This window comes from Marmota monax, unplaced genomic scaffold (assembly GCF_021218885.2).
Source record: "Marmota monax isolate L192 unplaced genomic scaffold, Marmota_monax_Labrador192_F-V1.1 WCK01_AAM20220418_F8-fsc00090, whole genome shotgun sequence".
In the NCBI taxonomy this organism is placed as follows: domain Eukaryota; kingdom Metazoa; phylum Chordata; class Mammalia; order Rodentia; family Sciuridae; genus Marmota; species Marmota monax.
Window position 1 is genome coordinate 17,163 of NW_026695219.1, and position 1,153,433 is coordinate 1,170,595.

Here is a 1,153,433-nt window from a genome sequence, read left to right on the forward strand (position 1 = left end):
GTGTGTACTGAGGAGTGGGATAACTGGGTCAAATGGTGGTTCCATTCCAGTTTCTTGAGGAATTTCCATACTGCTTTCCAGAGTGTTTGCACCAATTTGCAGTCCCACCAGTAATGTATGATTGTAACTTTTCCTACACATCCTTGTCAACACTTATTGTTACTTGTATTCTTGATAATTGCCATTCTGACTGGAGTAAGATAGAATCTCAGTGTAGTTTTAATTTGCATTTAATTGATAAAGATGTTGACCAACATTTTTTCACATATATGTTGTCCATTTATATTTCTTCTGTGGAGTGTCTGTTCAGTTCCTTTGCCCATTTATTGATCGGGTTAATTTTTTTGGTGCTAACTTTTTAAAATTCTTTATATATCCTGGAAATTAATGCTCTATCTGAGGTACAAGTGGCAAGGATTTTCTCTTATTTAGGCTCTCTCTTCATGCTTTTGATTGTTTGCTATGAAGAATGTTTTTAGTTTGATGCCATCTCATTTATTAATTTTTGATTTCATTTCTTGTGCTATAGCAGTCTTAAGGAAGTCAGTTCTCAAGCTGATACATTGGAGAATTGGGCCTACCTATTCTTTCAGTATGTGCAGGGTTTTTGATCTAATATCTAGGTGTCCTTGATCCACTTTGAGCTGAGTGTTTTCAAGCCTCTTTTATAAAAGCCCCAATCAATTCATGAGGGCTCATGACCTAAATAAAAATACTCACTTCTTAATACCACCATGAGGAGGAGTAAGTTTCAACATGAATTTGGGGGAGGACATGATTGTTCAAATAACAGCAAGGGGTCTGTCCAGAACTGAGCAGAGGTTCATCTAGAACGTCTCGGTGTTTCCATATCCCTGATTATAGATATACAAAGACATTATTCCCAAGGCTCAGATCCCTTTAGAGAAGATCATAATTACCCATCATGAGCAACTGAAATGCTCGAGCAACTGAAAAACTAACCATGGGTGAAAGGAATCTAGAAAGAGTGTTGCAGGAAGAAATTGGCTTTGAGGCCAACTATAGCGTTGAGGTGGTCATACAACACTCTACTACATGGAAGCAAGGATCTTCTAGTTGCTAGAAGGATCTTCTAGTTAATGTCATTCCCACTTGCACTTCCATTGCAAGCATTTTAAAAAATTATTTTTATCTGCAAGTCTGCACTACTTTGAAGTACTTTGAAGGACACAGTAAACTTAACAAGTTGGAGAGGGGAGTTGAGTTGGTGCCACTCCTGTATCCTTTGGCATTCTTCTACATACCAGTGGCTTTTCAAAAATATTTATTTATTTATTTGTTTATTTATTTATTATGTGGTGCTGAGGATCAAACCCAGTGCCTCATGCATGCGAGGCAAGCACTCAACCATTGAGTTACAACCCCAGCCCAACCAGTGGCTTTTTGGTGTTAACCTGAAGACTTTTTTTTTTCTGGTTTGGGAAACACATTTAATCTGCTTTCTGGGAAGACTAAAAGTGTTGGGAGGTCTTGTGGCCCTGGGACGTAGATCTGAACCCATGACAGATGGGGAGTTGGTGGGAAAACACTACCTTTCTACCCCTTCACTGTCTTCCCAAGGACCTGTTAGCATCTCATTGTCCTCAATGGTAACTGCCTGCTTCGTGGACCCTTTTTTTGGCTTCTTTCCTTTTCCCACCTCAGATTTCTAGTTTCATGTCCCTATTTTCAGGCTTCATTTCCTAAACATCCTTGTTTGAAGGTCTGCTCCTGGAGACACTTCTGAAACTGTAGGCTCCAAAGTTCTCATGACCATTCAGGGAGGTCCTCCTCCAAGTTGAAATGTTTTTGCTTAAATATCCAAAAGGACTATAACAGAAAAAAATAAATGTTTTGGAAGTAGTATTCATACGGAAATATACACATTGAAAAGTACACACTCAAGAATTGTCAGGAGGTGAACGCCTCAGTCAAGGTACAGATACTACTAGATCCCAGAAGTGTTTGCGTTTGTCCAGCTGTTGTAGATATTATGAAAACCTTTTCCACAGTGCTTGTACAAATTCTCATTCTCTTAAGAAGAATGGAATGGTTTGGCTTACTCCAAATCTTCACCAGCATTTGATAATTGCCTATCCATTTTGCTTCAGGCATTCTGGTGGGTGTGTGGTATGTCACATGGTAGGTTTTGATGTTTCATTTCCCTGATGATCACTTTCAATATGGTTTGCTGCCATATGATTGTTGCCATTTGGAAATCCTCTTTTGTGGAGTGGTCCCACTTTTTTTTTTAGTTTTTCTATTGGGTTATTTGTCTTTTTCTTGTTCATTAGCAGGAATTCTTGATATATTTGGACTATGTGCCATTCATCAGTTAAATCTGTAATATACCTTCTCTCATTCTGCAAATTATCTTTTTCACTCTTTAATTTGAGGACTTTTGATGAACTGGATTTCTTACTTTTAACATAGTCTAATTTATTAATTTTTGTTTATGTTCCATGATTTTGTGTCCTGTTTAAGAAATGTTTAACTGCTCTAAAGTCATGAGGGTATTCTCATGTATCTGGATGCATGAGGCTTTATCTGGGCTTTCTATTGAATTGGTCAGCTCATCTATAGTTGAGTTTATTCTATTCTTACATATAGCTTTATAATAGGTATTGACATCTAAACTTATTCAAGATTACCTTTGCTTCTCTTCCCTTTGGACTTCCATAAGAATTTTAGAATCAGCTTGTCATTTTTTAAAGAAAAAGTTTTGGGGATTGAGTGGGAATACATTAAATCCATCAATTCCTTAGGGGGAAAATTAATACACTTATAATATTATGCCCTACAGTCCATGAATATGCTATATACATTGATTTGTTTAGTTTTCACTTATTTTCTCTAGATGATATATTTTTAGTTTTGAGCATGGAGTCCTTGCATACCATGGGCTATTGGAACTCTAAGTTATTTCAAAGACAACAAAGAATCAATTGAGAGGTGGGTATATTCTAGTGAGTGAAAGTTGAACTGTTTTCAATTAAATCGCCTACCAACAAACTACACAACTATTACTACAGTAATACTCTGGAGTGAACTTCAATTCTTTCTCCCAAAGGAAAAGAACTGTTGTGTGTTAAATTGTAATCTCCAAAAAATAAGGTGAAGTCCAAATCTCATTTAAGTCTGAATGTGAGCTTTGTAGATGAAATCAAGATGAAGTCACACTGAAGTAGGGTGGACCCCAATCCTGTATGATCCTTATGGGAAAAGGAGAGGCTCAGACATACACATACACATATGCATGTGCATGCACACGCACACGCACACACTATCACACTCACACACACACACACACAATGGAGGCAGAGATTGGACTCACTGCTGCAGGACAAGGAAAGCCAAGGCTTGCTGGCAGCCATTGGGAGCTTGGAGAGAAGCAAGAGACAGTTTCTCTTTCAGAGCCTCCAGAAGGAGCCCACCTCCAGCCTCTCCATTTCCAACTTCCAGCCTCCGGAGCTGTGAATCAAAAAATGCCTATTCTTTTAAGTTGTGCAGCTTATAGTACAAAGTCACAGCAGCCACTGGAAACAGATATAAGGACAGTCTATATGCCAAGGAGTTCTTGGGCCTCTACTCTTCTTTTTTTCTTCTGTTCATATGTTAATCTTCATATCATCCTGTCAATGCTTGGTCTCATCGTTCAGAAAAATGTCACAAATGAAGTAAAGTCTCCATTTCTTTATATTTGCTTAAGGAGTTTTTAAAGTATGTAATTTTTATCTCTTTATAAAGTTTTTACATTTCCTGAGCATATGAACACATTTTTTTTTATTGAGAAAATTTGGTAAGTATAAAAAAAGTACAGAAATCTTTTCTGGCCTACTCTTCATCTGGCATTTCCTTAACTTTTACTGCCAACACAATTCCATGTGATGATGGAAACTAAGGATTCCCCTCCTGTTTAATGCAGGATCTTCATGCATCCTAAGGACTTCCTCTGTCTCTCCCTCCCTCCTTCCCTCTGTCTCAGCAAATGGGGTAATGTATGAGGGTGTGGTGTGGTGGGTAGTGTATTAGTTGGGGCTCAATTGCAGAAAACAGAAACCATTCCAACTAGTTGAAACAGGAAGAGTTGATACAAGACTGTAGGTGACTTATAAAAACGTTTGAGAGTCTAGCAGCAGACCCTAGGCAAGGCCCCAGAGCCATCCTGTCTCTGCAGACTGGGGTGCTTGCTGCTTTTCCACAGGATAAATCTGAAGCAGGAAGCTCTGGACTGCAGAGCCATCCTGCCTTTGCCCTGCAGAGTGGATGCTCCCTGCCCTGCCGTCTCTCCTCATGACTAGTTCTGCACCTATGTATGTCAGGGCTGCTTGGTATGATTGAACCTCAATCACACTCAGGACTCTGGATCCAGGAGAGGCAAAAAATATGATTCTATTTTTGACATTTGAGTGTCTGTAAGCAGAAAGCACATGAAGGAGCAGAAGGAATGTCGAGTGAGCCAGCCTGTAGCATCTGCCAGAGGTGGGAGGACATTTCTTTATTTTCATGGCCTTTGACAAGAGTCAGATTCAGAGAGAGTCCCCTTTCCTCAAAACTTCTCTAGTGTTTACCTTTTGGCCTGCTATTAAGTTCCCCAACTACCTCAATTGGGTTGTCTAGCATTCTTGGCTTTTGAGATTTAAGTCTTTTGTGCCTTTCTTTTTCTAATGATGGTTATTCTGGTTTTAAAAGCTCCTGAAACTCATAGGAGCTATTTCCTAATCTGTAGGAGAAACTACCAGCAGCTGGTTGGTCTATCTTTCTGAGGTGTTAGAGGCAAAAGTCACCTCTCTAAATCTCTAAGCACCACGTGCCTCTGCTGCGGCCTTGATTGCTGCAGCTCTGCTCCTGGGACAGGGTGCAGCTCTGTCTAGCGATGACGCCACATGGCATTCCGCCTCTGAATCTACCTCTGAGGAGTTCTACATGCTTCTTTCCCCTGGTGACGTGACTGTCGGGTACTTTTGAAATAGGATCAACAACACAAGCTGTTAATTGGCGCCAGCACAGGCTCACACATATGTAATGTGTGTGGTCTAGCTACCTCCTTCCACTATGGCAGCTGGGTTCCAACCTTGCAAGATGGCCCCAGCACAGCCTTTGGCAGCCAAGAGGGTGAAGAAGGTGAGGGTCCTGTCTGATTTGGTGGGGCTGTAGGGGTGCCCAAACCCAGCAGCCATCTTGTCCTTTCTCTTCAAGTGTGAAAATGTCAGGCGAGCTGAGCTGAGCCTGATTTGTGTGGCTTTTGTATGAAGCAAGGAACTGGGGGTTGCATGTACATCTGTGACTTATGGCTCCAGACACTCCCAAAGAACAAGCAGCACTGAGAGTTGCTCTGTGCCCTCCTGATCTCTTTGCCACATATAGAATTGCTTCAGCAGTGACTCAGATCATATTTAATCTTGGGAGAAGAAGGGACCAGCACAAGCATTAGACACCAGGGTGTGATGGGTTGAGTCACACTGGCTATTCATTTCCAATCCCTCAACCTGGATCTGTTTTTACTACATATATCAAAGTCCTGGCAGGAAACAGATGGAGTATTGAAACAGAGTAATTGCAGAGTGTTAGTTAAAGGGACTTTATTTATTTTTAAGATGGTAAGAAAGACTTTATTCATGTCAAAGGGGCTGGGGTGCTACTAGAATAGGGTTTTGCAGTAGGGGCAGAAAAACCAAACTCAGCTCCATATACAACAAGGAGAAGTGGAGATTTACAATTGAGAAGCAGAGGGAGGGATAGTGAATGGACAATCACTAAGAGTAAACATCAAGGCTAAGGGTTTCTTGCAAGACCCACTCCACCTAGTTCTTGCTGAAAGCTTGCCAAGTGATAAGATATCAAGGGTGGAGAATAAGGAATTTGATCAGATGTCAAGGTATGGATTCTTGCTAATCTGACCCCAAGATTCTTGCTAAAATTAGTGTAAACAATCCTAAAACAGAGCCCAGGTTGGGGGATTTTGAGAATCTAGAGCAACCTGGCTAGACATTGGTCAGATAGAGGGTCTTAGTTCTCCCTTTTGTTCAGGGAAAGAAAAGATATTCTTTCCTTTAAATGTTATAAATACATTTTGTGATTGGGTCACTTTGTGTTCTTTAAGGAATCTGCTGAAACATCTGTGGCAACTTGGTAGCGCTAGAGGTACTTTAAAGAAGATAATGTTGGGGCAGTGGTAGTGGCTCAGCGGTATCGCACTTGCCTAGCATGTGTGAGGCACTGGGTTCGATTTTCAGCACTGCATATAAATAAATAAAATAAAGGTCCATCAACAATTTAAAAAAATATTTTTTTAAAAAGAAGGTACTGTTGTACTTTAGTGGACTGTCATCCAGAGCACTGGCTCAGGAATCAGACTCAAATTGGAGTTCCAGTGAATCAGCCAGGAGCAAACACAAAAGCCTTCAAAAGAGCACACTTGGGGTTGGGAGAGAGCAGTCTGGAGACCCAGTGACGAGTCTGACCCTATCCAAGTTGAGGGCACCCGTAACTGTTAAAGAAAAAATACTTATAGAACACTTGATAAAGGTAGTAAGGAAGATCTTATTCAAAAGAGGCTACTACAATGCAGTTTTGTAGTAGGAGAGTAGAATCGGGCTAAATTCCGAAAGGGGCATTTCATAAAGTATGGGAGGGTTACTAACAAGGGGCAGTGAAGTACCCTTCAGTGAACTGAGGCTATTACTACTTCCCACGGAGCCCGCGACATTCTACATGGGTCAGCTGCCTGGGATATCAGTTAAGGGCAGAAAGTGATGTGAAGAAACAAGTAGAAAATCAACAGCAGCTATGGTTGGAATGAATCTACTCCACTATATGTGGCTCTAGAAACATTTTACCATAGTAGACACGCCTCCCCCCGCCACACACACACATTATAGATAGAGTCCTCCTATTCAACAAAAATACTGGGTCTCCCATGAGTATGGGAAAAATCGGAAGGGGATTTTCCCTTGGCACACAGGGGTCACTAACTGTAGTGGAAGTCTTTTTTTTTTTTTTTTTTCCCCAGCATGGCCCTTTTAGTAAACAGCCCTTTGTGTTTATTTGGGAAGGACTCCTCCAGGTTTTATGCAGTTTGGTGGGTTGCCATTTAAATCATCTCCCTTTTTTGTCAATGGGTAGGCAACAAACCTGGCCCCGGGAGGTCCTCACAGAGACCTTGCTCTGACCACAGGCTTGGCCAGAGAACATCCTTACTGCAGCTCATAATGTTCTGGGCTTCGTGTCCAGCCTCCCTGCCATTTGTCTCCAGGGAGCACATGGGAACAGAGGCCAAGTCCTCCCCACTCCTGGAACGACTCACCCTTTCCCTCCTTCCTGTCTTCAGGACTCCCTACTGAATTCTGAAAGGGTCAGTTCCTTCTCTTCCAAACCTCAGAGCTCTCCTCTTTCTGAAGAAGTCGTTTCTTCTCTTGGTAGTCTGCACTTTTGAAAGCAGACTCGTTAATTCCTGCCAGTCTAAGAAAGCCCTGACTTCCAGGGCTCAAAGGACTGTCTTCTTAAATCGTGGAGTGCTGGGAAAATACATCATTCTGTTGTGAAAAGACTTTAGCACAAGAAGAAAAAAAATCAAAATATAATTAATTTCCCTACTAGATTACCAATGTACCTTTCCATATCTCTTGACAGAAGAAATCTAAACCTAGAAACGATACATAGGAGTACATGGGGTAACTCTTCCCCTCCAATTACATTATGATATCTACGTATCTCTGTCTATATCGTGGATGTAATTTAGTACTAAACTATAAGGGGTTTCTGATTCTGCAAATAAATGTTATTTGTCCATAGCTGAATATATTCATTAGCTCTAACGACATTTCTCTTGGAAGTATTTGCAAAGTGAATGAAATCATGTCTACAACAAACAAATCCCTATTAACTCATTGGCATTGACTTTTAATAATCTTAATCAAAATAATTGAGCCAAAATAATTAAGACTAAAACTCCTGATTTTGCTCTGACTTCCCTCAGTGTGCCATCTGTTACCCCTCCCTCCCCTGGCTGCAGAGTCCTCCCTGTTCCCTCCCGGCCTTCACGTGAGCCTCTCTCTTTGGCTGAGTAACCTCTGTCTGATCAGTCTTTGGCCCTTCCACCACTTCCAGGTCCAAGTTATGTCTAACCACTTGGGAGATATTTTCCAAGACTGATTATAATTTGCCCTTATACAGTAGGAAATACGTGTGATAAATCCAACTACATGTTGATCCTTCCACTGGTGTGTATTTGTTTCCTGTCTAGTATCCCTATCTGCCATGCATCATCTATTCATCCTCTCTGTGCTTATGTAAGCAGAGAATGTGTTCAAGCGCTAAAACCTAAGTAGGAATAAACACCCAGGTGTATGTGAACAGAAGACCCTTCTCAATGGGAAGAAAATTCTTTGCACCTCATATGCCAGTTTACATTTACAAATTTGGAGCCAACAAGACTGGGGAACATCCATAATAACATAATGGTAATGGATTAGTATTCTACAGTGACACAGGAATCATGAGGGTACAAAGGGACACAATGCCAAAAGTAAGTAAAGTTGATCTAGGAAGAACTTAGTGTCGGAAGAAGTTAATGATTCTGATAGATTGGAAGATTGGGAAATTCTTCAGTTTCTGACAATTCATATTAGTGTTATGAGAAAACAAAGAATACCATATTGTGGCTTATGACAATCATAAGATGTCAGTTTCCACATAAAAGAAGAGAGATTATCAGTTGAATTTACGTTACATGTCCTAGGAAACAGAGTGATTTCAGTTTCTTTATGGTTTGTATCCATGTTTTAGTCAACTTTTTGTTGCTGTGACCAAAACTCTGACCAGAACAATTAGGGGAGGAGATGTTTATTTGAGAGCTCAGTTTCAGAGGTCTTAGTACAAGAGACAGCCGGCTCCATACCTCAGGGCTCAAAGTGAGGCTGAATGTGGTAGAGGAAAGCAGGGCACCAGAGAGACTCCATTCACCAGACCCAAATACATACCCCAGAGGCATGCTCCCAGTGACCCTCCTCCTCCAGCCACACCGTGACTGCCTTCATACCTCCCGGAGAAATGGAATTAGTAGGATGGATGAATGGACGAACGGATGAATATAACATATCCAGTAGGTCCTTGATCAACCCAGGTTGAACTGTTCAGCTTCCCTTATATTTGAATTCTTTATTTTGAGATTTGAATCGATTTGGAAAAAAAAAAAAAAAACAACTCACAGATAAATCATATAGAATAGAATTACAGCAAGAATTGAGAAAAAAACATTTTTTATGTTTTCATGATATGTTGTTAATATCTATCTTTTGCTACTGTAAAATCTACACAAGTCTCATAAAAATTTATTAAACCTTACACACTCACAGAACCTACACGGCACCATTTGCAGTTAAGAGAAATGAAAGCAAACATAAAGATGCAGTATTAAATTGTAACTGCAGTTCATGATGTACTACTCCAATAATTCAGAATCACCTCCTGTTCTTTGTGGGATGCTCAAGTGTTAGAGATCTGCTTAGTCCATCAGGTGACACTAACCACCTTGGTGTGAGCTGTTCACCTCTCCAGAAAACTACTATATTAGTAAAAAGTGAGAGCTTGTGGCTCTCAGTTCTCATGTATCTTTCACTACACATAGTACATATGATGCATTATGTAGAGTGGGAGTTGACTACTAATGGTACTGGCAAGGCTTCCAGTCAATAGCAGGCTATTAGTAGTGGAGTTTCCGAAGAGTCAAAAGTTACTAATGGATTTTGGACTACACAGGGTTAGTGTCCCTAGCCTCTGTATGATCCAGGGATCACTTGCATAAATTTATAGTCATGTGTTGCTTAAAGATTGGGACATATCCCTTTCTTAAAAAAAAAAAAAAAAAAAAGACTGGTTCCAACTGGACAAAGGGGAACAGGGGCTTCATGACTTGCCTGACCGACAAGCAGTCACTCCTGGCCATCTTCTCCACTCAGATCATCTTGATCGTTTCAGATACATTTTGACTTTTGAGAGCCATCTTGGGTCTTGCCAGGTTCAGTATTAACTGTCACCTGTGTGAGACAGGGAAATGAGGACTTTGGTTGCTAAGAAATCATTTGTCCATTGCCTAACTTTGGGTTATTTATCACCCGCAATGGGGACTACACCCATCTCAGAAGTTAATGAGGAAGGAGACAATGTACTCAATGACTTCAGGAGGATCCTGTTTGAAATACCAATAGGGTTGTTTTAAATAGGGTTGTTTTAAAATGTCTAAAAACAGCATACTAAAGTGACACAGCCACATCAATGTTTACAGCAGTTCAATTCACAATAGCTAAGCTATGGAATCAACCTATGCCCTTAAACAGATGAATGGATAAAGAAAATGTGATATATATATATATATATATATATATATATATATATATATATATATAATGGAATATTACTTAGCCATAAAGAAGATGAAATTATGGCATTTGCTGGTAAATGAATAGAATTGGAAACCATCATGCTAAGTGAGATAAGCGAATCCCGCCCCCCAAAAAAACAAAGGCCAAATGTTCTCTCTGATATGTGGATGCTAACACACAATAAGGGGGCAGAGGGGAGAATAGAAGTTCATTAGACATAGGGGGATGAAGGGAAGGGAGGACGGATAGAAATAGGAAAGGCAGTAGAATGAATCCGACATAACTTTCCTATGTTTACATATGAATACACAACCAGTGAAACTCCACATCATGTACAACCACAAGAGTAGGATTCTAGTTATAATATGTTTGTATAATATGTCAAAATACACTCGACTGTCATGCATATCTAAAAAGAACAAATAAAAAAAAGGAAAAGAAAAAACCGATGGGGACATGTTCTGAAAAATGCCTTGTTTGACAATTTCATCATTGTGTAATCAGAACGCAGTGTTCTTACCCAAGAACCCAGTAGGCTAGGTGTTCTAGCCTACTGCACACCTAAGCTATATGGTTTAGATAGATAGATAGACAGATAGATACGGTGTCCTCCACCGTTCCTGGGTCCATGATGAATGAAACATCTCAAGATTAAATCAAGTGCAAAAGAAAAGTATGTAATCAAGAGACATGGAAAACATGAGATGCACGAGTCTGTGGGCATGGTATGGCACAGTGTTTTATAGGAAATTTTTAAAGTAAAAATTCACTGTAAAATAAGGATAAAATGTAAATGCATAAGCCAGTGATGCAGACACTTATTATCAACTATTGCACAAAATTGGGTGCAGTACTTTTATGTAAGTGGCCATGCAGTAGGTATATTTATACCAGCACCACCACAATCGTGAGGAATATGTTGCACTGTGACGCACAATCCTGAGGAATATATTGCACTGTGACGTTATGCTGGCTATGAGGTCACTGGGCGATAGGAATTTTTCACTTTATCATATTCTTATGGGGCCACCATTGTACATCTGATCTAGTTTGATTGCTACACAATACATGACTCTGTGTGCATGTGTGTGTGCATGTGCGTGCGCATGGAGGGATTGGTGAACTGTGGGAATGGAGTCACTTGATTACAGGGGTCAAGAAGTCCCACATCTGTTGTCTGCCAGCTGCAGAACCTAGAAAGTCAGTGGTATGATTCAGCCCAAGCCCTAGGGCCTGAAAACTGGTAGCTCAGATTTCCAAGAGAAGGAGCTGATGGACGTCCCAGGTCAAAGAGAAGGAGAATTCACCTTCCCTCCACCTGTTCTTTCAATTCTGGTCCTCAACTGATTGGATGATGTCCACCCACATTGGTGAGGTGGATCTTTTTCACTTAGTTGACTGATTCAAATGCTAATCTTCTAGAAATACCCTCCTAGACACACCCACAAACAAGACTTACTGGCTACCTAGGCATCCCTGAGCCCTGTCAAATTGGTACCCAAAATTAACCATCCCTCTGTTTTCAAAAATCACAAATTGAATACGAGTTCATGGTGAAAACTCACCCTGGCCTTTGAGAGCTGGTTTTCTCGGGTGAATTTTTGCACTACCTGACTAAGCTTCAGAGTCCAGAAGTGGTGCTATTCAAAGGCAGCCTGACTTGTTGACAGTTGGCTCGGCTGCCTCTCATTCTAAGGGCCCTTCTTCCTTTAAGAACCTTGTTGAATTCACCTTGAAAGCCCCTCTTTACTGCTCCTGCTCTGTTGACTTATTCTCCCCATTTTAAAAGGCCAGTGAACCAACCAGCCGAGGACCTGGGAGAGGTACACAGCTCAGAGACCGCTTTCCTCTCTGTTCATAGGTCCCAACTAATTTCACCTTCTGATTGCTGCATATAACATTAGAATTCCCCTGTCAGTACAAGAATCCATAGCAAAAAGGTGGGAGGGGAGCAAACCAAAACCCAAAATCAATTATATTGCATTTCTAATAAGCCTACTGCCAAACCTCTACCAGGACATCAGTGGTTTTTAAACTCTTGGCCTTGGGGCCTGTGTTTCTTTTTGTGTTTGGCTTAGAGTTGGATTTGGAGACTGAGAATAGGAAGAGGCCTGCAGCTCAGCATGGGTTGCTGCATACAACTCATGACTAAGTGCTTGCCCCCTCATAGATGCAGTTGGTCCTCTGTTTCTTCAAGGTTGAAATACAGGAAATCCTGTGGACTCAACCTCCTCCTGGCAGGGCTCACTCCTGCCTCCAGTTCAAGGATTTAAGGAGGGATTTTTCCTAGGCAGTGAGCCAGAAGCTCCAGGATTGGCAGATGCCCCTGCACAGAGCTCTTCCGTTTTCACCCCACACATAATGGCCTTGGTGTTCCTGCGAAGAAGCAAGTGCATGACCCAGTATGGAAATAAGGTCCTTGGCATGGATTTTATTTATTATTTATTTCCATGCTGGGGATTGAACCCAGGGCTTTGTGCGTGCTAGACAATTGCTCCAACACTGAGCAGCCCCTGGATTGGACTTTTGAGGCTTAACGATGTTGTCCTTTTGTAAGTCCTAAAGGAAAGGGAATCCTGTGTATAAAACTCTTTGGAAAGCATGTGAGCTTGGGAATGACTTCACAGGATCTTTATGAGCAGATGACTGGGACAAAATGAAACGCTGGGTCACTTTGGAAGAAAAGTGAGATGGATGGATAGATTTAATTAGTCTTTATATTAATTACATTTCATCCACAGACTCAAAACCTACCCTTATCAGCATCTACAAGCTAAATGGACAAAACTCTAGTAATTAAAGCAAAAATCCTAACATTTGTGTATTTTCTCTCACTCTATGAAAACAAAGGATAAACAGAAACATTAGGATTTAATATGACAGCAAGATTAAAACTATTTCACAATAAATGGCTGGAACAGTCGGAAATTTACCATCTAGTTACTGACTTTGGGGGCATTTTGGAATTAATTATTTTATGTTGCGTTTGTTTTCTTCAGGATTTCATTAGGCTGCATGTGGGTTTCCACTGGGAAACCTGATGAGTATGAGCCCTCCAGAGAGACAGAGCAACAGGATATGGATGTAGACGTGATTGTGAATTTATAAGGGAATGAGATCACCTAATAATGATGGCTGAGAAGTCCCACAACATCTCATCAGCAGGCTGGAGACCCTGGAATGCCAATGCCATGGCCCAGTCCACCTCAGAACCAGGAAAGTCAATGGCATAACTCTCAGAGGAAGAGCGCTGTGAACCCTGAGCACGCCCCAGCTCTTAGGGACAGCCATGTGGAGTGGGGGGCCATTTTGCCTCCTGTATTTGTTCTTTTCAGGACCCGTGCTGAATGGATGGTGCCCATTCAAATTGCGGGTGGATGTCTTCCACCTAGAGTCCTCAGACTCTCAGGCTGACCTCTGGAAACATCCTCACAGACATTCCCAAAATAATGCTTTTCTAGACATTTCTAGGTATTCCTTAATCCAGCTAAATTGACCCTAAAATGAACTACCATGGGGGTTTGGGAGGAATTTACTCTGTAATTATTTTTCAGCTCTTATTCTAGCAAAAATAAAGAGTGAAGAAAATTCCATCATTTTCCTGTTCACTCCTCAAGTAACTTTGATGCTTGCCTTGAAATAGGCTCAGGGTGGTGTCTCCAAGGCTCCTCTTGTTACCAGCCAAGAGAAGCGGGGAGGGGTGGCTGGCAGCAATGGCTTTGGCTATTTATCAAGGAGAAACATAGTATTTAATTCCCTGTCAACATTGGGCCTGCCTGGGAGGATTTTTCTAAGAAGCTTAATTGGAAGTTAAAAGAGCAAGTTACAAACAGGAAATTGTTATGGTTTGGATGTGAGGTGTCTCCCCGAATCTTCTGCATTAATGGTTGAATGGTTGGAATATTTGAAGGTGGGATGATTTGACTGTGAGAGCTGTAACCTGATCAGTCCATCCTACTTGGAATAAAACAGACTGGGTGGTGGGGCATGGCTGGAGGAGGGGGTCACTGGGTGCATGCCCTGGAAGGGTGCAACTTTCCTTTGGCCCCTTCCCCCTACCCCCCCTCTGCTTCCTTACAGCCTTGAGGGGAACTGCTTCCCTCCCCCACACCCTTCCCCTTCACACACACACACACACACACACACACACATACACACACAAACAAAATATTCTGCCTCACCTTGGACCCAGAGTAACGGGGACAACCAACCATGGACTGAAACCTCTGATACCTGGAGCCAAAATAAACTTTTCCTCCTCTACATTGTTCTTGTCAGGTATTTTGGTCACAGGGAAATAAAGAGGACTGGAACATAAAAAAACAGAACAAAACAAAACAAAAAAAACATATGGCCATTATTTTGTGAATGGTACAATAATATTTAAGGAGAAAATGGGAGAGATCGTTAACTTTTTTTTCTCTTGGATTATTTATATTTTAGGTTAATTTCTGCCTTCGTTTCTATATTACACCCATGACTTGAATATATTTTTAAAAACATTCTGAGATGGAAAACTTCTTCCTGAGAAATTCAGCAGCGACGTCATATTTATACATTCCTACTAAATACTAATTTTTTGTATCAATGAATATTAAATACTTAAAATATAAAAACACTTGTGTGTGTATGATAGAGATGGAACCCAGGGTCTCACACATACTAAGCATAGGCTCTACCACTGAGCTACACCCCCAAAGCCCCAGAACATTTTGTCATATGGCAAATCATGGATGACTTTACTCCTGGTCATAGAAACTAACTCTTTGAAAGTAATTCATGGGATTCATTTCCTACTCCGCTTAAGCCACACACACACACACACACAAATATATATATATATATATATATATATATATATATATATAAACATGCTGTGAGGAGATACTTGGTTTTGATGCTCCTATCAGGGAAAGGCTGGGGTTATAATCTGAAAGATACAGCCTGGAGAGCCACCGTCTAGGGATTTGTTTCCCAACTTCATAGTGATGCTAAGCTCTAAACCCAGAACTTTCTTTGCTCACAGCTCTTGGCTTGACGTTTCTTTCTTGATGCTAGCTCAGGGTGATGAGAAAAATGCTAATTTCATATATGTTCAGTCTGTTGCTCTGATAGGGTCCCACTCCATTAGCTCCTGTGTAATGCTGATAGAATTATCATCAGTTGCAAATGCAGGAAATTTTCCCTCTGGCAGACACTCCATTTCCAGTTGTGTAAGTCGGCTCTCTGGTCTGTGCCTTGGTGCCTAACACTTGTTCTCTAGGGTGATGCTAATGGATACTGTAGAGTCTTCTGTTTGTAGAGATACTGCCTTAAGTAAGCACAGTGCATGTGCACATGCATACACACACACACACACACAAATATTCACAAAGAGAGAAAACCAAGAGTCATATACTTTACAAGGAAATCATCAGTTTTCAAAAATATGTATCATGACATTCTTGAATTTTAGAGTAGGCTCCATATCTGCCATTTTTTTTTTTTAACTGTCTGCTTGTCAGTTTTAAACAATGTTGCTCTGTTAGTTGCATTGACCATCTTATTTGTCTGGATTTTTTAAAAGGTAGGTTATTTTCACAATTATAAACAACAGAGAACATTAAGACAACCACCAAGATAATTCAAGCTAAGCTTTACTTTGGAAATTTCACAAAATTGAAGGAAAAGCTTACCCTGAATTCATATGATCACTTGCCTGTAATGTACTTTATTCAAATGTTCACAAAGAGATTTAGAAGTCTTTCCATCAATAAGAGATTGATTTAACATTTTGACTAAGTTTCAGCCATGCTAACAATTTAATTTTAGATAAACTTTTAATTTTAGACCAGTTTTAGATTTAGATAAAAATTGAAATATCACACAGAGAGATCCTGTATTTTCTGCACATCAACTTCCCTATTATTAACAACATCTTTTTTTAAAAAAATATTTTTCAGTTTGAGGTGGACACAATATCTTTACCTTATTTTTATATGGTGTTGAGGATCGAACTCAGCACCCTGCACATGCCAGGCGAGCTCGCCACCGCTTGAGCCACATCCCCAGCCCTGTTAACAACGTCTTATTGGACAGTTGTTACATTAATGAGCCAATATTAACACAGCAATGTTAAGGCATAATTATTTCCTATAGTGTATACTGTATTCAGAATCCTTAGTTCTTCCTGGATGTCCTTTTTCTGCTCCAGGGTCCTATCTAGATGATGCATAGCATTTAGTTGTCATGTCTCCTTGGGATCCTCTTGGCCCTGACAGCTTCTCAAATGACCTTGACATTTTTGAAGAGAGCAGCTCAGATATTTTGTAAAATATCCCCTATTTGATATTTGCCTAATGCTGTCTCATACTTAGACTGGGGTCATGGTTGGGAGAGAAAGACCTAGAAACAAAGTGCAGTTTCACCATGACATAGCAATGGTACTGCTTCAAATGTAAATTATTGGTGTTGACCTTGATCACCTGGCCAAGGGAGTATCTGTCAGGCATAGCTTTTTTTTTTTTTAAATCACAAATTTCCACTGAATATTTAAAAGATGATAAAAAATAGATTTATGTGCCTCCTGTTAAGAACAGCTTTTATTTGAAATAAATTAGAATTATAATGTTAATTTTGAGTAGGAAGAGATTGCATTGAGATGGATTCACCTGAAACTAGCCAAAATTGATAAGATGTTTGAATTTTCTGTCCAAGTTAAAATTTCACTTTTTTATTATTTTTTTTATTTTTAATCACAAATTTCCACTGAATATTTAAAAGATGATAAAAAATTGAAAGCATAAAATCAACCTGAAAATTTCCTTTAAGTATTAAGAAGCTTATACTCCAAAATGTATCAGACTTTTGCCATAAAGGCTAGTGTAATGTGTTCATTATAATATTTGAACACCTTACCTCTCCGGAATCACACATACCTATGTTGGATTTAAAACCTAAGTGAGGGGCTGGGGATGTGGCTCAAGCGGTAGCACGCTCGCCTGGCGTGCGTGTGGCGCGGGTTCGATCCTCAGCACCACATACAGACAAAGATGTTGTGTCCGCCGAAAACTAAAAATAAATAAATAAATAAATATTTAAAAAAAAAAAAATAAAAAAAATAAAACCTAAGTGAACAAATTTACCTTTTATTTCTTCTACCCATGACCTGTATGCCTATTATTTGTAGGAAATAATAGGAAAGAGAGAAACTTCCAAATGTTGGTAAAACAGATAATCAAGGAAGTTAAAAGAAGTGATAATTCATACGGTGTATAATAATCATATTATATACCTTATATATATAATAATCATATTATAATGATAAATTATTTGCATAGAATTAGTTGTTGATAACTGGAACTCCCATAAACTGATCTAGACACGATCCTTAATCAGTATATTTACACAAATAAATAGGACATGTCCTCAGTGTTGTTTTGAAATATGTCAGCAAAGCATTTACTCCTCATCTGTCTTATTTTTCATGCTGGCTAATTCATTCGAATTCCCCCTTCTTTGCTTTCTAGAGTATCAGCCATGGGTTTCTATCCACGAGAAAGCAGAATGTCCATTTGAACAATAGATCCAAAAATTTTAAGGATATCCCCGGAGATTGGCCTTATTTAATCACTCAAGGTAGAAATTCTTTAGAGGAATGTATTAACCCTCTGTAGGATGACATAGCACATAAAATTACATCTGTCTAGTGAAGTGTTTAATAAAATTTGGCGCATAACAAAATCTGAAAATTAGGAATCAGTACTCTCCCTCTACAGAACAGCAAAGTCCACTTAAAATTATAGATAAAAAGGATGCTGAATTTAGTTATTTCAGAATGACTTATCTTCAATCTGATGTAAAAATAGATGCACTTTTATTCAACACTTTTATTAAGCATCTATTTTTCAATGCTGAGGATATAGTTATAAGAAAAACAGGCAGGAGTCCTTGCTCTCTGAAGCGTATGTTTCAGGTTGGTGGACTGTGTGTGTGTGTGTGTGTGTGTGTGTGTGTGTGTGTGTGAGAGAGAGAGAGAGAGAGAGAGAGAGAGAGAGAGAGAGAGAGAGAGAGAAGATAGAGAAGAAACAAATATGTTTATAAAACGTCAGCTGGTAAAAAGTGCAGTACAGAAAAACAGGACAGGAAGAGCTTAAGGAACATAGAAGAAAATGATGCAAATTTAAATAGGGTAGTCAGGGAGAGCGTGCTGAAAATCTGACATGTGAGCAACACTTGAGGAGACAAGGAGTGAACCACACATGGGAAAAGACTTTCCTAGCAAGGAGAGCAGGAAGCGCAAAGTTTTGTGAGGCAGGAGTATATCTGGCCTGTTTATAGAATAGCAAGGGGTCTCCCATGGCTGGAAAGATGTGGATGGGGCAGAGTAGAAAGAGATGGAGTTAGACAGGTGGAGGAAACAGACCGTGTGGGACTTTGTAAGGACTGAGAAGGGTTTCTGGCAGAAGTGTGACATCTGAACCCAGTTCTAAAGTTTTTTCTGGCTATACTTTAGGATTGTAATTAGGAGTCCATTGCAGTGATCCATGTGAGAATGCGTGGTGCAATGGAGATGGTGAGAAGGGTGGAACTTGAGCTGTTTTGAAAGGCGAGCCGGCTGGTTTTGGTGCCCAGTCAAGTGGGATGTGAGTTTCTTTTTGGCATGGGCAACAGGGACTATGTAGGACTTTCAGAAATTTCTCTTCTCTTGTCTGCATAATAAAGAGTAGGAAAAAACTGAGATTTACAAGGTTCTCTGTAGAAGATTGTATAATTATACACTCTGAAGAGGGAAAGTAATCAACCTAGAGCTATTAGAGATAATAGAACAGAAGAAAAACTGCAGGTCAAAAGATACAATAACACAATTCAGTCTGATACTCAAATACCTTTACTAGGAAGCTAAAAACATAATAGTGAAAGACTTCAAATTAATGATAGCCACAAAATTGAATTATGTGTTAATTAAGCTCATGTGAGGATATGTATCTCTAGAAAATTCTACAAAAGTTTAAAGATGAAAAAAATAGAGAAATATGTCCTATTCCTGGGTTGGAAGATCAAATGGAAGAGGTAACTTTTGATGGCTTAATCTGTAGTTTTAATGTAACTTCAGCTGAATTCCAATGATGTCGTTGGCATTTTATAGAATTCAAAATAATTGATTCTACAGTAAAAATAGTGAGATAGACAAGCATACTAGAGGGCTAATGAAGGAATAATAATTAGCTCAAAAATAGACTGTTTTAAAAACAATAACTTATCTGATGTAACACTGCATTAAGAGGAGAAATACAGACCTTTAAATAATACAGAGCATGCATTAATAATTTTAAATACATATGAAAACACAATACATTGCAAATGAAAGTAATGAAATTATAAAGAACATAATTTTCTTGTACACTCTGCTGGGAGTAACTTTATTTCAGTAAGGTACAAAAAGAAATTTTCCCTCAAAGAATTGTAATTTAAAAAATCAACTCATATACAAAGAGATTTTGATTATTTAACCAAAGAGGAAAACCAGTTTAGATTATTGGAGAAGTTGTGAAAAAAAGATGGGCAAAGGTGTCTAAAGAAAATTCAACTATCTGCAAAATTACAATAAAACAAGGATAAAATAGTAGCAAAATATTTTAAGTTACTGCAAGAGGTCCAAGCATTAGATGGATAATGTTAAGTATTCTTTAGAGTTTCTGATAATTTTCAAATTTAATATAGCAGATGGAGATTTAGTATATAAAATACACAAAGAGCTTATAAAACTTCAAAAATTGTCATTAAATCTCCAATAGACACACACACACACACACACACACACACACACACACACCCCTACCCAGAAATCACTCATCCAAAAGAAAAAAATCTCTAATATTATTTATAAACAAAGATATATAAATTAGTTGTGTGGTCAGTTACATACCTGGGAATAAGCCCACATCCAGGGGCAGCTGATGAATCTTAAAGAAAGCTACCTCACACCATAGAAGCCACACTATTGATGGATTCAGTCCTCCACCAAGGCAATATTTTAAATCAGCTTTAAAATATTTTTAGTTTTATTCTGGGAAACCCACTGGGTAGAGAGATGAGATGGGAGGGGAGGGGAGGGGAAGGGGGGATAGGAAGGGCAGCAGAATAAAATAGACATTATGATTGCTGTATGTATATAGGTGACTGCATGATCAATGTGATTCTGCAACCTGTACAATCAGAAAAATGAGAAATTATACCCCATTTAATTCAAATGTATGAATTGTCAAGATCATTGTACTGTCATGTGTAACTAATAAAAAAAAGAAAAATAATTTGAAAACAGATAAATGTTTCATGCACAAAGATAAGTAATAGAAAGCAACAACTAGACACAAAAAATAAATCTTTTACAATTTGAGAAAGATAAGTAACCTGTAGTTCAGTGATGCCATGCATGATCCAGATTCATGTTTACTATGAATCTGAGGTAGAAAACTAATATTTGCCACATAAGGTTTATAAGGAAAAAGAGCAAAATTCTCTCCATGTTCCAGAAACAGAACAATGTTTCTCCTATGGTTAAAAGTAGAAGATATAACTAAGAAACGTTGTTGAGTGCAGGTGAAAGGAATTTGGATATAATTGGTGGCAAATTTCAAAAGCCATGAAATAATTAATGTGAGCATGTACCTATATTAAGGAATCAGTTGGAAATGCTTGGGTGCTACAAGAAATGGATCAAATGACCATTTCCTTATGTTTTGACTTCCTTAAACAACGCAGCTCATTTCATTTGAGAGCTGGGGTGAGCGTGAGCACTGTCTGTTGAGATCTTTGTTCTTTGGTTCTTTGGGACAGGGAGTCACGGGGGTAGGGGTGGAGTAGAGGAAGCTGCGTGGAAGGCAACTGGGTCACAAGACTCCATGTCCTGGGGGAGCTGTCAAGCTGAGCTGGATCCCAGTAGATGTTGCCATGTGAAGCAGGTCCTTGGCCAGCAGGACAATGGTCAGTGGTTAGGAGGTCAGAGAGAAAGTCCTGGGATGGAGGGGGGAGCAGCCTGCTGGAAGAGAAGAGTTACCTGGAGGGCTTCCCCCCACCCCAGCGAAGGGAATCCAGGGGTGATTAATCACTTAGCCACATCTTAAGCCCTTTTTAATATTTTATTAGAGACAGGGTCTCGCTGAGTTGCTTATTGCCTCTCTAAGTTGCTGAGGCTGGCTTTGAACTCTCAATCCTCCAGCCTCAGTGTCCCTAGCTGCTGGGATTACAGGCGTGCACCACCATGCCTGGCTGAAGTTTTTGATCACCCCACATGACCTAGGATTTGGGGATGTGGTTGGAGTTTGGTGACATTGGAGTGTGGCAGAGGATAAGGAAGTCAGTTATATGGATCCACTTGCCCTAATGAGGACATGGCAGGCGAGGCTGCAGATGTCAGGATCCTTAGGACCCCATGCAGGATTCCAATGGGCCCCTCATTCTGGCTTAGTCCATCTGAGATGGGAAGGGCTGAGGTCAGAGTGCCTTCCAAGAATAGCTCTCCTTCTCATATTTGAGCCTGGGGCTGGGCTGCAGCAGGATAGTTCCGGCTCTGGGCTAGGGGCTCTGAAAGAGCAATATAAGGGAATGGGCATCTTGGCCCAACCTAGGTCTTGTCCAGGGTAGCTGGGTCTTTCCTGGTCCTCTCTTTGGCGCCCAGGATTCTGGGTTTGCAGTTTGGGGTCCCTTCCATCCACATTCATTCTGGAACCTCTGCTTTCCTATTGGGCAGGCTCTGAGTGAAGAGCCTAACGTGGGAAGATGCTGAGGGCATGGACTATCATCCTGGGACCAGCACTCCAGGACATGTTGGTGCCATCGTGGTGACAGGAGAAGAGAAGCAGACCATGTGGAACCTCCTCTGAGATCAGTGCCTTAGTGAAGATGCCTGCAGGTCCCTCCTACTGGATGAGAACACCTCTGCCTGCACCCCACCCTTTTCCTCAGCACTCCTCTGCACCCACCTTTCTCTTTCTGTGTTTAGATCTCATGGGGACAGGCCACCCTCTTCTCCAGGAAAAATAACCCATCTGCTTGGGATTCCCTCCTTCCTGGCCTCCTTCAGGACTTGCAGAACTTCCCCTTTTCTTTTTTAAATATTTTTTTAGTTGTTGATAGACCTTTATTTATTTATAAAACGTGGTGTTGGGAATTGGACCCCGTGCCTCACACAGGCCCGGCAAGTGTGCTACCACCGAGCCCCAGCCCCAGCCCAAGAACTTTTCTTTTCCTTACTGGCTTCTTGTGTATGCCTTAAAACACGCCAAGGGCTTTCTTACCTCTAGCAACAAGAGCAGTATCACCTTCTCTTCACCCCCCAGCTCCCCAAACCAGGCCTTGCTGAAGACTTAAGTAATAAGCTATTTCTAAAAGCATTTTCATTTGCTAATTCATAATATAACAATGACTTAAACTTTTGAAATTAAAAAAACAATCTAACAACTAATTTTATATTTTTGTAATTATCATACTATTCATGTCCCTTAAAAACAGCTGTACTGAGGTGGAATCAAAATAGAGCAATCTGCATGTATTTAAAGTGCATAGTTTGATAAATTTTGACACATGTATACACCCACAAATCCATCACTACCATCAAGATAATGAACGTATCAATCACCTCAATCACTCCCCAAAGGTTCCCCTCTGTAATTTCTGTCTCCCACCCCTTGCTATGTGATCTCTCTCTCTCCCACCTTGTCCCTGTCCCTCAACCAGTGATCTGTCTTCTCTCACTCCACATTCATTTGAATTATCTAGAATTTTATGTATATGGAATCACACAGTATTGGGGGTGGGTGGGTTGGCTTCTTTCATCCAGTATAATTATTTTGAGATTCCTCCATGTTTTTCATGGTGGTGATAAGGCATTCATTTTCATAAAACTCAGCCTTTTAAAGGTACATTTTAAAATTTCACCTGTTATAAATGTACAATTCATTTATTTATAATAAATTGTGTAACCATCACCACAATGCAGGGTCAGGACAGTTCCACCACCCCCAGAAGACCACTTGTGGCCATTTGCACATCACTCTCTGTTTCTCCCCCTAGATGCAGACATTCATCACCTGTCACTACAGGCTTGGCTTCTTTGGTCATTTCCAATAAAGGCAATAAGCAAGGTGTGGTCTCTGCGTCTTCCATTCAGCATAATGTTCTTGAGTCTGTCCATGCTGTAGCATGCACCAGGGCTCCATTCCTTCTTATTGCTGAATAGCAATTTATTCTATGGATATACGGCTCATCTGTACATTTACCCACTGATGGACATCTGGGCTGTTTCCAGGTTTTGAATATTACAAATAAGGTTGCCATAAACCTTCATGTATGAGTCTTTCTGTGGATATGAGCTTTCGTTTTCTTGGAATAGCTGGATTATAAAACAGGTTATGAGTAACTTTTAAGAAAATGTCAAACTCTTCCAAAGCCAGCAAGGTGGATACTGTATGTTGTTTTATATTCCCACATACTGACACTTACTGAGTGATCGTTTTAATTGTAGCTGTCTAATAGGTGTGCTGTGGTATCTTGTTATGATTTTAATTTATACTTTTTCTAATGACTAATGATGTTTAGCACCTTTTTCATATACTTATCTGCTGTACACAATATATATTTTATATCTATATGAAAACATTTAGATAAAAAATTTGGTGAAGTGCTTATTTAAATCCGCATTTTTCATTAGGTCATTTATTTTCTTATTATCAAGTGAGAGTTCTTTATTCCGGATATAATATCTGTATCAAATGCATGCTTTGCAAATATTTGCTATTTTATGGGTTGTACTTTTATTCTCTTAACAGTGTTTTTCACAATACAGAAATTTTAGTTAATTGTTAATTAAATGTGATTTGGGTGCTAGATCTAAGAATTTTTGCTTTACTTAAAGTCACAGGATTTTCTCCCTCACATTTTCATCTACACATTTTTAAGGCCCTAGGTTTTGCAGTTCTGTGATATGTTACAGCATATGGATGAAGTTCATGCATTTGCATATGGATGTCCTGTTGTTCCTGCAGCATTTGTTAAAAAGACTGCTTTCTCCACTGCACTGTTGTCAAAAGCCGCTTGTCAGTATATGTGCAGTCTCCTTCTGAACTCTCAGATGGGTTTTGTTGAACTATAGTCTATCTTCACAATATATACCCTATTAACTATAATATCTTGAACTTAGTATTAGTAATCCAAATTTTTCTTTTTCAAAGTTATTTGGCTTCTATATTTCCTTTTCATTTCCATGCAAATGTAGAATCAGCTCACTAATTTCTACAAAAAAAATAATAACCACACAGATGGGATAGTGATCAGGATTCTGTTGAATCCACAGGTTCATTTGATGAGTATTGGCTCTTTATTACATTAAGTTTTATTCTTTGGTGAAGGGTTTTGTCAAATGTATTCTGAAATATATTTTTCTTCTCCAGTGTTTTCAAGGGACTTACATAAAATTGGTATTATTTCTTCCTTAAATATTTGCTAGAATTTACCAATGAAGCCATCAGAGCCTGGAGTCTTCTTTGTGGGAAGTTTTACTTCTTTCCAATCTGTTTGCCTTTTGCTAAGTTTGTAGGGCTTTGAAAAGTCTCTATTTGGTTTTCACTTTTGAAATATATTTTTGTAATGCATAGAATCCTATATGGATAGCTTTTCTTAAAAATTTTAAAAGATGTTCCTGCACTATGTTCTTGTTCATATTTCTTTCAACAAGAAATCTGCTCTCATTCTTATCTTTGTTCTCCTGTATGTGACATATGTGTTTCTTCTTCTGGTTGCTTGCAGAATATTCTCTTCATCATCACTATTGAGCAAATTGATGATGATGTGCCTTCGTCTCATTTTCTTCATGTTTGTTTTTTATTATGCTTAGAGATTCTTCAGTATACATAAAATTTGGGGAAATTTGGTTATTCTTCAATATCAAAAATTTTTAGATCTTTCATGTCATATGTTTCTAACATGTTGAATACAATTATAATAACTATTTTAATGGCATTTTTGCTAGGTTTAACATGTACGTTAGATCTGGATAATTTTGGTTGTTTTCTTTTTGGTGATCATATGTTCCTGTTTCTTTCCATACCTGGTCATTTTTATTAGGTACCAGACATTGTAAATTTTATCTTTGTTGGGTGCTGAATATTTTTGTATTTTTATAAACATTCTTTAAGTTTGTTTTGGAATGCAGCTAAGTTGTGTGTGGAGACAGTTTGATCCTTTTAGGTCTTTATTTGTCAGATTTGTTAAATTCAGAAAAGTGATCAATCTCTAGTTGTTGATTCCTTACAAATGAGGCCAGAGTCTTCTGAGTGTTCTGATGGGTCATGATTTACGAGGTTCCACAGTCTGGCTGGTGAGAACAGGCACCATTCTCGCCCTGTGTAAGCCCTGCTCACGGTCCTTCTGGGCCTTGTACACAGTTCTTCCCCCCATTGTATTAGTCAGCTTTCCATCACTAATAATGAAATACCTGACTCAGGTCATACTTAACTTCTGTCTGAAGTTAAGAGAAGTTTATTTATCTCACAATTTGAGAGGTTCAAAGTTCAAGATCAGGTGGCACCATTTGTTTGGCCTCTGGTGAGGGAAACAGATGGTGGCACATCATGGTGGAAGCTAATGTAGGAACAGTCATATCTTGAATTGTCAGAGAGCTTGTGGGAGAGAGAGAGAGAAAAAAAAAAAAAAAAAAAAAACCAGAAAGGCTTGGATCCTCTTTCCTAACCCCCTCCAATAATCTCAGGACTTGCCAGTAGGCCCCGCCTCTTAAAGGCCTGCAGCACCTCCCAGTCGGCCACCCCGGGGACCAGACCTTTACATTCAGACCTTTGTGGGACACTTGCCATCAAAACCCTGTGTAGTTTTCCTCACATGCATATGGAGATCAGGTACTCAACTGAATGCCCAAGGGAACCCTCTGGAGGTCTCTAAAGTTCTATCTACCTGTCTGCTCGTTGGCACTGTCTTGTGAACTCTGTCCAGCTTGGTCTTCCCTGATTCTAATCTCTGTTCTTGACTTAGGAAGACCACTTACTCTACCTGGTCCCCCTCTCTTCTGTAGCCTGGGAATAATTGTAATTCAGTTGGGACAACTGAGAGGTAAGTCTCATTTACTTTTACCTCTTAGGCATTGTTATACTTTGTTATCTTACAGCCTTTATCTTGAAAAGTATTCTTTCATTTATTTTATGCATTTTTTGTTTATTTCATTTGGGAGGGTAAATCTTGACCCTGTTACTTTGCCGGGCTAGAAACATAAGTTGCTTTATATCCTCTTGAAATACACATATTTATGTGGTTGCAATTAGTATATATGCCTCATTTTATGGTCTTATCAACATTACATTTCAGACATTTCCCATATTTCTAAAAAGCTTCATAATTGCCATTTTAATATCTTGAAAAATATTTTACAGTGTGCCAGATTTACTGGAGAGCAGTTCATACATTAAAGAATGATTTATGCCCTATCTCTTTCCAACACAGAATTTCTGATGGCTTATTGACAAAAAGGCTGCTAAATAAGAGTAATGCAATATGAATTAAAAGGAAAACCAAGGTCAAGACAATCTGAGCAATAACAATAATGCCAAGGATGATAATATCTGCTGTAAGTGAAGGTAAATCTAGGCTTCGAGCACTCCAGCCATCAACTGTGCCAATTGTGATTAGTCACATTATTCTCCTCAGAATGCAAAGGGGACTGATAGGGGACTATCAGTTATTGAAAGCTTACTTTTTTAGTTAGATTTTTTCACTGCTGTGATGAAAAGACTTTACAAGAACAACTTTAGAGGAGGAAAAGTTTGGCTCACAGTTTCAGAGGTCATAGTCATAGATGGATGACTGTAACTCTTGGTCTGAGGTAAGGCAGATTATTCGGGGCAGAAGGGTGTAGGGGAGGAAAGCAGCTCAGGAATGGTACCAGTAAGCAGAGAGAGCTCAGCTCACCAGGGATAAAATATATACCCCAAAGGCCTCCCCTATCCACTTTCCCCTGCCTACGGATACCTGCCTACAGTTACGATCCAGTTAATCCACTGGATTATTACACAGATTAGGTTAAGCCTCTCATAATCTAATCCTTTCACCTCTAAACTTTCTTGCATTATCTCACACATGAGCTTTTAGGGAACACCTCTTGTTAACCCTAACACCTACCATGTGCAGCTTAACACAAGGTATAGCGTATAATGTTTTCTGAGTTTCACCTCACTCTCCTGATACTTGCCCTAGATCAGAAAGCAAATGACAGAATACAGATTCAGATTTCCAAGACTAAAATGGTACAGCAGGAATTTTGAGGCCGAAGCTCTCATCTACCAGTCACCTCAGGAGGACAGACATTTGCCTTGTGCTAAATTCTGTGACCAATCTCTTCCACGGGGCAATTTACACAGGTAGTGATCCTAGGACAAATTCTTAACAACAGCCTCATGCCAAAGACAGAAGTACGTAACGATTAGTTCTTGTAATGGTTTTTGATGGGTGTGATATTTGATTACCCTTCATTTGAGGAGTTGCAGGAGGAGCTAACTGAAATGGATTATGTGTGTAGGTTTTTTGAGATATAAAATTAGCCAAGAATGGAACTTAGTTGCTAAGAGGAATGGATTGCATCACCCACACCTTCTGCCTTCTGTGACCTTAATTGCTTTTGAACAAGTTTGTGAAAGGGCGCAGATAATTCATGTTTTATTGCTTTTGAATGAGGGTCTATTTGTATAAATTAATTCCTCTTTCCACACACTGCCCTATGATTCCTTGCAGCTTGACTTCTATGTTCATAACTAGCTCCACTTGAATTCTGGGCCCTCCTCCCCCTCCTCCTCCCCCTCCTCCTCCTCTGACTGCTCCTTCTCTGCGTGCTATGGCTTTTCCTCACATACTTCCACATGCTGCACACCCCATGGGGTGTTGTCATGTCCCTTCCTCTTCCTACCTAATAGTTGGGCATCTCCACTATTACAACTTACTATCATTGAGTACCTGCTGCTGCTAGTGCTTGATGCTTAGAGCTGCAGGTGTAAACAGAGACATAAGCTTACCTAGTTCTAACATCCAGTCATTCCTCTCCAGAAGGGGAATAATAGAGAAAAGGGAGTAACCATAATTATTTAAAAATAACTTAAAAGTTGTACCAACAGGGGCTGGGCTTGTGGCTCAGCGGTACAGCACTCACCTTGCACGTGCGAGGCCCTGGATTCGAACCTCAGCACCACATAAAAATAAATAAATAAAATTAAGGTATTGTGTCCAATTACTTCTAAAAAATAAATATTAAAAAAACACCAACAAAGCAAATATGAATGCTCAAATAGAAAACTTAGGGAAACATTTTTGAAGTACATAACTTTTGACATTGAAAGTTACACAAACAACACATATGCTTTTATCAAACTCAGTTGATTTACTTTCCAGATTTACTTGGCTCCTCTTGCTATTTGCTTCTTGGGGATCCTAGTTGCTGTCATTTCTTTTGTTAAATAATCATTTTTATATCCATATAACAGCAGAATGTATTTGGACGTATTATGCACATATGGGGTATAATTTATCCTAACTAGAATCCCATTCCTGTGGTTGAACATGAAGTGGAGTTTCACTGGTTGCGTATTCATATATGAACATAGGAAAGTGATGTCCGATTCATTCTACTATATTTCCTATTTTCACCTACTTCCCTTCCCTTCATTCCCCTTTCTCTAATCCAACTTGTTTTCTTCCCTCCAACCTCCCTTATTGTGTGTTAGCATCCACATATCAGAACATTTGGCCTTTGTTTTGGGGACTGGCTTATTTCCTTTAGCATGATAGTCTCCATTTCTATCCATTTACCAGCAAATGCCATAATTTCATTTTCTTTATGGCTGAATAATATTCCATTGTGTATGTATACCACACTTTCTTTATCAGTTCCTCTGCTGAAGGGAACCTAGGCTGGTTCCATAGCTTAGCTATTGTGAATTGAGCTGCTAAAAACATTGATGTGGCTGCATCACTGTAGTATGCTAATTTTAAGACCTTTGGGTATATATCAAGGAGTGGGATAACTGGGTCAAATGATGGTTCCATTCCAAGTTCTGAGAAATCTCCATACTGCTTTTCAGAGTGGTTGCACCAATTTGCAGTCCCACCAGCAATCTGTGAGAGTACCTTAATCTATGAGTGTGCCTTTTCTTTCACATCCTGGCCAACATTTATTGTTACTTGTATTCTTGGTGACTGCCATTCTGACTGGAGTGAGATGGAGTCCCCGTGTAGTTCAGTTACTGTCATTTCAACTCCGGCCACTGCTGGCTGTTCCAGCTTCCACTATGTGGCCAGCCTTGGGATGATTTCCATGGGCACACTGAGGGAGCAGCCTTAGCACTCCAGCGCCCAGATTCACAAAGCCTGTGGTCTCTGCCTCCACTTCTTGGCCCGGATGCTGTGCTTTTCTTGGCTACCAAGAGGAATTGGTAATAGCCTTGAGCCCCAGGGATTGAGTGTCCTATAGAGTTAATTTGACCAACAGTGGTCAGCAAGTGGGCAGCAGTGGTCTCTTGGTAGCTGCTGGTTTCCTCTTCATGATGGGCCATCCTATGAGCGGAGGTTCCACACCTGTCCGGAAGCCCTTGCTCATGACTGAGCTCCTCCTGCCTGCCCTGGTGCCATCCCGCCTTACCTCCCTTGTGTCCTCAAGGTGGAAACTGAGGTCTTCCTATAAGAGATTCACTGCAGGCCTGAGTTTCGAGGTAATTGTGGCTATGTTTCAAGCACATGTGGAGTTAGGTTTTCCAAGCAAAAAGAAAGCATGAGCTGGGCACAGTGACACATCCCTATCATCCCAGAGGCTTGGGAGGCTGAGGAAGGAGGATCACAAGTTCCAAGTCAGCCTCAGCAACTTAGTGAGGCCCCCAAGCAACTTAGTGAGACCCTGTCTCAAGAGAAATTTAGAAAGGACTGGAGTTGTGGTCAACTCAGAATCTCTCAGGCTGACCCCTGCAACCTGCTCATGGTTCTCCACACCTGACCTGTCCATCTCTCTGAAAGATACGCCCACCCTCTGCCCACAGTAGTCATCCCTTGCAATAGCTCTCCTACAGTTTATTTTCCTTAGGTGTTCTGTACTTTCTAGTTACACAGGGCATATAAAATCAGAAAACAAAGTCATAAAAACAAACAACATGTCCTGCTCTTCCTCAATTTCCAGCTCAAGAATTATAAAGTTCTGGAAGTCAAAGCAGACTCTCCTGTCTCTGTGCCACCATAAGGGTTTTTTTTTTTTTTTAAGTCACATTATAGCGCTTGTCACATCTTGTATCACACACGATTCTTGTCACCTTCTCATCACAGATGATATATTAAAAGTCCCTTGAGGTTGGAGGGACGATGTAGACGCTCCACAGAAGTCAGCAGGTTACATTTGGAAATCTACCTATAAGGTTGGGTTAGGCTTGGGTTCCTTAAGGAAGTATCATAGACATGTTCATTAAACCACCCTTATGATTTATAAAATATGAACATCAGTATTGCTTTTTGAATATTATTATGAAATCCACCCACCTGTCTGGAATGTTCCCACAGCTTTGTGCAAAGTGACACACAGTCAACTTGATTTTGAATCTCCAGGCACTTGATAGCAGGGAGTGATATGCTCTAAGGTTCCCGAGGTTAGTGGTGGTAGAATCCACTCAGATCACATGGTAAAAAGGTTCAAGGTCAAACATTTTCTAGCACTTACTCTGTCAAGCACTGTGATGATCAAATAAATACTTTTAAAAGTATAAAATTTACAGGGACAACAACTGTACTGTACCCAGAAAGATGTAAAGGTTGTTGATTTCTTCCCCCAGTTTCTCATTTAGAAAGTCGGTTTCCTGATTCCTACCTTTAACACTGTCCAGTTAATTTTAAGAAATTTTGGAGTCATTAGAGCAAGTGAGTGAAGGAAGAAATCAGAAAAGGACATGAAAACTGTTGCCGGAAATATCCGTGATCACCATTTTAGTTGAGTATGTGGACTCCATAAGAGCACAACATGTTCAGCCTTGTTCATAAAAAGATGTCTGGATTTACTTCAATCTCTGGGCAGCCTTTTGAGCCACTCATATATATAAAAAGACTGGGCGGCCTTTCTTTCTTCTTCTTCTTTCCATTGACATCTTCCAGGGAAAATGCTCCACAATATGATTTTCAAGGCTAATTTGCCTTTTTGTCTTCGTAGTGTTCCTTACTACAAATTAGCTTCCTATGCCCTCCCTTCCCTGAGCTAGGGAGGATCCTTCAAAATTCCTAACTGGCAGCCCTGTGGAGAGATGGGAGGGAGGGAGGAAAGGGAGGGAGGAAGGAGGGAGGCAGGGAGGGAGGGAGAGGTAGAGGGTGTCTATGCTGCATACATGTGGTACAGGCAGGGAGATCAGGACGCTAACAGAAAGGCAATGTAATTCTGTGTTTCCAGTAAGTATGTTAGCCCTGCGGGGAACTGAGCTGGCCAGTCTACTTGGAGAGGAAAAGTAGATTTGGGGAAGGTGGAAGGGGTCAATTCATAAAGTGACTTCTTCCTCAGCTATGATAAGAGCCTTTGCTGATCTCCAGTGACTGTCTGGTACCTCCTGGTCAGATTGGACTCTGTCCCTCCCAGATACTTGATTTTGTGAAAGGGACACACCTATCTGCAGGAAAGAAGACACTGACCAGATTGCAAGCGGTAGGTTGTGACATTCAGCATGTTTATGCAGCAGAATTGCTGAGAGATGCAGGGTGTGTGTGTGTGTGTGTGTGCTTGGGCTGGCTGATTTATCTGCAATAGGGAATGTTTTATTTTAATTGTCAGTTAAAAAAAGAATTGTTGCTGAGGCTAAGGTAGCAGTGAAAAATTCTGTGCTCTGAGCTTTTACATTTGTGTTTGATGTGGTTTCGGTGCTTGTGCAGTTTAGAGAAGCTAGCAAGGGCTCACCTTTAAATAACCTGCAGCTTCCTATTTTCCTCCTCTCTCTCTCTCTCTCTCTCTCTCTCTCTCTCTCTCTCTCTCTCTCTCTCCCTCTCTCTCTCCCTAAGCACAGCTCCCACCCCATCCTCTCAACATCCTCCTTCACTCCTCCCCGCCCCATGGGAAATGCGGCCCAGTTTCACCTTGAGCCTTTTGCACCCTAAGTCTGGATTCTCGGCTGGTTTACTGTAGGTGTTTGTGGATACTCTGCAGCTGCCCTGGCCCAGGCGGACTGACTCAGCAGGAGTGTTTGTGCATGGGAATCGGCATCCGGCATCCGAGATCATGGCAGTGCAGCTGGTGCCAGACTCTGCTCTCAGCCTGCTGATGGTGAGTGTGCTGGGGAGGAGGTGGGGCCCGGGCAGCGCCTACTCCAGTCTCCCCTGCCCACACTGGGGGCCACTGCTGCAGCTGCTGCAATGGCTGCGGACAGGTTAAACATTGCTCTGCTTCATCCTGCAGCCTCTTTTGAAATGATTTCTTGGGTCAGAGTATCAGCATGACTAAGCATTCCCAGGGAAAAGATGCAGTAGGTTTGCCATTTTAGAAACTTGTTGCTGAATGCTATTTTGAGAGACGTGCTTGCAAACAGGTGCTAAGAGCCCCCCAAAATAGATCACTAGGGTGTCTGGGGGGGGGGGGCTCCTGTATCCTTTGCCCCTAGTCTTTTAAATTAAAATCCAGAGAACCTTGTTTGTTTGTTTGTTGTTTGTTTTCTTCTGATGACAGCTGTGGAATTTTTGTCCTCAGAGTGATTGGATAGTCTCTTCCCTCCAGGAGCCCATGTGTCTGCTCAGATTTCCCAACAGAACCTGGAGAGGTTCACCGTGGCCCTTGTGACTCTTGGGCTACAGAGTTGGAGGAAACGCCTCTCCCATCTATGATTGACAGGAGGTGTTGGCCGGGGTGCCCAGACATTTATATGTGTGTGAACCACTGACCTACTTCACTTCCCCCAGCATGATTTCCATCATGTTAAGAAAGCCCTGGCTCTTAGCATTTTAAAGCAAACACAGACCATGGCATCATCTGCTTGTAATCTGATTGGCTTTTTTTTTTTTTTTTTTGTCTGACCCAAGGTTATGAGTTTGCTTTTGCTGTCATTTTGCCCTCTCCCCCATCCTCTGCCATGTAGCTCACAGGTCAGGGTAAAAGGTTGCTGGAAGTAGCATGCATCAGCTTGGCACAGGAATGTTCCCAACATTTACACAAGAGACTATAGAAAGTGCTTCTGCTGGGCTTATTGATCTGTTTTCTAACTGAGAAGGGAAATGCAGCTTGGTGAGGCCTGATGAGTTTATTAGGGTGACTTGGAGGAGCAGGCAGTGGGGAGCCTGCCTCGCGGGGGACGAGCCAGGTCAAGTTAAGAGGAACAGATATCTGGTGCTGTTACTCAGAATGTCATTTGGCCCACAGAGGCATTTGAATTGTTGAAATTGTATGGGCCTCTGTGACTTTGGGTTTCACTTGGGGAGAAGTAGAATTTTCTGGAGTTTGCTCTTTACCCATTTTTCTTCCTCACTAACACTGCTGTCAAGACACCTTATCTTCTACAGCCTACTCACTTCAAATGTACTATCTGTGAGAAGCAGGGACTGCTAGGGTCCTGGAAGTCTGGGTTATGTGCACGGCACTGATGTGCATGCATGCACCTACATGTTATCCAGGATGTTCACATAAAGGAAAAGTTTTCTTGAAAAATAGCTCCAGAAAGAGTTGGGCCTGCTTGTCTCTGCCTGCACTCAAGCTCCCAAATATTATGGTTGCTGTGCTGGTGGTTTCTGCCATTCGGATCTTATCCTTCATTTATCAGTGGCCTCTGCCCTGAGATGTCTCCCTAGAATTCAACTCCTGCTTGGATTAAAGGATGGGGTTCGCCTCTCTCTTGGAAGCTGGAGAGGTGGCTCTTGACACGGACGGACCATTAGATGAGAGCACCCTGGAGCAATATGTGTAATTGGAGGCACTGTGCATTCTTCTGGTTCATGTTTGGTTTGGGGACATTTTCCCCTATGGACTTTGATGTTCTTTTTAAAGGGTAAACCCCAAAGTAATTGCTTCCCTGACACATTGCATGATGAGTCTCAAAATTTATAAGCAAGTAGAAGAGAAAAGAAAAGAGGAAAAGAAGCCATTTAGTGGAACTACTTTGGCTGTGAGTTCAGGAAGGAAGCTGTAAACATTATTATTTATTAGCTCATTAATCAGCTGACCAGTTCTCAGCATTTATCGAGCGTCTGTCACTGGGGAAAGTGGTGTGGTGTAATAGGGAGCCAGAGCTCACAAATGCACGTTTCAGGGAGAGTCAATACCTGGTAGGTTGGTTGTAATTATCTTTTTGTACTACAGAGTCCTTATGTTGAAGACCAATGGGGAAGATCAACCAGCCATGCCCCTTGCTTTTGGATAAGGAGGCAGAGCCAAAGTTATATTTAGTTCAGAAATGATGCTAGGAAAAAATATGTTTGTGTGGTTCTGGAAGTGGCCACAGAGTCTGGAGGTTTGGAGAGCCCTGCGTTCTGTCTCCAGCCTTGCCACTTGTTGGGTCATCTCGTGTAGGTCACTCCCTCTCTCTGTGCCTCAGTTCTGCCACTTGCTGAGGGGGTTGTACTAATCTCTAGGGCCCCTTTTAGATTGTGGAACACAATTTAAGATGTTGAAGGATGATGTCTAGAAAAGGTCTCCTGGGTAGCCAACTTGAACTCTCATTCAGCATTTTGTCCACATTTCCAACCTACCATGTGACCAGCGTTGTCTTCAGAATGGTGGGATTTATCCCAGCCCATATGGCTCTTCTGCCAGGGAAAGTATATTTCATGTTATTAGCTAAATGGACGATCATGGTTTCTTCTCACTCTGCTGTCAAGAATCCTACCCTAGGGAACTGGTGACCTTTGAATGGTGCCTAAGGTATCTTTCCAGGCTGGGTTTGGGTCATCTGGGAGGGTTGGGCTAAGAGCATGTCTTGACCCCCTCAAGGTGGGAGGACCTCTTGCTTGTTTGTAGAGAGTAGCAATGGGCCTGAAGAGCATCCGTGCAAGGTGGGGTCCCCCAAATGACCAACGAAGGGTGGACTTAAAGAGAAGGTGGAGATGGTCTCACATGCCCCCAAACAGCCCTCCTCCCACATCGTAGCAGGAATCTGAGGCAAAAGAAGATACCACCGTATTCACTGTGGTGTAGGGAGCCCTCAGCTGGATGTGACTAATCACAGAGTAGGAAGCTCTTGGCTGTGTGTCATTTGTTGAAATCACATGTGTTTCGGCAAACTGCAAGGACTGGAGTGTCCTAGGGCTCAGGATTTCTTGCTCATTTCTTTAAATCCAGAGTGGAGATTGCAGAGTTAAGGGGCTACTAAGGTGGTTATGCCTTTTTATTTCTTAGATTCTGAAAACACAGATCTTTGGGACAGCTAGATTAAAATAGCTTTTAATTTAAGTCAGCTAGCTAGATAATAATGCAAATTATGCTTTTCTGTAAATAGAGTGTCTTTACATACATTAACTAATGTAATCCCTTCCAGGACTTATTTTTAAGTAAAAAAAAAAATAGAAATCAGAATTTGGAAATGTGTCAATGGTTATGGCTGAAATTGATGTCTCAAAATGGTTCTCTGAGTGCCAAGCCAATATTTTTCCTGCTACATATCAAAACTCAAGTGCTTAATTCCCAGGACCTCCTACACTTTGGATGACCCTCAACTCTGAGCCAGTTTGCATTTTCTAGGTTTCTAGGTGGATAATACTGTCTTCCTGTTTATCACCTATTATTTTCTATATTGAAGGGTAAACTAAAAACGATACCACAAGTCTAGGTCAAGATGTCTGGTTTGACTCTGGCACGTAGAAATTGTTTTATATTCATAAAGGACTTGTTGCATTTTTTAAGGTCTCTCTCTGTCTCTGTTTTTTTTTTTTTTTTTTTTTTTGACTATGCTTCTAGGATGTTGCCAATAGTTGTGTTTTACAATAGGGAAATTTAGTATGTAAAAACTCCAATTCACAAATTAGAGAAACTAGTGGGTGATTATTTGTAATGAATTAAGTATGTGAATTAGATGACTCTGAAGGTGCTTTCCATTGTAAAAATTGTATTTCTTACTTTTAAGCTTATTTTGAATATACTAGCTGCCTGGTCTGTTTTTAAAAGAATCCATTTGATAACTTGCTGTTGTATAACTTTATCTCCCTCATTTTATTTTATCATAATTTTCATTCTGGGCTGGGAAGGTGGCTGGGAAGGCTGGGAAGTGGTAGAACACTTGCCTAACTTGCAGAAGGCCTTGGGTTCAATGGCCTGTGCCAGGAAAAGAAAGAAGGAAAAGAAAAAACTAAAATCAAATTCTCCTTTCCTCAGTCATTTTCCTCATTTGGACATTTTTCTTTCAATTAACAAATATTTGCTGTTAATTAGATCCATCCATCTAATATCTGTTCCATATAAGAAACATACAAGCCAGTCACCAACTTGTATGATCTAATTGGACAGAGAAGATGGAGTATATGGGAACTATAATTCCACTTCTTTCAATTAGAAAAGTAGAGAAAATTCAGAGGATCACATGACAACTGTAACCAAGTGAGCCCTGGAGCATACTCAGAGTTGAGGAGGGGGTTCTTTATTATTATTATTATTATTTTAGTTGTAGATGGACACAGTACCTTTATTTATTTATATGTGGTGCTAAGGATTGAACCCAGTGCCTCACATGTGCAACCCAAGTGCTCTACCACTGAGCCACAACCAGAAAGAGATTCTTGAAGAATAGGTAAGGAGTTGGGGGATGGATGGGTCAAAGGAGCAGAATTAAGGTAAGGAGCGTGGTTGTTACGTGTGATGTTGAACTATTTGGAAGATGAAGAGTTGACTGGTTTGGACAGATTTCCTGTTGGTGACGAAAGGTTACAAGGTCTGAAAGGCAGGTGGGGTGTGAGCAGGTTCCTTTAGTTTTATTACTATAATCTAATTTTCCTCTATATTTGACCAGACTCTATTTGGAGTTTTTAAGTGGACCTTGTTAGATTCCAAATGACAAAAGGCATAGAATAAAATTGATTTCTGTCTTGATAAATCTTGTTTTTGAGTTAATATTAGTAATCTTTGTATTTTTCAAAGTGCTTTGACTCTTTCTTTCTTTTCTTTTTTTTTTTTTTTTTTTTGTTACCAGGGATTGAACAAAGGGGCGCTTAACCACTGGATTACACATCCCCACCTCTTTTTTCGTAATTTATTTAGAGATGAGGTCTCGATGAGTTGCTAAGTGCCTTGCTAAGCTGCTGAGGCTGGCTTTGAACTTGTGATCCTCCTGCCTCAGCCTCCTGAGTTGCTGGGATTATAGGGGTTCGCCACCATACCAGGTTGCTTTGTGTCTCTGACCCAGCAGATGTTCTCAACCCTGCAGGCAGGCTGGGTATTCCATCATCTTGTTACATGATGAACTTGGATCCAGAGAAGTTAATGGCCCAAGATGCCTCAGACAAATTGTGCAGAATATGAGATGCTTACCCTGCATTTCATAATGATTAATTCATAAATTTGAAAAAAAAATGTTATTACAAACTATGGAGATTTAGAGGATAATAATGATATGGTAACCCAGGATGTAGCTATCTAAAAGATTGTATTCAGAGTAGGGTCATCTTAGTATTAGGCCTATGGCAGAGGCCCTGGATGTTTGGGTAGAGGGTAGAACTGATTCTTAGTGTCATTTGTCTTTGTGGGTTGTCTAAAGTAAGCTAACTGTAAGAAAGTTTCTGGGAACTGGTTATGTCATTATGTCATTATTATATTGCATTCAGGAGCTAAAATCTTCCTAAAATTCTATAACCATCTTATAAACTGTAGTTTTCCAATGGGTATATCTGAAATCATTTCATTACTAGTTTTTTTTTTTAGTTAATGTCTAATGTACAAATGTATCTCTTTCAGTGGGTGAAGTGTGAAGTCAATGACCATAACTCTTTCAGACCATGTTTTGTTGATCTTTAACATTTTACTTTCTGACAAATCTGTTTCTGTGAGTCTAAGCAACAGAGACTGACTCAAATCACCAGCATTAGCAAAAAGGGGAACCTATGACCCACGTAGCTGGGGAGTCCCAGGGGAGGCTGGATGGAGGACCTTGAATGGCAGTGTCAGAACTGTTTCTCTGGCTCTGCTGCACCTTGACTCTGCTTTTATCTGTGTTTCTGTGTTGACTTTAGTCTCTGGCATATTCTTTCCCCAAAAATCATTCTAGGGTCACTTGTCCTCAGATCTGGTGAAGGCAGGTCAATAAACAGGACTTTCCTCACGTGTTATCATGAAGCGGCCAGCGTCTCGCCAGGGGTCATTTTTCCTGCCCAAGAGGGTGTAAGCCACTTGAGAAAATTAAAGTCTGAAATAATTAGTGAAGAAATAAGCGACAGAGTCAGAGAATAGGTTTTTTAAAGCAGAGCATCTGATAGGTCCAGCCCACACAGGAAGTAGAGCTGAACAGTTTAAAAATGGCTCCGGTTGTTTATTTAAGGGGGTACATCAGAGGCAGGGATAAGATTTCAGGGGCAGAGTCTTGCTTCATAATGTCTTGCAGTCAACAGGTTGATTAGCATCTTGGCAGGCTACATCCATCTCTGAGAGGCTGTGTGGCTATATGGCTGCAGTGGGTCACCCCATTTTTGGAGCTGTGTTGGGGCCTTTTTGAGCAGAGCTGAGTTCATATGTAAAGGGTGGTCTTAATATGGGATTGCCACTATAAGTTCCCAAATACCAGATCTACCCCAGTGCTGGCTCCAATGCTGGAAAGTTCCATGCATAGTCCATGGATGGCTCTTGACAATGTCACTATTCACAAGCTCTGTCTGTCTCTCTTGGGTAACAGACTTGTCCTGAGGGCCAATTCTTGGTTTCAGGGATAGGGATTTCTGACCAAGCAGGTTAGAACGTGTGCCCAGACCTGTGGGGAGGAAGCAGGTGTATCGATTAGTTGATACCTCACCTGGTATCATATGGAGTGGAAAGGGCATGCTCCTGAATGAGAAGAGCTATTGACAAAAAGGGGCAGCTTAAAAATAACAAGGGAAAGACATTAGATTGTTATTACAGTGTTCTGCACCTTATGTACCATTGTAGGACTCTTATGAAACTAATCATGGAGGAAGCATCAGTGACTCCTAAATCATGGGTTTAGTTCTCTCAAAATAAATATAACTGGAGAAATCCAATTGTCAGAATATTTTATGCTAGGTTGAACAAGTCTCACCATCTGTAAAATGAGACACGAAGAGCTACCCCATAAGATTTGGGCTAATTCAATGAGACGTGCATGCAGTGTTTGGCCACTGTTTTTTGGCCCGATGCAAATGCATAGTAAGTTTTAGTAGTTGCTTGCTTTGTCTTAAAATGACAGAAATGGCCATCCATTCCAAATTTGTCTCATTGAACTCCTGCATGAGAACCAAACTCAACATAAAACAAAAAAGAAGTTGCCCAATTCTGTCTTTTGGTGTTCCATTCTGTGAGCAATAAATGACCATCAGTGGATAAACAGCCAATGATTTTTAAAAAGCAGATATTCCTAGGGTCATGTGAACCATTCCAGTCATGAACAAATTTAAATTACATTCCTCCCTTAAATAACTTACAAAATTTTCTAATCCTCTGAAGAGAGATGACTAAAATATGGACGGCAATATGTTCTCTCTGGCAAATGTAAAATGTGTGCCTTTCAGGCCTGCTACGCATGATGGGCAGCTATTAGTGCATCTCTGCTAAGAATTAATTGCATGGCTGCTTTCTGAAGCTCAGTAGTGGTTTGGAAAGCGCACATTGCAGGTGGAGGTAGCAGTTTCTCATTGAATTTTATGCCAGCATATGAAGTCTAATGGAACATATGGTATTTAGACTGGTGGTAATCAAAGGTCCTGGAAATGTGCCTGACTGAGACCATGTGGTACACATCCAGTGAGGAGACTGAACTCCAATGTCAAGGTAACTTTGGTTTGCAGCTCAGACTGCCTTGAAATGAATGAATGCTCTTTACAACCTGGGTATCAAACTTAGTCTCACAGCCTAGACCTGGGGAAGCAGTTTCCTGAGTGGCAGACCCAGTTCATCTCCTCAAGGAAAGTCATGTATGTCAGCGGTTTTAAGGATCATCTGAACAGCAGTGGTGCCCAAATTGTGTCTCTGGCTAGGTCCGACTGCAAATCCAAACACTTACTGGATTTACCCCTCTTGTTATCCCATAGGTACCCCAAACTCACCTCCCCCCAGAGAAGATTCCGTATCTTCTCCCTGGTCCATAAACCTTGCCTTGGGAGATGGTAGCATGGTTTTGCCTGTCCCCTGGGACTCATCTTGACCTTTTGCTCTCTCTCATCCACCTGGTCCAGGGGCAGCCTACGCTGCTTCTGCTTCCTCCATTTCTCTCACCGGCGGCCTCCTGCTCAGTCCCTCCCCTACCTTGAATTTCTTGCCCAGAACCTCTCCCACCTGGGCTCCCTGCAGAGCTGCTCACCTCTCTTCCTGCTTCTAGTCTCTTGGCACTATTGTGTGTCCTCACTGCTTTTCCCAGAGGGAATTATAAAGAGAAGATCTAAGTTCTCTACCTGAAATCCTCCAACCACACCTGGTCATACAAGGGATAAGACTCAGGTTTTTAATATTTCATATTACTCTCTTAAAGACCTGGCCTCTGTCCACTCTCCCAGCCTCATGTCCCACATCGATCCCTCCTCTACCCCTCAAAATACCTGCTTTGGCAGTGTTGAACTACACTCATGCTTAATGACAGGGATCTGTTCAGAGAAGTGCATTGCTAGGTGATTTCATCATTGTACGGACACCATGAGGTGCACTAACGCACACTGGGACAGTGTGGGTTGATTACTCCACGTGGCCTCTTGATCCTCTCCTGAGACCTGGTCAATGTGACATGGAGCAGGCTGCATATCAAAAAAAAATTTTTTTTTACAATAAATAGGAGCACACTAAGATAAAGATGAAAAAGTGTAGCGTAGCAAATACATAAACAAATAATTCAGTCATTTTTATCATATTCAAATGCTATGCATTATAAACTTGTGCACACTAAACTTTTAACCAGCTGGCTGCACAGTAGGTGTGTTTACCCCAGCATTGCCACAGGCAGGTGAGTATTAGGGTGGCTGTGATGTCACCAGGAACAGGAAAATATCACCTCTGTTATAATCTGGTGGAACCATCATTCATGTGGTCTGTTGTTGACCAAAATGCAGTGTGTGACTATTTCTATCTCCTACAAATGATACACTGCCTCAAATCTGTGTGTGTCTCACTGTCTGGAGTATGTTCTTTTCTCTGTCTGGATTGTTCATTTTCTTGTGTTCCTCTTCACTTTCTCCTTCATTTCACATAAATATATAGGCTTGTATTTATTTGTGTATATACAGATATATAGACACATAAATATACATAAGTTCACTATTGGTATGTGATATTTAACATGTCTCTTTTCCTTTATAAATATGTTTCCTTCATTCAGTCATCACATACTCATTGAGCACCTACTGTCTCCTGGACACTGTTCTGATGTGAGGGATACAGTGGTGAAAAAGACTGATAAGGCTTTAGTTGTCTTCAAGCTTAGGTTCTTCTTGGGGGAAAAAAACAACAGAAAAATAAGCACATTGAAAATAACTAAAAGAACCATCAGGGAGTGATGGGTGCCCCATGGTGAGTTAAAACCCATTATTAGCAGCAGATGGTGTTAGGATGACAGCTTTAGGGCAGAGGGTGGAGGAAGGCTTTCCCGAGGAGACAACATTTCAGCTGCAAGGTGAATGACAAGAAGAAATCAGTGGTGAAGAGTAGTCCTGGGTTGGGCATTCCACCAGGGCAAAGGCCCTGGGGCAGGAAGGAGTTCAGCAGGCTCCAGCACTTTGCACTGTACTCGGTATATATGCTAAATTCAGGTGTTGATTTATCACTCTCTGGCTCTGGGGGGAATTTCAGGTAAGCACAGAGCACAGACCTTGCCTCAGCACTCACATCTCATCAGGGAAGAATTAATGGTAAGCTTTTAGGAAATACCATACAACAGAAAATGGCCCCACATCAAAGGGTATGGCACTGACAAAGTGTGAGGAATCCAGAGGAGTGAGATCTAGAGATCCAATCAAGAAAGTTTAGAGGAAAATGACATGGGGCCATTTTGAAGAGTGCATATCATTAAAATTGGGAAGAGGAGAAAGAACTTCTGAGACGAGAGAGGGAGAGGAGAGAGGGTGGAGGGAGAGGGGTTGGACTGAGTCAGGGCAAGGATCCAGGATCGGGGTTGTGGAGGAGTGATACTGGCTCAGTTGTTGGGACCAGAGGAGAGAGGACATGGTAAATGCTCTTGCAAGAAGTTGGCTTGGAGCCACGACACTTAGGAGCCTCTCTTTTTGGAAGAGACTGATGTAATGGACGTAGGGCTTGGGAAGTTCAATCTGGAAGTGAAATGCAGGGTGTGCTGGGGAGACCAGAGGGGGAAAGGTGCATAGAGTCAGTTGTATCAGGGGGTGGGATGAGGCAGGCTGGATGTGGCAGTGAAATGAGAGGGCAGGAATGATTTCTAGCGATATTCTGAGGGGAGACTCATCAGGACTGCGTGATGGATTGGTGATGGGTGACCATGTACAGGGAGGAGCAGGCTGGGGACTGCAGAGCGCTGGCAGCCCTGTGTGTAGGGAGTGTCGCATACATGACAACAGAGGGGTGGGAAACACAATTTGAAGAATAGGTTGTGGTTCACGTAGCACCTCCAAGTCGAAGGTGCTGAGGTTACAATGGGATTTCCCAGCAGACATGCTGAGGGGCAGTTGGGGATACAGGATGAGTCAGGTCTAAGATTAGATTTGGGGTAGGGACAGATCTAGGAGTGACAGTAGGTGCACAGAAATCCCAAAGAGAGACTGGAGAGAGGAAAGAACAGAGGCCAAGCCTTTCAATAGCCCTGGTTAAAAAGAAGTTCTATGACCTTATATTGTAAGATGGCATTCTTACAAGACCAATGTTACCTTGACATTGGAATTAATTTACCTCACATTGAATGTACCACATGGCCTCACTGAAGCTGTGTGGGAGTGTTTTTGTTTTTATTTTTTTCCCAGATGCAGCTTAAATGCTGTTCCATTAGATGACAGCACTTTCTCACAGATCTCTTTAGGGCACCGTTGAGCTAGGAACATATATGTAAGAACTATTACTGAAATGGCATAAAGTAGCTGTATGTCTCTCTCTCTCTCTCTCTCTCTCTCTCTCTCTCTCTCTCTGTGTGTGTGTGTGTGTGTGTGTGTGTGTGTGTGATGCAGGGGAGGGAGGGGAGAGAGGTGCCATTTTTCTTGTTGAATACCCCCCCACCCCACCCCACCCCGCCATGCACACACTTGGTGACTTCAGAACTGTCTAGTCTTGCTTGCCAACCTGTCCTTCAGAAACTCCAGCAGGACACAGAGGTGATGACTTTTCCCTGCCCCACACTGAAGACTCAGCTGGAACAGTCAGGGGCTGGGGTGACTTGGCAGCTGGGAGTCTGGAATCTTCTGGAGGCACCTTTGTTCACATGTCTGAGGGCGGGCACTGCCATCTCCTGGTTCTGTTGACTTCAGCACTGATTAGGGCTTCTTTATGTAGCCTGGGCTCCCTTAGAACATGGCTGCTTCCAGGTAGCTGAATGGACACAGCGGCACAGGGTCCAAAACTGAGCATCTGAGCTAGCAGGGCAGAACTGGATTAATTCTGTGTTGCAGCCTCAGAAGTCACACAGATTTGCTCACTAAGGCCATTTGTCACTAAGGCCATTTTCAAGGGGAGATGATTTAGACCACCTCTGGATGCAAGTGGCCAATTATGTCATGTCTAAAATTTCCATGACCTGTATGCATTCTGTGTATCTTGATTTCCTGTTCCTTGAGGGGTCTTTTACTTTTTGCATTACTCAGGATCTGTCTGTGGGGCCTGGCTTTGAGGAAATATTTTATTAATATTGATTGAATAATAGGTGGATATCAGAGATGTCAATTTTTTTTTCAGATATTCATCCATAATCTGAACATTTGGAGGTCACATGTGTTTTGTGCCCTGCTGTGCCTTCAGAGAACACCAATGTGTGAATGAATCGTGAGGAAAGCTCTTCTTTGCCTGCTCAGTGACCTCTAAATTCCCTGGGTTTAGTTCTCATTGATGGATGGAAGCTGATAAAGCGATAGTGTTGCTTCCTTTACTAGCTTGGTATTTGGACTAATAACTTGTTTTGTGTCTCTATTGCCCATGTGTCAAGGTACAAGAAGGAATATAGCTTGTTATTAAGACTAAAACGCTTTCTTCTCTTCTGAGGAGTGTGAGTATAATTGAGCTGTAATGAACATGGCTGAGGTCATTTCCCAGGAATTAATGAACAAGAGAATGTGTGCATGGCCTGAGGCTGGGTCTTTGGTCGTTAACCTAGTTGGTCATTAATACTGGCCAGGAATGCTTTACGCGAGGCCATTACAACTCGCGCCATATGCTGCTACAATTGGGAAACATAAACATTACCTGTGTCAATAGCTATTTGTTTTCTCTGTGTTCTCCATGACTACAGGAGGAGGCAGCCTTTCGAATCCCCACTCCAAAGGCTTGAAGCATCAAGGGCAGGACGGGTGTGGAGCTGAGGGCCTAGGAAGTACACCTTCTCTTCTGCAATATGATTATTATTATTGTTTTTATTTTTCCGGCAAAGAATGCTCTAAATTCAGAATGGTATCTGGACAGGGCAATCAGTAATCTGAGCTTTTTCAAGTAAAATCTGTGAAAAATCTTAAGTAAATCTTAATTTTTTGACAGTTTTGACTGGCTTTTCTCTTCAAGGAGAAAGCTCTGGCTTTCTCCCCTTCTTCCCTGTCCTTTCCAGTCTCTGTCTTCCCCTTCCCTCTTCTCTGTTCCTTTTAAAACTGTTTATGGAGGATATCAGTCAGAGGCATTGGGGTCGGTGCTGAGGATCCAGTTGAAAAGGTCAACAAACAAACAAACAATTCCAATACAGTGAGGTCAATGTTACAGCAAAGAAATAGTCGAGGTACATAGAGCACAGGTGTGTGGTTCAGGGACCCTCAAGCGGCACTGGAGTTTGAAACATTTTGAAGAAGTTTGGTGAATGTGGAGGTGGGAGAGGTGGGTGATGGTGGTGGATGATTCCAGGTACAGGGAACAGTCTACACACATGCAAAGGAGACAATTGCCTGTCCCAGCAACTGGGGAAGGTGAAAGGGAATGGAGGATAAAGTGCCCCAAATTTGGCTGGAGGCAGACACAAAATCCATTATGAATACATGGTAAGAAGGTTGAAGTTGATCTTGAAATTTTGGGGGGGAAATGCAAGACACAGGGGGGAGTACCAGGTATTGAACTCAGGGGCACTCGACCACTGAACCACATCCCCAGCCCTATTTGTATTTTATTACCGACAGGGTCTTACTGAGTTGCTTAGGGCCTCACTAAATTGCTGAGGCTGGCTTTGAACTCTCAATCCTCCTGCCTCTGCCTCCCAAGCCCCTGGGATTACAGGTGTGGGCCACTGGGCCCAGCCTTGATCATGAATTTTATCAGAAGTCATTAATGATTTTAAGCAGGAAAGAACATAATGAGGGTTGAGCTATACAAATCACTCATGAAATAACAGGGAAGATGGATTGAAATACACCATGAACTGGAGGGGAGAGGCCTGGCTACGAAGGAACAAAAGGCATATAACTGAGCTGAGGCTTGGCCTGAACTGATGGCAGGCCAGTGAGAGCAGAGGAGAGAACAGAGGCCAAGCCTTCCTATGGCCCTGGTTAAAAAGAAGTCCTATGACCTTGTATTAGAAGATGGCTCTCTTACAAGATCAAGGTCACCTTGACATGGGAATTTATCTACCTCACACTGAATGTACCACATGGCCTCACTGAAGTTGTGTGGGAGTGTTTTTGTTTATATTTTGGCCTGCCATCCATTAAGGCCAAGCCTATTGCTCAGTTATATGCTTTTTGTACCTTCTTTTTGTCACTCCATGTGGAGGACAAAATGAGAGAGAGAGGTGGTTCATATGGGCTCCCATTATTAAGACCTGCTCCAACAGGCTTTAAAATAGCAGAATTCTTGAGTTCAGGCACTAAGTCTACATGTGGAGCAGTTTCCAGGCTCTGGCTCTGGCTCCACCCTCACCCCCACCCCCTTAAACTTTGGGCTCTGCTCTTATCATGAGCTCTGTCTTCTGTCTGGCTTCCCTCAGTGGTCACAATATAGCTGTCAGCAGCAACTGTTCAACATGCTTCCTTATTCAAGCTGAAAGGGAGACAAGAAACCTCTCTCCCCCAAATTGCAACAATAAATTCTTTATTTTCTTTAACTTTTCAGGCTGGGAAATGCAAGACACAGGAGCTGGCATTGGGCAAGGGCCTTTTTGTGCCGTCATCCCATGCAGGAGGCAGAAAGGCAAGATAGAGCAAGAGAGGGCTAAAACAGCCTTCTTAGAAGGGCACCAATTCTTCCCCCAAGGGTGGTCTATTCACCTCTTAAAGGACCCATCTGTCACAGTAGCAATTAAATTTCCACTTGAATTTTGGATCAGATGAGCATTCAAACAATAGCTATCAGATAAGAGGCCTGGGATCACCATGCTTGGCTTAGGTATATTGGTATTTGGTCCTGAGGCTGGAAATGGAGTCAGTTCCCACTGTCTCACATTAAAGGCAGGAAAGGAGATGGTGTGGTTGCTACCCAGGCAGCAAACATGTCTGCTGCTAGGGCCCAGAGGAGGATATCCAGCCCACCAGGAGAACTGGGGAAGGGAGGTCAATATGTGGATTCTAAATTTCTTAAATGCAGGATTACATCTGCTTCCCCATTGATTTCCGCTCTTAGCTAAGGACCTGCACATAGAAAGTTCTCAGAAACATTTGTCAAATGAGGAAAGGCATCAGGAAGAGAGGGTATCTGAATTTGATAGTACAGACCAAGTGATGAAATAAAGGAAGAATTTCAGGCAGAGTTAAAATATCAGTAAACACAGTTTTACAGTTGCATGAGACATTTCAGAAAAGTCAAGAAGTTTAGAGTTGCTGGAGCAAAAATGAGGAACGGGTGACAAGGTTGGAAAGGTAAGGGAGGATTACACTCTGCTAAAGACTTGACCCCTGTCCTGTAAATTATGAAAGAAAGACATTGGACCAGTTTTAAGGAAGAGCATGGAATAGTCCTGTTTGCATTTTGACCAGGTCACTCTGTTGATAGCGGGTAGAAAACTGATGCAGGACAGGAAGGATATGGTGGAATCAGCTTTCATGGTATATATGAGGCAGAGGGAGGAGTCAAGATGACTCCAGGTCTTTGTGTTGGGTGAGCAAGCAGATGGAGATTGCAGGAGAAACAACTTGCAAAGAACTAACTGTAGGTTTGGGACATATTCATCTCAGGGCCTCAGGAGGCATTCTATCAGAGGTGGTTAGCTGTGGCTGGGTGTATGTGTGTGAAGCTAAGGAAGGTGTCTGGACTAGACATGCTGATTAAGGGTCTTCAGAATTCAGGTGATGGTTATAAAAAATGAGAAAGGATGAAAACCAACCACAGAGTGGAGACTGGGGAAGTCATGAGCCATGGATGAGCACTTACAGTGAGAGGGTAGAAAGAGAGCCCATCCAAGAGGAGATATAGAAGAACGAAAAAAGGGTTAGAAGGAGGCCAAGGAGACTATAATATCTTACATGAAAAGGGAGGAGAGGCCTTGAATGAAGACAAAGACGGAGTGTCAAGTGCAGCAAAGAGATTTTACTTAGTGGAATTTCCAGTCAGTACAACATGAGGACCTTTTGGTGAGATGCTTTGCCAGTGTGACAGACTCAGGAGCCAGGTGGCAAGTGAATGAAGAAGGAATAGGATGTGAATAAGTAAACAGAAGACCTAGGAGATGGAGAGGGGAGACATTGGATGAGAATTTGAGGAACAGGAGGAAATGAAGGAGGGATTTGGGGAATGCGGAAATTGTAAGCACAAGAGATCCGTGGAGGCTGATCATCCCATCGCTGCTCTGCTATCTGTTGCTGCCGCAGACAATGCTGATCTTGGTGAAGACCCTGACGGGCAAGACCATCACCCTAGAGGTGGAGCCCAGTGACACCAAAGGCAAAGATCCAAAAGGAAGACATCCCCCCTGAACAGCACAGGTTGATCTCTGCTGGCAAAGATGGGTGCACCCTCTCTGACTACAACATCTAGAAGGAATCCACTCTGCACTTGGTCCTGCGCTTGTGGGGTGGTGTCCAAGTTTCCCCTTTTGACATTGACAAGTTTGCATTTGAAAAGTTTCATTGCACTTTTCTTTCAATAAAGTTCTTGCATTCAAGAAGAAAGAGGAGGAGGAGAGGAAATTGTAAAGCACAGTTACAGACTCAAGGAAAGAAGTTCACGTTCATGGAAAGATGAAAAATGTGAGTGGGGTGGGTATGTTGCAGGGCATCCCCCCATTGATCCAAGAAGGTGACAGGGCCTCCAAGCATCATGTCCATTATACCTGTGTCAAAAACCAGAAAGAACAGTAAAGAGGGCTCGCTTTGTGTCTCTTTATTTTTATGAAAGAGGAAAGTCTCTTCAGGAAGCTCCCCAGGACATGTCTGCTTATTTTCTATGGGCCAGAACCATTTATGTGACATGTTACAGGTTGCTTGCCCAGCCCCCTGCCACAACCCCTCTGCAGAATTCTTTCCTAGGTTATAGAGATGAGGGATCTAAACATACATCTCCTAGACTCTTTTGCAGAGGTTACGTGGGTGATCCGGCTTCTCCTGCAAGCAAAGTGGGAAAATACTAAGTTTTTTTTTTTTTTTCGATCTGCTCTTGTGAAAATGCTCATGTCTGTCTCTGATGTCAGAGGTGGTAATTCAGTGACAGTAGTAATTTTTCTGCTCTATCAGTCCTGAGGTTGGGCATTTTTCTTCATTGTCTGATTTCCGACATATTCCTAAACGTTCCACTATCTGGTGATAAGTCCCTTTGTGTTGAAACTAATTAGAATGAATATTGTCTGCATCTAAGAACATTGAACAGTGAACAACCTAGGCTGCTGCAACCAAAACGGAAACTGGAAAGAGGAGGCCACAGTTTTAGGATCCTCCAGTAGGGGAAGAGGAGTAGGTTCATGCTATTGTGTGAACAACTGAAAACATCTGTAGATAAGTGTGCATGTAAATAGAACTAAAAGAGCTTTCTTCTAGTTGGTACATGAGGTTTTTTTAGGGGAACATCAAAATATTTAAAACACAACCATCTTTCTGTGAAAGTCATGTCCTGAAGAGCTGTCCGCCCAGAACCCAAGCCTATTTCACCTCTACTACCTCTGCTGACACCCACCCCAAAAGCACCAGTCAGAACCACCTGTCCAAATCCGAGCAGTGACAGTTACAAAATAACTGGGATCTGATGAACAAAATGAAAAAGAAAAGGAAGGAGAAAAGTGACCTTGGTAATAAATATTATAATTTTAATTATGATTATGTGGACAAACAAATAATGTGGCAAGGACGTTTTTGCAACTCTTCCTAGATATTTAGCCATTTCAGTCTTGGATCTAAATCCTTTCAACTGCTAATACTGTTTTTTTATTTTAAAAATAAAATGCTAAATATGATTCAAAATATTTAAAATACAAAGGGGTATATTATAAAAATAGGTTTGCCTCCCACTCCAGGTAGTTTCTTGTGTATCCTTCCAAACACACTCTACATATATGCAAATCTTTCCTTGTCAGTTCCTATAGCAGTAACTTTATTTTTCCTAAAGGCTGCACAATATCATATTGTATGAATGACATATAATGTATTTAATCAATCCCTTATTGATGGAAATTAGGCAACGTTCAGTATTTTATAACTGCAAGCTGTCTTCAGAGAACATTCATGTGCATACATCTTTGTTCACATAGCTGAAATCCTAGACGGACAATGCAGGATCAAGAGTTTATCATCTTAATTTTTTATAGATATTGTCCAATTACTATCTTCAAAAAGGCACCATGCAAATTTGTTTTATTTTAATTCTATGTTCAAAGCTCTAGTTAAATAAAGAGCCAATTTTAATCTGCTGGTAGGAAGTACGGGGACTATAGGAAAAGTGAGCTATTCTCCAAAGGGTATTTAGAATCTTACTGTATAAACAATTACAGCATTAAATGTCTGCAAAATTCAAGTGGCAAATGAGCAGTGAATATCAATTACACATCTGCTGCAGCTCAAAGGCAGATGGCCTTTTAATTTTATATCCCAAGAATTATACCCAAATTTTATTCCCTTTCTCAGAGCGCTCTTTCTTTTTATTTTCACTGAGAAAATGGATTATTACACTTTTCAAATATCAAATTAATTTTAACCTAAAGCACGGAGAAGCTATCTAGCACATCTTACTAAGCAGATATCTAGGATTGGGATTTAATTCCTGAATACACATTGATCCCTGATAACTATGTAGCACCAGGAGTTCCATACAAGAAGATTTGAAGACATGATCCCTATTTCAGTGACCCTGCAGTCTAGGTTGAGAAATCAACATATAAACTTACACGGTGAAATGAAATGCCAAATGATGAGGAGTATCTAACTGCCGTGCTGTGGAATTCAACTGCTTATGCTTGGAAATTCAAAGAAGGAAGAGACGGCTTTTTGTGAGAGCTATCAGGGACTTATAGTCCACAGAAGGGTGTTGGGTTGACTTTTGGGGGCAGGAAGAAGATAGAAAAGCACTAGGAAGCACATGGTGGCTGCCATGAGCAAACGGAAGTGAGCAAGTCCTGGGGTGGGAGATAGTGACATTGAGGGGTAGCATCTGTATGTGTGAGTTTGGGTGGGTGGGGTGGGAGCACAGCACAAAAGGCTGTAATAATATTATACAGGAAATAGTATGAGTGTGATATGCTAAACAGGGTATTTGGAGATGGAAGGTGAATAGTATATGCAAGAAGGTCCCATAGAAACAAAATGGCCCATGTTCTGGCTTGGAATTGGAACCTTCGTAATGTTCCACACTTAAAATGTGACCCTTCTTATGTTGCAAAGATTTGTGACTTTATCTGAAGTTGTTGAGTCTGCAGAGGTTGAGATGCTGTGTTGCAGGACCTGGGTAGGTATCCAACAAGCATTTCTTCAACTAAGAATGGTGTAGAAGTGGTGGGAGAAACCCAAAGTTGGGGAGAAGGTGGGAGGCTCTTTCAGAATTCCAGGTGAACAGCCACCAAGGGCAGTGCTTGTCATGTGCCAGTCATGAGGGACCCCTCAGGTGGAACTCAAGAGTTTTCAAGCCAGAAACCACAGGCATGGTGACATGAAGAAGGGGAGGGGAGAATCAATAAAGCAATCCAATAAGTACTGAGGGTCCACTGTGTTCCCAGTAGGTGCCGGAGGGGAGCGGAAAACTGTCCAAAAGAACTGCTCCATTCAGGGAGTCATGTTGTGGGCAAATTGAGTGCCTAAAGAAAAGAATGACAAGGACAAACGGAGAGCCCAAGAGAGATAGGCATAAACCATGTGCTGCAGAGGTTCAAAGAAGAAACAGACAGGGGCGTCAGGGTGACATCAGAGGTGGTGGGCCTCAAGGATACATTAGAGTAGAACTTGCATGGTTGGAAGAGAGGGACTGGGGAGTGACATACCAGCACAGAGTTGACAAGGATGAAGGACATCACAGACATGCTGGAAGAACAATCACTTGTTCTGGGAGTTCAGACAGATGGAGTACGGGAAGGGCCAAGAAGACAGGGAGGAAATCAGGGGCAAAGGGATCTTCCTTCAGTCTTTGGATTATATGCTGAGAAGTTTGTTTTAAAATAGGAAAAAAAAAACAAAAAAGGACCTGCTACATATGCTTGAGCAGGAGGGCACATGATGAAAGAGGACTTTACTGGGAAGGGGAAAGGGTGGTGGGCCACCAGTTAGGAAATGGTGGCAGGGGTTTGGGGATATGTAAGGAGCCTGAGTGGACCCTGCATACTCCATTACATATGGATCCTGGAGAAGGGCTGGGGCTGGGATTCAAATGCCAGCTTGGTGGAGCCTCAAAGGCTGTGGACTTGGATCTGGTGAGGGCTCTCGGAACTTGGACAACCTAAAACCATATGGAAACCCACCTTCCAGGGCTTACTCTCTGAGATTTGAATTCTCTTGTTCTGGGATAGCTCCATAAATATGTGAAATGTTTAAATTTATTTTTTAAATGGGTGCACAAATATGCAAACAAAATAACAAAAATAATTCCAGATAATTCTGTGGCCCAGGGATGGCATGTGGAGAAATTCTCTGCCCTAACATCTTTATCTGTGAACTGACTGAGGTTTGAATCCAGGTTTGCCTAAAGCACCCCCTCCCTTTTTTCCCCCGGAGGAATAGGCAAAGACCAAAGAGGAAATAGTACCAAATCCCTGAAAAACTCTTCCAATACATAAAAAACCATGCATCAGCTGAAAGGATTTTCATGGTTCTTTGCAAGAGTAGCTGTGGCCTGGAGAGGATGCCATGCAGGATGAGTGACCTGTAGGTTATTTAATGGGTCATCTTTTCAATTTTTGTGAAAACAATTCAACTAGTTTCTTCCATCCCAACTGATTTGGTCAATACCCTGAGATTATGGGGTGGTGGCCTTTTCCTAGTTCCAGCTGAACGAACACAGTTTCCAAATAAACAGGGGCAATGACCATGAACCCACTTTTCATTCAAGTTGGAGCTTTGTTGAATAATGCACATGTTCTAGCTAGGCACGGTGGCATGTGAAGGTAATCCCAGAGACTCAGGGGGCTGAGACAGGAAGGTTACAAATTTGAGGCCAGCCTCAATAATTTAGCGAGACCCTAAGCAATTTAGTGAAACCCTGTCTCAAAATAAAAAGCAAAAAGGGGGGGATGTGGCTCAGTGGATAAGGTCCCTGAGTTCCATCCCCCAGTATATTAAAAAAAAGAAAAGAAAAGAAAATCAAGGCTTTAAACCTGATTCTTAAAAGAATTACAATAACTACTCAGAGATGAAAGATGTGTGTGAGGCGGGGGAGAGAGTGTCTTTGAATTTAAAAGAGCTAACTATTTCATATAAAAACAGGACTGTGTTTTCCCCTCAATCTGCTCCTGCATAATTTTAGTTTATTTTTCTAATTATGGTAACAGAACAAGAAAAGTCCCAACTGCTGTTCACATTCTCACTGCTTTCCTCAAGAAAAAAATAATAATAATAAATTGGTAGTCTGTATCTATGCCAGAGAATGAAACAAAGATGGGATGTAAATATTCTTTGTGTGAGTTCTCTTTGGCACATTTCTTTTCCTTCTCTTCCCAAACTCATTTGAGAGAGTGTCACTCAAAACCAATTAAAAGGATTTGGATGATTAGCTTTGAGTTTGCAATTGGTATCAATCAATAGTGCAATGTGGCCATCAATCGACTTTGAGAGGCTCTTCCAAATGGCTGCTTTGAACTGTAGCAAAACTATTAGAAGTGAAACTTCATTGAGCAAGCCCTCCTTTGTTTGAAAGACAGAGCTTCAGAGTCCTGGAAATCAGTTTTTCCCTTTATTGTTTGAATCAAAGTTTGTTGATTTGGAAGGAGAAATGGGTCTGATGTCCCTTGGATCCTTTGCCACCAAAGTTTGGCCACTTTCAACAACATAGTGAATCCATTGGGAAACAGGGGAGGTGGGGAGCTCAGGGAGTGGGCCACTGGAGTAGGGACCCCGGTGAAGAACGAGGCCCAGGATTGAAGGCAAGCATTCCTCTCCTCTCCAGTGTGCCTGTGACATGGTTCCACGAAGACTAATTCCCTGGTTTTCTCTGGAGATTGGTAAGAAGGGATATTTGAGGAGGCAATGAACTGCTTACTGGACAAAAGTTTTGTCTTTGGGGACTTTCCAGTCTCTTCTCCTTATTCCTGAAAGCCTCTTGAAGTGGGTACTGACTGTCCCTATTACAGGAGTCATCACCCCAGGAAGGAACCACTCTTGTGTCTTTAGGTTTCCTTCCATGGTTAGCTAAATGCACGTAGCAGGTGAGGGAGGTGTTTCAGTGGGAGGGACAGAGTTTAGGTTCACAGCCTGGCCCTGGAAGATGTAAGAGTTGGAATTAAAAGACCCAGAGGTTTAGCATGTACTTTCCCAAGGTAGATTTCAAAAACACTGTGAATGTTGCCGGGGATAACCTCAAGCCAGCCTGTGGAGGATGCACCACATGCTCATGCTCTATATTTACATGGTTCATTTTGGAGAGAGTGATCGTCCACCTGGGGACATTCCCACTGAATGGCTGTCAGGACTTCCTGCAAAGTCCTGTCCCCTTTTCAAGTGTTGATTTTCTTCTCTGTGTGATTTTCCAGTTCACCCTTGGGTTCTGAATTAAGACATTTACTAACATGGGTTTTGTTTCCAGTGACAGATGAATGCAAACCTTTCAGCAAAGAGAAGTATCAGAAGTCAGAAACCAAGAATCGAAATCAATACGCATTAAGTAATGGTTAATAAATATAAGTGAATTCGAAAATAGCAAAAGCATCTGCATTTGACCAACATGGTTGTGTTCAAGAATTTTGCATTTTTTTAGTTCCCTATGTTGGACATGGGAGAAGTCTTGTTAGAAGCTAAAAAATTGTTTCTTTATAGGATTATGGTTTTGCTAAATATTGTTCTTGGTCTCCTGCTTCCTATTCGCCCCTATACTGAAATTTCTGTTGGTTCTAAGTTTCAGATGTGTAAAGTAAAATCATGACTTTTGGATAATGGACAAATCATTTTACCTTTTCAAGAGTTAGAGAAATTTAAAATAAAAATTTTAAGCACTCTACCTTAAAATGAAGTGACTCCATTGAAGGTTTACTCAGTCATTACCTGTACATTTTTTCTTTTTGATAATAAAAGTGCTCTCCTTACAGGAGCATAGATTCAAATTATGGACTTAAAATATCAAACCAGACTCCCTTACCCCTTCTCCATGAAGAAAATGTGCGGAGTCCTGGTAGAGAAGTTTCCTGATCCATGCACTTGAAACTCACTGTTTCTTAGCCCTGACCACTGCACACTATTATAATGTCCATAGCCTTGAAATGCAACATTAGATAAATTCAGTGTCATTTCCACTTGCTGAGCTGTTTGTGATATTATAACCAATGCCAAATTACTATTTCTGGCTCCTTTTTGTAGCAGTCTGTGGGATTCTCCTTCAATTTTCCCACCAAGATAGTGCTGATGCTGGGTGCAGTGGTGCACACCTATAATCCGAGGGACTCAGGAGACTGAGGCAGGAGAATTGCAAATTCAAGACCAGCCTCAGCAACTTAGTGAGACCCTGTTTTTTTGTTTTTTAAAGTTTGGGCCAAAAGGGCTGGGGTAAAGTACCCCTCTCCCTCCACCCGCCAAATAGTGTGGATGACCTGTGTATGTTGGGAAAAGACATTACCCCACTCCTTGCCATCTTTCACATTTGAACTTGGCTAATTTTAATTTGCATACTCCTACTTTAAAATTGGTATGCAATACCGATTAGGAAGAACTTGGATCTTTCTCCTCTAACAGATGCTTTCATAGTTCACTGTCTCTATGCTAGTCAAAGACCAGGTATTTATGCAGCTACAGCTAACCACCAAAGGGAACCTAGCAGATGGAACATCTGGCACTTAGGATTGAGTGATCAGTAAAGGCATTACCTTATTACTAACATTAAACTCTATGAAGATGTTTCCTTGGTGTGAGAGACACGTGGTTTCTAGTATGTGCTGCCTTGTTGCACTAGAGACTCAAGGATTTTTTACACAAAGGGGTACAAACCATATTGTTAGCTGTGTAAACAGTTTTGCTATTTTTCAGCAATGTTCTGTGTATGGTATTAAATACAGGAAATATATTTTATAACTAACGGTGAGCGTAGGAGCCACAAGAATATCCCTTGGGCATGTACATATTTGGGGGAAACCTGAATAATAGAATCGATCAGATACATCAAGGGAAAAGCACAGACTTCCCTGAGTATTTTTATATTCCTAAAAATCTTTCACTAGCTCCCCATCACCACTAGGTGAGGGCTACTCTGGGGCCATTTGCTCTCAGGGACTGATTTGCCACTTTGCATATGCTTGTGGGAGAGAGGGGAGTCTCCCCTTGCTGGTCAACAGAGCCCTGAGGCTGAGAGTTTCCGTGGGCAGAGTGATGGAGTGGGGGTGGGGAAATCCAGCAGAAGACCCATGAACAGAGGAGTTGCTCTGAACCTGACGCCATGTGCTCTGAGGCCATGGGAGAGGAATGGCATAGCCCCTTGATTCAAGCATTCTTCCACCTCCCTGGAAACGAAGACCAACATTAATGATGGGCCTCAGCAAGTAACATGAGATAATGGTGTACACTGTGGCTTTCAATCATGAGATGCCATCTTGTAAATGCCAAGAGTAAGATTTCCCATTTTTACCAAAACTCCTCTTCTCAGCATCACTGATCATTAGGAAAATTCTAATCAAACCCACAATGAGGTACCGCCTCACACTCACCATGATGAAACTCTCAAGAAAACAAAAAGCACAGAAAAAAGCAAGGATGTGGTGAGGATGTGGGAAAGCGGGAGCCCTTGTGCGCTGATGGTGGGAATGAAAAACGGTGCAGCTTCTGTGGAAAACAAAACGGCAGGTCAAAAAATCAAACATAGAATTATCATGTGATCCAGCAATTCCACTTCCGAGCATACAACCAGAAGAACTGAAATCAGGATATTGCATGGCTATTTGTGCACCCATCTCCATAGCAACATTATTCACAATAGCCAAAAGGTAGACATCCCAAGATTCCATCAGAGATGAATGGAATAAATAAAAGTGTGGCATATACATACAATGGAATAGCATTCAATTTTACGAAGAAAGGAAATTCTTGTCAAATTCTGTTGTGACATGGCACACACAGTATTGATGAACCTTGAGGACATTATGCTAAGTAAAAGAAGCCAGTCACAAAAAGGCAAAGACTCCATGATTCCACTTACACGAGGCACTCGGTATAATACCATTCACAGAGCTGGAAAATAGAATGATGGTTGTCAGGGGCCGGGATTATAGGGTGTTTTAGTCAGCTTTTTCACTGTTGTGACTTAAAGACCCAACCAGAAAAATTATAGAGGAGGAAAAGTTGGGGCAGGGGTGGCTCATGGTTTCAGAGGTCTCTATCCATATGCAGGTGGCCTCATTCCTTGCGTGCTCGAGGTGGCGCTGAACATCAGGGCAGAAGAGTGTATCAGAGGGAAGCAGCTCATATGATGGTCAGGAAACAGAAACTCCACTTGCCAGATACAAAATACATACCCCAAAGCCACTCTTGCAAGGCCCCACCTCTTCCAGCCACACCCCACCTGCCTTCAATTACCACTCAATTGATCCCATCAGGTGATTAATCCACTGATAGGGTTAAGGCTCTCACAACCCAATCATTTCTCCTCTGAACTTCTTGCATTATCTCACACATGAGCTTTTGGGGGACACCTCACATCCAAACCATAATACGGGGATAGGGAGGAGGAAAACTGTTGCTAACCAAATTCCTCCACTTGTTCTTGTTCATAAGTCTCAGATTCCTTCATTCCAGCTATAGATGCTACCGGTGTCGCCCTCTATCTCTACTGGCCCAGCCCCACACAGCTGAATTCATGATGCCTGTATGTGCAACCTCAGACCTAGCCCAGGGTCCCAATTGTTCTGATAAGGACGTGATGGATTTTAATGCTTCCTTCTGGTCCAGTACGCTTAGGATTGAGCACTTCCCAGTGCTAGGACCAAGCAGCCAGCTGAAATCACTGAGCACCACCCACTTTGAGTTTCTTTCCAAACACTGCCTGTGCAATAGCTCCAGACCACAGCCCAGTGATTAGTAGCAGCAGCATCCTCAAGGAGCTTGTTAGAACTCAGACTCTTGGGTCTCACCCCTGGCCTATGAATTAGAATCTATACTTCAGCAAAAATAGTGTGATTTTTGTGTCTATTAAAATTTGAGGAGCTGTTAGGTAGACCAGAGCAGTGTTTTCAACCTTGGTTATACCTTAGAATCATGGGGATGGGTGCCTGGCGGAAGCTTATTAAAATTGCCAACATTCAAACTGAAATTGGCCTGCTGTGGAAAAAACTGGCGTTTTACAAAATTTCTCCAGGGGATTCTATTATACAGCTAAGACTGGGACCCACTAGTGTAGGGCAAGTTTTGAAGAATAGGGTTCCTGCCTGGGACATTGTTCTTTTCAACATCTGGTTTCTCTGCCCCTTACTCCTCCAAGTTCAAAGTCATTTTGTCAAAGGATCCTGCCATTAAATGTTGCTAAAAAGTTCCTTTCTCTGGACTTGGAACCTTGGTATAGGGATTGCTCCTGATCATGTTCTGTTCCATGAAGATATTTCAGAACAAAAATTATCTGATACAGTACATAAAATATCATCTGATAAACTAGGCCCTATTTTGATGGTGTAGACAGTGACTCTAATTGATAAACACCTGACCACCAGTAGTCAGGATTTCTAAGTATTCTGCCCCTGCCCAACTAATGAGATGTCTGGAACTAGAATCTCAATGGTTGTACCATATTAGAAATAGAATTACTACAGCTCTTGGCTTTTATAACTGGGTAGCAGATGGTCCTTTAGCCCACTATTCTCTGCCATCCTAATGATAATAATCTTTTTGAGCAATTATTATATGCTTGGTATTATTCTAAAAAAAAAATCCATATGAGTTAACTAATGTAAGCCTCAAGTATCTTCTTTATGCAGTGGAGTAACTGAAGCACATTGAAGTTCAGTAATTGCTCAAAATCATATAGTAGGTCTATGGCAGAATTAGAATCTGGAATCTGACTAAAGAGCCCCTGCTCTTCACCATGATGCTATTTTGGGATGAAGTTTCTTTAAGACAAAGTGAGATGGCTTCAGTCAATAAGTAATAGCTGTCAGCAAGTTTCTTGTGTAGCTCTTTTGCTGAATTTGGGTTGACTCTCCCTAACATGTGAGTTTGGTTCTTAACAATTGTAATGGTTAATTTGAATTGTCAACTTGATTGGATTGGGAGATGCCAATGATTAAGAGGCTTATGGGTGTGAGGGTGAGGGTGTATCTAGGAATGATTGGCATGTGGGATAGCCAACTGAAATGGAGACCCTCCCTAAGTGTGGGCAGCAATGACCAATAGGATGATCGCTTGGATGGAATAAAAGTTGGAAGAACAAGGAAGCAGTAGATGCAAGCTTGATTCTTTTTAAGTGGGTTCTTGATTGCTGCTGTGATCCTCCGAGGATATCTGACTCTGGCTTCTTCACTCTTTGAAAGCAGACTCTGCCAGTGATTCCCCAGAAGCCTTTGGTCTTGGACTGGGGTAGCCCATTGATCCCTTGGACTGTGTGGCTACTGGTTCTTCCGGCTCTCCAGCCTGCAGAGGCCATTGTGGACTATTCAGCTTCTGGTCATGTGAGCCAACCTAATAAATCCCCCTTTTATAATTATATCTACTTTTCATTCTGTTTCTCTAGAGAACCCTAATACAACAGTTACCACTTGGACTTTTTCTGTAAACCAGGCAGTTCAGCCTCTAGGTGTCAAGATTTGTCAGTGTCCTAGAACTGCCTGTGGGCCAGTAAATGGAAAAGAAAATCCTGGAGGGATTTAAGGAAAGGGCTGGAGTCGTGAAATCCATGTACGGTTGTTTTTCTGTTTTTATTTTTGTTTTTGTAGTAGGAATTGAACCCAGGGAAACTTAATCACTGAATCCCATACCCAGTCCTTTTCTGTATTTTATTTAGAGACACAGCCTCACTAAATTGCTAAGGCTGGCTTAGAATTCACAATTCACCTGCCTCAGCCTCCCAAGCTGCTGGGATTACAGGGGCTTGCTACTGTGCCAGGCCCAGGTAGGTTCTTAAGAAGAAAGATATCTGATGCACTGCATGCAAACCCTTGCATTGCAATGAGGTCTATTCCATTGCCATTTGGACCCAAGTAATGGTTTTGGAGTTCTCTTTCCCCAGATTTATCTATTAAAATCCCTGGGAAAGAATCCCATCTCTCAAGCCTTCCTAACTGGCTTTCCTGGGCCACTAGATATCCTGATTTCTGCTGTTTTCTGAGTTTCTCCATTCTGTTCCCATCATTCAGAATTCAGTCTCCTCCTCCTTTAGGCGTTTCTACTTACCTTTAAAAATATTCATGGCTCAATTCACCTTCTTATTTTATAAAATTTACTGTCTGTAAATCTTTTCTGATCCATTGAAAATTATTTTAGTCAGCTTTTTTTGTTGCTGTGACCAAAAGACCTGACAAGAACAATCAGAGAGGGAAAAATTTTTTTGGGGGGGCGCATAGTTTCAGAGGTCTCAGTCCATAGACAGCTGGCTCCATTCCTTGGGGCTAGAGGTGAGGCAGAACATCATGGCAGAAGCATGTGGTGGAGGGAAGCAGCTCATATTATGATCAGAACGCGGAGAAGGAGAAACTTCACTCACCAGATACAAAATATATACTCCAAAGACACTCCCCCAATGATCCACCTCCTCCAGCCGCACCCTACAGGCCTTTAGTTACCACTCAGTTAATCCCATCGGGGTATGAACTCATTGATTAGGTTAAGGCTCCTGTAACCCAATCATTTCTCCTTTAAGCTGCCTTGCATTGTCTCACACATGAGCTTTTGGAGGACACCTCACATCAAAACCATAACAATAAATTTATCAATTTTTTGAAACCTGCCATTACATTGAAAAACATGTTTTCTTATAGAAAAATAAGAACTAAATGCAGAGCATAGCTTTATTAATAGGTCATGATATTATAAAAAGAAATTATAAAAAACCACACAATGATAATAGGAATTGTTAGATACTGAATGACTTTTTAAAAATACCTAATATTCAGTCAACTGAGGAGGGGCTTGGGGTATGTAGAGAAATCGGTTGTTGCTACTAGGAAACTGGGGTGACACTGAAAATAAAATAGGAGGACTCTTGTCTCATCTTGCCCTCTGCCTTAGACTTTTTCTCTTTCAGCATCTGCAAGAGTTTAGAGGGACATTTCCTACAAGAAGACCATCTTGCTTATGACACCGATTGAAAGGTTGAAAGGTTCCCTAAGCAATTTCCAGGTGCAGTAATTTCCTGGAAGAACTCAAAACTCACTGAAAGCAATTATACTCTTGGTTACAGTTTATTACAGAAAAGGATACAGACTAATATTAGCCAAGGGAAGAAGCACAGAGGGCAGAGTGCAGGAAAATTGCCAAAAGTGGGGCTTCACATTGTCCTCTCCATACATTCAGGATAGGGTTACTTTCCTGGCATTGATGTGTGACAATGTGCACAGAGTATTGCCACCCCAGGAAACTCACTTGAGTCGGTAGGATCCAGAGATTTCATGGTGTGTTCTGTCACAAACATCTGCAACCTTTAGTCTCTAACCCTTCTGGAGGTCGAATATGACATAGCCTGAGGCTCCCATCAAAAATCACATTACTAGACTATTTGTTGGCCAAAGCCCTCAGGCAAACAGAGATGAGCTTATTAAACATGACATTCCAGGGTCCTAGAGATCACCTTCCCTAAGGGAGAAAAGGTGGGATTTCTTTTTTTGGTAACTGTTAATAGTTTGGATATGAGGTGCCCCCCAAAAGCTCCGTGTTAAGGCAGAAATGTTCAGAGGTAAAGTGATTGGATTGTGAGAGCTGTAACCTCAGCAATCCATCCTAGTCTGAATGGACTGAGTGAATAGTGACTCTAGGCAGGTGGGGCATGCCTGGAGGATGTGGGTCACTGGGGCATCTTCTCTATTGCCCCTTCCTCCTTTCTCTTGATTCTTGATGCCATAAGGACAGAGTTTTCCTATGCTGTGCCTTCTGCCATGATGTGCTGCTTACCCCGGGCACAGAGCAATGGAGGCAGCCCTCTATTGACTTAGGTGGTCTGTCTTCTTGTTTTAGAGCATCATAAGCACTACGATCTTTTTCTTCATAGTATTCACACCATTTACATGGATGACCTGTGTGCATATCACATGAAGACCTATCTCCATCATTGGCTTGTATATCCCATGAGGGCAGGAACTGGGCTTGCCTTGGTCACTACCACAGGCCATCTTTTAGCCCCGTGCTTGATTTATAAAATTGCCTTAAAACAAAAATAAATATAGAGTGAGTCTGGAATTTAAAAAAGCAAAAAAAAAAAAAAAAAAAAACTTGCAGATGAGCTATCCATTTGTGTGAGCTCAGGCAAATGAATACTGGACAAATTTTTTATATTCTTCTTGGCCTAGAAAAGTTGGTGCTCAGCTAGCTCAGAACACTTCCAGGTCGGCTCTCTTTTGGTAATTGAGAATTGAGTATAGAATAAAGCAGCTCAACTCCAAATGGGAGAGATTTGGGAAGACCTGGAGGCTGGAGAGATGCAGCAAGTACCCTGAATTTAACCCTTTGCTAGGGAAGTGCATTCCACTTGGAAAAGGGAAGAAGGAGCTATTGGCTCTTACACATTGACGGAGGGTGAGCACACTGCTTTCCTCTCTGGGTTCTGAGGAGAGCTTTCCCTGTGTGCCTCCTCTTTCTCGTGGTGTCTTCCTCTAGCTTTGCCAGCTTGTGCTGCGGCAGCAGAAACCCAGCCTACTCTGCAGGACTTTGCTGTCTTGCTCCTCCCCACCCCAGCCTCCTCTCACTGGCCTCAACTGAGCCAAACTACACATATTGAATTCTTCTAATCTTTCCCGACAGATCAATCCTTCTTGGCCCTTAATTATTCATGTGGCTCTCCTCTGAATTTCCTTCAGGCTACTGGCTCCTTTGTGGCGGTTGATGCCTTGTGTGAGGCAGCTCATTTACTTCCCAGGAGGTGGGCATTGGTGTATAGGGCCAGAGCCCTCAAGAGGGCAGAGGAAGCAGGGAAAGTGGAGTTGGGGGAGGGGGCCAAGGCATCCTGCAGAAGGAGGGGCTGGAAGGACTGGATTTGAGTTCTGACACTGGGCAAGTTATTCAACTTGCAAGATAGACTAAAAACAGCACTTTCACTGAATGGGCCATTACAAATATTAAGTGAAGTACTAGGCTCTAGAAGTCTTCCCTCTGTGAGAGGCTTTCTTATCACTAGAAGCAGCAAGCCTTCCTTCTCACCATACCTTCCTACTCAGCAGCTCCTCCACAGACCGGCCATATGCCTGAGCTCATGACACTGAATCAGTATGTTTTGGGGGGACACCTGGAACAAAGCAAGGCGGGCTGTTCCTTTCCATGGAATTTTTGGCCAGAAGTTGTCTACCAGAACAGAATGGGAGAGAGGCTCTTTGGCTTAGGGATCTGGTAATCTTGTCTGTAGATGTGAGGAACAACCTCCTGGCAGCTCTCCTTGTCTCTAAAAGGCTGGTCAAGTATCCATTTTCCCAGGACTGTCCCAACTGGAGCATTGAATGTCCTGTGACCAAGGAAAAGCTTCAGCCCTGCACAGCTGGAGTTTGGTCATCTATAGTGAACTTCCTCCCCCCCCCCCATGTTTTAGGTAACTCCATAAAATTGATCTCAAAACACTGTTTTCTCCTGTGAATAACTCAGACTCCTTGCTTCAGGCTGGCAGGTGAAGGCCACGATGGCTCCACTTTGTCCCCCAGGCTCATTTGAATGCCCTTGTTCCACATACTGCTCCTAACATCTCCTCCCTGACCATTGATATGTCATTCCTCCACCCATTTATCTTAATTCTGCTACTTCCTACTTCCACTTCTGTCTTCTGAATTGCCTTCCCCTATATAGTGCTAACAGAAATCCAGCCAATTAGCAAAGGGCCAATTCGAAGGTCACAAAGTGGTGGTCCCAAGGCACTAGTGCCTTGCAGACAGTATTGTTGGATCCCAGATTGAAGATCTGATTTTAAAAAAATAAATGTCACATAAAACCCCACATTTCTTGATTCTCTTGAGAACAGAACAGGCAACACTGAGCTCATATTTTCTTGAGGCTGAATGGGATGTCCAGGGGCAGGTGTGGATGTTCAGGTTTGCAATACATCTCTCCTCACAGAAACAACAGGGCCAGTTGCAGCTTTCATTGTGGAGATATATATATCTCCACTACAAATCTTATTACACATATAGAACACAATTTTTCATATCTCTGGTTGTATACAAAGTATATTCACACAATTCGTGTCTTCATATCTATACTTTGGATAATAATGATCATCACATTCCACCATCATTTATAACCCCATGCCCCCTCCCTTCCCCTCCAACCCCTCTGCCCTATCTAGAGTTCGTCTATTCCTCCCATGCTCCCCCTCCCTACCCCACTATGAATCAGCTTCCTTATATCAAAGAAAACATTCAGCATTTGTTTTTTTTGAATAGGCTAACTTCAGTTAGCATTATCTTCTCCAACGCCATCCATTTACCTGCAAATGCCATGATTTTATTCTCTCTTATTGCTGAGTAATATTTCATTGTGTATATATGCCACATTTTTTGATCCATTCATCTATTGAAGGGCATCTAGGTTAGTTTCACAGTTTAGCTATTGTGAATTATGCTGCTATAAACATTGATGTGGCTGTGTCCCTATAGAATGCTGTTTTTAAGTCCTTTGGGTATAGACCGAGGAGAGGGATAGCTGGGTCAAATGGTGGTTCCATTCCCAATTTTCCAAGAAATCTCCATACTGCTTTCCAGTTTGGCTGTACCAACTTACAGTCCCACCAACAGTGTATGAGTAGTGTACCTTTTCCCCCACATCTTCGCCAACACTTATTGTTGTTTGTCTTCATAATAGCTGCCATTCTGACTGGGAGTGAGATGAAAAAAACTACAATTATCTTATATTAAACAAAAGTGCCAAGAACATGCATTGGAGCAAAGATAGGCTCTTCAACAAATGGTGCTGGAAAAATTGGAAATCCATATGCAACAAAATGAAATTAAACCCCTATCTCTCACCATGCACAAAACTCAACTCAAAATGGATCAAGGACTTAGGAATAAAATCAGAGACCCTGCATTCTAATAGAAGAAAAAGTAGGCCCTAATCTCCATCATGTGGGATTAGGGCCCAACTTCCTTAATAGGACTCCTATGGCGCAAGAATTAAAAATCAAGACTCAATAAATGGAATGGTCTCAAACTAAAGCATTTATTCTCAGCAAAAGAAACATCTGTGAGGTGAATAGAGAGCCTACATCCTGGGAGCAAATTTTTACCCCTCACACATCATATAGAGCACTAATCTCCAGGGTATATAAAGAATTCAAAAAGCTAAGCACCCCCCAAAAACCCAAATAACCCAATCAATAAATGGCCAAGGACCTGAACAGACACTTCTCAGAAGATGATGTACAATCAATCAACAAACATATGAAAAAATGTTCATCATTACCAGCAATTAGAGAAATGCAAATCATTGTGTTTTTCTACAAAATTGAGAAGATGGAAACTAGTCCAAGAGGAGTCAGTGAATTTTCTTATACTTCTCTTCCTGACCCGATGTGTGTTACTTGTCTGATACATAAAGGCATTCAAACCTGAGGGTCATAACATAATGTAGAGGCTGGAAAACCTTTTGTCTAAACAGCAGAGAGCACATGATTTAGGCTTTATGGGACATAAAGTCACTGTTGCATTACTCATCTGGGTCTTGGTAGGGGAAGGCTATCTTAGGTAGGTTGAATGAACAGAGCTTTGGTTTGAATGTGCCTCACCCCCAGTTAACATCAGCTTTATTCACAATATCAGGCCCTGGGCTGCATTTGGGCCCCAGGTCATTCCATCTCCGGATCTAGTTCATCTTCCTTATTTCACAGATGAGAAGACCCAGAGAGGGAACATCAGTTGCTAGTTTGTGGCAGAACTGAAGCTAAGATCCCAGCTTTTCAACTAGGAAAAACCCAGAAGTACGACTTCATGTCACTGTTTATAGCTGTCTCTAATCTCCAGTCTCCACAGTGTCCCCTCCCTGGACTCCCAGGAAGTCATCCCAAGCCATTCACCTGGACACTCAATCATGGACTTATATCTCTCTCTTGTCCCTAGATTACAAGGCCCGAGGTGGTTTCCTTTTTTCTTTTTTCCTCCCTTTCCTCCCTCCCTTTCTCTTCTCTTCTCTTCTGTGTAGTAGGCATTGAACCTACTCTACTGTGAGCTGCACTTCCAGCCCTCTTTATTGTTATTTTGAGGTGGGGTGACAAGGTAGCTTAGTTCACTTTGTGTTGCTGTGACACAATACCATAGAATGAGTAATTTATAAAGAAAAGAAATCTGTTTTTTACAGTCTGGTCCATGATGGACCACATCTGGTCAAGGCCTTCTGGCTGGCAGAGGGCATCACATGGAGAGAGTGTGCCAGCTCAGCTCTCTCTTCCCCTTCTTATGAATCCACTAATCCATGGGGCCACACTCTCATGACCTCCTCTGACCCTATATACCTCCCAGTGACCCTACCTCCATCAACAGGGTACAGGGTACGAATCCCATATTTGAATTTGAGGGGGGCACATTTAAATCACAGCAAAAGACATGGGGATCAGAAACATGACCTCTGGACAGATGCAGCTCTGAAAGTTCTTCCTGACAAGGTGGCAAGGGGATGAGAGGAGCAGAGTTCCTCCTGCAGTTCCAGAGACTCAGTCCACATCTTGGAGCAGAAAGCCCAGTATTTCCCTTGTTGAGCCCTGGGCCAGGGTTTTCATCTGCATGATGCTGTCTGCATATAGCCTTGTTGGGTCAAGCCAGAATTTTACTGCCTTGGTCAAAGGCCTTTTTGGGAAACATTCTCACCCAACAGAGTGCTTGTGACTGGGGTGCATGGCCAGCCCCCCAGCTCCATTTTCCTTTGGGTGGAGAAGGAGGGAAGTCAGGACTGCAGCAGCTCCCAGGCCAGGAAATTCTTCTGTGCATTTTCCTCTATAGCCACGAAGAAGATACCTCTTGTCTAATTTAAGAAGAAGAACCCCAGCAAGAAATCTTTTTTTCTTAAAGAGAACCGCCACCTGCCAATACACATCCCAAAATATCAGTACGCTTGTTTACTCTGACCGTCTAAACAGTTGCATCCCATATTTCAAAATTATTTTTGAGATAATATTGCCATTTTGAAAACTTTTCTATATTGTTTGTATCGAGGGGTTTTTCCCCCCACATTAAGTAGTATATTTTGTTCTTTAAAAAAAAAAAAAACTCTATATGTCTGCTCACCCCGCTCTCCCAGAGTCCTCCTAAGGTAGCCCACAGCACCTGCCAGAGTTGGATTTTGTGAGGTGCATCATTTTCCCTTCTCCTCTCACCCGACCCTGCTCCACCAGGACGAGCTGAGATTTCAGACAGTGCGTTTGAGGGTGGCTCTGAAGGACCTGCCTGTGGCCCTTCAGATAGGAGCCCAGTACAGCTGATTTCTTGGTGTGAAATTGGGGATCACTGAGAGACTGAGGCGGCCGAAGCCGAGACAGCAAGCTCAAGAAATCCACAGGGGAAGAGTGACCACACGGGCCTCTTCTCATGGCAAAAAGCAAAAGAGGAAAACCAGCCTATGCTTTCCTCTAGCTTTACAGCTTGTTAACTACTTCACTTTCTTTACTTTTATCAAATAAGAATGGATCTTTGGTGGAAATTGAGTGTTTCAGTAATTCCAGAAAATCCTCCCAGCAAACCAGGGCGTCCCACAGATGTGGGAGAGGAACGATGGGGCAGCTTTGCCATGTGCCTCATGCTGTCTGGAGGGCTTGCCCATGGGGTAACCTGGAAGGTCCAGGGTGTCCCACATCATGTTGATATGGGGTCCCCTGGTTTCACCATTCCATGTAAGTTTGTGCCAAGGTTTGAATTCATAGAGTTGTATCCTCCTTGAAATCTGTACCTTAAGGAAGAAGAGAATTAATCTTACTACTAAAAATGCTTTGTATCTAACTGCACTTTCCCTGTTTACAAAAAAGCAAGGAATCCCAGCTGACCCACTCCCCAGGTGGCCAGCCTAGATTGTGGATGGATGGGAAAATATGCTGAATGCTGCAGAGGGCAGATGCTATGCAAATGAGTCACAATAATAGGCACCCTTGGCACACCTGAGCCCACCCTAACCTTTGCATGGCCTTCTTGGAAATGAGATGAGAGCTGATATTTAATAAAGCATGTGGTTTTCAGAAGATCATGGTAGTGAATCTTGCCCTGAGGATTTAGGCTTGGTGACCTTTCTATGCCATTACTAGTAGTGTCAGCTGGTTAATGCAATGCAGCCCGTGCTCACTGTTGTAGAGAAAAAAAACCTTTACATCTTTATTAGGCTTTTTGTTGTTGTTGTTAAGAATACTAAAGGCGTCCATTTCACTAGTTCGTCCTTTTGAGTTTGCCTGAATCGGGGGCCAGTTATGCTACACTTGAAGGGAGTGTGGTAATCATGCCTGTATTAAGGGTCAGTGAACTATGGATTGCAATACTTTGCAGAGATATTGCATTTACTGCAAAGCCACAGCCATGGCTGTATTATTTTATCTGCCTCCAGCCATGTGGACGTGGAGGATTCCTAATATGCTTGTTTACTTGCCTTGGTTTTATTAGTTTGCTCTAGGCCAGGTGGACCTCTGGCCTGGGAGGCCCTGACTTCTAGCATCACTGATGACTTAGAGCAGAAATATATCACACCCACAAAATAACATTGTAAATGCATGTCCAGTTTAAAACAATAAAAAAGCATCAACATACCCATCAGTCTACTGGGAATCAATATTTACAGCACCTACTGTGTACTCACTCCTGCCTGATAGCACCCTCTACCCCCAGCCTCTTGAGCAATCAACTGGCCTGTATTTTGTGTTAATTGTTCTGATGCTTTTCTTGACAGTTATACTATGTAGCTATCTTCAAACAATTCATGTAGTGTTGCCTTTTTTTGAAATTTCTACAACTGGAATCATCTGCATGTATTCCTCCTTTTCTTCTTTAACTTGACATCTATTTTGTGATTTCTTGATATTGATACAATGTTCAATTGTGAATATTCCACAATTATTTTGCTCATTTTTGTGTTGATGAACATTTGGGATGTTTCCAGATTTTTTGCTGGTAGGACAGTCTTGGGTGCTCAAATCATGTTTCCTAGTGTGTAGTTGCTGAAGGGTGTGGAACTGCTGCATCTTAGGATAAACACGATTCAAGGCATGCCACAAAGCTTCCAAAGATATTGTGCTAATTTAACCCGTAATGATGCAATTTAGCAGTAGGCAAGCTTAACAATTGTTTTCTTTTCTGTATCTTTGTCAACACAGGATTGTCAACTGGATAGTGTAAAATGATGATCTAGTGCCAGTTGTGAAATGATTTTTGTTATTTGCCTAATTAGTGATATAGGGCATTTTCGTTCATAGGACATTTACATTTCTTTTTGTGTAAAATCCCTGTTCTTTTGCATATTTTTTTCTGTCAGTTTTCTTCTTCTTCTTCCTATTACTACTACTACTACTACTACTACTACTACTACTACTACTACTACGACTACTTCTTACCATCACCACCAGACCAGGAATTGAATCCAGGGGCGCTTAACCACTGAGCTACATTCCCAGCCATTTTTATTTTTTCACTTTGAGATAGGGCCTCACTATGTTGCTGAGACTGGCCTTGAACTTGACAGCCTCCTGCCTCTGTCTCCTGAGTTGCTGGGATTACAGGTATGTGCCACTGTACCTGACCTATTATTTTTTGAATCAGGTTGTTACACATTCATGGTACCTGTCAGTTATAAATGATGTCATGTTAGACACATTATTAGAATGTTTTTCCCTGTGGCATAAGGTCCCTGCATCATGGACCGAATTGTCTGTCCTTCCCTTGACCCTCTGGTCATCAGTGTCCTTCTATGATGGACATCCATGTGAGTGGGCATATTTCTGAGCATTCTATTTGGTTCCAGTGGCCTGTTGCCTCTGCCCACGCCCATCTCTCACTGTCTTCACTGCTGAAGCTTTGTAAAAAGTGTGTATCTGCAGACAAATCCTCCTTCCAAGCTGTGTTTTAGGAGCTTCTTAGTAGTTTCTGGCCCTTTATGATTCCATCGAAAGCCATAGAATAGTTCATTCAGTTCCAAAAAACATATATCCCTTTTGGGATTTTCAGTGGTATCCAATTGAATATACATGGTTTGGTTCAGGAAAAATTAACATTTTTTTCTCTTTGATTCTTATGTATGAATTATTTAGATATCCATTTATTTAGGCCTCTGAGTCGTTCATTAAAGTTTTATCATTATTTTCATAAAGTAGAGGTACTTAGATTTATTCCTAAGAAATATGTGCATATCAATAACTCTTATAATTGTAGCCTTAAATAGCATTTAAAATGATAAAATTTAATAAATTATTTAAATCAATCTTTCAAAGCTTACCTATTAATAGTTCATCCACTGATTTTTTTGAGTTTTATATCCATGGTAAATTATGAATTTAAAAAATTCTAATTCATATATGCATGAATGAATATATATATAGAAAATTTGACTGTGATCACTAGGACTTCCAGTAAGAATAGCAATGGCAGGAATTCCTAGCTTATTGCTGCTCTTAAATGAAATGCTTTTAACATTTCACTATTAAATGTACTATTTCCTAAAGATTCTTCTGTATTGACATTGTATTCATTTATCATGTAAAGGGAATTCTCTTCTATTTCTAATTTGTTAAGATGCTTTTCTCCCATGACCCTGCATTACCCAAGTAGGAGGTGAAAAGCGGGGAGAATGGGCAGGAGAGGAGAGGCAGAGTCCAGACTGGTGCAGTTGCTCACTCTGAAGACAAAGGGACCTGGAGCTGGGGCTAGGGATTCTGTAGCAGCTGAAAAAGGGTAAAACCAGATTCTGTTCCAGCCCCTCCAGGCAGGAGCCTAGCTCTGCCACTACCTTGCTTGTGGCCAGTGTCCAGGCTGCTAACCCACAGACTGTGACACAATAAATGTGGGTTGTTTTTAAGAAAAAAAGAATTATTACAAATAGATGTTATGTTTTGTTGAATTATTATTATTATTATTATTATTATTATTAATTATTTTGCATCTATAGAGACAATCAAATGCCATTTGTTCTTCAGGTAGTTAATGAGATAACTTCATTACTCTACTAAGCCAACCTTGCATTCCTGACATGAAACCAAGAAAACATGATTGATGGCCATTTTTTTATTTGTCTGTTGTTCTTGTTGTTTGTGGTACTGAGAATTGAACCCAAGGGTGCTCTACCACTGAGTTACATCCCCAACCCTTTTTAAATTTTTTATTTTGAGACAGAGCCTTGCTAAGTTGGCCAGGCTGGCCTTGAATTTGTGATCCTCTTGCCTCAGTCACCCAATTGCTTGGATTACAGATGTGTGCCACTAGGCCTGGCTAGGATGACCTTTTTTTTATACATTGTGCAGTGTAGGAGAAAGAGACAGACCCTGAGTCAGATTATCTTTTTAAGTCTCCCTCCTGCTTACTCCTCCCACTAAAAAAAAAAAAAATGCTCTCAGGTTTTTAATGAATAAACAGATATTAATTAAATAAACACTAGTTCCTTTCTATTTTATCACCCTTTGATTTCCAAATTTTTACTTGTAAAAAAAGTTAAAAAGTAATTAAAATATTTAGATGGTATAGTAAATGTATGAATTTATATTATTTCCATTATTCTGGAACTCTATAGGAAAAAGTTCTTCATTCTTCCTATATTGATTTAAGCTGAAAGAGCAAAAAATATCATTGATTTAACTTGAGTCTTTCCTTTCTCCCTGGTGTTACTTTAGGAAGCAATGTTGAGTGAAAAAGATCATAGTTTGGGTTTTCTTGTTTGTTTATTTGTTTTTCTGTTCCCAACTTTGTGTGAATAATTCCACATTCCTAAGGGGTCAGTTGGTTAAAATGGAATTTTAAAAAATCACTAGTAGTAATAAACATCTTCTATAGAGCTTCTATGTGTCTATGGGCATTTTTCATGTTTTACATATTTTGTAATTTCAGGTCCTGTGAAGTAGGTACAGTATTCCCATTTTGTAGATTAGGAAACTGGGTTTCAAAGAAGCTGAGTGCCCTCTGCTGTGCAGAAGCTGTTAGTTTGATGTTGTCCCACTTGTCTAATTTTGCTTTTGTTGCTTGTGCTTTTGATGTCATATCCAAGAAACCATTGTCAACCCCAAGGCCCTGTGTTCTCTTCTAGGAGTTTCACAGTCCCAGATCTTAGATGTAATTCTTTAATCCATTCTGAGTTGATTTTCTATATGACTGTTTGGTATGTATGGTATAACATAAAGGTGCAATTTATTCATTTGCACGCAGATATTTAGTTTTTCCAATACCTTTGCAAAGAAGATTCTCTTCCTTATTGTGTGTTCTTGGCACCTTTGTCAAAGATTGGTTGACTGTATATGCATGGCTTCAATTCTGGTTTCTCCATTCAGTTCCATTGCTTTTTCTGCTCTTATGCTGGCCAGTACCATACTGTTTTGGTTAATGTAGCTTCATAATATAGTTTGCAATCTGAAAGTATGATGACTCCAGTTTTGCTCTCTTTTCTCAAGACTGTGGGGGCTATTCAGAGACTTTTTTAGACTTTTTTCAAAATGGTTTTGGATTTTTTTTTCCATTTCTATTTTTTTTTAAATGCCACTGGGATTTTGATGAAGATTGCATTGAGTTTATGGATCAATTTTATATTTTAACAATATTAAGCTTTCTAATTGGTGAACACAACATGTCTTCCACTTACTTGTCTCCTCTTTCATCTTTTATCAATTCATTATTGTTTTCAATGTACAAGTCTTTCACTTTAGTCATGTTTATTCATAAGTATTTTATTCCTTCTTATGCATTTATAAATGGGATTGCTTTCTTCATTCTCCTTTCAGATGTTTCATTTTAATGTGAATAAACAACTGATTTTTATATGTTGATTTTTTTTTTATTTCTACTGTAGTCATTAATTAGCTTTAAGTGTTTTTTTTGTTGTTGTTGTTTGTTTGTTTGTTTGTTTGCTGGAATCTTTGAGATGTTCTACGTATCTGATCATATCATCCAAAACCAGATAATTTAACTTCTTCCTTTCTAATTTGGGTGCCTTATATTTCTTTTTCTTGCCCAATTTCTCTAAGACTTATAGTCCCCATTTAAAGTGGTGGAAAAGGGCATCTTTGCCTTGGTCCTGTTCTAAGAATAAAAATTTTCAGTTTTCCACCTTGAGTGTGATGTTAGCTATGGGCTTTTCATACATGAACTTTGTTGTGTGAAGGCATGTTCCTTCTATACCTAGTTTGTTGTCAAAGGCAACCTACAAAATTGGGAAAATATTTGCAAACCGTATATCTAATAAGAGATTAAGGCCCAAAATATGCAAGCAACTCCAACATTTGAATAGTAATGATAATATCCAAATTTAAGAAAGAACAAGGGAGTTAAACAGATATTTCTCCCAAGAAGATGTGGAATAATGGCCAACAGGTATATGTAAAATGCTCAGCATTTGCATCAGGAAAATACAAATCAAAACCACAATGAGGTATCACTTTATACCTGTTAGGATGGCTGTTATTTAAAAGCACTTTGGGTAGAATATAAAATGATACATCCACTAAGGAAGCCAATGTGGCTTCCTTAAGAAAATAAAAGTAAATGAACATATAACTCAGCAATCCCACTTCTAGGGATATATCCAAAAGAATTGAACTCAAGGTCATTCATGGGTGAATCTGGAGAACAGTATGTTAAGTGAAATAAGCCAGACACAGGACAGATATTGTATGATTTCACTTACATGAGGAATCTAAAATAGACTCATAGAAAGAGTAGATGGTGGTTTCCAAGGGCTGGCGGGAGGGGAAGTCAGAGAATTGCTATTCAGTGGATATAAAGTTTCAATCATGTGAGAAAGTTCTAGAAAACTGCTCTATAGCATTGTGCCTATAGCTGCTAATAGATATATCTTAACACTTTAAAATATTGTGCACTTAAAAAGCTTGTTGAGAGAGTAGAGCTAATGTTTAGTTTTCTTATCATAAGAAATATTTGAAAATCCGTCTATAATTAATAAAAATGGATCAAGTGACTTGCTTGAAATCCTGCAACATGAAGCCGCACAAGACCATTACCTTCCACACTCCTGTTACTTCCCTGAATCTGTGGAGTATTGTGTACACATAGTGGTGGCTTGCTTAGACTGTGGAAAATATCAATTCCCAATGCAAAATTGAACATTTTTTATATCCTAAATTACAATCTAATTTGAGCAAATCTGTTTCCTTATTCCTTTTCTCCAGCTCCATACAAACCACCTCAATATATTCCAGAAGGCCTGGAGGCTCACTTTAAGGTTTTGTAATCTCTGGAAGCAATGGAGGGTCATAATGGCTTCCCTGTGTGGAAGCTGGACATGAGTTTCCTTATAAGTCCACTTGATCCTAACTATTTATTTAAATGTTCAGGACATATGCACATTTCTTAGAGGAAAAACCATGAAGAAGAGAAAGCTGATAAGGGAGAATGGGCTGGCATAGGTCTGTCTTCTCAAGGTCAGTCTTTTTCCTTGCCTTCCCATCCATCCATTACTTCCTTCTTCATTTTTCTTTCTCATGGTTCTAGGGATTAGGCCCAGGGATGCTTTGCCACCGAGTTACATCCCAAATCTTTTTTAATCTTATTTTTTAAGGTCTCACTAAGTTGGTCAAACTGCCCTTCAATGTGTGAGATCTTCTTGCCTCGACCTCCTAGGCTGCTGGGGTTACAGCTGTGCACCCCTATGCTCAGCTTTGGTATCTTATCATTCCCATCTCTTAACTTTAGAAAGTCATTTCATTTAGAGAATCAAAATTTCTTCTGAAAATTGATTTGAAAATGGAAGATAAATGCCCCTCTTCTCCACGGGAGTGCAGGGAGAATTCATGTGGTTAGTTTGTAAGATACTTCAAGCTTCTTGGATAAGAGTAGTTTTGTCATATCTGACATTAAATAATTATTGTACTAACATCCTATTTCTCTCAAATCTGGAAGTTATTATTCTTCCTATTTGCCAGGTCTTTGCAAAAATGACCTCAAGAATTGGCAGAGAGGCATGTCTTAAGAAGGTTGTGTGTTCTGCTTCAGTAGGGTGAGTGGGGGAGAGCAAGAAAGGGCCACTGGGCAGAGGTGGAGAGGGGCTTGACTTCCAAGGAGTGAAAAGACCAATAACTTTACCAGAGGACTGTCTTATTCATGAAGTTGGTGATGGCGACCAGTATGACTGGATTTCAGAAGCTGTTGGGAGGGGCTCCTGCTCCTGCTGATTGACATTTCACTCCTTGGATCCCAAAGGTTTTGTGGTCCTTTGTCAATTCTTTTGAAATATTTACATGTCTCAGAGGAAATAGGCTTAATGTGTTATCAACTAATATCCTAATCAGTTTATTCAATTCAATTTGTTTTTAAAAAATGTATTCAGTGACTGCTAAATGCCAAATCAGTGCTAAGATTAGGGGATAAGAAGGAAGGAAAGAGCTGGTTCCCTTAACGCCCTTGAAAACTGGTGCAGGACACATAGCAAACTTGTAATGTCGGCCATGGAATCAGAGTACACACACGGGGGTGGGGGGGACATCACCATGGTCAGTCTGCACCTCATGACCTGATGACCATCTAAGAGCATGAATGCATCACAAGGAGACTTGTCAAGGAATTACAAATTACAAAGCAGATGAACTTGGCCTGCTTTGTAATTTTATTCAAGATCAACCCTAACAGTACAGAACCCCAAGAACAACTTGAAATCTACTCTTTGTGAGACTATAAATGTGCTATTCCTACAATTACCAGGATGCCATATGATTACCACCATTTCATATTTTTTGATGGCCCCACAAGTGCTGGCCACCAGATTTGTGTCCTTTTGATAGTCCCTGCTGGCCAAGATGTTTCTCAGTATGGTCTTGTCTCCCTCTCCCACTTCACTTGGACTCATTCCTGCATCTCATCCAAATCTTTTTTTTTTTGAATAGTGAATTATTTAGATTTACTTTACACAGAGCAAATTGAGGGTTTTCCATAGTCTCCATAGTAGGAAATGACTGTGGCCTCAGAAGGACCCATTTGCAATAAGAAAAGTGACTTCAGGCATCTGAGGCAGGTGTTCTCCTCACCTCTTGCTGGGGAACAGCTGCTTGACTTCTCTGGGGTATTAGCTACTTGGATTCACCCAGGAATGGGGAGTTATTTTGTTTCCTTTCATGTATAGCTCTTTCTCTATCAGAAACATTTTGGTTTTCCTGGTACATTGTTTCTCAGGCCAATGTTTAAGCGAGAACAGCATGAATATGAATTATGCAATTTGAGCAAAAACTTGTAAAGGCAAGAGGCCAAGCTGCAGAGGCTTATTCAGCCCCGAGGTTTGGCATTATTGCTGAGAAACCCAGGAGGGTCTTAGCCTGCCCATGTTTTGATTTAAGAGACAAATAAGAGATAGTTGAGTGGGAATCAGATAAAAAGCTGTAATATCCTTCCTTTCTCTTTTTGACTCAGTTTGCCTATGTTGAGAGGTTGAGAGAAGAAATACCTACTGAGCATTTGTAATTCCTTTTCTCACACAGCCCAGTACAAATCCCTTTAAGGAGTCCAAGAAGAACTGGAGCTAGAATGAGAATAGCAACACTTTGAAAAATCAAAATACATAAAGGCAATTTCTGATCCTAAATTAGCACCATAATGTCTGAGGAGCATTTTGCTGCTCCACCTGCTGAGTCGAGCAGCTCTGCTATTTTGGGAACAACCAGAATCCTTTCCCAGACCTACCATTTTGTTTTTGTTTTTGTGTTTGTTTGTTTGTTTACTAGATGTATAGAAAATGAATATTTCCCATCCCTTCCTATTCAGACCAAAACATCATTACCACTGTTTGACAAGTTTACTGGGCCTTGAGAAAAATTTAAAATCTGATCTATTAATTACCAACCGCTGGCACCATTCCATGATCTTGAACCATGGGATATGTTAGTTTACCTTGGAAGGAAAGCTGGTGTTGGAGGTGGAGGGGAAGAACAAGAGAATTCATACCTTTTGTGCATACTTAGTGCTTACTTAGTGCTTAGCACCCAGCATTTCATGTACCCCTCACTGAAAACCTGTGATGTACTTTGATACAGATCACCCATAAATTGTCTCACAGGTAGCATGGGGTGGCACCAACCTGTGGTTCAGAGTCTCTCTGCCCTCTTTGAACTCTACCAATGCAGAAATGGGAGCAGTAAGTTGTCTCACTAGTGTGAGATCTTACAAAACTCCTTTTGAGTTCCAAGGAGAACCCACCTTGAAGCGTCCAGTTGAGTCTGACAACTCAGCTAGTATTTCCACCTGTATCATTTCTCTGTCTATAAAATTGGCAGCTGCTGGAGTGTGCTGCCTGGAGTCCCAGTGAGAGGGATGTGTGAAGACAAGAACTGGACCCAGACCCCAGAATGTGAATACCGAAACCCAACAAGGAAAGCTGGGGGAGCCCTGCCAAATGAATTCACACTGGGGGGTCAGTAATAGGCTCTGCTTGCTCCTCTAGGTCTGACTCTTACTGTAGCCACATTGTGAAGTGCTGTCACTGTTCTGACATGGAAAAGCTAATGAAAATTTGCTTAGAAACCCTGTTTTATAATGCCTCAGATACTCAGGTTATTAATAATTCAATATTGCATTAAAAGTGTCCCTTTGTTAAATAAGCAATTATTGTGTATCTTCTATGTATCAACCTTTGTATTAGGCATCCATGCCCAAGGTTTTCTAGGATGAAGTTCCTGCTCTTGACTACCATCTAGTGCAACTCAGTAGTGTTACAGAGGAGAGAAGCATCCTCCTCCTCTGGGTATAAGAGAAGGAATTCCCAGAGAAAACACTATTTTAGGGGGCCTTGTAGGATAATAGGAGTTTTCCAAGAAGGGAAGGCACAAATTAAGACTTGAGGTCATTGACCACCACACAGCATACAGCTCACATTCTACACAGTGTATTTAGCACAATATAAGTTATAAATTTACTTAGATTTTTTTATTTTTCTATTTTTTTATTTTTTTGTACCAAGGATTAAACACAGGGCATTTAACCACTGAGTCACATACCCAGTCCTTTTCTGTATTTTATTTAGAGACAGGGTCTCACTGAGTTGCTTAGGGCCTCTCTAAATTGCTGACGCTGGCTTGGAACTCATAATCCTCCTGCCTCAGTCTCCTGAGGCACTGGGATTACAGGTGTGAAGCACCGCACCTGACTCTATACTTATTTTTATTGCTCTGGATCCTAGTCTGTTTGGCTATAATATTTTTTCATTGTTTTTATTTGTTGGTGTAAATTCTGTTTACCACCATCAGTATCTAAAAATGTTATTTGGCATGCCCATATGAAGTTCAAGCAAGAACACTTCATTTGATGGTGCTATACATGTTGTCTATACATTTATGACAATATCAGCCACGTTAGGAAGGTGGACAATATTATCAACCTAATATTTCTTGAGTCCCTACTATGTCTTAGCCTTGGTGGTATTGGTTACAATATGCTATCATTTAATTTTTACAACAACCCTATGAGTTGAGTATTTTTGCCCATGTTTTGCTGTTTAGATAACTGAGATGTAAAAATAACATAGTTGCACTGTGGGGATGTAGATGACAACTCTTTACTTACCAGTTATTTGTTTGACCAAGGGCAAGTTTCTTAACTACCCAGATACCAATTTCCTCATCAGTGAAGTGGGACTAATATGAATCTTACAGAGCATTGTTCAAGGATTAATTGAGATGATCTATGTTCATTCCTTGGCCCGGTGCCAGGCTCCACTATGAAGGATAGATTGTTTTGGTTATTATTATTATCACAGAGGTGAAGGTTAAGGATTGGTCACATTTTATCGGAGTCCAAAGTACACTTAAACATTTTAAAAGCAGAACTCAGATTTGGTGACTAGGCAAATTTACAAAATGAACAAAGTTGTTGGAACAACGTGTGTTATAAGCAAATAACTGAAGGTCAACATTACACACCATCAAAGGAATTCTTGTAATCATGAGGTGGTGAGTAAATGAGACAGAACACAGGAGAAAATAAATACTTCAGAGCTCTGCATACCAATACATGCAGCCAATCCCCAAATTTCCCTTTCTTAGACTGTTCTCATCATGTTTCATCTCTCTTTGTCCCCCAAGTCTTTTCATCTTTACCATGAACATAGGGATGGTAGTGGAAAAGGATAAAAATAAGTCTGTAATTAGATCAATTGTGTAATTTTTTTTTACATTTAGCCCCTTACAATCTTGATTATTATCTTCTCCACCCTTGACCATTTGAACTCTGCTGTTTTAACAGTTGCAAAAATTGGCAGAAGCCATTCTGATTTGAAACCATTTGAACGATGAAATTCTCAATTGGTTAACTTCTAATGTACCTATAAAATCGAGGGTTGGGAAATCTAGCTGAGAAAGACACTGGAGAGAGACTCCCATGAGTGACGTTTATATAACAAATAACCTTCAATTATTTGTTTATAAAACACATTGTTCCAACAAGTGCCACTGTCTGTTCATGCAGCTATTTGATAAGCCCTTCGAATGTGTGAGTTTGAGCTCCCAGCTCATCCCCAGAACTCAGGAGAGACCCTAGTGTCCTTTGAAATTGTAGCTCTCGAGTGTCCAATGGCAATGTTATTTGGACATCCCTTTCAAGATGTAACGTCATCAAACCCATATCACTCCAGTTATCAATCTCACCTATGATCTGTAGTCAGCTCTGTTAATTTCTTAGTTTACTGGAGCTTATTTTTCTTTTTGTCCTGGAAGTTTGCTACGATTTTTTTTTTTTTTTTGGATTGTGTTTCAGTCCAGTTAGCTTTGGGGGTTGGTGAGGAGACCCTCATGGGAGCTGGGTTAGAATTGATCAGCTCCCCCCTCTCTCCAACCCTTTCTAAACTTGCTGAGCACCTGCAGCTTCCTCATGGCTAAAGCAGAGTCAGTTACTCATTTTATGAAGACCATGGAGGTTTCTGGGTCGATTAATGCATCACAATTGCCGGTTTGTCTTGTTGCAAGCCGAAGAGCTGACTTGATAGCTAGCTATACTTGGTCTAGAACAGTCTAGATCAAGCCCCAACCAGCCCCTCATGAATGTTGTCTCCAATAGGTCCTTTAATTATCGATTAGCTCATTACATGTCCCTGTAGGAGTTTAGCCTGCCTGCGTTGGAATTGAGTGAGGACGAGTTATACTGGCTCATAACAAGCATATGGAGGCAATGATGTGTTCAAGAGAAGATTAGAAGGGGAGATGGTGTTTAATAGATTCGGAGTTTCAGCTGGGGAAGATGAAAAAGTTCTGGAGATTGTGGTGGTGGCTGCACAGCAATGTGGAATGTACTTAATGCTACTGAGCAGTTCACTTAAAAATTGTTAAAATGGTAAATTTTATATGACACATAGTTTACCACAGTTATATTACTTTGCTGGGGCTTTTGTAATGAAGTACCATAGACTAGGCAGCTTAGTGCCCACAAATTCTTTTTCTCACTGTCTTGGAGGTTGAAGTCTGAGGTCAGCAAGTTGGTTTTTTCCAAAGCCTCTCTCCTAGGTGGCTGAAGGCCATCTTCTCACTGGGTCCTCACATGGACTTCCTCTGTATCTGTCATTGTCTTCATCGTCTTTAAATGAAACCTGTTAAATTGGGTCAGAGCAACTCTATGACCCCATTTTAACTCCATCACCTCTCTGATGTCTAATCTCAGGCTTAGAGTCGTGAGTTCTGAGGGGACATAATTCAACCTATAACAACAACAAAAGTAGGGATGGAATTGGTATCTGAAGGAGCCCGAAACTTCAAACTTTTAACTCACCAGTTCTCAAATGAAGCATGAGAGTTGCCTGTAAGTTTTTAAAAAATTCACCCATCTAAGGACTTCTAGAAGCTCAATACACAGACCTAAGTATTTTGAAATATCTCCCTGGGAGCAAAGCCCAGCAGGTCAGAAGAACAGAATGGACCTAGTCAATTTTATAACTAAAACTGAAGCTGCCAGTTAATGGGATGGAATCTGTTTGGAAATGACTGTTTAAAATTTTATAAATTGATGTGTGTGAATGTAGATTGTGTTGTTTATACCAAAAACCCCCAGAGGGTGTCTTGCCCTCAGTAGAGCAGAGAGAGAGAAAGAGAGAGAGAGAGAGAGAGAATTTCATAACATGTGGTTTAAGGTCAGGGTGAAATAAAGCCAACTGGCAGAAGGGGGAGTCACCAAGATGCTTTTGTACCAAGATGAAGGATGTGGCCTGTTCTTTCCTTCCCTCTTTCTTACTGTCACATTGCATTGCCTTCACCAGCCAGTATTGTCCTTAAAAATAAATGGTCCATTATGCCCATGAAGAGTCCCATTCCATATGAGGTAGGTAAAGCGTTGGTTTTACTGTAACTACTCATCAACTTTCACATCCTTCAATGTGGTGTAGTGGAACAAGGATGGCAACGGAAGTCAGGAGCTCTGGCTTGGTCAACTTACTCTTCCACTAAGGATGGTGATGCTATTGAACAATCTTGCTTCTTTGGGTCTCAGTCCCCTTCTTTGTAAGATGTGGACATGCACAAGTTAGCAGAAATGCTAGTGGTTATGAATATAGCCTTGAGTCAGACCCCAGAAGGCTGCACCATCTTAAAAAAGTTACTTTTTGTTCCTCAGTTTCTTCAAAATGGGGAGAAATAATAGAGCTTCTGTTATAAAGTTGTTGGGAGGATTAAACGAGATGGTGCCTGCAAACTCCAGCGTACAGTAAGGATCCATCATCAACATTCCATCCAAATCCCAACTTCCACTCCAAATTCAGAACATCCTGGTTCTTTGATTTTTAAATCACAATTTATTCAATCTGATAGATGAGTAACTATCTTCCTTGAAAAGGGTACGAAGGACATTATGAGTAGTAAGTAAAAATGCCTAGAGTTCTATAGAAGTTGAAAATTTTTACATCCTCAGGGAAATGGTTAACTTTGATAGTAGATACTATGGTTTGGCTGTGACTCCTAAATTTATGTGTTTGAAACCTGAACCTCAATGCAACAGTGTTGAGAGTTGGTGCCATGGTGACTGGGTCAGGAAGGTGGAGGCCTTATGAATGTCACTGTCATGGGAGTGGATTGTTAGAGAGGGGATTGTTGTGAAAGCAACCTTCTCTGGTCCCCACCCTCTTGCTGCCCTGATCACACCCTTTCCCCTCTGCCATATTATGACTCTGCATGTCAGATGCAGGTGCATACCCTTGGCCTTCCCAGACTCCAGGACTGTGAGCTAAATTAACTTTTCTTCATAAACCAGCCTGTCTGTGGTAGTCTGGGATAGCAACAGAGAACAGACTAAGACAGTGGGTTTGGATTGACTCTACCTCCTACTTTCTAAATACCCCCCTGTGGATACCAGCAGGGACACCATGATGGAATCAAGGCCAGTGGTCAGCACACCCTGAAATGGCTCCAACCCTGTTAGATGCATTAGAGAAAAGAAATATCCACGCCCTACCCAGGTGATGAACCAAGGAAACTAAATACAAAAGATAAAGAAGAGAATTAGAACAGCACAGTTATGATTAACTAGAAGAAAAAGATCCGTGTGTTTCTTCCTGAAAGAATAAAATTAAATGCAGGGGGGGGGGGGAATTGCCCTTGTGCTCTCTGAGCTGCTGGTCTCCTTGTAGCATTTGTCAGGAAGAAATCGATCGCTTCATTAGACCAGGAACAAAGCTCTGGGAGACATAAAAATGTGTACAGCCTGTTTCATGTGGTCAGCTGGAGAAAACATGTCCTCATTCAAACTCCCAGCCAGGGGTAAGCAGAATTCTTTTCCCATCTCATTCATAGGACTGCTCAACACATGCCACTTTGGGGGGCTTTTTATTTCTGTTCCTAAGAAAATGGAGTCTGACCCTGTTTGTTTCAACAAAGAGTTGTGAGAATGTTTTTTAAAGCTGTTTTAGAGGAATGGGCTTCGAGGAATGTGGGAAAAATGGTGTCTTTTCATGTTGAATTATGGTACCCTTAGGTGTTTTCAAAATAATAGCAAAAGAAAAAAATTACTAATTGCATTTAAAGCCATGTTCAATGATTTAGCCTCAATAGCCCCACTGGGGGAAATTAGAGACCCATCTGGATGTTGGAGATGGTAGTGTGGTAAAGAAATTCAATCTTGATTTTGGAAATTATCTGTAAGTTTGAGGAACAGGGGTAGAGTAGAAAGGGTAATCTAGAAATAAGTTATTTAATCCTCAGCTGTTAATTTCCTACCAAGGCAATTTCAAGTAGAGGATATTCCCTGGACTCTGTTACTGAGTAAGCGGAGAATGGGGACCTAGAAGATAGAGCTCTGCCCAGAGGGTCTCTAGTTTCAAACTCAGAGAGCTTCTCCACTGATTTGAAATGTAGGTCTCCAACTTGTCAAAGAGATCCAGAATATCAGAATAACTGCTAGGCGCTATGTAGGGGGACCTTACTGCTGGAAGCTGGGTTGGCCATCCAGGTTAGGTGTTAGTGATGACTGGGTCATAAAGGTGAAGGCCTTATGAATGTCATTGTCATGGGAGTGGATTGTTACAGAGAGAGTGGATTGTTTTGGAAGCACAGTCTCATGGATTGGAACAGTTGGGTACCATTCAGAGAATGACAAGTCATGACACACCCCTTTGAATTTAAACTTCCATATTTACAATCAAAGCCCAGTAGTCATAAATGAGAGCTCAGGCCACTGGGAGTACATGACCTTGAGAAGTCAAAGAATGCCTGAATTCTCCAGTCACTGGACCCTGCTGGACAGAGGACTGATTCCCTGGCAGGCAAAGAGCCTAAGAATCAACACAGAGTGTCCCTAGTAGGCAACTTGACATGAGGGGTGGAAAGAATGGAAGGGAGATGAGCAAAAGAGAGGCAGAACCGTGTAGAAAGGGATTGCCTCCTAGTTTGCTGAGGCGCTTCTTCTGTCTCGCAAACCTCACTTCTTTGTAGTAGTCCATTTGGGCCATTAGAACAGAATACCACAAATGGGCTGGTTTCAACAACAAGAATTTATTTTTCCCAATTCTGCACCCTGGGAAGTCCAAGGGCAAGGCACTAGAAGATTTGGTTTCTCCTTGGGGCCACTTTCTGATTTATAGAGGACATCTCCTTTCTGCCTCCTCACATGATGGAAGGAGAGCTCTCTGGGGCCTCTTGGGCACTAATCCCACCCCTCAAGAGCCCCCTTTGTAATTTAATCTCTTCCCAAAAGCCCATTTCCTGCCATCACTTTGGGAGACAGGATTTTAGCGTGTGGATTTGGGCATAGAGGGACACAAATACTCAGACCCAGGCATCTACTATCCTTCCTGGGACTTGGGTTTAGATATAGACCCCAAGGACTGTGTAGGTTTCTCCTGAGAATGTCCCCTGGCTGGGGAGCAGGGCACCCCCTCTGCACTGCCTCCACCAAGGAGAGGACTAGGAGCATCAAGAAGGAAGGAAGCAAGTCAGAAGGAGTGGCAGGGCTTAGCACCATGGAGAAGCAAACAGACAGGAAAGCTGTCTTCACAGATGGGAGGATTCTATCCATTTCATCCTGCCTGCAGGGGCTCAGGATCCCAGGGCCAGCTTTTCTCACAAGGTTTTATCCGACTTCAGGCATCCCAGAGCAAGAAAGGAAGCCAGAGGCATGGGGCCAAAGTGGCAAATTTGTACCCTGAAATGGGGACATGAAGTCCCTGAACTGAAAGGCACATAACTGGGGCCTTCTCATTAAGAGATTCTGAAGGGATTCCCTCCCTCTGAATAGGTTTCCCAAGCGGTGGGAGGAAAGCAAAAGATGTGCCTCAGGTTTTGCGCCAAGTGGCTTTTGTGGTGGTCTTTGGGAGGCTCCTTAGAGGAAGTGTCCACATTGAGTCAAAACTGTACCCAATTGTCAAACTGGTCACATTCAGCCTCTTCTCAACTGTCCCTTTGCAGTGCTCACCAGCTCCAGTGCCCCGAGATGGTCAATGTACCGAAACTTGAATTTTAACACAAATTTTAGAGTGTGGAGTGTCTTTACAGATTAAAGCATGTAAAATATTATTCTGTGGTGGGAAAAACATACCCCTAGATGTCATATGTTTTATCCAGTGTCTAACAGGGCCAAGACCAGAGACAGATCTGTCAAGTGGATCTCCTAATTCATCTGCCATTTTACATTTCTAAAGACCAGGAGTGGACTCCCGATGGGAAAAGCTTAACATTTTACCTAAATTCAGAGATTTTCACATTTTACCACCTGTAACAGCTAATGGCAGTCTGGTTGCACATAAGAAAAGACAAAAATCTTGAAATAAACCTAAAAGACTTAGGAAATCTTATCTGAAAGTGTAAATTGGCTTTATCTTCTGTTTCTGGAAGCATGTTCTTTATCTTTTCTCTATCTCCTTTCTTTGCATTGCCTGACATATTTGCATAGACTCAAAATATTCAAATGACTACCAACCACATGGTTACTTACAGAAAAATATACACTGTGTCTGAACATTTTAAGTAATAAGATAGGCAAGCTTGCAGTACACACTGCCCAATGTGTTGTGTTCATCTGTACCATGTGACCTTGTGCAGTGTCAATACTGTCATATACATTTTACGTGGATTTTATGACATCTAAACCCCTTTGGGATAGGCTGAGATTTTGGCAATCACTGTTACTGCACCTTGGTTTTACCTCTGTGGGACCTAGATTGCACTTCTGACCTGCAGAGCTGTAAGAAAATTTGGTACAGCAGCAATTGGAAGCGAATACAACCATGAGAGACTTTAAGGCTTCCCAGGAAGAAGCCTGTTTTAAATACAACTAAGCTATGACATGATTGCCATTTCCAGAATATTCTTTACTGATCTCATGAATAGAGTGGCATTAGTGATCCTGCCTATACCCTTATCTTCACTGGTTCAGGAATGGCCACCACCCTATCCCACACCTTGCCCATCCAATGGCATCTCAGAGCTATTGTAGTAAGATTTCTCAGCTCTGCACTCAATCTCTAAATGTAACAAGAAATAGAAATATATCTGAGGTTCCCCATTCCTGCCCCTTAATTATTTTATCCAAATCTTAAAAAGTCTTGTTACTGGTAAATTCTTGTTCGCTTTTATCCTGAAGGGATATGCTAAGTGGGCAACTGTTACCCAATAGTTGATTCAAATCTGGTGTTATTTTTAATGCCATCACCATTTAACTGGGAGCATTTATAAACTAAGGATAACACAAGACATGCAGATACCCTGAAAACCCAGCCTCAGCTCCCTAGATGGTTTGCCTTTCAGGAAATGCTGACTTGTCACTATTGGCTTCGCTCTGGCAGACCATTGCCTCTGACTCTCATGCATGCACTTGAATTGCAAATGAAGAGTCACCAAGCTTTGCATTTCCATGGGGATATTGGGTAGATTTCATAATGCATCAAACATTTCACTTAAAGTAGCTTTCTCCAAATAATAGTTAATCTTCACTAGTTTGTTCGAGGTCTTGGCAAGTAGGTAGCATATGAAGAAGTACTGCTATTTCATTACCATATATTTTTATGAAGATGAATGGAAAAACAAATAAATTGAGGGAGTATTGTAATATATTACATTTTCAGTATTTAGGCCTTTTAGCATAAAGTAAATAGAAGTAGGGCTGAGCCATATGGGTGAAGGGAGTTCAAATGTTCATTGATTGGACTGAAGACATCTACAAACAGAAATCACATTCGGTGATATGTTGTATTGTTGTGGACGACACAGAAGTCCTATAATGTTGAGAGAAACTTCCTTCTGTACATAACATTTATATCAAAAACAATTATTTATTTCTTAGTGTATAATTATGTCACGAGTTGAGAGTTTTATTTAAGACTCGAAGCAAAAAGATAAAACGGGTAGGTAGGTAGATAAGCATATATGTATAAACACACAGTGAACACAGATGTTGATTTTTCCTTATTATCTGAAAAGCAGACACACATTAAAGTAATAATAATGATAACTCCCTTTTGATCATTTTCCAAAGCATTGTGACATATCTCATTTGACCTACAGAATAATGACATAAATGAAATAACTCTTATTTTACAAATCATAAAACCAGATTGGTTACCCACTAGTAAATGGCTAACTCAGAGCTAAATATAAGCTACAGGTTTTCTCCATTTAATATTAGATTATATTCTAATATTTGCAATTCAGTTATTTTGAATGCAGAATAAATTGTGTTTTCTATAAAATAATCCTATGTAGTAATAAGATATCTAGGCTGGGTCACAAATTTCTGTTTGTGTCATGATATGACATTTGAGTGTCCCCAAAGCTAAGTGACATTCTCCAGGATGCATAGCTAGTAATCAAAAGAGGCAGAACCCAAATCTAAAATTAAGAAAACCTATGTATCTATTTATACTATTTACACTAATGTGTAATAATAATGTGTATTTACTTACAATAAATGTGCATTTATTTACACTAATGACTTATAAGTATTAAACCAAGAGTTATTTGTAGTTTAAAAGACGTTGTTAACCTAAATAAATTCCTAATTGGTTGAATTGCAAATATTGAAAGAAAAAGAAGAATAATCTATTCTGGATATAAAAATGGATATTCTGGCCAGACAGGGTGCTGCACAGAAGGGTCTTGAAATTTGCCAGACTTGAGATTAATATACAATGTCCTTACTTCCTTACTTGAAGTTGAACAAATCAATCATTGGTCCTCTAGTTTCCTCATCTTTAAAATGGGCCAGAAACTCCTATTTTACAGAGATATTTATAGGGATTAAATAAAATACTAGATGAAGATGCATCTTTGAACTCCCTCTGTTTTTCCTTGCTTTTTCTTTTCCTTCTGTTAAACCTTCAGATAGATGTTTACAAGAACCACAGTGTGCACACACATCCTCATTTGTCTAAAAGAGACAGAGGATTTGTAAAAATAAGCAGGTGCAGAAAGACACCTCACATTCTCAACATAGAAGCTGAAGATTAATCTCATAGAAGCAGAGAGTGGAATAATGGTCAGTGGGGGTTAGGAAAGGAAGGGCAAGAGGAGGGCAGAGAGATGGCTGAAAGAGCACCAAGACACAGTAGGATAGGAGGAGGAAGATCTAGCAGTCCATAGCACATTGGGATGATTGTAGATCACAACAATTTATTATATATTTCAAAATAATTTAATGAAGAGAGTCCCAAGATTCTAGTGTTAGAGACCCTTTTGTTGCTGTGATCAAAATACTTTTCAAGTACAATTTACAGGAGGAAAGGTTTATTTGGGCTCAGTTTCAGAGGATCAGTCCATGGAACCAATTGGGCAGTTCCATCCCTTTGTGCCTAAGGTGAGGAAGAGCATCATGGTGGAAGGGCACAGTAGAAAAACTTCTCACTTCACGGCAGCCATGAAAGAGAGACAGAAGAAGGTGACCTGGACAGATGCAGTCCCCAAGGCCATACCCCCAGGGACCTACTTCTTTCAGCTGTGTCCCACCTGCCTATACTTTCACCACCTCCCAGTTAGTCCACTCAAATTATTAATCATCAGAAGGGTCAATCCACTGATGAGGTCAGAGCCCTCGTGATCCAATTTTTCACTCCTGAGCGTAGCATTGCCCAGCACATGAGCTTTGGGGGGACATTTCAGATCCATAACATTTTCCATTACGTAGAAATAAAAAATGTTTGAGGAGACGGAAATGCCAATTACCCCGAATTGATCATTACATTTTATATACATGTATGGAATTTTTATACCATACTCTATAAATAATGTACAAATATTATGTATCAATTAAAACAAAATAATGATAAAATTTACATTCCAAGGTCTTGACCTTGTAGCTTTTGTAAACTCCCTTTCTCTCTTCAGCACAGACTTTCTTTGTTCTAACTCTGCTAACTGCATCTATCTTCCTGCTGCAGCAACTGGGGCCTCTCTAATAAAATATGTTTTGTCAATACACAGCGCTGGCAACACTAACATTTAAATGCTTCTTAGGAATTCCAAAGAAGAAATAGTACTGTTCTGTTCATTATTTCCATGACACAGTGTGGGGATTCATTATATTTATGCTAACTTGATGATATAAATCGTATAGTAACTACAAAATGTATTTTTATAACACATCTATTCACCCTAAAATTCCTAGTGTTCCCCGGAGAGTAGTAAAAGGGATGTAATTTATAATAGTATAATTAACTTTGACTATATTTGCAATTACATTTCTTGGAGTTTCTACACGATAAGAAGAAAGAAATAAATGCAGTTAAATTGAAGTACGAAACTATATTTTTTCTTTCTTCTTCATTTTTTCTCTTTTATGAATGTATTCTATTTATATCATTAATCTTTAGGGAAACATTTTTCAAACTTTCTGCTTTATGCTTTTCTGGGCATTAGTATGACACACACACACACACACACACCAATACCCACCCCCCACTACATATCAGGAATTCTGAGCAGAAAATAAAACAGAAACAAGGTTCTTTAATTCAATAGTTAAATTTTACTTTAATAGAAAATATTATTAGTACTTATTTTAAGTCCTGGAGATTGAACCCAGGGTTACTTTACCACTGAGCTGTATCTCCAGTCTTTTTGTTTGTATTTTGAGACAGGATCTCTCTCAGTTACCCAGGCCGTCCTCCAACTTGTGATCCTCCTGACTCAGCCTTGCCAATAGCTGGAATTATAGGTGTTCACCACCTCACAGGGCAATAACCCTAAGGAAACTCCCTAACTTTTTCTGATTTCCGGAAAAAGTATCTGAGTACTAAACATTGGTTCTCAGTTGGGGCTATTTGACACCTCCTTCCTCTCCCACCAGGACATCTATTTGTGTCTGGAGAGATTTGTGATTGTCACAGTTGACAGATGTATCGGCATCTAGTCAGTGGAGACCTGGGCTACTGTTAGACATCCTACAGTGCACAGAATAGCCCACTGAACGAAGAATTAACCAGCCTAAAATGTTGATAGTGCCAAAGTTGGGACACCTGCTCTAAACCTCCAGCATAATAATTATACTGGATATCTTAAGTTTACTTTCTTCACTTCCAAATCTTGAGACCAGTGCTGAGATGAGGGACAGAAGATGGAATGTGAAGCAAGTTGACACATTTTCAAAGTAAATTGCAGCCTCCTCTCCACGTCTCACTCCCCCACGCTGCTGAGCTGTCCTGGTTGACAACTTGATCATTCATTCTCAATGGCTATATGTTATAAAATCCATGATTCATCATAAGGCTTGATAAACACTCCTGTGGAAATAATAGAGAAGAAACAGCACATACTAATAAGCCTCTGTTACCATGGTTTGGGGGCAGGTAAAGATGATACCTTCCCCAACATGAGGAGGACATTATGGGGCAGACCAGGAGGTATTGATGACGATGGTTCCCTCTTTCCCTGGATCCTTTGGAAATCAACATCACATAGCATGTGAAGTCACATTTCTAACCTTTCTGGAAGGAATTGACTTGGGATTTTAATATACAGATTTGAATTATCTCTACTTGCTAGAATTCTATTGCTATAGCCGATTGCTTAAAACCATTCTTCTCTCCTTGTATTAATAAATGAGCCATTTAGTTTTAATCTCAGTGAGATTATCAGAAATCACTGTAGAAATTGTCAGTTTATCAGTTTTTCTTTTCTGCCCTTACAATGTGCTGAATTTAAAAATATACATATTATAATCTTATTTTTCCCAGCATCTAGAAATTTGTGTATATGGACCCTTATTCTTAAAACTTTTAAGATTTACTTTTTAAAATTTTAGTACAAGAAGAAATGTTTTCTAAATTTAATATAAATCCAAGGGTATCTACCAAATCCCTATGGAAATTTTAAGATTAAAAAGACAAAGCAAGCCGGGTACAGTGGGGCACACCTGTAATCCCAGCAATTCAGGAGGCTGAGCCAGGAGGATTGCAAGTTCAAAGCCAGCCTCAGCAACTTAGCAAGACCATCTCAAAATTAAAAAATAAAAATAAAAAAGGGCTGGGGATGTGGCTTAGTAGTTAAGTGCCCCTGGGTTCAAACCCTGGTACCAAACAAAATATAACAAAACTGTTATTACCATGATTTCACAGATATGACCAAGGATTAAACACTGTCCACTCATTATAATCAGGTCTGATCTTACAGCATTGAATGAGACAGTTTTTAAAAAGGACCATGATAATAATATGAGTTAACATAATTATGTGGCATTTTAAAATTTAAAAAGGATAGTAGTTGACATTTTTATCATGTGAATATTATAGAGCAGGCATACAAAATGTTTTATGTGGACTATTGCATTTAATCCTTATCGTCGTCCCATGAAACACTACTTGGCATTATCTGTTTTAGAGAGGAAACTGGGGCCTGGAGATAAGTGTCTCATCTAAGGAATAAGCATTAGAACCAGGATTGGAACCAGACCCAGCTTACCCAATTCTGGATTCTCATCCGTGTGTTGGGACATCACACTGGATCAGGAAGGGCATGACATGGGGAACAGCCATTCTATTCAACAAAATATATCTAGATTGACATCCTTCATTGGATCTCTCTTTTCTTCCTGGGAAAGGTGCACCCTGCTTTTGTTCCCCATAAACCTGACATGCACATTTGCAGCCACAGAGCAGAGGGAGCACTTTCAATCAGAAGCCTCTAACCATGAGTCTTCTAGAGGTTGCCTCTAGTGCTGGCTTAGATCACCCTCAAATCAGAGATGTGATCTCATAGCTTAGAAACACAGCACCCCTCAAGCTGCATTCTCTTAGCTGTATTGAGCCAGTTAAAGGAAAGAGTCACAAGCTAGATATTCCTTGAGGTCTTCTTTTGAACTTACTCCATATTGTGACTTTGAAGGTAACTTACTTAACCTCTACCTCCCAATTCTTTGACAAGAGTAGGTATCCTGAGAAGTTGCACCACGTTTCTCATACCACTTGGGTCAGGAAATCATCTTCCCCTGATGGATGCCTGCCTGCTCCACTTGAGGTGCCAAGGGAGAACAGCTACCCATTCCAACAGTCAACCGAGGTGGCTTCAGAAAAAGCTCAGCGCTATTAATGGGAAAAATTTCCTTTATCTTCCAAGACTTGGGATAGTGTTGGTAGATTATAATGTTAAATAATTAATTCTTGTATCAGTGAACTCAAGAGGAAGCAAAAGTTAGGTGGGGAGGCATAAGGGGCAATATGTATTTTAATTTGAATCCATAGGAATTTCTTATATTTAGAAACAGATTCACAACAAAATTGAAAGAACACACACCTTATTTTTTATAGTAAGTTATACCAGTACATAATATAGTATTTGAACTCTGGAAAGTGTTTGATAAATATTTCTTGATCAAGTTAATTCATTGTTTTGATATAAATGGGTCCTAGTTAGCATCTAGCAATAGCTAATTTATTAAAAAAATATATTTTTTTAGCATTAACTAAAGGGAAATGAATCAGTAATTACATGGAATGAAGATCCAGTCCATCTATTTTCTCCCCTCTTCAGGGTGCTAATATCAGTGGGGAAACTGGGATAAAAGGAGACACAGAAGCTCTGCAGCCGGAGAACTGCACTCTGCTTTGTAGAAGGAGAAGGGCTGAGATGTGCCTGGGGACTCCAGGCAGTTGCTTCCTCTCTGCTCAGTTGCTCCATCTCTGAACTGGGCATCATAATAATTACCAAGCTTCATGGGAGGGCAGAGAGGATTAATGAGCTAATCTTGTAAAGAGCCTGGCAGGTGAAAAGTTCTTGAGCGATGCTCTGATTGTGCTCATTAGTTTTCTCGGACACTCTGGGAGTGAATCTTAGAGAGGAGATGTGTAATTAATGCAGCAGCTCTTTGTGGTTAGTGCGGGGCTCGCTCGCGCAGGAGGGGAGCCTGGTGCTGCTTTCGCCACTTGCTTCCCTTTGAGGCCCACTGCCTGTGGGTTCCCCAGCTCCAGCCCACCCCAAATGCCTTCCTCTGTGCTGCTTTTGCTGACAACAGGCCTGGCCGCTGGAATGTGGTAGTCAGGTTGCCACTGCAACCTGACTCAGAGGTGTGACTGCATCACAAAGAAAATTCAGTGCCTCAGCTCATCTGGGCGCTTCCTTCAGTGCTGTCCCCTCTCTGCCCATGCCCTGACTCCATGGCACCAAGGAGCTTGGGGAAGCCAACCCTGGGACCCTGAGATCCCATCGTCCTGACAACACCTCTGTTATGGTCCCAATGACATCTTCCCTGGGCAGGGGATAGACAGTTTGTGAGGGAGAAGAGACTCAGGAAATCCAGAGACAGCTTTGGGCAAGGATGACTCCTGGTGATGGTGAAGCAATCTACAATGAACAGCCTTGATAGTCTGAGTTTGGAAACTGAGTGTGTGCAATGGTTGCCCTTTTTAAAGTGTGTGTGTGTGTGGGGGGGAGTTTGTGCAACAAAGCCAGATGGGGGGAATTGGGGGCGATTCTTAGCAGCAAGCCTGGCTGGCAGCCTTGCAAGTGATTTATGTGGCCTCCCCTGCTTGTCTTTCACTGCTTGAAATCAAGGCCATAGGCCCTGTTTCCATGAAGGGACTTTGGCTCCAACCAGCAGGAGCTTCACTCACACAGTGCCGGCTGGGAGGGGACCAAGCTGAGCCATCAGGTCGTCCTGCCAGCTCATAAAGGAGGGCACTAGTTTCCTGCTTTCCAGAATCAAGTCAGACCAGACCTTATGGCTCTATTTCCTTTAATGCAGTCATTGGAAAATAGCACATGGTCCCTCATTCCACCCCCCCCAGCCCCCACAGGCTACTTGTCCTGAAAGAACATTTCTAAGCAAGGATGGCAAAGGCCCCAGGCCAGGGGAGCGCTGTGCTGGTTTATTTATCTCCCTTGCCTGCCCTGCCAGAATGGGAACAGCATGGACCAGATTTGCTCTTTGCTTCTAGGATGGCGTGCCCTCCCATTTTCCTGATGAATCGGAAAGCTTTTCATTGCACTTGTTTAACTGACTTGTGAAAGAAAATGTTCTTGAAGATGGACAAGCTTCTCGTCACAATGCTTAGTGTACCTGAGTCCTTCTTAAGCAGCATGGTGGTCTGAGGCCCCACAGACATCCCAGGCTTTGAGATGTTCTGCCTCTATTCTCTCCATGGCTGGAACATTATTACTTGTCTTTCAGACTCTTCAAGAAAGGAAAAGGACTCATTCCAGCTTCCTTCTGCTCCTCACCACCCAGGGGCCTTTTGTGTATCTCTCAATCATGAGCTCTGGCCAGGGTCTGAGTCTGGAGGATGAGGTTAGGGTGGTATAGGCCCGTGAGAGAGAACACTCACTTCCACCTCTTTCTGCCTGTCTGATCATGCTGACAGAGCCACGGATATCTGCATTCCAGAGGCTTCTGGACAGGCCTCGACACCCCAAAGAGGTCATTAATATCATTACTAGTATTTACACATAATTACCAAAAATGTACACTACGCCAAGCACTGAACTTTCAACACGTACCACCTCAGGAAATAGGTATTTTAAGCCCATTTTATAGAAGCAGGATTCAGAGAAAGTGGGTAACTGGCCCAGAATTACCTGGCTAGTGTTGGGAGCCAAGGGATGAGAGAACCAGGCTAGGAACAAGGGAAAGCATCTCAGAGAAATTTGGAGAAGGCCATAGACTAAAATATAACATCTCTCTGCACTTTGTGATTTTTGTCACTTAAAGATGGATTTTCACCCAAACTCCTTATACTTATGGATCAAAGATTGCTCTTCAAATTTTGGGATTATTCAGAGAAAGTAGGTTTAGAGAAGACAAAAAAGAGATGGAAAGAGAGAATCAGAGTGGGGAACACAGGAAAAAAAGCGGTAGGGGTGTGTGTGTGTGTGTGTGTGTGTGTGTGTACACGGGGAAAAAGTGTGAATCTTTGCCTCCTGGCAGCCTCTGGTTGATTAACCTTGTGACCAGGGTTGGAGCTTATTGGTTATAGTGTACTGGATATAAGTAGCATGAAAAACTAGAGTAAGTGATTCTGCAATCTGTGTATGGGGTGAAGGTGGGAGTTCATAACCCACTTGAATCAAAGTGTGGAATATGTCAAGAAATTTGTAATGTTTTGAACAACCCACAATAAAAAATTAAAAAAAAAAAGACCTTTACAGATTCTACATTAGTGTTGGAAAAAGAAAGCCCTCCTGGCTCTCCCCCTCAGGTTATAGATGAAGAAACTGAGGTCCAGAGAAATTAGGTGAGTCACTCAGGGCCACACAGCTAACCATTGGCAGAACTGGAATGGAATGGGAGCCCAGGGCTTCTCCAGGCTAATTCACATGCCTTGCAGGATGCTCACTGCTTTCCTCTCTAGGGACTGAAGAGCACCAGGCTACACTGGGACAAAGCAGCCCTGTGATGTCCTGCTTCTTGGATGGGCGTATATTGGGGGGATGGTAGCTAGTGGAACACTGATTCTCTGACAGCTGTTTCAGAGATGGAAGTGACAGCTTTGATTTGAATCCTGAAAGGGAAGAGGTGGGCCTTAGTACTATAGGTGAGTAGGTTAATCTCTAGCTCGGGACAATCTGGATGGGGAGATAAGAGGGACAGAGTCTGACAATCAGTTGTATAATAAAATCTGCTCTGGGCACACAGAGTAGCATTGTCTAATTACTCCCCAGGCCAGTGATAGGAAAAGTAATCACCAAAAAGGATCTGAGATAATGACTGCCGAAATTCCAAATATCAGACATGTACTTCACAGTGCCTTGATATTATTCACAGTGATATCATTCCTTTTGAGTTTCTAGTCACTTTTGTTTCATTTTTCTTCTCCCTCTAGAAGGAGTCTCACTGGATGGAAAGAAATGTAATGAAAGAAATACCTGCCCCTCCACCAGGACATAGGCATCCATGGTGTCATGGTTAAAGACATGGACTGGGAAGCCAGAGTGTTCGTGTGAATCCCTGTTCTTACTTTGTATGATATAAATTTGACCTTGACTTTGTTTACCACGTTTCTCATCTGTAAAGTGGAAAATATAATAGGACCTGCTGTTTTAGTCAGCTTTTTGGCCGCTGTGACTAAAGGACCTGACCAGAACAACTATAGGGGAGGAAAAGTTTATTTGGAGGCTCATTGTTTCAGAGGTCTCAATCCATAGTTAGCAGACTCCATTGCTTGGGGCTCATGGCAGAAGAGTGTGGTAGAGGGAAGCAGCTCACATGTTGATCAGAAAGCAGGGAGAGACACTCTACTCTCCAAACACAAAATATATACCCCATAGCCACACCCCCAATAAACCACTTCCTCCAGCCACACCCTACCTGCCTCCAGTCACCACTCAGTTAATCCCATCAGGAATTAGTTCACTGATTGGGCTCAGGCTGTAGCTCAGTCATTTCTTTTCACATGTGAGCCTTTGGGGAACACCTCACATCCAAACCATAATACCTGCTTCATATAATTATCAATGAAGCTTAAATAAATCAACATTTATAAAATATTTAAAATAGTACCTGGGTACATAGTTAGTATATGCTGTATAAATGCTTTTAAAATTAATTTTTTTTAATGAAAAACTATAGTTGAAGAAGTTGCTCAGTGGTAGAGTGCTTTCCCAGCATGCATGATGCCCTCGGTTTGATCTCTAGCATTGAAAAAATTATTAAAAATAAATAAGAAATACAAATCAATCAAATATAGAGGTGATATTAGGAGTCAAATGTGGGTAAAAAGACTGTATGGTTACCACTTGGTCCTGGGTTCTCTTATAGAAATCACATGTGGCCCCGGCACTGGCACAAGCTACACCATGAAAGTAAATTCATCTTCTGCAAGTCTGAGGAAGAGATCTAAATAACTTTGACTTTTTTCTTTCCTATCTTGCCCAATAGTACTAAAATTCTTCGGTCCTCCATTCCAATATGAATCTTCCTGTTTCTCAAGTTGATGTGAACATTTACCAGGATGTGTTGGGGTAGCAAAACTAGCTGGCAGTCCAGCTAGCCAGTGAAACTCCATTAATAGGGAGAAGCATGAATGGCGAGGTCAGCTGGTGGTGGTCTGCATCCTAGGACCCAGGATGGTGTGATCAGCTCTTCTGTTATCCTTAAAGACTCAGCCTGCTGTCCTGGATGTTTCACTGTTCTCATTGGATGATGGTGTTGCAGCACTCCTGTGTAATAATCCACTACATACCATTAGTGATAGTTACTAAAGGTCTCCTCTGCATTTTTTTTATATCTGTTTTATTATTTAGGGATTTGTGCTGATTTTCAAATAGACAAGAACATTCAGGTAAACTACACTAAAATATGACTCATAAAATTCTTCACCCTTCATTCCATTCATTCATTCATTCATTTATTCCCCAAATATGTATCTCCCTGACAACACACTATCTAGTGGACTGTGAATAGTCCACTACATACCTATTAGTGATAGTTACTAAAGGTCTCCCCTGATAATTCCTAATCCACTCTTAACTTCTATGAGCTCAACTTCCTTAGATTCCCCATATAAGTGAGATCATTCAGTGCTTGTCTTTCTGTGCCTGGTTTATTTCACCTAACATAATGATCCAATTCCATTCATGTTGTCACAATAGCTGTATTATCTTTTTGTGTTATTTAATTTATTTTAATTAGGTATATATGACTTATTACACTGTGTATATGAGCAAATATAATGATGGTAATATTTACAAATGTTTAACCAGTATGTTTTGACACCTCCTCAAGTCTTGATTCCATGTAGCCTCTACCTCTATGCTGAGTCATGAGGGGTGTTCCCCAAAAAGAAACATCAGGCACTGTCTGGAATACCGAGACCATAGACTGCTCTCTGGCTCAGAATAAGGCACAACCATTCGGCACAACAAATTCATTGACCAGATCTCATTTGAACTTTGTACCACTGTGTCTTTGTTACTTGGGGAATGTCCAAGTTTTTACCCATATCCTATTTCATTCTTAATATATTTTCTTATGGTCCAGGAAATTTTTTTTTAAATATTTTTAAATTTTTAACTAACATAAAAACAAAATTTGTACATAGTAATGGAATACCATGTGGTGTTTTGACATATTTATATATCATGCAATGTTTAAATCAGGTTAAACATTTCTTTCTCCTCAAATATTTATCATTTCTTTATGATGAAAATATTCAAAGTTCTTTCTTCTAGCTTTTTGAGAAATAGACTGTACCTGCTACTGGCCTGGCTGTACAATGCCATATTAGAGCTTCTTTCTCATAACTATAACTTGACACCCATTGATCAACCTTTCCAGATCTCCCTGACAACACACTATCCCTGGCCCCTGATAATTCCTATTCCACTCTTAATTTCTATGAGCTCAACTTCCTTAGATTCCCTGTATGAGTAAGATCATTCAGTGCTTGTCTTTCTGTGCCTGGTTTATTTCACTTGACATAATGATCCAATTCCATTCATGTTGTCACAAACAACAGCTGTATTATCTTTTTGTGCTATTAATTTATTTATTTTAATTAGGTATATATGACAGCAGAATGCATTTTGATTCATTGTTCAGAATTGCAGCACAACTTTTCATTTCTCTGGTTGTACGTGATGTCGTGTCACACCGTATGTGCAGTCATACATGTACCTAGGGTAATGATGTCCATCACATCCCACCATCTTTCCTGCCCCCATGCTCCCTCCCCACCCCTCCCTCCCCTTTGCCGTTTTATCTTTTATGGCTGAGTTGTGCTTCATGGTGTACATGTACCATATTTCTCTATCCTCCATCATTAACTTAATTCCATGTCTTGGAAGTTGTGTGTAGTGCTGCAGTGAGCCTGGAGTACAGAAATCTCTTCAACAGTGATTGCATTTCCTTTGGCTGTATACCCAGGAGAAGAATTGTTGGATCATACAGTTTTAATTTTTTCAGGAATGTTGTACTGTTTTCCATAATGGCGTGCTAATTATGGACCCACCAACAGTGTGCAGGGTCGCCTTTTGTCTACATTCTTGTCAGCACTTGTTATCTTCTTTTTGATAATAGACATTCTGACTGGAGTGAGGGGATATCTCGTGGTTTAGATTTGCAGGAAATAATTTGCTTTGATGAAATCCATGTTTCATCATTGCTGAGTGTTTCTCTTAAGAACAAAGGTGAAGGTTGGGAGCCTGGCTGTGAACCCTTCCATCTGTCCTGCCATTTGACAGGAGGTAATCAGGAGTGGCCAATTTGAAGTGGTTAAGATCAGCATGTGCCTTAAATGGTGGCCATTCTAGCTTTAGTTTTAATCTTCAAAATGATTTGAGGTGACTGGCTGTGAAAGAAAACACTCTTTACTTATGATTAAATGTGTATTTAGGACAGCTGACCATCCTCTGATTGGATCAGTGTGTGAGCAATGAGTCAGGAGGACATTTCACACCTTCCCTGTGTTATCACAGCTGTTCTGTGCCTTGACCCATTGACACACTCGCCATTTGGTGTCAATATTTGCAGACTGGATAGTCTCCCTCTGCTAGATAGTTTGCTTTTGGAGACGAAAACTCTTTTATTAGTCTACTCAAGGATAAATAGATCCCCATGCAAAACTTTGATTAGTCTGAAAGCAAGAGGGTGTCCACATGGTGCAGAAGAGAGAGGGCAGGGGGTGGGCATTGGGTCAGGAGGTGCTGAAGTCGGAGCCATCCTCAGCCATCCTGCTGAGGGCTCTTCTTAATGTCATTCCCCCTCTTTCTTCTTCTTCCCCTTCTGTATGATGTCAGGTGATAACTTTCCCTTTAGATCCGGGAAAGAGAAGTGAGAATGCTTTTATATCTTTTTTTCTTCCATCTCTGAACCTTATGAGAAAGACCTGGGACATTACCATTGCAAGACCATAAATGCTGATCTCACTGTATTCATACCAACCTGAATTACTAAAATGAAAACAGATATGCCATTTTATAAATGAGAACTGACAGGCAAATTGTTTTAAATATATTTGTTAATATAATATGATTATTGAAAAATCTAGGATTTTTAGTTGGGAAGAGTTTTTGGTATTCTTATTGATTTTTAACATTTGGTACTTTAACCATTTATATGTCATTGTTATTACAAAAATATCCCCTTACTGTTTGTCTTTTCCATTTATGATTCTTTTTTGTGGGTTTAGTGAGGTACAATTAATATACAATAAGCTGAACTATTTTAAGTATTCAGTTTTGGGTGAGTTTGATATATGTATTCAGTCACTGAAGCAGTCACTACATCAAAATAATGAACATATTCATTGTTCCTAAAAATTTCCTTTTGCTCTTTTACAATTTTTCCCCCACACCCTCCTACCTACCTCCAGTAACCACTGTTCTGATTTGTCACTACACATTGGTTTTCCACTACCTAGAATTTTTTTAATACATGAGTTCACACATGAACTCATACTCTTTTCTCTGATTTCTTTCATTTAACATAATTATTCTGAAATCCATTCATATTGTTGCATTTATCAATATTTCATTTATTTCTTATTGCTAAATAGCATTCCCTTGTATGATTATACCACAATTTTTTTCACCCATTGGTTGTGTTTTAGTTAAACACACTTTTAGTTAAAAACACTTTTGTATCACAGTGACCAAACACCTGACAAGAACAGTTTAGAGGAAGAGAAGTTTATTTCAGTTCATGGTTTCAGAGGTTCAGTCGTGGAGGAGGGAAGGAGCTCAAGACGTGGCGACCAGGAACTAGAGAGAGAGCTGGGCTCATCAGGGACAAAATATAAACCCAAAGATGCACCCCCAGTGACCTGCTTCCTCCAGCCACACCCTACCTGTGCAGAGTTACCACCCAGTTAATTCATTATCAATGGATTAATGCACTAATTAGGTCACTTCTGTTATGATCTAATCATTTCACTTCTGAACATTCCTGCATTGTCCACACAGGAGCTTCTGGGGGACACTTCTTGTCTAAGCCACAACAGGTAGAAATTTGGATGATTTTGTTTTGGAACATTATAAATAAAGTGACTACAAATATTCCTGCTCACATCTTGTTGTGACCATAGGGTTTTGTTTCTCTTAAGTAAATACCTAGGTGTGGGATAACTGGGTCATATAGATGGAGGTTTGACTTTTTAAAAAACAGTGAAGCTGTTTTTCAAAGTGATGGCTCTATTCACATTCCCAACTGCAGCGTATGAGAGTTCCAAATTTTCTACATCATTGCCAGCACTTTATATCTTTTTAAAATTTAATTTAGCAATTCTGATGGATATGTAGTAGTATCTTATCATGATTGTAAATTGCTTTTTCCTAATAATGATGCTGAGCATCTTTCATGCGTTCGATTGCCATCCTTATGTCTTCTTCGGTGAAATGATAGTTAAAAATCATCTGTTCATCTTTTGTGTTCTTTATTGAATTTTGAGAATTCTGTTCACATTTTAGGTAAAATTATTCTGTCACATACATGTTGTAAGTATTTTTCCTGGTCGGTGGCTTGCCTTTTATTATGTAATATGTTTTTGGAAGAGTATAAATTTTAAATTTTGGTGGAGTCAGATTTGTTCATCTTGATTTGATAGTCTGTGCTCTTTGGGTCCTAATTTATTTCATTTGTTTACTTATCTATCTATGTACTGATTTATTTTTTGCAGTCCAGGAATTAGGCCCAGGGCCTCAGTCATGCTGTTTGTACTCTACCACTGAGCTACACTCCTAGCCCCAGTGTCCCATTTTAGAAATCTTCTCCAACCCCAGGACTGCTAAGATTTTCACCCATGTTTTACTCTAAATGTGTTGTAGGATGTGATTAATTTTTAGTTCATAGTTGTATATAGAGTGAGGAAAGGGTCAGGTTTTGTTGGTTTTTGTGCAATAGCTACCCAATATTTCTGACATCATTTGTCCAAAAGCTGCCTTTCCCCATTAAATTAGGTATTCATTTCCTAGGGCTGAGATAACACCTTACCACTAACCCAGTGGCTTTAAGCAACAGAAATTTGTGTTCTTACAATGCTGGAAGCCAGTGGTCTGAAATCAAATTTTGGCAGGCTGAGCTGTCTGTGAAGACCCTGCATGGTTCCCAGCAACCTTCCCCACTGCTGGGCTGCAATAGATAGCACTACAGTTGCTGTCCCCACTGTCAGGTGACAGCCTTTCCTCTGCATGTCTCTTCCCTTGCCTCCATGTTCTCTTATAAATTCGCTAATATTTGGATTAAGGCCCAAACTAACGCAGTATGACTTCATTTTAAATTACCAATCTACAAATCCTGTTCAAATAAGATCACATTTTGGGTGTCCAAATAGACCTGAATTTGGGGGATCCTTTTCAGCCCAGTACAATTAATTGGGCAACATTGCTGAAAACCAAATGATCAAATGTATAACTTATATGCTGTGATTTGGTTCACAGCTTTTATGTTCCTTGCTCATATTGAAATTGTTAAATATTAACCTCTGTTTTATTCAATCTTGGTGTTTAAATTTTTGGACGAGGGAAATGGTTATCAGGGATTGAACTCAGGGGCACTTGACCACTGGGCCACATCCCCAGCCCTATTTTGTATTTTATTTAGAAACAGGATCTCACTGAGTTGCTTAGCACCTCACTTTTGCTGAGGATGACTTTGAATTTGCGATCCTCCTGTCTCAGCCTCCTGAGCCGTTGGAATTACAGGAATGTGCCACCACACCTGGCCTGTTAGTTTAATTTTTAAGAATATTGAGTAAATTTTGGAGCATGTATATGGTTACAGTAGAAATTATTTTCCAAAATAATAAATTTCCCTTTGTTCCCTCTTGGATCTAGTATATTAAATTTTTCTGAAGATACTTACATATTTATTATTATATTTTATTTATCAAATATATATGTATGTATATAATATATTTGCACATACCTTCCCAAAATGACCATTTTCTATTAGTAGAAATTATTGTCCTTTATGTTGCTTCCTTTAGTAAATTCTTACAAATGCATATATTAGGGCCAATTTCATGACCAACTTAATTCTGTTACCATTGAGATTTGTACCAGTACTACAATCATTATATTCATTATAGCTTTATAGTGGGCTCTGATATTAATTTAGAAAAATGTTTTTATCACGTTTCCTTTGTCCTACTTATTCTTCAAGATGACCTTTAAAATAATTAGTGCAAAACTGTGAGAGTTTATTGCAATTTCTAGTGGAAATCACAGTGTATCAAATTACAATTGTATCAATGCATAATTTTGGAGAGAACTGTTAGTTTTCAATTTCAGTCATATATGAAGAAATCTGCGAATGCCTTCCTTTATGTAAAACTTTTATGTCTTTCATTAAAGCTTTATAGTTCTCATCATGTGGGTTTCTATTGCACATTTCTTATTAGCAATGCATTCCTAGATATTTTGCACTTACTACCTTCTGTTACTATAAACAAAGTCTTTGTTTTTCCATTCTGTTTTAAAAACCAGTTTCTGCTGACAGAAATATAGATGCTTTTGGTATATTACCTCTTTTATCTGCTCACTGACAGAAATCACTTATTAATTCTATAATTTAAAACATTGCTTCAAAAAATTGAAACCCTCTTGTTTTTTTCTTTTTGTCTCTTTGTCCATGTGCCTGAACTAGTCTTCCTCTCAGATCTTCAGTTTGAAAGCAGATTTTCACCTTCAGTTCATAGCTTAGATCCCCAGAGTCTTGCTGGTGTCATTGTCCTGGTCAGATTTCCTCCTGCCTTTACTACTTTGTCTTCAGACTCTAAACCCCATGTTCCAGAGAAATGTACAATTCCAAGGTCTTTCTGGTCCCTACTTGCAGTTCTTCCCTTTGGGAGACCACATTTGACACAGGGTCACACTATCAGTTGCTGTTCTCATCATTGTTTGATTGCTTTTTTCCCGAGGACAGCTGTCCAGCCATGTGGAGGAGAGCTGATATGGGTAGTGCTGTCATTACCTTCAGAGGCAGCAATCAGGCTACAGAGAGGGAATGTACAGCTTTCCACGTGGTTCAGATTTGTAAAAAGAGAAAGCAGATAAAGGAAATCTAGGGATGTATTTTCCCCACTTTAAGGAGAATGGTTCAGTTCTCTTGTTAGCATTTTCCATCTTCCATGCAGTATTTTCCACTGTCCTTCCTCCTAGATTTTAGCAACAAACTGATAGCCACTTCCAACTTTAAGATGGCTGTCAGTTCTTAACCAGTTCTCCTACATAACAGGTCCTTTGGTAGGAATCTGGTGGGGTTAACTTGGTGGGTTGTAAGCCAGATTCCTTTCTCTACAGGAAGTTAAACAGTCTGGAGTCAAATGAAGTAAGATTTTGGGAACTGGGTCTTAGATTTTAGGATTCTCCAACCAGGACCAAGAGCTAACAAGGAAAGAGGAAAGAGTTTTTGAACATTGTACAAGCCCTAACTACTTTACAGCCACACCGTCCTTCCCCTTGAAATGTAGGCTACTATTTTGCTAATATTTTTATAACAACTAAATTAACACTGAGAAGTAATTTGATTCACAGAACATTTCTTTTAAGTATCAGACAACATGTTTCTTGTCTTGAGGTAAGAAGGTGGTAAGAGCTCCTGTATTCTAAAAAGGCGCTAGACATAGCCGTAGAAAACACGTGTCCAAAACGTGTTCATCCACACTTACCCTGCTCCCACATTAAGCCTATATGTACGAGAAGAGACTAAAATGGTGAGAAGAATCAGAATTTCTGTGGAGAGGGGTATCAGGTAGTCCGGTGTTTCTCTCCTGCGGGATGTCTTCCCCCACCTAGCAAAGGGCATCTCAAAAGAACCATTTGTAGGGACTGGGGGCTACCCTCCAGAAGTAGAACCTGACATATCACCTTCAGTGGAAAAACCAATGGGCCCACCTTGGATGTAGGGGGATGAATTTCTAGAGGAAATTACCTTAGTTCCCTGGAGTGGGAGAAAGGGTATCATGATGTTCTATCAATTTTTTCTTGGAAAAAGTTCTGGAATGAAAAGCTAATTGGAACTCAGTGCTAAGAGTTGAGGATATGGGGTAGCCTGTACCTTCAGAATTTAGGGGCAAAGCCATTGTTTTCTCTTGAGTGTCACAGAAGCTAAGAGAGAAACCTAGTGTAGAATAGTCATGAGAGATCTATGAGAAAGTACCTAACCTGAGGAAGGAAACTGCAAGCCGGAAGTGACTGAAAGTGGGTGGACTCTTCTGGACCCACCAAAGCACCCTGTGAGAGAGAGGGAAGGAGTTGGCATTCAGGCGACTGCCCCACAGAGGACACACAAACCAAATCACACTTTCAGCCAAGAGTCTCACTCTCACCCTTCACCCCTCCCAAGCTTGGTCCTGAAGAAGCCTAAAGGAAACCATGGGTAGGGATGAGAGGGCCAAGGGGAAGGAAGACCACTATGCCCTCGCTCCTCTGTCCCTCCCTCCTCACACAGGCCTCTGCAGGTCAGGAAATGCACATTCACCCTGAGCTGGGGAAGTGTGGAAGCTTGACACTGTGAGATTGTTTGTTTCTGTTCCAGCTGGACTTTTGTGTAATTCACACTGAGGTTCTCCTAATGCCAGAAAAAAACGTGATGTGATAAGATATAGCCATAGACTGGGTGGAATAAAGCCATCAGACAATTTATTGAAAGAAGTTGTTTTCCAAAAGAAAGAGTGATTTCTCATTTTGTACCCTGAAAATTCAATCCACTCATTACACCAATTATACTTGTATAAAAATCTATACTAAAAATGGTCATGTTGAAATTATTTGCCAAGCTGCTGTCAAGATATTAGAAGGAAACCAGGTCTTTAAAACTCTTAGGAGAGATGCTATCTATCTTGGATGTTCCTTGCTGTCATGTTCTCCAGGAGTGATTGATAATGATGCCAACCCCTTTTCTCAGTCTTCAGTGGTCCTAACCTTGACCGAAGCATAGACAAAACAAAGAGTAATCCTTAACATGAGTAGAATATCTCCTCTAATTTAAAACAAACAAACAAACAAACAAAAAATCTGTGTCTTCTAGAGATAAAGATATTTTTTTCCTGGTCAATAATGTTGTAAAGAAGAACCTATATGACTCCGAGCTCTTCAAATGCAAATTATGGGTAATAAAAGATTATAATCTATTGGATAAATTAAAATTCCCAAGTCTACACTGATATAAATAAATGAATAAACAAACAGTGGGAAGATAAATCTCTTCTTTGTAGTAGAAAATTGGCAGATAAATGAAGAATAAATGATGGAATTAAAAAAAACACTTGTCAATCAACATAGTAGTAATTGGTTTTAGAAAGTGGATCAAAGTTTGAGGAAGAGAGGGATCTCACTCAAAATGTACCTGCAAATACTTTTTGTACAAAGCATAAGAAGGAATATTATGATGGATCTGTATGGTGTACACCATCTTAACCAGCAAGCAGAGTCAACATGTCAGAAGTGGCATGAATCAGCAAACCCCTGATTTGCTCCAGTAGAACTCACCATCACTTCTGGGGTACTCCTGCCCAAAAGACGTAACCTGCATATAATTGTGAAGAAATATTGGACAAACCTAAATTGAGGAATATGCTCCAAAATGACTGGCCTGGACCCTTCAAAATACCAATATGATAAAATACAAAAGAAAAAGAGGCAAGAGCTGCTACAGATCAGAAAGACTGAAGAGACAACACACTGAATACAATACACAGACTTGGGTTTTCTTTCACTGAAAAGGGTGTTATTAGGACAATTGATAAAAGTCTGGGGGTCTGTGGATTAGATGATAATACTGCTTATTTTAATAATCTTTCAGTTATGTAGAAAACTTCATATTTTTTTGGAAAGGCACACTGAAGTATTTATGGATGTATTTTTCTTCAAAACTATCTGAAAAACAAATAGCAATAAAGAAAAGGCTGAATAAAGCTAATATAACAAAATGTTCACATTTGAGGAATCTAGGATAAGGGGCTTTGGTAATTTGGTAATTTGGTATTTTTTTTTTCTGTTCTTGAAACTTTCCTATAAATCTGAATTTTTTTCAAATAAAATAGAAACATTTGAAAATTTAAAAATGCAAAGTATAATCCTGATGACTTCTTTTCTACTATCATGTTTTAATAATCTTCATAATGAGCACATAGGTATCATTTACTCTTTGCCAGACACTGTGTGTGTATGTGTGTGTGTGTGTGTGTGTGTGTACATGTGTGTGAGAGAGACACATGCACATGAGTGTACTTTGATCTTCACCTCAGAGACTGGGTGTTACAATGGAAGGACAGAGAGGTTTATAATTTGCCTCTAATTTCATGCTAGTCCATTCAAGGACTGAGTGAACTGAGGAAACTTGTTTCAAAACTCCTTAATACCCTCCTGGAACCCCGTTTTGGAAATTTGGATGTGGGGTCTATATTTGCTATCTTTTTCTATATAGGATATTACCCCAAAACTTAGTGACCAGATACAACAGATGCTTAATATTGCCTGGTTTCTGTGGATGAGAACTTGGTGGGGCTGAGCAGGAGGCCTCTGGTTCAAGATCCCTTGTGGGGTGGCAGTGAGGCCATTGCTGGGCTGCGGTCTCATCTGAAGGGTTGACTAAGGGCTGTTCACGTCCAGCTCACTCATGTGGTGGTTCACAGGCCCAGCTCCTTGGACTTCCCACAGAGCTACCTCACAACCTGGCAGCTGGCTTCCTGGGGTTGGTAAAGCAAGAAAAAGCATGCCCAAGATAGAAGCCATGATCTTTTTTCAACTGAATCTCAGAGGTGACACCCCATCACTTCCGCTCTATCATATTCATTAGAAACAGCCCAGTATGCCTGCCCTGGTCTGGAAGAGAGAAGATTGCATTTGGGAGTAAATGCCAGGAGATGGAACCATCTTAGAAGCTGCCTGCTACAGAATTTAAGTGTGGTTTGTTTTTCTCTTTGGGCACAAGCTCTTGAAAGAGTCAGTTTTTGAATACATCTAGAAACTATGGTACTAAGATCCACAATGCTAACTTTCTAAGAGGCAATTTTGCTTCCTCCTGGCAATGAATACAAATTGGCTTCATATCACCTTTTTCAGTCCAACACGAGAGCCCTCTAGGTACTGGACATCACTCTCAGAGACCAGCAAGCAGCCAACCGGCTGTGACTTCTGGGCCTCCCCAGAATGTGCCTGTTCCCTTTCTGCTCATCATGCCCATGTCTTCATCAGCACACCCCTGCTGGACTCCTGGACTCCCAGAAGGTGGAGGATGTCTCATTTATGTTAAATCTGTTACTTCTCACCTAGCACAAAGCTGAAGCCAGGCACTGGGTTAAAGAGAACCAGCTAATTCTCTGGGAGAGGTTTTGGCCCTCGCAGAGGTCTGACATATGGCTGAGTGGTTTACACACTTAGTTGGTTCTGGGAGACAGACTATTATACCTGGGCAGTGGTAATAGAGACCAAGCCGATTATGGACTTGATAACTTCCGAGGATTACAACCTTAATCTTTCCCCCTTAATTGGAAAACCCTTTCGCAGGGCAATGATACCACTGGTTATCGGTGACAAGTTCTGCTTCCTCACATATTGAAGTTTGAACATTAGAGAAGCATCCAAGGCAGCATATAAAGGAGGGTTTTTTTAAAAAGGGAGAGAGAAGAGGACCGTGGCTTGTATCCTGGTATCCTGAGAAGTGGGGTGTTCTGCCCTTTTTATATGTCTTAGGCTTCCTTCTTCTCCTGCCCTCTTCTCCTTATCTTTCTGCTTCCTGGGTGGGAGGCCAAAAGGTGGGAACAGGTGGGCTGAAGGGGGAAGGGCTGGACGGAGCAGCCCAGGACACATTAACAACCTTATAGCTCCCTGTAGGACAGGTTACCTTGGCAACAGATTGGGGCAGGGACATGTTCTTGATAAGGGTGGAGGAAGGGCTCTGAAGGAATTAACATTTCAATCCCTCACAGGACAGTCTCCAACTTGCTGGAGTCACTCAAAAATTGGCTTCCTTGATCCGACCTGACTCAATTTACCTATCTATACTGACTGCCTGTCTAATTCTGGCTTCAGCCACACCTTTGTAAAAAGACCAGGAGGCAACAGCTTGTAAAACAAGACATCAGTTTTTCACCCCGAATTTCTTCGGTCATTCTGTTTCCAATTTTCTTTGGCCCTGGATTCTCATTGTTGGAGTTATCCCTTTGGAATGGTGTTTTTTGTTTGTTTGTTTGTTGTTTAAGCAGAAGAAATGGAAAAATAAAATAAGAAAATAATTTTTAAATTTCAGTATCCATAATCAATTTCAGTATCCATAAGTCAATTAAATTTCCACTAGTCTTTTGAACATATATGTTCTTTTATTTAAAAACTAAGATAATACTAGAACCATATTACACAAACTTTCGTTTTTTCTCTTATTTCATGATTGTTGATCACGGCCTTTTAGTATTCCATTGCGTGCAGATGGCTTAGGTTGACACCAAGCCCCCATTGTGAATGGTTAGCACATCCCCAACGTTTTGACCTTAATAGTTATGTTGTCACAGATGCCCCCATGCTACACCATTCCCCACATCTCTGATGATTTCCTTCAGAGGAATTCCTGTAAATGAAATTTCTAGGCCAGAGGAGAAAATGGGCATTGTGGTGGATACTGAGAGCATCAGGGATATTCTGGAAAGGGAATTGTCAGCAGTGGACATAACCCACATCTCCCAGTGTGGTCAGTGCATCTTGTGGTTCAGCACTTGAGCCTTGGACTAGAAGAGTCCTGGCCTCCAGTCACCACTTATATTTTTCAGTCTCAAGCTCTTGCATTTGAGGAGAGTTACATCAACTTCTGAACCTCAGTTCATCGTCTGTAAAATGAGGTTAATTATTCCATGTGAATCAGGACTTAGTTCCAAAGGATTTTACCAAAATCATCCCTAAAACTGATTGATTTGTAGATACTGGAATCCTTACCACGTGTCTCAAATTTGGTGATGCTGTCTCAATTACCTTGACTTGGAAAACATGGTGTTGTTGAGGGAAGATACATTGGTCTACAATGACTTCAGTTTGTGCTGGTTTGGGGTGTTTATCGAGGTTTCCTGACAGAAGCAGCAAATAGAGGAGACACATGAAATGAACACAGATTTAGCAATTATTTCTAGGAATATGCACTCATGAATGCAAATATCGGATGCCTTAGTAAACAAACCCTCTGAGTATTCCTTTAAAAGACAATAAGGTAAATTGGTTATATTGTGGAGCTCATAAACACACACAGATCACTTGAATAAATAAAACTGTCCTAATGTTATATTAATGTGTATTCATTCATGACTTGGGATAAAATTTCTAGTGACAGTCTGCTGTATCTCACACACTGGAGATGGAAATGAAAATGATGTGTCCTAGAAAAAAATGAATTGAATGACTCAAAAATTGTCTCCAGAGATAACAAACACACTGATGAATAAAATTATGTAATGATATGTAAGGCTGGAAAAGGCAATATTTCTACATTAGTGTATTATTTAAAGAGCATGTGGATTTAAATATGCATGTGCAACTGAATTGATAAATTTTCTAAGTCATATTCATTTTATCTATATCCCTAAGACTTTATGCAAGCAGTTGAATAGAAAAGTATTATTGAGGGATCTTTTCATTGGATAAGATGGCTCTCTTCATATCCGGGAAAATATATGAACTACCTAACTCATAACATTGTGTGAGAATAAAAATGAGATGTTTATAAGGTGCTTGGCTCTCTGCCTAGCACACAGCAAGTGCTCAATTAATACTAGATCCTGTTATGTGTGTGGGGGGGTGGACAGCAGATGGGAGCAGCTGATGACACCGGCTGGGGTTCCAGGGTGTGGAGACAGCAAGAAGGTTTTCGGACAGTGAGAAGATAAGGCAACTTTACCAATTTTACCACTTGGCTTAGGTCAAGGTTTTGGTTGGTCACTTGTTTTTTTTCTTTTCTTTTTTAGTTCATGAAAATGTGATTTTGCCTGAAGGTTCAGCAGAGCTCTCTATTATACAATGCTTGGAAGTTTTTGAAAAACTTAAACCAAGATGTTTTATTCCCTCAGAACAAATATAAGCAGGGAGTAGAGCATGGGCTTCAGCCCAAGGCAAGACTTCCAACATTTGAAAGGGTCTCACATTCCATGAGGCCTTCCACTCTCTTCCCTCTTCTTAACTGGAACTTTCTTCCTAAACAGGGCTCATTTCCCAAGTCATTTTCAAAATGAAGAGAAGAAATGTGACTTTCATACCAGCTTTCTCTGCCGGGTTGCAGCATGTAGATCTTTGGACCATGGTGCAGAAAACTGACTGTGGAGAGAGAGACCCAGAGATGTCACTATCTGTCCTGCATGCTAACCTGCCTAGCTTAGCAGGAAAGGGAAAGGAAAATTGAATGTGATCTTATTTCTTTTGACAGGCGCTGGAAGCTGTATTTTCAATTTGCTATTGTTCTGGGCACTGTGTAAATGTCTGTATCCCAGGGCCTGAGGCCCGAATCCAGTTGTTGAGGGGCAGAACTTGACAGAGGAGACCGTGTGGAATATAACTGAACTGAGCTTTCCTTGGATGCTTGCTCTAGTCACGCAATAGCAAACTGACTTCCCCCAGGAAAGCAGCAGAGTGACTGGGCCTGGCGTCCCCATCTCCCCTTGGTCTTTGGGTCAGTTAGACCCTCCATGTGGTCAGCAGTTTCTTTCTGGGGATGCCAGTGGGGGATCTGCAAGGTTGACCTGAGCAGGCTATTTGTGTTCTGCCCCGGCCCCTTCTTGGGAATATGCAAAAGAGCTCATGTGCCCAGTGGCACAGGAAACAAAGAGGAGAACAAGGGCTTGACACCCCCTAAAGGCTACTCTCTGCCTCTAGCTGCTGGTGTTCCTGCATCACAGCTGAACTGGCTCTCTCTGTAAGTCGCCACCATCTCCTGCCTCGGTTCCTGGATGCCCCACTTTCTGCTGTCCACTCCCTGCAATACTTGTCTTCTCCTCTAAGATTTTAGTCCCTGGCTCTCTCCACGGTTTTTCTCTCTTCTGTTTTCCTTGAGGTGGATCTGCTTCCCTCTCTGGCTGTTTGGCTCTGTAACATCCACTGGGATCAGTGTTCAACACATTCACCTAGTGGCCTGGGGATTTTTTTAGAGCCACTTAATTTTACTTACAGCTCACTGTATCGGTGGCATGAGGTCTGTATGTGTGTTGTGTGTGTACACATGTGCACATGTGTTTGTGGGTGTGTCCACTTAGTTATTTCTGAACCAGCACTTCCTGGGCCTGTGTAGGCACTTGAAAAGTACTTTCTTGGGCTGGGGATGTGGCTCAAGTGGTAGCACACTTGACTAGCATGCCTGAGGCACTGGGTTCGATTCTCAGAACCACACAAAAATGAAATAAAGATATTGTGTCCACCTAAAACTAAAAAGAAATAAATGTTAAAAAAAGAAAAGTACTTTCTTGATGTTAGTTACATTAGATTTTGTGTTTAGTTGTGATAGAGGGATTTGTTCTGATAAGTTGATTTTGCCTCTGACTCTCTCTAATACTCCCAAGTTGAAGACCTAGCTCTTCAATGAGACCTGAGAAAAAAAATTGGTGATTCAACAAGAAACCACGGATTGAATCTTATGAATCTCCAGCAGGTTGTTGCTGGACCTGGCACCACAGGAGTCTTTATGGAGCGGACTCTGATCTAGGGATCCTCGTCTAGCAGCAGGTCAGTCAGTCCTTGAGGCCTCCTTGGCCTCCATTCATAGGATGTTACAGTAAAGGCAAATGATGGAGGGAGGCTCTTTGCTGATATGCTGCTACGGTGGCCTAGCTGTGTCCAGCTTCCATGCCTAATAACAAGGGTTTTCAGAGTGGCTCTGGCAAGAATTCTGTATTAGTTCACTCAGGCTGCCCTAACAAATGAGGTGTCTTAGCAACAGAGAATTCTCTTCTCCGAGAGCTGGAGACCTCAAGTCTAAGATCAGGGTGTGAGTGGAGTTGTTCCTTCCAGGCTTCTCTGTTCAGCTTCTCTCTTTACATGTTCCTTCTGTGTGAGTCTGAGTCCAAATTTCCTCTTATAAAGACACCAGTCATATTAGGGCCTCTCTCTCTAATGACCTCATTTTATCTCTGTTACCTATTTAAAAACCCTATCTGCAAATACAGTCACATTCTGAGATACTAGGCGTTAGGAATTTAGCGTGTGAATATTCAGGGTACCCTACCAGGGCTCTTCAACCTCTGGAAAGTACTTTGCTGTCTTTAAACTCCTCAGTGTTTTTTTATGTGCGAACTCATTTCTTCCACACATGCATCCTGTAAGGTAGGTACTATCCTCCATACTTCACTCAAGAGGAAACTGAAGAGAGGACAGTAACCTGCCCATGTCTCACAGTGGGTGCTTGACAGATGAATCCAGGGAAGTTCCTCAGGCACCCATAACCTCCCCCAAGCTGATCCACCTCCTCTCTGCAGTGGCCATCCTCTTCCACTGCCACCAACCCTGACCTTAGCAGCCCTAGAAGGTCTCATGACTTCATGTCTCCTCCCCCAGGTGGGCAATCTCCATGACTTTGCAAGCTTGTGATAAGCATGTGGGTGGACACTCCAGTTTTATAACTTGGGCCCTGTGAGGCTGAATCTTCTGTGCAAGATTCTATATTCAGAAGATATAAGAGCTCAGAAGTCCTCTACTTATCCAAGAAAACTCTTCTCTAAAAAGACTGTGCCTATCTGGAGGTGAATTAAGTGAGAGAGAGAAACAGTCTTTTTCCTTTGGGAGACAGCATTATAACTATCCAGAAGTTGTAGATAAAGATTCATAATGAGTCTTAATGTTCAGCGCAAATATTAAAGGGAGCACCATGTTACAGTGGGAAGAGCAGAGGTTTGGGAATCAGATGTATTTCCATTTGATCATACATGCTGCAATTGCTTCATCTGAAAACTGGGTGTTTGACATCTTCATTGTTCTTTTGACATTGAAAATTTGACCCAGGGTGCTTTACCACTGAGCCATGTCCTCAGACCTTTTTATTTTTGAGATCCTCCTGCCTCAGCCTCTGAGTGGCTGGCATTAGAAACGTGCACGATTGTACCTGACTAGAGTATGACATCTCTTGGCAGGGTCATTGAGGATTATAGATGATTAGATAAGGTGCCCAGTTCAGTATGTTGGTTTTTGTTTTGTAGTGAAAACTGGCTAAGCTAATCTTCAGTAATAAATCACTGTCAGTCTTAGTGGCTTAAAACTGCACGTACTTCTATCTTTTGTAGCACTCTGACACAAGAACTGCATCTCACCCACTGCCAGTCTTCAGAGGTCACTCACTGAAGGATCTTGCCCTAGCAATGCACTGAGTGCTTCAGTGTGGAAGGCACATGTGTCACTTCTGTTTACAGCTCACTAGCCAGACCTAGTTACCCCGCTTCACCTAATCATGAAGAGGCCTTGAAGTGCAGACAGACATTCCTGCACCTATAAGGTAGAAGCCCTGAGTCCTTGGTGAACCGCAGTAATGACATCACCCAAGAAGAGAGCAGCGGCTCAGCACGTGGTAGCAATATTATTACAGCTCATTCTGCCTTTGCTTAAAGTGATTGTGTTCTATCCCATTTGCTCTCTTTCAAGCAAAACTTAATTAATACTAACCAAGTGAACTAATTGATTTAGTCACGTATTCCCTTGTCCTCTCACCCTGGGGGAAAAATCATCTCCCTGAATCTCAGAGTCAGTTGTTACCCTCTGTTATCCCCGAGGTGGAGCTGTGTGGATCCCATGGAACAGAGAATGCATTTGGCCATGGGTTGGAGGGATTTTATGCATGTGTAACATTGGGAATGAATGAAGCTCAGGTGGTCATTTGTGTTTTAGAGGTACAGCTGAAGGTCACGCTGCTTTTCAGCACTGACCTGAATGTAATTCCCTGCAGTATTGTATCAGTATGACTTCTCTCTTTTACCTTTTCTTATTGTTATGTACATAACATAACATTTGACCATTTTAGCTATTTTCAAGTGTTCGGTTTAGTGGCAGTAATACATTCATGTTGTTGTACAACCATTACTACCATCCTCTACCACCAGAACTTTTCCACCTTTCCAAACTGAAACCCTGTAACCACCTGTAACCCTAAGTCTCCATTCTCCCTAGCCCCAGCCCCTGGGGGAATTACAATTCTACTGCCTGTCGCTCTAAATGTGACTACTCTCAGTACCTCATATAACATGGATCCAAATGATATTTGTCTTTTTTGCGACTGGCTTTTTTCCCTGAGTGTGATGTCTTTAAGGTTCATCTGTTGCTGTAACATGTGTCTGAATTGCCTTCCTTTTTTTTTTTTTTTTTTTTTTTTGAGAGAGAGAGAGAGAGAGAGAGAATCTTAATACTTATTTTTTTAGTTTTCGGCGGACACAACATCCCTGCCTGCATGTGGTGCTGAGGATCGAACCCGGGCCACACGCATGCCAGGCGAGCGCTGAATTGCCTTCCTTTTTAAGGCTGAATAATATTTCATTATATGAGTAGAGCACATTTTGTTTATTCATTCATCTGTCAGTGGGTATGTGGGCTGCTTCTACCTTTTGGCTATTATAAATAAAGCTGCTCCAAGCATGAGTATCTTACAATATGTTCAAATTCTTGTTTTCAATTATTTTGGATCTGTACCCAGAAGTGCAATTGCTGGAGCATGTGACAATTCTAATTTTAACATTTGAAGGTACTGCCACACTGTCTTCCATGATGGCTGCAACATTCCCACCAGCAGCATCCCTTTGACTGTTAACTGCCTGCCTGACCTCTCGAGGAAGAGCTCAGAAGTATTCATTGCTTTGTTTCACATTATTTGTACAAAGGACAGGGTCTCTGTCTTGCACCCCATCGATCACAGCTTAATTTGGCATTTATTGCTTCCTTATTCTTGTTTTACTTTGTAATTTGGCTCGAGGTCATGTGCTAGAGGCATAGGTTATACTTTAAAGCCTTACAAAGAACATGTGAATGCAGAAGTTATCCTTTGTATGTCTTTATTGGAATTTTGTCGTTTTTTTTTTATTACCATTAATATACTACCTATACCTATGAGCTATCTATCACTGAATTTCTCCAAGATCCATAGCAACCACATAGAAGAAGCATCTGCAAAAAAAATCTAATATAGAAATATAGTCCTTAGAGATTTGTGAGAATAAAATTAATTTGAGGAATGCTTTTGATTTCAGTTAGTGCCTGCCTCATAGGTGTGCTAGATGTAATTGACAACACCTTACTATATTGGGAAAAAAAAAACACTTGGGAAAGATTAGAGCCTAATTTAAGAAGTTCTGCTCCCCCTCCCTCTCCATGTGACTCAATAAATACCCTGTCTCTATTTTTTCACTATTATCTATCCCCTTTCACTTCTGAAATAGTGACTTTTCCCACAATCTTAGGTCCTAAGCCCGGAGAAGATTCTGATTTCCTGAGATTGTGTGCTTAGCCTGTGACAACAGGTACAAATGGTTTGAGGGCTGGGTGAGGAGATAAGAGCAACAAGTCCTCCCCAGAGCCAATATCCGCTCTGCAGTCAGACTGTTCCCTCCCAGCAATGTCTGAGCAAGCAGCACAGTGGTCCTCTCCTCCCTGTGTGCTCAGCATTCCAAGCAAAGCGGCCTGTGGTGACAGGAGCTCAGGAAAACAAAAGATATCCCAAGGGCGGCCTCCTCTCCCTGAATTGCTGGGACATCTTGTACCAGCAATGGCATGCTTCAGTTTGGAAATGATTGTGTAGCTTCTCCATTCAGAAATCCCTGGATCCCTCTCATGTGTGGTCTCATGGTCCTCTGGAAGCCACTTTCCTGTCTTTCTGGGCAGAGATGTACATGCAAACACCTGTCTGCTTTATTTTTGCATTTTCTATTCCTGGCAATGGCTGTTTAATTCTCATTTGGCTTTTTTTTTTTAATGAGAAAGGAAGAACAGATCCACTCAAATACTCTATAGAAGGGGGAGGGGTAGAATTACTGTGAAATTCTGCATCTGCTAGTAATTTGTAAATTAAATAAACTCTGAACTCACAAGTATCCTTGAAGCCATTGTACTTCCACTTTCCAAAAACAGAAAGCTTTGTTTTTCTCCTTTTGTTTCTTTCTTTGTTTGAGACAGAATCTCATTATGTTGCTTGGACTGGTCTCAAATTCGGGGCTCAAGGGATCCTCCTGCCTCAGCCTGCTGATTAGCTGAGGCCATACATTTGAGCCACCATGCCTAGCTAGATGACTATATTTTTAAACCAGGAATTAAAAATAAACTCATAATGAAATCTATCTTGTGCTAGATAGAAAGCTTAATTTTTGTTGAATAATCAACCTTGTCTGAATACAAGGTTGTCCTAAAAAAGCTGACCACAGCAAAAAGATTCCAGTAGTTCCTTCAAATAGCAGATTCAGATACGTCCAACTGAGTTACTCTGGTCAAAGCTGACCTTGCTTGATATACCTTTATACATTCCTTTTTCTATGAATGGGGATCGATAAATATGGTGACATGAAATTAAGTTTTACATTAGTTGGGCTATTTTAAGTTATTTTATAGGCTATTTTAATATGGGCTATTTTATAGAGCTATTTTATTATACAGCTTGAAAGCACTGCATTTGGTGCAAGATTCTCTGCTCTCATTAAACTAACAGAAACCTATGTAGGCTGAATTAATAGCTAACAGAACACAGGTAGCCGCTTCATTTGCAAACGCTGAGCCATTAAGAGGATCAATCGGTAGGGGGTAGTGTAATCCACCAACACAGACATTTTAGCATGCTCTGTTGATGCAATTGAATGCAAAATTGTCCAGGATTTTTTTTTTCAAGTGCATTAAAGAGAAAAGTATCCCAGCAGGGGCTTAATAAAGGATTTTTTTGTCCTTTTTCGACTTTTTATTTTTGTGCCAGGCTTCATAGTTTGGAAATCATTTGAAGTCAATGTTGTGAATATTAAGTAGGGCAGGGAATGGGTCCAAGCTGCTACCTCATAATAAAATCAGATACCCTTTTCCACCACCTGCATGGTAAGGAGGTGTGATGGCTTCAAGAATGGCTATTTTGATCTTGTTAAATGAGCAAATTTACTAATGATGGTTAAACCTAATGCAAGCACAAGGAAGAGTGTCACCAGCATGGATTCATGAGGGGATCCTAATCTGCAGGGAATAAACTTGAACCTCCTTCAGGAGACTGAAGATGTCCTGTTGCCACTGAATTAAAGGAAACAAGCTAGTGTTGCCCATAACGACAGTTGCTAGGAGACCTTTGCCAGCATGTGGAGGGGTGGCAGACACTGGAGATCATGGCACTCTTTATCATCATACACCAACAGCCTTGTTCGGGGAGAGCCTGACACACGCCTTGAGTTGCCCCATGATAGAAATGTCACCCGCACACTGCAAAAGGAAAGCGTTTGGGGAGAGTCTGGGAAATCAGAAATAGCTGTCATGCTGCTACCTGGTGATTTCTGATTGAAACTTCCACCACGGCATCTCCATTGTCTGAGAATATCAGGCACACTGTATGGCCACCCTCCTCTTTCAGGGGAGGTCTGGAGGGGAAGAGAAGAGAAAGCATGGTTGACAAATAATGAAGATGTCATCGCTGAGTCAGCAATAGGCTTGTGACTACAACAATCCATGCAATACCATATGTTATCAATTGACAGCCCAGGTGAGTGTAGATCTAGCACATTCTCTAAATCAAGCCAGACTTAATTGACATATGACCAAATATCTCATGATGCAACTCACTTTCCGAGAACTCTATGGCCAGACTATTTATTTACTTTAAAAAAATATATATATCACATGGATTCACGAATTGCTAGCTACATTAGACCTTGTTCTTTGAATAGGTTAACTAAATACAATCAGAACTGAAGTGAGCATTTCAAAAATCATGATGCTACTCTCTGAGATGAGCAAATGCTCAAAGCAGCAGCTTTTCTTTTCCTCTTTCTTCTTTCCTGTTCTCTCTTCCATTGGGCCTGTCTCTACAGTATCAGCAGCTGGGCTGAGATTCATGAAGCTTGAGAATTTAGATAAATAGAAACCTGCCTGACCCCACCCCTGCCTGGGCCAGGTTAAATGAACCATTCTCAACAATACTTCTTTTTTAACCAATTAAAAAGCCACTTTAATTAGAACAAATTAAGGCAGTTCATGAGTTTATCAATCACAGTGGCGTTCCACCACATAAGCAGCATCATTGTTTGGGGGATTTCAAATCCTAAATGATTCAGCTCCATCTCCACAAAAGAACAGAGAAGGAAGGCATCTCCAGGATGTTTTCTTGACTGCGCTAGATAATTAACATGACAGCAGCTTCAGGGTGAAGTGTTAGGCCTACCTTTCTTGTTCTTAATACTAGAATTGCATTCATAAGACACTTTCATAGGTTGCAAGGCAGGAAATTAGAAATAAATCAATGGGAAAAAAGTGCATTTTGCTCAAAAAAGAAAAGGGAAAAGAAGAAACAGATATTTAAAAGGTTCTTTGGAAAAATGATGAGGCAAAATACTGAATTATTTTTCTAAGGAAGAAATAAATTGAGTGATGATCCAGTTTCTTGGCAGAATGTCACCTGTGGTTAAGAACCTGGCTCTGGAATCAGGACTGGACTCATTTATTATTTTTGCCCCGTATTGCTGAGCTACATTAGGCCAGGTACTTAGTAGGCCTCTGCTTCTCCCATAAAGGTGGGGGACATAATTATATGTACCTTGCAGAGTGACGATGAGTTAGATGACAGGCAGTGTATTGGTAGCATGGTGACTGGCACATGGTAAGCTGGCAACAGATGCTGGTAGTTGGTGCCTCGTCATTTCTGTGAAGTGCCTGGGAAGAAGTTCTCAGGCAGAACTCCTGGAGGGGTCAGTGAGTACATCTGACCATGGGAGGGGCGCTGGCTGCCTGAATCATCATAGAAGAGACTTGCAGAGAGGCAGGCTGGAAAGCTCCTGTTCACCACGTTGCAGACCTAGTGTGGGTCGCTGGAATGTCACAGGTGAGATACTGAGCAAAGGCTTCTGAAAGCAGATGAGATAGCAGGCTTATGTGTGTGGGCCCTGCTGCTAGGAGACCCTGTCAGAGGAGGACCTTAGTCAGCAGCCTTAAGCAGCCTCAGAGCATCCAGTGCTTGCAGACCCAGGGTAAATACCGGATTCCCAGAAGGGACGTTAAGTGGTCAACATAATGAATAACATTTGCCTAACACTTGGTAGTTCCTCACATTATCCTATCAGATCCTGGCAACAGCCATACAGCATAAATAGGGCTGAGATTCTCTTTCTAAGAGAAGAGAAATTAATGCTAAAAATATGTGACCTGCCCCTGGTGAATGGATCAGCCTGGGAAGCATAAGAAACAGGACCCAGCACGTGTCTTCTGACCCCAAATCCCACTTTCTAGAATAGTGACTTACCGTGATGATGCTGGTTGTGCCCTGAGCCATTCCCCTTGTCCCACTGGGCTTCAGTGTAGCTGTGAAGTCAGTGCCCCACGTGTGGCCGGGAGCTCCCCTCCAGAACAGTGCCTTGGTTTCTCTCTGTTTTTTGAGTCCAGGATTTCCCAGAAGCTTTCTGCTGAACTAGGAAAGTTGATTCCTGCAGGCAGCCCTCAGCCAAAGGGGATGGGAATTAGGGGATAAATGGGACAGCTCCCGTCCTAGAGGGGGCAATTTGGGATACTTCTACATGATTCCTTAGGTGTCCCCACTAAGCATAAACCTCACCTTCTCACAGCTCCATGATCAGCTCAGTCATGAACCTTTCTGTCTTTTTTTTTTCTTCCCCATTTCTCTTCCTGCCCTCTCCTGTTAAGTTTTGAGATTTCCTTGAGATAAACTACTCACACCCTGAACTCAGGGAAACCCAAACTTTAATAAAGAACTCGCAAAACAACATAAAGATTCTCCATCAGGAAGGACAAAGACAAGTCCTTAGGAAAGTGTCAGTTTCAGATTCACAGCTGCTTATTCTGTGGATTTCATAAATCAGGGAAATGGTCTCATTGGGATTCAAAATCCAAGAAGGCAAAAGGAAGATTTGGTTTTGCTGTGGGTTGTTAAAGGGACTTGCCTTTGGAGCAGCCAGGTGGCCTGTGTCCTTCTGGAGGCGCTGTCCATCACAATGACCCCCACACACATACACACACAGAGGATGGCTGGGCCAAGCTTTGAGCCCCACTTGCTCTGCAGAGTAAGTGTCTTCTCTGGACTCGCACAGGAATGTACAGGGTAGTGTGCTCCCGCTTCCCCACTTAGAAATCCCTCCATGAGGCTAGTGGGGTGGCTCCGCAAGGACCATCGGCCAGGTCAGGGAGGGCCGAGCACTCAGAACCTATCACAGCTCCTCACCTTCACTCACTGGGCTGTCACAGGAGGTCATGGAGAACTCACCTTCACTCCCTGGGCCATCACAGGAGGTCATGGAGAACTCACCTTCACTCCCTGGGCCGTCACAGGAGGTCATGGAGAACTCACCTTCACTCCCTGGGCCGTCACAGGAGGTCCTGGAGAACTCACCTTCACTCACTGGGCTGTCGCAGGAGGTCATGGAGAACTCACCTTCACTCCCTGGGCTGTCGCAGGAGGTCATGGAGAACTCCTAGGTTTGAAATGAGACTTTTTTCTTGGCCGTTGTGGACCTGGGACAGTCACTGCAGCTCTCTGGGTCCCACATCCTCACTTATAAAAGGAGTTGTGATTTGGAAAATGTATATCTGTAGGACAGTTGTCAGCACAAAGGTGGGGTCATATAGAAAGGTGCTCAGTAAACCAAAGTAGACAAAAGAAATGTTAGTTATTAATTTTAGGAGGTGGGGAGGGGACATAGAATAAAAGGTACGAGGAAAGATAACAAGGCCCTTGCCCGGTGAATCCCACCCCATCAGCATGCTGCTACCCTGCCTGGCCACGGGTGCCTCCCCTCCACCTCCAGTTCCCCCTTTTGCTGACTTACTCCCCTCTTCTTCAAGTCTCGGCTTAGAGATCACCTCCTCCACTAATGAGGAATGGTCATTAGGCACCTCTGTGGCCTCATTCCACTTGAAGTTGACCTGTCAGAGTCTTTAGTCCCATGATGAGCTATAATCACCTGGGGTTTGTCTGCATTCTCCACAGCACTGTGAAGATTGGGCCCTGATCCTGGCAGCATCTCAGTGCCTGACAGGGTGCTTGGCATAGTTGACAAATGACATACACAAATAGTTGAGAATTTTAAGACTTAATATAGTTGGGCTAAGTCATCCTAACCTCATTAGTAACTGAATGTTGTAGTTACCAAAATACCATAAGGTACAAACTTCTGGGTAGAATATTTCTCTGCCAGAGAAGCGCTATGTATGGGCATTTGAGGGTGGCTTTATTGAAGCTCAGAATGAGTACTAGCTTTTCCTGGAGGCTAAAAGAGCCCAGACTACCATGCTGCTGGAGATTTGATCTGTAGAACAAACTCTGCTATTGAAAACATGTCAGTATCCAAAACAGTTTCCATTGATGACTTCTCATAGCAATGTGCTCCATAGTAAACTTTTGAAAATAAGTTCTCATTCCATAGTTTCACTTAGTGAAAGAAATACTTGTCTTTATTTAGTACTGAAGTCCCAGAAGCATTATCAAAATGAAAGACAGAATCTTGGAAATTTTTGGCATTCACATAAGACACATTTTTAAAAAAAGTAATATGAAGCCAGGCACAGTGGCACACACCTGTAATCCCAGCAGCTTGAGAGGCTGAGGCAGGAGGATTGCAAGTTCAGAGCCAGCCTCAGCAACTTAGTGAGGCCCTGTCTCAAAATAAAAAGGGCTGGGGGTATAACTCAGAGGTAAAAATGCCCCTGAATTCAGTCCCCCGTATCAAACCAAACCAAACCAAAAAACACCTTACCATGTAAATGTCAGAAATGTTGCTACCGTGTACTTAGTGTCTAAATCATCAGAACCCTTTTAGAACAAGCCAGGCCCAGTGAAGTTACAGTCCAGTGGCCAGTGGCTAGTGAGTTAACATGTGTGGGTCATCTGGTACTTTCCCATTTGTAGCTCATCTTTACTGTAATAAGCGTAAAGAGAACTGCTAACAGCTCAGTGATAGCCATTGATCTCTCTGCCGTATTATGTATTACAAAGGATATGAAAGGGATGAGGTGATTCTTTGATGCTGTTGATATCAGATTATGACCAATGTGTATCACAAAAGCTGGTGAGAGCTCCAAGTCCTATAAGGAGCACAGTGCACTAAGCACAATTTCTTTAAAAATAAACCACTTTATAATGGGTTCCAAAGAAGATGTTTTGGCAATACTAGGGATTTGTTGTTTCCTATGGTCATTTTTTATTTTCTTTAACAAGGCAGAGGAGGGGGTTTAGAATAATAATGCAGGGAGTTCAATAAAACCCCTTGTGTTGGTGTAAGATGCCCATTAAAGATCTAAGCAGTGGTTAAGCATACACTGGAGGCATGGGTCTAGCATTCAGGAGAGAGGTCCGTGATGGATAATGAATCTAAGGAATGTCAGCCTGCCCATGACCTTCAGAACCACAGGCTGGATGCTGCGATCTTGGAAGCAGAGCTAGAGAAGGGAGGGGTCTCAGAGGGGCACTGACAAACTCAGCAAGAAACCAGGTACTTCTGTGCATTCCACCGTGACAGGTCTGCCCCATAGGAGAGCCCCCTAAGGAGACATGGGGCTTCTCTTCCGTGTGGCAAGGGACCTCCATCTGGTCCAGGGAGGGTGGTTGCCAACCACAAGCCAGATGCACTAGTTAACATAGCTACCATGGGAGCCTCCATTACCAAGTCCCCACCAGCAGAGAGGATGATCCCTGTCTTCCCCTGTATCTGCTCCTAGAAATGGAGGTCTTTTGAAGCACTGCAGAGAATATTCTGGAGAATCCCCTTAATCTCAAACTGGGACTGTCGGTCACATTAACTAAGAGGAAACCCAGAAAGCATCCTGTAAGCTATTCTTGAGTGTGTGCATCCCTGGCAGGACCTGAGCCATGGACCCCGTGGTTTCCCCCTCATTCCCTGGGGTCTGAAGCTCTTGCCTTTCTCTTCTATGCTGAACTAGCCCATGGTTGGGAAGTCTGCTGAAAAAGCCTGCTGCCCTTCCCACGTCCCACAGACATCCCTGCCCTCCTCCCTCCTGCTTTGTCTTCTCCCAGCTCAGCAAGATCTCTCCACTATAAGTTGGTGTCAGAAGCTCTCTGAGCCCCTAGTCCCTCTCTCTCCTTCTCTTCCCACTTCTTCCTTCTGTAGCATTTGCCATCTTTTGGTAGCCTTAGATGATGTGATTTTTGCTCCTAAGGCCTACAGAAAAAGCAAACCGGACACACAGGTGCTAACCCTTCCTTTACCACCACCAACTTGGTCAGGGAATTTTTCATGTGTGAGTAACAAATATTAATCACCTCTGACCTCTTTGAGTCCCTTCTCTGGGCACTTATATGTATTTTCTTTAGTTCTCACAGCAGCTCCTGAAATACAGATTTTATTGTCAGTGCTTTACAGATGAATAGACTAAAAAGTCAAAACCCAAGGTCACTTGGCTGAGGTCACACAGGATGAAGGTGGACTTGCCCCAAAGGATTAATTGTTTTTGTGCTCAAATCTCATCTATTCTGGACATTTGCCTGTTGGATGGTCTATTCATTTATTTGATGACTGACCATCATCTGAAGCCCTTGCTGACTTAGGTAGGGGAATGTCCTCCTCCCAGGACTCCCTGCCTGTAAGGCAGAGTCCTACTGCCCAGTCTGGAATCGAGGCAAGCCAGATATTCCCTCTCTTGCTTTTTGGCAACTGAGTACGGCCTCGACCCAGACCTAGCCAACTGGATGCTCCTGCCTGGTCCTCAGCATCGGCAAGACAACATGCCACCCCAGGCACTTAGAAAATAGTAGGGATGGTCCACAGTTCAGAGGCAGCATCAAGCGGCCAGTTCTTTGGGGCCAGCAGCAGTGCTCTGACTTTTATGGTAGAAGCCTCAGCTGTCCCCACTGCCACCTAGACTCTTGGCTTTCCCTCAACCTCTGGCTGTTTCTCTAATTTCCTTCTCAGTTCAGGGGTTCCCAAATCTTTCCAATAACACCTCTTTTTTTCTTTAGTTACCAAACTGCTTTCTTGAATAACAATCAGAAGATCTTTATTGGCAGTGCTGAGAACAGTCAACTGATGGGATGGTCTCCCCAAGGAAGCATGTCCCTCTGAAGCTCTATGTACAAGCCGAGAGAGAAATAGGACTGAGGAGAAGGGTTTCTTTTGCTCATGTTTGCATCATCTTAAAGGTAAAGGCATCAAGAAACCCATTCCTTTTCAGAAAGTCCTCAAGCATATGAATGAAAGGCTCAGAGACTCTGTAGAGCGCCGCCATGCAGGAGCTTGGGTGGAGTTCCTTCTGTTTCACCTTCTTCCTAGTCCTGTTAAATTTTCCTGCTATGGGATTTGGTTAAGCCCAGGTTCTCTTTTGTCCTGGCTTGTTGCATTTTTGAATGTCAAATGTTAGATTTGCTGTCATATTCTTAGAAGGATCATAGCTGAAAATATTTTGGAATAGGTCTGTGATCTGTGCTTGTTCCATGCAGGGCTTACAAAGTCATAGAAGGGTACTCCTCATGATTTCTTTTCCCTGCCAGATGGCAAGTACTCCCAAGGACATGCCTTACCCTGCTGTATTGTGAGATTCTCTTAAGGATTTCACAGATCTCTGCAATACCTTGGCCAACTGAAGAAACTCGGTAGAAGCTCACCTACCCAACATGGGCACATGGCAGTGGCTGTTCTTGCAATATCCATATTAACAGGCAAAACAAATATTCAGAAACAACACTCCACTAAACCAACAAGTAAATGGCTGTTAACATTGGCCTGGAAAACACAGTGTGTTTTACAATAACCATAATGCATTTCCTAAGAATACAGAGGTGGGTATGTATAGAGAGATCACTGGGTAGTGGTGGGGTACTGCCCCCAAACAGGTTAGTTTACCCAAAAAGGCCCAACCACCACCACGGATGTAGCACTGAACCAGAAAATATCATGCTGTTTAAGAACAAACAACTACAGGTAGACTAATGGTAGAACTGGAAGAGAACTACTCCTTCCACTTCTGCACATTATCAATCTAATGGCAAATAAGAAAGAAGAGAATTACAAGAGACAAGTTGCTAAAGATGAAAGATTTGAAGTCTGGGCTTAAAGTAATTTTAGTGTGATGCTTACAATTCTCTGTAATCTGTGTATTCTGAATGAGATGCAGATATGATAGCTGTAACAGACCCACAGGGGCTGTTAGTAGACATGGGACCATGATGGAAGGACGAGGCATCTGATCATGAAAGGGCAAGATCTGAATGCCCAGCATAGAGCCAGTTCCCCAGCTGCTCCTAGCTCCAAATTTCAGCCATCTTGTAAGGAAGAATTGGACTTTTGCAGCCAGCTCACAGTGTCATTATCAAGTTCAGACTCCCAAAGAAGGCCAGAGCCCTTCTGATTGTGGCCTGCCTTACAAAAACACAAGTCCTGTTTGGCTCAGATCTGTCTTTAGAATGCCCACTGAACCAGCCCTCTGGAGCTCCGTGGATAAACAAGTGAAGCATCTCCGTGTAAGGCGGGCTGGGTGCTTCCTGGGAGGAAGTCACTCGTGTGCCTAATTTCATGTCAACCTCAGAATCCCTCTGGGGGTCCAGAGTACAGGCAGAGGAGAGGAAGTTGCAGATAAGAACCAGATGTGAGTTTAAGGGTAGTTTGGTCAATCTCTGATGGTTGGATCCATGTGACAGGCTGCCTCAGAACTCCTAAACCTGTCACTGGGGACTGATACGAACGCAGCCAGAAACACAGGGTCACAGCAGTTGACTCATCCAGTGCTGGACTTTTTTTTCCACCCTTTCCCTGAAGTCCTAGTGAATAGGGAATCAATATACTGATGCTTATCTTCAGAGATGCAATGTCAAGAGTTCAAACAAGAAAGATGCGTTTCATTTATCTGCTTGTCTGCAGCTGAGCACATCGAGAGTGGGTCTGTCCTGCTAGTCAGGAGGGAATAGTATATTTTCTGTGCCATCAGCTTGGGAGTTCTTTCTGAGCCCTTGATCTTCATACAACAGCAGAGAAGGGGCATTTGAGTTTCCAGAATGGAAAAATATTGCCTACTTATAATCTTTTCCCGGGGTCACATTGATTTATTAGTGCAGACTCACTTTTGAAAACCTCTCTCTGGCTTTTTAAATGCTGAATTAAAACCTGAAGCAGATTCTGATTCTGACTTCAGCTCTTCACATTGCAAAAGTCAGTTGATGCAGGGCTGCACAGCCCAACTGCAGCTGCCTGGGTTCTCCTGGCTCCCTGCGGCTCTTTTTTTCTTGCATTTTTCTTGTTTATTTTTCTTATCTTTACTTTCTTTTTTTCTTCTTTAATTTGGTAGAGAAGCAAAGTCAGTTTGTTTTGTGTGGCAACTTTTTTCCTTCTTTTCTAGTCAATTCTTATTCCTGTGAATTTGCAAAACTCTTACATCCCATACTGATTAGGACCACAAAATTGCCCAGGATGACGGAGGGGTTTTTTTGTGTGTTTGAGGAATTCCATGAAATCATATGGTTCTGAGGATGTATGTGTATTTGCTACTCAATGGAGATAAAATAACAAATAACATCAGTAGCAACCACATAACAACTGTTTGCTCTGCCCTGGGTGACTCTGTAGGCATTGTTTTTGGTTTGCAGTAGTCCTATAGGGTAGATATTATTCCCAGTACACAGACCAGAGAACTGAGTCTCAGAAGGGTTTAGTAAAAGGCCAGAGTCATGCAACTATTATGTGTCAGGATTGAATTGGGATTCAGAATTGTTTGATCACAAAGTATGCATTTTTTTTACTATGCAACTAAAAATAATTTTAGTTGTTCAGACATGGTTGTCTGAACAACTAAAATTATTGTCTGTGCTTAGACGTACCAATGATGTCTCTAGTGAGTAGCAATAGTAGCAGCCACAATAAAAACAAATGATATAAACAATTAATCATCGAGAACCCTTTAAAGACCAGAAACTTTGTGTGTATTACCTGCAAAATTCTCATAATAATTTCCAGGATTTAGAGATGATTTTTATTCCTGTTTTACAAACAAGGAGACTGAGCCCTAGAATAGCTTTAAAGATTTACTCAGGACACATAACTAGTAGTTGATAGAGTTGAGTTTTAGACCCAGGACTATAGTATACAGGTTCTAAATTTTAATCATTCCTCACTGGTGATAACTGGCAAAAGTGTCCCCAGATTCAGTGGTTTTGACCCATAATGCCTGGGGGAAGAGAGTCCCACAATTCTGACTAGGGAGACAAACCCAATAGTGAACCTTTATGGAATGGAAGGAAGAGGTGTACACTGTGGAGTGTGCTTTATTCCCAACTGTGTGCAAAGTTCCTTAGAAGAACAGGCAGAGACTACATTTACAAGAATCTCTCTCTGAGTTGTCAAGAGGGAAACCTCTCCCACAATTATATCAGCCTGCCTCTGGAAGCAGGGATGGAATGAAGCAAATTGGATTTTCCACAAATTCTTAGAGGGCATGAACTCAACTTTTATAGTTCATAGGACAATTCAAGTTTTGATTTGGGGCAGAATGACCCCGTACCCAGAGGACCAGCTGGCTAGATTATTTGAGCTTTCAGTTTTGTTTCAGTGTGGTAGATCTGGGGAGTCAGAGTCTCCATTTTTGTTTCATGTATAACTTGTTGATATTAAATTGCTTGGTTTTAGAAATAAAAACCATGTGTATGTGTTTGTGACTATTCAGATAGCCGTGTGCAACTGGCCCTAAAAAGATAGAATATTCAAATTCATTTTATAAGAGTACAGATGTTCCTCTGATTGTCTTATTAACATTGTCTGACTTTAGTTTTAAAAGTGGGGCCCATTAAAATAAGTGGGCACAAAGCATGGAAAATCCATATTAACAGATAATCCAGAAATGCTTATATCAGACTGTAGGGTATGGTTTCATTCTGATCTTATAATATGGGAATACCATGTGGACTTAGCACTTGAGAGAAAATCATGATGCAACCTTGTAAAGGCTGATGCAGAAGGTCTTAAATCTAAATCAGCTTGTACCCCCTCCCTCTCTGCTTCTGAGTAGTGAGAGCTTAGTTGTAATTTTTCGTAATATAAAAATTAATTGGATATATTTTTCAATTACTAAAAAAATAAACAAATGGAAATTGGTGATTTGTATTAATCCAGAACCTAATCTGCTTTAACTAAATTACTCCAGCTATGTGAATTCCTTGTTGGGTTGATTACAGGTTGACTCAGACTCATTTTTTTTTTATTATTTGTTTTATGACAAAGGCTGAATCTTACAAAGTTTAGCTACTATTACTGTCTTACTTTTAAATCCCATTTTCTCAAATAAACTTCTCTCTGCCTTTTGGACCATAGCTCTTTACTTTCTCTTAAGACTAGCAAAACACTATTTTCATCCATAAAATTAAACATTTGTAAACTACCTTATGAGTAGGTGACTACATAATTAATCATCCAATGCAAAACATTTGTGAGAGTCAATGGGAACATTATTAATAATTATGCTCAGACAATAGACATAAACAGGATGGTCCCAATCCAGTGGGAACATATGGTCACCATGCTACTATGAAAATATTGTCGTTGCAGACTGGCCAGGAGTATATAAATAGAATTTGAATTCCTAGGCCATCAGGTTTGTAAAGAAAACAATGATAGGAGTTTTCCAACATTATCTACAATACCACCCTGAATGTACCTGATCTCGTCTGATCTTGAGTATAAATTGGTTTGATAAAAATGTGATTTAGATCAGCTCTGCTTTTGGAGGTATGGATGGAATGAAAGTTCCCATCAAAAATAGTGGTAGAGTTTTATTTTAAACAAATACCTAACAATGCTGTTTAATTCCTCCTCCAAGCCAGAAACCTACACTAGGGACTAGGGGTGCAGTCATGTGGTGAATAAACATAGGTTCACCTATCACAAAGCTTCCAGTTTAGAGAAGGATGAAGATGAAGGGTGGATCACTTCAATAATGAGGCGATGTCAGGAGAAACCAGAAGAGACACTTCATACAGTTGTGGTGTGACACCAACTGAGAGCTCAAGGATGGGTGGGAGTAAGAGGGTGAAGACATGAGCTAGGGGGTGCCACGCTGAAGGAGGAGGCTATTCAGAGGCCCAAGTGCCACAGAGAACTTGGCACCTTCAGGAAATGGATCAGTCTTGATGGAACATGCAGCTCTTGGTAGGAAGTGGTCAAGCAATGAGGCTAGGTATGTGGTCCCAGATCTCACAAGGCTTAAAAACTGTAATAAAGAGTTTGGGCTTATACTGAGGGAGGTGGGGCATCACTGAAGTGCTTCAACAACAGTGGCAGTTGCTTTAGAGAAAGACCTCTCAGTCTAGATATGAAGAGTAGGTTAGGGTCTTGGGGTATGGATAGGGACCAGGAGGGCCAGAAAGCAAACCAGGGGACAGGGAAGAAGGAAATGCGGAAGCTTACACAAGGGTGGTGGAAGTGATGGAGAGATACTTGGAAGGTGGGGTCAACCTGTTTGTCGATGGCTTTGGATCCATGGGTAGAATTATGTCCCCCCTGAAATCCATCTTTGAGATCCTAACCCCCAGTGTCCTAGAACAAGGGGAAATTGGGACACAGATGTAAAAAGAAGGAAGATGTAAAGAAACAAAAAGATGATGATCAGCTATACACCTGGAGCAGATTCATCCATATGGCTTTCAGATGAAACCAACCCTGCTGCCACCTTGAATTTGGGTATCTAACCTCCAGAACTGTGAAGCTCTGAGTTTCTGTGATTCAAGTCTGTGTAGTAGGACTAAAGAAACACACTGAGATGGGCAGAGATAATGGTTTTGAACACACTGGCTTTGAGGTACCTGTGTAATCTCTGGGTACAAACTTCCAGTAGCCTGTTGGATGGTCAAGGCTCAGGATAGACACAGCTGGTTGTGGAGTCACTGATTTGGAAGTTCCTGGCTTTTAGATAATAACTGACATCAAAGTAGGGGATCTTGGGGAAAAGGTATAGGTGTAAGGTGAACTGAGAGGGGATCCCTCTGTAATATCGGTGCTTTCTTAACATATCAAAGAGATAGAAAAGACTTTGTTATATGTTATTGATTTTAAATATTTTCTTGTAGGAATTAGCAAGAATGGACTGTGGAGAAAGACCAGGGTATCAATAAAATGGCCAACCACTCAGAAGTCAGGCTTGGCTACTTCTTGTTTTAGGAAATCGCGCCTTTAAGATGGCCCCAGAAACACTCAGAGATTCTGACTCACACAGAGCTTATGAGAGACAATATCTGGAACCCACATGCCAAATTATTAATTTATGATGAGAAATAGAACTGGCAGGTGGAACGGATACCTGTGTCTGTCTTACCAGCTTCTTCTATTGCTTACAGAAGAGCTATAGAGAAACAAATTATAATTACCAGGAGGCTGTTTGGTGCACATAGAATCAGAACAAGGGAGTTCTTTTAAAGATCTGAGTTTATAATGAGATCAGATGCCAATCACCAAGCAGGGCTCCCCTCCACGGGAGGCAATTTCCAAGTGCGCTGTGTCCATCATCCCATCAGCTATCAGTTGGATGCTGCCTGCCCTGGACAGTGTGTGGGAGGCACTGCCAAGTCACATCTCTCTGACTTCCACTCCCCTCCACAGATGATGTGCTCCATTTAAATGAAGGCATAGGTTGTCTTTGGAATCTTAATAACTCCATCAGTTTGAGACTTTTCTTGCTATCCAGGGTCCCATTCATCTTCTTTGAAAAAATTCTGTATCTCTCTGCTTTTATCCATTATATGTGGACTTTAACATTTTTTCTCCTCATTTCCTTATTCTTTTTTTGGGGGGGAGAGTGGTTACTGAGGATTGAACTCAGGGGCATTCAACCACTGAGCCACATCCCCAGTCCTATTTTATAGTTTATTTGGAGATAGGGTCTCACTGAGGTGCTCAGTACCTCACTTTTGCTGAGGCTGGCCTTGAACTCCCAATCCCCCTGCCTCAGGCTCCCAAGCTGCTGGGATTACAGGCATGCGACACTGTGCACCAGCCATTTCCATATTCTTGACCTTGGCAATAGGGCTGAAGGTGGGAGTCTTTGAAAATTTTAGATATAAATTTAATATTTTCAAAGCAATGATTTGGGGAGAGATTATTTTAAACTGAATATTTTTCAGTGATTTTATTATATTGATTTGTAGAGTATTAACTCATTCCTGTTTAGATTATTTTTACCCTCTTAGACTTCCTGCTAGTTCCAACAAGAGTGCAACATGTCTTTACAATCAATTGACTCTTACTATGGGGACAATTTTGCTTTTAGAAACTCTTTAAAATTCAGGTGACGTGGTATACTGGGAGAGGCAGAGCACATACATTTAACTGCTTAGTATGGTCAGCACGCTGTCCATAAAAAAGCACATACAGTTTTTTTTTTTTAAGAACTCTTGAATATTTTCCTTTTACCTAAATAGGTGAATACTGGTTTCCTCTGGGGCTGCTCTTCATTATTTGCAAGTTGGGTTTACAAATAAGGTTAACAACACGTGAGCCTTCTGTCCCCATAGCTTCAGGCCAGAGAAATTAATCACATCTCTCCTCTTAATGCAGTCTGTCACCAAAATGTATATGTTCTAAGGAGATAAATACAAGTCTCTTTTAAGTTTCCACTCTTATCTTTACAGCTTTAGGATCGGGACCCTCAGTTGAAATTTTATCCAGGCAGGCTGGCTTATATTTTGAGGCTCTTCATTGAAAAATTATTTTTAAATTTAATGAAGGTGCAAACAATTTCAACAGTCTATACTGCTTCCCAAGAAAGTATATTAACTGGCCTTTTAATTGACTAGAACTGTTGTCTTTCTTTCTGGTCTGGGTAGGGATGGGAGAGAAGAAAGCAAAGTAAAATAAAATACATCTGATGAGGAGCAGGCACACATGGAGACACAGCTATGCTGCAGCACAATATTCAGCTATAAAATGCTGTAGAAGAACAAGGGGATGCATGCAGAGAGGTCCACTTGGAGGATGGAGGCCGATCTGCAGGTGTCCACTGTTGAGAGCCACAGCCGAAGGGGCCCCAGCAAACTTCCAGCTTTCTTTTAGTGCCTTCTGTAATGTTACATAATTTTTTCTTTAGCCATTATTGCCAGAATTCCTATCTTCATCCCAGTGCTGGTGAAGTCAAAGATAAAACCAATCTACAGCTTCTACAATAGCCATCACTGAACTGCTTGCAGAACTTGCCTGGACACATTGTGAGCTCACCTGTATGCATTGTGAACTATCTGTTGGTGCAGCGACTTTTGGTAGTGTTGGGGTATTTTTGCTGATGATGTCATTGGTGGTACAATTTTTCCAAAAGGAGCCGTCAATTGGCTTGGTGTATCTTCCTCCCTTCTGCTTGTCATGATCGTCCAGCTAAAATTTGGGGGCCAACAGAGGTGAGGCAAAGAACCTCATCCCCCCCCCCCCCCCCCCGCTGGTACAAAGACCTCTCCACAGGTGTGGCTGTATACTGGACCGGTAGTCAGTGACGGGTAAGATCCAATTGCAATGGTACCAACCTAAGGACCATATGTACTATTGGACAACCTAAGGCAGGCACGGTCCCTAAGCCACATGCTTGTTGTTTAAACAGAGAGGGGGAGATGTTGAGAGCCACAGCCGAAGGGACCCCAGCAAACTTCCAGCTGCCAGCAAACTTCCAGCTGCCGGCTGATGATTGGCTCACAGCGGCCCCAGCAACATCTAGCTGATTGGCTCCTCTGCGGTGATGCTCATTGGGCTGTTTCCCTGCCCTTTCAGACCACGGAGCTGCTCACTGGGGGACTTTTTTGGCTCCGCCCACGTGACCCAGCCAATCGGCCTCAAGAGCAGGAGGATTGTGGGAGGTGGAGAGAAGCTTGTGTGGGAGAGAGAGGCTTGTGGAAAGCCGGTGGTGGCAGTTGAGGCTCTGAGGGTTTTTCCTGAGAGGCTGTTTTGTTTGGCGTATGTGGTTCTAAAAATAAAGTTAGTTTCTTTTGACAAGTGGCTCCTGATTGTGCCCAGCCAGACTGCGGCAGTCCACAGCACCTTTAGACATGTGGACCTTGATTCTTGAACCATTCCTAAAGACTGGGCTATTTTTGTAGCACCGGCTTTCTGCATACTCTTGGGGAGGAGGGCATCAATTTGGAAGACAGGAACTAGCTCTTTTTCTCAGATGGAGCAAAGCAACCCTGTCCTGATTGTGAAATAGGTAGACTTCTACCCTGGGCAGACCAATGGACAATGAGTGTCCCTGACACCAAGCCTGATTGTCATAGGGAGGGATTTGAGGGAACACAGGGTACAGATCCCTGCTACGGATGATCAGATTTAGAGAGGAATCTGTGAAAACATTTCACCTAGACTTTTAGCAGGAAGGAATTACAGGGGTGGCGGGGGTGGAGAGTCTATGCTTCAAGTGCCTGTGCGGTTTGAGGGGAGAGTTCAATAATAGGGAGGTGGAGGGCTGCCAGTCTGTCCTTCCTACTCACAAGTGCCTCTGCCCATATATTGTATTTGGCTCTTTGAAGCCAAGAGCCCTAAAGAAAATACATGGGAGCCAATAGCAGCAGAGTCTGTTGCCTTCAGGAATCAACTCTTCCTAGAGATAAGGCTGGGCTGAGTCAGCGAGGGGAGGAAAGGAGAAGTTTCTTGGTCATCTCAGTGGAGAAGCAGGTGTCCCTGGTCCCAATAAAGAAAAGGTGGTGCTGGGGAGGGGACAGCGTGCTGACCATACTAAGCAGTTGTGCCTATTTCCTCCAGAGGCGGGGACAGCAGAGGGCTTCATCTCAGGGGAAGTGAGAATCACAAGACCAGTGGTTCTCACTAGCTCATTAACTTCAGAGCCCATTTCAGTCACCAATAGCTGGAAGAGCCATGTGAAAATAATAAGAGGCTCTTGCTCCAGTTATCTCCTTCACTTATCTACTCAATGCGATGGCCTAATTCTGGAGTAGGAAGGAGAAAGTAGCACAGATTGAATGGGAAGGGTCATATGTAATGAGAATCACACTTTCAATGCCATTATAAGAAGTAGCTTCTGACTTGTAAGTATCTGTTCTTACTCTCAATTTAGAATATCCGCTGTCCCAGATGGCTTTCACTCTCTCTCTTCATTCCCCTCCTTCTCTCTCTTCCTCCCCCTGTTCAATTCAGGTTTCCTATCTCTTACCTTCTGTACTAGTCAGTTTTTCATCACTGTAACCAAAATACCTAATGACAACAACTCAGAGGACGGAAAGTTTATTTGGCTCATGGTCTCAGATGTTTAGTTGGTGGTCAGCAGAGTTCATTGCTCTGGACCCAAGGTGAAGTAGAACATCATGGTGGAAGGGCAGAATAGAGGAACTCTGCTTACCTCGGGGTAGGCAAGAGGCAGAGAGAGTGGATCCAGCTACAGATGAACCTTCCAGGGCTTGCCTCCAGTGACCCGCCTCCTCCAGCATGCCCCCTCTGCCTACGTTACCACCCAATCCATTCAAACTAGGATTGGTTGATTAGGCCACACAGCTGTCATATTTCAATCATTTAACCTCTGAACATTCTTGCATTAACACAGGAGCTTTTGGGGGACAACTCATAGCCAAACTACAACACCCTCCAAAGATGATTCTATTTGGCCACTGGACAGCTATCATTACCATTTTTTTTTTTTTAGATGTGCAAAGCTAAAATATTTTGCATGCTGGGGTATACTTCTGCTTCCAAGTTCAAAGGGGCGCTCACATTGAATAATGAGAGCTTGTGTTAAGAGAGGTTTACATGAGGTTTGCTGATAATTACTCTGCTCTACCAATAAAGAACCCAAACACACAGGAGTTTCAAATGATTTCACAGCTGATTGGTATGCACAAAGAATAATTAGCATCATGTAATTTTCCTTGCCAGATTGAGTCTCGTTTGAAAGATATGTCATTTTAAAATAATTTCATACTTCGCTGATGAACTAAAATTGAGATGTTGGACAAATATGGCATGTATAGGGTAGTGGGCAAGGGGACAATCATTGTCTCTGTCAGGAAGGCAGGGACAGCAAACCCTAAGAAGTAATTAACTACCTTCCAAAGAAGCAACGATCATTTTAAAGATTATTATCTGGAAAAGTAACCTGGGTCTCACTACTCAATCAATACCTGACTATACCCCCTCCAGTAACACAGATGGGTTCAGAAACAACATCACTGATTCCATGAATCAACAAACACTCACATATTCAGAGCTTTCCTCGTATTAGGGCTGTAGCATTGCATCCAGGTTTTGAAGGAAGGAAGGGATTGAGATTCCTCTCCAGATCATGCCCTGCAGGGTCAGTTCTCACATGCTGGGAAAGAGGTGGCACCCTTGGTATCTGTCCCACAGGGCAGACAACTCTCATGCTTCCTTCTGTACAATTCTCCAGATGACACCGAGGCCCCTTTCCCACCAAAGCCCCTTGCGTGGTTCCACTCTCAGAGCCTCTCCAACACACGTGGATGGAGCAGTCATCCCTGACCTCAGGGCAAGCCCTGAGCCCTGACCTGGTCCAGAGGAGTCAGGGCACCTCACACCAGCATATCAGCACCCATGGCATCAGGTCATCCTCACTGCTGCTCTGCCCCTCCAAGGAACCTGGGTGTGCACCTCACATCCCCCAGCACCCATGTCTTGGGGGCATGATCCCCACGTTTATGAGGGTGGTCTTTGCTCCCTCTCCCTGCTTCTCACTGTGGTCAATATGGCTGGACTCTACTCCAGGACACTACCAAACATGTGGGCCTCAACTTGTATGAACTCCCCACAGTGGGATTGCAATCCCAGCTCATGAGATTTTCAAGAGGAAAACAGACAAAAAGACATTTGGTTTTTTTCCCCTTCCAAGAAGAAAACGGAATGACCTGTGTGAGATAGTAAAGCCCCTCTCCACTTGGGGATGCTAGGGAGCTAAGAAGCAAGGGAGATGGTAACTGAGACTCCCACGAAGAGGTTCTTAAAAAGTGTGAAATGGTTAATTTCATGGTAGGCTTTCCTTGTTCTTTTGGTGAATTTACTGACTGATTAGTTAATATCAACCTTCAGTCACATGTTGGTACTGTTCTTTCAAGCTTTCTCCAAGATCTGCAAATAGAACCCTAATAAAAGCTTTCCACATGAGTGGGAGAAACAGCTGAACACCTTGCCTTAGTATTCTGTAGGGAATTGTGTTATTATACTCAATTTCATTACATTTGACCCCCCTCCACACACACACACACACACACACACACACACACACACTAGCTTAATGTTCTTTTTTTGTCAGAGAGGGAAAGCCCCAAAACTACAAAAATCACTTTGCTCCTTTTAGTTTATAAAGTTTAAAAAATTACAGTGAAAAAGAAAAGCATTCTTTAACGCTTTGGCAAAGGTTGGGCGGTCTGTACTCCTAATAATTATATTCTGGTGTTAAATTAACTTTTTAACAATACCCTGTGATTCAAGTAGCAGACGGCACAGAAACCAAATTGCACACATTATTTCATTTTTTATGAGTAAGAAATATTGGGTCCTTTCAAACCTGAGAGGTACATATTGATGGCTTTAATTATTTTAGGGCCTGGCTTGTTTTTCACTTAAGTGTACACATGGAATTTAAAATAACTTTTGAGTCCTTGGAATATATTTAATTTCCACGACTTTTCCATTAACGTCAAGATAATAGCTTCTGGAGTAGATGGCATCTACCTTTTTCTGACTTAACTATCTGCTGTCACACCATTTCAACAGGGCAACTGCAGGTTTTAAAAATTTTCACAGATTTTATCTTAAATTTAATCTGATTAAGTGGCCCAGTTTTTCATACTTGCTCTAATTCAGCCTAAATAATAATTTTTTTAAAAAAAAAGAAAGAATTGAGGATAATGTGCTTTTTTTTTTTTTTGGTATATGCCTGTTAGCTTTATTGGTGCAATTTATTCTTACAGATTGGGGTATTAAAGTGTAAATTAGCAAGGGAGCTATTACTTACAGAGTTCTTTGTTTACATTTAGGTACAATACAAAGCAGGCTTTTGAAATAACCACCGGTTTTGTTTCTACTTTTTTCGAATGCTACAATTTTTTTTTTTTTTTGAAAATAAAAATAAAGCGGACTTACAATTTTTATTGTGTCTTTGCGACACCTTGATGATAGATTCTTGGCACATGGGAAATGGGTCAAATACATGGCACTATGGTTTGGATATTATCTAAGTATAGCCTCCAAGAGTTCATGGGTCAGAAGCTGGGTCACTAGGGAGTGATTTTAAGAAGTGGCAGGATCTCTAAGAGGCAGAACCTAATGGGAGGTCTTTAGGTCATGGGGTTGCCCTTGGAAAAGATTAACATGATTCTCATGATACCCCAGTTAGTTCCCATGAGAGGGACTGTTACAAAAGAGCGATACTGGTCCCTTATCACTCTTGCTCCCTCTTTTGTCATGGGATTATTCTTGTATATGCTCCTGGTGTGATGTCATCTGCTATGATGGATGCAGCTGGGGATAGGGTTGTACTTGCCAGAGTCAGGCCATACTGTTTGGGCTTCCGTATTCCCAAACTATGGGCTCAATAAATTTCTTTTCTTTGAAAGTACTCAGCTTCAGCAGCTTGCCTCACATGAACAAGCCCTGGGTTCAATCCCTAGCACCACAAAAAAAAAAAAAAGAAAAAAAAAGAAAAGAAAGAAAGAAAGAACTCAGCCTCAGGTGTATTATTATAGCCACAGAAAATGGACTAACAAGGTTATCAGTGGAGACTGAACATCAAAAAAGTCAGTAAGAATTGATTGAGAATCTAGAGTTCCCTCTTGAAAAAGACTCGTATCTTAGAAAAACAGGATAGAGAAAGGGTTACATAACAATAATAAAACCTATAAAGTAACATATAATAAGTACTCAGTTATACATATTTTGAGTTGAATTAATTAGGTTAAGAATTTTAGAACTTACAGGTACTTAATTTTTTTTTTAATTTTTTATTTGTTCTACTTAGTTGTTCATGATAGCAGAATGAATTTCAATTCATTGTACACAAATGGAGTGCAACATTTCAATTCTTTGGTTGTACACAGTGTAGAGACACACCATTCGTGCAATCTCACATGTACCTAGGGTAATGATGTCCATCTCATTCCACCATCTTTCCTATCCTCATAACCCTTCTCCACCCTCCCTTTTGAGTTCTGTTCTTATTTTCCAAAAAGAAAACTGAGGTTAAAAAGTTTAAGTAATTGGTTTAAGATCATCCAGATTGTAGTTAGAAGAGTCAAAGCTAGATCAAAGTCAGCTAACTCTGAGGTTAGTGCTTCATGTACCATTACTGCCCAGATGTGGGATTTGAGTCGAGCTTTGAGGAGTTGCATTCAGAGCCTCCAGGTAGAGCTGTGCAGGTTGGACACTGTTCATCTCTGGTAGGTACCACTTCCCAGGGACTCTGATAATCATTGCTTAGGTAGGAGTAAGATTTATTTAGACAGCATGAAATACTAGTGTGCGAATGCATTAACTTAGAGATGCTTTTGTTTGTACAGACTACTTTAGCCCAGGGCAAACCGAAGGAGTTATCCAGTCATATTAGGATTGGTCACTTCAACAATCTTCGGTGTTACTAAAAGTTTGACCAGAGCTTGAAAACTGGCTCCATTGCTTATGGTCTGTGTGCTCTGAGATCAAAAAAATAATACAACCTCTGTCACAAGATTGTGAAAATAAATAGGTCATAAAGCAATTCCCTGAGTATTTGGTTATTGTACATGAACAATAAATGTTCACCACTGTAACCAAGAAGGTTCTGATCTACCTTAGATTTCTGAACCCAGCCCTTGATTGGCCTTGAGCAGTTCCTCTGAAGACTTTGTGAACTTCAGAAAGATCCACTCCAATTTCAACTTCATGATAGTGAACTCAAAGGCAGGGAAAGAAAAATCCCATAAACATGGACCTGAGCCATCCTGAAAAACACATTCATGAATTCAGCTCTGCCTCGGTGGCCATAAGCACCAAACAACTCATTCCAACAGCATTAAGGTAGTCACAGCTTTTAGACTTTGAAATGCCTTTTCTGTAAACAGCTCACCATGTTGCCCACAACAAGTATCAGTCACAAAATCACAAAGAGTCATTGTCCCAGTCTCCTGCTCAGGTCTCAGGATATCTTCATGTACTTTAAGGATATAGAGACAAGGACGTAGGATGGTTCAACTTGTGATTCTCAGCTTTACCATGGTGTGAAAGCCATATGCATTCAGTAGAAACTGTACTCCAAATTGTGAATTTTGATTTTTTCCCAGGTTAGTAATGTGCGATATAGGCACAGTATTCTCTCCTGATGCTGGGTAGTGGCAGTGAAAACCTAGACTCCCCTGCAATCAAGAGGGTGCACCCCTAGCCCTCTACGGTGTGTTATGAGGCTAAGCCATGATGTGTGGTAGGTTAGGTGTGTTAAATGCATTTCCAGTGTATGCTGTTTTCAACTTGCACTGGGTTATTGGAACCTAGCCCCATCATAAGTTGAGGAGCATAAGTATACATGTAAATTTCCCCCTGGTATGTGGTGTCTGGAGTTAAGAGCTGAACTTGTGACTGGCTCAGTCTTGGGGCCTAAATGATTTTCAGTATCAGGCGTGTAGACCTGTTTTTCCATTAAGGGGGAAATAAGATCACTGGATGCCAAGAGCTCAGAGCTAATGTCTGATGCATCCCCTTCCTCTCAATCGGAAGAGTGGGGGTGGAGGTCATTTATATGAAGCTGGGGGACAGCTGGAGCCTCCCTCCCTCTCACTGGAAGCAAAAGGTCCAGAGAGGCAAAGGGTAATGATTTGCCATCTCTTAAAATTAATATTCTCCCAAGGCTTTCCCCCTGGCGCCGCTAATGCAAAGTCCTGGGTGCCTCTGGATCTTGTTGGGGAAGGGGCTGAGCAGCCCCTCATTAGCCAGAATCCCGTAGGGAAGGGGGCATGGCACTAGAGAGGGCTCCACCTCCTCCCTCCCCCTAGGAGAGGAGGGCCAATTTGGAGCTATCCTGGGGCACTTGTTCTTCAGCCCAAACAAAGATGTATTGTTTCCAAGCATCAAAGGGGATGTCTGTTCATACCCCAGGCACCATTTTGGAGCTTGATGCTGCTTCATTATGCCACACAGTTTTTCACTAAAAACAGATGAGAAAAAAAACAGCAGCTTATGTCCCTGTGCTAAGGCAGCTTTGAGCTAGAGTCAGGGCTTTTAAGCCCTTCAGATGTAAATCTGTCTCAAGGCAGCCCCTCTACAACCTCCATTAGGAAATTGGTTTATAATGTGTTATAATGTGTGACAGTTTTTCATGTCGCTTAATTGGAATCATTCTTGTGATTTTTACGTTAACTCTTAGATCCCAGACCTAAAACACTTCATGGTCTTTGGAACTTTGAAATTCCTATCGATCCAGGCCTGTGGTAGACCTGATTGTCATTTGCTCTGTTGGGGCTAGCCCATAAGGCTGCAGGGGAACCCAAAATAAGTAAAATACAACCTTTGTCCCCTACAATCTAATGCCAGGGGAGAGAAAGAAAGAGGTGAGTTCAAATAGTAACTGGCTCTTCACAAAGAGCATGCACAGTTGGGGTTGGGTTCCATCACGGCTTTATAGGGGTGTCTGAGCCTCTGTTTCCTTGTTCATGCAATAGAGAGTGCTCCCTTAGGGGCTACTGTAAAATACAGTAAATAATGCAGCATAGGTCCCCAAACCATGACTTGAGTTCAAATCCCCGAACCACTCCTTCTGGCTCTGGAACCCTGAGCAAGTTGCGTAACTTCTCCAAGCACTGTTTTTCTCACCTGTCCACTGGAGCTGGAAATAGTACTTGCCTTGCAGGGTTGTTGGAAGGCTAGATTTAGTACAATGCAAGCTCCTAATAAAAATTAGCTCTTGGGGCTGGAGTTGAGGCTCAGTGATAGAGCGTTTGCCTAGCATGTGCAAGGCCCTGGGTTCGATCCTCAGCACCACATAAAAATAAAATAAATGCATTGTGTCCAACTACAACTAAAAAGCAAAATATTTTCTAAAAATCAGCTCTTAATATTTTCAAAATTGAATAATTCACTTGACTAGTACTGTTGTACCAAGAAAATATGGTAGGGAGAGGAACCGAGTTCTACTAAGATAAAAATCCCATTTTCTTTTTTGTATGCTCAAATCTTCCCTAAAATACAAACAACCAAGGGCCAACATGAGTGTTGCAGTGCTACTGGACATGTCGGGGCTCCTGAGAAGTTGGGACCCTGACTTAGCCATCTGTGTGTAGTTAAAACCTACCACAGAGCCTGGCACATGGAAGGTGTTCAGTAAATGGGAGTTAAGGATAATGCTTTTTAAGTATGAGTAAATAGAGACAGGACATCCCAGGGCATGTTCAGGGACCTAATTCCAGTGTGCCTGAAATTTAAGGGTTGTATTAGTTTGTAGGGTGGTGTCTGTACATTTGACTGTATAGCTTATAAACAATAGCAATTTATTTCTTGTTGTTCTGTAAGCTGGGAAATCTAAGATAAAGATAACGGGAGATTGAGAGTCTGATGAGGGTTCACTTCCAGGTTTATAGCTGGTCTCTTCCTCCTGCATCCTCACATAGTAGAACAGGCAAAAGAGCTCCCTTAGGCCTAGTTTATGATTGGTTGAATCTCGTTCATGAAGCCTCCACCATCATGACTTAACCACCTTCCAAAAGCCACCCCACCCGCTCCTCTATCATTTTGACTGTTGGGATTCCAACATATGCATTTCAGGGAGGCACCAACATGTAGATTGTAGCAGGCTGCAACAAATCACCACGAACTTGGTGGCATAAAACAATAGAAATTGTTCCTCTCACAGTCATGGAGGCCAGAGGTCTGAAATGAAGAAGTCCACACAGAAGGTACAAAGATGATGTATGCCTATTTCTACTGGTATACTGGTGGATGACTGCATGGAACTAATTAACTGACAAGTGTTCTGTGTCCTTGCTGGGAGGTGTAGGAGGTTGTCCCAAATTACCGACTCTGTGGAAATGAAGAAGCAGAACCAGTATCTCCACATTTTATGAGTTTTTCTGCTAAAGAGATGTGTATGCAGCCTCATATAGCAAGCCATTTATTTTTAAACCCTTTGTCTATAATTTTAAATTTTTACCATTGAAGGCCAGATGGTCACATGCTGGTGTCCCTATTTCCAGAGACAAAGATTGGTGCACATGAGTAGTGATTGCAGTGGTCACAGCCACCACACACCCCCTCTAGCTGGTTCTGAATTACCCTGTCCTCTCTGATGGGGCAGGTGTCAGCCACCTGCACAACAAGCTGACCAGAGACTGATGCTCATGGCCCTGACCCAGGGTCCCAGAGAGGAGTTGCAGGAGGGGTGGGGACACTCAGGAAAGCAGCTCTTTCCACCCACCCTGGAAGTAGTTCGCTATTTTCATACCAGTTCCCTCGTGGGCTGGCCGAATGGCAGCTCTTCTCCAGCTGTTTACTTGCTTGGAAAAGGAAAGTTCTGGCAACGTACTGGGATGACCAGAGGTCTTTCTGACCTTGACATTTCAAGTTGTAGGCAGAGGGAACATAGAAGGCCAGGGTGGGGATCACTGGGGAGGAAGTGGCTCTCTTTGTCCTATTAGGAGGTTCACAGAGGCACCCACCAACCTTGCAGTTATTGCAATGAGGTTTGGCTGTTGGCTGGTCAGGTTCTTTGGACTAGCAACAAAAGACCTTCTCCCTCCCCACAGCATATCCACCTGGTGTGTACGTGTAAGAGTGACCATGAGTGGACAAGTATGCTGATGAGGTTCTCCATTATGGATGTGGTGTCCCTTGCCAGGGTCCTACAGGTAGCCAGAGCAGTGGGGAGCCTGAGCATAGATCACTCCTTTGGCAGCTATGACCTAAACCCTGCCTCTGACCTCTGTCATCTCCAAAACAGCATGTGATATTTAAGCCATAACTTTGTTTTACTATCTTAAAGTGAGGTTTATACTGCCTTCTACTGATTACTAAGGTAACATATTCTCACTTTGCAGGTGGAGTATCCCCTTTTCAAGTCTCAAGTGTTTGGATTTGGGGTTATTTATTTTTATGTTGTAATATTTGTATACATGTACGATGAGACATTTGGGTGTGGGTCACAAACCTAAACACAAAATTCATTTGCTTCCTATGTACCTTATACATATAGCCTGAAGTTCATTTTATACCATATTTTTAGCATGCCTATATTTTGACTGTGACCCACTGCATGAGATCAGGTGTGGAACTTTTCACTTGTGGAATCACGTTGCACTCAGAAGGTTTTAGAGTTTGAAGCATTTCAGATTTTGGATATTTGGGATTTAGGACAATCAAGTGTATGACACTAAAAGCTAAAACAGTATAAAGAAGAAAATTTAAAAGGAAGGAAATAAAAATCACTGGTAATCTCATTGTGTGTTCCTTCCTCATCTATACTCTGACCCCACCATATGTGTGTGCATGTGTGTGTGTGTGTTTGTGTGTGTGTTCTGTCACACATGATAATAGCCAACATTTATGGCTTTTCTGCCAGTGTTCTGCATTGTGCTAAGCAATTTACAAGGCTTATTTCATTTAACCCCTACAGAAAACCTAAAGGGGTGAAGGGTAACATAATTAACGGTATTTTACAGATGAGAAGCCTGGGGTCTGAGCTGAGGTCACATTTTATATGTGAGTGAGTTATGTTGTGTTTTTGACACTTAACAAGGGCAGCTTTCATACTATCAGTGGTTCTTTGAAAGCACAATCTCTAATGATTGTATCACTTGCCAGTGTATAAATGTAACCATTTTCCTCCTTGGAACATTTCAGGTCTCCTTTCTAGCTTTTTGGCATTATAAATAATACTGTGAAGAACATCCTTGAGCATAAATCCTTGTAGGCTTATTTTCTAGAAATAGAAGTGTGAAGTCTAAAGTTATGAATGTTTGTGAAGCCCTTGATTGATCTGTGTGAACTTGTTCCCATGAGGATTTAAGGACCAACAGGGCAGAAAGTAGATGAATGTTTTAGAATTCAAAACAGGCCTCCTGTGTGGAGAAGACAGCTGCAATTGTTTTTCTGTTGTTATTGTTGTTTTGTTTTGCTCTGACCTATAGGTGGTAGATTATTTTGTAAATTAAATTTTCCCCCACATTAAATGCTGACTGCTTGTCAGTTTGTTACCAGGATGAAAAGAAGAAATGGGAACTTTCGTGTTGAGAAGGTGATGAGAGCCTCACTCGGTGTCCTTGTGGCTATGTGGACAGCTGTTAGATTACTCTGAGTGTTGAGCTTTGAAAGCAACCTAACAACTAGTCCGTTGCTGGGTCTGCATCAGTGGGAGCTGGGCATGCTGTACATCAAATGGACAAGAGGGCTGGTCCCTGGGAAAACCAGCAGAGAACCAGCCTTTCTGTCTGAATCCACTCATCCCAGAACATATTGTAAATCACAAGAAGAAATAAGTCTCAAGAAGTAACAAGTTCTGGGGCTAGTCATTGTTCTTGTTTAATAAGCACCCAGCGGAGCCAAACAGTTCAAAGCAGAAGAGGCACCTTCTATCCCCTGGGCAACCAAGTAGGAGCTGGCTGCCCCCAACAGCCTCTTTTATCCCCATCCCACTTATACTGGTCATATATCTTTGTTGCATTTAAAAGACTGCAAGGCATCAGCCAATGCTGTCAGGAGGGTCAGCCCTTGTCAGGGTGACAGAAGCCTGGATATGGCTCATGCCCATGACTTTCAAGCAGGTTGAGTCGGATTATGAGTTAGCCTTTCCCATGCTATAGTGAAGTACAAACGAAGAGAAGGGGGCCTTGAGGGGCTACTCTAAAAATTACAAAGTCTTCTTTTGCATCCTAAAGAAAGCAAAGGGCTACAGCCTGCAAGACTGAACTCAATTTCCAAATAATCAGTCACTCAAGCCCTGGGGAATCTCTGTTCTCTTAGTTCACATTTATAGTAGTATCAGGCTGCTCAGGAAGCAGATTAGGCACATTATCAGAGTGTCAGAAAGCTCCTAGGAGTATAAATAAATTTGTATACTGGAAGCTGAGCTTTGTAACCCTTTCCTGGCCTAGAGAATTTTCTATAATGATGGAAATGTCAGTGCTGGGCAATGCAGTAGCCACTAGTGACATGTGGTCATGGAGTAGTTTACATGTGGCAAGTGCAACTGGCCAACTGAGTTTTAAATTGTATTTTATTTTAACTAATTTTAATTTTCACAGTCAATGGGGGCTATTGGCTACTGTATTGGATAGCATGGCTATGATAAACATGGAAAGCTTTTTTTTTTTAATCTATATAGTCTCAAAGAAGTCAAGTTTTGCACTTTATTCAAAAAAGAAGGATGAGCAAGCAGAACTTTGGTAAGGAAGGGGTAAGGAGAGGCAGTTAACTCAGGGTGGGGATGACAGCAATGAATTTGTTTGAAATGCAACCAGGAGTTTTGTGCTCTGTTGGGACGTTGATTCCTCTTCTTCCTGGTTGAAGCAGTTATTTTGGTGACTCAATGCTTTCGTGTTCAATAGGCTTAATTTTTCACACAGCTGGGTTATCTTGAGTATGAAAGCTCTTTGCTTAATCTTCCTGATTTCTCTGCTCCTTCCAGCTGCACAGATGTGTGCATGACACCCTTCTCTCTCTCCCTTTCTCTCTGGATGCTGATGAAATATGACAGTTTCCACGATATGCTCACATATAGAAACAAACAAATTGCAGCTTCATGGAGGAAAAAGGGCACCTTGCAAAAGCCACCTAATGGTCTCAAGTACAATTTATCTTTCTTATTTCTTGATAAAGTGGCTCCTCATACATTTATTTTACAGTTATAAGAAAAGGAATTAACCCTGACTATGGCAATTCACCTTGATGTCAGATAACTTCATCTGTTATGAGTTTCTAATCTTATGCAAACTATTTATCCTAATTAATAAGTGTTTGTGAATGGATAGAGTGATCCTTTTGAGTCTCTTATTTTCTGTGATTTTTTCAAAGAAACAGGCACTTTGTTAAACAAGGAAGAAGACTATTTTCTTAAGGTCCACTAAAGACTAAAGAAGTCTTCTGTCCACTTCTGTGGTTGCAGTACAGGCCCTTCAATCGTTGCTAGGCACCTCATTGCTGACAGATGTGTGGGAATGCAGGTGAGCTAAGATAGCTCTTGCTACAGAGGAAGAAAGATTCCATAAGAGCCTATCTCAGGGCATCTGCAATCACTTTAGGCATAATAGGAACGAATGCTTTGCAAGGAGGGGCATTTTACAAACCAAAAAATTGGAAATTCCAATCAGACAGCGGGTAGGGTAGGACATTCCTAACAGTGTAAGTCTGCTCCAAAATGCAGATGTAGGAGAAAAGGAAAATCACAAGGATTTCTAACAATGATGGAACAGAACCAAAGGACAAGATGACAAGGAAGGTAACATCCATGGGAAACACTTATTTGAAAACTGAATGATGAGAAGGATAGCAAAGTAAATCTAGCTGAGTTAATATCTGCTAATATCCGTCCTTATGTTTATTAGAGAGGGGAAAAGCCACTTGACATTGTTAATGCTAATAAGTAACATCACCACTGACTAGATATTTCTTGAGTCTAGTACTAAGTCTAATGGTTCTTGGATGCACCCCCCCCCCCCATGTTCACAATACTGCAGAAACATTTGACTAGAGAAATGGCCTGTGTAGTAATTAGGTCCACTTTAGGAGAGCCAATCTACCAAATTTTGAGATAAAAATAGGGAAAATAATGATGTCAGCTTTAGCTTCTTCTATATTATGTCCAATTTCAAAGAACTTAGTGTATACATGCTGCAATAAAAATTTAAGTGAAGATACTGAGGCAAATGGAGAGTAAGAAGGCAGCCACTTGATGTCTGTGATCACCGCCTGTCTCCATGCTATGGAAATGGTGAGCATAAACTTGACTCAGAAATCTAGAACTCTGCAAGGAGAGAACATCCAGTTACGAGACACATGGTGGCCAACATATTAGAACTAACCAGATACTTGGGATAAAGACAGCTCTTCCCATTCTGACACTTCCAAGAAATTCTACTGTGTTTTCTCTGTCTGGGACATCACTACTTTCTGCCTTCTCACCATCGCTCGGCCAGAACCAGATGGGAAGTCTTCTCCCCAGATAGGCACTCCAACCTGCCACAGGTTTGCAGTACACCACTGATTTAGTCTAACAAAAATCTAATGGCAATCCCTGGATTTTAAAAGCATGAGGCTCCTTGTATATGGAAGATTAGCGTGAGATGTTAGCAAGCAACTCACTGCAATAAAGCAGTGTCAGGAGAGAATTACAGCTCTGGGGAACAGTAACCCACTGGTCCCCACATTTCTCAGAATGAGAAGTTTTGAAGGGTGAGTTCTGTAACAGCTTAAGAGACAGCAGCAGCTTCCTCGTTTGATGACTATGCTTTTAGCTGGACATTATGGAAAGAAAATGGTAAGAAGCAGAAACTAAAAGAAATGGAAGAGGAAAGAAAATACTAGTACACCTCAGACTTGGCTGTCTTCTCAAGAAAAGCCTAACCTAACCTAACCCTGAAGCATTACTCAGAAGATCTTGGCATTCCTTCCAGAAGAAAATCCACCTTCAGGCATTAGGAAGTTTATCAGTCATGGTTCAGTTAGGAGAAGGAACCCACACCAGTTATTGCACAGGGAGAATTCAATGTGAAGAGAGTTAAGTAACTCAAGGGAATGAAGGAAGCAGGCACCACAGGAAGCGGCTATGGCTCCTAGGGCTGCAGGAACCTAGGGCTGAACTATTAAAACTGAGAAGCGGGGAGGAAGATTCCTGCTGAGCTGCTGGTCTGGGGCTGTTGTCTGTGGGGCTAGAGGTCTGGTGTTGGAGGGGGTGTGATGAAGTGGTTCTACCAGTGTTGGAAAAACTAAACTGGATTCCACCATTCCTGCTGCTGCCAGAACTAAATGCTCTGTGGTGTTGCAGCCAGGTCCCATTGATGGAGACAGAACTTTGAAAGGCAAATTAGAAGCTTCAGCCCTGCAGTCTCCCCCCCCCATACCAGCGCCCCCTATTGGCAGAGCTGAAAAAAAACCGGGGCCCAGTTTCCAAGTAAACCAGCCCAGCATCAGGAAGATGCATCTAGAAGGGAGGTTAGAAACTGAGAAACAGTAGTTTATTTACTGGCACAGTGAATTATGGAGGTTTTATTGAAGATGCTGTAGAGGAGTAGGAGGAGTTTATTCATATTGCATACGGCTCAGCATTTTATGCTTTCTTTCTCTGAAATAAATCTTCATTAAACATGTCTTTCTTAGTGTTTCTGCACTACATCCCTTTTAAAATAAAAGTAGCTATGTGCTCTATGCTTGTAACCATGCACCAGTCACCTTATTAATAATTATTAGTGTCTTTCCTAGAAAATAGAGGAAAGTCATAAAATATATTTTAATGACAAAACATAAATTTTCACATCAGAATCAAAAGGAATGAAAGGTTAAGTTAAAATTAGACATTATAATGAGATAAGAGGAAATTTAAAAGAACAAGAATAGATAAATGTTTAAAAGAAGAAAATTTAAAAATATACTAGGAGAAGAGGAGCAGCGGCCTGCGGAGAGGCAGAGTCGCCCCCTCCCCCTGCGCTGGCAAGGTAGACGGAACTGTGACCACCCACAGAACAGGCCCAGTGGCCTGCTGAGGGGCAGAGCCGCCCCCCACCCCCCCGCGCCTGCCAGGTAGGCGGAACTGTGACCACCCACAGAAAAGGCCCAGTGGCCCGCGGAGGGACAGAGCTTCCAATCACTCCTGCAAGGTAGGCGGGCCTGCTACCGACCGGCAGAACAGGCCCAGCGGCCTGCCGGCGTGGTAGGCACATTGCCCCAATTGGAGGAGGGACAGAGCCGCCACCCGCGCCTGCGAGGGAGACTTTGCAACTATACAAGACCAATATAAATATATAGGGGGAAAATTCAATAGCACAACAGTTTCACCAAGTAGAAAGGAACGCGAAAAGTATGAAGAGACAAGGAAAGAAAGGACCACAAGCAATGCAGGTCAACTCAACGTTAGAAGAGGTAATAGCTGCAGCAGATGGAATGTCAGATAAAGAATTCAGGATATACATGCTTCAGATGATCTGGAGTCTCAAGGAAGACATCAGACAGCAAAATCAGACAATGAAAGATCACTTCAACAATGAATTACATAAACAAATCCAAGAAGCAAAAGATCAACTATACAGGGAGATAGAGGTTGTAAAAAACAAACAAACAGAAATCCTAGAAATGCAGGAAGCAATAAACCAGTTTAAAAACTCAATGGAGAATACTACCAGCAGAGTATAACACTTAGAAGATAGAACATCAGACAATGAAGATAAAGTATTTCAACTTGAAAAGAACATAGACAGCTCAGCAAGACTGTTAAGAAACCATGAGCAGAACATCCAAGAAATATGGGATAACATCAAGAGACCAAATTTAAGAGTCATTGGGATACAGGAAGGGACAGAGTTTCAAACCAAAGGAATGAGCAATCTATTCAATGAAATAATACGAGAAAACTTCCCAGACTTGAAGAATGAGACAGAATCCCAAATCCTAGAAGCCTACAGGATGCCGAATGTGCAAAATCATAAGAGACCCACACATAGACACATTATAATGAAGATGCCCAACATACAGAATAAGGAGAGAATTTTAAAAGCTACAAGAGAAAGGAAGCAGATCACATTTAGGGGTAAGCCAATCAGGATAACAGCTGATCTTTCAACACAGACTCTGAAAACTAGAAGATCCTGGAATAACATATTTCAAACACTGAAAGAAAATGGGTTCCAACCAAGAATTGTGTTTCCAGCGAAATTAAGCTTCAGGATGGAAGATGAAATTAAAACCTTCCACGATAAACAAAAGTTAAAAGAATTTGCAGCTAGAAAACCATCTCTTCTAAACATCCTTGGCAAAACATTACAGGAAGAGGAAATGGAAAATAACAATGAAAACCAACAGTGGGAGGTAGGACAGTAAAGGGGGGAAAAATAATCAAAGAGGAAAACAAACCATGTTTAGTAACATAAATAAACAAATATGGCTGGAAGAACAACCCATATCTCAATAATGACCCTAAATGTTAATGGCTTAAACTCACCAATTAAGAGACACAGGCTAGTAGAATGGATCACAAAACAAGACCCAACAATATGCTGCCTACAGGAGACGCATTTGATAGGAAAAGACATACATAGGCTGAAGGTGAAAGGTTGGGAAAAATCATATCACTCATATGGACTTCGGAAACAAGCAGGAGTGTCCATACTCATATCAAATAAAATAGATTTCAAGCCAAAGTTAATCAAAAGGGATAAAGAGGGACACTACATACTGCTTAAGGGAACCATACACCAACAAGACATAACAATCATAAATATTTATGCCCCAAACAATGGTGCAGCTATGTTCATCAAACAAACTCTTCTCAAGTTCAAGAGTCTAATAGACCACCATACAATAATCATGGGAGACTTCAACACACCTCTCTCGCCACTGGACAGATCTTCCAAACAAAAGTTGAATAAGAAAACTATAGAACACAATAACACAATTAATAACCTAGACTTAATTGACATATATAGAATATACCACCCAACATCAAGCAGTTACACTTTTTTCTCAGCAGCACATGGATCCTTCTCAAAAATAGATCATATATTATGTCACAGGGCATCTCTTAGACAATATAAAGGAGTAGAGATAATACCATGCATCCTATTTGATCATAATGGAATGGAACTGAAAATCAACGATAAAAGAAGGAAGAAAAAGCATACATCACTTGGAGAATGAACAATAGGTTACTGAATGATCAATGGGTTATAGAAGACATCAAGGAGGAAATTAAAAAATTCTTAGAGATTAATGAAAACACAGACACAACATATCGGAATCTATGGGACACATTGAAAGCAGTTCTAAGAGGAAAATTCATTGCTTGGAGTTCATTCCTTAAAAAAAGAAAAAAACAACAAATAAATGATCTCATACTTCATCTCAAAATCCTAGAAAAAGAAGAGCAAAACAACAGCAAAAGAAGTAGAAGGCAAGAAATAATTAAAATCAGAGCTGAAATTAATGAAATCGAAACAAAAGAAACAATTGAAAAAATTGACAAAACTAAAAGTTGGTTCTTTGAAAAAATAAACAAAATCGACAGACCCTTAGCCATGCTAGCGAAGAGAAGAAGAGAGAGAACTCAAATTACTAGCATACGGGATGAAAAAGGCAATATCACAACAGACACTTCAGATATACAGAAGATAATCAAAAATTATTTTGAATCCTTATACTCCAATAAATTAGAAGATAGTGAAGGCATCGATAAATTTCTGAAGTCATATGATCTGCCCAGATTGAGTCAGGAGGATATAGACAACCTAAACAGACCAATATCAATTGAGGAAATAGAAGAAACCATCAAAAGACTACCAACTAAGAAAAGCCCAGGACCGGATGGGTATACAGCAGAGTTTTACAAAACCTTTAAAGAGGAACTAATACCAATACTTTTCAAGCTACTTCAGGAAATAGAAAAAGAGGGAGAACTTCCAAATTCATTCTACGAGGCCAACATCACCCTGATTCCGAAACCAGACAAAGACACTTCAAAGAAAGAAAACTACAGACCAATATCTCTAATGAACCTAGATGCAAAAATCCTCAGTAAAATTCTGGCGAATCGGATACAAAAACATATCAAAAAAATTGTGCACCATGATCAAGTAGGATTCATCCCTGGGATGCAAGGCTGGTTCAATATATGGAAATCAATAAATGTTATTCACCACATCAATAGACTTAAAAATAAGAACCATAGGATCATCTCGATAGATGCGGAAAAAGCATTCGACAAAGTACAGCATCCCTTTATGTTCAAAACTCTAGAAAAACTAGGGATAACAGGAACATACCTCAATATTGTAAAAGCAATCTATGCTAAGCCTCAGGCTAGCATCATTCTGAATGGAGAAAAATTGAAGGCATTCCCTCTAAAATCTGGAACAAGACAGGGATGCCCTCTCTCACCACTTCTGTTCAACATAGTTCTCGAAACACTGGCCAGAGCAATTAGACAGACGAAAGAAATTAAAGGCATCAAAATAGGAAAAGAAGAACTTAAATTATCACTATTTGCAGGTGACATGATTCTATACCTAGCAGACCCAAAAGGCTCTACAAAGAAACTATTAGAGCTAATAAATGAATTCAGCAAAGTGGCAGGATATAAAATCAACACGCATAAATCAAAGGCATTCCTGTATATCAGCGACAAATCCTCTGAAATGGAAATGAGGACAACCACTCCATTCACAATATCTTCAAAAAAAATAAAATACTTGGGAATCAACCTAACAAAAGAGGTGAAAGACTTATACAATGAAAACTACAGAACCCTAAAGAGAGAAATAGAAGAAGATCTTAGAAGATGGAAAAATATACCCTGTTCATGGATAGGCAGAACTAACATCATCAAAATGGCGATATTACCAAAAGTTCTCTATAGGTTTAATGCAATTCCAATCAAAATCCCAAAGGCATTTCTTGTAGAAATAGAGAAAGCAATCATGAAATTCATATGGAAAAATAAAAGACCCAGAATAGCAAAAACAATGCTAAGCAGGAAGTGTGAATCAGGCGGTATAGCGATACCAGACTTCAAACTATACTACAGAGCAATAGTAACAAAAACAGCATGGTACTGGTACCAAAACAGGCGGGTGGACCAATGGTACAGAATAGAGGACACAGAAACCAATCCACAAAATTACAACTATCTTATATTTGATAAAGGGGCTAAAAGCATGCAATGGAGGAAGGATAGCATCTTCAACAAATGGTGCTGGGAAAACTGGAAATCCATATGCAACAAAATGAAACTGAATCCCTTTCTCTCGCCATGCACAAAAGTTAATTCAAAATGGATCAAGGAGCTTGATATCAAATCAGAGACACGCCGTCTGATAGAAGAAAAAGTTGGCTACGATCTACATACTGTGGGGTCAGGCTCCAAATTCCTCAATAGGACACCCATAGCACAAAAGTTAATAACTAGGGCTGGGGATGTAGCTCAAGCGGTAGCGCGCTCGCCTGGCATGCGTGCGGCCCGGGTTCGATCCTCAGCACCACATACAAACAAAGATGTTGTGTCTGCCAATAACTAAAAAATAAATATTTTAAAAAAAAAAGTTAATAACTAGAATCAACAAATGGGACTTACTCAAACTAAAAAGTTTTTTCTCAGCAAAAGAAACAATAAGAGAGGTAAATAGAGAGCCTACATCCTGGGAACAAATCTTTACTCCTCACACTTCAGATAGAGCCCTAATATCCAGAGTATACAAAGAACTCCAAAAATTAGACAATAAGAGAACAAACAACCCAATCAACAAATGGGCCAAGGACCTGAACAGACACTTCTCAGAGGAGGACATACAATCAATCAACAAGTACATGAAAAAATGCTCAACATCTCTAGCAGTCAGAGAAATGCAAATCAAAACCACCCTAAGATACCATCTCACTCCAGTAAGATTGGCAGCCATTAGGAAGTCAAACAACAACAAGTGCTGGCGAGGATGTGGGGAAAAGGGTACACTTGTACATTGCTGGTGGGACTGCAAATTGGTGCAGCCAATTTGGAAAGCAGTATGGAGATTTCTTGGAAAGCTGGGAATGGAGCCACCATTTGACCCAGCTATTCCCTTTCTCGGTCTATTCCCTAAAGACCTAAAAAGAGCATGCTACAGGGACACTGCTACATCGATGTTCATAGCAGCACAATTCACAATAGCAAGACTGTGGAACCAACCTAGATGCCCTTCAATAGACGAATGGATAAAAAAAATGTGGCATTTGTACACAATGGAGTATTACTCTGCATTAAAAAATGACAAAATCATAGAATTTACAGGGAAATGGATGGCATTAGAGCAGATTATGCTAAGTGAAGCTAGCCAATCCCTAAAAAACAAATGCCAAATGTCTTCTTTGATATAAGGAGAGTAACTAAGAACAGAGTAGGGTCGAAGAGCATGAGAAGAAGATTAACATTAAACAGGGATGAGAGGTGGGAGGGAAAGGGAGAGAGAAGGGAAATTGCATGGAAATGGAAGGAGACCCTCAGGGTTATACAAAAGTACATACAAGAGGAAGTGAGGGGAAAGGGAAAAATAATACAAGGGGGACAAATGAATATCAGTAGAGGGGGCAGAGAGAGAAGAGGGGAGGGGAGGGGAGGGGAGGGGGGATAGTAGAGGATAGGAAAGGCAGCAGAACACAACAGACACTAGTATGGCAATATGTAAATCAATGGATGTGTAACTGATGTGATTCTGCAATCTGTATATGGGGTAAAAATGGGAGCTCATAACCCACTTGAATCAAAGTGTGTAATATGATATATCAAGAACTATGTAATGTATTGAACAACCAACAATAAAAAATTAAAAAAAAATAAAGACAAAAAGAAAATTAAGAAAAAATAAAATAAAATAAAAATAAAAATATATTAGAAGCCATGGGAAAATAAAAAAGAATGAATAAAATAAGTGAGCATTTTAGTAATATCTAGAAAAATCAATGAGATTAAAATGAGACATTAACAATGTAAGAAAAATTAAAATCAAAATATAATTCTTCAAAATAAAAATAATAAAATGTAATTAAGTTACTTTTAGGAAAAGAAATTAATTTTAATACTAAGATAAAACATAGAAAGAAACAAAGAGCTTAAACATAATGGCAAGTAGTCATAACTGTCATTCATTAAACATTTAAAAAAAATGAGAACTGTGCTATCAGTGTAGTGTCCTATTTAAACCTCACAATAGCCCCATAAAGCAGATACTACCGTTATCTCCATATTTCATAGGCAAAAAAACTGAGACTTGGAGCATTCTTACAGCTTGTAAAATTATGGTGTTGGAATTTAGATTAAGCTAAAGCTGTCTAGATGCAGAGTGCAAGTCTTGTAGAAAAACTATGCAACAATGCACATAGAAACAGAAAAGACAAAGGTTACCAGAGCATCTTATTCAGTGAGCTCCCCAAGTAGTGCTGAAATACCCATTTACTCAATTTTTATTTACAAAATATATTGTAATTAATTAGAAAAGAAAAAAAGGAGGATAAAGTCAGAAGAGGATAAAGGGAAAACGAGAAGAAATAAAACTACACAACTCAAAGATCTGGGGAATTAGTAAAGTCCCCTGTGGATTAGTTTGAACCCCAGAGTGTTTACTTCCCCTGTCACAACTCCCTGGTCTTAAAGAGCTCGGGGCTCCTATCTGCCTCAGCCTTAGTGAAATGACCTATGGTCCTTCCTTGGGCCTTGCTTCCAACTTGTCGAACCAAGAGGCAGACCTCCCTGCCTAATAGTTACTGCATGGCAGAGCCTCACATCCCAGTTTCCTCCAGCCTGTAGGTCCAAATGAGGTTACGTTAACGTTAATGCCAAAATCCCTATATCCCATCATCTTCTGTTATACCTGGGAATCCCAAAAAAGGGGTCTTCTATGTGTCCAAGCAGCCACTCCCCACTGTTATCTAGTGCTTTAAATACCATCACTGTCTCAAGTCTTAAGTTTTACAAGAGTAGTGTGAACATCTAAGCATCCTAGGAAACTGCAGGCATGTTGGCTAACAGGATTGCTTTGCTGGATGGAGGATGTGCACTGGAAAGCCACTGGAGTGGTGTGGTCCCTACATACTCCCAGCTCATCAAAGAGCCAGAGCAGACACATCAGGAAATGTTTGCACTGGTATGACATGTGGCAGAGCATGAATAAGTATGACAGTTTTTATCCCTTGGGAATGGTTTGGGGATCATTAGTCAGCTTTTTGTGGTGAAAACCAAAATACCCAACAATAATAACTTAGAGAAGGATAAGTTAATTTTGGCCAGAGTTTCAGAGGTTAAGTCCACGGTCGGTTGACTCCTTTACTCTGGGTCTAAGATGAGGCTGCACATCATGGCAAAGGGAGTGGTGGGAGAAAGCTGCTCATGTCATAGTGGCCAGAAAGCAGAGAGGGTGGATAAGGTCCCACAGGGAAGAGGTACCCTTCCTGCACATGCCTCCCAGTGACCTAACTCCTCCAGCCATGCCCTGCCTGCCTAAAGTTACCCCCAGTTAGTCCATTCAAACTAGGATGGATTGATGAGATTATGGTTTTCATGATCCAGTTTTCAGTTATGAAAGATTTACCTCTGAATATTTTTTTCATTGACACAGAAGCTTTTGGGGGGATACTTCATTTCTAAACCAATTAAGGGGTGTTTTTTCTTGGGAATTGCATACATGATAAGCTCATTTTCTAAGGTTTAATAAACAGTGGGCAAACTTTTAGGCATTAGCTAGTGTTAATTTGCCATTATGTGTGCCAAAGTTCACATGTGTATTTGCATGTAGTACGACTTCTAGGCAAGATAATGGTATAAAATAATAGTAATAATACAATAAACCATGTCATAACTAGAGTGATCACATATCCTGTTTGGCCAGTATAATTTTGGTTTATACCTTTGTACTCCAACATTATTGTGTATTGTGTCTGCTTTTTCCTTTAAAAGTTATCAAGTGGTCACACTAGCCACAACATAATTGGGGTCCCAATTTGTCAATTGTATAAGATGTAGGGTTCTTTATTGTTAGGTGAAGGAACTGAAGAAGTAAGCAAGCACACAGCAGGAAGTTTCTGAATTGGGCTGCTAACATCAGCCTTGTGGAAGTGCCACCTGGTGTCAGCTTTCTGAACTGGCTTAAATATCCATAGGGTCAACTCTGGGTCTCCAGGCTAAGCAGACTTTGAGGACAATGGTAGCAATTTTAGGATTCTCCCAATTAGTCATTTTCCAATTCATGGAGATTGGCATGGTAGACTCTTGGAATTGCACAGACCTATCCTAGATAGGATTGCCTACCTCATCCTTACGTGATCCTGGTTTCCCTTCACATTGTTCCTTCCCCAACGTAATAACATTTTCCCAAACCACGTAAAGAACCAGGACTGGACGCCATGGATGAAAGTGATTGGTGCTTTGTATTTGAATTCAAGTTTTTGCAGTTACTATGAATAATCTTAATAGCAGTTAACATTTAATGAGAAATTTCTGTGAGCCAGCAGTTTCCATTAAGAACAGTAATTTAATCAAATAACACATAAATATAGTGAAGTACTCTGTAGACTTTATTGTGATGCACAAACCATATTGAAGTTGATGTGTGTCCATATCTAAGTTACACAGAAAATATTATTTTGGTTTGGGCTTGATTTTATTTTCTAAAAATAAAGCCTTTGGATTTTGATTTAAGTTGAATTTTAGCCTTTGATTCAAATCATTTATGTTCTTCAGGTACCTCAAAACTATTTAATAACAAATATATTTTAATATTTTACAACCCATCTGGAACTCCTGAAGTGTGGTAACTCAAAACATGGATGATGATCAGCCTGGCCAGAGGTTCTGGGACCCATCATTGAAGGGTAGATCAAATCGAAAAACAGAGTTGAGTTGGTCTTAATAAGTGATCTTACTTAACTTCAGGCATCCCAAGTTTCCATTAATGAGATTCCTGCTGTAGTTTCATGAGTGTGCATGTGCAAGAATGTATATGTGTGACTTTACATGTGTGTGTGTGCATACATGTGTGTTGTTTATGCTGAAAGGGTTAGGACAGAGGAATAAGATTTTTTTTTAAGAGAGAGAGAAATTTTCTAATATTTATTTTTCAGTTTTTGGTGGACACAACATTGTTACTTTATTTTTATGTGGTGCTGAGGATCAAACCCAGCGCCCCACGCATGCCATGTGAGCATGTTATCGCTTGAGCCACATCCCCAGCCCCAGAGGAATCAGAATTTTAACTGATTTGCCTTCTCTTGGAAAGTCTTTATTGATGCAGTTTTTCCACTGATCTTTCACAAAAACATAATTAAGAGACATAGCAGCTGCTCCATAAATACAGATACTCCTCAACTTACAGAGAAGTTATGTTCCGTATAAACTCGTCATAAGTTGAAAATATCACAAGTCAGAAATGGACACCTTACCTTCTGAGCATCTTAATTTCCCCCGCCTGCCTTCACTGTGCTTAGAACACCTATATTAGCCTACAATTGGTCAAAATCATCTAACAGAAAGCCTATTTTAAAACAGTGTGGACTATCTTATGTAATTTATTGAATGCTGTATTGAAAGCAAAAAGCAAAATGTTTGTATAGGTGATTTTGTACCATTATGATATTCTAAAAAATTGTTAGTCCAACAGTTGTAAGTTGGGGATCATCTGGTATTCTTAATTTTAAAAAGTAGAGTAAAAATGTGATAAAGAACAACGTGGTTGAGATCCTTAGTTTGTATTATATTCAATGCAGTCACAAGAAACTGTGACAGAACATGCAGCAGCCACCTTTTGTGTGACCCTCCCTGGGCTGGCTGCATGCAGGAGGCTTAGATGTAGCTGATGCATGGAGTTTGCTACTCTTCACTTTACAATGGAACACATCCTCCAAAAAGGAGCTGGTTTCACTCTGGGCTTTTCAGTTATGAATATTACCACCTTCATGCTGACAATCATGTACAGAATTGATTGGACCCAGCTTGACTCCTCAGGCTACAGAGAACCCCTGGAGATCTCACTGCATGAAGAGTCAGACTGGATGTTCAAAACTGAGCAAGTTTATTTATCGTCTGAGGAGAGAACAGGATAAATGGGGAACCTTGGGGAAATAATTCTTATGGGGAGTTTTCAGTCTAAAACTACAGCCAGAGTCTCTCTGTTGTTTCCTGATGGTGACTGATATTTTTATGCAAGGAAACACAGGGGAGACATTTTATCAGAAGGGTTTACTATCTCCTGTGGATCTGATTCTCTCCCGGGTATGTTTTTCTTGTTAAATTTCACTGAAATCCTGGGCCAGATTCTGGAAATATGAGATATGGTTTCATATTGGTTCTTGCTCCATTTCTAATTTACTGGATTATAATAGGTAATATTTTTAACTCCCTCTGGGCCTGTTTCCACGTAAGCAAAAATAAGAATTAGGACATCCGGCCTACATAAAAGGAATGCCAGGGGAATGTAGTAGATAGTTTTTGATGTTATGGAATAAGGAAATAGCATATGCTACTAATAATCATTTTTAGTATTCTAGTTAAATCTGCCCTGAGAATGAGAATCACTACCTAACTTTTAAGGAAAAAACAAGTGATTGAAGAAGTGATTATTTAATCCTTCAACCATCTGATGTGAAATAGGGGCACTTGTCCAAGACCAGGATGTGGCTCATAGCTGTCAGTTAACAATATCTGAAAAAAAATCAAAGGAGTTATTTTTCAAAAGGCATTTGAAATTTTTTTAATTTTTTTAAACAGAACAATTTTTTTTAGCAAAAAGAGACAAATTTTATTAAAGAAAAAAAAGAATCATACAATTTGAGATTGCAGAAACTCCATTCTCTTGACATGCCAGAAGTTAAAATACCTAAAGGTGTAAACTCTCCTTGGGTTTTTTTTTTTTTTCACTTTCTTCTTAGCATAGTGCTTTGAGAAAGAAAAGTGCTTGATATTTGGTTGATGAGCAAATGATGAATCAATGTGAGAATATTCTGGCATGTTTTTGTGTTTTACTCCTTGTTGTCATGAAAGTTCATTGTAGGAAATTTGTAAAATGAAAATAAATATAAAATGAAAATTGATTATGTTCTATCATAGATATTTTTGGTATATTTCTATTTATAGACACACATGCATGCACATACATATAGGGGTGTTTGTTATAGACATAAGTCTATACAACAAAATTTTCATAACCTGACATTGTAATATAAAACAGTTATTATTAACTGCTTTTTCAACTGATATTTTACTGTGAATATTTTCTTAGGTAAAATAGTTAAAAGTTTTATTTGGATATACCTTGATATAATTAAATTTTCTCTCAGAGTGTGACATTTCAAGTTTTCACTATTGAAAATGACTCACTAATGATTTCAGTTTCCTTCTATATGATGCTTTAAACTGTCTTAGATGATTTCCTTAGGATAACTTCCCAGACATAGAAAGAAAGGCCATTCTTCAAACTCTTAATTCAATTTGCCATGTGTTCATCTATCACCTATATATATTTTTTTTGGCCTATGTGTGCCTATTGCCTAGAGATGCAAAAGATTGTTGAAACTGAGAAACAAATATAGCAAGCTTGCAGCATACATAATCAATATAAAAATCAGTAATGTTTAATATACCAATAATAAAATTTCTCAGAAAGAAATCAAGAAAGCAATTCCATTCACAATATCTACCAAAAAAGAAACACCCTATGAATAAATTTAACCAAGAAGCAAATGATTTCCACACTGAAAATTACAAAATGCTGATTAAAGAAATTGAAGAGGACACACAAAAATGTTAAATACATTCCATGCTTAAAGGAAGAATCAACATTGTTAAAATGTCCATATTATCCAATGTGATCTACAGATTCAATGCAATTTCTATAAAACCACCAATGACATCCTTCACAGATTTAGAAAAAATACTCCTAAAATTTATATGAAACCACTAAGGACTCTGAATAAAGAAATTCTAAGCAAAAAGAACAAAGTCAGAGGCATTATAAGACTTCAATATACACTATAAAGTGATAAAAACAAATGCATAGACCAATGGAATAGAATAAAGAATCCAGAAATAAGTTCATGTATTTACAGCCAAATGATTTGACAAAGACATTAAGAACATATATTGGAAAGAGAAGATTTTCTTCAATAAATGGTGCTGGGGAAACTGGATATGCAGATGCAGAAGAATGAAACTACCACTACTTCTCACTATTTTTCTAGAAGAAACTACAGAGGAAATCTTTTGAGATATTTTTCTGGCAAATTTTTTTTATTTGTTTACTGTAAAGCAGTCAAAAAAAGCAAAAATTAACCAATGAGATTATACCATACTAAAAATCTACTGCACAGCAAAGGAAACAGTCCACAGAGTGAAGAGAGAGCCTACAGAATGGGAGAGAATATTTGCACACTATTCATCTGACAAGGGAAGCTAAAAAGCTGACCTGAACAGACAGCCTCAAAAGACATAGGAAAGGTCAATACCTATATGAAAAATGCTCAACACCAGTGATCATCAGGCATATGCAAATGAGAAGTCCGCTTACCCCAGGTAGAATGTTTGCTGTTATCAAAAAGACAAAAAATAACAAATAGAGCCGAGGTTGTAGAAAAAGAGGAAATTTCATACACTCTAGGCATCAATGTAAATTATTACAGCCATGATGGAAAATAGTATAGAGTTTCCTCAAAAAACTAGAAATAGAACAACCATATGATTGAGCAGTCCCACTACTGGTTATATATCCAAAGAAAATAAGATCAATATGTCAAAAAAATATCTGCACTCCAGTGTTTATTGTGGCACTAGTCAAAATAGCTAAGCTATGGAATCGACCCAGGTGTCCATCAATGGATGAATGGTATAAAAATTTGGTACATCTACCCATTGGAATATTTGCCATAAAAAGAATGAAGTTCTGTCATTTACAGAAACATGGATGGAACTAGAGGGCATTATGTTCAGTTAACTGTCAAATACTGAAAGAAAAATACTGCATGTTCTCACTTATATGTGGAAACTAGAAAGTCAATGGCACAGAAGTAGAGAAATAGTGGTTACCAGAGTCTGAGAAGGATGTAGGGGCAGGGGGATGGAGAGAGAGTGGTTAATGGGTACAGTTGGACAGGAGGAATAACTTCTAATTTTCTCTACCACTATAGGATAACTATGGTGGAAAACAATTAATTGACTATATCAAAATAGCTAGTAAAGTTTGAATGTTCCCAAGATAAAGAAATCATAAATGTCTGAAGTGATGGTTATGTCCATTATCTTATATGATCATTACACCTTGTATAAATGTGTTACAATGTCACACTGTAATCCACAAATATGTACAAGGACTATGTGTTAAGTTTTGAAAAATCTATGCAATATTTTCTGGGCCTTCAATACGTTCAGTTTAAATCCAGATATTGGTGCAGCTTCTGTAGAAAACAGTTGAGTGGCTCCTCAACACGTTAAACATAGAAATATCATATGAGCCAGCAATTCCACACCTAAGTATATACCTCCCAAAATTGAGAACTCCTCACATAAATGCATGTATATCAATGTTCCAGCAGCACTATTCACAGTAGTCAAAACATGAAGACAACCCAAATATCCAAGAACAAATGAATGGATCAACAAATTATGGCAAACACATATCATGGGCATACTTCAACCATAAAAGTAAATGACATGCTGGTGTATGAAAAATGAATGCTTGGATGAACCTGAAAACATTATGCTAAGTGAAAGAAGCTGATGTCAACGGTCACATTTATATGAAATGCTACAATGTGTAAATTTGAGAGGGACTTGGAAAAAGGTGAAATAGGAAGTAACCGCTTAATGTATATAGGGCTTTCTTTTGGATGATGAAGATGTTTTGAAACTGGATAAGAGGTGTTGGTAGCACAATATTGTTAAGGTATTAAATGCCACTGAGTCGTTCACTTTAAAATGCTCAATCTCTGCGTGTGAAAGTTCTAGAGGTTTCCAAGGACTTCCTCCACACCATTCTACCCCTGAACTTGCACACCTCTCTCTCTATGATAGCAGCAAAAGCCAGCTCTGGGTATCAGTGGGCAGTACCCGCAGTGGCTGATTTTACAGAGTGGCAAAGGAGGGGCACAACCTCCTGAGGGTTTTCTCACACAGGTTTGTGCCTTTGCCAACATATGCTAGTTTTAAATACCAAACCCCTCTACTTCCATTTATGAAGGGCTGATCTTCATGGAATTACAAAAAGAAAGGGTATTTCCTTAGTTCGTGTCTATCAGCCTTGAGATGGGGAAGATTTCCAGGTAGGCCTGGGACACAGGCTGCAGATCACTGCTTACAACAGAACCAGTTGATTAAAAGATCTGAGGTGCCTAGGAAAGGAGCTACACATGTCCCTCAATTTCACCAAACTAAGAAGTCTTAATAAGAGGAGCCTGGATTTGACATTAGAACTTCATAGTGACATCTCTAAGCACACATTTGTTCAAAAACCTACCAATAAAATAGCGATCTAGCTGTTACTATCGCAGAACACACATGTACATGTGCACGTATATATACACATATATGTTATTTTTGGTTTCTTGCTAATGGGATTAGGTTTAACATCACTGATTAAGAAGGTTGACATTTGATTCCATGGTATTCAGCTCATTCTATGAATTCTTTTCCCTTTATAAAACCTCTGGTATGAACAATCCCTTTAATTATGGTTGAAGAAGCAAACTGGAAGCATAACAATCAAAAGGGCATTTTCAGTCACATAGTATCACTATGCCCTGGTATCTGGGGACCACTTAGTTCTGGTTATGTCTGCCATTACTCTTGCCTGCATGGAACTACCCTTTGACATCAGCTACTTTGTCTTTCACTATTCTGTCTCTGCCCCACATGTACAGATTCTGCCTGCCTTAGTGATTTGCCCTTTACCTGGCCTCTCCATTGTCTGTATCCCTACAGCACCACTGGTCTCCAGTACAGCATCTTGTGTATCTCCATAGGCACATTAAGCGGTTTCTGGTCTCTTCTCTACCCAACTAAATTGTAATCTCCTTGAACACTGGTCTAGGTCGTGTTCTGCATTCACTTCCACGGTTTTTCATTCACTCCACAAGTTTTTATTACAAACTTGGCGTGTGATAAGGCCTGTGAGGATCAAAAGACAAGGCAATACATTTCTGTCCTCTGGGAGTTTCTTGTCTGACTGATAGGACAAGGACCCCAGTCCTGGAAACATAAAGTAAAAATGTAAGCAAAGAATCTCCCAAGCCTCCACGCCAAAGTTTACAATAGGAGGCACATTACGTGGTGTATTATTTATGGTTGATTGATTGATGGATGGATGGATGGATTTAGAGGAAACCTATCAGGGGAAAAAGCAAGTTAAAGTACTGTATATTGGCTTACAGTCAAAACGTGTTTAAAAATCATCTATAGTAGGAGTGTGTTCTTCCCCAGATGACACTGGCCAGAAATCTTATTAAAAAAAAAAATTAGCCATGGTCAGCCCAGAGTGGAATTTCTGAAAACGGTATTTAACTTGACCTAGATATTGACAAGGATAACAGTGTGGTCCTTGATGTTGGAGTCAGCAAATACAGGCTGTTATTCTTTATTTCTTTCCGTGGCATGACTGTACAAATATATTTAGTTCACATTGCTATGTACACAGCACTGACAACCACAGCCTATTGGGGTGATTATAAATGTAATAGTGAATAAATAAATCATCCTTCAGTGACCCCCTAGAAGAAAAACATTGACACAAAAAAGCTTTAAATCTCTTTCAAGGAATTTATTATGTTTTAAAATTCAGTAACCTAGAGGAGGGATGTTAGTTCCTGGAAACTCAGAGAATAAAAGTGACATGTAGGTAATTCCCTGATCACTGACGTACTTAAGCTTATCCTCTGACACTGTGCAGTGGAAAGGAAAGCTCTTCTATGGAGAGGTTTAAAAGGAGAGGAAAATAAATAAGTCCAAGAGATCCCACAACTCTCTTAAGGAAAGAGGTTCAAAGAAGACTCTTACGCGCACCAGAAGGTTTGAAGAGGCTGAGGCTGGATGAATAAAAAGAATATAGAGGAAGCCTATTACACACCAGTGGGCCAAGTTATCAGGCTTCCTTTAGCAGAGCTTTGTTATCTGAATTTCTATTTCCTGACTATATATTAACAGTTTCCTCTTTTTCTACTATGTCAGCTAGTTTATACGGATTATTATTTTTAACTAGCCCATCTCTTTGAACATTTTAAAAGTTTAATAAACAACATAAGAGAGAGTGTGTATACATACACTCATGTTCCAGTTGGTGGTGTGTACGAAGCTGAGCAAAATCCTGTGAGCGGTTCTCATAAAGGAAAAGTGGAGAATGACATACTATTATTCCAGATCCAAAACGGTGATAAATTGGAGCCACCTTGGATGATAAGGGGAGGGTAACTTCAGAGATAGAAAACACCACCAGGAAAGTAGTTGTACACCTTTGTCTCACACTCAGAGCTGTGGATTCTTAGTAACCGATCCACAGCTGTGAAAGGACAGGGTGTTGGGAGTGGAGGTAGGCAGCTAATGAGAAAATGACTTCGATTGTAGACTAAAGAGAAAAAGGAAACAAGAAGGAAGCAACATCTAGGAAATTAAAAAGTGCAGAGCGAGTCTCACTCACTCATAAAGAGATGGATGGAGCATTAAACAGGAAGGGGAAAAATCCATCCAGTTGAGCTGAAAAATCCTGTCTAAATATGAAAGCAGGAATGTGTTCTGAAGCTGGGAATAATCGTCAATGTGTTAAATGTCACACATTCTAAAAATATGAGATGTATTTCCACAGCCCTAGAGTTAAAGACTGATGGTTGGAATTCTGCTTTTTTGATGCCATGGCAATTCAGATGGTTCTGGGTCTCCATAGCAACAGCCCGATACTACTTTTTGTTCTGTGTGGTCACACGAAGCCTGATGCACCATGTAGGAAGCACAGAGGAGCGGTTGATTGTATTTCCTAATTAGTGATACAGAGACCAGGGGCTTCTTTTTTTTAACTAGGGTTGGGCCTGGGCTTTAGAAACTGGAATCCTCCCTTGATGGCCTTCTTTCTGGGATCTGGCACTTACACTGGGTGTCAACTTCTCCTTCATTAGCTACTGCTCTAAAGAAATGGTTTTGAGGTTTTATGAATTGCATGGACCTTTAGATAAAAATTACCTCAAGCTTCTCCTTGTGATGCTCAATCATCTTAGAAGTTGCCACCAATATAGGAGTTGCAGTCATCAGCCATGAAGACTCTTCCATTTTCACCAGGATGAGTGACAGACTTGTCTACCAGGGGCAGAGCCAAACTGCTGTGTCATGAAATATCCGAAAATCACTGTGATCACGGTTTGTTTTCTGGTTTCCCATCTATGAATTGGGAGTCACTGCCAAAGGGGGTCCATAAAACATTGAGGCAACTGTGTCAAATGTATTTGGGGATGTGATATTCATGCCGGGAAGAACCCACTGCCTTAAGATTGTGTATGAGAGGTACCAAGATACTACTAGTCTCAACCTCGAGTCAGGGGGAGTGCCCAGAAGCTTGCACACACGAATAAGACAACAGGGATCTCTCCTGAGCTCTCATTAAAGTCACCTGGGTCTTCTTACTCAGGCAAAGCCAAGCTCCCAGGGCTTTTACCCTCATTCTCATTAATGAGTGTCGGGCTGAGTTAAGATCTGTCTAGACTCACCTTGACACTGGCTATTTTTCAGTGGGAGTCAGAAGTTCATGGACTCTAGTCTTAAGTGATGACACCAACATTTGTTACCCTGTCTGAATCAATTCCCTCCTTAATTTTTTTTCTGTGTATGAGAAGACACAAAAGAACAAAGACTGGTGTAGCCTTGTTTATAGGAGGCAGTCATCAGATATTTGTTCTCTTTCTCCCCTTAGCCCTATGGTCACCTAAAATTCTTGCAATCCCAGCATGCTACTGTGGGTTTAAGAGGTGAACCGGTGACATCAGCATGTATGAAGTAAAGGACACCTTTCTAACCATGCTATAGCAGGTATTCAGCTCTCTGTACAGGACAATATATATAGTGATACAAGTAAAAAGAGTTATGAGACCTTGTTACTAGGGACTAAAATGCAGTTGAAGATTAAAAGATTGAAGCAACTCAAAGTAACCTAAGCTAAATGTCAGATAGGTAGTATAGATAAGCAGAGGTGAACTGGGATGCTCAAAGCTTTTGGAAGGAATAAGAGTTGATGTGCTCTTGTAAGAGTCTAGCATTTATTGAGCGCTTATTAAATGATGGGCACTGGGCCCTTTGCCTGCTTGGTCTCATTGATTGAAGGATAGATTCTTGATTAGGAGATATAAATGGAAGGTGGGATGGGCAGGCTAGAAGTGGGAATGCTTGAATGATGCATTTGGCAGAACAGAGGTAATTATGGAAGAAGATAGTACATGATTCTAAAAGCCCAAGTAAGGAATTAGGTAATGCAGTGTGTGTGTGTGTATATTTTTAAGTAGGGAATGCTGTGATTGAAGAGGGAAACATTCAAGGCTGGAGAAAGCGGCCACAGCACTAAAATAGTCCAGGCATTAGGACCTGGATGCTCTCATAGGAGGAGAAGCAGAAATCAAGGATGAGCATGAGGTTGACTGGAGGACAGTGTTCAGAAAGCCCAGGACAGGATCTGATTTGGGGAAAGAAAGTTAGAGTTGAGTTATGGCTTTATTAAATCTGAAGGGACTACAGGCCGGAGGAGAGATCTAGAATGTTAGCAATGAGGAAATCACAGTACAGGGGCTGCTGAGATGCATGTTCATCATCTTGTTCTTGGGGGAACTGGGAAACCCACAGCCTCAAGGCCTATAAAGCTAACAGTATGTTTGACCTTTCTTTTTATGTCTTTCTTTCCCCCTAGTGAATTACAGAATCAAATAAAAAAAATTCTCTAAATCTACATCTGACGCCCAAAATATATCACTCAGCAAGTATTCATTGAGTTCCTTCTCTGTGACAGGCCCCTGACCTCTGTGTCACTTCCAGCCACCACATCTGACTGCTGTTTTCCTATGTGCATTTGAGGGCGAGTGGAGAAATACTTTTGGCCTGGATACAGGCCAAAGCAAATGTCCTTAGAGAGTTTCCTAAATCATTCCACCATAATGGCGCTCTCCTTTATTTACAAAGGACATATCTAGTAGACAGTGTGTTGAAAGAGAAAGGATGTCAGACTGAGAGGGCCAAGGACTTCTGTAACATTAGGAGAGTCATCAAGTTCTCTGTGATTCCATTTGCTTATCTGTAAAGTGAGTGGATAGACTAGTTGAAACATAATTCAGCTCTCATGTTCCATGATTTTGTCATATCATTAGGCTTATAGTGCCTTTTTAGAAGTAGCATAATTGCATTTCTAGAAGGTAAGCTGTTTCTTATGAATAAATGTATTCTTCAAGTGTCAAGTTATAAGCCATCTTAAGTAGCCAGAGACCACAGTCTCCTTTGCTGAATAAAACTTGGGGCTCAAACCAACTACTGTATCTTCAGAACTCTCACGCATGTCATGAGCATATGAATGCAGTTAAGAGGAAAGGAGATGCAGGCTCTTCTTGTAGAATCATGTGTAGGTGAGATTGAATACAAAGGCTGATGTCTCCTTTACTCTATCACATTGGTCCCAGCATGCAATCCTACCTATTCCAGTGCTCCACTGATCCTCCACTGACCCTGGACCCTGGACACTTGACCATCTTGCCTTGTTTTTTTCATTTCCCTTGACCCAAGTGGCTCTGCTCTTGCTGCATTCTTGCTTTGTTGGGGCTGTTGCTAAATCTGTCTCTACCTTGTCATCATTATTACTCTGTCCTGCACTGTAGAGGACCCTTTCTTCTCTGCTCAACCTCAGTTCTTCCAAGGTTGATCTCTGGACTCACTTCTCCACTGGTTGGCAGGTGCCAGCCTTCTCTGCTGTTTCTGTCATCATTTTCCTCTGGACTGTTGATGCCACCCCCTGGTGCTGCGACTGCTGTTGGAGCTCCTCCACCATGCCCAGCAACAACTGATGCCACCACCTGTTCTAAGAACACCAAGTCCACCCTGTCGTCTCTTTTGCACAGATCCCTACTGATGGACATTGCTACCAACAGCTCCACCTGTAAAGCTAACAACTGTCCCTAAAGTTCCTTACCCTCCCTAAACATTGCTCCTATTATTTTTCTAGCAGAAGATGTCCTTTTAGTGATTTAATTCTATGCTTCCATGGTCTTAGACCAAACTCCAAAGATTAACTTAGACCAGGAAAATTATAATGTGGCAGGACCCTTGGGGCCTGCCTGTACAACATTTTGATCTTCCTGACCCTCCATTTACTTAGGAAGGTAGCTTCGCTTCCAAGAACATCTTACAGATGTTGAGTTTAGATATATCTCCCCTGAGGATATCTAGGACTAAATAAAGAATGAAAGAAATCCACCTCCTTCTAGGGTCTCCCAGAAAGCAAGAGCCTTCTACAAACAGGTCTCCCGAGCTTTTTGAAATAGACTTGCAAATTAGACCCCTCAGCAACGTTGGGCTACACCATATTACACACATAATAGGACAAGTAGAGTGGAAGATTATTTCTGAGCTATATGCCTGGGAAAAGCCTGTTCAGACAGAGACTCTGGCAAAGGGTGAACAACCTATGGGATGGCCTTGGATTGGTTTAACAAATAAAAAGTAAGCAAAACCAAGGCCCAGGGACCCAGATTCAAAGCATTCCTTTCTCCTGGCATTGTTCTCTTGCATTCCAAGCTCTCTGGGGGTGTAATTGTCTAACATATTCAGACATGAAAGGGAAACACCCTGAAGTGCTCTAGTGGTCATGTCCATCTGTGTTTCACTTACCTGCTCAGCAGCTCCCTGCCAGCCCTTACCTGACGATACTGTAAGGGAATCCAGCATTTCCGCAATAAAATAAAATAAAATAAAGGAAAAAGAAAATGCATCTTTATTCCCCAAACTTCTCTTCTTTCATTTCTGACACATAGCCCTTGTGCTACACACCTGGGCTTCTTTGAAAAGAAGCCTAAAGAGATTTCTTTCCCCTGGAGGTGAAAGGGACATCATGCCTGGCTCAGCCTGGGCCTGGGCTCCTGCCAATGCTCAGAGCACCCCTCAGGAGATGGACATAGCACCTTGTAAAAGCACCCCAGCCTTTGTGGAGCAAACAAATTCCCTTAAATTAGGGGGAGGGCATTACCATTTCTGAATATTAGAGAAGTAGTAATTTTCATATTTTCAAATTTAACAGAGTAGAAAGATGGTTAAGTAAAGCTAGATATTAACCAAGACCACTTAACAAGCTGGATAATGAAATGGGATTCAGGTGTAAGAGCTTTAGTGAGTTGGCTTTAGAGTTCCAACCCCTTCCTCCAGATCATGAACAGGTCAATCATACTTGGAAACCATAGTAGAGTTTTAAAATAGAACTTTTTTTTCCCTGCAGCTATGCTCTATGTTCATAATTTCTCTCAGTTCTTATGATTAATTACCATTACATTTCAAGTCAATGCTATTAATACTCAAAGTTTGGATTCTTGGACTAAGGCTAAGATTCTGTTAGGAAAATCATGATTTATTATAACTGAGTCAGAAATATTTCTCATGTCTGATCAAAACACCAACTGACTTTGTGACCTCAGGCACTGCAGTCTTTTTCTGTTCATGGGGGAAAAAAGGGGAGGGGGGGGTGCCATAATTTTGCTTTTAAGGAACACATTTATATATCAAAGTTAAGACACTACAAAATCTGCAAAACAGATTACTTTGCAGGTTTTTGGATAAATATGCCCATCAACATCTATCATTGATTTCATTGTTTTGACACAGTAAGAAATTGAATCAAGCAATTATTTTCCTTTGTGCCTCAGGATGAAACTGACCAAGGAAAATTAAGATACATGATTGATTTGAAAAACTCCTCAGAGCTCTGAATATAAATCAGAGATTTATATTGAGATACATTTATTGTATAAAAAGTCACAATTTAAGCCAAATTCCATTAGGTGATCCCACTACTATTAATTAAAAGGGACTGTCATGTACTGCCCAGGTGTGGTCCATTTGTTTTTTCCTTTTTCCCACATTTTTATTGGTGCATTATAATTATACATAATGGTGAGCTTCATTTATTAATATAACATAGAAATATTATTTGGCCAATATCGCTCCCTAGTATTTCCCCCTTCCCCTCCCCTTTTTCCTCCCACGATCCCTTTTCTTCTGTTCTGCTAATCTCCCTTCCATCTTCATGAGATTCCCCACATGGTGACCCATTTAAATTTACAAGATAAAATAACTTGCAAGAATGATCTTTCATTACATAGGGAACTTTCCTGAAGATTTCTAAATAAATAATTATACAAAATTTCAAGTGATTGCTAATATTGTAAAGGGGACTGTGCCTCCATACTATTTTATCCATACATGGCATATAAATATTTTTAAATAGAGTGAGGTATCAAACTTTGAGTCTGAAATGAAATGAGCTGGAATAGATCATTTATTAGTACTCACAAACCTTGGTAGTAATATTAGTTCTCAAATATCATATTTTTGGCCTCCATGCTTTCTTTGCATGTGTTGGTTCTTCTTAAAATTCTCTCTCAACCCTACACTTTTCTACCTCATTCCTTCAACTTGACAGCCTTATACCCCAGCATAATAATTTCTGTAGCCACCAAGCCACCTTCAAGCATGGTCCCCTGGGTATATCTCAGTGGTAGAGCATGTGCTTTGTTTATGTTAGGCCCTGGGTTCCATCCAAAAAAATAATAAAAAGATCTGTCCCCTCAATGAAGCCTTAATCTGCCATCTTAGGTAAAATCAGCTCTTCCCAACCTTTGGTTCCACTTTAATTGCACACTCCCTATGCTAGTGTTCTCCTGGTATGACTTGGAGCACTTTAGGAATTGTGACCAATATTCTTTGTCAGGGTAACCTCAGTGTAGAGCCTCTGACAGAGTTGGACACAATAAGTTCTCAACACATGTATGACTTAAAGGAATTCAGCCATATCCCAGTACCAAACTGAGGTGTGCTCAGTGGTTAGTGAGGCACTTTGTGGGAGAAAACAGGGATGTCTTTCATATCTCCAGGGTCCAGGAGAGGCCCACTGAAGAAAAAGTTCTCATTCTGTTAACACAGCCTGAGGGTTCAACGAAGACTCAGAAGCAGAAAGTGTATAGCTTCTCATCTCCACTGATCACCATCATTTTTATCTCCTCTCAGCCCAGGTTTTGATAAACAATCATGGTGCAATCTGGTGGTAGTATTGGAATTGCCTCTTAGAAGGAAAAAAAAAGACCAGACTGTCTGAAAGTAATTTAAGGTCTGAAAAATCCATCAAGAAAAATCTTTTTCTACAGTAATTATATATACACACACATATATATACACACACACATATACACACATATTTTATATCCCCCAAATACACAATTTTTGTCTATAAATCAAGCTTCCCTACCTAATTTACTTTAGCAAAATTCCATGCTTTGGAGCTCTGAGATATCCACTCCAACAGAAGCAGGTGCCTTAAAAATGTTCCCTGACATGTCTTTGGGGGAGGTGGGCAGGGAGAGCTGAAGGAGCATCTTGAGGCTCCTGCTCTGTGGGAAGGAAGAGGAAGGAGGCGCTCTTCCACTGGGGCCACCTCCCACCTCCTCCTTACTTGTGCTCCCAGAGTCCTTCTGAGCAAACACAGGAGCAATGAGCTGGAGCCGCAGCAGCTGGCAGTTTTTTCCCTCTTGACAAAGACACTTAAACAGAAAATCTGAAAGAAAGAGAGAAAGAAATCTTTCCAAACACTGCAGAATAATGTCACCCTATCCTTTATATATTCCTGTAAAACATGGGCCAAGTAAAGACCCATTTTGAGCTAAAGTTTTCACAATAATGAAAACAAGCAGTTTGATTCTTCCCACTGTGTGGCACTTTTTCTGAAAGACAGAAACTGCTGAAGGAAGAAGTCTCCCAGGGCTAGATTCCAATTAACTTCTGTACCAATTGCTGATAACTTTAGGCAATCGTTGTTCTTTAGAAAATGGAACAGAGAATCTCAAAGATCATAAAACAAGATGACTGATCAACCAAGACAGACTCCATCGAACTCCACTGTTCTCCCCAGTCATTACAACTAGAGAGTTAGGAGTCAAATACAGTAGGCTCTGTACTTGGTACTCAGTCACAGGAAAGTGCTGGTTTATATATCTGGGAGCTGACACTTTGATATGGAGATTTGAAAAATACTTTAATAATCATATAGCCCGTCCCTCAGAATGGAGAGCATTCCAGAACCTGAAATCTGCAGCTCTAAGACCTGTGTTTGGGGTTCTGGTTCCGGATCTACTCTTAGAAACTCTGTGATCTAAGGCTAGTCACAAAAATAATACCAGGAGCCACACGACAGCAGATGTTGGTTTTCCAGAAGTTTGCAGTTTCATGGAACATGGCTGGGATCACCTGATCTTGGCTGATCTTGCTGGCTTGTGATCAGCTAGCCGGCTTCCTCACAGTCTAAGGGTTCAGTCTTCTCTCATCTTCCTCCTCAGATCACCAGACTAGCCAGGTTGTTTCTTGCTTAGGGCCATTCTCAAACTTCTGTTTGTATCATACTGGTGAACATTCCATTGGCAGAAACAAGTCCCATGGTCATCCCCAGAAACGGTGAGAGAGAATGTGACAAAGTCACGTGGCAAATGGCACGGAGAACAAAATACATGGGACCAAATGATGCCATTTACCACTGCACTTTGTGCTCTCCATCTCATTCCGTCATCTGTTGAATGGGAGTACTGATACACCTTTGAACATTAAATGAGATGCCATGTGAAAGTACTAGCTCAAGCCCTGGAACAAAGGTCACATGCAGTAAATGTTGCTTTCTTTCTATTCATCTCCCCAACCTTGTAAAATGGAAATTAATACCTGCCATGCCAAATGGGGTTGTTTTGAGGTTTTATAAAAGGTAACACATGTGCAAACACTTTGAAAGAATCTCAGTTGCTATATAATTTTTGTATTGCAATAACTTGTAGAATGTTTACCCTTACACAGACCCAAATAAATTCAAGCACTTGGGTATTAAATCACAATTCTCTTGGAGCACTTTAGTTTAGTATGAGGAAGTGGAAATTTACTCTGTGATAGGTTCTGATATTTTATTATAAATCAAAACAAACCGGTGTGGCTTAGGATAAGTGTCGGGGCAGAGAGGCAAGAGAGGAAGGAGACAGGAGTGTTGGTTAAGTAACTCCCTCAGAGTGCCCAAGATATCTGGAACTGATCCAGGAAGAAGTTCTTTTGAATCCTTTATCCCTCTAAAGCCAAAGTCTTAATGAGGATGTTTCCAAATCAGTAGTAAAAATTGATAGGCAGGTCACAGAGGATAAGACCTGATAGTTGTCAGGTCAAAATCCTCTTACCTTAATGATGAAAACTTTTTTTGAAGCAGAGCAATACTATCCTCAGATAATGAATCTTAATTGTGCAGCTAACTGTGATCCCCAGAGACTCCAAGAGACATAAAGAAATTAACCTCAGGGATAGCAGATACAAGGAATAAAGGGTCAGCATTTTAGTGCAAGAGAGATGGGAAACCTGACCCTCTGATCATGATATATCTAATGGCCTTTGTGACATTTACAAGTGCTCCTAGTCTAGGGAAGTTTATTAAGATGTTATCATTTCGCTCTCTGCCCTCCTCAAGTGGAAAAGAAGAATGAATCAAAGGCAGAACATCCGCCAAGAAAGGGTCCTTGGTACAGGGACCTTCCCTCTGTAGGTCAAGAAGCCCCCACCTCACAGGAGAAATTCCCATAGCCAGATTGCAACTAAGATTTCCTTTCCCTGCAGCACAAACTTAAATGACATTTTACCAGTTTCTACATATTTGATATTCATTGACTTTTTCTTCTAAGGCTGGGTTAATCCCAGATTGTAAATTCTGCCCTTACAGATATCTTTTTGATTATGATGTTGCAAGCAGAGAGCACCCATGATTCAAAGAAATCTGGGATGGGAAAATGCAAATGTAATTCCCACTTCTGAAAATTCTAGTAACACTGATGATTGTCAAGACAGGATATCTAAAGGTCTGATGATTACTGTCCATTGATGTTGCATAACTATTGCTCAGGATAGAATATTTCCTAAATACCATCACCACTACCACCTCTCTAACTGCTCCCTCCCCTTCTTAAAAAAGTCAAATTTCTTCATACATATACATAAAAGATGGCCATTGATATTTAAAGGACTCAGAAATGATAGGTAATAAATTTGTGTGTTCCATTTTATAAATAACTGTTTTATCTTTGATAAAGACAAGACTTTTTCTTGATAAGTGCCCTGGATTGAAGTAGATTGTCAATGAATATTGGTTTCATGAATAAATAAGTGAATGAGATACTGAATGTTAATGTAATGGCCTAAAATAATAGTTTCGCATGCTTACTTTGCAGCTTCCAACTGATAGAGAACAGAAACTTATATATGGTTTTAACTCTTTATATGTCTTAGGTTGACTGAGGAAAATTGTTTTAAATGAATTAAGTTGGGAACAGTGCACTAGAAGTGATCTCATTGAGCTAAATGTAGGTCCATTGTGGAGACAAATTACTTTGCAGATGTTTCTGCAAAACAGCACTACAAAGGGCACCTACCTCATACGGGGAGGAGGTAAAGGGGTTGGATAAGCTAAGACATGAAAATCACTCAGTACAGTGCCTGGGACAGATAAGTGTTAGCAGCTATTAGCATCATCTTCATCACCAACATCAGCATTGGCTCAAGAACTAAGCAAAAGATTCTGGGTCCCCTTGATTTCTGGTGGGAGTGTAGGGATGGTGGGTTGGTGCAGTCAGTAATCTCTCAGTCCACTGTAAAAACATGGTGAACAAGCTAGAGTGTAGACAACTAGAAAAATTACAGTCTCCTTACGTGATGCTAAATATAGAATTTTCAAAATTCCTTCCTAAAGTCCCTTCCTCTGGCTCCAGAAGGTTGTTCTGGCTCCAAAAAATATGCTTAGAGTTTGTCAGACACCAACAAGCCTGAAACATGTAATCAGTCTAGCTCTTTTTTTTAAAAACCTTGACTACAGTTCCCCCAATGTTCTACCCCCTTTAAAGAAACCTTAGGAGGCAGGGCATGACCAATTATGTGGCCAAAAAGGTCAAGAAAGCTCTTGAGGAGTAGGCATGATTGGGAATCCTGGTGAGAGGGTTTCTGGGATCAGGGAGGTTAAGGGACAGAATCAAAGGCTTCAGAAAAGACTTGCTGCAATCAAAGAACCAATAATGGATGCACATGTTCTAGTTGTTGAGAATCAAACAAGATGGAAGCAAAGATGGAGGTGGAGGATGAAATTCTTATGGAGTAAATTAGTTTTTAGCTTCTTCAGAGAAAGTCAGTGAAGATCCAGGAAGGAGAAGAGTCACAATCATGGAGGTACTAGGATGGAGTAGAAGCCTCATGGTGGGCTTGCACTCCTCCCTGACAGTACAGGCAGAGACTGTGACAATGAGATGACAGGTGAAAGGGCTGAGTTTTTATCAGGCCTGCTGCAGGACCCGGGGACCAAGGCTTTGTCTACTCACCATTCATCAGGAACTAGAACAGGTTGGAGCACACGGGAGGTACATTGCACCTCTTTTGGTACATTGGACTTCTTTTCTGCTTTGTGCACACACCAGAAAACCCTCTGAGTTGAATGATTGAGAGAAAAAAAGGTAAGTTAGTGGGCCCCAGATACCAGAATATTGAATAAGATAAAGCATTGTCTAAGACCATAACAAAGGAAATAAGGTCTAGAGGTCACCAGAAATGGCGAGAATCTTCTAGGGAGGACAGAATGCTGCACCTAACCTGTTGGGGCTACTGGCGGCTTGTTGAAATAGTGAGTACTCGTATGAGAACGAGGTTGCAGCCTCGCTCCAAGGTGAAGTAGGGAAAGATTAAAAACAGAGCCAGAGAGGAGCTGAAGAGTGCATGGGTGGGGGGTGGGGAGGAACTAGAGTTGGTGTAGATTCTAGAAGGCTCTATGAACTGGAGCAGAAAAAGTAGATTAATCAAAGGTTAGAAATGCCAATAGGGAAGAGGCAGGTTCCAGGTGGAGGGCAGCATGTGTGTCATCCCATCTTGGATGTATGAATCATGAGTCCTGTATGAGAGCAGCAGTTTGAAAGAGGGACAGTTCCATCCCAGGGACAAGGGACAGGGGACATTAGCCTTAAATATCATTGACAAATTCACAAATGGTGTGGCTATCAAATATAGGATGTGATTGTGTCCTCAAGCCTTTGCAATGGCATAACTATTCTCAGCTACAATTAAGGAATCACCAGTATATATGGTAATGTTGAACTATTTCCACATAGAGGATCCTTCAAGGAAGTTCAATAAAATTTCATCTTGTCAACTTCCCCATGCTCTGATCCACATCTTTGCCAATTTTCTTTCATTGTCTATTTTTTTTTCTGAGTGACCAGTAGTGCTGAATTAAACAGTCAGTCCTGATTTATTTGGAGTCCTGAACAGCGAGCGCACGCATACACGCAAACACACACTTACTATTTAATGCCCAGCTGTTGAGGAATGGGGTTCATAAATCTGTTTTTGAAACTTTCTCTGAGAAGAAGCTGTGCCTGTGTGCTTCTAAACATCTGGTCAAAACTCAAAATTTCCAGCTATCTATCCAGATGTTGTATCCACACTGGGCTAAACAAATGGATCTTTAGAACTACACAAGTGTTGGGACTTCTTTTCTGCTCTGTGCACACACCAGAAAACCCGCTGAGTAATGGTGTGTACTGGTTCCAATTCTGTGGGGGTCCTATTTCTTAAAAAAGCCATGGCTGGCTGGCTGGCTGGCTGGCTGGCTGGATGAATGAAGGAAGGAAGGAAGGACGGACTAGAGCAATGCCTTCAGCTCTAGAGAAGGCAAGCTGCAGACCTGAAGCTGGGAAGCCCTGGGACACTGGAGCTCAACTCCCTGCCTCCTGTCCTGGGTGAGCTGCCCTGTGGCTTGGTTCAGACCACTTTTCTTGGCTCAAATGCGATACCTAGGACAGGGATCATTTGTCAAGTAAGCATGGTGCACAGAGAGCTGTAGGCAGATTATGGAAAGAGAGAGGGAGGAGAGAGAGGGAGGAGAGAGCGCAGAGAGAAGAAAGCCAGGGGGAAGAGGGCGAGGAGAGGAGCAGACTTGGGGAAGGGCGGTTTGCAGGCACTGGGGATTCAAGTTAGACCGGGTGGCAGTGCAGCGAGCAGCGGCGCCACCCGGGAGAGGGGAGCCACTGGCGGCTCCCGACATGGTTCTTTTCATGTGGGATGCTTAAGGACCGCACCGACACGGAGTAACTTGCAGAAGAGAGAAACTGGCATGAGGATTCCGCCAAAATGGAAGGGCTCCTGTCTCCAATGAGGACGAAGGTAAGGGGAGTGAATCTCGGTTTCTTCTGATGCTGCTTGGAGGTAACAGAAAAAGGCTCAGTGCAGGGAAAGCTCGGCGAGCTTTTGTCTTATTTCAGAACTAGGCTGGCGAATGCAACTGGATCTCTCAAAGAATAGGTTTGCCTCCAGGGCAGGGCGATCAGTGCGAAGGGGAGAGCAGGGGGGAGAGAGCCATCTGTCAGCATGGACAATGGGAATCTTAGCAAATGAGTTCCCCTCTCGGTTGATTAGACAGCCATATTTTAGCAGCATTTCCAATCACTCTTGCTTTGGGGCCGCGCTACCCTCGGAGCTGTTCATTCGCAGGAAGTACCAGTTTCTCAGGCTGCATTGCTGTTTAACAGGAAGGGTAACACTTTAAGGCAAAGAGCATGCCCAGCTCGCACTTGAAATATCCTCTCTTCTCCTCCTCCTCTTGTTCAGAGCAGGAGAATCGGGGAATCCTCTCTACCAAAAGTAGGTTAATGCATTCTGGAAGCCAGTGTGCTCTCAGAAAACTAGGCGACCTGCAGAAAAGATATCAGAGCACTGCCCTAACCTAACGTCTTGAACTTGGTCCTGTAATATTTAAAAATGTTCACAGGAACAAGTTCCAATCTCCTGAAGATTTGGAGCACTTGTTCTCCTTGGCTGGAGTTTGCTTTTTTACACAAGAAAGGGATTCCTTGAAAATGGGGTTTCCATTAAAAGCGCACATGATGAGGGGGCTGTTTAATATCTGCCAAATCCTCATCTAGCTCTAAATGGGTGGGTCAAAAGTTTTAAATTATGCTAGAAATATTGTTTTTTTATCTGATTTTTAAAAAATCGGGCAAATAGCTCTCTACACACAGCAGAGTTAAAGCCAATAGATAAGGCTTTAATTTACCTTATCTCTTTGATGCTCTGTTTAGTGATTCAGACACAAATAGACCCTTTTGTCGGTGAACATCTTTTTTTTTTTTTTCCTGCTAGTTAATGAGCATAACCAGGACATTCCAAGCATATGTTAGAACTGGGGTCTTGTGCATGAAAGCACCCCATCCTCTGGGAGGATTTTCTGTCTCTGTCAGGCTCACCAATCCTTTGATAGTGGTTCATTAGGAGGACAGCCTCAAGTGACAACTGCAAAGGTTCTAATTCCAACCCCTCTGCTGGTTGGCTGATCCCCCTTGAGACCCCTGTGGTGACCCGTTGTTTTCCTGGAGCACACAGGCAAAGTCAGGTTGCTTGCGGGCAGCAACCTACACTTCAGTCCAAGGCTGTGACCATAGCACATACCCATCATACAGCCCTTAGCACAGCAAAGAAAATGGCAAATGCAGCTGGCTTATTTCCCTTTATTGACAGGATGAGGTTTGAAGGCTTTAGGGAATGGCTTTATAATCTGCTCCTTTGGCCAGCTTTTGAAATGACTGCCTCAGACAAACTATCCTGGTATTGTGCACTTGCTGGCGCCAAACAAATCTGTGGATCTGAGTGCATAACCCTCGGCAAGTATAACTCTCTTACACTCCAGGGGAGTTCCCTATGCAAATGAGCCAGGACCCAGGCACTGTGTAAATCACACTGGAGCCCATTCAAATGGCATGCTATAGGAGAGGGGGAAATGGATGTCAGTGGGTCAGACTGCTCCTACATTGTGTTTATCAGTTGAATTCACATCATGGCTTGTTTCTGAACCATCAGCTCATCTAATGAACATTGAAACTGTGGAGCTTTGGGTCCTACCAAAGTTCAAACATAAAAATCTCTGCGTAGCAAATTGAGTTTCACTCAAACCTTTTAATTTTTTAGGTTTCCTAAGAGATTTGTGTGTATATGTGTTTTAAATTGCTTCTGTGAGCTCTTTTCTAATCTCTTCATTTCTGATACTGGAAACTGATATTTCCATATTGAAAATTCAAATTACATTTGAATCTGGTGTTCTACGATATCATCATGACTCAGAGAACAACACTCAACTGTGTAAGACTGTAAGAGGAGAATCCCATTGATTAAACTCAGCTTTAATTCTTCAGTTGCTGTGTCCTGTATTGTTGAAATTACCCAGGATTTTTAAAATTTATCCAAAGACTAATATCAATGACAATGTATTGCCTTTCTTAAACTTTGATCACATTATGCCTTGTTAAGTCTATTCTGAATTATTTTTGTCTGTTGATGAGGACTTAGTTTGAAGTTTCTGATTTCCTGGTATCATGATGGGGCAGACAAAGGAAGCCTCCTTGAGTTAAATTTTGGTGTTATGGTTACTTAATAACTTACTGACAGTTTAAAGCAAGTGTTGAGGTAAATTGGACATCATGCCGTAATTTCATTATGCATGTAATAGACTTAACCAGTCTAAATCATGGGTGCTTAATGCATTTTTATCTTGGGATTTGCATAATTGGTACATAAATATGCATGAGATTAACTGGAAGTGGCAAAACAGAGTGGACAAAGTGTTCATGAGGGTTGAAATTACGGACTTGGGAAGAGGGCACCTGAGCACCCTCTGCCTCCTGGGTGGGCGACCACACTTGATGTACCTAGTAACAGACAAGGTGGCAGGTGGCCTCCTCTAATAACAGTTAGTGCATTGTTGTTGATACATGGCCTTAGCATGGCTTTGACTATGACTGGGACACTCCACTTATTCTTCTTTTTATATATAATGCAATCTAGAAGAGTCTCTAGGCTGATGGATATATAGTCATGCTTGCTGGCAGACCATGACATAGGCTTTGGAGTTCTAGCCATAATAAATGATGTTGCAGAGGCAAGGGGTGGGGGCCAGGGAGAAGGAAAACGGATAGAAGCTGGTTGAGTCGTTTCTCCTATGAGGGTAAAGGAAATAATTTTCTAACGAATCATCTTTGTGCACTTTTAAAATATGTCCTTTTTTAATTCCATTTTTTAATCTTCCAACCTCCATAATTCTCTTTAATCCTCTGAGCACTGCTTCCACCATATGAGGCTGGCAAGAAAACAAAAACAAAACAAAAAAGAACTTCCCCTCAATGTCAGCCTCTGGTGATTCCTGCTTGCCAATACCTGCCGCAAAATTTGCAGTAAACACCTGGTCAGGGCACGTAAGATCAGGCCAAGTCTTTACTTTTTATGGATGTAAGGAGTGTATTCTGAAGAAACTGCAGCTTCAAAAGAAAATGAAGGAGAAAGGGGAAAGTGAAGAGGAGAGGAAGGAAAGGAAAGGAAGGGGCGCAAAGATGGATGGTTGGAGGTTCATTTCTTTATATGCAAACAAGATGACAGCTGTTTTACCAAATGTTTGTGCAATAAGTGGAAAGTGGATTAACTACAACCTCTCCATAAAAGATACAGTATTAGCTATTAAAGGACTTATTGCATGTGCTAATCAGGGTTATATGAATACTCCAATACTACTGCCTTCAGTATCTCCTCTCAGTTTACAATTGCCTAACTCCCCAGGGATGGTGCTTTTGTATCTGTCTGAACCTGTCTTATTTCTGCCTGAAAGACACTGCGTCATTTACTGTACTTCAGCCTCTTTTTTAAAGGTATGGCATCTGATTTGTGGCATAAAGTAACTTTCTAAAGGAAATCTTTGAAGATCAGTCCCTGTGATGAAAGGGATGGCTGAAGGGAAATGGAATCTGAGCTTGTGAAGAGTGGGTATTCGTGGCGAGCATGAGGATTGTGTCCTGGGAGACCAGCTCTTAGGTGCTCGGGGACACTGCCACACATTGCTGAAACGGTTCATGAATTGTCCTTTTAAGCCCACACTGAAGTTTTGCAAACACATTAGATGCAGATGTAAGAGTCAACATTCCAAAACTACAGACAATATAGACAACAAAAGAAAGAATCAGAACAGTACAGTCAAGGCTTTATGGCTTTTTAGACCAATTATCATACTCTTTATGAAACCCTTAAGTCACATAGAATTCTGCGAAAGCTGCTTGAAACTTTGCCAAAACTCCATGGAGAATAGTACCTGAAATAATCTTTTATGTTTTCACCTACTTGATACGTGGATTTAGATAAAATATTGGAATCTCTCATTTGAAGAACTCTGTGGATCAGAAATCCTTAAGAGCTAAGACATGTTTAGCCTGCAAAGGGTGAGACAAGGAGTGCTTGACAATTACTTTCAAATATACTAACCATCACTACCCATAAGATCATGTACAACCGAATACAGCCTGTGCTCTGTCATAATGGAGACTTGAATGAAAGACCTGCTGTGGCCGAAGAATGACAGGTTTAGATTAAATTCAAGGGAATGTTTCTTTATATCAAAATGTTTTCTTAAGAAAGGTTTAGACTGCCTCTAATCCAGAGGCCTCTGAAACAGGGAAAGGATAATCCTACCCAAGAAGGTAGTATGATCCTACCCCACCAGCCAGGAGCAGCTGATCTAGACACTCCACATTTTTATGATGCTGTGTACTTTTTACCATAAAGCCAATAAAACCCCAAGTAGGTTTGTTTATGAAGCATTCATCAGATTTCTTTACAGAAAGCTGCTATAAAGCATTGGTTGAACTGCTGAACTCAGTTCCCTTCAAGGCATCTGTGAATTGCAAAAAAGGAAGTTGGAGTTTATAAGACTATTCATTTGGTTAGATTTTCTCTGTTAGTCAGCTTTCCGTTATGGTAATAAAAACATTAAGGGAAAGGGTGTGTTTTGGCTCACAGTTTTAGAGGTTTCAGTCTATGATCTCTCAAACCTGTTGCTTTGGAGCCCGTGGTGAGGAAGCACCTCATGGTGGGGAGTGTGTAGAGGAGCAAGCTGTTCACCTCACATCTGGGACACCAGGAAATGGAAGAGAAAGAGTAGAGTCCCACAGTTTCCTTTAAGAGAACATACCCAGTGACCTAAAACCTTTCACTGGGACCTACCTCTTAAACTACCTCTACTACTACTACCTCTCCATAGTACTAAGCTGAAGACCAAGCCTTTAAACACATGGCCTTCAGGAACATTCTAGATCCAAACTATAGCAGTTGTATGCTGAGTACTCAGCATGGTGCAGCAGAATCGTAGGCCCTCGGTGCACATTTATTGATAAAAGCATGAACACAGAGCACCTGTGGACCCTCTAAGGGCTCATGAGGGTTCAATAAATGTGTATGAGCATTGAGCAGATGTACACCAGAGGAGCTGGTTAGAACCAGTTAGAACTATCTCCACGAGATCCGGTGGGCAAATCCCACAGTGTGAGACCATTAAGGCTGAGTTTTCATGGGAAGGTCATTTTTGTTTTCCTATCCTGTCCTTTGGGTTAGTAATAATAACTAACATTTACTGAGTGTTTTAATAGCTGCCAGCACTAAGAGACTTCAGAGTAGAGAAATGATGACCAAAGGTCAACATAGACCTCAGTTTGGGAGTCATTGTGTCTGACTGAAATTCAGAACTCTGCATTCCAGGGTATGTAAAGGAATTCACTATTGTGCAAAAGCAAAAGACTATTTTCCATCTAAAACAAACCTGTGCTCTACTGTAGGCAGGTAGGAGAAATGTTGATTTTATTTCCTTTACTTTCAATGTATCTAAGAAGGGAAAGTAAACTAGTTATAAAAGGTGAAACAAGTTAATTTCTATCATCCAATTATAAAACAGTATTAATCAACACTTGGAAGTAATAACAATAATATTAGTACAATATAATAATATGTAAGTGATTACTATAATAGAACTAATATATAATATAATACAAGATGTAATATATGTTTTAGTATAGATTTATTAATATATTGATATAACATGTTAACATTTTGTACAGCACTGGTATTGGTGGCACATAATATAGTGTAGTGATAAAATGTATATTTGTTATAAAATACTTGGGCTGGGGATGTGGCTCAAGCGGCAGCACCCTGGCCTAGCATGCACGCAGCCCAGGTTCGATCCTCAGCACCACATACAAACAAAGCTGTTGTGTCCGCCGAGAACGAAAAAAAATAAAAATAAATATTAAAATATTCTCTCTCTCTCTCTTTCTCTTTAAAAAATAAAATAAAATAAAATACTAATACATGAGATTCCAAAATAATACATATTTGACATTATTAGTTTTAAGTAATTGATTAATTATAATTATGGTTAATTAATAATCATAAATAACACATATTTTGTATCTACATACATGAGTAGAAGAAACAGGAATTTGAAGCCAGAGTTCACTGGCTCCATCTTCTTTCCAATACCATTTTCTCCCCAGGCCCAATTTAGAAATGAAGAAGGAGGAAGAGTTTGAGTTCTCCTCCTTGCTATGACCTGGAATTAATGGGAGGGTGAGGTGTGCAGTATTGGCTCATTCCTTAATTCACCAGTTCTTGTGTTTTTAACCATGTGAATCCTGAGTCAATTCAATTCCTGCAGAAACTGGCCTCAGCATGACCTGGGTTGCAGGACACTAGAAATCATCCTCCACTGCTGGAGATGGGAACATAGGAGCCAAGCCAGGCCCAGGGACGTTCTGTTCAGTCTCAGGCATCCAGCTGGAGCAGCTCGCATGACCCTGACAGGGCAGCCTTTAGTGCTGGAAGACCAGGCTTGGGCAAATACAGAATGCAAGGCTTGTTCCACACCCCAGAAGGGAGATGACAGAGTCAGGAACAGATGGACAATGCCAGCTGGGTAGTTATTAGGCTTTCAGAACTGTGGTTGGTAGAAAGCCTCTTCCATTCAGTGCCAATGAAACTCTGTTGGCTTGGGAGATTCCATGAAGTCTCTGTGGAAGCCTCTGGATGGCCCTAGAATGAGAACATGCAGGCCATTGGCCTCATCAAGGGGCCAGCAGGGCCCCAGGCAGCCACTACCAGGGCTGGTAGACCCAGCTGCACTGGCAGAGGGAGATATTCAAATGGAAGAAGGAAGGCAGAAGAGAGGCCCCAAGCCGCTGACCTGACACTGTATAATTAAGCTGGAACATGAGTGGGGCAAGTGAGAGGGAGCCCATCAGGGGAAGAGAGTTGGTGAAATGAGGAATTCTGGTGTATCAAAAATTGAGAAGCCGATTGATTTGTAGGAATTCTGGTCTCTTTCCAGTCAGACCTGTTTGCTACATTCCAGGCAGGGGAAGAAATAGCAAAACTGAGAAGAAAAAAGGAACCTGGCAGTTCTAGCTCACTTATTTATCCATCCAGCAAGGACCTATTAAGTGCTCCTGTTGAGTGTCAGGCAATAAACACGTTTCCTCCAGTCAAGATTGTCCAAACAAAAGGGGAAGCATTAACAAAGAGACCACAACAAAGACAAAGCAAACCAGTCACTCTCCGGAAAGCAAATCGGGACACAAGTTCAGAAAGCTGGGAGCAGAAGGTGATGGTTTTTTCAAAGGGCACATTACTTCTAAGTGTGATGCTTTTAATACAAGTGGATGATAGCAACTGGGTAAATTAACTTCACATTGATATTCGAGGGGAATTATGTTAATGGTAATAACTTAGTGTTTTCAAAGGAATAAAAATGCCTTCAGGAGGAGCCTGTTAAGTCTCAGAAAGTCTCCTTTATCTTACACAAAGAGCATGAACTTGGACATATTTTATAAATGGGAAAACTAAAGTTTAGTCATTTCTATAAAAATTTCAAAATAAAATACCATACACATACTAAGAAAATCATTTAGAAAACATAGTGTTAGATACTATGAAACTTGACAAAGATTAGAGTCCTTCCTTTAAAAAAATTATCATTAAGAATTTTCTGTTATTCTTTAATCTCTGTAGAGTTTGGGCTGGAAATTCATATTTAGTCCCTGTGTGTGGGTATATGTGTCTGTCAGTCATTTTTAAAGTAATGCTTATGAAAGTTATTCTAATAGATATGCCAGAGTATGTGGTAGGAATGAGGCAGGATTTAAATATTACCCACAGACTCTTAAGTAATTTTCAGTTTGCAGTGGTTCCCCTCTTATTCACAATTTTGCTTTCTAAGGTTTCAGTTACTCATAATCAACCCTAATCTAATATTAAATGGAAAATTCCAGAAATAAACAATAAACAAAATGCAAGTTTTAAGTTGCATATGCCATGCTGAGTAGCATGATGAAATCGTGCACAGTCCTACTCTGCCTTCATCCCTGGACTTGAATTATCCCTTTGTCCAGAGCATCCACACTGTATATGCTACCCACCTGTTAGTCACTTAATAGCCATCCCAGATTTCAGATTGACTGTCACAGTATTGCAGTGCATATATATAGGGTTAGGTACTATCTGAGAATTCAGGGATCCAGTGGGGGACTTGGAACATATCTCCTACAGAGAAGAAGGAACTACAATACTATATAGGCTGAGTACATAATGGATAACTCTTAGTAAATCCTTTGGGCATATCTATCATGAGTAGATTTGAAAGATAATAGCATTGACTCTAAGCTGAGCATGCTTCTACTTCCTGCCCTTATACCTGCAGCAACCAGTTAAAATCCCAACAGGAATGCAGTTAGGTAAAAGGAGAAAATAGGAGTCCATATTTCTAATGGAAAAGAGGGAAACTCCAGGATGTTACACTATCCAGGAGGAAAGGTGGTGGATACCAAGTTAACTGGTTAGTCCTGCTCTGTTCTCCTGAGCTGCTCACATCCCCCTTTGACCTGACCTTGTATCCCTCCTATATAGTGCGAGCACTGAGCTAATTCATTCTTTATGTATAACAGCTTTCACTGTAGAGGTCAAAGCACTCTGGGCATTCATCCCACCAAATATGCTTATTCCTGAGGTTCCAGGCTGCACCCAAATCCTATTTACAAAATAGCACTGGGGAGCAACTACTTTGACAAAGTAAGTGATTAGAATAGCAATCGCCATTTACCAGTGTCAGACAAATCCTGACTTTATGACTTCTATAGTCAGGCCAGTAAATGAGAGCTTCCCTGTCTGGTACGATGGCCACTGACCACACGTGACTACTGCGCACTTGAAATGTGGCCAGTCTGAATTGAGATGCGCTGCAAGCATAAAATGCATGCTAGATTATGAAGTCTTAGTATAAAAAAATATAAAATACCTCATTAATAGTTATATTAATTTCACGGTAAAATCATAATATATTGGGTATATCTGATGGGACAAAATCTATTACTCAAATGACTATTCCTCTAAAGATGTATGGTGGCTAGCGGCAGTATTCCGAATGTGCCTTAAGGTGACAATGGTCTAATTCCTCAGGAAGAAGAGTGCAGGAGAAACAGGGAGCAGTTTCCCTTTTGCTTTGTAATGTGGCTCTTAGAATATTTAAAAGGATAAATGTGGCTTTGAGGGCAGCTTGACTCACATTTCCACTGCGAATCCCTGAGCTAAAGGACTTAAACTGTCTCAAGTTTCACAGCTACACACCCAAGTTGGTTTTTGTTTTAATTTTTCATCACCCTCACAATGTTCCAGAATTTGTTTTGTTTTACTTATTGTACTGTGACCTCATCAAGCCCCCCAGCTTTCTGTGACCCCTGTCATAGTGAACATGGCCCACTGCATCCAGGTGCCAAGCCAAAGACCTAGGTCCTCCATGCCCTTCTTCTCCCATACTCTTCACATCCAGTTTCCACGTTCTTCTATTTCATCCCTTCTGTACATCTTGTATCTCTCCCTTCCTCTTCACCCACATGGAGCAAGTGGCTGTTTTTATCTGAGGTCTTGCCACAGCTCCCAGCGCTGCTTCTTGCCTCCAAGGCTCACTTCCTCTAATCCCTCAAATTATTACCAGCAGAGCTCCCTTCTTCAGCACAAATCTGATCACACCACTTTTCTTCTCAAAATTCCTCTCTAGCTGTTCCCATTTCCTAGAGGGGAAAAAAAAATCTCCCTAGTGTGACGTTCAAAGCCCTTTCAGCTGTGTCTCTTCCTGTCTGTTCATCTCAGGGGCCACCACTGCCTTTGGGATGCTCTGCTCTAACACTGCCTGTGTCCTGCTCTCCCTGCCTGTGCCTTTGCTGAGTCTTAAGTTTAGATTCTTCTCCTTGTTTGCCTGAAAATGCCATAAAGGTAACTCAAGCTTCTCTCTTGGATCCTTCCCTGACACAAAGGGCAGACTTAGGGTTTCCTGCCCAGGCCCCACTATTGTGTCCATTTCCCTCTGAATACACATGATTCCTGCTGCACAGGTGTTCAATAGTCAGTTGTTAGAAAGGCAAAGTCCAAAGGTTACTCTCTCAGGCTTGTTTTCACAAGGGTGCTCAGTTTGACCAGATGTGGAGTTAAACATTTCACTTGTTCAGTGTCTGTCCTGTGTCCTGTACCTACTAGACAAGAGAAAGCTAATCTTCTACTACTATGTGAGTGTCCGATGCCTAAACCCAGATGGCTTTCATCTTGGCCAAAAGGCAGGACTTACCTGCCACATGGGCTGCAACTGTTTAGGTGCTGGTTGGGCTCCTGGGTGATGGTCAATGATGCCATTTGCTGAGTTACAGTTACTGCTTTTAATACATGTATTAGGTGTTATCATCCTCATTTTAAAGCTGAGGACACTGAGACTTGAAAAAGTGAAGTCACTTACCCAATGCCCCAAACCCAATAAAAGATCTAACCCCTGGTTAGCTATAAATCCCACACTCCTTCAGCCATATCAAATGCTTCCTAAATCTGCAGTCAGTGGAATTATGAACATGCCATGCAATGTAAAGGACCAGATTCCTCAGAAAGAAGAATGCAGAGGGAGCCAGGGAACAGCAGGTCTCGGACCCCAGAGATAGAGTGATTCTTCTCCTTGATTTGCCTGAAAATAGCAAGAGAAAGCATGAAGCCTGTTGGGGTCAGGGCCTTGGGATAAACTCAGCATAACCTCTGATACACAAGTCTGATATTTGGGACCTCTTTAGGCAGCACAGGAGGAGCTTTTGCAACTTGACTTTGGATTCAGTCTAGACATTGGCTGCAGCTTTCAGACCTGAACCCCAGGCTCCAAGAGTGGTGAATTTTTTCAGGGAAAATATTCCTCTACTCTAACCCTGGGAACATGTCCTCCATAAAACTAATGAACCCCCAAAACAATAGAAGCAGCTGCTTTTACAAGGATGAATCTGCTTTAAGAAAACATCCATCTAGGTATATTTTATAAAGTATATTTTGCCTTACTGAGTAAGGCATTTAATGAAGACAATCTTGTTAGGATAACAAGGGTAAAAAAGCCTCTTTGATGAAAAGACTCATGAGATCTCTGAGCAAAACCCTGCTCTGATTTACAAGCTGTGTTCCAGGAATGTACAGGAGTCTTTGGAAACATCAAAGTCTCGTTAAAGTGTTTGCCAAGATGAGTTGAGTTCTATGTAAAATGACCAGGTTGCTAAAATGTTTGATTTATTGTGACATATCTGGTATATAAAAACGTATAAAGGCTATGACCCATGTAAGTATCGCCCAGCTTTAGAAATAAAGGATTGCTAATAGAACAAGGGAATCTATGTACCTTCCCCATTACATCCCTCCCTCTGCCCTCCCAGAGGTAGCAGCTATCCTGAATTTGGTATTTATCATCCCTTATCTTTATTGATATTTTTATTACAAGTTCTTCTAATAAAAATGAACACTATCATACATATGTTTTGGTGCTTTCAAGAAATGATACCTAAGTGTGTGTCTCTTAAGTTTATGAATCTTCTGCAATTTGTTCATCTCAATTATTTGGGCATAGAAACCACCAAGACGCGTGTGTGTGTGTGTGTGTGTGTGTGTATGTGTGTGTGTAGTTTTAGTTCATTCATTTTCCCTGATGAGCCAACTGCTTGAGTACAACATTACCTGACTATACTACAAATCATATGTCTGTTATTTTGTGGGTGGACATTTCCATTTTGAAAGTGTTTATTATAAGCAATACTGCCATGAGTGTTCTTAGATACAACCCCTTGAGCTCACAGGCAAAAGTCTTCTGAGAAAGGAATTGTTGGGCTGTGAGATAGGGCAGACTAACACTTATGGTCCAGAAACGATGACCATTAACACACACTTAATTTTCCCTCATTACACCTCTGTTTCCACTACATCCTGTGGCATGTGTATCTAAGTAGAATTATGGATGGTGTCAAAAAGGAAAAGAATAAATATTCCTATCTACATGCAGCACATTCATTTACTTGTTTTATGGTGTCCTGAAAATGAAAGTAAAGGCAGAAATTTGATCTTTTCCCTCCAGAACTTACATCTGCTATCATTCTTCTCTCACATTGACTTTCAGAGTCTTCACTCCAGCGTCTCAAAGAGTGCCCCAGGGTGCATTGCATTATATGTGGCTTTAGTCTGTATAACCTGACTAAAAAGGTTGATTGTTTCTATTTTCTGTACATAAAACTGGTTTAAAAAAATGTAAGGAAACTGCTAGACTCTGTGGCAAAAACCAAGCCCATATTCTTAAGGTTACAAAGAAGGTGACTCTACATTTGGTAAGAAACAGTCAATTCTAGGAATTTTCATTCTTCGTTCTTGAGGCCCAGCTTGAAAAGTGATTGCTCATTATTTATTGCCACCCCTGCTAGGCTGGGCTTGGATGTTCTGGCACTAGTATTTTTTTTTTGAGGGAACTTCTATAAGAATTTATATTTTATGTTTTTAATACAGTAATCTCAATACTGGGTGTGAGAAGATTGTGAACCAGCTAATGAGTACTTCACACTTGAGTCTATCCATGATTATCCTGTCCACCATATTTTTTTCAGCCTAGTGAGAAAGGCCACTTTATTTAATAAGAAATGACATGACTCAGCCATACACAGGCCAAGAATATTGCCCTATATTATTTAAGGTCTTACAGAAGTTTAAACAGGAAAAAAAATGATAGGAGAATTGACTGCTCTCCTAGTGCATGTTTACGTAGGCATTCTATACTTTAAAGGATCTACAGAATGAGAATCAGAAATTAACTCATGTTAAGAGCAGCACTTTCATAGTATCACCAGGTTAATCGATGCTATAAATTTAAATTTTGTTAATTTTATATATTTTTTATTTAAAACTTTGACTTTATTCTTGTATTAAGAGCTCAGAGCATAAAAAGGTGATATTTTTAAGTTACTAAAATTAAGGTAACAATAAGTTAAGGAGCACTGGGATTCTGGTAATTGGTTGTCCTTGAGAGGGTCCCCTATATTCCTGAAGTGCAATCAAACCGCTGTCTTCATTACCCTACTGCTCCCTTACAACTGATAAAGGCTTTCAAAATTCATGCCCTGGAACTTTTAAGTCAAGAGAAAGAAACTCCCTGAGGTCATTTCCAGGTACTTCCCAATCAAGCCTTCAAAGACAGATCCTTTAAGATAGGGAATTGGTTACCCAGGAAAGGAAGAGCTGAGAGGCCCAGCAGAGGATGCTGAAGCGCTAGCAGGAAGCCCAGACCCCTTTAATACTGAAAGAAAACAGGCAGGAAATGAAACTACTCAAGGCTGAAGCCAGAGCCATGGGTCAGGAGTCAGAATCACAGCACATCCCTTCTCAGGGAGGAAGATGGCCAAAGGGCACAGAGCACTGTCAGAAGCAAAGAAAAAGACTCACCCTCCTCCTGCCCTCCAATCTTCTGTCAGCGCCTCCCCCCAAGCAAAGCCAGTTAGCCAGAGAGCCCAGCAATGCACTCACCAGGGTACAGAGCAGAGCTGAGGAAGGATGGGAACAGGCACTCGAGGACAGACCCTCCCAGATTCTGTTTTCTTGTCTGAAGAGCCTCCCCTCCTCTCAGATAACTCACACTGGAAACGGCCATTGAAGAATAACTCCTTATCCTGTACACTGGTATCACCTCACTCAGTGCCAGGAAAGGCAATAGGATTTCTATTTTGTACCAGTTCTGATTGGCTGCTGTGTCTTTCTGGAGCCCTGGGCTGAAGCTGCTGGGACTCTGTGAGCATGTATTAGGAAAGAATGGCTGATTGGTTAGTAATGCCTCTATGAATGCAGAATGGGAGTATCAGCACTCACACTGGTATACTCTCCCTATCTTCAGCATCATCAGAAAAATCATTCAGGAAGCAATGAACAGAAGTTAGCATCTATATGGAACAGGGGTGAATTTTACCTGTAAACCCAGGTATGCTAGAATGTCCATTTCTTTATCATTTTAAAGTGAATTCATTTGCATCTTCATTTCTCTGTATGAGCAAGGGTTTCCTCTTGTCTCTTTCTCACATGGTGCATGGAAAATGCAAAAAAGATTTCTACACTGCAGTCCATCACAGTCACCACTGTGTGCTCATTGTGAAGCTTGCATGGTGGAAGTTGGGGAGTCTCTGCTTCCCTGCCTCTGTGGGACCCATGATTTTTTGCCAAGGCCCAGAACCCCAGTGCTCAGGGTCTAGCATTATAGGAGCCCTGTGCTATCATCTTCTCTGAATCTCACCTCGTTCCTAGCACTCTACCAGAGAGTAGGGTAAGGGTCTCCGACGCTCATACTTCTTCCCAGACTGAGGGAGTCTCTCTTCTCTCCATTTTTGAATACAGAGGCTCCACAAAGGAAGCCAGAAATAGACACTGTTCCCTGGTATGCCCTTGATCAACATAATGAAGATGCCAGTCAGATATTTTTATTTATTCATTTGTTTTTAAGTTTTGTTTTTCAAAGGCAAATACTGCATAATCACATATGTGGAATCTAAAAACATTGACCCCATAGAAGTAGAGAGTAGAATCATGGTTACCAGAGTCCAGGGGTAGGTCATGTTTGGAGAAAGAGGTGTTGGCAAGTTAAATATTTCATTCTTGATTTAATTATGACTGTGTTATCTTTAGACTCTTCCAAAGGAAGAATGCAACAGCATCCTGGTTTAGTTGTATATTTATTTTCCTGCAAATCCTAGCATATTGGGAGAGACAGGGTAAAGGCACTCCATGGCCCTCCCTTCATGTGGCTGGATGTCCCATCCCCACCTGGAGCTCTGCCCAGGGAAACCTGGCAACATTTTTGCAGTGAGCTTGGATTTTGGAAAATAAGAGCTGAGGATGGAAAGTGTTTCACAAGCAAATCCTGCCTTTACACAGCGGTGGAAATGGCCCTCAAGTGAGAGATATGTGGGCTTGCTGGTATTCTAAAACAGAGGGGAGATAGAGTGAAAAAAAGAAATGAATTAAACATCTCCAAAACCTAACCTTACAGCATCTCCAGGAACCGTATCCTGGGATGGGAGGGAGGGTGTACAGCTCCCATTGCCCAGGGCTCAATTCTTTCCATCAGACCTTCATTTCCCTGCAATGAGCATACTCTGGAGGACTCCCCGGGCTCAGGAGGTGCAGTAAATGGGAGTTTCTGCAGGTTCATCCATGGAGCTTAAAATGGGAATGTTAAGGAATTACCCTCAGTCTTAGCTTCTGGGCAGTGTGGACGATTCCTAAGCATGAGGCAAATTCGATACTTAGGATAGGAGGTGGGATTCTAAACTGAGATTTCTCTAGAAAAAAAACATAGTCTGAAAATGATATGGTCTTTCTATGAATGAGTACGAAATTGGTAACCTGCCTTTGTGGAATCATTTCTAAAACTGCTGATATATCTTCACCTTGTTTCATTAGCTAATGCTTATTGGGAGGGGAGAAAGGGAGGGGAGTAGAAATGTGTAGTTTGGGGGTCTTGGCTGCCAGTGGGTTTCCTAGGAAACCACCTGTGATTGAGTGCACCAGGCTCTGAAACATGGAGGAGGGAGAAGTATGAAAGTGAATGTGTGCCGGAAAAGGGAAAAATAAATCTCCGGCTGGCCCTAGGTCTTTAATTAATGGAGAAAATGCCCACTTGGACTGAAATCTTTTGGAACTGCTGATGAGCTAGAGGCAGGGGATGGTGAGAGAAAAACAAAGTACATTAGCCGGACAGGAAACCAATCCAGACAGTTCAGCCTCTTTAATATGCAAAAAATCAAGCAAGGTACAAGCTGAAATAATAACATCATCTCCATTTCAGCCTTGCAGTGGAAATGAGGACAATGATGAAGTTGTCCTCTATCAGTACATCGCAGGCTTTGATTTGCTTTACCCGTGGTGCATGCTCTTCCAAAGCTCTTTCATCTCCTTCCTTCTATGATGAACAATCTGAACTTAGGACATAAAGGGAAAAAGAGCTGGCTAGGATGGGGGTGCCACTTGGGGACACGAAGTTCATGTAACTGCCTGTGTATACCTGAGTACCTCCGAAAGAGAACAATAAGGTGTTGATGGGCCCTCCGGAGTCAACCATAAGTTTAAGGTGATGGGAAAATTATTTAAAAGATGTTTATTTTCATGCCTTTGATATAAGTAATATTTAAATACTGTATTAAGCCTGTTATGGAAGGTATAGAGTTGCCTGATGGATTTTTAATTTATTTTTTAATTGAAATGCATGTATTTCTATGACGTAAATGTTCAATGCAAGATAAGGTCCCCGAAAGTTACACTTGAACTGTGAACAGGTAGCACTCAGGAACATTTTGTTTTGTTTTGGTATCAGGGATTGAATCCAGAGGCACGTAACCACTGAGCCACAGCCCCAGACCATTTTTTATATTTTATTTGGAGACAAAGTCTTGCTAAATTGCTTAGGGCCTCACTAGGTTGCTGAGGCTGGATTTGAACTTGTGATCCTCCTGCCTCAGTCTCTCAAGCCACTGGGATTATAGGTGTGTCCTACCACACCTGGCAAGCTCACCCTGCTAAGCTCAGTAAGTTTTAAGAACTTGGCTTTTGCTTTGCTCATGTGGGTGAGTTCCTAGAAGCATCTTTATCAATACTTGTCATTGCTGTGCTCTGGTGTGTATACTAGGTTTATTTTCAGTGAAGTGTATATAATTATAGCTCATTTGTAATTATAAGTGTGTGAGCGTTTCCATATGTCTAGGTATGTATGTAGGAAGTAAACTCTTAGTGTAAACCCCTAATAACTTACATATCTCATTAATGTCATAAGGTCTTACCCCAGACTTTAAAAGTTAAGTGTTCCTGGATCTGTAAGTCCTCATAGAAATGGGGGAGGGTAGGTATTTTCATCGTTTCTTTAAGAAAAGAAACTGGTTTTCTCTTGTTCGTAATCCCTTGGAGAAGGTCTTCTCTATTCATTCACTGTTTGCAAAGGAGAATAGTTTCTGGCGGAACTATTTCAGTTCCTGTTTAGTCCACCCTGTTGAAAGACGAAATGGTAGTTTCTATTAAAGAGATGAAAAAAAATAATAAAATGTTTCTGCCTTACAAAACTCATGAGCCTGGGCAATTAAAACATTTTATTTCCTTCCCACATCTGTCCTGTCTTGTGGACTCCAGCATGGAAACAGGGTGCAGGTGTGCACCAGATGCTTGGTGAAGCCGAGTTCTCTCTGACATGTCCTGGGTAACATGGTACCAACGGCACAAAACACATTGTGTAGGGCACCCCTCTCAGGGAAGCAGAGCAGCCAGCTTTATGGAGTATGTAGCAGAGACTTTAATATTACTGGAATTATATTATCCTCAAATACGTTGGGCTAGGAATTATTTAGGTCATCCACTCCCTTATAGACAAGGACACTGAGGAACAGAAACACGAAGTAACTCTCCTACAATCACATTGTGAGTGGGAAGAGCCAGGATTTGAACCCAGACAGCAGGGCACAGAGTCCTGAGGCTTAATGAGAAGCCACACACCCTCTGGCCTTGAGCTGCACTTTGGCCCCAGCATCTAGAGCCCTTGACTCACACTTAGGAACATAACAAACACCTGTTGGGCTTGGCTCTGGACTGTCCACCCTACCTGAACTTTAGTCTGTCATCTGATTTGTCTTATAAGCTATTCTTCAGCTTCACATTGGCAACAGGAACTGAAAATTGTGTCTTTTCCAAAAGACAGTATGTCCTAGGTCTCCAAAATCTGCAAAATCAGGTTATCGTCAATGACCCTCCTGTCTGGCATTTGTTTGTTTATTACTCATTTATACTTTGTGCCCAAAAAGGAGTAGAAGCAACTTATGATACAGATATGTACACCTACGCTTATTAAAGCAAAAATAGAAAATTGCAAATGTGTAGAGGAAATTGAAGCAAACAGATGATTATATATTTACTGTAATTAGGCATTACATTTAGTTATTACTCTGTCACTTGCCTCAACTGATTACGTACAGATCCGCATTTTATTTTCAACCCACCGATTGACTTGTGTGCCTGGCAAGCCCTGTGTGCCCTGGGTGGTATAAAGGTGTCTGAGACATGGCCATCTGTCCCAGTCACCTAGGAGCTGACACCCATCCTGGGGATAATCCGACACATGTGAGCCGATAACTGAAAACTATGATAGACTGCAGAGAACTCAGTGCGGTACTCGGTCATTAGTGTCACAGGTGAGGATTCTGAGAGGGGCAAACAAAGCAGCTCTGGAAACCCTAGTCCCCAGACTTCTAGGATTCTGGTCAGTATCAGTTGCCTCATTAGCTATAGGTAAAGGCCAGTCTAGAGGTCAACAGCTGAAAGAACAGAAAGCTCATCAAACTGCTAGATACTGCTTTGCTGTGTTATATCACCTTGTGTGTATTATTGTATCACAACCAATTGTGTCCTGTTGTAAATTTTCTGGATTCACAGATGTTAGAAATGGCCATTTTGAATGATTCCTTCCACACTGTGGAGGAATCATTTCTTCTCTGTGACACCCAATGTCATATCATCTAGCTGCTACTTTCAGTATAAGAGAGAAAAGAGAAGAAATGGTCAAGCTAGTGTTTATTGAACACTTACTATGAGCCATCTTTTAAGCAGTTCCCATGCCTCAACTTACTCAATCCTGTTAATAACTCTTGGAAGTTGGTTCTGTTATTATGCCCTCTACAGAGATGAGGAAATTAAGGCACAGAGATGTTAAGAGTGTCCCAAAGTATAAGAGATATCAGAAGAGATAAAGAAGCTAAGAGATACCAGAACTCTTAACCATTAAGCCTTCAAGATGATTCTGAGTGGACTGTAGTGTTAGATTTTAGATGAAGCTTGGAACATTTTCCTATCTTCAAGTGCTGTGATCCACTGATTCTAATGTATTACCCTATTAGTATTAAATAAGCTCACTTTTCTGAATGAAAATGTTCTCATTCTGTTAGACACTTCAAATCTTCTTATCTAAAGAAGATGAATACGCCTCTAATTTTTTTCTGTCAGTTTCTATCTCTCAGCATAGTAAAATATTAGAAGTGTTTTTTTCTGGGTCTAGGGAACTCAAGTTCAAATCCCCGTTCAGCCAACCATCAGCATTGTGACCCTGGAGATGTTAAACTCTATGCTCCTCAGTAACTTCATCTAGAAGTGGTAAATATAATTATGTGATATAATTAATAAACTAGTAGTAATATTTGCAAAATAGCTTTGTCCTAATGTTTACATTGTTTGTGGTGTTGTCATTGCTGATCCATCCTCCCAGCCTGGGGCCATCCTCTAGATTTTTTTATTTTCAGATGCTAGGAATTGAACCTGTGGGCACGCTGCCACTGATCTACATCTGCAGAGACTTTTATTTTTATTTTGCGATAGGGTCTTGTGAAATTGCTATGACTGGCCTCAAACTTCGTATCCTCCTACCTCAGTCTCCTGAGTGGCTGGGATTGCAGGCATGCATGTCCAGGACCCTTTTAAAGAGCAGTACTCAGAAACAGATCTGAGACACTGAATGAACCAAGGACTATAAAGTGGAACTCCTGTCTGAATCTGTGAGCATTCGTGCACAGTACCTTGATACAGAGAAGAGAAAGGTGCGTTTGCTTGAGGGAGGTTAATTAAGTGACTCTTTCAAAGTCACTCCGTCAATCAGTGGCAGGGCAGGACTGGAGTGCTGTGTTCCCACCCAGCAGTACTGCTCCGTGGTGGTCCCCTCCTCTCGGGCATGTTATGGGTGCTTTCTCTGCTGGTCCTTCTGTGTTTGCTGGCTTGTTCCTTCTGCTCCTCTGTAAGCCTGCATCTGTTCATGACAACACCATTCTCCCACTCAACTAAAAAGGAACCTTGAAATGACCTTGCTGCCTTTCTTTCTTCTGCCACTGGAATCTAATCAGCCACCAGCAGTTTCTCCAGGTCTCAGTCACACGAAGGAGCAGCAGGAGATGGTTTCGAAGGACTTCTCAGTTCTAAGAGTTTGCTTCCGTTTCTTTGCCTAAAGTCAGCCCCTTCCATCCCTCAACTTCCTCTTGAGCCTGCATCCTTCTTGCATTTCCACCATCTCACCCATTGACTCAGCTTACTATGAAATGATCAAGATTTTTCTAGTTTCAAAGCTAATCCCTGTTCAGCCCAAGGCTCAGGAGGTGCCCTGTCTCTGGCCAGTTCATGGATGGCACCTTGTGGGTCAGAAAAACTCCCATTGAGTCTCTGGCATGAGAGTCCCCTTCTGAGTGGTGCAAATTGGATCAGTGAGACAATGATCAGATGTCTCATAATGCCACAGGCGGAAGACAGAAAAAGACTGTTTAGAAACACTTATTGCCAGCGGGATGGGTTAGAGCGGAAACCCATTGTAATTTTTAATTTGTAGAATGAAAATTGTACCTGACGCAGAGCAAAGATAATTATCTGCACTGTTCAAAAGATTTGCCTGGCCACACTCTGGAATTAAACGACAAATAGGAGCAAGGAAAAGAAAAGAATTCTATGGATTAGTGCACTCTGGCTCTCCCGTCCTTCCCTCTGTCTTCTCTCCCTCCCTGCTCCCTCAGAACCAGTTCTCAGAGGAGTCCCTAAAGACCCATTGATGGAGGTGATTTTGCTGTAGCTCCCAAGGGGACGCTTATTTGCATTTTAACACAACCACATATAAAAAAAATGTTAAAGAAGGAATTTTGAATATCAGCCAGAATGTGGGGAGGGAATTAGGGGACAGTAAGCCCACCCAAGAACATATAGGTGGCATCCTTGTCCCCTTACTTATACTATATTGACCTGCACTTTGACATCTCTTTAATTTAGCATTTTATTCCTGGATCTTCTAAACTTCCACCCTCTTTGTCCTCATTTAGGGAAAAAGATAGATATATTCTAGACTTTTGCCCCATTCAATTTTTTAAAATTTTTAATTATGACAAAATACACTTAACCTTAAATTGATCACCTTAGCCATTTTAGGTGCATGATTCTGTGGCATTAAGTACATTCACATTGTTGTGTTACCATTATCACCATCCGTCATTTAGCAGAGCTAGAAGTCCTATACTTACTGAACAGCACTCCTTAATTTTCAAGTGTCCCTGCCCACATTCCCCCAAAACCACTATTCTGCTTCCCATCTCTATGAATTTGACTATGCACTACATTTAAGTGGAATCATACAGTATTAGTCCTTTTGTAACTAGGTGACTGCACTGTTCATCTTGTCCTCCAGATTCATCCATGTGGTAGCATGTGTCAGAATCTCCTTCCTTGTCAGGCCTGAATGCTATGTCAATCATATGTGTATGCATGGGGTTATCACATTTCATTTTGTTTATCCATTTCTCTATCATGGCAGACATGAATTGCTTCCAATTTCTAACTATAGAAATAATGCTGCTACAAACACCGTTGTACACATATCTTCAAAAGTCCTTGCTTTCAATTCTTTGGGGATATATACCTAGAAGTCGAACTGCTGGATTACATGGAAATTCTATTTTTAGTTTTTTGAGGAACCAGCATTTATTTTCCATAGCAGCCACACCATTTTACATTCCCACCAGCCATGCGCAAGTATTCCAATTCGCCCACATCCTTGCTGACACATTATTTTTTGCTTTTTAAATCATATCTACCCTAATAGGTGTGAGGTAGTATCTCATTGTGGTTTTGGATTGCATTTCCTTATTGATTTCTGATGTTAGACATCTTTTTGTATATTTATTGTCCATTTGTATCTCCTTTGGAAAAATGTCTATATCCGAGTTCTTTGCTCAGTTTTTAATTGGACTCCATTTTTATCACCTAGACAGCCAGATGTAGGGAGAAGATGCAAGCTCAGGTATTTTGGGAGGTTTGGGTTTTAGTTCTGCTCATTAAAATACCATCTGGCTTTAAGTACTTGACTTTACCCATCTGGGCTCAGTTTCCCTCTTGGTAAATGAGGACGTCAGCTTAATATTCTCAAGGTCTCTTCCAGGTGTAAAGTTCTGGATCTAGGAAGTCAGTCGTTGATTCTGGGGTGTGTGTGCAAACTCTTCAAATCCAGGTTCTGCAGCTGAATTTTCATTTGAGGTGCATAGCTCAGTGCTTCTGTTTTTCTTAATTCTGTTAGGTGTTTGACAGACTTTTGACAGTATTTACACTCAAGAAGCAGTCACCAGGAGATTATACCTTCTGAAGGGTCACCATTTTACTAGATCATATTTTCTGCTTAAATTGCTTGACAGTTTTCATTAATAGCAGAACAGTGTAGTTTGCTTAGAAATCCCATGCTCAACAATTTAGAGAATTTCACCAGCCCGTGTTTATAAATGATTCACACATCTTGAATAACCATTATTGCATGATAGAAAGAAAACATATGTATACTCATGGGGTTAAAGTTGAGAAAATTGGAATTTTCCAGAAAAAAAAAAGAATCTTTCCTGTTTTGTGGTAACTTTGCTTTAAATTTTTTTTTCATTCTTCATAATGTCTCCATCTGTTATTTTTTATAACTTTATTTATTTATATTTACATTATTTTATAACTTTATTTATAACTGTCATTTTTTAGATTTTATTTTATTTATTTATTTTTATGTGGTGCTGAGGATCGAACCTAGGGCCTTGCATGTGCAAGGCGAGCGCTCTACCACTGAGCCATAACCCCAGCCCCCTATCATAAATCATTGATCCTAATAAAACCAGTCATCTAAAGCCTGCCTTTTTAATGAACCCTCCTTTATGACAACAACATAGTCCATTAGAGCAAATGTACATTTTGTGATGTGTAAAGAAAAATGAGATTTTTTTCAGCCAACCAACCTTTAGTGAACTTGGTCACTATGCCAGGATCCAGAGATTCAGGAGGCTTGTAACATTGTGGGTGAAACACACACTTACACAACTCTAAATGGAAAGACCACATGGGTGAGAAGCATTGGAGAGAAGAAGGTAGAAGCAAGGCTTTTAGACAGTTGGAGGAAGGAAGCATTAATGGAGCTGTTGGGGGGGTGCAGAGGGTAGAGCTGGCCTGATGATCTTGGGCAGCTTCACAGGAAAGGTAGCCTTGGGGGAGAGCTTGCAGGGGATAGGATCTCCCAGGTAGCGGGATGAGGTGGAGGTGTGAAGGACAGTGTGGTAGGCCAGCAGGCAGAGCCCTGTGCCAATGCTCAGTGTATTTCAGGATGTGTCCCCTGGAGTGAGAATGTCACATTATGATCAAGGAGCAATGGCAGATGCGCTGAAGAGAGAGCACAGACTCAGATGGTGGAGGGTTGCATGCTTGCTCCCTGTCTGTTTCACAGTCGCTGTGACATTTAGAGGCCATACCTGTAGTAATTCACAGTGTTAGAACAGAAGGGGTGCTCAATACATTTCACACCTTCCTTTGTGTCTTCTTAGTGGAGACCTTTCAAGGTACTTTCTCTACCTGTGTCCAGGGTGATGGCTTCTAACAAAATGCCAGACTGCCACCATCAGGTTCAGAAAACTCATCCTGTCTCCATTTCCTGCCTTCTCCTTGGCATGTGTCTTCTGACCCATGCTTGTACTCTGCCTCCTGGTCTAGCTTCTTGAGACAGACACCCCTATGGGCAGACCACCATTGCTCTCCCATTGACCTTGGTGGCTGGTCCTGCCATCTTTGGGCAGGTATTGGCTATTCACCTGCCATTTTGCCTGATCCAGTCTTCCAAGGAAGCACATCCTCAGGAAGACATCAGCACTTGGGGCCCCTCTTTTATCTTGGAGGGATAATAGCACATTCATTTCCCTGAGAAGTTCAGATAGACCTTATTCCATAGCAAATGGGGGTGGGGAGGGGATGATTAAAGAATGTTGAGGGGAGCCGTGCTATCACTGTACATTTTTTCTTTTAAAGACAGTTCTGGAAGGGTTGAGGGAAGATAAAGAAATGGCCCTCTATCCCCATTCTTGGGATTAGGTACAAACATATAGGAAGTGGGGATTGAACCCAGGGCCTTGTGCATGTGAAACAAGCACTCTACCAACTGAGCTATATCCCCAGCCCCTGAGAGGGCAGGTCTAAGAAGAAAACTTCAGGGAAATCAACAGCAGGAGAAACAGTGGGAATATAGAAGATAAGAAAGGGAGAAAGAGTCTTAAAAAGAAGGGATCAATGTAAAGCTTCAGAAGTTGAACAGATGGGGGGTGCAAAGGACATGGAGGATGAGAACACTCATCTCAACAGCTTGTAGTGACTGTCAAGTAATAAGTATAAAATGTTCAGGACAGTCCTGGACATATGCAGATACCTATCCTTTTTTTGTTTGTTGGCAATGGGGATTGAACCCAGGGGTGCTTTACCACTGAGCTATGTCCCCAGCCCTATCTATTTATTTATTTATTTATTTTTTAATTTGAGACAGAATCTTGCTAAGTTTCTGAGGCTGGCTTCCAACTTGTGATCCCCCTGCTTCAGCCTTCAAGTCACTGGCATTACAGGTACATTCCCCAAGCCTGGTCCTAAGTCTTTGTTTAAGAATATATTGTCCTCAGAAGAGTAAATTAAATTTCATGAATACATGATTTTATCATAATGAAACTATTATACATAACTATCATGCTCTAATAAAAAATGTTTTGTCCTCCGCTATTCTGGAATCTTAGATTTAGGCATCCTTCAAAATATATAAGGCCTACAGTTTAATATGAATAATAAAGAAAATAAACAATGCCTTTGTAAAAAGCAGTCTCTCAGTGATAGTGTTTCTAAGTTGTTTAGTAGAGTGTGAGCATGCACAAGAAGGGAAGAAAACAAATTACAATATGTGTAGAAAAATTATAGAAATTAATATTCCAAGAATTTTCATAAGGAGAATTGAACTAACTGTCCTGACCAGGAAGCCAAGAAGAGGAATACCTCTTGTAAGAAACATATTTTTGATAGCCTTTACTAACTTCCACATTCAATAGAGATAAGAGCATTGCTTAGTTGATGACTTCTGCAAACTTTAGTATGGACCATTTATGAAGTGAAATGATATTTTAAGATGCTGTTTATTTCATGGCCATTATATCTCTGATTTCCCAGCACAGTTAAGCCATTCTTTGGCTAAAACAATCATTGGCTTTACTTGCGTATTTCTTCCAACTTCTGCTATTGGTGTGTAGTAACAATAATAAGAGTGATTATAAAAAATGTTAATAAACAATAAGGCAGGTACTGTCCACTCATAGTGGAGGCTGTGCATAGCACTGGAGAAAGGCCTTGGAGAGTCCTAGTCATGGAGGTTCAGAGGTCCCGGGGAAGGGACAGGAGTGACCTATCCAAGTTACAGGGACCAGGGCACTCGTGGAGCTCAGGGATAATGGTAATCTACAAACCAATAGGAAAGTGTCCCAGTATTTTAACAACTTCTCTACAGTGATCACACTAGGTGAATATCTTTGATACCAGTGGGGTGGGTTAAAGTTACTTAGCCTTCAATTTTCAGCAGCATTAGGAAGGCAATAAAGCAGGTTGAATATGTTTCTTTTGTTCTCATTGTCAGCAAACCTTTACTACATAACTAGAAATAGATCTTTGTCTCAGGAAGAAGAAGAGCTGAGGCTGTAGGGTCTTTCCCACTGAACACAGTTGTATCGGCTGCTTCCTTCTGACTGCCATATTGGGAAATCCGTGAATGCAAAGGCCAGCTTTGGATTCCAACACCTGGCCCTGGGCTAGGCATACTGAGGTGGTCAATAAATGTGTGTGGATGAATTAGAAAGCTTATTACTTATTCTTTCATGGTGTGGAACTCGTTGAAAACATAAAAATGTGCTTTCCACACCCTTCAATCTTTTGGCCCCTCAGTTTACATGCTGGGACACTTTGAGGATTTTTCTATCTCACAGTGAAGAGCATGTGATGCTTGTTCTCTAGCAGAGTAAGTGCACAGCAGCTCTGTTCAAAGTATTTTGGCATGCTCAGCCCCAAAATGCTTCCTAAAGGAAAAGCATTTGGGTCTTAAATAATCCCATGTCATAGAGTGAAAGAGAGAAAGAAGTTAAAGAGGCAGTAATGAAAATGTGTTCAGATAGAATTGAGAAGGGAAGAAATACCCTTGAGTATTCAGAGGTACACACACACACACACACACACACATATATATATATATACATATATGTACATGTATACATATATATGTAATTGGTGACTAACAAAAAGAGAGGTGATCAAGGATAGGAATGAGAGAGAGAGAAAGAGAAAAAGCAAGCACCACATGTAAGAAAGCTGGGGGCTGGGGCCCTTCCTTGGGCGTATTTATATTCAGTGAGAACAAGTTTTCCTGAGCTCTGTAGCATGAATTTTTATCAGGACTCTATACTCATCTCTACTCAACTTCAATCACTTCACTCATATTAGGCAAACAATTTCTTGATGTTGAAATCAGTATGTGCTGATAGCTCTCGAGTCACAAGGCAAAATTCAAAAGGCGGGAGTCTCCATGGGAAAGGAAGAAAGAGAAGAAGATGCCAAACCAACTCAAAGTTTGTGTTCAGTCAAATGCAACACCTTTTTGTCACTCTTTATGACTTCAAAACACACATGTTCCCATGCAGAATTAAAAGCCTGGCTCAAAAAGCTCCCTGTGCTTGCGTGTAGACTACACATCTTGTCTGAGTCAGAGCGCATCCTTCTGCAGGGGATGAGGGAGTTATTCCGGCACAGGAAGAGGACTTTTAATGAATAATGGTCCCAGTTATACTCATTCCATTCCAAAGCTGGAGTAGTGAGCCCTTGCTTGGAAAAGTGACCTATGAACATTGGTCCATGTAAGCTGGCTTATTGGCAGTCAGAACAGCAAGACCCTTGGTGGCTTATACCTAATTGCATGGCTCTTGTCGGCTTGGAATAATCAGCAAGTGCTGATTATTGGAGGGGAATGGATGATATTAATCATGAGGAAGTTACCCTGCAGGGAGGTGGACAGAATATGTGCCCCCACAGGATGTTAGCTGGGATTTGGCATCAGCTCACTGGCAGTAACCGAGTTTCCCTCACTGTCTCACTCCTGCAAAATGCATAATGCTAATTATGAGCACTTGGAACCTACTGGTTCCTAGGGATTCATTAAAACAAGATGAGAGGAAACCCTTGAACAACCTGGCTAGACAGAGTAGTGAGAGGCCCAGGGGTCAGGGCTGAGTTTGATGAGAAGCAGGCAGGTAAGGAGGAACTCATCTCTTGACCCCATGTGGCAAAGAACCTGAAAACGTGAGTCAGGAAGCTCAGTTTTCAGTTCATTTCTCATGATTACAGAATGTGTATTTTCTTAATTAAAAAAAATTCCTGTGAAAATACTATAGAAAAAGATGGTAGATAACCTGTGAAGTCTCTAGTCTTAAAAATTAAAAAAATATTTTTAATGAGTGTCCTCAAAAATCTCTCCAATTCCCCTTTAACATAATTGAGGACATTTTATTCTGAACCCTGCTATGGTAGAGTTTGCGACCATGTGGGGTTTTATTTTTCATTTTTTATTTGTTTTTTTTAGATATACATGACAGTAGAGTACATTTTGACATATTATACATACATGGAGTGTAAACTTACTCTAATCAGGGTCCCATTCTTGTTGTCGTACATGATGTGAGATTCCATGTGGTATATTCATATATGTACATCCAGAGTCGAGTCCTCAATCTTACTTAATTCTTTTTCTTTTACCTCCCTGGTCAACAGCCAGTTGATGGTATTTTCTACTTTGCCCTCCCTCCCCAAGTCTCCATACATATCCCCACCTCACTTATCTTTCTGTTTCTATGATTATCCATCCATCCATCCATCCATTCATCTATTCATTCTTTTCCAAGTTTCATTCCCAAAAGATTTTAAAACATTTTTCAACACATTTTCTATGTAACAGAATAAGAATAAAGACAATGGGAAATGGTAAAAAAACACCCCAAATAAGATTTATCCTCAGGAATACTTACCAGAAGACTTGTAGAAATTATTAAAAGGTCAGTCACAGATATGGCACTAAATTTTCTAGCAGTCAGAGCAAATGGGAGAGAAGAGCCTGGCACAAGACTCTCAGGCTTCACAGCATAGACTCATACCAGATGCTAAATGGAAACAAGTTCTTCCAACTGTACCTCATTTCCCCCTCTCTCTGTCCAATGGCACTTGCTCCCTGCAAAACTATTTCCTCTCTATATTTGTTAATTCCAGAGAGGAAGCTAGAGTTATGCCCTTTGTCCCTTGAGTAATGGGCTTAGTGGGGACAAAAGGGCAGCTCCTAGACAAAGAGAGGTGCTAAGGCTAATGGTGCCTTTCTCCATGCAAGACTTGGCACCCAGGAGAAAGTAGAGAATTAGTGGTGGTTCCTCAGGAGCTGGATCCTCTTTCCTCCAGCAAGACCTGTGTGTCACCTGGGCGGGCCTTGGAAGCACTGGCGGACTCATTAGGGTTCTGCTGACTCAGGCTCTTCACCCGTGGCCATCAGGATTCCCTGTGTGGGCCAGCTGGGTATCTCCTGTTTCCTGTTGAGATGCCCAAGCATCTAGAGACTTGCTGCCCGGGCATGAGGGACCCATAATTGCTTTGAAAACTTAGGGCCAAATGCTAGTCTCACTACTGCATTCTCAAACATCAGGTGCCTAAAATCAAACTTTTTCATTCTTCACCCAATTTGGAGATGCCAGTATTATAATTACAGTCTGTAAAGCATTATTTGTTTGGAAGTCCCAGGCCCCATATATGCATCATAAGGAGCCCTTGACAAGACACCATCTTTTCCTGCTAATTCTCCTTCAGTCCACCCCTATTATCTGCTAAATTGAAATCACTTTTTTTTTTCAACAATATACTTCCTTCCACCTCCAAATCCTAAGCCAAATCTGAAGTTTGATAAGAATTTGCTTACTCAAGTTACTGATATTTTCCCTTCTTATCCCAGTCTTACTGATGAGAGCAAATGGATAAAATAGGGCAGACTCTTCATAAAGGAGAATCAGGATGGCTGCCCTGTCTTTGGAATTCTAATTTATGAGAAAATATTGTTGCTGAATCTCCTTAAAACCATGATAGCCCTCAGCTCTGTGGAATTGGTCTCAGTGGGGCCAGCACAGGCCTGAGGCAGCAGAGAAAGGGTTTCTCTCCTTCCATCCTGTGACTCAGAGGGCAGGACTGGGCTGGGGTGGTGATGTGTCACTCTTATGGCTTCCCACAAGCAGGCTCTCCCACAGCTGGGCCTGCATGGTGTGCCCTTTCTCCCCAGCTCCCCAGACGGAGCACCCTGGCCTGCCCAAGTGTGTACACAAGTAAACCTCCCAACATTAAATTGAAGGGTTCAGAGGAGAGGAATGGGGGACGGTGGGAAACACTCCAACCTTGCCGTCTCTGCTTTCTCTCTCTTCCCTTTCCCCTGACGGGAACCTCCCAGCTACCCATAGGGAGGGTCCAGCATGTCCACAAGTTAAGAGGTGAGCACAGTCTCTCATCCATTCCTGTCTCCTACCCACAATGCAATTACTCTGCCCTCCTTTTCCCACAATATTTCCCAGTCTGGTTGGCTAACTAAACTTGAAAGGAAAAATGTGGCTCTCTGGGAGCCCCCATCTGATTGTTTTCTTGAGTTTCATGCTCCACTGATCAGGGGAAATTGCTTGTGTGACTAGAGACCAAAGGGTAACCGCCAACCAAGTGGGGTCTTGAGTCTGGACCATGGAGGCCAGTGTTTGGATCAGGGGTGAAGAGGTTATTGTGGTGGTTAAAAGGAAAGGCCAGAGGTGCATGATTTCTACAGCCCAGCTCCCAGCCAGGATGGCTTCCTGCAGATCCTGCAGGAAAAGAGGGTAAGATGTCTTGAGCCAGTCAAGTGTAAAAAATGGCCCTGTTCATCTGGTAGCACAGTATCTTGTTTGCTTCTGTCTCCTGAGTGGAGCCTATGAAGCTTGGTTTTTTGTCTTTGCTCAAATCTCTTGCAGTGGAGTGACAAGTGGGGCAGAAGCGTCAGCTGGGAACCTCAGATGTTTGTTGTGGGAGGTGGAGGCGTGGGTGCTGGCCTCAGTGAGGTTGCTTGTGGATGTTTGGGGTCTGGGTCTTTTTCCAGCAGTCTCCAGAATAGTCTCATGTAGCTGGATTTCATCATCAGGGCTGAGTATTGAACCAGGGTGACCCAGAGGGACTCCCACAGAGGAGTCCCCAGATTGGGGTGGTAGCCTGGACTAAGGCAGCCAAAGGGCCACCTTCCTTCTGCCATTGGCCACCTTCCATCTCTTCTGGAAACCGTTCCCCCACAAAGGACGCTTCCACGTCACCTCTGCCTCTGTTCTCTCTGGTGGTTTTGCTCATCCTAGAGTTTTGGGTGTGTTGTAATTAGAGGGAGATTTGTGAACTATGTAATTCATTGTTTCCTTTGTTCTTGCAGAAGTATAATTTGGGGATTTGCGTGGTTAAATTCCATATTACACATGCCCATGCCGCAGTTAGGAGCTTATGGTGTAACAGGACCAATTATAGGAGAATGTGACATTGTGACATAAGAATTGAACACTCCCTGGTGCTGCTAACCTTTCCTAAAAGAAGACTTCACCTGGCCCTTGTGGGGCCAGGCCATGGATGCTGAGACTCCACCTTGGCACATGTAATTCTGACTGAAGCTTAAGTTCTAGCTGGGATTATAGGTAGTGTCACAACTGGAAAACTTTAAAATTGTGGAAGCTGATTACAAGTTGACCAACTTTCAGGGCATAATAGGAGCCAGGAGTTAAGGAGTTTGAGGATATATATATCTCCTTATTTTTCTATGTCAAATAAAATATATGTCTATTTTCAAATTTATGCATGCAGATACATAGAAATGCCTGGCCCTCAGTTGCCCAGCTTATGTGTAGGATTGGGTTACTGTAATCATCACACTGTTTTTCAAATTGAAATGAGAAACTACAAGTCATGTGTTAGTTTGCAGTTAACAAAATCATTTGAAACTACTATTGACACCTGAAACATGGCTATGAACCCTGAAGAAGAAACTTAAGCATATTTCCTGTGGCCCTCCAGCCCAGAGGAAGGAGCCCCTAGTCTGGTGGAGAACAAAAGCTCTCTGGCTAGAGTGAGGAATGGAGGCATCTGGGGAAGGACATGGAGAAATAGAGGAAAAAGAAGCATAGGTGACTGCAGAGCAAGTCTGTTCTCTCCACCTGTGACATCGCTGGTGGCTTGGGGAAGAGGAATCCTTGGCCTGAGGAGCAAGTGAAGCAGCTCCACAGGCCCCAAGGAAGCCAGAATCCAGTGGGAGGAAGCCTGAGAGGAGCCTGGGGGTACAGGCAGCCCTGGGACCCAGCAAGAGAACCCAGAGGGCAGGCTGCAGCACGGAGGAAGTACAAGGAACATCTCCCCAGAGCCCCTGCTGTGGACAGCAGTGCCTCTGAGATGGGAGTTGGGCAGCGTGGGGGCAAGGCAGCTTGCTACCTTCAAGTATCGGCCACTGGCTCCTCGATATTGAGTCTTAATGAGAGCTATTAATATGATCCAAAGATGAGAGTTTCCTTCCCAGGAGTGCTGAGAAGACGAAGGAACAGGAATATGTCAATTTAGCAATAGGACACAGAGTCCACCACCCCAGGCAATCCATGCCTGACTCCACTGGCAGAAGTGCCAGAACGGCCCTCTTCCCAGTGGACGGTTGACCCAGCGCTGTCTCCAGGGGCTGCCTCCTGCCCAGTGGCTGGGCTGCCTGGGGGTTTTCCTTCCTCACAGGGAATTGCTAAAGTCAGGCTAAAGTCAGGGTATTAATTCTACTGTTATTGACCCTCTTGGTGGCCTTAAGCTAGTTTAACAAACTAAAATGGGTTCTGCTGTTGATGTATATCTAGGAATAATAATGCTATTGTTATAGTGATTTTTAATCAGCAAGCATCCCTTAAGGCTCTCCGAGGAACTGTTGTTTTCCCGATTTAAATCCAATGAACAAAGAAAGAAATGTCTCTATGCTTTGATTCCTTGAATTATTAATTAGATGTACTATAATAAGACGCTTCACTACCATTTACAACAGTGGAGAAAGTGAGATGATAGGGCATTGAGATGGACGCTGTCATCGAGGGCCAGGTCAGTCTTTGTCAGGCAAGTCGTGGGTGCTTTGGAGAAGCCTTGGGGAGGAGAAGTACAGTACTTGGGGGCTGCACCTTCACTATTGCTATGCAGACTTGTCAAGAAAGCTTATTTTCTAAGCTGGAAAACAAAATACAATATTGCCCATCATTGAGTGTGCTCCCACACATCCAGCATTTCTTCATGTTCTTGATCCCACCACCCACCTATGAGGAATGCAGGGAAGGCAAGGGGAGGTGAGGTTAAAGGAGGGCTGAGGTCACTCTGGAGACAGCGGTCAGGTCCGACAACAGTGATGACGGTGAAGGTGATAATGACCAGAGCACTTAAGGTGCATACAGTGTTTAGCAATTCACAAAGAAGTGCCACATGCATTTCCTCCTCATCAAACTAGAAGACTTATTTGCAGTTATGTGTGGGCCACTGGGTTGGAAGGCAGGAAACCTTAGATTACGTCATGGAAAGTCACGTATGAACAAGCAAATTTATTATCACAGGGGAAACGTATCAGAATTTGCATCAGGTTTGAGTCCCTTGGACTCTTGGGATTATGAAAATGGAGCTTGCCCTCAATTTCATCTTGGACTGAAAGGGAAAGTTATATGTACCTGTAGTGATACATAACAAGAAGGCAAAGTAGAAGAAGTGACAGGAAAAACACTTGCCCCAAATATAAAGATGGCTGGGAGTAATGGAGGAAAGCTTTATGAAGACAGAATCTGAACTGCTTTTTAGAGGATGGCTTGGATTTCACTAGGAGAAGATGGACCAAAGTTATTCTAGGGAGAGCAATGTCCTGAGCAAAGGTATGGGGATGGAATCAGGGCCATTCTGAAGGAATAATGAGCGGCCCAGTTGGAATAGGTGGAACGCACAAGAGGAAGAGGGAAGTTCCAGTGGGTCAGCTGGAAAGGCAAGGGCCTGGCAGCCGAGGGTCTCAGAGACAGAGCAGATACGCCCACCATTCCATTTTCCGATGGGAGATGAGCACAGAGACACCAAGGTCACCAAGCCAGGAAGAGGATCTAAGCAGTCTGGATCCCCAGTCCTCCTCTTCACCTCCATTGGCTCTCTTGCTGGGGCTCTACGACCCTTTCCTCACAGGACAGGGCCTCAGAGGCCATTATTATGCTTTTGGCCATGAGTAGCAATAACAACTCAAGCCAGCTTTAAGCTGGTTTAGACCAAAAAAGAAATGTATTACCTCACAGAAGTAGTTTGGTGGGTGCGCACCTGTAATCCCAGCAGTTTGGGAGGCTGAGGCAGGAGGATCACAAATTCAAAACCAGCCTCAGCAACTTAGCAAAATCCTAAGAAACACAGTGAGACCCTGTCTGTATTTAAAATATAAAAAGGGCTGGGGACGTGGCTCAGTGGTTAAGTGCCCCAGGTTCAATCCCTGATTAAAAAAAAAAAAAAAGGTAGTTGTGAGGCCAGGGCTGATGAATCCAGCAGCACCACCGATCTTAGGGAGGCAGGGGTCCTACCTCTCTGCCCCACTGTCCCCAGGGCAGCTTCACCACAGCCTGGATGCTCTTTGCCTAGTCACCTCCCCAATTTCAGCTCAAATGCTGAAGTACCTAAGGACACCTTCCTTGCCTCCCTGACGGGCCAAGTTCACTGCCCAAGGGTTTGAGGAACACAGGGCTCTCAGCCCTCTCAGCACAGCTGCACTGTCCCTCATGATGTGATCCTGGGATTAGTGCCATGCCTCCCCTTTAGACACCAACCTCTACAAGGGAAGGAGCTCTGTGTGTTTTGCTCACTATTTTATCCCCAGCACCTGCCACTCAAATATCTGTCAGATGAGTAAAAATAGTTCCATAGGGGACCTAGGAGCCCAAGAACCACAAATCAACACACAATGCAGCAACTTCCCACTGAAGACTTAACTCTCTGACCTTTGCTCTGTATGCTCTTTGCCTATAAAGAGCATACATGTTGTAGCCAGAGCCAGCAGATTCTCATACTCTACAACCTTGAGATGTGATCTGAGCAGGCAGGAGCAGACAAGGAGAGGATGTATTCTATGGAGATGGAGAAGCTTCTGGGAGGTAAAGGGGCTGCTGAAGAAGTGGAGAGCCTGGAGAGAAAGTTAGTAGGTATAAGAAATAGGCCTTGGTGGTGTTTGATGTGATGTGAAGGATAAGGAAGGAGATGGTCTTAGGAAATCTCCTAACTTTCTAGCTTGGATAACTGTGCAGATGAATGGAGGTTCCAATCACTGGGACAGAAAACACTGGAAAAATGAAATTCTTCCAGGCAATATTCCAAGCTTGGTTTCATAAACTAGAGCTAATATGAATTCGTCTCTGCTGTTTGTTTGCCTCCCTCATGCTGCCTTGGGCCCTCTGTCCTGCTTATCACAGACTTTCTTGTAGCTGACTTATTTACTAATATTGGCACATCCTTCTTCCTGGTCTGAAAGCTCAGAGATAGCAGGAGCCGTGTGCGTGCCTTTGTGGGCACATGTGTGTGACTGCACTCCCCCCAGCAGAGGATTGTCTTGTCCATAGTCAGTGGTGGATAAATATTTGCTTGACTGAGCAGAGCTGAAGCAATGTGAAGTTCAGATAGTCACACTTCTGTGAAAAAGTCATGTTCTAACCTTGCAACAGACAAAACTCCTACCTCTCGGCTCCCCTGGCCTCCATTGTGACTTCCTTTAGTGGTTGCTTGCATGAAGAGTTCAGCCAGCGAGCCTCCTGGATATGGGATTAGAGCTGTGCAAGCCTCAGTCTGTCTGTCTGTCTGCCTGTCCAGGTGACTGTGCCTTTGGATGTCCTGGAAGAGGATGCATATATTACTCAGGAAGGCAGGGGTATATGCTCCCCACTTCCTTGTTAAAAGACCAGCCATTATTTTGGCAGATCTAAGGTAATATTCTGAAGGCAGTGGAGAAGCAGCTGGGGGACATTACTTGTAATTGTTTAATATTGTTATCACATTTGCTTACAAGAAAAGAGAGGCCACCCGCCATCCATCAAGGGAGGGAATATTCATAGACAGCGATCATGGTGCTTGCTTTGGAATGTCATGGCAACCGTCCCCAGCCTCTGACTTGATTACTTCTGCTAGCGTTCCTGGTCATAGCTGAGTTGTCTCATTAGCTTTAGTTTCTTCCATCTCATTTGTGGAGGGGAGGCTGACAAACAGCCCTACATAGGTTTTATGTTCCCTGCTCTGAAAAACTGACATTATTGAAGAAAGCTCTGCCTCTTATCTCTGTCCTTCTCGAGATGCAATCTACAGTCACATTCAGAGGCGTATAGGTCCTACCACGGGCCACTTAGGTGGGGCTCCACAGAGATGAAAGGATATTATGCTTGTTAACAGGTGAGAAAAGTGAACCCAGACAAGACAAGTGACTTATATTAAATCAAGTATCCTGGTTCAAATCCTGTCTCTACTACTTACTACCCAGTGAGCCATGTAACTCCAACTGTGCCTCAGTTTGCTCCTCTGTGAAATGGGGATAATAACAGCTTCCTTGTAGGGCTATTGTGAGAATGATAACTGAGGCGATGATTATAACCCTGAGTACATGTCCAGTACCCTGAATAGAAATCATGACGTCTAAAGTCACAAAGGACTTTGCAGGAAAGCTAGAATTCAGACTCATGTCTCCTGACGCCTGACTTCTCACTCTGCTCTGTTTCAGGAAACAGGCTGGGAACTCTCGCAGGTGAGGATATCTGTTATATCTGATCAGGAAATGGTTTTACTTAGTTTTGTGCCCAGAGACCAGCACTGTACAGGTTGCAGAGTGATACCAGTATGAGCTGGTGGGCCTTGGGACTTGCCCCAAACCAAGGTCTCTAGCATTTTCAGAAACATCTGCATCCTCCCAAGGAGGATTGGAGAAGTAAATGGCTCATACAGTAAGTTACAAATAAAATGGCCAATTGAAGTACATGCTTAGCAAGCAGGAGGCCCTGGGTTCTATCCCTAGCACCACCAAATAGTGAAAAATGCCAATGTCAGTGTGGAGGACTCAGGGTGTTTTTAAATAAAGATGAAGACTACCCCATATAGGTATAAGCAAACCTAAGTGACCACTGTGTGCCCTGGGAAAGGTGTCATGGCTTCAGAACAATGATGGATCATGACACTTCAACTCCAAAAATGCTCAGTGGCCTCTTTCCCTGGGATGGGAGCTACGTCCATCCAGAGGGTCAAAGGCTCGAAAGGCAGGTGAGATTTCTGGTGTCGGAGAAACTTCACTGAGGAAAAGCTCAGTGTGTGGTGTGACTTAGGAGGCCCAGCCCAGGTCCTTCACAACCAGAAACAAAGGTGAAGAGAGCCCAGTGGAGTGGTCCAGAGACCTGCAAGGAGCTGCCCCTGGTGCAGAAGTCCAGTTTTGCTGTGTAGGGAGACGCTGGGAGTTCTTGGCTTTGGCTTTGGCCCTTTTCATAAAGCTCTCCCTCCTAGCAGGTGAGAGAAGTGGAACAGGATGCAGCTGCTGGGATGTTCAGCCAGAAACCCAAAGACATCGCACAAAAGAAAGCTCGCGGGGCCAAGCTAGAGGATGGGGCAAGCCTGCGCTTGCCAGGTGCTCCGTGAACCTGCCGCCTCCCTGAAGATTGAAAACGCAGCATTAGGGCTGCTGCAGCCTCCTGCCTACCTCCCGCCTTGGTGGCTGCCGAGGGTCTTGCAGTTTTAGTGGCTTTTTCTGGCAGGTCAAGAAATTATGCAGTGTGCCTGAAGTCAGGCTTGTCATTATTAATGTTAGCAGCAGCTAACCTTTGCAGTCGTCTGATGTTTTTTATAAGCATTTTCTCATTTAATTTGTACAATATTCTTATGAGGCAGGTACTTTGATTTCCATTTCACAGAGACAATGGAGTTTAGAGAGGCCAAATAACTTACCCAGGGGCAGAGTTATTAGAGCATGAGCTAGGTCTTCCTCCCAATACTGTCATATGCACACACACACTATCAGTGTCATATAAATAGCTAACCTCAACAGAGAGCCATGCCATGCTGGGCACCTCCATCCATACGCTAACATAACCCTCACAGCAACCTTCTAAAGTGGGAAACCATTCCTAGTACCATCTCCATTTCACTGATGAGGAAGCGGAGGCACCCAGAGGTTAAGTAATATGTCCAAGTTGATGTAGTTGAGATTGGCAGGGCCAAGGTGCAAAGCCAGCTGGCATGACTCCTGAGTGCAGCTTCCACGGTGACACAAGTGGGTCTCAATGTATGGTCCCTGGACCTAAAGCATCAACATCACCTTAGACTTGTTAGGGAGGCACATACTCAGGTCCCACCCAAGACCAGTGAAATTAGAAATATGGGGAGAAGGAAGCCACATGTTTGAAACAGCTCTCCACGTTTCTGAGCCCTGCTACAGTGACCTTCCCCTGCCCTCTCACACCCGCAGCTGCTATTCCCTCAGTTAACAGGTGAGAGTAGCTGATACCCTGTTTCTTGAACTCAAGCTCTCTGCTTCTCCCCAGAGCTACTGATCAGAACCTGTGTTTTCATAAGATTCCTCAGAGAGCATGCATATGAATTAAAGACAGAGACCACTGATCTGGGCTAGCAAACTTCCCTTAGATCCCACAACTTCCCAGACAGGGAGGGGAGAAAGCTTCCCACCCACAGGCAATGTTTTCACACCTCAGTGGGCACAATGAGGGAGGGACATCAGCCTGGAACCACAGGTCTCAGCGAGAAGGATTATGCTAGCTAAGCCAAGAGCAGCTGCTATAACAGACCAACCCCCAGTCTCAGTGAGTTCATGCCATAGATGTTTATCTCTCACTCCTGTAAATCAGATCACCAGGGAGGGCTCTGCTCCCCACCAAACTAGATGTAGTACCCAGTATTTCCCCCTGCACCCCTCAGCTGTCTCTAACCTAAAGGGAAAGTAGCACATGTGTGTTCAGGGAAAAGATTTTTTTAAACAGCCTGCAGTGTCTGCACAATTTGCTGGACATTTTAGGTCTCATTGTTCATTTATCCATGCAATGAATTAATAATTTACTGAATAGTGAATATAAGATTCATTTATTCACTCATGCATTCATTTATTCATTCAATAAACATTTATGAATGGCTGAGCCTGAGAATCTAGAGAGAAGTGCAGAGTGAGAACCAATATACACAAGTACTTTATGAACACAGGAGAGTTTGGCATTAGGCAGGGATATCTGCAAGGCTCCAAGAGAAAAGTGACAATAAACTGAGTTTAGGCATATGAAAGAAATAAACTAGCCAGAGAGTACAGTTTGAACACTCAAGACTTGAGAAAAAGGAACATGTGTAAGGTCACAGAGGAACTCAGCTTGGGAAACAGATGTTGGTGGGATGAGCAGCCCTGTCAGGTAGTGATGGGGATATAAAGGATAAAATTCAAAGCTGGCTGGTTTGCCTGTATCCCAGGAGATGGGAAAAGTGGACCCGAGGTTTGGCACATCCTGCTAGAAAAAGATGCAAATAGTTCTTCCACACACACACACTTGCATGTAATCCTCATTGATCAGAAGAAAAAAAAAAAAAAAACACTGAGCTTCCTCACTTAAATACCCTTTGTAATCTCCAAGAGGGAAGGTTCAAGCTGCTTTAAATTCACCCATATTTTATAATTCTGGAACAGCTGTCACCTGCTGTCCCCTGGGGAACTCGTTACTTAGCAGAGGGACATGCACATTCCACACATTCCCTCAGCTTTGGTTGGCCTGGGCTTTCTGAAAAGTGAAGACCATGCCTTCACCAGCCTGTCACGCTCCCCTGCCCCAGCCATGTGTCCTCTGGGAAGGTCTGTGGGACAAGACACAAAGTTCTGTCTTCACAATTAAGGAGTAATTAATTATTTAATCAGAACAGAGAGCAGCCTAGGCAATGTCACCTCCTCTCATTTGTTGGACTACTAGCCCCCATTAATCACAGGACATTCTGATTGCAGAAGAAACAGGCTGATTTGAAGCTTAACATTGTGGTAACCTAACCACTACTCCCTGATCTGCTTCAAAAACACCACCAATGCATTACAGCACATGTCACTGCCACCAGCCCAGGCTTTATTCCCAGGTGAACATCTTAGGGAGGGGAAGGTAAAATCTGTACATCAAGGAATCTCGCTCCATTCCATCTCCTCCTGCTTGGAGTTCTGACAGCTAAGCCACAGCAAGTGAACAGACCAGGTGTCCCCCTGGGCTTTTTACCCACCTGAGGAACCCAGAACTCTGCTCTCCCATTGAGCTTTGGCACTGTCTCCTTCTAATGCCCAGGTTCTTGTACTGCCAATGGGGACTCGAGTTTTGTTTGAGAGAATAATTCCCCCTCTTTTAACCCTGTCCTCCTTTCTTACAAATGCTATCCTCCCCTTTGTTTACAGAAACTTGGAGCCCAGGTGTCAGCAGGGGTGAAAATGAGTCATCCTGGGCCATGCCGGGCACCCCTCTGAAACTGGAGGAGCTCACCTGGCTTATCCTGGCTACTGGCAGGTGGTTCCTGCATCCATCCACACTGACCAGGGCCACCTCTCTGAGATGCACACTCAGTTAGAAACCAAGACCTCCTCCAACTAAAGTCTCCTCTTGCATTTGCAATTCTTAGCTTCTCACTATAGAAACACACCTGACTGGTCATGGAGGAAGCAAACACGGTACAAGGGAGGTCACTTTGAAGGTCAAAGAATTTCCAAAAGGGCAAACAATGTTGGGATTCTGGTTTATATAGGCAGGACATGTGATGCTCCAAATCTCATCACTGAGTGGGTCCCATGAGGACCCATCCTGGCTCACACCCCCGGAGCTGCTAACCCTGAACATCCATCACTCTTACCAGGATGACCACCAGGATGACCACCATTGCTGACCTGGAGTCACCTGCCTCTGTACCTCTGGAGCCACTGAGGATGCCTCTTGTTTCCTGGGGCTTCCAGACATCAGCTCTAACTCCAAGTTGAAGTATTTTACAATTGATGGGAGGGGTCCTGGGTCTGATCCCTCACCAGGGAGGGAGATGGAAAAAGCAAGTGAGAACCAAATGGGAGCCTCCATAATGGGAAGAACACTGGCCCACCAGGACTCTTACAGCAGGAAGCCAGAGGCTGGAAGGGGGTGAGTTGCTGGGACACTTCTGCTTGCTACCTTTGTGGGATGGAATAAGGTAAAATACATCAACCCTGGGTGGCTTGGAACTTCACTCATGATAGGCAGATGACACTTCCAGACCCTGACAGTGGCCAGCCATTCTTCCTGCCACTTTGCCTAACTAAGCCTGAGCTTATACATATCTGCTGTGTGTTTTCCTACCTCCCTGCTAACAAGGGCTGCAAGATTCTGCTGCTCCAAGAATTCCAGGGGAGAAGAATCTGGGAGTTCTTGCTCCTATGAATTCAGTGACTGAGTTTCTTCCAGTTGTTTCTATCTGTAAACTCCCTGCCTTTTCATTTCCAAGAATGGCCCCATATTTTCTAAGATTGCCCATTTTAATGCCTTTAACTCTGGCCATGGAGACCATAATTAGAGCCAAGAATCTCTGGGATGTTCATCAAAATTCAGATTCTTAGACCTTAAATTCAGAGGTTATGGTATGATGGGTATTTGATAAAACTGGTCTAGAACTTTCAAATTAAAATTATTAAATAATTTCACAATCTTTCCAAATATCTGCATTTGGCAGGTTCCATACTGTTAACCGCTTAGATATTTGGGCCATCTATGCCTCACCCCAACTTTATATATACATTCAGGGCCAGGAAAGACATTCTAGCTGTCTTTGACTTCAAATGCACCCTGAATGTGCTACACTGAGTCACGGGGGTGCTTTCTGGGGGTCAATCACAAGCCCTGCTTTGCATAGGTTGATGTCCATAATATTCACATTGAGATTAAGAACCGGCTCTTTGATCTCTACTCCTACTCTCTCCTTCTACCTTCTCATGCTCCCAGGTTAAACAAGCTGTTTTGCTTCTAGATAACTTCTAGGAACATTGAACTCTGAATTGGTCATTCTTTCTCTGGCTCTACTCATTAAAAAGGAAGTGCCCATAGCCTGATATCTTAGGAACCCTGCACTCAATAAACTAAGTTGCTAAATTCTAAGTTAGAGTCACAGAGACTCAGAGGAACATGGAACACAGCAGCCCCTGGCATGAGAACTCCTAGTTAACTTCTAGGAAATGGGGCTCCTTCTTGCTCAGGAATGGAAGGCAGTGGACCTGATGATCAGGAGGCCAGCCATCTGTCACTTACACAGTTTTATAGAGAGATTCATCCCCATAGCTAGGACCACCTTGCTAGCTGTTTAAGGGCCTCCCATTCATTCCTTTATTATTTGACAAATATTATTTGAGTGCCTGCTCCATGCTAGACCCGTATTCTGGTCCTGCCTTATGATGGATTCTTGCCTTCTCCTGGGTCAATGGAAAGGAGTCCTGGTGAGTCGGAGTCTTCCAAGAAAAGTTCCTTGTGCAAAGATTCTCTTAGAAAAATGCCAATAGGAAAGGAGATGGGGCAGAGTTGGGAAATGCTGGGCGAGTCCTCAGAAGACTGTGCAAATCTGACCTGAGTGAAAGAGGTGGGGACAAGAGCACCCTAGAGTGATGAGGAGTCACGGGAATGCAGTGGCCACTGTAGAGTCCTTGAACCTAACTCACCCAACAAGATGAAGCCAGTGTCTTTGAGGAATGGGCTATTTTAGATCTCTTTGCTGTACTTTGTCATTGATAGGGATCAATCCAGAGAAGGGAGGTCTCAGTGCAAATACAGTGATAGATTTCAACACATAGCATAGTCCCTGAACCCTCTGTGATCCCTGCCCTACAGGCCAGCCAGGGGTGTTCTCCTGGTGGCCACAGAGCTATGCTTTTATCCAAACCCAGACCTAGAAAGGGAATCCAAATAAATTCAGGCATGAAGCCAGTTCCATCATAAAAGGATGTTCTATCCATCTTTCTGGGATGGCGTAGGCTTGCTTGGCCAATGGCCATTTCCTCTCTTCTGAAGGCAAGGAACGATTTATGCCAGGTGATGATAAATTATGCCAGGTGCTGGGACGAGTTCACCATTTTATTTATAGAGGGCCAGTAATCCAGGCAAGTATTTTTATGAGGTGACACTTGCTTATTGCCTGTTTTCAAAGCTGTTGTAAATGGAAATCTCTCTGTGGTGAAAAAACTGGGTTCTCTGACCCCTCCCCCTCAAAGGTCCTCTCTACCCCATGATCCTGCAGTCAGAAGCCCTCCCTCTCCCTTTCTGCCATTTCAGATGTTGGGACTTCTCCATGTGTAGTTCAGAGATCAGTGGAAACCAGTACAGCAAGTGTTGGGGTAATTCTCAGTATCTGCTTTCTGCTGAGGTAAAAACATAAGAAGTATGACACTTGATTAACTCTGTTAATCCCACCTGTTCTGATGGGCCCAGCTGATCTTAACCGAGGAATAAACATGCAAAACCCACCCACCAGTGAGCATTCTTTGCTTCAATTCAGCGTGCAAAACAAGCCATGGTGGCAGTTTTCAGGTTTTCTTCACAGATGATGCACACATTTCTGGAGTGAAACATGCCCCTGTGTTTCTGTCAGCTCTGGTTCGTAATAGGACACTGCAATAAGGCAGGACATGAGATTTTCATAACCAACACCTCCATTTACATGCACGGAAGCTGAGAATAGCCCGAGGAGAAAAACAACCGAGGCACACAGGATCTGAAGTGTTCCTGGATATTGCTGCTGTTTTCCTGATGCTTTGAAATTGAAATGTGGGGATGACATTTACAAACCATTGCTTTGGCCATTCAATCAAAGCTATTTATTGAGTGCCTATAGTGGGCAGCCCTTTTGTCAGATAACACAATACAGCAGAGATGCTATAGACCAGGAATAGGACAGAGAGGACAGAGATGGAGCTTTCCCTTGATATCCACGAGTAGGGATAGAGAGAACAATCATGTAAGCAATACTAGTCATAGTATTGCCAACCAGATAAAAGAAGAGTTATGGCTTTTTCTAGTTTGTGATTTCATGAGAGACATAAGTTAAGCTATATAGCCCAACCTCAGATGGATTGGGACCTCTGCATTCAGAATGATTAAGGAATAGCAAGATATCCCTCAACTACACTGCCAATGAAGTAGCCACCAGGATACTTGTCTATAGTACTCTTGCAGTGCATCATCTCTCAATTGAGTAGGATGCTGTTAGTATAAAATATGCACTTGATTTCAGAGATAGGGAAGCTCTAGACTGCAAACGTCCAGGGAATAAGTTCTCACCATATCTTTAGAACTCAGAAGAATTCCTAGAATGTACTAGATAGCCTAAAATGTTTGCTGGGTGGCTGGGTAGATTATGATCACATCATAGCTATCAGCTATAGGATAGGTGATCATTTATTATCCCACTCCTCCCACTCTTTCTATTCCATTCACTCTCCTTTTACAGTTCTTTAGTACCTTCTGACAAGTCCACTCAGAACTTGCTCTTCAGCATCAGATATGCATGGCTGCCATGGATCCCTTCATGAACACCCGCATGCGCTAATCCCAGCAGCTTAAATGGGGATTTTGCGGGCTGAAACACCTACCAGCAGATCTGCAGGATTCTGAAACCCTTTGAAAGGGGCTTAACCCTAGATAATCACATTTCTTCTGTTTTTTGCCTCTTAAATTTCTCAAAAGATTTCAGGTGACCCAAAAGAAGCATTTGGCCATTCTTCCTTTTATCCAACAGCTGAAGCATTAGGAAGTAGTTACAAGGCTGCCATTTCTGAGCATGTCTTTCTGCCCTCTGTGGGTCTATCTCTCCTGAATTCAAACTATGAATGGATGAGAAATGAGGGGAAAAAAAGGGAGAGGGCATTAAAATTGTGTCTAAAAATAAGAAAAAAATCCATTCTAGGCAAGGACTTGAGCTGGAGGGATCATCCTATCAATGAAGGCCATGGGCTTTGGAATGTAGACGTGGGCCATTTCTGTTGGCCTCTTTCTGGATCTATTGCTCATTACTGGTTTTAGGCTGTATTTGACATAAGTGGAAGTGAATTCTGGAAAGTGGGATTAAATTTAACCTGGGATAACGTTGAGTTTGGAAAGTTAGTAGCAGCTAAAGTGAGATTAAGATAGTATTCTACCAGGGCACTCAGACCCAACCAGGTCTTCAAATGAGTGTTTCCAGGAAAATGCCTATGCACAGTGAACTAAAAATAAAATAAAAGAATATTTCACTGCTGGCTGGCAGTGGCTGTATGCTCCACTGCAGAACTCTAGTAAATGCGGTCAGATGCCTTCAGAGGCCTCTGTTATCTTAGCAGAGCCGCTATGAGTGGTGGAGAACTGACCCAGGCTCAAACAATGCTCTTAAAGCCCTTCCCACATCTCAGAATTAAGACCTCATTAGTGAAAAGGACAGAGCTCACCCACAGAGAAAAGAGACTGTGGAAAACGACATAAAGAAATTGGGAACTGATTTAAGCTGTTGTGGGGGACCTTGCCCAAGACCTTCCCCCAATCTTTGCTAAAGTACTTAACAGGTAATGGGCATATGTGATCTTTCAAGAAGTCTTGGGAAGAAGGAAAATTTTCCAAAAGAAGTCATATTTGAAGGTGGTTTGCTTGAGTCTTTGAAAGCACTACCACTGAGACTGTAGCCCAACCCACACACTGGAATCTGCCATGCGTGGTAGCTCTCTTACAATGTTGGTGACAGGATGAACCAGTCAGGGGTGGGGAGTGGTCCTGGAAAATAGGGTGGGGGCTCCCCTACTCTGGTGGCATTAAAACTTTTCTAATAATATTTGATTAGGATAACCCGAAGAAAACAGGCATCAAATAATTTCTGAAAATTGATTTCTTAATAATTGCTTCATAATTGTATTTTTAAAAGAAATTTTTATATATTAACAGTAATGGCGTGAAAATTGAAACACTACAGAGAATTCTTAGAGTTGGGCTCCCCCTCAAGGATGCAGAATATAAGTCTGCCATTAAAAGGTATTTGAACACAAATCTGTACTAGATATATACAAGTTGCCCCTCTGTCCCTGCTGCCCGCCAGGCCAGGTCACTCAGGGATGCCCTCTTTGTGAGTATTTCAATTAGCACACACCCAGAGCCTCTATTAAATTTTGTCTCCATAATTATAATTATTATTCACGTTGAGCAAAAAGGGAAATGTAAGCATAAAAAAGATGTCCTTTGGAATTTAGAAAGAAATTAAGTTTAATCATTGTCTTTCTACAAGCCAAACCTAGTGTCGAGATGGGCAGGTCCCAGGGGAGCTATTGTTATCTTTTAAAGGCTATTGCGCTCTTTTGAAATCCATTGAGAGAAATGCAGACAGGGCCACATCTAGACCAGTGCAAACGGCTCTCTCCATCTTCCACCCTCTTCTTCACACTGATCATCACACATACCTGCCAGATTAATTCTCCTGAAATACCACATTAATCATGTTACTCCAGCTCACTGATCTTCATAGCTCCTAATCACTTGGAGAATTAAATTCAGAAGCAGATTTGACAGCTCTCTCCAACTGGGTTGTATTCATGGGGTGGCCCTTTCTATTGGGGACCCTCCATTCCTGACCCCTTCCTTCTGACAAACCAATTTGCGTATTATTTCTCAAATAAGTCACAAGCTTTCCCAGTATGGAGCATTTGCTCCCACTACCCTCTGGGCCGTAAGTCTCTTTCCTTGTTCTTGGCCTCTTTAGAATCCTCCTTCAGTAATCATGGAGCATCTGCAGTGGATTAGGAGCTCTGGGCAATTCCAGCTCCCTTCTCTACCGGCCCCTCGGAATGAACTTCCTTCTCCAGAGCACCGACAACTCAATATTTTATCTTTAGTTTGTCAATTAGTCATAGAATCCTGTAACAGCCTCTTATGTATTCATTTTTTTAAAAAAATGAACAAAATTGAAAGATTTAACTGGGAAAGAGTTTTAAGTTTCTCAGCATCAGGATCATAGCTTTTTCTTTTTTTCACTTGACATGTTTTGCCTGTGGTAGATCAGCTAAATAATCATTTCTTTTATGAATTAATTAATCAACCAATAATTAATTAATGGATTGATTTTAATAAAATTCAATGTTAAAGACTTCTGTAGGCTGATCTTTCCCCCAGTAGACCCAACCATAGTGTTTCAAGCATGGATATCTGTCCAGAGTAGGTGACTGTGTAAGGAAAAGGAACCCCCAAGCTAGATACCTGGGCATTTTATAACCATCTCGTGGCAGCAATAAAACAGCCTGGAATACCATCCCATCATACCCAGTGAATCCTTGCCTCCAGGAAACCATGGCACAGAGGCTTATGATTTTTAAAAAATCAGAGTAAATAGGAGTTAATATTGCCAGCTACCTGAAGTGAAATCAGCCAGTCATCAAAAGACAGATACTAGAGCTGGGGCTAAAGCTCAGTGGTAGAGCGCCCACCCCGCCCGTGTGAGGCACTGGGTTCGATCCTCAGCACCACATAAAAAATAAATAAAGATATTGTGTCCATCTACAACTAAAAAAATTGAAAAATAAATAAATAATTTTTAAAAAAGACAGATACTGTGTGATCCCACTTACAGGAGTTACTAGAATACTCAAATTCATAGAGACACAAAGTAGAAAGGCAGTTGTCTAGAGCTGGGTAAGTGTGGAGGTTATTTTTTAATGGGTACAGAAGTTCCATTTTGCAAGATGGGAAAGGCTGGAGATTAGTTGCATCACAAGGTGAACGTACTTAACACTACTGATCAGTACTCTGAAAAATAATTACCTGGTAAATTTTGTTATGTGTATTCTACTACAATTTTAAAGCATTTAGAAGTAACTATTAGAAAGAAAAAAGTAGCTGCTTATGAGATAATTCTGAGAAATACGTTTGGCAGATAAAAATCATTTCAATAATGGCAAAAAATAGGTTTTCTGCATAAACGTGGTATTCATAGTTATTTTTCAAAATAGGTAAGGAATGTGGAATATATAGTTCAGGTGGCCAGATGGCTCTTCTTTGGAATATTTTCTGATCTTGCCCTTTTTAAAAATAGACACACCCTTCAGTTGTCCAAAGTACTTTTTTCTTCATTCTTGTCTTGAGTAAGAAAAAAGGAGAATAACATCACAAGGTGCTTTACAATTTATAAATGTCTCATGTTTGCTTTTTTTCAAAGACATCAATATCTTCAGTACCCCATGTCTATGTTTTACCCATGGGCAACAAGGGTTTTCTTTTCTAATGAATTCTTTCCTTTCTTTTTATGAATCAGTTTTTCCTTCCTTCTAAATTCAACAAAAGTTCTTGGAGGTCTTTTTATAAAATTCTTCTTATGTATTTGAAAGCAGTGTTTGTGTGTGCATAGTTTTCCTTTTATTTTAACTATTTATTTTATTTTTAAATTTTAACTATTCTTTCTTTTAAAACTCAATCTTTCAATAATATCTTCAGTTGTTCATCAATACGACACAAATAGTGTAGGACTATTTGTAAGAAGCAAAAAGAGCGAAACTTTTAGGCATTTAGATTGAGTGGTTTACATGAGTCATTGATGAATTTTTCTGGCAGCTTAGACACAAAAACACATTGGATAATATGTTTTGTTTTCCAGAAATAAAATAGATTCAAGTTTAAGTGCATTTGAGAACAGGAATTGGAGCATATGCTACTTTTGCTTTCTTTCTTAAAAAGTGTATTTCTGTTTACTTTTCCTTATTAAATTAATTTTTCATTCTTTTGCTGCTTTCTTTTCCTTCTTTTGAGAAACTTTCACTTTCTTGCAACTTTCATCACTGGTGAAGTAAACGGGAAATCGTTTTATACTAAGGAGCTGACAGTGGAAGAGAATAAATGAATGATTCTTCTCAGCCTTTGCAGAGTGTAATATCTCACCATTGCTTCTGAGAAATCTTTTCTGAGGCTTGTTCTGAGATGTGTTCACTCAACCAGCATCTTATGGTCCATATCTATTACTCCATTCAGAAAGTGCGTGAATGTTTATTCATCTGAAGGCTGAGGAGTTTGAAATACATCTTGGAGAACCTTCCATTAGGATGGTCCTCATGCCAATCTATCAATAAACAGAGCAGTGGGAGATTGCATATGAGCGATCGAGGGCTAAATAGGATATCATCCAAACAAGTGCCAACATCGTCAACCTCACCAATAAATCAGAAAGGTGTGAAAAATTACTGGGCCCACAGGGGTCTAGGAACTTTTCCTCATTGCTTCCTACTTTGTCTTTTGAATTTGTTTTTGTTCCTTTAGAGCCATTTCCCACTAGATCCTTTTCCATTTTATTGCTTCCCTTCAGGAATTCGTTGCATTTACTCCTTAACAAACTTGACATAGTTCTGATGCTTCCATTCTCTATCTCGCTGTTTTCCATGGGAGGCCCAGCATGTCCTTCTCAAGGCTATTTTAAACAAAGCATTCCTTCTTCAGTCCTTCTCTTTGTTGAGCAGGGCTGTCTAATTTGATTAAGGTCTTGATGAAGAGGCATATAGTTTATGCTGGGACAGATTCTCATTAGAATAAATAGTGAAGGTCTCCCGGGGTGTTCATTAAGGAGACATTCCAATTTAGACAAACTTGTAATCACACAACCCAGATTTGCCAAAGGGTTCAAATCTCAGACCACACAGTGCCTCTCAAGTGAACTGTCCTAAGGTTCAGGGGACTCACAGAGCCTCAGGCAGATTCTGTGACCAGGGCTACCAAAACTTCTGATCAGCCATCTCAGATGCACTTAATACCCTAAAGTACAACCTGAAAATTAACACTAGATTGTAATACATAACTGAACACATGTTTTAGAATGCACTTAGTTGAAAACAGATGTAGATCTCACTCGTATTAAGAGAAATGCAAATTCAAGCTACACTGAAACTCCATTTCTCACTATCAGAGGGGCAAAAATTCAATAGTCCAGCAATGAACTCTACTGGTAAAACTGAAGAATTAGGCCATTTCAAAAATTGTTGGTAGGAATGCAAAATGGTACATCCTGGCTGGAGGGGGATCGGTCAACACATATAGGAAAACAGCAACTGTATTTACTCTTTGGCTCATTTCTAGAGATCTATCCCCAAGATAGATTGGCAAAATATGTAAACACATATCCATAAGGCTATTCGTTATAACAGCCAAAAAGAGGAAAAAAAATTGAAATAATCCAGATGCCTATTGATAGGTGTCTGGGTAAATACACTGTGGTCCAACCACATGGAGAAGCATCTTGTATCTCTTAAAAGGAAGGAATGACTTCGCTATATACACTGCAGAGTCATTTCTAGGAATCATTGCTATACAAAAAAAAAAAAGGAAAATGGGGACGTGTGTACTATTTTTTTTTAATGGGGAAGTGTGTAAAGTTTATTTAAAATAAAGCAAAATGACCAAGCATGCCCGGCATGGTGGTGCATGCCTATAATCCCAGCAGCTTGGGAAGCTGAGGCAGGAGGATAGCAGGTTCAAGGCCAGCCTCAACAACTTAGTGAAGTCCTTAGCAACTTAGGTCCCAAGCAACTAAGCCAGACACTATCTCAAAATAAAAAATAAAAAGGCTGGGATGTGGCTCAGTGGTTAAATACCCTTGGGTTCAATCCCTGGTACAAAAACAAACAAACAAACAAACCCAAGCACACACATTCTCTCTCTCTCACACACACACACACACACACAGACTTATTACCTACAGAGAAAATGAAGGATAAGGTAAATGACACAATGATAGAGGCTATGAACATTTAACTATGCTCTTTTATAGGTTTAGAATTATGTACATGTTACATAATATTTAAAAAATAACTTTCAATAAATACCTTCAGGAGACTTTTTAAGAAGATACAATATACCTAAATACGTATTTAGTTGGTGGAATAAACTCAATCAGCAATTTCATTAGACATCCCAAGGAAAAGAAGAACTTTTAAAAATGTTAAATCACTGCTAGTCAATTTGCTGTTAGTAGTGCTGACTTGGTTGTTCTGAATCTCTTGTGTGATGAAGAGTGTGGGTAAAGCAAATGAATAAGAATGTTGGTGTCACTGAGATCCGGACTTTGGTCATGGGAAAGAAAAAGACATTGGTGGTACTAAGTGATACTCTCTGGTCCTGTAGCTATCATAAATCTATGACATAATTTAGATTAAAAAGCAAAACCCACAATTCCAATTTTTGACCCTTAGAAACTCATAGAAACAACCAAATGCAGTAGAAATCATTATTCTTAGTTCCCAGATTATGTTGTTTAGATACCATTTCCCACTAAAAGGACCAACCTCTTTAAAGAAATGATCACCCCAGAAACAAGCAATCAATAAATAACTACTGAGATTGCGTCCAACAGAGTCAGGAACCAACTCAGTGACTCCCATATCCATGGTCAAACAATTTGATCATCAAATAACAGATGAGTCAAAACACCGCAAATTTGCTTAGATCCATGAATTGATAATAATACTTCAAATAAGCTTATCTGTCACCTTTGGAAGATGCCAAGAAACTATTTTGAAAACTATTGCTTAAAGGGGAATCTTGTCATGAATGTATTGCAACTAATAAATGATGAAGGAATGATAGAATGACAACGACACCATTTGTAACCCTCAGTAATTAATAGAGTGAGGCAAAGATCACTAACAGATGATGACATCACAAGAGAGAAAACCAGACATCATGTAATTGGGTGGAAGGAGACACCCCCAATGTTAAAGTAGTCTTACAGGAAATACAGGGGATAGAGGGACACATTAAACACCACCACAGGAATCCATCAGGAAAAAACAAATTGTAGGAAATTGTAAAGGCAAAGACCCAGTGTGGTCAGCAAGATTTGCAAGAAAAAGGAAGACACAAGTGAAATCTATAGAATAAAAGAGAATTGAGTCATACTAGCTCATTATTTTTTATGGACCTTATTTGGATCCTGTTCCAAATAAACAATTTTTAAAACACACACACATACACAATATTGAGGAAGTTTGAGAACATCAAGAAATTATTATTTAATTGCCAGAAAGGCATTGTTGTTTTCTTTAAACCCCTACCCTTTAGCAACTATGATCTTATAAATGCCAACAACGATGTATATAATATTTTATTAAATTATGTGTTTCTAACAAGACTTATATTTGTTAGAGACTATAGAAATGCATGTGCAATATAATTGTATTGCTTGAATGTATTATTCCCAAGCTTGTAAGATTGAATAAATTTCTTGGGTATCATGAGACCCAGAAAAAATAAGTTAGCACGAAAACACACTCAGCTCTTAACATGACCCATTCCTTAGGGGCTGGCCCAGTGTCAGGGCCACAGTGGTGGGTAGGTGGGGCATTTCACCTGCAATTGCAAGAATGGGATAGAGCAGGCCATAGGAAGACCTGGATGGTGTTAGGGGTCCCCACAGGCAGTGAATCTGGTGTCAAGCAGAAGGGAGAGCTTGGTGAAACCGAGGTCAGATCCATGCTGCCCAGGGCCCTTGAAGCCATCTCAGGACACAGTTCTCAGCCCCACACTCCATGTGGAATCATTTAATGACAGCTGGTCTGAAGGGTTTGTGAGAGAGGTCCCCCCACAGGAGAGGCACAGACAGTAAGAGCCGTAGGACTAAATTGAACCACGTGAAATCCCCAGCTTCTGGGGTCAACGATGGCTAACTGCTGGCAATTTCTCATGAGTCCTGGGCCTGGCCCCTGGAGACAAGAGTGGTCAGGGAAAGTCTTTTGGCTTTGTGACTCTCTTTCTGCACAGGTCAGGCTGGGGTTTTAGCAGTTGGAGTCGGGGGAACTAGAGAGGGCCACTGTGGCACCTCGGGGAGGTGGAAGCAATAGATGAGCTATTTGTGGATTCACTGTTAGTGTTCCATGGCTTTGACAAATATCTGAGATAATCAACTTAAAAGGAGATTTATTTTGGCTCACAGTTTCAGTCTATGGTTGTGACTTTGGTCTGTGACAGCACAACACATCATCATGAAAGAACACGTGGTAGAGGTGGCTGCTTGTCATGGCAGCCAGGAAGTGGATAAGAGAGGGAGACAGAGGAAGAGCCTGGGGTCCCAATATCCCCTCAAGGGCATTTCCCCAGTGACCTAACTTCCTCCCACTAGACCCCGCTCCCAAGGTTTGCACCACCTCCTAGAAGTACCACATACTAGTGACCAAGCCTTTAGCATTTGGAGGACATGGAAGCAGATTAGGGCTCTGGACTTCCTCTGGCAGATACTGAGGACTGTGCTGCAGGCACTGGGACTTCTAGGACAGCAAAATAAGCATCACAGTGTGGCTCAGGCACGAGAATGGGAAGAGGCACATGGAGCAAGGAAAACAAATAAGGAAAGACCTTTCTGTGAGCCGTTTGCTCTGATTCAGTTGGCTGTCATCGGCCTGGCAGGGATTGTTGGCTACGTGCAATTCTCACAACTTTGAGTGGGTTCAATTATTTTACATTAGTCATTTCAATGTGGTTTATGATTTGGAGTGCAAAAAACTTCTAGGTATTACCAGAGAAAAAAGATAGAGGACAGAAAGGAAAGGGGAGGGAGGGAAGAAACGGAAGGAAAGGGAAGGGAAAAGGAAGAAAAATAAGGCTCCAACTAATCATTCAGATGAAGACTACATTTCCCATGGACTGGGGAAAGTAAGGTGCCTCTGAGACAGCGTTGCCCTGATTTAGGAAGAAGGTTTGAATAAGAACCCGACATTTGAAAGACACTACTTCTATCAATTAGGTCTACATTCAGCTGCAAATAATAATAATAATAATAATAATAGGCTTACTACAGTCATTAACTCCTGGGATTTGGCTTTAAAAGGATAAGTATTTATTTCTCTTTCCTGAGAAAATAGCCTGCAGGAGGCTATTTAGGGTATTTTGGAAGCTCTCTAGTTATAGGAGCCCCAGGCTTTCAGTATTTTGCTCTTCTGCCATCCTTACCTTATCATCTCCAATGGCTACTTGAGATCCAAACATTACACTACATTCCAGGGGATATACTGCAGTTGGGAAAAAAGAAGAAAAGGTTATGCACCCTCATGTTGCAGGAGATTTGTGTTAACACCACATTGGACAAAGCTTAGTTACAAAGCATCTGAATGAAGATGCACTGGTATTGATATGGGCATATTGCTGACATGATTAAGGTGCATGTATTTGGTACACGAAGAAGATGAAGAATGTTGGGTTGACCCTGGCAGTCTCTCACATTAGCTTTAAGAGCTCCTACTGTTGACCAAAGCACCTGGGCATAGAAGAAACTCATAATATGGAACCAGAAACAAATAATACCCAAACAATACCATAAAGAAATATTTCGTGTTCCTCCCTCTAATTTTTTAAGTGCTCTTGGCTTTCTATAGGCTGGGTTTCAAATTCTAGAAAATAAAGCTTCAGGAAGTGGCTGTGACAAGTTGCCCAGCGTGAAACCTCCCATGCACATAATCAGTGCACCGGATATAATTGGGAGCTAATTTCATATTTCCTGCATATCATATTGGAAAATTGAGCTGTCAGATTTATTTAAGGGCTACATGCCAAAATGAGAACACCCGTGCCCTGCTCTTTTCAATATATTTCCGCAGGACTTGTTTTCTCTATCTTCAGGGCTTAATAATGTTGTACTAGATGCCAAATGCATCTAATTGAGTAAGTTTTGAAGTTCAGATATTTGCTATTTGTAAAATTTAGAAAATTTACAGGAGATAAGATTGCCAAGGGAAAGTTCCTCTAAGGTATCCTTTCCCTTTAAAAGTCCTTTAATTTCCAAAGTGTTTTTAAGTTGTGGATTATAACCAGGCCAACATCTTAGGCACTGGGAGGTTCAATTGCATCTTGATCATCCGTGATCCGGTGCCCTGACACACGTGTGCAATCAAAACCTTGTTTAATAAGAAATGAGTAAGATATTATCCGGTGTGTGTCTCTCTCTAGATGAAGCTGTGTGCTGTGAACATAAATTCCGGAAGACTTACTGCTCCTGCAAGGACCTTAGGGTCTGTCGCTTACCAAAGAGTCTCCCTACCTGTGCACCGCTCCACATCGGCTCTTTTCCAGTAGCTTTTTCTGACCTCTTTTGCATCTAGTGTGTTTCTCAAAAAGTGTTTAACTGGGAGGCAGTCTGCATCTCCTGTCCCCTAAGGGCATGCTGGTCTATGGATTGGACATGAACTCAGCAAGAGCAGTTCCATTTTCCCTCTTAGGTTCTACGAGCTGCTGAGAGATGATGCTCATCAAATATCTGATGGGAGATTTGCTTCAAACCCTTTGAGATGACACCTCTGGAAATTCCAGAATGAGGAGGAAGCAAGGGGGAGAAGAATGAACTCCTGTGATTTGCCCTGTGAAGAGTGGCATCGTTCTTAAGGAGAGTTGTGCTCTGTGTGCTGGGTTTAAAACCAGGCATCTTTGAAGACAGATGTTCACAGGCTTGGGAATGGTGACCATAGGGACAGGTCCATAGGAACAGGACCTGAAAGCTTTCTCTTCCTCTCCTTGTGCCTCCTCTGATGTCCTTTGCCTTTAAATTCTCAGAACCATTTTTTCCCTCTCTCCTCCTGTCTCGGAAAGATCTGTTGAAACTCACTCATGCCTAACTTGTAACCAAGAGCACATGAGATTCACTGGATTTTGAGTCAAGGTTGAGTGTCTGAGGTAGGGTCTTTTAGGGGACAGACCATGTCAGCCTTTGTCAGACCAGCCCTGCAGCAAGTTCCTCTTTGAAGTAAAAAGTCTGGGAAGTGTGTTAGCAAAGTTGTTCACTGTGGGTCAGCTCTACTACTTTTATTGTCCCCACGAAGGACAACTGTAAGGAAGTCCTAGGAGACTGCACCCTTCATGAGATATAGTATAGGTCTTGTGTTGCTTAATGTTGGGTTTCTTCTGAGAAATGTGTGGTTAGGTGATTTTGTCATTGTGCAGCTATCAGAGTGCACTTAACAACCATGCACAGGGTGGCCAGCCACTCCATGTGGCCTCCTGACACAATCAAGAGATGCAGTGAACAGGAGATAAGTTTGAGACTGCTGCTGGCAAACAACATATTGTTCACAGTAAAAAACAAACAAACAAACAAAAAACCCCACAAGAAAGAGTACATGCTAAAATGACAATAAGAGTGCAGTAACAATAAGAGTATGTATGAATATCATGATAATTTATTATCATTATCAAATATTATGGTTTGTACATGACTGTGCTATGCTTTTATAAAACTGGCAGTGCAGTAGGTTTGTTTACACCACCACCCCCATGAACACTCACTAATGTGTTGCTCGCCATCCTATGATGGCGACCACATCACCAGACAGTAGGAATTTTTCATCTCAATTGTAATCTTATGGGACCACCAGGGTATGTGCAGCCTGTCACTAACCAGAATGTCATTATGCAGCATGCAGCTGTATTGACAAAAGGATTACAAATAACAGGCAAGAGATAGCCGGCTATCGCCTAACCGAGAGGTTTTCCAACTCTCTCTGTTATGAGTGGGATACTTTAAAGTAGGAATAGGATGGAGATTCTTAAACTGGGAAGCCTGTAACAGACAAACTTCCATGTTGGCAGAAACTGGGGAAGGGGAGCTGGTTCCTGCAGGAACCCCTGGACACGGGGCCCAGCATGTGCCACCCACCAGGCATTTCATGACCACTCAGAAGCTTGGGTCTGAGAAGCTAAAATACTTGCCTGAACTTAGCCAGGAGGGACTCAGGGAAGTCCAGCTTAGAGTTGGACTAAACCCTAGCTTAGAGTTTTCCCACTGAAGTAAGCAAATGACTATTTTTACCATAGATATTTTTTCTGATTATCAGAACACCTACAAAGTGTTGGGAGAATGGACAGTGGGAGGAGTGAAAATACACTTAAAATCCCATTAATCGGAAAAACCTATATCTCTTCTATTTGCAGCATGAAATCATCTTTGGTGATCCCAACTTCAACAATCTTAAAACAGATTTGGCTTTTCTCATATTGATGTAAATGTGTGGCTGATCCTGAGACTAGAAAGTATATAAAATGAAAACTATAACTGCATTCAGCAAGGTTGTCCTCTTTCATTTATTCATATTTTTAGGAGAAGTATATGAAGGAAAAGCTACCTTGCAACAACTCTTTCTAAAATTTCTCTCACTAGTGGCTCAGAACACAAGTCCACCCTGTCCTTGAAAATAATGAAAGAATAAGTTGAAAATATTTATGACAGGGAGTTTCTCTCAAAAAAAATATAATTCAGAAATCATAACTTGGAGCTTATATATCTTTGAAATATATTTTCATGTAGAAAATATATAGAATATTTGTAGAGTAGATATATTTTCAAATAATAGATATATTTCAAATAGATATATATTCAAATATTCTGATTATTTACCTGTCACTTTTCTCAAAAGAATATAACTCTAAGAACATGTTTACTTCAAAAGTTACCATAAGTTGTATGTTCATTGCTCAATTTAAGTTTTTATAGGAGTTCTCACATCTGCACAATGAGACTTAAAGGTTAGGTCACTAAATTTGTAATCCAGAAATTCAAAGTTTGAGTCTCAGTTCTGTTGTATATTAGCTCTTTAACCTTGGGCATTCACCTTCCTTCTTTATAAGCTGGTTATAATATTATGTTAAAGAGTACTGTAAAAGTCAAGATTTTAAAATGGTTCACTTAACAGAGTTTTGGAGAAGTGCCTAGCAAGCATTTAGGGTTCAATAAATACAAGGGACTTTGTTGTCATTGTAATGATAACTCCTCATTGCCCTAGTCCTTCCTGTCAACCAGAGAACCAAAGCCTGCCCAGAACCAGAATAAATAAATGCTTTGAAATTTATTATAACTCATGTAAGCAATTAGAAATTTTCAAAAATTCCATTTCTAAGTTTTCTTACAGACCATTAGAGTAGACAATCCATGGTGCACAGCATGGTGTCTTCCATAAATGACACATTTTTGTTCTTTAGTGAATTAAAAAAATGCAAGGCAACTAAACAAATTGTGTTGCTAATGGCATCCACAGGGCATGTGGGAAATGCCACAGCATTCCCTGGGCCTTTTCACTGCCTTTTCAGCCCATACTTGGTGGATCCACTAGGACTCAACAACTGCGTAGAAAAATCCAGGACTGCCCGACTCTTTTCATAACCATGATGACTGATCCCCATGCAAAAATTGGTTGCTTCAAACTTACTTTCCTTAAGCAACCTCACTTTTGTGACTTTGGAGAGAAATAGATAATATTGAAATTTTTATTTGTACTGTTGGGTTAAACAATAATTTGCCCAACGTTGCCTATCATTTTTTCATTAGGAATGAAGGTCCTAGTCAACAACCTACATCTAGTGGGATTTGGACATCAGAGAAGCTCTTGATGCTGCCCAGGAAAGAACTTGATGAAGACATTATCAGTCTACTCTAACAAAATACCTTAGACAGTTACAAACATCAGAAATTTGTTTCTCACAGTTCTAGAGGCTGGGAAGTTCCAGATCAAGGCAACAGCAGAGTAGATGTCTGGTGAAGCCTGGTTCTTCTGAGTGTACTCACTTGGTTGGGGAGAAGGGCGCAAGGGGCAAATGCTCTCTCTAGCCTCCCTTGTAAGGACAGTATTCCCATTATGAGGCCTCCACCTTACTGATGTAATCCCCAAAGGCCCCGGATCCTGATGCCAACACACTGGGGATTCAGTTGTGACATTCGGACTTGGGAAGGATGCAGCAGAAGAAATCGGGTTCTTTGACCCCAAGAACAGGATTTTGAGGTTATTTTTACTGCCTTTCTCAACCTAGAATCAAAGCATGACTGCATGCACTCACTGAATACTATTTATGTCTTTTTGTTCTTCCACTTTTATTGATTCATGGAGAGTGAGTGTTCTGGCTATTCTGCTGGTTTACTTCAGTCTGGCACACCCTGGGGGCAGACCACTAACCTCTGGAAGAGGCCCCAGTGTAATAACCTCTGGAGGAGTTGGTCACTGTAGGGGAAGCCTGTGAGCTGTTCCTAATTATATGCTACATCTATGGGCTACAACCTGCATATGTTGTCTTTGTTTCATGACTTCATATTGAATAGAGATTGGGTCCACAGTGCAGAATAGGAACAACAACTTTGGAGAAAATGGGCCTAGGAAGCAACACTGTCCCCCAGGCTCTGAAGTGCTAAAGTTGAGACTACATGTAGAAGTGCATAGATAGAATAATTCAAGCCAAACGATCCCCTGTGATATGCTTAGGCTCCTTATGCATGATTCTATTACTAACTATGTCCCCACAGATAGTTCAAGTATTACAATTCAATTGATACTATAAATTACAATACAAACGACATCAAATCAGTGAATGGCCAGGTGCCAAATTATATCACCATTTTTACAATGGGACAAATCTGTTCTGAGGGTGAAAATTATTACTAGCAGGAAGCACTCAGTCAGTTCCACTTGGAATCTTTTAAAACTTGAACTAGTTCCTGGGGAAAGAAACATTTACTCTGGAGGAAGCCAGGAGGGTGGGGAGGATGTCACGAGCTGAATGATCAACAGACTCCTGAGTGAAAAAATAAATCTATTTCACTGTGGTCTCATTTAATTATTAAAATTATGGGATTCTTTGACTGTCTTGATTTCTGAACGAAGCCACCTTACCAAACCTCCTAACTACGACAGTCTTAAAAACCTCATCTGTGAAAGACAATGCACATCAATAAGAGACTAGATGACATCAGCCCCTAATTCTTCACAAACACATATATGCAGACATGCATACATAAGCACACATGCATGTACATTTTCGCAGATACACATCTGTGCACACACAAATACACACACATGTATACGTTAACCTGCACTCACATATGCACACATGTGTGCACACTCACAGATATACAGCCATGCACACACAAGCATACACATGCATACTTAGTAACATGCACTCAATGCTCACATGTATGAACATACTTGTGCACGCACACACATGCTACAACTATGTACACATGTGTATATACACACACATGCACACTCTAACGGCAGTAGCCACTGCAGATCTTCAGTGTTTCTTTCCAGGGAACCAGCATAGATTTTATTCCTCCAACTTGAGCATTCTCCTTCTCCAGCATATGAGCAGAACCTGGGCAGTCACCAAAGATCGCTCTGGCAAATCCTGTGCCCAACAGAGACACAAGCTTGATGCTGAAGCATACAGAACTCTTCCAGTTATGTCCAGATTGAGCACTCACTTATTCATCAGTACCCATGCCCACTTATGCAAGTTTGTGTGTGACAATAGCAAATCAAGCATCCTTTCTGCACTGGGTGATGCAGGATATAGGGCTGCTCTACATCTGGGAGGAGAGTGCAGCCTTTGTGCTCACCCTGAGGGAGATTGGCCCAGGACTGAGCTGGGGACTTTGGGTGGCTGCACATTATTACATTTTCATGCTAATTACCACTTCCTTCTCTTCTGGTTCTCGCCCCAGGGGGCCTCATTAACGTGGCTTTGATGCCTCACTTGTACCCTGGAGCATCAGCACAGGCCTCCTCATTCCAGTCTCCCTTTCTCTGCACCAGTCCCCTGACATCTGCACAGGGTGCCCTGCATTTGGGTTCAGCCACGGGGGTAATGGAAGGGAACACACTTTGATTCTGCAGAGCCAAGCTGTCAGATCAGAAGCCCTGTGTTGTCACCAATTACTGACCTTAACTGCTCCTTCCAGAAGCCTCCACTGAACTGTGACTTTGTTTACCTGTTCCGCCTTGATGGGTTATGTCAGCGTGGCCCTTTCCTCCTGCTCCGTTATTATTTGACAGTCACTGGGTGAATCTGTTGCCTTTTAAAAAGCACTTCCTTTCCAGCTCTCTTTTCTTTCCCACATGAATTCGCTAGGTGGCAGTGAACAGTGAGGAAAGAAGGCTGCTTCTGAAAGAGATTCAAAGGCAAGTGGAGTCAGGCATTCTAGGATATCTAATCATGGATTTTGAAAATCCTGCTAGAAGTCATAGGCTCTGACATACATTACTAATGCAAGATAAACTGCGGCTTGGAGTGGACTAGTCTTTATTAGACGATGAAATGTCAAGGTTCGTTGCCAAATCTCCTCTTAACACACTGCTGATAATTTTAATTCTGGGTGTGTTCATAAAGTGGTTAAATGTCAAAGACATTCATTGCCTGTAAACAGGTTTTCTTTACAGAATAGAGCGAACACAAGTAGGCCCAAGTTGCATCAAGACTTCTGTTGTGTGTGAGCAGGTGTGAATGTGTGTAAGAGCCAGGGGTGGGGGTAATGTGCTTTCTTTAGCAGGCATGAGAATATCCTGATTACATTTAGGATTTTGGTTTTATTGTTCTCTGATTCATTTCCCCACATCACTGTCCGCTCCCTTTCTTGACTAAGAACCCTCCTTTTAACCTATTCAATTCCCTGTCAGTTTCCCCAGGAGGGAAAGCCTGGAATTTTCTATTGCCCCTTCACTGAGAAGACTCTGACTCTCTAAATTTATTAAGGGACACTAAAATCTAAGCGCCTACACTGCCAATTAGTTTATTTATATGCTGCCTGTGTTTTTTTTTTTTTAACCTAAATGCACTTTGTTCAAAGGAGGAGAAAACAATTGTAAATCAACTGAAAAAGCTGTTTTCAGAAACTGCTGAGCCCTGTCTACAGCCTTTGAGCAACCTGACCAGGATAGGGAACGTCGATGACATCATTTCTAGCCTGGGCTACTCTCCTCTCCTCTCTCACTGACCCAGTCCACAGTCTGGCCTGTGACTTCAACAAGGGTGATGCAGGAGTGTTATTTCTAGCCAAATATTTAGGATATGTGGCATTGCTGTGTCAGTCATATTTCCGCCCCGACCCTGACTTTACACTGTAGTTCTCGTGTAGGACATGTCCCTATTATGGGCTCCTTCTCACACCCAGGTCTCTGCAATTCCCAAGGCCTGAGGCTTGCCTTAGTAACTTGTCAGCCCAGCTACACCTCTTGCCAGATATTGTTATGCTCGAATTCGGGACCCCCAAAGACCACCAGAGACCCAAGATCGATGCAAGCAGCAAAGAGGCGTTTATTGCAAGCTAGCTCAGTCCTCCGCGCACACACACAGCAACTGGTGACGCTGAGAGGCCCCGAGCCCAGGGTTTGCAGCAGTTTTATACATTCTTTGGAGAAGGCAGGGACTTCACATACATCATAGCATCCCTTAGCAAATCATCACACACCGCGGGAAAATCAAATAACAACTCTAAAACATGATTAGCACATTCACTGGAGGGAATAAGTTGGGTAGGGGTGATTGGTCAGTACAAAGGGGTATTCGTTTGAACTGATTGGTTTGAGCCAAGAGGGGTGTACGTGCTGAACTACATGGTTTCCCTACTTGTTATTAACCACCATAAACCACTGGGAGGGTCATCTGGCATCCCAGGTATTTCCCTGTCTCATGCTGATTGGTGGCTACTAGGGGGCTGCTATGGATCCCCACCTAGCCTGACTGAGTCAGGGACACCTGGCGCAGCAGATCTCTTCTGTTATTTGTAGATAAACAACTTAGCAGGGTGGGAATGTGCTTAGGAGTGCTCTGTGGGTTTTTCCAAGGACTAAGGTCATGTCCCTTCCTTGGACAGGCTTTGCTCTGAGGTAGAGGCTGGTTTTTCAATATCCTCTAAGGTCTAAAATCCTCCAAGGTCTAAAATCCACCTTTGTATCCCAGCCTGGCCTGGGGACCTTACTATCTGGTGACAGACTCCCCTCCACACATACTCAGTCCAACCACATGCCTCTGAATTGCTGGATATTGCTAACTTCTAGGTCCTTGATATTGTCTGCCACTGTGTGGATATATCACGATTCCATGATGAACCTCTCCAATGAGGATCCCCACAGAAGACCCCAGTCATGTGTGACATTAGTAGTTGACGAACATTGATTGAGAGTTACCCTGGTCTGGGAACTGAAGATAAAACTTGAAAACAGTCCCCGTCATCCGAGAGCTTCCAGCCTACCTCCAGGTTCATGCTCTGCCTGGCGCCTTCCCAAGACCAGCTGCAGCCTGTTCCCAGCCCTGCCTCACCTTGGCTGAAAGCTCGCGGTTGGCACAGCACTACTGGGACAAACTGGACAGTGCCTGGCTATTCCAGAGGATATCAAAGTGTCCAGCTTGGTTTCAAGAAAAACTTTCAATAGCTGTCAACAGAAAGGGTGTGACCTTTATCCAACAGTGAAATGGAATCCAAGTGCCAGATATGTACCTCATCACTTACAAAAGCACTACTCAGGAACACAGACACCAGGACCCTGCCTGCCTTGGGACATGAAACGCTGGGTCACTCACTCTTTGCCTGGTTAACTTGCCGTAAGAGAGCTTGTTCATTTGTGAGGAATATGTAATGGCCTCAACTTAGCCTCTGTGATGTAGGAAGTAAAGAGATCTTGAGGAGGAGCTGAGAGGACCAGAAGCTATCCCCGGCTAAGACGAACTAACCAAGGCCAAGTTTCTATATAGAGTGGACAGTTGTATCGTCCACCAAAAGCTGTGCTTCTGCTCCTGTGTGAATGATCTGGATTGATAAGAACTCAGGAAATTCACACATAATAAATCTTAAGGATATATTAGCCAGAAAGTAATCAGTAAGTGCCAGGCTTTTCTTTAGTTCTCCCACTAAAATGAGACAGACACGGAAAAATATCCTAATTTTCTAGAAAAACTAAGATTTGAAAAATCAGCCCAGGAAAAGTGTTCTTTAGGGGGGAAAAAATGTCTATGTAAATGGTGCAATTTTTTTTTCATGTATTATTTTCTCCAAAGTTGCCATGGTGGTATTTTGAGGGTTTTCTCCTGATGCCATGTGGGAGATAGTCCACCGCACACATGCTCATGTGCATATATATATATACACACCATCTTTCAAATGTACTTTTAAAAGATAAAGTGTCCAAAGAAGTTAAGTAAATTTGGAAGTTTCAGTTTTAAGAAGACTTGGGGAATCTTAACCTCTACTCTCTTTTCTTAAAATCCTGTCCACACCTCACAGTTAAAATGGGTTTGATGTGATTGGGTGTTTTGCTGGTTTATGCAGTCAGGGTTCTAGGGAAGTCCCTTGGATATTAATGTGGGTTCATTATTTGAGTAATCCTCTTCAATGACATCTGAAGCTTGGGAATTGGTACCAGTGACAGAAGATGTATCGCAGAGTCCTGAACCCAAGCTATAAAGTATACAGGATGCAGTTCATAGAGACACAGAGAAAATTCCAAGTAGTAGCTGGGCCTAACTATGGCCTGGGTCCAGTGCTAACTAAGAACACCTGCTCCGGGGGAGCTGTGGCAGGAGATGCATTCTATTAGCGTGTTCTCAGGCCTTTGCTCGGCACACTGCTCCTTTGCCTTGACTGTGCAAAATTTACCAGCTATCCTCCTAATAATCTCACTACTTCTATTCTTGCTTTTGATTCCTTCTTCTCAGATCAGTGTGGCACAGAGCTATAGGAGGTGGGGCTTTTTTGCGCTCCATGAATACCACAAATATTCTGTCCTGAGTGGCAGTGGGCCTGTAGCCCTCCATGACCTTAAGCAAAAGCAAGACCATCTCTGAGACACTGTGCTGCCTTGAAGATTCTTCCCCGTTGCTACTCACAGGCTTTTCCTTTACAGTTATTTCTAGGCCTCTGCTATAAATATTCTCCCATCAGCCATCTGATGGGGTGGAGTGTTACTATTTCATGTTACTGTTAGAGTTACACCATCTAGAGCCATCTCAACTGTTGCTTTTTCTCTCTGAGAATATCATCCCTGCTCTCAGGATGGAGCAAGATTTATGTTTATTTTCATGAAGAATCTATGCAACATCCAGATAAATCAGGAACTTGTGGGCTCCTAAGGTTTAATTCCTGGACTCATAAAGAGAAAATAGGAAATAAAACAAGGTCTGGAAACTACCTGGATATCTGGACCTTGGTGATGGCATCTCTTAAGGGGCCAGGGAGAGATTTTCCCACAAGTAAAAATTTCCCAGTAAAACTATACTCTTGGCTTTTTTTTTTTTTTTTAATTCTTGAAAGGGTGAACTTTTTTTGATCCACAATAAATAAGGTGTATTGAGGCCAAGACCCTAATGAGATAATCACCGTGAAAGCTGCCATCGAAACTAGCATGTTTGAAAACATAGAACAGGGCTGGCCTGGTTCCCAGCATGCATAGAGAGAGGACGGGAGAGAGGAGCTTTGTTCTTGGGAGCAGGTGACAGCCAGCATCAGACCAGTCCATCCTGTCTGGGAAACATGCTGATAACTGACTTCACAGGGTGCCCAGGGCTGGTTAGCCAGCCGATGGAGGAACAGTGAGCCATGGGTGGGAGGCTGGCCAATGACAGGCACACAGTAGACCCTGTCCTGCCCATGGAAGCAACTGAAGAAAGCCATGGCCACAGGCCTGGGGCGAAATCTGTGAAGTCAGAAGCAAACTTTGCAACAATAAGATCACCTAGGGAAGTGAGTGGAACTCAAGTGCTAGGGAAAGAATGAGGACTGACATTGACGTGGTGGTGAACAGAACATGGCTGAGTCAGCCCCGTTGGCCTCTTCGGTGAGGACACACCTGCTACCTTTCCCAGCTCCGCTCAGCCTGCCTCGCCCTTGCTGTTGCCCTTCCTGGGCCAGGAGCCTCAGCCTACTCTGCAGCCAGGACAGAGTTGTGGCCATACCCCTTGCTCCTTGTCCTGCTCCTCCTGTACCAGCCCTTGAGTTTGGGCAGGAACTTCCCCTAGATGGGGAGCCTCCCTTCTTTTTTGTGTGTGGGAAACTGGGTGTCTTAGTCCAACTGCCCAGAAGCAGATCATGAACCAAAGACAGGACGTGCTTCCAGAAACACCATGACGGAGGAGAGTAAGCGGGACAGATGGGATGAGGCAGTAAGAGTGCAAGTTCAGGTGAAGTCCCAGCCTCTGCTGACCCTAGGGAAGTTCCCGGGGGTTCATTGCATCCCAGCTGAAGAAAGCCATGGCCACAGACCTGGGGGGAAATCTGTGAAGTGGCTGATGCAATTGTGCAGGTGACACAAAGGTAGAAAGAAAGGGAACTCTGTTGGTGACAGAATGAGCCTATAACAGGTCCACACAGCTGGAGATTGGAGTGGGCATGGGTGAGGAAAGATGGCCATCCCTGTGGGGAAGGCTCATCCATGTGAGGAAGGCATTCATCCATGTGGGGAAGGCTCAGAGAAATTAGCTGACAATAAGCTCCCTGTGGGTCCACACAGTTAAAACCATCACAAATGTGGACGTGGGCTCCTGCTCCATTCATGGAGCACACTTTTTTGAGCACTACAAATAGCAGTTCTGTCCAACTCTAGCTTACCCAACCTCCTCTGCATTCGGCTGAGCAGTGTCTGCCTCCTGAGGAGCATGGGCAATCTGGAATACTATATTAAACAAGAAAGACTGACCTGAACAGGAAGGATGGGAGACTAGAGGGATTTAGCCAGACAAAAGTCCAGATGGTCAGGACCACTAGACATGTGCCCTAGATGTTTCAGATATTGGGATTTTCATATGAGGAAAAAAGGCATGAAGTTAGGAAAGCCTAGTGGGAAGACATCGCGTGGAAGTTCTACTTGAACTTTCCTACCATCAGAATGTTCCAAAGACAACATGTATCCCTGGAGGCCTGGCGGGACAGAGCCTTTCCATTACCCGGATCATTGGCAAAGGAACTGACCAACAGTGAAGGGGACTCAACATTCATAGAGAGCCCAGCCTTCCCGCATCTGCCTATTGATGTGGTTATTATCAAGGGTCAACAAGGAATAATAAATGGGTGACAGGCAGTCAGACAGTAGGTAGATGGTAGAGAGATGGTAGCTTTGTCTATTTTTGTTGTTATGATAAAAATAATTGAGGTGTGGTAATTTTTAAAGAAAAGGTTTATTTTATTTTTGCTCACAGTTCTAGAGGTTGGGAAGTCTAAGAATATGAAGCTTGAATCTGCTCAGCTTCTAGTGAGGGCTCCAACTCATGGCAGAAAGTGGAAAGGAAGCAGACATATGCTATAGAGAGGCCACATGATGAGAGAAAGCAAGAGGAAGCTAAAGAAGCTGGACTTGTGTTTATCACAACACACTCTGGTGATAACTGACCCACCCGCTCCTGTGAGAATTACCCCATTCCCAAGAGAAAGGCATTGGCCCATTTATGAGTCCCTCCACCCAACCCCAAACCTTCCCTTTAGGTTGCCACATTAACAATCAAATTTCAACATAAGTTTCAGAGGAGACAAACCATCTTCAAACCATAGATGGATAAATAGATAGACAGATGGACAGACAGATGGATATGTAGTACATGGAATCCAATAGGAATAAATAAAAATGTCTGTCATAACTAATCTTACTCTAGGCAGACAAGTGAGCCTGGACTTAGCCTTGTGTTGTATAGGGGTTAGAGCCAACCACGTCATCCTTCCTAGAGGTGGAATAGGCAGGCTTGAGCTCTGAGCTAGAGAGATTCCTAAGCCAGTGGGAGGCTTCTTTCCCAACACAGGGCTGTGTTTGGTTTTGCATAGTCACACATTATATAAGTAAACTGCATTTAGAAGATTGATGCATAAAAGATTTTCAAGATAGGCTTTCTTTGCAATGCTACACCATACTCTGTTTAAGAGGGGCTAAAAACTGTGCCCCAAAATGGCTCTGAAAGAATCAAATCAATATTAGGAGTAGCCATTTCCCTGTGAACTAGAGAGTTTGTGATAAATTTCTTCTCAATCAAATTTGATTATTCCAAATTTTATTAGTTGGAAATCATCCTTTTACTTACAAGGAGTTAAGATACAAATTATTTTAAGAAAACACAATGAGGAATTTTTAAATGAGTTTTTTTCCCAATATTTGTTGAGAATACAAGAAAATTCAATGAAATCATTTATATCAACAGACTTGATGTTCCTATTAGTGAATTTAAGGAACTGTCAGAAGTTGAAATTGACCAAAATTGATTACATGTTGGGTCTACTAAGGAAGAAAAGTGAGATGGCACATTGGAAAGATTATTTCGTTACTGGACTAGAGACCACAATGAGCTCTCTCTTTAGCCTTTAGTTAAACAGATAATTAAATTAATCAGCATTTCTAATTCCCTGGCTTACCTAATTAGGTTTTTTTCCTTTGAAGATAAATTGAAAAGCATACTATTTTCATTACCCTTTTATTAAGCATGTACACTTACTACAAAATCATATATCGAGTGTAGCAGTACAAGCCTTTAAATATGATGAAGGGCTCTGGCAAGACCTAGGCACAAAAACACTCACTGCCAATCATGCTAAAGTCAAAGGCAGAGGATTTGTAAAAGAGGGGACAAACTGGTTGCAATGCTAATCAAAATGCCAGCACCCATGAATGCCTATCACAGCCCAAAATAGGTACGGAATCTCAAAGCTATAAAATGAATTGATCATTTCTCCTGCTGCAACAAACAGTTAAGGCAAATCCCTACAAGTTCATGAATCACATTTGGGACCAAGCAGATGGTCCATCCCAAAATCATGACTCCACCAATTTCACAGAGAAGAGATTTTCACAGGACAGTGAGCGCAAATGAATAGATGGAAAGATAGCTACCCACAGTTCTCTTGGTTCCACAGGCTGAGTGCTTGCTGGTGTGTTGCCATACCCAACGCATGAGCCGCTGTTTTCCCAGCATTCCCAGGAGCATTGAGTCTCAAGGCAAGCGCTCTGATGTGAGCTCCCGAGATCTGTGCAATCTCTCTGCCTGTCTGAGGCTTTCTGATAAGGGAACTCACTCCCCACACAGTTTCAGACCCTCACTTGGAGTTGTTGAGTGACAGAACTGAGACTGTTGGTTGGAGGACTAAAACGACTAGCAAAAGCTACCATTTGGTCTTCACTGAAAGCCAAGCAATGTCACCCTCACCACACTAGCTGTTTATTCCCATCGCTTGCTTAGATGGCAAGACTAAGACTTGGAGTAACCTCACCAAGCCTCACCCGCTAGTTAGGAGGAGCCAGGACTTAACCACTTCTCTGTCTCCAACATCCACACACCTCACCAGTGTTTTATAATGGCATGAGGCAGCCTACCTTGTAATAAAGTTTTTAGAGCCAGTGAAAACACTTCTTGCTTTACAAACAGATGAAGGAATGATCACCTTAATAAAAAATCAGAATTTCTTCTGGCTTTTAGTGAGAAAGTATTTCAAAAAGTCCCTGAGATTTTTTTTATAGCTCAGATATGGCAAGGCAAACAGATCAGGAGGTGACTGCCATTCATGGTTTGTCACTTACAATTACCAAGAGGAGGTGTGTCAGAGTGTGGGGCCCCATCAGGCAAGCTACACAGGAAGTATCAGGGTGGGTTTAGGAGGCAGAAGGAGTAAGGAGAAAACACTAGTGGTTTTCACAGAAAGTAATGTCAAGGCAGGGTCAGCTGCTGGGTTGGCACACGATTGGATGGTTTGATAATTTAGGTGGGCTCTGACCTATAGGAGAGGACCTGGTTATATGGTACCTGGGTCTGGGGTGACTTGGGGCAGGGAAATGTGTCTCAGACTGCAGGAGCTGATAGAGGAGGAGGTGGAGGTAGGATTCAGGGTTGATTGGCTTTCTCACAGGCAAGTTGTCCCTCTCTCCAGGGATTAGCTAATGCTGAGGAGGCTGGACTCCTCCAGACACTGAAGCGGCAAGCATCATGAAATACAGAAAATAAAAATATGATCTTTCCAGGGGGAACACAACAACCCCTTTGTGCATGTGCCTTTTTCCTTTTCCCTGTGATGACGTGACACTCATGGGTGTATATATTTTATGGGATGATTTTTGCCATTTTTGAAGCTCACTACATATGGGCTGTGTACAAGTCTAAGGTCTAACACCTGTGCCCACTTTCCTTGAGTGTAACCTGTCACAATTGAGGCTCTGTTCATGCAGGGGATTGCATCAGAGTATTTTTCACTTGAAATGTGATCTTGTGCTTCTGTGATAACCCACGTTTTCAGGACCTGAAGTTGCAAAGGTGGGGAGGAGGAGCTATTTAGCAAAGCTACTGGTGCCCTTAGAGCTTTTCATGGCATAGTGCTCCTTCCAAGCTCTTCTGCTTCATTTCTGTCTTTTGTGACTGTCTGCCTGCTTTGCTACCATGAAAAAGGGAATGGTGGCTTAGAGAGCAATCTGCTCAGAGTTTCTCTCATCCATCGATGGATACTAAAAAGCAGCAGTAACAGGCACCTGGAGACACTGCCAACTCCTCCCTCAATTTCACAACTTAGCTTTGTTCCAGACTGAGGCTTTAGTTGGAGTGCCTGCCTGTGTCAGCTTTGTCCCCTACCTGGAGGGGCCTGAGGTCTCATTTCCCTTTGTGATTGTGGAGACAATAGGAATCCATTACACTCTACCCTCCCTCCCTCTCCTTCTTGCAGGGGGCATCATGACTGTCAGGCTCCTCTTCCGACTTTGTATGTCACTAACTCGGACTAGTTACCTAAACTCTCGGTGTTTCAGCTTTGGTTTTGGTCTTTCAGTCTCTAGAATGCAATTTTGGAAATAGAACCTGCATTATAGGGTTATTGAGAGGATTCTATAACTATGCCCTGGACAGAGTAAAAGATCAAAAATGTCAACTGTCATTAAGATGATCTCTAGAACAGCATTTTTCTAAGGGTGGCCTGCGATCTCCCTACCCCAAAATTACTTGAGATGCTTGTGACAAGAGTCCTACAGAATCAGTGTTCTTAGGTGTTTTAGTCAGCTTTTTGTCTTGGTGACCAATAGAACTGACAAGAGCAATTTGGAACAGGAAAAGCTTATTTGGGGCTCATAGATTCAGAGGTTTCAATCCACAGATGGCTGACTCCATAGCTCTGGGCCTGAAGTAAGACAGAGAGTCACTGCAGAAGGGTGGGGCAGAGAAAAGCAGCTCTGGACATGCCAATAAGAAAGCAGAGAGAGAGAGAGAGAGAGAGAGAGAGAGAGAGAGAGAGCGCTTCACTCACCAGGGACAAAATATAAACTCCAAAGGCACACCCCCACTGACCACCTCTTCCTGCCAGTCCCCACCTGCCTGCCCAGCTAATCCCTTAACTGATCAGGTTAAGGCTCTCATAACCGGATCATTTCACCTCTAAACTTTCTTGCATTGTCTCACACATTAGCTTTGGGGGGATACTTCATCTAAACTACAATACTAGGGAAGGTTCTAGAATTCTGTGCCCAATTTTTTCTCACACATTCTCAGGCCACTGATATGTGAGAGCCCCACCATCAAATTTAGGGTTGGAGCAGTCGCTTTGCATGAAGATGGATCTAGATATAACTTCAAATCTCACCTTGCATCTTAGCTAGATCTTGTGATGGGCAACAATTGGCTGGATTTAGCACCTAGGAGTCTTCATTTCCATCAGTCATATATTAAGTCTTGATCAGCAAGTGATGATCAGTGTGTGCTAAGTATCAGATGCTCTGCTAGGTACTGGGGATGTAATCGTGAGTATTCATGAAGAATCTGTTTGTTGGGATCTATGTCAGACCATTGTAGGGCACAGAGATTATTCACAATCACACCCACCCATTGTTGACTTTTAGATTCAGCTTATGGGCCACAGAGATACTCTAAATTTCAATGATGCCCACTGTCACTAAGTCCAATGCACTTGAGTTCCATGGGCCTCCTCCCGGCCCAGCTTCAACACTGAGGCCTCAGACCTACCTTGCTGCAGCTTGGATTGAAGTGAAATACCAGAGCTGTAGATATTGGTTGTACGATGCAGACTGAACCATAACAGAGCAAGGAGGAAAGAGTACTGAGCATGCTCCCCGGGGTCCCCTCCTTGCCCCTCCAACCCTCCCAAGCTGTAGGGCATCTAACTATTCTCAGGAAAGGCAGGTTGAGACTCATAAGAAGCCACTTGGATTGTTTATCAATAGCGATTGTACATCTTTTGCAGAATCCAACCTTGGAACATTGATAAAATATCCTAATCTGTGTTTTTAACAATTAGTAGATACCTTTTGAAAGTATGGTTTGAATTAAGGCAGATAGAGCTTAATGAAAATTACATGTTGAACAGCCTAGAGCAGTGGGAGATGGAGGGCTTTGGAGCCAGGTGACCTGGCTTGGAAAACTGAATTTGCCACAGAAATCTTGCTGAGTGGACTCACGCTAGCTACTCACTCTCTGAGCGTGGGGAGAGGGAGAATTGCCTTCTTAAAAGTACCATGGGGATCCAGATCATGAATGTGTAGCTTTGCACAAGAGGAGACCTTCAGTAGATCATGACTCTTTTATCATTATTGCTATTACTGCACTTTTTACATTGCCCACATGATGGGGCCTGTGGCTGGGCCTTTGCCTATTTTAGCCCCGGTCATCCTACAGGACACACAATTGGTATTATTCAATGAGTGTTAAGTCCCTTGCTGGATCCTAGCCATAATTCCTACCCAATTGTGCCACTGCGCAGTGGCTCCTCTTTCAAAGGATCTTAGTCACTGCCCCCCCCTCTGAGTGGTCCATCTACCCACACAGGTGCTTGCAGGACTCCCAGTGATTGCAGGCACCCAGACTCCAGGAGAAGCCCCTGGTCCTAATCTAGCCGCCTGATGTAACAAGCTGACAAATATCTCATGGTCTCATTTTCCTTTTGCTGCTATCTCTTTTGCCCTCACTGCACACGTGGACAGAAAGAAGTCACCATCAGAAAGCAACTTCAGCCCAGATCCCAAATTGACTACCATGGTTTTATAAGTCATGGAGAGTTTATTAAAAAGTAAATTGATAGCTAAAAAGGACTCTGACTAGGAGAAGCCCATAAACTTAATGGCACTTATTAATTTATGGGCTATTATTCCTAAATGAGTAATCTTTATATAAGAGCAGCAAAGAGCTGTGATTTAGTTAGGATGCTGCACACTGTTTCCACTTACAGAGATGATGACTACTCATCCATGTGAGAGATAGTTTAGGTCCCCAGACAGTGCCTCCCACTACAACCCCCAGGGCTTTCTTTTCTCAAAGCCTCTCTTGACCTGAAGTACTTATCTCATTGAGATCAACGTGATACAGGCCTGGCAAATGGCAGGAAGGTGTCACTTGAAATAAAAGAAGTTCCTGACCAACCTGGGTTCTTTTCCCAATCTATCCTCCTGTAGACTCCGAACACAGGCCGAGAGGTAAATTAAGGAGCTCGATGAGTAGCTCCCAGTGTCCCTGGTAGAACTCTTTTGCTCAAGATCTGGAAGTTCGTCTGGTTCATCAAACTGTTGCAAATAATCCCCAACCAGGAGGGGCTTAATCATTATGTCCAGGGGACCAATGTGGCCTGAGAAAAGAGCAAGATACCAATAAAAGGTCACTCCCTGCTTGTCAAATTTCTGCTCCATAGGGAATTGGATGAACGAGGGCCTGAGGTGCTGAAAATGAGAGATTAAGGTCTGATATTAGTTTAGATATTAAGTTCCTTGCTGGGTCTGCCATGGCTCCACCATAAAAACCTTTAGTTGGCACATAGTAAACCAAACACGAGGTCGTAGCTGGAAGCAGATTCTTTGGAAATACCTTTTCATAGATGCTTCAGGTGCAAAATGGGGGACTGGGTTGGAATCTGACCTTTGTGGGTGACAAGCCCACCTGCCAAAGCACGTTGTTGCTTCGTGCACTGCCAAGGACTGGCCCACCAGGCACTTGCTACAGGTGCCTCTCCCCGCTCAGGCCCAGGCAGGGCTGGCCCAGAGCGCACTGTTTGCTCACCTCCTGCCTCAGAGCAAGGAAGCTAAGGGAAGTGTGGCAAGTTCCTCCTGACTGGGGTTGACCATGTTTTACTTTGTGCCATACTAGCTGGATCCAGGGGATGACTTCATTATATCAGTTTACCTGACCCCTCCACACACACATACTCTGCCAACTGGACTGGCCCATGATTTTATCTCAACTTCTCTCTATTTTCAGTAGGCCCTTCTGTCGGTTCCCATTGCTCCCACCTCTAATTAATTGCTGAATATACCTGGTGGTGAACACAGAAAAGTGAGAGCACCTGGCCTTGGGCCCCCCAACATTGTCCTGGTGGTTACAAGCACCTCAGTCGCTCAATGCTGTTGTCATGTGGTGCCACAGGTGTTTGAGATCCCAGTGGCCACACAGAATCAAGTCAACACAGCCAGTTACCCTTTGGTCACAGTAAATCTGTTGCCTAAAAGCACTGTAGATTTCACCCCTTTTGTGAAATACGATTACTATGTCAGCTTGATTATCTGAATGTTAGTATTGGGTCAAAAGATGGAATCAAGAATCATAATTTTCATTAGTGAAAATATTAGAAAACACTTGTGTCGTTTTTGTCCAATTGACTTTCATATTGTTCTGAGAGAGAAATGCACCTCACCTCTGTTGGGTGTGTACTTCGTGCTGGTCCCTGCTCTGAGTGCCTTCTGTGGCCCTGGGTGTCTAGTAATCACAATGACTCATAAGGTGTTTGTTATTATTATCCCCAAGATGTACACAGGAGAAGGGAAGGGCAGGTTGTTTATCTGTGTAGGTGGCAAGGGACGGAGTTGAGGTGTAAACTATCTTCCAGTTTCTCTACCACCTGGGCATAGCCCCCAGACCCTCTTTCAAAGCTACTGGACTTGGGCTAAGAGATGGGAAAGCCCAGACCTCTCAGTGTCCTAGGCACCACACGAGGGCACCTCAGCCCCCTGCTCTGTCTCTAAAGGAAATCCTTCAAGACTTAGTGTTGGTTTTATTTCCCTTCCCAGTGGGGAATTCTTGAGACTTATCTGGAATATGGAGTCTCTGCACAGAAAAGAGCCAGCCCGAAGAGTCTGGGAGCAGATGAGCCAGGAAGAGGGCGGCACCACAATGATGCCCAGGGTACGGAGATTTGGAGCCAGAAGACTTGAGTTTGAACTTGACTATCCTTGGACTTTGGGAAACTCACATAACTTCTTTGAGCATCATTTTCTTCTTCTGCCATATAGGGATCATGACCTCCTAACGTGTAAAGTTGTGGGGCTTGCATCAAAAATAGATATCAAATTCTAAATAATACAGCATGTGCAGGAAAGCATCTCACACATAACAGATGATTAATAAAGGACTCTCGAAAGAGGCAGCTTTCACTCTGGCAGCAGGTCACCTAAGCCACTACCCGTGTGACTTAACAATGAGGGGAACATGATTTTCCCTTTCATCCTGGATATATGTAACAAAATGTTGGATAAATATTACATTTGGTACAATGTCAGAAACCCTCAGGATATCCTTGAGCACGTTCCCAGGGCAACACCAAGATGGTTCCTACCCACATTTGGTGGTTTAAGTATCATCTTGCCTGGAGACAAGGGACAAAACAAAATGACTCTGCAGGTCCTTCTTACTCTTGGAATTCCAAAAGAACAGCTCTGAGAAAGTCACAACCAGCCCTGTGCTCATGTTCCACCTAAGCAGACAGTCAGTGGAAGCTGAACCTAAGGCCGGTGGTTGTATTTATTATGATTATTTGTCCGTGGAAAGGGTCCCTTGCAATGAGCTGTTGTCTGCCTCAGAAACCTAAGAGCAAAGTCACTCATTGTTAAAGCCAAGGTGATCATCAGGGGGATTGAAGCTGAAATTCACCATTCTGTATTATTTTTCATTTTATAAAACCTTTCCTCATCTTTTCGTCTTTCCTCACTATTCCCTGCTCACATGCGGGTGTGTGCACAGGAGCACACACGGGCTGTGCAACAAATATATCATGGCAAGAAGCAAAGAGACTTGAGTTTGAACTTGCCTCCAGAAGGATGTAGGGCTGTATGAGAAAGAGGTATTCCTGAGTGTTTCAGAATTTAGTATCAGTGATTCAATTCTATAATTCTCTGGGTGTTAGACATAAAACTTCAATTCAAACAGATTTGCTTCTCCTTGTGTTTGCTTCTAAAAATTAATGCATTCATCAAATCGTGAGGGGAGGCTGCTATGAATGGATCGCTTCTCACAAGATGCAGCGTCAAACTGCCCTGCTATATTGGACTTATAAAAATGCATATGTTAAGATTGTCTATTTTATTCTGTGAAGGGTTCTGTCAGATTTTTATGTGTTTCTCAAGTAAACCCCTTTCAAAATGTAAATAAATGTCTTTTAAAGATTTTTTTAATTGGTTTTTCAGAATTGTATTTTGGGGATTATTTTTTAATCTTTCAGGATTTTAGATTTTATTTTTGGAGATTTCAGAATTTGGGATTATGGCATTTGGAATTAGGGCTCAGACCCTCCAGATCTTACCTCCAGCCAAGTGAGAATGGATTTTGACAGAACTAGAAGTTCTTATACCATATATTTTAATATTTTACTTATCTCACAGATCATCTGAGTTCCAAGCGGCATCTTTAGTCCCTTGAGATGTTTACCCAGAATCTGTGATTGTTGGTGCCTCCTCATCCTTTGTGTTTGAGTGACACCAACCTGGCCCTGATGGAAACTAAAAGTTCCCCTAGGCCAAGGACCTCTGCTACAAGGAACAAAGTACAAAACTCCCAGGGCTGCCATCTCCATAACGTCCAACACTCTTCCTCTCCTTTGGGCCCACACCATTTTGGATACCTTCTCTCCAGTCCCTGTGTATCTTCCTGCCCCTGTGTCTCTTCTTTTCTGCTCTATGCCCCCTTGCTTGTGAGTTCATTGAGGACAAGGACCTCATTTCATTCAGCTTTTTATCCTGAGGCAAGTATTCAATATCAATGTCCAAGGAGTCTGTGGAATGAATGAAAGGAGGAATTCATTAAATAATTAATTATTAGGACAAGTGTAGGAAAAGGGAAACTAGTGAATTTTATTTATGCTGACACCTTTTTCACCCAGAATATTAACAGCAATGTGTTTAATGACTATCCACATTGAAATGTTAGCATCTTAAAATGGTGACTCTGATCCATCCTGGAAATGACATACCAAACCCAAACACTTTTTATTCTCTTCCGATGCTCAAGTAAGCTGGTCTTTGGTAAGTGTGCAGAGAACCTGGGAGAGACTGGCAGGGGTTCACACACAGGCCTCTGTGACACAGCTGTGAACTACAAGGTTATCCCCCTGCTGGGTAAATGAATAGATAAAGGACTGTGTAGTGAGTCCATGGTGAGCTGGCTGCCTGGTGTTTCAAAGGTTCAGGTGGGCAAAGGTCAGGTTCTTCTGCTAAATTTTAGCACCCTCCTGTGGATAGAGGTAGGTGGCATATTACAATATACATATACATATATATGCACACACTATATATACACCAACACTAAAATATGCATATGCAAATATATATATATATATATATATATATATATATATATATATATATATATATATTACATATACATGCATGTGTGTGTGTACGCTTATAGCCTAGACATAAGAATTTTGCCTCTTATACAAACAGCAGATCTTCACGCATTCATACTTATAATACTGAAGCTCAGATTGGGGGGTAATTGCTAGTTTTAAGCAACATGGCACTGTGTATTCAAAGGAGTGATGATGTTAGAACCACATAGGTGTGGACTCCAATTCTGTATCTCTTCTTAGTGACTGGGAAAGTCACATTCTCTCTTTAGACCCTGGTTTCCTGATTTAGAAAATAGAAATAATAATAGTCTCTATTTCTATAAAATCAAATTTAACATTTTTAGGTTCCTCACAGAAGTGAGAACATGTGGTATTTGTCTTTCTGTGCCTGGCTTTTTTCAATTAATAACAGAATTTCCTCCTGACTCATCCGTGTTATAGCACATGGCAGAATTTGATCTTTTTATGGATGAATAGTATTCCAGAGTATGTGCATGTGTGTGTCTGTGTGTCTTTGTGTGTGAGCAAGACATTTTCTTATCCATTCATGCATCTTATAGACGTAGAAGTGAATAATGATTACCTGGGGCAGTGGGAGGTAGGGAGAGGTGAGATGGAGACAGGTTGGTCAACAGGTACAGAGTTACAATTAGATAGGAGAAATAGGTTCTGTGTTCTCTTGCCTATTAGTGTCTGTAGTTAGCAATAGTGTTTATTTCAAAATAGCTAAAAGAGAGGATCTTGAATGCAATTTTCCCACAAAGAGATAATAAATATTTTGCAATGATAGACATGTTAATTACCTGATTTGATCATTATTCAATGTAAATAAGTATTGAAATATCATAGTACTGCTCCATGCATTTGTATAATTATTTGGTGGCAATTGAAAATAAAACTACAGAGCTGGTAGTGCAGCTCAGTGGTATAGCACTTGCTCATAGCATCACAAGAAAAATATTTAACTTAAACTAAAAAAAGAAATAATAATAAAAACAAAAGCAATAAGGAGTAGAAACACAGTGTTTTTCTGATCATTAAGTATACAAAAGGAAGTAAAACATCTAATGCACCAGGACTGATAAGTACTGAGAGCATAGTTCCTCTCCTCCTTCCCACCTCTTCCCAGCAGAGGAAAAAATCAAATAAGCAGGATTTCACCAGAACACAAGGTTCTTACTGAAGAGGGCAAAAAACATGCTTTTAGAAATACAAGCAATTTATTGTTTGTATGCGAATGTGATTTTAATTTGCAATAACCATAAATAGTTGCTGGTATTGACCGCACAGAGCCTTGCTTGGCCATGTTGTGTTAGCACTAGAAAATGGCTTGAGTTATTGTAGTTTTTTAAATTATGAAGGGTATCTTTTTTTGACTGTTCTGTAGAATATGTGGACAGTCAACTAATTCTTGATAATCTCTTCTCCCTTGCTTGCTGTATCACAAGTGTCTATGGCATATGCATTAAAGCATCTAAGAGGAAGTCCCTTGAAGTCCGGATCTGAAGGATTTTCTCTTACACAGCCTCCCATCATCCACCATGACCACCTCCCACTGCCCATTTGGCTGCCTCTGGTCACCCTGTGCCATGCAGCCCAGCATGGCCACCTTCCATAACCAGTGCCATGTGGTCTACCATGGCCACCTCCCATTGCCCACTATAGCTGCCTCCTGCCACCCAGTGCCACATGGCCCACCATGGCCAGCTGATATTAATTTTCTTACAACCCCTCTTCCTGTAAGTCTCCTCAGAGGAGTCAGCCTCCATTATGGTTGTGCTTAACTAATCAACGAATCTCTGTATACTTTACAGAATCTATAAGGGCTCAAAAAAAAAATATATATATATATATATATATATATATATGGGGTAGGATCTAGTTCTCCAACCAAGTGGTGCATGCAGATCAAGTCATTGCCCTGCTGGATGGGACACTTCTTCTCTGCATGTCCACTGTGCATGAACTCAGACAGCATTAATCCCCCTGGGTGCTCTGGCAGGACATAGGAATCCTGCCACTCTGCATAGCAGTTCATAGCATTCACAAGAGCCTGATGTCTTTTAGCCACTGATTTTGACTTCTGTGTGTATCCAACACTTGGCCATGTAATAGCTGAGAATTCATCCTGTTGAAGATCCAGGTCCTAAAGATTTGCACTCCCTGAGTCTTATCATCAGCTTCGGGACAAGTAGAAGACCAGAGCTCAGAACCTGGATTGGTATCAGGTAGAGGAGGGCCCACTCCCCTCTCCACATTTTCTAATTTACTCTATCTGTGGATTCTATAACCTTTATCCTTACAACTCACCTCGACTACCCTTGACCTCACAAACTAAGTACTTTTCTGGTGCACTGGTACTACCTACACAAAATTTAAAAGAAACTTTTGGTGACTCTACTTAAACAGAGCCATTTCCAACCTTTGAACACCTAAATTATTAAAGATTTCACTTTGACCATTGGATGGTTGATAGGAGGCAAATCCATGAGTCCACCCTATTCTTTCTCCTAAAGTGCTGTCACTCAATCTTTGCCCCCTACAGCAGATTTTGGGCAGCCCAGACACCACCAAGAACATGAGCCATCAAGCATACCAGTCATGTGATGACCTTATCCCTCAGCTATATTTTGGTTTAGGAGGGTATACCCAAGATTCTTGTGTCTGGTTTCAACCACAGGACCATAAAACTAACCACACAAAAATTGGTGGGCAAATTAAGTTAATTACCTGGCATCTGGGGGAATATTCCATTGCTTGCAGACAACATGAGGCTCTACTCCTTCATAGCCTGGAACCTCTCCTTTGACCCTGAAGGAGCTTCCAAGCTTTCACCCACCAATCTCTGGGCAGCCCCCTCTCAGCACTCAGCTCACCCTCCCTCCCACCTCTCTCCCGCCTGCTAAATGGACTGCAAGAAGCAGACCAGTCATCAAGAGCTCCAGGGAGGGCATATGGATAAAAGTCACTGCTTGGCACCAACTTCTGCCCAGGCAGTTTACCAGCTGTTTGCATATGCAGAGGGTCTTCAAAGAGCAAATCTTGTTCTTGTTGCTTCTCTCTCTCTCTCTCTCTCTCTCTAATGCTATGCTATCCTCGATTCTTTTATCCCCTTTCTTTGCCTTTTTCTGTCTTTTCCTTTATATAAATTATAAACATATGTATGTATTTTTCTAGTAATCAGTATCCCTAGCTATTCCTCACCAAGGCTTTTGTTGAAGAAACAAACTTCATAACTTAGAGGTGCAGGATTGGGAAATGGTAGACAAGCTACTTTCCAGAAGTGTATTTTATTACTTTTGTGACTCAAATATCTCCATCTCACCTCATTTTCCTTTTCAACTAAATATGCAGCCAACCAAGACATACCGATATGGAATCTCAGTGGGGAATGAGTGCAGACAAAAAGCTTATTAATTTGGTTTCCTCTCTTTAAAAAAAAATCTTCCTCTTTCCCAAAATAACTGATAAATGGTCCTTTGTGGTGGTGGTGGGGATGTTGCTTCAACTGCTGTCAGATGCCTATTTTACATCTTGCTGAAAATTAGGTTGTGCTCTGCCGTTCCAGACGATGAATCTAAATGCTCGCTGGCTGTGGTAATGCCACTGAGGCTCCAAAATCAGTAGGCTGCAGAAGGCGAGTTGACATTGACTCACCAGATTTTAGTCTCACAATATTTTAGATTTTTAATTTCCCAAATTAAATTGCTTAGGAATTAGAAGGGAAAGGGGGTATGTGACTCCTACACTGTCCTCAAAATTGCGTAACCACAGTTTTTTGTTTGTTTGTTTGTTTTTTGGCTGATTCTTCCTGATGTTCCCTTCAGTTGGTACTTTGAGGACATTGTCCCAGAGGAGTGAAAACCTCTGACTTCCCAGGACCCCACTTGTGCCTGAACTCAGCTCCATGACCCTAAATGGCCTGTGTCTTCTCATCAACTTGGCCATCAACCTCTCATTGTTCAGCTGATCTCAACTAGATCTGTAGAAGAAAGAACTCTTATGAAAGATGAAGCATAAAAAATGAATGGCCAATTGACTGGAACCTTCCCAAGGGAATTTTTATTTTAAGGAGGAAGTTGTTCACATAAATCAATGTCTAGTGGGTGGAATTTCAGATACCTACATCAACATTTGTTGAAGGTTTATTAAATGTTGGAAATGTTGGTCACAGTCCTTTGTGCTTTGTGACCAAGTCACAAAATTAAGAGAAGCAGCTTTACAGAGAGAGAAGAAATCTTTCCCAACACGTTTCTTTCACAGTCCTTCTCATCCTAGGCACCAGCTCCCAGCTCATTCAGTGTCCACCCAAGTGGCCAACCTTACCCACTGTTCTCATCAAATCTTACTTTCCTACATTGAGCACTTAACTTGGAAAAGATGCCGCCTAAGTGCATATCCTTCTGCACACATGTCTATTCCTTTCTTCCCCATCACCACATGTATCCTGAGCCACCAAGAATACCCAAATCCTAGGAACTGAGTTTAGGGGCAATCATAATTTGAATGCTAACTTTCCTATCTCCGTATCTTCTTCTCCTAATTTAAAAATGTTTTCTCATCCAAAGGAGGTCTTTTCTTTCTTCTAAAATTGGCTCCTTACATGAAATCTTTGCAAATGATAGAATATTATTAGATCATTTACAAAGATATTTCCACTTGTCCATTTTTAAATGTAATTCATCCTAAACCAAAGTTTTCTCATGTGTTCTGAGCTATGCGGGGGAGTTTACTTTTTTGTTAAAAACTACGTAGGACAGCAGAAAATCAAGTCAAGAAAGCGAGGATGCAGGTGTTCAGGGATTTGGGTCCTTTCCCTGATAAGCGGTGTTTGCCTTAGTACACCGTTGACTTCAGTTTAAGCCTTTTCCCAGAGAACAGCTGCTGGATATTCACTCGCATGGATCTTGTCTGGCAATTTTTTTTTCTGTTCCCTTTGATTAGATACATTAATCTTGTCCTGAAACATTTGAATCTTCTTTTAAGAAGCGAAGAAAACTTCCTCTGGCAATGAATCTGTCAACTCAGTGATCTTGAAAGACATCCTTCTTCTGAATCCCAATCATTTAATGTCAGGGTGAACCATCCCATGTCTGTGAAACCATGTCTGCATGTCTTCACTGTGGCATTTCTGGTACCTAGCACAGTGTCTAGAATACAGTCAACATTCAAATAACAGTTGTTGAATAAACAAATAAACCATGATGTGACAAAAGGAGGTTCAGAATCTTAAGGTGGAGGAGTGACCCAGTGCTTCTGACACCCAACAGATGATACTCCCTTGTTATGCCCCTTCTGACTCAGACCCAGGGTCACCTCCTCCATCTATGCCTCTCTTCAGCACTTCCCTTCCTCTGTCGTTTTACTTTGACCCATTTCTCCCAGGGGCTACCATTTCATATTGCTAATGAAATGTTTGTAGAAGAAAGATTTTGAAGGGGAAACAAATAATATGAATGAATAAGATAAAGAGGCAGTTTCCTGAGCTATAACTTCTACCACAAGACACAGGACTTTACCTTGCAAGATTCCAGGAGACTGCTGAGGGGAGGGGGTAAGGCAGAGGCGGGTTGCCCCTCATGTTCTCTGTGTAAGGCACAGGGACCTGGGTGAGGAGCACAGGGCAGGTGAAGTACACTTGAAAGGAAGTGCAGAATGCATTAGCAGAATCAGGACAGAGAGAGGAGCTGAGCAACTCTGGTCAAAGTGAGATTTGAGGGAAGGGAAAGCATAAATGTGGAAGGGCTGTAAGGGGTTCAGCGACACCTGTGGCGACAATCTACTCGCTCTTTAAAGCCATGGCTGATGTTCTGTGTTAGGTTGGCCCCAGTGGCAGCCCAGTGACATCTCAATAATTCACATTTAAAATAGCTCAAGACAGGCAGCAAAAGTTAGAAGGGAAAATAAAGAGCCAGGAGAATTGCTATAAAAGCTGTAATTCCCAAATATTGGGTTTCTTAGGCCATGAAAATATGAAAAAAGTTTTTGAACTTTTCTTAAGGGAAGCCAGTAGGATAGGGGCAGGGGTGATGACCTACATTGACACTATTATACAATAGTAAATTTAAACATAAAAAAGTCAGAAAATAAATGTTTTTAAATGCAGTCTTTAAGGTTGAATTAATTTGACTTTGTGGAGATGCCTTTACAGTTGTTCCTATTTTTCACATGCTGACATGGGCCAATGAAAAACACCCCATGGCTCCCCAGACCAGTGTGTAGAAAGAACTTCCCCCACAGCCCCAAGGCCCATGGTCCCCTATGAACTCTGATGAAATTTACAAACCCTCTCCCAAGAAAATATGAATAAGCACCCAAGGCTCTATGGAGAGTAGTAGGGAGTTCATCTCTAAGGTAAGCACCTGAGCACGGAGTACCACAGCGTTGCTAGGAATTAGTCATCTGCTTGAACATACAGTGGTTCTTCACAGCTGTATACACTAAGGCATGGCAATTTGATGGGCTGCATGAATTAGTGGCAGAAGAAGGCATAAAATTCACATGACCTAAGTCCAACATTGACTTTAAAACCCTGAGAATAGATCGTGAAGAGCAAGTGATATTTACCCAACGCTACAGAAAAGTGATTCAGCGCCTCCACTTTCTTTCCATCCTAGAGACCAGGTGAGGCTCAGGGTAGGGTAGAAGTATTGGAAACAGTGCTACTGGGGACAGAAAACGAAAGCAGTGCACTTTGACACGAGAGAATAATATATCCACAAATCATTCAGGACATTTTTAAGAGAAGGAGAGAGAAAGAGAGAACTGACTAAAGAGACAGTTTCCTTCCTTCATCTCACTTAGCCTGGGGGCACAAATCCAGGAAACTACTCCAATTAACCCTAATAAAATTAACATCCTGTTATGTGAATACTTTGAGTTTAGCTACTACATAGCCGTCTGTGATAATATATATGTGAGAACTTTGAACTCACATATATGTGAGAGCAAATGTAAGGCATTGTTTTGTACAAGTTAATTAATTCCAATGACAGAGAAAAAGTTTTCTCCCCACCCCCATAAGTTTTTCAGAGTCCAAGACTATGAATTCTGTGTATAGCTACTTAGCACAATCCAAAGCAGACATGAGTAAAATACAATACCAGATAAATTTACCAGTTTCTAAAGAATTACAGTTTTCTTGAATCAGAATCTTTCTGCACACCACATGCATAATATACTGCTAAATCACAGGAAAGCATATACATGTTAGAGATCTATACATTATCACGTCTATATCTTATCACTTCATGACCTGTTCATTCTCCCAAACATTCTCCTTAGATATGTGACATAATCACAGCTGGGAGAAGCCATCAGGGGAATGACACATAGTTCCTGCTTTTAACTCTGGCTGAGCCCCTGCCTGTTCCTGAGCCCCAGATCTGTAAATGTCTGACTTTATAACACAATTCTTAATTCCTGCTAAGCTGTTAGTGACTGTAGGCATTACTCTTCTCAGACATAGTCATACTTCAAAAGAAGATCTTTAAAAAGCATATCATATAGTTTATTAAAATGAACTTCAAATGGTGAAATTTCAGGTGGAATAACAATCACATGGAGAAGCAATTTGGAGTAGATGAAAACATTCCCAGCTTAAATTAAGTCTTATTTGTGCTTATTATTATTTTTGATTCTCAGAATTAACCCTGTCACTGCTATTACTACTAATGAAATGACCCTGCTTGATTATAGAAATCTACATGTATTCGTGCCATTATTAATAATAAGGTGGCAGGTAGGGAAACCAATTTTCTAGTTCTACTGTCATAAATAAAGCTAATTATTCTAGTTTCCTTTTTCCTTCCAAATTTCATTATTTATTCCTTTTTCTCCTCTATAATGGTTATTTAAACATTTGTTATTAATTCCCATGAGAGACTTACTAAGATTTTGTATTTGTTACTGCATTACAAGTTTTGTATTGGTTCTTGAGAAGGTTTATTCCCTAAAAGACAGAAGTTTAAATGTATACCTACTGATACTTCTCTATGATAAGGATAACACCTTCCCCTGGATTTTGTCTAGTCCATCAATCAGAAGATGAAAGATGTACATTTAATTGTTGCAAACAATTATGATCATGTTTCTCCTAGTTTCTTTTTGTATTTTGATAACTTTTTGCTTTGCATATTCTTATGTGAGGTTATTTGCTACATAAAGTTTTATGTCTTTTACTGCCATTGTTGATTCTGTGTCCTTTTCCAGTATGCTTTGGTTTTCTTAGTCCTTTGTGAGCAATGAGCTCAGTGTGTAGCATACAGATATCAGCTGTGAGTCCTTCAGATGCTAGATGTTCTTGGTTCCTCATTTCTTCTGTGTGATTTTTTTAAACGATTCTTTCCCTATTTGCAACACACACACACACACACACACACACACACTTTTATTCTTCCTTACTTATTCTTTCTATCCAGAATCAGTGCATTAACTTGCATCTTCAAAAAATTCTGAGTACCTGCCTGAGCTAGTTACCAGATCCCTGAAGTGAAGGCACTGAGCCAAGAAAGCAGATGTACACCCAAACCAGGTGCACACAGCAGCCTCCCATCTTACTCACTATTGTCAGAGGAGGTTAAAGCCCATCACTTTCTGCCAGTTCCAAGTGCAGCTTTCCCATACCAAGATGGATCTCCCATCCTCTGTTGCCCAGATTGGCATTCATTCTCCTTTCTGTGCTGCTCTCAGGTGCCTCTGCCTCTTACACTTAATATGCAAAAAAGATATACTTGCCAGAAGGTTCTGAGCTACCACTGTTCTCTATCTCCATCCCAACCCCACCCCCACCCACACACACTTCATACTTCCTCTTCTGTTGTGTTATGAAAGTTCACAAGATGCTGATGGTAGTATAAGGACATCGGCTAGAAGAACTGGGGCTTGGTCTCCGGTCACCTAAGCACTGTCACATGAAGAAGAGAGTGTTATGACTCCTTTTTTCCCCATTTAGTCAAACACGAATCTGTGAGCCAGGAGGCACCCAGAGGAGGGACAAAATGTATCCCTGTCTTCTCTTGAGAGCACATGGCCTCATTGTTTCATAAAATCAAGATGATTGGGCTACTGTTTATTGAACTTGAGTTCCATCCATTTTTGATGGTGGATATTTCCCCCCAGATTTTATTTCTCGACAGTTTAGTTTTGGGGACTTGAGGCAGTTCTTTCCATTTTCTGGGTCTCTTATATATCTCAGTGGGGAATTGGAAGAGGCTGCAAGGCCACCACTCAGATGCTAACTCGAAATTTTAATGAATTGGGCAAGGCTACCATTTTGCATCTGTTTTCTCCTGTTACTGGTGGAATAAAACCTTGGAAATGGGTGTGAGGAAAGAGCCTATAAATTAAAAATATTATCACTCAAATTAAGCCCTACACATGAAAGTGTATAAAAACCCTTCCGTAATCCACAAATGTGTGGGGGCATTATTTTAATATCTTCTTACCAGTGTGCTCTTGCATATTAATCTTGCCTCTGTTGCTGTTTCAATGAATGATACATTTTATTCACTGTTAAAAATAAAGTCCGTCCTCTGCCTGCTGACGTTTGCCAGGAAAGCAGTGATAGGAAACAGCAAAGCGCCTTTAAAATTGGTGCAAAAAGAGATCATAATTGTGTGAGAATAAGCTTTTAATTTTTTCCAAATCCTTCCACCCAAATGGCCATGGCAATGTAGGATAGAAGAATTTGATGGTAGTTTCACATAATGCTGCTTTACAATGAGAACTATTTCAGAAACTCCTAGAAGTGACCATAACGATGTGTAATTTAAAAGCAATATAGAGGAAAAGTGGGAGGGGGTGCATGCATTCCTTCAGTCGGGCTGTAGTTAGGGAAAACACTAATATAAAAATAGCCTATTTTTAGGAGCTCAGTATCTCATCTCTGTAAATGCTTCTGAGTCATATTTTCAAGGGCGACACACTTGGCTACTGTTGGGCTGCCAACAGTCCAGCTTGGGGGGAATTAAATGGAATTCCGGAGGGTGAGCACTTCCCGGCCAAATTGCTCCTGAGCTTCTGATTGCAAAATCTTTACCCTTGGTGCTGACTTAAGTAGCAGGAAGAACATGACTTGATTTTTCAAATCCCTGGTTGATAGAACGCTGTTCTTAAGCTTTTGAACCATGCAGTTGGGCTCACAAGTCTCAGGGAAGCTGTAAAATTTCTATTTTCAGATTCTTAATTTTTAGTATGCTTAAAACTCCTGGGGCGGTTTTTTAATGGCACATATATAACAAGCAGACTTCATTCTCCTGGTTTGACTGCAATGTCCTTTTTACTGAGGCCGATAGCAAATGCTAAGGAGTTTAGAATACTCTGGAAGGAGAATGTATACCAGATGGGAGTTAGCTAAATCCACCTACAAGATTGTGTGGTTTAAAATGATGATCCCCAGTCTATCCTTGTTTGATTGGATAATAGACAGATAGTTATTAAGAGATAACTCTGTACCCAACATTCAGCTGAACCCTGGTGGCTTTCAAAGAATTGCAAGGAGTGTCTTTAAATGAAGGCTACATAACTAAAGTATATGATATAATTTTTTTTAATGAGGAAAGGCAGCATAGTGGTTTTTGTCATCCTTGAGAGCTCTTTAATTGGGGGTATGTTCCTTGAACTCTCTGAGCTTCAATTTCCATATCTGAAAAAATATCCAGAGACAATATAGTAACCTCACAATATTGTCGAGAGAATGATAACATAATAAATGTAAATGGCATAGCCAATGTCTGCCTCCTTCTGATGAAGCAAATCAGAGCTGACCTAGAAAGAAGAGTCTGGATCTTGCCTGTGTTTTGAAGAGTCAGATTAATTCTCATCAATGTCTGAGAGTCATTCAAGCTGGAGCCGGACACACACTAACCAGAGCACCCAGCAGACCAAACAGGGCACCGACATGCTATTAATTTTTAAATGAAAAGAACAGATTTATTCTTTGCAATGGAAATATTCATGTCTGAAAAATACATCTTTCCTTCTTAAGTGTAAAGCTCTTAAAATCATGTCTGGCCTGTTCTAAGTGCCTCATAAATCCTAAGATAAAAGTCATATAATTAGTATTGTCATGGGAAGCATTGTCAAAGAGACAGGAAATGTACAAAGTCTATATAATCAGCACATTATGTCCCTAGAGACACAACTACTAGGGATTAAAAGGAGGGAGCTGGAAGAATAAAGGGAGGACCAGCCTACTGGATTGGTGGACCCTGTATATTACCCACCCAGCACCATATACCCCCCCACCCCTTTTCCTTCTTGATATTATCCTGATTTTGTTCAGGAACTCACCATTCAGGTAGGGGTCACCCACCCCAGTTATGATGCTAAACCCGGCTGGAGAAACCCTTTCTTTTTGCAGGCAATTAATTCACGTTCAGCGGCGGGAATGTGGCCAATGGAACGAGCAGGAAATCAATTGGGAAGCTGGTGGGAGGGACCTGCAAGAAGAATACCCTTTCTTCTCTCCCTGCTCAGTGTCTGGGCTGGATGTGGTATCTAGAACCTCTGCAGGGCTTTGTGTCACTAACCTGAGGACAAAACCCACACTGACAAAGCCATTGTGGAGACTGGAGAGGACTGAGGCTTTGATGAATCAATGGCACCCGAGCCCATCATACCTGAAGTCCACTCCAACTTAGGTTTTCAGTTATGTGAGATAATTTCCTCACTCTCTAAAGTTGGGGATTATGTAACTTGCAGCTGCAAAATCATCTACATAGAGACAAATTGCAGAAAACTTGAAACTCGTTGGCTGATGAAGTCTGGAGTCAGGCTAGCCATTGGAATAAAAATAAATTGAAGTCCAATGGCTAAGAGTCCCTTTCCCATAAGCATTGGCTATATAGGCCCTAACAATGCTCATCTGAGTCTCCTTTTCTTTCCATGCCTGTATGGCTGAGCAACTCTATCCCCACATCCAACTTGATGAATATTCTTCTACACAGCTCTTTCATCAGATTCACATAATTTTATCTGGTTGAAATTTTACCTGAGTGTGCTGTTTTATATTCTACTTTTCCCCCTGATCAGGGTCTGAAAATAACATTTTTTTTGTCTGTACATATCTATCTTCATCATTGTTTTATGGACTTATATAAGTAAGAGAACTATTTAAACATTATTGAATAAATCTTCTGAAGGGTGTGTTAAGTGGTTTTCTAATTTTTTACTACTATAGTGTGTTGTATACATCTCTGCATGCTTATCTGATTATCCCCTGGAAATAAAGCTCTGAAAATTATATTTGGGGTTCAAAGTGTATACACATTTTTAGTTGATTTATTTCGTCAGGATTCCTTCAGCTATAGAGAACAGGAGAGCCATTAAAGAGAGTTTTTAAAGTAAGGAATTGATTCTGTCCTATCACTAGTAGTTTGGAAGTTGGAGCATTCAAGGGTTGAGTCAATAACTCAGTAGTGTCACCAAATATGAGGTCTGTTGCCATCTTGCTCATCTGGTTCCTTCAATGTGTTGGCTTCAGCCTCATGACCACACAATGACCACATAGTTCCAGGCATCACATGACAACACCAACATGAAGTAGAGGGGTATTTCTTTACATGCATCTCTTTTTACCATAATAACAATAGTTTCCAGAGGATCCCTGAAGATTCCCCTTTGCATCCTTAGCCAGAATAGGATGAACACTATAAATAATCAGAAATTGGTGCTCTGATTGTTAAGAAAAGTCTTAGGGAAGGGAAGAAATTTAAACTAGTCTCCAGAAATATCGTGCCCAGTTCTATTTCACCATTGGGATATTTTCCCACCTTTGTCAACCTAATAATACATAAAAGACACCTTGTTCTTACATTAGTTTGTTTTTTGAAAACAATTTCAATTATTCATGGGCTGTTTTGCCTCTTGTTTTTGTAAAACTGCCCAATTGTGTCCTGTGTTCTTCATTCAAACTTTCTTCTCCTCATTAGTTTGTAAGTGCTCTGTATTTGTTTGGAAAAGTAAATCTTGTGTAGTAGGGTTGTAAATGTTTTCTCACTATCTGTCAGTCTATGAACATTATTTATGGTGGCTTTTGCCATACTGAACTTTTAGTTTTTATGTATTCACATTTATCAATATTCCTCATATGATTTTTGCCTTCCTTATGCTTACAAGGGCATAGAAACTGAAAGATCAAAAAAGAAATTCAATGTTTTCTTCTGTATTTCTTGCTTTAACTGGATAGCCATTTGTCCCAGAAAATATGAATCCAGTAATCCAGCTCCCCCACCCAAATTTTCACACAGGGAACATTCAGACACCCCAATTTAAAAAATGAAACATCTATTGATTTCCTCCAATGCTGGACACGTCTGGCTTGAGAGTGAAAGTAACAGAGGCATTAACCCCAGGGATTGTGTGTAGCCCTCCTGGGCCTGTGAGTAAGGAGGGGGGCTCTGACCCACAGCTTGATCTCCAAGTAGTCCACTCCTAAGAGCTGTGACCTTTTATGACCTTACACACATTTCTTTCTGTGCTTCAGTTTCCCATTAAACAAAATAAGACCACGGTGATACTATAATACCCATTTCATCAAATTTTATTTGATAATTAAATAAACAAATTCATGGAAAATGCTTGGAGTCTGACTCAAAGATAGGGTGTAATCAATGCCAGCTATTGCATAAACTTAGAGGTAGGACTTAGTTTATCGCATGAACTTAGAGGCCAAAGGCACATTCTGTGGAACCAGACTTGACTCCTTCTCCCCTACATTTACTAGTTATCTTGAGTTAACTACTTAACTTTAACAAGGCCTATGTTTCCTTCTCTATAACATAGGGATAATAATAATGGTACTTTCTTCATTATAACTTTTTTTTTAGATACCAGGAATTGAACCCAGGAGGACTTAACCACTAAGCTATATCCTCAACTCATGTTATTATTATTTTTTGAGGCAGGGTCTCTCTAAGTTGCTTAGTGCCTTGCTCAGTTGTTAAGGTTTTGAAATTGTGGTTCTCCTGCTTCAGCCTCCTTAGCTGCTGGGATTAAAGGATGCAGCCACCAGGACCAGCAGTAGCTATTTTTGTTATCATTAGGCTCTAGACAATTGACAGGTCCCACCCGCAGACTGGAAGAGGATGGAGAACAAATACCAGGTGGTGATGGTTAGCAGAAACACATTGCTATGTTACTACACCTAATATTAGTGGCAGGGACAGGAGGACAGGGTAAAACTTCCCGCAGACTGGAAGAGGATGGAGAATAAAGCTGAGGTGCTCGCGGGCACTCTCCATTATTGAACCACCCAACTGAACATGGTGAGAAGCGGTGTCTTAGTCAGCTCAGGCGCCATCATAAAATGCCGTATACCAGGTGGCTTAAACAACTAGAGTTACTTCTCACAGTTCTGGAGACTGGAGAATCCAAGGTCAGGGTACCAGTTATCTGGTTCCTGGTGAGGACTCTTTTCCTGGTTGCTCTTTGCTTGTCTGGCTTTTCCCAGTGCATAGAAGGAAAGAAAGAGAAGGAGCTCTGGTTTCTCATAATTCCACTGAGCTGTTAGAGCAGGGTCCCACCCTTACCGTCTCATTTAATTTTGGCTACTTCCTTAGAGGCCTCATCTCCAAGTATTGTCACACTGGAGGTTAAGGTTTTAAAATATGAATTTTAGGAGGACAATTAAGTCCACAGCAGATAGTTTCCAAAGCACTCTCTCTCTACATTATGCTTTGTCCACTTGGTAACAGCTTTGGAACTCCAGAGGAGGCAGGAGCTATGGTGGCCTCAGAATTTCATAGACACGCAAGTATTAGACTCCATGATGATGATCACACAGCAGAATTTCATTTAATCCAAGCATGCTTTCTCAATCTTATGATTTAGAATTAGCTCTTCACTTTTTAGTTGTATTTTAATCCGAATTTTTGAATTCCATTAAGGATGTTTTGCATTTTGTTTTATTTGGTTTTCACTTTAATTGTATCCAAATTTATCATTCTTGCATTGGCTACCAAAATCATTCTTAGTTTGGCCAGGACGTTTTCCCTCCAACCCTACCCACCCTCTAAATCAAGGGTAAACATTATGCATGATTATGCAGCCCATAATCTTTATGTGGCCTCTGAGAGCAGGACATTGCATATGTCTATGCTTTGGTTGGTGGGTAGGTGTAATTGTCTATGCTTTGGTTGGTGGGTGGGTGTAATTGTCTATGCTTTGGTTGGTGGGTGGGTATAATTTTGCCCAGCCGTCCTCTCTCAGCAGACACTGCGACCATAGTGGATGTTGTAACATGTGGTCCTTCCCTGAAGGGCTTTACAGTAACTTAGGAGCCTGCCACACTGGGATTTCCACAACGTTCTGTCCAGCCCTTCTGCTTCTGTAAGAATAGAGAAAGGACTGTGAGAATCCAATCTACACTCCCTAAGTTAGGTTTCGCCATCAATAGTGATTTTCTGTATATACCCTTTCTCTGAAAAGTAGTCAAAGTTTCTTTTCTAGTTTCACCATGCTACAGAAAATGGAGGAAGTGCAGGGGTGACACTGGCCAAACTGTATTGTTACAGTGTGTGCATAGACGAATATCTAACAACAAATCCTATCATTATGTACAACTATAATACACCAATTAAAAAATGCAAGCAAAATAAACAAAAGACAATGGAAAGTCTGGGATATGAAGAGTAACATAGTTGTTACAAAAAATACCCTTTAAAATACTTTATTGAGACGTAATTCACATATCATATAATTTGCTCACTTAAGGTGTCCAATTCATATGCTGTTTGTCTGCTCACACTGCTATAGGACCATTGCCACAATCAATTTTTTAACATTTTCATTACATTAAAAAAGAAATTCCATAACCTCAGCAGACATTCTCTATTTCTCCCTCCCCATACTGATCATTTCTCCCCACCCCAGGCCCCAGGAATCCCCTCATCTACTTCCTGTCTCTGTATATTTGTTCTGGACACACATTTAATAAGAAAGTACATAGAGATTTTTAGAAATAACTTTTACGTTTCTTCTTTCTCAGACTCTTTCATACTCTGCCAGTAGTTTACTTATCTAGGCTATGCACCTAAAATATAAATGAAAAAAAAAAAGATTATGTGATGAAAAATCAAGATTTCGAGACTAAAATATGCATTTTGAACTATATGTAACAAAGAACAGTTTGTCCTTGGAAAAAGCAAGAGGTGTATAAGCTCAAACTTCAGGTGGACCCTAAAGCAATGAATTTTGCTTGATGATGAATTTGGTATGAAACTAGCCAGAATCCCCTCTAATTTCTCACCCCTCTGGACTTGGCAGAAAAACCAGAGGAAGCTAGCATTTAGGGAGTTAGTAGAGGAACTTCCCCCACCCTCCATCACTTCCTTCAACCAACTCTGGATTTCTCTAAACATTTATCTCCAGTTCTACCCATTGGAGGATCCAGAGAATATTCGTGTCTACGGCAGGCTTCATGCAAGGCCGGAGTGAGGTGAATGGTTGGATTTATAGGTAACTAGATCTTACTGTGGCAGGAGTATAGGGGTAAATGTTGGTGATGGTTAGCAGAAATGCATTGCTATGTTACTACACCTAATATCAGTGGCAGGGACAGGAGGACAGGGTAAAACTTTAAGTTGGAGACAGAGGAAAGCGTTGCACGCTTCGTGCTTAAGATGAACATTTAAGAAGTGCCCTGCCATGTGTCCAGGGTTTAGACAAACAAGAGAACATCAAACTGGTGCAAGCACATCCCACCATACCCATGGACTGAAAGTAACTGGGTCCTCATTTAAATACATTCCCATGTTAAAAGGTGCAGGGAGAAGGAGGGAGTCCTAACACAATTTTAGGCACATTTGGAACCATATGTAAACATTTTTAATTGTGTACAAATTGACATAGGCATAATAAGAGATTGGTCCATAGCTTATAAATATGTCAATTTCTAGCCCCAAATTTACATATACTGTTCAATCCTTGACTTCATTGCCATTCTGCCAATGGGGTACCATCTTGCTATACTAATCAATGCAATAAATGATTCTAACTCTCTCTTTGTTAGCCATCTTTGATTTCTATCCTGTGTGAACTAAAGGTCAGCCGATCTGATGACATTACTGACCTGACCAAAGCTAGCCTTTTATTTCTGGGTGAGTTTACTATTCATGTTCACTAAAACAGACAAACAAATATGTTTAGTTCCAAGAGGAATTGATACATCACCTGAGATTCGGGAATATAGATAAACACAGTCAAGGAGAAGGGGGACCTTTGGTTTCAGCATTCCATGACTATTGGCTTACCTGACTCCTGTCCCCTTTTCCTCAAAAGTTCTTGAGTTGAGGCAATAATGCAAAACAGCCATAAAACCCCATGCTTGTATTTATCAACATGACATACTCTCATAAACCCAGCTCCAGGGTGAAGACAATGTGTAAAAATCCTATATTCAGATTATGCTGAGGAGAGTGTGTGTGGGGGGGAATCCTCTTGTTTTCTACTTTAATTTAATTAAGAATGTCTCTGTGTTCATTGGAATTTGAAAAGTCAGGTAGCTGTCTGTTTTCTGTATATATTGCCACAACCCAGAGGTAAATAATTTTGAGTCTAGGAAATTACTTTGCATTACAAATTAAGTTGAATTACATCCCATCACTTTACCTGACCCAAAAGCAAAATGCCTGAATTGCAAAGTTCTTTGAAGCCTCTTACCTGAACCTGACTGAAGAAGACACATTTCATAGCTGCAGCTGTTTAGCAATGACAAGCCAAAGGGACTTAGAACACACCAAGTCACTGACTAAGGCTTCACAGTTTTGTGAAAAATCATAGTCTGCAAAACCTCTAGCAACACCAAAGTCAACCATATGAAATACACTTGATACTTGGGGAGAGGCCAGGAAAATGGCTTTTCAAAAGACCCCAGCAGCAATGCTGTTAATTTTTTTTTTAAATTTTTTATTGTTGGCTGTTCAAAACATTACATAGTTCTTGATATATCATATTTCACACTTTGATTCAAGTGGGTTATGAACTCCCATTTTTACCCCATATACAGATTGCAGAATCACATCAGTTACACATAAAGAAAGAATATAAGAGTCTTTTCTTTCACCAAAAGAAACAAAGCAGCAGAAGAGAGCTTAACAATGCATTTGAAATGTCTGATATTTGCACGTGAATGAACCAAAGCAGATGGCTGGGAGGTCTCCCAAAGGACTGTGGGTTTGGATAGGGTGGAAAATGCCTGAGTAACAATTTAGGAAGCCAGGAGTCCGAGGAAGGGTAGTGGGAAAGAGGCTGATACTGGAGATATAGTGGGGAAAATTTTTTCTTTTATTTTTTTTAAGTTTTAATTTAAAAGAGGAAATGAAGTTGGTATTTTAAAACTAAAAAGAACAAATACCTTTAAAACAAAGGCAGGTATTTATAGTCTTCTGAATTCTTCCATTGTTATTTCCAAGGCTTTGTGAGAAAACAAGCAAATCAGTTGATCATTTGGTGCCTGCTGTGCAGATGCAGCTTTCTGTTGTTAGGTCTTGAGAGAAAGCAAGAGTGAGAGAGAGAGAGAGAGAGTACATGCACACGCGTATGCATGCACACATGTACCTGGTATAGCGTAGGGTAGAGAGTGCAGGAAGTCAGAAGAAAGGGAAGACTAGGCTTACCCTATCACTGAGGATCTTATTTCCTTGATGGGAGCATAGATCATGGGACAGAAAGATGAAAGTGACACCCAGAAGGACTGGATCCACTGATGCATATTCATGCAGGTAACCTGGCAACCAGGTACTTGGATCTTCTTTGGAAGAAGATGGAGCATTAATGTATTAGTTAATTGATTAACAAAGTGACCATAGTTGAGTCGTTGAGACAAAAGTCCTGATAATACTTAGATGTCTGGAGGTGAGATTTTCTCTGGAGGAAATCTATACCTTCACTTCCCCACTTGCAGGGAAGAAGGAAAAACAGGATCTCCAACAAAGAGGACTTGAGACAGGGTTGTGGGAAACCCCTCTCTTTACCTTTAGGAGGTTGCTTCTCCTGAAATTGAGACATGGAGAGACGTGACCTGCAGGGCTGCAGGGTGGCCTACCCTTGTGTAAGGGTGACTGTCTAGGTAACAAGTAGGACACTCAGCATGTAGAAGATTCCAAGATGAATCTACATTCACAGAGCAATGTGAATGGTATTTTTTTCTTGACAAGTCACCCAAGCTGATCTTAAACTGGTAATCCTTCTGGCCCAGACTCCAGAGTAGCTGGAATTGAGTGTCCACTATGTCCAGCCAATAAGGCCTTATGAAATGTTCCAGCCTGGTCTTAATTGTGGCTGAAGAAATAGGGGTAAAGCTGTGCCCATTCTTAGCACAGAGAAATGCAGGGAAGTAAAGCAGTGTTCTCTCTCCTGAATCCAGAAATGGGGTAGCAATGGCTGGGTCGGGAGAGGCAATCATTCCATGGTCACCAGCGACACAGGAGGTGGGGAGGCCACAACAGTGAAATAAAAAGACCAGAGCCCAGGACCAGGACCAGACTGACTTGCTCCTGACTGTGCTGAAGAAGGGTTCTTGGGAAGGGCAGGAAATAGTGGGGCTCCTACTAATGGAGGAGGGTGGAGGCCTTAACTACCTGGGCATGAAAAGTAAACGTAACCCTGCTTTTGAGCCAGAGGGGGTGACTCCTGGCTGTGGGAGTGACAAGAAAATAACTAGAAGCAGGTATAAAAGGAGTAGAACAAAGGAGTTTCCTGTGTTGGGCGAGGAGAGAGAGGCAAGGGATTATGGGAAAGGTGAAATTGAGGCCCTGTTCTAGGGGAACAGGGACATGACAAAGGGCATTCTAACTTCCGGTTATGAGGGACACAGTTTTCTGACTGTCCCAGGACTTCCTGCACATCCTTCCCCACGATCCTTGTGTTTTGAAAGGTGCTGGCTTGTGCGGAAGCAGAACTACTCATGGGGATCTGAGCCTCCTTGGCTGCAGCTAATGGACCATGCTCTGCCATCATGGATCAGTGGCTGTGGGTCTCTGCTAACATGCTGCTGGGTAGACACATACATTCTGTGACCTCCTCTCCTCATAGCTATTATTAGTCTGAGAAAGAAAACAACAACAGGTCACAGAAAAGCATTTATGTTTTATGGTCCTGGCTCCATTCTCTGCAGGAACGCTTGAAAACATTATTCCATGAAGCTTGGGAGTGCGTAGGAAGATGGGCGAAGGTATTTGCATTCATTTCCTATGACTATCATAACCAGGAGTGTGACAGAAATGGATTCTCTCACCTTTCTGGAGGCTAGAAGTCCAAAATCAAGGTGTCAATATGGTTGGTTCCTTCTGGAGACCCTTCTCACCCAGTTCTGTTGGTTGCCAACTGTCCTTGTCTTACAGATGCATGCTATGGTTTCAATGTGTCCCCAAAAGCACATGTGTTGGAAACTTAATCCCCAAGTTCATATTTCAAGGTAGACCCTCTGATGGTAACTAGGATTAGATGAGGTCATGAAGTTAGGACCACCATGATGGCATTAGTGGTTTTTGTGAAAACAGGAAGAGATCCCTGAGCTAGCACTCTTGCTCTGTCTCACCATCAGATGCCCTCTGCCATGTTAAGATGCAGCAAGACGGCCTTCTCTGGTTGCCAAGCAGAGGACAACACCATGCTCTTAGAGTTCTCAGCCTCCAGAACCATGACCAAATAAACGTTTTTTATATATAAATTATCTAATCTGTGGTGTTCTGTTATAGCAACACAAGATGAATTAAGATAACACATCACTTCAACCTCTGTCTTCACTGTCTCTTGGTGTTCTACTCTGTGTCTCTGTCTCTGTCTCTGGGTCTCTTCCTAGAAGGACATCAGTCATATTGCATTAAGGGCTTACCCAATTCCAATATGACCCCATCAAAATGTAATTATATCTTCAATGACCTTATTTCCAAACAAGCTCACACTCTGAGGCTTTGAGAACTACATGAATTGGTGGTGGCCAGGGGCCCTATTCAACTCAGTACACTGTACAAATTAAATGGTTCTCTTGGCACCCACCTGGCTCTGATATTCCCTTCTGCCCTGTTCAGGACTCTCTCCTGGAGAGATGCTTTCTGCTTAAGCCAATGAGCCTCCACTAAAACTGTCAGTGTGCTGTGCAAACCTGAGCTGCCCACAGGGCACTGGATGCTGCAGTGACACCTCCCTCCACAGTGTCAGGCTCCCTACAAATGGCCTGCCACTGCGGCTCCCAGGCTGCTGAGCCTGCTGATGTCAGCTGTGGGGTTTGAGGGAAACGGCTTCTTGCTGCGTGCTGACTATTGCGTTCCCAGCTCCCCTCCCCGGGCTCCAAGTGGAAACATGAGGGACAGAAGCCAGGAAACAAGCAGAGTGGCAGACTGGATGTGCTCACAGCAGCCCTCCTGCCTTGGTTCTCTCTGCCTTAGAGTCATTCCCAAGACTCCTCACAAGGCTATGCCAGGGCTTCTTCCAAACACGCCCAGAAAGGTCAAAATCCTAGGTCGGGCACACAATACTACTGCCCTGAGCATGTGCACCCCACCTGATAATGTTAACTTCAGAGATGGGCTGTGAAGCTGATCTAAGGTGGGAGAGAGAACGATTCAGTTAAAAAACAGAGCAAGAGGCAAGATATGTTGGTCAAACCCTTAGACACTTCTCGACCCTCCAATTCTCAGACACTAACTGAGTGTCCAATGATCAATTGAATTCTGCAACTATTTACCTGGACTTAGCGTCAGACCCTGTGAGTTAAGGGCTCAGTTCAGAAGTCAGCCCCACTTCACATGGCAGAGGCTTTTTGATCAACTGACTATAAACCAGGAGTTCCCACCACGACTCCTCAGTTTCAATAGATGGTTAGAACAACTCACAGAGAAAACACTTGTTCTGTTTACCAGATTATTAAAGGGATACCCAAATGGTGAAGACGCAGGGCCAGTGTGGAGACGGGCCCAGAGCCTCCGTGCCTCCCTTTATAGTTGAGCCAGCTCTCCAGTGTTCCATTCATAACCTGGAAGCTCAAGGAACCCTATTCTTGAGGAGGCTTATCAAGATTTCATTCCGTAGGCACAACTGATTAAATCATTGGCCCCTGGCCCTTTCCCTCCTCTCAGTGTGGTCTTTCTGGTGGCCGCCAGCTTGAAGCTACCTAGTCCCTCCTCTTTCTCTCAGAAGCCAATCTCATTAGCACATGAAGAACAGTGAATTGTTTGTAGGAGCTCTGTACCAGGAAACTGGTACACCAAATACAGCCACATGCCACATGACCCTGTCTCCTTCCACAGTGGACCACATACACAACAGTGGTCCCATGAGATTAGAAGGGTGCTGAAATTTTCCTGTCACCCACAATGTGTGTTTTAAGTTTTGCACTATTATAAAAGAGTCAAAAAGTTGTAAAAAGTTTAAACTTTATGAATAGAAATAATAATAAATGTATAGTCATTTATTATTATTTCTGTGAACTAAGTTCCATTTATTATTAAAGGGAGAAATTTTTTTGTAAATTTAGTGTAGCCTAAGTGTAAGGGTTCGCCAACTCTGCAGCAGGGCACGGTACTGTCCTGGGTCCTCACATCCACTCAAGCTCACTCACCAACTCCCCCAAGGCAACTTCCAACCCTACCAAGTCCTCCCAGCCCCTCTCATGGTTAAAGGCTCTCTGCAGGTGGATCTTTTAAAAATCTTATAAAGCATATTTTTATTGTATCTTTTCTATATTTAGATACCTCTAGATACACAAATAGGCAGTGTTCAGTTGCCCACAGTATTCAGCACAGCAACATGCAGTACAGGTTTGTAGCCAGGAGCAATAGCTGTGGCATATCTGAGGTAGGCTATGATCTACTTTTTTGTAAGTATACTCTCTGATGGTCACATAACAATGAAAGAGCCTAACAAGACATTTCTCAGAGTGTGTCTTCATCTGAAATGAAAGACTTATAGCGGTATTCTTTTTATTATGTCACAACATTCATTTGTGTTATTAAGAACACTTATGTCATCTCTGTTAGTCTTTTTTTTTAGATTTTTTTTTTGTTGTAGATGAAAACAATACCTTTTTTTTGTTGTTTATTTATTTTTATGTGGTGCTGAGGATCAAACCTAGCACCTCACACAAGCTAGGCAAGCACTCTACCGCTGAGCCACAACCTCAGCCCTCTGTTAGTCTTTATAGTAACCGGAGCATCACTTAAACCATTTGAAGCCTCCGCTCTGCCATCTGCAAAACCAGGGTCATAGCAGGAAGAACCTCATAGAGGCTGTTAGGAACTCAGAGTTAACTCACTGCAAAGCTCTCAAGACAGACATGCATGGCACTCAGGAACAGTTCCGTGGGTGACAGTAGTTATTGCTTGGTGTCAGGCACAGTTTTCAGGGCTTTGCATGTATGAACTCATTTAATCTTCACAACATCTCTGCCAGACCAGTGCTTTAGCCCCACTTTACAGATGGAAAAACGGAGGCATAGAGAATTAAAGAACTGCCCAACATCACACAGTTCTAAGAGAAGCAACCAACGCCTGTGTTCAAAACTGTAACATTTTTTGCCTTCACGTTGTAGGTGTTAACATGAGAAGGTTTTCTATATAAAAGGGTACCAAGCATGCTGGGTAGGTCAATTGGTAAAAGCAAAATTTTCCATTATTTTTAATTAAAACTTTACACAATAAGTCCCAACTTAAAACAAACGAAGAAAGATCAAACTATCCCAAAGAAAATTTGGAAGGAAAAAGGTTTAATCAACATCTCTCTGAAATCAGTTAGCTTGGTGTGTTTTCTATTACTGACCAACAATCATCCTGAGGGGAATTCCAGTTTTAGAATGTCAGAATCCACCTTTTGTCCCTAGAATTCTTGATTGCTGGCCAAGTATGCTCCAACTTTCTGTTCCCAGCCTGTTTTGAAGACCCCATCTCCTGTGAAACTCTATACCTCACCGTGATCCTCACCTCTGCTGACAGGAATCTACTGACCCCCAAAATCCCCATTACACATTTATCATTTTAATTGATTTACTTACTGTTTACTACCTTTAAACTTCTTTAATTTGAAAAAGGTATGAGAAAGACTACTTCCTCCCAGCTTATCTGGGGTCTTACTGAAAACAAAACAGAAATAATGCCTATTATTTATTAAGTGACTCTGTGCTACGCTATGTACTAAATGCCTGATATGTTTTTTATCAAATGGTCAAAACAGCTCTGTGAGGTGGGTACTATGGTCTCCACTGGTGGGGAACGAAGCTGGGACCTAAATTCAGAAGTCTGTCCCAAGCTCCACGGGTGGGATGCAGCAATGCCACAATACTAACCCTGCTCTGGACAACTCCAAAGGTTCTCTCTTGTTTATATCACCACCTTGCCACTCATGGGTGGTAAAACCCCAAAGAGCCACATTCCGCCATACTTCCTAGACTTGGGAATCCCTCACAAGAAACATCTCCTAATTGGAAAGTACTTTTTTTGGCCCTAAAACTTTCGCATCACAGTTTTGCTTTCTGTATTATTCAGGACCAGTACAATGGGATTCTTCTTTAGGTTTTCAAAGTGCATCAGGGAAAGAAATGTTCAAAAATATTTAAATCATCTTCTCTATCAACTGAAGGGCAACTGGTTGAGCATTAAGGATTACATAGATATCAGACATATCAAGTTTTATTAATCCCCCAGGGGCTTCTGAACTCTTAAATGGATGAAAATGATTGAAAATTGACTGTGTTCCATTTTGAAAGACTGTGAAACTCTATACTGGATTCTATTCTTCCTTACTACTTGTGTTTTCTTTCTCCCCCCTACCCGGCTTTTTTTTTGGTTTGTTGTTGTTGCTAATGTTGATGATGTTCTTCTTTGGGCCGGGTAATGAGCCCTACTGACAAGCTGATAGAACTCTGGCCCCACTATCTAGAACCATGCACAGACATTTATTTAGACACATTCTGTTAATGGTCATCGAACCTTCCCAATCCCTTTGAAGCTAAAGGCCAAAATCCCTATAAACACCATCAACACTCAGTCTTAGAAGATGCTCCCAAAGTAATCACATGGCCTGGCACAGACCCAGACAGTGAATGTGGTATGAGCCTAGCTTTAAAGCCCTCCTCTGTCCCTCCCAGGCATTTGCAAAAGTAGCACCAGGGTAGTCACCTCAAGCCTGGGCTCCAGAAAATAGAAGCCAAAGACCACTTTGTCTCAGGCAGATGGGACATCAAGCCTGGGGCCAATTTCAAGTGTGGACAGCAGTGTTCACCTCCCACAGACACAATTAACCATCAGCCCAGTGATCTCCACAAAGATGGATCCTCTGAAGCAACTTGAAGCTAAACATTCCTATCTTCAGGATCAGAGGACAGAATGTGAATGGACTCCATACTGGTAGGCAGACAGATGAAAAACTTTCCCACTATTCCCTGGAGCCCAGTCCCCAATGACCATGTTATTGTTTGCCCACCCCCCCTGCAAAATGTTATTCTACTATAACCAGAGCACATGAGGATCTTCAGGGGACCTTCACACCAGAGTAACTAAGGACTTGTTCTTCACTTTTTTTTCCACCACACAAGGACATCAGTCAAAGCAAAATTCCAAAGGATGGAGGAGTTAAAGCAATTTTCATTGGTGTATTTCCATCATAAAGAATCTGTTCTTCACTCAATGAATCTGTTTCACAGAATTGCAATTTGGACACAAGAGTCTTCAAAATTGGATTCGGGGCAGGACATCACTATGCTTCATAGAGAGTTATCCCACTGTATTCTAAGAACAGGGTTGAGGATGGAAGCCCAACCAGCCCATTGCTGACCAATCAGAGGAACATCAATGCTGTGGCCCATGCATACAGCTACACAGTCTATACAGACCTTACTCTCTCCTCTCCAGATGATCTCCAGCTACCAGCCCTGATGAGCACACTTCACAATAGCCGAATTTCACCTGGGAATGGAAGGACCCCATGAGTAGATCAGTTTGCATTTTCCTCATTAAGCAGCCACAGAATGATTTCTTTAACCAGTCTTCAGGCTTCTCCAGGGCAAAGCCAGGCAGGATATATAATCCCTGTTCATCAAAACATTACAGCTGAAAGCACCTGGTGAAGGTCAAAGATTGATTATCAGCTTGGATGAACAGAAAGGCTGTCCTGTTAACAACGTCCGGAAACGGAATCAGAAAACCAGAGAAAAGGCAGAGTTGGAGTCATCACCAGCTTGTCATCATCAAATATCAAAATGATTCTGCCTTTCATTTTCTTAAAGTGTTGTCAACACTAGGTCTTTTTAGCTATTTTATTAAGAATAATAAAATAGCTCTGTATGTTGCCCTGGGTCGTCTTATAGTATCACAAAACGTTCCTCCAGCGTAAAATAGAATAGGAAATGGAGCACCTCCTATTTCCCTAACCAGCTCTCCCCAGGGGTACGGACAGGTGTGCCACGATGTTTCCAAATAAGGTCATATTCACAGATTCTAGGGGGACACAATTTGTGGGTGGAGTTAGGGGTGGCACTGTTCAACTTAGTAGCCACATGAAGGGATAATGAGAATGGTAAAGATGGGAGCAGGAATAACATTGTCATCTCTGTTAGCCTTTTTTTTTTTAGATGTTTGTTGTAGTTGGACACAATACCTTTATTTTTGTTTACCTATTTTTATGTGGTGCTGAGGATTGAACCCAGTGCCTCGCACGATCTAGGTGAGCGCTTTACCGCTGAGCCACAGCCCCAGCCCTCTGTTAGTCTTTTTAGTAACCAGAGCATCACTTAAACCACTTGAAGCCTCCGCTCCGCCATCTGCAAAACCAGAGTCATAACAGGAAGAACCTCGTAGAGCTGTTAGGAACTCAGAGTTAACTCACTGCAAAGCTCTCAAGACATATGCATGGCACTCAGACCAAACAATGAGGTCCAAGATGGAGTGACCACACAGGACCCAGAAGAGGGCAGTGTGGAAGGCAGAGGAAGGTGTTTGAGTAGCTGATGTGAAATTGATAACAAAGAACTTAAAGATGATCCAAAGATCTGGAGTGGATACCTGGGTGAATGGTTGTACCCACCCAGATTAGGAACTAGAAAGTTCTAGCCAGTTAGTGAGAGGTGAGTTTGAATTTGTTTCATTGGTGGCAAGAGATGTAGCCGCCCAGCAGCTGGACAAAGGTTAAAGCAGGTGATGGATAGAATCCAGAAAAATGAAACAGAAATTAATATCATAGTTGCTAAAATCCCAGACCATGAGAGGATTTGAGAGGGTAGAAGTTAGAATTTTAGAGAACAACTCAATTACATCAGAGAGAAAGAGAGATGAAATAGCAAAAGGAGAATTCAAGAAAGCAGTAGGAAGGAAAAAACAGTTCTGTGGTTAAATCACACAATTTCATCCTGCTATAAGATAAAAACATGTATCCCCACACATTTCCTTTGACTATCACCTTCATATCCACATAGCACAAATTAAATTTAGAATTTCTTCAGAAATACCATGGAGCATAATGCTAATGCTTCTTGTAAAAACAAAAGCCTTCAGATATATTTGTATTCAGTTCTCAGCAATTTTAAAGTTAGATGTTCACCTTTATCAACGAAGGAAGCATTTTGGTCAATATACAGAGACAGGTGACATGGTAACATGTCACAAATAAAAACATGTTTTCAAAAACGCTTTCTAGGCTATTCTATTTCCACAGATGGAAGAATTTAACATTTTTCAAGCATCTAGCAACAATACAGTTGTCCCTCAGTATTTGGGAGGGGGTTCCAGAAAACCCTTCAGATACCCAACCCCTGGATGCTCAAGTGCCCTCATATAGAATGCTGTTGTATCTAGACGTAACTTCTGGACTTCCTCCTACATTCTTTAAACCTTAACCTCTAGTGAACTGATAACACCTAACACAGTGTGAATACTTTATGAATAGGTGTCCTACAGTATTATTTAGAGGATAATGACAAGGAAAATAGCCTATATGTTCTGTGTGGACACTATTGAAGGCCTAAGTAAATCATTATTATTATTATTATTATTATTATTATTATTATTATTTGGAACAGGGATTGAACCCAGGGGCACTTAACCTTCGAGCCACATCCCCCATCTTTCTTATTTTTTTTTATTTTGAGACAAGGTCTTGCCAAGTTGCTTATGGCTTTGCTAAGTTGCTGAGGCTGGCCTTGAATTTTCAATTTCCCTGCCTCTTCTTCCGGAGTCACTGGGATTACAGATGTTTGCCACCATGCCCAGCCTAAGTACATTTTTTAATGTGTGATAAAAGACAGGGAGGGACCACTGATGTACATTTCTGTTATGGGGAACGAACAGGTTGATTTTTTTGTTCAGCATCGGGGAGAAGTCAGTGTCGTCTTGGTTTTCAAATAAAGTCCTCATTGAAGTATAGTCTGTGCTCAGGAAAGAGCACAATCACAAGAGTACACACATATAAATCCACACAGAGTGGATGATGTATGCCACCTCCGAGGCAAAGAAACAGAGCAGTTCCAGCGCCCAGAAAGGCCCCTTGACCTCGGCCCTGTCACCATCTCCCTTCCCCTGCTAACTAGGCCCTGTTTGATGTTGACCAGCACTGGCTCTGGACTTTATGTAAATATAACCATACTACACATACATTTTCATGTCTAGCCTCTGTCACTCAAAAATTGTATTTATAAGATAGAATCATGCTGCTGAGCTCAACAGTGGTTCATTCATTTTACTGTATTGTGTCCCATTATGTGACTACACACATCCATCTGTTCTTCCTCTGATGTCACCGTTCTCACTCTGGAGCTCTTGGGATCACGCTGCCGTGACCATGCCTGCTGGCCTCCTGTGGTGTCCACGTGGACTCCCTTCTTAGCCTGGACTTCCAATTATTTATGAATGTTTCCTAATTTTGACTCTCATTTTAAACAGTAGCTTAGGTATGAAGACTGCAATGGGTTTCCCTTTTGTTGCAGAAAACAATCAATTTATAAACAGACAGAAGGAAATTGACCAGGATTTTCATGGTGGAAAGTGAACCTGTGAAATGAATCATCGGAACGATAGAACAGGCCAACACAGCGAGGCTTTTCAGAGAATGTCCCAAGAAAGGCATTTTGAAAGAAAAGTTAGAAGGATCCAAGTTAGGCTGCCCTCCAAGCTGCTCTGAAGAATTCAAAGGACAGAAAGAGCTCTGTTTTATTTGGAGAAAACAGAAGTGTTCTACATTTGTCCTGATCACCCAGTTTCGGCGGGAAAAGGAGAAAAAAAGAAAAAACAAAAAAAAGGAGCAGCAAGTGTAACTCCACACACCCCACAAGGCTTTCAAAGCCTTCTGAATCGCTGTTTTAAAAGCTCCATTATGATAAGTCTTCCTGCTTTCCCATAAGGGACTCATGCGATGCCTTTAATTAAGAAGTAGAACTGTTATCTCACCCAAAGGTCCAGCCATGCTCCTTTGCAGCCCAGGGAAATGTATGTCTTGTGCTTGTGGGGAACGGACAGCTCGCTCCCTTCTCCTCAGACCCTACCTGTCTCTTCCAACCACCTGCCCGGGGAAGACCTGTGCACAACAGCGAGAGCCTCCTGCACAGCGTGGCAAGCTGTGTCTTCACAGCCCCTACTGGCCCCTTGCACCTCGGCAGAAGACCTTGGCACAGCAGGGAAGAGAAACCTGAGCTGGTGCAAGGCATCTAGGAGTGAGTAAGAAGGAGTGTTCCACCTGAGCGGACAAGTCTGGTTTCTGGTCACTGGACCCTGTGTGGCCATTAGGAAACAGGTCAAATGAGGCCAAGGTCTCCAGGGCCTGTTCCCTCATCTCAAAATACAGTCATCCTCAGATGGATGGTACCCTCCTTCCAACTGAATTGCCTCATTCTGTGTTTTTTGCTCCAACTAAATTCCTTTTGTACCACTGTTGAATCTCCGCATGACACAGTGGACACGGTATGAAGATGGTCTTGTAAGTGAATACCAAGCATTTCCCGGCAGCCCTCCCCCACCGCCTGCCACGCACACTTTTAACTCAGCTTCACTTCCCCACAACAACTCTCTGTTTCGTTCAACAGGATGATCTTCCCTCTGTGGCTGGGAGCAAGTGATTGTTTGTGGAAACTAGAATGTCGTGCACACGCAAAGTCCACTGTAGTGGTTCTCTCACTGGCTCTAGAGCCAGAATGCTTGGGTTCCTATTGGGCTCTGCAATTTGACTGGCTGTGTGACTATGAGCAAGTGACCTAACTTCTCTGACCCTGAGTTTCTTCATCTGGAAAAATGACCACTCGTGGGTATATTGTGAGATTTCAATAAATTAATATTTCTAAGGCATTCAGGAAAGTGCCTACAATAAACTAAAGATTAGATGTCATTAGAATGAGGTTTTACTCAGAAACTAGAAATACAAATTCATAAACATGAAAGACCTACCTCCCTGTAGTATGTATAACATCTACCCCATTGTGAGCAAAACAATATTATTAAATAATGGTACCGGTAAATAGTCTAAACGCAGGTCACAGTCTTTAAAATAGTCTGCTAACAATTTGTGAGTCTAAGCATTTCCAGCCACAGGATTAATAGCTTGGTGTTCACGGTACATGACAAAAATCACCACAATCTCAACGCAAATTCAATGGAAAACAACAAGTTGAGTAAATATTTAATAGACTTAATTATGTTAAACTAATTAAATTAATTATTTAGTTTGTTGGCTTCTGCTCTGTAATGATTTTTTTACGTGTCCAGAAAATTAATGGTGTCTACATGGTCCCTCTCAAAACTGCTCAAATAACGTCATCTTGAAGGTTAATGTTGTTACTGTTTGTCCAAATACAGCGGTGACCTTGAGAATAAGAGGAAACCTACACAGATTTGTAATAGGAAGAAATAAAACAGACTCTAATCATAAATTCAGTGCAGCACAGGGGTCAGCCTGAATGACAAAAGTCACTGGTATCAAGTCTCTGAGCCACCAAATCACAGGGATCCTCAGACTTACCTGAGTCTTTGATGACTTGTTTATCTTGGAGCACAGGAGAATTCTGAGGGCCTTTATTGCCTGCACTGCTGATCATTTATAGCTTCTGAGCTGGTAGATTTGAGCTTGAGTGGCCGATTCTGTTATCAATTTTATATAGTCCACATCGGATCAGGCATTATGGTCCAAAGTCTTTCAGGATTCAACCCTATTATGGCCTGGGCATCTCTTTTCAAGGCCAAAGGGAAATTTGACTAAGGAGGATATGTGAATGAATTACCCTTTGTTCTTGCCTAGTGTGGTTTTAATTTTTCATTCACCCTAACAGGTGTGCTTTGAGGACACAATGTGGACATTCATAAGGGAACCATTAATACAGATTCTCTTAAATTGCCTCTAAATGTGGACTTCAGTGTGTTGATGGCTCTAACATCTTTGTGTTAATCACTTGCTTATGTCCATTACTGGGATGTTTGGGGGACACAGCGGGAACCACTTGGATCATTGAAACCATGGTTTAAATTTGTCTTAGGAATTTGTCTTCAGAAAATTTTAAGAATCAGCATGTTGGCTTATGAAAGGAGATTATAAATTGAAATGAAAATGAGATGCTATTTTTTACCCTCTTATTGCGTGGGATTCAAAAGTTTGCTATCATGCTGTACAGAGTGTCAACTGGCACAATCTCCAATGCAAAACAAAGTTGACAATATTGAATTTTTGAAATACACATGACCTTTGAGTCAAAAATTCCACTTCAAGTAGTCTACTATAGAAATGCATTGGCACATATGCAAAATACATTTTCATGTTGTTTTAGTGACACACACAAATATTCATGAATGGGGAACCAGTTAAATTCCAGGCTGTGAAGTACAATTTACAATTGGAAAATATGTTACTGTGTTTGTGTGTGTGAGATCACAAAAGGTAATATTTTATGCCTGGATCCCCTTATAATATTATAAAAAACATAAAGGTGATTGTGTCTGGTGAGAACTGGATGATCATAAGGCAGTGATATAAGAATAACTTCTCATCTGTGCTCTCTTGTTAACTTTGAATTATATATCATCTGTGTGTATTGCTTCTTTTGAAAATACTAATGAGAAGAGTTTTATGTTTTGTGGGTAGGAATTGGGTTGTTCCCTTGCAAGTTCATGCTTAGAAGAGAGAAAAATCCCAGTGAATTCATAGGCAGCGTCACCCATGGTATTCCAGACAGACCTGTGAGCTATTTGGATTGTTCCAGAAGCAAAAAAAGCATCACCCCTCGTATGGCTCTGTCCTTTCTTTGCAGTCCCTGAAAAGAACAGGTGTTTATTTCAGCTTTTCCTTTCTGCCTTTCTGGAGGTCTCTGTGTGGTAGCATGAGATGGGGGAAGAAGTAAAGCACATGGAGAGGAAGGGGGAGGATTCTGTGTCCAGCATCTTTCTCACTAGTTAGTTTCTGCACATCATTAGGAACAGTGTGAGGATGTATTAGAAACCAGAGATGCAATCACACGATTCCACTGAATTGAAGCTGAGCATCTTCTTGTTCTCTGGTCCTAGACTCCTGTTCCTGATCTTCATTGTTATAAAGTCCTCACCAGTCTGCTGCCCAGGAGAAAAAATACAGACCACAAAGGGAGTTGTCTATCAAGCTAAATGTATTCCACTTTAAATCCTGAGATTATATCTCTTCTATCTTGGGCATGTGTTAAAATGTCTTTGGGGTTTTTTGTTTGTTTGTTTTAAGTAAACTCACAGGGATGGCAAATAATATTTTTTTGTGATTTGCTTGTTTTTAATGCCACAACTTAGCATATTAAATATTGGCAACTGCATTAGTCAGCTTTCTGTCTCTGTGACAAAATATCTGAGCTAATCAATTGATAAGAAAGAAAGGTTTATTTTGGTTTATGGTTCAAGAGGTTCAGTTGAAGATCAGTTGACTTTGTTGCTTCAGGTCTATGGTGAGGCAGAACGTCATGGCAGGGAACCTATGGTAGAGCAAATCTGCTCACCTCCTGGTGTCCAGGAAGAAGAGAGGGAGAGAGACAGGAATGGGATGGACCCCAGTCCCCTTCAAGGCACACCCCCCAATAATCTAACTTCCTCCCAGTAGCTTCTACTTTTAAGAGGTTCTCCCACCTCCCAATAGTGCTGTGGGCTGGAGACCAAACCTTTCACATTTGAGTCTTTGGGGAATATTAGTGTGAAACGTAGCAGCAATCCTACTGGTAGGTCCTTCCAGTATTTAATTCTTTTCCAAATGTTATTTTTCCATGACACCCTTATCTACTTTTTCAAAATATTTTTTTAGCTGTTAATGGAACTTTACTTTATTTGTTTACATGTGGTGCTGAGAATAAGCACTCTACCACAGAGCTAGAACTCCAGCCCCAACCCTTATCTACTTGAAGCCTGGAATTTGAAACATGAGGAATCTGAATTAAGATCCTTGAATCACCAACCAGCTGGGTGACACTAGTGTTCCTCTACACACCTATGTTGGCAGGAGCTTCCTCCTAATATGAAATCACCCCCAGAATTGTAGCTATTGCAGAAACGTCAGACAGCTGTGAGGGAATGCACCCTCTTCTCCTCCAGGGAAGATTTGGGAGGACGATGTGTGTGCCAGATCTCAGGCCCAGTGCTGCCCTTGTGAGCTAACTCCACGTTGTTCCCTGTCCTTCCCTCTTTGGGGGTCAACCCTCAAGGTGAACTTGACCTGGGATTTGTAAATTGAATAAGGAGCTGGGGTTATTTATTAATTAGGGCTGTGCAGTATTGGTGAAAGCCACCCACCCAAAGCCCAGCATTGGATTCCCTTTCCTGTTCAGAGAAATCCTTAGGAAAAAATCTTCATTTTGTCATGTGGAGCCTTCATTTTTCTCAGGATGGGATTGTATTCATCTTGTGGATGGTTAAAACTAAGAGACATTTCCTATTGATATTCTGTAGCCAGCCATACATAGAATATTCCTCCAAGTTCTGAACATCAGGTATAGAAAGCAAAGGCCCTGCCAGCTCAAAAATCTAGAAGCAGTCAGATTCAGAGCCCAAATCTCTGAACTCTGATCACTTCTGGACTCTGAAAGCTATGTTCACAGGCTGCAATCCTGTCCCAGCTGACTTACTGTGACCAGCCACCTTCTCTGTAGCTTGGGAGGCAAAGCAGGGCATGCACAATACAAGTGCACTTTGATGAGCACCTGGGAAAACTTAGGGTATGCGGTGTCTTGGCTTCTCAGCCTGCCCTTAGTAGGTGACTCTTAGCACCAAATGGGAAAATGTCCAAGTTATAATAGATAATCCCTGCTATCAAAGGACAGGGTTACCTCAGGAATACAGCACAGGCTGGTAGATATTCAGTTCTATTCCAGGCCTATTTGGGTATCTGGTGATTATCATAGCCTCCTGTCCCCAGGTTTGTCTGGGAAATTTACTGAGACTGGAAAGAACGTGCATGAGTTGCAGCTACCCTCTCTCCTGCTCAAGCACACATGCATGAGTGCGCACGCGCGCACACACACACACACACACACACGCATATTTTCTTCCATCCAGAATCTCCTTTCACCTTTTATCACTAGCACAGCTCAAGGATGCTCCCTCCTAGTAACAAATGAGGTAGAGGTGATGGAAGGCAGCACAGGGGATACCACACTGAAGTGGGGCATCCCTGAGTGGTATATTCCCAGCAGCTCCCCATACAGGTGCACCATGGTGACTGGTTCCCAGGTAGCAATAAGGACAGTGGAAGATGGTGGATGTGGAGTGTGGTATCTTCCAGTTTTCCACCATTTACTGACTTCCCCAGGAATGCAACTCCCATGCAAATCAAGGGATGATACTGTAAATTGAAACATCACCAATAGTTTGAATTAATTGAAACATCACCAATAATTATTTATGTTTCAGCAAAAGCACTTCACCAATGGCAGGTCCTCAGGGGTATGTGAGTTCTAGGCAGAACAGGCAGAAGGCAGTCAGCCTTTGTATCTCAGGCCTTCACAGTGATTAACCAGTCCACTGCTACCTCATGCTGTCCCAATGTAGTTGAATTATAAAAAAAAAAAATGTACATATGGTTTCAAGTGTTATTTGGTGGTAGTTTATGTTCCTTTTATTTCTTGTCGACATAATAGAAAGTAGAGTTGATACGTTTAAAATTATGTGTGTAAGTAGTTTCCTTTGTCTATGAAGCTTATTCGAGGACAGTAAGGGTCATTTCAAAATATCTGTCAGACAATGAGCCATTGACTCTAAAAGGGTTGAGTCATTGATCCTTCTAGAGGACCATGGGAAAGGCTTTGGAGAGCAATCCCAACAGAAGTCAGAGTTTCTTGCAGTGGGTTCTGGGTCTCCTGGGGTGTCTCATCACCTGAAGACTTCCTCCTTTTGGCAATGACCCTAGGGAGCAAACTGCTTCCCTGGAAGATGTCCAAGTGGAGAATATGTAATAGCAGTGGCTGTCACATCTGTCACATGCCCATAGTTTCTCAACTGAGATTAGTACCTTATCTAGAGTTGTTGTGTTTCTTCCAAAACAATGCTGGAAGGATGCTTGAAGAATTTTCAAGCCTTCCATCTTGAAAATCTTTTCAGACAGGAAAGCAGCCCGCAGTAAGGGTCTGTGTTCCACAAGGTACTTTTGAACTCTAGGAAGCAAATTGCCCTGGGAAGTCCACATGGTGGATCCAAATGCACCATTCAAGTGCACCATTTAGAATCCCCACAGTAGAGCATGGGGCACATGGCGAGACTGAGAGAAGACCAGACAAGTTATTATGTGTCTCTCTCCACCAGAAGCCAAGGACACCACTGCATGTGCCAGACACTAATTTCACGGCCTGTTAGTTTTGAACATCATAAAATTCACCCTTGTAGAGGGCATGCGCTGTGGATGCTAGAGGCAGGGGCTGCAGTAGGCTGGTCGGGGGAGAAGGAGAGGAATGGAGTCTTTGTGCTTGTCAGAGAGGCTGTCAAAATGGAAAGTGCACGTGAGTGGGGAAGACAAGGTTGGCTGTGTAATCCAGCAGACACAAACGTGGGGAGGATGAGGGCAGGCACCAACAGAGAACCGGGGCCTGATCCCAGGCCAGTGCCAGCCTGCGGGGGCCCTATAGACACAGACCTTTAAATTAGCACATTTGTTCTCCAAGCAATAGCCAGAGTAACAGGCCAGCCTTTATAACTACACCAGACAGGCAGCTGTCTGTAAGGCCATCGGGAGGGCTGTTTTACTTAAGCACAATCTCTCTAAAATCCACGGTCTTTCTAGAATGAGGTAAGGCAGAAGCTTGACAGGGAGCCATTAATATCAGTGCTTTTGTGCACCTGTTGAGCGGTTATCAAGGAATAATTGACAAATAAAATCGTATGCCTTTAAGCTGTGGGAAGGAATGCTTTGACACAGAGTGGAAGGATCACCACCATCAAGCCAATTAACATTCCCATCACTCCACATTGTTGCCATTTGCTTTTTTGTTGCTTTTTTGTTACTTTTCTTTCATGTGTGGGGGTTGGGGAGGGTGGGGGTCAGGTAGGGGGATGAGAACACTCGAGATCTACCCTCTTGGCAAATTCCAAGTACACAACGAACATTGTCAACTTCATTCCCACTGCAGAGCATGAGGTCTCCAGAACCTGTTCACCCTGCATAACTGAAACTTATACCCTTTGGCCCTCACTCCCCCTCCCACCCCCCAGCTTCTGGCAACACCACGCTCCTCTCTGCCTGAGTGAGTCTGGCTACTTGAGATTCCTCCAGTAAGTGAGGTCATGCAGCATTTGTCTGTGTCTGCCTTATTTCAGTCACCATAATGTCCTCCGGGTTGGGAAGGACATTCTCTTCAATGAGTGGTTTTGGAAAAACTGGGCATCCACATGCAAAAGAATGAAACTGAACCCTTATCTCGTTCCATATACAGAAATCAACTTACAATGGATTAATGGCTTAAACTTGTAGAGGGTTTATTGCACTATAAACTCTCTGTGACATAACTGAGTGATCAACATAAGTCAGTGATCTTACTTTTAAACATCCCAGTAATTATTTAATAATTGGATCAAATCGCTACTTAGATTTACCAATCCATCATAAAATGGTCAAACATGTGGCCTTGTTGGTCAATTCTAATCAACTGTGGTGGTCAGATCCACTTCTTTTTACTTCAGCTTCAAATAAATGATCTTGATGAATATCAAAATCATGGCTCTTTTGAGGACTGAAAAATGTTTCCAGAAAAACATGTGTGTATATTCAATTGCCCTCGATAGAGCTTGGTCGACATAAATTGAACTACGATCTTTCTGAGCTGCAAGACCTGGCTTTTCTGGAGTGCACTTGCATTTGAAGCTGATTGTTTTCAGGGCTGCAGAACCATATAGCACTTTCTAGAAGAGTTGTTTTCCTTCAGTTCTAGGGGGAAAGAGAGATGGAAGATTGATTTCCTGTATAGAAAATCCTACCCTCCAGAGATTTGGGGTTTTTTTTTTTTTTGAGTCCTATACCAAAATGTTAATCCTGAAGGTTTTCACAGACATGGGAGAAGGAGATGGCCAACTGAGATTCAAAGAAGAAATCTAAACTTTCTTCAAATCTGAAAACTTAGCCACAGATGTTGTTATTTACACATGCAGAACAAATTCTAGTGTTCATCTACCATATCACAGGCACTGCTGATTCGTGATTCTCCACTGGCCCCAGCCCAGTTGTACATGTCAGATCCTTCTCTGTTGGCCACCAAGCTATGATCAGTTCTTTCCAGTTGAGATATATAGCATCATGGTGGTACCTATGTATGGTGTTGGCATTCTGTGATGCCAGTTTTGAAACCTCAAGGGCTACCTTCTCAAACCCAGTGGTCTCTGGGCTCAGGCACACATGGTGTATAAATTCCATCCTTGGAAGCTACATTGTACCTCACTCATTCTCACTCATTTCCTCCCCCATAGCTTGGGAATATAATGTTTACCTTTCCCTTTTTATTAGTGAACTCTTCCTTATCTCCCAAGGCCCTCAGGAGTGTCCCTGATAAGAAAGTAATAGTTGCATGTTCATATCCCCAAGAAAAGATAATATAAAATCACATCAACATATCCTATGTCATCTTTTCTAGGCGACAGGGTCTGGAACAAGGAATCGTCTTGTAATCTTAGTGAGCACTAACACCTATCCCAGAATCTGGTCCAGATACTAAATCAATATTTGTTTAAAGCCTACATGAATGAATAAACAAATGAATGTTTTGACTTGATATAAGCATTAATAAAATACCTTAATAATTATATTCATGTGTGTTCATGCATGGACATCCATATTTAATATATATCCAGATTAGACCAAAATGGAGTTACTAAGAAAACACCCACAATTGACCTGCCCAAGCCTTTCTTTTCTATATTCTCAGATTGGTACACACTGATACCAGTGAACTTGCTTGAAGGATGTTTCTTCCTCAGTTTCCCCATCTTAATACTGGTGCAGTCCTCCTGCCTCCTTAGTACCAATTGCTCCACGTGGCTCCTATCGTTCTCTTAACACCAGAATTCACAACAAACGTCTCTTTTGGATGACATCCACAACCCAGGAGCAATCTCCCCTTCTCCTTCAGTCTAGCTGCCTTTTGCAAACTGTTGAAGTGACTTTGTTTTTAAATGTGGCCTGCTGTTGACACATCCTCCTCAGAGCCCTAGCTCCAGAGTATTAACCACTTACAAATTGTTTACGCTTTTTTCCCCTGGAGTTCACTGTTCATATTCAAAGAGAAGCCACTGCCTTGAACTGTCCTTAAAGACCCCCAAATTGTTAGAAAATAGCCCTACAAAGTCACTCTTGGGGCTGGGACACTAACTCCTTAAACCAGAAATAGTAACCTTTCTCCTTGGCTGACCTCTGACTCATCCCTGGAAGAAGGTTGATGAAATACATTAATGGGTCTTTTATGAAATTCCAGATATTAAAAATGTTTTGTCCAAGCCAGACACAGTGGCAGACTCCTGTAATCCCTGAGGCTCAGGAGGCTGAGGCAGGAGGATCACAAGTTCAAAGTCAGCCTCAGCAAATGAGCGAGGTCCTTAGCAAATCAGTGAGACCCTCTCTCAAAATAAAAAATAAAAAGGGCTGGAGATGTGGCTCAGGGCTTAAGGACCCCTTGGTTCAATCCTTGGTACCAAAAATAAATAAATATTTTGTCCAAATTTAATTCAAAAAAGGGGTTCAAGAAAACTTGATTTTTTTGAACATTGACCAAAATGATATCGTTCTTATGTATACACATATCCTCCCGGAGTCTCCTCTTGCTTGGTGAGAGAAGACAGTTAGCTCTTTGAGCACCTTAGTTTTTAGAAAAGAAACAGCTACGCAGGAAGAAGTATAGCTATGATTTTCACAAAGATGGCAGCCATGCGGCAGGAAGTGGTCTCGTGTTGAATCTTGGTTGCCGATGCTGTTGCTCTAGATACTGAATTGATTTCAGATATGGCAAACACATTAGCTGATAGGAACCTCTGCGAATGAGTCTCCCCATCAGGGAAACGTATTTTCTCTCCATTCTCTACAGTGGAAGCCATTCATCACAGCACTGCCACCTCTCCCCAGTGCCACTGCCTAACAAGACACACCTGCAGCAGCCCAGTCTGAGTCCTCTAGGAGAGGCCTAAAAACGAATAGAAACTAGAACGCCAGGAACATTTACGTACAATTTATGACTGACTGTCAAGATAAACGGGTTTGACAGTTGCCAAATTTGCTTTTAAAATAATATGATGCTTTTTATGAGGTGTTTTGTTTTGATTTGGTTTTTGAGGGGGTGCTTTACTTTATGTCAACTTTGTTTAAATGTTTAACGCTGAATGATGACCATCTGTATCTTTTTTGGGAAAATGAAGATTCATGGTTGATACTAAATTTGAGCATTTCTACTGTTCACATTTTAGAGGGCTTTGATAGGGAGGAGGGTAGTTTTATTGAAGAGCAGAAACTTTTTCTATTTCTATGTCCTTGATTTAACACAGACTGCCTTCTTTGGCATCAACCGTCAACTGGAATCAAAAGACTGGTGTTACAGCTCAGCACTTGTTTAGATAACTCCAGGACAGAGCTCAGGACTTACTTTCCACACCAAGGCCACTTCTGTTCCTGTGGTCACAGCACTGATAGTCACTTCTTGAATCTTGGCAACCATGTGTCCCTGAGAGATTTTTCTCAGGCCTGAAAAATTGTCCAAGGCAATAGTCTTTCTTAGGATTTACTATTTCAGCCCAAAATTTCTTTCCTTTAAGATGAAATTCTGACATGTCTACAATGCAGATGAGTCTTGAGGACATTATACTAAGTGAAATAAGCCAGTCACCAAAGGACAAATACAGTCGGGGTCCACCTTCATGAGGTCCCTAGAGTGGTCAAATTCACAGAGACAGGAAGTAAAATGGTAGCTACAGGGCTGGGACAGGGAGAAATGGGGAGTTGGTACAGAATTTAATGGGTACAGAGTTTCAGTTCTACAAAACAAGACATTGTGGAGTTGAATGGTGGTGCACAACACATAATTTCACAACTGTGAATGCGCTCAATACCACCAAACTACACACTGAAAGGGTTAAGGCGGAAAATTCTGTTATGTGTATTTTGCCACTGTTTTAAAATTTTAAGTGAAAAAGAAACTAACTTTGGAAACAGAAGTGCATTTGTAAGATTCCATGGACTTTCTACCCGGCAGAAGCTTGAAGAGTAGACAAGAGAGATTAATTTCTTTCCTTGATGTTTATCTACCCTTGCAAGGAGGGGCTGTGGAGGACTGGGGGCGGACGAGAGTGTATGGATCTAATAATATTCTGAGGAAAAATTTAGTACCCACACAACTTTCGTTTCCTTGTTTTTCACAAGACTATGCGCTTTTCTGTCATGGTGTACAGAACAAGGTCTGATACGTTTTTCACAAAGAACCATTGATGGCGTGTCTGTGTGAATTGCCCTAGCATTGGTCACAGCCAACTTCTGTGGGACCCACTGCCCCTGTCCGACAATACACTCCAGTGTGTTTAGCCATTTACAAAAGGTCAGAAATGAACTGAGAAATGGGCTGGAGTCAAAAACATGTGGCCCTATAAATATCAGAGACAGACGCTTTACTCCATTTTTCTCAGTCTTGTTCTCTCCCGTCGCACGGTCTTTTTGGTCACCCTCTGTCGAGGTTCCCTGCATTTGGCCAGCACCACAGAAAAGGCAGCCGCTGGCTTGCTTACCTGCTGACCTTGCTCTGTGCCTAGTCTGGTCCTGCAGGACCATTAATAGAGGCTTGTTTTGTTTTGTTCTTTATCCTTTGTAATTTCTGGCTAGGAAGCCCTGGCGGTCCACTCCAGTCTGCGATGTTCTGTTTTGCTCTGAGCATTTCCACTTCCCATTAGTGGCAAGCCTGCCTTGTGGCTAAATTTGTTCCCGACAGTGTTTTGTGAGCCGAAGAGTTGGCAGATTTGAGCTCCAAGGGGCCTGAGAGTGAATTGGGATCATCATGACTTTAGCTGCCAGACTGGATGACTTTGAGGTGACGCTGGAACACCTGCTTATGGACGTCTTTGTAAGTAAAGGTTTTCCATATTCCATGTGCGAGGATCCTCCCCTCTCACTTTGAAAGTCCTCGGGACTCTGTCCCCATTACAGAACCTTCTAATTGTCGGGTTTCTACAGTGTCATTATTTCTTACTCATGTACAGTGAGGGGAAGGCGGGAAAGAGAACCAGCACATTTCTAAATGTCTGAGAGGCACAGAATAGTCCATACAGATTAAATAGCAGACGTACCGCTTTGTAAATCAAGTAACTTACAGAAGTCTGAATGAATGGGGTGAAGAAATACCCAAGGCTTGCCAGAAGAGGTCAAAGCAGCTTCATGGGCATTCCCTGGGAGAACTGAGTTTGTTTGTGAAGGGATCCTTCTGGAGGGGTGGGGAAGGTGGGAGATGAGAACTATGCTTAAATAGTTAAAAGTTATCCTGAACTTTTCACGTAGGGAAGAGAATGCTGAATGCAGGATAGGATGACAAACTTCACTGTCATCAGAAGCCCAGTGCTGGATTCTTACCACTTTCATAGGTATTCAGCTACTAAGAGCCTCTCAAGGTTTGATTTGATGAGGCTGTTTGAGTGACTCACCTCCAAAAAAAAAAAAAAGTAGCTGACAGGGACACATTGACCCTGGCCATGATTGGAGCCTCACTCTCCCTGGCACACGTACCCAAACATCATTTCTACCCCAGGCCAACCACAATGGCTCTTGCTCTTTGCTCAGGGTTTTCTGTTGGGGATGGGTCTATTTGCTCCGAGTTATTGGCAAGGGCTGACGGGACACAGACCGTGAGCTACGCAGGTGGTGAGGCAGCCGGGAGGTGTCCCCTTCCAAGAACAACACTGGCGCTGCCCACAGGAAGGCGGCTGTGTTACATTCCGTGGACAAGCCAGTCTGCGTCTTGAATCTGGAAAGGCCCTGGAGGGCGGCTGCTTTCATTGCCATACATCACTGGGTCCCTTCCGGGAACCTTTCAAAGCATGGTGTGTTTTGGCAGAAGTGAGAGTCTGGGGCTTTTCCCCCCCTTCCTTTCTTTATTAATTTATAATTTGTCTTCAAATTGAAGCAACATTGTGCTGGCGGGATTCCCAGAGGGACTCGCCTTTTCCAGAGCTGGGTGCAGGAGCTGAGTGACTCATGTTCATTCCGAGCGTGGCATTGGGATTTAGGCCTCAAGGAGGAGGCTGTCGAGGATGGAGAGGGTCCTTCTGGATTGCCAGGCAGGGGGATTTGTGGCCAGTGCCACCACGCAGTCTTTAGTTACAAGTAGAAATCAGACAGCAGGACAGAGGTCAGAGCTGATGTCCTTTGTCCAGCCATCCCTACTTGGAGGGTGGCAGATGGTGGCCTTAGGATTCAGTTTTGAGGGTGGTCTGTGGCATGCCAAAGGTTAAATATGCCTTTGGTTGTTTTAGAGGAAAATTTTTAATCAGGTCATTGTTTTATTGAGATCCCCTAAAGTCAGTAATGTACACCCTCCTCCTTCACCACTGCCACCTTCTTGATACTTCCCCACAGCTTCCACTACCTTGTCCTTGATTTGAAGTCACAGCCCTGGCTGAGACTTTCTACCCCTCACTGAACTAACCTTCTAAGTATTCTCCTGCACCCAGGACTTCTGCTCTAGTTCACCCGCCCACTATCGTCCCTCCTCAGTCCCCCACCACCTAGTTTAAATCCTTATTTCCAGAGCATTTTCCACCCTCTGTAACAAGTTTTGTGTCCATACTTCCCCCTTAAGAAATGTCTTCAATCCCCTCCAGCATGACTCAGACAGTCCAAGCAGACAGACAAGGCTGGGGTCAGGTCACACAAGGCTTCCAAGGCCGACTACTCTCTAAGTATTATCTCCTGCTGTTTCCCACTGTGACCTCCCTGGTCAAGCTGCTGGCCACCAACAGTCTAACCTAGACAGTGTTCCCTGTCTCACTAAGGTGGCTGGTGCCTGTGATTCTGCTTCCTCTGGACCCGTCCAGAGTCTACACATCCTTCAAGCTTCCTGAAACTCCCCCTCCTCTGTGAAGGAGCTACTGACAGCTCCAGTAATTCCTCAGGCTGTGGATTCTTGCAGCAACCCCTCTCTGTGCAGTATTCATTGACCTGAATTAGACAAGGTCAAAGAGGCCTTGATAGCTTCTCTAGCACCTAGAATATTGTGTAAATCAACCCCAATCGATACATACTGAGCACTGAATTTTTATTAATGTTATTCGTTTTCATTGAAACATTCAATTTTTGGCAGGGGCATTAAGATGCAGAATAAAGAAATTTCAAGTTTCCATGTGTTTCTCTTACCAAGTTATAATCTGGTCTCTGACACAGTCATGACAAAAGCCACCATGGTGACAAATACTGAAGAAATTTTCGTGTGCCATGCAAAGAGTCATTGCAATTTGTTGTCGTGAGATATTTGTGAGATGCAGAAGAACTCACAAGACATGTATGTACACTATGTGTATTTACAAATACACACCTGTGTAACCATCACCCATGTGAAAAAAACAGAATATCATAAATCCACTAGGAGAGCTAAAATTCTCTCCTTCCCTGAGAGGAACCCCCCAGGGCTTTTATGCTAACATTTCCTTTTGGTTTTTTTTTTTTTTTTGGGGGGGGGGGCGGGGGTGTAGTTTTTGTACCTGAGCACATATCACTAAAGAAAATGGAGAGCAAGCCTCAGTCCCTTGGTACCATGTCCTAGTCATGAGACCATCAGCAAAATTTCACCTTCCTAAGCTTCCATTTCCTGTTTTTTCATCACTAAAGCTAGTTGACAGTGTTGTGGTAAAGACTTAAAGGAGGTGACACAGAGCCAGTCCCCATGGTTGGGCTGATGCAGAAAGAAGTACCAGGTGAACTGGTTCTCTCTCCCACTATTACCACCTAACCCACCCACTTCAATTATTGGGAATTTTGATTCCTTCCAAGCACAGTGGGACTCACTCCCCACCTGAGCTATGTTAATCTGTGACTGCTCTGTCTGCCACCAAAATGGCAGAAGTCACCTGCTCCAGAGCTCTGATAGGGAGATGAACCCCTGGGATTCCAGCTGGCTTTGCAGGTGGGTCTCTAAGCCAGGTGACTTTGGGCTTTGTACTTCCAGATCCATCTCCCAGAAAGTTCAAGAGAGAGTGACATTCTATAGGAGTTGGGAGGATAAAAACTCTAAACAAGAAGGAAAGGGAACGTGAAATCTGTGGCCAGGGTCTTCACTCAGACTATGTACAAGCTTTCTCACATGCAAGAGTCTAATTGTCTAGAAAAAATATTTGCATCAGAGTCCCATTAGCAATGGCTTTCCTCTATAGCATTCTCATTAGGATGTCATCCTCCTATCTCAAGAACAGCTGTTTCCATATTGACACTTCCTTTCCAGGATTACAAAGGGCCACTGGGGGCTTTGTGGGAATGCAAGGCTTCTGCAAGATGAGATAAAAGGGACAGATCAGACCTGGTGTTTCATAATTACTTGTCATCACCCTGGGGCTCCTCTAGCTATGGCTGCACTCTGTGCTCATGAGACAAGGTAGCAAACATGTACAGGTACACTCACAAATGCACACAAAGTCAGGAGCTCAAGAGGGGAGATCAACTGAAGTTAGTGGGGGTTCTTTTTAAATCATTGCCAGAATTGTTGGCGTTGCTCTTGTTGATGGATTTGTCCTGCTTCCTTTTTTCTGTCCATCCTTATGTTGTTTGAGAAGATTTAAGCCTCTCTCTCTAAGGTGTAGCCCAGAAGCTTAGCATTCTGCAAAATTCCAAGAGCAGATCCACAACTAAGGAGTATGCGACATACACCAAAGAAAAAGAAAACAGGAAATCAAGCAGGCCTCTTGAAACAGTCCTTGTTGAATCAAATAACCTGATATTTAGACTCAAAAATGCACTGAGAAAGGGGTGGGTGACTTCAGCTTTCCCCTCTTCCGTCCTCCTTCTACCATCGGCATTCCAGGTACATTCTCAAGGCCACCAGGGGCCTTCTAATTGTAACCCCAAGGTTCTCAGTTTTTCTCTGGCTCAAACTGCCTATAACATTGCTTCTTAAGTTTACAATTTGAAATTAATTTTTATCAAAATACCATGTGCATAACAATTGTTCATAATAAATGAAAGTTCAAGATTATGAGAAGGCTGACAAAGAAATCTCCCAGCTCCAATCGTTTCCTGACAATTTCTGAATCCCTCTCCCTCGGGCACCTCTTCTGACTTTTGCATCTGGTGATTAACTCCAGGTTGCTCAATAATATGCTTATATTGTGACTTCTTAATTATTCAATTTTTTCATTTTATGCTGCCACCCTGAAAGATGAGGCTTTAACTCTTACTATATACAGATATATACACACACATACATACAGATACACACACACACACACACACACCCTTCTTCCCCTCTATCATCTTGATATATTGATATTACAGTTTAGATAAAAGTGTGTTTTATTATGGCTACCAAAATATTGTTTACAGATGAGAAATGTTGCATATTATGATTGCATATCCTGGATTTTTACAACTTTATGTTTTTCCTGGAGTTATAATTGCCTTGGGTTATTCTTTGCTTTATGTTCCATGTGCTCATCAATGATTTTTCTCTAAGGTCATCAATAGAGCTAAATAACTCCTCTTGATTTGGTAAGTTCAACATCCCTTTGGGAGTACTCCACCTGCCTTCATCAGTTAGATTGGCTCCTTTCTTGGTCTCTTGCTTGTAGGGGCTCTGCTTTTCCATTATTCCACAAACTCCCTTTGCATCTCTTCTGTGATTGGTCTGCCTTTGTTTTTCTTTTTTCTTTTCTTTTTGTTTACTTTACAATTTTTAATTATGAGTAAATAAGTTTGCCTTTTTTATGAATGCAAAAACAAAATGATAAAACCCACAGCAACAATAAACTTTGGACTATGATATAAAAAGACCAGAAACTATAGTTCACCAGACAGGAACATATTCAGGAAGCTGGGCTTCAGTAACAAATAGGTCCTCTTTTTCTTGGACTCATGCTCCCCACTTTCTAGGTTTAACATTCTTTTGCTAAGAATATCTTCTAATAAACTCCTTAGAAAAGATGTGTGAGAAGTAAATTGTGTGATTTTGAATGTCTGTCCAACAACTAGTGTCTTTTCTAGTGGTTGCTTATGTACTATTGAAATTCAGAGCTACATTTTCATGATCAACTGTCCTCTTAAGTTACAGGTCAAAATGTCCAGGTATCAAAAGCTCTGATGTCCAGAACTACTCATTTTCATTTCCCCCCAATTTTCCCTTCCTCCTGTATCTTTATCGTGACTAATAGGACCATTCTTTCTCTGGTCACTCAGAATATAAATTAGGGAGGACCAATGTCCTAGTTCTAGACTTAATCATTTCTCACTTGGACAACTACAGTAACCTTATAAATGCTCTCCTGGCTGCTAATCCTTTGACTCTCCATTCTACCATTCATTCTTATCAACCAATTCCCCAGAATTCAAACCAGAGAGTATCACTTCCTCCCTTAAAGTAACTTTTAATGGCCCCCCTTTGCTCACAGAATGCAATCCTAAAAGGTATTATTCCCAAGTATGCAAGTCAGAGTCTGATTTCAATGTCATTTCTACCCCGCTTGTTCTCACTCGTGTGACTCCAGTGTCTCATGTAATTTTCACAACAGCATTAACTCCCTTATGCTTTAGAGTTTAAAATTTAAATAGAAGAGAGTACCTGAGTCAGGCAATATTAGAATCCCCTACCCATCCTCATCCACTTAAGAGTTAGCCCACTGAAGGTATTTTACCCATTCCAGCCATAAACTTGGCATTTGGATTTGCAGGACTGAGGGTGACCTCCAGGACAAACCATCCTCCCACAACATGAGACTTTGAGGCACCAGTCTAACAAATTCAAGATGCTTTCTTTCCTTTTTGGGAGCGTATAGACCATGTGGCTTATCCAAGAGGCCTCTAGGAAATGGGCATTTGCCCTTGGAAGTAACATGTTCCTGGGCACAGGAAAGAAAGCAATCTGGTTGCCCAAAAGAAAGCCACCATCCTCCGTTGCAGTGGAGGGATTGTGTAAACCACAATAAACTCTTCTCCCATGGAAGAAAATTACATGTGCAAGATCTCCTCCTAAAGGAAGAAAGCACGGAAATTCAAAACAGATTTAAAATTGATCATTCGTCACCCTGTGCTTATCTAAGACACCTGGAATTTGAGAGCTAAGCCAGTGAAAATAAAAAATCAGCATGCTCTGGCTCTGCTTGGAAGTATACTATATATATTCAGCTAATTCTGGGTAGTCAATACCATAGATAAGGACATTATTTATTTTGCCATTCCAGGTGCAATTACACAGTTTACCCTGTGCAAAGCGCACTTCATAAACATGGCAAATCAATGCTAGTTATCAAAATCCATCTTCAACCGACAGCACATGAAAAAGGGCTTTGCAAAATGATCTCGAAAGTCTGTCTACACAGCCGGCCCCACCGAGGTCAGCTTATTACTTGCTTAATCACACAGGCATCCTGGAAATCTTATTGATTCCTCAGACCCTGGACATGACATCACTCCTAACAGCACATGTGATAAGGCATTACCAGCATGCAGAATGGCCATTAACCAGGCTGCCGCCATTGATCGTCTGAGTTGGCCTCACATAGGGAGGGCAAGTGGAGCTCTGATGGGAGCTCATCATACTCAAGGCCAGACATGAAGGACTTTGGAGTGAAGGGAAAGACTCCATCTGCTGCTTGCAAGTGAGACCTCTGCCTGTTTGCTTTCTGTGGGTGAAGAGGTGGACAATTCTGCCAGCTTGTGGGTGAGCCTTGTGTTTGAACTCCCCATGAAGCGAGGCATGCTAAAATGGAATATTGACTACTCCTCCACATGGGTCATCAGTATGTCCCAATTGACATCCTTTATTTTTTTAAATATTTATTTTTTAGTTGCAGTGGAACACAATATCTTCATTTTATTTACTTTTATGTGGTGCTGAGGATCGATCCCAGGGCCTTGCACATGCTAGGCCAGTGTTCCACCGCTGAGCCACAAGCCCAGCCCACCGCTTGACATTCTTTATGGCTTGACCATTGCCAGAAAGATAGAAGGGAGACACGAGGAGAACTGATTAGCACATGCGGTTTCCATGCAGTTCAGGCTGTGTTTCTTACCATCCCTGGAATTATGTGAGGTCTGGCTTCATGGGTGATGGGATGCTTATTTTTGAGTTGATGGGGATGCGGGGGCAGGTCTTTTTCCTAGGTGATTTCATTCTCTACTCCTGACCACTCAAATGAAACCTAAAAAAGGGAGTCCAGGAAGAAGTCTCTAAGCTAGCTGACCCTTAAGGAATCCAGATGAATGAAACGAATCCTCAGCACAGAACAGACCTGGAGAGAGAGAGCTGGATGTGGGGCCAGGAAGGCTGTCATGGTAACTGAGGCCACAGGAGAGCAGCATCCAGAACTGAGAGTGGAAGCAAGTGATCTATGTGTGCCTGTGTGCACCAGTTACAAATAACTTCCACAAAGAGTCTTTCGTTTCTTCCTGTTGGTTGGGGGTCCTATGCCTTTCCAAAGGTAGACTTGGGTCTGAGGCCAGTGGTTTTCCATGCCATCATGGAGTGGAGCTGAGTTGAAGGAACAAAACAAAACTTACTCAGCTGGAGGAGGTGACACACACCTGTGGTCCCAGCTACTTGGGAAGCTGAGGCAGGAGGATCACTTGAGCCTAGGAGTTGGAGGCCAGCCTGAAAATCAGTGAGACCCTGTCTCAAAACAACAAATAAATAAAAATTTAAAAAGAAAGAAAGGTGGGAAGGGAAGGGAAGAAAATAGAAGGGAAATGAAGGGGGTCTAGACATCAGAGTGTTGCTTGATGTTTTGGGGTTCCCGTTTGACCTCAATTCTGACCACTTTTCAAAGAGAAAATTATGGTGATTCTGCTGGTACAACTCCAGTCATGGCGTCCACTAATGAGATGTGACAGGAACTGCCCAGGTTGGTGAGATTAGGAGCAAAAGGGATGGTGCTGGGATGTTGAAGAAACACAGGGTCCTCCAGACGCCCTCCTTAGAGTCTAGGAATTTTCCAGATTTGTTAGGAATATGATTTCCTCATGTGGGTCTGGCTCCATTTAATCCTACATTTATCCTCTTCCCTATTTGCCCTGACAATACTTAAAACCCAGACTTCACTGAGAGCTCCAGCATCCTGGATCCCCAGCCTACGGGTGGTTTAGGGCGATGGCTGGTTGCCATCGATGGACGGTTTAGGGGAAGGCGGGTGTGTGGGCTCCTTCCCCGTGTCCCTCCCCTGTGTGTCTCCCTCCACCTCCACTCACTGAGCTGCCCTGTGCACTCCCAGGGTCGATGCAGGTGGAATGAAAGTTCTAAGCAGGGGCCTTGCTTGCCTGAGCTGTCATGAGCACCTATGATGAGCACCCAGGGTGACTCTCTTAGGCAGCCCAGACCTGAAGCAAGACATAAGATGCTGGGAGCCATTAGCCAAGTAGGTATGACAATTTCCTTGCCAGCGTACCCCATGTTGCTGACATTTTGCAGTGACATTGAATGTAGGTGACCTTGCTCAAGGACCAGGGCGGATTAGGGTGTTCCCGGTTTAAGATAATCGGGTTTAGGGCGTTCCCAGTTTAGGTTCCAGGTTTAAGGTTTAAGATTATTCCTGCTGGGAATAGGGCGTATCCTGCTGCCTGAGTTCCCCTTGAGTTCTCACGGGATTCAGACAGTATTTTTTGGGAGATAGAAGCCCAGTGGGAGTGGATTTGGGCAGAGAACGTGGATTTCCCCAGAACGTGATTGTAGACGGCTGGTGTGAGTTCGGGAATAAAGAGTTGCTGTTTGAATCTACAAGCTGTGTGGTGGCTCGTGATTGTGTGCCCAGCCAGACTGCGGCATTTGTGCCCAGCCAGACTGCGGCATTCATTAGCCCAATGTCTCCCTCTACGGCATCGTGGGCAAATACCCGGTATTCTATTCCTTTGATACCTACTTTTGTTAAACCCTCCTCCTATGGGGCAATTCCTTTTAAAATGTCCTGTTTGTTCACAATCATAGCATGTTTTTGGCCTGGCATCTAAAGCCTGTTGTACTGCAGCTGCCAAGACTTGCCCTTGTTCATTAATATCTCTACATAATTTAATATATGTGTTTAAATCTTCATGTCTCCATGGTCTAATAACCTCTCTGCAGCAACGATTTGCTTGGTCATAAGCCAGTTGTTTTATTAATGGCATTGCTTGTTCTGTATCCCCAAAAATTTTGGCAGCCGTTTGAATTAGCCTATCTACAAAGTCAGCGTAAGATTCATTAGCTCTCTGTATTACCTTAGATAGATGACCTTGTAAATCTCCATGTCCTTGTAAAGTCTTCCATGCCCTAACTGTGTCTGCAGCAATTTGTGCATATATAGCAGGATCATATTCAATTTGTTGCCGTTGACCCGCATAAGGTCCTTTTCCTAACAATATATCTAGATTTCTTTGAGGGTAACCGGCTGCTGCATTTCGCCTAGCTGTCTCCGCGCAAAATTCCTCATTGGCAACCTTCCATAACAAATATTGTCCTCCATTTAGTACAGATTTACACATGCTAGCCCAATCTGCTGGTGTCATGTCCAAGTTAGTAATGGACTCGACCATGCTTACTGTGAAAGGAGCTTGGGGACCATAGGTTGTTACAGCCTCCTTTAACTGCTTCACTGTTTTAAAATCTAAAGCACGGTGAATTCGCTGCCCTCCTGCCTGTTCAAGTACAGGGCATGCTAATCTTTGAGGTCCTGTCTCAGGATCCCATTTATCAACTACAGGGTTTGAGGGCCACTCAGCTGTCTCCATCGGTGGGGCTGTTGGTTGAATTACTCCCTCTTGTGATAAAACGGAGTTAATAACAGCCTCCTGTTGTGGCCTTTTTCCTAACAACCCCTTTTCCTTTAAATTTTCTTCCTCTGTCTGACTAGCTCAAGAGACCTTCTCTTTTGCTTGATCTAAAATGTCTTTCTCCATGGTCTGAACCTCTAACAATTTACTTAACATCTTTTCGGTTTGTTTTTTACTAATTTCTAATCTACTATAAAGATAACGCAACCCAATAAGATAACACAAAACAAAACCGAAACTGAATGAAACAAAAACAGAATAAAAAATCGTTGTATCAATTTTCTCTTCCTCAGGGCCGACAAACTTCAAACCTTTAGTCAACCATTTTTTCCAGTTTGCCTGAGAAATTTCTAGGGATAGGCAGCTTGAAACAAAAACAAGATAAATCAAAACAATAACACATTGTTTTTTGAATTGGTCACCCATTCTTTCGCTCTTCCTCAGGGGCGAGCAATTTCACTTACCTCCAAGCTTTAGACGTTCCCCGTACGAGCCGCCAAATGCCGCAGTCTGGCTGGGCACAAATGCCGCAGTCTGGCTGGGCACACAATCACGAGCCACCACACAGCTTGTAGATTCAAACAGCAACTCTTTATTCCCGAACTCACACCAGCCGTCTACAATCACGTTCTGGGGAAATCCACGTTCTCTGCCCAAATCCACTCCCACTGGGCTTCTATCTCCCAAAAAATACTGTCTGAATCCCGTGAGAACTCAAGGGGAACTCAGGCAGCAGGATACGCCCTATTCCCAGCAGGAATAATCTTAAACCTTAAACCTGGAACCTAAACTGGGAACGCCCTAAACCCGATTATCTTAAACCGGGAACACCCTAATCCGCCCTGGTCCTTGAGCAAGGTCACCTACATTCAATGTCACTGCAAAATGTCAGCAACATGGGGTACGCTGGCAAGGAAATTGTCATACCTACTTGGCTAATGGCTCCCAGCAATAAGATGCAGGTGCCTCCTCAGACACTTTTCCTATCATCCCTCTACTGCCACTCACTTCCCTTTAAACAGCTCACTGTGTCCCCCGCAGTGGGCCCTTGAAGCCCCTCTCATAGGCAAGGATCAGTGTCTCCCACCCTTCCGCTCTCCTCCTCCTCCCCTCTTCTGAGAGCCAGAGGGTGTCCTGGGACATCCGCTTTGCAAACCCTGCTAGCCCTCAATGGAATGTGCGAGTAAGTGGGGACAGTTGTCACCTATTGTCTTGAGACCTCCCAACACTGAGGTTTTAAACATCCTGCATGAAATAACGGCTCAGCATGGGCATCAGAGAGGCTTGTCTGCAGGTCAGCTTTGAGTTGTTTCCTTCATGCGAGCAGTATTTCACCTTTTACAACAGAAAGAATAATAGGCACCCAAAAGATCACATTTTTTCCACCTTCCCTCAACTCACTGTCCTCTGCCCCTTCCCCTCAGGCTCACATGGCCTCATCTGGGCCTCTGCCCAAGGAGCTTCTTTTTGGCATCTCCCTCCCATGAAACCTCACTGTCCTAAGACCCCCTTTTAGTCTTCTGTCCAATGATCTGAGTAAAGCAGTGCAAATAAGCTTTCTTAGAGTCAGCATGTGCCAATTCAGAGGTAAGATAATCATGGCTGCGGACTCCCAGGGGAACCGGAAGACTAGCCCCATCCGTGGTCATTTCCTGCCCTGGGTGAACCATTGGATAGACTCAGGCTCACCTGGGTGGAGGGTTGCATTTCAATGCCAGGCCCAGGGCCCCATCAGGATGCCTCTCCCTTGGCACAGCTTGTAACATGTTTATCATTTGGGAGTCCCCTCTAGCAAGTGTACCTGCACACCAGCCTGTGCGCACACATGTACACACACACACACACACATACACACACACACTTTGGACAGGTGGCTCTCTCTCCTGCTTGCAGCCTGCTACTAACAAAGTGTTGCAAAATACTTTCTCTCTGACGGGCCATCATCCCTAGTCACCCCTTTCACGCTCTGCTGTTCATGACCTAGAATGCGCATTTGATTTGATGCATCACGCTTTGGCGTGTTGCACCTATTGATTTTCTTGAAATAGGGCTCTTTTGATTCCTGTGCATTTTCATTCCTGAGTTTTAATGTAAGTGTTTTCATTGAGACTGGAAGGAACTGTATGAAATAAACAAACAAAAACTCCCTCTGCCTTAAGTGCTCTGCTCTGCGAGGCAATCAAAAGCTGCAGCTTGCAAGACTGTAGACCTAAAGTGTGTTTTTCCATCTCCATCTCTGCACAGCTCATTGCCTCCCAGCCCCTGGGCATCTTCTCATTTCCCCAGTGACCACTAGGCTGTTCCTGATGCTCAGGGAACCCTGTTGTCCACCACCCCGGCAGAGACCTGTTCTCTGAGGATAACTCTGTGACAATGATTTTTCCTTGCCCTCTGCTATCTTAGTGGCCCTGAATTCACCATTTCCAGTCCTTCAGTCCATCCTCTCCATCCTCTGATCCTATTTACACTCATGTCCATCCCTCACCCACCCTTTGTCCTGCCTATCTAGCTATTTCCACAGCTGGTGAGAGAATAGGAGGCAGTGGCAAGAGAGAAGCCCCTGTTCTCCTCCTTGTGGGCTAGGATGACGGCCCCAGCCCTGGCTGCATCCTTCAGGGTAGATGTCTTGGAGGGTTCAGCCCTATCGTGGGACCCTGGCCCTGGGCTCTGGTGACTCAGCTCCTGGATGGACTCCTCAGGCCTGGGTCCTGCTCCTGGCTCCTGTGGGCTATTAGGCTCTTCTTGCCCCAGTGCTCAGCCCAGCGCCAAAGGACATGAAAGCAGCAGCTTACGTGGACATAAAAGACCAGAGACCCCAGAACTGCTTGCTCTAACATGAACTCCTATACTGACATTCTCTTCTCCTCTAAGACAGAGTCTTTCATTTCCCTGTTGAGTCCAGTGTGTTGATGGCCTTTCTAGATTTTGAAACTGCTGTAAACTGCAAAGGGTTCTGTGATAGGTGAGAGTTGAGTGGATGACGTTTGGGCCCTAAAATCACACAAATTGACTCTTAGCTCTGACACATTTAGCTGTCGTGCTAGGATTAGCCCCAGTTTCTTTACCTGTATAATATGGATATTGAAACTCGTTTTGTTTGTTTGTTTGTTTGTTTTTGTTTTTTATTTTTTATTTTTTATTTTTTTTGAGATTGTCTTTGCAACCTCCCATTCCATTGTCTGGCAATCACTGGGTCAATAAACATCCATTCCCTCTCTTCCCCAAAAGTGGTCACACCATCTAAAGCATGTGCACCTGTCCCCTCCTGGGGACAGTTGTTGGTGTAACAATGAAAATAAATACCAGACATAAATACTTTAGATTCAATGATTAATTTTAAATGTGTGAACCTTGAAACTTCACAGTAAGATAATCAAAAAGATATTTTTGAACAAGTTGAAGGACTTTTGAGAGCTTCCAATTCATTCTGAGGAGGCAGACACCTTCTCTACAGAATTTCCCTGGGCTTGCAGGGAGGAGGCTCTAGCACAGATATGAAAAGTGATCCTGCTCCAGCCCCCCTGGGGAAGGGGTGGAATGTGTGGGACTCAAATGTGTGGGAGTCTGGCCCAGGGTTATTTTTGTTTCCATTAACATTCTCTTCTATATGTATTTTAGCCTTAATCAAATGCATGTGTTTTTGTTTTATTTGCACTTAGTTCATCAAAGTGTCCCTCATGATCTGAACTATGCCACGAAGCCATAAGCTCTTTGTGAAACACTCATTAATACCCCTGGGAAACAGGAAGTTGCATTTAGTTAAATATAAATAAACTCAGCTCTCAGGGGCTTTGCCCTGGCCTAGGTCAGAGAGGAGGCAGTGTCTTTGCTGTGGATCTGATCTACTATCCGCTCTCAAATTGAGCCGGAAGGGTGCAATCCCATGGCTCTAGACAGATAAGTGTTTCGAAAATGTATCCATCCTTTGTTCAAAACTGCGACACTTAACATGCACTTTTAGAAAGGAAAGAGGTCCTATTGATTTAGCTACATAATTGGGCATTGTCCCAGACTTATTCCTGCACCCCACCCCACCCCCAACAGTTTGAAACCAGGAGGTACAGGCAGGAAGCAAGAAAGTGGGGGTAAAGAGGTGTAACCTACACCACCTCGCCAAAGACACTCTTCGAGCAATGGTGAGGGGCGCTCCATCCTCCTGTCCTGCCCTGTTCCCAGCCCCTCACTGACTCTCCAACTGCACATCTGGAACCAATTATGAACAAAGCCCAATTGTTGTATATTTGGAATTTCCCACATCAACTTCATGGTTTCTTTTACTGCCTCTTAATGTGTGTCTGCGTGGGATGGCTGTGCCCACGACTCCAGCCGCCCAGCACCCAGCCCCAGCGCCTCGCTCCTCTGAGCATCATTTTCCTGATTCATTTTCTAGTAGCGCAGAACTCCACTTCTTCCCTTCGCACCCCTCCCCTCATTTCCTATTAGATTTGTTTGAATAAACAGAACTTTCTTTTCCATCGTTTTCAATAAACTAAGTGAGGGTCTGTGGAGAGTAAATAAAGGCTGGTTCCCAAAGCAGATGAGTAATATGAGACTGACCAAAAGGCATGGGATTACTACAGAGGAAGTGTCCGTTCCCTTCCAAAAAACCAGGACATGGAGCTGCCTAGTGCAGAGGATACACTGGAAAGAAGAAAGCTCAAATACCTCCAATCCTGGAAGCCCTTGGCTTGTTTTTCTTTACAGTAATTTTCTCTGCTGTAGGAATAAGCAGATGCAGGGAGCCAAAGTGACAAGAAAGGCCTGAGAGCAATGTCTCAGCTACAAATATTACAGAAAATTAAAAAATTGGATCTATTTATACCATTTGTCTGAGAACAACATCTGATTTGCAATTACACCATGATCAGAAAAGAATCAGCAAGTGTGATGGATGAATCTGAGCTTCGACAGCCCTGTAAAATGACTTTTTCCTTTTACTGGCACACATAAAAATACACATTCTAAAACACAAACGTTCACACCAGGAGGGGCAAATGCAAGCCTGTTCTATCTGGTTGGCTTCATCAGAACCATGCGATGCAAACATTTTTTCCTTCCTCCCCCCACACTTTGTGGATTGCATTCACCTAATTAATCATATGCATACATTATTTTTCTATGTATCAGAAAGCAGAAAGGAAAAAAAGCAGATACACATGTCTGATGCTCAGTTTCCTAAAGATCATTTATGATTGAAAAAAGACTCCCTCCTCTTTCAATGTGATGTCACTGGTCTTCAAATATTTTTCCTGCATTCAGAAGAGAGTGAAATCAGCATGTAGGATTTCACATTAATCTCTGCTCCAGATGGGGATATTCTAAATAGTCCTTTTAAGATGAGCATGTGACCTACTGTACAGCCCAGGGGCTTGGGAGTCACGTGGTAGAATGAATAATACGTCTGATAGAGCTTTGATTAGACAGCTGACCTGGTTACCATCTGCAGCCCCGAGAAGCAAAGTTGACATTTCTGGATCACTCTCCCCAGAAGCACACTTGCCCACTCCTGGGACAGCGGTCTCACGGAGCCAGCACACAAGGACCGCCCAAAGGAAGCTGGAGGTGCTGCTTCATGCAAACTGAAGTTACAGGACTTGAGCTGTTTTCCTTTCCCCATCCCCCCACCTCCCGACAAACCACATCTTGACTCATATGGTTGAAAGAAAAAAAACCCTTTCAGTTATTCGATATTTGGGAAACTTCCAGGAGATCATAACTGAGTTTTGAGCAAGCTTCCATCTCTGCCTTGCTGGAAGGAACACACACACACACACACACACACACACACACCACACAGCTGTACACCATGGTGGTTCAGGCTGCAGTAGCTCCGAATAGATCTCAAAGACTTTTACTGAAAATACCTTATGGATCTCTGAGAAGGCGCAGCGTGGAGAGGGTAAGCTACGTGGCGGGTCGTTTGTTTCTCACTGAGCAATTGCTCCAAAGAAAGCGAGCTGTTCGTTTTCATTGTGCACCGCGTTGATTCTGTGCAAATATTTTCTTCAGCAATTCGAGTCCTTGGGACTGTGAATAGAACGCTATGTTGTGTGTAATGTATTTTTATGAACAGATACTGATGAAAAAAATCTGAAATAGGAACTTTTGTCAGCTGTGAGTGTGAGAGCACTTAGAGATAAAACATGAGGGGGAAGTTTGGGGTGGGGACTGCCCCCTGGATCGGGTGTGAAGCCAGGAGAGCTCGTGAAAAACCCGGGCTGCCAACCTGATTTCTTCTGCTTACTGAAACATGCTCAGGAGAGCAGCAGGGCTGCACATTTCCTCTCCCGGGTGACAGTGTCTCAAAAGAGGTGATGGTAGCACGGGAGCTCTGGAGGTTTGACTTACACAGTCCGTTGACCAAACGCTCCTGGTCATTGGTGTCCTGGTTGTTGTTTTTCTTTCAAATGTATCTCGATGGCTTTGTTTGTTGGTGATATTATGGACTTTGGCTCCACTGCCCTGTTCATTTCCTAAAAGCACACTTACTTCATGGTGGCCCTGGCAGAGAAGATCCTATGTAGCAGTAGTGAGGGTTAGTCCTTCTCTGGGTCAGGGATGCAGTTGAGGCAGAGCTGGCCGTGCGGGGACAGTGCTGCACTCACAGAGAGAACAGTGGGTCCCTGCACCTCGGAAGCCCCGAAAGCACCTGTGTGAATGGTGGCAACTGCTGGTGTCTACATAGACATCTTAAGCTAAGGTGCTGCAAAAGGTAATAATAAAGCAAACAGCAAAAAAGTGAGGGAGGTAAGGAACTGCTGCAGCTCATAAAGGGGACAGACTTTAAGTGACTTTTTCTGGCTGGTACACTTCCTTCTCAGGAATTTTTTTCAATTTTAAGGAAACCTGATTGAAGGTTTAAGCCTATGAGGAGCTGTACAGAATACGCAGGCAAGGCAAGGTTGATTTCCAAACTCTGATGAGTCACATTTTTTTTTTTTTGCCATTTGAATTAAAACAAAAACAGAAAAACTTTCCTATTCTGGTTATATGTAGGTATTTATCTTGAGATTTTGACGTATATTTCTGTGCTCAATATCAGGATCATCGATGACTGTGTATTAAATGCTTACTGTGTGCCCCTTTTTATAGCTTTGAAGCATAGGAACACAGGTGATTAGCAACGTTTACAAATTATTTACTGGATGTGATTTTAGGTTTTGATGAGAACGCTTTGGCCTATATGGTAACTAAATATATGTGATTAATATGTTTGTTCACCAATACTCAATGGGAATGGGGATTCTCATGGCATTGTTTACCGATTAAGTCACCGACAACACAGGAATGTGGTGTCACAGTCTGTCGCTGGTCGTGTGTGACACACAGCATTGCATTCAAAACACACAGACCTGTTTCCTGCCCTTGAGCACAGGCCATGGTTACTCGGGTCTTAGAAGTCAGGTCTGAGAGCTCTGGGCCCCTCAGAGCATCCATAGAGCCTTGGACATCCCCCAAGGGCCTGCCACCTCACCCCACCAGCACCTCGACACAGGTGACTCTGATTAGAATACATGGTGGCCTGTCAAATTCAATTGGACATCTCATACATGGGTGATTCTGTGACACTTTCCAGAATCAGAGTCATATATTTATATAAAGAAAGGACATGGAGGGTGAGAAATGGCCTCTGCTGTCAGGACAGACCCTAAGGACCGTACTCTCTCCTGGGGACTCCCTGAGTTAAAACCAACAGCAGCTTTATCGGTTATATCAGCAGCCTTGCGTGACAGATGTTCGAGCTGGTTCCTGTTGTCTCACGATGTCTCTGGATATGAAGGCCTGGTATTTCCAGAATGCCTATGCTCTGGGGGACTTCACATCATGTACCTCACTTTAACCATCATGAATGGCTAATGATCCAGAGAGCAAGGGCTCTTCCCTTGGTCCTGTATGAAGGAGAAAACTAAGTCATGGAGAATGTTCATCCTCTCCAGGAACATTCAGTCAACAATAGGGCAGAACCTAAATCCAAGGACCTGGCATTGCCCATCCATGCCAGACTGCCATGTGTACTTACCTTTGTTCTCTGGAGTCTGTGTGACAGGCGGCCTGGCTGTGAGATAAGGGTTATCACCAACTTCTTGCCATATTAAAGGGCCTGTAGAAGACATACCAAAGTCAGAGAACCTAGTACCAGGAGAAAGGTGGAATCCATGTGCCACTGACACCTAAGGGTGTCCAAGACTCAACAATTGCTGCCTGTTTTCCAACTGCCCAGAAGTTCAGTTCAAAGAAAGAAGTTGCCATTTTTTAACAGTGCCACTTAAGACGCCTCAAATCCTGATTCCAGAAACTTACTTGCTCTAAGACTTAATTCTTGTTCAAAGTTTTTTCACAGACTTCCATGAGCTCATCCCTGTGCTAGCTGGATAGGGTGGAGAAAAAGAGGAGAAGTAGAACATACTGAGTTTGGTCTGATAGGAAAGACTAGGCATGCAAGGTTGAAATGAAACAATTTTAAGTCAATGTTGTATAGGTTAGAATAAAGTAACCCAGACAATCCAGGAGCAACAGAAAACAGCAAAGGTGCTGGCAGAGTTTAGAGCCACACTGTCCCAAGAACCAGCAGGCTCACTGTGTACTAGTTACGCGACCTTGACCAAGTGTCGGACTTTCTCCACTTTAGTTTGTTCATCTACCTGTTCTGCCTGTTACCCCACAAGGGTGGTTGTTAAGGATTAGCAGTAACATGTGAAGGACCTAACACAATACTAGGAATCAAAATGCAACCAGTAATGACAAGCATATTTTTAAGGTGCCCATCTTTGTGCAGGAGAGGTGTGGTGTTTTTTTTTTTTTTACTTTAAAAATATGTATTTATTTTCTAGCTCTAATATAAATGATGTGGGTTTTCACTTATTGTAGTGCTACAGTGTTTCCTTTGAAATTGATATACTTATTATACAATTGTGAATAAATTAAAAAATTAAATACTTATGTAGTTAGTACATAGATAGCGACAATTATCACAGTTGCAAAAGAATATCTGAAGGTTAGGAAATGCCTCATAATTTGCTAAGGAATCCGTGAGCTCTTGGTATTTCTTTTATTTTAATTTTTTATTCTAATTTGTTATATATGACATCAGAATGCATTACAGTTCATATTACACATATAGAGAACAATTTTTCATGTCTCTGGTTGTACACAAAGTATATTCACACCGTTCGGGTCTTCATACCTGTACTCAGGGTAATAATGTCCATCTCATTCCACTGTCTTTCCTACCCCCATGAGAGGTGTGTTTTTAATAACTGAGGATTTTGGCACTTAGTCATACCTCACTGTCACCTGCAGAGGCCCTGATACAGCCAGACAAGGAGAACTCTGTGATGACAACTTCCCTTGGACTCCCAAGTTCATAAAATGTGCTCATTGCGTAACCATGCCGACAACCTACTGGAGCCAGAGACTCCTTTTGGCTTCTTCCTTCCAAAGCAGGTGTCTTTATTCCAGAGGTCAAGACAAAATGAACTCCATGGAAATTTCTAAAAAATGTAAGAGTAGGTGATGTAAATGAGCTAAGGAAAGAAAAAATGTGCACTTTTTTTTCCCTGGGAGTTTGTGTGTTGCAGATTATCTGCATAGATTACCAACACGTAAGAACTAGTGAGCAAATCTTTTACGCACCTCTTGAAGTTTTAGTTTGTGATTTTAAATCAAGGTAGAATCTGCTGGGCTGCTGTCGGTATCCTCTGCTCCGATTTGTGCTCAGGAAGCTGAGAAATGTGTATTTCTCCACACCCTGAGATGCTGCCTTGTGTAGGCTCTGAACTGTTTGTGTAAGGACTGAGCACCAGCAACATTTCTGTTTTCACCCACTGGTTTCCCAGCTGTAAGAGCTCTTGAAATGGGCACACGATTTCCTGCATTTATTAAGGACATTCATCTCCCCATTGATTTATCCTGACACCCAGATCCACCTAGATCCTAGGGTGGATGGGGCATCTCCACTCTCTTGATGATCTCCACACCTCTAATTGCAACATGTCCAAAATGGATTTCATCATCTCCTCCTCACCCCATCCTGCCCCTCCTCCAACACCAGCTGCCCACGTGTAATCATGCAACCAGGATCCATTCTGAGAAATACAGTGGGTAAATACATTGTCATGTGACCATCATACAGTGTACTTACACAGACCTAGATAGGACAGCCAATACACACCTAGGCCTCCTATGCATCATATATACAGCACAGTCTATTGCTCCTGGAACCGCGATGAACAAAATAGTGCCAGATTAAATCAACCACAAGAAAAAATTAAGCAACCAAGAGAAGTAGTTAATGTGAGATGCCAGGCTGCTGCTAGTGTAACATGACATACTCTTTCACAGTTTGCTATTTTTTTTTAGCAAGTAAGAATATACTCTAAAATGACAATAAAAAGTATAAAATGAATTACAGTAGATGGGGTAGAGAGAGAAGATGGGAGGGGAGGGGAGGGGGGATAGTAGAGGATAGGAAAGGTAGCAGAATACAACAGTTACTAATATGGCATTATGTAAAAATGTGGATGTGTAACCGATGTGATTCTGCAATCTGTATTTGGGGTAAAAATGGGAGTTCATAACCCACTTGAATCTAATGTATGAAATATGATATGTCAAAAAAATTTAAAAAAAAAGAAAACATTTAAAAAAAACTGTTGAATCTAGGGGAAACAAACATGAGGAACAATATGAGTTTAGTGAAGGGATTTATACTGCCGAGTATCAAAGCGATCCAATGACAAAATATTTGTAGCTCTTTCAATATATATGTATTTTCCTGCTAGTTCCTAAAGTGCTGATAGAGAAAGCTGATTCTGTGTGCATCTGCTTAGAGTTACTTTGACCAAAAAGAAACCACAGAGTGAATATTTAGAACTGATTGTGTATGTGAATATCCAAGCATCTAGTGCAAACCATGTTTTATTTGTATCTCCATTTTCATACATCTCTATAGGGCAAAACAAAGTAAAATCTAAAAATTGAAACGTGTCCTGTGTGCAAACCATTGAACTTAGGAGTCCCATACTTTTGGTTCAACGTGGGTATAGTGAAAGGGTGAATTCTTCCTAGTATCAATAAAATTCAACAAAAACAAAACAAAACAAAAGTATAGTGAATACACAAACCAGGAACAGTCATTTATGACCACTATCAAGGATGAGGTATTGTATGAAATTGCACGTGCTATACTGCTATACTGGCAATGCGGTGGGTTTGTGTGCACCAGCATGGAGCAGACCCACGAGCGACACATTACACTGTAGCATTGTGATGGCTGCATTGCTAGCATCTCCACTGTCATCTTACAAGACTTGGTATACATGGTCTGTTGTTGACAGAAACATCATTATGAGGCCCGTGACTGTACCCAAACTAGAACCCAGGCATCTTCTGTCCCTGCTTCCACTGGCTCCTGAACTATCACCACATGCTGTCATTTCTAGCCATCTCTCACTCTTGCTGCTCCTCCGCATTCCATAATCAGATGGCCATCATCTTTCAGCTGCCCATTACCTTCTTACAGTGGCAACTTGTACCCTTTGTCCACTCTCTGTGCTACAGTCACTTCAGCCTTTCTAAAAATGAGAAGTGAGTACCTCTTGTCTACCTAAAGCCCTTCAGAGATCCCCTGCCCCGGGATAAGGACAAATGCCTGAATGAAACTACAAGGCCCTGAGTAATCCGGACCCTGAGAACTGCCTCAGCTCACCTCTTCCCAAGCTCTACCCTGGGTGTGCTGTACTCACCACCTGAGCATGCTTCCAAACTACCATGCTCTCTGTTGCCTTGGAGCCTTTGCACATGCTTTCTTCTGCCCAACCCTTGCAGCGTCTCCCTCCACCCCCTTAATTTCCGATTTGCAACCTTTATAGTAAAGGTAATATCCAGTGGGAAGGCTCTCCAGGCACCCCTTCCCGCCCCAAGTCTGAACAAGTGCTCTTCCTCAGCTTCTCTCACAATAGACCCCTTCATTGTAACTGGAAGTTTCCACTCTGTTAACACTCCACATGATGATGAGGCTCTTGAGGACAAGGAGTAGCTCTTGGCCCCTGGTTCGTAACAGGAGTGCAGCAAATAGGCCTTGGTGATGAGAAGGAACGAGATCTGGAAGTTCTTGTATCATAAACTTTCCTCAGTGAGAGAACTTGGGAAGAGGATCAGAATTAAGGCATAAACAGGAACAGCCTCAATTTCCAAGCTAGCTGACCACAAGCCCTAGCGATTCTGGTGGACAGTGTATTCACTCTTCCATGTTAACACAAACTGAGAAGAAGAATGCCCCTGTTTTATTTATTCTGAACTCTAAGAGCAGAGCACACATCTCTAAGTGGAACAAAGTGTGACCAACCAACCAGACTCAAATTATATGTCTCTTTACAAAGTAGCGTAAATTTGACAGTTTTATTGAGGAAAAAAAAATGAAACAAGAAAGTGTTCTCTTTTACCATAATTATTCAAATATTTTAGGTGAAAAGGGTATCTCTCTCTTTCTCTCTCTCTTTTTTTTGTCTTGGAAAGACTGAAATGGCGTGATATTTCTGGAGCGGTATTTTTAACACAGCATAAATTAAACCTCTCTGCACCCACATCATTCATTAATGGGTGTGTTATTCCAGGTTGATGTATTGCCAGTCTATTATTTTGCAAACCATTACATTATCACAGCTGCTAAGCTGCATAACTTAAGAATTCAGAATACAAGAGCGTCTCTATAGTCGGGAGTGTGTGTGGTGCGTACATTCTGAATGTATTCATGCAGGGAAGTGTGAGACGTTACCAAAAACACATACAGCAGACGGCTTTTAGTGGATATTTATTACCATTGAAAGCAGACAGCCAAGAACTGTTCAGACAGATCAGTGCATTCACACATATTATTATCCACCCCCCCCATCCTGCATACAGTTTTGTTCCTTCTATAAATATATGCCTCTCTAGAGAACAAGAACATGGACTCTTAGGGGCTCTAATTCTCTGGTTCACAGAATGCACTGAAGGTCATTTTCCCCATGTTGGTTATTCCCAAGCAATTTTAAGTGACCTAAACTTACTTGGTCAACCAAAATTAATTTTATTTCTTACAGCAGCATATTGTCATGTTAAACGCATGACTCCTCATCTTGGGCAGAAGGAGATTGCTTGTTGGCTCGGGGTTGGGAATGACAAGCAATCCTTACCAATTCCATTCAGGAGTTTTCATTCCTCAAACTGGTATAGGAAGCAGGATTGAGAATCTTTGCTCAGATGGTCAGGATTCCCAGGAGCGTCAGCATCCTGCTCCAAGAGATGGGTGTTGAGCTGAGCAGGAAATGGACAATGGTTCCCTCGGCAGACCACTTGTCTTTGTCTTTTCTCTGTCTCATGACTCCCATAATGTCCTGAGTCAAATGCCATGTCTTACCAGAGTGTCCCTTTTCCACCTTGGCTTTGCTTTGATAGAAAGATTTGAGAAGCTTTGAAAACTCCCATTGCTCAGCCTGCGCCCCAGACCAGTCGTATTTCAAAATCTCTGGGAACAGGCTCCATAGGTATTGAAATCTCCTCATGATCCTCCTGAGCGGGCAGCATTGAGAACACCTGCCCCCAAGGTAATGTGACTGCCAAGATAAATTGTCCAGGCAAGCTGCTGGCTTAAGGAAATTAGCTACTTCTTGTGTTTTCTGATGTCTTCACATGAAAGAGGGAGAAATGGGAGGATTGTGTTGGATTTTTTTTTTTTCGGGGGTGTCTACAGTGTCATTCTAATACTAGAAAACAAATATTTAAGCTCCCTGGGAGCTGGGTTTATGTTCCTGGGACATCTCATGTGGTGCCCTACACACCGAGGCCACTCTCAGGATAGGTGTATGCAGCATTCTGAAGTCATAGAGCCTAATACACAGGACTCCTTTCCCAATCCAGCCACTCCTGCAGGCTGCTTTTCTCCAGTGAAGCCTGGAATCAGACCCTTCTGGTGTATTTCAATCCTCTGTATTTGCAGACATGTTCAAAAAATCAATTATGTGTTCTTAGGGAACTTCTTATAAGTGTTTTAAAAACAGATCTCTTATAAATCACTCTAACAAAAGGAATACTCTCCACCTATGTAAAGAAAAGTTTCTTTGACCAGGGCTGAGGTTGTGGCTCAGTAGTAGAGCACTTGCCTGGCACGTGGGAGGCACCACATAAACATAAATAAATAAAATAAAGATATTCTGTCTACAACTGAAAAATATTTTTTTAAAAAAAGTTTCTTTGACCAAATGGATAAAGAAAATCCACTTTATTTTGTATGGATTCATTAATAAACCTTTGAGAAGAATACTATCTTGTATACATAAAACAATATGGAATAACATATGACATGGATGTTTGCTCTTTGATCTGGGAGTGAAGAAACCACATCTGTGGGTTGATTATTATTTACTTATTTGTTCATTGTTTATTTATTTATTCTCTTACTGTTTACTCAATAACTAACTGCTTCAAAGGACTGATCAGTTTTTCCCCAAGGCCCCAGAGTCCTGGGCAGTGCCTGGCATATAGATAGGAAAAATGAATATTCACTGAATGAATATTGAATAGGTGAATAAAAAGAATGCCTTCCTGATCATAAAGTCAATGCTTTCATAAAACAAAAGTGTCCTCCAAGAAATAGGATTGCAATGCGCCTGCTTTTCCTAAGCACATAAGTATTCATTTCATCATCAATCCTAAAAAAAGTGACTTATTTTAGAATGGTAGTTCTTTGTAGTAGAGACTTTGGTTATATATATAAAGCCTCTTCAAACCTGACTACACAATTAATACCTTTGAATGCGTGGATACTCTTTTTCTTTCTCAATCAGAACCTGAGTATGGGATATTTTGAGATAGATTATAAATAAGCCTCTAATCATTTTCTTATGTTGATTTCTGACTTTTCTCAACAATGCCAAGGTTACATTTCCACATGAACAGATTGCTTCCAAATGGTCCCTCCAATGTTTGTATTGGAGCTGAATGAGGGAAGCCAGAAAGTCTTAGAAGTTTATTGACCCCAGAAATGTTGTCCTAATCCAACCAAACAACAACAGCCTCAGAATACAGATAGCCATAGGAATATAATAGCTAGGACCCAACACTGTCTTATTTATAAACATAAAACAACATGTTTTTGTTATTTAATATCTACTACATATTATCTTATTTAATATCTACTACATGCCGGACAGTGTTCTGGGCCCACGAGCTATGTAACAAACTCTCTGCTTTCATGAATAGTGGCGATGAGTTAGGTGGGTATAGGTCTCTAATGGAAAGTAAGGCCTAGCAAGGAGTGAGTGGAGAGGGAGCACCTTTCTATCCGAGTTGGTTCTCTGTTGAGATGATTTTCAGGAAGAGACATGGAGGGAGGAAGCCATGCAGTCACAGCAGAAAAGAACCTCCCAGGCAGAGGAAGCCGGTGAGGCCAGGGTGCCCTTGGTGAACTTGAGGGCTGGCAAGGGGGAGCTGGAGCTGGAGGAGAAGGAAGGGGTGGGGGCTGCTGATGAGAAGAAGGGGCAGAGAGGCATTTGCAGCCCAGCTGACACAGTGTTATGTGATCCATGATAATAAACGTTGGGCTTTACTGTGAGAGAGATATGAAAAGATCAGTGAGGGTTTGGGGATGAAGGGTGACCGTAGCTGACAATTGACCATTTTATTGACGAAGAAACAAGGGCAAGCAATGTGACCCATTAGGTCATTAGAGCAGTGATCTCAGTGAGCAATGATGATGGTTTAGACTAGAGGATACCTGGAGGTGGTGAGAGGTGAATGGATTCTGGATTTGTCTAGAAGGGAGAGCAGACAGGATTTGATGATGGATGGGGTGTGGAAAGAGGGGAGACAGGAGTCAGGAGTGGACTGGAGCCGCTACAGAGCAAAGCTGACGCCTACCAGGAGGAGAGCGGCTGTGAGAAGAGCCATCTGGGGTGATGACCAGGTGGGGGAGCCTTAGAGTTCTTTTTCAGATGCATTAAACTTGAGATGATGAGTAAAAATTCGAATGGAGATATTTAATAGGATGTTAAAAACACAAGTTCTGCCATTATGTGCAAGGTCTGGCCTGGAGACAGTGTGAACATTATCAGGGTGGCCAGAGTTGGTCGTAAGGGTGATGTGCATTTCTTCCCAGCTCCACCACACTGATGACACATGGGACCTGAAATTTGCTGTGGAGGTAGAAGATACATCACAGAAATTCACCAAGTACAAATTAGGGCTCTTTTCCCCCTCAAGAGCCAATGGATAAACAGATACCAGTGTGTCCCTGGAGGATGGTTCACAGCCACAGGACTAGGTGATTAGGGCCTGGGGGTTATGTGTAGATGGACACAAGAACAATGTCAGAGGACTTGGACCCTAGTGCCCTCCAAAGCATAGAGGCCAGTCCTATGAGGAGGACCCAGCAAACAAGACTAACCAGGAATGGCCAGTGGGGAAGGAAGGCAGGGATTGAAGAGAAAGTTCCAGAAGGGGATGGTGGAATGATGGATCTTGGAATGATGCTGACAGTCAAGTAAGACAAGGACTAAGAAGTCACCTGATTACAGGGATCACAAAAATAAATAAATAAATAAATAAATAAAAACTGCACAGCTGGCATGCATCAGCATCACCTGGGTGTTTCTAAACAGGCGGATCAGGGCTTCCACCCCAGATGTACTGAGTCTCATTCTCAGGAGCACATAAGGTAGACCAAAGTTTGAGAAGCTGTACCTTAATAGATCGTTTTCTGGAAATAGGAACCAGTGGGGTACAGAAAAGAGCACAGAACAGGAAGGGCAAATAACACTGACAGAAGGAGTGACACACTCTCAGGACAAGTCTCAACTATCCTGAAGTCAGTTCTGGACCGTGCAGTGGGGGACCATGACAGGACTGGTGGGGAAAGACTGTGACAACAAAGGCAGCAGTGAATTTTCCTCCCCCAGCACCGCAGAAACCCGAGCTCTAATTTTAAATAATACCCCCCAACACACACCTTAGACCACCATCTCAAAAAAGTGCATAGGCAGTTTCCCTTAGCTGTCTTCCCTGTCAAGAAAGAGGCTGGAAGACCGATTTCATTCTTTTATGTTGGTCACCTATGTCAGAAGTCAGCAACCCACCCTGGAGCTTAGCATTCCTAAGATCTAGCCAAAGGAAAACCTGTTTTAGTTTAGTTTTGTTTTGTTTTGTTTTGGGGGGGAGGTTGTTTTTTCCCTTTTTTGTGGTTTTTTTTTTTTGCCTCTAAAAAAAAATTCAATGTCTTGATGTAATAACGTGTCAGGGCTTCATAATCCAGCTGAGTCCCAGAATATATTTAGAAAGTATAATTTAGGGTCAAGTCAGCCATCAAATGTCCAAAATGAGCAAGTCCTAATTTGAACCCTGCGTTTGAAGATTTAGAACTATTCTGTAAAAGAAAACAGATTTGAACTGAACTGGAAGAAATCAGGTTTTTGATATGAGGGTCTGTTTTTACTGGTTCTTCCTAGAGTTCTTACAGAAAAAAAAAATGCCTCTGCCAATTGGATTGAAAGAACATCAGCCAACATCGTCCCCTGTGTAGATATCCCCATGGAGGTTTTATCCTTGGCGTCCCCCAGGTAATAATTTGCATAATTTTCCTTCCTTACCCCTTTTCATTTTCCTCTTAGGTAAGAGGGTGCCTGAGGCACATCAAATTCAAATCTGTGAAAGAGAAGTTTAAAATTGGACACATGGTGTGACTCCCTCCTTCAGTGCCGATGTTTGTGAATTAGTGCACTTTGTACCCACGTGGAGTCTATGGGTCTGAGTGTGGATGAACAGGTCCTAGGGCTCCCAGAGTGCTCCTCTTTTGCAGATGTGGAAAAGTCTTACTTTGCACTGCTGTGGACCATGGCTAGGTCCATCCCTGCAGAGAGCGCCACAGGTGGTAACTTCTGGAATCACTCTCATTAATATGCCAACCTTGAGTTGTGGATCAGTGGTAGAGCACTTGCCTGGCATGTGTGAGGCACTGGGTTCGATTCTCAGCACCACATATAAATAAATGAATAAAATAAAGGTCCATCAACATCTAGAAAAATAAAATAAATAAGTAAAAATAAAATAAATAAAAATAAAATAAAAAAGGTCAAGAGATTTTTAAAAATAAATAAAGATGCCAACCTTGGTCTGAAGGGTTTTGTCCTCACAAAATCCATATGTTAAAATTCTAACCCTAGGCAATAGCATTAGGAGGTGGGGCCTTTACCTTCATGATTGGATTAGTGCCAAAAGAAAAAAGACTTAAAAGACCCCAGAGAGCTAGGTTGTACCTTCCACCGTGTGAGGCCATGCCATAAAGGTGCCATCTACGACCAGATACCAAATCTGCCTGCTGATATTAGACATTCCCACCTCCAGAACTATGAGAAATAAGTTTCTCTTGGTTACAAATAACCCAGTATATGGTATTTTGTCCTAACAGCCAGAACAAGCTCAGACACAGCACTCAAAGGGAAGGCAAGGAGAGGCCACTGTCTTCGTCTGTCTGACTCCAGTTCTGGTTTTCAAGTGGCAGAACATTTAAAGAATGAAGCTGCTTTCAAAAAGAATCCTCTGGAAACACACAAGGGCATTTGTGGATTTGAAATCAGCATCACATAGTGATGTGCTCACATCAGCCCGCTGGGTAGTTGGGCTCCACAGGTCTGATGCCCCACCAGCAGGAGCCAGGCTCCCCAGGCCACATGTCATCCAGTTTGACATGACCTCTCGGGGAAGTACCCAGACCCTGTGGCGTTGGTTCTCAGACCCAGGGTCCATTTGCACATCGACTTCACCGCCCTTTATTTCTAGCAGAATCCCTGCACATGTGTTTCATCCTGTAACAGTACTGGATCAAACATGCCCGGAATTAAACAAAAATATCTTTGGGATTCTGTGACCTCTTTTTCCCTTCTGTCATATGGCCTTAAGGTGGCATGAGAGAAACCAAGATAATGTGTCTTAGAATAGGGCCTGTGCAAAGCAAGAAAAGCTCTATCCTTTGAGACCCACTGATCAGAAATGGGCCATTTTTAAGAGTTTATTTCCACCTCTATGATGCCGTTAGGGCCTAATCCTTCATCTTAGCTCTTGGGGCTGTGCCTCTATTTGCCCTCATCATTCCATAAAATAGGACCCCATGCAGGCATTATAAACTCAAATGCCTACTGCAGACAGGCAGGGAAAATAAATGTAGAACAATAAATAAAGGGATGCCTTACAAACAGGACCCTTAGCAAATGAGGCCAGGACTCGAATTCAGCTTTCCACAGGGCTCTGGGGCTGACGTTCTGATCTTGTAAATTTGCAAAAGAAGAATCTTTATATTTAGGAAAAATGTATATGTGTGTGAGAGAAAGATAAAATACCTGAATTATTATATGTTGGCAATGAATCCCACTTTAAAGAAAAACATTACATGCTAAGCAAAGCATGTTTGCAGGCCACATTTGGCCTATAAGATGCTGGTTTTTAACTTCCACAAGAAAATTACACTGTTTCCCCCAAATATATATGCATTCTCTCTCCCCCAGTTTTGGATTTCACAAAAAAAAAAGACACCTTTATACCAAAAACCTAATCCTGGAATAGATCTTCAGGCCCTCCCGCTAGCATCATAAACCTATGCTGAATCAGAATATGATTATTTTTTTTTTGAGAGAAAGAGAGAGAGAGAATTTTTCAACGTTTATTTTTCAGTTCTTGGCGGACACAACATCTTTGTTGGTATGTGGTGCTGAGGATCGAACCCGGGCCGCACGCATGCCAGGCGAGCGCGATACCGCCTGAGCCACATCCCCAGCCCAGAACATGATTATTTTTTGAAAACTGTTTTGACAGGTCAAATGCAAAATTTAAAATACATTTGAATAAATTGAATACATGTCCTCCAGCTATGGGGAGAGTGTATCCAAGGCTTTCTTCCCTTGCAACAGGACTAGAACTTAAGAGGCAGCTGAACCTCTGTCTAATTATTGCCAGATAGGGCTTCTTCTCATCAGCCACATCCTTTTGTTTGGGGCATGTCTTCCCCAGTGTGACCATGGACCATATCAAACAATTAGACCCAATGAAGCAATCACACCACCACCTAGAGGTGTATTTTGCTGCTCAAATTTGCAGACCACCAGTGTGTGGTCCTACTTGACACCACAAGAGCCCAACTGGTGTTCTTTTTGATCAAGGTGTTTGACTGGTAACAGCTCAACTAAAACCTTCTCATTCTGAATCATTTCTTTCATGCTGGATGGAGTAGAATTCTGGGGTTTTAGCCAAGTCCTTGAGCAAGAACGTGAAAATAGTCACAGCTCCTTTTTCTGATTAAAACATGGGCTGAACCCACAGGAACGCTTCATCTCACCGTGATGTCAAAGTGAAATGATGTTCCAGCTGGATGAGACTGCAAGTCAGACCTCTCAAATGGCCCTTTTAAATATCCACAGGACTTGTCACATCCACAGCAGTGATTTATCTCTTTAATTTTACTCTCACAATGTCCTCACTGATGTGCTTTCTGCTGGATGAGGCAACTGTGAAATGACTACCTTCTAACCCTTGACCAAAAGCTTCCTGAGGACATCTGACACCCAGGAGAAGCAGATCAATGACAAAGTTGGCCATTCATTACTTTAATGCCTCGACACTATAGCCTTAGTAAATTCAACAGTAAATATCAATATACCTGGGCTGTATTTTCTCAATCCCCCAGTGAAATTATTTTATGAAGTTAAGATTTAATTCATTTTTTTCTGAGGGCTGCTGTGTAGTGTACTTTTTTTTTTTAAGACAGGAAGAGTGTTAATCAGCTTTTTATCACTGCAGTGAAATACCTGAGAAAATCAACTTAAAGGAAGAAAGGTTTATTTGGGTTCATGGTCTCAGTCCATGGTCCACTGGCTCCATCGCTATGTATTGATTGCTCGGTGGTGAGGTGGAACATCATGGTGGAGCAGGAATGGTGGAGAAGAGATGCTCATTTCTTGATGTCCCTGGAAGCAGAGTCAGATGGAGGAAGGGGCCAGGGACAAGACATAGTCCCCAAGGGCACACCCCCAAAGATCCTCTCCCTTCAGCCAGGTCCTACCTCCTTCGGTTTACACATTCCCAATAGTCCATTCAGCTGTTACTCTGTCAATGGATCAATCAATCCACTGGAGACGTTAGAGCCCTCATGATCCAATCACTTCCTAAGAGCCCCACCTCTGAACATTGCAGCATAGGAGATCATGAATTCAGCACATGAGCTTTTGGGGGACAGTCTGGACTCAAATCAGAACATGGAGCAATTCATTCCAGCCCTGAACTGGAGTCAATTAAGTGACTGGGGACTTAGGCAGGACACGGAAGTGGATGGGCAGCCCTGACAGAATGTAAACCAAAGTAACCACAAGAGTTTGCTGGAAACTAAAAGCAGGGCTCATAGCAGGCTAGCGAGTTACGAGTCTCATAGTGATAGATGTGACTGGAGAAGCTGAGGATGAAACAGATTGAGACCAGAGATGCTCGGAAAGTAGCTGATTCAAAGCAGAGATAGGAGAGAGTCTGGAGGAGCCAGACTTCTAGCCTAGCTACAGGAATATCTGGGCAGTCTGAGGTGTGGGAGGGTGGCGCAGGTAAAGTGCCATCTTGCTCAGAAAGTCAGTGCAGAAGCACCTGTAGAAATGCTTCTGAAGCTTTCTCCAGATGACCACCGTTCCTTCCGACACTCGGTTCCCTTTCAACAATCCCCCGTGTTAGTTCCTTTTAGGAAATGATCAAATGGATGTGATTCCATGTGCTTACCTGTTTTACTTCTGCTGCCAGGAAATTCAAAAGTTTATGTTGGTGCCCAACCTCAGTAACTCACCCATTCTATGAGCAAGTGAAAAATGATGTCTTTTCACATTGACTTTTAACTCACTTTCTCCTTTTTAAAAATATTGGATATTACCCCTAATTTCCCATTGAACCCTTAGGTTCCATGTATTTCCACTACATTGTGTGCTTATATTTTGCCAAGCAGTGTACAATCCTATAACTTTCTCTTTCATTTGGGTTAATTTCTGTGAGGGAAACCAGAACAGTGGAAATATAGTCAATTGGGAGTTAAAAATAGAACAAAGTATGCAACTTCCCTTCTTTTGGCAGGACTAATTGTCAGGGGGTGCATCAAAAACGCTTTCAGGTAAGCTGAGACATGGGAACACGATGCTCTGGACAGGGCAGTTCATTTGAAACGGTGAATTCATTTGAAATGGTAGTCCCTGACAGGGACACAGGGACACTCCATTTCACCCCATTGTGTGCTGAGGTCCCTGGGAACTTGGCACATCCCTTTGTTGAAGAGGCACAGAGAATACACCACGAGGGGATCCCTAGCAGGAGGCATGTTCTAATTCTGCGTCTTCCTGCGTCTCCCACCTTTAGCACCAATGTCTGAGGATGACTGTTGTGCAGAATCCAAACCCAGAGTCCAGAGGGTTGGAAAAGAGGTGTTTCAACTTTTTGGTTCCCACCAGGATTCTGGAAGCCTTTGTCTGTCCTTTTCGTTCTACATTTCTTCTTCTTTTTTTTTTTTCCCTTTTGAAATGTTACTGTCCGTGTTCTCAAGCGTCCACTATCAGATGCTCAAATAACAACAGCTTCCAGGGGGAAAGATTGGCTGCTGCTGGCCCTGGGCCAGCACCAGGGAGAGCGGAAAGCTGAGAACATTTAGGAAAACTGCAGCATTCAGACAGCAGTTTCGGCAACATGGTTCAATTCCATTAGGGACTCTGGCTCAGAATCCCTCCCAGAATCCAGCCTCAATATCTCTTCCAAGAGAACTTTTGAGTCCCACACACCCCAGATACCTTGGCTTTCATTTTTGTTTAATTTTAAGAACCACCTACTACAGGAACCTAGTACCATGATTTTGTTTGTTCATGGAGAGACAGAACAAAAGGTGAGAGACGACAAGGCTTCTGTGGTGAGTCAGGTTTACTCAGAGTTCGAACTGATACATTCCCAAATGCTCATTCTGGCTCTTAGCAGTTTCTGAAAACCTCTGACCTTGAGATGTGAGCTGTCATCTGCTAGGGCTTATCCACCTTGCCTGCCCAGTGGGGCTCCAGTTGCTCAGTTGAGTGCCAGGAAGCAAGATTTGTCTCCCTGCAGGCCAAGATGCTCTGGCCAAGGGAGGTCTCCTGAGCTGGCCACACTTGATCCCTGGATTGAGTTAACTGGGACCACCAGGGTCAAGGAGCACCTATCAAGCTACACATTTTCCCTCCTCCTTCCCCAGCCCAGACACGGCCCCTGGGAAGGTGAGGAGGGAGTGCAGACAGCTAGGCCAGGCTGGCCCTTGGGAAGGAGAGCACCTGTCTCATGACTTACCATTTCCTCTTCTCCCCACACCTCTGTGTTCCCTGTTGCCCTTTGGGTGGGTCTCATGTCTTCAAGAAAATGACCAGGAGTAGATTCACACACAAAGGGAGTCACTGACCTCACCTGGATAGACAAGAAAGGGAAGTTTGTTTAATGAGCTCTTACTGTGTCACTGCTCCCTTCACGGATCTGTTCTCCCTTGGTCCTCTGTCTAGTTCTTTGAGACTGGCCTGTCTTTGTGTCCCCACTTCACAGAAGAGGAAAGCAGAAGACAGAGATCGAATCATTCACCCAGGATTAGGCAGCAGCAATGGCAAAACTTGGGTTTGAGTCCAGACAGTCTGAGTTCAGAGATCTCTCCAGAGGGAAGTTGGTTGGGGTTGGAACTGAAGTGTACCATCTCCCTTCTCCTCCTACGTCCATTCATCCCTGGAACTTCTAAGTTCTACTTCCCCACAATTTCTTTTGTTTTGGTTTGTGTTTCTGTTTGTTTGGGATATTGTTTGCTGTTTTTGTTGTTTTGTTTGGGTGCTAGGAATCAAACCCAGAGCCCCATGCATGCCTGGCAAGCCTCTTACCACTGAGTCACACCCCCAGCCCCATATGTTCTTGCTTTAGATCAGTTGCTGCAGAGGATGTAGCTCAATGATAGAGCACTTGCTTAGCATGCTCATGGCCCTGAGTTCGATGCCCAGCACCAAAAGAAAGTTCAGCTGTTAATCACTGAATATTGCTGGAGAACCCATACTGTGCCAGGGCTTGTTTATTCAGAAGGTTCACAGTGGAAGCCTTTGTTTCCCAGGTGTTGGGGTCACCACTTTCAGGCTCTAATGATCTCTGTCACTCCCATAGAAGCAGAGGCAACTATTGCAAAGAAGTGGGGCGGAGTGGGGGTGGGGGTATGTGTGGAGCCCTTACCACTAGGAGCCTGGAAAGACCTCAAGTCTTCACCAGCATCTCAACCAGAGGAGTCGTGTTTCTAAAATATTTCTCATATTTCCCGTGAAGATTCATTTGGGAAAAGATTTTCATAACTGAAAAAAAGAGAAATAATTAAAAATCACTCCTCTAGGTTGCTGTGTTAAGCAGTGCTTCTCAAACCTCAATGTATTAAGGGATCATTTGCAGATCGAATGCAGATTCAAGCCAGGTGAGGTGGCACACGCCTGTAATCCCAGCAGTTTGGGAGGATTGAGAGTTCAAAGCCAGCCTCAGCAAATGTGAGGCACTAAGCAACTCGGTGAGACCCTGTCTTTAGATAAAATACAAAATAGGGCTGGGGATGTGGCTCAGTGGTCGAGGGCCCCTGAGTTCAATCCCTGGTACACAACAAAATATTAATAATAATAATGCAAATTCAACCCACATGTCTGACAGGCTCTGGAGTGGTGTCTAGTGCTAGGTTCCAGGGAGGATGCTTCATGGTCAAGGTTCTCAAGTCCTTGGGAGATCTTTGAGTATGGATGATTGTCCTTTCTCATTTGATTCAGAGACAGACAGATGCACATTGCCCTGTTAAATCTCTTCCTGTCATCTTTACCATAACTAGTTTACAGGGACATTCAGGCAAAGATCAGTAGTGACTGTCCAACCCACTCAGTGAGAAATGAAATCCCTGTGGCTCAGGGGGTAATAAGACAGAAAGCACTAGACAGCACATCTGGATTCCTTCCTGAAATGCATTCCTGTCTTCTACACTGTAGACATTAAAAGTATAACCCATTTTGCAAGGGGCTCTCTCTCCCTGATGCCCCACCAAGGTCAAAGAATCTGTTATGAGAAGTTCACATTCTCTAAATTTGGGAGTCCTGCCGACCTGAACAGTCCAGGGCCTTAAAAAAATCTGTAACCTTTTCATGGTTAAATGGATTGTATGTAATTCTAAAGTTCTCTGCACAGATTAGAGGCATATTGTGGTCTTTGGACATGAAGGAAGTCATTTTCATTTCCTTCTCTGTTTGTATAAATAATAATAAGTAGATCTGAGACATCTCCGTAGCCTACTGTCTAATCAGATTTTTTGTTATTATTTTCTATACTATCTCAAATGTGTTCCTTTCTGTTCAATTTAGAGCTCCTTCTTTAAAAAAGAAAGCATGTTTGACGTGGCACTCCACGTCCGTCAAACGTGGCACTCACTCCTGCCTTGGAGTGATTTCATTTTGTCTTCTTCTCCCTTACAGCTGGGACCTAGTTCATTTTAGGTGGGAAGCAAACTCTGAAATCATTAGGTTTTCGACTTAGGTTAGAAATCTTGCTCAGTTAAATTGTAGGATGTCCTCCTTAATAACAGGAAGTCAGGTTCCCAGATCAGCAACGTTTGTATCCTTTGTGCCTCCAGATAATGCAAACCGAGTGTGTCGCCTGCAGTTTCCTGGTGGTCAGGGAGGAGAGAGAGAGACTAATAAATGACCCAGGGATGAGTCACTCATTTCTAAAACAAGAGTCTAAATGCTCTTTGTTGGATGCAGTGTGTAACCTCTGAATGTTTTGGACTCTGGTCCCCAGAGACAAAGAAGTGAATGATCCAGGGTCTCGGTTTCATGGCTTTATTGCTGACAGTGGGGATCTCATGTACCAAAGTATCATATCATTAAGAGAACAGTTTTGTTTAGGAACAAAAGCATTTTCCTAATACCTAGGCAATACATAGGCTTTTATGACATAGCCCTCCAAATTCTATTGCTTTTAACAAAATATTTTAACTATTTAATTTTCTTATAGAAGAGGCAGGAAAAAGTTGGGTGACAAGTTAGATTTTCCATTTTGAGTATGGACAAAGGATTATTTATTAACTCCTGCAGTAGCTTACCTACTCTGCTAGAGCAGAGTAGGTAAGCTACTTCAAAGGTAGGGGGTGGTCTTTTGAAGCTGTGTCAAGAAATGAAGCTGTGGACAGTCAATACAGCTAAGAACACTGATGGCTTCTATTTCTTTCAATCATCTTAAGCCCAAGAACTAAAGAGTATAATGGGTCTAGACCCAGGGCTCTCAAGGTAGCCCCAAGGCCAGGACACTTGTCTCACTTGGAAACTTTTTAATACAAATCCTTGAACCCTCTAGTAGATCTACTGAGTCACAAACACACGTTAGGCCCAGAGATGTGTTTTAGCATCCCTTCCAGACAATTCTGAAGCAGGCCAAGACCCTGGAGCCACACCACCACGAGGGTGGGAACTCGGCTGTACATTAGAGACTCTGAATACTTCTTAAAAATATCAATACCAGCCATGCCAGTGCTGTGGACCTGTAATCCCAGCAACCTGGGAGGCTGAGGCAGGAGAATAACAATTTAAGGTGAGACACTGTCTCAAAATAAATAAAATGGGCTGGGGATGTAGCTCAGTGGTAGAGCACCCTTGGGTTCAATTTCCAGTGCCACAAAAAAGTGGGGGAGGGGATTCATTCTATTTTGTTTTATAGCTCATCAAATAATAAAGTCTAAACTAGTTTCCCTTATAAATTTTCAGATATTTTCATCCCCTGGAGGGTGTAATTACATTTTCTCTCTCAAATCATTAAAGGGCATTCCATTTCTTTCCATTGGGTATCTACCTGGCCATCCTGACTCTCCCATTTCAGAGTTGCCTCAGCTTAGGAAGGATGAAGTTTTCTTTATTCCAAATGAGGAAAAGGACCTCTTGCAAGTTGAGCAACACACTGCATGAAGGATCAAGTAAATACTTCACTTCTAGGGTCCAGCAGAAATTGGCAGGACATAGGATGCAAATAGAAGGAATTCTTTGATGACCGATACAGGTAGCAGGGCAGGTGACCTGGACTCACTTCCTCTTCATCTACTTCCACCTCAGGTCCTTGATGTCCTATAGGCAGCTAGTCCTCTGCCCCGACAGTAGGATGTCAAAATCCCCTGGCTCAGGCAGATGGATAAGGGCCTGACCTACCTGGCTCCTCTTTAGGTCTCTGTCACTGGGCGTGGCCTCTTCCTGTATATTTTCAGCCTGTTTTGCTTTTATTCGCCTGCTTTCTGGCCCCCCAGTTGACCTGAACTCTGGATTCATCATTCACAGATACTTTAATAATTTCCTTGAACTCAAAGATTCATCTTAACCTGTAAATTGTGGATGGCTCTGGATGCCTATGCCACTCTCCTGATTTCCAATTTGCCTAGATCTCCTACCCCAAGATAATTGTTAGCTCTTGATTTTTTTCAGTGTCTGTCATCAAATCCTAACCCATATCTACCATTCTTAGCCAAGGATACAAAGCAGACACCACCTATGGTCGAGCTAATTTAAATGGTTCCAAAAGACATTTATCTGTAAATGATCTTAATGAGAAATTACAGCTTGAGTTATTCAGCAGAAGTCTAAGCAGCTCACTAAATTAATAAGCTTATCCTAAAACCGGACTGATTTTGTGCACAGCAAAGGATTCATTTTTTGGCTTACTTTGGATATATAATACAAAAGTCCATTTCAGTTGTATTATTTGGCTTTTTCTGTCATTTATGTTTTGAGTGTTGTTTCAAAAGGGGAATTTTGTTAAAATTATATATATATATATATATATATATATATATATATATATATATATTTAACTTAACCTATTACCTATAAATCCCTTCACAGAAGGTTCCAGATTTCTCTAGCATATACTGTCATCCCTTGGTCATCATGCAGCTACCAAAAATCCCTAGATGCTCAAGTCCTTTATATGAAATGATGTGATATTTTCTTAGAATCTTTGCATATCCTCCTGTATAATATAAATCACCTCTAGATTACTTATAATATCTAATACAACACAAATGTTCTATAAATAGCTGTTTTACTTTATTGTATAGGAATAATGTCAAGAAAAAGTGTCTGTACATGTTTAGTACAGATGTGTTTAAGGGTGGGTATAGGGATTGAACCCAGGAGTACTCTACCACCGAGCCACATCCCCAGCCCCTTTTATGTTTTATTTTGACAGAGGGTCTTGCTAAGTTGCCAAGGCTGCCCTCATTTGCAATCCTCCTGCTCCAACTTCCCATATGGCTGGCATGACAGACATGCACCATCATGCCTGGATGCAATTTTATAAAAATCCATTTCCAATCTGTAGTTGGTTGAATCTACAGTTGTGTAGTCCACAAATATGGAGGGCTAACTCTATAGAATATGTGATGAAATACAATAAAAGAGGTTTCAGTGCAGCCATGTGGGAATGCAGTCCTCTACCCACCAGGCACAGTTAAGAGTTTGGAGGAGTCCCAGACTCTGGACTCAGTGACGCTGTGACACAGAGCTCTGGGGTGGGGCCATGTCACACTCATAGACAGTTTCCCAGCTGGATTTTTCATATGACCAGTCTTCCTTTACACCTGCTTTCCTTTTCCCCTTGAGAAGAGCATTCTAAGAAAGTGAGGGGGAAAAATGTAATCTAGAAAATGGCTTCCCAGAGTCATTAGCTCAGCAGGTGCATCCAACCTACAGCGACTACATTAGAGGGCCTTTCCAGTCCCACTCATCAAGCTTCCAACCTTGTCTTTGCCATGTGTGTGACATTTTCACTTTTGAATGAGAAAGGAGATATAAGACTAACCATCATGATCCTGCTTTTTCAGAAGCTGAAATGAGAGAAACAGCCATTCTGCAGGTTGGGGTGTTTAAGCCACACCAGGGCAGAGCATGTGTAGGTGTGGTCGCCCAAAAGCAGCAGGAAAAGGCACTTCCTGTGCTTTCCCAGACAAGACACACTTCAGAGCTGGGGATGCCTCTCAGTGCTAAAGCCTCTGCCTAGCATATGGGAGGCCCTGGGTTCCATCCCCAGCACCACAAGAAAATACACATTTTCATTCATTCAATGGTCTCTGCATTCCCATCAAGTTTAAGACACTCAGGATAAAAGGAAAGTAAGATTGCCAATTAGAAGATATAGAGGGGCTGTGCAGGTAGCTCATTGGTAGAGCACTTGCCTGGCATGCATAAGGTTCAACCTCCAGCACCAGGAGGAGGCAGAGGCTTATAAATTCCACTTGTCCTCTTCTACACCATGAGACCTGAACTTTCTCCTCTCTGATCTGTCCTCAAACCTCCTCACAGCTTCTAGTCACCAGTCTACTAATCTCTCTCAGCTCCTCTTGGAGGGAAGGTGTTAATTATTCCCCCAGACAACTCTCCCATGCACATTAACTCAGCTCCATCTTCCCCTGTGGAAAGAAAGAGGCTCTGAGCTGTGGAGATGGCTCCCAAGCAAGCAGACCCTCCTTTTTTGTGGGACTAGAACTTTCACTTTACAAATCAACTATTGGGGCCAGGCATGGTGTCACATGCCTGTAATCCCACTGGCTCGGGAGGTTAAGGCAGGAAGACCACCAGGTCCAGACTCAGCATATTAGTGAGGCCATAAGCAACTCTGTGAGACCCTGTCTATAAACAAAATCCAAAAAAAAAAGGCTGGAGATGTGGCTCAGTGGGTAAGCACCCCTGAGTATAATACCTGGTACCAAAAAAAAAACAAAAAAAACTCAACTATTGACAGATTCCAGACCATTGCTCTTCTGAATGTTTCTAACCCCTAAGCAAAACAAAAACCCTCTTTTTTTTTCCCACTTAAGGCTGTGATTGTGTAAACATAAGTTGCAAAATATACACTTAAGTATCATCCTTGGCCATTGAGTTCCATGGAAACCAAGTAGGATGAGATTATGGGAGTTGAGGGCATTTAATTATTTATTCAGAGCTTGCACTGATTTAATTTCTGTGGGAGTCTGGGGTGTATATGAGAGCTTACTTTTCTTACAGGGTAACTGATAGATGACATCACTCTTGTGGCCAAAGGATCACTAGCATGACGGTTTGTAGAGCATGGGGGAATATTTCTAAACTTGGCTCTTGGCTGCTCCAGAGTGCTTAAGCCAGAGGGCAGCTCCTGTCTCTCTTGTACTTTCCCAGGGACCCAAAATATTTTTATATATACAGCCAAGCATTTTTTAAAAAATTATTCTCCCAACCCCCTCAAATGAACATAGTGAGTTCCCAAGCATTTATATAAATGGGTCTTTGGGGTTCTTAGGTTGAGACATGGTGATGCAATGATGACTCTTTGTCAGAGCTGGGATACTTTCCAGATCCAAATATGGGATTAAATGTGTTAGTGAGCAGTCCTGAAATGCCTCCGGATTTCAAAAGACTGTTTGGGTTTTGCACATCGCCCACTCACTTAAACAGGCAAGAGCTATTTCTAAATATCCTTTTTCCAAAGAGTTGGAACAGGGATTATAAAGTGACAAATGGTAACTTCCAACAGTATTTGGACTTTTGCCCCAGATGGTGGGCGTGAGATTGTCAGGAGCAGAATGGGCTGGGGGAGGAGCTGATGCAGAAGGGAGAGGAAATGCTGGACCTTTCGGTTGTCAGTCTCCATTTCCCCAGAGTCCATGAGCTGCAGCATGCCCAGGGGATAAGGCAGGAGGAAGAGTGGCCTAGCCCCTTAAAAGCAGTCCTTTCTGCTGGTTGCTTACAGCCACCTACCCAAAGACCATGGCATGGGATTTAGTAAGGAAAGCAAGAATGCCACCACTTTCCACCCACTACAATGGCCAAAATCAAAAAGTTGGGCAATAACAAGTGCAGTAAGGATCTGGAGAAATCAGAGCCCTCCTAGGCAGCTTCTGGGGATGTGAAATGATATGGCTGGTTTGGAAAACAATCTGGCAGTTCCGTAGACCTAGCAATTCCACCCCCTCGGTATATATACCCAAGAGAAATGGAAAACATACATCTATACCAAACATCTTCAGACATATGCAGACACTCATAGCATTATTCAGAATAGCCCCAAACTAGAATAACCCAAACGCCCATCAACTGATAAATAGAAAAAGCAAAAATGTGATCTATTCATACAGGAATATTTATTCAGCAAGAAAAAGAAATGAAATACTGATGCATGCTATTAAAAAGCATTATGCTAATGACATACAAGGACCCCATGGATATAAAATGCCCAGGATAGACAAAATTGTAGAGATAGAAAGTAGATAGTCAGAGGCTGGGGGAGGGAGCAAGGAGAAATGGGAAGCAACCATCACAACTCACAGGTATAGGGTTTCTCTTTGGAGTAATGAAAATATTTTAAAATTAGGTTGTGGTGATGGTGGTACAGCCCTATAGATCCATAAAATCATTGAATGGTATACTTGGAATGGATAAAGTGCATGGCATATAAATTATATCTCAATGAGTTTTTTTGTTTGTGTGTGTGTGTGTGTGTATTTAAGAACACTGACAAAGAGTTATGGGCCACCTTCATTTAAAGAACAAAGCTTCAGCTCTGCCTCCACTGGGAATTGTGATTATACATGGAGAATTCATGACAAAAACATAACACGGCAGGAAAGAAAGAAAGAAATGTACACGAAGTTTAAGTCTTGGTTTGGGTCCTATGTTGGGAGGCAGAAGAATGCCAGATTCAAATGAGAATTAGGAGCTCAGAGCTGAAGAAATTCATGAATTGTCAGTCAACTCACACAACACCCCACCCCCCTCAAATGGGCTTTCTTCAAAACTTGAAATTGGTCAATAGACATTTCTGTGGAAAACCGATGTTTTCCTATTACCTCTCTTAACTTTGGTTTGGAATAAGTCACCTGTGAATCTTCTTGAGTTCTTCCAAGAGAATGGATCTGGCTTGTGTCTTCATTCCCGACTGAGGTTTCTTCGACTGATGCGGGACCACCCATGATCTGGGCTTTGATGTGGGAGTTACCAGCCTTTACCTCCAGATCCTATCAGGAAAAGATAATAAAACACATCCAAGAGTGTCTTTTTTAAAATGCCATTTGCTGGGGATGTTTCTCAGTGGTTAAGCACCCTTGGGTTCCCAGTGCCAAAAAATGTTTTAATTAATTAATTTAAAAAACAAAAATGCTGTTTTTACCTCCCCAGCAGTTGATTTTGACCTGGCATAAAGAAATCCCTCAGCCAATCTTGGGGCTGATGTTTTCTCAAATAAATGCCAGTCATAATCACTGAATGATGATGTGTTACATTAGATAGCATTTCCTAAAATATTTCTCTGGTTGCTATAAATATACTTTTCTGTGCATGTGCTATTTCCTGAGTAATTATGTATTTGCAAATTTTGTTCATGATTATGCTACACATGACTTCCAACTTAGTTTTCCCAAGTATTTTTATGTCTTAAAACATCCCCAGAATCAGGCAAAGCATTTATTGACTTTAAAAAAAAATTCCTCTGTCTTAACAAAAACAGGGAAGAAGGATCCGAGAGCTGGAGCAGAGACACAGAGGAGCTGAGACAGGAAAGATGACAATGAGCTGGACCCAGGTGGGGGCTGTGAGCAAGGCACCTGGGGGGAGGCTCAGTGAGTGCTGTCCCTGTTCCTCTGAGCCATTCCCCTCTGTGTCTGCTGCTCTGTCCCAGGTAGTAACCAGTGGCTTTACCATGCCTGCCTCCCTCCCCAGTTAGCCATGATTGTTGGGTTCCCTTCCCAAATGTGAAACCCTGGGCCCAAGACTTCAGCGCTCCTGGTAATGTTCCCCAAGGCGTATAATAGGCAGCCTCTCAGCCATGGACCCAATGGGGCCAACTCACTCCATGCTTTGACTCTTTCCATCCCGAACATTAGCCAAAAAGTCTCACAGGAGGGGAGTGACTGTGTAATTCTTCCTTTCTAGTCTAAGGTGCTCCTCACCCTTCAGGGATCACTCTGTCCTGCTCCTTTACTTCATAATTATTTTTATCTACTATGTAAATGGAAAACTGCCCAGAAAAACCCTTATTTTCTGTTATTTTCCAAGAAAAAATTAAGTGATGAAAAAAGTTGGGGGTTAGGAAGACAAATCCAGTCAACAGCCCTGGTGTCATGGTCTGGCTCCATCACAACATTACTGTGGCAGGCAGGTCACTCTGGACCTCTGCACTGTGCTTTTCTCATCTGCAAGATCAAAGTGTGTACACACACACACACACACACTCACACAAACACATATGCATACACACATGCTCACAGAGACACCCAAATGTGTAAATCTAATTGCTTTGAGGATTCTAAATTCTTTTTAAAAGCTCAGGACATCATACAGTAGTAGCATCACATTTGCAAACCTTTGAATATCCTTGTGATTGTTTGAGTCAGTAACCTAAAGTCTAGGTCAGAGTCAGGGAGACAGATGAAGAGTCTGGCAGTGAAATCCAGTAGGATGCCCAACCTGTGCTTGGGCACAAGCAATCTGTCACCCCACATGTAGGTGGACTCAGACCTCAGGTCCATCACCAGGCTCAGATTCTAAACCCCAGAGCAAGCCTCCATGGAGGCTATCCACTGGTCCCCACCGTTGGTAAAATTTCAGGACAGTATGAGTGTGTCTAGCTGTTCTCAGGAATTCATATGTTTACATTCAGTCATGGGTTTTAGAAAATTTATTATGGCACCTTTATACTTAAATTCCCAGACCATAAGCTAAATATATATTTAACTTTTTAAAAAATTTTTAAAGTCATATTATTTAATCATAGAATAAAACAATGCCTTTAGAACTTCCCTATCTGTTTCATAATTACATGCTTTGGATAAGAGTCTGGTTCACAGCCAAATTTCCCAAGCATGGAGAGCTTTAGGGAGCATATGCAGGACTAGCATATATCTTGCATTAGGTTTTTTCTTGAAAATACCAAGTCAGTTAGCTAATGATGATGGAACCATTATTTTCTGCATACTGTTCTTAGTTTTCTTTCTCCTTCTTTCCTTCCCCTTTTAAATAAAACTGACCCTGTTGATGAGGTATTTGTAGAAAGGCAAGATTTTTTTTTGTCCTGTCCCCCTCCCAACACCTGCACTTTTATTCCAGGAATATAGAGATAAAGCAATTATATACAGGAATAAAATCATGTATAGTGTTTACTGAGAATCATTCATGGAAAAATGATAAAACTCAACAGCAAAAAAAAGTTTAAACTAAATGAATGCATAGATCCTTGCAAAAAGAAGAAAGGGGACTAAGAGAAGATGATTTAGAGAAAAACAAATTTTGAAATTATCTCAAGAGCTTTATCAGTGATGGGTAAATCCTTGAATTAGCAGATCATAATGAGTGCTTAAAAAATATCATACACCAGATTATTCATTTTAAATATATCACCTCATTCAATCTTTGCTACAACCCAATGAGGTAGATATTATTTCCATTTCCATTATTATTTTCTATTCCAAAGATTACCAAAGAAGTTAATCAACTTGTGTAAGGTCATGCAAGAATTGGTAGGGCCAAGTTTAAGCTCGGGTGTGTCTGACTCCAGGATACTCCAGTAGGCTAGTAGGTTATGCTCTGGTGAGATTAAAGGATAGAGTTGAAGCAAAGATAAATAAATAAGTTAATAAATATTCAGAAGAGAAATATGAGCTGATAGTAGCCATGGTTTTCTGAACTATGCAACCAAAATGATGTTAAGATCAAATTTAGCCAGGCATGGTGGCACATGCCTTTAATCCCAATGAGTCAGGAGGCTGAGGGAGGAGAATCACAAGTTTGAGGCCAGTCCCAGAACCTTTAGGGAGCTCTGTAGCAAGACCCTATCTTAAAGAAGAAAGAAAGAAAGAAAGAAAGAAAGAAAGAAAGAAAGAAAGAAAGAAAGAAAGAAAGAAAGAAAAGAAAAGAAAAACCAGATTAAACTTGTTCCTTCTCTTAATTGTAGGAATCCTGCTGTGTGTTGTGACTATATCCTCCTTTATCCTTTACATCCCCTTCCAGCTTTGGGATCTCATCTCTTAATATAAAAATACATTGAATTAATATGCATATGTCCTTTTGAAACATGGTTAAAAAATAATCAACAATCAAAGGGACTTGAGTGAAATGACAAGCAGTTGTGACACATCTAACTGCATATCTCTGCTTGGGGTTAAGTTCCACATGTCATTTATCCATAAAATAACCAGAGATTTTCTATAAACTCTGGAGAGAAAAACGAAATAGGTTGCCTTGACCTCCTTTATCCATTTTCCTCCAAAATCATGAATGTGGATATTATCTGTATCAGATAAGCTTCCCGGCAGTTCTGTTGATCCTAACTTAAATCTGGGATACTTCCAAAGAAAACGTCCAGGTTTTTTTATAAGTTGCCCACAGAAATAGCAATCTCTCCAGTGTGGATATAAAATTGGACTTTTTTGTTTCACCCTGCAGGCACTCTTGGGTTCTACAAGTTTTAAAGAGTTAAGAAAAATAGATGGAATGTCTTGGGAATGTTGGCAGGGGAGGCTGCAAGTCTTCGCTTCACTTTCTCACCCTGGAATGCCTCTGGATTTGCGCTGTTCACTAAGTTCTGTTTTGACCTGCCAAAAGAGCCAGTCTACGGGGCAGTCCACCAAGAGGCAGGGATGTGTGATTATCTGCACACTGGGGTTTATTTTTCCCTGGTGCCTGGTGAGTCCCCAGAGACAAGGAGAAAACATTTTGATTTAGGAGCCTTCTGCTAATCCTTGAGGGAAAACAGTCTCTGAAGATTAGTGAGGGGCGTGGTGAGGGTAGGTAGGGGGAGAGGAGAGCAAGAGGAAGCAGGGTTATTTGGACTGAATTTTTTCCTTGCCTGATTAAATCTTAGTGGCATTGGAATCTGTGTTTCTGAAAGAACACAGCCCTGTATGTGGGGCCTGAGAGCGGAGGGGCAAAGGCAGGAGGCCCAGGAGCTGGCATGGCGGCGGGGCTGCCTGACTCTGAGGACGTGCCATGCAGCTGGGACCTCACTTGCCAGGCACTGAGGACTTGTCGAGGGGGACACTTTCGGGTCCTACTGCTGATGTTGAAGCCATGGTGCATCTCCAGGGCCGTCTACCAGGTGGGGCCAATCTCCTCTTACTTTTTTTTTGCAGTGTGAGGCGGGGAGGGGAGTGATCTATTGTCACTTGTGCTTAGGACTCCGGAGCATGTTACAATCAATAGGGAACCGGTTAACATTAATCGTGCATCTTTCTCGAGGTGCCAGGCGCCCTGTGAGGTGTGCCATGAGCGTTTTCAAGGCCACCCTCTGAAGGAGGTGTGCATGTCTCCATTTAACAGATAAGGTTGTTGAAACTTGGAGAAGGATGTGGGTTGTGCAAAGTCACCCAGCAAGTAAATGACAGAGCCCTGTGATTAAAACTGCAGTTCTTCTGGCTGCAAAGACAAAGGCTGCTCTGTCATTAGTTCGCATTTCCCTCACAATAGATGATGCTTACTCAATGTCTGTGGGCCATTTGGAAGGGCAGGGGTGACCAGCTGGTAAAGGGAGTGTGGTTATGGGGGACAGGAGCAAGAGCACCAAGCAGCAATATGGTCTCTTTTCTTCACCTCCCTCTCCCTTTGGTGGTTTTACACAGGGACCTCTGACACTTGTACAGAACCTACAGCTAAATCTGAGAAAAAGAACGTTTTCTGGGTTTTTTTTTTTCAGTGCTGTAGATCAAACCCAAGACTTCATGCATACAAAGCAAATGTTCTACTTAAGCTATACCTCAGCCTGGGGAGGGCATTTTCTGCAAGAGGGTAGCACTTCTGAGTCAGCTGGCTAGGGATGCAGAATACTTCAAAAAGGAGAGACAACAGCATCTGCCTTCTCCTACCTTCAGTCTACATTAGTGGCATTAGGCTATATCCCTGCTTGTCATGAAGATGTCAGTCTTGACAGCCCCAGCCCATTGTGAGAGGGGCCAGCCTGGTTGGGCAGAAGGAAGGGAAGGAGGCAGAGTAGAAAGTAGGAGCACTTCCCCTTGCCTGGCTCTGGAAGAAGGTGTCGCTCAGTGTCACTCTGGCTTGGCAGATGGGTTTTTTGGTAATAAGGTTTGCTTGAGTGGCTTGACAGTCTCTTCTTGCTTGCTGGCTCACCTCACTGTTTGCAAGCAGGCGGGCACAGCTGGCCTTTGTATTTTTAGGTTTGCTTGGTGGTGCATAATCCCTTAAGAAATTGTGTGTAATGTCTAAACAACTCTGGACCCTTGTGGCTGTCCCTCCCTCCACTCCCCTCCCCCACTCATGGAATTTCTGGCCTTGCTTTGAAGGGACAGCTTCTTGGAAGCCTTGCCCAAGGGGACCAGACACTTGCATATCCCTGCCTTGGGCTTCATTTTCCCATGGGCAGACAGGGTTTCTGGAGATGAAATTTCTCCAGAATTCCTATGCTTGAAGAGTATATACCACAGCAACTGTGTTTCCAATAGATCATATATAAAAGAAGCTTGAGGGAAATCTTCCCAAGTTTGACAACCATTTGAAAATTTTACGTAAAATAATTCCAACGACAAGTTGTAAATCTGAAAGAATTTTGGAAAACAACCTCCCTAGCTGGGAGGTTCAAGAAAGAATAAGATTGGTGTGTCCATTTGAAGCTTTTCTGAAACCTTAGTTCAGAGTCAAATGTCCCCCAGTATGGTATTTGGGGTAATTACTGAGTCAAGATCATTCCATCTTTTCCAGTCATTTCTGTGGTTATAGGAGTGTTGAGGGCCTGGCTCCTTGCCTCCACCTCCCACTTTCTTTTCATCTCCAGATTTGTCTTCCCTCTTGTCTCATCAAGTTACATAAAAACTTAGCTTCAAAATCAAGTAAGCAGGGGGCTTTCTTACGATTTTTATTTACATCTTAAAGTGTACTGAAAAGAACAGTGAATTATTAGCAACCAGGCCTGGAAAAATTTTTATTCCCACCCAACCACAATTCCATTGAGCCACTGATATGCCTGATCAGTCCTCAGACTTGTCCATGGTCAGACTCTGGCCAACCTGGGCTGCTTGGCCCGAGGGCAGCAAGTGCCTCTCACCCACACAGCCCTGTTTGCAGCTGGGAGGTAATTCCCATGGGGGATCTGGAAAGCAGTTGCTAAGAGGAAAGCCAAGGTTGCAGGTCTAAACTAGTTCCCCAGCCACAGAGGCCAGGTTAACTACAGGGCTGCTGGGTTAGCAGTCTTCAGAGCCAAGTTGAGGGGGCCGGGAAGTGGTAGGGAAGCCAAAAGCAGAATGCAGCTGTACTGACCAGGGGTGGTCTGAATGCAATCCAGACAGGACTTCCCAAGTCCCGGGCAGCGTCTACCTGCTCCCAGCCCTGCTGTCTACTGCCCAGCACGGCTGGATTAAAGGGATATTCAAAATAACATACTAACCCATTTTCAATTGCTCATGGCCTCATGGGAAAGAGTCAAGTACACAAATAATTGCATTTCAACATATAGAGGCTTTGAGAGAAAAGCAGAGAATAATTTGCTCAAGGAAAAATTAGACAAAAAGTCTAAGTCTCCTGGTCTTCACTTTCTCCATTACTGAATGAGGATATAGCTTCATAGTGTTGTAATAATTAAATAAGGGGATGTATGAAAAAGTATGTAGCAAAGACAGAAGAATCTACAGATGTGAAATGCTACTGTTGTTTAATAGACTGCATTCTCACTGTTATTTATCTTGGGAAAAATTCAGCAACAGTGCATTTATTTATTAGAGATACAGTGATTGATGGCCTTTTTTGATGTATTTTGCTTAAGCAATGTTTTTGTGGTTCACAGTCTGTTCATTGGCTAAAGTGATGGTTGTCAATTCCTGGATGAATTTTAGATTCATCTGGGGAGCTCTAACAAACACCCTGCTCCAGCCAGACCTGACTTCCAGAGATTCTGATTTAATTGATCTGGGGCCTGAGCGCTGGGATGTTTTAAAAGCTTTTCAGTGGTTTTCATGTACACACTCCAGCTGAATATCCAGGGCTGAAGGAGCCTCATCTCACATTTGCGAATAAGTAAATGCTTACAAAAGCCCAAACAGAGGACCAGGCACTGTGCTGCATGCCGCTAAGCCCAGCAGCTGGGGAGGCTGAGGCAGGAGGATTGAGAGTTCAAAGCCAGCCTTAGCAAAAGCAAGGGACTAAGCAACTCAGTGAGACCCTGTCTCTAAATAAAATACAAAATAAGGCTGGGGATGTGGCTCAGTCGTCCAGTGCCCCTGAGTTCAATCCCCAGTACCAAACAAACAAACAAACAGCATCAGAATCACTGGGGATGGGGACACTTTAAAAATATACATATAATGTCAGGAGCCCCACCTTAGACTTAAAGAATAAACACATCTGGCGGTAGAGGTTGGCAATCAGTAACAAGCGATTCCTAATATCATTTGTGGGAATCACTAATACAGATAGTCCTCAACTTGTTCCACTTAACAATTCTTTGGCTTAACAGTACACATCCAGTAGAAACTGTACTTTAAATTTTGATATTTCCCCACACTGGCAATATGCAATATGAGTCTTTCTTGTCTTGTCTGCTTTTGGGCAGCAAGCTGCAGATCCGTCAGTCATGAGATCACCTGGGTAAAGCACCAGCACTCTACAGTGTGCTGTGTTGCTAAACTATGATGTTCCGTAGGTTACGTGAATTAACCCAAGTTTGCCTTACTATTCTCAACCAATGATGGGTTGAGCAGGATGTAAACCCATCATCAGCTGTGAAGTATCTGTTAGAGGACAGAGTATTAGATAGCACCTAAAAATGAGGGTCATAAGCAATGTCTGAAGAGGACGATCCTGAGGACTAACTCCAATCACTTAGTTTATGCCCAAGGTTGGCAGGGGGGCAAAGTATTCAGTAAACGTTAGCTACCTTTATTACCACAAGAATGAATGTGGTCACCTGTGGCCACCGCAGAAAGAAGAAGAGGGTCAGGTTTATCCTTGGGCAGAGCAGTGACCTTTTTTACAGCAGACTTGGCTTCAGCTCCAGGGGTCCTTCCTTCACATCCCAGTGTCCATTTTGCTTCCCAAACAGTGGCTGGGACACGCAGCAGCTCAGATGGGCAGCATCTCCACAGAAAACCACGGGTGGTTTTCTTTTTTTTTTTTCTTTAATTTTTATTGCTGGTTGTTCAAAACATTACATAGTTCTTGACAAATCATATTTCACACTTTGATTCAAGTGGGTTATGAACTCCCATTTTTACCCCGGATACAGATTGCAGCATCACATCGGTTACACATCCACTGTTTTACATAATTGCTATACTAGTGTCTGTTGTATTCTGCTGCCTTTCCTATCCTCTACTATCCCCCATCCCCTCCCCTCCCATCTTCTCTCTCTACCCCATGTACTGTAATTCATTTCTCCCCCTTGTTTTTTTTTCCCCTTTCCCCTCACTTCCTCTTGTATGTAATTTTGTATAACCATCAGGGTCTCCTTCCATTTCCATGCCACGGGTGGTTTTCTAAAGTGTCTTTACCACACTCCTTCTTTATCTCATTACTCTCCCAAGCAAGGGTTATTTGTAGGTCCTGAAACATCCATAATCAGGGATCTTTAAAAGAAAAATCATTTAAAATTGTACAAACAGACGGGAAAGGAAAATCACAAGTTTCAAATGGAAGAAAGCTGCAAAGGTTAGAAGCATCACAAAATCCAGAAGAAAAATGCAGATTTCTTAATTAAGCGGCTCATCATCCCTATTGTCTTCTTATCCCTGTGTCTTTTTGCTGCCTGCCCTTTGATCTCTTCTTCATGAGACTGTGACTTTGCATTATATCCCTTAGAAGGAGTAGAAAGATAAGTCAGTCTTCTTCTCCCAAGAAGGATCGAAATTTGTCCTTTTGGTACCAAGAGTTTAGAAGGGTGACTCAGATTCACAATTTTTCCCTGGAAATGTGCTGATTTCAGAAATGTTGAAGAATTGGGTAAGACTCTTCTTAAATTTCTTTTATCTATGATCGACTGCAAGCCATACTTTCTGTTTAGCGTCAAACTAGAGGCTTATGCCCTCTAGACATAGAAATTATGGGAAAATCCAATTATTCTCTATTTTCTTCAACAAAGAAGAAATTATATGTCACTTTTATAAATGGGTGTGCAATCTGTTATATATACTCCTGGCAGGAAAAAACTGTTACCTTTGGCTAGGGCTTATGAGAACTAAGCTCTCTTTAAAACTTTACCAATCTAATGATTGAAGAATTCCCCATGGACTGGCTTTTGGATCTCAGTGCTTCACTCTTCTTTCCCTTCTGCTCCGGCCACATAGCCCCATCCAAGTGCTGTAAGATGCAGTTCTCTGGTGGCTAAGGTCTGCAGCCGTCCACGGGCAGCACAGGGTGAGTCAGTACCTGGGGCCAAGGGCTGCTATAGAAGCTGTGCCTACACTGATGCGGTTCATAGGAACTTGAACTTGATGGAATGACTGTGAACCTAGTACATATTTCCCTCTTATCACAAAAGAAATGTGTCCTCACTCAAAATGCCCATGGACATTCCAATGCTCCTAGATCAAGCAGGGATGTTTAACATAGGGGAAGTCAAAGTGGAAAAGGAAATTAATTAGTCATAACTAATGACACTTTTGCAAAAACGGCTATACAAAAACATTGCTAGGAATCAGCCCAGAGATAACAGAGATGCCTCAAATGAGAATCCCTGAAGTTTAAGCTTTCAGATGAATCTTCCTCTGTACCCTCTGCCACTCTCTCAAACCCACCTCACTCCTGGCTGTACAGTGCAAAACTATAATAAAAATAATATAAATAAGATGAACAGTCTGAATTTTGGCACACTGTAATTTGCTTCTGGCCTCAGAGATGTAGGCAGCATGTGTATGGCATATGCAAGCCTGTTTTAGATTTTTTTTTTTTTAAGTTGGATGCCATTAGCTTGATTTTCTCTCTCTCTCTCTCTCTCTCTCTCTCTCTCTCTCTCTCTCTCTCTCAACTACTCTCTTCATAGGAGTTGTAAACTATGTTTCTGGTTTTTATTTTCTATCACCCGTCAAACACACCAGTCAACGTGCCTGGTCCTCTTCTCCTCCTGGCTTTAGGAGGTAGGCTGTATTGGAGGTCACAGGGCACATCCCGTCTTCTTCTAAGAAATATTATTTGGATACACATGGGTGTTCCAAGGTTGTAAGAAATGCTTCTTCTAGAAGGAAATATGGACCAGTGGCTACAGTGACCACTCAAGCTTTAGGAATTTGAGAGAGCCCCCCGCCACATTTTTTCTCCCTTTTAATCTATATAGAGTTTTTAGCCAGTGCTCTACACCGGCCCTCACAGCACTAGGCCTGCAGTGACCTACAGACACCACATTCCTACAACACAAGAAAAACAAACATGTGAAATCACCTTATCAACCTGGATTGGGGTTTGTAGTCACAGAATGTGTTTCCTCCCGAGTAGAAGGTGCACTTCCAAAACTGAGAGCTCTAGAAAAAAGAGTCGGTTTGCAAATGTGACCTTATCAACTGCCTGCATGATGAGTTCTGTTGCTGTCAGTGGTCAGCCCTCCCAAGGACCAGCGATTCCTCTAAAATGAGCCTGGGTTTTCAATGCTTCCTACGTATCTTCCAAAATAATGAAAGCAACCGATCAGGACTGATGGAGTAGGCTATGATTCAAGAAAATGTTTCCACATGTGGAAAGTGGAGCTTTGATTCTCAATTTGCTATTTTTGCTGTTCCCCTTTCATCATTTTGTTATGGCAATGTATGTTTTCAAAGGGCGATATCCTTTGTAATATTTAATGCCTGCACATGGCTTGGGCCTAGGGTCTTCTCTGATGATCTGCCGCACGTGCTGTGCTTAAAGGGCAAAAAGGCTTGCTTAGAGGGGAACAATTAGCTCATGTGTGGGATTTCTTTGCCAAGCCAGCATTTGTTTGTTTTAGTGTTTTAGCAGCCACTCATTAAGTGCCTGTCAGTAAAGGATGATGTGTTGTATCTGCACCAGTGTGCTTGAATCTCACGTACCCTGTCTTCTGCAGCAGTGTTTTCTTATATTGACATGGAATCACTTTGCAGTAAGAACAAAGGCAAAAACTCTTATTCTTGGATTTTTTTAATTCTTCCTTGATATAGGAACTAGCTCAGTTTTTACTTTGTTCATTAAGTATTTTTTTAATCTGATAAGGGGATGCTTTCATCTTCCTGGAAGGCACTTTCTCTGCCCCAATGAGAAAATAATACTTCGTTTGGAGATTTAGTATTAGCCTCTAGTTACTGCATTGGCCACTGCACAGTTTGGGTTTGTCCCACCCAATGTTGGCTAATCCATTGCCAAAGAAATGCAGAAATCAACTTTTAGCTCTTGATTAACATCCAATCGCCCTTGAACAGTCAAAGCTTCTCCAAGTTCTGCTTTGGTGGAACTCAGGAAGAGTAATCCCATAGGAAGGGGCACAGCCAGTTTTTTATTTAAACTGTATGTTTGGTTGGGATCTCTTGAGTGGAGCTAATGAAGATGGCAGGGAATCTAATTGTTCTACCATGGCCTTGAAAAAAAATGATTATTTAATTGGATGGAGAGTTTATTTACAGCCTCAAAATGTTCCATTCTTCATAAGTGAGTGTCTTTTCAAAATTTCATCATTTGAGAGACAAGTGTTCACGTGTTCTAACTTCAAGAAAACTATACATGCATGTCTTTGGTAATTTATAGAGTATTTTCAAGGCTCAGAAATTTTAGAGGCTGGGAAAGCATCTCAGCAGCTACAATGTAGTCATTGGTTCTCGGCCTTCATCAGCTACGGAAGTGATGGTTTATTTGGAGTAGTTGGTTTCATAAAGCCATTTGGGAGAAGATGGCTAGCAGCCAAGTCAAGCATCCTAAGTTCTAAAGCTTTTGCATTGAATCCAGGTATGGCATATTCCACTTCTTCTGCCTCAAGTTCTCTATTAATGAAATGAAGATTTGTTCATTCATTCGTTCATTTGTTCCTGTGTTTTTGTTTATTCATCTGACAAATCATTAATGAACACCTGCAACGTGCCAGTCGGCATGCTAGGTGTCTGGAGATGGGGTAGTGCACAAAACAAAAGTGCATATTCTTATAAAGGTTGAGTTCAGTAGAGATCCGAATCACTAATCACTCAACAGTATTCATACAAGAATTTTTAAACTCTAGTAATGACAAAATGGGACGTCAAAGCTTGGGGGACAAGGTGCCTGATGGCCTAAGAGGAAATAACAGGGAAAGCTTCCCTTCTTGGATATGTCAGAGAAGACTTCCTGGGGGCGTCACGTTTGAGCAGAGATCTCAAAGACAAGTGGCCATTCACCAGGAGGAGCAGGTGAGATAAAGATGAGTGAGAATAACACTATGTACCAACCCAGAGTTGCTGTGCCTATGGGAAGAGAGCACTGAACTTCTTAGGCCTAACAGTCACGTGTCCTTATTTAACACGTGTAATAATAGTTTTAAATTATTTGTAGAGTAACTTTGACCGTGCTACTTGACCACTGGACACTCCACTAAGCGGTGTTCCCCTCCCCCACCACTGGACCTTTTGAAAGCCAGCTGTCCTGTTTTGGAAGCCACACCATCCAGCCTCAGATGGAAATTTTCTTCGTTCTCAAGGGTATGAGCTCATCACCACACCAGATGGGTTTCCAATGAATGATTATTGTGCAATCTGATTATTTTCATGTCATGCTAATTCCCTTTGAAAGATGGAAACAGGATATGGGCTCTCTTTATTATCTTTGTAAGTTAGAGGAAAATATCCCAGTATGGCCACATCCCCTGCAGATTGAGGGAAAAAAAAAAAACATACAAGTTAAAACTAAGTGGCAATTCTGGTATAAGAGTCCACTAACAGTAACATTTACTGTGCACAATCAATCAATTTTTATCATATGATACATCCGTTAAAGTAACTTTAGACTCTGCAGCAGATAACTAGGAACTCTCAGTAGTTAGTGAGATAGAAATTTATTTCTCATACTAACAAACATAAACATACTCTGGTTGAAACTTCCACAGGTTCGTTCAGTGTCATATTGTGACTCTGTCCTCCTCCAGGGTCTCAGTGTCACTTCATTTAGCTGGCAAAGGAAAGCAGAGAATGGAAGAGTGTCAGTGAGAGACTTCTATGGGTCAGTCCTAGAAGTGGGGCTCATACCTCATTGGCCAGAACTCAAGTCACATGACCACATCCAACCTCCAGATACAAGTGGGTGGTCAGCTGGTTAACTTATCCCAGGGAGTCAACTTTGCCTGAGGTTAAGGGCATGTGCCCCAGAGTCAGTGAATCAGACATACAGTAATTCCTTTTTATCCACAGGAGATATATTCTAAGACCCCTAGTGGATGCCTGGAACATCCGAGAGTTCTGAAAACTTCATGATTTTTCCTACCTATGCAAACCTCGGATGGTTTTTAATTTGTAAATTAGACACAGTACAAGATTTAAAACAATAACAATAAAATAGAGCAATTATGACAATATACTGTAATAAAAGTTATGTGAAGGTGATGTCTCTCTTAAAAGGTAATACTTTCACCTTCTCAATTAAAGGAACCATTTTATGACTTCTCCTTGGCATATCCAAATTGCTAGCACCACTCCTCTTGCACTTTGGGTTCATTATTAAACAAAATAAAGGTTACTTAAACACAAGCACTGTAATACCAGGACAGTAGTGTATACAGCACAGATATGCTGGGAAAAAGGTGATTAAGGTCCAAGAGGGAGGGAGTGAGATGGTGAAAGATTTCATAACACTACTCAGAACAGTGCACATTTTAAAACTTATGAATTTCTTATTTCTGGAATTTTCCACTTCATAGTTTGGGATCATGGTTGACTACAGGTAATTGAATCAGGAAAAGCAAAACTAGGGATCAGGGCTGACTAAAATAAGTCCCAACTCCAGAAGGTGAGTCTAAGGACACATCACTCATCCTTTGAAGCCTAGATCCTCTCATCTGTAAAATGGAAACAGCGACACTATTTACTACAGGGTGGTACCCTTAGAATTGAATGCCATGTTGTATGTCAAGTGCTCAGACCAAGACTGATAAGCAAAACACACTTATTGATTGTAAGTCATAATTATCAATTTACTCATTTGCTACAAAGTAAAAGCAAATTAAAAGAACCTGATGCATTCTTATGACTGAGAAATGGTGAGTGGGGATATAAATAATTCTTAACTACCAAACCAAACAAACTTCAATCTCCAAAATAAGTATAGGCTGATTGCTATCATTATCATAGCTATGGTGAGCCACTTTGAAGTTTTCAGGGGAGATTCAAAAATATTTTTTGACCTACAATTATGCCATAAAATAGGCTCAACCAAAGAGTCTAGGCAGGCGATTTTGGTACCTACAGTAGTAGAGGCCTGCTGGGGACTCTCGGGGAAATGAAGGTCACCGGCGAAATGAAGGTCACCAACGTTCCTAGAAGTCCAAAGAGCCCTCTGTTCTCTCCCCATTTCTGCCTGGATCCAAATGTGGGGGCTGCCTCTCCCACACCACGCAGCTCTGTTTGTGCTTCCCCGGGCCAGAGTTTTGTTTTCGATTTGCCTGTTCTGGGGCAGCTGCAGTGACTTTTCCATGAATGTACTGTTATTTACAGGCTGGGCCAAGTAACCTACAGTTTGCACTCTCTCTCGGCCAAATAAAGAGTGCAGGACACCCTGAGCATTTTCTGAAAAAGGGGAAGTGCTTGTTGATACTCAGCCCTGGGAGGCAAATTGCAGTTGACGCCATGTTTCAGGCTCTGCTCCAGCAATGGCAGTGAAAGGGCATGAACTGCCAGTTCTGGCTGTGTGCTCGGGGGTGGGACTCAAGGGCACGGTGGAAGTTGGCATGGCCTCAGTCTATGTCTATGTTATATTTAGTTGGCCTCCATGATCACGAAGCGCAGGATAAACCCTTGAAACAATTAACTCATCTGTTGTAATACAAGCCATTGTCTGAAATGTCTGTTTCAAGCAAGTCTGAAGAATATTCAGCATATCACCTAATGATATCAAATCAAAAAAATATGTGTTCAAATGTGGATAGACATTTTCTGGTTCTCATTGTTGGGAGAAGAGAGAATCCTTATGAGAAGTGATTCTCACCAGAGAGTGCTCATTGCTGAGAATTCCTCCAGTGCAGTCCAGTAAGATTCTTGTACTTAAGCCACTTCATAGAATAACAGAGTGCTGTGGAGTCTGGTGAACTTAGTCCAGTGTGATCTCTTCTACTGAGGATAGAGCTCATCCATCCAATGAAATAACTTGTCCACACTGGTTAAAACTGCACAGAGTTCAAACAAAACAAAGAATAACAGTATTTATTTAGTTATGTTAGGATGCTTTATAGACATACAATAATTTTCCCACTGATCTTATGAGGGAGCTACTTTGACTAATGGCCCCATGCCACAGGTCATAAAATAAAGGTTTGGTCATAAGACCCTAAGGCACACAGCTAGTAAGTGACCATCAGAGGCCATATTGAACCGGCTCTTAATCACTGTGTTCAGTAACTATGGGAAATGCTGATTCACACACAGTGTTAACCATCTTCCACCAGGAGGTGTGTTCTTTTGCTCACCTTAGCACCCACCACCATTGGAGCAAAGACTCTGTTTAACTCAATCCTGAGAGCTCTGGAGAGAGGATATTGGTGTCTTTGGCAATCCTTAAAATACAATCATCGGGTTGCCCTCCTCTGTCTTCTTCTACAGCTATCTATGTTTAGTTTCTTTGTTGTGTATGGGACTGAAGGATAAAAACAGCTCTTTCCTGCCCACAGAACCAGCCAACTTCTACCTGTAAGCCTACTTCTACTGCCTTGGTCCATTGCACAGGTTCTTGATAACAATAGGAAACACTTATTTAACACTCCACATGTACATACTTCACATGTATCTATTCCATCTTCAAGGCAACCAGTGGCACAGGTGTATATTTGTCCAATATTACACAAGAGGAAACTGAGTCACAGGGAGCTTTCAACATTCTTTTTTAAAATTTTTATTTGTTCTTTTTAGTTATACATGACACTAGGATCTATTTTGACATATTTATACAAACATGGAATATACTTATTCTAATTAGGATCCCATTCTTTTGGCTGTACGTGATGTAGAGTTTCATTGTTTCACTGTATTCATATATGTACATAGGAAAGTTATGTGAGATTAATTCCACTGTCTTTCCTATTTCTATACCTCTTCCCTTCCCTTCATTTCCCCTTTGTTTAATCCACTGAGCTTCAATTCTTTCCCTTCCGTCCCCACACCTTGTTGTGTGTTAGCATTCACATATCAGAGAGAACATTCCATCTTTGGTTATTTTGGATTGGCTTATTTCACTTAGCATGATAGTCTCCAGATCAATTCACTTATCAGAAAATGTCATAAAGTCATTCTTCTTTATAGCTGAGTAATATTCCATTGTGTATACATACCACATTTCTTTATCCATTTATCACAAGGAGCTTTCAGTCACTGGCTCATGATCACACAGCTAATGAGTGATAGAGCCAGGATTTAAAGATAATCTTTTTCACTTGAGAGCCAGTGTTCAAAATTGTAAGTAAATGGCCCATTCTGGAGGATGAGTAGGTACAATCTGCTACTGTATTGTTATTTCCGTGGAAATAGCACATCTCTTTCTCACGTCTCCTTTCCTTCAGCGTAACTTGCTCACCACCATTTCTACTGCATGTTCATCTTAACTTTGAATATCCCTGCCTCATTTATTTGTCGTTTTAATCAATCATCAAGGATTTCTTGATTAGGGCAGGGTGGGGTGGTAGTCATGCCTCTGGGCTGAATCTCACGTTTAGCATCTTTAAATAATGTGATAATTATCTTGCAATTTCCCATCAGTTTCCTCCGTTTTAAAATGGAGATAAGACCTCAATATTTGATAGTAACAAATGCATGGAAAGCTCTTAACATCTTTCTGATAGACATTAAGCATTCCATAGAAGTTACCACTGCTGTGGTTAATATTATTGTTTTACATTGATATAGGCTATAAGGGCAGGGAGGGGATCCAAATAGGCAAAACTGTGCAAGCAGAGGGAAGCAAAAATTGCTGGGCTCAGAGTTACCATACTCAACCATCTTTCTAAGTGGCTTGCAGACACAGACAGGGAGAATCTTGGGGGCCAGAAAGATACCAGGACACAAGAAGGAATGAATTCAACAGGGAACTGAAGGCAGAAAGAGGCTAGCAATTTGCTCAACCCTATGAATTAATACTGCAGGCAGAAATAACACCGAGCATTCCTGGTTCTAAATCTTAGAGATCCTGAGCTTTCCCCAGTAAAGCACGATTTACACTTTGAGCTTTTTCCTTGGACTCTGCTTATGCCAAAAAATTAACCAAAAAGGAGGGGTAGAATTCATAAAGAGAGGCAGTGTGGCCTATTAAAGGTATCTGTTTGGTTCTTCTTTGGGCTTTAAGTCAAACACCGCCTTCCCACACACATCTGTGCCAAATCAGAGCCATCCACAGGAGAGAGGGCTGGTCTTGTTCTCAATCAACTCTTTGGGTTACCCAGTCATTTCAGGGACTTCTGACTCCTTTCACAACTATCTAAGCCAGTGACTTAACAAGAATGTTCTGGACAAGCAGAGGCTCCGTTCTCAGGCCTTGAGGAAGTGCCCCGTGCGGGGGCTGGACAGAGGATCAGAACTGAATGTGGAACTCATTGTGAATCTCAGTTTTCAAAATGCTCAAAATCTATGCTGTCTGCCCCTCCTAGATATTCGCTGAAAGCCAACAGTTGGGAATAGCCTGTGTGTTTTGTTTGCACATCCAAACTCCTGCTGTTCTACAAAATTGCAATACAAAATTATAATACTGCCGAAAAATTCAAGTCAATTCATTTGAATCTTAAAACTTACTGCTAAATCTCTTAGTCAGTTAATGAGTTTCTTTGCCACTGAGAAAAATACACAGCCATGCATCCACACTTATTCTCTTTTTCCATCATGGCCTACTGGAGATGGGCTTGGGTGACACTGGAATCGAGCCAAGTATCTTAATCCCAAATCCACGATTTACCTGCTGCATGAATTTAGCAAGCAAGTTGTCCTGAGCCTCAACATGCCTTCTGTAAAATGGGGTCAAAATTAATATCATATAGGATTATTCTGAGGTTGAGGCAGCCTATGTAAAGCACTCAGCACAAGATGTTTAGTAACTGGCCGTTGTTTCCTTATTAATCCTTTATGCATCATTTAAACTCTCCTGGGAATCTAGCATTCCCCCAGAAGGCCCTTTGCAACAACGTAAGAGATGAATTTGAAAGTGGTTAAAATAAAAATCATGTGGATATTGTGAACCAAGAATGAGAGAGCCCAGAAAACCCAGGAGTGTTCATGCACGCTGCTTTAAGTGTGACACTAATGTCCTGCTCCCAGCACTGACTGATAACCAGCTCCTCCTCCCTCACCTAGTTGGTCTGGAAGGCTGGGTATCTCCACATATGGAACGCAGTTTCTCTGTAAGGTCTGTAATATGCTTGAAATTCCAAAACAAAGTAGACCCCGGCAGGGCACTGGCTCTGCGTTGGCAAATAAGCCTGCCATCAGGCGCCACCTCGGGTATTACAATGTGCTTTGAATCAGGGAAGGAGCTGCAGCCTTTCCTATGCAAAAGGCCTGTGGGCCAACATATCAGCTCCTCTGCAGAACAGAGTTGTCTCGAGCCAGAGAAGCCTTCTTCACCCCGCTGCATCTGGAACCTCAGCAGCCTCCAGAGCCTTCCTTTGCATTTATATTTCAGTATCTTGGGTAAGAAATAGGACGGATCACCCATCACCTGGGCATTTAAGGGCAGGATTATTAAAAACAGGTTGAATAACGACTTTACCTTACACAATTGAATATGAAGTATGCATTGTTAAGATCTTGTGACATTTGAAAAATGGGTCCTGTCTAAGAAAGAAAATTGTGTTCGTGGCTAAAAGAATTGAAGTCAATGTCCTCTATTACAAGAAAGTTCAAATTGCTTTTAATGACAATGTGCTGATTGTTTCCAGTCTCCTACAACCTAAAGCATCACCAATTAAAGGTGAAACAAAGATGTCAGGCTGGGGTCAAGCCCCAGTCTGTGCATGGACACTCTGAAAGTGTTGGGGGCCGGCTTTTGGACCCAGAGCTGTGCATCTTTGATAAGGTCCAGGTGCCCCCTTGGCAGAGTTCTGCCAATGACCCCAACATCTCACAAAGGCAGCCAACAGCAGCACGGGGTAAAGGCCATCACCAGGTACTGAGGAACCTGAGTCTGGGGGACCTGATGGCGCTGTGGCCCTGCTTCTCCTCTTGACTCCCCACCCCAGTACTTGGTTAGCTGGAGCCACTGAGCACAAGGGGAAAGGCTGAGTAGAAAGGGATTCCCCTTTTATTTCAGTACAAACACAACCCCCGCAAACCAAAGACAATCAGAAAGCCTGAGCGGAGAACTGAAAACTACACATAGTCTTATTGGTTTCTTCTCTGATGTCCTAGCACCGGGCTGGACCACTCACATTGCTTCTGCAGTGCTTTTGTAAAGGACAAATAAGGACTGGCCGCTGCCCTGTAGTCTTTCTAAAATGAACTTCTGGTGTGATTAGAATTGTGCTGAGTTCTTGAACTTTCAAAGGGGTAAACATATAGAGGGCATGGGTAATGCCAAGATGCAGTTTTATCAGTTGGTTCCGTGGGTGAACCATACCATCCCTGCTTTCAGAATGAAGAGCAATGTAGGGAACATTACAAGAAAATTTCCACAAGTTAACCGTAGATGGGGACCAAAGCAGGACACGAAACCACTCATAGGAAGTATTCCAGTCTCTATGGAAGAGCCTGCCAGGCAAACGGCATCATGCAAGCAAGGACCTTGCAGCACTTCCCACGTCCCAAGGGCGAAGCTGTAGGTGTAATCTAATCTCACCACAGCCGGGTCACCTTTTCTTCTTACAGCTGAGGACAACCACACCTTAAAGTTATAGGACTGGGGCTGGGGATTTAGCTCAGCGGCAACACTTACCTAACATGCGAGGCCTTGTGATCCATCCCTTGCACTATGTGACATAACCTGCACCATTTCATAAGAAGCGACAGAGCCCCGTTAAAACCACTGCAACTGCTTCTAGAATTCATGCTCTTTGTTGCTACACTGAAACAGCAGTTATTTCTGGGTAGTGGAGCTACAAGTGTTTTAAAATTTCTTTTCACTTTTCTGTGCCATCCATTGTTCTTGTACAACAAGCCTATTTTACTTGAAAAATCAGAAAACAGAAAAGGGAGGGAAATTCACAGTGTAAAGACATCACACTTGCCGGGTATGGTGGCACATACCTGTAATCCCAGTGGCTCAGGAGGCTGAGGCAGGAGGATAGAGAGTTCAAAGCCAGCCTGAGCAAAAGTGAGGCACTAAATTATTCAGTGAGACCCTGTCTCTAAATAAAATACAAAACAGGGCTTGGGATGTGGCTCAGTGGTCGAGTGCCCCTGAGTTGAATCCCCAGTACCCGCCGACCCCAAAAAAATCACACTTGCTTTATCTTGGAGATATTGAATTAAACCAGATTTGCCTAGCTCTGAAACAAGCCACTTCTTAAGATGGATTTCTTAAAGAATGTGTTAAGAACTCTAAAACCCAGGAAAGCAAAGAACAGATACTCACATCTGCCACTTTCCCATAAAATTTTAGATCCTAAAACCTGAGCATCCTTAATGCTCTTCTAATCACCATGATGACCCCTCCCACGCTCTGGGCTGGAGGAATCCCTCCCCTGCCCTCTGCAGCACTTCTCTACTCATTCAGGAGCTTTCTCGATGAACTCTCCCCACACCTTCCATCTCGGTCTGCCTTGAACTCAGATCTTCCCACAGCTCCTGAACATTCTCTCAAGCCTGCTACACTCTCAAGTGCACACCCCCGCCTTCCCTCCCTATGAGACCTCAGTGGAATACGCCGTTCCTGGAGCCCCACGTCCAGCACATACTCCTTCAGTGCTCACAGATGTGGCCTCTGCCCTGCTTCCCTCGAAGACCACCATGGACATGCAGTGGTCACACCCAGGGCCGTTTTCCCATCTCCCCACCTCGTGTGGCTTCGTCACCTTTCTGCCCAGCACCTGGAGCTCCATCTCCCTGCGCCAGATCCTCCTTCTCTGACCCTTCTTGGTTCTATTTCCTGTCTCTTTTGCTCCTCATTCCACCTAAACAGATAAACCCAAGATCAAGTCTTTGTCTTACTCTCTTTCCTCTATGTCCTCCTTTTGAATCTCAATATGTTCTGCCTACCATTCTGTTCTTGGCATAGTTTGTGCGTGACTTCCAAATGTAAGGAAAGCTTAAAAAAAAAAGGAAAGCTTACATTCTATTGGGCAAGAGAAATTGTAAGTAAACAAATAAACAAACCAATAGGTCCTCTGGAAGGATGATGTCCAAGCTAAAATTCAAATAATGAAAAGAATGAGCCAAACAAAGTTCTAGGAAAAACAAAACAGAAGGCAAAGGGAAGAGCATATGTAAGGGTCCTAAGGCAGAAACAAATGTGACCTGATGCATAAAGAGAAGAGAGTGTGGTTATAGCCTATTGAACAAGGGGAGGGTAGAGGCCAGAAAGGTATGAAGCCATGAGCTTTAATCCCCTCCTCATGCAGTACCTCTGTGATCACAAAGGGACCCTTCTGCCTTGCAATGGCATTCTTACATCATGTCTTCTACCTCCTCCCATCCTGCAGACACCTCAAGTGAAAAGAGGAATACACCTCACCTTCTATCCCCTAAAGTGCTAGACCAATACAGTTTACATTTGCTGAATTTCAGTGAAGGAGGCAACAGAAGACAAGTGCTATCTGTGAAGACCCAGACATTCCCAAGTTAAAACCAGTCTTTGAGTCACTCACCAAGATGCTGCCAGAAATAACATCATGCAGAAACATCAGTAAAGTTTGGTCACAACAACTAAAGCAAGTGTCTCACTCTCTTCTGCCTCCGCCTGCCTGGGAGTTTAGCATCCCCTGAAGCCTCTCATCTGGGACAGGATTGCAGGGCGGGTGCATGTTTTGCATCTCCACCAGGCCAGCTGTGGCTGGAGAATTCCTGACACAGACTAAGGTCAGACTGAACCCAGAAGACTTTCCTGGGGAAACACACCACACGCTGCAAAGCCAGTCATGCTGCTAATTAAAGAAATATTTTCAGAGGTGCTGTGATCTGTCACAAGAAGTGTTGACTCCTGATGACACAGGAAATGACTAGCATCTTATTGGGTGCATTCCACAGAGGGAAACACACAGATGTGAGTGCCTGCTTTTCATGCCACGGCTTCTGAAACCAGAGGCTGAGGGATCTTTGCATTTGAGGGTGCAGCTGGGAGTCAGAAAACCTGGGCCCAAGTACCCGTGGGGTAGCATTTCTTGACTGTGTGGCATGGGATGTCACTTGCCCACTCCAAGCCTCAGGGTTTAGGTTAGGCAGTTTTCCATTACTAGAACAAATGCCTAAAATAATCAACTTATAAAAATAAAAGGTTTATTTTGGCTGATGGTTTTAGAGATTTCAGTCCATGATTGGTTGGCCCTGTTGCTTTGGGCTAATGACGAAGCAGCACATCATGGTGGAACCATTTGGGGGAGTAAAAGCTCTCACCTCATGGCAAGGAAGAAAAAAAAAAGGAGGAAATGGTGTCTTACAGTTCCCTTCAAGGACAGTGCCCAAAGACCTAAAGACCTCCCGGTAGGCTCCCCCTCTTAATAGTTCCATCACCTCCCAACAGCACCAACCTGGAGACCAAGCCTTAAACACATGGGTCCTTTAGAGAACGTTCCAAATCCAAACTGTAGCAGAGTTCTTATCTACAAAATAAAGATTTATAAAATCTATCTAATAGGCTTGATTTGAAATTGTTTTATAAGTCATAAAGGGTCTCATGAAACTTAAGTTTGAGGCTTTTGGAAAACCTTGGCTATTTCAATTCTTATCTTAATTATACAGAGCTGCAAGAACAACATATTCTCCAAGTTCCTTTTGACTAAGGCTGGCCCCAGACAGGAGCTCCTAGGACGTAAGCTGTATTTCCCAACCCGGGAGGGAATGATTGCACAAAGAAAACTCAACTTGAAGTCATGTGCTGATTCCCATGTGAACCAAATTGCTGTACGAGTAAGCAAAGCTGTACTTAAAAAAGCATAGTTTTAAAGAATGCAGGCAGAAGTCTTCTTGCTTACCCTGTGGCATTTTATCACTAGAACCTGACATTAGCTTCTTTCACAAATTCCCCTGTGCCAGGGTCAACTGCTTCTTTTATCTGGGCATCAACAGCAGACCTGGCTTTACTGAGTTCATGAATTTTGAAAGCGAAAGGCCTTTACAAGTGGTTGCATAGTAATCCAAAACCATCGGATGGCTTGTTTTCAATTGCATAAGATTTGATTAGTACTAAAAATGAACACATTCTGGTTACTAAGCTCTAGAAAATAGTCATACTTCAGGGAAACTTGAACATTCATTGCAAATGTCACAATGTCTTTTAAATGATCAAATAAATTATTTGCTTTTGCACTTAGCTAACCATGGGTTTAGCTATCCTTTTCTTCATCTCCACCACCTGCTTTCCTCAGACCCTTTTTGCCCATTCTGACACTTTGAGCTGCCTCCTCATTGCTCCTAAACTCTCCCCCTACATCATCCCACTGTCCGCTTATTCAATCTTTTTTAGCCACACCGAACAAATCATTTGCCCACTAAGATATCGATACTGTTAATGGGTCCCAATTATCTATTTTAGGGCCAAATGTTTTAGTAGCAAAACTCTTTTTTATGTGGAATCAAATACTAAAGATACAAAATATAAAATGGATTAGAAAATGATATTTTAACAGCATAAATGTACAACATTTATTCACTGCAAAGACATTCAATGGGAACCATATTTTGTTGGACAATAACAGGAAGATCCCGAAACACTCTCATAAGTTACTGCTATATGTGCATGAACATGCAAAAGCCTGAGTCTTTGGAAAGGCCAGTACAGTTTATTTTGTTGACCCTTAATGACATGGAGAATAACCAAAAAGGCACTTGGTAAGATGGTAACAGAGCACAGTGGTTTTAAGGAAGTAGACTCTGAAATTAGCCTCCCAGAGTTAAGGTTCAACTTGATAATTTCCTGCATGTGAGACCTTGGGCAATCGTGAGACCTCTGTGTCTCAGTTTCCTCAACTGTTTAATTGGAGATAAAGACAGAATGGTGAAGGTCAAGCATACAAGAACAATGCACATAGACAATGCTACAATTTCATCTCCTTCTCTGAAAACACAATCTCCACTTCAGTCAAATCCTCTATTCATAGTTCCCTGAGCTGCTGGCACACTGTGATCTCTGCTTTTCTTCCCAAAGTTTCCATAGCCTGGCATGCTTAGGGGTAACATAATCCTTCCTTTCCTTTGCAATGGCTGCAGTCCTTCTACCCACTGTTTAAGACATACCTTCATTGAAGGCTTCTGTGATGGCATGGCAGAACCCATAATAATCTCCCCTCCTCCAATCCTGCAGCTCACATACATTCCTGAAATCCCTTAAGCTTCCCTATACAAGCACTCCTCTTGTTTGTAATCATTTATCTAATATCAGCCTTCCTCCTCTCCATAAAGTAGGGCCATGTTTCTGTTGTTTATTGCTCTATCTCTAGCACAGAGCACAAGGTCATGTATAGGACAGACATCCATAGATGATGGATGAATAGATGGATGGGTGGATGGATAGATAGATAGATACACAGACAGACACTGGTCTATTGAACAGGTCGCTCATTTGGCATGTACCCTACTCTGTCTGTGTGAAGTTGAAATGTGTGAAAGAGAAGATGAGATAAAAGAAAGACTGGATTCTATTTCCATGGTAAAGTACCACTAAAAAGTGAGTCAGTGGCCACCAGAGTTTGTAGACCTGAGGGAAATGAAATGTGTTCAGTAAATAAAAGTCACATTGTGTGACTCAGGGAAATTGAATTAGGTAAATAAATATGTGACAATTACACAGAAACACCCAAGAACTTTTTTAGGGTATGTGAACACTCTCCTCTCCTCCCGAGGTCTCTGGCATTCACTGACTTGTTGACAAGATGGCGGAAGTAGAGACAGGGATTTGGGGTAAACACCACACCTCAGCCTCCTGATTCCACCTCAGCCCTCCATCCATCAGAAAGCTTCACTGCGTTCAGGGAAGGGTCTGCCTAGGAAGTCCAGCTCTATTCATTCTTGCTCTTAGGTCCCAGAAGCATTTGCATGTGCCTTTGAATTCACTGGCCAAACCCAGGCCCGAGGGTCAGGGAAAGGTTATAAGCAAGTGGAGTTCCTTTCTTTGTGCATTTTAATCTCAACTCATTGTTGTGGACCCAGAATTATTCCACACGGGGACAATCCTCTTTTCTACCTCCCTAACCATTTGGTAGAGTGTCAGTTACTCTGAGAGAAAAGACAGATCCTGGGGGATGCGTAAATAATGCTTGGGCTCTGATTTATGGCTTTGTTTTCAGACAAATGAAGGTGAAGCTGGGGCCTCTGACCCTGGCCTGGTCTGGCTTCTTCCTCAAAGTCTGGAGTAATGAGAAAGGAAATGAAGGATCAGTTGCTGGGGTTAGCTGCATAAGGAGGAAGTAACATGCATAGTTTCCTTTCCCTATTTAAATGGGAAGGTGGCAAGATTTCCTGGGGTGACCCTGGCTACATAATCAAGCAAGCTTTATGAAATGATTTGTTACGTGGAGCATGTAAAGTCTCCCGGCCCAGCTTCTAGAACACACTGTTTCAAAGGCAGGAAACCAGTTCGAATTGGAATCCCTACAGAGCTCTGCCTGGCAGAATTGCAGACAGCGGTGCCCATGAGACATCTCAAACTTTACGACTACATATTTAAGCATTTATGAGACTTGAACTGTGTTCTATTAAAATGAGGTGGGGGGAGGCAAGGAAAAAAATCCGGAGACTTCCAGCAAGGGTAATTAGCCCCAAATGTTTCATAAAGGATTTGATAGCATTCTGGTTTTAAGTTCCTTTCCCAAGTCTGTTGAGGAGAAAGAAAAGAAAGGAACCTATTAAAAAATTCACTATTACTTTTTAAAAGATCACGTGACCAAACCAAGCATCTGGACCCCTGTTTAGAAGGAGGCTAACCATACAGAATGCTTTCTAAGGTAGCAGATTAAAATTTTACTGGAGAGAAAATATTTAGGACACCGGCTTGGCGTGTTTCATCATACCTACTAGAGAAATTCCTTTCTTTTCTCCCTGCTGGTCACTGAGCTCCTTCTTCCCTGTTGATTCTAGACTTGGTGACTTTCCACCCTCCCTCCAGGCTCAGGTCTATTTCCCTGTTGCTCCCATGGAACTGTTGCTGGTAGAGAGTCAAGGGGTGGCCACTGAGAAGACTGAGATGCCCAAGCCAAGCCAGTGCTAATCTCTGGCCAAGTGATATCACATAAACACGGCTCAACCTGATAATGCTGACCTCCCCATGTTGAGGGCCACACCACAGGGTTCTCATCAGACTGGCTCTGGCAAAGACTCAGATACTCTGCACTCATTGGCAGGACAAGAAATCATTTCCCATTTGTTGCTGCGTACATGGGCAGAGAAGGCACTTCATCAGAATGCTTTTCTTAAGCTTCCTGGTTTTACAAAAGGGGCTTCCAGAACAATTAGTCAGCAACTAGCAACTGAGGCAGCTGAATCTGCAGAAATAACTACAATTATGTGGACAGGGGGATTTTTCCATCTAATGCCAGGGTCACTTTGAATCTTATACAGACCTGTAGCACTGTGCTAAAAATTCTGTGGTCTTGTATCATAAAAGATCCCTCTGATATACATGGACAGCCCTGCTGGTGTTCATTTTCACCTGTCTGAAGAGAGGTCATAGAAAGAATTTCTCTTGATTTGTCTAGCTCTCTTTCTGTTTCTCAAGGTGGAAGAGACATTGTGAGTAAGTGCTCTTAGAGATGACTCAAGTCATTCATGTTCTCCCTTACACTTTAACCTCGAGGGTACCTTTCTTCCCACATGAGCAGAGCCAGTCCACTTCGAGTGGGACTTTTGACAGCAGTTTAACCCAACCCACCAGCCTACTTCCATAGCAGGGATTTTTGAAGACATACTGTCTAAAAAGAATGGAAATTATTTGCTTTATAGTTACACACAGGACATCTTTGGATTTGTGATTGTTTTTATTAAATTATCTATTTAGATCAAAAGTTGCAGCCGGATTTTGTGTCTTTGTCCTAGATATTTTGCAATGTAAGAAAGCACAAAGGTAATAGAATTCTGCAATGCAAAAATACAGCGCATGGTTTTAGAATGACTCAAACAGCATTTTATAATTCATGAAATGCCCCCCACTTTTTTCAGAGATTTTATGGCATAAACCACAACACATCTTGTTTTCCTCAAGGAAAACAAAAACAGTAGGCATGTCTCTCAATGTCCTTCTCTCTCTCTCTCTCTCTCTCTCTCTCTCTCTCTCTCGATTTCTTTGCCATCTTAGAGGAAGTCTTTCTGGTTTTGCACAAAATTGAGAATCTTTGTAAAATTGGTATCAGTCCTTCACCTTTTCTGGGTGTCTTGGTCAATCATACCCAAGCCACATGTCTGGTTTGCTCTTCTCACCCTGGTAGGCTCTGCACTGCTGAAACTGTGGTAGTCCATGGCTGGGTCATCTCGAGGGCCTTCAGGATGGACTCTTGAAAGAAGGCTTCCTTTCTTCATGTGCTCAGCCTCAGTGGGTCCACCTTCCAGCTCTCACATGAGGAGCACAGGGCCCACTATGGCAGCCTCAGTGCAGGAGAAATCCAGACAGCTCGAGGTGAAAGGGAGAGCTCATTAGTGCCTTTAATGAGCCTTCCCAAGTTTCATTTGTGGCTGAATCAGAAACTTTCTGACTCATTTGCCCTGTCACAGAGTAGCTCTCAGAGCAAGTAACTGGTACCAGAAAAGATGGGGCTGCTTTGTCACAAAGAGACTGCCATGAAAACTTAACACCACCAGGGGCAGCAGTCAGAGTGCTGGCCAAGACCCCTGGGCATCTGCCTGTGGCTTCGTGGGCTCCCAGCAGCACCTTTCAGAGCTCACCTGGACAGGAGCCCAGGGTGCGTGTGGGAGGGGGCTCCTGCCTTGCCCCTGCCTGTGATCTCTCTGTTCTGCTCTGTCTCAGGTGTCGTCAACCCCACAGATGGACCTGGGACTGGGAATGGTGTCTACAAGGGACATTCCTGAGGGTAGGGGATGGAGTTCCCACTCTGGAGGAGCCCTAGGCTTTTCTGTTATGGTTCTTTGTCCACTGTGTACACTTCTTATGTGGATACCTCCTGGACATGAGGTCAAGGGAAAATTGATCCCACTAGTTAAGTAGGAGAGAGAAGCCTCACTCCAGTCCAGGGGAAGTTATAAGGTTGTGGCCACCTCCCTCCAAGAACAAGCAAGAATCCTGGCTGTAATCCTACCAGTGTAAGTCTCCGGCTAGCAGGGAAGCTCCCCTAGTCAGCCTGCCAGGCATCTACCACCTGAGATTCTCCTCCTGCCCCTGGTTCCCTTTGCTGAACTGTTTGAGCCTTCATATTTCCTTAGGATGCATTTTTTTTTCCTTGTGTTTACTGTACTACACAAACTTTCTGTTGAACGAAATTGTACTCTTGAAATCTGTGGTTCTTAAATTCTGGAATTTCAAGGCCTTGGTCTCCTCCATCTTCCTGGTAGAGTTCCATTAGGATCCTCCCTTTCTGTTTCCTTGCTTTACAGTCTGTGTCTGCCCAGTAGTGAAATGATCCCAGCCTGGCCCCCGTGTGATCCTGGGCATGCTTAGCCACCCTGGCCCACAGGTGAATAAAGGATTGGAGTAGAAAACCATAAAGACATTTCTAAGCTGCTTCCACAGGCAATGGATAAGGCCCAGGATCAGGTTGCTTGAAGGGACAAATGCATTAGCCATCGTTGGCTTCTTAAGGTTGCAACCAGCCCTCTCCCTCTTGGCTTCCTTGCCCCATCCTTACCCGGGTCCCCCTCCACTCCTCAGTCCTTGCAGAATTCACCAGGTGCAAAAGTTAACATGGTGTGAAGAAGCAGAAATGGAGCCATTCCTGTTCCAGACTCACAGCCTGCAGGCTGAGAAAGAAATATCCCCAGGCCAGTAGATGGACAGTGCAGAAATATTTATTTATTTGTTTGTTTGTTTATGTGCTGGGATTAAACCCAAGGATGCATGACCAGGAGCCATCCCCACCCCCACCCCACCCCCACCTTTTTTTGTTGTTGTTGTATTTTATTTGGAGACAGGGTCTGGCTGAGTTGCTTAGGGCCTTGCTAAGTTGCCAAGGCTGGCTTTAACTTGTGATTCTCCTGCCTCAGCCTCCTGAACCACTGGGATTACAGGCATGTGCTACCACACCTAGCCAGAAATCTAATTTTAACATAAGGACACATACTTTTTTTTTTAAGCGAAGATAACCTCAACATTTTTATTATCTTCATAACAAAACAAACAATGAAGCTTAGAACTGGATCACTTAGCCCTTTCTCTTCTAATCTCCTCCCAATTCAAAATGCTTGCATCTCTTAATAGCCAGCCTTCTCTTAGATCTGCAGTTAGGCTCCACACACTCAAGCCTCAGCACAATCTTCTTTGTAGTTTTAGCCTTTTTCCTGAAAATTGACTTAGTCTGCCTACCATAGCCACTCTATTTCCTGTCTACTGCCGCTTTCCCTGTGCACACAGAGAATCCTTGCCCTTCTTGTACTGTGTCACTTTATGGGGTTGGTGTTTGCCACATTTCTTACAGAACGTCCGGCGGGTCTTAGGAACGTGCACCATGTTTGTGAGAGCATTATCAGCAAGGAAAGAGGGACACATACTTTTTAACACACATACTTTTAAAAGCAGCAAAAATGATTAAACTTAACATCTCCCATCTTTTCATCATGAAATAAATGCTCTATTGAATGATGTCCTCTCATGGGAGACCCCACATTTGGGCATTCCTGCTTCAGCACTTCACATATTCCTAAGACAGTGAGCAAGGGCCAGGTGGGCTGGCTTGGGCCATCAGACCTGAAGGTGCTGGCTGCCCATGGCAGGAGTAAGTCATGACCTTGGCCTTGGTGGATATTACTCTGAGTGAGGCAACATCAGACTCCCAGGACACAGCAGGACCGTCCTCATATTTCTCACCTTCTAATTTGTAGAGCCAAATGGCTCTTGGTGGACAGGACTTCAGCAAGTATTGTTTTCTCGTATTTAGTTCAACCAAGGAATTGCACTGTGTGCTTAGCCAGATAATCGGGAACTCGTACCTTGATAAGCCTTACAAGTGTGTATCCCTTTGCAGTTTACAAAGTTCTTCAACTATCAGGATATTGAATTTTGTTTTCCAACCAAGGTGATGAGATGGGAAAATCTTTTTGCTGCCAGAATGGGAAATATGACTTAACGTGGGCTCTGTGTCCACTTCCCTTGTGAGCATCGCGTTGAAAAGAAATGTGACACGTTTGGAAGTCACCAGAAAGGAAAGTCACTGTGCGTGGCCGTTGATTATTCTTGTTGTTCTTGGCCCCACAAAGTAATTCCAGGGTTTTGTTCCATTCTATATTTAGTCATGCCTGATGTTAAATTAGGAATACTTTTATATCAGTGACCTTTGACATATGGACATTTTTCTAGAGGGGAAAAAATTCAAACTTTCACATTAATGTTGGGAAAGTACAATCCTCAAAAATGTGGCAGTTTCTAAAGTTAGAGCCAGGACCTAACCAGCCAGAAGTTTATATTACAAATAAATCCCACTCAGGATGCCAGGGAAGCATGTCAAGGGTTGACAGTTAAGCTGGCCAAGCTAAAATGTTTCCTGAAAAATTAGAATTCCCAAATAACACATTACAGCTGTTACCTTCTGAAAACTGGAGGCAAATTGGGTTGGTAATCTCAGGATAAAATAAGAAGTACATCCAAAATATAACTAAAATCATGTGGTTAACAATTTTCAAAACCTCAAATGATCTCCAGGTTAGTTTCTCTCCTTAATCTCACCCTACATTGATTAATCCCATGGGACTGAGCAAGTTGAACCACATGATTTGTACCAAATTGTATTCTCCACAGCTGTTCCATTGTTTTTGACTTCCCGTGTGGTTGGCACTTCCTCCTAACCCAGGGTTTCTCAACCCTGGCACTATTGGTGGTTTGGGCCAGATAATTCTTTAGAGTGGGGGCGGGAGGGCTGTCCTGTGCATTGTAGGATATTTAACCCCATTCCTGATCTGTACCCATCAGATGCCAGGAATTTCCCCCAGATGTGTTTTGGGCAACCAAACATATCTCCAGGTATCACCAAAGGTCCCTCAGGGAAGAGCAAAATCAGCCCCACATGAGAACCTCTGTCAGCCTCTCTATAGCCAGTACAAAGCTCTGCCAAGACTCAGCGTAAGCTTAATGCTGGATGAGCATATGATATTATGGTCTATTAAGGCAATATAAGAACAGAGCGAAGAGGAGAAAAATTCAAACCACAACAAAGTGATTTCTGGATACAAGGAAAACTTTTCTAGTAGAAGGGATAGTTAATAATGAAATATATTCAGTGCTGTTCTTTGAAATTCTGTAAAAATTAGATTAGAAGATTATCTGTAGGGGGTGGTTTAGGGGGCAAATAAATAGAACAGAATTCTCTTAAAGTCTTAAAGTCCTTTTTCAGACTTTGTGTTTGATTTCTTTCCAACTTAACAAAAAAAGACAAACAGAAAGGCATGTGGATGACAAAAATACAAAGGAAAAGCAAATTATTTCATTATTTCACAAGAGAGGTTTATTTTCCCCTTCTTTAACTGAAGAGCTGGGCATAGAGGGAAAAAAGTACGAGAATGTGCTGAAATGAGAAACAGTGGAGAATGAAATTGAGAGATTAGCGGATCATTCATAATATAATGGTTACAATTAAGAGATTTGCCTACTGATAAATGGTTTTGAACACACGTGGTACTAACTGCTCTTCCATCCCTTTCTCTGGAAAGGGATTTACAGATTGAAGAGCTTTTTAAATTTTAATTTTAAGTCATTTTATAAATTTCAGTTTTATCACTCTTCACCATAAATCATTATTCATGAGTGCCCATGCCCGAGGAGCCTCAGGGTGCTCACTTATTACCAACCAGAACACTAAAGACGTGCTACTCTATTGGAGGTGAGTCTACACCTAAAAGACGCCCCTCTTCATCTGTGACCACCTTTGGGAGCAACACCGTAAATAGGAATAGACTGTTCAAAGGTGGCGGCCCATGTTGGTGAGAGGAGCTGTATCTTTGACCTTCACAGCATCAGGAGTTCTTAAGGCTCTCTAACAGACCCTCCTTGTTTTTAGTTCACTCTGTTTTCACTCTGCCTTTCTGCTTCACTGGCCTGTGCTCCCTGGGGCAATTATTTCTGATCCTTTGGGAAGCGCCTGTGTAATCAGAGGATAAGCTCCTTTGCCTCCCGCGGAGGTTCCTTGTTATCAGATGCATGCTCTTCCTCTTGCCAAAGACACGTAGCCTCCAGGATAGGAAGGGTTTGTGCTTTCCAGGAATAAAGCTGGTTACCTGCAGAAAGGTTTGTAGAAATGCCACTCCCAGAGAATGTGTTCTACCCGCCCCTTCACCACCCCCAGTCCTCCCACCTCCATGAGGACTAAAGTTCCCTTGGTCAGTACCCCAGAAGTACCACCAGTGCCTGTCTGGTGGTTGGCAGTGAAGATGTCCACAGCATCTACAAAGTGGACCAGATGAAGCTAAAAAAAAAAAATGCCAGAACAAGTCATTTTGGAGGGGAAGCCTGGTTAACACAATGCACGTGGTAAAAGCATAACAAAATGAGAAAGGTTTCCTTTGTCCACATGGTGCCTAGAATCTCAGGTTTTGGGGACACAAAGCAACCTGAGCATCCTTGGGTCAGCCCCTCACTCACAGCAAAGGATGTCTTAGTTGGCTCAGGCTGCTCTAACAGAAAGAATATCATATACAGCATGATTGCCAAACAAAAAATTGTTGCTCACGTTCTGGAGATTGGAAGTCCAAGGTCAAGGCACCTCAGTGTCTGCTAGGGCCTGCTCCCTGGTCCATGGGCAGCCATCCTCTCACTGTGCCCTCATGCGACAGAAGGGGTGGGGACTCTCTCTGAAGTCTCTTTAGGAGGGCAGTAATTCATTTATGAGGGCTCCCCCGTCCTGACCTGCAAACTCCCAAAGTGTGCACCTCCTGACACCACCACCTTGGAAGTTAGGATACCAACATCTGAATCTGAGAGTCTGGGGTATGTGCAAATACTCAGTCTAGAAAAAGAGCTGTTCTTCTTTCTCAGTTGTATCCTAAATGGGAAGGAGACAAGCCAAGTAACCCAGTTTGGTGGCAGAACTGCAATCACAATGACTCTGGGACATTTTGCCACTCCACCACCTGTTGGTGACTTAAAAATGATGACCACTGTCCCACATGGAACAAGGGGGACAGCAGAAGCTCTTCATTCTCCTAAGCTAATGTATTGTCCCCTCCTTGCAGCCTTCCTAGGTTACCCACATCCTTACAGTGCCTGCATCTTCTGAGTAGGAATTAGATCTGCTTGCTTCTGTCTTGTTCAAAATAAGATCTTATATGTTGTTCAATATAATGGACCTGGTGTGCTACTCCATGGCATGGGCAAAGAGGGATCTAAAGAAATATTTCCCAATTAAGCACATTTCTCTTTATTTATGCAAATCGTCTGTGGTAACCATAAGAGGATGAGGAGGGAGAAACCTTCTCTCCAGGACAACCCAGGGTGATGAAGAGCATGTGGACTCAAGGATTAGGCAGACTTGGTTTTGAGTCTTGTTTCCCAATATACAGAGTGCATGCCTTTCAGGAATGGTAGGACTTCCTGAGCTTCGGATTCTCGTCTGTGGGGAGGACAGCAGTGCCTGAGCTGCAGCTGCCAGGCTGGGCTGGAATGCAATGTGGTGATAAGAAGAACAGGACGTAGCCTGTGACCCAGCAGGTGCTCAGCGGAGTGGCCACTCTGCTTCCAGGACCTTGCTTCATTAAATGTCAAGAGATGATAAACTTGTCTTTATCCATCTTCTGGAAAAGATGGTGTACTTGAGACAGCAATATTCTCTAATACAGTGCTTGCAGATTGTCCTGGGATTTTCTGGAAGATCATTGATCATTTGGTATGACTTCTAAAATGAGGGCTGCTACACTAGTCTTGAATTTACTTGGTGCTGTGGTCTGAATGTTTGTGTCCCCCTAGAATTTATATGCTTAAACCTAATCAGCAAGTTAATAGTATCAGAAGGTAGGGACTTTAGGTAGTAATTAAATCATAAGGTCTCTTACAGGAGACCCCAAAAAGCTGCCTTGCCCTCCGACCATGCAAGCACAGAGCAAGATGGTGTCATTTGTAAGGCAGACAAAACTCTCACCAGATACTGAATCTGCCCACACCTTGACCTTGGGCTTCCCAGCCTCCAGAACTGTGAGCAATAAATCACTGTGGTTTTTAACCTTCCCAGACTAAGGTATTTAGTTATATAGCCTAAAAGGACTAAGACCACACTCTTCTCTTCATAACCTGATATCAAATATTTTTAGGGTAATTATCTTTCTAGTTGGTCTGGAACAAAACCAAAATACAAGTTAGCATTCTAACCTAATATCATATACATCAAAATGTCCTGAAAGAGATTGACAGCTCATGGCTGGCCATTTTATTGCAACAGACCAGGAGCACAAAAGTTCAGGACTTTCATCTTGGTCAACAGAGACTTTAGTAGGAGCACACTGCAACTTGCTTTGCTCCACCCTTTTAGTCAATTAATTGGAAACTCTCTCTTTCTCTCTCTCTCTCTCCCCTTCTCTCTTTCATTTTTGTTTTTGCAGTCCTAGGGATGAAACCCAGGGTCATGCATATTAGGCAAGCACTCTACCACTGAGCCACATCCCCAGTCCAACATCTTCAATTTTGAAATAGTATCTTTAAACGAACATCAAGGATACTTTTAAACCTTGTTTTTCCACCTATAAAATTAGATCCATCTACCCAGAAACTTAATAAATAAAGTGCATCCCTAGGTATTTGTTGAAGGAAAGAGTTCAGATTTTTCTCCAAATTCTGGCATCTGCATGCTGGGAAAAATAGTTCTTTCTGTTCTGCTGGCTAGTGCAAATAGACACTAAATTGTCTATGTCCTCCTAGAATCTGTTTCTGTTCTAGCAGTTGTGAAACTTAGGTATAAGAAAGGAGATCAACATGCCCCTAAAACTAAGCTCTTTGGAACTCTTTTCAGGCCTTGAATGTTTCTCACCACACTTAGTATCATCCTGGTCAATGCATTTCAGCATAGAACTCTTACACTTTTTCCAGAGTGTGAAAACTTTTTAATCGCAAATAAGGATGCTTGCCAAATCCTGTAGCACTCTTTTTGATCATGTCTCTCAAATCTTCAGATATAATAGTTTTAATGTTTCTTTACCAACTTAGTTGATTCTGGCTGCTCCTAATTTTTGCCATGTAGTTATAGAGCTAGAAGGAATGCTGTTTATTCCCGCACAGGTATACTGATCCCTAGAAACTAGCTTCTCTTCTGTGTGTGTCCCACCACCTGCCTCCCACTCCCTGGCCTGTTTGTCTTGCCCAAGTCCTTAGGGGATGCCAAGTCCTTTCCATCTGTTCTTTGCGGCCACCAGGGGAAGAGATACTGGAGGGAGGCAACCTACAGTGGCCATGATTGACCAAAATAGAAACACAAACATCAAAACTTCTCCTTATATTGAAAATTTGCAAGAGAAAATTTTAAATGTAGACAAATACATCTTTAAAGCACATCCAGTTCCTCTATGGACAAGCTCTGTACTAGTAACATGTCCATGACATAGAGTGACTCCCATTATATGCATCATTTTAAAACTCTTTATTCTGGCCAGGTGCTGGGGTGCACGCCTATAATCCCAGTGACTCAGGAGGCTGAGGCAGGAGTATTGCAAGTTCAAAGCCAGCCTCAGCAACTTGGTGAGACCCTAAGCAACTGAGACCCTGTCTCTAAATAAAACATAAAAAGTTCTAAGAATGTGGGTCAGTGGTTAAGCACCCCTGGATTCAATCCCTGGGTAGCAAAAAAAAAAAAAAAAAAAGAACAAAAACCAAACAAAAAACTTTCATTCTTTTAAACATCATCATAAATAAAAAATTACAATGAATGAAGTCAGTTACTTGTTTGAGCCTCATATACCAATATAGCGCAACATATTAGCTGCTATCCATTTTATTTAGGTGTATTGTTCTTGATTTCTGCAGATAGACTTTCAGCCCATCAGAAGAACTTTAACTTCCTTCTGAAAATAACTGGTAGGAGCTGGTAGCTACTGGTAGTAGCTCCACTACTGAGCTATCTCCCCAGCTCTTACCTAGCATGAGGCCTTGGATTGAATCCTCAGTATTGCATAAAGTAAAACAATAAAAATAATAAAATGTAAATATATTGTGATCTTGGATAGGTACAGATTTGAAATGAACTGAGGTAAGATAGACAACACAATCTTAAACACTATATGCAAAAACTTGAGGCCCGGCTCACGAGAGGAAAGAGTCAGGCTGCCCAAACTTCTTCATAAAGGTCCCGTGATAGCATTTGCAGAGTCACCAGCTAAACAGAACATTGAGGACCTGCAGCTCACCCAGAAGACGCCATACTCTAGGAACTATGTCTTATAAGAAGCAGAATATTTAGCTTGAAGGAAAAACAACAACAACAAAGCAAAAATAAATAAATAAATAAAAACATTGAGAGATCATGATCAATTCTTAATTAGTTAAAATCAGGGCATTCATTGATCTTTCATAGAACAGACATTTCTTGTGCCACTTGCTGTATTAGTGCCCTGGAAACCAAGAGCAAAGGAGCATATCTGGCTACCACTTTTGCTAAACATAGTTGGTTGGTAGATCCAGACAGAAGGTCTTCCTAGGGTACAGTGTAATAGACTATTTCTCCATGATTCTGTGGAAATAAAAGGGCCATTTGCCTTCTTGTTTCCTAATTCTGCACCTCTATGTTCCTATTTCACTGGGTTTTGTTGTTTTGTTTTGTTTTTTCTTGAAAACTCCCTCACGAAGAAGCCTTGTATCCTATTGTGAGATGTGCAGTAATCTGAGACTTGAGGGGGCCTCCAGGGAAGGAGCACCCCACCCACACCTGGGGGCTAGGAAAACTTTCTCGGGAGTTGATGTGGTAAAGTCCCCTGCTGATAAGTGACGAGGCAGAGGAACACATTGCTACGAGGGTCCTCTGAGCACGATAATGTGGCAAGGCCAGAGAGACAGTGGATTTCATCAGTATTGGGACTGCAGTAAGCTCTCCTTGTTCCTTGGCTACAGCATCTGGTCCAGAAGGAGTAGGTAGACAGGCATATGAAAGGCCTGGAACCAAAGGCCAACTGATTTGGATTCTAGTCCTACCGTGGCCTCCATTTAGCTCAGGGTCTTTGAGCAACTCACCACGTCTCTCCAGAGTCAGCATCCTTTCCTGGCAATGTATTGGAAGACTGGTTTGTCTCTAAGCTCCTCTCTCTACACCTGGACCTTCATATAACTCCATCACACCTTGGGCCTAAGGTAAAATTTTAGAAAGTGTTCCAGAGAAAAGTACGATTTAGATAAGAACTGATGCTCTGGTATTCTGCATCAACTGAAGTCCCATTTCTCTTCTCAGTTTTAATTCTGCACTCTTATGTTTCTATTTACGTGTTCTTTCCACCCAAAAATGTTTTCGTACCTTGCTGAAACACAATCCTGGCGCGCCATGTTGCCAAACCTCCCTGGGTATCACAGGCCTGTGCAGCTGAAAATCTTTCTGCTTCCTTGGAAGGCTCACCCAGGGCAAGTGAAGCCTGTGGTTATTCCAGTCTTAGACCAGCATTATCAACACTTCACAGAGAAGGTTCACACAGTTGTTCAGAGTTCTCCCAAAGAGGCCAGTTGTGAGCTACGTGAACTGGTGTTTACTCTGGAAATGATGACTCTAGTCCCCTACCAGACTTTACCACTGAAAACCTTCAAGGTACCTCACTCCTGTGACCGGTGATCCAACCTATCTTACCTCCTTCTCAGTGCCTGCCTTGCACATAGGTGCTCCTGGTGGCAGGCTGCACCTGTGGCTCAGGGTGCTGTCCAGCTAGCGCTTAGCCTGGAGCCTACTAAAGAGGCCCTCCAGACTGCCTGCCAATGCTTCCATATGGAAAGAGAACGAACTGGACCAATTGTGAACCGTGGGGCTGTCACTCTGATTTTATGATTACATAAAATTTACATTCTTGTATGTCAAGTGGTAACTTAATTCAAAAATTTTTTTAAAAAATTGCTACAGGCTGCAATCCCACAAATAATTTGTAGCCTGCTTGGCAGCCAAACACTCTCACAAATAATAACGAAATAAAATGTGAGAATAACAAAATGTCTTGGCACGGGAAGAAAAGGATCCCAAGCATGTCCCAGTACTTTTGGACCAATTTCTAATATGCCACAAGTGCTCAATCATGTTTGGAGCAAATCGGAGCCCCTGCTCAATTAAAACTCCACGTGATGTTATTCCCAGTAGGCCTCCTAGTTCTCATTATTCTCTTGCATGTGTCTGAACAGGTGGGAAGAAGAGTTTCCTTCACTCTGGAGAAAGTCCCCCCTGACTTTCCCCACCAGGCCACCTGTGCTGGCTCAGTGAGTGGTCCTGTCTGCCCTTAGCACTGGAGCTGATGAAATGGCGGGATAGCACATAATCCTCTGCAGTGTCCCCTCTGCTGCCCATGGACACCTCCACACTCCCCAGAGCCTCCCCAGCCAGCCTCAGCACTGTGTGAAATCACAGAACAGGCCATTAAGGAGAATATGTAATCACCATTTATCACCGAATGTAAAGGGAAATGAAACAGAGCCACTAAAATAAAAATTTAAAAAAAGCAACAGCTTGTCTCCCAGGGAAGGATTTTAGTTTTTAATCCCACAGTTTTTTTTTTTTTAATGTGCATTTAGACATTTGCCAGGAGATGAATGTCGATCCAAATAATTTAATTTTTAAAATATTTTGCAAATATTAATTTTCATTGAATAGAATTCAGGGCTTTTCTTGTAGAAGAAAAAAACAAACTCATGAAATCAGCTAAAGATATGTTAAATATAATCATCCTTTTCCAACTGAACTTCTGCTTTTTAAAATAGAGCACTGAGCTATAATTTTATATTGTGCATACAATTCTGAATATGGACTCTAAAAATGTTATAAGGATGGGTGGGGGAGAAAATCAGTTATATCTCTCAATATCTCCAGCTTAATTGACATGTTCTGAAAGAATTTAAATCTCTTGAACTTTCATCAGTGCCAACTACATAGAATCTAAAGATCAAACTGTGCTCTCTTCCCATATGTTGCTATGAAATTACCTCACACCCACCACACGTGACATGTATGGAATTTAGAGAGGCTTTGCAATCAGCTCCTTCACTTTTCCAAAAGGACATCCTGATGACAATAACTAGATCTCTGATTTTTTCCTCAGGCAGAGGATAGTTTTTGGCTTTTAAAAATTATCTCCCAGTTCCTCCTAGAACTTATATTCAGAGAAAAGGAAGCTCTACCTGAACCTAGTGGAAATACAAAATTCTTACTTCTTGAATGTTATGAGAAAAATCAGATACCAACATATGACTCAGTAAGGTCTAAAAAATTAGTCTGCAGCAGCACAGGAGGCTGGGGCAGGAGGATTACAAATTCAAGGCCAGCCTCAGCAACTTAAGCAACTTAGTGAGACCTTGTTTCAAAATAAAAAATAAACAGGATTGGGGATGTGATTCAGTTGTTAAGCATCCCTGGGTTCAATCCCCAATACCAAAAAAAAAAAACAAAAAACAGTCTTCAGGCAGAAATTCATGGGCAGACATGAATTTAGGGTAAGCCAAATATGTCCATCATAGAAGAGTCACGTCTTTCTGAATGAATAGCTTTCTATGTTAGGAGAGGGAACAATGGCACTGAGCTTCATTCTAAATAGAAATCTTAAATGGAGACATATGTTGGACTCCTGGGAAGAACATAGCCATGTTACCTCCTTGAGAAAGATGGAGATTCTATAAGTGGGAATGAAGATGAAAATTGCAGAAATGACCTGCAGCGGCTCTTTATTTCTCTACTCTAAAGGTATCTGGGGCCGGATGGCACCTCTGGGCATCCTTGTTCCATTCCGTGTGTGACATTCTCACCTAGAGCACATTTTTACTTGCTCCTGGAAGGAAACTGTCTAAGTCGAAGGGGGATACATGAAGATAGGCATGTTCAATGAGCTCTGAGCCAGACAAGCTTCCCTTCTGACTGCTACAGTCAAAACTCGATTTCAACAGCAATTGATGAGTCACAAAGGAAACACTGTGCCGCATGCTAGTGTTTTAAGGAGATGGCATTAGGAAACCTGCAAATAAATATCCAGGCTTCTGATCTTTACCTTTGGCTTCTAAATTGCTGGCTGATTATTGACAGGGTCCTTGTGTTACCTTGTTTTAAGAACTGGAGCTGCTCTAGGTGTTGCCTTGGCATTAATCAATACCCCTGACAAGAGGGAGCAGTCTCTGAGACCATCATTACCCCTCCTTCCCTTACCTCTCCTTTCACGTGTCTGCAGGGACCCAGACAGGATGACTTTCTTCAGTCAAATCTCAAGTACCCTCCACATTCCTTATTCTTGGGTTCTGCATTGTGACTCAACCAACCACACTTCTTTGATTCAGTGAATCCTTTAGCAATCTGTTAGGATTGATTTGCATCAGTAAGGTGAAGTGTATTAAAATTATTTGAAAACTGCATCTATATTAAACATGTAGACTGTTTTCTTGCTATTAAACCCTAAAAACACAGTGTAAACCACTATTTGCATAGCACTTACATTGTATTACATATTACATGTAGTCTAGAGATGATTTAAACTATATGGGAGGATATATGTAGGTTGTATGCAAATATTATGCCATCCATAGATTTTGATATCTGAGGGGATTCATGGAACTAGTCTCCCACAGATACCAAGGGACAACTGTATCTGAACCAGTGTGACAGTAAATGACCTCAACAGTGATGTTTTCTCTGGCTCCGTGAGGAGCGGTGTGTAGGGTCTTCTAGGACTGGTTGACAACTGTTCCTGATCAAAAGCCGCACTTACTCCTCTGTTCCATTTCTTCACATCACTTCTAGTTAATGCTCAATACAAAAGAGCAGAAACGGGTCGAAATTGGGTTGAATATATTCCCCTGCATTGTGGTTTCTAAGTCTCCACAGCCAAGAATTTCTTCTTGGAACCACACACAATGAACAGACACCTAAAAGGAAAAATGAAAAGTTATTTCCTTGAGCGGCACACTTTACCATATATCATATTCAATCAATCAAATAAAGGCACTGGTTGGTAGCATGAAATTGCAAAGGGGAAAGGGAGCCTTTAAAAAAAACTCAACAAGAACTTTCACTACAATGGAACACTTCACTGAACATTATAGTGTTATACCAAACATGGGTTGTAAGGAAAGGAGAAAAACTGAAATTAAAGAGTATTGTCATTCTGCTTCTTGCACAAATTAACTTTCCTGGGAAAATGATCTGGATAACCAAGAGCAGAACTTGGGAAATGATCAGATTCATGCGGCAGAGTTTTTGTACTCAGAAAATAAACGCACAAGCACTTTTGGTTGACAACAAAAATTGTGACTGGAGGGAATGCTTCATATGATGTCTATGTTCCTCTATTTTGCTCCAGGGAAGTTCAAGCCCCATCATTGGTGCGCAGTGATTGAAGCTCAATCCTCACCAGCGATGGGATGAGCCACCAGCCCAGCAATTTCTCCGTCTTGGGAGAAGGATTTGTGCAGTCTTGCCACCTGAGCAGTCAGACTCATAGCCTATGCTAGTGAGGTGATGGTTCAGGAGCATTCTCTATTAGCTCATTCTTTCAACAAATGTCTACTGAGCCCCCACTCTGTGTCACGGGGGATAAAGCACTCTTATGGAAGTTCCATTTTGAAAGGACCCAGGACAGACAGAAAAGAAACAAATACAAATCTGTACCTGTCAGTTGAGGGGTGATGTCATAAAGAAAAATAGAACAGTCGAGAGGATAGAGAGAACTGGGCAGGGGAGAGGAGTTTGTTTAGACAGGGTGGCCAGGAAGGGCATCTTTGAGAAATGACCTAATACACCAAGAGACCCTATCTCAGGAAAGAGAGCTTCAGGCAGAGGGGACAGCTAGTGAGTGGCCTGAGCGGGGAACCACAGCTTGTCCAATGAGTAGAATCAAGGAAAGGAGAGAGGGGAGAAGTGGGAGGAGATGGGGTAAGGAGGAGGTGGCCACATATGTTGGTGTTTTTCAGGCTGCTGCGTGCACTCTGGATTTTACTTTTAAGTAAATGGAAAATTGTTAGAGGGATTTGAACTGAGGCTTGTGTGATCCGGCTTATGATTTTAAAGGATGCATGGATGGGAAGCTATAGGAGGCCAGGCCCTGTAGCTCAAGCCCTTTTCAGCCATTCCCCAACTGGACAACATTGGTAGCTTGTTCATGAGACTTGCAAATAATACAAAACTGGAGAAATAGCAATTCAAGATCTCAAAGAGCTCTTACTAATTTTTTAACAGCTAGTTAAATAGCAGCCTCCTCTGTGCCCTCCCCAACTAATGGTTCATCCCATAGGGTTTTCCATTAATGTTTGCCATAGGTCCCCTCTGTTTTCCCATGGCTCTGTGACTTGCAGATACAGTTGTCTGCCTCCTCTTCAACCCTACACCAACCTTTAAAACAGGGTAGTAGCTTATATGCCTCTCTGTTACCCAGGGCGGGCACACTGGCAGTCTATTAGGACTGATTAGACCTATTAGATAAATATACTAAAAATCCACCATGTATAAGATAGATAAGGCCTACCTTTACAACAGTGCAGGTTAAATTTTATAAAATAATCTGATTTTGATCAGACCTTAGACTCAGTATGAGGCCTAAATGTGATATAATTGCTTTTTTTAAAAAAAGTGAATAGCTGGGCACAGTGGAATACAGAGGGAAAACAGAGGAATAGAGGAATACAGACATCATACGAAGAATATTCCCTCCAATGCCTGTAATCCCAGTCACCTAAAGACTGAGACAGGAGGATTGTAAGTTCTCAAAATATAAAAATATCTCAAAATATAAAAACAAAAAGGGCTAGGGATGTAGCTTAGTGGTAAAGTGCCCCTGGGTTCAATACCCACTACTGCAAGAGGAAAAGAAAAATTAATAAAGTCTTACAGTCTACAGTTTGGGGCACCTTGTTGGTGGGAACAAAAGGATTGTGTGGTGTGATATTAACATGCCTGGTTTGGGGTTGGGGTTGTGGCTCAGTGGTAGAGCGCTCGTCTAGCACGTGCGAAGCTCTGGGTTCAATCCTCAGCACCACATAAAAATAAATAAATAAAATAAAGGCATTGTGTACAATTACAACTAAAAAAATAAACTTTAAAACAAAAACAAAAAAAAAATGCCTGGTTTGGATGGGTGCATATATTTGTATGTGCACAAGTGTGAGCAGAAACATCATCTTCCATTTCATCAGAATTAAATCCCAGCTAGTGTAGCCTAAATCGGAAGCCATGGTGCCAATAGTTTGGAAGCAGAAAATGTCACATCCAGGAACACCCAGGTGGAAGCTAAGTGGCTCCGTGTTCCTTGACGTTGAAACTTAGCCTTGGGTTTTGTCAACATCTGCAGAAGAAAGCCATTTACTTCCATGTACACTGTAGATTCTCCTAAGATGAAAGGAAAGCCTGAATGAAATATCATTTTCAAAGAAATCTGTATGGATGCATCTAAAATTCCATCAAAGAGACAGAGATTTTTGGAATGAAATTCTCCCCCTGGGAAACCTGACTTGACACAGACCTTCCTTCCGACTTTAGGGTCTCCCACCCTGCTATTTACTATATGCCCCAATTTACTATGTGCGAGTTTACTTGCTGTTTCTTTCAGGAAAATACGTGATCACCCTAGGTTATCCTGACAGATCGAGTGCATTTTTTGTCTCACTTCCTATGAGCATAATTTAACCAAAGAATGAGCTACTCACAGCTGGCTCTAATACTGAGTGGCAAATTAATCATGCTGTTTGAATACAGTCTATTTATTGCTGACAATTACTGAAGTATGAAGAAGTCATAAATAGACAGACATGACAGGAGAGTCAACATTTCTGTCACCTGCCTCGTCGTAGTGATTCAGGTCTACTAACTGCATGGTTGCGGGGATAACCAAGCACTGAGCTTATTGGTTTCTAAGTGTAACTTTTAACTGGGTTCATAAGATGCCAACTTCATCTCGTCATTTGTTTTTGTTTTTGTTTTTCCTAGTCAGAAGCAGTGTGATCTTGTAATTAGAATAATAACTTCCACTTCTGCTGGAAGCTTGAGCAGGATGAGAGCTTTTTATTTTTAGAGCAAAGTTCATTTACCTTAGAGATAAAAAACAATCTTCTCTGGTCCACAAAGTGAACAACCACCTGCTTACTGTTTTTGTTTCTGTGTGACCCTAATCATGTCATTAACCTTCCTTTTAAAATTACAGGATTGAACCACTGGTTTTCCCCTAGCTCTGGGAGATTGGTAATCCTACTATAAAACGTTTATTGGCATCGAGCTTTAGGACCATGGCCTGACTTGGTTTTCACAGTACCTTAGTTTGTTTGATTGATTGTTTTTTCAACTGCATATCATCAATATCAGGGACAGAAAGGCAGATTATCATCTTGTTAGTCAGCTTGAGCTGCTAAAACAAATAGCACAGGTTGGAGTGGTTTTACCAACAGACACTTATTGTTCAGTGTTCTAGAGGCTGGGAGACCAAGATCAAGGTGCCAGCAGGTTAGGCTTCTAGTGAAGGCTCTTTTCCTGGCTTGCAGACAGTGGCTTCTGCCTCTGTCCTCCCCTAGTGGAGAAGGCAAGCTCTGGTCTCTCTTTGTCTTCTCAAAAGGACACTAATTCTATGGAGGAGGGCCAGGGTGGTCTACCCTCATGTAAACCTAATTACCTCTCCAAAGGGCCCACCTCCTCACAGTAAGGGGAGTTAGATTTCAATGTAGGAATTTTGAGGCAACACAAACATTCAGACCACAACAGCAGATAAGGAATAGAATTGTACATCTACTGAGTGGTGGATCTGGAATTCAATCCTACAGTGGGGCTCCAGTGCCCTTACATTGTTCTGTACAGTTTCTTAGAGCAACCTCTGCCTTCTTACATGTTAAGAATTTAGAAATTTCCCCTGGTAACCCATAGGGACTGAACTGTGTCCCTTTCAAATTTATTTGTTGAGACCCTAGCCCCTCAAGAATGAGATCAAGCTCTTGAAAAAGAGGCCCAAGCAAGAGCTCCTTCCACCATGTGAGGCCATGGTGAGAAGGCAACCATCTGCAAGCCAGAGGAGAGCCCATACCGGAACCCAACCATGTGGCACCCTGATCTCAGAATTCCAGCCTCCGCAACCCTGAGAAATAAATTGCTCTTCCCAAGCCACCCAGTCTGTGGTATTTTACTGTGGCAGCCTGAATGTGTCGCTCATGAGCTGTCCAGTTGTAGTCCAGGTCCTTGGTGCCACAAACCGAGAACTGAGTGAGACTCACAGAAATAACAGATAAAGTACAGATTTATTGAAGGTGAAGTAGCACTCTTTAAGGTAGAATGGAGTGGGCCAAGTGAGAGAGGGAGGCTCAAAGCCCCAATGTCTGGAAGTTAGGGTCTTACACCCTGAACTGTGGGGCATTCTCTTCCCGAGACTTTACCCCATTTTCTCCCATCAGTTATCTTATGATACCTGATTAGAATATTTTCCAATTCTCCCCAATTGGTTATTTTGGAAAACCTAATTAGAATACTGCCCACTTTATCCCGACTGGTCATTTTAAAATTTGAACCTGTGGCTGAAGTTTTTATGGTGATAAGTCCTCAGTGACAGGAGTTATCATGATGATGAGATTTATTGTAAACAGGGACCGGATTCATATCCTTCTTGGGTCTTCCAGTGGCTTCTTTCTAATACCCTGTCTCTGCTATCTTGCCTTCCCCAAACTTCTATCTAATAAAAGGAACAGGCATCTGTAGAATGGGGGTGATATAAGGGTTACATGCTTGGCACAGTGCCTGAAACACAATGAGCATTTATTAAGCACAAGTTACTTGACTTCCAGGCCTAAACAAAAGTAAAGAGTATTTCCCAGCCATTACTAGGATGTCAGAAATTAAATGCTGGTTTCTCCTGCGAGAGCATTCTTTTTCATAAAAGTGCCCTGCACTTGACCTATATGATCATCCATCAGTATTGCAAAACTTATCCTCACAGACCAAAACATTGGGATAAGAAAGACAGCATTGATCCCATAGCTCCAAAGATTTGCTGCCAACATATATGGACTCTACATTAGCTGGGTACAGTGGTACCTGCCTATATAGTCCCTGCTACTAAGGAGGCTGAGGCAGAAGGATCTCCTGATTCCAGGAGTTCAGGGCCAGCCTAGGAAGTATAGCAAGACCTTGTCTCTTTAAAAAAGAAAAATGTGGGGAAGGTGTTGGGGAGTAATGTAGGCTAAATTATATTGTTATATTGGGTACTACATGTGTGTATGAATATGTAACAATAAATCCCATCAATATGTATAACTAAAATGCACCAATAAAAAATGTGAAAAAAAAATTTTTTTTCAAGAGAAATGCTTAGGTTAAAATACCCCATCTTTTTCCCCCCATCTAACTGGCTTCATAAAGATTTTGTGTGGCTCCATGATTACTTTACATTTGATGGCCCCCCTCAGTTGCTGTAAACACTTTATTACTTTAAAAGGCCTGCTCCCTTGCTGAGAGAAAGGAGAGATTTGGGACCAGAGAAGGGGAATTACTTTCAGAATTTTCATTAGCTTCTTTGATGATCCCTGTTGTGTATTTTTTTAAATGGATCAGATATATATGAAGGGGTATAGTTCAATCCAAAGTTTTTAAAAATTACTTAAGATTTTGAAATAGGATATATATTCTTCAAATAATTGTTATATTTTCTTATCTAGGTAAAATATTATCTCTCTCTATATATACCTATATCATTTAAAGCATCTTCTACACTTAAGTCCAGTGATAAGATATGACTCTTTAAGGCAGACATACTACAAACATATTTTAAAGTTTCTAAGGTATTTCTGAATTTTTTCTCTCTTGGACCTTTCCATTCAAGTTGTTTGTACTGTGAGGACACAAGTAAAGTAGGGCACATAATTGGAAAATACAGGCGTCTAGTTACTTATTAACTCATTAGCAGGATGATGAATGAATAGCTCTCTAAGTAAAACGATACCCAACTGCAGTATAAACAAAGTCACAGGCAACTGGCTCATTTAAAGCTCATCATGTTAGAACAGGGATTTTTTTGTTTAACCTTTTTTGCTAAGAGACTCCTCCCTCTACTCTCCTCTCCACTCCTGCCATCTCTGCAGCTAGTTTAGAAGCAAGTGTGTTAGAAGATGGACATTACAGCACCTTGCCCTCAGTATCGAACTAGATGTCACTTTGAAAATTAGGACAACCCTCTTTTAAAAAGAAACTTCCAAAAGAAAATGTCCAGTTGCCTGGGGAGGTAGCTCAGAGGCAGATTATTTGCTTAACAAGCATGAGGCCCTGGGTTCAGTCACCAGCACCATAAACAAAGACACCACATAGGATGATTCAGGAGTAAATAGGGGATTAGGACAACACATCTAAATATTTATTTGAGCCAGGCATAATGTCGCACATCCGTAATCCCAGAGACTGAAGATGGCAAGTTCAAGGCCAGCCTCGGCAACTTAGTGAGACCCCCCCCAACTCAAAAAATAAAAAGGACTGGAGATATGACTCAGTGAGTGGTAAAGCACCCCTGGGTTCAGTCTTCAGTACCAAAATAAATAAATAAATATTTAATAAATGTTTATTTATTTAAAATATACTTTTACAAAGCCCATTTTGCTTTTTTTTTTTCTTTTTACAATATTCTCGTCTGGTATTCATAACAGACACTTAGCAGAACCCAGAGCTTTGCACAGATAGTAGATACGCAGTCGGAATCAGCTAAGGGAATGAAATGAGTAGAGGAATAAACCACTCTCGAATGTTTCCAAAGCTCAAGTTTCTGAAATCCTCTGATGCTGTGACTACTTATTGACATCAGTGGGCTGAGGGGCTAGAAGGGGGATTATTTAGATGAGAGATACCATGTGGCATTCACTCGTGCAATGAGGATTGATTGAGCCCAGTATGTGCCTCATACTGTTCAAGGCTCTGGGGAACAACAGAGATCGACACAGACAAAAGCCATGCCTTCATGGGAAACACAGTCCCATCCAGAGAAGCATAGAGCAGACCAATAAAGAAAACATATGGCATAGTAGGGAGTGATAAAAAACAAAGAAAAAAAATCCAGGAGTGCAGAAGAGAAAGTGGGGGCCAACTGTAGCCAGGGTATCTCCTTTGTAACAGCAGAGCAGTTGAACTCTCCCACTGGGGAAGGTCTGCCATCCGATGTAGCTGCAGTCACTGTAGAGTGCTTTCCAATTCACAGTGCACGTTCTCTGGTCACCTCATCCAACTGTGCTGCAGCACTGTGAGGTATCTGTGGTCCCCATTCGATCAGAGATCAAACTAAAGGTCTGAAATTGATTTAACTGCTTGGCCAAAGCCATACACCCAGTGAGCACTGGTGCCTGGTCGTGGTTCCGATTTCTTGTCCCCCTGCCTGGCAGTGTCAACCCTGCCAGCAGGTGGGTGATGAAGCCTGTGTCATTGTGTTTGTCTCCTGCTTGGAGTTGCTGCTTTGCGAAGTTTGGTATTTACGGTTTCTGGTTGGTTTTGTTTTCTCCCTAGGAAAAATAAAAGTTCAGTGTGTGTTTGTTATTAAATAAGAATTGTGACTAGTGTTCTAATACAACAAGAGAGGAAGAACTGGGTGAAACTGGGAAGTCTCCCCACCATGACAGCCTCAGTGTGCCCACCCATCCCTAGTCTGCAACGTTGAATGGCGCACTAGTTGAGGAGCAGGTCTTTCTATCACACAGGGTGCTGCACACATCTATCCTTTGGGTCATCCCATCCCCCAACTTGGTATTCATCAGGCTAAAGACATATCTTGGTGATGAGAAGAGCAAATCATCCTGCTGTACTGATTTTTTTTAAAAAAACTACATTGAGAACCATGACTTCCTTGGGCCCAAGGAGATGATTCTTTTCCCACTTGGAATGATCCAAGTATAAAAGCTCCAAGCGGATTTGTCAGAGACAGAATTTTAATTTGAAATGCAATCCATCATGATGTGTGTTGAAAGCCATGGAAGATCATTGCCTGCTTATTGAAAATAAGTGGAATATTTGTCTTCATCTCCTAAACACAAACAAGCAAATTAAAAAAATAAATAAACAACAACTACTTCCTGAATATCTGGCATAGGTTCAGTGAGGTACTGATCCAAACAATGGAATTAGCATTGTACATTAGAGAAAGTGTTGATTTGGGAAGCAGATAAGAGGTTGGAATTCTAGCTCTACAACCAATTGAACAACCTCAGCAAGCTACTGAACCTCAGGTTTCTCTTCTGCAAAATGGGTATAAAAACTGCTCCAGAATGCCATTATAGGGATGGCATGAAATTTAGACTTAATATTGTCACATACGAGATCATCACTAAACAGCACTACTGTCAGGCCAGGGAGAGGCAACTGTGAGTCTGTTGGGCAACAAAGGCTAAATCCAGAGGGGTGGGCAGGGATGGGTCATGAGAGCAAACATGGAGGCAAATGCAGACTGAGAAGACGCTGGAAGCAAGGACTGTCCAGAGGACCCAAGGAGGAAGGCAGAGAGCGAATCCAAGGTGTACAGTCTGCAGTGAAGTCCAGCAAATGAGAGTGGGAGGTCCAGATGACGGAGTTGAGAGGGGGATCCCTGAGACAGGGCCACAAGGGAGGGGACATGAGATGAAATCTTCTAAAAGACTTTGTCAAAGCCATGGCTAGGGCCAAGCCCAGTCAGGCAGCCATAGAGTGTGTGTGTGTTGGGGGGGGGGGTGCTCCATAAAGGAAAATCTGGCTTCCATCTTGGAGCGATGTTGCGTTTCTAATTGACCTGCAGTCAGCGCCATTCTAGAAAACGGTTACTTCTCCAAGTCCATGCCTTTAGCAGTGCCTAAATTCTGACAATGTTGTGTTTGTTCTCTGAATACAAATTACCAGTGTTGGGAAACCACAGTGCCGGAGCCAGCCACCCAACTGGAGCTCTTTGTTTTCGATGCCTGCTCCCTGACTCCACAAGCCAGCAGGGACCTCGGAGGTCAGGAGTCCAACTGCCCCCGGGGAAGCAGGGGTTCCCACCACAGCAGGATCACAGGTGACACTTGGCCTCTGCAGGGGCACTCCCAGGCACTGGAGGTCCCCACCGCCTCACAGGAAGCCATTCCATCAGGGAGCAGCTTTGAGTCCCACAAAGCCCTCCTCGCAGTTACTGTCAAATCTGTTCTCCAAGAGCCGTGCACACCAGCCCACTCTGTAGGGACCCTACTGTCATGGGTCAGCACCTGGCATCTCTCAGAGAACAACCGACCAGTAGCTAGTGTTGGCCTTCCCCTATTTAAGCTGTTCTTTTGGGGACCAAATATCGCCATTTCCTTCCATCATGAAGTTGGCCCTGAGTAACTTCCCATCCTAACTGCTGTCACCTTGACATACTGAATTTACACAGCTCCCTCTTAAATGTAGCCCATGAGACTGAACACAGCATCTATACATGATACGAATATACCAGTCTTTTTAGCACGCTATGAAGAACACGGGTTTGTTTATACACTAATATTGCCTCGGCTTTGAGGTCTATCACATCACACATCAGAATTCTATTTAGTTTTGTAAATGAAATTCAGGTCGTGAGTTTTTTGTTGTTTAATATTGACTGCTTTGCTTATCCTTGATATATACATTAGTTTAGTTAAACTTCCATTTCATGTTGTCAAGTCCACGATTCTCTCTCCTCTAACCTTTTGCAATCCTGCTTTTTAGCTCTTTCTTTTTTTTTTGTCATTTTGAAAGGTTGATTCCCTAAATTTAGCCAAGTGATTAATAAAATTATTCATCAGAACATAAACAGGTATAGGCCTTGTGGCATACACCCAGAGACCAGAGAAGTTCTTATCATATGACATTTATTATCATTATTAGTTTTATCAAATGCCAATTGTTGATATTATTGATCAACATTATTAGTTTAGGGCTGGAGATGGAGCTACGTGGTAAAGCGCTTACCTCACATGTGTGAGGTACTGGGTTCGATCCTCAGCACCACATAAAAATAAATACATAAAAAGATATTGTGTCCACTTACAACTAAAAAATATTTTTAAAAAACAATATTAGTTTGCTGTACTGTTGGTAATATCACGATTATCGATACTTGCACATACATATTGAATACATTACTCGTTAGCTACTAATTTTTTTTATTAATAGATATTCTTTGTATATAATGATTTTGCCATTGATAAATCTTTCTATGTTCAGGGAATATTTTTTTACCTTATTCCTAAGGATTTTATTAAAAAAAAAAAAAGCTTTGTAAACTCTTTCACTGAAACCAATATCCCAGCAAGACAACAAAGCCAGTGCCCATCCCCAGCTCCAGGCAACAGAGAGTGTCTTCTAGACTCTTTCTGGGAAGAGAGAAGCTGCCACTGAGATACTTGTCGGGCCCTTTTTCTTGGCCTCTGCTATTCCCTTTGCAGGATGCAAAGGTTGCCCAGGCCGGTGGGAAGGCACTGGGACTTCAGATATCTGGTCAAGCGTCTCCCAAACAAGCGCCCTCCTTCTCTCTTCACCCACGTACGATGGCTGTCCTGCAGGGGCCTCTGCTTTTCACTCCCTCCTCCCCAGTTCATTCCTGGCTAATATGGTATTGACATTTGTTCATTATCTGCACATCCCCGAGGGTGTCCACTCTAGGAGACAGGGACTCGTGGGGTGCATTTGGTGCACTAATTACATCCTCAATGCTAAGACCAGTGCCTGTTGTGCTGTAGGGTCTCAATAAATGTAGCCCATGAGACTGAACTTATAAAATCAATGAACAGGGATCACGTGCTTAAGGGTATTTGGCTAGACTTCCATTTGAATGTCTCCAGGACTTCATTGCTACTATCGAATTCCTCCAAGCACCGAAGACCTTGATGGCAGAGAAGAGCAGGCACACTAGAGCCTGAGGGCAGTGGCCTTCTGAAAGCAGGTGTGTGTTAACCATTCTTGAGATATTATTCATATGCCATTAAAGTATGCAAGTATGGGATTGTTGGTATATTCATAGTCATGCAATTACCACCACAATCAATTTTGGACCATTTTTATTACTTCCTCCCAAATCTCATATCATTAACCACTTCCACCATCATCACCACTACTTCTACTACTACTATTACTACTACTATTACTACTACTACTACTACTACTACTACTACTACTACTACTGCTACTACACACACACACACACACACACACACGCTCTGGCCCTATCCCTTCAGCTCTAGGAAAACATTAATTTACTTTCTCCATATAGAGCTTGGTTTCACTCTGCATTCTTCCTATAAAGAGAATCATATGGGGTCTTTTGTAACTGCTTTCTTTCATTTAGCACAATGTGTTCAAGGCTCATCCATGTTGGAGCATGTATCAGTACTTAATTTTTTCTTGTAGCTGAATAATATTCAATTGTACCAGATCACATGTCATGGATCCATTCATCAACTTATGTGAGATTGTTCTACTTTTGCCTATCGTGAATAATTACTATGAGCATTCATTACTAGTTTTTGTGTGGGTGTTTTCATTTCTGTTGGTTTATATACTTAGATGAGTGTCATATGGTCATTCTATGCATTTTGAGGAACTTCACCATCTTACCATTACCATATCTCACTGGCAACATCTTAGAGCCTCATTTCTCCTCATTCTCACCAACCTGCTGCTGTAAAGTGCTTTTCTAAGAATCTCACTGTTTATTTTACTTTCCTTATAAATTTTGCATTCTTTTCCAGAACTTAAAGGATTCTTTCATTGCATTCAATTATTTATCATCAGGAAAAGTAAAACTGGGAAGCATTTAAATTGTGCTTATTCCTTTTGGGAAACTGAGCTGCATTAAAAAAAAAAATAAGCTGTCCATATTCAGTGTCCAGAGATTCTTTTCTCTGTTTTGTTGCCTCAGCATCTTTGAGGACCTGGACTCCCATGAATATGTGGATTCTAAGTGAAATGGCTCCCTCCTTGCTTTATATGTTGGGCCAGTAGTATCATTGAAGAAATTTCTTCCAGGTGCAGTAGTGCATGCCTGTAATCCCAGTAGCTCCAGAGGCTGAGACAGGAGGATTGCAAGTTCAAAGCCAGTGTCAGCAAAAGATTTTGGGGGGATACTACCCAACAGTGGTATCTTTAGGTTTCTATAGGTAAATATGTCTGAAAGTGTATTTTCTTGCATATGATGAGCTGAATTCTGGTCCATTAGTCAATCTCTTTTAAATTCTTGGGGACTTATTTAAATGAAACTATATGAATGAAGGTACTTTTCTTTGTTCTGAATCCAGCACTGTGGTTTGTGTAACATGAACCGAACTGAGAGCTACAAGACTAATTGCGCCCTACCAACCATTTGCATTCATCTGTAGAGCTTTACTTTTTAGGAAGAGATCTTGCCATGTGTAGGAAGAGGTATTCATAGCTTTGCTTTGTACTAGTCAACTGTGAAAGTTCAGCTTCGGGGGGAAAAAAGCCTTCTTGAACCACTCCTTGTACTTAATGCTTTTTATTTGGGTTTTTCAAAACTGTTGTTGTATTTTTAGCTTGTCTGTATTTGTTTTCCATGAGAGAAACTAACTCACAATTCATCCCTGAGTTTAAAATGTCCAACTGGCACTTGCCCCTGGGTGAGGGAAAAACATATTCAGAATGCTATTTTTTTAAAGTCAAATTTCAGAGGAAGTTTTCATTTTTAGTTATTTCCTTAAAAAGACAAGCTTTTCAACCATTAGATTTTTTTTTTCATGACCCTCCCAGAGGCTTACAAGTCCAATGTTCTTGGCAAATGAAGCAGTAGTTGCTGGTGCATGCAGAGGGTGAAATGGCTTGATGCAGCTGTGCATCTGTCAAAGATGGGTGCCCAGCTGTGCACATGATTCTTTATTGGTTCCAGATGACACTGTGCTCAATAAAACACTCACACATTTTATTGAGAAGGAATTCATGTGTTATTTTTCCATCGAGTTCTTTGCAGATCAAGATATAACCACGAGTTTCATCAGTATAAATATAGCAAAAGAAAGAAAGAAACCAACAGCTCTGTCCTCTGAAGGATGAAGGACAAAGTTAGCCTGTGTCCCAGGTAACCATTACTGTACAGCAAAGGATTGCAAACGGTAGTGACTCAAAATAACCAGCACTTATTTAGCATATGATTGTGCAAGTAGGTGATCTAGCCTGGGCTCAGCAAGGTAGTTCTTCTGGCCTCCTTGGTGCATCAGCTGGGAGTCAAGTCGGCAGCTTTGCTGATCTTGGCTGGGTTCTCTTGCCTCTCTGAGCCTCAGCTTGGACAACAGACTGACTCCCTTCTGGTCCATTTGGTGTCTTCACCTTCCAGCCAGCTAGTCCAGGCACCCGCATGTGGTGTTCCAAGAGAGCAGACAGAAACACAGAAGACCTCTAGAGGCCCAAGTTTTGAACTGGCATTTTGTGACTTCTGCATTACATTGGCCAAGGCAGGTCCATCTTTAAGACAAGAGAAAAATAGGCTTCATTTCTACATATCACTTTGCAGCTACATGACAAAGGCAGACATGCAGGGAGGAATGGGGATTATGGACATTCTTGCAATGCTCCACAACCTGTTTTGTGACTATCCAAGAATATATTGAAAACCATCAAAATGCATCATTTTGTTGTAGCCTTTGATCACAGGGTTTGTTGTTGTTGTTGTTATATATGCTATGTAGCTTATGTTTCTCTTTTGAACCTTTTGATCATATCTATAACAAAGGACTTTATCAAATTTTCTCTTTGACCCGAGTTCCATGCTTTTGGCAATGCTGAAGTCGACCTTTTTCTTTCCCTCCTTTATTTCTTCCTTTCTGTGGTGCTGAGGATGGAACCCAGGGCCTCGTGAGGGTTCCCAAGTCCTCTACCATTGAGCCATACACTCAGCCCTGAAGCTGACCCTATGTCGTGTCGTACAAAACATGTGTGTTCATTTTATTGCTCTTAGTCAAGATTTCCTTTTTTAGTTGAAAAACTAAATAAATGAATAGGTGAGGTTTCCTCAAGATTTTTACCAGGACTTTTAAGTGACAATGCAACTGTGATGAGTTTGTACAACTTTTGTTTGTTTTCTTACACATGAAGCATCATGGCTTAGGACTATTTGCACATCTGTAATAATCAACCCATCTTTTAAACAAGTGCCTAAGAATTTCCTGCACCCCTGGCTGAACAATCACTGTCTATTACGGAATTCACAAGCTGTAGTCTACAAGCGGTTTTCTTGTGTTTTCCTGCTGGTTTTGACTGTTGCTTCAAACATTCAAAGTATTCCATTTTCTAAGGTAAATAAATAAAGATATGGATGTGGGGGAAATAGGGACCTTTAATTGTTGCTGATGGACATGGAAATTACTTCAGTTTGAAAAATGAATTGGCAAGACTTATACACAACAAAAAGGAATTTCATTTCCAATATTTTTTTATCTTAGAGAAATTCTGATACAGCTCAAAAGACAGATAAGAAGATGGTCATTGCATTCTTTTATTCATTTATTCAGTCACTCAGCCAATATTTATTGAGCATCTACTATATCTCACACACTATTCCAGGGATTATGGGTAGAACAGAGGACAAAGGAAACAAAAATCTTGCCTTCAAAGAGTTTGCATTCTAAAGAAAGAAGGCAGAAAATAAGCAAAATAAGTAACTTCATGGGGCTGGGGTTGTGGCTCAGCGGTAGTGCAATTGCCTAGCATGTGTGAGGCACTGGGTTTGATTCTCAGCACCACATACAAATAAATAAAAATAAAGGTCCATCAACAACTATATATATATATATATATATATATATATATATATATATATATATAATTTTTTTTTTCAAGTAAACTGATGATAAGTGCACAGGGACAGCCTCACTGCAAATATGATCATTAGAATTAGAATTAGCAAATAAAAAAATAAGCCACCCACTTAAATTCTAGAGAATCGGTGGAATTTTTTGTTCAGGTACCGCTATCTCACACTATATGTGGGACATATTCATACTTACTATGCTTATTCGTTGTTTATCTGCAGATTAAGTTTAACTGGATGTCCTGGACTAAGTAAAAACCTAAAGGAATGAGGAAGCCGGTCAGGGAGGTGTGAGAAGGTTGCTGGTGGACGGGCGAGTGGGAGGCGAGTGTGCGGGACAGAGGAGGCAGAGGGAATGACTTGTCAGGCAGTGTCTACCCCTAATGGTACAAGTTCTAGTCGTTACACAACAGCCTAAAACATGCTCTGTGCTTTTCTGAATGCTTGAAAATCTCATTATGTTAAATACTTTTGAAAGAATGACGTCAAACTTAAAGAAACAGAAAGTGCTCCTGGCCTAGAAGGGGAAGCTGTCTATTCTCATTCTGAACGTCCCACAGATTCCCTGGGAGGGCCACTTTCTCATCTGTCAGGTGGAGGTGAGGACAGGAGCCCTTGGCCCTCAGAGCAGTGCTGGGAATAATGAATCAGACAACAATGGCGCAGACACCACCAGCACCGTGAGAATGAAGGGTGATGGGAGTGATGGGATTGCACTGCCTCTGATCTGGAACCACCTGAACTTAGTTAGGCTCATCCTCAGGTAAAATATAATTTAGTTCCAGCTCCAGTCAAACACTGGGGCACTGCATCCTTTTGTTTGCGTTTGTGGGATGTTCCAAATGCAAACAGACCAGCATGGGCACCGCTCACCAGTAGCTGTCGCCTGCCAGTCTGGGCGCAGGATCCTTGCTGATCAGGTGTTTGCAGGCTCCTAGGTCACTTCCTGTTGGAGCAAGCTCCTGGTGACCCTGCTGCTGCTGGCTTGCTGGTTGAACTATGGCTGCGAGCATCTGAGCAGTAGAAGGAACCAGAAGTTGACCTGTGGGTGTAGATATGGTGCACAGTACGTCTGAGGGCAGGATATGGCTATGCTTTACAGCTAAATGCTGACCTTCAGAGCCAGCACTGCTGCAGTCTGGCTGGGCACAATTCAGGAGCCACTTGTCAAAAGAAATGAACTTTATTTTTAGAACCACACATGCCAAACAAAACAGCTCCTCAGGTAAAACCCTCAGAGCCCCAACTGCCACCACTGGCTTCCCACAAGCCTCTCAACCTCCCCCACTCCTCCTGCTCTTGAGGCCGATTGGCTGGGTCACATGGGCGGAGCCAAAAAAGTCCCCCAATGAGCAGCTCCGTGGTCTGAAAGGGCAGGGAAACAGCCCAATGAGCATCACCGCAGAGGAGCCAATCATCTAGAAGTTGCTGGGGCCGCTGTGAGCCAATCAACAGCTGGCAGTCTGAAAGTTTGCTGGGGCCCCTTCGGCTGTGGCTCTCAACACAGCACCTTTCTGTGACTGATCGTCATTACCAGGGGGCATCCACTGAAAGCACACAGTGGACCCCCAATTGCTGAACAAAGTGCAGGACCACTTAAATGGGTTTCTTTTCTAAGTTAGTCGCAGATGAGTTGGCAGAATGTTCCCTACAAGAAGAGAGCACACGACACATTCAGAAGAAAGGGATGGAATTTAGGGCACGTTGATTTAGGCCAAAGATATTTTCTATGATTTATTTACAGGACTTAACTCACCTGGGGTCTCATTAGAGCTCACAACACATACATATAGGACTCACGCCAAGAATCGACATCTACCACCGTGGATAACAGGATATTGTACAAAGACAAAGGCTGCCAGATTCTGTGCCCTTTGTTGACACAGATATGCAAATAAGAATGCTAATAGCATATATTTTATTAAACACATCCTCTGTGCCAAAAACAAATCCCTGTATGTACTTTACAGTGTGATCCTTGTACGATCCTACCCAGGAAACAGACTAAGTTTAGAACTTGTTAGTCTAAGGATATACAACTAGTAAGTTATTGGTCTGTGGATTTGACCCAGGTAGTCTTTTACCTTAGCTGGCATTCCTAACCACTGCACCATTGCTCTCTGCATCTTGGGGCAGTAAAGTGGGTTATACCACCAGTTTCAGCCTGCTGCGTAGCCAGGTAAGAAAGGTCCTGCTGGAAGATTCGAATGAACCTATCTAAAGCCCCATGGGAAGGAGGGAAGATTTGACTGTGATAACAACTAGGATTTTTCTGGCAATCAGAATCCATATGCAACTCAAGAGTCAGGTCTGAGTTCCAACTGGTGCCGGCAGCGGCTCAGCCTACCCCTGCCATTGAACTTTGCCATTGATCTCAGCCCTGCTGCTGCAGAACACCTCCAGGAGTCTGCAAAGTTCTGGTTCCCAGCTGGGGCCACTATTGGCACAAACATTACGCAGCTGAATATCATCTCCAGCACTTTCCACTGCCCATCCCGTCCCCAGGCTTCCTGGGGATGGAGACTCTTCTCACTGTGTGCTTTGGAGGTCCTGGGGGTCAGACTTGGATTCAAACTTGCCTCCTTCTGGCTGTAGACTTCTGGCACATTTCTTTGTATTTCTGAACCTTGATTTCTGGGCCTATAGGATGAGAATTAATACAACCTACTATGCTGTATTGGCTACAAAGGTTGTAAATAATGCACACTGTTTGCCTCATACCTCTCAATAAATAATAGATATTATCATTATTATTATCGATAGCAAATCACAGTTTAGGTTATAACCATTTCCAAGGAAAAAAAAAAAATTTGTTTTTTTTTTTTTGTACCAGGGATGGAACCTGGGGCACTTAACATCCCCAGCCCTTTTCATTTGTTATTTGGAAACAGGGTCTCACTAAGTTGCTTAAGGCCTTGCTAAATTGCTGAGGCTGGCTTTGAACTCATGAACCTCCTGCCTCAGCCTCCGAAACTACTGGGATTACAGGCACACGCCACCACACCCAGCCCAAGGGAATTTTCTTTGGAATAAGTGCAAGAGGCCTTTTCTGAAGGTTTGTAAATTACTTTCCTTTTTCTCCACCGTGTATTTCCTCTTCCACCGAGAACCCAGTTTCCTTTTTTGAGAAAAGACCTGTGAAGGCCTTCCCAAAACCACACTGAGAATTAGAAAATATAAACAAAGGAAAAACCTTAGACCTCTGAAAACATACAACAAAATAGCTTAGGGTTTACTAAGGAGAAAGGTAAGGATGTCCGTTTCATGATAGGAATTATGGGCTAGGGATGTAGCTCTGTGGTACAGCACTTCCTAAGTATGTGTGAGGCCCTGGGTCCCATTATGAAGTTTTAATATTAAACTTCCAAAAACAATGCTAAGAATCTCTGGGACATTTCAAGTTTTCTTGGCAAAGTGCAATTTTGGTGAGGGTATTGCAATGGTGCACCTGGTCCCAGTTCATTAATGAGAGACAGAGCCTCCCTACGTGTTCAGATGAACCATAAGTCCACTTTATTAAAGCAACAATAAAAAAAAATATATCACATAGAAACATTGGTCCAAGGCTGTTTTCTACCACCTCAGCATCTTCTCTTGGTTTTTATTAGCTTGGATGAATTTAATTATAAAAATCAATTGGGTCTAATTATAAAAGAGATCCCAACACTCGGCCAAAAGAAAGTTGAAAAAGCCAAATTAAACACACGGTGTACAGGGCAACGAATTTTGAGGACGTGGACTAACAATAACATTCTTAAAATATAAACGAAGCCCTGGGCTTGGAACATGGGCACATGCAAAGGGAGCGATGAGAGAAGGTAAGAGATGTGTCTAGGCCACTCGGAACCCGAGAGCGGGGAGCTCAGGGAGGCTTTCCTGGAGAGTGGGCATCTGCTCTGACTTTGAGGATGAGTGGGAGTCCATTCAATGTTGGGAAAACAAAGAGTGAACAAAGCAAGAGGGCGAGCACAATGGGGAACTTCCAGGAGCTGCAAGTGGGCTGGGACAGGAAATGCCATGGACGGACAGGTGAGTCCCTTTGGCTGTGAACCAGAGGTCACAGTCCATGGGGAACTGCACGGTGTCTCACAACGGGGGCGCTGGCAGTGCTGCATGGCTTCCTGGGAGTCCAGCCACCACCGCGTCCCAGCCCCAGCCAGTGCCTGGTGTGAATGGGTGCCAAGAGGCATGTCTCAGAAGCAGAGCAACAGGGCCACATTTCATTTGAGATCTGGAGGTGAACAGCGAGTGTCTCCATCACAATTAAATCCTTAAAACCTCAATGCTCTGTCCAAGAATGTCCGTCCTTTCATTTTTATCCACCCGTTCAACAAGTACTGGAGAGGCTGGGGAGAGGCTGGATGCGGTGGCACGTGCGGTAATCCCAGAGGCTCAGGAGGCTGAGGCAGGAGGATTGCCTGTTCAAGGCCAGCTTCAGCAATTTAGTGAGGCTCTAAGCAACTTAGCAAGACCCTGTCTCAAAATAAATAAATAGGGCTGGGGATGTGACTCAGAGGTTAAGTGGCTTCAGTTTCTTGTATCAAACCAAACTAAACCCCAAAATTTATTGAACACTTAACATGTGCCAGGGACTGCCCTCGATTCAGGAGACTGAGCAAGACACAATAGGCCCAAATCCCTGCTCACGTAGAGGGACAGATGACAACCGAAACACCTAGGTAATAAATTGTATAGTTTGTTAAAAGTGATATAAACAATGGAGAAAAATAAAACAGACAAGTGGTTAGGGAGAAGGATAGCTGTGGGAAAGTGGATGGGGAGCTGCTATTTTTAAGAAAAGTGTTTAGGGGTAGGGGTTGTGACCACCTGCTGAGCATGTGCAAAAGCCCTAGGTTCAATCTCCAGGATGGGTGGGTGGGGGAAGAAAAAGTTTGTTAGAAAAGATTTAATTAATAAAATGTCATATAAGTAGGGATCTGAAAATGATGAGAACTTGATTCCTATGGATATCCAGGGAAGTGAATTCCAAGCAGAAGGAAGTGCAAAGGTCCTGGGGCTAGCCTAAAGATGCTAGGGTGTCAGGAGCACACTGAACAGTGGCAGAAGAGGGTGCTGAGTGAAGGCCCAAACCAGCCAACAGCACCAGCATGTTTAGGAATTGTTAGAATTGCAAATCATTATACTCTGACCTTGATCTGGGAATCTGAGGTTGTGCATAAGGGGTGAGCTCCAGGAATCTAGTTTTCCAGGTGATTATTCTTTTGTCTTGATTCTGAGAACCACTGCCTGAGAGCTATGGTCTGAGCATCTCTTTCCTTCTCTCTTCCCTCCTCCTCCTCCTCCTCCTCCTCCTCCTCCTCCTCTTCCTCTCCCCCCCCCCCACTTATTTTGCCTAAATGATTTCATAGATTTTTAAAGCCTCCCATATATAGGCATCTCCAGTCTTTTTCTTTGTCCTCAGTTGTCCCTTTTCTGTTCTAACCCTGTGTGCCCAAACCCATGTCAACTAAGCACCTTCACTGTCTCCCCATCTGGTGGTCAGAATCCTGGGATATTGCTAACCTGAATTTGCATCATTTTTTATCAACAAATGATCTGCCATTATAAATACAGTCTGATTTTTACTGGGCGGCAGGAGGAAACCATCACCTTCCAAGTGACACTTGATGGCAGCTTCTCCCCCAGGGCCAAGGCAGGCTTTCTCAGAAGCCCTGGGGCTCCGCTCCCGGCTCTGCCCACCCTTTCAGTACTTTCTTACAACTGCCTGAGAGATTGACTGGCTGATGTCACCTGTGCAATGTTAGAAGTTACAACTGAAAAAGGAATATTTGCTGAGAATCTTTCCCGTTCAATTCCACAAGCATTTCTGCCTTAACTGCCTGTTGTAGTGAGACATTGGACCTAGAAACAACCAAGAACTACTGAATTTTTCCCACTGATGGGCACCAGGAAGGGCACTCTCAGGGACGCGGTGCCTCCAAACATTTGGCCACTGAGAGGTGACTGAGGTGAGGGATAAGAATACCAACTCTAGCAGGCCGTGGTGGTGCCTGCCTGTAATCCCAGCGACTCTGGAGGCTGAGGCAGGAGGATCACGAGTTCATAGCCAGCCTCAGCAACTTAGCGAGGCCCTAAAGAACTCAACAAGACCCTATCTCTAAATAAAATACCAAAAAGGGCTGGGGATGTGGCTCAGTGGTTAAGTGTCCCTGGGTTTAATTCCCAGTACCAAAAAAAAAAAAACAAAAAACAACTCTGCAGCAGACTGCCCAAAGTTTGGTAATTACTATGGTCCATTTGCTCTCTGTAGGACATGAGGTAGCTCAACAAACCTCTCTGAACCTAAATTCCCTCATCTATAAATAGAACTAACAATTGTGCTCATCTCGTTGGGCTGTTAATAAGATTGAATTGGTATATATAAGTCACATAATCAGTACCTGGCATATATATATATATATATATATATATATATATATATACACATATATATATATTTTTATGTATATATTTCTTAGTAGTTAAACAGAAAGCATCTGGTTAGAAAGCTAACCTCAGGTACTTGAGTGTCCTTCTAGTGTTAAACAATTTTATACTGTGGTACTCACTGTAATACAGCTGCTCCCTGGGGCTCCGAGTTACATTAATTAGCTCGTGATGTTTTGATTGATTCTCATCTGTGTTTCAGAAAAACCTGCCCTGGATTTTTGTTGCCATGAGTCGAGGCCCTCTAAACTCTGATTCCCAACCAGGAAAAAATAATAAGCATCTATCCAATGTCATGAGAACACAGGATTATAAAACATAGCTATTAAAATGACATCACTATTTTTAAAAATAATGAAATAAAACACAGCTATTAGATAACTCTTCATATACCCCAGGGACCACGGTTTTAAGCACTTGATCATAGACCATGAGAGGAGATGGAATTCTTTCTTTTAGATTGAAGTGGTTCAGAATTGGCCTTTAATTGACCTGGAAGTGAGAAGAAAAAGGATTGGGTATTAAAAAATATAATAGGTTCACTTGAAACCCACCAAGCACTTTAACCTGCCCCAGAGGGGTCTTTCTCTATCCTTGAAACCTGGTTGAAATATGAAAGGAAAGGGGCCCTCATTATTCTCTAGAAATGCAGAAACTGGAAGGTAATGTTATATCCACATGTATTGTTAGGAACCGATGAGACAACGGGACATCAGATGTGCCAGTCAACTGCCGGGTGCCATCTGACGCAATCCATGATTCAAGCTGTAATTAATAGTGTCCATAAAGTAGATCTGCGATTCTGATATATTTCATTATGAGGATAGGTATCAGTCCAGTGTGGATGGTAAGAGCTCGTCTCAAAAAGTTGGCCTGGGTTCAGATACGAGTAGCAGAGGCACCCCAGGCACGTTGCTGCATCTCTTTAAGCCCCTGGTTCCTTATCTGTAGAAGAGGGATAGAGCAGTTTCCGTCTCCCATGAATCCTGTGATGATTGAATTAACTCATGTTTGGAAAGTTCTTGGCACTGTGCCTGGTACAGTACTAAATAGTACCGTTAGCTATTTATTTTTATTTTATTTTTGGTGCTGGGGATTGAGTCCAGGTTGTCACGTGTTCTAGCCGCATTTCCTAACTCTGAGCTACACTCCTAGACCCCCACTGTTATAGCCGGTGCTCGGCTTTGGAAAGAAATATGAATATGTGTTGGATCCCTAGTTCTCCTAAGGCTGAAGATAAATGTATTAGCAAGCCCATTTTAAATGTGACCAGGAAGGGCCTGGGTCTTGCTGGTGGAATTGGCTACTCTTTGGGGAACAAACCATTACAGAGTTTTGACTGGCAAAGCTTTTTATCTGTCAATTCCAAAGATAACCACAAGCAAAACAGAGAATTTTTTTTTCATGTGTTTATTACCTTTCAGGTAACCCTAGTTTGAATTTTATTTCATTTATTGATTTTAACCATGGCCCATTTCCTTTAGGACTTCAACATTTTCATATACAGTGTTTCTTCCCACATTTTATCCATTCCCTGTCCATCCTTCAAGCACAAAAGGCTTGGGGTATAGAGACCTCATGTCAGGTGTTAGTCCAGCCTATAGAGAAACAGTGAGACCAGGACAGATAAAGACCATCACAGAGCTCATGCTTACATTGCCAGGACCTGTTCTAAGTGCTTTACACACAAAAATTTATTTAATCCTCTTAACAACACTCAGAGGTAGGCAGTACTATTACCTCCATTTCCTAGAGGAAAAACAGACACAGAGAGGTTAAGAAACTTGTCTGAAGTTGAACAGCTAGTAGGTGACAGAGAGGCCAAATTCAAACACAAGCAATCTGGCAATGATCTGTCTTTAACACAGGGCCATGAACAAAACCCATCATTTGATGTGTAGGGAAATTTTAATTTTTCTCTTCCCTACAAGTTTAGATCATTTTAATCTAATAAACTGGCAATAGACAGATTAACAGGAAAAAGACATACAAATTTTATTATGTTTCCATACACGGGAGACATAATCATACAGTGTGAAATTCAGAGGAGGGCTGGATTGCTGAAGTTTACATACTGCATGGAAAAAAATGTGGGGTTCTTGGAGGAAGGTGGCCACAGGTTAAGGGAGGGAAGGTGGAGGCAAGTCAGGGCTGTCTTGTCATCACATTAGGTCTCAAGAAGCAGTCCACAGAATGGCTGGTAGCCTGGGGTAGGCTGTCTGCCTGGAGAGATCTCTGACCTCTTTCTCCCTGTGATTTCTTGCCAGGAAAGAGTTTTAGCAACCAAGCCTCCCTTGGCATCTGCTGTCCACCCCACTAATGCAGACAGATGTGAATTTCTCTTATAAATGGGCAGCTTTGCAGCTCTCTGCAGCTTCCCTGAATTGCTATTTCAAAATATGTCAAAGAAATGAAAGAATTATATTTCCAGGTGGCACATTCTGGAGTCTGGCAAGTGCTAAGAGGGGAATGAACAGGATGCTGCTGCCAAGAGCACCTGAGGGAGGCCACTGCCCAGGGAAAGTCATCCCGGAGGCAGTGTGGAGCTGAGACCTGGAGGGTGACAAGGATCCAGCCATGCATGCATAGCATGGGCCCAGTGGATGGACCTTCTCAGCAGGAGGACCAGGAAATGGGAAAGTCAAGAGACGGCAAGAGTGCCCAAGGGCAAGGCAGCTGTGTGATAAAGCAGTGGGGGTGGAGGAGCAATGATATGGGAAGGTGGAGACCATGGTTGGGAGCAGTAAGAAGCCACCAGAGTTCTTAAGCAGAGCTGTGACATGACCCAGGTGATTTCTAAAGTCCTGGCTGTTGGGTGCAAGGGGATGAATAAGCACCAGGTGTATATGGGGACCTGCAGGATCTGGAAGAGGAAAGTAGGGACTCTGGTGGGGTCAGGTAGCAAAAGATAAGGCTGGTGGGTCAAAGGGTGCCTGGTCCTCGAGAAAGGAGCGTAGCCTTTTTTCCTAAGCGATAGGAAAGCCCTGAGAGGAATTTAAGCATAGAAGTTACAAAGGACCTGATCTAAGTTTTAGAAGAGTTATTGCAACTGATATGGAGCATGCATGTGGGAGACCAGATGGGTGGGAGCTGTTCATGAGGCTGCTTGTGATGTGGGGGACAGGTGATAGGGACTGCAGAAGGCAGGAACAGCCGTTACTCATTCAAGACCAGTCACTGGACTGCTCTCCAGAAACTACTAAGAGGGATCTGTGAGTTCAGGTTTGTTGATCAATGAACATAATGAATGAGAGAAAGGAAAGAGATGAGAGACTTCTGTCCCTGCTTCTGGCTTTGGGGTGAGTGATGTTTGCTGCAACAAGGGACAGTTTATGACATATTGAAAACTCCAACAACCAAGCCCCAGGTAGTGGAAGATGGAGTCTGGCTCTCCTAATGATGGGAACTAAATATTCAAAGAGGAATCTAGTAGGCCTGGACATTTCCTCAGTGTTGTAATCAAAACAAATCAGAACTGGAAATAGTCTGCATCCAGTGAAATAATATTCCCTTTTAGCATGTGTGAGGCCTTGGGTTCAATCTCCAGCACCAAAAGCAAAAAGAAAAAGAAAAAAAAAATTCCCTCTGAAGATCCTAGAACACAAGGAGATGGGCTTCAATTACCTTGTGAATGAATCAGGCTTTGCATTAGAACCATCCTCAAGGACTCCAAAAGTACAGAAAAATCCGATTTAAACTCGCTTCCATTAATTAGCTTTAGATCCTGAGTCAAGTCCCCAGTCTTGAGTATGTGATCAGAACAGCCTGAAATATGATCAGCCCTTAATGCTGGTGTTCATTTTTTTTTCTCCAATAGTGAGAACTGTGCAGTTTCTCTTTTATTGGTTTTGAGATCCCATGAATTGTCAGGAATTCTCACCAGTCATCTCTAGAATAGAATAGAATACAAGACCAGCATCTGTAAAGGTTATTATCCAGCCATCCAAAAGAGAGGATGTGAGAGATTTCTTTTCATGATAGTTTCTAAGTCTTTACTGCCTGCCTATGTCCCATGAATAAAGGTACCAGACCTACCAGAGTCTCCTTCCACATGATGGGTTCAAAAATCTACCACCAGCCTGAAGTGTGGATTGGACACATGCTGGGAATTCTAGAGACCAGGGGTTTTCAGAAGAAATCTCCCCTCTAAAACAGGTTGGCTTTTGCTAAGTGGGTGCTTGGGTGCCTCCTTCCCCCTTTATCAACTGTCTTTTGACAATTCATGGGGGGCAAAAAGTGTCTAAAGCAAATTGAGATCCTTAAGCAATAACATTTAGATATACAGTGTGAATTGAGTTATTGTTCTTGGTGGGGACCTCATCACAGTTCCTTTTCTCTTATTCTGTTAAGAAAACGTGCCCGTCCGTTTCCCTCCCCGGGTCTCTTGAAATGGAAGTCTCCCTTTCCCGGGCATGTCGCGAATCCTTGACAATAGCCCCATGACTAGGTTCTCTTGCAGCAACTTCCATTACCAAAGAGTTGAGGGGAGATTAAAATCCAAGACAATTAGACTAGATCGAGGGGTAAGAGCTGCGCCTTCAGCCAAGGGAGCCGCCTTCTCCGGGCTCGCAGGGTAGGCGCGGGCCCCGCGCGGTGGGTTTGGTGGGGCGTGGGGGAGGGGGCCTCGGGCTGGGGACCGGCGTCCCCAGCCTCTCCGCGCGCTTTCGATGCGCGCAGCCTCTCAGGTCGGGAGCTAACTTTGTCTCGCCGGCGGGTGTCGCGGAGAGGAGCTGGGAGGCTGAGCCAGCTCGGGGGCCCCTTGGGCGTCCCCGTCTTGGCAGGGCGCGGGCGCCGGGGCGCTCATTGTTGTCCCGGGATCGGGCTGCGCTCCGAGGCCCTGCGGCGGGCGCGGTCCCTGCCTGGCGCACGACCTGGCGGCCCGCCGGCCTCGGCCCGGAGCGCGGGGCAGCATGCGGCGGGCCGGGCGAGGGGCGGGCCGGCGGCGGTGCGCCCTGGCGCGCGGCCAGGCTCGGCGTGAGAGCCGCGAGCGGGCTACGGGCTGACCGAGGGCCCGCGGCGGGCGGCGGCGGGGCTGGGGTGCGGCGGGGGCGGGGACCGGGCGCGCCAGCACCGGCGGGGCGGCTGCGGGCGCCGTGGAGGAGGAGGAGGAGGCGGCGCCGGGCGCGGAGGCCGCCTGGTAGGCCACGGCCTGCGCCCCGGGGCGAATGGGACGCCGGTTTCTGTGCAGCAGCCGCTTCCGACCCGAAGTTCCTCGGCTGTCTTGGAAGCGCAAAAAATAAAAGGTAATGTGTCTTTGTTTCCCGGTCGCGATGGCAGGGGGCGATTGATTATGCAGCACTTCTCTTTCCATTTTTTTTTTCATGCTGGGCTGGGCCACAGGGACGTGCCACTTCTTTACTGGAGGTTTAGCGTCTTTTATTCGCGTATGTTACATTTTTAAAATGCAAGCCCCACGTGGGGCACATACTATACTCCCTTCTGCTACCCTTCCCCCTACACTCACACTTTCCTTTGGCACCGCAGTCCCACACTATCTGATTTTGCCAAGGGAGAAAAGACAAGACATTGCAGTAAGCAGATATAGGTGGGATTCCATTTATTTATCTATCTATCTATCTATTTATTTATTTTAAAGCACCGCATTTTCAGGACATGACAGGGGACTCTTGTCCTTTCGGTGCCAGGGAGAACGGTTTAGACAAGGTGGTTCAGAGGCCGGCATCTGAGCATGGACTGCTGGAGTCTGCTAAGATGGACTGTTCTTTTCCATTCCAGATGGCTGCAGCAAGTTTGATGCAGAGAAAACCGGGAACTGGGAAGGGGAGGAGAACAGGCGGGAATCCCCTTTAGTACCTGTTCATTCAGAAATGGCTCGTGGCAGTGCTTCAGTATTGTAGGCAGCCGCCCAGATGTTGGTGCACATTGAATTCAGAAAAGATTACCCAGTCCTGCACTTTGAAAGCTGTGGGGGCTGCTTGTGTGTAACCCCGCGACTTGGTGCCTTTCTCAAATCCCTTGTAGCAGAGTAACTGCTCAGTGAATTCAGACAAATTCTGCAAAATTTCTAAGGGATGGCTGTTCTAATAATAGCTCTGGTGGTGGCTCCTTAATAGACACCCTGGTTCTGAATGATGCAGCCATGCCAGCCCCCTGGGAAGCGCAGCTTGCAGAGACAAGATCTAATGCTGGTAAAGGACTCCCTGACCCCACCATGAATGGATGAGGCTCTGCCTCCCCTATGAATGGAACATCCCAACAGAGGCTGAGGCCGTCGTTTCAGGCTAATTTCAGTTTGAATCCTCACAGATTCTGATGAGAGGGATTCTCAGAAAATCCAGATAGGCACATTTCTAAATTTGAGCAGGTCCATATTCAATTTTGGATTGATATCTACATTTACCTGCTTGAGTGTACAACTGCTTCTTCCCCGCTTCCACCTCTGCATCCGTAAGTCTCCTCCTTTTTCCAAACCTGTGATTGATATGTGGGCAAGCACCAGTCAGAGAGCTCTATTGAAACTGCTGACTCCATTCAGGGCAGCCACCACGGAATGGAGAAAGTACTTCAGGAGTTGGATGCAATAATCTGTCTCTTAGACTTCATGGAATTTTGCTATGTATGTTATCCCTAAAATGTGCAGCAAAATGCTTTTTGGGGCAATGGGACGTGGGAAGGGGAACACATTTCATTGTTTTGTTTCTAGTCTTTAAATTGCATCAAGCTCATTCATAGTGTTTGGCCCCCCATAGACCAGACAGAGCCTCTGATCAGCAGAAATCTGGTTTTGATTTTGAAGTGTTACTTGTCTTTTGCAACCTCAAGTATCAGGAGATGAGCCAACTTGGACATTGTCTTCTGTTGGCAGAGGGATCCATTCTGCCAGTGAAGTTTGAGTTTGTCTAAAGCACAAGAAGAATGAGGGTCCTGAGGCAATTAGATTAGAATCCATTTAATCCTCAGAGGTTACATAGATACAATTAACTTAATTGGGGGCAATATTTGGACGTGCTTTGAAACCCACATTACATTGTCCAGCCAATAAATAGAAAGTTGTGCCCATATAACTTGAAAAGAAGTAATGCCTAATGTGCAAAGTTGTGTGTTGTCTTTTACAACAAACAAACAAACAAACAACAAAACCCCAAACCTCTCCTTGCATTAAAACGGGATAGTTTTAGTAGGAATGAGGATCAGAAAATCTCTCCACCCTCTTTTGTTCTGATCAAGTGTGCTTTGTGCTGCTATTGCTATATTCTTTTTTGGCATTTGTCCTGAACTAATTTTATTAATAAGACTTGTTATTTATAGCCCAGAGCCTCTTTGTAATTTGTAGACATGGTTGCCAAGTCCCTTGATAGCCTGGCAGGTGGCTAGTGCCATTAGTATGATCTTGTCATTGGGGAAACTGAGACCCCTTGAGGTTCAGTGAGTTGCTGATTTCCTAATCCAGGAGAAAGACATCCCAGATGTATACAGTGTCACTTTAATTGTCACGGCAAAGCTGCAGCCTGAGGTCAGAGAAAAAGACAAAAAATGAGTTCTTGCTTGGGTGCTGGAACTTGGGCAAAAGCTTTGTGGAATAGATAAGCAATAGTTATCAAAGAAAGGATTCTTGAATCAATCTTGATGAATGGATTAAAAAAGTGAGGTTAGTTTGTGATAAAGAGTAGAAAGTTCAGGAAAACTATTGAGGGAATGTGTTAGGCTACTTTTGTCTTTAAGTAAGTGGGGTGGAGGTGAGCGCACCTTCAAAGATCATTATTGACTTTGCTACAAAAAAATACCACCTGTGCTCATGTTGTTTATGTGCGCATGTGTGCATGCGCGCGCGCACACACACGTGTGTGTGTGTGTGTGTTATGCAGAATGGTTATAGTTCTGTTCACATGTATCCTAGAAGCCATATTCTTATCCCTTAAAAATATCTACTTATCCCTTATTGCATTTAACCTGATGACTGAAAATGTGATGGGGAAATTTACACCTTAAACTTTTGTTCTATGATATTTTTGCATAAGTAAATATGTCCTCAAAAATAAAGGAGAAATGTAATTTCTGGAGAAATTCTAGTTAAATAAGTCTAAGTGAGAAATAGACATGTTAACAGCTAACTAGCTTTTGAAAAAAACATTATATGCAGTATCAGAATGTTTAAGTCTGATTTCACAACTGACTTTAATTCTTCTCTTTTTCTTTTTGAGTATTTTCAGATGTGTCATTAAAATTTGTGGGAGAAATTATCTTTTTAGGTTTATTGGCTGTGAAATAATCTAGCACCTCAACTAGAAGTGATTTCTGGAGCCTTCTAAGGATTATCCAATCTAAATCCTAAAAGTTATGTTTCTCTTGACCTAAAGGAGCAAGAGAGGAGCTCTCTGACCTTTCCAGGTGCCTTAGGCAACTCAAATCCGCACTCCCTTGTGACATTCCCAGGGTCCTCCTCCTGTGTTCATCCTTTTCTTCCTCCACTTTGCCCATATCTGATTCTGTTGTCCATTGCTCGCTGCAAATGTCATGAAAAAACCAGAGAAGATATTGGATGTCTCTGGAAAGGGAGGCATTGCATTGAGAAAAGCAAGAGAAAGAATCATTCCATCCCATGTGTAGGACCTACAGTTACACAAACTTTTCCTCCTGGAAGCAAAATCAAAAAGTCTTAGGAAATTTGGGGAAAGTGACCACTGAAAATCTGACCTGCTGGGGAAGGGCAAAGATTTGGGTCTTTACCTCATAGCGTTCATTCTAACTTCAGTCACACTAAAGAACACTGGTAGTATTTTCCTGTTTTTGTTTTTGCTTTCCCCAGCATGGTTCATTTCAAGAGTGTCTAGTGGCTCTTGGAACTGTATACTTCATAGTCACGATTGCACACAAAGTCCAGATGGCCCCACTGCTCTCTTCTGTGACAAGTTTTCCAAATCAGCGTAAATCCAGCTTATCGAAAACTCTCTCCACAGCAATTTCTTTTGAGTTCCCTAAACCATCAGCTGCCACCCAATCCTCTGTCCCATAGGATCAGCATGTCTTTCTTTTACAAGGAGTAGTGTAGACACACCCTGATATTGAGGGTGGGTAGCTCCACCACTAGTAGCATTGTCCTAGACATATGGATCCCAGGTGACTGCCATCTCCTAGAGATGGTGATTAGCGCTATTACTATTGTTTAGTAAATTGCACTGAGGCTTATTTTGAGTGCTGATGAGTGTGTGTGTTTTCAATTCTTAATTGTGTTAGTGAAAACTGAGTATCCTCCCACTCCAAAGAGAAATACCCTTCTCTTTGCTGATGGAAATCACTGCTAAGCATGAAAAACATGGTTGTTGGAAAGTAATAGAGGAATAGTAGGGATCTGTTTCAGTTCCATATTTTTTTATTTTAATTATTTAGGCATGATAGCAGAATTCATCTTGATTCATTGTAACAAATGAAGCACAACTTTTTATTTCTCTGGTTGTACATGATGTAGAGTCCCACCACATGTGCAGTCATACATGTACCTAGAGTAATGGTGTCCATCACATCCCACCATCTTTCCTATCCCCATGCTTCTCCCATTATGGGTCAGTATCCACTTATCAGAGAGAACATTCAGCCTTTGTTTTGTGGGGATTGGCTTACTTCACTTAGCAACTCCATCCATTTACCTGCAAATGCCATAATTTTATTCCTTTTAATGCTGTGTAATACTCCATTGTGTATATATACCACAGTTTCTTTATCCATTCATCTGTTGAAGGGCATCTGGTTGGTTCTACAGTTTAGCTATTGTGAATTGAAACTGCTGTGAACATTGATGGGCTGTGTCACTATAGTATGCTGATTTTAAGTCTTGGGTATAGACTGAGGAGTGAGTTAGATGGGTCAAATGATGGTTCCATTCCAGGTTTTCTAAGGATTCTCCACACTGCTTTCCACAGTGGTTGCACCAATTTGCAGTGCCACCAGCAATGTTTGAGCATGCCTTTTCCCCCACATCCTTGCCAACACTTATTGTTGCTTATATTCTTGATAATTGTCATTCTGACTGGAGTGAGATGAAGTCTTAGAGCAGTTTTGATTTGCATTTCTCTAATTACTAGAGAAGTTCAGAGTTCTTAATTCAAAGAATTAAGAGATGAGCTGGTGGCCTCCCTCTGGATTGAATGAGTAACCTCTCTCCAGCAACATGAGCCTAACTAATTCAGAGACGTTGGGTGAAGGACCTAGCTTGCTAGGCTGCATGGTCTCTATCATGTGCAGCATTTTCTGTTGTTTGGTTGGTTGGTTGGTTTTAAAAGTGGAGCTTCAGCCATTCCATTATGCAGTATGAGAAGAAACTTATTATCCATGCTCAAAGTCATTAACATATACGTACCCTTGACCTCCACTCCAACCACATTCATGGGCTTCTTCTTGTTCTTCTCATTAGTGATTCTTTGCCAATCTAGAGCAGCAGTATACTTTTTTTTTCTATTGTACATGTCAATATTGCAAACATTTTGTTCACATAATGCTCACTACGTTTAACCCACTACTCATGATGAGTGTGCTGTATAGCACATCACCATGCGAATTCATCACACCCTCCAACACTGATCTGGGTAGGCTTCATTAGAAACCTGGGAAACTCAAGGGTCTTAAGGAAAATATAGCTCATTAGGTCCTCCTGTGTCCAACCTGTTCTCAGTTTGCACTGTGGTGGGTGTAGCCATCTATTGCCAACCTCAGGGCCAGGTACTGATGAAAAAATAACTGAACTTCTAACATTATTTTCACTTTAGATTATCTATGTCTCCAAACTTAAGACTATATAACTCCACAATTTCCATCAGAATTAGCCTGTCCTGGTGTGCCATCTTTTTTTTGTGGGGCTCTTGCCTTTCTTTGTCCTTGCTATATGAAGAATGCATGAAAAAATGGCGTGTAATGGGGAATTAGATTGATAATGCATGACAGCGAATGGAAATAATATTCAGAGAGTTGCCAAGCTGTGCCATTCATAACCATAAAATTCACAATTACGCTCTCACCAAATGCCTGGGAAGAAGTATATAGATGTGACAAACCCAAACTAGCAACCCAAATAGTGTGGAGCCATCTGGAGCTGGGTGACACGCCTACAAATAGCTTTGGAGGACAGCGCTGGCTTCCCCATTTCCTGGCTCCTTCTGGCTACCCCCAGTAAATATCCAATATTTATTTCTTGTTGCTCAGAGAGAGAGAGAGCAGAAAAGAGGGGAGGGTGGTGAGGACATGAAGCAGACATGGAGCTAGCACAATGGAGTGCAGTGTTCTGCCTTCTCAATCCCCTTTTATTGGGCTGGTTGAGTGTTTTGTAACAGAAGAACTATAGAGTGACCAGTAGCACAGATGTCGCCTGCAGGTCTTGGCAGGAGGGAAGAGACATGTGCAGAAGGCAATAGTTGCAAGGGCTGCAGCACCGGTTGAGAGGGCTGCATGGTGCATTGAATACTCGGTGCAGCCTACAAAGCATGTGCATGTGTGATTTGGAGATTGTCAATAAAATATTTTAGAGCATTTTAGGAATGAAAGGGGTGAATAGGTCATTTTTGCAAATCAATAAGAGCTTATAGGCAGTGAGGGCCCTTGCCAGGGTCTTAGCTACTATGCCAGGACTTGAGTTCCCACTTCAGGACATGGATTTACACCACACGTCATGGTATGGCAAACTCAGAGCAGACAGTGTCGTCATCTGCCCTGGGTCTGATCCTCTAGCCAGCTCTGCTACTCTCTAGCTCTGAGGGATTGAGTGTGTTACTGAAACTCCCTGAGCCTAGGTTGTCTTATTTATAAAGAAAAGTTACATTCAGAGGATCAAATGAGATAAAATCCTAACACTCAAGAAATATGGAAGGCTCTTAGCATAGGAAATTCCGTCTTTTCCGCTGTCCTCTATTTGAAAGACTCAACAGTGCTAACTTTGAGGGGATTTAGAGCATAGTGGGTATTAAAAAGACAACTGATTGTGGAAGTGGAGATATTACTGAATTATGGACCTTTTCTCTATAAAATTTCAGTATTGTAAGGGCACATTGTGCAGTTTTTGATACATAGATCTACAACTTCCAACTTGGAAAGATACCCAAACACTCAGAGGATAGTATCCCAAAATGCAGTCCTTTGCTTCTCTTGTAGATCAATTCTCCTTTTCTTCTTGCCACTGACCACACTGCTAGTGCACATTGTCACTTCAATACTGAGATTTTATAGAGAAAAGGTATATTAGCGGAATAGATGTTAGCTCTGATATTTCATAAATGTCACCCAGCCTTTAGAAAGGGCTCTGCAGGTGAAGACATGACCTTGGCAATCATTACTAGGAACAGGGAAAGTTCATGAAGGTCACTAGGGGTCCTATGGAACAGCACCTCTGAGGTGAGGAAAGGATGAGGGCAGATAACCAAGCAGAAAAGAGGGAGCCAAGGGCACTTCTGCTGCATCCAGCTCTCCAGTGCGTCCAGGAGCATGAAGATGGGGGTGGGGGGCGTCGAGGAAGAGAAGAAAGATGATTCTGCCTTTGTACTAATGGATTATATTAACCCACCTTCCTAAAATTTCTCAAAAAGGATCAGAAAGCTCTTAGGGCTTTTACCTTAAAAAAAAGTTCCAGAGTATAAATGAGAATTACTAAATTTGCAGAGTACAAATAAGATTATGCCCCAGTTAGTGGCAATGCCATCCTTTTCTTAGCACCAAAGGCAAAAATCCAATCACTACATAATATTCTTTGGTTACTTCCCATTCATTGCCATAAATTGGGAAGATATTCAGCTCCTGGGTATTATGTTTTTCACAAGTAATTAATGGAGTGAGTTTTTAATGGCAGAAATCAGCCTTGACTCTTGACTGCTGGATCCTTGAAGATTTTTTATTTTCCTTTTTCTTTTTTTTCCCCATTGCACCAATTGCTCAATCACACTGAAAATACAGGGGTAGTTTTCTTGTAATATGAGAAATCAACATACAATTTGCATAATATTCAATGAAATTATTGAAGCACTTAACCTTGTAGGTGTTAAGTAAAATAAATCAGAATGAGAGGTGATCTGTCTTCTGGTGACTGATTAAACAGACACACATGGACAGCAGAATGAAAACATTAAGCAAATGTACAAACAGGGGAAGTATTTATAGAATATTATATGTACATCCAAGACTAGGATATATTTTAGGTGAACCCCTAGGGACAGCTTATGGTCATCTTTTGCCTAGACAGGGTGGAGTGTGTCTGTCATTTCATGGAAAAATTATAAGCTGGTATTTGTTTGTGGTTCCTTCCTTTCTTTATTGTGGAAAATATGGTTTTTGTAGTCCACAACAATTTAGTTTGTCTCCCTTCCTGTTCCTAAGGTTGTAACTTAGTCGATAGAGATTTTGTGCTATTTTTGATACAGAGATCTACAACTTCCAACTTGGAAAGATATCCAAATATTCAGAGAATAATATCCCAAAACACAGTCCTTTGTTTCTCATGGAGCTTGATTCTTCTTTTCTTCTTGCCAGTAGAACTGACCGCACTGAACTAACAAAACTCAACCGAAAAATTCCAGAAGCCGTAAGTTTTATTGCAGCTTTAGGTTTTATATGGGACACAGAAAAAGGTCAGATTGTGAGCATCATCGTGCTTCTGGTTTGTAGGAAAGTAGGGATGGAGGAGCTCAGGGTCCTGCCTGGTCAGCTTCAAGGCCAGCACACAGACAGCCACAGCATTTGCCTTGTGTCCCTCTTAGGGTCCTATTGCCTGAGGTTTTGGGCCTGCCAGACTGGCTTTGAAATTGCTGATGCTTGGTTTGGCCACTTACCAGTTTTCCCTGAATTCCCTCCCCCACCTCCCTCCTGGAGTGTTCAGAGTTCACCAAGCTTTGCTGCTGTCCCATTGTTACTGGGAGTCCCACCTGTGGTTTTCTGATTACTCCTCTTCCTCTTCCTCCTACAACTTGAGAATCATCGTGGTCCTGTGATGGCTGACTCACCGCCTCCGCCTCCCACTTCCTCTGGTTGGGTTACTAGGATCCAGACTCTCTTTTTACATTTTCTCTTATGCCTTGAGCACACAATTGCTTCAGAGTCTTTTAGGGTGAGGGGCCCAGTGCCATGTCCTGTCAGGGCCCCCTTCTCTTTCCTGAGTAGTCATAAAATTATCACGACCCATCCCTCTACCATCTTCCTGCCCCCACCTCCTGCATGCACCTCCACTCTACCCCTCCTCAGCCCCCTTCCCCTCTGTGTTCCTTGTAGACCACACTCAGTGTGGGATAAATGGCCCATTGCAACCTAGCAGCTTCTTGTCTTAAACTTCTTTCTTCCATTATCTTTCACACACACACACACACACACACACACACACACACCCCTGGCCTGGTCTCTGACCTTCTCCAGGCTACAATTTCTGCCATTGCTCATCCTTCACATTGAGATGCCCCCACATCACTTCTCTAACTGGGACACAGCTATTCAGTCTTTAGAACCTCCAGTGTTGCTTCTGCTTGTTCCTCCAGAGTGTGTCTCCCTCCTTTATTTTTTCCAACCATCCTTCCCAGAATGCTGCTCCAGAGTGATCTCATAACTGTGATGACCAGTCTACACCTGTCACCCACCTGCTTTCTAAGGGCAGGACTGTGCCTTATTTACTGTTGATTCTGTATCACTTCCAGCATGCCTGGCACTTGGTAGGTGCTCAGAAGCATAAATGAGTCCTTAATTGTCACAGTACAGTTCCACATTTCCTTACTCCTTTGCTATATCTACAATTATCTTTTTCCTGCTTATGCATGGGACCCTTATGGGGCAGGTGGCTCTTTTCTCTGCCACAAGCCCATCCTTGTCTGCATGCTTCTTTGTCAAAGGATAGAGCATCATGATGGTGGAATGCAAAGCTTGCCTTTGAATGAGTGGATCAGCTTGAGAGCCTGGTGACGTGGAGAAAGCATGCAAGCCCCACGGTGCCTTCTTCCACACCTCAGCCAGCCACCCAGTGCAAACCTGCGGGTATGCTGCCTACTTTCCAGAATGTGTCAGTCAGAAAACTGACAGAAATTCTTGCTCTTGGAGGGCTTGTGTTGGAAGAGGAAGGGGCAGACAAGAAATACAATCAATGAGCAAATTACATAGGATGCCAGAAGGTGGTAATTGTTATGAGGAAAAATAAAGCAGAGGAAAGGAATGGGCTGGGGCTACTACTTTAAATAAAAGAGGAGGGACTAAGGATGGAGCTCAGTGGTAGAGTGCTTGCCTAGCGTGCACAAGGCCCAGGTTTGATCCCCAGCACTGCAGTGTGTGTGTGTGTATGCTCACATACACATATGACAGAGTAGACTTTACGAAAGGTTATACTCAGCAAAGATTTAGAGGCTGTGAAGAGGGAAGCCACGTGGGTGTCAGGGGGAGAGCATTCCAGGCAAAGGGAGGAGCTCAGCAAAGGCCCTGAGACTGATGTGTGACAGGTAGGACACAGAAAGGGGCTGATTGTGATGGAGCAGAGGCAGTGAAGGCTGAGGAGCAGTGGAAATCATGTGGGCTTTGAAAGCTGCTGCACTGGGGACAGTATGGAGCTGGGGGGCCCCGGCCAGCTGAGGCTCTGCAGGGGTGGTTTGGGTGTTGTGTGGGGCAAGACTGCAGGTGGGCAGAGGTGCAAGCAGAGCACAGCTGGGTGACTTTGCAGTAAGTGATGAGGTGATGATGGTAAAAAGCATGTCAGTTATGGATATTTTAAAGACAGAACTAACAGGATTTTCTGGCATACTGTATTTGGGATATGAGATAAAGAAGGTTTCAAAACGTGGGAGCTAAAGAACAGAAAATAAGATGGAGTTACCCTTTCAAGGCAGGGGAAAGCCATGGTGTGGGGGAGACATAGATTCAGAATTCCATAGGGACTCACTTAGCTTGAGATGCTTAACACACACCCAAGTGGCATTTCTTAAGAGGTCAGTGTTCTAGGTGATTCTGTGTAAGCCTGGGTAAGGGTCACCAGGCTAGAGAAGCAGAGTGATACTCATCTGTGTATTAATAATACTTAAACACAAAAGGCAGCTAACTTCATTTGCTCAGTTCTGAGTATGACTTGAGAAAAGTTCTAAGCACCAAACTTCGCATGAAAAGGATATGCTACATTAAAAAAAAAAAAAAAAACCGTTGAGATGTTCTGTTGCATACATTGAGCCTCCACATCTTCCTTCTGATAGTCTCTTTTTGATATATAAAAGAAATAACTGTCATGTTTTGGTGGATTTATTGATGCATCATTGACATGCAGCATACTGCACATCTTTAAAGTATACTGCTCGATGAATTTTGACATATGTCTACACCCGTGAAACACCACCACAGTCCAGAATTACACCTCTGGACTTTTAATCCTTCCTGAGCCTCTTTTACGTTTCAAGCTCTGTGCTTGGCTCTAGGAAGGATGTGAAATGTCATCACTGCCCCTGCCTCCTGTGTTTGTCCTGATTTAAAATTCTGGCTCTCCTGGTACCACTATCTAATCACACCCTCATTTCCAGATCTTTTCTGAAAGCTCTCCTGAAAACACGCTAAAGCTTGGTTTCCGGGGGGCTTGGAGTGACATGGGGAACTTGTTTGCCATCAGCATCACTGTTTTAAATCAGGAAGGAGCAGCGGGCAGAAACCCTGCCATCTTTTAATCAGCTCCCATCCAGGAAAAAACACACCCCTCTTCATTCTAATGTGGAAACAGCCCAAACAGTAGGCTCACTGGCAGTCTTTTTTTCTACATGTAGTCAACACAATAATTACCTCCTGCCGAAAGCTTTCAGAGATTGTTCTGTATCCAATTAGAATTTTTGATTTGAATAACAGATACAACAGAACATCTTCATTTCTGTAACTGCTTCCTAATGCTGTGCACCCCGGATATTTTTAGAAGTCCCGTTTGCCATGGGCACTGCATTTTAAGGCACTTGTATTATCTCTTTGACAGTGTTTGTACCTAGAGGCTTTGGTAGACTGTGGAGCCAGAGGTGGGATGGGGGACCTTTTCATTTTGGGAGTCCTCTCCCTACTCCTTTTCCACCCCTCCCAATCTTTCTCCTTTTCCTAGCCTGTTTCCCAAATTGTCAAATGGCATTGGGTGACAAAGGGGAACAGCTCTGGAACTTGCTGTCTCTCTGGAGCTGCTGCAGGACACTCAGGCACCCCAGAAGCAGGTCTAGGGTGGTTCGTGGGGGCAGCCAGACAGTGTTGAAATCTCCCATGAGATGAATGGAGAGAGGCTTTGCCAGGGCAGCTTGTGCAAAAGTGAGAAGTTCCTGCCAACGACATTCTCGCAGAATCCTTTCCAAAGAACTCGGTTATGTAAACATCGAGGTGGCAGCCTCCAGCCCAGATGGACTGCCCCATACAGATGTCAAAGTTGCTGTCAAAATTTCCCTTAATGGAAGCACTCTGGATGCCTAAGCTCGCCATGCGCTTTTTATTGCAGAAAGTGGGGCTAGCTTTCCACCTCCCAGAGTTGGGAACCAGTGACCACCCTGCAGAACTGGTGGTTTTCCAGTCCTGGAGCTCTGGAAATTTGGTCTGAGGTGTCACTGGGGTAAGCTGTTACGATGGAGTGCTTCCTGCCAGACATGGCAGAACTTGGCACCTGAGCATTCAAGCTCCTGGGATAGGAGTGGCTACTTTATATCCAGTACACATTCTGCCAAAGCAGGTGGTCTGGTGGTCATGCCAATTCCTTAAGTGGCTCTTCTTACACTCTGCTTCAAGAGTCACCAAGGACCCAAGTATGGAATTTGAAAAGCTTGCAGATGGCCTAGAATACTATTTTCCATCCCAAACGTCCCCTGGGGACAATGGAGTTGCTTCTACAGTAACACACAAAGAATCATTTAGGGAAGGAGGGCCCATTTCCCAACTCTCTTACCTGTGTGGCAAGATGCACTGCCTGCCACACATGGTAGATTGATGTTGATTCTGCTTGATGTGTGGTCACGTGGGTATATGGATTACAAAGAGTGCATGTGTTTCTGAGTCTGAGTTTGGAGTATATTTTTATAGAATAAGCAAATTAAAACCTATCGCATTGAATGCAAGTTAATTTGTATAGTACCTGTATCATATAATCGTACTTGAGTTGGTAGACAAGGGCATATGATATTTAAATATATATTTACTGGTTCATGTAAAAGTATTTATTGAAGGTGTTTTGGTTTGGATCTTTAATAGCCTCTGAAAAGCTTGTGTATCAGGCAGTGCAGGAATGTTCAGAGGTGAAATTGTCAGATTATGAGAGCTGTGACCTTATCAGGGATTAATCCATTTGATAGATTAATAATTTGAATGGATTACTGTGGGGTGGTAACTCCAGCAGGTGGATATTTATCCCTGGACACTTTCTTTCCTCTCTGCTTCCCAGCTGACATTAACTTACCGGCTTTGCTTCACCACCCTCCTCTGCCATGATGTTCTACCTCATCTCAGGCGCAGAGCAGTGGAGCTGGCCAACCATGGACTGAAACCATGGGCCCCAAAGAAACTTTTCCTCCTCCAGTCGTTCTTGTCAGGGATTTTGGTCACAGTGATGAAAAGACATCTAATACAAGTTCTATTATGGCAGTCATGTAATTCTAGTTCAGTCATGCATGTATTGTCATTTTAATGTCAATAAAGTATTTATAACCCAACTGTGATAACTTATTGTATAATAACAGAGTTTTACAACTCTGAGTTTACAGAGTGCTATGTCACTTCCCAGTGATCACAACATAAGAAAAATAAATTTAGACTTAAAATGACAGATTGAATTAGACGTTGGAGCAAGGTGGGTAGATTCATGTTACTAAATGTCAGTGAGATTTTTATTATCAAACATACGGATAGTCCACCAAAATAGCAGTATATGCACACATAACGGTTGCAAACAATATTAGATTTTGTTTCATTAAATCTTTTTTGTTGCTGGGAATTGAACCCAGACCCTGAGGCAGGCTAACCAGGTGCTCTACCACTAAGCTACATCCCCGGGCCCAACATGACATTTTAAATAAAGGATATTTGATTGAACATTTATCCAAGGGAAATTGACAGCATAAGAAACTAGAAAAAAATGTGTTCATACCTATCAGTGTTCAGTGCAGTTTTTGAAAAGCCTTCCAAAGCAGTAAGTGAATGTGGTGGATATTTGTTTCACCAAGCCATGTAACTTTGTAACAGGAAACATTACAAATAAATAAGTCACTATTAAAATGCATGCATTGTCTTGAAATTCCTGCATATTGGTGGGCACATATCTTGTCTTGGACGTCACAGCTTGCTGGAATGCGGGTAAGGGATTTTGGAGTGGATCTGTTCCACTTTCCTCCTGAGTTCAGTCGTCCCTTCTGTGATTTCCCTGGCTAATGATCTCCTGGCCTCTTCTGATCCCTTGCGGTGATAACAAAGTTCTATTTTGAACCCTGATGCCTGTTTAAAATTTTTTCCTTCTATTGAATTTGAATGTGCCTTCTGGAACTCACTCGTTCTCCTTTCTCGTTGTGCACACCAGACCCAGTTCTCACATCAAGCTCTGCCCAGGGCAGGCCATTTTCATACCTATTCTCTCCAATAAGCACTTCTTAAGACCCTTCCTTTGCAGTCACAGAACTGTCTTGGTGTGGTACTGGAACCTTTGATATTTAGGCTACATGTGCCAGGTTTCCTAATTGTCCTAGGAACTTTCCCCCGTTGTGCTGCCCTTCCTTGGACCTCTCCAGTTTCTTTCATTTCTTATGTAAAATTTGGTACCCAGAATTGAACACAGATTCCCAGAAATTATTTAATCATAGTACAGAGTGCCTCTTAATTTCCTTATTCCAGCGCTGTGCTTTTGGCATGTGAGCAATGAGCAGGACACAAAACCATAAGCAATATGATCCCAATTTTTAAATTCTGAAGCTACCATCCAAACCTCTTCGTCATCTGTAAATTTGATAAGCGTGCCTTCTGTGTCTGTTTACATTTCACTGGAGGAAATAACATATATTGAGAAAGACAGCTTATATTTTAGTATCACTTTACAGTTTTCCAAGTGCTTGTGTGTCTCCTGAGGCACAGAGCCTCAGCATTTGGAATTGGAGTCCTCTTTTCAGACTCCCCTCATTTCTGCTCACTTAACAACGAAACTGATGATTGATGTTGAACCCTCCTTCTCTACAGGGTTCTCTGCCTGTAGTTCTCACTGCTCCTCATCCACCACACTCCTACATGTAGATCTTTCCAGAACATGCCACATTCCCTTTCATTCTAGGGCTTCTTATATCACATGGCCTCTGCCAGACATCAGTTGTCCAGATAACACTTCCTCACCTGAGTATCGATCCATCCTCTAGAGGTGAGTTAGGGTCCCATCACCTCCACCCCACTCTGTCATTACTGATCACCCTGTAATGGCCAGGTATTCCCTTTACCCATAGAAGATATAGAATCTTCCTAAGTATTAGGACATGATCAGGTTCATCACTGTGTGTCTAATAAAATACTTGGCACATAATAAATGTGCCATAAGAACCACAGTGAACATATAATACCTTAACTCCTTTTCTCTTATTTTAGTAGATGAAATTTCTAGCAAAGAAATGACAAACTGAAGGAAGTGAACCTTTTAGCTATTTGCATTCTGGTTTTATTTCCTGTAGGGTGTTAGTGGTCTTCTAATTAAGTAAGTTGTAACTGTCTGCTAATTCAATAATTTTATCGTTAGAATATTAAACCCCTCATTATCATTATCATGCCCCAAATTTGCATTTGCTCTTTCTTTCTGTGAAATAGAATCACTATTTTTAGTCTTATTTTTAATGTAATCAAGTGGTAATTTTGCCTATAGCTTTCATGCTTAGAAAAGCCTAATAAATAATCACCTACCTGCTCTTAACATTTAACTTTATGACCATCTGGGATTTATCTTGGCGAAAGCGCTGCAGTTGGTTTATATTTTCATTACCAACCCTTCCAAACCCTTTCTTGATTGAGAAGTTTGAAACAAAACAGGAACAAAGTAGGTCATCAGTTCATTCTCACCCCAAAATCCACTTGCTGTACACAGTAAATCCATTCCTTTCCTTGCTTTGAATGTATCATTAAAGGATTTTTTTCAATTGCTCTATTCTTTTAAAATATTTTTTTAGTTGTCCATGAACTTTATTTTATTTACTTATATGCAGTGCTGAGAATCGCACCCAGTGCCTCACACATGGTCGGCAAGCACTCTACCACTCAGCCACAAGCCCAGCCCTCATTAAAGAATCTTTTATTGTGATCAGATTTTCTTCATATTATTTTTCAGCCTCAGGTTTCCAACTCTGTCTGTGTAAGTTTGTGGTGTGCTGAAAAATATTCCTCATAAATGATGTGTGTTTGATACTTTGTAAATGTCACAGCTGAATCGTTTGGAGTTCTCCATGAAGATTCTTTGTATTCTTTGGATGTCTCAACATTTGCTTTCTCATTTAATTTTATTTCCCTGTTATAACATTCTAACTCTTGCTTGTTTGTTTGTTTTATAACTAATCGCTTCATACATGCTAAGCAAGCCAATTGCACCTTGGAACTGCACCCCCAGCCTACATTTTGATTTATACAAAGTTTTCCATTTTCTATAAACAATTTATTTTTAGATCCATAGAATCAACCTCATCTTCTTTTTTTCAACCTTATCTTTTTTCTGGACTTTAAAAAAAACTCTTCTTGAACAGTGTCCCTGTCTAACTCTCCTTTTCTATTCTAAAAATTCTAAGTACAGTCACCAAAACAAAAGAAAGGGTACATAGCTGCCTCTTTCTTTGCAAGAAGTCTCTTTATTCACTAAAACCAAAAAACAAACAAAACCAGAAAACCCTTTGTCACTTAGATTCTGAAGCCAGAACTCTTGTGGCAAAGGACAGGTGCTGTTTTCTTTCATCTTTTCTTGCTTTGAGAAAACAGTGGGATGTTAGTCTCTTGCTACTTCTTTGAATGTTCTGTTTCATGGGGGTTCATAGTCACTCAGTCATCCAGGATGTCCTGGATGGAGACATGTGCTGGTAATAAGAATCACACGGGTGTGTGGGTGCACCCAGGTGCGTGTATGTAACCATGGCACCTGGGCATTTCCCCACACACCACACATTGAAATTCCTAAGCCTCCTTTCTTAGGCCAACTCCAGCATCAGCTCTCTGTTGATGTCAGCCCAGGGAGACCCTCCGAGCCACTGTTGCTAGGGAATGAGGACAGGCCCCCAACCCTCCATGTACATGCACCTGGGGCTCTGAGGAAATCTGGAGCTTGCTTAGTCGCTGGGGACAGCTGCCCAGATGCCACCTGCCCAGAACCAGTCTCCTCACCCAGCCTACCACAGTGGTGGAAAACTCAGTGTGAGTGGCCAGAAAGGGGCAGCCTTGCCTGGGCCACACCATGGGTGGTGGTGTTAGGCGATACAGCATTGATGAGATCCCGCCCCCATCCTGCCAAGCTGGCTGGGGCACATGATTCAGAGATCCGTGCTCTTTATTTAAATTAGTGCTTTTGTTCTCACAGCAATCTCCACCAGGTGGGTTCTGCCATCTCTGTTCTATAGATTACAGAGCAAAGCCTAAGTTGCTGATGGAACTTATGGATGTCACACTCATTAGCGAGAGGTGAAGCCAGGCTAAGTGCTTGCCTCCTACTTACTGTGGGCCCAGCAGCACAGCCTGGGAAGGACCTTAAATTAGGCCCAGTGTTTGGCTCTGGGGTGACTGGAGACTGGGATGGGCTGTTTGCCCTTATCTTCGTCCTGTACCCTGTGTTCCCTGCAAGCCACAAAACACCTAGCAGAGTCTGGTTTCTCCAGTCTTTTGTAAAAGGCTGCACCCACCAAAAGGGCTCTGTTAGAGTCCCAGCAGGAGGGGCAGGGAGAAAGAGGACATCATGTCCTAGAATGGCTGCCACACGGGGCTGTGACTGTTCCCCTGTGGTAAGGAGAAAGTGTTGGATCAACAAAGCTGAGGCTGAAGGTGCACAAAAGTTCATGTGCGTTGTTCCCTCAAGCCAGTGACTTCCATGAAGCTGGGGCCGTGATCTTCTGGTCACCTATGTCCCCACAGTAGAGATTGGTCCTCTCACTGCAGGGGTGAAGTAAGGTATTTCCAGACCCGCAAAGAGCACGGGCAAGGCCATGAACCTGGGAGAAGGTGGCCTTCAGAGAAACAGAATTTAGTCTTAGGATTGTGGGGGTTGGGGGAAGAACTGGATCTGATGAGGTGAGGCCAGCTCTCAGAGGGCTTCTCAGCCCTGTTCAGACAGTCATCTTTCACAGACATTAGTGACAAGACACAAAGAAAGAAGGAATGGTTTTTACAGCCCCATCAGGGGTCCCTCTGAGGACCTCTGTTCACCCAGGCTCCTGTCCATTCCACTCAGGAGTCTCCAGCTACTCTTCCTACCTTTGCTGTCCTGCCAGCCTCTGTTCAGATTGCACAGCACACCTTCTCTGATCCAAATCCCTAACTCCCTTTCCCTTATCATGATTGGTCTCTATTCCTTCCCCCATCCCTCTTCAAATAATAATGATAGAAATAATAATAATGCAGTACTGTGTTGAATAGGATTAAGTCTATCGTCAGAGACTCTGGTTTCCATAATTGCAGAACCCAGACCAGGGTTGAAATGAAAGCCTACTGTTGTGTTGTATCAAGGTGAATGTATTTTAATGAGTCAGCACCCACTGGTGGCCTTATTGCTCTGTGCTCCCAGAGGTGGCATTCAGGCGCACGGCACCACTCTCCGGACTATGTATTTGGATCTCCCGGTGTCCATTTCCTCCTGACTATTTAGTCAGAGTTTTGGTTGCCAGACACAGAGAGGGCAGTTGTCCACTCTGGCCTCTGGGTCAGTACACATCATCCAAGCTTTGGCCTTCCACATCTGAGATGCTCCTGCCCAACATGGGCGCCAATAGCTTGTCCTCAATTAGGATGTTTGATTGAGAGATGGGAAGCGTCCTTTCCTCCCCCAGGTCCCACAGCTGAGCTGTAGGTCAGGGTTTTCCACCTGAGGGATCACCCAGAGACCATCAGTGAGGCCTCCTGGTTGTCCTCCCCTCTTACCTGCCTGGGTCCATGTCCTGTCTTCTAAACTTTAGGCCAGAGACTGATTATTAGTGTTTTTTTGACACTTGGCCAAGCAGAGTCATGTGGAGAGGATGAAATTGATTGTCTTACAGGAATTGTGCATTGAATGCATGCAGGCTACTGGGTCCTCCTATCAGTGGCATCAGGGCCCCTTAAATGCAGCAGCCCTCCACTGTCCTGGTGCCCTGAGCACAGCCCATGGCAGCATAGCTTCTTTTTTGCTTGATTAAATTTCCTTTGGCTGTAGGCAAAGAGAAACCCAAGCAGCAGCTTTTCGAATCACTAGAAAACCTTTACCAAAGATCCTCCGTTAGGGCACTGACCCCAGTTCCAACCTTATCCAAGGCACACACAGCAGGTTGAGCTTGGGAGAGAGCGTTGCCCATTCAACCTTTATGTTACTTTGCATTTTCATGTGAATTTGTTTCTAACAGGTCCACTCAAGAATTTTCATCTGGGTTTTATAAACTTACAGCTATTTTCTGCCAGCCTCAGAGGTACTCGTATGTGTGTTCTGAGTGCGGAGGAGTCAGCATAATGACAGAGGTGGAAAAATTTGGCAAAGGTCATGGAACAAGACAGGGACAAGGTCAGTTTCTCTGAACGAGACTTCTGATGTGCAGCATGTGTACTTCCTTTCCTTCCACTATCATCTGATTTTTAAATGATAGCATTTTTTTAAAGTGAGTTTGAGATAAATCAGGCCGAGATAAAATGTATCATAAAAATGGTCCCTATCCATTTAAACGTTAACGGTTCTGAGCAAAGGTCTTTTTACCCACTACAGTTAACCTCTTAGGGACACGGTGCAAATTCAGAGTAGAAAGGGAATGCGTTGAATATTTCTAACAAACTTTAAATGGCCCAAAGTCCTCCTTATCTGCATATTTGCCATCAGCTGGAATTCCTGGAGTTGCAGTGAATGAGCAACTCCCCATTCATTTCCTCCTAAAAAAAAAAAAAAAGTGCCCATGATTATTGAGATTCCGTGATCTTGCAGCTTTTGGGTACCTAGATTGGTCCTCAGGCCTTCAGAGCTGAGAGAGGAATGTGACACTTTTGAGGTGACCCAGAAAGCTGGGCTCCAACAATGACTTGTACTTGGAAGTTGTAGTCATAGCCTTGGAATTTCCTTCAGAGCCACAGAACAGCCTGGGTCAAAGGGCAGATTGTGAGGTGCTGTTGTAATGCATCCGGCATCCTTAGGGTAGCCTGCAGTGTAAGGAACCCTGTGCAGGAGGGATTGCCATAAGAAGCAATTCTCCATGTTTGGGCTTGGCTTGGATGCTTTTGAGCTCTGAATTTTTGGTTTGATAATAAAGTTTCAAAGATGGCATTTGGGGTTATTTAGCGTCTATTGGTAATTTTCCTAAATAAAACATGTTTTGGAAATGTTCATTCTTCATTTTGTGTCATCCTGAGTCATTAATATTTTTTTATTTTATCATCTCATAATTTTATTGTCAGAAAAATAAATGTGAGTCACAACTCAGAAACTTCTTTTGCACAGAGACATACAAGTAGGCATGTGGTAACCAAGTTAAAACTTTTTTGCAGGCCTGTGGGCATTACCCTACAGAGCTATCCTCATGGCCCATCCTCTTCCCCATCCCTTGCCTCCAGCATCTTAACCACAACAGTTGCAGTGTAAATTAGCCTCAAGACACTGAGAAAATAGAAGAGCAACCTGTGTCAATTGACTATTTGTTTCAGTTTTTATTTACTTATTTTTTATTTTTTGCAGTACTGGGGATGGAACCCAGGTCCTCACACATGCTAGGCTAGCACTTTACCACTGAGCTATATCCTTAGCTCATTTTATGTATTTGCTTGTCTGTTTTGAGACAGAATCTTGCCAAATTGCCCAGGGTGGACTTGAACTTGAGATCCTCCTGCCTCAGCCTCCCAAGTAGCTGAGATTGCAGGCACGCTGCACTCTGCCTGGCTTAGTTTTTATTTTAAACCATACTTCTTTTTTTTTTAGTTCAGAATCTGATACCTTCAAATGGATGTGTAACCATTTGTACAATTGCATTACATTTCTACAAAAATACTATTAACAGCAAAACTGAGATTATTTCTTCAGAGCTCTTCCTGCATATATGTATACCATGGTATGTAAATTGTTTGGTGAGGAGCAAGAAAGGAGGAAGAGAGGACATCTAAGCAGTCACTAAACCTTAAGACAGAGAAAAAGTATGTGGTATGGAGAAAAAAGTGATAATAAGAAGCATATGAAAATGGGATGGACTTGGCTTTATATTAGAAGAGAAAACATTCTTATTAAAACATATCTGAGCTTTTCTCACTCAGAATGTTTATAGTGTCTTTAAGAAAAAGCTGGCCAAACATTGAATTCCATTGCCTTCCATATCCCTGCGAGATGTGGGCAGAATGCTTTCAAGGTTGCTGTGCTGTGGCTGTTGCAAATCTGAACCTCAACTAGAAAAAGCAACTCCGTACACTGAACTGGGCACCCTGCACCTTTCCCTACAGAGTATTCTGAAGTCACCATTAGGGGGGTTGTCATTGCTATTTATTTATTTGCTATTTTCTCTAGTTATTTGTCGATTTTTTTTTTAAGTCATGCCCCAAAGAGGAGACTCCCCTGTCACATCTGAGCAATAGTCCCTTCACCGTTGGGATTGTACCAGGCTGACATGGACAGACACCCTCAGACATGGGTATTTATGAACCCCCCTTCCCAGCTTTTGTACTCCAGGAATCACTTCCAGTCACAGTTGGCTACCTATTAATTCTCTACAGACAGAGGATGTGTCAGACATTCAGTCTTGAGTATTTGGATTGGGTGACAACTTTAATTCTCATTTTTAAATTCATAAACTTGATTTTACATGTTAAAAATAGAAGCCATCTAAGTGAATTGGCTGAGTAAGAATCTTGTCAAGCTCCATTTCCTATGCCTGACTTCAAACAATCTCATTCATCTTTCTAGATAAAGTTTCTTTTTCACGGCTCTTTTAACTTGGGGTGGGGACGGGGAGAAAAGGAACAAGTTGAGAAATAATATTTGGGTGGGAGTGGGGGGTGAAGAGGAGCCACCCAGGAGTCTCTACCCTAGTACATCAAATATTTTGATTTTGCCTTCTAATCCCCATCCATTTGCATGACAATTTTATTGGCTGCTTTATAGCACTCACATTGTTTCATGTTCTGCTATGCCCACTTAGGTTAGAATCATCTGTGTCTTCCCTTACTGATGCAGTCCTGATGATTAGGAGTATAAGTTAACAGCAAAGTTGGATAAATCGAGGTGGACACCTCACTTTCAAAATTATGCTTTTCCATACATATATCCCTTAGAGGCACAGAGCACTTGGCAGGCCTGTGCTTGGTATAGAACTTTTTTGCAGAATATGATTTATGGTTGGGATGGTAGCCAGCTGACGTCTCTGCAAAGCCTTGTTCTCCAAAGGATTTCCTTTGAGGGTGATGCCAGGACTCCAATTGTGCCTGAGCAGCTGAAAATGAAAGGGGAAGAAAAAAAAAAGCAATATTATTTTACAATTGTTAGTATTCAGAAGAACTTTTCACTGTGCCTGGCAATCAAACAAAGCTACAGATGTCTCCTCTTTCTCCGTCCACACCCACGAGGATGAACCTTTTCTGAACCTCTGATGAAAACTGGGAACTCCAGTGTTACTGGAGGATGGAACAGCAAACGGTGCACTTTGAGAAACAAACCCCAGCCGTACTGTCAAAAGAAGGTCGTACCTTGAAAAACATCATGATTCATACCCAAGTTTCTGTTCCAGCTTATCCCTCTGGACCAGTTTCGTGCAGGTAGATTTTGCTTTCCACAAGGGAGGCATTAAAATCTGGAGCATGCTTGCAAAATCCCAAGGACTAGATACTAACATCTCCAAACACAGCACATAAAGTGACATTATTTAACTTAATGAAAATTCTATTTTTTTAGATGAAAATAAGACCCTTGGGGTAAAAGTGTGAACTTTACGTGCTTGGAAATATTTTTTAATTACTGTGATTAAAACTTTATTTAATGGAGTAATGTCTTTCAGATACCAAATTGTTTTCATAAAACTTGGTAGAACCTGAACAAATCATTTGAAAGCAGTGTATACACTCAAACTTTTACAACATAATGAAGCTAAAAACTTTGTGTTTGGAAGATGTGAAAGACAAGCAGCCTTTCTTGCATAAAACTCTTCTAATCCTTGAGCTTTGGGGAATTATCTCAAACCTGTGATGAATATATCTTTTTAAATTTCAAAATAATACGAAAATCGGTGGAACCACTTTCCTTCCTAGAACTTCCACTCTATTAAACTTTCCAGTGAGAGCTGAATTTCTGTGACTCCAGAATTTTATCCAGAGTAGCTGCGCAGTTGCTATTAATTGCCCAACTGAAATTTGAAATCAGCTTTTTGCACTTTGGTCTTTTTTTTTTTTTAAATAAATGAATCATTTGTACATATTGGTATTGCAGCACAGATTTTGGTTTAATTTAAAATTGTAATGACTTTCATTGGACTTGGTAGTGGATTGATTGAAAAGAAGTAATACTTTTTTTTTTTTCTCAAATTAAGTCACTATGTGCAAGGTTGATGAATTCTAATATAACTTTGAACCTGTTTTTCTACTGAAGCAATTAATACCCAACCTTGTGTACAAAGAACTTTGCATAGAACCCATCTCGTGTCCATATCTGTGTGTTCTGGCTTGTTTGTGCAAACTGGTGAGCCTTTGGGCTGAAGTTTTACCTCATTTTTAGCCCATTTAAGTCTGTTTGTTAGAGTGCCTGTGAATATGTGAAGCTTTACTGCTGAGTTGTTATAGCCTAAAATCAAGAAGCATGTGAGGTTAGGCTCATCCAGGCAGACAATGCTGTTTTGTTCTTTTTATTCTTTATTTTATTTTTTATTTTTATATGTTCTTTTTAGAAATATATGACAGTAGAATGTACTTTGACAAGTTGTACATACATGGAGTATATCTTCCCATTCTTGTGTTGTACATGATGTGGAGTTTCTCTGGTCAAGTGTTCACATACGAACATTGGAAAGTTATGGCAAATCCATTCTACTGTCTTTCCTATTCCCATCCCCTCCCCTTCCCTTCATTCCCCTTAGTCTATCCAATGAACTTCTGCTTTCCTTTTCCTTTAGAGTGTGTTAGCATCCGTGTATCATAGAGAACATTCGGCCTTTGGTTTGGGGGGGATTGGCTTATTTCACTTAGCAGGATAGTTTCCAGTTCCATCCATTTTGATCAAGATCCTAAAACTGGGGAACTCAGACTTGAAGGGAGCATGGTGGGCTGACTGCTTTGAGGAAGGAATAAGGGGATTTTCTCCTAGGGTTCTAGGAGAGCTTCGGACATGCTCATGGTCAGAGAACTAGTCCTGTTGAATAAAACGCTTTTCCCACCTTCCCTGGAGAGAGTGCTCGTGAAGACTCGTGGCCATGTAATGGGAGAGTGCCAGGATCTGCTTATGTGCATCCTTTCTGTTGATTTGCTTAAGGTGACTGGTCACTGGGGGAAAGGTGTCGTTCAAGAGCACTGTTGAGTCATGTGAAATACTGGGCAGGAAGGGCAGGAAGGAACCTTATGGGTCATCTGACCTACACAGTGGTGTTGGAACAACTCACACCACTTTGTGGGAGCTAATTGCTACATTTTCAGGAATGACAACAGGGTGCCAGTTGTCAAACATAGCCATTATTAAAATTAAATTGTATAAATTCATAATTAAATGCATTATTTTAAAAGCCAAGGTCATATTCAAAGGGCATGATGTCCGGATTATTTTACTACACTTTGCCATTATCAGCACTCTCGAGATTATTTATCTGATGTTGGAGAACTGTCAGCATTGTCATAACAGTAAGCTGACATCAGATGTAGTGAAGGTACTTGTTGTGTAGCAAGTCAGTTTATGGGTAGAGCCATGGCCACCTGACATGTGAGGGGCCTTGCTCTTCAGAGGATTGCTTTTTTGTTTTTGTTTTTGAGGGTGCTGCCAGGGCTCCAGAAAATGCTACAGATCACGGCTCCATCCTTTTAGAAAGCTAGTTGAAACCTTCACCAGTGTGTCACAGGCCCAGCCCATTTGTTTCTGTGTATGAGCCTGGGGTGCAGAGATGAACAGAATCCTGCAGCCTGGAACCATCAGAGCCATGCCTAGCCTTGGGTCTCCTGGTGCTGGTCTCAGTGCCTACCTTTCTGGTGACTGCTAAGAGACAGCAGTCCTGAAAGGCATAAGGGACCCAAGTCAGGGTTCTCCATGGACATTATCTCCAGGGCTGTCCTGTTATTGATGGCAGCACTGCAGGGACTCAGGTCATACATGAGGAGAGGAGATGCTTAGCTAACTCAGAAATCAAACTCAGTTGCCATTGGGTGGCCATCTTCTTCCTGGAGATGACCTCACTTATGGCAATATGGTTATTGAACAGAAGAAGAAATGAAGAATGACTAACACCCCACTTGGTGTATGTTCTGTATGTATTTGCTGATTTATTTCATGTTTTCTCTGTGAGAATGTAAGTTCCACAAGGTCAGAGACCTTTCCTTGTATGCCACTGCACACCCAGCTCCCAGAACAGCACCCTGTTCATAGGAAGTGCTCAATAAAGATTTTCAAATGCATGAACAAACGAATGAAGCAATCAGTCCAGCTTGGGACCCTCTGGCCCTTTGTGTGATTTCTAGACTCTCCGTGACCACTGTTTCTTTTCCCTTATAGATGACGGAGGGCCGTCGATGTCAAGTCCATCTTCTTGATGACAGGAAGCTGGAACTCCTAGTTCAGGTAAATCTTTTCTGGTCAACCTTCAATGTTTCTTCTGAATTTAATGAGATCCAGAGGTTGCTTCAGCAGGGGATGGAGGGGGACGATGCCAACTGGTTTTAAATCTCTATTAGAATCGGTAGAAGAATGGCAGGGACACACCACAAGTTTTGTATGTGTGCTATTTTTGTTTAGTCTGTTTCTGTGGATGCTGTGCCTTGGGCGTTCAAGGCCAGATGTATATCTAACCTATTGTTCCAATCTCTAGAAGAGGAAATTCCACAACTGCCATTAGCTATTCTCTCTTCTCAGAAGGAGTTAACTGTAATGGAACCTAAATAACTCCTCTTGCTGTAACTAAAACTGATTTAGTCTCCCTTGCTCAGACGGGATAGAAAACAGTTCATTCTTTTCAAGTTGAGCTCTCATAGTTGTGAAGACAGAGAAACAGTCTCTGTGCTCTGTCCTCCCTCCAAGGGCTAAGTGGTCCCCTTCCTTCCCCCCATCCCCTGGGTGGACGTCACCGTCACTGGTGAACATCTGGAGAAACTGAGACACAGGAAACCAGCCATTTCTCCCCAAACTGAGAACACATTTGGGTCAGAAAAGTCAGAGAATTCATTAGTCATCACAGACCCTGGTCTTGTTCACCTTGTTTTTGAAAAGAGCATTGTTTTTCCCAGAGTCGAAAGAATGGTGATGTTTCTGAATCTGATTTAAAGAGCTTTAAAATCCATTGTTCATCTTCAACTTTTATAACCCCCCTTGGCTGATGTTCTCAAATGTCTGTCTCAGGTTCTGAGGGGGTTGCGTCCTGTCCCCCAGGACATTTTGTCATAAAGATGCTACAGTTCATCAGAGGGCTGGAATGTTGCCCACTGGCTCGTTCTCAGAAATAGTGCAGCAGAGGGGAGATCCACGTGCAGTCTCGGGTGTCTTGTTCGTGCTGCTTGGATTTAAAAATGTTCAGACTGCAAGCTTTAAGAGTTGGTACTTTGAGATTACAAACTTTTAAGAGTGGATTCTAGGGCTGGGGTTGTGGCTCAGCAGTAGAGCACTCACTTAGCACATGCAAAGCCCTGGGTCTGATCCTCAGCACCACATAAAAATAAATACATAAAAAAAAGGTATTGTGTCCAACTGCAACTAAAAAAATAAATATTTTTTTAAAAAGTTGATTCTAAAGGTATTATAAATGCAGTAAAGGAAATAGACAAACTAGGGAAAGACTCATAATCACATCACACTAATTTAAATACTGTTCTCATTTTGGTGCATGTCTTTCCAGCATTTTTCATATTTATATTTTTTGCATGGTTGTAAGCATAACAGTTGTATGATTCTATATATTTTCTCTTTCCACTTAATATTGTCCTTTGCTAACGTTTCCCAGCACATTATAAATTGTCATCTTTGTTAAAAGTTGCAAAAATTCCAGAAATGGATATAATATTATTATCTAACCATTCACCCATTTGGGCACTTTTAAGTATTTTTTTAAGAATTATTTTTCCATTATTGCAGGTAAATGCTGTGATGAACTTATTCCTGTGCATAGAGTTATCCCATACCTTAGATCATGTCCTTATTAGGTTAGATTCTATGGCCTCCAGGCTTGTTAAAAGTCAGACTTGTGTTTGGATTGGAATGAATGCAGCAATATAAGTTGAGTAAGACCTTTTTAATCAGCAGAATCTCTCTATGACCCACATCAGATGCTTTGTATTGTTAGGAATTAGATGAAGAGTTTATAGGTGACATTATCAGCCTTGCAGATAATGTCATTCCCTGGCTGGCCACTGTCAAGAGTGCTCTCTCGTGTGTTTTATAGCTTTTCCTAAATCCATGCTTGGGGCCTTAGAAGGGGGCCATATTCTGGGGCAGGAAATGAGACCTCGAGTGGCAGTCCAGTTACTGTGCCATGGCCCTGGGAAAATCTGAATGGGGCAGCCAGGGTGGTCTTGAGTCACAGAAAACATGTTTAGTTACTGATGGGCACATTTGGGAAGAGTCATCCTCAACCCTGCAAAATCAAGAAGATGTTGAACTAGGTCAAGCAAGAGGAACCCGGGCTCCTGCTGCCCCTGGATGGAATGCTCTTTGCAAGTTATTCCGTTTTCCTAGAATGCTTTCCTCCCCCACCCCCCGCCAGCCTTACTAGTTTCCATTCAGGACACTCCCCCACCCACCCCAAAGGCTTTTCCTAAGCCTCCCACCTCCCTCCCTGCATCTGGGTTTTAGCTACTGCTGCCCTGTGTGGTTTTTTCTTTTTTTTTTACCCCAAGGGGACCAAGCCTTGTCACCATTGCTTGTGGACTTTTTCCCATTTCCCAGAGCCTCCAGCAATTTGAGGGTTGGGTCTGCATCTTGAGTCCCCAGTACCCAGGCCAATGCCTGTCACCTGATGTCACTAAATAAACACTGATTGAATGAAAGAACCTGTGAACCTTCAGGTGCCTCCCTACTGCCTCCTTTAAGGAACTCTTGCCATAGTGCCAACTGCTTGGCAGAGGACTTGTTTAGCACACATGAAACATTATCTGTAGCTAGGTGCAGTGGCACACACCTGTAGTCCCAGTGGTTTGGGAGGCTGAGGCAGGAGGATCGAAAGATCAAAGCCTGCCTTAGCAACTTAGCGAAGCCCTCACCAACTCCACAAGACCCTGTCTGTAAAAGAAAGAAAGAGAGAGAGGGATGGAGGGAGGAAGAAATAGTTTTTTTTTTTAAAAAAAAAGTGTGTGTGTGTGTGTGTGTGTTTATGGAAAGATTCTAGGTTCCACTGTAGAGTGGGCTTTAGCAAAACTTGGAGACATAAGGTTAAAACTAATGGCAAAAACTAACTAAAATACATGAATTTTATTTCTCCTCTATAAAGTTCTGTTGTCCAGCAATATAAGGCAGAATCTTAGGCCAGTCCCTATTCTAAAATTTACTTGGACCATTTTTGGGGTTTGTAATAGCACAGAATATTTTGGTATTTTATGTTTGTAGGGTGATAACTTTCAGAGTCATTTCTACTTTAGTCGACAAAATATATTAAATGTTGAAAGTGTTGTTAAGAATGATTTCAGGATTTTTGTTGTAAGCCTTGGACTAAGCGGTGCCTTTTGAGAACTTTTGGCCTGGTAGAGGTGGGGAGAGTTGGAAAAGGGACCTTAATTTTCCTACCAAGCTTTGTAAGGTACAGAGGCAGGTTTGGAGGTCTGTCTCCCGCAGAGAAGCAGAGTTTCCAACAAGGTGACTGCGTTTATACAAGGTGACCAACCGAAAGACATTTGTAGGAATGGCAGAGGTGACAGGTCTAGTTCGTAGCTCCTAGCTAGCAGGCAAGGAAACTCATTCACGCTTGCATGAAGCTCCTCAGAAGCAGGAGCCTGCCTCCAGCGCAAATACCATGGCATCAGCAGCTCACTCCCTGGCTGGCCACTGTCAAGAGTTGCTTGCCTTCCGGAGGATTCTGGGAACCAGCCAGCCTCGCAGATAATGTCATGCCGTGGTGTAATCCTGACCACTCTGAGCATAACAATTTCCTTTCTCTGGGTTACAGAGAAAAGCAGTAATTTAGTATTTAATGTTTATTCTTGACAGCATTTTGAGATTACTATGTGAAATCTGTGCTTCCAAAGCCCGGATTGTCCCCAGCAAATTGCACATTGCCTATAATGGGGGAGGGCAGAAGGTGAACAGTGCACATACTAGGGATTAATCCTTAACTCACAGGCAATTTTCTGACACCTGTGTCTTTGCCATGTAACTTCTTATGTCCTTAAATTCCATTAAGAGCAGCTGAAAGGAAGGGGTGACTGTTGAGGAGCAGGCCCTGGGTGGGTGGCAGATCACACAGCCAGGTGGCCGTTTAGCTCAGTTTGCAGGCAGTGTCTTTTGCTCTGTCATCTGAAATTATTTCACCAGTTCAAAATTTACTCAAAAAGCCTTCATCAAAATGCAAGAGGCCAGTGGCATCCATGTCTCTGAGTTGACCTCTTCCTGAATCTTATAGCCAGAATAAGAGGTGCCGGGTTTGTTTAGTGTTAAACTCAAATTCTCAAGTCTTGTCTTCCTATCGATGCTCCTTTAAAATGTTTTTCTTAATTTTTTATATGAATGTGTATTTGGAGGAGCGTTTTGGAAACAAACAAAGGGTGATGTGCTTGAGCTGTACTAAAAATAATTTAAGGAAGATTTTGAGAAGAACTTGCAGACAGAGTCAATAGGTGGACTACTGGAAGCTGTCCCTAGGGAGGGTTCTGGACTCCTTCTCCTGAGTTTCTAAAAAATAAGATGGATTTTTCACTAGAATGGAATGACTGAGGTATGGCCCTTCCTTATTAGGTTCCCTGGAGGCGTAGGATACTGTATGACATCCTGTCTTTTAGGAAAACAGGCCAGTACGAGAAAAGGAACACTTGCCTTCTTCCCCTTAGACTCTCTTGTTTTACTGCTTTGTCCGTCACTTTAAGTGAGTGGATATTATTCTCCATTGGCCAAATTTCTTTCTTTTCATGATAAAACACAGCAGAGTCCTCCCCATCCCACAGTCTGCCAGTCTGTGTAAGAAGCTTCTCTATGATGTGAGATTGTGTTCTAGTTCCAAGCTGCCTGAAGATAACTGTGTCTCTCCCCTCTGACCCAGTCTCTCAGTGGCCCCTGGCAGGACGTTTGTAACTGCCACATCTAGTATTATAGAGGAACAAAGTGTCCCCGGGATTCTGAGAAATGGAACAAACTCTTAACTGGCATTGTTTTTAAGAGAATTAGTGATAACATCTAGATTAGCTGCAGAATATGACATGTTCTTCCTAGTCCTTAAAAAGTCTCGGGGACAGAAGCATCAGGAATGGTCTAAAGCTGGGTTGTGTGGGACAGTAGCCACCAGCCACAGGTGGCTACCAAGTGCTCCAGATTTGACGAGCACAGATCAAGATGTGTTCTAAGTATAAAATACACACCAGATTTTAAAGACTTCATATCAAAAAGTAAAATGCCTTATTAATAATGTTTTATTGATGATTCCATGTTGAAATGCTAGTATTTTGGATATATTAGAAAATCTATACTTAAAGAAAAATATATGCTTAAATTAATCTCACCTGTTTTCTTTTCTTTCTTCAATATTGCCATCAAAAAATTAAAATTGGGGCTAGGGTTGTGGCTCAGTGGTAGAGCACTTGCCTAGCATGTGTGAGGCATTGGGTTCTATTCTCAGCACCACGTAAACAAATTAAATAAACAAAATAGAGTTATTGTGTCCAGTTACAACTGAAAAAAATTAAAATTGTATATTGGGCTCACTTTGTGGCTCACATTATGTTTCTGTCGAATGATGATCACTGAAGGATAGAGAAAATAATCTGAACAAGAGAAAAAATTATGAACATAATAGAATCATTAAGGTTGCCCAGAATTTATATTGGATGTCCAGCACAGCACTAACTACATTTTATAATTCTTTTTAGAGTTTATGTGGAGTATATCTGATTAAATCCTTACAATAACTATGTGAAGTAGGTGCTATCTCAGATAAGCAAACAAAATCACAGAGGTTAAATAATTTGCTCAAGTTCACATAGTAACTAAAATGTGCATCTTGAGCTTGTGGCTTCTAGTTTTCTTTTCACAGCACCATAACAGGTGTATACACTGAGCACCTGAGACACCATGCAATTCACCTGTAATTCACAATTCACGATGCAATTCACCTGTGGGTGCTTGGCTGGCCCCTACCACCTAGTGATAGGAATTAAAGACTTGAACTTATCTCAGGTCTATAACTGAGGATGGGTGTACTCAGGCTCATCTCATTCCTTTGAACTCATTTCCTCATATCCAGGGAAGATTTAGACACACGATGCACAGGACAAAGGATTTTCACATCGTGTGTGAGCCTCACACTGGCAGATGTGAAGAACCTTCTAGGGCAGTAGATGACATAACTGTATCCTTCCCTTCACTCTTCTCTGACAGTGACACTGTGGTTATCCCGTAGGCTGAGATCATATGGGCTCTGAACAAACTAGCACTGAGGACAAAGTAAACATTTATAGCCTACTAGGGCTAGAAAAAAAAAAGCGTATATATATATGACTTTTGAAAAAATATAGAACTCTAATAGTGCTGCACAGAATAAATTAACAGACTTGGGCTCTTCCACGTGGGCACACACCTGCATACACACGCACTATCAGCCCGCCTCCTGAGCCACTTCCGTGCTGAATAATATTCTTTTGTAAAACTACAAAAGGAATATTTTCTACTAAGTAAACCAAGAATTTCCCCAAAGCACATGTTGCCAAAAAAAAAAAAAAAAAATATATATATATATATATATATATATATATATATATATATATATAGAGAGAGAGAGAGAGAGAGAGAGAGAGAGAGAGAGAGAGTTGATTCCCTATCTTCTCAACTGAGCAGGGTAGGCAGGTGGGCTCATCCTGATTTGCTGGCTGGGTCATCTACTGAAGCGTGATCCATGTCTACCATCTGCTCCTGTCTGCGCTGAATTCACCAAGTTACTGTCTCAGCCAAGGACTAAGGCGCTGTGCTCAGAGGCTGGGAGCAGACAGAGGGGCTCAGTGTTATGGACCTTCTGTCTGGGACCTCCCAGGCCACCAGACCACCTCATCAAATAAGAGCCGAAGGGGAGTCGAGCGAGCAGCACTGCGCTGGGCTGACCTCAAACTTCAGCATGATTGCCATCATCATTTATTAGGCTCCTCTCTGCAAAGCTGGGCACACCACCAAATGAGCAAAACAGATGTCTTTTTAGCCCCTGGGGGTGGTTGATAATATTTAACATTTTAAATACTATGGGAAGCAAATAAATGTTAAGCATAGATGGATTATGTAATGATAACTCCACATGTAACTAAAGGTTCATTTAGTGGTATGGAGGAAGAAAAAATATTTCATAATGTATACCAGTTGCGGCAGGGACAAACAGAGAAATAGTTTCCCCTTGAGGAAGAGGAAGGGAGCTCTGTACATCTCCCTTCTCCAGCCGGGGCCTTTATAGAAAAGTTGGTGAGCTCTCTTTCTGAGACAGTTGAGAACAAATGCGAATCTCCGTCTCCCTGGGGGCACGTTAAAGAAGGCCAAGTGTCAGAATGCTGCAGATTGATGCCACTGTTTGGGCCTCTCTGCCCCCACCCCAACACACACACACCCCCAGCTCCAGAGCCACACAGCCCAGCCAGGTGCAGGGCGAGGGAGGAGAGAAGCCATCTCCGAATCTCCTGCTCCCAGTCTGACCGGGTCCAGGCTGCTGGTTGCCTAGCAACCCTCCTTCTTTTGTCCCCTCCCCCACCTCCTCCTCTTGTTTTTGCACCCCATTTCCCTCTTGATGTAATTTTAACCAGATGTAGATGGACACAATACCTTTGTTTTATTTATTTATTTTTATGTGGGGCCGAGGATCAAACCCAGTACTTTATGTGTGCAAGGCGAGCGCTCTAGCAGTGAGCTACAACCTCAGCCCCCTAACCTGTTTTTAAATGCAATCCTCGTAACCATTTGAAATTGCCAATATTTGGCCAACTTTCTCCTCCAAAAAGGACAATCTCATGTGGCTCAAGTCAAATGTGGAGGGAGATGGAGGAAAGGGGAGGGAAGGCGTAGCGTGGCACCTGCCCTTCTTGGAATGGGTAGTGTTACAGAAAGTTGCTTTCTCTGGTTTTGCTTTTGCTTTTGTTTTATTGATGAGTCCATTTTTATAATATCTTTGCAAAACCATTTCCAAGTATCCTCTAGATTTGTACAGAAAAGGAACCTCAGGAGGCGACCGTGGAACTATTTGCTCCTTGTTTCTGTCTTTCTGCTAAAGGGGCAAGAGAGGGAAGGGGGAGATTTAAACAACACACAGTGCAGTTGAGCAAAACGCGCGTGGGTCATGGTATCAATAGGGGAAGGCACACAAACACACACCTTCCCCCAGAGGAGGGTTTGGAAATGAAAAGAAAACTGGCCCTGGCCCAGGGTGACAGCAACCTGGGAGCTAACACATCTAGGATTGACACTGGTTTGTTGCTGTTTTAATTATTATTGATTTTGGCACATTGCCCAATTCACATACTAGCTTATTTGGAAAATATCTGAGTTTCTATCACCCTGTTGTGCAGAGCCAATGCCCTCCCTTTGAGCTGAGTCTGTGTCTGGAAGTGATAACTGAGTTTTTTAGGCTGCACACTCTTTGCAAGTCCAGTGACCGGTTCTTCCTCTTCCTAAAATGGGAAGAATTTCAGTGCTATCTTCTCTTTAGTGCCTGGGACACTGTAGAGCATTTCTTCATGCATTTCTACCCATGGATCCTATCCTGTCTTGTCCGGAGGAAATGGAGGGATATGGGGAGGCAGATATATTCATTCTGCAGCTTCTGCTGTGACTTGTCCCACCTAGCCAGAAAAAAGGGAAGGAAGTCTGGTTCCCAGGAGAGAAATAGTGTTGTCCCCGACAGCACAGGTGTTGGAGGCAGGCAGTGGAAAGCTGGAGGGAATCAAACGGCTCTGTGGCTTCCCCAGAATCTTCTCCCCCTCATGAACCGTCCCCATAGCCTTGAGTTGCTGTTTTCCATTTCCTGGCTCAGCACAGAGCTAACAATGTAGCTGTCAGAGAAGCATGGAAGATTTCCAGATCTTGCCCAAGTCCCGTCCCACCCCTCCCGCTGCCTCCTGGGTCTCCGTAACTGCCTGCACACATGTAGTCCCCACTCCACACACTCACCCACGCACCTTGTCCCTGCTTCTCATCAAATGCAGGCCATTTTCCTCTTGCACCCACTTTGAAATTGAGCCCCGAGTCTCCAAACCAGCCAGGCTTTAGAACCCATGCTCCTTTTTACTGTTCTCAATGCCATCCTACCCTTACATCTTACCAGTTATTTTCCCCCACCTAAGCCACTCAGTGGCGGTCCCAGTGCAGGCGTCTCGTCCCTGCTATTGGCTTGGAGTCCTGAAGCAGCTTCTTCTGGACCTCCCTAGGCCCATGTTTCTGGCCACCCCACTGAATCCTACACAGTGCAACCAGATTGCACTTCAGGAAGGGCTGCTTTACAGCATCTCTGCTCAAAAGCCACCCATAGCTTATCCCAGTTGAATTCCGGTTTGACTCTCATGTTCCCCCACAATCTGCATCTTGTAAGAGAGAATATCAAGAGGTGAAGGATGTAGTTTTGCCCAACATGCCCACTCCCTGAGTGGGTCCTGTGGCAGTGTAGTTGCCACACTGGACTCAGCAGAGATGGGTTCTGGAAGTTCACCATTCAGGGAATTGCGTTTATAGAAATGGAGAAAAGCAACCATATGACCCTGCTGTAGTCTTCCAGACCAACGGTTCTCAAATCTCTTCCAGCTGAAAAATCCTTTGTCTGGTATCATGTGAACAGAGGTGGTCTGGACCCTACCACTTTTTAACAGGGAGGCAAGCAGCCCAGGACCTTAGCAGACCCCTGTAGGTTTGTATATCGCTATTCTAGATAGACACCAGACAGTAGAAAATACAACTGTCTTTTATGCATCTACATATGTTCCTGAATAGTGCAAGTAAATTGAGCTTTACACATATGAATCATATTTTAAATGCTTTTGGAAATCATACAGCTTAAGTGATTAATCATCACATAACCAATTGAACACTTTGTTTTGTATCAAAGTCTGTTCTAAGAGCTTAATATGTGCCGAGTCATGTAATCAGCCTCTATGAAGTAGGTAGCATTTTGCTCCCATTTTTCATTAAGGAAATGGGAGCACAGAAAGGTTAAGTACTTTATCCAGAGTTGCACAGCTAGTAAAGGGTAGAGGCCCGATTCAAAACCAGGCCACCTGGTTCCAGAGTAAGAAGAGCACGCTGAAGTATATGGAGAGCACAGGCTCTGGGGCCAGATGGCTTGGCTTCAAAACATGACTCTGACATTTAGCTGCTCCATGACCTTGGCCAGTTGCATAGCCTCTTTAGCCTCTAGCCTTCAGTGGCTTCTTCTACACACAGGGAACAATAACCACCATCATCCTTACTTGTTCTAATTCTGCCTGTAAATTGATGCTAGTACCTGTGATACACATGTGATTAGGATGAAATGAATTAGAACATGAGAAGTGCTCAGACGACTCCCTGACACCTCACAGGTTTCTCTTACTGGAATCTGAGGCTCAGGCTGGACCACTTAGTAGCTCTGCTAACCTGGGAAGCCATTTGCCCTTGATGCCTTATCTGTACAACGGAAATGTTAACTACTTTGGCTGTGGGGCAAACATTTACGAGACCATGAAACGCTACTTAATTTGTAGTGCTATTAATTTTGATACTTTGGGCTTCCATATGATTGTGCACAGGGCTGTTTAGTGTATTTATAACAAGTTCAGCCTGAGTTCACTTGACAAGTGACGAATTGACAGTCCGTCAAAAAATGTCTCAACTGCCAACCATCATCTCCTGATCTTTTCATGAACACTGGTTATCATTGCTCATCCTTCCAATGACATCTGTAACTCATATGACAAGGTCATGGGGTGTCAGGCAGGATATTTATGTACAGTATTTGTGCAGAGTCCAGGTAACCATCTAGAGAAGTGGATTATGTTTTGTGCTCCAATTATGTCAAAGCATGTCAATCACTCATCATTCTTGGGTAAAATAAACAAAACATTATTTGGATGGTTGCATCACAGTATTTTATAAGTGACCTCATCCTTAATGCTTTACGTTAAAATGATACTGAAGCACAATTGTATGCAAATGGTTGTATTGGCTGTGACTTGCAGGAAGGTGAAACTGGAAGGCAAGTACTCTCCCTTGTAAGCAGAGCAGTGATTCGATTTCTCAGCCCATTACCCACAAACTCAGGTTACCACAAGTTCATGTGTTAACAAGTTTAATCAAGTTTTCTCAAATGGGCCTGTATCTTTCACAGCAGTTGCAGTGCGCTAGCTCCACTAGGTAGTGCACAGTGGGTCCTTTTGGAGCATTCGGAGATTTTCTACTCTATTGGCAGGCTCAGAACCTCGGGTGACTAAGGCTGCTGGAATCCCATCAATGTGTCTGATTCCCAGGTGAACATATTCTCTGAGGAATGCCTAACTGCTCGTCCAAAAATGATCAAGAGGCTTTTTTTTTTCCTTTTAGGAAAGGAGGTTTTATTTTATTTTATTTTATTTTTATTTATTTTTTATTAGTTGTTCAAAACATTACAAAGCTCTTGACATATCATATTTCATGCATTAGATTCAAGTTGGTTATGAACTCCCAATTTTACCCCAAATACAGATTGCAGAATCACATCGGTTACACATCCACATTTTTACATAATGCCCTATTAGTAACTGTTGTATTCTGCTACCTAGGAAAGGAGGTTTTAAAATTTCACGTGAAACCCTTTAAGGGTGATACAATAATTCTTAAGTGTTAAATTGTTGCTAGATCTTAAGATATATTGCTATGGGTCTGGGATTGTGGCTCAGTGTTAAAGCGCTCATCTAGCACCGGCGGGACCTGGGTTCGATCCTCAGCACCACATAAAAATAAAGGCATTGTGTTGTGTCCATCTACACCTAAAAAGACATATTTCTATGATCAAGTGTGCCAGATGTTGGTATTATAAAATCCTTTATGAACATTCCTCTACTTTGGCCTTCCTTACTTATAGTAGTGTCAGTGATTTATAAAATAGCAAAAAGAGTATAATATCTTTATACTTCATACGAATGTGGTTTACAGCTGTAATAGTGCTCCCCAGCACCTCCACACTTGCATTTCACGTCATCACGTGTGAGTAGCACAAACAGAGACCCATGGGTAAATCGCTGCCTTTCACTCCCTTTTGGACATTAATAAAATGACATGCTCACTAATGAATACTGTGATATCAAAATGCCTTCAGCGCTAAGTGGGGTCCATCAAGCACACACATGTACATTCATGCACTCCCATGCATACACTTGCACAAATGCTCAAACACACTAACATATACAGACTCACATATATACACACTCATATGCCTATACTCACATGAGTGCACACATATGACCTTAACATACATGTGCACACACATGCACATTCATACATGTACGCATGCATACACACGACACACACATATGCACACACATAGACACATGCACATACACTGTATATATCTGAGAGAGCCGAGAATTCATTTGAATTCCTCATTGTCATGCAATTCCTAGTTCAACCATAGTATTATCACTAAATTGCACTCAGGAACAAGACAAAAATTTGCATACAGTTTCACTTTGAGTGTCATGAAGCTGGGTGCAGCTAATTCAGGTATGTTCTGCAGGCCCTTGGCCTGTGTCCTTCCCACCAGCAATGGTTACACAGGGCACAGGATGACTCCAGCAGCCCCAAGCACCACACCCTCACAGGACAACATCCTGAAGCAGGAAAGGGAGTTTCTCCACCTAACATTATTTGTTACGGAGGAAAAAGCCTCCCAGATGTCCCTCCCAGTACTGAGGTGCTGTGGTGCACTATTACAGTTGTAAAACACACAAATCTTCAATTCCTTCCTCCATCCCAAACCATAGTGGTTCACATTCCCAATATCAACTGGTCACTGGTAAAGGGAACAGAATCATTAAGACTGGTTGAAATCAGTAGTTCTCAAAATATGGTCCTGGAGGAACAGCATCAGCCTTACTTGGGGACAATTTAGAATTGCATCTTCTCAGTCGCTACCCCCTACTGAATTAGAGCCTGGGAGCAGGGCTCAGTGGCAGCCAGAATCTGACCCAGTGCAAGCTGCCACAGAGGCTGGTGTGCTTACCCACCCCATGGTGTATTGAGGCTTCAAGATGGCCCCAGGAGAGCGTGGACTGTCTGCAGACAATGCGCACAGAGGCAGTGCAATGCAGCAGATTTAAAGGTCCAGACAGTTAAAGATAAAAAGAAAGTGGGGTTGGAATAGTTTTTCCTCTCTCTTGTTTTTCTCTCTCTCCTCTCTGTGGTGCTAATGCAAGACAAGTGCCTGGCCAGTGAGCTCCACCTCTCCCCTGGAATAGCTCCCCCCCCCCCCCCCCCCCCGCCACAAGTAAGGGTATGAGAAAATTCCAAACATTCAATCTATTTTAACCTTCATATGTTTAATAAAAAGGTAAAAAACACACCATAAAGGATATGAAGTCAGAATGAAGGACAGTCTTTGGAATAGCATATGTTTAAAGTTGATATGCATCTGTCTTACATTTCTCCTTTCACCGCTGCCCCATGGAAAGTGTGCCCCAGCTGAGGAGCCGGCCATGTGGGGAAGCTCATGCTCTGGATAAAGTCAGATCCAAATTGGAACCCTGGCTGCCTTTTCCCATGAATGGTGTGTGGCCTTAGGAAGTGTTGACCTTTATGAAGCTCAGCTTTTTTCATTGCTGGAATAAAAATGGGATGATTACCCTGAAGGATTTGGATGAGAATTAGAGATAATGGAATCGAATACCTAGTCCCTGGAACACGATGTTCATTACGTGGTGGCTGATATCATCAGAAAGTTGGTCGATGTTATTGAATGAATAAGCAAATCAATGAATAGCTAGCAAAGTAAAAAAACAAAAAAAGTATTTCTTCAGCTTACAACCTTTGTCCTCATTTGGAACAAAACAGACAAGTGAACTAGTTTTCATTGAATCCAAGCACATAGACCAGATGGTATGCAAGAATCAGGAAGAGGAACCTAGGAATGGGCCACAAGCACACCCTGGGGGTAATCGTTTGAATTCCTAAAACTCCATCAACACTGGGGTTCAACCGCTCTGAGTACCTCTGCCTTCAAGCACTCAGCTGCAAAATGGTCACTCTGTGACTCACAAAGCCTCTGGTTGTGAAAGGCACAGGCAACACACTGTCACTCACTGAGTGGGTAAGAAGGAAGTATGGCTACAGTACAGTAGTACAATTCTGGCACTGGTCACCTGGAGTTAGCACAGGTTTAAGAGCACAGTCCCCAGGAAGGTGACCCTTATTCCAGATGCCAGCTGTGAGCTCAGGGAACTCAGACCACATGCACTTCTCATCACCTGGATGCAAATTTGGAAGCTCCATGACACCCTTGATTTCCCTGATTATTCACTAGAATGACTCACACAACTCAGGAAGTGTGAAACTTAGGATAATTTTGTTACAAAGGATGCATCTCAGGACCAAATGAAGAGCCACAGAGGGTGAATTCTGGGAAGGTCCCCGGTGCATAGCTTCAGCACTCTCTCCTTAGGGAATCAGGGCATGTCACCGTCCCTGCACATCAATGTGAGTCTAGAGTTTTTATTCGAGTTTCTTAGGTAGCTGTGAGTGATTGGCTTTCAGACATGTAATTGAACCCAGTCTTTAGCCCCTTCCCCTCTTGGGGGTCAGGTAGACAGGTGGGTCACACGTGGCTCAAAAGCCTCTAATCACACGGTGGTTCTTTCTGGTAAGAAGTTCCATCACAAGTCATTTCCTTAGCATGAACTCAGGCTCATAAATAACAAAACACTCCTATTACTTGGAATGTCCCAAGGATTTAGTATCAACATCCCAGGAACCAGGGATAAAAGCCAACTAATTTTTTATTATAAAACAACATAAAAATATAGGCATCTAGATCTTTAAGCCTTCGCCTAGGATTTTTAGAACAAGACCAAAGTTCATGCATGAAGTCTCTACAGCTCCAAGCATGAACTTTGACCTTAAACCACTTTTTATCTACTACTGCATCAGTTTTTATCAGCTACTGTGTAGGCTGTCTCTAGGATTAGGATTTCAAGGATGAATTTGAAAGAACACAATTCAGTTGATAAAGGTGACTCAAAATGACCTCTTTAAGCCTTAGAATCTATCTGTTTTTAAAGAAAGTAAGAAAAGAGAAAGAAAAAAATAGATAATAATCCACAGTTTGAAAGGCAAATAGGAGACACAAAAACAGTGATAGTATTTGGTAGGCGTGGGAAGCTGCCTATCTGTCCCCAGATAACGCAGCAGGCCTTAGGCCATCCATTTTACAGGAATGTACTAGTTTTCTGCCTGGGATGAGACACCAGTTTCTCCACCCAGGGAAGTCACTGTTTCCCAGGGCTGGTCTGCTTCTCTGTGGCTCTGCAGACGGCAGTAGCCTTCAGACTCAGTGCCTCAGAGGAAGCCAGGCCTCTGGTGGGGTCAGTGCTTGCTGGCCCAGGCCTGAGTCATCTCTCTGGCACTGAGTTTCTGCCACTCCCTAATCACAGCCACTGTGACTTTCCCCTCCTTCTGAACGCACCAAGTGATGCTGTGGACCTGGGGCTGGAAAAAACTTGAGCCAAGACAGGTGTCTGACCCAGCCACATAGAAATCTGTGAAAGCTGTCGGCGCTCCATGAGCTTACAGGAGGAAGAACCGACATGGACGCCAAATTCACCAGAGCCTCACCAAAAGCTCTAGAACTTTACAGCTACACCTCGAGTCCCTTGGGGTATTTTGGTGGGCATTCTGTGGCTGGAATTCTATTGACTGAGGTTACACTGAAAAGAGTCATTCAAAAATTATTTCCTCATCTACAGTTTTCTGTCCAGATGAATGACCAAATAAGTGGTGACCTCCTCAAAATGCCTCTAGAAATGGTGATTCTTGCAGCCCAGCCCTGATGGCACTTAATCATGGTTTATCTCAATCATCATCAGATGGCTTTTATTCAATGTCATGGTTGTGCTCGGTATTTTAGGCTCAGTGTCTCCATCTCCTTGGAGCAGACAGTCTAAAGAATGGGAGCTCATTAGAGCCAGGTATATGAACCACAACCCAGAGAGGAAGCATCCTAGCCAACCAAGGACAGCAGCCACAGGAACGAGCTCACAAGGGTCACTTTGCCTGTGTGTCCTGATTTAGAGATCTTTCTCAGGATGTGTGGAACAGAGGAGTGGTTAGAGAAGAAAAGGGAGGCCCTATCTTTCATGTAAAGGGTGGTTTCTACTCTAGTCTTCTGTCTTCTTCAAATTACTCATGGAAGGAAGGATGCTATAGAGAAACAGGCCACGTTGTTTCTTACTGTCAGAGTCAGGCCCCTGGGCAACATCCTGGTGCCAACCTGGAGCTGAGATGGGCCTTCAGTCTTAAAGCTGCTCAAGCTGATAAGAAATCAGGGGCTGCCCATTCTGTCCAACCGTTACAACAGTACAGTGGTGGAAACATGGCCTCTGTGACCCCTTGTCACCGTCGTGCATTCCCACACCAACTTGCTGATCTATGGGCTGCCTAAGCTGGTCCGTTAAACCAGGTCAGGAATCTTGGCTGGAATTCTTGGCTTCTTGGTCACAGGAGAAACTGTGACTCAGAGGCCTGTCAGGACTCCAGACCCCTAGTGTCAGGGCTCTTGAGAAAAGTTTTTTTTTTTTCCCCCAGCTCAGTGACCACATTAGGGAAGGGAGAGAGGTGGCAGTTAGGTTGTTTTAAACTTGTGTCTGTAATTCTGGATGCTCCTGTCAAAGAACTACCCCCTGAGGAAACTGTTCCCACAACCAGTATTTCCAAGAGTGGCTGGAGAGGGTCTGTGTAAGGGAGTTGGAGAAATGCCTTCCCCTATCTTCCCACCCAAGATACAGAGATACAATTGTCTATAAAAGAGCTTGGCAGCGAAGATCCCTGGTCAGCCAGGCTCTCCGGGCCTCCCTCATCGTGAAAAACCCTCCCTCCTAGACCATGAATTTCTTGGGGGGGGGGGGCGGGGTACTGCTCCTTACAGTCCACAGGAACCAGGGGGCTGTGTGCAGTGCATTCTGGGAAATGCCACTTCTGACTCTACAGATCCTAGGTCAGCTCCACCAGTGGCTAGTGGGGTAGATATCTCAGATTTGTGCCTCTCTGGGACTCAGGTTTCCCATCTAAACCACCCCTCCTTCCTTCCCAGGAAAGCCACCAAGATGGAAGAAATGCCATAAGATGGCTTTGAGGTAGGGTGCTGTGTTGGACAGCATGGTGTGACCAGAATGTGAGGTGAATGTCATGAGTTCCTTCCATGAAATGCTGCTGCAGTTTCTTATAGGGAAACTAAATACTGTGCTGAGCCACGTAGGGTTGTTCCCCTAGCAGGCACTCCAGATGTTTAGTGATTAGTGAATACGAATAAGAATCTGTGGGCTGGGATGTCGCTCAATGGTGGAGCGCTTGTCTAGCATGCACAAGTCCCTAGGTTTGATCCCCAACGCCTCAAAAAAATTTTTTAAGTAAAAATAATAATACAAAAATCTGCAACTGTGTATAAAAAGAATATAAAATTCCAAATATTTACAAGGCATGCTATGTATACTTTTGTATGGTTTTAGTGGTTCTTTCTAACAGCCCAGGGGAAGCAGTTGTTATATCCATTCTACTGTGGAAGAAACAGGCATAAGGAGTTAAGTTGCTGAGCCACACACCTTCTCGGTGGAGGCTCAAACCCAGGTCTGTCTGATGTCAGAGCCTGCTCTTGACATTGTGTTTGCTGTGTGCTGAACGAATGCCTCTTGAAAAGGCAAAAGATGTATGTTCTTTGCAGTGCATCCTAATGGCCTCCTCGCAGGTGCCCTTTGGCAGCCTGACTCTCTGGCCTCAGATAGATGGCACAGTAGTGACATGTTCCATGCACATTTCCATCACAGGGAATCATATGATTTCTGGGTGTCTGTTTGCCACAGTGGGACTGAGGAAAAAACTGAGCAGAAAAGAATTTCAGAGGTAAGAGTGAGGTTTCATGTAGTCAGTTGAGAGGCGGAGGGACTTGTTAACCCCATCAGGTTAAAAAGCCTTTTGGTGAGCTGGGGCTGTGGCTCAGTGGTAGAGCGCCTGCCTTGTAAGTGTGAGGTACTGGGTTTGATCCTCAGCACCATAAAAATAAATAAATAAATAAATAGGGAGGGAGGGAGGGAGGCCTTTTGGCTTTGTCTCCAGCTCATTTAAATCACCACTCTGAGCAGCCTTCCTAGGAACAAGTCCTGTGTCCACACAGGCCTGCATCCCAACCCTTTTTCTGTGGATGTGCTTTGTCATCCTGAAAACTGTCCTGGACCAGTCATTTTGGAGACATCGATTTAGCATTTCCTATGCCCAGAGGGATGAAGACAAGTCTCTTCAGAAGTGTTCTTTCTAATATCAGGTTTTCAAATTCTGGTACCCTTTGACTATTCAGAAATTAACACTTGAATGGGCGCTGTGGCACCTGCCTGTAATCCCAGCAGCTCAGAAGGCTGAGCTAGGAGGATCACGAGTTCAAAGCCAGCCTCAGCAAAAGCAAGGTGCTAAACAACTCCGTGAGACCCTGTCTCTAAATAAAATACAAAATAGGGCTGGGGATGTGGCTCAGTGGTCAAGTGCCCCTGAGTTCAATTCCCAGCACCTACCGCCTTCCACCCACCCCCCACAAAAAAAGAAATTAATACTTGGAGGACCTAAAAAGAGCTCCGGAGGTAGGGAACCTGATTTTTTTTTCCTATTTTTCTTCCTCTTCAAGAAGAGGGCAAGGACAGAACTCATGTTTGCAGGCAGGGCTGTATTTTAGGGAAGACTGAACCAATCTGTGTCCAGAGACTGGTGTCCAAGGAGAACTGGCTTTACCCGGATACTTGGTCTTTTTCAAGCCAGCTGACGCATCCTCCAGGAAGAGAACCTTCCTTCTTCCATGTGTCCAGTTGAGCTCACCCACTGTGTGTCACAGAGCATCTGTCTAAAGAACTGGGGCCCTGATGGCCATGGCCAAGAGAGGTACTCACCACTGCAGATACCTTTTACTCTTTAAATTTTTAGCACAATCTTTTACCACCTTTCTGTTGAAAAACCATTTATGAGTAACCACCATGTTGAGACATAATTAACCTGCATTAAATTACGTGTATTTAAAACTGCAATTTGGTCATCCTGACATACAGATACCTGTGAAGCCATCAAATCATCTCTAGCTAGTTCTACAGACAGAGCTAACAGATCTGCCTTTTCTGAGCCCACCTGGGACTCCCAGCTGCTCAGTGCCCCTTTTGGTTGAAGTTGTTGGTCACGAGAGGCCACAGTGTGGCCCACAGGTGGCTGGGCTAGCAGTTTGTCACACGGCGTCCATGGGCTTTTAACACAGTAGGAATCTTTTGGGGCTCTTAGAAGGAAAGTCAAGCATTCTGGGTTGTTCGTGTTTTTCTTCTCCACACCTTTCCCTGCAGACTCTGAGCTGATCTGCTTTGGGTCATGAACATAACACAGGACATTATGCTGGCCCTGAAAGCCCCACAGGAACTGTGAAGGGGAGTCATGAATTGTTGTTCTCTGGTGAGCCAGGCCCTTAGGCACACTCAGCATGGGTGGAAGGTTTCACTTCTTCTTGGGCAGCAAGACAGGAAGACTGGGCAGGAAGAATGCTAGGAACAGGGCTTTTCTACAGGAACTGAACCTGCAAATAACGCTGAGAACAGGCACTGATGGGGAGGGGCAGGCTGGAGATTAGCAGGGTGGACACCACAACAAGTGTCCACACAGGAATTTGACCTGCTATGCCCCCTAGGGTAGCCCTGGGATCGTCCCCTTTTCCTGTCTTTCTCTTGGTGTTTGGGAAACACTTCATACTGCACTTTGAACTCTGAAGAAAGTTCCTTGTGATCATCCCAGGTGTGCAGACAAGCAAAAGTTACCCAGGTTTGGTTCTTTTTCAGAGGTTGAGTTTTAAAACTTTCATTTCAAACACATCCACCTCATTGATGTCTCTGGCTCCCATATAAAGGCAGTTATTTGAAATCCAAGTACAAAGTACCGCAAGCGGAAGACACCAGATGTCTTTTTTCCATGGTTTGACTGTAGTGATGAATAGTCCTGTGGCTTTGCTTAGTGTCGACAGCTTTGTAAATATGCAACTCCACCTTACGTGTCTTCCCTGTCATAATTCCCATGGGACCAGGTGCCCTGTCGGTGATACCTCAGGCCACTCCACTCCCTGTGACCATTGTAAGGCAACCTGTTCTGTGGCCTGCTGGTGATATATTCAGAGGGAAATGGTTAAAGGGAAATAGAGTCAGACCCTTTCCATAGTCCTCTGTCATTAAAATGGGAAAACAAATGGAGTCGGCATGCATGAAAAGTAGAACACATGACATTGACCTCAATCCAGACCAGGCGGAAATGAGCCGTATCTCAGGTCACTAAAATATTCCTTCCAGGACTGGTCTTTTCAAAGAGATTTAGCCGGGTGTGGTAGCACACACCTGTAATCCCAGCTGCTCAGGAGGCTGCGGCAGGAGAACTGTGAGTTCAAAGCCAGCCTCAGCAACTTAGCAAGGCCCTAGGCAACACAGAGAGATCCTGTCTCTAAATAAAATATAAAAATGGGCTGGGGATGTGGCTTAGTGGTAGAGCACCCCTGGGTTCAATCCCTGGGAGAGAGAGAGAGAGAGAGAGAGAGAGAGAGAGAGAGAGAGAGAGATTTAAAAGAAATCTAAAGCTTTACTTTGCATAAAATGTGTGGCTCTCTTTTTCCAAATGCTGGTGGTCTGTGAATGGAGTAGGTACTCTTGGGTCAGATTCTTGGTGAATTCCTGTGTTTTCTGTCTCACTGCACATGTGTATGTATTCAGAGTCTTTATTTCTTACATTTTTAACACGCCATAGTCATGAAACATCGGAGTGGAAGTTCAGGAAATGGAAATGTGACGGATGATGGAATTCTGGGCTCAAGGTATTGGAAAGGCCCGGAACATGGTTTTTTACCCCTTTCCTCCTTTTAGAGCACACGTGCTCAGTTTTGAAGACATGGCAAATTTAATTTTTCTTCAGAATATACTTTGTACCTTGTTTAATAGGTATAAAGTGTCTCTTTAATAGGTATAGAGTGTCTCTTTTGCCAAACAAACAGAGTTCTGGAGATCTATGGCCCAACAATGTGATCACACTCAACCCTATTAATTATACACTTAAAAATATGTAGTATATGTTAAGAATATATTTTACATACAGATTTTTAAATGTACCTGGCTTGGTATTTGGCTGTCTTCCTGGAAAGGATTTTTGGTAGCCAAATCCTTCTTTAGTGATTTGTTTTGTCTGTCTTTGTTTGTTTGTTTGTTTGATGCAGTGCTGGGGGTGTAACCCAGGCCTGGTATGCATGCGAGGCAAGTGCTCTCCCACAAGCTTCACCCACAGAATTTCTCACACTGGAGCCTGTTAGCAAAAAGAAGTAAAGAAGAGCTTAACACTGCCTGTATGTGCTTTCCTAGCAAATAAATAAATAAATAAATGGGGAGGGGGAACTTAATGAGGAATTGCTGAGCATTCTCTGAACCACTTTGTTCTCAGAAATCCCACAGGTTCTGAGACACCCTCTCCCCCCCCCATTCATGCTCAGACTGTCTTTCTTCTAGACCTGCCCCTGCTCTGAAGGTGCTCCCTGGAGAGAGAAAGAAATCCAGGTATGAAATCCAGATGTGAAGACCCTCACTCTTGCAGGCAAACTGATTGCCATCACAGGAGAATAGCCAGGTGGATCTTCCAGCAGAGACAGGGCAATAGGCTGTGTGTTGGAGGCCGCCCCCTTGCCCACCTCCTCCCACCCACTGTTGCTGTCCCTCCACAAAATATGGAAGAGGAGAACCTGGCAGGTTCCAGGAAGGGTGGTGCCCTCTGGCTTTCTGGAACATTCTACTCCTGATGGAAAGCTCAGACTTGGCCTTGAGCTACCACCCAACCTACTGGTCACCTAGACAGAATGTGACTAGAGCTGGGTTTGGTTTTGAACTATTCCTCTTGCTAGCTCTGTGACCCCAGGTAATCTCTGTTGTCTTGATGCCTCAGTCTCTCCAGATATAGAATCGGGGCAATAATAATATGTTTCTTGAGTTCCTTGTAATTGTAGTGGTCAGGTGTGGTCATATCCCTCTTCCCCCAACCAAATCCTGTAGGATCAATTTCAACTTCGTGACAGGATGCAAGGGTCTGCTATCCTCCTTCTCAGCGCAATCCCTGGGGTCCCCACACCCCTTCAGATGTGACACCATTCACCTACCCAAATTTTAACGAGCCATGCCCGCCCTGCTTCTGTTATCGCCCTCAGATAGCACCTGAAATCTGGTGTGGTTTTTCTGTTTTGTTATTCTTTCTTTCACCAGAGCAGTATCAGAAATAGGGAGTTATATCCCTGTGGTTAAATGCACAAAGTGTAGGGTCAGGGCTGGGGATATAGCTCAGTTGGCAAAGTGCTTGCCTTGCACGCACAAGACCCTGGGTTCAATCCCCAGCACCATCAAAAAAAAAAAAAAAAATAGGGTTGAGCTGCCTGGGTTTAACGCTCAGCTCTGCCATATAATACTTGGGTGACATTTCAAGTAGGAGTAATAATAAACCTAGTGCTCACCTCCTTGGGTTGTTGAGAAGTTCAACTGCAATATCTTCTGTGTCCCTGGGCGCATGTAAAGAACTCACTGGCTGCAAGGCACTGTTATAGGAAGTTCAATCCTCATGGTACTCTGGTGAGATAGGTCATCTTACTTGGTTGACAGGTTCATCCAACTTGCCTGAGCCCACACAGCCAGAAAGTAGCCTTCTAATGGGGGCTGTTCATCCCCTGGCATGAGTTGGGCAAGTGCCCCATACATGTGGGTGCTTGTAAGGTTGCATTACAGTGAGCTCAAGGTCAAGGGTCAAAATTCCCTTTGATGCATCCCTGGCACCCTGAATACCACCCAGCACACAGTAGGTGCTCTGTAAATACTGTATTGCATCCAGAAAGACTTAGTTTGGTGGCAGTCTGTAGACATAAAAATTCTAAAAATATCACAAGTAAATGTTTTCCCCCACAGTGAAGCACGTGGCTTCACTGAGGAAGTTTCCAGCTTCCTTTAAAACAGATTCTAGCCTGAGTTACATGTTAGAATCAATGGTTCCTGGGCCCACACAAGACTGGTTAAGTTAGAAACCCTAAGGGACTTGGGTGTCTCTGGCCTGTTTATGTGTGTGTCTTTGGGGCAGGTACAGAGGATTGAATGCAGGGATGGTCCACCGTTGAACTATATCCCACTCCTTTTTATTTTTTATCTTGAGATGGAGTTTTACTCAGTTGCTGAGGCTGACCTCAAACTATCCTCTTGCCTCAGCCTCCCAACTTGCTGGATTGTGCACCACCATGCCTGGCCATCTCTAGCTTTTTAAATGTACCAGATGATCTGAATGCACAGCCAAGCAGAACCTGATCACTAATTGAGGACAATATCCAAGTGGTACTTTTGCACAGAACCCCTACTTCCTCTTCTGGAACCTCAAACTCTGAACAAATCTCAAGGGTCAGTGTCAAGTGCAGTGGACAGGCCTTGACATTGTTGGTTCACCAGGAGGGCATTTCAGCCAAGTGCATAGAGGACAGTGTGAGATGTGTCTTGGAAAAGATGCTGACAGGAAGTACTGAATGTGCACAGAAAATGTGTCCCAAGCCCCCCCTCCCAGCACACCTCACCCACATACACAGGAGCCGGGCAGCTGGGTCCTTTTTCCTAGTCTAATTCAAAACCAGAGCCCACCTCATTCCCATTGGATTGTAAGCCCAGGGCAGGGTTTTTGTTCTTCTTTTGTTGTTTGAGATTTTCCCTCCAGTGTCTAGGAAGGGTCTGGAAGATCATGTGCCAAGAGATTTTTGCTTACCAATTTGGCTAAAAAAAGTCCCAAACTCTTGGACTAGATGGATTCAAATAAAGGTAGGAGTCCACCCAGTGTGATAGACATCTGTCCCCAGTGAGTGCCAGGGTGTCCTTCCACCCAAAGACGGGAAACACAGGATAAGGAAGTTGATAGGAGGTTGGGGTGTGAAGGGGAAATGCAGAGGGAAAGTAGGGAAGGTAACGAACATGAAGAAACAGAGGTGGAGAGCTGAAGGGTGTTTTGCACATCTTGTCTCAGCTGATCTCTACAATGTTGCAAGAAGGTCCTGTTCTATGGGAAAGCAGTAAAAGGTCTGAGACGGGGACTTGGCCTTAATCCCACAAATCCTTTTGAAGCTATGACTCAGGCCAGGTCTCAGATTTTGAAGGTGTCCTGTTTTCTAACAGTGATCCTGGGTTCCCAGGGCTCTGAGTGAAGCCCAGGTCCCCACAGGGCAACCAAGACAGTTGATGGCACCAGAGCAACCTGGAGAAGAGTATTTGGCCTAAAAGCTCAGCAGGGACTATGGGAATGATGTCACCTTCTCACCTTTCTCTGTGCCTCTCTGTCCAGCCAAGCATCAGATGGAAAGATTGACACTGGTGCAAAGGCCTATATGCAAAGTTTTTAAATCAAAACTTAGGATTCTAAATATGTACATGTGTGCTCACGTGGGCACACACCTACAAATGCACACTCTTACTGTGTGGCCTTGAACATGAATGCACAAGGTCTGACTTCCTGTTCCTTTCAGGGTTCTGCTTTGCTTTTCCTGATAAGAAGAGCAGGCTCTCAAAGTGTCAGACAGCAGTGCTGGGATCACATTGATTTGAAGACTGCAGACTGCTTGTGTGGTTGTGTCACTGTGAGCTCCTCAGGGTCAAGGGTCAAAATTGTATGACCCCTGCCAGCTCCACAGGGGTCATACAAGGTTAAATGAAGGAGTTGAAAGTGGACTATTGCTCCCAGATTTTCTGCCCATCGATCCATAGAATTCTATAGCTACCAGGGTCAAGACAAGAGCCTTGACCTCTGCCCTTGAACCAGGACTATTTTAAAATCTCACTATGGCTTTGGAGAGACTCTAGAGAAAGACATATTTTCCTTATCCTATTTACCTTCTCATTCTGATGTTACCATCACTCCATGCTAAAGAGGCTGATGGAGAGTCTATGAAAGGCAGCCACACAGACAGCAAAATCTCCCCCATACTTGTGACCTGGGTCATGGTTTGACCCTTCCTCCTGCAAATGAAAGGAAAGGGGTGAGGAGTGACAGCTCCCTGCCTCAGAGACACTCCTCTGGGCAGCCAAAGACACTTGCTACCACAGGGTCACAGCCTGCGATGATCTCTCTTGAACAAAATGGCGTGCTATTATGGTTGTAAAGCCTATTAACTCTACTCCAGAAGGAGAATATAAGGCCTCAAGTGAGTGAGAGCAAGGACCAGCTGACAAAGCACATGATCAAACCCCAGATGAGGTCATTGCCAGGCCCCGGTGCCAGCACAGAAAGGGGTCAGAGGAGCTGATGCATTGCATATGAATTGACTCATTAAGATTCTCTAAGTTAAATGTTTCAGAGGGCCTTGCAGGACCCTGATGTATTTTGATGAAACACTTTGGACAAGAAGAAACAGGCAGGTGACACGAGCAAAGACCGGGATGCACCTTATCCTGCTTCTCCTTCATTTCTACCCTTGTTCCTCCTGCCACGCAGCCTCAGTTTCACTTTGAAGGGTCATGGGGGCCAACGAGATCATGCATAGAAGAGAAGGTTTGGACCTAAACTGTACCCATAACTAGAAGAGTCTTAATTAACAAGTAGAGATTTCTAGCAGTTGAAGATCCTTCTGGAAGGTCTTCTAAGAAAGAGGCCCTAAAAGATTTGGGAGGAATTTGGACTTGGAGGTTAGAACCAGGAGATCACATGAGTCCAGTGAAGGCTCACTGAGATGGGCTTTGATGTAGGAACAGAACTTGGGGGAACACCATTATCAATATGAAGGTGCCTCTTGCAAAACTCCTGTCCCCACCTCCTCATTTATTTGTTCATTCACTGACCCATCCATGCTGTCATTTAAATATTGACCATTTGGGCCAGGCTCTGTGGAAATGAAGATGTATAAGATACTGTTCCGCTCTCCAGAACTCGTCATCCTTGAAAAGAAATAGAGTTATGAACCAAGATGGCAGTGCCTTGGGTTGCATGCCATGGGCGTGACTTCTGCACTTCTCTGAAAGCCTTAGAGCTGCTGGGTGGATTCAAATTGTCACCAAATACAGGGAGCACCATCAAGTCAGCTCTCTCCCCAGAGGCAATGGTACAGGGTCTTGAATCAAGAGTAGTTTGGGCCATAGAGAAAGGAAGGGTGTCAAGATCAAGGGAGCAGCTGTCCAGTGACAGAGTGCAGTCTGGAAGGGCAAGGACCTCAGAAGCGTGTGGGAGCAGTGGGAGCCCCCGATATCCAGGCCTCACCCTGCCCTCTCCTCGGGTGTGCTTGCAGACCTGCCAAAGTGGAAACATGGCTCAAAGCCATTCCCTGCTTCCTGGCATACTGCACCGGCACCTCCGATCCGTCTCTCAGATCCAAGGGCGCAGGGTTCAGTTCATCTGTGTTGGCTTTTCAAACGTGACTTTTTGAACATTCCTTCTTCTTGCCTTATCGGTTTGCAGGAGGCTGTTTCATTTTGCCTGGATCGGGACTGACTTCGTAATTCTTATGTGGTTTGGCTTCAGAATCAAAATGAAGTGTCAATGCCAAGCTGCCTAATAATGACTGACATGAGCATTTGTTTAAAACCTAATAAAATATTGCCTCCAAATTTTCTGGCCAAATTCACTTATGTAAATATCTAACATCAGGTCTCACCCAGAATATCCTGTCAAGTTTCAGGAGATTTGTTTTAAAACCTGCTCCGAGCTGTGGGAATGGTTTGGAGGGCCTGTGTGCTGGGCTGTTCTTGTTGGCTAATTTCTGTTTTCCCCGGAAACTGTGTTGAAGACATGCTGTCTGATGCCCCTCTGGGCAATTCCTGAGTGTTCTTGTGGGGAAAGTCCTGCCTCTCTTCATGAATTTCACCTCCTTCTTCTGTCTGCTAATGAAGCTCATGTAACTAGTAGGTTTCCATTCACCAACTCCAACTCTGGACCCAGCAGTGGGAATTACAGTAGTCTCCTTTATCAGTGGGAGAAACGTTCCAAGCTCCCCACGAGGTGCCTGAACCTACCGATTGTGCCAAACTCTACATATGCTCATTATTTTCTGTATACACACACCTATGATGAAGTTTATACATTAGATACAGTAAAAGATTAATTAATAATAAAATAGAACTGTTATAACGACATACTGTAATAAAAGTTACGTGGGTCTTTTGAGTCGAGACAAATATTAATATTTTATTCATATTATTGGCATTAATATTTTATTAATAGAATTCATATTAATATTAATATTCTCAGACCACGGTTGACTGTGCATAACTGAAACCACAAAAAGTAGAACCAACCGTGGGGGAAGAGAGATGATGGCAGTATATCTTAGATGCCGATCCTCTTCAATGGATTCAGTCTTATTGATGCACTTAATCTCCCTAGTTTATACTACTTAGAATTCTGCAGGCCTCCTTGCAACCTTTTGGAAGTAGGTGGGATGTAGTTTTTCCTTGGACCGGCAGCTGTTTGCATCCATGTAATTAGCATATTGGAAGAGAGGGAGTCCCTACGGCCTTCCTTTGCTGCTTGTCTGACTTTCATGAAACTGCTCTCTAGGAATAGATATGTTTCAGCCAAAACCTGGTCTTCACTCCTCAGCCAACTGGGACTCCAGTACCTGTGCTCTTTTTCATTACTCCCTTACCCCCATTAAGACTGTATTTTAATTGTATTAAAAAGCACATCATCAGTAGATCAAAATGTTTCTCTCTCGCATGTCTGCCAGAGCTTTCCACAGGGAGGATCCTGGGGGCGGGCATTTGGGGAACTTCCAAATTAAAATGCTGATAAGCATTGAAAAGCCAGTGCCGTGTCTCCAGACATATAGCTGGAGCCAGAGGGAGATTTCTTTTTCTTCCAGCCAATACATATCATTTTAGCCCTAAAGAAGTAATAAGTCAGAAATGCAAGAGGTGCCTTCCTCTTGTGAATGCAGCAGGTATTACTGAGCAGACACTGGGACTTGAGGTGTGCTATTTAGGACTGAGACAACCCAAGGAAGTTAAATCCAAAGGAAGTCGTCTGCTTTCTGTTCTTCTTACTCTGCAGCATGATTTATTCATGGCTCCTAAGATAAAGGATGACATTTCATTCAGAAGAGAATTTCAATTCTGATCAGAGAAGGTCCTCATCAAAGCAGTGGTGGTGGGGGTGAGTAATTTTATGGGGATTTGGTTACTGGTTGAAGGAGAAAGGGGACCCAATTTTATTGAGCACTTACCATGTACCATATACTTTATAAATGATCACTTATTGAATCCTCACAACACTGGGAAGTAGACATTACTGTCCCATCACTTCTAGGTGAAGAATTTCAAAGCTCTGTGGGCTGATTACAAACTCACTGCCCAGGTTGTATGATAGATTATGATAGGATGCTTCCATTTTATGAGACATCTCAGACCTGTGTTATTTTTAACCCCCTCAGAACGTCCAGCTCTCTCTAACCCCAAGGCCAGTTTCTCTTTCCAACATGGCAGCAATGAAGCCACAAGCATTTTTTTTTTCTTTAGTGTTTTTATTAGTGTATTCTAGTTATGGCCAATAGTTTGTTTTGACATAATGGTACATGCATGAAATACAATTTGCTCCATTTCAGTCCCAAGTACTTCCCCTTTCCCTCCCCTCCTTTCTCCCTCTGTTCCCCTTCCTCTACTCTACTGATGTTCGATTTGTTTATTTGTTTTTAAATTGGCACTTCATAAATAACCTAAAGTTGGGATCCACTGTGGCATGTTCATATATATCTCATAATTTCATCAACTTCATTCCTCAGTTCTCTGCTTTCCCCCACCGCTCCTCCCACCCCTCAGTCCCTTACTTCTGCTCCATTTATCTCCCGTCTATTTTTTCGGGATCTACCCACTCCCTATTTTTTCTCATTTTATTCTAACTCCCACATATGGAGAAAACACTCAACCTCTGGCTTTCTGAGTCTTCCTTATTTTGCATAGCATGATGCTCTCCATTTTTATCCTACCGGCAAATGCCAAGATTTCATTCTTCTTTATGGCTGAGTGAAACATCATTGTGTAATTACACCACATTGTCTTCATCCAGTCACCTGTTGATGGGTAGCTGGGTTGGTTCCATAACTTCAAGCCACTTTCTTGGAACACTGGCCACACCCTAGACAAAGGACAGCACATGTCATGGGAACCACCCTTGCCGTCCATCCCATTGGAAAGGTAGCAAACACCCTACCGGACCTGAGAATCACCCCACCCCAACTCTTCTTCTCTGCTGTTCCGGCCCTTTAAAAGTGAACTCCCACAAGTTTCTAGCTGATGACGAAATTGACAATTCAAATGACTGAGCCCCATGTAAGGCTTCCTGACCTCTGTGTGTCCCACAGAGAGCCCTTTCCAAAACTCCAGTTTCTGTGGCTGTTCCTTGCATGGGTGAACAGTGCTCTTCTCTGCTCTTCCCTAATCATCAAGCAAATGGAATAACTCAGTGTGCAGTGTCACAAGGACTTCCATCTTGAATTGGTCCTGTGGCCGTTGGGCCCACTGGAACGGTGACCAATCTGCCAATCTGTTGTTTGATCTTGGAGAATGTCCTTCACCTCCCAGTGAATAAATGGGCAGTTTACATCCAAAAGAGTAAGTTGTTACTCCCTGCAGGACAAGATGTGGTTGAAGTCAAGTATGCAAAGCAGGCATCTTTTTTTAAAGAAAAGAAATGGCAGTGATGGACAAGATGGCATGGGAAATTAAGCTTGGAATCTCAAGTTGAAGCCTGGTTTAGCATCCCCATGTTCACTAGAAATAGATCGGATTTGGGGCTGTGGACCTGGCAGCCCTGTGTCGTTGGGCAGGTTGAGTACTCTGTGGTCCTTTTTGTGTTTCCTCTCCTCACAGCAGAGCTATTGTTTCATTAATGTGGTGGGGGCTGCATTAACAGTCCTAGCGACTTGCCCTGAGCAGGCTGGAGTCTGGGGGTTGTTCTGTTAATCAGGAGGTACAACCTAATGAACACCTGCCCACTCCCAGCATCCCCGGGGGCGACTGAATAAAGCAGACTCCCCAGCCGTCTGGGGAGCACTTGCCTTTCTAGAGATGCAATAATTATGTACGCCTGTCAAAGTCTTCCCGTTGGGCATCTTTCAGATGCATAGATGAGAAAGACTTTCTCCCAGACTGCCATGGCCCCAGCTCTTCAAGAAAGCCAAGACCAGGCTGTACCTTAGAAAAATATGGAAGAAACCACATGGAAATAAGAGGAAAGGATCAAGGAAATAATGTAAAAAGGGAAGGGAAAGGTGAAACAGCTGGGAAACTTTAAAAGATTGTTCCCAGGGAGTCCCCACCCCTGGGTTGAATGGCAGAGTCCCTTGGAAAAGGAGAGGGATGGACGGAGAGGAAGGAGGCAATTAAAGCAGTCAACTGTGGCTGTTGGGCTGCCCGAGAAGTCAGTACTGAAGAAGGAGGCACAGTTAAGAATGGGGCGCAGACATCCTTTTGGGGGTACGAAAGTAATGGTGCCTGCAGGCACATGATTTGAGACCTGGCGACTCTCCTGAAACACTGAGCATGTGACATCTGGTCCCTTCTATTGGTGTGCGTCACCACCACCGTCTGCCTCGCAATTCTCTGCTTCAGACCCGTGCCCAGAGAGTGTCCAGGAGGCATCCCCTCCTGAGGTCTGCTTCCCTGCTGGGCTGGTCTAACAGTAAACACTCTACTCTTTAGTCTGTCCCAGCTACCAATAAGAAGCCTTTATTATGCACCTACTGTGTGGCAGGTACTGCATTAGCTGTAGAGCTACAAATATTAATAAAATACAGCTTATCATCCTGGGAATTAACTCACAAAATTGACAAAATTCTATTGCCTTTTGCAAAAGCATCTCAGAAAGGCTTGGACGTCGGAGGAGCCTGAGGCTGGCTGGATCTCTACACCAGTGTTCAAAACAAAGCCCCGTTCAGGAGCTCCATTGTTCACCGAGGTGACCGCAGTTCATAACAACGTCCTGCAGACTTGAAAATTGCTAACAGTTGATTTTTAAATTTTCTTGCCATGAAAAAAAAGCATGTGAGGAGATGGATATATTAATTAGCTTGATTTAGTCCAATCAAAACATTTTATGTTGTATACCAAAAATACAGCACATGCAATTTTTGTCAATTTTTCTAAAAACATGAATAGGTAAAAATTATTTTAAGTTAAATGCCAGGCTTTGGAGTGAGCTCTAGGCCTTGTAAGCCCTGAGTCCGTTGGGGGTTGAGATCTTGGGCACACTGTTTAGCATGTCTGTGCCCCAGTGTCCTCACCCATAAGCCATTGCAGAGTGGCTCTGAAGACTGAGATGATGTAGGTAAGCTTGTGGGACAGAGCCGGGGGAGATGCCAGTGCTCGGTAGCCAGGGCAGTCACCAAGCAGCTCCACCCGAGACCCCAGCAAGTCTAGACTTGAGGTCATTCGCTTTTGCTAGTAGCTGCCTATTTCCTGCCTTGACCCACTTTTTTCATTCATGCGCTTTTGTTGTTTGTTTTGCCGAGCTGGGGGTGGGACCTAGCACTCTGCCTTGGAGCCACATCCCCAGCCCAGGTCTGAGGCTCTTTTTATCACTTCTTGTGCCCAGGTGACCTACGCCCACCTTGCTGTAGTGGTTGAGACCTGCCACCTGCCACGCATTAGCTGTGAACATTTGGCAAAGGACCTCTCTCTCTCTGGGTCTTGGTTCCCTCCTCTGTTGAAGGGATGCTCCTGGCATCTCCTCCAGAGGATTCCTATTTCTAGCCTGTCGGAGCCGATTCAGGGGAGTCCCAGCGCGGGCTGGACCGCAGGCTCTGTGCTTCATGAAGGGCACTGTTATCTTAGCTGCTCTGCTCCCAGCCAGCTTTACTGTGATGATATACTGCTGTTGGCCCCTAAACTGGAGCTAAAAGATTTGTCCCATGTGCACTAAGGGGTCAGGTTCGGGATGGCGAGAGATAGCTGTGATGGGGAAATACCGCCTCCAGTGGGACCAGCTTGCTGCCTGGTAGAAGTTCTTTGGAATTTCACTACCTGTTCTGAGTGCTCAGGAGCCGAGAAGGGTGCAGGCCCCATGTTCTTCACACCAATCTGCACTTAGAAACTGGTCTCCCTCTGCCCCCTGCCACAGATTCAGGCAAATCAGCCTCTTCTTCTGATCAGCTGAGCACCCTTAGGAGACAAGGGGAGGAGGAGCTGCTAGGACCTGCAGCCCATCCTTCCTGTAGAAATGCACAGAATGGCCTCATGCCTCCCCTCCAGCATGGCCTCCCTCCCCAGGAATAAAGAGCAGCCATGTGCATAGCTAATGTGCCCACGCTGGGCTCACTGCAAAGCCCCCAGGGTGAGGGTGAGGGGACAAAATGACAGGCAGCCATTCAGCCATCATTTATTCAACACCACCCCCCCCCACCCGGTTTCCAGGAGCATTCAGCCCAGCCCCTCCCGTCCAGTCTAGGGCAGACTGCCTGTGCTTTCTACCCACCCCTGAACTGCCCATCTCACAGCTGTGGCCACTCCTAAAAGGCAGGAGTGACCCATCCATCTGGTCACAGAGTCCCATGTACAGCAGATGGGTAGGCAGTGCAGGGTACAGAGCTCCTGTAGCTGTGCCACCAAGATGAACATGACCTGTCCTCTGTCACCCTAGAAGTCACAGTGCATCTTGCAGTGACAAGGGAATTGCCAAGAACATCCTCAGGTTGGAGGGAGTTAAGAAGGTCAGGCTTCCGACAGCTCTGATTCCTCCCAAAGCACAGATGGGAGCTGTTTGATGGTTACTGTTTGATGTTTTATTTTTGTGTGTGTGTTTTAGTGCAGTTAACTCAGAAGTGGCAATTGCTTTGATTTGGAATATGTATGATGTCACAAGGGAATAGTGACTAACAAGAAGGGGCTCTAGCAGGGGATTGCTCTCACTGAGTGGAACCCCCTGGCCAAGGCTTGGCTCTGAGACCAAGGCTGCCTGCCCTGCCTCCTGCCCAGGGTGGCCTGGGCACTGTCAAGAAAGAGCACCTGTGCCAGGAGGGAGCTTGGAAGTCACCATGTGGCAAACGCCCAGCCAGTACTGAGTCTCCCACTCCTAGTAGCTGTCTGGGAAGAGAGACTTTGGGGTCTCAATCTGAGAATGCGTATGATTTTCCTGTGGCTTCCAGAACAAATAACCCCCAAACTCAGTGGCTGAAAGTGTCAGGAAGGTATTCTCTGGCAGTCCTGGAGGCGGCTGGAGAAGGCCCTCATCTCAGGCCTCTTTCAGCTTCCAGCGGCTGCTGGCATGTTCCTCGACCTGTGTCTCCATCTCCCCAGTCTCCACCTCTGTCTTCCTAGGTCTTCTTGGTGTGGCTGCATCGAAAGTCCCTCCGTCAGCCTTTTATAAAAAGACATGTAATGGCACTTAGGGCCCAGAGCTTCTCAGCACTTTGTATGAATCCTTACTCGCTCATTTGTCAGGGTTCACTCATCCTCACAGCCACCCATAGATGTGGGGCATAGTCACTATCACCATTTTGCAGTTCGGGAAACTGAAGCTTGGGAGTTCAGTTACTTACCCTAGATAACTAAGAAAGGCAAGACATGTCAACAGACTGGAGTTAAGAAATCAGGGAGGAATCAGGTGGTTTTCAGGTTTTTAGGATGAGTGAATAAAATCTTTTGAGTGGGCTAGGGAGTTTTTAGGGAAAGAAGTTAAACTTAATAAGAACATAAAGAATAATATTTTAGAATATCTATCCCATTGATTCCAGTTGATCATTTTAAAGTTGGGAAAACCGAGGCTCAGAGAGGTTTTATAATTTGTTTGAGATCATCTACCTAGATATACACCTTTCGAGTTTGAAATGGTGGAGTAGTATATGATAGTAAATATATTAAGTGAAGAATTGGGGGGTGCCGGGTGCCACTTCTTTATCCGACACCTGGAGGATCACGGTCACGTAGACAGTACCTGTCACACACAAGTCCGGTGTGGTTTTGAGCATAACAGTTGTCTGTGTCTCACCCAGAAGAAGTAGGCAGGGCCTAAATACTGGAATATGCTAGGTAAGTGCAGTTTCCAGAGGAGCCGTGAGAGGCCTTGGAACTCAGGTCTTGGAGTCAGAACAGCAAAGGCAATCAGCTGTGACACAGGTCACCAAGCTCACGGAGCATTGGTAAGGCCATCCTGTTGGCATATTGAAGGGGACATTTGTAAGATTTCATTTTCCAGGAGGAACACAAGCCTAGAAAGACAAAGGCAAAAGAATTTGGGATAGAAAAAGGAAAACAGAGAATCAGTTGAGTCTGAATAACATTGATTAAGGGCTGAGCAAGTCAGTCTGAAACACATGGACCTCACAGGACCAGGACCACGAGGACCAGAGGAGGCTGTTTCCAATGTACTCACGACATGCAGGGCTTGCTGTGCTCACGGGGGTGGTTAGGCCTCTGCCCAGTGTGTCCTGCACAACTCAATGGGGCTACAGGCTGCCTTTTTCTGGCCTCGCTCCCAGCCTGAATCCTGCAAAGCCCCACAAATGTTTATAGGACCAGTAATTAGCAATTATAATCAGCAGGATTCTGTAAACATCCCTTCAAAGTACATAATAGCAGAGAGCTTTCTGCCTACCCGGCAACTTGCTCTAAATGAGTTCAAGGAACTTTCGGAAAGATGTAGTTCATTAATCACCATCATGTCAAGGTAGTACATCGTCTCTTGCAAGATCAGGAAATCAAGATGCTGATGTTCAAGAGGTTTAACCAGCCTTACAGAGACTGAGAGATTCAGCTCCTGAGTCAATCAGGATGGGCGAGGTCATGCTGCAATGACAAATGACCCCTGAAGTCTCTTCGGCTTGAAGAGTAAGTTTGCTTCCCACACTACTCGCCCCTCCGGTGTCCGGCGGGGGCACCCTTACTCTCACTCATGGGAGCATCCGCCATCTGGATTGCTGCCAGTCACGATAGGAAATAGCACGTGGTTTTTACCAGGAGTAAAAATCTGGGAGTTGTAACCTCCACTTCCCTGCCTTAATTTCTCCATCTATAAATTATGGGTGACAAAGGTAGATTTTTCTTCCTTAAGAGTGTTACATCTGATCTATAATAACTGTTGAGCACAGTAATGAGACTGGCCTTTTTAAATTTTTTAAACAAAAGATACCCATCCAAATACCAACCACATAGGTAAAACCCTTGAAAAGGAGTTCATTTGAAAGCATGAAGTTTATCCACGATGCCACTACAGCCCAGAGTCCTACAGTCGCCTTCCATTTATAAGTCACCAGAAAAGCTCTTTTTTTTTTTTTAGAAGTTTCAATATAAAAAGGATTGTGGCCACAAGCAAAAGCAGAAGGACATGTCACCATGCAGAGGCCACAAGTCAGTCTTCACAAGGCTCCCAAGATGGCATTCATCCCTCTAGTGACTTCTTCAGTGTCTTGAGTCATTTCTTTTAACTTTGTAGGCTCAGAAATCTGACTTCCACACTCCCAGGGCAAGACTCCCATTAACCAAATGTATAAATTCATGATATCAATGTATTGGTTTCAACTGAGAAGTATCACCTTCACCCAGACAGGACCCTCAGGGAACATGATTCTTGACCTCTCACCCAGGAAGTAATGAGGTCAGCAGAATGGCAGAGGGAACTTACCCATGTGGGTTTTGAGGCCAGCCAGAGCTTGGTTTCTGATTATTTTCTATCTTTTTCTGAGGGATTGGGCAGGAGGAGGTAAAATATGCATAATAAAATTTACCATTTTTACCCATTTTCAAGTATGCAATTCAGGGGCATTGAATACATTGATAATGTTATGTAATAATAACCAGTATTTCCAAAATTTTTTGTCATGTCAAACAGAAATTCTGCAACCATTAAGCAATAACTCCTCATCCTCTCCTCCACCAGCCCCAGGTAACCTCTGTGAAATTGCCTATTTTAGTTACTTCCTATAAGTGGAATGAGACAATATACAATCTTTGTCTTTTTGTATTTGTCTCTGTCCCTTAGCATAATATTGTCTGGGTTCATCCATGTTGTCACATGGGTCAGGATTTTATTCCTTTTTGAGGCTAAATAATATTCCATTGTGTATACCCAGACCTTGTTCTAAATTTGGGCTTTGCTGCAAGACTGAGGGTAGCCTGCTGATGTCTCCCACTCTCAGAGTCTTGATGGGCAAAGGATGATAACCTGTATGTTAGATAGTGATGAGCTCAGACAAGGGGTTCTCGGCATCACATCCAGGATGTAGTAATTCCTCAGTGAGTCCCTTGGAAGGCACAAAATTAGCAACAGGATAGCTAAGTGTAACAGGATCTGCTGAAATAGCCCCGTGTCTCCATTTTTGCTATTAAGAGACTTTGTCTGAATAAGGGACCCAAGTACTCAATGCCTGTTGCCTAAGGTCCGGTTTCTGGGTTCATCTCCTCTGCTTCCCAAACTGCCCCTCTCATCCCAAAGAGAAAGAAATCGTATTTCTGTCATTTCCAAGATTGGGCTGGATCTCTCACCACAATCTGCAAGAACCCACAAAAATTTACTCTGTAGTCACACCTCATTTTATAATATGAGGTCACCCCAGCATGTTCACCCACTCCTCCTCTAATCCCGTTCACTAAACTTGACTCCAGGTGACTTTTGACATTTGCAAAACAGCAAATCCATTTAAGTGCAGGATAATTTATCACCAATGAGGATACTGTGTGATGCATGCTTGAATGACAAACCCAAAAGATTATAAAAAGTGTTTTAAGAAAGAGCAGCCACCATGCACATGCTGTGACTCCCCTGAAAGGGATGGCAATGACTTGGACAGATAAATTGTAGTACATTGCAATTTTTAATTAATTAATTAACTTATGTTAATTAGGTATATATGACAGCAGAATGCATTTTGATTCATTGCACACAATTGCAGCAAGACCTTTCATTTCTCTGGCTGACCACGAGGTAGCGTCATACCGCATGTGCAGTCATACATGTACCTAGGGTAATGATGTCCATCTGGTTCCACCATTTTAAAAGCAGCCACACTGCCCCAGTTACTGGGCATTGAGCCCAGGGGTGCTCAACCACTGAGCCACATTCCTAGCCCTTTTTAATTTTTATTTCGAGACAGGAACTTGATAAATTGCTTAGGGTCTCGCTAAGTTGCTGAAGCTGGCTTTGAACTTGCGATCTTGCTGCCTCCATCCCCTGAGCTGCTGGGATTACAGACGTGTGCCACCAAGCCTGGCTCACAACTGAAATATTTTTTTTTAAGATAGAGTGAGAGAGAGAGAGTGAGAGAGAAAATTTTTTAATATTTATTTATTTATTTTTTTTTAGTTTTTGGCGGACACAACATCTTTGTTTGTATGTGGTGCTGAGAATCGAACCTGGGCCGCACGCATGCCAGGCGAGCGCGCTACCCCTTGAGCCACATCCCCTGCCCCCAACTGAAATATTAAATGCCTTGAAAATGGGCAACCAAACACCTTCTGGGGGCAAACAATGTTGGCAGCAGAGTCAGCAGCAGCCCACAGCACGTTTGTTGGAAGCTTCAAGAGTTCCCATTTTCATTTACTTTGTAATCCATCAGTGATGTTCTGAGATGTGCCATGCATGTCCCTCTGTATTCCCCCAGGGGAGGATTTTTTCTATAAATAAAGGAGTGCCTGACATAAAACCTTAAATTCCCTATTGGTTCAGAGGTTGCTCTTTCACCTTTTCAAAATGGAGAGGGAACAGAAGTTAACAGGTGTTGGTTTATCAAGATGGATTCTCCTGCTGATTTCTGTCTTCTAGGAAGGAAGTACCACCAGAGCTTCAAACCCACACTGGTCAGTTCAGTGGTTTTCACTGGCAAACCGATGGCCATTGAGGGTGGTGGAGGAAGGCAGCAAAGAGACAAACATCCTGACTTGATCTCTGGGGGCCATTTTCTCCGTGTGCAATGGATGATGTCACAGGCTGTGATGAGGATTGAAGCCACTGGTAGTTCTACAGTGCTTAGAATAGTGCCTGCCACCTGGCAAGTACTGACAGTCTGACTTAGGATGACTCAACCTGTGATTCGGGGACTTCACAATGGTACAAAAGCAATATGCATTCAGCAGAAACCACACTTTGAATTTTGAATTTGGATCTTTTTCCCCAGGCTGGTGAAATGAGGTCCTCTCTCAGGTCACTGGGCAGTGGCAGCTCCCAGTCAGCCACATGATCATGGGGGGAACAATCTCCAGCACTCACAGTGCACTGTGTTGCAGAGTTCTGATGCTTAATAGGGTAGGAGTTGTAAATGTATTTCTGACTTAATATTTTCAACTTATGAGTAACCTCACCGTAAGTACAGGGGCATATGTAGATAAATATTTGTTAAATAGGATACTTTTTTCTAATAAAGCATCTTTCTGCCAGTTCAGCATAAAATGTGGGAAAGGGGGCTGGGGATGTGGCTCAAGCGGTAGTGCATTCACCTGGCATGTGCAGGGCGCTGGGTTCGATCCTCAGCACCACATACAAACAAAGATGTTGTGTCCACCGAAAACTAAAAAATAAATATTAAAATTTTCTCTCTCTCTCTCTCTCTCTCTGTTTAAAAAAAAAATGTGTCACCAGGTTTGACAGTCCAGCCAAAGCACAATTGCCATTCGTCAATAGCACAAAACTACTAGGAAACAAGACATCATCTCCATCTCATGAGGACCCTTCATTTAGCTGTCTGCTCAACAGAATCCTCATTGTCTATTCCTTTGGGTTTTGTAAAGATCATTCACACTTATTTACAGGGCTCGAGCTTTGAGACATTCTGTTGAAAATGAATGTTAGAAATCTGAGGTTGCATGTTTCAGGAAAAGTCATCTCGTCCTGGGTCACTTAACCCTTTTCCTTTTGTATTCTCCCCCCAGCCCAAGCTTTTGGCCAAGGAGCTTCTTGACCTCGTGGCATCTCACTTCAACCTGAAGGAGAAGGAATACTTTGGAATAGCATTCACGGATGAGACGTAAGTGCTGCCCTGAGCCCCCCAACCCCCGACAATCCTCATCACAGGGGCAGAACCTGACATTGCCAGCCCCAGCGGTGAGCAGTGAAATCAGAGGCAAGTGAAATCAGAGGCAAGATGCTTGGGTCCCGTGGTCTGGGGTCAATCCAAGTTCATCATCTGAATTTCAAAAGCCTTGTGATCATGCCTGGAACAGTCAAGGAATATAATTAGGGTGGTGCCAATATTACCAAGTTATTAGGTAAACTCTCTCTTAAAATCAAGAAGGTTTGTGTTCAGACCAAAATGTTTACTTTAAAAAAAAAAAGCTTACTTTTAAAAAAGTATATCTGTATGGTTTTGGTTTTCTTGAAAGTTAAGTGAAAACTTCTGGAAATTAAACATTTCTCTCTTGTATTGGAATAACAATAACAGGAAGTAAATATGATGATAAATTCAAAAGGAAGAATATCTGAGCAGTTTCACTGAGCTGAAACAGAATATAAAAATTAAAAATTCAGATCACTCACATCTGGTGAAAAGTAGATTTGCTTTCAACAGTCTTTCAGCTCCGTGAAGTGGTGTTTTGCAATCTAAGGAAGGAATATCTTTACTAAAATTTCAATTTTCTTCTCAGTGTACTGTTTAAAGAGTGCAGTGGATACCTGCCTGAATTCCCTCACAAAAAATGTTATTTTTATTCTATGCAGGTGTTTCATAGTTCTCTTTCCTCTGTGTGTATCCAAGTATACATACATGCACACTCCTCTGCATCTTTAAATTATGAAGCTGAGTCCCTACAATGCCCAGATCAGGGTTAGGATAGAGGCTGGACAAGACCTTACAGGGGCCTAGGCCCCAGGGAACGAGTCAGGAAGGAAGGTAGCCCTGGTCTAGAGGGATTGCCCTGGCCAAGTAAGTGCAGCTGTGAGAAGGCAGGGCCTGTGCAAAAGAGCAGCCAGCAGGTAATTAAAAAAGGAAAAAGAAAAAACCCTAGAATATATGCTTTTAAGCAACTACACCTTTAAAACAATTACTTTCACAAATGCAAATGTTTTCTCCCTTTTCTCTTGAGAATCACGTTAAGCCCCTTAAATTGCTTTTCATACTGTTCACTGATTAGAAGGAAATCCTAAATTTCAATTAATCATATCCCCATTGTTCCCGCTTCCCAAGTAAGTTTACTCAACTCAGAGATTGCATGAACTCTAGACATGTCCCAATCAGACTAACCTTTTGAGTCAACAAGAATCAAAGAATGAGCATGTGCTCCTGGCCAAAGAGTTAGAAGCGGTCAGTTGAATGTTTCAGACCACTGCTGCAATAGCATCAGCCGGAAGGTGGAATGTCACTCTTCTTTCTCCCGGAAGAGAAGAGAGAACAAAGAAAAGTCTTGTACTCCCTCTAGTGCATAGCTGGCAGAGGGTGGAAGCCGTCCTTCCGGAGAGTCTAGAGAAGATGCAGCCACCTCCATCCCATCCCGCCAGATCTGAGTGGGCCGCTCGAGCAATGGCAAGAGTGGCCGCAGGCAGCCCACAGGGGATCAGCTGGAAATAGGTGGAGCTGGCAGATGGTTCCTGAACAGGAACTAGCAGAGTCACCTGACGCACTGGAGGAGAAAGGGCAAGTGTCAAGAAGCCCAGAGGAAATGGAGAGGCAGCACCTCTGAGGGGCTGGCACAGGGAGACAGAACCCATGGTTCCGGGGGACAGCCCTGACTCAAGCACAGTCCATCATGCCTGACAATGCCTCGGCCCACACACACCTCTGGGGCCTCTTTGTTGATGTGAACTTTTCCCCTTTTCCTGGTAGGAAAGAGAAGAACAAGAGCTGCCCCCACAAAATTGTGCCTGTGCGTGTGACCTGGTCTGGGCTGGCAATGCCAAGAGAGTATGTCCCCAGCCCGCCCTCCACGTGCCACGCAAGGCTAACATGAGATCTTTTAATGCTGTTTCAGACTGTGCATGTGGACCATGAGGTGTGTATGCGTGTGTGTGCGTGTGTGATTTATGAGCAGACTACACTCTGTTTCATAATAAAATGCAGCAGAAGTGTGGCCCTTTGTGACAGCTGTGGTGTGCCACATGTATTTGCTATGTTCCTGTGCAAATCAAGCAAGGTTAACACTTGGAAAGTGCTTGCAAACTGTAAAATACTGACCAAATGCAACATTTTCATTCCTCAGAGTAGGATTTCTAGTGGACTATGTGACTCCTTGGCCAAATACTGTCAGTGATTCTTTCTATATTAACTGCTCTTGATGACGTTTTATGGAATCTGGATGGGACCTGAGGAAAGATGCATAAAACAGAACACAGACAGGAAATTGGAAGTTCCTTTAAGCTTCTCTCACCCCACAAGTTATATTCATTAATGAAGTGTCTGAGTATATGGTGAAAGAGTTTATACCCATAAATGTTTAATAATGTTAGGAATCAGCAATTTTGCAGCATTAATTAATACTAGCTCTTCCTTCTCTTTTTTATTATGATTTTGTATTTTTTACTTTGAAATAATTAGTATTATAGAAGAGTTGCAAAATATAGTACAGGACATTCCTGTGTACCCTCTACCCACTTTTCCCGTGTGTTGGCATCTTATCAATCATGTTACTTGTTTAACCTATCAAAAGCTAAGGAATTAACATATTGTTAATAAAACACAGATATTCAGATTTACCAGTTTTTCCATGAATTTCTTTTATTGTTCTAGGATTTAATTGCATTTAGCCTCCTTTTATTTTTATTAACTCTGTCCCAATAAACAGAGGTGCTGGTGGTCATCTGTTGATGATCTGAGCTGTGATGATGTACACACAGGACATTGGGCAGCCTTTAAAGCATTCTGAAACAAAGGGCCTGGTACAACTGTTGATGGGGTTGTAAATTAGTATAAACACTGTGGAAATCAGTGTGGATTTTTCTCAAAAGACTACACATGGAAACACCATATGATCCAGGTATATCACTTCTCAATATTTACCCTGAAAAATTAAGGTCATCTTACTACCGTGATATGTGCATACCCATGTTTATAGCAGCACAATCCATAATAGCCAAACTATGGAACCAGCCTAGGTGTCCATCAGTGGATGAATGGATAAAGAAAATGTGGTATATATACACAATGGAGTTTTATTCAGCCACAAAGAAAAATGAAATTATGTTATTTGCAGGAAAATAGATGGAACTGGGGATCATTATGATAAGTAAGTCAAATTCCTAAGGTTGAGGGTCATATGTTTTCTCATCTATGCAGAAACTAGACAGGAAACAGGTAAAGAAAGGTGGAGGAAGATCTCATGAAAGTCAAAGGGAGATGAGTAGAGGAAAGAGACCAGGAGATAGGAGATGGTGAGGGAAGGGGAAAGTGCTGGGGAGTGACACTGGCCAAATTCTATTGTGATATTGTGAATTGTGGGTATGGACAAATACAGGACAGCAAATCCCATCAGTATATACAACTATAATGCACAATAAAAAAATGTGGGAAAAACAAAAACAAAGAGCTCTGTATAAAATCAGTCTTAAAATACTTATTTATATATTGCTTGAGTCATGGTTCTCAACCTTGGCAACACATGGGGATCATCTAGGACTTTTGACAATACACCAATTCCTGGAACTAGCCCCAGCCATTCTGATATAATGGGTCTGGGCCTGGCCTGAGTGTTGTTTCTAATGTGCAGCCAAACTTAAAACCCCTATTCTAAAGAGAGAGTCTACTTCCTCCTCTGCCTTCATCCAGATCCAAGAAGAGAAGATGATTCTACTTAAACTTTGAATCCTGGAGGCCAATATCCTAGGGGCCTGCAAAGTTGTAGACCATCTCCCTTCTAAGGCTCTATTCCTAAAGGTTTGAGAACCAGCTCTAATGTTCAGATTCCGCGTTCCCATGCATACAAACAGCGTAACTGAGATTTTCATTGATCAAACATGGCTGTGCACCATTTAGAGAAAGTCATTTTTACATTTTATTTATGAAGTATATCCATTGCTGCTTTAACACTCATGTTTTATTTATTTATTTAGAAATTGCCTTGTGACAGACTTCATAACTAAAATGACTTTTAGAGTAGTTAGCAGAAATACTCCAACACACCCCAAGTTGAAATACTGATTGCCATAATATGTTTTAATTTAATCTCCAGTCATAAATTCCTGAATTACTCATTTAATGTGATAAGTATCTATGCAAAAAAAAAAAAAACCCAAAAACACTTTAAGAGGTATTTAGAAATTTGAGGGGGAAAGAGAAAAACTTGGTTAGCTATTATTGTATATCTTAAAAGCCAAGTACAGTTAGAATACATTTTCACATGCCAATTAAGAAAATGAATAGTTCCTAACCTACTATTTCATCATAGATCCCTTTGAAATTTGTTAAGAAGTTACATTCTTTCTCTCCCACAAAAGTTTATGCATGAAATTTTGGCTTAAATTTTAAGAAGGGTCACAGACACCCTGAAGCCAGGAGCCTAGTTTAAGAACCTCTAAGGAAATCAATTCATGATTTTTTTTTTTTTTTTTTTTTTGCATCTTATGTCTCAGTTAATGGAATCACCTGATTGGTACTGTTCGGGGAGTCAGATTTCCCCAGATATCAAGATCTAAAATGAACCAACTTGTTGGAAATGCGTCTGTAGACCAATGCCGGGAATGCCAGTTCCTGGGGGCGTGCCTATTGTGCATTGCCCTTACATCTTTGTCTCTACTTAAATGGAACCATGATTGGCATTGCCCAGGGTATCCACAAAGGTTCTAGTTGATGAGTATTCCTGGCCACAAGCTTATCTACAATTTAAAAATAAAGTACAAAAGCAATTTTCCAATTGTGGAAGACAGAACGAGCAGCAGCGTCTCTGGGAATGTAATTTATTTAGAAATGGGTTTGAGGTTTCCATTCATTAACTCCTGTGTGGGAGACAGGAGGCAGTCAATGGCTGCAGCCTCCGTGCCTGGGTTGCAGTACTACTCCGGGAACTTGACATTCAGCATTCATGACTACCTCCGAGAACAGCGCTGAGCTGTCAGATACTACAGCAAACAGCAGCAACATGTATTTTGTAATCAGAGAAGTACCTGAGCGTGAGTGAGTCTTTCTGTTTATACCCAAGAAAAATAAAGAACAATGGTCAATCTGAGAAGGGCTCAAGGACCCCAGCTTTCTCCTCATTCTTTTTTTTTTCTCAGTAAGGATGATATTGAGTAGCCCGTGGCCTGGGCCTGGTAAGCCTAGAGTTCTTCATATGCAACCATTTCTTCAGGGCAAAAGCAGTGTCTATACCTGGTGGCAGTCACTGAACCTATAAGAATATGGATCTGTGGGGCATAATGTAAAGCTGAAGCATTCATCTTCTTTTTTAAAAAATATTTTTTTAGTTGTAGCTGGACACAATATCTTTATTTAATTAATTTATTTTTATGTGGTGCTGAGGATCGAACCCAGGGCCTCACCCGTGCTAGGGGAGCACTCTACCACTGAGCCACAATCCCAGCCCTGCATTCGAGTTCTTAACATGTAATTTGTTTAACTTTCACTATTACCCACTGGAGAGACAGATGTAACTGGCCTTTGTTGAGCCTGTTTGTAGTTTAAGAGGTAATTAATAAGACACAGTGTAAGAAATGTTATAGAGAACATTTAAAACAGCCTTAAGGCAACATAATGAAGCCAACAATTCCTCAATAAATAAAAAAATTATACCAGAAATTCCAATTAAACCAGGAGTCCGTGATTTAGTAATCTGGTCTCCCCAGAACACATTCTACTTTGATATTCCTCTGTTATTTGAGGGTTTCTAGCTAAATTGGTATCCCTGGGCTGTCCTTAATGACATAAATAGCTAAACATTCTTGCATTTGAGGGGCGCCCCCCCACACCTCCATCCAGTGTCATTGTTAAGAATTTCATCCTTGCTTTGGCTTTCTGTAAAAGCTCATTCTACATGAAATAACCTTTCTACAGTAAAAAGTGCACAGTAGCATTCTCCCCCCAGGTCCCGAGAAGGGATTGGTGCTAGACTTATCACGCACCTCCACCCTCCAGAAGCTCTATAAACACAGCTCCCGGAGGCCATCTTTATTGAAGGTGTCAGCACTTGACCTAAAAATCTATTTGTATTATAGGTAGTAGCTAAAAGCAATCTGCTAAATAAATGCGTCCAATTTCTATTGCCCGGAAGCAATTGCATATTTATTACTGACCCAATAGTTTGACTTACGATAGCCATAATTAAATGAACAATATCTTGATCACTTTGAAGATCGTTATCAATGAGGTGATAACAAAAATGCTTTGAGCATCTGCTGGGGCACCTTTTATATTTTTTTTTTTGTTTTGTTATTGGCAAAGACACTAATGTGCATTCTCAAATGAAAAAATCAATGGGAATCATGAAAACCAAGCCTTCCAGAGTCTCTTAGTTAAATTGGGCAAAGGAAGTGCCTCTTCGCCTCTTTGTTCTTCATCCCAGCCTAACTCAAAGGGAAACAAATGGGGATTTGAAGGGAGCCCTAGATATCGGACTGGAAGCTGTTCAATAGGACAGAAAAAGCCCTCTCTAGGGAGGAAACAGCAGCCCTCCACAGTGTAGGAATTGAGACTTCATACCCAATAGAATGAGCAGAAAACAGTATTTTAACAAGTCTGACTGCCGTCAAAACCAGTGGCCCCAGAATTGTGGTCTCTACATTACTTTCTAACACATCTTTTAGCTTTTTCCAAATAGTGGACAATCACCCTAAAAGGGCCTTAGATGAGTCCACTTGTCCCTCAGTCTTTCCCTTTGTCATAATAAATAGCTAAACATTGTTAGCTATTTATTCATCAGAGAGACTTTTACAGACTTTCCAGAGGGGCCGACTTCCTTCCTCCCGAGCTCCAAAGATGGGTATTGAGGAAGTGGCCTCTCCATCTGCTACCTGAGCTGGGAAGGTGCTCACAGAATTGAGGTTGGAGAGTTGAAATAGTGGAAGTGGAGAAAGGAAGTCATTTGGGGCGGGGGGAGAGAAATGCCTTTATTTTTTTATTTTTTTATGTGGTGCTGAGAATCAAACCCGGGTCCCTCCTGTGCTAAGCCGGTGCTCTACCACTAAGCCACAATCCCAGCCCAAAGGGAAGGTCATTTTTTTATTGGTGTATCACAATCAATCATTCATATCAATGGGGATTCATTGTTAAATATCAAACATGCACACAACACAATTTGGTCAAGTTTTTTCCTCGGATATTAACTGTTCACTTTAGGGTGATTTCCACTCCTTTGTTCTCTTTGTTTTGTATCCTTTTGTGTGTGTGTGTGTGTGTGTGTGTGTGTGTGTGTTAGTTTCTGGTCATTTAATTGCTTCATAAATTCTAAACCAATACACAGCCAGGAACAAAGGAATTTTCAGTAAATAAATTCATTGCTAAAAAAAAGTGGATCTTTTCAAGAGTTTAATGTGGGGAATAAAATCTTAGCAGGGGAATCTGTGTCTTTGTTAACACAGATGAAGGACGAGCAGTGAGCAAAACCAACAGGAACGTATCCAATGACACCTGGGTCTCTGGTTCCTCAGGCAACACATCCCCACCTTGAGGTTCTTTGCCTTGTGAATGGCAGTCCCCAGACATCCCTGTCTAGTCCCTGGCAACTTATGTAGTCAGTCATGTGCTGTGGGTGTGCTGAGGATTTCCCAAGCCTGGACCATTGGCTGGTCTCAGATGCGTGTGTGGAACTTTCTGCCCCAAGTCTTCCTTCTGCCTTGAGTTGTGCACTAGAGAAAAGTCACTGTGCTTCTGTATCATTCTAGTCTATGGGTGAGTCCAAGATTTCCCTTGTGAGGCTCATGCAAAGGCTATTCCTACTAGACCCTCCAACAAGGAATCTGTGCTAATATAAATGATATCATGCAAAAGAAAGAAAGAAAGAAATCTGTGAGATGACACAGACATTGAAGGGACTGTTCTTGTAGGGAGTCCTTCAGTTAATGAGCAAATACATCTTTAGAAACCTGAATATTCACCAGGCACTGTGCTAGGTTTTGGGTGAGGGTTTCTTTCTTTCTTTTTTCTTTTTTTTAAATGGGAACACTTAGAACCTAGTTGGAGAGTCAAGTTGTATTTTTCAGCATGACTAATTATACAAGAGTAAGCCGAAAGCCTTGTAGATGACACAAACCAAAAGCTCTGGAGAAGTTTAAAAAGAACCTGGGCTTAGGAAACGTGTTAATCAGCTTTCTGTCACTGTGTCAAAGACAATATAAAAGGAGGGAAGGCTTATTTTGGCTCACAGGTTCAGAGGTTTTGGTCCATGGTTGTTGGACTCTGCTGCCTTGGGCCTGTGGTGAGGCTGAACATCGGGGTTCAGGGAGCATATGATACAGCACAGCTGCTCACCTCATGGGGGCAGAGGAAAGCCAAGAAAGAGAGGAAAGAACGGGGGTCAGAGGATCCCCCTCCACAACACTCCCTCAGGACCTAACTTCCTTCCCCTAAGCCCCTCCTCTTAAAGGTTCCACTACCTCCCAAATGACCTCTCCAGGTGACCACACCTGTAGAGCATGAGACTTTGGGCGGCATTTAAGATCCAAACCATAGCAGACAATCAACGAAGTCTTCACTTCACTGAACTCGGGCTTGAATTGTGGTTAACGTGGATTTAAGAGGATGAAGGGAGAGCCTCCAGCTCCAGTCAGGAGAAGCAACTGGCCTCAAATACACCCATGGCCACTCACCAGAGGCTCAGCCACAGAGAAAAGACTCTGAGAGTTTGGGGGACATTTTCAGAGACAGGAAGTGAGTGGCTGTAGCTTCTCATCCTCAGATAATTTTCCTGACACCTTCCAGTTGATCAGACATGCACTTGACCTTCTGAGATAGGTCTCCTGATATTTTTCAGATGTAAAAATTATGTTAGGAAAATAAATGTAGACTGGAAAGCACAGCCATGGAGGCGTGCCCAGGAAGGGAGCCAGAAGGGTCAGAGGTCAGCCTGACCCTTCTTCTAGTCCTAATTATCTGTTTGTTTTGTTTTGTTCCCCAAATGGAGATTCCTAGGAAGAGATAGAAGCCTGAGTCCCTCAGGTGGACTCTACTTTGTGGCAGATCCAAATGGCATCCCCATTGCTACAGGTGTTGGCTTAATTAAAAGAGGGAGTCCAAAGACCAATCTTCACATCATGCTTCCGAGGACCTCTCAACCCCACCCCTTACAAATACTGGTTCCTTCCCACCTTTGTGCATGTTAGTCCCTCAGCCTAGAAAGTGATTTCCCTTCCCCTTCACCAGGCCACTTATGCTCTTTCTTCCAGTTTTAGCTCAAAAACCAGGAAGTGCTTCTCCAATCCCCAGACTACATATATGTCCTCATAATGCACGGTCTTACTGCTAATAGTAATTACATAATTAATTATGGAACGAGTCATTGAATGTCTATCTCAGAAGGATCTGTGTATCACCATGTATCTCTGTGTTTCACTTTTTAAATAGCTTTAATGAACTACAACTGACATACAATAACTACATATATTAAAGTATACAATTGAATAAGTTTAGACATATATCCACATCCATGGAACTGTCCACACCAGGAAAGCAGTGGACATGTCATTCACTCTTCAATACCACCCCCAGGCAACCTCTGTGGTCACTGCCAATTAGTTTGTGTTTTCTAGAGGTTTACTTAAATGGAATCATAGAGTCTACACTTTTTTAAAATCAGACTTCTTACACTCAGCATAGTTTTTTTGAATATCACCCATGTAGTTGCATATAGCAATAACACGCTCTTCATTGCTGCATAGTATTCCATCATGTGAGTGTATCATGATTCATCTACACACTCCCTTTTTGGCAAACATGCGGTTGTTTTGAGTTTGGGACTGTTTTAGTATCTCTTCAAATATGATGTCTTTGAAGAGACAGTTAAGTCTCTGAATATTTGCATAAGGCACCTATACTGTGTTTGATGGACAAATGCTTTCATTTGGGATGAATATCAAGGAGTGGCGTGGTTAGCTCCTATGGTAGGTGTAAGTTTCATTTTTTAATAAACGATCTACAGAGCACTTTTAACCCCAGGATGTGTGAGGATTGCTAATGGATCTGTCAAGTGAGCTTTGAGTCCTTCAGGAACAAAGGCAGTGGGGGAGAGGAAATCAGGCAGCAAGCCCCGCCTCCCACTGTCTCGCCCCGCCCCTTACATGTGGCCCCGCCTCCCACTGCCTCACCCCACCCCTTACCTGTGGCCCCGCCTCCCACTATCTCGCCCCGCCCCTTACCTGTGTCCCCGCCTCCCACTGCCTCACCCCGCCCGGATCTGGTGGCCCCGTCAGGTCCCAGATGCACTACCACTGGATAATTCCTTTGGTTCTTCCATTGCTTAGGTGCTAGCAGCGAGGGGACTGCCCACCCTATGTGAGCCACATGCACCCTCACCCAGAACACTGCTGCCACGTGCGGAGCCCTAACCAAATTGTCTCTATTTTCCTCAGGGGACACCTAAACTGGCTTCAACTAGATCGAAGAGTACTGGAGCACGACTTCCCTAAAAAGTCAGGACCCGTGGTTTTGTACTTTTGTGTCAGGTACGTACACCTGGTATTCACACTTTGGCTTCTCTGTCTTTGTCAGAAAAGTGTGGAAGGATGAAGTGGCTCAGAGGAGGGTGGGTGCAAGCTTGCCTTGTGCGTCACTAAGAATAAAGGTTGTAGTGTAGCTCCGTTCCCAGCAGATGGATGCGTTTGTGGAATAACGATCAAAGCTTTCTTTTGTCGTTTTTTAGGGGTGTGGGGAGAGGGGTCGTGTATCTCATACTAAACCGAGTCCCTCACAGCATGTGTCCGGAACTCTTTTGGTGGCAGTTAGGAGCTCCATAATAAAAGCCATGGTTTTCTTCCCTTCTATCACAAATGCCACTTGAGCCTCTTGAGTTTTTTTTTTTTTTCCCTATCCCAAAGAGGACTAATTAAAACCAGCAGCAAAACACAGGTCAGTGTATGCTGTGGCAAGGGAGGAGAAAGCACAATAAAATGTCAGAAATGGTTGGCATTTTCTGTTCACTAGTCTAAGACGTTTTATTTAATGAGTGCAGAGGAAACGGTTTTTGTGATACAGTGCTTTCAGAGTTAACATTTGCAGAGTCTGAAGATGCAGGACTGATGCCTCTGTTTGCAGCAGGCTGTGGGAAGCTAGAAGGGGGCAAAGTCCGACTCCAAGCTCCCAGACCAACAGCTCTGAGCACCTGGTCTGTGGAGCCACAGGCCCTTTCTGTCTAGAAAGTGGCAACACTAGTGCGAAGCACTGAGGGGTTTTGGGTTTGGTTTGGTTTTCTTGTGCTGGGGCTCCAGCCCAGGGCCTCCCACATGCCAGACAAGTGTTGTACAAATGAGCCACACCCCAGTTTTCAGATACCATCTCTTCCACCCAGTCCATTGAATCTGTGTTTTCTTCTGTGCTAACAGACATTCACAAGGAGGATTCAATTAGTTTCCTCCTAAAGAACTGGGTCAGGATTGCAGTTTTCCATATAACCACCCTGAATCCACAAACGGCATTAGAAGAGCCCAAGAGTTAAAGGGTCCATTTAACAGACTGAAGTGGATGACTTTACCTCAGCTGGCAGAGTCAATTCAAACTTGCATTTAATGCCTTTTTGATTTGTTTAACAGCTGTGGACATATCAGAGCTAATCTTAGCCATTTCCATTGCTGATGGGAATGATTTCAATGCCATGTTCTCTTTAGTGGTGCCTACAGTTTCTCAGATTAATGGAAAAGTAACCATAAAAAAGCAAGTTACGCCGGGAGGGGCAGGTGGTGGTGGGCAAGGCTGGAGTTGAATTGAAGCAGTTCATTAACCTGTAATGCCAGGAGGATAAATACCTTACTGTGCATCAGCCTCCCCCATCCTCCTGTTTTTTCCATAATTTCCATAAAGGTTGTATTGAACGTCAGACGGTGTACACAGACATTTCAATTTGCACACGATTCCTCACATAGGAAGTGAAAATCTAAAAAGCCATGTATTTTGATTCTTTTTTTCAACAGTTATTCCAGGAATTTTCCAGCTTCAAATCCAGAGGCAAATTTTCATTAGCAGGGTAGTAAGTATCAGTATGTTCAGATGCTGATAAGCTGTCCCATAAGTCCCACCAGCTCACGATTTAATACCATGTACAGTACATATTCAAGTTTTTAACTTTTCACATCACTTTAGCAAAATTATTAGGAGAACCAGGCTATCATAAACTTTTAAAAAATGCTTTTACTAGGGCTAGGGTTGTGTTCAGTGGTAGAACACTCACCCAGCACATGCAAGGCACTGGGTTCCATCCTCAGCACCACATAAAAACAAAGGTATAATGTCCAAGTGAGGTATTATGCTTTTATTAGGTCATTTTAATTATACATACTAGTGGGGGGTTTTGACATAATCATACATGTATGGGTTTAACTTGCCCCATTTCAGTCCCCAGTCCTTACTCTTTCCAGTCTCTCTTCTCTCCTTTATTCTCCTTCTTTACTAGTACTCCTTATGTTTGTTTATTGTTGTTGTTGTTGTTTAAACTGGTATCACCACAAACTTTTACAGAGGGCACGTAGTCCTGACTGGGCAAGGATCATGGAAAGGTTCTCCTTAGAAACAATTCTACTAAAAAACAGGGGATTCAAATTTAAAGTGTTTAAGATGGATCAAATGCACAGCTGTGACTCCAGACATCCCTTTGGTTTGCTTTCTCTTACAGGATGCAAAACTAGCCTTAACCAATGCATGATAAGCCAGGGCAACTGAACCTTCTGTGAAGTCCCATGTTTTCAACCAGCAAATGACTTCATGTCTTAAAAAAAAAAAGTCATTTATACTAAACAATGGAATAAAGTGGGGTTCCCTCCTTCTTAGAAAAAAAAAATGTTTCTCTTTCTGGTACTTTTCTTCAGTGTTAGTCAAGAAAATACTGGGCTTTGCTGCATGTTAGTTATTTTTTCCCGAGTGTCTGAAAAGAGATGAGTTCCTGGTGGGTTTGGAGAACTAGACCCTCGCAGGACAGCCTGGGACACTGAGATTGGTGACAGAGGTGATGGTCCCCCAGGTAGTACAGGTTGTTTCATGTCAATCCAGAGGACACAGTGGGAAGCTGCGAACATATAACAGTTGCTTGCAAAAGACAGAACTAGGAAGCAGGGCGACCACAAGACTCAGATATTTTATCTGATCCCTGGCCAGAAATGACCCTCTTGCCATGGGCACTCGTGTTTTTGAGTGGCCAGCAGGAACCTCACAGAACACTCATCAGAAAACATCTCCAAATCCCATTTGAGGATGGGGGCTCTCTGCTATTCTTTCTGCTACCTCCTGGAAGATTACTGCTCCTCTTCGTCTGACAATTGATCTTTCTAGAAGGTCTCAGTTTCTATGTCCGGGTCCCTCCTAGACCATTCCACCTGAGTTCTTCCGATTTAGCCTTCCAAAGCCAGTGTCATTACCAGCCCACTCCTCCTCTCTTTTCCCCAGATCTTCTGTGGTCCCCAGAGATCTGTGGGTCTTTGTTCACTGCCTCCCGTAGGCTGCAGGTACTCTTTCCCTCGCTCCTCTTCTGCCAATTCTTACGTGCTCGGATTCTCTGTTCTGCTTCCAAACTCTTCCTCTGCCCTGTCCTCCTGTCCATCCTTCCTCACTGCTGTTCTGAGGCTTTCATCTGCTGCCCCCGGACAGCTGGCCCCTTGGTACTGGCCAGAGGATCCTGGCATTGCCCTGAGTTCCCATTCTTCACCTCTCTGAGCAGCAGTACAACCAAACACCAATTGTCTGTTTTCTGCCAGAGGAGCCAGATTCTCCACCTGGGCATATATATTCTCTAGTTTTACCTTGATTTTCAGCCTGAGAAAAATTCTCTGTTTGTAACTTGGTTCCTGTCTAGGGCTGCCCACAGGTGTTTCTTCCAAAGGAGTGGTAAGGCAAACTATCTTCATCCAAGTCCCAGACCTTGGAGGAGATTTGGGTCCATAAAAGAGCTTCTGCCCCCATTGGGTGATTTTCCTCGACCTTCCCCATCCTGTCTCACCTTTGCCCTTTGCTCTGCTCACAATTTCCTGTTGTTCTGCATCTCAGAGAGCTCTATATCCCTCCCTTGTGCTCCATGCACACCCTCTCTGCTGCAATTGGGGCCTCATAAACCTCTCCTGGACTTCAACTTTCCTTGTTCAGCTTTGCGTCTGCTCTTGGGTCCTGCCTATTCTCCCCTGCACATCTTTCTAGAATTCTCATCTGATCCTTGCTCACAAATTTTTTCTGGCTTCCCATTATCCTTGGGGAGGTGGGGAGCATAGCCTAAGCAAGCTCTGTCCAGTCTGACTTCTCCCAGCTGTCCAGCCTCATTGTCCCTTGTGTCACCTCAGCCCATACATGACCAAGAACACCTTCACCCATAGCCATCATTTAGTGCTATAAGACAATTCTAAAAATGGGAGAAAATGACTCTCATATTGACCAGGCAAGCTTAAGTAATAGACAAAGTAAAAAATAAGGAAAATAGAGGTACACACAAGGAAATCTGTGTATGATTTTTTGTAGGCACAAGTTTGTGCTCAGAATGATTCCCACATGTCAGGGCTGTTCCTTTAATCATGTGTTCTTTACCAAGTATCCCTGAAGTCCTGGTCTTCTACCCTGTTTGTAGAAAAATTAACAGATTAGATTTGCCTCCTCAACTTTGATTTCACAAACAATAAACTAAAGTGAGCAATAGGAAAGAAAGACCGAGAGGAGAGTCCAGGAGGCTTTTATCTGAAAGAGAGGATGTTACAGCCACTGTGGATTTGACTGTCAGTGTCCCCATTGCTGATGTCCTCCTAGCTACAGCAGTAGCTACTTCCTGTCTCTCACAAAAATAGTGATGGCATAGATCTAAAATGAAGAGGCTGTTAACCAGAACTTGCTGAGTGTCCCAGTTAATATTAAAGGCCATTGCAAGTCTAAACACCAAGAGTCCTCAGCTGTAGAAGCTCACAGCTTTTCATTTGCTCTTTTCTGCTACCCCAAGTTAGCATTCCAAATATGACATTTGTGTTCATTATGCAATGAAATCACTGGGCCATTTAATTAACACTTGCTGTAAATATTCAATGATTCCCAAATGCCAAGGGGTGGCTGTGAGAGGGAAGGGGAGGAGCGGGGACGGCAGGGGAGACCAGGCTGATGTCAGCTGGCTAGACAGAGATCAGCCATCACAGTCAGAAGCTTCCAGGAGTTCAACAAGGTGCTGAGACTCCCCAAGGCTGCAGAGCCTATGGGGTGTTTAATACGCTTGAACCCGTGGACAAAGAACATGGACTTCTCTCTGCATCAGACTATGATCAAATATTCTCTGGCGGGGATCATCTGAGCTAGCAGGGGTGTGACATGGCTCATGGGGCTCAGGGATCATCTGGTGCTAGGTTTGCTCTCGTGTCGAGGGGGTTTCTCCCTTCAACTCAAAAGGAAGCCCCAAGGCTCGGTGCTGCTACATGCATCAAAGAACCGACATTAAGATGAAGGTTTTGTTGTTTATCAGGTACCATGAGGACAACAGATCAGGAGGTGACTGGTGTTGAAAAAGTAGTTTGTCACAGCTCCCAGGAGGAGGGGGCATGCTCCATCACGACATGCAGGGCCCCCTGGGGAAGCACTAGAGCCTGTAGTTGGGGGTAGGGAAAGAGAGGAAAATGCTGGTAACAGGCTTTATTGAGGCTTCTGTGGGAAGGAACAGGTGATGGGGGTAAGCAGGCTCAGGTTTGGCTAGAATGAACGAGTTCAGTGGGCTCTGGGATTGTCCCTAGTTATCCCTGAAGTAGTCAAGGCAGGCAAATAGTGGCCCTGGGTATGAAGCTGATGGGGCTGCGGGGAGGTGTGGACTGTGGTTTGTTTGGTGGGTTGCTTGAGAGTCGCAGTTCTTACTGTCTGTAAGAAGTGGCCGACCCTGGGCGGGACAGCCCCTCTAGTGTCAGCAAGGTTCCAGATGCCAAAGTATCATAAAGACGTGGCTAATCCAGAGTGAACTTGAAACCATGCATGCAGACCCTCTGCATCTAAGACCCAGCCTTCAATTCCCTGGGTTTACCCAAAGACCCAGATTTGTCTTTGTGAACCTGCTTCTTGAGGAAGCCTCTGGCCTGTCCCCGCCCAGGAAAAGGAAGTGCAACATCGCCACCTACTGTCCAAGAGGGGGATCAAGGACAAAGCTCTCCTGAAAGTGTGGAAAAGAACCACATTTTTACAAAAACTGTTGCATCCAAACCATGAACGCTCCCCATTTGCCCAAGTCTCCTCTCCCTGGTGCCTGCTTGTGTGTGAATGGAGACATCTCAGACCTTTTTTTTTTCTCCAGGTTTTTTTTTCCCCTCCACAGTTTCCTGGAGCGGATGGAAAGTTCAGGATGAGTTAAATGTCCAAGGTTACTGAATAAGAGTATGACGGGTCCGTTGCTACCAGGGTTTTCCCAGCGGTTGTCTTGGTGATAAGGTTAACAGGAAAGCTCTCTCCACTTCCTGTCAAGAGGAGGGTTTTTTCTGTATCTCAGAATATGCTTGTTATTTCCTCTTCCTTCTCTGCCTCTCAAAACCAGATGGCAGGAGGTCGGTGGAAGTGAGTGCTGTCTCCAGAGACATCATCAGGGCCTCCTTGTTTGAGTTTTCCATTGTAAGAGTTGAAAGGAAAAGACAAGTGTTATGTTTTCATAAACTACTATTCAAGAGAAAATTGAGGCTGGGAGTGTGTGCCCAGAATGTCATCAATACTGAATTCTCAAAGTAAAACAAGTAGGATAAATGGAATTGCTTTGGAAATTAAGTGATTTCAGACCATACAGATTTAAACTGAATGTTATTATCATAGTAAGGTTGCTGTCAGCCTCCGGAGGCTCCTGCTACTGTTCTGGTATTAGGACACGTTAAGTCAGTCGCTATTGTAACCAGTTTCTCTGTCACCAGTGAGAGCTAGGACAGTGGGGTAATGACGGTCTGTTTGGGGTGTAAATCCCCTCACCTGGGATTGGTGACCACTTGGAAGTCACTTGTTATTTCTTCTCCCTCCTTATTGTCTTCATCACCCTTTTCACTGTCCAGTAGGAACTCCAACCAAAGGCAGAATGGAGAGGGGAAAGTGGAAAGTCTGCATTGACCCCCACTTACTAGGCCCATATTTGTGCCAGGCGCTGTATTTGGGCTTGAGATACAAACATGAACAAACCTGGCCCCAGCCCTGAAGGAGTTGGCAGCCCAGTGAGAAGGCACCCTAGTCATCAGAAGATGACCGGCCCATGGGCAGAGTGTGTGGCAGAGCATCCTGATGTCCTGGGAGCATGGGAGTGGACCATAGTAATTTTGACTCTAAATTTCAAGGATCTGTGATGACTTAATTTTCAAAGCAGTGCCCTATATTTTTATCCCGCCCCTGAGCTCTTCCTCTTCCCTTCCTTTTTTCCACTTAATTTGTTATTTTAACTACCCCCTGTCAAGGGCCCTTTGTAAAGGATACAGGTTTATTTTTGATAATTAAATCCGATTGAATGTATTTTACTTTGAGATGTAAAATTTGTCACTTCATTTCAGTTCTGCATTACTCAAGAACTGAGGGTTGTGAACTTGAGGATTCTTCCGAGACCACTGCAGACTCTACTACTCAGGGCCCCATGAGCTGAAAAGCACTTGCCTCCAAAGCAGTAGACAGCTGCTCCAGGGCAGGAGGTGATGTGGCCAAGGATCAGTCGGTCCTCTCCTTCCCGGCTTTGCAAGCCTGAGGGTCATCTTGTAATCCTCTGAAACTCTGCAGTCCCTGACATGATGGTGATCATGCTACTCATGTCTGCCGACTGAGAGGACCTACTAATACCTGAAGTTACACTAGATCCACTCACACATTTAAATGAGTCTATACTGAATTCATCACAGCAACCCCCGCACACGTTTGGAAACTGATAGAAGACAGCGTTCACTTAGGGTACAGACAAGAGGTTTCGACTGTGGGCGTGTCTTGACCTAACCCGTGGATATGTTTCGTTTGCCTTTTACGATGTGGGCTTGTTGGGTTTGCTGCTGCTGTTTTATTGTGGTCTTCCTTTGTATTCGTGTCCAATATTTAAAAAACAGGAGACATCTCAGATGGAGAAGCATCCACTGAGTCCCACTCTCTTCTTTTAGCCTGGAGAAGAGAAGCCCAGAGAGATTGTGTGACTTGTCCTAAGTATACAAAGCAGGGACTAGATTCCTGGTCTTTGGTCCCCTCCCCAGAATTCTTGTCATCAAATTGTAGCACTGTACTAGAAGACAGAGAGGTTGTTTCTTCTCATTCAGTTCCTTCACCCACTACCTCTTTTGGTCCATCCAGTTTCTAAGAGCCAAGCAGCCAGTGCCTTCCCAGTCTAGTCTGAGTGTTGTCGCACCCACTAAGACTCTTTTTCCCTCTGATAACACTGCATTTAAATCATTCCACCACCCCAGCTCCTATATGCTCAGCATCCGATCCTTAGATAGTACAAGCACATTATCTAGTTAAAGAATTTAATAAACTCCAAAGTCGATATGCAAAGGCACATTTAATGTAAACTTAAATAATGTCAGCATGTTTCAATCTTGAAAAAATCCATAGGCTCCATCCTGATAGGAATTCAATTCTCATTTGGCTTAATATGCATTAATATGTCAGTGCTAAGGACACTTACCACCGTGCTCTGCGTGTGCAGAAATCAAGTCACACTTCACCACCTTTGGGAACGCACATAAGGAGCATTTCAAAGAGAAACGCAACCCCCCACACATACACACCTTATTTGATTAAGCAGAAGAAATCATCTTTTTAAAAATCCATCTCGATGGTCATTAGGTCAAAAAAATATAATGAAATCAAATAACATGAAGAATTGGAAAGCGGTTAAGGAAGGCAAAGTGGAAGGAGACTCAGTCTGCTCTTAGGGAGGGATGGCAAGGGGGCCCATTGTTTGTCTCTGGGGAGGCCCTCAGGCCTGACCAATCTGACCTGCTAGGAACAGACACGAAAAACACTGTTTGCCCACAAAAAAAGAATCAGAGAAAAACACTCGATACCTTCTTTAACATTGGGATCTCTAGTCCTCACCTCAACTCCAGCAGTCAAGAGAACCATGGGTTTCTGGTCCACTGTGGCTCACGTGCCATTCTCCTCTTTCAGGTTCTACATAGAAAGCATCTCCTACCTGAAGGACAATGCCACCATTGAGCTCTTCTTCCTGAATGCCAAGTCCTGCATCTACAAGGTAGGAACACTCTTCCCCACAGCTTTCCTTCAAAATCTGAAAGCATCATTCAAAGCTAGAGATACCAAGTTGCTCCCCTAAGGTGACTTTATGGATTCAGAGATGTAGTTTATACGTTAATGACTATAAGTAAGTGAGAACTTCATGAAATGAATACCATCGACTAAATAACATGACCCCTTCTCATCCCATTGCCATTCCTGACTCCGTGAAGGTGTTCCTTAACCTCGACCAGATGTTGAAGGTCTTCTTATTGATGGAGACAAAGGAGAACCTAGATGAGAAGGACAAATGTGGTATTGAACTTGGCTTTCCAAAGTATGAACAAACTTATAACCAAATACATGTACATTTGACCATTTTTTCGATGATTAGCTTATCTCCCATGAGACATGAGACAATTCTTTTCTTGAAGCCATAGACACCTACATTTACCATCATGACCTGTGGGATGTGTGTGTGTGTGTGTGTGTGTTTGTGTGTGCGCGCGCCTGTGTGGTGTACTAGTGTTGGAACCCAGGGCCTCACAGATACTAGGCAGTGCTCAACTACAGAGCTCCACCCTCAGCCCATGGTAACCACTTCAGGCATTAAAGCACCTTTATTCTAGACCCATTACCCCTCTCATTTGCCCCTGACAGCCCCCACTCTGCTTTCCATTTCTATGGATTTGACCACTCTAGGACTTCATATAAGTAGAATCATACAGTATTTGTCCTTTTGTGACTGACGTTTTTTCACTTTGCATAGGTCCTTAAGGTTCATCCATGTGGTAGCATGTGTCAGAATTCCCTTCCCTTTTAAGGGTGAATAATGTCCCATTGCACATAGAGACCACACTTAGTTTATCATCCTTTGTCCATAGATGTATGGGTTTCTTCCACCTTTTGGCTATCACGAACAATGTTGCTATGAACACAGGTCTACAAATATCTCCCCTAGACCCTGTTTAAAATTTGGGGAGCAGGTAGACCCCAGAAGTAAAATTGCTTAACTATAGTTACCGTCTTTTGAGGAACAGTCATACTAGTTTCCATAGAAGGTGTACCAGTTTACATTCCCACCTACATTGCACAAGCGTTCAAGTTTCTCCATATCCCACCAACACTTGTTGTTTTCTGGGGTGTGTGTGTGTGTGTGTGTGTGTGTGTGTGTATGTGTGTCTTAAATAATAGCCATTCTTATGGTAAGCAGCAATATTTTGTGATTTTGATAATAACTGGTGATACTGAGCATCTTTTCACATGCTTATTACCCATTTATACATCTTTAGAGAAATGTCTACTCAAGAGACACTTGTAATTAAGTGGGACAATCCTTGCACTGCATCCAAATGCCCCCTACGCTGGTAATGTTTCTTTTCATTGGATAACCTCAAATGCCCACCACCTTTCTGGCACACACCCTCTCTTGCAGACCCCACCTAGGTTAAGAACTACTTCAAGGACATGTTTAGAGTAAACACCCATTCCACTGGTTATCCCCAACATGCACATTGTCTTCATTCATTTTTCCATTGCTATCACAAAATACCTGAGACTGTGTAACTTACAAAATATAGAGAGGTTTACTTAGCTCATAGTTCTGGGTATTTAAGACATGGTGCTGACTTCTGCTCAGCTCTGAAGAGGGCCTCATGGTGGATGGCATCACAGTAGTGGAAATGTATGAGACAGTGGTGTGCGGTACATGCAGAAGAGACCAAGCATGTAAGATGGCCTCACTTTATAAGAACCAGCACTCATGAGGACTCATGATTCACCCTTGTGAGATCCAACCCACTCTGCAAGACCAATGTCAATTCATTCATCCTTCACACATCCCTGTGACCTAATTCCTGTTCAGTAGGCCCCACTTCTTAAGTTTCACCACCTCAACACCAGTCAGTCGGTTGAAGTGGCCAGGTCATAGCTCAGCCAGGGCCATGCTCTGCCCTCTGGACATGCTGTCCTTGCAATAGAGAGCACCCAAGCAGCACAAAGAACTTCAAATCCAAGTGTGGCTGTTAGCGAGGTGGTCACAGGAGGTATTCGAAGGATTCCAAGGAGATCCTGCAGCCTGTGTTTTTGTATGTAACTTACTCAGGTTTGGGGAGTTGCAACAACCACCAAACTTTAAAACCAAGAGTTGAAATGAGGTACCAGCTTTGGCTTCCCCTTCTGGAAATAAATCAGCACATTCATTGCACAGAGTAGTTCCAGCAAGTGCAAACGTTCAGTGTGACAGAGGGCCTGGCAGTGATCAGATTCAATTCTGTCAAACACCTCACTTGGTGGCAGTTGCTGAGCCAGGACTTAACACTGGGCTCCAACCCAGCACACTCAGACGATAGTATTTTTGGTTTTTGCTGAATGGAGGAAAAAGACACTAACTGCAGCTCCAGGTACTTACGAATTCCTTCCTCTCACCCCATTTTCTCATTATAAAATGGAAATAATAATACTATGCAGATACCTCACAGATTGTAAAAAGCACCTGATGATTTTTTAAATGTGAAAACATTTTTTAAAAGTTGTGAAATTAATTAATGGGAGGTGTTCTTTCGCCATGGTGGCCGGGTGGTGAAGGAGCCTGTGGGCCCGGTGCCGGGTTCTTCGAGGTACAACATCCAGTGGCATGAAGATGTATGAAGGTGGTTGGAACAAATGCTCTTAAAAACTTGTCATAGCAGATGACTGAAGAAAATGAGTAGGACCACATTTGACATGTAACACGGCCCCTATCAATGAATGCTCCAGTCCTTTTGATGTAGTGTTTAAAAATACATCCTTGCCTCAAAGGTGTGGCATGCAACATTGTGAAAGGAAAAAAAAAAGAATTTATGAAGAAAACAAATAGAAACAAACTATGAAATTTTTATTTGATATTAATAAACAATAAATTATGTGGTAAAAAAAAAAAAAAAAAAAGTTGTGAAATTAAAAAGTGAGCACTGTCCACCAGGTGGCAGACTTGAGCTAAAGGAAATGACTGGGGAGCCACTGAAGCCAGGAAATCACTCCCAAGCTGGGCAAGTAGAAAGTTGTCCCAATTGTAGATGGCAGACACCTGGGTCAAAGCGAGAGGAAACATTTTCGGTTTTGGAGCTGTTCCATCTGTCAGGTCACAGATCCTGAGCTGGAACTGACTCTGGAATTCTTTACAATTTTTAAAAAGAAGAAATTCTCAGCTTTCCCATGTGGGAAATGCCTACCAAGCCAGCCATATTTAAAGTCACAGTGCCACAGCATCATCCCTGTTGCTGAGTGGGGGGTGAACATCGTTCAGGAATCCCAGAACTCTCTTCTCAAAAATCCTCATTTGAGCTTGGTCAGACAAGCAAGAGACCACAAATGACCCAGGATTAGCTTCTCTAAAGTTTATGCCAGAGACCAAACAGCATCCCAAGAACCCCCTGTCTCCCTCCTTGTTTGTACCGGGGGCTTACCCCCACACACACCTTATTTTATGATTTATTTTGAGACAGGGTCTCACTAAATTGTTTAGGGTCCTTTATTGTTATTTTTTTTTAAATGACAGTGGAACGTACTTCTTGTTACACATATAGAGCACAATTTTCATATCTTGGGTTGTAAATATATGTTCATACCAATTTGTGTCTTCATACATGTACTTTGGATAATGATGTCCATCACATTTCACCATCCTTGCTAACCCCCTGCCCCCTCCCTTCCCCTCCCACCCCTCTGCCCTATCTGGGGTTCGTCTATTTCTCCCATGCTCCCCTTCCTACCCCACTATGAGTCAGTCACCTTATACCAGAGAAAACATTTGGCATTTGTTTTTTAGGGATTGGCTAACTTCACTTACCATTATCTTCTCCAACACCATCTATTTACCTGCAAATGCCATGATTTTATTCTCTTTTATTGCTGAGTAATATTCCATTGTGTATATGCCACATTTTTTTTTATCCACTTATCCACTGAAGGACATCTAGGTTGGTTCCATAGTTTAGCTATTGTGAATTGTGCTGCTGTAAACATTGATGTGGCTGTGTCCCTGTAGTATGCTGTTTTTAAGTCCTTTGGGTGTGGACCGTGCTTAGGGTCTTACTAGGTTGCTGAGATGGGTTTCAAACTCACGATCCTCCTGCCTCATCCTCTGGAACTGCTGGGATTACAGACATATGCCACTGCACCTGGCTTTCAAAAAATGGTTTTTACATTCATTTGTTACCTCCTAACCTGTGAGGGGGGTAGAGCAGGAATGATTAACTTTCCAGAGATGGAATCTGGTGAGAGCTCAAGGGAGGGACTCCAAGAGAAAGAACCTGGAAGCAGCGTGACTGGCGGTGCCCTGTTTCCAGCGGTTGAACAGGTAGAAATAGGGAGCCCAGAAGCAGAGTGATCAGGAGTTTAGCTTTTGCTGGGACAGACTCAGCTTCCCTTCCCAGCTCTGTCACTTAGGGAATGCACTAAATGTGAACACCCTCTGTCATGTCTCCAGGTTTGGTCTTCCTCTTTGAACAAAGATATTGCAAAGCCCTGTGCTCACCTTCTTGGAAGTACTTAGCCTGGTTAGCCACTTGGAGTCAGCCCTGAGGAGTTTCTGTTGGCTGTCCATCCACATGGCCGCCTGGCCTTCTGAGGCTTTGGAGAGCCCAGGAGACAGGGTCCGCCTCCTGGCCTGTCACAGCTACCCCAGGCTTCTGTTTACCCAGCAGCTTAACACCATCAGCTCCCACCCTGTCTCTTGGGGATCGATTCCCACAGCATATTAGAATCAAAGTTGTTCAGGTGAAATCAACTGCTATCCCGGCTTCCTCAAAGACCTGCTTCACTCACATTTTAAAATATAAAGATTTATCTTTTCTAGGGGCTGTGGTGCAGCTCAGTGGTAGAACTCTCCCCTAGCCTAAGTGAAGTCCTGGCTTTGATTCCCCAACACTAAGGAAAAGAAGTCTTAGTTTTATCAAAATAATATGCTGCATAGTTTTGAAGTTAAATGTTTCTAGAAGGCTTCTGATGAAAATGTGCCCACCTCCTTTCTGACCAGTTTTACCACTGTCAAGATGGTAGTTGTTTCTTCTAGAGCTTACCTCTATTTCTAAATAAATGGCCCTTTTGTTCCTGGTTTGTCCATTTTAGGTGGTGAATTCTTTGCAAGATAGATGAGGATCGGGGTGTCCCATACAACCACCCACACTTTCCCTTTTCCCGTTTCTCAATAGGGCAATAATATAATTCTGGGATGAAGCCATAATCATCAGCATGCCATTGTGATGACTGATCCATAGTATCCTGTGGTTCCGATTCCATTCTTAGACAACCAGTTGTTGTACCTGGAGGGGTTAATGGCCTTGCTTTTACTTGTTGAGTTTCTCTGTATCCTTTGTTCCCCACCCCCCCAGAGGATACACAGAAACTAAACAATCCTACAGATTCCCAAATACATTCCAATATTAATTTCCAATGCAAAGGTAATTCCCCAGTTCTCTCTTTGGTTGGATTTTGGCAGCTGTTGCTGCTGTTGATTTTCCTGGGACCTGCCCCTGGGAATCCTCTGCCCTTCTGCTCCAGCTGAACCTGGCCTCCTTCACAGCTCTCACCCAGGAGCCCCCCAGCCCCCCGTCTTTCCCCACCCCTACACTGTATCGATTCCTCTGCCTCTTGGATCCTTTTTTCCTTTTTTATTTCCCCCTTTTGGAGAATATTCCCCAGTAAATTCTGAGAAATCATGTATATTATGTAGTGTCAATTGTATAAAATATCCAGGTCCTTGTGAATCTGAAAATGCCTTACCCTCATATCTAATGAATGGTTTGGAGCAGGAATATAGAATGACGATGTCTCTGACTATCAAGTGCTGTTCTGCAGAAGTCCACCGTCCTATCCATTATAGGTGATCTTCCCATCCTAGCGTGCGCACACGTGCACACACACACACACACAATGAGATCTTTCAGGATCTCCTCTATTTCTCTCAATCTGAAATTTCAGAAGTGTGCCTGTTGTGGGCATAATGCTGGGTATTCATGGCACTTTTAGTCTTATTCAGGATATTCGTATATACCAGTCCTTGTACAAGGAGACTTGCACTCTTCAGTTCTGGGGGGGTCATGTTTGTATTGTTTCTTTACCGTCTTCTCCCCCCTGTTGTCCTCTCATTCTGGAGCTGCTGTGCTTCGGGTGCTGGGCACAGCCTCCTGCCCTTATTTCTCACCTCTCCAACTGTCCATCTCTGTCTCTTTGTCCTACTTTCTGGGAGATTTTTGTCAGTATTAATCTCTTCTATAGACGTTTTAACCTTTGCTGTCATCTCCTTAATTCCCAGGAGTTCCTTTGTGTCTCTGATTTTTCCCTTTTCTATATTGTTCTGTTATTGTCTTAGGAACAGCCCCGCTCCTATCGCCCTCATTATTCTAATTATAGTGCATACACTCGGTGTCCTTGCTGCTCCCATCAGTTCTTTCTTTGGCTGTTTGTTTTGATCTCTGTCTTCCCTGTAGGAGGTTTTCCTCAGTTGTCCAATGATCCTGGTGTTTCCACTCATATTCAAGAGTGAGGAGCTTAAAAGCTGCCTGAATGCGGTGAGGGCCGGGGTCCTGGTGCTGTCCCTGTGGAGTGGTCCAGGGGCAAGCTGGTTTTTTCTTGGGGAACCTTGGATACCAGCATCTGATATCTTTTCTCCTTGGCTCCTAATTCCTCCAGGGATGCCCCTTCCCATTCCCACCTGGCATATATTCTTTTATATCCAGGATTTGAGAGGAGGGAGTAGCCTGTGCTCCAGATATAGACTTCCTTTTAACAACAGCTTCCTGTTCATCTTCTCTAGAGAACCGAATTTTTGATCTGTTCAACAGCAGCCAGACAAGAAGAGGTGTTTCATTTTGCTTCATTTCATTTTTTTATTTTTCCCAAACCATATATACCATCTCCCCACCTGCTTCTCTACACCAGGAGGCAGAAAAACCATAGAGAATCTCTCTCTCTCACTTTCTCTTCCCTCACGTCTCCCTATTGTCTACAAAAGAGTAGGGCAAGATAATCATAATCTATAAGTCACAGAAATTTAAAGTCTGTCTGTGAAAGTGGGGCTGTAATGATCTGTTTTAAGTGGAAAAGGAAGGAGTGTGGGTGGGTTTATTGACACCCACGTGGCCCCCAACATTTCTGATGTGTTTTAACTCACTACGGTGACAGGTGGGGAATGGAAAGAAAACGTGTGACCAAGGAATAGATAAAACTCATTTCGTAGAAATATGTGTCCAGTTCCATGGAAAAGTTACATGGGAATGCAGCCTGGCCTGAGATGCTTATGTTCCCTGGGAGGAGGCTTAGGAGACCGCAGAATCATCCTGGCAAACCTTCCCCGGCCTCCCGTCTTCTAGGCCAACCAAAGAGGCCCATCAGTCAGCCCCCATTGCAGGCAGCACTCCTGTCACCCTAGACAGAGTGACTATATTCATGTGGACTCCGAGCTCTTCCCCTGTGTCCTGGCTGCTGGATCGAAGTCCACTGGCTCTGAGTTCCACAGTGAGACAGTGAAATTGCTGTCACAGTAACCTCCAGAACTCTTGCAAACAACAAATGTAGGTGTTTCAGTCAGCTTTTTTACTGCTGTGACCAAGGGACCTGAGAAGAACAATTTTAGACGAGGAAAGGTTTATTTGGGGCTCAGGGTTTCAAAGGTCTCAGTCCACAGACAGCCAGCTCCATTCCTCAGGACCCAAGATGGGGCAGAACATCATGGCAGAAGGGTGTGACAGAGGAAAGCAGCTCAGGACATGGTACCAGGAAATAGAGAGAGAGCAAGACCACTCCCCTCACCATGGACAAAATAGAAACCCCAAAGGCATACCCCTATGACCCACCTCCTCCAGCCACAGCCCACCTGCCTTCAGTGACCACAGTTAATCCCTATCAGTGAATCTCATATTTTATTTTAATCATATAGCATTCCACTGCTTAAGCATATTCACCGCACTTAAATTATGCTCAATCTCAATGCTTATCTTGTCCAACAAGGATAACCAAAGAACAAGACCCACAGTTGTCATCTGAAGGCAGACTGAAATTCACTCCCTTGGGCTGGAGGAAAAGTTGGCATGAACATTTTCTGAGTGGATTTTTGTGGTCAGCTTCCACAACGTATCCCTGGACTAGGCACACGGACAAGGTTCAGAAAAGTGTTTTTTTAATTCATTGCTTTCTAAACCTGGGGAGCAAGGATTTGCATATTTCTTGGGGTATTATGATCTGAGCCTACAGGCATGCACTGAGAGCAGGTCATGACAGAGAAGGAAAAGCTTAAAATTCCTATTTTGAGTGTGCTGAGGGTCTCACCCAGCCTTCCTTTCTGAAAAGTCTGCATTGGTCTGGGAGTTTCACTTATTATTGGAGTTTAAGTAATTATCCTTGGGCTATATTTGCTACTTAAGCCTATGTTATCACTCTTATTGATAATGAAATAAATGGTCTTTTGTTGGAAGATCCTCCAAGAGCTTTGCTAATGAACAGATGACATCATATCATCTGTAGGTGAGAGAAACGAAGCCCAGAATCAAGTCCTACAGGATGGAGAAACCAACATAAATATTAGCCTCAGAATTATAAAACCCTGTTCCTTATCTCTGCCTTTGATTGATGCAGATTTGGTGCATGTATTTGTATGACAGGGAGCAGAAATAAAGATGGACAGGGAGAGACTTTCTTTTTCAGTTCTCTAGAAACAAATCCATATGGACCTGTCATCTTGGCTGTGCCCAGACTTCTAAAAGAGGGATTCCTTGGAATCATAACATGGGGCTGTCTGCAGCGACCAACATGAGAAATCTCTGTGGCACAGAATTAGAGTCGCGGTTCAGCAGGGACGACATGCACTCCTGTGGTCATGAGACAAACATGAAGTGACTTGACTGCTGAAGAGCTGGCAAAGGGCTGAGAAGGAGGGATTGTGCAAGAGCGCAGTAGTCTTATCCTGCACCACAGCCCGTGTTTGCCCAGGAGCAACTTTGTGTAGCGTTATGAGTTGTGCAATGAGGCATGGCAGCTACACAAACATGAGAAGGAAGAAGAAGATAGCACGCTAAGCTAAATGCGGCTTGGTGACCCACTTAAACGGTTTACACTGTTTTGTCAGGGTCCTCTACAGAAACAGAACAATAACATACACATGGATACAGTGGAAGACATTTATCATTTGGGGTTGGCACATGTGATTGTAGGCTAAGTCCATGACCTGCCGTCTGCAAGCTGGAGTCCCAGGAAAGCTGTGGGTGTGACTCAGTCCAAGCTCAAAGACTGAGAACCAGGGGAGCCATTAGGGTAACTACCAGCCAAGAGCAGGAGATGAGATGAGCTGTCTCAGTTCTAATGGCAAGGGATGAGAAAAAAGGAGAAAATTCTCCTTTCCTCTCCCTTTGGTTCTATTTAGGTCCTTAAGGAATTGGATGATGCCCACTCACATTAGGGAGGGTCATCTCCTGAGTCCACTGATTCAAACACAAAGCTCATCCAAGAACACCCCCACAGGCACATTATGTTTAATCTGGGCACCTCATAGACAGTGAAGTTGATGCACTAAATTAGCCCTTATATACATGGTAACCAGTACACACACACACACACACACACACACCATGCTACCCATCTCTTTTTAAAAAAAAAATTTACTAAAGATTCCTGTAGGCACACTAACGTGGCAAAACTGTAGAGTTTGGATTATCTATAGAAACCAGTGAATGGAAATAAGTAATAAGGCATGTGTTCTCTAGTTTCTAAATCAGCTTTATGTCTCATCAAAACCAGTAAAATAAGCAGAAAATAAGCTATTCTCCCCATTTGACTGATAAGGAAAATGCAACTCAAAGAGGTGACTTATTTGATGTCCCTGAGCTGTTGGGTTGGGACTAGAACATAGAGCTTTGTGAGGACTTTTTAGGTGTTCTGTGGGTGAGAGAGTAAAGATGGCATCTGCAGGTGAGGATAGATTAGGAAAGCCTTGGACCAGCCTTGCAAGGGGTTCTGAACAGACTTTACAAGAGTCATGCTCACTTACATCATCTCAACCTACCATATGATTGTTAATTATATTTCACATTATAGTTATCTCAATAATCTTCATGAAAGTTGGAATTTCTATAATACCTGACCATGGGGGAATGCTTTCCATCAGGCTTCTTGAGGGCGTATAAAGACCACCACCAAATACTCCCCACAAACAAAGGATCGGGAAGAACTCAGTTGCCCAGGATGATTGACAAACATCCACCATGCCTTCCTCATGGGGTTCTCCTGGGACCCTTTGGAACACATGGAGGCCCTGTGATGGAAATCTTCCTGAGATCATTGCTAACCATTGTGGGATGATATTTGGTCTCAGGCCTCTTCATTTAGCTTCTTCCTCACCTAGGATGAAACAATGCACAGTGAGAGGAAGTGGACCATCAGCCCACCTTACCCGGGGCATACACATACACACCTGGTCAGGTTTTATCATTCCATATCATTTTCCAAAGATCAGAGAATGTGGCACATTATTCTATAGTAAGGAAAATAGATGCCCAAAGTGCACACAAAATGGCCCCAGTGACCAAAAGACATTGCATTCTTTAGCAGCCTGACCCTTTACTAATACCAAGATAAAATTGTCAGGTTTGCCACTACACTGGGTTCCAGGCAAGATTCTAGCTCAGAAAACAAACCTGCAGAAAGCCCTCTTCAAAGGATGCTTGAGACAGAAAAGGCCCAGTGGCCCGCGGCGAGACAGAGCTTCCAATCACTCCTGCAAGGTAGGCGGGCCTGCGACCCACTGGCAGAAGAGGAGCACCGGCCTGCTGAGAGGCAGAGCCGCCCCCTCCCCCTGCGCCGGCAAGGTAGACAGAACTGTGACCACCCACAGACCAGGCCCAGCGGCCTGCTGAGGGGCAGAGCCGCCCCCCACCCCCCGCGCCTGCCAGGTAGGCGGAACTGTGACCACCAACAGAAAAGGCCCAGTGGCCCGCAGCGGGACAGAGCTTCCAATCACTCCTGCAAGGTAGGATGGCCTGCGACCCACCGGCAGAAGAGGAGCAGCGGCCTGCTGAGAGGCAGAGCCGCCCCCTCCCCCCCGCGCCTGCAAGGTAGACAGAACTGTGACCACCATCAGAACAGGCCAGACCTGCAACCGACAGACAGAACAGGCCCAGTGGCCTGAGGAAGGGTAGAGCCGCCCCGCCCCCCCGCGCCTGCAAGGTAGGCGGACCTGCGACCCACTGGCAGAACAGCCCCAGAGGCCTGCAGAGGGGCAGTGCCGCTGCCTGCGCCTGCAAAGTAGGCAGAACTGCGACCACCGACAGAACAAGCCTAGGGGTCCGCAGAGGGACAGAGCCGCCGCCCGCGCCTGCAAGGTAGGAGGACCTGATACCGACTGGCAGAGCAGGCCCAGTGGCCTGCTGGCGTGGTAGGCACATTGCCCCAATTGGAGGAGGGGCAGAGCCGCCGCCCGCGCCTGCGAGGGAGACTTTGCAACTATACAAGACCAATATAAATATATAGGGGGAAAATTCAATAGCACAACAGTTTCACCAAGTAGAAAGGAACGCGAACAGTATGAAGAGACAAGGAAAGAAAGGACCACAAGCAATGCAGGTCAACTCAACGTTAGAAGAGGTAATAGCTGCAGCAGATGGAATGTCAGACAAAGAATTCAGGATATACATGCTTCAGATGATCTGGAGTCTCAAGGAAGACATCAGACAGCAAAATCAGACAATGAAAGATCACTTCAACAATGAATTACATAAACAAATCCAAGAAGCAAAAGATCAACTATACAGGGAGATAGAGGTTATAAAAAACAAACAAACAGAAATCCTAGAAATGCAGGAAGCAATAAACCAACTTAAAAACTCAATTGAGAATACTACCAGCAGAGTAGAACACTTAGAAGATAGAACATCAGACAATGAAGATAAAGTATTTCAACTTGAAAAGAACATAGACAGCTCAGCAAGACTGTTAAGAAACCATGAGCAGAACATCCAAGAAATATGGGATAACATCAAGAGACCAAATTTAAGAGTCATTGGGATACAGGAAGGGACAGAGTTTCAAACCAAAGGAATGAGCAATCTATTCAATGAAATAATACGAGAAAACTTCCCAGACTTGAAGAATGAGACAGAACCCCAAATCCTAGAAGCCTACAGGATGCCGAATGTGCAAAATCATAAGAGACCCACACCTAGACACATTATAATGAAGATGCCCAACATACAGAATAAGGAGAGAATTTTAAAAGCTACAAGAGAAAGGAAGCAGATCACATTTAGGGGTAAGCCAATCAGGATAACAGCTGATCTTTCAACACAGACTCTGAAAGCTAGAAGATCCTGGAATAACATATTTCAAACACTGAAAGAAAATGGGTTCCAACCAAGAATTGTGTTTCCAGCGAAATTAAGCTTCAGGATGGAAGATGAAATTAAAACCTTCCACGATAAACAAAAGTTAAAAGAATTTGCAGCTAGAAAACCATCTCTTCTAAACATCCTTGGCAAAACATTACAGGAAGAGGAAATGGAAAATAACAATGAAAACCAACAGTGGGAGGTAGGACAGTAAAGGGGGGAAAAATAATCAAAGACAAAACAAACCATGTTTAGTAACATAAATAAACAAATATGGCTGGAAGAACAACCCATATCTCAATAATAACCCTAAATGTTAATGGCTTAAACTCACCAATCAAGAGACACAGGCTAGTAGAATGGATCACAAAACAAGACCCAACAATATGCTGCCTACAGGAGACGCATTTGATAGGAAAAGACATACATAGGCTGAAGGTGAAAGGTTGGGAAAAATCATATCACTCATATGGTCTTCGGAAACAAGCAGGAGTGTCCATACTCATATCAAATAAAATAGATTTCAAGCCAAAGTTAATCAAAAGAGATAAAGAGGGACACTACATACTGCTTAAGGGAACCATACACCAACAAGACATAACAATCATAAATATGTATGCCCCAAACAATGGTGCAGCTATGTTCACCAAACAAACTCTTCTCAAGTTCAAGAGTCTAATAGACCACCATACAATAATCATGGGAGACTTCAACACACCTCTCTCGCCACTGGACAGATCTTTCAAACAAAAGTTGAGTAAGGAAACTATAGAACTCAATAACACAATTAATAACCTAGACTTAATTGACATATATAGAATATACCACCCAACATCAAGCAGTTACACTTTTTTCTCAGCAGCACATGGATCCTTCTCAAAATCAGATCATATATGATGTCACAGGGCAACTCTTAGACAATATAAAGGAGTAGAGATAATACCATGCATCCTATCTGATACTAATGGAATGGAACTGAAAATCAACAATAAAAGAAGGAAGGAAAAATAATACATCACTTGGAGAATGTACAATAGGTTACTGAATGATCAATGGGTTATAGAAGACATCAAGGAGGAAATTAAAAAATTCTTAGAGATAAATGAAAACACAGACACAACATATCGGAATCTATGGGACACATTGAAAGCAGTTCTAAGAGGAAAATTCATTGCTTGGAGTTCATTCCTTAAAAAAAGAAAAAAACAACAAATAAATGATCTCATACTTCATCTCAAAATCCTAGAAAAAGAAGAGCAAAACAACAGCAAAAGAAGTAGAAGGCAAGAAATAATTAAAATCAGAGCTGAAATTAATGAAATCGAAACAAAAGAAACAATTGAAAAAATTGACAAAACTAAAAGTTGGTTCTTTGAATAAATAAACAAAATCGACAGACCCTTAGCCATGCTAGCGAAGAGAAGAAGAGAGAGAACTCAAATTACTAGCATACGGGATGAAAAAGGCAATATCACAACAGACACTTCAGATATACAGAAGATAATCAAAAATTATTTTGAATCCTTATACTCCAATAAATTAGAAGATAGTGAAGGCATCGATAAATTTCTGAAGTCATATGATCTGCCCAGATTGAGTCAGGAGGATATAGACAACCTAAACAGACCAATATCAATTGAGGAAATAGAAGAAACCATCAAAAGACTACCAACTAAGAAAAGCCCAGGACCGGATGGGTATACAGCAGAGTTTTACAAAACCTTTAAAGAGGAACTAATACCAATACTTTTCAAGCTACTTCAGGAAATAGAAAAAGAGGGAGAACTTCCAAATTCATTCTACGAGGCCAACATCACCCTGATACCTAAACCAGACAAAGACACTTCAAAGAAAGAAAACTACAGACCAATATCTCTAATGAACCTAGATACAAAAATCCTCAATAAAATTCTGGCAAATCGGATACAAAAACATATCAAAAAAATTGTACACCATGATCAAGTAGGATTCATCCCTGGGATGCAAGGCTGGTTCAATATACGGAAATCAATAAATGTTATTCACCACATCAATAGACTTAAAAATAAGAACCATATGATCATCTTGATAGATGCGGAAAAAGCATTCGACAAAGTACAGCATCCCTTTATGTTCAAAACTCTAGAAAAACTAGGGATAACAGGAACATACCTCAATATTGTAAAAGCAATCTATGCTAAGCCTCAGGCTAGCATCATTCTGAATGGAGAAAACCTGAAGGCATTCCCTCTAAAATCTGGAACAAGACAGGGATGCCCTCTCTCTCCACTTCTGTTCAACATAGTTCTCGAAACACTGGCCAGAGCAATTAGACAGACGAAAGAAATTAAAGGCATCAAAATAGGAAAAGAAGAACTTAAATTATCACTATTTGCAGATGATATGATTCTATACCTAGCAGACCCAAAAGGGTCTACAAAGAAACTATTAGAGCTAATAAATGAATTCAGCAAAGTGGCAGGATATAAAATCAACACGCATAAATCAAAGGCATTCCTGTATATCAGCGACAAATCCTCTGAAATGGAAATGAGGACAACCACTCCATTCACAATATCTTCAAAAAAAATAAAATACTTGGGAATCAACCTAACAAAAGAGGTGAAAGACTTATACAATGAAAACTACAGAACCCTAAAGAGAGAAATAGAAGAAGATCTTAGAAGATGGAAAAATATACCCTGTTCATGGATAGGCAGAACTAACATCATCAAAATGGCGATATTACCAAAAGTTCTCTATAGGTTTAATGCAATGCCAATCAAAATCCCAACGGCATTTCTTGTAGAAATAGAGAAAGCAATCATGAAATTCATATGGAAAAATAAACGACCCAGAATACAAAAACAATGCTAAGCAGGAAGTGTGAATCAGGCGGTATAGCGATACCAGACTTCAAACTATACTACAGAGCAATAGTAACAAAAACAGCATGGTACTGGTACCAAAACAGGCAGGTGGACCAATGGTACAGAATAGAGGACACAGAAACCAATCCACAAAACTACATCTTATATTTGATAAAGGGGCTAAAAGCATGCAATGGAGGAAGGATAGCATCTTCAACAAATGGTGCTGGGAAAACTGGAAATCCATATGCAACAAAATGAAACTGAATCCCTTTCTCTCGCCATGCACAAAAGTGAACTCAAAATGGATCAAGGAGCTTGATATCAAATCAGAGACACGCCGTCTGATAGAAGAAAAAGTTGGCTACGATCTACATACTGTGGGGTTGGGCTCCAAATTCCTCAATAGGACACCCATAGCACAAAAGTTAATAACTAGAATCAACAAATGGGACTTACTCAAACTAAAAAGTTTTTTCTCAGCAAAAGAAACAATAAGAGAGGTAAATAGGGAGCCTACACCCTGGGAACAAATCTTTACTCCTCACACTTCAGATAGAGCCCTAATATCCAGAGTATACAAAGAACTCAAAAAATTAGACAATAAGAGAACAAACAACCCAATCAACAAATGGGCCAAGGACCTGAACAGACACTTCTCAGAGGAGGACATACAATCAATCAACAAGTACATGAAAAAATGCTCACCATCTCTAGCAGTCAGAGAAATGCAAATCAAAACCACCCTAAGATACCATCTCACTCCAGTTAGATTGGCAGCCATTATGAAGTCAAACAACAACAAGTGCTGGCGAGGATGTGGGGAAAAGGGTACACTTGTACATTGCTGGTGGGACTGCAAATTGGTGCAGCCAATTTGGAAAGCAGTATGGAGATTTCTTGGAAAGCTGGGAATGGAGCCACCATTTGACCCAGCTATTCCCCTTCTTGGTCTATTCCCTAAAGACCTAAAAGAGCATGCTACAGGGACACTGCTACATTGATGTTCATAGCAGCACAATTCACAATAGCAAGACTGTGGAACCAACCTAGATGCCCTTCAATAGACGAATGGATAAAAAAAATGTGGCATTTATACACAATGGAGTATTACTCTGCATTAAAAAATGACAAAATCATAGAATTTGCAGGGAAATGGATGGCATTAGAGCAGATTATGCTAAGTGAAGCTATCCAATCCCTAAAAAACAAATGCCAAATGTCTTCTTTGATATAAGGAGAGTAACTAAGAAAAGAGTAGGGTCAAAGAGCATGAGAAGAAGATTAACATTAAACAGGGATGAGAGGTGGGAGGGAAAGGGAGAGAGAAGGGAAATTGCATGGAAATGGAAGGAGACCCTCAGAGTTATACAAAAGTACATACAAGAGGAAGTGAGGGGAAAGGGAAAAATAATACAAGGGGGACAAACGAATGTCAGTAGAGGGAGCAGAGAGAGAAGATGGGAGGGGAGGGGAGGGGAGGGGGGATAGTAGAGGATAGGAAAGGCAGCAGAACACAACAGACACTAGTATGGCAATATGTAAATCAATGGATGTGTAACTGATGTGATTCTGCAATCTGTATATGGGGTAAAAATGGGAGCTCATAACCCACTTGAATCAAAGTGTGAAATATGATATGTCAAGAACTATGTAATGTTTTGAACAGCCAACAATAAAAAATTTAAAAAAAAATAAGGCTGAGGATGTGGCTCAGTGGGCAAGTGCCCCTGAGTTCAATTCCCAGTACCCACATAAATAAATAAATAAAAACATCCCCAAGTCATTTCAGTGGAACTGAGAATTAACACCACTATGTTGGCTGATTCCTAAAATACTCTCCAAGCTACTTGTCAGTGCAGGAGGAAATGTCTGCTTCCTTCCCTCTTTTATTTCTATTCACCCACTTTTTATTTTATCTATCTCTTCTTTTTCCTTCTTATTTGATGTAATGAACAAACTAAGTCCTAAAGTTGTAAGCCTATTTTCATGATGTGTGGCAATATCAATCTAAATGTTTTTTTTTCAAATCAGGTAAATTTTTAAAATCAATATTTTCTGCAGAATACTGAGCTGAGCTCAGTTCAAGACAAACCAGAGTTATCTGGAAAATGGAAGGGGATTTCTATCTCTATTGTTTGGCTATATTCTGAATCTTCTGATCAAGGAATTTCTGTGGGAAAAGGAAACATGGCTATTTGATAGAATAATTATTTTCCACTGAAAGCTCTTTAATTTTCCTAAAATTTAATGCTAGAAGTAGATTACTTTTGTTATACTGTTGTTTATGCATTATGCTGGTAAAAGCCCCAGACCCCACGCAAGAGGTATATGTCCATTCTACTGCAGAAACTCTGGGGTACATGCCATTTATCCCCAAGGGTAGAGTCTATGTTTACAGTCTGGAGTCATGTCACATTCAGCATCCATCTCAGGAGATTAGCAAATTGTAGGCAAGCTCTGATTGGTGGATAAAAAATCCCCATCTGATTTTTTCCAATTGACACCTGGTAGATAGATTTTTTTTGTATGCTATTGCTTATAAAATTCCTGTAGATAAAACCTCTAATAAAGAACTCACTTTGTTATTTATCTTTGCTAAACTTTACCAAATTTACTGCAACCACTCATCATGTACTTAATTTATCTCTTTAGAGCTCAGAATGAATAACCCTAAATTAATCAACTGATTACAAATTCCTTAATTCTATGCAGCACATTTCTCATTCTTCTGGATTCTCTTAATTGGAATTGAGAATTAGACTCATGGTACTATGCCGTCAGTACTGGCTAGGTATTAAGTAGAGGCAGACCTCCATGGCTTCTATTGCTCTAGGAAGTTCCCAGGAAAGACAAAATTTTATTCATTAAATATATGAGTCACTTAGAAGGTGAATAGGATTCTGTCTGGTCATCCCCTTAAGAAATTCACATTTTTATTGCCTCCATCTCCCTCCAGTGGTTCTTTAGGAAATCAGGAATAATTCAATTTATCAACCCTCCCCCTCGGATTATATAACCACACAGAGATCAGGTAATTATCTCTTTCACTCATTTGAAATATTTATGAATGTGTACTGTTTCAGGCACAGCCATACATCCTGGAAATAAACAGTTTTCTGAGATCTGGGATTCAAGTGACAGAGGGACGTCAAGTGGTACTAAGTACTCAGACCAAACAACAACAACAACAACAGCAACAAAAAACAAGGATTGTTCCAAAGGGAGAGAGAAAGTGCTGTTTCATATATACAGTGTTCAAGGATCTCCTTTCTGGCACAGTGACCTTTGAGAGTAGTTGAAAGAAATCCAGCTAGTGTGTGTGGAAAAGTTTTCAAAATAATGTTAAGAGAACGTGCAAAAGCCCCGAGGCACAAAAGCCTGGTTATGTTTAGGAGCAGCAAGAAAACTGAAATGGCTGGTCAATGAGGGTCAGGTCATTGAAGTTCTGTAGCTATGATAAAAACTTTGACCTTCATTCTGAAAGCTATTAGAGCTTATTGAACAGACCTCATGCCTGTTTTGAAGGATCAGTCTGATGGCAGAGTGAAAATAGGATGGGGCAGGGAGAAAGCAATCATGAAATTCATACGGAAAAATAAAAGACCCAGAATAGCAAAAACAATGCTGAGCAGGAAGTGTGAATCAGGCGGTATAGCGATACCAGACTTCAAACTATACTACAGAGCAATAGTAACAAAAACAGCATGGTACTGGTACCAAAACAGGCGGGTGGACCAATGGTACAGAATAGAGGACACAGAAACCAATCCACAAAACTACAACTATCTTATATTCGATAAAGGGGCTAAAAGCATGCAATGGAGGAAGGATAGTATCTTCAACAAATGGTGATGGGAAAACTGGAAATCCATATGCAACAAAATGAAACTGAATCCCTTTCTCTCGCCATGCACAAAAGTTAACTCAAAATGGATCAAGGAGCTTGATATCAAATCAGAGAATCTGCGTCTGATAGAAGAAAAAGTTGGCTACGATCTACACACTGTGGGGTCAGGCTCCAAATTCCTCAGTAGGACACCCATAGCACAAAAGTTAATAACTAGAATCAACAAATGGGACTTACTCAAACTAAAAAGTTTTTTCTCAGCAAAAGAAACAATAAGAGAGGTAAATAGGGAGCCTACACCCTGGGAACAAATCTTTACTCCTCACACTTCAGATAGAGCCCTAATATCCAGAGTATACAAAGAACTCAAAAAATTAGACAATAAGAAAACAAACAACCCAATCAACAAATGGGCCAAGGACCTGAACAGACACTTCTCAGAGGAGGACATACAATCAATCAACAAGTACATGAAAAAATGCTCACCATCTCTAGCAGTCAGAGAAATGCAAATCAAAACCACCCTAAGATACCATCTCACTCCAGTTAGATTGGCAGCCATTATGAAGTCAAACAACAACAAGTGCTGGTGAGGATGTGGGGAAAAGGGTACACTTGTACATTGCTGGTGGGACTGCAAATTGGTGCAGCCAATTTGGAAAGCAGTATGGAGATTTCTTGGAAAGCTGGGAATGGAGCCACCATTTGACCCAGCTATTCCCCTTCTTGGTCTATTCCCTAAATACCTAAAAAGAGCATGCTACAGGGACACTGCTACATCGATGTTCATAGCAGCACAATTCACAATAGCAAGACTGTGGAACCAACCTAGATGCCCTTCAATAGATGAATGGATAAAAAAAAATGTGGCATTTATACACAATGGAGTATTACTCTGCATTAAAAAATGACAAAATCATAGAATTTACAGGGAAATGGATGGCATTAGAGCAGATTATGCTAAGTGAAGCTAGCCAATCCCTAAAAAACAAATGCCAAATGTCTTCTTTGATATAAGGAGAGTAACTAAGAAAAGAGTAGGGTCAAAGAGCATGAGAAGAAGATTAACATTAAACAGGGATGAGAGGTGGGAGGGAAAGGGAGAGAGAAGGGAAATTGCATGGAAATGGAAGGAGACCCTCAGAGTTATACAAAAGTACATACAAGAGGAAGTGAGGGGAAGGGGAAAAATAATACAAGGGGGACAAATGAATGTCAGTAGAGGGGGTAGAGAGAGAAGAGGGGAGGGGAGGGGAGGGGAGGGGGGATAGTAGAGGATAGGAAAGGCAGCAGAACACAACAGACACTAGTATGGCAATATGTAAATCAATGGATGTGTAACTGATGTAATTCTGCAATCTGTATATGGGGTAAAAATGGGAGCTCATAACCCACTTGAATCAAAGTGTGAAATATGATATATCAAGAACTATGTAATGTTTTGAACAGCCAACAATAAAAAATTAAAAAAAAAAAACAACAAAGGATGCTTGAGAGCACCGGGGGCCGCTGCACAGAGCTGTGGATTGAACAAGCCCAGCCTCTTAATATGGCCAGATGGAGGCTGCCTATAGATCTTCCTTGAAGAGTCTCCTGCCTCCCCTCCCACTTCCCCATTTTATCCTTCCTCAAGGGAAATCTCAGAGCCTCAGGCAAGCAGGGATCTTTACACACACTCCTTATTGTCTCATTCAGTTTATTTCCTCTGCTTGAGCAGAAACACATGAAAGAAGCCACTTCTGGATTGCCAGGGAAGTAAGAGGAGAGAAAGGTAGAGTCAGTCTTTTGAATTTTAATGGCAGCACATTTCTGACAGGAAGACCCCTGGAAACTCCTGTTAACTCCTCTGGGGGAAGTTGGCTTTCAGGTTTTGCAGTACAATGGGAAATTTATGGAGTGGGCAGAAAGTCTAGGGCTTTGTTCCATCGTGGGAATCTTCAGCTAAAACCACCTGGGAAAGGGAGGTGTAAAGGTGAGGGGGGTAACCACAGGAGTTGGGGTGGCACGTGAACAAACTGCAGCAGGGAACTGAGCAGAAAGCACCAGAATATGAAAGTCTTTTCTTAACAATCAGGAGCATGTCTCACCACCATTCCTAGATAGGTTCTTAGACCACCTTTTAGGACTCTGTGTGGATGTACCTGAGGACATCCAAAGAGATGAGTCTTGAACTCAGTTGATACTAAATAGAAATGGGTAATAGTAATGCAGCAGCTTTCCTGTCCACCAGGTTTTCCAGTGTCGGGACACTTAGTTCTTCAATGCTTTTCTCTTATTGGGTACATTTTGACTCTTGCCCTTTGTATTGCCTTTGGTGGGAGATGGTCAAGGTCAGAGAAGGTGAAAGAAAACTTACCCCAGTTAAAGGTGCTAGTTCCCACCTGCCCTGACAGCCAAGGTGAGAGAGAACTTGCATAAATTAGGTTGGACCATTAACTGGTCTACTGTTAGAAGCTTTACTGTGGCTAGTCTGCAGTTAATATTCACCCACACAGCCTCCTGGCACTGCCTAATTGCTGTGAAAAAGAGAAGGCCTTCGCCCTCTTTCACATCCATCCTCCCTCCCACCACAACTAGAGACATTTTCATTTAGCAGGTGAACCAAATGGTGAACTGAAAGCTATGCTTAAACTTTAGGGTTGTTTTCTGATGGTTGGTTGTGAGTTAGTTGCACATTTGATGAGCTTCCAGTGGATGTTAACCATTAACTCGCTGATCATTGGTCGCAGCATAGGTGTAAATGTTTGACAGAAGAGCACACACACAGCAGAATGCTAACAAGTCCCCAGAACGAGTTAGGAAGCCAATCGGTGGGAGAGGAAATGGACATATTAAGAGTAGAAATGATCTGTTATGGAAACGGTGGACAGAGTTTCTGTTAAATCATTTGTCCGCTGTTAAATGGTTTACATTCTGATGGGACCTGGTAATCCCAGAACTGCAATTCCAAACATTCCTCCACTTCCCAGACTGACAGTCTATATCAATTACAGCAGCCATAAAGCTCTTTCAGCTGGTTCAACATAAAGAATTATTGTCCCCCATTCTTCCACATGCTTATTAGTCTCTTAGTCCACATTTCTGGGGTGGTTCAGTAGCAAATATTATTATCCAACTTTGAAATTCCTAGACTTGAAAGAGCCTGAGGATATCCTTCCTTCAAAAGATACAGGATTGCTTCAATACATTGTTTTGAGTTCCATGGGCCAATTCTGGACTCCCTCCCCAAACTGGAAAATCCATGGATCAGAGTTTGTTTTTTCAAGTGGAGAGTAAATCTAAAAGATAACTTCAATTATAGATACTGTTCTGAGAATATGTTGGCCAAGACTGAGCCCTTATTGATGTGGGGGAATGCAGGTCCCAGGCAAGGTCATGTATTGTATGGGGAGTTAAGCATTTGTTTCCAGATGCAGGAAAATGCATGTAATGTCTGTAATCCTAACTGAGGTAGGAGGATCACAAATTTGAGGCCAGTTGGAGCAACTTGGGGAGACCCTGTTCCAAAATAAAAACTAAAAAGGGACGGGGATGTTGCTCAGTGGTAGAGCACCCTGAGTTCAATCCCAAGTACTGAAAGAAAGAAGTCAAGAGTTTGTTTCCAGTTCCATAACTTGACCTTGTGACCTTGGGTAAGCCTCTTCATGATTTTGGATTTCTATTCTCAATAAAACATGGGGCTGAGCTTGGTCTCTAAATCTCTCCTACGTCTAACTCTGTCATCCAGTCACTCACTATAGGATCTGGTGATATTTGGGAAAGAAAAAAAAGATAGATATTTCTACTTAATCTTGACATTGATTAACATTTTTATTATTGTTACACGCCAGTGGAATCCAGATTTCCCTTTGCATCTAACATACGAACTATATATAACAATACAGTATTGTGCACTGAGAAGTTAATTAAGAGGGTAGGTCATGTTAAGTGTTTTACCACACACACCAAGACATCTTTGGAGATGATGGACCTGTTCATTACCTTGATCACATTGATGGTATCACAGATGTATGCACATGTTAAGTATGTGTAGTTTTCATATGTGTTTATTGTACCTCAATAAAGCTGTTAAAAAAAAGGTGGGACTACAGTTATAGTCATGTGTCACTTAATGCCAGGGATATATTCTGATAAGTGTACTATTAAGTGATTTTTTTTACTGTACAAACATCATACTGTACTTACACAAACTCTGATGGTTGTGACATCATTAGGCGATACAATTTTATGAAATCATCATCGTATATGTGATCCACCATTGACCAAAACATACTTATATAGTGTTTAACTGTATGCATATTTTGAATATGTGTGTATGTGTATATATATATATATATATATATATATATATATATACACACACACACACACACATACACACAACTGGATTTTTTTAAAAACCCAGAAGTTTATGTTCTTTTTTAAGACCATGTGCCTTGATCACAATTAAGTATTTGGAAGAAGAACTAATAGAACAGAAGCATATTTAGACTAGACTCTATAATAGCTCTGACTGATAGAACCATGATAGAAATGTTCTGTATCTCTGCTACAACATGATAGACACTGGAGACACTGAACCATGAGGCCATGAAAGAAATGTGGCTAGTGCAACTAAGGAACTGTATTTTTAATTTTTTCTAACTTTAATCTTAACATAAGGGGTTAATGCTGTCCCAGTACAACATTTCTTTCAACAGAGCCTTGCTCCTAGTTCTGAAGTAGAATTTACAAAGAAAATTCAATTCGTTATCATGCCACCACATTCCAGTGACTAATCAGATGAACAGGTGGACCACCCATTAATGTCTCATCATGATTTAAAGATGAAGCCTTTGAGGTGACCATATAGGCCTAGGAGCACTGGTCCCTTCTGGCTCAAAGCTGAAAAAACACTGTCAGGGAGTGATGGAGACCAGTAATTCAGAGCAGTGATCTTGGGGACTAAAGACAGTCTATGGGTATTTGAGATTCTGGAAAATCCTCAAATAGGCCAGGTCTCTTTTGAGAGAGATGTCAGAAATAAGTCATTGTTAAGTTCCAAACTCACCTTCCCTGTTGGGATTCCCTTTCAGGAGCTTATTGATGTCGACAGTGAAGTGGTGTTTGAATTGGCCTCCTATATTTTACAGGTAAGTTGCTCTACAAAAAAGGAAGAGGAAATAAGACTGACCACTCACAGGTGATACTGTTTCCATTATTTGTCTTCCTAAGTTTTTCTAGCTAGAAGCTGGAAGAAGCCATTAGGAATACTGATCCCATGGCAGTAAACAGCAGTTTCTACCATTCCTGAAGTGTTAGCCAACTCTATCACTGTAAAGGAAGCTGTGTGTTTATGAGCCTGGGAGAAACTGAGGTCATTCAATGACCCCATTTTTTTTTCTTTGAAGTTTGGTAACACTCTTCATCCGTGGAGAAAGCCAAGAGAATAGCTAGAATTAATTGCCAAAGACTCACCTCATCCCCTGGAAAGACAGAAAAATCTTTAGCTTCTGTAAAAAGAGAGAAAGAGAGAGATGGCTTTGAGAGTATTAGCTATAATGATGACAAGGTGAGTTGAAATTGATATCATGAAGTTATTCCATCAACAGATATTTCTAGGACACTGTTAAGTTTCCATGGCTCCTGCCTCTAAGTCTTTGTGTGATGGAGAAATAGTCCACAACACCAAATGGAACAAAAAGTGACATAAGAAGGAGTTCTATCCAGACAGATGCGAAGTTCAGAAACTTTAAACCTGAACAAGTGAGACCAGGACCAAGCTTTGGAAACTTGCCTTTTGTCATTATGAGTCATGTTCTTTATATTTTACCTTCTACAGTTTGGCCTGGTGTCTCATATTCAGGGAGCAAAGGAACTTTTTCCTGCCTCATGGTATTCCTATAGCAAATTGGATGATAACAATGTATTTTAAAGTCTGTGGCTGAATTTTTGTGTCTCACTGATGTTGCATTTTTTTCTTCCACAGGAGGCAAAGGGGGATTTTTCTAGGTGAGTTTACAAACTTTTTTTTGGCTTAAAAAAATGTATTCAAGGGCTGGGATTGTGGCTCAGTGGTAGAGCACTTGCCTAGCATGCGTGAGGCACTGAGTTCGATCGCCAGCACCACATTAAAAAACTAGATTAAAAAAAAAGATATTGTGTCCATCTACAACTAAAAAATTTTTAAAAATGTATTTAAGGGCTGGGGTTGTGGCTCAGTGGTAGAGCACTTGCAGCATGTGTGAGACACTGGGTTCGATTCTCAGCACCGCATATAAATAAATAAGTAAAATAAAGGTCCATCAACAACTAAAAAGTATATTTTTAAAAAATGTATTTGCCTTTGTATTAAAAGAAACTATCCTGCCGGTCCTCTGTAGGAGGACAGTTTGTTTATTAATATTTTATGTTAGCGGTGTGATCCAATTTTCAGCTTGTCAATTGAAGCAGATAGATCAGAAAGAGGAAAGATAGTCCTGGGCTGAGTCCATCCTAAGTGAGAAGTCCTCAGGTTATGTCAAGTTCAGAGTCCAGTGTCACCCATGGTCATTATTCTGGGGTTTGATGGGTTGTTCCAGTGTCTCTGTGAAGCCTGGAATTACTACCCAGGTGTTAATATGGTTGCAGGTAACATGACAGCCCTAACAAGTATGTGGATGTCTTTTTTTTCTCTCAATTTAGTCCCTAATCCTCCAGGGACAAAATGCTGTCCCATAGGGAGATGTCTTTCATAGACAGCATAAATATTCCACTTCAACTGTCCTTCCATGTCAAGATACTGCATTGTAGAAAAAGTAAACAGACATAACTACTTGGGAACCTGGGAATGGCTTCAGTAACCCTGTAGTAAACAAACCTGAACCTTGTCATTCATTCCATAAGCTCCACCCATTGACCAACTTGGCTGAAATCGCCCCACAATCTCTCCTGATCCTTACCAAAGCCTTCCCACAGCAGAGGGTGGTAGCTGTCCACCCTAACAGAATTGACTGCTCAAAGACAAATGTTGCTCCTCTTCCTCCTCTTTTAAAAATGGAAACAAGTGGAGGGCTGGATTTGGACAGTGGGCTATAGTTTGCTGACCCCAGTCTAAAATGAAGGAACTCCTTCAACTCCATTTGAATATTTGCTTAAGAAGACCTCAAGGCCCCCTTTATTTAGATTTCCCAAGTCCTTGGTAGAAAAAAAAAGTAGTCATATTTTTAATGAATAATGATTGTAAAGAACCTTAGCTGGGGACCTTGAACATGATAGGTGGCCAGTCCCCATCTACTGAATTTGTTGAATGAACCATTGTGGGTCATAGTAACTAGTTTATAACATTTCTTTGTTACTCTCTTCTGACCTTAATTTGGCATTGGAATTTGGGGTTTTGATAAGTGTAAGTTCATATCTACTTACAAAGATTTCTGGAGTCCTGTGAGTAATGGTTTGAAAAACACAAATCCAGTGGATTCCAGTGTCCAGTCTACTTACTCTGAGAGTACTTTTTGGTTTGCCTGCTCTGCACTCTGCTGTAAATATTATTTATTTCTGAGAGTACCCTGACAGGATGGAATGTGAACTGGGAACAGCCTCCTCTGGCCCCAGGGATCCTGGGAACGTGGCCACAGGGGTTGCCAGGGAGGAGGAAGTGCAGGCCTGGCCTGTGCAGTCTTTCATGGCCCCCTAATGAGCTGAGGAATGCCAGCTAGTTGGCTGAATTCAGAGAAAAGGAGAATCCTGGTTGAGCCTCATTTGTCAGAGTGCTGTCTAGGGGTTTGTTTGTAGCTGCAGCTGTCTGAGGAGAAAAATAGCTGTCAGGGGAGGGGAAGGTCGGACACCTTATCTAAAGGTCAGTTTATCTCATCACATAAAACCCACCCCACAGAAGGTGGAGGTGATCTGTTACATTGGGGTCCCTGATACACACAGTCTTCTGGAGCAGGCCCACAGTGAATAAGACTCTCTTCAGAAGTCCAGAGAAAATAGTGTGCCTGAGGGGTCTGAAATAAGAGAAGTCACTTTGAATTCCTTGTGTGCGCCTCTTCCCGTCAACTGCTGGGACGATCCCCAGAACATTGAAGCTGACCATGTTTGGTTTGGTGGCTGAACATTAGGCAATTTAGATGTCCCATTTCATAAGTTAGTTTTGTACAAAGTGAGAATTGCTGTTAGTCATTAGACTCTAAACCTTAATTGTATAGAACAGTGGCTGTGACTTGGAAACGTACCCTGTAAAAGATGTCTGCCAGAAAGATGGAATCTTGAGGAGGGCTTTTGTATATACAAACACACAGGGCTCAGGTCCTAATTCTAGGATAGTCTTAGATAGATGAACAAATAACCTTTTGGATTAATGGTCACACACAAAAAGCAAATTAACCTTTCAGAGCCTGAGGGGGTCTTGAATCTAAAACTTCCTAAAAGACTATTTTGCCCAGGATGCTATTATTTTTACACTTCCATTTCAGTGACTGAATACAGATAGCATTCAGCTTAAATGACTATTAAAAATCTACAAATTATGGGAACAAATTCCCTAAAGTACCAGAGGAAAAAAAGAGACAAATGAGAGAAGTCAAAAGTGCTGATACACTTCAGTGGAAAAAGAGCTGAAGAAGGACAACCCAGAACCATAGCTGCTTTCTTAGGAAACTTGCAGGCTCCTGTCTTTCTTTTTTTGTCTTCTTGCTTTGTTCAGCAGATCTTACGTAACTCTCGTCCTTCCAGTTAGTGGACATACTGACTTCCTGGTCTCACTGAACCTGACAGTGAAATGTCAGGTTTAGCATTGATGAAAGACAATGACTGAGGGATAGATAAGTGGTATCGCCTATGAGAGGAAGAGATCCATGCCATCCATGTGTATTCGGACATACAGTGGGCAGATGTGTACGCCATCATTAAAGGGTTAGGAAATGGTCTTATCTAAAAATAATGTTTTCTCACTTCTATTATTTTCCACAACACAGCATGGGTAATCTTGTTTCATTTCCTGGTGTGTGTACATTTTTAAAAAAATTTTTAAATTCTCATGTCTGTCAGTGTTCAGGAAATCAGTAGAGTTGGCAGGTCTATGTGAAAACATGTGAATAGCGTCTGAGTCTTTAATCAAGGCAGTTCTAGGAACAAATATCAGGTGGAGAAGAGCCAACACAGTCTAAAAACAAAGGCTCTCATTTAATAGTCACCCTTGAACGCTATTAGACCAACAGACATTACCTGTGATTATACAGCTTTGTCACAAATGCTGCAGTGTTTGAGTGCCTCACACTGACATTTTAATTCTAAAACTTCTTTTTAGACCCTTGGGTTATTTTAGAAAAATAATATTTTTTAGTACCAAGAGCCCCATTTAATCAACTGACAAGACATTCAAATTTTCTAGTTATGTTCTAATTTAACTGAATAGAAGATTCATTGCTGCACTGTGCTCAGTAAGGTATTAGATATAAGAACTTGATTTTTCCCCCACTACAAGGAAAACCCTCCTTATCCTAATCTTGAGAATCACCTCACTTGTCACCATCGGTCAGTCCTTCTGCTATTTCTAGAAATGTGATATACATTTAAAAAAATAATTTTTAAACAATTTTTTAAAATTGAAACATTTTTTAAACTGTTTTATGCTGAACACCAAAAATCATAAATGCCGAAATCACACTCCCCTTGATATAAAGAATCAGCTATACATAAATAGGGACTAGTAAAAACCATCTGCTATGTAGAATTTTTTCTTAACAAGATTTATTGAAACCAGATCAGTGAACTCCATAGCTTTGGGCTGTCTACTGGGACCTGGAAATATCTTTGTTTTAGAGGACCGGATGTATTGATGCTAATCACTAAAACAGGAATCTCCCAGCATGAGATTTACTAGGACCCATCAGCCAACAACACCTGAAAAAGACTGACATAAGGAAATTCCACATAAAGATCCTTGGACTGTGTTCAGCGTCCCTGGTGGAGTCCTGTTGGGCGGAGCCTATCACATGCTTCAGAGAGAAGCCCAGCAGTCACAGGCTCTGCTTCCAAGCACAGCGACCTAAGGGGAAGTGTGGTTTCGATTGGATATTTGGGTTTCAGTTTATATGACATCCATACAAAGTTAAATATGGGTCTGCTGAGAGTACCAGCTTATTAGAGTTCAGGGGTCAGTATGAAATCTTCTTGTGTCTCTGAGAGATGAATCTGCAAGTTTTTTATTTAAAAAAAGAAAAACATTCCCACTTTCAGAAATAGAGCAATGCTTCTCACTCAATCAATAGAAACAAAAAGCAATTCTTCACTAACAAGGGAAATTGATTTTCACCTCATTTTAGAAGAGGAGTTGGAGTATTTATTTGTGCTGAAAAATTCCCATTTATTTCCAGAGACCACATGTTTATAGGTCCCTGGGAGAGCAATTAGAGACAAAAAGTGAAAAGATATTTTAATATTTTATCCTGTATAAACTGCGGGACTGTGTGGTCACTAGCATGAAGAGAAAGAAACTTTTGTGACCCCCCCCCCAAAGTTCCCTCTTGATTTTCTCTTTTAATCTTGTCTTTTTTAAAAAATTTATTCTGATTTGTTATATATGACAGTAGAATGCATTATAATTCATATTACACACACAGAGTACAATTTTTCATATCTCTGGTTGTACACAAAGTATATTCACATCATTTGTGTCTTCATACATGTACTTAAGATAATGATGACCATCTCATTCCACCCACATACCCCCTCCCTTCCCTTGTCTGCCCTATTTTGAAATGCATTTGTGAATAAGTGAATTAATGTAAACTAAAGCTGGTTTACTAGTCTATGAAAATTCCCGGTTCATAAAACTTTTTGGTCAGGCCAGAGGATGCAAATCATAGTTCAAAGCAAGAATTTTAGATCAACAGGAGAAAAAGATAATGAGCTAATTTTCTTCTTAAAAACTTTTTTTTAGTACTTTGCAAATCTTTGTATAGATTGCTATCTTTAAAGGTGACAGTTATTTTCTTGTCCAGCTGACAATATAAAGAGTTGGTTAAAGGGGCTGGGGTTGTGACTCAGAGGTAAAGTGCTTGCCTAGCATGCTTGAGGCACTGAGTTTGATCTTTAGCACCACATAAATGTAAAATAAAGATATTGTGTGCACTCGAAACTAAAAAATAAATATTTTTTAAAAAGAGTTGATTAAAGCAACAGTCTGTAAATAACAATTCCTGGCTTACTAATGTCATTACTGTGCATTTACATAAATAGTTTGACTAATACAAGTCTAATTAAACAAACTCAGTTTTACATCAATATCAGACCTTTTGATCATTTGGGGTATATTTTCCTACAATTGTTTAATTGCCACTAGGGAGAAAACAGCTGTCATTGATCATATGGTAATAGAAGTAAATTTGGTGAGGCTTTTAGATAATTAGTGAAAAAATACTTAGACAGTTTTGTTGGGAATAGTTAACATTTGGAATACAACTTACAGAACCTGACAGTATCTGTCATACCATTCTCCTATTGGAAACTTCCAACAAAAAACATCATCTTTCCAACTTGAAACATACCTTTCAGCCCAAAGAAGGCTTTTTGTGGGAAGAATCGAAATTAATATAATTATCAAATATCAATTTATTTTTAAGAAGAAGAAAGAGGGATGTGTAGAGCTTTCCCATGATTTAAAAATGACCTTGAGGACCATGAGTAATTGAGAAGCAGCTGGAATCTTTCGTGCCAGCAAGAGCTTTTGAAAGGAACAGAATCTATGAAAATTTAAAGCAAAATGTTCAAGTGGAAAAGTTATGAATTGTTACAGAGAGCTTTGTTTTGTGCACAAAAGTCCATTTGACTGCGCTTTTAAGTGTGTAATTCACATTTTCAAAGCATAAAATAGTATTTGGATATGGCTTTTTGCAGAATGATATTCTTCAAATCTTATGGGAATTGTTAAGATATAAAGTAAAAAGGAAATATCGTATTATGACAGCTTATCTCTTTTGTTAAGCATTTATTTAATCTCACTATCATATTTTGAGTGAACTCTGAATAGTAAAAAGGTTCATGGTTCTGGCACTGTGACAGTTTTCAGAGTTGAGATTCTCAAGCTAAAGGGTGAGAGTGAAGAAAATCAGTGAGTTTTTCTTCTCAGCGGTTCAAGTAAAATTATTTGAAATTGTGAACTTTAGAAACATTTTTTAACTTGGATTGAATTTGACACATTTACAACTGAATTAGAAATTTCACAAAACTTTTTTCTTTCAACCTAGGAAAACCAGACTCATTAGTTAAAAAAAGAAATCCTTACTATATAATTGAACAGTTAGCATCAGAAGGAAAGGCATGTAATTCATAAAAGTATTTGTAACATCGCCCCTCCACAGGATTGGTCAGTTAGTGTGACCTATTTATCCTTGACACATGCCCAGACTCCAGAATCCCATGCTGGGAAAATCTTTCCGGGTCCCCGGGTGCTTCCCTTGATCTGCAGATGTCAAAGGCAGTAACAGAAGTTTCATAGACAGTGGGCACAGTTCCACATGGAAGACTCCTGCAGCATCGGTGGAGCCATCAGCGCACTGAGTCTCCCCTGCACACCTGGGGGAAGTGCATGACAATTTGCCACTTTATTCATTGTTACTTCCAACTTTTCCTTGGTTCACAAATAAAAGGCAGGAAGGAGGAAGCAAAAGAAGAGATTGTTTTCTGCATGCCTTTTAAAGATCAGCAGAAAACAAAAATCTATAACTTATTAATCTGTCTTGGAGTTTTCTAGGTTCCTTATGTAATGGATAGGAATAAGATCCACAGTGTATCTGAAACTTTAGGATATTAGTGTTTCTGAATCCAGAATTTCTTGGGTTTGAGACCTGTGATTTGGTGCTGATACCCTCTGTTCCTGACACCTGGGGCAGAGGCTGGGGCAGCACCTGGAATCAAAACTCATCACCACTCCTACATCAATGCATGGATGGATGTTCACCTCACAGATGAGAGATATAGGTCAAATTTTTCCTTGGGTAAAAAAGTTGGATTTGCCTTTTGCCACAAAATGGGATAAGAAAAGTGCATTTCTTGGAGTATTTGGGGTTTGGGAATTGTGGGTAAGGGATGAAGTCTTGCCATACTCTTATTTTGTTTTGAAACTGCTTTTCCCTGGAAGACTTTTCCTTTATGATACACTCATAAAACATGAAGAGTTGATCTGGGGCTGGCATAATGGCAGCATTTCTGAGTTTCAGGCTCCACTCTTATGTTACACTAGCAAAGACTTTCTGGATTTAGTGCTCTATTGTTTTTGTAGCAATGTAGATCAAAACAACTGGTTTCCCCAGCATATTTGGGCCCCAGGTTTCTCCTACAAGTTACAGGTATCTCATTTGATCTATAAGAAGTTTCCTGGAAACATTATTTCCTAATTTTTTAAAGGAAAAAACATAATGGTTTTTGCTAATCATTTTCTCAAGTTTAATTTTGACCACCTTTGATTTTATGGTGTCTAGGTTAAATTTGTCATTGTTGTTTTGTTGATTTGGGAAATTTTCTATTTGATGTATTGCTAGAAGTTTTTGTTTTATCCCTCAGAACATCTTTCAAAATTCCCGTGTTTTAGGCAGTAGAAGACAAGCAGATCATGTCAGCTTCCCCCTCCCAAGAAAAACTAGCATGGCATTGACATAACCACTTTTATGCTGGCAACATTGATAACTACTTAAAAGTTTTGAATAAAATCTGATTAATATTAAGAATAAAAAGAATGAAATTTTATTTTATTCTTAGTTTAGCAACAGACTCTAAGAAACTTTTATGGTTTCTTCTAAAAATAGAATATGACCACAATGAACTTTTAAGGTGTGTTGTAAGTTAGCATTACCAAGGGCATGGAACTCTGCCGGGGAAACATCAGAGTGAAAGTCATTGAGAGGAACTTCTAGCACATTTGTTAGGCTGTAACAGCACAAGTCTCTGAGGGTGGAGTGACCCCCTTTCCCATCAGGACAGCTTTCTGATTTCCCAGCGCAGAGTCTGGCTGGATGGACGGGGCTGGACACCTCTAAGTCACTAGAAATGTTTATAAACAGCAGAAAGGCAAACAGAACATTTCTACATTCTTGTCCTTTGGGAAGGATTAGAAGCCATGGATCCCTTCCAGAATGTAATGGATTTGGATGGGCTTCACACCCTGGTGATTTCTTGTTATATTTTCTGTGTAACCTTGCCCTGGAGGAGAACTAGAAGATCCACTGCAAGTTTCAGCAAGGAAGTCAAGCCTGTGGCTGTCATCACAGAAACTTGTTTGCCAACAAATGAGTGTTTGGAGGGTAAAATGATCCCTTCCTCCTTTAGTCCCTTCCTTCCCCAAATGTGATAGATAGACCCAAACTCAAGTTCCAGCTCAATAAAGGAGCAACTAATTACTTTTCTCACAATTTCATCCAATAAAAGTTACCTGCTAAGGGTTTGAGGCACCTCTTAGACACTAATGAACCAATGAATCAAATCCCTGTGCTCAGGGAACTTACAGTAAAATGGGGAGAGAAAAATCTAGAAATCTGTTGCTGTGAATGTTTTTTTAAACTCTGCTGTACTAGTGTGCAGGTAAAAATTCCAGCCCATACTGGAGGATCGAGTTTTCCTAAATACCAGGAGCTAACCTCCTGGAAAACCTTCAGTGATCATTCCATTATCTACTGAAGCAACCTGAGTCCTCTTGGCTTGGTGTTGGAGGTCCTCAGAATTCCAGGCCAACCTGCCTTTTCAGGGATCGATATTGTCCCTTACATGCCACTCAGTCCAGTCGATCTCTTCAATTCAAGTTAGACGGCTTCTGTGACTTAGATGTGCTCCACCGAAGGGAAAAATGATGTTCCTGTTCTTTTCTTCATGCACGTTTCCCCAAAGCCGGCATTTCCACTAAAAGATCTATCCAGTTATCTTTTATGTACACCTCTTGCCTCCCAAGCTAAATTGTTCTTATCTTTTAGATAAGAACTCTGGCTCATCCTTCGGGTTCCCTTGCAGTACTCTCCGTGTAATGGTGTGGGCTTCGTGAATACGTTTACATTATTGACTATTAAGTGAAAATTCTTGCTTTGCTACTCAGATTGTAACAGTCCAAGTATGTGGATATATTGATTCAAACAATCACAGGTGGAGCTTTTCGTTCTGATTGGTTGTTCAAAGCCAGGATTTATAAACATTACTCCCTTGTTTCCTCCAGTTAGCAGCGTGGGTGTCGGGCTGTTTGCTATCTAAATGCCCCAGGCTCTCCCCACCTGTGCCTAGGGTGTTTCTTCCTTTTTCATATTCACTTATCCATCTCTTATCTCCTTGCTTTTTGGATGCTACTACCTAGTATCTTAGTGGACAATTTTTGCCTTGCTTTGTATGAATGACACAGAAACTGCTAACAGCACAGATCAGAATTGTGGATCATGGGATCCATAGAACTTCATGAGATAAGCCCTGGCACTCCAGCTTCTTGGCTGGTGAAAACACTCTTTCAATACCAGAACCATCCCCAAGTTGGATGCTGTGAATGGGTCTAGGGGTAAAGTGGGTGTGGTCATCCCAGAAAGCCCAACTCAAAGGGAATGCAGATCTGCTGAGTGTCTGTAGAGGAGTTAGGCATCTGAAGAAGGCTGGTTGAATTAGGGGAGTTTAAAGTGTCTTCCACACCTCAGCATAATTGAGTCTGGGAAAAAGACATTCTGGTTTGAGAATAAGATGTGTGAAACCTCCCAATAGCACGGGCAATCCAGTTCACACTTCCTAAGTAGTTTCTGGGCATTGTCAAAAGCCAAGTTTATTTATTTGTTATATTTCTACAAACAGTTTCCATGTGTGGTCAATCTAAGCAAAACAAAACACAAATAAAACCAGAATTGTGTTAGGCCAGCAGTGCTCCCAGGGAAACTGTGATGATACCTGGAAAGTTTATCCTGGGATCCACCCTGGTGGCACCCCGGGGTCCCTTCCCTGGATTCATGCCAGGGACTGGTCAAGGAACCTCAGTCTGCTCTCTATGAGGACAAGGTTTGAAAAGGCAACTGGGCCCCCTGAGTGCTCTGTCCTGGTTCTGTCCCGGTCCTGTGCTGGAAGAGGTAGCCACTCAGCTCAGTGTCTTGCTTTCTTTTCCATCTATGTAAGAAAATAAATATAAAGAAAGCTCCCTTCCTGCCACCTCTTCCATTAAAAAGGGAGCACCCGTGGGGCTCCCAGACATGGCGGCAGGCTCAGCCCTATCAAATAGTGCAGTTATTTTCATGGAGGTTGAGTGTGTTTATTGGCCTTCTCTCTTTCAGCAATGAGGTTGTGAGGAGTGACCTGAAGAAGCTGCCAGCCCTTCCCACCCAAGCTCTGAAGGAGCACCCCTCCCTGGCCTACTGGTAAGACCCCTGAGTCTTCTTAGGAGCCGGTCCTTCAGGAGTTGCACAAGGCTCAGACAACTGAGCCTTTGTGTGTCTCCTGGCCTCCCCATGTATTGATTAATTTATGTCTTCGGAAACTACTTTCTGCATTTATTTAAATGGTGTGTCGTATAGGAGAGCTCTCCTTTTGTTTTTTTTTTTTCCCAAAAAAATTAAACCTAGAATTTTGCTTTAGAAGTGTCGCCTTGTCGCCTCGTGGGTGCTGGTAGAGTTTTCTGTTGGAACTGTGTCATTCGATGACAGGAGATGAGGTTTGGGGGTGTGGGAGAAGTACAGGGTTTTCAACGGATGAGAGACTGATTCTTTCCTTTAGCCTCCTCCATGTTTCAATGTTTTTGGTTTAGCCGCTTTGTAACATTATGCCCAAGTTCATCTGTTGGGACCTTAATGACTGAGCTTGAGTTATTCAGGAATCTGAAAGGTTCCCAGATTGCGGTTTGGGCCACAGCTGAGCAGGGCTTGCATTCCTGGGTGGTGTGTTGAAATCCTGGTGGGAGCTTATGCCCTGACCACTGCCCCTAAGGACGGTACTGCTTCTCTGATGTTCCTTCTGACGCCTCCACAGAAATCAATGCAGTTTCTTATAGAATGAAACAAAATAAGAGAAAAACCCAGAATGAGTTGATCCTAATAAGGTATGGCTTGTGACTCACCATGTGCTTCTTCTGTATGCACTTCCTGAAACACTCAGATTTCTGCATTTCATCTTGCCTATACACTTCTAGGCAGTCAGCTTGTTCAGCCATTCAGTGGCTTTGAGCAATCTTCTGTTAGGATAGATGCATCTCAATGCAGAGCTCATTATGTCTGAGCAATCTGGGAGCAGGATTCAAGGCCCCGAGAACTCTCTTCAGGATACTGGTGTCCCTAACTTCATCTCTCTGAACTGATCTGTTGTCACTCTTCTTTCAGCAACATAGATGCAGATAAATATCAAGCCTTCTATTGTCATCTATGCCCCCAAAGCAAATTCTGTTTAATCTGCAGGGATTTTGCATGTATCTGCTTCTAACCTGACCTTTCAATCTGTGTATATGAACACCAGAAACCCTTGGTTTCTTGGTTCCCGAAACCCTGTTAACCCTATTTACAACAGAGTCCGCTAAGCTGTTCACTTCTGGAAAACCCAGGGTGAAGGAGGTAGGGATGCAAGAAGGTGATTCTAGAGACTACTCGTTCTTATAGAGAGAGATGGATTTCTCACTGAGAGCTATAACGCTAGTGGCTTGTCTGGAGTCAGAATTGCTCATTGCTCTTGACCTCATCCATCATCTCTTTCTTCATTTGCTTCCAAACATAGTTACATCCTAATGCACATTTCAGATCTATGAACTTCTCCCCTATCCCCTTTCTGGATTTTTCTTTTCTGTCTCCACCAGCTGCTCTTTGCTCACATATTATTACATTTAATGCAGAAATGCCTTCCTTCATGCACATGCTTTCTGTCTTTTGTCAACATGAACACCTATCCTTGGATCCACCCCTTTAACCGTCTTGCCAGTACATCCCTTATCTCTGTAACCATAAAGGGCTTCATTCAGATCCATAAGCACTCAGACTACTGTCCACTGATAGGGTGGCAGGATGGGGGAAGCTAGGTGACCTCAGCTTCACAGTCCAGCTTATGTCAGTAGCATGTTGTGGTTGGCTAAAGTATCTTCCTATTTATATGAATATGAATATCTAAAAATGAGAAGGAAAATGCCATTCATGAGGCATATAGACACAGAACAAAAGTAGAGACAGAGCTAGTAAAGCAAGCTTATCCAAGTCTTCCCTTCTCTGCCTCAGCATTAGCATCAGTAAGATTGACCATGACCCCTCATGGGTGGAGGGGACCTTTTCCTGCCTGCTGCGGCCACACCGTATCAGGCTGCACTGATCATTCCTGAACTAAGGACGTATATTCACTGTGCTTCTGAGTGCTGCTCCTGCCGGCTTTCACAGATGCAGTGGGCAACCTTCACCTGGAGTCTATCTGCACAGGCCAGGGCAGGATGCCTACGGGTGAACAAAGCAGCAGTTTGAGAGTCGCAGCAGAGTCTCTGAACTGCAAGGTTCTAATTATCTCGGTAACTTTCATTACTTCTCTGCTGCTTCAGTTTCTCCATCTGTAAAATGAGGTTAACCCACTGACCTACTCCTCTACAGTGTGTGCCAGGGACACTGAAACCGTTAGCACCTCCCCTGAGACAAGGAACAACATCACTGTCACCATTCTTCCTTCCACCATCCGTGCATTTCCTGCACACCACTGTCTGCAGAGAGGCCATTTAACTAAAGGACACAGTCCAGCCTGTGGCAGGTCACAGTCAGCCTTGGTCAAGGGCTTTTTTCCTCCAGTGTCCTCCAGATAGTACTTTGGGATTTGGTCTCCTCTGGTTCACAGGTTCTTACAGTCATTCCCTATGACTAACAAGTCCCTGCCACAGATCTGAGTATTGGGGAGTCTCTGGACATCAGAACACCCAGCCCTTTGTGGGTTCCTGAAAAAAGTGGGGGGCAGTGGGGGGCAGGATGGGTCCTCAGCCCATGTGAGTGTGTGATAGATTCATGGTTTAAATGGGAACAAAGAAGCTGGAAGAAGTGGAGACAGGAGAGGGAAGCCATTGGTGGCTTCACAGATGGCCCCAGCCAGCAGGAGACACAGGGCAGGTGGGGGAGGACAACAGCTTCTGCAGCTGTCAGGCACTGTGAGACCCCATGTCAGGCCGTTTAGTTAGTAAACAGCGGAACAGCTGCCTGACAGTGCTTTGGACTTTGTTTCATTGAGGTTCTCCTGAGCCATGCTTATGTTCTCAGCACAGCACTGTATGGACTTGCATTACTCCATCTTTTTAACTCTGTCCCAGAGCTACCAAAGCAATGGGCTCCTATCTACATTGAGTTGCTTGACCCTGGATCTAGGGATTGAGCCACCAAATCCCAGGTCATATGGTAGGAAACGTGCCAACACAGCTGTTGCTTTAGAGGGCGGCGGGGAGGAAGCCAGGATGACCCTGGAGCCTCCTGACATAACTCCGGAGGTTTAGTGAGGCTGGGGCCTATTCCTGGAGAGGATGCCCCATGGGAACCATCTGACAGGAGACTTTGTCACATAAGAACCAGAACTTACACAGTGCAGGAGCAGAGGAGAAACATGGCCAAGTTTGCCCCTTTTTGAAAAGCAGGTGCCTAGATCCCAAAGACATGACTCTCCAGCTAAACTAAGGTCTCTCCCTCATAGCTGACCTATCCTCATTCTAGGTACCTATAGGGACACTTTCTTGTGAAGAGTTCTGACTTTCCTCACATTCATGACATTTCAGAATACAAAAATCAAATGATATTAATTAAAGATTAAGATAGTAATTGAAATCAGATATGATAGTCCCAGCTTCTCAGGAGGCTGAGGCAGGAGGATTACAAGTTCAAGACCAGCTTGTAGTTAGTTAGAAAGACCCTGTCTCAAAAAAATAAAAAAGGGGTAAGGAAAAAACTCAGTAGTAGAGTGCCCTGAGTTCAATAACCAGTAGCACCACAAAAAAAAAAAAAAAAAAAACCAGTAATTGAAAAATAAGTAAATTATCCGAGGACTTTGGTCATAAACACATAGAATGTGTTACCCCCAAAGATGACCTAACCAAAATTAAAATAGAAAAAGGTGGAAAAAAGAAGGCTTTTGATAAATTCTAGGATAATAAAGTAATAATGAATAATAAAGATCAATCAATACTTACTTGAGGGAACATCCCTGGGATCACCCCCCATCATGGAGCCGTTATGGGAGACAGGAAGGGGTCTCTTTGCCTGTGGTTGGGGAAGGCCGAGGCTGAGAGTAAGAACTCAGGGTCTCCAACCAAGTGGCCAGAACATGGAGTGTGAGTTTTAGGAATTCTCATCAGATGGGATTTGAGGCCTTCTGCCTATGACCATCCTACCCCCACAGATGGCTCCCACCCGCCATGATTCCCTAGGCTGGTCTGTGATTTCCAAGGCTGCAGTGGGAGCAGCCATTGGTCCCACCTCACTGGGTGTCAGAGTCACTTCTTTAAGAAGGCTGTGCTGCTACCTGGACCTGCCTTTTACTCTGTCAAAGAAAAGTTTGGCTGGCTACTGTCACCAAGGAGCCAACTAATCTCTTTGTTATTGTAGAACTAAGGTTTCAAAAGATAAAGGCAGTGCCAGTCTAATTCCAGTAGCTCGCTTGTTGTCTCTCCAGTTTCCCTCTGGGGAGGCCCAAATTCTAAAACTTTCTGTCCTCCTTAGATGCACTGAATCCCTGACCGCTCACTCCGAGGTGGGCCAGGAGCCCTGGATGGGGCCAGTGCCTGGCCTTCCCCGTTAGGCCCTGTGTGGACAGGACTGTAAAGACAAGGAGAGTCAGAAGTGGGACCTGAGGAGTTTAATCCTGATCCATGAGAGGCCTCAGCTCACTGCTCATTTCTCCCATACAATCGTTTCTTGCAAGAAGCCGACCCCCAAGCCTGTGGGATAATCTCATTTCACTGATTAGAAGTTCAAGATAAAGAGAATAGAAGTCTTCTGAGGGGAAAAAGAAAAAACAGAATGTGACTTTTTTTTTTTTTTTTTTTTTTTGGTAAATTTATAGCCCAAAGATTTCATTTGGGCTGAGTTTGGAAATGTCACTTCTAAAATGACAAGTCATTTTTCCAGGAGTTGATGGCTCCTTGCAGTGCCTCATGCAGTTGGTCAAGCTCAGAAGTATCTCAGTGAGCATGATACTCAGCTTCTAATAACAGAATGCTTTTCTTCTAATTCTAGTGAAGACAGAGTAATTGAGCACTACAAGAAGCTGAATGGCCAGACAAGAGGTCAAGCAATCGTGAAGTAAGTGGCCCTTACCAGCACTCATGGAGATTGTGTTTGTGTGTGTTAATATATCACATGTCAAGATTGTTCACTTCTGCTCAGAAAGATGTTATCTCTGGGGGACAATGTTTCAATTGAATTGTCAAGTAAATAATCACTCCCAGAACTTTATCACACATGCCAAAAAAGTATGTATATTGTACCAGTTCTGCCGAATAACCACCCTTGTGTGCGTGTTTGTGTGTGTGTGTGTTTGTGTGTGTTGTCTTCCCAGCTACATGAGCATCGTGGAGTCTCTCCCAACCTACGGGGTTCACTATTATGCAGTGAAGGTAAGTAAACTCATTTGGTGAAGATTGCCCATCCTGCCCCAAAACAAAAAGCAAACAACAACAAAACATTCTTTTTCTTTTTAAAAATCTTCCTGGAGTCTCTTAGAGGGCTAGGAGTTGGTAGGGGAAGACTTGCCCAGAAAGGCCAGATGCCACAAGAAATCGACATGAATTTTACCCCTAAGGTAGTAAGACTTGATATGTTTTCTCCCAAAAACTCATTTTCCCTTTTAGAAGCAGTAATAAGTCTCTCACTCCTTTTGGTCTCAGAAGAGATCAGGATATGGGTGTCTTAGTGGGAAGACTCCGTCCAATACAAGGAACTGTAGAGAATAGAAACTTTCAGTAGAATCTTGTGTTTTTCTTGGTGGTCAAGTGCTGTGTGGTTAGCTTTCCAAGAGGTGAACTAGGATTATAGGCTGACAAGTGGAGTATGTGACCCTTTAAGAAAACGAGATCTGCTTTCCTGAATATTGTAATGGCAAGTCCAATGGGTAGTGACTCCATTCTAAATTCTCTTTAATTTTAATTTCCATAATGTTCCAGAGTAGGATCTCTTCTTTGAAATAATAAAGATGTCCCTCATGAGACCACAAAGAAGAAAAAGTTCCCTTCCTCCTCTTCCTTTCATTTACTCCTACCCAAAATGTTTAGCTGAATCATTGCCCAAAGTTCAACCCAAGAGAGCAGAAAACACTTCTAATCTACAGACAGTCCCACCAGCCAATCAGAGCTCCTCTTGCTGTTTTACCAGTGTCTTTCCTAGTGTTTCCATCCTACAATATTTTTAATTTCTTTAGACTACAACATGTGCCATATTTCATTCATTCTGTGTTATCTATAGCAACTCACATAAAACTTTGTAAGTCATTGCTATTCACAGAACTGCCCATATCTTCTCCTAAATTCAGATAATTGATGGCAAAGACTGTGTTATATTCTGTTACACATTCCCAGAACCAAGCACAGCACCTGGCCCATTATAGATGCTCAGTAAATATTTACTGAGGAAACATACTGAGAATTGAGTTGAGTGGTTGGATGTCTGCATTTCCACAATGGGAACAAGTGTTAGAACTACTGTTGTGGAGCATAGAGCTATGAGGTGCCTGTAGGGACCTCATTCCCATCCAACAGTTTGTCTCAAGATGTCTTAAAGCCTGAAGTAGTTAAATTCTTCCTGATGTCCTACCAAGATTCTTCCCACCAATGGGAGTGCTTAGTCCCTCTTCATTATCCTTTCAGAGCTCATGTGACCAGCAAGCACATCCAGCCCTGCCTTTCTCAAGTCATGGGTGACCAGTTCCCCACAAGGAAATTCAGGGTTCGTGAAAAGAGGCTTCAGTGGTGCTGATGTTGACCACTCTAGTGACCACTACAGAGTCCACTTCCATTTGGCCATCTTGTTACCAAAGAGGAGACACATGAATTCAATAGTTCCTGACATGATGATCAGAGGCATTTCACAGGAGTTGATCCGTGAGGGTTTCTCAGCTGTAGGAGTATTCCATGTTGATTTACAGCAGTGGCATTTGCATTCCAGAACAGGAATCGGGAATTTAGGAATTCCTGTGTCGTGTGTTCCCTGGCTTGCTGTTTGTTCTAAGTTTGAGCTCAGTTCTCTCTCCTATCATTAAAAGAAGTTAAGATACTTACTACATCAACTGCCCCCATAAAAGTCTTCCGAATATTGGAAGACTGAGATACAAAGTGTTAAAAGAGTACAGGTGTTTGGCTCTTGAAATCTCAGAGCATAAGCAGATTGCTCGTGGTTTGTCAGGGCAGCACCTCTGCCCAAGCAAATGTGACACATGCTCACTGTTTGGTGGCCACGTGATCTCACTGATGCCTGATTATGGTATAATGATAACACTTATCGCGTCAATCTGAGGTCGCTGGGGGCATTCAGTTTCTTCTTGTTCTAGTTTTTGAAACTATGGTTGTGCACAAGTATTCCCAGAGGTGTGGGTTTAAGTCAAGCATCTTATTCTACCTTTGAATTTTTCAGCTAAGGGTGTAGCTCAATGGTAGGGCATGTGCCTAGCGTGTATGAGGCCCTGGGTCCCATCACCAGCACCAAAAAAGGAGAAAAAGAAAAAGGAAACCACCTACCCCTGAAGCTTTAAATAAAATTTCAACATTTCTTGTTCCTTTTATCTTTGTGATTACCTTGAAGTACCTCATGCCCCACAAGTATTTGAAAGCCATCATTCTGATTTTAAGTTTTCAAGACACAGTGGAAGTGTGCTAGGTTTTTCCAGAGATGTGACAAATAGGATAAATCTGGGCAGAAAGCTCCTGGCATGCCCACCATAAGATACTAGCATTTGGGAACATTCCATAGCAACTCAGAATCATCCCTATTTGAATATAGAATTGCAACTGCCACCAAGGTGACAAGAGCTCTCTTTAATGAATAAACAGACTTGATGTTTCTGATTTAGTTACCTTGAGAATGTTTCAGCTTCAGTTTTGCTACCTTGTCCAACAGTGCCAGTCCTAAGACCCTGTCTGGCACCCAGCTGTCTTCACAGGGGAGCAGGACATTAGGGGTGACCCTTTCTGGCCTGTGCTGCTGTTGGCTTGCTGGGGCTGGGGAGGGTCCTGAGTACAGCTGAGCCAACTCCCTGTTTTTATTTTTATTTTTATTTTTGGACTAGGGATTAAACTCAGGGGCGCTTGACCCCTGAGCCATATCCCCAGCCTCTTTTGTATTTTATTTAGAGACAGGGTCTCACTGAGTTGCTTAGTGCTTCACTTTTGCTAAGGCTGGCTTTGAACTCTTGATCCTCCTGCCTCAGCCTCCTGAAGCTCTGGATTACAGGCATTCACCACTGTGCCCAGCTGCTTTGATTTCTTAATCCTTAAAAAAGAGAGGAGTCCCTTTCATAGTCTCCATAGTCTCTAGCTGATGGTTGATGACAGTTTCTCGGCTTCAGAAAATTGTTCACTTTATTGGAATGTTCCACATCTCTCAGGTTTTTATTCCAGGGGCCCAACCTGGAAGACCCGCAGTCTTAGAAGGAAAAAAAAAAGAGAGAGAGAGAACAGAGCATTTGCTCCTTAAAGATAAGGGGAGAGATGCTGGTAGAGATGTACTGCAGGTTAGAAACAGAGCCAATTCCCCAGCCCAGGGCTCCCATCACCCTGTTTATAAAACTGAGAATCTTGCTATGAGGGACACATCTGTTAACTTCCAAGGAAATTGCATTTTCCCTTGTTTCAGCTGAGCCAGGAGAATCTCCTCTTGATCTGTGTATCTTTTGCAGCCATATTTACCTGTACTCCCTTTGATGTCCTAGGACAAGCAGGGGATCCCATGGTGGCTGGGACTAAGCTACAAAGGAATCTTCCAGTATGACTACCATGATAAAGTGAAGCCAAGGAAGGTAAGCGTGGTCTTCTTTGTTGGCTTAAAGGATCTCATTTTGAGAGAGAAACAGGGAAAAAGTGAGTTCAAATGCTAACAACGTGAGGCCCACAGGCTTGCCAACCCCTTGCTAATTTAAGTGTATACAAATTACTCCACAATAACCCTGAGTTCCCTGGGTAAATATTTTTTTCTCCCTGTCTCTAAGGAAACCTAAGCTGTTATAATTATTTAAGGTAAGATGCCTGGCTCAGTTCTCCCAGAGCAGATGGGAGACTGTTGTGTTCCTTACTTTCTTGGGGCTGTATACTCTGAGTAAAGGAAAGACCATCTATTTTGGATCCTGAGGTCAATCTGAGTTCTCTCCAAAGATTTTTAGGTCAGGGTAGAGGAAAGTGGATGTACTAAAAAACCCGCTGGTCTCAGGTAAGGAAGAGGAGAATAAAGAGATGAGCAAGAGGAGGTCCTGAAAATCCAGAGGCTCTCCTGGGGCTTAGAGGAAGTGGTCAGAAAATAAGGTTATTTGCCAAAAGAGAGAGAAAGGGAAACAGAGAAGGGTCTGCAAAGTCCTTGGAAACATAAGACAGAACCCTGCAAGGGGCACCATATTTGAATTGCCTGTTTTCATTTACACACATTTTTTAGACCAGAACAAATTGAAAAATTATAATGGAAAAATATCTTTGAGGCAAGTGCTGTCATTCAGAATCTCTAGCGGAGAATGATAGAGAGATGGTATTTAGTTCTAACCCTGAAATACATATTAAAAATCTATCAAAACCACACTTGCTCTGAAGGACAGAAAAAGAGAACACAAGAGCAGGATTGGTCCATATGTCATTGCGGTTTGAATGACAATCCATAAATAGGATTGAAACCCACACAACACATCTGAACTTATCATACCCGAGCCAGTTAACGAGGTCTGTCCTTACCAACTTTGTTAAATTAATAGGGAAAATGGTCCTGGGTTGGGGAGGATTTTTACTCAATTGATCAGTAATTCCCTGAAGTTCTAAGTAAGATCCTGAGAAGGGATGGAGGAATTATTCAGGGGGATATGTTGTTTTGTGGCTACCTCTAAAACCTCTGCTTCTATTTATTTGTGCAAAACAAACTATACCCTTTGTTCCTATGTTTTTCCTCTTTTTTTTTCATTCACAGGGTCTGTATTTCTGTTTCTCTGTGCTTGTTACCACGTGGCCTTTATAATTTTCTATGCTTTTTCTTGTCGAATTTCCTCTTTGCTTCTTCCTCCCTCTCCAACTTGCCTGATTTTCTGCTTGCAAAAGCTGAGAACACTCCCAGGGCCTTTAACGAAGTCCTGCTTGCATAGTGTATGCACCTTTCTTTTGCCCACATTGGAAGACCAAGGCCAGCATGGATAATTGGGATCCACAGCAGAGTTCATTAAAATCTAGGGTTGGAGTTTCTCCCTCATACTAACAAGTATTCAGATTTTTTCATTCAGTGTATGAATATATTTAAATGTTCTTTATTTTTCTAATTATGTTTCTTTGGGGGGGGGGTTACCAGGGATTGAACTAATGGGGCATTTGACCCCTGAGCCACATCTCCAGCCCTAGTTTGTATTTTATTTAGAGACAAGGTCTCTGAGTTGCTTAGCGCCTCACTAAATTGCTGAGCTGGCTTTGAACTTGCCATCTTCCTACCTCAACCTCCCAAGCCTCTGGGATTACAGGCATGCGTCACCACCTGGTTCTAATTATGTTTCTAATGAAGATTGAAAATGTAATGAAAGAGCACTTGATACATGTCAAACACAAGGTGGGACTTATAGCAAGGGTTCGATAAATTATAACTATTAGTGTAAGAGTGGAAAACAGATTTTGAGATAAGAGGCCAAAGGTATAAATAATCAGCCACTGAATAAGAGAATTTACAATAACTTAAGACACTTTCTCAGGTCAGTGAATTAAAAATATTAAAAGGTCAACATATTTTTCTAGGGCATTGGCTCCAACTCAGGCTGAATTGTTATTTGAAATAACTTATGTTTCTGTGGCCTTTGAGGAAGAAATTGGAAATTTCAAGCCTATTACTAGTTGAAGGAAAACTGAGCTATGGAGCTTTCAGAGCCATTCATTCATTCATTCAAAAATGGTCACTGCATACTTACCTCTTGCATGCCAAGCACAGAACCAAAGAAGACACAAATCTAGTCTTCCAGTCCTGCCCAGTGTATCAAGGAGAGGGCCATGTGATAATTCAGCCAGTGACTAATAGTCTGTTTGCTGTTACTAGTAACACAATACCAGGGACTGGATAACTTTACAAAGAAAAGAGGTTTATTTTGGCTCACAGTTCTCGAGGTCCAAGGTCAAGAGCTACATGCAGTGAAGCCCTTCTTATTAGCAGCATCCCTGGGCAGCACAGGGCATCCTCACATGGCAAGAGATAAGGAATGTGTGTGCATATGTATATGCATGCATGAGTATATATGTGTGTGTGTGTGTGTGTGTGTGTGTGTTCTGGCATCTCCCTCTTCTTACAAAGCTACCAGAATGCAATCATGGGAACTCCACCTTGATACTGTTATGTGATCCTAGCCATTTCCCAAATGTGACCTCTAAACACCATGGTCAGAAGTTTCTGCCCTCTTAATATCTCACAGTGGGGTGAGGTATTTCAACATATGAATCCTTGAAGGACACACTTCATCCATAGCAATGTCTTGGTGCCATATAGAAGCCTGTGTGAGGTGGGTGGTAAATTAAGAGAGTATCCACTTGGGTGTAAGGAGAGAGAATAGCCTTCACTGAAGAAGCAAAGGTGAGCTGGTCTTAAAGGGCTGTGAGTGTTTTGCAGATGGACAATAGGACTGGGGAGGGGGGTGTGAGAGAGTGGCCAGTATGCAGGGACACTCCGTGTGGGGCAGCAGGGTACAAGAGCGTCCAGAGCGCACACAGGGCTGGAACACAGGCTGAGGAAGAAGCTGGAGGGGAGGCTGAGAGCCTGCAGTGGCCAGCTCTGGAGGCCTCAAAGGTTTTGCTAAGACAACTTCTCCCTCTCTCAGCAGCAGGAGCCACAGAATAGTATGTGGAGCCAGCCGAGGAGAATACCATATCGGATTTTCATTGATATAGAAGTGCCCATCTGCTGTGTGGAGGATGGCTTGGAGGAACACAGGACTTGGAAGCCAGGATTGTTGGGGACTGGGGTTGACTCTCAATAATAGGGATCGAGGAGGAAAGATTCATAGGAGAGGTCTAGAAGGCAGATGTTATGGTCAACTCTGGAGGGAGGGATGGCAGTAAGAGAAGAGGGTAACCTACAGGGACTGTTAGGCTTCTTAGTCAGCCAAGGCATGGAACCTTGAGGGAGGGAGACCTGGGAGTGGTGGATGGATGCAGTAGGACATGCACAGTTTGAGCTTTAACAGGCAGGCCATCAGGGTCAGGTACATTCACTTGGAGCTCAGGAGACTCAAGAATTTCCAAAGCATTGTTGAACCAGAGACTGAACAGGGAGAGGAAACGTAGGAGCAGTCACTCCCACCCCCGACAAGTCACCATTGACTGTGCATTAAAGATTTCATCCCCTTCTCATGATGATCCCTGGGAGACAGAGAGGCAGGTCTTGATTGTGTGGGTCCTGAAGCTTGCACATTAGCAGGGGGCCCTCTTTGACAAACAAATCTATACTCAAGTTAAGATCAGGACTTTGAAAGACCCTTGAAAGGAAGTCCCAGTTTCATTAGTTTCAAGGAGTACCCACCTCTGCTAACACGTGGATGCCATTTAAAAACAAAGACTCAACCAGAGACATGGTTATGAAATAGCAGCTGCCAGTAGAGCTGGGCACGGTGCCTTTTTCTTCTTCTCACACCCAGCATCATCACCATCATGAAAGGCCATATCTGTTACACTAGGACACATGAGAGGCTCTGAGCCCATAGGGCATGCAGCCTGGTTCCAGAACTGGACTCTAAGGAGGCATATAGTGAGGAAGAGCAACGCACATTCACCTAGGAAGCACCACACTCCATCTGGTGCCTCCTAACTGTGGTTATGTCAGCAGTTCATGGGAGACTGCTCTAGTGTCTGGGTGCCTCCTCCAGTCCTGTCCACTCACCTCTGACCCTGCAGCAGAGAAGGCAGAAAGCCTCCCAGTGATTCTGGTGTGCCGCTGGAGATGGGGACCATCACTCATGGCCACCCATGCTTCCTTTGCACACTCAGACTTGGGGAAAGTCAGCTAAGCTCAGAAGGTGTGGCTCCAGTGTCCTGCACAGAGAGCTGGCAAGTTCCCAAGCATAGATTTGAGGCTTAGTAAGCTGTTTGTGAGGGACTCTTAATGAGCTGCATGTGAAGGATGCCCTCCAGGTGGCACCACTCCCTCCTGGCACAGGGGCCAGGCCACCTCCAGCCTCCGGGGATGCTCGGGAATCAGCAGCACCCAGTTTTGAGCACCTGGAGAGAAGTCTGTGGTAACAGCTGCATCTGTAGCCCAGGAAGCTGCTCTCGCCCAGGGGCAGACAGACCTTTGCTGACACTCTGACCCAGTTACAGCAGCTCTGTCACATGGCACTACAATACTAAGAGCCAGCATTCAAGTAGAGGCAGTGTCAGAGCTGAGCCTGCTGCTTCCCTTTGAAGGTCCTGAAGGCATCCTCTGATGTGCACAGCAAACCATTAGCACAGCCAGAGGAGTTCAGCAGCTGCCTGTGAGAATCTGCTCATGCATTTCCAAATGGGCCCCTAAAAAAATGGCCCCCAAAAACCACTGAAGTGGGGTAACTGATGGCTCTCCAGAAACGGGCAGGGCTGCTGTAGTCTGGTCCTAGTTGACTGGGATGCAGTTTGCCATTCTAGCTCCAGAGTCTACCTTTCTTCACTGAATCCTCATTATGAAGTTTAGTGGCTTTGGCTTTGGTACAGAAGTACCTCACAGGTGGAACAGAGGAGAGAGAGAGAGCATGCTGCTCCCTCCTGATTGTGCCCTATTATCTGCTGCCTGGATCTTCAAGCTGCCGAGTTTTGTTTAAAATGTTTAAAAGCAAACAAACAAAAAAATGGCCTTTGGGGCACATGTTGTGTCAGGAAATGCTAGACATGTGGGAACATTTCACAGACTGGATTTTGCCTTTTGGATGTGTTCAGAAGAGTTCAGAAGTGTTGAACTTCTGAAGTCCACATCCCTCGTATTTGAGGACAACATGCAGAAGAATAGCCCACAAAATGCCCTAAAAAAGTGGTAAACAAGACTAAATAAGTGTTTGAAATCTACAATACAATCGCATTCCCTAAGCAATGGTCCTTGCTTAGGTGAGTTGTTTTTTTAAAAAAATCAGCAAAACCCCAACCATATCTGTAGATAGGTTGCAGAGTTGTTGTTATTGTTTTTAAGAAATCACCTTTATTTTAAAATTGTGTAATTCCTGAATTTCTGAATTTTTTATGTTAAAATATCTTTTTAAAATTGCTGGTGCAACTAATTTTTAAGTGTATTTATTTTTAAATCTTTTCATTACATTTATTTTATTTTATTTTTATTTTTTAGAGCTAAATAGTTACACATAGTAGTTGGGTTCATCATCCAAACTCATCAGACATGCATGGAATTGGATTCAGTTCATGTTCCTCCCCACATTTGCAGAAATGTTTGTAAGCCATTAAAGAGCCCCACATGGGCTCTTAGGAAATCTTGCTTCCGCCCTTCAGCCAATGATGTTTCCCTTTCACCCTCAATCTGCCTCCCCACTTCTGAACTCTTGTCATATTCACATGCCATGTGACTCTTGGAAACATCCCCTTTGAATACTGCAACTCTCTCCCTTCCCCGTGTAGTGTCAGAGCATGAGAGCCACGTGTCTACACGCCCAACAGTCTCCATTTAGCAGGGGTAACAGAGGTCAGAGAGTCACAGTGGCAAGCAAACAAACAAAGACTTTTTCAGCTCTACAGATTATTTTACCCTTGTCACAGAATTCTATTTTAGCATGTGGCATGCATGTTTGAAAATAAATGCTGCCTGAGTGAGCGTTTCACAAGTAAAGTTCCTGTCAGGGAACAACTGAAACAGCTCTGTCTGGCCCTTGGGCCCTTGAGATCAAGCTTGAGCTTCATCTTAGTGTACATTTATGGTGAAGTACAGAGACCCAGGCCACCAAAAACAGAAAAATGATCATCAACAGTGACACTAGCTGTCCCATGGGTTTGGTACAAGCAAGCGTATTTCCTTTCTTTCCCAAAAACCTTTAAGAAGTAAATAAAACATATCAAAGAAGCCTTATTTATTAACTTCTGCAGAATCTGGATTCCATGGGGCAGATTCTCACCTGGGGCTTCATCTGTGGAGGAGGAGGTCCTCACAGTCCTTAGATCAAAACCTGGAGATATATGATAAACTCTAATCTCTGGGACAATCTACCCGTTTTGAGCGGCATCAGTCCCAGTGGTGTGGGGAAGTCAGGCTGTTCTGCACCAAAGACTCACAGCATCGTCAGTGCCAGGCTGATCCCTCTTCTCAGAAGAATCCCTGTGTTTTGTACTCTTTACAGCTGTAGGCAGAGCGTCTGATCATCAGAGGCTGTTATAAATTAAAGCAGAAAGTTCCATCTGAATGGGACACTAAGAGAGTTAAAGATCCCACGTGCTGTATCTGAGGCTAGAAGCGTCAGACAGCAGATAGTGTGAAGCATGTGATTCCTAAGACCCATTCTAGAAGGAATACTCAATATCTGTAGATCATCAGTCCCAGATTCACCCAGTTCACCAGCCGCATTCAATGAAAGCTCTCCATTGGGAAAGAATGGCGACGTCAGTCCTTGTTACATACTCAGCAGACAGCATTTACTTATTTATTTGATGTGCAATTAGGGGGGCTTTTATGTACACTTAGATGCACAATTAGGAGCATTATGGGGTCCCTTCTGAGGCATTAGGAGAAGGAACCAGAGTAATTAGCCTGCCCCTTGTCCCTGAGCAGCCGGTATGGCTTCCTATGATTCCAAAGAGTATTTCAGAAGTGGGGGAGTTGGCTCTGGGAATTGATGCATTACTGTCACCTCCCCAGATTAGTAAAGACTTTTGAACTGTACAAGATGATGAGACAGGAAGGGAAGATAATATTTACAGGAAATATTCCATTAACTATGAGCTGGCTCCCAGCAGTATGGCCCTACTAAATTATTCAGTGTGATAAGAACTGCTGAGTTCATTTTCAGCTTCTCTTTGGATGTGCTTGACTCATTTGCTGATTGCTGAGCCCTCTGACTTGGCTGGCCCGGAACGGGTGGCTCCCTCATTCTAGCATCTGTGTTCCCCTCAGAAGCCACACCCTGTGCACTCCTGGGAGAAAAGCTACACTTAATGCGTTGAGCATTCTTAGCATTTTGCAGCCTCTGCTCATTCACAGAGCAGGATCAAAGGGCCTCCTCCATTTGCCTCTTATCAGTCCTTCAGATCTCTGTGAAGGCCTGAGTGGACCTGGAAGAGTTTAGTGCCTGTGGGTGACAGGCCCTGACCGTGGGTCATCAGGAAGGGCATCCTCAAAGCTGAGGAGCAGACCTGGGGGAGGGGAAGGGGACATAGGGAGTTACCAGAAACTCCCTTTAAAAATAAACCTCCAACAAAGAAAAGAAAAAAAAAAAAAGACTGTGGGGTTATGAGAAAATCATGATCTCTTTCTGGTATGAAGAAACATTTTCTATGACACGTTTGTACATATTGATGAGGTGTAATATAGTGTTTTAATTTAAATATATATATTTATATATATATGTGGCATCATGATGAGATCTCATTTGGCAGACAGCAGTCCTGGACATGGCCCCTCTCAAACCATTATCAGACGTGCAGTGTTACCAGTGTTGCAAAGAAACCCCAGTCTCTTCTGCCATACTACTGTCAAGTACCTGGGCCAGTAGTCAAGACCATTCTACCTCCATTTCTGCTAGATGAATCACTTCCCTGGACCTCGGGTTCCTCCCCAACAAGGTGGTTGATGTAGCTGATAAGGAGTCTTGAGATTGAGGGAATATTCAAGGTGGGTGATGTAGCTGATAAGGAGTCTTGAGATTGAGGGAATATTCAGGAAGAGGAATAAAACAAATTCCTTCCTCAATATGATCTCAATATGATCACCTGAGCATGTTGAGCTAGAGTGTTAAAACTTCACTGCAAGCATGCAACAATGAAGTACTCACCACTAAAATGGCGCCCATATGAGGGTTTCTGAAGGAAATTCAGACTTAACAGAGAGGCTCCATGGGAACTGACCTGAGCTCGCCTCTGATGATGATATATGGAGGCAAGATCCTGGGGTCAAGAAGCAGGACCCAGCATTTCTGGGTGGGCCCTTTTTACTGCACCACTCTGGCTGAGCAAGTCACCCTGCCTCACCAATTCCCATTTGTCTTCTAGTGCTTGAAAGAAACTGATCTTGCTCATATAGCAATATGAGCTTGTTCTAAACATTGAATGAACTGCTTTAAAAAAAAAAAAAAACTATGAAATCCTAAGTAAATTCAAGTCCTAATACCACACTTTTGAAAGCACCTTCCATTTTCCCAGACTTCCTAGGTCACTACAATCCTTGGAGTTGTTGGGTGTGGTGAGGATATATGGCTCTTCCTTCTAGAAGTTCATTCACTTGTTCATTAAATGTTGTCCAAGTGCTTATCATGTGCCAGAGCTTGCTCTCAGCTCTGCAGACAGAGCAGGGGAGACAAGTTCCCTGCCCTCCCAGAGCCCACAGTCTAGTGGGAAAGGCAGTCAAATGACAGCAGTAAATAAATCTATAATACAGGGGCTCCAAGTATTAAATCCTATGAACGCAATAAAGCAAGAGACTCATATGTGGTCAGGAGTAGTCTCTGAGCAGGGAGCATTTAAATGACTCTTTACCTCAGGCTCCCTGGGAAGGACAGGGTAAGATGGACTTGCATGCAGGAAGTATAATGGGGAGATCTCCCAGATTAGGAAAATGGGAAGTAAGCAGGACAAAGCAGAGAGAAGCTAAGCTCCTATGCAGTCCTGACTTGGCATCACTCAACCGAGAGTGACGTTCTGAAGCTGAAGTCCTCAGAATCATCGCCGCCATGAGGCTAGGGGCCAAGCCTTGGCCCCCAGCATCAGCCAATCATTAGTTCTAGGTGACCTGCACAGAGCGGGGCTTGACCTTGGGAAAGTGACTCTCTCCAGCTGAGGGGGATTCTAAAAGAGGAACCCTGAGAAGAGACCAGTCAACACAGTACAGTGTTTTGACTACAATGGTTCTCAAACTATGGTCCTTGGATCAACAGCATCCATATCACCTGAGAATATGGTAGAAATGCAAACTTGGGATCCCCATTGGGACTTACCGGTGGAGGAACTTACAATCTGCCTCCCCAGGCCCTCAAGGTGATTTGAATACATGCTATAAAGTTTGAGGAATACTCTTCTACATATAGACAATTAAGGAGAACTTTCTCTATGATTCTACTTTATCCAGTTTATGTAATTATCTCTTTTTGTTGAAAAGATGTTTTACTCTGTTAAAATCAAATTCCTTCCTAGAACAGTTGCACCTTAAAAAAAAAAAAAAGGTTTTGGAAACCAGTGATCTCCACATCCACTCAAAGATCCAAAGTAAATCTCCACCAAAGAACTTGGGTGCTATTAATTCAATTTCAGGATATTCAGAAAAAGTCATCACAGAACTTCTCTGTGTCTCCGTGTTTCAATCTGTGAAATGGTGACTATAAGATGCAGGACAAATGTAGTCTAATTTTCTCCATCTTGAAAAAGTTTGCTTCTCAAACAGTTTCCCATTCCCCAAGATAAAAGCACTGTTGCCCTTGACATAGCAAATATCGTTCCAGTCATTTTTTATACTGATGAAAGTCAGGGTCTCCTCAGAGCAAACAACATCTCTTTGTTAAAATGATTGATTTTTTTTTTCCTCTTGGTCCTTGGATCTGAGAACCCAGGGTCCCTCAGTTCCCACAGGTTCCTGTGGAGACCATTTTGACTCCAGTCCTGAGTAAGCCAAGCTTCCAAGAGCATCAGCTCGTATTCTTGTTGAAACTCATGCTAGTGTCAGACTTTCACCTTGGAAGAAGGTTGATCTGTCTGTGTGCAGGTAAAAAGGCATTGCCCTCATCCAGGTGGGTAATTCTTCAAAGCTATCATGTGAGACACAAGAGAATTTCCCTGAAAAAGTACAGGAAGAGTTATGCAATTATCCCTTAAGGAGAGGGCATCCACTTCTCTCCCAGGGTGACATGCTCAGAGGCACCTCTTGGAGGAGGTACATTCAAGTCTTTAGGCTTCACAAACCTTTCGGGAGCTATGTACCTCCCTCCACATCACGCATTCGGCCTCGTACCTGGGCCAGTAGTCAAGACCATTCCACCTCCATTTCTGCTAGATGAATCACTTCCCTGGGCCTCGGGTTCCTCCCCAACAAGGTGGTTGATATAGCTGATAAGGAGTCTTGAGATTGAGGGAATATTCAGGAAGAGGAATAAAACAAGAGGCAAGCTCATTTTAAAGCCAGGGGGGGAGTAATGAATAAAAGAAAGAATGTAAATTAGCATTTTTCCAGGAGAAGGTGATAGAAGGGGAAATGCCAGTTTCTGTGTCTTTGTCCACCAGATGAGCCAGAGCCCAAGCTAGAGCTGATTAAATGACCAAGAGTAGCTTTTCTCCCCCAGCTGATATGCCTTTTGTGGTATGTGGTCTCCCAGGACTCCTCTGATTCCCATGCCAATGCCCGGTCACCTAGACTTCTTGTCCTCCCTGCCCCTACACAGGCACGTGCACCAGCACCAAGAAAGGCCACGTGGATAGCCACGTTGATTGTGTGGACAAGAGAGGTCAAACACGACACCAGGTATTTATAACATGCAAATAAACACAGCCGGACAACACAGTGGCTCCCTAGAGACTGACAAGCTTCTAAATAACTCTGCAGATGCAGATTCCCACTCCTCAAGGCCCCATTGACCTTGGATGTAATTTGAAGAAGCAAATCAAAACCAAATGCTATTGTTGGATCCCAAATCACTGCAGAAAAGCATCCACTAGCCTCATTCACTCCAAAAGGAACCACGAACCAGTAGTAGCTTATGAATAGCTTTGGTGTTTCTGGCTTGTAAACCAAAGACTTTGCAGAGTACAGAAAGAATATTGACCACACGGTCTCAAGGGCAAATCTCTTTTATCTCATGTTACTCCTTGAAATGTGTTCTTCCCTTGTCTCTTGATAAAAACCACAGGGCAGTGTGTGGCTTTTCTGATCACTCCTACATTAAATATCAAGTCGTGCAGTCCCTTTAAGTAGCAAAATAAGCTTTTCTTAAAAATCAGAATGTCCAGTCCTTTAGGAAAGCTCCTTGTCAGGTTTCTGCCCATAATAAACTACCTGAGATAATCAATTTATATGGACAAAAGCATCATTTTGGCTTGCAGCTTGGATGCTTCTAGTTCCTTATCTAGTTCCGTTTCTCTTTGGGGCCTGTGCTAACCTGGCAGGAGCAAGTGGTGGAGAAAAACCACTCATTTCATCACCAAAACAAAAGACAGAAGAGGAGGAATCGGAGTCTTCAAATCCCCTTCAGGGGGCTGTGGTGGAAAAGGGGTAGAACACTTGGCTAGCACATGTGAGGCACTGGGTTCGATCCTTAGCACCACATAAAAATAAAGAATAAAATAAAATCCCCTTCGGGAGCAGACCCCATGACCTGGGGTGCTCCCACTAGACCCCACTTAAAGGTTCTATCACCTCCCAATGGCACCCCCACCCCGGGGGGCCAAGGCGTTAACTTTGGGACCTTTGGGAGACATTTAAGACCTAAACGATAGCAATTCCCAGTTTGATTTAAAGTTAGGTCTTCTCCCATCTCCCAGTTGGACTCCACCTGTCCTCCAGCTCATGTGACCTCAAGGGCACCTGTCGAGCTCTCTCAATGACCCAACGCACCCTGTTCCAGTAGGTGGAGGGGTGTCAGTAGGCATCATCTTTGATGCCACCTTTGCTCTCTGGGGAGTGGTGAGTGTACAGCACATCCCTCTCCCAAAGACACCCTCCTCTAAAGAAGCTGTCTGGCTTTCCACCCTCCTAAACCTTCACACCCCAGCTGTGGGTGAGGGATTTCAGAGTCATCTGAGGTTTTTTGGTTTTGTTTAATTTTCCAATTGTGATAAAATTCACACAACCTAAGACTTCCCCTCAACCACTTTTCAGCGTACGGTTCAGTTGTGTTAAGTGTGTTCACAGTGTTGTGTGACGCATCTCCAGAACTGTTTTCGTCTTGCAGAGGCGACATTTTGTAACCAATAAACAATGATTTCCCATTTCCTCCCCACTGAGCCTCTGGCAGCACAATTCCACTTTCTGTTTCTATTCTTTGACTATTCTAGATATTCAGATAATGCAACTAAAGTATTGGTCTTTGGGGGCCCATTGGGTTTCATTTGTTGATTTGTTGTTGTTTTGTTTTTTGGTATGGGGGATTGAATCCAGGGCACTCTACCCCGAACCCCATTCCCAGCCTAAAGGATTTTGTTTTGTTTTGGGCTCTATTTTTTTTGGCGGGGAGTACAAGGATTGAACCCAGGGGCACTTTACCATTGAGCCATATCTCCACTCCTTTTTATTTTTCATTTTGAGACAGGGTCTCACTTAGTTGCTTAGGGACTTGCTAAATTGCTAAGGCTGGCTTTGAACTTGTGATCTTCCTGCTCCAGCCTCCTGAGTCTTTGGCATATGTGCATCACCCCAGCCGCAGACCATTTAATATCTAAACCAGGCCACTATTAACAGTGAAAAGAGGCACCAGGGTTATCAATTATGCCAGGATGTCATTCAGACCAGGGCTGCTGCAGGCAAGCAGCGTCACGTGTTGACCCGTCTAACAGCCAAGTAGGCTTCCTAACTGGCTCTTGGCCCCTGCTCTTTTCCTCCTTCTGGAAGGTCTGCTCCCAATTTTCTTTCAAGGTGTAGCTCATCTCAAGGTCTCAGCCAGGTCTTCCATTTTATCATCCTTGGCTCTAGTGACACAGAGGCAGTTACCCACTGACAGCATAACTCCCAGCAAGCCTGCGTGGGGTCAGCAGATGGAGATTCCAGAGAGCCCTGGGCAGTGATGTAGACCGTCCCACCACTAATTCTTTTTCTCTGGCATGTCCAACAGATGTTTCTGGTGGCTACGTGGGGTTTTGTGCATCTCTTCACTGGTCCTGAGAACACTCCGGAAGTCACATATGGGCATCTAATGTAGCCCATGGGGTCCCTGTGCCCCCTGCAATGTGCTCAGCTACTTGCAATGAATGTTCCTGTTCTGGCTTTTAACAGGAGAGGGGCTGTAGGTTCCAACCTCGGGGTACTCAAGTTTAACTGGCATCCAAACCCCAGCCCTACCTTCAGTAAGCATTAGAAATCCCAGCTGAGTGAGTTTCTGTGTGTGCATGTGTATATTTAAGTACATGATTGAGTTTATGTTTGAGGTTTGAAGACTCATAAAATCTAGTCACTGGCCAGATTTTCACCAGCAGCAGAGCAGCGAGAGGAGAACAGCGCACTGTCAGGGCCTCTGCCCCGCTGCCCCGCTGCCCTGGTGCTGATGGGCAGGGGAGTGAGTCGCCACAGTGGAGGCCCCCGGCAGAGGAGAAGGGGCACTGGCCCGGGAACTGTCTGACAAGGGTGAGCCAGCTTCCTTTGGAAAGGGGTACACTGAGGATTAGGGGGCCGTTTTTTTTCCCCTGGACTACCGCTACTTTTGAGGACTTTGAATGAGTTTTAATCATAGATTATCACTGATCCCTGAGGAATCCAGTCCAGGATTTACTGGCCAAAACAGCAGAAGGCCACAAAGAACCTTCTTGTCACTCCCCTTTCTTCCTAATCCCCAGCCCTAGGTACCCACGATCTACTTTGTTTCTCTCTGAATCCGTTTATTCTGGACTTTTTAAAAAAATAAATTGTGGCCTTTTGTGACTAGCATGTTTCACTTAGAATAATGTTTCCAAGGGTTCCTTCGTGTTGTGACATGGATTGATCTTCATTTCCTTTTTATGGCAGAATAATATTCCAGTATCCTTTGATAGTTACTTCACCATTTTTTCCCGCACCAACATAACATGCACACACACACACATAAATGGCGTCCCAGACCCCTCTACCTGTGTGGTATACAGCTGCACAGTTATGCACTTGGTTTCTTTCTGATATTTACTCAGATATCACCTTCATGAGACCTGCCCTGACTACCTTCTTAACAATGATGACCCCGTCCTAGCCACCTTACCTGTCCTACATTTGTCCTTGCCACCTGTTACCCTTGGACTCTCTATTCCCCCTGGTTTTCTTATTCATTTCTCATTTATCTCTTTACCGCTTTCCTCAAAAGATGTCCAGGGCAGTTTTATTCACTGCCGTATCCTGGGGGCCTCTCAGCGTCTCACACACCATACACTCCACAAATGGCTGGATGGATTAAAGTGTGGGGGCAAAATATCTAATAGCCTGTTGCCAGCCACCACTAATTTTGAAGACTCTCCATATGTATTTGTCCAGCGGCCTCAGATTTAATTGTAACTAGGACAACTCGTGTAAGGAAGGGTCTGTGAGAGCTCCCTCCACGTAAAGAGCAAGACATCTGTACGGGCAAGGAGGGGAGCAGAGACGTCCTGTAGCTCTCTACAGCTTCACTTTGTGGATGAAAAAATGAAAAGCATTAAAAATCGCTCCCATCTGGGCTCTCCTTTGATTTCATTTTTTTGCCCATTGAACCAAAAGGAAGCTGAGAGCTAATAGTAATTAGATATCCAGAGCATATACTGGAGCCCTGCAGACACTGAACAATTCCAGCTAATCTGGGCTCCTTTTCTTTCTTAGAAGCAGGAAGCATTAGGTTGGGAAGCCTGCTTGTTGAATTCTAGTAACCTCTTTGTCTTAGACCGTCGCCGCTTGTTTCTGCTGAACATACGGTACTTAGGGAGTTCTGAGTTATGTGAGGTTTTGTTGTTTTTTTTTTCTCATATTGTGCATGATTCAAAGGGGGAAACCCAAGCTGAATTGACATTCCTGAAACTGTTAAACCTGTTTAGCACCAAGCCCCAGCACAGCCAGAACCTGTCCCCAACTCTGCCCACGATCCTGGGACTCAAGAGTCGGCACCTGCTGGAGGGGTCAGTAGACTGCACCATACGGGTCCAACCTGCCCCCACCCCATTCCAACAAAGAGCCTGGAGCAGAGGAAGATGTTTCCAGGCAAGATGAGCTGTGACAATTCTCTCCAGGATTCTAGTTGGAGACCGTAAGCTGCTGGGATTGTAGATGTCCCCAGTTCTCTCTGGGCTAGAGATGAGTTCCCATAGAGCTTCCAGAAGGAGGACTGTGGCTTCTTGGTTGTGGCAGAAATCCCTCTGTGGCTGGCTGCAATCACCACTTCTATGTTGCTACATCCCTTATAGTTGAAAAATGCATTTTTAACAAAATGTCTGGGTTCAATCACTGGAGATTCCTTACCTCAAGGAAGTAGCTTGAATTCAAGCAGAAAGAAGAGAGTGTGAATACCTGCTCCCATACTGTATCATCTGTGTAACATTGAGAAAGTAACTTAACCTCTCTGAACTTGGGTTGCCATAATACCTACCTCATAAAGTTTTTTATTCATTCATTCATTCATTCATTCATTCATGTATTCATTCAACAAGCAGTTATTGAGTACCTAATATGTCTCAAGAATTGTGCTCAGGGCTAGAAAAATAACATTCCAGACCTTAAGTCTCATGGAGAAGATATTTGAGTAAAAAAGACATTCATAACACAGGATGATAGTCATTGTCATAGAGGGCTGCACATGAATATCTGGGAGAACCAGCCGAGCCCAGACTGGGATTAGGAAGTGTGGGGGGCTGGGGACCCTTCTAGTGAAAAGAAAGCAGTTCAGGACAGATTGCTGAAAGTTTCAATTTCTTCTTCTGCTGTCACTTCTCTCCCTCCCCCCAAATTCACGGTTCCTCCAGTTGACCTGCCAACTTTAGAATTCTCCTGGGGGGGGGGGGGAGAATCAGAGCTTTAAATAGAGCCAGCCCTTCTAGAAAGACAGGGAATTTAGACATGAAGTCCTCGTCCCTAGAAAATATCCCCTCACCTCTCTTCTTCCCGGGATGGCAGTCCAGAAGGAGGATCCAGAGAGGGAGAGCACCAACATCAACAAGGGCCAGAGTGCAGAGATGGCCTCTGTCTGCCTTGGGGCAAGCCAAACTCAGAACCTTGGATACAAAGCTGGGAGAAAAGGGAAGCAGACCCTGCACCTCGCCCCCTGCTGGCTGCAGCCGCAATTGCAGAGCAGCCTGCAGGACCCCGCAGGGGCTGATTTGAAAAGCAAGCTGCAAATGTCTAGCTGGCTGCCTGCTCCCCTGCCTAGCTCCCTGGCTCACTCTTCAACTAGGGGAGCCTGGAAACTTGCACCTGAAATCTCACAGCACACAGCACACCTCCCTCCTATGCCCACCAACCTGAGGACTGTGACCTTATCCCTCCCCAGAAGGAGGGGCTGGTTCTTGAAGCACCAGGGATTTGAGCACGCAAACAAGCTCCTGTTGAAAAATGATTCCTGAGCAGCGCTTGCTGATTTGCCTTGTTTCCTTTCCTTTTCTTTTGTTTCCTCCTTTTCCTCTTCTTCCTCCTCCCCTCCTTTTCTTGCATAAATGACACTAGAGTAGAGTGTTGTCATTTTATCTTTTTAAAGCTTGACGCCTTTTGGTTAGGAGAGGTATACCCGAATTTCCCTGGTTGCCAACCTACTCTTTCCCATTCCATCTCTGTCTCCCAAAAGGTCAGATGACCTCCCCAAAGGACCTGGGATGTTTCAGTGACACCACATCTTTATATAGAGCTACCAGGTGTGGGAGAACTGACAAATTCCCCCAAATAGAAAACTACAGCTCCCCCACCTCCAAAGTCTGCCCTCCAAAGTAGTAAAACCCTGCTTTAAAAATGACACTTTATAGCAGTCCAAAAGATATCTTTGCCAAAACTGGTGAAATGGCCCGTCCAGATTTTCTCCCCAGATGCACCCAGTGCTTCTCAAACAGATTGATTCAACCCTTTGAGGTATCCAAAATTGAGGTAGGTCTTTTTCAAGGAAGGTCTGAGGGACAGAGAGATTAGGCCACAATCACTGGGCCACAGTGCTCATTGCAAGGAAAGCCAAAGTTAGGCTCAGATGCTCGACATCCTTGGGACATTATTCCTCATTGATCCCCAGAGGCATATTCGGAGGGAGGCAAGAAATTTCATCAGGAGGCAGAAGATAGGGAAGGAAAAACTCGGCTTGCCTTTAAAGTATATACATTCTCCAAAGCATTACCGTAGAGTCTCTCTGCAAGAAAAGCCAAAGTACACACAAGAAAATAATATAGAGAAAAGCCCTCTGGGGAGAAAAGTAAAAGAAAATCTAATCCAATGGAGGGAAATAAACTGGCCTGTTTCTCCACCGACTTGTTGAGGACTCATTAACCTCTTTCTCTTTTCCCTTTCTAAAGATTCTTAAGCCAAAGGAAGCTAAAAGGGTTTTTAATGGGTTAAAAAGAGGCCATCCATTAAAGGGTCAAGGACTGGTGTGCTGGGCATCTGTCACCGGATTAACCAAATCAATTTGGAGCTCATGTTGTCTGACAGAGGAGGCAACTGGCCGGGGGAACATCTTGATTCCATTAGGTCTGGCTGTGGAGAAATATTAACCATTGTTTTGTTTACTGGGTGTGGGGCCATCTCTGCAGAAAAGAGATAAAGAGATGCCAGGGAGCCCTCTTCCACACAGGTAATATGAGACACACAATCACCCATGTTCGTGGAGTTTGGAAGGCCTGATTTGGTTCTGGTGATAGGCCATTCTGCTGTGGTTAATATCAAGGCACATTATAACAGGATACTTGCTTCTCAGGGCAAACATTTTTGAGATTAGAAGTCACAGCCAGAAAGTGATCAGAATGAACTATAATCACAATTGCTGCCGATGTGGGAATTGGCTGGAGAAGACTAGAATGAACCAGCCCAAAGAGCACAGGGCAACCCGCAGCTCAGACGGGATGATCTGATCAAGAAGCCTTGGTGAGGCTTAGGCTTGCATCACAAAAAATCCAACAGAACAGAAAACATACTTTTTAAACACCTCTGGCACCATATTGGTCATCTTTGAAAGAAAAGAAAATTACACAAACCTGTACTTTGGACCTCAGAAGTTTTACATTAAGACTAATACTGGCATGTAAACAATGAAGGAGAATGGACATAGTAGTCTCTAATATTTATTGAGTGCTTACTGTGTACTAGATACCATTTCAAGCACTTTTCATTAATATAGCAACCTATGAGTAGTGTTGTTATCAGTAACAGTATTTTGAACATGAAAAAATTAAAGACGTTGGGCTGGGATTGTGGCTTAGTGGTAGAGCACTTGCCTAGCACAGGCAGGACCCGGATTCGATCCTCAGCACCACATTAAAAAAAAAAAAAAGACGCAATTATGTGGAAGATAATATGACTTTGAAAATTATGCTTTTAGTCAGTACTATCCTGCTTGAACTCTTATACATAGGAAAAGTTTAAAACAAAATACTCATTTTTTTTAATTCAAAAGAATAGCTATGGGGCATCCTTGAATTTACGGTCTGACTCTGACCTATGTGTAGAATGTAGCAACACCTGTGCACCCTGATGTCTTAGAAACGAGGACGCTAAGATAAGGATGGACATCAGGCATGGCTTCCAGCTAGAGTTCTTGCTCTTGAAAATGATGAAGCAAAACAGTCAAGAATGAGTGACAGTCATAAGTACTGATTATTTGGGACACAAGCGTGAGCCCTAACTTGATGAGGTGGACAGTGTCTCCATCAAGTTTTAAAAGGCTGGTGGTACAGAAACCAGAGATGAGCTCTACCAAGGAACTAACCACCAGAACGTGCATCACTCTACTCTTAGTAAAAGTCTAGTCTTCCCAGCTAGATCCTAAATTCCTTACAAGAACAGTTATCCCTCTATCCCTGTGCAGGTTGGCTCCAGGACCCTACTTGGATACTAAAATTCACCAATGCTCAAGCCTCTAGTACAAAAAAAAAAAAACAGTGTGGTATTTACATAGAACCTGTGCGAACCCTCCTGTATACTTTAAGTCATCTCTAGGATACTTATAATACCTAATGTGATGTAAATAGTTATTGTACTGTGCTTAGGAAATGATGATGAGGAAAAGAATCTGCATGTGTTTTTGCAGACAGGATTTTCTTTTTCCAGGTATTTTTGATCTCTCGTTGGTTGAGTCAGGTGCAGAGTCCATGCATGTGGAGGGTTAGCTGATAAACATGTGCTGGGCACATTTCTGCTCATTAGCATTAATGAGCATTAGGCCAGCACACAGAAGACACCCACTAACGAATCAGTAGAAAAGGATGGGGATTGGATGATGCCTAATACCCAAAGGTTTTGTTTCTCTTAACAAATAAAGTAAAATATCTTGAATGCCTGTGGGACTGATATAAAACTGACATATGGTTTCAACCTATGGCTTCATCCTGCTTTTGTACACCTGCTTTTTTTTTGCCCCCTAAAAATGATTGTGCCACCATAGCAGAACCCTACCAGGGTGCATGTGACAAAAATCTCCTGAGCACAGGCTTGGGGGCCTCTGTGGCAACTCACATCTTAAACTCCAGGCAGCTCGGGTTCAGCGGCTTCCTCCTTTTGTCCTGCAGATGGACAGCAACTCATTTTGATTTGCTGAGTGTGTAAATAAACCTAGAGGCTTGTGAGAGGCTTTCTGCATGTAGAAAGTAGAAAGGGCAGAAGTGAAAGAAGGAAGTGGAGTTTTACTTTGGATGTCTCATCCTGGGCTTGGAGTCTGATTCTTCTTATTAGAGGACTCCTTGCTGGAGTTTGGAAAGCATGCAGCTTCGTTTAGACTGCCAAATCCTGATCATTTGAAGAATCGACAATTTATTTAGCCAGAGCTTGAAACATCTTTGTCCTCATTCATCGTCAGAGCCCCTTGTGGAGTATTAGAAAGAGCCCAGGATGGGAAGTCACAAGATGTGCCTCTCAACATCGATGACTTATTTAACCTCTGCCCGTCCCTTAACCTCTGTCACTGGGGGATGCTTCATCTGTGAAAGGAGGGGATAGAGCAGATTGCTGTTGTGATTCTGTATAATGGCCCCTCTGGATGAAGCAGGAAGTTACTCATAGGGACATCATTAAGAGGCTTGGTGACTCAGCCTCAGAACCGGAGGAAGACAAGGCTCCCTGAAGTACTGATCAAGAACAAGAGCCACCAGACGGAGCTTCCTCCCAAGCCCAGATTTCCACATCATCCTGAGTGCTTGCCCACCATGCCACTTGCTGTCCCAGCGCTCGGTAAACCCTGGCTACAGAGGAAGTCCAGTGGAGCCGAGGCCCCTTCCTCTGCCCCAGCCTTCAGCCATACACAGGATGTGGGAATTCGAATCCAGCAGACTAGCTAATAGGAACCAGTACCAAGGCCCTGGCTCATTAAGGATTTATGGTACACCCTGTTGCACTCAGGGCTCAAAAGCAGTATTATTAGCTACTCTTGTTTGCTCTTTGTGGATAAATGCCCCCCATCTTCTGTTTTATACATGAGTACATTAAAGCCAAGTAGAAGGTTTGTGACTACATTGGGAATCACAGCATGCTGAGGTCAGAAACTAAGAACCCACATCTAGGCCCAGGGTCTCAACAATGGTGACAAACCCTGTTTTGGTGAAACCACTTCCTTTTCTTTTCTTTTCTTTTCTTTTTTTTAAGCCACTGAGCATCCCCAGTCCTTTTTATTTTGTGAGAGTCTTGTTAAGTTGCAAAGGGTCTCACTGAGTTGCCCAGGCTGGCCTTGAACTTGAGGTCCTCCTGCTTCAACCTCCTCAGTTGCTGGGATTGCAGGTATGCGCCACTGCACCCAGCAACTCCCTGATGATTCCTCTAAGTTTCTTTTCTGCGCAAGACCAAATCATTGAGGCTGTTCTTAATCATGATTGTTGTTGTTTCTTAGTCCTTGATGGAAAGCTACTGAATACTGAAGTGATTGCAATGTGGGAAATTAGAGGAAGCAGGTCTCCAAGAAAAGAAAGTAATACTTGTTATCATTGATAGTATAAAGAGAAGGCAAAGCCATTGTGTAGGGCTAAAACGATTTGGTTTTATACATCTTCCTTGCCAGTCACATTGTTGCTCATTTATGAAACTCATTCCACTTGTAAAGTTAACCACCCATTAGTGACTAGGAACTGTTCCCACTAATTGGTGGACTCGGGGGAAAGCAACATAGTTAGAGGTTGGGGTAATGGACCAGGTGCCCTTGACTTCTATTTCTGGTTCCTTCACTAACTTGCTGTGTGGCCCTAGGCCATTTCCCCTCATTTCTCTGGGCCTCATTTGCCCCAAGAAAATTTCCCAGCCACTCTTCTCGAGGGATCCTAAATGATCAAAATCAAACAAACAAACAAACAAAAAGACATCTGCAGAGCTTTTTAAAGATGCCTAGATGAAGGCATTAGAATGGCCTTGATTTCTAGGTTTTAATTAACAAATCCTTTGATTATTGATAGAACTACACAGTTGAGCTTTTAATTAGCTCCACAGGCATAATTGGCCATAGGAGTGACACATAATCCTAAGGGAACTAGCCCCAGGCCTAAGGATGATCATTATGAGTGTCCCATGGGTCTTTATGTGGAGTTGCAAAGCGCAGTGACATCTTTAAGTGGTGGCTGGTATATGATGGTTGCTTGGATAGCCAAGAAAAGGAGGCTCCCCTGGAGTGGCTCAGACGATGAGGGGCTGCCCTGGAACCAGCGCAGTCAAAGCCGCCTTTCCTTATCGGTAAGAGGGAGGCAGGATCAAGCATCTTTTGTTTGCCTATTGTTTTTGCTCTGCCAGCCACAGAGCCGAGTGTTGAGCAGACAGGGGCTCCAAACCATGGGCACAGGGCACGTGAACAGAAATGCCCCAGACCCCAGGAAGAGCCCCGTGACACCCGCCCCTGGCCCCTAATAGCAGCTGTCCCTGCACTCTGTCTCTGCTGTCTCCATACTTCAACTCACCAGTGTGCCCAGCTCCCTACCTCTCCCCCCTCCTCTAAGTGAGGAGAAAAGGATCCTCAGCCAGCATGCCTGGCACCCTTCTCATGCCCAGCGCAACAATGCCATCCTGAAAAACTACCCTGTCATTCATCCATCTCACTCCCACCTCCCCTTCCCAATATTCCATTTGTAAGATAAAAAACACATCTATAAGGTGCTTAAAGCAGGGAAATCCATTGTGCTGCACCCTGTTACATGCGTTTCTACAGACAGTACATCATCCTAGAGACATGCCTGGGAGTCAGAACCCAAGGGTTCACTGCTGAGAACAGCAGCCAGAGGCAGAAGCTATCCCAGAGGCAGCCACAGTGGCCGCAGACGGAGGGGCTGCAGCAAGCCCAGATGGTTTTGTTTGGTCCTGTTGGCAGACACGAGGATCTCCACACTGAACAGCATGAGGGACCACTTAGAGCAAAGGCGTGGTCTGTGTTTTATTTTGCAAGGAGTGGGGGAAGGAGGGGTTGCCAGGGAACCAAACCTCTGAGCATTCTGCTCTGGGTTCTTTATCTGGGGGCTTCAAATGAAAAGGCACAAGTGGGGTTTTCTCACATATGGTCGCTCCAGGTGTGGCTACCTTTTCTCCCTGTAGGGGATAGGAGAATCCAGCCTCCCTGGGTCCTCCTACCAACTTAACCCCACCCCCCACCGTGCTGCTGAGTCTTGGACAGAGCCTGTCAGCACCGGCATCAGCCCCAGAGCCAGATCAGCTACATAATTGGCAAGACCAGTGCAAGATGGAAATGAGGGCCCCTTGATGAAAACTTATTAAGAATTTCAAGATGACAACAACATAGGATTCATCCAAGCACAGGGTCTTTCTGAGTGGGGGTCCTTCAGGTCACACACCCATGAAGCCAGTCCCATCCAAGATCCCACTTTGCCTGGTTAAGGTGGGTACAAGAGCATGGGCTGAGTGACCATCAGCCATCAATCATCCATCTCCATTTCTTCAGAGGAAAGAGGACAGACAGTAGGGTAAGAAAATAAATCTTTATACTTAAAGATTTCCAGCCTATAAATAATACAATTCCCCTTAAACTCCAAAGTCAGGGCTTCATTAGGAAATTTTTTAAAAGCCTGCAGTTATTTATTTGCCAGTATTGGGGGGAAGTGAGAACAACTAGGAATCAGGAAGATCCAGGTGTGTAGAGTACATACTTTGTGCCAATATGGTACTAAGGAGCTGCTGCAGCTAAGATCTATCTTGGGGGCCCTTTCTTGACATTTTATGAATGGGGAAACTGAGGCTAAAGGGAATGCCGCAACTGGCCCAAGGTCTGGCAACTTGGAAGCATGGGAGCAGATTCCAAATGTCTTAGTCAAATTCCAAAGCCTTGGTGCCTGGCCTTGCCACTCTATGTGCCACCTGTGGGTGAAAAAGTCAATGCCATGGAACCTATTAGTTCTGGGTTTTTTCTTTTTTCTTTCTTTTTTTTTTTTTTTTTTTTTTTGACTCTGATGAAATTTGGGTGAAAACTCCATAAATACCTAGCAACCAGGGATCAGAGAGGAACTCTGGGTGTTTCCACTGAGGCATCCACAGTGGCAGAGCATCCAAGGAGAGCCCTTGATGTGATATTTGAATAATAAAGACACTGCTAAGGCAGGTGGACACAAAGCTGTCTGAGCTAGCTGGCTTTAGAGCCCCTCCTTTCCTTCAGATGTCTCTCCATCCACTTGGAATTGGAATTGACCTTAAAGAGGAAGAAAAGTGCAGTTTCCTTGGGTTTCAGAGTACATTGCACTCCGAGCTGCTTATGGAAGAGGGAGCTCTGTAGGAAGAGGCAGTTGATATCCCCATCTTATTACTTACACAGACAAAATAATTTTAAAATTTCAGAGAGGAGACTGTAGAGATAAAAGATGCAGCCATCCTAGAAAACCGTTTTATTCCAGCTCAGCTCTGCGTGGGTGATGAACCTATTGACCAAGCACTGACCACCAGCATCCTGAGCCTGAGGAGACAGTGTGATCTGATGCAGGGAAATGGCCCTCACATCTTTAAGGTGGAGGAAACAGAGCAAGTCAGAGTGGGCCAGGAGCCTCCAGTCAGAGGACTCTGGGTCTGGAATGAGACCTTAGAAAGCATATGTCCCAACTTAGTGGGCAGAAAAAGGGGGAATCCCAGGGAAGAATCAGCCATCTCCAAGAGGAAGGATGAGAACAGGATTTCTGCTCTATTTCAGCAAAATAAAGTCACATCCTAAGTTTATGGAAGGGGATACAGCATCCGTCAATATAAATGCAAACATGTGGGCGCTTGACTTTATCCTCCTGACATTTCCCAGAGGGTGAAGCAACTTTCATTCTCATCCAGAGAAAGGAACCCCGTTCCTAGAGCAATTCCATGCAGCTCTAATTGCTTCCCAGCATTGCCATCGGATTTCTAGTTAAGGCGCTTTCTGCTTCCTTCTGTTGCTGGAAGGGATCTGGCTGCAGTGTCCCTCTAGGGACACAACTCTTGCTTTTCTTTGTGCCACCGAAAGAATGGGCATGGCAGGCTCACACGGTGATCTTGAGTCGCCTGCCCCTAACTAAGGTCCCGGCAGCCTCCGCCCTTTGCGAGCGCGTCGGAGGCTCCTGCACATTAGCGGCAGGAAGTGGAGTCCCGATGGGAGGCTGGGAATTTGAACGCCTTCCCATTTCAGCACTTGAGGGGAGGAAGCGGCTCGGCGCTCGGCTCCGCGGCACAGATGGCTCCCGCTCCCCTCTGAGCGCCCGCGCTCGCTCGGCCTCCTGGCCCTCCCTCCTCTCTGCGCCCCCTCCCCTCCCCCGTCCTTGGAGGGAAAAGTCTGCAGAGCTGGGAACTGTCTTGAGAGTTCAACAAAGGCGATCCAAAGGGGAGCAAGTGGAAAAGAACTTGTTTTGTTCCCGTCCAGAACCCTGCAGGAAAATCCACACCCTCGGTGCCTGGGTTTAAACGGAGAGCTGGTGTGTGTGTGTGTGTGTGTGTGTGTGTGTGTGTGTGTGTGGCTTCAGGCACAGGCGGAGGAGCACAAACAACTGCAAGGTCTCTGCTTTGATAAGGAAACTGCCAGCTGTGGAAAGTTAACCGGGCAAGGAAGGGACGACGTGGGAAGGCAGGCTCCTGAGCTTAAACCACACTGTTTTCTGTCCAGATATTCCAATGGAGACAACTGGAAAACCTGTATTTCAGAGAAAAGAAGTTTTCTGTGGAAGTTCATGACCCCCGCAGGTAAGCTTGAAAAGTCCTTTTCTGGTGAATGCCTGGCATATTATTTATATTATTATTTTGGGGCTGTCATTGTTAGTGTTCAGTTTGGGGTCAGGGCGAGGATGGTGAATCCTGGAGAACAGGGTACAAATCAGGATGGAAAGCTTTGTTGGTAAATGTGGTAGGTTCAAGCGCATGTGTGAGTGTGTGTGTGTGAGAGAGAGAGAATGTGTGAAATTAGCAATTTCATGAATGTCTCATCTGTGTGTGTGTGTGTGTGTGTGTGTGTGTGTGTGTTGCACAGCACAGAGCTGGAGGGAAGCTTTGTGGCACTCTGTAACAAACACAGAGTTAAACCCAGCAGTGGCCCAAGTCCCTTTAGGAAGCTTTTGCCAGAGAAGAGGCCGAAGGCTCCCTTGTCAGAGCAGTTGAGAGTGAGTGGGTTCAGGCAGGACAATCAAAAGGAATCTGTCACTGAAGCAGTTGTGCTCAACTGTTTTATTCCAGGAGCTATAATTTTTGAATGTTAGCACTGTGGGTGGATATGAAAGAAATACAATTAATTCTCCCTCCACCCCACACTGTACCCCAGAGAGCAACAGGATAAAAGATCCTTGCTCCAAGTAGATGCCAGACAATAAGGGCCCAGGAAGGACTGCAGTGAGCTGGCGTACAAGGGGTCTGGGCAGCTCCTGCCCTAGCTTTCTCTTTGTCAGCTGGCAGTCCTAAAGTTGCAGGCAGCCCATAAGCAGCAGTAGAATTTCCTAGAATCAGGCCTGACACATAAGAATAAATCACTTTACTCAGGTCTGAAAACATGGACAATAAGAAGATAGCTCTGGGAAGGTAGGAAAAAGATCAGACGCTCTAGAGAAGACTCAGCGGATTTTAGGTGCTGTTGACACCTAGCTCTGGACTTGAGATGGCATCAGTCCCACCTCACACAGGGCTTCTGGCATAGGAGACAAGCTGCCCTCCGGATGCTGAGATGACGCCCACAGTGAGAGAGCTGAGGCTTGTGCAGTTGCCTGAGTTCCTGCTGCATGATAAGCCATCAGGACTCATGCACTGCCCACTTTGCCATTTAATCTGCTTGAAGCAGCCTCATGCATAGGCGTGAGCTTCTCCCCGCCCTACAGTTACTACAGTTCTAGAAGCTGGAAACCCTTCTAGAGCTTCCAAGTCTCTGCAGTCAGGTTAGATGGTATCATCAGCAGAAGACAGCTTGTTCAGCATTTCACAGGGTCCTGGGACTGGTTTCATGTTCTAAAACGCTCCTCTGCAGAGCACACATATGCATCTGTGCAGGCCAAGGAGGGATCGATGGATACCAAAAATAGAATCCAGCCAAGAAGAAACATACTGTTATTTTTTCAGGTGAACTGAATTGGACCAGATTTCTAGGCAGATGAGAGGAGGGGAAACAAGTGTTAAAAAGGGCGAAATGAATTCTGCCACCGTGGGTCAGATGCAGAAAAAGGATGCTTGATAGTAAAAATTAAATAAAGATTGGATAATCTAAGGGGCTGTGCATAGGAGAGTGACAGATTCTCTATGCCTATGTTCTATTGGGAATTCTGCTAACTCAGGATCACTTTGGTCAAATCCATTAACTGTGTGTGTGTGTTGTGAGGGGCACACGTGTTCGCTCTACATCCATCATCCTATCAGTGATGTAATACTAAATCTCCTTTCCAAAGTCCAAGGCTATCGGAAAGGGTCCAAACCTCACATATCACCATTAAGTGATCTTGAACCTATTCAACAGAAGGGATCATTCCCACATGCATTGAAATGGGGTCCTCTTCCTTATAACTTCTGGCATAGTTGTGGGGACAGGCAGAAGAATGAATGGACACATGAGGAGGTTTATGGCATGTCTACATCCTCTCATTGCAACCCAGGAAGTAGGTCCTACTGTCGATCTTGTTCTGTGTGAGAGGCACAGGAATGAAGTGACTTGCTCTGGTTACAATTTCAGTTCTAAGATACTATTTCAGTTGTAAGGTTACAAATAGCTACTATGTGGTACAGGCTAGGTTTGAACCAGGAAGTCTGGGGCCAAAGCTCATGTTCTTTTTGCTACATTATACACAAAGTAGGGGTGCCAGGTGCCAAATGGCACAGAACATAAAAACTAAATGAGGCTGATGATGACGTCCCAGCTGCTCAGGAGAGACTTCCTGAGGAGAGAGACCTGAGTGGAACCTGGAAGGGTAACTAATATGGAGGCCCTGAGGTGGGCCCATAGGGGGCTAAGGGGTCAGATGGGTGTTCCTCAACTGAGAAAATTAGGTGAGAGAGGGAGGGCCTGGTATACACAGAAGAGGGAGGTGAAGGAGCCCAAAGGTGGTAGCCTGAGCTTGGAGTGTGAACTCTGGAAATGAAGCCTGGAGTCTACCAGGTTTTTCTAGAAGTGAGCAGGATGGCCAGGCGTGGTGGCACATGCCTGTAATCCCAGTGGCTTGGGAGCCTGAGACCAGATGATCTCTACTTCAAAGCCAGCCTCAGCAAAAGCGAGGTGCTGAGCAACTCAGTGAGAATCTGTCTCTAAATAAAATACAAATAGGGCCAGGGATGCAGCTAGTGGTCGAGTGCCCCTGAGTTCATTGCGTGGTATAAAAAAAAAAAAAAAAAAGTGAACAGGATGGTCAAGGGAGGCAAGGCAAGAGGCCCAGGGAGGTAAAAGCTCATTTTGGCTTCAGCTGGAAAGACCCACTCTCCAGATGCCTAAGGAAGGGGAATTGCTTCAGGTTGGCTACCTCAGGGGCAGAGGCAATGCTGCCGCCAGGCCTTCTGCCTCGGCTGGTGTTCCCCTCCCCATGGCGCGATAGAGCAGTTTGGTTAGAGGCCTCCTCCTGTTGCTTGCTGCCTTGCTTATTTGGAGCAGAGAAGGTTCATCAAAATGCCCTCACCTTATCACGGTGTTCAGGGTCAACTCCTCGCCCAGGCCAGGAAGGGAGTGGGAACCAAGTTGATAGGTTGGAAAGTGCCAGATAAAATCGTGTAACAAATGTCCTTTGTGGGAAACTGGGAGGACAGGGACATCACGCAGGGCCAAGGTACTTTCTGAGTTAATCAGGTTAGGTGGGATCCCAACGTTTGTCCTTCCCCTCAGGACACAGAACATGCAGTGAACTGCAAACCCCCATACAGCCTCCTACCTGCCTTCCTTTCTGCCATTCTGTGGGTTTGCAGATACTATTTCAGTTCTAAGGTTTGGAGAAAATAGAAAAGTCAGTGGGGTGGGAAGGGCCTGAGAGGAGAGATGAGTAGAGGAGATAAATTCATGTTAGAGCCAGATTAAAAACTCTGATTTAGATGCTTCCACGGAAGCATGAACTCTCCCTCATTAACCTTATCTGAAAAGCAGCTCTTACTACCTGGATGAAAGTATCCATCTAGTTACTTTTCCTCTCCACTTTGACTTTGTTGTTGTTTGTTTACTCCCAGGAGTAACCGTTTGGCAATTATCATGGAAGCCAAACGGGGAGCTCAGGTCACAGTGTCTTTTCAGATCTGCAGAGGCCTGCAGGGTCTCCTCCTCCATCACTGCCTCCTGTTCAGTTACTTTCAACTGTGTGCTATTTCATGCTCTGGCAACTTTTTTCCCCCTTAACTTTGGTTTGAACCAAAAGGAGGAAAAACCTGCCTAGAATCAGATTTCTAACCACCAGACTTGAATTTCTCCTTAAAAGTTGGTATGAAGAAGACCCACTGTTAAATCTTCAGCCTCCACAGTAACGTGATAGGAGCAGCTTTAAGTTTTCTTCCAGTCAAAATTGGCCACATGGGGGGAAATCCTATTATTCACAAATCCTAATGACCCCACATTTCTTCTAAATTAGATATCGTAGTCTTGGACAGTTTTCTTCCGATGTACAGGTCAAATTTCCCCACGAAACCCCCCATAAGGATGTACGTTCAAACACAGGTTCTCAAATTTCAATTGTTCTGTTTTAATCTGTCTGTCTTATAAAGCAAATATCACTGAGAACATGACCATGTGACTCTTTTCTTCCCCAAACTCCATTTCCTTCTAGACCATGTTGATTGAGATTAATGTTGCCCATTTTGACTTTTGAGGTCTGACTCCTCCTCTCTGCCCCATACATACTCCACGTGGGTTTGCCTCATTTACATGGAGGTTGGGGATCAGCTGGCTCCTTCTTCCCTGCCTTTCCTCTGCTGATTCTTTATAGTCTCCTGCTCTCCTAGACCTTTCAAGGAGCATTGAGCTGGAGTGCTGTAGGAAGTCCTGTTTCCCTCCAATGCTGTGGCCTGTGGCCATGAGGAAGGAATGGGTTCCTCTTCACCATGGGCAGCGCTGCCTGGTTACTAAAGAGCACCACTGAAGGTTTTCCTGTCTCTGAGGTTTGTCTTGGCCCAGTGCCAGGAGGTAAAGATCAGACAGGACTATCCAGTGACCTAGAATGACCTATCTTACCCCTGACAAGAGAGAAGGTTGGCTGAATCCTGAGCCCTGAGGAATCAGTTTCCCTGCCTACACCCGGGGGTGCCTCTGTGTCTGTGTGTGTGTGTGTGTGTGTTCCTGCACACGCCTGTTTGTGTGTGAGCTCATCTGTCATCTTCATGCCAGAGTTTTTAGGTCCCGATGTATTCTTACTAAAAGCCGTTGATTGATAAACGGCTTCTCTCCTCATAAACAAGGTTGAAACTTGTGGTTCTTGCTTTTCCAGGGCTTCGGTGACAAGGAGGACATTTGGGCACAGTGGCATTGCAGTGCACACCTGGTATGCGTGTCCAGCATTAATCAAGTCCATTTGGGCTATGGCTATTAGCCAACACCAGTTCTATCTGGACAGAAAGCAAAGTAAGGTAAGTGACCAGGCCTTTCACCAAGTCATGAGCTGGCCTCGGGGCAGCAATTTAGAGATGGGAATGGATGAGTGGGGGAGGACCCGTGTCCTTGGCCCAGGACTTGCACAGGTGTGGACTTGCCTCTCAGGGCTCCAGGTAGGAGGAAGGAGACTAGTTCTTTAAGACTAAGACAGCACATTCCATGCAGCTTGGTCAAGAGAGGCCCAGCCACCATCAACTGCTCAAGAGCCACAAGAGCCAGATAGGATCCTTCTGAGGAATTCTGAACGTGCTTTTGGAACCCAGGAGACTCTCCCAGGAACAAGTAGTCCAGCCCTTTTTGGTGTTTAAACAGTGACATGTTTTATTTTTTGAAGAGTTAAAAAAAAAAAAAAGAGAGAGAGAGGAACAGTTCTCATCTAATAGACACCACCTAACTGTTTAGGGTAATTGCTGTGAAAAACCCTGAAGGCTTTTCCAACTGCCAACTCCATTTTTAAAAATGCAAAACTGGAAAAGTGAAAAACAAAACAAAAAAAAAAGCAGCAGCAACAAGTCTGTTTCCCTAAGGTGGACCCGGAGCCTGGGGCTTAGTCAACATCATCTGTCCAGGAGATTCACCGCCCCCAACCCAGACTTGCCCTGTGTTTTCTGGTGGGTGGGAGAATGACGTGTCCTTGGTTCACACACAGTTTCTATCAACACTCTGCTCCCTCGTCCTGCTCAGGTCTCCAGTACCCTCAGGCAAAGGCCCTGCCAACATGGGTCCTGCACTTTTCCCAGGATCCGGTGGCTTGGGGTGTTTGACATACAGAGCAAGAACAGCCGCGGCCCCTCGGCTGGTGGGCTCCTCTACCCAAGGGGGCATTTCTCCACTGACTTCTCAGGAGGAGGCAGGACCCTGATCACTGGATTGGGACCCGCTGGGGCTCTTTCTCTTTTGTCTATTTTCATTTATTGTGGGTTTCTGTTTCCTGGGGGAGAAAGTTGGGATTGAGTGGGAGATGAGATAGTACAGGAAGAAATGAAGCTATCCATTCAGTCCTAATTTAGTTTTAATTCAGGGCCTATAGCATGCGTGCGCACACGCGCGCACACACACACACACACACACACACACCACCACCACCACCACCACCTTTTTGTTGTTGTTGTTGTTCCTGGGGACTGAATCCAGAGGCATTTAACCACTGAGCCATAGCCCCAGCCCTTTCTCTTTTTTTAAATTTTTTTAAATATTTTTTTTTAGTTGTAGTTGGACACAGTACCTTTATTTTTTATTTATTTTTATGTGGTGCTGAGGATCAAACCCAGTGCCTCACACATGCTAGGCGAGTGCTCTACTGCTGAGCCACAACCCCAGCCCCTCTTTTTTATATATATATTTTGAGACAGAGTCTCTCTAAGTTTCTGAGGCTGTCCTTGAACTTGCACAGATCCTCCTGCCTCAGCCTCCCAAGTCGCTGGGATTGCAGGCCTGTGCCACTGTGTCCAGCTTTACTTTCTCCTTTGTAAAGCACTGTTCCCTGTTCTAAATCTTCTTTCTGGTCTTTATTTTTGGGTCACTTTCTGGGGTGACTGAGTCCAGGGAGGAGCATTTTTGTAGTTAGGAGTCATGAGCCTTCCAGAGCTCTCCAGGTGTTGACAGGCCTTGGCCCAGGAATTTGAAGCTCACTTGGATCAAAAGAAACAGGGCCAAAAGATTCTGACTCATGCTGCATATTGACACGGCCAGCAGATGCCAGCGATTTGCTCTCCAGTGGCAAAGGCTGGAGGTCAACGCCTTGCAACACCTTCGAACATGGGTACTGTTCAGTCAAGGGATGGTGAGGAGTAGAGGGTTGGGCAAGTCTCCTGGACCTCACTGCCAGTTTCTTTCGAGGGCAGACCACCCACACACTGGTACCACAGTTTCCAAAGGGAAAAAGAAATAGCACATTTTACCCGATGGATAGTGCAACATGGCTGTTTGAGGTCCCCTCTCTGTCCTCTTTTCTGCATGGAGTCTCCTGGATGGCTTCAGCAGGTGGCCTCAGTGTGACCGTTCTCAAAGGTGGTCCTACCCATGGGAAGGCTGCTCAGCAGGTTTCAGGCCAGCCATGATGCGGAGAGTGAGCTTCAGGAAAGAATGGTCACAGATCACTGACTAACAAGAGCATCTTTTAAGAGGCAAAACCAAATGCCCCCAGCATTAGGAAGAACTCGGCTGTCCTTCTCAGTAACCCTGAGAGACAGAAGAAAAAGCCTGGGAGGAATAGAATTTTGTCCCAGAAAGCCTCACATACTCACAAATGTCCCAAAGCCCTTTCACTCCTCCTAGGGACAAACTCCTCAAACCCCAGAGACAGGTGAGGGAAAGCTCCCCTTTTTGGACATGGGAGAACTCTGTGTTCCGGAACCGTGACCTTGGACTGGTCTTTGATCACATGCTCTTTGCTCTCCCCAATTAGAGAACAGAAAAGGAAATTCCTGACCTAAATTAGTAATTAGTCAAATGACACAATGTTGGTGAAATGGCTTCAGGAAGTGTGTGCTGTCTCTTGTTAACATCATTATTAAGCTAACATACTATTCTCCTGGCCAATGCATGCGTCAAGTTTAAATTCCCTAAAAGGTCCCCAAGTTAAATCAGAGGTGATGAAATTCCCCATAGGAATTACAGCACCTTTCATTTCTGGAAGGTCATTCTTTATAGATCAGATCCATCTCTGGTGGGCAGCACGGGCTCTGAGTGAGTGATGGCCGACAGGCCTTCCAATGAAAAGCTTCAAATATTTCTGGCCAGCCTGTGTGGGCTGGCAGCTGGCAGGGCTTCCCACTCTACTGTATAGGGCCGTGCCAACCATTCCTTTCTCTGAAGTGCTTCAGCAGAGCCCAGGCCTCCCAAGTGATGTTTATCAACTCCAGAGAGACAAGTGTGGTCTAGTGGTTTGAGTCAGCATGGGGGGTGGCCAAGATTCTCATGTTCTTTCCTCACACTCGGGTATTTCCTTCTTTAAGGGGCATCATGCAGTGTCTGTCTGGCTCTCTCTCTCCCTCCTCTCCTCTCTCTTTCTTCCCCTCCACACCCCCTCTCAGCTCCCCTCCACACATGTGCATAAAGAGACCCTTGCACCTTCCAAGGTAGGGTGGAGGGGGGCTGTACTAGTTGGTTTTCCATGGTCCATTCAGTATGAGAAGCAAGGCAGCCACTAATTACAACTGGTAACTTCTGTATGCTGACCCCAAAGATCAGAAATGTTGTGAGATCCCAACAATCTCGGCAGCCTGGAGCCAAGGAATGTCTTGTGGACTTGGGAGGGAAATATTTGAAAATATTTGAAACAATTTCATCAAATTGTTTAGATGGAACATCAGACACTTTTTCCTCTGAATTTAGAGCCAGGTCTTCTGGAATTGACCCCCAATGTAAATGTCTTTCCTCCTTACCCTTTTTTTTTTTCCTTTTTAAAGTCCAGTTTGCTCTCTTTATTCCATCTGGAATCAAAAGCAGAGAGACAACATGGTAGGAAAAATTAAATCTTGCTCACAGAATATCCTCCTTTAAACTGAATAATGTTTATAGGGCAAGACTTTCAGAGAAAGGCGTTCAGAAGTCTGGAGACTCTTCCGGATTGGCACAGGGACTTGACTCGGCAAGGAGAAGATGTCCCCAACGGTGCTCATTTCCTCTTAGCTTCCTCTCTCTGTCCTCACTAAGACTGTTGGGTCATTGTGATATCTCCATTCCAGAAAGTTTCTAAAGCTTCTGAGAATCTGGTCTCCCTTCTAAAGGACAGCTGTTATTCCCTTTCCATATTTTTGCTTTCCACCTCTGAGACTGATGTGTGGCAGGAGCGGAGGGGCTGGGTAAAGACAGGTTTTACATGTGATTATCGAGATCCCTAAAATGCCAGGTGGAATCATCAGTCTAACCCCATTTAACAAATCATTTCCAGGCCTTAATTTATATCCTATTCCTATTGCAACGGCCTTGACATATATTATCTAACTTAGCCCTCATCCCACCTCTGTGATGTCGACTCTCAGATCTCCATGTTACAAACAAGAATCTGAGGATCAGAGAGTTCAAGGGTCAAGGTCCACCAGAGATTAACTGGTTGGGATTCTAACCCAGCTCTCTCTGGCTTCAGGCCCCAGGCCTTTACTACTATGCAGCAGTAGTCTAGGTCATCCTGAGTTACTATTACAAGCTGGTTAAGTGTGGGCTCCTTTTTATTAAAACATGGGTCTTGGGCTGGGGATGTGGCTCAAGCGGTAACGCGCTCGCCTGGCATGCGCAGGGCGCTGGGTTTGATCCTCAGCACCTCATAAAAATAAAATAAAGATGTTGTATCCACCGAAAACTAAAAAAATAAATATTAAAAAATTCTCTCTTTCTCTCTCTCTTAAAAAAAAAAACAAACAAAAAACATGGGTCTTGATAATAGAGTAGTGCAGAAAGAAAAGAAGTTAATGGGTTGTGCTCCCTGTGCATGCTTGAGGATAAAGCACTACCAGATGGGTGCCGTTGATAGGCTGGGTCAAGGCCTTTCCTGCTTTCTGCTGCAAGCCAAAACCCTGTGAAGGCTGGCAGCTGGGATTGCTGCCATGAATAAGGGGACCCTAACCTGAGGATGCTGACCTGGTTCTAAATGCAAGGCAAAAAAGTCCAAGTTAGAAAGAAGACTTAAGTCTAGGTTGAGGAAGGACCAGTGGGGAGAGAGAAAAGGAGGCCGGTTCACACCAGGTGAACAAAACAAGCAAAAGCCTCAAGAGTTTCCTCTGGCTCATAGACGTTTGTCTTGCTAACAGGAGGAAAGTGCCCGAGGCCGGAAGTTGTGGTCATTCACCAGTGTGGACAAACACTGAGGCCAAAGGAAGGACATGGCCTCAGAGTCCCAGACTGCTTTTGCAGGACAAATGCAGGCCCCTGAGCCCAGACAGGCTTCCTAAAAGCAATCACTTTTAGGGATGCAACTGTGAATACAGAACCTTTTTCTTATGATTCTGGCTTACTGTGTCCTTTAGCCAAATGGGGCTAATTAACCGAAGTTTGAGCTATAATATGAAGACTCTGGAACTTACATGTAGGTATCAAAATAGAAGCCAAGCATGTGCCAGAAGTTTTGAATAGTGCCCAAGTGTCCCCATGAGCCGTTGTTCCAGAGGCTTCTCACCACGCACACTGAGGTTGCAGGAATAGGGCACTGACCTTCAGGCAAACTTTCCAAGGTCACATGGATGAGAATTGAAGAGGTCTTCATAATTGCATAATTTATTGGTATTTCTTGAATTTGTTTCACCTGTCTCATGTCATTTAGAAAGCTGAAAATTATTTTTCCTCCATGTTTAAGTTCAACATAATTAGAGTCACTATTTTTTATTGATTGCTGTGTCAGGCAGAGAGGAAGGGGAAGGAGGGAAAGGGAGGGGAGGGGAGGGAACGCCTCACCTCCTTGTGGGGTAGTTTATAGTTGGGAATAATGAGGCTCATGAGATTAAGTAATCTTCCCCAAATCCAGACTTCAAACAGGTGCTCGTAAGCACTACTCAGTTCAGCCTACAGGATCCTAGCCTATGACATTCCATCATTTGTGTAGCTCTGAGCCCCCTCTCTCCTTCACACAGTGTTGGTGATTTGTGATGGGGCTGAGGGACACAAACATCAAGACGCTGCAGATCCTGGGATGAGTCACTTTGCTAAATTTCAGGACACCGAGTGACTTCTGTCCCCTCTTTGAGAGGAATGTCCTTCCATGACCTGCTTATCCTTCTGTTTTAGTCCAAGATCCATGCGGCACGAAGTCTGAGCGAGATTGCCATTGACCTGACCGAGACTGGGACGCTGAAGACCTCAAAGTTGGCCAACATGGGGAGCAAGGGGAAGATTATCAGCGGCAGCAGTGGGAGCCTACTGTCCTCAGGTAGGGCTGGCCTGCAGAGAACCTTCTGGAGAGTGTGAGAGAAGGCCTCTTTGTCATGGGTCTCGACCCTTGGGTAGGCTCTGGGAAGCCTGGGGACAGCCATGACACAGCAGGCCACCTGGCATGCTCAACAGAAGCCGGCTTTGTGCTCCACCAAGGTTGGGGCCAAATGGGAATCTGAAAAAAATGCCCCAAAGGATCCAGGGTGGTGGAGGGAGAACCAATATATCTACATCTATGTAGGACAAACTGCTGGTCACACACAGGTCTCTTCAAGAACCCCCAGAGCCTTTCAGAATACTGACTGTCCTGATGGTCAAGTCAACCTTCAGGAATATCTACTGCCTGGACAGAAAGTCAAGTTTGCTCTGCATCTTCAAGGGAGGATTGCACTGAGGAGGGGTGGAGGTCAGGGTCATGTGCTGAGACCCACATTCTCTTCCCAGGGGCCTCCTCCAGACTTTAAAAGGTGTAGGTTACTCTAGCTCAGGTAGGTGAGGAGAGGCTGGCCACCACTGGGCATGACAGAAAGTTAAGCACCTGTCCTCCCCAAAGGTCAGGAGACCCGGTTCTGCTTTTTCTGGGAGCCTTGGGCTGATTGTTTTGCCATAAAATGTTGAGGGGACAGGAGAGCTCTGAGCTCCCAGATCTGGCTGACTTAAGAGCAGGGTGCCTTCTGCTGAAAGGACCGGAAGAAGTTGAGTTGGAAGAGGGAAGGGAGAGAGGAGGGCAGTGGTTACTTGGAAATGTGAAACAAGTGACTAATGAAGGTCACTCCCAAGGCCATATGGTTAAAACCTGATTGATCTGGGGAGCCGTGTCACCTTACCTCTGAGCCAGGAAAATAAAGCAAGAAGTTTTCATCCCACCTCATCTTCCAGGGTCATTCTATAACTGTAGATAGTGACTGCCACAACACATTAAAAAAGGAAAAGATGGGAGAGGGAGGGGCGCTAAAAGCTGTCCAGTTAGCTTTGGACTGGTGTTGTCCAATCAGAGCTGGGAAAAAGTTTAAAACTGAACAACCAGGGAGAGGATGCACGCCCTTCCTGCACAGAGGCGGCTTTACTGTGGGGCTGCAGGAGCAGTAAACCCAGGGCTTCTGGTGGATGGGCTGAGGCCCTGGCAGGCCCTGACGGTATGTTCACATGCTAGTATGTTTTGTAAAATCAACTACGTTCTGCATTGTCTTAGACAGAGCTACCAGTGTTACGCAAGCGTTAGACCGTACAAAACCTGGATCTGTGTCTGCCAGACCATCGCAGGGTTCACTAACCTTTTCCCTCCCTGGGAGTCTTCAGAATGGTTTCATGCAAAAGATGTGCCAAATGGTCATTCTTTCTGAGGCTTAGACGTTTGCAAAGAGGATCCTTCTGGAACATTGTTGTCTTCTTTTATCAAAGAGAAGGCTGTTCAACCTAAGCCCCCTGCCTGGAATCACAGCCACACCCAGGCTCCCGCTGAAAGGCAAAGGGTGAAACCAAAGCCCACACAGCATACAATAGTCTTCCTAACCCCGTTAAAACCCAGTCTCAGATCAGAACCTGGATTTGTCACCTGCCTCCTTATCTAGTCACAGGGAACCCAGCCCCATCCAGCTGGATTCTTCCAGCTCCGTGGTTCTTAGGCAAACATCAGAACCACTTCAGAGGAGGTACTGAAACAGACTGCCATGCCTCCCTCCCGAGCCTCTGCAGGTCTGGGTAAGACTGAATTGAGTGCCTCTCCAACAAATTGCCTGGTGATGCCAATGCTGCGGGTCCAGGGTCGAGACTTTGAGGGCCACTCTTCTTGCTGAAGAAGAGAGAAAAAGCTGGAGGTGAGCGTGTGCTAGTTCCAGGTCCCACCACTTGCAGCCTGTGTCCTGGTCCATCTGCTGGGCCCCTCATATCTATCGGGCAACCTCCAGGGGCACCAAGAACACCTGCTAGCAGCTATCCATGAGGTTGGGCCAAAAGCTCCATATCTTAAGATGAAACTGACATTACAGAACCACCAGGAATGAAATCCAAGCATCAGGCCATAAATCTCCATTCCTGGGATTGAAAAGAAGTCACAAAAACATCTTCCTGCCAAATCCACTCCTACACCTAATACATAAGCATCCTTCTCCCAAGATATTAAAGTGAGTTTCAAATGTTTAATAGCATAGTGGAGGGCCCCCGCGAGGACATTTAGGAGTGGGCAGCAGGATAGCTCTGGTTTGCCTTTCGCCCCCGTCCCCTTTCTGATGCTGCCCAGCAAAGCAAGAAGAAGCACCAGGTGAGGAGAAGTCCCCGTTAGGCCAGGGAGCATGTCAACCTCTTCCCAGCTCTGCAAGTTCAAGCCTGGAAACCTGTCCTGTAATGCCCAGGCTCCTTGGGGATGCCCCCCCCACCCCCATGACTTCAGAGAAACACTTGGGACAGTGGAGGGAGGGACCCCAAACAGGAAGGAGTCCATCCACTCACAAAGGGGAGTTCTCCACCCTGTCCTCCCTCATGCTGTGGCTGCTGCCAGCTCCTGCTGCCGCTCCTGCTTTCCTCACTGGGAGGAGGAAGCCTGCCCTGTGGAGAGCCTTTGGCAGTCCCGGCAGGAAGGGGCCAACTTCAAGTCCCCCACAGTGGGGAAATCCAATCCCTGGCCTGAGAATCCAGGAGGCTGGCTGGGCTCTGCCCCTGGCTTTCTGTCCTGTCTGTCCTCTTGCCCACAATGTGCTCCCACAGACAGGACAGGCCCACGTGCTTTCCCCGGAAGGATAGCCCTGAGTTTAAGTACTCGTCTGACCTCCCATTGCTTCCTTCAGAAAATTAGACACAGACTAACTAGTATCCAAACTGATAAACTGTGTCAAATAGTTGTTCTGTAAAAGCAGGTTGAGAACCTAGTCACCATTTGAAAGTCCTCTTTCCTAGACCGCCCTAGGGAGCAACTGCCAGGAGGTGCTCAAGATACAGTTCTTGAAATGAGATGTTGGAGACCATTGAGAGTCCTGCCTGTGAGTCTCCGTGTGCCCAGAGGGCATGGTGTCTACCTTGCTGAAGGCTGTTCTATGACCGCCCACCAACATTCTCCCTCCGCTGTGCCTTGAGCCTTTGCCAGAGGCTCTTAGACCTCTCAGGTTTGCTCTGGTCAGATCAGGTTTCTGTTGCTGTAGCATCCACCCTTGTCCTCTTAGGTGCATCCCTTTCCTTTACCAGACCATGAGTAACTAACTGAGCCATGGAACAACCTTGTAAGATTTCTATGCTATAAACATTTTTCTCCAGCTCCCAACTATGCTAGGTATTGTACACAGCATTTAAAAAGTTCAAGCCTTCCCTGCCAAGGAGTGTACATACTGCTGATGGATGCAAAACAGAGAAAATATTTCCATACTACTAGAAATGTGAAAAGCGATCTTTCTATTTAAAGATATGTAATTACCTTTAAAATTCCTGGGAAGTCCATTCCTTGGTGTCTGAGGCCGCTCATGCTACAGAAATGAAGAAATATCATTGCTACCAAGTATTTACTTATTTTTATTCATTCTACTGTCTTTCCTATTTCTATCCCCCCTTCCTTCCTTTCATTATTCATTGTCTACTCCAATGAACTTCTGTTCTTCTTCTTTTCCCCACTTATTGTGAGTCCGCATCCACATATCAGAAAGAACATTTGGTCTTTGGTTTGGGGGACTCACTTATTTCACTTAGCATGATAGTCTCCAGGTTAATTAATTCATTTATTGGCAAAAGTCATAAAGCCTTTCTTTTTATGGTTGAGTAATATTCCATTGTGTATATATACACCATATTTACTTTATCCATTCATCTGTTGAAGGGCACCTAGGTTGGTTTCACATCTTAACTATTGTGAATTGAACTGCTATAAACATTGATGTCACCATGTCACTATAGTATGCTGATTTTAAGTCCTTTGGGTATATACTGAGGAGTGGGTTAACTGGGTCAAATGGTGGTTCCATTTCAGGTTTTCTGAGGAATCTCCGCACTGCTTTCCAGAGTAGTTGCACCCATTTTCAGTAAAAGCAGCAATGTATGAGTATACGTTTTTTCCCGCATCCTTACCAACATTTATTGTTACTTGTATTTGTAGTAATTGCTATTCTGACTGGAGGTGGAATCTCACTTTAATTTGCATTTCTCTAATTGCTAGATATGTTGAAAATATTTTCCATATGTTTGTGGACCCCTTGTATTTCTTCTTCTGTGCTGTGCCTGTTTGGTTCCTTTGCCCATTAATGATTGGGTTATTTGTTGTTTTTGTTTTGGTTTGTTTTAGTTGGCCTTGATGTTAAGTTTTTTGAGCTCTTTATATATCCTGGAGATCAATGCTTTATCTGAGGTGCAGGTGGCAAAGATTTTTTTCAGATTCTGTAGGCTTTTTCTTCACGTTCTTGGTTATTTCCTTTGCTGTGAAGGAGCTTTTTAGTTTGATACCATCATTGCTATTTTCTAAAGAAGTCAGAAGGCCATGTTTACTAATGCCCTGAACCATGGACTAGCATTTCAAAAAGAAAATGTCAACATCGTTGAATGATTAATTAAGTTTGGGGCTGGGACACTCTGAGTCCTGTGGTTGTGAGATGTAGGGCTCTCTGTGGGATGGATACCTGCAGGTCTGTGTCCCAGCAGAGGGCCACCGGGGTGGTGATCCAACTGAGTCTCAGCTGTGGGTCTGTGATGGGAAGGATGCACTTGTGTCAGGCTCAGTAAATCTGCCTTTTGACACCGGGAAGGGGAGAAAGCAGGGGGCAGAGCCTAGATAATTCTTCCACCTTTGTAGCCACTTCTGTCCCCTGATTTTACTCATATATGCTTCAGGTAACAAATTTTGAGAAGGTTCAAACACGGAGTGAGAGGACAAGGATGAATCCACACTACTTGGTTTAGATGTTTTCAGAGATTTTGTTTTTAAAGGACCTGAGATCCTTTTCATGGGATCTTTAGAGGGCTTCTTGCTCCTTCCCTTCCCCCATTACTTGAAATCTCAGACAAGACAGGAGGGGAGAGAAGGAGGAACCAAACAAGCTGCCTTTGTCTGGGTGCAGAGCTCATCTGAGAGTGGGAGAGTCTGGGATTTGCTCTGAGCATTGTTTCAGGGATTTGCCTCCCAGAACAAGTGGGGCTCAGTAGATGCGCAGGGGCCCACCACGCTGTGTTTTCGCTCTCAGGCCATTTAAAGAAAACCAGTGTTCTGCAGGCCCTGAGACTTGATGCATTTACCAACCCAACCAGAAGTGTTACTGTGCATCCCCCTCTTAAGCGGGAGCCTGAGACCTCTGTTGGCTTCTCGAATAGAAATATAGAGGCATAAACTACACACCTACAAAACAAAGCAACACGTTGTGTTTATAAATAGGAGTTTGGCTGTGTGGCAGTGAGATGACCCTTAAATCATTTTCCTTGTGATCAGCAGGATTCCAAAGGGTGGATGGATCCATGTGGTGATGAATCTTTGGTTTTAAAAGAAAAGAAAAGAAAAACTGCAGTCTGTCCTGCTCCAACACTTTCCATTCTGGGAGAAAACGTGCTCAGCCCGGGCCCCAGCCTTGCCTGGGACCAGTCCATTTCATTACTCAACTATTCACACATTCTCGTTCTCTGAATGTAAGCACTTCCTTCCATTGTCCGAGAGTTTATTAATAACCAGCGTAACAATGAGGATGCCAGCTATCTGACATCTCTCCGCACAGGGAGGTGATCTGATCGGCGTCTGCCAGCTTGGTGCTCGTAGCTCAAAATGCACTTGCCCGGTACTGGTGTAGATCACGTGATGGCTTTTGTTTTGTTCTTCTTCTTGCTCCTGCTCTGTCTCCTTCCTGTATCTTTTTCTGGCCTTTTAAAGTGCCCCTAGCACCAGCGGCCTGTTGCCTCTTCTTTTAGGTCTAACAATGAGCAGGATTCCAGGGGCCTTAATTTTGGTCATGACCTCAACTCTGCCAGTGGGCACAGCCCACCAGGCAGTGCCAAAGGAATTGGGCAGCCAGTGTGTGTTTATGCTGGACTGTGTGACTGTGAGGCCTGGGGAAGCTCTTTCTGTGGAATGGATGTTTCTGGATTCATTTGAGCAGGACTGGCCTGAGTTAAACTGAGGAGATAGAACAGTTGCCCCTTCTCCTATTTTAGGAAAAAAAAAAAAAAAACAGAATTAAAAACTAATAAGGTCACTTATACAGCTGCTCTTATGCCCTGAGGTATTACTAGTAAAGGAATTTTTTTGTCTACTCAAAAGAACTGGGACAGAATGACGGTATGTAATCTAAACGAACGACTTTCTGATGAAGAGATTTTAAACAATGGAGAAGAAATCTCACTCTCACCTCAGGGGCATTTCTCCCTTCCTATTGAAGCATGTTTTCTGTTTGAGTTCCCCTTTGCTGGGAGGAGAGAATAAGTATCACTGATATTTGCAGTTTATAACAATTCTGAAGCCAGAAAGGTCAGCTCTTCATTTCCCAGTGTAAGAAATGGAAACGGTATAAGCTGCAAACAGTCATTGCAGGTAGATATTTTACTTGATACTGTTAATTTTTTAAATTGACGATTTAATTCTTTGTGTCTGTCTCTCTGTCTCTCTCTCCCACTCCCCCTGTTCCCCCAACTGTCCTTTTAAATGACATTTGTACTCTTTACCCCTTGGTGAAGTGCCACCGAGGCTCGGAGTCTCCCTGGAGAACCAAGCTCTCCCAGAGACTGCCAGCTGCCACCAAATGGCTTGCCTTTGAAAGAGCTTTGGTTGCAGCACTCTCTGAACTATTTCATTTCTAAAATGCCTAAGTCGGATGGAAAGTTTTCCAGGCATGCATTTTTTCATGTGAAAAATCACATTGAATTCACCGAGACAGTCCCCAGAGATACCTCGTGGATCCTGCCATCTGCAATGTGGCCTTATTTCACAGGGTCTCTTGGGTATCTCTGATGTAAGGAATTGATCCTTGAGGATTTGTCAGGGAAATAAATATCTCTTTATCATAAAGGAGAGTTCCAACCTTTTCCTCATATTTATTCCTGGGTATCTGCCAAAACTTCCCTTACGGCTTTTAGGGATCTGCTGGGAACATGCTGTCTTTGTTGTGTTTTTTGTTTTGTTTTGTTTTATTTTGTTTTAAATTTTTTTTACCCAAAGAGCCTAAACAAACAGGTTGTCATTTCTCCCCTTATTTTGAGGATAATAGATTTCTTGGTTTTGTGCTGGGCGGGGAGGCAAGGGGGGGCACTGTTTGTTTTGAATTTCCCCTCCTTCCAGAGAGGAAAACACCCCTTCTGCTCTCTGGAATCTGCAGGCAGTTCATCAGCATCCCGTCTAAAACACATGAACCAGTTCCTGATTGTGGCCTCCCTGGCAGGATGCGCACTCATATCCGGTGCTGAGTTGCCCACCTGGGGGAGTTAGGATGATTGGATCAGATTCTCCATTGCAGCTGAATGAAGAGACCCTTGCATGAGTTGGCCACCAAAAAGAAAGCAGCTGTTTCTGCTGGTGTCCCTCCACATCTGGCCTTCCATATGCAGCTGCCCAGTGGCCTGACCTCTGGGGTTCCCAGCTGGAAAATGGAAACCAACAGTGACACAGTCAGTGACTCCAGAGTGACCAATAAGGCTGTAGTGTTGGCCAGTTCTCTCAAAGATTTCCAGATTCTCTCTGAAAATGACTTTCTGACTTTGACCAAATCACTCAGTCTCTCTCTTTTTTTATGGTCGGCTTTCTCTTCCCCATTGGCCAGATTATTTCAATGAAATCCTTTGGATTAGGATTGAAATGTGATCATAAAATAGTCAAAGTCAAAACATGATATTTTCAGTCTACCATCACTCGATTAGATTTTTACTGAGCACCAACTAGGAGGAAAGATTTGCTGCTCTAATCCAATATCAGTTTCCCTGACCACAAATCCCATAGAGGCTTCACATCAGAGAGTGGGTGCAATCTGCAATCCAGGCTGATCATGCAGATGGCTCAGGGTTCCTGGCAATGGTATGCAGTTTTGCTTATCTTCTGCCCTCTCCTGGTGGGTTAATTGTGAGAGTTGGAAGCAGGGCTGCTCTTCCTGGCTCCCGATACCAACTGTACATGAAGGTGCTCCAGAGATTTCTGTGCTTTATCCACAGATCTGAAGAGCACCTTGGCTCCACCTTCTCCTTCCTTCTCCTACATCTTGGTCCATGCAGTACTACGGAAAGAATCTAGGCTCAGGAAGCAGATGTGATGGCTTCCTACCTCAGGTTACCATGGCAACCCAGCAGTGACCAAGGCAGAAAGCCACCCTCATGGAGTTTCCATTGGAGGGACAAAAGACACCACACAGACAAACTGAAATCCTGGTTCTGCCTCCCTGGTCTCTCATGACCTCTTCTCTGAGCAGGAGAACAATGTTTCTGTGATGCTCAGTGGAGTGTTGTATGTAGGAAGCTCCTGCTTAGGAGTTCTGGAAAAGCTCCTCCTGAGCTTCCCAAATTGATAGGGACATGGTGGTTGTATGTCAGCATCCCACATTTTCTTGCTTGTCCACCCAGTGTTTTTTCCCCTTTTACATTATGGGGCTCTCTGGAATTGGGGTGCCAAATGATCATAAAAGCCAGGAACACTTTTTAATAAAAATAACAGCTACTATTCATGTAGCACTTAATATGTTCTTTTTTTAATATTTATTTTTTTAGTTGTACACAATGCCTTTATGTTGTATATTTATTTTTATGTGGTGCTGAGGATCAAACCCAGGGCCTCGCATGTGCTAGGTGAGCGCTCCACCACTGAGCCACACCCCAGCCCTATGTTCTGAACTGACTTTTAGCATCTTCCAAGAATTATTTTTTAATTCTCCCAACTTTTTTTTTTTAAGTCCTGTTTTCTTCTCCATCTACCTGGAAGGAAATTGGGACTTAGAGAGGTCATGCAACCTGCTCAAACCCTGGAGCTAGTGAGCCACAGCACCTGAGCACACACTCAGAACTGTTGACCCTGAGCCACAGACTGCAGACTTCTGCCTTCGGAGGGTGCAATGCCAGTTCGGGTTTTCCAAAGAATATTCAGACTCTTTCCTATGAATTTGAGTGTTGCTTGATGCTAAGTGTTCATGCTTTAGGTGTGTTTTTCAAAAACATTCCTGTCTTCTGCTTTTCTTTGGGCTTTTCTGTACCCACTTGGTCAGACCTTTCCAAGCCCCTCTTGACTTCTGGTAGCCAAGTAGCTAAGCACTCTACCACTTACTACATCCCCAGCCCTGCATTAATCTTAAAGACAACTCAGATTAAACTCTGTTTAGCATTCAAGTTTACAAATATTTACTTTGGCCTGTTGATAAGAGGAAGTAAATCCTTTAGGCACTGGTTGATAATTACACATGCCCCTGGAGGCTGTAGCAGTAACTGAAATGAGAACAGAGTTGGCAGAATGTTTGTCTTTCCTAGAAGTTTGTGGGGCAAAGTAAAATGGCTAATGTCAGGAGGGGACTCCTGAGTAAGTTTTTAAGTAGTAGATTCTTCATGTTTGGGTGAATCTTGGAAATTAACATCATGGCCCCGAGAGGTCAGTAACCACAAGACTTGACAATGTTTCGTAGCAGATACAAGGTGAAAATCCAGCTGTCTGTTCTACAGGTCACTGCCCCTCTCAAAGAGATCAGATTTATATCCTTGTGTCAGTTCTAAGGAGTTAATATAGCACCTTGGGGAGGGCACATGCGCGTGTTCTAGTAACTGGCAGTGGATGGAGCACAGGGACGCAGAGCTTCCTTCCGTTCCCGAGTCCAGAACCATTTGCTGTGTGCTTTTGAACTTTTCCCTTGTGAGACTGCCATTGACTGAGCCCTGAGGCTTCTCTCTGACTCAGTTTCTTCCTAGAGCTCTCTGTCAGTCGAGGGGACTAAGGTGGCCAGCCACAGAGGGATTCTGCCCTCTAGGTCCTGCCTAACTTGCTGACTTCTTTTCTTCCTGTTCGACCAACAGTCTCAATCAGGGAGGCCTAGGAGGCCTCTGTGGAGGAGGCGGGAACTAGACAGCAGTACAGAGCAGTGTGGACTTCTCAGGATGCCCTTTGAACTCTTTCTGTGGAATTCTTCCTGGGCAATTGGCCACTTCTCCTCATGGTGGCCATGTGTGCCTAATGGCAGGCCACCACCCACAGGCTCAGATTACACAGACTCCGACATAGAGCAATGGTGAGAACAATGGATTTCCTTTTAAGACAAAAGGTAATGAGATATCTTTGCAAATGCGTTCTGACAGCCCACTCCTGAGACACATTAATGTGGAGCTGCTCTAGCTTCTTAAGTGTAGAGACCCCAAGAACCCCTAAATCTCCTTGACTCCATCCCCACCTTTATCTGCCGCAGCCTCAGAGGCATATCAGCAAACCCAGGGGTTCCAGAAACGTAGTTTAAAAATATTGCTTACGCCTAGATTACGTCTTTCTACAGCTGAGTTCTGGAGCCCAAGTCTTCCACTGAACTGCAGTGAAGTCCTTTTCTTTGACCAGTCCCTCCTTGAGCAACAGGGAAAAATAGTTTCAATGATTTCTCCCATTCTACTAAGGGTGTGTGTGTGAGGTGTGTGCTAAATGTACACTAGATGGAGGGTTTCCCTATCCCAAGCAGAGTGCTAAGAGCTACATAGCTATTATCTTATTTGGTCTTCACTGCAAATTCAGGAGGCCAGGTAACTTGCTGAAGGGTCACACGTCTAGTGAATAAACTTCATCAAGCCCAGATCTGTTTTACCCTCTATTCAGCTATCCAGTAACCACCCAAATCAAAACCTGCACAGCCAGAGAAGGCTGGCTCAGTTGCTTCACAGGGATTTCACTTAGTACTCAGGCTCTGTATCCCCCCTGAAGGAATTTCCAGGCTAAAGGTGTACAACAGAGCCAGCCAGCGTTCGTTTGCCAGCTATGTACGGAGCAGGACTCTGGGACCACTTAGCCTGCCAAGGCTCTCTTGCCCATCTTCTGTGGGTTTGGTATTGAGGTTGATCATTATAAATAATAACAATCTAGGTAGCATTAATGAGCCCTGTAACTCAAGGCCAATTTATAACTAATCCCATAACTAGAAACCCAATCGTCCCAAATTTGTGTGCTTTCCTTCCCAGAATTTAATGTTGTTATGATTTTTGCCATTCTTGAACACAGTTAATTCTTAGATTTGACTTAATAAATCATCATTTCCTATTGAGAGGTGAGGCAGGGGTGAAAGGGAAAACAATGAATTTTTTACTTGAGCTAGAAATCCTTTAATCTTCTTGGACCCAAGTTTCCCCAAGGCCTGTTTTTTAAATTTGAAATCTGACTTCCTTCCAGTATTATTTTACATTCTTAATATTTTTTTTAGATGATAGAACAGAGAGTACCTCATTAAATCTTCCTGTGTCTTCAGATGGGATTGGGTGACTATTACCGAGAGAACCAGATTAAGATTTATAATGATTCAGGCCTGTTGCTTTAGGTGGACATAGACTGGAGAGAGTTTCGTGCTGATAAGCACAGGCCAGTTGACTTATGAAGGTAGAAAAACAGAGCCATTTCAAACAGGGAGACTGCAATAGTATCCAGTGATGGGTTACATAAGCGTGACACCATGTGGATTTAGTGGATGGGAACCATGAGGTAACAGAGCCTCACTCAGTGAGGATCAGCTTTTGCTTGAGTTTGCTATTGAATGTGGAAACGTGCAACTGAAGCATGTCAAAATCCAGGAGTGGGTTACAAACGTAATTCAAAGCTTGGAAAGCAGCTTCACTTAAGGGTCAACTTACTGGCACTCTTTCTTTTCTTTTCTTTTCTTTTTTTAACTAAGATGGGTCACAATTTAAGTACAGCACCCAAGTATGTGATAGACAATGTTTATTTGCTTGTTCATTCAAACATATTTATTTGCTTCTGTAGAGCACTACAGGTGGGATGTTGCTATAGTGATAGATCTTCTCAATTTCAAGCTCAAAAGGGCTGGGGAAGGAAAAGGACAATAGCAGGTCAGAGTCAAAATGTACTTAGACATTGAGTGTTCTCCATTCTTAGGGATGCAAGAGTCTAGAAGCGTGTTTAACTGGGGGAATATGGATGAGTTTCCTACACAGGGACTTTAAATAAGAGAGTATATTTTGGGGTATGGTTTGATTAGCAGTGCTATTTAATGCAAAAGCATAGAAGTCCTTCCTAGCCTCAGGATTCTGTACCTCCTTGTTTTAACATTGGAAGAAACCAAACCAAATCGGTCGTTAATTCTGGAAATTCTGATTGGATCATCTCAAATCTGTCATCTGGTCACTGAACTATCCAAAAATTCTATTGTTTCGTATGGACATATAATTCTACTCCCCCACTTCAAATCCTACTGGGATTGCATTAATTATATTTTTTAGTTCATGACGAATTGACATCTTTAAAACATCAACCTTCCAATCCATGACCACAATATATATATATATATTTATTTAGGTCTCCATTTTTTCCCAGTAGTATATTATAATTTTCACTTGAGAGGTCTCTCTCATCTTTAATTAGGTTTGAGGTGGTTTGATGCTATTGTCAATAGCATGATCTGAAGCATTAAATCCATACCCAGTGACACGAGCCCATTTCTAATAGTTCTGCTCACCATGAGCAGAAGAGGAAAAATATTCATCAGTTTATTCTTTTGCAAAGTAGAAAAGGTCTAATAGCTTCACTGCAGGAAACCTATTTCAGGACCCAAACATCGCAGCCCAGAAATTATTCTTTTGGTCTAACTAAATTCTCTGGTTGGCATTTTAACTTATTTTCCTTTTGTTTGGTTCATAGTTTGCCTTCTATAAAGGTTTTGTATCTAGCAGCCTGTTCTTTGAATCATCACACAGCTACTCCATCCAGGAAAGCTTGTAAAAATATGTATAACTTCTATTAGGAAGGAATTTGCTCGTGACACAGTATTAAGTTAAAAAATAAAGATAAAATTTAGTTTTATTTTTTAGATATATGTGCTTTAAAAAAAGGTCAAAAGAAAATGCATAGCAGTGTTTAATCTCTGGCTGATTAGTTTACTGGCTATTTTTTATATCTGTCCACATTTTCAAAATTTTTGTGATAAATAGGAATGATCATCACACTAAGCCAAAAGTAATTAAATAACAACAAATTAAAATCAGAGTTTTTAAGTGAACAAAAGAAATTATTAAACATAAATTTAATGACTTGAACTTTACTTTCCCCCTTCATTGTGCAAAGTGTATTAAAATTTGCTAGTAAGATTAAAACAGGTGTGTGAGCTATCTTAAGATAATTGAGAAAGACAGACTTCTATTTCATGGAGTTGACTTTCCTGGCAGGCCTCTGACGAGTTATATATTCCATGCACTGCTGGTATCTACTCCTGAGACATGGAACTCCAAGCACCTGTTTTATTTCCCGACTCCCCTAATTCCTGGGGTAAAACCCATATCCACGGTGTGGACTCCAGTTAAATTCATTAGTGGTCCAGATGTGTGTCCCCCTGTCGGCTGCCCTAGTAACCCTGCTGTTTATTAACAGGTTCTCAGGAATCAGATAGCTCTCAGTCAGCCAAGAAGGACATGCTGGCTGCCTTGAAATCCAGGCAGGAGGCTCTGGAGGAAACCCTGCGCCAGAGGCTGGAGGAACTGAAGAGGCTGTGTCTCCGGGAAGCTGTAAGAGTTAAATCTGTGTTGTCTGGGACATTATTGCTCCTAAGTATGGACAGAAGGCAAGGGTGGGGACGATGCCGAGCGCCTCCCAAGGAGGGTTCTTGCAAAGGTTAAAAATATACACACCCCCATGATGAGCTTTGCCAGAAACAGCTGGAGCATTGGAGGGGACACCATCAGCAGGTCAGGTTGGTGTTGACTGACCCCACCAGGAGCCAGGTGGAAAGTCATGCTGATAGTTGCTTATCCATGCACGGTACACCTCAGTTTATAAAGCGCTTCCTTATGTGACATTACCTTATTGAATAGAAAGACTTGCAACTCAAAAGGTTGTGCTTGGATTTGTTATCTTATGCTTCCCTTGAGGATATTGCAGTTTGTCTTTGGACATCATGAAGCATCATTGGGGGTCGACAGGGAAACCAGGATGTCCCTTCAGATGTTCAGTAGTCCTCTTGAAACCCCATGATCGCCTGTTTCTTTAACTCTTTTATTTAAAAAAAAAAAATCAAATTTTAGCCTAGTGATATGTTGAAATCCTATGTAAAGCAATGTCCTCTCAAGCCTGTATCTATGCTAGTCTCAATTTTCAGAAGCCTATAGTCTCCTGCAGGCCACTTCTGTGTTTGTTGAAGTGTCCATCTCTACCTTAAGAGATGGTAAAGATAGTCATGACTTTCTGCCAGCAGGGTTTGAGAGCTCATTTTTTAGGATAATACACATTGCTGGGCACGTGTGTGTGTGCAAAGGCTTGTACGCGTGGACACAGTGTGGGGGCTGCTTGTGCTCCACATAACTTGACAAAGAGCTCTATTGGTAAATAGTTCAAAACAGGAAGTATAAAGAGACTCCCAAAGGAAGTCTGAGAGACTTAGTGTTCCCCTCCCCCAAATAATAATGCTTTGCAGCAGGAAGAATGAAACAAGGGCCACAGAGTGAGATCACATTACACTTCAACTTGGCTTAATTATGGTCTGGATTGATTTAAACAGGAGCCTGCTCAAAGCAGAACCACATTAGCACAAATCCATTGCAAATCTTAGGAAAGCACTTGGCCTCGTTGGGGGAATGTGCTATGTGATACTGTTAATATTAGCAACATTTTTATAAAGAATATGCTTGAAGGATTGAAAAATATGGGCTTTGGTGTCTGCCTTCAATAATTTGTAAAGTCTTGTTTTGTTTTTAAAAAAACAAAACTTTTTAAAAAAGGAAAAGTCCCTCGGCCCAGCAGGGAGTCCACATTCAAAAATGTAAGAAAGTGTCAGGGCGAGGTTCTCGAGCTATTAAGGTCTCACTGTTTCTCCTAAAAAACAAGCAAAATAAGGAAAACAAAGCTTCCGCTTTTTATGTTTGTTTTATTTTTTAAACAGAACTCAAGCAGAAGAAAGAGCCCAACAAGAAGTCAGTATATGTTCCTTCAGCCACCACACTAGTCCCTTGATGCTTCTGTAACAAGGGCTGGGGGTTTCCTGCTGGGTTCCTGGACTCACACAGGACTCCCCTCAGCTCAAGCCTAGGGAGGAACTGTTTGACCTCAGGAGCAGGGCAGCCAGAATGAAGTAGGCTGGGAGCTTTTGGCAGAATGTAAAGAAAGGAACCAAGCCGAGGCCCCACAGCAGTGCCTTAAATTACTGCTCTGCCATGGGGCTCTGGTTACGGACGAAATGAGATTAAATATCTGGAGAATCGAGACCTTGAGTCCTGTACCTTCAAGCAGATGGTGAGAAATCAGTAGCCTCATTTTAAAAATATATTTTAAAACCACAAACACTTTAGAGTTATAAATCCATGGCAATGTTAACAACCTCCCCCCTCCCTTTTGTAAATTTAAGGTACTAAGAAGAAAGTCCTAACAATATAAATCCCGCAGAAGGTTGTATTATTTATAGGCAGACTTTGAGGGGAACAGATGAAAAAAGTTGCTGAATAAACACATAACTACTTGGGAGATATTTGAACCACATTTTGTAAAAAGAAAGAAAAGAACAGGGGAGAACGTTGCACAGTGGTCATACTCAAATAGTTGGCCATTGTGCTCCAAAATGCTTACAATGAGGAAGAAAGAGTCCGAGGGGTGGATTTGGGTTTTCCCGCCATTGGACCATCAGGCCTGGGCTCCCCAGCACAAAAAGCTGTTTGTGTGTGTGATAGGGGTTCTGAGAAGTCACTTCTGGGCTCCTCTTTATCCGAGCAGCACCCTGAGCCTTTGTGCAGCATCTGCATTGATTTGGGGCTGCAAAGCTAGAGCTGGGCTTTGCCTGGATGTGCCCATTTTGCCATAGAAGGAACACAGTAGTTCCCTCAGCCTTATCCAATCTCTGGAAATGACTTCTTAAAGCTTCTGCCTGGCCTCCACTGTGTGGGTCCATTGCTGACTCCAACTGATCTCTATTCAGCCCAGGTGTAGCACACTAACAGAGCCTAATTCTAATCCTGAACTGTGCCTCAGACCCCCAGCCTTGACCCAGGATCCCTGTCACTCTGAGGGACTGGTAACTAAATTCACTGTCATTGTACTCACAATAGTTAGATTTCCAGAGCCCAAAATACACACACAACAGATTTAGTTAGTAGCCTAATAAACAGATTAGATTTTCAGTTTCTACTAAAACTCTTAATGGAATACAGGTTAGTGTCTTAGCCTGTTTCTTGAGTATCTGGCCTAAGTGGAATAATTATTCTCCAAGGTTAGCCTTGGAGAATAATTATGTAATAATGCACTTTTCTGGAATTTTCCATATAGATACCGTTCCTCTTTAAAAAAGAAAAACTCATTTGAAAAAACTCATTTTAGACTTAGATCTAAAAGGAAATATCTGACACAGTGGAAGGAGCACAGGGCTTAGAGTAGAAGGGCATCGTAGAAGATGCTCATGAGATCAGCAAATGAATGAAATTAGAACATTTCAAAAGTCAATAGAACTTTCGTTTACTTGACAGAAATTGATTTGGGGGGAAAAAACTTCACCAAGTGCATCTATTCTGTAAAGGAAGGAGGACTCACAAAGACATTCAAAGAGATGGAATTTCATTTCATGAGCTCTTGTTTGGCATAGTGCTTAATGCTCATGTTTGTGATCTCTGCGTTGCAGTGTGTGCATGTATTTGCGTGTGTGTGTGTGCGTGTGCGCGCGTGTGTGTGCGTGTCCTGGAAAGGAAACAAGCCTGTGCTCCACTTTGGCTGCTAATCACTCCACATGCCATTTCACATATGCAGGAGCTCACTGGCAAGCTGCCAGTTGAATATCCCCTGGATCCAGGGGAGGAACCACCCATTGTTCGAAGAAGGATTGGCACAGCCTTCAAGTTGGATGAACAGAAAGTCCTGCCCAAAGGAGAGGTGCGTTCTTCCTTGCTGGTGTTGGTCTTATTTTTCCCAGTAGCCCAGGGGCTCCCAGGTTCTCAGTAACTGTTTAATTCATTGCTATCCAAGGCCAGCATCTTCCCTTTTACCTTGACTTGAGTGAGCTGGTTAGTGGCTATGTGGCTTCCTGAGGTAGGATGAATTTGCTTGCCTTTAAACTTCAGATTTCTGTTAAAGTTGTTTGTGGAACACTCTAGACCTTTGAAAGTGGCTTAAATAAGTTTGGGGAGAACATTCCAATCACATTCATGATACTTGTCTTTTCAATGTTCTCCCAGCCTTTTGTTGCTCAGAGCCAGGCCTCATCTGAAAACACGAAAGAGGAAGGGAAACAGGCAGTGTCTACTATTGCAAAGGATTCATGGGCCACGGAAGAGCAATGAGGGCATGCTTCATGTGGCCCTAATTCACTTGGTTGCTAAAATCCCCACAAAAACCTGAACAAGTCGCTTGCTCTGCCCTGGCCTCACTTGCCTGTGTTTGGAAAAGCCTCATTTCAGTACAGGTTTTTATCCTCTTGGAGCTGAACACTGATCGAGGCAGGGGTGGAGAATTCAGAGCTAGGGAGAAAACAAAAACAAAATTAAAAAGTATTGAGTCTCCAGCTGGCTAATAAGTATCTAGGTTCAGTCCAAGAGAAGTGAAAAGCCAGGTTTTACCTTCAAGGCTCAGGGTCATGTTCAGGAAGTGTCTTCCCAAGTTTATTCTGAATATAACCCTGAGGGGGACCAAGTGTCCTGGCGCCAATGTTGGAGACACTCCTGAGACATGCAGTTTCAGATCCCTGGGAGACCTGGTGCACACACCTGAGTGCTTCATCCAGAATGAAAGCTCACCCAGGCCTCTTCCCTCTTCTGTGAAATATCATTCATGATGCCGATATCCTTGGGTTATTACTAGGATTAAATCAGATCGTATATGAAAAACATGGCACTGAGTACTCAATGTCTGCCTGATGCTTATTCAAAATCAGTTGCTCAAAATGGAGATGAAATGCCGGAGGAAAGGTGTCACTTAGGGGGCCATCTGATCAGCTGTATTTTAAATCCTAGTGGTCATTAGACTTGCCTCAAGAACTCCACCTCCCCTTGGTGCAGAGCAGATACCTGGCACTTAAACTTTAAAAGCACCCCCATTTTTAGTGAATGGTCCATACCCCCCTGGGCATCCTGTGGTCCCACTGTGGCTTTTCCTGCTTGTCGGTGGAAGCTGACTTCTGTGCCCTGAGGACTCCATGTGCCTCACATCTCCCTTACCTGTCCCTGCCCACTGTCTTTCCTAAGCGCATGAAAGGAAAACTCTGGAAAGTTACCCTGGGAAGGAAGAGAGTCTCTCTTGGCTCTCACTGCTTTAGTTTCTCCTGGAAATGTGTACTGCTTTCCTGTTCATATAACCATTTGCACAGAGTGGGCGTCCGGCCTTGTACTTGCCTTAGTATTGAGATTTGTCCTGGACTCGCACAAAACTCAGGGTCAGTGTCTTGAGCCAGGACTATTGTAACCACCTGGCAACAGCTGCTTGGTGGAGCCCAGTGTCACAGAATGGTCTCTGTCCCCATTTCAAGGCCCTGGGCAGGAATCCATGTCTATATCCTCCCAGCCAGCATTGGAAGGATTTGGAAGGAGTTTATTATCCCCTTAATAGTTCCGTTTGGCCTTCACCTTTTCCTCTTACTCCTGGTTCCTGCTCTCTTGAGGCTTCAGTGCTCAAAAGTAAATGAAATCAGGGAGGAATGTTGTCCTTGGTGAGGCCTCCAGCCTGCCACATTGTGCCCAGAAGCAAGAGTGTTTTATTGGGCCAAAATAGAAAAACCTGTTGATTCCGGCAAACATGGCCATCTCCTCCTACTGGGTTAGATCAGTTCTTGTCAGATGTTAGTGTGACTGCAGATTGCCTATGGCAAGATTCGTGGTCTCTCCTGGCCACTTGTGGGTATTGGGAGGAGCCACTGAGGCCTTGATCATGGGTTTATGAGCTATGGGGTCAGAGAGTCTACCCCACCTCTCTTGCAGGCCTGGGTGCAGCCCACGTTCCAGATCTGAGCTGAACCATGCTGCTTAGAGCTTCGGCTGAAGGGGCTTCACTGGGAAAGAGGAGAAGTAGAAAAACAGACAAACTGACACTTTGGGGGGACTGTGCATCACCCCCAAATGCTCACACATACACGTATGAGCAGCCTCCTCCCTGTTCCCTCAGCAGCTGGTGTACGTACATCAGCAGAGGAGATGACTTGCCCAGAGAGGCCAGCAGCAAACACTCCATCCAGGGAACAGCATGTCTGGGTCCTCCAGCCATATCTGAGATGCAGGACTCCATTTCTCCCAGGACTGGAACTCTGGGGGAAAACTCCTCCTAGCCAAAGAGATAGAGGTGGGAGGGAGCCAACCAAGAAGGAAGGAAGCAGGAGACCCTGAAACTCATCCAAGGAGCTGGGGGAAACTCACTCCGCCATCACTCACTGTCTGTGCCTCATGGAAGGTCATGTCATAGCCTGAGCAGGGCTTCCATGAATAGATAGGTCTGAGAGGGATTTGCAAATACATAGGTGAGTGGGTGTGTCCCAACTGGGATGAGGCACAAATATGTGAGACAGAGGCACATGTGGGTGAGTGGAAGAGATGCACAGATGTAAACAAACCTGAGAAGAATGATAGAAGATTCTAGAAATAACGCTGCATCCTATGCCCCCAATGGGAAGGAAATGATAGCCAGATAGGCACGAAGGCTTGCTGTTCATGAACCTTATTGGAGGCAGTGAAACAAAGCCAAGCAAGCCTTAGGGGGGCGGGGGGGGGGGGTCCTGGGCAAGGGGTGGGGAGGATGGGTGGCTCTCTGCTCAGAATCTCCAACAAGTGTCAACCACGGCTTTCCCTCCCACAGGAAGCCGAGTTGGAACGACTGGAACGAGAGTTTGCAATTCAGTCCCAGATTACGGAGGCTGCCCGCCGCCTTGCCAGTGACCCCAATGTCAGCAAAAAACTGAAGAAACAAAGAAAAACCTCTTATCTGAATGCACTGAAGAAGCTACAGGAGATTGAAAATGCAATCAATGAGAACCGCATCAAGTCTGGGAAAAAACCCACGCAGAGGGCTTCACTGGTCATAGACGGTCAGTGCCATCCAGGCCACCCCTGCCCCACTCCCGCACTAGGCCTCTCTGAACCAGACAGCAGATCTGTTCATGGTCCTAGGCTCAGCTCCCTGCATGGCCTAAGTGGCTGCTTAGCCATCCTGTGCCTTATTGTCCACCTGTGAAATGATGTGACAGCAAGTCACAGTGAACAAGTACATCTAGCTCCACAGATGAATAGCATTGTACAAACAGCCTCATTCCCAACTATTGATGGCTCCCTGAGGGAGCCTGCAGCCATAAGGCAAAACTGCAGCCTTCAGCAGGAGCTGAGTCCAGTTGACTGTGCTAGTCCCACCTAGCCTAGAGCTAGCTCAGGCTCTGCCATTCTCAGGGACCTGACCATCTTCCCCAAGTGTGGAAGGCAAGGTGGATGGGCGGTACCCAGCAGCAGGGTCTCCTGTATTCAACCAGGCCCTGCAGGCCACCTCCCCCTGCCAATTCTTTGCCCCCATCAAGCTGATTCTGTTGCTATCAAAAGAGCTATGACTTGGGAGGACTGGACTGTCCCCTCAGATTGCCTTGAACTCCAATCAGGATTGGGAGTTTAGATGGCAATGTTTGGTAAATTCTAGAATGAAATACCCAGAAAAACCCATCAGCAAACATCAAGTCCCCCTAGCTGTAACGGTTCTTTTTTTTTTTTATGAGAAAATTCTTAAAAAATGTATGTGAAATATTCTTTCTTAGTGTATGTATAAAATACTTCTGCTTTCCAAGCACAGTGGCTCATACCTGTAATCCCAGTGGCTGGGGAGGCTGAGGCAGGAGGATGGTGAACTCAAAGCCAGCCTCAGCAACTTAGTTGAGCTGGAACACTGTGAGTGCCTTCAAGGGGGCATAAGGAAGTCTCAAAGGAAGCCTGAGACAGAGAAGGGCTGGCTAACTGCAGCCCTGTTGGGAGTGGGAAGTTAACATGGTCTTGGCCAAGGAAGCAGGGTAAGGTAGAGAAGGATGGGCATTTCTAAATTCCTAGGGCAGAAAGAGTTCTTATAGCCAACTCCTCCCTCCTCTCCCTCTAGGAAGTCATGTTTTCATATTCTTTGACAGATGAATATGAAACTTAGTGAGGCCCTGTCTCTAAGTAAAATATGAAAATGGGTTGGGGGCACGTGGCTCGGTGGTTAAGTGCCTCTGAGTTCAATCCCCAGTACCAAAAAATAAATTAATAATAATAATAATAATAATAATAATAATAATAATGCAGTGCTTCTGTTCTAGAAAGAAGAATAGAGGCTTCCAGGAGCTGAGGGGAAGGAGGAGTTACTGCTTAATGGGTACTGGGTTTCAGTTTGGAGAATTAAAATGTTACCCAATCAGAAAATGACTGGCAGTGATGTCACACAACAGTGTGAATGCACCCAGTACCACTTATTGAACAATTAAAATGGTCAATCCAATGCAACTTACATTTACCACAATTATATATATGTATCTACAACCTAAAACTGTGGACTTACTAGGGAAGCAGTGATGTACTTGAGATAACAGAAGGCCAGAATCAAGGCCCTCTGTCTCCTAGGTGTCCACATCTGTCAAAGAATATGAAAACATGACTTCCTAGAGGGAGAGGAGGGAGGAACTGGCTATAAGAACTCTTTCTGCCCTAGGAATTTAGAAATGCCCATTCTTCCCTACCTTACCCTGCTTGCTTGGCCAGGACCATGTTAACTTCCCACTCCCAACAGGGCTGCACTTAGCCAGCCCTTCTCTGTCTCAGGCTTCCTTTGAGACTTGCTTCTGCCCGGCTTAAGGCACTTGGGGTGTTCCAGCTCAACAGAAGCATCCAGAGCCCCAACTGGGTAGGGCAGCTCAGGAATGACCATCTTGCTGGGTGGCCACAGGAAAGCCTACTCTTAGGTGTGCCTGAATGAGGGCTATTCTGTTGGGTCTGCTGACAGAATTGCTTTTTAAATCATTATCTGTGCCAACTCCTGTATCCTTCTGTCCACACCTTAGCTTTGGGTTTGTTTTTGTCCCCCCCACCCCACAGTACTGAGGATTAAACTCAGGCACATTCCACAATGGGGGGCTATAACCCTGGTCCTTTCTATTTTTTATTTTGAGAACGTGTCTCACTGAGTTTTCCAGGTTGGCCTAGAATTTGTGATCCTCCTGTCTCAGTCTCCCAAGTTGCTGGATGTATAGGTACATGCCACGGGCACCTAGCAAAAAGATAATTTCTTGCTCCTAGCAAGACAGTTTCCCTAGTGCTAAGGACTGAACCCAAGCCCTGGCGCATGCTAGGAAATGGCTCTACCACTAAGCTATATTCCATGACTTTTTTTTCTTTTCTTTTTTTAACTGCTCAAGAATCTACTTTCTATGGGTTGAAATTAGGCCCTCATTACGAAGGCCCACTTAAATCAGGAATAAATACGGTTCTGCTTAGCTCCTTAGCTTGTTTTTTATTTATTTATTTATTTATTTAAAGAGATAAAACACTAAACTTGAAATCTGAAGAGCTGGGAGAGGTTTGCTCACTTTGCCAGGAGATCAGACAAACTTCAGACAAACCCCTCCTTCCTGGGTGCACCTCAGTTTCCCCAGTGGTGAAAGAGGGAGGATTATTTTACTGTCTCCCTCTTGGGCGTGTTCTTAATTGAATGGTGTCTAGAGAGATGGAGTCTGTATTTAGCATGCTTGTTTTCTTTGCTAATGACTTCAGGAGTTTATTGAGAAGCCATTTATTGCCATGCGAGCAAAGCTAAGTTTCCTACCCTAGTTTCACATTTGTGGAATAAATAGCCGTTGACTTCCTTTGGTTTAGTCGGTACATGCCCTGCATTTGTGCTGGGACAATGATGTGGCTTAACCAGGCTGGGCAGCCTTTGTATTAGATATTAAGCTGCTCTGCACCACAGTATCCCGGGAACAAGAGCAAAAATACACAAAGATAGAAGTACGTTGCATTGTCAGGGGTGGGGAGGATAAGCTATTGACCCACCATGGGAACTATCAAAAGAAATGCCCAACAGCATTTTTATTACATTGTACATGTCCTTTCAGATTAGAAAGAGGATATGGGGGTGGCAAGCACTCTGCTCTTACAGATAGGGCTTTGTTTCGGGAATGTGCTAACATCATAGAATTTTGTTATTTTTGTCTTGCAGATGGAAACATTGCCAGTGAAGATAGCTCCCTCTCTGATGCCCTTGTTCTTGAAGATGGTAGGTTTTCTGTTTCCTGCCTTAAAGGTGGAGCACAGATTAAGCTGGGATTAATGTGTATGCATGTGGGCACAGCCTGGTACAGAGGCTCTTGCCAGGTGGAGGTGGCAGCCAGATTCCCTGCAAGTTGTCTCATTCGATAGTCACTATTTGGTCGGGACTCAAAGGTGCTACATAAACACGTTTATTGGAATTTTAGTATTTCCGGGGGCCCAGACCTGAGATTTGAGGCTATATTCAGCGAATGGTTACTTCACTTTTGTAGCAGACAAAATCACATTTTTAACTAAACAGAATCTACAACCTGTGCGTAGTTTCTTTTTGAATGTTCATAATATGAGGAGGAGATTGAGTTGGAGCACAAATCAAAGGGTGACCCCACTGGGAAAATCTGGGGCTAATAGAAAGGAATAAACCAAACCTGTCTCTTCCTGAGACCGTAGTAAAAATCAGAGGCCAGATTCTCCTTCAGACCCCTGGCCAACCTTGCAGGTTGCCTCATTATTTCCCATGGAACTCTTCAAACCTGGTGGTTACCAGGACATTTTATTAGACAATTCTTAGAAAAACAGAGCTGCATCCCCAAACCTACCACCACCATCACCACCATCCCCAGCGGAAATAAGAAATCCAAACACAGGACCATATCTGAGAATGTTCTTGTGGATGTCAGAGCAAAATGTTGGGAGGCAAGGGCATTAATTATATGGAAATATATTAAGTGGCAGTTAATTCTCTTGCCCTTTAGGAAAACCTCAGGCGGGCGGTGATAAGTGGCTATTCAGATGGAAAACATAAAAGGCCTACCCAAGTGGTAGTAATAATGATAACTGCAATAATAATAATGATTGTTCTTGATGTGGGGAGAGTCTGGTGAGTTATTTACCCAGTTGTCTTGGCCCTGCTATTAGAAATCAGATTGTAATATTTTTATTGTCCGCTTCATTATGTGGGTGTGGAGGACACAGGGCTCTCAGGGAACAGGAAGGCTTGTTTTGAATATCAGAGACCCCAGTCCTGTTGTTGACCCCTGATATCCCAGACTCTCCTGGGGAGGGAGCAAGAGTGAGTTAGTGAAAACCCTTTGTAATACTGTAATAATTTGTAATATTGCCAGAGCAATAGACAATATTGCTATCCGGAGGTATCATCTATGATCATAGTTTCTTCCCCATGTCTCAGAACTTTGGACTTCCTGAGGGGTGTCACTGCCTCCCTGCTCCCATTGCAGGCTCTTCCTTTCTTGGGACTCTTCCTGCCCTGAATGGAGGGACATAGAAGGAATGGAAGCATCACAGAAATCCAGGCTTCAAGGTTGAGAGGTTGAAAATTAAGCTATAAAAAGATGAATAGTTCAAAGTGGATGTAAGGGGTGCACAAAAGGTTGCTGGGGTTCCCCCTCCAGTTCCCCTCCCTTCCCAGCAATCACCGAGCAGCTCCCTCCCGTCACCTCTCAATGCCACCCTGCCCCAGGTTCTCATCACCAGACCTCTTCACTGGTCCTTCCCAGGCCCTCTTCCTGCCCTTCCTGAGGCCAAACCTGCCAGGTGAACAGTTCTAAAGTATGATCTTCACCCTGGTACATCTGTGCTCAAGATGTCGCAAAGGTTTCTGGTGGCTTGCAGACCAAATCCCAGCATCTTTGAAACTCAAGACCCCTACAGCTGGGCTCGTTGCTCATTGTGGTGTGTCCACAGTGGGTACATTCACACAGTGGGCCTGCTGTACCTCCCAGATTGCCTCCCTTGCTCTCCTATTGCTCTTCTCACCAGTTGCTGCTGCCCCTAGGTGGCCCCTGCTGCTCGCACCCACTGTGCTTGCACCCACGCCTTAGCTCAAGTTCTTTCCTTCCTCCTCTGCGCGTCCACCGCCTTTCCACTGCCGGAAGTTCCTCCCCAACCATATCTGCATTCTCCAAAAGTCCCTGAAGGCTGGTAAAAATTTATCCCCTCCCCTTCCAAGAAAATTCAAAGCAGTTCCAACATTAAAAGTAATCAGAACATACCAGGTACAGGGGTGCACACCTGTGATTCCAGCTACTTGAGAGGCTGAGGCAGGAAGATCATACGTTCGAGGCCAGCCTGGGCAACTTAGCAAGATCCTGTCTCAAAGAAAAAATCAGAAAACACTAGGGATGTAGTTCAATGGTAGCACATCCATGGGTTTAACCCCCCAGTATCCTCAGAACAAATTAAAAGAGAATGTAGGTAATTGAGGTGGGGGGAAGCAGAGAGTAGATACCCAGATCCACGAGTATATAATTACACTTGATAGATATATTTACATTCATTTTTAATCTCCAACAACTGCTTATTGAGCACTTACTGTGTGTCAGCTGTCATTCATGGCCCTAAGAACTTAGCAGTGAACAGAGCCAACAAAATTTTCATGGAGCTTAAATTGCTTCAAAGCCTATCAGACATTTAATGTCTCATGAAAGAAAAGTAACAGGTCCCAGGATTTAGCTCAGTAGTACAGCATAGGCCCCGGGTTTGATCCCTAATACCAAAAAAAAAAAAAAAGAAAAGAAAAGAAAGAAAGAAAAAAGTTGCAATATAATAAGTGTTAACTGCATTTTGCTGTTTGGTATAAAGCAAACATCTGTTAATGGTCTTGAATAAAATTCAGACTTTATTCGTTTCTAATAAAAATGACACCTCTCTTCCCATTTAATTTTGTTTGAAGTTTAGGCTTGGTTGACTCTGGCTTGGCTTGACTTGGCCTCATTGTCTTGGCAACTGGAGGAGAGTGATGAGGCCAGCCTGAGTGAAGCAAAGGTGTTATTTGCCTGTGCGCCTCCCAGGTGCTGATGTTGGTGGCACTGGGGTGGCAACAGTGGTTCAGAGTTTGTGGAAAGGATGTTCCATTCTCAGTTCCTCTGTCTTTTCTCTGTGCAGAAGACTCTCAGGTCACCAGCACAATATCCCCCTTACAGTCTCCTCACAAGGGACTTCCTCCTCGGCCACCATCGCACAACAGGCCTCCTCCTCCCCAGTCCCTGGAGGGACTCAGGCAGATGCACTATCACCGCAACGACTATGACAAGTCACCCATAAAGCCCAAAATGTGGAGTGAGTCCTCTTTGGATGAGCCTTATGAGAAGGTCAAGAAACGCTCCTCTCACGGTCATTCCAGGTGAGTCGGGTAGTGAAGCCCAAAATGAAGTCACTGTACACATCTGGACAGAATCCAAGAGCTATTCCAAATAGCACCCACAAATCCCAAAACTCAATCTAGTTCCTCTTTACAGGGTTTGCCTTTCAGCAGTGCTGTTCTCACAGCGCCCTCTGCTGCTGACCCTCTTGAGGTGCAGATGTTATCCAAAGGGTTTGGCTTAAGCTCAATGTGTTGGCAGATGGCTCTAATGTTGTTAAATTCCACAGGAATTAATTAGGAAATCTTAGGCAGCACTCTTCAAAAAAAAAAAGGCAAATGAGAGTCCACTCATAGGAATTCCAAAGTGGTTCAGAACCCTAAACCATCTTCCAACAGAATTCTGGAGCCAACAGCTGTAATCTGAGCTGTACATTATCAGCTCATTTCTTGGCTAATACTGTAAAGAGAGGTTTTTTTTTTTTTTTGGAAGGCATTTTTGGTCTACTTCTCTGTTTTTCTCATTTCCCTTAATTACACCCTATAAAGCTCCAAGTGGGTGCCCCGACAGGTATTTGTCTCTTGGAAAACAAAAACCATAAGGAGAGGGGCTTCACAGAATTGTCACACTATTACGAGAAGGCGAAGGAGAGTGTTCATGTCACATTGCCTGCAGGTGTGGGGCGAAGGGACAAGGCCCCCCACCCACTGCTGGAGGAAAGGCTGGAGACCACAGTAGAGGCCTGTGGGAGCAAGGGCGGGAGTCCTGGCAAGCTCTCCCCACACCGAGATCCCTGTCCAAGCTAGTCAGACTGCTGGGGAAGGTTCGGCAGTCGGGAAGGACCAGCATGGCTTCCTTTGTCTTTCAGCAGCCACAAGCGCTTCCCCAGCACAGGAAGCTGTGCTGAAGCAGGAGGAGGAAGCAGCTCCTTACAGAACAGTCCTATCCGCGGCCTCCCGCACTGGAACTCCCAGTCTAGCATGCCATCCACACCAGACCTGCGCGTCCGAAGCCCCCACTACGTCCATTCCACAAGGTGAGTCCACTGGGCTTTCAATCCACTCACCTTCCTGGACCAGCCCTTCCTTCAATGAAGCATCCCTGGCCCGATTAGCCCAAATGCCAGGTGAGGTAGAATAAGGCCTGAAACTGTTAGGCAGGTTCTCTCTAAATGAAGCAGAATACACAGCTGGCAGCAGTGAGCTTACCTTAGTGTAACTGAAGTTAGAGACCACTGTCCACACGCAGTAACACGTGGAGACTACTGGAGAGTCCCCAGGCTCCCAGAGACAGTCAAGGAGGACTGAGCTTTACCAGTGGAAGCAGAGGAAGGACAGGATGCCAGGGTGGCCTAGGAAGAGCAGGGACCAGAACAACTGTGCACTGATGGGAAGGTCTTCATTTGATAGTCCTCATGTATCTTTTTGCCAAGCCCTAAATTTATTTGGTACTTCCTTTAAGGCCTCAAAATGTAAACTTGTGAAGAGCAAAAGAAACAGGCAAAAATTAGGCTTTCACGAATCGCACATTCATTTTCTAAAAAGAAGCAAAACCAGGTTGTGGAAAGCCATTTGGTGGAGGCTTCCAGTTCTACCTTAGTGACAGAACAAGAGCTCACTTCTGCCGGTACATGGCCAAGGTGAAATTTCACCTGTAAATCCCATCATTTGCCCAGTGATACTGATGGATAATTACAGTGTGAACTCAAATAAGCAGAATGAATCATAGACAAAGTAATAGTATAATTCACATCATACATCTTTAAGTGTTTTGGTGTTCCATGGATCCTCCACTTTAGCATCTTCACAGGAAATGAATATCCATTTATGTGAGTTTAATGGTAACATTTGGTTAAACCACATGAAAGGGCTTCTGTTGAACTTTTTTTTTTTTTAACTTACAAGAGGGTTATAAAAGGGTTTAACATAATACTTAAATTAGTGATTCTTCGGTATTGCCTGTATCTACAGAATCCTTTCCTACCTTTAAAAAAATATTTTAAAGCTCAGAACGTAGGAGGAAGTCCTTGTGTGAGTCCTAGCACAGTCCCACCCCCAACTGGGAATCAAAGCTGAGACTCCTGGCCCCACCTCCAGGTATCAGCAGTTCCCTATTCAGGTGCGAACTGGGGAAGCACGCGGATTGCTAGGGCAACCCCGCCTAGAATCCCAATTTCCTAGACTTCCTTTGCTGGGCCCTCTGAGCCTGCGTGTGCTTTGTGCCTCCAAAGTGCAATGAGTGAAGGCGTCCAGCGGCCTCCTTGGCACCCTTTCCCCTAGAGACCCCAGACCAAGCCCGCGTCTCCCCGCAGGTCGGTGGACATCAGCCCCACGCGACTGCACAGCCTCGCACTGCACTTTAGGCACCGGAGCTCCAGCTTGGAGTCCCAGGGCAAGCTCCTGGGCTCGGAGAACGACACGGGGAGCCCCGACTTCTACACCCCGCGGACTCGTAGCAGCAATGGCTCAGACCCCATGGACGACTGTTCATCGTGCACCAGCCACTCGAGCTCGGAGCACTACTACCCGGCGCAGATGAACGCCAATTACTCCACTCTGGCAGAGGACTCGCCGTCCAAGGCGCGGCAGCGGCAGCGGCAGCGGCAGCGGGCTGCGGGCGCGCTGGGCTCGGCGAGCTCGGGCAGCATGCCCAACCTGGCCGCGCGCGGCGGCGCTGCGGGGCCGGGGGGCGCGGGCGCGGGCGGCGGCGTGTACCTGCACAGCCAGAGCCAGCCCAGTTCGCAGTACCGCATCAAGGAGTACCCACTGTACATCGAGGGCAGCGCCACGCCCGTGGTGGTGCGCAGCCTGGAGAGCGACCAGGAGGGCCACTACAGCGTCAAGGCGCAATTTAAGACCTCCAACTCCTACACGGCCGGAGGCCTGTTCAAGGAGAGCTGGCGTGGTGGCGGAGATGAGGGCGATGCGGGCCGCCTGACGCCGTCGCGCTCGCAGATCTTGAGGACTCCGTCGCTGGGCCGCGAGGGCTCCCACGACAAGGGCGCGGGCCGGGCCGCCGTGTCGGATGAGCTGCGCCAGTGGTACCAGCGCTCCACGGCCTCGCACAAGGAGCACAGCCGCCTGTCGCACACCAGCTCCACCTCCTCCGACAGCGGCTCGCAGTATAGCACCTCCTCCCAGAGCACCTTTGTGGCGCACAGCAGGGTCACCAGGATGCCCCAGATGTGCAAGGCCACGTCAGGTGAGAGGGACGGCTGGGTGATCTGGGTGCCATCTACCAGGAGGTCCCCTTAGACCTCACAGTGGGGAAGGAATCATTAATTCTGGTCACCTTGCTGTCAGATGTAGGAGACCTGCATCTGCGGGACTCTCCCATTCTAACCCTGGTCTTGCGGAATAAAGGAAATCTGACCTTCCATAGTGGACTGAGGGGCAAATCATTCCTCCAGCCACTTTCTTGTAAGGACAGACATCTGAGAAAGTTATGTGAAGTGGTTTCTCAGAATTTATCCGGCCAAGGCGCCTCTTTATACCCCTGCAAAGGAAAGTTGGGTGGGGGATGGACTTGGATCTTGCAGCCTAGAGGTTTCTGGTAGTGCCTCCCAGGTGGGGATAAACTGGCTGAGGAAAGAAGTGCTCTGTGCTCTGTATTTGACATGGATATCTAAATGAATACCTCTTGACTGCTCCTGGCTTTCCCATTTCAATGTTATGATACAGCCACAAAGTAATTTTTATAAAGTGCTCTCAGTCCCCTTTATAGTACTACTGAAAACTTCCATAAACTAACGTTTGCTTTATATTTTTGTACTCAGAGCATTGAGCAGTACTGAATAGAGTAAAAATGGAAGAAACCATTCTTTCCATTAATAAGTTTTAGAAGTTACTCTAAGAAATAATAATGGTAAGGGCTGGTGTTGTGACTCAGTGGTAGAGCACTTGCCTAGCACATGTGAAGCACTAGGTTCGATCCTCAGCACCACATAAAAATAGATATTGTGTTCATCTATGACTAAAAATAAATTTAAAGAAATAATAATGGTGATAATAACCACTACTGGTCCATCAGTGACCATGTGCCTCATTGGTCATATACTCATTTGCATACTTGCACCACTCATAAACAGGGTGACAAGAGGTTCTACATCCCCCTGACTTGTAGGCAAAGAAAGTGGAAGAGGATTTTGAGATAGAAGTGATAAAACTGCAAGAGTAAAATGGGAGCACAAACAGGAGGAGCTCCAAGTCAAGGACTGACTTGCTTAAGTAGGAATAATAGTGGGGAGGATCATCTTGGGGGACTGAAGGAGATTCTTGGAGTCTGGAAGAGACCAGGGCAAAGTGGAAGAACTGGTATGCCAGGCTTCTGCATTCTGCCTCCACATCCCCCAGTGGCTCAGTTATTAGGGTACACTGGTCATATGAAAAACTTCAGAGACCAGAATAAAAATGATTGCAGTAATCACAAGCGTGCCATGGATTCCAACATCCTACAACTTTCTTCATGTTTCTTGGTCTGTAAAATCGACCCAGTGAAATTTACCATTGATTTCCCAGGCAAGTTTTGACAATGGACACATTACATGTACAATTTAGGGCATGATTGTGCGTGACCCTTAGTTCTGGCAGTTTGTAAATATCAGTGGGTAGGCATGCTTATGTTTTCTATCAAAAAATGCAGTGCTCATCTAGTAGATCTGCTTTACTTAAAGAGATTAGGTAGATCTTTTGGAACATATTTTAGGCTCAAAACTTTTAGGAAGCTGTGTTTTAGCTTTTTCAAAACAGACCAAAAGATTTGACTGGGACAATTTTAGAAGAATAAAAGTTTATTTTGGGGCTCACAGTTTCAGAAGTCTTGGTCCATAGATGGCCAATTCCATTACTCTGGGCCCAAATCATGGCAGAATGGTGTGGTTGAGGAAAGCAGCTCAGGATATGGCACCAGGAAGCAGAGAGATGGTCTAAGCTCAGCTTACACAATATATATCCCAAGAACACCCCCAGTGACCCACCTCCTCCACCCTCAACCTACCTGCCTATAAGGGAATTAATGTGCTGATTAGATTAAGACTGTCATAACCCAATAATTTCATCTCTAAGCTTTCTTGCATTGTTTCACACATGAGCCTTGGGGTGGCAGGGGAGGGGGGCAGGGGATGCCTCATATCTAAACCATAACAAGCTGTATCTAAGGTTGACTGAAGAAAAGGATTCCATTCCCAGGAAAGCAAAGGATACATCTAAGTAGGATTTACTCCTGCTGAATTCCCCCAACTAGACTTGTGTTGTCCACATCAACAAACTCTCAGTAGTCAGATTTGGATGAGTAAAAGTTCTGCCTGTTTTGAAGGGTACTAAAATAGCAAATGGTGAGCCTGAAACAGCAGAGAGAGCAGGCTCAGAGAACTTTCTGGAGGCTCTGTCATAGAGGGGAGCATCATCTCTATCTCTCTGCTTTCCAGAGAAAGTTCTTTCTGCACTAGCCCTGCCCAGTTCTCCCTCAAAAGACTGTGGAGCATCAGGTTGAGACCTAGGAGTCTGAATGGAAATGCATGGTTTAGGGGAGAAAATGCAACAGGGGGATACAGGAGTGGGGGCAACAGAGATGTTTCCCCACTGTGACTGCCATCGGGTCACTGAGACCCTACTGTGGGGTCATGTCCTGCATCCCTGCTAATTGTGACCCCTAACCATTGAGGTTGCATAGTCCAATGAGTCCTAAGCACCCTTATCAGGTCTGACCCGTCTTCTCCATCTTTCCCATGTCACCCACATACAGCTGCCTTACCTCAAAGCCAGAGAAGCTCAACACCGTCAAGTGAAATCGGAGCCACCCCCCCAAGCAGTCCCCACCACATCCTAACCTGGCAGACTGGGTGAGTTCTCCCTCCAGTCCTTTAACCTGGCTCTTCTTCCAGGTTCCTGACTTGTCATCTGTGTAAGGTCTTAGTGACATAAAGCTATGTCATCGGAAAACTGCTTCCTTGCCAAAGAAGCCCCATGACTTGCTGTCACCTTCTGCCCTGCCTCATGGCCCTCTTTTAGGAGTGAAGTCAGTGTGGTCTCTTTTAAAGTAGGTAGTGATCCCCAGGACAGGGGAGGTGGAAGCAAGTAGGAATGTATTTCTTTGGTCAGGATTCCAGACAAGATTTGATTTGGGTTTAGTTGATACCCAGGCTGACTCAAAATGCCAGGCAAAAATGTCAGAGGGGAACCAGGTGCAGTGGTACATCTGTATTCCCACCAACTCAGGAGACTGAGATAGGAGGATCACAAGATTGAGATCAGATGGGAATTTAGCAAGACACTGTCTCAAAAGGAAAAATAAAAAGGGTTGGGGATGTAGCTCAGTGAGTACACCTGGCTTCCATCTCCAGTGCCACAAGAGAGAGAGAGAGAGAGAGAGAGAGAGAAGAAGAGTTAGAGAAGGCCCTGTGGTATACACAGGCCAGGTGTTTCACATGCTTCTCAGTGTATTCATTATCTTAATAACAGGATACATCTTAAAAAACAGGCATCTGTCCAGGCCAAGCACTGGTCAACAAAGGGGATTGGGCACCTTGAAACCTTTAAATAGAAGCTGCCCATGGCAAAATATATGCAACCAGAATTCAGCTCCTTTTGTAGCTTTAAACATAGGCCTAGAGTGCTACAATCTGAAGCCAGTAAAGCTGTCATTATCTACCAGAGGTCCCACAGGTACAGGTAACCTGCTTTATGCTTCACCTGCTGCCTCCCCTGTCTCCTAAGCCATTGTCTCTTAATATTTCTTGGTTAGAGGAGCAAGGGGGTCCCATGTCCAGCTTAATCCAAAGTTTCTGGCTTGCTGGAGCATTGGTGAGGATGTGTGGAAAGTTTGACCGCCATCTGTGAGCTGAATCACAAGAAAACCAGTCTTGGCATTGGCTCTGGTGGCCAAGTCTCAGACCCCCGTGGTTGGCATTTTTGTTGCTGCCAGTTTATCTGTAGTGACTTTATGCCAGGCTTCCTGGAGCCTTGGTTTTGATGTGGAGAGGCGGAGCTAACACTTATTGAGTGCTTGCTGTGTACTCAAAGGCTGGGAGCTTCTTCTAACGTACATGTGCTGCACCCTGGCAAGGAGAAGATCTGGATCTATTGATTTTACAGACTAGGCTCAGAGAAAAGCAGTACTTGGCCCAAAGTCACACAGCTGCAGCTGTGACCCCCAAATCCTGTCTTTTCTCCACAATGCCAGTGGTGGAAAATGAAAAATTGTCTGAAAATGTGGACCCTCTAGACCAGCAGCGTAAGCCTCCCCTGATTTGTCAGAAATGCACATTCTTGGGCTCAAGGGGAGCTTGCTGAACTGGAAACTCTGGGGTGGGCTCTAGAGACTGTGTTTTTTAACAAGCACTCCAGGTGGTTGTGAAGCACACTCAAGTTTGACACCCACTGCTATCTCATGCTGCCTCTCATTCCTTTGGAATTATGAGACTCCATAATCCCAACTACAGTGTTCTTGTGACCATTCCTACTTATCAGCCTTTTGGCAGTAGCTACCCCATCTTAATTACTGATCACTAACATTCACTTCCATGACACACTCAGCCCAGCTCTAGCCTGTATCTAGACAGCCACTGCAGGTCTGAGAGTGCAAGCATGTCCCCAAGATTAATTCGGGAAAGAATGACACACTGTATACATGCCTCCAGTGGCTAAACCACCTCATTCAGATAGGGAGCTTTCAGATCTCAGTATGCCTCTCTGGATCCTCCAAAGTTTCTGGATCATGCCCAGTCTCACCTCTTCCAAATATATTATTTTGACAACAGGCTCTGAAATTCACAAGCACTCTCATATGCCTACTCACGTAAGTTGGTCTTGAAATGTGCCTGATTCACCATATATAGCTAGTGAGGACTCAAGGAAATTGGAAACAAAAAGATATTTTGGTCCTGAAATAAACCACTTTGCCAGATTGAGCCAAATTATCATTAATGAATAATATCAATAATGGACAATAACATATCACTAATGATGTGAAAATGAGACCATGGGTAAAATGTACCAATGCCTGCTTTCCTAACACAACTAAAATTATGGGGACTGAAAGTTCTGCATGACTCCTTACTAACACTGGGGTGTACAATCAGCGGGTCTTTCCAAGGTATTAATAAGCTACTAATCATGTGCGTGTCGATTCCTCCCTTTAACATGACCTCTCTTCTCTTCCTCCTTCTGCTTTCCTTTGTTCAGAGAAGCAACAGAAAACTCGCCCATTATGGATGGGTCTGAGTCTCCACCTCACCAAAGTACTGATGAATAGAGGTATCGTAAGGGGACGTTTTGTTCTTACTGCCCGTGAGTTCATGATCCCAGATGTACTACCTCTGTGCTGTCTTCACACATGTCAGATTTTCCAGAAGGAAACATCTGAGTGGTGTGGAAGCCATTGTTTTTATGTCTTATTTCTAGTTACATGTGAAACTATTTGTTTATATGTTTGTTTTTATGTCAGATGTTGGGCATTCCCAATGCTACTTCCCAGAAAAGATCCCCACAGTATGTTTTAGACCTTCCCAGGCTCTAAGTACATACAAAGATCTGCAGAGGTTTGTACTTCCTTAGTAGTCAGCGTGTAGGAGAACAATGTCACTGCAATTTAAGTTTCAAACCATCAAGGGCAGAGTGAGCTGATCCAGAAGCACCTGAAAACATCACCCATAATTGCATTCCAGCATTCTCGAGTGACAGCTGAGTGCTGTATCAGATGCTGTAGAGTCCTGCTTTTCAAAATGTAATCCAGAAATTAGCATCATCCTTATCACTATGTGGAAGCTCATTAGAAAGGTCCCTGGGCACCACAGGACTACCAAATCAAATGCCTGTTGAAACTTGCAAAGCGCTGCTACTATGGACATCAGGTAGACAGTGACACCTGAACCTATCCCTAGACCTGGGGGCCTTAAAGTCTAATTAATTGCACATCTTTGAAATTAAATATCATTTCAAGTGATAACTAAAAATATAAGAACACCATGCAAAAGTGAACAAAAATATTAAGTTTATTAAATTTAAAAAAAATGAATGTGGACCATATTCCAGGAACCTACAGTTCCAGAAATTCAAGTTAAAATCACAATTTGAAAATCTGTTAGGAGGTAAAGGGTAAGAAACTGCCACACTCACATAGTAAGTGTTCTAAAAGTTAAAATGCTAAAAGGATTCACAGAGGAGAGGGATCAATTTTGAGCGAATGGAGATGCTCTGTGAGCCCAGATTGCAACAGGTGGGGGGGGGGCTTAGTTGGCTGGAAGTAGAGGGAGGCCATTCCAAGGACACAAACCCTGGGGCAGAAACAAGAGGGGCTACTTGGGCAACAACAGAGAGTCTCATTTTGCTGCAGAGAACAAGAACTTCTGCCTGAAAAGTAGGTTAGGATAAGATCATGAACAAAGTCAAGAGAGAAATTTGGAACAATTTTTACAGTGGACAGATGAGGATTAGGAAAGCAGGCGCTTTGCTCCTCAGAGGAAGGTGGGCACCTTTTCCTCTGGTGCCAGAGAAGAGACTGAAAGAGCCAGTGATGTCATAAGAGCAACATTCCTTCAATACTAGAGGGACAAGACCATCTGCTACAGTGATGGAGGTGGGAATGGCAAGAGAACTTGAGAATTAAATAGGACTGGAAGCTGCTGTGGAAATGTGATGTGTCAGCTTGAAATGATAATTAAAAAAAAAAAAAAAAAGAAAGAAAGAAAAGAAAATTCTGAGCCTCAGCACATGCCCAGGCCAAGTAAGACAAGGATGCTCTAGAAGGCCTCTTCACCCTGGCTTTGAGACACCTGCAGCACTGTTCAGCAGCCCAAGTGTGTACTGCCAGTTGGTTTTGTAAGTTAACCATATTCTCATTTATTAGAAAGATATGGAGATAAAGCATTGCTCAACACTTAGTAAGAGATGAAGATAAGCCATTGTTGAAATGTACTTTTATAAAATCTATTTATAAAATTTATAAAAGTCATTTTGCTGAATGAAATTCCTCCCCCCAAGATTTTGTACAGTACCCCACCCCCCATCTTCCTATGTCAAGCAGTTATAGTCACAAACTCCACTGAGATGTGGGTGATGGAGGCTCATGAATTCACCAACTTCCTTGACTTAGCCAGCCCCTGGCGGGCCATGCACCCCTGTGTGTCTCTTGAGTTTAACCACTGGGAAGGGGCATTTTTGTAGTGGAAAGCCCCCTTGGGCAGAGGGCAGTGGTGGGCATTAGCAGACTCAAGAGTTACCACTCCCAGGACCCTTGGTGGCCAAGGGTATGCAGGTCTAGGCCACTCTCCTGGGTAACATTAGAAAGATCCCCTAGGATCATGAATGACTCACTTAAATTTGCCAGGGAGACCTATTCAGTGACTCCCTGTTGTATTACCTGTGAAGAATAGCTGCTTCCTAACAGTCTGTTTTGTGTTGTGCTTTCTTGGCATGTGGTATTTCTTGATTTCACTGAATCTGTACTGAATGAGAAGAATGGCTTGTCTGAGCTCCCAGGACCAAGTCTCTTTTCAGTTACATGAGCAAAAGATACCAAGATATTAAGCAATATTTGTAGCTTTTAAAACCACTTACTAGATAATTCAGTAATGATAGGGGAGTCACTAAGAAATAATGTATGTAAAATATCTAAGGGATGGATGGTATATTTTTCTTCCAGCTTTATTTTATCTTGTTCTCTCTTTTATTCTTTTAGTAAATAAATTTTAATCTGAAAAGAAAATGTTCATTTCAGACCAGTCACAGTCAATTTTTTCTGGGATATTATTAAGTTCCACCCTTCTCAAGAGCAGGCATAGGACAGGCCAGTTATTTGCATATTGTGGCACTTTGGGAGCTATGTGGGGACCAAACCTCCAATCAAATGGTGGGCTCCCACCCAGCTTCTCCCATCCCACCACCCATCATTCAGATGTTGCTTGGTCTGTTTTTTGCATTGGGTTTCTAATAAGCTAATTAGCTAAGCAGAAGGATCCTACAGTTTTAAAAAACATCTGATGACCTCCCACGTGGAATGGGACGCTATGATGTAGGAGCCTTCCTGGTGAGCCACAGGAGAGTAATGTGGTCCATCCAGGAGTTAGACTGTGTCTTCACAGACAAAATAAACCCCTGAAGGAGCCCTTAACAACCTGCTGCCTTATCCAAACACTACTGCTTTGAACTCAGTGGTCTTTCCTTGAGTCTTACAATCAATATAAAAAGGACGTTTAGTTCCTCTGAAGCAGATTAAATTGTGATAAAGGTCCTTTGTATTGTGATACAATTATTACTCAAAAAGTTTTAACTGTAACAGTTTCAACCGGAAACTATGTAGGATCCAACATACAAGAAATTCAAACACATTTTATACTTTTGTTAATAGGCAATACTGTTTGGGAAATTCTGGGTGAAACAAAGTAATGCAGAACTTCTCAGAGCTTTTAATATGTGTCCACATACATTGCAGTTCTCTGAAAGGCTGAGTCCACAAACTTATTTGTCCAGGGAACCTTTTATTTCCTCAGAGCATGTCACAAGTCTACTTTGAAAAAAACTGGCTGAGGTGATTCCTTTTATCTTATGAAGCCACTAAGGAAAATTTTGTCCTCAAGAGATTAGGATCACATTTTTAATCAGAAACAAATTTCTGTCAAGAGTTTAAGAAACTATGTAAGTGCCAGTATTAATTAGTTCATTTGAAAAAGAAACCAATGTAACAAGTAAATAAGAGTGTATACTGGCTGATGTACTGGGAAGATGAAGGTAGGGTGGAGCCAGGGCTCACAAGCTCTTTTTCCCTCCGTAACTCTGCTTCCTGCTCCTGTTACTTTCATTCGTAGGAGGAAGTTGACATCCTCATAGTTTCAAAGCTGCTCATCCCTGCTTGGCCATCTATGAACCAGTAATTAGTTGGAGGGCTGTAACTGGCAGACCTGTCACATGCCCACCCCTGGTAGGAGTGGGGGTGGTGGATTATCCCCCAAGGAGCAGCACGTCTCCTGCAGGGCCCACAGTTAAACAGAATTAACCTGGTGTATTTCCAGAGCTCCAAAGCACAGGACACGTGAAAGTACACCAGTATGCTCACAGATGGCTTGGGATTTTTCTAGCTTTCATGGATTTTTCTTTTTTTAAAGACCAAATGAGAAAAATTTACAATGCATAGAATGCTTTCTTCCATTTATTCCTAGAGAAGTTGGGAAATGAAACAGAAAAATGAGAATGACTGATTATTCTCAGTGTAAACTGGTTCATGAGGCAATTTGTTATTAAGATATCCTTAACAACATGCCTATAATCCCAGCTACTTGGCAGGCTGAGACAGGAGGATCTCAAGTTTGAAGCCAGCCTTGGCAACTGGCCAAGACCCTATCTAAAAACATAAAAGGGGTTGGGGGTGCAACTCAGTGATAGAGCACTTACCTAGCATATGCAAGGCCTGAGTTCAATTCCCAGCACCACCACCACCACCTTAAAAAAAAAAAAAAAGATACTCTTTAAATTCACTTTTCTTTGAACTACATCAGGTTAGGTCTCTTCCTGTCACCCATCCCCACTATACCCCTAGAACTGGGCATGGGAAGATGAGCCAAAGGGGAGGAATTGAAAAGCTAGTTTAGGAGATCTGGAGAGAGGCTTTTCCCTAATAATGATCCCTAGAAATGACCATGGGTGTCAAACATATCTGTGTGATCTCTTCTTAACAGTTAAGAATCATTTCTACCCAACTTAAATAGTAATGCCTATCTGAAGTACTTTTTTGGAAAACTTTTATTTCTTCTATATACTTTCCTATATACTTTGTTTATCTTTGGTGCTGGGGAATCAAACCCAGGGATGCCAAGTATGCTCTCTATCTCTGAGCTACATGCCCAGCTTCTACTATATATTATAAGTGAGCACTTTTTTTATAATCACAAAAAAATAGATGATATTCAGAATAAGCAGTACGGATTTTAAAAAGACATTTAAAACTCAATTTAGAGTATCACCTTAATCTCACTACAGAGAAACCTGGCATTTCCATTGTCCTTCCAGGTCAGCATAAAAATCTCCCACCCCCAACCCCACCCCAAGCCCAATGGAAGATAACCCCGAGACTATCATGCAGGAAGAGTCATCTTAAGGAATATGGCCCAATGGCCCAAGGGGCTCTGGGCCTTGGCTGCACCTGAGAATCACCTGGGGGAGCCTCGAAAGCCCCCATCACCCACTCACAACCAGACCAATTCTAGCAGCTCCAGGTGGGGTCAGGCAGGAGTACTTTTGGGTCCCTGGTGATCACCCTGATGATTCCAGGGTGCAGCCAGGCTTGGAAACTACCATGTTAAGTATTAATTAGCTTGCATTTTCCTCTTTCACAGATGTCAAGTGTCAGGAGGTTACGTGGACCCTTTTGATCTAAGTGTTTTCTATATACTCAGCTCTGTTGAGTGCATCAGGCCTCACTTCTTCTAAACAGGGAAGACTGACAATCAGTTGAGGGCCTCCATCAGTGGACACATACCCTGATGCAGGCCCAAGTGCCACTCCTCTCTAACCATCTCATATCCCTTCTTGGACCCCACAGGGGCTGCAACGACAGCTGCTTCCTGGATTCCTCCCCCTACCCAGAACTAGCTGACGTCCAGTGGTATGGGCAGGAAAAAGCCAAGCCCGGGACCCTCGTGTGAGACAGCCCCGGCCTGATCTGACCGCCTCGACGCCATTCTGAGTCACCTCACTGCCTCTCATTTGCCTTACCCAGACGCACTGTCACCTGCACCAGCTTCGGTCCTCAGCACTTTTTTTCTCCTGTCTCCGCAACCCCTTCACCCTCAAAACCTGACTGAGGAGACATTCTGGAAGGTTCCGGTCCCACTGTGTGTCCCCTGGCTCTCTTGCCCAGAGAGAGCTAGTCAGCAATCCTCAATGGCACCTTGGTGGCTTCCCCTCCTTGGCAGCCCCCAGGCCAGGAACTGTCAGGGAAGCCGACTGGCATGAAATTCCTTCAGATAAGTAGCATTGGCAGAGAACAGGAAGATTTACCCACAGAAGGACTATGAAGCTGCATCCAGCCTGCCGCCTGTAGGCCAACCAAGCACTTCAAGAAGAGGGTGCCTCGTGGGGATATTCAGTTGACACCTGAAATATTCCTAATAGAGCTTGGGAGGGAGTGTCTGCGGGGAGAAGTGAGGAAGGTTAACACCCCGAGATGCACCAGAGGATCACAATCAGTTCTACGCTGCCAAAGAGAAACAAATAAAATAATTACATGCAAACAGAAATAAGAGGGGCCAAGCGGAAGACATTCTTTCTGCAATGAAATTTCTTTTAGAATCTCAACTGCTTCTGCACACCACAGTGTAAGTCAACCATTTGTAAATCACGTCCTCTGACTCATCACCCTTGACAGTCCACTTCTTCCTCCGTGAGAGCCTGGAACCCTAACCCAATGGCAGGGTGAAGATGAGGGAGTCTTGGCTGGCCTCCCTGACTCAGAATCTCCATCAGTCTGGACATGAAGGAAAACAGACCCTCGGGGAGGAGCAGAGTGTACAATTAGCCTGGTCTGAGAAGGGGGCTCAGCCGAAGCCCGAGACCCAAAGCTGCTTTCCTTTGGGGATTTGTAGTAAACATAAAGTGATAATTGCCAAAAGTGGTTCTCTCTCATTAAAACGACCAGTAAAAGTGTAACCTATTTTTTTGCACAAGGTGTTTCATTTTTTCTTTTCCTTTTTTATGGGAAACCAAGGGAAAAGCACATTGCAGTCCATTCAATGTTTAACTGTTGTGGCTCATTTTATGTTAGCACTTGTGTGACAAACAGCTCAGATGCGACTTCTCCTGTGTGTCACTTATTCAAAGAACCCAACTATGCCCTTAGGTAGGAAGATTTTCCACATGTCTACTAGCCAGCAGGCAGAGCAGGGTTGAAAAAAAATCAGCTCCCAAAGGACCTTGTAACCTACTGCAGAATCAGTTACCATGAAGCACTACCTTTGCCTGCAGATACCAAAAGAGGAAGAAAAATAACAGATGGGAGCTGCCCGTTTACATGTGTTTTGAGCTATGCTTAATACACAACCAGAAAGCCATCAATCTTCAAAGGCCTCAAAAATACTTTTATAATAACTAACAAGTGCACAATCTTAGTTGGGTTACTCAAGATGGCACAAAAAGGTCACAGAGGTGGTATGCTGTGCTTGTTGGCGCCAAGTGGGGGTGGGGTGGGGGTGGTGTGTTCTTCTTTGTAATGACTTCCTATTGGAAAGGCATTTGACAGCCAGGGACAGGAGCCAGGGTGGGGGTGGTTTTTTGGGAAAGCAGAACTAAAGTTAGCTGTAGTGTCAAAAGAAAAAAAAATCGTCGTTTTTCATGTATGTGTAATCCAAGAATAACAATAGACTCTACCAGACCGGGAGGGTAAGAATGGACACCAAAATGAACTGCTCCCTCTGCCACTGGGAAGAAGTGGAAGTCAAGTGGAGCGTCAGGTGGGGACCAAGCAGGCCACAGCCTCTTCCACTTCTCTGTGCACGATCAGGGCCCCAGAGCCCACTGTGCATGACTAGGTTGGTGATACCAGTTTGCAGAAGGGATTGCTGTTTTCAGAACACTTAGGGGTAAAATTGCAGGATAAATAGAAACTAGTTAGGATGTTAATGAATCTGGGGGCTTGACTGGGTAGGAGGAGGTATTTTAATTGTTTTTGTTTTGACGATTAGAGCTACAGACAGCATGTTTCTTTTAAGTCCCCCCACCTTCCCTATTTGAAAGCAAACATTGGGTCATTTTTTATTTTTCCCACAAGATAGATGAATAATCAGACTTAATTCTGTGCAACAGGACAAGTCAAAAGAGAAATGGAAAAGGGGACGAGTAGCAAGGTTACAGGTGATATAACATGGACGTGGTTTGAAGTCAAGTCTGAAGTAAATTGGATCAAGCTTTCTAGGCCAGTTCAGTTATAAGGAATAAGAGGCAGAAATTCTTCCAAAAACTTGGGTTACATTTAGATTTGGGGGGCAGAGAGGAAAGGAATGGGAATAGAATTACAGTTCTAGCAAACATCCTGAGAGTCTGGTAGTAAAGACAGATTAAGTAAAACAGGTTTTACTGTTTAACTGTGTTCAGTTGATACAAAATGTTCATAACCGTTAGTCCTTTGAGACTGACAGGATAATCGTCAGTGTGGTGGGAAACGCTGTAGTGATTATTTGCAAGCACTTGGATACTCTTTATATATCCCTATTTCTTTAAAATAAAATATGATGAAATACAAAGTCCCTGGTCTGATAAAAGCCCCTATTGGATTTTTTGGATACATGTAAGAAATTGCCTGTTTCAGCCAGAAGACTGGTGAAGACACATAAACCAGACTACGTTGTGAGCCAGGTTGTTTTTTGTTTTGTTTTAATTTTGTTACATGCAGGTGAGTGTTGAAACTGTTAAAATTCCAATTTGTTTTCATTCAGTATTAGTTTAGTTCTAAATATAGCAAACCTCATCCAGGTGCTATCAGACGACCAATTACTGCTTAGTTAACTAGGTGTAAAGTTTTACATATACATTAATGTCAATAGTTTATTACAAGTTGTGTAAAATGGACTCTAGTTTAATAATGGGGGGAAGAGATTAGGTTGCTCCTGAAACTGACTGTAGAGCATGTAAAATGATTTTACTGGATTCTGTTCAACTGTAATCAATGAAAAAGATGTATGTTGTAGACAAAGTTGCAGAATTAAAGAGAAATCTGCTTTTAATTTATTCTTTTTGTATTAAGAATTTGTATAGTACCTTTACATTTTGCAAACCAGTGTTGTCAACACTTATTAAAGCATTTTCAAAATGAAAAGACCACAGTTGCCTCTTGGAGATTTTGTTTCTAAGTGAGACATGCTTAATCATGATCTAGAAGTGTGGAATGCAGGTGCCTGTGGCCCCAGTGGGCTCCCTTTTAAACCTCAGTCTATGTGAGGTATTGTTGGCTTACTGAATGACCAGCTTATTGGTTTAGAAGAGGTGAATTCCCTCTTACCCGTTTCCTTCTATAAATTATACAAGGTAATGTAGTAAATCATGTGTTTCTTCTACTCCAAATAGGATTTGAGATTAGTGATCACTCTGTGAGGGCACTATTTCAATACTGGTATTACTGTTCACCACAAAGAGCTACCTGTGTGTAGTAAACACTGCCATGTGTACTGTCCCCCCCACCCCCGAGGGTAGTCCACGGCAGAACAAACTTGGATGGGGAGGCTTTGGGGGATCATTTTTAGTCTGTCTCCATGTTGCCCCCAGTTTGGTGCAGGATGCAATGAGCCCATCCAGCCCCCAGGGACAAAAAGCCCCACCTATGGAGAATTTATGGTTACAGGCTGACTTCAGTAGAGACTTGGCTGCAACAGCATCCCTGGCCCTAAACCCACAGGCATCTCTTCACTCACAGGAAAACAGGGAGTATGGACTCCAGGAACACCCTGGATGGAAAGCTAGACTACTGGTCACTAGTGCAGCTGACCCCTGCCTAAAAGAAAACGATCTATTGAGACTCTCGATCTGTCTGGAAGTGAGTGGAAGAGTATTTTCCTCTTCCCAAGGCCTTCTAGCTGCCCAAGGAAGAGTCTGACACTTCCTTCCTCAGGAAGTAAAGTGTCTTGCAAGAGTCCACACCCAGAAGGGAATTATGGCTGTCTTTTGCATGTAAATGTGTCACAGCTCAGCAAGTAAGTCTGGACTCCTTCAGCTCTGCTGAGCACACGGAAGCAGCCAGCACACAGAAAGACAAGACTGCTGCCATTTTCCACTCCTTCCTACCTTTCCACAGGCCTGGCCCTCTCTCCTTTCTCCCTGTCACTCCCTCTCTCCCCCTTTCTCTTTTGTCACCTTACGTAGTGCCAACAAGGTAATTTCAGACAGTTACTATTTGGATTATTAGAGAACACTAATAACTAGAAAGGGTAAAAAATAGCCAGCTCCTGACTTTGGCTTGGAATATCAGCTCAAGAAAGCTCTTGTGTAAAATTCTCAGAGGAGTATAGGAGCCACTGTGGAGGGCTGGCAAGCAGGCTGGTGCCTCCGTCAGAGCCCCTGCTGTGCGCATTCTGTACAGTCCTGGTCCTCAAGCTTCCTGCTCCTGGATGAGAGAAACAGGCCCCGTTATCATGTAAAGGGAAAGGCCATGGTTATCAGGAGAAGGCAGAATGGTTCTCAAGGATAACACATCTCCAGTGTGCAGACAGGGGCTTTCACAGACCAGGGAGGGTGGGGATGGGTAGAGAGCCTGAAGAAGGATGACCTCTCTGCCTTTCCCAAAGCCACACTTGCAGCAAAGTCACCACTTACTCAGGCAAGAGCTGAAGGGCCTGAACTGTGATGCACCAGAATAAACAATGCGGAGGGCAACTAATGGGATCCAGAGGTTGAGGACCACACCGAGTTTGGTTTCTAGCAGAAACCCATTTTTCTCTTCCTAAGATTGTATCCCCATAAACTAGTAGATTCCTTATTTCTTCATTCACTCATTTTCTCTCCAACCATGCTTTTATTCCCTCCACTCCACCAAACTCACTCATGTTAAGGTCAATTCCTAAAATGCCAAATTCAACAGTAATTCTTTGTTGTCATTTTCTGTGACCTACCAGCAGTATTAGTTGAAGTTAATGTCCCTTGCTTCATTGAAACGTGGATTCCAGGACACCAGGTTCTCCTCCTAGCACAGTCGGGGTCTCCTTTTCAACCTCCTTGAGTTTTTCTTCACTTCTTTGACCTTGGAGTGTCCCAGGGCTCTGTCCTTGGACTCTTCATTATTGACAATTACTCTTTTGTAGCTCACTCCCATCTAGTCTCAAAAATTTTCTATGCCATCTATAAGCTGATGATACCTCCACTGGATCTCCCCTCTCTGTCTTGCACATCTTTCTGCCTACTCAGCATCTCCACATGGATGTCTATTAAGCCAACATGTCCCCACTGAACTCCTGACCTTCTCTGCCAAACTCTTCCTCAGCTCAGTGATGGGCAACTCCAACTGATGTGATTTGGATATGAGGTATCCCCCCAAATAACTCCTGTGTTGATGCACAAATGTTCAGAAGTGGAATGATGGGATTGCAATAGCTGTAATCTAATTAGTCTACCCTGCCTTAAATGGACTAACTGGATGGTAATTGTAGGCAGGTGGTGGGTGGTAGAGGAGTGCCCTGGAAGGTTCATCTTCCCTTTACATTCCTTCTCTCTACCCTCTCTCTGCTTCCTGGCCACCATGAGGTGAGAAGCTTCCCTCTGCCATGCCCTTCCAATGATGTGCCACCTCACTTTGGGAGTTGGCTGACCATGGACTAAACCTCTGAAACTGTGAGCCAAAATAAACTTTCCCTCCTCTAAGTTGTTCTTGTTGGGTGTTTTGGTCACACTGACAAAATGCTGACTGACACACCAACTTTCCAGTGCTCAGGCCAAAAAGCTTGGATTCAACCATGAGGGCTCTTTCCTCCACACCTGCAGCAAACAAAACACATGTGTGTTCTTTGCCCTTGGGAGATTTATATTACACTGGGGGCAAAAGGAGGGAGCAAATAAAAAGTAGATATATATATTAGGAAGTGATAAGAAAGCAGAACAGTATGATATTTAGTCTATGACAGAAGGAGGAACAACTTTTCCTCCAAGTCAGGCAAGAAAAGATGGTAGTAAGTTTGAGGTAGAACTAGCACTTAAGATTGCCTCCATATTCAACCTGGAGTGAGAAAAAGGAGGGGAAGCCACATCGAAGTGGGATGTAAAAGAGGTAGCACGGTTGGGTCAGGATAGATCAGAGTCATGAAACATTGGAAGAGCCATCAGAGAGAGGCCAGCTGACACTGGACGCTTGGTTGTGGGTCCCTCTAGTGGTGCTTACAAGCCAGGATACAGGAGGAGATGAACTTTGGAATGATCTCTGCTTGAGTTGTATTGTGAGGTATGACCGAAAGAAGTGGACATGAGGAGAAGGTGCTAGTAAGACTAAAATGGTGATAAAAGGATGCAGGCCAATTGGAGAGAAAAGGGAATCTAAGAAGGTACTGACAAAGGAAGCAAAAGGAATGAATGGACAAAATGGCTCGAGGAGCCTGAGTAAAAGCAGTAGGGGGATAACAGGGAGCAAGGGTAGGACTTCATAACCAGAGAGTAGGTAGAACATAAGTTTCCCATAATCTTCTAGTTAATCCCCAAAGAGGTGGGGCCACATGATTTACGGGAAAGGGCCACACCCTGTGTTGATGAATGCTAGTGGAAAATCCATCTAAGCCTGAGATGGCTTGGAAGGGAACCTGGATCTTAGGCACCATTTTTGGGAGCTAAAAATCTGATTGTATCAGGACACCAAGACCAAACCAATTATTTTAACAGAGATAATCGAATTTGAATGTTAACAGACAGTGAAGAGGTGAGAAGACAAAATGTGGGCACTGGAAAAAAAGACAAGAGTCAAAGATTATTCCAATTTAGAAGCTTCATGAAGGCACCTCAAGGCGCTGCGGTCAAACCTCTCAGGAGTGGACACCACTCAGCAGGTGCCTCAGAAGCTCTGCAAGCACCTACATGGCTGAGATGCAAACCTGAGGAGGGGTGCCCCAGCAGGTGCTATGATCTCTTGAGTGACACAATAATGCTGCACATTGGAAGCCACTGTTCTTTCAGGAATGAACTGTCACTGCTATCTGTGGTGCCATCCTTAGGAATAGGGAGCAAACAGGAAGGAGCAGATTCCTTCTCCTCTCCTCCAGGTTCCAGTCTTTTTTATTCCTGTTGCAGCCAGCAAAGGAGAGAAGTGGTCTGCAGTCTCCTGGCAAAGCAGAGTACAAGAGTGTGTTTGGAGCTGAGACAGCAGCTTCACAACCAGCACACGTGACCAGATCCGGCCCTCCCCTCACGAGACATAACTGGTCAAATGCAAAGTTCCTAATCAAAGGTGAGCAAGAAGGCTCTAGAATTTCAGAGACCTCTAAAATCTACTGCTAATTTTCAATTAAATAAATTGTATAAAGGACGAAAAATACATGTATTTTGGGGCCCATGTGTAACGTTAGTTTCTTCCAAGGAACTGTAGTAAGAACAAGTCAAAGCATATCAAACTGACTTTCCCAAAATGAGAAATCAGAAACATCCTCTTAGACTAAGAAAGTAATTTTCTATGGGAGACCAACCTCACACGTGACCTAGTCACTCCCTGGCTGGGTGATTGAGGTGTTAGGCAGCAGCCATATGCTAGACTGCCCTGCCCTTCTTGGGTTCAAGTGATGGTGTCTTTGTGCATGGGTGTGTCTTCCTACAGCCCCATGGGAGGAGCTATGCTCACCTGTTCCTTTGTAATATTACCCCTTGCCCTGTTTGCGATAGAATGTTCCATGGAAATACCCTCTGTGTGTCCCCTTATCTTACTGTGCCCTTGGGTGTGGCCTACCTAGGTGTCAGTCAACCTGCTGACAGTGGACATCATGAAGCTAGACTCAGCCCCCTGAAACCTGACCCCTTGCCTCATTTGAATGGCTTCTCCTCAATAAAAGGAGTCAGCAAGTGTGAGCTCCGTGCGCGCATACTCTCTCTCTCTTTCTTCGGACCCTTAAGGTCAGAGGAGCTGTCACAGCAACCCCAAAGAAAAAGGTATTTCTGCTTCTTGTGTGGTTATTTCGTGCAGCCCAGTTCACTGGAGTGACCCCTGAGTGTTTTAGTTGTGAACAAAACCCGGCAATTTTCTAGTCTAAGAGATTTGATAAGCAAGTGGGAGAACCACTGAGCTCTAATGGAGATTTGAAAAGTACACAAGAGCTAGGTGCTTCTGTCCGAAAAGATGAGCAACTAAGAATCTTGATAACAGTCCAGAACTCCTTTTGGCATGTACTCCATACCTTTTTGTCTTTGAACTGCCTTTATTATGTTTCATTTGTGGCTTTTCTGTAAGTAAAATCATGTTGTACCAATATCCACAGAAGCAACTCAAGTGAATGCTTAGTTATATCTGAGGAGGATGAGGCACTGTTGGATTTTTTCCAATTTAGATAGATATGACCTCAGAACATAACACATTTGACAAAAGTCTCATTGAGTTTGAAGGCTAAGACATTTGAATTTATATGTATATATAACTTTAGGGACTGAATTAAACAAATATAATAGAAACTCATCTGTAGTTTATCCAATATTGTTCATGAGGCTCGGAAAGCAATTGTGATGGTTCATTTTATGTGTCAATTTGACTAGGACTTGGGATGTTCAGATATTTGGTTAGACATTATTCTGTGTGTATCCATGAAGGTGAGATTTAGATTTGGATTGGTAGTATGGATGGGTATCATCTAGTGTGCTGGAGGCCTAAATAACACAAAAAGTGGGGTTATGCTACGATATCAGTCCTCTCCTGCCTTTGGCCTGGAACTTAAGCCATCAGCTCTCTTGGTTTTCAAGTCTTTGGACTTAGGAACTTACACCACTGGCTCTCTTGGCCCTTGGTCTTCATATCACTGAATCCAGGCTGGAATTATCAGTCTCTAGAATGCAGATGGCAGATAATGGGACTTCTCAGCCTCCATGATTGCATGAGCCAATTCCTTCTCTCTTTTTCATACACACATATGCATGTTCTATGTATATCTCCTATTGGTTCGGATTTTCTGGAGAATCCTAATACAAGTTTTGTACATTGATTCCATGATGCCATCAAAGAACAAGGCTTTATCTTCAGCTCTGCCATTTTTACCACATCTCTCTCAGGATGGCTGCTAAGCACTGCATCAAAACTGCAGGGGAAGAGTGAAATGGGTGTGCCTGCTAAGTCTCTTACTCTTAGAAAAGCAGTAGTATTTCTGAAAGTCCCATCAAATAGACTTCTACCTATATCTTGCTGGTAGAACCATATCATATGGCTAACCCCAACAACACAAGGTCTTATGAGAGGAAATAGCTTTAACTGTACATTACTCTGAATAAACTAAGGTTCTGTTACTAAAGAGAATGAAAATATGGTAAGCAACTAGTGATGTCTACACCATACCTATATGGCATATAACCTGAACAGCAAAAGAAAAACAAAAACAGTCAAATCTTCAATGAAATAATCATCTTATAAAACTAAAATTTAGCAAACAGTGCCAAAATTCACCTGATTTGAAAATAGGAACTTCACAAAAGCTTTTATACAAACAATCACTGAATATGAAAAAGGTACTCAACTTTATTAATCATCAAGAAAATGCAAATTAAATCCACAATGTGATACCATTATAACCCACCAGAAGGGCTAAAAATGGAAATGACAGATGTATCAAGTGTGGCCAGATGGAGAATAACAAATTCTCAAATCCTGCTGATGGGAGTGTTAATTGGTTTAAGACCTTTAGAAAATTCTTTAACAATATCTTCTATAGCTGAATATATTCTACTGTATACCCCCAAAAGTTTCATACTTTAGTACATAATCTATAAATACTTATATTTGTAAAAAAAAAGTGTTTAAATGTTCATGCATAAAAGGAAACAACTCACATGTCCATCAACAGAACAGATAAATTGTGAGCTATCACAATGAGAATGAAAACCACAACTACACACAAGGATAAAGATCAAGAAACCCTGAACTGAACCAAAGAAATTAAACAACAACAACAAAAAAATCAAGTCTACAGTCTGATTCCATTTACAAACAAACTTTTTTTTTCATTAGTACATTATAGTTATACATAATACTGGGTTTTGTTTTGACATAATTATACCAGCATGGAATATCATTTGCTCCAATTCAGTCCTGTTCCCTTTCCTTCCTCCTGCCCATTCCCTTTATTCCCTTTCCTCCTCTGTACTGGTCTTCTGTTTGGAGGTTTTTTGTTTTGTGTTTAAGTAGTGCATTACAGATATACATGAAAGTGGAGTTCACTGTGATATATATATTCACATTTATACATAAGATAGTTTGGTCATTTTCATTCCACTATTTCTCCCTTTTCTAGTCCTTCTCTCCCCTCAATTCTCTTCCTCCACTCCACTGATCTCTCTTGTGTTTTCATGGGATTCTCCCTCCTTTTTTAAATTTATTTTGTTCCAACTCTTGCATAAAAGAGAAAACATTTGACTCTTGACTTTCTGGGTCTGGTTTATTTCACTATGTTCTCCAGTTCCACTCCAGACCAGCTAATGCCGTAATCTTCTTCTTCACGGCTGAGTAAAACTCTACTGTGTATACATACATTTTCTTTATCTATTCATCCACTGATGGCCATTTTGGCTGGTTCCATAACCTGGACATTGTGAACTGCACTGCTATGAGCAATGATGTACCTTTATCACTATAGTACACTGATTTTAGCTCCTCAGGATAAATGTCAAGGAGTGGGACAGCTGAGTCATATGGTGATTCCATTCCTAGTTTTTTGAGGACTCTCCGTGCTGCTTTCCAGAGTAGTTGCATTAATTTGCAGAGCCGCCAACAACGTATGAGTGTACCTTTTCCCCCACACCCTCACCGGCATTTACTATTATTCATATTCTCAATAATTGCCATTCTGACTGAAGCAGGATGAAATCTCAATGTAGTTTGGATTTTCATTTTTTGCTTGCTAGAAATGTTGAATGTTTTTCATGTACTTGTTGGTTGTTTGTATTTCTTCTTTTAAAAAGTGTCTGTTTATAGTTCTTTTGCCCATTTATTAATTTGTTTGAATTTTAGTCAACATGCAAATTTTTAAAACAGGCAAAACTTACCCAGTGAGTGGCTACTAATAGGAATTAGATTTCTTTGTGACAAATATGTTTTAAACTTAAGACTATGACCATAGTACTACAACTCTGTGAATATTACCAAAAAGTCACTGAATGCGTTAAGTGGGTAAAAATTATGGCATGTGAATTATATAGCAATAAAGATCTTTAAATTAAAATGTTAGAAATCAGGTCCATGGCTGACTGATTAGAAAGGGGCAGAAGAGATTTCTGGGGATTTGATAACATCTTTTCTCATTTGGGTACTGGTTACTTTGACAGTTTACTTTGGTACTCTTACATGTTATAATTGAATTAAAAATTTATATTAAGAAATGTAATCTAGTGCTACCTACGCCTTGGGATATTCATTCATTCATTCATTCATTCATTCATTTGACCCTGCATCTAACAGAAGAAAAAGTAGGCCCTAATCTCCATCATGTGCGATTAGACCCAACTTCCTATAGCACAAGAATTAAAATCAAGAATCAATAAATGGATGGATTCAAACTAAAAAGTTTCTTCTCAGCAAAAGAAACAATCTGTGAGGTGAATAGAGAGTCTACATCTTGGGAGCAAATTTTTACTCCTTACACATCAGATAGAGCACTAATCTCTAGGGTATATAAAGAACTCAAAAAGCTAAACACCAAAAAAACAAATAACCCAATCAATAAATGGCCAAGGACATGAACAGACACTTCTCAGAAGACAATATACAATCAATCAATAAATATATGAAAAAATGTTCATCATCACTAGCAATTAGAGAAATGCAAGTCAAAACTCTCACTCCAGTCAGAATGGCAGCTGTTATGCATACAAACAACAATAAGTGCTGGTGAGGATGTGGGAGAAAAGGTACACTCATACACTGCTGGTGGGACTGCAAATTGGTGCAGCCAATATGGAAAGCAGTATGGAGATTCCTTGGAAAACCGGGACTGGAACCACATTTGATTCAGTTATCCCTCTCCTCAGTCTATCTAAAGGACTTAAAAGAGCATAATTCAGAGGCACAGACACATCAATGTTTATAGCAGTACAATTTACAATAGCTAAACTGTGGAACAACCTAGATGCCCTTCAACAGATGAATGGATTAAAAAAATGTGGCATATATACACAATGGAATATTACTCAGCAATTAAAGAGAATGAAATCATGGCATTTGCAGGTAAATGGATAGAGTCGAAGAAGATAATGCTAAGTAAAGTGAGCTAATCCAAAAAAAACAAATGCCAAATGTTTTCTCTGATATAAGGAGGCTGATTCATAGTGGGGTAGGGAGAGGGAGCGTGGGAGGAATAGACAAATTCTAGATAGGACAGAGGGGTGGGAGAGGAAGGGAGGTGGCATGGGGTTAGAAATGATGGTGAAATGTGATGGACATCATACCCAAAGTACATGCAAGAAGACACGAATTGGTGTAAATATACTTTGTATACAGAGAGATGAAAAATTTGTGCTCTATATGTGTAATATGAATTGTAATGCATTCCACTGTCATATATAAATAAAAAATTAATTAAAAAAAGAAATGTAATCTAGTGCTACCTAGGTTTTGGGATTATTTTTATCTATTTATCTATCTATCTATCTATTTATTTAGAATCAAGGATTGAGACCGGGTGCTTATCCCCTGAGCCACATCCCCAGCCATTTTTATGTTTTATTTTGAAACAGTTTAACTAAATTGCTGAGGCTGGCTTTGAACTTGGGATTCTCAAGCCTCCTGAGCCACTGGGATTCCAGTGCCACCATGCTCAGCTTGGGAAATAATTTTAAAGGGATGAACAAACCACTTTCCTCTCAAAAGGAATCATGCTAGATTCCCTGTATCTATCTCCACCTCAGTCGTCTTACACTTTAACTGGCCACCACTTTATTTACATTTTGTTTAATCCTGCTTTACCCAACAGTGTACAGCTCACCTATGCTGTCTATCCCCCACAGATGGCTTATGAACTGCCTTTGTTATTCTATGGACAAGTCTTCTCAATTTAGACTTAAGAATTACTGCTTCAGAAGTTCTTAGTATTTAGAGTACTCAAGGTTTTATCATCTGCTAAATTTCACACTAGCCTTAAGAGCAAAGTGTTATTTCTATACTAAAAAGTTAAAAAAGAATCCTTTTATTTTTTAAAAAAGAGTCCTTTTTATTTTTACCTATATTCATCTAACAAGTAATTTCCTTCCTTAACTTTGCTGATACTTCCTCTTAATCAGTGGTTTTCAAACTGGTGGTCATGATGCATTAAAAGGTTGTAAACTGATTTAGAGGTTTACAAACAGCATTTTTTTTTTTTTAAGAAACAATGGAATAGAAAAGTACAAGAATGCCTCACACATGGTGGAAAGTGCTTTTGTCTGAGTTACGTATGTAGGTGTGTACAGGATACTATGCCTCCATCACTACTGACTGCTGGGAGCTATGGTCAAAAAAATCTCTAGAGCTACAACTCTAACTCCCCTGTGTCACAGGAGGACAGAAAGTTCAATCCAGGCTCAGACTGCAACATTCATGGCTCATAATGTTTCCTAAGTCTTAAAGGAAGCATAGTTTGAGGGCAAAGGGGATTTGATTTTGGCAGGGTGCAAAACTGGAGTTCAAAAAGGACAGGAGGGCAGACTGTGGGAATGACTCGACAATGACACAAGACGCTCGGTGAGCGAATCTGAGCTCACCAGAAGACTCAAAAAACTTCTGAGCTACTGTCCATGGTGAAGTTATATGTTAAGGTCAAATGCTGTGAGAAAAAGTTGACAAGTCTGACAATTATTTCAAAGTTAGTACTTAAGGATAGGCAAGAAACTAAACAAAAGGAAGTGGCCTAGTTATACACAGTTACCAATATCAGCAATGCAAGGATTAATTTAAGCATGTTGTATAAAGTACTCTGGTTTATAATGGGGAAAAATAAATAGTCAATGATTTCATAATAAATGACTTTGGCTGATGTAAAAAACATTTTTTTTTAAATGGGCATGGTTCCAAAATCTTGAGTGGGGCCAGCTCATACCACAGCTGCTGCTGCCAGACACAGTGCATCCCCTAGTTATTCCACATCACCAGAACTTATTTTTAAATTTCAAAGGATTTTAAGGTTACTGTTAACCATTAAAGTACTAGCATGTGGTTATAATTCAGCCAATGGAACTGCAGTCTATGATGAAAACCAGTTGCCATAACAGTGTTCCCATAGTGACTCCCTGGGGACCAGTGTTGGCTCTGGCTCACTGGACAGCTGGAAACTCTTATATCAATATGCTGTGAGAAAGTGTTTTTCGGCTCAAGACTCCCAATATGATACCATACCAGAAATTTCTATGGGATAAAGTTATGCTTTCTGGACTTCATGGGAGTATACTGGGGCAGGGAGGAAGCACAATCCATTAAGTTGTGCTCCTGGAGATATTCAGACAAAAGAAACTTAAACTCAACTCCTTCATTCAAACAGTCCCACTTAGCACTACTACTCTTCTGTGGTAAGGAGCACTAATGGGAACACTGTGTGGCCGGAAAAGAGCCAGTGACATGAATCGCCAAATTCAACCCTACCAAAGACCCTGAAACACTTTTTTTAAATCTTTTCCAAGCAGTTTCCTTTGTCTCCAACAACAACAAAAAAGACAGTTGAATTTCTAAGTTACTCACTGAGATCAAACCCCAGAGTGCTTCAGGTACTGGAGTACATCAGGAAATCAACAGAAGGATGAGCTTGACACCAGAGTCATACAGCTATCGATCTTATTTCCCAGTCCTCCAGGTTCTCCCTGAGCATTCAGGGCCCACAACAAAAAGTTCTGTTATTAGTGACAACTGCTTGCTTCACTCAGGTCTCTCAGGGCCTTTCCTTCCTTCCTACAAGATCCAGACTATCCTGTGTCTCTCCCTCTGTGTCAATTCTTTGGCCTGTTTTACTTTCCTAATTTCCCCCCAAGACTGAAATTATATCTATGAATTCCAGATTTCTGAAGTCTCTCTGTTCCAGTGCTGAAAAATACTGTTGTCTTCAGTGACAGTGACACTCCTAAGGAAACTCAATACAGATGGTCCCTGACTTATAATGGTTTGACTGAACAGTTTTTCAATTTTACCAGTTGTAAAAACAATAAGCATTCAGTAGAAACCATAATTTGAATCTGAATTTGGATCTTTTTCCAGGCCAACCATTTGCAGTAGGATCTTCTTTCTTGTTGCTGGGCAGTGACAGCACCCTGAAATGTCTTCCACCATATTCAAAATGGTTAAGTCACAACCTGTAGAATGTTACCTTTTTTTCCCAAACTCCCACACTGAAAAAGGAAAACAACATGAAATTAACTGACTACCAAGCTATTGCCTAACTGTGAATGAAGAAAAAATAATTTAAGCAGTATTCATTCAACAATATTTTTAAGTAAGTCCTTATTCAACAAGACCACATGTTGAAACCTTCTCATAGAAGTCTGTTTCTCACTTATGCTATTAAGTTCCCATATGATCTATCTAATTTAATCATAAGAAAAGGCTTCCAAAGGTAAGGGGCGGGGGCCAGTGGTGAACAGCCCTGACTCAGGACAGCAGACTTAACCACCACCAGGCAACTAACCAGCAGAAACAATCCTGTCTAGGCACAGCCATGGACCACAATGGGCCAAAAACAACTTTCAATCTTTCTCAAGAGCGGGCCAGAATAAGTGATATGAATCTAACATCAACCCAGTGGCCTCTAGAATTCATCCTCTGATTTTAAATTCAGAACTGGCTGAAAATCAGTCATGGAGCCCAGACACAGGAAAAAACTTAATGGCTCCATTATTACTGCTGCTATTGTTAACACTGACATTATTACTATGACATGAGTACACAGAGCCCCTAACCACACAGTTTGTGAAGGTACTCAAGCTGCCCTCTAATAACAACATAATAATAATAACAATAATAATGACACAACAGCTAATATTTACTGAGCTCTTATCCATTTGCCAGGCAGTATTCTAAGCATTTTATTTTGCTTTAACACAATAATAATGAAAATGAATTATGTACTATTATTACCATCACTGTAAGCTAAGGAAGCTGAGGCTTAGCAAGATTAAGTCACTTAACCAAAGTCATACTATTAGTAGGCAGAGCTGAGATTCTGGGAAGCTCTGACTTTGGGGACTCCCATTCTTACATTATCCAGTATCCATTTCACCCGTTATGTAACGTTCTATTTACTCACATTATTTCATTAACTTGGTACTCTAAACTCTAAAGCAGATGATCAGTTGCAATGATGAAAGTATAATACTGTGCAAGACCCAGAACAAGTCCTCACTTTGTAGAAGACCAAAGCTAAGGCAGTGAGTTCAGTTCTGGCACCTTCTTCCTGTTTGGCTGGGCACAGCTGGGAACACAGTCCAACTCTCGGCTGGCTTCGCTATCTGTTTCCCCTCACCCTGAACCTTGGCTCATGGGCAATGCCTTCTTAGAACTTAGGTCAGTAAGATCTATTACCAATGTTTTTTTAACTCATACTTCCTATTAATTCTAGCTGCACTGAGAAATGACAAAAGTGCACTCCTTAGAAAATAAAAGCAAGCTTTGAAACACAAGAAAAATAACACTTTAGTTAACAGAACATTTACATTCACATTCTATTGCAAGATGACAAAAGTTCAGAAACCTTTAACAGTTCATTGAATGGTCTAATATTTTTAATGAAATATATAAAATATTTTCTGTGACATACATAAAAGATAATGTGCAAATTATCATATTATACAGAAAGTTAAGTCCATCCTCAATTCTTTTTTTTAAATTATCTAACTACAATTTTCAGGTCTAGTGGGAAAAGGTAGTTTTTAAACCCCTTATGTCACTGCTGCCTATGCATTTAAATGATGGGGAAAACTTTATAGAATTCAATTTTTCAACTTTTTTTTTGGGGGGGGGTGGTGCTGGTAATTTAACCCAGCAGCACTTAAATACAGAGCCACGTCCCCAGCCCTTTTTATTTTTTATTTTGAGACAGGGTCTCACTAAGTTGCTTAGGGCCTCCCTAAGTTGCTGAGGCTACCTTTGAACTTGCAATCCTCCTGCCTCAGCCTCCCACAGCAGTGGGATTACTGGAGTGCACCACCATGCCCAGCTAATTTTTCACCTTTTAAAAATAAAAACAAGACAGAAAAATCAGTTTGCAGTCAGACATGATATGAAAGCCAACACAGTTCTTAAAACTGATCACGAATTGTATCAGGTAAACTCAGAGACCAGAAACTCCAGTTTTCTTCTTCCTTCAATCTTGCTGGTGATGCCAGGAGTCCATACCCTGCTTCCTTAAGTTTCTCACTGTTATTTACATATCGAACATAGGTCTCACAGTGCATTGTACTCCACACATTTTGATGGATCTGTAGGAAAGTGTTTCTGGCAAATAGTCATTAACCTCTTCAATCCCTAAGAACACAAAGGAAATAAACGTTGGTTATGATATTGTAGAACAAGTCCTAATTGCTGTCCTCTGGACTCACTCTAGTTTGTCAATGTCCCCACTAGAATGCAGCAGTCCCCAGCAACTCCACTTTGAAGTATAACTAATATTTATCTTGTGTACTCAGAGATACATACAAGACCGTTCATCACAGCACATCATCTTGACAAACAAGAAGCAAGCCAAATTTCCTTTCAAATAAGAATATATGAATAAGTTTTAATATACTCACAAATGGAATATTTTACAGCAGTAAAATGAATTAACTCTAGCTACTTGTAACAAGTCAGACTTTCTCAACCAGGTTCCAAAAGAAAATTAAGCTGCAATCAATCATTCAGTCTAAAGCAATCATTGAAGGTAATGAGATAACTTCTCTCCAACACATCTAATATTTAGTGTACTACTTATAGAACATCCTTGGAAAATTAAGAGTGTAGCCACTCAAATAATTTCCTTCTTCTGTGGTCTGAATGAGGACCTCTGGCTGGAAAAGACCAAGGTACGTGAATCTCAGAAAACAACAACAAATACAAAAGCAAGTGGCAGAAGGCTACATACAACATAATACCACTTTAACACAATTCAATTCAAATTTAATACAATTTAATTTAAAACAAGTAAAAAAAGGTATAGGTAGAAATATACATATAACATGGAAGAATTATCTTGAAAGCAAGAAAATAACAAAAAAATTCAAGACTACTACTTGGGCAGAGGAAGAAAATACAGATTCAATGGTCTTCAGAATATTCTAATTCTTAAACTGGGAATAAAATTTTTAAATTGTCACTTTATTATTTACTTTGTGATTTATACTTTACATGTATTCTTTCTTATACACCAAAATAATACATGATAAAATATTTTCAATATATCAGTAAAGTCTGAACACAATATCTCAAATGTGACCTGACCAATCCCGCAGAATTTAGTAAAAGCAGTCACTGCATGGCCTTTGTTCTGTCCCTTTGGCATCTGTTACCATGGCCTGGAGCTCTTTTTAGACAACTATAATAAACTCAGCTAATATCCATTGATCTCAAAAAATTCAAGTACTTTTCTTCTCTTTCACAGTTTGGTCAGTTCTTCTCCAGTGTGCAACTTTGTAATGATTTTTTTTTAACTGACACAAGAACAATCACTATTAAATGTCATTCTCAGACACTTGCCTAGCATGCCTAAGGCCCTGTGTTTGGTCCCTAGCACCACAAACAAACAAACAGTTATTCAGTCTCTCTGAACCCATCCTTTAGTCTGATCTTTAAAACCCCTTAGTTGACATTTAATTTTTAAGTGGTTTTATTTTGTTTTGTTTTTACAGCTTTCTTACCCACCACCAAGTAAACAATGTCTTCCAAGTAGTTATTCAAATTCTCAGTATCCTTTACAAACAAGTCAAGGACAAGGGCAAAAATCTGTAACATGCCACTTTAGATCTCTCTATAGAACACCCTTGATTGAGAAGAATTTGCAATCGGCAAGGAATCTATCTGTTACAGTCTGGACATGAGATGACCTCCAAAGGTTCATGTGTTGAAGGATCGGTCCCCAGCTGGTGGTGTTATAGGGAAGTGGTAGAAACTTTTCAAGGTAGGGCCTTAGCTAAGATGTCACTAAGGGTGTGCCTTTGAAGGGTATTAACCTTGTCCCCAGTGCATGCATGCATTGCAATGCGCTCTCCCCACTCACTCCCTTCAAGGAAGCCATGAGGTGAGCAGCCTCTGCCACATGCTCTCACTGCCTTACCTCACATCCAAAGCAATGGAGACAACCAATCTTGGTCTAAAACCTCTAAAGCCATGATCCAAAATAAATCTTTCCTCCTCTAAGTTGATTTTCTTAGGTACCCTGTCAGCGATGAAAGCCGATTAAACTATAATTTTACCTGTTTATAAGGAGAAACTCTCAAATGTCTTATTGAAATCTATTTATCTATAGTAATATTAGTTTTTGAAAAACAACAACAGGCCAGGCATGGTGGTGTACACACCTATAATCCTAGTGGCTTGGGAGGCTGAAGCAGGATTGTGAGTTCAAAGCCAGACTCAGAAAAGTGAGGTGCTAATAAGCAATTCAGTGAAACCCTGTCTCTAAATAAAATACAAAATCAGGCTGGGGATGTGGCTCAGTGGCTGAGTGCCCCGAGTTCAATCCCTGGTATCCTCCCAACCATCAAAAATTTAAAAAAAAAAAAAAAGAGAGAGAGAGAGAGAACAACACACCTTAATTTTAATGACACCTCCCCCAAGTAATTTTTTAGCACAAATTATTTTAATGTTTCTAGCCTTTTATTCACAAAAATTAATAACCATCCAGTTCCCATTACAATAAGAAAAACAATGAAGTCCTGCCCTGAGGCCAAATGCTCTGCTTAGGCCTAAAATAATATTAAATATTGAATATGAAAATATATGTGGCCCATTGCCTGATACTTAACTAGCAATTTCCCCAAATTCATTTTCTTCCCTCAAAATGTCCATTGAGGTTTTATCTGCTTTTTAAACAAAAACTAATAACAGGCCAGTCCCAGTGGTGCACACCTGTAATCCCAGCGGCTCAGGAGGCTGAGGCAGGAGGATAGCGAGTTCAAAGCCAGCCTCAAAAAAGCGAGGAGCTAAGCAACTCAGTGAGACCCTGTCTCTAAATAAAATACAAAATAGGGCTGGGGATGTGACTCAGTGGTGAAGTGCCCCTGAGTTCAATCCCTAGTACCAAAACAAACAAAAACTCTGTGACCCAGTGGGAGGAACAGAATGCATGGCTATAGTTATACAATGGAATAATAAAACACCTGAAATCTGGGAGAATGCCATAAAAATGACCTCAAAATCTATACTGATGTAATAGATGCCTAAAACACCATCAAGTATTTAGGACTTTCTCTGTAATTAAGTATTCAAGAAACTCTCAAACTCAGTGAATCACCAAAAATAAACAAACAAAAAACCCTTGAAAAATCTGATCAGTCTCTGAGTAAACAGAAAAGACAAATATAAATTACTTCTATGAACTGAGCTATAATCTAACGGATTCAACATCAGTGAAACATGATTTTAAAATAATTTACTTCAGAGTCCTTTGTGGATTCAAATAACATCCACATGATGCTATTAAAGAATTAAGGGTATAGAAAAAGGTTATCTTTTAGGTGATTTCAAAGAAGGACTTTTGCAGACAGTGCAAAGAAAAGACATGTAATTTACTTTGCTCCTCATTTTTTGTGCCCTGTGTTAATCAGGTATTTGCTTTAGGATAAAGACTCTTCCCTCTCATAGTCCAGCTCCTCCTATTGTGAATTCTACTCATGTGTACACAGAATTGTAATATATATCCATGGAAATATATGTAATATCACTAATTTGGCGCCTTTAATTTTTCTGAAGCAGTAAGTGAAAGAGAGGTAAAGCTAGGAAAGGGAACACCCTGATGAAATACAAAGAGCTTTCATCAGCAGCAAAACACAGCGTAGCGTAAACCATTACGATGAACAAGCAGAAGGCACAGTGATGGGCAGACTGCTGGAGGTAATTTTCCATGATGAGAACTGGAATCTTAAGTGCCTCCTCCTTATAAAAAACACTTGTGCTTATCTGCACTACATGGAATTTTAGTTGACAAAAGGCAGCAAAACTCAACAGTCATAGCCATAAATAGTTACCCAGAACACCATAATAAATTCTTGCAAAAATACTAATGGTACGTAGCACCAATTTTTAAAGGTGTAAAATCTCAGACAAACATATGGTTATTTTCCAAATGGAAACAAATCTTTTCAATTAGATCTCTCAGGATTTCTGTTTTAAGCTGCTTGTGGATGCTTAAGCAAGTTAAACTGTTTGGCTTACTTCAAAGAGCTTAAAAACTGGTGGTATTTTAATTGACTGTTTACTTTTATAAAAGCAATACATTTAATTAACAAATCTTTATCCAGTGCCTACTATGTGCCAGGCACTGTTCTAGGCTCTGGAAATACAGCAAGAAATAAACCAGGAAAAATCTCGACCCTCATTAATAAGAGAAGACAAACAAGAACCAAAATAAGATTTATAAAAAACAAAAAAAATGTTCAATGACGATAAATTTTCTAAGGAGAAAATAAAGGATGGGAGGAATGTATGGGTGACTGAAAGAACTTTGGTTTTGACTCTGTGAATGAGAGAACTGCTGTCAGACTCTGAATAAGACAGCTACATAATCTGACCATCTTAACTGAATCAATCTGGGCACTGTGCTGATGAGAGACTGAAGACAGGCAATGATAGAAGCTCAGGAACTAGAGAGGAGGCACTGCAAGATTCCAGCCACTGGTAGGCTGGACCTGGATTGGCAGCAATGGAAACAGTAAGAAGGGATTAGGTTACAGATCTACTCTGAATATCTAACAATCAAGATTTAAGGAAAGATAGGTAGTGGGCATTGACAGAGAAAAACCAAGGATAATTCCAGGGTATGTGTGTATGTTGCTTTAAAAACAACAACAAAAAAACCCTACAGTTTTAATATCAAATAATAGTAGTCAATTGTCTTTCTCCTTCCAGTCCCTAATTCCAGCTCCTCAGAGGCAGTCACTTCCATATCTTTTAACACTCTCTTCTGGTGTTTACTGCCATTTTCTAATTCTATACTGATAGCACTGAACTTTTCCAGTTCAAATATTACCCACTGTCTTTTGAATATGAAGTGGGAGGATTTAGTTGGCTCACACAATGCCCATTAGCTTTATATACATATGCACACAACTAAAGGCATGGTCTCTTCTCCCCAAACCACAATTCTGAATAAAATCAACATTCAGAACTGACTCATAAAGACTACACAAATATCCTTCAAATAGTGCATTATGAGGACCTCTCCTTGCATAGGTTTTACTTACACACACACACACACAATTTTTTTGGCCTTTCAAATCAGTTATCTAACAGGCTACTTTCAATATCAGCCAACATCACAAGTAATATAATCTTCCATTTCCCCCTTGAGTTCCTGTCTGCTTGCTCCAATCTGAACCTCCCTGCACTGCTACCATCCTGGAGCATCCATTTACTTTTGACCTTGGAATTCCTTTCACTTTGCCTGAGCTGGATCTTAATTCCTGGACCTTTCAATCAATTTCCCTCATTGTGGTGGAGGACATCTTCAAGGGAAGTAGCATACCATAAGGAAGTTTAGACTGTCTAAGTTTGATCCCCAATTCCACCACTTAACTATCTATGTGACCTTGAGAACTTGTTACTCTATGACTCAAGTTTCTCTACTTGTAAAACAGGAAAATAGTAGAACCCATTTTGCTGCCATAAAGTGTCAACTGATGGTTCAGAAGGAAAGAGAGCTCTGAGATGGAAAAGAGTGTGTTTTTAGGTGTGTACATAAGCACTATATAACTCTTAGGAGTGATGGTGATTCCAAAATGTGTACCCGAGGTCACATTTTGAGACTTTACCTGTCACAAATTGTCACTAGCCAAATTTATCCTTATTGATGGTTCAGACAGGAAGAGAGTTCTTAGAAATCATTTCTGTTGTTATTTTTGAAATTATTTCTCGATACTATCTTCTAGTCTGAGCACTGCTAATAAGAGGTATAATGGCATTTTAATTGCAGAGTCTTTATAAGTGACCTTTTCTCTAATTTAAAGGAAAATTTCATTTATTTGACCATCAGGCTTTTTATAGTGGAGGTGATCTGATCTTTTTGGTATTTCAAGCATGTGGTTGCTGCCAGTCTAAGAAAAAATACGGCACAGTTTAGATCAGCATTGTTCAAATGTAATTACACAACACACTAATCGTTCCACGATTTTAAAAGGTGGTGTTATGTGGAAGATAAATACTAGCAATCTTCTTCTCTAAAAAATATTGTTTTAAAACTCCAGAAAATATCAAATGGGTAGATGTTCTTATTAAACAAAGGCTCACCATTAGAAAATGGTTTACTACAGCCAAGAATCCCAGGCTGTAGCATGCAGTCACTTGACCTATAAATGTGAGATATATAATCTGAATACCCATGCCTGGTGAACACTTACTAATAACCATAATGTTGCATACATAATGTATAGACCAAGCTGTGATCACTTTTGGAGTATATAAATGTTTCTTTTATACTAATTTTGGCAAATCCATATTAAAAATTTGTAATGTTTCATGGACAAATAAAGTCAGCAAATATTAGTAGAGATGAAATATGCCAAAACTAGAGACATGGATTGAAATAACTGACATAAAATGTTAGAATACTGTCTCTACTAGGGAATGTACAAATTTAAGGTAACTGAAAACAACTTGCCAGAGAAAAATATTAGAGGTATTTTTTTCCTATAGGCAAAAATTTAATAAAATTATTTGGAATGAACATTATTCCTTAATATTCTAACCCCCAACACGAATCTGTATATAACACAGTGCACATTTATATATATATCAGAGAAGACACTGGCAGGAAACAAAGGGCACACTCAAACCGGTTAATCTGATGGCTATCGTTCCAAGGACTTTACAAAGGAGTGGGGAGAACTTAGGGTCAACAAGGGATAGTACAGAACTCCAGAGCTGGTCATCTTAAGAAGCTGTGGCCAGCCTGAATTTTAAAGGGGCAAGGGAGGTGAGTGATTATTAAAACCCAGACAGGGTCATCATACAAAGACAGTCCTAAGAGAAGTAATGGCCTTGGACAGAGGGCAATATAGACACCTCTACAGGCGACTCTACAGAGAAAAACCAAGGCAACAGATACCCCAAACTCATTCTCCCACTACAAGATAATCTTCCAGTCTCCTTTCACTGCTTGCTCCAATCAGAAGGCAGACAGCAAGAAGGGAGTGTGTCAATATTCATAAAGTCAGGTTTCCAGGGCAGGGAACAAGGCAAGGATGGGAGTAGGGGGTTCTGAAGAGCCACCAGCCCTTTGGTCTTCATCTACCTTACATTTCTTCTCCTGTTTATCTTCCTTCTCTTTTTCAGTGACCAAAAGAGATGTCTAGAAACGACTGAATTATAATCTCTAAATCATCAAAATCATCCTATAATCTGGTATAAAAGAAGTTCTCCCCAAATCTGAGCCATAGGTTATATCTGTATTTGGCAAAATAAACAAAGTCTTGAAATTATTATCACTGATTTAAATGTAACCCTAGCCTTCAGGTGAGCTAATAAGCTACACAACTTTCCTTCGATCTGCATAATAAGAAAACCCTCTCTGTTGTGCAACCAATTTTTGTGAGGAAGTGAACACTTCCAACACCCACAGTTTAAACTGTAGAGATCTGCAAAAGAACTATAGATGAAATCAGGTTCCAGTGAGAGTTTCTTAAATTGTTTCCTACTGTATTCCATAAAATGGATATTACTAGCATTTCAAATAAAAATAATTATTCTACACATTCCAAGTTTCCATTTACATGATGTCCAAGAATAGATGAAACTTACCAATAATGACACAAGTCAGAATAGCAACTACCTTCTGATGAGCAGAAGCAGGCTGAGGCTGGGAACACACATGAAGGAAACCTGCTGGGTGCTGCTGGAAATGTTCTGGAACTGTCTTGTTTTATTTGGTACATGTTTACACACATATCAAGAATCATTGGGTTAAAAAATTTAGGTGAGTTCATTTTAAACACTCAGTATTTGTTTAGATATGCCTCAACTTAAAAGAAATAATTATTCTATTAAAATGATTTTCATAATGACCTCTTTAGCACATATCCTAACAAAAGAGATTTAAATTTATGCATTTACCAGGAGTCAGCAATTTTTATCCATACATTGCCATTCAACTCTTTTTTTAACTACAACAGCCACTGGCTCTTTTTGCATTATAGCTGTAGCATTCAATAGCTGCCACAAGAGACCTTAGGAAGCACAACAACTAAGATATTTATTCTCTGATCCTTTACAAAAAAGTTTGCCAAACTCAAATTTAAGTTTCAAGTGACGTATCTAAATTGTCCCTTTTGTAGGATAATTAAGATCAACCTCACATGAATACAAAGTAACAAGAGGAAGATCAATGAGACACCTTAATAAAGTGCTTAGTTAACAGTGGCCATGAATCTCACCACACTCTAACATAGGGGCGCAGTACCCTTTTGCTTGACTTGCACTATGGGTTTAAGACCCTGATCACAAGTTAGCATGCTAAGTTTTATACAATGTTCATTTTTTAAAATCTGCCAACATTTCAAAAGTAGGAATGTGCACTTTTTAAAAATCCAAAATTTTACCTTCTCATTAAAAAGAAAACAAAAATCTAACAATATTAGAACCATATTCCTATAAGGTGACATATAAACAGGAACAGAGAAGCTCAGCATCAACTGACACTTAGCACTGAACTTGCACAGTCCATGTTCTTCTAGCAGAGTTGAATGAGAAATACAATATTGCTTCTATATGTGACTACACAAAAAGAGAAAAACAAAAACTAGGCAGAGGTCCAGGGGCTTCTTAACACTCAGCTCCCTTGCTGCCTGATTGGCTATTGTGGGCACTGAGTTACAAGCACAGGCTTAAGCACCAGCCTCCAGGGAAAATGGCAGAGAAGAATCAAGAGAGTTCTAAGAGCCAGAAGGTTCAAAAGAGCCAACAATTAATTCAATGCTTGCAAACATCCAGTGGCAGAGATCTCCCTATCTTCTACGCAGCCCTACTCCCACTGTGGGGCAATTCTGCCTGTTAAAAATCTTCTTCATACTACTGTTGCAACTTCTCTGAGTCTACAATTATTTCAAAACAAAGTTTTTTTTAAAGCTTTTTATACTAAGTAAACATCTGTCTTTGTATAACTTAATTGGTTGTTAGCTGTAAGGAGAAGCTTAATCCTCTTCTACAAGATGATTATCATGAATCTCTGTAAGAGATTTTTCACCAAGTCTCCTTCCTCAAGTACTAGAAAATGAACAAGACGATCAACTCTCTTATTCTACAGTTCTCATTCAATCAGCAAATATTTTTTGAGTGCCCATTATTAATTGGGTACTGTTCTAGACTCAGGTTATCATGTAAACCTGTGGAACCTTACAACATAAGCTACTATTAGCCTTTTTGGTGGCCATATCATACTACTAATTTACTGTACTAACTTTAGTCCACTAAACTCCCAGTTTTTTCTTATATTCACTACTTAAACTGTATTCTTAAACAAATGGATTATTGAATCCAAATTTTTAGAATCCACCATTCTCTCCAATCTGTCAAGAAATTTCTGGAATATTAATTTCTTTTCCACCTAACACACTCCCTATATCTTCTAATTTTTTGTTGTCAGCAAATCTGATAAATCTATCCCTCTATACAGTAATCCAACTCAGTCATAACAATGCTTAACTGTATTAAGGTTTCCAAGAACTCTGTGACATGACATTATGCTATGCTAAATTTCAGATACAGTGTGCTCACCAACTATCCCCCAATCACCTTGGGGAAAAAAGATTCTTAAAAATATTTTATATATGTCTTAAAAAAAAAAAAAAAGAAGCAAGCTGTAACAGTTTTATTTCAGTGCCAAAGTAACTAAGGTAAAACACTTCACCCTGTCTTCCATCATACATGAAAATCATAAGGTTTTATTTTATTCAAGAGGTGTCTTCAATACAAATACCTAAGAACATTAATTTAAAAAGAAAAAAATGGCAGGACAGATTCCAAAATAAAACAGAAATATTCTTAAATGCTAGGTATATTTTTAAAATGAAAATTATACCACTGGATACAAAAAGAAATGCTGTCCTTAAAAAAATTATCTAATTACATAAACATTTACACACTATAGCTCTAACCACAGTCCAGATGAACACAATTAGCAAATTTAATCCTTGAAACTGTATTCTATTGTTAAAACCAAAAAACTTCTTTTTCAACTAAAAGATTTTGCCTTTAATCCAGTCATTGGTGGTTATTAAGAAATGGAAATGTGCTTGAATTTGCACAAGTATATTTGAACTTTATAAAGTCTACAATTCACATTCAAGAGTTAGGTTGAAATCATTTTTTAAAATGCTAATATATGTGAATAAGGCATAAAGCATGACATACAAATTAAATTTCAGCACTTGGAACTGAAATACAAACAATAAGCTAATTCATGAATATGGTAATAACCTCTCTGGCACAAAATCTGAAAGCATTTTATGCATTTTAAGTGAATTTTAAATTTTAAGTAAATTTCCACAGTATTAACTTCAAGTTTTAGAATTTCCATTCACACAAGTCATTATACTGACACAATCTGCAATTTATGACAATTTGGCAAAGCTAAATTAAGTTGATTTTTTTCCCTAAAGAGAAAAGTTTAGCCGAACAACAAAGCAAACAAGTTTATATGAAGCATGTATAACTTTAAAATAAATCTTGTCACACAATTAGGGAAGCATCATTCTATGCTACTTAAAAATGATTCTATGCATTAAAGCCAAGTCCATATTCTCCATATCACTTCAATCTAGTAGATAATAAATCCACTTTAAAAGAAACAAAGCGGGATTTATTATAAAATACTCTAAATTTGTTGCTCTTTATTAAATTCCTAAATTTATCTGATGAACTCATTTAACTTGCTTATATAACTTAAACTTATAAAAAAAAAGCTACCTGCAATAATTAGATATCAGTGATAAGGTAATTAAAACAGACACTTCACCCTGTCTTCCATAATATATGCAGGTTTTCAATTTATTTAGTGAAGGTGAAGGCCTTTACCACTAGTGGTTGTCAGGAGTGAACTTCTATCCTGCTGTGCTATGTCCTATTTAGTACACAGCAATCCTCCCTCATCTGCAGTGTTGCTTTCTGCAGTTCCAGCTACCCACAGTCAACCTGGATCATCATGGCTTGAGATTATCCTGAAATATTGTCAGAAGGTCAACAGTAGCCTATTGCTGAGTCACAATGCTTACATCATCTACCTCACTTCATCTTACCACGTAGGCATGTCACCTCTCACATCATCGGGAAGAAGAATGAGCCCAGTAAAATATTTTGAGAGAGACAGAGAGGGACCACATTCATGTAACTTTCATTACAGCATGTTATCAATTGTTCCATTTTATTATTATTGTTAATTTCTACTCTGCCTAATTTATAAATCAAATTTTATTAGGTGTGTGTGTGTGTGTGTAGCAAAAAAACCTAGTAAACACAGGTTTCGATACTACATGAGATTTCAGGTAACCAGTGGGGATCTTGGAAAGTATCGCCATACTACTCCAAATTTTTTTCTTGCTCTTTAAGACTTTTAAATTTGAGGAATTAAAGAATGTTACAGAATCCAGCTTACCTGAATATATTTCCGCTGAGTTTCGTCATTTAAAACATGTGCAACATGCTTAGAAAAAATCTTTTCCCTGCCAGTTCTGGCATGGATACCAACCATAGTGACACCAATAGGCCAGGGAGCATTTCCAATGGCCATCTGAAGGTAAGCATCATTTGCCTGAAAGGAAGTTTAAGAGATCAGAAAGGCAGAAATATTGTATTGGTTCAAATTTTTTTAATATTTTTTTATTTATATACAACAGTGGAATGCATTACAATTCTTACAACATTAGAGCACATTTTTTCATATCTCTGGTTGTATACAAAGTATATTCACACCAATCCGTGTCTCATACATGTACTTTGGATAATGATGTCCATCACATTCCACCATCATTTCTAACCCCATGCCCCCTCCCTTCCCCTCCAACCTTTGCCCTATCTAGCGTTCGTCTATTCCTCCCATGCTCCCTCTCCCAACTCCACTATGAATCAGCCTCCTTATATCAGAGAAAACATTCGACATTTGGTTTTTTGGATTCACTTAGCATTATCTTCTCTAACTCCATCCATTTACCTGCAAATGCCATGATTTTATTCTCTTTTATTCCAAATTCTTATTTCAAGTATTTCACAGCCTTTTATGACTAATTCTCAGCCAGCCCTGAGACATGTCGAAAATAATATGCTCCTCTTTTTCCTCTCGTCCAAGTATAAAAGATTAAAATATGGTGTGAGTGCCTGCCCTGCCCAGGACCACAAATGCTCATGAAAAAACAGAAGTCAAAGATAAGGTTGTAAAAAAACAAAACAAAAACGGTGGGGCATGGTGGCACAGCCTGGAATCTCTGCAACTTAGAAGGCTGAGGCAGGAGAATTCCAAGTTCAAGACCTCAGCAAATTACCAAAATAAAAAACAGAAAGGGGTGGGGATGTAGTTCCATGGTAGAATACTCCTGAGTTCCATCCCTGGTACCTTTTAAAAAAAGAAAATAACAAACACTCCTTTGCAGCCTTTTGGCAGTGGAATTTAATACATTTCATATCTGGAATTAGCAGGTAGCTAATTTGATGCACTGACAGAAACTCTAGGTTGGGTCTTAGACCTACTTCTCTACACTGATGGATAAAACTTATTCCTTGTCCCACCTGAAATCACATCTAATCACTTCACAGCATTCATTATACATTGTCAGAAGGGGGAGGGGTGTTCCATATGGTGGGATGACTATTCAGGGTCCATAACTCTGTGTAAACAGAGTCTGAATTCTGGCCCTCAAGTCAAAGAGCTGAAAGAAAAGACTGGTTCATCTCTTTGGCCTCCCAAATCTCCCACCTACCAAGAACCTTAAAATAAAAGCTATAAAAAGTGAAGCCAGAAACCAATGCAAATGGCTCTTTTTTAAAAATCAAGCCAAAAGCAAATAAATTCTAAAAACCCCTGAGGATTTCTAAGTAGGCCTCAAAGAGATTTTAATTTCAAAAATCAAATATCTATGTAATTGATATGTAGAGTTGAGTTTTAAAAAATTAAATACTATAAGATAGGTTAACTAAAAACCATAAAGATAAATCCAAACTTGCTTTGCTAAACAGATTTTATAAAACTTAATTTTAATGGCACATATGCATATATTTATCACTGATACTCATGTGTAAATTTAACACTGGACCTTAATCGATGATAATTCCAATACTCAGTTTCCCTAAAGTTACAAAAAAAACTGTCCAAATACATTATTAAAATTTCTTGATTCTTTCTGTAGTTTAAATAAACAAGTTTTCATCTGGTTCTGATATATAATCATGAGAAAAAAATAACAAGAGAAAAGGCATCATTCAGCAAGCAGGTGATGTGAATACTTTCTGAAGTAATGTTGACCTTATCCATCCATTCCAATTAAATCATTCTTATTAGGAATCATGCAATTGATATAAACTAAGAATGAAATTTCTAACCACAACACACAAAAAGTTTTCTTTTGAGAGTACTGGCTCTTTTAAGGAATGAAATTACCACATTACTCTTATTAGTCTAAATCTCTAAAAAAGAAAATCATCCAATCACCCAGGAATGCCAGCAGTCCCCTCTTTCCTTTTCCAGTTCTCTGGTATTATTACTGGGATTGCTCCTCTACTCCTAGTCTCCTAGGAGGCAGTCACCAGAAGCAGCCCTCCTTACACCTGTCACATCTCCAATACACAGTACAAATGCACAGGGCCTTTCTCTCCTTGTTGCCTTCTTGCAACTGACTGCTCTCCACTTTCCCCTTCTAATTCCCTCACAGGAGTCCCTCACACCAGAGTGCTTTCCTGCAAACCACCTCCTCCCAGAGTCCATTCAGGAGTAAAGACACTGCAGTGAAGGAGGACAGCCTTCCTCTGCAAGAGGTTGGCTGTTGTTGCACTATTGAAATGAGAGAGAGGAATCCTGACAGCTTTTTCTGGACCATTTCCCCATAGAAATAATTACAAAGAGTAGTTAAATTCCATTGTATCATCAGTACAATAGTTCAGCTACATTACAGATTAAATGGGCCTTTATAGCTAGTCTGGGAAACTAATCTATAAAACATTGTTTCTATGGGAAAAAAAAAAATTGTTCCAAACCACAATTGACCATTTATAAACCTTGAAATACAATCTCATTCATTAAATAAACACTGCCTATACAAAACTCATGCTCCGCAGAACCTTTCAATCTACTTTAACAATGACTGAGAATATACATTTTGTGGCCTGTGGTTTATTTGATGTCTAACAATAATGCTGAGAAAACAATGGAAAACAAAACTTTTCTTACTAATAGCTCACTTCACATTTATTCTAAACCATACTATGCAAAATGCCCCCAATCCAAATGAACATTATGTACATAACCTAAATATATTCATAATAATTTCAATGGATAGCATAACATACCTTTACATATTCCCTCTGCAACATGAATTTAATAATATCTGTTATCGATTCTTTAATGTCAGCAGGAAGATTCTGGAAAAGAAAAAAGCATAACTAATTTTAGCAGCTATTATTTAGTGAAACACAAGTAATAATTATTCTAAATCTCTATCTTCTAATTTTCAAAGTCAGTTAATAAAAGCATTTCTCGAGAAAACCTTACCCTTTTCCGGAGCTTTCTGAAAAGTGGTCTGAGATAGGACTCAGTCTGCTTCTGAGTAGCACTGTTCAGTTTACCCTGCACACTGCGTTTCACATAATCTTCTCTGGCATTCAATTCCTTAGCCCAAACACCAAGAAGAAACTGTTGAAAGAAGGAGTAAATTGAGACTACAATGCCATCTAGTGGTTTAATGAGTTTAAAAGCACTATAACACAAAAAAAACAGTACATTTTCATTCTTAAAGTAAATGCCTTGGTTAGTTAAAATATTATCAAATAAAGTTTAACTATTTCTGCTTATTTTCTCATGTTTCTTTCAAAGTATTATCTTTAGTGAGTCACAGACATTCCTAATCTATGTATCCTAGCTCAAGATAACCCATTTGCTTAAAAAAAAAAAAAACAAATTTCTTAGCCAGGCACAGTGGCATATGCCTATAATCCCAGTGGCTCCACAGGCTGAGGCAGAAGGATCCAGAGTTTAAAGCCAGTCTCAATAAAAGGAGGCACTAAGCAACTCAGTGAGACCCTGTTTCTAAATAAAACACAAAAAAGAGATGGGGATGTGGCTCAGTGGCTGAGTGCCCCTGAATTCAATCCAGTACAAAACCAAAAAAAATTCTTAGTTAATTATTTGAATAAACTTTTACTTTATTTGCAAAAATTGTACCTATTACATAAAATTTGACCAAGTTAGATTAATCATCCATAAGACCATATGCACTATGATACTTAGTCTCCCAAGTATGCTGTATTATTTGAACTACTTATGCAGTTCAGACAATAAATCAATTAAAAAAAAAAAAAAGTCCCACTAAAGCACCTGACTAAAGAAGGAAGAAAAAAAAGAAATGAAAATAAAGCAGACTGTGACCCATCCCTCCCACTTCTTGCCTCCACCCCCAGAAACAAACCTAGTCCCCTCTGGGTTTGACCATATACATGGTACTCCTTCCAAGGCAACGTGAAGGCTGAGGGGGACATACTCCTTTATGCACACCTACAAAGGAGAGGCCATCACTCCAAAATAAAAGACTTGTTCATACTAGTTCCATGCCTTATCCTCCATATATTTTAGAATCTTTATGACCAAAATAATATATTTAAAATGGAAATACAAGTAAAATCATTCTTTATACTTAAATCTCAGACTGAACAGCTTGTGAATAAACATTAAAAACAACTAGGCTTAACCAGAGATATAAACGCCTATAATAAAGATAGAATTAGGGGGCCGGAGCTGTAGCTCAGTGGAACAGCATTTGCCTGCAACACATAAGGCACTGGGTTCGATCCCCAGCACCACATAAAAATAAATAAATATCCATCTACAATTTTAAAAAAATTATTTAAAAAAGACAGAATTAGCAAATCAAATAAAAAATAGGCAATTGGGGGCTGGGGTTGTGGATCAGAGGTAGAGTGCTCGTCTAGCATGTGAGAGGCACTGGGTTCTATCCTCAGCACCACATAAAAAAATAAAATAAAGGTATTTCCACCTACAATTAAAAAAAATTTAATTTAAATAAATAATAGGCAACTGTATGTACAAGTGAAGAAATGAACACTCTGGAAGGTGACAGATATGTTTACTTTTTGTATTGCCAGTATCTTTCCACTTCCTTCCTTTCCTTACTTTCACAGATATCTCATAAAAGCTTATGGAATCCAGCCATTGCACTCCTTCCTAGGCGTTAATAAAAAATAAGCAATTCCTCCGAATTTCTTGTTCATTCTATTGTTGGGATTCTTTTGTGTATGTTTATATGAATTAGTCAACTTTTGAGAAAAGTGTCACAAAGAAAGTAAATATACTTTTTCTTTCATTAACCACTATATACAAGTGCAAAGTGATGTCATAAACATAGCACAAGCACTCATGTTTTTTGAGAATGTCCCTATCTAGCCTTTAACCCTTGATACTCAAAAAATAGAAGAATAGTTTTTAAGCATTCAGAATGCCTCTTTCCCTCGCCTTTGATACATACTTTCAGGAACTTGGTGATGATGTCCATGTCCTTATGATCATCGCCTTTCCCTAAAGACTCCCCCAGTGTCTAAAGAAAAAGAAATGATACTTCTATTAATAAACAGAGAACAAACTGCATGGATGTATTCAAATGTGGTGTGTGTATATGTGACCAACACCATATTATTCAATGCTCTTTATCACATATTGTGTAATTTTTATTTAAAAATCTATTGGAATTTCTAGTTAAAAAAAAAAAAAAAAAAAAAAAAGCCCAAAACTCTGATTTGCCATTTCTACAGAGAAATTGTAATATCTTTTATAATTCCAAAGAGAGGTGGAGAGAAAAAAGAATCAGAGCCACATGTGGTGGTGCACGCCAGTAATCCCATTGGCTCAGGAGGCTGAGGCAGAAGGATCACCATTGGCACAGGAGGCTAAGGCAGGAGGATCACGGGTTCAAAGCCAGACTCAACAACTTAGCGAGGCCCTAAGCAACTCAATGAGACCCTATCTCTAAATAAAATACAAAAAAGGGCTGGGGATGTGATGGCTCAGAGGTTAAGTGCCCCTGAGTTCAATCCCCAGTACCAAAACGAAAAGACAACGAGGTAAGTACAATGACTCCTAATGGATATGAGATTTCTTCGGGGAGAAACAAAAGTGTTCTAATACTTAGTGATAACAGTTGTACCACCCAGTGAATATATTAAAATCCACTAAATTATATACTTTAAATGAGTACATCATATAGTATGTGAATATCTCAATAAAGCTTTCTTCAAAAAAGAAAGAAAGATAAAGAAGGCAGGTGGGAGGAAAGGAGGAACAAGTGAGTCCAACTGACAAACGGTTGCCCATACCAATTATTTTAGTAAAATTTAGGGACCTTCATAGGTGATGGGGAAGAAGTGATTAAAATGACACATCATCCTCAACAACAATCTTTACCCTTAGAGACCACTACAGGTACAAGAACCAGAAACAAAGGAAACAAAAAAATAACAGTTTGTATCTTATTAAGCATTAAAAAAATTGTAAGCTAAGCCATGTTTTTTACATGCTGTTTTAGTACACAGTGGTATACTAAAGAGTACTTATCACAAAGTTGTTTGTGATTAATAAGGAGCTGGGAACAATCCAGCTATCCACAATTATAAGGGAAAATATTGCCATAATATGCAGCAATTAAAAGCAAAGGTCTAAATGTACTTAAAGCATCAAGGATGAATCTCAAAAACAGCATGAAGTGAAAAAAATAAAAGTAAAAAAATAAAATAAGACTATCACTACATAATATTACTTATAAAAATAAAAATTATATGGACATGTTGTCAGATACCTGTAATCCCAACTACTAAGGTGGCTAAGGCAGGAGGATCACAAGTTCAAGGCTAGCCTAGGCAACTTAGTGAAACTGTCTCAAAATAAAAATTTTAAAAGGCCTGGGGTCTGGGCACAGCCAGCCTTAGCAACTTACCTGGTCCTAAGCAACTCAGTGAGACCCTATCTCTTAAAAACAAAAAACAAACAAACAAAAAACAACTGGGGATATGGCTCAGTGGCTAAGTCTATCTGGGTTCAATTCCCAGTACCAAAAAAAAAAAAAAAAAGGCCTGGGTCAACCCCCCAAAAATATGTATGCGTGCATACATGTGCATGTGTACACATAGTACACTGCAGATTTTACAAGAACACAAACAAATGCAAGGATCATATCAAACATATTATAATGACTAATGTTTGAGGTTAGGAAGTAGAGGAATGTGAATAAAGAATGAGCAAAAGAGGAATAAATGAATAAAAGCATGAAATAAAAGAAGGGCCTTTGCACTGACCCAAGATGGTAGTAGCTTTTCAGTAAACACTCTGATCAACTTAGCCATCTGCTCCAGAGGAAAAGTGGGTAATGGGGAAGGAGTTGGGCTGGGAGTGGAGACTACCTCTAACTCTTCAATTGTTGTGTTTTCTTCATGAACTTTCAGATCATTTTGTGTATCTTCCTCTCCAGGTTCTTGACCACCCACAATTTCATTGAGGTACTGTTGATCAATCTTATCCAAAGCTGCTTTCAGATCATTTCTCAAGCCCTAAGAAGAGGAAAAAGGGAGCTGGGGTTATAGCTCAGTAGTAGAGCGCTTGTCTAGCATGTTTGAGGATTTGATTCTCAGCACCACATATAAATAAATATAAATAAAGATCCATCAACAACTAAAATATATACATATATTTTTATTAAAACATATATTTATTAAAATATATATATGACAAAAAAATTTTTTAAAGAGGAGAAAAGAAGTACACCTATTATGAAATTTCACTAATGTTTCACCTTCGATTTTACAGTAATAAGAAGTACATTTCATTTTTCTCCCTACAAGGAGTTAAGAATTTGGTAAAACTAGTATGCATAATATTAGCATTATTCTCCAAAGTTAATTGTTACAAACATATTTAAAGGAATGTTTGCACAATGGCCAAACTGGTGGTTGGAAAAATAAAACAGACATGAGCAACAAATTCAAATAAGAATCTTCATAAATGCTGTAATTTTATAACAAGGCTTAGTAAAAATGACCAGATCTTCATTAGGGTCCCCATCATTCATTTAAAACATCCAACTTCACTGCAACTACTCTGAACTCCTCAAATATTTAGAATAAACCTGGCATCTCATCTATATGCCAGGTTCTCAACTTCATTTCTAGCAAACTGGCAAATTCCATATTACACGCATATTCACTGTATGACTATTTAATAAAAAATGGAATCCTCAGTTTCCTCAACATGAATGAAAATCAGCCATGAGGTGTAAAAGCCACAGTTGTGAAGTCTATCAAGCTTCAAATCTTTGTAGCTTACTACTCTTAGACAACTTACTTTACCCATGTATGCCTCAGTTGTTGTACCTATAAAATGAGAACAATACCATCTACTATGTAGAGCTGTCATGAGAAATATTTTTTGTTTTATTTAACATTTACTATATACTAGAACTGTTCCAAAAGCCTTGCAAATATCAAGTTATATAAATAGGCAAATTAATGTACACTGCACTTTCAACAGTCACTGGAGCACAGTAAGCATCCAACAAATATTAACTTTTGTTTATCACAAGCAATTTAATCATTTTCTACTGCTCTTTCATAAACATAGAAGAGAAATATTCAACTTAAAACTTTTAATTTACCAAATATCAAGTACTTGCTATGTACAATGCATAAGACCAGTACCCAACGAATATCTCCTTGAATTCTCACTACATCCTTGTAAAGCAGATATCACTGCCTTTATTTATAAATAAGGACTCTAGGGTTCAAGTAAATTAAATACTAGTCAGTGGCCCAATAATTAATAATTACAAATCAGGAATGGAATCCAGAGTTTTTGTTCCTATGCTCTTTCCTTAAAAACCACATATGCAAGACACTAGACTTGGCAAACAAAATTAAACCAGGAAAAGATAAATACATACAACAATCTAATATTAGTGAAACGCACTAACAGAAGTTTATTACAGGAGCATAGAGAGGGAAGCTATTAATTCTGACTGAGGCCATGGACAGGTTAGGAGAAGAGATATAATCTTTGAATTTTGTTTGAAAAAACAAAAGGTTTCAACCAAGGCATATAAGAGAGAAACAAAAGGCACAAGAAAAATGATCATTATAGACACAGAGACTGAAAGTGTTCAGGCAACTGTTTATGCCATGGGGCTAGAATGGCAATGTTGAAAAGTGAAGCAGGAAGGTGATTTGGCAATAAATAGGGAAAGCAGTCATGAAGCCCAAGCTAGCAAAAAGAAAACTACATGAATAAAGAGATGCCCAGTTAGGCCTCAGCAATTCTCACCTTCCATCTGAGATGCCAGGCACATAAGGACTAGTCCAGAGGAGTCTTTAGATGATTTCAGATGACTTTTATCTAAAGCAATCACATGGAAGACCCCAAGCAAAAGACAACCTAGCCCAACCAAACCACAAAACTGTGAGATGATAAGTTATCTAAACTACCAGGTTTCTAAGTGACTTGTTATACTCACAGATAAACAAAAAGATTTTATATTAATAAATTCCTTTACATGACTAAGTTTGGGGATGGTCTGTTGCGCAGCCATAGATGACCATACCATCTTTCAGTAATTGATAGAGCAAGTTTGATAAAACATTATTGAGGCCACAAAGATATGAACAACACTATCATAATTGACACTTGTAGAAATATATAACGAAATAAAAACATAACTCTTTTCAAGAGCCCCTGGAATGGACCACATATTGAGCCATGAAACAAGATCAGAGCCTCCATCAAAATCTAAAACTATTAATCTTCCAGAAGAAAATACAAAAGAAGGAGACCTTGGGGTAGGCAAAGATTTCTTAAGCACAACATAAACAACAACCATAAAAGGAAAAGCTAATAAACTTCATTAAAATTTAAACTGCTCAGCAAAGACATCATTGAGAGATTAAGACAGATACAGACTAGGAGAAAATAGTCACAAAATTTATAAATATACAAATAACTCCCAAATTCAAAAGATAATCCAATTTAACAATGAATATGACTAATACTACAGAAAGTCTATGAAAGATGTCTATGAAAAAGTAGAGATTCATCATCTTAGTAAACAGGGAAATATGAATAAAATCACAATGAGATACTACTAGATATACAAGAGAATGGTTAAAATTAAAAAGACTACCAATACCATAGGATGATATTTAGAAATGTCTGGCATTTCTTACTTAAGCATGTATCTATTTTTATTATTTAGCAATTCCATTTCCAGGTATTTGCCAAAGAGATAGAACATATTTACTCAAGAGAAAAAATAATAGGCCCAAATATGATACAGATATCAATGTTCACAGCAGTTTTATTTATTATAGCCCAAAGCTCAAAACGAACTGTACTACATTTATATAACTGAATATCATTGGGCAATGGAAAGGAAATTAGTGAATTCTGCAATAGCACGGGAGAAGCTAAAAAATGTTACACTGAGCAAAAGAAACCATATATACACTGAGGTTAGCCATATGAGACACCAGAACAAGTCAAATAAATAAAGGTGACAGAATTCAAAAGGTGGCTTCCTGGGAGTGGAAGAGGGATATGGGGATTGGCTATGAAGGGGCACTGGGGAACTTTCTGAGGTGATAGAAATATTCTATATCTTGATAAGGGTAGGGTTATACACTTGTATTTGTCAAAATGCACTAAACTATATGCAAGTTACATACATTTTTACAAAAGTAAACAGCATCAGAAGCAAGGGTATTTTTCAATTTTTTACATATAGTAACACAATTAAGTCAAACTCCAAACTATTCTAGTCAGTGGTATTTTTCTAACTTTAATCTGACTTCTTACCTTATTAACTTCTGGTGTGAGGATCTCTATTTTTCTTAAACGTTGAAAAGCATCATAATCAGTTTCTCCAAATAGTCTAATTGGTTCTCCTCTTTCTCTTAACCTTCTGATAACCTATAGAAAAACAAAAGCCTAGTAATTCATTTTATTTGTGAAACAGGGGAAAAAACTCAAACAATTTCCATACTTTACCTTAAAATGAAACCAGTGTTTAATAAAATGAATTATCTAAGTACATATTTCTGAGTGAAAAATAAAATATTTTATTCACCTATCTACACTAAATAAAGATGTCGGTGAATGAAAGAGAAAATACCTTAGTTAAAAGTCTATTTTGACTCAATGTCATGGCTATATATTTTATTACTGAATAGCTCCTAGAAAGTGGTCTGACATATAAATCTATAATTCAAATCTAGAGCAAGCCCCAAATATAGACCTCTCATTTTTTCTGCAAGACACACACACTCCTTACTTATAAGAACTAAGAGAAGGGATACAGTTTTGGTCCTCAATTTACATAACTGTGACTCAGTCCTCTTTTTAAAAACATCAAAAGACAATACTAATCCCCTCTGCCAACACACATTTTAGGTAATCAAACATCTGTTTTGAAATGTAGATGTAAAAAGTAAGTTGTATTTGTTTTTCCTTAATCTTCCATGAACAGATATGCTGTGCTATCATCATACTTTGAACAACAGTCCTCTGCTGGCCTGCTGCAGGTAGGATAATCTGTGCAGTAAGACACACAGAAAAAAACACTAAAGAGGGAAGAATGGCAGTTCTACAGAGAATAAAACTTGGAGTAAACAATGAATCCATAATCATAGCAAAGAGGATTCACCATAATACTATAGTAAAATTCAAAGAGAGAAAATGAGAGATGACTAGAAGGGGCACATGCAGGACTTTGGAAGTATAGATCCATACTTGATTTCATGACTTGGGTAATGTAATTATCCATTATATTACATCTATGTTTTATATACTCTTTGTGTACATTATGTTTCATTTAAAAAAGGAGAAAGAAAAATGTAATTAAGAAAATGAACTGATAAAAGAAAATGGATAATTGAAAAATTGATAAAAGAAAAAAAAAAAAAAACACTGCCACCAAGAACTTAATCTGGGAACATAAACAGTAAAACACACCTAGAAACCACTAAAAGGACTTCCTTGTATTAACTGAGGTTTGGGATTAAAACAGAAATTTAAGAGGTCATCTAGTGCCAATCAATGCAGGGGGAAAAAAAAAAAACCCTCAAAAATGTCCTTGTCAGATCCTTGAGAAGTAATAATCACATCTCTTCATGAAATATCCCACCCCAGGGCTGGGTTGTGGCTCAGTGGTACAGCGGTTGCCTACCATGTGTGAGGGTTCGATCTCCGCACCATAAATAAATAAATAAATAAAGTAAGTAAGTAAGTAAGTAAGTGAAGGTCCATCGACATCTTAAAAAAAAAAAAAAAGAAAGAAATATCCTACCCCAATTTCAGACTAGTATGCATTACTTTTCAAAACTGAAATCTGCATCCCTCAAGCTTCTTCCCATTGCCTAGTTCTATTTTAAGAAACCACAGAGAATATTCAATATTTTGCCAAAATTCAATGGATATTTTAAAAATATATTTACTAACTCTTCTCTTTAAGCTAACTATTCCAAATTCCTTTACCTATTTTCACATGGTGACTTCTACAGTCAGTCATCATTCCTATGAAGGTTTCCTTCTGTGTAACTCCACTATAATAATATGGAATAAGGAATAACAACCACAACTGCAAATGTATTGGCGAGAGGCACAATACCCACCCTCTGACCTATGTGCCACACTCTGTACTAATATTAAGCCCTACCCACAATCAGACACATCTAAAACATGGACAGACTGCTGAGGACTCACAAAGATTAAAGAAGATTGTCCAACTGTCTCAATCACAAATTTAAATAACCTAAATAGAAAAAAACAGAGAATTTGAGCTAGTTATTACTTTAAAACACTGTAAAGCTGAGGGCTATTAATAAACCAAGTTATGAGAATTATGCAGTATTTTTCTAAATACCAGTTTACATGGCTAATTCTCATCTGTCTGGGATTACATGACAGTGATTTTGCCTAAAGGAAAGGTAATAAACTATCTGAATTCAAGGTAGTGTGAGAATTCTATTATTCTAATTTTTTAAACTTGTATACAAAAAAAATTTTTGACACAGAGACCAAAAGGGATATCAGCTACATGGGAGGTTAAGACAGGAGGATCTCAAGTTCAAAGCCAATTAGCAACATCCCTAAGCAACTTAGTGATACTGCGTCTCAAAATAAAAAATAAAAAAGGACTGGGGATGTAGCTCACCTGGACTTAACTTCCAGTATCCACCCCCAACACAAAAAAAGAAAGAAAAATAGGGAATTAGAAAGTCTCAGTAACTTGCCCAAAGTAAAAACTTTCATATACAGTGTGTACACACAAACACACACATACACAGTCTTCAAAATATATTTTTAAGTGAAAAGAGCGAGGCACACAAGCATATAAATAATCTCACTTGTGTGAAAGGGAAGAAAAAGTATACACTTGCATACTGATGACTGTGTAAGTGAATGACTCTAGCAGGACTGAGAACAGATTAGAGGGGGGTATGGAAGATAGAAGATAGGAAGAAGAAAAGATATTTTTGTTTTATACCTTCTCTATAGTTGAATTCTTTAAATCACACAAATATCTCTATTTTGTAAGTAAAGTAATAGTTGCTATTGACCAGGATATGGGCAAACACTACAGGTAAGAATATAAATACTGGCATAACGCATCTAACATCTACAAAACCTTTTGGTAAACATGTATAAAAAAAAAATCTTAAAATAGAGTCTTTATGGGCTGGGGATGCGGCTCAAGCGGTAGCGCGCTCGCCTGGCATGCGTGCGGCCTGGGTTCAATCCTCAGCACCACATACAAACAAAGATGTTGTGTCCACCGAAAACTTAATAAATAAATAAATATTAAAAATTCTCTCTCTCTCTCTCTCTCTTTAAAAAAAAAAAAAAAATAGAGTCTTTGCCTCAGAAACAAATCATGCTTCCAGAAACTTTTCCACAGGAAATAATCATACATTATTATGCTTGTAATGATGTCTGTAAAAGAATGTTCATCTCAGTATTATTTATAATAGGGAAATGCTGAAGCAATCTAAAATGACAATTAAGAAAGAATTGGTTTTAAAAATATTTCTGTGCAAGCACACAATGGGAAATTACATAGCCGTTAAAAATTGTAGAGATTACTGTATTTTAACATGGAAAGATGTACGATAAGTAAGGGCAGTTAACAAATTAATAAAGTAATTTAGACAAAAAAATAATTTAAATATAATTATTTAGAAAACATGAATTCAATTATAACTTAACAATGTTTAATGTGTTTATCATTCAAAGTTTATGATATGCTCTTTAAAAAAAGTAAGAATACTATTAAGAAAAGAAGCAGAGGTTAATTTATAACCTAATGAAGAAAACTATATTGTAAAGGACTTTTAGGTCAGTAGGTCATCTTATATGAGAAATAATGACACATAACTCACGTAAACATGTGGAAAAAATGTTCCCATAAAATACTCATATAAACTTACCTCTTGCCTAGAAAGAGTCATGGGTAATTTTTCCTCTGCCAATTCAAGTTCTAATACTGGATTTGATGAAGTTAGTGGTTTCTGGTCCTCCTCTTTTGGCTGTATCTATATTAAGAGCCAAAAGAGATGAAATTTAGTTTTTAAAACACAGCCAATATTTATAATTCCATCACCTTAGCTATTCTTGGACATTAAATAGTTTCAGTACTGAAGGTTTTCTAAGTGTTTTTCTGAAGAAAGAAGTCATAATAAATGTACATGCTTTTAAGAGCTTATCAAACAGATCCATGTCAGAAACACAAGTAGAAAGCATGCACACGGGAGACAGCATTCTTGATATAAAATATTAACATAACCATAATGATTTGCAAAATCAAAACTCATGTTGCTAAAATTTACACTCTCCAAATTCTAAAACAAAAGTACTTTTTTCTTTTAAACAATCAATTTGCTTCGCCTTTGAGAAAAAAGTGTCCTACAGGGTTACCTGATTGTTGCTTAGCTTTAAAATGAAAACTAAAGAGAACTATTCTCCAACAGAAACTATGAAGCTTCAAGCTCTAGCTTTTTCCTATTTTTCCTTTTGAATGGTATTATTCCAACTGCAGAGAAATCACTATTGGACCTGTAGAAAAATTCCCAAGGTGATGCAGAACTGATCCACAAACTGAGCTAAATTCTTGTAGAAAAACAATGAAAAATGGCACTATTCTATACATGCCATCCAAGGAAAGAGTAACATTCTTGTTCATATGAACCTGAAGGTGAATGAGGTAGGAATCTCACATTTTTTACAAATATAGTGCCCAAATCACTGAGAAAACTGAGTTAAGCAATTTAGAAGCCCCACTGTGTGGTCTGCTGAAACACAGTTTCCTATCTAACCAGAAGACAAATCTAAAACACTGACTGTAGGAAAATCTAAAATACTGAAAGGAGGAATAAGATTCAAAGGACCATAAAAGCAAATTAACATCAATTATTATTAAATATTAAAAAGAAACTCAATTTTAAAAAGCTCTAATGGTAAAAAATTATGTAATAGCTAGGCACACTGGCACACACATATAATCCCAGTGGCTCGGGAGGCTGAGACAGGAGGATTTCGAGTTCAAAGCCAGCCTCAGCAATGGTGAGGCGCTAAACAACTCAGTGAGACCCTGTCTCTAAATAAAATACAATATAGAGCTGGTGCTGGGGCTCAATGATCAAGTGTCCCTGAGTTCAATCCCCAGTACCCTCCCAATTTTTTTTTAATTATGTAATAAATGACCTTGTAGTTTATGACTAAATGCTGGACTCATCCTAGTTGATACTGAGGTAAAAGACTGAACTTTCATATTTTCACAGGACAAATCAGGCCAAGCCTTAAAAAAATTGTAATTAGTTTCTATAAAGGGAAAAAAAAGCAATGGATACTATATTGTCACTACTACCAAGAAGGAGCTATTAAAAATATCCTCAAAAACAAAAACCTGTGATTTCTTCTTAAGCACATCAATAGGTGTTTTTCAAAACCCTCAGGACTAAAAGCTTTTTAAATTATATAATGGCCATTAATAGCTCTGGGGAAAAGAGCTAAGACATTTTGTCAGCTAGACTCAAAGTTACAACTAATATCTTTATAGTACTTATTTCACTTCAGTGCTTGCTTTCTTCTATGTAAGCAAAAAAGCCCTCCCACAAAATCTATGCAAAGCAAAAACTGCCACTTTCTTAATTTTTTTCCTACCTTATCAAGAAGTTGAAAAGTTCAAATTTAGAGATCTGGGAACTGAGAAATCATCTCTCTGAATTGGATACAACAATTATTTACATAGAACTTAATTTCCTAAACCAGAAGTAAATCAGTATCTTTATAGGAAATGACCAAGATGCAAATATAAGCTTTCATATATAAAAAGCCTTTAAAAATATTAACTATATTTTTCTTTAATACATGCCCTTTCCAACCCTACAAAATAAAACCAAATGCATATACATAACATTTGCATTCCTCATGCTTCCTTCTGGAAAGGCTATGCCATATAAACTAATTTCTAGAACCTTCCCTGTTACATGCACAAGAGTATTATTTTATATTAATGTTTCATGAGCAAAAAATTGATTTCAAATAGAATTTTGACAGAACCTCTTAATTGTGAGTTAAAATTATTAAACAAGATATAGAGTTAAAAAAAATAACTTAAACCTGACTTCTCCACCTCATAAGCATTAACCCCTCCCAATAAAACCCCCAGCACATTATCAACTGGTAATCTGAAAATAGTTTCAGTCATGCTTCCAAAACATACAAGTAAAGCCTTTCAGACAACTCATTTGTTTCTAAACAATATTTCAAAGTTACATTTTCTATTCAATAAACTAAACAGTATCTGAAATGTTATAACTTATTACAATAAAAGCATATATATATATATATATACATACATGGTGCTATATTTCAGGCAGAGTTACTAATGGCCCAAAAGGAATTATTAACAATACAATCATAATCAATGGCTGAAAATATGCGGGAGAAAGCAGGGGAAATGCCACTGCTAACATCACTGCTGCTGAAAGAATAAAATGAACTGGACTCTTCTGAGATACAGTTTTATTGGGAGAGGTGAGGGAGAGAAGTGGTGGTGGAGAGGAAAATAAGGCAGCATCAGATCCAGGACTTAATTTTTTAAAAAAGGTCAAGCTTTGATCTCAAGCCACTTCATGCTGTCCACAAAAAGCCAAACCATTCCGAGCCAAAAGTCATGCATATATTTTCCTAAATTCAAGAATTTTTTTTTTTTTTTAAAAAAAGCAAAACAAAAACAAAAACTCATACCTCTCCAGATGGCTTCTCACTTATAGGCTAATATGTAACATTGATAAATTGAACAGAGATCAATAATTTTGTCATTTAACAATAGCTATATAAATTTAAACGCAGAAATTTACAATTTAATTTAAAAGCTCACATTCATACCTTGTAGCCACATCTTTCAAAATATGCCTCCTCCTCTTTTTTCACAAGTTCACTGCGTCTGAAATATTTTTTATTTTCCTATCAAAGAAAAAAATAAGTTAATAATAAATCCTTGGCAAAATTTCATATTCCACAGTTATCAAGTGCTTTTAGAAAACTTTTAAAAATATTCTTCAGTTGCTCAAGAATTTGAGAGTACTTTTTGGTTTTCAATATGAACACATTGGGTCCCTGAAGCATGCTACCTCTCCTACACATAGGTCTGGATATTGATATGTGATGAATATTTAAATTTTTCTTGCACTGTCATTTTAATAAGTGTGTACAACAGCATACAAATCAACAATACTTTCCAAATGTTCCGTTTTAAAATTTAAGTTCCTAAAATATTTTATAATATTTCCTAAAATATTACAAAATATTTCCTAAGATAAATATAAATTCAAAGATAGTGTCTAAAAATGGATTCATTATAAATCACATAAAATGAAAGATAATGTCTAAAAATGGATTCATTACAAATCACATAAAATGGTATGTCTTAATTATTTTCACTTAACAGAAACAAACACTAATTATGGCATATATATATACCCAACTTCTAAAATCTCACTAATAAGAAGGTTCCAAGAGAATGTCTAAATTTTTTGATACTAATAGATAAGCTCTAAATCTACTGTGGCTAAAAAGATGTTAGTTCTTTATATATCCCATTGTGAAATCTGCAGCCTAATTTGTAATCTTACTACTATCTGCACCTCTGCCTCCTGGATCTTACTGCATTGATAACTTTGCTCAACTACAGATACTGTCCCATTTTATTAATAGTAATTATAACAGAATCTCAATAATACCTCTCCACATGTATTTAGCACCTCTAGTTTCAAAAGCTCATTAATTCAGGCAATTACCACCAGTAGATACTAAAATATTAAAATATTTAAAATATTAAATATTATAATGGTGACAATGGAAAGATCAGGCTGCCAATACTTGAGCCCATTGATCAAGCCTGGAATTTGTAAAAGATTATATACCTCTTTGTGATACCACAAGAAGTACTCAGCACCATCTATCAAATATGCTTTACCCTTACTGTAGGAGTAGAGAAGTAAACAAAATGGTAACAACAGTAATTAATCAAACAAATCTAGGACAGTGTACAAAATTAGTTCTCCTTTCTCCAACATGTCAATGGTGTTGAAGGGAGAGCAGCTGGAGGAATAAAAACATTCTTGATTAAAAGAAACCAATAGTCACAATAAATAAATTCAATTAGTCAAATTTGTGTGGATCTCTTTGGAACAAACCAACTGTTAAAAACATATATATGTATAATTTGACTGGGGATATGTTAATATGAATTTGATACAGCTTAAGGAAACTATTTTGTTAGATGTAATCATATTTTGGTGATATAAAAATATGTCTAATTTTTAGAGTTACAGGTACCAGGGGAAGGGTATACAATTCATTATACAATTCTATTTTTGTGAATGTTTAAACAAAATAAAGTTTACAAGTTCATTCATTAACTCCATAAACACCAACACACTTACCTACCATATACCAAGCATACACCCTTCAGATACAAAGATGAAGATATTACTGTAGCAAGAAATTGATGACATCATCTAATTATCAAACTACCACGACAAAAATGTGAGCAAATGATATTAATCCCCTTTTACAGATAAGTAAGTTGAGAATTAGGAAAGGCTGTAACATTTCAAGAACTTAATAAATCTGATGAGTAACAGAGCCAGGACTAAGAACTCTGGTCCTTAAATCCTTTGTACTTAGTTTTCCTAGCTAATTAGTCACTCTCAAAATTCAGTATTTTAGATTATTCCTTTTAACTATGTAGTATGTAACTATTACATTTCAAATAGGTAAGCTGGCAAACACTTATTAGCATCCTTTCAGGAAGAGCTGATATATACAAGAAGTAAAAGGAATGCCAAGGCCAGAGCCCAAGTCCAATTATGTTACCTCTGACTACCATGTCTCCATTCCACTGAATACCCCTAACAAAAGCTTAGGACTAGAATGTCTCAAAATGTCATCCATAGACCCCTACCTGCTGCTTTTCAAATATTCTTGCACTTTGTCCAAGTTGTACTTTCTAGATTATAAAACTAAAGATTCACAAGTCTAAAGTGCATACACTTTCCTACCACATTACCTGAAATGTCTGTCTTCACTAAATAAGGTATTAAATATCAAAAATAATATGCAAACATGATTGTCAACATGAATTTAGAATTACCATTCCTCCAATTATGTTAAGATAGCGTTTATAAAAATGGATACAAATATTAACAAAAGCTCTGTAAAAGCCAGATGCAGTGGTGCATACCTATAATCCCAGAGGCTTGGGAGGCTAAGGCAGGAGCCTCAGCAACTTAGCAAGGCCCTAAGCAACTCAGTGAGTCCCTGTCTCTAAATAAAATATAAAAAAGGGCTGAAGGGGCTGGGGTTGTAGCTCAGCAGTGGAGTGCTTGCCTAGCACGGGCGAGGCCCTGGATTCGATTCTCAGCACCACATAAAAATAAAGGCATTGTGTTGTGTCCATCTACATCTAAAAAATAAATTAAAAAAATAAAATAAATTTAAAAAATAGAGGTAGTGTGTCCAACTACAACTAAAAAAAGGGGGGGGGGGGCGGCTGAGGCTGTGGCTCAGTAGTTAAGTGCCCCTGGGTTCAATATCCTGAACCAAAAAAAAAAAACCTCTGCAAAAAGGCAAAAGGCACCAGGATTTACAACTATAGAGCCTAATACCCAATGCAAAACAGTATGTGTGAGATCACAAACCATGAGGCAAGTCAACATCTTGTTAGCGTGAAACAAACCTTAAGAGTCTGAAGTAATACATCAAACAGAAGGGCATACAATTTAAAGAGACAATGCTTTTCAAAGTGAAAGAATCATAAAGTGTTAGTAAATCCTATAAGCCATGCAATGTATTTTTTCAGTGATGTCAGTGAAAAATCTTGAGAAAATAAAAAATAAAACAAGTTCAAGAAAAGAAAACAACCAAGACAGAGACAAACTACATGATTCTGCTTACATAAAATCATAAAATTCTAGAAATATGTAATCTACCTGAAGTAACCAAAAGCAGGTCAGTGGTTGCCTGTGACAGAATGCAGGGAAAAACAAGAAGGAGGGATTACAAATACGCATAAGGAGACCTTTCATTCTGCAGATAGTTTCCCTGAGCACAGGTCAAAACTCAACTGTACACTCTACATACAGTGTGGGCTGAGGGTGTAACTCTGTGGTATAGGACTTGCCTAGCATGCACAAGGCCCGGGGTTGGACCTCCAGCATCCCCTCCAAAACAAAAACAAAACCCAGTACATATAGTGGTCAGTATTCCAAAGCATTAAAAAAATAAATAAAATTCCACAAATAAGAAGAATATAAGAATGATGGGCAACAGTGAGACAGGGGCTGAGGGAGGGGTAAGAAAACAGAGAGAAGGGAAAGAATAACAACCTGTAGTGGTGGTGGTGTTCTTTACATTATCAGACTTTAAGACTTATCAGGATGCTACAGTGATCAACAGAGAGTGGCACAGGCATAAGGATCAGCAAACATGTCACTGGAAAAGAACACAGCACCCAGAATGAAGCCACACTTACACAACTGTCTGATTTTTTATAAAGATGCCACAATCATACAAAGGGAAAAATACTTTCAGTAAATGGTAAACTGGACATCCATAAGAAAATCAGCAAACTATAACCCCTACTCCGCATCATACAAAAATACTGAATCGAATTTTTAGAAACTCTTAGTTTTTTATAAAAGATAAACTATAAACTTTTAAAAGATGATATAAGGGGACAGTTTTACAATTTACTCTTTGAGTATTTGGAGGTGGAATGGTGGGAGGATATCATTAGGTGTATGTTTAATTCTCAAAAAACTACCAAATGGTTTTCCAACTGGTTATATTATTTTAAATTCCCAGACAAGTCACAGAAAATGATAAGCCAACATACTGGAGAGCCTGGAGTGGTGGCATACATCTATAGTTCCAGAACTCTGGAAGCTGAAGTACAAGGATCATTTAAGCCTAGGAGTTTGAGACCAGCATGGGCAACAGAATAATACCACATCTCAAAAAGACCCAAACAAACCAACAAACAAACTGGGAAATTGGGATCCATCAAAACTAAAAGATTTTATGATCAAAAGACATTTAGGGCCAGGCACAGTGGAGCACAACTGTAATCCAAGCAGCTTAGGAGGCTGAGGCAGGAGGATAAAGAGTTCAAAGCCAGCCTCAGCAAAAGCAAGGAGCTAAACAACTCAGTGAGAACTTGTCTCAAAATTTTAAAAATACAAAATAGGGCTGAAGATGTGGCTCAGTGGTGGAGTGCCCCTCAGTTCAATCCCCAGTAATACCCCCCCCCCGAAAAAAAATAGTCTATTTACTCTGTTGACATCTGCACTGTAGGTGAAAAGCATGGTAAAGCTGGCCACAGCCTTAGAAATAATTAAGGCAGTGGCACAAAACTGTTGTACTCAGAGGGAGCCAGTTTCACTTCTGAATCTCCTTGATGAAGTACAAGTTGAAAAACCCTTATTTAAATGCTTGGAAGTGTTTTGGATTTCAGATTTTTTTGAATTCTGGAATATTTGCACATACAAAACAAGGTACCTTGGGGATGGAACCCAAATTTAAACACAAAGGTTCATGTATGTTTTATACACACTTCACACATAGAGCCTGAAGGTAATTTTATATGATGTTTTGGTGTGTCTATGCTTTGAAAATTCCACTGAGGTCAGGTGTGGAATTTTCCTCTTGTGGCATAATGTCTGCCCTCAAAAAGTGGATTCTGTTAGGATTTCAGATTTCAGGATTAAGAATGCTCAACCTACAGCAAAATTTTAATTTTACTAAGTATTAATCCTTGACATTTTTTCACATCCTATATGACAAAACAAAGTATACATAAATAATTTTTCCTTTTTACCGAAGTATGATGGTTATCTGGTGGAAAAGCAACCAAACAATCAAGCTGTAAACTAAATCAGTGTTCTTCTTCATGGAATACCATTTTGTCATACATAAATACTGACAAACCATAATTATCCAGACTTGAATATTTGTCAGACAACTTCCCCAAACTGAGCACCATGAGACCATACTTCAAAAAAAAGAACTAGTAGTATTTGTTGGCTATGATGAAATTCCAGCTTTCAAGTGAAAATTAAAAGTGTGGAGTACTTGAGCCTACCATCATGAGCTTGATGGTTTCCTAAGGCTTCAAGAAACCACATTAGATCAGCAGATATTAAATAATACAACTTTTATGTTGTGTAATGAAATCTGTCCAGTCTCTCAATTTTACTTTTAATTTGGTAAATACTAATAGATATCATCAACAAAAGCTGGGGTCCTCAATAACTTAAAGAGTATAAAGAGGTCCTGAGACTAAAAGCTTTGAAAACTGGTGACCTAAATCACTGTTATGCAATAAAGGAAAGGAGAACAGTTTAAGGAGGTTCCTAAATCAGGTTGTTCTTTCTCCTTTTTTTTAGTACCTCTCCAAAAAAGTCTTAGCTTTCCATCCCATGAAGAGCAGACCCATAAACTCTGTATGTGTTGGGGAAGAGGAAAGACGGGGAAACAAAAAGACTGAGTTTAACAAGAAGGAACGCTGAAGACGGGATCTGAGACCGTCCTTCCTGTTCAGCTGGACACAAACCCTTAAACGACACAAGTCACCCCTCGGGACTGAGGAAGATCCGGAGAGTGTCGACAGATGGGTGGGTCAGCGCGAGTTGTTGACCTAAGTAAACTGCCAGGGGGAAAGTTGCAAAAAACAAAACAACAACAACAAAAACACCTTGGGTTTTCCTGCAATTCTCACACTTCCCTCCGTGAAGATCCCCAGAGAGGGACCGAAGGATGGATCTAGAAAGGGCCTCCGGGACAGAGGCAGGACTGTCGCCGAGCCCCACGTCGGCCCTAAATGCTCTCACCCCGGCATCCCCCGACACACAAACACACCACTCTTCGACCCTCAGCCCCCACAACCACAAGGACCCTTACCACCAACAGGTTTCTCTCTTCCACCAGCTGCCGCTTCCGGGAAATCTCTGATCTCAAAATGTCCATCTCGCTGCACGGGGTTAAGCTCCAGATCCCCTCTCCACCTCCTGGGAACTACCCTCAGCCAGCCCGCCGCCGTACACTCACTACAAACCAACCAAACTACCGGAGGACAACTGACGGGATAGGCTTCCGGCGGAAGCTGGAACAAGAGAGAGGAGGGTAAAAGCGCCGGAGATGCTTGTTAGTGAAGCGGCTTTGGAACAGCGCCGCCTGGCGGCACCCTCCAGAAACGCGCTCGCAGTCCCCGCTGTGAAAATGGACTGAAAACCAAGCCTTCTGAAGAGTGAGGAGGTAGTGGGCGACGTCTTGTACGTTTGTACCTGCTGGTTAGGTCCAAAAGCCTACTTACTAGAACACATCAGTATTGTTAAGGTGCGATATCTACTAGAAGTTCTCATTAGAGTTCCCCAAGTTACTGGCTTGCCAAGGTTAATGTACTAGATACGGAAAGAGAAAAACTTGAATTATACTAGCTTGTAGGTGTTGAGTTAAAGGGCGGTGAAATGTCCTGTGGAGTTAAACAGCTTCATCCACCAAAGGTATTCCTCTACTCCCTCAACTTTACATTGCATAAGTAGCTTGATAATATTATTCAACATCTACCTTAAGCTAACAGATCATCTTTTTTCTGTCATGCATTCAGCAATGAAGATTTTTTTTGTCTTTTTTCCCACATTTTTATTGGCTCATTATAACATAACGATGGGATTTTGTTGTTACATATTCGTATGTGCACACACTATTACAATATAATTTATCCACTATCACCTCCCAGCGCTTACCCCCTCCCTCAATACTATCCACGCCCCGGTCTCTTTCCTCTACTGCTCGCCCTTTGACTTTCATGTGATCTGCCCCCACCTTTTTTTCCTTTTTCCTCTCTAGCTTTTGCACATGAGAGAAAACATATAACCCTTGACCTTCTGAATTAGACTTATTTCACTTACTATAATGGTCTCTAGTTCCATCCATTTTCCTGCAAATGACATGATTTTATTTTTCTTTATGGTTGAATTAAACTCTTTTTGTAAATATACCACATTTTCTTTATTCATTCATCTATTCATGGACATCTAGGCTGGTTCCATAGTTTGGATACTGTGAATTGTGCTGCTTGCTATAAACGTGGGTATGCATCAAATATGGAGGTGTGGTACAGTTGGGTCATATGGTGGTTCCATACCTAGGCTTTTTAAAATTATTTTTTAGTTGTAGTTGGAAACAATGCCTTTATTTTTCATGTGGTACTGAGGATCCAACCCAGAGTCACGCATGAGCTAGATAAGGTCTGTACTGCTGAGCCACAACCCCAGCCCCTAGTCTTTCGCTGAATCTTCATGCTGATTTACATACTGTTTGTACTCATTTATGGTGCCACCAGCAGTGTAAAAGTGTTCTTTTCTCTCCATATTTTCTCCAGCATTCATTATTGCTTGTATTCTTGATGATTGCCACTCAGACTGGAGTGAGATGAAATCTCAGTGTAGTTTTAATTCACATTATTGTTAATAATGTTGAACTTTTTTCCCGTATATTTGTTGTGAATTTATATTTCCTCTTTAAGAAGTGTCTGTTCATTTCCCTATTTATTTATTGGGTTATTTGATTTTTTGGTGTAAAGTGTTTTGAGTTCTTTATATATTCTGAATATTAATCTTCTGTCACAAGAGTTGCTAGCAAAGATTTTCTCTGATTCTTATAAATTCTCTTGTCACATTCCTAATTGTTTCCTTTGATATGCATAAGCTTTTTACGTTGATTAAATTAACTTTTTAATTAAGTCTTGGCATTATTTTCTGAGTTTTAGGAGTTTTACTGAGAAAGTCTTTGCCTGTGCCTATATGCTGGATTGTTGACCTTACATTTGCTTCTAGAAGTACCATAGTTTCCAGTCTAATTCCTAGGTCTTTGATCCATTTTAAGTTGATTTTTGTGCAGGTTACATTAGGGTCTAGTTTCATTCTTCGACATAAGGCTAACTAGTGTTTCGAGCACCATTTATTAAAAGGCTGTCTTTAAAAAAAAAATTAAAAGGGGCTGGAGATGTGGCTCAAGCCATAGTGCGCTCGCCTGGCATGCGTGGGGCGCTGGGTTCGATCCTCAGCACCACATAAAAATAAAATAGATGTTGTGTCCACGGAAAACTAAATATTAAAAAATTCTCTCTCTCTCTCTAAAAAAAAAAATTAAAAGGCTGTCTTTTCTCCAAGATACGCTTTTGGAAACTTTCTTAAGGATCAGAACACTGTGGATGTGTGGGCTTATCTCAGTGACTTCTATTCTATACGATTGGGCTGATCTGTTGTTATGCCAGTACTATGCAGTTTTTGTTACTATAGTTCTGTAATATAATTTGAAGTCAGGTATTGTGATACCTCCAGCATTGCTTTTTGATTTAGATTTGCTTTGGCTACTCTGGGTCTTTTATTCTTCAAAATAAATTTTAGGACTTTTTTTTTTGCTAGTTCTATGAAGAATGACATTTGACATTTGTGTTTTGATAGGGATTGAATTAAATCTGTATATTGCTTTTGGTAGTATGGCCATTTTAACAATATTAATTCTGCCTATGTATGAACATGGGAGGTAATTCCATCTTCTTGTGTCTTCTTCAGTTTCTTTCTTCACTGTTTACAGTTTTCATTGGAGAGGCCTTTCACCTCCTTATTCAGATTTATATATATATATATATACTTTTAATTTTTTAGTTGTAGTTGGACATAATACCTTTATTTTATTTATTTATTTTTATGTGGTGCTGAGAATTGAACCCAGGGCCTCGCACATGCTAGGCAAGGGCTCTACAGCTGAACAACAACTTCAGCCCCTCCTAGATATATTTTTTGAGGTTATTGTGAATATAATTGTTTTCCTGATTTCTTTTTCAGCAGAATCAATATTGGTATATAGGAAAGATGCTGATTTTTGTATGCTGATTTTGTAACCTGATATTTTGACAAATTTGTTTATTAGCTCTAGCAGTCTTTTGGTGGAGTTTTTTGGATCTTCTAAGTATAGGATCATATCATCTGCAGACAGTGATAATTTGATTTCTTGCTTTTCTATTTTTATCACTTTTATTTCCTTCTCTTGACAAATTACTCTGGCTAGAATTTCTAGCACTATATTAAATAGGAGTGGTGAGAATGGACAGCCTTGTCTTGTTAAAGGAAATGCTTTCATTTTCCCCTACTTACTATGAAGTTGGCTCTGGGTTTTTCTTTTTTTCTTTTTTTTTTTTATTTTTTATTGTTGGTTGTTCAAAACATTACAAATTTCTTGACATATTCCACACTTTGATTCAAGTGGGTTATGAACTCCCACCTTCACCCCATACACAGATTGCAGAATCACATCAGTTACACATCCATTGATTTACATATTGCCATACTAGTGTCTGTTGTGCTCCGCTGCCTTTCCCATCCTCCACCCTCCCCCCTCCCCACCTCTCCCCTCCCCTCCCCTCCTCTCTCTCTACCCCCTCCACTGTATAACCCTGAGGGTCTCCTTCCATTTCCATGCAATTTCCCTTCTCTCTCCCTTTCCCTCCCACCTCTCATCCCTGTTAAATGTTAATCTTCTTCTCCTGCTCTTCGTCCCTACTCTGATCATAGTTACTCTCCTTATATCAAAGAAGACATTTGGCATTTGTTTTTTAGGGATTGGCTAGCTTCACTTAGCATAATCTGCTCTAATGCCATCCATTTCCCTGTAAATTCTATGATTTTGTCATTTTTTAATGCAGAGTAATACTCCATTGTGTATAAATGCCACATTTTTTTTAATCCATTCCTCTATTGAAGGGCATCTGGGTTGGTTCCACAGTCTTGCTATTGTGAATTGAGCTGCTATGAACATCGATGTAGCAGTGTCCCTGTAGCATGCTCTTTTTAGGTCTTTAGGGAATAGACCAAGAAGGGGAATAGCTGGGTCAAATGGTGGCTCCATTCCCAGCTTTCCAAGAAATCTCCATACTGCTTTCCAAATTGGCTGCACCAATTTGCAGTCCCACCAGCAATGTACAAGTGTACCCTTTTCCCCACATCCTCGCCAGCACTTGTTGTTGTTTGACTTCATAATGGCTGCCAATCTTACTGGAGTGAGATGGTATCTTAGGGTGGTTTTGATTTGCATTTCTCTGACAGCTAGAGATGGTGAGCATTTTTTCATGTACTTGTTGATTGACTGTATGTCCTCCTCTGAGAAGTGTCTGTTCAGGTCCTTGGCCCATTTGTTGATTGGGTTGTTTGTTATCTTATTGTCTAATTTTTGGAGTTCTTTGTATACTCTGGATATTAGGGCTCTATCTGAAGTGTGAGGAGTAAAGATTTGTTCCCAGGATGTAGGCTCTCTATTTACCTCTCTTATTGTTTCTTTAGCTGAGAAAAAACTTTTTAGTTTGAGTAAGTCCCATTTGTTGATTCTAGTTATTAACTTTTGTGCTATGGGTGTCCTATTGAGGAATTTGGAGCCCGACCCCACAGTATGTAGATCGTAGCCAACTTTTTCTTCTATCAGACGGCGTGTCTCTGATTTGATATCAAGCTCCTTGATCCATTTTGAATTAACTTTTGTGCATGGCGAGAGAAAGGGATTCAGTTTCATTTTGTTGCATATGGATTTCCAGTTTTCCCAGCACCATTTGTTGAAGATGCTATCCTTCCTCCATTGCATGCTTTTAGCCCCTTTATCAAATATAAGATAGTTGTAGTTTTGTGGATTGGTTTCTGTGTCCTCTATTCTGTACCATTGGTCCACCCGCCTGTTTTGGTACCAGTACCATGCTGTTTTGTTACTATTGCTCTGTAGTATAGTTTGAAGTCTGGTATCGCTATACCGCCTGATTCACACTTCCTGCTTAGCATTGTTTTTGCTATTCTGGGTCGTTTATTTTTCCATATGAATTTCATGATTGCTTTCTCTATTTCTACAAGAAATGCCGTTGGGATTTTGATTGGCATTGCATTAAACCTATAGAGAACTTTTGGTAATATCGCCATTTTGATGATGTTAGTTCTGCCTATCCATGAACAGGGTATATTTTTCCATCTTCTAAGATCTTCTTCTATTTCTCTCTTTAGGGTTCTGTAGTTTTCATTGTATAAGTCTTTCACCTCTTTTGTTAGGTTGATTCCCAAGTATTTTATTTTTTTTGAAGATATTGTGAATGGAGTGGTTGTCCTCATTTCCATTTCAGAGGATTTGTCGCTGATATACAGGAATGCCTTTGATTTATGCGTGTTGATTTTATATCCTGCCACTTTGCTGAATTCATTTATTAGCTCTAATAGATTCTTTGTAGAGCCTTTTGGGTCTGCTAGGTATAGAATCATATCATCTGCAAATAGTGATAATTTAAGTTCTTCTTTTCCTATTTTTATGCCTTTAATTTCTTTCGTCTGTCTAATTGCTCTGGCCAGTGTTTCGAGAACTATGTTGAACAGAAGTGGAGAGAGAGGGCATCCCTGTCTTGTTCCAGATTATAGAGGGAATGCCTTCAGTTTTTCTCCATTCAGAATGATGCTAGCCTGAGGCTTAGCATAGATTGCTTTTACAATATTGAGGTATGTTCCTGTTATCCCTAGTTTTTCTAGAGTTTTGAACATAAAGGGATGCTGTACTTTGTCGAATGCTTTTTCCGCATCTATCGAGATGATCCTATGGTTCTTATTTTTAAGTCTATTGATGTGGTGAATAACATTTATTGATTTCCATATATTGAACCAGCCTTGCATCCCAGGGATGAATCCTACTTGATCATGGTGCACAATTTTTTTCATATGTTTTTGTATCCGATTCGCCAGAATTTTATTGAGGATTTTTGCATCTAGGTTCATTAGAGATATTGGTCTGTAGTTTTCTTTCTTTGAAGTGTCTTTGTCTGGTTTAGGTATCAGGGTGATGTTGGCCTCATAGAATGAATTTGGAAGTTCTCCCTCTTTTTCTATTTCCTGAAGTAGCTTGAAAAGTATTGGTATTAGTTCTTCTTTAAAGGTTTTGTAAAATTCTGCTGTATACCCATCCGGGCCTGGGCTTTTCTTAGTTGGTAGTCTTTTGATGGTTTCTTCTATTTCCTCAATTGATATTGGTCTGTTTAGGTTGTCTATATCCTCCTGACTCAATCTGGGCAGATCATATGACTTAAGAAATTTATCTATGCCTTCACTATCTTCTAATTTATTGGAGTATAAGGATTCAAAATAGTTTTTGATTATCTTCTGTATTTCTGAAGTGTCTGTTGTGATATTGCCTTTTTCATCCCGTATGCTAGTAATTTGAGTTCTCTCTCTTCTTCTCTTCGCTAGCATGGCTAAGGGTCTGTCGATTTTGTTTATTTTTTCAAAGAACCAACTTTTAGTTTTGTCAATTTTTTCAATTGTTTCTTTTGTTTCGATTTCATTAATTTCAGCTCTGATTTTAATTGTTTCTTGCCTTCTACTTCTTTTGCTGTTGTTTTGCTCTTCTTTTTCTAGGATTTTGAGATGAAGTATGAGAACATTTATTTGTTGGTTTTTTCTTTTTTTAAGGAATGAACTCCAAGCAATGAATTTTCCTCTTAGAACTGCTTTCAATGTGTCCCATAGATTCCGATATGTTGTATCTGTGTTTTCATTTATCTCTAAGAATTTTTTAATTTCCTCCTTGATGTCTTCTATAACCCATTGATCATTCAGTAACCTATTGTTCATTCTCCAAGTGATGTATGCTTTTTCCTTCCTTCTTTTATCGTTGATTTTCAGTTTCATTCCATTATGATCAGATAAGATGCATGGTATTATCTCTACTCCTTTATATTGTCTAAGAGTTGCCCTGTGACATAATATATGATCTATTTTTGAGAAGGATCCATGTGCTGCTGAGAAAAAAGTATAATTGCTTGATGTTGGGTGGTATACTCTATATATGTCAATTAAGTCTAGGTTATTAATTGTGTTATTGAGTTCTATAGTTTCCTTATTCAACTTTTGTTTGGAAGATCTGTCCAGTGGCGAGAGAGGTGTGTTGAAGTCTCCCATGATTATGGTATGGTGGTCTATTAGACTCTTGAACTTGAGAAGAGTTTGTTTGACGAACATAGCTGCACCATTGTTTGGGGCATAAATATTTATGATTGTTATGTCTTGTTGGTGTATGGTTCCCTTAAGCAGTATGTAGTGTCCCTCTTTATCTCTTTTGATTAACTTTGGCTTGAAATCTATTTTATTTGATATGAGTATGGACACTCCTGCTTGTTTCCGAAGTCCATATGAGTGATATGATTTTTCCCAACCTTTCACCTTCAGCCTATGTATGTCTTTTCCTATCAAATGCGTCTCCTGTAGGCAGCATATTGTTGGGTCTTGTTTTGTGATCCATTCTACTAGCCTGTGTCTCTTAATTGGTGAGTTTAAGCCATTAACATTTAGGGTTATTATTGAGATATGGGTTGTTCTTCCAGCCATATTTGTTTATTTCTGTTACTAAACGTGGTTTGTTTTCCTCTTTGATTATTTTCCCCCCCCTTTACTGTCCTACCTCCCACTGTTGGTTTTCATTGTTATTTTCCATTTCCTCTTCCTGTAATGTTTTGCCAAGGATGTTTTGAAGAGATGGTTTTCTAGCTGCGAATTCTTTAAACTTTTGTTTATCGTGGAAGGTTTTAATTTCATCTTCCATCCTGAAGCTTAATTTCGTTGGATACACAATTCTTGGTTGGAAACCATTTTCTTTCAGTGTTTGAAATATGTTATTCCAGGATCTTCTAGCTTTCAGAGTCTGTGTTGAAAGATCAGCTGTTATCCTGATTGGCTTACCCCTAAATGTAATCTGCTTCCTTTCTCTTGTAGCTTTTAAAATTCTCTCCTTATTCTGTATGTTGGGCATCTTCATTATAATGTGTCTAGGTGTGGATCTCTTATGATTTTGCACATTCGGCGTCCTGTAGGCTTCTAGGATTTGGGATTCTGTCTCATTCTTCAAGTCTGGGAAGTTTTCTCATATTATTTCATTGAATAGACTGCTCATTCCTTTGGTTTGGAGCTCTGTACCTTCCTGTATCCCAATGACTCTTAAGTTTGGTCTCTTAATGTTATCCCATATTTCTTGGATGTTCTGCTCATGGTTTCTTAACAGTCTTGCTGAGCTGTCTATGTTCTTTTCCAGTTGAAATACTTTGTCTTCATTGTCTGATGTTCTATCTTCTAAGTGTTCTACTCTGCTGGTAGTATTCTCCATTGAGTTTTTAAGTTGGTTTATTGCTTCCTGCATTTCTAGGATTTCTGTTTGTTTGTTTTTTATAACCTCTATCTCCCTGTATAGTTGATCCTTTGCTTCCTGGATTTGTTTGCGTAATTCATTGTCGAAGTGATCTTTCATTGTCTGATTTTGCTGTCTAATGTCTTCCTTGATACTCCAGATCATCTGAAGCATGTATATCCTGAATTCTTTATCTGACATTCCATCTGCTGCAGCTGTTACCTCTTCTAAAGTTGCATTGACCTGCAATGCTTGTGGTCCTTTCTTTCCTTGTCTTTTCATACTGCTTGCGTATCTTTCCTGCAGGCACGGGCGGCGGCTCTGTTCTCTCCTTATTCCAATTGGGGTGTCGTGGCTACCACGCCGGCAGGTCACTGGGCCTGTTCTGGGCGCTGGCGGCGGCTCTGTTCTGCCCCTACTCCAATTGGGGTGACGAGTGTACCACGCCGGCAGCCCACCGGGCCTGATCTGCCGGTCGGTTGCAGGTTACCCTACAGGCGCGGGCGGCGGCTCTACTCTGCCCCTACTCCAAATGGGGTGACGTGTCTGTCGTACCGGCAGGCCACTGGGCCTGTCCCGCTGGTCGGTCGCAGATCTGCCCACCTTTCGGGCACGGGTGGCGGCTCTGCTCTGCCCCTACTCCAATTGGGGTGTTGTGACTACCCCGCCTGCAGGTCGCTGGACCTGTTCCTGGCACGGGCGGCGACTCTGCTCTGCCCCTACTCCAATTAGGGTGGTGTGTGTACCACGCCAGCAGGCTCCTGGGCCTGATCCACCGGTCTGTCGCAGGTCTGCCTACCTTGGAGGCGCGGGCGGCGGATCTGCCCTGCCCTTCCTACCACGCCTGCGGACCCCTGGGCCTGATCTGCAGGTTGGTCACAGGTCTGCTCACCCTGCGGGCACGGGTGGCGGTTCCGCTCCGCCCCCACTCCAATTGGGGTCACGTGGCCACCACACTGTCAGGGCCTGATCCGGGCGTGGGAGAAGGATCTGCTCTGCCCCTACTCCAGTTGGGGTGACGTGTGTACCACACTGGCAGGCCACTGGGCCTGACCCACCAGGCTGTCACAGGTCTGTTTACCTTGCAAGCGCGGGCGGCAGCTCTGCCCTGCCCCTCCTACCACGTCCATGTACCACTGGGTCGCGGGTCTGCCCACCTTGCGGGTGCGGGTGGCGGCTCTGCTCCACCCCCTCTCCAATTGGGGTCACGCGGTCACCATGCTGGCGAGCCGCTGGGCCTGCTCCGGGCGCTGGCGGCGGCCCGGCTCCTCCCCTCTGGCTCGACGACAAATTGAGGAGACTCGGGTGTCTGTGCCTCACTCCCCCTACCAGGAGACCAACTGTTTCTGTCGCCGCTGGTATTGATGAAGTTCTCTCCTCCGCCGCTTTCTGATGACATCAGATCTCTGCCATGTTGGTATCCTATGCGAATGGCAGCATTTTGTTCCCCTTGCTGGGCAACCAAAGCAACGGGTGAGTCCTGACCGGCCCTCAGCAGGACCCGGACCATGAAGCAGTTTGGGGGTTTTTCATATATAGCTTTTATGATGTTAAAGTAGGTCCCTTCTATTCCTAGTTTCTTCAGTGCTTTTATCATGAATGGGTGCTGAATTTTGTCAAAGACCTTCTCTGCATCTATTGAGATGACTAAGTGATTTTGTCCTTAACTCTATTTATGTGATCACTTACATTTATTGATTTGCAAACGATAAAGCATCCTTGCATCTCTGGAATAAAACCAACTTGGTAAAGATGTACAATCTTCTTAATATGTTGTTGAATATGATTTATTAATATTCTGTTAAATATTTTTGCATCTGAGTTCATCAGGGATATTGGTCTTTAGTTCTCTTTCCTTGATGTGTCCTCATCTGGTTTTGTTATGAGTGTGATACTGGCTTCATAGGATGAATTTGGAAGTGTCCCATCCCTTTCCACTTGATGGAATAATTCGAGGAGTACTGGCAATAGTTCTTCTCTAAAGGTCTGGTAGAATTTGGCTAAGAATCCAACTGGCCCTGGGCTTTTCTTTATTGAGAGGCTTCTTATTACTGCTTCTGTCTCATTACAAGTTATTGATCTATGTAGGTTTTCTATGTCCTCTTGATTCAATTTTGGCAGATCATGTCTCTAGAAATGAATGCATTTCTTCTAAGTTTTCCAGTTTATTGGAGAATAGGTTTTCAAAATAATCCCCAACGATCTACTGGATTTCTGTGATGTCTGTAGTGATTTCTCCTTTTTTATCTCAATTTTATTAATTTGAGTCTTCTTTTTCTCTTGGTTAGTTTGGCTAAAGGATATTGTTCTTCTTTTCAAAGAGACAGCTCATTGTTTCATTGACCCTTTGTATTGTGTTTTTATTCTCAAGTTCATTGATTTCAGCTCTGATCTTCCTTCCTTCCTTCTACTGGCTTTGCAAATGGTTTGTTCCTCTTTTAAAGGGCTTTGACATGCTTATTAGGTTTTTTAAGGAGGATTCAGATTTTATGTAGGCACTTACAGCTGTAGACATTACTCTTAGAACTGCCTTCATGGTGTTCCAGAGGTTCTGGTATGTTGTGTCACTGTTCTCATTTTAGTCTAGGAATTCTTCAATTTCTCCCTCAATTTACTTTCTCATCCATTCATCATTCAGACATGTATTGTTCAATCTCTCTGCATTTATATAGTTTCTGTAGTGTTTTATTGTGTTGATTTCTAATGTCCTTCCATTATTATCTAAGATACAAGGAATTATGTCAAATAAGATTTTCAATAACATGATCAGATATGTAGTCAGAAAAAAGTTAAGTCCAATTCAAGAATAAAAATTAAAATGAGGAGGAAAAAATGCATGTCAGAGATTTTGTTTTCATTTTTATTTTGAGGCAGAGTCTCACTATGTTGCCTAGACTGGTCTTGAACTCCTGAGCTCAAGCAGTTCTCCCACCTCAGTCTTCTGAGGGCTGGGACTGCAGTGTGTTGGACAGTTTTTATTTTTAACCTAAAAACCATTTATAATGAATTTATTTTTGGTTTTATGCCATGAAAGTTTTTCTTTAAATTTTAAGACCTAGCACAGTGGCGCACACCTGTAATCCCAGTGACTTGGGAGGCTGAGGCAGGAGGATCTCAAGTTCAAAGCCAGCCACAGCAACTCAGTGAGGCCCTAACCAACTCAGTGAGACCCTGTCTCAAAATAAAAATAAAAAAGGGCTGGGGGAAAAATTAAAAAGGACTGGGGTTGTAGCCCAGTGGTTAAACCCCTTGGGTGAATCCCCAGTAACAATAAAACTTTTTTAATTGTCATAATTGAACAATATTTGACATGCTAGTTTTCCCCATTCTAAAATAAAGGAAATATTATTCTGTTCAGTCAATTGATAATAGAAAGTATGGTTTATCAAAATAAAAATAACAGAGAATTGTTCATTTCAATTTAGGAAGGTGTGTGTGTGTGTGTGTGTGTGTGTATTATTTGATCTAAAAGATATCTGGCTTTTGCCAGAAATAAACCAACATAGGAAGTTAATTCACTTTTTTTGTGTGTGTAGTGCTGGGGATTGAACCTAGGGCCTTGTGCAGGCAAGGCAATCAATCACTCTACCAACTGAGCTATATCCCCAGCCCATTTAATCCTCTTTTTGACCCAAGATGCTCTGCTGATTTTTATAGCTTTTGAAAGCCTAAGATATTTTACAAAGAAAAAGTCCCTGATTTAAACATGGTAACATTTTTTGCGTAGATATCTGTCTCTTGAGTCATTTAAAACTTAATAAGCAAATAATTTATTAGTATTCCCCTGATTTAGGGATTAGAGATTTAAAACACAAAAGCCTTAAGTGTTGACACGGATGATTGTTGCAGTAAAGAAAGTTTACAGAGAGCCCCCAAGGACCAGCTGTCCAGTTTGGAAACTCTCAGTGTAAACAGAGAGGGCACTAGCTCCTTTTGAATTTCAGACTTTTATCGATTTTGATGTTTATGCAAACAGGGTTAAGCCTTAAACCATGATTAAGGCCTGGGACCAAAGAGTGACAGAGATAAACACTTGAAGGAGCAAACTGGGAGCAAATCTCACAGAACAGTAGGGGAGAAAGAGAGCCAGATGAGCTTAGATTAACACTGCAAAAACAATCAAAACTCCCTCTGAAAGAATGTATCTATTTAAAAAATATGGATCCCATTTCATCATAATTATAATTTAAATGGTGAAATAATGTTAATTATGACAATTAATTTAAACAGTGAAATAATGGATATAACCCTAAAGGTCCTAAATAGGGAAAGGGAGAAATAAATTATAGTACATACATGGATAACATGGAACCACACAAAAACACAGACTCAAAGATATGGGAATGCTTATGAAGTAATGCTTAGTTTAAAAAATAGAATAATGAGGGCTGGGGGTATAGCTCAGTGGGCGAGTGCTTACCTGCCACAGGAAGATCCTGGGCTTGATCCCCAGCACTGAAAAAAAAAAGGTAGAAAATTGAAACCATAAATGTAGCTTACAGTTTCTGTTTTTTAACAAATATAGAAAAATGATTAGAAGGAAACATGCCAGAGTCGTTACTCAGGCAGTAGATCCACTGATGATTCTTATTGTCTTCTTTACACCTGAATTTAGTACAAATTACATAATTTGGAGGGGAAATCCAGTTACCTGTCATTTTCTGTTTTATTTAATTATTTGAAATTATTCATAGGTTTTTTTCCAGCATATCCATTTTTGAAAGTACATGGTAAATTTAAAATAATGCCTGTAAAAGAAAGCAAAGGATTAGAAAAAAATATTTTTAAAATCTTCATAATTATCTAATCCAATTTTTTGATGTCTTATATGAGTTCTATACTACATTAGATTCTGTGACTTAAACCAAATGCCAAAATATAACTCCTACCATGAGGAGGTTCATCAGCAAGTTTGGAAATCGAGAAATATATCCTGAAAAGTTAAATTATGCTAGATGTACATGATTTAATAGTGTATCTGAGGCTATAATATTCACAGAAATTATAAAATAGTCATCTTCTAAAAGAAGAAATAACTAGAAATCGATATACAATTGATGAGATTATTCCTCTGTAGGAGAAATACATCCTCAGAAATTATTTGTCATTTCTGGGGACTGGAGTTAAATACCAAAGTTAATCAGGATGGTTGACCTGTATTTGTTTTGTTGCTATCCCTATAGGATAAAACATAACTTCTAAAAAAAGAAACAACAAAAGAAAAGGCAAGCTATATAACCTAATGTAGTGGCTCTCAACCTTTAGCATACCTCGGAATAACCTGGAGAACTTTTTGAAACATAGACTGCTGGTCTCCATCCCCAGAATGTCTCATTCAGTAGAGTTGGAGTGGGGTCCAAAATTTTGCTTTTTGAACAAATTCCCATGTGAGGCAGATGCTGCTGATCCAGGACAACACTTTGAAAACCACTTACACATTTTTTTTGTCATTTTTCTGGGGAGAAAGAGCAGGTGAGTCAGAAACACATTCTGTGTAGTCTTGAAAGACCAAGCAGAGGAGGGAGTGGTGTTGGTGTGTCTGCAGCACTGTCATGGGCACCTCTTAGGGTGGTGCCCTGCAGTCACAGTGGGGCTGCTTCTGGGGATCTCCTTGTGGGAAGTAGGCAGACTCCCTCTGGATCAACCACAAATGCTTTGTACAGCTCAATCACAGGCAGATAACTCAACCAGTCTGAGACAGAACCCCTTCTTTAAAAATCTGAAGTTGGGGGCTGGGGTTGTGGCTCAGCGGTAGAGTGTTCACCTAGCATGTGCGAGGTGCTGGTTCAATCCTCAGCGCCACATGAAAATTAAAAAATTAAATAAAGGTATTAAAAACATATATTTTAAAAAAATCTGAAGTTAGTAGAGGCAGCAGATTAGAGGGAGGGTGGAGGGGAGAAAAAGGGAAGGTACTGGGGGAATGAGATTGATCAAATTGTTATGTGAATGCATGAATAAGGCACAATGAATCCATATTCATTAGTGGACTCAATATTATATCTAATAATAATGTACCAACAAAAAATAAAGTAAAAATAAAAAGTTCACACATTAAAAAAGAAACTTAAATTGAGTTCATCTTTCCAACAAACAGGAAACATAAATGTGAATTTTAGAGTGGTAGATAGCCATTTTAGTGTTATACTGAAGCCAGGCTGGTCCACACTGACCCACAAGGAAAGAATGTTAAATTTTCAAGAATTTTGGGAATCAGTTGTTAAGCATAGCCATTATTAAACATTAAATAAGTTACTTAAAATAAATGGTGTTAAAGCAAAGGTAATAAGTACACTACAACCTATTAATTATTTTTCTACTGTGTATGTTCTTGGATTTATTTATTACAGTTGTATCTTCATGGTGGATATGCTATATAATGGTGTGCTCCTACATACCTTTTAACAATTTCCATGCTTAAGGACATCACATTGGTGGCTTGAAATCAGCAATGGTGACTGTATTAGTCGGTTTTCTCCAGAGAAACAGAACCATGAGGATATATATATATATATATATATATATATATATATATATATGTATGTATACAGATGCTTCTCAACTTACAACAATTTATGTTCTGATAAACCTCCTGTATATTGAAAATATTGTAAGTTAAAAATACATTTACTACACCTAACCAGTGGAACATGCTAGCTCAGCAGCACAGTGCACTGCAAAGAATTGATTCTTTCCTCTCGCAGTCAAGTGACTGACTGGGAGCTGCTGCTGCCCAGAGGATCTTAGCACACATCACTAGCCTACAGAAAAGACAGAAATTAAAAACTCCAGGTTTGGTTTCTACTGAGTGCTTTTTACTTTTGCATCATTTTAAAAATGGTAAGTCTAATCATAAGTTGGGAACTGTCTACATAAAATATTTATATGGGGAATTGGCTCACACAACTATAGAAGTTTGGATGTCCCACAGCCTGCCATCTTCAAGCTAGAAAACTAGAAAAGATGGTAGTGTAATTCAGTCCAAAGTCCTAAGAAAGGGTTGGGAAAGACAAGGGGGATGCTGGTATAAGGCTTAGAGTCCAAAGACCTAAGAACCAGGAGCTCTAATGTTCAAGGACACAAGAGACTCAAGAAAAGCTCACAGACCTGCCTGACAATAATGTATTACCAGTTATCTAGGAATCCCCCAAGCTAGTCAAGTTGACAAATAAAATTAATCATAACAGTGGGGGTATTTAGACCACAGAAATTGGCAAACTCTACAAATCAAGGCTTAATCTAACATTTTATTGATGATCTCAGCTTTAAATTTTTGTGGAGAAAATACTAATAATACAGAGCAGGGTTTCTCAATCTTGGGCCAGGTAAGTCTATGCTGTGGGAAGGATGTCTTGGTGCTCCACTCAATAGATCAGTTGTACCACTTCTCTAGTTGTGGCAATCCAAAATGTCTCTGGATATTGCTAGTATTCCCTGAGGAGTAAAATCTCTCTCAGGTGAAAAATCATGGATACAAAATAAAATGAAAAAATGTGGTGTCTGTAGCCATTACTTAGTAAATAATGAAAGAAACTGAAGAAATATTCTTCTAGCATTTGAAAACTATTATTTGATTCAATAGTCTCTAACATCATTGACAAATGAAGTTCTGATGTGCATCTTCATTGTTCCACTTTTGTCTTATTCATTAATTTAAGCATAAATATAAGCTAGCATTCATGTCAGACCTGGGCTTGTTCATCAATTGGAACCATAGATTAACTCAAGATATGAGAGTTCCGTAAAAATCAATGAAAGTATTCTGTGAGAATCAATTATTTATATGGAATTTACAATAAAGAGTACTGTATAGTTATTATTTATAAATTGTATCCTCCACAAAATTATATATATGTAATATATCCTTTTTTCATAGAAAGCAAGTTTATAAATATTTATCAGCATAGCTGTGGCCACTATCCACTTCCCATATTGGTTGGTTACTAGAAAACTGTTCTAGTAACTCAAAGAGAGTTTTAGTGTCAACAAAGAAGAGTAAAACCAGATTTGCAGGAAGAAACATGAATGACAGACAATGAAGAACAATCCGTTGGAGCCTCCTAGAGTCCCAATTCTCTGGTTCTTCCTGGAGTATTGCTTGCATTGGTGTTTCAAAAAACACAACTGATTCCTTACACTACATTTATTTTTTTAAGATTCCCCCCTTCTTTACATTTTAATGTTCCCTAATTCAGGATGCACCTAGCAACCAATCGGTGCGACCATGAGTGCTATGGTATTCTGCCCACTCTCCTCAGACCAATGCAGGGGTGTTAGGTAACCTCCACCTTATAGGAGTAGGGGCTGCTGAAGATACAAATCTGCATCCCTCACCTGGGCATAGCCCCAGCCTGCAGGACCTGCCTCAGCCAAGGTTGCAGCCCTTCCCAAGGGGCACCCCCAACCAAGGACTGATAGAGAAATTCAAAGGCCCCGCTTAATTGCCTCAACTTGAGGCAAACCTAAGTGGTCTTTTTAGCTCAAAGCTCCCACAGAAAATGTTAAAGTTTGGATCTAGAATGTTCTCCAAGGCTCATGTGTTAAAGGCATGATTCCCAACAGTGTTCAGAAGTGAGACCTTTGGGAAGGGTCTCATGGAGGCCTAAACTCATCTATGGATTAAGGTACTGATGTAAGAGTCATAGACAAATGGACTGTTGGGAGGTAGTACAAACTGTAGGAGGTGAGACCTATTTGAAGGGTGTGGGTCCTTGGGGGCATGCCCTTGGGGACTATATCCTGTCCCTAGCCCCTTCTCCCATTCCCTGGCTGCCACGAGGTAAGCAACTTTCCTCTGCCATGCCCTTCTAGCATGATGTTTCTGCCTTGCCACAGGCCTGAAAGCAATGGAGCCAGCTGACCACAGACTGACACTTCTTAAACCATGAGCCAAAATAAATCTTTTCTCCTTTAACTTGTTTTTCACAGGTATTTTGTCACAATGATGGAAAGGTAACTGACACAGGATCATAGGAGATCTTAGTCACAACCTTTTCCCTCTGCCAAATCCTGCCTTCCTCCTTTCCCCACAGACACATCTCCAAGAGCACTCCCTAGGAAACCACAACCACTTGCGTGCAATGCAAAGAAGTGCTCTCAAGAACTGACATAGGTATTCTGATCCATTTGTTAGGAAATTAATAAATTGACATTTTTGTTTTTAGATGATTTTTAAAGAATCGTTAGTGAGAATTATTTCAGAACATTATCCATGTCTGGTAACATGAACAGAATTGAATTTAAGAATGTTAAATGTGGGGCTGCATTTGTGGCTCAGTGGTAGAGCACTTGCCTAGCATGTGCGAGGCCCTATGTTCTATCCTCAGCACCACATAAAAATAAATAAAATAAAAAGGTATTGTGTCATTAAAAGTCGAGAAGCAGATCTTAGATATGGGTGGATCTTCAAATATCATCAGCCCTGTGAAGCCCAGGCTGAGACACCAGCTGACACAACTCCTGTGCTTTTTTTTTTTTTTTTTTGGCATTGCTGGGGATCAAACCCAGGTCCTCATACATGCCAGGCAGATGCTGTATCATGAGGCCACATTCCCATCCCCATTTCTTTTTCTTAAATGTCCACAGTGATCACCTAAGGGGACAGTCCATATACCACAGCCAGTCTCCTTTCCTTCTTCCTCGTCAGTTCGTGGGTATCATTGTCTCCTCTTCTACCCTCTGACCCAAAGCTTTCATAATGCTTTTTTTGTTTGTTCATTTGTGGTACTAGGGATTGAACCCAAAGCCTTGTGCATGCAAGGCAAGCACTCTACCAACTGAGCTGTATCCCCAGTCCTATAATGTTTTATTCATAGTATATTTGAAATGAAGAGGAATTTAAGAGGAAAACTTCAAGATTAGGAATAAAAAAGTAGAAATAACCAATGTATTGAAGGAAATTTGAGAAATACTTCCCACAACACCAATGGCAATAAACTTGAAAATATTCAAGAAAAAGGTGATTTTCTAGCAAAAATTTAAGTTACCCAAAATCGACAAAGAAAAAGCAGAAAACTTAAATAAGCAATTACAACAAAGGGAAGGAAATAGTGACTGTAGATATTCTACTTAAAAAGCACCAATTTCACTGTTGAAATCTTCATAATGTAGGTAATCCTGACATTATTTCAGCCAGTTGTTCTCAAACTTTCTGGTCTCGGAGCCTTTTCCATTCTCAAAAATCCACCCCTGCATCCCCTTCAGTGCTGGGGATAGAACCTAGGGCTTCCTGCATGTTAGGAAAGTACATTACCACTGAGCTACACCCTCAGTCTCTTAAAAATTCTTAAGGGTCTCAAAAGAGATTTGTTTATGTAGATTACTGATGCCAATGTTACCACATTAGAAATCAAAACAAGTTTTAAAAATTATTAATTCATTTAAAAATAACATAATGAACACATCATATATTAATATGAACAACATGTTCTATGAACAATAACTACATTTTCAAAAATCAATGAGAGGAGTGGCGTTGTTCTCCACTGTTGCAAGTCTGTTTAATGTCTAGCTTAACAGAAGAAAACTGAATGCTCATCTCTAATTCTGAATGCAGCAGGTTCTGATATTTTATTTTGGTTGAAGTAGATGAAGAAAATCTAGCCTTGCATACATGTGTAGTTGCAAAAGGGAAGGGATCTTAATTAGATAATTGTGGCTACTCTCTTTTATATTACACACAAAGTTGACTAGCAGTAGTTTTTTTAAAAAATTAATTACAATATGGAATCTGAAACGGGTACTGATGAACTTTTTGTAGTTACATTAAATATCCATTGGTCTGTCTGGAACTTTGAATGAATCTGTTACTCATGTATGATTTTGTGACATCAGACAAAAGTCATTTGAAAACTATTAGTTCACTGATTTGTGCAGATCTTCCAAATGTGGACACATTTGATTATACAATATTTTAAAAATCATGTTCATTAGTATCATCCCTACCAATTGATCAGAAAATCTTTTAGTGATTGGGAAGACATCAAGTTCATGGTAGCAGATACAGTTTTCCAAAATGCTTTTTCTTACCAAAAGTTCACATTTTAGCACTAGTAAAAAAATATTGTCAGATGTTTTCCTTCAGTGACAGGCTCACTTTGTTTATTTGCAAGAAAACATCTGCCAAATCCCCAAGTTCGAGAAGTTATGGAGGTTGTCTATTGGTTATTCTTTTCAGAGAGTAGTGTTTCATGAAAAGAGCTCATTTAGCTTGCAAGTCAATCGACCACACCAGGCTTTTCCTAAAGCTGCAGAAGTGCTTCACATGTGCTTCCTATCTTGTCTACTGACTATCAAAAAGATGCCTACTCAAGTGTCAAGATTTAATGAAATTAATACATTTCACTGCTTTTTAAAGAATATTTTAAAGTGTACACATGACAGTGAAGAGTCTGCTGGCAGAGTTGGGTAGCAGTCCTTTGGCCCTGGCTGAGGAAGTAGCAAACTTACTATTGCTTTTCAATCTGCAATGTAAACATCAACATAGTGAAAAGGGCAAGGGAGGTCTGATTGTTATTGTAAAAATAGCTTTGACCTCTCCAATTCCCTAAATGGACCACACCTTGAAAATTGCTGATCTGAAATCTCTTCCAGACTACTATAAAAAAAAAAAAGAAAGCTCTTAATGTGTTTTATGAGACCATTATAATCTTAATACTTTTATCTGATATAGATCCAAAAAATATATATATCCTAACTGTATTTATAAGTATAGGTTTAAAAGTTGGCCTAAAATGTTTGCAAATAAAATTTAGCAGTGCATTAAGAAGTACATTGAGTACAGTTTACTTTTAGGAAATCTATCTAAATAATTAATTATTCAACAAATTAAAAGACAAATAATAAATGACTATACATTTTTAAAACCCTGAGAAGGCATTTCATACAAAATTCTGAGTAAAATAGATAGAAGGGAAATTATTTAAAAATAATAAAGATTATTTAACAATGTTTAAGAAAATATACCATTGTAAATGATAAGATATTAAAACAATAGAGTATGGACAGCATCATTGTCATCATAATCAACCTTGTTTTGGATATTCTATGAAAGAAAAAAACTAAATATAAATACTGTATTTAAAAAGAGGAGATAAAATTATTGCATTCTGCTGATACTTGTATCATTTTCCTACAAAATTTTATAGCTGTTGGATTTCTAAATACTAGAATTAATTTTAAAATGTGAAAATACAGCTATATTCAAGATAAGTTTTCTTTGTTTTATTCTGGTATTTTTTGTATGGGGGACTGAACCCAGCGGCGCTAATCCACTGAGCCACATCCCCAGCCTTTTTTAAAAGTTTGATCCAGGGTTTTGCTAAATTGCAAAATTGCTAAAATTTTCGCTAAATTGCTGAAGCTGGCTTTGAACTTCCAATCCACCTGCTTCAGCCTCCCCCTGCTGCTGGGATTACAGGCATGTGCCAGTGCACCCGGCTCAAGATAAGTTTTATTTTTATTTTTTATTAATTAATTAATTTTAATTAGGTATATATGACAGCAAAATGCATTTAATTCATTGTATACAATTGTAGCACAACTTTTCATTTCTCTGGTTTTACATGATATAGCGTTGCACATATTTGCAGTCATACATGTACCTAGAGTAATGATGTCCACTTCATTCCACCATCTTTTCTGCCTTCATACCTCCTTCCTGCTCCTCCCTCTCCTTTGCCCAATAAAAATTCTTCCATTTTTCCAATGCCCACCCCATTTTATGGATCAGCATCCATTTATCAAAAAGAACATTTGGCCTTTGTTTTCTGGGGATTGGCTTACTTCTCGTAGCAGGATATTCTCCAACTCCCTTCCATTTAGTAGCAAATGCCATAATTTTATTCTCTTTTAATGCTGAGTAATAGCCATTGTGTATATATACCACAGTTTCTTTATTCATTCATCTACTGAAGGGCATCTAGGTTGCTTCTACAGTTTAGCTATTGTGAATTGAGCTGCTATAAACATTGATGTGGCTGCATTACTATAGTATGCTGGTTTTAAGTCCTTTGGGTATAGACCAAGGAGTGCGATAGCTGGTCAAATGGTGGTTCCATTCCAAGTTTTCTGAGGAATCACTACACTGCTTTCCAGATTGGTTGCACCAATTGCAGTCCCACCAGCAATGTATGAGTGTGCCTTTTCCCCCACAACCTTGCCAACATTTATTATTGTCTGTATTCTTGATAACTGCCATTCTGACTGGGGTAAGATGAAATCTTATAGTAGTTTTGATTTGCATTTCTCTAATTACTAAAGATGTTGAACATTTTTTTCATATATTTGTTGATCAAATGTATATCTTCTGAGGAGTGTCTGTTCAGTTCCTTAGCCCATTTATTGATTGGGCTGTTTGTTTTTTTGGTGTTAAGTTTTCTGAGTTCTTTGAAATTCATTTGGAAAAATAATAGACCCAGAACAGCCAAAGCAATCTTTAGCAAGAAGAGTAAAGCAGGAGATAACATAATACCAGACCTTAAACTATACTACGAAGCTATAGTAACAAAAACAGCACGGTATTGGCACCAAAATAGACATGTAGACCAATGGTACAAAAATAGAAAACATAGAGACAAAATCACATAAATACAATTATCTCATACTAGACAAAGATGCCAAAAACATACATCAGAGAAAAGATAACCTCTTCAAAAATGGTGCTAGAACTAGAAATCTATATGCAGCAAAATGAAATAAACCCCTATTTCTCACCATGCACAAAACTCAACTCAAAGTGGATCAAAGACCTAGGTATTAGACCAGAGACCCTGTGTCTAACAGAGGAAAAACTAGGCCCAAATCTTCATCGCGTAGGATTAGACCCTGACTTCTTTAACGAAACTCCTAAAGTGCAAGAAATAAAATATCAAAAAATTAATAAATGGGATGGACTCAAACTAAAAAACTTCTTCTCAGCAAAAGAAACAATCAATGAGGTGAAGACAGAGCCTACATTTTGGGAGCAAATGTTTGCCACATGCACATCAGAAAGAGCACTAATCTCCAGGATATATAAATAACTCAAGATAAGTTTTAAATGAATGTTTTTTCTACATATGCAATAATAAGAGATGGAAACAGGGAAATGTAGCATTCAAAAGCTAAAATATCTTCAAAATAAATTGAAATCCTCAAATCCAGATTGTATGGGGGAAAATTTATAACATGTTGCTGAAGAAGGTGGAGAAAGACCCCAGAAATGGAATAACAAATATATGTATACATTATATTATAAATAATTTTTTTTGCAGTACTGGGAATTGAATCCAAAGGTGCCCTACAATTGAACTACATCCCTAGCCCATTTTTTTTATTTTCTATTTTCAGACAAGTTGTCAATTGCCTGGAAAGGCCTTGAACTTGTGATCCTCCTGCCTCAGCCTCTCAAGTAGCTGGGATTACAGGCATGTACCACTGTGCCTGGCACAAAATATGTTCTTGGCTAAGGAAGCAAAACAATATAAAATCAATTTTCAAAAATGTAATAAAATCCATCTTCACTTACAATTTTATGAAATAGGGTTTTATAATAGAAGACTTTAAAAGTTATATGGAATTATAAATTTCCAATAATAATCCTGAAATTTTTGAAAAAGCCTAGTGAGTTGCTGTGGAGGACTAACTGCTGTAAGAACAGCTCTCCGCCATAAACACTAGGACGAAAGAGGAGGAGAAGAGGGAAAACAATGACGACAGATCATCAAGTGAAAGAACTATTATAACAAACAGGGGCTGTGATCCCCAAGAGAAGAGAAATGAAGTCAGCTTTCATTCTATATTACTACTTGGAAACAACTTCCAGTATACAGTAAAGGTAAAATCTAAACAGAACTAAGCTGTCTCCATGTGTTGAGGAAAAAAGAGACTGTGGTTGGGAGAATGAGAAGGCGACATTCATGGGGAAGAATACTAGACAAAAGGGGTGTACAGGGTGAAATTTCTGGAGTTCTTCACTGGGGTCTCTTTAAATCATTGGCTGAATCCTGATCTTCATGTGTTTCAGTGAGACTCCCAAGACTGAGTAGAGAACCACCATACAATCATGCAGATAAACACCAGGCACAGGATAGAATCCTCACAAGAAGATTATCTGAGTAGGGGGGCTATATTACCCTTAACCTAAAAGCTGCTCTTACCCTAAAAAGCTTGAAAGCAACCTTCAAAAGGATCAAATGGACTCCAAATAACTTAACTCAATTTTAGACCAAAGGGCAATATTCTTAAAGGAATTCAACAGAATCCAGAATTAAAAAAATGAAAAAACCTCATGTATAACTAAAAAGAACAAATGAATTTTACAAATAATCTAGGCTGAGCACAGCAGCACACCCCTGTAATCTCAGGAGGATTGTGAGTTCATAACTAGCCTCACCAACTTAACAAGGCCCTAAGCAACTCAGTGAGACACTGTCTCTAAATAAAATACAAAAAAGGGCTAGGGATGTGGTTCAGTGGATTAGTGCCCTTGAGTTCAATCTCTGGTAACAAAAAAAAAAAAAAAAAAAACCTAAATTATTACCCCCCAAAAGTAAAAATCCACAATTTTCTGAGATCAAAACAAGACTACTAGACATACAGGGAAACAGAATCCATAACAAGGAAAAAATTAATCAATCGTAGAAAGAAACTTAGGTATGACAGAGATGAAATAGGAAAGCTACTAAAATAGCTATTATAAATATGTTCCCATGGTCAACAATGTAGGGGATACATTCTCTACATAATGAATACCTACATAAACATAAGATTGTATGTTTAATGTAGATAAACATAAACATAATGAAGAGAGAACCTCATAAATATGTATAAATTTATGTCAATTAAAAATTCTAAAAGACAAAAATTTAAAATCATAATAAAGAAATGAAAGGAAATAATACTCAAATGGAACTTCCAGAGATGAAAACTACAATATCTTAAATGAAAAATACCCAGCAGATTAGACATAGCAGAAGAAAATACCATTTAACTTGGAGACATAATAGTAAAAATGATCCCAAACAGGAAATAAAGAAAAAAAGATTGAAAACTTAGCTAAACACTGTCTCAAAATAAAAACTAAAAAGGGCTGGGGATGTAGTTCAGTGGTAAAGCACCCCTGGATTCAACTGTAGTACAAAAAAAGAACTATACTAAGGCACTTCTTAATCACATTTCTGAGAAGCAGAATGTGTTAAAAAGCTGCCTCCCAAACACCATCATATATAGAGGAATGAAGAATGACTAAGTGGGGCTGGGGCTGGGGTTCAGCAGTAGTGCTTACCTAGCATGTATGAGTCACTGGGTTTGATACTCAGCACCATATTAAAAAAATAAATAGGGGGCTGGGGTTATGGCTCAGCGGTAGAGCACTCGCCTTGCACGTGAGAGACCCTGGGTTCAATCCTCAGCACCACATAAAAATAAATAAGTGAAATGAGGGTATTGTGTCCAACTACAACTAAACAACAAATATTTTCAAAAAATAAAATAAATAGAGCAAAGGCATACATACTAAAAAAGAATGACTATACACTTCATTTCAAAAACCCATAAGTCAAAAATCAAAGGAATGACATTTTAAAAGTACTTAATGGGTGTAAAAATCTATCAACCTACAATTCTGTTCTCAGTAAAATATGTATCAAAAGGATGATAAACTAAAGATATTTTTTCCAAACAAAGGTTAAGAGAATTCATCACTAACAAAACTTCACTACAAGAAATGTTAAAGGGCATTCTTCAAATGGAAGAAAAAGGAAAAAAGAATGCACAAATGCTGAATAAGTGGAATAAAAATAATTTTTTAAACTTTTAATCTGGAAAATTATTGACTATTTAAAACAGTTTTGCATTAAATATAAAGGACCTAAATAATACAATTTAAGGCAGAATTTATCACACTGAATTTTAAAATGGAAAACCAGCTATATGCAATCTATAAGAATCCCATTTAAAATAAAAAGAAACCAGTTAAAGGTAATAGGATGGGAAAGGACAGACTCATGTATCAATAAGAGAAATAGAGGATGACTATGTTAAGACAAAGCAAACTTCCAAGTAAGGAATATTACTAGGGGAAAAAGGAGGAATATCTCTTTCTTTTCTTTTCTTTTTTTTTTTTTTTGGAGTGGGGGAGTCAATGGACCTTTATTTATTTATTCATTCATGGTGCTGAGAATCGAACCCAGTGCCTCACACATGCTAGGCAACCACTCTACCACTGAGCCACAACCCCTGCCTATAGAGGAATATTTCATAATGACAAAGATATCAGTGTACCAAGAGGACATAACAACCTCAATATGCCTTTACCTAGTAACGTAATATCAAAGTACATGCAGCAAAAATTGTTAGAGCTGAATAGAAATCTTTATCACAGATTTCCACTCATCAGTATAGGTAACTGATGTGACAAGTAGACAGTCAGGTTATGGGAACTTTGAATACTGTCAACCAACGTGACAATGATTTAGATTTACAGAACACTCTACTCCAAACAGCAGAACACATAACTCTTTTTTAAAAAGTTCATTTGAAACATACAGTTAGATAGAACATATTCTGGGATATTCAACAAATCTCAAAATTTAAAGGAATTAAAGTCAGCAATGTATGGTCTGAAAAAATGGAGTTAAACTAGAAATTAGTAGCAGAAAAATATCTACAAAATTACCAACAACTTGTAAAATAAGCAACAGACTTGTAAATAACCCACAGAGTCCAAGAAATCATAAGGGAAACTAGAAAGTGGAATGAAAATGAAAACACAATACATAGAAATCTGGAATGAAAACACATCTCCAGGTCCTGACAGTTTCACCGGAAAACTTACCAAATATTTACATAAGTATTTAACACCAATTTTGCATAGTTTCTTCCAGAAAATAGGAATAAATGGAAGAGAGGATACTTCCCAACTCATTTTATGAGATAGGCATTCCCACAATACCAGAACCAGAAAAATAAAACTATAGGCCAATAATTCTCATGAAGTTAGACACAAAATTCTTCAACAAAATGTTAGCAAAATGAATTAATGTATAAAATAATTCTATACTATGAAAATGTGGGCTTTATTTCAGATATTCAAGGGTTGATCAACATTCAAAAGCCAATCAGTATAATCCATTATATCAAAAGACTAAAGAAAAAAAACCCCACATGACCACATTAACTGATGTAGGAAAAAAGCACTGACAAAAAAAAAAAAAAAAGCCCATTCACAGCAAATTGGAAAAAAATTATTATTTTAAAAACCTACAGCTGGGTTGGGGATGTGGCTCAAGCGGTAGTGCACTCGCCTGGCATGCGAGGGGCCCGGGTTCGATCATCAGCACCACATACCAACAAAGATGTTGTGTCCGCTGAGAACTAAAAAATAAATATTAAAAAAAAATTCTCTCTCTCTCTAAAAAAAAAAAAAAACCTACAGCTAGCATCACATCTTTTTAGATTAGACCAAATACAACAGAATTTATGAATTGAAGGCTTCCATAATGTCAATAAACTGTAAACTGGCTGGACAGAACATGAGCAGGATTTTGCTTTTGCTTACAAGGTTAAGATAACCGGGGTGAAAATCCAGACAGAAATCCACAGGCCTGAAACCCAAGCACTGGACTGGTCTTGATGTTGTGTTTGAAATCGACAGCCTGTTCTGACCTATTCTTATTCCAAGTTAAGGCTGAAGAGGTACACTGACAATTGGTGCCAACAACCTTTGGAATAAGAAGTCACAAATAAAAGGAGCTGGAAGAGACAATCATAGTGTAAAAGCAGATACCATCACCAGCAGGTGGCAATAAAAACAGAAAAGACAAATAGACCACCTTGGCTGGCTCAGTAAGAGTGGCTATTATGGTATGAAATTAGGTGACCTGCCCCAGGGCTATGAAATTAGGAACATGCTACAGAGCTATAAAAGGGACAGGGCCTTGATACTATTAATTACTTAATCTTTCTGAACTTCGGTTTCTTCATCTGTAAAATGGAGAACAAGAAATAGTTCCTATGTAATAGAATTAGTGTATTGATTAAAAATGATGACATCCATAAAGGGCTAAAACAGTGCCTGGTATATGGTAAGTACTCAATGATTTTACAGATCATTATAGTCATTTTCCAGTTTTATAATTCATTCATCCATTTTTTTCATTCTTTCAATAAACATTTATTTAGCAGTTATGATGCTAGAAGCTGCAGTTTACTCTTCTATGTCTTCTTCATCCCCTTAGAAGCAACAAGAGCCCAGCACCAATTCCTCATATATTTATTTATGTTCTTCCATATATTTTATTTCTGTTCCATCATCAGGTCAGTTAAACAATGGGTTAAAAGTAGGCAGGATCCAGGAACCTCCAGGCTATTTATGGAAATAAAAGCAGAGATTTTTCTTCTTACATTAAAATAATAATATTTACTCATCATATAACAGATTTTAGCATGCCAACAATGATATAGAAATATACAAAAGTATAGAAATATACAAAATGATATAGAAATATACAAAAATATTGCAAAAGAAATATACAAAAAATAAAAGAGGAATAAATGGCTCATCACACAGGAAGCTGTGATATTAAATCAGTCATTTGCAAAGATAATACTTAACTGCAGAGATTCAGAAACAAATGAGATAAACTGTCAAAATGCATGAATTCATTACTATAAGTAGACTTTACATTATATAATGCGTTATTTAAAATAACATGATTTTCTCTTGATTGCTGAATATTTTTGGTAATTAAACATATGTATGTAGTAACTACCTATTAAAGTACCTCTAAATTTTAGTCTTGAAATTGTTGAGGGAGATAAGAGGTAGAAATAATGCATTACTCTGAGTTTAAATTCCATTTTTATTGCATTGATGGGAAGAAATTATTGGAGATTTATTAATGGGCACTGGTGTTAGATCTAGACTCTCTACCTCCTATTTCCAGATTTCTATTTCCCGCCCCCCTTGATTTCTAAGCTCCTCACCTTCCAACGGGGGAAAACATAAAGACCAGAGGTTCTCAGCCCTGACTATTCACTAGCATTACTGGGAGTGCTCGGAAAACACTAATATCCACACCTCACTCCCAACCAATTACATTAGAGTTGCTGAAGGGGAAGGAAGGCCATCAGTAGTTTTAAAAGCTTCTCAGAGAATTCTAAGGTGCATCCAGTATTGAAATTAGAGAATTGAAGGCTAGTGGAATTGAAAATCCCATATGTACTACAGTGCTTTGCAAGCCCGCTTCTCTCCTGAGATGGCTTTGAGCACCTACCCGTATAAGGCAGATCGCTAAGTGTCACATGTTATGATATCTTTTTGTGTATCCCCACCACCCTTTATTTGTACTTTTCTCGATATAATTCATGATCTACCTTGCTTTATTTTTTTGTACTTATATAAGCCATCTTTTAGAATATACCCTTCTTGGATGCATGAACTATTTTAGCACCCTTCATGGCAGTCATTTGCTAATCGCTTTGATTGCCCATCTTATAATTTAGTCTTGGAATGGCCCTGAATCCCATCTTTCCTACCTTCTCCTATTACACACCTCACCTCTGAACAGCATAGCCCTTCTCTTTCCCTATTTTCAGCTCTCACCTATTTTTGTTCTTCATGGAACTCCATTGACTTCATCCTCATTCTTTCAATGGTCTTATCCCCCAAATATTACCTGAACTTTATAATTCATCCTCTTCCTCCATGGTTCTTCCCTGATATTTTCACTTTTTCCACTTTTTCCTATCTCTTTGCTTAACTCCCTTATCCCATTACTTAACCACCTTTCTAAATTTGTCATAGAGGGTATTGGCCCTACTCTAAGTACTTTATTGCTGGTAAGAGGAACTGGGGTGTTAAGGAGCATAGTAGTCAAGTGAGAACTGAACCAGTTCATGGAGAAAGACATCAGTGTCCCATATTGGAAAATCAGGGTGGGGAGCAAATTGGGGAGAGACAATAAAGGCTATTATCAAAATGCCAAGTGGAGGGGGTAAGCCAAGAAGGATAGCCTGAAGGTTCATGGATCCAGCCAAGAGAAGACAAGTTAGTGTCAGGGACAGATAGAAATCATAAATGAAAAGATGCAGAGACTAGAACTCAGAGCATGACAAATGTATTATTTAAAACTTCCTACATTTACCAGCATTACACACACCTTTTTTCTGTACCCTATCCTAAGTTGTTCATCCTTAGGTATTCTCTCACTCTGCTCTCTACAGACCTTTATCATGAATGTCACTAGATCAGGACTTTATGGAGGGGAAAGAGGTGAAAATTGTTAAGATGGTGTTGTCCTTACAGTGGATGGTGGACTCATATATTAGTTTCTTATATGTGGTTTCTATTTCATGTCAGGGTGAAAATATCTGCCATAAGGAGGTAATACCAGGCATTGCAGGGGCTAGGCTGGACCAAGCAGACACGTTGAGAGGTGGAATTACACTTAATCAGAAGGGAAAATGCAAATTGTTGTGAAAAAAATCAGACGACTGTGCTCAACGGACAGCATCAAACATGAGACTGGAGGGAAGAGTATGTGGCCATAAAAAGGAGGAGGAGGCAAGGGATCAAAACCAAAAGGATTATAAATACTTCCTCAAAGCAGAATGATATCATGAAATAAATACTTGGTGTCTAGGTTGTGGCCAAAATATCAGAGAAGGATATTTGCATTTGCATTGAGTCTGAGACTCAGATGCTAGGAATACCCACTAATTTATAGATAGTCAGGTAATCTCCAGTAAGTCCCTCCTATTAGACAGGATAGGTCACTTCCCCATATGGGTTTTCCTGATGGAAGATGGAATTGGTCTCCAAGGAGTGTGAGTTTCCCATGAGTATCTTCCATCTGTGTCCCTCTTGTTGGAGAGAGTTGGAACTGGTTTTAGTGGTGGTGAGCAACATCAACCTTGTTCTTCATTTACTTGAGGCCACATAAAAGCTGGGTGTGTCCTTAGTGTGAAATAGCATTCACAGTGAAAAACAAGTCTGAGAAACAAGGGGTATGAGGCTTGTAGTTATGGAGGGTCTTAGGCTCTGTCACATGGATAGGTGTAAAATAGGAGAGTCAGGATACCTCCCATCAGAATCATTCCCCTGTTATTTGGTACTCACTGACCATGGCTTTGTAACACAATGTCTCCTGTGGTGCTTAAGAGGGTACATATTCCTGGGAAGCCTGAGCTCCTACACAGATGTGACCAGTTGCTGAGCACATAGTATTTCTGGATACTAACCAGAAAGAGGTAGTGGAAAAGCCATAAATAGCACAAAAGTGAGTATTCAGGAGAGATGAATTCAGAGAGCTTTTTTACATAAATCCAGTAGTTACTTTCTGGATCCCCGCTTATCTTTTCATTCTTGTCATCATTAAGGTACACAAAGATGTCACTATTACAGCCTCATGAGAAATATTGTACCTTTACCTAAGTAAATTCTGCTGGGTAAGAATGTCTGGATGCTGGAAACTAGTGACTTCTAGACTGTTTCAGAAGAGCTATCCATGCAGATAGCATTTCAGAGCAGGTTTGGTGGCAAGGTGTGGGGTCTTATGACTAAATCTGAAACCCGGAACTAGAATTTTCCCTCTGCATGTAAGCTAATCTGAAAGAAGACTAGCTCTTCCAGAGAATACATTTGAGAGAGCTATTCTCCAACCATTGAGTCACTCAAAAACGTGGCAGTTCCTTTTTCTCCTCAAGGCCAAAGACACTCAACTTGTAGCTGGGTCCTGCTTTCTTTTAGGTTTTCAGTGATGCATTTGGTTGACTGTGGCCAAAACAAGCAACAAATGATAATAAAGAGTTGAACAATTTTACAATTGTGGTAAAATTTACATACCAGGAAATGTATATTTGCATAGTGAAATGTATTAAGTGTAAGTGTACAAATAAATGAATTTTGATGAATGTATACACATACATAACTACCAACATGATCGAGGTATAGATATTTCTCTTACTGCAAAAAGTTCCTTATAAAGTTAATAATTCTCTTAATTAAAATTTTATGTAATACTATGTTATAGAGCAGCTTTAGCTTTACAGAAAAATAAGCAGAAATTGGAGTTTCCAGATCCTCTTACTCTGTTTTCCATTTTCTCTGTTAACATCTTGCACTAGTGTAGTGCACATTCTATAATAAAGCCAATGTGGATGCATTATAATTAACTAGGTCTATAGTTCACATTCAGGTGCTGTATATTTTGTGGGTTTTGAGAAGTGTTTAATCTCATGCACCTGCCATTTATAGTAGGTTTCACTCCCCTAAAAATCCCCAGTGGTTCACCTATTCACCCATCTTTTTCTCTCTCCCTGTGACCCTTGGCAACCACAGATCTTTTTACTGTATTCACAGTTTTGCCTTTTCTAGACTGTCAGATAGTTAGAATCATAGAGTGAACTTTTCAGATTGGCTTCTTTCACTTAGTGATATGCAGTTAAAGCTCTGTTTTGTGAGGTGTGGGTCATAATAATTCATTTCCTTTCATCACTGAATAATAATATTCCATTTTATGGTTATATCACAGTCACATTTATCCTTCACCTATTGAAGGACATCTTGGTTTTTTTCCAAGTTTTGGCAAACAGTTACAGACATTTGCATACAGGCTTTAGGGGGACATAAATTTTTAACTCATTGGAGTATGGTTGCTAGATCATATGTTTAGAATATGTTAAACTATATTTTAAAGTGGCTGTATTTTCTATTTTAACTAACGAAAAATGAGACTTTCTGTTGCTCTCTGTCTGCTCACCAGATCGTTGCCAGTGTTTTTGGATTTTAGCTGTTCTAGTAGGTGTGTAGAAGAATCATTGTTATCTAAATTTGTAATTCCTTAATTACATATAATGCTGAACATCTCTTCACATGCTTATTTGTCATCGGTGTTTTCTTTGGTGAGGTGTCCATTCAGGCCTTTTCCCCATTTTTCATTCAGGTTGTTTTTTCTTGTTCAGTTTTAAGAGTTCTATATCATTCTGGATACCCGACTTCGATCAGACAGGTGTTGTGCAAATATTCTTTTCTCTCAGTATGTGCCTTGTCATTTCACTGTCTGAAGCAGTATCTTTTACAAAACATGAGGTATTTTTATTTTTAAACTTTTAATAAAAGTTCAACTTATCAGTTTTTTTTCTTTTATGGATTTTGCTTTTGGCACTGTATCCGAAAAGTTATTACAAACCCAGAATCACTTAGATTTTCTTCTATATTATCATCTAGAAGTTTTATAGCTTTGAGTTTTATGTTTAGGTCCATGATTCATTTTGAGTTAACTTTTGTAAAAAGTATGGAAAAGGTCTATAATGATTTATTTTTGTTTTTGCACGTGGATATCCAGTATTCCAGTGCCACCTGTTGAAAGATTGTTCTTCATCAAATTACTCTTATTCCTTTGCAAAATATCAGTTTGGCTATAGCTATATGGATCTATTTCTATGTTCTCTATTCTTTAGGAATGCATTGAATTCAGAAGCAGAAAAAAATGACAGCTTGACAATGAGATGAGTCTGTCTTCCTATTCATGTGCATAGTGTCCTCTCTTGATCTAAATCTAATCTAACTGATCTTTCATCAGAGTTTTGTAGTTTTCCTACTATAGAACTTATGCATATTTTCTTAAACTATAGCTAAATATTTCCCCTTCAGGCACAAATGTAAATGGTTTTATGTATTTCAAGTTCCACTTCTTCATTTCTAGTTAGAATACAGTTGACTTCGTATATTAACCTATATCCTGCAAGGTTACTATAATCACTTATTAATTCCGGTTTTCATTGTTGATTTTTTGGGATTTCTCTACCAACAATCATGTCATCTGCCAACAAAGCCAGTTTTACTTTTTGCCTCCCAATCTGTAGACCTTTAAATTCATTTTCTTGTCTTGGCATTAACTGAGACTTCCAGGGCAATGTTAAATAGGAGTGATGAGGGCAGACATACTTGTCTTTTTCCTGATCTTAGTGGGAAAGCATCTAGCATCTCAACATTAAGTATGTTAGTTGTAGGGTTTTGTAGATATTCTATATTAAGTTGATGAAGTTCTCTCTGTTCCTAGTTTTTTTCATGGATGAGAGCTAGATTTTGTCAAACTATTTTTCTGCATCTGTTGATACAATCATGATTTTTCTTCTTTAGCTTGTTGATGTGATAAGTTACATTCATTGATTTAAAAATTAAACTAGACTTGTACAACTGGAATAAATCCTTCATGGTCATAGTGTACTTTTTATACATTCTTGGATTTGATTTGCTAATCTTTTGTTGAGGAGAACTGACTTTTAAGTGGCAGAAAAGCATAGATTACTTTATGATAATCCAAATGGGTTTAAGCAAAAAATTTTTATATTCTCTGCAGAGCAGAGCAATTAAACATAAATGCTAATTAGGGATTCATATACAAGAATATAAAGTATTATGATTGTGTTTAAATAATGATATCTAGGTATCTTGTGTTTGTCTCCTCTCTCTACCCTGCTGCTTTTTCTTCTGTTATGATACCCTCCTTTTTTCACTCTACCTCTCCAAATCACACTACCTTTTAGGAAACCACAGAGGGATTTCCAGTTTTTCATGGCAGCTTAAATAGAAGCATTTTTGTCTACTCATTTCTGCAAGGAAACAAAAATAATATTAAAGGACTAAAAATATATAACCACACACAAAAAAAATGGAGAGCATAAAAGAAAAACAATAGATAAGAGAACTGACAAAAAATAAACCTAAAAATAAAATTTGGAAAATGGAAAACAGATGGTAGAATCATAACTTACTAAATCTAAAAACCTACCAGCTTTACTGGCAAATACTTGAGTGTAAATTTCCTTGGACAAAGATATTTGCCTGCACAGTCACACCAACACCATCAGAATTAGGACATTACCATTAATACATTGCATTAATACATTTAACCCTTCTACCCATTTAAATCTCTTCAGTTGTCTCAAAACTTTCTTTTTTTTTTTTTAGTTGTAGTTGGACACAATACCTTTATTTATTTATTTTTACATGGTGCTGAGGATCAAATCCAGTGACCTACACGTGCGAGGCAAGTGCTCTATCACTGAGCCACAAACCCAGCCCTCAAAACTGTCTTTAATAACAAAAGGAGCAGTTCACAACCACATGTTGCATTTATTTGCCATGTATCTTTAATTTCCTCCAATCTGGTATACATTTTGGTCCCTTAGTAGTTCTTTAGTCTTTCCTTAGTTTTCATGACCTTGATAATTCTAAAAATAACAGCAATTATTTTGTAGAGTACCATTCAATTTGGCTTTTAAAAATGTTCCCCCATGATTAAATTCAGGTTATCAATCTTTGACAGGATTGTCACAGAGGTGGTAATATGTTCTTCTCATACAGGCTACCAGGTGATTCTGATTTCAAACTGTCCTGTTATTGGTAATACTATTTTTGGAAATTTGAGTAAGATGGTGTTTATCAGGCTTCTTCACTCTTTAAGCTTCTGTTTTTCCCCTTTGTAACTAACATTTTTTTATGATAACTACTGTTTTATATAAACATTCATGTCAATTGTAAATAGGGATAGTTTTACTACTTATCTTTGTCTTTCTTTTTCTTACGAGGTATAAAAATTAGAAATTGAATAAGAATTAGAAATTCTTTTGTCCTTGATTTTAGTGGGAAGGTATTTGGTGTTTCACTGTTAAAAAGAGTAACTGTAGGGTTACTCTTTATCAAATCAAGGAAATTCCTTTGTACACCTAGGTTAGCTAAGAATTTTGTCATGAATGGGTGTTAAATTTCCTCCAACACTGTTTCTTTGATTTGGAATATCCTTCCTAACTAATCTTTTTACAACCACCTCTTCTGTGAAGCTTTCTTCCTTCCCAGTCATGCCATATCTTCTCTCAGTTATGTTTTATGCCCATAGGTTCCATAAGTACAAATTAAATTGCAGGTAAAAAAAAATCACTACAAATTTTAAAATCCAGAAAATTTCTGAAAAATATTTTTGACAATTAATTTACTGGCAAAACCTGAAATGAGCTATTTATATGTATACTTATAATTTCAATTGATTCCAGAGTATATGAACATTCATTAATTTTGTTGCAGAAATATTAACAGGGTCCATTACAAAGTAAAAAGGCTTTGCTAATAATAGTATATAACATGGAGCACCTGGGGCCACAATTCAACAACCAGCTACTGTGATAGTTTTCATCCCACATATTCTTCTAGAACTTTGCAGAAATTCCTACCTATGATATGATTCCCAAATAAAACACAGGATGTTAACTTAAATTTAAATTTCACATTAAAAAAACAATTCTTAGTGTAAATATGTCCCAAATATTTCATGGAACACACTTATGCAAAAACAACAACAAAAAAAGGATAAGATTCATTTTGTATGTGATATTCAAATTCAACTGAGTGTTCCTTTTGGATCCCCATCGTCTAGATCTACTAATTTATGACAATTGGCAAGAAGAATAGCAACCAAAAGTGAATGCCTTGTGTTAAAAATGAAAATTCTTAGGAATGTACTATCACTTGAGTTGCCCACCCCATTAAAAAAAAAAAAATACCTACCTAAAGCATCAGGCTATCAAAAAAAAAAAAAAACCCTAAAAAAAAAAAACAAAAACAAAATCAGTCTCTGAAAACAGCTGGGTCAGACAGAAACAGTCTGGAGCATGAAACTACTTAAGCAGTTGAAACTGTTTTATAGGTATGCTACAGAGATCAAGTCAGCTGTCCTTAAGGAGTATATGAGATTGTAGCCATGTGAAAATTTACTTGTCAGCAGAACTTGTACAGATGAGCTCACTTTTAAAGAAAGTACTTGTAAGAATGTTTAAAATCTGAAGATCTGCTTTGCCAAATCAAGAAAACATGTAGATCAAAGATACTATCATAAAATGTAACTGCATGAAGCAAGAAAACTTAAAAGAGGGAGGGGATGGGAATCACAGAAGTGCTGAAAAGTTCATGATTGTTTTTGTCTTGAAAAATATTAATACAGATTGAGAAGAAAAGTGAACATCTGAAGTGATAAATATAGTCTAATTTGACTAATTCTCACTTTCTTATCTTCAATCTTGATCATTCCCATAAAAAACAAAAAAACAGGAATCTAATCCAAATTCTTAGCAGAGATTGAAGCTGTGGCAGTCTAACTGCATATGACTAAATCATTATTTTATATGCCAATATGGAATATATTTATATTTCATTTGTTATGAAATTATAAACACTAGAAATTAAATAAGTAATTATGGGAGGTGTATAAATGCATCTATATAGATAACTAATTACAAATAATCAAATTATGGAACCAGAAAAATCACCTGTCATGATATATATCCAATTTGTTCTGCTTTCCTGTTTTTAAAAGCTAACTTATTGCGTAAGATATAGATCTCCTAGAAGTGTTTCTGAGTACAGAATTCAATTGTAAGCCACTCCGTGGAGGAAAAAGAGATAGATCACCTATTAATGCAGTGAGAAAGGGATAAGGCCTACACCAATCAATTACACAGTAGTTCAGTACAGACAGCAGTAGCCACGGTGGGTGCTGAGTGGCGAAGTGCTTCCTGTGCCTCCAAGAATACTTTCTAGAACTTTGTCTAATCTGTTTCTAGAATACATACTCTGAATGTTTTAAAGGCTTCTCTGAGGTGCTTATCGCACTCTGACGGTTTTTTCTGAAACTCTGATTTCAGTTTGTCTCATTTAATTTTGCCCTACCCATTTCTTCTATAACCATTTCTGTTGCCCGAATAGTCTGGGGACACTTGGAGAAGTGTCCCCTTCACACCTCAATGATGAGGTGCCATCTCAGTGAAGGCAGGGCTTCCCTAAGGACACAGCAGGGACCAGAGAGGCCCTCAGAAAGTGTGGGATGAAAGGAGCAGGATGAAACTTCAGAGCAAAGGCTTATGCAGAAGCAGGTTAGAGATTGTCCTGCTTACCGCTCCTCTGCAGAACTCCAAAAGCTATTTCACATCTTCTACTCTCTTTTTTAAAGTTATTCTACTGAAATCTCAGTAAAAACAAATCCATCAAGCATGTCAGAGGGAAATAAACCCATACTTACCCAATTCTCCTCCTCCTCTGAGGCCTCCTGCTGCCTTCCCCTCTGCACACCCTCGGACCCCTGACCTATCTGAATTCCATTCCCATTTTGCTTCTAGTGTTTCAGTAGTGATGGCCCATCACTACTAAAAAGACAACATTTTTCTCATTTTATTTAATTTGTGGTGCTGGGGATTAAACACAGAGCCTGGTACCTGCTAGGCAAGTACTTTACCACTGAGGTGCATCCCCAGCCTCTTTCTCACTTTAATGGCTACTCAAGGGTACACTCTTTGAAGGCAGGAGCCATCCTTCCCTATATGTATTTTCTACAATACTTGAAATCAGACCAATTGCTTTGCACATAGGTAGTGGCTTAATACAATTTCTGAATTGCTAACATTTAAAAACACTAATTAGTATTGCATTAGTAATCTCAAAAATAAAAACAAAACAACACTGAACCACCTAAAGATCATCTTGCCTTGACAGCCCTTACACAGACTCCTTTAGAATGAGACTGAGGAGCAAAGTCAGGGAAGAGTACAATGGACTTCCGCCTCCTGGTTATCTGTTTGGCACCCTTCACCAGCATTAAATTAGCCATTAAAAAAATGAATGAGAGTCCCATTCAACATGTCAGACATATCAGGGGAAAGAACAAAATGAGATAATATTGACAAAATATGCCTCTCTTTTCTATGGAATTGTTCATTTGATCTTTATCCCAAACCTCCTTTGACATGATTAACCAAAGACTGAAAAATGGAAGATACGAGACACATGAAAGGTTATCTGATTATTTGATCCAATTTTTAGATGACATATATAATTGTGCATTCCCTACAGAAATATTTTCTAGAACTTTGCTAATCCATTTCTAGTAGACTTACTCTTAAGTGTTTTAAAGTCTTATTTCTGAGGAGATTATTCCAGTCAGGCATGTCTTAAATACCTGACAGTTTTTCTGAAACTTCTATTCCAATTTGTCTCATTTAAATTTTGCCCCATTATTCCTAGTTAGACCCTTTTTCCCATCACCATCATGTAGATGGTTTTCATGTTCCTTTTTAGGCATAATTTAACCATGCTTCACACATTAACTGGAGTAGACAGTATATGGTATAAATTACAGAAAACAGCGATGTGTGAAGACATTCTGTGGTGAATAAATTAAAGCATTAATTTCAGACACATCAAACTAACACTTTTTAAATTTGTGGTTCCTATAATTTTCAGACCTGTTTCTAAAGTCTCTGGAATGGGGGAATTAAATGGAAGAGATTAGTCTCAAACTTGTACCTTTATTTCATAGGCTGGAGATCAGCCATTCCCATGAATATTTAAAAGTGGAAGAATTTTTAAAAGCAAATTTAACATGGAGGCCCCTCACACAGATTTAAGGAGATGCTGGTATTCAGACAGACAGGTGAAAAAGATTGAGTTTAGCAACTCATCAGATATAATCACCACTAGTCTGGCAGTTAAGAGAGAATAAAGGATGTCAACTGGGAGAGGGTTTTATAACCCATTGTATATGTGCAAATAGCTACACTGAATCTGAATTGACTGAAGGACCTCTGAGAGTTCCTAACATGTGAAGGGAGGATTTTTTTTTTTTTAAAGGGGAATCTCAGGCTGGGGTTGTGACTCAGTGGTAGAGTGCTTGCATAGCACGTGTGTGAGGCACTGAGTTCTAGCCTCAGCACCACACAGAAAAATATAAAATAATTATGTCCATCTACAAATACAAAATTTTTTTAAAAGGGGGATCTCACTCAAATTTAACCATAATATGTGCAAAGGGAACACTTACCCAGCACAGGCTCTCCTGGGGATTTCTAATGTCCACAACTGACATAGGATTGCAAAATAACCATGGAACTAGCAAAACACACACAAACTTGCATCTTTTTGAGAAGTGAGATTTGACAAAGAAGCAAGTCTTTCTCTGCCCCTAATTTCACTTTTTTCCATAGTATTTATCAATGATCCTATATTTTTATTTATTTATTGCCCATCTCCTTCAGCCCCCTAAGCTTCACAAGAATAGAATCTTTGTTTTATTTTATCTTACTCACTCTCTGTCCCAAGGCCCTAGAGAACACAGCCTGACTCAAAGTAGGTAGTCAATAAATATTGGCTGAAGGAATGAATTCACTGATTTCTCTTCTTAAAGAATCAAACAGAAAGATATCATGCATACTTCTGTGCTAAAAAAAAAAGCTAGATAAAAATGTTGTAATACATTACTATGGGAATAAGTTCTTTAAACTCCTATAGGTAGGGTTTGAGATAGTACTGATCCTTAAAATATAAACAGGAAGCATATCAAGTCTGACAATGTTATTAAAGATGAGGCTCCATGAGGGTAGAGGTAGTGACTCATCTTTCTGTATTATATTAGCTGCTACTATTGGCCTGGGATGAGGTAATAAATAAGAGCCAACTGGAAGAGCTGACATAGACAAGCTAGCCTCTAAACTAAGCACTAAAACATATATTAATCCATTTACTCTTTATGATAATTCAATGTGGAAAATAAAATTATTATCTCTAGTCTCCAGATGATGAAAATAAGGCATAGAGAACGTATAATTGCCAGTTACCTGTACAATCTCTTAACTCTACCCACCGAGCCTTGACCTTCTCAGGAGCCACAGAACGTTTGTCTTTGTCAACAGAGGGCACTAAACGGGGCTTCAGGGTCATTACCTCAGGAAGACCCTTCCTGAACAGGTGGTGGTCCTCCATTGTTACTATCAGCAGGGAGCCCAGGGGTCAGCTTGACAGAGTTCCAACTGCATACCCAGACCACTGCAGAAGCTCCATGCTTCTGCAGACTGGCTTGGGGTCCTCACCTTCTGAAAAGTCTTTTGACACTAATAGGCTGTGTTCTTGTGGTAGCCACATATTTTCTTTTTCTGTAAAAGTATATTTTTATTTGTTCATTTTAGGTATACATGACAGTAGAGTGTATTTTGACATATTATACATACATGGAGTATAACTTATTCTAATTAGGATCCCATTCTTGCATTATGATGTGGAATTTCACTGGTTCCATATTCATATACAAACATAGGAAAGTTATGTCCTATTCATTCTACTGTCTTTTCTATTCCCATTCCCTCTCCCTTCCCTTCATTCCCCTTTGTCTAATCCACTGAATGTCTATTTTCTCCCCCCACCTTATTGTGTGTTAGTATCCACATATCAGAGAAAACATTCAACTTTTGTTTTTTGGGGATTGGCTTATTTCACTTAGCCTAGTGGTCTCCAGTTTCATCCACTTACCAGCAAATGCCATAATTTCATTCTTCTTTATGGCTGAGGAATATTCCATTGTGTATATATACCACATTTTATTTATCATTGCAGTTGGGACTGTAAATTGGTGCAAGCATTCTGGAACACAGTATGGAAATTCTTCAGAAAACTTGCAATGGAACCACCATTTGACCCAGTTATCCCTCTGCTTGGTGTATATCCAAAGAACTTACAATCAGCATACTATAGTGACACAGTTACATCAATATCTATAGTAGCTCAATTCACAATAGCTAAGCTATGGAACCAACCTAGGTGCCCTTCAACAAATGAATGAATAGCCACATGTTCTTCCAAGAGAACTGCATCTCAACCTTAAAGTAAGAGCAGGGCTTCACTCCTACTTCCATTATGGTCCATTTTCCCTCAGCCAAAAGCAGTGCCTGTTTTTTTGACCTGCTACTTCCTGTAGAAACCTCTTTTACCCCTTTTAATAGTTAAAATTTACATCATTGATGAGCTAACAATTTACATTAAATTTTCCTTGGATAAAACACTGACAGGGTAGTGTGTTACACAGACCCTAAATTGCCCCAAACTGAATATCAGAAAGCAATAAAGCTGGGTTTCTAATTCAGGAAGTCTGTCCAAACTATTATACCACCCTGCTTCAAAAGAGATAGAGGAGTGCTGGGAGCCATTAGCCAAGTAGGTATGACAATTTCCTTGCCAGCGTACCCCATGTTGCTTAGTGGAAGGACTCATGGAAATAGGACATTTTGCAGTGACATTGTGCCGCAGTCTGGCTGGGCACACAATCACGAGCCACCACACAGCTTGTAGATTCAAACAGCAACTCTTTATTCCCGAACTCACACCAGCCGGCTACAATCACGTTCTGGGGAAATCCACGTTCTCTGCCCAAATCCACCTCCACTGGGCTTCTGTCTCCAAAATATACTGTCTGAATCCCGTGAGAACTCAAGGGGAACTCAGGCAGCAAGATACGCCCTATTCCCAGCAGGAATAATCTTAAACCTTAAACCTGGAACCTAAACCGGGAACGCCCTAATCCGCCTTGGTCCTTGAACAAGGTCACCTACATTCAATGTCACTGCAACATGGGGTACGCTGGCAAGGAAATTGTCATACCTACTTGGCTAATGGCTCCCAGCAACATTGCAGTTAGGTGACCTTGCTCAAGGACCAGGGCGGATCCGGGATTAGGGTGTTCCCGGTTTAGGATAATCGGGTTTAGGGCGTTCCAGGTTTAAGATTATTCCTGCTGGGAATAGGGCGTATCCTGCTGCCTGAGTTCCCCTTGAGTTCTCACGGGATTCAGACAGTATTTTTGGGGAGACAGAAACCCAGTGGGAGTGGATTTGGGCAGAGAATGTGGATTTCCCCAGAACGTGGTTGTAGACGGCTGGGGTGAGTTCGGGAATAAAGAGTTGCTGTTTGAATCTACAAGCTGTGTGGTGGCTCGTGATTTTGTGCCCAGCCAGACTGCGGCATTTGTGCCCAGCCATACTGCAGCAGAGGAGTTCCCTACAATTTGAACTCCTCTAATGCTTCAGGAAATATTTACTTATTTAGGACCTTCATTCAATGGCAAAAATGAGAATTGCAATGCAAGGGTAAATTATGCCATTTTATCTTCTCAAGAATGGCATGCAGGATTTCATCTCAAACAATTTTGAAGAGTTGATAAGCTTATATAATTGAAATAAGTTGAAGTCCATAGATATTAAATATCTGAATGAATAATTGACTCCTAATCCTAGCCAGAACTTTGTCTATAATATCACTGTCTGGCCTTGAGGTTTAGTAGCTCCAGAGTTGATTTGATTACAAGGATAAAAATGGATCCCTAATAAGATCTTACATGCTAAATCCTTGGAACCAGTGAACATTGCCTTATTTGGGGGGGGGGGATTTTAGTAGGTGTGATTAAATTAAGGATCTCAGCATATCTGAGTCCTAAATTCCATCATAAGAGTTCTTAAAAGAGAAAGACAAAGAGAAACTTATCTGAAGAAGGTGTGAAGACAGAGGCAGAGATCAGAGTGACTGAGCCTTGACACAAGGAAAGCCAGCAGCTTCCAGAAGCTGGAGAGATTTTCCTTTGGAGCCTCTTGGTGGAGCTCAACTTTGTTGAAACTGATTTCAGACTTCCAAACTTTAAAGCTGTGAAAGAACAAATTTTATTGTTTTAGGTCATCAAATTTGTGGTAATTTTTTACTGCAGCCTCAGGAAACCAATATACTGATAAAGTTTTGGTTTTTTTTTTTTTAAGAGTTCATGTGAATACAAGATAATATCTTACTGTGACAAAAAGGACTTATAAACAGCTTCATTAAAATTCAGATCATTAAGAATATAAACACAAGCTACAGATTCTGAGAAGATATTAGCAAAATAAATATCCTACAAAATAGTTATATGCAGAATACCCATTACATTAATAAAAAAGAAGAGCAATGCAAAATTTTTAAAAGAGTCAAGCCAGGCATGATGTACACCTGCAATCCCAGTGACTTGGGAGGCTGAGGCAGAAGTACTGCAATTTTGAGGCCAGTCTCGGCAACTTAGCAAGGCCCTAAGCAACTTAGCAAGATGCTTCCTCAAAATAAAAAATAAAAAGGGCTGTGGATGTGGCTCAGTGGAAGTATTTCTGGGTTCAATTCCCAGTGCCAAATTAAAAAAAAAAAAAAAGGCAAGCAAGACTTGACCAGGATGTCACAAAAGAGGATCCTCAAATGATCAATAAACATGAAAATATTCTCATCATCACTGGTCAATTGAGGAATGAAAATTAAAATCTTAAATGAGACAATGAGATACCCACTACTCCCTTACACCAAATTAAAAGAACTGATAAGGTCAAGTGGTGAAGATTTTTCTGTAATGAAATAGGAATAATTATAACTCTCATACACTGTTAGTGGAAGTGTAAACTGGTAAAACTACTTAGGAAAACTAGTTTGACAGTAATTTACTAAATCAAAACACATGTATATACTATGATTAAGCAATTCTAGTCAGGTATGTATGTATATTCACACATGAAAAAGTATATGCTTATGTGCACCAAGACTTGAAGTATACGAAACAAACCATCCACAGTAGAATGGATAAAAAAGTGGTATACACATATTAATAAGGAAAAAGAATAAACTACTACCATGATTGACTCTCAGAGACATAACTTTAAGCAAAAGAAGACAGATACAAAACAGTACACACTGTATATGATCCCTTAGATATCAAGTTCAACAATAGACAAATCCAAGCTATGGTGCTATGTGATAAAAGAACCATGGTTCCCTAGTGGAGGCACTATGGTGAGGGGTCTCAAGGGAGCCTGCTGGTGGCTTGGAAAAGTTCTCTATCTTCATCTGAAGGAGTATAGGTATGTCTGTGTAAGTAAAAGAAATTAACTGAGGTGTCCACTTGTATTACTTACTGTATATAAGTTAGATCTGAAAAAGGAAAGGAAAGGTGGAGGGGGGACTCTCATGAAAATTGAAGGGTGATCATTACAAAAGAGGAAAAGGACCAGGAAGGGAAAAGAAGAAGGAAAGGGGAAATACTGAGAAATGATATTGGCCAAATCATATTGTTATCTGTATACATGTATGAATATGAAACAACAAATCCCACCATTATGTACAACTATAATGCTCCAATAAAAAATATGGGGAAAAAGCTGATTTTTTAAAACATGAGAGAAAGAGAGGAAGGCTAATTCATCACTTAAAGAATCAGGAAACTGGCTTGCCATTATAGTTTAAAAAATGGTCTCATGAAGACGAATTTTTCTGTAACAAAATTGGAACATTAATATATACCAATCTCATTGAGTGATTAAATAAGAGAATTAGATCCTGTGGTAAATATCCTTGAGTTCCTAAAAGAGAAGCCCCATATAAATATAAGGCAATGTTATTTGTGGAGCATTCTCAAATCTTTCACTGATGTAATCTCATATATTTTCTCCTTTTAAAAAAATTATAACCACCAAAACTAAGGAAGTAAATGACTATGCAGACTTGTATTAGACAAGGAACAAACTGAGAAACAGGAGCTAATATATGGTTATCTACTTGATTGTCATAATATTTAAAAATTAAAATTTATACTTATTAAATCTTTCTAAAGGATCCCCCAGAATCTATTTAAGGACTGGCCCTTCAATTTCAGCGAATCCAAAGATTTATGAAAAGCTCAAGTTCAATAAAACCATTCTGCTCGTTTCCTTCTTTTGTGGGGGTTATTAATAAAAGTTAAACAATAATCAATTTGTAGTCCTACCCATGTACCATAGCATGGTTCAAACAAGGTGTTCCTCTAACTCTGATCTGTCTGACATGGTAACCACCAACTACATGTGGCTATTGAGCACTTCAAATTTAACTAGTTTGAATTGATTTGTGTAAAATACATACCACATATCAGTTTCAAAAATTTGTACAAAAAAGAATATAAAATATCTCAATAATTTACCGTCAAAATATTTATTGCAGTCAGTTAAATAAAACATTCTTAAAATAAATTTAATCTATTCATCTTTACTTTTTTAATGTGACTAATTGAAAACTTAATTACATATGGCTTTGCTCTTTTTTTTTTTCTTTTGCAATACTGGGGATTGAACCTACGCACACTCTACCACTGAGCTACAACCACCAGACCTTTTTTTTTTTTTTTTTGAAGCAGGGTCTTGCCAAGGCTGGGCTTGAACTTGCCATCCTCCTGCCTCAGCCTACAGGTAGCTGGGATTATAGATGTGTGCTAACATGCTCTGGTTGCATTATTTTTCTATTGGACAGCAAAGTTCTAAATAAGGATGGACATTTTCATAATACTATTTATTTCTCTGTAGACACAGTTTTCAAAAAGAGAGTTCTCAGAATTAGTGTTATGGTTATTGAATGTCTTCTGGTCAAATTACCTGTTTTTGTCAAAAATTAAAACCTATGTTTAATCTTTATAATCAACTGGGTTTTAGAATGGTCATATAATAAGATGTTTGGCCTGCATGATGTCATAGAATATTTGACCAATTTTCCCCGAGCTCTAGTAACATATAAATCTGTGGTTCTGAAGCTTTTGGGAGCTCTGAAGTATCGAGGCAGAGAACTGACCTTAGTAGTTCTCCTACAGGACTTTCTAGGACACCCCAACACAAACAAGATATTCAAACAAAAACAATACTGCTATGGACTGAATTATATCTCCTCAAAATTTCTATGTTGAAGCTCTAACCCCTAATATGGCAGTATTTGAAGAGGAGATCTTTAATTCAAGGCAATTAAGGTTAAAAGAGGTCATAGGGATAGGGCCCTAATCCAACAGGTAGCCTCTTATACAGGAAGAGGATCGATCTCTGTCTTCCTTTCTGTTGTGTAAGGACATACAGCAAGAAGGTGGCAGTCTTCAAGCTAGGAAAAGAGCCCTCATGAGAAACTGTCCCTGCTAGACCTTAATCTGGGACTTCTAGCTTCCAGAATGATGAGAAAATTAATTTGTTAAGTCATCCAGTCTATGATATTCTGTCCCATTCATGTTTTCTGGGTAAAGGTCCCTGAGCTTCTAATAGGAGTGACCATAAAAGATACTCTTGTTTAAGGATTTGCTTTCCTGAACTGAATGAAATGTTCTCTTACCTCCAGGCCAGATAGAACCTGGCCTGAAGGTGAGACTAGTGCAAACCCCACTTGAAACAATCTAATTTAACATTATGATTAATATTAATACTAATTATGGATTTATACACTTTTTTAGATAACGACATGATTATTGCACAAAGTGGAGAATAAGTAGATAGTTCTTGATTTTCTCTAAAGAATTAATAGGACAGGCTGGCCCTATGGTTCTCTGCAGACCAATTCACTCATAGACATCTTGGAAAACCAGGTAAAAAAAGTCCAGGAAAAATGACTATTATTTTTAAATACTGCTTTTAAATATTTTAACTACATCAAAACTATTCTCTTTGGCAAATGGAATTCACATCCTACTTGAACTGAAAATGCTAAATTGTATCTTCCCTAGGGATTTACTTCTTGGGATGACACCTTCAATGATTTCATCATAGTTTAAGCACAATAAAATCTCATTTTATGCTCCAAAGCATGAATAATTCTCAATGTTCCTCAATCAGTATAGCACTGAGCCTTGTGGCTACAGGAAAAACATTTAAAAAGGCATCACAAAAAAGGAAAGAATGGGTCTCAGCCTGGAGAAAAAAAAAAAAAAAACATTTGTTTCTTTAAAAAGCATTCCAGCTTGGCACAGTGGCGCACTCCTGTAATCCCAGTGGCTCAGAGGCTGAACAGGAGGATTGCAAGTTCAAAGCCAGCCTCAGCAAAATTGAGGCCTTAAGCAACTAAGTGAGCCCCTGTCTCTAAATAAAATACAAAAAAGGATTGGGAATGTAGCTTAGAGTCCCTGAGTTCCATCCCTGGTACCAACACAACAACAACAACAACAAAAACATTCCAAACAGTTTTAGGTTTTAAGCTTGGTTTTAAAGGGGTTGGGGTGCAAATAGGGTAGCTGCTTTAATCACTGTTACCACTTTAATTCATTCCATCACCTATCAACTCTTGAAGATCCATGGAGCCCAAAGAAATCTATACAAACTTTCATCTGTCCCATTCATGATTTCTGGGTAAAGGTCCCTGAGCTTCTAAAAGGAGTGACCATAAAAGATTCTCTTAGTTTAAGGATTTGCATTACTGAACTAAATGAAATGCTCTCTCTCTCACCTCCAGGCCAGGTAGAACCAGCCTTCCCATCTGCTGCATGCTACCAGAGACCTCAGGATGTGCAACTATGCTGCTGCCACCACTTGGTTTGTAGCTTATTCTGTGTTTGTGTCTCTGCTAGTTGCTTCCAACTTCTTCCTTCCTCGGCAGTTGCCTATTCCTGTGTCCCTGTTGAATAGCAGTTCTTGAGTGGCTCTCTCCTCTTTGGGGAGACCCTCAGTGAGATTCATCACATTTATTAACAAATCTTGTCACTCTTTTTCTCTCTGCGCTTTGAGGCCATCTGAATTTGCCACTGTGCTGAAGGAGCAGCCCACCTCTTTACTCTTTGTAATTCGGCTAGAAATGATCAGTTTGGCGGCAGTACTTTCAAGCATGTTAGATCATGTTGCTGTACTGCCAATCCCAGGTGGTGTAAAATTCTTTTCTATCCAGCTTTAAAGATGTTGTGAACAAGAAATGGTGCCTATAGTGTGCTCTTCGCTCCCCAAAGAATATTACACAGAACTAATAACGGCTTTCTGTTTATGTCGATTATTTTGGCATCTTACATCAAGTGTCAGAGCCCCTGCACCTGCCCTGACCATTGCTTCCCTAAGAGTGCACAGAGCCATCAAGCACACCTCACCCTTCCACCCTCTCCAAGCTCACACTGCAAGTGCTCTTCCTAGTCTATAACTCAGGAGCTTCCTACAGTCCCCAAGATCGTGGTAAATTTAGAATTGAAGCTTACTCTTTTCTATATTCTTCCCACCAATAAATTCTAAAATCTCTTTTCGTTTCCTTGCAGAGCGCAGATGGGTAAGTTCCCCCACCCGCTAAAACTTGCCTAAAATCGGTGAGTCTGGCCCTTTCACATCCCAGCTCTCAGGCCAAGGAGTGGGCTGGCCACTGAGGGTCTACGACCCCCGGGACCGTTTACAAGCACAAGCTCGGCGCGGGGGAGCGGCGGAGGGCGGCCGGCAAGCGGGCTCTGTGAGCCGAGACCCGCAAACAGCCCCGCGTCCCGGGGACAGGCCAGCGGGCCAGGGCCAGGGCGCTGCGCCGCGGCCTCCGCGCCTCCTCGGGGCGCCGCGCGGCCAGGCCGGTGACGGCGGCCCCCGGGGATGGCGACGGCCGGGCTCCGCCAGCAGGTGGCCCCGGGGTCCCGGCGGCGCCGCCCCCTCCGCCGGCGCCCCTCCTCCCGCGGGGGCGGTCAGCGCCCCGGCCGGCTCCGCACCCGCCGCCGCCCTCTCTCGGCTCGCCCGCCCGCCGTGTCCCCGCGGCCGCCGCCGCCGCCGCCGCGTCCGCAGGCTGAGCCCAGGCGGGCCGCGGCAAGCGCCCGGCTGCTCCTACCCCCGCCGCCGCGCCCTCCCCGCCGCCGCGCCCCCGCTCGGCCCGCTCCCAACGGAAAGTTGGGCTGCGGCGGGCGGCGTTTGGAAACCGCGAGCGAGCGGGCAGGAGAGCTGCTGGGGGGGCGCCTAGGGCACCGGGAGGCGCGCCGCGAGGGGCCAACTTCCCCCGGGAACCCGCGCCGCCGGCCCCGAGCCTGGAGCCCCCGAGCGGGCTCGCGGTGGTTCTTCCCGTCCCTCGGCCTCCCCCCCGCCGATTCGAGACGCGGACCTTGGTCCCGGCGGCTCCGCGGCGGTGACACGAGCCCGCGCCGCCGCCTCAGCCTCCGCCGCCTCCTCAGCCCCGCCACCACCGCCGCCGCCGCCTTTCCCGCACTATGGAGTTCTCGGAGAGGAAAAGAAGCAGGAAATCCCAGAGCTTCAAACTGGTGAGCCAAGGTAAGCGGCCGGCCGCTGGCGGCGGGAGGCAGCGCCGCACGCCGCGCACTCGGCCCCGAGCGCCTGGCCGCCCGCGGGGTCCACGCCGGGGGCGCGCCCGCCGGACCCCCTTCCCCACCGGAGCCGGGGCCCGCGGCCGCTCCCGCTCGCGCCGGGGAAAGTTGTGCGGGGAAAGGCTGGGTGTTATTTAACGTCCACAAGTCGGAGGGCATGTCAGGAAATTAGCAAACAATGACACCGGGGGGCCGAGCCCTCCCGGGGGTGCCGCGGGGCCGCGCTGGGGCGGCGAGGCTGCCCAGGCCGAGCGCGGACCCGCCGACCGGGGATTTGCTGTTTTTGTTTTGCTTTTCCCCCAAAGAGAAGGGGGTACAAAATGATCGCTGTTCTTACGGAGAAAGAAGCTCATGAGGTGTCCAGGCTCCAAGCGGAATGTTGACATCTAACATCTTTTCGAGCTGGCAGATTTAGGTTGGAAAGGTGTTTTAGACTAGATCACATACCAGTGTGATGAGTCTCCTTAAAATCAAATAACCCAGCGAGTTCCTGACCATGGAACAGGTGTATGCCACACTTGGGCTTTCCTTTTGTCAAGGAAGGGGAAAGTTGAATCCAGTCTTGTCTGTGCCCAGTTACTTGTTAAAGTCTGTCTTCCTGATTTGACTCTTTAAAAAATGATGAGAACTAAAGATAAGAGCAGAGGTGAAAACATGTGAAATCGCATTGTGTCACTTTAAATTGGAGGCAGGTGGCTTTTTTTTTTTCATTGTAATGTTACAAGCCCTAATATTGAGTTTAGACCCACCCTGTTTAAATACCTTTGAATCAACTTGAGGTCGAAGCCAAGCCACAGAACCTGTCCACTTTTCCTGGATTGTTTTATCTAACCTTGGCATCAGAGTAAAGAGCCACACAGTTGTTTCAACAACCTGCAGAAGTCACACGTAAACTGATGGAAATTGGAGGGCAATTGCAAGTCATCAAGTTTTCCCAACTAATATAAACTAACTGAGATGTGGATTCAATAAAGCCTGCTTTGAGTTAGTCTGCTAATGGTTTAATTATAGACATTTTGAGGATCTGCTAATCTCTGTTTCCCCTAATTTAGTTTGGGCACTGTTATATGAAAGAGGCCTGTAATAGTTTATGTATGCAAATGTTTGGCTCTTCTCTCTTTCTTTGTAAATTTTTTTTTCCATAGGAGTGTTGATTACTCAGTTATTTGTACTTTAAAGTCTCTCTCTGTAACTGCCCTGTTAGTGCTTTTTGATTCATTCAGGAATGTAGGCTGCTTTCTTATTTATGACCTCAGGGAGCATACCACTTTATCTTAAAAGTGAGAGTAGCTTTATCGACATTGTCCTGTGACATCTAAAGCTAAAAAAATGAAATAGATGTTAAGAAAAAAACCTCTAGTAATATTCATAGGTGATGCTGCTTTGTAAGAAGCAGAAGATTGCCAGAGAACAGTAGCCTCTAAAGAGAGAAGCTTATAAAAAATATTACATTATGTTTTTAGACATTAATTGACATAGCAAGTTTTTCTTTTTTCTTTCTTTCTTTCTTTTTTTTTTTTTTGAATCTTGGGTCTGAGTCTTCTCTTTGCTTTGCAGGTGCATTTTTTAGAAAATAAGCACTTGCACATTAAATAAGGTGCCATAGCTGAATGAGAAAGATCCACTTGTGTGAAAGATGAAAATCTTGCTTCCTTTCAAATTATACTGTACTTGAAGCAACAAATTACTATTTTTCATGTGTGCTTGCGTCTAAGCAGCTTGAAGGCTGAGATTTTCTGGGTAAACTGAGAGTGCCAGGTAACTAAAGCATACTGTTGATATGCTCATAAAAATGGGTTGTGGAGATAAATTTGGAAACCTCCTCTGGCCTATGATTTGGCAAGATTTTTCTTTTCCTTATAAATATACTTGCTGTCTCAAAAGAAAAGAAACCTAATAATTGACATCGGTGCACAGAATTTACCATGTAACCAAGCCTAGCTATTTTTCTAAAGTCAAAGTAATCTGTCAAGTTTGTGGACTTCAGAGTAAAAAAAGTTTTAGGGATTATATTTACTACAAATTCTGTGATTAGTGAGTTCTCAAAAACATGTTTATAAATTATATCATAGAGAATGAGAGTCTAGACTTCATTGCTTATTCCTATCTTGAGGTCAATATAATTCTAATTTTTTATTGTTTTCTCACACCAGATTATCACCAGGAGGTTTATAAGATCTCAGAATTCAGCAACGATGTTAATGGGGAGGCCAAAGAGACACAACCCATTTTTTTAGGTAGGTTCCTATGTCAATTAATTTCTTAGTAAAACAGCGTGGCCATTTGCAATTAGGGGGAAAAAGAGATTGTGCGAGAACGGGAAATGTCTGCCATTGCTTAATGTATGACATTCTTTTCAAGACCTTTTATTTTACAGATTGCCAATATATCCCTTATTAACATTGCTAAAAGTTGTAATTTCAGACATAAATGTTTATTAGTGTCTACACACAGTGCTAATTATCACTCACTCACAGAGCCAGATGCTGACCATGCAATTTTGTCGCTCTATGCTCACCCCATTTACATTGCATATTTGCTGGCATGCTTCACTGGCAATAGTTTGTGTAATTGGGGTATTACATCTTTGACATCTGGATAACAGAAATTCAATTTCCAGGAAGCTGCTATTTGTTTGGTTTTGCTTCTGCCTTGGGTGGGATAGAGGATTAATGTGCTGTCTTATTATAATGTCCCTTCACCTCTGTGGCCTGGTTGCTAATCCTGCCATGACAAAATTAAATTAAATCTACAGTCAAAAAGCGTAAGGAAAATAAAAGTGTGATTGTCTGCCTAACCACTTCTTTATAGTGCTAGTTATCAGTGAGTATCTTCTCGTTTTCCTGGCTTTGTGTTCTTTTCTTACCAACATTTCTGGTCAAGGAGAATGGCTCTGCCTTTCTCCTACCATCCTAGTTCCTGGCTAAACTCAGGGATAAGCAGAGCAAACGCAGAGTCTCTGAGACCATCCAGCAAGTGTTGTTGCTCCACATATGAGTATGTAGCCAAAAGTGTCACCACTTCATCCATGTGTAGTTTTGGTACAAATACTGTACACAAAGGACTATGGATATGCAGTTTGTTACTTGCAGATGTGAACCAAAAATGACTTAGGATTTTTTTCCCTAAGAGTAAAGTGCCCATAAAGACAGAAAAGACTGTGAATGGTGGCATTTGGCTTCAGTTTTGCCCATCTGGAATATTCTATAACCCCAAGTAACAGGGTGTAAGCTAGGTACTGCACATCCAGGAAGCAAGCCTGAGAGAAAGTCAGGGCAAGACTGATGGAGAGCAAGGACCAGAACTGCCTTTTGGCTGGGTTCTTCAGGTAGCAGGATCCCTGCTCAGACCAGTGAGATAAGTCCTTTAAATTGAAACATCATGACAGCTGGAGGGTATGGTGTGCTCTAATCAGGATCTCTGTTTTACTTTGAGGGAGAGGAAGAGTGTGTTGCAAAGGGCTTAGAAGAGGCAAATAGATACTTAGTGAAATAGGAGAGAAACATCAGTATTTCTTACTGAACCATCATTGAAGATTCGTGGATCTCTCCTTTGAGGCCAGCACTGCTCATAGCACCTGTTGACTCTTGAGAGAACTAAAACCCAAAAGGCTTTCAAATGAACCGCTGTGGCCCAGAAAGAGAGAGTCTTGGATTGTACACTTTGCCGTTCCCTTATGTGGTCAGTTGAATTCTATATTTAAGTACCACTGGATTTAGTTTTTGAAATTAAAAAAATGTGTTTTCTAGTAGAAAATTTACATTTATAATATAAATAGAACTTCATGTCCTTGATTTAGTTCTTCAATGAAGGTCTCCCTACAACCCCCTTTCTGCTGTGTGCTTAAAAAGTAGTTTGGGTGCTGGAGTAAGTTGAGAACACAAAAGAGGGAAGATTGAAGAACACGAGGATTTCTCAGGATTCAGAGTGCTCAGGATTCAGTAAAATGTGGATTGAAGGTGGCCGACATTGCTGCTTTCCTTTTTCCTAGTTTGAGTTGAGGAAGTATGAGAATGCCAATAAATAACAGCCTGGGGATGGACTTTCAAAGTGGTTGGTCAAGGGGGGCCTTTGACATCAAGGGACAAAAAAATTCAGCAGCCCAAGAGTGTGCTGTAGGTTATTTCTCAATCTTTTGCTTTTCTGGGGAAAGTCATATATGGTTCCCAAAGAAAATTTGTCATTTGAGATCTTCAGGATAAATTTTGAAAAAGAGTAGAAGTGATTATACAAACATGAATTTTACAGCAGTTGGAAATAGTCACTGATAACATCTGAAATTAGAAATTTTGTCATTGACAGCATGAAAGTTTGTGGATACTCTCCTCAAAATAGATTTAAATCAGGTTTATCTTGTAAATTTCAAGGCTACTTTTAATATTACTTATGATATGAAGTTTATGACATCTTTGAGAGCTAGAGACCAAAATTCCAGAACTGTTTCATCTGTAGGAAAGTGCCAACACATGGCCTCCATGATGTCATATAGGACTTTCTGCTTTCAAATGTATGTGTTATCTTTGACACTCAGTGTCTAAGATTAAAGTTCGTGTCCCAGGGGAAAAGAGAGTGCTCCAGAATTTAGCAGAGGTTCCCACATCAAATCTGTTTCTCTGGAACATTTTTAGACTGTGAACTAAGGTAGTGCATTCAACATGTCAGGTAGCTCAAGAGTGTGAATGGCTTCAGTGCTTTGGGAATTACTCACACATTTTTAATTTGATAATAGGGTCAGAAGAGGTAACTTTACCCCATGGACATTGACTTTCTCAAGCTGGTTTGAGGGAACTACAGTAAAGATTTGAGCACTGTTTGGGGAAAAACAATTCATTTCACCAATTGTGTTTTTGTGAGAAAATACTATGAACCCAACACTTTTCTGGAATGGGAATGGGGTCAGAATGGATAGAATAGGATCCCTGCTCTCAATGACTAAAATACAGTTGACGGGGGCAGGCAGGACAAATTCAGGAAGCAGTTAGCAATATGTACCAGCTACAACAGCTGCAATTTGAGCTGGGTGCACAAGGCTTTGAGTTGAGCACTTTAAGTGAATTATTCACTTCTCACAGCAAATCTGTAGCAGTCATCATCATTCCTGTTTTGAAGATAAAGCTTAGAGACATTAAGGTAGCCTGACAAAGGTCTCTGTACAGGATTGTTACAGGTAGGGTCCCAATGCAGGTCTTCCTGAGCTTTGAACATCCCACCATACCACCTCTCTGGGTGAATATAATTAAATGACTATTGTGAATGATTAGGGCAAGGAGCAAAACAGAGTTGGAAGGGGACAGTGCAGACTAGACCTTGAACTATGGGAAAGATTTGGATAAGCAGAAGATTCCCGGTGGGAAAAGTGATATGAGCCAAGACAGAATGATAAGCATCATTCTAATTAGATGGTAAAATGTTTTACCTTATAGTTTAGAAAGCACTTTCATATCTGTTACCTCTTAGGATTTTTACAGTTTACCCTTGAGGTGGTCAGAGTGGTTATTATTATTATTCCCATAATAATGGAAACTGAAGCTTAGAGTGAAGTGATTTGTTCATAAGTAACAGAATCTAGAGTAAACTCAGGCTGCCTATCCAAATTTCCCCTCTCCCATGTTGAGGCAGGCAAATTTACAGATCATTGAGACACTTTAGCTGGTAAGTAGATACTTCTTAAAAGTTAAATTAGGCAATTAATTTATTATTCATAACAATAATATAAATGTTAAATGAAGTCTCTTTTGTATGTTGGATTTTAAGTTGGATTTACTATTATATTGCATAAATTTGAAATGTTTTATTTTTCAGGTATTCAAATATCATTTATTTATTTATTCATTCATTCAACAAACATTTATTGAGCTCCAATTACATATATACCAAGTCTGTTCTAGTTGTTCTTTTTAATATTCTATTCAGTTATACAGCTTTCAGTGGATGAAGCACATGGTGTGGTATCCATGCCAATTGAGCAGGGTTGAGATCTCTGAATTGTTAAATCTCTTTTCTGTCACTTTCTTTATGATGGCTGCTCCACTAGGGTCCTCAGAATCTCCCCAAAGAGGATTCACTCAGAAAATTCCCACACACCTTTACAAGTTATGAAGTTTGCCCTTAATGGCAGGTAATGTGTATCCCTGGAGAATGGGGAACAGCTATGTGTGGAACATGGGCACTCTTCACCTAGGGTCTGGGGGCCTGCGGCCCACCTCAGTTCTTGTCTGACCTCAAAGGGCTAGAGCTGGGACTCTCCTCCCAAGAGGCATGCTGCCTCATCTGTGATAGGAGTACACAGGTAGGACCCAACCTTGGATAAAGTGAAGGGTCAAGGGGGCCAAGAGAAGGAAAAAGAAGAACCCTTGAAATCCCATCCTTTGGAAACCAGAGTGTTTCACCTCTGTTCCTCTTCTCTGGAGCTCCATCCTCATCACCATGGCCTGATGTGTCCTGTGTCCCTCTCCTTTTTCATGTTAGTTCTCCCCCTTTTCGATGGTGGACTGAAAGGGACAAAAAACTAGGAATGTCTCTTAGGGTTAGGAGTGTGGCCAAGGTCAGTGTCATTTATCAATAGTTTGCTGCATGCTAAGAACTTTGTAAATGTCATTCCGTTAATTGTCCTGAGAAAGATATTGTCATTCCCTTTGATAGATGGAAAATTTGAGTTCCCTAAGTTGCTTAGTAGCAAAGCCATGAATCTTTCTCTCTAAAACCATGTCCTTGACCACATGACACGCTTTGTTCAGTGCACTCCCATGTGGAACCCCCAGCATGTACAGTGGCTGCAAGGGGAACAGCTGTTCCAGGAAGGGCTGAAGAAGGCTGGGGATGTGCCTCAGTGGTAGAGTGCCTGCCTAGCATGTGTGAGGCCCTGGATTCAAGTCCTATCACCACCAATAAAGAAGAAGAGGAAGGAAGGACGGAAGGACAGATGGACTGAGAGACTTACATACATCCCACATTCCTGTGCAGGCCTCTGCAGCTTATTAGAGTGTCCTGAGTCAACTGTTTAAAAACCCCCAATCTTGATGGTTTCCAAGATTGCATACAGTACCAAAAATGTCTTATTATACTATATGTCCAAAAAATGGCTTCAAAAACAACCAGCAAAGTTTAGAGAGTGTCTTAGAAAACTTGAGTACCAATGGCTTCTTTAAATGTATGTGTGAATATAGATAGGTTTTGGAAGACATGGATATGGATTTTATCACTCTTACCTATTACTTGTTGCCTAAAGTTTGGGAGGCATTTGTAATTTGGCTCACCTCAGTACTTTCATTTATCATCTGGGCACTACTGCAGCTATACCAGGAGGGCGGGTATTGTTATCTAGCTCATGTTTTGCAAATGTGATTCTAAGGTCAGAAATGAAAGTGATTTGCCCAAGGCCACACAGTACTTAGTAATTGACCATACTTAAAATCAGGTCTCTTGATATTCATTTCCAAACGCTTCTTACCATGTCAGAACTGCCTCAAATTCCGTCTCATCTCTCCCATTCTGCCCCCACGGGCTCATCTTACTCAGGAAGATTTTAATTGCCTTCTGATGGACTCTGGAATGGCTAGACATTCAGTAGCCCCAGTCTGACCCTACCTGAGTCTCCTTGCCTTCAACTTCCAGGGAACCTTCTCCCCTCAACCAGCCTGCTCCCCAGGAAGCAGGACTTGCCCAGGTGAAAGGGGATACCTTGGATCAGAGAAAAGTGGTGGACAGAAGCTTCCTCTTAGGAAAACCCAGGACCCATCAGGAAGAAAGGGAGTAGGGTTTGTGTGCTGGATGCTTCCCATACGTACCATTTAGCCCCACGGCAGTTCTGAGGAGGTATTATTATTTCCATTTAATGCCGCAGTCTGGCTGGGCACAATTCAAGAGCCACTTGTCAAAAGAAACGAACTTTATTTTTAGAACCACACACGCCAAACCACACAGCTCCTCAGGAAAACCCTCAGAGCCCAACTGCCACCACCGGCTTCCCACAAGCCTCTCAACCTCCCCGACTCCTCCTGCTCTTGAGGCCGATTGGCTGGGTCGCATGGGCAGAGCCAAAAAAAAGTCCCCCAATGAGCAGCTCCGTGGTCTGAAAGGGCAGGGAAACAGCCCAATGAGCATCACTGCAGAGGAGCCAATCAGTTGGCAGCTAGAAGTTTGCTGGGGCCGCTGTGAGCCAATCATTAGCTGGCAGTTGGAAGTTTGCTGGCAGCTGGAAGTTTGCTGGGGCCCCATCGGCTGTGGCTCTCAACAATTTAAAAATATTTTTTTTTCTTTAGTTGTTAGTGGACCTTTATTTTATGTATTTATATGTAGTGCTGAGAATTGAACCCAGTGTCTCACACATGCTAACCAGGCGCTCTACCACTGAGCTATGACCACGACCCTTATTATTTCCATTTTTAAGATGAGAAAAAAATGAACCTGTAGAAATGTTAATTTGCCTGAGGTCTTAGAGCTATCATCTGGCCACATTCTTTTCCTCTTTGCTGTGCTGTCTCAAGGAAGTGTAGTCCTGTTCTCCTCCTTTTCTGATTGCTATTTCTAGCTTACCTTTCCTTTCTTATCTCTCTCTCCACCTCACTGAAAGAATCGTGCTTGTGCTGTATTCTCCATCAATCCCTCCCAAAGCCCCTTCTGTTCTCATCTCTGCCTGCTCACCAAGGCCTTCTCCATGTAGTCTCCACTCTCCTATCATGTCTTATCACATTTCCAGATTCCAAAGTCTTATCTCTTTTGACAGTGTTTAAAGTGCAACCAATAATAACTAGACTGCAAGCCTTCTTTATAAATAAAGCCTAAATTTCGGTTGAAAACTTGTTTCATATGGACTCCGAGAATTAGACATCAGCAGCAGCTGTTTTCAGATGGGTCAGTGTTATCTTAAGAACCTCTGTAAGCCGGAGGCAGTTAGTGAGCAATATGTAGCAGCTACAACTCAGTGAGACCCTGCCTCTAAATAAACTACAAAATAGGGCTGGGGATGTAGCTCAGTGGTTGAAAGAATCTCTGTAATGCTGTACCAGTGTCACAGCAGAGTACAGAATGAGAATGCATAGGGTTTTCCATGTGTGCTGTGTTACTTTCTTTTGTTTTTGTTTTATGGCATTGGGGATTGAGGCCAGGCGCACCCTCAACTGAGATACATCCCCAGCCCCCCTTTATAATATTTTTTATTTTGAGAACAAGTTTTCATTAAGTTTCCCAGGCTGGCCTCAAACTTTTGATCCTTCTGCCTCAGCCTCCTGACTAGTTTTGATTGCAGGCATGTGCCAGGCGCATGGCTTGTGTTGCCTTTCATATTTGGGTTTCTCTCCTTTTTGATCTTTTCTAGATTTGTAAAATATTTCAAGTATGTCTCACAAATTAACATCAGAAATCCCAAATTCTATGCTACTTTAGTATATTACAAAAGACCCTTTTATCTGGGCAAGTCCTGCTTACTGGGGAGCAGGTTGGTTGAGGGGAGAAGGTTCCCTGGAAGTTGGAGGCAGGGAGACTCAGGTAAGGTGAGACTGACTACTGAATGCTCAGTGAAGGGATGCAAACGTGATTCTAGAGTCTAGAAAAATTTATAGCATAGTAGAGAAAAATCAGATTGAGAGTCAGAAAACTTGGTTTGATCTCAGGTTATCAGTTAATAACACCTTGGACAAAACTCTTGAAAGGTTTTCTTTATCTTCTGTAGTAGAATTATTATGTTGTCCAAACCACTTCATCAGGTTCTTCTAAGCACATAGAAAATCCTATACAGGAAAAGACATTTTCAAACTAGAAACCACTATATTCTTATTTTTTTTATCTCCATCTTCGTCTCCTTACAAACTATATGTACACTTCAGTACTGAATAATAACATCACTCTTTTCTGGCACTTACCATATGCAGTCTAATATTTACTTACTTTCTGCCTGACTTTATTGTGTTCCGGCTCACCCCTGCATATCCTCCTTCAGCCCCATCTTAACCATTGCCACATTGAATCCTGGTTGTTTATTTGCACCGTGTCTTGTTTCTCCTAATGCAGATCGTCAGATCCTAGAGGGCAAGTGTGGCCTGGATTCTTTTTTGGGTCTTCGTCTCCAGGAGCACCTAGCACAGTTCTGAGTTTTTAATGCTACTCAGCTGATAGATGTTTAAATATTTGTCATTTAAATATGTGGCTATATTGGGTGCTGTCATATTAGTCTTTGAAGATTCATCTTAAAATGTACTACCATACTGAGACTTTAGAGAGATTTGATGAGTCAAACTAAAATATGTCTCATAGAACTTGAAGAAGCTTTTGTAATATATTAGAGTAAAAATTTGGGGTTTCTGATAATGATTTGTGATATATAATTTAAAATTTTTACAAATCTAGAAAAGATCAAAAAGGACAGAAACTCACATATGAAGACCATACACATGAAAAATCACATGTGTTCTATTCATTTTGTACTGGGCTGTGTTAGAGAGGTGGCTAATACTTGTACAGTGTTAGAGAGGTGCCTAAGATTGCACTGGCCATCTGAAAATGGATGTTGACATTGTCTATTTCTAGGAGTCTACATGAGACAAGTTTTTCCATCTTAATTTAAGAAAATAAGACCATGTATTAAACAATGTCAGCAAACCTGTCACATTTCTGAGGGAACAGGGCCCTGTATACAGCTTCTCAAGTTGTACCTACCCACAGGTGCCCAGCAAGGGGTGAATGGGGCTGACTTCCATCCTGCATCAGTTCACCAAGGAAGTATCAGCATTTGTGTTGAGGAAAATTTGTCTCTTTGTTTCTCAGGAAGGCTTGGTGTGGTTTAGCAACTACCCATAAATGAAAAGTGTGATGTGTTGTGATATTTTATTTTTCTTACACTGATCATGACCAAGTCATAAAAAAAATCATCTGTGAAGGGCAGAATCCAAGGAGATGTATTGACAGTTTGGCCTTTTTTGGTTCCCTTGGGAATATGATTTTATTTTGGAAGAAAATAATATAGCCATCTATAAGAGAAAATAAAGATTTTGGAACAGTGTGTTTTGCATCTCAAAGTTAAAAATAGACCTAGAACATTGACACAGTAAGGCTGTTTTCCTTATAAGTAACAGATTATTGGAGGGGACACAACCTGAGAAGGGATGTATTGGCAGTAGCAGGTAGAGCTGGCCTAGAGACTGCAGAAGCCCAAACATATAGCAGTTGATCTAGGGGATGCCTTTAGGCTCCTTCCAGTTTTTCACACAAGTTGGGTTACTCTTTTTCCTGAAATTCTTCATCATTTAATGCTTTCAGGTGAAGACCTGAGATGGTTAACAAGACAGCTAAGGCCCTGTATGAGCTGCCACCTGTCTGATTCTTCCAGCTTTTTCCTGGCCCACTCCTTCTCATCTTCCAGGCTGAGCCTTACCAGACCACTTTGCATTCCTCCAGTGGCCCTGCTTCCTCATGTTTCAGGCCATGAGCTTTCTCCCCTCAGGGACTTCATGGATGTACTTGGAAGTCCACTCTTGCCACCCCATCCTCCCTCTTTGCCTGGCTCTCTCTCCTCCCTTGAGATTCCAAGTTGCTGTGCCTCTACCAGGTAGCGAGCAGATTCCTCCTCCCCTTCTGCAGTAATCTGTACCTGTCCCTGTGAAAGCAAAGGCACTATTAGTTTACTTACAGACATCCCCCACTGGATTGTAAACTCTCTAAGGAGATTATCTCTGTATTCCCACTGCCCAGCACTATGCTAGTCATATAACAAACATCAATAAATACTGGATGAATGAAAGAGAAAACTGATTTTAAATTTAATAAAATGTGCAGTCAACCAATTGGAAACTTTATTATTCAGCTTTTACCTCTAAATTCTCACCCTGCCTCAGTGGTGGAAATTCATACATCTTTCTTAGTTGCTAACTGTACCCCATATATCACAAGTGAAGTATATCAACACTAACAATGGAGTGTTACTTTTAACTGTGTAGATTTCCTATTTTACTAAGTTAATAAGAGCCCCCCTCTTTAGGTATTTCAGCCTACCTCTGAAATAGGATGCAGTACCATTCCCCTGTGTGTAGACTGGCCTCCACCCACCAGCACCTTGCAGACTCACATTGCACCATACAAAGTCACCCCTGGAACATTGTAATGCTGTGGTCTTGGCATATCCACTGCTTGTCTCTTGGCCTAGAGTGACCTCTATTACCTGTCTGCATGGTCTGCCTTTATTTATCTATCCAGGCCCAGCTTGAGTTCTTTCAGAATGAAACTTCTGTGTCTAAATGTTTAAATGTAAATATTCTTAGTATTCAGTATTTGGCATGAAGTAGACTCTTTTTTTTTATTAGTTACACATGACAGTACAATGATCTTGACAATTCATACATTTGAATCAAATTGGGTATAATTTCTCATTTTTCTGATTGTACAGGTTGCAGAATCACATTGGTCTCTTAATAACAATTTTTAAATAAATGAGCAAATGTCATGTTAAGACATAATTTCCCACCAGTTATTGTCCAATCTGAGTATGACAGTGGATTTAATTGAGTTTTCTTTTGCAGGACTGTCCCATGCAGTAGTGCATGAGGTCTTCATCCTACTTACCCTTAAAATGTTGGCAGCATAAATATACATAAATGTCAGTGGCTCCTCATCTAGACATGACAATCAAAAGTGCCCCCTACATGTATGAGCTACAGCACATAGTCCTTAGTAGGCCATGGTTGTGGGATCAGTCATCTTATGGAATTTAACTTTGGACAGAAAAAACTAGTTATACAACACTTACTAACGTGGATATGTTCTGAGCAGTGTGTCATTAGGTGATTTTTGTCATGTGTGAACCTCAAAGGGTATATTTGCAAAACTAACTTTTATGATGTTGCTATTCAATAATCTCTTATGGGACCACCCTTGCATATGTGGTCCGCCATTGCTGAAAACTTCATGTGGCATATAGCTGTGTTCCATTGCCATCAGCTGAAAACCCTTCCTTTGTTGTCTAGTCTATTCCTTGTCTGTCTGTCTCATGATCCAATTCAGCTACAAGGCCATGACTAGAAGAGATCAAGGGCACATTCCATTGATGGTCATGTTGCTGTGCCTCCTTTCTATATAAAGAGCAGCTTATTATATGTATATTTTATAATATATTTTAAAATCATTATAAAGTTTAGACAGATTTTCTTTCGGTATTCTAGACACTCAGTACCCTTGTAAATAAGAATCTATACAATCGTTCTCTTAGTATTACATTTTTCAAACATGTACAAATATACTGTGTGATTTGAGTTCCAAAGGTTTTACAATGTTTTTTTACTTGGAAATCAAATTTTATATCTGAAAGGTTAATGGAGAAAACTAATTATGCTATCTGCTAACCAAATGTGTGATGAGACATTTGTCTCTGTAATTAACAGCAAGGAACTTTTATAGTTTCATAAAATCGAATGCTATATAGAGTATTCTGTGAGCATTTATTTGGATGAGGTGTCCAAAACAGAGATGTTTATGGATGATATAAAGTTGAACTGAAATGTAATGCAGGTGTCTGTGCATCTTACAACATTTCTCATTGTTGAAATGGAAGCCAGAAGATTAATAACTTTACTTTGTCATGATAAAATAAGTAATGTGTTCTTGGAACAGTAGTACGGTACATAAGTTACTCAGTAATTCCAAGAATTTATTCTGTTCCAGGAATAATATCCTTAACAATTTATTTTTACAGAAAAAAGTTGATGCAACATAACAGACTATGAAGTTGCTTGTATGGTTAATGGAATTATATCTCAAATATGACTTTACACCTACATATAAAATGTAAAGAACTCCACCAAAACACAAGGTTAAGGAACTTAAAAGCAAAAAGTCAGGAGACAAAGAAGTTAAGGTTCTTCTGTTAACATTAACTCATTCTCATTGCACATATATAATTTTTTCGATTACTAGCAAGACTTTAATGGGTACCTTAATATGCATTGCATAAAATATGGCTAGGGAGTTGCTGCTGCAGGACTGTTAGCTTTAGCATTTTTCCACCAGTTCAGTGTTCCTTTTTGAACTATGGAAGGCAGGGCCTGGTGTTGGTGGAGATGTGTGACCCCATCTGGCCCAGATTCCCCAGGTTTACTTTGGTCATTTTGGACAAGAAGCTTAGTCTCCTCTCATGTCAACTGTTTCCCACCTATCATGTTTGATGAACTGGAAAGAAGATATAGAAGAGATACATTCCGTGGGAAATGCTTTCTTAAGATGAAACAAATAAATAGTGGCTTCTGTTTGCCATCACCTTGTACACTCCATGGAGGAAAGGAGAATTTCTTCCAAAGATGCTTCAGATTTGGGTTTACTACTTATAAATCAGTATTGTTGTTGTTTCCAGCTTTCCTCAGTGGTATCAAGTCTGTTACTAGAATTGATTTACTTTTGTATTCAGTTTGCACATATCTATTGAATAGCCCCTAGGGCCAGGCTAGGAGATTTTAAAACCCATTAGGTTGTGATAAAGGAAAATAAGGATTCCACGGAAACATAGAACAGGGGTACCTCACCAGATATGGACCTTTGAGAAAATGACATTTAGGCTGAGACCTGAAGGCAGAGTATAGGGCAGCATCTTTGGAGGCCAGGATGTAAGGGCTGTCCTGAACAACTGGAAGATCTTCATTATATCTAAAGCAGAAGGCCCTCTGGCTATACACGACAGTCACTAATTAGATTGTGATTGAATTGTTCTGAAGGGAGGCCTGGGCACTGGTATTTCTTTTTTTTTTTAAGTTGCTTAGGTGATTCTAATATGCAGTCAGACCTGAAAACTACTTCTGTAGAATAAGGGGGAGATTTGCAGGTGCCAAACCTGGAGAATTGGGCAAGGAGACCACTGAGCCATGTTAGGGAGTTGGGGCTCTGTCCTAAGGCTATTGGCATTCAATAATTACATAATGTAATTAGGTTTGCATTTTTGAAAGATCACTCTACCTTCAGGTAGAACCAATTGCAGTGGAGTGATCCTGAAGGCTTTTGGTAGCAGCCCCATTATCAAGTGATAATGGGAACAAGGTGGTGGTAGAAAAAAGTGGGAAGATTCTAAAGTAATTTAAAAGTTATAAGAAACAGGATTGAATGATTGACTATAGGAGGAAGGGATAACTTCCAAGTTTCTGTTTTGAATAGCTAAATTGGTGCCATTTACTAAGGTTTGGTGATGGGATGGTCGCATCAAAATACATTTTCAGATATGATTTTAGGATTGATTTTGAGATGTTTGGGTGAGGCCGTACAATAGGTAATTGAGTGTATGTGTCTGGGCAGAGTCCTTGCATACAGATGTCACTCAAGCCAGGAGACAGCATCAGTAGATCCAGAAAGAATGTGGAGGGCAAGAAGATACCTAGTTCAGTGTCCTAAATATCTTGGACTGCCAGGTATGGTGGTGTATATCTGTAATCCCAGTGACTCAGGAGGCTGAAGCAGGAGATCTGTCAGTTTGAGACCAGCCTGGTTAACTTAGTGAGACTCTGTCTCAAAATTAAAAAAAAAAAAAGAAAAGAAAAAGAAATAAATAAAGAAAAGAAAAATAAAGGGCTGGGGATGCAGTTTATTGGTAGTATGTTCCTGGGTTCAGCCCCCAGTATCACAAAAAAAGCAAAGCAAAACAAAACAAAATCTAGTACATTGAAGGCAGTGTTTTTCACACCAGTGGTTGTGATATATAAGTGTATCGTGATACCAGTTCAGTAGATTGTCACCAACACTGCAACAACAACAGCAATAATAATAACAATAAAGAAATACAATAGAAAGCACTGAATACATGAAGGATAAATTCATGGCTGGGCACTGTGGCTTAAGCCTTTAATCCCAGCGACTCAGGAGGCCGAGGCAGGAAGATCACAGTTCCAGACCTTAGCAAATTAGTGAGGCCCTATCTCAATAAAAATAAAAAAGGCTAGGGATGTAGCTGAGTGATTAAGCACCCCTAGGTTCCATATCCAGTACCCTTCCCCAAAAAAGGGTAAATTCATGAAACTGTTGTTACAGATGTATGTATGGCATCTATTTATTTATGTGTATTCTAAGTCATCTATGTTATGACTCATAGAAAAGTTTGCAAAGCCACTGATTTAAGCTACTGTTGCCTTAGTCCTTGGAATTTCCGACTAGGGTCTCAGGCAAGGCTGCCACTCTCCAGGTACCTTTGAGTCCAAATTTATCTAAGTTCTTTTTGATCTTTGGAAGAAAAGGTCTTAGCAAATATGACTCATTATTTATCATGATTAATATTATTTACATTGATGATGAACCTGTGCAATAGCATGTATATTTATTTAATTTATAATATTTTTTAAAAATTAAATGACTGAAGAAATGTAATACAGCCAATATTTAATCAGTTCATATATATAACTGGTCCATGATGTAGATGTGAAAATTAGCGTCTCTGGAAGGAGGAGAGATCTGCACTTCTGATTTAGGGTTATGTTAGGAGTTTTCTGTACAGTAGATCAGAAGGTCAGAGTTTCAAATTATATTGAAAAGGTAAACAGTAAATTATGAATATTTTATCTCTTACTGAAGGAGAAAGTTTGTCTATATTACTATAGAAATTCAGAAAAAGCTCTTAATCTATGATCTTGTTATATTTTTCCTATGAATATCACCAGCCCTTGAAGAATTTGCTGTTTCAGAGTCATGAACACAAATAAATTCATATTCCACTTTTCACAAGTTTTGATCTTTGGATTTTGTAGAACCAACAGGATTTATATGAACCAAGTTTCTAAATTAAAAGGAAATTTCTGAGCTTTGTTCTTGTTAGTTTGCAGCAGTAAAACTGAGTCAGAATTCACAAACATGAGTTGGTCCAAAGATAACCAAGATATCAGCCTTCACATACTTTCAAATTACTATACAAGAATCTGTTTCACTCTTTATAGATATATAATTATGTACTAAAATAATTTCATTCTACTAGTGTACCCTAATCCATTTATCTAATGCTCTATTGGAAAATGTTGGGGATGTTGCCAGGTTTCCCTAGTAAGATGCTGCTGCAGTGAATATCCTTGTACATATGCCATGGGTACTTGTTAGAATATTTCTATAGGATAAATTCCTATATATAGAATCATCAAATTCCACTCCAAAAGGTTTGCCAGATTATATGCCTATCCACAGCCTATGAGGGTGACTATAACCCCCTGTACCTTCACCAAAATGAACCTTATAAATCTATAGTGTCTGTCAAATAAAAGGATAAAGAATTTATTAATTTTCATTACATTAATAGAGACATAAGGGATATCAGTTATTTATTGATCAATTATTTCTCTTATAAAGATTATAGGTTTATGCCCTTTGCCTAGTTTTCTATTGTTAGTATTCCTTGTTGTTCATTTATAAGACCTCTTCCATGTGTTTGGGACTTAACTGATTTGATTATTCTTGAACATTGTTTGAAGTGGTGGTTTCAGACCTCCTAGCCACTTTAAATGGAGACAGCATATACTCATCAGAGGAAGATTGAGCAGCCATGCTATATTTATTAAAATAAAACTTCTTTTTCCACAATATAAGAACATTTGAGGGAGAGATAAATAGATAACCTCTGTATTATTTGGCTAGTTCTAATTGTGTTATATCATTCTCTTTTTTTTTTTAATTTTTTATTGTTGGCTGTTCAAAACATTACATAGTTCTTGATATATCATATTTCACAATTTGATTCAAGTGGGTTATGAGCTCCCATTTTTACCCCATATACAGATTGCAGAATCACATCAGTTACACATCCATTGATTTACATATTGCCATACTAGTGTCTGTTGTATTCTGCTGCCTTTCCTATCCTCTACTATCCCCCTCCCCTCCCCTCCCCTCTTCTCTCTCTGCTCCCTCTACTGACATTCGTTTGTCCCCCTTATATTATTTTTCCCCTTCCCCTCACTTCCTCTTGTATGTACTTTTGTATAACTCTGAGGGTCTCCTTCCATTTCCATGCATTTTCCCTTCTCTCTCCCTTTCCCTCCCACCTCTCATCCCTGTTTAATGTTACTCTTCTTCTCATGCTCTTCGACCCTACTCTGTTCTTAGTTACTCTCCTTATGTCAAAGAAGACATTTGGCATTTGTTTTTTAGGGATTGGCTAGCTTCACTTAGCATAATCTGCTCTAATGCCATCCATTTCCCTGTAAATTCTATGATTTTGTCATTTTTTAATGCAGAGTAATACTCCATTGTGTATAAATGCCACATTTTTTTTATCCATTCATCCATTGAAGGGCATCTAGGTTGGTTCCACAGTCTAGCTATTGTGAATTGTGCTGCTATGAACATCGATGTAGCAGTGTCCCTGTAGCATGCTCTTTTTAGGTCTTTAGGGAATAGACCCAGAAGGGGAATAGCTGGGTCAAATGGTGGCTCCATTCCCATCTTTCCAAGAAATCTCCATACTGCTTTCCAAATTGGCTGCACCAATTTGCAGTCCCACCAGCAATGTACAAGTGTACCCTTTTCCCCACATCCTCGCCATATCATTCTCTTAACAAAAAAAAAAAAAAACCACCTTCATTGATTTCCTGTCACTTGCAGAAAAAGTCAAGGTCCTTTTGTTTTGACTTTTCGCCATTCCTTGCCTTCACTCCAGCTGTTAGCTTATTCACACTGCCCACGTGGTTTTTCTCTGGCCTCAGTCCTCCTTCAACACTGTTCCCTCTTTCCTCCTCCCCAGAGTGTCCATGGAAATACTAGCACCTTTTATTGGTCTCCTCAGATCTGACATCTTCATAAAACTGACTAAAAACTTCCCAGTTTGTGATGATCTCCTTCTCTCCTTGACTCTTGGAACACTTGTCTCTCATATGATCTCTGATGCGTTGTCATAGATTTCCATGGTTTGATCCCTTCCATCGTGGACACTGGGAGTGTATTCCTAGAGAGTGCGGCTGGTGATGGTACAAGGCCTGACTGACAACCACCAGCCCTCCCCTCTATCTTGGCCCAGCCCTCCCTCCTACTAGCCCTGTGCTTTTTCAGCTGGCAGACGTGTAACTGTGGGTACCCAGAGTTGTTCAGTGTTGGTGGGGAAACTGCTCATCTGGGTGGGTGGCTACTTGTTTTAAAATTAAACACAGAAACAGAGTGTAGTATAAACTTGCATTTGCTTTTTAAGATAAAGCATAAGAACATCAAAGAAAGTTTCTGTTGCTTCTTTTCTTCCTGGACTTTGCACCATGCTTCTCATAGATATTTATTCTCCTTTGTCTTTCAGTGTTCTTTGAGGGGAAAGTTGGAAAGAGCATGACAGCCCACTTTGAACAGTGTTTTCTTGCTTCATTTCCAGTTTTCCTTTGCTCATTTTGAACCTTACTACTGATATCACACCCTTTTGCTCTTTTTGCTTTGAAGGCCTGTTTTCCAGGTAGCCCCACAGGCCATTCTCTTGTTAAATACTAGCATTCTGTCAGTACCTGCCCTGGCTTCTCATTCCTCAGCCTCTGGCCCTGGCTGCCCATTTGCTAGAAGCAAGGCATTGCATCCTAGACTTGTTTGTGCATTCTTCTTGTCTCCCATGCTGGACTGTAAGCTATTAAAGGGAAGAGACTCTGTCTTACGTGTCTTTCTTTTTGGGTCACACAGTTTCCATATTTAGTACTATTATAATAAATATTTGTTGAATGGGTGAATGAACCTGGTATTATCTAAATAGGTTTGAAAGGAACTTAATTGTCCTCTAAAAGTAGATGCCATGTATATGCTAGGCTGCTTAGTTATTTCTCACCTACAACTGACAGTGTCTTAGGGTCCTCAAACATGGCAACACAATTGTAGTCTGGATGTTTCTTATCATAACTTTGAGTTAACCAATTAAATGATTCCATAGCCACTTATTTGCCTCTTTCCTTTCCAGTGGCATTTAGATTATGTTGTGTGGAGCCCTTGGAATTCTTGAATACATTCCAAGGACAGTTTCAGGAATCTGAATTCTGGCACACCCTCTCTAACAGAGATTTACTCTTATTTATTGAGGTTTCACTAAGATTGCGTTTGAAAAAAAGGACTCACTTGGAAAACTGTTGATCTGTTCCATGGACTACTGCTTTTCAGACCATTTTTTGCTGAGTTAGAATCCCAGTCTTTCATGTTCCTTGTAAACATGGCCGCTATCACTGAAGGCTGCCAGTTGGGATCTTAATAACATTAGCATAGGTTTGGAATGGTGTGTCAACCGCAGGTCCTCCCTTAGCACAGAGTCTGCTTCACATTCCTTTTCTTCTAACTCATTCAGATTTGTGGTGAAGAAAGCTGTAACCTGGGCATGAAGGACCCTGTCTCCTTTCTCTTGCCCTTTCCTCATTGCTAGCATTTAACAAGCTATAGCTTAATCTTTCCTACAACATGGCGAGCCTCTGCTGATTTTTGAGAGGAAATATTGTAGACCATATAGCATAATCCTGTTCCTCTTATTATTTCCCACTGATAACTCAACTTCTTTCTGTTTACCTTAACATGCCATTACCTGATAAACGCAAGGAGTTGTAATGCATTCTTTTGAAAAATACACTCATAGCATTGTGCAACCACCAATCTCTAGTTCCAGAACATTTTCATCATCACCAACAGAAATACATTCTTATTGTCATCTCTTGTGCAGACAGTTCTGCACTCTGATGCTAGCTTTTATGAACTGGATGGGAAGTTCTTACGGCCATCTGTTGCCTACCCTCCAGCTGGAAGCTACATTTTCAATCTCTTTTTTCCTTGTTGGTAAAGAACAATGTCTTATTCATAATACCCCATAGTATATTTGAAGATAATTAAGTCACCCAATAGCCATTTATTTCTTAGTTAAACAACTCAACTTCTAATTTTACCATGTTCCTTTAAGCACTTTTGTTGGATTTTTCATTATCTCCTCAAGTTTCTCCATGGCCTTTTAAAAATAGGACAAACTGGACATAATGGTGCAATAAAAAATCTGACAAATATTGAGTGTAAAGCAAGGCTTGTACCCCACTTCTTTACAATTCCATCAGTTTATTCTGCTAAGATTAGACCCTCAGCATGGTACCCCAGGGGAGTGCTTGATGTTGGGTCAGGCAGAATGAGGAGTGGTGCTTATAATTTGCCTCAGGGATTAGGAGTTCCAGAAAGATAGATTTGACTCACCTTGCCAGCTTGGAAAAAAATGAAGGCATATATCCTTTAATATTTAAATGCATGTTTTTAGCCCTCTGCATGCTAGATTAATAAAGGATCTAATAGCTCCCTGGGAGGTGTCCTCCAGTTCCTGGAATTGTTAGTGATCATCAGAGGCTTACTCAGTCCAAAGGGGCGAGCCAATTAAGGGAGTACTGCTACATGGTCAACTATGTACCCCATAGTCGTTTTCCAAGTGCCTAATTATTATCTAGGTTTTCTTTATCAAAATAAAACTCATGGGGCTTGGGTGCAGCTCAGTGGTAGAGTGTGTGCTTAGCACGTGCTGAGATTCTGGATTCAGTCCCTAGCACCATATACAAAAAAAAAATGAGGCTCATTATATCCCCATTTTTCTGCAACCTTCTGTTTTCTATTTCTCTGATGGCTCTAGTATTCATTCAGCCACCTGAGCTGGAAAGCTTGGAATTATCTTTCATTGATTCTTCTTCCTCACCACCCCACCCCGCCCCCATCTACCTGTCCCCACCAGCTAATCACCATGCCCATTTGATTAAACTCCTTCAGAGTCTTCCTTCCATCTTCTCTCTCCACTCCTGCTCCCCACACAAATCCTGATCAAGACTATTATTGCCATGTAGACTTTAGCAATAATATTCTACTGGATTTCTGTCCCCACACCAGTTTTGTCAGAATTATTTTTGTAAAGGATGTATCTGATTATACTGCATAATACGAATGCAAGGGAGCTGCAGGGAAAGCAGCATCCTCTGGGAAGTCATGTTTTAACTCAAGGAAGGAAGCAGAAAGTGTGTGAAAATATTAGGGCAATCTGCTAACTAGAGTTTCCAGGCATATGGTTAAAGGAAATAAGGGTCAATAGGATGGGGAAAATAAGGTTCATTTTTCAGAGCAGCAGATCAGTATAGAGATTTGGGTAAAAGATGTTGGGAGATTTGGAGGAGAGTACCTTTCAGTTTGTACCTAATGATCTTCATATCTCTGAGACCTGGGAGGTGCTCAGTGAATGTTTGTTTAAAAATTTATTTCTGGTACTTTTTCACTCTTTCCTGTTAATATATTGTTTGTTTACTGCCTTGATGTTGCACTTATTCTACTGACTTCATTTTTTTTTAAATATTTTTATTGTTTAGTTATTGGCAGACACAACATCTTCGTTTGTATGTGGTGTTGAGGATCGAACCCGGGCCGCACGCATGCCAGTCGAGCGCGCTACCACTTGAGCCACATCCCCAGCCCCTGACTTCATTTTTGATAAGCCATTTTTTTCATATTACTTATTTGTAGGGCAAAGAAACAGTGACTGTTCTTCATGTGTCTTCATAACAAGAAAGCACACATAGACAGATGTACAATGTTTATGTACAACCACATTCTGTATGTTGTGTGTTACCACCTAATCTTTCATCAACCTGGGCTACGAATAGTTAGGCCCCAGTAGTGTATATTTCTTTCTTGGCCAAATGAAGGAATATTGTATCATTCCTTAATACTTATCACATGATGCAAAATTGTATATCATAGAAATTCTTTTTAAAGGAAAATGATCTAATATGGTATTGAAATTCAGTGATGAGTAGAATCCAGCCTCCATTCTTTTCTAGACCTTGTCCATAGAGTATGGTCACTAAACTCCCTTAAGAATTCAGTTAATGGGTTGGGGTTGTGCCTCAGTGGTAGAGCACTTGCCTAGCATGTGTGAGGCATTGGGTTCAACCTTCAGCACCACGTAGAAATAATTTAAAATTAAAGGTATTGTGTCCATCTACCACTAAAAATATTTTTTTAAAAAAATTCAGTTAAGCTTGTTTTACCAATAATGTAGCAACATGGCACAGTTCTGCTAGAGCAAGGTGTTTTTTTTTTTTTTTTTCAATTGCTTTTGCTAAACATATTTTGCCTGGAGTTGCCTGTAAGTGAATACATAGAAAATTCTTGGAAAGAAATTAGGAAAAGTGAATAGGGTCCCCTCTAGACTTCTATTGCTCTAGACAGCTCCTCACTCCCAAGAGTTTTCTTTTCCAGATTCTATATGGAGAGAAGACAGTGACTAATTAAAACTGGAAAAGCAAAGAGAAGTAAACTAATACTTCAGATCTGACTTATATGCTTTCTGCCATTTTTTGAAAATCAAAGAGCATGGCCTCCACTATTAGAATAACCCTTTTTCTGAGGACATATGTGACTTTTAGAGGCATTAAATGCTCCATTTACATGTAGAAAACTTGGAAACCTGTAGCCCTCCTAGCTACTTCTGCATACCCCTTGGGTTATGTGTAGCATGAGTCTGGTTCAAACCTTCCCTTTATGATTCAGGAAATTGAAGTCTGAGAATACTGAGTGTCTTATCTCATAGCTAGTGGCAAGTCAGTACAGTTGAGAAGTGGTCCAGGTCTCAGGAATACCTTCCCAGCCTTCCCATTGTACCAACTAACATCTGTTGTCTGAAATTCTGTGCCTCAGCCTGTCTGTATGTTTTGAGCACCCACTGCCCCCAGTTTAGTAGGTTGACTCAGCTTTTTTGAGATTCCCTACTTTAGTCTTTGGGTCTCATTTCTAACCATCTGCCCTCTCTGTCCCAAAAGTTCAAAGTAACTACCTCTTTCTTTCTCTCTGATAAAGCCCACCAGACCCTGCATAGGGGTCTGAGTTGCAGGACTTCCTCTACCCAGGTGATACCTTCAGGGGTGATGGCCTCAGTGCCTCCCTTCTTCCTTGGCTAAAGGAAATATGATTCCATTAGGACCAAAGACCATTCTCGAATGCCCAGTTGTCCTCTAGGGAAGCCCAGCCTGTCTCCTTTAAGAAATTTGCGCCAACCAACTCTTTTTCAGCCTTCTCCATGATCTCTTGACTTTCCTTTCAGAAGAGACTTAGGTAACTATTATAGTTTACTATTTTCTTTCCTTTAAAATGTCTCACAGACCTTGGGCTCTTTCCTGTGACATTAGTCATCCTTGCTTCTAGTCTTCTGCCTTCTTCTTTCACAGCTCTGCTTGGTCCCCACAGGTAATGACTTTTTGTATGTTTTGCCTCTAGAAGACATGTTTCTGAACACTGGAGGAGCAGCCCACCTACCCTAGACTCTTCTTTATGTCTGTTGCCTTCTTTCCTCATCTCTACCTGCAGCTTCAGAGTCTGGTCATCAGTATGAAAATATAAAAGTCATGCAAAACTCAGGTTGTATTTTCAGTCTTGTAATTTTCATGGGTTTAAGTTTAAGAAATCCAAAACTAAGGTTTCACAATTCTTATGACTTTTCTCTTTTTCATAATGGTAGCACTTTATCATAGAATTCTATCCTCAGAGCAGATATGGAACCTTGGACAAGGTATACATGCCTTTTCCTGTGATGTGTAGGATCAGTGTGCAGAAGTAAGCTGACGCTGGCTCAAGAACCTGTGTCCTTACAGGGAGCCCCAAGCAAAAGGAGAGGAAAGGCAGCCAGCCACTAGATTGTGCCCCTAAAGATCAGCCCATACATCCCCTTTCCTACATTGTGACCAACCTACCAAGAGAGTTGAGAGTGGAAACCACACAGGAAATATGTTTCCTCTTGCCCATATTATTCTGTTAACTCACCAGGAAAGTATATGTTTTGATGCTGAAATTACCACCACATTTGCCTGTAGGCTTGTTCCAGAATTCCCTTGGGAGCTCTTCCAGAAACACCTTGCTGCATTTTTGCAAGTTTAGGAACCCATGTTTTTTCTTTATTCATCAATGTTCAATATTAAAGACAGAATTAGGATTTTCATTACCATCTTTTAAAATTGAAGGGGCTGAGGATGTAGCTTAATGGTAGAGGGTGTGGTTAGCATGAGCAAGTTCCTGGGTTTGATCACCAGCATGCCAAAAAAAAAAAAAAAATGAAGATATTTATTTCAAAATAGGGTGTAAAAGTTCCTTATATAGTATCCAGTAATGTAATAATACATTAATAAATATACAAGTAGATAATGCAAAATACCTAGGTAATTCAATTACCAGTTCTGAAGAGAAATCTAGTTTATATGAAACTAAGTGCATTCAAATATCATTACGTTATATGTTTACTTGCAAGAGCTGTTTTTTCCTAAAAGACACTTTCTTTTGACCTTGTTTTGTAGTTTTAAACATTTAGTAGTAGAATGATTGCATGAATGTGTATATGTATCAGCATAAGACTTTTAATTCTCAAGTCAGATGAAAAGTTTTTCTTAATTTCTGCAAGGATACTGGCTTTTTGCAAAGTTTAAGAAGATAATACAGAGCCAAGATGTAGCTCAGTGGTAGAGCACTTGTCTATCATGAGCAAGACCCTGGGTTAGTATTTGAAATAACTCATAACAGGTAACAGTATCTTCGGATAATAATATTGGTAGAAAATTTTCATGATTCGATAGTCCTCTTTAGGTCCAGTATAGAGACCTTAAAGAAAAAATTGACTAAGGGAAAAAGAATTTTTGTAAGTAAATGGAAAGAAAAATCTGGATATTGGTTGTACCACAGTGTAAATACCCTTAACTCTACTGAACTGTGCACTTAAAAATGATTCAGATGATAAATTTTATGTTAGGTTTGTTTTATAATAATTTAAAAAAGAAGTAAATGTAGGTGAAGTGATGTTTAGTCTGTTACCTTTTACATGAAATTACAGTGTTGGCACTGAAGTGGAGGTGGTAGTTGTATTTGGGCAGAGCAAGGAGGCTTGACTTCCACCCTTTCGGTGCTCCTATAGCCAATTACCTGGAGTGGTCAGGGATTCCTGGGACATGCTCTGACTGGTGTGATGAGAGTGAGGGTACTAGAAGGACAGTCTCCGTGCTTGTCATGCTGATACTCACTACATCTCTGTCTCCTGTTATCCTCTCTGAAAGTGATGTCTCCACCAACAATGTGTCATCCTGAAGGACATCTGCTGACAGTAGCACTTCTGGTGTGCTCTGCAGCCCATTGTCAAAAAGTTGCATCCCAGTGAATAGCATGCATTCTTCTTTGTTTTGGCACCTGCCTACTGAGGTTAACATAGGAGCATGTGGATGGTTGTGGCTGAGGCTAGGATTCTAACCTTCTAGTCCTGTCCTTGGTCTTCTGTTTCAGTCGGCTTACTTATGACCTGACACTGTCATTCAGAAAATGCTTCCAAAGAGGGATTTGAAAGTTTGTCCCCAGTGATGCTCACTAAGGAAACCTCTTTTTCGTAAGAGAACTTGTCCAGAAAGGGATTAAAATGAGATACATCAGAACTATGATCAGTGTCTTTAGACTACAGCCAGATTTCCTGCCTTTAACTTTTTTATGAATTACTTAAGTTTATGGAATCCATTTCCAAATAAGAGGTTTTTTTAGTCTATTTTTTTATTTATTAATTTACAGTGCTAACTTTGGCTCTGTTTCCATTAGGAGATGAAAGCATGGAAATTAAAAAACAAATTACAGGGATGAGAAGATTACTGAATGACAGCACTGGGAGGATATATCAGCGTGTTGGCAAAGAAGGAGAAAAACTAAAAGAAGAGCCCCAGGATTTGGATTTAGTCTGGCCTCAGCATTTGAACTCTTCTGCTGTGGCCCCACAGCGCCTCCATTCTTCTTCACGTGGTGTGTGGAATGAGCTATCACCCCAAAGTGGGCAGTTCTCAGGGCAGTATGGCACCCGTTCTAGAACCTTCCAGAGTCAGCCCCACACCACTGCAAACTCCAACGGTATGATTGCCATCAATCATTCAGAGTGCACTTGTGGGGTTTATCCTGGCTTATTTTATCTCTAAATATTCAGTCTGTTTTCTGAGATCAGTTTATTAAACCCCACCTTAGTCACCCACCTTCACTGATTTATTTTAAAAGACAGGGAAGATATAAAGAAAAAAGTGTATTAAAAAAACTCAGAACTGAGAAGACAGAGGTGCTGTGTTAGACATGAAGATTCCCTAGTAGTAGTTTCAGCGCTTTAAGAAGTTAAAGTGGGGCTGGAGTTGTAGCTCAGTTGTAGAGTGCTCACCTCGTAGTGGAAGGCACTGGGTTCGATCCTTAGCACCACATAAAAATAAAGGTATTGTGTCCATCTACAACTAAAAAAAAAAAAAAGAAAGAAAAAGTGGTCATCTGTTGACAAACAGATGTTATTGCTACAAAAGCTCTACTTTATCACTAGAAGAAACTTCCTGGTCATCTGTTGTATTATTAACGTAGCCTCTTGCTTCTTTCTTCATGTTGCTTTATTGTGAGAAATGATGAGAGGGAGACTGAGAACTTTTAGCCTCTTGTGTGACTTCCCCGTTAACTCTACTCCAGTGCTGAATCATAGGACCTATATTTTATAAAACTTGCTTCATTAGCATTGAAAAGTATTCCTTTAAAGTAAAATTTCCTTAAAGTCCCTGATTGTTAAGGAAAAAACAACAATTTTTTAAGCTTAAAGAAAAAATTGATGCTTTTCTTGTTCATATAAATTTTTCCATCCAGTGACATTGGATGTTATTTGTTTATAAATTTTATATAGATATATAGTTTTTTACAAAGATAAAAGGTACTTTCTATTTCCTTGAAAAATTAAGCATTTTCTTCTATAATTTTCATTCTGTGATGTTCATCAAGAAAAAGAGTACTGTTTTGAATTTTTTTTTTAACACAATTCTCAATACCCAGTTCAGGGACATGGAGATACTGACAAGGCAATGAGGGACCCCAGAGATGCATGGTGTCTTTTCTCCCTCTTATTATTACATAAGCCAATGTCAGGTTCACATGTGGGTGTGAGGTAGGTGGCTCATTAAAGACTCCTCCATGCAAATAAAAAGTCAGTTCTCTTTAAAATTAGAAAATGATGTATAATAAACCAAGAAGGGGTGGTTTTGTCCTCTTCCACTGAAGAAGATAGTCCTTAGAATGGTGCCTAGGAATATTCTGTAAAGCCCTCCCAACTAACTACTGCTGTAGAAGAGACAATAAGAGAAATAAAATGTCCTTTGTTATATATGAAGTTGGTGAGCCTTACATAGGTAACTTTGAGGCAACAAGAGTTCTACTTTCTAATACACAACACGAATGGGGGATTTGTTTTGGGAACTGTTATTACTGTTAATAAAATTTACAAATATAAATTTTTCCATGTAAGCTTGAAAATAGATTTTTTTGTGCTTATTGCTTTAATACTTTCAGTAATAATGCTTTATACATTTGACCCTTGAATAACATGGGTGTGAACTGTGCAGGTTCACTTATAGGAGGACTTTTTTTTTGAGATTTGCAACAATATGAGAAAATTTTCAGATAAACTTTTTAGCCTGCAGATAGCAAAATAATTCAGAAAAGGTAGATATATAATGAATACATAAAATAAATGTAGGGAATAGTCTATTTCATAACTTGCTACCATAAAATAAACATACATGTATTATAAAAAAATTAAAATTTATCAAAACTGATGCACATGAACACTGAGCATGACACTACACATCTTCATTTACAGTTGAAAGAAATGTAAACAAATGTAAAGATGCAATATTAAATCATAATTGCATAAAATTAACTGTAATACATACTGTACTATTGGCATAATTTTGTAGCAGCCTCTTGTTGCTACTGTGGAGAGTCAAAAATTAGAGGGAGCCAGGCATGATGGCACGTGCCTATAATCCCAGCAGCACAGGAGGCTGAGGCAGGAGGATTCAGAGTTCAAAGCCAGCCTCAGCAAAGGCAAGGCACTAAGCAACTCAATGAGACCCTGTCTCTAAATAAAACACAAAATAGGGCTGGGGAATGTGGCTCAGTGGTTGAGTGCCCCTGAATTCAATCCCCAGTACCAAAAAAAAAAAAGTTTGAGGGAAATGTTATAACTGAATTTTCAACTGTAGGGTAGTCAGTTCCCCTAAACTCTGCTGCATTGCTCAAGAATCACCTGCATGTATCTGTGACTACTTTGGTATTTCATTGGAATTATTTGTAATTTTAAAGTTGTAACATGTCAGTTTGCTACAATTTTGAGCTACTTCAAACGTTATCTTCCAGCATTTCGTGGTTTTGCTACAGTGAACTTTTTAATATCCACAAATAATGCATATTATATGATTTGAATTACATCTAATGTATAATAAAACATACTTTTGGAACAAAATCTTAGAACTTACCTCATCCACCTTTCAGAAAACTTGATAGTAGCCATTTTTAAACTTTTTCTTTTGTGGGGGTGAACACTGATCTTGGAGGGTACGCAAGTCAGAGTTCTTTGCTAAGTGTGCCATTTTAGTCCAAAGTCAACAGGGAGCCTATATTTGTTTATATATAAAGCAAACAAAATAAGAAAAGTATTCATTTAAAGTAAAATTTCTTAATAAGACAAATATTATATTAAGTTTAAACAGTGAAAAAGAGACTGGGCCATGTATGTATAAAATATAAAATACACTCTACTCTCATGTATATCTATAAAGAACAAATAAAATAAAATAATATAAGAGACTAAGGTGTTGCTCAGTGGTAGAGTGCTTTCCAAGCAGGCATAAGACCCTGAGTTCAATTTGCAGCGCACGTGCACCCACACGCACATGTACACACACAGAACAAGAGAGTAGTATAGTGTACAGACTGTCAGAAATGGAAATGGGTAAAAATGTCCTATCCTACCCTGCTTGCCCACCTTCCCCACCCCCAGCATACCCAAGCAGTGAGTATTCTACAATTTTTTATGTATTCACAGCTCTTTATTTTTTAAATGACATGCTTACTATTAAAACTATTTTTAATAGTTTCACTCAATATGAACTTTGATATTATACACAGCTACCAGTTGTTTTTTAAGGCTATTCTCAGAGCTAGTTTTTGGGGGGTTTTGTTTTTTGTTATTTGAGTTTTTTTGTTGTTGTTGTTGGTTTGTTGTTTTTGTTTTTGGTGCAAAGTAGCCTGAGTGTGTTTATAGTGACTTTTAGGGTATTGTTATCTGAGACTAACTGGTCTGACAGTAGGGAGGCCTGCTGTGGCAGCACATTGTGTGCATGTGTTCATGCAGGCCCTGCCACCTGGGACACAGCACGCATCTCATAATACAGAACCCTCCGTAATTAGATAATTCAGACCCAAAATTTAGGTTGTGAAAATTATTGGGTATATTTCCTCACGCACAGTTTCAAAATAATTGCACATGTTTCAAAGTCCTGTCAAGATCCTTTCTCTTTATAATTTTTGTTTGTTTGTTTGTTGGGAGTATGCTATTCTTTTCTTTCATGCTTAGGAGAACTTCCAATGGTGAATTCGTCAGTTGGATCAAACTGCTGTACTTGTAACTGCCAGTCAACGTTGCAGGCCATTCTCCAAGAACTCAAGACCATGAGGAAATTAATGCAAATTCAAGCAGGTACAAAGATCAGGCCTCTGAACGTGTCCATTCATTGTTAATGCACATCTGACATCTTCAGTTGGGATGTTCATTGCTCTTTTGTTACAGAATCCTTCCCACCTTCTGTCTTTTCAAGTGTCCATTTTTTCTGCTTTTTTTCTACAGTTCTATTTTTTTTTTCTTAGCAAATCAAACAAAATTTTTATTGCCCCTAATACTACTCACATGCTTATGTACATTTACTCCATATACTTCATCCTACAATCTCCTGGTACTTGACAAATGTCAGTTAATTAAATTCTGGAACATGCTACGTGAAAGAGCCCTTTAGGAAGTACAGTCTTCACTATTGTAGCTGTTCAAGGATGTGAGCCGTTGAGAAGTGTTGAGCCGCAGGCTCTGCTTGTGACTTTTCTCTCTCACCTGCAGGATGTAGAAGCTCAGAGACACCTCACATCTGTCCCCTTCATTTTTGACTCCTTTTGTTTATTCTCACCGCCTTTGGACAAGGTGAAGAACAGAAGAACAGCAGATATGTAATTGGGACTTGGATACCCAGTTTCTCCTATCTAGCTATATGACTTGTGAGCTTCCCATTTTTCATCTATAAATGGAGTATTAATTTCTAACTCACAGGGTCATTTTCATATCAGGAGATAGCAAATGAAATGAACTTCATAAAGCATGATGCAAACATGGGTTTCTCATTAGTGCTTTAAAAAAAAAAATACCATGCAGCATTTCATAGAAGTCTGGAAGTCAAGGTCTTCATTTAGTGGATTATTTTCAAATCACCATAACAAAGAAAACCAGATTTTTTTGGTCATACGTACAAAAAATAACAAACTATTTTTTCAAGTCTTCCCTTTTGTTAGGGGAAACTACTGCTTGATGAAAGTTTTAATAAAGCAGAAAAATAGCACAGACCCATTATGATTAGTGTCCTACCCTTTTATCACAGTGGTGTTTGGGAGCATTATGGCTCAGAAACTGCTCTTGGTGTCACTGAGAGAATTCTAGAAAAACCCTAATACTCATTGATGTGGTTTAGATATAAAAAGCTTAATACTTAGACATATTGGCCACCTAAAATACACTAGAGTAAAGCGAGCTAAAGACTTTGTGAAAGCATCTTATTAATGCTGAATTTGGTCTTATCCCAAGGCAAAAATAAGCATTTTGCTTAGGTCAGTAAGCATTTGACTCACCTTGTTCCACAACAATAATCTGCGTTCTTATGAACCTGGCAAAGGTTAACATCTTCTAAAGTAGGGCTTCAGAAAGAAAGGCTACTTTATTATTACTGAGATTCTTTTCTCAAAGGAAGAATCTGTTAGCACTTAAGAAAATATATATATGAAATTGTAATGATTTATTTTGTTACTTAAGCTCCTTACTACTGAAATGGCAAACTACAAATTGCAGCCATTTAAATCCTTGACTGAAGCCTTTCTAGAATCTATTAAGTAAATGCCACTTTGTCACCATGTTTTCTTTTCTGAACCTTTGCAGATTAGGAAGGTAAACAATTCCAAAGCTGTTGATAGTTCAGAGGATAAACTGAATAAATTACACTCCTTTAATTTTCTTAAACTTAAAAATTTGTGTTGTATGGGTAGACTTACTTAAGGTTTGTTGGCTGTAAGAATTAGATTTAAATTATATTTTGAAAGTTTCACGAACCTTTATTTTAGTGAACAGACAAGGAATAAGATCAAGTTAAGATCCAGATGCCAGAAGTGTGGGCTCTGTCTAGATTTGCAAAAGGAGAAGGAAAACTCATATCGTCCTCTGTGTTCTGCAAAGCAAAAACATTTTCTCTTTTAATTTGAAATAGTGGGGCTTAGGGTTGTGGCATAGATGAGATTGAGCATCACTTTGGGGGTCTATTTGACAGGCCAAAGCTAGCCTGGAGTAAACACACAGATAGAATAAAGAGAAGTCTTCAACTCTGGCTGCATGTTAGAATCACTGGAGGAGCTTTAAAACATTAACATGGGCTTGGGCTGGGGCTCAGTGGTAGCACACTTGCCTGGCATGTGTGAGGCAGTGGGTTCAGTTCTCAGCAACGCATATAAATAAATAAAGGTCTACCAACAATTTAAAAAAATATACACATATATACATATATGTGAATTTTATATATATATATATATCTCACATTAACATGCCTGGGACCTACTCCAGACTGGGCTGTTGTTCATTTAGTCTGTGGTGTTTTTTGGACTGAGTTTTTTTTTGTTGTTGTTGTTGTTATTATTTTCAATCTTTGTTTTTGCTTTTTTTAAACTTCACAGTAATTCTAATATGCAGCTGAGGCAGAGAACCAGTAAGACTAAATACTACACAAATGGTTAAACTACTTTTTTAAGTATTTGTTTCCAATACTTATAACTTGCCTTCTAGTCTGAAGATGAAAACATCAGAATCAAGTGTAAATATTCTTTATTTTCAGACTGATAGGAAAGAAGTAAGAGGACGTGACCCATGTCTATGTGCATATGAACACAGTTTTTATTTTGCTTTCATTAATAGGTTTATTTCTGCAAAAAAGCAGGCATAATCTGTGGTCATATTTAATAAACCATATTAATACATGAGGATTTAATGCAAATTCAGGCCATTTTTTCTATTTCACTTTCCATCAGAGTATTTTTAAATAGCTAACAGTCACTACTTTTCAGAATGCACCTGTGAAAACTACCTTGGCTTTAGTCCTTATATAGTGCTTTTCATCTTTGGAACTCAAATTGTTTCTGGATTTTACTAATCTGCCTGACTTATATAGAACTATATTATTCCTCTTTTCAACTATGCAAAACTGAGGTGTAGAGAGGTGACCTAGGCTAATACCATGGAACATGGTGCCATGGAGATAGGTGATATGCTCAGAATATTTAATGAGGAAGGAGTTCCCCGGCCTGCTCAAGTGACCAACAGGCTTTTTCCACGGGCTTATTACTGTTCCCTGTTACTGAATACTTCCCTTTATCAGTCTTGCCCAAATGATGATCATTGCTCCAGCTTGTCAGTCTGGACACCTGTAGATTGTTGGCAACTAATCAGCCTAATTCCAAATGACAGTCAGCATGTTCCTGAAGTGGGCTTACTAGAAAGCATGGATATCTATACCTGAATTTAAGTTCCAAAGTTCTTATTTATTTTTAAGTGTCAGATGATTTATGAAGACTGCAGGTTTTCTCAGAGCCCTTAATCCTTTTCTTTGTTGAAGCCATCAGTACCAGTATGTTGCAATGGTCCTCTTTTGGAACTGGGTTTTGTTTTGGGTGTTTTTCTGCCTACAGGGCTCTAAAGTGTGCCCAGCCTATATTTGGTAACCTCGAGGTCCAGAGTAAGGCTTATTTGGGTGTGTATCATCTTTAAAAGAACCTCACTATCGGTTTGTAAATCACAGAGATAGATGGGGGTAAGTTTTCCTCAGGTAGACACCAGTGCCTGTACCGTATTTGTGTTTATTGTTCACAGTTGGAACTCAAAACAGACAACAACCCCCAATTTCCCTTATATGCTCCCAGCGAACTGCTGTCTCACGCAAGAGAAATAAAAAGAAAAAAGTGCCCCCAAAGACGGTTGAACCTGTTACTGTGAAACAGAAGCCCAGTGTGTTAGAAATTGAGAAGAAGCCAGCAGCAGGGGCCTTGGAGCCCTCTGGTCCCCAAGCCTCAGAGCTCACCTCCACCAAGGACAGCCACGTCCTGGGATTCGGCATTGTTCTTGAATCACCTTCCTCAGATGTAAGTTGATGTTTTCTGGCTGCTGACTGTAACGGATATATCTTCCAGAGATTCTATAGTATGAATATGCTTTCTCCTTAACTAGTTCTGCCTAAGACAATTAGAGAAACTTGGAGAATACATGTGAGAAAGAGAAAAAGAGGACCAGTAGTAATTTTTCTGCCTAGAATTTTCTTTTTTGAAAAATTCATGCTGTATTTATTTAAACATGTTTCCATTCTTTATCTCTGAAAGAAGAAGGGTGATGGTGTAAATAATCTGCTCACTAATTTCTTTAACATTTTTAATTTTGAAGTGGCAGTTTTCAATTTCCTCAGTGTAGAAAACTAAAAGAACATAATTAAATCCTTTGTAGATGGGCATAAATGAACAGAAGCATACAGATAAGGTCATACCTTTCTGGAAACACAAACTAATAATAAAAAAGAAGCAGTAGTGCTAATTCTATTTTATAGATGCAAGCTACACTGCTAATTAGGTGGCAGTGCCATGTCATTTACTCGGTATAATGATAGGTTAACGTTCTGCAAAGGTTTGCTATTTTAATATCATAGCTTGAATGTTGTTGCAGTTCAGGATGTTGGATTATATCTGAGATAGCCATCTGACTTGTTGTTTTATATTCATAGACTGTAAAACGAATTTCTATCATAATGTGCTGTATTTGCCATTGCATACTCTATTTATAATATCTTTATCTAAGTACACTTATGTTGTGAACCCCAACTTGTTGGCAGAGTTCTTAAAATAAACATGAGTGAGTGATCTGTTATTATCAGATCTCGTAGGAATCAGATCCTGCTGAGAACTCCCCCAGGTCTATATAGGACTGGAGTTTGGCCCTACCTTTTAAACTTTAAATAAGAAACAAATTGCTATTTTTTTAAGTACTCTCTTTTAAACTGAAGGATTGCTAGCCTATATCCACACTGGGTCTTTAATAAAGGAAGACAACCAAAATAATCATTTTGTAACCTTTTTTTTTTGGTACTGGGGATTGAACTCAGGGGTACTCAACCACTGAGCCCACATCATCAGCCCTTTTTATATTTTATTATAGGGTCTCACTGAGTTTTGAACTCATGATCCTCCAGCCTCAGCCTCCTGAGTGGCTGGGATTATAAGGCTTGCGCAACCACACCTTGCTCATCTGATGACCCTTTTTAAATATTTATTTATTTATTTTAGTTGCAGTTGGACACAATGCCTTTATTTATTTATTTATATGTGGTGCTGAGGATCAAATCTAGGGCCTTGCACGTGCTAGGCGAGTGCTCTACCGGTACTGAGCCACAACCCCAGCCCTCATCTGATGACTTTTTAGAATAGAAAATCATTTATCCAATCCTTGGTGTTGAGGTATTTTTTAAAAATGTATAAGCAGGGGCTGTGGTTATAGCTCAGTGTTAGCATACTTGCCAAGCATTTGTGAGGCATTGGGTTCAATCCTCAGCACCACATAAAAACAAATAAGTAAAATAAAGGTATTGTGTCCATCTATAACTAAAAAAATTCTTATTAAAAATCTCTAAAAAATAATTTTTAAATAAAATTTTTAAAAATAAGCATATGCTACAGATGTTAGGAAATTCTTCTAAACATTTAATTTTTAAAAATCACTAATGATGATTCTACCCTGGATCAGTCTGCTCATTTTATTAGATCATATTTTTACTGCAACTAAAGGCCTGGTTCAAATCCCAGGTAAATCATGAATTTGGAAACAGAGGTAAATTATTCTACAAAGTACATTTAATCCTAATCATTATTCATTATACTTTCATTTTTCCTTAAATTTTCTAATTTCCTTAAATTTTTAATCCTAAGCATTATTCATTATACTTTCATTTTTCCTTAAATTTTCTAATGTTAGTATTAAGAACAACCCATGTAGGAGATGATGTACATCTAATACTAATGACTGAAATTTCTCCTTTCATTATTTTTAAGCTCCAAATATACTTTAGAGATAAATTAAAGAAGATCTGATAAAGGCTTTGTGTACATTCATGAAATAGAATTTTTATTATCTTTACCAATATCAGTTTTATGGTTTCACTTACATATTATATAAAAATAATTTACCTCGTATTCATGATTATTTTTGTTAACAGGAGCTATTAAGTTTGATTAAGCACATTCAGAATTATCCATGAAAACTCAGGTGTTGATTATCTCTTTAAAGTAACTTGCTTCTAAAGAAAAGCAGATTATCTGTATGCATATTGCCTTTACATTATTCAGCTGATGCACCATTTGATTCACCTCTTCAACAGAAACCAAACTTTATCTAGTGGGCCTGGCAGTGAGTCCCAGCATTGGATGTGTATGTACTGTCCAGAGATAGTGCTCCTGGGCATTCATGAGGCTAGCCTGGGGTGGGACATTGACTCCCCAAAACGAAGGGACCATCAATACCAAGGCACCCAAATTTAGGTGCCTTTCTAGTCTTCTATTATTTCTTAGCTGTGAAGCTTTTAAAAATTGTTAGAAGAGGAAATAGTACCTATCATCTACAAGAATTGTGTATTTTAAGATGAACTCTCAGAAGTATGCAGGATTGGGAGATCAGGTCCAGAGTCATAGGATGGGCAAGTGGTTCAGTGTTGATAGAACAGCTGTCTGACTGGCTCTAGTAAAAGCAGGATGAGGCCAGAGACTGAAAGCCATGATGCCATGCTGAGGCCTTCAGCCTTCATCTTGTGGGCCCTAGGGAGCCAGTGCAAGTTTCCAATAGAGGAATATCCTGCCTGTGTTTTAGAAGAGTAACCAGAACAGTGTTGTGGATGGCAGAAAGGCAGAGAGAGGGAATACTAGCATCAAGGGGAGCAGGGGATGATCACAGTTGTCAACCAGGGAAGAGGCTGTGATGGTCTGGCAAGAGCAGGGACCCTGAAAGAAAGCAAAACATGAGCTCAGGAGGAGGGACTTTCACTGGAGTGAAAACCCTAGATTTTTACCTTGAAAAACTGGGTTGGTTACTCATTGGTACTGCCAACTTTAACTGAGAGAGAGAAATAAGAGCAGAAGCTAGCTTTCTGTTCTGGAAAGCAAAGAGAGTTAGTTAAGTGTCCTCAAAATGTTTCTAGACACAAAGTGCACAGAAGAAAGATTAGTTCTAGGAACAATGGAAAAATGAACATCACACCTATGCTTTGTTGCTTTCTTTAATGTATATGTGTGTGTGTGTGTGTGTGTGTGTGTGTGTGTGTGTGTGTATATATATATAAAATGTTTTTAGTTATCGATGGAACTTATTTTATTCATTTATTTATATGCAGTGCTGATAATTGAACCCAGGGCCTCACACATGTGAAGTAAGCACTCTACCACTGAGCCACAACCCCAGCCCCTTTATTACTTTCTTTATAAAAAAAATTTACTGTGAATTTTTAAAAATTCAGCATATTAAGTTACCTTTTTAACACTGGTAAAAAGGTAACTGCTACACAAATACAAATGCACATAGCCATGGCACAAACACCAATGTGAGGGCCACATGGAGCTGTAGATGATGGCAGGAGGCTCAGGTCTTCTGCCTGGTAGCAATTGTTCCAATTCAAATGCAGAAAAACACTAAGCTCTAATCAGAACTACCTAAAATGTCAATACCTTGGTGTTTTGAGCATTAAATAAGCCATAGAATATAGGAAAATCCTGGGGCTGGGGTTGTGGCTCAGTGGTAGAGCGCTTGCCTAGCATGCATGAGGTACCAGGTTCGATCCTCAGCACCACATAAAAATAAATAAATAAAATAAAGACATTGTGTCCATCTACAACTAAAAAAATATTTTTTAAAAAAAGGAATATGGGAAAATCATTGCAGTGCCTGGCACATAAAATGTACTCGATAAATGTTATTTTCTTAATCTGTAGATGAAAACATAACCGCATTTGTATTAAAGATAAAATACACTTATTAAACATTGGGTCTATACTTGGCTTTAATTAGAACCTTGGCTTTAATTAGAACTCCTCAATTTAACCACCATTTGCTTGTTCTTAATACCTCTACCCACCCTCCCACCTTTAGGGTTCTAATCTGATCTGAACACTCCTCCTTTATAGAACTTTTCTGTATTCTTTTGTAATTATTTACATGATTTTCTATCCTTCTACCCCAGCCACTCAAGAATAGAAACTAGATAATATGAATAGTCATAATATTCATGTCCCATCCTATGTTAAATAAACGATGTCATTTATCCCTACTCTTAAGAGATGTTCTTACTGTCCTCCTCACAGAACCTATACAAATTCATACCCAGAAGACATAGTGCTGGTTCCCAAGCCAAGTCTGTCATCTTGTCTTGTCCCTGCATGAAAGACATTTTTTTCTAAGCACATTTTAGCACAGTTTTTGTAGATTATGTGCACTCAGGAACTGTTTGTGAGGTGATCATTACATGAAAGAGAACCACCATGCTACACTGTGGCTGTTTATTTTGTTTACTTGGAAGTTTATTGGGGAGAAGTGAGTGGTTAAGGCTATGAGTCAGGCTGCTGGCTTAGATTCTCAGCTCTGCAACCCTGAGCAAGGGAATCTGCCCCTTCCCTCAGATTTCTCCCTGTAAATCAAGAATAATTATAATAATGCTCATCTCGTAGGGTTGGCCTGTTGGAAGAAGTAAATGAAGCCATCTGTATAAAGCACTTAGAACAGTGCCTGGCATATTTGAAGCTCTCCATAAGTTTTGGTTTTTCTTTTATACCCTTAACAGTCCTATCTAAGTAGCTTTACAGGAACAAATGTAAGTATTTTTAATTAAACTTACCTGTATGTATGAATAAACAGATGCATGTGAACAAATCGTGTTTTAAAAAGGAAATAGCCAGAAGTATTTCTCTTTTAGAGCAGGATTATTTGAACCTTTTTAAATTAGCACATTAAATACAATGCAAACCTAAATTACAAAGAATCAATTCAAATTTCACACTTAAATACAATATTTAACTCTTTATTTTTCTCATGAGCATACAACCCATGGCAGTTGTTCCTTTCTTAGTGACTGTTTTTTAATGTATATTGATTTGGTTTTTCAGGTCAGATATACCTGGTGTATGTTAGCTTTATTGTTTTTCTTTATAAATTATTTTTTTATTTGTTCTTTTTAGTTATACATGATTTATTGTTTTTTTAGTATGGCTTCTTTTTTTTTGACTTTGGTGAGAGACTTAGATCAACTTTAAAAAATATTTTCATAATAATTTTTAGTAATAGAAAATGTCAGGCTAGGGATGTACCTTAGTGGCATAGCATTTACCTAGCATGCGCAGGTCCCTGGGTTCAATCCCCAGCAACACACACACACACACACACACACACACAATAAATAAATAAATAAATAATGTTTATCTGTTTGTTGTAATTACTGTATTTTCCAGTAACCCTACATCACAGAAACTTAAAAGTTATCAGAATATAAATCTATGAATATTCATTAAAGATGTTTTTGTTAATAATCATTTGTATCATTCTTCTTAAAATAAATAATTTAAAATGCATTTGTGTTTTCCATATAAGTAGCTGCTGGATTCAGAATCTGTTTTTAAGTATCTTCTTAGCCTAACAAGACAAAATGATCTGCTAGGATATAGTAGGGTAAATCAAGCCGCAATTTTTCATTTATTTATTGATACATTGAAACCAAGGCAATATATGTGGAGAGTGCAGTATTTGGGCACAATCTGCTTGGGTTCAAATTCTTGCTTCATTATGTGAAATGATGGGTGATCTTAAACAAGTTACTTAACTTTTAGAACCTTAGTTTTTGTATCTGCAAATTGGGAATAATAGTGGTAGTTGCTTCATGGGGTAAGAATTAGATTAGGAAATCCGTGAAATGTGTGTTAAAGTAGGGCCTGGAATATAGTAAGTAGCAAATAAATGTTAATCATATCACAATTTTCTAGGTCACACTGAAATGAATGAAAAGTCTTTATCCTTGAAAGGAGCACATGGAGAGAATTTCACAAATAGTAGTTACAGTATCATAGGATGAAGCTCTAATACAGGCAGCCAGAAAGTTTCCTGGGAACTAGGAAGAGCAGGACCTCCCTGCCTGGAGGGTCAAGGACAGACTCTTAGAGTGGACATCTTCTTGGAGGAGCAGTTTTAGCAGAGTTCGGAAGAAACCAGATCATAGCGATATAACTTTATGTGTTATCCATTTGGCTCAAATATCTTAACATAAGTCAAGCCCTAGTCTTCAGAGTCATTAATTTATTACCTGAGAAGGAAAAAGCTAAACACATCTCTGAAAGACTTTGGCAACTTTCATTATGCAAGTGCATGAAGAAACTTTCAAGAGACCAAATTGTATTGTCTCTTGCAAAATTCAATTCTTACATCCACCACAATTTTATGAAAGAAAAGAATTAGTTTTTTAATGATTTCCATAATTTTTATCTTATTCAACATTAAGTATATGCTAGTATATAGTACAGGTTATGCTTACTGTTTCAAGGACTTTCTTTCAGCCAAGCATTCTTTACTTAATATAGAGCATCCACCTTACAAAGTTGGTCTTGATATGGTATATCCAGCAAGCTTCTGCTCCATCCATGAAGGGTTCTCAGCCTAGCACAGCCTCAGGCCATACCTATTTTGAGTTATATTCACTGGGCCAACCAGAGCAGGCCTGCCTTTGAGTCTCATTGGCCATGTTCTTGGCTAGCATTTAATAAATGGTAACAGAAAGTCTACCTGGATCAGGCCTGATTTATTAGAAACAATTTTAGGTTTTCTCAAATAGAAACAGATCACATTTATGAGCAAAATAAAATCAATTACGAATTTTTGTGTGTTTTTAAATTATTCTTTTCATTAGCTGAAGCTCATTTTCCTAGGAACATAGATAAATAAATAGTAAGTGAGCATCATTGTATGATGATAAACAAAAAGACTAAATTCACATCCTTTAAACATTCTTATCAATCCTCTTATCCATCTTGCAGTATAAAATCAGTCTTATTCATCAGTCTCTGCCTCTTCCTCTATAGTTTTCTTTCAGGTTTCAGTCCTGAGCCAGTCTGAGACTTAACTAGCCAGCCAGCTTTGCCTTCCTAATCCTGACACCCCATGGTCTCATGCAGACAACTTCATGTATGTCCTGTAAGTGTGGGTATTGAAAGCTGTATGTATAATTTATTAATTTGCAATTGAAAATCTAGGTCTAATGCCTAGCATGAATGTTTATTCATTTCTTTTTACTCTTCTAACTAATGACTATATGTAACTTTATATGAACTTTACTATAATTTTGAATTAGTAATATAAAATAGCCTAGTCAAGCACAAGAGCACGCAATATAATCCCAGCTATTCAGAGTCTAAGGCAGGAGGATCACAAAGTCAAGACCACCCTGTCCCCAAATAAAAAAATTTTAAAATAAAAAGGCTAGGGATGTATCTTAGTGGTAGAATATTTCTTGGTTCAATCCCCAGTGCCATAACAAAACAAAATAGTATATAGGGGAAATTTCTCCCTGTGTGATTAATTTGTATGGTATCCTTAAAATTGTCTTGTTTTTCTTTAGATTACATAGGGCAGTCACATGATATGCTCATAGGAACTTGAGGGGCATGGATCTCTCACCCAAACTACTTCTTAACCCCAATTACTTGTAAGCAAAGGGAGACCACAACTGAAATGTAAGAAGCAAAATAGTGGGCAGGCCTGGAGCCAAGGATATTTTGAAGAGCCATCAGGACAATATGCAGTTTTTTCCTCCATCTTCTCTAAAAGTAAACTGTGATACCACTGGATAAGGAAAAGGCAGTATCTATACATTATTGTGCTTATGCTTAGGCACCCCAATAATCAAAGCATACTCAAAAATCCAGACTTATAGTGAGAACTCAGAGATTCAACCCCTTAAAATGATGACTGTGTTGTAAATTGTACCCCATAATTGGGATGTTATCATTTAAAGATCATATTACCACAACAATCAGTAGAATCTACAGAGTATCAAATAGTGAATCTGTCAAGGGAAGTTTAGTTTTTAAAATGATACTCATTTGGAATAGTGTTCATTTATGTCATAACTATCTTTAGTAATCAGAGAAACCTCATTTAAACTACCACCAGTAAACAAAAAGAAAAGATGTAGTTATTCAATTAAAGGGTTTTAATCTGTTTTTAACTATGTATGTGAAGCTGTGGATCATGTTTCAAAAAAATAAAGCCATCCCCCACCCCCAGCTTTATTTTAGAAATCGGTGCTTTGTGGCACCTGACAGACATGTTTAGTGCTCAGTAACTGCCTGCCAAGAACTCTGAACAGGAGGCAGGCCAGGAAGAGCAGGAGGGGTAGAGCTTAGCCACCTTTGCCCTTGCTGCTGCAGGCTGCTGTGCAGCTAATCAGACTATTTACACCTCTGTAAGGTGCTTGCAGGTGGATGAGTTCATGTCCCTTGATCTGGAAAGAACAGTTGAAAATAACAATATCAGTCTGGCAATAGAAACTGGAACAGAAAGCAGTGACAGCTTCTGCCCTGAATGGTACCTTAGAAATCACAGTGCAGTTATGATGCTGTAGGAAGACTTGGCCCCACAAAAACCTCCAGATATTTAGTTTTAAGAGGCGAAACAGATGCACAAATAACAACTATACCAAATCTTAGCTTCAAGACCCTGTTAAAATGCTGTCCCATCTCTTTCTTAACCCCTGAGCCCCTTTTCCATTGCTCCCCCAAGCAGCCAAGTCCTGCCTGATGCTAGCAGCGACAGTACTTGCTCTGTATCTCTCTTACAGTATTCCTCACTTTCTACTTTGCATGATAGGTACCTATGCATTAGTCTGCACTATAGTGCCAGCTTGAAATTCCTCCCGCAGAGGGTGCTCAGTGTGCAGGTATTGAGTCAGGCATTACAGTCTTCTCCAAGCAATCTTCTGCTGGAGGGAGCACATGAACCCTTCTAAGAAGACATGGGTGGTGTATACCCAGCTATCGCATGACAGACTTGCAAGCCCACTTCCTTTATACAGGGACAAGAGAGCTCTGAATCAGCACTAGTCATTTTGAATGAATTCTTACATAGCGCTTTGTTTATTCTGACAAATAGCTATTGGACGCTGGGTGCTTGGCACGATGAATACAAAAGAGTGCTCATCCTGATGAGAACACAAACTCCCTATTAAATAAGGTGCCATGAACATATTTCATAGAAAATTCTATCAATGTATGAAGAGGGGAGTGGCTAGTTCTGCCTGGCAGCTCAGTTGGGTCAGTGTTTCTAAACTCAGAGTCCAAGTCCAACAGGACGAATCAAAGGGGAAGTTCTGGGAGTCTCAGCAATCAGGTGGCTAAATTTTAAGCACCTGATTAGTGGTATGAGACTAAACTGAGGTTTATAGGAATGAAACAAGGTGGAGTCCTTCCTGTTACTTTCTTGCAATTTAAGAGCTTCTGTAATACCTCAGACCTTCAAATAGCTGTGAGACTAGGATATTTTTAATGGTTTCCATATGATCTAGGAGCACTTAGCAAAAATCTGAGATCAGTTCATTTAGAATCAAAGTTCACAGGATATGAAAAATTCTGCTGATGTCTAAACTTCACCTTAGCTTATGTTGGGAAATTCAGTCCTAATATTTCCACATTGAATCATTTAACAGATATTTCTTGAGTGCCTCATTTGTGCCATCCTTATTCTAGGAGTTAGTATTCAGTCTCCAGCTCCCATCAAGCTCCTCCACAGACCTTTGACCAGCAAGCAGCAAGATGCAAAAGGCAGGGGGAAACCCTGACAGCATTGTTTTTACAATGACATTTGCCAAGCATTTAGAAACCAAACATTGAATGGCAAACAAAGCAGAGGAATGAGATGACTTTCTGGGTAATCCAGTCAAAAATTCCATGTTAGGGAGACAGAGCCCAGATGCCTTCTTAAGTCATCCGAATAGTCTAGGCTGAGCTCTGAGCATCCATTATTTTGTAGTGTGCTAGGCATTTTGAAAACAGTATGACAAACAAAAATAATAATTCATATTTTCCAGGACAGAAACTAATCTAAAATCCTCACATTTTTAATGTGATTTAGAAAAATTTAAAGTCATGTTAGTTTTACAAAGCAACAAGTAAAAGATCTTAAGAATGAGCTTTGAAAGTATATACAACTGAATATATTATTTTTTAATAAAAATTACCAGTTGCATTTCTTCATTTTAAAATTATCATTTTAAAGCTGTCATGTTATAACCAACAATGAATGACTTAGTAGTTTAGATTATGACTAATGAATTTATTGAGTGTGTACTCTATGCCAGACCTTAGAAATACAAAGTACAGTGTAATAAATACATTAATATGCTATGTCAGATGCCCAGTGGTAACATAGCTACCTCCATGACAGGAAGAAGATAGAAAAGGCTTTGGAAAGGAAATAGTATATGCTAGTCGCAAGATGAAAAGACAGGTTTTAAACATCCGTGGTGTGCTGATAGAGAATGTAGTATGTGTCTGGTTTGTATTATTGTATGATATACTCCAAGCTGAAAGGCACCTCAAGGGTCTTCTGATCCTGTATCCCTGTCTTATGGCTGGTGCATTGGTTTTTCAGGGTCTTCTGGGATATAACTTCAGCTTTTCCTCCTGAAAGTAGGGGTGGGGAGTGGATTGAAATGGCCTGGAAATCTGCTCATTATTTTTATTTGTATATCAGATTACATAAAATTCTCATTGGGTTAAAAAAAAAATAGTTCCACAGCTAACACCCTGACATAGTAGAAAGAGGACAGGCCCTGTGGAGTAGTCCCACATTTGTAACCTCAGGTGAAAGAAATTAAATTATTTAATGTATAAGACAGTAATGCACCGAGCACATCTGAATTGTGTTTAAGTCATTTTTATCATGATCTTTTGGGGCCTTAGTTCCTTTGTTTACAAAATTAATGAGGGTGTTTCATATAGAAGGCTTGACCCTTAGTTCTAGAATTAACATGATTTTGTGATTATCTCTTAATGATGTGTAAGAACAGGAATACTTTCTCAGTATACTTCTCTCTATTGCTTTTGATGAGATAGTACTAGAATCTTGTTTTGTGAACTGTAACTGGTGATTGGTTTTAGAAAGTACACATTCTGGCACACTAAGCTGAGGCTGTGTCATACACATGATATGGACAGCTATGAGCTACGATGGTTTTTGTTGCACTTTATGCCCAAAGTCAAATGCTTCAAATTTTGCGTTTAATGAAATATTTCTCTTCTTTTGGTAGCCAGAAGTGCAACTTGCTGAAGGCTTTGATGTGTTTATGCCTAAGTCTCAGCTGGACTCTATACTGTCAAACTACACTCGCTCAGGAAGCCTTCTGTTTAGAAAACTGGTGTGTGCATTTTTTGATGACAAGACTTTGGCTAACTCCTTACCCAATGGGAAGAGGAAAAGAGGACTCAATGACAACCGGAAAGGACTAGACCAAAATATTGTGGGTGCAATAAAAGGTTGGTCTACATCATTTCATTTTTTGGATTCTTTGTTGTGTTTTGCCTTCATTCCATAAAAATGTAGCTGAAATTATAATAAACTAAGTAGAAGCTAATTTAATTTGCCCTTGCACCTTACCCACTGGCATGGCTCTTGGGTATGCACCTTACAACTCCCAACCCCAGATACCACTAGAAAAATATGGTATTTTAAGGTGATGTTAATTTGTTAAAATAATATTTTAAGAGCCAATTTGATCTGCTGCAGAACCAAAAAGTGCTTGTTTTAATTTGACTTTTAAAATGGAAGTATTTTTGTTTTCAGTAAATTTCTAAGGACTCCATCAATACATGATTTAAACTTAAGTTTTTAGGTATAAATAAGAATAAAGCTACCTATCACGTGTTAAAGTAAGACATTTCTCTCCAAAGTTCAGAAGCTACATTACCAGGCCATTGCATCTAAAGACATTTTAAATCTAAGTAAAGCCACACACTGTTCCTCTCCACACATTCCTAGCCAAATCTGCTCCCTCTTGTTTTATGACAGAAAGTCATGCCACCTATATGGAGAGACCGCCCTGGGTCTCCCCGCTGTACCTCCTTGGAGTATATGTATTCCATGGTGTTTCAACAGCCATGTGGGTTCATGGACGTGTCTCCATCTCTGTCTAGTTCCACATCCTAGACCTAGTTCTTCACTGTAACAGTGTCCTTATTCAGGACTCTGATAACATAACTTTAGGAAATAGAAGTATTTAAATGTTGTTAACAAAAAGGATGTATACAGCTGTGCACATATCAAGTTTGAGGTCAGCCTTAGCAACTTAGTGAGACACTTAGCAACTCAGTGAGACCCTGTCTCTAAATAAAAATAAAAAAGGGCTAGGGATGTGACTCAGTGGTTAAGCACCCCTGAGTTCATTCCCCAGTAATAAATAAATAAATAAATAAACAAACAAACAAATAAAATGGAAACAAAGTGTCAAATTTAAACACAACTACCATGAAAATGAAATTTTGAATAAGTCCTTAATTAAAAGTAGAATAGCTGATGAGGATATTCTTAACTGACTTAGTTCTGCATTGTCAGGGCTTGTGAGTGGGACTGACTCAGAGAGCCTTCCCTGTCCTCTCCTCTTGCCCATTAGTTTGCAAAATGAGTAATTGAATTTAATAGTACTTAAAGGATACTTGGAAACTCACAATTAACTTTACAAAATAATTCGAATTTTAAATGGAGTTAGCAAGTACCAGACACCCTTTGTTCATGGCCAGAAGGACATAAGCCTTCATTAACAGGAAATTTCTCATGCTCCCTCAGAATTTTTTCATTTAAAGTGGCAGCTGAGTTGTATTAAATAAGAAAAGCTACAGAGATATCACAATCTTGGCCATTTATGAAAAGAATGATTCAGCTCGAAGTGACACTAAAAACAAGATTACAGAATTTGAAAAACGGTCAATGATGTAACTAGGACTTGCTGAAATGAAGAAGGATCCATTTCCATTTAAACAGGCTGGACTTTCTCAGAACATGAAGGTCAAGGCTGCTGATACTTCTCTGAAATGCAGTCAGGAATTGTTTTAGTTGTCTCTTCCTTTCTTTCTTTCTTTCTTTCTTTCTTTTCAGGGCAGTATTTTAGCATTATGAAAGTATTTGAAATTAGGAACTATGACCCTATTCCATTTTAATGATGTAGAAAAGCTACCTTCATAATAGATGGTAATGAAATAGATCATTACAAGTAGACTAATAGAGAGGTTTATTCCACCATTCCAGACTGGACATTATACAAGAGTTTGAAAAAGTGAATTATAAACAAATAGAGATTGTGCCTTAATTTTTTCACAGCCCTACTCCTGCTAGAAATACAAACAGCAGTGAAGCCTCTACTCCTAATACCTAATAAAGCCAATTATTCAAATCAAAGAGCTCAAAATTTCCATATGCTTCTTTTATTGTTGAGTTAAATCTATCATTAAAATTCTATTAGGAAAATATAATAACTTGAAAACAGACAGAAATCTATCCCTAAATAGCCAATAGTCTTAATCAACAAATATTTTATGTTCATTTGTTCCCTTGTTGTGTTTATTCATAGACATATTTTCATTTTTTCCCCTGACTACACAAATAATTTATGCTTATAAAATACCAGACCTAAAAAAATATAGAAAACTTAAAGACCTCCATAATCTCATACTTCAGAGGTTACCCTGGACTTTCTTATTGTCCTTATTCAGAATATGAATGTGATATCAGGGTCGTCTGCCTTATGACAGAGACCCTCCATGAAGAACTCAGTTGTCATGAATCTATTACCTGGCAATTTCATAGGCTAGGGGCATCAGCTCAGATCACAGAAGCATAACTGGAGAGTGATGCCACAACCAGACAGACTTGGTCACAGGCTAGCACCATTCTTGGGGCCAATTTGTGTGTGTGTGTGTGTTCCCCTGCCCCTGTGAAGAAGTTATACTAAGTGTCTGCTCTCACTATGTTTCTAGGTATTCATGTGTCTTTGCACATAGTGAATTAGTATACTTTTTGTCTTGCTAACCTGCCTGTTAGTTTATTTCAGACTCAACTGAATCCTCATGGGGTGGAGGGAAGTCTTTCCCTCCCTTACACACTTCACAAGAACTGGTTTTCCATAAATACATGTTGGGTGAACAAGTAAGCATAGGGTTTTATTTTTCATCTTGATATAATGAGTGTGATGCAAATGTCTATCCTCATGTCTTCTCATAATCAATTTGAAACAAAAAAATCAAAACATTGTTGTAAATTTCTACTAGTTAAATTGCCAATGAAAGTAAAACAAGTAGAAACCAAGATTGAGTATAAATTTGAATACAATTATCTTAATTCCCTAATACATTTTCCTTTGTTATATTTTCTCTAACTGCAGGTTTATTAACCCACATATGACAATGTAAAGTGATTTTTGGAAGTAGCCATTAATTATAGGTCTTATAGAATAACTATACTCAGTTTAACAGTAAAGATATAAAAAGAAATTCATCTTCCTGATCCAAATCTTTTGGATCTGACTAATTTGGAAAAGAGATAAAATGGTTCTTCTACATAATAGTGCCAAGGCTATCTACTGCACACTTGGAAAACATTTTGTAAATATAAAGTATTCTTTCTTACTCCACCTTTTATGAGATAGTACCCCAGTAGTATATTTATTTGACAAGTCCACTTACCTAGGAACAGAAGACTGGTTAATTTTATAAAATCTCACATGTAAAAATAACAAATGGTACTTGATTTTGTTTCAAACAAGGATGATTAGATTGGTTAAAACAATAGTGGGGGAAAAAGATGAATGAAAATCTATAAAATGCTTATAAATAGGAAGAGAAATGCACTGAAAATAAAAGTTTAAATAAAACTTTTTGTAGTAGTAACATTCACCATGACAGTATCTTGAAACTAAACTATAAGATTATTTGTAGATTATTTTTTTCATATAATCTCATCTTTTAATCTTTTGTAGTTACTAAAACTCAGTGGTAATTCATTAAAAATTTATTTGTAATTATGACTCAAGGTCTTACTGATGAAAGGATACTTAATGAGAAGCACTCACCTGAACATCTGAACTCAGCTTTGGGAAGAAGTAACTTATGGTCTTGTTAAGTGAAGTCAAGTTTAACAATAAGTAAACTTGGTATCACGGATTTGATTCAGAATTTTTTGCCAGATCACAGAGTGGAGGTTAGTCCCCAGTGTGCTCCCCTTGCATCATGTGGTATCTGCTGAAGCAGCGATTGGTCCACCATCTGGCTTTCACCATGACATACCTCAGTAGACTTGCAGTTTGACGTAGAGTTACTTAAATGTGACATAATCATTGACTCCCCAAATACTCTTAAAAAATATAGTTTCAATAAAGACATTTTTAGAACCCATTATGATTTTTTAATTCAGCATCATAATGACTAGTTAAGAAAGTATTATTGCTGTCGAACTGGACTGGAGTCTTGAGTCCTCTTGCATTCAAAGGAAATTACATATGTGCGTAAGCAAAAGAACTGATTAATGGTCATTAGTTTACTTGACACAAATTGCTACTCTGTTAAGAGGTCAGCACTGATGGTCTGCCTGGATAGCCACAAGGGATCAGAACTTCTCTGGGAGGGAACACTTCTTGACTGGTGATTACTCCAAAAATTCAAACTGGAGTGCCTAACTACATTCAATGTCACCCTCTCACAGGCTCTACAGAAATGACCACCAAAGCCTCTCATTTTATTTAAACAACTCTAGACACACATAGGGTCACTTTTTGTCATTTTATAATACCTCTACTTTTCATCATTATTGTATATCATCATTCATTCTCTTGGGATTTATAAAAAAAGTAAACAGGCATTTTCTATTTAATCTCACATAGGTTTGAATTAATTGAGGTGGAGTTCATATCTGATTTATTATGTATTGATTGATAGTAATTTCTCTGTATTCTCAGAACTCCCTTTAAGCACAAGGCTAAAATATCAATTTCAATTTGAATATCCCTTCAATGTTGATGATTTTATTCCTGTTTGCAGGAGAAGACATTTAGTCTGAGAGAAATTTAAGTAAATTCATTTAACTTAAACAGCTTGTGATAGAATCAGGATTTAACCCCAGTTCTATCTGACTCCAAAGCCATTTTTCAGCAGATTTCATTTATAAAAGGAGTATTTGAAAAATAAAGGCATCCTGTCTTTAAATTTCTACCTTAAAATCTAGCATTTTTTTTTATTCTTTATAAATTCCAGTAGGAAGGTGGCCATACTAATGTTTAAAATACCCAGTCAGTTATTGTTTGTGCAAAGAATATTCAAAGTGAATTTTTGGTTAAAATATAGCTATACCTCAATTTATTTCACCAGCTTCAAGAGTAGGTCTTTTCATGAGACTCAGTCCCTTGATGCTAGAGAGGAAAATAAAAATTTGAGTTGAACTCAAAGTTTCTTCCTAAAGAAGAAGGGGGAAAAAAACTTCTAAGACTCTTCCAATGCAGAGAACTTCAAGAAAGAAGCTTGGAAGCAAATACTACATAGAGCTTATCTTCCAAAGTTGTATATAAATTAAGTTCTTATTTAGATGTTTGGCAATTGGAACCAATTGATGAATGCTTTGCTTCAAGAATCCTTTTGAGGGCTGGAGTTGTAGCTCTGTAGTAGAGCACCTACCTTGCATGTATGAGGCACTGGGTTCAATCCTCAGCACCACATAAAAATAAATAAATAAAGATATTGTGTCCATCTACAACTGAAAAAATATTTTTTAAAAAAGAATCCTTTTGAAAGATAGTCATATGTCAGTTTATCTGTTCATATGTTTTTGTTTTTGTTTTGGTACTGGGGATTGAACTCAGAGGCACTTAACCACTGAGCCACATTCCCAGCCCTATTTTGTATTTTATTTAGAGACAGGGTCTCACTGAGTTGCCTAGCATCTCGCTTTTGCTGAAGCTGGCTTTGAACTCGAAATCCTCCTGTCTCAGCCTCCCGAGCCACTGGGATTATAGGCATGTGCCACCATGCCCGGCTCTGTTCGTATTTTTAAATATTGGATCTGCCTAAAACAGAAGATAACTATATAACACCTATAAAATTACATCACACAGTTTGTCTGAGCTATTTTTGTAACTATCACCTAATTATTGTTGTTTGTATTTTTCCACTTTTTATGGAGGGTCAGCAACATTTAAATAAGTCATGTTGAGTCTCAGCTATTCTGTATGTATAGCCCTATATTTTCAGTGCCTTTCATATTGGTTCTCATATTTTATTGTGCATCATAAATACCTGGAGTGTTAATTAAAATTTTAGATTTTTGGGTCTCATTCTCAGAAATTGATTTAGTAGGTATAGGATATTCCCAGAAATCTGAATTTTGAACAGTCAACCACAGGTGATTCTGATGCAGTTTTTCAGATCCCCCAACCACCCTAGAGAGACTCCTCCCAACTCTGATTCTAACACTTGTGATGAATGTCCACAGTGTGCCACAGCCTACTTGTGAGGCTTGGTATCCTTCAGTTGTTCTTTAAGAGCACCAGTTTCCTGAAGGCTACTCTGCTCCACTTCTATAACAAATGAGAACATCGCATTGTCTCAGTGGCCTTCATTCTTTGAACTCTGGGATTTAAGGCAATTTTCTCTTTCGCATTACCCAAGAAACTGGTTTCAGATCTGCAGGCAGTGCCTCACTAGTTCTGGACTGCCTGCTTCACCAAGGTGGAAGAGGGGCCTTTCCTGACTTCTGGCTAACTTAAGGGTCACAAAATAAATGCTATTTAGTGTTCCACAGACCTTGACATTACAGTCTTGAAAATGTAGTCTCCATTCTTAACCATATCTTGGCCAAAGTCTCCTTGATTGGTAAATCCAGAACATTTGTTCAACTAACTTCTGCTATGCAGAAGACATGGTCTCTGCAGCTTTTCACATTCTGGATAAGTCATGAGAACATCCAAATCTTTGCAGTGAGTTCATTGACCTTGTTAACCTAGAAATCATCAGTAGTCATGAAGTTTCTGTTGAAAGCACAAACTTTCATTGCCCACACGCTGTGAGCTGGGAACTGGTGACATAAAGATGTGTAAGGTATGGCCCCTGATCTTAAGGAATGTGCAAGCTAGTAGAGCTACAGGTATGCCAACAGTGACCCATAACACAGAACCCTGCCCCAGGACACAACAAAATAAATGTCAGATGCCTGCTATCTAACAGGTAGGAAGCACAGAGGATGTAAATCTCACTAGGGGATGTTCTGAGTAGGTGACATCTGAAATAGACTTTAATGATGAGAAGTAATTAAATAAATGCAAAGAAAATGGAAAAAATAGCTACCTAATAATTTAATGGAGCTTAAATTCAGTAAAACAAGGGGTGAAAGCCATTTGCCTTCCGAACTATTTAAAGCCTCTACTGTTTGGTAGACTTTGAGGGCAACCTGTTTATCTTAAAGTATTTAACTTCAGGGATATAATACCAAGGAAATGGACTCAAATATAGTGCACCCCCAGGGGTTTTCAGCCAAAGCTGTGCTTATTAACGGTTGTTTCTTAAAGCTGCCTAGACCCCATCCCAGACCCAATAAATCAGAATTTTCTTGGGTTTGGGACCACAGTGAGTCTAATGCCTGTCCCTGCTTCATTGCTGGTCTTCCTTAAACTCAGAAAAGGAATCTCATTTTCCTCAAACTTACATCTGTTTGCTACATAAGGAATGAGTGAGAATGTGGGAATTTAAGAGAAAGGTGGTGGCTTTTATTGATCCTTCTTGAGCCCTTCACATAATGAGTAGAAACCAGTACTGGATTAACTTCAAAGACAAAATTCTAATTCCCAGTTACTGAATTCTCACAAAACCTTCATTGTAACACAAATGTACTGTAAGGGTTGACAAAAACATCCTCCTGCCAAAAGAGATAAGTTTCTGTAGCATAAATAGGGCCACTGCGGCCTGATCACAACACACAGTATAATGGGCACCATCACCATTGCCAACATTGTCACTTTGTATATTTATTATGACATTGCTCAGCAGATGAAAGCAAAGTGTCTTGAGGAAGGGCACCTTTCTTATCTGCACAGTGGTGCCATATGGGCTAGCTGTGGCCTTGAAAACAGAAAGCAGTGTTTGCCACATAACTCACCTCCTTTGTATTTAACTCTCTGAATCGTCTGGCTGATTTGAGATGCTCACCAGCATCCTAAGGTAATGCCTCATCCTCCTGCTTTCTCCTTTTGTAGGGAAACAGGATTGTATAGTAAGGGCAGAATTGGTCAAATTATATTCCCTGTAGCTTTTTGCTGGAACCTACAGTTGGCTTCAGTAATCCAGCAAATGTTTCAATTCAATTCTGTAAACTGCCTCATACAAGGTATACATCAAAAATGTGAAAAACTCAGAAATTGGTATTTGCTAGTATTTCTGTCCTTAAAATCCATACACAAATGATCATGGAACCTTTGTAGTCACAGTAATAACTGTGGACTGTCAAATTCCAATAAGAAAACCTCTTAAAAACCCATAGAACTTTATTTAAAAATGAATTGAAAACTCTCATCAATTTTTTTTAAAGAGAGAATTTTAATATTTATTTTTAGTTATCAGCAGACACAACATCTTTGTTTGTATGTGGTGCTGAGGATCGAACCTGGGCCACAAGCATGCCAGGCGAGCGCGCTACCACTTGAGCCACATTCCCAGCACGAACTCTCATTAATTTTGACTGCCTCCAAGACTCTCTTGTATAAGAGCAAACATGGCTGCATCTGTCCTGATAAAAGCACCTTTAGTAGAGCTTCCACCTTTTGGATTCAGTCAGGTCTTCCCACTGGCTGCTCCCTGTAGTTTTCTGTTACAGTGACTGTTTCCAGATTGTGTTTCATGCATCCTTCTCTGGGTTATCTTTTGACTGCTCTCCATGGTCAGCTCATGGTATTTCTCAGAAACATTTTTATATTCAACCTTAGCATCCTCTCATCAACCCTGCCATTTTGATGGGAGTAAGTCTAACGTTCATTATTTTAAGTACCTCCCTCTCCACCCCTCTATGTCACCACATCTGCCTTTTGAATTGGCTTAGCCAGGTACCAGTAAGAGGGGGCAAATACCAATTATAAATGTGGACAGAACCAGGTGCAGTGGCACATGCCTCTAATCCCAGCTACTCAGAAGGCTGAAGCAGGAAGATTGCAAGTTGGAGGCCAGCCTCAACAATTTAATGAGACCCTGCCTCAAAATAAATAAAAAGGGTTAGGGATATAGCTCAGTGGTAAAGAACCTATGGATTCAATCCCCAGTACCAAGGGGGCGGGGAGGAAAAAAGATAGAGAAATATGGGAACTCCTACTTTCTGTAGGAGCTAGTCAAATGAGCTAGTTACTTTGGGGCATAAGACATGCATGACATTGTGATTTAATCACAAGGTTCTTAAAAAGTCAACTGTGATGTTCATTACCCAGACACACAATCCCCTTGAATGTGGCAGAGGTCTTCTGATACTAGTACTCCCTTGTAACCTCGTTATTTTTAGCAGAGGCATCAACAGTCTCCCACCCTTCAATTTTGTAAACTCAGAATCACCTTCAATGCATTTTTTTCTCCCCAGTTAATCCTGCTTCATTACCCAACCCTGTCAATTCTTTGTGTGTCCTTCTTCACATTCTTTACTCTTCATCTTCTCTGACCTCATCCAGCTGCTCATCTCTGTATCCTTAAAAGTTCTGCAAAAACCTCAAAATACACCTTGTCTTTCCTTTCCTCCTGCAAGTTTAAACTATATGCTAATAGCCAAACAACATTTATAAAACCAAATTTCATGACATAATTTTCCTATTACCTCCTCTTTGCCCAGTAAATCACATCTAATCTTTGCCCTTTTTTCCAGCCTCCCTGAAACTTGACTTCTCCCTTCTTTCTCCCAGAGCTTCCTACCAGGTGAACCAGCTCAGTGTTGGTACTGTTCCTCAATCATCACATACACCTGAGTTTTGACTTTGAGTTCTGCTCTTCTCCCCATGGCTGTGATCCTCTTCTCTCACCCATCTTTCTAGACAAACCCAACTCATTCTTCCTGGCCCAAGCCTCAACCTACACTGATTGCCTCTTTCCCTAAATTCCTATAGTGCTTATTAACTCTGTATGGTTCAGCCATAAGTCTTAACCCTTTGCTTTGCTATTAATGTTTTATGTGGAGGATGACCATATCATTTTTTAGAGTAACAATGGTGCTGTTAGGGCTGGGGTTGTGGCTCCAGAGGTAGACCCTACCACTTCCATAGTTGACTTTTCAAGAACTTTGTGATTAAATCACAATGCCATGTTTGTGTTGTGCCCCAAAGTAACTAGCTGACCTAGCATGAGTGATGCACTAGATTCGATCCTCAGCACCACATAAAGTAAAATAGACATTGTGTCCACCTATAACTAAAAAATTTAAAAAAATAAAAAAATGGTGCTGTTAATGATTTCATTGGCAAAATAGGCATTTTAAATGTGAACTATCCCCAGAAAATTAGAATATATGGTAATCCTGTTTACGTTTGAGCATCTTTTCTCCCTTATAATAAAACTATGTTCCTATGGGCGAAGAACATGTTGTATATTTGCTTGTAAATTTCTTGGCACCTGAGACAATGCCACACAACATGACTAATGATCAGTAAGTACAGGAACAAATGAAAGAGGGAGGGACAGAATCAAGCAGCCACTTTATCTTCCCCCAAAAAGTAGTTTCTTAAAAATTAAAAACAACTCCATCACACTGGATGTGTAGAGGGCATGGAAACAGGACAGTGGTACAACTTCCCCAGGACAAGTTGGAAAGGGCAGCTGGAATTCTAGAAGGCAGGATCTGAGTTTGAAGACTGGCAGACCAGATGATGTATAGTGGTTAAGGACCGTACAAATCTAGGGGTCAAAACTGATCCCGAATAGGAAACCAAATTTGTATTCAGTGGGAACTCTGAAAACATTAATTATTGCCAAATATCAAAGAATGAGCTCCTCAATATGCAGTATGAAGGGGGTGGTTTGTCATTTTTTCATTCATATGACAGATTAATCATCTTCAAAAGGTAAAATATAATAAACTTATTGTGAGAGTTGGGTTTAAAGAAATCCAATAGTGGAATACATAGTCAGGCTTAATGTGTCATTTTCTATCTTTATTGTCTTAAGCTTTCTTTTTGGGGGGAGGGGGCAGGTCCCAGAGATTTAACTCAGGGGCACTTGGCCACTGAACCACATCCCCATCCCTATTTTGAATATTATTTAGAGACAGGGTCTCACTGGTTGCTTAGCACCTCACTGTTGCTGAGGCTGGCTTTGAACTCACAATTCTCCTGTCTCAGCCTCCCAAGCTGCTAGGATTACAAGCATGTGCCACCTTGCCGTGCTCAAGATTTCTTAATACATCACTACACTTACCCATCCATGTGTTTTTTTAGCATTCATATCATAGCAAATTGCCTCAGATATCAAATAAGAGTCTGAGAACTTTATTGCCACCCTCAAAATGTGCATGTAAAATTTTCCTAAGCTGACCTCAATTAGAAGGGAGTTGTCACCATTTGAAAAGAACAAAAAATAAAGCCCTTCATAACCCTGAGGTATCAGCCCTGTCCGGAGGTCCCCAGCATCCTCACCCCAACCTCACTCTGTGCTGCAGCCACAGAAAGTGGTACAATCATGAGGCCTGCACATGATCTATGGGGGAGACCCTACCACTTCCTGCCCAGCTCGGGGCTCTTTGTTGTTCTTCTAGCCTTGCTTACCTCTGAATTTGGATGGTTATGAGGAGTCAGATGGTACCTGAACTCTTTCCCTGTGACATAACTCATTCTGGAACTGGAGGCATTTCTTGCAGACTTCCTGGCTATAGGGTGAACTCTGTATTTATGCAGTGACTTAGAAAGTTCATATACCCAGAAGCCTTAGGTTTAAAAACTGAGAAAAACTCATTACCTTTATCCTCCTCCAGACATTTATCTAAAAAACAGATGAGCATGGGCTTTCTATGGCACAGTGGTTGGGCAGAGGACTGGTGGTATGCATGCTATTTTATGCCAATTGCTGAACTCTTTGATGATTTACAATATTTAAAATTTTTGTTTTGCTTCCTGATCTATAAAATAAGTGAGTTATATGAAATATTTCCAAGGTGCCTTCCAGGAGAATTCTATAAATCTATGATTGTAAAACATTTTTCTTTGCTTAAAAAAAAGGGCATGTTAAAGAGTAAACATCATTATATCAAAGCTTGTTACTCAGATATTAATATTTAGCAGATGTAATTCATTCCCTTGAACTATACCAGAAACATTAAACAAAGGTGCATTGTAGCACAACTTGCCAAAGGAAAGTGTTAATCATATTTCCCAATAGTTATAAATGAGTTCTGCTGTGGGCTTTCTTTAATGAATATAAATTGAAATTAACTTTGTTTAATTTGAGAAACCACTATGGGCACTTTTTTGGCACTTTTCTAGATAGAGATGCTATTGTAGCAAAATGGGATGCAGAGGGACAGGGATAGGGTTGTTTTCCTCCAGAGTCCAGTGGCCTCAAATCTCTGAGAATCACAGTGATTAAACAAGATTGTTCAAATCTCATAATCCCACCAGGTTGGGAATAATGAGAGAGCATTATGGGATGCATTCTTACTCCTCGCCACCATTTAAGTTCCTGAAACATTACTTCCTCTAGGAAAGAGTGTGACTTGACTAAGTTTTAAAGTCTCCAGTTTGGAGATTATATGATTCAGAAATTTTAGTCCAAATTTTCAGAAGTAAACCTACAAAATTATGTAAATTATGGCTGGGAATAAATTTAATGGCTTTTGAGGGCCTTTTTCATTATAGCTACCAACCACAAATAATAGCCCTATGCAATAATGATCAGCACTAAGTGTTAGATGGTCATTATGGTCAGCTTTGGCCATACGTGCCTCTGAGACTGTACCAGTGGGCTGCCCAGTAGGGCCCTGCAACAGTCTCCTATATATAACTCAGAAGGACATTCTAATTCTCATGTAAGCATATTGTTTGCAATATTTTTATTTCCTTAACTTAAAGCCTTCCTTTTGAGGTGTATTATAGTTAATGATCTGCTAAATTTTTATTGTTAAACCAAATCTGAAATGAACTTCAGGGCTCAGTAAATTTTGAGACTGTGGCTATTTACTAAAGAGATTCTTCCCCTGTTTCTTTCAAGTTAAGTAACAGACCAGAGAAAAAAGTTTCTCAGATTTATTCTTTCATGAACAGAACATTCATGTTTGCCTTTATGTACCCACAGTGAATGCAAGACATAATCTCTGCCCTCCTCAAGCTTATAGTCTAGTCAAACATAAGACATTATTATTGAAAAATGCTAGTTAGGAAAACTCAGGGAGGCCATCTCTAAGGTCAGACCTGAAGGGAGAGATCAGAGGAGGTCTTCCTTCCATAAGTCCCCTAGAGCAAATTACAAAACTTTCTAAAGAAAGCTTCCAGTGCTGATCCTGAAAGAGTATTTTTAAGGAGTAGAACTGAGGTCTGGTCAGTATTGGTATTTCTGTGACAGACTCTTAGAAGAAGTTTTCTGATTTGTTCATAGACTGACTAAGAGTGACATTCGTCCCCTTCAACATGACCTTGACACTAAGAAGTGGAAGTAAGTGTTCATCTTGAAGTGGTGAAGACATTCACCATGATTCATTTTCTCTCTGCCTTATCTGAGACTGAGAACCGCTCTGATGCTTACTTCATACCCCCTCTTTCTTTTTTTTTTAACATTTTTAAAAATTTTTTAGTTGTAGGTAGACACAATACCCTCATTTTATTTTTATGTGGTGCTGAGGATCGAATCCAGTGCCTCACACGTGCTAGGCGAGTGCTCTACCTCTGAGCCACAACCCAGCCCTGGTTCCCACAATTTTGAGGCCTGCTTGCAGTATAAGTTCTGGAGCCTCAATTGTAGAGGGGGAAGGTAGAGAGATGTAGGTGGAATCTTGGTCATTTAGGGAACTAAGGAGACTTTGGCCTCAGAGCCAGCTCACGTGCAAATCGACCCCACCATACCCATCCCATTCTGACTGCACCATCCCTGTCCTCTCCCATAGGGCCACAGAGATTTGGAGAGTAGTAGCACTCATCCCAGGCCTCACTTTTTGGAAACGAGAGCTAGTTGCTCCCCAGGGGCACTCAGCAAGTGCCCTTTAGAAGAATAGTGTCAGCACTTGTTGTTTGACTTCATAATGGCTGCCAATCTAACTGGAGTGAGATGGTATCTTAGGGTGGTTTTGATTTGCATTTCTCTGACTGCTAGAGATGGTGAGCATTTTTTCATGTACTTGTTGATTGATTGTATGTCCTCCTCTGAGAAGTGTCTGTTCAGGTCCTTGGCCCATTTGTTGATTGGGTTGTTTGTTCTCTTATTGTCTAATTTTTTGAGTTCTTTGTTTATGAAGTCAAACAACAACAAGTGCTGGCGAGGATGTGGGGAAAAGGGTACACTTGTACATTGCTGGTGGGACTGCAAATTGGTGCAGCCAATTTGGAAAGCAGTATGGAGATTTCTTGGAAAGCTGGGAATGGAGCCACCATTTGACCCAGCTATTCCCCTTCTCGGTCTATTCCCTAAAGACCTAAAAAGAGCATGCTACAGGGACACTGCTACATCGATGTTCATAGCAGCACAATTCACAATAGCAAGACTGTGGAAGCAACCTAGATGCCCTTCAATAGATGAATGGATAAAAAAAATGTGGCATTTATACACAATGGAGTATTACTCTGCATTAAAAAATGACAAAATCATAGAATTTACAGGGAAATGGATGGCATTAGAGCAGATTATGCTAAGTGAAGCTAGCCAATCCCTAAAAAACAAATGCCAAATGTCTTCTTTTATATAAGGAGAGGGGGGTATAGTTCAGTGGTAGAATTCTTGCACAGTATGCCCAAGGCCCTGGGTTCAATCCCCAGCACCACTAAAAAAATTAAAAATCCCCAAAGTACAAAAAATTGTAGTGTTGGCAATTTATATATGCCAAACAAAAACCATAAATGCCTTATATAAGGAGAGTAACTAAGAACAGAGTAGGGTCGAAGAGCATGAGAAGAAGATTAACATTAAACAGTGATGAGAGGTGGGAGGGAAAGGGAGAGAGAAGGGAAATTGCATGGAAATGGAAGGAGACCCTCAGAGTTATACAAAAGTACATACAAGAGGAAGTGAGGGGAAAGGGAAAAATAATACAAGGGGGTCAAATGAATGCCAGTAGAGGGGGCAGAGAGAGAAGAGGGGAGGGGAGGGGAGGGGAGGGGGGATAGTAGAGGATAGGAAAGGCAGCAGAACACAACAGACACTAGTATGGCAATATGTAAATCAATGGATGTGTAACTGATGTAATTCTGCAATCTGTATATGGGGTAAAAATGGGAGCTCATAACCCACTTGAATCAAAGTGTGAAATATGATATATCAAGAACTATGAAATGTTTTGAACAGCCAACAATAAAAAATTAAATAAAAAAAAAAGAAGAATAGTGTCAGTGGGGAGCAAGATACACAGAGAGATCACAAAGAATGAGGTAACATGGCAGGAAAAACCTGGGTATGAGGTGCAGTGGAGCCCTGACAATGATGGACAGGAAGACAGACCCTCCTGGAGGTTGCATTCCAGTTTGGAAAGCATATGGCAAACAAAAAGAAGAGTGTCAGGCCTCCCCCATGGTAGGGGAGAGCTGGTCACACCATGGATCTAGAGTTTGTTTTTGTTGTTGTTGTTGTTGTTTTTTTAAAAGAGGTTCTTTTCCTAGAGACCTGTTGTGTTACTGCCTGTATAGCCACTGTATCTTGGCTGGGATGGACTGGCCTGTGGAGGACAGGGGAGTTATAGAAGTCAAGGTCCATAGGGGTGCTGTAGAAGGCTGTGGGAAGGAAAGGCCAGGCTTCTGCTGACTGCACACCTGCCTGCCCACAGTGCCATGCTTTCATTCTGAGCACTGGGATAGAGAGAACTCAGAAGATTTCTGTCAGCCTCCAGGCTTTCTGTGCCTTCAGCTGCTGTTGCCTTTCATGCAGCTCAACATGGGTGGCTTGAACCTGGTGCACTGTGCCCACTACCTGCATACCCCTCTTTCTTTAAATTTTAAGAATAAAAATGTTCTATTTCATTCTCTTTCTCTTTCCTACTTCCTCAGAGTAACTTGAAGTTGGAGTGCATCTTTCCCGTTTGTGTTTTTTATTTTACCACTTACTTATCCATAAATCACATTTACCATTATTTCATGTACTTACAAATCTACACACACAGCTTCATCTGTATTTTTGCCACTGGGTTTTGTTTCACATGTCCCCCTTTTTTTAGAGATCTGTCTAGATAACTACTTTATAACTCTGGATTATTCATTATTCATATAACCACTACATGGTGAAGCCCTCCCTGGCTATAATCTTCTGGAGACAGTGGAATTGGTTCTTCTCTCGGTTACCCATGGCAGAGGTCCTCTTGGTGTCTCTTGGATTTCATGTCTCATTTTTCTCTAGGAAACCCACCAGGCAGTGGAATGGCCAAGTGACAGGGTACAGCATCTTCAGTTTCATTGGGCATTGCCAAGTGGCTCTCTAAAGTGACTGATATTATTTATAAACCCATTAGCAACATAGAAGAAATCCCACTTTTCCTCATTCTTGCCAATATCTAGTGTTGTCAGACTTTAGTTTTTCGATTGGGTTCAGTTGGTACCTCGGAAGTAGAATCCCTGATAGCTAATGAGTTTGAGGATCATTTCATTTTGTCATTAATTAGTTATTTTTCTTCTGTGAATTTCTATTTTTCTGTTTTTCCATTAGGTCATTGCTTTCTTACTGTCTTATCTGAGGTCTTTGTCAGGTATACATGTTGCAGATGCCACGCTCTTATTTTCCAGTGTGTATCAACATTGCTATGCTGTCTTTTATCATTGTAAAGTTGAGGTTGGACAGTCAGATTTCTTTTTGTTTATGCTTTGTGCTTTTTTGTGCACATTTTTAAAAATTCTCCCCACTTTGATGATATTCTAATTTTTACCAACAAAGCTTTAAGGCTTTCTTTTGTATATTTGGATCTTTAATCCACCTGGAATCTACTCTTTCCTAAAATGTGACAAAGAGATTTCTTTCTTGTTCTTTGGATAGTCAATTATTTCAGTATCGCCCCTTTTTAATTTTTTTAAAATTTTGAATTGTTTTATTGATTTATGATTTTATCTCTGACAGATACTGAGCTCCCATCTTCCATTGTGAACACTTTTATCAACCTCTGAGCCGATGCCACACAGTGGTCATAACATGGGTATTATGATACTTCTGAATATCTTCAGGTCATGTCCTCCTCTGTCTCTTCCTTCCTCTTCTCTTGGCTCCAGTTCTTTCTCTCTGTATTCAGTTTTCTTCTTCCTGAAGTACAACACTTGATAATTCTTTGGATGAGGGTCTGTGGAATCTTTTCTTTCAGTTGGTGTTCTAAAATCTCTTTATCTGACAATCACTGTCTAAGGGTGTGGAGTTTAGCTGGGTATTCTATTCTAGATGAAGGAGGATTCTTTCAGAGCAGCTGGAAGACATCACAGTGTCGTCTAGATTGAATTGCTGTGAATCTGCTCTTAGCCTGTTCTTTTTCAGACAATCTCCACTCTAGTTGTTTTCAAAATCCCTTCACCCTTTGGCATTCTCTGGTTTCTTTATTCCAGGCCCACATATGTATTTATTTTTATTACTAATATGTCAGATGGTTTTGCTGCTTGGGACCAAGGGTTTATTATTCATCAGTTCTGGAAATTCTTCATCTGTTGTCTCTAACTTACTTGGCCTTTCCTTAATTCTTTCATTTGGCTTCCTCTGAAACATCTGTGAGTGTTTATTGGATCATTTTGTTCCATCCTTCATATCTCTTAATTTGTCTATAATATTCTTCATCTCTTCATCTCTGTATTACCAATCTGGAGAATTCCTCAGATCTGTCTCCCTGTTCTACTCAGTGATATTAATTTGTCATTATTTGTTATTTTTTCTTCTCCAAATTTCCTACCTTTTCCTATTTTTCCATTATTGATTAGTCTCTACTATGAGTTTTTAAATTTCAACTACTATGTTTTAATTTCTACAAGTTCTATTTGGTTCTCTTTGTAACTGGCCTTCCTTGATGAACGAAGTCCTTCCATTTCAAGCACACTTATTCAGCATTCTATTTTCTCAGGTCTGTGGGGCTCTAATCCTACATTTCTTGGGCCTCACTCATGGTGAATTGTTCCCTCATGTGTTTCACTGTATTTAAATAGGAGTTCGTCCATGAGAATCTGCTGAGGCCTGGCTTCAGAGGCACTCTTAAGAGTTATTCTGCTTTTCTTTTTGTCTGGGCCCTAGACTATCAACAGCAATGCTTATGCTCATTCATACTTTTATGCAGATGATATAGCTTCAAATTCCAAACCTCTACAAGGTGTAAGCCAAGCATTTAGGATTTTCTCAGGCAACTTTTTCTCCCCCCAAAGACTTGATAACTTGCTCACTGCCTCCTTGCTAGTGGTAGATCATTCCTCTTTTCACAGCTTCAAGCAGAGGCTTGAGCCTCAACTCCTCCACACATAGGTCCAGGCCCTCATTTTCTACTTCTAAATCTGTGTCAAATCCAAGCTTTGTGGCCATCGAGACTGCAGCCTCCACCTCAGGACAGTTGCAAGGTGTGATTTTGGTCTGCACATGCCCTTCCCTGTGTCTGGAACATTCTCTACCATCTTTGACCTCTACCCCATTTCTTAAGGTCCAGTGTAGCCATCACTTTATCCAAAAGCTTTCCTCAGCTCCAACCCTCCAGCATAGGCATGGGTGGGATTCCCTTCTCTGTGGCCCTGACTGATTTCTGTAGTAGCAGTTGTGCCCTTGTCTGTTCTTGATCCCTTATTTCCCTTTATCCTCCTCTTTATTGCAAGCTCTTTGAGGTCAAGGGGCCATTTGCTTACTAGAACCTAGCATAACCTAGCACATATGGGTACTGGATAAATATTTCCTGAATGAATACACGTTGTTTTTATAATAAGGCACAGTATTGTTCAGGTTCCTGATATGAAGCACTCCTGTTTGTGTACAGGATCAGAAAACAACATCCACTCTAATTGATCTTAATATGAATCAACAAAATGGATGAGAGAAATCATATGCTGAAGCAGTCAGAGCTCAAAAGATCCTTTGTGACCATGTGTCTCCTGATGTGCTTCTAAGATTTATGGGTGCAGAGAGGTCAGAAACAGGAAGTCAGAAGACTTGGTGCCCACACACCTCAGCCTTGGAGAAGGTGGTGGTATGTCGTCAGGGGTGTACTCAGAATCAGGCTCCAAGCTGTATAAAATGCTCTCTTCAAGAAGACTTTTCCAGGGCTGTGGTGTAGCTCAGTGGTAGAACGCTTGCCTATTGTATGTGAGGCACTAGGTTCAACCCACAGCACCACATAAAAATAAATAAATAAAATAAAGGTATCGTATCTAGCTACAACTAAAAAAAAAAAAAAAAAAAAAAGATTTAAAAACAAACAAAAAAAAAACCCCACTCCATTTAAAAAGAAAAAAAAAGGAGGCTCTTCTGGATAATACTAGACATATGTGAAAATAATCTTAGGGTATTTCTTTCCTTTGTCCCTTTTTCTTTTCTTGCATCCTCTCGTCCTTCCTTGAATTAAACTATTCTATTATCATGCTAAAGCCTTGTAACTGGCTCTGAGTACACTTGAAATAGTTGCCCTGTATTTGTCACCATAGAAAATTATCAAGATATGAAGACTTGGTCACAACTAAAGGCCCTGGTTTCTTTCTGAGCCTCAGTAATTATATTTGCTTCTAAGTAAGAGTGTCACATTGCTGACTCTTGCCTAGAAAAAGCACAGGTGGTCATCCTATATCAGGCACATTAAAACCATTTGACTTTTTAGTTTTTTGGGGAAAAAAGGGGCTCTTCTGTTTCAAGAAGCAGGGTACCACCTGAGTTCCTTGAGGAAAAAAGCTACTTCAGGAAGCCACATGTTGGGCTGGGATTGAGGCTCAGTGGTAGAGCTTGCACTCATGAGGCCCTGGGTTCCATCCTCAGCACCACATAAAAACAAATAATAAAAACTAAAGAGATTGTGTCCCTCTACAACTAAAACAAATATATATTTAAAAAAAGAAGCCCCATGTTTACATGGGAAACACCGAGGTCACTGATGGGCTTGCCTGCATTGCTATTCTCAGTATCCATCTTGTGAGCTGTGTTCTCTGCCTCTCTGGGTCTCTGCTTCTCCTGGCACATCTGCTTTCTCTGCCTCTACACTCTGCTCCGTCACAGTTTGGTTTTCACTGAGACAACCTGACTACTCACATCGTGACATTTCAGCTTTGCCTGCAGTTGCTAAGCTCTCATTCTTTCATTGCCTGCTGTTTCCAGGAGGAGGTGGGAGAGGATCTGGCTCATGCTTTCATGCAGTGTTTGGCATCGACAGCCAGTCATCAAGTCTCCAAATTCCCACCCATCCATCCCCCTACTGCCCAGTTTCCATTCAGAGCTTACCCATTTGTGCTCAGATGGCCTCCTTGGTCTGGGGTAGGAGCAGCAGTGAAGGGGAGATCTTCCAGACTCACTCAGTTCTCTCTCCCCAGTTGTCACTCACACTTCCATTTTGTGTGGTTGAAAATAATACCAGTATTTGTTTAACGATTGCTGTGCTTTTATTTTGAACTCAACCATTTTTCTTTTACAATACTTGAGTACCCATCTACACCTTTAAATCAAAAACTAACTTATGTGGAAAATAATCCCTACTATTTGTGCAATCTCGGAACAGTCATTTAGCCTGCCCATACTTTGATCTTGTCATCTGTAGTTTAGGATCACAATACCTACCCAATGGTAGTTATGAAGATTAAATGAGATATGAACTGCTAAGCAAATGGGAAGCCTCAAGTAATATCTTTAGGAGAGTAGAAGGAGTGGGCCTAGTGGCACATGCCTATAATTCTAGTGACTTGGGAGGCTGAGGCAAGAGGTTCACAGGTTTGAGGTTAGACTCTACAACTTAGCAAGGCCCTAAGCAACTTAGTGAGACCCTGTGTCAAAATAAATAATAAAAAGAGCTGAGGGTGTAGCTTGGTGGTAAAGTGCTCATGAGTTAAATCCTCAGTACCCAAAAAAAAGAATAGAAGGAGAGAGGAGAATGTGAGAGGGATGCACGTTGGTCATGTAATACTCTGATGTAAGGATGAAGAAGCTTCCCAACAGTCCCTGTGCTTTTAGCACTTCCCCAGTCACAGGTGTCCCCAGTTGAGTTGCTCTGCTTGTCACTTGGGACCCTAGTATGAGGCTGCTGCCCCTCACAGGGCCCTCAGAGTTTGGCAGATCTGATGAGGATGTGGCTTTCAGTGGCTTTCAGTTTTGCTTGTTATAAGACTTTAGTCCCACTTGTCTGTCTGATCACAAGTTACACTTGAGCCGTCACACCCAGGGGTGACCTGTCCCTGCTGGCCAGAGTTCCCAGAGGGTTTCACAGTGAAATTAAAGATCTGCAAGCCTACTTCTGCTCCTTCAAGAGTCTGTATGACACCAGGATGTCCTTTAAAAGTCCATATCCTACCCTGCCTTTTTTCCCAGCACAGATAAGGCAGAAAGACTCCAAATGAAGTCCTTCCGACAGAGAGCAGTTGGGGGACATGGCCTGTCCACTCTGTTTGCGGGTGGCACATTCAAGCATGTCAGACACGTTACCCAGCACCACATTCATTAATGATTATATTAAAAGCCACATTCCTGGGAAGGATCTGCTCAGCCGCCACAAGCTTATTCATTATTTATAAACAATTAAAGGGCATGGTTCAAATGAATGCAAGCGTCCGGGAAAGTCATTACTCAAGTACGGATCAACTCAAGCATTTGTCATCTCCCTAGTGACTTAACATACTCTCTGTGCCTTGGGACCTCAAATTATTAAGCAGAGTGGATGCTTATACTCTTATTTAGTTTAATTGTTGGCCTCATTCCACTTGTTCGGATTATTTGAACTTGTTTAAAATTAGTCCCTCACTTCTGTTTAATATATTAAAATAGATAAGGGGGGAAATTTCTTTTTAGAACCTATTGCATTCTAAGGATGAATGCAAATTATCCTACTATGATTCTTAATGACCCACTATTAACATAGTAGGAAACCCAGTGCATTAATGCAATACCTCTTTTCACATCATTACTCCTAATGGAACTGTTACCAGGATAATAGCTTGACCTTTAGCTATAGATTCAGATAGCAAAAATATATTCTGCATACTCCTTACCTCTATTCACATGGCATATTGACTATTTTCACATCAATGCAACAACTATCTTTTGGCCTGTTCTAGGCCTCATCTGCCATTGTAGTGAAAAGAATAGGATTTTCTCTTCGGTAGGTAAATTCTAGTTAAAAGTCTCTTTTAAGTTTGGATTAATCCATGAACTAGACTATCAATAACGTGCCTGATGGAAATATTTATTTGCATAGTTATTTTTTGAGAAGCCTGGCACTCTGCCTTCAAAGGTCTCAGTCACAAACCCAGGAGACAGCAATTTTCCTGGCTTCTTTCTTTTGAAACAGATTGGTTTTAACTGAAAGGAGAAAAAAAAATAAGCAGAAAGTGTTGCCTTAAAAGTGAGTGACAGAGTACTTGAGCTCAAGGTTGTTTTGGAAAGGTCTGACCTGAAGCCCCTCCTGGAGTTGGACAAAACATTCCACAGCCTTCCCTTTGGCAATCCTGAACTTGGTTTTTTTTTTTTTTTTTTTTTTTTTTTTTTAATATTTTATTTTTTTTTTATTGTTGGTTGTTCAAAACATTACATAGTTCTTGATATATCATCTTTCACACTTTGCTTCAAGTGAGTTATGAACTCCCATTTTTAGCCCATATACAGATTGCAGAATCACATCAATTACACATCCATTGATTTACATATTGCCATACTAGTGTCTGTTGTGTTCTGCTGCCTTTCCTATCCTCTACTATCCCCCCTCCCCTCCCCTCCCCACCCTTCTTCTCTCTCTACCCCCCCTATTGACCTTCATTTCTCCCCCTTGTATTATTTTTCCCTTTCCCCTCATTCCCTCTTGTATGTTCTTTTGTATAACCCTGAGGGTCTCCTTCCATTTCCATGCAATTTCCCTTTTCTCTCCCTTTCCCTCCCACCTCTCATCTCTGTTTAATGTTAATCTTCTTCTCATGCTCTTCGTCCCTACTCTGTTCTTAGTTACTCTCCTTATATCAAAGGAGACATTTGGCATTTGCTTTTTAGGGATTGGCTAGCTTCACTTAGCATAATCTGCTCTAGTGCCATCCATTTCCCTGCAAATTCTATGATTTTGTCATTTTTTAATGCAGAGTAATACTCCATTGTGTATAAATGCCACATTTTTTTAATCCATTCATCTATTGAAGGGCATCTGGGTTGGTTCCAAAGTCTTGCTATTGTGAATTGAGCTGCTATGAACATCGATGTAGCAGTGTCCCTGTAGCATGCTCTTTTTAGGTCTTTAGGGAATAGACCAAGAAGGGGAATAGCTGGGTCAAATTGTGGCTCCATTCCCAGCTTTCCAAGAAATCTCCATACTGCTTTCCAAATTGGCTGCACCAATTTGCAGTCCCACCAGCAATGTACAAGTGTACCCTTTTCCCCACATCCTCGCCAGCACTTGTTGTTGTTTGACTTCATGATGGCTGCCAATCTTACTGGAGTGAGATGGTATCTTAGGGTGGTTTTGATTTGCATTTCTCTGACTGCTAGAGATGGTGAGCATTTTTTCATGTACTTGTTGATTGATTGTATGTCCTCCTCTGAGAAGTGTCTGTTCAGGTCCTTGGCCCATTTGTTGATTGGGTTGTTAGTTATCTTATTGTCTAATTTTTGGAGTTCTTTGTATACTCTGGATATTAGGGCTCTACATCATCAAAATGGCGATATTACCAAAAGTTCTCTATAGGTTTAATGCAATGCCAATCAAAATCCCAAAGGCATTTCTTGTAGAAATAGAGAAAGCAATCATGAAATTCATATGGAAAAATAAAAGACCTAGAATAGCAAAAACAATGCTAAGCAGGAAGTGTGAATCAGGCGGTATAGCGATACCAGACTTCAAACTATACTACAGAGCAATAGTAACAAAAACAGCATGGTACTGGTACCAAAACAGGCGGGTGGACCAATGGTACAGAATAGAGGACACAGAAACCAATCCACAAAACTACAACTATCTTATATTTGATAAAGGGGCTAAAAGCATGCAATGGAGGAAGGATAGCATCTTCAACAAATGGTGCTGGGAAAACTGGAAATCCATATACAACAAAATGAAACTGAATCCCTTTCTCTCGCCATGCACAAAAGTTAATTCAAAATGGATCAAGGAGCTTGATATCAAATCAGAGACATGCCGTCTGATAGAAGAAAAAGTTGGCTACGATCTACATACTGTGGGGTCGGGCTCCAAATTCCTCAATAGGACACCCATAGCACAAAAGTTAATAACTAGAATCAACAAATGGGACTTACTCAAACTAAAAAGTTTTTTCTCAGCTAAAGAAACAATAAGAGAGGTAAATAGAGAGCCTACATCCTGGGAACAAATCTTTACTCCTCACACTTCAGACAGAGCCCTGAACTTGGTTATTGACATGCCCAGGAGTCGTTTTGATATTGGCACAGCCTAAATCTACTTTGTTATTTTGGAACCACTAGTTTCTAATATGTGAAAATTTGGACACATGCATTTCACTATTTAAGAAAAGAGAGGTTGCTATGGAAATTAATTGTATAAATAATACTACAAGTGGGAAGATGTTTCCCTGCAAAGACAGTATATTTAATAATTTTTGTAGTATACATTTTCATATAAGCAAATGGGGTACTAAGTAACATAGATTTTTCCATTTATTAAAACAGAACTTCAATGACATCATTTGACGATTCTCTAATTAGTAAACATTGGGGCATGTGAGTGTAATAAAAAAAACCTTCTTTCTTTCAAAATATTCTATTAATTAAAACTTCCTAGTAATTTTCCCCCACTTAGTCTAAATTTGTGAGCTACTGTTTTTGCTTTTATTAGAAACAAAACTGAGAAATATGTTTGCTATTCATCACATGCATCTTGAGTTTCTTCAGTGCAAGGCACTAGGTTCTTTGAAGGAGAAAAAGAAATGAAGACCCTGATGTCATTTACAACCTGGTGTAAATTTAAAAGTACATACCTACCACCCAGGGTATCGTTTTCCTCTGTTCTCTCCCAGGTGGAAGCTACTTGCTCTCCCAAGTCCCACATAACTGACACTGGGCATCCTGGTTGATGTCTTCCTGCTCCTTAGTTCTGCATCCTAACCATAACTCCCCCTCTACTCAAGTGAGCTGGGGTAGAATCTTCCTCTAAGGCTCCAGTCATAGCTGCATGTCTTTCTCTTGCTCCCAGGACCTGCTGTCACCTCCGTAATTCCATCATCCACACAAAGATCCATCTGACCCCGTGGCCACATGGTGTCTGGCCCTTGTCTCTGGTGCCTTTGGCCTCTTCTGCCTTTCAGCCCGCACTATTGAGCACACCTTAGCATCCTCTTCCACAGCTGCTTGCCTCTGCTGTTTTATTTGATTTTTTAAATTTGGATTCTTTGGTATTGGGAATTGAACCCTATTCTGCCAAAACTACCTGGCAAACTCCTGCCCCAGGCCAGTCCTATCATCCATTGTCCTAGATGGGAGCTGCAAAGTGCTGAGGGAGACAGTGCCCACCTGGGTAGACTTGTCACCCCATCTGTGGCTTGGCAGCCTTTCTGCTTGTCCTTACTCTACCACTTTTCCAGTTATCCTCAGAGACAGCTCCAAACATTCCCACACTCACCGGATGTGGCGGCACACGCCTGTAATCCTCGTGGCTGGGGAGGCTGAGGCAGGAAGATCACGAATTCAAAGCCATCCCCACCAATGGCAAGACACCAAGCAACTCAGTGAGACCCTGTCTCTATGTAAAATACAAAATAGGGTTGGGGGTGTGACTCAGTGGTTGACTGCTCCTGAGTTCAATCCCCAGTATCGGGGGAGAAAAAAAAATCCCCACACTCTGCACCCTGATAGAGCTTCACTCTGAGTTCACTGAGTTAAAGGATCCATCACTCCAGCCTGGAAACACTTCTAAATTGGCTGCTGTCTTCCACTTTTTCTAACTTTAGATAACAGCTCCCTCCTATCTTCTCCTTCTAAGCACTGGTGTTATCCATAGCTCTGTGCTTGGCGTGGTGGGCTTCTTACTCTGTATGTTCTCGCTGATTATTGGTTTTCTCTCATGAACTAACACATACATAGTCAGACCTATGTGTCAGTGGGTTCGGCATCCACAGATTCACCAACCAGTGATTAAAAATGTTCAGGAAAAAACCTAGCACCACAAAGAAACAACAAAAGCAAACCAAATCCCAAATTCCACACAACTTGGGGGCTGGAAGTATAATTCAGTGGTACAGTGTGTGCTTAACATGAACAAGGCCCCAGATTTAATACTGAGGACAAAAGAAAAAGAAAAAAGAAACAAACCACATTTGCACAAAACATGCACAGACATTTTTCTTGTTATTCCCTGAACAATACAGTATGAGTTACATAGTGTTTACCTTGTATTAGGTATTATGAGCAATCCACAGGCTATTCAAAGTGCGCAGGAGGATGTACATAGGTTATTTACAAACATTACGCCATTTTTTATAAGGTACTTGAGCAACTGAGGATTTGGGCATCCTCAAGGGTCCTGGAACCAATGCCTGTGGGTACCCAGACACAACTGCCTGTTTGTACCTTTCAGACCAATGTGTTCAGGCCAACCCTTTTCCTGCAGTGTAGGCTTCTCTGTCCACATCTGCTGGCCATCTCCACATGGGTGGTACAAAAACACCCCCACCCTCACAAGCCTTCCCTTTCTTCTGTATTTACTATATCATTTGATATACGAAAAAACTCCAGTTCTCTGCCCTAGATACCTGACTTGCTCTGGCAACTGCAGTCACTTCTGCAACAAAAATAGTCTCCTGAGGGGATCCCCGCCTTCCACACTGGCCTCCCACAAAAAAAAAAAAAGAAAGAAAAAGAAATCCATCCTTCCTGTGGCCACCCTCATACAATTGGATTGCTTACATTTGAGATTGCATTCATAGCTCTTTCTCTTCCTTAAGTTATCGCCTAAGAAGTATGTTCTTTGATTTAACATTTTTTCCTAATATTTTATACATGTCTGAGTATGCTGCAGATAACTTTGTCCATTTTTCTATGGAGACTTTTTATTTGAATGTGCTCTTTATATGGTGGTAGATAATGAATATTTTCAGCCATATTTAGTGCAACTGCCTTTTGTCATTCTACTGAAATATTTATTTTTCATTCAATGGAAATTTCAATTTTTATGTAGTTGAATCTGTCAATATTTTTCTCTGTTATTTCTTTTTAAAAGAAACCTTTTAAAACATTAAACTTACCAATATTTTAAATACCAAGAAGGCAGCATGATATGACTATAGACTAGATGTTGACCTTATGGAGAGCAAGTTGAAAAGGCAAGTTGAAAAGTGCTCAGTAACTGGAGTGGGAGGCAGAAATGTCACCCATACATGCAGTCACATACTGTGCGCAGCATTCCTGAGGGCATTGTCCTGCCTTCCTTTTGTCCTACCAGATGATTCTCCCTAGTTTCTTTGGGCTTAATAGGGAAGGTCTTTACCCAGAACTAAGGTTAACTCAAAGTACAATTGGAATTTCTATCTAGATTATGTCTTAAAATTTCATTAAGACATACCGCATTATTATTTATTTTGAGTATTGATTGGGTTAGTGAGAATCACCGTGAGAACATCATCTTTTTGTGTAATTTTTCATTTTATTTTGAATCGACAGCAAAAAGTAAGGTCTTTCAGTGTGTTTGTGGGGCCAGTGGATCAGTAGGAAGTATTTCCTTTTTGTCCTATGAGATACACACACACACACAGATGGAGAAGTAGAAAGAGCAGTTTCCATGTGATTTTCTCAGTGTTTTCAGCCAGTTTCATTTTAAAGTACAATCCACCATTGGTAGCCAGAGGCAGCTGATAATCATCTTTATCATTCAGATTTGGAAAGCACACACTACACAACTGACATCCTTTAGAAGTAGACTTTTGGTGGGGGGCTCAGTGGTAGAGCACATCCTTAGCATAGGTGAGTCCCTGGGTTTAGTTCCCAGCATCTCCAAACAAGAAAGAACTAGACTTTTGTTTTCTTCTTGGGCTATATTCCTATTTCAGATCTGCATATTTTATGTGTTAAAGTATATAACAGTATATTTCATATTCTCTTTCAGTCTTCACAGAAAAGTACTGTACTGCTAACCATGTGGATAAACTTCCTGGCCCAAGAGACTGGGTACAGATTCTACAGGATCAAATTAAACTGGCCAGAAGAAGGTTAAAAAGAGGCTCAGGTATGAATAGGTTGTAAAAAGGTAATTGTGGAAGTACTTTATTGTATTGTATTTATTCTTAGCCTTTGTAAAGCACAAAATTTTTCTCTAGGTTAGTTTAGTAGGAAACTTTGTTTTTTGAAGGAAAAGCTCTACATAATGTGCTTTGGTTAGCTACCTTAAAGTCTTATTCCAGATTTGGAAACTCACCTTAAGATTATGTAGTAAAGATTATGACAGGCCATTTGTTTTGAATAGTACAAAGGAAAAAGATTGCTAATCTCATTTATGGTCCAATGTGTCTCATATAAAACTAGGTCTCTCTTTTGTGGTTTTCTTCTATTTGCCTATTTATTCTTGTTTGTTTGGGTCTGCTTGATTTATTATTTATAAAGTTGTTTAAGATTTTTTTTTATTAGCAAAAATCCTTCAATAAGAACCATCACATCAGGAAGAAGGAATGTATGTGTATTTAAAATCTGGGCTTGGGCTTGGAAATTTGGGGTTTATCCTTCCAGGAAAAGTGAACATCAGTTGCATTGTGACAATTTAGATTTGGTCATTTGAAATCCCAGGCTCCCCAAAGTGATAGTGGGCCATTATACCAATGAGAAATCCCTTGAGGTCAGTTTTTTCCTATCATACAGAAATAGTTGTCTTGGGCTGGGGACATAGCTCAATTGGTAGAGTGCTTCCCTCGCATGTACAAGGCCCTGGTTTCAATCCTCAGCACCAAAAAAAAAAGTTGTCTCTAGGAGGCCACAGATTTCAATTAAAAAAAAAAAAAATCTTCATACATTCGTACATCTATTTTGAAAAACAGTGTGGAGGGTCCTCAAAAAGATAGAAACAGTACTATCATATTATCCAGCAAACCCACTTCCAGGTATCAATGAAAGTATGTTGAGAGCTCTCTGCACTCCTGTGTTCATTGATACATTTTCCCCCATAGTCATGGAATTGATGTAAGTGTCCACCAGTAGTAGATCAATGCATTTTTTAGAAATGTGGTATATATATACAATGGAATACTGCTTACTCAACCTTAAAGAGGAGTTTCATTTGCATCAGCATGGGCAGGCCTGGAGGGTATTGCACTAAGTAAACCAGGCACAGAAAACAGATACTCGTGATCCCACTGTGGAATCTAAGAAAGTAGTACTCACTGAAGTCAAGATTAGAATGGTGGTCACCAGGAGGCTGGGGGAGACTAAGGGATGCTAGTCTAAGTATACAAAATGACAGGAGCAATAAGATCAGGGGATCTGTTATGCCGTATGGCAACTAACAGTGTTAATTGTTAATAACACACTTGAAAATTAAGGGAGTAGACTTTAAATGTTTTTACCACAAAGTATGCAAAGCGATCCTATTAATTAACTCATTAACCACTCCACAATGTATACATATTGTGAATGTGTTTCAGAAAAACAGGTACATCATAAATATTTACAAATTTTGTCAATTAAATAAGATGAAAAAAAAATCCAGATCAAACACCATGGCATCTGACTTTTGGAACCCCTGTGGCTAGAGTATGAGTCAGTTTGGGAGGTGGACTTTGAATATGAAAATGATCTCTAGCAAACACATGAGATTCTTCTCTGTCTTAGTCCATTTGTGCTCCTGCAACAAAATACTACAGGCTGAGTAATCGATTTATAATGAACAGAAATGTATTGGCACACAGTCCTGGAGGCTGGAACTCCAAAGAGTGAGGGACCACAGCTGGCAAGGGCCTTCTTCCTGCATCCTCTCATGGCCAAAGAGTGAAGAAAGGGTGAGAGAGAAGGGGAAAAAATGAGGACCAAACTCAGACTTTTATAAGGAGCTTACTTCTGCAGTAATGAACCCACTCTGAAAACAATAGCATTTATCCAGTGGTGAGGGTGGGGCCTAATCACACCCCACCCCCAGCACTATGGCATTGGGGATTAAGTCTCTAACTCATGAACTCTGGGGGACACACTCAAACCATAGCAGTCTCTCACAGATCCCTTTCTAGTGAACCCTTCCCAGTCAGCCGTGACCTTGTCACTCAGGCTCCACCAGAGCAGGGACCAGCAACTGAATCATGTTTGTGTCCCAGGTGACACATGGTATGTGAGACAGGCTGACTCTCAAGAAATATTAGTTGAATGAATCAATGAAAATGTCAGTAACTTCAGAAGACTTATTGTTTGCCTGAGTTGAAATCACTGGAAGCCTGTAGAACATTTCAAGAGTCCCTTCTTGGGGTTCAAATGTTTATCCCATTCCCTCCAGAACTCATGGGGTGGCAGTGTCCCTGAGCCCCATCCTCAGGAACAAGATTCTTCAACTCCTGGTGACACTTTGTGGTCATCCCTGAGTCCTTCTCCTTCCTCTTTATTCTTCTTTCCCAGTTTCCTCTCTTATTCTTTCCTTCCCCAAATCTCCTGCTACATTAACTCTTAAAGGTCCCCTGCATCCTCCCTGAGTTCCTTCACAAAAATACCTTCTTATTACGTTAGTCCTGCTAGGTTTCATATCCCTGGAAGGGTTGAGTTGGGAGGGAAAAGGGAAAAAATTAATAAATAAAAGAACACTTTTAGGGCTGGGGATGTGGCTCAAGCGGTAATGCGCTCACCTGGCATGCACAGGGCGCTGGGTTTGATCCTCAGCACCACATAAAAATAAAGATGTTGTGTCCACCGAAAACTAAAAAGTAAAAAAATATATATATTTAAAAAAAGAACACTTTTAGAGTTGAAGACACATAAGTTGCCCAGAAGGTTTACCCAGTGGGTAACACCAGCTTAGCACTGATGATGTCATGTTGGGTGTCTCATCTTAATTTTATGGTCCAAGTATTAAGTCTGAGTGTTGACCACACCAGTAACTACTAAGTTGGCCTGTGTGCCTGGATTCTACTTTGGATGTCTTGACTGAGTAAGAACTTCCATTTCCTATTGATTTGCAAGGTGGAAATTGTTGACCCCCCCCCCAAATACAAAATACATATGTTGTATTATATACAATATAATATTCTAGTTTAAGAGAAATCTAAATGTGTCCTAATATAGAGACCTAAGTTCAAGATCAGTAAGCCCAGAGAAAAGGCAAGGGGCCAGTGTACCAACCAAGAACCAGCCACCCAGCCACCTTTGCTTCTCCCAGACCCTAGTCCCAACTGTGCCACCAACTTTGAGCTAGCCTGAGCAGACAGAAGATCCCTGTATGAGTGGCTGTCCCCTTTCTGCTTCACAAGGGCTGCTCAGGGCAGATGCAGCAATCAGAGATACTTGAAGCTCTCTGGGAGCTTGAGGGGAAGGAGCTGTGTATAACAGGACTGTTGAGATTACTAATTGACGTGCTACAGAGACCACCCAAGAAAGGAAGGAGAGGCTTTGTGTTCCAAAACATGCGCGCCTCTCACGGAAGAGAGTGAACTAAAGGCCCTAAAGGGCTTGAAATTTTTAGAAGAAACCTTTAAAAGTAGAAGTAACAAAAAGTAGGGAGATATTGTGGAAGGCTATTCCCAGGGACTGAGAAGGGCTTTGCTGTACCACAGGATGACAGTAGGAAATTAGGTTTCAATGTCATTCTGGTGCCTTTGCCAAGTTGTATGTGTCCAACAGTGTCCAACATAATCAGACCTTTTTTCTTTTCCCCCCTTCTCGTCAGATGCTGAGACCAGTGATAAGTTCTGGTCTCTTCCCACCAGCAAACATGACTGCACGCAGTAGGGCTGCACAGTAGGGCTCCACATCGCCCTTCCTACCTCCCACAGACTGGTCAGTGAACACATTTCTTGATTATCACAGCATTTCTATTAATAATTCACATTTCCAGTGCTCGCTTTCCCCCCAGCACACACACCCACAGAGTGGGACCCAAACTGTAGCCTGCTCCCCACCCTTCCCTTCCTTCTCTCGGAAGCTTAGAAGATCACCCACTCCTGTTCTGTAGGCATCAGGATATTTGACTTAGGACACTTTAGTTTTTGAGTGCCGGGTTTAGATAATCTACCTAGATATCAATGACATGTTTAGAAACCTGTTCTATTAGTGACTGAGAAGTGGAAGGTGGCCGTAAGACAAAACCACCCCTGACATACAGACCAAACCAGACCTAAATAATAGCACATCAGCCCTGGTCTGCCAAACAGAGTCTGTCTCCCAATCTGTGAAGTGCTGCTACATATCCTTCTCAAGCAGCACAAAAGTGGGACCCCAGCAATCAAAACTAGAGCCACTTGGATTTCCTGCAGGGGACAAGGGACCTGGATCAATAATGTTACTTGCTCTCGTGTGCGCTGTCTTGATTATTTTCCATCTAAACGATAATACAAACAGTGGTCTCATAGATATTCCCCAATTTCAACCTTATTTATCATATTTGGCTCAATTCCTGGAATTAGGTGCAGACTCTGACTGGGCAAGCTAATCAACTATCCGCTTAGGGAAGTCTGCCCTGCCCCACATGGATTTGAAAGGTTGTTATGCAAATCCAAACAGAAATTCATTTGGGGCTCTCATCACATGTAATCATTTTTTTCTATAACTGGAATGATTCCTTTCCTGGTGTTGATTTTTATCATTTTCATTAGATTACTTCCTCAGAGCTGAAATCACAATTTATTATTTGTGTTAGATCCAAGAGTAAAGCTGTCATTGCTATTAAATTTTTATTGGACTTGCTCAATCTTTTCCAAATTTTACAACTTGATTGTCACCAGGGAAGAAAGAGTGTGAACTTGTTGATACAGACAGATGTTATAATTAAGTTTAGGTAACATAGTGATGTCCTTCATCCATGACACTTGGTGTCCCTGTTCATGCAGCTAGCTTATACTAATTTATATATAATAATTTACATAAACCTAGGTTGTTTATGTTCTGTTCTGACAAAAGAAAATAATTGCATAGGCCTGTTTATGGGAAGTAAGGATAGCTGAATTATAAAGGGAAGAGAATGTATACTCCAAAGTGATTTTTGTTGTAACTGAATGAAAAGCAATTATGAACCTAAACTGCAAGTTACTAAAGTACAAAATGAACTAAAATTTGAAGATTTTTTTAAAAATTAGCTCATAATGATGCATGTGTTTGTGTTTGGACTATTAATGGCAAAGAGATTAAGAGCACAGATTTAGTTCATTGTCACTTACTAGCTGTGTTACCCTGAGTAATTTCTTCACCTCCCTGTTTCCTCATGTGTTAAAATGAGCATAACAACAGAGCTACATCGTAGGAGTTCATAGGAGTTCATAGGAGACCTACATCATAGGAGCTCTTACATTGCATGTAAGAGCTCAGTAAATGGAAAGTATTTAACAAATGATGGTAGTTAGTCATCATTATTTATTGTTATTTTTAGATATATTTTTTAAATATAAATATATCTATATATATTTTTTAAAATTCTTGATAACAAGAGTTCTACCATGTAGGTAATCTACATATTCAAATTCACTCAAACCAATTAGAAGAAAATGACAGGGCTGGGGATATGGCTTAGTTGGTAGAGTGCTTGCCTTATGTGCACAAGGCCCTGGGTTCAATCTCCAGCACCACACACACACACACACACACACACACACACAAAAGAATAAAATGATCTCTTTTAAATATACAAATGGCATATATTCATTGTTTTAAATATATAAAATAATAAAAACACAAAGAACTAAACTTAAATACCTGAAGGCTTTTTAGTATGTCTTATTTTTTTTCTATGAACCTATTTACAGATTTTAATCATTTAGCCTCTTGATTAACTTGTCTGTTTTTGTTATTAAATATTCATCTATAACATCATGTTAGCAATTTCTACTCAACTCCAGCCCCTACTGGTCTTGACTATTCTTTCTCTTCTTGGGGTTTTCTGTTTGCCATGAATCTAGCAGGCTAGCAGGTCTTTTGCTAATGCCAGATATACCCATCTGAGGACAAGATGTTAGAGGATGAACTAGAGGTGGAAAATGTGGAATATTTCTATCTGTATCTAAGCCCTGATTGTGTTTAAAGCAACAACAATAAAAAGAAGAACTCAGTATTAGTTTTGCTTCCTCAAACTCAGCATTAATCATGATGCAAATGGCAACCTTCCTTTGACTGGCCTCATGGTTCACCTGCACTATAAGCAGGGAACTTCCAGTGAGGATCATTAGTTGTGGGATATAAAGGGTACCACTTAGATGATCCAGGGGCCCTAATAAAATGTAGTCCTCTGCTCTGGGAGTCCCCTTCAGTTATCAGGAGACTTATGGGCCCCTTCTCTTTGCATTTAGTGGAAGGTTTTTCATGACTAAAAGAGATACCTTTGCAAAATTCCTAAGGAGATTGAAACGTATATCAGAGCTAAATCAAGTTTGCATTTTAAATCGTTTGCAGAAATGTGTATTTCTTCATGAATGAATGGATGCCAAAGTTGGACTGGCAGCTTGAAGACATAAATTTTCCAGTATCGCCAAAGAAAGTTTCACTTTTTGCATTTCCTAAGGCTGCCCAGCAGGAGTGGCTCTGGGGATGGCAAGTTTGGTTTTATAACAGAAATTCACTGAGCCTTTTGCCTTCATTGACATGTTTAAACAGTCTACCTCAGATGCTGGTTGGCTGTTGAAACCCATGTAAATAAACAAAAATGGCTGATACAATAAGGTTCATAAGATTCTTAAAAATTTAAATATGGGAAAGTTGATTTTACGACATTATCATCATCAAAAAATTTTCATTTAAATAATGATGCTAAAATTTGTAGTGTGAACCAACTGAAGCTGAAAAAGGAAAGGATGAAAACTGTTATGTATACTAGAGTTATTTTAATTGTATTACTGTATTCAGTAAAATGAATGTGCTCCCTGAAACTAATGAGATTTGTGTTTTATGTTTGTAACCAGCAGAGGTAGCTGACGGTGATGAAAGACTGGACGGCATTTCTCTACCACCAACAGGTAAAACACATTTACATTTTCATCACCTGCTGGAAAATTCAGTGCAAGGAAATATTTGCATTGAAAATGGTATTAACATTAGAGATGTAGATGCTTGGGCAAGCTGCTTTCCGTAACAGACCCAGGCCCTGGCATTCAGAGTTTCTCAAAGCCCTGGGTTCAGAGATGTTTTTTATATTGAATATAAAAAGCATGAATAGCTACGTTTTTCTCACACTGTTTCATAGTCAGGAAAATCTCTGAAATGCAAATCTCAATAACAGTATTACAACATTTTGCCTCTCCAAATTTGTGGACATTAAAACATATTTTCACATTGTTATACCAATGCCGAGACCCTCAAATAACTCTCAGACCACACATTGCCATTCCAATGTAGCCTTTTATTGCTGGCCAGCGGCAGACACTGTCTAAAAGCAAGATGGTCAGAGTGGCGCATCCCCTTCAGTTTGACTTCATATTTAAGCCAAAAAAACACAAAAGGCATGTTTGGGGGTTTAGCCAATGCAAGCAAGCAAGTCACAGAAGCAGGAGATTGCAGTCAGGCATCGGAATGCTTAGCCAATCAGAATAAGCCCAGTTAACCCAGTTACACAAACAGAGCCCAGTTACCCCAGTTACACAGACAGAGCCCAGTTAGGTAGTTCTGTGTTCTTAAGGGTTTCCACAACAAAAGAAAAAATAACTTGGCCAGTCATGACCTTTCTAGTTGACATGGCTGTTTCCCAAAATGGAGTTACTAAACAAAATGGAGTCACTGTAGTCAAGACTTCTGTCTCATCACAACATGAAATAAGATTTCACTTTAGAATAGGGAGCACCAATTTTGTATGACCAAATCCATGTCTACTCAGGCTTCTCCCACCTCTTCCAAAAAAGGCCTTTGAGAGGTAATCCATCATTGCTCTTTATTTAATGGGCACCCAGTTTCTACTGGATTTTAATTGCATGATTGAATAAGCCAGTCCATCCAGCATTGAGTGGCACACTCCTAATACTTGAACCTGATCAGCCAAATGTAACATTGCACTGAAGCATTTGCTGCACACAGTTGCATTAAGCCATAGACATGATTCTGACTTCACATTATTTGACTCTCAAGTAAGCCTCTGATTCTGGCCACCTGCCTCTGTGTCACTTCATACCTATAAGGAGGGACACCGACATCTGTCTGATCAGTGAGCTACATGTTAAGCAATTTATTCCTGCACTTAGTCTCAGGATTCTTTATTAACTGCTCTCAAAAGAGTACCTGAAGATTCTGTCCACAAAATCTAGATACCCTCCAAAAAACATAAGACTGAAAAAGATTGACTCAATTTTTCTGTCCTCTAGATTTAAGGTGTTCTGCTTTTAATTAAATTCAGCAAATACTAACAGAATGTCTAGTGTACGTAGGAACTCTTAGAGTTCCTAGAGGTCATTGATAGCACCACCTTTAGTGGATGGCCACTAAAGCAGAGTCCATAGGTGTAGGATGGGCATATGACAGTGAGCTTCAGAACAGCAGGGAAGCCCAACTGTGTAAATGATACATTGCTTCCTCTGCATCGAGTAACTAAGCAACAGATCAATGGACAAATAAATGAAATGAACTACATAGTGTAAAAGGATCTGTGTGTATCAAGTTCTTCCCATATATAGTCATTATATAAAATGTATTTCTCATTTGGCTGTGTTTCCACATTTGTGAATTAAGAGAATTGAAATACATGATCTCTCTTGTTCCTTCCCAATCTGTCATTCCCTGAATCAGGACAACTCCTATCAGCCTTATTCCTATCAACCTGCCCAGCCCACTCCCAGTAGATGCAGGAAACACTAATCATAAAAATGAAATTGTATATTTCAGGAGGCCCTTGGGAGGAATACTATGCTTTTCTAATTGTGTCTCCCAGGGAGACTACTACCCCCCAGGTCTCCCATCTGGAGGCCTCTGTACCACTTGTCCTCTGCCGTATGACACAGTGGGTTTTTGTTTTATTCTTTAAAGACCATACCCCTTAAAATAACACTGTCACTTTTAACTGACAATGGAGGCAAAGATATTTCAGACAAGAAAATTGAGCACAAGGGATCCTAGACCAACCTCATAAAACAAAAACTTTCAAGGAATCTGAGAATGAGAAGGAACTTGAGAGATTACCCAGTCCAATCCTTTTTTTATCCAATCCTTTTATTTTACAGGGAAAAAAGCCTGAGGCCCAGAAACATTAAATGACTTCCCCAAGGTCTCAAGAGCTGGTTGATGGCCTGGCCAGAACCCAGGCCCTTCGTCTCCCAGCCATTACACCGTAGAGCTTTCTTATACCTAAGCCAAAGCCAGCTTTTCTCTGCATGTTTCTTAAAGATCCTAAAACATGATTGATGTACTAATCCATTTAGGATTCCATTTCAATGTCTCACAATCTTCACAGTTAGAATATTCATCATCGGTCTACCCAACGTTTGCTGCAGTTTAAGCTCATTTACTCAAGTCCTCTCAATTTTGCCCAAAGCTGTGAGGTTGTAATGCAGAAAATAGTAGAACACACCTGCAGGTCTTATCACTAGACTGTTAATAGAGATTGGTTACAAATTGCTAAACAGCATGATAAATAAAAATGTTCATTCTTTAGAAAAGGGGGAAAGAAGTCACAGATTGGTGCTCAAATTTTGAAGTAATAAAATCAAAGGATCTCGATAGTCTAGCATGTCCCTTGGTTGCCTTTCTAGAGTAAAATTCTCAGTCTGGTCGGCTTCTTTGAATACAGTGCTATTGCTAATACCCTCCTTCCATGTGCCATGACACGACATCTGGGCAGTGGAGTCCCTCTTCTTGCACATGTATCTTCATCCTCAGAGTGGAGCCTCACTGGTCAGAACCACAGGAGCCCCAAGGGGCTCTGATACAGACCTTCGTTTTCTTATTTCCCTGATCTGGCCACAACAGGTCTTGTTAAAGATTCAGAACAGCCTTATTACCTTTTTAAGATCTTTTTTCTCCTTCCAATTGTGTGTGTTAGGAAGAAGCAGGAAAAGGTGGAAATCCTTTAGGGTTGCTATGAACCTGAAGTGGCAGGCAGGGTCAGATGCTCAAATGACCTTTGTTTTGACCTACTGTAGTTAAGCAGCCTTTTATTTGTCTGACTTTAACAAAATCAGATACAGATTCTATAGTGGAGAAATGTGTTTTCATAATTTATTCCCTCTCCACCGGGTTCTCTAAGCCCTTTAGGGGGTGGGGTATACTGGTGATTGATCTCAGGAGTACTCAGCCACTGAGCCACATTCCCAGCCCTATTTTACTTTTTTTTTTTTTTTTAATTTAGAGACAGGGTCTCACTGAATTGCTTAGCGCCCCACTTTTGCTGAGTCTGGCTTTGAATTTGTGATCCTCCTGCCTCAGCCTCCCAAGCTGCTGGGATTACAGGTGCGCACCACCGCACCTGACTTCTGTGAGTCTTTTGAGCAACTGCTGAGAATCAGAACTGCATTGGGGTCCTGTGGACAAATTCCTGCCCTCAGACTAGTGTGAGACAGAAGCACTTACCTATATGTTGCAGCACAGATGTGGAGAGTTCTGGATAAGGAAGAAAAAGCCCCCAGAACCTGGGAACAATTGGGTTTAAAAAACAAAAAAAGTATAAAGTAGAATCAAAACAGTGCTTTCTAAAACTTAAAATGGGACTTATGAATTTGAAAAGAGATGTTGTTCATCTGAGCTTAGCAATCTGTGTCATAAACTGGCATTATTTTACATATTTTTCTCCATTAAGAAGTGCAAGGAAGAAAATTTAAATGAATGGTTCCACCCACAAACAACCATCATTAGGTGTTTTCCCCAGATTTTTCTCTATATTGATTTTGTTTATAGAAAAGAGATCAATACATAAAATCTTGTTTCCAGAGCATTTGAGATTTTACCTAAAAAGCTTTCTCTTATTTTGTTACAAATCTTTATACACATTATGAGCTGCATGATGCTCCATTTTGCAGGTAAATCACACTTCATTTAGCCCTTTTCTGTTACTGGACAATAGACACACTCTAATAGTAACACATGTTCTTGGAATTACCTGTAAAATATAATCATTACAAGTTTCTAATTCCTAAACTGCTCATTTAGCACAACTAAAGCCATGGCTAAAAACTTAACGACTTCACTCCACAACACCGACAACACCGGCACCTAAAAGTCAAGTCCCTACTTGTCAGGCCATGGTAGAATGTCCCTTAGGGAAGGGGCTCTCCCCCTTCACTGTCTTGTCTCTGTTATAGGTAATAACAGGAGAGAAAACATGGAGGATACAGAACCAGGTTTCATTGCCTAGGCTTTGATTTTAGTGACCTTGGTCATTAGCATATGTAACTTTTCAATTCTTTTGAATTTCCTCAAAGATCCATGTAGTATTTCAGGTGCCTGCAAAGTGTGGGTGTTCTGTGAAGTTTATCTGTCATGTTTGAATAATTTCATATGCTTTCTTTTTTTAAGCAAGTCTCCAATTTGGTATATGATTTTTAAAAATTGTTTTTAAGAGTTAATTTGTTACCCTTCCAAAGTCCAGCATATGATCCAGTTAGTTCATTGTCTGAATAAAGAAGCAAGCAGTTCTTCCTTTTTTATTCATTCATAACCTTAATGTGAAATGCATAGTTTTGAAGCATATTTATTTTCACATAAATTGCCTAGCTGTATTATAAAGGAGAATGGTTTTTTCCAGGCCTGAGAGAGCAGTTGTAAACGCCAAAAATAATTAGACCTTCTTCAGCTTAGAAGAAAAAGTTGTTCTGGGAGACAAGATAGCTCTGACCTATAAGATGAAATCATTCATGATATCAGTGCACCCCCCCCCAAAAAAAAAAACTATAGCAAAATTAAGTGCAAGTGATGTGTGAATTCTTTTTTTTTAATATTTATTTATTTATTTTAAATTTTCGGCGGACACAACATCTTTGTTTGTATGTGGTGCTGAGGATCGAACCCGGGCCGCACGCATGCCAGGCAATCGCGCTACCGCTTGAGCCACATCCCCAGCCCGATGTGCGAAGTCTTAGGAAAGAAACCCCTTTAACGTAAATTGTGTCAACACAGAGACAAAATAACTAATTAAAAGGTGAAAAACTCAAAGTAGCCAGTTCTACTTGATACATAACAACCATTTAAACAGAAAGCTTTAACTGAATGACCCAGGATTTCAACTGTGTGGTAACTAATCACAAGTGTACATGCTTAATATTCTGGTACACTTCCTGGTCCACTTGCCCTCTGCTTTATATAAAACCAATATAAGAAACTTTGAATTTATTTGAAAGAGATTTTTTGCCATGTAGGTATCTGTTTTACAGAAATATTTGCCTCCGGATTTCTTTCTTGCTTTGAATCTTTGGCACTTGATCCAAAGGCCAGATATTGGCATGAAAGAAAGCATATTTATTTCATCCACCAGATCCTGGGATTAAAACTGCCATGTGAGGGGCTGGTGTTGTGGCTCAGTGGTAGAGTGCTTGCCTGGCATGTGGAAGACACTGGGTTTAATCCTCAGCACACATTAAAAAATAAATAAATAAAGGTATTGTGTCCATCTACAACTAAGTGTGTGTGTATATATACACACATACATATATATATTTTTTAAAAGTTGCCATGTGACAGTTGGACACCTTTCCCTGGCACACACTTCATCCACCTGTTGGAGCTAACAGGTCCTGTAGAGGACAGTTAGTCCCACCCTTAGCTTTGCAGGTGAGGAAACTGAAGAGTGAGGGTGAATGATTGCCCAGATCCAGGGAACCCTTCAATGGCTGGTGGGGCACAGAACCCGGTTTCCTTACTACCCTGTCCAAGGTCCTGGTCGTACCAACCTGAAAAACTAAGCCTTGGAGATAGGAGGGACACTCTAGGATGTCAGTATTCCACCAAGATCAGCTGAAGATGATGCACACATCCCTGTGACAGAAAACTGGTTTTAGGTGAGGCTTGTGGAATCTGTCTACTAGACAGTTAATCTCATATGTGTGTCTTTTTTTTTTTTTTGAAGCTAAAAGTAAGGGTCAGAGAAATTGTTTCCATTGTATTTTTTAGTTAGCCTTTTCCACTCCAATCAGTAATCCCTTTCATGAAACCAGTCCCTTTGTTTTATCAAGTGGTCTGATAAACTACTGTGGATAAACCAGGGCTTTTGTTTTTCTGCAACATATGCTTAAAAATTTGTCTTCTGCCTCCCAGAATGAAATATTTCTCAAGGGAATAGAAAAGATTAATTAGTGACCTTTCACTCTATTAAACTATGATGAATATGTCTCTAATAAAGGTAGAAACATTTACTCACAACTGTGGATCTGTTAAATATGCACCATGAACCTTCAGAAGCACTTCCTTCCAAGCCTGGGTGACAGCTTGGAATTTTCAGTACTTGGGGAGGGAGAGGGAATATTCAATTCACAGATATGTGCAGTGCATTCACAAATTGGAAATACAGCTTGGGAGGCTGCTGTATCAAAACTGTAACCACAATATCATATTTTATAAATTAAAATTGTTTTGTGTTAACTTACTGTGACTACTGTTCAGACTTTGTTCAGAAATCCTTTTTATAGGCTTTCTTAGCAAAAAAAAAAAATTCCGTATCTATGGATAATGTCTCAATCTTCTGTATATATGTTTTATTAATATGTAAATATTCTGATTTTTTAAAATTACTATGTTCTTTAAGAAAGAATTCAATGCAAGGCTAGTTGTGAAAATGGTGTATAACATTGTGTTGTGATATCAGCTCCCAAGATGCTCTTTATGTCTGTTCTGGAAGAATACAATAAATTACTTTAATTGAATGTACTTGTGTCTTGCTATGTGCCAGTCTTTCTGTGTTTGTGAAGTCAATGTTATTCATTAATTAAATGATATTCATTAAGACTCTACTGATCTTCCACCGAAATTATATCTCCTTATGAAGTTAATTTTTAAAAAAATAAAACAAATTAGATTGCTACCGAAATGAGAGTCTTCAGACGCTGCATTCAAGATTCTGTCTGGCCGTCAGATCAATGGCTATAGCAAGTCCCACAGAAACACTTGGACATTAAGTACTGAGGTGCTTGAAGCCTAATTTTAAATGAATTAGGTAGCTTTATAATCTTCACTTAAAAGGTTAAGCCCTGCTTCTATGGAAACAACACATCAGAAGGACAAATCAATCTTCTCCAATGCAAAGTGGCTACGAAAATGTAATTGCTTTATTCTTCCTCTTTGAACACAGGAGGGCGCTACCTGCCTCTTGGCTCCACTGGGGCTTTAGGAGGGTCTGTTTATGGGCCCCTGGTCTAGTCAGCAGCTGTGAGGAACAGTAGGCAGGCGGCAGTGGGGAGTAGCAGCTAGCCTGGTGGAGAGGGGACAGCAAGACAAATTGCTTGCAAAAAAGAAAATATATAGTATAACCATCCTGAATCTTTCATGCATCCTCACCAGCCTTCCCCTTCTGCCATGTGCTGCCAGCTTTAGGGGGCCTCTTGTGTCTGTGAAATTGCTTATGAGGGGTCCACATCATGTTTTATGGCCCAAGTGCCCTCAGATGAAATGCCCTTGCTGCCATATGCTGGCAAGGTTCGGTGCTATGGATGTGGCCTGGTGGAAGGGCCCTAATGGCCTTTCTAATCCAATAGGGGTGAGAAGACCCAGTTTTGCCACAAAAGGCTCCACTGGAAGGAAGTTCAATACTACCTCAGTTGTCCTCCTCCAGGCCTGGCCTTATCAAGGGTTTACAGGAGGCAACAAGCTCCTTTACCAGCTGTTCTGAGTTTAACTCCACAATCCACTGCATACCAACCATCCTAAACCCGGGATGTTTAGGATGACTTGGTTGGGATGCAAGGAAAAGAGGGGCCAAAGCTGAGGCTGGGGAAGCACCTGGCACCAAACCACCTCAGGTCTTGTACCATCCCAAGAGGTTCGGACCCATGGGCACCCCTGAAGCATTTGAAGTAAAGAGGCCTTTCCAGCTTGTATCTTATGTTGATCTGTCTGGCTGAAGTGTGGAACATCCAGCTGTCAGAATGGCTGGGGATAGGTGAAGAGAACACAGGACAAAAAACCCTGTGAGACGAGAATCGGCAAGACTCGGGAACTAGCTTGGGCTAGAGAAGAGAGAAGTGTCAAGGGGACACCCAGGTTTCTGGCAGGGTAGTCGGGAGGGGTCTCATTGCACTCACTAAGGTAAGAAAACGGGAGGAGCCATTTGGAGTACGACAGGTGAGCTCAGCCGTAAATGTCACTGCATTCATGTATTCCAGGAGTATTCACAACACACCTGGTTCTCAGGGGCTGGGAGCATAGCAGTGAGCAAAAAATGTGCCTGCTCTTTTGGAACTCACTCGGAACATGTGTCACAGACAGCAGACAGATGGCAGGACCCTGAGGGAAACACCAGCACACAAGTCCTATTTGTGTTCCTGAACAGCTTTACCGGGGAGGAGGGAATTTAAACTTAGAAGCTTTGTTCCAAACTAGAAGCAATTAAGACGTGATACACCACTCATTCCTCATGACTCAGCTCTCAACTAATCTTCACCATCAAAGAGGTTTCTGACTACATGCTCACAAGTAGCCACAGGCTCCATCAAATTATACCGTTTTTTCTTCCTTTAGGTCACTTACCACTCTGGAATTATTTTGCATATTTATGCATTTGATTGTAATCCATTTTCCACAGGAATCTGAGCCTTATGATGTCAGGGATTTTATCTAGGACATTAAGATTTCAGGACCTAAAATGCCAGACATTTTAGGACACTTGCTTGGCAAAAGTGGACTCGCTAAAAATTCTACCTGAAATTTGTAATTAATATGCAGACTATTCCTCCTGACCAAAGCCAATTATGGTCTCCCAGTATTAGAAGTCAATTACAGAAAGTAACTCACCTTCTCTCAGTCCAATGCTGAGCCTTCATCAGAAAGTTGAGAAGAATGGAGCCAATGAGAATGTGAAGTAAAGGAAAGACTGGGACAGTCAGACCAGTGAAGGGACCATGGGGCACATCAGGAGCCTGATACAAACCCCTCCTTCCAGATCCGATAGTTTATATCACATGGACCTCCTTTTCCCCTATATCACCCACCCATTGTTATTATAAATAGTGGATGAATTTGGGACATTAGATGGGTCAAAGAGATGCTGGCTGTGTTCCTTGAAGATTTCATAGCTCCAAGGATTCAGGCCAACCTTTAGAATGTACACAGACCAACTCCTTTTGTATTTTGTAATTTTGAATGCATGAAATTGATATCCCCCCAAATAACATTTTCTCATATATATTATATACCTATGTGAGTATATAGTTGTGTTTTTTTTCCCACTTTGTTATCAGTGAAATTAAAAGAATGTTAAAGGAACTGTAATTTAAAAAAAAAAAAAGCCAAAGAATAATCTAAAAATGGAGCTCAGAGAGACTCTGGTATGCTTTATGGATACTGATAATCCAAATAAAGTTTCTATGTAAAGGCCTTTTTAATTGTTTGGGGTTTTTTTGGTTTGTTTGTTTTTGTTTTTGCCATTTTGACCTGTTCCCTGAGAAACTGGAGGACAACCTAAACTTTGAAACAAATCCACTTTTGATCATTCCTTTTAAATACTTTCCAAAAATTGCAGCTGATGCCAGTGTGTTAAATGTAGAAGCTGGTCAGGAACCAGGTCTCTTTACTTCAGTTGTGTGCACCCTCCAGCTTGAGGCTGTGACAGATCCAAAAGGTGGAGGGCCCTTGATGTGAATGTGGAGTGAAAATCAATTTTATAAGGGAAATGGAGCATCCTAAATTGTTTCAATGAAATGGTGGACCAATTGCATATTGTTAGAAAGTAGTAGAAAAACTACTTTCTTCTATTTCCTAGCAATGGAGGGTGAAAGAATGCATTTTAATAGAGAGCTCTTACTCTGTATGTTACAAAATTAAATGTCCTCCAAACGTGATATGTTTCTAACCACTGGACAGGGACAATCAGGAGCGACTCAATTAAAAACACCATGCTCACCCCATCCCCCTTTGGTGGTGAACATTATAATGTTACATCATCCTTATGAGAAATATTTCACCTTGTGAAGCAATACCACCTTTTTCTACTCCTGCCCCTCACCAGTGCTCCCTGAACATGGAGCAGTAGCTCAGACGGCTTTGGCTCTCATTAAGATTTTTGTGTTTGTTTTCATGATCTATGTCATGTACTGCTCAAGTGTGTTTTCCTGCCTGTCCCATTAATGTCAGTGTTCCCAGGAAACTAACCACAGCTGGTCATTCCTATGTATTCCCCAGTGGGATTGGCTTACTAGTCATGAAGTGTGAACATATTTTAAATGTGACCAGAAACCTATATTAACCATGATCATGTCATTATGGTTGTCCCTTATGATAGCATTATAGCTTTAGAAAATGAACAAACTCAAAAACTGTAAGGGGGATGGGAAGGAAGAGGTGGTACAGTTAAAGACTGAACATAGGAGAAAAGCCAAAATATGCTTTTAAAAAGTGTGAGCATAACTTACTACCCCCAATTAAACATATAAAACTATAGAAACAGAATCTCTGCTTACCATACAAGAATAGACAGGCATAAGGGAAAACCTAATCTATATAAACATATAGTAAAGGGGTATAATAATTAGCATAACTTATGTTAAGCTGCTATAACAAAGGAGCCCAAAAATAAAGTGGCTTGAATGAAACACACTTTGTTTACTCCAACTCCAGAGCTGGATGGTGGGTGATAGTCAATTTTTCCATGAGGCCACCCAGAAACCAGTTCAATATGTATGGTTGTTCTACCACCCACTAGCAGATAGCTGTGTGCACATAGTCAAAGCTGGCTTCCAAAAGTTTGTATTGAAGCCTATGGGAAAAGGAAGAGGTTAGTGGAGGACTTACAGATTTCACTTCTACTTACATCCCATTAGCCAAAAGTTGGCCAAATAACTATATATAGAACAAAGGAGGCTAGGAAACAGTCTCTAACTGGGTGACTGTGTGCCTAGCTAAAACTTTGGTTCGATTTCTACAAGGAGGAGGGAAAGAATAGATACTGGGAACAACTAACTTTTGATACCACAGATGCCATTTTAATTGGTGGGAAGAGGATGAATTATTTAATAGTGTTGAGGATAACTGCTACTCATTTGTAAAAGTACATATACAAAATAAACATATATACATAAATGTTCATTTTGTATCTACAAAAATGAACCCAAATGGACCATAGAAGAACTAAAACTATAAAATTTTTAGGAGAAAATACAGAAGTAAATCTTCATGCTCTTGGGTCAAGTAGCAGTTTCTTAGCTATTACATAAAAAATGCAAGTGACAAAGGAAGATAGATAAAATGGAAATAATAGGAATGAAAAATTCTTGTGCCTCAAAGCATCCCAAGAATGTGAAAGACAACTCACTGGGTAGAGGAACATATTTGTAAATCATAATCTGACAAAGATCTTGCATGCAGAATATATAAAGAACTTTTACAACTCAAAAATAAAAAGAGAAATAACCTAACTTAAAAATAAGTTAAAAAAAAAAAAGGACATACTTTTTTCAAAAAAAGATATTCAAATGGGCACTAGGTCAATAAGCACATGAAATGATAATCAACATCATTAGTCATCAGAAAAATGCAAATCAAAAATACAATGAGATACCACCTCTCGAACACGAAGATGGCTTATCATCAAAAAACAGACAGTACAGCTTTGAAAACACTGTGGTAAAAATGGAACCCTCCTCATACACTGCTGGTGAGAATGTAAGAGGGTACAGTCTTCTTGGACATCAGTTTGGCAGTTTCTCAAAACATTAAACATAGTTGCTAAATAATTTAGCAATTCCAGGTATATACCCAAGAGGATTATAAACATACAGCCAAAGATTTGAACACAGATGTTCATAGTAACATTGTTCATGATTGCCAAAAATTGGAAACATCTCAATGCCTATTCTTTGATGAATTGTATAAGCAAATGTGGTGTATCCCTGCAATGAATTGTCAATTGGGGCAATAAAGAGCAATGAAGTACTGATACATGTTAACATGGGCAGACCTTGAAACATTATGCCGAGAGAAAGGAACCAGTCACAAAAGACCACACATTGTATGATTCCATTTATATAAATGTCCAGAATAGACAAATCCACAGAGGCAGAAAGTAATTTGTAGTTGCCTAGGGCAGGGAGTGGGAGCAGTACTGGAGAATGACTTGACGGGCACAGAGTTTCTTTGGGAATGATGAAAATGTCTAAAATTAGATAATAGTGATGATCCCACAACTCTGTGAATATGTTTAAAAACATTTAAAGTGCTTGTACACTTTAAAAGCATAAATTTTATGATATGTTAATTCTAGCTCAATAAAGCTATTATTTAAAAAAAGGTAGACCCTCCTCACTTGATATGTTGCAATTAATTCCAGATGTTTCAAGGATTCATCTGTAAAATTTCTGTAAGTTGGAGAAAAGAAAGGATGTGGCTAACATGATGCTATAGGAATAAATTGTCAAGTGAAAATTAACTCATTTAAGTCATATTTCAAAAAATTGGGCTGGGGATGTGGCTCAAGCGGTAGCGTGCTCACCTGCCATGTGTGCGGCCCGGGTTCGATCCTCAGCACCACAAACAAAGATGTTGTGTCCGCCGAAAACTAAAAAAATAAATAAATAAATATTAAAATTCTCTAAAAAAAATTTCTTTTAAAAAAATTACAAAATTAAATAGCAAATGAGAAAAATATTTGCAGAATGAAAGTCTTTTTAACAAAGGTTATTTATACTTATTGTATATTTAACTCATACATCAAATGATCAATAAACATATATGAATGCTACATTAAACCAAGAAATGCAAATTTAAATGGTAATATGAAATATTTTGGGTATCCACTTGGCAAAAATTAAAACAAAAGCAGCAGCAGTGTTTCTTGTAATGAAGAGAACCATCTGCCATACCCTACAGATCCGCATGTCAATCAGCAGTGTATTTTTGAGGGTACTTTGGCAATACTAATCGAAGTTGTTCCATATCTTGCCTAGCCTTTGACCTAGTAATTCTACCTGAAGAAATTTACTTTAAAGAAATGATCAAAGTCACACAGTGTTCATTGTAACATATTTTTAATGGCAAAAACTAAAAACAATCTATGTGTCCAATAATAGTTTAAATTATGACATCCTTAAAATAGAATCTTATACAGTCATTTTAAGTAGTGTTCATAGAGGCCAACAGTCAATTATTTGGGGGAAAAAAAGCAGGCTGCAAAGCAATACTGCAGATTTCTTGGTATTTTAGTACACAAATTCATAGAAGTCTAAGAAACCGAACACCAAACTATTAACTCTAGATGGTGAGATTATGGGTACTTTTAAACTTTCTATTGTCTATCTAAATTACTTGTTCTGCAATGAATATGTGCTAATTTTTCAATGAGAAGACAAACTATTTTATTTTGGAGAATATTTAATGGCCTGGAGAAATCATTATATATTTACATGCTAAGTAGTGTGATTGTTCTGCTTATATTTTTTAAATTTCAAAAACACCTTTTGTAAAGTTAGTTATCATTGTAACTACAGATGCAGACTAATTGTAGCATGTCCAAAAAAAATATACAACAAGAGATAGCTACAGCTTAAAAAAGTTACAGACAGTGTGTTAATTAACCATCAGCCTGATCACATTTGGCAAAAGAAATACGTATATGTTTGCACACAGAACAAAGAATAGAAGGAGGTATCCATAGGTTGTCTCTGGGTGGTGGAATTATATGAGATTTTTCAGAAGTATTTGTGTTTTACCTTTTCTAAAAGGAATGTATTATCATTTTCTAAAAACTAAAAATAATGTAAAAGAAGAAAAGGTTCAGTGGTGTATGTATCTGTGTATATGTAATGCTGCTTGGATACTCTTAGGAAAACCTGAAATATCTTGGAATTCTGGAGAGACATGCTTCTCTAATATCAGATAAGCTCAGGGAAAACTTGGGTATCCAGATCCTTGTTTCTCTGATAATATGTGCATAAATCTATTTACAGGACTCTGGGTTAATGCTTTACTTTGAAGGGAAAAATAATCATTCTGCAGCTTAACAGGAAAAGGATATCCTCTCTGTAGCTTAAAAGGAAACTGGAGACAGTGCTTTATAAAAAATGTATTCGTTGCAAGACGAGAAGAAACCCATCAGAGGTGTAAGTGCATTTGACACATCAAAAAACAATGCCGCCAGGGCCTTTGGGATTTGAAAAGAAATCCAAGAAAAATAAAACATGAGGTGGATGGTTGGAACAAGAGTCCAGGAGCCTAACAGATTCAGGCCATGAGAGTCTGTTCTCTCCTGTGCTTCTTATTCTTCTCTGCAATTCTATACTAACCAGGTGTTGTGTTTTGAAAAAACAAACATATGACTCAAGCCTGACATGTGGCACCAACTCTATGAATCCTGGATGACATATACTAGACACATTGTGGCACTCCTTATGAAGTAGATAAGTTACCTGCCCCACTCAACAGATGAGAAAACACTTGTTTTTGCTCATATGACTATGGAGTCATTCTTAACCCAGATTTGAACTCAAAGAGGGTAGTTCCAACTCCTACATTCTTATTATCTGTTTTTGTCTCTCAGTGGAGCCTTATTAGTGGACAGAAGCATCTAGAATAGCCCCAGTAAGTGTCTGGCCTGGATGATTTACCTTTACAGTGCTCATTCTGTGCTTCAGTTTGCTCAAAATCTTTGAGCCGAACTTAATAACACGTATCTATCAAGTCCTTCTTACAAGCCAGGCATTGTCAGACATATTCTACAGAGAGCAATCTAGTTCACCTCTATTATAAGCCCTGAAAGTCACCCCCACTTTACAGGCTAGCAGACCGAGTTACAGAGAGCTTAAATAACCTGCCCAAAGTCATGTAGCTGACAATTCACAGAGCCAAGATCAACCTGTCAGTGCCCTTCCCAGTCTGCCGTGGGCCCAGCTGTGTATTCTCTGGATCCCTCTCTTCCCTCCCTTCACATGCTTGCTCTAGAGAGGCATGTAACCAATCAGCTGGACTTCAGTATTGCTCTGCCCTCCAGAATCACCCTGAGTCCCACAACCATTATGTCCAGGCAGCACCAGCTGTAGAAGAAACACAAGTCTCAAGAAATATAACTCAAGCTGACACATATCTATTGTGCACCTAGAGTACACAGGACCGTACAGTTACTGTGTTTCAGGCCTAAGTAAGGAGAGAAGATGCAAACCCACCAGCCTTTGAGAAGCAATGCAAGCTCCCAGAACTCCGTAGAACAACAGCCCACAAGGCAACAGGTAGTATTTTCCAAAAGAACCTATCAGACAGTCAACAAAATTAGAGTTCTGAGAATGGAGATGCCATTGGAAGGAGGGACTCTAGCTGAGCTTGCAAAGTTGAAGAAGGTGTTGTGACCGAGGTGGTGGTCACTCCAGCAAAGAGGACAATTGGAAGGGGCAGGCATTTACAGATCTTGGAAGTCTGTTATTCTGAAGGGAAATTGGTTTGGTGAAAGTGGGATGTATCAGTGCAAAGCAAATGAAGTAAGGAGCCAGTGGTAGGAGAGCATGAAAATTGTTATAAAGATTTCTGAAACTCAGTAAGTGGTGTGATGGAGCACACCTGTGACCCCAGCTACTCAGGAAGCTGAGGCAGGAGGATCCTAAGTTCAAGGGCAGCCTTAGCAACTTAGTGAGACCCTATCTCAAAATAAAAAATAGAGGGGACTGAGGCTGTAACTCAGTGGTAGAGTATCCCTGAATTCAATTCCCAGTACTACATTAACAAACATTCCAAAACTCATTCTATAGACCAGGGTTTTCCAAGCTCTGTTTCTCAGAATACTCTCTTTATAGGAATGTAGTAGATGCTATAAGACAAAAGACTCATTAATCCCAGAACATTTTTATCACCCTCAAAAGAAACCCTGTACCCATTAGAAGCTTTTGTCCCAGTATTATTCCCCTCTCATCCCTAGGCAACCACTAATTACTTTCTGTCTCTACAGATTTGTCTATTCTGGACATTTATAAATGGAAATCATACGACATATGGTGTTTTGTGACTGGTTTCTTTCACTTTGCATACTGTTTTCCAGGTTTGTCCATGTTGTCATAGATAGCACACTTGGTTGCTTCTTATTGCCAAATGATATCTCAATATCTGAATATGCTGCATGTTGTTTATCCATTCATCAGTTGATAGACCTTTGTGTTGTTTCTACATTTTGCTATTATAAATAATACTGCTCTGAACAATTGCGTACATGTGTTTTGTGTGGTTTTGTTTTCAGTTCTCTTGGGTCTATACCTAGGAGGGGAATTGCTGGGTCAGATGGTAACTCTATTTGTAACACTTTTGGAAAATGTCAAACTATCTTCCAAAGACTTTGAACTGCTTTACAGTCCCACTAGCAATGTACGAGGGTCTTTATTTCTTCACATGCTCAATAGTACTTGCTATCATCCATGTGTTTCATTATAGCTGACTTGGAGGATGTAAAGTGCTATCTCACTGTGGTTTGATTTGTCTTTCCCTGATAACTAATGATGCTGGTATATTTTAAAATATATTTTTATTTTTAAAGTTTTTGGGTTTTTTTTTTTTGGGGGGGGGAGGAGTGGGGGACTGGAGATTTAACCCAGGAGTGTTTTACCACTGAGCTACATTGAACTACATCCCCAGCCCTTCTTTTTTATTTATTTATTTATTTTTTTTATTTTGAGACAAGGTCTCACTATATTGCTTAGGCCCTCTCTAAGTTGCTGAAGCTGGTCATGAATCCTCCTGTCTCAGCCTCCTAAGCTGCTGGGATGACAGCTGTGTGACACTGTGTCCTTTTTAAAGTTTTTAATGAACAAATAATAATCATATATAATTATGGGGTACAATGTGATGTTTTGATATGTGTATCATTGTGAAATGATTCAGTTAAGCTAATTAGCATATTCATGACTTCACATACTCACTTTTTATGTTGAGAACATTTGAAATTTATTCTTAGCAATTGTGAAATATATAATACATTATTGTTAACTACAGTCACCATAATGCACAATAAATCTCAAAACATTTTCCTTCTATCTAACTGAAACTTATGCCCTTTGACCGACATCTTTTGGTTGCCTCCACACCCACCTGTTTGCCCCAACCCCTGGTAAGCACCATTCTACTCTACTTTTATAAAGTTGATGCTTTCAGATTCCATATGTAAATGAAATCATAAGATATATATCTTTCTGTGTCTGTCTGAGCATAATGTCCTCCAGATTCATCCATGTTGTTTCAAATGATAGGATTTCCTTCTTTGTTAAGGCTGAATTGAATACCACATATTCATCTGTGGATTCCATATCTTGGCTATTCATGATTGTGGATAGGGCTACAATGTACATGGAGATGCAGATGCCTCTTTGTTATACTGACTTCATTTCTTTTGGAATCTATTCAGTGGTAGGATTGATGGATCATTCAGTAACTCTGTTAGTTTTGGTGGGAACTGCTTCATACTGTTTTCCATAGTGGCTATACCAATTCACATTCCTACCAACAGTGGACAAGGGTTCCTTTGTTCAACATCCTTGCCAACATTTGTTATCGTTTATCTTTTTAAAAAGAGTCATCCTAACATGTGTGATGATATCTCATTGATTTATTTTGCATTTCCCTGATCTAAATACCTTTTCCTGGGCTTATTGCAAGACCAAATTCTTATTTCTGTCTTTCTAAAGAGGATACTGATCCTCAAAAAAGGTTAAGGGCCTTCCAAAAATTCATATATTTAAAAAAGCATAATGTTTAAAATTCAGGATCAGGAGCCAAAATCCTGGCTTTTCTACTTATTAGCTGAGAGGCTCTGGCTTTAGTTACCTCATCTGTATAATGGGAGCAACCATGGCTACCTTAAAAGGTTGTCATGAGATTCTGAAATAAAGCATGTCAAGTCATCACTGCTATCTGACCCCTGATAGTCACTCAATAAATGGCAGCATGATGCTCATTTTCTGACAAGGCACAGTGAAGGTGGCTTGATGTGAGGTGGACTCCCTCGAGTACTCCTGTTTCTGCATAATAGTAGATAGACCTTTTACATTATTGGACATCTCTTCATGGGCATTAGACAAAATGTAGAGTCTTCGTTGATGGAGAGAACGGACAAATGGGAAAGCTATATCTCTCTCCACTTCAGATCAGTTGTTTATACAATACAAATATTAGCCTACTGTGGGGGTACCCAAGAGCCTGAGTCAGAAGAACATAAAAGTTCTCAGTTTTTTGGAACAATCATTGTTTGCCTTTTTACCATGGACTATATGGTTTAAACAACAGTTATTTAGTTCTCTTAGTCCTGGAGGCTGGAAGTCCAAGATCAAGGTCTCAGTATGTTTCGGTTCTGGTGAGAGCTCTTTTCCTGGTTTGTGAATGGCCATTTTCTTGCTGTGTCCTCACAGTGGTGAGCAGAGAAAGAGCACGCCAATCCCATCACGAGGGTCCCACCCTCCTGACCTAATCACCTCCCAAAAGCTCCCCTCCTAATGCAATTGGGCACCAGGATTTCAACACATGAACTTAGAAGGGACAAACATGGAGTCCACAACCGTCACAATCCTAATGGATACTTTCTTTTCTATGGTTGTTGATCCAACTTTGTTTTCTATACTGCAATACAACAGTGATATGGTCAAGAGAATAATTATTATGATAATGACAATGATGATTGTCAAATCTAGTAAAGAATGGAGCAAGGATATTCCAATTTAGATGGATCTGCTGATCCCGGAATTCATGAGATATCAAGCTGAACAGTAAGGCTACATGGAAGAGGTGGAAAAGCTAAACCTCAGATGTTTTTGCCATCCTGCCCCACTAAACAGCTCCTTCCAATTCCATGCTGGATGGGGGACAAATCCTCTCTTACAACTAATAGAGAGCACATGCTAAAGAGGCATGAGACTTACTCTTTTTTTTTCCAACAAATCTAATTCTTTTTGCAGATGAAATATAAACATGCAAAGATCCTCTGTCATAATGATAATATAAAAGCTGACGTTTATTGGATTCTTAACCCTGGGAGGGCTCATGCAGAACTCTCTGCATGCATTATCCTGCTTAATATTTACAAAAAACCTTGAGTTTGGAAACTATGTTAAGACATGAAGAAAATGAGGATCAGAGGTGAATAACTTCATGAGCATTATAAAACTGCTCCAAGGCCAACATTCTTAGCCATTCATTCTGATACAGAAAAATCCAGCCTCTCCTGTGTGTCATACACCTAAAGAGCAGTTTCAGTAAGCCCACCTGGTCATCTGCATATTTTCCCAATGGGGGTGGGGAACTTAAGATGATCTTTCACAAATAACTCAGATATAATTTATCATACTCTAACACAAATTCTGGAGATGCCAAACCTAGAGCATATATACAAATAATTTGGCTCAGCTGCATAAATGTTTATTCATAACTTTTAAAAAATAAACAACATAGACCAGTAGAGTAGAGGAAGGTGATCTGTGGGGGGGAGGAGAGGAGGGAGAGAGGAGGTACTAGAGAATCAAGTTGATAAAATTATGTACCTATGTGTAGGTACAAATATGTAGCAACAAAACCCAATATCGTATATAATTACGATATACTAATAAAAATAAACAAGCCAGCCTGTTCTCTGAGTTTTTGTGATATTTCTTCTCTCTTTCTGGACTTTATGTTGGCTCACTGGTGCCCATAGGAGCTGGTTCTTAAACTGGTTAGCACCAAGAAAGACTGTAATCTGAAGATAGATATGCTTTCAATTTTGTTTTGACATGAGAATTTTCTTTTTTTCTCAGATAGGTCTTATTTTCCAAAGAAAGCATGGTGTCTTTTGTGTTTTAAGACATATCCACTTCTGCAATTTCAAAGGACAGTAGAACCAATTCTGTTCAGCACTAACCAATTTCAGTTCCTGTGAAAGACCCACGGAGGAAGTGCTACGTGAATAAGATCTGAATAAAGCATATTATTAGATCTCAAAGGGAATCAATAGATTCTAACGTAGTTTTCCTTGCATTGCATCAATAGAGCACCATGGTTATGAAGGCATTACCGTCTTGTCTTCTTTTGCTGATTTGAAAGCTTGTGTTTTGTTGTTGCCGACTTGCCTCTGGGTCATCTGTCCTGAGGACTAATTTGTTTGGTTTTGTGATGCATCATCACTACAGCAGAAACTCAAAGCTTGGAACACCTAAGGAGATAAGTGGATGTTACTTTTATTATCTGTGCTCTATAAAGATATTTTAACCTGGAAAGGTTCCACAGCACACCCTGGTCCCCCATTCAACAGCATACAGAAAAACAAGCATAGTCCTAAGCAGAGCTTTAATGTGCTTCAGATCTGGGGGAATCTGAGGGGTCATCTCACCCTTATTTTACAGATGAGTTAAGGGCTACAAAATGAGGAACTAGAGCAGATAGATGAGTCAAGGGCTCACCTGATGAATTGCACTGTCCCTGCCCTCCCTCCCTCCCAGAATTTACCTGTTCACATTGTAATCCCTCAGTACTTCAGAATGTGAGCCTGTTTGGAGTCAGGGTGTTTGCAGAGGTGATTCAATTAAAATGAGATCATTAAGGTGGGCCCTAATACTCCTCTTGAAGACTGGTACCCTTATGAGAAGAGGAAGATTCTGGATGCAGACCCATACTGTGGCAAGAGAATGGCAAGGACCCAGGGAGAAGACAGTCTTTCAGAAGCCAAGGAGGGAGGCCCAAAACAGATCCTTCCTCCAGAGCCCTAAAAAGGAACCTTGAACTTCATTTTAGAAGTTCTGAGAACTTCTAGAATTATGGGGAAAACACGCTTCTGTTGCTTTAATCCTCCCAGTCTGTAGTATGTTGCTGCTGCAGCCTGAGGACACTAATACAGGGCCTTGGTGGCCACCCAGCTCCATGCCCCAAGACCATGCCTCCAAAGCCAACAGTGCTAGACCCCAAGCCACATACCCTGTGTTTGGAATTTACAAGCCCCATGTCCGTGTTTGAAATCATAGAGGAACAGAGGAGCCCAGACCTTCTGTCTTCTCCTCAGACCAGGATTCCTCTCCAGTAAACCTACTGGGAGATTTGACATTTGAGCCTTCCTGGTCAACGGGGCCAGGTTTGAGTGGTCATTCTATCTCACATTCTCTTGCAGTGGGAGCTTTCTCCAAGGAAATCTTCACTCGTGTGTGGACATACAGAGACTGTGCTCACCAAGACCCTTTGTTCCAGCAGCCAGTGATTTTTTTAAATTTGTTTGTTTGTTTGTTTTAGATATACATGACAGCAGGGTGTATTTTGACATATTATGCATACATGGGTGCAACCCATGATTTTTGTCTAAGGCCATGTTTTTGCAAAGCCCTCAGGCACACTGCCTTCTCTCCAGGGTCCTGCCTGCTCACCTAGAGAGTCACCAGGCCCAATGCTAAGTGTTTTCCAGCACCCTCTCATCCCATCTTCTCAACTTGCCTGAGGGGAAGGTATCACCATCTCCATTGCTAGATAAAGAAACTGAGGCACAGTCCTGCTAAGAACTTGCCTCAAGTTCACACAGCTCACAAGTCAGGGAGATACATTCACCTTTGAGACGCTTGACTATCAGGCCTACATATTATCAGATGGGAAGAGGTACAACAATTAGCATCCTCCTATGGCTGGGAATCCTGAACCTTAGGCTCCTCCTCCAAGATAACAAAGCCAACAGGGACTCGTCCAGGTTAGTGTTCATGATATTTGTCTCTGGAAACTTCAGAGTACCATTGCTGCAAATCTAACGGAGATGTGCTTTTCATTAGCTCCAGAAAAGGGCCACTCACAGGGTGGGTGCAGGAGGGGTGGGTCTGAGAAGGGTTGCTTACTGCTCCACAATGAGGTAAAAGAAAAGTGAGAGTACGGAAATATCCACACACATTTAACAGAACGATGCCAGGTCAGCAGTCCTCATAATAAGACATGAGCCCAGGTATCATCTATCTTTTTATACAAAAATTTCATCTTTCTCTTCACAATCAGACTTTATTACAAATAAAGGGGAAAAAACTGGGCCTTCATCATGAAAAGTTTGAGAAGTGTTGCTCTGAGCCCTCAGTCATTGACCAAGGAGGGATAAGGAGAGATGGAGAGGCCCAGAGCCCTGGAAATGCAGGAATCCTCTCAAGCAGGCCAGAGCTATGGAGGGGATGGTCCAGCCACCTCAAGGTGGGGTATGAGGCCCTCCAATCCTACTGTCCCTTTATAAGTGACCTTATGCAATAGTCAAATGGGTGTCAGACTGGAAGCTGAGTTTGGCTTTTAGCTCTGGTTTAATGCTGTATCCTTAGGCCAGAATTTCACCCAAATCTATGATAGAGATGATAATGGTACTTAGTTTATGAGGTTATTTTGAGGAATATACAAGGTCATCCTGTTAACATACAACTCGAAGGTGTAGCTCAGTGGCAGTGCCTGGCAGGCATGAGGCTCTGGGTTCCATTGCAGCCCAGCAACAACACAAATACATGAGAGTGTTGTCAATCATGACTGCATACAGTGCTGTGTTAACTATACAGCTCACTTGTCCTCTCCAGCCTCTGTTACTGAAATGCCTTTCCAACTATGTTTTCTAGAATGTTTGCTTATGAAGGAGGTGGGTATTCCAGGGCTCCCATAAACATTTAACTTACAATTAATTTTTTTTTAAATATTGCAACTATTCTCCTAAAAACTATCCGACTCAAATATGCTTAACACCCAGTTTTAACACACTGGGAACCACAACCTGGTTAATTTCCTTTCTTTTTATTTGGCTTCATAAACAGGTAATAGAAGACAGAGTCTTACTTCATTGAGGCACCTCAGAAGGAGAACATGACCCCAACCCCAGGTGCCTAGATTCTGGCACCGTAATGGAGGCTACTGGAATCTACCCAAGTCTTCTTCACCTGATTGGTACCTTGGCCCCTATTATTGGCCACTATTATTGGCCACTCTTAACAGGAGCGAGGTCCATTCCAGAGGACTGCCCTCAAGTGACTGGGAACCTCCACATCTATGTCTCCAACCCAGAAGTACTCTGCCAATGAAGGACTGAGTAAAGCTATCCTTGGCCTTAAAGTAGGACAACTTTGTGGTATAATTCAAGCTGAAGAGCAACCTGAGGGATTAGGCTGAGAGGATGTCCTTACTTGGTTCCTTCTCCTGTACTGTTTTTTTAACCTATAAACACAGCCTGTTCACATTCACCTGAATCCCAGTCTCAAACCACGCTGCAAGGAGCCCACCCTAAGGCACCTTCCCCATGAAGTGCTCACAGTTATTCCTGCTCACTTTCCCCTTGTCTCTCAGATGCGTCCTTGTGGTCACAGGACCCCCACAAATGCCACTGGATTGCTGGTTGCATGTCCTCACTGGTTATGATGGGCTGAATATTTGTGTCCTCTCAAATTTCGTATGTTGAAGCCCTAACCCCCAATGTAATTGTATTTGGAGGTGGGGCCCGTGGGAGGTGACCAGGTTTAGATGAGGTCATGAGGGGATTAGTATCTTATAGAAAGAAAAAGAGACAGTGGTCCCTCTCCCCGTTCAGGCACACTCGGAGGAAAGGCCGTGTTGAGGACATAACCAGGCAGAAGGCCCTTACCAAGAACCCAACCTGCTGGCACCTGAGCCCACACTTGTAGCCCCCTTAACCATGAGATGTGAATGTCATAGCTGAAGCCAGTTAGGCTGTGGCATTCTGTTATGACCCAAGCTGACTGAGGCACTGGCTCTGCTGCTGACAACCTACAGGGCTGGAGCTGGGGCACAGCCTCCCATGGCTGATGTGACCTCTGCTGGCTGCTATTTCTCTCCTCAGATTTTCATCAGAATGGGCTTGGGGTCCTAGCAGGACAGAGTCAGTTCCCAGGACACAAAGCTCTCTCACAAGGTGCTGAGTCTGAACACATCCCAGGCACAGCAGAGCCCCTTCTCCCCTATGCCAGGCCCATATGCTGGCTTGTGCCCTACCACCCCTAGGGGTTCTGTCTCAGGAAGAAGGGGCCGAGGGCTCATGATCCCTTCCTCCCACCACATCAGTCTCACCTTGAGGCAAGGATTCCTTTTGGAAACTCTTCTACTCCATCCTTAGCAGGCTTGGGGTTTCATAGAGCAATAGTTCCTCACCTCTTTGAGATGAGTAGTAAGTTCCATTTTCCCATAAATTTACATCAAGAAAAACCACTTTTATATAACTATGAAAAAATGACATAACTGCATGGTACTTATTTTCATTGTTGCTTTAAAAATTTATAAATAAGAAACATAAGCCCATAACTTCAGCCATTCATTTCTCAATTATTTCAAGGGACATAGGTTACACATGAGGCTGGAGGTACAGGTGAAGGTCATCCTAACTGGACAGCAGGAAACTGGCCCTGCCATTAACTACCAAGTAACCTCAGGCAAGTTCTGAACCTCCCTCTCCCTATCCCCCCTCAAGGGCCTAGGGCTCTGTGACCATGCACTTCTTCAGGCAGTTGCTTTCAATAGCGACTCCTCCTGTCTTTAGATAACCAAAAACAGCCAAATGAACCAGAAGGAGCCTGGCCCTCTTTGCTCTTTGTTCTTGAGATCATCCTATTACTAGGAAAGTAGCCAAAAGATAAGCAGCAGACAGAAGGAGGAAGCCCCATCAGAACAATCAGTCCCTAAAGTGGATTTCACCCCAGGTGAGGCAAACCATGGCTTTAGCCTCCTGCCATTTGCCCAGAAAGCCTGTGGCTGTCTTTGTAATTGTCCCTGTCCACAGGACCGTGTCTGCCTTCTGGGTGGCCTGCTTGGCTTTCCTGCCCAACAAATACCTGTGCTTTAGATCAGCCTCTTACTGCTCCCCTCCTGAAATGTGCTTCCTCCCTCCTGCCTGGGGGCCCAGTCAGACCCAGTCTTCCAGGCCACTCAGTCCCCTCCTGTGTCCCTGCACAATTTTGCTCCTTGGGTCCGTTTCCCGCCTACCGCCATCTTCACTGAATCCTCATAGTGCATTATGACAGGGCCTCAGAACAGAAGCCACTAATTCTCATTTCCTAGTTTCTTTGAGCTGCTGACAAAATACCACAGACTGGATCACAAGCAACAGACATTAGCTGTTCCCAGTTCTGGAAGCCAGAAAGTAGGACTGAAGAAGAGGGTTTCTAGTAAGAGCCCACTTTCTGTTTTATAGATGGTGCCATCTAGCTGTGCCCTTACCTGCTGGAAGGGGCAGGGGAGCCCTTTGGAGACCTGTTTTATAAGAGCACTAATCCAGCTCACAAGGGCTCCACCCTCAAGACCTAATTACTTCCCAATCCCACTTCCTAATCCTATGCCCTTGGGGGTTGGGATTTCAGGGTATGAATTTAAGGGAACACAACATTCAGAACACAACATGTGGGTAGCTGCCCCTGCCTTCCCAGTGTTGCTGTGGTCACAGTGGCAACCTAGAGTAGAAGGATGGCTAGGTGACACTGTTTGCTTCATGCACACACATTACTTCCTGTGAGCCTGGCCAAATCCCTGGAGGGGGAGGTAGATCCTTTTTTTATAAATTCAGAAAGTGAAGCTCACTTGGACGCCTGGGCTCAGATCAGATGTCAGGGTGCATTAATCTATCTTAAAAAGAAATAAGCAAAAGCTGACCACATGCTGAAGCTCAGAGTAATGCAAAGCCCATAGAGGCAGAGAGAGGTTCAGCCCTGTGTCTCTGGGATGCCATGTGGATCTTAGGCCCACCATAGCCAGTCTGCCCCCTCCAAAATCTTGCCCTCACCCCTGGTGGTCTGGGCATTAAGAAGCCTCAGAAAATTAGGCAACATGGAGACCTGGGATTCAGCATGCAGTGCCTTTGCAATACCCAATATAGGAGAAGAGTCCAGGGTCAATTCACCCAGGGCTCCACCTAGAGATTAGATTAGAGACAAGACTATGGGTGGGGGAGGGGTCCTCAAGCATATGTCTATCATGCATTGGAAGAATGTAGGGGCATCAGTTTTGTCTTGGGTTTTTTCGGCACAGTGACTTGGGTCCAGAGCCACTCTGGATATTTAATGAGTTGAGGACGGAGATGCCAAGCATCCTGCAGTGAGCAAGTCAGGCCTGCGCAAGGCAGAAGTTCCTGCCCAAATCACCAGTAGAGCCCCTGAGGCAACACTGAGCCCCTTCAACTAGTTTTTTCCTTTTGTGTTCCCTCTGTATTTTTGGTCACCTTGGCATTCACCAAAAGGACACAGTTTGCACTTCTGGGGCCCACTGCCTGCTTTCAGGCTGCTGGAGGATCAAGGCATTCAGAAGTATGTGACTAGGCCTCTCTGTACTCAGGACTTTTAATCTCCTTAATTGAAATTGATTGGCCTCTTGGGAGGCAGCTCTGCATTGGCCCTGAGCTTCAGCATGCTATCAACTTTTGCTTATTTCTTTTAAAGACCAATTGACATACTACAGCATCTAATCTTCTCCCTGAATACTGGGCTCCTTTCCTGACCAGGAGCAAAATGAGACACTCACACACAAAAACAGCTTGGGAACTAAAAGCTCCTGATAAAAATAAGGGAAGAATATTCTTGTCTCATTGTGGCTTAGCATTATATAAAAAGCCAGTCCAAACCCCATTACCAAGGAAAGATGTAATCAAATGGGAAAAGAGCAAAGGGAGGGGTAGGGGGAAGAGTTGCCTTCTAAAGCTTGCAAGATAAATAGACTGGCCCGGAGCACATCTAAGAACCAGCTGCAAAAAAAAGATAAAAAGGGAAGAAAAGTGAAAGAGCTTCTCAAGTTAAAAGAAATCTAAACATAAGAGAATTGTTTGAGCATACAGATTTGTGTTCATCTAGGCATACCACTGTCACCCTGAAGTGGCCAGAGCTGGCTTACAAACCGGTTTGGCAGGTCGTATCTCCTGGCAAAGCCTCTGAGAGGGCTCCTTACTTACCAGACTGATCACATATCCTGAAAATACACCTCAGGGAACCTTCCTGTGCCCATGCTAGTGGGTCATTGTATCACCTCTGCCCTGGGCTTGAGCAAAGCTGTGCTGAGAGGCTCAGGCCACCTTGTGGCTTCCAAGCCCTGGCCTCAGGAGTGGCACTAGGATATAAGAAGAAGCATCTTAGAAGCAAGCTAGCACAGCACTGACAAGTCACATAATCTTTATTATAAAATAATAAACTCATTCTAATAATCTCCTGCCTAACATGAAGGTCAAATCTAGAGATCTAGATTTTTAAAAGTAGAGAGATATAGCTATATTTGTTGTTGGAAATCTCAATTTTCAAAACAAGTCAAGTAGAAAGTGGTTCTTAGCTTTAATGTTTCCTCTGTAGAGAAAAAAAAAACTTTTCCTCTACCCTCTTATATTCAGTTACTGCGGCCTGTGAATCAAACTAACAAACTTGAGGTTAATAAGCATTAAAAACTTACTTGGCTGGGCACAGTGATACACACCTGTAATCCCTGCAGCTCTGGAGACTGAGAAAGGAGGATTGTAAGTCCAAAGCTAGACTCAGCAAAAGCAAGGTGCTAAGCAACTCAGTGAGACCCTGTCTCTAAATAAAATACAAAATAGGGCTGGGGATGTGTCTCAGTGGTTTAGTGCCCCTCAGTTCAATCCCCAGTACAAAAAAAAAAAAAAAAAACAATTGATGTAAATATTTTTACTTGCATGGGCAGGGGAAACCTCACAAAAAAAGGAGAACCCAAGACAGTGGTCAGTTTCAGGGGCTTATATACCATTCTTACAAAAGGCCATAAATTTTGAAGTGACTAAACAAAAGAAAGGGGATGGTTTGGTCTTGTGGGGATAGTAAACTGTGGAAGGTTAAATGCATGGTGATTGTGTTTATCACAATATTATCTCAGTGCTATCTCTAGATATGAAAACAGTGATTAAGAGTTACTATTTTCCTGGTGCGTGAGAGAAGAACACCTTGACAAATGTAATATTTTCCATTGTACAAAGGGAAAACTATCCCTGCTTTTATAAGAGGAAGGACAAAAAGATTTTTCTCTCTCTGCTTTTTCCCAGATGGCTTCAGCTCAAAATAATTTGTATACCAAAGTGGCATATTTTGGGTGGTATATTCTGGACCCCTTCACTGGAAGTAGGAATATAACCTAAGTGAAGTCAGAATTAGACAGGCAGTCAGTGTAGACAGGTAAATCGAGTCAGGTTGGACCTGGGAGGCCAATTTTGAGTGAGTCTGGGAAGTTGGAGACTGTCCCCTGAGAGAACCTGCCCCTGCTCCAACCTGTGGCCAAGGTAACCTGCCCCAGGAATTTCCCCTCCCTCCAGGGAGCTATAAGGTTGTTAATGTGTCCTGGGCTGCTCCACCTGCCCTTCCCCTTCAGCCCACCTGTTTCCCACCTTTTGGCCTCCCACTGAGCATTCCTGGGCCTGGTCACCTCTGCAGGAAGGAGAAAGATAAAGGGGAAAAGGCCGGAGAACAAAGCAAGCCTAGGACATATTAAAAGGGCAGAACACCTTCCCTCTTGGGATACCAGAATACCAGCTATGGCCCCCTTCTCACTCACAGGAGAAGTCTATGTTACCCCTTTTAAATAAGCCCTGCTTCATATGCTTGCCTCGGCTGCTTCTCTAATGTCCTGTGGGGAAGCAGGACTCATCACCGGTAACCAGCGGTATCATAAAGATGAGGGTGAAGTCTGTAAAGACAGTGGCTATATTTTTTTTCAGTCATCATTGAACCAGGGTCTAAAGGTGCCTTACATATGGTCAGCACTCAGCTGAGTGAGTGAATAAACCAGTGGATAAATAGATGGGTGGATGAGTGGATATTGAATAAAATAGGACTGGAACAACTGCAAAGTATAGCTTATTGAATGTTGACTTCCATTAAATACCATCTAAACAACCTGTTGACAAAGCAAAGTTTATGGCGGGAAGAGAGATCATTATCTTGGCAGTCTTGGTCTCTAGAGTAGGGCAGGTAACTTCAAGATATTTATGTATACGAATCTGATTTAATGTGGGACTGATTAAGATTGGGGAAGGGTCATGATGTAATACTTCAGGATCATGGATAGAGCAAGGTGAGTTAACACTTATTTGCTGCTGCCTTTCAAAAAGTTAAACAGTGGGGTGGGGATGTGGCTCAGTGGTGGAGTCTCTCCCCAGCACTTACAAGGCCTTGGTACAATCCCTAGCACAGGGTTGTTGGGGGGTGGGGTTAAACAGTTTTAAGGGGATTGGGGGAAGTTCCTAAAATCATAAAGTTGCTTGCAACCTCTATCTTCCAAGGCAAGCATTTCCAGCTGTGATAAAAGCATGTTGGTAAAGACAGTGGACAGTAAGTAGTTCTATTAGTGAAGATTCCACAGCAATAGTGATATTAGTGCAGGTGTAAGCTATGTGGGTGATGAAGGTTTCAGTCCTCAAGCTCATCTTAAATAAACCATTCTCTTTCCACAGTGTGACATATACAGATAGGAAAACCATGTTTGTTCACAGGTCTAAGTGGACCCAGGATAGGGGTGGGTGGCTAAATTCTGGTTGAATACGCCTGACACATGTTGAACCATAAAGGGAAGAGGTGATTCAAGTTTGTCTTCAGTATCCTCTGACAAGAGTCCTGACAAGCAAGACCAGGTACAGAACTTGCAGGACTCAGTGAAAAATGAAAATGCGGGGCCTCTTGTTTAAAAACTAAGATTTTCAAACAAATTGGCAGGTCCTCAAAAAATTAGACATAGAACCCATAGGACCCATCAATTCTACTCCTGGGATTATACTCGAAAGTATTGAAAACAAGGACTCAAACACATACTTGTACATGAATGTTTATAGATGTGCCATTTACAATAACCAAAAGGTGGAAACAAACCCAAGTGTCCATCGACTAATAAATGGATAAACCCAAGAGGTTTGATCATACAATGGAGTATTATTCAACCACAAAAAGGGATGATGTGCTGATACATGCTGAAACATGGATGAACCTTGAAGAAGTTATACTAAAAAAATAAATAAACCTGACTCCAAAGGACAAAGATTGCCTAATTCCACTTATATGGAACATACTAGTTGATGGAGACCCAAAGCATAGTACAGGCCACCAGGGACTGAGGAGAGGGGACATAGGGATTTACTATTGGGAGTGTCAAAAGACCTCTGGAAATAAATTCTAGTAATGGTTGCACAAAATTGTAAATGCAATCTATGTCCCTGAATTGTACACTTAAAGTTGTGAAGTGGCAATTTCCTAGGTATATGTGTGTTCTATTTTTAATGTCACAAAACACTGCTATATATACTTTATCACAAATAAAAAATAAAAATAAGATGGCAGCAGTGGAGCCTTGACCAAGTACAGGGCCTTCCGAACATGGGACCCTGTGAGAAGCCAGGCTGGCCAAGAGTACAGAGAGCCTCAAATCCAGGTGACATTTCACATTTGGAGACTAAGAGTGCTAAAGAAACCACTAGTAGTCCAGGCACTGCCTGGGACCCCAGAGCCCACTTGGAACCTAACAAGAATGGAAAGAAAAACTTAAAACCCTCACCTTCCTGATGTTACCTGTTCCCTCTTTAGCCTTCTGTAGACTGGGATTCAAAATCAGGAGACTTCGTGAATCAGCCCTAGAGATAACAATGTTGATGGGATCTTTTTCTTCCTGCTTCCTTATTTCAGTTGTTACTTAACACTCTCTTACTGTTTACAAAACAGACATAGTTAGCCCGAGGCACAGAAGGGAACCATAATGTGCACTAAGTCCCTTGGTTGATACTTGAGCAACAACTGCCCTCATACCCTCACCTGGTGACCATTGAGCACACTGCCGTCATATTTCCTGGTTTTCCCTCACTGCAAACTTCATCTCCCTTACTAGTCTGGTCTTCCTTTCACTCCCTAGCAATCATGGCAGCTCAGGTCAACTGGGGTAGAATGGAGTCCCCCAAGAGAGCACTAGAGGGATAAAGATGGGATAGAGGGTATATCAGGGACAATTTTAGAGATCCAACATGGTGGCCAGTAAGGATTTCTGGCTTTATCATCCTATTCACTCAGAATCTGCAAATAATTTATGTTAGGTACCAGTAAGAGGTGGGAATGGAACAAAACGGTGAGCAAGGCATGGCTTTGTCCCAAGAAACTTAATGAAAATCAGATTGCCCACCACCTATGCCACATGCACCTCCTATCATGAGCCCTTGATCTGGGCTTTACCAAGCAGAAATGGTGCCCTTTTGCTCACTGGGGGCCTTCAGTTCATCCACTTCTGGGTGGGCCATTCAGCAGGAGGGTGGGATTCTGCTTGCTGGCAGAGAACAGACTGCAAACAAAACATTTCATATTAACGTTACAAGAAGCAGCCAGGTGTAGGGGTTCACAACTATAATCCAAGCAACTCAGGAGGCTGAGGCAGGAGAATCCCAAGTTTGAAGTCAGCCTCAGCAATTTAGTGAGGCCCTAAGCAACTTAACAAGAACCTGATTCAAAAAATAAATAAATAAATAACAAATTAAAAAAAAAAAGTCATAAGAAGCAGTTCTTGGTCTTGGATCCTGCCCACCACTGCAGAATGCTCTAGCCATTCCCCAAAGCTTCTGTTATTTCTGAGACATCTCATGGGGACATTTCATGGTACCTGTGTCATCTCAAAAACCGTGGGCACACACTACTTCATCCAACTCTAACTCTGCTTCTCTACAAGGAGAGGTACTACCTCAACCTCTGAAGGCTAGAAAACCCCAGGTAGTTGCCTCACCCCAGTCCTTCCTCCTCCCACTATGCCTGGGGTCAAGCAGGATATCAACAGAGCCTAAAGAAGAGAGAAGCCTGAGTGGCCACCACCAGCCCAACTTGGGTCATTTTCTGTAGGTTCTCCAGCAATCCTGTATTCTGTGTGTGCAGTATGCAGCTTTGCTGTGCTAAAACTTGCCCTTCAGGGTCAATGCCAGGCCTGGGATCTGCCCCCATAGCCTTCTAGGCAAACCCAGGTGAAGCCTGAATCTTGCCCATTTCAGTTTGGTCTGTAGTTCCCAAAACACTGGAAACACAGGGCCCAGGTGTTTTGCCACAGGAAAATATCAATATGCCGTAAGTTCTGATCCCCTCCTTCTCTCACCTACTAGACTGTCAGTGTTGGCAAAATGGACCAGGTTTGGGAGACTGGGTGATGTTTCAAGGAGAGGTTTTAGAGTCATACCATCTTCTTTCAATTATGCATTGAACAGTCCTGCTTTTTCTTTCTTTCTTTTAAATCTCTTTTTTAGGGGGAAGGATGGGGTGGGGACTGGGGATGCTTAACAGTAATTTTACTGAACAATCTGGCAATTAAGGCTAATTTCCCTAACCAGTACCATTCATAGAATATTTGTTTGGCTGAAGCCCTCACGTTTCTGCATTAAAAAGACCACACAAACATGTGCAGTCATCTTTATTTCAATTCACAAATACATTAATTCAACCTCAGAGATTTGTTAGGTACCTTACAAATATTTACAGGAGAAAACTGAAACCACCATGGATCTTGCTAAGGATCTAACTATGTGCATTTGCAATCCATTCATTAAAAAACATGGCTGGTTTGTTTGAAATTTCCATTATCTACTTGTGAATGGTGGAAAAAAGCCAAGTATTATCTTAGACCTGCATTTTCTAAGGTAACAAGACATTACCTTTGGAAAAACGTGCTGAAATAGCACCCCCTATGGAACAGCTTCTCCACTACCACATTTTGTTCTCATACCCCAAACTCTTCCAAGAATCTTCCTCTGCATATATATATAGATTGATTGTACATGGACACAATATCTTTATATATATATAAATATATATATTTTGATTGTACATGGACACAATATCTTTATTTTGTTTATTTATTTTTATATGGTGCTGAGGATCGAACCCAGTGCCCCACATGTACGAGACAAGTAGCTGCCACAACCCCACAACCCCAGCCCTGCAAAATATATTTTTAAAAAAATTTTTATAAATTTTTTATTAAAAAAAAATTAGTTGTAGATGGATAAAATGTATTTGTTTTATTTATTTATTTTTATGTGGTGCTGAGGATGGAACCCAGTGCCTCACTTGTGCTATGCAAGCGCTCTACCACTGAGCTACAACCCCAGCCCTGGAAATGTACTTTTAATAAGACTTAACATTTACTGAACATGTTTCGTGTGTCAGACATGGTCACAGAGTCTCATTAAGTCTTCATAATAACCCTATGAGAGAAATAGTACTATTGTTACCTCAAATTCACCAATGGGGAAGCACATTCCGGGAGAGCAGGTGACTTGTCCAGCATCACAGAGCTAGTCAGTGGTGGAGCTAGGATTCTCACTCATCCATATCCCCTCAGGATCCAGAATGAGACCTCTATCCTTCTACATCCCAGTTTTAATCCAGAGGAATTAGCAGACAGGCTTCAGATCTGGCCATAATAAGTTTATCAGTAATAATAACAGCCAATATCTGCGTGCCTGCTATGTACCAAGCACTGGATGTTGTCTTTTGTTTTAACAACTCAGCAAAATATATATTTATCCCAATTTTACAAATAAGGGTCCTGAGGCTCAGTGAATTTGAGGGACATCCTGATGTCATGGTCATTGATAACTAGGGCTCTGGAGCCCAACCAGTGGAATTCAAAAACGACTCTCCTTCTCACTGTGTGACCTTACACAAGTTGTTAACTCTCTATGCCTTTGTTTCCATACCTTCACTTGTCTGGTAGGATTACTCTAGGGATTCAGTGAGTTAATACATGCCAGGTGCCCAGAACTATCCCTAACTACAGAGTCAGAGCTCAATAAATGTGAGGTGAGCTATTGTCATCACTGCTCCAAAGGCATGCCTTTTTTTTTTCATTAGAATCTCTGTCCCACAATCTTTTCTGGGATAAGAATAAATTACTTATTAAAATAAGTGAGATTCTCTTGCTGCAATGATGTTTAAGACTTAGATAAGGAAAAAAATCAACAACAGTCTAAACACATCTATATTCAGTTTCCCCTGAGTGTTCTCAGGGAAGTAAAGCTAGGGAAATACCAGGAAAATTTGAGTTCGTGCAGAGAATAGGTTCCATTTAAGCCTCCTTCTTCCACCCTGTCTCCATCCTTTCCTTTCTCACCAGGTTCTAAAAGGTAAATTCATCTTTTTGGACTTACAAGAATAAATTTGCTGTATGTACTTGCACTCATTGTGTCTACCTAAGTTAGTCCTTTTTCTGGTTCTGAGAGAAAGGTCTAGAAGATCTAAAGACTGAGGTTGACTTTTGGTCCAGCTTTTTACTATGTGACCAGCCATAAATTCCCTAATCCCTGAGCTTCTTGTTTTCAATCTGTGAAAAATATCCACTTTACCAGATTTATGTGAGGATCAAATTAATAATGCATTTTTAGATGAAAGATGCCTTGTAAACCATAAATCATAATGCATGGGAGAAACAAGTCCCTTGATTGGACTGGCAGGAAATCTTGAGTCTTTCCCTGCTTAGCCACACACTTAGGAGAGATAGGAGCAGCTCCCTGGGCACATACCTCAAGAAGCTGCCCAGGGGCCCGTGGTGTGGCTCAGTGTTAGAGCATTTGCCTATGCTATGTGAGGTCCTGGGTTTGTCCCCAGCAGTGCACAAAAAAGGGAAAGGGAGAAGGAGGGGAATGGGAAAGAAAAGAGAAAGAGGAAGAGGATGAAGCTAGAATTTCACCTTCCTGGAGGCAGATTTGGATGGGGGAATGTGTTGGGGAGACCCTTGTAGTCTCTCTTCCTCTCTTCTGGAAAAGCTTTAGTGGCGACCAAGTGGGAAGAGGGAGCCTTACGTGGAATGGAGAGGATGGGCTAGGGGGGACATGCTAGTAAAATTGGTTTAGAACAGCCCAGTGCCTAATGGGAAAAGTGGGATTCCTCCAAATCTGGAACAAACATCCCAGGATGGGCAAATTCACCCTACTTAGGAATATTGGAAAGCTCTTGGGGATAGCATTAAGTGGAAGCTGCTTTATTTATTTTTTTTTTATAAAATCTCCCAATTTAGGAGGATAAATGCCAATGAGACACACATCCCTCAGAAAATATCCAATCCACCTGCTCCATCATAATAAGCAGGAATTTAAGAACAGAAAAACTGTTATTTAGTGCCCTGTCACAAGAACTATGGTCTCTGCCAAAGGAGCTATTATCAATGGCAAGATTAGCTGGAACTCATTGTCCCCTGATAACACTTAATGCGTACATGACAACAGGCTTCATGGAGAGGAAGAATTAGGTGTGGAAGAGCACCTCATTCAGCAAAGGCCTGGAGGGACAGAGCTTGAGACGGCAGACCTAAGTGGGCAAAGAGGAAATTACCCAGAATAAGTTGGGGTTCCCGAGAAACAAGCTGCCCTAAGAGCAAACACCCACTACACTATTCCACAAAGTCACTGTCAGGCTCCTTCCAAATTACTTCCTTTCACAAGTTCACAGACCCAGAATCTTGTGGTCTGGAGAACATCCTCCAGATGTTCCCTAAAAGCCTGTACCTCGTGGGATTGGTCAAGAACCTTTGAATGCCATGATATCCCATAATTTGCCATAGTGCCCCATGAAGAGCCCACTGTCGCCCAGGCGCCAGCCCCTGCCTTAGGTGAAGATAAGGGCCCTTTCTTGCTTTCCTGATCCACAGGATCAGTAACCCTTCCATACCTGGAACTGAGAGAAGGTCACAGAGCACTAGTGAAGATACATGGGCAGGGGTGGCTTTCTGAGAGGTGTTCTAGCCTCCATGTCTCACACACCACAGATGAGGCTGTTGCCAACGTTCATAAAGTTATCCGCCAACCCTGCTGTCAAATATGACAGTTAGACACAATAGACTCACCAACTAAAGCACAGGTCCACCCTGACATGCATCTAAAAGGAAAGGGAACCACACACAGTCACAATCCCTTGGTTTACATGAATCCGAGTAATGGAAAACTCAGTGAGCAACTTTTATCCCATCTAGATAAATGAGTTTTAGCAGGCAAAAAACTGTTTTTGTGTGTGGTATGAGATTGAACCCAGGGTCTCTCACATACTAAGCAAGTGCTCTACAACTGAGCTTCAGCTCAGGCCAAAATTTCTTGATACCATGGATGATTTCTCACAGCCTGTATATTACCATATTACTATTGTTATAACCTTGAGCAAGTATAGAATATTGGATATTATGCAGGTACATTAGTCCATTTCTGTTGCTATAACAAAATACTTAAACCAGGGTTCTTATTTTTTTATTGACTTTTTTAAAAATGACCGTTGAATGCATTACAATTCTTATTACACGTATACAGCATAATTTTTCATATCTCTGGTTGTATATAAAGTATGTTGACACTAATTCATGTCTTCATACATGTACTTTGGATAATGATATCTATCATATTCCATCATCCTTGCTAATCCCCAAGCAGGGTACTTACAATGAAAAAAAAGGTTTTATGGAGGATGTTTTGGAGGCTGAATGTCCAAGATCAGGAAGCCCCATCTGGACTCTGGTAAGAGCTCTCCTGGCTAATCACAACTGAGTAATGGCATCATGGTGGGAGCACATACAAGAAGGAGAGATCACATGGCAAGAGGCAGGAATCCAATGGCAAGATTGGAAGCCAGAAAGATTCAGGGGTCAGGCTCATGCTTTTTATAACCACCCATTCTTGCAGGAATTCACTCCCAGAGACCAGAATTAATTCTTTCTGAGAGTGAAGCCCCTGTGACCTAATGACCTCTCACTAGGACTTCCACTTGGCCCCACCTCTTTTTATTTTTTTATTTTCTAACACTGGAGATTGAACCCAGGCATACTCTACCACTGAGCTACACCCTAGCCCTCTTATTTTTATTTTCAGATAGGATTTCACTGAGTTGCCCAAGTTGTCCTTATACTTATGCTTCTCCTGCCTCAGCCTCCCAGGAACTGGGCCACTGTGCTGGTTAGGCCCCACCATTTCTCACATCCCCACTCTGGGAACCAGGCTTCCTTGAGGGACACACTCAAACCACATCCAAACTATAGTAGCAAGCCTTAAAATTAAACCCTTACAATACTTGTAGGCAACACAAATACAGAAAAGCTACAGAGCTATCCTTAAAATATCAGATTCAATATCCAGAATTTAACTACATGGGTATGTTCCCAGTTTCTGGAAATTTCTAATCTCTGGGTAACATCTTTCCCTGATTTTGCTCTCCCAACCCTTCTGCTAGCTTTACAACTCAATTCCCTATATTAAATCCCTCTCTGTATGAAATCACTAAAGTGATTTCTGCTTTTTCTGACTACTTACTGATAAATCTTTTTCAATGTTTTTCCTTTATACATTTGTATTAAAATGTATTTATGTTTGTATCCCTCTCCTTTGCTCTTCTTGCAGAGTTCTTCAGTATGACCTTTCTGCTTTTTATTTTTTAATCACTTCTTTTCATTACCCTCTCATCAGTGGCAGGCAAAATTTGATGTTTGCCTCTAATTATGCTCCTCTGCCTTTAGACCATTGTTATATTAGACTGCAAAACAACTTTAAAGCACTGAGAAGGCCCAATTTTTTCCTCAGGTGACAACTCTACTCCTAGCATTGCTGAACATTTTGTCCCATTAAAGTCATTAGAAAGAAGGTCTGCCACAGCAAGACTCTGCCCCTGTGAACAGGAGCTATGCATAACTAATGAACAGGAAAATTGGTATCAAAATGGCCTGATTGGTCTCAATGTGTTTCTAATAACTTCCAAATCTCCCAGTCTTGATTTCCCTGTATGTCTTTTTTTCTTCCTAAATGAATACTCCAAATCCTCACTAGCCTCCCTAACATATTTTCCCCCCACTAACATTTTTTGAGTCTACATTTTCTCTTCCTCTCTTTCCAGCACATGGTACTTCATTTAGGAAAGGATTATACCAGATTCTCAAACTGTACACAACGTAAATACTAGTTAGTTGTCTTAGTCTCTAGTTGTTAAGATGCCAGAGATACCCAACCCTGGGAGATTTCAGGGAAGACTTTGTCTTGTAGTACTGCAAATACCACATGGAAAAAATACCAGATCTCTGTTTCAAATACGACGTAAATGATGCTCAGAAGAGTTAACCATTTGTCCAACATCACATAGATGGTAGGAGGCAGAGTAGGATCTGAACCCAGGTCTTTCTGATGCTGCAGACCCTGCCAAAGACTGCGGTCAGACAAGAAACACACACACACACACACACACGTACACCAAAATATATATATATATATATGCACTGGATTTTAAATTCTAGCAAAATGCTGTCACCACTCTGTCACTTTGTGGTATTTCTTAGATTGAGCATTTCATGCAGGTATTTCTCAGCACCTCAGAAGCATTAATTATCAGGAAAACTTCAGTCCAGCAGCTTTTGCAGAGCTCATGTGTCCTGGATCACACTTACATAGAGGAATACAGTTATTCCACCAAGGAAAGAGTGTGTCAGGATACAAGGAGGAAGGCAAAGAGTGTAGGGAAATGATAAATTTTGCCTTTACACATCTGTGTTTCACCTGTTATGACAAACATGGGTCTTTTGTGACTTGGCAAACATGCAATTAAAAAAAAATTAAGAGCTAGTGGCAAAGACAATACTACATGTCCACCAAATCTCTTTTTATTTTCTTCTTCCTATATACAAGAAGACTACATATCCCAGCCTTCCTTGCCCTTAGATTGGGCCAGTGTAGCAGGGTTCTGATCTAAGGGAGGTGAGCAGAAGTGATGTACTCCACTTCCAGGCCTGTCATAGAGTCCCCTGTTGTCATAATCTCATTATGGAATTATCTCATTCCTCTCTCTTCCTCTTCTGTGGCAAACTATTCAGGCCACAAGATGAAGATGACACCATCACAAGATGACTGAAGTCCAGATCCTTGAGTCAATTATTGGAGCTGCTAAGGAGTGCCATTTGATCTTCATCAAACAATGACCTATGTGGTCCTGGGGATGGAGCTCAGTTGTGGTGCACTGGCCTAACATGTGTGAGGCCCTGGGTTTAATATTCAGCAATAAAGAAGAAGAGGAGGAGGAGGAGAAGGAGGAAGAAAAGAGGAAGAAAAAGACAAAGAAAAACAACAACAATACAATAATTTATTGTAAGAAGCCACTAAGAATAAGGAGTTTCTTTGTTACTGTAGCATGGCCTTACCTATTCTGACTAATATAGAACTCACATACACCAGGGATATTCAGAATTCCACAAAGGTCCTGAGCCTCTTGGATAAATCACACATGGAAATAGGTCTTCAGTATTTTGCTAAAGGATTTTTTTCATATTCTAAATTTGTATGAAGACATTTTCCTTCTGCTCTTCTACCTCTGAATTACCTTCTCATTCTTGCTTTGTTGTGGTGTATTTGTTCCAAAGAGAAATAAATCAAGGACTTCATCAAAAAGCATGACACACATACTTTCCAGTCTCGTTGAAAAAAGACCTGAAAAGGGGGAAGTTTTTATTACAATTTTATTCCCCCTCAGAGACCACTCTGAATGTTACTATCCTAATAGTCACTTATTATTATAATAAAACCTTGAGTAAACCAACAGGGATGGAGTTGTTCTGAACAAGTGCTTCACGTTAATATAGTCTATACATTTAGACACTAAAATGCTTTAAGCTTTTAAATGTTTTGAAAAAATATGAACTATTAAATATGAAGCATAATAAATGAAGTATGGTGACATATTTTACCTTTTCTTGTTGATTCAGGACTAATCTAAGTTCCTTAAGGGCGCCACACTCCCTGCAGGCGCTCTAGCCATCCCCACTACCTGAAACAGCCTTTTTCTCCCTTGTCTAGTTAACTCATTCTCATCCTTTGGATGTCAACTCAAAGACACTGTTTCCTTGGGCACAACTGTATAAATTTACTAAAACTCATCACACTTCATGTAAACAGGTGAATTTTATGGCATATATATTATACTTCAATAAAGCTGTTAAAAATAAAGCACCATCTGAGTTGAGGCTGTAACTCAGTGGTAGAATCCTTTCCTAGCATGAACAAAGCACAGAACTTCAAAGTAAATAAGTAAATAGCAATAAATAAATAAATAAGTGGAGCACTGTGGAGGAGGTGAAGCAGAACGCCCCCATTCCCTCTCAAATGAGGGATGCACACAGCAACTTTCTTCCAAAGACTAGGAAAGTGGTGGCAGGGACCAGGAAGTCCTTCAAAGGAAAGAAACCTGGAAAACTCTACCTTAGCCTACTGGTCAAGGTGAACAACAGTGGTCATGTCATAGTTGGTACCCTTGATATGATATGATGCAAATGGTACCTGATCCAGGTGGTTTTTCTCCCCAAATCCACAACTCCTTACTAATCATGAGAAAAATTCCAGTAGAGATACATCCTACAATCAAGGTGAGGGGGGACATAAATCCCCCTGTGTACCTGTGGGTTGTTCATAATGATTTCCTTCCAAAGAGTATGGTATGGTAAAGAGTCATATACAACCGATGACACTACCTACACCAGGAGATCAAGGTCAACATCCTCAGTGATAAGGCACGTTGAGAGAATGTACCCTTGAAACATTTGATGAAAAAAATCACTTTACTTTTGTGGTCTTCCTCCCAAAATTCATAACCCCAGTTTAACTGCAGGGAAAACATCAGACAAATTCTAATAGAGAGAATCCTAAAAAATACCTGACCAGTACTTTTCACAAGTGTCAAGGACATCAAAAACAAGTGTGAGAAACTATTACAGGAGCCTAGGAGACAGGACCACTCCCCATGGTACCACCGATGACATCTCCCTGCCTTCATTTATTCAATGTCTTTCACAGCCAAAAAGCAGACTAGGCAAACAGGACACAGATAAAGTCTCAAAGTTCAGTAGCAGGACCAGTTCCATGGCAGTGTGGTCAGTTCAGTAGCTGTCCCCATCAGTATTTTACATGGTTGGTATCCTTTTTATATATAATCAGAATTTTGCTTTTTTCTGTTACATTTTATCATATTCATTTCCTAACATTATTAAAAATTACTCACTTACATGTGGAATGACTGTATGATATTAATGTTGCATGGTGTTTCATGGCATAATTTACTTAACCATTTCCCAATTGTTGGACATTTGGATTATTTCCAGTTTTGGACAATTACAAACAACACTGACAAATATCATTGATTATTTCTTTAGACTAGATTCCTGTAAGTGAAACTGCTAAGTCAAATATGCACATATTCACTTTTAAAGCTTTTGAAACACAGGAAATATCTTCCCTCCTCTGATATAAACCCAATGTTTAATCCTGTTTTCTTACATATGTGTCCTCACCCTATGCCCACCTTACCACCCAAAGCACAATTATTAGTTCCCATAATTATAGGGTTCTATGATAGCTACTAGGAATAGAAAAGCAATACAGCTTCCAGGAGGGGCAAAAGGCAAGGAGGGGCATAGAAACACTTGCATCTGTGAAGCACTCCTCTGCAGAGCTCAAAGGTTCAGAGACGAGGTCTCATTAATCTCCAGAGAATTGTTACTTTTCCCTCTGATACAGACCCAAACATGAACTGCATGCCTTGGCTTGCACATACACAATTGCAATGCTCTTGTTTTCCTAAAATTCCCTAAGATAGCTTTTAATAAATGGGATTTCCTGTTCATGTAGACGACAAAAGCCCCAAACTGGGTTGGTTCATTTCTCACCCTCAAAATCCATAGAAGGAAAAGAGGAAGGACAATTAGTCCCATTGTAAAAATGAACAGAGAAATTAAGGAACCCAGCCCTGAACATCCTTGGCAGAATAAAATGGGGATTCAGCCCAAATGCTGGTTGAAAATTGCACAAGCAGGTTGCTTTCTTTCAGACTTGCCGGCTTTAACCTTCTTGCATAAATAGACTCACCATTTTTGCCTTCTAGACATTTTTTTATGTAATAATATTGAAACCAAGCCCTAGTCCTGGCGCTATGAATGGTGGCCCAGGCGGGCTGGAGCACCAGCATGGAGCACAACCCAGGGCCAAGCAAAGCCTGCCATGCTGGCCCAAGCCTAGGCACAGTGAGCCAGAGCTGAGGTGAGCTAGGGTGCACTGACCTGTCGAAACGAGGTCACAGTGCTGCAGCCAGAACCCCAACCTCAACCTCCTGCTTCCCCATGAGCAACAAGAAAACAGAAGTGGAGAATACCTGAACAGGATTTCAGGGCTGACCAGTAGCATTGGTACTTTTCCAAACCTTGATTAGCATAAATCTGGACCAAGAGCATCAACCCAAGTGCTATACAGACCCCTAGACCAGTGAACTCAGGGAGCAACCGTATTGCATCCCTTCTCTCCCCTGCAAGAGTTCTGTTTCTATTCTTCACACTTGAATAAATCCCACTTTGTCCCATGAATTTCATTCTTTGGATATGAGAGACAAGAATGCAGAAAGAACTTTTTAGTGAGTTATTGGAGTCCAGTGCAACACTGAAGCATAGCCCTCCATTTAGAGCTGCAACTGAGAGCCGAGAGCTTCCACATACCACTCAGTGGTAGTGGAGGCTTTGCTGGCTGCGACCCTTGGAGCTGACAATGGTAGGCATCCCCTGCTGTATGTAATGAGCTGCTAACACCTGCTTTCTCATTGCAGAGGTCTGCAGCTTAGACTCCACATGCCAAAAGAAGCAGAGAGCTGACTTTCATCTCAAACTCCAGTTTCAATATCACCAAGTTGTATACTTTAACAAATGATTAAAATATCAATTTTAAGTTATCTACTATTTTACAATAAGAAAAAAAAGAAGGAGGGAGACGAGAGGGTCAAAATCAGAAAAGGGGATGTAAGGACAGAAGCCAAGGTTGGAGTAGCACTCTCTGAAGAGGCCTCAAGAAGCTGAGAAAGGCAAGGAAACTGATTTTCCCCTGGAGCCTCCAGAAAGGACTCCTTTTGAACTTGGGAACTCCAAAACTGTAAGATAAATTAAGCTACTAAGTTTGTGATAAATCGTTACAGCGATGAACAGAGACCTATACATGAACACAAACCTCGTTATTTTATTAGATTGCTAATCTGCTTTGTAGTTGATTCACGTGACTTTTAAAGTATTCCATCAAACACTCCTACAGTTTGGGTACAAGTTGCTGATGGTTGGTTCAGGAAGGGCCCTGCTATGGTTTGACTGTGTCCACCAAAAATTCCTGTGTTGGAATCTTAATTCCCAACACAATAGCACTGAGAGGTGATGGGGCTTTCAAAGAGTGATTAGGTCATTAAAGGGAATTAATGACTTTCTTATGGGATGGGATGAATTCTCACAGAAATGAGTAAGTTCTTCCTCTTTGGAAACTGGATTACTGCAAGAGTGGATTGCTATAAATTGAGCCTGTTTTAGTCAGCTTTTTCACTACTATGACTAAATACCTGACCAGCACAACTGTAGAGGAAAAGAGTTCATTTGAGGGCTCACAGTTTCAGAGGTCTCAATCCATAGAAAGTGACTCCATTCCTCAGGGCTCCAGGTGAGACAGGAACATCATGGCAGAAGAGTGTGGCAGAGGGAAGAATCTCAAACGATGATCAGGAAACAGAGAGAGAAAGAGAGTCTCCACCTGCCATATACAAATATATACCCCAAAGCTACACTTCCAATTCCCACCTCCTCCAGCCACACCTTACCACTTCAGGAACCACTCAGTTAATCCCTGTCAGGAGATTAATTCACTGATTGGATTAAGACTCTTACAACCCAATCATTTCTCCTGAGCCTTATTGCATTGTCTTACTCGTGAGCTTGGGGGACACCTCACATCCAAACCATAATAGAGCCTGTCCTTGTGTTTTCCCTCTTCCACACTTTCACCTTCTTGTCCTGCTTTCCCACCACAAAAGGACACAGCACAAGGCCCTCCCAGAAGCAGCCATCTGATCTAGGACTTTAGCCTCCAGAAGTGTGAGTAAATAAACTTGTTTCCTTTATATATTTCCCAGGGTCAGATAATCTGTTACAGCAACAGAAAACAGACTAAGATCAGACTCACTCTATATTTGACCAGGGTCTAATCAGACTGGAATTTGCTGAGTGATTCAGGCAGTCAGACAGTGACACCCTTTTATAAAAAGGTAAGTCTGACAATGGATTCAGTTCTGTATCCCAAAGAGAAATATTTCTCATTAGAAAAACAATACTGAAAATTCATGCAGATTTGAATTGTACAATTTATGAAAATTACATCTGTGTGATCCAAATGGGAGCGTACTTAGGGACCACATTCAGGTGTTCACTACCTCCCAGGTCTTGCCCTTCCCTACACGTCCACAGCCCTTGGCCCAACTTCTGTGCTGTTCCTTTGAGTGCTAGAGCCCAGTCTTATAGTATTTCACCACATAATCATTGTAGATTGTATGCCAATTATTTTGCAAAAAAAAAAAAAAGTGGAATGTGACCTTTATGCAAAATTGTTTTTTTAAAAACTTGTGCTTGTATTACTTAAAAAGTATTAATTACAGAGTAAATTATATTCCATTCTTTTATAATTATGTTAGAATGAATCCTATGAAAAGACATAAGTGAGTCCCCACCGTCATGCCCACCCACAAGAATGGGTTCTGAATTAGAATAAGATATATTTCATGCTTGTATAATTTTATCAAAATGGATTCTACTGTCATGTATAACTAAAAAAACCAATTAAAAAAAATAAAATAAAATATCTTGACTGAAAAAAAGAATGAATCCTAATGTTATGTAAAACTAAAAATAATAATAAAATTAAAAATATTATTAATTGCTGGGTGTGGTGGCACAGGCCTGTAATCCTAGGGACTTGGGAAGCTCTGGCAGGAGGATCGTGGGTTCAAAGCCAGTTTCAGCAACTTAGCAAGGCCCTAAGCAACTCAGTGAGACCCTATCTAAATAAAATACAAAAAAGGGCTAGGGAGTGGCTCAGTGGTTAAGTGTCCCTGGGTTCAATCCCTGGTACAAAAAAAAAAAAAGTAATTATTAAATTATCTTTGGTGAAAGATTAGGATGTACAGAATATTTGTGAATATACTTTAACATTGTAGTAGTGATTATGTGGTGAAATACAGTATTAAACTTGACATATATAGCATAGGATTTATTTTTTCATCCTTATGACTAATTAAGGAATAAATGGCTTTCTGTTTGATAATCTTCTAGATGAAGGGAGAACGTTCTCCAGGGCATCCTAAAAGATTGAAAAGCCAAGTTTCCCCCAGGATACCTGCATCCTAAGTGGCACCTAGAAATATAATATCATTTGCTCCAAAGAATTGACAGAACTTTCCTATCTAGTCCCAGCATTACTTCAATAGGTCTTTACTCCTAGGCAAATCCAGGTAGTGTTTCCCTAAACCTACAGCCTACAACTGGTTAAAAGTTCATAACGAAGAAGCTTCTTATCCGTTTATCCTGCTTGGTTCCACAAACTTGATAACTGCCAATCAAGTCAGAGACAGGTGCTGTGGCTATTGCCTGAGCTGCACCCCAGGAGCTACGCATCTCCTTCATGTGGGGGCACCAGGCAGGGACAAGGGCTCTGCTGGCAGCAGTGTCACAGCCACATATATTGGTTCAACATTATCTTCACAGGGCTTTAAGGCTGGGCCACAACTGGCCGTGGTAAAGATGGTGGATTTTCTAAGAATCCCCGAGGTGCCCTTTTTGTCATGTGGGGACAGACAGACACATACCAAGGAGGAGCGGAACTCAGGTGGGAGCTACAGCTGCCCTGGCATTAGACTCTGCCAATCACCTCTTCCCAAGAGCAACTGGATTGGTGTTGGCTTTTCTGCCCTTTAGCTAAGGTAAATATAGAAAAAGTGGTAAATCCACCTGCCCTTTCTTTCTCCCTGTTCTCTCCAGGAACACCTCACCCCCATACAGTGGATCACTTAACACCAAACCAAAGCGAAGAAAGTGAAAATAATCATTCCATTGCCACTCGATGTAATACTTCTCCACGTAGATTTTTGGTTTCTATTTACAGAAGGAATGCATGCTTACTGTAAGTAATTTGGAAAATAGAGAAAAAGCAAAGGAAGAAATAAAAAATCATCTGTCATCCTAACATCTTGAGATGACCACTGTCCCTTCTCCCACATTCTCTGCACCTCCACTTTGCTTAATGTTTATTCATGATTCTTTTAGATTATGTTATTCTTTTTATTTGCTTATTTTCTGACTACCTCAGTGTAATGTAAAATCTTTGAAGGCATGAAATTTATCTCTCTGACCCCCCAAAATAGTGGTTGGCTCAATAAATATTTGTTAAATGAATAAATATTTTGGTATATCATGTTCTCTTTTACCTTTGTTTTAATTTTTTTTTTGTTTTAGGTGGACACAATATCTTTATTTTATTTTTATGCAGTGCTGAGGATTGAACCCAGTGCCTCATGCATGCTAGGTGAGCACTCTACCACTGAGCCACAACCCCAGCCCTCTCTTTTATCTTAATATGTGTGTGAGTATATAAAATGTTTACAAAGTGTTATGTTTATTAATTTTAGGAATCATTGTATGACTAAGAGTCCCCAAAAGAATATCTAAAATATGGATGATTTAAAAAGTGGACTCAAATTTACTCAATTCCAAAATTACTCTCTTCTCAGAGATTTTCAAAGCAGCAGCTTTGGTGAATGGGCCCCGGGGTAGAACTGATGGGCAAAACTGATATTCCAGTAAAGTAAAGGCCTTTAAAGGCACAGTTGGCAGGACCATGAGTTCCCCGTTAGCATGAAGCTGCTGGTGTGTGCACGGACATAAAGGTGAGTGGGGTTTCCGACACAGGGCTGAGCAGGCGGGATGCAAGGAAGGTAAAAGGAGTGAGGGAGCAGGTGAGAAAACAGAGGCCTCTGATGGGTGGTGAGTTGGAAAGCCAATCACTCTTCACTCTTAGATTTGACCTCACCTTAAAATTTTTGAGCCAGGTATGATGGCACAGAGTTGTAATCTTAGTCACTCAGAAGGCTGAGGCGAAAGATCACAAATTTGAGGTCAGTTTGGGCAACTTGGCAAGACCCTGTATCAAAATTTTTAAACAAGTAAAGGACTGGGGATGAAGTTCAGAGTGACCCTGAGTTCAATCCCTAGTACCACACATACACACATACACATACACACACACACACACACACACACACACACACAGAGCTAGTTGTGGTGGTGTACTTCTATAATCCCAGATACTCAGGAGAATGAGGCAGGAGAGTTACAAGTTTGAGGCCAGCCTCTGCAATTCAGGAAGACCCTGTCTCAAAATAAATTTAAAGAGCTAGGGATGTGGCTCAGGAGTCGAGCACTTGCCTAGCAGAAGGGACCCTAGGTTTGATCCCCAGCACATAAAAATTTTTTAAAAATGTTTAGAGCATTCAAAGTGACCATTTCAAATCACCTTCACCCTACAACAACATTTTTCTGACTTTCCTTCACACTGTGGCCTTTCTTCTCAAGGGTAATGATCCTCCCTGCCCTCCTTCCGGACTTCCCTTACTTGTACTGTACTCTCACTGGCAACTTTGGTTATGTCCTCTCTCTGCTGTCTTCAGTATCTCCAGGTATATTCATTCCTTACCCCTTTTTGTGAAAGTCCTCAGACTACCCAATCTTAAAACAAAGTAAAGTAAGACTCCTTCCCATGCATGCCACCACCCCTCCCTTCAAATCCATCTGACTGAAAGAGAAGTTGACACCTGTAGTTGCCATCTCCTCCCTGCCCTCTCTTTCCTTAACCTCACTGTAATCTAATTCCCAGCTAAGGCCACCAGTGACCTTCTAGTGTTGAGGGCCACAGCGGAGTCGGGATGACGCATGGCATTTTTGCCAGAAGTAGTGGTTGAGAGGTGACGCCAGCGAGCCATTAAGATGATGACTTTTGAGTTCTCCTGGAGTTCCCGTTGAGTTCTAGTTGAGCTCTCGCAGGGATTCCTGAAGAGTTCGCATTGGTTGGGGAAGTGCCGGAGGAGGGATTTCCGGTTGGTGGTTCCTGGAGGAGCCGCGTGGCGTTCAGGAAAGTTCCCGGGGAGCGTGTGTGGAGTGTGCTGGTGGAGTTCAGAAATAAAGTTTGTTCCTGCTTCAGTGGCTCATGATTTGTGCCCAGCCAGATTGCGGCACTCTAGTGGCTCTATCCAGAAGGCTTTGCTTGATCCTCATCCTTCTCCACCCCTCTCTGGCACCTTATGCCATCGATTTCTATTGCCACCTATGAAATTCTCTCCTCATTTTTCTCTCTATCCTCCTAATCATCCTACATATGGAAGATAGTATAGCTTTCTAAAGTACAGTTGTGTTCCTATAGGATTTATTTAATTTCTTTCTATGGCTCAACCAGTAAATTAGAAAAAAGTGTTAAATACAGTGAGTCAAGATTTGAGAGAGACATTTAATAATTCTCTTCATCCTTGGAGAAAAGTTGAGAAATGGGGTCTAGACAGTACAACTGCTTGACAGAGCAAGACCTTCCATAGATGCAAACAATGCTGCTCCAGAGTGAAAAGTGGATAGCTCTAGCTACCACCCACTGAGGGTGAAGTAGATTCTGCCACTGCCATTGCTCAAGGGTACCTGGTAAATTACAGTAGAGTAGCTCCCCAGGCAGAGCTCTATGGACTCAACCAAGTCCCTCTGAAATCTGATGGTAACAGTTCTGTGTCACTCTTCTGAAGACCATCAATGGATTCCTATTGGCTACTGTATTAAGTACAAATTTCTCAGCTACCCTCAAAGGCTCTTCATAGCATGGCCCAAATCAACTTCTCCATGTTTGTCACACAAATGCTTGAATCACCACCACCACCAAGCATGCAAATCCAGCCGTGCAAGATACTTACTTGACCAGGTCAACCAACTCTCCAGTCTCTGTCATTACATTCAGCCTTTTCCCATCTCCAATTCCATCTCCTCCACAAAATCCTCCTCATAGTCCCTTCCTTCCTCCCTTCCCCCATCTCAATAGCACTTTTTACTCTTTTTGCAACCTACTAGTCACTGTGGTATTTAACAATTACTAGCTTTATCTCTACCTCTAGACTGCAAAATTCTCGAGGGAGAGGGGTGCAGAATGGATTTGGTAAGTGGTCAGAGAAGGAAGGTGGGACTTAGATAGGGAGAGGGGAGCTCAAGGAACATTCCGGGGCCAAAGAAACTTTAGGAACTTTACTAGGGAGGCAATTTTTAAACTGACCTTATCACCCGTGTTTCCCTAAGAGTTCTTTTGTGTATTTTCTTTCTTCTAAATAGTATAAATAAAGGCACTGAGGAGAGGCTGAGCACTTTGCTTTTTGAAGACAACTGGTCTACCTGGAGTGGAGGGCACCTCCATTACAATAACAAGCTCAGAGTTGGAACTTTGTTTTTTTTTAGTACCAACCCAAGACAGGTGGTCAAGAGTTTGTTAAATGACTATATTCATCTGTTATAATGAATAAGAATGGAGAGATGCATTTGGGTCAAAATGATAGAAGGTCTTGAATGCTGGGTCAAGGATAACACATTCGAGTTCTTGACCAGGGATATAACTTCTGTACATGAATTCCTTAATTATCTTGTATGGTTTTATGTATTTATTTGTTTGTTTAATGCATGTTTTTAATGTGCTCAATTTTTAAAATTCCTGTCTTTCACTTACCTTGTCTTGTTTTGTTTGTTGCCAACACACTGTCAGAGGCATTTGGTGTTTTGTCTCCTCTCCTTTTGTCATTTCCCACCTCAACCTAGTTCTCGCTCCCCTCTACTTTGGACATACAGTTTCCTTTGCTAGCCTTTCCTTTCTGCTCCTGGGGAGGTGCAGAAGCCCCTGTTTCTTGTCTCTTCAGGTGCATGCTTTTCTCTTGAAAATTGTCCCTTTTCCCTCCACTTGCTGTCCTGCTGCCTCATGTGCTTGGGTTTGGCTTCCCCGGTTTCTGTTAGTGAGATTCTATTCACTTCCAGTGGAGACTGCAGAGAAAGCAATCCGGAATTTACTGTGGATAACGTGTGGCCTGTACTTATTCTTCCCTTTTCCAGTGTTCTGCCAGCCCAGGAGATGAGCATTCTGGAATGCTGGCCATTTTGCCCTGTGGAAATGACATGACAATGACATCTTGAGCTTGCACTTTACTGATGTCATCCACGGAAGTTTTACCTGCACTGATCTCAACCTTGAACGACGTGGCACTTAGGTTTCTGCCTTTATCAACCAACAAAGATATTTTACAATTTAGAAAAATAGAATAATTTTCCCAAGGCCACAGAGTTAGCAAGTGGGATGTCTAGGATTCAAGCTCCAAACTTTCTTTCTCAACATGTGTGACTATTATGGCGTGGATATGAGATGTCCCCCAGAGCTCCCATGTTAATGCAGGAATATTCAGAGGTAAATGATTAGATTATGAGAGCTGTAATCTGATTGGTCCATCTTAGAATGAACTGACTAGTAAATATAGGCAGGTGGGACATGGCTGGAGGAGGTGGGACACTGGGGACATGCCCTGGAAGGGTACATCTTTCCTTAAGCCCTTCTGCCCTCCCCCAGCCCCTCTCTCCTCTTCTACCTGGCTTCCATCAGCAAAGCAGCCTTTTTCCACTATGATGTGCTGCTTCACCTTGGGCCCAGAGCAATGGATTCAGCTGACAGTGAACAAAACTTCTGAATCCATGAGCCAAAATTAACTTCTCCTCCTCTAAGTGGTTCTTGTCAGGTATTTCGGCCACAGCAACATAAAACTGACTAATACAATAATCTCCAGATTTGAAAGCTGTTTCATAGTTTGCACTGGGGTTAGAAAACTCAACTTTTCTCTTATATGCTTACCTTACCCAAATTTAGAAAGGAAAAACAAATCAGCCAATTAAAAAATTCACTTTTGGCTGGGTGCAATGGCACACACCTGTAATCCCAGCTGCTTGGGAGGTTGTGACAGAAGAATTGCAAATCCAAAGCCAGCCTCAGCAATGGTGAGGCGCTAAGCAACTCAGTGAGACTCTGTCTCTAAAATAAAATAGAAAATAGGGCTGGGGATGTGGTCAAGTGAGTTCAATTCCCAGCCCCTCTCTCCTCTTCTACCTGGAGAAAAAAAAAATTCACAGTTGAACATGTTAACACATTATGCTAACCCTCTTGTAAACATATTAGACTTGTTGCCTTTATAAACATTTCTTGTCCAAATGGCTTTATGGAGCCGAACAACTATCTAACACAAGGATCAAGCAATGTTGATTGCCAGAGGAGGTAGAACATGTCTATAATCCCAAATACTCAGGAGACTGAGACAGGAGGATCTCAAATTCTAGGCCAGTTCATGCAATTTAGCAAAACCCTGTCTCAAAATAAAAAAAGGAAGGACTCGGGTTACAGCTTAGTGATAGAATGTTTGTGTAGCATTCTTGAGGCCCTAGGTTCCAGCACTGCAAAGGGGAAAAAATTGTGATAAGACAAACATTGCTTCAGGAGCCCATTTACCATATTTCCCATCATCTTTTCTCTTCTTCTTTTCCAGATGTCTTATCATTTCTGTTATTAGGGGTGTTCTTTTAAAAATTAACAATATTTTAAGAGTCCATACACTTCTATTTCCTCTGAATGGTTTTGCCAGCCCAGTCTTCCATCTTTGGACCTTGGATATGCCTAAGGCATGTCACAGATTGGAAAGCACAGCTCCCTCCCCTAGACATGGTCAGCTTCACAGAATCTCCAAATGTTCCTAAACTAAAAGATGATATGGGTACATCTTTTCCTTACAGGAAACTTAAAACATAAATTCAATTTTTCTAAGTAAGAAAAAATTAGATAATTCAAAAGGTACAAAAGGGTATACCCCCCCTGTCCCAGTCACTAAGTTTCCAACGTGTATGCTACAACTGTCCCCAGTTTCTTACAATTCCTAAATTCTCTTAGCATTCACCAATTCAAACAAGAAAAGTCTATGTGATCAATGTTTATAGCAGCTCAATTCACAAGAGCTAAACTGGGGAACCATCCTAGATGCCCATCAATAGATGAATGGATAAAGAAACTCTGGTATATATACACAGTGTAATATTACTCAGCATTAAAAGAGAATAAAATTATGGCATTTGCAGGTAAATTGATGGAGTTTGAGAATATCATGCTAAGTGAAATAAACCAATCCACAAAAACCAAAAGTCAAACACTTTCTCTGATATATGGATCCTGATCCATAATGGGGAGGGAGACAGAGAAAGAATAAAGGAACTTTGGATTGGGCAGAGGGAAGTGAGGGGAGGGGAGGGGGCAAAGGGGTAGGAAAAATGGTAGGATGAGATGGACATCATTACCCTAGGTACATGTATGAGTGCATGAATGGTGTGAGTCTACATCATGTACAACCAGAGAAATGAAAAGCTGTGCTCCATTTGTGTACAATGAATCCAAATATATTCTGCTGTCGTGTATAACTAATTAGAACAAATAAAAAATAATAAAAAGGTCTATGTGAATTACTTACTTTTCTCTGTGACTTTATGCTTAAAAGAAAATTAACCCACTCAGTTCAGCAAACATGAATTCCTACTGCACCTGCAGTCTCTTCTAAATGTCACTTCCTCCTAGAAGCCTCCCCTACCCATCCCAAGCCTGATTCAAGTGACCCTCCTACAGGCTCCCAAGGCCTGGTATTTGACCCATCATCCATCCTGCTTATCGCGCACAGCAGAAATTGCCTGTCACCTCAAGGCTTGGGACCAGCCCAGTGGCACTTAAGAGGCATTCAGGAAAAATGTGTTGAATTCATGTACTTTCTGATTAACTACATATATTAAAATTATGCACAAAATTTTGGGACTGCAATGGTAGACAGAGTCTCATCTTTGCCCTAACCTTCCTGACATCTTCACATAGTTTAAACAGAAAGAGAATCCCTTCAATTGATTCTCCTCTTAGTCTAAGTCCACATGATGACACAATCAGCATCCCTTATTTGTGTAATCTATTCTTTCTTTTCCTGTTACTGTGTGTCTTTAGTCTTTATTTACGACAAAATGTGGCCTAGAATTCCCACTAGTCTGTGTTTGCCAAGGGCTCAAAGCCTGACAATTTTACCCTGCCTTGTAATTTTTTTTTCTTTCTCCGAAGTGGTATTTAATTGACTCTCCAGCACCAACAATTGAGAATACTGGCAAGAAATTAGTGGTGAAAACACACCATCTGTTTTTAAAACTTCATTCAAAAAGTTACATGCAGTTTATAAATATAATGTCTCAAAATGTATTCAGAGGCAGGTGTGTTGGTGCTCTGGGATGTCAGAGCTGGAAAGAGAGGACTAGGCTCAGAAGTCAGCTGAATCCCAGCTGGGCCTCTGACAGCTGCTGGATTCTGCTTTGTGGGGTTACTGAGCTGAGGATTGCTAATGTCTACTACACCATTTGTATTGCTAACAGAAGAATGGTCCTTCCTGTGCTATGGTGACATCTAACCAGCCCGTCATATATAAATTATTCCAAAATTCAAAGCTATCTGAGGCACAGAGGCACTGGCCTATAATCTCAGCAACCTGGGAGGCTAAGACAAGAGAATCACAAGTTCCAGGCCAGCTTGGGCAAGTTAGCAAGACCATGTCTCAAAATAAAAAAAAAAAAAAAAAAATAAAAAGGGCTGGGATGTAGCTCAGTGGTAGAGACTTTGTCCAGGATATTATGAGGTCCTGGGATAGATCTCCAGTATTTAAAAAAAAAAAAAAACTATTTTAACTATAAAAATCCTAGTTAAGTAAAATAGAGTATTAGCTCTGTATAAAGGCTTGGGATAAATCACCTGATTCCAACCATAGTTTTCTCATATCTAAAATGGTGAGGTGGGCTGGGGTGCAGCTCAGGTAGGCTGCTTGTCTAGCATGCACAAGGCTCTAGGTTCCATCCCCAGCACTGAAAAAATGGTGACAAGTTTGGACTAAAAAAGACTATCGTGCCAGGAGTGGTGACGCACGCCTGTAATCCCAGCAGTTTGTGGGGGCTGAGGTGGGAGGATGTGAGTTCAAAGCCAGCCTCAGCAAATTAACAAAGCCCTAAGCAACTCAGCAAGACTGTCTTAAAATAAAATATAAAAAGGTAAGGGAATGTGGCTCAGTGGTTAAGCACCCCTGGGTTCAATTCCCGACACCAAAATGAATAAATAATAAAAAAAAAAAATTAAAAAGAGTATTGTTTTTCAAGAGACAAAACAAATGCAATAGGTAAAACTTACTTGGATTTTTCTTTTTTTAATACGTGGTGCTGAGGATCGAACCCAGTGCCTCATACGTGCCAGGCAAGCACTCCACCACTACTAAGTCACAACCCCAGCCCCTTACGTGGGTTTTTGTTAAAAGAAATAAAAAGGCTAAAACATTTAGGCATTGCTAATATATAGGTATGACTACCTACTTAATATTATGGAATTATTAATATTCCTAGGTGTGCTAGTACTTTTGAGGGCATGTGGAAATGCACATTAAAGTGTTGTAATGTTTGCAAATGTCTATTTAAAGGATGTGAGTTGGTGTGTGTGTGTGTGTGTGTGTGTGTGTGTGTTGTCTATGTACATAGACAGAAAGTGATTGAGAGAAAGAAGTAGAGCAAATATATTTGAAAAGTAAGCGAGCGCAGAGTTCCACACCTATAACCCCAGCTTCTGTCTTTCACTGGGAGCTGCCTTGCCGTTCTTCTTGGAAATCATTCTCAATGTGTGTTTGTCTTCATTGTTCTCCTATATAGTTCCCTCTTCCTTCCTTATTGTCAATATTTTCCTGTGGATTTGTCTCTGTTCCATGCAATAATCTAGTTCTCTAATTTGCCTCACCTTGGCTGAGTTCTTATCACCTCCATGTCTTTTCCATTATCTCAGTCTCCCTCCTCTCCCAGGAAAGGAGGAGATTTCATACTATCTGCTACCTTTCTGTCACCTTGTGTTCCAGCCAGACTCCTGAGTTCCTTTACAACCTACTGTTGTGTATTTAACTTAAAATACACACAGAGAAGTTGGGCGTGGTGGTGCGTGTCTGTAATCTCAGCAGCTGAGGCTGAGACAGGAGGACCAAAACCAGGAGTTCAAAACCAGCCTCGGCAACTGCGACACATTAAGCAACTCAGTGAGACATGTCTCTAAATAAAATAGAAAATAGAGCTGGGTGGCTCAGTGGTGAAGTGACCCTGAGTTCAATTCCTGAGAAAGAAAGAAAGAGAGAAAGAGAGAGAGAGAGAGAGAGAGAGAGAGAAAGAAAGAAATCCACACAAGTATGTGCCACGCTTTGAGTTCAGTCTCCATCACTGCAAAGAAATAGTGTGTGTGTGTGTGTGTGTGTGTGTGTAAAATGGAACCGAGTTCTGGGGCTGAAACACTGTGGTAGAACACTTTCCCAGCATGCAAGAGGCCCTGTGTTCAATCCCCAGCACTACAATAAATAAATAAATAATAGCCTATTCTGACAGTGCCCCACTTCCAGCTCTAGTCTGCCTAACTCAGCCCTGTGTGCTTTAGAGAAGAAAGGCATCTTCTGGCTCCCCATCTTATCTCCAACCCCACCTTGGGGTGGAGTTTACCCTTGAATGATGGCTGCCTCCCGCCCACCGCCCCCCTCCCCACGCCCGCTTCAGATCCTTCTGTCATTTCACCTTTTCTCTGGTTCACAGAACCCTTGAAGGATAATCCTCTTTTATTTTCCTGAACTTCTGAACTTCTCCTGCATCTTTCACCTCTGGTCTTTGGCAGTCAGCTCAGATTCCTTTATCTGCCTTTGGCCGGGCTGAAACTTTTGCCCAGGGTGACCAACTGTCACAGATTCTCAGTTCATGCCCACTTCGGATCACACATACCATGCTGCGTTGTTTGTCTTCGTCCCTTTCCTCCTCTTACTTTTAGCTGAGCAAACTTTCCCTGTGTCTCAGTGCACTGAGATTCCTCTGCACTCTGCTCTCCACCTGAGGAGCCCCCTCCTGGTGCTCCCCACCCACCTCTTCAGCCTGATCCCTGGCAAACTGAGATGCCCTTTAATCCCACAAGTGACAAATACCATCTCCCCACCTCCCCGAAGGAATTTCTGCTGCCTGGTCAGTTTCAGGAGTCCCATGTTCAAATTTACAGACTGAAGCCACAACTCGGCTGGGTAATCAGGTGACCTGGCTCTGCTCTCAGGGGTGGAGGGATTGTCCCACCTTACCTGCTATGTACAACCCTGCCTTCTTCTGTCCTGCTCCAGCCCTGCTCAGTATTTTACTTGGCTGGGGCCTTGTCAGCCATACCAGAATAGCATGTTTCATAACTATTTTCTTTCCCATTGAAGACATAAAAGTGTTTGCTTTTTGTCTCACTTGGGGTGGTGTGATTACAAAATTAATCAGAGGCTCCCATTTTTATCCCCAAATATTTTTGAAGGTGTGTCATGAAATCTCCCTCTCTAAAGGCTTAGTAACATCTTTTTTCTAGGAACCTCACTTTCACAACGTGTCTTTTGGGATTACACTCAAGAGACTTTGTAATCTAAATTCTCCTCACAAAATTCCTGCCTTGGAATATTTTTCAGGTGACAAAATCTCCTTTCTAAGTGGTAGCTGAACCATTTTCTTCAAAGCAGCCAACAAGTTGTGTGAGTCCCTTTTTGTTCAGTGAATTTCCTTTTTTCTTTAGGAAAATGAGAGAAAGTAATAACAGCATCACTTTCTACCTCTGACACTTCTCAGTGAGCATAATTTTTCCTCTTCCCCCTGGGCCCATGTCAACATCTGACTGTTTTCTACTCTCTTCTCTGTTCTGAGTCTGTGACTAGAACTCATTAGAAGAAATTCATGTTAATTCCTGTAAGCATGTCAGCCATTCAGTTAACAGGTATTTCCTAAGCATGTCTAATGAATAGTGATTCATCACAAAAACAGACTTGACTAATCCCCAAATGGCAAAGTGGTGAACAATATTGGGGTCATCTACCCCTATTGTAGCATGCATGGTGTCAGAGAGGAAAATCTCCTGCACTTAGGATCCCTGCCCACCGTTTCATAGGAAGCAAATGCAAATGCAAAAATGCTTTCAGGAAGAAGTAAACCTAGGACCTACAGAATCACAGAACTTTAAAAGACTTGCCAGAAGGCAGAGAGTGTTTTGTCCCACTGCAACAGAGTGCCAATGTGCAAATGTTTTTTATTGACGATGGCAGCAGGTTTGAGGCATGTCCCTGATGGTGATGTAGGACATGCTTCAAATGTGAATCCCACATGGAAGCTGGAGTTGTGGCTTCATCGCGGAGCGCTTGCCTAGTAGAGACCCTGGGTTCCATCTCCAGCACCAGAAAATAAGCCAATGAAAATCATGAATGGACTCCATTCAGATTTTGGTCATCTCTATTCTCCTTTGTCAAATCTTCCAGAGTAACCAGATTTTGTAATGCTGTTTGAATGGAAGTAAATTGGAACAGCTTACATTATATGATTAATTAAGAGTCAGCTTTGACTACAGTGACTAATACATCAATCCTATTACTATGACATTCTGCCCATCAGGAGGTAGGCCTATTACTCACTGAAGGGCCAGTGGAGACTGTGGCCTATTAGTTTCCAGATAGTAATCAATTCACACTTTGCTTTAAAAAATGTTAGCCATTACCAAGAGTGGTGAGTCTTACTTGCAATCCCAGGAATTTGGGAGGCTGAGGCAGAAGGATTGCAAGTTGGAGACCTGCCTTAGCAACTTAGCAAGACCCTGTCTCAAAATATAAATAAATAATCTAGAAAAAAATTAAAGGGTTGGGAGGTAGCGCAGTGGTAGAAGGCCCCTAGGGTCAATCTCTAGTCCCCCCGCAAAAAAAAAAAAAATTAGTAGGACAACACAAAAGAATTACTTAACCTAAAAAGGAATGTGGTACTAACATATGCTATATTATAAATGAACTTCAAAACATTGTACTAAGTGAAACATTTCTCATATTCTCCTATTCTGAACATTTCTCATAAATGGTATCATATAATATGGGAACTTTTGTTTCAAGGTCCCCTATTATATGACACCATTTATGAGAAATGTTCAGAATAGGAGAATCTAGAGAACCTAGAAAGACAGAACCCAGCAAGTAGCTGCCAGGGGCTGGGGGAGGGAGCATGGAAAGGGACTGCTTGATGGTGTGAGGTTTCCTTCTGGGTGGTGAGAATATTTTGGAATTAGAGGTAGTGGTTGTATAACACTAAGAATGTACAGAGGCCACTGAATTGTGCACTTAAAATAATTGATTTTTATCTTATTAAACTTTACTTCAATTAAAATATAGAGAAAGAGAAGGAGCTAGAGCACAGCCAGGTCAGACAGATCCCAGTTGACTTGCAGGTGCAGGTTCCACACCCCTAACCCTCCCTGGTTAATTGATAAGGGAAGAAGACCAGAGAGCATATACCTCAGTGAGGGGCAAAGAATCAGCTAGAACCCCAGCTTCCTGGCTTCAGAATCAGACCCCTTTTCACTACCTTAACCAAAAGAGTAATTGCTTTGATCTTTGAGATCATGTCTTCCATAGCAACTTACTGAGCATCTTCTGCAAGCCAGTTGCTGAAACCAGCTTTATCTCAGATCAAAGTCATGCTCAACGGGCTGGGGTTGTGGCTCAGTAGTAAAGCGCTCGCCTAGCATGTGCGAGGCGCTGGGTTCGATCCTCAGCACTAAAAAATAAATAAATAAAATAAAGGTATTGAGATATATATATATATATATATATATATATATATATACATAAAGTCATGCTCAAACATTTTCTCCCTAGTACACAGTTATCACATTCTACCCTTGGTAGTAACTTATTCTAATTTTGATCTTTAATTTTTGTATTAGTTCTTGAATGGGCCCAAGTGGTTTATGATCTGAAACTTTTGCCATATGACTTAAAAGGAGTAGTTTTGGTTTTGATTTAACTTTAAAAAGACAATTAAGACTAAAGGATTTTTGTTTGTTTGTGATACTAAAGATCAAACCCAGAGGAATTCTATCACTGAGCTATATTCCTAGCCCTTTTTATTTTTTGAGACAGGGTGTCACTAAATTGTCCAGACTGACTTCAAATTTGCAATCTTTCTCCCCAGTCATTAGAATTACCCAGGTGCACCACTGTGGCTGGCACAGATCAAAGGATATATGTTTCCATGATTCCCAAAAATGTTAAATAGAGTGGCTCTAAGCTCAGAACAAATCAGCAGATGAAGTTCAGGTCAAGGCTATAAGTATTAACTGAGGCCCCACAGTGTTCAAACGTGGCTGCCCAATACAATGGTCAGGAGGTCACAGCAAGCCTGACCCTTTACATTGTCAAGGAGGGTGGGTGCCCTGGAGACTGTCTGGGAGGACAGGGAGGACCCTGATGGGCAGGTGGTGATACCAGATCCAGGAAGAGGGATTCATATGAGCACATGTCCGGGGTACCCTCTCTGATTTGGACTGGGGAGGTTTGGAATTGGGGTGAACCATGAAGGTATGAGAGGTGGTCTCTTCCCTCTTTACTTCAATACTAGTCTGTAGTCCACATTGTTTTAAATGCATGTTGTATTTACCAGGCCCTGAAGCAATGTAAATCTGTACATGCACTGAGGTGCCTATCCCAAGTGACCTGGGACCAGGTGTTTTCTAACACACACACAGTTTAAGTGTCTCTGTGCCCCTCCAGACGCTCGACTCTTTGATTCTTATGCTTCCATGACTTTTGCAGAAGGCAAAGATTGTCATTCTATAATTAAAGCTCAGGTTTAAAATGTAAGGGCACACAAAGAGTAACTTCAAATAATCCCAAACACAAGCAACCAAATAAAAATAGATAAGTAGAAATTCATCCAAATTTAAAACATTTTTGCTTCAAAGGATGTTACCCAGAAAGTGAAAAGACGACCCACAGAAGGGAATACATAAAAGAACTCTTAGAACACAACAATAAGAAGACAAATAATGTGATTAAAAAACAGGCAGAGAACCTGAATAGATGCTTCTCCAAAGAAGGTACACAAAATTACCAATAAGCACATGAAAAGAAGTCTACCATTGTTAGTCATTAGGGAAACGCAAATCAAAGCCACAAGGAGATACCATTTCATATGCACCAGCATGACTAGAATAAAAAATACAGACCATAGCAGATGTTGGTGAGGATACAGAGAAAAGGGAGCCTTCATATGTTGTTGGTGAGAATGGAAAACGAGCCACCTTGAAAAACAGTCCGGCAGCTCTTCAAAAAATTTAAACATAGTGTTATTATATGACCCAGAAATTCTGCTCCTTGTTATACATCCAAGAAAAATGAAACAGGGCTAGAGTTTTGGCTCAGAAGTAGAGCGCTTGCCCTAGCATGCATGAGGCACTGAGTTCGATCCCCAGCACCACATAAAAAATAAATAAATAAACAAAATAAAAGTATTGTGTCCATCTACAACCAAAAAGAAATTTTTTTTTTAAAAAAAGAGAGAAATGAAACATACATCCACATGAAAACTTGTACGCAAACATTCATAGCAGCATGATTCATAAGGGCCAAAGGTGCAAACAACACCAATGTCCACCAGCTGACCAGTGCATCAACAAAACGTCATTCAGCAGAAAAAGGAATTAAGCACTGATTCCCACCACAACAGGGACGAAGCTGCAAAATATTACACTCAGGAAAGGAAGCAGTAGAAAAGGTCACATACTGCGGATCCTTTTATAGAAAATGTCCAGCCTAAGCAAATCTCTAGGGACAGAAAGTAGATTAGTGGTTGCTGGGGGCTGAGAAGGAGAGGAACAGACACACAGTTTCTTTCAGGGTCAGGGAAAATGTTCTGGAATTAGACAGTGGTGACGGTCTTCCTGTCATCGGAGCTGTTCTGAAGAGGTCCTGGAGAAGGGGACTTCAACTCAGGATGACTGGATTCTTGAAAAACACCAGCGGACCAGGACCTGTGGGGTGACCCTTCTGTTATTTAAAGATGTGAAAAATGCTAGAGATTTGAGAAAAAAGGCCGTGGAAGGCACCATTGACGGCCATCAATAAATCCTACAATGATTATTGATCCTTTTCAGATACTTGTGGCAGCAAACAAAGCAGTTCACCTCTACAACTCTATCCACTTAAATTATTTTCAACCTTTCCCCAAATAATATTTCAGAGGCTTTGAAAAAATTTGGTATCTCAGCAGATGATATTTCAATTTTAATTGTTTACGTTGAAGAGGGAGAAAACAAGTAAATCAAAAAATGCCTAATACCTCAAGTAGAAGGCCAAGAGATGTCTCTGAAAAATCTTCCTGACATAATGAATATTTCTGAAGTCAAAAAGATATATAAAGTGCTGGGTGCAGTGGAGCACACCTCTAATCCCAGTGGCTCAGGAGGCTGAGACAGGAGGATTCTGAGTTCAAAGCCAGCCTTAGCAATGGTGAGGTGCTGAGCAACTAAGAGACCCCGTCTCTAAATAAAATACAAAATATGGCTGGGGATGTGGCTCAGTGGTTGAGTGCTCCTGGGTTTAATTCCCAGAATCAAAAATAAAAAAGAAAAAGATATATAAAGCATCTTCACACGAAGAAAAGATTGGGACATTATTAATTAATTCCACTTTGGTGGAATGTCAACAAAAAATGTTTTCTAAAATGTTAGAAATAGTAACAGAAATTTTCAGTTTTAAAGGAAACATTGATTTTTCTTTTCTGATTATGAAACTAATATATGTTCATTATAGAAAAATTTTTTTTTTCATGAGACTGGGGATTGAACCCAGGGCCTTGTGCATGCTAGGCAAGTGCTCCACCCCTAAGCTATACTTCCAGCCCTATAAAAATTTTTAAATCACAGAGATTTTTTAAAAAACTCATAATTCTACTATTTTTACTAATACTATTACTGTTACTATTTTTGTTGTTTTCTAGTCTTCTATTTGTGTTCAAACACTTTATTTTTTTATGTAATTGAAATAAAAATTGCCAACACTTTAAAAAAAAACGAATTTATAGGGCTGGGGATATGGCTCAAGCGGTAGCGTGCTCGCCTGGCATGCTTGCAGCCTGGGTTCGATCCTCAGCACCACATACAAACAAAGATGTTGTGTCCTCCGAAAACTAAAAAAATAAATAAATATTGAAAAAATTCTCTCTCTCTCTCTCTCTCTCTCTCTCACTCTCTCTTAAAAAAAAGGAATTTATAGACAAGTCAGATATTGAAGCACAGCAACTTATTTAGGAAAGCAAAGAATACACATTCCAAGGAGCATGTGGGCCATTGAGAGAGAGAGAGAGAGAGAGAGAGAGAGAGAGAGAGAGAGAGAGAGATGCTTTGGAGATTCTAAGGCTCTTCTTTTAAAGAAAACTTGGTGAGGTACTGGCATGATAAGTTAGTTATGTGACAGCAGATGACAGTCTGCTGATCACAAGACGGTGTATAGTGGTATGGATCTCAGGATCCTCAGACTTCTCCATTATCTGATCAATAGATAACATTGGGACAGAATCCTATAGTATGGGTTTTTGGGAAAGTACTGAATATTATAGGTTTCATATATCCCTTTGCTCAATATATTCCAAAAATACACATACTAGTAGGCTAATTAACAGTGTTCAGGGCAATTTTCATAAGTAGGTGAATTTCCAATAAATTTAAGAATGCAAGTGAAGATTTATAAATTTCCCAGAAATTTGGGAATGACAGGCCTATAAGAGAAAACTGGCTTGGGAAGAAAGAGACGAGAATCTTTAACACAGGCTTGCAGATTAAATATATTCTCCTTGTCCTTCCTTTTGTCACTGTTCTACCTTTTATTTTTATTCTACCTCAGCACAACCTTGTGAATATACTAAAATCATTGAATTGTATGCTCTGGAAGGGTGAATTTTCATTATTTGTGTATTATATCTCAAAAAAATCCTAAGGTATAAATTACCTGTTCAATCAGCTTTCTTTCTTTCTTTCTTTCTTTCTTTCTTTCTTTCTTTCTTTCTTTCTTTCTTTCAGCGGGAGAGGAGTTACTGGGGTGCTTAACCCCTGAGCCACATACCCAGTCCTTTTCAGTCCTTTTTTTATATTTTATTTTGAGACAGGTTCTCACTAAATTGCTTAGGGCCTCACTAAGTCACTGAGGCTGGTCTCAAACTTGAGATCCTTCTGTCTCAGCCTCCCGAGCCACTGGAATTACAGGTGTGCACCATCGTGCCCAGAAATCAGCTTTTTTACTGAGCACACTGGCCACAGGAGAAGTAAATATAAAGAGCAGAGGCACACACGGGCCCAGAATGCGGAAACCAGGCCCCTTGCCCTGTACTCATCCCTACGGTTCTTTCTAGGCCTGTTCACCCTGTTTACCTTCCATTGTCAAAACACAGTAGCTTCAACCCTAAGAGGTAAAATAACCAAAAGCATCATTCTTTGCCTTAAAAGTTGTTTCAGGCACCAAAAATCAGACAAGGGATTTTTAAAAAGTACAACTCACAAAATATGGACATACTTTTCTTATAGCTAAGAAAGGGAAAAGATAAGAGAAATCCTGGCTTCAGGAAGTGCATACTTGCCAAAAAAATTTTTTTGATCAAAAGCATGTGTTTCCCACTCCACTCCCTGGACTTAGCCCCAGTGTCAAGATGACTGCTAGGGCGCCGTGTGTGTTTACATAAAACAGGTTCCTCTGAGCTTGGCAGATGGTCAACGGCATCCAAGAGCAGCAATCAGACAGCAGCTTGGATTCATCGTTGCACTGCTTACTCCAGAAGATAACTCCAGAACTGAGTACTTCCGTGACATCCTCGGGAGATCTACTGGCTCAGGTTGGGTGTCTTTAAACCTGGCTGGACTCATTACATACCTTCATGTCATAACAAGAAGAGATACTCACTCAGTAATCTTAGAGGAGATTCGATTTGTAAATTGTTAACAGACATTGGATCAAGAAAAATACTTGACAGGGAAAAGCAAATACCTTTTGGGTGAATTTTCTGGTAGCTTGGAAGTTCTGCAAGAGCCCAGAGTCTGACTACAGTTCTGCCAACCTCCTTAGAGCACCAATCAGCCCCCCTTAGAGACTGGTATTCTGGCTTATGATCCAGGTTCATGGTGCAATTATGCAGCACCGATAAGGAATAACATTGATTCCCATGCTGGATCGTAAACTGTTTTACAGCAACAGGTAAGGGGAAATATGTCACAGCAGGTTAGGAGGGAAATGAATACTTCGAGTTTGTAAAATAAGAACAGAATCCACACATCTGCCGTTTTGGGGAATAAAGCTGGCCCAAAGATGAGACATGCAGTGGGGGGGGTGGGGGGGGGGCGGGAGTCCATACGAGGGGTGTTGAGAACATCAGATGCAGACACAGTGAAAAGTCTGGATACCAGAAAATTGGGATGAGCCAAGAAACTAAAAATTGTCTCCCGTAGTTGCTGGAAAGATACATTATTTGCAGATGTTTAAAAACTGGCTCAACCCTCCAAAACTTCATCCTGTAGACACTCAGAAGCAACCAGTGAACTAGAGTTCAAAACAACAAATGAACACAAGGTTGCCACCACCGCCTGAACTATGTCACAAATACCTCTCAGCAGGGGTTTCTATTTTTTGAGTAATAGAGTCTATTTGGAGCCTAATTTAACCTTTAATTTTAAAATTTTATTTATTTTTTTATTTTTTTTTATTGGTGCATTATGATTGAGGGTAACAGTGGGCTTCATTGTTACAGATTCATTGATACACAAAACACCCTTCTCCCAGACAAGAGCTCTTGTAACGTCTTGGCTTTTGCATTAACATCACTGTGCCTTCTGTTCTTTCCCATTATTTTCCCTGAAACTTCTTGCTGACTTTCCAGGTTCTAGGTGAGGTTCTCTCACATAGAATCCTGTGGATTCCTGGAGATGCTGTCCAACAGGGTAGTTGCTGGCCATGTGGCTACTGAGCGCTTGAGATGTGTCTAATCTGAATTGAGATGAGCCGTAAGTGTAAAATAGGTGCCACATTTTAGACACTTATTAAGACGTTGCTAATAATGTTTCTAATAATTTTTAAGTTTTTGGTAATTTTTTTTTGGTACTGAGAACTGAACCCAGAGATGTTTAACCACTGAGCCACATCCCAGCCCCACCCCTCCTTTTTTTAATGTTATTTAGGATAGAGTCTCACTGAATTGCTTAGCGCCTCGATAAATTGCGGAGGCTGACTTTGAATTCATGATCTTCCTGCCTCAGCCTCCTAATCTGCTGGGATTATAGGCATGCACCACCGGCCAGTAACATGTTGAAATGACTATATCTTGAGTACATGAGTTTAAATAAAACACATAAAGTTAATTTCATTTGTGACTTTTTACTTTTTCAACATGGTGACTAGAAAACTTTAAATTGCCGCTGTGGCTCACATTATCTTTCTATTGGACAGAGATTCTATTTCTATTGGACAAAGCTGCTCTGAGCTTTCAATACACTGAAGTGCACTGTGAACCTCCATGAGGAGACTGTAATAGGCAGGTTTCCAAACCCACAACCACAGAACCATCTGTCACACAGCACCTTGCTTTAGTTATCTATTTATCCTCCTTTATGGGGTTTAAAAATGTCATCATGTCCATCAACTCCCACAATCTGCTTGGAGTCCCATGTAGGGAATATCAATAGTTTTAGTGCCCTGCCCAGATGTATGTTTCCTAAAGAAGCTAATTTATTAAAACAAAGCCATTGAAGCCCTATGACAATTGGCTCCTTATTCCATCAGCAGGAGTGTCTCACCTATAGGTGCTCAATGTGCAAGTGGTTTTTAAGCAAAACCAAAATGACGGTGTAGTTTATCATTTATTTCACCATATTCCCTAGAATCACAGAATGTGAGTTTTAGAAGGTATCTAATCCAATATCCCAAATCATATCCTTGATTAAGGATCAACCACCTAAACACCAATAATGTGTCAAATATTCATTGAGTGTCCACTGTGTGCCAGACACTCACTTCATACTCCTTCAGACTCACCAGGAAGCTTGCCAAACTGGTTCTATTGTAATCAGTACAATTCATAGATATTGAGAAAGTCAGAGAAGTGGGACCACCTCTCTGAGGTCACACAGCTGAAAAGAGGGGCTATTGTGCTACTCTATTAAGCTTTGCTACCTCTGGGAAGTAGAAACAGTTCAAAAACATGGGATATAATATTCAAGCTACTTCAGAGAGCAACAAACCAAGTTTGCACCAGACAAATGATGGAAGTAACATATTTAAAAGCATAATATAATCATTTTCAACAATTTTCATGTACTAAGATCAAAATACAGAAATGAAAATTGCCAGAAAAACCCTTGCTTTTCCATTTTTTCATAACTACAGGTGGAAGTTTGCCATAATGTTTATTTTAATTTGGTTAGAGCTACATGCTGGAAATCTACATGCTGTCTGTCCCTAACTTTTCATTTCATCTCTTTGATGAATCTACAAACTAGACTTTCCATCTACAAAAATAGGAACAAGGCTCACTTATAAAAAGCACTGAGATTTCCAGATTCTAGGGTCCAAGTCAGAGCTCGTACTCAGCTGTGGTTTCTGCAATGATGTTTGACAACTCCACAGCACTGGATGTCTTGAAGGTGTTTAGCTATTAGTTAATCCTACCTTTTGCATGATTTAGAGAGAGAAAGAAACAGAACCTGAGAACTGATGAATGGCTCCTCCTCCCTGGCCAGACTCCAGCAGTGAGGATCCTGATTCAGATCATTAGGTTATTCTGCCTCCTGCTGGCCAGAATGAGACACTGCACAAAACCCACCTCCAGGAAATTGTAATTCAGGGTTTCACAACTTGATTAATACATAGATTCTTTTTAAGGGGGTAAAAAAAAAGCTCTTTTAAATATATCTTCAGTCCCCAGATTAAAAATGACCACTCTCAACGACAAAAATGGAAAACTTAAAATAGAACCAAGTCTTAAATTCTAGGAGGCGAACTCTGTGGAAGATACTGCGAGGTACAGGCGTTATTTTTGTTCTCGGGATAATGCCCTTTGTGTAGTCCCCGCAACAAATATTGCCATAATGATGGCCCTTGGCCAGGGCACTGCTCCCCTTAGCCTTTTTTTCTTTTGAATTATGAGTGAACCCGGGGTGCTTGACCACTGAGCTACATCCCTAACCCTTTTTATTTTATTTTGAGACAGGGTCTCACTAAGTTGCCCATCTGGGCCTGGAACTTGTCTTAGCCTCCTGAGTAGCTAGGTAGGATTACAGGTGTGTGTCACCACACCAGGCTACCTTAACTTTCAATGCTGTTTATAACCCCATCCCTATAGATGCATACGCTCTCTGCTAGGCCCATCCAGGCTTCTGTGGAACTGCACTCAGGTCTTCTCTTGCCCTATGCATGTTTCTATCTTTTCCTACTTTAAATAAGGGAGGACGTCCCTGCTGGACCTCAGCAATTGTCCTTTTACGGTTGCTTTTATAGGGTCACAGTCCTTCTACAGCTTCTCATATCACCTTCATAGTTCATCCACCTCCATCCCTCCCCTCTTCACCGCAGAACCTGTACCTCACTATCTACCTGGCAATGACTCTCCTAGTCCTAAACTCTGTGACATCTGACCTCATTTATAGATGTCTGCCTTGCTTCCTCCACAAACTCAAGGACAGAAGACCGTGTCTTCCACATTTTTTAATAATATGTTTATTTATATCCCTTGAATTTGAAAATATGCTCAGTGTTATTAAAGGAATCATCTTGACTAAGATGCCTGAATAAGAGTTTTGCAGCTTATTAAGACATATAGATAAACAACTGGGATACAAGATAGAGTGTGACAGATAAATATCAGTTTACAGAAGTTGATAAAGCTCTGCAGTAGCAACTGGCTAAAGAAGGAGGAAATGGTGTTTGAGGCTAATCTGAAATGAGAAGTTGTATGTGCGGATGGGGATGTGCAGTTGTCATTTAGGGGGCTAGTGCAGACAAAAGAAAGAAGAATAAAATAATAGGATAAAATATTAGCCTCTGTGACAGGAAAGCACATCTTCTGTGCTGTTCTCCCAGCATTTAAGGTAATTTCAGAGGGGAAAGGGAAAGTAATACAAATTGGCCAGGTCACTGAGGGGCCTTGAAAGCTGCACTAAGGGTACCAGGATGTTCTGACCAGGTGGTGTCAGTGGGCTGACGGAGCACAGAGACACCTCTCTTTCGGGTGCCTTGGGAGCTGTCATACCTTTGAATCCTGCCACTGGGGTTTGAATATATAGAGAGCATGACCTGTTGGGGGCAGCTTTAGGGAGGGTACATGGAAGCCCCTGCTGGACTCAGGGAAGAGTCAGACCTAGAGAACCAGGCAGAGCCCCAGGCTGGACATGAGATGGGTGCAGGGTTCTGAGTACTGCAGGGCAGCCAGCAGCAGAGCTAGGACTGTCTCTGGGGTGGCCTGCACAGCCATGATAAAAGGATTGCACTAGGGATTCTAAGGAGAATGTTCTTTACCTCTGGAACACTTCAGCAATGTTTGGAAGGACATCCTTGACCCCCTTGCCTTGGCTTGGGTGTAGACAAGGGAGCATAGTCTTCATTATACCAGAGCAGCTTCCCCAAAGTTGAGAGTATGTCAGAATCCTCTGGCAGGTTTGCCAAAGCATAGATCTCCACCTCCTTGGTGTTGGAGTCCAGACGGTCCACCAAATACATATATCTTCCTTCCTTCCTTCCTTCCTTCCTTCCTTCCGGGGATTGAACTCAGGGGTATTTCACCACTGAGCCACATCCCCAGCCCTATTTTGTATTTTATTTAGAGACAGGGTCTCGTTGAGTTGCTCAGCGCCTTGCCTTTGCTGAGGCTGGCTTTGAACTCCCGATCCTCCTGCCTCAACTGGGATTACAAGCGTGTGCCACTGCACCCAGCCCAAATACATATTTCCACCAAGTCCCTGGGGCAGGTAGATGCTGAAGGTCCAGTAGAGTCTCTCTGCTTCCTGATCATCTTGTGAGCTGCTTCCTTTCTGGCACACTCTTCCACCATGATGTTCTGCCTCACCTTGAGCCCTGAGGAATGGAGCCTGCCATCTATGGACTGAGACCTCTGAAACCGTGAGCCCTCAAATAAACTTTTCCTCCTCTGCAATTGTTCTAGTGAGGTCTTTAATCATAGCAGAAAAAAAAAAAGCTGACTAAAACACTTGGTCATCAGCCTGTGGCCCTACTGGGAAGTGGTAGAACCTTTGGGAGGTGAGACATAGTGGAAGGAAGTTAGGTCATTGGGAGTGTTCCCTCCAGGGGAACACAGGAACCTAAGCCCCTTCCTCTTCTCTTTCTTTGCTTCTGGACCACAGTGAAGTTGCTGAGAGCCATAGCCAAGTAGTAATGATGCATGGCATTTTTGGTTGAAAGGTGACGCCAGCAAACCATTGAGATGATATGATTAAGTTAAGATCTGCATTCAAATGGATATTAGACCCCTGCTGTCCGACTAGGCCTGCTACTTTGGAGCTCTAGCGGGACTCCCGGAGAGTTCCCATTGGTTGGGGAAGTGCGGTAGGAGGGATTTCCGGAGGAGGGATTTGTCTGTTGTAGTGTGGCCCGGGAGAACGCCGAGGGTGTGGTTCGGCATATTTCCCGGGAGGGAGAGTGCGTGGCATTGGCGGGAGTTTCAGAAATAAAGTTTGTTCCTGCTTGAGTGGCTCGTGATTTTGTGCCCAGCCAGACTGCGGCATGAAGTAAAACCTGTGATTTCACCCAAGGTGACCATCATCTGAAATCATAAACCAAAAGGAATCTTTCCTCTTCGTAAGTTGATTTTTCTTAAGTAGTTTATCACAGCAACAGAAAACTAGCAAACCCAGGACCCATGTCTGTTTGTTCATCAGAGGACTCAGCACCTGGTGAGGTGTCAGAAACATAAGAAGCCATCCATAATACATAAATAAGACGTGCTTGTAAACAACTGTGGTCGCACATGCATGTGACAGAGAAAGCCCCATCTTCAGATGAAAAAAATACAAAAAAAAAAATAATAATATAAGCCCTATTTCATTTGAACATCTAAATAATTTTGTAGAATTTTTAAAGAAAGATTTCAGATAGAATTCAAACTTAACACTCTCTCTCGTTCCTCCAAGAAGTCAGCTGTCCTGTGCTTTACCTGGCTCCTTCTTGTTCTTGTCTTTTCGGGGTTTTGGGGTTTTTGGGGGGTTCTATTTATTTATGTATGTATTTATTTTTAGTTATAGATGGACACAATACCTTTATTTTATTTATTTATTTTTACGTGGTGCCGAGGACTGAACCCAGTGCCTCACCTGTGGTAGGCAAGTGCTCTACCACTGAGCTACAACCCTGGACCTTATTTGTTTGTTTGTTTGTTTTTATAGTGGGGACTGAACCCAGGGGCACTCTACCACTAAGTTACATCCCAGCCCTTTTTAGTTTTTAGTGTGAGACAAGGTCTCACTAAGTTGCTGAGGCTGGTCTCAAACTTGTGATCCTCCTGTCTCAGGCACTGCGTCACTGGGATTACAGGCCTGCACCATCACACCCAACTCACCCTGTCTTCCTCCATTTATGACAGATACACACATTAAGCAGGTAGGTAGCAGTGTTATTTAGTGGTTTTAAATGTCGTGACTGGCATCATCAATGCCTTTCATAATGTGCTTATTCTTTTCACTTAAAAATCATGGTTTCTCATTGTAGTGAAATACACACAACATGACATTCATCATTGTCTGGGTACAATCTGGTGGCATCATGCACATTCCTGTTGCTGTGCAACCATCACCACCATCCATCTCCAGAACATATTTTTAATCTACCTGACACAAAACTCTGAAGTCATCAAACAACTTCCTTAACACTTAACCTTCATACATTACAGTTGCTTTATCTTTCTACTGTTGTATCATATTCCATATTATGAATATGCAACTTTTATTTTTCCTTTCCCTTTTTGATGGAAATTTACTGGCCATTTTTATCTATTTAAAACATCCTCGTATGCACCTCTTTGTGAACACATCACTCAAGAGTTGGAGGATGTAGCATCTTCCCTTTACTGGAGACCCTCTGGTTGTAACCAAGAGCTCCGTCCCAGTAGTACCCAATGCCAATCAATGCCAGTTTAATAATGAGGAAAAGGTCTTGAGAAGTTTCCTTTGCTAGCAAAGAAGAAACACAAAGGACTCCTATCCCAAAGGCTCTGACTCTCCCACCAGGAGGGACAGGGGGGTTTTAAAGAAACTCTTCAAGGGTTACATTCCAGGCATGCTCTGGTAGGGGGTCCTTGGGCACCCTGATGGCCAGTTAGGATTCACTTGTTAATTTGGAAGATATCCACTTCGAAGATCCTCGGCAGGCATCCTCCTTCCTGGAGTGGGTGTGTTCAAGGGCCATTAACTAGGGGAAGAAAAGATAACTCTGTCTCCCTAATCTTATCAGGGAGCAGAGAGGGGAGAACAGAGAAAAAAATATATTAAAAAAATAAATAAATAAGCCTTAGTCAGGCACAGTGGCAGACACCTGTAATCCCAGTGGCTCAGGAGACTGAGACAGGAGAATCAAGTTCAAAGCCAGCCTCAGCAACAGCAAGGCACTAAGCAGCTCAGTGAGTCCCTGTCTCTAAATAAAATACAAAATCCGGATGGGGATGTGGCTCAGTGTAGAGTGCCCCTGAGTTCAATCCCCGGTACCCTTCAGAAAGTGAGGGGACCACTGTTACAAGGTCGCTCTACAAATGGCTTTACTTGTTTGCACCTTGCCATCAGCATGAAAGAATTCCACATTCCCCCCCATTTTCTTGGCAACCTTGGGGCAGTAGTGGTCAAGGGGTGGATTAAAATGGTATCTCACTTTAATTCACATTCTTCTGATTACTGATGAGGTTGAGCACCTTCTGGGCATTTATTAGCAACTCAGATGACCTCTTTGGTGAACTCTGTGCTCCTAGTGTCATTTTTTTTCTACTAGATTTTCTTTCTTTTTTCTTTTTGGGGTTGGTGGGCAAGTTCCAGGGATTGAATCCAGGGGTGCTAAACCACTGAGCCACATCACCAGCCCTTTTGTTGTTGTTGTTCTAATTAGTTATACCTAATAATAGAATGCATTTTGACACATTGTACACAAACGGAGCATAACTTCTCATTCCTCCATCCCTAGCCCTTTCTTATATTTTATTTAGAAATAGGGTCTCGATAAATTGCTAAGGCTGGCTTTGAACTCACAATGCTCCTGCCTAGGCCTACTGAGCCGCTGGGATTATAGGCATGTACCACCTGCCTGGCTCTACTCGATTTTCTTTTCATCCATCTGTAGAAGTTTGTAACATGTTGTGGAGAGTGTTCTCTATTGATTATATGTGGTTCAAATGCCTACTCTGTGACTTGTCTTTATCTGGTTTGAGTATCTTTTTATTGTGTAGGAACTTTGAGTTTTAATATTGTCAAATTTATCAATATTTTCTTTTCTAAAGTTGTGCTTGTTATACCTTGTTTAAGAAATCCCTCTCACTTGGAGGTGAGCCACTTAAATATCAGAACTGCAAAGATAGACTTTCTTTTCATAAAACCCCTAATTATCTTGTTATTAACACAATTATATTGCATTGATTTTTTTTTGGGGGGGAGGAATGTGTCTGCCAATAGCATTATATTATTAACTATATATGTTTTAATTATACCACTTTTTAATTTTTGTTTTTGTTGATACATAGTAATCATATATGTGGAGTACAGTGTAATAATTTGATATATGTATACAATGTATGATCATCAAATAGAGGTAATTAGCATTTCTCTGTGATAAGAAATTTCAAACTCCTCTCTTATTATTTATTTAATTTTTATTCATTCAATATTTTTTCCATTTTCTTTCTTTCTTTTTCTTTTTCTTTTGGTACTGGGGATTGAGCCCAGGGGCACTTTACCACTGAGCTCTATCCTGCACTTTTTATTTTTATTTTTTATGTTGAAGCAGGGTCTCACTAAGTTGCTTAAGTCCTTGCTAATTGCTAGGCTGGCCTCAAACTTGCAATCTCCTTCCCCAGGCTCCCAAGTGTTTGGGATTATAGACATTATTGTTAGAGAGAACTTGACTCAGGCAATGCCATTTTGAAACATATCCTCCACCTTAGAACAACTGTCACCCCACAGTCACTCTGACCCATGACAACAGTCAGCCTGACCTAAACCTCAGACAGCATCCTGTCAGGAGAATTGTTACAAGGGACTGAAATCTTGAGAAACACCCTATTCAACATGGAACCGCACCACCACGAAGAGTGACAGTGACCATGAGAACCCTTCCCCTGGCAACCCCTAGCAACATGCAAGCTGCAAAAATTCCCCCGCCCCTTCACTCCGCTATAAAACATCCCTTAAGCAGAGGACAGGACTCAGGCCCACTGGGACCTGCCTCTGCAGCTTTATCAACCTGTGTTACTGCTGAGCCTCCTCATCCCTCTCAATGTCCTTCATTTTGCTCTTTCTTTAGAGCTACAGGCCTGCATCACTGTGCACTGTCTCCTGCTGGTATGGGGCTGCCATCTCCCAATCCCACCTGCACCCTTCTCCTCCTGGCCTCTGTAACCACGCTACTCTACTCGGAGGAGATCAACATTTTGTTTTGCAGGACTGGGGATGGAATCCAGGATTACCGCAAAGGCTAGGCAAATGCCTTACCCCAGCCCTATGCGAACTTGTTAGCCTCCCTGTATAAGTGAGGGTGTGAGGTACCTGTCTTTCTTTATCTGGCTTATTTCACTTAATGTGTAATGTCCTCTAGTTCCATTCATGCTGCTGAAAATGACAGGATTTTGGATTTCTTCCTTTTTTCTTTTTTTTTCCTCCTCAGTGCTGGGGAATGGAACCCATGGCCTCATGCACTGAGCTATGTCCCAAGTCGTAGATTTCATTCTTTTTTTATGGCTGAATAGTATTCCATGATGCACCTGAATACTACATTTTTAAAAATGTATTCGTACATCCATGAATACACCACTTCTATTTGTAATTTCTGGTATTTCAAATGTTTTACATTAAAGCATAAAAGTTCAAAAAATGGAAGAGGTGCAGGTGAAGGGGACAGACTTGAATGAGAGAGTCTGTGCTCCTGAGCAAAAGAACAGCCCAGCCTTGCTTTGAGTGGCTGCGCAGGAAGCTTCTGGTATTTTTATGCTAATTCCTCTAAGGAGATTCTTTCTTATGGAAGAGACTCTTGACAGCAGCAGGGCCCCTACACCTGGTGTTTTTGGTTGATTTGTTTAAGAAAGGGAGGATAAGAAAAGGCACATTTCATACATTGTAAGAGTGGGGGAGGGGGAAGGGGAATGTGGCTAGCTACAGATTATGAATTAAGGTCTGAGAGTTTATCCACCATTTTGTCTTCTGTTTTGGTCTCTGCCTCAAAACTACCTTGGGCATTTCCAGGAATTTCAGAGAGGGAGGCATTGCGAAAGGCAGGACTTGCCCAGCAGCTCAGGAGGCTGAGGCAGGAGGATCTCGAGTATAAAGCCAGCCTCAGCAATGGTGAGGTGCTAAGCAACTCAGTGAGACCCTGACTCTAAATAAAAGATAAAGTAAGGCTGGGGAGGTGGCTCAGTGGTGGAGTGCCCCTGAGTTCAATCCCCAGCACCCAAAAAAAAAAAAAAAAGCGGGACTTTGTTTCTTAACCAGCTAGGATCTTGGAATCTTGACTTGGGCTGTGAATAACAACGGGCCTCCTGTGCACCTCACAGAGGTGCTGGGTTGAGGATGGGACCTTGATTCCCTTGCCCAGGGGCCACCAGGGTGTTAGGCTTGGGTGTGGCATTATGAGAGGCTGGGAAGAGGATGGAAGCAAGAGAGGATCAGGTGGGAGACCACTGCAAATGCAAGTGAGTTGAAGAACTGATGGAGAAGGCCGAAAGTGGAGAGATTTGAGGAAAAACTCAGAAAAGTAGAGCCAAGGAGATCACCACCGAGGAACTGTCAGGGACGCACCTCCCCCACAGGAATCACAGCATCTCCAGGCTGAGAGGATCCTAATGCTCATCCAGGACAACCAGCCATCTGTCACTTGGATCCTCTGCCAAGCGTGGAAATGGAAACACTCTCCCTGGCTCTCTTTGAACACAACAGAGTACTACCAAGGCTCATGGAGAAGGCCCGCAGAGGAGGATGGGCTCTGCTCATAGAGATTCCAATGAGGAAGCTCAAACTTAAATGACATCCAAGATCAGAATCGGTCGCTATGTTCCAGATGTGAATTGTTCTGAGAGTGTTAAAACAGAACCTGAGTCTGCTCCAGCCACTATTTTTTATCATCCTCACCTTGCATTCTATGTGTACAATTTCAGTGCTGGGGTGTAAGCCAGCTCTAACCCTGAACCATCCTCAGCATGAGGCCTAGCGCACTGCTGGCAGATGGTAAGAGGCACCCGGGGACCACTAACACCAGGGAGGGATGAACTCAGTTTGTCATTCTTTTCCCAAGTGCCCTCAGACCAGAGGAGGAGATATCAAGGAAGATGGTGTATCTTGGGGCAAAGGGTAGAGTCTGTCACAGATTAAACACTGGAAACAGAGATTGTGAATACATCCTTCTCCGTTCCTTGGGGAACAGTGGACTGTTAATTCTGGAGTCCATTTTTATTTAATAATTTCTAGAGCTGTCAATAGACAGCTTGAAACATGTATCTGCACATACAAGTCTTCTTGGCCCCTCTTATCTACATCTTTCTCTCTTTCTCCCTTTTCTTTCCCTCCCCTGACTGCGGGAGGGGGATGTTGGGATGTGATTATCAGCAATTGTCATTCATTCCAATATGACTACCTATGTAGCGTAGATGGTCCTCAACACTAGGAAGCAAAGAAAAGCCACTTACATTTAATTCAGAAAAATGTGAAGGAATACACCTGAACCGGGTCAGTAAAACTACTTGTTGTATTGCACACTCCCCAGAGAAGAGGAGGCTGGAAATGATGGTGGTTGGCTGAGATGGGATATCTGCCTGAGAGTGAAGAGCAACTGTCTGCTATGGTTTGGATGTGATTTGAGTGTCTCCTAAGGGTCCCTGATGATTGGGGGATTGGTCCTCAAGATGGCACTACAGTAGGTGCTATGGGTTTTAAGAATGTTCTTAGGTCAATTGGAGAGTGCCCTCAAAAGTTAGGTGGAACCTGTTTCTCTCTCTGTTCCTGGTTCAAGATGTAATCACTTATTTATTCTAACACATGCTTCCAATATTGCTACCTATACCACAAGGTAATACAGCTAAGGAGCAGCCCTCTTCAAACCTGTGTTATGTAGTTGGATTTTTAGCTTCCAGAACTGTGAGCTAAAGAAACCTTTTTTCTTCAAAAGTATCCCATGTCAGGTATTTTGTCATAGTGACACAAAGCTGACTAATACAGCAGCTTTCCTTAAAACAAGAGGGAATGAAATATTTGAGTGAAGGACTTGGATAGCAGAAGTGGATATATATCAAGTTCTCAGAATTTGTGAGGGTGAAATTAGGCATTTTTTTTTTGAAATGATGGGCAAAACTTCACTCATTTTAATTAGCAGAGGTGGAGGAGGGGTTTAAAAAGGCAATTAAAAAAAGAAATCATTTCTTTTCCAATGTTATCTTTCATGAATTAAAAAAAAAGACAATGGGAAATATAATTCTGTACTCTCTGGGTACAAAGAAATCCTCATTTTGCAGCATCAAACTAATGGAATTCACTGGACAAACCCTGTGGCAAGTGTGGTGTGGTTTTTCAGCCAGAGTTTTAGAAAGCATCTTATTATCAACCATGTTCAACGGAGAGTAGCTCCTCATCTTATCACACTTGAGGTGTAATGCTGTCCATCTTTATCAACATAGATGACTCTCATATTGATGCTTAGACTGAGTTTGATTCTTGTGTCCTGCTGCCATGATTCGTGGCTTAATGACCTTTCAAATGCCCAAGCACAGAGCCTGACACAGTGCTAAACACTGGGAGTGGGAACAGGGATGCCACCAGAGACCCTGAGGGAGTCCAAGGTGGGGAGGGGGCTTTTAACTATGGTCAACTCCATGGCATGTTCTCCATTTAGAGATCTTTAATTTGATCATTCCAAAATCAAACAACAAAGTGCCAAGATCATAATTTGAATTTCTTGTAACCTTTTTTTTTCCTTGACAAAATGTTATGGTTTATTAACAATCATTAAAGGCCTTTGATGTAAAAGAAAGAACATTATTGAAATCATGGAAGTCTTAATGAATTCACAGAATAGTAATGTACTTCCTAACACTTCAAATTCCTCCCTGAAATTCAAATTCTGTTCTCCCACTACACTAGCCACCAAATGACTCAGTCTTGAAGTCACAGACCCCTCTGAGCAGTAGGCGAAAGCCAGGAACTCTCCTCCCATAAATGCATAGGAGACATAAGTTTGCACACCATTTCAGCTGGCCCATAGGTTCCCTACCTCTTTTCCAAACAGCATCAACAACAAACAAACAAGAAAAGGCCTGAGACCTTAACTTAGCCCTTCACATTCCAGCTGTTCGCTTTCATCAGTTGGGCTGGAAAGTTAGCAAGTACTCAATAGTAGAGTTTATTGTTAACCTGACTTTTCAGGAAAGAGTGGTAGAATGAAAGGAATGATATTTAGAAGTAGGGGGAAATTATGTATGTTATTCTAGGGAAAAACAATTACTGATCTTTCAGCTGTTTCCACTTTTATTGAGATTTCAATCAGAAATTTCATAGCATGAAAAAAACAGGGTTTCTTAAATAGGAATCTGAAACTTTTGCCCTCTGAGGAGTGCAATTGGTCTAGAAAGATGGGAAATTACAAGAATAACTGGAGTCAGGGGCCTAGAGGAAAACAGAGAAGGCCTCTCAATGATCAAGATAAAGCTTAGAATTTGACTTGACTGTCTAGGGTATTTTTTTATAGAATTAAATTAACCCGGTGTTTCCCCCCAATCAGGAAAACACTGGCTTTAAGGATTCACAGTGAAAGCTCTAGGCCTACTTTTGATATAGTCCAGAGCCTGTCATTCTCCCCGCTGAGCCACCAAAGCCCCATCTTTCCTTCCCAGTTTCCATGACCCTAAACCTATTATTTCTGAACCTCCTGATTCTGGATCTGAATTTCTCCCTTCCCTTACACACCCGCCTTCAGTAAGGTTCTGACACTTGGCCCTCAGCCCAGCTTGCAGACAACCCTAGGGTTACAAAGGCAGATGTACAGGGAGAAGGGATGTTGGTAGTGTGGAAGGACCTCTTCAATCCAATCATTCGTTTTCACTCCTCATCTTACTTTACTATAGCGTTTAACTCTTCCTGCCTTCTTAAAGTTCTCTTTGTCCCTAAATTCCAGAATGCCATTCCCCTGCCTTTCTTATCATATTACAGGCAATGAGTGAGGCAGGGAGGTGGGAGTGGGCAAAGAGAGTTAAGAGGTCCACTCTACAGGGGGTGCCCGTGGTTTGTTGCAGAGCATGGAGGAAAGAGACGAGGTATATGGAATGTGATTGTGGATCAGCAGGATGGCTTCCGTGGCGAGGACAGTACCACATGCAAAGGCATGAATTCACAGGCATGAATTACCTGTCACTGCTATGATTTTTTTCGTTTTTGGTCATACCGGGGCCTGAAACCAGGGGCACTCTACCACTAAGCTGTCACATCCTCAGATCCTCAGCCCTTTTTCTTTTTTCTTTGGAGACAGGGTCTTGCTAAGTTGCCCAGACTGGCCTTGAATTTGTAATCCTCCTGCCTCAGCCTCCTAGTTATTTAAAGGCATTTACCATGGCACCTGGCTTACAGTTTGGATCTTAAGTGTTCCCCAGAGGTCTGTGTTAAGGGCTTGGTCCCCAGACTGTGGTGCTATTGGGAGGTGGTGGAACCTGTAAGAGGTGGGGCCTCATGGAGGTCTAGGTCCTTGGGGGCATGCCTTTAAAAGCAATAGTGGGAACTCAGTCTCTTTTTCTTTGCCTCTCTTCTTCCCTGGCCATGAGGTGAGAAGTTTTGCTCTGCCACGTACTGCCCACTATGGTGTGCCCAAAAAGCAAGAAGGTCCACAATTCATGGACTGAAACCTTCAAAACTGTAAGCCAAAATAAAACTTTTCACTTTATAGATTGATTATTTCAGGTATCTATTGTAGTAACATGATACTGACTAATACAGATAGAATATGAGTTTCCTATGGCTGCTGTAACAACCAAAACCCTAGTGGCTTAAAACAACACAAATTGATTATCTTGTGATTCTGAAGGTCAGAAATTCAAAATGGGTTGGCAATTTAGTATTCCTTCTGGAGGCTTCTGGGGAGAATTTATTTCTTATTAGAATATCCTGCCTCCTTTTTCCCATGTGAGGCTCTTTGTAATGACATTGTACTCACCTGGGAATCCAAGATAGTCTTCCCATCTCAAGAAATTTAATTTATTCACATCTGCATAGCACCTTTTACCGCATAAGGTAACATACTCATAAATTCTGGGGATTATGATGAGGATATCTTAAGCAAAGATAAGAAGCTTGTACTTAGAATATCCACAGAACTCTTCTGAGAGAAGAATCTTGGAGCCAAATCCTTTTTTCTTTTGGTGACAATCATTGAGAAATATTTAAAAGAAAACATGCTTACAAACATCAAATTACATCCATAAAACTGAAATCCTTTGCTTATTTCCTATAGAAAGGTAGACAACTGAAGATCAGGGAGTCAATTCACCCAGCTCAGATGGAAAGTCACACTCAGAGCCAGAAATGCCAATATTCTGTTGCTGTGCTTGTTTTAGTCACCTTTTTCCATGCTGTGACCAACACCTGACAAGAACAATTAGAGTAGGAAAAGTTTATTTGGGGGCTCACAGCTTCAGAGATCTTAGCCAATAGATGGCCAGCTTCATTCTTTGGAACTCTGAGGTGGGGCTGGAATCATGGTGAAAGGAGTTTGGTGAAGGAAAGTGGCTTAGGACCTGACCACAGGAAGGAGAGAGAGAGAGAGAGAGAGAGAGAGAGAGAGAGAGAGAGAGAGAGAGAGAGAGAGAGAGAGAGAGAGAGACACTACTGCACTCAGAGGAACAAAATACACACCCCAAGGCTGCTCCCAATGACTCACCTCCACACCCTACCTGCCTTCAGTTGCCACCCAGTTAATTCCTATCAGTGGGTTAATGCACTAACTAGGTTAAGGTTCTTATAACCCAATCATTTCATCTCTAAACCTTCTTGCATTGTCTCATACATGAGCTTCTGGGGGACACCTAATATCTAAACCATAACAGTGCCCTTTGGCTGACTTTCCTCTCTCCACTGCTTTTTAATTCCAAGGGATCTGATCTCCTTAGTCGGGCATCCAGAGAGCAATGCTCTAATTTAGATCACAGGATCTGCAGGGATCCTGACAGTGTCCACATTGAATAAAGTAACAGCTTTAGGCTGGGCACCAAGGACTTTCTCCTTCTTGTTCTTTACTAAACTTGAAGACTTCAGGACCCTAATTGAACTCTTGGTGCTGATATTTACAGGTTTGCTTCTCATTCTTAATTGCCAGAGGGGGTAGGTAGACAAGGAGTGACAACAGAGAAACAGTACCTGCTGGGACACAGAATTAAGAAAGAAAAGGAAGCCCAGAGATCTGGAAGAAGCTGAAGAACAGGCAGAGGGTACCATCTGGAGACTAAATAGGAAGGACAAGCATGGTTGGGTGCAGTGGTGCAGGACTATGATTCTAGCACCTCATGAGGTGGAGGCAGGAGAATTACAAGTTTGAGGCCGACCTCAACAACTTAGTAAGACTCTGTCTCAAAATAAAAAAATAAAAGGGATTCCTGATGTGGCTTAGGGATGAAGCACCCCTGAGTTCAATCCTTAGTACCATTTGTTTTTTTAAAGGAAAAGTAGAAGCTAGATCCTGAAGGGATTTTTTTTGGTGTGTGTGTGTGTGTGTGTGTGTGTGTGTGTTTGTTTTTATAGTACTGGGGATTGAACCTAGGAATGCTCTACCACTGAGCTACAAACCCCACTCTTTCCTGTTTATTTTGAGACAGGGTCTCATTAAATTGCCCAGAATGACCTGGAACTTGTGATCCTCTGCCTTAGCCTCCTAAGTAACTAGGATTATAGGAGGTGCCACTATACCTGGCTGATTTTTTGGTTTCATCTGGATTTTCATTTTTATCATATGAAGGATTTCAAATATATCCTATAGCTATTAGTTATTGAGCCAGGGCTTCTACTTTAAACTGTGCTGTTTCCTTATACTTTTCTTTCAACCAGATTACTTTTTAATAATTTTTGTTTGCTTGGTTGAGCTTGTTTTTGTTTTGTGCTAGGGATTTGAATCCAGGGCCTTGAGTACTCTACCACTGAGTTACATCCAACATCTAAACTGAGTCATTTTCATCCTGAACCTTACTGTCTGTGAAACCACAGATTTTATATATTAGTTACATCTTTTCGATAGACATTATATATGAATATTCAACCATAAAAAGAAAATGTTCTGGGCTGGGGTTATGGCTTAATGCTACACAGTGCTTGCCCAGTACATGTGAGGCACTGGGTTCGATCCTCAGCACCACATAAAAATAAATAAATAAAATTAAGGTTAAAAGAAAGAAAGAAAATGTTCCTTCATGGAACATTGGAACTCATCTACACATATTCACAAATGAGTACCAGACGTTGAGAAATAAAGTCATAAGCAACAGAAGCCTCTTCAAGGTTGTATGCAGGGAAAGAACATGACCCAGTTTGCCTTTGATACATTATTTTTCAACACCATGAGTCACTGTGGGCTGATAGGAATAAGAGAACAGCAAAAACATGGCTCAATGGGATCCCTGGACAAGAGTGGAGGTAAGAGATGAAGAAATGGCAGGCCGGAATGGCAGAAGTAGAGGGGAGGGTCCAGATGTCAAAACTATCAAGGAGACAGAACTGATGGATAGTAGGGGGCAGACTGGAAAGAGAGGAAAATAATGGCTTAGTGGTATAGCACTTTCCTAGTATGTGCAAGGTCCTGAGTTTGATCCCCAACACACACACACACACACACACACACACACACTCAACATAAAATGTATTGAGACAGTTTCCACCCCTTTTTACTTAAGCCTTCAAAATGCAATGAGTATTTTACACTTATGACACCTTTAATTTGGACACTTGGAATGCCCCTGAGCCACATGTGGGTATGCCTACCACATTGGAGAGCCACTGTTCTAGAAACCACAGGCAAAGTAAATAGTGCTCTGGAAGAAAGTCAAAGACAAACCTGACACACATTACTGCTCCAGGTGTATGAATGGGCATGATGGCTAGTGAAGGAGGGGGCAGCAACATGAGGCAGACGCAGTCAAAGAGCTGGGAGAGTGAAGGAATAGCAAGGAATAGCTAACCATGGAACCCAGGTCAGTTTTTAAAAAGAAAAGTGTGAATACTGAATGCCTTCAAATGCTGGAGGGAGGCTCTCAGGGCAAGGCTGAGGGCTCCAGACTTAAAACTGCTCAAGTTCAAATCCTGGCCTCACTGCTGACAGCTAGGCACTGTGGTAGACCTGCCCACACCATAGATGCCTGGCTCATCTCTGCCTATCCGAAGCTGCAGGGGACAGTGTGCAGCCCCCTGACAACACCCATCTTGATTGTCTGCCTGGTTCTCCAGGCTGCTCTGTGACTCCAAAGTTCCAAGTCTTTTCCAGTCCAGTGAAGGGGCAGGATGGGAGCTAATGTCCCAGGGCAACCTTAACCAAGGGAGGATGGAAGTGAGCTCATAAATGCTTTAGCCTCTCTGCCTGCCAGCGGCACAAATTTAAGGGAGTGGGTTAGTTTTCTGTTGTTGCTGTGACAAATTAGCACTAAGTCCCTGGCTTGAATTGTTAGCTGACAGTCCTGTAAATCATAGATCTGACATGGATTTCACTGGGCTAAGGTCAGAGTCCCTCCTGGGGACAGGGGAGGAGAATCGGTTCCCTTGCCCTCCACTGCTTCTAAAGGCTACTTGCTTTCCTAGATGCTTAGTCCCTTCTTCCATCTTCACAGCTGGCAATGATGGTCAAGCCTTCTCATGCTGCCATCTCTCAGGTCCTCTCTTTCGATCCCCTCTTCCATTCTTAAGGAGGTGTGGATTACGCTTGGGTTCACCAAGATAATTCAGGATAATTGCCCTCGTTTAAACGTTTCATTCCATCTGGGAATGACATAATATATCCGCAGTTCAGGGGACTAGGACATAGACATCCTTGAGTGGGTCTTTATTCCCCCTCCTTGCCCCCTGATATGGGGAGTTGCTCCCTATAGTTTTTCAAGGAGCACAACAGGGCTGAGTCCCAGTTGCTCCCGGTGATAAGAGACACATTAACATTCTTTTTGGTTTTGTTCCTTCCTGGTTTCCTGGGATCACTTCCCAAATTAACTCCCTTCCTCCTAATTCTTATTCAAAGATCTGCCTTGGGGGAACCCAAACTAAGTTAGTGAACTTGGGCAAGTTATATAATCAACTGAGTACTAGTTTCTTCCCCCAGGAAACAAATGTATAATGGAACCTTCTTCCAGGATAATTCTGAGGACACCTGTAAAACCTCTGGAACAGGGAGTACTGAGTAGGTCCTCAAAAAAGGTGAGCAACTGATGGAGAGGTAGAAGCTGGGGTACAGACAGGCGCTGCCCTTGGACAGACAGACAGCTATCCACCTGTTCTTGAAGGCACTGGAATGTGGAACAGGCCTCAGGGAAAATAATGAACTTTGGGAATGACCGTCTTGAGGACTTTTTGTTGTTATTGTTGCTGTTCTGGGGGTTGAATCTAGGGCCTAGTACATGCTAGGCACTCTACCACTGAGCCACATCATCAGCCCTCCAGAAAAAGGGAAAAAGGGAGGGAGTGGCTCCTCTCAGAGGTCCCTATCCCCTCGTTCCCCAGTTATATTGGGGACCCCAGGGAAGTTTCCAGAGTATCACCAGGTCCACCCCCTGACTTGTGACTTGACAGTAGGATTGCATCAGACCCCTGAACTGGGTGTGTAACAATGTAAGATCAGCAAGTGGTGGGAAAGCCCATAGCAAGAGTCATGAATGAATGAAAAAGGCAGACCAATAGAGAAGTCAAATAACCAGAGCTGTTTTGAGGACTCCAGAATACAGGGTTCAAAAGCACAACCATCGTGTAATATGAATAGTAATACATTCTGATGTCATACATATATAAAAATTTAATTAATTAAGAAAGAAAGAACGAAAGAAAGAAACAAACAGCCAGTCTGGGAGTGTTCCTCAGAGCTGCTGGATTTGGGTCCTGGGGCTGCTACAACAAAGTACCACAACTGGGGACCTTAGAGCAATAGACATTTGTTCTCTCATCCTTCTAGAGGCTGGAAACCTGAAGTCAAGGTGTCAGTGGAGCTGCATTCCTTCTGCAGACTCAAGGGAAGAATCCTTCTGTGCCTCTTCCAGCTTCTGGTATTTTCTGGCAATCCTTGAGGTGCCTTGCCTCCTGGCTATACCACTTCATCCTCTGCCAGTGTCTTCACATGCCTTCCTGTGTCAACATCTTCAGTTCTCCCTTTTCTTGCCATGCTCTCTTTTTTTAAAAACTGAGGATTCTATAGGTGTTCTACCACTAAGTTATATCCCCAACTCTTTTTATTTTTTGAGATAGGGTATCACTAAGTTGCGCGTGCCAGCCTGGAATTTGATTCTCCTGCTTCAACCTCTTAAGTACAAAGGATTACAGGTGTGATTGTATTAGGATAGAGTAGATTTAGGATCCACTCTAATTCAGCTTTCATTTCATTTTAACTTGATTACATCTACAAAGACTCCTATTTGTAAATAAGGCCACATTCATAGGCTTGGTGGGTCTTCAACATATCTTTTGAGGGACATAATTCAACTCATTACAGATGCTAGATGTAACTTTTCAAATGCAGCTGGTAAACTGGTATTTCAAATAAGCCTCAGTAGGATAATGCCACCCATGGGAACTAGAGAGCCAGCAGAACCTGAGAACCCAAAGGAGTTGGCTCCCTGAAATAAAGTTCTGGTGAGCCCTCTGGACAGAGAACTCTTTGACAGGTTGGCAGGAGAAAGGCTGACTTCAAGCAAAGCCATACATGTGGGAGGAGCTCCATCTAGTTAGAAAGGAAAAGGGACAAGAAGTCTGCTAGATTATCTGGGCCCCAGATGAATCATGGTTTCTATGACTCAATCAAGAATCTGCAGCCTGGGTTCAAGAGAACCATTTCAGGACCAAGGTGTAGCTCATGGATACAGCGCTTGTCTGGCATATGTGGGGCTCTGGATTTCATCTCCAGAACTATTTGAGAGCTGCTTATGAGTTCCAACCCTGGTGGCTGCAATAAGGGCTGGTTCTAGGGATACTTGCTCTCTCCAGTCTTGGCAAAACTCAGACTCTGGCTTGCCCAGCCATTGTTTCCAAGTTCTGCAGAGCTCAGTCCAGTGTCTTCCTCCTTTTTTTTCCTGAACCCTTCCTCTGGGTTAATCCCACCTCTCCCAGAGGCATCAGACACCATTTACATGGAACTCAAATTTGCTTCTCAAACTGAGAGTCTGTTTTCCAATTACTTTGAATACCCTGTGAGCTTGGAATCTAACATTTCCAAAGCTGAACTCACCCCAAATCTTGCTTGCCCTCTAAGAGTTTCAATATCAGAAACATTGCTACCCATTCTGTCCCAAGCTAGAAACTTGGGGTCTTCTTCCTCTTCTTCGCACACATTAAGTCACATCAGCTCCTTTCCCTATCTGCATCCCCCCTACTTTCAGTTCAAGTACATCTGCAGGCTTAACTAGTACAAAGACCTCTCAACCAGAAACATTGCTCTGGTTTCCCCTCTGGGAGAGGGCATCCTCCAACACTGTTACAGAGCTAAAAACTACTCCTTGGCATGACACACAAATCTTCGCATAGGGTCCTATGTCACTTTCACCTAACCCCTACCCCACCAAATTTTCTCTAATCATGAAATTTTCACTTTCAAAAAAAAAAAAAAATCACATTGCCAAAAACACAATCAATTTTAAAAAGATGTGGAGGGATAAAACTATTTTTATCCTTTTCCCCTGATTCTGGACTCCGGAAAGTGGTACCTGGTGATTGTGTGCAGGTGTCATCTTTCCAGGAAGTTCCCAGACAAATCCGGGTTTGTCAACCGCGGGAGTCCTATGATCTTACAAAAGTCTAATTGCACGTTAAAGAACCGAAAATTCTACCATGCTCTTCTGAAACCTTACAGGTCAAGGAGAAAAAGACAAAAACAGGAGGAGCTTGCATCCACCCAGTCTTGGAAGTGGCATCACTTCTGCATCCACACCTAGATTAAAACCTTAGGTAGCTCCCAAGCATTTCAAGAAGAAAAAGGACAACTCTGTAATGTGAAAACCTGAAAGCACCCATAAAGCCTTGTTCCATTGCTCCAAAATAATTCGGAAAATGCTGACAGACTCCCAAAACTTTGGTATGGCATTGCTCTACCCTGCAAAGTTTTAAGGGAAGCCCTAAAAGACATTGCACCGACAAATTTTACTTTATTTACATCCACAATGCATTAGAAAGTCGAAAACCTGAAAAGTTTTTTTCAATTTCATGAGGTGAAGCTGCCTCACTGATGTCACTTCAAGCACATACAGGAGTAAGCTGCCATGTTTCCAGGGACATGTGAATAAGAAAATGATGTACCTGGGGAACCTTAAGCTTTCCCCCCAAACTTCCTACCAAGCATATTAAAATGTTCAAGAAACTTTGCAGGGAATTTGCATATTTCACTGAGGCTCCAATGAACTCCGGGGTAAACAATAGGTGGAGGAGATGATGGGAGTCAATGAGACTCAAACGCGCCGTTTATGTTTTCAAATCTTTCACTGGAGCAGAGGCGGCTTTTCCTCGGCTCCTACACTCTGCAAATTGTTTCCATGGTCATTGTCTTCCAGCACACTTCAACCGCAGCGTTTGAGGAGCAGGTACTGCGTCCCGCTGGTGCAGCGCGGTCGAGCCCGGCCAGGTTGAGGAAATCACTCCTGGCTTTTCCAGCGGGTCGGGAAAAGGAGGTGGACACGACGCCCCAGGCTGCTGCCAATGCAACTCGCAACTTTTGAAATCAATCCTTTTTTGCATCATGCAACGGATGCCACCGCTCCCCGGGTTTGCAACCCCCCACCCCTCCCCCGAGACCAATCATTGCCGCGCTCGGGCCTGCACAGCGCCCCCGCCCCCTTCCAGGGCCGCACGCAGCCACCGAGCCGCTCCGGCCGCGGCCCGCCGCCTCTTAAAAAGAGGTGGCCGGCCTCAAGGAACCTTTGCGGCCCAGCCGGCGGGAGCGCGGCGGCCCGGTTCCCGCAGGGCCGCGCGCAGTCAGGCCGACCCCCGCGGCGCCCAGGCGCGGGCCGGGCCTCCGCCGCCGGGAGCAGCATTTTTATTCAGGCGACGCTTAAGGGAGCCCGGCGCGCCCGGTGCATTGTGGGAGCGGCCGCGGCCCGTTTTCGGGAGGAGGCGGAGGGCGCAAAGCGAGCCGGTAAGCGGCGGGCCTGGCGAGGGGGGGCGAGACACCAGGCTTAAAGGGGAATATCGGTCCGCAGGCCCGCGGCGGCCGTTGCAAATCCCCCTCCGGGCCGCCCGGGACCGCCGGGGAGCCGTGCACGGCGGGCCCTTCCAGCCCTGCCTGGAGAGGGGCAGAGCCAGGGCTTGGTGGGGCCGCTTTAAAAAAGAAGCACCGCCCGCGCCGCCGCCGCCGCCGCGCGGGGCCGGGGAAGGAGGGAGGGAGGAGGCGGGGAGGAGTGGAGGGGGAGGGCGGCCACGCAGGGGTTAATTTTTTCGCCCGCCGACATTTTTGTGCGGCGGCGGTGGGGACCCGCGCGCGCGCGGCGGGAGAGCCAGCTCGGTGTCCCGGGCGCCGCGCCTCCGGCCCTCCCCGCCCCCACCCGGCCCGCGCCTGCAGGCCCCGCGGGCGCAGCCGGACCTGGGCGCCGGGCCGGGCCTGTGGGCCGCGCGCGCCTCGCGCCCTTTCAGCGCCGTGGGCCGCGCGCGCTTCCCGCCGCCCTCGACGCCGCGGGACTGCCTGAGTGAGCATGGCCCAGTCGGCAGCTCCGCGCAGTCCCCGCCCGGCCGCCAGCCCGCAGCGCGGCGCCGCACAAAGAGCGGGGCCCGGGCCTGCTGTGCCTTTAAAGGCGGCAGCCTGAGACTTAAGGTGTTCCCGAGTGCCGTCCTTCGCGCCCGGGCCGCCTGCGCCACGGGCCTCATGGAGAGCGCCCGGGCCCTGCGCGCACGCCGCGGTGTCCACCCCTCTGCACGTGCGGGGCCTGGGGGTAGGTAGGTACCCGCCGGGCCGCTCGCCCTGCCCACCGCGCTGACCGCGCTCCCCGGCCCTGCATCCCGCGCTCGGGTCAAAAATGAAAACGTGCCCAGGAAGCAAAGGGTTAAACGTTATCTTTAAATATTCATGTCATTGTTTTAAAGGTGTAAACACGTGGCTCCCTGGTCGCGGTCGACTCTCTTATTAGGCAAATTTACCCCCCCTTTCTAATCTTTACTTCACTCGCCGCCCCGCCGTCCCTCCTCTTTTCTCCTCCCCTGCAAAAATATAAGTTTAGCTGTTTTTTAAGGTTGGAATGTGATTGTGGTGGCTTGTATTTCTCATTCCACTTGGAATTTTAAAACTACTGAGCTCCTTCTTGGTGTAAGGTGTTTCTAACTTTTTTCCCCTTCTAAAAGTGTGGGAAAATGGAAATTAAAAAGGAATCCCCAAATTCTCCTCCCCATCTTTCGGAGGTGGGGCGGGATATAGGGATGGGAGGTAGGAAAATAATTGGATGCTTCGGGGAGTTGGATTTTCTTTTTTTTTACCCCCTGGTGGGGATCAGGTGGTGTTAAATGTAAGGCATTTTGCGGAGGGCTAGAACTTTGCAGTTTTTGTTCAAACCCTTCTTAGTCGAAGTGGTATTAAGACTTTCCAAACTCTAAAATGGCTTCAAAATTCCCATCACTGTAACTTGCTTGGCTCGCTTTCTCTTTGGGGGCAGGTTGGTTTCTTGGAATGGTGTTGGAAGGTTTGTCCCGGTACAGTTGTAGCTTTCCCACTAAAGTCACTGCTCATCCCAAACATGTTTTTGTAAGGATGCTTTGGATTACTGCCCAAACTCGGGCTTTGTAAATTTATTTTAAATGAACGATGTGCTTCCCAGGGGATGCAAAACTCTATAAATGGGAATTATGTTCTTAATCATAGATTTTATAGGGGAAACTGACCCTAAAATTTGGGGTGTCTGTAATTCATTCTATGCCCAATAAAGTATCAATCTGGAGGTTTTTAACCTTGGGAGCACAGAAGGCTTCTAACTTAGAAGACTTGTTCCAGAAACTTATGATGGTACTGGGTACTGTAAATGCTAGTGATTAGGTAGGTTTTAATTTATTGTTTTAGTTCTGTAATGAAATGGTAATGAGCAGTAGCATATTTTGTCAATGATGTGTGTTCTAGTTTGTTGGGCGGGATGTTTGCTTTCTAGGAAATAGCACTGCATTAAAACATCAGAGAACTTTCCAAGTGCTCTTGAAGAACACCCGACTTTACTGTGTTAAACAGCCATTCAAGTTTTTAAAGTTAAAGTCCATTAGGGAGGCCTCCTGTTAGGGAGGCCTCCTCATTAGTTTTGTATTGTGTTGTATTCTTATGGCTGGGAAGGAAACATGGTTTTCTAAAATTAGAATTTAGTATCTTGAAGAATTTCATCAAATGCATTTGTATAAATGTCCTTTTCCAGTTTCCAGTAGGTGTTTTGTTTTTCTATCAGATACCAAAAGATCAAAAGGTTTTCTAGAAAAGTCACCATAGCGGCTTTCAGATCTACAAATGAAGTGGCTGGCAGTTTGGTTCCCATAATATTGCACCCTAGAAGAAACTTTTGGGGTTATTGTTCAAGGTGGCTCAGTGCCATATGAGCTTGCTGGCCAGACTGCCTTCTTCAGGGAAGATCTTCCTTACTATTTTCAGAGCCAACATTATAACCACACTTCAGATCTTGCATAGATATCTGGGATGGCATGGGTCCTTTTCTTGTTTGTTCTGGAAATTGAACCCAGGGCCTTGCCCTTGCCAAGCATTGACTCTACCAGTGAGCTACATCCCTAACCCACATACAGGCTCTTTTTTAAAAAGATGTATTCCAGCTTATGCATTACCATTTTAAAGAAGGTATTGTGGCTGTTTCCTTATGGTCTTAGTGGTTTCAGCCCCTGTCACATATACTGAATTTCCCTAATGTGTTCACTTGATGGTTGGCAAGTACATGTCTGAATTCTTTTAATGATGGTTTTTGTGTTTTGGTGATACCTAGGTGGATCAGAAGTAAAAAACCCAGCCAAACAAGAGAGAGGGAGGGGAGGGGCTAACCTGTGAGGAGTGTGGGCCCCAGAACCATGTCTACGCGGGAGTCCTTTAACCCGGAAAGTTATGAATTGGATAAGAGCTTCCGGTTAACCAGGTTTACTGAACTGAAGGGCACAGGCTGCAAAGTGCCCCAAGATGTCCTGCAGAAGTTACTGGAGTCTTTGCAAGAGAACCACTTCCAAGAAGATGAACAGTTTCTGGGAGCCGTTATGCCAAGGCTTGGTATGTAAACCATTGTTCTTCCATACTTTACAGTCCAGTCAATGAGTCCAAAACCAAACTTCTGTCCTCCCATGTTGCCTTTTTTAAAAAAAAATGTCTGTAGAATTCAAAGAGCAATCCAGTGGTGACAGTGTTATTGTCCCTAGTTTAGAGGAAGTACTTGAAAAGCATCAAGACACAGATCTATAACAGATATTAAACTATGGAATATGCGATTGACACCTCCTTATAGTACAGTAAAAGCATTTTTTATGTTAAATTAAATTTTTTGGTTAGCCGAGGATTAAGCAGAAATTCATTTATGCTTTTTTCTTAAAATGATTCCTGAAATTCATGCATCCTCTTGACTGCCCTAGGGAAGGTTATACTGTAAACATAATGTATAATACTTTGAGAGTAATGACTGGGCCTGGGAGGAACTTGGGATCCTATACAGTAGGCAACGATTGAAAAGCTGAGAGTAGGACACAAAGGACTGCTCCAAACTCAGAAGACAGGATGAAATCCTACTTGACCTCAGGGTGCCATCTGGAGTTGAGGGCAGTGGTTTTTTCTTTTCTAAATTCCTGGTGCTTATGGTTTCCTTTTTCCCAAACACAGAGTTCTAGAGACATTTTAGGCTCTGGGAAATTGTTCATTAGAGTTTTTTGTATGGTTCATTAAGTGCATGATGAAAGACTTACCACTTTGCCCTGTGAGTGGATTGTGTTCTGGGGGTGTGGATATTCTGTAGTTAGGGTGACTTGATCTTTCTTACATAAGATTTAATTTCATTTGTTTTTGCTCACTATTTTGTTAGAAAATTCTGTCTTACCATCTTGGTTTTGAGCTTGAGTTACTTCTTTATTCCACAATACATAAAGGAAATAAAAGGGTTGCACTGGGCCTGGTGCTGTACTCCTGTGGAGGATCACAAGTTCAAGGTTAGCCTCAGCAGCCTAGCAAATCCCTGTCTCAAAATAAAAATATAAAGGCCTGGGGATTTGGCTCAGTGGTAGAGCCCTCCTGGGTTCAATCCCCAGTGCTGGGGTGGGTAGGGGAGACAGAGTTGCTTTGGTTGGGAGCGAGGAAAAAAGTACTCCTCATCCCCTCCCCCATGGCCTACAGGACTCCCAGAAGCTCAGTTTGAAAACAGTTTCTCTCCTCTAGCTGTGGAGGAATATCAACATGAATGAGTTGGATTTAATGTTGACTGACTTGTCAAGAAGTGAGAGTACATTGAGGAAGCTCTTGAAAATAGTATCGAAAAATAAGCCACTCAGTGGTCAAAACCAAATGAAATAGGGCTGGAGATGTGGCTCAGGGGTAGAGTGCTTGCTTAGCATGCAAAAGGCCCTGGGTTCAATACCCAGTACTGCAAAAAAAGGAGGGGAAGAAAAAAAAAAAAGAAAACTCCTATGGATAAAGTAATGTAGTAGGGCTGGGGTTGTGGTTTAGTGGTAGAGTGCTCGCCCAGCATGTGTGAGGAACTGGGTTCGATCCTCAGCACCATGTAAAAAATAAAGATATTGTGTGTCCACCTACAACTAAAAAATAAATATATGTTTTTTTTTTTTTAAAAAGTAAAGTAGTAATTGCTACTCATAGCATCATCTTGTTGATCTTGTTTGAGATCTTGGGCCTGCCTTGTCCCAGAATGCTTTGATGGGGCCTGGTCACTGTTCTTCCAGTAGTTTATGAGGCTTGGAAAGGTGTGCCCATTCTGTGGGACAGAGTTGGGTCAGGATCTGAACTCTACCTCTTCCTGTTGCTTGCCTTCTGGTTTCTAAAACCAAATGGGTTGGAAGTAGGGAGAGGATCTGCTTTGGCTTCAGCTTTCATCAGTGACAGAAGGAACCAATGAAAAGACAGGAAAAAGTAGATAGAAGAACACAAAGACCATTTGTCTGGTCACACATGGTTTTTGAGAAGCAAATGAAACTGAATTTTCTCAGAAAAAACACTTCCCCTAAATTTGCATTCATGGCAAACCCTGGGGGTATACAGATCCCCAGATGACAAGCAAATGGATGCCGAAAGAAACAGAGTAGTAAAACCTATAGAAGTGGTGTACCTTCATGCCAGAACTTTTCCTTGGAATCAGAGTCATACTTAACCTGCTAATCTTGTACCAGTTACTAATGTTACCCAGTCTATAATATGAGACAAGAATACTTATTGAAATAGTTGTGAATGCCAGAAATTTTCTGTTTCTTTACCTGTGTCAATCCACATGTATAATATGTGTATTAGATGTGTATATGTGTGTATATATACGTACAGATGCGTATTTATATGTGATTATGTTTCTACTTTTAATTGAATATCATAATTCCTAGATTCTAAGGTGGTGTTAATTGAAGAATGAATCAAAACAGCTTAAAGGTGCATACACTTGGGGCTGCGATTTTGGCTCAGTAGTAGAGCGCTTGCCTAGCATGTGTGAGGCCCTGGGTTCGATTCTCAGTACCACATATAAATAAGTAAAATAAAGGTCCGTCAGTAACTTAAAAGAAAAAAAAAAAGGTGCACATGTTTATTAGATGTATCCCAATTAAAGAAATGTTAGCCTAAGTGTGTGTTAGAAGCTGGTACATACTTAACACTATTGGTGGTATATGATGAGTTGAATTTTTATTTATTTTGATGGAGAGTTTTAATCTGAGAATTCCCTATCACCTGCTAATAATTCAACATAAGCTTCCCAGTCTAGTGTTTAAGTTTTTTCTTACTTCATGGCATTTTCCTTTGTTCATTTCCCTTTTCCTCTCTTTAAATTTGAAACGTTAGTTTTTCAAAGCCTATGGTCTGTCTCAGGCTTATGCCTTTCCCTTCCTTAAAATTTTGGAGGTGATTTACCCCAGTATATAAAAAATTTATTTTGAATGCATATAAAACATTACTAATGAGTTTTTTAAAAATTATTTTACACTTATGTCACATCTCAATTTGGACTAGCCATGTTTCAAGTGCTTAACAACCTCAAGCGGCTAGTGGCTACCACATGGGACAGCACTGGTCCTCATTGCAGTAGTGTCACAGTTGTGAAAGGGAAAATGTGGATAATGGCAGTTTCTTTTTAGCCCAGTAACATGCTCAGAGTCATTAGCTACTCTGTTGAAAGAACTGGCTAAGTGTAGAAATAAAGTGCTTTACAAATCAAATGTATTTAGTTCATTTGGGGATGTGGAGTACTCTATAATCTGAGCTGCATCCATAGCCCTTCTTATTTTTTATTTAGAGACAGGATCTCACTTAGTAGCTGAGGCTGGCCTTGAACTTGTGATCTTCTGCCTCAGCGAGTCACCAGGGTTATAGTCATTGTCCACCATTCCCAGTTTATTTAATACAAATTTAAGACTGAATCATTCTCAGCAATTTAACAAGGACTTAAGCAACTTAGACCCTATACAAACTTAGAAAAAAGGGCTGGGGATGTAGCTCAGTGGTACAGTGCCCCTTGTTTCAATCCTCAAGTGTGTATGTAACATTCAACAACTATTTAGTATCTCTTTCAGTAGTCTTGTAGTTTAAATAGAAACCCAGAGGAAACTATCTCACTATTTTCTAAAGTGAATAATAGTACACTCAGAACAGCCTGTTGTTAGAATTGTTATTTAGGGAGATAGTTGCAGTTCTTGCTGAGTGCACTTACCTGCGAAAGAGCACTGTTAGGTGAAATTTGTGTCTGTGCATGTGTGCCATTGAGGTGAATTTTCATACTTTCTTACCCAGTTGATAAAAACTGAGCACAAGTCAGGTGTACTATTGTCTCCAGTTTGTGAGACTTGACATTCTGAAATTATATTCTCCATTCCTTACTAATCTCTTTAAAAATTTCTACTTTGCCATCAAGTATAGTAAAATATAGTAAAAAGCCTGTTTTCACAGTCTGGCCTTTTTTTAAAGGTAAATTTTATTTTTGCTTTAGTTATAGTGGACCAACTCTAGAAAAGAGAAAGGGCAGCAGCAATCATCTGTTATTGGATCTGTTGCTGTCGTGATATGAGATGTTTAAAACAGTTTTGCTGCTGCAAAATATGAAAAGTCCTTTCAATGTGATTGAGATATGATTTTATTTCATTTGGAATTCCATATTTATAGGGTAGACTCTATTTTCTTATTTTTGTACTTCATCCTGATTTTTTTTCCTGACTTTGGCTATTGGACTGCCAAAGTGAAATATTTCCTAAGAGCGTGGAAGGGCGTCCTTTTGAGAGGGGGGTATAGGAAAACACTCTGTATTCAGCTTATTTGAGAATGCCAGTCCGAATTTGTAAAATGTCATTACAGGTAATTTTCAAAGAAATGTAGACTACTGTAGTGGCATCAAAACTGTTTTCAGGGCTGGGGATGTGGCTCAAGCGGTAGCGCGCTCGCCTGGCATGCGTGCGGCCCGGGTTCGATCCTCAGCACCACATACAAACAAAACTGTTTTCAGAAAAAGAGAATTCTTTTTAATTAGCCCATTGGTGGTCCCTACTACCTTTTAAATTTTGAGGAATAATTTTTAATAACCTGAAGTATTGCTCATACCCATATTGAGTAATTTGGGTGGGGGGCAATGCTGGAGATTGAACCCAGAGCCCAAGTACTCTACCACTGAGCTAAGCCTCCCATGTAGCTGGAATTATAGGCTTAAGTCACAGTGCCCCACTGAGAAATTTTCTTTACAGTGGACAGAAAGTTTATATTGTAAGCTAGTAAATGTGGTGATTTTAAGTTTTTCAGTAAGGGACTAACATGGAATTTTAAGATCTTTTAAAAATTTCTTTGGGGAACCTATAAAATGAATTTACAGAGGTGTTAGTAGAAAATTTTGAATTTTTATTCTGGCTTTGTTCTTTCTCATTTTCATTTTTCATTAAAATAAAAAAGTAATGGTAGCATTTTCTGTATGTGAAATACATAAATACCCCACCAGAAAAATAGAATAATATCTAAAAATATACTCAAAGTATTTATAGATGAAAAAATACAAATTCATATGTACTATTTTCATCTTTAAAGAATTCCTGAATGGTACCCGTAATATGATATAGTAATGCAATAAAAATACAGTAATAAAAAGAATTTTTATTCAAACATTAAGGATTAAAAATCATCCCATATTGAAATTGGGTTTTGATGACTTTTTTTTTCATATTTTCTTTCTTAATGTAGTTAAGTTTCATGTAATGGTTCTTGATAGGAAACACATGGCCTCATTTGCAATGCAGAATTTCCATAAATGTTTTATACAGAAATCTTCCTGTTCATAATGTTGATCATATGAAATAAAATGACTTTCCCCTTTTATTTTTGGATGCTGATGACTTCCATCTTCCCAGGCATTGGAATGGATACTTGCGTCATTCCTTTGAGGCATGGTGGTCTTTCCTTGGTTCAAACCACAGATTACATTTATCCTATCGTAGATGACCCTTACATGATGGTAAGTTTAACCTAATGTGTTTTTATCACTGGAATTACATATGCATTTGGTTTGTGGTTGTAGCTGTAGTTTTGTCTGTCTGTGATTTGGGGGTTTTTGTTCTTGCTATATCCAGAGTACACTACTCATCCCTGCTGTGACTCCTATAGTCACAGCAGTTGGGCCCATTCTGTGCTCATGCTTGGCACTGTCATAAAGTAAGTAGAGCAGGGAAGTCCCTCTCTTGCTTTTGTACCTGAGTGTATGTTTGTGCATAAGAACACCTATTGTTTTAGTCGTTTGTAGGACTGATATAGTTTTTTGTTTTCTTTCCTTATATTCTGTTTCTTTGACATTTATAAACTTCACCATTCTATGTTACTGAACTCTAATAGGACTAATCTCAAAGGTTTCCTTCCAGAAATAAAGGAGCTTAGCGTCTCATTGTAATTTGACTTCTTGAACATTTATTCTGATAAACGTCAGCATTGGTTACTTCCCATCAGTCATCTGCGTACCTACCCACTACAGTGTTTATGACACTGTGTATGATATATATCTGATCATTGAATTGAGGTTCCTAGCTACTGGTCGTGTATCACACAGATATATTTTCCATTTTTCTATTGCATGCTTATGACCACATTGACCTACCCAGCCTTTAACCCTACTTCCCTACCAACCAAGAGAGGCCAATGAAGAAATGGGGATATCCCACTTATTATAAAATGCCAGATGTCCTTCCTATATGGTGAGGACACTGGGATTAATCTGCATAAAAGGAATTTAGACTGTGAGGTAGCAAAATAATGGGTATTCACTGCTAGGATTCCTGTAACAAGTAAACAGGTTATTAGGAACCAGTGTTCTTTCTGCACCTCCATCTGTTCCCTCCTCTAGACCAATACTCCTGAGAGGCTGGGCAGGTGAGCCACACCTATATGTTCCACCTGAGCAGGTGGCAGAGAGGTTAAAGCCAGAATTTGTTCTCTTTATACCTAATCTCTTAAAAGCATTTGTGAGGGGCTGGGGTTGTGGCTCAGTAGTAGAGCTCACCTAGCACATGTGAGGCACTGGGTTCAATCCTCAGCACCACATAAAAGTAAATAAATAAATAAAATAAAGGTATTGTGTCCAACCACAACTAAAAAATATTTTTAAAAAAGCATTTGTGAGCTCCCAGTAAGTCACTACCACTCGGACCAGTGATTGGTGTCTCCAAGTTGTATACTACCTGTTGGCCTGATGTTAGTGGATCTGCAGAAGGTTGTTAATCTATCAGAAATTTATAAGAAAATATAAAGCAATTAAACAGCCATTGAAACTGATAATACTACCTTAGAGTTTGATTATCCTTTTATCAGAGGAAAAACTTCATTTTCTCGTTACTGTCTGAAAAAAGAGTAATTTATATAGTAGCAGCTTACATTTAAAAAATCCCCGATGGCAGTTAAAAAAAAAAAAAAACTTTATTGTTACATTCCTATTAAACAATTTCAAGTTCCTAATAAAACAGTATAGTTTACTGGGAAATACTACTTTTTCTTTAGAAAAAAGTCTTGCTTTAGGCCTGTATATTTCTTATTTCTTCTATTTTTTTTTTGTTTGTTTCTCAAACAAGATGGTTTTCCTGTTTATTTCTTATAGTCTTGAGGCTACAAAAATTTTTCAATCCAAGTACATTAAACCATCTTCTTTTCTTTTTATAACCAGTAATGTCAACATTTTTGTAGAATCTATTTAATTAAGATAAGTGGCTATTTCCAAGTTTGCCTTAGTGTCATTGTTTTCAGACTCTTTTACTCCCTAGACTATTGGTTCTAATCTTATTTGTCTTCCTGACATCCCCCCACACCCTCCTTTATCTAGATAAATCAGGCTTCTGATTTTCAGGATGATGATATTGGGGGGAAAAACAAAAAAAGAACATGTAAATCTTTGTTCTACACAGAGGGGAATGTGTTATTAGGAATGTCTGAGAAAGACATACCAAAAGAAAGGTAACTAGTTTACAAATCTAGAAGTTGAGGACCATATCCTGGTAATTGCTCTTCCTGGAGAGTCTCTTGAGTTCTCCTTGGAGGCCAAACCATAGGCTAGGTCTTCATTTCTGCAGTTGGAAACTCCCTGTTTGTGCTTCTCACATCTCCCCTCTCTTCCCAGGGCAGGATAGCATGTGCCAATGTCCTCAGTGACCTCTATGCAATGGGGGTCACAGAATGTGACAATATGCTGATGCTCCTTGGAGTCAGTAATAAAATGACTGACAGGGTAAGTAGGAGGTCCCTCTGTGTCTGCTTGCTGGTCTTTGTGGTCTTAGTTGTGAGACTTTTCTGACTTGTTTCCCATCTGGAAAGTGAGGAGGCCATGTGGCTTCCAATAGGCCTTCCAGCTCTCTAATTTGGGGTGGTTAGCAATAAATTAAAATGAGAGCATCTGGTTTATTTATCTTTTTATTTCTACCACCCTGCTATCTCCTTCTCTTCCAGGTAGATTGAAACTTACAAGTTTTATGTATGTGTGTTTTAATAAAGTATAGCCATAGTAATAGTACCTAAGTGCCAGACCAGTGGGATCAGGCACTGACTTATATATAGGTCCAGGACTCTTGACACTTTGAGGGCCAGTAACCTTGTGTTGGTGGCAAGGTGTCACTGAAGTAGACCGTGGTACAGGTTGGGGACATCACGTGTTCATGCAGTCACACTTCTGTGTCATTTCCTGGAGATACTTTGTCTTTGGTACTTGTTCCTTGAACCAGAAATGAATTCCTCTTGGTTACTTTCGACAGATACTTGGTTTTATTGACTCTCCACCCCTGTGTTCCCCCCAAATCAGCTTGCCTTACTTTACGGAAATCTTGCGTTTTTAGTAGGCCCTCTCTTCTGCCCTAGCAATGTGTGCTTTGATCAGTTATACCTAGTGGGGTCAGCAAGGGCCTTGTGGGTGTGCATTCCCATCTTGGCCCTCACCAGGCTTCACACTCTTTGGTTAATGTAAGCCTCCCCAAAGGTAAGGTGGATATGCAGAGGGAGCTAGGTTGGTTTTGTTTTGTTTTGCAGTGTTGGGGATTGAACCCAATCACTCTGCCACTGAGCTACATCCCCCAGGCCTTTTAATTTTTTATTTTGAGAGAGGGTCTGATGGTCATCAGACTTGGATCTCAGTCTGTGGACCAGTCCCATACATCTCTCCTCCTCTCTTGACTGAGTTCCCTTAGCATTGTAGCCCATAACAACTTCCAGCATTTGATAAAAATGGTTACAATGTGAAATACTCCCTATTTTTGTTACACCCTGCCTTGTTGTTAGCTTTCAGGATTTAGGATCCTGTGATCCTTTTTATAAGTATAGAAGCTCTTTTCTGAGTTGAAGAGAATTGACTTTTCCTTTTTGTCCTTTTAAACCCTAGGAAAGGGATAAAGTGATGCCCCTAATTATACAGGGTTTTAAAGATGCAGCTGAGGAAGCAGGAACGTCTGTAACTGGTGGCCAAACAGTATTAAACCCCTGGATTGTTCTGGGAGGAGTTGCTACAACTGTCTGCCAGCCCAATGAATTTATCATGTAAGTTGATTTTTGTTTCATGTCACCTGATCTGTTTCACTTTTATATAAATCATTCACATATCATATAGTTCACCCCAAAAGTATACAATTAGGTGGGTTTGTGTCTATTGATAAAGTACAGCCATCACCAGTCAATTGTAGAAAATTTTTATCATCCCAACAAGAAGCCCCTTGGTTGTCAATCCCCAATCCTATCCCTTCTTGGCTTATTTCACTTCATATAATTAACATTTTAAGGTCTATCCATTTTGTAGCATGTAGTACTTCTTTGATCCTGTTTTTGAACATTTTCTATATTTAAATTGAATTATAATTCACCTAACAAAATGTCACATGATTCATCATTCTAATGTATAGATTTTTGTGAGGATGGGCTTATATAATCATCATTACTATCCAATTCCAGAAGCAACCCTATACATATTAGCAATCCCTTCCAGTTCCCTCCTCCCCACCATCCTCTGGCAAACACTCTACTTTTTGTCTATAATGATTTAAGTGTTTTGAACATTTTATATAAATGGAATCATGCAATGTATGACATTTTATATCTGGCTTCATTCATTCATTGTAATGTTTCCAAGTTGTAGCATAGGGGTGGAGATATAGCTCAGTTGGTAGCATGCTTGCCTCCCATGCACAAAGCCCTGGATTCGATTCCCCAGCACACCAAAAAAAAAAAAAAGTTGTAGCATAAATCCTTACTACCTACTTTTTTATGGCTGAGTAACCCATCATTTGGACACACATGTTTTATTACCCATTTTGTTGTTTGGTGGACCTTTGGGTTGTTATCTGTTATGAATGATGCTATAAATACTCATGCAGGTTTTTTGGTTGGACATAAGTCTCTCCACATCCCTTCCAAAATCTGTTTATTGTATCTTTTTGATTATAGCCATCCTACTGTGTGTGAAGTAGTAGCCTATTGTTCTTTTAATTTGCATATCTTAATCAAAGTATCTTTTCATATGTTTTTTTGGTCCTTTCTCTATATTATTTGGAAATGTAACTCAACACAGGTTGTCACTTTCTGTATTTAATGTCTTGTTAAGAAAAGCCACTCTGCCCTGTTTTTGAAGGCATTGTAAACTCCATTTCTTTCTTTCTTGAATAGGTACTGATAGGTACTGTGTTGAGCAGGTTCAGAATTCAAAAGGTATGAAAAAGAATCCACAGTGTAAATGGTTTCACCTATGGCTGGATCACCAGATTGATTCCTGCCTGCAAGGCATCCTTTTTATTAGTCTTGTATATTGGGTTTTTGGTTTTTTTTTTTTTTTAAGATTTTTTTTTTTTTTTGAGAGAGGGAATTTTTTCATATTTATTTTAGTTATTGACAGACACAACATCTTTTGTTTGTATGTGGTGCTGAGGATTGAACCCGGGCCACACGCATGCAGGCGAGCGTGCTACCGCTTGAGCCACATCCCCAGCCCAGTCTTGTATATTGTTAAACCAATCTGTTGTTGACACTTAGATGATAGTCAGTCATTTTGACATTACAAATAATACTCTAGTGAGGGACCTTAGAGGTAACAGATCATTTTACTCAGGGGAATCTACTGACAGGGGAATCTACTGAAATAAATTTCTCAGTAGAATCACTAGAGCAGGTGACATGTGCTGATGATTCTGATATCTCCATTTACCTTGCCCTTCATAGATGATCCACTAGTTTATGCTCCATAGCAATGAATTTAGTGGATCAGTTTCCCCACATTGTGAAAACTCAGTGAGGTTAACAAACTTGGTCTTCACTGATCTGCTTGGTGGGTTTTTTTTTTTTTTAATATTTATTTATTTTTTTAGTTTTCTGCGGACACAACATCTTTATTTGTATGTAGTGCTGAGGATTGAACCCAGCGCCACGCGCATGCCAGGCAAGCACACTGCTGCTTGAGCCACATCCCCAGCCCAATCTGCTTGGTGATTTTAATCTTTTTTTTTTTTTTTGATACTGGGGATTTAACACAAGAGTGCTTTACTACTATATCCCCGGACCTTTTGATTTTTTATTCTTTGAGACAGGGTCTAAGTTGCTTAGAACCTCCCTAAATTGCTGAGACTGGACTTGAACTTGCGATCCTCCTGTCTCAGCTTCCTGAGTCACTGGGAATACAGACATGCGCCACTATACCCAGTTAACCTTATTCTTATAAGTAGGGGTGAACATTTTTCACAATCAGATCTTTTGTCCATTTTTTTTAATTGATGGAAGCTCCTTGTTATTTTTACTATCAGATAGCTTCTGCATTAAGGATTGTGCATTTTACATACCACCAATGCTTCATTTTCCCAACATATAGCATATGTTAGTAGTTTTCAGGCTTTCCACTTAGATACTAAAGGATCTTTGTCTCACTCATTTCAGCTTTTTAGTAAAGAATTGAATGGGGAGGAAAATTACGGAATATTTTGCCAGTAGCATGTATATTTACTTTTTTAGAAAAGCTAAAAGAACTTATACATATGATTACATTCTGTCATATTGCCCATAAACTTGAAAGTAACACCATAGTTTGTCACACTTGATATAAATTTGTTGCTTGCACATAACTGTTAAAGTGGAATAATTTACTAGCCTCAGGTGTGAGTGGACCAGAATTGAAGGATACTTTTATCTGAAGGTCTAGTTTTTGGGAAATGAGATTCCTGTACAATTTCCAAGTTTTATATTGCTCAAAGTTGACAATGAATACAAATCTTATAGGTTGATTTAGGGAGTGTGATATGCGTTCTGAAGTCTTTTGCTCTGATTTGCTTTTATATCATCTTAGTAGCCCAGTGATGGGCTAGAAGGGTTATGTGGACAGGTCCTTGAGCTGAGACAAGAAAGGGCTGAGTGTTGGATGCACATCCTGGTAGTGAGGATACAAATATAATAGTTGTTTTCTTTGGAGGATCAAACTTTTCCTTTTCAGGGCTGCCCTTTTAGAATTTGCTTTCTTTCTTTAAAGCAGGGTCTACCCTGACCCTTGAGTGCCAGATAGGAAACTTATTATTGGTCACTGAGTTTGGGAACCTGGTTGCAGAAATCACCAAAACACCAGACTCAAATTCCAGCCAAATCCCATAACCTAAAAAATCCTACCTGAGTCCCTACCACTTATAGTGGTGATCACTTATAGTGATCACGAACAAGCCATCTTTGAGAAGTCTTGTTGCCTCAAATGATTTGGAACTCTGGTACATCTGTGAATTACACCCACTCATATATGGCTAAGGGAAACGGCCTGATGGAAACTTGGAAGACTAAATGATCTGGTTCTTTGCATACTGTGTGTGTATGTTACTGGGATCAAACCCAGGGGTGTTCCACCTCTGAACTGTATTCCTAGCCCTTTTTGTTTTAATATTATTTTGAGACAGGGTCTTAACTAAGTTACCCAGATTGGCCTCAAACTTCCAATCCTTCTGCCTTAGCCTCTCAGCCACTGGGATTACAGGTGCGTGGCACTGTGCCTGTTACATTTTTTAAAAAAAATCTATAGATAATTGACCGATGTGTTTAAGTCTGTGGATGTTTTCATTTTCCTGTTAATATTTTGTTGCAGTAATAGCTTCAGTAGAAGGTTGTAAGGCTATATCACCTAGTACATGGTAACAGTTGGCTTAAATTTAAGTAAGTGCAAAAGCAAGTACTTTTTTTTTTTTTAACAGAATTTTCCTTCTCCTGTTTTAATGAATTGATCTCCTTGGTTAGTTTTACAAGAATGTGCTATTTTTCTTTTCTTCAGGCCAGATAATGCAGTGCCAGGGGATGTGCTTGTGTTGACAAAACCTCTGGGGACACAAGTTGCTGTTGCTGTGCACCAGTGGCTGGATATTGTGAGTAAACTGCTGCTTGTGCGTGACGGGGGCGGGAGCACAATAATTAGTTTTCAGAGTTGTAGTGATTTTTGTTGGAGGGTTTAGAAAATGAAACCTTTAGTTTTTAGTACCATAGAATTTAATTTAATCAATCAGGTCCTTAAAAGATATCCTCAGAATTGCTCATATTCTTGTATCAAATGAAAGTTTCAAGTAGCTTTTGAAGTAAGTAACCCCAGCTTAGGGCTTCAGAGGTTTTCTATAAAGAATTTGGGAGGCCAGGGATTAGCATCATGTATTTTTGGTGCTGAGATAGCTTTGATTTTCACATCTTAAACATCACTAAAAAGTAATACGGGGCTGGGGGTGTAGTTCAGTGGTAGATTTCTTGTTGGCATGCGTGAGGCATTGGGCTTAGTCCCAGCATAACAAAATGATTATGATGATAATAGTAATAACACTGTGGGGAGAATTTGTGGAAAGTGGTATTTGGGGTATAAATAAGGCCAGTTAGGGACAAATTTTTAGTCTTGGGGGTTGAGTTTTTGTTTGGTAGTTGTCTTTTAAATTGATTAGTAATTAAGAACATTTTTTAAAAATATTTTTTTAGTTGTAGGTAGACACAATACCTTTATTTTATTTTATTTATTTTTATGTGGTGCTGAGGATCAAACCCAGTGCCTCACACATGCTAATAAGCAAGCACTCTACCACTGAGCCACAACCCCAGCCCTAGTAATTATGAACATTTTGATGTGTAATTCTCATGGAGAATGCATCTAGAATAGAAAGGTATTTCTCCTATAATCATACCTGACTTTGTTTTTTCTCTTCCATAACAACTCAGAAATTAATAAGATTGTGGTATATTCTCTCATTCATCAACCTTGGGTATATATCTTAGTTGTAGCAGATGTAGCAGAGTAAGAGATTCTCTAAGTTTGCACCTTCTCAGTTATTTTTCCCTCCTCACCCAGGGATGTAAACTAGATAGGAAGGGCATTGCAGGGATACTTTACAGATGCTGGCCAGGACAATCTCCCAGGACTACACAGTTGAGCAAGGGAGCTGGAAGCAGGCAAGGCAAGGGGGTTGGTGTCTCCACCTCAGGTCAGCATTACCTTTGCTTTTTTTTAAATGCTCAGAATTGAAGAAAGCAAGTACCAAAGACACATCAACAGCACAATATGCTTTTTTTTTTTGAATGTTATTGTACTTTTTTATACCTTCATTTTATTTATTTATTTATTTTTATGTGGTACTGAGGATCAAACTTAGTGCTTCACATGTGCTTGGCAAGTGTTCTACCTCTATCATTGAGTCACAATCACAGCCCTACTATATGCTTTTTATAAAGAAAGAAGCAACCAAAGAGTGCTATTTAGGCATTATGAGAAAACTATTTTTTGAATGTTGGGAAAGTACAAAATCCAGGATAATTGCTACTTCTTGGGAGAGAGGGAGCAATGAAGTGAGGGTAGGTAGAAGATATTGCTGATGTTTAGTTATTACACTGGGTGGTAGGTTACTGGGTTTTCTTTATTCTGTAATAAAACAAATAAGTAGATGCATAAATGGGGGTAGTTAATGGGCCATATGACAGTATGTCATGAACCCAGCATCATAGTGCTGGATTCTTCGAAAATCAGGCTGAGGGGAATAAAGGCAGACCTCTTTGTCCTCATTATGATGTCCTTTAATTACCCACGACTGACCTCAGTGTGCATGCACTTAATGTTGTTTCCAGTTCTTCTCTTTATTAAGATAGCTTTACTCCTCTCACTCCTAGGCAGAGGCATGTGTCCATAATCCCAGGATGCTGAGGGGGCAGGATTGCAAACTCAAGGCCAGCTTGGGCAACATAGTGAGACCCAGTCTCCAAAAGAAAAGCTTCACTCCAGGCTTCAATTAAAATCAATAAAAATATAATATGAAAAATGAAAGCTGTGGACATAATAGGAGAGATGAGAGGAGAACCAGAGGACATTCAAAGCTATTGATAATGTGATTTTCACCCTCCTAAAGAGGAGCAAGCTTCAGCCTGTGCTCACACACCTGTTGCCATCTCAGTGTAGCTGTGTGTATTGCCAGGTTTACATAGCCAATAGATGCAATATTGATTACAGAAATGTAGAATGAGAACAGAAAAGAAATCATGACCATGGGACTGATGGACACTTAATATTTGGTACAAAGTTAGATAAATAAAACTCAGAAGATGACTAAGCAAAAAGGTGTTCTTTGTATCAGTGGTAAGAAGTAAAGATTAATCATATTTTCCCCCTCTTTTCTCCTTGACTTATGTTTCCATTGTTAGCCTGAAAAATGGAATAAAATTAAGCTAGTAGTCACCCAAGAAGACGTAGAGTTGGCATACCAAGAAGCAATGATGAATATGGCACGGCTCAACAGGACAGGTATGGGCAGGGAAGGGTTCTGTGGTAGGGGTTGGCAGACATTCTGAAAAGGCCAAGGTAGTAGATATTTTAGGCTTTGAAGGCCACATAGAGTCTCAGTTGCTCATTGATTTCCCCTATCATACATACATGCACACAGCTTTTTAACACAAAAGAAAACCACTTGTGGCTGGCCAGATGTGACTGTTGACTACAGGCCATCTTCTCTTGGTACCTGATTTGGCTTATGTGAATTTACTCATGGAAATCCAAACACACGTCCCCTACTAATGGTTCCACTTAAAATTTTTCATCTTTACAATGGTGTTAGAGTGAGAAATATTCAGTAGAAACCACAATTTGAATTTTGAATAATTGGTCTTTTCTGGTGCCGGAGATAGGCAATATGATTGAAATGCTGCATGGCAGCCTTGGCTCCTAATCAGCTGTTTATCACAAAGGTAAACAGCCAATATACTATAGTCTACTGTATTGCCAACCTATGATGTTTGGTAGATTGTGTGTATTAAATGCTTTTTCAACTTAAGATGTTTTCTGGGTACAATGGATTATTGCACAACCCCATCAGCAGTCAAGGAGCATTCTGTACATTGGATGGGTTGTCTGATTTCTTGGTATTTTCCCTTTTATTTTTAAACTTTCCCAAAATGATATTGATCCAAATATATGTAATACATAAGTCATGAATTCTTTGGGTTTTTTTGTTTGTTTGTTTGTTTTTGTTCTTGTTTGAATGAAATGTTGGGGATTAAACCCAGGGGTACTTTATCACTGAGCTACATCCCCACCCCTTTTTATTTTTTATTTTGAGAAGGGGTCTTGCTAAGTTGCTTAGGGGCTCAGCTTCCTGAGTTGCTGGAGTTGATAGGTATGCACCACTTTGCCCAGCAAAAAATTCTGTGTGTGGTATTGGGGGTTGAACCCAGGGCCTTGCTCATGCTAGGCAAGCACTTTACTACTGAGCTACATCCTCCAGCCTGACCAGAATTTTTTTTTTCTTAATTTTTATGGTTGGACACAATACCTTTATTTTATTTATTTTTATGTGGTGCTGAGGATCGAACCCAGGGCCTTCAACATGCTAGGCTAGCACTCTATTGCTGAGCCACAATCCCAGCCCCATGACCAGAATATTTTTAAAAATTTCTTTTTTTTTTTAACTGTATTTCTCTTCAATATTTTTTAATTTTAAAAAAGTTTTTTTTTATCATTTTAGTTATATATAATATTGGCTTCCATTTTGACAAAATTAAACAGACACAGAGTACAATTTGTTCCAATTTGGTCCCTATTTCCATTTGTGTCTCATCCTCCTACCCTTAGTCCCTTTTTTCTAGTCTGTTTATCTTTCTTCTGTTTACTTATAGGGTTTTTTTGTGTTTTTTTTTTTGGTCTTGTTTTTTATTAATCTATTGTGGATATACATAAAGGTGAAATATACTGTGGCATATTCATATATGTACACAGGAAAGTTTGGTCAGGCTCATTCCATTGTTCCTTCTTTTCTTGTCCCCAGGAGATCTTAAGAGATCGCATCTGATACTCTTGATTTTGAAGTTAATTAAAAGGATTTACTTTAGCATCTGCCTTTCTACTTACTTTAAACATTCCACTGCATGCTTCCTTATTTGATCTGCTGTCAGTGGACCTGGGGATTACTGCTAGAACTTCTTTGGTCTCAGCTTTTCTAGATAGTGCCAAATTGTTTTCCAAAGTATTGTGTATCAGTTTTCAGTGGTGTACTATATGTAACTTTTTTCTTTTCAATGTCTCTCTCTCCCCGTTTATCCTACTATAGAAGAATTACATGTTTATTTTAGAAAAAGTATTAGAAGATGGAAAACAGTAGAAAAGAAAATTATCTGTAGTTCCACCACCCCAGAATAGCTCATTAGTATTTTTTACGTATTCTTGCAGAACTTTTTTTGGTTTCCTGCTGTTTTTTAAACTAGTATGTATCATAAATTATGTATCTGGAGTCTGCTTAACATTTTAAGATTGTTTTTCCCATATTATATATCCTCATATACATAGTTTTTTTTTTCTTTTTAGATATACATGACAGTAGAGTGTATTTTGACATACCATGCATACATATATAGAGTATAACTCATTCTAATTAGGATCCCATTCTTGTGGTTGTACCTGATGTAATCAAGTTTCACTGATTGTGTATTCACATATGAACATAGGAAAGTTATGTCTGATTCATTCTACTGTCTTCCCTATTCCCATCCCCCCTTCCCTTCATTGCCCTTTGTCTAATCCAATGAACTTTTATCCCCTCTCCCTTTATTGTGTGTTAGCATCCACACATCAGAGAGAACATCAATCTTTGGTTTTTGGGATTTGGCTTATTTCACTGAGCATGATAGTCGCAGGTTTCATCTATTTACTGGCAAATGCCATAATTTCATTCTTCTTTATGGCTGAGTGATATTCCATTGTGTACATGTACCATATTTTCTTATCTATTCATCTGTTGAAGGGTACCTAGGTTGGTTCCATACATAGTTGAGCTGTTGTGAATTGAGCTGCTATAAACATTGATGTGGCTGTGTAACTATGGTATTGCTGATTTTAAGTCCTTTGGGTATATACTGAGGTATGGGATAACTGAGTCAAATGGTGGTTCCATTCCAAGTTTTTTGAGGAATTTCCATACTGCTTTCCAGAGTGCTTGTACCAAATAAAAAAATTTGCAGTCCCACCAACAACATATGAGTATACCTTTTTTCCCCCAAATCCTTGTCAACATTTATTGTTACTTAGTATAAGTAGTTTTTAATGGCCAAATAATATTCTACCAGATAGGGATTACATTTTGCCTTTTTTTTTGGGGGGGGGGGTGGTACTGGGTGCTCTACAACTAAGCTTACATCCCTAATCCTTTTTATTTTGTATTTTGAGATAATGCTTTGCTAAGTTGCTCGGGTTGGCCTTGAACTTAGAATCCTCTTGCCTTAGCCTCCCACGTCACTGGGATTACAGGGATATGACACTGCACTTAGCAACCTTTTACCTATTTGTGAACAATTTATTTTGAGATATAAATTTTTTATACTTTCCCCCCTTTACTTGTAAGAAACAAGTTATAGATCCTTAGAGAGAAATAGAAAAATAGATTGACACAGCCATAGTCAAACTACTGACCTCTGTCAGAGACACAAAGGCAATTCATTAGGAAAAATGTTTTTCAACAAATGGTTCCAGAATAAGTGGACATTCACATGCAGAACATAAATCTAGACATAGACTTTACATGCTTCATAAAAGTTAAACTTCAAATGGATGTAGACCTAAATATAAAACAAAACTGTAAAACTCCAGGAAGATAAATAGAAAATTTAGTTGGCATTGAATTTGGAGTTGACTTTTTAGATAAAACACAAAAATATTTTCTGTGAAAGAAAAATTGGGTAAGTTGGACTTCATTAGTATAAAAATCTGTTCTGTGAGAAAGACTATTAAGAAGATGAAAAGATAAACCTCAGATTGGGAGAAAAATCTGCAAAATGTATCTGATAAACGTCTGGTGGCCAGAATAAATGAAGAACTCTTACAAGTCAATCATCCAGTTTTTTTTCTTAAAGAAAAACAGTTCAGTTAAAAAAAAAAAAAAAAAAAAAGGGCCAAACCCCATAACATACACATCACCAAAGAAGATACATAGATAGCATATAAACATAAAAAGCTACACAACCTTACATTTTGTTAGGGAATTGCAAAGTAAAAACTAAGAGTTACTACTATACACCTATTAGAACGGCTAAAATCCAGTAGGCTGACAACAACAAATGCTGACAAAGATGGAACAATGGGCATTATTACCATGTGATCCAACAATTGTGCTTTTGTGAATTTACCCTCCTGAAGACTTAAATTGACACAGTAACCTGCATGTAAATGTTTACAGCGGCTTTATTCATGATTTCATAATTGCCAAAACTTAGAATCAGGATGTCCCTCAGTAGATCAACAGATAAACAACTGGCATATCCAGATGATAGAATATCATTGATATTAAAAAGAAAGGTGCTGTTGTGGAAGAAGCCACTCTGAAAAGCTTCTACAGTAAGATGCATCTATAGCACCTTCTAGAAAAGGAAAAACTGTAAAGACAGTAAAATGATCATTGACTGCCAGGGGTTTGGGGGAGAGAGGGTTACTAGGCACAGCACAAGATTTTTAGAGCACGATACTCTAATGTTGGATGGCTGTTGTTATACAGTTGTTAATGTGTAGAATTAGCACACTCAACCCTCATGTGAGTTATGGATTTTCGTTGATAGTTAAGTACTAATTTGACTCATTGTGCTGTAGATGCAGAATGTTCATTTGGCAAAACTGGGGAAGGGGCATGTGGGAACTCCCTAAACTTACCCCCAAATTCCAAAATATAGTCTATTGATATTCTTTTTTTATTAATATTTTTTAGTTGTTGATGAACCTTTATTTATTTGTATGTGGTGCTGAGAATTGAACCCAGTGCATCACACATGCTAGACAAGCACACTACCATGGAGCCACAACCCCAGCCCCTATTGATACTCTTTTCAATTGAAAAGTAAAAGAACTTTCAGATAATTGATCTCTAGCAAGAGTACTTAGATTGATTTTAAGTCAAATAGTCTTTGAAAGTCCTCTTTGTATTTAGGAGGAGATCTAAATTACCTGCTGTTGAATAATTCCTCTGTATAGTTTTTGTCAGCATATTGGAAATAGCTCTTGATTGAAACTGCTGACAGGTTCCAGGCAGTTTAGATTGAAATAGATCAGGGCTGGGGGTATAGCTCTGTGGTAGAGTATTTGACTGGCTTGTGTGAGGCCCTGGATTCCATCCCCAGCACCATAAAAAGAGGAAGGAAAGGAAGAAGGAAAATCAGAATTTCATTGATTTTGCTAATTTTGTAATACTATCTTTTTTTTTTTAAATATTTATTTATTTATTTTAGTTTTTGGCGGACACAACATCTTTGTTTGTATGTGGTGCTGAGGATCGAACCCGGGCCGCAGGCACACCAGGCGAGCACGCTACCGCTTGAGCCACATCCCCAGCCCCTATCTTTTTTCATTATTTCTGTATGCCATCTCCCTGACAAATGAGTTTTCACTAGTTTGTGATTTTGAGTTCTTCAACTAAGGTATTTTTTTTCTCTGGCTCTCTTAGCTGCAGGACTTATGCACACGTTCAATGCCCACGCAGCCACTGACATCACAGGCTTTGGGATCTTGGGCCATGCTCAGAACCTGGCCAAGCAACAGAGGAATGAAGTGTCGTTTGTGATTCACAACCTCCCTGTGCTGGCCAAGATGGCTGCTGTGAGCAAGGCCTGTGGGAACATGTTTGGTCTCATGCATGGAACCTGCCCGGAGACATCAGGTATGGGATCCTGGATCCAAGTCTGAGGGTTGGACTTAAGCCAACAGAATGCTCCATGAGAAAGCAGTGGCCTAGTGTGTGAGTGTATCTCCACTTTGTGAGGGCAGTCCTAATTATTTCTGGCCACCTCTGTGTGGGTTTCCAGTACCTACCATGTGTGACCAAGAGCCATATTTTGAGTGTTCCTTTCTTCTCCTTTTGGATATAGGAATATAGCAGTGGTATGGGAGTGGGAGAATGTGGGAAAGATAAGTCATTACCCAAATGTCATTGGAAGCTTAGTATTTGAAATAAACTAATACCTATAGAAGACATTGAACTGACTATAATTTTTTCTTGAAAAAATGTCTAAAATTGTTCTTTTAAGAGTGAAATAGAGCTAGGCTTAGTGGTGCATGCCTGTAATCCCAGAGGCTCAGAAGGCTGAGACAGGAGAATCTCGAGTTCAAAGCCAGCCTCAGCAATGGTGAGGTGCTGAGCAACTCAGTGAGACCCTGTCTCTAAAATAAAATACAAAATAGAGCTGGGTATGTGGCTAAGTGGTCGAATCCCTGAGTTCAATCTCTGGTACCAAAAGAAGATAAAAGAAAAATAGAGCCAGTGTCATGGCTGTATTATTACATTCCTGTAATCTCAGCAGCTTGAAAGGATCACAGGTTTGAAGCCAGCCTCAACAACTTAGTGAGGCTGTAAGCAACCTTTTTATTATAAGACCCTGTCTCAAAATAAAAAGGGCTGAGTATGTGGCTCAGTGATTAAGTGACTTTGGGTTCAATCCCTGGAAAACCCCCCCTCCCCAAAAAAAGTAGTGTATTGTTTTCAAAGTTCTCTCCCCCATTTCTCCCTTTGTGCTTTATCTTGACTCTTATAAGATTCTCTCTTATTTCTCTTTCCTTTTCTGTATAACTCTAGTTTTCTATCCTGGGAATTTAAAAATGGTCAGTTGTCTAGACCTGACCCCCAGAATACCTGATGTCAGCTGGAGTGGTCCTAGTACTCTTGAAGATTCTGGTATAGGCAAAGGTGGAGACCACAAAGCCCTGCCCACTGCAGCCCCTTTGAAGTGGCTTGGAATTTCAGGACTTCATCAGGCCCCCTACAGATTTTGATAAGGACCCTTCAGCTTCCTGCTTGAAAGAAAGAAGTTTTGTCTCAAAGCAGGCAGAGATTTCCCCCTGTTGGTTATCTGGTTGGAACAGTCTGCCACCTAGTGGCCACTGAGGGAATATTGAATGAGTTAGTGAATAATACCAATTACTTAAATTTATTTCTTTTATTCAGAATGAGTTTTTACTTTTTAAGTAAAAGTACACTCTACAAATTGTTCCTGTGTTAATTTTTACTTAGAAGCAATTTTTTTTCTTGCCTAGTTACTAGAAATAGTGAAGATTTATTTTAATGTGTTATTACTATTTCTGTTTTGAAGACAATGAGTTGGAACTAGAACCTAGATTCTTTGAGGCATAAACTCTTTCATGAGTCTTAAAATACAAACGAGTGGTTTTGGTGAGATGAGGAATCCAAATTGAAAATGAGCATTTCTATTCATTTGTAAATATTTCTTTCAATGTAGTGTTTAAAAAAAAAAATAGCTACCACATGTTTCTGAGGCCCCAGCATCTTACTACACACAGCATTAAATGGTTCAATGATTGGTCATCGTCACAGTTTAAAGTTTATTATTGTCTAGGTGTATACCAGGGAATTGTTTAGTCTATGGGATAGGGCAAGCCTTTTGGTTTAATGGAAAGAGCAAGTTGGTTAAGTTGTTGGCTGAATTTAGATCTTGTGTAGAAGTTTTTAGTAGAGGCAGAGAAACTGCTTCAGCTTCTAATATCACAGTAATGATAATTCTTTTCTTTTCCTTTGCCAGGAGGCCTTCTAATATGTTTACCACGTGAGCAGGCTGCTCGGTTCTGTGCAGAGATAAAGTCCCCCAAGTATGGCGAAGGTCACCAAGCATGGATTATTGGGATTGTAGAGAAGGGCAACCGTACCGCCAGAATAATAGACAAGCCCCGGATTATCGAAGTTGCACCACAAGTGGCCACTCAAAATGTGAATCCCACACCTGGTGCCACCTCCTAATGTAGACAGAAATAGCTATTTGGTTTTGTTTTTAAATAGATCTATTTCCTTTATCATCACTTCAATTAAAGACTATAAGCAACAACAAAAATCTCATTGTGTCTACACATCTGGTGACCTTAGGTCGATTGTGAGTGGATACAATTAATAAAATGAAATCCATGGCCTTCTTTTCCTGTTACATTAACTGAAGATGCACCTAATCTTGAGGCAGCTTCTGAGTTGAGAATTATATTGTTATCCAATACTGTTGATTCATTTTGAATCTTTAGACACGTATCTCTTGCCGCATAGGCTCTTTCTAAAGGTGCTTTCACACAGCACAGACATTACCAAGAGTAGTGTCACATAGCAGTTGTGTCTTTTCATTATATGTGTATTTATCATATCAGTCTGGTCTTTTTTTGTATCTTGGATGGTATTCTGGAAGGTTAGATTTGGTAAGTGACAAGATGGTCTCCTGGTAGTAAGAAGGTTGCATGATTCCTTTGCATCTTTGATTTGTAAAGCTGAGACTAATAATTCAAGAGCATCTCTTTGACCCAGGACATTCTCCAATAGTGCATTCAGTTTCACAAGGCAAGTGCTTCAGTTTGCATGGAAAGCACTTTGAAGACAAAAAAGAAATGTTATTTCTTTTTGTAGCCTTCCTGATATTTACAGTAATATCATTAACTTTTCTTTACTGATATAGCAAAAAAGAATACTTTTTGCAATGTAATTAGATGTTCTATAGTGCAACAAGGAATTGCCTTCCAATAGGGAGTTCATGTATAATACTCATTTACAATTCAATATATAATTACGCAAATAATTTTTAAATATAATCAATAATAAAGGCTGTTGTGTGGATGGTAGTGTTTAATACATTTTATATTTTGTATAGTGATTTCAGGCCTTTTGTTTCCTTAAAATCAGCAACTCTAGCCTAATTCCTAGCATTGTTTTGTCCTTTGCGCTAGTACTTTTTTGTGCACGCCTTTTGTGATCTGTTAAAAATCTGCATTGCCAACATTGCAGCTCGAATTAAAACTTGTTATTCAAATAAATATTTAATTTTTTAAATTGCTCTTGTATAATCAGATGCCCCTTTTAGTATTATTTTAGAAGCGTTGGGAGGGTTTTGCCTAAAGTACAATTTATCGGGGAAAACTAGATTTTAGTTTTATAAAACTTTTAAGTCTTTCATGGGACCTATATTTTCTTGAATTAAATTTTGTAGTTCTAGAACATCTAAAGAGGTGTTATCTGTGTTACTTAAAGCAGAGGCTTCCTTATATTTTAACCTACTAAGCAGTCGGGAGGGTTCCAGTCGTTAAGCACAAGGGCGCTGCGTCTTCCTGAGTCTTCGACAGAGGAGAACCATCAAGGGTGCCAGTCCTCCGCAAGGCTTTGAAGGCTTCCTGCTCGCCAGCACTGCAGCCGCACTCCAAACCTGTCGATCCTCGCCAAAGGAACTCTCCACGCAAAGCTACCTGGAAGCCAGGGTCTGCAGGCCCCCCTCATGTGTGCACCTGAGACTGAGGCCCTTGGTGGCAGGCAGTGCAGAGGAGGCTGCCACAGACTGGCAATACTGGACGTTTTATAGGAATTTATATAGATGTCGGTCCTCAAGCTGCACGCCAATGGTCTGCAAAATAAAATGTGTTGGAAACCTCTGAGTACAAAAAACACTGTTGAGCTTTTTTTTTTTTTTTTTTTTTTTTTTAATACAGGTGATGTAAATCTGATCTACCTTTGGTATAGATAGATTAGGACTCAATGCTGATGCTGTCCTTGGTGGCAGGCCCAAGAAGAGGAAGTAAGCTGAACTAGATTATGCCCTTCAGCTCTTTAAAGATTCATATTCATAAAGAGAAAATGCCTGAGATGTCTATGTGATTCATAGATCCCAGGAGCAAGAACTTAAGTGGTATTTTTCAGAGAGTGACCCAGATACTCATGAATTTTAGGGGGTTATTTGTCAAAAGGGACATTCCTGCCCTTTCCCCCAGACTCACAGAATAAGAATTTCTGTCTTAAAAGAAGTACCCAGAACTGTTGATCTAAAAGGAATATTGCAGAGGGAAGGAAAGAAGGAAGAGGGTGAGCTTGGATTTACCATATGCTTTTCCAGGAATTTTTTTTTTGTTGTTGTTTATTCCAGTGTCTGAGCTATGGCCCAGCAAGGCGGAATGAATGACAGTCACCTTGAGTCACATGATTGTCACTGAGTATTTGAGTTTTCGGCAAAGTCAGTGTAGAACATTTCAAAATCCAGTGAGCAATTAAGTTGTTCAACCTCCTGGTAGCACTTTAAAACTTACATTGAATTGTGTTTGTCTCAGTGTACTAATTTATTTTCTGTAAATCCTATGATGTAGTAGCAACCCCAAAATACAACTGTCAGAATGCACAGGATTAGTGAATATATCCCAAAGCAGCTGGAACCTGGTGTAGTCAATTCCTTCTGGGCATCAGGAGTTGTTTGCAAAAGAATCAATTATAGTGGATTGTTTGTACAAGCTGTGTCGAAACATTTATTGTGCTTCTAAGAAAATTTTAGTAGTATACTTTTTGGCTTAGAAGTTTAAAATAACAGTATATGGTAGTCTTCCAAGTTCTGCATGCCTTGTGCTGTATAAATGTATGTCCTAAGTGGTTCTAATTATAGATGTATGAACCAGCCAATTTCAGTCTGAATTTAGCATTGCCTTTGAAGAATTTTGAGTCCTAAGTCTTAGTTTTATATTGTAGACATCAGAATAATTGGACAAATATGAAACTAGATGCTTGGGATACTTAACTGGGTTGTGTACGCACACATACACACCTTGAGCTACTTTTCCACATCTGGCCCACCTTTGCATCCAGGCAGTTGCATTGACAACTTTCAGCAGTCATTTCTACCTTTTCTCTTTAAGGATCCATGTATGAATCGGCAACTGTTAAACATGCCAAGGATCACAAAATACGCCAAGTTCTGGTAAAATGGAATTCAGTAATATCATTTTGCCTTTGTATAAACTTTTTTTTTTTTTTTTTTTTTTGGTACCAGAAATTGAACTCAGGGACACTTGACCACTGAGCCACACCCCCAGCCCTATTTTGTATTTTATTTAGAGACAGGGCCTCACTGAGTTGCTTAGCTCCTCACTGTTGCTGAGGCTGGCTTTGAGCTCCCAATCTTCCTGCCTCAGCCTCCCAAACTGCTGGGATTACAGGCATGCACCACTGTGCCCAGCCCCATGATAGTTCTTATAGGCTTTCTTTTCGTTTTGCCATACTTGGGAGTGAACTCCCTTTTTTAAATTTTACTTTTGAGATAGGGTCTTAATAAGTTGCCCAGCTGGCCTTGAACTTGAGATCCGTCTGCTTCAGCCTCCTGAGCAGCTGGAATCACAGGTGTGCGCTGCTGCTCCCTTATAGCTTTAAGGGAAGAATAAAATCATTTTCAGAATGTTAAAAAAAAGTTGAGGTGAGCAAACTAAAATAAGTACCAAATGAGGGCTAGAGCTCTTTAGAAATTGCCATAGAGGCTGGAGGTGTGCCTCAGTGGCAGTGTGTGCAAATGTGAGGGCTTGCTTGGGTTTGATCCCCAGCACTGCAAAAAAAAACACCCCCAATGTACTATATGTACTGCTGTGTAATTTGTTTCCTTTCACTTATGTCCTGGAGATAATTGCCTATCATATTTAATGAAAGGAATGTCCTCATTTATTTTAACCCTATCCTGACATTCTACTGTATGGGGTAGGATATTCAGTCATGAAAATATAGATTTTTGAAGAAGTATCCAATTGCTTCTAGTTCTCTCATCCGATGTTTTGTCAAATGCTAGTCACTGAAATGTTGAAAATCTAAATGTTGCATTTCCATACCCTACTGAAAAGTAATTCTTCATTTGTCCTTTCCATGGCAGTATGCCAGAACGGATTTCTGTTCAATGCCAAGTTCATGGAGCATAGCTTCCTGCCAGGTTATGAGATAAAAAAGTGAGTTATGAAAAAAAAAAAAAGAAACATTTTTAAAAAGCCAGAAAATTGCCAGGGATGGTGGTACAGGCCTCTAATCCCAGTGGTTTGGGAGGCTGAGGCAGGGGGATTGCAAGTTCAAAGCCAGCCTTAGCAACTTAGCAAGGCCCTAAGCAATTTATCAAGATCCTATTTCAAAATAAAAATGGCTGGGGATGTGACTCAGTGGTTTAAGTGCCCCTGGGTTCACTCCCCAGTATTAAAAAAAAGAAAACTTGAGTAACAAAGCTATTGAATTGTCACTAAATCCTCCCATTCTCTAGTCTTGGAAGTTCTTCAAAGTTATTCAAGAACAGGCAAAGTGATTGAAATGTGAAACAAATACACCCCTGTGTTAGTCAGCTTTTTCTCTCTGGGACAAAATACCTGAGAAAAACAGTTTAGAGGAGTGGAGACCTTGTGGTTCAATTTGAGATTTCAGTCCAAGGTCTGCCAGTCCTGTTGCTTTGGGCCTGAGGCAAGGCAGAACATCTTGGTGAAAGGGTGTGGTGGAGGAAAGCGGCTCACCTCATGGGAACTGGGAAGCAGAGGGAGAGAGAAGTGGTCAGGAAAAATATATACTTTTCTACAGCATGCCCCAGGTTAGGTACTTCCTCAAACTAGGTCTCACCTCCTACAGTTTCCACCAACTCCCAATAATGCCATTAAATTACAAATTCATCAATGGATTAATCCGTTGATGAGGTCTGAGCCCTCATGATTCAATCACTCTCCTAAAGGCTCCACCTCTGAACATTGCTGCTTTGGGGACCAAACCAAATATGAGCCTTTGGGGAATATTCTAGATCCAAACCATAAGTATACATCCATATATCCTATAACCACTACTGCTCTGAAAGTAAGGGGTATTTAATACATAGGTAGGTGGGTGAGAATAGAGGCCTGTATTCATGTTTTATTGATGCTATTGAAATAGGACAAAAACTTGGTGAATTAAAACCACGTATTCAGGGGCTGGGATTGTATCAGCGGTACAGCACTCATCTAGCATATGCGAGGCACTGGTTCGATCCTCAGCACCACATAAAAATAAATAAATAAAATAAAAGCATTGTGTCCAACTACAAACCCCCCCCAAAAAAATAAATAAATCACATATTCCTTTATGTTACAGTTCTGTATCTGAGCAGTCTTACTTGACTAAAATCAAGGCTTGGCAGGGCTGTGTTCCTCTTGTAGGCTTGAGGAGAATCCATTTCTTTTCCAGTTTTTTTTTTTTTTTTTTTTGTACAGGGGATTGAACCCAGGGTTGCTTAACCACTGAGCCACATCCCCAGCCCTTTAAAAAATATTTTGGAAATAAGTTTTCACTGAGTTGCTTAAGGCCTCACTAAATTGCTGAGGCTGGCTTTGAACTCTCAATCCTCCTGCTTTAGGGGCCACTGGAATTCAGGAGTGCACCAGTGTGCCCGGCTCCTTTTCCAGATCCTATTCAGACTACTTTTCTCCTGGCTTTGGTCCACCATCCTCACAGCCAAAAGTTTTATTCTCTCTCTGAATCTGTTTACACATCTATCTCTTTGCCCACAACTGGGAGAGGCTTTCCAAAGGATAGATGATGACGTTGGGCTCACCCAGATAATCCCAGATAATCTCCTCATATCAAGGTCCTTAATCTTTTTTTTTTTTTAGAGAGAATTTTTTTTTTAATATTTATTTTTTGGTTTTTGGCGGACACAACATCTTTATTTGTAATATAATAATTACAAACACAACATCTTTATTTGTAATATAATAATTACAAATAAATACATACATCAATAAATAAAGACACAACATCTTTATTTGTATGTGGTGCTGAGGATCGAACCCAGGGCCGCACGCATGCCAGGCGAGCACGCTACCACTTGAGCCACATCCCCAGCCCTCAAGGTCCTTAATCTTAATCACATTTGTAAAAGCTCTTTGCCATGTAAAGTAAAGAGCTACAGATTCCAGGGATTGGGACATGGACACCTTTGGGGAGGACCATTATTCTATGTACTACAGATTCCCATACCTATAGTGGAGCTTCACCAAGGCAGAGATTTTTGCAGCCATGAAGTAAAGCTGTTGGCTCTCAGGGCTTTTCAAATCTATTAACAAGAACTGCTTATTTAGCAACGTCAAGTGGAAACCAGCAGAGAGGATGATCTATCTGGCACTAGCTGCCAGACATGTGCAAAAAAAAGCAAACCTGGGCCAATGGGCAGGTTGTGGCAGAATCTATTTTTCTATTGTGTAAGGATAAATTGGCTATTGGTGACTAATAATTCAGAACACCCTATCCTAAATACTTGTGTTGTAAAATAGCAGGGAAATTTTGTACATGATATACCATCTAAGGGTCTTTCAATCCACCAGTTCATAGTATTTGTCTCTGATTCTCCAACTTCCAGAATCTCATTTTTTTTTTTTTTTTTTTTTTACTCTTTAACTTGATTCTCATTTTTTTAGAGGTGGGGGCGTTTGCTTTAGTCTCAGTTCTGTCAAGGGCCTCCTATACTCTCATTTTTGTTTCACTGCTGCCCTCAGAGGCTGCAGGTTTAAGGTGGTAGTGTCACAAAATGAACTCTTGGATGCCTGAATCACTGTTTAAAAGAGTAGTTGAGAAGTAAACCTTTATTTCATTGAGTGATTAAGATTTCAGGCAGGATTCTCCTGTTATTACAGCATTGCTTAACCTACCCTGACTAATGCAGAAATCAATAGGCAATTCACTGGTACACAAATTATGAATTTATAGTTAAAAACATTCAATCTCATTAAACAAGCAAATTATAATAACAATAGAGGTCTTTTTATTTTGTGCCTACCTAATTGGCAAAGATCTTAAAATGAATAAGGCCCAGGGTTTTCTTATCAGTGCTCATTTATAAGAACATGTGGAGGATAGTTGACCAATTCAGATGTTTAACAGCCTTTGACTAGCAATTCTACATCAAAGAATTTATCCTAAGGAAATAGTAAAGAGGGTATCTAACAGTCCATGTACTCATCAAGTTGTGATTTAAAATTGTTAATATAATAATAGAAGACAGACTCAATGAGTTTTGGTAAATCCACATGATAAAATTCTGTGAAGCCATGAAACTAGGTATTTATGACTTTTAATAACAGGAAAATATTTACAATATAGTACTGAGTTAGAAAAACAGGTTTTATATGCAGTATAATCCCAATTTTATAATTAAAAAATGTACATGATATATACAGAAAGAGAATAGAAGGAAAATTCTCAGATATCCTTGGGTAGTCAAACTATGAATGACTTTGTTTTTATTTTTCTAGATAACATACATTATTAGGGACAACATATTCTTACTGTCAATTGAAAATTACAATAAAAGTCTTTAAAATTATCTATAATTATATCTCAGGAAATCATGATTTTTAAAGAGTATGTGTTGATGATAAAATGCTTATGCTATAATGTAATGTGAAAAAAAGACATGAAATGTAGTGCATTCAGCATGATAACAGTTTTATAATATATAGATAATATTCCAACTAAATATGAATGAAAAAACACTGAATTTTAACAATGGTTTTCTTCACAGGGCAAATAAATAAGTAAATTTTAGATTGAAAAAAATTCCTTCTAGCTGGGTGCGGTGACATACACCTGTTATCCCAACGGCTCAGAAGGCTGAGGCAGAATCATCACAAGTTCAAAGCCAGCCTCAGCAACTCAGGGAGGTCCCAAAACAACTTAGATCTGGTCTCTAAGTGAAATATAAAAAAAGAGCTGGGGATGTTGGGTTAAGAGCCCCTGGGTTCAATCTTTGGTATCACACACACGAAAAGTTCTTCTAGTCCTTCTGTACTTCTTCAATTTCTCTACAGTACATATGCATTTGTGTGTGTGTGAGTGTGTGTGTGTGTTAGTTACCGAAGATTGTACCTAGGGGCATTCTACCACTTAGCTACATCTCTACATCTCTATCCCTTTTTATTTTTTATTTTGAGATAGGATCTTGCTAATTTATTGAGGCTGGCCTGGAATTTGTAATTCTCCTGCCTCAGCCTCCAGAGTCACTGGATTATAAGCATGCACCACTGTACCCAGCTATAAATATGCAAGGCAAATAATATGTATACATACATTTGTATCATTTATATGAATAAATAATGTAAATTAATATGGCTGATGCCAAGATGAAAATATACATGAAATATCATGGAAGTACAAAATTTCCCAGTGACACTTATAGGTTTGTTCCCCGTTTTTCCAAGCTGTTCCTCTAATTCTAGCCTCTAGCCCTCTTGTAACCCTTATTCCCTCCCTTCCTTTACTGTTTTTGTTTTTTTAGTTTTTGGTACTGGGGATTGAACCCAGGGGCGTTTTACCACTGAGCCACATGCCCAGACCTTTAAATTTGTATATATTAATATATATTATATTATTATATATTACTTAATATATATTAATATATGTTAAATGTATACATTAATATATGTAATGTATACATTAATATATATATTAAATATATACATCAATATATATTAATTTAAAAAAATTTTTTTTTATTGTTGGTTGTTCAAAACATTACATAGTTCTTGATATATCATATTTCACACTTTGATTCAAGTGGGTTATGAACTCCCATTTTTACCCCATATACAGATTGCAGAATCACATCAGTTACACATCCATTGATTTACATATTGCCATACTAGTGTCTGTTGTGTTCTGCTGCCTTTCCTATCCTCTACTATCCCCCCTCCCCTCCCCTCCCCTCTTCTCTCTCTACCCCCTCTACTGTCATTCATTTCTCCCCCTTGTATTATTTTTCCCTTTCTCCTCACTTCCTCTTGTATGTACTTTTGTATAACCCTGAGGGTCTCCTTCCATTTCCATGCAATTTCCCTTCTCTCTCCCTTTCCCTCCCACCTCTCATCCCTGTTTAATGTTAATCTTCTTCTCATGCTCTTCGTCCCTACTCTGTTCCTAGTTACTCTCCTTATATCAAAGAAGACATTTGGCATTTGTTTTTTAGGGATTGACTAGCTTCACTTAGCATAATCTGCTCTAATGCCATCCATTTCCCTGCAAATTCTATGATTTTGTCATTTTTTAATGCAGAGTAATACTCCATTGTGTATAAATGCCACATTTTTTTTATCCATTCGTCTATTGAAGGGCATCTAGGTTGGTTCCACAGTCTTGCTATTGTGAATTGTGCTGCTATGAACATCGATGTAGCAGTGTCCCTGTAGCATGCTCTTTTTAGGTCTTTAGGGAATAGACCGAGAAGGGGAATAGCTGGGTCAAATGGTGGCTCCATTCCCAGCTTTCCAAGAAATCTCCATACTGCTTTCCAAATTGGCTGCACCAATTTGCAGTCCCACCAGCAATGTACAAGTGTACCCTTTTCCCCACATCCTCGCCAGCACTTGTTGTTGTTTGACTTCCTAATGGCTGCCAATCTAACTGGAGTGAGATGGTATCTTAGGGTGGTTTTGATTTGCATTTCTCTGACTGCTAGAGATGGTGAGCATTTTTTCATGTACTTGTTGATTGATTGTATGTCCTCCTCTGAGAAGTGTCTGTTCAGGTCCTTGGCCCATTTGTTGATTGGGTTGTTTGTTCTCTTATTGTCTAATTTTTTGAGTTCTTTGTATACTCTGGATATTAGGGCTCTATCTTAAGTGTGAGGAGTAAAGATTTGTTCCCAGGATGTAGGCTCCCTATTTACCTCTCTTATTGTTTCTTTAGCTGAGAAAAAACTTTTTAGTTTGAGTAAGTCCCATTTGTTGATTCTAGTTATTAACTTTTGTGCTATGGGTGTCCTATTGAGGAATTTGGAGCCTGACCCCACAGTATGCAGATCGTAGCCAACTTTTTCTTCTATCAGACGGCGTGTCTCTGACTTGATATCAAGCTCCTTGATCCATTTTGAATTCACTTTTGTGCATGGCGAGAGAAAGGGATTCAGTTTCATTTTGTTGCATATGGATTTCCAGTTTTCCCAGCACCATTTGTTGAAGATGCTATCCTTCCTCCATTGCATGCTTTTAGCCCCTTTATCAAATATAAGATAGTTGTAGTTTTGTGGATTGGTTTCTGTGTCCTCTATTCTGTACCATTGGTCCACCCACCTGTTTTGGTACCAGTACCATGCTGTTTTTGTTACTATTGCTCTGTAGTATTGTTTGAAGTCTGGTATCGCTATACCGCCTGATTCACACTTCCTGCTTAGCATTGTTTTTGCTATTCTGGGTCTTTTATTTTTCCATATGAATTTCATGATTGCTTTCTCTATTTCTACAAGAAATGCCGTTGGGATTTTGATTGGCATTGCATTAAACCTATAGAGAACTTTTGGTAATATCGCCATTTTGATGATGTTAGTTCTGCCTATCCATGCACAGGGTATATTTTTCCATCTTCTAAGATCTTCTTCTATTTCTCTCTTTAGGGTTCTGTAGTTTACATTGTATAAGTTTTCATTGTATATGAGACAGGGTCTTGCTAAATTATCTAGGGCCTTGCTAAGTTGCTGAGGCTGGCTTGAATTTGCGATTGTCCTGCCTCAACATCCTAAATCACTGGGATTACAGCTGTGCTCCACCATGCCCAGTCATTTTTTAAATTTTTATTTTGAGACAGGGTCTTACTAAATTGCCCAGGCTGGTATCAAACTTGAAATCTTCCTACCTCAGCCTCCCGAGTAGCTGGAGTTACAGGCATGAGCTGCCCAGCCTGTTGGCTCTCTATCTTCTTCCACATGCTTCTCAGTTCAGAGATTCCTCTAGCTCATGTCATTAGGTCCTGTCATGCACTGTTTTTTTATCCAACTACTTTGTGAACCTGTTGCTAACATAGATCATTGCTTGTACCACTTTCCTTGTACTTTGAAGACAGCTCTACACAAATTATGTACTCAATAATTGTGAAAAAATTTGTCAGTTGATTTATCTTCATTTCATGCTAGGTAATTTACCCTGGTCCTCTTGATATTTCTCAATCCAAATAATTTCATAAATGATAAGTTTATTCTCTTACCTTTTCCCAGATTTATACATACATGTTTTTAGTCTTCTAGTTCATGCTGGAAGATTCAATCTCTTTGTATCACATATCATCTCATTCTTTAGACTTATTTACATAATGGCTTACATCAGAAAGAGGCTTGGAGAAAATAAGCTTGTATCTCTTTGTTGGAAAATGATTTATAGGAAGCCTGTGTTATAGACACAACATACAGTTTAATTATATTTGTGCCCTCAGAAATACCTCTCTTACTTTTCTTAAATTATTTTTATAAGAAAAGATCATGATATTTATGGGACAGATTCTGAAATTAGAATTCCAAATCTAAAGGAACGGAAGTGAATGAAAAGTGTGAGTGTGTCTATGGTTTCTTTCCCTTTATTTCCTTCTTTCCTTCCTTCTTTCACTACTACATACCAAAGATCAGTGGTTCTTTGCAGGATGAGAGTGGGACAAGGAGCATGTCACAGTCACTCGGAAAGATTTTTCATTAGGTTTTGAGCCTGTCTAGTGACCTAACACTGATGGGCCCAGGCTAAGCCCATCTGGAATCCTGAACTTAGTCGCCTCTGCAAAACCGCCTTTTCCAAGTAGGTGGACCTGGGCTGGGAAGTAGGATGTGGACACATCTTTTGGCTGGGGCGCAGGGAGGGGAGCAGGGTGCAAGGAATTCCACTTTGAGGTGTCTGCAGACGTCTAGTGATAAGGTGAAGAAAGCCCTGGGAGACAGAGTCGGGAGTTAAGCAGAGTCCAGGCTAGGGATACAAATTTGGGAATCATCAGTATATACAAGAAGCCTAAAGTCATGAAACTGGAGGAGATGACTAAGAAAAGTGGTGTTTATAGAAAAAAAAAAAAAAAAGATGCGAAAGGATTGACTTCAGAGCTGAGGGGAGTGAGGGAGAAGCCAGATGGGCAGGTGACCGGGAGCAGGGTGTGTTTCTGTCTTCACCACCGCTTATAGTTCAGGAAGCTGTGGAATGAGGTTTGAACACTGGATGCTCACAAGGTGGTCCCTGGTAAAGTTGACAAGTACAGTTCCCACAAAGTGATGAGGGTAGGAGATTGGCTGGGTTGCCAAGAAAATGAAGGGAGAGAAATTGGAGACTTTGAATGTATACAATTCTTCCCAGATTTGTTGCTGAAGGATAGATAATTTTCTATCGATTTTGTGAGTGATAACTGGACATTGATGAAAGGGATATTTATAAGGGAGTGGGTGTAATAATATACAGCATGACTATGTTGTGGGGAAGAGAAGGTCCAAACAAGATGAAGGATTGCTGCAAGAAGGTTCTAGAACAGGCAAGACAGGGCACCAGAGTGAACACACAAAGGGACAGCTGGCTTTCTCTAGGAGCATCCAACAGCCCTTCAGGTATGGAAGAGACGATCGAGTATAGACAGAGATGCAAGCAGTTGGCAAGAGAGCTTGCTTCTATTGGTGAAAGAATGAAATAAATGAATTTTAAAACTTGTGACCAGAGCTGAGATCATAGTGCAGTGGTAGAATGCTTGCCTAGCATGTGTAAGGCACTGGATTTGATTCTCAGCACATAAATAAATAAAATAAAAACTCATTGACAACTAAAACATACATACACACACACACACACACACAGAGAAAACCTTGTGACCAAATTATCTGGGCTCTAGTCATATCTGTTCTCAGAATTTTTAAATCTAGAGCTGATCACAGGCAATTTCTTATTCATATAAGAAAAATGTCTTTTTCTTTTTTTTTTTTCATACCAGGGATTGAACTCAGGGGCACTTAACCACTGAGCCACATCTTCACCTTTTTATGTGTGTGTGTGTGTGTGTGTTTTAGAGACAAGGTCTCACTAAGTTGCTCAGAGCCTCACTAAATTGCTGAGGCTGGCTTTGAACTTGCAGTCCCCCCTGCCTCAGTGCCCAAGCCACTGAGATTACAGTTGTGCACCACCACGCCCAGCAGGAAATGTTTTTAACTTTGCACAGCATTTGAACAATTTAATCCAAGATTTAAAAATTTGTACTATTTTATCTTAACTAGTCAAAAATGGATGTTACCTATTTAAAATTTATCCTTAGATATTTGCGAGAAACTATTTATTAGATAATTTTGAAAACAGTGTTTCAAAACTTGTCTTCCCAGGTTACTTTCGGTATTTGGGTAAGTCAAACACATCGCTTAAAGAGGAAATAAAAAGCTAGTTGTGAAGTAATCTTCAAAATCCTAACTTTAATAAGAAAAGAATAAATATTAAATTCTAAAGGGGAAAGAAATGGTTATTCTCTTTTAAGACACATTTTTTAATTAATCGATTAATCTATTTGTTCTAATTAATCTATTTGTTCTAATGCAGAATGCATTTCGATTCATAGTACACAAATGGAGCACGATTTTTCATTTCTCTGGTTGTACACAAGTAGAGTCACACCATTCATGTCTACATGTACCTAGGGTAATGATGTCCATCTCATTCCACTATCTTTCCTACCCTATACCCCATTCCTTTCCCTCCCTCCCATTTACCCTATCCAAAGTTCCTCCCATGCTTCTCCTACACATATACCCATTAGGGATCAACATCTACATATCAGAGAAAATATTTCACCTTTGTTTTTTTGGGATTGGCTTACTTCACTTAGCATGATATTCTCTAAGTCCATCCATTTACCTGCAAATGCCATGATTTTATTCTCTTTTAATGCTGAGTAATATTCTATTGTGTATATATACCAGAGTTTCTTTATCCCATTCATCTATTGCAGGGCACCTAGGTTGCTTCCACAATTTAGCTATTGTGAATAGTGCTGCTATAAACATTGATGTGGCGGCATCACTGTAGTATGCTGATTTTAAGTCCTTTGTGTAAAACCGAGGAGTGGGATAGCTGGATTGAATGGTGGTTCCATTCCAAGTTTTCTAAGGAACCTCCATACTGCTTTCCAGAGTGGTTGCACCAATTTACAGTCCAACCAGCAATTTAAGAATGTGCCTTTCCCCCAATCCTCGCCAACACTTATTGTTGCTTGTATTCTTAATAACTGCCATTCTGACTGATGTGAGATGAAATCTTAGTTTTGAATTGTATTTCTCTAATTACTAGAGATGTTGAACATTTTTTCATATATCTGTTGGTCAAATGTATATCTTCTTTTGAGCAATATCTGTTCAGTTCCTTAGCCCATTTATTGATTGGGTTGTTTGTTTGTTTGTTTTGTTTGTTTGTTTGTTAAGTTTTTTGAGCTCTTTATATATCCTGGAGATTAGTGCTCCATCTGATGTGTGTGTGGTAAAAATTTGCTCCCATTCTGTAGGCTCTCTATTCACCTCACTGATTGTTTCTTTTGCTGAGAAGAAGTTTTTAGTTTGAATCCACCCCATTTATTGATTCTTGATTTTATTTCTTGTGCTTTAAGATTCTTATAAAGGAAGTTGGGGCCTAATTGGACACGATGAAGATTTGGGCCTACTTTTTCTTCTATTAGGCACAGGGTCTCTGGTCTAATTCCTAGGTCCTTGATCCACTTTGAGTTGAGTTTTGTGCATGGTGAGAGATAGGGGCTTAACTTCATTTTGCTGCATATGGACTTCCAGTCTTCCCAGCACCATTTGTTGAAGAGGCTATCTTTTCTCCAATGTGTGTTTTTGGCACTTTTGTCTAGTATGAGGTAACCGTATTTATGTGGGTTTGTCTCTGTGTCTTCTATTCTGTACCATTGATCTACAAGTCTATTTTGGTGCCAGTACCATGCTATTTTTGTTACTCTAGCTTTGTAGTATCGTTTAAGACCGGTATTGTGATGCCTCCTACTTCACTCTTCTTGCTAAGGATTGCTTTGGCTATTCTGAGTCTCTTATTTTTCCAAATGAATTTCATGATTGCTTTTTCTATTTCCATAAGGAGTGATATTGGGATTTTAATTGAAATTGCACTGAATCTGTATAGCGCTTTGGGTAGTGTGGCCATTTTGACAATATTAAATCTGCCTATCCAAGAGCATGGGAGATCGCTCCATCTTCTAAGGTCTTCTTCAATTTCTTTCTTTAGTGTTCTGTAGTTTTCATTGTAGATGTCTTTCACCTCTTTTGTTGATTCCCAAGTATTTTTCTTATTTATTTATTTTGAGGCTATTGTGAATGAATTAACTTCTTAACCTAAAGAGAAATTATTGTTTTAATTTCCCATGGGATTTTTCTTTTTTCTGATGCTGGGACAGGGTCTTTAACATGTAACCTCTGCACTACCCACTGAGCTGCACGCACTCACACCATACACCCCTATTCCTTTCCTCCCCATGGGAGTATGATAATGATGATTTTTGGTACTGGGACTGAACCAAAGTGAAGTCTACCATCGAGCCATGTCACCAGCCCTTTTATTTTTTATTTTGAGACCAGGTCTTGCTATATTGCTGAGATTGGCCTCTAACTTGGCAATCCTCCTGCTTTAGCCTACTGAGTGGCTGGGATTTCAGATGTGCACCACAATGGATGGCTTCTCTATGTGATCTTGAATGAGAAATTTAAAACCCAGTATCCCTCTAATTTTAAAAAGGCAGATGACAACTGGAAGCATTCAGGGATTGCCTTCCTTTATGATTACTATCGATAATTTAAACAAATCCTTTGTAGAGATGCCTTATGGCAGAGAAGGCAGGAATTTTTACATAGCATTAAATTCTGGACATTTTAAAGGATCATTAAAAATGCAGGTGAATACTGGTGGCTCATGCCTGTTATCTCTGCTACTCAGGAGGCTGAGGCAGGGGAATTACCATGTTGGAGACCAACCTTAGCAGTTTGGTGAGCCCTGACTCAAATTATAAAAGAGCTGGGGCTCAGAGGTAGAGCACTTGCATGAGACTCTGAGTTTGATCTCCAATCATGTCAAGGAAAAAGACCCCAGCTTCCCCTGCAGGTATAGGGAGCTTCATTCCCATACCACATGTCCCTGGGGATTGCGTCCAGAGGCTCACACATGCACCCCAACACTGAGTTACATTACTAGCAAGTAGCATGACCCCATTAACATTTCTCCACTGATTAGAAAAGCCCATTACTCTCAGAGTAAAGGTCTTATAGCTCTAATTCAGGTAGAGGGGAACTGAATTCACATTTTTGTTTTATTTTCTCCTTCCAGCAGTCCCCACTTTTTACCAGGTGAGGGCAGTAGGGGGATGAGTGGCCCAGTGGGATAAGTGCTTTCCTTGGAGCAAAAAGGTGCACACTCCTGAGTCCCCCAGAGGACAGAGACTTCAGTTTAAATGGTGACACACATAAGCCTGTCTCCTGAGAAACCTCTGTGACCTTGGTTGACTAGTTCAGAGTCAGGTTCCTTTGGTGTTACAGATCTGGAGCCTTCCAGGAAACTGAGGCAATGTGAAGACCCCCCTTCAAATCCTGATTCCTGTCATCAAGTGAGAAAGGTTTCAGGCATATTGCTCAGGAATTCTTTTATTGAAGGGATAGGAAAGGGCAAAATCATAAGGGAGAGAGTGGGTCCTCTCCTGCACTTCAGTATTATTGGGGATCCCACAGAAGTTTCCAGAAAGTCCTCCTCCAGGAGGTCCTCTTTACTGACAGCAAGATGACATTAGACTTTCAAGTACCCATCGTCATGACAACTCTATGTCACTTTGGCCCATGCTGGTGGGTTCTATTGGGTTTTTCCATATATTCTTATGTATTTTATGGTTATGAGGAACTATCCTTATCTCCCAGAGTTTTAGGACATGGTCATGAACATCTCCCCCTTCAGGGCAACTTAGGCTCCTCTTACCTCTTAACATTATTTTGGGCCCAAATTTCTCTTGCAGTTAACAGGTAGTTTGCTGAGGAATGGGACATATCCTGTCCACTTTAGCCAAGCAGGGTTGCAAGTTAATTATTTCTTGGAAAAGAGAGCATGTGGGGGTCAGCAAAGTGAGCTCATTTTATAGAATTATTCTCTTAATCTCATGTTCCCACCATCCTAATCTGTCTGTCTCTTAATATCCAGGATATCAGCTCAGGCAGATGAGATTGACTCTAGTAGGGGAAACTGCAGATCCAAGTGCCAGGTAGTAGTTAGTAATGAGCAGAGACATGTGAGCCAATAACACAGTGGGTCACTGGGTTTCTCTGAATTGCCTTTCAGGAGCAATCAGGTAACTTGTAGAACCATAGGTGTACAAATCCTGAGAATAAGCAAATGGAAACAAAGTGAGTCTAGTAAGAAATACTGTCAAGAAGGAGATCAACTGGGCTAACTCCTGGAAGGGTCTACTGAAGTCATTGTAAAGTTAGTATTTGTGACCATAGGTTTCTCAATGTATTTCTAAGGGAAATTTCATTAATAGCACAGATGCACTAAGATGAAGTCTGCCCTCACTGACCCCAGCACCTGCATTAAGATAGGATTGACTTGTGGATGCAGCCCCCCTGAATAGGATGGTCACCATGACAATTCCAGAGAGGACCCACTAGGGTCAAAAACTCCTCCAGCAGGTGGGAAGGGGCAGACCAGCATCTGATTGGTAAAGACTGTAGGAGGAGGAACCCACTTCTCCTGGTAAACAGCAAAGAGCATTCAAGTTGGGAGCAGCACTGGTTCCTTTGCCCTTCTCTGCTGGAGTCCACCCACTCTCTCTCTCTCAGCTCTCTGCAGAGCCCTACTGTGCTCTCACTCCTACAAGAAAATTCTCTTGCTTGACTTTTCCTGTCTGACTTTAGATTATCCTCTATGAGGACACCAGACCTGAGGTTGGAGCTTGAGCTCCCTACTCTCCTGTGACACTGGGTCCTTCTGTGAGCAGGACTCTGGATTCTGGGACAACAGGTAAAGAATGTCATGGGAAAGGCATAAAGAAACCAAAGGTGAAGGCCAAAAGGGCAGACCATGATCTAGTGACTGATGTTCCCTCTGGGAAAATAGAAAGTAGCTGTTGGTCTGAGGGCCTGTCTCCTGCACTATGGCACTCTCCAAATTACACAAAGTCTCTGTTTGAGTCGGTACTGGACACTATAATGCTAAATGACTCAGAAAGTCAAAGGTGGAATGTTTTATGAAATACCTAAAAGGTAGTCTCAAATGAAAGAGAGGGGGAGAGATAAAGGGGATGGGGAAGAAGGGGAAAATTCCATCAAAATAAAAGAAAATATTACAGAGAATCTCACCTTTCTGTATAACCACAAGACTTAAATTTTACCAAAAAAAAAAAAAACAAAAAAAAAAAAACCAAAAGGTAAATAAATAGAAAAATTAGTAGAGGAATGGAAAGGAAACAGGGGGAGGGAGGAGAGGAAGGGTAAAGGTAAGTACTGGGGACTTAATTAAAGCAGAATATTTTATGCATTTATAATTATGTCAAGATGAATCTGAATGTATGTATAACTATTATGAGCAAAAAAACCCCACACCATTTACGAACTGATAACATTATTATAAGAAGCAACATTCTGGAAGTAACTCCTTGCTTAAGAAATAATGAAAAAATGAGGGGAGAAAAGAAAGCAGATTAAATGTTGATCATCTATAGATCTTACAAGAGGTGTTACAAAGAGATCTTACAAAAATAACTTTTAGTTCTATAAGAATTTTTTTTGGGGGGGGTGCGGGTGCTGGGGATTGAACTCAGGGACACTCAACCATTGAGCCACATCCTCAGCCCTATTTTGTATTTTATTTAGAGACAGGGTTTTACTGAGTTGTTTATGGCCTCACTTTTGTTGAGGCTGGATTTGAGCTCCTGTCTCAGCCCCCCAGTTGCTGGGATACAGGTGTGAGCCACTGAGCCCAGCTTAGTTCTGTAAGAGATTTTAAATTATCCTAGACTTCATTAGACTTTTCATAGTCAATTTTTTCATACACTTAAAAAAACATAGAGCAGTCAAAATGTAATATTTTATGCTGGACTCACTAAAACTCTTTTGAACAGCACAAACAACCTTTATGGATAAACATTTGGATTTTACTGGCTTAGTAGTGGAAAGAATAGACACTGGGTGGCTATTAATAGATTGAGGCTATGAAGTTAAGCATGTGGCTCAGGTCCAGGCTCAACCTTTGGTCACAGAGTGTCCCAGCCAAGTCCCTGAGCCCAGGATCCTGGGTGTGGCAGGGAAGGTCCTTGGGATTAGTAACAGGCAGTATGAGAAAAAAGCGCCCCTTATCTAGTTCTATGAAGCATGTAATTGGAATTTTAATAGGAATTGCATTAAATCTGTATAAGAGTTTTGATAGTATTTTGACAATATTAATTCTGCCTATCCAAGAGCATAGGAGATCTTTTTATATTCTATGGTCTCCTTCAATTACCTTCTTTAGTATTCTGTAGTTTTCATTGTGGAGGTCTTTCACCTCTTTTGTTAAGTTGATTCCCAAGTATTTTATATTTTTGAGGCTATTTTGAATGGGGTAGTTTTCTTAATTTCTCTTTCAGTGGATTAATCACTTCAGTATAGAAATGCATTTGATTTATTGGTATTGATTTTATATCCTGCTACTTTGCTGAATTCATTTATTAGTTCTAGAAGTTTTCTGTTGGAATTTTCTGAATCTTCTAAATATAGAATCATGTCGTCAACAGTGATAGTTTGAGTTCTTCTTTTCCTAAGCATATCCCTTTAATTTCTTTTTTTTTTAATGTTTATTTCTTTAGTTTTAGGTGGACACAATATCTTTATTTCACATTTATGTGGTGCTGAGAATCGAACCCAGTGCCTGACGCACGTTAAGTGAGTGCGCTACCACTTGAGCCACATCCCCAGCCTTCCCTTTAATTTCTTTTGTTTGATTGCTCTGGCTTGAATTTCAAGAACTATGTTAATAGAAGTGGTAAAAGGGCGCATCCTATCTTGTTCCGGTTTTTAGAGGGAAGGTTTCCAATTTTTCTCCATTTAGAATGATGTTGGCCTTAAGCTTAGCATAGTTAACTTTTACAGTGTTGAGGTATGATCCTGCTATTCCCAGTTTTTCTAATGTTTTGAACATGAAGAATTGCTGTATTTTATCTAATGCTTTTTCAGCACCTATTGAGATAATCATATGATTTTTGACTTTAAATCTAGTGATGTGATGCATTATATTTCTTACTTTCCATATGTTGAACCAAACTTGCATCCCTGGGATGAACCCCACTTGATCGTGGAGCACTATCTTTTTGATAGATTTTTGTATGTGATTGGCCAATATTTTATTGAGAATTTTGCGTCTATGTTCATCAGGAATATTGGTCTGAAGTTTTCTTTCCTTGATGTGTCTTTTTCTGGTTGGTATCAGGGTGATGCTAGCCTCATAGAATGAGTTTGCAAGGGTTCCCTTCTTTTCTATTTCATGGATTAAATTGAGGAGTATAGGTATTAGTTCTTCTTTGAAGGTATTGTAGAACTCAGCTGAGAATCCATCTGGTCCTGGGCTTTTCTTGGTTGGTAGGCTTTTGATGGTGTCTTCTATTTCTTTGCTTGAAATTGATCTGTTTAAATTGTGTATGTCCTCCTGATTCAGTTTGGATAGATCATATGTTTCTAGAAATTTGTTGGTATCATCGACATTTTCTGTTTTATTGGAGTATAAATTTTCAAAATAGTTTCTAATTATCTTCTGTATTTCAATAGTGTCCATCCTGATATTTCCTTTTTCATCATGAATTTTAGTAATTGGAGTTTTTTTCTTTCTCTTCATTAGCATGGCTAAGGGTTTATCAATTTTATTTATTTTTTTTAAAGAGCCAAGTTTTCATTTTGTCAATTTTTTTGAATTGTTTATTTTGTTTTAATTTCATTGATTTCAGCTCTGATTTTAATTATTTCCTGTTTCTACTACTTTTAGTGTTGGTTTATTCTTCTTTTTTTGAGGGCTTTGGGATGTAATGTTAGGTCATTTATTTGTTAATTTTTTATTCTTTTAATGAATGAGCTCAATGCAATGAACTTTCCTCTTAGCACTGCCTTCATAGCGTCCCAGATATTTTGATAGGTTGTATCAGTGTTCTCATTTACCTCTGAGAATTTTTCTTATCTTCTCTCTTATGTCTTCTGCTACCCATTGTTCACTCAATATCATATTATTTAGTCTCCAGGTGTTGGAGTAGCTTCTACTTTGTATTTTATCATTGATTTCTAGTTTATTCCATTATGATATGATAGAATACAGGGTAGTATCTCTATTTTTTTATGTTGCAGAGAGTTGCTTTGTGGCATAATATATGATCTATTTTAGAGAAGGATCCCTGTGCTGCTGAGAAGAAAGTGTGTTTGCTCAATGATGGATGAAATATTCTATATATGTCTGTTAAGTCTAAATCATTAATTGTATTATTGAGTTCTATAGTTTCTTTGTTTATTTTTTGTTTGGAAGATATATCCAGTGGTGAGAGTGTGAATTAAAGTCACCCAGTATTATTGTTTTGTGATCTATTTGCTTCCTGAAATTGAGAAGGGTTTGTTTGATATACATAGATGCTCCATTGTTCGGGGCATAGATATTTATGATTGTTATGTCTTGTTGATGCATGGTTCCCTAAAGCAGTATGAAATGTCCTTCTTTATTTCTTCTGACTAACTTTGGTTTGAAGTCCCCTTTATCTGATGTTAAGATGGAAACCCCTTCTTGTTTACATGGCCCAGGTGAGTGAGTGATATGTTTTTTTCCCCATCCTTTCACCTTCAGTCTGTGGATGTCTTTTTCTATGGGATGAATCTCTTGAAGGCAGCATATTGTTGGATCTCTTTTTAAAATCCAATCTGACAGTCTATGTCTTCTTTTTTTTTAGAGAGAGAGAGAGAGAGAGAGAGAGAGAATTTTTTAATATTTATTTTTTTAGTTTTTGGTGGGCACAACATCTTTATTTTATTTTTAAAATAAAGCATTGTAGCGCGCTTGCCTGGCATGCGCGGGGCGCTGGGTTCAATCCTAGCACCACATAAAAATATCAGTTGTTCACTCTGCACAGACAATCCCCTGCCATTTCTCCAATGCCAATTGACATGAATGGCACCAGTTAAGAAAATATTGAAGAAGAAATTATAGAAAGAGCTGATTAAATTCTCCAGTGCTGAAAGTAGCATAGACTTGAAGGTACACTTGCATGAGATAACCAAGCAAAGATTTCTGAAATTTTTGTCTTCACATGCTTAATTAATTCCTGATTTAATTTGAAATGAAGGACAGGGATCCTTTTGAAGGCACAGGGGCAAATATGAAGGTCTGAGACTTCAACAGGCCTCTTTTCTTGATAACGAATATTTCCATTAGGCAATTCAGTCAGACTCCAGAGAGCAATTCTGGAGCCAGAGATGCTTTTGGTAAATTTGCATCTGGAGTTTTATGGGAGGCATAGTGTGCAAGGGGCACAGATGAAAGGCCAGTAATGCTTATTGTTTTTATTTTTTATTTTTAGTTATAGATGGACACAATACCTTTATTTTATTTATTTGTTTTTATGTGGTGCTGAGGATCAAACCCAGGGCCTCACATGTGCTAGACCAATGCTCTACTGTTGAGCCACAACTCCAGGCCAGTAATGCTTATTAATGAGGGGCTTTAGCCAATGTTTCATGTGCTTTCCTAATTGATACACATCTGTTATAAAGTATGTATATATTTATTTATTTTGGATACTAAGGACTGAACTCAGGGGCACTTGGCCACTGAGCCACACTCTCAACCCTATTTTGTATTTTATTTGGAGACAGGGTCTCACTGAGTTGCTCAGCACCTCACTTTTGCTGAGGCTGGCTTTGAACCCCCGATCCTCCTGCCTCAGCCTCCGGAGAAGCGGAGAAGCCGCTGGGGTTACAGGCTTGCACCACTGTGCCCAGCTGAGTATTTGTTTTTCAGTAGTGGACTCCGGGCCCGGGAGGTTGATGAGCCATAGACAAATTATCAATCAAGGCAATTCTTCAATTTGTAGAATACACACATTTTATCCTCTGATCCAAGAAGCTATTCTTATTTTATTTGCTTGAGACAATGATAGTACAGGAATGCCCCTTCCCCCAAGAGACTGAGTTTGATAACTTTGGACCATCCAGGATGCTGTAGGTCACCACACAGAATTTGCATGCCACTGTCCCTTTGGGAACCATCTGAACACCCTCTGGATAGACAGGAAGTATCTGATGGGCTGATGGTCATAGTGCACAAAGGCACTGTACCAAATTATATAAAGATTCCATTAAAGAAATGATAACAAGTTTACAAAGAACAACATTCTGGGGCTGGGGATAGAGCTCAGTTGGTAGAGGGCTTGCCTCCATGCACAAGGCCCTGGGTTCAATCCCCAGCCCCACAAAAACAAACAAACAGAAAATAAGAACAACATTCTTTAAGTAACTCCATGGTAAAGAAACAATGAAAAAATGTGGAGAACAAAGAGGGCAGATGCAATGTCAATCATCTGCAGATCTTACAACAAGACATGACAAAGAGATCTTACAGAGAGATTCTACTTTAAAAGATCTTATTTTTAATCCTGTAAGAAAATTTAAATCTGCTAGACAGTATCAGACTTTTCTGGGAGTCGTTCATTTCATACACGTAAAAGTAAAAAGGACCAGCCAAACTAGCTGGACTTGCACTAAATTAAGTCTCTTTTGAACAGCACTAACGATTTTTTAGGGATAAACATTTGAATTTTACTGGTTTAGCAGTGGCAAGAACAATCACGAGGTTGGCGGTAGATAGACTGAAGCTCTGAAGTTAAGAGTTGCTCAGGTGAAGCAGGGAGGGTCCCCGCGGATCAGAAACAGGCCGCGTGAGAAGGTGCGCTGGTGGCAGGGTCCTCATCCCGCCCCGCGCTGAACAGGTGGCCTGGGCGTCTCGGTCGTCCCCAGGGTCCCCTCACCCAATCCCGCCCCGAGCTGAACAGGTGACCTAGGGCGACTCGGTCATCCCCAGGGTCCCCCCCCACCCCGCCCCGCGCTGAACAGGTGGCCTAGGGCGTCTCCGTCATCCCCAGCTGTCCGGGTCCGGGAGGCGGAGCTCTGGGGGGGCGCGGTGGGGGAGGCGCCACCTCGTTCCTTTATCTCCGGGAGGAGGGGCGGCCCGGGAATGAAGTGTGACAGTAGCCCTACTCGCCGCCGCCATGGAGCAGCCGCGCGCTGCTGCTCGCCTGCGGAGGATTCTGGGGCACCTTGGCGGTTCCTCGGTTCGGGCCGTGGTATCCTTTGGGGTGAGGTGGACTCGCGCCACCCAGTTGGGGCACAGCAGCCTCGGACTTGGAGATTGACGCGGGCTCCTATGGTGGCCTCCCGGTCTCAGGACTGCCCCTTCTCTTGCCCTGAGCGCCCCTCCGCGCTACTATCCCCCGAAAAGTTACATCTCAAAAGGAGACCTGGGAGCGGGGTTGGATCTCTAGGCGCTGGTAGCCCCCCACGACCCCAAAGGCATCTTTCCCCGGTATTGGGTACGTGACTGTACCGGTCTCAGTGGCTGCTATCGCGCTTGGCTCCACCTTTCTGGTACTTCTTAGGGCCTACTGTTTGTTGCTTCGTGAAGAGGGGAGGTTGGGTGGCCTTGCCATAGTCATCTGCCTTGTTATTTTTTTTGTACGGTGTGCAAGACCTCTAGGAATGCTTGGAGACCAAGAAATGCCCGAGGGCAGTCACATTAAACAGGAGCACACAGCTGCTTGGGAGTGGCCTAGGGGCCAGGCATCTGTCCTCCTCTCAAGAGAAGATGCCAGTCCTCTGAAGGGGTGGACACAGCAGCGCGGAGGTGGATCCTTGTCCCAGCCTCTGCTTGGGAGCTTCCTAGGGGAGCTCTGTGCTCCGTAGCAGCCTCTGGTGGCTTGGGGATCCTGACAGAGTCCTAAGCTGATATGTAGGAAAAGGATTTAGACAAGGATTTACTCCTTGTCTTCAGAAGTGAATCCCAGAAGGAATGTGTGTGCCAGGCTTGTAGGGGAGGAGCAGACCCAGAAATAGGGTACTATGAATAGACCTGCCCATCAAATCGGCTTCTTGAACTGCTTTTGCCTGCCCATTCAGGGCGCACTTTTGGAAGCTCTGTAGGAACTGCATGGAGTTTTTCCTTAGGCCAGTATCCTCTCTTCTGCTTTATGTTAACATCCTGACATCTCTCCTAAGGTTGATTATCACAGCTGTTTCTTGGACTTTCAGTGTTGCTCTTCCCACTGGGTTTCCAAGCAGCCATGTGGGAGAACATTGAAATGCTTAAACTTTGTCCATAGAATGATAAAGAGACCCCAGGTGAGGATGTCAGCTCATTTTACAAGTGAGTAACAGAGTCTAGGAGAGATTAAAAATCTGGACCAAGATCATTTAACTAAACCAGTGTTTGTCATAGTGTGGTCCATGGAACAGTGTCATCTGCATCCCCTGGGAACTTGTCAGAAGAAGTGGTTAGAAAAGGACTTCTTCTGGGCAGGTTAGGTCAGTTTGTTTAGCTTAGTGGCAGAGGGCTTGCCTAGTACTGCAGGGCCCTGGGTTTCATCCCAGGAGGGTGGGGAATGCAAATTCTATGGCTCAACTCAACTCCAAAGTTGCTGAGTCAGAATCTAGAATGACGCACTTAGGTGTCGTTTATCTTGACATTTGTGATGTAGCCTAGATTTCGAGAGTCACCAATACACTGGGATATTTAGAAGTTTAATTAGGGTTTCTTTGTTCAGTTTCTCAATGCTTTGTTTTCCCTCCCTGAATTTGGAGATTCTTTTTTCATGGCTGTTTTCTATAGGAGCACTGTTTAACATGGCTTTCTGCAATGATGGAATATTCTATGACTGGACATGTAGCTATTGAGCCATTGAAATGGGACCAGCGCAATTCAGGGACAGCATTTGACATTGAATTAATTTCAACTTAAATAGGCAGAGGAGCCTGATGGCTATAATCTTGGATAGCACTGGCTAAGATTTGCAGTGAATTTCCTTTCGTCTTAGACTTCTGGAAGTTTTGTGACAGTTTTTCTCCAGCCTTCATTGTTTCTTAGGAAGGTAAATTTTGGAATAAAAGTTTGATGTATAAAATGTCATATTTATTTTTTAAAGAAGATATGTAGAAAGGGGGAAATTAGAGACATATAACTCATTATTCTACCAGTGACAATTCATTGGTAAACTTTTTAGTGTTTTCCATCATTTGCATATGTATTACAAAACCAGGAACATACTGTATGAGGTTTTTGCATCCATTGTTTTCACCTAACTTTAGATTATAAACATTTCCACTTTATTAAAATTTCCCCAAGAACAATAATAACAAAACAACATGCTGGAGGAATAGTGGAGAGGCACCAAGAACGTTGGCTAGAGTCTGAAAACTGAATATCTTGGCAATGACAAATTGCTGAGGGTGGTTGTCCCCGGGCGTTAATCCTTCTGCCTCTGATAGAACAGACAGGAACTCATAATTCTGACTCTTGGCTTGCATCCCTCCTGGACTACGATACTGTCTCTACATTCCTTAGAGACTTCATTTAAGAAATGATAACCTGTTTATGAAAAGTGACACTTTGAAAGGAATTGTTTTAGCTAAAGAAACAATGAGAAAATAATAGAAACCATGAGATGCTGTGTCAATAATCTGTAGTTATAGAATGGAAAAGTTATCTTATAAAAAATAATTTATAAAAAATAATTTTACAGATATTTTAAAATTATACTATGGGGTTCATACTCAAATTGGAGTCATTGTTTATTTTATGGACTCCCATCTCCCCATTGAATGACCACCCAAACTTTCTAATATTTTGAACTGAAGCCCAACTCAATTAAATACTTTTTGTGAATAACCATGTTCTGTCTTTACTTCCAGGTTTGAACCTTTGGGTTTGTATTTGTTTAGTGGTTAGGTGAAGCAAATCACATGGATTAAGACAGACTGAAGCCTTGAAGCAGAGTGTGAGTTCTGTCCTGGCTCAGCCATTCCCCTCTGGGTGACCTTGGCCAGTTACTGAGCTCTCCAAGCCCAGGTTTCCTAGTGCAACAGCAGGAATGACTATAAAACCTCTGATATATCTGCCACCTCAGATTATTGTGACAATGAGACAAAGTGATATAAATGAAAGGACTTAAAGCAGCAGTGTGTACCTGTCAGGGTGATGTGGGAAACCTGAGCACCTGGTGCCTGTTTAGGGAACTCCTTTCTTGTGAGAACCTCCCCAGAGAAAATGGTTGTTTCTAGACAAGTTTGACTCCCAAATTTTACTTTTTTTTTTTTTTTTGCCTTAATTCACACCCTAGGTAGCTCACCGCACATCAGGGAAGATTACCCCTGCAAATTTCCATCCTCAGCAATTCCAGTAAGTAGAAATATTTTTAACTGGTAACTCTACTATATGTATCCAGTGGTAACTTGGATACAATATACAATATAACATGTTGCCTGATTAAAATTTATTATACACATTCTCTATTTCCAGGATTTGTTCTAATTAGTAGAATTGTGGATACTTTTGAAGACTTTGACTCTAATTTTCAATATTTATTCTTAAATTTAGAAAGAAGGAAAAATACCAGAAAATATATAATCTGAGTTTTGAAAATGCAACCATAAGTTATCACAACTAAATTAGTTTGTAGTTTGATTAAACTGAAATATTAGCTAATTTTTTGGTATATATATATATATATATATATATATATATATAAAACATTTTCTCTTTTTTTCTTCTGCTTCTTCCTCTTCTTTTCCTTTATTATTGATTGATTTATTTATTTTTTTGAGTTTTGGATCTTGCTATGTTGCCTAGGTTGTTTTGCACTCCAGATTTCAGGCAATCTTCCTGCCTCAGCTTCTTGACTAGCTGGAATTATAAGTATGTACTGCCACACCTGCGAGGTTTATTATTATTATTGTTGTTGTTGTTGTTATAACACTGTAGATTAAACCCTAGTGGTTTAGTACTGAGCTATATCCCTAGTCCTTTTTATTTTTTATTTTGGGACAGGGTCTGTGTAAGACGCTTAGAGCCTCGCCAGCGCTAAGTTGCTGCGGCTGGTTTAGAAATTGTCATCCTCCTCCCTCAGTCTCCTGAATCACTGAGATAACAGGCCTGAACCACTGTGTCTGTCCAGGTTCATCATCTTAAATCACCTTTAAGGGGAAGACCTTGACTTTTATAAAATATTGTTATAGCCAAATTTCATCTTAAGAGATGAGTGATTTGCTTTTGCTTGTTTGTTGTACCCTCATTTGGTTTTTGTTACTTTAATGACTTCTGAGAATATATTGATTAAATTGAAAACATAAAATTTATTGAATTAGTTCCCCAACTGAAAAATCATATACATTCTAGGAAAAATTCAAAATTAGAGAAATAGAGGGAATTTTTAAACAATCATTTATAATTCCATTATTGAAATGCAATTACTGGCAAAATCTTTTTTTGATGTATTTCTCAATAGTATCCTTTTCACAAATAGTGTTGTGTTTATATCGTTGTAATCATATTTTATTATAATGTGCGTGTATTGTCAATACTCTTTTGTCCTTTAATTTTAATGCATCAAGTGGATATTATATCGTTAGTTAATTTTTCTTCAATTAATGTACATTTTGTGAGCATTTTTAATGTTTTGGACCTGAAGTTTTTCAAATATTTTAAGATTATTTTGTTAAAGTTCTACAATTAGAAGTATTGGATCAAAAAATATGAACATTTTTGGGGGGGTTCTTGGTACATAATGTTGGGTTGTAATTTAAAATTTGGACTGATTTGGTGCCTTTTTCTCCTGTAGGTATACTTTGGATAATAATGTGCTGAGCCTGGATCAGAGAAAATTTTATGAAGAAAATGGATTTCTTGTTATTAAAAATCTAGTATCTGATGCTGATATTCAACACTTTAGGTGCAGCAATACTCTTGCTTATTTTACAAAAAATATGCATTATGGTAATTGTGTCATTTTCAGGAAAATGCATAGAATTTAGAACATCATGTTAAGCAAGTAAGGCCGACTCAGAGGGGTCGTTGTTTTCTCTACTGTGTGTAAACTAGAGAGACACAAGTAAAAAGAGGTTTCAAGAAAACAGAAGGGATTGGGCTGGGGATGTGGCTCAATCGGTAGCGCGCTTGCCTGGCATGCGTGCGGCCCGGGTTCGATTCTCAGCACCACATACAAAGATGTTGTGTTTGCCGAAAACTAAAAAAAATAAATAAATATTAAAAAATTCAAAAAAATATTAAAAAAAAAAAAAAAGAAAACAGAAGGGAGATCAATAGATACAAGAAAGATGTCCATGGGATGGAGGAAGGGAGGGAGAGGAGAGGTGCTGGGGAATGAAACTGACCAACTGATGCTCTGTGCAGGTATGAATATATCACATGAAATCCCAACATTATGTATCATTGTAATTCATACATAAAAATTTATAAATTATGTATTATATGTATGCAATGGGATTACAAATTAGATTAGCCTCTGCATGTTCAGATACTTTTGAGTGATGTGGTTTGTTGGGATATGTTTAGGAGCATGGGATCTGGAGGCAGACTTTCTGGCCTTAATCTCAGCTTAACATGGCGTGTCCCACATCGTCACCATAGTTTTCTATACATGTGTGTACTCCTCTGTAAAATGGTCATAGTAATAACACTGATATCCTAGCATTGTTGATAGGAGAGAAAAGGAAAAATATGTGGTATCAGGTAGGTGCTACAGGAGTAGAGTATTTGCTATTAAAGGCCAAGCATCACTTAACAGAAAATCAGTATCCAAACCATTGAGCACCGAGATGATGTCACAAGGGGGAAAATTCCACACCTGGCTCATATGATGGTCATGGTCACAACACAGACACACTAAAAATATTGTATAAAATTATCTTCAAGCTGTGTGTATGAGGTATAGAGGAGACACAGAGCCATTTTGTGATGACACATAGGTATCATCTTCCAGATATCTCATTATTATATTTTGTTATTAAGATTATTATTATTTTTAGTGCTTGGACTTGAATCCAGGAAGTTTCATCCCCATCCCTTTGTTCATTTTATTTTGAGACAGAGTCTTGCTAAATTGAATAGGCTGGCTTTAAATTTACTATCCTGTAGTCTCACCTCCTGAGTCTCTGGGATTACAGCATGCTCCACCACAATCAGCTCATTTTGTATATGTCAATATTCTAAGATCCAAAAATACCTGATGTTAGTTCTAAGTATTTGAGATAAGGGATATTCAGCCTGTATTATTACAATGGAATCAGAAAACTATGTCACCACTGGTATGTTAAGCAAAGCAATATTCTCGTTTTTTTTTTTTTTTTTTTTTTTTGGTGGTGCTGAGGATTGAACCTAGGGCCTTGTGCATGTGAGGCAAGCACTCTACCAACTGAGCTATATCCCCAGCCCCCCTTGCTTTTTTAATTCTTGCAGGAGGCCAGGAGGCCAGGACTTCTGAGTTGGCCATTTTCTCCTCCCTCTACTAGGCCTGAGGACTGACTTAGCAGACAGAAACTGTTCCTGAATCTGTAAATCTTTGCACAGGTCAGGGCCAACCAGAGGTATGGAGCAGAGGTCATGACGTTATTTGTAAATTTAATTTTCTAGGGTTGCATTTGAAAAGATCTGCAGCGAGGAGTCCAAACCAGCAGGACTCATGATAATAAGAGATGTGTCCTCTGTGGAATCAGAGAATATACCAAGTGAGGAAACAATTGCAAGGATTCAAGATTACCAGGAAGATAAGGAGCTCTTTAGATACTGCACTCTCCCAGAGGTTAGAGACTTGCTCTTGGTTTGGTTTCTCCTTCATAGACAGCTTGCAGGTCTGCCCCAAGATCCCCTGGTTGTGTGAATCTAACCCCTTCCTACACATGGAACACTAGAGTGGTGGGTCTCAGCTGGAGGTGATTTTGCCTCCCAGTGGATATTGACAATGTCTCAAGACTTTCCTGGTGATGGTAACCGCATAGTGGGTGCACTAGTGGCTTCTAGTGGGTAGGGACCAAGGATGCTGATAATGGGGCCTGAGATCCCCTGATGCACAGAGGAGCTCTCTCCCCAAGAATTATCCCAACCAAGATACCAATAGCACCAAGACTAAGAAACGCTTCTGTGAAGTGTGCTAATTATCTTTTTTTTGTGTGGGGGGGGGAGTCAGAAATTCTGAGTTAAATAGAAAGAGCGCTTCTAAGACTCAATATCAATAGGGGTGAAATTGTGAGGCTGTAATTTGTAAATGTATTGACTTTTTAATGTATTTCATAAATTGGGTCAGTTGAATGAATTGCTTTTAAACTTAATTTAGTTTTTATTTAATTTGATTTATTTGTGGTACTAAGAATTGAACTCTGGGGCACTATTTCTTTCAACTACACTCCCAACTCTTTTTACTCTTTGTTTTGAGAAAGGGTAATGCTGTGGTTGAGGCTAGCCTTGAACCTATGATTTTTCTGCTTCAGCCTCCCAATCTGCTGGGATAATAGCCATGAGTCACTAAGCCTTAAGTTAGTTATTTTTTTCTAAAAATTTATTCTTCTTTAATAGTAATTGATATATCTAAAAGTACCCAAGCAAATCAGAAGGGCACCACATAAGAAATAGTGTCTCTCTACTCAGCCCTTCTTGCTCTTGGTGCATTCTTCTGGAATTAGGTCCTGCATCCTCAAATGTGTTTGTTCACTCCCACCTTTTAGCACCGTGGTTTCCTAACCACTTGTTTAAAATGGTTTTGAAAGAGACTTTCCATATAGCAGATGCTGTCAGAGTGTTTGACTCCTGAAGACAGACTGCACAAGTAAATCACCTGTGGTATCCTGCCCAGCACTCAAGAGAGAAGGCCCAGGGGAAATGACCTACGACCATCTGTGCTTACCACCTCTGGTGCTGTGATGGGAATGGAAGTTTGCAGGTGGTCACAGATGAAGCCACAGGCAACTTGTGTTGGATGAAGCACTACCATCCATGATGTTCAGATTTTCTATTTTCCTTTCTTCTCATGAGACTAGGGCTCTATGGGTATAGGGGGCTGCTTTTTTTTGGCCAATCTTGGTCCCTGTACTGGCCATTATTCTGCCTTGTTCATTAACCTCAGGGAAGAGATTCAGGGAATGGCCAGACTTATTGGATTATACTCCATGCTTTCTCAGAGAAGTTCCATTTAATTTGTAGTGTTGGAAATTCAACACTATATTTCATGATTGTGAAATACCAATTGGTATTTAAATTGTTGCCATTTGGGTTCTTGTGTGGACACTTTATGCCTCTTGCCTATACTTCTGATTTCCAATGAGATTGTTCTTCTTTCTTCTCCCTTTTCTCAGATTCTGAAGTATGTGGAGTGCTTCACTGGACCCAATGTCATGGCCATGCACACAATGCTGATAAACAAACCTCCAGATACGGGTAAAGGGCTCTTATTGTTAAAGAGAATCAAGAAAAAAAAAGATTCTTTAATTAAAACATGTAGAGTTGTTGTTCTAGATCTGGTCATGTGTGTAACTGTCAAACTTTGGGTGAGTGAATGTGGGTGCTTTTGTTTAAGACTTAAAATAGCTCATGTTATATCAACTTTGAAGTGTAATACTGATTTCAGATGTTGATTATAGGGTTTTGCTAAATTTTCAGATGACTGGCTCCCTGGAAAAGTAGGTTGAGAAACATGACTATTATTATGTCATAGACTCCCTCTATTCAACATCTGTGATCTTCACCAACCATTCTTAGCCAGGATCACATGGATTCTGCACTCCTGATCTGAAGACATCATTTTTACTAACAGGATGAAAGCTATTACTACAAGTCACACTCAAGTGCTCGTGGTGCCTTGTGCTTGCCAAAACCTAGATTCTAAGTCCTCATGGAGACACTGATTCTGAAGTAGATCCCAGATGTCTGCATTTTAATACCCATGCCCAGAGATTCCACTGCAGGTGACTCTTGGACCACACTCAGAGATTTTTCTGTACCAAGCAGCAGAAATCAGTCAAGAGGGCTGTAACCTTTTCTACTTTTTCTTCCTTTTGACAGCTGGGAGAGGTTTATTTGATAAGACTGAAGCACAGTGTTTTCCTCCATGGATGTTCTGCCTGTTTCGAGGAGATTTGGGGGAAACCAAATTCTAAAATCAAAGCTGGGGAAAATGTTTGTATGGTCAGTGGTTTTGACTGGTCAATAACTATACAGAGGATGCCGATTGCTCTGTGAATTAAGACCTCTAAGAAAACTGTTTGTGGTATTAGCCACTTAGAAGGGAACCTCAAATTTGAATCAGTAACATTCTCTTTAATTTACTTCATTCGGCTTTTTAAATTTTTTAAAAATCCTTTTGTATGCTAGCTCTGTGCGAAATCCAGAGTGACGAAGAAATAAAGCAAAGCAGAGATGATGGAGTATATGCAACTTTCTAGAAAAGAATGTAAGCACCCAGCCACCAGTAACTCAGAAGAAAAGGCTTCATGTAGACTCAATATTTCACTTTAGTGCTGGTCTATTGGGAATGATTTTCCACAGTATTTTTATTTTTTAATTTTTTTTTTTGCAGGGGAAGCTAATGTGTTGTTTATTCTGGCATAGGATAAGAATTGTGAGGTTTAAGCCCCTTTTGACAGCAGGCTCATTTCAGGCAGGAAGACTTCCCGGCACCCCTTGCACCAGGATCTGCACTTTTTCCCCTTCAGGCCCAGCAATCGCATTGTGTGTGCTTGGACCGCCATGGAGCACATTGACGGGAACAACGGCTGTCTGGCTGTCCTCCCAGGCACCCACAAACTTCCCCTGAAGCCACATGACTACCCCCAGTGGGAGGTAGGTCTGTCTGACCACTGAGTCTGGATCAGAATCTCTTTCACTGTTGTTATTTCACATCAGGTGCAAAAAGCTTAGAAATGAGACTGCTTTCCTTTCTCAGCAAAGCACTGTCCTGAAATTTGCAATTAGGATCAGGGGGAGTTCAAGGACATCACATAAAGTATTCATTTGATTTGTTCTTTCAACATGGGCTTGAAAGCCAGCCAGTGTGGAGACTTGGGTAGGAGCTGCCTAGGATCTGAGATGGCGAGGCTTGATGGCAGAGGTCAGGCATCAATCCTTCAACTCTGGTGTGTGTGAAGTGCCAGCTGACTGAGGCTCTCAGAGTAGAAGAAGGGAGGGAGGGATTATCTCCGTGCACCTGTGAAGACTAGAAAAAATGCTCAGGGGTGGGAGGTGGTGATTGAGCTGAGCCTTAAAGGTCAAGGTAGAATTTCCTATCACAAAAAATCTCCTTGGAGGCATCAGGGTCAAGGGCAAGTGGAACCTGGCTAATGAACATGAAATATGGAAGGCATTCTCAGATCAGATGGGCTGGGGGCTGAGGCACATTTTGGAGAGTAGAAGGGGAAGAGAACCTGAGAAGGTCTTTCAGGACCCATTCAAAATGACTTTCACACCTGTAGGTTACATGGAGAGAATGGGGTCCTTTCCTTTTTAGGAAGCTGGAAGAGTTTTTATTTCTAACGAAAGTGTTTTTGAGGTGTAAGTATCATATAATAGTACATATTTTCAATGTATAATTTGATCATTTTGACACACACACACACACACACACATACACACCTGGCACCACAATGAAGAGAATATTTTCCACCTCCTCCCCAGGCAACCACTCAGCTGATTTCTGTTCCTATAGATTAGTTTGCATTTTATAAAATGTCATATAGATATAATCATGTGGCATACACTTTTTTTTTTGGAGTGGTTGCTGTTGCTCTGCATATTTACTTTGAGGTTCAACAAAGCTGACAGTCTCAATAGCTTGTTCCTTTCCGTTCAGTGGCATGGCTGAACAATGGTTGGTTTATCCATTCAAATGTTGGTGCTGGGGAGCTACTATGTGCTTCTGCACCCATGAATGGCAAGGTCCTATCCATTCTTCAAGAATATGATCTCAGGTCTGGGGCAAAATTGATTCCCAGGAGGTGTAGGAGCTCAGAGGCAGCAAAACCAGAGAGCAGATCTCAGCCTTTTTGATGCCAGACCAGAAGATCCTGAAATCCCTGATGATGGTCAGAATGGAAAGGGCAGCTGTGGTGAGCAAGGAGACTGAGTCTTGCTTCTGTCGGATGTGAAGGCTGTGGCTTCAAGGGCTTTTCTCTCCGAATTCTTGCACTACGGATTGTTATCTGTGGAAATATTTGAGTCTGAATCCTGATATAAAAGTGGAAATGGTGAAATTCATCAGTTAAGTTCAGGGACAGGCAAGGGTTGGTGCAATCCTAAGGAGGCTTATTGAGCAGAAGGGAATGGTGTCCAGGGCTATGGGAGTAGACTGGTGTCTGAGAAGCTGCTGAGATTCACAGCAGTGGCAGTGGAAGGTCTGCTTAGCTTAGCAGGGACCAATATGCACCTTGGCCAGGAAAGAAGGACACAGAGTCAAAGTCACAATATTGTGCAGTAGGACAATGATTATTCCCCATTGGAATGGGACACTTCTGCCCAGATGCATAAAGGCTCATCAACTGTAGTCACTACTCACTTTAATTTGTATAATAAGGACATACATACACATTTCCTGGAGTTAAGACTACTTTTGGAAATAGTTATCAAAAAATACAGTGTTTAAACTTACTATTGTCTTTTTATTCTGAATATGACATAAGTCCTTTGAACTTAGAAAAATTGAGCATGTTCTGTACTTGGTTTGGGGAGAATAATTAGCCTATTCAAGATACCCTGAGTAATACAAGATGGATGTGAACAAAATTCTAGGTGAGGAGAATGTCAGGCTGGGGCAAGGATGTGAAGATTGAGGCTGTAAATGCCTAAGAGAAAGGTGTTCACCTGCATTCACCACAAGAGGCAGAACTGATCTAGATTGTTTATAATTCAATTAGGAAGGGTAGGTGAAGTTCCAATTTGGTTCATTTGTTAAAAATGATTTTAATATAAAAAACAATGAATTTAATATATGTGACTTTAATTTGTTGCATTGCTGGGGTTCAAACCCAGGGCCTTGCACATGCTAGGCAAGCCCTCCACCTCTGAGCTACATCTCTAGCCCTTTGTACAAATCTTAATTTAAGAGAAAGTCTGGCTAAGTTTGCTAGTCTGCCCTGAACTTATGATGCCTGGCCTCAGCCTCCCAAGTAGCTGGGATCACAGGTGTGTACCACTGTATCTGCAGCAGATTATGTTTAAAAACCCAGAAATATGACAGACTTTTGCATTTTTTATATTTAATAATTTAATTTAGATAAGTCTTTCTCTTATAAGAAGTCAGAGAACTCTTGCTGTCCCTGCCAAGTCATATACAAAGTGTTCATTTTGGTGCTTCCTCCAGACTTTGCCTATCTTATGTGTTTCAGGGTGGAGTTAACATTTTCTACCATGGGATCCAGAACTATGACCAGGACCATGCCCGAGTGCACCTTGTGATGGAGAAGGGAGACACCGTTTTCTTCCACCCATTGCTCATCCATGGATCTGGTCGGAATCAAACTCAAGGATTCCGGAAAGTATGCATCCATGTTGCTTCAGTTTTGAAAGATGAATGGGTTCAAAACAGAAAATCATTAGTATATTAACACATAAAAGATTTATGACTTTTCACTAAACTGGACTGTTTTTTTCCAGTTTGTTAACCAGGAAGTATGTTTGCCTTCCTTGTACTTTTTTTTTCTCTACTTAGTCAGAAGCCAGGTACACTCAGGATCCTAAACCTGTTACTATTGAATCTTGGTCATTTGTGGAACTGCTTCAGAGCAGTAGCTCACCTTTCAGTGCACAGTTTCTGCTTTCTTAAGCTAAAACAATGACTAAAATACTCAAATAATCACATTTGGGATTTATATTGCTCAGGGTAACTAGAACAAGAAGCAAATTTAGAATATCCTTATTATTATAGAATATCCTTACTAACTAGGAAAAACAATATTGATCCTAAGCAAAGGTTCTGAATTGTCAGCACATATTTATCCCCCTCTAATCTCAGTGTTTTAAATTAAATAATTTTGTCACTGACATTTAAAAATTGACAGAATTCCTTACAATTTCCCTGATTTCTCACTTGTCTCAAATTCAGCAGATCTTAGAGTATTGTGGGCTCACTTTCCCCATAGTAACAAGGTTGTCCATAATATTAAGGCTCCTTTAAGATTCAGTGGGGTTTCTAGTTTGTCCCCTGGTTCCCACTGATCCCTGTTCTAACCCCAAGTATAGGGTTGCAGACTTTATTCGTTTATATTTGCATCAGGCTCACTAGGGCCTGGTACAAGTTGATACCAGTTGGGGCAGTCCTGAGGATAAAATTGAAGGGGCTACCAAAATCTCAGCCATCAAGTTAAATGCTGTTTTACTAAATCAAAATTAATGCAAAAAAAATCCATGCTGTGTACAATGTCAAAAATTTAAATAAAAGACAGGAAGTACCCGCACTAGCATAACCCTCAGGCCATGTTAAGTATGGAAGTGCAAGCACAAAGATGCAAATAGTGATGTGATTTGTAATATATTCACTTTGCAATATTTCCACATTTTCACTGATTTTAATGTTTTGGAAGAACATTTACAATTATTTCCTAACAACATGGGTGTAGAAGTACACAATTTTCCTTATGCCTTGTGTCTTGATGTGGCTTTGTCTGGCACAGGGTCTGCACAGAAAATAGAGTTTAAAGAAAACTTTAGATGCTTAGAAATGTGAAGATCTGTACTTAGATAATTATGCCGCCTGTCCTATATATATATCTTTAAAAAATAAATAATTAGGTAAAAGACTCTTTAGTCATTTCTTAATTAGCCTTTCGGTGGGAGAGCAAGAGGGAGAGGCTCACCTAGAAAGTGACAGATTTAGGATGCCATGGAGGGCCTGGTAGTTGACTAGTCAAATCCTGGGCAGAAGAATGGACTCCCTGAAAGGAGAACTCCTCCTAGCTTGGTTGTTGGCATTCATAGCATACTTTTCTCCATTATCAATTGTTCACTGTGCACAGGCAATTTCCTGCCATTTTGCCAGTTCTGATTGCCACTACATCGATGTGAAGGATACCAGTCAAGAACACATTGAGAAAGAAGCTGTGGGAATAGTAGATAAATTCTACGGAAGTGACAGTGGCTTAGACTTGAAGGTACACTTGCATGAAATAACCAAGTAAAATGTCTGAAGTTTCTTGTCTTTACATGCTTAATTAATCCCTAATTTAATTTGAAATGAAGGATATGGGAATTCTGAATGCATAGGAACAAACATAAAGGTTTGGGACTTCAATCAGGCCTCCCTTCTTGGTAAGGAATATTTTCATTAGGCAATCCTGTAAGACTTCAGGGAGCAATTCTGGAGTAGTGTTGCTTTTGGTAAATTTGCATCTAGAGCAGAGTTGGAGTAATGCTTATGGATGAAGGGCATTAGACAGCGTTTCATGTGCTTTCCTAATTGATACACATCACTTGGAAAGTATTTGTTTCTAAGTAGTGGACATTCAATGCCGCTAAAGAGCAATAGATAAATTAGCAGTCAAAGCCAAAAAAAAAAAAAAAAAAACTTCACTTTATAGAAAACACATAGTTTAGGTTCTGAACTAAGAAGGTATTCCTATTTTACTTTATTTGTATGAGATAATGATAGTATGGGCATGTACTATCAAGAGACTAAGTGTGATGATAACTCTAGTCCATCCAGGAATCTGTAGGTCAGTGCACACCAGTGGGATGCTATAGTGCCATTGGGAACCTTCAGAACAGCTTTCCAGGGTGGAGAATCTTGCTTCTCTCTTTAGAATCTACAAATGTGTCCCTTGTCTGAAAATGATTGGGGATTCAACCAACTGAAATTTGTAAAAATATTCAGAATATTAAACAGTATTTGAAAAAAATCGCATCTGTACTAAACATATATAGACATTTTAAAAATCATTATTTCCTGTATAATACAGCCTAACAACTACCTCATGTTTCTATTGCACCAGGTGCTTTAAGTAATCTAGGGGTGATTTAAAATATATGGGAGGATGAACAGAGGTTATTTTATTGCAGGGACATGAGTACCCATGGATTTTGGTAGCTGAGGGGTCCTGGAATGTACATTACATTTGAAGTTTGTGAAGGTTGTCTAGAATGAACACCACCCATATTTTAGGTATCTCACCAGTTAGAACTTATTGGATATATTTAGAATAGAAATAGAATAATAGAATAACAATACCAACTCATATAATTCTAACTTATAAAAACACTCCCATGGGCCTGGAATGTGGCTCAGTGGTAGAGTGCTCACCTAGTACGTTCGAGGCACTGGTTCAATACTCAGCACCACATACAAATAAATAAATAAATAAATAAATAAAGGTATTGTGTCCAACTAAAAATAAAAAAATGTATATTTAAAAAAACTAAAACTAAAATGCTTCCATGTCCCATTTCTGATTTCCTTCACCAGAATGCAGTGAACAATCTGTAATGCACCTGCTGTAAAGGACAAATTGAAGACCCAGAGACTGGACTAAGTAACAGAGCTAGATTTCAAAGTCAGGCCTAATTCTGAAATCATTCTTTCCACAATACCTTGCTGTCTGCTCAACCAGAAACAAGAAACAAGAAATTAGAAGGTCTCAATTGCTTTATTAATAATTGCAGCAGGGTGCGTTGTGACACATGCCTGTAATCCCAGCTACTTCACAGCTTGGCTGAGGCAGGAGGATTGCAAGTGAGGCCAGCCTCAACAACTTAGTGAGCCTCTGTCTCAAAATGGAAAATAAAAAGCCTGGGGATATAGATCAGTGGAGAGTGGCCCTGGGTTCTATCTCCAGTACCCCCCTCCCCATACCAAGTAAGCCAGTATACACCGTACCATATTCACTTCTACGATCTCATCAGAGTTGCAACCTCAAAGTGGTTCAGGCAAGTAATAAAAAGACAAGCTGAGAGAAGGGTTGTGAGCTACTGTGACTGAGCATCACAGCCACCCTCCTGGTGTATAACCTGTGATCAGCGAGGCCGACAGCTTGGGGATCCACTGACTCCATGCAATTGGCATTGTTTTAATTGTTGGCAATAGAATTAATTGCAGTTTCAAAGCTTGTTTATTTATTAATCAATATAAGAATCATAGCATTGTTTTCCTAGTTAAGCATTTGTAGAGCCTAGAAATCTTTGTGGGGAATAGGCCAATGGATGTGTTCCACACACTCATTCTGTTGGTATTATTTCCAGGATATTTGGATGTTTCGAGGCCGACTTGTGAAAGGAAAAAGAATCACCCTTTGAACTAGTCCTTGATTATAACTCTTTCAAAGGAGATCAAAGAAACAAGGAGTCTAAGGAAAATGTTTTCATATGGGATGATGTAAGATGATGTAATGTTTTCTATCACTTGGTATCAAAATCAAGACACATGGATTGGGAACTTCATTTTGCAGAGTTAATTTTGCAGTGCAGTGATGTTATTTTAGTGGAAGTAAGAACAGTAAAATGAAATATAACTATTTTCAGAAAGACTGTTTTGGGATTACAACCAATAAATGTAGCACATGATTTAAGTATGTTCAATCAGTTCCTCTTGTTGAATTAGCTGTTTATCCCTGCAGAAATGAATTCCCTGAAACTCAGTGTGCACTGAGATGAGCATGCCTCTCCTAGTAAAGCCAACACTTCCCCATTTAATGTCATGAGAGATTTCCAAACTAGAACCATGTGTAGTACATTCACATTTGGTGAAGGGCGTACCAAGGCCATCATGGGATTAAAATAAGGTGGGTCCTCATTCTCTGACCCAGGCTTCCTTCCAGGACTTCTCCAATCCAGCTACTCTCTTTCAAAACCAGAATATTTTTTCAAAAAATATCCTTTGTTTCTAAAGAATGTAGACAAGGGCACCTTCCCAGATATTTCCTGTTAAGCAGGGCAACTGAAAGTCTTCAGAATTTATGAATGAAACCTAAGCTTTTTTTGAGGACCAGAAACATACTCTAGGCTGAATTGGGAGTGAGCTTGGACTGGGGATTTATTTTAATATATCACTGTATTTCTATACCAGTTGAGGAGTGCAACCACTCTGGAAAGAAGTATGGAGAGTCCTCAAGAAAACTAGGAACCATTGGAGCCAGTTATCCCACTCCTTGGTATATATCCAAAAGTTTTTAAATCAGCATACTATAGTAATATAGCCACATCAATGTTTATAGCAGCACAATTCATAATATCTAGGCTATGGAACGAAACTAGGTGCCCTTCAACAAATGAAGGGATAAAGAAATTGTGGCATATATGCACAATGGAATATTATTTAGCTATAAAGAAGAAGACTTTATGACCTTCATTTGTAAATGGGTGGATCTGGAGACTATCATGCTTAGTGAATTAAGTAAAATCTCCCTAAAGCCAAAGATTGATATTCTCTGATACATGGATGCTAACCTACAACAAGTTGTGAGGGAATAGAAATTCAGTGGTTTTAGACACAGGGGAATGAAGGGCGGGAGATAGGAATAGGAAAGACAGAGGAATTCTTCTGACATAACTTTTTTATGTCTATGCATGAACACACCAGAGTGAATCTCAACATTGTGTACATCCACAAGACTGGGATCCTGACTAGAATAAGGTATATCATATTTGTATAAATATAACAAAATAGATTCTACTGTCATTTATTACTAAAGAGAACATTAAAAAATTCTCTTAAAGACAAAAACATGGTTCTTATTTTTAAAAATTATATTTATGGCTTGATTAAGAATAAAACAGCCAGTTCCTTTCTTGTTATTCTGCTGAGCAGAGGTTTTCCTAAGGCTTGTGTTACCATGTTTGTTAGTTTCTTAGCCCCTGCTGGAAAGGAGAGAAGGCAAGAGAATCATGAAAGGGCCTAAAGAAAGGATTCCTAGAAGGATGGGAACTAAAAGGTAAATAAGGAATGCCAGTGTAAACAGCATGCAGGAAGCAGGGCTTGTATCTAGAATGAACCTCCAACTAGTTTCAACCTGAATTTCTTTCCCTGCCTGGGCCTCCCAAGATGCTGTGATTACAGGTGTGCTCCCCTGAGCCCTGCTCCAATCCAACGAGGAAAACCAGATTCCAGGGAAAACAGCACAGTTAGTCCCCAATGCATCTGTGAGTGAAAGCCAACTCTTCTGTCAGGAACATGCACTTCTCATCTCATCTGTGTCCCTTCTGTCCCTTAGTTCACATATGAATCTGCAGGCGCCCACTCTGTAGTGGGAGGGGAATGACAGCAGGATGACTAGGGCTGCTTTTCACCCGTGTGCACCCTCCTTGGGAAGGATGGGAGCAAACCCCTGGTGGAACATGAAGAGATGGGACAAAACACCTTGGCAGAATGAGAAGCCTGGCTGCTCAGTGAGACGGGTTGTGTCCTGGGCTGTTCATTCATCAGACAGTAATCCAACAGTTGATACTCAATGTGCAAAATAAAACTAGAACCTTCTTCTAAGGAATTTGGGACTCAGAGTTGTGAAAAGTCAGAGGCCTTTGCTCACTTGTATGTACTTGGACTCCCCTTTGTTTCCTGTGTTCTTTTTAATATATAGTTGGGATAAAAAAATTGGGATAAAAATAACTGGGATGAAATATATATTTAACAGCCAAGTGCAATGGCACATGCCTGTAATCCCAGCGGCTCAGGAGGCTGAGGCAGGAGGACTACAAGCTCAAAGCCAGCTTCAGAAAAAGCGAGGTGCTAAGCAACTCAGTGAGACTGTGTCTCTAAATAAAATACAAAACAGGGCTGGGAATGTGGCTCAGTGGTCGAGTGCCCCTGACCCCTGAGTTTAATCCCAGGTACCTCTGAGATATATATCTATATCTATCTATCTATCTATAAAATACAATTAGTCATGTTAGCCTTTATTTGTTGTTTTCTTTTTTCTTACTGGGGATTGAACTCAGGGGTATTCTGCTACTAAGCTACATCCCCATCCTTTTGTTTTTTTTTTTAGTTTGAGACAGGGTTTTAGTCAGCTTTTTCACTGCTGTGACCAAAAGACATGATAAGAACAATTAGAGGTGGAGAAGTTTATTTGGGGCTCAAGGTTTCAGAGATCTCAGTCCCTAGATGGCAGACTCCATTGATCTGGGTCCAAGGTGAGTCAGAACCTCATGGTGGAAGGCTGTGCTAGATTAAAGCAGCTCAGGACATGATATCAGGAAGCAGAGAGAGACTTTTGCTGCACATGGATAACATGTATACCCCAAAGGCACACCGCCCCCCCAATGACCCTCCTCTTTCAGCCACATCCTACCTACCTATAGGTTCCACCCAGTTTATTCTATCAGGGCATTAATGCACTGATTAGGTTAAAATTCTTATGCCCTAATCATTTCACCTCTAAACTTTCTGGCATTGTCTCAAATTGAGTTTTTGGGTGACACCCCGATATCTGAACCTTAAGTTCTTGTTAAATTTCCCAGGATGCCCTGGAACTTGCAGTTCTGCCTCTGCCTCCCCAGTCACTGGGATTACAGCATGTGCTCCCATGCCTGGCCATCTTAGCCATTTTTCAGAGTGTAGATCAGTGGCATTGTGGACATTCACATTGTTTTGCAGCCATCAGCACCATCCATCCACAGAACACTTTCCATCATACCAAACTGACACATCATCCTCAGTAAACACTAACTCATCTTTCCCCTTCCTTCATACCTGGCCCACCACACTCTGCATTCTGTCTCTGTGAATTTGGTTACTTTAGGGACACTCAGGTGAGTGGAATCACAAAGTATTTTTCTTTTCCTTACAGGATTATTTTGTTTAGCATCATGTCCCCAAGGTTCTTCCATGCTGTGGCATGTGTCAGAATGTCCTTCCTTTTTAAGATGGAATGATACTGCATTGAGGGGCTGGGGCAGTAGCTCAGCAGCAGAGGGCTTGCCTAGCATGCATGAGGCACTGGGTTCAATTTTCAGCACCACATAAAAATAAACAAAATAAAGGCATTATGTTCATCTACAACTGAAAAAAAAATTTAAAAAATAACGCTCCATTGTATGTCTATATCGTGTTCTGCTCATTCTCCTGTCTATTGCAGATTGCTTTCCAATTTCAGTGATTCTGAACAATGCAACTGTGAACATGAATGTACACATGTCTCTTTGAGAACATGCTTTCCATTCTTTTATTATATTTTGAACCTTCAATTCCAGAAGTGGAATTGCTGGATCCTCTGGGAGTTCTATTGTTAATTTGTGAGGAGTCACCATACTGTTTTGTCCAGTGTCTGCAACATTTTACATTCCCATCAGTAGTGAAGGAGGTTTCCAATGTCTCCACATCTTTGCAGCCACTGGTGACTTTTTATTTATTTGTTTATAGAAGCCATCTTACCCAACCCTGATGTCTACCCCTGAATTACATTTCCAGACCCTCTCCTTTAAAAAAAAAAATTTTTTTTTGAGTCAGGGTCTAAGTTGTCCAGATCATCCTTGAACTTTTCATGCTCCTTCCTCAACCTCCCAGGGAACCTGGATCAGAGGCCTTCAAGGGCATGTCCAGCAGTAGCCATCTTCCTGGGTATGAGATGGTGTTCCTTCTGATACATTTGACCAAAATAAAATCTTTAGCCCACACTTCTATGGACAATGGATAGCTAAACATGACTCAGTTATGGAACCTGTTTGGGGCACGTTTAGATTGAAGCCTGGAGGGCTGGACAGGCCTACGGCTGACCTGGTGATATGAACTGGGAGACAATATAATATAAAGCTGCCTTTCATGTTTGTGAGGGCAACAGGTGGGACAAAGCAGGCAGGGTTTTGTTTCTCTAAAGGGGAATGCCTTGTGAATAAAACCTGGAACAAAGATTCTACTGTGATTATATCACACTATGACTTTTAAAGAAAAAATTTTTCTTAGTTTTAGTTGGACAGAATACCTTTATTTTGTGTATTTAATTTTATGTGGTGCTGAGGATCGAACCCAGTGCCATTCGTGTGCTAGGTGAGTGCTCTACCACTGAGTCATCACCCCAGCCCTGTATTCTTATTTTTTATTTGCCAGTGTGGGGGATCCCACTCAGGGCCTGGAGCTAGGCAGCTGTTCTGCCACTGAGTTACATTCCCAGCTCCCTCCCCCATTTTTTGTGAGAAGGTCTCACTAAGTTGCTCAGGATGGCCTCAAATTTTCAATCCTCCTACCTCAGCTTCCTGAGTAGCAGGGATTTCAGGTGTATGCCATACCCGACACAATCTACAACTCTAGTTTGTTCAAATTGTTCCAGCTTTGGCCATTAGAAGCTGTTGCTGTTGCTTCCTGGGTCTCTTTGACATACAGACCCTCACCTGTGTAGGTTTTTGCTTTGTTCTTAATTATTAGCACTGCCTACTTTCAGCCACCAGGGGATGCTCCAGGCTCACCTGCATCTTTCCTGTCCTGTGCAGTGATCAACCCCTTCTACCAGATGAAGCTTTCCTTCAACTGTACAGGTAAAAATGTAGGCATCTGGGAAGAAAAAGAAGACTTACTCAGGGATTCTCACTAAGATCAAGTCACAAATACATTGCTTTTTAACCTGAGTTAAATAATAGAAATTCAACATAAATAACTCATATTTATAGAATTTACTTATCAATGTAGGCTCCTTGGTTCCAAGAGGGATTTGAGGTGTTTTCTGATGTTACCATTGTGCATAGGAGAACTTGTCATTTCCTGAATGTGGGGTGAGGCAGGGGCCATGGCCTCCCTTGGTTCCTCTGCTTCCCTCGCCTCCCCCACCTGCTCTTGCACATCAGAGTTGTGGGGACAAGAGCGCCTCAGTCCTCCAGGAGAATGTGAGGTTTCTAAGGGGCCTGTTCTTCCTCCAGCAGACATGACCTGCAAGTCTTTGTTGATTTTTCTAGTTGAAGAATGTGCCAGAAGTCCTTGAAAGTAGAGTTCTGGATACTGTCCTCGCAATAAGTCATGTTCTCCAGAGGACCACGGCTCTCATAGATTTAATTTCACAGCCAAAAGCTCAGTGAAACTTTTTTTTTTTTTTTGATGCTAGGCTTTATGCACACTGGAAAGCACTCTGCCACTAAGCAACACTCCCAGCCCCTGAAATTTGCTTGGAGGGCTCTTTTCTCACCTGGATGGCAGGCATCTTAATTGGAGGAACAGCATCTTTCTTACTTACCTTTGTAATTCCTGTTGTTGTTTTTTTTTTTTTTTTTTTTTTTTGTACTGAGGATTAAACTGAGCTCTACCACTGAGCTGCATCACCAGTCCTTTTTTAATTTTTATTTGGAGACAGGTTCTCACTAAGTTGCCCAGGCTCAGATCAAACTTGCAATCCTCCTTCCTGGGCCTCTGGATCTCTGGGATGACAGATGTGTGCCACCACACCCTGCTCATGGAGTACTTCTCTGATCATGAGATTTCTTTCAAGTGTCTAAATGGCCAGGTGCAGTTGGATCAAACCACTAACTTGATGATTGGAACTAACTCACATTACCTTTTGGTGCCTCAGTCAACTCTGTATGCTGCAGTGATTGGGCATTGAGAAGTGGCAATGCCTGTAATCCCAGTGACTTGGGAGTCTGAGGCAGGAAAGTCGCCAAGTTGAGGCCAGCAGGGCAAATTAGTTTGATATTTCAAAAGGGATGGGGTTATAGTTCAGGGGGAGAGCACTTTCGTAGTATGCTTGAGAACCTCTGTTTCATCCCAGTCAGTCAAGGAAAAGCAACAAGAAAACGCAAACATTTATATAGAGCTTAGTGATGGGCACTGGGCCCAGGGTCTTATGCATGCACCCCAACATGGAGCTATATCTGGAGCTGGTGGCATAATCCTATTTCCACTGATCAGGAAAGCTGGTCACCTTCATAGTAAAGGTTTTGATTTCTTATTTGGAGAGAGGGGAAATGAATTCATATTTGCATTTTTAATTTTTCTTTTCCTAGCAGTCTGCCCTTTATACCAGGTGAGGACAGTAAGGGAACACTTATTTGTCTGTACCCAGTGGGATAAGGGCTGAAGCAAAACCATGCAGGATCCTGAGTCCCCTAGAGGACAGTGTCTTTAGGTTAAATGCTGACAGACATAAGCATGTCTCCTTAGAACAATCAGCAACCTCAATGGACTAGTTCAGGGTCAGATACCCTCGTGATGATTAACTAAGCCATATGAAGTTGAACCTAGTAGAGAAACCAGGAGGTCCAAGTGTCAGGTAGTAGTTAGTAAAGAGCAGTGAAATTTGAGCCAATAACACAGCAGGATCCTGGGATTTTTTTGATTTTTTTTTTCACAACAATCAGGTAATTTGCAGAACAACAGGTGCACTAACCCTGAGAATAAGCAGATGGAAATGAATTGAGTCTATTAAGAAATACTGTCAAGAAAGAGATCACCCAGGCTAATTCCTGGCATCATCTACTGAGGTCATTGTAAAGTTAGTATTTGTGACCATAGGTTTCTCAATGTATTTCTAAGGGAAATTTCATTAATAGCACAGATGCACTAAGATGAAGTCTGCTCTCACTGACCCCAGCACCTGCATTAAGATAGGATTGACTTGTGGATGCAGCCCCCCTGAATAGGATGGTCACCATGACAGTTCCAGAGAGGACCCACTAGGGTCAAAAACTCCTCCAGCAGGTGGGAAGGGGCAGACCAGCATCTGATTGGTAAAGACTGTAGGAGGAGGAACCCACTTCTCCTGGTAAACAGCAAAGAGCATTCAAGTTGGGAGCAGCACTGGTTCCTTTGCCCTTCTCTGCTGGAGTCCACCCACTCTCTCTCTCAGCTCTCTGCAGAGCCCTACTGTGCTCTCACTCCTACAAGAAAATTCTCTTGCTTGGCTTTTCCTGTCTGACTTTAGATTATCCTCTATGAGGACACCAGACCTGAGGTTGGAGCTTGAGCTCCCTACTCTCCTGTGACACTGGGTCCTTCTGTGAGCAGGACTCTGGATTCTGGGACAACAGGTAAAGAATGTCATGGGAAAGGCATAAAGAAACCAAAGGTGAAGGCCAAAGGGCAGACCATGACCTAGTGCCTGATGTTCCTTCTGGGAAAATAGGAAGTAGCTGTTGGTCTGAGGGCCTGTCTCCTGCACTATGGCACTCTCTCCAAATTACACAAAGTCTCTGAGTCGGTACTGGACACTATAATGCTAAATGACTCAGAAAGTCAAAGGTAGTCTAAAATGAAAGAGAGGGGCGAGAGAGACAGACAGATAGAGACAGATACAAATACAGAGAGAGAGAGACAGAAAGATAGACAGACAGATGGAGACACAGGGAAAAAAAAGGGTGGGGGAATTCCATCAAAATTAAAGCAAGAGCAGGGAGCAGAAGAAGGGGATTGAGAGAATGGGATAGGGGAAAAGAGTGAAATGAATCTGACTTAAGTTTCCAAAGTACATACATGAACATACTACAATGAATCTCACCTTTCTATATAACTGCAAAACCTTAACTTAAAAAAAAAAAAAAGAAAAAAAGAAGAAGAAAAGAAAAAAAAAGTAAATAATCAGGAGGATCAGTAGAGGAGTGGAAAGGGAACAGTGGGAGGGAAGAGGGGAAGGGTACAGGTAAATACTGAGGACTTGATTGGAGTAAATTATTTCATACATTTATAGTTATGTCAAAATGAAGTTGAATGTATGTATAACTATTATGAAACAATAAAACAAAGACAGTATTTAAGAACTGACAACATGGAGCAACATTCTGAAAGTAACTCCTTGCTAAAGAAACAATGAAAATTGAGGGGGTGACAGGAGTAAACATCAAGGATGAATAAACAACATGAATCAGCAAAAGGATTTGTTTTGGACTTGTTTTGGACTTTGCAGTGACTAAGTGACTTTTTAGTTGTAAACATGTTTTGGTTATAGGATGACTAGATAGTATGTCCATGTTAGATAAGTTGATGATGTAACTAGGTAGTGTGCTTATGTTAGATAAGTTAGACATAAACAAGTTTGTTGTAAACATATAGAGTATATAAGCGCGAGGGAAACTCCATGTATTTGCTCACAATCAACTCTCATCGCCTGAGAGTAAGATCGTGCAGTGTGAGTCAGCCACCTCGTGTATTGCTTTGTGTGGTGTGTGAATAAACCAGCATTTCAAAAGGCAATCGAGTTCGTGCTTGGTGTTCGCGTACGTCGCGGTCTGGGGTCCAGTGCAGATATCCGGAAGGGAACTCCTGGTAACCAGACAAGGCTGAGAAGTTGCTCGTGACAGTTGGCGTAGTCGGCAGGATACGGAAGAAGAGCTCCGGAGCAGGTAAATATAACCCACATGGCAATGCACAATTTCTTCTACTGAAAACCTAGAATGACCGTGATCGTCCGGCGTCTAAGCTGAAGGTGGAATGAAAGGGGAGTGCCCCCACCAAAATCCTTAGGAGGACGATGGTCCCTGTGCATGGGGTGGCTTAAGGAAAGGATAGAAAATTGGGCACTATATAGCTGACATCAGGGAATAAGTCAGATACCTTATAAGATAGAAACAAACGGGTTTATTGCTTGGAAAATTCATATAGCTAAACTGAGGATCCTCTTAAAAATAACAACATGGGCTTCAAGGAAGTAATAAAAAGATTTAGGCAGAAATATAAAATAGGAGAACTAAAGCTCGAACAAAAGGAATTAAAATCTCAATCGCCATGGTGAGGTATTAAAAGAATTGTTCAGGCAAAGATGCCTAAGTTCCAGAAAGGAACCACAGTTGAGGTAACATTAAGTAATCCTCAAACCGTCGAGCCCATAATGGAACGGGCTGACAAGAAAGAAATCCCGAAAATATTATGTAAAATTATAGATGATATAGATGATGACAGGCTAAAAGACAAAAGGTTAGTAAAAAAAGCCCTTAAAAATGGAAGTAATAACCCATTTTTAAAAGATATATTGAACGAACTGGAAGCTCCTGATAAGGCCAACATGCCAGTTTCAGTAATTAAAACATCCACACCCGGACGGAAACGCCCAGATGGATTGGAACAAGTTATTAAAACTAGGGACTTAACTAGACCTAAAATGGTTCAGTTAAGGCAAGATTTTTCACAGAAAGGTCAGACCGATGGAGACTTTTTGTTCACAATTCATAGTAAGGGAGGCGAGTCTATAAGACTCGCAGACAAGGAGATGCAGGTGGTTAATATCCAGATAGACAATCCAAGTGTTGCGGACACTTTGGCAAAAATTATACAAAAGGAACCTGACAGGGTACACACACTTTGGGATTGGATTGCAATAGCCTGGGCAGAGGCCATCCCACATATAGATTGGGGTGTCTTTAAAGGCCAGGTACAGTGAAAGAATCCCAGTGAAGGGATTAAGATAGTAAAGAAGTTAGCTATTTTTAGCAAAATTTATAATCAGTTTCAAGGATCCCCTTTAAGTGCTCACTTAACAGCCGCGCTTAGGAAAATAATTATAAAAGGGACACCAAAACAACATAAAATGATGTTGGCAACCATGCTAGCTGGAGCCAACACCCTATGAGATGTAGTTAAGTTCTTAAAGCAACATCGAAAATTACAACAAAAACACAAAATGTCATTTCAAGCTGCAATGACATTTCAAGCCAAAACCCGAAACCCAGTCTGTTTTCCAACAAATGGTAACAAAAATATTAAATGTTACCAGACAAAAAACTTCCATTTGGGAGGCCCGCCTGGCCAGCGGAGCCTCCCAAGAAACAAAAATATGTTGGAAAATAACAAAGACTGGAGAAAGGTGCGACCAGGACAAGCCTGGACACAAAAAAATGTTGCTGTAAACAACAAACAGATAGGAAGGAAAATAAACCCACAAAGGCCGGTACCGCGAGAAAGTCAGGTACAGGGCCAAAAAAAAAGGTTTGGTTTAACAATGCAGAGGTTTGGAACACCCAGATGACAAAACGGCCAAACACCCGGCCGTTCATACAATTAAAATTTATAGTTGATAATCAAAAATATACAGACTCCTTCCTGATAGATACAAAAAACAAGGTAACAATAGTCAGAGATGATTTTGTAAATAATAAACCAGCTAAGAAAAAAGTTATAGTACAAGGAGTATCTAGACATAGTACAAAAATGAAAAAAAAAATGGGTAACATTTAAAATATATGATTTGAATTATACAATACAAGTATTGGTAGACAAAGTTCCACATGGAGTATTAGAAATTCAAAAACTCAGGTTATTATATGGTAAATAGTTACCTTTAAAGAGATTGAAGTGTTTTGAAACAAAAATTTTAAGTCAAGTAAAGATTGATCCAGTAAAATTGCCCCATACTCCACCAATATTTACTAAACAGTATCCTATTAAAGGAAGACATAAAGAGATTAACACCACAATAAAAAAAATGTTAAAAAAAGATATAATAAAAAAGACATCATCATTTAAATATAACAGTCCAGTATGGCCTGTTATAAAACCTAATGGCAAATGGAAATTGATGGTAGACTATAGAAATATAAATAAAATAACCCCCTCTATGCCAGGTACTCTCCCAGATGTAGAGTCCATTTATGCTCAAATTAAAAATTTTTCACCTACTTGTTTTTGTGCTATAGATTTGAGTGATATGTTTTTCGCTATCCCATTAGATATTAAGAGTAGAAAATTAACTACATTCACTTAGAAATCAATACAATATAGGTTTAAGAGGTTACCACAAAGATATAAAAATAGCCCAATTATAACACATGTAACTTTACAAGAAACGTTAAAGGATTTTCAAGATCAAGAAACTACTAAGTTATGGTCATATGTAGATGATATATTGATTGCTAGGAAAGATATAACCGAGTTAAATAAGGTAAAAGACAAAATAGTTACATTATTAAAGTCAAAAGGATGGTCCATCAATCCTGATAAAATTCAGGGTCCAGCCACGTCAGTTAAATATCTGGGGGTGATATAAACTACAAAAGGACCTAAAGTTCCGGATACAGTGATAAATAAGATTTTGGCTTTACAATCACCAAAAACCAAGACAGAGGCTCAGCAGATGATGGGCATCTTGAGATATTGGAAATTACATATTCCATATTTACAAATGATTCTGGCTCCAATACACAGGGTATACAGGAAAGCTGCAAACTTTGTATGGGGACCAAAACAAAAAAAATCATTAAAATTAGCTAAGAAATATGTTCAGACATATACCCAATTGTATGTACCTCAACCTGGTAAAAAAATTGTAATTGATATAATATATGCCAATGACTTTAAAAATTGGGGCATATATACTAAAAGTAATAGTCAGACTAAACCAATTGGGTTTTACTCCAAAAGATTTCCTTTTTCCAAAAACAAATACTCTTTCTTTAAAAAAACAGTGTGGACAGCTTATACGGCGGTACAAAGTCTAGGTTTTGTTTTAACTAATAGAGTAGTTACCTTAAAAACTCAGATACCAATTTTGGATTGGGTACAAACTAAGGAGGAAAATTTTAGAGGTTTACCCATGGAACAAAAAATGTTAAAATGAAAATGGTATTTGTTAACTATAATTAATGATACAACAGTGTCAGAAAATAATAAGACATTAAGGTTATCAGAATTAGTTTTCACTCAGCCTATGGTAGAAGTACCGGTAAAGGTTAAACAACCAAAGACACAACCTATTAAAAGATGGGGGGCAATTGCTTCTCATAAAAATGCATGGTTCACAGATAGATCAAGTAAAGTAGTAAAAAATATCACTAAATAAAAAGCTGTGACATATCGACCAAATAATAATAAGATCTTAGTAAAGAAAGGCTCGGATGCCTCAACACAGTTAACAAAACTCTGTACAGTAAAATTGGCCGTTAAACAATCTATCCATGAAAAAAAAAATATATACACGTTTTTTCGGACTCATGGGCAGTTTGTAATGGTATTGCCATATGGTCTACAAAGTAAAAAAAATCTAATTATAAAATTAATAAAAAAGATGTATGGGAAATACATATTTGAAAATTTCTTGCGGAGGCACCTATACATGTAAAAATAGCGCACGTTGATGCTCACACAGGACGTACAGATAAAATATCTAAATTTAATGATGTGACAGACAAATTGAGTAAATTTGATTCCAAAGGGCTAAAATTGGTAAATAAGGCCCCTTGAAAAATATTAGATAAAACAGATACAAAGATTCGGTTAAAACGTGACCCAAATTGACATATAAAACTTCCTAAATTAAATACTGATATTTCGGAGGATGAGATCCGACAATTACATAAGAAATTAGGACATATTAAAACACATGAAATGTTCCAATGGTTTCAGGACAAAAATATAAAAGTTACCTGGGGAACATGTAAACGTGCGATATCTGGATGTGAACTATGTACATCCTCGGTGCAACGTTTCCGGAGAGATCCACCCCACAATAGACCATCCCCTAGAGGATTTAATGAAAAGGTACAAATTAATTATATTGGTCCTTTGCAAAATAAAAAATATGTGTGTACTATGGTAGATTGTAGTACCGGATTGGGACATACATGTACAAGTAGACATACAGATCAAAGCTCTACTATAAAAACTATTTGGAGCTGGTGTGCAACATATGGATGTCCTTAAAATGTGACTTCTGATCAGGGTTCTCATTTTACTGGTAAAAATGTTCAAAAATTAACTGACGTTTTAGGAATTAATTGAAATTTTCATTTGGCCTATAATCCACAAACAACAAAAAATATTAAAAGGTTCAATAAATTATTAAAGACTAAATTGTGACAGATAAGACAAGATGTACCATTTGACAAGACAATACTGATTACAGTTTTTAAACTTAATTCTAGACAAAAACTACACAGGAGATCACCCTTTGAAAAAACATTCCAAAAGGACATCAATGTACAGACAGACAGAGACCCAAACCCAGATAATATAAGACCATATAAGGTGTAGATACGTAACAAAAAAAATAACTCTGTGATTAAAAATGAAATTGTATCACACAGACAAGGAAATACCCTATGGGTATCAACTAAAAAAGGGGACCTCAAATTAGTAAAAAGCCAAGATGTTGTCACTAGGTAAACGTTTGTGTGTTTGGTTTAACATATGCTTTATTATCCTAATTGTATATTCTTACTTGCTTTTGGGTAGATATTTTTATTGTAACAAATGACAGACAACTCTTTTAAATGGTTCTACTTGTTTTATTAACGTGGATCATAAATTGTTGGTACGGGATTTGCTACCCTGTTATGTACTTAATTATACACTATGTTTCTGGTAATGACACCTAAAACTTTGTTACTTTTACTATTTTTACTACTTTTGATAGCCCTACAGTTCTATTCAGTAATGAAAAATCAAACTACAACTCCCACTACTTTTACTACTACAACTCCATATTATTTTGGTATCAAAAACATTAACCTGACCAAACATTCTTACAAAGATTAGATCTTCAATTATATTAATTTCACTCATTCACTTCAAAAATGTAATAATTCTTGTACAATAATACCACAATATTGGAAAAGTAACAAATTCCTACAAAATTTTACTGCTATTAAATACTTGTTCTATCATAATTATACATTTTGCCACCATTATAACAAATACTCCACACCTAAGGGGTGTGACCATTTTTGGGACATCAATACAGTTGGGGTATATAGCCCAATGTTTAGATCTAGTGCAGATAAAAAATATTCTAATAAATATAAAACTAACCCCCTCCGATGTCATCTGGTACCTGGGATTATAAATATGTGGTCTTATAAGCCACATTTTGTGTATTATTATAAAAAACTTGGAGACAAACCTTTAGTTAAGAGCTATAATGCTACAACAACAGTACTTAATAATCCAAACCTTACTATATATACTTTTGAGGAGTCTACAGAAAAAAATGACTTTACATATATAAAAACAACAAAAAAAGATGTTACATCACTGCCTTTTCAAGTTTGGGTGTCCAACAAACAAAATGATTATAATTTATTCAATTATAAATATAAAAAATATAACTATTCTTCATATAATGATAGAAAAAAAAAAGGTTCTGATAAATTTACAACTACAACCCCACGAACAACTACGTTGGAGATAAATTTGTTGCCATATAATGATTCTAAAAAAATGTTAGATAAGTAAAAAAGTTTACCTAGACATTTACAAGGAGCTAGGCCGTTGCCTAGATGGCCACAAGTTTTAGTTAAACCCTACAAAACATGGTGTCCAAAAAAGTTACAACAATATCTAAATTCCATAAACACTAAACAAAAGGCAATCGAGTTCGTGCTTGGTGTTCGCGTACGTCGCGGTCCGGGGTCCAGTGCAGATATCCGGAAGGGAACTCCTGGTAACCAGACAAGGCTGAGAAGCTGCTCGTGACAGTGGGAAAAGAAAGCAGATGAAATGCCAATCACCTGCAGAGTTTAGAAAAGGTGTTACAAAACCATCTTACAAAAAGAACGTGTAGTTTGGGCTGGGGATGTGGCTAAAGCATAGCCGGCTTGCCTGGCATGCATGCGCCCGGGGTTCGATCCTCAGTACCACATACAAACAAAGATGTTGTGTCCGCCGAAAACTAAAAAATAAATATTAAAAAATTCTCTCTCTCTCTCTTTAAAACAACAACAACAACAACAAAAACTTGCAGTTCTATAAAAAATTTAAATTATCCTAGACTTCATTAGGCTTTTCAGGGAGTGATTTATTTCACACACTTAAAAAAAAAAAAAAAAGCAGTGCAGTCAAATTGTAATATTTTGGTCCAGGCTCACTAAAACTCTTGAACAGCACAAACGACGTTTAGGAATAAACATTTGAATTTTACTGGTTTAGCAGTGGAAAGAACAGTCTGACACTAACAGGTGACTATTAATAGATTTAAGCTATGAAGTTAAAGAGTGTGTGTCGGGTCCAGGCCCGGCCTTTGGTCATGGAGTGTCCCTGCCAAGTCCTTGAACCCAGGATCCTGGGTGCGGCAAGGAGAGTCATTGGGGTTAGAAACAGAGAGCAGGAGAAAAAGGCGCTCCGGTGACAGTGCCCCCTCCCTGACCCAATGACTCAGGGCTTTTCCCGCATACCCACAATCCCATTCAGAGGCCGAGCCCAGGAGGCGGGACTGCGGGTGTCGCGCAGGCATCCACTTAGTTCCCGGGTCGAGTAGCCCCTCCCCCGCCGGGAGGCGCAAGGCCCCAGGAATAAAGTGGGGCTGGCGCTGCGGGTTGGCGTCCTCGCAGGGCAATGGTGCGGCAGCGCACTGGTGCTCTCCTGCAGAAGGTGCTGGTCACCACAGCCCGGGCTGTGGTATCCTTTGCGCTGAGCTGGGCTCCTGCCAGACCGAGCACCAAGCCTCCACCTTGGAGGTGGCCTCAGGTCCAAGTGGTGGCCTCTAGTGTGCAGGAGAGCCACTGCGCTTGCTTTACTGGGTCCTCTGCGCCATTGGCTTCCGATAGTCACATCTCCGGGGTGGGGAGACAGGCCAGCGCTGGTGGCCCTCACGTCCGGCAATCGGGTGCATAGTGGCTGGTCTGGTGGCTGCCATCGCGTCGCACTTGAGGTCTTGCCTTAGTCAGCTGCCTTGTCATGTTCTGCAGGCAGTGTGCACGACCTCTGCGAATGCCTGGAGACCGAGAAGTGCCTGAGGACAGTCAAACTCTAAACAGGAGCACAGAGCTGACAGGAAGGGATCTAGGGGACCAGCCACTGGAATCCTCTCAATAGGGGATGCCTGTTTTCCGAGAGGGGGAGCTGACATATTGGCCCTGCCCAAGTCCACCGCCTGCAGGGGGAACTCAGGGGCGCTCTGTGCTCTGTGGAACCCTCTGGTGGCCTGGGGATCCTGGCAGAGTCCTGCATTGGTGTCTGGAAAAAGAACTTAGAATTTTGAGCCTGTGTGTCTTCCTTGAGTCTTCAGAAGTGAATCCTAGAAGGAATGTGTGGGCCAGGCACATAAGGGAGGAGCAGACCCAGAAGTATGTTACTGTGAATAAGACCCTCGGGAATCAAATCTGTTTCTTGAACTGCTTTTTTTTTTTTAAAGAGAGAGAGAGAGAAAGAGAGAGAGAATTTTTTAATATTTATTTATTTTTTAGTTTTTGGTGGACACAACATCTTTGTTTGTATGTGGTGCTGAGGATCGAACCTGGGCCGCACACATGCCAGGCGAGCATGCTACCTCTACCTCTTGAGCCACATCCCCAGCCCTTGAACTGCTTTTGCCTGCTCAGTTTAACCCTTGATAAGGGAGTACTTTTGGAAATGGTAGGAAACTGCCTGGAGGTTTTCCTTAGGCCAATAGCCTCTCTTCTGCTTTTTGTTAACATCCTGACATCTCTCCTAATGTTGGTTCTAACAGCTGTTTCTTGGACTTTCAGTGTTGCTCTTCCCACTGGGTTTCCAAGCAGCCATGTGGGAGAACATTGAAAGTTTAAACTTTGTCCACAGAATGATAAAGAGACCCCAGGTGAGGATGTCAGCTCATTTTCCAAGTGAGTAACAGAGACTGGGAGAGATTAAAACTCTGGACCAAGATCATTTAACTAAGCCAGTGTTTGTCATAGTGTGGTCCATGGAGCAGTGTCATCTGCATCCCCTGGGAACTTGTCAGAAGAAGTTGTTAAAAAAGGACTTCTGCTGGGCAGGTGTAACTCAGTTTGTTTAACTCAGTGGTAGAGGGCTCACCTAGTACCACAGGGCCCTGGGTTTCATCCTGGGAGTGGTGGGGAATGCAAATTCTAAGGCTCTGTATTCTAAAATTCAGAAAGAGGGAAATATTGCAGAAAATACGTAATTTGAGTTTTGAAAATGCAGCCATGATTTATCATATATAAATTAGCTTGTAGTTTGGTTAAATCAACATTAGCTACTATTTGGGGTACTATATATTACATATTTTCTTTCTTTCTTTTGAAATCTGATCTTGTGATGTTGCCCAGGTTGGTATTGAAATCCTGGGCCCAAGCAATCTTCCAGCTTTAGCTTCCTGAGTAGCTGGAATTACAGGTGTTTAGTGCCATGTTTAACAGGTTTATTATCTTTTTTTCCTATTTTTTTTAATGCTGGAGATTGAACCCAAGGTGTGGTTTAACACTGACCTGCATTCCCAGTATTTTTTATTTTTCATTTTTGACACAGGTTCTTGCTTACTTGACACAGGTTACTTATTTTGACACAGGGTCTTGCTAAGTTGCTTAGGTCCTCAATAAGTGGCTGAGGCTGGCCTGAAACTTATATCCTCACTCCTCAGCCTCTTGAGTCACTGGAATTTTAAGTATACACCACTGTGCCTGGCCCAGTTGATTACCTTCAATCATCTTTAAGGGGAAGATTTAACCTTCATAAATACCTGTATATATCTACAATTTCAATCATAAGAAACAGGTTTGGTGATTTGGGTTTGCTGGCATGTTGTACTCTTATTGGGATTTTATTACTTTGATTATTTCTGAGAATCTAATGATCAAAATGAAAATATAAAATTTATTGAATTAGTTTCCCATCTGAATATCATATGTATTCACTCTAGAAAAAATTTTAAAAGTCAGAAATAGAAGGAATTAAAAAAAAAACTTCCAGAATTCCCTTATTTAAAATACTGTTCTTTTCACAAATAATGTCTTGTTTATATCATTGAAATCATATTTTATTATAAAATGTATTGTCTACACTCTTGTGACCTTCAGTTTTAATGACTGAGTCATGTTTCATTGAGTGGATGTAATGTCATAGTTAGTTTTTCTTCCATTACTATACATCTTGTGACCTTTATTAATGTTTTGGACCTGAAGTTTTTCAAACATTTTAAGATCATTTTCTTAAAGACCTATATTTAGAAGTATTGGATCAAAGAGTATGAACATTTCTTGGGTTCTTGGTACATAATGTTAGGTCGTAATATAAAATTTGGACTTATTTGGTACCTTTTTCTCCTATAGGTATACTTTGAATAATAATGTGCTAAGCCTAGAACAGAGAAAATTTTATGAAGAAAGTAGACTTCTTGTTATTAGAAATCTAGTATCTGATACTTATATTCAACACTTTAGGTGCAGCAATACTCTTGCTTATTTTACAAAAAAAATGTGTTATGGTAGTTATGTTATTTGCAGAGAAATGGGTGGAACTGGAGGACATCATGTTAAGTGCAGTAAGGCTGACTCAGAAAGTCAAGGATTATTGTTTTCTTTCATATGTGGAAACTAGAGAGAAGCAAAGGGGAAAAGGGCCTTGCATTCACAAGGCCATGGGTTTGATCCCCAGCACCACACACACGCAAAAAAAGTCTCATGAAAATAGAAGGGAGATCTGTAGAGTACAGAAAGGGGCCCATGGAATGGAGGTAGGGAGGGATAGGAGAGGTGCTAGGGAATGAAATTGACTAAAAGATGCTCTGTGTAGGTATGAATATATCACAATGAATCTAAACATTGTGTATAGTTGTGATTTATCCATAGAAATTTATAAAATATGAATTACATATTTTATTTGTAATAGGAATATAAAATTAGATTCGCCTCTGCATGTTCGGATATTTTTGAATGACGTGTTTTTTTAGGAATTGTCTAGGAGAATGGGAACCTAGCTAGGAGACCATGATTTCTGAGTTGGCCATTTTCTCCTTCCCCCCTCTACTAGGCCTGAGGGCTGACTTGGTAGAAACAGCTCCTGAATCTGCAGCTATTTGCACAAGACAGGGTCAACCAGGGGCTTAGAGCAGAGGTCATGACATTGTTTGTATATTTAATTTTCTAGGGTTGAATTTAAAAAGATCTGCTGAGAGGAGTCTAAACCAGTAGGACTGATGGTAATGAGAGATGTGTCCATTGCGAAATCAGAATATAGTCCAAGTGAGAAAATAATCTTGAAGATCCAAGATTTTCAGGAAGATAAGGAGCTCTTTAGATTCTGCACTCTCCCAGAGGTTAGAGACTGCTCTTGTTTTGGGTTTCTCCTTCATAGGCAGCCTGCAGGTCTGCCCAAGATCTGCTGGTTGTACTGAATCTAACCCCTTTCTACACATGACACTAGAGTAGTGGGTCTCAGTTGGAGGTGATTTTGACCCCCAGTGGATATTGGCAATGTCTCAAGACTTTCCTGGTGGTGACAATAGCAGGATAGGTTTGCTAGTGGCTTCTAGTGGGTAGGAGTCAAGGATGCTCCTAAAGGGTCCCAAGATCCTATGAAGCCCTCTCCCCAAGGAATTATCCCACCCAAAATACCAATAGCACCAAGACCAAGAAGCATTGCTATGGAGTGTCTTAATCTTTCTTTCTTTTTTTTTTTTTTTTTTTTTTTAGGAAAGACAGGAATTCTGTGTTAAAAAGAGAAAGAGCCCTTCTAAGACTCAATATCAGCAGTGGTGAAATTGTGAGACTGTTATTTGTAAATCTATTGACCTTTGTCTTTTTGTTTTGTGAATCTGGTCAGTGGAGTTATGAATTTGCTTTTGAATTTAAATTAGTTTTTATTTAATTTTTTTTAAATTTGTGGTACTAAGGGGCACTTTATCACTGAACTACACTCCCAACCTTTTTATTCTTCATTTTGAGATATGGGTTATGCTGTGGTTGAGGTGGGCCTTGAATTTAGGATTTTTCCTGCCTCAGGCTCTAAAGCAGCTGGGATAAAAGGCATGCATCACTATGTCTGGCTTAAAATGTTTTTTTAAACAAATTATATTATAATTAATAGTAATTCATATTTCTAAAAATACCCAAGCAGATCTCTCTATCCAGCCTCAGACTTTCTGTATAGCATTATGGAAAATCATAATCAGATGCTGTCAGAGTGTTTGACTCCTGGAGACAGACTTCACAGATAAATCACTTGTGATATACTGCCCAGCACCCTGGAGTAGAGGCCCAGGGAAATGGTTCCTGACCATCAGTGCTTCCCACCCCAGTGCTGTGATGGGAATGGAAGTCTGCAGGTGGATCACAGAATCACTTGAAGCCGGAACCATCTCATGGTGGATGAAGCACTACCATCCGTGATGTTCAGATTTCCTACTTTCCTTTCTTCTCAGGAGACTTAAAATCCATGGGGACAGGGACCTCCTTTTCTTATTCATTCTTTGGCCCCTTACTGGCCTTTACTCTGCTTGGTTCGTGGACCTTAGGGAAGAATTTGTTGAGAAAATGGGCAAGGTCCTCTGAGCTAGGGTTCTGCTTTCTATTGAGCTACTGGTGACAGCACAAAGTCATGGCCCTTCTTATGCAGGGTCTCCAAGGAGGAGGGAGACACTGCCTTCTGCCTGGGCCACCCTCGGTGGCTTTGGTTAGTAGAAGAGCTGATCCTGGGTAGTTGATACCTCCTAGATACTCTTATCTTTCTGGTAAGGCAAAATAAAAAGGTTATACTTCAATTATGCTCAAAAACATCCCATTGAGTTCGGAGTGCTGGAGATTTAGAATGATTTCCAAATACAAGGTTTTCATGCTTTGTTGGCAGTATTGTGAAATACCAATTAGTTTTCACACCATTACGATTTTGATTTCTGTGTGGATGGTGGCACTTTCACCACTTGCCTTTACTTCTGATTTCTAATGAAATCCCCAACTTTCTTCTCAATTTTCTTAGAGTCTGAAGTATGTGGAGTGCTTCACTGGACCCAATATTATGGCCATGCACACAATGCTGATAAACAAACCTCCAGATACTGGTAAAAGGCTTTTATTTGTTAAAGAGAGGCAAGAAAAAAGATTGTTTAATTAACATAGGTAAAGTTGATATTCTATCCTGGTCATGTGTGCAACTTTCAAACTGTGGGGACTGAATGTGCATGCTTTTGTATAAGTCTTAATAGCTGATGTTATATCAAATCTAAATGAAATAATGACTTTAGATGTTGATTTTAGGGTTATTGCTAAATTTTCAGATCACCTGCTCCCCAAAAAAGCAGTTTAACAATTGTGACTGTTCTTATATCTTAGACTCATTCTATTCAACATCTCTGATCTTCATCAGCCATTCTTAGGATATCAAAAAATCTGTGTTCCTGATCTGAAGCCATCATTATTACTAACAGAATGAAAGTAGTTACTACAAGTCACACTCAAGTCCTCATATTGCTTTGTGCTTGCCAAAAACTAGATTCTAAATCCTCACAGACACACTGAGTCTGAAGTAGATCCCAGGTGCATGCATTTTGGTACTCATCCCCAGAGATTTTACTACAGGTGGCTCTCTGACCTCACTAAGAGATTTTTTTTTTTTTATACCAGCAGCAGAAATCAGCCATGAAAGGACTTTATTCTTTTCTATTCTTTATTCCTTCTGACAGCTGGGAAAAGTTTATGGGATAGGAGTAAAGCCCAGTGTCACTAAATGTCTTCCTCCATGGGTGATATGAGGTAGTCTGGGAATCAAGTTCCAAGAGCAAAGCTGGGGAAAATGACTGTATGGTCAGTGGTTCTGACTGGTCACTGATGATACACAGAACACCTACTGCTCTGTAAAGTAAGACCTATAAGGAAGCTGTTTTGGGCATCAGCCACTTTGAAGGGGACCTCAATTTTGACTCTATAACATTCTCTTCAACTTAATTCATCCAACATTTTTTTTTGTTTGTTTTTAATCCTTACTGCATACTAGCTAGCTCTGTTCCAAATCCAGAGTGACAAAGGAAAAAGACACAACAGGGATGATGGGGTATATGCAATTTACTAGGAAAGAGTGTAAGCTCCCAGCACTAGTAACTCAGAAGAAAGTATAAGCCCCTGTTGACTGCTATTTTTGTTTGGTGCTGTTCTCTTGGGAATGATTTTCCATGGTGTTTGATGTGGTTGTATTTTACAGGTGCAGGTCAGTGCTTTTTAATTTAGGAATAGGATAAAACTTGTGAGGTTTACTCATATAACAGGAAACCCATACAATCCAAAGGGACAAGGCATAGTTGAAAGAGCTCATCAAACTATTAAAATGTACTTATTAAAGCAAAAAGAGGGAATTGGAAAGGGGTATATATCCCCCAAAGTTAAACTTAAAATAACCCTTTTTACTCTAAACTTTTAAATTTGGATTCATCAGGGCTTAGTGCTGCAGAAAGGCATATGTGTCAGGTCATCGTCCAGTAGCTCAGTTTATTTCTGAAATGCACACAACTGTTATAAGGTTCTTGTGGGGAGTGCCTGTCACTCATATATAAGCAAGACAATATCCATAAGTCAATCATCTTCTGCCTAATGTAACCGCATTGTTAGGAAACTGTAAATATTGCTGTCGTGGTAGAAAGCAATCTGGAAGGGTCTTTGGCCCTTACTGAGTCTGGGGTTTCATGCCCTGAAGCCTCTGACTCTTGGTTTCCTGGCCTGGTAGTTTGGCAACGCTAACCACAAGTGCTGAGGATGTGGTTTCAGGCCTAAAGGAACGTGGATATTTTAGGCACTTCTGAGCTGCTCATAGCTGATAGCTGAGACTGAAAGTTACTCCAACACACATCCTAGGCAAATCCTCCACCACTAGGCTACATCTCCATTCTTTTGTAAAAATCTTAATTTCAGATGGGGTATTGGTAAGTTTGCTTAGGCTGCCCTGAACTTGTGATGCCTGGTCTCAGCCTCCCAAGTAGCTGGGATCACAGGTGTGTACCACTGTACCTGCAGGATGTGATGTTCAAAACCCAGACATATGACAGACTTTTTCATTAGTTTTAATTTAAGAAACTCTTTCTCTTGGTAGAAGTCAGAGAACCCTTGCTGTCCCTGCCAAGTCATACACAAAGCATTGGTTTCTTCCTCCACTATAGACTGACTGTGCCTGTCTTATGTGTTCCAGGGTGGAGTTAACCCCATGTCCCATGGGATCCAGGACTATGACCAAGACCATGCCTGAGTGCACCTTGTGATGGAGAAGGGAGATGCTGTTTTCTTTCACCCATTGCTCATCCATGGATCTGATTGGAACCAAACTCAAGGATTCCAGAAAGTATGCATCCACGTTGTTCCAGTTTTGAAAGATGAATGGGTTCGAAAGAGAAAATCATAGGTACATGTAAAAGGTAACATGTAAAAGATTTACAACTTTTCACTAGACTGTTTTATCCAATTTACTTACCAGGAAGTATATTTGCCTTCCTTGTGCTTTTTTTTTGCTCTACTCAGTCAGAAGTCAGGTACCCCTAGGATTCTAAATCAGTTACTTTTAAATCTCGGTCATTGTGAAATTGCTTCAGAGTGTCTCACCTTGTAGCGCACAGCCCCGTGGCTGAAATACTAAAATAGCATGTTAACTTAGCAATTTTTCTATATTTTCAATGATTATGTGTTCTGGAAAAATACTTACCATTTTTACATGGTTGTAAAAGTGCACACTTTTCCTTTTCCTTTGCCTGCTATGGTTGTGCATGACATTGGAGCCTGCACAAGAAATGTAATCTGTACTCCAGAAGTTTGAAATTTGGTACGAAGTAGAAGGTCCTTTTGACAGGTGTGATCGCCTTAAAATAACTAAGTCATGACAAAGAAGGTGAGTTTTAGCTATCGTTTTTCCGCTTAGAACTGTTTATACTTTTTTTTTTTTTTTTTTTTTTTGGGTCTGGAAAAAGGAGAACTAAGTAACCTCAGCCTTATCTTCAGCAGGAAACAAGCTGGGTAATAATATCAATGTGTTGACCCCTAAATGTCACTTCTGATTGAGAAGTGTGCTTTGTTCATAGATATATACCCAGGATTTCGAATAAATCCTGATTGTATAGTAGATGCACAATACATATGAATCAAGAGACTGGAAGAACTGAAGGACAGTATTAGCAAGATCAAATGAAATCCATGGGCTGAGTCCTTTGTCCATTGACATCATGGCAGAATATGAACAAGCAATGAGTGAGCAAAAAACCAGGTGGAATTGCTCTCTGGAATCTGACTGGATTGCCTAATGGAAATATTAATCATAGGCGTGCAATACTGCACCCAACCAGACTTTGATTTACAAACTGCCAGGCCCCTCCATGGCATCCTAAATCTGTCTCTTTGTAGGTCATCCTCTCCCTCCAGCCCCTCAGCTAAATCCTAATTAAGAAATTACAAAAAAGGAAATTTAACTAGCTGTGATATTTACTTTTTTAAGGTATATATAGGACAGGGGGCATAAGTACCTAAGTAACAGATCTTGACATTGTTAAGCTTAAGTTTTCTCAATGAGTGTATATCTCCAAATCCTAAAAAGAAATGTACCACCCTGTGGTTCATCATCTTAGTCATAAAAGTTTGTTACCCAGTCAAATTTGGAATAAGTTATCACTGCAGTGGCAAGTTATATGAAAGCTGAAATTATCTTGAGAAAGAACATAGCACACTTTATTGGGTAGAGTTAATTTTGCAGTGCAATGAACTTAATGACTTCTTCAACCCAGCAACTCTCCTTCAAAAACACAATATCTTTTCCTTTGTTTCTAAGGAATGTAGACAAGAATAACTTCCCCTGTATTTCCTATTAAGCAGGGTAATTGAAAGCCTTTAGCATTTATGAATGAAACCTAAGCTGTTTCGAGGAACAGGGACATTTTAAGATACTTTAGCCTGAATCGGGAGTGAGCCTGGACTGGGGATTAATTCCAATATAGCATTGTATTTTTTATACCACTTGAGGGCAGCAAGGAGATATAGCCCTTATTTTAAAAATTCTAGTGAAGACTTCATTAAGAAAGAAACAGCCTAGTGCCTTTCCTGTCATTCTGCTCAGCACAGGTTTTCCTACGTCTTGTGTTTCCACATTTGTTATTTTCTTAGCCACATATGCAAAGGAGTGAAGGCAAGAGAATCATTAAGAGGGCCTAAGAAAACTGGTTCTAGAATGGTAGGAACTAAAATGTAAATAAGGAATGCCAGTGCAAACAGCATGCAGAGGGCACTGCTTTGATCTAGAATAAACTTTCAACTAGTTGCAGCATAATTTGTTCCTCCTGCCTGGGCCTCCTCAGTTGTTATGATTACAACCACATGTGCAGACATCCTACTCAACTGCTATTGACAAACCAAACTTCACCAGGGCAAAGAGCACACTTTATCATTCCCCGTGTGCATCTGTGAGTGGAAGCCAACTCTTCTGTCAGGAACATGCATTTCTCATCTCATCTGTGTCCCTTCTATCCATTAGTTCACATAGCAATTTGTAGGCACCCACTCTGTAGTGGGAAGGGGAATGACAGCAGGATGACTAGGGCTGTTTTTCACCCATGTGCACCCTCCTTGTGAAGGGTGGGAGCAAACCTCTGCTGGAACATGAAGAGATGGGACAGGAATGCCGTGGCAGAATGAGGAGAAGCCTGGCTGCTCAGTGGGAGGAGATGTGTCCTGGCCTGTTCATTTCACCAGACAGTAATCCAAAAACTTATGCTCAAAGCACAAAATAAAACCATAACTTTCTTCTAAGAATCTTGGGACTCAGACTTGAGGAAAGTCAGAGGCCTTTGCTCACATAAATGTGCTTGGAGCTTCTTCCCTTTACTCCTGTGTTCTTTTTTATACATAAAATTGAGATAAAATATCTAATTAGCCATCTTATCGTTTTGTTTGTGTGTTTTCATCACTGGAGGTTGAACCAGTACTCTACAATTTAGCAACATCCTAGGCCATTTGTATTTTTTATTTCGAGACATGGTCTCACTAAATTGCCCAGGCTGACCTGGAACTTGCAATCCTCCTGCTTCTGCCTCTCCAGTCACTGGGTTTAAAAGTATGTGCTCCCACACCTGGCCATCTTAGCCATTTTTAAGTGAGTAGATCAGTGACATTAAGTACATTCACACTGCTGTGCGGCCATTGTCACCATCCATTGACTGAACTCTTTTCAATTTACTGAACTGACACATCAGCCCCAGTCAATGCAAATTCTCCTTTCCCATTTCCCCTAGCCAGGGCCACCACATTCTACCTCCTGGTTCTATGAATTTGGTTACTTTAGGGACACTCAGACACAAAGTATGTGTCTTTTCCTGACAGGTTATTTCACTTAGCACAGTGTCCTAGGTTCTTCCATACTATGGCATGTGTCAGAACGTCCATCCTTTTAAAAACTGAATAATATTCCATGGTATGTCTATATGGACCCCTGCTCATTGACTTCTCCATTGTGTGTTGCTTTCCTCCTTTCAGTGATTGTGAACAGTGCGGCTGTGAACATGAATGAGAACCTGCTTTCCATTCTTGTAGTATCTTTTGGCTTTCAATTCCAGAAATGAAATTGCTAGATAATATGGAAGTTCTTTTTTTTTTTCCCCCCAGGGGGAGGGGGTGGTGGTGTGTTGAATTCAGGGGCACTTAATCACTGAGCCACATCCCCAGTCCTTTCTCTGTATTTCATTGGAATTTCAAAATTTATTTTATTTCCTTCTGTGAGCAGGACTCTAGACTCTGGGAACACAGGTGAGGAATGTCATGGGAAAGGCATAAAGAACCCAAAGGAGAAGGCCAAAGGGTAGGCCATTTTCCAGTGGCTGTTGTTCCCTCTGAAGAAACAGATAATATCTGATGGGCTGATGGTCATGGTGTACTATGGCACTGTCACCAAATTATATAAAGACTCCATTAAAGACATGATAGTAAGTTTACAAGGAACAACATTCTGGAAGTAACTCCATGCTAAAGAACCAATGAGAAAATGAGGGGAAGGAGAGAGCAGATGCAATGCCAATCATCTGCAGGTCTTACAACAAGATGTTACAAAGAGATCTTACAAAAGAACTTTTAGTTCTGTAAAAAAAAATTCAAATTTTGCTAGACTTTATCACAATTTTCTGGAAGCCATTTATTTAATACATTTAAGGGGGGGGGGCAGCCAAACTAATATTTTGGGCTGGATTCGCACTAAATTAAATCTCTTTTGAACAGCACGATCGATTTTTAGGGATAAACCTTTGGATTTTAGCAGTGGAGAGAAGAGTTGCGAGGATGGTTGGTTGGTGATGGACTGAAGCTATGAAGTTAAGAGCCTTGCTCTGGTCCGCCAGCGAGGGTCCTGTGGATTAGAAACAGCGCGCAGGAGAAGAAGGAGCCCAGGTGCCAGGAACTTGCAATCCTGGCAATCCCAGCTGACCCGGGGGCCCTGGGAGTCTCTCCCCCGGGCCCGGGAGGCGGAGCCCCGGGAGTCGCGTGGGACCGCTGCGCCTTCCCTCTCTCGCCAGGAGGCGGGCGGCCCGGAAATGAAGTGGAGCCCGACCCTGTGGTGAGTGTCCTTGCAGCAGCCATGGAGCAGCAGCGCGCCTCAGCTCGCCTGCGGATTGTTCTGGGGCACCTCGGCCGTCCATCGGCCGTGGCCGTGGTATCCTTTGGGCTGGACTGGGCTCCCTCCAGGTGGAGCACAGCAGCCTAGTCCTTGGGGGAGGCCTGGGCCTAGGTGGTGGCCTCCAGGGCGCAGGAGGGACACTTCGCTTGCCCTTTTCGGCCCTCCGCGCTGCTATCCCTGCAAAGATTACATCTCAAACAGGCGCCCGGGAACGGGGTGGAGGCTGGATCTCTATGCTTTGGTGGCCCCCACCCCCTCAAAGACTTCTTTCCTGGCGATTGGGTACAGGACTGTCCTGGTTTCCGTGGCAGCTATCGCTTCGCTCCACCTTTCTGGTCCTTCTTAGGGCCGGCGGTGGGTCCCAAAAGAGGCCTTGCCAGAGTCAGCTGCTTTGTCGTTTTCTGCACTTAGTGTGCATGACCTCTGCGAGGGAATATCTGGAGACCAAGAAATGCCCCAGGACAATCACACAGAAGCATAGAGCTGACTGGAAGGGACTTAGAGGACAAGCCACTAGAATGGTGGAACCCTCTCTCAGCCTGTGCTTCAGGTTGCTCCCCTTGCTAGTGGAGCTCTGTGCTCTATGGCAGCCTCTGGTGACCTGGGGACCCTGGAAGAGTCTGCACTGGTGTCGGGAAAAGGACTTAGAATCCAGTGCCTGGGTTGTCCTTGAGTCTTCAGAAGTGAATGCCAGCCAGGATGTGTGTGCCAGGCTTGTAGGGGAGGAACAGACCCAGAAATGTGGTAGTGTGAATAGGATCCACAATTCAAATCGGTTTCTTGAACTACTTTTGCCTGCTCAGTTTAAGCCTTCTCATTCAGAGAGTGCTTTGGGAAGCTCTGTAGGAACTGCCTGGAGTTTTTCTTTAAGCCAGTAGCCTCTCTTCTGCTTTTTGTTAACATCCTGACATCTCTCCTAAGGTTGAGTCTAATAGCTGTGTCTTGGACTTTCAGTGTTTCTCTTCCCAGTGGGTTTCCAAGCAGCAACATGGAAGAACATTGCCATTTTAAACTTTGTCCATAGGACGGTAAAGTGGTAAAGAGACTCCAGGAGAGGATGTCAGCTCATTTTACAGTGAGAAACAGAGAATAGAAGAGATTAAAAATTTGAACTATTTAACTATACCAGTGTTTGTCATAGTGTGGTCCATGGACCAGTGGCATCTGCGTTCCCTGGGAATTTGTCAGAAGAACTTGTTAGAAAAGGACTTTTGCTGTGCAGGTGTAGCTCAGTGGGTTTAATTCAGTTGTAGAGGGCTTGCCTAGTACTGCAGGGCCCTGGGTTTCATCCCAGGAGGGGTGGGGAATGCAAATTCTAAGGCTCAATTCAGCTCAGACTGCAGAATCAGAATCTAGAGGTGTTGCCCTGAGGTCTCCTATATGTTCTATTTCTGATGCAGGCTAAATACTGAGAGTTGTGATACACTGGGACTGGATATATTTAGGAGTATAATTGGGATTTCTTGGTTCAGCCTCTCATTGCTTTGTTTTTCCTCTCTGTCATTCTGGGGATGGAACCCAAGGTGTGGTGCATGTTAGGCAAGTGTTCTACCACTAAGCTAAATCCCAACCCTCTTAATATATGTATATATTTTTAATTGGATTTTCTGACCCTGCTATAGCTGAGCTTAGAGATTAGTTTTTTGATGTTTTTTTTTTTTTTTTTTCCATATCAGCATTGTTAAGTTTGGCTTTCAGTGATGATGAAATATTTCATGCCTGGATTGTGCAATATAGTAGCCCCAGCCACATGTGGCTATTGAGCCACTGAAATCAGTCAAATTAGGATGAGTGCAGGTGAGGGACTGCATTTTAACATTCAATTAGTTTCAGCTTAAATAGCCAGAGGTGCCTGGTCGCTATGATCTTGGACAACACTGACCAAGATTTATAGTGAATGTTTCCTTTAGTCTTAGACTTCTTAAAGACTTGTGGCAATTTTTCTCCAGCTTTCATTGTTTCTTAGAATGGTATATTTTGGAATAAGGACTAATCATTCTTGAAGTAAAACATGTCGTGCGTGCGTGTGTGTGTGTGTGTGTGTGTGTTTAAAGAAGGTAAGTTGAAATGGGAAATTAAAAACATGTAACTCATTATTCTACCAGTTAAATCATTTGTAAACTTTTGAGTGTTTTCCATTCATTTGCATATGACTATAAAGCTCCTGATATTCTCACCACCTCCTCAGATTATTGTGACAATGAGACAAAGTGATATAAATGAAAGGACTTAAAGCAGCAGTGTGTACCTGTCAGGGTGATGTGGGAAACCTGAGCACCTGGTGCGTTTAGGGAACTCCTTTCCTGTGAGAACCACCCCAGAGAAGGTAGTTGTTTCTTGACAAGTTTGACTCCCAAATTTTACTTTGTTCGCCTTAATTCGCTGGTTAGGTAGCTTCCCCCACTTCAGGGCCTATTGCCCCTGCCAGTTCTCATCCTCAGCAATTCCAGTAAGTAGATGTAATTTTAATTGGTTTCCTTACTATAAATGCTTTTCCAGTGTTAGCTTGGATATGATATACAATATAACATGTTGCCTGATTAAAATTTATTATACACATTCTCTATTTCCAGGATTGTTCTAATTAGTAGAATTGTGAATGCCTTTGAAGACTTTGACTTTAATTTTCTATATTTATTCTTAAATTCAGAAAGAAGGAAAAATACCAGAAAATGTATAATCTGAGTTTTGAAAATGGAACCACGAGTTATCACAGTTAAATTAGTTTGTAGTTAAGTTAAACTGAAATATTAGCTAATTTTTTGGTTTACAATATACATTTTTTTCTACTTTTTCTTCGTATCCTTCTTTTTCTTTTTCTTTCTTTCTCCTCCTCTTCCTCCTCCTCCTCTTCTTCCTCCTCCTCCTCTTCTTCCTCCTCTTCCTCCTCCCCCTCCCCCCCTCCTCCTCTTTTTAATATTTTTGAGTTGTGGCTCTTGCTATGTTGCCCAGGTTGTTTTGTACCCCAAGGCTCAGGCAATCTTCCTGCCTCAGCTTCCTGAGTAGCTGGAATTATAGAAGTGTGTACTACCACACCTGGCAGGTTTACTATCTTTTTCTGAGTGTGTATGTTGATTAAACCTATGGTGGTATACTACTGAACTGCCTCCCCAGTCCTTTTGATTTTTTATTTTGAGACAGTGACTAAGATGCTTAGGGCCTCCCTTAATTGCTGCGGCTGGCTTAGAACTTGTCGTCCTCCTCCTTCAGTCTCTTGAATCTCTGAGATTACAAGCCCACACCACTGTGTTCACTCAGGTTTATTATCTTCAATCACCTTTAAAGGAAAGGCCTGGACCCTCATAAATATTGTTATAGTCCAAATTCTATCTTAAGAGACAGATGATTTGTATTCGCTTGTTTGTTGAACTCTCATTTGGCTTTTGTTTACTTTGATTACTTCTGAGAATGTATTAAGTTGAAAATATAAAATTTATTGGATTAGTTCCCCAACTGAAAACCATATATGTGCACTCTACAAAAAGTTCAAAATCAGAGAAATAGAGGGAATTGTTTTAAAAAATCACCCAAAATTCTAGTATTCAAAGATAATCACTGTTTGGCAAAATGTTTTTTACTTTTTTTTGGTGTGTGTCTCAGCAGTCATCTTTTCACAAATAGTGTCATGTCTATGTCATTGTAATCATTTTATTATCATTTGAATTTTCCACACTCTTGTGTCCTTCAGTTTTAATGCTCCATCAAGTAGATATGTCAGTCATTAATTTTTCTTCCATTACTGTACATTTTGTGACCATTGTTAATATTTTGGACCTGAAGTTTTTCAAACATTTTAAGATCATTTTCTTAAAGACCTACACTAGAAGTATTGGATCAAAGATTTCTTGGGTTCTTGGTACATAATGTTAGGTTGTAATATAAAATTTGTACTAATTTGGTGCCTTTTTCTCCTGTAGGTATACTTTGGATAATAATGTGCTAAGCCTGGAACAGAGAAAATTTTATGAAGAAAATGGATTTCTTGTTATTAAAAATCTAGTATCTGATGCTGATATTCAACGCTTTAGGTGCAGTAATACTCTTGCTTATTTTACACACAAAAGTGTTTTATGTCAGTTATGTCATTTGCAGGGAAATGGGTGGAACTGGAGGACATCATGTTAAGTGCAGTAAGTAAGATTCAGAAAGTCAAGGGTCATTGTTTCCTTTCATAAGTGGAAACCAGAGAGAAACAAGGGGGTAAAAAGAGGTCTTATGAAAACAGAAGGGAGATCAGTAGAGTATAGGAAAGGGGTCCACGGGATGGAAGAGGGGAAGAAAAGGAGAGGTGCTGGGGAATGAAACTGACCAACTGATACTCTGTGTAAGTGTGAATATATCACAATGGATTCTACTATTAGGTATAATTGTAATAGAAGAATAAAAATTCATAAAATATGTATGTCATGTATGTGATGGGAGTACATGTTAGATTAGCCTCTGCATGTTCAGGTATTTTTGAGTGATGTGGTTTGTTGGGATGTGTTTAGAAGCATGGGCTCTGGAGCCAGAATTTCTGGCCTTAATCTCAGCTTTACCACTTAACATGGTGTGTCCCACAGACATTTTAAGGTCATTTTCTTAAAGACCTACAACTAGAAGTATTGGACCAAAGAGTATGAACTAAGTTTTCCATACCTGTGTGTATTCCTCTGTAAAATGGGCATAGTAATAGCACTGATCTGGCATTACTATTGGGACAAAATAAGGTAAAATATATGGAGAGCACTGTGAACAATGCCTGGTATAAGGTAGGTGCTATAGGAGTATTTGCTATTATAAGCCAAGCATCACTTATCAGAAAATTTGATATACGAATCATTGAGCACCAAGATGATGTCATAAGGGGAAAATTCCATGCCTGACCCATGTGATGGTCTTGGCCACAAAACAGATACACTAAAAACATTGTATAAAATTACCGTTATTACCAGGAGCTGGAATAACAGGCATATGTCACAAGGCTTGGCCTAAATTAGGGTTTGTTTTTGTTTTTGAAATTATTCTTCTTTAAGGGTATTATATGTATGTATATAATATATATATTTTATATATATATAAATATTTTATATATATATATATATATATATATATATATATATATATATATATATATAAATAAAATCGTTAAGCTATGTGTATAAGGTATACGGGAAGCATGAAGTAATTTGGGGATGAGACTTAGGTGTCATCTCCAGGACATCTCATTATTATTTTTGTCATTAAGATTATTATTTTCAGCCAGGCGAGGTGGCACACACCTGTAATCCCAGTGGCTTGGGAGGCTGAAGCAGGAGGATCCTGAGTTCAAAGGCAGCCTCAGCAATGGCGATGCGCTAAGCAACTTAGCGAGACTTGTCTCTAAATAAAATACAAAATAGACCTGGGGATGTGGCTCAGTGGGCGAGTGCCCCTCAGTTCAATCTCCGGTACCAAAAAAAAAAAAAAAAAAAAAGAAAGTTATTATTGTTTTTAGTGCTTGGGATTGAACCCAAGAAAACTTTACCATGAAGTTCCATTCCCAGTCCTTTGTATATTTAATTTTGAGACAGTCTTGAAATTGAATAGACTGGTCTCAAATTTACTATCCTGCAGCCTCATCTCTGGGATAACAGGCATGCTCTATCACAATCAGCTCATTATGTACATGTCAATATTCCCCAAACCAAAAAATACCTGAAATCTGAAATATTCTAGTTCTAAGTATTTCAGATAAGGGATGTTCACCTTATATTATTACAATGTAATCATGAAAATGTTTCCCTACTGGTGTGTTAAACAAAGCAATATTATCATTCTGGCAGTGGATTTCAGTTAGGAGACCACGATTTCTGAGTTGGCCATTTCCTCCTCCCTGCCTCACTAGGCCTGAGGGCTGACTTGGTAGAAACTGCTCCTGAATCTGCAGCTATTTGCACAGGGTCAACCAGGGGCTTAGAGCAGAGGTCATGACATTGTTTGTATATTTAATTTTCTAGGGTTGAATTTGAAAAGATCTGCAGACAGGAGTCGAAACCAGTAGGACTGATGATAATGAGAGATGTGTCCATTGCGAAATCAGAATATAGTCCAAGTGAGAAAATAATCTCGAAGATCCAAGATTTTCAGGAAGATAAGGAGCTCTTTAGATTCTGCACTCTCCCAGAGGTTAGAGACTGCTCTTGTTTTGGTTTCTCCTTCATAGCCAGCCTGGAGGTCTGCCCCAAGATCCACTGGTTGTCCTGGATTTAATCCCCTTCTACTCATGGTGCTAGCATTGTGGCTCTCAGATGGAGGTGATTTTGCCTCCCAGTGGATACTGGCAATGTGTGAAGACTTCCTGGTGATGATAACCTCATAGTGGGTGCACTAGTGGCTTCTAGTGGGTAGGGACCAAGGATGTTGGTAATGGGGTCTGACATCCTATGATGCCTTCTCCCCCAAGAATTATCCCAACCAAGATAGCAGTAGCACCAAGACAGTGAAACACTGCTGTGGAGTGTGCTAATTATCTTTTGTTAAGAAAGATAGGAATTTTGTGTTAAAGAGGAACAGCTGTTCCAAGACTCAATATCAACAGGGGTAAAATTGTGAGGATGTATTTGTAAATGTATTGACTTTTCTATTTGTTTCATAAATCGGGTTGATGGAATGAATTTGCTTTTAAATTCAAATTAGTTTTTTTTTAAATTTGTAGTTGTAAATGGATACAATACCTTTATTTTATTTATCTATCTTTATGTGGTACTGTGGATAGAACCCAGGGCCTCACATGTGTTAGGCAAGCACTCTACCACTAAGCTACAACCCCAACTCTTAAATTAGTTTTTATTTAATTTTATTTATTTGTGGTACTATGGATTGAACTCTGGGGCACTTTATCGCTGAACTATACTTCTAACCTTCTTTACTCTTTGTTTTGAGAAAGAGTCATGCTGTGTTTGAGGCTAGCCTTGATTTTCCTGCCTTAGCCTCCGGAGGAGCTGGAATAACAGGCATATGTCACAAGGCTTGGCCTAAATTAGGGTTTGTTTTTGTTTTTGAAATTATTCTTCTTTAAGGGTATTATATGTATGTATATAATATATATATTTTATATATATATAAATATTTTATATATATATATATATATATAAATAAATAAAATCTAAGCAGTGCAGAAGGCACAACATGAGAAGCAGATTCTTTCTACTGAAGTTCTGTTTGCTGTGAGCTCTTTGTGCATTCTTCTGAAATTAGTTCCTGAATCCTCAAATGTATTTGTACGCTCCCACCTTTTAGCACCATGTTTTCCTAACCACTTGTTTAAAATGGGTTTGAAAGAGACTTTCCATATAGCACTCATGGAGAATCATAACCAGATGTTATTAGACAGTTTTACTCCTGAGGACAGATAGCACAGAATAAATCACCTGTGATGTCCCACCCCGCACCCTGGAGAGAAGGCCAGGGAAAATGGCCCCCAGCCATCCCATGCTGTGATGGGATAGTTCCCACCTCCCATGCTGTGATGGGAATGGAAGTCTGCAGGTGGATCATAGATAGCACTAGAAGCCAGAACTATCTCATGGTGGATGAAGCACTGTCATCCATGACGTTCAGATTCCCTACTTTCCTTTCTTCTCAAGGGACTGAAACTCCATGGGGACAGGGACCTTCTTTTCTTGTTCACTCTTGGTTCCCCTCTGGCCATTACTCTGCTTGGTTCATGAACCTGAGGGAAGAGTTGTTGAGAGAATGACTACACTCGTTGGATTATTCTCCAGGCATGCTCAAAAAGTCATATTTAATTTGTAGTGTTGGAAATTTAGAATGGTTTCCAATTCTGAGGTATACATGCTTGGCAAGATTGCAAAATACCAGTTGATGTTTATACTGTTGTCATTTTGATTCTTGTGTGGACACTTTATGCCCCTTGCCTATACTTCTGATTTCCCATGAGGTTGTTTTTCTTCTTCTTTCTTTTCTTAGATTCTGAAGTATGTGGAGTGCTTCACTGGACCCAATATCATGGCGATGCATGCAATGCTGATAAACAAACCTCCAGATACTGGTAAAGGGCTCTTACTTGTTAAAGAGAGGCAAGAAAATAAAAAAAGATGGTGTAATTAAAATATGTAAAGTTGTTGTTCCAGTCAAGTGTGTAACTGTCAAACTTTGGTTGAGTGAATTTGAGTGCTTTTATTTAAGTCTTAAAAGAGTTCATGTTATATCAATTTTGGAGTATGTGATAATATTTCAGATACTTTATTGCTAAATTTTCAAATGACTGGCTGTCTGAAGTGGCAGTTTAAGATATGTGACTGTTCTTATATCATAGACTCCTTCTGTTCAACATCTCTGATTTTCACCCACCATTCTTAACCAGGATCACACGGATTCTGCATTCCTGATCTGAAGATATCATTATTAGTAACAAGATGAAAGCTGTTACTACAAGTCACATTCAAGCCCTTGTGGTGCCTTGTGCTTGCCAAACCTAGATCTAAGTCCTCAGAGAGACACCGATTCTGAAGTTGATCCCAGGTGTCTGCCTTTTAATACCCGTCCCCAGAGATTCTACTGCAGGTGTCTCTCAGACCACATGGAGAGATTTTTCTGTAACAGAAAGAGAAATCAGCCATTAATGGCTTTATTCTTTTCTACTTTTAGTTCCTTCTGAGAGCTGGGTGATTTTTATGTGATAGGTCTGAAGTGCAGGGTTACTAAATGTCTTCCTCCATGGATGTCCTGCCTGGGGAGATGAAGTGGTTTGGGAACCAAGTTCTAAGCTCAAACTGGGGAAAATGTACCTGTGGTCAATGAATCTGACTGGATACTGACCGTACACAGGATGCCTGTGAATTAAGGCCTCTAAGGGAACTGTTTTTGGCATCAGCCACTTTGAAGCGGACCTCAAATTTTACTCTGTAACATTATCTTCAATTTAGTTGATCCAGCTTTTTTTGTTTTTAATTCCTACTGCCTACTAGCTCTGTACCAAATTCAGAGTGACAAAGGAATAAAGCACAACAGAGATGATGAAGTATATCCAGCTCCCTAGAAAAGAGAGTAAGCACCCAGCAACCAGAAACCCAGAAGAAAGTATAGATTCCAAGCCCCATGTTGACTGATATTTTTGTTTGGTTCTGTTCTCTTGGGACTGATTTTCCATAATGGAAACCACACAGTAGTTGTTTTTTTTTGCAAGGGAAGGTCAGTGTGTTATTTATTCAGGCAAAGAATAAGAATTGTGGGACTGGGGATATAGCCCAGTTGGTAGAGTGCTTGCCTTGCATGCACAAGGCCCTGGGTTCAATCCCCAGCACCACACAGACACACAGACACATAACACAATAAAAATAAGAATTGTGAGGCTCAAGCTCTTTTTGACAGCAGGCTCATTTCAGGCAAGAAGACTTCCCGGCACCCTTTGCACCAGGATCTGTACTATTTCCCCTTCAGGCCCAGCAATCGCATTGTGTGTGCTTGGACCGCCATGGAGCACATTGACCGGAAGAACGGCTGTCTGGCTGTCCTCCCAGGCACCCACAAACTTCCCCTGATGCCGCATGACTACCCCCAGTGGGAGGTAGGTCTGTCTGACCACTGAGTCTGGATCAGAATCTCTTTCACTGTTGTAATTTTACATCAGGTGCAAAAAGCTTAGAAATGAGACTGCTTTCCTTTCTCAGCAAAGCACTGTCCTGAAATTTGCAATTAGGATCCGGGGGAGTTCAAGGACATAAGATCAAATATTCATTATATTTTTCTTTCATCATATGTGTGAAAGCCAGCTAGTTTGGGGACCTGGATCTGGAGGGGCCTAGGATCTGAGATGGCGAGGCCTGATGGCAGAGGTCAGACATCAACCCTTCAACTCTGGTGTGTGTGAAGTGCCCACTGACTGAGGCTCTCAGAGTAGAGGAAGGGAGGGAGGAATTGACTCCTTGTCCCTGTGAGGACCAGCAGAGGCTCAGGGGTGGGAGGTGGTGACTGAGCTGAGCCTTAAAGGACAAGGTAGATTTTCTATCGCAAAAAGGCTCCTTGGAGGAATCAGAGTTATTGACAAGCGCAGATCTGACTGTGGAGTAGGAAAGATTGAAGGTTATCCCAGTTCTGATGGGCTGGGGGTAGAGGCACATTTTAGGAAGTAGGAGAGGGAGGAGAGCCTGGAAAGGTATGCTAGGACAGGATTAAAAAGCACTTTAACACTTGGAGGTTACATGAAGAAAATGGGGTTGTTCCCTTTTTAGGAAGCAGCAAGAGCTTGTAATTTCTAATAATATGGGGTTTTGTCATATAGATGGCACATATTTTCAGTGTATAATTTAATCATTTTGACACACATGTACCTGGTATCACAATCAAGAGGGTATTTTCTACCTCCTGCCTCAGGTAAGAACTCACCTGCTTTCTGTTCCTATTTTTTAATTTGCATTTTATAAAATGTCGTGTAAAGTCTAATTAAGTGGCATATACTTTTTTTTGAGTAATTGCTGTTGCACAGCATAGGTATTTAGAGGCTCATGAAACCTGACTCATGTCTCAATAGCTTGTTCCTTTCCATTCCTGAGTAGTATTCCGTGGCATGGCTGAACAATGTTTGGTTTATCCATTCAAATATTGATGCTGGGGAGCTACTATGTGCTTCTGCATCCATGAATGATGAGGTCCTATCCATTCTTCAAGAACATGATCTCAGGTCTGGGGCATGATTCATGATTCCCAGGAGGTATAGGAGCTCAGAGGCAGCAAAACCAGAGAGCAGATCTCAGCCTTTTTGATGCCAGACCAGAAGATCCTGAAATCCCTGATGATGGTCCGAATGGAAAGGGCAGCTGTGGTGAGCAAGGAGACTGAGTCTTGTTTCTGTAGGATGTGAAGGCTGTGGCTTCAAGGGCTTTTCTCTCCGAATTCTTGCACTACTGATTGTGTTCTGTGGAAATATTTGAGTCTGAATCCCAATATAAAAGTGGAAATGGTGAAATTCATCAGTTAAGTTCTGGGACAGGCAAGGGTTGGTGCAATCCTAAGGAGGCTGTGGCTGATTGAGCAGAAGGGAATGGCGTCCAAGGCTATGGGAGCAGACTGGTGTCTGAGATGCTGTTGAGATTCACAGCAGTGGCAGTGGAAGGTCAGCTTAGCTTAGCAGGGGTCAATATGCACCTTGGCCAGGAAAGAAGGGCAGGGGGTCAAAGTCACAATGTGAAGCACAATGACAATGGTAATTGCCAAAAAGGATACTCTTAGCTGAGGAATGGGACCCTTCTGCCCAGAAGCATAAAGGCTCTTCAACTGTAGTCACTTCTCTTTTTAGTTTCTATAATAAAGACATACACATTTCCTAGAGTTCTGACTACTTTTGGAAATAGTTATCAACAAACACAGTATTTAAACTTACTATTCCCTTTTTATTCTGAATATGACATAAATCCTTTGAGCTTAGAAAAATTGAGCACATTCTCCACTTGGTTTGGGGAGAATAATTAGCCTCTCTAAAATACCCTGATTTATACAAGAATGATGTGAACAAAATTCTAGGTGAGGAGAATATCAGGCTGGGGCAAGGATGTTAAGATTGAAGGTGGAAATGCCTAAGAGAAAGGTGTTCACCTGCATTCACCACAAGAGGCAGAACTGATCTGATTATTTATAATTCAATGAGGAAGGGTAGGTAAAGTTCAACATTTTTTCATTTGGTCAAAAAACCCGTGAACTTATTATTAACTTGTGATTTTAATTTGTAGCATTGCTGGGTTTCAAACTCAGAGCCTTGCACATGCTAGGCAAGCCCTCCACCACTGAGCTATATCCTCTGCCCTTTATACAAATCTTAATTTGAGACAGAGTCTGGCTAAGTTTGCTAGTCTACCCTGAACTTGTGATGCCTGGCCTCAGCCTCCCAAGTAGCTGGGATCACAGGTGTGTAACACTGTACTCATAGCAGACGATGTTTAAAAACCCAGACATATCACAGACTTTTGCATTTTTTTTTAAATTTAAGATTTTAATTTTAAAGTCTTTCTCTTGGAAGAAGTCAGAGAACCCTTGCTGTCCCTGCCAAGTCATACACAAAGCATTGATTTCTTCCTCCAGTGTAGACTGTGCCTGTCTTATGTGTTCCAGGGTGGAGTTAACAGCATGTACCATGGGATCCAGGACTATGACAAAGACCATGCCCGAGTGCACCTTGTGATGGAGAAGGGAGACACCGTTTTCTTTCACCCTTTGCTCATCCATGGATCTGGTCGGAACCAAACTCAAGGATTCCGGAAAGTATGCATCCAGATTTTAAAAGATGGGTTCAAAACAGAAAGTCATTTGTATAGTAACATGTAAAGATTTATGACTTTTCACTAAACTGGATTGTTTTTTCCAGTTTACTTTCCAGAAAGTATATTTGCCTTTTAGTGCTTTTGTTTGTTTTGATTTTGCTCTACTCTGTGAGAAGACAGGTGCCCTCAGGATCCTAAACCTGTTGCTCTTGAATCTTGGTCATTTGTGAAATTGCTTCAGAGCAGTAGCTCACCTTGCAGTGCACAGATTCTGCTTTCTGAGGCAAAAACAATGGCTGAAATACTCAAATAATCACATTTGGAATTTATATTGCTCAGGGTAACTAGAACAAGAAGAAAATTTATCATATTATTATTGGGAAAATAGTATTGATCTGAAGCAAAGGTTCTGAATTGGCTGCTCAAAATGAGATTTAGCATGCAGCCATATTTATCCCCTTCCAATCTCATGTTTTAAATTAAATAATTTTGTCACATTTAAAATGGACAGAATTCCTCACAATTTCTCTGATTTCTCACTTCTCTCAAATTCAGCAGATCTCATAGTATTGTCGGTTCACTTTTCCCCAAGGTAACATGGTTGTCCATACTATTGAGGCTTCTTTAAGATTCAGTGGGGTTTCCCAATTTGTTCCCTGGTTCCCACTGATCCCTGTTTTAACCCTGAGTATAGGGTTGCAGACTTCATTTATTTATATTTGCACCAGGTTCACCAGGCCTGGCACAGGTTGATACAAGTTGGAACATTGCCTGAGGATGAAATTGAAGGGGCTACCAAAATCTCAGCCATCAAAATAAGTGGTGTTTTACTAAATCAATATTAATGCAAAACATCCATGCTGTCCTCAATGCCAAAAATTTAAGTAAAAGACAAGAAATACCTGCACTAGAACAACTCTCAAGTTGTGTAACTATGGGGGTGCAGGCACAAAGATGCAAATAGTGATGTCAGTTGTAGAATATTAATATTGAAATACTTCCATATTTTTCAGTTATTTTAATGTTCTGGAAGAATATTTATAATTATTTCCTAACAACTTGGATGTAGGAATATACAACAATTCTTTTTGCCTTGGGTCTTGATGTGGCTCTGCTTGGCACTGGACTTGCACAGAAATTTGAGGTTGGATCTGCACTTTAGAAGTTCAAAATTTTGGGCACAGCAGAAAGTTTTTATAAAAATTGCCATTTCTATAATAACCTGTCCCAAATTTTACTGGGTATCTAAGCTTTATGACTAAGAAGATGATGAACCACAGAGGGGTACATTCTTTTTTTAGGACGTGGAGGTATATGTTCATTGGGAAAACTTAAATGCTTAAAAATGTGAAGATCGGTTACTTAGGTAGTTATGCCCCCTGTCCTACATATACCTTTAAAAAGTAAATAGTATAGCTAGGTAAAAAAAATCTTTTGTAATTTCTTAATTAGCCTTCAGTTGGGGATAGGATGGAGAGGCTGACCTACAAAGAGGCAGATTTGGGATGCCATGGAGTGTTCTACCAGTTTAGATGTCAAATTCTGGGTGGAAGTATTGACTTTCTGCAAGGAGGAACTCCTAGCTTGGTTGTTGCATTCATGGAGTTCTTTTCTCCATTATCGATTGTTCACTCTTCACAGTCAATTTCCTGCCATTTCGCCAGCGCTAATTGCCACTACATTGACGTGAAGGGCACCGTTCAAGAAAATATCGAGAAAGAATTTTTGGGAAAAGCAGACAGATTGTATGGAACTGAAAGTGGCTTAAACTTTAAGGTACACTTGCATGAAAAAAATCAAGATGCCTGAAGTTTCTTGTTTTCATGTGCTTAATTCATTCCTAATTTAATTTAAAATTAAGGATAAGGGGAATTCTATATGCATAGGAGCAAACTTAAAGGTTTGGGACTTCAATCGGGCCTCCTTTCTTGGCAAAGTATATTTTTATTAGGAAATCCAGTCAGACTCCACAGAGCAGTTCTGGGGTCAGTGTTCCTTTCGGTAAATGTGCATCTGGAGTTTTATGAGAGGCATAATGTGCATGGAGCAGGGATGAATACATCTAAGGGGGCATTAGATAGTGTTCCATGTGCTTTCCTAATTGATACACATCACTTGGAAAGTGTCTGTTTTTAAGTGGTGGATATTCCATGATGCTGATGAGCAGAAGGCAAATTATCAATCCAGGGAATTAAATAAACATCTTCACTTTATATAAAACACACATTTTAGGCCCTGAATGAAGAAGCTCTTCCTATTTATGTTATTGGTATGAGATAATGATAATGCAGGCATGCCCCTTCCCCCAAGAGACTGAGAGTGATGATGACTCTGGGCCATCCAGGATGTTGTAAGGCTCAGCACATCAGAGGGATGCCACAGTGCCATTGCGAACCTTTGGAATAGCTTTCCAGGGTGGAGAATCTTGCCTCTCCTTTTAGAACCTACCAATATGTCCCTTGTCTAAAAATGCTCCATGATTGGGGATTCAACCAAGTGAAATATTGGAAAAATATTCAGAATATTAAACAATATTTGAAAAAAAAATTGCATCTATACTGAACATGTACAGACATTTATTTTCCTAATCATTATTTCCTACCTAAAAACTACCTCATGTTTCTATTGCACCAGGTACACTAAGTAATCTAGGGGTGATTTAAAATATATGGGAGGATGAACAAAGGTTATTTTATTGCAGGGACATGAGTACCCATGGATTTTGGTAGCTGAGGGGTCCTGGAATGTACATTACATTTGAAGTTTGTGAAGGTTGTCCTGGATGAACACCACTATTTTAGTATCTCATAAGTTAGAGCTTATCAGATATATTTAGAGTAACAATAGAATAGAATAACAATACAAACTCATATAATTCTAACTTATAAAAACACTTCCATGGGGCTGGGGTTGAGACTCAGCGGTAGAGTGCTCACTCAGCATGTGCAAGCGCTGGGTTCAATCCTCAGCACCACATAAAAATAAATAAATAAATAAAATAAAGGTATTATGTCCAATTACAAATCAAAGAATTTGAAAAAACAAAAACACATCCATGTGCCATTTCTGATTTTCTTTACTAGAATGCAGTGAACACCTGCTGTAAAGGAGAAATTGGAGTCCCAGAGACTGGCCTAAGAAACAGAGCTAGATTTCAAGTCAGGCCTAATTTTGAAATCATTCTTTTCACCATACCTTGCTGTATGCTCAGCAATAAAAAAGAAACAAGAAATTAGAAGGTCTCAATTGCTTTATTAATAATTGCAGCAGGGTGCTTGTGGCACATGCCTATAATCCCAGCTACTTCACAGCTTGGCTGAGGCAGGAGGATTGTAAGTGAGGCCAGCCTCAACAACTTAGTGAGCCCCTGTCTCAAAATGGAAAATAAAAAGCCTGGGGATATAGATCAGTGGAGAGTGGCCCTGGGTTCCATTTCCAGTACCCCCTCCCCAGACCCAAGTAAACCAGTATCCGTGACACCATGTTCACTACTACGATCTCATCAGAGTTGCAACCTCAAAGTGGTTCAGGCAAGTAACAAAAAGACAAGCTGAGAGAAGGGTTGTAAACTGCTGTGACTGAGCATCACAGCCACCCTCCCTGGTGCATTACCTGGTACATTACTGTGATCAGGGAGGCCAAAAGCTTGAGGATCCACCGACTCCGTGCAGTTGGCATTGTTTTAATTGTTGGCAAGATAATTAATTGCAGTTTCAAAGCTTGTTTATTTATTAATCAATATAATAATCATAGCATTGTTTTCCGTTTTAAGCATTTGTAGAGCCTAGAAATCTCTTGTGGGGAATAGGCCAATGGATGTGTTCCACACACTCATTCTGTTTGGTATTATTTCCAGGATATTTGGATGTTTCGAGGCCGACTTGTGAAAGGAGAAAGAATCACCCTTTGAAACAGTCCTTGATTATAACTCTTTCAAAAGGAGATCAAAGAAACAAGGAGTCTAAGGAATATGTTTTCATATGGGATGATGTAATGTTTTCTATCACTTGGTATCAAAATCAAGACACATGCATTGGGAACTTCATTTTGCAGAGTTAATTTTGCAGTGCAGTGATGTTACTTTAGTGGAAGTAAGAACAGTAAAATGAAATATAACTGTTTTCAGAAAGACTGGTTTGGGGTTACAATCAATAAATGTGGCATATGATTTACGTATGTTCAATCAGTTCCTCTCATTGATTAGCTGTTTTTCCCGGCAGAAATGAATTCCCTGAAACTCAGTGTGCACTGAGATGAGCATGCCTCTCCTAGTAAAGCCAACACTTCCCCATTTAATGTCATGAGAGATTTCAAACTAGAATCATGTGAAGTACATTCACATTTGGTGAAGGGCGTACCAAGGCCATTGTGGGATCAAAATAAGGTGGGTCCTCATTCTCTGACCCAGGCTTCCTTCCAAGACTTCTTCAATCCAGCTACTCTCCTTCAAAAGCAGAATATTTTTTCAAAAAATATTTTTTGTTTCTAAGGAATGTAGATAAGGGCACCTTCCCAGATATTTCCTGTTAAGTAGGGGAACTGAAAGTCTTCAGAATTTATGAATGAAACCTAAGCTTTTTTGAGGACCAGAAACATTTTAAGATACTCTAGGCTGAACTGGGAGTGAGCTTGGATTAGGGATTCATTTAATGGGCCTGGGATTGTGGCTCAGCGGTAGAGTGCTCATTCAGCACCATATTTCTATACCAGTTGAGTCTGTGCAACCACTCTGGAAAGAAGTATGGAGAGTCCTTAAAAAACTAGGAACCATTTAACCCAGTTATCCCACTCCTTGGTATATATCCAAAAGTTTTAAAATCAGTATACTACAGTAATATAGCCACCTCAATATTTATAGCAGCACAATTCATAATATCTAGGCTATGGAACAGACCTATGTGCCCTTCAATAGATGAATGGATAAAGAAATTGTGGTATATATGTACAATGGAATATTACTTGGCCATAAAGAAGATATTCACTTGTAAATGGGTGGATCTGGAGACTATCAAGCTAAGTGAATTAAGTCAAATCCCCCAAAAGCCAAAGATTGATATTCTCTGATACATGGATGCTAACTTACAATAAGTTGTGAGGGAACAGAAATTCAGTAGTTTAAACACAGGTGAATGAAGGGTGGGAGATAGGAATAGGAAAGACAGTGGAATTCTTCTGACATAACTTTTTATATGTACATACACGAACACACCAGAGTGAATCTCAACATTGTGTACATCCACAAGACTGGAATCCTGATTAGAATAAGATGTATTCCTTGTTTGTAAAAATATATCAAAAATAGATTCTCCTGTCATTTATTACTAAAGAGAACATTAAAAAATTCTCTTAGGGGCTGGGGTTGTGGCTCAGTGGTAGAGTGCTTGCCTAGCATGCATGAGGCACTGGGTTCGATCCTCAGCACCACATAAATGTAAAATAAAGATATTGTCTCCACCTAAAACTAAAAAATAAATATTAAAAAATTCTCTTAAAGACAAAAACATGGTTCTTATTTTTAAAAATTATATTTATGGCTTGATTAAGAATAAAACAGCCAGTTCCTTTCTTGTTATTCTGCTGAGCAGAGGTTTTCCTAAGGCTTGTGTTACCATGTTTGTTAGTTTCTTAGCCCCAGCTGGAAAGGAGAGAAGGCAAGAGAATCATGAAAGGGCCTAAGGAAAGGATTCTTAGAAGGATGGAAACTAAAAGGTAAATAAGGAATGCCAGTGCAAACAGCATGCAGGAAGCAGGGCTTGTATCTAGAATGAACCTCCAACTAGTTTCAACCTGAATTTCTTTCCCTGCCTGGGCCTCCCAAGAAACTGTGATTACAGGTGTGCTCCCCTGAGCCCTGCTCCAATCCAACGAGGAAAACCAGATTCCAGGGAAAACAGCACAGTTAGTCCCCAATGCATCTGTGAGTGAAAGCCAACTGTTCAATCAGGAAACATGCACTTCTCATCTCATCTGTGTCCCTTCTGTCCCTTAGTTCACATATGAATCTGCAGGCGCCCACTCTGTAGTGGGAGGGGAATGACAGCAGGATGACTAGGGCTGCTTTTCACCCGTGTGCACCCTCCTTGGGAAGGACGGGAGCAAACTCCTGGTGGAACATGAAGAGATGGGACAAAACACCTTGGCAGAATGAGGAGAAGCCTGGCTGCTCAGTGAGACGGGTTGTGTCCTGGGCTATTCATTCATCAGACAGTAATCCAACAGTTGATACTCAATGTGCAAAATAAAACTAGAACCTTCTTCTAAGGAATTTGGGACTCAGAGTTGTGAAAAGCCAGAGGCCTTTGCTCACTTGTATGTACTTGGACTCCCCTTTGTTTCCTGTGTTCCTTTTAATATATAAAATTGGAATAAAATATATATTACAGCTGGGTGCAATGGCACATGCTTGTAATCCCAGTCGCTCTGGAAGCTGACTCTGGAGGACTGTGAGTTCAAAGCCAGCCTCAGCAAAAGTGAGGTGCTAAGCAACTCAGTGAAACCCTATCTCTAAATAAAATACAAAACAGGGCTGGGAGTGGTGGAGTGCCCCTGACCCCTGAATTTAATCCCTGGTAACTCTGAGATAGATATATATATATATAAAATAAAACAATTAGTCATGTTATCCTGTATTTGTTGTTTTCTTTTTCTTACTGGGGATTGAACCCAGGGGTGTTTTGCTACTGAGCTACATCCCCCCCCCCCTTTTTTTAGTTTGAGACAGGGTTTTAGTCAGCTTTTTCACTGCTGTGACCAAAAGACATGATAAGAACAATTAGAGGTGGAGAAGTTTATTTGGGGCTCAAGGTTTCAGAGATCTCAGTCCCTAGATGGCAGACTCCATTGATCTGGGTCCAAGGTGAGTCAGAACCTCATGGTGGAAGGCTGTGCTAGATTAAAGCAGCTCAGGACATGATATCAGGAAGCAGAGAGAGACTTTTGCTGAACATGGATAACATGTATACCCCAAAGGCACACCGCCCCCCCAATGACCCTCCTCTTTCAGCCACATCCTACCTACCTATAGGTTCCACCCAGTTTATTCTATCAGGGCATTAATGCACTGATTAGGTTAAAATTCTTATGCCCTAATCATTTCACCTCTAAACTTTCTGGCATTGTCTCAAATTGAGTTTTTGGGTGACACCCCGATATCTGAACCGTAAGTTCTTGTTAAATTTCCCAGGATGCCCTGGAACTTGCAGTTCTGCCTCTGCCTCCCCAGTCACTGGGATTACAGCATGTGCTCCCATGCCTGGCCATCTTAGCCATTTTTCAGAGTGTAGATCAGTGGCATTGTGGACATTCACATTGTTTTGCAGCCATCAGCACCATCCATCCACAGAACACTTTCCATCATACCAAACTGACACATCATCCTCAGTAAACACTAACTCATCTTTCCCCTTCCTTCATACCTGGCCCACCACACTCTGCATTCTGTCTCTGTGAATTTGGTTACTTTAGGGACACTCAGGTGAGTGGAATCACAAAGTATTTTTCTTTTCCTTACAGGATTATTTTGTTTAGCATCATGTCCCCAAGGTTCTTCCATGCTGTGGCATGTGTCAGAATGTCCTTCCTTTTTAAGATGGAATGATACTGCATTGAGGGGCTGGGGCAGTAGCTCAGCAGCAGAGGGCTTGCCTAGCATGCATGAGGCACTGGGTTCAATTTTCAGCACCACATAAAAATAAACAAAATAAAGGCATTATGTTCATCTACAACTGAAAAAAAAATTTAAAAAATAACGCTCCATTGTATGTCTATATCGTGTTCTGCTCATTCTCCTGTCTATTGCAGATTGCTTTCCAATTTCAGTGATTCTGAACAATGCAACTGTGAACATGAATGTACACATGTCTCTTTGAGAACATGCTTTCCATTCTTTTATTATATTTTGAACCTTCAATTCCAGAAGTGGAATTGCTGGATCCTCTGGGAGTTCTATTGTTAATTTGTGAGGAGTCACCATACTGTTTTGTCCAGTGTCTGCAACATTTTACATTCCCATCAGTAGTGAAGGAGGTTTCCAATGTCTCCACATCTTTGCAGCCACTGGTGACTTTTTATTTGTTTATAGAAGCCATCTTACCCAACCCTGATGTCTACCCCTGAATTACATTTCCAGACCCTCTCCTTTAAAAAAAAAATTTTTTTTTTGAGTCAGGGTCTAAGTTGTCCAGATCATCCTTGAACTTTTCATGCTCCTTCCTCAACCTCCCAGGGAACCTGGATCAGAGGCCTTCAAGGGCATGTCCAGCAGTAGCCATCTTCCTGGGTATGAGATGGTGTTCCTTCTGATACATTTGACCAAAATAAAATCTTTAGCCCACACTTCTATGGACAATGGATAGCTAAACATGACTCAGTTATGGAACCTGTTTGGGGCACGTTTAGATTGAAGCCTGGAGGGCTGGACAGGCCTACGGCTGACCTGGTGATATGAACTGGGAGACAATATAATATAAAGCTGCCTTTCATGTTTGTGAGGGCAACAGGTGGGACAAAGCAGGCAGGGTTTTGTTTCTCTAAAGGGGAATGCCTTGTGAATAAAACCTGGAACAAAGATTCTACTGTGATTATATCACACTATGACTTTTAAAGAAAAAATTTTTCTTAGTTTTAGTTGGACAGAATACCTTTATTTTGTGTATTTAATTTTATGTGGTGCTGAGGATCGAACCCAGTGCCATTCGTGTGCTAGGTGAGTGCTCTACCACTGAGTCATCACCCCAGCCCTGTATTCTTATTTTTTATTTGCCAGTGTGGGGGATCCCACTCAGGGCCTGGAGCTAGGCAGCTGTTCTGCCACTGAGTTACATTCCCAGCTCCCTCCCCCATTTTTTGTGAGAAGGTCTCACTAAGTTGCTCAGGATGGCCTCAAATTTTCAATCCTCCTACCTCAGCTTCCTGAGTAGCAGGGATTTCAGGTGTATGCCATACCCGACACAATCTACAACTCTAGTTTGTTCAAATTGTTCCAGCTTTGGCCATTAGAAGCTGTTGCTGTTGCTTCCTGGGTCTCTTTGACATACAGACCCTCACCTGTGTAGGTTTTTGCTTTGTTCTTAATTATTAGCACTGCCTACTTTCAGCCACCAGGGGATGCTCCAGGCTCACCTGCATCTTTCCTGTCCTGTGCAGTGATCAACCCCTTCTACCAGATGAAGCTTTCCTTCAACTGTACAGGTAAAAATGTAGGCATCTGGGAAGAAAAAGAAGACTTACTCAGGGATTCTCACTAAGATCAAGTCACAAATACATTGCTTTTTAACCTGAGTTAAATAATAGAAATTCAACATAAATAACTCATATTTATAGAATTTACTTATCAATGTAGGCTCCTTGGTTCCAAGAGGGATTTGAGGTGTTTTCTGATGTTACCATTGTGCATAGGAGAACTTGTCATTTCCTGAATGTGGGGTGAGGCAGGGGCCATGGCCTCCCTTGGTTCCTCTGCTTCCCTCGCCTCCCCCACCTGCTCTTGCACATCAGAGTTGTGGGGACAAGAGCGCCTCAGTCCTCCAGGAGAATGTGAGGTTTCTAAGGGGCCTGTTCTTCCTCCAGCAGACATGACCTGCAAGTCTTTGTTGATTTTTCTAGTTGAAGAATGTGCCAGAAGTCCTTGAAAGTAGAGTTCTGGATACTGTCCTCGCAATAAGTCATGTTCTCCAGAGGACCACGGCTCTCATAGATTTAATTTCACAGCCAAAAGCTCAGTGAAACTTTTTTTTTTTTTTTTTTTTGATGCTAGGCTTTATGCACACTGGAAAGCACTCTGCCACTAAGCAACACTCCCAGCCCCTGAAATTTGCTTGGAGGGCTCTTTTCTCACCTGGATGGCAGGCATCTTAATTGGAGGAACAGCATCTTTCTTACTTACCTTTGTAATTCCTGTTGTTTTTTTTTTTTTTTTTTTTTTTTTGTACTGAGGATTAAACTGAGCTCTACCACTGAGCTGCATCACCAGTCCTTTTTTAATTTTTATTTGGAGACAGGTTCTCACTAAGTTGCCCAGGCTCAGATCAAACTTGCAATCCTCCTTCCTGGGCCTCTGGATCTCTGGGATGACAGATGTGTGCCACCACACCCTGCTCATGGAGTACTTCTCTGATCATGAGATTTCTTTCAAGTGTCTAAATGGCCAGGTGCAGTTGGATCAAACCACTAACTTGATGATTGGAACTAACTCACATTACCTTTTGGTGCCTCAGTCAACTCTGTATGCTGCAGTGATTGGGCATTGAGAAGTGGCAATGCCTGTAATCCCAGTGACTTGGGAGTCTGAGGCAGGAAAGTCGCCAAGTTGAGGCCAGCAGGGCAAATTAGTTTGATATTTCAAAAGGGATGGGGTTATAGTTCAGGGGGAGAGCACTTTCGTAGTATGCTTGAGAACCTCTGTTTCATCCCAGTCAGTCAAGGAAAAGCAACAAGAAAACGCAAACATTTATATAGAGCTTAGTGATGGGCACTGGGCCCAGGGTCTTATGCATGCACCCCAACATGGAGCTATATCTGGAGCTGGTGGCATAATCCTATTTCCACTGATCAGGAAAGCTGGTCACCTTCATAGTAAAGGTTTTGATTTCTTATTTGGAGAGAGGGGAAATGAATTCATATTTGTATTTTTAATTTTTCTTTTCCTAGCAGTCTGCCCTTTATACCAGGTGAGGACAGTAAGGGAACACTTATTTGTCTGTACCCAGTGGGATAAGGGCTGAAGCAAAACCATGCAGGATCCTGAGTCCCCTAGAGGACAGTGTCTTTAGGTTAAATGCTGACAGACATAAGCATGTCTCCTTAGAACAATCAGCAACCTCAATGGACTAGTTCAGGGTCAGATACCCTCGTGATGATTAACTAAGCCATATGAAGTTGAACCTAGTAGAGAAACCAGGAGGTCCAAGTGTCAGGTAGTAGTTAGTAAAGAGCAGTGAAATTTGAGCCAATAACACAGCAGGATCCTGGGATTTTTTTGATTTTTTTTTTCACAACAATCAGGTAATTTGCAGAACAACAGGTGCACTAACCCTGAGAATAAGCAGATGGAAATGAATTGAGTCTATTAAGAAATACTGTCAAGAAAGAGATCACCCAGGCTAATTCCTGGCATCATCTACTGAGGTCATTGTAAAGTTAGTATTTGTGACCATAGGTTTCTCAATGTATTTCTAAGGGAAATTTCATTAATAGCACAGATGCACTAAGATGAAGTCTGCTCTCACTGACCCCAGCACCTGCATTAAGATAGGATTGACTTGTGGATGCAGCCCCCCTGAATAGGATGGTCACCATGACAGTTCCAGAGAGGACCCACTAGGGTCAAAAACTCCTCCAGCAGGTGGGAAGGGGCAGACCAGCATCTGATTGGTAAAGACTGCAGGAGGAGGAACCCACTTCTCCTGGTAAACAGCAAAGAGCATTCAAGTTGGGAGCAGCACTGGTTCCTTTGCCCTTCTCTGCTGGAGTCCACCCACTCTCTCTCTCAGCTCTCTGCAGAGCCCTACTGTGCTCTCACTCCTACAAGAAAATTCTCTTGCTTGGCTTTTCCCACCTGACTTTAGATTATCCTCTATGAGGACACCAGACCTGAGGTTGGAGCTTGAGCTCCCTACTCTCCTGTGACACTGGGTCCTTCTGTGAGGAGGACTCTGGATTCTGGGACAACAGGTAAAGAATGTCATGGGAAAGGCATAAAGAAACCAAAGGTGAAGGCCAAAGGGCAGACCATGACCTAGTGCCTGATGTTCCTTCTGGGAAAATAGGAAGTAGCTGTTGGTCTGAGGGCCTGTCTCCTGCACTATGGCACTCTCTCCAAATTACACAAAGTCTCTGAGTCGGTACTGGACACTATAATGCTAAATGACTCAGAAAGCCAAAGGTAGTCTAAAATGAAAGAGAGGGGCGAGAGAGACAGACAGATAGAGACAGATACAAATACAGAGAGAGAGAGACAGAAAGATAGACAGACAGATGGAAACACAGGGAAAAAAAAGGGTGGGGGAATTCCATCAAAATTAAAGCAAGAGCAGGGAGCAGAAGAAGGGGATTGAGAGAATGGGATAGGGGAAAAGAGTGAAATGAATCTGACTTAAGTTTCCAAAGTGTTGGGAAAAGTATAAACGGCAGCCATACCCCAGAGAAAAAACCCCAACATGGCGCCTAAGCACCTCATCTTCCTACCTTCTTCTTTTCTGCAGTGGCGCGAAAAGTTCCCGCCCGTGTGAACTCTCCCGCCGGCGCCAATTTCAAATCTCACTGGCGGGGAACCTTAGCCCCAATGAGAACTAATTCCTGGGCTCCGGAGCTGATATCTGAAAGAACTTGCCAATAAACGGGTTGCCTGCCATTTATCTAAACCCTACCATCTCCCCCTTAGTTCTATATAAGCACACTGCTTTTTGCAATAAAATTGGAAGTCTCCCATCGAAGTGTCTTTGCGTGGGGAATTCTTTCATTCTGGTGCCATGACTAGGATAAGGTTGAGCTCTTTCCAACAAGAGCCCCATCCCTGCTCCGCGGAGACACTCCGCCCTGGTCCGCTCTTTTCAGACTCCGGCTGCCTGCACTCAACACACTGATCTGGCGTGGTAAGGATCCCCTGACCCCGGCTCGCCAACTCCCTTCAGGCTATTGCTGGATTTGTGACCGTGATCGTCAGGCACACTCCAGACGCCTGGTGGGGTAGAGGGAATCCACCCCACTAAGACCTTTACTGGTTGAAGTGGACCCTCTGGTGATCCGTTTCCCTTTGGGGCGTGAGGCTTCTGAGTTTACAGGAGAGGCTCTGTGGGTTTTTTCCCTCCTCCACTGCCGCTGCCGGCTAAGAGTTGCTGTTTCCTGCGGGGCTGCTGTGTCTGGCTGAAGCTGCCTCTCTGCTCGGGAAAACTGAACTCCCGGCCTGGAACTGCGTTCTGCCGGAGCCGGAGTTCTGTTTTCATTACTGACTTCTTCCACTGCGGTCGAAAACTTTCCTGATGTCAGGTTGCCCATGGCTCCGACCCCATTGGGTCTCACAGATCGCACTTCACTGGTGACGACCAGGTAGTGCCCTCTGTATTTCCTCGCAACGGCTGGTCATTTTGGGGACGCCCACCTGACCCCCGTTCGCCCTGGGCTTCCTGGAAGCTGGTCCAGCCCGGGTTTTCTCTTTGTCTCTCTTGCTTACTCTTATTCTCTCTCTTCCATCTTTCCCTGTGACTATGGGCACCTCTTCGTCTATACCTGAAGCCTCACCTCTCAAATGTTTAATAAAAAATCTGGCCACAATCTCCCTCACACCAGACATCAAGCCCAAACTTCTAATCAAATTCTGTACCCAAGATTGGCCTACATATCCACTGGATAATGGCAATCATTGGCCTCCAGAAGGCTCCTTAGATCCAAACCTCCTCCGGGACCATTTTAACTATTGCCAGTGTCTGAAAAAGTGGAAGAAGATTCCCTGCATTGAAGGTTTTAGCCTTCTCGCACAGCACCCTGCTCTCTGCTCCTCCTGCCCTCCCTCTCAGGTCCTTCTTGCTTGCAAACCCCTCTCTTCCCCTACTTCTACTTCTGACTTCACAGATTCTTCCTCATTTGACCCAGCAGATGAACCCCCACCTTATCCCCCAGCCCCATCTGCCCCTTCTCTCCCACTATACCCTCCTCTTCCTCTGCCTGATTCCACAGGTCCTCAGCCTTCCGTTTCATCCCCCTCCTCTCGGCCCTATTCTGCCTGCTCCACCTCCTCCTCCTCCACAGAGAAACTCCCTTCCCCTCCCTCTCCTTCCTGTCCGCCGCCTGCCTCTTTCAGTCCTCCTGTTACCAGGTCTAAGGGACTCCTTCCCACCCCCAAGACAATCGCACCCCTTCGTGAGGTAGCTGGTCCTGAGGGTGTCATCAGAGTCCACGTGCCCTTCTCCATATCGGACATTACTCAGCTAGAGAGGAAGTTAGGCTCATTCACCACTGACCCCACCACTTACATTCGGGAGTTTCAATGGGTCCTACAAGCATATAGCCTCACTCATCATGACATCTACATGCTCTTGGCCAATACACTTCTCCCCAAGGAAAGGCGACGGGTCTGGGAGCTAGCCCAAGCCCATGCTGATGAAAATCATAGGACCAATCCTAACCACCCCATGGGCCCTCATGCTGTCCCAGAGCAGGATCCCCTATGGGATTACAACACCCCTGAAGGCTTACAGTCTCGTGACCTTTTTACATCCTGCCTCTTGGCGGGCCTAAAAAAGGCCACCTGCAAGGCTGTTAACTTTCAAAAGGTGCAGGAGGTCATTCAAAGAAAGGAGGAAACACCTTCAGAATTCCTGGATAGACTAACCAAGGCCCTTCAACAGTACACAAACCTCGACCCAGAAACCCCTGATGGCCGTCATGTCTTAATGACATATTTTCTGGCCCAAAGCTACCCTGACATTAAAGCCAAGCTTAAAAAGCTTGAACAGGGCCCTGCTACTCCTCAGACCGAAATCCTCGCTGTCGCTTTCAAGGTCTTTCATGGTAGAGAAGATGAAAGTGAACGCCGTAGGCAGAGGGCTGAAAATGCCAAATTCCAAATGTTGGCCCAGGTCATTCAGAGAAGGTCATCACCACGCCGTCCTAATAAGACACCCCCTGGAGCTTGCTTCAAATGTGGTAAGGAGGGACATTGGGCCAGGGATTGTCCTTCGCCGAGGACACCCTCCAACCCCTGCCCAAAATGCCATCAAAGGGGACACTGGGGGGCAGACTGCCCAACAACCCGGAAGGGAGGTTGGTCAGCTGCCCGGCAACCCCAGCCTCTCCTGGGCTTGGCAGAGGAGGATTGACTGAGCCCTGGGCCTTCCCTCCCGACTATTACCATCAAAAAGCAAGAGCCTAGGGTCACCTTCCTGGTGGATGGACGCTTCATTACCTTCCTCTTGGATACTGGTGCCGCTTTTTTGGTCTTGAGGGAGTATTGGGGTCCTACCACACCCTCAAAAACTCCTATTGTCGGGGTAGGAGGTAAACAGATTTTCCCTCGAAACCCCCCCCCCCCTTATCATGTTATATGCAGGGATCCCTTTTGTCCTTCACACACTCCTTTCTCGTTATGAGCCATTGCCCCATTCCCCTTCTGGGAAGGGACATACTCTCACTATTGAAAGTCACCATTCACATATCACCCCACACCTCTCCTACCTCTCATTTCCTCATGATGTTCCTAGGGGCAGATACACCTCCTTCACGCACTCTTCCACAACTATCTAAACCAGTTAACCCTGAGGTTTGGGACACAACTACACCCTCTATGGCTAAATGCAGTCCTATTCATATTGTCTTACGGGACCCTTCAAGATATATTAGTCAACCACAATATCCACTCACAACCACAGCCCTCCTCGGATTAGAACCCATCATCCAGGATTTATTATGAAAGGGGTATCTTAGGCCTACACACTCTCCTTTCAACACCCCCATTCTGGCAGTTAAGAAACCTAACGGGTCCTACAGGCTGGTTCAAGACCTTCGCCTTGTCAACTCCTCTGTGGTCCCCATCCACCCGCTAGTGCCCAACCCTTACACCCTCCTCTCTCAGATCCCTGCCACTACTACCCACTTCTCGGTCCTAGATTTAAAAGATGCATTCTTTTCTATTCCCTTGTCCTCAGAATCTCAGGATATCTTTGCTTTTATGTGGACTGACCCTCACACCCGCCATTCTCGTCAGCTTACCTGGACTGTCCTCCCACAGGGATTCAGGGATAGCCCCCATCTCTTTGGCCAAGTTCTTGCCCAGGACCTCACATCCTTTCACCCCACCTGTCCTGACTCTACTCTCCTTCAATATGTCGATGACCTTCTTCTATGTAGTCCCTCTTGGGAACACTCTCAATCCCACACCGCCCAGCTTCTCAATTTCCTAGCAGATAAGGGATATAGGGTGTCTCCCCACAAGGCCCAGGTTTCCCAGTCTTCTGTCACCTATCTTGGTTTTCGTCTTACACCTGGGAAAAAGGAAATAACACTGGATAGGAGGCAACTCCTCTCTAATCTTCCAGTGCCCCATACGAAAGCCGAAATACTATCATTCCTAGGACTAGCAGGTTATTTTAGGGCCTGGATCCCAAATTATTCTCTTCTAGCCAAACCCCTGTATGACCTAGCAAAGGGACCCCCTAGTGAATCTCTTGCCTCCTCCCCCAACTACCACTTCCGCAGGCTTCAGCAACTCCTCCTAAAGGCACCCGCCCTTCACCTTCCTGATCTTTCAAGACCATTTCATCTATATGTCCATGAAAAAGGGGGACAAGCACTTGGGGTCTTAGGTCAAAACTATGGGCCTACATTTGCACCTGTGGCATATTTGTCCAAACAACTAGACCCTACCATCCGTGGGTGGGCCCCTTGCTTAAGAGCTCTGGCTGCTGGACAAATTTTACACAAAGAAGCCTCTAAGCTGACTTTTGGGGCCCCTTTAACTATCCACTCCCCACATCACTTGAAGGATCTTTTAGCTTATAAGGGCCTTCAAACCCTTCCTCCATCCAGAGTTCTGTCGCTCCTCACTTCCTTTCTGGAAAACCCTAATATTACTTTCCTCCCCTGCTCTGCACTGAACCCTGCCTCACTGCTCCCAATGACTCCCACGTCTAACACACCAACTCATAATTGCTTGGAAACCTTAGATGATTTCCTCCCCTGTCATTCTTCCATTTCTGAGGGACCACTCACCAAGCCTGACCTTATCTGGTTCACTGACGGCAGTTCCTTTAGGCAGAACGGCACTCATTACTCTGGATATGCTGTAGTTTCAGCCACTGAGATTATAGAGGCCAAAGCTCTGCCTTCAGGAACTACCAACCAGCAGGCTGAACTTATAGCAGCCACTCGTGCCTGCCTTCTAGCACAAGGCAAATCCCTCACCCTTTATACTGACTCAAAATATGTCTTCCATATCTTATTATCCCATGCTGCAATATGGAAGGAGCGAGGCCTACTTACCACCAAAGGTAATGCGATCACTAATTCGGCTCTTATAACCAATCTGATAGAGGCCTCCCACTTACCCACCCAGTTGGGAGTTGTCCATTGTAGGTCCCATCAGAAGGATGGCTCTCTCATCACTGAGGGCAATGCCAAAGCTGACCAGGCGGCACGAATAGCTGCTACCACTTCCAATTATGGCCCCCCTGGAGGACATATAATGGCCACTTTAGACAGCTCATCTGAAGCCCCTACTTCTTCCAGTAAGAACAAGGATCTTTTCAAGTTCCTTCATACTCTATTCCATTCCAATTCTCAGTCTTTAACCCTCTTTTTACAGAGCTTCTTCTCCCTCACCCCCTCTGACAAAGCCATGCTCCAAAATATAGCCTCTAATTGTCAGATCTGTCAGCGGACCAACCCTCATACTCCTTTAAGGCCCAAACCTTTCCCTTCCCACCAAGCCCGGGGACACATTCCCGCTGCTGACTGGCAGGTAGACTTCACCAACATGCCCACAGTACGGCGCACTAAATACCTCCTTGTCTTTGTGGACACTTTCTCTGGTTGGGTTGAGGCATTTCCCACTTCCAGTAAAAAGGCTTCCACTGTAGCTTCAATCTTACTGACAGACATTATCCCCAGGTTTGGTATGCCCACTTCCTTACAATCTGACAATGGCCCTGAGTTTATTTCTAGGATCACACAAAAGGTCTCTCAAGCCCTCTCCTTCAAGTGGCATTTCCACTGTCCATATCGCCCCCAGGCTTCAGGGAAAGTGGAAAGGGTAAATCGTACTCTAAAGGAAGTCCTTACCAAATTGACAATGGAATTAAACTTAGACTGGGTCAAACTCCTTCCCTTGGCTTTGCTTCGAATCAGAGCTCTCCCTAAGAAACCATCTTTACTGTCTCCCTTTGAGATAATGTATGGAAGACCTCTTATACCCCCTGGGCTGGTCGTTTCACAAGGACCTCTCACCCGAGATTTGTCTTTGCCTCTCTTGTTTCATCTCCGCTCGGAACTCTGGAAATATCAGGACTGGCTTCTTCCGGACCCAGTCTCCTCTCCAAACACTCCTCCCTTAACACCTGGGAGTCTAGTCTATTATAACACCCCAGAGGAGAAAGGGCCTCTTGCCCCAAAATGGGAAGGCCCCTATCCTGTCATTCTCTGTACCCCCACCGCCGCCAAACTCTCCTTACCAGACAACCGTCTCACTCCCTGGATTCACATTTCTAGGTTGAAGCCATATCACCAGGAGGCCCCACCTGCTGACGACAGGACCACCCCAGAGGAACTCCAAGAATCACCTCCTGAACCTCCCCTTTACTCCTGCTCTCCACACCCATCTCACCCCTTTAAGTTGCGGCTCACACGGTGTTCTCCACAGCCCAATTCCTCTTAAAGAAGGCACAATGAGCTCTCCCAACACCCTAGTCTTCTCTCTCTGCTTGTTTTTTGTGCTCTGCTTATTTTCTGTGCTCTGTCGGGACTGGCCTTTACCCTCCTCTCCTACCATGTATTTATTCACTCTTCGGGAACGATACTCAGAACATGGCATGCAGAAGGTCCGCGCAGTGGATGCAACTACTTGCTTCATCCACAACTGCACCTCTATTTCCCTAAAATTGTCACCTTCAAGGACCTTCGTCCCTGGTAGCTGGAACTGGCCTTTCATTTGCTTCCTTTTTGATCAAACCAAAGACTATTGTCATTGGTGGCCTGAGATATATAATGGGTGCCCCTATTGGTCATGCAGGTTCCATGATGAACGTGGTAGCTATTCTTACCACTCACTTGGTTACCCTGAAGGGTGGACTTCTAGTTACCTAAAGTGGCATAAAGGCTCTTCATCCAATAACAATGGATGGTATACTTTAGATATACCTGACCCCAAGGCCAAACGTTGGGACTATGTTGAGTTTGCTGTCTATGCTCGGACAACCTCAGCCAGACCCACAGGGTGGATGACTGTTGGCCGCACCCTGATTACGCCACCTAAAGCAACCATCCAGGTAGTCGAACACATCAAGGAGTCAGAATCAAAACTTCGAGATCTTATCCATAGCCCATCCAAAGAAGATTCAGAGCCTTCAACCCCCTTAGGCCCCCCTCCCACATGGCTCAATTTGCTACACCAAACTCTTCGATTATTAAACTCCACCCCTCTTTCTGTGCCTACTTCTCAGTGCTTTCTCTGTGCTTCACTTAGTCGTCCACTTCTAGCAGCGGTCCCATTAGCGGCAGGAAATATTTCAGCAAAAACCTACAATTTCTCTAAGAAAGGACAACCCCTACATGTGACACGTATCCCACTGTGGGAAAGTTATTCCACCAATACTTCATTTCCTTTCATCTGTTTCCACCTGCCAACAATGAATCCTTTACCCATTTGTTCCTTGAGCTATAGCACCCCATTGAGCCCTGCGTTTATGCAACCTGGACATTTCCTCTGGTGTAACGGGTCTTTAAGTACCTCAACAATCAATGTCTCTGGCACCTGTTTCTTGGTTACTGTAGTGCCTCAGCTGTCTTTGTATACTCCCACCGAATTCCGGCAGCTGGCCCTACCTTCCCGCACCCGTAGGGCAGTCTTTCTGCCGGTTCTGGTAGGCCTCACTTTAACAACCTCAGTGGCAAGTCTCGGACTCTCTGGTGGAGCTATAGGTCATGCTCTGTGGGCATCCAATGACCTGCAACAAAAACTGCGGGAAGCACTCGATACCACTGCTGAGTCTCTGGGCTCCTTGCAGCGGCAGGTTACTTCATTGGCACAAGTGGCTTTACAAAACCGAAGGGCGATTGATCTTCTCACTGCAGAAAAAGGGGGTACATGCCTGTTCCTCAGAGAGGAATGTTGCTACTATGTTAATGAGTCTGGGCTAATAGAACAAATGTTGTTAAATTGCAGGAATTATCGACCCAACTGCTCAAACCCACCTCCTCTAATCCCATAACGGGGTTCTTCCAATCCTCTCTTGCCACGTACTTACTACCTATCTTGGGGCCCCTTATTGGGATGCTCCTTTTTTGTGCTCTCTTGCCCTGTATAATGAAGTTCCTTCAAACCCAATTACAAAAAATTTCTAATCAAACTTTCAACCAGCTTCTGCTTAGGCACTACCAGCCTCTGATGACCGATGAACCCCCAACATCTCCAAGAGAACAGTTCACTCAGTGCTGAAGCTCACTACCAGGCACGATGGAATGCAACGGACATCAGACAGCGGGAGACAACGAGCTCGGAGAACCTCTTAATCTGCCATCCTGGATTCATGAGTCTTTATGTCCTTCTAAGCTTCCTCATGGCCCTTGGCCTCTTCTCTGTCAGTCCCCCAACATGGAACTTCTGCCAAAAATTGACCTTTGCTTTAATTTTTATCTTCATTCTGTTTTTATTCGCTCTGATCTTCTTCAGGTACTGGTGACGCCATGTCCAGGCAACGCTTCCAGTATTTCCTAGGGTCTCTGTTACAGGACCAGTGGCTGATACCAACAATCTCCTCCATCCAGGACTGGTTCAATGCCATCGACAACTTGTGGCTTCAGGGAACTTTCACAGACTTCACCCCTAACGAAGTAGCTGTCTATAGCCACTGGGTTTTATTTCTGGCTGCCATGATATCCCCAGACCTGCCCCCCCCCCCCCAGCATTCCTCCACTTCCCTTTCTAGGCCCCACAGCAACCCACACAGCAGGAAGCAGCCGGATCTGACCAACGACGTCCCACTTCCTAAGAAAACAAAAAGGGAAAAAAAACCCCAACATGGCGCCTAAGCACCTCTTCTTCCTACCTTCTTCTTTTCTGCAGTGGCGCGAAAAGTTTCCACCCGTGTGAACTCTCCCGCCTGCGCCAATTTCAAATCTCGCTGGCGGGGAACCTTAGCCCCAATGAGAACTAATTCCTGGGCTCCGGAGCTGATATCTGAAAGAACTTGCCAATAAACGGGTTGCCTGCCATTTATCTAAACCCTACCATCTCCCCCTTAGTTCTATATAAGCACACTGCTTTTTGCAATAAAATTGGAAGTCTCCCGGCGAAGTGTCTTTGCGTGGGGAATTCTTTCACAAAGTACATACATGAACATACTACAATGAATCTCACCTTTCTATATAACTGCAAAACCTTAACTTTTACAAAAAAAAAAAAAAGAAGAAGAAGAAAAGAAAAAAAGTAAATAATCAGGAGGATCAGTAGAGGAGTGGAAAGGGAACAGTGGGAGGGAAGAGGGGAAGGGTACAGGTAAATACTGAGGACTTGATTGGAGTAAATTATTTCATACATTTATAGTTATGTCAAAATGAAGTTGAATGTATGTATAACTATTATGAAACAATAAAACAAAGACAGTATTTAAGAACTGACAACATGGAGCAACATTCTGAAAGTAACTCCTTGCTAAAGAAACAATGAAAATTGAGGGGGAAAAGAAAGCAGATGAAATGCCAATCACCTGCAGAGTTTACAAAAGGTGTTACAAAACCATCTTACAAAAAGAACGTGTAGTTTGGGCTGGGGATGTGGCTAAAGCATAGCCGGCTTGCCTGGCATGCATGCGCCCGGGGTTCGATCCTCAGTACCACATACAAACAAAGATGTTGTGTCCGCCGAAAACTAAAAAATAAATATTAAAAAATTCTCTCTCTCTCTCTTTAAAACAACAACAACAACAACAAAAACTTGCAGTTCTATAAAAAATTTAAATTATCCTAGACTTCATTAGGCTTTTCAGGGAGTGATTTATTTCACACACTTAAAAAAAAAAAAAAAAAGCAGTGCAGTCAAATTGTAATATTTTGGTCCAGGCTCACTAAAACTCTTGAACAGCACAAACGACGTTTAGGAATAAACATTTGAATTTTACTGGTTTAGCAGTGGAAAGAACAGTCTGACACTAACAGGTGACTATTAATAGATTTAAGCTATGAAGTTAAAGAGTGTGTGTCGGGTCCAGGCCCGGCCTTTGGTCATGGAGTGTCCCTGCCAAGTCCTTGAACCCAGGATCCTGGGTGCGGCAAGGAGAGTCATTGGGGTTAGAAACAGCAGGAGAAAAAGGCGCTCCGGTGACAGTGCCCCCTCCCTGACCCAATGACTCAGGGCTTTTCCCGCATACCCACAATCCCATTCAGAGGCCGAGCCCAGGAGGCGGAACTGCGGGTGTCGCGCAGGCATCCACTTAGTTCCCGGGTCGAGTAGCCCCTCCCCCGCCGGGAGGCGCAAGGCCCCAGGAATAAAGTGGGGCTGGCGCTGCGGGTTGGCGTCCTCGCAGGGCAATGGTGCGGCAGCGCACTGGTGCTCTCCTGCAGAAGGTGCTGGTCACCACAGCCCGGGCTGTGGTATCCTTTGCGCTGAGCTGGGCTCCTGCCAGACCGAGCACCAAGCCTCCACCTTGGAGGTGGCCTCAGGTCCAAGTGGTGGCCTCTAGTGTGCAGGAGAGCCACTGCGCTTGCTTTACTGGGTCCTCTGCGCCATTGGCTTCCGATAGTCACATCTCCGGGGTGGGGAGACAGGCCAGCGCTGGTGGCCCTCACGTCCGGCAATCGGGTGCATAGTGGCTGGTCTGGTGGCTGCCATCGCGTCGCACTTGAGGTCTTGCCTTAGTCAGCTGCCTTGTCATGTTCTGCAGGCAGTGTGCACGACCTCTGCGAATGCCTGGAGACCGAGAAGTGCCTGAGGACAGTCAAACTCTAAACAGGAGCACAGAGCTGACAGGAAGGGATCTAGGGGACCAGCCACTGGAATCCTCTCAATAGGGGATGCCTGTTTTCCGAGAGGGGGAGCTGACATATTGGCCCTGCCCAAGTCCACCGCCTGCAGGGGGAACTCAGGGGCGCTCTGTGCTCTGTGGAACCCTCTGGTGGCCTGGGGATCCTGGCAGAGTCCTGCATTGGTGTCTGGAAAAAGAACTTAGAATTTTGAGCCTGTATGTCTTCCTTGAGTCTTCAGAAGTGAATCCTAGAAGGAATGTGTGCGCCAGGCACATAAGGGAGGAGCAGACCCAGAAGTATGTTACTGTGAATAAGACCCGCGGGAATCAAATCTGTTTCTTGAACTGCTTTTTTTTTTTTTTTTTTTTTAAAGAGAGAGAGAGAGAAAGAGAGAGAGAATTTTTAAATATTTATTTATTTTTTAGTTTTTGGTGGACACAACATCTTTGTTTGTATGTGGTGCTGAGGATCGAACCTGGGCCGCACACATGCCAGGCGAGCATGCTACCTCTACCTCTTGAGCCACATCCCCAGCCCTTGAACTGCTTTTGCCTGCTCAGTTTAACCCTTGATAAGGGAGTACTTTTGGAAATGGTAGGAAACTGCCTGGAGGTTTTCCTTAGGCCAATAGCCTCTCTTCTGCTTTTTGTTAACATCCTGACATCTCTCCTAATGTTGGTTCTAACAGCTGTTTCTTGGACTTTCAGTGTTGCTCTTCCCACTGGGTTTCCAAGCAGCCATGTGGGAGAACATTGAAAGTTTAAACTTTGTCCACAGAATGATAAAGAGACCCCAGGTGAGGATGTCAGCTCATTTTCCAAGTGAGTAACAGAGACTGGGAGAGATTAAAACTCTGGACCAAGATCATTTAACTAAGCCAGTGTTTGTCATAGTGTGGTCCATGGAGCAGTGTCATCTGCATCCCCTGGGAACTTGTCAGAAGAAGTTGTTAAAAAAGGACTTCTGCTGGGCAGGTGTAACTCAGTTTGTTTAACTCAGTGGTAGAGGGCTCACCTAGTACCACAGGGCCCTGGGTTTCATCCTGGGAGTGGTGGGGAATGCAAATTCTAAGGCTCTGTATTCTAAAATTCAGAAAGAGGGAAATATTGCAGAAAATACGTAATTTGAGTTTTGAAAATGCAGCCATGATTTATCATATATAAATTAGCTTGTAGTTTGGTTAAATCAACATTAGCTACTATTTGGGGTACTATATATTACATATTTTCTTTCTTTCTTTTGAAATCTGATCTTGTGATGTTGCCCAGGTTGGTATTGAAATCCTGGGCCCAAGCAATCTTCCAGCTTTAGCTTCCTGAGTAGCTGGAATTACAGGTGTTTAGTGCCATGTTTAACAGGTTTATTATCTTTTTTTCCTATTTTTTTTAATGCTGGAGATTGAACCCAAGGTGTGGTTTAACACTGACCTGCATTCCCAGTATTTTTTATTTTTCATTTTTGACACAGGTTCTTGCTTACTTGACACAGGTTACTTATTTTGACACAGGGTCTTGCTAAGTTGCTTAGGTCCTCAATAAGTGGCTGAGGCTGGCCTGAAACTTATATCCTCACTCCTCAGCCTCTTGAGTCACTGGAATTTTAAGTATACACCACTGTGCCTGGCCCAGTTGATTACCTTCAATCATCTTTAAGGGGAAGATTTAACCTTCATAAATACCTGTATATATCTACAATTTCAATCATAAGAAACAGGTTTGGTGATTTGGGTTTGCTGGCATGTTGTACTCTTATTGGGATTTTATTACTTTGATTATTTCTGAGAATCTAATGATCAAAATGAAAATATAAAATTTATTGAATTAGTTTCCCATCTGAATATCATATGTATTCACTCTAGAAAAAATTTTAAAAGTCAGAAATAGAAGGAATTAAAAAAAAAACTTCCAGAATTCCCTTATTTAAAATACTGTTCTTTTCACAAATAATGTCTTGTTTATATCATTGAAATCATATTTTATTATAAAATGTATTGTCTACACTCTTGTGACCTTCAGTTTTAATGACTGAGTCATGTTTCATTGAGTGGATGTAATGTCATAGTTAGTTTTTCTTCCATTACTATACATCTTGTGACCTTTATTAATGTTTTGGACCTGAAGTTTTTCAAACATTTTAAGATCATTTTCTTAAAGACCTATATTTAGAAGTATTGGATCAAAGAGTATGAACATTTCTTGGGTTCTTGGTACATAATGTTAGGTCGTAATATAAAATTTGGACTTATTTGGTACCTTTTTCTCCTATAGGTATACTTTGAATAATAATGTGCTAAGCCTAGAACAGAGAAAATTTTATGAAGAAAGTAGACTTCTTGTTATTAGAAATCTAGTATCTGATACTTATATTCAACACTTTAGGTGCAGCAATACTCTTGCTTATTTTACAAAAAAAATGTGTTATGGTAGTTATGTTATTTGCAGAGAAATGGGTGGAACTGGAGGACATCATGTTAAGTGCAGTAAGGCTGACTCAGAAAGTCAAGGATTATTGTTTTCTTTCATATGTGGAAACTAGAGAGAAGCAAAGGGGAAAAGGGCCTTGCATTCACAAGGCCATGGGTTTGATCCCCAGCACCACACACACGCAAAAAAAGTCTCATGAAAATAGAAGGGAGATCTGTAGAGTACAGAAAGGGGCCCATGGAATGGAGGTAGGGAGGGATAGGAGAGGTGCTAGGGAATGAAATTGACTAAAAGATGCTCTGTGTAGGTATGAATATATCACAATGAATCTAAACATTGTGTATAGTTGTGATTTATCCATAGAAATTTATAAAATATGAATTACATATTTTATTTGTAATAGGAATATAAAATTAGATTCGCCTCTGCATGTTCGGATATTTTTGAATGACGTGTTTTTTTAGGAATTGTCTAGGAGAATGGGAACCTAGCTAGGAGACCATGATTTCTGAGTTGGCCATTTTCTCCTTCCCCCCTCTACTAGGCCTGAGGGCTGACTTGGTAGAAACAGCTCCTGAATCTGCAGCTATTTGCACAAGACAGGGTCAACCAGGGGCTTAGAGCAGAGGTCATGACATTGTTTGTATATTTAATTTTCTAGGGTTGAATTTAAAAAGATCTGCTGAGAGGAGTCTAAACCAGTAGGACTGATGGTAATGAGAGATGTGTCCATTGCGAAATCAGAATATAGTCCAAGTGAGAAAATAATCTTGAAGATCCAAGATTTTCAGGAAGATAAGGAGCTCTTTAGATTCTGCACTCTCCCAGAGGTTAGAGACTGCTCTTGTTTTGGGTTTCTCCTTCATAGGCAGCCTGCAGGTCTGCCCAAGATCTGCTGGTTGTACTGAATCTAACCCCTTTCTACACATGACACTAGAGTAGTGGGTCTCAGTTGGAGGTGATTTTGACCCCCAGTGGATATTGGCAATGTCTCAAGACTTTCCTGGTGGTGACAATAGCAGGATAGGTTTGCTAGTGGCTTCTAGTGGGTAGGAGTCAAGGATGCTCCTAAAGGGTCCCAAGATCCTATGAAGCCCTCTCCCCAAGGAATTATCCCACCCAAGATACCAATAGCACCAAGACCAAGAAGCATTGCTATGGAGTGTCTTAATCTTTTTTTTTTTTTTTTTTTTTTTTTTTAGGAAAGACAGGAATTCTGTGTTAAAAAGAGAAAGAGCCCTTCTAAGACTCAATATCAGCAGTGGTGAAATTGTGAGACTGTTATTTGTAAATCTATTGACTTTTGTCTTTTTGTTTTGTGAATCTGGTCAGTGGAGTTATGAATTTGCTTTTGAATTTAAATTAGTTTTTATTTAATTTTTTTTAAATTTGTGGTACTAAGGGGCACTTTATCACTGAACTACACTCCCAACCTTTTTATTCTTCATTTTGAGATATGGGTTATGCTGTGGTTGAGGTGGGCCTTGAATTTAGGATTTTTCCTGCCTCAGGCTCTAAAGCAGCTGGGATAACAGGCATGCATCACTATGTCTGGCTTAAAATGTTTTTTTAAACAAATTATATTATAATTAATAGTAATTCATATTTCTAAAAATACCCAAGCAGATCTCTCTATCCAGCCTCAGACTTTCTGTATAGCATTATGGAAAATCATAATCAGATGCTGTCAGAGTGTTTGACTCCTGGAGACAGACTTCACAGATAAATCACTTGTGATATACTGCCCAGCACCCTGGAGTAGAGGCCCAGGGAAATGGTTCCTGACCATCAGTGCTTCCCACCCCAGTGCTGTGATGGGAATGGAAGTCTGCAGGTGGATCACAGAATCACTTGAAGCCGGAACCATCTCATGGTGGATGAAGCACTACCATCCGTGATGTTCAGATTTCCTACTTTCCTTTCTTCTCAGGAGACTTAAAATCCATGGGGACAGGGACCTCCTTTTCTTATTCATTCTTTGGCCCCTTACTGGCCTTTACTCTGCTTGGTTCGTGGACCTTAGGGAAGAATTTGTTGAGAAAATGGGCAAGGTCCTCTGAGCTAGGGTTCTGCTTTCTATTGAGCTACTGGTGACAGCACAAAGTCATGGCCCTTCTTATGCAGGGTCTCCAAGGAGGAGGGAGACACTGCCTTCTGCCTGGGCCACCCTCGGTGGCTTTGGTTAGTAGAAGAGCTGATCCTGGGTAGTTGATACCTCCTAGATACTCTTATCTTTCTGGTAAGGCAAAATAAAAAGGTTATACTTCAATTATGCTCAAAAACATCCCATTGAGTTCGGAGTGCTGGAGATTTAGAATGATTTCCAAATACAAGGTTTTCATGCTTTGTTGGCAGTATTGTGAAATACCAATTAGTTTTCACACCATTACGATTTTGATTTCTGTGTGGATGGTGGCACTTTCACCACTTGCCTTTACTTCTGATTTCTAATGAAATCCCCAACTTTCTTCTCAATTTTCTTAGAGTCTGAAGTATGTGGAGTGCTTCACTGGACCCAATATTATGGCCATGCACACAATGCTGATAAACAAACCTCCAGATACTGGTAAAAGGCTTTTATTTGTTAAAGAGAGGCAAGAAAAAAGATTGTTTAATTAACATAGGTAAAGTTGATATTCTATCCTGGTCATGTGTGCAACTTTCAAACTGTGGGGACTGAATGTGCATGCTTTTGTATAAGTCTTAATAGCTGATGTTATATCAAATCTAAATGAAATAATGACTTTAGATGTTGATTTTAGGGTTATTGCTAAATTTTCAGATCACCTGCTCCCCAAAAAAGCAGTTTAACAATTGTGACTGTTCTTATATCTTAGACTCATTCTATTCAACATCTCTGATCTTCATCAGCCATTCTTAGGATATCAAAAAATCTGTGTTCCTGATCTGAAGCCATCATTATTACTAACAGAATGAAAGTAGTTACTACAAGTCACACTCAAGTCCTCATATTGCTTTGTGCTTGCCAAAAACTAGATTCTAAATCCTCACAGACACACTGAGTCTGAAGTAGATCCCAGGTGCATGCATTTTGGTACTCATCCCCAGAGATTTTACTACAGGTGGCTCTCTGACCTCACTAAGAGATTTTTTTTTTTTTTATACCAGCAGCAGAAATCAGCCATGAAAGGACTTTATTCTTTTCTATTCTTTATTCCTTCTGACAGCTGGGAAAAGTTTATGGGATAGGAGTAAAGCCCAGTGTCACTAAATGTCTTCCTCCATGGGTGATATGAGGTAGTCTGGGAATCAAGTTCCAAGAGCAAAGCTGGGGAAAATGACTGTATGGTCAGTGGTTCTGACTGGTCACTGATGATACACAGAACACCTACTGCTCTGTAAAGTAAGACCTATAAGGAAGCTGTTTTGGGCATCAGCCACTTTGAAGGGGACCTCAATTTTGACTCTATAACATTCTCTTCAACTTAATTCATCCAACATTTTTTTTTTGTTTGTTTTTAATCCTTACTGCATACTAGCTAGCTCTGTTCCAAATCCAGAGTGACAAAGGAAAAAGACACAACAGGGATGATGGGGTATATGCAATTTACTAGGAAAGAGTGTAAGCTCCCAGCACTAGTAACTCAGAAGAAAGTATAAGCCCCTGTTGACTGCTATTTTTGTTTGGTGCTGTTCTCTTGGGAATGATTTTCCATGGTGTTTGATGTGGTTGTATTTTACAGGTGCAGGTCAGTGCTTTTTAATTTAGGAATAGGATAAAACTTGTGAGGTTTACTCATATAACAGGAAACCCATACAATCCAAAGGGACAAGGCATAGTTGAAAGAGCTCATCAAACTATTAAAATGTACTTATTAAAGCAAAAAGAGGGAATTGGAAAGGGGTATATATCCCCCAAAGTTAAACTTAAAATAACCCTTTTTACTCTAAACTTTTAAATTTGGATTCATCAGGGCTTAGTGCTGCAGAAAGGCATATGTGTCAGGTCATCGTCCAGTAGCTCAGTTTATTTCTGAAATGCACACAACTGTTATAAGGTTCTTGTGGGGAGTGCCTGTCACTCATATATAAGCAAGACAATATCCATAAGTCAATCATCTTCTGCCTAATGTAACCGCATTGTTAGGAAACTGTAAATATTGCTGTCGTGGTAGAAAGCAATCTGGAAGGGTCTTTGGCCCTTACTGAGTCTGGGGTTTCATGCCCTGAAGCCTCTGACTCTTGGTTTCCTGGCCTGGTAGTTTGGCAACGCTAACCACAAGTGCTGAGGATGTGGTTTCAGGCCTAAAGGAACGTGGATATTTTAGGCACTTCTGAGCTGCTCATAGCTGATAGCTGAGACTGAAAGTTACTCCAACACACATCCTAGGCAAATCCTCCACCACTAGGCTACATCTCCATTCTTTTGTAAAAATCTTAATTTCAGATGGGGTATTGGTAAGTTTGCTTAGGCTGCCCTGAACTTGTGATGCCTGGTCTCAGCCTCCCAAGTAGCTGGGATCACAGGTGTGTACCACTGTACCTGCAGGATGTGATGTTCAAAACCCAGACATATGACAGACTTTTTCATTAGTTTTAATTTAAGAAACTCTTTCTCTTGGTAGAAGTCAGAGAACCCTTGCTGTCCCTGCCAAGTCATACACAAAGCATTGGTTTCTTCCTCCACTATAGACTGACTGTGCCTGTCTTATGTGTTCCAGGGTGGAGTTAACCCCATGTCCCATGGGATCCAGGACTATGACCAAGACCATGCCTGAGTGCACCTTGTGATGGAGAAGGGAGATGCTGTTTTCTTTCACCCATTGCTCATCCATGGATCTGATTGGAACCAAACTCAAGGATTCCAGAAAGTATGCATCCACGTTGTTCCAGTTTTGAAAGATGAATGGGTTCGAAAGAGAAAATCATAGGTACATGTAAAAGGTAACATGTAAAAGATTTACAACTTTTCACTAGACTGTTTTATCCAATTTACTTACCAGGAAGTATATTTGCCTTCCTTGTGCTTTTTTTTTGCTCTACTCAGTCAGAAGTCAGGTACCCCTAGGATTCTAAATCAGTTACTTTTAAATCTCGGTCATTGTGAAATTGCTTCAGAGTGTCTCACCTTGTAGCGCACAGCCCCGTGGCTGAAATACTAAAATAGCATGTTAACTTAGCAATTTTTCTATATTTTCAATGATTATGTGTTCTGGAAAAATACTTACCATTTTTACATGGTTGTAAAAGTGCACACTTTTCCTTTTCCTTTGCCTGCTATGGTTGTGCATGACATTGGAGCCTGCACAAGAAATGTAATCTGTACTCCAGAAGTTTGAAATTTGGTACGAAGTAGAAGGTCCTTTTGACAGGTGTGATCGCCTTAAAATAACTAAGTCATGACAAAGAAGGTGAGTTTTAGCTATCGTTTTTCCGCTTAGAACTGTTTATACTTTTTTTTTTTTTTTTGGGTCTGGAAAAAGGAGAACTAAGTAACCTCAGCCTTATCTTCAGCAGGAAACAAGCTGGGTAATAATATCAATGTGTTGACCCCTAAATGTCACTTCTGATTGAGAAGTGTGCTTTGTTCATAGATATATACCCAGGATTTCGAATAAATCCTGATTGTATAGTAGATGCACAATACATATGAATCAAGAGACTGGAAGAACTGAAGGGCAGTATTAGCAAGATCAAATGAAATCCATGGGCTGAGTCCTTTGTCCATTGACATCATGGCAGAATATGAACAAGCAATGAGCGAGCAAAAAACCAGGTGGAATTGCTCTCTGGAATCTGACTGGATTGCCTAATGGAAATATTAATCATAGGCGTGCAATACTGCACCCAACCAGACTTTGATTTACAAACTGCCAGGCCCCTCCATGGCATCCTAAATCTGTCTCTTTGTAGGTCATCCTCTCCCTCCAGCCCCTCAGCTAAATCCTAATTAAGAAATTACAAAAAAGGAAATTTAACTAGCTGTGATATTTACTTTTTTAAGGTATATATAGGACAGGGGGCATAAGTACCTAAGTAACAGATCTTGACATTGTTAAGCTTAAGTTTTCTCAATGAGTGTATATCTCCAAATCCTAAAAAGAAATGTACCACCCTGTGGTTCATCATCTTAGTCATAAAAGTTTGTTACCCAGTCAAATTTGGAATAAGTTATCACTGCAGTGGCAAGTTATATGAAAGCTGAAATTATCTTGAGAAAGAACATAGCACACTTTATTGGGTAGAGTTAATTTTGCAGTGCAATGAACTTAATGACTTCTTCAACCCAGCAACTCTCCTTCAAAAACACAATATCTTTTCCTTTGTTTCTAAGGAATGTAGACAAGAATAACTTCCCCTGTATTTCCTATTAAGCAGGGTAATTGAAAGCCTTTAGCATTTATGAATGAAACCTAAGCTGTTTCGAGGAACAGGGACATTTTAAGATACTTTAGCCTGAATCGGGAGTGAGCCTGGACTGGGGATTAATTCCAATATAGCATTGTATTTTTTATACCACTTGAGGGCAGCAAGGAGATATAGCCCTTATTTTAAAAATTCTAGTGAAGACTTCATTAAGAAAGAAACAGCCTAGTGCCTTTCCTGTCATTCTGCTCAGCACAGGTTTTCCTACGTCTTGTGTTTCCACATTTGTTATTTTCTTAGCCACATATGCAAAGGAGTGAAGGCAAGAGAATCATTAAGAGGGCCTAAGAAAACTGGTTCTAGAATGGTAGGAACTAAAATGTAAATAAGGAATGCCAGTGCAAACAGCATGCAGAGGGCACTGCTTTGATCTAGAATAAACTTTCAACTAGTTGCAGCATAATTTGTTCCTCCTGCCTGGGCCTCCTCAGTTGTTATGATTACAACCACATGTGCAGACATCCTACTCAACTGCTATTGACAAACCAAACTTCACCAGGGCAAAGAGCACACTTTATCATTCCCCGTGTGCATCTGTGAGTGGAAGCCAACTCTTCTGTCAGGAACATGCATTTCTCATCTCATCTGTGTCCCTTCTATCCATTAGTTCACATAGCAATTTGTAGGCACCCACTCTGTAGTGGGAAGGGGAATGACAGCAGGATGACTAGGGCTGTTTTTCACCCATGTGCACCCTCCTTGTGAAGGGTGGGAGCAAACCTCTGCTGGAACATGAAGAGATGGGACAGGAATGCCGTGGCAGAATGAGGAGAAGCCTGGCTGCTCAGTGGGAGGAGATGTGTCCTGGCCTGTTCATTTCACCAGACAGTAATCCAAAAACTTATGCTCAAAGCACAAAATAAAACCATAACTTTCTTCTAAGAATCTTGGGACTCAGACTTGAGGAAAGTCAGAGGCCTTTGCTCACATAAATGTGCTTGGAGCTTCTTCCCTTTACTCCTGTGTTCTTTTTTATACATAAAATTGAGATAAAATATCTAATTAGCCATCTTATCGTTTTGTTTGTGTGTTTTCATCACTGGAGGTTGAACCAGTACTCTACAATTTAGCAACATCCTAGGCCATTTGTATTTTTTATTTCGAGACATGGTCTCACTAAATTGCCCAGGCTGACCTGGAACTTGCAATCCTCCTGCTTCTGCCTCTCCAGTCACTGGGTTTAAAAGTATGTGCTCCCACACCTGGCCATCTTAGCCATTTTTAAGTGAGTAGATCAGTGACATTAAGTACATTCACACTGCTGTGCAGCCATTGTCACCATCCATTGACTGAACTCTTTTCAATTTACTGAACTGACACATCAGCCCCAGTCAATGCAAATTCTCCTTTCCCATTTCCCCTAGCCAGGGCCACCACATTCTACCTCCTGGTTCTATGAATTTGGTTACTTTAGGGACACTCAGACACAAAGTATGTGTCTTTTCCTGACAGGTTATTTCACTTAGCACAGTGTCCTAGGTTCTTCCATACTATGGCATGTGTCAGAACGTCCATCCTTTAAAAAACTGAATAATATTCCATGGTATGTCTATATGGACCCCTGCTCATTGACTTCTCCATTGTGTGTTGCTTTCCTCCTTTCAGTGATTGTGAACAGTGCGGCTGTGAACATGAATGAGAACCTGCTTTCCATTCTTGTAGTATCTTTTGGCTTTCAATTCCAGAAATGAAATTGCTAGATAATATGGAAGTTCTTTTTTTTTCCCCCAGGGGGAGGGGGTGGTGGTGTGTTGAATTCAGGGGCACTTAATCACTGAGCCACATCCCCAGTCCTTTCTCTGTATTTCATTGGAATTTCAAAATTTATTTTATTTCCTTCTGTGAGCAGGACTCTAGACTCTGGGAACACAGGTGAGGAATGTCATGGGAAAGGCATAAAGAACCCAAAGGAGAAGGCCAAAGGGTAGGCCATTTTCCAGTGGCTGTTGTTCCCTCTGAAGAAACAGATAATATCTGATGGGCTGATGGTCATGGTGTACTATGGCACTGTCACCAAATTATATAAAGACTCCATTAAAGACATGATAGTAAGTTTACAAGGAACAACATTCTGGAAGTAACTCCATGCTAAAGAACCAATGAGAAAATGAGGGGAAGGAGAGAGCAGATGCAATGCCAATCATCTGCAGGTCTTACAACAAGATGTTACAAAGAGATCTTACAAAAGAACTTTTAGTTCTGTAAAAAAAAATTCAAATTTTGCTAGACTTTATCACAATTTTCTGGAAGCCATTTATTTAATACATTTAAGGGGGGGGGCAGCCAAACTAATATTTTGGGCTGGATTCGCACTAAATTAAATCTCTTTTGAACAGCACGATCGATTTTTAGGGATAAACCTTTGGATTTTAGCAGTGGAGAGAAGAGTTGCGAGGATGGTTGGTTGGTGATGGACTGAAGCTATGAAGTTAAGAGCCTTGCTCTGGTCCGCCAGCGAGGGTCCTGTGGATTAGAAACAGCGCGCAGGAGAAGAAGGAGCCCAGGTGCCAGGAACTTGCAATCCTGGCAATCCCAGCTGACCCGGGGGCCCTGGGAGTCTCTCCCCCGGGCCCGGGAGGCGGAGCCCCGGGAGTCGCGTGGGACCGCTGCGCCTTCCCTCTCTCGCCAGGAGGCGGGCGGCCCGGAAATGAAGTGGAGCCCGACCCTGTGGTGAGTGTCCTTGCAGCAGCCATGGAGCAGCAGCGCGCCTCAGCTCGCCTGCGGATTGTTCTGGGGCACCTCGGCCGTCCATCGGCCGTGGCCGTGGTATCCTTTGGGCTGGACTGGGCTCCCTCCAGGTGGAGCACAGCAGCCTAGTCCTTGGGGGAGGCCTGGGCCTAGGTGGTGGCCTCCAGGGCGCAGGAGGGACACTTCGCTTGCCCTTTTCGGCCCTCCGCGCTGCTATCCCTGCAAAGATTACATCTCAAACAGGCGCCCGGGAACGGGGTGGAGGCTGGATCTCTATGCTTTGGTGGCCCCCACCCCCTCAAAGACTTCTTTCCAGGCGATTGGGTACAGGACTGTCCTGGTTTCCGTGGCAGCTATCGCTTCGCTCCACCTTTCTGGTCCTTCTTAGGGCCGGCGGTGGGTCCCAAAAGAGGCCTTGCCAGAGTCAGCTGCTTTGTCGTTTTCTGCACTTAGTGTGCATGACCTCTGCGAGGGAATATCTGGAGACCAAGAAATGCCCCAGGACAATCACACAGAAGCATAGAGCTGACTGGAAGGGACTTAGAGGACAAGCCACTAGAATGGTGGAACCCTCTCTCAGCCTGTGCTTCAGGTTGCTCCCCTTGCTAGTGGAGCTCTGTGCTCTATGGCAGCCTCTGGTGACCTGGGGACCCTGGAAGAGTCTGCACTGGTGTCGGGAAAAGGACTTAGAATCCAGTGCCTGGGTTGTCCTTGAGTCTTCAGAAGTGAATGCCAGCCAGGATGTGTGTGCCAGGCTTGTAGGGGAGAAACAGACCCAGAAATGTGGTAGTGTGAATAGGATCCACAATTCAAATCGGTTTCTTGAACTACTTTTGCCTGCTCAGTTTAAGCCTTCTCATTCAGAGAGTGCTTTGGGAAGCTCTGTAGGAACTGCCTGGAGTTTTTCTTTAAGCCAGTAGCCTCTCTTCTGCTTTTTGTTAACATCCTGACATCTCTCCTAAGGTTGAGTCTAATAGCTGTGTCTTGGACTTTCAGTGTTTCTCTTCCCAGTGGGTTTCCAAGCAGCAACATGGAAGAACATTGCCATTTTAAACTTTGTCCATAGGACGGTAAAGTGGTAAAGAGACTCCAGGAGAGGATGTCAGCTCATTTTACAGTGAGAAACAGAGAATAGAAGAGATTAAAAATTTGAACTATTTAACTATACCAGTGTTTGTCATAGTGTGGTCCATGGACCAGTGGCATCTGCGTTCCCTGGGAATTTGTCAGAAGAACTTGTTAGAAAAGGACTTTTGCTGTGCAGGTGTAGCTCAGTGGGTTTAATTCAGTTGTAGAGGGCTTGCCTAGTACTGCAGGGCCCTGGGTTTCATCCCAGGAGTGGTGGGGAATGCAAATTCTAAGGCTCAATTCAGCTCAGACTGCAGAATCAGAATCTAGAGGTGTTGCCCTGAGGTCTCCTATATGTTCTATTTCTGATGCAGGCTAAATACTGAGAGTTGTGATACACTGGGACTGGATATATTTAGGAGTATAATTGGGATTTCTTGGTTCAGCCTCTCATTGCTTTGTTTTTCCTCTCTGTCATTCTGGGGATGGAACCCAAGGTGTGGTGCATGTTAGGCAAGTGTTCTACCACTAAGCTAAATCCCAACCCTCTTAATATATGTATATATTTTTAATTGGATTTTCTGACCCTGCTATAGCTGAGCTTAGAGATTAGTTTTTTGATGTTTTTTTTTTTTTTTTCCCATATCAGCATTGTTAAGTTTGGCTTTCAGTGATGATGAAATATTTCATGCCTGGATTGTGCAATATAGTAGCCCCAGCCACATGTGGCTATTGAGCCACTGAAATCAGTCAAATTAGGATGAGTGCAGGTGAGGGACTGCATTTTAACATTCAATTAGTTTCAGCTTAAATAGCCAGAGGTGCCTGGTCGCTATGATCTTGGACAACACTGACCAAGATTTATAGTGAATGTTTCCTTTAGTCTTAGACTTCTTAAAGACTTGTGGCAATTTTTCTCCAGCTTTCATTGTTTCTTAGAATGGTATATTTTGGAATAAGGACTAATCATTCTTGAAGTAAAACATGTCGCGCGTGCGTGTGTGTGTGTGTGTGTGTGTGTGTGTGTGTGTGTTTAAAGAAGGTAAGTTGAAATGGGAAATTAAAAACATGTAACTCATTATTCTACCAGTTAAATCATTTGTAAACTTTTGAGTGTTTTCCATTCATTTGCATATGACTATAAAGCTCCTGATATTCTCACCACCTCCTCAGATTATTGTGACAATGAGACAAAGTGATATAAATGAAAGGACTTAAAGCAGCAGTGTGTACCTGTCAGGGTGATGTGGGAAACCTGAGCACCTGGTGCGTTTAGGGAACTCCTTTCCTGTGAGAACCACCCCAGAGAAGGTAGTTGTTTCTTGACAAGTTTGACTCCCAAATTTTACTTTGTTCGCCTTAATTCGCTGGTTAGGTAGCTTCCCCCACTTCAGGGCCTATTGCCCCTGCCAGTTCTCATCCTCAGCAATTCCAGTAAGTAGATGTAATTTTAATTGGTTTCCTTACTATAAATGCTTTTCCAGTGTTAGCTTGGATATGATATACAATATAACATGTTGCCTGATTAAAATTTATTATACACATTCTCTATTTCCAGGATTGTTCTAATTAGTAGAATTGTGAATGCCTTTGAAGACTTTGACTTTAATTTTCTATATTTATTCTTAAATTCAGAAAGAAGGAAAAATACCAGAAAATGTATAATCTGAGTTTTGAAAATGGAACCACGAGTTATCACAGTTAAATTAGTTTGTAGTTAAGTTAAACTGAAATATTAGCTAATTTTTTGGTTTACAATATACATTTTTTTCTACTTTTTCTTCGTATCCTTCTTTTTCTTTTTCTTTCTTTCTCCTCCTCTTCCTCCTCCTCCTCTTCTTCCTCCTCCTCCTCTTCTTCCTCCTCTTCCTCCTCCCCCTCCCCCCCTCCTCCTCTTTTTAATATTTTTGAGTTGTGGCTCTTGCTATGTTGCCCAGGTTGTTTTGTACCCCAAGGCTCAGGCAATCTTCCTGCCTCAGCTTCCTGAGTAGCTGGAATTATAGAAGTGTGTACTACCACACCTGGCAGGTTTACTATCTTTTTCTGAGTGTGTATGTTGATTAAACCTATGGTGGTATACTACTGAACTGCCTCCCCAGTCCTTTTGATTTTTTATTTTGAGACAGTGACTAAGATGCTTAGGGCCTCCCTTAATTGCTGCGGCTGGCTTAGAACTTGTCGTCCTCCTCCTTCAGTCTCTTGAATCTCTGAGATTACAAGCCCACACCACTGTGTTCACTCAGGTTTATTATCTTCAATCACCTTTAAAGGAAAGGCCTGGACCCTCATAAATATTGTTATAGTCCAAATTCTATCTTAAGAGACAGATGATTTGTATTCGCTTGTTTGTTGAACTCTCATTTGGCTTTTGTTTACTTTGATTACTTCTGAGAATGTATTAAGTTGAAAATATAAAATTTATTGGATTAGTTCCCCAACTGAAAACCATATATGTGCACTCTACAAAAAGTTCAAAATCAGAGAAATAGAGGGAATTGTTTTAAAAAATCACCCAAAATTCTAGTATTCAAAGATAATCACTGTTTGGCAAAATGTTTTTTACTTTTTTTTGGTGTGTGTCTCAGCAGTCATCTTTTCACAAATAGTGTCATGTCTATGTCATTGTAATCATTTTATTATCATTTGAATTTTCCACACTCTTGTGTCCTTCAGTTTTAATGCTCCATCAAGTAGATATGTCAGTCATTAATTTTTCTTCCATTACTGTACATTTTGTGACCATTGTTAATATTTTGGACCTGAAGTTTTTCAAACATTTTAAGATCATTTTCTTAAAGACCTACACTAGAAGTATTGGATCAAAGATTTCTTGGGTTCTTGGTACATAATGTTAGGTTGTAATATAAAATTTGTACTAATTTGGTGCCTTTTTCTCCTGTAGGTATACTTTGGATAATAATGTGCTAAGCCTGGAACAGAGAAAATTTTATGAAGAAAATGGATTTCTTGTTATTAAAAATCTAGTATCTGATGCTGATATTCAACGCTTTAGGTGCAGTAATACTCTTGCTTATTTTACACACAAAAGTGTTTTATGTCAGTTATGTCATTTGCAGGGAAATGGGTGGAACTGGAGGACATCATGTTAAGTGCAGTAAGTAAGATTCAGAAAGTCAAGGGTCATTGTTTCCTTTCATAAGTGGAAACCAGAGAGAAACAAGGGGGTAAAAAGAGGTCTTATGAAAACAGAAGGGAGATCAGTAGAGTATAGGAAAGGGGTCCACGGGATGGAAGAGGGGAAGAAAAGGAGAGGTGCTGGGGAATGAAACTGACCAACTGATACTCTGTGTAAGTGTGAATATATCACAATGGATTCTACTATTAGGTATAATTGTAATAGAAGAATAAAAATTCATAAAATATGTATGTCATGTATGTGATGGGAGTACATGTTAGATTAGCCTCTGCATGTTCAGGTATTTTTGAGTGATGTGGTTTGTTGGGATGTGTTTAGAAGCATGGGCTCTGGAGCCAGAATTTCTGGCCTTAATCTCAGCTTTACCACTTAACATGGTGTGTCCCACAGACATTTTAAGGTCATTTTCTTAAAGACCTACAACTAGAAGTATTGGACCAAAGAGTATGAACTAAGTTTTCCATACCTGTGTGTATTCCTCTGTAAAATGGGCATAGTAATAGCACTGATCTGGCATTACTATTGGGACAAAATAAGGTAAAATATATGGAGAGCACTGTGAACAATGCCTGGTATAAGGTAGGTGCTATAGGAGTATTTGCTATTATAAGCCAAGCATCACTTATCAGAAAATTTGATATACGAATCATTGAGCACCAAGATGATGTCATAAGGGGAAAATTCCATGCCTGACCCATGTGATGGTCTTGGCCACAAAACAGATACACTAAAAACATTGTATAAAATTACCGTTATTACCAGGAGCTGGAATAACAGGCATATGTCACAAGGCTTGGCCTAAATTAGGGTTTGTTTTTGTTTTTGAAATTATTCTTCTTTAAGGGTATTATATGTATGTATATAATATATATATTTTATATATATATAAATATTTTATATATATATATATATATATATATATATATATAAATAAATAAAATCGTTAAGCTATGTGTATAAGGTATACGGGAAGCATGAAGTAATTTGGGGATGAGACTTAGGTGTCATCTCCAGGACATCTCATTATTATTTTTGTCATTAAGATTATTATTTTCAGCCAGGCGAGGTGGCACACACCTGTAATCCCAGTGGCTTGGGAGGCTGAAGCAGGAGGATCCTGAGTTCAAAGGCAGCCTCAGCAATGGCGATGCGCTAAGCAACTTAGCGAGACTTGTCTCTAAATAAAATACAAAATAGACCTGGGGATGTGGCTCAGTGGGCGAGTGCCCCTCAGTTCAATCTCCGGTACCAAAAAAAAAAAAAAAAAAAAGAAAGTTATTATTGTTTTTAGTGCTTGGGATTGAACCCAAGAAAACTTTACCATGAAGTTCCATTCCCAGTCCTTTGTATATTTAATTTTGAGACAGTCTTGAAATTGAATAGACTGGTCTCAAATTTACTATCCTGCAGCCTCATCTCTGGGATAACAGGCATGCTCTATCACAATCAGCTCATTATGTACATGTCAATATTCCCCAAACCAAAAAATACCTGAAATCTGAAATATTCTAGTTCTAAGTATTTCAGATAAGGGATGTTCACCTTATATTATTACAATGTAATCATGAAAATGTTTCCCTACTGGTGTGTTAAACAAAGCAATATTATCATTCTGGCAGTGGATTTCAGTTAGGAGACCACGATTTCTGAGTTGGCCATTTCCTCCTCCCTGCCTCACTAGGCCTGAGGGCTGACTTGGTAGAAACTGCTCCTGAATCTGCAGCTATTTGCACAGGGTCAACCAGGGGCTTAGAGCAGAGGTCATGACATTGTTTGTATATTTAATTTTCTAGGGTTGAATTTGAAAAGATCTGCAGACAGGAGTCGAAACCAGTAGGACTGATGATAATGAGAGATGTGTCCATTGCGAAATCAGAATATAGTCCAAGTGAGAAAATAATCTCGAAGATCCAAGATTTTCAGGAAGATAAGGAGCTCTTTAGATTCTGCACTCTCCCAGAGGTTAGAGACTGCTCTTGTTTTGGTTTCTCCTTCATAGCCAGCCTGGAGGTCTGCCCCAAGATCCACTGGTTGTCCTGGATTTAATCCCCTTCTACTCATGGTGCTAGCATTGTGGCTCTCAGATGGAGGTGATTTTGCCTCCCAGTGGATACTGGCAATGTGTGAAGACTTCCTGGTGATGATAACCTCATAGTGGGTGCACTAGTGGCTTCTAGTGGGTAGGGACCAAGGATGTTGGTAATGGGGTCTGACATCCTATGATGCCTTCTCCCCCAAGAATTATCCCAACCAAGATAGCAGTAGCACCAAGACAGTGAAACACTGCTGTGGAGTGTGCTAATTATCTTTTGTTAAGAAAGATAGGAATTTTGTGTTAAAGAGGAACAGCTGTTCCAAGACTCAATATCAACAGGGGTAAAATTGTGAGGATGTATTTGTAAATGTATAGACTTTTCTATTTGTTTCATAAATCGGGTTGATGGAATGAATTTGCTTTTAAATTCAAATTAGTTTTTTTTTTTTTAAATTTGTAGTTGTAAATGGATACAATACCTTTATTTTATTTATCTATCTTTATGTGGTACTGTGGATAGAACCCAGGGCCTCACATGTGTTAGGCAAGCACTCTACCACTAAGCTACAACCCCAACTCTTAAATTAGTTTTTATTTAATTTTATTTATTTGTGGTACTATGGATTGAACTCTGGGGCACTTTATCGCTGAACTATACTTTTTTTTTTTTTTTTAATTTTTTATTGTGGGTTGTTCAAAACATTACATATTTCTTGACATATCATATTCCACACTTTGATTCAAGTGGGTTATGAACTCCCACCTTCACCCCATACACAGATTGCAGAATCACATCAGTTACACATCCATTGATTTACAAATTGCCATACTAGTGTCTGTTGTGCTCCGCTGCCTTTCCCATCCTCCACCCTCCCCCCTCCCCACCTCTCCCCTCCCCTCCCCTCCCCTACTCTCTCTCTACCCCCTCCACTGTATAACCCTGAGGGTCTCCTTCCATTACCATGCAATTTCCCTTCTCTCTCCCTTTCCCTCCCACCTCTCATCCCTGTTAAATGTTAATCTTCTTCTCCTGCTCTTCATCCCTACTCTGTTCTTAGTTACTCTCCTTATATCAAAGAAGACATTTGGCATTTGTTTTTTAGGGATTGGCTAGCTTCACTTAGCATAATCTGCTCTAATGCCATCCATTTCCCTGTAAATTCTATGATTTTGTCATTTTTTAATGCAGAGTAATACTCCATTGTGTATAAATGCCACATTTTTTTTATCCATTCATCTATTGAAGGGCATCTAGGTTGGTTCCACAGTCTTGCTATTGTGAACTGTGCTGCTACGAACATCGATGTAGCAGTGTCCCTGTAGCATGCTCTTTTTAGGTCTTTAGGGAATAGACCAAGAAGGGGAATAGCTGGGTCAAATGGTGGCTCCATTCCCAGCTTTCCAAGAAATCTCCATACTGCTTTCCAAAATGCTCGCCAAAGCATTACAGGAAGAGGAAATGGAAAATAACAATGAAAACCAACAGTGGGAGGTAGGACAGTAAAGGGGGGGGGGAATAATCAAAGAGGAAAACAAACCATGTTTAGTAACAGAAATAAACAAATATGGCTGGAAGAACAACCCATATCTCAATAATAACCCTAAATGTTAATGGCTTAAACTCACCAATTAAGAGACACAGGCTAGTAGAATGGATCACAAAACAAGACCCAACAATATGCTGCCTACAGGAGACGCATTTGATAGGAAAAGACATACATAGGCTGAAGGTGAAAGGTTGGGAAAAATCATATCACTCATATGGACTTCGGAAACAAGCAGGAGTATCCATACTCATATCAAATAAAATAGATTTCAAGCCAAAGTTAATCAAAAGAGATAAAGAGGGACACTACATACTGCTTAAGGGAACCATACACCAACAAGACATAACAATCATAAATATTTATGCCCCAAACAATGGTGCAGCTATGTTCGTCAAACAAACTCTTCTCAAGTTCAAGAGTCTAATAGACCACCATACCATAATCATGGGAGACTTCAACACACCTCTCTCGCCACTGGACAGATCTTCCAAACAAAAGCTGAACTATACTTCTAACCTTCTTTACTCTTTGTTTTGAGAAAGAGTCATGCTGTGTTTGAGGCTAGCCTTGATTTTCCTGCCTTAGCCTCCCGAGGAGCTGGAATAACAGGCATATGTCACAAGGCTTAGCCTAAATTAGGGTTTGTTTTTGTTTTCGAAATTATTCTTCTTTAAGGGTATTATATGTATGTATATAATATATATATTTTATATATATATAAATATTTTATATATATATATATATATAAATAAAATCTAAGCAGTGCAGAAGGCACAACATGAGAAGCAGATTCTTTCTACTGAAGTTCTGTTTGCTGTGAGCTCTTTGTGCATTCTTCTGAAATTAGTTCCTGAATCCTCAAATGTATTTGTACGCTCCCACCTTTTAGCACCATGTTTTCCTAACCACTTGTTTAAAATGGGTTTGAAAGAGACTTTCCATATAGCACTCATGGAGAATCATAACCAGATGTTATTAGACAGTTTTACTCCTGAGGACAGATAGCACAGAATAAATCACCTGTGATGTCCCACCCCGCACCCTGGAGAGAAGGCCAGGGAAAATGGCCCCCAACCATCCCATGCTGTGATGGGATAGTTCCCACCTCCCATGCTGTGATGGGAATGGAAGTCTGCAGGTGGATCATAGATAGCACTTGAAGCCAGAACTATCTCATGGTGGATGAAGCACTATCATCCATGAAGTTCAGATTCCCTACTTTCCTTTCTTCTCAAGGGACTGAAACTCCATGGGGACAGGGATCTTCTTTTCTTGTTCACTCTTGGTTCCCCTCTGGCCATTACTCTGCTTGGTTCATGAACCTGAGGGAAGAGTTGTTGAGAGAATGACTACACTCGTTGGATTATTCTCCAGGCATGCTCAAAAAGTCATATTTAATTTGTAGTGTTGGAAATTTAGAATGGTTTCCAATTCTGAGGTATACATGCTTGGCAAGATTGCAAAATACCAGTTGATGTTTATACTGTTGTCATTTTGATTCTTGTGTGGACACTTTATGCCCCTTGCCTATACTTCTGATTTCCCATGAGGTTGTTTTTCTTCTTCTTTCTTTTCTTAGATTCTGAAGTATGTGGAGTGCTTCACTGGACCCAATATCATGGCGATGCATACAATGCTGATAAACAAACCTCCAGATACTGGTAAAGGGCTCTTACTTGTTAAAGAGAGGCAAGAAAATAAAAAAAGATGGTGTAATTAAAATATGTAAAGTTGTTGTTCCAGTCAAGTGTGTAACTGTCAAACTTTGGTTGAGTGAATTTGAGTGCTTTTATTTAAGTCTTAAAAGAGTTCATGTTATATCAATTTTGGAGTATGTGATAATATTTCAGATACTTTATTGCTAAATTTTCAAATGACTGGCTGTCTGAAGTGGCAGTTTAAGATATGTGACTGTTCTTATATCATAGACTCCTTCTGTTCAACATCTCTGATTTTCACCCACCATTCTTAACCAGGATCACACGGATTCTGCATTCCTGATCTGAAGATATCATTATTAGTAACAAGATGAAAGCTGTTACTACAAGTCACATTCAAGCCCTTGTGGTGCCTTGTGCTTGCCAAACCTAGATCTAAGTCCTCAGAGAGACACCGATTCTGAAGTTGATCCCAGGTGTCTGCCTTTTAATACCCGTCCCCAGAGATTCTACTGCAGGTGTCTCTCAGACCACATGGAGAGATTTTTCTGTAACAGAAAGAGAAATCAGCCATTAATGGCTTTATTCTTTTCTACTTTTAGTTCCTTCTGAGAGCTGGGTGATTTTTATGTGATAGGTCTGAAGTGCAGGGTTACTAAATGTCTTCCTCCATGGATGTCCTGCCTGGGGAGATGAAGTGGTTTGGGAACCAAGTTCTAAGCTCAAACTGGGGAAAATGTACCTGTGGTCAATGAATCTGACTGGATACTGACCGTACACAGGATGCCTGTGAATTAAGGCCTCTAAGGGAACTGTTTTTGGCATCAGCCACTTTGAAGCGGACCTCAAATTTTACTCTGTAACATTATCTTCAATTTAGTTGATCCAGCTTTTTTTGTTTTTAATTCCTACTGCCTACTAGCTCTGTACCAAATTCAGAGTGACAAAGGAATAAAGCACAACAGAGATGATGAAGTATATCCAGCTCCCTAGAAAAGAGAGTAAGCACCCAGCAACCAGAAACCCAGAAGAAAGTATAGATTCCAAGCCCCATGTTGACTGATATTTTTGTTTGGTTCTGTTCTCTTGGGACTGATTTTCCATAATGGAAACCACACAGTATTTGTTTTTTTTGCAAGGGAAGGTCAGTGTGTTATTTATTCAGGCAAAGAATAAGAATTGTGGGGCTGGGGATATAGCCCAGTTGGTAGAGTGCTTGCCTTGCATGCACAAGGCCCTGGGTTCAATCCCCAGCACCACACAGACACACAGACACATAACACAATAAAAATAAGAATTGTGAGGCTCAAGCTCTTTTTGACAGCAGGCTCATTTCAGGCAAGAAGACTTCCCGGCACCCTTTGCACCAGGATCTGCACTATTTCCCCTTCAGGCCCAGCAATCGCATTGTGTGTGCTTGGACCGCCATGGAGCACATTGACCAGAACAACGGCTGTCTGGCTGTCCTCCCAGGCACCCACAAACTTCCCCTGATGCCGCATGACTACCCCCAGTGGGAGGTAGGTCTGTCTGACCACTGAGTCTGGATCAGAATCTCTTTCACTGTTGTAATTTTACATCGGTGCAAAAAGCTTAGAAATGAGACTGCTTTCCTTTCTCAGCAAAGCACTGTCCTGAAATTTGCAATTAGGATCCGGGGGAGTTCAAGGACATAAGATCAAATATTCATTATATTTTTCTTTCATCATATGTGTGAAAGCCAGCTAGTTTGGGGACCTGGATCTGGAGGGGCCTAGGATCTGAGATGGCGAGGCCTGATGGCAGAGGTCAGACATCAACCCTTCAACTCTGGTGTGTGTGAAGTGCCCACTGACTGAGGCTCTCAGAGTAGAGGAAGGGAGGGAGGAATTGCCTCCTTGTCCCTGTGAGGACCAGCAGAGGCTCAGGGGTGGGAGGTGGTGACTGAGCTGAGCCTTAAAGGACAAGGTAGATTTTCTATCGCAAAAAGGCTCCTTGGAGGAATCAGAGTTATTGACAAGCGCAGATCTGACTGTGGAGTAGGAAAGATTGAAGGTTATCCCAGTTCTGATGGGCTGGGGGTAGAGGCACATTTTAGGAAGTAGGAGAGGGAGGAGAGCCTGGAAAGGTATGCTAGGACAGGATTAAAAAGCACTTTAACACTTGGAGGTTACATGAAGAAAATGGGGTTGTTCCCTTTTTAGGAAGCAGCAAGAGCTTGTAATTTCTAATAATATGGGGTTTTGTCATATAGATGGCACATATTTTCAGTGTATAATTTAATCATTTTGACACACATGTACCTGGTATCACAATCAAGAGGATATTTTCTACCTCCTGCCTCAGGTAAGAACTCACCTGCTTTCTGTTCCTATTTTTTAATTTGCATTTTATAAAATGTCGTGTAAAGTCTAATTAAGTGGCATATACTTTTTTTTGAGTAATTGCTGTTGCACAGCATAGGTATTTAGAGGCTCATGAAACCTGACTCATGTCTCAATAGCTTGTTCCTTTCCATTCCTGAGTAGTATTCCGTGGCATGGCTGAACAATGTTTGGTTTATCCATTCAAATATTGATGCTGGGGAGCTACTATGTGCTTCTGCATCCATGAATGATGAGGTCCTATCCATTCTTCAAGAACATGATCTCAGGTCTGGGGCATGATTCATGATTCCCAGGAGGTATAGGAGCTCAGAGGCAGCAAAACCAGAGAGCAGATCTCAGCCTTTTTGATGCCAGACCAGAAGATCCTGAAATCCCTGATGATGGTCCGAATGGAAAGGGCAGCTGTGGTGAGCAAGGAGACTGCGTCTTGTTTCTGTAGGATGTGAAGGCTGTGGCTTCAAGGGCTTTTCTCTCCGAATTCTTGCACTACTGATTGTGTTCTGTGGAAATATTTGAGTCTGAATCCCAATATAAAAGTGGAAATGGTGAAATTCATCAGTTAAGTTCTGGGACAGGCAAGGGTTGGTGCAATCCTAAGGAGGCTGTGGCTGATTGAGCAGAAGGGAATGGCGTCCAAGGCTATGGGAGCAGACTGGTGTCTGAGATGCTGTTGAGATTCACAGCAGTGGCAGTGGAAGGTCAGCTTAGCTTAGCAGGGGTCAATATGCACCTTGGCCAGGAAAGAAGGGCAGGGGGTCAAAGTCACAATGTGAAGCACAATGACAATGGTAATTGCCGAAAAGGATACTCTTAGCTGAGGAATGGGACCCTTCTGCCCAGAAGCATAAAGGCTCTTCAACTGTAGTCACTTCTCTTTTTAGTTTCTATAATAAAGACATACACATTTCCTAGAGTTCTGACTACTTTTGGAAATAGTTATCAACAAACACAGTATTTAAACTTACTATTCCCTTTTTATTCTGAATATGACATAAATCCTTTGAGCTTAGAAAAATTGAGCACATTCTCCACTTGGTTTGGGGAGAATAATTAGCCTCTCTAAAATACCCTGATTTATACAAGAATGATGTGAACAAAATTCTAGGTGAGGAGAATATCAGGCTGGGGCAAGGATGTTAAGATTGAAGGTGGAAATGCCTAAGAGAAAGGTGTTCACCTGCATTCACCACAAGAGGCAGAACTGATCTGATTATTTATAATTCAATGAGGAAGGGTAGGTAAAGTTCAACATTTTTTCATTTGGTCAAAAAACCCGTGAACTTATTATTAACTTGTGATTTTAATTTGTAGCATTGCTGGGGTTCAAACTCAGAGCCTTGCACATGCTAGGCAAGCCCTCCACCACTGAGCTATATCCTCTGCCCTTTATACAAATCTTAATTTGAGACAGAGTCTGGCTAAGTTTGCTAGTCTACCCTGAACTTGTGATGCCTGGCCTCAGCCTCCCAAGTAGCTGGGATCACAGGTGTGTAACACTGTACTCATAGCAGACGATGTTTAAAAACCCAGACATATCACAGACTTTTGCATTTTTTTTTAAATTTAAGATTTTAATTTTAAAGTCTTTCTCTTGGAAGAAGTCAGAGAACCCTTGCTGTCCCTGCCAAGTCATACACAAAGCATTGATTTCTTCCTCCAGTGTAGACTGTGCCTGTCTTATGTGTTCCAGGGTGGAGTTAACAGCATGTACCATGGGATCCAGGACTATGACAAAGACCATGCCCGAGTGCACCTTGTGATGGAGAAGGGAGACACCGTTTTCTTTCACCCTTTGCTCATCCATGGATCTGGTCGGAACCAAACTCAAGGATTCCGGAAAGTATGCATCCAGATTTTAAAAGATGGGTTCAAAACAGAAAGTCATTTGTATAGTAACATGTAAAGATTTATGACTTTTCACTAAACTGGATTGTTTTTTCCAGTTTACTTTCCAGAAAGTATATTTGCCTTTTAGTGCTTTTGTTTGTTTTGATTTTGCTCTACTCTGTGAGAAGACAGGTGCCCTCAGGATCCTAAACCTGTTGCTCTTGAATCTTGGTCATTTGTGAAATTGCTTCAGAGCAGTAGCTCACCTTGCAGTGCACAGATTCTGCTTTCTGAGGCAAAAACAATGGCTGAAATACTCAAATAATCACATTTGGAATTTATATTGCTCAGGGTAACTAGAACAAGAAGAAAATTTATCATATTATTATTGGGAAAATAGTATTGATCTGAAGCAAAGGTTCTGAATTGGCTGCTCAAAATGAGATTTAGCATGCAGCCATATTTATCCCCTTCCAATCTCATGTTTTAAATTAAATAATTTTGTCACATTTAAAATGGACAGAATTCCTCACAATTTCTCTGATTTCTCACTTCTCTCAAATTCAGCAGATCTCATAGTATTGTCGGTTCACTTTTCCCCAAGGTAACATGGTTGTCCATACTATTGAGGCTTCTTTAAGATTCAGTGGGGTTTCCCAATTTGTTCCCTGGTTCCCACTGATCCCTGTTTTAACCCTGAGTATAGGGTTGCAGACTTCATTTATTTATATTTGCACCAGGTTCACCAGGCCTGGCACAGGTTGATACAAGTTGGAACATTGCCTGAGGATGAAATTGAAGGGGCTACCAAAATCTCAGCCATCAAAATAAGTGGTGTTTTACTAAATCAATATTAATGCAAAACATCCATGCTGTCCTCAATGCCAAAAATTTAAGTAAAAGACAAGAAATACCTGCACTAGAACAACTCTCAAGTTGTGTAACTATGGGGGTGCAGGCACAAAGATGCAAATAGTGATGTCAGTTGTAGAATATTAATATTGAAATACTTCCATATTTTTCAGTTATTTTAATGTTCTGGAAGAATATTTATAATTATTTCCTAACAACTTGGATGTAGGAATATACAACAATTCTTTTTGCCTTGGGTCTTGATGTGGCTCTGCTTGGCACTGGACTTGCACAGAAATTTGAGGTTGGATCTGCACTTTAGAAGTTCAAAATTTTGGGCACAGCAGAAAGTTTTTATAAAAATTGCCATTTCTATAATAACCTGTCCCAAATTTTACTGGGTATCTAAGCTTTATGACTAAGAAGATGATGAACCACAGAGGGGTACATTCTTTTTTTAGGACGTGGAGGTATATGTTCATTGGGAAAACTTAAATGCTTAAAAATGTGAAGATCGGTTACTTAGGTAGTTATGCCCCCTGTCCTACATATACCTTTAAAAAGTAAATAGTATAGCTAGGTAAAAAAAATCTTTTGTAATTTCTTAATTAGCCTTCAGTTGGGGATAGGATGGAGAGGCTGACCTACAAAGAGGCAGATTTGGGATGCCATGGAGTGTTCTACCAGTTTAGATGTCAAATTCTGGGTGGAAGAATTGACTTTCTTTGTAGACCCTTTTGGGTCTGCTAGGTATAGAATCATGGAGAATTGGCTTTCTGCAAGGAGGAACTCCTAGCTTGGTTGTTGCATTCATGGAGTTCTTTTCTCCATTATCGATTGTTCACTCTGCACAGGCAATTTCCTGCCATTTCGCCAGCGCTGATTGCCACTACATTGACGTGAAGGGCACCGTTCAAGAAAATATCGAGAAAGAAGTTTTGGGAATAGCAGACAGATTGTATGGAACTGAAAGTGGCTTAAACTTTAAGGTACACTTGCATGAAAAAAATCAAGATGCCTGAAGTTTCTTGTTTTCATGTGCTTAATTCATTCCTAATTTAATTTAAAATTAAGGATAAGGGGAATTCTATATGCATAGGAGCAAACTTAAAGGTTTGGGACTTCAATCGGGCCTCCTTTCTTGGCAAAGTATATTTTTATTAGGAAATCCAGTCAGACTCCACAGAGCAGTTCTGGGGTCAGTGTTCCTTTCGGTAAATGTGCATCTGGAGTTTTATGAGAGGCATAATGTGCATGGAGCAGGGATGAATACATCTAAGGGGGCATTAGATAGTGTTTCATGTGCTTTCCTAATTGATACACATCACTTGGAAAGTGTCTGTTTTTAAGTGGTGGATATTCCATGATGCTGATGAGCAGAAGGCAAATTATCAATCCAGGGAATTAAATAAACATCTTCACTTTATATAAAACACACATTTTAGGCCCTGAATGAAGAAGCTCTTCCTATTTATGTTATTGGTATGAGATAATGATAATGCAGGCATGCCCCTTCCCTCAAGAGACTGAGAGTGATGATGACTCTGGGCCATCCAGGATGTTGTAAGGCTCAGCACATCAGAGGGATGCCACAGTGCCATTGCGAACCTTTGGAATAGCTTTCCAGGGTGGAGAATCTTGCTTCTCCTTTTAGAACCTACCAATATGTCCCTTGTCTAAAAATGCTCCATGATTGGGGATTCAACCAAGTGAAATATTGGAAAAATATTCAGAATATTAAACAATATTTGAAAAAAAATTGCATCTGTACTGAACATGTACAGACATTTTTTTCCTAATCATTATTTCCTACCTAAAAACTACCTCATGTTTCTATTGCACCAGGTGCTCTAAGTAATCTAGGGGTGATTTAAAATATATGGGAGGATGTACAGAGGTTATTTTATTGCGGGGATGTGAGCACCCATGAATTTTGGTAGCTGAGGGGTCCTGGAATGTACATTACATTTGAAGTTTGTGAAGGTTGTCCTGGATGAACACCACTATTTTAGTATCTCATAAGTTAGAGCTTATCAGATATATTTAGAGTAACAATAGAATAGAATAACAATACAAACTCATATAATTCTAACTTATAAAAACACTTCCATGGGGCTGGGGTTGAGACTCAGCGGTAGAGTGCTCACTCAGCATGTGCAAGCGCTGGGTTCAATCCTCAGCACCACATAAAAATAAATAAATAAATAAAATAAAGGTATTATGTCCAATTACAAATCAAAGAATTTGAAAAAACAAAAACACATCCATGTGCCATTTCTGATTTTCTTTACTAGAATGCAGTGAACACCTGCTGTAAAGGAGAAATTGGAGTCCCAGAGACTGGCCTAAGAAACAGAGCTAGATTTCAAGTCAGGCCTAATTTTGAAATCATTCTTTTCACCATACCTTGCTGTATGCTCAGCAATAAAAAAGAAACAAGAAATTAGAAGGTCTCAATTGCTTTATTAATAATTGCAGCAGGGTGCTTGTGGCACATGCCTATAATCCCAGCTACTTCACAGCTTGGCTGAGGCAGGAGGATTGTAAGTGAGGCCAGCCTCAACAACTTAGTGAGCCCCTGTCTCAAAATGGAAAATAAAAAGCCTGGGGATATAGATCAGTGGAGAGTGGCCCTGGGTTCCATTTCCAGTACCCCCTCCCCAGACCCAAGTAAACCAGTATCCGTGACACCATGTTCACTACTACGATCTCATCAGAGTTGCAACCTCAAAGTGGTTCAGGCAAGTAACAAAAAGACAAGCTGAGAGAAGGGTTGTAAACTGCTGTGACTGAGCATCACAGCCACCCTCCGTGGTGCATTACCTGGTACATTACTGTGATCAGGGAGGCCAAAAGCTTGAGGATCCACCGACTCCGTGCAGTTGGCATTGTTTTAATTGTTGGCAAGATAATTAATTGCAGTTTCAAAGCTTGTTTATTTATTAATCAATATAATAATCATAGCATTGTTTTCCGTTTTAAGCATTTGTAGAGCCTAGAAATCTCTTGTGGGGAATAGGCCAATGGATGTGTTCCACACACTCATTCTGTTTGGTATTATTTCCAGGATATTTGGATGTTTCGAGGCCGACTTGTGAAAGGAGAAAGAATCACCCTTTGAAACAGTCCTTGATTATAACTCTTTCAAAAGGAGATCAAAGAAACAAGGAGTCTAAGGAATATGTTTTCATATGGGATGATGTAATGTTTTCTATCACTTGGTATCAAAATCAAGACACATGCATTGGGAACTTCATTTTGCAGAGTTAATTTTGCAGTGCAGTGATGTTACTTTAGTGGAAGTAAGAACAGTAAAATGAAATATAACTGTTTTCAGAAAGACTGGTTTGGGGTTACAATCAATAAATGTGGCATATGATTTACGTATGTTCAATCAGTTCCTCTCATTGATTAGCTGTTTTTCCCGGCAGAAATGAATTCCCTGAAACTCAGTGTGCACTGAGATGAGCATGCCTCTCCTAGTAAAGCCAACACTTCCCCATTTAATGTCATGAGAGATTTCAAACTAGAACCATGTGAAGTACATTCACATTTGGTGAAGGGCGTACCAAGGCCATCGTGGGATCAAAATAAGGTGGGTCCTCATTCTCTGACCCAGGCTTCCTTCCAAGACTTCTTCAATCCAGCTACTCTCCTTCAAAACCAGAATATTTTTTCAAAAAATTTCTTTTGTTTCTAAGGAATGTAGATAAGGGCACCTTCCCAGATATTTCCTGTTAAGTAGGGGAACTGAAAGTCTTCAGAATTTATGAATGAAACCTAAGCTTTTTTGAGGACCAGAAACATTTTAAGATACTCTAGGCTGAACTGGGAGTGAGCTTGGATTAGGGATTCATTTAATGGGCCTGGGATTGTGGCTCAGCGGTAGAGTGCTCATTCAGCACCATATTTCTATACCAGTTGAGTCTGTGCAACCACTCTGGAAAGAAGTATGGAGAGTCCTTAAAAAACTAGGAACCATTTAACCCAGTTATCCCACTCCTTGGTATATATCCAAAAGTTTTAAAATCAGTATACTACAGTAATATAGCCACCTCAATATTTATAGCAGCACAATTCATAATATCTAGGCTATGGAACAGACCTATGTGCCCTTCAATAGATGAATGGATAAAGAAATTGTGGTATATATGTACAATGGAATATTACTTGGCCATAAAGAAGATATTCACTTGTAAATGGGTGGATCTGGAGACTATCAAGCTAAGTGAATTAAGTCAAATCCCCCAAAAGCCAAAGATTGATATTCTCTGATACATGGATGCTAACTTACAATAAGTTGTGAGGGAACAGAAATTCAGTAGTTTAAACACAGGTGAATGAAGGGTGGGAGATAGGAATAGGAAAGACAGTGGAATTCTTCTGACATAACTTTTTATATGTACATACACGAACACACCAGAGTGAATCTCAACATTGTGTACATCCACAAGACTGGAATCCTGATTAGAATAAGATGTATTCCTTGTTTGTAAAAATATATCAAAAATAGATTCTCCTGTCATTTATTACTAAAGAGAACATTAAAAAATTCTCTTAGGGGCTGGGGTTGTGGCTCAGTGGTAGAGTGCTTGCCTAGCATGCATGAGGCACTGGGTTCGATCCTCAGCACCACATAAATGTAAAATAAAGATATTGTCTCCACCTAAAACTAAAAAATAAATATTAAAAAATTCTCTTAAAGACAAAAACATGGTTCTTATTTTTAAAAATTATATTTATGGCTTGATTAAGAATAAAACAGCCAGTTCCTTTCTTGTTATTCTGCTGAGCAGAGGTTTTCCTAAGGCTTGTGTTACCATGTTTGTTAGTTTCTTAGCCCCAGCTGGAAAGGAGAGAAGGCAAGAGAATCATGAAAGGGCCTAAGGAAAGGATTCTTAGAAGGATGGAAACTAAAAGGTAAATAAGGAATGCCAGTGCAAACAGCATGCAGGAAGCAGGGCTTGTATCTAGAATGAACCTCCAACTAGTTTCAACCTGAATTTCTTTCCCTGCCTGGGCCTCCCAAGAAACTGTGATTACAGGTGTGCTCCCCTGAGCCCTGCTCCAATCCAACGAGGAAAACCAGATTCCAGGGAAAACAGCACAGTTAGTCCCCAATGCATCTGTGAGTGAAAGCCAACTGTTCAATCAGGAAACATGCACTTCTCATCTCATCTGTGTCCCTTCTGTCCCTTAGTTCACATATGAATCTGCAGGCGCCCACTCTGTAGTGGGAGGGGAATGACAGCAGGATGACTAGGGCTGCTTTTCACCCGTGTGCACCCTCCTTGGGAAGGACGGGAGCAAACTCCTGGTGGAACATGAAGAGATGGGACAAAACACCTTGGCAGAATGAGGAGAAGCCTGGCTGCTCAGTGAGACGGGTTGTGTCCTGGGCTATTCATTCATCAGACAGTAATCCAACAGTTGATACTCAATGTGCAAAATAAAACTAGAACCTTCTTCTAAGGAATTTTATATATATATATGTGTGTGTGTGTGTATATATAAAACAATTAGTCATGTTAGCCTGTATTTGTTGTTTTCTTTTTCTTACTGGGGATTGAACCCAGGGGTGTTTTGCTACCGAGCTACATCCCCCCCCCCCCACTTTTTTTTAGTTTGAGACAGGGTTTTAGTCAGCTTTTTCACTGCTGTGACCAAAAGACATGATAAGAACAATTAGAGGTGGAGAAGTTTATTTGGGGCTCAAGGTTTCAGAGATCTCAGTCCCTAGATGGCAGACTCCATTGATCTGGGTCCAAGGTGAGTCAGAACCTCATGGTGGAAGGCTGTGCTAGATTAAAGCAGCTCAGGACATGATATCAGGAAGCAGAGAGAGACTTTTGCTGCACATGGATAACATGTATACCCCAAAGGCACACCCTCCCAATGACCCTCCTCTTTCAGCCACATCCTACCTACCTATAGGTTCCACCCAGTTTATTCTATCAGGGCATTAATGCATTGATTAGGTTAAAATTCTTATGCCCTAATCATTTCACCTCTAAACTTTCTGGCATTGTCTCAAATTGAGTTTTTGGGTGACACCCCGATATCTGAACCGTAAGTTCTTGTTAAATTTCCCAGGATGCCCTGGAACTTGCAGTTCTGCCTCTGCCTCCCCAGTCACTGGGATTACAGCATGTGCTCCCATGCCTGGCCATCTTAGCCATTTTTCAGAGTGTAGATCAGTGGCATTGTGTACATTCACGTTGTTTTGCAGCCATAATCACCATCCATCCACAGAACACTTTCCATCATACCAAACTGACACATCATCCTCAGTAAACGCTATCCCATCTTTCCCCTTCCTTCAAACCTGGCCCACCACACTCTGCATTCTATCTCTGTGAATTTGCTTACTTTAGGGACACTCAGGGGAGTGGAATCCCCTGAGTGATTTTATTTTCCTTACAGGATTATTTTGTTTTGCACAATATGCTCAAGGTTCTTCCATGCTGTGGCATGTGTCAGAATGTCCTTCCTTTTTAAGATGGAATAATACTCCATTGAGAGGCTGGGGCAGTAGCTCAGCAGCAGAGGGCTTGCCTAGCATGCATGAGGCACTGGGTTTGATCCTCAGCACCACATAAAAATAAACAAAATATAGGCATTGTGTCTAACTACACCTAAAAAATATTTTTTTATAAAGGCATTCTGGAGAATGGGGGACTCCAAGATGGCCACGAATAAAGTGCATCACACCCCGTGTACCGCGCCACTGCGCAGGTGAATAACGAGTTAGACCGACAAAAAACTATCTTGTTAGGATCTTACAGCAAAATGGGGGTGCACCGAAACCTAGAGGAAGGATTTCCAGCACTGAGGTCCGGTAATTGAGTCTCAATCATGAGCCAACTGTGTGACCAGAGATCCGGGCTGACTGATCCGCGCGGCCCACCCCGTGGCTACAGATGGCGGGGCGCCGCCGAGAAGCGACCAGCAAGCAGGGAGAAATGTTGCTCCGGATTCTGTGGAATCCTGCTGGCTGAGCTCTCACTGAGCCCTGGGCTGACTTCAGGATTTCAGACGGGGAAGGAAGCGGTACAGTTCTATCCCCCACAACAGAAACTCCACCAAGGAAACCAGCGGCCACCATCTTGGAGAGCTGAAGTAACCACCGCCACTCTCTGACAGATTGCAACAATAAAACAGGTGTGTGTTACTCAGCTCATCTCCCATACAGTGGGGAATTCGCATAAAATCTCTCCTAGGCTTTCCGGGGGAGGGATTATCAGAGCCAGCCTGCATAAAGATGAGGGGAAAACTAGAGACACCTGACCTTCAACTCCCCCTCCCATCAGCGGCAAAAATGAAACCTGTCTTGCCAGCGCTGGGGGAGGGGCAAGCGGAAAAAATCAAAACAATAGAGTGCCGGGGTTCCCAATAGCCACCCTCCACACCCAACAAACGGCAGGCCCAGAGTACAGTTTGAACTGCAGAGAGGCATCACTCAGGGGAAATCTGGTCTAGCAGGAGAAACCAGGACTAGCAGGAGAAACCAGGGGACTAGAGGCCAGGCCCTCGCGACTGGGCAGCTGGAGACCGCCCGCCCGCCGGCGACTGACCGCGCTACTGGGTGGCTAGAGATTGCCCGCCCACCGGCGACAGCCCACCCGCTGCCCGCGGGACTGGGAGCTGAAACCAACCAGAGACAGTCCAGTCCCACCACCTCCCATTCGGACACCCCGGCAAGGTGCCTGGGGCCCGCCATAGCAGAGAGGTGACGTCACTGGAGCTCGGCCGTCGGAATTCCTTCTCAGCAGAATCCACTTTAGCAGGCATAGTCTGCCAACACAAGGAGAGACAACAGAGATATACAAAACCAAAACAAATCTATAGAAGAGAGCAGAAACACAGCAATCAAATAGAGCTGGAAAGTAACGTGAACATCATGAAAAAACAAGGGAAAAAAGGAGTACAAACAATGCAGGACAACTTAAATCTACAGGAGGACCCAGAAGCATCAGAAACATGGATAGGGAAAGAACTCAAGGCATACCTAACTCAGATGGAAAGGAATATTAGAGAAGACATGAGACAGCAAGTCCAAGCATTGAAAGTATATTTTGAAAATGAATTAAACAAACAAATTCAAATGGCAAAGAACGAGCTTTACCAGGAGATAGAGATCGTAAAAAAAATCAAACAGTAATCCTAGAAATGCAGGAAACTATAAACCAAATTAAAAACTCAAACGAGAATATTACAAATAGACTAGATCAAGTAGAAGTCAGAACATCAGATAATGAAGACAAAGTTTATCAACTTGAAAAGAATATAGTCAACACAGAAAAGATGCTTAAATCCCATGAGCAATCTATTCAAGAGATATGGGATGTCATAAAAAAACCAAATTTGAGAGTCATCGGGATAGAAGAAGGCATAGAGATTCAAACCAAAGGAATGGACAACCTATTAAATGAAATAATTCTAGAAAACTTCCCAGAGATGAAAGATGGAATGGATTGCCAAATCCTGGAAGCCTACAGGACCCCAAACATTCAAAACCGTAATAGACCAACTCCAAGACATATAATTATGAAGATAGCCAACATACAGAACAAGGAGAGAATATTAAAAGCTACGAGAGAAAGGAGGCAGATTACATTCAGGGGTAAACCAATTAGGTTAACGACTAATTTTTCATCACAGACTTTGAAAGCGAGAAGATCCTGGAACAATGTATTTCAAACGCTGAAAAATAATGGATTCCAACCAAGAATACTATATCCAGCAAAATTAAACTTCAGATTTGACAATGAAATTAAAATCTTTCACGATAAACCAAAGCTAAAAGAATTTGCAGCCAGAAAACCAGCACTGCAAAGCATTTTGAGCAAAATACTACAAGAAGAGGAATTGAAAAATAGTGCCCAAAACTAACAGCGGGAGGTATCTCAGTAAAGGGGGAAGAAAATAACCAAAAAGTAAAAACTAGCCAAACTAAAATAAATAAACATGACTGGAAGTACAAATCATATTTCAATTGTAACCTTAAATGTTAATGGCCTAAACTCACCAATCAAGAGACATAGGCTAGTAACCTGGATCAAAAAAACAAATCCAACAATATGCTGCCTTCAGGAGACTCATATGATAGGAAAAGGCATACACAGGCTGAAGGTAAAAGGTTGGGAAAAATCATACCACTCACATGGCCCTCGGAAGCAAGCAGGAGTGGCCATACTCATATCGAATAAAATCAACTTCAAACCTAAGTTAATCAAAAGGGATAAAGAAGGACACTATATACTGTTAAAAGGAACCATCCACCAACAAGACATAACAATTATCAATTTGTATGCACCAAACAATGGAGCTGCAACGTTCATAAAACAAACTCTCCTCAAGTTCAAGAGTCAAATAGACTACAACACAATAATTATGGGTGACTTCAACACACCGCTCTCGCCATTAGACAGATCCTCTAGACAAAAGCTGAATAAAGATACTATAGAACTCAATAGCACAATCAATAACCTAGATTTAACTGACATATATAGAATATATCAACCATCATCAAGTGGATACACGTTCTTCTCCGCAGCACATGGATCCTACTCAAAGATAGACCATATATTATGCCATAGGGCAACTCTTAGTAAATATAAAGGCGTGGAGATAATACCATGCACCATATCTGATCATAATGGAATGAAACTGGAAATCAATGATAAAAGAAGGAAGGAAAAATCCTACATCACATGGAAAATGAACAATATGTTACTGAATGATCAATGGGTTACAGAAGACATAAAGGAGGAGATAAAAAAATTCTTAGAGACAAATGACAATACAGACACAACATACTGGAATCTATGGGACACAATGAAAGCAGTTTTAAGAGGGAAATTAATTTCTTGGAGTTCTTTCCTCAAAAAAAGAAAAAAAAAAACAACAAATAAATGAACTCACACTACACCTCAAAAACCTAGAAAAGGAAGAGCAAAACAACAGCAAATGTAGTAGAAGACAAGAAATAATTAAAATTAGAGCAGAAATCAGCGAAATTGAAACAAAAAAAACATTGAAAAAATTGATAAAACTAAAAGTTGGTTCTTTGAAAAAATAAATAAGATCGACAGGCCCTTAGCCATGCTAACAAAGAGAAGAAGAGAGAGAACTCAAATTACTAACATATGGGATGAAAAAGGCAATATCACAACAGACACTACAGAAATATAGAAGATAATTAGGAAGTATTTTGAAACCCTATATTCCAAAAAAATAGAAGATAGTGAAGATATTGATAAATTTCTTAAGTCTTACGATCTGCCCAGATTGAGTCAGGAAGACACACACAATTTAAACAGACCAATAACAAAGGAAGAAATAGAAGAAGCCATCAACAGACTACCAACCAAAAAAAGCCCTGGACCGGATGGGTATACAGCGGTGTTTTACAAAACCTTCAAAGAAGAATTAATACCAATACTTTTCAAGCTATTTCAAGAAATAGAAAAAGAAGGAGCTCTTCCAAATTCATTCTATGAGGCCAACATCACCCTGATCCTGAAACCAGACAAAGACGCTTCAAAGAAAGAAAACTACAGACCAATATCTCTAATGAACTTGGATGCAAAAATTCTCAATAAAATCCTGGTGAATCGAATACAAAAGCATATCAAAAAAAATTGTGCACCATGATCAAGTAGGATTCATCCCTGGGATGCAAGGCTGGTTCAATATACGGAAATCAATAAATGCTATTCACCACATCAATAGACTTAAAGACAAGAACCATATGATCATCTCGATAGATGCAGAAAAAGCATTCGACAAAGTACAGCATCCCTTTATGTTCAAAACACTAGAAAAATTAGGGATAACAGGAACTTACCTCAACATGGTAAAAGCTATATATGCTAAACCTCAGGCTAGCATCATCCTAAATGGAGAAAAACTGAAGGCATTCCCTCTAAAATCTGGAACAAGACAGGGATGCCGTCTATCACCACTTCTATTCAATTTAGTTCTTGAAATACTAGCCAGAGCAATTAGACAGAGAAAAGAAATTAAAGGCATAAAAATAGGAAAAGAAGAACTTAAATTATCGCTATTTGCGTGTGACATGATAATATATTTTACAGACCCAAAAGGGTCTACAAGGAAACTGCTAGAGTTAATAAATGAATTCAGCACAGTGGCAGGATATAAAATCAACATGCATAAATCAAAGGCATTCCTGTATATCAGCAACAAATCTTCTGAAATGGAAATGAGGAAAACCACTCCATTAACAATATCCTCAAAGAAAATAAGATACTTGGGATTCAACCTAACAAAAGAGGTGAAAGATTTATACAATGAAAACTACAGAACCCTAAAGAGAGAGATAGAAGAAGATCTTAAAAGATGGAAAAATGTACCCTGTTCATGGATAGGCAGAACTAACATCATCAAAATGGCGATATTACCCAAAGTTCTCTACAGGTTTAATGCGATGCCAATCAAAATCCCAACGGCATTTCTTGTAGAAATAGATAAAGCAATCATGAAATTCATATGGAAAAACAAAAGACCCAGAATAGCAAAAGCAATTCTAAGCAGGAAGTGTGAATCTGGAGGTATAGGATACCAGAGTTCAAACTGTACTACAAAGCAATAGTAACAAAAACAGTGTGGTACTGGTACCAAAACAGGCGGGTGGACCAATGGTACAGAATAGAGGACACAGAAACCAATCCACAAAATTACAACTTTCTTATATTTGATAAAGGGGCTAAAAGCATGCAATGGAGGAAGGATAGTATCTTCAACAAATGGTGCTGGGAAAATTGGAAATCCATATGCAACAAAATGAAACTGAATCCCTTTCTCTCGCCATGCACAAAAGTTAACTCAAAATGGATCAAGGAGCTTGATATCAAATCAGAGACTCTGCATCTGATAGAAGAAAAAGTTGGCTCCGATCTACATACTGTGGGGTCGGGCTCCAAATTCCTTAATAGGATGCCCATAGCCCAAGAGTTAATAACAATAATAAACAAATGGGACTTACTTAAAGTAAAAAGTTTTTTCTCAGCAAGAGAAACAATAAGAGAAGTAAATAGAGAGCCTACATCCTGGGAACCAATTTTTACCCCTCACACTTCAGATAGAGCCCTAATATCCAGAATATACAAATAACTCAAAAAATTAAACAATAAGATAACAAATAACCCAATCAACAAATGGGCCAAGGACCTGAACAGACACTTCACAGAGGAGGACATACAATCAATCAACAAGTACATGAAAAAATGCTCACCATCTCTAGCAGTCAGAGAAATGCAAATCAAGATACCATCTAAGATACCATCTCACTCCAGTAAGATTAGCAGACATCATGAAGTCAAACAACAACAAGTGCTCGAGAGGATGTGGGGAAAAGGGTACAGTTGTACATTGGTGGTGGGACTGCAAATTGGTGCGGCCAATTTGGAAAGCAGTATGGAGATTCCTTGGAAAGCTGGGAATGGAACCACCATTTGACACAGCTATTGCCCTTCTTGGACTATTCCCTGAAGGCCTTAAAAGGGCGTACTACAGGGATGCTTCCACATCAATGATCATAGCGGCACAATTCACAATAGCTAGACTGTGGAACCAACCTAGATGCCCTTCAATAGATGAATGGATAAAAAAAATGTGGCATCTATACACAATGGAGTATTATGCAGCACTAAAAAATGACAAAATCATGGCATTTGAAGGGAAATGGATGGCATTAGAGCAGATTATGCTAAGCGAAGCTAGCCAATTCTTAAAAAACAAATGCCAAATGTCTTCTTTGATATAAAGAGAGCAACTAAGAACAGAACAGGGAGGAAGAGCATGAGGAAAAGATTAACATTAAACAAAGACGAGTGGGGGGAGAGAAAGGGAGAGAGAAGGGAAAGCATATGGAAATGGTAGGAGACCCTCAATGTTATACAAAATTACATATAAGAGGTTGTGAGGGGAAAGGGGGGGGAACAAGGGAGAGAATTGAACAACAGCAGATGAGGTAGAGAGGGAAGATGGGAGGGGAGGGGGGATAGTAGCGGATAGGAAAGGTAGCAGAATACAACAGTCACTAATATGCCATTATGTAAAAATGTGGATGTGTAACCGATGTGATTCTGCAATTTGTATTTGGGGTAAAAATGGGAGTTCATAACCCAATTGAGTCAAATGTATGAAAGATGATATATCATGAGCTTTGTAATGTTTTGAATAACCAATAAAAAAAAATGAAGAATGGACCGTTGGGGCTGGGGATGTGGCTCAAGTGGTAGAGCGCTCGCCTGGCATACGTGCGGCCCGGGTTCGATCCTCAGCACCACATACAAACAAAGATGTTGTGTCTGCCGAAAACTAAAAAATAAATATTAAAATAAAAATAAAATAAAATAAAAAAAGTAAAAAGGCATTCTGTCCATCTATTACTACAAAAAAAATTAAAAATAATGCTCCATTGTATGTCTATACCATGTTGTGCTCATTCTCCTGTCTATTGCAGATTGCTTTCCATTTTCAGTGATTCTGAACAGTGCGCCTGTGAACATGAATGTACACATGTCTCTTTGAGAACCTGCATTCCATTCTTTTAGTATCTCTTGACTTTCAATTCCAGAAGTGGAATTGCTGGATCCTCTGGGAGTTCTATTGTTAATTTGTAAGGAGTCACCATACTGTTTTGTCCAGTGTCTGCAACATTTTATGTTCCCATCAATAGTGAAGGAGCCTTCCAACGTCTCCATTTCTTTGCAGCCACTAGTGAGTTTTTATTTATTTATAGTAGCCATCTTACCCAACCCTGATATCTACCCCTGAACTATATTTCCCGATCCTCCCCACTTTAAATTTTTTTTTTTTTGAGTCAGGGTCTAAGTTGCCCAGATTATCCTTGAACTTGTCATGCTCCTTCCTCAACCTTCCAGGGAGCCTGGATCAGAAGCCTTCAAGGGCATGCCCAGCAGTAGCCATCTTCCTGGGTATGAGGTGGTGTTGCATCTGAAACATTTGACCCAAATAACATCTTTAGCCCACACTTCTACAGACAATGGAAAGCTAAACATGACTCAATTATGGAACCTGTTTGGGGCACATTTAGATTGAAGACTGGAAGGTTGGACAGGCCTACGGCTGACCTGGTGATATGAACTGGGAAAATATATTACAAAACTGCCTTCCATGTTTATGAAGGCAGGACTTTGTTCTCTAAGGAGATATGCCTTTTGAACAAAATCTGGGACAATGATTCTACTGTGATTATATCACACTGTAATGTGTATATAATATTTATTTTTTAGTTAATTAATATTTATTTTTTAGTTGTAGTTGGACACAACACCTTTGTTTTATTTATTTATTTTTATGTGGTGTTGAGGATCGAACTCCAGGCCTCACATACACTAGGCGAACGCTCTACCACTGAGCCACCACCCCAGCCCTGTATTTTTATTTTTTATTTGCCAGTGTAGGTGATCCCACTCAGGGCCTGGGGCTAGGCAGCTGTTCTGCCACTGAGTTACATTCCCAGCTCCCTCCCCCATTTTTTGTGAGAAGGTCTCACTAAGTTGCTCAGGATGGCCTCAAATTTTCAATCCTCCTACCTCAGCTTCCTGAGTAGCAGGGATTTCAGGTGTATGCCATACCCGACACAATCTACAACTCTAGTTTGTTCAAATTGTTCCAGCTTTGGCCATTAGAAGCTGTTGCTGTTGCTTCCTGGGTCTCTTTGACATACAGACCCTCACCTGTGTAGGTTTTTGCTTTGTTCTTAATTATTAGCACTGCCTACTTTCAGCCACCAGGGGATGCTCCAGGCTCACCTGCATCTTTCCTGTCCTGTGCAGTGATCAACCCCTTCTACCAGATGAAGCTTTCCTTCAACTGTACAGGTAAAAATGTAGGCATCTGGGAAGAAAAAGAAGACTTACTCAGGGATTCTCACTAAGATCAAGTCACAAATACATTGCTTTTTAACCTGAGTTAAATAATAGAAATTCAACATAAATAACTCATATTTATAGAATTTACTTATCAATGTAGGCTCCTTGGTTCCAAGAGGGATTTGAGGTGTTTTCTGATGTTACCATTGTGCATAGGAGAACTTGTCATTTCCTGAATGTGGGGTGAGGCAGGGGCCATGGCCTCCCTTGGTTCCTCTGCTTCCCTCACCTCCCCCACCTGCTCTTGCACATCAGAGTTGTGGGGACAACAAGAGCACCTCAGTCCCCCAGGAGAATGTGAGGTTTCTGAGGGGCCTGTTCTTCCTCCAGCAGACATGACCTGCAAGTCTTTGTTGATTTTTCTAGTTGAAGAATGTGCCATAAGTCCTTGAAAGTAGAGTTCTGGATACTGTCCTCCCAATAAGTCATGTTCTCCAGAGGACCACGGCTCTCATAGATTTAATTTCACAGCCAAAAGCTCAGTGAAACTTGTTGAGTTTTTTTTTTGTTGTTGTTGTTGTTTTGTTTTTGGTGCTAAGGATTAAAGTCAGGTCTTTATGCACACTGGAAAGCACTCTGCCACTGAGCAACACTACCAGCCCCTGAAACTTGCTTTGAGGGCTCTCTCCTCACCTGGATGACAGGCATCTTAAAAGGAGGGACAGCATCTTTCTTACTTACCTTTGTAATTCCAGCATTCAGTCTATATCCTGGTGTGACAGGTGCTCAAAAATCTTGACTAGACTTGAAGGTATTAATCAATATGATGTGAACTTTAAATTTGTAAGTCCTTCATGAAGTTTGTTTGTTTATCTATTTATTTTTTCTTTCCTTTCCTGTTTTTTTTTTTTGAACTGAGAATTAAACTAAGGGGTCTTCTACCACTGAGCTGCATCACCAGTCCTTTTTAGTTTTTATTTGGAGGCAGGATCTCACTAAATTGCTCAGGCTCAGGTCAAACTTGCAATCCTCCTTCCTGGGCCTCTGGATCTCTGGGATGACAGATGTGTGCCACCACACTCTGCTCATGGAGTACTTCTCTGATCATGGGATTTCAAGTGTCTAAGTGGCCAGGTGCAGTTGGATCAAACCACTAACTTGATGACTGGAACTAACTCACATTACCTTTTGGTGCCTCAGTCTACTCTGTAAACTGCAGTGATGAGGCCATGAGAAGTGGCAATGCCTGTAATCCCAGTGACTTGGGAGTCTGAGGCAGGAAAGTCGCCAAGTTGAGGCCAGCAGGGCAAATTAGTTTGATATTTCAAAAGGGATGGGGGAAAGCAATTTCCTAGTATGCTTGAGAACCTCTGTTTCATCCCTAGTCAGTCAAGAAAAAACAACAAGAAACCCCCAAGATATCTAGAGCTTAGTGATGGAGAATGTGCACAGGGTCTCATGCATGAGCCCTAACAGGGAGCCACATCTGAACCAGTGACATAATCCCATTCATATTTCTTCATTTATCTGGAAAGGAATCTCTTTCAGAGTAAAGGTTTTGTTCTTTTATTCAGAGAAAGAGGAACTGAATTCACATTTTTAATTTTTATTTTCTTCTCCCAGCAGTTCTCACTTTGTACCAGGCGAGGGCAGTAAGGGAACACTTGTTTATCTGGACCCAGTGGGGTAAGTGCTGAAGCAAAATGATGCAGGGCACTGAGTCCCCCAGAGGACAGTGTCTTTAATTTAAATGCGGAGGCATATAAGCTGTCTTCTGAGAACTCTCAGAAACCTCAGCGGACTAGTTCAGGGTCAGGTATCCACCCTGGGGATGATCAGATCAGCAGTATGAAATTGAACATTGTAGAGGAACCAGTAGGTGTCAGATAGTAGTTAGTTATGAGCAGTGAAATTTGAGCCAATAACACAGCAGGGTCATGGGGTTTCTTTCATTTTTTTTTCAATGACAATCAGGTAACTTGTAGAAGAACAGGTGCACTAACTCTGAGAATAAACAGATGAAAACAACGTTTATTGAATATTATCAAGAAAGAAAGATCAACTGGGCTAAATCCTGGCAGGGTCTACTAAGATCATTGTAAACTTAGTGTTTATGGCCTTAAGTTTTTAAATGTATTTCAGAAGGGAAATTTCATTAATAGCACAGATGCACTAAGATAAAGTCTGCCCTCAGTGACCCCAGCACCTGCATTAAGATAGGATTGACTTGTGGATGTAGCCCCCCTGAATAGGATGGTCACCATGACAGTTCCAGAGAGGACCCACTAGGGTCAAAAACTCCTCCAGCAGGTGGGAAGGGGCAGACCAGCATCTGATTGGTAAAGACTGCAGGAGGGGGAACCCACTTCTCCTGGTAAACAGCAAAGAGCATTGAAGTTGGGAGCAGCACTGGTTCCTTTGCCCTTCTCTGCTGGAGTCCACCCACTCTCTCTCTCAGCTCTCTGCAGAGCCCTACTGTGCTCTCACTCCTACAAGAAAATTCTCTTGCTTGGCTTTTCCCGTCTGACTTTAGATTATCCTCCATGGAAATACCAGACCTGAGGTTTGGAGCTTCAGCTCCCCAACCTCCTGTGACACTGGGTCCTTCTGTGAGCAAGACTTTGAACCTTGGCTGCATTTTAGAAGATGGCGGCGAGGGGAGTGCATTGCCCCCGTGTGCTGCTTCACTGTGTGGGAGTATGACAAGTCAGAACGGCTAAAGGATATCTTGTTAGGAATTTCCAGCAATAGTGGGGTGCTCCAGAACCTGGAGGAAGGATTTCCATCACACGAGGATTGGCTACGGGGACTCAAACGCGAGAGGTTTGTCGCACGGAGGGTAACACTGCTTATTCAGCAAACCGCCCCGCGGCTAGAGTCTGCAGCGCACGCTGGGAAATGAGGAGATAGCGACGCAGGGATACAGCGCTGCAGTTTCTGCCAGCCATGCAAGCACCGTACTCAGGGCTGAATTCTGGGTTCGAGACGGGGGAAGGAAGTGGTCCATCTCGGTTCTCCACACCGGTCAGACCACAGAGGAGGCCAGCAGCCACCATGTTGGAAAGCTGACGTCACCATCCCTGTTTTCGACTGACCGCAGCTCATTCAGCCATAGAACAGGTAATTTCAGGCTGCAATTCGCCTGCGGCTTGCAGACAGATTGCTAGGGTTCAGTGCCTGGGTGCTTCTTAGAACCTGATCTTATCGGAGCGAACACCGAGCGCGGGGCGGCCGAGTTCCGGCTCCCGGAACCATCCCGGAACCACCCTGGCCCAGGGCTGCGGAGCCTGCGGAGGCTGCTTCTTGGACCCTGCTCCTATCAGAGCATACACCAAGCACTAAGCGGCCGAATTCCGGGTCCAGGAACTGAGCCCGCGGGGACTGCTTCTTGGAGCCTACACTTATAGGAGCTTACACTGAGCACGGAGCGGCGGCGTTCCGGCTCCCGGAACTTCCCTGGCCCGGGGCTAGGAGCCCACGGAAACTGCTTCTCGGTCTGGGTCCTGCTGAGGGCCGGTCAGGACTCACCCATTGCTTTGGTTGCCCGGCAAGGGGAACGAAATGCTGCCATTCGCATAGGATACCAACATGGCAGAGATCTGATGTCATCAGAAAGCGGCGGAGGAGAGAACTTCATCAATACCAGCGGCGACAGAAACAGTTGGTCTCCTGGTAGGGGGGGTGAGGCACAGACACCCGAGTCTCCTCAATTTGTCGTCGAGCCAGAGGGGAGGAGCCGGGCCGCCGCCAGCGCCTGGAGCAGGCCCAGCGGCTCGCCAGCGTGGTGACCGCGTGACCCCAATTGGAGAGGGGGCGGAGTGGAGCCGCCACCCGCACCCGCAAGGTGGGCAGACCCGCGACCCAGTGGTACATGGGCGTGGTAGGAGGGGCAGGGCAGAGACGCCGTTCGTGCTTGCAAGGTAAACACACCTGTGACAGCCTGGTGGGTCAGGCCCAGTGGCCTGCCAGTGTGGTACACACGTCACCCCAACTGGAGTAGGGGCAGAGCAGATCCTTCTCCCACACCCGGATCAGGCCCTGCCGGTGTGGTGGTCACGTGACCCCAATTGGAGTGGGGGCGGAGCGGAACCGCCACCCGTGCCCGCAGGGTGAGCAGACCTGTGACCAACCTGCAGATCAGGCCCAGGGGTCCGCAGCCGTGGTAGGAGGGGCAGGGCAGATCCGCCGCCCGTGCCTCCAAGGTAGGCAGACCTGCAACAGACCGGCGGATCAGGCCCAGGATCCGCCCGGTGGCCTGCCAGCGTGGTACACTCGTCACCCCAATTGGAGTAGGGGCAGAACAGAGCCGCCGCCAGCGCCCAGAACAGGCCCAGTGACCTGCCGGCGTGGTAGCCACGACACCCCAATTGGAATAAGGAGAGAGCAGAGCCGCCACCCGCGCCTGCAGGAAAGATACGCAAGCAGTATGAAAAGACAAGGAAAGAAAGGACCACAAGCAATGCAGGTCAATGCAACTTTAGAAGAGGTAACAGCTGCAGCAGATGGAATGTCAGATAAAGAATTCAGGATATACATGCTTCAGATGATCTGGAGTATCAAGGAAGACATTAAACAGCAAAATCAGACAATGAAAGATCACTTCGACAATGAATTACGCAAACAAATCCAGGAAGCAAAGGATCAACTATACAGGGAGATAGAGGTTATAAAAAACAAACAAACAGAAATCCTAGAAATGCAGGAAGCAATAAACCAACTTAAAAACTCAATGGAGAATACTACCAGCAGAGTAGAACACTTAGAAAATAGAACATCAGACAATGAAGACAAAGTATTTCAACTGGAAAAGAACATAGACAGTTCAGCAAGACTGTTAAGAAACCATGAGCAGAACATCCAAGAAATATGGGATAACATTAAGAGACCAAACTTAAGAGTCATTGGGTACAGGAAGGTACAGAGCTCCAAACCAAAGGAATGAGCAGTCTATTCAATGAAATAATACGAGAAAACTTCCCAGACTTGAAGAATGAGACAGAATCCCAAATCCTAGAAGCCTACAGGACGCCGAATGTGCAAAATCATAAGAGATCCACACCTAGACACATTATAATGAAGATGCCCAACATACAGAATAAGGAGAGAATTTTAAAAGCTACAAGAGAAAGGAAGCAGATTACATTTAGGGGTAAGCCAATCAGGATAACAGCTGATCTTTCAACACAGACTCTGAAAGCTAGAAGATCCTGGAATAACATATTTCAAACACTGAAAGAAAATGGGTTCCAACCAAGAATTGTGTATCCAGCGAAATTAAGCTTCAGGATGGAAGACGAAATTAAAACCTTCCACGATAAACAAAAGTTTAAAGAATTCGCAGCTAGAAAACCATCTCTTCAAAACATCCTCGACAAAGCATTACAGGAAGAGGAAATGGAAAATAACAATGAAAACCAACAGTGGGAGGTAGGACAGTAAAGGGGGGGGGAAAATAATCAAAGAGGAAAACAAACCATGTTTAGTACCAGAAATAAACAAATATGGCTGGAAGAACAACCCATATCTCAATAATAACCCTAAATGTTAATGGCTTAAACTCACCAATTAAGAGACACAGGCTAGTAGAATGGATCACAAAACAAGACCCAACAATATGCTGCCTACAGGAGACGCATTTGATAGGAAAATACATACATAGGCTGAAGGTGAAAGGTTGGGAAAAATCATATCACTCATATGGACTTCGGAAACAAGCAGGAGTGTCCATACTCATATCAAATAAAATAGATTTCAAGCCAAAGTTAATCAAAAGAGATAAAGGGGGACACTACATACTGCTTAAGGGAACCATACACCAACAAGACATAACAATCATAAATATTTATGCCCCAAACAATGGTGCAGCTATGTTCGTCAAACAAACTCTTCTCAAGTTCAAGAGTCTAATAGACCACCAAACCATAATCATGGGAGACTTCAATACACCTCTCTCGCCACTGGACAGACCTTCCAAACAAAAGTTGAATAAGGAAACTATAGAACTCAATAACACTATTAATAACCTAGACCTAATTGACATATATAGAGTATACCACCCAACATCAAGCAGTTACACTTTTTTCTCAGCAGCACATGGATCCTTCTCAAAAATAGATCATATATTATGTCACAGGGCAACTCTTAGACAATATAAAGGAGTAGAGATAATACCATGCATCTTATCTGATCATAATGGAATGAAACTGAAAATCAACGATAAAAGAAGGAAGGAAAAAGCATACATCACTTGGAGAATGAACAATAGGTTACTGAATGATCAATGGGTTATAGAAGACATCAAGGAGGAAATTAAAAAATTCTTAGAGATAAATGAAAACACAGACACAACATATCGGAATCTATGGGACACATTGAAAGCAGTTCTAAGAGGAAAATTCATTGCTTGGAGTTCATTCCTTAAAAAAAGAAAAAACCAACAAATAAATGATCTCATACTTCATCTCAAAATCCTTGAAAAAGAAGAGCAAAACAACAGCAAAAGAAGTAGAAGGCAAGAAATAATTAAAATCAGAGCTGAAATTAATGAAATTGAAACAAAAAAAACAATTGAAAAAATTGACAAAACTAAAAGTTGGTTCTTTGAAAAAATAAACAAAATCGACAGACCCTTAGCGATGCTAGCGAAGAGAAGAAGAGAGAGAACTCAAATTACTAGCATACGGGATGAAAAAGGCAATATCACAACAGACACTTCAGAAATACAGAAGATAATAAAAAACTATTTTGAATCCTTATACTCCAATAAGTTAGAAGATAGTGAAGGCATAGATAAATTTCTTAAGTCATATGATCTGCCCAGATTGAGTCAGGAGGATATAGAAAACCTAAACAGACCAATATCAATTGAGGAAATAGAAGAAACCATAAAAAGACTACCAACTAAGAAAAGCCCTGGACCGGATGGGTATACAGCAGAATTTTACAAAACCTTTAAAGAAGAACTAATACCAATACTTTTCAAGCTACTTCAGGAAATAGAAAAGGAGGGAGAACTTCCAAATTCATTCTATGAGGCCAACATCACCCTGATACCTAAACCAGACAAAGACACTTCAAAGAAAGAAAACTACAGACCAATATCTCTAATGAACCTAGATGCAAAAATCCTCAATAAAATTCTGGCGAATCGGATACAAAAACATATCAAAAAAATTGTACACCATGATCAAGTAGGATTCATCCCTGGGATGCAAGGCTGGTTCAATATACGGAAATCAATAAATGTTATTCACCACATCAATAGACTTAAAAATAAGAACCATATGATCATCTCGATAGATGCGGAAAAAGCATTCGACAAAGTACAGCATCCCTTTATGTTCAAAACTCTAGAAAAACTAGGGATAACAGGAACATACCTCAATATTGTAAAAGCAATCTATGCTAAGCCTCAGGCTAGCATCATTCTGAATGGAGAAAAACTGAAGGCATTCCCTCTAAAATCTGGAACAAGACAGGGATGCCCTCTCTCTCCACTTCTCTTCAACATAGTTCTCGAAACACTGGCCAGAGCAATTAGACAGACGAAAGAAATTAAAGGCATAAAAATAGGAAAAGAAGAACTTAAATTATCACTATTTGCAGATGATATGATTATATACCTAGCAGACCCAAAAGGCTCTACAAAGAAACTATTAGAGCTAATAAATGAATTCAGCAAAGTGGCAGGATATAAAATCAGCACGCATAAATCAAAGGCATTCCTGTATATCAGCAACAAATCCTCTGAAATGGAAATGAGGACAACCACTCCATTCAAAATATCTTCAAAAAAAATAAAATACTTAGGAATCAACCTAACAAAAGAGGTGAAAGACTTATACAATGAAAACTACAGAACCCTAAAGAGAGAAATAGAAGAAGATCTTAGAAGATGGAAAAATATACCCTGTTCATGGATAGGCAGAACTAACATCATCAAAATGGCGATATTACCAAAAGTTCTCTATAGGTTTAATGCAATGCCAATCAAAATCCCAACGGCATTTCTTGTAGAAATAGAGAAAGCAATCATGAAATTCATATGGAAAAATAAAAGATCCAGAATAGCAAAAACAATGCTAAGCAAGAAGTGTGAATCAGGCGGTATAGCGATACCAGACTTCAAACTATACTACAGAGCAATAGTAACAAAAACAGCATGGTACTGGTACCAAAACAGGCGGGTGGACCAATGGTACAGAATAGAGGACACAGAAACCAATCCACAAAACTACAACTATCTTATATTTGATAAAGGGGCTAAAAGCATGCAATGGAGGAAGGATAGCATCTTCAACAAATGGTGCTGGGAAAACTGGAAATCCATATGCAACAAAATGAAACTGAATCCCTTTCTCTCGCCATGCACAAAAGTGAATTCAAAATGGATCAAGGAGCTTGATATCAAATCAGAGACGCGCCGTCTGATAGAAGAAAAAGTTGGCTACGATCTACAGTCGGTGGGGTCGGGCTCCAAATTCCTCAATAGGACACCCATAGCACAAAAGTTAATAACTAGAATCAACAAATGGGACTTACTCAAACTAAAAAGTTTTTTCTCAGCAAAAGAAACAATAAGAGAGGTAAATAGGGAACCTACACCCTGGGAACAAATCTTTACTCCTCACACTTCAGATAGAGCCCTAATATCCAGAGTATACAAAGAACTCAAAAAATTAGACAATAAGAGAACAAACAACCCAATCAACAAATGGGCCAAGGACCTGAACAGACACTTCTCAGAGGAGGACATACAGTCAATCAACAAGTACATGAAAAAATGCTCACCATCTCTAGCAGTCAGAGAAATGCAAATCAAAACCACCCTAAGATACCATCTCACTCCAGTAAGATTGGCAACCATTATGAAGTCAAAGAACAACAAATGCTGGCGAGGATGTGGGGAAAAGGGTACACTTGTACATTGCTGGTGGGACTGCAGATTGGTACAGCCAATTTGGAAAGCAGTATGGAGATTTCTTGGAAAGCTGGGAATGGAGCCACCATTTGACCCAGCTATTCCCCTTCTTGGTCTATTCCCTAAAGACCTAAAAAGAGCATGCTACAGGGACACTGCTACATCGATGTTCATAGCAGCACAGTTCACAATAGCAAGACTGTGGAACCAACCTAGATGCCCTTCAATAGACGAATGGATAAAAAAAATGTGGCATTTATACACAATGGAGTATTACTCTGCATTAAAAAATGACAAAATCATAGAATTTACAGGGAAATGGATGGCATTAGAGCAGATTATGCTAAGTGAAGCTAGCCAATCCCTAAAAAACAAATGCCAAATGTCTTCTTTGATATAAGGAGAGTAACTAAGATCAGAGTAGGGATGAAGAGCAGGAGAAGAAGATTAACATTTAACAGGGATGAGAGGTGGGAGGGAAAGGGAGAGAGAAGGGAAATTGCATGGTAATGGAAGGAGACCCTCAGGGTTATACAGTGGAGGGGGTAGAGAGAGAGGAGGGGAGGGGAGGGGAGAGGTGGGGAGGGGGGAGGGTGGAGGATGGGAAAGGCAGCGGAGCACAACAGACACTAGTATGGCAATATGTAAATCAATGGATGTGTAACTGATGTGATTCTGCAATCTGTGTATGGGGTGAAGGTGGGAGTTCATAACCCACTTGAATCAAAGTGTGGAATATGATATGTCAAGAAATATGTAATGTTTTGAACAACCCACAATAAAAAATTAAAAAAAAAAGACTTTGAACCTTGGAACAACAAATGAAGAATGCCATGGGAAAGGCATAAAGAACCCAAAGTTGAAGGCCAAAGGGAAGAGCATGATTTAATGGCTGATTGATGTTCTCTCTGTGAAAATGGGAAATGGCTTTTGAACTGCTGGCCTTTCGGCACTGTCACCAAATTGTATAAAGACACCATTTAATAAACAATAACAAGTTGACAAAGAGCAACATTCTGCAAGTAACTCCATGATAAAGAAACAATGAAAAATTGAGGGGAAAAAAGAGAGCAGGCGCAATGTCAATCGTCTGTAGATCTTACAACAGGATGTTACAAGCAGATCTTACAAAAAGAATTTTAAGTTCTGTAAGAACATTTAAATTATGCTAGACAGTATCAGACTTTTCTGGGAGTCATTTATTTCATACACTTAAAACAAACAAACAAACAAACCAAAAAAAAAACAGCCAAACTCTAAAATTTGGGTTGAACTTGCACTAAATTGAATCTCTTTTAAACCCCACAAACGATTTTTTTTTTTTTGGTGGAAACACATAAATTTTACTGGTTTAGTAGTGGAAAGAACAGTCTCCAGAATGGCTGCTGATGGATTGAAGCTCTGAAATTTAAGTGTGTTTCTGGGATCATGCAGAGAAGGTCCTTGTAGATTAGAAACAGGCCTTGTGAGAAGAAGGCTCAGGTGACAGTGGCCTCTGCACTGACCAGGTGGCCCAGGGAGTGTCCTGCATCCTCCATAGGCTGATCCCCAGAGGGGGAGACCCTGGATCCGCTGGGGAGGGGGGGCCGCCACGTGTTTCCTAGGACCAGGTAGCCCCTCCGTCGCCAGGAGCAGGGCTGCACCAGAATAAAGTGGGACGAAGGCCGGCCCTGGCAGTTGGTGTCCTCACCTCCACCGTGGAGCAGCAGAGCGCAGCCGCTCGCCTGAGTATGGTTCTGGAGCACTTTGGCCGCTCCTTGCCCAGGGGCGTGGTATCCTTTGTGCTGAGCTGGGCTCCGAACAGATAGGGCACCACAGCCTTGGTCTTGGAGGTGGCCCCAGGCCCGAGTGATTGCTTCCAGGGCGCTTGCTCTTCGAGGCGCTCCCTGCCACTGCTGCCACCTAGGCGCATCACTCCCAGGCGCCTGGGGGCGGGGTGGAGGCTGCCTTCCCAGGCGCTGGCGGCCCCCACGACCTCAGAGGCCTCTTTCTCGGCCATCAGGCGGCCATCAGGCATGTGACTGTCCTGTTTTCTGTGGCTCTACCTTTCTGGTCCTTCTTAGAGCCAGCGATTTCTTGCTTCATGAAGAGTGAGGGGGAGGATTGGGGTCCCAAAGGAGGGCTTGCCATAGGCAGCTGCCTTGTCATTTTCTGCACATGGTGTGCACGACCTCTGTGAATATCTGGAGACCAAGAAATGCCCGAGGACAGTACCACTGCAAACATGAGCCAGAGCTTCCTGGAAGGAACCTAGGGGGCAGGTCACTAGAACCTTCCCGGGAGGGGATGCCAATCCTCTGAAGGGATGTGAGCTGGACACACTGGCTCTGCCCAGGGCAGTCCCCTGGAGATAGAACGCTCTCTCAACCTGCACTTCGGGCTGCTCCCCTTCCCAGGTGGGCTCTGTGCTCTGTGGCAGCAACCTCTGGTGACCTGGGGACCCTGGCAGAGTCTGCACTGGTGTCTGGAAAAGGATTTAGAATCCAACCCCGGGGTTGTCCTTGAGTCTTCAGAAGTGAATGCCAGCAGGGTGTGTGTGCCAGGCTTGTAGGGGAGGAGCAGATCCAGAAATGTGTGAGTATGAATAGGACCCACAATTCAAATCGATTTCTTGAACTACTTTTGTCTGCTCAGTTTAAGCCTTCTCATTCAGAGAGTGCTTTGGGAAGCTCTGTAGGAACTGCCTGGAGTTTTTCCTTAGGCCAATAGCCTCTCTTCTGCTTTATGTAAACATCCCAACATCTCTCCTAACTAATTGGTTCTATTAGCTGTTTCTTGGACTTTCAGTGTTGCTCTTCCCAGTGGGTTTCCAAGCAGCAATGTGGGAGAACACTGAAAATTTAAGCTTTGCTCATAGGATAATAAAGAGACTCCAGGTGAGGATGTCAGCTCATTTTACAGGTGAGAAACAGAGACTAGGAGAGATTAAAAACCTGGACCATGGTCATTTAACTAAACCAGTGTTTGTCATATTATGTTCTATGGACCAGTGTCATCTGCATCTCCTGGGAACTTGTCAGAAGAAGTTGTTAGAAGAGGACTTCAGCTGTGCAGGTGTAGCTCAGTGGGTTTAGCTCAGTGGTAGAGGGTTTGCCTAGTACCGCAGGGCCCTGGATTTGATCACAAGAATAGTGGGGAATGCGAATTCTATGATTCAACTCAACTCAGACTGAAGAATCAGAATTTAAGGGTGGAAATCTCAGGTCTCTTAGCTTGGTGCTTTTGACCAGGCTAAATTTTGAGAGCTACACTGGGAGCAGAATTGAGGTTTCTTGGTCCAGTCTCTCAATGCTTTGCTTTTCTTCCCTACCATTCTGGGGACAGAACCTAAGGTGTGGTGCATGCTAGGCAAGTCTCTCACACTGAGCTAAATCCCTGGCTCTCTCAATATTTTTTTAAATTGGATTTTCTTACCCTGCTTATTTTTTTAAAGTAGTGCTGAGTTTCGAGATTAGTCTTTTCATGGATATGTTCTATAGCACCAATGTTGAACATGGCTTTCTGCAATGATGGGATATTCCATACCTGGACTGTCCAATGCAGTAGCCCCAGCCACATATGGTTGTTGAGCTGTTGAAATAGGACCAGGTGCAGTTGAAGGACTGAATGTTGACATTGAATGAATTTCAGCTAAAATAGCCAGAGATGGTTGCTGGCTATGACATTGGACTTTATTATCCACAATTTGTAGTGAATGTTTCCATAGTGTTAGATTTTGGAAGTTTTGTGATAGATTTTCTCCAGTTTTAATTGTTTCTTAGAAGGGAGATTTTGAAAAAGGGCTAATCATTTTTGAAGTATAAAATGTCAAGTTTTTTTTTTTTTAACATGAAGATAAGTAGAGAGGGGAAATTAAATACATGTAAGTCATTATTCTACCATTGACAAATCGTAAACTTTTTGGTGTTTTTCTTTCCTATGCATAGTATTAAAACCCAGGAATATACTGTATGAGTTTTGTGCACACATGTTTTCACCTAACCTTAGATCATAAACATTTCCATGTCATTAAAATTTCCCTGAAAACAATAGTGACAAAGAAACCTTGCTACAGGAATGGAGGAGAGGCAACAAGAACTTTGGTCTAGAGTCTGGGATCTGAGTATCTTGGCAATGACAATTTGCTGAGAGTCATTGACCCAGGCAGGGTGTTAACCCCTCTGCCTCTGAGAGAGCAGACAGGAGCTCATAATTCTGACTCTTGGCTTGCATTCTTCCTGGATTATGACACTGTCATCACATTTGATAGAGATGTCACTTAAGAAATGATAACCTGTTCATGAGAAGTGACACTCTGAAAGGAACTCTTTTAACTAAAGAAACAATGAGAAAATAATAGAAATAATGAGATGCTGTGTCAATAATGTCTAGTTAAATTTGGAAAAGAGATTTTTAGAAAAAGAATTTTTAGTTCTTACACATATTTAAAATTAGACTAGACTGTGGGACTCATACTATTCTTGTAGTCATGACTTTATTTTATGGACTCTACCCTTCCTCAGTCCCATGACCAACCAAACTTTCTATGTTTTGGAATGAAGTCTAACTTAATTAATTATATATTTTTGTTGAATAGCCCCTGATCTTTCCTTACTTCTAGAGTTGAATTTTGGATTTGTTCTCATTCAGTGGTTTCCTAGGAGGAGGTCTCATGGATTAAGACAGACTGAAGCCTTGAAGCCGAGTGTGAGTTCTGTCCTGATTCAGCCATTCCCCTCTGGGTGACCTTGGCCAGTTACTGAGCTCTCCAAGCCCAGGTTTCCTAGTACAAGAGCAGGAATGACTATAAAGCCCTTTATCTTCCTGCTGCCTCCCCAGATTATTGTGAACATGAAACAAAGTGATATAAATGAAAGGACTTAAAGCAGCAGTGTGTACTTGTCAGGGTGATGTGGGAAACCCGAGCATCTGGTGTCTGTTTAGGGAACTCCTTTCCTGGGAGAACCACCCCAGAGCAGGCAGTTGTTTCTAGACAAGGTTGACTCCCAAATTTTACTTTATTTGCCTTAATTCACACGCAAGGTAGCTACTCACACTTCAGGACCTATTGCCCCTGCCAGTTTCCATCCTCAGCAATTCCGGTAAGTAGATGTCATTTTAACTGGTAACTCTTCTATGCTTTTCTAGTGTAATTTGGATATGATATAAAATATATGTTGCCTGTTTAGAAATCATTATACAAATGCTTTGTTTGTAGGATTTGTTCTAATTAATTAGTAGAATTGTGGATGCTTTTGAAGATCTTGACTTTATTTTTTCTAAACTTCAGAAAGAAGGAAAACTATCAGAAAATACATAATCTGAGTTTTGAAAATATAAGCATGGAGCTGGGGATATAGCTCAGTTGGTAGAGTGCTTGCCTCACATGCACAAAGCTCTGGGATCAATCCCCAGCCCCCCCTCCCCCCCCCCAAAAAAAAAGAAAAGAAAAGAAAAGAAAAGAAAATATCCCCAGCACCACCAAAAAAAAAAATGAAAAGAAAAGAAAATATCACAACTAAATTAGCTTGTAGTTTGGTTAAATTGATATATTAGCTAGAATTTTTGGTTTTCATTATATTTTTTTCTCTTTGCCTTTTTTTTTGGGGGGGGGGGTTTCACTAAGTTGCCCAAATTGGTATTGAACTCCTGGGCTTAAGCAATGTTTCTATTTCAGCTTCTTGAGTTGCTGAAATTATAAACATGAGTTTATTACTTTTTTTTTTTTAGTGATGGGGATTGAACCCAAAGGGTAGTTCAACATTGCATTCCCAGTACTTTTTAATTTTTATCTTTAGACAGGATCTGGCTGAATTCCTTAGGGCCTCACTAAGTTACTGAGGCTAACCTGGAACATGCAACTCTGCCTCAGCCTCCTGCGTCCCTGGGATTATAAGTGTTTACTACTGTGCCAGACAAGTTTTATTCTTATGTCACCTTAGGGGAAAACCCTGATCTACATAAATATTGTTACAGCCACAATTTCAGTCTTACAAGAGGTGTTGGGTGATTATATTTGCTGATATCTTTTTTAATATTGTGATTTCTCTTTGTTGATGTTGTTCTAATTAGTTATGCATGACAGTAAAATGCATTTTGACACATCATACATAAATGGAGTATAACTTCTCATTCATGTGGTTGTACATGTTGTAGAGTTACCCAGGTCATGTAATCATATTTACACATAGGCTAATAATGTCTGATTCATTCTTCCATCATTCCTACCCTCATGCCTCTGCCCCTCCCTGCACTCCTCTCTGTCTAGTCTAAAATACCTCTGTTTTCCTCCTCTCCCTTATTGTGAATTAGCATCCACATATCAGAGAAAACATTTATTCTTTGGTTCTTTGGGATTGGCTTATTTTGCTTAGCATAATATTCCCCAGTTCCATCCTTTTACTGGCAAATGTCATAAATTCATTCTTCCTTTAGGTTGAGTAATATTCCATTGTGTATATATATCACAGTTTCTTTATCTATTCATCTGTTGAAGGGAAGGTTGGTTCCATAGTTTAGCTATTGTGAATCCAGCTGCTGTAAACATTGATGTGGCTGCATCACTGTAGTATGCTGATTTTAAGTCCTTTGGGTATAAACCTAGGAATGGGTTGACTGGGTCAAATGGTAGTTCCATTCCAAGTTTTCTGAGGAATCTCTGTACTGATTTCCATAGTGGTTGTACCTATTTGCAGCTTCCCTCATTCACTGATATGTTGTATATTTATTTGGATTTTGTTATTTTGATTATTTCTGAATTGAAAACATAAAATTTATTGAATTAATTTCCCAACTAAAAACCATGTACATGCACTCCAGAAAAAATTTAAAAATCAGAGAAAAGGAATTCAAAAAATCACCAATAATTGCATTATTGAAAGGCAATCACTGCTAAAAATATTTTTGGTGCATTTCTCAGCAGTCTCCTTTGCACAAATAGTGTCATATTTATATCATTGTAATCATATTTTATTATGATGGGCATTCTCTACACACTCATTTCCTTCATTTTTAATGCCTGAGTCATGTTCCACTGAGTGTGCCGCAGTCTGGCTGGGCACAAATCATGAGCCACTGAAGCAGGAACAAACTTTGTTTCTGAACTCCACCAGCACACTCCACATGCTCCCTGGGAATTCTCCCACGAACCACGCACGCAGCATTCTCTTGGGACACACTACACCAACAGGAAATCCCTCCTCCGGAATTCCCTCCTATCGCACTTCCCCAACCAATGGGAACTCTCTGGGAGTCCTGCAAGAGCTCCAAAGTAGCAGGCCTAGGCAGACAGCAGAGGTCTAATCTCCAATTGAATGCACATCTTAACATAATCATTATCATCTCAATGGCTTGCTGGGGTCACCTTTCAACCAAAAATGCCAGGTGTCATTCCTACTTGGCTATGGCTCTCAGCATCTCCCCCCTTCTGTTTAATTAAACAACAAGCAATGTGGCTTAGGAACCGTGCCTGTTAGGTGTCCAATACAACATATGGTCCTTACCCGTCATTGGATAAGCTGACCTCTAGCGTCAGCCTCCTGTCTTAGGTTGGTACCACTGCATTTGGATCATACCTGTTACTGACTACCGGTCCAGCATACAGCCATACTTATGGATAGGCCTATGCACCAGTGGGGGGGTGAGGTTCTTTGCCTCACCTCTGTTGGCCCCCAAATTTTAGACCATCACTAGCAGAAGGGAGGAGGATACAGAAATGCCACGACACCAAACCAATTGACGGCTCCTTTGGAAAAATTGTATCACCGGTGACACCATCAGCAAAGATACGCCAGCACTACCACAATTTGCTGCACCAACAGATAGTTCACAATGCATACAAGTGATACATAGTCCAGGCAAGTTCTGCAAGCAGTTCAAAGCAGAGGAATCCATCAATATGTCCATTTCCTCCCAAAGTAAATTGACTCCTTGATTGAGCATTACTTGTTGAGTTATTATTCATTGATGCATCAGTTTATACAGTTTGTTGTGATAACTATCGAAGAAGCTGTAGTTTGGTTTTATCTTTGTCTTCACCGGCACTGGGATGAAGATAGGAATTCTGGCAATGATGCTAAACAAAAAATTATATAACATTCCAACAGGTACTAAGAAAACAATTTTCTGAACAGTTTACATTATCCTGAACAGAATGATTAAATATAATGAAAAGGAAAGGTGAAAGTAAATAAACAGATCTGTTAACCTCCTTATCTGTACACATATTAAAACAATCCTCAATAGCTGTTTACCCAATTTAAATTAAACCATTAAAATCACGTGAATAAAAAAAAATTAGGATCCATTTTTTCATGAGCGCTCCTCATATATGATATATGGACATACGCACACACAGACATACAACACAAAACACAGGTGTGCACACAAACGTACAACACATAACATATAGTAAAGGCCTTGTAACTTTTCACAGGTGAAATCTCCATTGCAATGTTTAAAAACTCTACAGTCAAAAAATAGAACTGATCAGCAAAACATTAACCTAGGTCTGTATGAGCTCAAAAAAAAAATAGAACTTCATGATGTGGCAAAGGCAATAATAAAATAGATATTGAAAAAAGCATCCTGGTTATCACTGTCGCAGATGTAAGAATAGCCAAGCTGGAGCTTTGGATATCAGCTGTTATGGATTTGAGCCAAATCATCTTCTTTTTGGTCTGTAGAAATCTGCTTTGGTTAAGTCTCTCTCTGGAATCCAAATCGGCTGCTGTTCTCCCTGTGGAAACACACAAACAGAACCCCGACTCCAGACAATCACTGGGTCAGGACCTTTCCATTGTCCTGTTAGAATATCCTTCCAAAGTACCTTAGGCTTATGTACATTTTTTGGATACATATGCCTTTCCGCAGCACTAAGCCCTGATGAATCCAAATTTAAAAAGTTTAGAGTAAAAAGGGTTATTTTAAGTTTATCTTTGGGGAATATATACCCCTTCCCAATTCCCTCTTTTTGCTTTAATAAGTACATTTTAATAGTTTGATGAGCTCTTTCAACTATGCCTTGTCCCTGTGGATTGTATGGGATTCCTGTTATATGAGTAATACCAAATGATGAGCAAAATTGTTTAAAAGAGGTAGAGGTATAGCCAGGACCATTATCTGTTTTTAACTGTTTAGGAACGCCCACAGTGGCAAAATTTTGTAAGCAATGAGCTATAACCTCTTTAGTTTTTTCTCCAGCATGAAGGGAGCCCATCAAAATCCAGAAGAAGTATCAACTGTAACATGTAAATATTTTAGTTTTCCAAATTCTGGCAAGTGTGTGACGTCCATCTGTCAAATATGGTTAGGTATCAGTCCTCTAGGATTGACTCCAAGATTAACTTGTGGTAAAAAGGTCACACAATTTTGATATTGTTTTATTATATGTCTGGCTTGTTCTTTAGTTATTTTAAAATGATTTTGTAAAGTATTAGCATTAACATGGAATCTTTTATGAAAATATGTAGCTTCTTCTAGTGTAGAGAAAATATGTATGTCATGTGTAGTTTCATCTGCTAAATCATTGCCCAAACTAAGGGCTCCAGGCAATCCTGTATGTGCCCTAATATGTCCTATAAAGAATGGATCTTTTCTGTCCCTGATTAGACTTGGTATAGTGGAAAACAAATAGAAAACAGTAGAGGAAGGGGAAATCCTACCAGCATCTTCAAGGGATACAATAGAATTAACTATATATTGACTATCAGAAAATAAATTAAATACAGAATCTATAAACATCACAAAAGCTTGTAAAACTGCATTAAGCTCTACCTTTTGAGCTGATTGTTTGGGTACTAAAAATGTAAAAGTTTGATCAGGCATAACTACTGCTGCTGTACCATTATTAGACCCATCAGTGAATATATTTGAAGCATTCATGATAGGTGTTTTTCTTGTCATTTTGGGAAAAACTACAGGATGCTTAGACCAAAAAGACAACAAAGGATTAGATGGTAAATGATTATCAAATGAAACATTAGATTTACACATGATTATTGCCCAATTATTTAATTCATTAGCTAACTCATCAATTTGATCCATAGTATATGGAGTAATAATTTTATGGGAGAAATTCCAAATACTCCCTTTGCTGCTCTTATTCCTTTTAGTATTAATTGTCCTACAGCCTCAGGATACCTAGTAAGAATAGTGTTAGGAGAGTAAGATAAATGTATCCACAATAATGGACCTTCTTGCCAAAATACTCCTGTAGGAATATTTTTTTTTGGTAGTACAATAAATAATAAAGGCAAACTTATATCAATTCTATCCAAATGTATATTTTCCATATATGTTTCAATAATTTTTAATGCCTTTCTTGATTTAGGAGTTAACATGCGGGGTGAATTTGGATCTGATGGACCTTTTAGAATATCAAATAAAGGTCCCAACTCTCCTGTAGGTATGCCTAGATAAGGCCTTATCCAATTTATGTCTCCCAATAACTTTTGAAAGTCATTAAGTGATTTGAGTTGATCTACTCGTATTTGAATTTTTGGTGGACGGACCATGGTTGAGGATAATAGAACTCCTAAATAATTAATTGGAAAATTTAATTGTACTTTATCTATTGCTATCTCTAGATTATAATTTTTAACAAGTTTGTAAGTGTGGCATAACATTCCAGCAATGTGTTTTTATCTTTATGTGCTAATAATACATCATCCATATAGTGAAATATTTGTAGTTCAGGATTTTGATTTCTAAGTGGCTGGATTGCTTTGTTAACATAGATTTGACACATAGTTGGACTGTTAGCCATCCCTTGAGGGAGTACTTTCCATTCATATCTCTGATCAGGACCTTCATGATTCAGTGCAGGGATAGTAAATGCAAAACGTGGACTATCCTCAGGATGAATTGGAATTGAAAAAAAACAATCTTTAATATCTATAACTAAAACATACCAGGTTTTTGGCAAAGCAGACAACTGAGGAATCCCTGATTGAGCAGGTCCCATAATAACCATCTCATTATTAATGGCTCTTAAATCTTGCAATAATCTCCATTTACCAGATTTCTTTTGATGACAAAAATGGGAGTATTATGGGGAGATACAGAAGGTTGTATATGTCCTTCCGCTAATTGTTGTTTGACCAGGTCATGGGCTGCTTGTATCTTTTCTTTAGTCAGGGGCCACTGAGGAACCCATACTGGTCTTTCTGATTTCCAAGTAATTTTTATTGTCTCAGTGGCCCTTTCTGAAAATCCAACCCATGTCTGTCTGTTCCTTGATCTATTTGTATTGGTGCTGCTATACCTTGTTCTTGTTTTTCTAATCTTTTTCCTTTCCTAAAACCTTGTCTAGTCATAATAGTGGGTGCATTTTGGTTGATGTTATTTGTTAATGTCAAACCTAATTGATCTAGGACATCTCGTCCCCATAAATTTATAGGAAGATGATCCAATACATATGGCTGTATAGTTCCTTCACATCCTTCAGGATCCTTCCAATCTAATACCATTGCACTTCTATGGGGATTAGTCGCCACTCCTAGGCCTCGAAGCGTTTGAGTGGCTTGTTGTAATGGTCAATGTTTTGGCCATTCTTGATGAGATATGATGCTAAGGTCTGCACCTGTGTCCAGTAGCCCATTAAATTCATGTCCTTGAATATTTAGTTTCAGCATTGGGCGAGAATCTAAATTTAAAGATAGCATAGTCCAATCCACACCTGTGGAGCCTAATCCCCTGGAACGTCTTTCTACAGTACGACTGGAGAATTTATCATGCAGGCTGGGTATTATTAATAACTGTGCTATTCCATCTCCTGGTGAAATTACTGATATACCTCCTGGAGAACTAGCTATAATTTTTATTTCACCTTCATAATCGGGATCAATTACCCCAGGACTTATCATAAGTCCTTTTAGAGTAGAAGAGCTGCGTCCCAATAATAAGCCTACTGTTCCTTGGGGAAGAGGTCCTTTTACTCCTGTGGGAATGATTTGAACTCCCATCTCTGGAGTTAGTACTGCTCTGGTGGAGGCGCAGATGTTCAACCCTGCGCTCCCTCTGGTTTGTCTGATGAGGGATTTAATGGATAATGTGTCCTGGGCACTACCCTGATGGTGCTGCTGGGTTCCTCCATTGCCCCATATATTTGTGGTTGTGGTCCCTGGAGCATTGGGCCCCCAAGTCCATTTTTTGGCAATGGAGCCTGATGCCTTTCTCCACGATATTGTGGGTAAACACCTGGTCCTTGTCCATTTTTTGATAATGGAGTACCCTCTATGGTGGTTTGAGAACAGCGTTCATTAGCCCAATGTCTCCCTCTACAGCATTGTGGGCAAATACCTGGTATTCTATTCCTTTGATACCTAGTTTTGTTAAACCCTTTTCCTATGGGGCAATTCCTTTTAAAATGTCCTGTTTATTCACAATTGTAGCATGTTCTTGGCTGGCTAAGCTGTTTACTGCAGCTGCACAATTGCCTGTTCATTAATGCTCTGGCATCTAAGCTGTTTACTGCAGCTGCCAAGACTTGCCCTTGTTCATTAATGTCTTTACATAATTTAATATATGTGTTTAAATCTTCATGTTTCCATGGTCTAATGACCTCTCTGCAGCAACGATTTGCTTGGTCATAAGCCAGTTATTTTATTAATGGCATTGCTTGTTCTGTATCCCCAAAAACTCTGGCAGCTGTTTGAATTAGCCTATCTACAAATTCAGCGTAAGGTTCATTAGCTCTCTGTATTACCTTAGATAATTGACCTTGTAAATCTCCATGTCCTTGTAAAGTCTTCCATGCCCTAACTGCATCTGCAGCAATTTGTGCATATATAGCAGGATCATATTCAATTTGTTGCCATTGACCCTCATAAGGTCCTTTTCCTAACAACATATCTAGATTTCTTTGAGGGTAACCGGCTGCTGCATTTTGCCTAGCTATCTCCATGCAAAATTCCTCATTGGCAACCTTCCATAACAAATATTGTCCTCCATTTAGCACAGATTTACACATGCTAGCCCAATCTGCTGGCGTCATGTCCAAGTTGGTAATGGATTCGACCATGCTTACAGTGAAGGGTGCTTGGGGACCATAGGTTGTTACAGACTTCTTTAACTGCTTCACTGTTTTGAAATCTAGAGCAAGGTGAATTCGCTGCTCTCCTGCGTGCTCAAGTACAGGGCATGCTAATCTTTGAGGTCCTGTCTCAGGATTCCATCTATCAACTACAGGGGTTGAGGGCCACTCAGCTGTCTTTGTAGGTGGACCTGTTGGTTGAATGACGCCATCTGGTGATAGAACGGTGTTGTAGCGGCCTCTTGTTGTAGCTTTTTCCCTAATAGCCCCTTTTCCTTTAAATTTTCTTCCTCTGTCTGACTAGCTCGAGAGACCTTCTCTTTTGCTTGATCTAAAATGTCTTTCTCCATGGTCTGAACCTCTAACAATTTACTTAACACTCTTTCGGTTTGTTTTTTATTAATTTCTTATCTACTATAAAGATAACACAACCCAATAAGATAACACAAAACAAAACCAAAACAGAATGAAACAAAAACAGAACAAATTATCGTTGAATCAGTTTTCTATTCCTCAGGGCCTAACAACTTCAAACCTTGAGCCAACCATTTTCCCAGTTTGCCTGAGAAAGTTCTAGGGATAGGCAGCTTGAAACAAAAACAAAATAAATCAAAACCAGAACACATTGTTTTTTGAAATGGTCACCCATTCTCTCGCCTTCCCTCAGGGGTTAGCAATTTCACTTACCTCCAAGCTTCAGTCATTCCCCTTACGGGCCGCCAAATGCTGCAGTCTGACTGGGCACAAATCACGAGCCACTGAAGCAGGAACAAACTTTATTTCTGAACTCCACCAGCACACTCCACACGCTCCCTGGGAATTCTCCTGTGAACCACGCACTCAGCATTCTCTCGGGACACACTACACCAACAGGAAATCCCTCCTCCGGAATTCCCTCCTATCGCACTTCCCCAACCAATGGGAACTCTCTGGGAGTCCTGCAAGAGCTCCAAAGTAGCAGGCCTAGGCAGACAGCAGAGGTCTAATCTCCAATTGAATGCACATCTTAACATAATCATTATCATCTCAATGGCTTGCTGGGGTCACCTTTCAACCAAAAATGCCATGCATCATTCCTACTTGGATATGGCACTCAGCATGAGTGGATATAATGTGATGAGTTAATTTTTCTTCCATTACTGTATATTTTTAAATTGATGGAACTGGGGAATATTCTGCTAACCAAAATAAGCCAATCTTATTATTATTATTATTACAACATGTACAAAGAACCAAACGATAGAGAAACTACTCCTGTTCCTGCCAATGTTTTGGACCTGAAGTTTTTCAAACACTTTAAGATCATTTTCTTAAAGACCTACAATTAGAAGTATTGGATTAAGGAGTATGAACATTTGTTGGATTCTTGGTACATAGTGGTAGGTTGTAATTAAATTTGGACTTATTTGGTACCTAGTTCTCCTGTAGGTATACTTTGGATAATAATGTGCTAAGCCTGGAACAGAGAAAATTTTATGAAGAAAATGGATTTCTTGTTATTAAAAATCTAGTATCTGATGCTGATATTCAACGCTTTAGGTAAAGTAAAACTCTTGGTTATTTTACAAAATGTTTATTAGGGCAATTATGTCATTTGCAGGAAAATGGATGAAACTGGACAACATCATGTTAAGATCAATAGGCCAACTCAGAGTCAAGGGTCATTGTGTTCTCTCACGTGGAAACTAGAGAGAAGAAAGGGGTAAAGAGAGGTCTCATGAAAATAGAAGGGAGATCAATAAAGTACAGCAACAGGTTCTGTGGGAGGGAGAAGAAGAGAGAGAAAGGTGAGATGATCCAAGAATTCTATGTGCAGATATGAATATACCACAATGATATAATTATTAGGTGTGATTATAATGCATGAATAAAAATTGATATACTATGTATTACATGTATGTAATGGGAACACAAGTTAGACTAGCCTCTGCAAGTTCAAGTAATATTGAGTGATGTGGTTTGTTGGGATGTGTTATGAGCATGGGCTCTGGAGCCAGACTTTCTGGCCTTAATCTCAGTTCTACCTCTTAACATGGTGTGTTCCACACATGTGGCATGTCCCACACAGTCACCTTAGTTTTCCATACCTGTGTGTACTCCTGTGTAAAATGTCCATAATAATAATACTGATCTCCTAGCATTGTTGACAGGACAAAAAAGGTAAAATATGTGGAGAGTACCATGAAGAGGGTCTGGCATCAGGTAGTTGTTACAGGAGTATTTGCTACTACAGGCCAAGCATCCTTAATCTGAAAATTCAATATCCAAATCATTGAGCACCAAGATGATGTCACAAGAGGAAAATTCCGCACTTGACCCCATGTGATGGTCATGGTCACAACAAACACACACACACTAAAACTATTGTATAAAATTACCTTCAAGCTATGTATATATGGCATATAGAAAACATAAATTCTGTGATGAGCCGTGGGTCCCATCATTAGGGTATCTCATTATTATTTTAACATCATCATCATCATCTTCATTATCATTATTTTCAGGACTGGGGATTGAACCCAGGGGAGCTTTACCACAGAACTCCATCCCCAGACATATATATATATATATATATATATATATATATATTTTTTTTTTTGAAACAGAGACTTGCTAAATTGATTAGGCTGGTTTCACACATATATCCTGCAGCCTCCTGTCATGAGTGTCTATGATTAGAGGCCCGAGCCACCACAATCAGCTCATTATGTATATGCCAATATAACAAAATCCAAAAAAACCCTAAAATCTGAAATACTTTGAAGTATTTCAGATAAGGAATACTCAGCCTGTATTATTACAATGTAATTATGAAACTATTTCTCCACTGGTGTGTTAAGCCAAGCAATATTTTCATCCTGGTAGTAGACTCTAGCTAGGAGGCCACGATTTCCGAGTTGGCCATTTTTTATTCCCTCCCATCAAAATGATTCTACTAGGCCTGAGGGCAGAGGAAGTAGAGAGAAACTACTCCTGTACCTGCCAAGCTTTGCACAGGTCCAGGCCAACCAGGGGCTTGGCGCAGAGGTGATGACATTGTTTGTAATTTAATTTTCTAGGGTTGAATTTGAAAAAATCTGCAAAAAGGAGTCAAAAGCAGCAGGACTAGCGGTCGTGAGAGATGTGTCCCTTGCAAAAACAGAATACATTCCAAGTGGAAAACAATCTTGAAGGTTCAGAATTTCCATGAAGATAAGGAGCTCTTCAGATACTGCACTCTCCCAGAGGTTAGAGACTGCTCTTGTTTTGGTTTCTCCTTCATAGCCAGCCATCAGGTCTTCCCCAAGATCTGCTGGTTGTCCTGGATTTAACCCCTTTCTACACATGGTGCTAGAGTGGTGGGTCTCAACTGGAGGTGATTGTTCCCGTCAGTGGATATTGGCAATGTCTCAAGACTTTCTTGGTGGTGGCAACAGCAGGGTTGGTGTGCTAGAGGCTTCTAGTAAGCAGGGGCCAAGGATGTGGTAATGGGGTCCGAATCCTATAAAGCCCTCTCTCCATAGAATGGTCTCACCCAAGATACCAATAGCACCAAGACTAAGAAACACTGCTATGGAGTGTGCTAATTAACTTTTTATAAGGAAGACAGGAATTCTGTGTTAAAGAGAAAGAGCCCTTCTAAGACTGAATATCATCAGAGGAGAAATTGTGAGGCTGTTATTTGAAAATCCATTGAATATTTTTCATTTGTTTCTGATCAGTGGAAGTATGAATTTTCTTTTACATTTAAATTAGTTTTGATTTAATCAATTTGTCATACTAAGGATTGAACTTTGGAGCCCTTTATCACTGAACTACACTCTCAACCCTTTTTTGTTCTTTGTTTTAAGAAAATTAAGGCTGGCCTTGAACTTCTGATTTTCTTGCCTCAGCCTTTATTTTATCACCCGAGACTTTCTTACCCAGAAACACTTTCTTTTTCTTTGACTAAATATAGTTTTTATACCTATAACCTTCTAATTTCCTTTTCCCATCTGTTAAACCCTTTTTCTGTTCACATTCTGAAACGATCCTTGTAAATATTTGAATTTAGGCAAATTACTCCATTTTAATGAGAAGAAATATTTTATGTTTTTTATAGTACTCTAATCAAAAATTAAACTATTGTATAAAATTACCTTCAACTATATGTATAAGTCATGGTCACAACACAGTCACTAATCAAAACACAGTTGAAACTTTTGGGTCCCTTTGTATACAGAATCACATCTGTTTATCATTTTATGAAAACATAAACAATGTTTAAGTATATAGAATTATAACTGTTGGGACTTTAAAATCTTAGTAACCTTATTTTCGCAGATGACAAAGCAATTTTAAAATCTTTTTTTTTTAATTTACCAATTTATGAAAACACCAACAATGTTACCCAACGGAATTCAAGGAGTTAAGAGTACTTGATATTGTATTTAACAGTTAGAATTTTAACTTGGTATGTTAACCATATGTCTAACAAGCACATTTATGAGTAATCCCATGTTAAATCTAATTTACTTATTTTTACAGTGAAAACCAAGGTATCAGACAGTGTATTGAGCAATATTAGCCATCTCTCCCTTGTTGAAGAAAAGTCTAGAAATTATGAATATTAGACTTTTTGTAGTCATCAATATTTTATTAGTGTTTTTTTGACCACCTAGAGAGACTTGTGAGTTAAGTACTTTTAAAGACATCTATCTTTACTTTAAATTGAACCTTCTTAAATCATGTGAATTAATGGTATTTGGATCTATTTTTTTAAATTTATGAGCACTCATTATATGCCAAAATTGCTATCATGTACATGATATGTGGATGTAGGCAAACATAGACAAACAACAGAATACACAGCGTGCACACACAAAAGTAAAGGCTTTGTAGCTTTTCAAAGATGAATCTGCATTGCAATGTTACAGATATTTAAAAACTCCATAGATGAGTAAAAAATAGGATTGAGCAGAAAAACACTAACCTAGGTGTGTAGGATCAAAATCATGAACTGAAAAAATAAGGAATTTAAGGAAAAAAAAAAACAAGAATCCTAGAAAAAAATGACTGGCCAGTAACTAGTAAAGTACCATACAATTTATTTTTTGGTTCAGGCTGGTGTGAGTTCTGGTAAAAGACACTTTTTCCTAGAATCTTAGTCTGGTCTCCTACTGAGTCTGCCCTGGCTGAGATCTGGAAGGAACTGCGGAAAAATGTCCTTCTGAGCAGACATCTCATGCCAAAGTTGGTAATTGGACTGGTTTAGATGTCGAAAATTATGATACCTATTTTCTATTACTTTATTGAGAACAAAGCTACTATGTTAAGCTCCTTACTGAGATAAGCTGCTGACAGTTGAGCAAGTCTGTTCTTTTGTGTGACCATTCCTAGGGCTATTCCTCCTCTCTCTGTGACAAAGAGATTAAATCTTTCTCCAAAGGTAAGCTGAGGGGAGGGGCTCAAAATAAGGCCATGTTTTAATGTCTAAAATGCTTTGAAAGCCTGCTCTTAACTCAGAGGGGAGTAAACTTTTTGGTAACAGGCTGTTCAGATATCCCAAAGAGGTCTAGGGTAAGAGGTGAGAACAGAGGAGCTGGCACTAGTATCCAAGAGGAAATTGACCTCTTGGCTCCCCACATAGAAGCAGGAAAAGCATACCTGGGACTCACAGGTGGTGATTGGAGTTACAGAAGTCATCAGAATTGGCTTAGGGCTCTGTCAGGACTGTGTGGAAGAATTTGGCCTTTTCTTTTCCCATCTGGGAAGTTTTCTGCTCACAGTGAGGGGCAGGATGCATGGGAGAGTGTAGTTCCAGGGCTTGGGAGTAGATTGTTCTCTGAGATGCTGCTGAGATTCACAGCAGTGGCAGTAGAAGATCTGCTTAGCTTAGCTGGGGTCACATAGGCACCTGGTCCAGGAAGGAAGGGCACTAGGTCAAAGCCACAATGTTGGGCAGTAGGACAATGATCATTCCCCCAAAAGATACACTTAAGATGAGGAATGGGACACTTCTGCCCAGATACATAAAGGCTCATCGACTGTAGTCACTTCTCACTTGAGTTTATTTAATAAGGACATAACCCATTTTTTAGAGTTGTGACTACCTTTGGAAATAGTTATCAACAAACAAATGTTGAACTTACTATTCTCTTTTATTCTGAATATGACATAGTCCTTTGAACTCAGAAAATATGAGCATGCTCTCCACTATATTTTGGGAGTAATAAACCTCTCTAAGACTCCCTGAATAGTATAAGAATGATGTGGACACAATTCTAGGTGAGGAGAATGTCAGGCTGGGGCAAGGATGTTATAGATTCAGGCTGGAAATGACTAAGAGAAAGGTGTTTGCATACATTTAGCACAAGAGGCAAAGCTGCTCTAGATTGTTTACAATTCAATGATGAAGGGTAGGCAACATTCAAAATTTTTCATTTGGTCAAAAATATCAATGATTTTAATATGAACATGAGATTTTATTTTTTTGTGATGCTGGGTTCAAACCCAGGGCCCTATACTGCGAGGGAAATCCTCCATCACTAAGCTACATCCTTAGTGCTTTGTAAAAATCTTCCTTTGAGACAGGGTCTGGCTGTGTTTGCTTAGGTTTTCCAGAACTCTTGAATCCCAGCCTCAGCCTCCCTTGCTGCTGGGATCATAGGTATGCACTACTATAGCCATTGCCCAGGATATTTAAAAGAACAGATATATGACACTTATTTTTTTTTCTTTTAATTTAGGTGAGTGTCTTTCTTAGAAAAAGTCAGAGAACCTTGCTTTCTCTGCTGAGTCTTAAAGTGTTCATTTTGGTGCTTCCTCCAGTGTAGACTGTGCCTGTCTTATGTGTTCTAGGGTGGAGTTAATGCCATGTACCTTGGGATTTAGGACTATGATCAAGACCATGGCCGAGTGCAACTTGTGATGGAGAAGGGAGACACGTTTTCTTTCACCTTTTGCTCATCCATGGATCTGGTCAGAATGAATCTCAAGGATTCTGGAAAATATGCATCTAGTTTTTAAAGATGAGTGGGTTCAAAACAGAAAATCATAGGTATAGTAACATGTAAAGATTTATGACTTTTCACTAAACTGGATTGTTTTTTCCAGTTTACTTGCCAGAAAAAATATTTGCCTTCCTTGTGCTTTTTTTGCTCTACTCAGTGAGAAGCCAGGTGCCCTCAGGATCCTAAACCTGTTAATCATGAATCTTGGTCATTTGTGGAATTGCTAATTGCTTCAGAGCAGTAGGTCACCTTGCAGTGCACAGCTTCTGCTTTCTGAGGCACAAACAGTTGCTGAAATATTAAAATAGCACGTTAACTTTACTATTTTTCCACATTTTCAATGACTATAATGTTATGGAAGATTATTTACAATTATTTCATAACAACATGATCATAAGTGAACATTTTTTTTTAATTTGAACCTTGATATGGTTCTGCCTGGCACTGGAGCCTGTGCCAGGAAATAGAGTTTAAATTTGGGGCAAATAGAAAGTCCTTCTGACAGGTGTGATCACCTTAAGATAACTAACTTATGATAAAGAAGGTGGGTTTTAGGTATTATTTTTCAGCTTACATTTGTTTAGACCTTATTCTGGAACAGGGAGAACTAAGTCACCTCAGCCTTATCCTCAGCAGGAAACAAGCTGGGTAATAATGTCAATGTATTGACCTTTAAATGTCCCTCTTTATTGCAGGTGTGGTATTTTTCTTTTGAAGGTAATTTCAGTTTTCATATTTTTTGCCATTGCAATAATGTCTATTGCATAGCAATAATAACCTTTCCCAAATTTAATAGGGTAACCAACCTTTATGATTAAGAAGATGTCGAACCATAGGATTGTACCTTTCTTTTAGACTTGAAAATATATACTCATTGGGAAAACTTAAATGCTTAAACTGTAAAGATCTGTTACTTAAGAGGTTATGCCCCCTGTCCTATATATACCTTAAAAAGTAAATATCACAGCTAGTTATTTTTTTTTTTGTAATTTCTTAATTAATGTTTAGCTAGGGGGCAGGAGGGAGAGGATGCCCTACAAAGGGACAGTTTTGGGATGACACGGAGGGGCCTGGCAGGTTATAAATCAAATCCTGGTTGAGCACAGGATTGCATGCCTGTAATCCCAGTGGTTCAGGATGCTGAGGAAGAAGGATACCAAGTTCAAAGCCAACCTCAACAATGGTGAGGCACTAAGCAACTCAGTGAGACCCTGTCTCTAAATAAAATACAAAATAGAGCTGGGTATGTGCTTCCCTGTTCCAGTGTCCCTGAGTTCAATCGCTGGTATCCCTCCAAAAAGAAGTCAAATCTTGATTGTAAAAGTTGACACTCTGAAAGGAGAACACTTTGCTTGGTTGTTGGCATTAATGGATGCTTTTCTCCATTATCAATTGTTCACTCTGCACAGGCAATTTCCTGCTATTTTGCCAGCTGTGATTGCCACTACATCCATGTGAAGGGCACCAGTCAAGAAAACATTAAGGAAGAAATTATAGAACAAATTAATCAATTCTACAGTGTGGAAATCAGCATAGACTAGTAGGTACACTTGCATGAAATAACCAAGTAGAGATGACTGAGGTTTCTTGTCTTCACATGTTTAATTAATCTTTAATTTAATTTGAATTGAAAGACTGGGGGAATTCTGAATACATAGGAGCATACATATAAATTTGGGACTTCAATGAAGGATCACTAGTGCTTATGGATGAGGGGCATTACACAGTGTTTCATGTGCTTTCCTAATTGATACACATCGCTTGGAAAGTGTTTTTTGGTAGTGGATCAATGATGCTGATGAGTAATAGACAAATTATCAATTGGGGTAATTTAATAAACCAGTTTACTTTTAATAAAACACACATTTTAGGCCCTGAATGAAGAAGCTCTTCCTATTTATTTTATTGGTATGAGATAATGATAATGCAGGCATGCCCCTTCCTGCAAGAGACTGAGAGTGATGACTCTGGGTCATCCAGGATGTTGTAAGGGATGCCACATTGCCACTGGGAACCTCCAGAATAGCTTTCCAGAGTGGAGAATCTTGCTTCTCCCTTTAGAACCTACAAATGCATCTCCTGTCTGAAAATGCTCCATGTTGGTGGATTCAACCAACTGATATATTGGAAAATATTTAAATATTAAACAATGTTTCAAAAAAATCATATCTGTACAGAACATGTACAGGCATTTTTTCCTTATCATTATTTCCTAAATAATACAGCCTAACAATTACATAGCATTTATATTGTACCAGGTACTATAAGTAATTTAGAGGTGATTTGAAGTATCTGGGAGGAGGTACAGAGGTTATTTTATTAAAGGGACTTGAGCATTCATGGACTTTGGTATCTAATGGGGGATCTTCAACTGTACATTAGTTTGTGAGGTTGTGCTGAATAAACACATCCCATATTTATTTTAATTACTCTATAAGTTAGAGTTTATGGGCACATTTAGAATAACAATAGAATAATCAATAAACAATAGAATAACAATAGAATAATCGAATGAGAATGCCAAATTATATAATTCTAAGGTATAAAACAATTCCACTTCCCCTATCTCATTTTTTTCACCAGATCCCAGTAGAACAGTCTGTGTAGCACCTGCTATAAAGGAGGAATTAGAGTCCCAGAGACTGGTCTAAGTTACAGAGCTATATTTCAGAGTCAAGCCTATTCAGAAATCATTCTTTCCACCATACCCTCTGTTTGCTCAAAAAAAAAAAGAGAACACATAAGGTAATCTACATTGTTTTATTAATAATGGGGCAGGGTGTGTTATGGCACGTCTGTAATCACAGCTTGGTTGAGGCAGGAGGATTGCAAGTGAGGCCAGCCTCAGCAACTTAGCAAGAAACCGAAAATACAAAATAAAAAGGGCTCAGATGTAAACTAGTGGAGAGTGCCACTGGGTTCCATCTCTAGTAAAATACCAGGGGGGAACAAAAAGATAAAACCCAGTAAACCAGTACCAAACTTTCACTAGTATGATCTTATCAGAGTTGCACCCTCAAAGTGGTTCAAGCAAGTAAAGGTAAACAGAGAGAAGGACAGTGAACTGTTGTGACTTAGCATCACCCCCCCGCCCCCCCGCAAGTGTGATCAGAGAGGCTGATAGTTGGGAATCCATTGGCTCCCTACAGTTAGCTCTGTTTTCCAAATGTTGGCAAGAGAATTATTTGGATTCCAAAACTTGTTTTATTTACTAATCAATATAATTATCATAGCATTTTCCCCCTATTTAACCATTTGTAGAGGCTAGAATTTTCTTGTCTTTGTCGGGAAAAGGCCAATATGTGTTCCATACACTCATTCTGTTTGGTATTGATTCTAGGATATTTGTATTTTTCGAGCTCAACTTGTGAAATGAGGAAGAATTAATCTTTGAAACAGCCCTTAATTATAACTATTTTAAAGGAAATCAGAAGAAACAAGGAATCGTAGGAAAAAAAGTTTTCTGACTGGAATGACATAATTTTTCCTGTTGTTTTCAAAATCGAGAAGCATTGGGCAGTTCATTGTATGAAGTTAATTTTGTAGAAGTTTATTTTACAGTATTTTTACTGTAAAAGCAGAAAAAATGAAATATTACTCTTTCTGGAAAACTGATTTGGGTTTACAACTAATAAACATGGCATATGATTTAAGTATGTTCAGTCAGTTCCTTTCATTGAATTGTCTCTTTATCTTGGCAGAAACGGATTCTTTGAAATTCAGTGTGCACTCAGATGAGCATCCTCTCCTAGTCTATCCTCTACTTCCTGATATGCTGTCATGAGAGATTTCCAATCTAGGACCATGCATAGTACACTCACATTTTGTGAAGGGCCTACAAAGGACATCACATGATCAAAATAAGGATGGGTCCTCATTCCAGCTATCCTCCTTCAAAAACAAAATATCTTCTCCAATCTTTTCCTTTGTTTCTAAGGAAGGACATCTTCTCTTATGTTTCTTTCTAAGCAGGGCAACTGAAAGTCTTCAGCATTTATGAATGAAACCTAAGCTGTTTTGATCAACAGGGACATTTTAAGATACTACAGCCTAAATGGGGAGTGAGCCTGAACTGGGATTTATTTCAACATAGCAGTGCATTTCTATTGCAGTTGAGGGCCCCAAGGAGCCCTGGTCCTTATTTTGTGGCTTCATTAAGAAAGAATCAGCAGGGGCTGGGGATGTGGCTCAAGAGGTAGTGCGCTCGCCTGGCATATGTGTGGCCCGGGTTAGATCCTCAACACCACATACAAACAAAGATGTTGTGTCCGTCAAAAACTAAAAATAAATATTAAATTCTCTCTCTCTCTCAAAAAAAAAAAAAAATCAGCCAGTTCGTTTCTTGTCATTCTGCTCAGCACACCCATGTGTTTCCATGGGTGTTAGTTTATTGAGGGGGGCACCCATTTAATCTTAGCCCCAGCAGGAAATGAGCAAAGGCAAGAGAATCATTAAGAGGGTCTAGGGAAACTGGTCCTAGAATGATATGAACTAAATGTAAATAAGGAAAGCCAGGGCAGATAGCATGCAGAAAGCACTGCTTTGATTTAGAACATGTTTCAAACTACATCCAACCTGGATTTGCTTCCCTGCTTGGGCCTCCCAAGTTGCTGTGATTAAAAGTGTACACCCCTGTGACCCGCTGTTCCTAATTAGAAAAACCAAACTTCAGGCTGGGGTTGTGACTCAGTGGCAGAGTGCTTGCCTAGCATGTGTGAAGCACTCCGTTCGAATCTCAGCACCACATATAAATAAATAAAATAAAGGTCCATAGACAACTTAAAAAAAGAAAGAAAAACCAAACTTCACCAAGGAAATTGGCACAATTTTGAGTCTCCATGTGCATCTGTGAGTGAAAGCCAGCTCTTCTGTCAGGAACATGCATTTCTCATCTCATCTGTGTTCCTTCTCTCCATTAGTTCACATAGCAATTTGCAGGCACCCACTCTGTAGTGGGAAGGGGAATGACTAGGGCAGGAAAACTAGGGCTGCTTTTCACCCATGTGCACCCTCCTTGTGAAGGGTGGGAGCAAACCTCTGCTGGAACATGAAGAGATGGGACAGGAGGAGAAGCCTGGCTACTCAGTGGAAGGGGATCTGTTTGAATGGGGGTTAATTTCACCAGACAGTAATCTAAAAATTTATGCTCAAAGCACAAAATAAAACAATAATTCCTTCTAAGAATTTTGGGACTCAGAGTTGAGGAAAGCCAGAGACCTTTGCTCACATTAATGTTCTTGGAGCCCCCCCACTTACTCCTGTGTTCTCTTGAATATATAAAATTGAGATAAAAATATCTATGCAATAAAATTACCCATCTTATGGTTTTGTTTGTGTGTTTTTCGTCACAGGAGGTTGAGCCAATACTTACAAACATCCCCCACCTTTTGCATTCTTTATTTTAAAACATGGTCTCACCAAATTGCACAGGCTGACCTGGAACTTGCAATCCTCTTGCCTCTGCCTCTGCCTCTCCAGTCACTGGGTTTTAAAGGATGTGCTCCCACGCCTGGCCATCTTGGCCATTTTTAAGTGAGTAGATCAGTGACATTAAGTACATTCACACTGCTGTGCAGCCATTGTCACCATCCATTGACAGAACTCTTTTCAACTTACTAAACTGACACATCATCCCCAGTCAATGCTAATTCTCCTTTCCCATTTCCCCTAGCCAGGGCCACCACATTCTACCTCCTGGTTTTATGAATTTGGTTACTTTAGGGACACTCAGATACAAAGTATTTGTCTTTTCCTGACAGGTAATTTCACTTAGCACAGTGTCCTAGGTCTTTCCATACTGTGGCATGTGTCAGATCATCCATTCTTTTAAAAACTGAATAATATTCCATGGTATGTCTATATGGCACTCTGCTCATTGACTTCTCCAATGTGTGTTGCTTTCCTCCTTTCAGTGATGGTGAACAGTGCTGCTGTGAACATGGATGTACACATATCTCTTGTACACATATCTCTTAAAGAACCTGTTTTCCATTCTTGTAGTATCTTTTGCCTTTTAATTCCAGAGGCGAATTACTGGATCATATTGAAGTTCTTTTTTTTTTTTTTTTTTTTTACCCCGGGGGGCAGTGGGGTGGCAGAATTGAACTCAGGGACACTTAATCACTGAGCCATATCCCCAGTCCTTTCTCTGTATTTCATTTAGTGAGAGGGTCTCACTGAGTTGCTGAGAGCTTCACTAAGTTGCTGAGGCTGGCTTATAGCTCATGAGCTACTGGGATTACAGGTGTGGGTCACTGCCTCCTTTTCATATGGGATTTCTATTTTTAATTTGTGAGGATCGCCATCCTGTTTTAACTAGTGTCAGCAACATTTCATATTCCCACCTATTGGTGAAGCAGGCTTCCAGAGTCTCCATATCTTTGCAGCCACTGGTGACTTTCTATTTATTTATAGTAACCATTTTACCCATCCCCCACCACATTGGGGCCTCAACCAAGGATGTTTTCTTGTTAACAAAGTCTAGGACAATCATCTCACCTCCCCAAAGGGCAGATGATCCTCCATGTGGTTGCTTTGGCTGGGAGTGTTTCCATGGAAAGGTGAAAGGCTGCTGCATTCTGGCTCTGCCACTTCCTAGCAAATTAACTTCACTGAGCTTTTTCCTCCCCTATGAAACAGCAATAATTGGGCTACATGCTAGGATGATTGTAGGAAATCAACAGCACAATATGCTAAATAGATGAATAAATAAATGGAGGAGTGGAGAAAACCACATTTACAGAAGAATATTTGCATGGTCCATGTTCCTTTCACGAAAAAAGAATATATTCTCAGTGGCTGGAGATGCTGTTGGTAGATAGCCTTCAGGTGTGGCCTTGGCTTCCAAGCTGCCCTCCTGGCTATGAGTGTCATAATTACCCCAAATTTCATTGTATTTGATGACCTTTGCACAAGAAAGCGGGAGCTGAATCTCCAAACCTCAGTGCTTGTGTTCCACCACCACCAGCAGCAACAACAATAACAACAAAAAACCCTTAAAATTCAGGAAGCAAAAGTGAAACAAGGGAAATTTACTATGTGAAAGTGAGGTGAGAGTAAAGTAGAAGAAAGAGAGGCTTAAGCAGAGAGCACTCTCAAGAGCAGAGAATGTCAAAGAAGATAATGCTGTCTCCACATTTATTCCTATTTGATGTTTTCCAGGAGAACTGGGGACCTTCTGTACTCTTTGCCAGTCAGGTTTTGAACTCTTGCTTCACATGGTGCAGAAGAAGTTTTGACCTCCAAAACTATCATGGTGGCCATCCTATTTAGGTGGGCTTCATCTACAAGTTAATACCATCTTTCTTTTTTTGGTGCTGGGGACTGAACTCAGGGACCCTCGGCCACTAAGCCACATCTCCAGTCCTATTTTGTATTTTATTTAGAGACAGGGTCTCACTGAGTTGCTTAGTGCATCGCCATTGCTGAGGCTGGCTTTGAACTCACGATTTTCCTGTCTCAACCTTCTGAGCCTCTGGGATTACAGATGAGTGCCACTGCACTGGGCTTGCTTTCCCTTTTCTTAAGGATGAAATATCTACAGGAAATATTTAGAATTTTTATGCAAAGGAGGTTTTCTCCTCTCCTCTATGTCTTTATTCATCTATTTACATAATTTATTGACTTAATTCATTCATTTAATCCTGTTTTTGTAATTGTAAGGATTCAGGGATATATATTTTACACTTGGGATCACAACACACTTTTAAATTTTTTTATATTTTCCAGTGCAAGGGATTCCACTCAGTGCCAGGAGCATGCCAAGCAGGTGCCTACCCATTGAGCTACATTCCCAGCTCCCTCCCTTCTTTTGTGGGAACGTTTATTTGTCTGACTTTAGATTCTCTTCTATGTGTATCCCAGACCTCAAGTTTGGAGTTTCAGCTCACCACTCTTCTGTAACACTGGTTTCCTAGGAAAGGCCAAAAGTGAAGGCCAAAAGGCTGGCCATTTTCCAGTGGCTGATGTTCCCTCTGAACAAACAGATAATATCTTATGGTGTAGCTCAGTGGGTTTAATTCAGTGGTAGAGGACTTGCCTAGTACTGCAGGGCCCTGGGTTTCATCCCAGGAGTGGTGGGGAATGCAAATTCTAAGGCTCAATTCAATTCAGACTGCAGAATCAGAATCTAGAGGCGGCCCTTAAGTCTCTTTTATGTTCTGTTTCTGATGCAGGCTGAATTGTGGGAGACCAACCTCACATGTGACTGAGTCACAAGAACAGAAACCCGGCACTAAATGCTGAGAGTTGTGATACACTGGGACTGGATATATTTAGGAGTATAATTGGGATTTCTTGGTTCAGCCTCTCATTGCTTTGTTTTTCCTCTCTGTCATTCTGGGGATGGAATCCAAAGTTTGGTGCATGTTAGGCAAGTGTTCTACCACTAAGCTAAATCCCAGCCCTCTTAATATTTTTTAATTGGATTTTTCTGACCCTGCTATTGCTGAGCTTAGAGATCAGTTTTTTGATGGGTTTTTCCATATCAGCACTGTTGAGTTTAGCTTTCTGTGATGAAATATTTCATGTTTCATGTACAATATAGTAGCCCCAGCCACATGAAGCTATTGAGCTGTTGAAATATGTCAAATTAGGATGAGTGCAAGTGAGGGACTGCACTTTGGTATTCAATTAATTTCAGCTTAAATAGCCAGAAGTGCCTGGTGGCTTTCATCTTGGACAACACTGGCCAAGATTTATAGTGAATATTTCCTTTAGTCTTAGACTTCTTAAAGATTTGTGACAGTTTTTCTCCAGCTTTCATTGTTTCTTAGAATGGTAGCTTTTGGAATAAGGAATAATCATTTTTGAAGTGCAAAATGTCAAGTTTTTTTTTTAACTTGAAGACAAGTAGAGAGGGGAAAGTAAATACATGTAAGTCATTATTCCACCATTGACAAATCGTAAACTTGCTGGTGTTTTCCGTTCCTATGCATAGTATTAAAACCCAGGAATATACTGTATGAGTTTTGTGCATGCATTGCTTTCACCTAACATTAGCTTATAAACATTTCCATATCATTAAAATTTCCCCAAGAACAACAATGACAAAGAAAACATGCTACAGGAATTCAGGAGAGGCAATAAGACCATTGGTCTAGAGTCTGGGATCTGAGTGTCTTGGCAATGACAATTTGCTGACAGTCATTGACCCAGGTAGGGTGTTACCCCCTCTGCCTCTGAGAGAGCAGACAGGAGCTCATAATTCTGAATCTTGACTTGCATTCTTCCTGGATTATGACACTGTCATCACAATTGATAGAGATGTCACTTAAGAAATGATAACCTGTTCATGAGAAGTGATACTCTAAAAGGAAGTCTTTTAACTAAAGAAACAATGAGAAAATAGTAAAAATAATGAGATACTGTGTCAATAATCTCTACTTATAGTTTGGAAAAGAGATTTTAGAAAAAGAATTTTTAGTTCTTACACATATTTAAAATTAGACTAGACTGTGGGATATAAATGAAAGGACTTAAAGCAGCAGTGTGTACTTGTCAGGGTGATGTGGGAAACCTGAGCATCTGGTGTCTGTTTAGGGAACTCCTTTCCTGAGAGAACCACCCCAGAGCAGGCAGTTGTTTCTAGACAAGGTTGACTCCCCAATTTTACTTTGTTTGCCTTAATTCACACGCTAGGTAGCTACTCATACTTCAGGGCCTATTGTCCCTGCCAGTTTCCATCCTCAGCAATTCCAGTAAGTAGATGTCATTTTAACTGGTAACTCTACTATGTATATAAATGCTTTTCTAGTGGTATTTTGGATCTGATATAAAATATATATTGCCTGTTTGAATTCATTATACAAATGCTTTGTTTGTAGGATTTGTTCTAATTAATTAGAATTGTGGATGCTTTTGAAGATCTTGACTTTAATTTTTCTATATTTTTTCTAAACTTCAGAAAGAAGGAAAACTACTAGAAAATATATAATCTGAGTTTTGAAAATGCAAGCATGGGGGCTGGGGATATAGCTCAGTTGGTAGAGTGCTTGCCTTGCATGCACAAGGCCCCGGGGTTCAATCCCCAGCACCACAAAAAATAAATAAATAAATAAATAAATAAAACAAAATAAAAAATTAAGTATGTTTTATTACAACTAAGTTAGCTTGTTCTTTGGTTAAATTAATATATTAGCTAAAATTTTTTGTTTTCATTATATTCTTTTTCTCTTTGTCTTTTTTTTGGTTTCACTAAGTTGACCAAATTGGTATTTAACTCCTTGGCTTTAGCAATGTTTCTGTTTCAGCTTCTTGAGTTGCTGAAATTAGAAACATAGGTTTATTACTTTTTTTTTTTTTTAGTGATGGGGATTGAACCCAAAGGGTAGTTCAACATTGCATTCCCAGTACTTTTTAATTTTTATCTTGAGTCAGGATCTGGCTGAGTTCCTTAGGGCCTCACTAAGTTGCTGAGGCTAACCTGGAACATGCATCTCTGCCTCAGCCTCCTGCGTCCCTGGGATTATAAGTGTTTACTACTGTACCAGACAAGTTTTATTCTTATGTCACCTTAGGGGAAAACCCTGATCTACATAAATATTGTTACAGCCATAATTTCAGTCTTACAAGAGGTGTTGGGTGATTATATTTGCTGATATCTTTTTTAATATTGTGATTTCTCTTTGTTGATGTTGTTCTAATTAGTTATGCATGACAGTAAAATGCATTTTGACACATCATACATAAATGGAGTATAACTTCTCATTCATGTGGTTGTACATGTTGTAGAGTTACCCAGGTCATGTAATCATATTTACACATAGGCTAATAATGTCTGATTCATTCTTCCATCATTCCTACCCTCATGCCTCTGCCCCTCCCTGCACTCCCCTCTGTCTAGTCTAAAATACCTCTGTTTTCCCCCTCTCCCTTATTGTGAATTAGCATCCACATATCAGAGAAAACATTTATTCTTTGGTTCTTTGGGACTGGATTATTTTGCTTAGCATAATATTCCCCAGTTCCACCCTTTTACTGGCAAATGCCATAATTTCATTCTTCTTTTAGGTTGAGTAATATTCCATTGTGTATATATACCACAGTTTCTTTATTCATCTGTTGAAGGGAAGGTTGGTTCCATAGTTTAGCTATTGTGAATCCAGCTGCTGTAAACATTGATGTGGCTGCATCACTGTAGTATGCTGATTTTAAGTCCTTTGGGTATAAACCTAGGATTGGGTTGACTGGGTCAAATGGTGGTTCCATTCCAAGTTTTCTGAGGAATCTCCATAATGATTTCCATAGTGGTTTCACCTATTTACAGTTCCACCTCATTAGCTGATATGTTGTATATTTATTTGGATTTTGGTATTTTGATTATTTCTGAGAATGTATTGAATGAATTGAAAACATAAAATTTCTTGAATTAATTTCCCAACTGAAAACCGTGTACATGCACTCCAGAAAAAATTTAAAAATCAGAGAAAAGGAGGGAATTCAAAAAAATCACCCATAATTGCATTATTGAAAGGCAATCACTGTTAAAAATATTTTTGGTGTATTTCTCAGCAGTCTCCTTTGCACAAATAGTATCATATTTATATCATTGTAATCATATTTTATTATAATAGCCATTCTCCACACACTCATTTCCTTCAGTTTTCATGCCTGGGTCATGTTCCACTGAGTGGATATAATGTGATGAGTTAATATTTTTCCCATTACTGTACCTTTTGTGACCACTGTTAATGTTTTGGACATGAAGTTTTTCAACCATTTTAAGATCATTTTCTTAAAGACCTACAATTAGAAGTATTGAATATAGGATATCTCATTTCTTGGCTTCTTGGTACATAATGGTAGGTTGTAAATAAGTTTGGACTTATTTAGTGCCTTTTGTCCTGTAGGTATACTTTGGATAATAATGTGCTAAGCCTGGAACAGAGAAAATTTTATGAAGAAAATGGATTTCTTGTTATTAAAAATCTAGTATCTGATGCTGATATTCAACGCTTTAGTAGAGTAAAACTCTTGGTTATTTTGCAAAATGTGTATTAGGGCAATTATGCCATTTGCAGGAAAATGGATGAAACTGGACAACATCATGTTAGGATCAATAGGCCAACTCAGAGTCAAGGGTCATTGTGTTCTCTCACGTGGAAACTAGAGAGAAGAAAGGGGTAAAAAGAGGTCTCATGAAAATAGAAGGGAGATCAATAGAGTACAGCAACAGGTTCTGTGGGAGGGAGGAGAGAGAAAGGGGAGATGACCCAAGAATTCTATGTGCAGATATGAATATACCACAATGATATAATTATTATGTGTAATTATAATGCATGAATAAAAATTGATATACTATGTATTACATGTATGTAATGGGAATACAAGTTAGACTAGCCTCTGCAAGTTCAAGTAATTTTGAGAGATGTGGTTTGTTGGGATGTGTTATGAGCATAGGCTCTGGAGCCAGACTTTCTGGCCTTAATCTCAGTTCTACCTCTTAACATGGTGTATCTCACACAGGTGGCATGTCCCACACAGTCACCTTAGTTTTCCATACCTTTGTGTACTCCTCTGTAAAATGTCCATAATAATAGTACTGATCTCCTAGCATTGTTGATAGGACAAAAAAGGTAAAATATGTGGAGAGTACCATGAAGAGGGTCTGGCATCAGGTAGTTGTTACAGGAGTATTTGCTACTACAGGCCAAGCATCCTTAATCTGAAAATTCAATATCCAAATCATTGAGCACCAAGATGATGTCACAAGAGGAAAATTCCGCACTTGACACCATGTGATGGTCATGGTCACAACACACACACACTAAAACTATGTATAAAATTACCTTTAAGCTATGTATATATGGCATATAGAAAACATAAGTTCTGTGATGAGCCGTGGGTCCCATCGTTAGGGTATCTCATTATTATTTTATCATCATCATCATCATCTTCATTATCATTATTTTCAGGACTGGGGATTGAACCCAGGGGAGCTTTACCACAGAATTCCATCCCAGACCTTTCCATATATATATTTTTTGAAACAGAGACTTGCTAAATTGATTAGGCTGGCTTCACACTTATATCCTGCAGCCTCCTGTCCTGAGTGTCTATGATTAGATGCCTGAGCCACCACAATCAGCTCATTATGTATACGCCAACATAACAAAATCCAAAAAAAAAAAACCCCTAAAATCTGAAATACTTTGAAGTATTTCAGATAAGGAATACTTAGCCTGTATTATTACAATGTAATTATGAAACTATTTCTCCACTGGTGTGTTAAGCCAAGCAATATTTTCATCCGGGTAGTGGATTCCAGCTAGGAGGCCACGATTGCAGAGTTGGCCATTTTCTCTTCCCTCCCATCAAAATGATTCTACTAGGCCTGAGGGCGGAGGAAGTAGAGAGAAACTACTCCTGTACCTGCCAAGCTTTGCACAGGTCCAGGCCAACCAGGGGCTTGGAGCAGAGGTCATGACATTGTTTGTAATTTAATTTTCTAGGGTTGAATTTGAAAAAATCTGCAAAAAGCAGTCGAAACCAGCAGGACTAGCGGTCGTGAGAGATGTGTCCCTTGCAAAATCAGAATACATTCCAAGTGGAAAACAATCTTGAAGGTTCAGAATTTGCATGATGATAAGGAGCTCTTCAGATACTGCACTCTCCCAGAGGTTAGAGACTGCTCTTGTTTGGGTTTCTCCTTCATAGCCAGCCTGCAGGTCTTCCCCAAGACCTGGTGATTGTACTGAATTTAACAGCTTTCCACACATGGTGCTAGAGTGGTGTTCTCAGCTGGAGGAAATTTTGTCTTCCAGTGGATACTGGCAATGTCTTAAGACTTTCCTTATTTCCAGGATTTTCTGGTAGTTACAACAGTGGGGGAGGATGCAATAGTGGCTTCTAGTGGGTCGTGGCCACATATGCTGGCAATAGGGCCCAAGATCCTATGATGCACAAAAGAACTCTCTCCCCAAGAATTATCCCAACCAAGATACCAATAGCACCAAGACTGAGAAACACCACTATGGATTGTGTTAATTATCTTTTGTTAAGAAAAACAGGAATTAAAGAGCAAGGGCTTTATTAAAGTAAATATCAACAGGAGTGAAAGTAGTGTAAATGTATTCATTCTTCTATTTGTTTTATGAAGCTTGTCATTTGAGTTATGAATTTGCTTTTATTTAATCTTTTAGTTGTATATAACAGTAGAATGTACTTTGACATGTCGTACATATATGGAGTTTAATTTTCCATTCTTGTGGTTATATATGATGTAGAGTTACACTGGTTGTGTATACATATATGAACATAGGAAAGTTCTGTCCAGTTCATTCTATTGTCTTCCCATTCCCATCTCCTTCCTTTCCCCACATTCCACTTTGTCCCAATCCAGGGAACCTCCACTCCTCCTTCCCCCACCTATTTGAGTCAACATCCACATATCATAAAGACATGAATTTGCTTTTAAATTTAAATTATGTTTTATGTAATCTTGTTTATATATGGTGCTAAGGATTAAACTCTGGGGCACTTTATCACTGAAGTAATCCCTCAGTCTTTTTATTCTTTGTATTGAGATATCAGTCATGCTGTGGTTGAGGCTGACTTTGAACTGATGATTTTCTTGCCTCAGCTTCCTGCGCAGCTGGGATAACAGGCATACATCACTATGGCTGGCTTAAATTAATTTTTTAAAAATTATTCTTCTTTGAGAGTAATTCATACTTCATGGATGGAGTTGGAGAATATCATGCTAAGCAAAGTAAGCCAATCCCAAAAAACCAAGGGCCGTATGCTCTCTCTGATAAGTGGATGCTGATCCATAATGGATGGGGAGAGGCATAGGGAGAATATAGGAACTTTGGGCAATTGGGAGGGAGTTTGGGGGCAGGAAAGATGGTGGAATGAGATGGACATCATTACCCTAGATACATGTATAACTGCACATACGGTGTGACACATCATGTACAACCAGAGAAATGAAAAGTTGTTCTCTATTTGTGTACTATGAATCAAAATGCATTCTGCTGTCATATGTACCTAGTTAGAATAAATATATAAATTAAAAAGAGTAATTCATATTTCAAGAGAATTTAAGTAATTCATATTTCAAGTAGATCAGGAGAGTACAACATGAGAAGAAGTCTCTCTCTACCCAGCCTCACTTGCTGTGAGCTCTTTGTGCATTCTTTAGGAATTAGCTCCTGCAGCCTCAAGTTTGTTCATACACTCCCACCTTTGAGCACCATGGTCTCCTAACCACTTGTTTAAAATGATTTGAAAGAGACATTCTATATAGCAATTATGAAAAACCATAACCAAATGCCTTAAGAGTGTTTGACTCCTGAAGACAGATTGCATAGGTAAATCACCTGTGATGTCCTATTCAGCCCATGGAGAGAAGGCCCAGGGGAAATGATCCCCAACTATCAGTGCTTCAACCTCCAGTGCTGTGATGGGAATGAAGTCTGCAGGTGCTCACAGAACTTGAAGTCAGAGGCAACTCGTGGTGGATGAAGTACTACCATCCTTGACTTTCAGATTTCCTATTTTCCTTTCTCCTCTGCTCAAACTCCATGGGGACAGAGACCTCCTTTTCTTGTTCACTTTTGAGCCCCGTACTGGCCAATACTCTGCCTGGTTCATGGACCTTAGGGAAGAATTGTTGAGGGAGTGGCCACATATATTGAAAGAGGTCCCCTGACTCATTGTTCTACTTTCTGCTGGGCCAGAGGTGACAGCCCCAAGTCATGATGGACCCTTCTTATGCAGAGTCTCCCAGGAGGAGGGAGACATGGCCTTCTGCCTGGGCCATCCTCTGTGGCTTTGGTTAGCAGAAGAGCTGATCCTGGGATTCCTAGTTGATACCTCCCAGATACCCTTATCTTTCTTGTAGGGTAAAAGAGAAAGGTTACACTTCAAGCTTGCTCAAAAAGTTCCCATTGAATGCTGAGTATTGGAGATCTGGAATGATTTCTAACTCTAAGGTTTCCATGATTTGTCAGCAGTGTTGTGAAATACCAATTAATGTTTAAATTGTTGCTATTTTGTTTCTTGTGTGGACATTTTATGCCTCTTGTCTGCATTTCTGATTTCCAATGAGTTTGTTTTTCCTTCTCCTTTTCTCAGATTCTGAAGTATGTGGAGTGCTTCACTGGACCCAATATTATGGCTATGCACACAATGCTGATAAACAAACCTCCGGATATGGGTAAAGGGCTCTTATTTGTTAAAGAGATGAAAGACAAAAAGATAGTTTAATTAACACAGGTAAATGTGATGTTTAGAAGCATTCATGTGTGTAACTGTCAAACTTTGAATTGAGTGAATGTGAGTGTTGCTAAGTCTTATTATAGCTCATGTTATATCAACGTTAAAGTAAAAGTGATTTCAGATGATGTTTTTAGGGTTATTATAACTTTTCCAATGAATGGTTCTCTGAAATGACAGTTTAAGAAATGTGACTGTTCTTGTATCATAGACTCCTTCTATTCAACATCTCTAATCTTCACCAGCCATTCTTAGCCTGTTGGATTCTGCATTCCTGATTTGAAGACATCATTATTAGTAACAGGACGAAAGCTGTGACTATAAGTCACACTCAAGTCCTTGTGGTGCCTTATGCTTGCCAAAACCTAGATTCTAAATTCTCACAGTGACACTGATTCTGCAAGTAGATCCCAGGTGTCTGCCTTTTAATACCCACCTCCAGAGATTCTACTGCAGATGGCTCTTGGACCACACCAAGAGATCCTTTTACAATGCAGCAGAAATCAGCCATGAGAAGGTTTTATCCCTGTGTACTTTTTCTTCCTTCTGACGGCTGGGAGAGGTTTAAGTGATAGGATGTCTTCCTCCATGATGTCCTTCCTTTTGAGGGGAGGTGGTCTGGGAACCAAGTGCCTAGAACAAAGCTGGGGAAAATGTCCCTGTGTTTAGTGTTTCTGACTGGACACTGACTGGACACAGGATGCCTATTGCTCTGTGAAGTAGGACCTCTAAGGGAACTGTTTTTGGAATCAGCCACATAGAAGGGGACCTCAGCTGGGCTCTGTATTGCACTTTGTAATCCTAGCGACTTGGGAGGCTGAGGCAGGATAAGCTCAGATCCAAAGCCAGGATCAGCAACTTCGCAAGATCCTGTTTCTAAATAAAAAAATAAAAATGGCTAGGGATGTGGCTCAGTAGTTAAGCACCCCTGGGTTCAATTACTCATTGAGACTATTCTTATGAGACGGAAACTCAGACCCCTACCACAAAAATACAAAACAAGAAAAATCTGAAGAAAAAAAAAACTTTAAACATAATTGTAATAGTCTGTTTAATTTAATTTAATTAGTCCAGCTTTTTTAACAAAATAATTACTGCATGCTAGCTCTGTGCCAAATATAGAGTGATAAAGGAATAAAGCAAAACAGAGATCCCATCCAAGCCACCATCCCTAGAAAAGAAGGTAAGCACCCAGCAACCAGACACTCAGAAGATAAGTGTAGATTCTGAGCACCATCTTGACTGCTATTTCAGTGTGGAACTTGTCCCTTTAGACAGGTTTTGCACAGCATTTGATGTGGTTGTTTTTTTTCAGGAGAAGGTCAATATGTTGTTTATTCAGGCAAAGAATAATAAGTATGAGGCTTGAGCCTCTTTTGACAGCAGGCTCATTTCAGGCAAGAAGACTTCCCAGCACCCCATGCACCAGGATCTGCACTATTTCCCCTTCAGGCCCAGCAATCTCATTGTGTGTGCTTGGACGGCCATGGAACACACTGACCGGAACAATGGCTGTCTGGCTGTCCTCCCAGGCACCCACAAACTTCCCCTGAAGCCACATGACTACCCCCAGTGGGAGGTAGGTCTGTCTTACCACTGAGTCTGGATCAGAATCTCTTTCCCTGTTGTAATTTCATGTCAAAAACTTGGAAAAGAGACTGCCTTCCTTTCTCAGCAAATCATTGTCCTGAAATCTGCATTTGGGATCAGGAGGAGTTCAAGGACATCAGATCAAATATTCATTATATTTGTTCTTTCATCATATGTGTGAAAGCCAGCCAGTATGGACACTTGGGTAGGAGCTGCCTAGGATCTGAGATGGTGAGGCCTGATGGCAGAGGTCAGGCATCAACCCTTCAACTCTGGTGTTTGTGACATGCCCACTGACTGAAGACTGTCAGAGTAGAGGAAGGGAGGGAGGGATTGTCTCCTTGCCCCTGTGAGGACCAGCAGAGGCTCAGGGGTGGAGGTGGAGGTTGAGCTGAGCCTTGAAGGACAAAGTAGAATTTCCTACCACAGAAATTCTCTATGGAGGCCTCAGGTCAAGGGCAAGTGTGAACCGGGCTAAGGAGGAGGAAAGATGGAAGATGCTCACATTCCAGAGAGGCTGGGTGCTAGTGGCACATTTTGGGACTTAGAAGGGGAGAAGAGCTAAAAATGTACATTAGGATCTGATTAAGGATTTTAGTAGTGAGTCTCGAGGTTATATGTGGAGAATGGGGTGCTTCCTTTTTAGGAAGCTGGAAGAACTTTCATTTTGTAACTAAAGTGTTTTTCAGCAATAAGTCTCATGTAAGAAATGTACATATTTTGAGGATATAATTTGATTATTTTTCCATACACACCTGGTACCACAATCAAAGGAATCCATTGATACCCTCCCAAAGCAACCACTGAGTTACTTTCCGTTCCTGTCGTTTAGTTTGAATTTTATAAAATGTTATATAAGTATAGTCCTATGGCATACACCTTTTTGGGGGGTGTGGCTTCTGTTGCTCAGCATAGTTATTTTGAGGTTCACCAAAGCTGACATATCTCTCAATAGCTTGTTCTTTGTTCCTTTCCATTCTGTTGCATGACTGAACAATAGTTTGTATATGCATTCAAATGTTGATGCTGGGGAGCTATTAAGGTGCCTCTGTACTCATGAATGATGAGGTCCAATTCATTCTTCAAAAACATGTTCTCACTGTTTGAGGTCTAGAAGCCTAGAGGTAGAGAGGAGATTCTCAGGATTTTCTGTGCAAGACCAGAAGATCCTGAAATCCCTGATGAATCACTGGCAAAATCTGCTTTGAATTGAAAGTGCAGGCTGATGGCCTCAGAGAATCGCAGCAGCCATTTGGTGCTGCTTCTTTGTTCTTCCAACTTTATTTTATTTCAAATTTTTAGTTGTAAATGGACACAATATCTTTATTTTATTTGTTTATTTTTTAAATTGTGTTGCTGAGTATCGAACCTAGTGCCTCGCATATGTGAGAAAAGGGCTCTACCACTGAGCTACAACCCCAGCCCTGTTCTTCCAACTTTAATCCCATCCAAGCCACAATTCTATTACACAGTAATGCTTAGGAAGCATTACTTAGGAGAGTCTTCACCTTATTTGTTATCCCACATATCAATCATCCCTAGACACACCATCATCTACCAGAAGTCCCTTTATTTTTGGCATGTCTTAATCCAATCAAACTGACAATGTAACCATTATACTGGGTCAAAGTTACCATGTTCTGCAGTAGGACGATGGTCATTTCCCAAAAGAATACTTTTAGCATGAGAAATGGGACACTTTTGCCCAGATGCTTAAAGGCTCATCATCTGTAGTCACTTCTCACTTTAATTTCTTTAATAAGGATAGAATACATTTTCTTGAGTTATGACTACCTTTGGAAATAGTTATCAATAAACAATATTTAATCTTACTATTCTCTTTGTACACTGAATATGACATAAGTCCTTTGAGCTCAGAAAATATGAGCCTTTTCACCATTCTATTTTGGGGGAATAATTAGGCTAAGATACCTTAAGTAATACAAGAATGATGTGAACAAAATTCTAGGTGAGGTGAATGTCTGGCTGGGGAAGTATGTTAAGATTAAGCTGGGAATGCCTAAGAGAAAGGTGTTCACAAGCATTCACCACAAGAGGCAAAGCTGATCTCAATTACTTATAATTCAATGAGGAAGTGTAGGTAAAATTCAAAATGTTCATTTGGTCAAAAAAATGAGTGAATTTATTATTAACCTATGACCTTAATTTTTTGCATTGCTAGGGTTCAAACTCAAAACCTTGCACATGCTAGGCAAGCCCTCCACCTCTAAGCTACATCCTCATCTCTTTGTAAAAAATCTTTTTGAGAGAGGATCTTGGTAAATTTACTTAAGCTGTCCTGACCTTGGGATGCCTGACTTCAGCCTCCGTAGTCGCTGGGATCACAGGTGTGCACCACTGTACCCATAACATATGACTTTCAAAAACCAGACATATGACAGACTCATGCATCTTTTATAATTTTAGAATTTAACTTAGATAAGTCTTCCTCTTGGTAGAAGTCAAAGAACCCTTGCTGTCCCTGCAGAGTCATGCACAAAGTGTTCATTTTGGTACTTTCTCCAGTGTAGACTGTGCCTGTCTTATGTGTTCCAGGGTGGAGTTAACACCATGTACCATGGGATCCAGGACTATGACCAGGACCATGCCCGAGTGCACCTTGTGATGGAGAAGGGAGACACTGTCTTCTTTCATCCTTTGCTCATCCATGGATCTGGCTGGAACCAAACTCAAGGATTCAGGAAAGTACGCATTCACAATGCTCCAGTTTTGAAAGGTGAATGGGTTCAAAACAGAAATTATAGGTATTGTAACATATAAAAGATTTATGATTTTTAACTAAACTGGATTGTATTTTCCATTTTACTTACCAGAAAGGATATTTCCTTTTTTTTTTTGTTTCCTCTACTTAGTCAGAATCCAGGTGTCCTCAGGATCCTAAACCTGTTCCTCTTGAATCTTGGTCATTTGTGGAATTGTTTCAGAGCAGTAGATCACCTTGCAATGCACAGCTTCTGCTTTCTGAGCAAAAACAAGGGCTGAAATACTCAAATAATCACATTTGGGGTTAGGGTTCTAGCTCAATTGGTGGAGTACTTGCCTAGCACATGTGAGGCAGTGGGTTGGATCCTCAGATGCACATAAAGTAAAATGAAGACATTGTGTCTACCTATAACTAAAAAATAAATTTAAAAAATATAAAGATTGGTTATTTAGGCAATTATGCCATTGTCTCATATATACCTTTTAAAAAATATAATCATAGCTTGGTAAAAGTTTTTTATAGTTCCTTAATTAGCATTTAGCTAGTGGGCAGGAGGGAGAGGCTGACCTACAAGGTAGACACATTTAGATGCCAGGGAGGTGGGCTTGCAGTTTAGAAGTCAAATCTGTGTGTAATAATTACTTTCTGCAAGGGATACTCCTTGCGCGGTTGTTGACATTTATGAGATGCTTTTCTCCATTATCAATATTCACCCTGCACAGGTAATTTCCTGCCATTTTGCCAGTGCTGATTGCCACTACATTGACATGAAAGGCACCAGTCAAGAAAATATTGAGAAAGAAATTGTAGAAACAGCAAGAGAATTCTTTGGAAATGCAAATACCACAGATTTGAAGGTACACTTGCCTGAAATGACCAAGTAAAAATGTTTCAGATTTTTTTCCTAAGATACTTAATTAAGCCCTGAATTAATATGAGTGTAGGGTATGGATCCTTCTAGGACATTCAAACAAACACAAAGGTTTGGGATTCAATCAGATCTCCTTTCTTGATAAAGAATATTTCCATTAGAAAATCTGGTAAAACTCCAGAGTGCAATTCTGGGATCAATATTCCTCTCAGTAAATTTGCATGTGGTGTTAATGAGAGGCATAATGTGTGTGGAGCAGAGATGAAACATCTCTAAGGGGGCAGTAGACAGTGTTTCAAGTGCTTTCCTAATTGATACACATCACTTGGAAAGTATTTGTTAAGTGGTAGATATTCAATGCCACTGATGAGGAATAGACAAATTAGCAATCAAGGCAATTAAATAAACCTGTTCACTTTGTAGAAAATACACGTTTTAGTCTCTGAACCAAGAAGTTATTCCTATTGTATTTCATTTGCATGAGATAATGAATAGTACAGTCATGTCCCTTCCCAAGAGATTGAGTGTGATGATAACTCTGTGTTATCCTGGATGCTCTAGGTCAACACATAGGGCCTTTGGGAACCATCAGAACACCTCCTCAGGATGGAGAATCTTGCTTCTCCCTTTAGAACCTACAAATGTGTCTCTTTTTTGAAAATGCTCCAAGATTGGGGATTCAATCAACTGAAATGTTGGAAAATATTCAGGATATCTAAAAATATTTGAAAGAAATTGCATCTATACTGAACACATACAGACATTTTTTTCTCATCCTTATTCCCTAAACAATAGTGTATGTAATCTGGATAGTGTTTTTATTATACCAGGTGCTATAACTAATCTAGAAGTAATTTGAAGAATATAGGAGGATGTACAGAAATTATTTGATTCAAGGGTTAGAGCATCCATGGACTTTAGTATCTGATGGGGGTCCTGGACTGTACATCACATTTCAAGCTTGTGAAGGTTGTCCTGAATCAACACTACCCTGATTTATTTTAGGTACTTTATAAGTTAGAGTTTGTCAGGCATATTTAGAATAACAATAGAATAATAGAATAACAATGCCAAATTATATAATTCTAAGTTATAAAAACACTTTCATGTCCCTTTTCTCATTTTCTTCACCAGAACTCAGTGGTGCTATACAGTCTATGTAAAGAGGAATTAGAGTCCCAGAGACTGGTCTAAGTAACAGAGCTAGATTTCAGAGTAAAGCTAATTCTGACATTATTCTTTCCACAATACCCTGCTGTTTGCTCAAGAAAAAAAAGAAATAATATCATCTTTGTTGCTTTATTAATAATGGTGCAGGGTGCATTGTGGCACATGCCTGTAATCCCAGCTACTTCATAGCTTGGCTGAGGCAGGAGGATTGCAAGTGAGGCCAGCTTCAGCAACTTGGCAAGGAACTGGAAAAATAAAAAGGGCTCAGATGTAGATTAGTGGAGAGTGCCCCTGGGTTCCATCTCTCATCTCTAGTAAAGCACAAAAAAAAAAAAAAAAAGGAGAAAACCCAAAGAAACCGTTAACAATGGCACCACTTTCACTACTATGATCTCATCAGATATGAGCCTTCAAAGTAGTTCAGACAAATAAAGTAAAGATAAGCAGAGAGAAGGGTAGTGAACTGCTGTGACTTAGCATCACATCTCCCAGAAGCATCACTTGCGATCAACAAGGCTGACAGGTTGGGGATCCATCCATGTAGTTAGCACTGTTTTAAATGTTGGCAAGAGAATTATTTGGAGTTCCAGAAATTGCTTTATTTACTAATCAATATAATGATCATAGCTTTTTTTTTCTTTTTTTTTTCATTTAACGATTTCTAGAGGCTAGAAATCTCATTTCTTATGGGGAATAGACCAATGGAAGTCTTCCATACACTCACTATGTTTGGTATTATTTCCAGGATTTTATCATGTCTCACGCACAACTTGTGAAAGGAGAAAGAACCAACTTTTGAAACTCTTTTAAAGGAAATTGAAGGAAACAAGGATTCTGAGGAAAATATTTTCGTATTAGAATAGTGTAATCTATCCTAATACTTGTTACCAAAATCAAGAAAGGTATTGGGGCTTTCATTGCATAGAGTTGATTTTGCAGTGGAATGGTGCTATGTGAAATACTGCTGATTTTTAGAAAAACTGATTTGGGATGAAACCTAATAAAGATGATGTATGATTTAAGTTTATTCAATCAGTTCCTTGCACTGTATTAGCTCTTTGAAATTATACACACAGATGCTATAACTGATTAGAAGTGATTTGAAGTAAATGGGAGGATGTACAGAGATTATTTTATTATTTTATTATTTATTTATTCCTTGAAATGCAGTGTGCACGGAGATGAGCATCTCTGTCCTAATAAACACTCCACCTCCTAATTTCACTTCATGAAAGATTTCCAATCTAGAATCATGCATAGTACATTTACATTTGGTGAAGGGCATACAAAGGACATTACATGATCAAAATAAGAATGGATCCTCATTCCAGCTACCATCCTTCAAAAACAAAATATCTTCTCCAATCTTTTCCTTTGTTTCTAAGGAATGTAGACAAGGACATCTTCCCTTAAGCTTCTCTTTAAACAGGGCAACTAAAAGCCTTCAGCATTTATGAATGAAACCTAAGCTGTTTTGAGGAAAAGGGACATTTTAAGATACTTTAACCTAAATGAGGAGTGAGCCTGAACTGGGATTTATTTCAACATAGCAGACATTTCTATTCCACTTGAGGGCAGCAAGGAGCCCTGGTCCTTATTTTGTGGCTTCATTAAGAAAGAATCAGCCAGTTCCTTTCTTGTCATTCTGCTCAGCACATCCATGTGTTTCCATGGGTGTTAGTTTATTGAGGGAGGCCCCCAATTGTTCTTAGCCCCAGCAGGAAAGGAGCAAAGGCAAGAGAATCATTAAGAGGGCCTAGGGAACTGGTCCTAGAATGATATGAACTAAATGTAAATAAGGAAAGTCAGGGCAGACAGCATGCAGAGAGCACTGCTTTGATCTAGAACCTGTTTCAAACTACTTCCAACCTGGATTTGCTTCCCCTGCTTGGGCCTCCCAAGTTGCTGTGATTAAAGGTGTACACCCCTGTGACCCACTCTTCCTGATTGGAAAAATGAAACTTCAGGCTGGGGTTGTGACTCAGTGGCAGAGTGCTTGCCTAGCATGTGTGAAGCACTCAGTTCGAGACTCAGCACCACATATAAATAAATAAAATAAAGGTCCATAGACAACTTAAAAAAAGAAAGAAAAACCAAACTTAACCAAGGAAAACAGCACAATTTTGAGTCTCCATGTGCATCTGTCAGTGAAAGCCAACTCTTCTGTCAGGAACATGCATTTCTCATCTCATCAGTGTTCCTTCACTCCATTAGTTCACATAGCAATTTGCAGGCACCCACTCTGTAGTGGGAGGGGAATGACAGAAGGATGACTAGGGCTGCTTTTCACCTGTGTGCAACCTACCTGGAAAGGGTGGGAGCAAACCTCTGCTGGAACATGAAGAGATGGGACAGGAGGAGAAGCCTGGCTACTCAGTGGAAGGGGATCTGTTTGAGAGGGGTTTAATTTCACCAGACAGTAATCTAAAAGTTTATGCTCAAAGCACAAAATAAAACAATTCCTTCTAGGAATTTTGGGACTCAGAGTTGAGGAAAGCCAGAGACCTTTGCTCACATAAATGTTCTTGGAGCTCCCCCACTTTACTCCTGTGTTCTCTTGAATATATAAAATTGAGATAAAAATATCTATACAATAAAAATACCCATCTTACGGTTTTGTTTGTTTGTGTGTTTTTCGTCACGGGAGATTGAACCAATACTTACCACTTACAAACATCCCCCACCTTTTGCATTCTTTGTTTTGAGATATGGTCTCACTAAATTGCCCAGGCTGACCTGGAACTTGCAATCCTCTTGCCTCTGCCTCTACCTCTCCAGCCACTGGGTTTAAAAGCATGTGCTCCCATTCCTGGCCATCTTAGCCATTTTTAAGTGGGTAGAGCAGTGACATTAAGTACATTCACACTGCTGTGCAGCCATCATCACCATCCATTGACAGAACTCCTTTTAACTTACTAAACTGACACATCTTCCCCAGTCAATGCTAATTCTCCTATCCCATTTCTCCTAGCCAGGGCCACCACATTCTACCTCCTGGTTCTATGAATTTGGTTACGTTAGGGACACTCAGATACAAAGTATTTGTCTTTTCCTGACAGGTTATTTCACTTAGCACAATGTCCTAGGTTCTTCCATGCTGCTGCATGTGTCAGAACATCCTTTTAGAAACTGAATAATATTCCATGGTATGTCTATATGGCACTCTGCTCATTGACTTCTCCATTGTGTGTTGCTTTCCTCCTTTCAGTGATGGTGAACAGTGCTGCTGTGAACATGGATGTACACATATCTCTTTGAGAACCTGCTTTCCATTCTTTTGGCTTTCAATTACAGAATTGGAATTCCTGGAACATATGGAAATTCTTTTTTTTTTTTTCCCTTGGCGATTGGTGAGGTGGTGGAACTGAATTAAGGGGCACTTAATCACTGAGCCATATCCCCAGTTCTTTTTATTTCATTTAGAGACAGGGTCTCACTGAGTTGCTGAGAGCTTCACTAAGTTGCTGAGGTAGCTTATATCCACCTATTGGTGAAGCAGGCTTCCAGAGTCTCCATATCTTTGCAGCCAATGGTGACTTTCCATTTGTTTACAGTAGGCTTTTACCCACCCCCCACCATATTGGGGCCTCTACCAAGGATGTAGCAGTTGCTAGACAAGATCTCTTAACTATGAGGGACTTTTGCAGACCCTCTCCACCTTTAATTCTTCTAAACATTGAGACAGGGCTTGCTAAATTGCCCAGGCTAGCCTTGAACTTGTGATGCCAGTGCCTCAGCCTCCCAGGTAGCCTGGATTACAGGGTGTGCCATGCCCAGCAGTAGCCTTCTTGCTGGGTGTGAGATGGTGTGAGTTTGATACATTTGACCAAAATGACATCCTAAGCCCTGACTTCCTCAGACAATGGAAAGGTGACCTTGACTTCACAATGACTTGGTGATGGACTCTCTTTGGGGCACAGTTAGATTTAAGCCTGGAGGTTTGGATAGGCCTAGGACTGACCTGGTGGTATGACTGGGAGACAATCCATTATAAATCTGCCTTCCATGGGTATAAGGGCCACAGGTGGGACAAAGCAGGCAGGGTTTTGTTTCTATAAGGGGAATGCCTCTTAAACAAAGTCTGGGACATCATACCTCATCATCATACCTCCCCAAAGGGCAGATGATCCTCCATGTGGTTGCTTTGGCTGGGAGTGTTTCCATGGAAAGGTGAAAGGCTGCTGCATTCTGGCTCTGCCATTTCCTAGCAAGTTAACTTCTCTGAGCCTGTTTCATCCTCTATGAAACAGCACCAATTGGGCTACGTGCTAGGATGATTGTAGGGAATCAACAGCACAATATGCTGTGTTGGGCATATTTGCATAGCCCAGGTTCCATTCAGGAAAAAAGAACATATTCTCAGTGGCTGGGGGTGCTATTGGTAGATAGCCTTTAAGTGTGGCCACAGCTTCAGAGGTACCTTCCTAGGTACCTCTGAAGTTTTTAGTTTGTGAGACATGGCCATAATGTAGCCATGCTAGTGGTTTTCCAAATTTCCATGTTTTTGATGACGTGGACAGTTTTTTAAAAAATTTTTATTATTAGTTGTTCAAAACATTACAAAGCTCTTGACATATCATATTTCATACATTTGATTCAAGTGGGTTATGAACTCCCATTTTTACCCCATATGCAGATTGCAGAATCACATCTGTTACACATCCACGTTTTTACATACTGCCATACTAGTGTCTGTTGTATTCTGCTGCCTTTCCTATCCTCTTCTATCCCCCCTCCCCTCCCCTCCCCTCCCATCTTCTCTCTCTATCCCATCTACTGTAATTCATTTCTCTCCCTTGTTTTTTTCCCTTCCCCCTCACTTCCTCTTATATGTAATTTTGTATAACAATGAGGGTCTCCTTCCATTTCCATGCAATTTCCCTTCTCTCTCCCTTTCTCTCCCACCTCTCGTCCCTGTTTAATGTTAATCTTCTTCTCATGCTCTTCCTCCCTGCTCTGTTCTTAGTTGCTCTCCTTATATTGAAGAAGACATTTGGCATTTGTTTTTTAGGGATTGGCTAGCTTCATCTAGTATAATCTGCTCTAATGCCATCCATTTCCCTTCAAATGCCATGATTTCGTCATTTTTTAGTGAAGAGTAATACTCCATTGGGTATAAATGCCACATTTTTTAATCCATTCATCTATTGAAGGGCATCTAGGTTGGTTCCACAGTCTAGTTATTTTGAATTGTGCTGCTATGAACATCGATGTAGCAGTATCCCTGTAGTATGCTCTTTTAAGGTCTTCAGGGAATACTCTGAGAAAGAGAATAGCTGGGTAAAATGGTGGTTCCATTCCCAGGTTTCCAAGGAATCTCCATACTGCTTTCCAAATTGGCCGCACCAATTTGCAGTCCCACCAGCAATGTACAAGTGTATCCTTTTCCCCACATCCTCGCCAGCACTTGTTGTTGTTTGACTTCCTAATGGCTGCCAATCTTACTGGAGTGAGATGGTATCTTAGGGTGGTTTTGATTTGCATTTCTCTGACTGCTAGAGATGGTGAGCATTTTTTCATGTACTTGTTGATTGATTGTATGTCCTCCTGAGAAGTGTCTGTTCAGGTCTTTGGCCCATTTGTTGATTGGGTTATTTGTTATCTTATTGTTTAATTTTTTGAGTTCTTTGTATACTCTGGATATTAGGGCTCTATCTGAAGTGTGAGGAGTAAAAATTTGTTCCCATGATGTAGGCTCCCTATTTACCTCTCTTATTGTTTCTCTTGCTGAGAAAAAACTTTTTAGTTTGAGTAAGTCCCATTTGTTGATTCTGGTTATTAACTCTTGTGCTATGGGCGTCCTATTAGGGAATTTGGAGCCCGACCCCACAATATGTAGATCAGATCCAACGTTTTCTTCTGTCAGGCGCAGAGTCTCTGATTTGATATCAAGCTCTTTGATCCATTTTGAGTTAACTTTTGTGCATGGTGAGAGAAGGGGATTCAGTTTCATTTTGTTGCATATGGATTTCCAGTTTTCCCAGCACATTTGTTGAAGATGCTATCCTTCCTCCATTGCATGCTTTTAGCCCCTTTGTCAAATATGATAATTGTAATTTTTTGGATTGGTCTCTGTGTCCTCTATTCTGTACCATTGGTCCACCCGCATGTCTTGGTACCAGTACCATGCTGTTTTTGTTACTATTGCTCTGTAGTATAGTTTGAAGTCTGGTATCGCTATAACACCTGATTCACTCTTCCTGCTTAGAATTGCTTTTGCTATTCTGGGTCTTTTATTTTTCCATATGAATTTCATGATTGCTTTCTCTATTTCTACAAGAAATGCCGTTGGGATTCTGATTGGCATTGCATTAAACCTATAGAGAACTTTTGGTAATATCACCATTTTGATGATGTTAGTTCTGCCTTTCCATGAACAGGGTATATTTTTCCATCTTCTAAGATCTTCTTCTATTTCTCTCTTTAGGGTTCTGTAGTTTTCATTTATAAATCTTTCACCTCTTTTGTTAGGTTGATTCCCAAGTATTTTATTTTATTTTTTTTGAGGATATTGTGAATGGGTGGTTGTCCTCATTTCCATTTCAGAAGATTTGTCGCTGATATACAGGAATGCCTTTGATTTATGCATGTTGATTTTATATCCTGCCACTTTGCTGAATTCATTTATTAGCTCTAGTAGTTTCTTTGTAGACCTTTTTGGTTCTTCTAGGTATAGAATCATGTCATCCACAAATAGTGATAATTTAAGTTCTTCTTTTCCTATTTTTATGTCTTAATTTCTTTCGTCTGTCTAATTGCTCTGGCCAGTGTTTTGAGAATTATGTTGAATAGAAGTGGTGAGAGAGGGCATCCCTGTCTTGTTCCAGATTTCAGAGGGAATGCCTTCAATTTTTCTCCATTCAGAATGATGCTAGCCTGAGGCTTAGCATAGATAGCCTTACAATATTGAGGTATTTTCCTGTTATCCTTAGTTTTTCTAGTGTTTTGAACATAAAGGAATGCTGTACTTTGTCGAACGCTTTTTCTGCATCTATCAAGATGATCATATGGTTCTTATCTTTAAGTCTATTGATGTGGTGAATAACATTTATTGATTTCCGTATATTGAACCAGGCTTGCCTCCCAGGGATGAATCCTACTTGATCATGATGCACAATCTTTTTGATATGTTTCTGTATCCGATTTGCCATATTTTATTGAGGATTTTTGCATCTATGTTCATTAGAGATATTGGTCTGTAGTTTTCTTTCTTTGAAATGTCTTTGTCTGGTTTAGGAATCACGGTGATGTTGGCCTCGTAGAATGAATTTGGAAGTTCTCCCTCTTTTTCTATTTCCTGAAATAGCTTGAAAAGTATTGGTATTAGTTCTTCTTTAAAGGTTTTGTAAAACTCTGCAGTATACCCATCCGGTCCAGAGCTTTTCTTAGTTGGTAGTCTTTTGATGGCTTCTTCTATTTCCTCAATTGATATTGGTCTGTTTAGGTTGTGTATATCCTCCTGACTCAATCTGGGCAGATCATATGACTTAAGAAATTTATCAATGCCTTCACTGTCATCTATTTTATTGGAGTATAAGTATTCAATATAATTTCTAATTATCTTCTGTATTTCTCTAGTGTCTGTTGTGATATTGCCTTTTTCATCCTGTATGCTAGTAATTTGAGTTCTCTCTCTTCTTCTCTTCATTAGCATGGCTAAGGGTCTGTCGATCTTATTTATTTTTTCAAAGAAACAACTTTTAGTTTTGTCAATTGTTTCTTTTGTTTCAATTTCATTGATTTCAGCTCTGATTTTAATTATTTCTTGCCTTCTACTACTTTTGCTGCTGTTTTGCTCTTCTTTTTCTAGGATTTTGAGATGAAGTGTGAGATCATTTATTTGTTGGTTTTTTATTTTTTTAAGGAATGAACTCCAAGCAATGAATTTTCCTCTTAGAATTGCTTTCATTGTGTCCCATAGATTCTGATATGTTGTGTCTGTGTTTTCATTTATCTCTAAGAATTTTTTAATTTCCTCCTTGATGTCTTCTGTAACCCATTGATCATTTAGTAACATATTGTTCATTCTTCAAGTGATGCAGGATTTTTCCTTCATTCTTTTATCGTTGATTTCCAGTTTCATTCCATTATGATCAGATAGGATGCATGGTATTATCTCTACTCCTTTATAATTTCTAAGAGTTGCCCTGTGACATAATATATGGTCTATTTTTTGAGAAGGATCCATGTGCTGCTGAGAAAAAAGTATAACTGCTTGATGTTGGGTGGTATATTCTATATATTTCAATTAAGACTAGGTTATTAATTGTATTATTGAGTTCTATAGTTTCTTTATTCAACTTTTGTTTGGAAGATCTGTCCAGTGGTGAGAGAGGTGTGTTGAAGTCTCCCATAATTATTGTATTGTGGTGTATTTGACTCTTGAACTTGAGAAGAGTTTGTTTGATGAACATAGCTGCACCATTGTTTGGGGCATATATATTTATGATTGTTATGTCTTGTTGGTGTATGCTTCCCTTGAGCAGTATGTAGTGTCCTTCTTTATCCCTTTTGCTTAACTTTGACTTGAAGTCTATTTTATTTGATATGAGTATGGACACTCCTGCTTGTTTCCAAGGTCCATATGAATGATATGATTTTCCCAACCTTTCACCTTCAGTCTATGTATGTCTTTTCCTATCAAATGCGTCTCCTGTAGGCAGCATATTGTTGGATCTTTTTTTTTTTTTGATCCATTCTACTAGCCTGTGTCTCTTGATTGGTGAGTTTAAGCCATTAACATTTAGGGTTACTATTGAGATATGGTTTGTACTTCCAGCCATATTTGTTTATTTATGTTACTTAACATGATTTGTTTTTCCTCTTTGATTATTTTTTCCCTTTACTGTACTACCTCCCACTGTTGGTTTTCATTGTTATTTCCATTTCCTCTTCCTGTAATGTTTTGCCAAGGATGTTTTGAAGAGCTGGTTTTCTAGCTGCAAATTCTTTTAACTTTTGTTTGTCATGGAAGGTTTTAATTTCATCTTCCATCCTGAGGCTTAATTTCGCTGGATACACAATTCTTGGTTGGAACCCATTTTCTTTCAGCGTTTGAAATATGTTGTTACAGGATCTTCTAGCTTTCAGAGTCTGTGTTGAAAGATCAGCTGTTATCCTGATTGGTTTACCCCTAAATGTAATCTGCTTCCTTTCTCTTGTGGCTTTTAAATTTCTCTCCTTATTCTGTATGTTGGGCATCTTCATTTTAATGTGTCTTGGTGTGGATCTCTTATGATTTTGCACATTTGGCGTCCTGTAGGCTTCTAGGATTTGGAATTCTGTTTCATTCTTCAAGTCTGGGAAGTTTTCTAGTATTATTTCATTGAACAGATTGCTCATTCCTTTGGTTTGGGCCATTATACCTTCCTATAACCCAATAACTCTTAAGTTTGGTGTCTTTATGTTATCCCATATTTCTTGGATGTTCTGCTCATGGTTTCTTAACAGTCTCGCTGAGCTATCTATGTTCTTTTCAGGTTGAAATACTTTGTCTTCATTGTCTGATATTCTATCTTCTAAGTGTTCTACTCTGCTGGTAGTATTCTCATTTGAGTTTTTAATTTTTACTGCTTTCTGCATTTCTAGGATTTCTGTTTGTTTGTTTTTTATAACCTCTATCTCCCTGTATAGTTGATCTTTTGCTTCTTGGATTTGTTTATGTAATTAATTGTCAAAGTGATTTTTCATTGTCTGATTTTGCTGTCTAATGTCTTCCTTGAGACTCCAGATCATCTGAAGCATGTATATCCTGAATTCTTTATCTGACATTCCATCTGCTGCAGATATTACCTCTTCTAAAGTTGAGTTGACCTGCATTGCTTGTAGTCCTTTTTTTCCTTGTCTTTTCATACTGCTCACCTTTCTTTCTGCTTTGTGAAGCTGTTGTGTTATTGATTTTCCCCCTATATATTTATATTGCTCTTGTATAGTTGCAAAGTCTCCCTTTTGTGGAGAAAGACAATATTAACAGTTCCCAATATCAATAGTACATCATCTGAGCACACGTTTTCCTTTTTTTAAGAGAGAGGTGAGAGAGAGACAGAGAGAATTTTTAATATTTATTTGTTAGTTTTTGGAAGACACAACATCTTTGTATGTGGTGCTGAGGATCGAACCCGGGCCGCACGCATGCCAGGCGAGCGTGCTACCACTTGAGCCACATCCCCAGCCCACGTTTTCCTTATTACTACATTTATAGCTAGACTCTATGTCTACAAATGTTGGTTTCAATTATCATTTACAAATATAGTCATTAGTTTCATGAAAGGCATACCGTTTCTGGTAGCTTGAAGAAACCTGAATTTCAGGTGTAGGATGTTATGTTTACGGGGAAAGGAGCGAGGGTATGGGGTTAATCTAACTCAGTAACTTTGGGAAGCTCTAATCAATAGATGGGTAATTTATGGAAGAATGTATAGATTCAAATTCCTATCTTTATTTATAAGATTACCCTACTTATAAATAGTAAAATTTAGGGGGTTGCAAGTGGGATAGAGGGAGTAAGAAGGAGAAAAACAAATAACAAGGAAAGAAAGAGAAAAAAGAGACTGGGAAAAAGAAAATAAGAGAAAAAAGAAAAGAAATAAAAAGGGGGGAGGGAGGTGGGGCATATGCAATTCCTCTATATTATATTATTCTGGTGATTCAGTTGTTAAAGACATTTTTCATGGACAATTCTTGGTTTCACATATGTTGAGGTTGTGAGGAACAGAGGGGGAAGGGTTGAGGAGACTAGATGAATGGATGAAAAGAGAGAGAGAAGAGAAAAAAAGAAAGAAAAAAAATGTCTCTCAGAACTCTGTTTTCTTTTCTTCCAGTAGGTTGCGTTGTCTATTCCTAGCTTGAGTCTCTGGGTTCAGGGTGGTCGTGGTAGTCAGTGTGAGAGGACATGAGCTTCCACCTGTGGCCTCTCTACTGTTATTCTCTGAGATGTAAACCAGGTGCCTGATCTACTGCAGAACCGAGCTGGTAGCCATGCCCACCTGTTGATGGGTTTTAAGGATTGGTGGGATTTTCCAAGATGAGTTCCATCAGTTTTTCTCATAAGGTGTTTGAAGAGGTGGGGGGTGTTGGGGAGACCTTATGTTTGTCCAAAGCTCGGTCAGGTGACTGCACGGGCAGGCGGCTGGGCCCCTCTTCCAGTTGGGGTGGTCTGTCTATGGTGCCCACAGGCAGCTGTGCCACCTCTCCAGGCTGCGTGGTCTGCCTACCGTGCAGATGGGAGGCTGGGCTCCTCCTCCACTTGGGGTGGTCTGTCTACTGCGCAGGTGGGCTGCTGGCCCCCTTCTCTGGGTCGTGTGGTCTGCCTACCTCGCAGGCGGTGGCTGGGCCCCTCCTCCAGTTGAAGTGGTCTGTCTACCATGCAGGCGGGCAGCTGTGGCCCCTCTCTGGGCCACATGGTCTGCCTACTGTGCAGCGGGAGGCTGGGCTCCTCCTCCAGTTGGGGTGATCTGTCTACCGCGCAGGTGGGCGGCTGTGACATGGACAGTTTTGAAGCCTGCTCAGGTGTTCCTCTCCATGAATTCTTCTGATTCAAGTGTTCCTCTCCGTGAATTCTTCTGATGTTTTCTGCATGATTAAATCAGGGTAGAAAAAGAAAAGAGAAAGACATTTAAAAATAAAATTAGGGTAGTAAGTTTTGGGAGCGAGACACAGGGGAAAGAGGTAATATCACAACATACTATTTGTTCAGCTAGGCTTATCACTACAGATTTTGACCTTGATCAATTGATCACTTGAGTTAGGTAGAGTTTCAGTCTCTTCCCTGTAAATGTACTGCCCAGTCTCCAGACTATATCCCTTGGAAGGAAACATTAAGCAGTGAGGGTTTATGTTCCCCTTCCTTAAAGATGAAATATCTACAGGAAATATTTGGAATTCTTCTGTAAAGGAGGTTTGTCTCCTCTCCTCCATTTATTTATTCATCTATTTACGTAATTTATTGACTTAATTCATTCATTTAATCATTTATTTATATTTCTCAGGACCCAGGGATATATTTTATGTTAAACCAGGATGCAAGAAAAGACCACTGACTCCAATTAAAATCAAATTAAAGCAAGCTTATTATTTCGACCGGCCAGGCTGCCTCTCCCACCCAAAACCGAGGGAACAAGACAGCCACCCCAGTTTTCCTGCAGCCCAGCTTTATAGCCCAGAAAGTTACACAAAGGGGGTTACAGATAACAAAACTCTGACAAGCATAACACAAATGGTAGTTTACATTTTTGCTGGCCCCGACATCAGAATTTATGAAGGTCATTAGAGCCTCAGAGAGGGTTGTTATCTGGCCAGGGAAGGCCACGATTTGTGAGGTGTCACTAAAGTTTTAGAGAGGGCTGCTATCTGGTCAGAGAGAGCCAGGCATGGGTGAGTTCAAGGCATGGGCAGGCATTCCAAGCAGGTTCAGAATTTGCAGTAATTTTTAATAAAGCCAAAGTTATCTTTTCATGGCTTTGTGGCGAGATGGCTCCCAATTTTAAGAAAAGATCAGGTTGGGTCTATCATTTACAATTGGGATTATTACACACTTTTGAGTTTTTAAATATTTTCTGGTACAGGGGACTCCACTAAAGGCCAGGAGCATGCTAGGCAGGTGCTTGGCCATTGAGTTACATTCCCAGCTCCCTCCCCTATTTTTTGTGACATGGTCTGTCTGACTTTAGATTTTCTTCTGTGTGTACCCCAGACCTGAAGTTTGGAGCTTCAGCTCCCCCACTCTCCTGTGACCTTGGGTCCTTCTGTGAGCAGGACTCGGACTCTGGGACACAGAAGAAGAATGTCATAGGAAAGGCATAAAGAACCCAAAGGTGAAGGCCAAAGGATGGGCCATGACTAATGGCTCTTGTCCTCTCTGGAAAAATAGGACTGTATTCAGTTCTTAGTAGATCTAATTTAACTGGTAATTACTATGTACACAATTGCTTTTCCAGTTGTGTCTTGGATATTATATACAATATAATATGTTGCCTGGTTAGAATTCATTACATAAATCCTGTATTTCATGGGATTGTTCTAATTAGTAGAACTGTGGAAAATTTTGAAAACCTTGACTAAAATTTTCTATATTTATTCTTATATTAAGTAAGAAGGGGACTGGTGCCATGGTGCATGCCTGTAATCCTAGTGCCTTGGGAGGCTGAGGTAGGAGGATCACATGTTCAAAGCCAACCTTAGCAAAAATAAGGCATTAAGCAACTCATCGAGACCCTGTCTCTAAATAAAATACAAAAAGGACTGGAGACGTGGCTCAGATTTCAATCCCTGGTATCCCACCACCACCCCCCCCAAAAAAAAATAAAAAGAAAGAAGAAAAAATACCAGAAAATTAATAATCTGAGTTTTGAAAAGCCAATCATGATTTATCACATTCAAATTAGCTTGTTGCTTGTCTAAATCAACATATTAGCTAGTACTTTGGTTTTAGGTTCACATATATACATTACATTTTTCTCTCTTTTTTTTTTGAGATTGGATCTCACTGTTGCCCAAGTGGCTATTAAACTCCTAGGTTCAAGTAATCTTCCTGCTTCAGCCTCTTGAGTATGTGGAATTATAGGTATGTCTGCCACACCTGGAAGGTTTATTCTGTCTCTCTTTCTTTCTTTTTTAAATTTTAAAATACTTTTATTAGTTACTGATGGGTCTTTATTTATTTATATGTGGTGGTGAGAATAGAACCCAGTGCCTCACACATGCTAGGCAAGCACTCTACCACTGAGCCACAACCCAGCCTTCTCTCTTTCTTTTTAATGGTACAGAGCATTGAGCCCAAGGATGGTTCAACACTGAGCTTCACCCCCAGTTCTTTTTCTTTTTTTATGTTGATACAGAGATTCACTAATTTACTGAGACTGGCCTGGAACTTGTCACCTTCCTGCCTTAGTCTCCTGAGTATCTGGGATTATAATCCTGCACCTCTGTGCCTGGCCAGATTTATTATCTTAAATCACCTTAAAGGAGGACTTTGACCTTCATAAGCATTTGTATAGCCACAGTCAATCATTAGAAATGGATTGGGTGATTTGCATTGGCTGATATGATGAAGTTTTATTTGTTTTTTTGTTACACTGATTACTTCTGAGAATGTATTGATTAAATCGAAAATATAAAATTTATTGAATTAGTTTTCCATCTGAAAAATCATATACACTCTGAAAAATATTTAAAAACTAGAGAAATAGAGAGTATTTTTAAAAATCATCCATAATTCCATTATTAAAAGGCAATCACTATTAAAAATATATTTTTTTTATTTGTTCTAATTAGTTACACATGAAAATAGAAAGCACTTTGACACATCATACATAAATGAATTTTTTGCCATATTTCTCAACAGTCTCCTGTTCACAAATAGTGTTTTGTTTATGTCATTGTAATTTATTAAAAAATGCATTGTCCACATTCTGTGTCCTTTAGTTTTAATGACTGAGTCATATTCCATAGAATGGATATACGTCATTAGCTAATTTTTCTTCCATTAATGTACGTTTTGTGACTATTGTTAATGTTTTGGACCTAACATTTTAAATCATTTTAAGATCATTTTCTTAAAGTCTTGGATATAGAGGTATTGGATCAAAGAATATAAACATTTTGGGGGTTCTTGGCACATAATGTTAGGTTGTAATATAAAATTTGGGTTAATCTAGTGACTTTTTCCCCCCTGTTATGATACTTCAGATAATAATGTGTAAAAACGGGAACAGAGACAATTTAATGAAGAAAATGGATTTCTTTTTATTAAAAATCTCATATCTTCAATGCTTTAGGTGCAGCAATACTGTTGGTTATTATATATATATATATATATATATATATATATATATATATATATATATATATATATATAACACATATGTTTATATGTGTTATGGCATTATGTCACTTGGAGGAAAATGGGTGGAACTGGAGGACATCATGTTAAGTTCAATAAGGCCTACTCAGAGTCAATATTGTGTATTTTCTCTCCTATATGGAACTAGAGAAAAACAAGGGAGGGTGGGAAGAGATGTCATGAAAATAGAAGGGAGATCAACAGAATACAGGAGTGGGTACTGTAGGAGGGAGAAGAGGAGATAAGAGGAGGTGACCAAATGATGCTCTGTGAAGGTATGAATATATCACAATGAATCCTACTATTATGTATAATTGTAAAGCATAAATAAAAATTTATAAATGGTAATTCAAGCTAGATTAGCCTCTGCATGTGCAGGTATTTTTGAGTGATGTGGTTTGTTGGGATATGTTTAGGAGCATGGGCTCTGGAGCCAGAATTCTGGCCTTAATCTCAGCTCTACCATTTAACATGGTGTGTCCAACACAGTCACCTTCAATACATATGTTTGCTCTGTAAAATGTTCATAGTAATAGTACTGATCTCCTAGCATTTTTGTTGGAACAAAATAAGATAAAATACATGGAGATTGCCTGGTATAAGGTACAGGAGTATTTGCAGGTTACCAGCCGAGCATCCCTAACCTAAAAATTCAATATCCAAACAATTGAGCACCCAGATGATATCACAAGTGGAAAATTCCACACCTAGCCTCATATGATGATCATGCTCACAACAGAGAAACACTTAAACTATTGTATAAAATTACCTTCAACTATATGTATAAGGTATGCAGGAAAATGAATAAATGCATTCTATAATGAACTTAGGTTCCCATCTCCAAGATATCTCATTGTTATTTTTGTTATTATTCTTTTTTTTCACTACTGCGTATTGGACCTAGGGAAGATTTTCCATGGAGCTCCATTCCCAGACCTTTCTATATTTATTTATTTGAGACAGTGTCTTGCTAAATTGCATAACCTGGCCTCAAACTTATATCCTGCATCCTTACCTTCTGGAGTCTCTGGGATAACAGACATGCACCACCATAACCAACTTAATTATATCAATATTCCAAAATCAATATTCCAAGATACCTGAAATCTGAAACATTTATAGTTCTAAGTATTTCAGATAAAAGATACTCGGCCTGTATTATTACAATATAATCATGAAAATATTTCCTCACTGGTGTGTTAAGCCAAGCAGTATTTTCATTTTGGTGGTGGATTGCAGATAGGAGGCCAGGACTTCTGAGTTGGCCATTTTTTCCTCCCTCCTGTCAGAATTATTCTACTAAGCCTGAGGGCTGATTTAGGATAGAGAAACTGTTCCTGAATCTGCAGGTCAAGGTCATCCAGGTTCTTGGAGCAAAGGTAATTGTTGGGAGTCGCCCTGGCTCCAAAGACTAACTTCCCCATCCCCCAAGAAGAGCCTTCCAATGGTGAGCCCTGCTGGCTCACATGATCCTGCCATTCAATGGTGAGCCCTGCTGGCTCACCTGATCCTTACCCACCAATCAGACTAGCCCTGCTGGCTCACCTGATCCTACCCACCAATCAGACTAGCTCTGCTGGCTCACCTGATCCTACCCACCAATCAGACTAGCCCTGCTGGCTCACCTGATCCTACCCACCAATCAGAAAGCACCCCATGCCAACTGTCAAACCACACTGGGCTCTATAAATATGCAGAGCTGTTCCTCAATAAATGGGCATTTGCTCTGACGACAAACCTTCATTGTTTCATTGGTGCCGAAACCTGGAAGGGGGAATGCCGCGCTGCTCGAGGGCCCCCTCTCTCAAGGCTTGCCGTCCTGGTCCACTCTTTCGAGCACTGTTTACAAAACCAGATCTTCAGTAGGTGAGTTGCCCTATCGGGTATCCAACTTCAGATGGGCTACACAGGGGCTTTGACCGTGATCGTCTGGCAAACCTCTGACGCCCAATCTGGAGGAGAGAACGCACCCCACCACGACCTTCATGGTCACGGTGGACTCTCTGGAGCCTGGTTCATGAGCAGGAGGTACTGAGTGGTAGAAGAACAGGCACTCCTCTCTCTCTCTCTCTCTCTCTCTCTCTCAACCACCCTTGTCCCTCTCCTGACCTATGGGGGCCTCTTCTTCCCTCCCTGCAGACTCCCCCTTATTAAATTCTGCACACAAGATTGGCCTTACTATCAATTAGACAATCAAAGTCAATGGCCCCCAGGAGGATCCCTAGATCCTGCAGTTCTCAGAGATCTGTTTAACTCCTGGGAGCACTTGAAAAAGTGGAAGGAGTTCCCCTATGTTGAGGCTTTTTCTCTTCTTTGTTCTCACCCTGACCTATCCGGGAGATGAACCCCCTCATTACTGACCTCCTCTGTCGGCTCTGTCCAGCCCCTCAGGTGCTCCCCTTGACTCAGCCAACACCTTTAGTTCCCCCCAGACTAGGTCCTTCCCCTAGTCCCACAAATCATGGCCCCTTTTAGGGAGGTTGCTGGACCTGAGGGCATTATCCGGGTACATGTCCCATTCTCTATGAATGACCTCACGCAACTTGAGCGAAGTTTGGGCTCATTCACCATAGAAGAGAGTTTCAATGGGTCCTCCAGGCTTATAGCCTCACTTATATGTTATTGGCTAATACTCTCTTTCTTGAGGAACATACCAGAGTCTGGGAACTTGCCAGAGCCCATGTGGATGAAACTCACCGAGTTAATCCCAATCACCCTCTGGGGCCACTTGCTGCCCCAGATCAAACTCCCGACTGGGATTATACACAAGCTGGCATACAGAGTAGGGACCAATTCTCCACATGTATTATTGCTGGGCTCAAAAAAACAGCATGTAAAGCCATCAATTTCCAAAAATTGCAAGAGACCCCATCAGAATTTCTGGATCGTCTTAGAAAGCCCTTCAGCAGTAACCTAGATCCCGAAACCCCAGATGGCTGTCATTCCTTATGACATATTTCCTCTCGCAGAGCTACCCTGACATCTGGGCCAAACTAGAAAAGCTCGAATAAGGCCCTGCCACCCCCCAGACTGAGCTCTTGGTGGTAGCCTTTAAGGTTTTTATCTCGCCCAGGCCCTGCAGGGTGCTTCCTTGGGTCGCCACCCATCACCAAACCCCCCCCCCCCCCGGGTGCCTGCTTCAAGTATGGCAAGGAGGGACATTGGGCCAGGGCATGCCCTGCACCATGCACTCCATGTACCCCATGCCCTAAATGTCAACAACAAGGTCATTGGGGCTCTGACTGTCCTAGATCCTGTAGGAGGCCTATGGCCAGGGAACCCTCTGACCTTCTGGGCATGGCAATCAATTGATGGAGCCTTGGGTCCTTGTCCCTGGCTATAATGATCAATAGACAGGAACTCAGGGTGTGGATTCAGGTGGATGGACGCAAGGTTGACTTTCTCCTTGACACCAGAGCTACCTTCTCAGTCCTGACAGAATTCTGGGGGCAAACAGTGCCGTCTACCTCTCCTATTGTCAGGGTAGGAGGAAAGACCATCTATCCAAGAAAGACTCCCCTATTACTGTGTTCCATAGACAACTTCCCATTCTCTCAGACATTCCTAGTTATGCCCCAATGTGCAGTTCCTTTGCTTGGCTGAGATATTCTCTCTAAATTCAATACAACAATCAACATCTGGGCTCCTGGCATCAGTCAGGCCCCAGAATCGGCCTGTTCATCTTTTCTGGCCCTTTTGGCAGAAGACTGGCCATTCTTGTGAGGCTGACATGAAACACTATACTAACCTGGTTGACCTGATTGTAAAGGGATACCCACACCTCCTCCACCATCCTGCCCACCAGTTAATATTCATCTCAAAGATCCTAACATCTTCCCAACAGGCTCAATACCCCCTGTCCACCAAAGCTCTTCTGGACCTACAACCTATTATTCAGGATCTTCTTAGCAAGGGGTACCTCTGTCCTGCTCATTCCCCTTACAATACTCCCATACTAGCGGTAAAGAAGCCCAACGGGTCCTACCTACGACTCATCAACACCTCCGTTAGGCCCATACATCCTTTGGTTCCCAACCCATAAACCCTGCTGTCTCAGATCCCCCACACTGCCACCCACTTCTTGGTCATAGATTTAAAGGATATCTTTTTGCCTTTAACCTGGACTGTCCTTCCTCAGGGATTTCAAGATAGTCCACATCTCTTTGGACAAACCTTGGCCTCCGACCTCCAATCTTTTCACCCCCAGTGCCCTGAATCCACCCTCTTTGCAATATTATCATCCAGCAAATCTCTTTGCCCACCTGCGGGGAGGAAAGCACCCCACCACAGCCCTCAGGGACTCCTTCCTTGGGCAGATTCAAAAGTCCTAGTCTTCTCACCTTTAAGACTCGGCTGCTAGAGAGACACTTACCCACCCCTTCCTCTCCCCTCTTTCCAGCCCTGGGAGTATCCAGCCTCTCCAGGAGGGGTCCCAAAAAGCCTTGGCCAAGGTCTCCCATGGCTCTGGTTCCATCCAGGATGAGAGCTTCGACTGTCAGGAATTGGTGATGACCAATCTCTGCAGCTCGAACCTGCCACTTAGGCACTCCTGATTTTTTGGCTCTAGCGGGGATGCCCCTTTTGCCAATAAATCAGTTTTCTCCTTCTCTGTGTCCTCTTCCCTCCTCCTTACATGGGTAATGTTTCCTCTCTGCCGGTCAACTCTCCCCTACAATGCCTCTTGGATCAAATATAGCACCCAGGCCTGGCCCACTTATCCCTTAGACAACCAAAGCAGATGGCCCCTTTTTGGGTCCCTGGATACCTCCATTCTAAGGGATCTCTTCCAGGCTTTCTTCTTGCTCCGATCCAATCCTGCTCTCTGCACCCCTTGCAAACCTCTACAAATTCTTCTAGCCCATCCAAAGGGCACTCAACAGATGACGCAGTTCTCCTACTTAATTTCTTTGCCTTAAAGGGATATTGAGCCTCTCCACAAAAGGCTCAAATAGCATGTATCTAGGGTTCTCTATCTCTCGAGGGAAAAAGGCCATTTCAGTAGACAGAAAACAGCTTATTGTGTCTATATCTACACCAAAGACCAAAGATGACTCTCCTTCTTGGGTTTGGCTGGGTACTTCAGGGCCTGGATTACTTTTGAATTTCTCCCTCCTTGCCAGGCCATTATATAATCTAGCCAAGAGCCCCCAAGATAACCCCTACCCTCAGCGGTAGGGAAGCCCTTTACAAAAAGACCCTCCTCTGGGCACCTGCCCTGCATCTCCCCAACCTCTCCCAACCCTTCACCCTCTATGTACATGAAAAACAGGGACAAAGTCTGGGCGTTCTGGGTCAGGAATATGGCCCCACATTTGCACTAGTGGCCTACCTATCCAAACAGCTTGACCCCCATGCCTCAGAGCCCTAGCAGCAGCCCATGACCTCCAGAAAGAAGCACACCAGCTTACCTTTGGCTCCCCACTCACTCCCTCCTCCCATCTTCTCCCTCACAAGATCCCATCCACAAATACCTGGAGGTATTAGAGATGATTTTACCCTTCCCTACCACGATTTCTGAGGGACCCTGCCCTCTTCAGACCTCGTCTGCTTCTCAGATGGTAGCTCCTTTATACACAAAGGGGTTAAAGTGGTGGGGTATGCTGTCGTTTCCCTCTCATCCATCATAGAGGCAAAACCTCTCCCACCCAATACCACCAACCAACAAGCTAAACTCACAGCTGCCACAAGGGCATGTGAGCTAGTGGAGGGAAAAACCTTCTCCCTATATACAGATTCCAAATACGTCTTCCATACCCTGATCCCCCACGCAGCCATTCGGAAAGAAAGGGGGCTACTACCAGAGGGACGGCAGTCATTAATTCCACACTTATTTCTGGCCTACTATGAGCCTCCAGGCTGCCTTCCCAACTGGGAATAATCCATTGCAAGGTCCACTAAACCGATTCCTCCCTTACTACTATGGGGAATTCCAAGGCCCATCAAGCGGCTCTATCAGCCGCCCTTCAGAGCTTTACCTCCTCTCTGCTACTCTTCGTTACCACCAGGGATCGGTCCAAAGATCCCCAACAACTCTTCCAGTTTCTTCACTCTCTATTCCATTCTAGTCCACAGAGTCTCATTAACTTTCCTTCACTCCTTTTTCACCCTTTCCCCATGTGATAAGACCCTCCTACAACAGATCACTTCCACTTGTCAGATCTGCCAGAGAACCAATACCAATACTCCATTAAAACCTAAACCTTTCCCTTCTCATCAGGCCCGCGGTCATACCCCAGTTGCAGACTGGCAGATTGATTTCACCAGCATGCCCTGAGTAAAAAACAAGCCTTTCCCACTTCTAACAAGCAGGCCTCCATGGTAGTTGACTCACATAATCCCCCGTTTTGGGATGCCCACTTCTATCCAATTAGACAATGGCTCAGAATTCACCTCGCAGGTATCTCAGGGACTAGCTCATATGCTATCACTCCCTTGGCATTTCCATTGCCCTTACCACCCCCAGGCTTCTGGAAAGGTTGAAAGGACCAATCGGTCCCTTAAAGAGACCCTCACTAAGCTCACCATGGAATTAAGCCTGGACTGGGTAAAGGTTCTCCCCTTGGCTTTATTGCGCATTAGGGCCCTGCCAAAAAAGCCTTCTAATCTCTCACCTTTCAAAGTCATGTATGGCCATCCCCTCGTTGCTTCTGGACTGCCTACAGAACCCCTACCCATCTCCAAAACCTATGCCCTGCCCCTCCTCTTCCATCTACGCTCTGAACTCTGGCGCTATCAAGACTGGCTCCTTCCTGACCCCAGTCTCTTTCAAAACCCTACCTCCTTAACACCTGGTCAACTTGTTTACTATTGCCCACTGGGGGAAAAGCCCCCTCTAAAACCAAAATGGAAGGGCCCTGCTCAGGTGATTATGTGCACACCCTCAGCAGCCAAACTCAAACTACCTAATAACCAACTTACCCCATGGATTCACATTTCCAGGCTTAAGCCCGGCACTCCTACACCTTCATCAGAAGAGCCAAGGATCCTCACCAGTCATTAAGTACTCTTGTCAATGCTCCCCCTCATTTCTGGCCCCTCTTGGGTCCTCTCTTCGCCCTATGTCTGAAGACTCAAGGCAAGTGACCTAAGGGCCCCCTCCAGCCAGACTCCCCCCCACTTGCTTGGATCTGGCTGGTAGTGGGACCGTTGTGTGTTGTCCTTCTGACAAACCACTTAGGTGTCCAGAGCATGGTGACCCCTGAATAAGTGTGATCATAAGAGAGCACTTTACCAGTTGCCTTCTGGGCCTATGGAGAAACATGTGTGTTTTGTTTACCCTCCCAGTTTCATTGAGGTGTAACTGATGTGCAGGACCCTGCACATAGTTGGCGCGTACAGTTTGGGCATGTGCACACGCTGGTGTTCCCATCACCACCCTCCAACAGCGTTCCCATGCTTGGGTTCCTGGTGAAGTTGTTTCTTCCTGTTGCTTACATCTACCCCTACCTGAGTTACCTTCAGTGAGTCCATGACTGTCCTGGGAGGCAACCTGAGCTCTCCTTGGGTGAGGTGTTGGGTGTGCTCTTGTCCAGCCCACCTGCTCTCACTCTGTCTTCCCTAGTCTGAAGTGCTCTCTCCATCCTTCCTTTCCTCAACTTGTCCATCCTGTGTGGAGGTCGCCCTATTATGGTGATCCACATGCCCTGCTTCTGAAAAACCAAGATGCTTCTTTGGGTCCTGCCCGTTTGCCAATAGAAAAGTGAGAAGCTCTGGTGTCATGAACTAGTTACAGGCTTTGAAAGAGTTTCTTCTTTTCCCATGTGTATGTGTGTGTATGTGTATCAGTAATAATATTGTTTGTGAATTTAATTTTCTAGGGTTGAATTCGAAAAAAAAGATCTGCAGAGAGGAGTTGAAAACAGCAGGACTAATGGTCATGAGAGATGTGTCCATTGCAAAATCAGAATACATTCCAAGTGAGAAAATTATCTTGAAGGTCCACAATTTCCAAGAAATAAGGAGCTCTTCAGATACTGCGCTCTCCCAGAGGTTAGAGACTGCTCTTGTTTTGGTTTCTCCTTCATAGCCAGGCTTCAGGTCTTCCCCAAGATCTGCTGGTTGTCCTGGCTTTAACCCCTTTCTACACATGGTGCGTCTCAGCTGGAGGTGATTTTTCCCCTCAGTGGATATTGGCAATGTCTCAAGACTTTCTTGGTGGTGGCAACAGCAGGGTTGGTGTGCTAGAGGCTTCTAGTAACTAAAGGCCAAGGATGTGGTAATGGGGTCCAAATCCTATAATGCCCTCTCTCCAAAGAATGATCTCACCCAAGATGCCAATAGCACCAAGACTAAGAAACACTGCTATGGAGTGTGCTAATTATCTTTTTATAAGGAAGACAGGAATTCTGTGTTAAAGAGAAAGAGCCCTTCTAAGACTGAATATCATCAGAGGTGAAATTGTGAGGCTGTTATTTGTAAATCCATTGAATTTTTTTCATTTGTTTCTGATCACTGGAAGTATGAATTTTCTTTTACATTTAAATTAGTTTTGATTTAATCTTTTTGACATACTAAGGATTGAACTTTGGAGCCCTTTATCACTGAACTACACTCTCAACCCTTTTTATTCTTTGTTTTAAGAAAATTGAGGCTGGCCTTGAATTTATGATTTTCCTGCCTCAGCCTTTATTTTATCACACAAAGATTTTCTTACCCAGAAACACTTCTTTTTCTTCGACTAAATATAGTTTTTATACCTGTAACTCCTAATTTCCCTTTCCCATCTGTTAACACCTTTTTCTGTTCACATTCTGAAATGATCCTTGTAAATTTCTGAATTTAGGCAAATTACTCCATTTTAATGAGAATAAATACTTTATGTTGTTTATAGTACTCTAATCAAAAATTAAACTATTATATAAAATTACATTCAACTATATGTATAAGTCATGGTCACAACACAGTCACTAATCAAAACACAGTTGAAACTTTTGGGTCCCTTTGTATACAGAATCACATCTGTTTTATCATTTTATAAAAACATAAACAATGTTTAAGTATATCGAATTATACCTGTTGGGACTTTAAAATCTTAGTAACCTTATTTTTGAGGATGACAAAGCAATTTTAAAATCTTTTTTTTAATTTACCAATTTATGAAAACACCAACAATGTTACCCAATGGAATTCAAGGAGTTAAGGGTACTTGATATTGTATTTAACAGTTAGAATTTTAACTTGGAAAGTTAACCATATGTCTGACAAGCACATTTATGAGTAATCCCAAGTCAAATCTAATTTATTTATTTTTACTGTGAAAACCATGGTATCTGACAGTGTTTTGAACAATATTAGCTATCTCTCCCTTTTGAAGAAAAGTCTAGAAATTATGAATATTAGACTTTTTGTAGACATCAGTATTTTATTAGTGTTTTTTTGACCACCTAGAGAGACTTGTGAGTTAAGTAATTTTAAAGACATCTTTACTTTAAATTGAGCCATCTTAAATCATGTGAATTAAAGGTAATTGGATCTACTTTTTTTTAAATTTATGAGCACTCATTATATGCCAATTTTGCTATCATGTATATGATATATGGATGCATGTATACATAGACAACACAATACACAGCATGCACACACAAAAGTAAAGGCTTTGTAGCTTTTCACAGGTGAATCTCCATTGCAATGTTATAGATGTTTAAAAACTCTGTAGTTGAATAAAAAATAGGACTGAGAAGAAAAACACTAACCTGGGTGTGTAGGATGAAAATCATGAATTCAAAAAATATGGAATTTAAGGGAAAAAAAACAAAGAGTCCTAGAAAAAAATAAGTGGCCAGTAACTAGTAAAGTACCATACAATTTATTTTTTGGTTCAGGCTAGTGTGAGTTCAGGTAAAAGACACTTTTTTCCTAGGATCTTAATCTGGTCTCCTACTGAGTCTGCCCTGGCTGAGATCTGGAAGGAGCTGAGGAAAACTGCCCTTCTGAGCAGAAATCTCATGCAGAAGGGTATTAACCATTTTTTTCCTAGTTGGTAATTGGACAGGTTTGGATGTAGAAAATTATGATACCTATTTTCTATTATTTTTTTTTTTTTGAGAAAAAAGCTACTATATTAAGCTCCTTACTGAGATAAGCTTCTGACTGTTGAGCAAGTCTGTTCTTTTGTGTGACCATTCCTAGGGCTATTCCTCCTCTCTCTGTGACAAACAGGTTAAATCTTTCTCCATAGGTAAGCTGAGGAGAGGGACTCAAAATAAGGCCATGTTTTAATGTCTTAAAGGTTTTGAAAGCCTGCTCATAACTCAGAGGGGAGTAAACTTTTTGGTAACAGGCTGTTCAAACATCCCAAAGAGGTCTAGGGTAAGAGGTGAGAACAGAGGAGCTGGCACTAGTATCCAAGAGGAAATTGACCTCTTGGCTCCCTACATAGAAGCAGGAAAGCATACCTGGGACTCACAGGTGGTGATTGGAGTTACAGAAGTCATCAGAATTGGCTTAGGGCTCTGTCAGGTCTGTGTGGAGGAATTTGGCCTTTTCTTTTCCCATCTGGGAAGTTTTCTGCTCACAGTGAGGGACAGGATGCATGGGAGAGTGTAGTTCCAGGGCTTGGGAGTAGATTGTTCTCTGAGATGCTGTTGAGATTCACAGTAGCGGCAGTGGAAGATCTGCTTAGCTTAGCTGGGGTCACATAGGCACCTGGTCCAGGAAGGAAGGGCACTGGATCAAAGCCACAATGTTGAGCAGTAGGACAATGATCATTCCCCCAAAAGATACTCTTAGGATTAAGAATGGGACACTTCTGCCCAGATGCATAAAGGGTCATCAACTGTAGTCACTTCTCACTTGAGTTTCTTTAATAAGGACATAACCCGTTTTTTAGAGTTATGACTACCTTTGGAAATAGTTATCAACAAACAAACGTTGAACTTACTATTCTCTTTTATTCTGAACATGACATAGTCCTTTGAACACAGAAAAAATGAGCATGTTCTCCACTCTGTTTTGGGAGAGTAATAAACCTCTCTAAGACACCCTGAGTAATATAAGAATGATGTGAACAAAATCCTAGGTGAGGAGAATGTCAGGCTGGGGAAATGATGTTATAGATTCAGGCTGGAAATGACTATGAGAAAGGTGTTTGCATACATTTGCCACAATAGGTAAAGCTGCTCTAGATTGTTTACAATTCAATGATGAAGAGTAGGCAACATTCAAAATTTTTCATTTGGTCAAAAATATCAATGATTTAAATATGAACATGAGATTTTATTTTTTTATGATGCTGGGTTCAAACCCAGGGCCCTATACTTGCGAGGCAAGCTCTCCACCACTAAGCTATAACCTTAGCACTTGTAAAAATCTTAAATTGAGACAGGGTCTGGCTGTGTTTGCTTAGGTTTTCCAGAACTCTTGAAGTCTCAGCCTCTGCCTCCCAAGCAGCTGGGATCACAGGTGTACACTATTGTAGCCATTGCACAGGAAATTAAAAAAAAAAAACAAACAGATATATGACAGACTTATGTATTTTATTTTAATTTAGGTAAGTCTCTTTCTTTCAAGAAGTCAGAGAACCTTGCTTTCTCTGCTGAATGATAAAGTGTTCATTTTAATGCTTCCTCCAGTGTAGACTCTGCCTGTCTTATGTGTTTCAGGGTGGAGTTAATGCCATGTACCATGTGATTTAGGGCTATGATCAAGACCATGGCCGAGTGTACCTTGTGATGGAGAAGGGAGACACCGTTTTCTATCACCCTTTGCTCATCCATGGATCTGGTCAGAATGAATCTCAAGGATTCTGGAAAATATGCATCTAGTTTTTAAAGATGAGTGGGTTCAAAACAGAAAATCATAGGTATAGTAACATGTAAAGATTTATGACTTTTCACTAAACTGGATTGTTTTTTCCAGTTTACTTGCCAGAAAGTATATTTGCCTTCGTTGTGCTTTTTTTTTGCTCTACTCAGTGCGAAGCCGGGTGCCCTCAGGATCCTTAACCTGTTAATCATGAATCTTGATCATTTGTGGAATTGCTTCAGAGCAGTAGGTCACCTTGCAGTGCACAGCTTCTGCTTTCTGAGGCATAAACAGTTGCTGAAATATTAAAATAGCACGTTAACTTTGCTATTTTTCCACATTCTCAATGACTATAATGTTATGGAAGATTATTTACAATTATTTCATAACAACATGGATCATAAGTGCACATTTTTTCTTTTTATTTGAACCTTCATATGGCTCTGCCTGGCACTGGAGCCTGTGCAGGAAATGGAGTTTAAATTTGGGGCAAATAGAAAGTCCTTCTGACAGGTGTGATCACCTTAAGATAACTAACTTATGATAAAGAAGGTGGGTTTTAGGTATTATTTTTCAGCTTACATTTGTTTAGACCTTATTCTGGAACAGGGAGAACTAAGTCACCTCAGCCTTATCCTCAGCAGGAAACAAGCTGGGTAATAATGTCAATGTATTGACCTTTAAATGTCCCTCTTTATTGCAGGTGTGGTATTTTTCTTTTGAAGGTAATTTCAGTTTTCATATCTATTGCCATTGCAATAATGTCTATTGCCATTGCAATAATAACCTTTCCCAAATTTAACAGGGTAACCAACCTTTATGACTAAGAAGGTGACGAACCATAGGATTGTACATTTCTTTTAAACTTTAAAATATACACTCATTGGAAAAACTTAAATGCTTAAAACTGTGAAGATCTGTTACTTAAGTGATTATGCCCCCTGTCCTATATATACCTTAAAAAAGTAAATATCACAGCTAGTTAATTTTTTTTTTTTGTAATTTCTTAATTAACATTTATCTGGGGAGCTGGAGGGAGAGGATGACCTACAAAGGGACAGATTTGGGATGCCATGGAGGGGCCTGGCAGTTTATAAATCAAATCCTGGTTGGGCACAGGATTGCATGCCTGTAATCCCAGTGCCTAGGAGGCTGAGGCAGGAGGATCACAAGTTCAAAGGCAGCCTCAGCAATGGTGAGGCACTAAGCAACTCAGTGAGACCCTGTCTCTAAATAAAATACAAAATAGAGCTGGGTATGTGGCTCCATGTTCGAGTGTCCCTGAGTTCAATCCTTGGTATCCCTCCCAAAAGAAGTCAAATCTTGATTGTAAAAGTTGACACTCTGAAGGGAGAACACCTTGCTTGGTTGTTGGCATTAATGGGACGCTTTTCTCCATTATCAATTGTTCACTCTGCACAAGCAATTTCCTGCCATTTTGCCAGCTATGATTGCCACTACATCCATGTGAAGGGCACCAGTCAAGAAAACATTAAAGAAGAAATTATAGAACAAATTAATCAATTCTACAGTGTGGAAATCAGCATAGACTAGTAGGTACACTTGCATGAAATAACCAAGTAGAGATGACTGAGGTTTCTTGTCTTCACATGTTTAATTAATCCCTAATTTAATTTGAAATGAAAGACTGGGGGAATTCTGAATACAAAGGAGCAAACATATAGATTTGGGACTTCGATGAAGGATCACTAGTGCTTATGGATGAGGGGCATTACACAGTGTTTCATGTGCTTTCTAATTGATACACATCACTTGGAAAGTATTTGTTTTTTCGTAGTGGATCAATGATGCTGATGAGTAATAGACAAATTATCAATCGGGGCAATTTAATAAACATCTTTACTTTTTATAAAACACACATTTTAGGCCCTGAATCAAGAAACTCTTCCTATTTATTTTATTGGTATGAGATAATGATAATGCAGGCATGCCCCTTCCTGCAAGAGACTGAGAGTGATGATGACTCTGGGTCATCCAGGATGTTGTAAGGGATGCCACATAGCCACTGGGAACCTTCAAAATAGCTTTCCAGAGTGGAGAATCTTGCTTCTCCCTTTAGAACCTACAAATGCGTCCCCTGTCTGAAAATGCTCCATGTTTGTGGATTCAACCAACTGAAATATTGGAAAATATTTAAATATTTTAATATTTCAAAAAATTATATCTGTACAGAACATGTACAGGCATTTTTTTCTTATTATTATTTCCTAAATAATACAGCTTAACAATTACATAGCATTTATATTGTACCAGGTACTATAAGTAATTTAGAGGTGATTTGAAGCATCTGGGAGGAGGTACAGAGGTTATTTTATTAAAGGGACTTGAGTATTCATGGACTTTGGTATCTAATGGGGGATCTTCAACTGTACATTAGTTTGTGAGGTTGTGCTGAATAAACACATTCCATATTTATTTTAATTACTCTGTAAGTTAGAATTTATGGGCACATTTAGAATAACAATAGAATAATCAATAACAATAGAATAATCAAATAACAATGCCAAACTATATAATTCTAAGGTATAAAACAATTCCATTTCCCCTTTCTCATTTTTTTTCACCAGAACCCAGTAGAATAGTCTGTATAGCCCCTGCTATAAAGGAGGAATTAGAGTCCCAGAGATTGGTCTAAGTTACAGAGCTACATTTCAGAGTCAAGCCTATTCAGAAATCATTCTTTCCACCATACCCTGCTGTTTGATCAAAAATAAACAACACATAAGGTAATCTAAATTGTTTTATTAATAATGGTGCAGGGTGTGTTGTGGCCTGTCTGTAATCATAGCTTGGCTGAGGCAAGAGGATTGCAAGTGAGGCCAGCCTCAGCAACTTAGCAAGAAACCGAAAATACAAAATAAAAAGGGCTCAGATGTAGATTAGTGGAGAGTGCCCCTGGGTTCCATCTCTAGTAAAATACCAGGGGGGAAAAAAAAGATAAAACTAAGTAAACCAGTACCAAATGGCACCACTTTCACTAGTATGATCTTATCAGAGTTGCACCCTCAAAGTGGTTCAAGCAAGTAAAGATAAACAGAGAGAAGGACAGTGAACTGTTGTGACTTAGCATCACCCCCACCCCCCAAATGTGTTCAGAGACGCTGATAGTTGGGACTCCATTGGCTCTGTGCAGGTAGGTCTGTTTTTCAAATGTTGGCAAGAGAATTATTTGGATTTCAAAACTTGTTTTATTTACTAATCAAAATAATTATCATAGCATTTTTTCCCTATTTAACCATTTGTAGAGGCTAGAATTCTCTTGTCTTTGTCGGGAAAAGACCACCGTGTTCCATACACTCATTCTGTTTGGTATTGTTTCCAGGATACTTGTATTTTTTGAGCTGAACTTGTGAAATGAGAAAGAATTAATCTTTGAAACAGCCCTTAAGTATAACTATTTTAAAGGAAATCAGAAGAAACAAGGAATCCTAGGAAAAAAAGTTTTCTGACTGGAATGACATAATTTTTCCTATTATTTTCAAAATCGAGAAACATTGGGCACTTCATTGTATGAAGTTAATTTTGCAGTATTTGAAAGGATATAAAAACAGTAAAAATGAAATATTACTCTTTTTGGAAAACTGATTTGGGTTTATAACTAATAAACATGGCATATGATTTAAGTATGTTCAGTCAGTTCCTTTCATTGAATTCGCTCTTTATTCTCAGAAATGAATTCTTTGAAATTCAGTGTGCACTGAGATGAGCATCCCTCTCCTAGTATATCCTTTCCTTCCTGATATCTTGTCATGAGAGATTTCCAATCTAGGACCATGCAGGCATAGTGCATTCACATTTGGTGAAGAGCTTACAAAGGATATCATGTGGTCAAAATAAGAATGGGTCCTCATTCTCTGACATAGGCTTCCTTCCAAGACTTCTTCAATCCAGCTACCCTCCTTCCAAAACAGAATATCATTTCCAAAATTTTCCTTTGTTTCTAAGGAATGTAGACAAGAGTACCTTCCCTTGTATTTTCTGTTAAGCAGGGAAACTGAAAGCCTTTAGCATTTATGAATGAAACCTAAGCTGTTTTAAGGAGCAGGGACATTTTTAAATACTTTAGTCTGGATTTGAAGTGAGTCTGGACTGGGATTTATTTCAATATCGCACCATATTTCTATACCAGTTGAACACAGCAAGGAGGCATGTTCCTTATTTTAAAAAATTCTAGTTAGAGTTTCATTAAGAAAGAAACAGCTGAGCGCAGCAGCACATGCCTGTAATCCTAGAGGCTTAGGAGTCTGAGCAGGAGGATCATGAGTTCAAAGCCAGCTTCCGCAATGATGAGACACTAAGCAACTCAGTGAGATCCTGTCTCTAAGGCTGGGGATGCAGCTCAGTGGTAGAGTTCCCCTAGGTTCAATCCCCAGTACCAACAAAACAAAACAAAACCCGGCCATTTCCTACCTTGTCAATCTGCTCAGCAGAAGTTTTTCTTTATCTTGTGTTTCCATGTTTGTTAGTTTCTTGAGGCAGGCATTTGCTTAAGCATAGTCCCAGCTGAAAAGGAACAAAGGCAAGAGAAGCATAAGAAGACCTAAGGGAAGGGTTCCTAGAATGGTGGGAACTAAAATGTAAATAAGGAATGCCATTGCAAGCAGCACTTCATTGTTAGTCCCTGTGTGCATCTGTGAGTGACAGCCAACTCTTCTGTAAGGAACTTCTCCTCTCATCTGTGTCCCTTCTGTCCCTTAGTTCACATAGCAATTTGTAGGTGCCCACTCTATAGTGCGAAGGGGAATGACTAGGGCCGGATGACTAGGGCTGCTTTTCACCTGTGTGTTCCCTCCTTTTGAAGGATGGGAACAAACCTCTGCTGGAAAATGAAGAGATGGGACAGGATACCTTGGTAGAATGAGAGAACCCTGGCTGCTCAGTAGGAGGGGATGTGTCCTGGGCTGTTCATTCATCAGAGAGCAATACAAAGGTTTCAGCTATAAGTGAAAAATAAAACTCTTAAGGTCTCCTAAGGATTTGGGGCCTTAGAGTTGAGGAAAGCCAGAGGCCTTTGCTCACTTGTATGTACTTGGAGCTCCTCTCCTTTTTCCTGTGTTCTTTTTAATACATAAAATTGAGATAAAATACATATAACTATCTTAGGTTTTTTGTTGTTGTTGTTGTTGCTGCTGGGGATTGAACCCAGGGGTGCTCCACCACTGAGCTACATCCCCAGACAGAAAGAAATTGAGAATGAGCTGGAAAGTGAACACTCAGAAATACAAATAAAATCTTTAGCCCATCTGGCTATTTGGGAGAGCTGGCAGCCTTTTAGTAAGAGCTAAGTAGTCATTATTTTCAGCTTTGTATCCTGGACTGTCTCTGTACAGTGACTCAGCTCTGCCATTAGAGAAAGAAGGCCGTCAGAGACAATACAAACCTGTATGGGCTAACAACATTGTACTTACAAAAGGGGATGACTGTGAGAGATGACTCGGAGGCTGTAGAGTTTGAGCACCCAACTCTACATGAACGTGCAAACCCAGTAAGCAAACAAGTATCCACCGGCAGAGACCAGATCCTGGAGGGATGGGGTCATCAGGGGCCCAGCACTGGGCAATGTAGTGGGCATGGAAACGGAGTGGGTCGCCAGGATAGACGAGGAAGTCACCCCCGAACTTGCCAGCAGCACTTAGGAAGAAGCCTCTCTCCCACAAGTCTTTGTAGATCCTGTAGCGCAACTCATGAGCAGGACGGCCAGCATGGGGCCAGTCTTTGGACTGGACGCGCCAGTCCAGAGGCTTAGCCTTAATGGGTCGAGGCCTGGCAGTGGCCAGCTGGACCAGCAGGGCAGATCTGGGCAGGGGGTCTACCCCATCAGAAAGCCCTGGCTGGAGAGAGGAGGAAACTGCTTCCTCCTGCTCCCCCGAAGCCTGGCTATCTCCAGTTTCGTTTCCTTCAGCAACCTGGCTCCCGGGGGCCTGCTGGCTCTCGCAGGACCCCGAATTCTGTTCCAGCTTCTGCTTCTTGGCAGCCTGCCCCTCTGAAATCTTCTCCAGCAGCTCCTGACGCCGGGTCTCACGGGCCTCGGCTGCCAAGGTACTTTGCTCCTGGAAGTTCTGCTCTTGCTGGCGTTTGAAGGATACCAGAGCGAGGCCGTGGTGGGCTGGGTCGGGGCGCGGGACGCTGACCAGGGTCACGGCGCCGATCTCCGCCAGGAGCCGCGCCTCTGCGGGCGTGAGTTCTGGCGCGGCCCGCGCGGCAGGGCGCCCAAGGTGCGGCCCCCTACTCCCAGGCGCTCCCGTAGCGCCTGCACCGCCTCGGCGCCCCACACCAGGGAGCGGCCGTTCTCCATCTCCACCACCAGCATCCTCCCGCTCCCGAACGCAAGACGTTCCGCATTCGGTAGTTCTCGGCCGGACCGACTCCACAGCCCCGCGCCATCGCGGCGCAGGCGGGGCCGCGTTCGGGCCTCCTCATAACCTGAGTTTTTGAAAACAAATTTGTTTAAAATGAAAGACCATAGAACCTGGCACATGGTAAGCCCTGCACATTTTAAACAAAAAATGTCCATACATATTTTGGAAAGTGATGCAAAATGAATTTCTTATTGTTGGGTGTAGCCAGAAGTGTGACACCCACTAGCCTAATTCTGATGCTCATGAAAATAACAGATACTATTCTCAGAATGAGATGTTAAGTAAAAAATCCGTGTTAAATTGATGACAACACGTCCCTTTATTAGCACACCTACATGGACCTGCGTGGTGATTAGGACCTTTGCTTGCGGGAACCAGCTTGAGCAAAATGAGACCTTTACAATAAGGTTCTGGGTACTTCATGACATCCAAGAGTCACAACATCCCAACAGCACTATGGGTACAGCAGGGAATGTGGGGGTCCCTCTTACTATCCCCTACCTCAGCCTCTCCCTGTGTGATTGCTTCCTTCTCTTGCCCATGACCTAATTCTCCTGCAAAGGGCTTTTATCATAAGGTTCTGAGATTTGCATCTTTCCTTCCAAAAGAACAGTCGGACTGTGGAACTTTATTAGTTTAAATTCCAGATTGCTATGAAGTGGCTTACTGATTCACGTCAATTGCCCTGCCCTGATCTAATTTTTAAAAATATTATCAGCTTCTTTCTTAAGTAATGCTAGTGTGTGTGTGTGTGTGTGTGTGTGTGTGTGTGTGTGTGTTGGGAGGCAGGTTGTTGAGGAGAAGACAAAAGGGTGTGTGTATCAAGTGGGAGCAATTTCAGGGAAGAGAACTGATCAGACAGTAATTGTGCCAGAACAGTCTGAATAGACATGTATCTCTTTAAAAATACATTGATCTACTGGACATAGTGATGCATGCCTATTATCCCTGCTAGTCAGGAAGCTGAGGCAGGAGGATGGTAAGTTCAAGGCCAGCCTCAGAACTTAGCAAGACCCTGTTTCAAAATTAAAAATTAAAAAGTGGACTGGGAGAGCAGCTCAGTGGCAGAGCACTCCTGCATTAAATCCCTAGTACCATAAAAAAGAAAAAGAAAAAAAAAAAAAAACTGATCCAAGCCATCAACTGCACTTCTGGGCAAATGCACAAAAGCATTGAGAGCATCCCAAAGAAGCATTTGCTCATCCAGTTATAGCAGCAGCATTCGCTCTTGTGGAAAGCAGTCCAAGTACCCATCAGTGGGAGAACAGATAAACAAAATGTGATTTATGCACACAGTAGGTATTATTCAGTTTTAAAAAGAAAGGGAATCCTGACACATGCTATAATATGGATGAACCTTGAGGACATTATACTCAATGAAAAAGCCAGTCCCAAAGAACAAATATGGATATTACACTTACGGGAGGTCCTTAGAATAGTTTAATTCATAGAGGCAGAAAGTAGAATATAGTGGCCAAGGACCTGGGGAGGAGGAAATGTGGGTAGTAATGGGGACATTGTGTCAGTTTTGCAAGATGAAAAGAACTTGTGGAAGGACGGTGGTGATGGTTGCACAATGTTGACGAACTCAGTGCCACTAAACTCTGCATTTCAAGGTGGTTAAAATGGTAAATTTTATCACAAGTTTTAAAAAGAAAACAAACATAGGGCAAAGAGGGGAGGGGTCTCCAAGTACATGCAATGAACCAAAGCCTGCACTTTCCCAAGCAGATAATACCCAAGTTCACAGAAGCAGGTCCTTCCTCTTTACTTCATTTAGGGCTTTGTGTGAGTGCCTTATAAACTCTTCAGATTCTCTCTGGTGAAGTGACCACAGCCCAGGATGAGTCTCCTGCTCCACTGAGAAGCCAGGCTTCCTATGCCATCCAGGCCCCTTGGTAGTTCTTTCCCTCTTCATTTCTTGTTTTTTCCTGAACTCAGTCCAGTACTGATCCCAGGGGCCAGTGACCTGGTCCTGGTATGTGGTCACTGGAGCCACAGCTAGCCTCTGAAGAAGTAGCTATCTCCCCACCCTGTAAGGGGCCTAAAGGATCCTCTCCTGGTATGAAACCTGAATTTCCTGGTCTGCAGTCATTTCCCAGAGCAGTCATAGGCCAGACACAGAACACAACTAAACCAAAACCAAAAAGCAGAGATCTTTTAAAGAATCCCCTCAGATAAGTCTGAGGTTAAGCTTCAGACCCATTATTACACCTTTTGCAATCACTGCACAAATCCCCAAACATCCAGGAATCTTCCAGAATTCAGGGATCTGCAAGCCCACAGCTTGTTTCAAGAGTGAGTGTACAAAACAAAGTTTAAAAAACTCTGGGTTACATATATCATAGGTGATGATCTGCTTATTATCAGGACAGTTTGCATCATTAAATTCAGGTTAGCTGAAAAGGGATGTGGAAATGTTGGATAAGGTGAGTAGAAATGAAAATAATTTTTAAAGAGTTAGAAACTTGGATTTGGTGGATGGCAAAGACAGCTTTGGGAAATGATCTTAGACTGACCAAAGTTGTGAGTGACCAGAAACTTCTCTGTACATTCCTGGATCGCTTCTTCCTCCATCCTCATGATCTCACTGCCAGCAGCCTCACAGACACCCCCAGCCTCACAAACAGACTCCCGTTCATTCAGCCTCTCTTAGGAGACTTCCCAGGAAAGCCCAGGCTCACCCACTTGTTACCACATGGACTGTTGGACAGTCACCCTTTCATGCATTCCCTCAACTGAGCAGTCCAAATGCCCGCCAGTGTGTGTGTGTGTGTGTGTGTGTGTGTGTTGCACACCACACTGCACACCAGCTCTTCGACCCTGTTCCCTCTGATTTCCCTGCCTGCTGCTCCTACTTCTCCCAGTTTCCATCCAACTTCTCCACATCGATCTCCTTCAGCATTTATTTATTGAGTGACTTGATGTGCCAGGCACTGTCAGGACCCCTGGGAGAAGCAGAACGGAACAAGCATGCACTGTGTGCACAAGGATCCAGGTCTGCTGGAGAAGGGGTTAGGGACTAGAGCAATCTGTAATATCCTATGCATGTGGAGAGACTGGTCATAAAAAGGAGGCAAAGCACAAGAAAAAGTGGGGCCAAGGGAGAAGGAGGAAGGGGGACACTAGGAAAAGAAGATTGCTAACCCCTGGAGAGGTGAGTAAAGACAGGCATTGAAGGAAAGGGGTTTCAGAATAATCCTGGAATGTTAGAAAGATTTTGCAAGATGGGCCATGAAGGAGAAGCTGGTTCATCAGAGAGAATGTGAAGAAAGAGGGATCCTTGTGGCATGGCAAGAGTGTGACATGTCAGAATGCAGAGGATTAAACAGTGGAACTGTGGCTGGAGAGGTAAACAGGGACAGGTAATAAAACTCTTTTCATGTCATGACAAATAATTTGGAATTTATTCAATGTTAAATGGTGCTTTCAGTGGCGAGTAGCAGAAAAAGTCAATTCTGCAGGCTTAACCAATACAGAAATGTATTTTCTCACATAACTGGAAGCCCAGAGGACATAATATGCTCAGGGGTCATCAAAGACCCCATTTATTTTTTTTTCTGTTCCCTCTTCCATCTTCATAATTATCTTTCTTCTCATGAGTACAAAATGACTGCAGTGGTCCCAAGCACTGCATCTCACCAAACAACCTCCAGAAGAAGAAAAAAAATTATTTAACCTCTTTGTATCTCCATTTAAAGACTAAGAATCCTTTCTTTAAAATCAAAGAATCCTTTCCTAGAATATTCCACACTCCAGGTAACAGGGGTGGGAGGGTGCAAGGGTGATGGTCAGAGTCTCATTGGGGGATTCCTGCAGAGGAAGGGGTTAGCACCTGGAAACTTAAAGTCTAAAATAATTAGTGAAGCACAAAACACAAATAGTCAGAATTGTATTTTAAAAAAGGCGGAGCTCTGGATATATTTAGTCCACGTGGGTGCTGAAACTAAACAAAGGAAAGATGGCTCTGGTGGTTTATTTTAGCAGGTACATCAAAGACAGAAATAAGGTTTCAAGGTTGGAATCTTGCTTCCTGATGTCCTGCAGTCAGCAAGTTGACTGATATCTTGGCAGGTCACACCCATCTCAGGTGCTGTGTGAGCCACGGCAGAGTGAGATAGAAATTTACAATGTCTCGGGCAATTGCTCAGAAAAAAATGCCCACTGGTTATTTCCAGACACCAGATGTTTCTATCACTAGGCTTCGATGCCCAGTGACCCACACACAACCCATGGACAGCTCATGACATCCAGGAGCCTTCCTCCCCTCCTCAAGTTCATATGACTCTACCTGTCAATGATCAGCAAGGGGACTGACTGGTTTAATCCAGACCCATTCCAGGGACTGGAGCTGGGTCCAGAGGCACATGACTGACAGAGCACTGGATGAAACCTCAGCTGTTTTGGTAAAGAAGCGGGTGATAGCCACTATTACTGTGAACCACTGGAGGGTTTTAGGAAGTGGTGTAATATCATCAAATATGAATTCTAGGAAGATCAAGCTGACAACAGTTTGTAGGATGAAAAGTGAGAAGATTGAAACTTGAGGCAGGAGAACCAGTGGGAGGGTTTGCAATGACACTGCAAAGACAGCAAATGCAGTCAGGGCGAGGGACACGGGGGTGGGCTGTAGTTAAGATGGAGAAGTGATGGAAGTTTGATATGATACCAGGAGGAAGCGGGGAGGCCAAGATGACCCTGGTCGCCAAGGGGTCTCCCACTTTCCTCTGCCAAATTCACCAGCAAAGGCACTCTGGGGGTGTCCCAGAAGCAGAGTTTTCCATACCCTTGCCGTCCCTTTGAGAGTGACAGCCCTTGTCCCCAAATGTGTGCTCTCAACTCATCTAGATAAGCAGCCAGTCTTGACCCAGTCCCTGACTCCTTCTTTCCTCCTCTCACCTTTCTCACAGGTTCTACGACATTGCTGTCTCCCCAACAGTCTCCTAACCCCCTGGCAGCTCTTTTCTTTTCTTTCTTTCTTTCTTTTTCTTCTTCCTCTTCTTCTTCTTCTTCTTCTTCTTCTTCTTCTTCTTCTTCTTCTTCTTCTTCTTCTTCTTCTTCGTGTGTGTGTATATATATTTTTATTTTTTGCAGTGTCGGCCTGGTATCTTGCCTTGCACATGCTAGACAAGCACTCTACCACTAGGCTATACCCCCCAGCCCCCAGTTCCTTTTACATCCTCCTGATCTCCAAGTCTGTGCAAGCTTGGGCTTCTTGAACATTTTCTCTCTTCTATATACTCATTTTCTAGGTCAGAACCCTTCATTCAGGCATCACCTAGTCTCTCTTGGTGTGTAGGCCACAGAGAGTTCATAGAGGAACAAGTTCTAGCTCTTTGACTTCGGTATCCTCTTTCCTGAAGCCATTTGTTTGAGATTGCATCCAATTGGAGATGTGGGTTCTCCAAGCTTTGGGTTCTTCACTTCATGATGCGGAGGTGAAGTGGGTTTTACCATGTGGCTGGGCAGAAGACTTCCTCCAAAATGCTCAGCAAAGTGCAGCTCCAGCTTCGATCAAACTGGACTTATGGCCTGGTTGTGATAAACTATAGGTTATTGTTTAATAACAGATAACTTTAGAAATCTTGTTAATGTTCTTCTTGTTCAATTGTTCAGAAGCTGGGAAAGCAAAACAGCTTCAATGACAGGTGATACATTTGCTGACTGTGTTGTTTTCAATCCTTTGCTTTCCTCAAAATTGAAAGATCTAATAGGCCTGTCAGCTGATAGTTCCCTACAAGAATATTTGATGATAGATCACTATTGGCATATAATCCAGAAAACCATCAAAGAAGTGGGTGACATTGCTATAATGAATCTTTCTGCCTCATTATTTCCTTATTTATGAGAAAATCTTCCCCAGCTCATCTATACATAAAAACAAAGAAATGAACTAAAATTAAAATTAGGTTCAATATCGTTGTTAAATCTTGTTCCAATATAATAATAAGGAACAGTCATACCAAAATACATATTTTATATATATATATATATATATATATATATATATATATATATATATATATAATTTGCAAATAGATATGCACATTTCATGAAGAAGTGTATAGTGATTATTTAACATTTATAAATAATTATTTGCCATTTAATACATAACTCTTATATTGTTTAATTAGTAATACACGAATATGGATTATAATGACAACTCAACCTAGAAAAAAATAAACACAGGAATTAGATCTCAGAAAAAAATATATACTGGTAAAGAAGTATGACAGGGTAATAAATGGAGGATTTACACACTTGAAGTTATGTTGTGGGAGAGCAACCTTACACATGACTGGGTTATACTCCCTGGCTGGGTGCTGAGGCACTCAGTTGCAGAAACATAGCAGAGCTTTCCCCACCCTTCTCGGGTCCAAGGGTCGATGTCTCATGCATGGCTGTGTCTTGCTACAGCCCATGGGTGAAGCTATGCTCACCTGTTCCTTTGTAATATAACCCCTTGCCCTGTTTAGGATAGAATCTTCCATGGAAGTGCCTTGTGTGTGTCCCCTTCTCTTACAGTTCCCTTCTCTTACCGTGCCCTTGGGTGTGGCCTACCCAGGTGTCAGTCAACCTGTTGACAGTGGACATCATGAAGATAGACTCAGCCCCCTGAAACCTGACCCCTTGCCTCATTTGAATAGCTTCTCCTCAATAAAAGGGGTCAGCACGTGCTCTCGCTCGCTCTCTTTCAAATGTGGACCCTTAAGGTCAGAGGAGCCGTCACAGCAACCCCAAAGAAAAAGGTATTTGTGTCTCTTGTGTGGTTATTTTGTGCAGCCCAGTTAGCCCAGTTTAACTGGAGTGACCCCTGAGCCTTTTAGTCGTGAGAACAGAAACCCAGCATTATGTTATATTGAGAATATATGTTGTGAAGAAGAGAAACAGAAAGACCATGGAGTCTTGTCAGTTGCTATTTCATCTACTGAGAGTTCATCTAATGAGAGTTCAAGGAGAAAGAGAAAAATACATTCAATTATAACTGTTAACCAAACAAACCTGGTGCAGTGGTGCATGCCTTTAATCCCAGCTACTTAGGAGGCTGAGGCAGGATGATCCCAGGTTCAAGGCCAGCCTCAGCAGCTTAGCAAACCTTGTCTCAAAATAAAATAAAAATTGCTGGGGGATGTAGGTCAGTGGTAGAGTACTTGCCTAGCATGTGTAAGGTCCTGGGTTCAATCCCCAGTGCTTCAAAGAAAAGAAAAAAAGCCTGTTGATATAGTTCTGAATACTAAGCCAGGTAAAGTGGCACATGCCTGCAATCCTAGAGACTTTGGAGGCTGAGGCAGGAGGATTGCAAGTTCAAAGCCACACTCTGCAACTTAGTGAAACCCTGTCACAAAATAAAAAAAAATAAAAAGGACTGGAGATATGGCTCAGTGATTAAGCATCCCTGGGTTTAATCCCTGGTACTGAGAGTAAAAAATACAAACAAATTTAAAAAAAAAAACTGGATAAAAGTGGCTCCAAAACCACCATTGTATTTGAATTCCAAACAGATACATTTAAAAAAGTGATATAGTAATTTTACCTAAACTGTTAGTTAATGCCTACTATATGCCTAAAATTCTTTGTAATTAAACTCATGACCAAACTGTAGAGATCAACTTAAAACATATGAGGAGAATCACAGTTTTTTAAAAGTTCTTTTAGGGCAAATCTGGTCTAATTGACATTTTTAGAGCACACACTCAACATTGCTTAATACCACTCATCTCCTTTTTTTTTTTAGCAAGTGAGCCTCAAATATACACCATATGCTAGTCATAAAGCAAGTCTCAATAATCTTCAAAGGAGGGAGGTGAAGATGGTGGCGAATGGAGTGCATCACCCCTGTTTACCGCGTCACTGCGCGGGCGAATGACGAGTTAGAACAGCCAAAAGCTATCTTGTTAGGAATTTCCAGCAAAATTGGGGTGCAGCGAAACCTAGAGGAAGGATTTCCATCGCCCGAGGATCCGTTACTGGGGCTCAACCATGAGTGAACTGTCCGCCCGGAGATTCAAGCTTTTTATTCAGCGGCCCGCCCCGCTGCTAGAGACTGCGGCGTGCTGGGAAACGGCGTCCCTAGAAACGGCAAGCTAGCAACACAGAGAAACGGTGCTGCAGATTCTGTGGGCTGGTGCCGGCTGTGTCCTCACTGTGCTCCGGGCTGAGTTCTGGGTTTGAGACGGGGAAGGAAGCGGTCCAGTTCTGTCCTCCACACCGGTCAGCCCACCGAGGAAGCCAGCGGCCACCATCTTGGAGAGCTGACGTCACCATCGCCAGTTTTCGACAGATTGCAGCTCATTTAGCGATAGAACAGGTCTGTGTCATTTACACCATCTCCCATACAGCGGGGAAATCACATAAAATCTCTCCCCGGCTTTCCCAGGGGCATGATTAACAGAGTGAACGTGAATAGACACGTGGGGAAAGGTAAAGGCACCTGACCTCCAACTCCCCCCTCCCACCAGCGGTGAAAACGAAACTGTCTCACCAGCTCTCGGAGGAGAGGCTAGCGGAGGGAATCAAAACAATAAGGTACCAGTTCCCAAAAGCCGCGCTCCACTTCCAGGAAACTGCAGGCCCAGAGTGTAGCTTGAACTGCTGAGAGGTATCACACTGGGAAAGGCCTGGCTGACAGGAGAAACCAGGGAACTAGAGACCAGGAATAAACCTAAGCTAACAGGTTTTGAGAGACACCAGGGGTGGGAGGAGGGAGTGGCCTCACACAGATTGTTTCCTACAGCCAGAGGGCAAAATCTTGGCCCAGAAGGCACAGCACCACCTACTGGAAGCGAAGAAAATAGAAGCCTAACAGTGTCCCTCTTTTGTTTTTTAAATTTTTTAATTTTAATTTTTTTTCTTTTCTATAATTATATTATTATTTTTAATGTAATTTTTATTTTACTGAATTTTATTATTTTTTTATTATCATTTCTTTTTCTTTTCTATTCTTTTCTCTTTCTTTCCTCTCTCCCTCTCTCTTTCTTGGTTTGCTTCCTTACCTTTTCCCCATCTTTTCTCTTAAGCATGACCACCCAGATTACATACAACTTACTAAATGCAAATAGATGAATACTACGAATCGGTCCATAGTCCGCCTAAGCCCTTAACTACTCCCAAGTACTCCTGTCTATTCTCTTGTTAATATCCGCCTGCATTTGGGCAACCCCCCAAAGAAGCTAACATATACTAACCTCCATACCATCAAAGTGCCCGACCTCAACATAAAATCCTAAGTTCAAACCTCAATTCTATACATGCCATCAAATTCTGTAGGCCTTTAATGAAACTAATGAATTTACCTTAAGTCACAATTAAATCCAACATCTCTAAACATTGTCTCCCAACACAAAGGAGAGATATTGGAACTATAAAAACCAAAAATTTTTAAAGAAGAAAACAGAAACACAGCAGTTAAACAGAGTTGGAAAGTAAGTGAGCACTATGAAAAAACAAGGGAAAAAAGGATTACAAACAATGCAGGACAACTTAAATTCACAGGAGAACCTAGAGGCACCAGAACAATGGACAGAGAAAGAACTCAAGGCATACCTAACTCAGATGGAACGGAATCTTAGAGAAGACATTAGACAGCAAGTCCAAACAATGAAAGTATACTTTGAAAATGAATTAAATAGGCAAATTCAAATGGCAAAGAACGAGCTCTACCAGGAGATATAGATCTTAAAAAAAGTCAAACAGTAATCCTAGAAATGCAGGAAACCATAAACCAAATTAAAAACTCAAATGAGAATATTACAAATAAACTAGATCAAATAGAAGTCAGAATATCAGATAATGAAGACAAAGTTTATCAACTTGAAAAGAATATAGTCAACACAGAAAGGATGCTAAGAAATCACCAGCAATCTATCCAAGAGATATGGAATGTCATAAAAAAACCAAACTTGAGAGTCATCAGGATAGAAGAAGGTATAGAGGTTCAAACCAAAGGAATGAACAATCTATTGAATGAAATAATCCTAGAAAACTTCCCAGATATGAAAGATGGAATGGATTGCCAAATCCTGGAAGCCTACAGGACCCCAAACATACAAAACCGTAATAGACCAATTCCAAGACACATAATTATGAAGATATCCAACATACAGAACAAGGAGAGAATATTAAAAGCTATGAGAGAAAGAAGGCAGATTACATTCAGGGGTAAACCAAATAGGTTAACGACTGATTTTTCATCACAGACGTTGAAAGCAAGAAGATCCTGGAACAATGTATTTCAAACATGGAAAAATAATGGATTCCAACCAAGAATACTGTATCCAGCAAAATTAAGCTTCAGATTTGACAATGAAATTAAAATATTTCACGATAAACAAAAGTTAAAAGAATTTGCAGCCAGAAAACCAGCACTGCAAGGCATTTTGAGCAAAACACTACAAGAAGAAGAATTGAAAAACAGCACCCAAAACTAACAGTGGGAGGTAACTCAGTAAAGGGAAGAAAAAAGAATAACCAAAAAGGAAAAACGAGCCATATTAAAATAAATAAATAAATAAATAAATAAATAAGCATGACTGGAAGTCCTCGGAAGCAAGCAGGAGTGGCCATACTCATATCGAATAAAATCAACTTCAAACCTAAGTTAATCAAAAGGGATAAAGAAGGACACTGTATACTGTTAAAAGGAACCATCCACCAACAAGACATAACAATTATCAATATGTATGCACCAAACAATGGTGCTTCAACGTTCATAAAACAAACTCTCCTCAAGTTCAAGAGTCAAATAGACCACAACACAATAATTATGGGAGACTTCAACACACCGCTCTCTCCATTGGACAGATCCACCAGACAAAAGCTGAATAAAGAAACTATAGAACTCAATAACACAATCAATAACTTAGACTTAACTGACATATATAGAATATATCAACCATCATCAAGTGGATACACGTTCTTCTCAGCAGCACATGGATCCTTCTCAAAGATAGACCATATATTATGCCATAGGGCAACTCTTAGTAAATATAAAGGTGTGGAGATAATACCATGCATCTTATCTGATCATAATGGAATGAAACTGGAAATCAATGATAAAAGAAGGAAGGAAAAATCCTGCAACACCTGGAAAATGAACAATATGTTACTGAATGATCAATGGGTTACAGAAGACATAAAGGAGGAAATCAAAAAATTCTTAGAGATAAATGAAAATACAGACACAACATATCAGAATCTATGGGACACAATGAAAGCAGTTTTAAGAGGGAAATTCATTGCCTGGAGTTCATTTCTCAATAAAAGAAAAAACCAACAAATAAATGAACTCACACTTCATCTCAAAACCCTAGAAAAGGAAGAGCAAAACAACAGCAAATGTAGCAGAAGACAAGAAATAATTAAAATCAGAGCAGAAATCAAAGAAATTGAAACAAAAAAAAATTGAAAAAATTGATAAAACTAAAAGTTGGTTCTTTGAAAAAATAAATAAGATCGACAGACCCTTAGCCATGCTAACGAAGAGAAGAAGAGAGAGAACTCAAATTACTAACATATGGGATGAAAAAGGCAATATCACAACAGACACTACAGAAATACAGAAGATAATTAGAAATTATTTTGAAACCCTATATTCCAATAAAATAGAAGATAGTGAAGATATCGATAAATTTCTTAAGTCATATGATTTGCCCAGATTGAGTCAGGAAGATACACACAATTTAAACAGACCAATAACAAAGGAGGAAATAGAAGAAGCCATCAAAAGACTACCAACCAAGAAAAGCCCTGGACCAGATGGATATACAGCGGAGTTTTACAAAACCTTCGAAGAATAATTAATATCAATACTTTTCAAGTTATTTCAAGAAATAGAAAAAGAAGGAGCTCTTTCAAATTCATTCTATGAGGCCAATATCACCCTGATCCCGAAACCCAACAAAGACACTTCAAAGAAAGAAAACTACAGACCAATATCTCTAATGAACTTAGATGCAAAAATCCTCAATAAAATCCTGGCGAATCAAATACAAAAGCATATCAAAAAAATTGTGCACCACGATCAAGTAGGATTCATCCCTGGGATGCAAGGATGGTTCAATATACGGAAATCAATAAATGTTATTCACCACATCAATAGAATTAATGATAAGAAGCACATGATCATCTCGATAGATGCAGAAAAAGCATTCGACAAAGTACAACATCCTTTTATGTTCAAAACACTAGAAAAACTAGGGATAACAGGAACTTACCTCAACATCGTAAAAGCTATATATGCTAAGCCTCAGGCTAGCATCATTCTGAATGGAGAAAAACTGAAGGCATTCCCTCTAAAATCTGGAACAAAACAGGGATGTCCTCTCTCACCACTTCTATTCAATTTAGTTCTTGAAATACTAGCCAGAGCAATTAGACAGACAAAAGAATTTAAAGGCATACAAATAGGGAAAGAAGAACTTAAATTATCACTATTTGCAGGTGATATGATACTATATCTAACAGACCCAAAAGGGTCTGCAAAGAAACTACTAGAGTTAATAAATGAATTCAGCAAAGTGGCAGGATATAAAATCAACACGCATAAATCAAAGGCATTCCTGTGTATCAGCGACAAATCTTCTGAAATGGAAATGAGGACAACCACCCCATTCACAATAACCTCAAAAAAAAAAATACTTGGGAATCAACCTAACAAAAGAGGCGAAAGATCTATTCAATGAAAACTACAGACCCCTAAAGAGAGAAATAGAAGAAGACCTTAGAAGATGGAAAAATATACCCTGTTCATGGATAGGAAGAACTAACATCATCAAAATGGTGATATTACCCAAAGTTCTCTATAGGTTTAATGCAATGCCAATCAAAATCCCAACGGCATTTCTTGTAGAAATAGATAAAGCAATTATGAAATTCATATGGAAAAACAAAAGACCCAGAATAGCAAAAGCAATTCTAAGCAGGAAGTGTGAGTCAGGCGGTATAGTGATACCAGATTTCGAACTATACTACAGAGCAATAGTAACAAAAACAGCATGGTACTGGTACCAAAACAGGCAGGTGGGCCAATGGTACAGAATAGAGGACACAGAAACCAATCCACAAAATTACAACTTTCTTATATTTGATAAAGGAGCTAAAAGCCTGCAATGGAGGAAGGATAGTATCTTCAACAAATGGTGCTGGGAAAACTGGAAATCCATACACAACAAAATGAAACTGAATCCCTTTCTCTCTCCATGCACAAAAGTTAACTCAAAATGGATCAAAGAGCTTGATATCAAATCAGAGACTCTGCACCTGATAGAAGAAAAAGTTGGCTACGATCTACATATTGTGGGGTCGGGCTCCAAATTCCTTAATAGGACGCCCATAGCACAAGAGTTAATAACTAGAATCAACAAATGGGACTTACTCAAACTAAAAATTTTTTCTCAGCAAGAGAAACAATAAGAGAGGTAAATAGGGAGCCTACATCCTGGGAACAAATTTTTACTCCTCACACTTCAGATAGAGCCCTAATATCCAGAGTATACAAAGAACTCAAAAAATTAAACAATAAGATAACAAATAACCCAATCAACAAATGGGCCAAAGACCTGAACAGACACTTCTCAGGAGGACATACAATCAATCAACAAGTACATGAAAAAATGCTCACCATCTCTAGCAGTCAGAGGAATGCAAATCAAAACCACCCTAAGATACCATCTCACTCCAGTAAGATTGGCAGCCATTACGAAGTCAAACAACAACAAGTGCTGGCGAGGATGTGGGGAAAAGGGTACTCTTGTACATTGCTGGTGGGACTGCAAATTGGTGCGGCCAATTTGGAAAGCAGTATGGAGATTCCTGGGAAAGTTGGGAATGGAACCACCATTTGACACAGCTATTGCCCTTCTCAGACTATTCCCTGAAGACCTTAAAAGAGCATACTACAGGGATACTGCCACATGGATGTTCATAGCAGCACAATTCACAATAGCTAGACTGTGGAACCAACCCAAATGCCCTTCAATAGATGAATGGATAAAAAAAAAATATGTCGAATTTATACACAATAGAGTATTATGCAGCACTAAAAAATGACAAAATCATGGCATTTGAAGGGAAATGGATGGCATTAGAGCAGATTATGCTAAGTGAAGCTAGCCAATCCCTAAAAAACAAATGCCAAATGTCTTCTTTGATATAATGAGAGCAACTAAGAACAGAGCAGGGAGGAAGAGCAGGAGGAAAAGATTAACCTTAAACAGAGACATGAGGTGGGAGGGAAAGGGAGAGAAAAGGGAAATTGCATGGAAATGGAAGGAGACCCTCATTGTTATACAAAATTACATATAAGAGGTTGTGAGGGAAATGGGAAAAAAACAAGGAGAGAAATGAATTACAGCAGATAGGGTAGACAGAGAAGTTGGGAGGGGAGGGGAGGGGAGGGGGGATAGTAGAGGATAGGAAAGGTAGCAGAATACAACAGTCACTAATATGGCATCATGTAAAAATGTGGATGTGTAACCAATGTGATTCTGCAATCTGTATTTGGGGTAAAAATGGGAGTTCATAACCCACTTGAATCAAATGTATGAAATATGATATGTCAAGAGCTTTGTAATGCTTTGAATAACCAATAAAAAAAAGGAAAAAAAGAAGACCTCAATAAATGATAAAACTTAAAAAAAAATAATAATAATCTTCAAAGGAAGCCATACTGTGTTCTCTGACCACAAAGTTAGGAAAAGATAGCTGGAAAATCCCCAACCATTTGGAAATCAAGCAAAACATTTTAAAATGTTTAAACACTTCTAGGACAGAGTTATTGCATGCTAAATGCTTTGCTTAACGCAGATTTTTCCAATTTAGCCCAAAGTCAGATACATGAGGGAGATAGGCTCCCCCTGCTCCCCCGCTTTCTCTTTAATTAATTAATTAATTTTTATGGTTCTGGGGATTGAACCCAGGGGTGCTCTGCCACCAGTTACCTCTCCAGCCCTTTTAATTTTATTTGGAGACAGGATCTAGCTAAGTTGAGCAGGCTGGCCTTCAACTTGAGATCTTCCTACCTTAGCCTCCTGAGTAGCTGGGATTATGGGTACATGTCCCCACACCTGGCCGGTTTTCCTTCTTTTTAGATTCTTCATATCTATATCTAGCCTCCTTTTCTTGAATACTTTGCTTTTTAAAAGAAATAAGACCTGCTGGGAGTCCTGGGGCATGTCTGTAATCCCAGCAACTAGGGAGACTGAGGCAGGAGGATCACATGTTTGAAGCCAAACTCAGCAACTTTGTGAGGCCTTACGCAACTTATCGAGACCCTGTCTCAAAACAACAAATAAAATGGGCTGGGGATGTGGCTCAGTAGTATAGTGCCTCTGGGTTCAACCATCCCTTGTACCAGGAAAAAAAAAGAAAGAAGACCCATACCCCAGTGTAGGGTAAGTCCCACAATCTCCCGTCAGAGGCACATTATGCTCATCCTTCAGAGACTCAGATCTGGCCCTTGCATCTGAGCTTCCTCAGAAATTTTCCCATCTGTCTTTCCTGGACAGTTTTTTGTATCAATGACCCTGATGTGGTCAGCATATTATATTGTCATTTAAAAAATTTGTTCCCTTTGAGTATTCTCTCCCCAGTTGGACTATACACTGCTTGAGATTAAGGATCCAATTGTATAATATTATTAAATTATATATTTTCTGAAAATTGAATTGGATTAAAGATCATCCTCAAGCTAGGATTTCTTACCATAACATGAACTATCTAGATATTTCCAAAGTAGGCTAGGAGATGTTCATAGGGGATCCATAATAAAGAGCACGCTCAATGAAGTTTGAGAAAGAACAAAATGACAACGTTATCTAAATGCAGAATTTGCCAGACACTGTAAGTGCTACTGTGCATTGTGAGTCTGGTGGGGAAGAGAGCTAGAGACAAGTGCTCCCCAAACATAGTTTACCATGGAATTCTTTCATCAGGGAACATCTTGTGGTACTGGTATCTTGAAACTTTGCAGACACTAATATATTCCCCCAGTGCTAAGGTGCAACTGGAAAGTCACATAGAAGGTACACTTTGTCCAAGTAAGATGCATTGGCAGGAGCACACCTGCCGTTTTCCAGTCCTGTAGGTTCCCCAGGCCCATCGTTTAGGACTTGGCCTGGCAGAGCCTCTGCACAAGCCTGCCTTCAAAGCCCTCACTCTGAGGATGACAAGACTGGGCCTATGTGCCTGTTTTCCTTCAGCTTGGCTCAGCTCCGGCCAGGCTTCCTGAGGTGACTCAGTTCCTGTCCTCCCTGGACCTGCCTCAAGCAGCACTAGACACATCCCCAACCTCCCAGAACTGTGGGGAACTCAGAATATAAGCCATACATTCATGGCATTCCTGGAAGGCCGGGCCCCCAGCCAGCTGGGCCAACGAATCTCATCCACAGCCCTCATTTATATGCTCTTCTGTGGGTTTTGCCAATGAATCCTTTCCTTTCCATTCCCCGCAAAGTCCAGCAGGAGACCAGAAAGAAGCTCTGTTTCATCTCCAGAAACAGAGAGAGAAAGAGGGCGCCTTTGTTCAGAGAAATGCTCAGCTCTCCAGGTGTCACCTCAGGCTCAGGTTATCAATAATAAATCCACACAGAGGCCCTGCTCCTGAAAGGTGGGCCAGACCATGTGCTCCTGAAAGGTGGGCCAGACCATGTGCTCCTGAAAGGTTGGGCCAGACCACTTTCTAGCCTGGGGGTGGGGGGCGGGTGCTGATACCAACATGGAGTCAGCCTCAGTGGAATGCTCACAGGCTGGGAGGAACTTAGAGACCAGAGACAGAGGGAGTGTTGAAGATTGGCCAGGGAGCTGCTCACAGAAAGAGATGAGCTGGATCTAGAGGGATTGCTACAATTTTACTTATTTGTCTTAAATATATTTTAATTTTTAGTTGAAACTGTAGTTTTTTTGTTTATTTCTTCTAAATAGCGCTTCTGGTTTCCCAGCACCCCTTCAAAAAAATTTTTGGGGGGATACTGGAGATTGAACCCAGGGGTACTTAACCACTGAGCCACATCCCAGCCCATTTGTTTCTTAGGGTCTAGCTAAGTTGCTGAAGTTGGTTTTGAACTTAAGTTCCCCTGGCCTCAGGCTCCAAAGCCACTGGGTTTACAGGTGTGCACCACCACACCCTACCTTTTGACTAAAAAATTATTTTATGATCACTGTACAAAACTTAATGTAAAAATACTGAAAGAAACCAGGCATGGTGGTGCATGCCTGTAAATTCAAAGCCAGGCTCAGCAAAAGTAAGGCACTAAGCAACTCAGTGAGACCATGTCTTTAAATAAAATACAGAACAGGGCTGAGGGTGTGGCTCAGCGGACAAGTGCCCTTGAGTTTAATCTGTGATAGTAGGAGCAAATGTGACTCCATTTTGTTTTATGACTTCATCCTGTAAAACAACCATGTCAAGTAGAAGAGTCATGACTGGAGCAAGATGTTCTTTTCCTTTTGCTATAGAAACCTTTAAGAACATGGAACTACCTAACGGGGTATTGTTTCTGTAACTAGGGTAATGGGGCTCTGTTTCTGTAACTGGAGTGACTGGGCTAACTGTGATTGGTTAGGCTTCCCTCCGCTTGACTGCACTGTCTCGCTTCTGTAACCTGGCTTGCTTGCATTGGCTAGACCCCCTGAACATCCCTTTTGCGGTTTTCAGGCTTATAAGGAGTGCCCTTGCAATTGTTCGGGGCTGATCAGGGGAACAGCTTTATGTTCTGGTCAGCCGCCACCGGTGTGCTTCAATAAAGGCTTGATTGGATTCTATGTGAGTGGTCTGGAAGTCAGTTTATGAAACCCTGGGACGAAGCTTTAACTATAACAAATCTCTGGTAAACTCCCCCACCCCCTAAAAAAAATTGAAGGAAGATGTTTTAGTTGGCTTTTTCATCACCAAGACTAAAACTAAGAACAATTTAGAGGAGGAAAATTTGTTTAGGGTTCCTGGTTTCAGAGAGCCCAGCAGAGGGAAGCTGCTCAGCTCACGGTGGGGTCAGGAAGCAGAGAAGGAGCTGAGAAGAGGCCATAGGGAATATGTACCCTTTCAGGGCACATCCCCAGTGACTCACCTTCCAGCCATGCCCCACCTGCCTACAGTCTCCACCTAGTCATTTCCATCAAACTAGGAGAGACTGATGAGGTTACCGCTCTTACAGTCCAATTGCTTCACCTCTAAACATTCTTGCACCAACACTGGAGCTTTTGGAGGACACTTCACATCCAAACCATAACAGAAGTAAATAAAGACCACCCTTATTGCAAGTGGTTCCAATATGCATATATGTGGGAATTACACATACACACATAATGTGTGTGTTTACAATTTTTATATGTGTGTACATATGTTTTGTGTATATATATGTGTGTGTATGCATATATATGTGTGTGTATATTATATATATATATATATATATACACATATGTATGTATATATGTGTGTGTGTGTGTGTGTGTATATATATATATATATATATATATATATATATATATATGTATTTCTTTTAAATAAAACTTTAGATGAGTCTGTGAAAATGGTGTGTATATACAGTGATACCAGTAGCTATTAACCTTAGCTGTTCATTACAACCCCCTTGCATGTTTGCAACAAATTCTGGTGCCGAGATCCCATACAAACTGAATGAGAATCTTAGAGGTTGGGGCCCAGGTATTGGTGCTTTTAAGGTACTAGGGAGATTTGAATGACAACCACATTCCTGTACTGTCTTGACTCAAGATAACGCACCCCTGTATATCTCAAGAGTAAAACTGTTCAAGGCCCCATCTAATGATCACAGCAAAGGGTCCATAAGTTCAGTGTGTCTCTCAGTGGTGGGATCTGGAGGGCAGTAGTTCCATCTGCCTTCCTTAGAGATTGTTATTAGGAATGGGTAGTAGTGGGAATGGAGTTTGCCCTGGATCCATTATGGACTGCTTACCTCCAAGTGTGATCCTCAAGAGAGGAGCTTCAGGCCACCCTGACCAGGATGTCCTTTGTCCAAACTGTGGAGATTAAGGTTGCAGTCAACCACTAATCTTGGGCACTAAAGTGCCATTCCAAGGGCCTGGGGCAACTCAGAAAATCAGCACTTCACTAGGTTATTTGATCAAAAGGAAAGAGCTTGCTGAGGATCATGGAAGCAAGTAGGTCTTCTTAGGCTACAGAGCTGAGATGGGACACAGACCACCATGTTGGCAAAGCAAATCTCAGAGGTGGAGACTGAACTCTTCTCTTACACGGGTAGATCATAATGTGTCCCCTGCTGATTCATTTAGATTGTTTCCAATTTTGCACTTTTGTAAATAAGGATGTTTTAAATATCCTTGATAAGAATTTTTGTGATAAATGAGGGATTTTGATGGGACCAAATGTTATAACACAATATGGGAAATAAGAACAGAAGTGACAAAGAGAAGAAATAGAAAAAATATAAGTCAATTTTGGGGATCAATAAATAAGAAATCCCTGAAGTCAGAGAGAATTGTAAAAATATTGAATTGGCATAAGACAGACATTTAGCAATCAGAATCAAGGCTGGCAGAGTTCTGGAAGGTTTCTGCTGGGCCAAGCATCAACCCTCTAGATAATGGATTGTGGAAGTTGGGGGAGGCCTAGAGCAGTAGAGGGGGTTGGGAGAGGGCTCAGGCAAGTGGCTATTTACAGACTGAAATATCCAATGTTGTAATAACTTGTATTATTGTAACAGAGCTAAACACCAGCCATGGGTGAGCTGATGACAATAGTCCATGTACTTGTAGAATGGCCTATGTCTTTACCAAACCTTTTCTGTCTAACACCTTATACATCCTGGTTCTCATAGTGGAGGACAAGCGTTTCTTGAATTCCTTCTATGGCAAGCAGAGACATTGAAAGAAGGGAAGGGTTTATGACTTTGCATATAGATTCAAGGAAGGCATCAGTCACCTGGGAGTAGGACATGAGGTTAGAGCTGCTCTGTTCTGAATGAGCCTCTTCTGGCAGAGTTCCACCAGG

At 41.3% G+C, this 1,153,433-nt stretch overlaps 8 protein-coding genes, 4 long non-coding RNA genes and 3 pseudogenes across 42 annotated transcripts; 9 read left to right on the forward strand and 6 right to left on the reverse strand.

Moving 5' to 3' along the window:
• The first annotated feature begins 31,817 nt into the window (after window positions 1–31,817).
• On the forward strand, window positions 31,818–613,696 carry Frmd4a (FERM domain containing 4A). Of its 7 annotated transcripts, none has more exons than XM_058575149.1 (24): window positions 31,818–32,076; window positions 32,551–32,688; window positions 432,582–432,647; window positions 471,272–471,366; window positions 481,821–481,913; window positions 490,507–490,591; window positions 514,700–514,756; window positions 515,593–515,615; window positions 525,869–525,952; window positions 530,759–530,824; window positions 531,081–531,138; window positions 534,441–534,527; window positions 559,740–559,816; window positions 564,496–564,634; window positions 570,381–570,522; window positions 584,005–584,138; window positions 587,356–587,478; window positions 590,383–590,611; window positions 593,746–593,802; window positions 596,700–596,937; window positions 597,765–597,932; window positions 599,208–600,097; window positions 602,639–602,735; window positions 610,427–613,696. In XM_058575149.1, the coding sequence occupies exons 2-24, from the start codon at window positions 32,644–32,646 to the stop codon at window positions 610,527–610,529; spliced, it is 3,156 nt and encodes a 1,051-aa protein (XP_058431132.1). In that variant the 5' UTR covers window positions 31,818–32,076; window positions 32,551–32,643; the 3' UTR covers window positions 610,530–613,696. The 7 variants fall into 7 exon arrangements, with proteins under 7 accessions (XP_058431132.1, XP_058431130.1, XP_058431131.1 ...); XM_058575148.1 differs by lacking the exons at window positions 31,818–32,076; window positions 32,551–32,688 and adding exons at window positions 312,513–312,976; window positions 605,077–605,148; XM_058575146.1 differs by lacking the exons at window positions 31,818–32,076; window positions 32,551–32,688 and adding exons at window positions 342,989–343,230; window positions 605,077–605,148.
• LOC124084976 (uncharacterized) lies at window positions 352,071–361,282 on the reverse strand. The gene is made up of 3 exons (XR_006849309.2): window positions 361,018–361,282; window positions 354,231–354,408; window positions 352,071–352,202 (listed from the first exon to the last, which is right to left on the reverse strand). It is a non-coding gene; the product is annotated as an uncharacterized LOC124084976 (long non-coding RNA).
• Window positions 368,653–368,974, reverse strand: LOC124084974 (large ribosomal subunit protein eL42-like; annotated as a pseudogene).
• A 6,330-nt stretch (window positions 613,697–620,026) lies between the features above and the next one.
• Prpf18 (pre-mRNA processing factor 18) lies at window positions 620,027–676,380 on the reverse strand. 4 transcript variants are annotated; one of them, XM_058575192.1, is made up of 13 exons: window positions 675,992–676,380; window positions 675,373–675,469; window positions 675,142–675,176; window positions 656,349–656,426; window positions 656,208–656,234; window positions 653,387–653,491; window positions 649,758–649,871; window positions 646,325–646,471; window positions 644,401–644,469; window positions 642,414–642,554; window positions 642,212–642,283; window positions 639,312–639,467; window positions 620,027–628,003 (listed from the first exon to the last, which is right to left on the reverse strand). In XM_058575192.1, the coding sequence occupies exons 2-13, from the start codon at window positions 675,377–675,379 to the stop codon at window positions 627,923–627,925; spliced, it is 1,032 nt and encodes a 343-aa protein (XP_058431175.1). In that variant the 5' UTR covers window positions 675,380–675,469; window positions 675,992–676,380; the 3' UTR covers window positions 620,027–627,922. The 4 variants fall into 4 exon arrangements, with proteins under 4 accessions (XP_058431175.1, XP_058431176.1, XP_058431174.1 ...); XM_058575193.1 differs by lacking the exon at window positions 656,208–656,234 and having other exon boundaries at window positions 675,992–676,379; XM_058575191.1 differs by lacking the exons at window positions 675,142–675,176; window positions 675,373–675,469; window positions 675,992–676,380 and adding an exon at window positions 662,424–662,612.
• Window positions 676,381–688,207: 11,827 nt separating this feature from the next.
• Window positions 688,208–704,191, reverse strand: LOC124085039 (uncharacterized). Its single transcript, XR_006849318.2, has 3 exons — window positions 703,051–704,191; window positions 702,469–702,677; window positions 688,208–690,066 (listed from the first exon to the last, which is right to left on the reverse strand). It is a non-coding gene; the product is annotated as an uncharacterized LOC124085039 (long non-coding RNA).
• A 7,241-nt stretch (window positions 704,192–711,432) lies between these two features.
• Bend7 (BEN domain containing 7) lies at window positions 711,433–815,347 on the forward strand. 9 transcript variants are annotated; one of them, XM_046432443.2, is made up of 9 exons: window positions 711,433–711,566; window positions 713,773–713,856; window positions 738,134–738,436; window positions 741,960–742,082; window positions 745,551–745,819; window positions 757,045–757,270; window positions 785,154–785,273; window positions 792,118–792,168; window positions 815,002–815,337. In XM_046432443.2, exons 1-9 carry the CDS (start codon window positions 711,506–711,508, stop codon window positions 815,052–815,054), a joined length of 1,290 nt encoding a protein of 429 aa, XP_046288399.1. In that variant the 5' UTR covers window positions 711,433–711,505; the 3' UTR covers window positions 815,055–815,337. The 9 variants fall into 9 exon arrangements, with proteins under 9 accessions (XP_046288399.1, XP_046288398.1, XP_046288401.1 ...); XM_046432442.2 differs by having other exon boundaries at window positions 792,115–792,168; window positions 815,002–815,069; XM_046432445.2 differs by lacking the exon at window positions 815,002–815,337 and adding an exon at window positions 794,356–798,985 and having other exon boundaries at window positions 792,115–792,168.
• Window positions 815,348–879,244: 63,897 nt separating this feature from the next.
• Sephs1 (selenophosphate synthetase 1) lies at window positions 879,245–906,353 on the forward strand. 3 transcript variants are annotated; one of them, XM_046432480.2, is made up of 9 exons: window positions 879,245–879,531; window positions 882,350–882,624; window positions 887,934–888,037; window positions 890,180–890,287; window positions 891,428–891,582; window positions 895,325–895,415; window positions 897,715–897,814; window positions 902,985–903,197; window positions 905,071–906,353. In XM_046432480.2, the coding sequence occupies exons 2-9, from the start codon at window positions 882,432–882,434 to the stop codon at window positions 905,283–905,285; spliced, it is 1,179 nt and encodes a 392-aa protein (XP_046288436.1). In that variant the 5' UTR covers window positions 879,245–879,531; window positions 882,350–882,431; the 3' UTR covers window positions 905,286–906,353. The 3 variants fall into 3 exon arrangements, with proteins under 3 accessions (XP_046288436.1, XP_046288435.1, XP_046288437.1); XM_046432479.2 differs by lacking the exon at window positions 879,245–879,531 and adding an exon at window positions 880,056–880,325; XM_046432481.2 differs by lacking the exon at window positions 879,245–879,531 and adding an exon at window positions 880,056–880,321.
• Window positions 906,354–929,262: 22,909 nt separating this feature from the next.
• On the forward strand, window positions 929,263–945,660 carry LOC124085030 (phytanoyl-CoA dioxygenase, peroxisomal). 5 transcript variants are annotated; one of them, XM_046432520.2, is made up of 9 exons: window positions 929,263–929,405; window positions 932,451–932,509; window positions 933,948–934,058; window positions 935,759–935,927; window positions 937,474–937,555; window positions 938,775–938,956; window positions 941,494–941,643; window positions 943,120–943,254; window positions 945,335–945,660. In XM_046432520.2, exons 1-9 carry the CDS (start codon window positions 929,331–929,333, stop codon window positions 945,386–945,388), a joined length of 1,017 nt encoding a protein of 338 aa, XP_046288476.1. In that variant the 5' UTR covers window positions 929,263–929,330; the 3' UTR covers window positions 945,389–945,660. The 5 variants fall into 5 exon arrangements, with proteins under 5 accessions (XP_046288476.1, XP_058431184.1, XP_058431182.1 ...); XM_058575199.1 differs by lacking the exon at window positions 945,335–945,660 and adding an exon at window positions 944,562–945,313 and having other exon boundaries at window positions 929,296–929,417; XM_046432519.2 differs by having other exon boundaries at window positions 929,298–929,417.
• Window positions 945,661–951,266: 5,606 nt separating this feature from the next.
• Window positions 951,267–961,921, reverse strand: LOC124085033 (uncharacterized). The gene is made up of 3 exons (XR_006849317.2): window positions 960,172–961,921; window positions 958,355–958,449; window positions 951,267–954,493 (listed from the first exon to the last, which is right to left on the reverse strand). It is a non-coding gene; the product is annotated as an uncharacterized LOC124085033 (long non-coding RNA).
• A 7,041-nt stretch (window positions 961,922–968,962) lies between these two features.
• LOC124085032 (phytanoyl-CoA dioxygenase, peroxisomal) lies at window positions 968,963–989,657 on the forward strand. Of its 4 annotated transcripts, XM_046432521.2 has the most exons (9): window positions 972,836–973,274; window positions 975,629–975,687; window positions 977,156–977,266; window positions 979,217–979,385; window positions 981,189–981,270; window positions 982,607–982,788; window positions 985,326–985,475; window positions 987,116–987,250; window positions 989,331–989,657. In XM_046432521.2, exons 1-9 carry the CDS (start codon window positions 973,200–973,202, stop codon window positions 989,382–989,384), a joined length of 1,017 nt encoding a protein of 338 aa, XP_046288477.1. In that variant the 5' UTR covers window positions 972,836–973,199; the 3' UTR covers window positions 989,385–989,657. The 4 variants fall into 4 exon arrangements, with proteins under 4 accessions (XP_046288479.1, XP_046288477.1, XP_046288478.1 ...); XM_046432523.2 differs by lacking the exons at window positions 972,836–973,274; window positions 975,629–975,687 and adding an exon at window positions 968,963–969,015; XM_046432522.2 differs by lacking the exon at window positions 975,629–975,687 and having other exon boundaries at window positions 972,870–973,306.
• Window positions 989,658–1,011,223: 21,566 nt separating this feature from the next.
• On the forward strand, window positions 1,011,224–1,037,541 carry LOC124084971 (phytanoyl-CoA dioxygenase, peroxisomal). Of its 5 annotated transcripts, none has more exons than XM_046432431.2 (11): window positions 1,011,224–1,011,392; window positions 1,013,047–1,013,128; window positions 1,015,245–1,015,467; window positions 1,019,286–1,019,747; window positions 1,023,608–1,023,718; window positions 1,025,656–1,025,824; window positions 1,029,024–1,029,105; window positions 1,030,441–1,030,622; window positions 1,033,159–1,033,308; window positions 1,035,002–1,035,136; window positions 1,037,215–1,037,541. In XM_046432431.2, exons 4-11 carry the CDS (start codon window positions 1,019,641–1,019,643, stop codon window positions 1,037,266–1,037,268), a joined length of 990 nt encoding a protein of 329 aa, XP_046288387.1. In that variant the 5' UTR covers window positions 1,011,224–1,011,392; window positions 1,013,047–1,013,128; window positions 1,015,245–1,015,467; window positions 1,019,286–1,019,640; the 3' UTR covers window positions 1,037,269–1,037,541. The 5 variants fall into 5 exon arrangements, with proteins under 5 accessions (XP_046288387.1, XP_046288388.1, XP_058431134.1 ...); XM_046432432.2 differs by having other exon boundaries at window positions 1,019,286–1,019,619; XM_058575151.1 differs by lacking the exon at window positions 1,019,286–1,019,747.
• A 23,212-nt stretch (window positions 1,037,542–1,060,753) lies between these two features.
• LOC124085017 (phytanoyl-CoA dioxygenase, peroxisomal-like) lies at window positions 1,060,754–1,081,293 on the forward strand (annotated as a pseudogene).
• A 2,538-nt stretch (window positions 1,081,294–1,083,831) lies between these two features.
• Window positions 1,083,832–1,101,475, forward strand: LOC124085016 (phytanoyl-CoA dioxygenase, peroxisomal-like; annotated as a pseudogene).
• A 9,064-nt stretch (window positions 1,101,476–1,110,539) lies between these two features.
• LOC124085018 (tRNA-splicing endonuclease subunit Sen34-like) lies at window positions 1,110,540–1,133,449 on the reverse strand. Its single transcript, XM_046432501.2, is given in 4 exon segments — window positions 1,110,540–1,112,062; window positions 1,131,504–1,131,596; window positions 1,132,502–1,133,271; window positions 1,133,274–1,133,449. Coding segments are annotated over 3 exon segments (963 nt in total). The 5' UTR covers window positions 1,133,404–1,133,449; the 3' UTR covers window positions 1,110,540–1,112,062; window positions 1,131,504–1,131,533.
• Window positions 1,117,067–1,130,716, forward strand: LOC131423745 (uncharacterized). The gene is made up of 3 exons (XR_009225708.1): window positions 1,117,067–1,117,196; window positions 1,123,148–1,123,319; window positions 1,126,931–1,130,716. It is a non-coding gene; the product is annotated as an uncharacterized LOC131423745 (long non-coding RNA).
• Window positions 1,133,450–1,153,433: the final 19,984 nt, after the last annotated feature.

Excerpts from the sequence above, each read along its gene's own strand:
- LOC124085030 (XM_046432519.2), top strand. The coding sequence starts at position 929,331 with ATGGAGCAGCCGCGCGCTGCTGCTCGCCTGCGGAGGATTCTGGGGCAC. Across the intron at positions 937,556-938,774 it reads AAACAAACCTCCAGATACGG|GCAGGAAGACTTCCCGGCAC; the intron begins GTAAAGGGCTCT and ends GGCTCATTTCAG. Across the intron at positions 941,644-943,119 it reads AAACTCAAGGATTCCGGAAA|GCAATTTCCTGCCATTTTGC; the intron begins GTATGCATCCAT and ends CACTGTGCACAG.
- Bend7 (XM_046432442.2), top strand. The coding sequence starts at position 711,506 with ATGGAGTTCTCGGAGAGGAAAAGAAGCAGGAAATCCCAGAGCTTCAAA. Across the intron at positions 757,271-785,153 it reads TATTGTGGGTGCAATAAAAG|TCTTCACAGAAAAGTACTGT; the intron begins GTTGGTCTACAT and ends ATTCTCTTTCAG. Across the intron at positions 785,274-792,114 it reads AAGGTTAAAAAGAGGCTCAG|CAGAGGTAGCTGACGGTGAT; the intron begins GTATGAATAGGT and ends GTTTGTAACCAG.
- Sephs1 (XM_046432480.2), top strand. The coding sequence starts at position 882,432 with ATGTCTACGCGGGAGTCCTTTAACCCGGAAAGTTATGAATTGGATAAG. Across the intron at positions 890,288-891,427 it reads GTAATAAAATGACTGACAGG|GAAAGGGATAAAGTGATGCC; the intron begins GTAAGTAGGAGG and ends TTTAAACCCTAG. Across the intron at positions 891,583-895,324 it reads CAGCCCAATGAATTTATCAT|GCCAGATAATGCAGTGCCAG; the intron begins GTAAGTTGATTT and ends TCTTTTCTTCAG.
- LOC124085032 (XM_046432521.2), top strand. The coding sequence starts at position 973,200 with ATGGAGCAGCAGCGCGCCTCAGCTCGCCTGCGGATTGTTCTGGGGCAC. Across the intron at positions 985,476-987,115 it reads AAACTCAAGGATTCCGGAAA|TCAATTTCCTGCCATTTCGC; the intron begins GTATGCATCCAG and ends CACTCTTCACAG. Across the intron at positions 987,251-989,330 it reads AAAGTGGCTTAAACTTTAAG|GATATTTGGATGTTTCGAGG; the intron begins GTACACTTGCAT and ends TATTATTTCCAG.
- LOC124084971 (XM_046432430.2), top strand. The coding sequence starts at position 1,019,641 with ATGGAGCAGCAGCGCGCCTCAGCTCGCCTGCGGATTGTTCTGGGGCAC. Across the intron at positions 1,023,719-1,025,655 it reads GCTGATATTCAACGCTTTAG|GGTTGAATTTGAAAAGATCT; the intron begins GTGCAGTAATAC and ends TTAATTTTCTAG. Across the intron at positions 1,033,309-1,035,001 it reads AAACTCAAGGATTCCGGAAA|GCAATTTCCTGCCATTTCGC; the intron begins GTATGCATCCAG and ends CACTCTGCACAG.
- Prpf18 (XM_058575191.1), bottom strand. The coding sequence starts at position 662,489 with ATGGACATTTTGAGATCAGAGATTTCCCGGAAGCGGCAGCTGGTGGAA. Across the intron at positions 644,470-646,324 it reads CAACAATTGAAGAGTTAGAG|ACACTGGGGGAGTCTTTAGG; the intron begins GTAGTCTCCACT and ends CTTTTTCTTTAG. Across the intron at positions 642,284-642,413 it reads TCAGAAAGCTCCGGAAAAGG|AATCTTCCTGCTGACATTAA; the intron begins GTAAGGTTTTCT and ends TTTCTTTTCCAG.
- Frmd4a (XM_046432433.2), top strand. The coding sequence starts at position 343,087 with ATGGCGGCGGGGCTGCCTGACTCTGAGGACGTGCCATGCAGCTGGGAC. Across the intron at positions 515,616-525,868 it reads GCAAAGGGGGATTTTTCTAG|CAATGAGGTTGTGAGGAGTG; the intron begins GTGAGTTTACAA and ends TCTCTCTTTCAG. Across the intron at positions 559,817-564,495 it reads GAAGTTCATGACCCCCGCAG|GGCTTCGGTGACAAGGAGGA; the intron begins GTAAGCTTGAAA and ends TTGCTTTTCCAG.